The 1140783-nt window shown below is 53.4% G+C and overlaps 6 protein-coding genes and 6 long non-coding RNA genes across 12 annotated transcripts; 4 read left to right on the top strand and 8 right to left on the bottom strand.

Moving 5' to 3' along the window:
- Positions 1 to 41645: 41645 nt before the first annotated feature.
- LOC142823349 (NTPase KAP family P-loop domain-containing protein 1-like) lies at positions 41646 to 44118 on the bottom strand. The gene is made up of 3 exons (XM_075914285.1): positions 43990 to 44118; positions 42708 to 43340; positions 41646 to 41875 (listed from the first exon to the last, which is right to left on the bottom strand). The coding sequence occupies exons 2-3, from the start codon at positions 43333 to 43335 to the stop codon at positions 41646 to 41648; spliced, it is 858 nt and encodes a 285-aa protein (XP_075770400.1). The 5' UTR covers positions 43336 to 43340; positions 43990 to 44118.
- Positions 44119 to 55164: 11046 nt separating this feature from the next.
- On the bottom strand, positions 55165 to 57258 carry LOC142823417 (maestro heat-like repeat-containing protein family member 7). Its single transcript, XM_075914444.1, has 6 exons — positions 57165 to 57258; positions 56896 to 57000; positions 56372 to 56507; positions 56048 to 56142; positions 55647 to 55799; positions 55165 to 55286 (listed from the first exon to the last, which is right to left on the bottom strand). The coding sequence occupies exons 1-6, from the start codon at positions 57168 to 57170 to the stop codon at positions 55269 to 55271; spliced, it is 513 nt and encodes a 170-aa protein (XP_075770559.1). The 5' UTR covers positions 57171 to 57258; the 3' UTR covers positions 55165 to 55268.
- A 34390-nt stretch (positions 57259 to 91648) lies between these two features.
- On the bottom strand, positions 91649 to 93400 carry LOC142823408 (uncharacterized). Its single transcript, XR_012898623.1, has 4 exons — positions 93381 to 93400; positions 92532 to 92626; positions 92131 to 92283; positions 91649 to 91770 (listed from the first exon to the last, which is right to left on the bottom strand). It is a non-coding gene; the product is annotated as an uncharacterized LOC142823408 (long non-coding RNA).
- A 53603-nt stretch (positions 93401 to 147003) lies between these two features.
- On the top strand, positions 147004 to 147947 carry LOC142823366 (uncharacterized). The gene is made up of 3 exons (XR_012898592.1): positions 147004 to 147121; positions 147657 to 147724; positions 147842 to 147947. It is a non-coding gene; the product is annotated as an uncharacterized LOC142823366 (long non-coding RNA).
- A 55151-nt stretch (positions 147948 to 203098) lies between these two features.
- On the top strand, positions 203099 to 1114841 carry LOC142823356 (uncharacterized). Its single transcript, XR_012898586.1, has 3 exons — positions 203099 to 204038; positions 1114305 to 1114408; positions 1114724 to 1114841. It is a non-coding gene; the product is annotated as an uncharacterized LOC142823356 (long non-coding RNA).
- On the bottom strand, positions 385983 to 387449 carry LOC142823403 (uncharacterized). The gene is made up of 2 exons (XM_075914434.1): positions 386988 to 387449; positions 385983 to 386792 (listed from the first exon to the last, which is right to left on the bottom strand). The coding sequence occupies exons 1-2, from the start codon at positions 387331 to 387333 to the stop codon at positions 386299 to 386301; spliced, it is 840 nt and encodes a 279-aa protein (XP_075770549.1). The 5' UTR covers positions 387334 to 387449; the 3' UTR covers positions 385983 to 386298.
- Positions 393849 to 398993, top strand: LOC142823325 (uncharacterized). Its single transcript, XR_012898582.1, has 4 exons — positions 393849 to 394077; positions 395372 to 395421; positions 397099 to 397130; positions 398666 to 398993. It is a non-coding gene; the product is annotated as an uncharacterized LOC142823325 (long non-coding RNA).
- Positions 541339 to 548891, bottom strand: LOC142823331 (uncharacterized). The gene is made up of 6 exons (XM_075914260.1): positions 548727 to 548891; positions 548289 to 548411; positions 547685 to 547753; positions 547462 to 547567; positions 541918 to 542142; positions 541339 to 541391 (listed from the first exon to the last, which is right to left on the bottom strand). The coding sequence occupies exons 1-6, from the start codon at positions 548889 to 548891 to the stop codon at positions 541339 to 541341; spliced, it is 741 nt and encodes a 246-aa protein (XP_075770375.1).
- LOC142823421 (succinate dehydrogenase assembly factor 1, mitochondrial-like) lies at positions 585476 to 590445 on the bottom strand. The gene is made up of 3 exons (XM_075914448.1): positions 590262 to 590445; positions 587771 to 587888; positions 585476 to 586404 (listed from the first exon to the last, which is right to left on the bottom strand). Exons 2-3 carry the CDS (start codon positions 587827 to 587829, stop codon positions 586098 to 586100), a joined length of 366 nt encoding a protein of 121 aa, XP_075770563.1. The 5' UTR covers positions 587830 to 587888; positions 590262 to 590445; the 3' UTR covers positions 585476 to 586097.
- On the bottom strand, positions 692616 to 694469 carry LOC142823355 (uncharacterized). Its single transcript, XR_012898585.1, has 4 exons — positions 694293 to 694469; positions 693656 to 693759; positions 693219 to 693341; positions 692616 to 692683 (listed from the first exon to the last, which is right to left on the bottom strand). It is a non-coding gene; the product is annotated as an uncharacterized LOC142823355 (long non-coding RNA).
- Positions 802431 to 815323, bottom strand: LOC142823330 (uncharacterized). Its single transcript, XM_075914258.1, has 6 exons — positions 815015 to 815323; positions 804100 to 804203; positions 803663 to 803785; positions 803049 to 803116; positions 802826 to 802931; positions 802431 to 802556 (listed from the first exon to the last, which is right to left on the bottom strand). The coding sequence occupies exons 1-6, from the start codon at positions 815127 to 815129 to the stop codon at positions 802431 to 802433; spliced, it is 642 nt and encodes a 213-aa protein (XP_075770373.1). The 5' UTR covers positions 815130 to 815323.
- On the top strand, positions 895706 to 898867 carry LOC142823412 (uncharacterized). Its single transcript, XR_012898626.1, has 2 exons — positions 895706 to 895803; positions 898725 to 898867. It is a non-coding gene; the product is annotated as an uncharacterized LOC142823412 (long non-coding RNA).
- Positions 1114842 to 1140783: the final 25942 nt, after the last annotated feature.

Here is a 1140783-nt window from a genome sequence, read left to right as displayed (position 1 = left end):
GACAGCTTTCCCTTAAAGAGACAGTTCATGATTTAGAAGTGAGCGAAGAGCCTGGGTTTCCTACCTAAGCTTTTGGTCAGCCCCATCTCTTTTACAATGAGAGTTCAGCGGAGGGATTCTCCTCCAAATCAGAACCTCAGATCAATCTACATGAGTTGTGCTTGACTATGAGATTAGATTTAAATACTGAGAGCAGAGTGGCTACTGAAACCAGATATACAGAGAAAGATGCTCCACACAGAATACAGTGCCTGTTTAATCCTGTATGAATCACAATGAATCACATGCCATTACCGTTAACTTTCAGACATAGGGGCTACGTCTAGACTACATCCCTTTTTCGGAGGGATAAGGGATCTTTCGGAAAAGGCTTAATTTTCCGCAAGATCAGCATCTAGACTGGCGCTTTTCTCCGGCAAAGCTCCGTGCCGAAAAAAGCTGCAGCCATTTTTATGCTAATGAAGCAGGGGAGATTTAAATCCCCGCTTCATTAGCAATTGCGATACGTCTAATTTACATCCCTTTTCCGAAAAAGGGATGTAGTCTAGACATAGCCTGACGGTAAAATTCTGACTCCATTAAAGTCAAGAAGAATTTCGTCATTGGCTTTAGTGGGGCCAAAATTTCACACACAGCTGGTAATAACATACCCCATAGATCCTCCTGTATGATTATCTCTGGATCAGAGGTTCAGTTTTATTAAATGTTGCCATACTTTTTCTCCTTTTCTCTATCCTAGGTCAGTGCACTAACCTGGGGTCAGCAGAGGAGGAGCTGAGTTGTCTCCGTGAGGCACTAACAACTCCAGACCCTGAGGCTCTGTTTCAAGCATCTTCCAAAATGGCTAAGGTAACAAACACTAGGTGACTGTCCTAGTGGCTGTGCACCATTCATTTTCCCTTGTCCAGAGGACTGGAAAAGGGCAAATCTAGTGCCCATCTATAAAAAGGGAAATAAGAACAACCCAGGAAACTACAGACCAGTTAGTTTAACTTCTGTGCCTGGGAAGATAATGGAGCAAGTAATTAAGGAAATCGTCTGTAAACACTTGGAAAGTGGCAAGGTGATAGGGAACAGCCAGCCTGGATTTGTAAAGAACAAATCATGTCAAACCAATCTGATAGTTTTCTTTGATAGGCTAACGAGTCTTGTGGATAAGGGAGAAGGGGTGGATGTGGTATACCTAGACTTTAGTAAGGCATTTGATACAGTCTCGCATGATATTCTTATCAATAAACCAGGTAAATACAACTTAGATGGGGCTACTATAAGGTGGGTGCATAACTGGCTGGATAACCATACTCAGAGAGTAGTTATTAATGGTTCACAATCCTGCTGGAAAGGCATAACAAGTGGGGTTCCACAGGGGTCTGTTTTGGAACCGGCTTTGTTCAATATCTTCATCAACGATTTAGATATTGATATAGAAAGTACGCTTATTCAGTTTGCAGATGATACCAAGCTGGGAGGGGTTGCGACTAATCTGCAGGATAGGGTCACTAATTCAAAATGACTTGGACAAATTGGAGAAATGGTCTGAGGTAAATAGGATGAAGTTTAAGACAAATGCCAAGTTCTCCACTTAGGAAGGAACAATCAGTTTCATACATACAGAATGGGAAGCGACTGTCTGGGAAGGAGTACGGCAGAAAGGGATTTAGGGGTTATAGTGGACCACAAGTTGAATATGAGTCAGCAGTGTGATGCCGTTGCAAAGAAAGCAAACATAATTCTGAGATGCATTAACGGGTGTTGTGAGCAAGACACGAGAAGTCATTCTTCCGCTCTACTCTGCGCTGGTTAGGCCTCAATTGGAGTATTGTGTTCAGTTCTGAGCACCGCATTTCAAGAAAGATGTGGAGAAATTGGAGAGGGTCCAGAGAAGAGCAACGAGAATGATGAAAGGTCTAGAGAACATGACCTATGAGGGAAGGCTGAAGGAATTAGGTTTGTTTAGTTTAGAAAAGAGAAGATCGAGGGGGAACATGATAGCAGTTTTCAGATATCTAAAAGGGTGCCATAAGGAGGAGGGAGAAAACTTGTTCATCTTGGCCTATGGGGATAGAACAAGAAGCAATGGGCTTAAACTGCAGCAAGGGAGATTTAGGTTGGACATTAGGAAAAAGTTCCTAATTGTCAGGGTAGTCAAACACTGGAATAAATTGCCCAGGGAGGTTGTGGAATCTCCATTTCTGGAGATATTTAAGAGTAGGTTAGATAAATGTCTATCAGGGATGGTCTAGACAGTATTTGATCCTGCCATGAGGGCAGGGGATTGGACTCGATGAACTCTCAAGGTCCCTTCCAGTCCTAGTATTCTATGATTCTATGATTGTTTTATGCTTTTGTGATGTCTTTCCACACTTGGAGCGAGCTATGGGAGTGAGGCATTCATGGGTAATCAGTAACATGCTTTTCATAGGTATATGCTATGAATGCCATGTAAAAAACAAACAGATTCCAGACAGTTGCATGAACATGCCCATGCATGTGCGCGCGCACATCCATCCATCCATCCATCCATCCATCCAGGGGGAAAATATGTGAGCGGGACATCAAGCTGAGAAACCAGTCTTGGCACCTTGTGTGTTTACCTGAACCTATATTTGTGTGCATGCATCTCTTTGCATATTTTTATATTTTGTGAAAAGATGTCATGTACATAATAGAATATAAACTGGAAATTTACATCCTGTTTGTCCCATACAATGTTGTGCTAACTGTACAACCTAAGATCTAACCTGATATTATTAGTGTAGAATAGAGATGTGGTAGCTAGAAAGATTACAGAGAAAATTTTAATTGCAACTGCCTTGCCAGATAGGAGCCCAATTAGCAATTTGCTGATGAATACATTATTTTCCAATACAGCTCTTAGGCCTCCTTTCTTAAAAGTACTGGAGCCGACTATCATTGCAATCTTTCCTGTTTTTGATCTGTCCACAGGTGGTTAGTAAGTACTTTCCCTCTGAACAAGCCACAGATTTTATTGAGGCCATACTGGATGGTATGCGGTCTGCTAGCCCCTCCTGTGCCACAGCAGCCGGTCTGTGGATGAAGATCATCCTGAAGGAGTGTGGAGGTGCCATGCTGGATGAGGTAAAATAGAAGCTGGAGAGGTTTTTCTGGCTAACCTGCAGGCTTTCAGGTCTTTGCCATCATTTGCAGTGAACACAAGTCTTGCTGTTTCTCCCCCTGGGATTGGAAGTTAATTCCATCTGTGTTCCTATCCTGAGTCAGGCAATGGGGGAATCAACAGCAGAAGACAGAGATAATCTAACGGTACATCTGCACTAGCTCGTTAGTTCGAGCTCGGTAGGGTAATGAGGGCAAGCGGAGTTGCAAATGAAGCCCGAGATTTAAATATCCCGGGCTTCATTTACATGTTCCCTGGCGCCACCATTTTTAAATCCCCCTTACTCCAAACTCCGTGCCCGCGGCTACATGCGGCATGGACTAGGTAGTTCAAATTAAAGATCCTAATTCGAACTACCGTTACTCCTCATGGAATTAGGATCTTTAATTAGAACTACCTACTCCGTGCCGCGTGTAGCCGCGGGCACGGAGTTCAGATTAAGGAGGATTTTAAAATGGCAGCACCCGGGAACATGCAAATGAAGCCTGGGATATTTAAATCCTGGGCTTCATTTGCAACTCTGCTTGCCCTCATTACCCTACCTAGCTCGAACTAACGAGCTAGTGTAGCCGTACCCCAAGGGAAAAGGAAGATGCTTGATTAGTTGTCTATCTTGTTGTCACAGTTTCCAGCCATGAAAGGCTTGGAAAAATTAGACTCCGAGTAAAATGCAAAAAGAGAATATCCGGCCCCAAGAGACAAGCTAAGTGAACTACATCTTCGGGCCTCAGATAATGAGGGGTCTCTAAAAATACCCCCAAATTACTAGTTTTTACTTGCCTCTTTGCCTATGTATAGATAGATAGATAGATAGATAGATAGATAGATAGATAGATAGATAGATAGATAGATAGATAGATAGATAGATAGATAGATAACTTTATTATTTCTCTTTTCATTGTCCTTTCTGTTAGAATAATACATGTTTTTTTGGAAATGCAATGAGGCCTCTTTAACTTGACATAGCTTAGGGCCTCAGCATGTCTTAACCCGGTGTTGCAGCCAGGTATGGGCAGAGATATGCATAATTTTTGTGGATTAAATCTATGCAGTCATGTCTAAATACTTGTTTTTTGAAGGGAGGAATTTCTACAAGAACAGCAAATTGCTAAACGACTAAATAAAGGTTTTGACTCTGCAGAATGAATGCAGAGAATGGAAAAGGGACATTTTTTCTGGTTTTATTCTGTCCAGGTGCCAGCTATCCTGAGGAGAATATACATTCATATGCCTACCATCAAGCAGGGTAGCTTGAGGCAGTTCCTGGTGGAGGCAGTGTCCATTCTAGCCCACCATCACCTAGAGGCAGTGATCTTCAGCCTCCTCACCAAACGTCTGCCGATGGACAGGTATATAGTGCTCCTTACAGTGTTCATTTTGGTAACCATGGATCCCACAGCTTCACTGGAAGATGTAAGGCTTCATTTAAGCCACAGACAGGTTGAGATAATTCCTAAAGGTTAATAGCTTGGGTCTTTCTGCAGAAAGGTCCAAGACCATGTCAAGGTGGGTGCAGGGAGAAATTAAGTTTCCTTCTGTTTCCATTAATTAATAGTTGCTTTGGCATCCTAAAGACTTCCCTTTACTGGCATCACTGGAGTGGACTTTTGCCTCTCCAGACCCCTGAACTAACATCACCCTGGAAATTGCCAGTGACTGTTCGTTTTCTGGTAGCATGAAAGCTTCAAATCCAAATTCCTGGCTGATTAGCAAGGATAGGGCACCAGGCTTTTGGTATCAGGAAGGGTATGGCTGCTGGAATGGAGTTGTCATTCTTGGTACTTAAAGACAGGGCGGTAAGCATATCTATCATTTCATTCAAACATCCCTAGCTGAATTATCAGTCATCTGTGCTGGAATCTAAGAACATAAGAACGGCTGTAGTGGGTCAGACCAAATGTCCATCTAGCCCAGGATCCTGTCTTCAGACAGTGGCCAATGCCAGGTGCCCCATAGGGAGTGAACAGAACATGCCCATTCTGGCAAATAGAGGCCAGGGAATGCCATTTGTAAAGAGGTCATGGGCTAGCCACAAATATTTGTTCTCATAGTTGTACATCCAGTTAGTAGGAAGATCATTTTTCTTTCTTCAACTTGTCTCCCAGGCCCTAGATCTTTGGGCATCATATGCTCATGATTCCATATCTACTGAGAAGTAGGAAAACAGGAACTGTGATTAGAGCTCTGTGTCCTTTCCTTCTGAAGTCTAGCATTAATGGTTATGGTGCAGTAAGGCTAGGGTTGTGTCTATACAGCACCCTAAACTTGAAATAAGATGCACAATTTGCACTCCGCAAATTGCGTATCATATTTTGCATAGCCTATTTTGAAATGTGGCGCTTCTACACAGCACCAAATGTCGAAATAATGTGCTATTTCAAGCCATCCCTTATCCCTCATGCAACAAAGTTTATTGGGATGGCAAAATAGTGTGCCCATTATTTTGAAAAATATTTCAAAATAACGGGCTGCTTCTGTAAATGTGGGGTAGGTATTTCGGGATACCTCCAGGATCCCAAAATAGTCATGCACTGTAGAAATGTAACCTGAAATGTAACTTAACTTAGTTCTGTAACTAGAAACTCAATATGTAAAACATGAGGACCATATAAGGAGGACAGCACTCTGAACTTGCTCATCATAGGCAGGGCTTGACAAATAATACAATCTACTCATCCATGGCGTGTAGATTGTAACCGGAAGAGCCGGGTTCGGGCGATCTGTGCATGCGCAGATCGCCGGACAGCGCAGCTGGTGAGCCCTGATCATAGTCAAGGAGAAAATGTGTTCTTTACTTGAATATGATGCATATAGTCAGAGCCACAAAAGTCTCCAGGGGTCACATATAACCTATGTTAAATTGCAGTAACACCACTGAGCTGTGGAGATCTCTGGGGACAGATCCCTTGCTCGCCCCTCAAGTCCTGAAGGTCCTAATAGAAAGAATAAAGACTCCAACAAGCCAAGAAGGAAGCATGACCTCAGAGACAGAAACTGACCTGCATTTAGCAGCTGCTGCACCTCTCACAGTAAGTTAGACGACAGACATGTATTTCTCTGCTTTGTGACAAACATGCTGATGGAAAGCTAGATGAGTGGGATAATATTGTCATCTGGGCACTTCTTTTCTGAAGTACTGTTTCCTGGATTCCAGCTGTGCTTTCTGTGGCAGATTTAGAGTATGTGGCTGATTCACTTAATAATATCTGGCAATTAGAAAGTCTTTGAATCAGATTTCTTACAGTGCTTTGCAAATGTTTTGTGCAACTCATAACATGCCTTGATAGGTCCTACACATTTTTACAGCTATGGGACGCTAAGGCACACATGGAGTGAATTGCTCTCGGTCATTCATCAAGTTAGTGACAGGAGTGAGAATTTAGTCCAGCAGGTATCAGAAGGGGAGAGCGTGTGATAGTGTTAGGAAGAGACCTCTTCTTTTACCATGCTCTCCTTTCAGGCAACATGTGCCATCTTTGAAGTGGTGTCAGCATTGCAGTTGAGCAAAACTGTGCAGGAGCTGTTCCCGGAGTTGTTCACTGTTCTTCTGCAGCAGATCAGCCAAACCCTAGGACAAAAGATGCCTTTGCCCAGGATGAGACGCCGAAGGAGGTTATTTAGAAAAGGACAACAACTATGTGAGGGCAACCCTTGCAGGTAATTAGAAGAAAGGGAGCAAAACAAAGAGAATCCCAGTCCATTTGTGTGACACTCCCCAGGAGTTCTCAGGGTTATGAGGCACCTTACCATCACCTGCTTTTAATATGAGAAAGTCTTGTTTGTGCTTGCTATAGGTCAGTTCCCTGAAACCACCAAGCTCTGGCAACACAAACACTACTATCTAGGCCTCCTCAGGCCTCAGTCTCTTTGTCCTCTCTTTCTGACTACAGCTTAGAGAATCTCTATCAACAGATTCTCCTCTAAGAGAAGTCTCCCTGCGATTTACGTGCATCTCCCCACCAATCGGCTTTCCCCCATCTCTTAGTTTAAAAACTGCTCTACAGCCTTTTAAATGTTTAGTGCCAGTAGTCTGGTTCCACCCTGGTTTAGGTGGAGCCCATCCTTCCTGTATAGGCTCCCCCTCTCCCCAAAGTGTCCCCAGTTCTTGATAAATCCAAACCCCTCTTCCCTACACCATCGTCTCATCCACGCATTGAGACTCTGAAGCTTTGCCTGCCTACCTGGTCCTGCGCATGGAACTGGAAGCATTTCCAAGAATGCCACCATAGAGGTCCTGGATTTCAGTCTCTTTCCTAGCAACCTAAATTTGGCCTCCAGGACATCTCTCCTACCCTTCCCTATGTCATTGAGACCTACATGTACCACGACCACCGGCTCCTCCCCAGCACTACACATAAGTCTATCTAGATGCCTCTAGCATTTTGTCTCTTTTGCTCTCTGTTTCCCTCAAACACTCCTGTGGATGTCCCTTTAGGCAGATTCCTTATTCATGGGAGAATAGGTTTGTTGATTCTATAGCCCCACTCTAGCCAGGCAATCAGGTACATTTCTAGCCAATTAGGCTTTCTCTGGGGAAGCTAATTAGTACTAGTAGTTACCAGAGTGCTGACCCCAAGTACAAGCTCTCAGCACCCTGTCACATCTCGCTGGACATAGGGCCCCAAAATATCCATTAGTGATCACTAATCTCTCTGTGTCCCAGCTTTTGGGGTCTGATTGTGAATTTTTTCCATATTACTGTACTGTGCTAGTGCCCATACACCTTGCAGATAGGAGAAAGTGACTGCAAAATGTTGTCCATAGCAACACTAGTAATATGAGATGTATGAGACTGAAATACCTCCTGGGAATTAAGTCCTTCCAAAAACAGTGGTCCCCAGGATACTGTCAATGGATGAACTGTCAATGAACAACAGACCTGACAAGTAACTGGGGTTTCCTGACTGCTTAGGCTGTGCCTTTCTATTGGTTACTACAGTTCTGTGCCTCTTTTCCCCCAGGCTTTCTATTGAAGCATTAGAGGCTGTGCTTCTCAAGGCTATGAATGAGAAGCTGATACGAACTCTCTGGAAGCAGAAAACTTGGATGCTTCTTGAAAATCCGCAGACTCACCACGAGGGGGTGTGTTTGCTGGTGAGGTAAGAGATCTAGGAGACAGCACTTCATCCTCAGGGATCGGCAACAAATAGAGTGACTGACAGGGAACTTTCAGGTATAGCTTTGTGCGGGGTGCCCTGGGTGAGAAACACAGAGCTTCCATGCGTAGGTTTTAGAGTTGTATGGTCATAGCAGCTAAGCTTTTGAAGTGCACAGTCTGCCCCATAAGTGGTTCCTTTTGTCTTCCAGGGTTCTGCAAAGATCTGGACTAATAACAGTGGAGATCATACAGAGCCTCCTTCCCTGGGTAAATTCCCCATCAGAAAACCAGCGAGTCACCAGCACAGCTTTCTTTGCTCAGGTATGAGCAGTTCCACCATTAGGCTGTTATCTGTTGTTTACCTTTCTCTGAGGAATTGTACAGTTCAGTTCATAGGAATTCATTTTAGATAGTAGAATGTGTCCTTTATAAGGAAATCTCATAAGGAACTTCATTACACCTTTCTTAATCATTTTCTCTTTGTTATTTTTGGGGCCTATACTAGCCTAGCCTAGCTGCCTATTCTAGTTGCTGGTTAAGAGAGAGTGAGCAAGATATAGATAGGCTACGTCTACATTGGCAAGATTTTGCGCAAATAGGGTATGTCTACACTACAGCACTAATTCGAATGAACTTAATTCAAATTAGTTAATTTGAAATAAGCTAATTCGAATGAGTGCATTTAGACCTAAAAACTAATTCGAATGAGCATTTTGCTAATTCGAAATAGCATGTCCACATTGAGTGGACCCTGAACCGAAGTTAAGGCTGGCCAGAACCAGTGCCGTCAGGGCATCAGTTTGGACTTAAGGTGTGGAGCTGCTTCCTCAGGCTAGCCGAGGGCTGTGCTTAAAAAGACCTGACCCCCACCCCGGACAGACAGTTCTCAGGATTCCCCGCTTGCATGTCTAACTCGATGGGGACATCAAAGCAGTCCTGTCTTGGAGTGCCCTGAATGCCCACACTCGGCACATTTCAGCACTCGACCATCAGCCCGGCTGCACTTGCCGCAGGCTGCCATCTGGGGGAGGTCAATCAGGGGGCTATCAGGATCCAGGAGGCCCTACAGGAAAGCTTCCACCCCGAGGAGCCCGCAGAGCCACCCCAGTCCTCCCCATCGGGGGCTCGTGCCCCATTCCTCCCTCACCTCCTTCCACTTACCCTTCCCGAGCCCCCTCTTCCTGATGTAAAAAATAAAGGACATGTGTTCAAAAATAGAAACTCTCTTTATTTAACAAAACTGGGGGCGGAGGGGATTAACCTCTGGGGGACTGGGAAAAGGAGGTGGGAGAGGGGAAGAAAGAGGGTGGGAGAGGGGAGGTGGAAACCTGGGAGGAGGGAGCTGGAAGGAGGAAGCCAGGGGAAGAAGGAGGAGGGGAAGTATAAAACTATGGTACGCCATATCTTCAGAACTGTGTACAGATGTGGTCTTCTCACCTCAAAAACGATATGGCCTTGGAAAGGGTTCAGAAAAGGGCAAGTACAATGATTAGGGGTTTGGAACAGGTCCCATATGAAGAGAGGCTAAAGAGATTGCGACTTTTCAGCTTAGAAAAGAGGAGACTGAGGGGGGATATGATAGAGGTCTATAAAATCATGAGTGGTGTGGAGAGGGTTCATAAAGAAAAGTTCTTCATTAGTTCCCATAATATAAGGACTAGAGGACACCAAATGAAATGAATGGACATCAGGTTTAAAACTAATAAAAGAAAGTTCTTCTTCACACAAAGTTCTTCTTATAGTCAACCTGTGGAACTCCTTGCCACAGGAGGCTTTGAAGCCTAGAACTATAACAGAGTTTAAAGAGAAGTTAGATAAATTCATGGAGGTTGGGTCCGTGGAGTGCTATTAGCCAGGGGGTAGGAATGGTGTCCCTGGCCTCTGTTTGTGGAAGGCTGAAGATGGATGGCACGAGACAAATGGCTTGGTCATTGTCTTCGGTCCATCCCCTCTGGGGTACCTGGTGTTGGCCGCTGTCGGCAGACAGGCTACTGGACTAGATGGACCTTTGGTCTGACCCAGTACGGCCATTCTTATGTTCTTATGTACTAAGCGCAGGGCTCAGGGTCGGGGGTCTCACTGGAACAACTTGATTTTCATGCAAACCTGCTCCTGGGTTTGGATGTGGCCTTTGGTGGCCAGGCTGGCAGCTATCCTGCCCTAGACGGCTGCATTCCTGTGCCTAGTGTGGAGGTCGTGGACGCTGGAGGCCTCCCCCCAAACCTCGATAATGTCCACGATCTCTGCACTAGACCAGGCAGGCGCCTGCCTCTTGTGGCCCTGGGCAGGCTCCTAGGAGCCGCCAGCCTGGTCCTGGGAAGAGGCGGAGGGCTGGGTGGCAGCAGGTGGCTGGCTCATGCCATGCCAGGTGCAGGGTCTGCTGGCTGGGTGCTGGCAGGCTTGCCACTGGCACAGGCACTGTAGCCAGACCATGCCCCTTTAAGGGCTCTGGGGCTGGGAGAGGGGCAGAAAAGTTTCCCTGGTTTGGCCCAGAGTGGCCATCAGGGCAACCTGATTAGGGTTAGCCTCCAACTAGTTCGAATTAAGTGGCTACACAACCCTTAATTTGAACTACACAATTCGAACGAGGCGTTACTCCTCGTAGAATGAGGTTTACCTAGTTCAAATTAAGCGCTCCGCTAGTTCGATTTAAATTCGAACTAGCAGTTTGTATGTATAGCCGCTATTAAAGTTCATTCGAACTAACGGCTGTTAGTTTGAATTAACTTTGTACTGTAGACATACCCATACTTTTAACGCAAGAGTTTTTGCGTTAGAATATTTGCGCAAGAGAGCGTCTACACTGGCATGTTCTGTTGCGCTAAGAGGCGCTTTTCTGCAAAATCATCCGTGCCAGAATAGACGCTCTCTTGCGAAAGAAAGCTCCGATGGCCATTTTAGCCATTGGGCTTTCTTGCACAAGAAATTAATGTGGCCTGTCTACACTGGCCTCTTGCGCAAGAACAGTTGCACAGGAGGGCTTTTTCCTGAGCGGGAGCATCATAGGTTTTGCGCAAGAAGCACTGATTTTAGACATTAGAATGTCAGTGTTCTTGTGCAAGAACTCCCCACCAGTGTAGACAGGCAGCTGCTTTTGCGCAAAATCATGCCAATGTAGATGTAGCCATAGAATTTGAATTACTAGACCTTTTCTGACAATTCCTAGGGCTAATACTGACCAACAGCTCCTGATTTTGGTCTAGCTCAGCAAATCTTCTAAATGAATCTAGTGTCCTAATACTATAAAATAAGCAACATACAAATACATTAACATCTATCTTAGATTCTCATGAATGTAGAATAATAGATTCATAGATCATTAGAACTGGAAGGGATCTTGAGAGGTCTTCGAGTCCAATCCCCAGCCATCACGGCAGGACCAAGCACAGTCTAGATCATCCCTGACAGGTGTTTGTCTAACCTGCTCTTAAATATTTCTAGTGATGCAAATTCCACAACCTCCTGAGGCAATTTATTGCAGGGTTTAACCACCCTGACAGGCAGGACGTTTTTCCTGCTGTCCAACCTAAACTTCCCCTGATGTAATTTAAGCTCATGGCTTCTTATCCTATCCTTAGAGGCCAAGGAGAACAATTTTTCTCCATCTTCCTTAAAACATCCTTTTAGAAACTTGTATTATCTGAGTACTTCAAAATGAGAATGTAGTATCTGAGTGCCTCAAAACTCTTTAAAAGTATGTATCCCTACAACACCCCTGTGAGGCAGGGAAACACTATTAGTCCCATTTTGCAAACAGGAAACTGATGCACAGAAGGCCTAAGTGACTTGCCCAACATCATCTAGGAAGTCTTTGAGGGTGCAGGAAATTGAACTGGAACCTCCTAAGTCCTAGGCTGCTGACCACTGGAGCATCCTCCCTCTCCACAGCCTTGCTATAACGTCTGTGTCATATTTCACATTTACGCTAAGTCGCTATTTTAGAGGCTCATCTGGTGGTTCTAGGAATCTGTTTGTGCCCCCAAATCTTTCTACACCCCACCTAGGAAAGGAGTCACAAACGTGGGTTTTCAAGGTCTGCCTAGAGAGGCCTCATGAAAGCTGCCAATCAGAGCCCAGCTGGCTCAGATCTATGGAGCTACAGGGCTTGATTAGGTCAGTTCCTTTCAGGAAGTGGAGGGCCAAGAAAGGATGCTATTCTCTGGCCAAACCAATTCACAGGGGTTTATTTCAGGCAGCATTTTCTGAAGCTGAATTTGCAGAGAGAGAGTCCTTACGAGCCTTCAACATCTAATTAGAGGGAGAAACTGAAAGTGGCCCCATAGGAAGAACCCAAGGAAAAAGTAGCAATAAACTGAAATGAAGCAATGACTCGCTGCTATTTCTAGGTTGGAACCAAGAGTAGTGGGCAGGCCCAGGTTCCCCAGTGGCATAAACCCGATGAAGGGGACAAGGCTTATGGAGAGGTTGAACAAAGAACAGAATATAAAGGGTCCAGAGTTGGGGCTGAAGACCCTAGTGAGGGCAACAGGACCTAAAAGGCATTTGTTTGGACTTTGGGACTTGGCCAGAGGGCTGAGCCATGGAAGACTCACTAAGATCGACTGGCAGGATGCACCTGGGCGAGAAAAGGACTGTGGTATCAAATGCAGTCACTGAGAGGCTTTCAAGGGATGAGCAATCCCCCATTATAGTGCCTAAAAGGAAAAAATCCATGTTTTTAACACAGTACTCATTCATATAGAATAATAAATTACAGTGTATTACGTGTCTCCTCAAATTATATTCGCTATCTTAATGAACAGATTAGAGCTAATGGACATGTTGATTTTATTTCAGCTAATGACTGATCCCATACTCAGGGAGAAGAAGATCCTGAAGTCTGCCTTACATATATTAGAAGAAAGGTCACGGGACAATAACAGCATTGTCCGTCAAATGGCTGTAAGAGGCCTAGGCAATTTAGTCTATGGGGCACCTGAGAAGGTAAGATAGAATACTGAATACAATGCAGCATAACTAGAGAAACTAAAGGAAACAATTGCTCAGGATTTACAGAGGCCATGCACAATGCACTAGGCCAACTTCTGCTCTCTCATACCCCTGTAACCTCTTTGCAGTCAATACACAGCAGGTTTGTTCCCTTGGTAAGCTGGGCATAAGGAAACAATATGGACTTAATATGATCATATGTAAATGTATACTCCCAGGAATGAAGAGTGTAGGCTTTATTTCCAAGATGAGAGATTCTATTCCAGGAAACAGAGACACTAAAAAACTCAAATCATGATAGATAATCAGCTGAACGTAAGCGCCCAGTACAAAGCTGTGACCAAAAGAGCTGAGGTGATCCTCGGAGGCATAGACAGAGGGATTCTGAATAAGAATAAAGAAGTTATTTTACCTCTGCTTATGGCACTGGTGTGAGAACTGCTAGAATACTATGTCAGGATCATGCCTGCAATTCAAGAAGGATGCTGATAAATTGGAGAAGAGTCACAAGAATTTTCAAAGGGCTAGAAAATGTGCCTTTAGATTCAATGGGGGGGGGGGGGGCAGGGAATGAAGCTAAACTAATTCAGACTGCTAGTAAGGCATACATTTTAATGGTAATTTTAATCATTGGAACCATTTACCAAGGGTTGTGGTGGGGTCTCTATCAGTAGCAACTTTAAAAACAAGATGGGCTGTTTTTCTAAAAGAGGTGCTCTAGTCAAACAGACATTATTTTGGGGAGGTTCTGTGTTGTGAAGGAGGTCAGACTGAATGATCACAATGGTCCCTTTTGGCCTTCAAATCTAAGTAATTAGAAATCTAATAGGGTTACATAGGTGTAATATGGCACAGAGTTTGGCTTATTGTAGCTAGTACCTGATGTAAAATATAGCTATAGGTCACTAGGGGGCAGATGAAATTCCCACTGCTTCATAATTGCTAAAAAAAACATATTAGAAATGTGGTTAGTGGAAAGTGTTTTTTAATGTCATACGTCTGAACAGGTGAAAAAGTACAAGAAGTTTCTTCTGGAGGCACTGATCAGGACTTTAGAAGACACTTTCAGTTCTGAAGTCGTCGAAAGCATGAAGGCACTGGCCAAAGTCCTAAAGGAGCTGAAAGGGAAGGACATAGGTTCTTCCTTCAGAGACCTCACCACACAGATCCGGAAGTACTTCGATAATGTACGTGAACAGAAGCCTTCAACCCCAGTTCAGCTGACATTGATGAGGCTCCATTTACAATGCATGATGTGTCCTCACTGGGCATTGTTCATGTCAGAATGAAGTGATTTTAGGCCTTAGGGAAGAGATGTGTTTTATGGAGGAGCAGAGAATTAAGAAAATGAGGATGCCATCCCTGCTCCTTCAGTCTCACCCTTCTGTTCATCTTTATTTCCAATGAGAATGGCAAAGGAAGTATGAATACTAGATTAGGTAGCTGCATAACAAGGAAAATGAGCATACAGGGTGTAATAGACTGTTTTGGGCCTGCTCCATACGATTTTTACGTCAGATGGTTGAAATTATTCCATTTTGCAGAGAAGTTTGAGATTTCAAATTTTGGTTTTATTCCTATTTGGGGGACACACCCCCCAGCCCAAATTTCAAAACTCTTTGTGAAACAGTAATACTATTCTCAACCCAGCTCTACTGGGAGCCTTGCCTGAGGGCAGTCTACTGGCAGACTATGCTGGAGACAGGGAACCTGGAAACACTGGGAATTAGAGGTGCCAGGGTGCACATTTCCTGGCTCCTTGTCAGCCTGCCAGACAGGCTGTTCTGAAGGTGAGGGCCAGGAAGCCCAAGATCCCAGTCAGCCTGCTAGATGGGTCACCAAGAAGCTGACCAAGTACCCCTACTTGGCTTCTGGAAGAATTTTGTCAAAATTGAACTGTCTTCAAAGTATTTTGATGAATCAACACATTTGGCCCAAACTTGATTAATTCCAGTTCTTCTAAACTTCTGTCGTTGGAATCACTCTACTCTAATGTAGAAGAGACAGCTGTGCTAGATACATGATGTGGTTATCTCTTCGTTACCAACCTCTGTGGCTTTCTTGGCTATAGGAGGACAACACTCTTCGTGCATTGGCCTTTGTCCTTTTTGGTATCCTGGCCGGCTCTGCAAAGAGAAAATGGAAGGACTATTTTGCCAAGCAGGTTAGACAGAGCTGGGTCACGCTTCTGCTGCACCTGCAAGATCCAAGCCCTGAGGTTTCAATGGTAAGAATGACAGTGACTTAATTACTAAGCAAAAAGAATCTTCCTCCTGATGCCAGGGGAGCTCTGCTATTCCTTCCCGCAGTGGAGACCTAAATTCTTCCCTCAGTTCATTGCCCTCCTTTTGAGTTAATCCCAGACAGGCTGGTCCTTAGCAGCCAGGGTTGTCTCACTGGAGTTCAGGATAGGTCATGGGTCTGATCCCAAGAGTTCATTCCTGCCTATCTCTGCACCCCACGTTCCTGCCTCCCCACAACAGAGGAAAGGCCACAGCTATGCCTAGTGAAGCAGCTTTCATAGCTACATCCGTTCTGAAAAAACATTGCTGCTATCTCCAGTTTTCAGTATTATAAAATCATAGAACCATAGGTTTGGAGGAGACCTCAGGAGGTCACTGAGTCCAACCTCCTGCCCAAAACAGGACCAGCCTCAACTAAACAATCCCAGCCAGGGCTTTGTCAAGCTAGGACTTGAAAACTCTAGATTTAGAGGTTCCGTTGCCTCCCTAGGTAACCCATTCCAGTGCTTCACCACCTTCCTAGTAAAATAGTTTTTCTGAATATCCAACCTAGACCTCCCCCACTGTAACTTGAGACCATTGCTCCTCATTCAGTCATCTAGTACCACTGAGAACAGCCTCTCTCCATCCTCTTTGAAATCCCCCTTCAGGTAGTTAAAGCCTTCTATCAAAGCTCCCCTCACTCTTCTCTTCTGAAGACTATAATAATCCCAAATCCCTCAGCCTCTCCTTGTAAATCATGTGTTCCAGCCTCCTAATCATTTTTGTTGCCCTCCGTTGGACTTTCTCCAATGTATCAACATTTTTTAAGTAATGGGGTGCCCAGAATTGGATGCAATACTCCAGAAGTAGAATCCCTTTCCCCCTATTAAAGTCATGCTGGCATATTTTCTGTCTATTACTTCAGGGGAATCCCTTTTATTCTTCGGGTAGATGAGCAGTCAAGGACATGAGTTCCATTTGAATGAGCACAATACATGTTATGGAACAATTCAATGGTGCAACCCTCTTTTTCAGGAGTGCAGAGCTACATTTCATCTCTGTGCCCCATTTTTGGGACTGAAGAGGCTCCAAACTATACTTAATGAGCATCTTAGTTGGAGAACCGAGCTGAACCCTGAGGAGCTCCAGATGGATATCTGCAGACACCTTGTGAGTGACCTATAGAATTATATGAGATTATTGACAGCATAGGCTTGTGGTGTAGAAGCAGGGGGAATGTGTGATGGGCAATGGAAGTATCTATGGGTATGTCTACGCTACAAAGTTAGCTTGAACTAACGGACGTTAGTTCGAACTAACTTTCATAGGCGCTACACTAGCGCTCCGTTAGTTTGAATTTAATTCGAACTAACGGAGCGCTTAGTTCGAACTAGGTAATCCTCATTCCACGAGGATTAAGCCTAGTTCAAACTTACTAGTTCGAATTAAGGGCTGTGTAGCCCCTTAATGCGAACTAGTGGGAGGCTAGCCCCCCCCAAGGTTTCCCTGGTGGCCACTCCGGCCAACACCAGGGAAACTCGTATGCCCCCCTCCCGGCCCCGGACCCCTTAAAGGGGCACGGGATGGCTACGGTGCCCATGCCAGGTGCAAGCCTGCCAGCACCCAGCAGGCAGACCCTGCACCTGGTGCGGATCGAGCCACCCACCCGATGCCCCCCAGCCCTCCCCCTGTTCCCGGGACCAGGCTGGCGGTCCTGGGAGCTTGCCACGATCGTCCACGATCTCCGCACTAGGCACAGGAAGGTGGCCGGCTAGGGCAGGAGAGCTGCCAGCCTGGCCACCCAGGAGCAGGAGTGCATGAAAATCAAGGTGGTCCACTGAGACCCCCGACCCTGAGCCCTGAGCTTACAATGGCCGTCCTGGGTCAGAACAAAGGTTCATCTATCCCAGTAGCCTGTCTGCCGACAGCAGCCAACCCTAGGGACCCTGGAGGGGATGGACCGAAGACAGTGACCAAGCCATTTGTCTCGTGCCATCCCTCTCCAGCCTTCCACAAACTTTGGGCAGGGACACCACTCCTACCCCCTGGCTAATACCACTCCATGGACCCAACCTCCATGGCTTGATCTCACTTCCCTTTAAACTCTGTTCTAGTTGTAGCCTTCACAGCCTCCTGCAGCAAGGAGTTCCACAGGTTGACTCTGTGCTTTGTGAAGAACAACTTTCTGTTACTAGTTTGAAGCCTGTTACCCATTCCTTTCCTTTGGTGTCCTCTAGTCCTTCTTTATGGGAACTAATGAAGAACTTTTCTGTATGCACCCTCTCCACCCAACTCCTGGTTTTAGAGACCTCTATCCTGTCCCCCCTCCGTCTCCTCTTTTCTAAGCTGAAAAGTCCCAGTCTCTTTAGCCTCTCTTCATATGAGACCTGTTCCCAACCCCTGATCATTTTAGTTGCCCTCCCCTCTGCCACCCTCTCTCTTCCCCTCTCCCACCCCCTTTTCCCAGTCTCCCCCAGTTTTGTTCAATAAAGACAGATTCCATTTTTGAACACAATTGTCCTTTATTTTGTACATCAAGAAGAGGGGCTAGGGAAGGGTAAGTGGAAGGAGTTGAGGGCGGAATGGGGTACGCGCCCCCGATGGGGAGGACTGGGCCTGGCTCTGCGGGCTTTTGTGGTGGAAGCTCTCCTGCAGCCCCCCAATTGCCCCATCTCCCCAGATGGCAGGCTGCGGCAAGTGCAGCCGGTCTGATGGCCAAGTGCTGTGATGTGCCCAGTGTGGGCACTCCGGGCACTCCAAGCCAAGACTGCTTTGCAAGCGGGGCACCCCTGAGAACTGTCTGTCCGGCGTGGGGGTTGGGACCCTTTAAGCACAGCCCTCGGCTAGCCTGAGACAGCATCTCCACGCTCTTAGTCCTCCTCTGATGTCCTGCCGGCACTGCTTCCGGCCATCCTTAAGCCCGGTTCAGGGTCCACTTAATGTGGACATGCTAGTTCGAATTAGTAAAACGCTAATTCGAGCTAGTTTTTTAGTCTAGATCCGTTAGTTTTAATTAGCTTAGTTCGAATTAAGTAATTCGAACTAAGTTAGTTCGAATTAACGTTGTAGTGTAGACGTACCCTATTAGAGTGGGATACAGGACTGAGGGTGAGAGGAATGTAAATCTGCCATAGATTCCCACTTTCCCCACTTCTACACAGCCTCCTGTCCTTTCTTTTATTTACTTGTTTAAATTAAAAAAAAAGTCTGAGTGAGTCCAATAACTGACAGCAGTGGCAAGAGGAACACAGACTGTTTACTTGTGGTTTGTAAAGGCATGTGTTGGCAGTCGAAGGGCATTTCTAGCCAGAGAGAGCTCATGTGTCCCTGATTTTCTCTAGGCCAAAGAGAAGGCTGAGCTACTGGAGAACTTTTACAAAAGCACCATCACATACTTCTGCAGCAGCTGGGAAGAGATCCGGGCAGTTGCAGCCAAGTTAGCTGGTGAGAGAAAGTGTGCCGTGTCCCTTTTGGTATTCCCTTTGAGGTAGACAGAAAAAGTCCCTGTGTGCAGCACTGAGCTACTATTAATCTCTCCGTGCTGTGACTTCTCATGCATAAATGGAGATGTTAATGTTCTCCTACTTCTCCAGTGTGGTGTTAGGAGGAATTTGTAATTTGCAATAGAATGCTTTGAGATGGCGCAGTCATTTAGTAGCAGAGGCTGGCACACTGTCACGTAGGGTATGTTTATTCTCCGATCAAACTAGTGTGCTAAAAATAGAGTAGCTGTGGCAGGAGTAGCAGGAGGGGTTAACTATTCCAAGGATGATCCCATCCAAACCCAAAAGTCTGTTCTCAAGGGGGCTAGCTCCTCCGACTGCTTCTGTCATCTGACCTGCACTCTATTTTTAGTAGTCCGAGTTAGTGTGGACTCAAACTATAGACCTAAGCTCAGTGTTGTTGACTGTTCCTTACTGGTGCTTCATCACTGGGAGGTAGGCAGGCCACCGCCACACAGTGCCTGCTGTTGCAGGTTCCTGATTGCCTTGCCCAGGAAGCACTAGATTCCTCCCCTTTGGCCCTGTGCCATCCTTTCCTTAGCACACCCATGCAAGCCAGGCAAGCATTGTGGCCTAATTAATTTATCCATGTGAGATCCTTGCTTAGTACGCACTTATTCCTGGCCCCAGCCCTTTGTTCACACCACTAGATTAATACACTATCCTAGTATATCTCCACTAACTGACAGCAGTGGCAAGAGGAACATAGATTGTTTAAAGCAAATGAGGTTTTATGTAAACATTCTTAATTTTTTTCTCTTCAGTGTGGACGCTAAACTTTTCTAGTATTTTCTTGCCTACAGCTCACCTTAGACCCACAATAGAAGCCAAAGGGCCAATGTTATCACCTTGCACTTAACAAGAGAAGGTTTTTTATTGATGTTTATTTTACACTGCTTATTTAGGCATCATCCTGGAACATACGGACACCAAGAATATGAAATGGCTGGACATGGAACATCTGTTGACCTGTAAGTAACAAATACAGGTGAAATCCTATTCATTAGTGAGTTATAAAGAAATTTAGCTGACAAGCAAGCAGTAACTGATACCACAGGTGTGAAGTGCATCAGCCACACATCAAAGGACAGATTCAGCTTTAGTCTGCTCTGAAAGAGGTACGTCTACACTACAGCGTTAATTCAAGTTAACTTAATTCGAAATAGTTAATTTGAATTAAGCTAATTCGAATTATGCATCTATACACAAAACCTATTTCAAAATAGCATTTTGTTATTTTGAAATAGCGCGTCCACACTGAGTGGACCCTGAACCGAAGTTCAGGCTGGCCGGAACCAGTGCTGGCAGGGCATCAGGTTAGGACATAGTGTGTGGGGCTGCTGCCTCAGGCTAACTGAGCTCCGTGCTTCACGGGACCCTACCCCCACCCCGAACAGACAGTTCTCAGGGTTCCCCGCTCGCTTGTCTACCCCGATGAGGGAGAGCAAAGCAGTCCTGTCTTGGAGTGCCCTGAGTGCCTGCACTCGGGACACCACAGCACTCGGCCACATGGAGCCAGAGCTGCCCCTGGGCACACCGGTGCGTCTCGTAGGGTTGTTGCCATCAGCCCAGCTGCACTTGCTGCAGGCTACCGTCCGGGGAGTCCATCGGGGGGCTGTCAGGATCCAGGAGGCCCTGCAGGAGAGTGTCCACCCCGAGGAGCCCTCAGAGCCACCCCGGTCCTCCCCACCGGGGGCTCGTGCCCCATTCCTCCCTCACGTCCATCTACTTACTCCTCCCTAGCCTCCCTTCCTGATGTCAAATAAAAGACATGTATGTTCAAAAATAGAAACTGGGTTTATTGAACAACAGGGTGAACCTCTGGGGAGACTGGGAAAAGGAGGTGGGAGAGAGGAATAGAGTGGGTGGGAGAGGGGAGGGTGAAACCTGGGAGGAGGAAGTTGGAAGGGAGAAGCAAAGGGAAGAAGGGGGAAGGGAAGATCAGGGCCCAAGGTTGGGGGTCTCACCGCACCAACTTGATTGTCATGCAAACCTGCTCCTGGGTTCGCATGTGGCCTTTGGTGGCCAGGCTGGCAGCTATCCTGCCATTGACGGCCGTGTTCCTCTGTCTAGTGCGGAGATCATGGATGCTGGGGCATCCCTCCCAAACCTGAATAAGGTCCATGATCTCCACCCTGGACCAGGAAGGCACCCGCCTTCTCCAGCCCCTGTCAGGCTCCTGGGTGCTGGCAGACTGCTCCTGAGGAGCAGTGGAGGGTTGGCTGCCAGTGCCTTGCTGGCTCACGTTTTGTGGCTACTGGCTCAGGGGCCCCGGTGGCCACTGCTGGCTCTTGGCTGGTAGGCTTGGATCTGGCACGGGCCAGGGTCTATCCCTTTAATGGCTCTGGGGCCAGGGGGAGAGGAGAGGAAGTTTTCCTGGTTGTGCCCAGAGTGGCCACCAGGGCTCCCTGGGAAGGGCTGGAGGCCCCCTATTTTGAATTAATTGTCTACACAGCACTTAATTTGAAATAGCTATTTCAAATTTGGTGTTACTCCTCGTAGAATGAGGTTTACCAAATTTGAATTAAGCGCTCTGCTATTTCGAATTAATTTCGAAATAGCGGTTTGCATGTATAGATGCTATTAAAGTTAATTCAAAATAACAGCTGTTATTTTGAATTAACTTTGCGGTGTAGACGTACCTGGAGGAAACTGCAGCCAGTGTGATATAAGTCAGTGCATCTCCTGGCTACCCTGGCAATGCCTCTTCCCAACCTGTGTGATCCACTCTTTGGGCTCCATCGGCTCCCTGGGAGCCACTTTTTGCTACCCCAAACTCCACACCATCAGATTTATTTCTGTCAGGAGATGTAAAATAACTTAAAAGCAGAAGCTATTGAGTCAATGGAGCACCTTCCAATTGGATGAGTTTCTGGTAGGGTCAGGGTCTCCCCTCTCCCCCCTCCTCCATCTCAGTTTGGAGCTTGGAAGGATCCCAATGGAGGAACCTAAAGCTTTGTTTGTACAGAGAGCTTCTGTAGCTTGGTACTCACTGGTACTAAATCTCCAGCTACTGCAGGCATAGGTGACTATATGAAAAGTGAGTCATATTCTCTGTAATTTCAGCTCTCCAGGTCCTACAGAATGACCCAAGTCCCATTGTCCAGCTGGTGGCAACTCAGGTCCTAAGAGACATCTGACCTGGATGAGTGCTCGGGGAATGAAGCACAGACAAATAGAAGAAAGAGCTCCTGCTTCTGTTTCCAGCTTGCACATCATATACTTGGGTGGGAAGCTAGACTGAACGCTATATCTGCTAGCTGTCTATGGGGTAGGGGAGTAGTATAAGGGCCCTACCATCAATCAAACATTAGCCCCGCCCCCTGACCCTGGAAGTCCCCCCCCCCGACTCCCCGGAAGTCCCTTCTCCCTTGTCACTGGCAGTCCCGCCCCTGGAGGGTAGTACATCCGGGTCGAGAGGGACAGGTGACCGGAAGTAAAAAAGGATGTCATGTGACCCCGGTTAGGCCCGTCCCCTGTCACCGGAAGTCCCGCCCTTGGGGGTAATACATCCGGGGTCAAGAGGGGCAGGTGACCGGAAGTAAGGGGTGTCATGTGACCCCTCTAAGGACTTACCCCTCCTCCCTCTACCAATCAGGAAGGGCTTTCCCCGTAGGAACGCCCCGCGAACCGCTTTGACCAATCGGGGGGCAGTTCCGGGAACGGATGACCCGCCCAGAAGTGGGTCGTGTGACCCCTCTAAGAACTCAACCCGCCTCCCTCCACCAATCAGGAGGAGTTTTTTCCCTGTAGGACCGCCTCGTGAACTGCTTTGACCAATCGGGGGGCAGTTCCGGGAACGGATGACCCGCCCAGAAGTGGGTCGTGTGACCCCTCTAAGAACTCACCCTGCCTCCCTCTACCACTCAGGAGGGTTTTTTTTCCCTGTAGGACCGCCCCACAAATCGCTTTGACCATTCGAGGGGTGCAGTTCTGGGACCCGTTGACCAGACCGGAAGCTGGTCGTGTGACCCCTCTAAGAGCTTCCCGTGACACCCTCTGTCAATCAGAGCATAGCACTTCCCCATAAGTTCTAGCGCCACACAAAAGAGGCCATCTTGTTCCAAGATACAGCTAGGACACCGCAGCGGCACGCCCACGCTGTCTGAGCACGTTCCGCTCAAGCAGAGGCGGCAACAATACCTGCAAGAGTGGTCATGACTGTATACTGTGTGGCAAAATTCACAATAATTTTTCGCTCCGAACAACTTTTTCACATCCAGAACCCCATAGTAATGCTCATCTCCGCCAAGCGCCGCGCGCCCGGGGCCGGCGCTCCCCCCGCAAGCGCCACGCGCCCGGGGCCGGGGCCGGCGCTCCCCCCGCCAAGCGCCACGCGCCCGAGGCCGGCACTCCCCCTGCCAAGCGCCGCGCGCCCGGGGCCGGCGCGCCCCCCCGTGCAAGCGCCACGCGCTATGTGCCCAGGGCCAGGTCAGCCCCGAGCACCTGGCGGGTGCATGCAAATGCCCCTGCGGGCGCCATAGCGCCCGTGGGCACTGTGTTGGGGACCACGGACCTACGGCAATAACAGTATTTAATAAGATTTCCAAACACAGTTCAGCACATAGGCCCTGGAGCTTGCAGTTTATACCCTCTGGAGTCCAAGTCAAACAGTCATGGTACCGCTGGGCTGGCGCATTTATGACACAACCCTCACAGTCCTCAAAAAGCTTTTCCCTAAGACAGTGACTAAGGACGGTATAAACACCAACGCGTACAATAGAGCGCATAACTTTTTTATGCTTATGATGTGGCACTGGCTCAACTAGGTCAATGCACAGCCACCTCCTGAATTCTTCATGGCCGTCATCCTAGGCGTTCTCTTCAATGCTTTGTATCGGTGTTGAGCAAAAACAAGGTGGGCCCGGTTCGTCTTCCTCGTCCGATGCAATGCTGTCCTGGGTCTGACGGTCAGCTAGAAAGGCATTGTCAAGCTGTCAAAAGATTGCCAGAAAGAAATAATGTAAGACGCTCTGGTCATTTTTTTTTTAAAGTTTACAAAATCCCGGATTCCTAACCCCATGATGCCCCAACTTCGATCTTTCATTTACCTATTTGGCTTCTTTTCCATGCGTCTTGTCCGACTCCTGGGAGCCATGGGCACCTTCTTCCTCCAGGCTATCTAGCTTGTCTGGCTGCATCGTGAGCGGTTGGGTTTCGGTGTCAGATATTGGTGTATCCATCAGCGGGTGGGTCAAAGGGCTCCCTTCAACTTCTCCTTCCTCCTCGGAACTGTCGCTGATGTAGCGCTTTCTTCTGGGCACCAAAACAAAGTTGGTGAAAGAAGCCATGTTTCCGCGCAGCGTTTGCACGCTCTCTGAAACACGCGCTCTTGGAACAAGATGGCCTCTTTTGTGTGGCGCTAGAACTTACGGGGAAGTGCTATGCTCTGATTGGCAAAGGGTGTCACGGGAAGCTCTTAGAGGGGTCACACGACCCGTCTCCGGTCTGGTCAACGGGTCCCGGAACTGCACTCCCCGGATTGGTCAAAGCGATTTGTGGGGCGGTCCTACAGGGAAAAAACCCCTCCTGATTGGTAGAGGGAGGCAGGGAGAGTTCTTAGAGGGGTCACACAACCCACTGCTGGGTGGGTCATCCGGTCCCAAAACTGCCCCCCGATTGGTCAAAGGGGTTCGCGGGGCGGTCCTACAGGGAAAAACCCCCTCCTGATTGGTGGAGGGAGGCGGGGCAAGTTCTTAGAGGGGTCACACAACCCACTGCTGGGCAGGTCATCCGGTCCCAGAGCTGCCCACTCGCTTGGTTAAAGCGGTTCGCGGGGCGGTCCTACAGGGGAAAAACCCTTCCTGATTGGTTGAGGGAGGCGGGGCGAGTCCTTAGAGGGGTCACATGACACTCCTTACTTCCGGTCACCTGCCCCTCTTGACCCCGGATGTATTACCCCCAAAGGCAGGACTTCCGGTGACAGGGGACGGGCCTAACGGGGGTCACATGACACCCGGTCAGCTGTCCCTCTTGACCCGGATGTACTACCATCCAGTGGCTGGACTTCTGGTGACAGGGGAGAAGGGAATTCTGGCGGTCAGGGGGCGGGACTTCCGGGATCAGGGGGCAGGGCTAACGTTTGATTGATGGTAGGGCCCTTATACTACTTAGGGGATTCCACATGCCGGGGGAATTCACTAAGGGTGGCTTTAATTGGCATTTAAGCATCTAACTGTGGATTTTGGTGATTTCCTTTAGATATCCAGGGCCTTTAACTGTGCTTGTATTGTCCAGTCTCATAAGTTGCTGAGTGTCCTCAAACTCCCTCTGATGATATTGGGAGTTCAGAACACTCTGCCCTTCAAAGAAGGTACTCAGCAGATATCATTCGTCCTCCAAATTTAGAGGCTATGATCCTCCACCTCATAGAAAAAGTTTCCTGAATAGTTAGGTTTCTAGTCTCTCTCAGCACTTTACTCTTGCCCTCCTGGGTTCTGGGCCTATGAGGAGTCACCAGACAACAGTTAGCAAAGGAGGGTAAAAGGCTGAGGGGGTCTGGGATATCATTGTCTGTGGTTCTCAATGGGGAGAGAATCTTCCTGTGATGGCTGAATATGGGAAGGGGATCAGTGTTTTCCCCTGTTGAATTGACACTTTCTGATAATTCACTATATTAGGTAATAGGAGTTCCCCTAATCTTGTGGTGTTTCCTGTTTTGGAGATTGTTTTCCATTCCATATCCAGCAGCTTAATCCCAACCCATATTATTATATTTATTAAGGGGCATTGTACAAATGCTGATGACTCTTTAAGTTTATTTCTCAGGTGCTGGCCATGCTGTGTCTCACAAACAGTCACCTGTAAATAACCCTCCCCTGTAAATAATATAGTGTTTGTATTTACTGTGCACATGTTTCCAATTAAACTCTTTGAAGTATCTGTTTCAATTACTCAGGGGCCTGATTTCTTCTTTCAGAGTATGTCTACACTACAGCATTATTTCAAAATATCTTATTTCGAAATAGCGCGTCTACACACAAAATGCATTTTGAAATAGCGTTTTGCTATTTCGAAATAGCGCGTCCACACTGAGTGGACGGTGAATCGCATTTAAGGCCGGACAGAACCAGGTCCGGCAGGGCATCAGGTCAGGAGTTACTTTGTGTGGCTGCTGCCTGAGGCTGTCTGAGGCCTGTGCTTAAAGGCACCCCCCTGGACAGCCAGTTCTCAGGTTTCCCTGCTTGCTTGCCTACCTCCATGAGGGACAGGAAACCATTTTGTCTCTGTGTGCTCTGGTTGCCTTCACTCGGGACATCACAGCACTCTGCAACGTGAAGCCAGAGCTGCCCCTGGGCACTCTGGTGCTTTTCGTGGACGCGTTGCTGCGGACCTGTCTGAACTTTCTGCAGGCTGCCATCTGTGAGGTCCATCAGGGGGCTGTCAGTATCCAGGAGGCTCTGCGGGAGAGCTTCCATCCTGAGGAGCCCTCAGAGCCTCTCTGGTCTGCCCCACTGGGGGCTTGTGCCTCATTCCTCCCTCACGTCCTTCCACTTACCTCTCCCTAAGCCCCCTTCCTGATGTCAAATAAAATACACGTATTTTCATGAACACAAACTATCTTTATTTAACAAAACCCCGGGGGAGAGGGGGGAGAATGAAACTCTGGTGAGACTGGGGAAAGGAGGCGGGAGAGAGGAGAAGAGAGGGGGGGGAGAGGGAAGGGGGAAAACTTGGGGGGAGGAAGCAAGGGGAAGAAAGGGGAGGGGAAGGTCAAGGCTCAGGGTTGGGGGGCTCTCCAGACCAACTTGATTTTCATGCAAACTTGCTCCTGGGTTCACATGTGGCCTTTAGTGCCACGCTGGCAGCTATCCTGCCATTGACGGCCGCATTCCTCTCTCTAGTGCAGAGATCATGGACATTGGGGGCAATCCCCCCAAACCTGAATAAGGTCCATGATCTCCACCCTGGACCAGGAAGGTGCCCGCCTTCTCCAGCCCCTGTCAGGCTCCTGGGAGCTGGCAGACTGCTCCTGGCGAGTGGTGGAGGGCTGGCTGCCAGTCTTTGCTGGCTCATGTTTGGGGGCCACTGGATCAGGGGTAGTGACTGCTGGCTCTGGCCTGGCAGGCTTGGAACTGGCACAGACACTGTGGCCAGAGTCAACCCCTAAAGGCTCCGGGGAGGGAGGAAGGAGAGGAGTGATCTTGGTTGAGGCTGGAGTGGCCACCAGGGCACCCTGGGAAGTGTCAAAGTCAGACAGGACTCACAGATTTGGCAGACTGCTCTGTTTATTTCAGCAAAGCTTTGCTAAAATGCATTCAGAAAATGTGAGTACCATACAAGGTTCAAACCCCTTGATTTTATACAGTCAAAAGGCCAAGTTAACAAGATCAAAGGGTGTGGCAAAACTTCACATTATTAGTGTGGTTAAGTATCTTCATTTCAATATCAAGCACACAGCAATCTCCTGGCTATATCTCCCTGATTATCTAGAATTGCTTTCTGTCTAACACCTAATGTTTCTCTTCCTGTTAAACTCAGGCCCAAATTGGCTAGCACCTTGATCTGCATACCTACAATCAACATTAACATACTTTTCTTCTTCCTCTTAAAAGACAAACAGAATTCCTTCAACTTATTCAATTATTACAGTACAATTCATCTTTCTCCTACAGTATAATTCTTTCTACTTTCACAATCCCTCCTTTTGGTCAAGCCTCGCCTATGACCAACAATTACTGGGTTCCTTGCATTAACCGTTCTTTGTCTTTTTGTTCATTAGTGATATTTAAAAGCATCAGATTAGCACTCTGGTGAGGGGACATGTCTGTGACATGTCTTGCACAGTTTTGGATACAACAGGAGATTAACTGAAAACATACAAACATTATTAAGATTCCAAATAGGATAGTCAGGGCTTCCTGAAACAACCAGTTTCCTATGCCAGAGAAATTGGACAAGTTACTTAGCCATTTTCACAGGGAACTTGGCTCTTCGTTGGAAAGGTATGCAATCTTTTTTAAGTAGCTAGCGCGATCTATTCTATCATTGGTGTTGTCTGGTATATATACACAACATTCTTTGCCAATGAGAGCACAGGTCCCTCCTTTTGCTGCCAGCACTATATCCAATGCCTGACGGTTTTGGAGGACCACTTGTCTGATCGCTCCTGTTTCTTTGGCCAGGGCCCTTAAACTTTTTCCAGTTTCATTTTCCATGATTTTAACTACTGTTTGTAACCTCAGAAGCCTTTTTGCATGATGTATTACTCCCCCAAGTGGGTCAAAGGAACCACCAATAGCCTCTTCCCAAGTTAAAGGGCTTATGTGATTCACATACCATTGGGCATCCGACAAGTCCCTTCTTTTTCGCCTAAAATTACGGAGGCGTTCTCATGGGAAGGACTCTAACACTCGGAATTGTGGGAAGAGTTGGGCGGGATAACAGATACCTGACCAGTTAACTGGTAATGTGGTATAGGCCTTTGTTCCACAGACCCAATGATGCCCTGTCAAACCCGGGAAGGGTCGGTTGCACCCCTTTGCCATATAGGTGTCTACAAAGGAGGAGTAATATCCCCCGAAGGGCACACGGTGATTCTCCTTACGGGGAGTGGTGTTATTTGCATGGCATTAAAGATTGTACTGATGTTACAATATGCTGGAGACAACTGCTCCTCCCCAGATTCAGCCCCGTCCCATTACACACCAAACACCAGTGACCTTTTTTCTCCTCCACACTTATCCGTTTAGATACATTTATTCCCACAATTATTCCCACTGCTTCCCAAGTGTCATTACTGTTCCATGTCTTGTTAAACGGGTGAGGCCTGGGGAATTAAGTGGGATTGCCAAGACAGGAACCAGCTTGTGAGTGGGATGGAATGTGGCTGCAGACCCAGCAATTAGAGATATAAAGGGTCTGAGCGATCCATACTTGCTGGTGGATAAAAGAATTGTCATTGTCATTGTGGATTCCCCAGATCTTAAGACACCAGTGGCCGAGGAACAGGCCCCACCAGAGGCACATGTTGGAGGCAAGACCCTTTTGGTTCTGACAACCTCCACTGAGGGACCCGCAGTTACGGTTTTATGTCCACCAGGCAGCAGGCGCTAGGCTCACTACTGCTTCTTCTTGGGCCTTGCTTTTGGTCCTCATCTGCTTCAGGCAATCCTTACGCGAACGTAGGTTGTAAGGTATTGCAGGCTGTTCCTCTACGTCTTCTTCTGGAGTCAAAATTGACTCTGCATGGTCCTGAGGTGATGATTGGTCCGCTGGGGATGGTGCCTTCTTACACTGCGAAGCCTGTATCCATGCTGCGATGCCGGATAACTTAACAGCCGTCTGGGCAGTGAGCAGCACCTGATGCAGGCCCTTCCACCGGGGTTCCATGGCGTGTTTTCGTTGGTGGTGTCGTACGTAGACCCAATCACCTGTCTCGAGAGTGTGGCAGGCATCCGAGGTGGGTTCCGTCGGCCAGGCGGCTCGAACCTGTGAATGGAAGTGACTTACAGCTTGCATTAGTCCCTTGCAGTACTGAAGGAGTGTACTGTGAGTCAAGTTCAAGTCTGAGACTGGAGTAATGGTAGCCATTGTTCACATAAACAATTTCAAAAGGACTTAGTTTATGTCTTTGGGATGGTAGGGACAGTGCAGCAGGTGTGTGACATGTAACACACGATCCAGGTGCTGAACAAGTTGTTCAGTAAAACGTGTACCCCGGTCACTGGACAGAGTGGCAGGAGTTTCTTTGGCAGGCATAATATGATTTAACAAACATTTGGCAACAGACAGCGAATCAGCTTTGCAACAAGGAAAGACTTCAATCCAACCCGAAAATAAGCATACCATAACCCAAATAAATTCATATAGTTGACACACAGGCATTTGTACAAAATCAAGCTGCCAATGCAAGAACAGTGCTTGGGGCAGGCCCCAGAACCCTTGAGCTACCTTTACAGGTTTGCCAACATTGTAGCTTTGGCAAGTGGTACAGGCAGCACAGTGGTGAGCTGCAAAAGAGCTGAAATGGGGGGCCCACCATTCTGCCTTAGTTACAGCAGAGATCATACCCTCCTTTCCGACATGCGAAACGCCGTGTAGCAGGGCGGCCAGAGCTGGGTAGAGCGAAAAGGGGGCCACAAAGGCACCAATAAGGGGGCGCCAAAGGGAATCAGGGTGTAGAGAGCAACCCCGGGCGACCCAGGAGTCTTTTTCTGTTTCTGAGGCAGAGTCTTGGAGCAGGGTGACTTTAGAAAGGGACTGCGGTGGTACAGAAACAGAAAGGGAACCGAGAAACGCACCTGGGGAAGGTTCTATGGCAGCATTACCCTTAGCAACATCAGTATCTGCTGTGGAGTGACCAGGGCACTTAACAATAGCTAATGCAGATGGGAGTGCATACAGGAGAGCAGCAATGTAGGGGCCATTCTTGATAGGGGTACCAGCAGAGGTAAGGAAACCCCGAGCTTGCCAGAGGGTGCCAAAGTCATGTACAACCCCAAAAGCATATCGAGAATCAGTATAAATGGTGGCGGAGCGTCCCTCAGTCAGAAAGCAAGCGCGGGTTAGGGCAACTAGTTCAGCGACTTGTGCTGAGGTCACAGAAGGGAAAGGCGCAGCTTCTAGGGTTTCAGAGAGTGATACCACAGCGTATCCTGCGAGGAGACGACCTTGGCTATCTCTAAAGCAGGAACCGTCAGTGAATAACACAAGGTCGGAGTTAGAGAGAGGGACATCAGAAAGGTCGGGGCATGAGACGGTGACAGCAGAGACACTTGCAAGGCAGTCGTGGGGTTCACCGTCATTAGCCAGAGGAAGGAGAGTGGCAGGGTTCAACTGAGAACAGCACTTTATGGTGATATGCGAAGCCGAAAGCAGTAAAAGTGAGGCGGGCGGAGGAAAGGTGAGCTGTATTACATTGTAGCAGGAGAGTATCTATAGAGTGAGGGACCATGAGAGAAACAGGAGAGCGGAGGACAAGGGACTCAGACATTTCAATTAGGCGTGCCGCGGCAGCCACAGCACGCAGACAGGGGGGTAGACCTTGGGCAACAGGATCCAAGGTGGCAGAGAAATAAGCTACTGGACGATTTTTGCCACCATGCTCCTGAGTAAGAACCCCAAGTGCACAACCAGATTGCTCGTGGCAGAAAAGGGTAAAGGCTTACAGTAGTCAGGTAACCCTAAGGTGGGGGGGGGGGGCAGTGAGAAGCACTAAAGAGTCAGTTTCTGAGGCAGATAATGAAGGGGAACAGAGGAGTAGATCATTTACACATTGGACCAATGTGGACCCAGAGGGGAAGACCAGGTTAACAAGGTCTTTGGCTAATGCTTGGGAAAAGTAAGACGGGCTTTCTGTGTACCCCTTGGGAAGCATACTGCTGCTCCTTGTAAGAAAAGGCAAAAAGATATTGGAACTTAGGGTGAACCGGGACAGAAAAGAAAGCAGAACACAGATCAACATCAGTAAAATGAGTTGCATCTGGCAGGATAGAAGCCAGATTGGTTGCTGGGTTAGGGATTACAGGAAAGGTGGGTACAACAATGCAGTTAATAGCTTGAAGATCCTGAACAAACCGCCATGATTTACCATCAGCTTTTCGAACTGGGAGGATAGGAGTGTTACAGGGGCTGGAATAGGGGACAATAATGCCTTGTTCCCACAGGGTGGATATGACCGGAGCTGAAACCTCTAAATCCCAAAAACCCGGTGCCACAACCCCTTCTCCGACCTTATCCCCATTCTTGGTACCCTCCCCGTTCCCAGTACTGTCTGCCCTGCCCTGAATAATGCTGTATTTGCAGAGCTATCAACTTTTGTGAGGACTGCTTCTCTTTCCTTTTAGAGTGCAGTGGCAATGCTCTGCCACTGCTTGCAATTTGTCCATGGTCTTGGCCTCCCATCCAACACTTATTTGCTTTAACATACTGCTAATAGCAGATAAGAGGCTATTAACAAACGCATGCGCCAGGGCGCCCTGTCCATTTTTACCTGGTTGCTGTACCCCAAAAAACCCCCCAAAAAAACTAAACAAACAAAAAAAACCATCAGTCAGTCTGTGTGATAGTTGCCCGGGTTTTTTTTTTTTTTTCTTTGTTGCTGTTTACGGGGTTATAAGTAGCTTACACAGTTGCAGGAGGTCTGCTTCAGAGGGTTCATAGGCATTGCACACTAGCAAAATTTCTCTGCAAATTTGGTAGGGTTTTCCTGGGGCTTTGGAAAACCTTTTAAAATCGAGTGGAGCTCCGTGTGGGCCAAGGGTTTATAGCTTCAAGTAGGACCGGTCTGAGTCTTCTTGGAGGACGGGGTAAAGGGAAGCGCTCGATCTGGTGGTGGGAGAGGAGGTTTCCAATAAAGCTTTTTCTTATAATTAGAATTTTTAAGGGAGGCGAGCTTCGATTCAGTTCATTTAAGATTTGCCTCGTCCCACCACTGCATGAAGCAATCTACCTCTCCTCTAGCCAATTTAGTTTTTGGGAAGGCCAAGTTTGTCTTTTAAGACGTCCACTTGGTCTTTGTTCCAAGATCCTAACAGTGGCCACTGAGTTTTGGGATCCCCCCAGAGTTAATCTAGATCATTTTTCCAGAAATTTACAGGAGTCCGGACCCTTTCTAAAATATATAAACTGAGCCAGGGTCCCTTTAGGGAACTATCCCTGCTTAGACGTCTAGTTACCCATACAGGAGGACTTCATACACCAATCACACAAGGAGGAAATTCGGGTTCGTCAGAGCGGTGCCCAGTGCAACACACAAAAGAAGCCCACAGGCTACTGCCTCAATCGCCCTTGCGTTCACTCCAAGGATTTTATCCAAGGTGCGGTGCGGCTGCGATTGTGCAGATTCCAGTCACACAGACCGTGGGGACAGGAGCCCCTTGGTCGGCCAGTCCCTGGACAGGGATGGCTCCCAGACTCACTCACACCACAGGGAAGACGGATAGACACAGAGACAAGACAGTCCTCAGTCCGGACAAAATAATTACCTGACCAGAGTCCCGATGTTAGATCCCGGGATCCCTACCAGAACAGAGCAGGAACCAACAGGTTCGATGGCGTAGACTTCGCTGTGGTTGTGCACCTTTCCGTTCTGGTGGAGGACCGCTCGGGCCAAATGCCCAGGTGCCGGCTACCACGGTCATCCTGCAAAACAGTCAGGGATCACACAGCCTCAGCGAAGACGGTTGCCATCTCAGTGGGACCTCCAAATTGTCAAAGTCAGACAGGACTCACAGATTTGGCAGACTGCTCTGTTTATTTCAGCAAAGCTTTGCTAAAATGCATGGAGAAAATGTGAGTACCATACAAGGTTCAAACCCCTTGATTTTATACAGTCAAAAGGCCAAGTTAACAAGATCAAAGGGTGTGGCAAAACTTCACATTATTAGTGTGGTTAAGTATCTTCATTTCAATATTAAGCACACAGCAATCTCCTGGCTATATCTCCCTGATTATCTGGAATTGTTTCCTGTCTAACACTTAATGTTCCTTTTCCTGTTAAACTCAGGCCCAAATTGGCTAGCACCTTGATCTGCATACCTACAATCAACATTAACATACTTTTCTTCTTTCTCTTAAAAAGACAAACAGAATTCCTTCAACTTATTCAGTTATTACAGCACAATTCATCTTTTTCTTACAGTATAATTCTTTCTACTTTCACAACTTTGACCACCAGGGTCTGAAGCCCCACAGACAGGGGCCACGGATGGGGAGGGGGAGAGGCAAAGGGGGCAGTTGTCTCGGGAGCTGATGATTTAAAAGGGTCCAGGCCTCTGGGTCACTGTATCGACTATTATGGCAGCCGCCACTGCCAGAGACCCGGGCAAATGAAATCAATCCTAGAGCTCTGTCTGGTGCAGGGTGGGTGGCGCTAAGGCCTGATTGGCCCTCGCCTTGCCCCTCCTACCTTTAGCTTTGCCCCTTTGAGGGGGTCTAGAGCCTTGCCCCTTTGAGGGGGTCTTGAGCCGACCCCCTCCCATACATTACCCAGGACCCGACAACGTCTGTCACCAGCCCCGTTGACATGAATGTGCCCCAAATCCCTCAGACCCAGTACAGTCCCCCCCTCCTCCCCCCCCCCCCCCCGGATCCTTAATTCTTCTCTTGTCATCTGATTGCTTCAAGCATTGTTACAGGCTGGGGACCAACTGGCTAAGCAGCAGTTCAGCAGAAAAGGACCTGGGGATTCCAGTGGATGAGAAGCCGGAGATGAGTCAACAGGGTGGCCTTGTAGCCAAGAAGGCTAATGGCATATTAGGGGGCATTAGGAGGAGCATTGCCTGCAGATCCAGAGAAGTGATTATTCCCCTTTATTCGGCTCTGGTGAGGCCACATCTGGAGTATTGTGTCCAGTTCTGGGCCCCCAACTACAGGAAGGATGGGGACGCATTGGAGGGGGTCCAGGGGAGCTTGACCAAAATGATTCGGGGTATGGAGCACATGACCTATGAGGAGAAACTGGGGGATTTGGGTTTGTTTAGCCTACAGAAGCAAAGAGTGAGGGGGGATTTGATAGCAGCCTTCAACTTCCTGAAGGGAGGTTCCAAAGAGGATGGAGAGAGGCTGTTCTCAGTAGTGAGGGATGGCAGAACACGGAACAGTGGTCTCAGCTTACAGCGGGGGAGGTCTAGGTTGGATATTAAGAAAAACTATTTCCCTAGGAGGGTGGGGAAGCGCTGGGCTGGGTTCCCTAGGGAGGTGGTGGAATCTCCATCCCTAGAGGTTTTTAAGTCTCGGTTTGACAAAGCCCTGGCTGGGATGATTGAGTTGGGATTGGGTGCCTTGGGCAGAGGGCTGGACTTGATGACTCCTGAGGTCTTTTCCAACTCTAGGATTCTATGATTCAGCCGTGCGATGTCACTGGAGATGCAGGGAGGTACACTGTGGGCGAAAGCCCCGCTCTTGCTTCTGGTTTTGTACAGGCGGCCGTGAAAGTAACTTTACAGTTTCTCACAGGTACTGTCCTGTTGCAGCCCAGGTCTTTGCAGTTCTTGCTGGAGCTGCGCACCAGGGCACTTTCACCTCTGTGTTCAGGATTCAGAGTTATTTCTTTTCCCAAAGATCTTCCCTGGAGCTGTTCAGAGAGAGCTTGCTCCCTCTCGCCACAGTCTCTCTTAAGGCAACCATGTTCTTCAGAGCCTCTGGCCTGACGTGGAACGGGACGGGGGACACCACAGAAGAGGCCAAATTCGCCGGGGGAAACACTCCAAGGAAATGGATGCTAAAGAGGGTCCATTCGCCAAGACTCATGTGCAGGGCCTCTTTGATTTCAGTGTTGTCACTATAGACCAGCGCGCGCCCGTTGAGATTATGGTCCCTGAGCCTCTGTTTGTACAGCGGGACGTTTTCCTCCTTCAAGCCGATTGTGTCCATCTGGAAGAGAAGTGGGAGCACCCGTTAGTGCCGTGCATCTACTGAACAGGTCGCCAAACACGTTTTTAGGAAGGGTCCGCTATAGCTCCCGAGAGGAACCTGTCTGGGCTTGCTCAGATTCTAGCAAACAAGGCGGGCCGGCCGGCTGTGGGGCCAGGTATGGTACCCTGCACACCCCATGTGGTGTATGAAGGCACGGACTCCGGCCGGTGCAAGCACGAAATCATTTTATTGCAAAATCACAACTACCTTTATACCCTTAAAAGTTTACAAACTGCTTTTACACAAACTGCTTTTTCCCAGTCCCAAACACAGCACTCTCGAAGGTCATTGACTCAGACAGATGTTGTTATTGTTGGCTCAAGACTCTTGCTTGGTTTCGTCCTTGGGACACTCTGTCATGCGGCCAAAGCACTATACTTGCTGATTCTCTACATCTCCCCCTCTTTTATACAAAGCAATACCATTAATAAGTAACATTGTCATTACACGAGCCTCAACTTTCTGAGCAGAACGAATACAAGAAAAAAGTAAAGAAAGAATTATAAAAAGCACAATAAGAAGCCCACTAGCAAGTCCAATAAACACCCACATGCGCAAATTTAATCCAGAAAACCACGCAGTAGGATTAAGCCAAGATAAGTCAGATTGCAAAGTAGCAAAAACCTTTTGTGTGGTTAATTCTTGCAATTGCTGAATTTGGTTCTTTAATTGAACATGCAAAGAATTAACATGAGAACGTAAAGAAATATCAAAGGCACCCTGTAAATGGTGTTTAACAAGGTTCCAATCATGAACTGATGAATTCCAGGGGAGGGATGTCACACACAGACCTCCAGCAATGTGCTCCCAATCACAATGCAGAGACAACCTAGTCTTTAAGGCTGCGTGCATATCACCAAGCCAAATGACTGCGGCTTCTAGGGCCTCAAGCCGCGCCAATATCTCTTCATCAGTGGTCTTCTGCGTTTGGAACTCCCGTGTAACGTTTATTAGAGTTTCCCCTACCATTTTTGCAGTCTTAACCGACTGAGTTAAAGAGGCAATAGCAGCAGTGGCAGAAGCAAGAATAATAATTGCCGACACGAGAGCAAAAATCAGCCACCCCAAAATTCGCTTCGTACGTCTACGAGTGTTAGTAATCTCCTCCTGCAGCAACCTTGTAAGATGGCCAAAGCCACTATCTCCTTCCCAGTCTCGTGTGAGATTAACAGGAATCCATAACTCAGAGAGTCGTCGAAGGGGGAACACAAAGGTTACATTATCACTCATGGAAATGCAGGTCTTATATCGCACCTCAGACAACATAACAGAATAACAAGAATGGGAAAATTTACATCTCTTAAAACTTGCATTTTGTGCCAAGGCAAAAACATATAGATGCGAAGTACAAACCATAACACTATTATCTTGCTGCTTAATATAGTTAGATGTATAATTCTCTAAAATCAAACTCCCTAAATTATAACCCATAAATGCTAACCCTATCCGCCACACCCCCTTATGTAACATGGAGGCCGTGGCATTATCCCCATTAGTAATAAATTGTAACACAGGACCGGCAGAGCCTCCCCCATGCCATGAAAGGCTATGATTATACCGGCCGAAGGGGACAGTGCGATTGTCCACTTTATCCCACAGCATACCGTGCGGGCCCCAATCCACAACCATGCCGAATTCGCCCCGGAGTACCAGGGGGCTGCGTCCATGACATGCCTGCCAAACTGGTGCCGCGTCCGCTGATATCCTCTTTATCATGCAGCGGGGCAAATCAGGGGCATATGGCTCCCAAGAGTCATTGCCGCTTCCGTGCATCCCAGGAATGCTCAGTAAGGTATAGTTAACCCTTCCGTCGTGCTCCCGCGCCACTAGGTGCAACTGTGGCTGCACGGGTATGCAACTTGAGTCATGAAGGGTAGAAAAGCAAAGCGGTGGGAGGTCAGTGACAAAGGTGACATTGGTAACATTAACGACCTCGGTTTCTTGTTCTGCTGTAGGGGGTATCCACACCCCTCCTACCCAATCGGTACCATTGTTACTGATGGGCGGTGAGGGATCCCACCACGTCACAGGCCTGAATACAGGGGGATCAATGATGTGCGCCCAATACAAATGTGCTGTCGCAGTATGCACACACAAACCGCTCCACAGGAACCACAGAAACGCAGCAGTGACCGTCACGGATTTGTCGCTACGGATCGGCAGCGGTCCCTTCATTCTCGAGTTGAATCTCTTGCGCCGATGGCTTACCAATCCTGGCTGGCTTAACAAATCGCACAGGAAGCCAATAGGGACCTGAGGGAAGAGAAACACAGGCATACCCACGTCCCCACGTGATTAATGGTACGGGACCTTGCCACTGTCCGGATTCCAGGTGTCTGTAGTAAACCTGTGGCCGCTCCGGCCATGCAGAGTCTTGCCCAAAGTGGCACTGTGCTGCCGTGAAAGACAAATCAGAAAGATTTAAAAAGTTTAACACATACATAGCTTTGTCCAAACGCTCCTGTGGGGTCATTCCCACTGGACTCCCCCTTTTTTGTTTATCAAGAAGGGTCTTGAGAGTGCGGTGCGTGCGTTCAACAATCGCCTGGCCCGTGGGGGAGTGTGGAATGCCTGTGGTGTGGCTTACACCCCAATCCTGCAAAAAGGACTGAACTTTGTGGGAGATATAAGCGGGACCATTATCAGTTTTAACAGAAACTGGAACACCCATAACAGCAAAACAATGTAACCAATGCCGAACAACATCATGAGCCTTTTCTCCCACATGGGCAGTAGCAACAATAAGGTGGGAAAAGGTATCAACAGTAACATGTACATAGTGCAATCTGCCAAATTCGGAAAAATGGATCACATCAGACTGCCAAAGTTCATTGGCCCGTAGGCCTCGCGGGTTAACACCGCTAGGTACCAGAATGGCGGATAGACGCTGGCAATCCGGACAGGCGCGAACTATATCTTGCGCCTGCTGTTTAGTAAGGGAAAATTGCTGAGCTAATGATCTAGCATTCTGGTGAAAAAAATCATGTGAAAGTCGTGCTTATCATAACACATTTGAACCATATAGGTTATAACTGCTAGATATTAAAAACAAGATTAAGCATAAGCGCAACATGAATTGTTTGTCTAGCCTCATGCTGGCTGTTCTTCAGGACTTCGTAGTTTGCTTCACCTATCGCTGGCAGGTTCTTCTGGGCTGCAGCTGGTACCTTGGCCTCGGTCTCTCAGGTTTGTCTGCTTTTGGGCCTGGATTGCCGGTACCAAGCCTGCGTTGATCTCTGTCTACTTCTGGACCTGGGTCTCCGGTACCAGGTCTGCAGTGATCCTTGTTGGGGCAAACCTCTGTAGGCGCTGGAACCAGTTGGCAGTGAGAGGCATGAATCCAAGTGGGCAATCCCTTGCACTTTACAGCAGTATGTGTGGTCAGAAGGACGTGGTAGGGACCCTTTCACCTGGGTTCCAGGGCAGTCTTTCATTGGTGAACTTTCACGCAAACCCAGTCTCCTGGTTGTAGTTTATGGCGCGGCTCAGTCGGGTCCTCCTGGAAGGCGTCCTTAACCTGTGAATGATAAGACTATACACACCTCATAAGTTCCTGACAATACTTGACTAGGCTTCTTTTAACAAATGTGGCATCAGCCAGGTTAATTTTGGGTTGCTTAACAATTTCATAGGTCGGCCACATGCAATTTCATGTGGACTGAGTCCAGTTTTCCGATTAGGAGTGGCTCTCATGCTCATTAGGGCAATCGGGAGTGCTTCTACCCATGTGTCAGCTGACGGTCAGGGCAGTGTGTGTGTGTGTGCTGAGAAAAGGTTTAACGTCCGTGACTTTACTGCTAGGACCGGGGTCCCATCGCAGAGGGCAGCCAGAGTGCACACAGGCCAGAGTTCTGACATATTTTAGCAAGTTTGTTCTCTAAAATCCTGTTTCATCTTTTTACTGCTTCTGCGCTCTCCAGGTGTCGTGCACAGTGCAGTGCTTGTCTGGTAGAGTAGTGCTTTGCCAGTTTTTGAACAATTTGTCCAGTAAAGTGGGTACCTTTATCACTGGAGATCACAAGGGGTATTCCCCATGATGGGATGTAATGATTTAGAAGTTTCTTTGCCACTGTGATGGCATCAGTTTTCCTGCAGGGATAAGCTTCTACTCATCTCAAAAACAAGCAAACAATCACCAACACATTATTCAAAAAAATTGACATTTAGGCAATTGAATAAAGTCCATTTGTAAATTCAGAAATGGTCCCAAAGGCAGAGGTCTGGTTGCCGGGACTGTCTTTACAGGTTTACCCACGTTGTAGGCTTGGCAGACAGGGCAAGCCAAACAGTAATCTTTGACTGCTTGGGAGAATTTGGGAGCAAACCAATTTTGTTTTATGTTTGCCAACGTGCGACAATCCAGGGAGCACGGAGGCAAGGTGAGGTAGCAAGACCACTGGGGCAACAATGTGGCCAACAGAGCTGCACCAGTAGTGCTCTGGGTGCAAAGTGCACCCTGCCAGTCTCCACTCCTGCTTTCCCGATTCTGGGGCTTGGTCTTGCAGAAGGGCCAGTTCCGAAAGAGATGGCAAAGGAGCTGGCGATCGTAGGAGAGGAGGGAAAAACAGCAGGTAGAGGAGCAGATTTCACTACATTCCAGACAGTACAAACTGCATAGTCTGATACTAAAACTCCACTAGAATTATAAAAGCAAAAAAACCATCTGTGTAAAGCACAAAGTTAAGATTATTCAAGGGACTTAAATTATTCTTTCATTAAAACAACAATATTGTACACACAACATTTGAAATACATATATCACAAACAAGACACACAAGACAAATCTGGACAGAACACAGAACACAAACTTATTATGTCATGACACAGAACCATGGTTTTTTGTTGTTGTTGTTTTTCTTCAGCTGGCACCAGCACTTTCTGATGATCTGAAAGACAAGAAAACATTTCTACCCACATTGGGGTGGTGCATTATATTTTAGAACACTTTTTCTTTACAGATTTTTGCTACTTTTTGATCAGCCTGCTGTTACCCAATGGTATGCTTTTATTTTGAACACCAGCTTGAGAGGGTTTGAATAAATTACTTTGTTGTTTAATTATTAAGTTAAAGGTGGCATGCCTCAGTTTCCCTCTTGTACTGCAGACCAGGCTTTTTTTACTGCCACAGAAACTCTCTTAGAACAAGGTGCTTGCTAATTACTATTCCAGCAAGCAAAAAGGTTTTCTTTTCCTGAAAAGAATCACATGCAATGTTACAGGCTTACTTATGGGGGACGGTGCCCTCCCCTTCCAGAACAGACAGGCAGTTTGCAGACACACACAACCTTGGGTCTGAAAGCAAGCCAAGAGTGCTATCAACTCAGCCTTGAAAAGAAACACAGTGAAGTTTCAGAGTTTGGATTCTTAAAACAATAATTAGTTTCCTTGGAAGACACATTTAACCCTTAGGGTGCAGGTTTTACAAATTTATCAATTCTGAAAGAGTTTTCGCCTTGTTACGCAGGGGGTCCAAAGCCTTCCTGCGGTCTATATTAGCGTTTTCAATAGCCAATTGAAACAGCAACAGGTACTGAACCTCCTCTGAGTCTACTTATCGTTGTATGGCGGTTTGGAGCCTATCCAAAAATTACACATAGGGTTACTGGGAGCCCTGGCGGACCGTAGCAAAAGATGTGTCCCTTTGGCCCGCATCAGGGACCTGTCATAAGGCTCGAAGGGTCAGCGATGTGGCTTGCGTAAATACCAAGCGATTCATCTGAGCCTGAGCATGGGGAGTAGCATATTGGCCCTGCCCTATGCGTTCATCTATGCCAACGTTTACCCCATTGGTAATATTATCCATAACTTGCGACATAACACCGTCACAATACTCGGTGTCCCAAACTGCATACTGCGCCGGGCTAAGTAGCAGGCGTAATAGCGTGCGACAATCATGCAGGGCCATAACACATGACTCCGAAATAGCCACAACCAAATTGATCGTATAAGAAGACTGTAATCCATAATCCTTCACAGATTTGCGCAACTCTTTTACAAGTTCATATGGCAAAGCCTCATGTCGGGCGGGCCATTGGGGCGCATATACAATTGGAAAAGCCTGTAGAAGCTGCACATCTCCTCGCCGAAGAGCCTCACGTCGGCATTCAGATAAAACCCCTGCCTGTTCATTATGTGAGGGTGCCACCAAGGGGGACCCATATGGAGTGACCGTGTGGCTTGCGGACCTGTATGAAGAAGCGGGAGCTAATGCTGGGGCAAAAGGCGGCAGGGCTACAATCAAGGACTGAGAAACAGCTTGTAGCCTCTGAGTCTGTAAAATTTGCTCTGCCGTCGGTGCAGATGCCGCCAGGGCCTTGACGGGCTCGAGCGACGGGTACGAGTCAGGCCCTACGCCAACCGCCGCCATCCCTGTGTCAAAGGGGGTCCTCGGGCCCGCTGTCCTCAGATTCACTGTCCTCAGGGCCGAGGCACAAGTCATCAGGCTCCGGGGAGACCGGGACCGTGGCGTACACTAGCTCACAATCCTCCCTGGGGGGTTTTGGGGGAGGGGACGAGGGATCCTCTGGGTCCTGATATAGCCTGGGATCAAGTGTTGCTGACGCTTCCTTCAGGACCCGCTCGGTGGGATGCAATGCCCGTATGGCTGTATAAACAGTTCGCCACGTTACTATGATCCCTTTTGGGAGGGATAATGCAAGATGTTCAGAGGTTCTCAATTCCTTGCCCACCTTCTCCCAGAAGGTCAGATCATAAGAGCCCCCTTCCTGGAACCACGGGCAATGGTCTCGTATCCAAACCAACAGCTGAACCAGCTGTACAGGGGGAACCTTAAACCCCTGTTCCTTCAGAATGCGCTGCAAGATCTCAAGCTGCAGTTTTTGCTCTTTCGTGGCAGACTGCCCCATTCTGTTACTCTGTCCGCGGCTGCTCACCTGTTCGTCCTGCGAATGGTGATGTCAGTAATTTCGGGAGCTCCTCTCAACAACTTATCCTCCATCCAGCCGCGGGTACACCACCGGTTTGAATCACTCATTCAGTTCAAGCCCTGTATCGGGCGCCATTTGTGGTGTATGAAGGCACGGACTCCGGCCGGTGCAAGCACGAAATCATTTTATTGCAAGATCACAACTACCTTTATACTCTTAAAAGTTTACAAACTGCTTTTTCCCAGTCCCAAACACAGCATTCTCGAAGGTCATTGACTCAGGCAGATGTTGTTATTGTTGGCTCAGGACTCTTGCTTGGTTTCGTCCTTGGGACGCTCTGTCATGCGGCCAAAGCACTATGCTTGCTGATTCTCTACAGGGCGTCATCGTCTGAGAGGAGAATGTTCATGGCATCAAGGACGCCCACCACCTTGTCAGGGCTGCATGTATCCAAGTGGGTGATCTCCAGCACCACCCGCAGCTTCCGCCGCTGGAAGATCTCCATGTACTGCAGGAACCCAGTGATTGTCCTGACTTCGCTTTTCACGCAGCTCATGAAGCCCAGCTGTGCGCTGAGAGCCGTCTGGTTCATCTGTCTCTCCAGCTGGCTCTTCTGGGTGACGATAATGTTTCGTACCACTGTGATAGTGAGCCGTATGGCAGCTGCTGCAGAGACGCTGACAGCCGTCACCCCAATGCCTTCCACGACAGCTATGGCGTCTCCCGAGGCATCCCCGATGGGGATCCCAAACACTAGGAGGAGACCACCCACCCCAATAGCTACCATGATCAAAAGGATCACAGCCACCCACAGCGGGAGGAAGAGGAACTTCTTGCTAACCCATTCCTGATCCCCTGGTCTTTCGATGATGCTACATTTCCTGTCTATGGTCCTGTAAATGCTCATGGGTAGGAGACCAAAGTGGCTTTCGATGCCGTCGCACAGTGTGGTAATGAGGCCTGCCCAGAGCTGGTCGCAGCCCGCGTACTCCCAGGCGCTGAAATGGATGAAGACGTGTTTCACGTTCCTTCTCCACTTCTGCTGCTCCGTCAGGACCGGCCGGTAGAAGATCATGAGTAACAGGAGCTTGAGTAGATCCCGGCCAGTGTTGTCACGCTGCATCTTCTGCGTCCGCTGAAATTCCTCCTGGTCTTTCTTCTTCGATTCGTTTTCCATGTTCTCTGAGATAAAAGAGGAAGATATGTTAGGTACCTGGCAGTGCCTTAAATCTCTCCTCCTGAAGGGTCTTCCAGCTTCACAATCCCTCCCTTCTGGGAAGCAATCAAGAATGGGTAGCTCTTGGCAAAGCCATCCTTAGGATTGATGGGATCCTACGCCGTACTATTAAACTGGTGCCCATCTGCCCAACAGCAGCCCAGATGGATGTTGAATTTTTAGCGATGTGATTTTATAATCCTCATCCACACACTAATAAACAAACACATTTTAAACTAAGGTCCTGTCGACTCTCACAGTAAATTCAGCAAACATTTAGCAGAGGTTGGCAAATGCCTGTTAAATGGCTTCATTACCATGTCGTCGATGTTCTGCCAGTAGCTCGAGCAGACTTTGTCACTTGTAAATTAACTAGATCTTCTAGAACTTCTGCTGCTGGAGGAAGCAGAGCCACAGACCATGGATAGGAAGAGGCAGGTGGGTGGAGTGGACATGAAAACCCAGTGCTGCTCCAAATTTTCAGGTCCCCTATGCGATTGCATAATCGGCAAATGAGTACGGGTGGCTCTGGCTCTTTGGAGATGGTTGTCATCCACTAATCCCCATCCCCACAAGGTTCCTTCCCCGTCTTACGTTCCCCGGGGCAGTACTCACCCTTGATTTTGTGTAAGAGCAGGTTTTTGCAATGTCCCCATGGTGCATAAAACCCAGCAGTCACTGGCGTGGGCACAGTGTACAGGGCCTTCGCTAAAGCGAGGCAGTAGATATCCTCCTTGGTCTGGAACCCTGCAACGGGGATGAGGTAAAACCCTAAGATTAGCCTCACCGAGCGCATCCGCAGTGGATGCTCAACAGTGTCTCCGCTAATATTTTTCGGTTCAAGGTACTAGGTACAAGGGGAGGGAGCAAACAAATGTCCGAAACCACACAAGTTTATTTTAGGCTATAAATATTGGGGTGCCTGGCCTTACCCCCTTTGCATGGCCGAAGGGACAACAGAGACTTACTGACTGAATTGCTCCTCGTCCTGGGGCACTCATGAGTTGGTGCACGTGTAACCGCAAATCCAGGGCACTAGATCTGTGACTACACAGCTATAAACATGGCGAAGTGCCTCTGTCACCAGACGGTGCCTGTGGTCGGTCTTTGTGCATAACAACGAGATCTGCAGCAGGAGCAGGCTGCGTTACCTGCACTGACCACTGATAACACCAGAGCTCCAAGAACAGAAGCACTGAGCCACGCTGCTGAGGCAACCACATCACAGCTCTTAACACCAGGAGCCCGTAAGTACTCCTGTAGTCCCTGCTTTCGCTGGCATTAAGCCAAACAGCGTCCACAGAGCCCCCTGGCACTCCTGCGCCCTGCTGTGCAATGCAGAGGGAGAGATGGAGAAGAGAAAGGCCCACGTGTTCCTTTGCCCTGGCCCAGGCTAGCCTATGCCACTTCCCATGGTTCTGTGGGCCAGACTTGCAGGGCGGGGAAAAGAGATGTAGAGGTCATGGTGAGTAATCAGCAGAACATGAGCTCCCATTGTGGCGTTGGGGCTTAAAAAGCTATTGTAATTCTGGGATGTATAAACAGGAAACGCTTGAGCAGGAGTAAAGAGGCTGTCTCGCTTCTGTGATGGATGGGAGGCCCACTGTTCTTTTCTGAACATCCCAGTATTCAGTGACTAAAGGGTTAAACCTAGCTAGCTAGAAAGTGTTGGCAGGGAGTTCAGATCTGCATTAAAAGGGAATCTGTCTGCTGTTTTTCTTTGTGAGTTTAATCCTGGAGCTGTGGAAGGGGATGAGGGGGGGGATGAATTGAACTGGGCAGGGACATCATGCCTAAAAAAAAGAATACCTGGGCCTAGAATTGGACTGGACCTTGGAAGTGTGGATCCTTGAGTAGATAGAGAATGTTTATTTAGATGCGATCAGGTTATTTTTTTGTTTTGTTGTTTGGTTAAACTCCTCTGTGCTAAATCCATATCCCCTCCTCTCCCCACTATAACTTTAAACTGAATCCCAGGGATGCAATTGTCTGTGTTTTAATCTGTTCTTTTCTCAGTTGCGCTATAACTCCTAGCAGCCAAGTCAGCTTTACAAATGAATACCTTTTTGTTTTCTTAATATAATCACCTATTTTAAGGCTATGATCTGATTTTGTATCCTGGAAAGTAATAGGAGGTCTGTGTATACCTGCCTAAGACTAAGAGGACAGCTATCAGAAATTACAGTTTGTTTTCATTTTTCTTTTTTTCTTTCCAAGTGCTAAATAAAGGGGAATAATCACATCTCTGGATCTGCTGGCAGTGCTCCTCCTAATGCCCCCTAATATGCCATTAGCCTTCTTGGCTACAAGGGCACACTGTTGACTCATATCCAGCTTCTCATCCACTGTAACCCCCAGGTCCTTTTCTGCAGAACTACTACTTAGCTGGTTGGTCCCAGGCCTGTAACAATGCTTGGGATTCTTCTGTCCCAAGTGCAGGACTCCGCACTTGACCATGTTGAACCTCATCAGATTTCTTTTGGCTCTTGTGTAAAAGAGTTTGGGGTACCCTTCTGGAATACGTTCCCAAGTGACTTCTTCCTGCGTTCAAGAAGAAAAAGTTTTTTTCCACTTGGGTAGAGGCAGCAACCCTCCTAAGCTCAGGGAATCTGTGACCTTGGGGAGTTTTGAAGCAGAAGCCCATAGAGACACGGTATTTTAAGGTCTCTTTTGGGCCCACACCTTCTGCACTCCAAGTGCCAGAGTGGGGAACCGACTTAGCCTCTTTATTCGGCACTTGAACTTCTGCTGCTGGAGTTCTGTGCCCAGCTCTGGTGACCAGAATTCCAGATGGATGTTGATAAATTGGAGAGGGGTCATGTCAAGGCTGTTTCCCACTCTGGCACTCCAAGTGCAGAAGGTGGGGGCCCACAAGAGACTTTAAAATACCCTGCCACTGGAGGCTTGTGTTGGTGTTGCTGCCATCATCCAAATGCACAAACCCCTTTGAGAACCAGACAGGCGCATTTCAGAATTCCCTCCTGTGGGGTACCTTCCTTGTCCTTGACACTCCCTCCAGAGAGAGCTTGAAAACCTGTAATTTCTCCTAGAAGTATGGCTTGCTGTCTTAGGCACGTGCATACAGAACCTTCCGCCCTCTAGGATGCAGGAATCAGATCATGGTTTTAAAAATGTGACGTCTATTAACAAAACAAAAACACTTGGTGAAACATTACTTAGAATCATAGAACCATAGAGCTGGAAGAGACCTCAGGAGTCATCAAGTCCAGCCCCTGCCCAAGGCAGGACCTATCCCAACTAAATCAACCCATCCAGGGCTTTGTCAAGCCAAGACTTAAAAACCTCTAGGGATGCAGATTCCACCACCTCCCTAGGGAACCCATCTCAGTGTTTCCCTACCCTCCTAGTGAAATAGTTTTTCCTAATATCCAACCTAGACCTTCCCCATTGTAACTTGAGACCATTGCTCCTTGTTCTGCCATCCGTCACTACTGTGAACAGCCTCTCTCCATCCTCTTTGGAACCTCCCTTCAGGAAGTTGAAGGCTGCTATCAAACCCCCCTCGCTCTTCTCTTCTGCAGACTAAACAAACCCAAATCCCTCAGTCTCTCCTCATAGGTCATGCGCTCCAGCCCCCTAATCATTTTGGTCGCCCTCCGCTGGACCCTCTCCAATGCGTCCACATCCTTTCTATAGTGGGGGCCCCAGAACTGGACACAATACGCCAGATGTGGCCTCACCAGAGCCGAATGAAGGGGAATAATCACTTCTCTGGATCTGCTGGCAATGCTCCTCCTAATGCACCCTAATATGCCATTAGGTTTCTTGGCTACAAGGTCACACTGTTGACTCATATCCAGCTTCTCATCCACTGTAACCCCCAGGTCCTTTTCTGCTGAACTGCTACTTAGCCAGTCGGTTCCCCAGCCTGAACTATGCTCGGGATTCTTCCATCCCAAGTGCAGGACTCTGCACTTGTCCTTGTTGAACCTCATCAGATTTCTTTTGGCCCAATCCTCTAATCTGTCTAGGTCACTCTGGACCCTATCCCTGCCCTCCAGCATATCTACTGCCCTCCAGCGTATCTACTTGGTTGCTAGGTGTTACAAAGAAACTGAAAAAAGAAAGATTAAAACACAGAAAATCGCTACCCTGGGATTCAGTTTGAAGAGTTCTAGGGTAAAGGGGGATAGTTACATGTGCTTAGCAAAAAGAAGTCCAACAAACTAAAAAAATAAAGAAAATTACCTAGTAGCGTCTGACTAAAAATTCCCTGTTCTACTCACATCTCTCTTGTTCCAAGATTTAGTCTTTCCCTAGCCAAGAAAGTCGCTGGATTCTGCTTGCCCAGGTTCCTGGCTTAATTCACATCTTCCAGGCATGATCACACAACAGGCACATCACTGCTTCCAATTCAAAACCCCAAATTCTGTTTCCATTTTCTTTCCTGGCCTCCTGTCAACTCGCTTCCTGCTTCTCTAGCATTCCTGGAGACTTTCTAGGACCTTTTGTCTATGGTTTCAACCTTTCCAGGCAAGACAGTTAGGGTTAAGTCCCAAGACTTTCAGGCAACCGTCTGCTTTTGACACGACCTGCCTGTTTCTCTTCAGCTAACTCTTGCTTACTTTGGTTCAGGCCTCAGGCCTTACACCAGGCCCATGCTTCAGGCCCATCCTTTCTAGTACAGGATGTAGCCTGGTAACAAAGCCCTGACTGTGGTATCAGGAAACCTGGGTTCTATTCCTGCCTCTCCCACAGGTTGGAGAGGTTATTCCCTGTCTGTAAAATAAGACTAATGATACTAACCTTCCCTTTTTAGACCTACACACAGCAACTAGGGATTTTTATTAACTACTCAAATATCGGTGAGCCTGGCTCGCTAGATGAACCATCCGGTTCCTCTTGGAATCATGTTAAATGCTTGATCCCCATGACCAAAGTCTCAGATACTGGGAGAAGTGACACGGGGGAATAAAAGCTGCTGTCTGAGGTAAACTACCTGGCAGGAATCCCCTGGAATGGGAGCCATCGCTACCAGGAGCCCAGGAATAACAAGACTCCAAAAGTCCAGCTGCCAGGCAGTTTGACCATCTCCTTCAGGCCAGTGGCCCAGAATTCCAGGACATCTTTGGGCCTGGGTTTAAAAAGAGGCAGTACCGTGTGCTCAGCCCCTTTTTATCCATCCCCTTTCCCTCCATTGGCACGCAACCCTCAAATGGCCAAAGGTTTCCCTTTCCCTCCCTCCTTGGTTAAACAAGCTGGTTAAACAGCTCGAGGTGATGGAGTGATAAGCACCCACTGACAGAGTCGCTCGGGTTGCAGGGCCAGCGTAAGTCCGCTTTTAAAACTGCCGGCCATAGCTGCAGCTACGGGAGGGGACTCTAGCAAGGGCCTGGAACAAGGAACAGGGCTCCACTCCTGCATGGGATTCGGGCTTCCCCCAGGCAGATGCTCTGTTGCTGCTTTCCTGTCTCTCCCTTCTCCAGGTGGAAGGGGACGGTTAGCCAGTGTTCCCTGCAAGCTGAGCTCTTGGGCGGCCAGCCAGGAGACATTCAAATGCTGCCCAGTTTGCTAGCCGGTAGCATGTGTTTCTAGTGGTGGTGCATGTGGTGTACTGGGTGTAGACATAGATCTTGTTGTTATAGTAACTGCGTTAGGTCACTGGGGGTCAGCCCAGCTGGTTTGGGTTTTTTCTAGCTAGCTCCGTGCTATGCAATAAAATGGACACTTGCAACTACTCAAGCTCTCTGTATTTCCACTGATTTCTTCCCATGCTGTGAAACTCCACGTGACGTAACAGTGCACATCCGTGCATGCCTTGGTGCACATAACAAAATGTATTCCGCACAGGAGTGGGGGAAAAAGTAGAGGCATTATTGCTGCTAGCTCCTTACTGAAACTCAGTGAAAGGCAGGGGAAATGAGAGATCAAAATCCTGAGACTGACAGTCCCCAGGAACAACGGGGAGAGGCTAAAGTCCCAGTTCAGCCTGACTGGCAGAGCAGGGAGCCAGGAGGGAACCAGGGTCGGCAGAGTGGGACTGAGCTAAGGAGAGAGCAGGGGCCCGCACTGAGCTGGGGAGCAGGGCTGGCCTCGGGGAGGGAGAAGGAGAGGCCGGGGTCAGGATCGGGGGCAGTGCGACTGGCCTCAGGGAGGAAGGGGGTCAGAGGCAGCATGACTGGCCTCGGGGAGGGAGAAGGGGAGGCCGGGGTCAGGATCGGGGGCAGTGCGACTGGCCTCAGGGAGGAAGGGGGGGTCAGGGGCAGCATGACTGGCCTCGGGGAGGGAGAAGGGGGGGCCAGGGTCAGGATCTGGCCCTTCCCCCCCAGAGATGCTTCCCATCCCCTCTTCCTTCCAGCCAGTTCTTGCCCCCCCCCCCCCAGCCAGTCCCTCTTCCTCCCTCCCCCCTGCCCAGGATCAAGTGTGTCCGTTTTTTGGGGGGAGGGTCTACCTCGCAACCCTACGAGTCAGACCCGGCGCAGGCACCAAGTGATGGGGACTGCCGGAACTTTGGGAACCTGAGACTGCAGGGTGGGGGTTTGTGGCCCAAAAGGGGGCTGAGAAACCTAAGACAGACAGAGTAGGGGGAGCACCAGAAGGGTGACAGTCAGGGCGACCCTAGAACTCTGTAACAGACCAGCTGGCGGCTGCTGGAAGAGGAGGGAAAAATAGGGGGTAAGGGTCAGAGAGGAAAGGGCGTGTGCTGAGGGGAGGGGGGCAGGTCAGGAGATGAAAGGGGAAGGCACCAAGGGTCAGGGTGTAGGAGAGAGACAAATGCCAGGGGGCCAAGTGGAGACAATGAGGAAAAGGGCAGGAGGGGAGGTGTCAGTGAGGGGGGGGGACAGGATGATGCTAGGAGAGGAGAGGGGAAGGGCTTTGGGGGCTAGAGGGGAGAAGGGGAGGTGCTGGGAGAAGGCTTGAAAGAAGGGGTGGACATGAGGAAGGCGGAGATGGAGCAAGGCACGTGTAAAGGCACAGGGGCATGAGGGGAACGGGGGCAGAGGGTGGTGAGGGAGTGGGCAAAGTGGGTAGGGGCAGTGAGGGAAGGGGGAGGCACCAAGAGGGTGCAAGGGTAAGGGAAGGTGCAGGTGCCAGGGAGTCCGGGGCGGTGAAGCAGAAGGGCAGACACCTGCAGGGGAGGGACCAGCACCAGAGGAGAGAGGCAGGACAGGTGTGTAGAGGGAGGTGTTAGGAGAGGGGATGAGGAGGGGTAGCTCACATGGTCAGAGTGGGGCTACTGGAGGAGTGGGCACAGGGGGAGAGAGAAAGGCTGCTGGAGGGGGCAGGTCTCGGGAAGGCCGAGGGCAGTGAGAAGGGCAGGAGTCAGGACAGCAGAGGTGGGTGAGGGGTTGGGGGGGCAGCAGGAACCAGGGGAGCTGATGGAGGAAGGGAAGGAGACAGGGCAGCAGAGGGGACAGGTAAGTGGTTCATAAGATATTTATGAATAACTTGGGTGCCACACTGACACATCCAAACAAGCCACAAACTCAGTACTGGTGCACAACACAAAATGTATTGTGCTCATGGGAGGAAACTCTTAGAGGGAACACTTCCCCCAGCCTCCCCACCCCCCGAGTTAATGTCTCACACATTGGGTTAATGCAATTGCAGGATCGTTGCACGAGGGGGGGGGTTGGTGAGGGCCAAACTAATCCCTATTGGTAAGTGGATGGTGGGAAAAGTCCTTGGGGGGGGGGGGGAGGTAACATGCCACCTTTTATTTCTGGTCATGTGTCCATATTGCCCTGAAAGTGTTACCTCCAGAGGCGTGGCTAATGGGAGTCAGGGGGCGTGGCTAATGGGGGTCAGGGGGCGTGGCTAATGGGAGTCAGGGGGTGTGGCTAATGGGGGTCAAAGAGTACATTTAAAAACATTCTTTGGCTGCACACCCTAATGAAATGTGCTGCGCACGCCTATGGGCAGAGAGCAGATCCAGTCCTGGGAGCAGGGCTGCAGCCACAGAGTTATAGACGCCGCCCAGAGAGCAGATCCGCATGCTGGGAGCAGGCCTGCAGCTGTAACCCACACACCTGATGTGGGTCACTATCCTATGGAGTGGCACTGAGACCATGTCCAGCAAGCAATAATTACAAGGGAGCTCTTCAGCCTATGCTGAGAGGCAACTGACTTATAACTCAAGCTATAGCAGCTCCTGCCCTAAGCTCCAAAAGTCCCAGGTTCTAATCCACCTGGTGGCAGTTGCACAGCCATGGAAGCAGAGGGGCCAGGGAACCCTCTGTACAGGACTCCCCCCTCCCCCCCACACACACACCCTTGCTTCCTGGAATCAGACACCTAGGTGAATAAAGCTGGAAACCCCCATGCCTACAGCTGTGCACCTTTGCTAAATAGCTACAGCCATTCTAAAGTGCCCAGATCTCACAACTAAAAAGGAGACATCCCAATGAGCTGCTAAGCTGTGCTGCCTTCCTCGGACGAGGAGCGAGTGCTGTAACTCTGGAGCCTAATGATGGTGGTGTCCTCCAGCCATTTTCAGATTAGTACAGCTGCCTCCCTGTGAACCAGGTGCCAGTTGGCCATGGGGTCCCATAGACCTGGCTTGTGCAGCCTAACCTGATAACCAAGCAGCCCATCCATTACTAGCCAGCCGATTACCTTGGGCATGGGAGACCATCGCACTTGTAATGCCTGAGGCCTTCACGCACTGACAGGGCTTGACTCAATCAGCCAGCTAGGGAGAAAGAAATAAACAGAAGGCAGAGGAGTCACCAAGAGATCAGAAGACCAGCACGATGCCTTATAGGCCGTTCAGCTGTGAAGAGTCACCAAGACAGGGCAGGTGATGCTAACCTGAGTTAGTCCATTAGCTGCCGCTAGGCTGGGCCACGAGAGGAGAGACAGGCAGTAAATCTGCAGCTGTAAGACCACAAGGAGGACACGGAGGTTTCGAAACCAGCTCAGAGAACAGGGCTGGGTAAGATGCAACCCACCTAACACTGTGATCTGGCCACTTTGTGTTTAGATCCTGCTGCCCATGCCGCCGAATTCTAAGTGGTGACTCAGGCAGCAGGATCCGATTTTAAATGATTCACGGCTCAGGGTTACGGCAGGGGCGAGAGCCACGAGCCCTTTAAAAAGCTGTAGCCACGCTGGACAGCTGCCAGTAGTGGCAAATCTGTGAGCTCTTTTCTGTGCTTTTAATTGAAAGCCTCAGCCGCGGAGAACTCTGAGGGTGGGCTAGTCCTTTCTGCCTCAGGCTCCGCCCCTTCTGTGGGTGGAGCCGGCCTATGACCCCATACCAAAATCCATTAAGTGGCCCCCTTCTGAAAATTATCGCCCAGCCCTGTCACAGAATCATAGAAAAGTCTGAGTGGAAGGGACCATGATAGGTCCAGTGTTTCGCAAACTTTTTTTATAATGTACCCCCTTTAAAAAAAAATGTGTAAGTACCCCCAGTACCTACAGTTTTCAGACACACACAATTTTTTTCTACCGTTGCAACACATTTGTTTAAACAACTGCATCGTAGCCGGGCGGGCGATGGCATTTTTGGGTGTAAAAGGTACAAAAAGAATAAAGCGCTGTCAAACTGAAAACTAAAATTCAGTTTTCTCCAAATTTCAGTTGTGTTGACGTGTCCCCCAGACATCTCTTGAGTACCTTTAAGGGGACTCGTACCACTGGTCGAGAAGCACTGATCTAGTCCACCCCTGCACCGAGACAGGACCAAGCATGTTTGTCTCACCTCTTGGCTCCTAGGGCACGGCTTGAACTAACGCACTTGGAAAGACATTATCGTATATACGCCCAAAGTGCTTCGTCTCAGTGTATTACCATAAAATCTAACTGACCAAACTCTGACCTTTCATTTCCTTGTCACGCTACAGCCTCACACGCCTTCGGCATCGATCTCAAAGCCCTCGTCACGCTTTTACACACCTGTGCTGACACGCTTGTGAGCCAGGCACACTTGTGCGACACGTCCCAAAGCACTTGCTCCAGGGCATTACATCGCACTTGCCTGCCTTTGATGGACAGGGAAAGGGAGACCTGAAAGGCCTCTCCAAGGTCACCAGTGCGAGAGTGAGCGCAGAATTGCGGAGCAAGGGTCTAACACACAACTCTGTGCCTTAGTCACTAGGTGGCATTAGATTAGAACCCGGGAGTTCTTACACCCAACCCCCTGCCCCCTCCACTAGGCCATGCTGCTGGCCTCCCGCCTCTCCCCCAGGGCTTGGAGACAGACGGGAGGCTGGAGCCAGCCTGCGCAGAAGGGGCTGTAACGCTTACAGCTCGTTCATGACACTGCCCCTGCGCAGCCCCTCTCAGATCCACACTCGGAACCCACAAGAAACACCCCAAGAGCAGAGATGAAACCACCACTCACCTGCAGCCCAGCTTCCAGGAAGGGCAAAGCAAAAGCGGAGCTCGCGGATTCCAGCCCAGCCTGGCACCTGCTTCCTGAACTTTGGCCCCTTTCCTCCAAGATAGCAGGAGGCTGTTCTGGGCCTTTTGTGCCCACGACGGGGCAGAAAAGCAAACTCAGCTGTTGGTTCCATCTTGCGGGCAGAGCCCCGGCAGACAGTGGCAGGCGGGGGTATCGACTGACCCTCCAACCCAGGATATTCCCCCCACACCTGGATTCGCTTCCTAGTCATCCCCATCTCCCTGCACGATCCTTGTTTCTCATCCCGCCGGTCCGAGAAATTGTCAGAGCAGGTTGATCCCGACCTTGCCAAGGGCTTAGGTTACATCACAAGGCTTTGCCGCCACAGCTGGCTTGGCTTGGGTGTGTGGCAAAAGCCCCCCCCCCCCCCCCCCCGCCGCTGGCACAGCTATTCTGGCAAAGCCGCCAGGGCAAATGGCAACTCTGCCGAAAAGCATCTGCTGGCTTTAAGCTCCCTGCGAGCTGTTCTCATCGCTCAGCCATCACCACCACTGCCCTGCCTCTGTCCTGCTCCTCATCCCCACCCCCACTCCTATCCCCTGCTCTCCTCCATCTCCTCCCCCTTCCCTTCTCCTGCCCCTCCCCATTTCCACCTGCCCTGCCCATCCCCGTCCTCTCCCTCCCCCCGTCTGTCCCCCTCTTATGTGAGGGCTTTGCTGGAAACGCCCCCCCCCCCAAGCCAGGGAGATCTCCCCTCCGGGAACAATTCAGCCCCCCCCATCTCGCTCCCTCCACTCCACAGTATTTCCTCCATTCCCCACAGTTGAAAATTGAGCTCCCCCATCCCCTCAGGTGACAGTCGGGCTCCCCCATACGCAGCTGCCTAGGTAGGCACCTCCGCAGCCAGAGCCTGCCCCTGGCGCCCACGTCCCCTCCCCGACTGCCTGTCCCAGGCGACCACCTGAACCTGAGTCCCCCATTCCCTCAGATCACAGCTCCCTCCCTGACCCTGCACCCCCCGACACCCCTCCCCCAGGCCAGACTCCTCTCTGGCACCCGCACCCCCTCCCCCAAACCCTCTGCTCCCCCTTCACCCAGGTCACAGCTCCCTCCCTGACCCTGCACCCCCCCGACACCCCTCCCCCAGGCCAGACTCCTCTCTGGCACCCGCACCCCCTCCCCCAAACCTTCTGCTCCCCCTTCACCCAGGTCACAGCTCCCTCCCTGACCCTGCACCCCTCTAGAGCCCCTCCCCCAGGCCAGAGTCCTCTCCTGCGCCCATACCCCCTCCTGGACCCTGCACCCCTATCCACCGCCCCAGATCATACCCCCCCCCTGCACCCAGGCTCCACCCCTAAGCTCCCTTCTGCACCCAACCACCCCGTCCCAGACCCCAAAGCCCTCGGTAGAAATGTGGCCCTTGATCAGTTGCCAAAATGGCCCCCCCCCATTACAAATTATTGACCAAGCCTGATCCAAATGTTTTTTGAAACATTGTTTAATGAGAATGTAAATACAATTCAATACAATTGGGAGGGTTGGGGGGAGGGGGACGCAGCTGCTGGCTCCTCAGCTCTTGCTGCTCTCACTGGGTGTCTTCCTGCTGCAAGGGAAGCAGAATCCGTCACATTCATCCCTGGGGACTCAGGGGAACTGGCCCCCCCAGCATTTCCACCCTCCTCCCCCCTGCTCTCTGGTCACCCCCCGTCAGGCCCGCAGGGTGAGCTCCTGACCACCCCCCACCCCCAGAGCTCCTGACACCTCGGCCCCCTCCCGCCTCCTAGGACAGTTTCTGTGTTCAGAGCCTCCCCCACCCCCAGGGACGCTCGCAGGGGCAGGAGGGATTCTGCCAGCAGGGACGTGGGGTGGGGGCAGCCTGAGGAAAGGGGCGGGGGACTCCCTGAGGGGATGGGAAGGAGACCCTGGCCCTGCCCCACTCTCCTGATCTGCTCCGGCTGCTCACCATGTATTCCAGGAGCTGATGGGCCTGCCCATGCAGGGCGTGGGCCAGGACCAGCCCGGCCTGGCTGGGGCGCCGCAGGGGGGAGCGGGCAGCGAGCAGAGCCTTGTCCAAAAAGCAATTCTCCTGCTCTGGTGTAAAGAGCTGCCCAAAGACCTGAAATCAAGAGCACAGGAGGTTTCAGCTGACGGCCCAGAGCCCGGCCCCAACTCCTGGGGCTAAAACAGCTTCCTCCTCCCCCAAACTCCCTTCCAGACCCTGCACCCAGACGCTCTCCTCACCCGGCACCCCAACCCCTGCCCCAGGTCACAGCTTCCTCCTGCCCCCAAGACCCTCCTACCGCCACGAGGGCCCCAGCCAGCCCCACCCCCGAGCCCTGCCCTGCCCTGGCAGCGCGTCCTTACCTCTCCCACCCTCACGCTGTTGCTGTGAGCCAGGACCCATCTTTCTTTGTAGTAGTGTCTGCACCACAGGTCCTCTGCCTGGTGGATGTTGAGGCCTGCAAGAGACACAACAGGGTCATTCTGCTGGCAGGTCTGAGCCCTTCCCCTCCCACGGGTCCCTGCAGGCATCCCTGGGCAAATGGAGGGGCACAGGGGGCAGAAGGGGAACACAGAGGGACGCATCCCCCCTTGGGCCAGTCTGGGGGAAAAGGGCTGGGTCCCCTCCCCCCGCCGCCGGCACCCTCAGGGTGTCCCTGGGGCCCAGGTCCCGGCTGGGTTCCTTACCCCTGTGGTGCAGGAGGAGTTGATACAGGCTGTGCACCCCCTCCCGGGCCAGCCGGCTGACGTCTTCGGATGGGTCCGAAATAAAAAGGCCCAGCTGGGCCACGTGGTGACCCATCCTCGGCCAGTCGGCGGAGTTCTGAGGGGAGAGAAGAGGGGGGGTCCCTCAGCATCCTGGGGCTGCACGTCCCATGCAAACGGCCGCCGAGGCGGGTCTGAGCTCGGGGGACGGACAGAGACACCTCCCGGGGCGGGGCGGGGCCGGCCTTGCGAGGAGACAACCCAGAGCAATGGCCCCGACTGAAGGGTCACTCCGGGGGTGGAACAAGGGGATCCACTGACGGCCACTCCCCAGTCTGGGGTCCAGTCCCTCAAGAGCCCCCCTGAAGGGCCCAGGGTCGCCCCTCCCCGGGGAAAGGGGAACGCGGCCCATTCCCGGCCCATTCCCGGCCCTGCCTCTGCCTCCCGGGGACGCTCCCAGCCCCGCGCCCTGCAGCCCCAGACCCCCCGGCTCCGAGGTCACTTACGTCAAACCCCGGGAGGGTGGTGGCGACTCCCAGCAGGGCCGTGGTGCTGCCAAGGGCCCTGGCTCGCTCCTGGGGCAGGCGGGACTCCAGCCACGGGCTCAGGTGCTGGGGGGGAAAGAGGCAGGTCAGGACCCGTAGGGAGGTGCCGGTTCTGGGCAGAGCCTGGGGCTCCTCTCGGACTGTGCCCCCCCCAGCCACTGACACTGCTCCTCTCTCGGCCCCCCCCCGAGGAAGCAGGGACAATGGCCCCATCCCCCCACGGGGCTCACCTCCATTATGAGCTGCAGCCGGGCGGTGTCTGGGGACTCGGCGAGGAGGCTCGCCAGTAGGGCCTGGAGGTCGTAGGGAAGGGCCCGGATGAACTGCTGCAAGACAAGGGGGAGCCCTGGGTCAGAGGGGGGTTGGGGGATCCAGGCCACCCGCTGGCTCCGGGGTGCAGCCTAGAGCAGGGTCTGAGCCACCTCGCAGAGCAGGGAGGAGCCCAGGCTGGGCATGGAAGGGACGGGCCCCCTGGGAGAGCAACGGGAACCCTGGAGGGAAGGATCCAAACATGCAGCTTCTTCCCTCCCTCTGCCACCGCCCCCCCCCCCCCTCCTCTCTGGAGCTCCAGCCCAGCCCGGGAGCAGGGCCCAGAGGGACGTACCTGCGTGTGGATGGGCTCCTGCTGCCAGTCCCCAGACACTGTCTGTCCCACGGCCGCCGTCAGCAGGGGGCTCAGGAGCTGGGCCTGCAGGGGAGGCTGCAAGGTGCTGGCAGGAGAGAGGGGCAGAGACTGTTAATTCAGCAGCAGGAGACAGAGACTTTCCCACTCCCTGGCCAGGGGATCTGTCTGGGGGGAGGCGGCGGCGGGGGGGGGGGTCGGTACCTGAGGCTGCAGGCGGCGTTGAGGCAGTCGGCCAAGACCAGCGGGGGGGGCGAGTCCTCCATGATCTCCTGTGAGACCCAAGGAGACAAAGGGGCGTGTGAGGCTGGGCCCCCAAGAGACGCTCACGCGGCCAGCGCCCCCACCCAGCAGGATCCAACCCCACTGCCTCCCGCTGTCCTGTAGCCCCCCTGCCCGGCACAGGGCCCCTCCCAGCACCCCCCTCCCAAACCGGGACCAGCTCAATACTTGTCCCCAGGCCGTCTCCTGCCCCTCCCTGCCCTGGTGACCAGCCTCTGAACCTCCTCATCCCTGCTCCCCAGGCGCATCCCCAGCAGCCCGCTCGGCTCCCTTCCAGCCCACCATGGCCCGGGGAGACCCCTCCCTGTCCCGAATCCCACTTCCTGTCCGGCACCCCAGACCTGCCCCATTTCTGTGTCCCTCCCTCCTCCAGCATCCCCACCCACCCTCCCCATGTCCACCTCCAGCCCTCCTTGCTCCACCCATCCTGTTTCCAGCACCCCCACCCGCCGCCATGGCCCAGGCAGACCCCTGTCCACCCCACGTATCCCCTCCCCTCCTCCCAGCCGCCGCGACTCGCTTACAACGATCCTGGCCATCATGGTGTCCTTGCAGCAGCGCGGCGCCAGGGTGTCCTCGCCCCTTTGGAGGGCGGCGAGGCAGGCGGGGGTGACGGCCAGAAGGAACCGCTGCAGGGCGGCTGGGCTCTGCGCCCCAGAGAGAGTCTGTGAGCCTGGGGCCTGCCTGCCCCCCACGGACAGCTGCAGGGCTCAGGCCTCCCAGGAGTGGAGGTGGGAGCTGCCGGTTGTCCAAGCACCCGCACTCCCCCCCAACTGCTGCCTCAGGCTTGTGGGGGCCCAGCTGGTGCATGACAAGAGCCCCCAGCTTGGGGGGCCCAGGTCATGCAGGAGAAGGGGCCCCAGGGGGATCCCCAGGGACAAGCCCCTCCCGGAGGGGGGGACGTGCTGGGAAGGGGCCGGACAATCTCGGGTGCCCCCCGTGTGGAGAAGGTTCCTACCGTGTCCCAGGTGTGGAGCTGCTCTTCGATGTCGTAGAAGGCCCCTTCCTCCACCCGGGAGTCCACCCGCTCCTGGCAAAGCTCCGCCGAGGCGCAGGGGGGCTCTGTGCGGGAGGGAAGGGACCAGGGTGACTCCAGCGGCCAGCAGGGGTCACGCGCCCCCATGTCAGGGACCCAGGGCAGGTTGGGCCCCACACTCCCCTCGCAGGGACCCATCCCCCTGCCACCCTCACATCTGCCAATGCTCTCAGCAGAGCCCCCACCAGGAAGAAGAGAGCCAAGCAGCCCCCGCCCCCATCCATTGCCCAGGGTGCGGGGCAGACACTGGGGCTGCCCCTCCCCCCCCCCGGGTACTGGGTGAGCCCCTGGGCCCAGCGTGTTCACGGCCCCTCACCTGGGTCTGAGCGGCTGCAGGAGGTGGCCCGGCTGCAGCTGGAGGCCCAGGCGCTGCTGCTGACGGACCTGGACCCACAGCTGCAGGGGCTGGTGCGGGGAGCGACGGGCTGGGGGCTCCCGGAGACTGGCAGGTCCCCGGGGGCCGGGCAGGGCGATGCCCCCTGGTGGTAATGGGGGCTGGGCTCCCGGGGCAGGTGTTTCTCTCCACAGAGGAGGCCCCGGAGCCACCCTACCCGGCTCCCCCGCTGGGCTGGGTCCCGCCTGCCCAGCCGCCTCTGGAGCCAGGTCCGGGGGGGCCTGGCCGGTGGGCGAGTCGCCCCGAGCTGGTGGGATCCAGCTTCCCCGCCCGCGGGGACGGAGAAGCTGCTCCCCACCGGCCCTGGGGCCATCTTCAGGGCTTTCTTGAACCACAGCCGAAAACGTTTGGCCATGCTGCAAATGAGGGGAGCAAAGGGGAGCTTGGGGCGCAGCCTGCAGAGCGAAATCCAGGGGTTCCAGCTCCCCAGAGCGACTGCCCCCAGCCCCCAAATGGCCCCTTGCTTATCGGTTCGGTCTTGCACAGGCACTGCAAGGACCTGAGGGTATGTCTACACTACCCCGCTAGTTCGAACTAGGAGGGTAATGTAGGCATACCGCACTTGCAAATGAAGCCCGGGATTTGAATTTCCCGGGCTTCATTTGCATAAGCGGGGAGCCGCCATTTTTAAAACCCCGCTCGTTCGAACCCCGTGCAGCGCGGCTACACGGGGCACGAACTAGGTAGTTCGAACTAGGCTTCCTAGTTCAAACTACCGTTACTCCTCATTCCACGAGTCTCCTGCCCATCAACAGCCCCTTCTTGGCCAATCAGGGGAGAATCTAAGGTGTGGGGGGTGGAGCGTTCTCCCCAAAGACACCGGCATAGACTTGTTCCAGCCCCACCTCCCCAGTCCCCACAATGGGGGCTGCATCCCCCACCCCACGGCTCCTGCAAACCACCCCCCGTCCTTCAGCTAGTCTGTTGGGTCCCAAGCTGGGGGAGGCAGCAAGGGAAGGTCACAGAGGAGGCAAGAACAGAGCAGAAATGTGGGGGGATGGAGGAAAAGGGAAACCAACCAGGAGAAAGCCCCAGTGGCGCTAAGGACGCAGCCCAGGTGAGGAATCACCTTCTGGCCCTTGACCGAGGGCTGGGCCTGCCTGGAACCCAGCCGGCCCCGGGCGGGATCCAACCCCTGGGGGCTCTTACCTTCGTCACAAAGGTGTCGGGATGTGGAACTCACAGAACGCGAACGAACCGTGAGGAGGAGACGCACCAGAGCTAAAGCAACCGGGGGTCTCCAAAGTCCCCTGGGCCCGCCCCCCGCTTTTATCAGCCTGAGATGTGGGTCCCTCTGTGAGGTCACCACCTCCCCACCTGCCCTTTGCCTTATATGCTGAGGGCTGCCCAAAGCCCCTGTGAGGTCACCGCCCCCCCCCCCCCCACCCTGCCAGGCAAATGTCCTGCCTCTGGCCACCCCCCTGGGAAGTTTGAGCCATTACTAGGGGTCCCTCCCCCTCCCTCATAGGCTGCTCCCTGCCCTACACTGCAGGCTTCTTGCACGAGAGCTGTTTCACGCCGGAGTTCTTGCGCAAAAGGTCTCGTGCAAGAGTGCCTCCACCCTGCCATGGGCTTTTGCACAAGAGCGTCCATGGCAGTGTGAACGCTCTCTTGTGCAAGAAAGCTCTGATGGTCATTTTAGCCATAAAAGTGTCTTGCTCAAGAAGCCCCTGGTGCCCGTCCACGCTGCCTTCTTGCACAACAGCTCTTGCACAAAGGGGGCTTAGTCATCGTCGGGAGAGGAATAACTCCTGTGCAAGGAGCCCTGTTCTCTGATGCTTTACTGCAAATTTACTTCTGCAAGAACACACGTAGAGTGTAGACGCGCCACAAGTTTTTTCGCAAGAACACGCAAAAACAAGCCATGTGGATGTTTTCTTTTTAGGCAAAAGCCCCTTTTTGCACAAGATCGGTCGGCCTTTTTGCAGGCATAGCGATCTTGTGGAAAAGGGGTTTTTTTTGCACAAAAAGTAAACATCCACACGGCTTGGTTTTGCGCACAAACCCCGAGCACAAAAACGGATCGGCAGAAAATATGCAAATGACATTGCGTGTCATAGAGTCCCTCGTTAGCATATTTGTTGCCAAAAAAACTCGTTGTGTAGACGTAGCCTAGGAGAGAAGCGATCTCAGACACAAAGCCCTTCAGTAAGAGGGCATAGCCCTGGGGCGTGGTAGGAGACGTACGGCAGACATGGGAGGTCACTCTCCTAGCTATTTGGCACGGAGGAGGCCTCAGCTGGAGCACTGTGTCCAGATCTCAGGGCCATGCTTTAGGAGAGAGAGTCCAGAGGGGAACTATGAAAAGGGATTAGGGACGTTAGATATTCACTGAGTAGTCAATTAACCTCATGATTTCTTATCGGTTACTTGACTTTTCGATAGTCCCCAGGGGCCAGCTGTCTCAGTCCTGGCTCGCGCTGGGTGCGGGACCTACCCCCTCTGCGGCTCTGCATTTACAGTGTGTTAGGAGCCAGGCAGGCAGGCAGCCTCGCTCAGTTCCAGTTTGCACCAGGTCCAGAAGCTCAGACCCAGCCCCCAGGCAAGGGCTGCTGCCAGCTTGTGCTGCTGCCTCTGATACAGAGGCAGCAGTGTCACGTTGCTGAATTGGAGGGAAGCAGCCAGATCGCTGCTGCACCCCTGGGTGGGGTTGTTGGCCCCAGAAATTGGTATGGGGGGATTGAATGGGGATTGAATTGTTTGTTGATCTTATGTCCGCTATTTATGTGAATGTATAATGTCTATGTGTGTAGGTAGGAATCTGTAATATGTGTGGAAGCTGAATATTTCTGTGAATGTGGTTGAGCATTGCTATGGACAGGCTGGGTAGCAAAGCCCTGTGGAACAATGGCCCTTGTTGGCCCAAAGACACACCTAAAGCAGGAGGGCGGAGACCCAAGGGCTGCCAGCAGAGATTGGCCTCTGACCAGGTGACTTGCTGCAGACTAGAAGAGGCCAGGAAGGAGTATAAAGAGGCCATGTGGTCGATGCCATTTTGTTCTCAGCTCAGCACTTCATCCCAGAGGCAGCACTGCAGGGATTGAAGAGCCCGGAAGACCTGTGAACCCATCCTGATCGTAGGATGTGCAATAAGAACTTTTAAACCAGCAGCTGCAACATCTCTGCTAGAGCCTGCATCGAGAACTGGGAGATTCGGTGCATGTAACGTACTGTACTTTAATAACCTTACTCTCATGCTTTTCTTTCTTGTAATAATAAACCTTTAGATATAGATTCTAAAGGATTGGCCCAGCGTGATTTGTGGGTAAGGTCCAGAGGGTAAATTGACCAGGGATCTGTGGCTGGTTTCTTGGAACCGGACAGAACTTGTTCGGGGTAGGTGGGATTGGGTGCTAGGACCCCCCACCTGTGTATAGGCCCGGGGCCATCTGGGGCACGGATATTGCTGGGGTGTCGGAGGGGTTTTGCTCGGGAGGCTTCAGGCAGGCAGCTGAAGCGCTCTGTGGGACTGGTTTGTGGCCTGTGTGGAGAGGTCGCCAGTCAGGGGGACTGTAAAGAGCCCCGGATTTGAGCAATTCGCCCTGAGCGGACGCCCTAAGCTGTGCCCAGACACGGCCCGGTCTGTCACAAGCAGTACGGAGTGCCAGGAGGGAACTGGTCTAAAAAGCACCTCCCCTTGCGACCTGGCTGCCTGTCATCCCACGCTGCTGCCTCCGTTTTTGGCGAGAGAGAGACACCGGTGGGGAGTCGGATTTTCAAAAGGCAGGTCTCTGTCCTTTGTGAGCCTTCCAAAGCGCTTCGGTGGGGGGAGGGGGCAGGAAGGCGGACGACACTCAGGAATTGTAGCACCCAAATCCACGGAGTGTTTCGCCAGCACCTCCTGCAACAGAGCCCAATCCCTGACAGGCTTTTAGGCAAGATAGATCATTTGAAAAAATGACAGACACAGGGTTTTCCGTCACCGCTCTCCCTTTCTTTTATTTCCCTGGGCTAACTGGCTTGTTCCTCTTTGGCTAAGGATGGAAGGGTATGTCTACACTACAATGTTAGTTCGAACTAACGGACGTTAGTTCGAACTAACATTCATAGCCGCTACACTAGCGCTCCGCTAGTTCGAATTTGAATCAAACTAGCGGAGCGCTTAGTTCGAACTAGGAAAACCTCATTTTACGAGGCTTAAGCCTAGTTCGAACTTACTAGTTCGAATTAAGGGGTGTGTAGCCCCTTAATTCGAACGAGTGGGAGGCTAGCCCTCCCCAAGTTTCCCTGGTGGCCACTCTGGCCAACACCAGGGAAACTCTATGCCCCCCTCCCGGCCCCGGACCCCTTAAAGGGGCACGGGCTGGCTACGGTGCCCGTGCCAGGTGCAAGCCTGCTAGCACCCAGCCAGCAGACCCTGCACCTGGCACGGCACAGAGCCACCCACCCGATGTCCCCCAGCCCACCCCCTCTTCCCGGGACCAGGCTGGCGGCTCCCGGAAGCTTGCCCGGGACCGCAAGAGGCGGGTACATTCCTGGGCTAGTGCGGACATCGTGGACCTCGTCCACGATCTCCACACTAGGCACAGGAAAGTGGCCATCTAGGGCAGGAGAGCTGCCAGCCTGGCCACCCAGGAGCAGGTTTGCATGAAAATCAAGGGGGTCCACTGAGACCCCTGACCCTGAGCCCTGAGCTTACAATGGCCGTCCTGGGTCAAACCAAAGGTCCATCTAGCCCAGTAGCCTGTCTGCCGACAGCGGCCAACCCTAGGGACCGTGGAGGGGATGGACCAAAGACAGTGACCAAGCCATTTGTCTCGTGCCATCCCTCTCCAGCCTTGCACAAACTTTGGGCAGGGACACCATTCCTACCCCCTGGCTAAGACTACTCCATGGACCCAACCTCCATGACTTGATCTCACTTCCCTTTAAACTCTGTTCTAGTTGTAGCCTTCACAGCCTCCTGCAGCAAGGAGTTCCACCGGTTAACTATTTGCTTTGTCAAGAAGAACAACTTTCTCTTACTAGTTTCAAGCCTGCTACCCAGTCCTTTCCTTTGGTGTCCTCTAGTCCTTCTTTATGGGAACTCAGGAAGAACTTTTCTGAATGCACCCTCTCCACCCAACCCCTGCTTTTAGAGACCTCTATCCTGTCCCCCCTCCGTCTCCTCTTTTCTAAGCTGAACAGTCCCAGTCTCTGTAGCCTCTCTTCATCTGGGACCTGTTCCCAACCCCTGATCATGTTAGTTGCCCTCCCCTCTCCCAGCCTTAATCTTCCCCTCTCCCACCTCCTTTTCCCAGTCTCCCCCAGTTTTGTTCAATAAAGACAGAGTCAATGTTGGAAGAAACGTTATCTTTATTTTGTACATCAATAAGAAGGGGGGCTAGGGAAGGGTAAGTGGAAGGAGGTGAGGGAGGAATGGGGTACGAGCCCCCGATGGGGAGGACTGGGCTGGCTCTGCAGGCTTCTGGGGGTGGAAGCTCTCCTGCAGCCCCCCGATTACCCCCTCTCCCCAGATGGCAGCCTGCGGCAAGTGCTGCCGGGCTGATGGCTGAGTGGTGTGATGTGCCCAGTGTGGGCACTCCAAGCCAGGACTGCTTTGCAAGCGGGGCACCCCTGAGAACTGTCTGTCCGGGGTGGGGGGTCGGGACCCTTTAAGCGCAGCCCTCGGCTAGCCTGAGACTGCATCTCCACGCTCTAAGTCCTCCTCTGATGCCCTGCTGGCACTGCTTCCGGCCATCCTTAAGCCCTGTTCAGAGTCCACTCAATGTGGACTTGCTAGTTCGAATTAGCAAAACTAGTTTTTAGTTCTAGACGCATTAGTTCGAATTAGCTTAGTTCGAACTAGCGCTGTAGTGTAGACATACCCGAAGAGAGGAGCCAGCAGGGGTAGAATGAATTGTGTACCAGGTCCTGGAAACAAGAGCATCTCCTCCAGATCACCCATCCACACCTGAACTGTTTAAAAGCTTGGCTGCCAATAAAGACACCTTAGCTCAGCAAATGCCAAGCCAGGCACCTGTGTTTGGACACGAGGGGTGCACAGGGATGTGAGAACCAGGAAGGCTGATCTGTGAATTCACCCCCAACCGTCCCAGTACAAGACAGACGCTTGCGCCAACCAGCAGGGGTCACTGCTCCTCCGGTTTGGCTTGGACAAAGGTGCCCATCTGTTTGGTGTTTGCGTCTCGGAGCTGCGCCAGCTGCCTCTGGCCACGGCGGAGCAGATACTCGATGTGCATCACGTCGGCCCGGGGGATGCTGGCGTTCTTCCGGAACTCAGCCTGGATGCGAGGCAGGAATCCCGGCTTCTCCCGGCCGGTGCGCAGGAACTGCCTGTACAGGCTCAGGACGTGCTTCTGCAGCTTGCTATGCCGGGCCATGGTGCGCCTGGGGAGCCCTCCCAGGCCACGGGGGGGCCAGCGCCACGAGGCAGGGGCTGGAAGTGAACAGAGGCGGAGATGTTAGAGCAGCATCTCATTCCCAGACGCACCTGTGCAGGCATTTCCATGCACTTTTCACCCCCACCTGCTAGGGTTACCAGATGGTTTAAAAAAATACCGAACAGCAGGGGCCGGGGGGGGGGGGCGGGACTGGCTGGAAGAGAGGGGGTGGGGGGGAACCAGCCGCCGGGAAGCGGGGCTGGCTGGGAGGGGGCTGGAGGGAGCGGGGCTGGCCGGGGGGCAACCAGCCGTCGGGAAGCGGGTCTAGTTGGGTTGAGGACCAAGAGGTGGGGGAACCGGCCGGCAGCGCTGCAGAGATGTACCAGAGCCTGGGTCGGATTCATCTTTGGTGGGCCCTGGCTCCTAGACCATAAACACACTCCCCCCCCCCAATCCCCCGGAGGCCCTAGGGAAAATGGCACCCCGGCCCTGTGGACATGGTGCCCTCTCTGTTTCCCTTGGCCCCGTAGGCACTAAGCTCCACTCCTGCCGCCCAACTCCTACAAGGCCCGACGGATTTCTCTGTGGCCCCCGACCCAAAAAAGGATCCCCCCAGCCCTGCGTTAGGGGATACGAGGGAGTCTGGCTGGGACGTAAGTGCAAATAACTCTGCTCTTAGCAGCTCTGAACCGATGGGCTCTGCCCTGTGCCCCAACCAAGAACCCTAACATAAGAACGGCAGTACTGGGTAGCCTGTCTGCTGACAGTGGCCAGCACCAGGTGCCCCAAAGAGGGTTGACCAAAGACAATGATCAAGCGATTTGTCTCCTGCCATCCTTCTCCAGCCTTCCACAAACAGAGGCCAGGGACACTATTTCTATCTCCTGGCTAATGGCCTTTTATGGACCTAACCTCCGTGAAATTATCTAGCTTCTCTTTAAATCCTGTTATAGTTCTAGCCTTCACAGTCTCCTCTGGCAAGGAGTTCCACAGGTTGACTACACGCTGTGTGAAGAAGAACTTTCTTTTATTAGTTTTAAACCTGCTACCCATTAACTTCATTTGGTGTCCTCTAGTTCTTCTATTATGGGAACTAATAAATCACTTTTCTTGATTCACCCTCTCCACACCACTCATGTTTTTATAGACCTCTATCATATCCCCCCTCAATCTCCTCTTTTCTAAACTGAAAAGTCCCATCGCTTTAACCTCTCTTCATATGGGACCCGTTTCAAACCCCTAATCATGTTAGTTGCCCTTTTCTGAACCCTTTCCAAGGCCAAAATATCTGTTTTGAGGTGAGGAGACCAAATCTGTACACAGTATTCAAGATGTTGGTGTCCCATAGTTTTACACAGGGGCACCCTGAATTACCAACCCACATGGCAGTGCCCATTAAAAACCCACCAGGACTTACCCAGCGTTTATATGCAGAGGTCCCGCACCAGCAGCAATCTGCACTGGACAGGAAACCATCCGCCCAGCACGCGCGGGAAATCACAGGAACCCAGCCTGGACGGTCCGATGCCCCAGCCCTGACAGAAGAAAATCAAGGTGTGCTTGAAGTGCCACGCCCACCATCCCTTGGTCCTCTGGGGCATTCGGCACATCCTGCTGGGTGAAAGGGCCGGTCACAGCTCCAGGGTCTGTCACACTTCAGGGCCTTTGGCAGCTCCTATTCACCGGGGTCAGGCAGATAATCGCCCCGAGCTTTCCCAGCACTTTTCAGCATCAGCTCTCAAAGGGGGGCAGCGTGACCCCCATGGGAGCAGGGGAATGTCAAAGAAGGAATGGGGCGGGGCAGGGGAGGCAGCCAACGGCTTCTCCTAATTCAGTGGTCCCCAACCATTTGAGGTTTCCCGGCGCCAAGGGGCGTGGCCGTTTGCCCGCAGGGCGCCCTGGCGCGGGGACCCCCATTGTGCACCTGGGGGCGGGGACCCCCCCAAGGGGCGGGGACCCCCCCATAGCCACATTCCCAGGGCCGCCCCCCCCCACAAGCACCGCGCGCCCAGGGCCGGGCCCCCCGCCAAGCGCCGCGCGCCCGGGACCGGCGCTCTCCCCCCAAGCACCGCGTGCCCGGGGCCGGCGCACCCTGCAAGTGCCGCGCGCCCGGGGCCTGCTCTCCCCCCATGCACCACGTGGCCAAAGCGCGGCAGCCAATCCGCGGTGCCCCCGGGGCCGGCGCTCACTGTGCACCATGCGCCCGGGGCCAGCTCCGGCACCGCACATGCGCCACGTGCCTGGGGCCAGGCCAGCCCTGAGCAATTGGCGGGCGCATACAAATGCGGGCACCGTGTTGGGGACCACTGTCCTAATGTTAGCAGTGGGGACACCAAGTTCGGAAGTGAATGGTTAACCAGTAAGCCGGTTATGGTTAACCAGTGGGGGCTGGAGCAGCCCTCCACCAGCCATAGGCAGAGGGCACTCTGGCACACCACGGGTAGGGTTGCTCAGCAGTCACAGCAGTGTGCCACGGGGGTAGGTGTTGGGGCTGCTCCAAGTCCATCTTTAACACGTTCTACGTGTCCCATTTAATCGGTTAACTGGTTCAACGTATTGTTTAACTGGTTAGCTAATTAAATGAGATTTTACATCCCTGGCACCAAGGTGGCTAAAAGTAGGGTTGAACTGGGACTAGAAATTCCAGGATTTTGACTTTTTTTTCTGATCTCACACAGTTCTGCAAATAAATTTACATTTTGTTTAGATTTTAACTATTTTTAAATGTATTACGGTGGATTACGGAAGATAAACTTTAAAGAGAACAAAGAGTCATTTCAGGAATGGAAAACTACATTTTAATGTTCTGAAATGGTGGAGTTTTCCCCTTCCAAACAAAAGGTCACTAAAATCAGTGTTTTCCAATGGAAAAACACCCCCTCTGAAAACTTCCTTCCAGCTCTAGTTAAAACGGCCGTATTTTGAAGTGTATAATCAACCTCTGGAACTCACTGCAAAAGGATATTAATGATGGTGAAGGAAAGGGGAGGGAATCATAGAATCATAGAGCTGGAAGAGACCTCAGAAGGTCATCAAATCCAGCCCCCTGCTCTAGGCAGGACCAATCCCAACTAAATCAACCCGGCCAGGGCTTTGTCAAGCTGAGACTTAAACACCCGCTGTGTACAGCCTGTCTGATCCCTTCTGGGGAAGCATGGGTGGGAAGAAAGAATTAGACAGGGTTAGACAAACCCGTAGGTCTTGGTTGACTTCGTCCTGCTTCAGGGCAGTGCGCTAAACTTGGGGACTACTCTAGTCAGACCAACATTTCAATCAATCTTGTCAAGAAACAGGCAAAAAAAAAACCCCATCCCAAACCAGGGAGAAACACGTTCCTTGGTTTGTAAACACAGACACAGAGAACAGCTCCTTCCGCTGGGGGGGTGGGAATAAAGAAAATAATCCCTCGCCCCCTCCCCTTCCTATTTGGTCCTAAAGGATGAAGATTTGTGCAGGCTGCGGGGGCAGGACTGATACTCAGGGAACGGGGAGCATGGGGGAGAAGGGGGCAGCTTGCTTACAATCCAGGCGCAACCCCGTGTCTCGGGGCTGGCCCAGCAGAGGCGGGATTTCTGCAGCGCAGGGGGACACGAGGTGAAACAAGCAGCGACTCGGCCGATTGGGGCTTGTTATTGTAGGGTCGCATTGAAGCAGACACTGGCACCAGCGTCACCTCCAAGAGCGAGGGGAGTGCGCGGCCTGGTAACCCCGGACGGACCCGGACCTGGACCCCCCCTGCGCTGGGGGGCCAGGAGTCACCGCCCCTCACCTCCGCCTCCTGCCTGCTCGCAGCTCCCGGGCCCGCGGCAGCAGCTGTGCCAGCCGGCTCCGAATGTTGAAACACCAGCAACATTAGCCCTCGCTTCCCATTGGCTGGAGGGCCCCAGGGGCGGGCGCAGGGAAGGGGAAGCTCCGCCCTTCGAGGGCCACGTGGGCCGGCAGTGGAAGTTGCAAGTTGCTAGTCAGCTGGAGGAGAGAGGGGCCCGGCCCTGCCTGCGCACGTGGCTTTCACCGCAGCGCTCACCTGCCCTCACGCCCCACGCTCCTGCTTTTCCCTCCCTGCGTTGTTCGACCCAACCCTCACCCAGGCATCCACCCAGTTCACCCCGATTCTCACCCCTTTTTAAACTTGTTCCTAAGAAACCCCGATCGGTTCCTGGGAAATTCCCAACAACTCTTATCAGTGGTGCCTATTACATACCAGCTGGGTTTTCCCTTTGATATTTACATACCCCCTGCCTCCTTTTTTCGCCCCTCCCATTTTTTCCTCCCCTGTTCATTTTGGTTCTGGACATACAACACTCCAGTCGTCTGAAGAAGTGGGCTATGCCCAGGAAAGCTCATGATCCCATTGACACGGTTTGTTAATCTTTAAGGTGACTATATGTTGTGTTTTAAGTTTTTCCTGTTACAGACTCACTCAGCTACCCCTCTGAAACTCGTGGGCTCTGTCTACACTGCAGGCTTCTTGCACAAGAACTGTTTTGCAGAAGAGTTCTTGTGCAAAAGGTCTTCCATACGAGCGCGTCCACACTGCCATGTGCTTTTGCAGAAGAGATGTGCTTTTGCACAAGAGCATCCATGGCAGTGTCGACACTCTCTTGCACAAGAAAGCTCTGATGGCCATTTTAGCCGTAGGGGTTTTTTGCGCAAGAAATTCATGTTGCCTGTCTACACTGCCACCTTCTGGAAGAGCTCTTGTGCAAGAGGGCTTATTCCTCGTGGGGAGAGGAATAACTCTTCCGGAAGAAGCCCTGTTTGCTGATGCTGTACTGTAATACTTGTGCAAAAACACGCACGCAGTGTAGACACTCTGCAAGTTTTTGCGCAAGAACAGCTGTTCTTGTGCAAAAAGCCTGCAGTGTAGACATAGCCTTAGAGGGGCAACCCCAATAGTCAGTACTAACAAGGAGTCCTGTGGCACCTTGAAGATTTATTTGGGCATCAGCTGTTGCGGAGGAAAAGCAGGTCCAAGTGTTTTTTACCCCTGGAAGCGGATGCCCAAATACACGTGTTAGTCTTTAAGGTGCCCCAGGGTGCCTCTGTTTAAACAAGTGGAAGAGAAGGGCCTGTGTGCACCTCATAGGATGCCAGGCTAGACTGAAGATCACAATGGCCCTCTCTGGCCTGGAAGTTAATGAATGGTTGCATCTGGCCAGGCTGCCTCTCTTTATGCTTGCATTAACTAACTGGGTTATTTGCAGGTGTTGTACTCAGTCCAGCTGTGTCGGAGCGCCTGCTGCTGGAGGAGAACGCAAAAGTTCTGTTACCTGGTTTGTAAGTCTGGAGCCTTCTCTACTGCACGAGGTACAAGCCACCTGGCTCTTCGCTAAAGTTGCAGAGCCGAGTCACTATCGCTGGATGTGGTCTCCGTGCCCAGAGTCCCCAGAGACCACAAACCAGATAAGATTCGAAATCGCCCAAGCAGATTTTTTGCGTAACAACATGCAATAATAGTTGCCAGCGAACAGACTCAGCGCTGCGCCGCTACACTTTATGGAAGCCGTGGCAATGTCCTAACACCCACTGAGCACCATCCAGTGCCCCCACACAGTCAGCTGGTGAACACCATTTGAGGTGAACTTTTATACATTCCTGATGTATCAGGTTGCTACCCCCTGTTACCTGGTTACCGTCCCTTACCTTGCAGAAGGGGGCTTACTTCCTAGTCTTCATACTGTCAACTTACTATCTGTTATGCTGTCAACTTTGACCTGGTCCTGAACATAGGTCGGTATGTACTTTATTTGTGGGAGGTAAATGGTACCAAGATGTTCCTTAGGACAATCCACAGAACTACAGACCGGTCAGCCTCACCTCACTCCCCGGAAAAATCATGGAGGGGATCCTCAAGGAATCCATTTTGAAGCACTTAGAATAAGGAAAGGGATCAGGAGCAGTCAGCATGGATTCACCAAGGGCAAGTCATGCTTGACGAACCTGATTGCTTTCTATGACGAGGTAACTGGCTCTGTGGACATGGGGAATTCAGTGGATGTGATATACCTGGACTTATTCTTGCCAGCAAGTTAAGGAAGTATGGATTGGATTAATGGACTGTAAGATGGATAGAAATCGGGCTAGACTGTTGGGCTCAATGGGTAGTGATCAACGGCTTGATGTCTGATTGGCGGTCAGTTTCAAGCAGAGTACCTCAAAGACCGGTTCTACGGTCGGTTTTGTTCAACATCTTTATTAATGACTGGATGAGGGGATGGATTGCACCCTCAGCAAGTTTGCCTATGTCACTAAGCTAGGGGGAAAGGTAGATACATTGGAGGGTAGGGTATATGGTGCAGAGTGTCCAAGACATATTGGAGGATTGGGCCAAAAGAAATCTGATGAGGTTCAACAAGGACAAGTGCAGAGTCCTGCACTTGAATGGAAGAATCCCAAGAATTGTTATAGGCTGGGACCGACTGGCTAAGTAGCAGTTCTGCAGAAAAGGACCTGGGGGTTACAGTGGATGAGAAGCTGGATATGAGTCAACAGTGTGCCCTTGTAGCCAAGAAGGCTAATGGCATATTAGGGTGCATTAGGAGGAACATTGCCAGCAGATCTAGGGAAGTGATTATTCCCCTTTATTGGGATGTGGTGAGGCCACGTCTGGAGTATTGTGTCCAGTTCTGGGCCCCCCACTACAGGAAGGATGTGGACGCATTGGAGAGGGTCCAGTGGAGGGCAACAAAAATTATTAGGAGGCTGGAGCACATGACTTAGGAGAGGCTGAGGGAGTTGGGCTTGTTTAGTCTGCAGAAGAATGACGGGGGATTTGATAGCAGCCTTTAACTATCTGAAGGGAGGTTCCAAAGAGGATGGAGAGAGGCTGTTCACAGTGGTGACGATGGCAGAACAAGGAGTGATGGTCTCAAGGTGCAGTGGGGGAGGTGTAGGATGGATATTAGGAAAAACAGGAATGGGCAAACTAGGGAGATGGTGGAATCTCCATCCCTAGAGGTTTTTAAGTCCTGATTTGACACAGACCTGGTTGGGATGATTGAGTTGGGATTGGTCCTGCTTTTGGGCAGGGGGCTGCACTCGATGACTCCTGAGGTCTCTTCCAGCCCTGGGATTCTATGATTCTAAGGCAAGGGACTTCTTTTATTTGAGAGCCCCAATTCCTTCAACAGCAGTATAGGTCCAATGCATGGAGCTCCTGAAGAGCAGCTCCGCATCCCTTTCTATGGCAGCCCAACTGTCCTTGGAACTGGTCAGACCAGTGTGACATCCCCCTGTGTAGGCATAATGAGCTAACGTGTCCTTCACTCCCATGCACCAACTTTGCCACTTATCAACTATGTTTTTAATTTGTTCGAAGGGAAAGCTGAATGAAGCCAAAATTAATGAGTGTTTTAACTTGTAACAAAATACAGGACTGTGTAGCACTTTAAAGACTAACAAGATGATTTGTTAGATGATGAGCTTTCGTGGGCCAGACCCACTTCCTCAGATCCACTATTTGATCTGAGGAAGTGGGTCTGGCCCACAAAAGCTCATCATCTAATAAACCATCTTGTTAGTCTTTAAAGTGCTACATAGTCCTGTATTTCGTTTCAGCTACACCAGACTAACACGGCTACATTTCTATCACTGTTCTAACTTGTGTTTCTGTTCCCAGGAAATGTTGAAACGGTAGATTCCTAGGGACTGTCAAGTAGAAAGATTGACCCAAATTAGTTACTTGTTTACTTTCTTTGGCTCCACTGGAATCTTACAACAGGGATTAACTAGCTCCATTCATATCTATAATTAACACAAACAAAATCTATGTTTAGTGACAGGTATGGTTTCCTGAGCACATGTCTAACAATCCAGACATTTAAAATCAGAAGTTAGTGGAAGGAGGCTGAAAAAGGTGAGGCTTTCGAGAGAAAAATTGCCCGAGAAAGGGTTATTTTGAACTCCAATTTACTCTGTATCAACCCATTTTTCCATTAAACCAACCTAAAGTACTATAAATAGGACTCAAAGTTTATGGGAAAAAAGGGAGGATGCGAGTTATGAAAAAGCAAACAGTTGATAGGAGAAGCTAAAATTGGGGGAAAAAATCTATAACCAGTAACATAAAGGATAATTAGGAAATGTTTAAATATATCGGGAACAAAAGAAATCAGAGGAATGGTAAAGATCCATTACTGTATAAGGCTGGTCAAATTGCCAATCATGATGAAAAAAAGAAACTTCAGCAACCTGCTTGGAATTTAATGCGTTGAACTACACACAAGCCATAAAGATTGGATGTCTTTCTAAAACATATGTGGTAGCTCAACCGAGGGATGTTAAATTGCGCTTAATCAGCTAATCCAGTAGTTGGTGGAATTTCCATCGACTACTCAATTAGTCAATAAGGGTATGTCTACATTAGCTCGTTAATTTGAGCTAGGTAGGCAAAGCAGGCAACCGGAGTTGTAAATGAAGCCCGGGATTTAAATAGCCCAGGCTTTATTTGCATGTTCCCGTCCGGTCGCCATTTTGAAATTCCACTAGCCCGAAGTAACTGCCGTGCGGCTATAGAATGAGATGTAACAGTTAATTCGAACTAAGGACTTAGTTCGAGTTACCGTTTCATTGCCACATGTAGCTGGCAGGAAGGGACCTCGAGAGGTCGAGTCCAGTCCCCTGCCCTCATGGCAGGACCCAGTACTGTCTAGACGAGTGTTTCTTAAACTTTTTAAGACCGAGGAACACCAAACAATTTTTTTTTAATGAGGATTTTTTGTTGACTCCTGAGGTCTCTTCCAGCCCTAGGATTCTATAAATGTGCTTGGTACCTGTGCCTGGACCTTTATGCTTGATCTGGCTTATACTATTTCTCTTTCCTGCCTGCGGTTCCACTGAGCCAGAGTCTTGCTTCCTAGATTTCAGGCCTGTTGCTGTTTTTATGTTACCGGCCTTTATTCGGGCCTGCTGATTTTATGTTACCAACCCGCAACTTACTACAGAGGCAACTGAGTCCCAAAAAGGAGGAGCAGCTTGTTCAAAAACACAGCAAGCCAGTGGCAGCGCTACGAATAGGACCCGTATGTCCCAACTCCCTGTCCCCTGCTGTACTAACCAGACCAAAATACTTTGACCACCAGGGTCTGAAGCCCCACAGACAGGGGCCACGGATGGGGAGGGGGAGAGGCAAAGGGGGCAGTTGTCCCGGGAGCTGATGATTTAAAAGGGTCCAGGCCTCTGGGTCACTGTATCGACTATTATGGCAGCCGCCAGTGCCAGAGACCCGAGCAAATGAAATCAATCCTAGAGCTCTGTCTGGTGCAGGGTGGGTGGCGCTAAGGCCTGATTGGCCCTCGCCTTGCCCCTCCTACCTTTAGCTTTGCCCCTTTGAGGGGGTCTAGAGCCGACCCCCTCCCATACATTACCCAGGGCCCGACAACGTCTGTCACCAGACCCGTTGACATGAATGTGCCCCAAATCCCTCAGACCCAGTACAGTCCCCCCCTCCTTCCCCCCCCCCCCCCCGGATCCTTAATTCTTCTCTTGTCATCTGATTGCTTCAAGCATTGTTACAGGCTGGGGACCGACTGGCTAAGCAGCAGTTCAGCAGAAAAGGACCTGGGGATTACAGTGGATGAGAAGCCGGAGATGAGTCAACAGGGTGGCCTTGTAGCCAAGAAGGCTAATGGCATATTAGGGGGCATTAGGAGGAGCATTGCCAGCAGATCTAGAGAAGTGATTATTCCCCTTTATTCGGCTCTGGTGAGGCCACATCTGGAGTATTGCGTCCAGTTCTGGGCCCCCAACTACAGGAAGGATGGGGACGCATTGGAGGGGGTCCAGGGGAGCTTGACCAAAATGATTCGGGGTCTGGAGCACATGACCTATGAGGAGAAACTGGGGGATTTGGGTTTGTTTAGCCTGCAGAAGCAAAGAGTGAGGGGGGATTTGATAGCAGCCTTCAACTTCCTGAAGGGAGGTTCCAAAGAGGATGGAGAGAGGCTGTTCTCAGTAGTGAGGGATGGCAGAACACGGAACAGTGGTCTCAGGTTACAGCGGGGGAGGTCTAGGTTGGATATTAAGAAAAACTATTTCCCTAGGAGGGTGGGGAAGCACTGGGCTGGGTTCCCTAGGGAGGTGGTGGAATCTCCATCCCTAGAGGTGTTTAAGTCTCCATTTGACAAAGCCCTGGCTGGGATGATTGAGTTGGGATTGGTCCTGCCTTGGGCAGGGGGCTGGACTTGATGACTCCTGAGGTCTTTTCCAACTCTAGGATTCTATGATTCATCCGTGCGATGTCACTGGAGACGCAGGGAGGTACATTGTGGGCGAAAGCCCCGATCTTGCTTCTGGTTTTGTACAGGCGGCCGTGAAAGTAACTTTACAGTTTCTCACAGGTACTGTCCTATTGCAGCCCAGGTCTTTGCAGTTCTTGCTGGAGCTGCGCACCAGGGCACTTTCACCTCTGTGTTCAGGATTCAGAGTTATCTCTTTTCCCAAAGATCTTCCCTGGAGCTGTTCAGAGAGAGCTTGCTCCCTCTCGCCACAGTCTCTCTTAAGGCAACCATGTTCTTCAGAGCCTCTGGCCTGACGTGGAACGGGACGGGGGACACCACAGAAGAGGCCAAATTCGCCGGGGGAAACACTCCAAGGAAATGGATGCTAAAGAGGGTCCATTCGCCAAGACTCATGTGCAGGGCCTCTTTGATTTCAGTGTTGTCACTGTAGACCAGCGCGCGCCCGTTGAGATTATGGTCCCTGAGCCTCTGTTTGTACAGCGGGACGTTTTCCTCCTTCAAGCCGATTGTGTCCATCTGGAAGAGAAGTGGGAGCACCCGTTAGTGCCGTGCATCTACTGAACATGTCGCCAAACACGTTTTTAGGAAGGGTCCGCTATAGCTCCCGAGAGGAACCTGTCTGGGCTTGCTCAGATTCTAGCAAACAAGGCGGGCCGGCCGGCTGTGGGGCCAGGTATGGTACCCGGCACACCCCACTGCCGTGTGCTTGGATTCTGCTAGGGGCACCGCTGAGCAAGTTGGCACGGCAGGGGAAATAGCATGCTCTCTGCAGGCAAAAGCTAGCAATGCAGGGGCCACTGGAGGGGTGTGTTGAAATGAAGAGGGAAGGTTTCCTGACCCTGCTTGTAGGCTGGAGGGAAGCATGCAGTCAGCCTGACGGGGGTGGAGTTGGGCCTCTCGACCTAAGGCTATATCTACACTGCGGGCCTTTGCAGGCAGAGAGTATGCTAATGAAGCACTCGTTAGCAACTTCTTGTGCTTCATTAGGGGTGTGTCTAGACTACATGCCTCCGTCGACGGAGGCATGTAGATTAGACAGATCGGCAGAGGGAAATGAAGCCGCGATTAAAATAATCGCGGCTTCATTTAAATTTAAATGGCTGCCCTGCTCTGCCGATCAGCTGTTTGTCGGCAGATCGGGGCAGTCTGGACGTACCCCTGTCGACAGAAAACCCTTTTGTCGACCGCCCCGGTAAACCTCATCCCACGAGGCATAACGGGGCGGTCGACAAAAGGGTTTTCTGTCGACAGGGGAACGTCCAGACTGCCCCGATCTGCCGACAAACAGCTGATCGGCAGAGCGGGGCAGCCATTTAAATTTAAATGAAGCCGCGATTATTTTAATCGTGGCTTCATTTCCCTCTGCCGATCTGTCTAATCTACATGCCTCTGTCGACGGAGGCATGTAGTCTAGATACACCCTAGCATGCTCTCTGCAGGCAAAAGCTAGCAGTGTAGACATAGCCTCAGGGTTCTTGTGTGTTATTCTGGATAAGGGGTATTACGCTGCAGGCCTCCAGCAAGAGTATTTATGTTTTTGCCTCTCTTCTCTCTGGAGTGCATAACAGACAGCTACGGGTCTCCCAGTCTTAAAACCGACCCAAGTCACTTCAGAGCGTAAAGGATGAACCCGGGGAGAGCCAGCCAATGGCTTCGGGGTTGGAGGAAAGAGCTGCAAGGAACCGAGTTGTTCCAAGCAGAAATTTTTTGTGCAAACCAAGAGTCAGGAGCAGCAGAAAGTGGGGGAACTAGCAGAGCCCGGACTGTGGCCTTGCCCCCTACATCACCCTTTCCCCCTCATCCTCACTCTGCCCATTCCCCCTCATGTGCCCCCCCTACTCCTGAGGCCTCAAACCCACACTGTGCCTTCCCCGAAAGCCCCCATCCCACACCGCCTGTTCCCCTCAACATCCTACCCCCACTAGTTCTCGCTCCTCTCCCTCCAGTTATGCACCAGTTATGTGGGACAGTTTTCTCTCAGCTCTGGGGCCCGTAGTCAGGGCTGTCCCTAGGCCCATGGGAAATATGTAGCTGCATAGGGCACCGGAAAATTTGGGCACCAAATTTTTGAGTTCCCCAATGCAGCAGCCATGTGTTCTTGTATGTCTGAGGATATGCCTCTGCCGGTTCGTCTCTGGGGACGCTGTGTCCTGTCTGCTGCAGGGCTTTTCCCTTCGCCCTCCCCCACGTGCTCCTCTCAGCTGGCAGTGTAATCCACACGCCTAGTGTGTGTGGTTCACTGTCCCTTCGTGTGGCAATTGGACCTCTTACAGCCAGAGATAAGAACAAGGGAGCTCTACATCCTAAGCTGGGAGCCAGCTGCCTTCATGGCTCCAGCTGTCGAGGCCTCTAGGGGTGTGTCTAAACTACATGGCTCCATCGATGGAGCCATGTAGATGAGGCTGATCGGCAGAGGGAAATGAAGCCGCGATTTAAATAATCGCGGCTTCATTTAAATTTAAATGGCTGCCGCGCTCTGCCGACCAGCTGATGATCAGCTGTTTGTCGGCAGATCGGGGCAGTGTGGACGCTCCCGTCGACATGAAAGCCCTTTGTCGACCTCCCCCTGATGCCTCGTGGGATGAGGTTTACCGGGGAGGTCGACAAAGGGCTTTCACGTCGACGGGGAAGCGTCCAGACTGCCCCGATCTGCCGACAAACAGCTGATCATCAGCTGGTCGGCAGAGCGCGGCAGCCATTTAAATTTAAATGAAGCCACGATTATTTAAATCGCAGCTTCATTTCCCTCTGCCAATCAGCCTCATCTACATGGCTCCGTCGACGGAGCCATGTAGTTTAGACACACTCCTAGAGGGCCTAGGTTCAAATCTGCTACGGGGTTCAAATCAGCAGCAGCAGCAGCAAGCTAGCAAGCAGAGAGGATCTGCAACTCTGCTCTAGTTCCTGAGCCCTGCTTGGGGTAGGGAGGTAGTAGGAACGACCAGACCTCCAGCAGAAGCTGCATGAGGGGAAAAGGCCCAGGCAATCCTGCAGAAGGGCCCTCAATTATTCAGGGCCCCACGATTTGCAAAGATGGCTCTGCCTGTAGCCGTCATCTGTGGGCAGCTGCTGTCACATGAATGACATGCTTCTTGCGATGAAGAGGCATGGACATTCTATCGACAGCTGGCCCTGCTCGAAGGAAGGAAACCCAAGGGTGACCCACCTCTCGGCAGACATCCTCCACCGTCATACCCAGCAGAGTGCAGGTGCTGAGCTTGTCGAATTTCTTTGTCCGTTTCAGTCTGTGGCTGCCACGTTGCAGCTCCATCTGTCTTTTCAGGGATGGGTCCAAACTGACCGTGAAGGGGAGGTAGAAGAGGGCCTCCTCCATCTGAAACCTGCCGCACAGGAAAGTGTGGAACAGCTCGGGATCCTGGTCCAGTTCCAGCAGCTTTTCCATCTGGCCTTTCAGCATGTCCAGCTCTTCCATGTACTTCTCGTAGACCTCCCACAGAGACATGTCGGGGCGGAGCGGGCTTCCATGGCAGCTGCCCATTCGGCTCCTCTGCTCCTCATCCTCCATGCACTGCAAGAGCCAGCTCAGACGGCACGGCCACTGGTTGGCAAGGAGCACCCATTCCACCACCTTCTTCGGACACACTTCATCCTTGGGGATGTTACTCGCCAGCAGCCTGATGGTGATGGTGACGGTGTTCACGATGCGCCGCATCTGCACCACGTTGTCTGTCATGAATTCCTTCAAGGCGTCATCCAGGAGGTAGTCGAAAGCATCTTGAATGAGGTCTTTGCCTCGGATACCTTTCCCGCAGCTGCCGGTTCCCAGCGCTGGGGTTCCAACCATGAGAGGTATCTGGCTGTCCTCTGCAACTGGATTCTGGGCATCGTGGTTGGCCGAATGGTAGCGAGAGATATTGAGGAAGTCAGAGCTGGCTTCCATCTTGCCATCCTGCCGGAAGCCGACCTCTGCCTCTAGCTGCTCCTTGCGTGCGATGATATTCCTGATCAGCCTCCGCTTGGTGTCGCAGTCCATCCGAGGGACAGAGAAGGGCAGGGTGACGATGCGGTTTAAGAACTCGTAGCCGTTGTTGGCCATACCTCTCATATACTTGGAGCTTTCCACGCAGTCGACAATGATGCTGGAGTCAACAGCCAGGATGGAGATGAAAGGGGCGTCATCGTCTGAGAGGAGAATGTTCATGGCATCAAGGACGCCCACCACCTTGTCAGGGCTGCATGTATCCAAGTGGGTGATCTCCAGCACCACCCGCAGCTTCCGCCGCTGGAAGATCTCCATGTACTGCAGGAACCCAGTGATTGTCCTGACTTCGCTTTTCACGCAGCTCATGAATCCCAGCTGTGCGCTGAGAGCCATCTGGTTCATCTGTCTCTCCAGCTGGCTCTTCTGGGTGACGATAATGTTTCGTACCACTGTGATAGTGAGCCGTATGGCAGCTGCTGCAGAGACGCTGACAGCCGTCACCCCAATGCCTTCCACGACAGCTATGGCGTCTCCTGAGGCATCCCCGATGGGGATCCCAAACACTAGGAGGAGACCACCCACCCCAATAGCTACCATGATCAAAAGGATCACAGCCACCCACAGCGGGAGGAAGAGGAACTTCTTGCTAACCCATTCCTGATCCCCTGGTCTTTCGATGATGCTACATTTCCATTCTATGGTCCTGTAAATGCTCATGGGTAGGAGACCAAAGTGGCTTTCGATGCCGTCGCACAGTGTGGTAATGAGGCCTGCCCAGAGCTGGTCGCAGCCCGCGTACTCCCAGGCGCTGAAATGGATGAAGACGTGTTTCACGTTCCTTCTCCACTTCTGCTGCTCCGTCAGGACCGGCCGGTAGAAGATCATGAGTAACAGGAGCTTGAGTAGATCCCGGCCAGTGTTGTCACGCTGCATCTTCTGCGTCCGCTGAAATTCCTCCTGGTCTTTCTTCTTCGATTCGTTTTCCATGTTCTCTGAGATAAAAGAGGAAGATATGTTAGGTACCTGGCAGTGCCTTAAATCTCTCCTCCTGAAGGGTCTTCCAGCTTCACAATCCCTCCCTTCTGGGAAGCAATCAAGAATGGGTAGCTCTTGGCAAAGCCATCCTTAGGATTGATGGGATCCTACGCCGTACTATTAAACTGGTGCCCATCTGCCCAACAGCAGCCCAGATGGATGTTGAATTTTTAGCGATGTGATTTTATAATCCTCATCCACACACTAATAAACAAACACATTTTAAACTAAGGTCCTGTCGACTCTCACAGTAAATTCAGCAAACATTTAGCAGAGGTTGGCAAATGTCTGTTAAATGGCTTCATTACTATGTCGTCGATGTTCTGCCAGTAGCTCGAGCAGACTTTGTCACTTGTAAATTAACTAGATCTTCTAGAACTTCTGCTGCTGGAGGAAGCAGAGCCACAGACCATGGATAGGAAGAGGCAGGTGGGTGGAGTGGACATGAAAACCCAGTGCTGCTCCAAATTTTCAAGTCCCCTATGCGATTGCATAATCAGCAAATGAGTACGGGTGGCTCTGGCTCTTTGGAGATAGTTGTCATCCACTAATCCCCATCCCCACAAGGTTCCTTCCCCGTCTTACGTGCCCCGGGGCAGTACTCACCCTTGATTTTGTGTAAGAGCAGGTTTTTGCAATGTCCCCATGGTGCATAAAACCCAGCAGTCACTGGCGTGGGCACAGTGTACAGGGCCTTCGCTAAAGCGAGGCAGTAGATATCCTCCTTGGTCTGGAACCCTGCAACGGGGATGAGGTAAAACACGAAGATTAGCCTCACCGAGCGCATCCTCAGTGGATGCTCAACAGTGTCTCCGCTAATATTTTTCAGTTCAAGGTACTAGGTACAAGGGGAGGGAGCAAACAAATGTCCGAAACCAGACAAGTTTATTTTAGGCTATAAATATTGGGGTGCCTGGCCTTACCCCCTTTGCATGGCCGAAGGGACAACAGAGACTTACTGACTGAATTGCTCCTCGTCCTGGGGCACTCATGAGTTGGTGCACGTGTAACCGCAAATCCAGGGCACTAGATCTGTGACTACACAGCTATAAACATGGCCAAGTGCCTCTGTCACCAGACGGTGCCTGTGGTCGGTCTTTGTGCATAACAGCGAGATCTGCAGCAGGAGCAGGCTGCGTTACCTGCACTGACCACTGATAACACCAGAGCTCCAAGAACAGAAGCACTGAGCCACGCTGCTGAGGCAACCACATCACAGCTCTTAACACTAGGAGCCCGTAAGTACTCCTGTAGACCCTGCTTCCGCTGGCATTAAGCCAAACAGCGTCCACAGAGCCCCCTGGCACTCCTGCGCCCTGCTGTGCAATGCAGAGGGAGAGATGGAGAAGAGAAAGGCCCACGTGTTCCTTTGCCCTGGCCCAGGCTAGCCTATGCCACTTCCCATGGTTCTGTGGGCCAGACTTGCAGGGCGGGGAAAAGAGATGTAGAGGTCATGGTGGGTAATCAGCAGAACATGAGCTCCCATTGTGGCGTTGGGGCTTAAAAAGCTATTGTAATAATGGGATGTATAAACAGGAAACGCTTGAGCAGGAGTAAAGAGGCTGTCTCGCTTCTGTGATGGATGGGAGGCCCACTGTTCTTTTCTGAACATCCCAGTATTCAGTGACTAAAGGGTTAAACCTAGCTAGCTAGAAAGTGTTGGCAGGGAGCCAGGAGCACCAGTGAGAAGAAAGAGTTCAGATCTGCATTAAAAGGGAATCTGTCTGCTGTTTTTCTTTGTGAGTTTAATCCTGGAGCTGTGGAAGGGGCTGAGGGGGGGGATGAATTGAACTGGGCAGGAACATCATGCCTAAAAAAAAGAATACCTGGGCCTAGAATTGGACTGGACCTTGGAAGTGTGGATCCTTGAGTAGATAGAGAATGTTTATTTAGATGCGATCAGGTTATTTTTTTGTTTTGTTGTTTGGTTAAACTCCTCTGTGCTAAATCCATATCCCCTCCTCTCCCCACTATAACTTTAAACTGAATCCCAGGGATGCAATTGTCTGTGTTTTAATCTGTTCTTTTCTCAGTTGCGCTATAACTCCTAGCAGCCAAGTCAGCTTTACAAATGAATACCTTTTTGTTTTCTTAATATAATCACCTATTTTAAGGCTATGATCTGATTTTGTATCCTGGAAAGTAATAGGAGGTCTGTGTATACCTGCCTACGACTAAGAGGACAGCTATCAGAAATTACAGTTTGTTTTCATTTTTCTTTTTTTCTTTCCAAGTGCTAAATAAAAGGGAATAATGACATCTCTGGATCTGCTGGCAATGCTCCTCCTAATGCAACCTAATATGCCATTAGCCTTCTTGGCTACAAGGGCACACTGTTGACTCATATCCAGCTTCTCATCCACTGTAACCCCCAGGTCCTTTTCTGCAGAACTACTACTTAGCTGGTTGGTCCCAGGCCTGTAACAATGCTTGGGATTCTTCTGTCCCAAGTGCAGGACTCCGCACTTGTCCTTGTTGAACCTCATCAGATTTCTTTTGGCTCTTGTGTAAAAGAGTTTGGGGTACCCTTCTGGAATACGTTCCCAAGTGACTTCTTCCTGCGTTCAAGAAGAAAAAGTTTTTTTCCACTTGGGTAGAGGCAGCAACCCTCCTAAGCTCAGGGAATCTGTGACCTTGGGGAGTTTTGAAGCAGAAGCCCATAGAGACACAGTATTTTAAGGTCTCTTTTGGGCCCACACCTACTGCACTCCAAGTGCCAGAGTGGGGAACCGACTTAGCCTCTTTATTCGGCACTTGAACTTCTGCTGCTGGAGTTCTGTGCCCAGCTCTGGTGACCAGAATTCCAGATGGATGTTGATAAATTGGAGAGGGGTCATGTCAAGGCTGTTTCCCACTCTGGCACTCCAAGTGCAGAAGGTGGGGGCCCACAAGAGACTTTAAAATACCCTGCCACTGGAGGCTTGTGTTGGTGTTGCTGCCATCATCCAAATGCACAAACCCCTTTGAGAACCAGACAGGCGCATTTCAGAATTCCCTCCTGTGGGGTACCTTCCTTGTCCTTGACACTCCCTCCAGAGAGAGCTTGAAAACCTGTAATTTCTCCTAGAAGTATGGCTTGCTGTCTTAGGCACGTGCATACAGAACCTTCCGCCCTCTAGGATGCAGGAATCAGATCATGGTTTTAAAAATGTGACGTCTATTAACAAAACAAATACACTTGGTGAAACATTACTTAGAATCATAGAACCATAGAGCTGGAAGAGACCTCAGGAGTCATCAAGTCCAGCCCCTGCCCAAGGCAGGACCTATCCCAACTAAATCAACCCATCCAGGGCTTTGTCAAGCCAAGACTTAAAAACCTCTAGGGATGCAGATTCCACCACCTCCCTAGGGAACCCATCTCAGTGTTTCCCTACCCTCCTAGTGAAATAGTTTTTCCTAATATCCAACCTAGACCTTCCCCATTGTAACTTGAGACCATTTCTCCTTGTTCTGCCATCCGTCACTACTGTGAACAGCCTCTCTCCATCCTCTTTTGAACCTCCCTTCAGGAAGTTGAAGGCTGCTATCAAACCCCCCTCGCTCTTCTCTTCTGCAGACTAAACAAACCCAAATCCCTCAGTCTCTCCTCATAGGTCATGCGCTCCAGCCCCCTAATCATTTTGGTCGCCCTCCGCTGGACCCTCTCCAATGCGTCCACATCCTTTCTATAGTGGGGGCCCCAGAACTGGACACAATACGCCAGATGTGGCCTCACCAGAGCCGAATGAAGGGGAATAATCACTTCTCTGGATCTGCTGGCAATGCTCCTCCTAATGCACCCTAATATGCCATTAGGTTTCTTGGCTACAAGGGCACACTGTTGACTCATATCCAGCTTCTCATCCACTGTAACCCCCAGGTCCTTTTCTGCTGAACTGCTACTTAGCCAGTCGGTCCCCAGCCTGAACTATGCTCGGGATTCTTCCATCCCAAGTGCAGGACTCTGCACTTGTCCTTGTTGAACCTCATCAGATTTCTTTTGGCCCAATCCTCTAATCTGTCTAGGTCACTCTGGACCCTATCCCTGCCCTCCAGCATATCTACTGCCCTCCAGCGTATCTACTTGGTTGCTAGGTGTTACAAAGAAACTGAAAAAAGAAAGATTAAAACACAGAAAATCGCTTCCCTGGGATTCAGTTTGAAGAGTTCTAGGGTAAAGGGGGATAGTTACATGTGCTTAGCAAAAAGAAGTCCAACAAACTAAAAAAATAAAGAAAATAACCTAGTAGCGTCTGACTAAAAATTCCCTGTTCTACTCACATCTCTCTTGTTCCAAGATTTAGTCTTTCCCTAGCCAAGAAAGTCGCTGGATTCTGCTTGCCCAGGTTCCTGGCTTAATTCACATCTTCCAGGCATGATCACACAACAACAGGCACATCACTGCTTCCAATTCAAAACCCCAAATTCTGTTTCCATTTTCTTTCCTGGCCTCCTGTCAACTCGCTTCCTGCTTCTCTAGCATTCCTGGAGACTTTCTAGGACCTTTTGTCTATGGTTTCAACCTTTCCAGGCAAGACAGTTAGGGTTAAGTCCCAAGACTTTCAGGCAACCGTCTGCTTTTGACACGACCTGCCTGTTTCTCTTCAGCTAACTCTTGCTTACTTTGGTTCAGGCCTCAGGCCTTACACCAGGCCCATGCTTCAGGCCCATCCTTTCTAGTACAGGATGTAGCCTGGTAACAAAGCCCTGACTGTGGTATCAGGAAACCTGGGTTCTATTCCTGCCTCTCCCACAGGTTGGAGAGGTTATTCCCTGTCTGTAAAATAAGACTAATGATACTAACCTTCCCTTTTTAGACCTACACACAGCAACTAGGGATTTTTATTAACTACTCAAATATCGGTGAGCCTGGCTCGCTAGATGAACCATCCGGTTCCTCTTGGAATCATGTTAAATGCTTGATCCCCATGACCAAAGTCTCAGATACCGGGAGAAGTGACACGGGGGAATAAAAGCTGCTGTCTGAGGTAAACTACCTGGCAGGAATCCCCTGGAATGGGAGCCATCGCTACCAGGAGCCCAGGAATAACAAGACTCCAAAAGTCCAGCTGCCAGGCAGTTTGACCATCTCCTTCAGGCCAGTGGCCCAGAATTCCAGGACATCTTTGGGCCTGGGTTTAAAAAGAGGCAGTACCGTGTGCTCAGCCCCTTTTTATCCATCCCCTTTCCCTCCATTGGCACGCAACCCTCAAATGGCCAAAGGTTTCCCTTTCCCTCCCTCCTTGGTTAAACAAGCTGGTTAAACAGCTCGAGGTGATGGAGTGATAAGCACCCACTGACAGAGTCGCTCGGGTTGCAGGGCCAGCGTAAGTCCGCTTTTAAAACTGCCGGCCATAGCTGCAGCTACGGGAGGGGACTCTAGCAAGGGCCTGGAACAAGGAACAGGGCTCCACTCCTGCATGGGATTCGGGCTTCCCCCAGGCAGATGCTCTGTTGCTGCTTTCCTGTCTCTCCCTTCTCCAGGTGGAAGGGGACGGTTAGCCAGTGTTCCCTGCAAGCTGAGCTCTTGGGCGGCCAGCCAGGAGACATTCAAATGCTGCCCAGTTTGGTAGCCGGTAGCATGTGTTTCTAGTGGTGGTGCATGTGGTGTACTGGGTGTAGACATAGATCTTGTTGTTATAGTAACTGCGTTAGGTCACTGGGGGTCAGCCCAGCTGGTTTGGGTTTTTCTAGCTAGCTCCGTGCTATGCAAAAAAATGGACACTTGCAACTACTCAAGCTCTCTGTATTTCCACTGATTTCTTCCCATGCTGTGAAACTCCACGTGTCGTAACAGTGCACATCCGTGCATGCCTTGGTGCACATAACAAAATGTATTCCGCACAGGGGGGGGGGACAGGATGATGCTAGGAGAGGAGAGGGGAAGGGCTTTGGGGGCTAGAGGGGAGAAGGGGAGGTGCTGGGAGAAGGCTTGAAAGAAGGGGTGGGCATGAGGAAGGCGGAGATGGAGCAAGGCACGTGTGAGGGCACAGGGGCATGAGGGGAACGGGGGCAGAGGGTGGTGAGGGAGTGGGCAAAGTGGGTAGGGGCAGTGAGGGAAGGGGGAGGCACCAAGAGGGTGCAAGGGTAAGGGAAGGTGCAGGTGCCAGGGGAGTCCGGGGGGTGAAGCAGAAGGGCAGACACCTGCAGGGGAGGGACCAGCACCAGAGGAGAGAGGCAGGACAGGTGTGTAGAGGGACGTGTTAGAAGAGGGGATGAGGAGGGGTAGCTCACATGGTCAGAGTGGGGCTACTGGAGGAGTGGGCACAGGGGGGGAGAGAAAGGCTGCTGGAGGGGGCAGGTCTCGGGAAGGCCGAGGGCAGTGAGAAGGGCAGGAGTCAGGGCAGCAGAGGTGGGTGAGGGGTTGGGGGGGCAGTAGGCACCAGGGGAGCTGATGGAGGAAGGGAAGGAGACAGGGCAGCAGAGGGGAAAGGTAAGTGGTTCATAAGATATTTATGAATAACTTGGGTGCCACCATGGCACATCCAAACAAGCCACAAACTCAGTACTGGTGCACAACACAAAATGTATTGTGCTCATGGGAGGAAACTCTTAGAGGGAACACTTCCCCCAGCCTCTCCACCCCCCCAAGTTAATGTCACACACATTGGGTTAATGCAATTGCAGGATCGTTGCATGAGGGGGGTTTGGTGAGGGCCAAACTAATCCCTATTGGTAAGTGGATGGTGGGAAAAGTCCTTGGGGGGGGGGGAGGTCACATGACACCTTTTATTTCTGGTCATGTGTCCATATTGCCCTGAAAGTGTTACCTCCAGAGGCGTGGCTAATGGGGGTCAAAGAGTACATTTAAAAACATTCTTTGGGTGCACACCCTAATGAAATGTGCTGCGCACGCCAATGGGCAGAGAGCAGATCCAGTCCTGGGAGCAGGGCTGCAGCCACCGAGTTGTAGACGCCGCCCAGAGAGCAGATCCGCATGCTGGGAGCAGGCCTGCAGCCACAGAGTTATAGACGCCGCCCAGAGAGCAGATCCGCATGCTGGGAGCAGGCCTGCAGCTGTAACCCACCCACCTGATGTGGGTCACTATCCTATGGAGTGGCACTGAGACCACTTCCAGCAAGCAATTATTACAAGGGAGCTCTTCAGCCTATGCTGAGAGGCAACTGACTTATAACTCAAGCTGTAGCAGCTCCTGCCCTAAGCTCCAAAAGTCCCAGGTTCTAATCCACCTGGTGGCAGTTGCACAGCCATGGAAGCAGAGGGGCCAGGGAACCCTCTGTACAGGACTTCCCCCCCCCCCCCCACACACACACCCTTGCTTCCTGGAATCAGCCACCTAGGTGAATAAAGCTGGAAACCCCCATGCCTATAGCTGTGCACCTTTGCTTTCAATAGCTACAGCCATTCTAAAGTGCCCAGATCTCACAACAGAAAGGAGATGTCCCAATGAGCTGCTAAGCTGTGCTGCCTGCCACGGACAAGTAGCTCCAAGAGGAGCAAGTGCTGTTGACTCTGGAGCCTAATGATGGTGGTGTCTTCCAGCCATTTTCAGATTAGTACAGCTGTGAACCAGGTGCCAGCTGGCCATAGGGTCCCATAGACCTGGCTTGTGCAGCCTAACCTGATAACCAAGCAGTCCATCCATTACTAGCCAGCCGATTACCTTGGGCATGGGAGACCATCGCACTCGTAATTCCTGGGGCCTTCACGCACTGACAGGGCTTGACTTGATCGGCCAGCTAGGGAGAAAGAAATAAACAGAAGGCAGAGGAGTCACCAAGAGATCAGAAGACCAGCACGATGCCTTATAGGCCGTTCAGCTGTGAAGAGTCACCAAGACAGGGCAGGTGATGCTATGCTAACCTGAGTTAGTCCATTAGCTGCGGCTAGGCTGGGCCACGAGAGGAGAGACAGGTAGTAAATCTGCAGCTGTCAGACCATAAGGAGGACACGGAGGTTTCGAAACCAGCTCAGAGAACAGGGCTGGGTAAGATGCAACCTACCAAACACTGTGATCTGGCCGCTTTCTGTTTAGATCCTGCTGCCCATGCCGCCGAATTCTAAGTGGGGACTCAGGCAGCAGGATCCAATTTTAAATGATTCACGGCTCATGCTTACAGCAGGGGCAGGAGCCACGAGCCCTTTAAAAAGCTGTAGCCACGCTGGACAGCTGCCAGTAGTGGCAAAGCTGTGAGCTCTTTTCTGTGCTTTTAATTGAAAGCCTCAGCCACGGAGAACTCTGAGGGTGGGCTAGTCCACAACACCGCCCCTTCTGCCTCAGGCTCCGCCCCTTCTGTGGGTGGAGCCGGCCTATGACCCCATACCAAAATCCATTAAGTGGCCCCCTTCTGAAAATTATCGCCCAGCCCTGTCACAGAATCATAGAAAAGTCTGAGTGGAAGGGACCATGATAGGTCCAGTGTTTCGCAAACTTTTTTTATAATGTACCCCCTTTAAAAAAAAATGTGTAAGTACCCCCAGTACCTACAGTTTTCAGACACACACAATTTTTTTCTACCGTTGCAACACATTTGTTTAAACAACTGCATCGTAGCCGGGCGGGCGATGGCATTTTTGGGTGTAAAAGGTACAAAAAGAATAAAGCGCTGTCAAACTGAAAACTAAAATTCAGTTTTCTCCAAATTTCAGTTGTGTTGACATGTCCCCCAGACATCTCTTGAGTACCTTTAAGGGGTCTCGTACCACTGGTCGAGAAGCACTGATCTAGTCCACCCCTGCACCGAGACAGGACCAAGCATGTTTGTCTCACCTCTTGGCTCCTAGGACACGGCTTGAACTAACGCACTTGGAAAGACATTATCGTATATACGCCCAAAGTGCTTCGTCTCAGTGTATTACCATAAAATCTAACTGACCAAACTCTGACCTTTCATTTCCCTGTCACTTGGCCAGCCACAGCCTCACAAGCCTTCGGCATCGATCTCAAAGCCTTTGTCACGCTTTTACACACCTGTGCTGACACGCTTGTGAGCCAGGCACACTTGTGCGACACGTCCCAAAGCACTTGCTCCAGGGCATTACATCGCACTTGCCTGCCTTTGATGGACAGGGAAAGGGAGACCTGAAAGGCCTCTCCAAGGTCACCAGTGCGAGAGTGAGCGCAGAATTGAGGAGCAAGGGTCTAACACACAACTCTGTGCCTTAGTCACTAGGTGGCATTAGATTAGAACCCGGGAGTTCTTACACCCAACCCCCTGCCCCCTCCACTAGGCCATGCTGCTGGCCTCCCGCCTCTCCCCCAGGGCTTGGAGACAGACGGGAGGCTGGAGCCAGCCTGTGCAGAAGGGGCTGTAACGCTTACAGCTCGTTCATGACACTGCCCCTGTGCAGCCCCTCTCAGATCCACACTCGGAACCCACAAGAAACACCCCAAGAGCAGAGATGAAACCACCACTCACCTGCAGCCCAGCTTCCAGGAAGGGCAAAGCAAAAGCGGCGCTCGCGGATTCCAGCCCAGCCTGGCACCTGCTTCCTGAACTTTGGCCCCTTTCCTCCAAGATAGCAGGAGGCTGCTCTGGGCCTTTTGTGCCCACGACGGGGCAGAAAAGCAAACTCAGCTGTTGGTTCCATCTTGCGGGCAGAGCCCCGGCAGACAGTGGCAGGCGGGGGTATCGACTGACCCTCCAACCCAGGATATTCCCCCCACACCTGGATTCGCTTCCTAGTCATCCCCATCTCCCTGCACGATCCTTGTTTCTCATCCCGCCGGTCCGAGAAATTGTCAGAGCAGGTTGATCCCGACCTTGCCAAGGGCTTAGGTTACATCACAAGGCTTTGCCGCCACAGCTGGCTTGGCTTGGGTGTGTGGCAAAAGCCCCCCCCCCCCCGCCCCCCCGCTGGCACAGCTATTCTGGCAAAGCCGCCAGGGCAAATGGCAACTCTGCCGAAAAGCATCTGCTGGCTTTAAGCTCCCTGCGAGCTGTTCTCATCGCTCAGCCATCACCACCACTGCCCTGCCTCTGTCTTGCTCCTCATCCCCGCCCCCACTCCTGTCCCCTGCTCTCCTCCATCTCCTCCCCCTTCCCTTCTCCTGCCCCTCCCCATTTCCACCTGCCCTGCCCATCCCCGTCCTCTCCCTCCCCCCGTCTGTCCCCCTCTTATGTGAGGGCTTTGCTGGAAACGCCCCCCCCCCCCAAGCCAGGGAGATCTCCCCTCCGGGAACAATTCAGCCCCCCCCATCTCGCTCCCTCCACTCCACAGTATTTCGTCCATTCCCCACAGTTGAAAATTGAGCTCCCCCATCCCCTCAGGTGACAGTCGGGCTCCCCCATACGCAGCTGCCTAGGTAGGCACCTCCGCAGCCAGAGCCTGCCCCTGGCGCCCACGTCCCCTCCCCGACTGCCTGTCCCAGGCGACCACCTGAACCTGCGTCCCCCATTCCCTCAGATCACAGCTCCCTCCCTGACCCTGCACCCCCCGACACCCCTCCCCCAGGCCAGACTCCTCTCTGGCACCTGCACCCCTTCCCCCAAACCCTCTGCTCCCCCTTCACCCAGGTCACAGCTCCCTCCCTGACCCTGCACCCCCCGACACCCCTCCCCCAGGCCAGACTCCTCTCTGGCACCCGCACCTCCTCCCCCAAACCTTCTGCTCCCCCTTCACCCAGGTCACAGCTCCCTCCCTGACCCTGCACCCCTCTAGAGCCCCTCCCCCAGGCCAGAGTCCTCTCCTGCGCCCATACCCCCTCCTGGACCCTGCACCCCTATCCACCGCCCCAGATCATACCCCCCCCCTGCACCCAGGCTCCACCCCTAAGCTCCCTTCTGCACCCAACCACCCCGTCCCAGACCCCAAAGCCCTCGGTAGAAATGTGGCCCTTGATCAGTTGCCAAAATGGCCCCCCCATTACAAATTATTGACCAAGCCTGATCCAAATGTTTTTTGAAACATTGTTTAATGAGAATGTAAATACAATTCAATACAATTGGGAGGGTTGGGGGGAGGGGGACGCAGCTGCTGGCTCCTCAGCTCTTGCTGCTCTCACTGGGTGTCTTCCTGCTGCAAGGGAAGCAGAATCCGTCACATTCATCCCTGGGGACTCAGGGGAACTGGCCCCCCCCAGCATTTCCACCCTCCTCCCCCCTGCTCTCTGGTCACCCCCCGTCAGGCCCGCAGGGTGAGCTCCTGACCCCCCCCCCCTCCAGAGCTCCTGACACCTCGGCCCCCTCCCGCCTCCTAGGACAGTTTCTGTGTTCAGAGCCTCCCCCACCCCCAGGGACGCTCGCAGGGGCAGGAGGGATTCTGCCAGCAGGGACGTGGGGTGGGGGCAGCCTGAGGAAAGGGGCGGGGGACTCCCTGAGGGGATGGGAAAGAGACCCTGGCCCTGCCCCACTCTCCTGATCTGCTCCGGCTGCTCACCATGTATTCCAGGAGCTGATGGGCCTGCCCATGCAGGGCGTGGGCCAGGACCAGCCCGGCCTGGCTGGGGCGCCGCAGGGGGGAGCGGGCAGCGAGCAGAGCCTTGTCCAAAAAGCAATTCTCCTGCTCTGCTGTGAAGAGCTGCCCAAAGACCTGGAATCAAGAGCACAGGAGGTTTCAGCTGACGGCCCAGAGCCCGGCCCCAACTCCTGGGGCTAAAACAGCTTCCTCCTCCCCCAAACTCCCTTCCAGACCCTGCACCCAGACGCTCTCCTCACCCGGCACCCCAACCCCTGCCCCAGGTCACAGCTTCCTCCTGCCCCCAAGACCCTCCTACCCCCACGAGGGCCCCAGCCAGCCCCACCCCCGAGCCCTGCCCTGCCCTGGCAGCGCGTCCTTACCTCTCCCACCCTCACGCTGTTGCTGTGAGCCAGGACCCATCTTTCTTTGTAGTAGTGTCTGCACCACAGGTCCTCTGCCTGGTGGATGTTGAGGCCTGCAAGAGACACAACAGGGTCATTCTGCTGGCAGGTCTGAGCCCTTCCCCTCCCACGGGTCCCTGCAGGCATCCCTGGGCAAATGGAGGGGCACAGGGGGCAGAAGGGGAACACAGAGGGACGCATCCCCCCTTGGGCCAGTCTGGGGGAAAAGGGCTGGGTCCCCTCCCCCCGCCGCCGGCACCCTCAGGGTGTCCCTGGGGCCCAGGTCCCGGCTGGGTTCCTTACCCCTGTGGTGCAGGAGGAGTTGATACAGGCGGTGCACCCCCTCCCGGGCCAGCCGGCTGACGTCTTCGGATGGGTCCGAAATAAAAAGGCCCAGCTGGGCCACGTGGTGACCCATCCTCGGCCAGTCGGCGGAGTTCTGAGGGGAGAGAAGAGGGGGGGTCCCTCAGCATCCTGGGGCTGCACGTCCCATGCAAACGGCCGCCGAGGCGGGTCTGAGCTCGGGGGACGGACAGAGACACCTCCCGGGGCGGGGCGGGGCCGGCCTTGCGAGGAGACAACCCTGAGCAATGGCCCCGACTGAAGGGTCACTCCGGGGGTGGAACAAGGGGATCCACTGACGGCCACTCCCCAGTCCCCAGGCCCAGTCCCTCAAGAGCCCCCCTGAAGGGCCCAGGGTCGCCCCTCCCCGGGGAAAGGAGAACGCGGCCCATTCCCGGCCCATTCCCGGCCCTGCCTCTGCCTCCCGGGGACGCTCCCAGCCCCGCGCCCTGCAGCCCCAGACCCCCCGGCTCCGAGGTCACTTACGTCAAACCCCGGGAGGGTGGTGGCGACTCCCAGCAGGGCCGTGGTGCTGCCAAGGGCCCTGGCTCGCTCCTGGGGCAGGCGGGACTCCAGCCACGGGCTAAGGTGCTGGGGGGGAAAGAGGCAGGTCAGGACCCGTAGGGAGGTGCCGGTTCTGGGCAGAGCCTGGGGCTCCTCTCGGACTGTGCCCCCCCCAGCCACTGACACTGCTCCTCTCTCGGCCCCCCCCCCGAGGAAGCAGGGACAATGGCCCCGTCCCCCCCACGGGGCTCACCTCCATTATGAGCTGCAGCCGGGCGGTGTCTGGGGACTCGGCGAGGAGGCTCGCCAGTAGGGCCTGGAGGTCGTAGGGAAGGGCCCGGATGAACTGCTGCAAGACAAGGGGGAGCCCTGGGTCAGAGGGGGGTTGGGGGATCCAGGCCACCCGCTGGCTCCGGGGTCCAGCCTAGAGCAGGGTCTGAGCCGCCTCGCAGAGCAGGGAGGAGCCCAGGCTGGGCGTGGAAGGGACGGGCCCCCCGGGAGAGCAACGGGAACCCTGGAGGGAAGGATCCAAACCTGCAGCTTCTTCCCTCCCTCTGCCCCCCCCCCCCCCCCACTCCTCTCTGGAGCTCCAGCCCAGCCCGGGAGCAGGGCCCAGAGGGACGTACCTGAGTGTGGATGGGCTCCTGCTGCCAGTCCCCAGACACTGTCTGTCCCACGGCCGCCGTCAGCAGGGGGCTCAGGAGCTGGGCCCGCAGGGGAGGCTGCAAGGTGCTGGCAGGAGAGAGGGGCAGAGACTGTTAATTCAGCAGCAGGAGACAGAGACTTTCCCACTCCCTGGCCAGGGGATCTGCTCTGGGGGGAGTCGGCGGGGGGGGGGGGGGGGTCGGTACCTGAGGCTGCAGGCGGCGTTGAGGCAGTCGGCCAAGACCAGCGGGGGGGGCGAGTCCTCCATGATCTCCTGGGAGACCCAAGGGGACAAAGGGGCGTGTGAGGCTGGGCCCCCAAGAGACGCTCACACGGCCACCCAGCAGGATCCAACCCCACTGCCTCCCGCTGCCCTGTAGCCCCCCTGCCCGACACAGGGCCCCTCCCAGCACCCCCCTCCCAAATCGGGACCAGCTCAGTCCTTGTCCCCAGGCCGTCTCCTGCCCCTCCCTGCCCTGGTGACCAGCCTCTGAACCTCCTCATCCCTGCTCCCCAGGCGCATCCCCAGCAGCCCGCTCGGCTCCCTTCCAGCCCCCCATGGCCCGGGGAGACCCCTCCCTGTCCCGAATCCCCCTTCCTGTCCAGCACCCCAGACCTGCCCCATTTCTGTGTCCCTCCCTCCTCCAGCATCCCCACCCACCCTCCCCATGTCCACCTCCAGCCCTCCTGGCTCCACCCATCCCGTTTCCAGCACCCCCACCCGCCGCCATGGCCCAGGCAGACCCCTGTCCACCCCACATATCCCCTTCCCTCCTCCCGGCTGCCGCGACTCGCTTACAACGATCCTGGCCATCATGGTGTCCTTGCAGCAGCGCGGCGCCAGGGTGTCCTCGCCCCTTTGGAGGGCGGCGAGGCAGGCGAGGGGGATGGCCAAGAGGAACCGCTGCAGGGCGGCTGGGCTCTGCACCCCAGAGAGAGTCTGTGAGCCTGGGGCCTGCCTGCCCCCCACGGACAGCTGCAGGGCTCAGGTCTCCCAGGAGTGGAGGTGGGAGCTGCTGGTTGTCCAAGCACCCACACTCCCCCCCCAACTGCTGCCTCAGGCTTGTGGGGGCCCAGCTGGTGCATGACAAGAGCCCCCAGCTTGGGGGGTCCAGGTCATGCAGGAGAAGGGGCCCCAGGGGGATCCCCAGGGACAAGCCCCTCCCAGAGGGGGGGGGGACGTGCTGGGAAGGGGCCGGACAATCTCGGGTCCCCCCCGTGTGGAGAAGGTTCCTACCGTGTCCCGGGTGTGGAGCTGCTCTTCGATGTCGTAGATGGCCCCTTCCTCCACCCGGGAGTCCACCCGCTCCTGGCAGAGCTCCGCCGAGGCGCAGGGGGGCTCTGTGCGGGAGGGAAGGGACCAGGGTGACTCCAGCGGCCAGCAGGGGTCACGCGCCCCCATGTCAGGGACCCAGGGCAGGTTGGGCCCCACACGCCCCTCGCAGGGACCCATCCCCCTGCCACCCTCACATCTGCCAACGCCCTCAGCAGAGCCCCACCAGGAACAAGAGAGCCAAGCAGCCCCCGCCCCCATCCATTGCCCTGGCTGCAGGGCAGACACTGGGGCTGCCCCCCCGGGGTACTGGGTGAGCCCCTGGGCCCAGCGTGTTCACGGCCCCTCACCTGGGTCTGAGCGGCTGCGCGAGGTGGCCCGGCTGCAGCTGGAGGCCCAGGCGCTGCTGCTGACGGACCTGGACCCACAGCTGCAGGGGCTGGTGCGGGGAGCGACGGGCTGGGGGCTCCCGGAGACTGGCAGGTCCCCGGGGGCCGGGCAGGGCGATGCCCCCTGGTGGTAATGGGGGCTGGGCTCCCGGGGCAGGTGTTTCTCTCCACAGAGGAGGCCCCGGAGCCACCCTACCCGGCTCCCCCGCTGGGCTGGGTCCCGCCTGCACAGCCGCCTCTGGAGCCAGGTCCGGGGGGGCCTGGCCGGTGGGCGAGTCGCCCCGAGCTGGTGGGATCCAGCTTCCCCGCCCGCGGGGACGGAGAAGCTGCTCCCCACCGGCCCTGGGGCCATCTTCAGGGCTTTCTTGAACCACAGCCGAAAACGTTTGGCCATGCTGCAAATGAGGGGAGCAAAGGGGAGCTTGGGGCGCAGCCTGATGAACGAAATCCAGGGGTTCCAGCTCCCCAGAGCGACTGCCCCCAGCCCCCAAATGGCCCCTTGCTTATCGGTTCGGTCTTGCACAGGCACTGCAAGGACCTGAGGGTATGTCTACACTACCCCGCTAGTTCGAACTAGGAGGGTAATGTAGGCATACCGCACTTGCAAATGAAGCCCGGGATTTGAATTTCCCGGGCTTCATTTGCATAAGCGGGGAGCCGCCATTTTTAAAACCCCGCTCGTTCGAACCCCGTGCAGCGCGGCTACACGGGGCACGAACTAGGTAGTTCGAACTAGGCTTCCTAGTTCAAACTACCGTTACTCCTCATTCCACGAGTCTCCTGCCCATCAACAGCCCCTTCTTGGCCAATCAGGAGAGAATCTAAGGTGTGGGGGGTGGAGCGTTCTCCCCAAAGACACCGGCATAGACTTGTTCCAGCCCCACCTCCCCAGTCCCCACAATGGGGGCTGCATCCCCCACCCCACGGCTCCTGCAAACCACCCCCCGTCCTTCAGCTAGTCTGTTGGGTCCCAAGCTGGGGGAGGCAGCAAGGGAAGGTCACAGAGGAGGCAAGAACAGAGCAGAAATGTGGGGGGATGGAGGAAAAGGGAAACCAACCAGGAGAAAGCCCCAGTGGCGCTAAGGACGCAGCCCAGGTGAGGAATCACCTTCTGGCCCTTGACCGAGGGCTGGGCCTGCCTGGAACCCAGCCGGCCCCGGGCGGGATCCAACCCCTGGGGGCTCTTACCTTCGTCACAAAGGTGTCGGGATGTGGAACTCACAGAACGCGAAGGAACCGTGAGGAGGAGACGCACCAGAGCTAAAGCAACCGGGGGTCTCCAAAGTCCCCTGGGCCCGCCCCCCGCTTTTATCAGCCTGAGATGTGGGTCCCTCTGTGAGGTCACCACCTCCCCACCTGCCCTTTGCCTTATATGCTGAGGGCTGCCCAAAGCCCCTGTGAGGTCACCGCCCCCCCCCCCCCACCCTGCCAGGCAAATGTCCTGCCTCTGGCCACCCCCCTGGGAAGTTTGAGCCATTCCTAGGGGTCCCTCCCCCTCCCTCATAGGCTGCTCCCTGCCCTACACTGCAGGCTTCTTGCACGAGAGCTGTTTCACGCCGGAGTTCTTGCGCAAAAGGTCTCGTGCAAGAGTGCCTCCACCCTGCCATGGGCTTTTGCACAAGAGCGTCCATGGCAGTGTGAACGCTCTCTTGTGCAAGAAAGCTCTGATGGTCATTTTAGCCATAAAAGTGTCTTGCTCAAGAAGCCCCTGGTGCCCGTCCACGCTGCCTTCTTGCACAACAGCTCTTGCACAAAGGGGGCTTAGTCATCGTCGGGAGAGGAATAACTCCTGTGCAAGGAGCCCTGTTCTCTGATGCTTTACTGCAAATTTACTTCTGCAAGAACACACGTAGAGTGTAGACGTGCCACAAGTTTTTTCGCAAGAACACGCAAAAACAAGCCATGTGGATGTTTTCTTTTTAGGCAAAAGCCCCTTTTTGCACAAGATCGGTCGGCCTTTTTGCAGGCATAGGGATCTTGTGGGAAAAGGGGGTTTTTTGCACAAAAAGTAAACATCCACACGGCTCGGTTTTGCGCACAAACCCCGAGCACAAAAACGGATCGGCAGAAAATATGCAAATGACATTGCGTGTCATAGAGTCCCTCGTTAGCATATTTGTTGCCAAAAAAACTCGTTGTGTAGACGTAGCCTAGGAGAGAAGCGATCTCAGACACAAAGCCCTTCAGTAAGAGGGCATAGCCCTGGGGCGTGGTAGGAGAGGTACGGCAGACATGGGAGGTCACTCTCCTAGCTATTTGGCACGGAGGAGGCCTCAGCTGGAGCACTGTGTCCAGATCTCAGGGCCATGCTTTAGGAGAGAGAGTCCAGAGGGGAACTATGAAAAGGGATTAGGGACGTTAGATATTCACTGAGTAGTCAATTAACCTCATGATTTCTTATCGGTTACTTGACTTTTCGATAGTCCCCAGGGGCCAGCTGTCTCAGTCCTGGCTCGCGCTGGGTGCGGGACCTACCCCCTCCGCGGCTCTGCATTTACAGTGTGTTAGGAGCCAGGCAGGCAGGCAGCCTCGCTCAGTTCCAGTTTGCATCAGGTCCAGAAGCTCAGACCCAGCCCCCAGGCAAGGGCTGCTGCCAGCTTGTGCTGCTGCCTCTGATACAGAGGCAGCAGTACGGAGTGCCAGGAGGGAACTGGTCTAAAAAGCACCTCCCCTTGCGACCTGGCTGCCTGTCACCCCACGCTGCTGCCTCCGTTTTTGGCGAGAGAGAGCCGCCTGTCTTGAGACACCGGTGGGGAGTCGGATTTTCAAAAGGCAGGTCTCTGTCCTTTGTGAGCCTTCCAAAGCGCTTCGGTGGGGGGAGGGGGCAGGAAGGCGGACGACACTCAGGAATTGTAGCACCCAAATCCACGGAGTGTTTCGCCAGCACCTCCTGCAACAGAGCCCAATCCCTGACAGGCTTTTAGGCAAGATAGATCATTTGAAAAAATGACAGACACAGGGTTTTCCGTCACCGCTCTCCCTTTCTTTTATTTCCCTGGGCTAACTGGCTTGTTCCTCTTTGGCTAAGGATGGAAGGGTATGTCTACACTACAATGTTAGTTCGAACTAACGGACGTTAGTTCGAACTAACATTCATAGCCGCTACACTAGCGCTCCGCTAGTTCGAATTTGAATCGAACTAGCGGAGCGCTTAGTTCGAACTAGGAAAACCTCATTTTACGAGGTTTAAGCCTAGTTCGAACTTACTAGTTCGAATTAAGGGCTGTGTAGCCCCTTAATTCGAACGAGTGGGAGGCTAGCCCTTCCCAGGTTTCCCTGGTGGCCACTCTGGCCAACACCAGGGAAACTCTATGCCCCCCTCCCGGCCCCGGACCCCTTAAAGGGGCACGGGCTGGCTACGGTGCCCGTGCCAGGTGCAAGCCTGCTAGCACCCAGCCAGCAGACCCTGCACCTGGCACGGCACAGAGCCACCCACCCGATGTCCCCCAGCCCACCCCCTCTTCCCGGGACCAGGCTGGCGGCTCCCGGAAGCTTGCCCGGGACCGCAAGAGGCGGGTACATTCCTGGGCTAGTGCGGACATCGTGGACCTCGTCCACGATCTCCGCACTAGGCACAGGAAAGTGGCCATCTAGGGCAGGAGAGCTGCCAGCCTGGCCACCCAGGAGCAGGTTTGCATGAAAATCAAGGGGGTCCACTGAGACCCCCGACCCTGAGCCCTGAGCTTACAATGGCCGTCCTGGGTCAGACCAAAGGTCCATCTAGCCCAGTAGCCTGTCTGCTGACAGCGGCCAACCCTAGGGACCGTGGAGGGGATGGACCAAAGACAGTGACCAAGCCATTTGTCTCGTGCCATCCCTCTCCAGCCTTGCACAAACTTTGGGCAGGGACACCACTCCTACCCCCTGGCTAAGACTACTCCATGGACCCAACCTCCATGATTTGATCTCACTTCCCTTTAAACTCTGTTCTAGTTGTAGCCTTCACAGCCTCCTGCAGCAAGGAGTTCCACCGGTTAACTATTTGCTTTGTCAAGAAGAACAACTTTCTCTTACTAGTTTCAAGCCTGCTACCCAGTCCTTTCCTTTGGTGTCCTCTAGTCCTTCTTTATGGGAACTCATGAAGAACTTTTCTGAATGCACCCTCTCCACCCAACCCCTGCTTTTAGAGACCTCTATCCTGTCCCCCCTCCGTCTCCTCTTTTCTAAGCTGAACAGTCCCAGTCTCTGTAGCCTCTCTTCATCCGGGACCTGTTCCCAACCCCTTATCATGTTAGTTGCCCTCCCCTCTCCCAGCCTTAATCTTCCCCTCTCCCACCTCCTTTTCCCAGTCTCCCCCAGTTTTGTTCAATAAAGACAGAGTCAATGTTGGAAGAAACGTTATCTTTATTTTGTACATCAATAAGAAGGGGGGCTAGGGAAGGGTAAGTGGAAGGATGTGAGGGAGGAATGGGGTACGAGCCCCCGATGGGGAGGACTGGCCTGGCTCTGCATGCTTCTGGGGGTGGAAGCTCTCCTGCAGCCCCCCGATTACCCCCTCTCCCCAGATGGCAGCCTGTGGCAAGTGCAGCCGGGCTGATGGCTGAGTGGTGTGATGTGCCCAGTGTGGGTACTCCGGGCACTCCAAGCCAGGACTGGTTTTCAAGCGGGGCACCCCTTAGAACTGTCTGTCCGGGGTGGGGGTCGGGACCCTTTAAGCGCAGCCCTCGGCTAGCCTGAGACTGCATCTCCACGCTCTAAGTCCTCCTCTGATGCCCTGCTGGCACTGCTTCCGGCCATCCTTAAGCCCTGTTCAGAGTCCACTCAATGTGGACTTGCTAGTTCGAATTAGCAAAACTAGTTTTTAGTTCTAGACGCGTTAGTTCGAATTAGCTTAGTTCGAACTAGCGCTGTAGTGTAGACATACCCGAAGAGAGGAGCCAGCAGGGGTAGAATGAATTGTGTACCAGGTCCTGGAAACAAGAGCATCTCCTCCAGATCACCCATCCACACCTGAACTGTTTAAAAGCTTGGCTGCCAATAAAGACACCTTAGCTCAGCAAATGCCAAGCCAGGCACCTGTGTTTGGACACGAGGGGTGCACAGGGATGTGAGAACCAGGAAGGCTGATCTGTGAATTCACCCCCAACCGTCCCAGTACAAGACAGACGCTTGCGCCAACCAGCAGGGGTCACTGCTCCTCCGGTTTGGCTTGGACAAAGGTGCCCATCTGTTTGGTGTTCGCGTCTCGGAGCTGCGCCAGCTGCCTCTGGCCACGGCGGAGCAGATACTCGATGTGCATCACGTCGGCCCGGGGGATGCTGGCGTTCTTCCGGAACTCGGCCTGGATGCGAGGCAGGAATCCCGGCTTCTCCCGGCCGGCGCGCAGGAACTGCCTGTATAGGCTCAGGACGTGCTTCTGCAGCTTGCTATGCCGGGCCATGGTGCGCCTGGGGAGCCCTCCCAGGCCACGGGGGGCCAGCGCCACGAGGCAGGGGCTGGAAGTGAACAGAGGCGGAGATGTTAGAGCAGCATCTCATTCCCAGACGCGCCTGTGCAGGCATTTCCATGCACTTTTCACCCCCACCTGCTAGGGTTACCAGATGGTTTAAAAAAAATACCGAACAGCAGGGGCCGGGGGGGGGGGGGGGGCGGGACTGGCTGGAAGAGAGGGGGTGGGGGGGAACCGGCCGCCGGGAAGCAGGGCTGGCTGGGAGGGGGCTGGAGGGAGCGGGGCTGGCCGGGGGGCAACCAGCCGTCGGGAAGCGGGTCTAGTTGGGTTGAGGACCAAGAGGTGGGGGAACCGGCCGGCAGCGCTGCAGAGATGTACCAGAGCCTGGGTCGGATTCATCTTTGGTGGGCCCTGGCTCCTAGACCATAGACACACTCCCCCCCCCCCAATCCCCCGGAGGCCCTAGGGAAAATGGCACCCCAGCCCTGTGGACATGGTGCCCTCTCTGTTTCCCTTGGCCCCGTAGGCACTAAGCTCCACTCCTGCCGCCCAACTCCTACAAGGCCCGACGGATTTCTCTGTGGCCCCCGACCCAAAAAAGGATCCCCCCAGCCCTGTGTTAGGGGATACGAGGGAGTCTGGCTGGGATGTAAGTGCAAATAACTCTGCTCTTAGCAGCTCTGAACCGATGGGCTCTGCCCTGTGCCCCAACCAAGAACCCTAACGTAAGAACGGCAGTACTGGGTAGCCTGTCTGCTGACAGTGGCCAGCACCAGGTGCCCCAAAGAGGGTTGACCAAAGACAATGATCAAGCGATTTGTCTCCTGCCATCCTTCTCCAGCCTTCCACAAACAGAGGCCAGGGACACTATTTCTATCTCCTGGCTAATGGCCTTTTATGGACCTAACCTCCGTGAAATTATCTAGCTTCTCTTTAAATCCTGTTATAGTTCTAGCCTTCACAGTCTCCTCTGGCAAGGAGTTCCACAGGTTGACTACACCCTGTGTGAAGAAGAACTTTCTTTTATTAGTTTTAAACCTGCTACCCATTAACTTCATTTGGTGTCCTCTAGTTCTTCTATTATGGGAACTAATAAATCACTTTTCTTGATTCACCCTCTCCATACCACTCATGTTTTTATAGACCTCTATCATATCCCCCCTCAATCTCCTCTTTTCTAAACTGAAAAGTCCCATCGCTTTAACCTCTCTTCATATGGGACCCGTTTCAAACCCCTAATCATGTTAGTTGCCCTTTTCTGAACCCTTTCCAAGGCCAAAATATCTGTTTTGAGGTGAGGAGACCACATCTGTACACAGTATTCCAGATGTGGGTGTCCCATAGTTTTATACAGGGGCACCCTGAGTTACCAACCCCCATGGCAGTGCCCATTAAAAACCCACCAGGACTTACCCAGCGTTTATATGCAGAGGTCCCGCACCAGCGGCAGTCTGCACTGGACAGGAAACCATCCGCCCAGCACGCGCGGGAAATCACAGGAACCCAGCCTGGACGGTCCGATGCCCCAGCCCTGACAGAAGAAAATCAAGGTGTGCTTGAAGTGCCACGCCCACCATCCCTTGGTCCTCTGGGGCATTCGGCACATCCTGCTGGGTGAAAGGGCCGGTCACAGCTCCAGGGTCTGTCACACTTCAGGGCCTTTGGCAGCTCCTATTCACCGGGGTCAGGCAGATAATCGCCCCGAGCTTTCCCAGCACTTTTCAGCATCAGCTCTCAAAGGGGGGCAGCGTGACCCCCATGGGAGTAGGGGAATGTCAAAGAAGGAATGGGGCGGGGCAGGGGAGGCAGCCAACGGCTTCTCCTAATGCAGTGCTCCCCAACCATTTGAGGTTGCCGGGCGCCAAGGGGCGTGGCCGTTTGCCCGCAGGGCGCCCTGGCGTGGGGCCCCCCATTGTGCACCTGGGGGCGGGGACCCCCCATAGCCACATTCCCAGGGCCGCCCCCCCCCCCACAAGCACCGCACACCCAGGGCCGGGCCCCCCGCCAAGCACCGCACGCCCGGGACCGGCGCTCTCCCCCCAAGCACCGTGTGCCCGGGGCCGGCGCACCCTGCAAGCGCCACGCGCCTGGGACCGGCGCTAGCACTGGCACTCTCCCCCCAAGCACCGCGCGCCCGGGGCCGGCACTAGCGCTGGCACTCTCCCCCCCGAAGCACCGCGCGCCCGGGGCCGGCGCTCTCCAAGCGCTGTGCGCCCAGGGCTGGCGCACCCTGCAAGTGCCGCGCACCCGGGGCCTGCGCTCCCCCCATGCACCACATGGCCATAGCGCGGGCAGCCAATCTGCGGCGCCCCCGGGGCCGGCGCTCACCGTGCACCATGCGCCCGGGGCCAGCTCCGGCACCGCACATGCACCACGAGCCCGAGGCCAGGCCAGCCCTGAGCACTTGGCGGGCGCATACAAATGCGGGCACCGTGTTGGGGACCACTGTCCTAATGTTAGCAGTGGGGACACCAAGTTCGGAAGTGAATGGTTAACCAGTAAGCCGGTTATGGTTAACCAGAGGGGGCTGGAGCAGCCCTCCACCAGCCATAGGCAGAGGGCACTCTGGCACGCCACGGGTAGGGTTGCTCAGCAGTCACAGCAGTGTGCCACGGGGGTAGGTGTGGGGGCTGCTCCAAGCCCATCTTTAACACGTCCTACGTGTCCCATTTAATCGGTTAACTGGTTCAACGTATTGTTTAACTGGTTAGCTAATTAAATGAGATTTTACATCCCTGGCACCAAGGTGGCTAAAAGTAGGGTTGAATTGGGACTAGAAATTCCAGGATTTTGACTTTTTTTCCTGATCACACACAGTTCTGCAAATAAATTCACGTTTTGTTTAGATTTTGACTTTTTTTAAATGTAGTACGGTGGATTACGGAAGATAAACTTTAAAGAGACCAAACAAAGAGTCATTTCAGGAATGGAAAACTACATTTTAATGTTCTGAAATGGTGGAGTTTTCCCCTTCCAAACAAAAGGTCACTAAAATCAGCATTTTCCAATGGAAAAACATCCCCTCAGAAAACTTCCTTCCAGCTCTAGTTAAAACGGCCGTATTTTGAAGTGTATAATCAACGTCTGGAACTCACTGCAAAAGGATATTACTGATGGTGAAGAAAAGGGGAGGGAATCATAGAATCATAGAGCTGGAAGAGACCTCAGAAGGTCATCAAATCCAGCCCCCTGCTCTAGGCAGGACCAATCCCAACTAAATCAACCCGGCCAGGGCTTTGTCAAGCTGAGACTTAAACATCCGCTGTGTACAGCCTGTCTGATCCCTTCTGGGGAAGCATGGGTGGGAAGAAAGAATTAGACAGGGTTAGACAAACCCGTAGGTCTTGGTTGACTTCGTCCTGCTTCAGGGCAGGGCGCTAAACTTGGGGACTACTCTAGTCAGACCAACATTTCAATCAATCTTGTCAAGAAACAGGCAAAAAAAACCCCCAACCCAAACCAGGGAGAAACACGTTCCTTGGTTTGTAAACACAGACACAGAGAACAGCTCCTTCCGTTAGGGGGGGTGGGAATAAAGAAAATAATCCCTCGCCCCCTCCCCTTCCTATTTGGTCCTAAAGGATGAAGATTTGTGCAGGCTGCGGGGGCAGGACTGATACTCAGGGAACGGGGAGCATGGGGGAGAAGGGGGCAGCTTGCTTACAATCCAGGGGCAACCCCGTGTCTCGGGGCTGGCCCAGCAGAGGCAGGATTTCTGCAGCGCAGGGGGACACGAGGTGAAACAAGCAGCGACTCGGCCGATTGGGGCTTGTTATTGTAGGGTCGCATTGAAGCAGACACTGGCACCAGCGTCGCCTCCAAGAGCGAGGGGAGCGCGCGGCCTGGTAACCCCGGACGGACCCGGACCCCCCTGCGCTGCGAGGCCAGGAGTCACCGCCCCCCGCCCCTCACCTCCGCCTCCTGCCTGCTCGCAGCTCCCGGGCCCGCGGCAGCAGCTGTGCCAGCCGGCTCCGAATGTTGAAACACCAGCAACATTAGCCCTCGCTTCCCATTGGCTGGAGGGCCCCAGGGGCGGGCGCAGGAAAGGGGAAGCTCCGCCCTTCGAGGGCCACGTGGGCCGGCAGTGGAAGTTGCAAGTCAGCTGGAGGAGAGAGGGGCCCGGCCCGGCCTGCGCACGTGGCTTTCACCGCAGCGCTCACCTGCCCTCACGCCCCACGCTCCTGCTTTTCCCTCCCTGCGTTGTTCGACCCAACCCTCACCCAGGCATCCACCCAGTTCACCCCGATTCTCACCCCTTTTTAAACTTGTTCCTAAGAAACCCCGATCGGTTCCTGGGAAATTCCCAACAACTCTTATATGTGGTGCCTGTTACATACCAGCTGGGTTTTCCCTTTGATATTTACATACCCCCTGCCTCCTTTTTTCGCCCCTCCCATTTTTTCCTCCCCTGTTCATTTTGGTTCTGGACATACAACACTCCAGTCGTCTGAAGAAGTGGGCTATGCCCAGGAAAGCTCATGATCCCATTGACACGGTTTGTTAATCTTTAAGGTGACTATATGTTGTGTTTTAAGTTTTTCCTGTTACAGACTCACTCAGCTACCCCTCTGAAACTCGTGGGCTCTATCTACACTGCAGGCTTCTTGCACAAGAACTGTTTTGCAGAAGAGTTCTTGTGCAAAAGGTCTTCCATACGAGCGCGTCCACACTGCCATGTGCTTTTGCAGAAGAGATGTGCTTTTGCACAAGAGCATCCATGGCAGTGTCGACACTCTCTTGCACAAGAAAGCTCTGATGGCCATTTTAGCCGTAGGGGTTTTTTGCGCAAGAAATTCATGTTGCCTGTCTACACTGCCGCCTTCTGGAAGAGCTCTTGTGCAAGAGGGCTTATTCCTCGTGGGGAGAGGAATAACTCTTCCGGAAGAAGCCCTGTTTGCTGATGCTGTACTGTAATACTTGTGCAAAAACACGCACGCAGTGTAGACACTCTGCAAGTTTTTGCGCAAGAACAGCTGTTCTTGTGCAAAAAGCCTGCAGTGTAGACATAGCCTTAGAGGGGCAACCCCAACAGTCATTACTAACAAGGAGTCCTGTGGCACCTTGAAGATTTATTTGGGCATCAGCTGTTGCGGAGGAAAAGCAGGTCCAAGTGTTTTTTACCCCTGGAAGCGGATGCCCAAATACACGTGTTAGTCTTTAAGGTGCCCCAGGGTGCCTCTGTTTAAACAAGTGGAAGAGAAGGGCCTGTGTGCACCTCATAGGATGCCAGGCTAGACTGAAGATCACAATGGCCCTCTCTGGCCTGGAAGTTAATGAATGGTTACATCTGGCCAGGCTGCCTCTCTTTATGCTTGCATTAACTAACTGGGTTATTTGCAGGTGTTGTACTCAGTCCAGCTGTGTCGGAGCGCCTGCTGCTGGAGGAGAACGCAAAAGTTCTGTTACCTGGTTTGTAAGTCTGGAGCCTTCTCTACTGCATGAGGTACAAGCCACCTGGCTCTTCGCTAAAGTTGCAGAGCCGAGTCACTATCGCTGGATGTGGTCTCCGTGCCCAGAGTCCCCAGAGACCACAAACCAGATAAGATTCGAAATCGCCCAAGCAGATTTTTTGCGTAACAACATGCAATAATAGTTGCCAGCGAACAGACTCAGCGCTGCGCCGCTACACTTTATGGAAGCCGTGGCAATGTCCTAACACCCACTGAGCACCATCCAGTGCCCCCACACAGTCAGCTGGTGAACACCATTTGAGGTGAACTTTTATACATTCCTGATGTATCAGGTTGCTACCCCCTGTTACCTGGTTACCGTCCCTTACCTTGCAGAAGGGGGCTTACTTCCTAGTCTTCATACTGTCAACTTACTATCTGTTATGCTGTCAACTTTGACCTGGTCCTGAACATAGGTCGGTATGTACTTTATTTGTGGAAGGTAAATGGTACCAAGATGTTCCTTAGGACAATCCACAGAACTACAGACCGGTCAGCCTCACCTCACTCCCCGGAAAAATCATGGAGGGGATCCTCAAGGAATCCATTTTGAAGCACTTAGAATAAGGAAAGGGATCAGGAGCAGTCAGCATGGATTCACCAAGGGCAAGTCATGCTTGACGAACCTGATTGCTTTCTATGACGAGGTAACTGGCTCTGTGGACATGGGGAATTCAGTGGATGTGATATACCTGGACTTATTCTTGCCAGCAAGTTAAGGAAGTATGGATTGGATTAATGGACTGTAAGATGGATAGAAATTGGGCTAGACTGTTGGGCTCAATGGGTAGTGATCAACAGCTCGATGTCGGACTGGCGGTCAGTTTCAAGCAGAGTACCTCAAAGACCGGTTCTACGGTCGGTTTTGTTCAACATCTTTATTAATGACTGGATGAGGGGATGGATTGCACCCTCAGCAAGTTTGCCTATGTCACTAAGCTAGGGGGAAAGGTAGATACATTGGAGGGTAGGGTATATGGTGCAGAGTGTCCAAGACATATTGGAGGATTGGGCCAAAAGAAATCTGATGAGGTTCAACAAGGACAAGTGCAGAGTCCTGCACTTGAATGGAAGAATCCCAAGAATTGTTATAGGCTGGGACCGACTGGCTAAGTAGCAGTTCTGCAGAAAAGGACCTGGGGGTTACAGTGGATGAGAAGCTGGATATGAGTCAACAGTGTGCCCTTGTAGCCAAGAAGGCTAATGGCATATTAGGGTGCATTAGGAGGAACATTGCCAGCAGATCTAGGGAAGTGATTATTCCCCTTTATTGGGATGTGGTGAGGCCACGTCTGGAGTATTGTGTCCAGTTCTGGGCCCCCCACTACAGGAAGGATGTGGACGCATTGGAGAGGGTCCAGTGGAGGGCAACAAAAATTATTAGGAGGCTGGAGCACATGACTTAGGAGAGGCTGAGGGAGTTGGGCTTGTTTAGTCTGCAGAAGAATGACGGGGGATTTGATAGCAGCCTTTAACTATCTGAAGGGAGGTTCCAAAGAGGATGGAGAGAGGCTGTTCACAGTGGTGACGATGGCAGAACGAGGAGTGATGGTCTCAAGGTGCAGTGGGGGAGGTGTAGGTTGGATATTAGGAAAAACTCTTTCCCTAAGAGAATGGGGAAGCACTGGAATGGGCTAACTAGGGAGATGGTGGAATCTCCATCCCTAGAGGTTTTTAAGTCCTGGTTTGACACAGACCTGGTTGGGATGATTGAGTTGGGATTGGTCCTGCTTTTGGGCAGGGGGCTGCACTCGATGACTCCTGAGGTCTCTTCCAGCCCTGGGATTCTATGATTCTAAGGCAAGGGACTTCTTTTATTTGAGAGCCCCAATTCCTTCAACAGCAGTATAGGTCTAATCCATGGAGCTCCTGAAGAGCAGCTCTGCATCCCTTTCTATGGCAGCCCAACTGTCCTTGGAACTGGTCAGACCAGTGTGACATCCCCCTGTGTAGGCATAATGAGCTAACGTGTCCTTCACTCCCATGCACCAACTTTGCCACTTATCAACTATGTTTTTAATTTGTTCGAAGGGAAAGCTGAATGAAGCCAAAATTAATGAGTGTTTTAACTTGTAACAAAATACAGGACTGTGTAGCGCTTTAAAGACTAACAAGATGATTTATTAGATGATGAGCTTTCGTGGGCCAGACCCACTTCCTCAGATCCACTATTTGATCTGAGGAAGTGGGTCTGGCCCACGAAAGCTCATCATCTAATAAACCATCTTGTTAGTCTTTAAAGTGCTACATAGTCCTGTATTTCGTTTCAGCTACACCAGACTAACACGGCTACATTTCTATCACTGTTCTAACTTGTGTTTCTGTTCCCAGGAAATGTTGAAACGGTAGATTCCTAGGGACTGTCAAGTAGAAAGATTGACCCAAATTAGTTACTTGTTTACTTTCTTTGGCTCCACTGGAATCTTACAACAGGGATTAACTAGCTCCATTCATATCTATAATTAACACAAACAAAATCTATGTTTAGTGACAGGTAAGGTTTCCTGAGCACATGTCTAACAATCCAGACATTTAAAATCAGAAGTTAGTGGAAGGAGGCTGAAAAAGGTGAGGCTTTCGAGAGAAAAATTGCCCGAGAAAGGGTTATTTTGAACTCCAATTTACTCTGTATCAACCCATTTTTCCATTAAACCAACCTAAAGTACTATAAATAGGACTCAAAGTTTATGTCCTATGTTTTAGTTTTTGTCATAAACACCACAAGAAAAAAATATAAAGCAAATGGGAAAAAAGGGAGGATGCGAGTTATGTAAAAGCAAACAGTTGATAGGAGAAGCTAAAATTGGGGGAAAAAAAATCTATAACCAGTAACATAAAGGATAATTAGGAAATGTTTAAATATATCGGGAACAAAAGAAATCAGAGGAATGGTAAAGATCCATTACTGTATAAGGCTGGTCAAATTGCCAATCATGATGAAAAAAAGAAACTTCAGCAACCTGCTTGGAATTTAATGCGTTGAACTACACACAAGCCATAAAGATTGGATGTCTTTCTAAAACAAATTGTCAAAGTCAGACAGGACTCACAGATTTGGCAGACTGCTCTGTTTATTTCAGCAAAGCTTTGCTAAAATGCATGGAGAAAATGTGAGTACCATACAAGGTTCAAACCCCTTGATTTTATACAGTCAAAAGGCCAAGTTAACAAGATCAAAGGGTGTGGCAAAACTTCACATTATTAGTGTGGTTAAGTAACTTCATTTCAATATTAAGCACACAGCAATCTCCTGGCTATATCTCCCTGATTATCTGGAATTGTTTCCTGTCTAACACTTAATGTTCCTTTTCCTGTTAAACTCAGGCCCAAATTGGCTAGCACCTTGATCTGCATACCTACAATCAACATTAACATACTTTTCTTCTTTCTCTTAAAAAGACAAACAGAATTCCTTCAACTTATTCAGTTATTACAGCACAATTCATCTTTTTCTTACAGTATAATTCTTTCTACTTTCACAATCCCTCCTTTTGGTCAAGCTTCGCCTATGACCAACAATTACTGGGTTCCTTGCATTAACCGTTCTTTGTCTCTCTGTTCATCAGTGATATTTAAAAGCATCAGATTAGCACTCTGGTGAGGGGACATGTCTGTGACATGTCTTGCACAGTTTTGGATACAACAGGAGATTAACTGAAAACATACAAAAATTATTAAGATCCCAAATAGGATAGTCAGGGCTTCCTGAAACAACCAGTTTCCTATGCCAGAGAAATTGGACAAGTTACTTAGCCATTTTCACAGGGAACTTGGCTCTTTGTTGGAAAGGTATGTAATCTTTTCTAAGTAGCTAGCGCGATCTATTATATCATTGGTGTTGTCTGGTATATATACACAACATTCTTTGCCAATGAGAGCACAGGTCCCTCCTTTTGCTGCCAGCACTATATCCAATGCCTGACGGTTTTGGAGGACCACTTGTCTCATCGCTCCCGTTTCTTTGGCCAGGGCCCTTAAACTTTCTCCAGTTTCATTTGCCATGATTTCAACTACTGCTTGTAACCTCAGAAGCCTTTTTGCATGATGTATTACTCCCCCAAATGGGATAAAGGAACCACCAATAGCCTCTTCCCAAGTTAAAGGGCTTATGTGATTCACATACCATTGGGCATCCGACAAGTCCCTTCTTTTTCGCCTAAAATTACGGAGGCGTTCTCATGGGAAGGACTCTAACACTCGGAATTGTGGGAAGAGTTGGGCGGGATAACAGATACCTGACCAGTTAACTGGTAATGTGGTATAGGCCTTTGTTCCACAGACCCAATGATGCCCTATCAAAGCCGGGAAGGGTCGGTTGCACCCCTTTGCCATATAGGTGTCTACAAAGGAGGAGTAATATCCCCCGAAGGGCACAAGGTGATTCTCCTTACGGGGAGTGGTGTTATTTGCATGGCATTGAAAGATTGTACTGTTCTCACTAGGGTGGCTGTAGCGGGAGCAGGAGAGTGATTTCCCTGTTTGATCCCAGGTTGAGAAAAAATTCATATCCCCATACCCGGTCCTCCATTTTTCAATCTTGTTTGAATAATCCCATACACCATTGGTTACAATATGCTGAAGACAACTGCTCCTCCCCAGATTCAGCCCTGTCCCATTACACACCCAACACCAGTGACCTTTTCCCTCCACCACGCTTATCCATTTAGATACATTTATTCCTACTGCTTCCCAAGTGTCATTACTGTTCCATGTCTTGTTAAATGGATGAGGTCCTCCGGTGAGGCCTGGGGAATTAAGTGGGATTGCCAAGACAGGAACACCAGCTTGTGAGTGGGCTGGGATGTGGCTGCAGACCCAGCAATTAGAGATATTAAGGGTCTGAGCGATCCATACTTGCTGGTGGATAAAAGAATTGTCATTGTCATTGTGGATTCCCCAGACCTTAAGACACCAGTAGCCGAGGAACAGGCCCCACCAGAGGCACATGCTGGAGGCAAGACCCTTTTTGGTTCTGACAACCTCAGCTGAGGGAACCGCAGTCACGGTTTTATGTCCACCAGGCAGCAGGCGCTAGGCTCACTGCTGCTTCTTCTTGGGCCTTGCTTTTGGTTGTCGTCTGCTTCAGGCAACCCTTACGTGAACGTAGGTTGTAAGGTATTGCAGGCTGTTCCTCTACGTCTTCTTCTGGAGTCAAAATTGACTCTGCGTGGTCCTGAGGCGATGATTGGTCCGCTGGGGGTGGTGCCTTCTTACACTGAGAAGCCTGTATCCATGCTGCGATGCCGGATAGCTTAACAGCCGTCTGGGTAGTGAGCAGCACCTGATGTGGGCCCTTCCACCGGGGTTCCAAGGCGTGTTTTCGTTGGTGGTGTCGTATGTAGACCCAATCACCTGTCTCGAGGGTGTGGCAGGCGTCAGAGGTGGGTTCGGTTGGCCAGGCGGCTCAAACCTGTGAATGGAAGTGACTTACAGCTTGCATTAGTCCCTTGCAGTACTGTAGGAGTATACTGTGAGTCAAGTTCAAGTCTGAGACTGGAGTAATGGTAGCCATTGTTCGCATAGGGCGCCCCATAACAATTTCAAAAGGACTTAATTTATGTCTTTGGGATGGGGTGGATCGAATTTCCATAAGGGCCAATGGTAAGGCCGCTGGCCAGCTTAACCCTGTAGAGTCACAAATTTTTGCAAGCTTATTTTTTTTTTTTTGCATGCCATTTCGTCTTTCAACTGCACCTGCGCTCTGTGGGTGGTAGGGACAGTGCAGCAAGTGCGTGACATGTAATACACGATCCAGGTGCTGAACAAGTTGTCCAGTAAAATGTGTACAAAGTGGCAGGAATTCCTTTGTCACTGGACAAAGTGGCAGGAATTCCTTTGTCACTGGACAAAGTGGCAGGAATTCCTTTGGCAGGCATAATATGATTTAACAAACATTTGGCAACAGACAGTGAATCAGCTTTGCGACAAGGAAAGGCTTCAATCCAGCCCGAAAATAAGCATACCATAACCAGAATGAATTCATAGCGTTGACACTTAGGCATTTGTACAAAATCAAGCTGCCAATGCAAGAACGGTGCTTGGGGCAGGCCCCAGAACCCGTGAGCTACCTTTACAGGTTTGCCAACATTGTAGCTTTGGCAAGTGGTACAGGTGGCACAGTGGCGAGCTGCAAAAGAGCTGAAATGTGGGGCTCACCATCCTGCCTTAGTTACAGCAGAGACCATCCCCTCCTTTCCGACATGCGAAACGCCGTGTAGCAGGGCGGCCAGAGCTGGGTAGAGCGAAAAGGGGGCCACAAAGGCACCACTAGGCGAGCGTCAAAGGGAATCAGGGTGTAGAGAGCAACCCTGGGCGACCCAGGAGTCTTTTTCTGCTTCTGGGGTAGAGTCTTGGAGCAGGGTGACTTTAGAAAGGGACTGCGGTGGTACAGAAACAGAAAGGGAACCGAGAAACGCACCTGGGGAAGGTTCTATGGCAGCATTACCCTTAGCAACATCAGTATCCGCTGTGGAGTGACCAGGGCACTTAACAATAGCTAATGCAGATGGGAGTGCATACAGGAGAGCAGCAATGTAGGGGCCATTCTTGATAGGGGTACCAGCAGAGGTAAGGAAACCCCGAGCTTGCCAGAGGGTGCCAAAGTCATGTACAACCCCAAAAGCATATCGAGAATCAGTATAAATGGTGGCGGAGCGTCCCTCAGCCAAAAAGCAAGCGCGGGTTAGGGCAACTAGTTCAGCGACTTGTGCTGAGGTGACAGAAGGGAAAGGCGCAGCTTCTAGGGTTTCAGAGAGTGATACCACAGCGTATCCTGCGAGGAGACGACCTTGGCTATCTCTAAAGCAGGAACCGTCAGTGAATAACACAAGGTCGGAGTTAGAGAGAGGGACATCAGAAAGGTCGGGGCATGAGACGGTGACAGCAGAGACACTTGCAAGGCAGTCGTGGGGTTCACCGTCATTAGCCAGAGGAAGGAGAGTGGCAGGGTTCAACTGAGAACAGCACTTTATGGTGATATGCGAAGCCGAAAGCAGTAAAAGTGAGGCGGGCGGAGGAAAGGTGAGCTGTATTACATTGCAGCAGGAGAGTATCTATAGAGTGAGGGACCATGAGAGAAACAGGAGAGCGGAGGACAAGGGACTCAGACATTTCAATTAGGCGTGCTGCGGCAGCCACAGCACGCAGACAGGGGGGTAGACCTTGGGCAACAGGATCCAAGGTGGCAGAGAAATAAGCTACTCAACGATTTTTGCCACCATGCTCCTGAGTAAGAACCCCAAGTGCACAACCAGATTGCTCGTGGCAGAAAAGGGTAAAGGCTTACAGTAGTCAGGTAACCCTAAGGTGGCTGGGGGGGCAGTGAGAAGCACTAAAGAGTCAGTTTCTGAGGCAGATAATGAAGGGGAACAGAGGAGTAGATCATTTACACATTGGACCAATGTAGACCCAGAGGGGAAGACCAGGTCAACAAGGTCTTTGGCTAATGCTTGGGAAAAGTAAGACGGGCTTTCTGTGTACCCCTTGGGAAGCATACTGCTGCTCCTTGTAAGAAAAGGCAAAAAGATACTGGAACTTAGGGTGAACCGGGACAGAAAAGAAAGCAGAACACAGATCAACATCAGTAAAATGAGTTGCATCTGGCAGGATAGAAGCCAGATTAGTTGCTGGGTTAGGGATTACAGGAAAGGTGGGTACAACAATGCAGTTAATAGCTTGAAGATCCTGAACAAACCGCCATGATTTACCATCAGCTTTTCGAACTGGGAGGAGGATAGGGGTGTTACAGGGGCTGGAACAGGGGACAATAATGCCTTGTTCCCACAGGGTGGATTTGACCGGAGCTGAAACCTTTAAATCCCAAAAACCCGGTGCCACGACCCCTTCTCTGACCTTATCCCCATTCTTGGTACCCTCCCCATTCCCAGTACTGTCTGCCCTGCCCTGAATAATGCTGTATTTGCAGAGCTATCAACTTTTGTGAGGACTGCTTCTCTTTCTTTTTAGAGTGCAGTGGCAATGCTCTGCCACTGCTTGCAATTTGTCCATGGTCTTGGCCTCCCATCCAACACTTATTTGCTTTAACATACTGCTAATAGCAGATAAGAGGCTATTAACAAACGCATGCGCCAGGGCGCCCTGTCCATTTTTACCTGGTTGCTGTATCCCAAAAAACCCCAAAAAACCCAACCAAACAAACAAAAAAACCATCAGTCAGTCTGTGTGATAGTTGCCCGGGTTTTTTTTCTTTGTTGCTGTTTACGGGGTTATAAGTAGTTTACACAGTTGCAGGAGGTCTGCTTCAGAGGGTTCATAGGCATTGCACACTAGCAAAATTCCTCTGCAAATTTGGTAGGGTTTTCCTGGGGCTTTGGAAAACCTTTTAAAATCGAGTGGAGCTCCGTGTGGGTCCAGGGTTTATAGCTTCAAGTGGGACCGGTCTGAGTCTTCTTGGAGGACGGGGTAAAGGGAAGCGCTCGGTCTGGTGGTGGGAGAGGAGGTTTCCAATAAAGCTTTTTCTTATAATTAGAATTTTTAAGGGAGGCGAGCTTCGATTCAGTTCATTTAAGATTTGCCTCGTCCCACCACTGCATGAAGCTATCTACCTCTCCTCTAGCCAATTTAGTTTTGGGAAGACCAAGTTTGTCTTTTAAGACGTCCACTTGGTCTTTGTTCCAAGATCCTAACAGTGGCCACTGAGTTTTGGGATCCCCCCAGAGTTAATCTAGATCATTTTTCCAGAAATTTACAGGAGTCCGGACCCTTTCTAAAATATATAAACTGAGCCAGGGTCCCTTTAGGGAACTATCCCTGCTTAGATGTCTAGTTACCCATACAGGAGGACTTCATACACCAATCACACAAGGAGGAAATTCGGGTTCGTCAGAGCGGTGCCCAGTGCAACACACAAAAGAAGCCCACAGGCTACTGCCTCAATCGCCCTTGCGTTCACTCCAAGGATTTTATCGAAGGTGCGGTGCGGCTGCGATTGTGCAGATTCCAGTCACACAGACCGCGGGGACAGGAGCCCCTTGGTCGGCCAGTCCCTGGACAGGGATGGCTCCCAGACTCACTCACACCACAGGGAAGACGGATAGACACAGAGACAAGACAGTCCTCAGTCCGGACAAAATAATTACCTGACCAGAGTCCTGATGTTAGATCCCGGGATCCCTACCAGAACAGAGCAGGAACCAACAGGTTCGATGGCGTAGACTTCGCTGTGGTTGTGCACCTTTCCGTTCTGGTGGAGGACCGCTCGGGCCAAATGCCCAGGTGCCGGCTACCACGGTCATCCTGCCAGACAGTCAGGGATCACACAGCCTCAGCGAAGACGGTTGCCATCTCGGTGGAACCTCCAAATTGTCAAAGTCAGACAGGACTCACAGATTTGGCAGACTGCTCTGTTTATTTCAGCAAAGCTTTGCTAAAATGCATTCAGAAAATGTGAGTGCCATACAAGGTTCAAACCCCTTGATTTTATACAGTCAAAAGAAAGCCAAAATTAACAGGATTAAAAGGGGGGCAAAACTTCACATAATTAGTGTGAGGCTACTCAAGTACTCTTCATTTCAATATTAAGCACACAGCAATCTCCTGGCTATATCTCCCTGATTATCTGGAATTGTTTCCTGTCTAACACCTAATGTTTCTTTTCCTGTTAAACTCAGGCCCAAATTGGCTAGCACCTTGATCTGCATACCTACAATCAACATTAACATACTTTTCTTCTTCCTCTTAAAAGACAAACAGAATTCCTTCAACTTATTCAATTATTACAGCACAATTCATCTTTTTCTTACAGTATAATTCTTTCTACTTTCACACCCAGGACAGGGCTCCTGGTGATTAGCACGAGTCATTAGGGATTGTGGTTTCCATGGAGCCAGGCAGGGGCCGTATCTTGCTGAGGGTCTCACTGGGACCCATCCTGCGATCCCAGGGACACTGATCCAGCCCCAGTCCCTGTGTCCCATCCTCACTCCAGGGAATTGGCTCAGCCCATGGTGTATAGACACCCTGTATAACTAGCCACAGATTCCGGCTTTCTCACACCCTCCCTGCCCCTGAGTGTCTTTGTTCCACAGATGCCCTCGTGGGCCAAGGGAAACTGCAAGATGTCTTTGTAAGTGCCCCCCAAAACTCCCCAGCTCTGTGCCTTGCCTCACCCCACACCAATGCACCATGCATCCCCTCACTGCATATGAATACCCCCTGCTGTCTGGGATCAGGACTGTCTGGTGTGTGGCTGTGTGTGTTTGCGTGCTGGTTTTGACTAATACACATAGTGACTCTCTTCCCTCCCTACCCCAGGAGCCCAACCCCAGCGCTGAGGGACTCACCTATGCCGAACTGGACCCCCCAGCGCTGCAGACTAAGCGGGGGGCCCTGTCCCCAAACCCATCCTGTATGCCGCAGTCAGCACCTGTCCTCTGCCCCCATAGAGGAAGTCACTAGATCAATGGGGCAGGGAGGATGGTCCCCAGAGAGTGATGCAGTGACACCTCCCAGAGAACAGGCTCAGCTTATGGTCTCTCCTGAATCCCTTCCCCCTCCCGCACCTGGTACTGCCCCACCCAGTCACATGCCTCACCCTCAGTCCCATGGGTACATGCGCTGGTCTCAGATTCCCTCCCCTCTCCCTGTGGGCACACACCCTGGTCTCAGACCCACCCCCATGGGCCCACCCCCTGGTCTCAGACCCACCCCAATGGGCCCACCCCCTGGTCTCAGATCCCCCCTGTCCACTCCTGTCTATCTGCAATACTCACTGAGGAAGACGATGGTGAGAGCAGATGCCATAATGGGCCAGTGAGGGGCACCAGCCACACCCCTTTTCCCAGCTCCACCCAGCCTCAGATAAGGAGTTCCACTGCATCCACCACCCCTTGTTTCTCATCTGCAGGCAAAATCTCATGTGGTCACAGTTACCAGAGGTCTCTGCAAAACCGAGGAAACCCTGAAATCATCAGCCTAGCCAAATGTCCAGCAGCACCAGCTTGTCCATGTCGCTGTGGGGAGGGAGGGAGGGAGGTCGTCTTCTTTGGGGAGGGTACACTAGGCTGGGAGCTGGGTTGTCATAATCAGGAGTGCTGACCAGTGTCTGGTGACTAAGGGGTTAACCCTGTAGCTAGCCAAGTATCAGATGGTAAGTCAATAACAATGCAGGTAGAAAATTCAAACTGAAAAACAGGGGTTTTCTCTCTCTCTTCTGTGTTTGAGAGGTAGAGTAGTCTCTTCCAAGACTGAGGGAAATGGGAGAATGGGAAGCGACTGTCTAGGAAGGAGTACGGCAGAAAGGGATCTAGGGGTTATAGTGGACCACAAGCTGAATATGAGTCAGCAGCGTGATGCTGTTGCAAAGAAAGCAAACATGATTCTGAGATGCATTAACAGGTATGTTGTGAGCAAGACATGACAAATCATTCTTCTGCTCTACTCTGCGCTGGTTAGGCCTCAGTTGGAGTATTGTGTCCTGTTCTGGACACCGCATTTCAAGAAAGATGTGAAGAAATTGGAGAGGGTCCAGAGAAGAGCAACAAGACTCATTCAAGGTCTAGAGAACAGGACCTATGAAGGAAGGCTGAAAGAATTGGGTTTGTTTAGTTTAGAAAAGAGAAGATTGAGAGGAGACATGATAGTCGTTTTCAGGTATCTAAAAGTGTGTCATAAGGGGGAGGGAGAAAACTTGTTCATCTTGGCCTCTGGGGATAGTACAAGAAGCAATGGGCTTAAACTGCAGCAAGGGAGGTTTAGGTTGGACATTAGGAAAAAGTTCCTAACTGTCAGGGTTGTCAAACACTGGAATAAATTGCCCAGGGAGGTTGTGCAATCCCCATCTCTGGAGATATTTAAGAGTAGGTTAGATAAATGTCTATCAGGGATGGTCTAGACAGCATTTGGTCCTGCCAAGGGGGCAGGGGACAGGACTCGATGACCTCTCGGGGTCCCTTCCAGTCCTAGTATTCTATGATTCTATGATTCTCTCTCCAAGAACGGATTTCTTAGAATGTGTAAGTAGGGAAAAGTTTAGCTAGTCCGTCAGGATTTGTTGTTTTCCTTGTTTGGGGATTTGGAAATAATGTCTAAGCTGTTAATTGTGTTTTTCTTTTTTCTTTGTAACCAAGTTTTAGCCCATGGGGTTTCCCTGAGTATCTTTATCAATTTGGTGGCTCTTTCCATCTAACCACTTTACTGTGCTTGCTACTGTAGTTTTATTTTGATAATAAAGAATTGTTGTATCTTGTAATTAACCGGGATTGGTTGATTGTTGTGTCCTTAGGACTCAGTGCCTACTTACAAGGGCAGAGTTCATTGTTGTCTGTGAATCTCCTGTTTTCCCAACTCCAAGTAAAACAGAGCTTGGGGCACGGGGAGAGTATTACCTTAGGTAGGAGGTTTCCCAAGTGATCTCTTCCCTGGTTTTCTTGGATTTACTTAGGTGGTGGCAGCAGATTCCCCAAAATCTGGGTATTAGGATTTTTTTAGGGGGAGGAGTTGTACCAGAGCCTGCAGAGGCAAGATTTTGGAGTGCTTTTGAGGGACCCACTTCTGCATTCATCATGCCAGAGTTGGGGACAGCCTTGACACAGATGTGTACAGGATCTGAAATTCAGTCTTTGACTGACCATTTAAAGGAAGGTGTCATAAGGCATGTGCGTGAGGGGGCAGAGTTAAGGGTGTTTGGGAAACAGTAGGTGGCATTTCTTGGTTCCGGAGAGTTTGACTATTCAAAGCCTACTGCTTAGCCTGCAATCCTGCCCATGTGCAACATGAGCCCTGGCACCATGAGAAGAACAGGTGTGATGGGGAGAAAAGCAGGTGTGATGGGTTTGATGCTCTTTGCTGCATAGCTGAGTGGGGATGGCAACTTTGCAGCTTTACACTCTTGCGCAATGCCGTTATTCCTGAAAATAATCGGCGTAACAGCATCGCGCAAGAGGGTTTTTCTTGCACAGAAAGGGGCAGTGCAGACAGCTCCTTCTGGCGCAAGAGCCTCTTCTGCAAAAATGGTGGCTCATTAGGCGATATTCCATGCTTAGCCTCATTTGCATATTTCTCAGGCAAGAAGCCGCGAGTGCAGACATAGCCTGACTCAGCCAGCCGCGAGTGCAACAGGGCCTCATTTATCCCATCAAATGCAGAGGGGCCAGATCAGATCAGCACAAATCCAGATTCTCTGGGGAACGGGGCAGTGCAAGGCTGCAGCGCCACCTAGCGGCCACAGGAGGAATTGCCGGCCCTTGTCCCTGTGTGTGCTGGTTGGGAGGTTCCCATGGAAAGCAGCACAGTAGAAGGTTGGAAATAAAGGCCTCTAGTGTCCCCCCAGGAGTGTGTGGCCCCAAGGACCATACGAGAAGGGGCTGTCGCCCTGAAGCGGGTTCCCCCAGGGCCAACGGGCCAAGTGTGGATGTGACCTGTGGGCCCATGAGAAGGGGAATGATGTTGGTCTCCAAGGGAGGGGAACACCTGGCCTGGGGCAAGTCCCTTCAGCTGAGCCTGCCCAGAGATGCTCTCAGCATCTGTATTGTTCTGCAGCTGGCGGGGGGGCGGGGGGGAGAGGGGGAGGGAAGGGGCTGTCTGTGTGTTGCTGGGGGAGGCTTATGAGCCTGGCTCCCCACAGCAGGTCTAAGGGCTGCCCAGGCCCAACCAGGATCTGCAAACAGAAAGGGCTTGGTTCTTAGCTGTTACATGGGAGTCCTAGTTCCCAACCTCCTCCTCTAACCCTTAGTCCCCACTCCCCTCCCAGAGCTGGGACCAGGGCCAAATGTGCCTGACTACTAGCTTACTCCTGCCAGGTAGCCAGCAGCTGCACAAACACAGCTTATGTCCCTCTCTAGGGGCCTAGCCACACACCCACTGGCAGCTCAGTGGGCAAGGTTTATGTGGCACATGGGAAAGTCCCTGAGTCTCTCCTGGTTGGTGACCCATTGGGTTGAATGGAATTTCTCTTGCTCCCATTTTCTTTTGAACCTGGCTGATTTAATTCACAGGCTGACTAAAGACCCTTAGAACCAAGCGTTACAGCGTAAAGCCGCCAACACCGCTCAGCTATGGTGCAAGGGGCAGTGAACCCAGGTGTTCCCCTTCATGCCCATTCCTCGCATGGTGCCAGGGCTTGTGTTGCACGTGGGCAGGTTTGCAAGCTGAGCAGGAGGCTTTAAAGAATCAAAGCCTCCAAAGCCAGGAAATGCCACTTACTGTTCCCTAAACACCCTTAACTCTGTCCCTTCACTAACAGGCCTCACAACAGCTTCCTTTAATTGCATGATCACTTCCTGATTTTATTTACATGAGTCACCAACCACTTGGATCTAGAAACAAAGAAAGGGGGAGGGGAATCGTCATGGAAATAATGGTCAGTCAATGATTGAATTTCAGAACCTGTGGTCTCCTGGCTCCCCACAGACAGAGGAGACTTCCCTTTCTCCCCACAGAGATACGGACAAGCTGGAGCTGCAGGACACTGAGCCAGGCTGATCATTTCCTCGGTTTTGCAAAGACCTCTAATTAACTGTGATTGCACGAGATGTCGCCTGCCGATAAGAGGCAAGGTATGCCAGAAGAGATGTAATATTATTGACTTCCTGTAGCTGCAACCACCAGCTGAGTACCTTATTTGAGGAGGGGTGGAGCTGCGCATTAGGGGATCGGTGGTACCCTTCACTGTCCCATTATGGGATCTGCTCTCACCATCCTTTTCCTCGGTGAGTATTGCAGAGAGCCAGGGGCATGCGCCTGTGGCGAGATCTGAGACCAGGGCATGTGCCCATTGGAGGTAAACTGAGGCATGTGTCCAATGGGGAGGGTATGGGTCTGAGCGGCTGGATGCGGCAGAACCAGCTGCAGGAGGGTTATGGGGAGACCATAAGCCGAGCCTATTCTCCCATGACAACTTGCTTTACTTAAGAACCTTGGGTGAGGGACCTTGTCAGAGGCTTTCTGGAAATCTAAATGCACTATCTCCACTGGATCCCCCTTGACCACATGATAGTTGATTCCCTCAAAGAACTCTGGCTATTAGTAAGGCATGATTTCCCTGTACAGACACCATGTTGACTTTCCCCAACAAATTATGTTCATCCATATGTCTGACAATTTTATAATTGTCACAGACTGGCCTGACTGCATCCAAGCACACCGAGGTGGGGCAGAGTCCCTGGTCCCATGGTGCAGTGGGGGGAAACTGAGGCACAGAACAAGGCAGGGTCACCCAAAAGGTGCAGAGTGAGCCAAGGGTGCACCCCACATTAACATGCCCATCCCAGGACCCCGCTCCTCTACCCTCTCCTCTGCTCCCAGTGGACATGCCTAACGTACACATTGCGGCTGCAGTGCGGGCATTTTGCTCAAGAACAACTGTTCTTGTGCAAAAACTGGTGGCACGTCTACACTGCACATGAATTTTTGCGCAAGTAAATTTGCAGTGAAGCATCAGAAAAGAGGGCTTCTTGCACAAGAGTTATCCCTCTCCCCACGAGGAATAAGCCCCTTTTGTGCAAGAGCTGTTGTGCAAGAAGGCAGCGTGGACAGGCTCCAGGGGCTTCTTGAGCAAGACACTTTTATGGCTAATATGGCCAGCAGAGCTTTCTTGCGCAAGAGAGCATTCAACTGCCATGGACACTCTTGTACAAAAGCACATGGCAGGGTGGAGGTGCTCTTGCACGAGACCTTTTGTGCAAGAACTCCTGCGTGAAACAGTTCTCGTGCAAGAAGCCTGCAGTGTAGGGCAGGGAGCAGCCTGTGTGGCTACTGGAGCTGCTGGCCGCAGGATGACCAGTCAGGGAGTGGGGGGCACCCCTAGGAAAGGCTCAAACTTCCCAGAGGGGTGGCTAGAGGAAGGACATTTGCCTGGCAGGGGTGAGGTGGGGGAGCAGTGACCTCACAGTGGCTTTGGGCAGCCCTCAGCATATGAGGCAAAGGGCAGGTGGGGAGGTGGTGACCTCACAGAGGGACCCACATCTCAGGCTGATAAAGGGGGGGGCGGGCCCAGGGGACTTTGGAGACCCCCGGTTGCTTTAGCTCTGGTGCGTCTCCTCCTCACGGTTCCTTTGTGCTCTGTGAGTTCCACATCCCGACACCTTTGTGCAAAAGGTAAGAGCCCCCAGGGGTTTGGATCCCGCCCGGGGCCGGCTGGGTTCCTCCATCCTGCCCGCATTTCTGCTCTGTTCTTACCTCTTCTGTGCCCTTCCCCTGCTGCCCTCCCACCCCCCAGCTTGTGACCCAACAGACAAGCTGAGGGATGGGGTGAGATTTGCAGGAGCCCGTGGGGCGGGGGATGCAGCCCCCGTTGTGGGGACTGGTGAGGTGGGGCTGGAACAGGTCTATGCCGGTGTCTTTCAGAAGAAAGCTCCACCCCCCACAGCTTAGAATCGCCCCTGATTGGCTGAGCAGGGGCTGTTGATGGGTAGGAGACTCAGGGTATGTCTACACTACAGAGTTAGTTCGAACTTAGTTCAAATTAGTTAATTCGAACTAAGCGAATTCGAACTAACGCGTCTAGAACTAAAAACTAGTTCGAATTAGCGTTTTGCTAATTCGAACTAGCATGTCCACATTGAGTGGACCCTGAACAGGGCTTAAGGATGGCCGGAAGCAGTGCCGGCAGGGCATCAGAGGAGGACTTAGAGCGTGGAGATGCTGTCTCAGGCTAGCCGAGGGCTTCGCTTAAAGGGTCCCGAACCCCATCCCGGACAGACAGTTCTAAGGGGTGCCCCGCTTGCAAAGCAGTCCTGGCTTGGATTGCCCGGAGTGCCCACACTGGGCACATCACAGCACTCGGCCATCAGCCCGGCTGCACTTGCCGCAGGCTGCCATCTGGGGATAGGGGGTAATCGGGGGGCTGCAGGAGAGCTTCCACCCACAGAAGCCCGCAGAGCCAGCCCAGTCCTCCCCATCGGGGGCTCGTACCCCATTCCTCCCTCACCTCCTTCCACTTACCATTCCCTAGCCCCCCTTCCTGATGTACAAAATAAAGATAACGTTTCTTCCAACATTGACTCTGTCTTTATTGAACAAAACTGGGGGAGACTGGGAAAAGGAGGTAGGAGAGGGGAAGAGAATGGCTGGGAGAGGGGAGGGCAACTAACATGATCAGGGGTTGGGAACAGGTCCCAGATGGAGAGAGGCTACAGAGACTGGGACTGTTCAGCTTAGAAAAGAGGAGATGGAGCAGGGACAGGATAGAGGTCTCTAAAAGCAGGGGTTGGGTGGAGAGGGTGCATTCCTAAAAGTTCTTCATGAGTTCCCATGAAGAAGGACTAGAGGACACCAGAGAAAAGGAATGGGTAGCAGGCTTGAAACTAGTAAGAGAAAGTTGTTGTTGTTGTTGTTGCCAAAGCAAATAGTTAACCTGTGGAACTCCTTGCTGCAGGAGTCTGTGAAGGCTACAACTGGAACAGAGTTTAAAGGGAAGGGAGATCAAGTCATGGAGGTTGGGTCCATGGAGTAGTCGTAGCCAGAGGGTAGGAATGGTGTCCCTGCCCAAGGTTTGTGGAAGGCTGGAGAGGGATGGCACGAGACAAATGGCCTGGTCACTGGCTTCGGTCCATCCCCTCCAGGGTCCCTAGGGTTGGCCACTGTTGGCAGACAGGCTACTGGGCTAGATGGACCTTTGGTCTGACCCAGGACAGCCATTGTAAGCTCAGGGCTCAGGGTCGGGGGTCTCAGTGGACCCCCTTGATTCTCTTGCACACCTGCTCCTGGGTGGCCAGGCTGGCAGCTCTCCTGCCCTAGATGGCCACTTTCCTGTGACCTAGTGCGGAGGTCGTGGACGAGGTCCACGATGTCCGCACTAGCCCAGGTGGGTGCCCGCCTCTTGCGGTCCCGGGCAAGCTCCCGGGAGCCGCCAGCCTGGTCCCGGGAAGAGGGGGTGGGCTGGGGGACATCGGGTGGGTGGCTCTGTGCCGTGCCAGGTGCAGGGTCTGCTAGCTGGGTGCTGGCAGGCTTGCACCTGGCATGCGCACCGTAGCCAGCCCGTGCCCCTTTAAGGGGTCTGGGGCCTGGAGGGGGGGCAATAGAGTTTCTCTGGTGTTGGCCAGAGTGGCCACCAGGGAAAGCTGGGGAGGGCTAGCCTCCCACTAGTTCGAATTAAGGGGCTACACACCCCTTAATTCGAACTAGTAAGTTCGAACTAGGCTTAATCCTCGTAAAATGAGGTTTTCCTAGTTCGAACTAAGTGCTCCGCTAGTTCGATTTAAATTCGAACTAGCGGAGCGCTAGTGTAGCGCCTAGGAATGTTAGTTCGAACTCACGTCCGTTAGTTCGAACTAACATTGTAGTGTAGACATACCCTCAGGTCCTTGCAGTGCCTGTGCAAGACCGAGCCGATAAGCAAGGGGCCATTTGGGGGCTGGGGGCAGTCGCTCTGGGGAGTGAGAACCCCTGGATTTCACTCTTCAGGCTGCGCCCCCAGCTCCCCTTTGCTCCTCTCATTTGCAGAATGGCCAAGCGCTTCAGACAATTCTTCAAGAACACCCTGAAGATGGCCCCAGGGCCGGTGGGGAGCAGCTCCTCCGTCCCCGCGGGCGGGGAAGCTGAATCCCACCAGCTCGGGGCGACTCGCCCATCGGCCAGGCCCACCCGGACCTGGCTCCAGGGGCGGCTGGGAAGGCGGGACCCAGCCCAGCGGGGGAGCCGGGTAGGGTGGCTCTGGGGCCTCCTCCTCTGTGGAGAGAAACACCTGCCCCGGGAGCCCAGCCCCCATTACCACCAGGGGGCATCGCCCTGCCCGGCCCCCGGGGACCTGCCAGTTTCCGGGAGCCCCCAGCCCGTCGCTCCCCGCACCAGCCCCTGTAGCTGTGGGTCCAGGTCCGTCAGCAGCAGCGCCTGGGCCTCCAGCTGCAGCCGGGCTACCTCCCGCAGCCGCTCAGACCCAGGTGAGGGGCCGTGAACACGCTGGGCCCAGGGGCTCACCCAGTACCCGGGGGGGGGGGCGGGGAGGGGCAGCCCCAGTGTCTGCCCTGCAGCCAGGGCAATGGATGGGGGCGGGGGGCTGCTTGGCTCTCTTCTTCCTGGCGGGGGCTCTGCTGAGGGCGTTGGCAAATGTGAGGGTGGAAGGGGGATGGGTCCCTGCGAGGGGCGTGTGGGGCCCAACCTGCCCTGGGTCCCTGACATGGGGGGCGCGTGACCCCTGCTGGGCGCTGGAGTCACCCTGTTCCCTTCCCTCCCGCACAGAGCCCCCCTGCGCCTCGGCGGAGCTCTGCCAGGAGCGGGTGGACTCCTGGGTGGAGGACGTGTCCATTTTTGACATCGAAGAGCAGCTCCACACCCGGGACACGGTAGGAACCTTCTCCACACGGGGGGGACCCGAGTGTGTCCGGCCCCTTCCCAGCACGTCCCCCCCCCGGGAGGGGCTTGTCCCTGGGGATCCCCCTGAGGCTCCTTCTCCTGCATGACATGGGCCCCCCAAGCTGGGGTCTCTTGTCATGCACCAGCTGGGCCCCCACAAGCCTGGGGCAGCAGTTGGGGGGGGAGTGTGGGTGCTTGGACAACCAGCAGCTCCCACCTCCACTCCTGGGGGGGGGGCAGGCCCCAGGCTCACAGACTCTCTCTGGGGTGCAGAGCCCAGCCGCCCTGCAGCGGTTCCTCCTGGCCATCTCCACCGCCTGCCTCGCCGCCCTCCAAAGGGGCGAGGGCACCCTGGCGACGCGCTGCAGCAGGGACACCGTGGTGGCCAGGATTGTGGTGAGCGAGTCGCGGTGGCCGGGAGGAGGGGAGGGGATACGAGGGGTGGACAGGGGTGTGCCTGGGCAATGGGTGTGGGTGGGGGACCTGGAAATGGTGGGGCCAGGAGAGCTGGAGGGGGTGGGTGGGTGGGGTTGGTGGAGGAGGGAGGGACAGAGAAATAGGGCAGGTCTGGGGTGCTGGACAGGAAGGGGGATTCGGGACAGGGAGGGGTCTCCCCGGGCCATGGGGGGGGGGGCTGGAAGGCAGCAGAGCGGGCTGCTGGGGATGCGCCTGGGGAGCAGGGATGAGGAGGTTCAGAGGCTGGTCACCAGGGCAGTGAGGGGCAGGAGACGGCCTGGGGACAAGGACTGAGCTGGTCCCGGTTTGGGAGGGGGGTGCTGGGAGGGGCCCTGTGCCGGGCAGGGGGGCTACAGGGCAGCGAGAGGCAGTGGGGTTGGATCCTGCTGGGTGGGGGCGCTGGCCGCGTGAGCGTCTCTTGGGGGCCCCAGTCTCACACGCCCCTTTGTCTCCTTGGGTCTCCCAGGAGATCATGGAGGCCTCCCCCCCACCTCTGGTCTTGGCCAATTGCCTCAGCGCCGCCTGCAGCCTCAGGTACCGACCCCCCCGACCCTCCCCCCAAGAGCAGATCCCCTGACCAGGGAGTGGGAAAGTCTCCTGCTGCTGAATTAACAGTCTCTGCCCCTCTCTCCTGCCAGCACCCTGAAGCCTCCCCTGCCGGCCCAGCTCCTGAGCCCCCTGCTGAGGGCGGCCGTGGGACAGACAGTGTCTGGGGACTGGCAGCAGGAGCCCACCCACAATCAGGTACGTCCCCTCCCTCGCCCCCCCCCCCAGCCAGGAGCAGGAGCAGCCTCTGGCGGCCTGGATCCCCCAACCCCAGCCCCCCCTCTGACCCAGGGCTCCCCCTTGTCTTGCAGGAGTTCAGCCGGGGCCTTGCTGACATCCTCGATGTCCTATTGGGCAATCTCCTCGCCGAGTCCCCAGACACCGCCCGGCTCCAGCTGATTCTGGAGGTGAGCCCCGTGGGGGGGACGGGGCCATTGGCCCTGTTTCCCCGGGGGGGTCGAGAGAGGAGCAGTGTCAGTGGCTGGGTGGGGGGCACAGTCTGAGAGGAGCCCCAGGCTCTGCCCAGAACCGGCGCCTCCCTACGGGTCCTGACCTGCCTCTTTCCCCCCCAGCACCTGAGCCCCTGGCTGGAGTCCCGCCTGCCCCAGGAGCGAGCCAGGGCCCTTGGCAGCACCACGGCCCTGCTGGGAGTCGCCACCACCCTCCCGGGGTTTGACGTAAGTGACCTCGGAGCCGGGGGGTCTGGGGCTGCAGGGTGAGGGGCTGGGAGCATCCCCGGGAGGCAGAGGCAGGGTCGGGAATGGGCCGGGAGTGATCCGCGTTCCCCTTTCCCTGGGGAGGGGCGACCCTGGGCCTTTCAGGGAGCGGCCGTTTGCGTGGGACAGGATGCTGAGGGACCCCCCCTCTTCTCTCTCCCCTCAGAACTCAGCCGACTGGCCGAGGATGGGTCACCACGTGGCCCAGCTGGGCCTTTTCATTTCGGACCCTTCCGAGGACGTCAGCCGGCTGGCCCGGGAGGGGGTGCACCACCTCTTCCAACTAGTCCTGCACCACAGGGGTAAGTAACCCAGCTGGGAAGTGGGCCCCAGGGACACCCTGAGGGTGCCGGCGGCGGGGGGAGGGGACCCAGCCCTTTTCCCCCGACTGGTCCAAGGGGGGATGCGTCCCTCTGTGTTCCCGTTCTTCTGCCCCCTGTGCCCCTCCATTTGCCCAGGGATGCCTGCAGGGGCCCGTGGGAGGGGAAGGGCTCAGACCTGCCAGCAGAATGACCCTGTTGTGTCTCTTCCAGGCCTCAACATCCACCAGGCAGCGGACCTGTGGTGCAGGCACTGGTACAAGGAGAGGTGGGTCCTGGCTCACAGCAACACCGTCAGGGTGGGAGAGGTAAGGACGCGCTGCCAGGGCAGGGCAGGGCTCGGGGGTGGGGCTGGCTGGGGCCCTCGTGCGGGTAGGACGCGGGGGGGAAGTGGGGAGTGAGTCGCTGATCGAATGGTCGATGCATTTTCCCTCGACTATTCGAGCCGTGGACAGGGCGGCGCTGCCCCTTTGTGACGCTGTCCCGGCGTTTCAAAGGGGCGGCGCTTCCTAGGGGCAGTGACGCACGGAGCCCGGATCTCCCGTAGGAGGGGAACCAGGGCGGGAGGGGGGGCAACACTTTTCGATGGAGGCCGCTCCAAGATGTTGGCCAGTGGCCTAGGGCTGCTCTGTTGTGCGGAGGGGGGTGAGGTCTGGGAGGGTCTTGGGGGCAGGAGGAAGCTGTGACCCGGGGCAGGGGTTGGGGTGCCGGGTGAGGAGAGCGTCTGGGTGCAGGGTCTGGAAGGGAGTTTGGGGAAGGAGGAAGCTGTTTTAGCCCCAGGAGTTGGGGCCGGGCTCTGGGCCGTCAGCTGAAACCTCCTGTGCTCTTGATTTCAGGTCTTTGGGCAGCTCTTCACACCAGAGCAGGAGAATGCCTTTCTGGAGACTGCTCTGCACGCTGCCCGCTCCCCCCTGCGGCGCCACAGCAAGGCCGGGCTGGTCCTGGCCCACGCCCTGCAGGGGCAGGCCCATCAGCTCCTGGAATACATGGTGAGCAGCAGGAGCAAATGCAGGAGAATGGGGCAGGGGCAGGGTCTCCTTCTCTTCCCCTCAGTGAGTCCCCCCCACCCCTTTCCTCAGGCTGCCCCCACCCCATGTCCTACCTGCATGGTTGGGGGAGAAACCGTGTCCTAGGAGGCGGGAGGGGGCAGAGGTGTCAGGAGCCCTGGGGGGGGTCAGGAGCTCACCCTACGGGCTGCAGGCCTGACGGGCATGACCAGAGAGCAGAACAAGTCTCAGCGCAGGGGGGAGGGGGGGGAAATCCCGGGGGGCCCAGTACCCCTGAGTCCTTGGGGGATGAACCGCTGACAGATTCTGCTTCCCTTGCAGCAGGAAGACAGCCAGTGAGGGAGCTGAGGAGCCAGCAGCTGCGTCCCCCTCTCCCCAACCCTCCTAATTGTATAGAACTGGATTTAAACTCTGATTAAACAACATTTGAAAAAACATTTGTATCAGGCTTGGTCAATAATTTTTAATGGGGGGGGGGCATTTTGGTAACTGATCAAGGGCCACATTTCTACCGAGGGGTTTGGGGTCTGGGACGGGGTGGTTGGGTGCAGAAGGGAGTTTAGGGTAGGAGCCTGGGTGCAGGGAGGGGGTGGAAGTCTGCCCTGGCTGGGGGGCAGGGCTGAAGGAGAGTTAGTTAGTTTCTGTCTGGGAGCATGGAGGAAGCAGCCTCAGCTACAGGCTGGGGGGTTTAGAAGCCGAGACCCCCTTCCCTATATCAAGGGGGGCTGAGGCATCCTAGACCTGCCCCGTAGCCTGATGACATCTGTGCTGTGCTGTATCCTGAAGAAGCAATAAACCACCTCTATTCTACCGGCTGGTGGAGTCTGTTCGTGCCATTACGGGGGTGCAGGAGGCGGGGGACCCCAACGCGCCGTCACAGGGTGCCAGAGAGGAGTCTGGCCTGGGGGAGGGGTGTCGGGGGGGTGCAGGGTCAGGGAGGGAGCTGTGACCTGGGGAAAGGGGGACGCAGGTTCAGGTGGTCGCCTGGGACAGGCAGTGGGGGAGGGGATGTGGGTGCCGGGGCAGGCTCTGGCTGGGGGGCGCTTACCTAGGCAGCTGCATATGGGGGAGCCCAACTGTCACCTGAGGGGATGGAGGAGCCCGACTGTCACCTGAGAGGACGGGGGAACTCAATTTTCAACTGTGGGGAATGGAGGAAACAATGTGGAGGGGAGGGAGCGAGATGGGGGGGTGAATTGTTCCCGGAGGGGAGATCTCCCTGGCTGGGGGGGGAAGGGACATTTCCAGCAAAGCCCCTCACATAAGAGGGGGACAGATGGGGAGGAGGGAGAGGATGGGGATGGGCAGAGAGCTGGGCAGGTAGAAATGGGGAGGGGAAGGAGAAGGGAAGGGGGAGGAGATGGAGGAGAACAGGGGATGGGAAAAGCGGAGGGTGGGGATGAGGAGCAGGACAGAAGTAGGGCAGTGGTGAGGATGGCTGGGCGATGAGAGCCCAGTCAGGGCCCAGGGGAGCTGCCCTTTCTGTGCCCAGGTGTCTGGGGGTCTCCCCCACACGCACATAACCCTGCTCCTCAGAGACTCTTTACAGTTTTTTTTTCAGCTCCCACTTTTGGGGGCAGGGACGTGCTGTCAGGAAGGGGCGATACCTCAAGTCACATCAGGAACACAGAGACACCCCCCCCCCACCACGTGACAGAGGCCAGGGCCAGCTTTAGGGAGCCCTACAGCAGAAACCTCTTCCCTCTCCCCCCAACCCAGCTTCAGAGGAGGTGACCTCCCCTCCCCCAGGAGGCTGCAGGGCACATCCCAGAGCAGCGGCTCTCAAGCTTTTTGGCCCCAAACCACCTGGCTCAACATAAACCTTTGCGTTCTAACCATTTTGAGTTGCACCCAGTGTTTCTGGGCAGGGCTATCAACAAAAGGATTAGTAAGAATGATGGAATATGGAGGAAATAAATAACACAAGGCAAGAGAAAAGTGACGACTTTACAATTGAGCGTGTAGCTCTCTATTTTACTGACATCTTTCTGGGCATGTTACCGTGCATGCGATGCCACCTCAGTGCCATACAGCTGGTAAGTTCTCATTTCTTTTATCATAGCAGCATTCATTGAGAACTGTTTTTAAACTATTTAACAATTAAACGAAAGGGCAGAATGTCTGTTATGGACCATTGCCATAGAGAGAAAGGAAACCGGCCTTACTGCTACTTTAACTGCAGTAGTCGACAAGAAATGTTCCAAGTACTTGTGATGCTCCTTTTACAATCTGGATAAAACCTCTTCCCAGACGTTTCAAGTCCAGCACAAGACACGATTCTCATGGGCACAGCGCCTTCGGCATCACAGCTCGTCACACGGCACAACAGCTGCTGCGGGTGGCTGATCGGCCTTCGCTAAGGAGCGAGCAACACGGACCGAGCTGTGTGACTGGCCAGCACTGGGCTACTGAAACCAACTGAGCTGCCAGTCAGCAGACCTCGGCGTGGCTCTTTTCAAACTGTGCCCGGCCACGTTTTAACTGGATTGACGTACCCCACTGTGCTCCTCTAGGTGCTATAAGCATCTCAGCTTCTGACATGGCCACGTGGCGCTGTTTGACAGGTACAATGTTTGACACTTTGTTCAGAGGAGATCACACACGTGAAGATATTTTAAATACAGACAAAATCTCTTCTGTTTAATTTGGTGCCCCAGGAAGCCTGGCTCCCAAGGCAACGTCTAATTCGCCTGTATGGTCGAGCTGGCCCTGCTAGCACAACACTTTGTACCCAGCCCAGCCCGGCTCTGTCGCTGTGGGGAACACGGGCTGCCGGGGGCTGCTCTGAGGTACGATGGTCACCGTGGGGTGTCAGCGCAGCACGGCCAGGGCCTGGCACGTGTGAGAAACAGATTGTGAACTTCCTTTCCCTTGCCGAGATGGCTCTTTGTGGTGTCCCTGTACCCACAGGACGGTCACTTGTTTCCTTTCACCTCCCCCTCTTTCCTCTATTTTTTAATTAATTGCTGTTTAATAAATTGTGTTTGCCCTGAGCTCTATGTAACGAGCTGTGGTCGGGAAGCATCCGGAGCACAGAGACCACCCCAAGCTGGGGACTCCCTGCCCCTGTGCTAAGTGCCCAGGACAAGAGTGGGGGGTCGCGCCTCCAGGGATCCTGGCCCAGCCTTGCTGGGGTTACGAGGGCCTTTCCCCCGCTTACACTGGGAGCAGGGTCAGCCACAGCCCTTGCTGTCCACAGAGAGAGTGAAAAGCACCGGAGCCACCTCCCCGGAGCCCGGCTCCTGTGGAAACAAACAAGCGTCTCTGCTCGGGCGACTCCAGCAGGACGGGGAGCCGGGCTGACTCCGCTCACCCCCATCCAGGGACAGGCGGGTTTGAGTCCTTGTGTGGGGGTCGTACCCGCAAAGTTTGCCTTCCAATTGCCGCCCAGGAAAACCAGGGCCTCCCGGCCACCACTGGCCATCCTCCCCCCGTGTCCTTTCAATGCCAATCCCCCGCCCTCAGCTACGATGGCTGCCACCATTGTCCCCCTCCCCTCAGGGAAATGGTGCCCACTGGGGGGAGGGGAATATGGGGGGAGAGCGGGGATAAAGGGAGCAGGTGCTGAGGGGGGAAGGGAAGAGGGGACAATGGAAACTCCCCCACCTGGCTGGGGGGCACCAGCGTTCCCCGTTCATGAGTGTGTCAGTGTGTATCTGCCCCATGGCCATGGGGGGTGTCGCCTGCCCCTTGTTCCCCCTCTCCCCACCGGACAGAGTTGCCCCAGCTCAGCTGGAGTTTTGGAGGGAAAACAAATCCCCACACCCCATCCGCTGACCCTGACTCGGTGAGGGGGGAACCGTTCCCATCCCCCCTCTCGCCACCCCCTTCCAACAATGTCTGTGGCCCCCGCTGGACCTTCCTCCATCTCCCCCCAAACCTCCGCCCTGCTGCCCCTTCCCATGTCCCCTCAAATCTCCGTCCTTTCTGCCCCATCCTGTCTGCTCTCAAACCCCTTCCCCCATCTCTCAGCACTATCCTCGGCTCATCTCCCTCCCAACCCTTATTGCCCTGCAGCTCCCGTCCCATTTCTCTCAACCCCCTCTTCTGCCCTACAGCGACCTCTGCTGGCAACACTCAGGAGTCCTGCCTGCCAGGCCCTCGACTCTAACCACTAGTCCCCACTCGCCTCCCAGAGCCAGGATCAGAATCAAACCTTCCTGGCCCCCAGCTTTCTCCTGCTCTCTAGCCAGCGGCAGCACAAACACAGCCCGTGTCCCATCCCTTGCTAGGGACCTGGCCACTCACCCACTGGCCACTTGGGGGCAGGGGATCTGTGGGGCATGAGTAAGTCCCTGGGTCTCTCCTCATTGGTAACCTACTGGGGGCACAGGATCGAATTTATCTTGTTTCCGTTTCCTTTTGAACTTGGTTGATTTAATTCACACACAGAGAAAACACGCTTAGCTCCAGGCATTAAGCCATCATCACCGCTGAACTATGGCATAAGAGGCAGCAAACCCAGGTGCCCCCCATTGCGTCCTCTCCATGCATGGCACCAGGGCAGGCTAGGAGGGGAGGCTGCAGAATCAAACTTTCCAGCAACTGGAAATGACACAGTGACTGTCCCCCAAATGCCCTTAACTCTGCCCCCTCAGTCACGTGGCTTGTGATGCCATCCTTTGGATCATTTGTAAAAAAAGGGGTGTGTGTAATCTGCAGGAAATAGTCGTCGATTAAAGATGGAAGATGAGACTGCGACTTCCTAGATCTCGCTCAGATGCACATTAGCCCAGGACACAGAGTACTTTGATGGTGACCAGTTTCCCCCTCCCCAAAACAAACAGGCCAGCTGCGAGCTACGTGACACTTGGCTGCAGGGTTTCCTGATTTGTGCAGGGACCTTTGCTGCTAACTGTGACCGCACTAGATTTCACCTGAAGATCAGAGACAAGGTGTGACGGACGCAGGAAGTGACAAGACATCGACATCTTCCTGTAGCTGCAGCTAGCATCTGAGCTCCTTATATGGGACTGGGTAGAACTGGGCACCGGGGCGTTGGTGGTGGTGCTAAGGGGCCCCTCACAGCCCCATCATGGCATCTGCTATCACTGTCCTCTTCCTCGGTGAGTATCAGAGACAGTTGGTGCACGTGCCTATGGCAGGTGTGTGTGTGGGAGATCCGAGACCAGGGTGTGGGATCCAATCGCTCTGAGTTCTGGTCCCTAATGAGCTGTCTCCTCTCCAGGATGCTGGCTGGCGGAGCAATTCAGGGTGTTGGGACATGAGTATCTCTCTTTGGGACAGGTGGGGACAGAGAAGAGCTGTTGATACCTGAATGTTCACCCCAAAGCTGAGTTCCACCTCCTTGTTTTGACACTGGGGGGCTTAGATCAGAATCCGGATGGGTCCTCAGGGCAGTTGGGGGGTGACTGCGGATCGACACTGGGGGCCTTAGATCTGAACCAGGCCCTACTCCCAGGGCAGTCGGGGGTGACTCCAGATTGTTCTAAGGGGGGCAGAGATCAGTCCCCAGCCCGCAGGGCCCCTGTGGGTGCAGAGAGGTGTCTGTGAGCCCCGGCGCTGTCCCTGGGGGTGGGTGCTAACACACGGGGAGGAGTTTGTGCCTCCCCAGCTCACTCCTGTCTGTGTGTAAATGCAGAGCTCCCTGCGCCCGGACCCTCCATCTCCATCAGCCCCGGCGGGGTGGTTGCCATGGGGGAAGCCATCACCATCCGCTGTCAGTGTTGGTGCCGGGGCAGGAGGCTGTGGCTGTATAAAGGTGCAGTCAGAATCCGGGATACCAGCCCAATTCTCCAGTTTCTCAAGATCTGTTTGAATTGTAATCCCATTCTACAATGTGTTTGCAACCCATCCCACTTTGGAGTTATCTACAAAATGTAGAAGCCGTTGTTCACTCACTTTATACTAATTTCATCTAGACCACATTTCCCCAGTCTTCCGGTGTGAATGCCATGAGGGACAATGCCAAAAGCCAGACGAAAATCAACATAGATCAGATCATGGTGCTATGTGAAGTGACAGAAAAGGTTGCAACTCAAGTGCTGTGTAGCTCTTCAGAGAGGGATGTCTGTGCAGGGGAACCAGTGAGGAGCTGAGACCAGAGGACCAAACAACCACAGAGCAACCTTCTCACCTTTCCCAGAGGGGGCATCATGTGGACGATAAACTTGGGCAGCCAGCGTGCTGTGTGTTCTCCAGCAGAGTCCTGCACGGATGGAAGCTGCAACTGTCTGGGGTGAAGGGCTTTTAAAAAAAGGAAATAACTGAACACAAAAAGCCTCTTGCAGTGCATGACAAGGCCGTTTTATTCGTTCTAGTACACTCGTGAGCTATGCTACATATTCCTGAGAGCCATTGGTTGGTGTATTACCTATTTCCTAGAGCTGGCTGGAATTTTTCCAGCGCAATGCTTTTCCACTGGAAAATGCAGTTTCATCAAAATTGAAACACCTCAAAGAAACTTGTCAATTTTGACAAAAATCTGGGTAATGAAAAAAAAAAAGGTAAATGAGTTGTTGCCAGCAGATTGAAAGGGAACCTCTCGATTTTCCCTTTTAAAGTGACTTTCCGTCTAATGTTTTAATGTTGCATTCCAGAATATAAAACTGCTGTCCACTGTTGGCTGCGTATGGAGAGACTGAGGGATTAACAATGATTGACCAAGCCTGCTCCAAAAGTTCTTTCAAATGTTGTTTAATCATAATTAAAATACAATTATATACAATTTGCAGGGTTGGAAGTGGGGACGCAGCTGCTGCCTCCTCAGCTCCTGGTGCGCTCACTGGCTGTCTTCCTGCTGCAAGGGAAGCAGAATCTGTCAGACAAAGATCCATCCCCAGGGAGTCAGGGGTACTGGGGCCCCCCCGGCATTTCCACCCTCCTGCCCCCAGTGCTGAGACTTGTTCTGCTCCCTGCTCACCCCCCTGTCAGGCCAGCAGCCCGTAGGGTGAGCTCCTGACCCCCCTCCCAGGGCTCTTGACACCTCTCCCCCCTCCCATCTCCCAGGACACGGCTTGTGTGTGCAGAGCCTCCCCCAACCCCAAGGACGCTCGCAGGGGCAGGAGGGATTCTGTCAGCCTGAGGAAAGGGGCGGGGGACTCCCTGAGGGGATGGGAAGGAGACCCTGACCCTCCCCACTCTCCTGCATCCGCTCTGGCTGCTCACCATGTAGCCGAGGATGTGCTGGGCCTGCCCCTGCAGGGCGTGGGCCAGGACCAGCCCGGCCTTGCTAGGGCGCTGCAGAGGGGAGCGGGCAGCGAGCAGAGCCGTCTCCAAAAAGGAGTTTTCCTGCTCCTGGGAGAAGAGCTGCCCAAAGACCTGAGATCAAGAGGACACGAGGCTTCAGTTAATGGCCCAGAGCCCAGCCCCAACTCCTGAGGCTAAAACAGCTTCCTCCTTCCCCAAACTCCCTTCCAGACCCTGCACCTGGACGCTCTCCTGACCCTGCACCCCAAGCCCTGCCCCAGGTCACACCTTCCTCCTGCCCCCAAGATCCTCCCAGACCTCACCCCCCTCCGCACAACAGAGCAGCCCTAGACCACTGGCCAAGATCAGAAAGCGTTACCTCCCCCCCCGCCCTGGCTCCCCCACTACGGGAGATCCAGGGCTCCGTGCGTCACTGCCCCTAGGAAGAGCCGCCCCCTTGAAACGCCGGGACAGCGTCACAAAGGGGCAGCCCACCCCTGAGCCCTGCCCTGCCCTGGCAGCGCGTCCTTACCTCTCCCACCCTGACTGTGTTGCTGTGAGCCAGGACCCACCTCTCCTTATACCAGTGCCTGCACCACAGGTCCTCTGTCTCGTGGATGTTGAGGCCTGGAAGAGACACAACAGGGTCATTCTGCTGGCAGGTCTGAGCCCTTCCCCTCGCACGGGTCCCTGCAGGCATCCCTGGGCAAATGGAGGGGCAAAGGAGGCAGAAGGACGGGAACACAGAGGGACGCATCCCCCCTTGGGCCAGTCTGGGGGAAAAGGCCTGGGACCCCTCCCCCCGCTGCTGGCACCCTCAGGGTGTCCCTGGGGCCCAGGTCCCGGCTGGGTTACTTACCCCTGTGGTGCAGGACTAGTTGGAAGAGGCGGTGCACCCCCTCCCGGGCCAGCCGGCTGACGTCCTCGGAAGGGTCCAAAATGAAAAGGCCCAGCTGGGCCACGTGGTGCCCCATCCTCGGCCAGTCGGCTGAGTTCTGAGGGGAGAGAAGAGGGAGGGGGGGTCCCTGAGCATCCTGGGGCTGCACGTCCCATGCAAACGGCTGCTGAGGCGGTTTTAAGCTAAGTGGACGGACAGAGACAGCTCCTGGGGCGGGGGCGGGGGCGGGGGGCGGGGGCGGGGGCGGGGCCGGTCTTGTGAGGAGACAACCCTGAGCAATGGCCCCGACTGAAGGGTCACTCCGGAGGATGGAACAAGGGGATCCACTAACGGCCACTCCCCAGTCTGGGGCCCAGGTGCAGTCACACAAGAGCACCCCTGAAAGGCCCAGGGTCACCCCTCCCCGGGGAAAGGAGAACGCGGCTCAGTCCCGGCACATTCCCGGCCTGCCTCTGCCTCCTATCAAAGAAAGCTATCAGATTGATTTGACATGATTTGTTCTTTACAAATCCATGCTGGCTGTTCCCTATCACCTTGCCACCTTCCAAGTGTCTACAGATGATTTCCTTAATTACTTGCTCCACTATCTTCCATGGCACAGAAGTTAAGCTAACTGGTCTGTAGTTTCCTGGGTTATTCTTATTTCCCTTTTTATAAATGGACACTATATTTGCCCATTTCCAGTCTTCTGGAATCTCTGCTGTCTCCCATGATTTTCCAAAGATGATAGCTAGAGGCTCAGCTCTATCAGCTCCTTGAGTATTCTAGGATGCATTTCATCAGGCCCTGGTGACTTGCAGTCAACTAACTTTTCTAGGTGATTTTTAACTTGTTCTTTTTTTATTTTATCTTCTAAATACCTTCCCACTAGCATTCACTATGTTAGGCATTCCTTCAGACTTCTCAGTGAAGACCGAAACAAAGCAGTCATTAAGCATCTCTGCCATTCCTGTTATGTTTCTCCTCACTGACCAGTGGGCCTACCCTGTCCTTAGGCTTCCTCTTCATCCTAATGTATTCATAAAAAGTCATCTTGTTTCCCTTTATTCCCGTAGCTAGTTTGAGCTCATTTTGTGCCTTTGCCTTTCTAATCTTGCCCTTGCATTCCTGTGTTGTTTTCCTATATTCATCGTTTGTAATTTGTCCTACTTTCCATTTTTATATGACTCCTTTTTTATTTTTAGATCATGCAAGATCTCGTGGTTAAGCCAAGGCGGTCTCATTCTACAGGGAATAACACCTTTTGTCAACAGAGTTCTGTCAATAGAAGGCGTTATTGCAGCCTGCTTTGTCAACAGAACTGTAAGTAGTCTGGACGCTCTTTGTTGACAGAAGCTTTGTCCACAGTATCTGTTGGCAAAACTTCTGTCGACAAAAGCCTGTAGTCTAGACATACCCCCAGTGTCCTGTAGTTACTCTTGATCCGCTCAGTGTCACACCTCTCAGTATCATTTGTGCCCACATGGATGAGTAGCATGGGGTAGTAGTCAGAGGGCCGGATAATCCTCGACAATGCCTCCATAAAATCTTGGATATGGCCCCCGGCAGACAGCATACCTCCTGGGATGAAATGTCAGGGCGACAGATGGGCACCTCCGTCCCCATTAGAAGAGAGTCTCCGACCACCGCTACCCTTCATTTACATGCAGCCCAGCTGAGGAGCACAGTGCCCATAGCCGGGAATAGGTGTTGCCACTGGTGATGCATATCCACACATACCTCAGTGCACATAACAATATTTATGGCGCACACAAATGAAAATAATTAGAGGGAACATTGCTTAGAGGTGTAAAAAATCACCCCGTGCGCTCAGTGTTTTAATGCTGAATGTATAGACAAAGACTTGACTTCTATTCTTGGCTCTGTCCTGCTGGGTGACTTCAGGACACTCCCATTCCCACCTTCCCGTGCCTCAGTTTCCCCACCTGTTTCCCTGATACAGCACTTTGAGCTCTATGTATGAGTTCAGTGTAGTTCATGTTAAACCTTCCAGCGAGGCCAGGACTACATCTAACATGGTAGGTTTCGCTGAGTCCTGTAACTACACGTGTTTGATTCTCAGGCTTCCGGCGCTAAATAAAGATGTTGGTGGTGGTGGGGTATGTAGAGGACAGGAAATGAAGAACAGTGACGATCAGACACGAGGAGAGGACGGGGCAGAGCAGAAGGGCCACGGCATCTCTGCTCCCTCACCGTACGCCCTGACGAGGATCAGAGCAGCGACAGCATCTGGGTTCCCAGCCCAGCCCTGAGGGGCTGGCAGAGACTCTGCACGGGGAGGGGGGCTTTCTGCTGGGAGCCCAGAGGGGCAGCGGGGGGCAGGTCGGAGCAGACAGCGACTGCAGATTGTCCCTTCCTGGTCTCGTCAGAAGCCGACGTCGTTTGGCCATTTCCACCCTCTCGGTTCCTGCCGCAGCCCCGATGCTCCTGTCTCTGTTCCTCTTGCTGCTCGGTGAGTGTGTGAGAGCCTGGGCTAACTCGCAGGGGGTGGGAGAAAATGGAGCCAAGGAAGCCCAGGGAGTCGGCAAATCCCCTCTAGCAGCAGAGGGTCCTGCCCTGCCCCCGCTGCACTTTGCCAGCAGCCTTTGAAATGGGGCCCGAGCCGGGCGCATGATCCAGGATCGGCCTCCCCAGGGCCTCAGGCTGGGGAAATCCCCCCCCCCCCCCGGTGCCTGCTCCCTGCCCCCTCGTTACACAGCCCAGGGGCCCATCGGCCCAGCTGCCCCGCGGTGCCCTGGGAGCTCATGGCCAGTTACTGTCCCCGGGGCCTAAATCCTTCCCCGGGTCCCTGCTTCCCCACCCAGGCCCCAGGCTGCAGGGCGGCGGCGTTCCCTGGGGAGCTGGGACCTGGCACTTGGCTGGATCCCACCCCTGGGGTGTCACTGGGCCCAGCTCCCCACGCCAGGCCCATGGGGTCAGGCCGGGCGGGGCTCAGATGCTTCTGGGGTGTCAGCGCAGCCTGGAGGCAGAGAGCAGGGAGGCTGTTGCCATTGGAGGGGGAGGGTGGTCAACTCTGTTCCCCACTCTGGCATTCTGTGTGCAGAAGGTACAGACCTGCCAGAGACCTTAAAGACCTTGCCTTAACAGCATTCCGCTTAAAAATAAAAACCAACTTCCTTGAGGTCACAGATCCCTTCACCTCGGGAGGTAGCTGCCTCTGCCAAGTGAATAAAAACCCACCTTTCTTCTTAGGCTTTGAGTTCTTCCAAGGGGGTATCCCCAAACTCTTTTCCGCCAAGAGAGCTTGGAAAAGAAAAACAGAAAACAAATTGTAATCTCTGCTAGATGACCTCTCAGTCTAGGCTTGCGTACACAGACCTCCTGCTGCTTTCTAGGATACAAGAATCATAGCGTCGCCTTAAAAAAGTTGTTTTTATTAACAAAACTAAAAGAGGGTATGTCTACACTACAATGTTAGTTTGAACTAACGGACGTTAGTTCGAACTAACATTCATAGCCACTACACTAGCGCTCCGCTAGTTCGAATTTGAATCGAACTAGCGGAGCGCTTAGTTCGAACTAGGAAAACCTCATTTTACGAGGATTAAGCCTAGTTCGAACTTACTAGTTCTAATTAAGGGGTGTGTAGCCCCTTAATTCGAACTAGTGGGAGGCTAGCCCTCCCCAGGTTTCCCTGGTGGCCACTCTAGCCAACACCAGGGAAACTCTATGCCCCCCTCCCAGCCCCGGACCCCACCCACCCGATGCCCCCCAGCCCACCCCCTCTTCCCGGGACCAGGCTGGCGGCTCCCGGGAGCTTGCCCAGGACCGCAAGAGGCGGGCACCTTCCTGGGCTAGTGCGGACATCGTGGACCTCATCCACGATCTCCGCACTAGGCACCGGAAAGTGGCCGTCTAGGGCAGGAGAGCTGCCAGCCTCGCCACCCAGGAGCAGGTGTGCATGAAAATCAAGGGGGTCCACTGAGACCCCCCAACCCTGAGCCCTGAGCTTACAATGGCCGTCCTGGGTCAGACCAAAGGTCCATCTAGCCCAGTAGCATGTCTGCCGACAGCGGCCAACACTAGGGACCCTGGAGGGGATGGACCGAAGCCAGTGACCAAGCCATTTGTCTCGTGCCATCCCTCTCCAGCCTTCCACAAACTTTGGGCAGGGACACCACTCCTACCCCCTGGCTAAGACTACTCCATGGACCCAACCTCCATGACTTGATCTCCCTTCCCTTTAAACTCTGTTCTAGTTGTAGCCTTCACAGCCTCCTGCAGCAAGGAGTTCCACAGGTTAACTCTTTGCTTTGGCAACAACAACAACAACAACTTTCTCTTACTAGTTTCAAGCCTGCTACCCATTCCATTCCTTTGGTGTCCTCTAGTCCTTCTTTATGGGAACTCATGAAGAACTTTTAGGAATGCACCCTCTCCACCCAACCCCTGCTTTTAGAGACCTCTATCCTGTCCCCCCTCCGTCTCCTCTTGTCTAAGCTGAACAGTCCCAGTCTCTGTAGCCTCTCTTCATCTGGGACCTGTTCCCAACCCCTGATCATGTTAGTTGCCCTCCCCTCTCCCAGCCTTTCTCTTCCCCTCTCCCACCTCCTTTTCCCAGTCTCCCCCACTTTTGTTCAATAAAGACAGAGTCAATGTTGGAAGAAACGTTATCTTTATTTTGTACATCAGGAAGGGGGGTTAGGGAAGGGTAAGTGGAAGGAGGTGAGTGAGGAATGGGGTACGAGCCCCCGATGGGGAGGACTGGGCTGGCTCTGCGGGCTTCTGGGGGTGGAAGCTCTCCTGCAGCCCCCCGATTGCCCCCTCTCTCCAGATGGCAGCCTGCGGCAAGTGCAGCCGGGCTGATGGCCGAGTGGTGTGATGTGCCCAGTGTGGGTACTCCGGGCAATCCAAGCCAGGACTGGTTTTCAAGCAGGGCACCCCTTAGAACTGTCTGTCCGGGGTGGGGGTCGGGACCCTTTAAGCGCAGCCCTCGGCTAGCCTGAGACAGCATCTCTACGCTCTAAGTCCTCTTCTGATGCCCTGCCGGCACTGCTTCCGGCCATCCTTAAGCCCTGTTCAGAGTCCACTCAATGTGGACTTGCTAGTTCGAATTAGCAAAACGCTAATTCGAACTAGTTTTTAGTTCTAGACGCGTTAGTTCGAATTAGCTTAGTTCGAATTAACTAATTCGAACTAAGTTAGTTCGAACTAGCGTTGTAGTGTAGACATACCCAGATATACTAATAAAGACTACTTGATTGCTAGATGTTACAGAGCAACTGAGAAAAACAAAATATAACATAGAGAATAATAATATCTCTGGGTGCAGCTTAGATATAGCGTGTGTGTGTGTGTGTGTGTGTGTCAGGGGGAGGGGGAGGAGGGAGGCACATGGGCTTAGCACAGAGTTTAACCAAACAACAAAACAAAGAAAAATAACCTAATCGCAACTGAATATACATTTTTCAATCTACTCATGATCTGTGGTGATCCATACTTCGAAGCCCAGTCCATTTCCATGCCCAGTACTCTTTGTAGGTTCAATTCATCTTGCTTCCCCCAGCTCCTACCTTAGGGTATGTCTACACTGCAAGGCTATTTTGGGATACTGGAGAGAGCCCAAAACAGCTACCCTGTGTCTACACAAGCTGCCAGTCATTTCAAAATATTTTTTTAAATAACGGGCGCGCTATTTTGCCATCTTGGTAAACCTCATTGCACGAGGGATCAGGGATGGCTCAAAATAGCACTTCATTTAAAAAAATTTGGCACCATGTAGGTGCGCCAAATTTCAAAATAAGCTATTTCAAAATAACATTGAAATAAGAAATGCATTTCTTATTTCTAGTTTAGGGTGTAGTGTAGACGCAGTCTTAAACTCACACAAAGAGAACAGCAGGCAGGTAGATCTATTCAATTCAAATTTCAACACTCTCTGTTGTTGGCTCTTCTGGCTCCCTGCTAACACCCCCATAGCTTTCACCCTTTAGTCACCAAATACTGGCCAGAACTCCTCCTATTCACCACAGGGGGTTATCAGCATCTGGCTCCAGAGTTCCCTGTTACTGACAGGCCAGAGACACTGAGATGGGTTCGAGGCTCGGCTCCAGTTATGAGTTCACCCAGAATTCAGGGGTTCTGGGTCTTGGGGTCAGACTCATTATAGGGCTGGGCCCAAGTCACTTCAGCTCTTTTCAGGAGGGAACCTGGGGGTCAGGGCTCTGCACGGTGCCTGGCACAGCCTCATGGAACAGGCAGGGGTGCTCCTGGTGGGACAGGCAGGGCATAAAATGGAGCCTGTAATCAGTGTGGGGAACAGAGGCCCCAGAAGCTGTCCCTGGTATCTCACCGCAGGGGAGATTCCAGACTGGCACTGACCCCACGTCCCCTTTCTGTTCCCAGCGCTGAGCCGCAGCAGCCAGGAGATCTGCTCAGCTCCCGGTGAGTCCAGTCTGTCTGTCCTCAATGCACCCAGGGCCTTTACCTCTCCCCCACCGGGCACTCCAGCCACCACCCCTTTGGCTGCTCGCTGCTGAATGCGGTGCCAACAGCAATGGGTTGGGAAGAGGGGCAGGCCTGGGTGAGGGCCTGAGCAGGGTGCAGATGCCTCCCAACTGACCTCTCCCTGTCCTGCTGCCTCCCAGCTCTGACCCAAGGATTTACCTTCCCACAGCACCAGCTCCCAGCCCTTGGCCTCACTCCCAGCCGTCCTGCCCCAGCTGCATCCGTCAGTGACCTCAGCAGGGCCTGCTCTAGCACAGTGCACAGCACCAGGCATTGGCACCCAGCCCGACCAAGCCCTGAGGCCTGTACACAGCCCATTAGCCCCTGGGGTAAAGCCTCCGGTCAGGTCAGAGCCTCCATCTGAGACACGGCCCAGACCCTCTTCTACTTACCTCCTGCCCCACTGACAGCACCAGGCACCAGCAACACCCCACTGACAGCTCTGCCCCCTTCCCCTCCCCAGGTGCTCTCCCTGCCCCCACCCTCTACCTGAACCAGACATTGGCCTGGCCAGGGGACTCCGTGCAGGTCAGGTGCTTCATGTCCTCCTGGCACCTGGCCACCCGCATCGTCTTCTGCAAGGACGGGGAGGAGGTTTCAGTCCAGACGGGCTCAAAGGAGAAGGCCACCTACGACTATGAGCATGTGGTGTCCAGGGGCAGTTCTGGGAATTTCTTCTGTGGGTACGAGATCAAGGACAGCGACAATCAGGTGACGAGATCCCAGCTCAGCCACACACAACACATCAGTGTAATTGGTAAGGTGTGAGCTGTGCGTCCGTGCGTGTCTGTGGGTGACATATCCTATTGTAGCCCTGCCCAGCAGAAACTCAGCATCCTGGGAATGGGGTTAATGACAGTGTGAGAACAGCAATTAAATGACACCCCCCTCCCCATCCAAACTGACATTCATCAATTTCCAAAATCTGAAACAAAATATCTCATAAAACGTCTTTGTGCAAAGTGTGTCCCAGGCAACCCCCCCCCCTTCCTGTGTGTTTCACCCCATCCCGTGTTTCACCCTCACCCCTTCCTGTGTGTTTCACCCTGTCCCGTATTTCACCCTCACCCCTGCTGTGTGTTTCACCCCGTCCCATGTTTCACACAGCTCAGCTCGGCTGGCCCAGCCCTGGCACCAGGGTGACGGGATCATCATAGAAATGTCAGGCTGGAAGGGACCTTGAGATGCCGCCACCCAGCAGCGTGGACGGGCACCAGGGGCTTCTTGAGCAAGACACTTTTATGGCTAAAATGACCATCAGAGCTTTCTTGCACAAGAGAGCGTTCACACTGCCATGGACGCTCTTGTGCAAAAGCCCATGGCAGGGTGGAGGCACTCTTGCACGAGACCTTTTGCGCAAGAACTCCGGCGTGAAACAGCTCTCGTGCAAGAAGCCTGCAGTGTAGGGCAGGGAGCAGCCTATGAGGGAGGGGGAGGGACCCCTAGTAATGGCTCAAACTTCCCAGGGGGGTGGCCAGAGGCAGGACATTTGCCTGGCAGGGTGGGGGGGGGGGGCGGTGACCTCACAGGGGCTTTGGGCAGCCCTCAGCATATAAGGCAAAGGGCAGGTGGGGAGGTGATGACCTCACAGAGGGACCCACATCTCAGGCTGATAAAAGCGGGGGGCGGGCCCAGGGGACTTTGGAGACCCCCGGTTGCTTTAGCTCTGGTGCGTCTCCTCCTCACGGTTCCTTCGCGTTCTGTGAGTTCCACATCCCGACACCTTTGTGACGAAGGTAAGAGCCCCCAGGGGTTGGATCCCGCCCAGGGCCGGCTGGGTTCCAGGCAGGCCCAGCCCTCGGTCAAGGGCCAGAAGGTGATTCCTCACCTGGGCTGCGTCCTTAGCGCCACTGGGGCTTTCTCCTGGTTGGTTTCCCTTTTCCTCCATCCCCCCACATTTCTGCTCTGTTCTTGCCTCCTCTGTGACCTTCCCTTGCTGCCTCCCCCAGCTTGGGACCCAACAGACTAGCTGAAGGACGGGGGGTGGTTTGCAGGAGCCGTGGGGTGGGGGATGCAGCCCCCATTGTGGGGACTGGGGAGGTGGGGCTGGAACAAGTCTATGCCGGTGTCTTTGGGGAGAACGCTCCACCCCCCACACCTTAGATTCTCCCCTGATTGGCCAAGAAGGGGCTGTTGATGGGCAGGAGACTCGTGGAATGAGGAGTAACGGTAGTTTGAACTAGGAAGCCTAGTTCGAACTACCTAGTTCGTGCCCCGTGGAGCCGCGCTGCACGGGGTTCGAACGAGCGGGGTTTTAAAAATGGCGGCTCCCCGCTTATGCAAATGAAGCCCGGGAAATTCAAATCCCGGGCTTCATTTGCAAGTGCGGTATGCCTACATTACCCTCCTAGTTCGAACTAGCGGGGTAGTGTAGACATACCCTCAGGTCCTTGCAGTGCCTGTGCAAGACCGAACCGATAAGCAAGGGGCCATTTGGGGGCTGGGGGCAGTCGCTCTGGGGAGCTGGAACCCCTGGATTTCGTTCATCAGGCTGCGCCCCAAGCTCCCCTTTGCTCCCCTCATTTGCAGCATGGCCAAACGTTTTCGGCTGTGGTTCAAGAAAGCCCTGAAGATGGCCCCAGGGCCGGTGGGGAGCAGCTTCTCCGTCCCCGCGGGCGGGGAAGCTGGATCCCACCAGCTCGGGGCGACTCGCCCACCGGCCAGGCCCCCCCGGACCTGGCTCCAGAGGCGGCTGGGCAGGCGGGACCCAGCCCAGCGGGGGAGCCGGGTAGGGTGGCTCCGGGGCCTCCTCTGTGGAGAGAAACACCTGCCCCGGGAGCCCAGCCCCCATTACCACCAGGGGGCATCGCCCTGCCCGGCCCCCGGGGACCTGCCAGTCTCCGGGAGCCGCCAGCCCGTCGCTCCCCGCACCAGCCCCTGCAGCTGTGGGTCCAGGTCCGTCAGCAGCAGCGCCTGGGCCTCCAGCTGCAGCCGGGCCACCTCGCGCAGCCGCTCAGACCCAGGTGAGGGGCCGTGAACACGCTGGGCCCAGGGGCTCACCCAGTACCTGGGGGGGGGAGGGGCAGCCCCAGTGTCTGCCCCGCAGCCAGGGCAATGGATGGGGGCGGGAGCTGCTTGGCTCTCTTGTGCCTGGTGGGGCTCTGCTGAGGGCGTTGGCAGATGTGAGGGTGGCAGGGGGATGGGTCCCTGCGAGGGGCGTGTGGGGCCCAACCTGCCCTGGGTCCCTGACATGGGGGCGCGTGACCCCTGCTGGCCGCTGGAGTCACCCTGGTCCCTTCCCTCCCGCACAGAGCCCCCCTGCGCCTCGGCGGAGCTCTGCCAGGAGCGGGTGGACTCCCGGGTGGAGGAAGGGGCCTTCTACGACATCGAAGAGCAGCTCCACACCCGGGACACGGTAGGAACCTTCTCCACACGGGGGGGACCCGAGATTGTCCGGCCCCTTCCCAGCACGTCCCCCCCTCCGGGAGGGGCTTGTCAATGGGGATCCCCCTGAGGCTCCTTCTCCTGCATGACATGGGCCCCCCAAGCTGGGGTCTCTTGTCATGCACCAGCTGGGCCCCCACAAGCCTGGGGCAGCAGTTGGGGGGGGAGTGTGGGTGCTTGGACAACCAGCAGCTCCCACCTCCACTCCTGGGATGCCTGAGCCCTGCAGCTGTCCGTGGGGGGCAGGCAGGCCCCAGGCTCACAGACTCTCTCTGGGGTGCAGAGCCCAGCCGCCCTGCAGCGGTTCCTCTTGGCCATCCCCCTCGCCTGCCTCGCCGCCCTCCAAAGGGGCGAGGACACCCTGGCGCCGCGCTGCTGCAAGGACACCATGATGGCCAGGATCGTTGTAAGCGAGTCGCGGCAGCCGGGAGGAGGGAAGGGGATACGTGGGGTGGACGGGGGTCTGCCTGGGCCATGGCAGCGGGTGGGGGTGCTGGAAACGGGATGGGTGGAGCCAGGAGGGCTGGAGGTGGACATGGGGAGGGTGGGTGGGGATGCTGGAGGAGGGAGGGACACAGAAATGGGGCAGGTCTGGGGTGCCGGAGAGGAAGGGGGATTCGGGACAGGGAGGGGTCTCCCCGGGCCATGGGGGGCTGGAAGGGAGCCGAGCGGGCTGCTGGGGATGCGCCTGGGGAGCAGGGATGAGGAGGTTCAGAGGCTGGTCACCAGGGCAGTGAGGGGCAGGAGACGGCCTGGGGACAAGGATTGAGCTGGTCCCGGTTTGGGAGGGGGGTGCTGGGAGGGGCCCTGTGCCGGGCAGGGGGGCTACAGGGCAGCGGGAGGCAGTGGGGTTGGATCCTGCTGGGTGGGGGCGCTGGCCGCGTGAGCGTCTCTTGGGGGCCCCAGCCTCACACGCCCCTTTTTCCCCTTTGGTCTCACAGGAGATCATGGAGAACTCGCCCCCCCCGCTGGTCTTGGCCGATTGCCTCAACGCCGCCTGCAGCCTCAGGTACCGACCCCCCCCCCCTCCGCCGACTCCCCCCAGAGCAGATCCCCTGGCCAGGGAGTGGGAAAGTCTCTGTCTCCTGCTGCTGAATTAACAGTCTCTGCCCCTCTCTCCTGCCAGCACCTTGCAGCCTCCCCTGCGGGCCCAGCTCCTGAGCCCCCTGCTGACGGCGGCCGTGGGACAGACAGTGTCTGGGGACTGGCAGCAGGAGCCCATCCACACGCAGGTACGTCCCTCTGGGCCCTGCTCCCGGGCTGGGCTGGAGCTCCAGAGAGGAGGGGGGGGGGTGGCAGAGGGAGGGAAGAAGCTGCAGGTTTGGATCCTTCCCTCCAGGTTTCCCGTTGCTCTCCCGGGGGGCCCGTCCCTTCCATGCCCAGCCTGGGCTCCCCCCTGCTCTGCGAGGCGGCTCAGACCCTGCTCTAGGCTGGACCCCGGAGCCAGCGGGTGGCCTGGATCCCCCAACCCCCCTCTGACCCAGGGCTCCCCCTTGTCTTGCAGCAGTTCATCCGGGCCCTTCCCTACGACCTCCAGGCCCTACTGGCAAGCCTCCTCGCCGAGTCCCCAGACACCGCCCGGCTGCAGCTCATAATGGAGGTGAGCCCCGTGGGGGGGACGGGGCCATTGTCCCTGCTTCCTCGGGGGGGGGCCGAGAGAGGAGCAGTGTCAGTGGCTGGGGGGGGCACAGTCCGAGAGGAGCCCCAGGCTCTGCCCAGAACCGGCACCTCCCTACGGGTCCTGACCTGCCTCTTTCCCCCCCAGCACCTGAGCCCGTGGCTGGAGTCCCGCCTGCCCCAGGAGCGAGCCAGGGCCCTTGGCAGCACCACGGCCCTGCTGGGAGTCGCCACCACCCTCCCGGGGTTTGACGTAAGTGACCTCGGAGCCGGGGGGTCTGGGGCTGCAGGGCGCGGGGCTGGGAGCGTCCCCGGGAGGCAGAGGCAGGGCCGGGAATGGGCCGGGAATGGGCCGCGTTCTCCTTTCCCCGGGGAGGGGCGACCCTGGGCCCTTCAGGGGGGCTCTTGAGGGACTGGGCCTGGGGACTGGGGAGTGGCCGTCAGTGGATCCCCTTGTTCCACCCCCGGAGTGACCCTTCAGTCGGGGCCATTGCTCTGGGTTGTCTCCTCGCAAGGCCGGCCCCGCCCCGCCCCGCCCCGGGAGGTGTCTCTGTCCGTCCCCCGAGCTCAGACCCGCCTCGGCGGCCGTTTGCATGGGACGTGCAGCCCCAGGATGCTGAGGGACCCCCCCTCTTCTCTCCCCTCAGAACTCCGCCGACTGGCCGAGGATGGGTCACCACGTGGCCCAGCTGGGCCTTTTTATTTCGGACCCATCCGAAGACGTCAGCCGGCTGGCCCGGGAGGGGGTGCACAGCCTGTATCAACTCCTCCTGCACCACAGGGGTAAGGAACCCAGCCGGGACCTGGGCCCCAGGGACACCCTGAGGGTGCCGGCGGCGGGGGGAGGGGACCCAGCCCTTTTCCCCCAGACTGGCCCAAGGGGGGATGCGTCCCTCTGTGTTCCCCTTCTGCCCCCTGTGCCCCTCCATTTGCCCAGGGATGCCTGCAGGGACCCGTGGGAGGGGAAGGGCTCAGACCTGCCAGCAGAATGACCCTGTTGTGTCTCTTGCAGGCCTCAACATCCACCAGGCAGAGGACCTGTGGTGCAGACACTACTACAAAGAAAGATGGGTCCTGGCTCACAGCAACAGCGTGAGGGTGGGAGAGGTAAGGACGCGCTGCCAGGGCAGGGCAGGGGTCGGGGGTGGGGCTGGCTGGGGCCCTCGTGGGGGTAGGAGGGTCTTGGGGGCAGGAGGAAGCTGTGACCTGGGGCAGGGGTTGGGGTGCCGGGTGAGGAGAGCGTCTGGGTGCAGGGTCTGGAAGGGAGTTTGGGGGAGGAGGAAGCTGTTTTAGCCCCAGGAGTTGGGGCCGGGCTCTGGGCCGTCAGCTGAAACCTCCTGTGCTCTTGATTCCAGGTCTTTGGGCAGCTCTTCACAGCAGAGCAGGAGAACTGCTTTTTGGACAAGGCTCTGCTCGCTGCCCGCTCCCCCCTGCGGCGCCCCAGCCAGGCCGGGCTGGTCCTGGCCCACGCCCTGCATGGGCAGGCCCATCAGCTCCTGGAATACATGGTGAGCAGCCGGAGCAGATCAGGAGAGTGGGGCAGGGCCAGGGTCTCTTTCCCATCCCCTCAGGGAGTCCCCCGCCCCTTTCCTCAGGCTGCCCCCACCCCACGTCCCTGCTGGCAGAATCCCTCCTGCCCCTGCGAGCGTCCCTGGGGGTGGGGGAGGCTCTGAACACAGAAACTGTCCTAGGAGGCGGGAGGGGGCCGAGGTGTCAGGAGCTCTGGGGGGTCAGGAGCTCACCCTGCGGGCCTGACGGGGGGTGACCAGAGAGCAGGGGGGAGAAGGGTGGAAATGCTGGGGGGGCCAGTTCCCCTGAGTCCCCAGGGATGAAAGTGACGGATTCTGCTTCCCTTGCAGCAGGAAGACACCCAGTGAGAGCAGCAAGAGCTGAGGAGCCAGCAGCTGCGTCCCCCTCCCCCCAACCCTCCCAATTGTATTGAATTGTATTTACATTCTCATTAAACAATGTTTCAAAAAACATTTGGATCAGGCTTGGTCAATAATTTGTAATGGGGGGGCCATTTTGGCAACTGATCAAGGGCCACATTTCTACCGAGGGCTTTGGGGTCTGGGACGGGGTGGTTGGGTGCAGAAGGGAGCTTAGGGGTGGAGCCTGGGTGCAGGGGGGGGGTATGATCTGGGGCGGTGGATAGGGGTGCAGGGTCCAGGAGGGGGTATGGGCGCAGGAGAGGACTCTGGCCTGGGGGAGGGGCTCTAGAGGGGTGCAGGGTCAGGGAGGGAGCTGACCTGGGTGAAGGGGGAGCAGAAGGTTTGGGGGAGGGGGTGCGGGTGCCAGAGAGGAGTCTGGCCTGGGGGAGGGGTGTCGGGGGGGTGCAGGGTCAGGGAGGGAGCTGTGACCTGGGTGAAGGGGGAGCAGAGGGTTTGGGGGAGGGGGTGCGGGTGCCAGAGAGGAGTCTGGCCTGTGGGAGGGGTGTCGGGGGGTGCAGGGTCAGGGAGGGAGCTGTGATCTGAGGGAATGGGGGACGCAGGTTCAGGTGGTCGCCTGGGACAGGCAGTCGGGGAGGGGACGTGGGCGCCAGGGGCAGGCTCTGGCTGCGGAGGTGCCTACCTAGGCAGCTGCCTATGGGGGAGCCCGACTGTCACCTGAGGGGATGGGGGAGCTCAATTTTCAACTGTGGGGAATGGAGGAAATACTGTGGAGTGGAGGGAGCGAGATGGGGTGGGGGGGCTGAATTGTTCCCGGAGGGGAGATCTCCCTGGCTTGGGGGGGGGGGGCGTTTCCAGCAAAGCCCTCACATAAGAGGGGGACAGATGGGGGGGAGGGAGAGGACGGGGATGGGCAGGGCAGGTGGAAATGGGGAGGGGCAGGAGAAGGGAAGGGGGAGGAGATGGAGGAGAGCAGGGGATAGGAGTGGGGGCGGGGATGAGGAGCAGGACAGAGGCAGGGCAGTGGTGGTGATGGCTGAGCGATGAGAACAGCTCGCAGGGAGCTTAAAGCCAGCAGATGCTTTTCGGCAGAGTTGCCATTTGCCCTGGCGGCTTTGCCAGAATAGCTGTGCCAGCGGGGGGGGGGGGGGAGCGGGGGGGGGCTTTTGCCACACACCCAAGCCAAGCCAGCTGTGGCGGCAAAGCCTTGTGATGTAACCTAAGCCCTTGGCAAGGTCGGGATCAACCTGCTCTGACAATTTCTCGGACCGGCGGGATGAGAAACAAGGATCGTGCAGGGAGATGGGGATGACTAGGAAGCGAATCCAGGTGTGGGGGAATATCCTGGGTTGGAGGGTCAGTCGATACCCCCGCCTGCCACTATCTGCCGGGGCTCTGCCCGCAAGATGGAACCAACAGCTGAGTTTGCTTTTCTGCCCCGTCGTGGGCACAAAAGGCCCAGAGCAGCCTCCTGCTATCTTGGAGGAAAGGGGCCAAAGTTCAGGAAGCAGGTGCCAGGCTGGGCTGGAATCCGCGAGCTCCGCTTTTGCTTTGCCCTTCCTGGAAGCTGGGCTGCAGGTGAGTGGCGGTTTCATCTCTGCTCTTGGGGTGTTTCTTGTGGGTTCCGAGTGTGGATCTGAGAGGGGCTGCGCAGGGGCAGTGTCATGAACGAGCTGTAAGCGTTACAGCCCCTTCTGCGCAGGCTGGCTCCAGCCTCCCGTCTGTCTCCAAGCCCTGGGGGAGAGGCGGGAGGCCAGCAGCATGGCCTAGTGGAGGGGGCAGGGGGTTGGGCGTAAGAACTCCCGGATTCTAATCTAATGCCACCTAGTGACTAAGGCACAGAGTTGTGTGTTAGACCCTTGCTCCTCAATTCTGCGCTCACTCTCGCGCTGGTGACCTTGGAGAGGCCTTTCAGGTCTCCCTTTCCCTGTCCATCAAAGGCAGGCAAGTGCGATGTAATGCCCTGGAGCAAGTGCTTTGGGACGTGTCGCACAAGTGTGCCTGGCTCACAAGCGTGTCAGCACAGGTGTGTAAAAGCGTGACGAAGGCTTTGAGATCGATGCCGAAGGCTTGTGAGGCTGTGGCTGGCCAAGTGACAGGGAAATGAAAGGTCAGAGTTTGGTCAGTTAGATTTTATGGTAATACACTGAGACGAAGCACTTTGGGCGTATATACGATAATGTCTTTCCAAGTGCGTTAGTTCAAGCCGTGTCCTAGGAGCCAAGAGGTGAGACAAACATGCTTGGTCCTGTCTCGGTGCAGGGGTGGACTAGATCAGTGCTTCTCGACCAGTGGTACGAGTCCCCTTAAAGGTACTCAAGAGATGTCTGGGGGACACGTCAACACAACTGAAATTTGGAGAAAACTGAATTTTAGTTTTCAGTTTGACAGCGCTTTATTCTTTTTGTACCTTTTACACCCAAAAATGCCATCGCCCGCCCGGCTACGATGCAGTTGTTTAAACAAATGTGTTGCAACGGTAGAAAAAAATTGTGTGTGTCTGAAAACTGTAGGTACTGGGGGTACTTACACATTTTTTTTTAAAGGGGGTACATTATAAAAAAAGTTTGCGAAACACTGGACCTATCATGGTCCCTTCCACTCAGACTTTTCTATGATTCTGTGACAGGGCTGGGCGATAATTTTCAGAAGGGGGCCACTTAATGGATTTTGGTATGGGGTCATAGGCCGGCTCCACCCACAGAAGGGGCGGAGCCTGAGGCAGAAGGGGCGGTGTTGTGGACTAGCCCACCCTCAGAGTTCTCCGCGGCTGAGGCTTTCAATTAAAAGCACAGAAAAGAGCTCACAGCTTTGCCACTACTGGCAGCTGTCCAGCGTGGCTACAGCTTTTTAAAGGGCTCGTGGCTCCTGCCCCTGCTGTAACCATGAGCCGTGAATCATTTAAAATTGGATCCTGCTGCCTGAGTCCCCACTTAGAATTCGGCGGCATGGGCAGCAGGATCTAAACAGAAAGCAGCCAGATCACAGTGTTTGGTAGGTTGCATCTTACCCAGCCCTGTTCTCTGAGCTGGTTTGGAAACCTCCATGTCCTCCTTATGGTCTGACAGCTGCAGTTTTACTGCCTGTCTCTCCTCTCATGGCCCAGCCTAGCCGCAGCTAATGGACTAACTCAGGTTAGCATCACCTGCCCTGTCTTGGTGACTCTTCACAGCTGAATGGCCTATAAGGCATCATGCTGGTCTTCTGATCTCTTGGTGACTCCTCTGCCTTCTGTTTATTTCTTTCTCCCTAGCTGGCCGATCAAGTCAAGCCCTGTCAGTGCGTGAAGGCCCCAGGAATTATGAGTGCGATGGTCTCCCATGCCCAAGGTAATCGGCTGGCTAGTAATGGATGGACTGCTTGGTTATCAGGTTAGGCTGCACAAGCCAGGTCTATGGGACCCTATGGCCAGCTGGCACCTGGTTCACAGCTGTACTAATCTGAAAATGGCTGGAAGACACCACCATCATTAGGCTCCAGAGTCAACAGCACTTGCTCCTCCTTGTCCGTGGCAGGCAGCACAGCTTAGCAGCTCATTGGGACGTCTCCTTTCTGTTGTGAGATCTGGGCACTTTAGAATGGCTGTAGCTATTGAAAGCAAAGGTGCACAGCTATAGGCATGGGGGTTTCCAGCTTTATTCAACTAGGTGGCTGATTCCAGGAAGTAAGGGTGTGTGTGTGTTTGGGGGGGGGGGGGAGTCCTGTACAGAGGGTTCCCTGGCCCCTCTGCTTCCATGGCTGTGCAACTGCCACCAGGTGGATTAGAACCTGGGACTTTTGGAGCTTAGGGCAGGAGCTGCTACAGCTTGAGTTATAAGTCAGTTGCCTCTCAGCATAGGCTGAAGAGCTCCCTTGTAATAATTGCTTGCTGGAAGTGGTCTCAGTGCCACTCCATAGGATAGTGACCCACATCAGGTGGGTGGGTTACAGCTGCAGGCCTGCTCCCAGCATGTGGATCTGCTCTCTGGGCGGCGTCTATAACTCTGTGGCTGCAGCCCTGCTCCCAGCATGCGGATCTGCTTTCTGGGTGGCGTCTACAACTCTGTGGCTGCAGCCCTGCTCCCAGGACTGGATCTGCTCTCTGCCCATTGGCGTGCGCAGCACATTTCATTAGGGTGTGCACCCAAAGAATGTTTTTAAATGTACTCTTTGACCCCCATTAGCCACGCCTCTGGAGGTAACACTTTCAGAGCAATATGGACACATGACCAGAAATAAAAGGTGTCATGTGACCTCCCCCCCCCCGCAAGGACTTTTCCCCTTTTCCCACCATCCTCTTACCAATAGGGATTAGTTTGGCCCTCACCACCCCCCCCCCCCGTGCAACGATCCTGCAATTGCATTAACCCAACGTGTGAGACATTAACTCGGGGGGTGGGGAGGCTGGGGGAAGTGTTTCCTCTAAGAGTTTCCTCCTATGAGCACAATACATTTTGTGTTGTGCACCAGTACTGAGTGTGGCTTGTTTGGATGTGTCAGTGTGGCACCCAAGTTATTCATAAATATCTTATGAACCACTTACCTTTCCCCTCTGCTGCCCTGTCTCCTTCCCTTCCTCCATCAGCTCCCCTGGTGCCTACTGCCCCCCCAACCCCTCACCCACCTCTGCTGTCCTGACTCCTGCCCTTCTCACTGCCCTCGGCCTTCCCGAGACCTGCCCCCTCCAGCAGCCTTTCTCTCTCCCCCTGTGCCCACTCCTCCAGTAGCCCCACTCTGACCATGTGAGCTACCCCTCCTCATCCCCTCTTCTAACACCTCCCTCTACACACCTGTCCTGCCTCTCTCCTCTGCTGCTGGTCCCTCCCCTGCAGGTGTCTGCCCTTCTGCTTCACCCCCCGGACTCCCTGGCACCTGCACCTTCCCTTACCCTTGCACCCTCTTGGTGCCTCCCCCTTCCCTCACTGCCCCTACCCACTTTGCCCACTCCCTCACCACCCTCTGCCCCCGTTCCCCTCATGCCCCTGTGCCTTTACACGTGCCTTGCTCCATCTCCGCCTTCCTCATGCCCACCCCTTCTTTCAAGCCTTCTCCCAGCACCTCCCCTTCTCCCCTCTAGCCCCCAAAGCCCTTCCCCTCTCCTCTCCTAGCATCATCCTGTCCCCCCCCCCCCCCACTGACACCTCCCCTCCTGTCCTTTTCCTCATTGTCTCCACTTGGCCCCCTGGCATTTGTCTGTCTCCTACACCCTGTCCCTTAGTGCCTTCCCCTTTCATCTCCTGACCTGCCACAAACCCCCACCCCGCAGACTCAGGTTCCCAAAGTTCAGGCAGTCCCCATCACTTGGTGCCTGCGCCGGGTCTGACTCGTAGGGTTGCCAGGTAGACCCTCCCCCCAAAAAACGAACACACTTGATCCTGGGCAGGGGGGAGGGAGGAAGAGGGACTGGCTGGGGGGGGGGGGGGCAGGAACTGGCTGGAAGGAAGAGGGGATGGGAAGCAGCTCTGGGGGGGAAGGGCCAGATCCTGACCCTGGCCCCCCCTTCTCCCTCCCCGAGGCCAGTCATGCTGCCCCTGACCCCCCCTTCCTCCCTGAGGCTAGTCGCACTGCCCCCGATCCTGACCCCGGCCTCCCCTTCTCCCTCCCCGAGGCCAGTCATGCTGCCTCTGACCCCCTTCCTCCCTGAGGCCAGTCGCACTGCCCCCGATCCTGACCCCGGCCTCCCCTTCTCCCTCCCCGAGGCCAGCCCTGCTCCCCAGCTCAGTGCGGGCCCCTGCTCTCTCCTTAGCTCAGTCCCACTCTGCCGACCCTGGCTCCCTCCTGGCTCCCTGCTCTGCCAGTCAGGCTGAACTGGGACTTTAGCCTCTCCCCGTTGTTCCTGGGGACTGTCAGTCTCAGGATCTTGATCTCTCATTTCCCCTGCCTTTCACTGAGTTTCAGTAAGGAGCTAGCAGCAATAATGCCTCTACTTTTCCCCCCACTCCTGTGCGGAATACATTTTGTTATGTGCACCAAGGCATGCACGGATGTGCACTGTTACGTCACGTGGAGTTTCACAGCATGGGAAGAAATCAGTGGAAATACAGAGAGCTTGAGTAGTTGCAAGTGTCCATTTTATTGCATAGCACGGAGCTAGCTAGAAAAAACCCAAACCAGCTGGGCTGACCCCCAGTGACCTAACGCAGTTACTATAACAACAAGATCTATGTCTACACCCAGTACACCACATGCACCACCACTAGAAACACATGCTACCGGCTAGCAAACTGGGCAGCATTTGAATGTCTCCTGGCTGGCCGCCCAAGAGCTCAGCTTGCAGGGAACACTGGCTAACCGTCCCCTTCCACCTGGAGAAGGGAGAGACAGGAAAGCAGCAACAGAGCATCTGCCTGGGGGAAGCCCGAATCCCATGCAGGAGTGGAGCCCTGTTCCTTGTTCCAGGCCCTTGCTAGAGTCCCCTCCCGTAGCTGCAGCTATGGCCGGCAGTTTTAAAAGCGGACTTACGCTGGCCCTGCAACCCGAGCGACTCTGTCAGTGGGTGCTTATCACTCCATCACCTCGAGCTGTTTAACCAGCTTGTTTAACCAAGGAGGGAGGGAAAGGGAAACCTTTGGCCATTTGAGGGTTGCGTGCCAATGGAGGGAAAGGGGATGGATAAAAAGGGGCTGAGCACACGGTGCTGCCTCTTTTTAAACCCAGGCCCAAAGATGTCCTGGAATTCTGGGCCACTGGCCTGAAGGAGATGGTCAAACTGCCTGGCAGCTGGACGTTTGGAGTCTTGTTATTCCTGGGCTCCTGGTAGCGATGGCTCCCATTCCAGGGGATTCCTGCCAGGTAGTTTACCTCAGACAGCAGCTTTTATTCCCCCGTGTCACTTCTCCCAGTATCTGAGACTTTGGTCATGGGGATCAAGCATTTAACATGATTCCAAGAGGAACCGGATGGTTCATCTAGCGAGCCAGGCTCACCGATATTTGAGTAGTTAATAAAAATCCCTAGTTGCTGTGTGTAGGTCTAAAAAGGGAAGGTTAGTATCATTAGTCTTATTTTACAGACAGGGAATAACCTCTCCAACCTGTGGGAGAGGCAGGAATAGAACCCAGGTTTCCTGATATCACAGTCAGGGCTTTGTTACCAGGCTACATCCTGTACTAGAAAGGATGGGCCTGAAGCATGGGCCTGGTGTAAGGCCTGAGGCCTGAACCAAAGTAAGCAAGAGTTAGCTGAAGAGAAACAGGCAGGTCGTGTCAAAAGCAGACGGTTGCCTGAAAGTCTTGGGACTTAACCCTAACTGTCTTGCCTGGAAAGGTTGAAACCATAGACAAAAGGTCCTAGAAAGTCTCCAGGAATGCTAGAGAAGCAGGAAGCGAGTTGACAGGAGGCCAGGAAAGAAAATGGAAACAGAATTTGGGGTTTTGAATTGGAAGCAGTGATGTGCCTGTTGTGTGATCATGCCTGGAAGATGTGAATTAAGCCAGGAACCTGGGCAAGCAGAATCCAGCGACTTTCTTGGCTAGGGAAAGACTAAATCTTGGAACAAGAGAGATGTGAGTAGAACAGGGAATTTTTAGTCAGACGCTACTAGGTTATTTTCTTTATTTTTTTAGTTTGTTGGACTTCTTTTTGCTAAGCACATGTAACTATCCCCCTTTACCCTAGAACTCTTCAAACTGAATCCCAGGGAAGCGATTTTCTGTGTTTTAATCTTTCTTTTTTCAGTTTCTTTGTAACACCTAGCAACCAAGTAGATACGCTGGAGGGCAGTAGATATGCTGGAGGGCAGGGATAGGGTCCAGAGTGACATAGACAGATTAGAGGATTGGGCCAAAAGAAATCTGATGAGGTTCAACAAGGACAAGTGCAGAGTCCTGCACTTGGGATGGAAGAATCCCGAGCATAGTTCAGGCTGGGGACCGACTGGCTAAGTAGCAGTTCAGCAGAAAAGGACCTGGGGGTTACAGTGGATGAGAAGCTGGATATGAGTCAACAGTGTGACCTTGTAGCCAAGAAACCTAATGGCATATTAGGGTGCATTAGGAGGAGCATTGCCAGCAGATCCAGAGAAGTGATTATTCCCCTTCATTCGGCTCTGGTGAGGCCACATCTGGCGTATTGTGTCCAGTTCTGGGGCCCCCACTATAGAAAGGATGTGGACGCATTGGAGAGGGTCCAGCGGAGGGCGACCAAAATGATTAGGGGGCTGGAGCGCATGACCTATGAGGAGAGACTGAGGGATTTGGGTTTGTTTAGTCTGCAGAAGAGAAGAGAGAGGGGGGATTTGATAGCAGCCTTCAACTTCCTGAAGGGAGGTTCCAAAGAGGATGGAGAGAGGCTGTTCACAGTAGTGACGGATGGCAGAACAAGGAGCAATGGTCTCAAGTTACAATGGGGAAGGTCTAGGTTGGATATTAGGAAAAACTATTTCACTAGGAGGGTAGGGAAACACTGAGATGGGTTCCCTAGGGAGGTGGTGGAATCTGCATCCCTAGAGGTTTTTAAGTCTTGGCTTGACAAAGCCCTGGATGGGTTGATTTAGTTGGGATAGGTCCTGCCTTGGGCAGGGGCTGGACTTGATGACTCCTGAGGTCTCTTCCAGCTCTATGGTTCTATGATTCTAAGTAATGTTTCACCAAGTGTATTTGTTTTGTTAATAGACGTCACATTTTTAAAACCATGATCTGATTCCTGCATCCTAGAGGGCGGAAGGTTCTGTATGCACGTGCCTAAGACAGCAAGCCATACTTCTAGGAGAAATTACAGGTTTTCAAGCTCTCTCTGGAGGGAGTGTCAAGGACAAGGAAGGTACCCCACAGGAGGGAATTCTGAAATGCGCCTGTCTGGTTCTCAAAGGGGTTTGTGCATTTGGATGATGGCAGCAACACCAACGCAAGCCTCCAGTGGCAGGGTATTTTAAAGTCTCTTGTGGGCCCCCACCTTCTGCACTTGGAGTGCCAGAGTGGGAAACAGCCTTGACATGACCCCTCTCCAATTTATCAACATCCATCTGGAATTCTGGTCACCAGAGCTGGGCACAGAACTCCAGCATCAGAAGTTCAAGTGCCGAATAAAGAGGCTAAGTCGGTTCCCCACTCTGGCACTTGGAGTGCAGAAGGTGTGGGCCCAAAAGAGACCTTAAAATACCGTGTCTCTATGGGCTTCTGCTTCAAAACTCCCCAAGGTCACAGATTCCCTGAGCTTAGGAGGGTTGCTGCCTCCACCCAAGTGGAAAAAAACTTTTTCTTCTTGAACGCAGGAAGAAGTCACTTGGGAACGTATTCCAGAAGGGTACCCCAAACTCTTTTACACAAGAGCCAAAAGAAATCTGATGAGGTTCAACAAGGACAAGTGCGGAGTCCTGCACTTGGGACAGAAGAATCCCAAGCATTGTTACAGGCCTGGGACCAACCAGCTAAGTAGTAGTTCTGCAGAAAAGGACCTGGGGGTTACAGTGGATGAGAAGCTGGATATGAGTCAACAGTGTGCCCTTGTAGCCAAGAAGGCTAATGGCATATTAGGTTGCATTAGGAGGAGCATTGCCAGCAGATCCAGAGATGTCATTATTCCCTTTTATTTAGCACTTGGAAAGAAAAAAAGAAAAATGAAAACAAACTGTAATTTCTGATAGCTGTCCTCTTAGTCTTAGGCAGGTATACACAGACCTCCTATTACTTTCCAGGATACAAAATCAGATCATAGCCTTAAAATAGGTGATTATATTAAGAAAACAAAAAGGTATTCATTTGTAAAGCTGACTTGGCTGCTAGGAGTTACAGCGCAACTGAGAAAAGAACAGATTAAAACACAGACAATTGCATCCCTGGGATTCAGTTTAAAGTTATAGTGGGGAGAGGAGGGGATATGGATTTAGCACAGAGGAGTTTAACCAAACAACAAAACAAAAAAATAACCTGATCGCATCTACATAAACATTCTCTATCTACTCAAGGATCCACACTTCCAAGGTCCAGTCCAATTCTAGGCCCAGGTATTCTTTTTTTTAGGCATGATGTCCCTGCCCAGTTCAATTCATCCCCCCCCCTCATCCCCTTCCACAGCTCCAGGATTAAACTCACAAAGAAAAACAGCAGACAGATTCCCTTTTAATGCAGATCTGAACTCTTTCTTCTCACTGGTGCTCCTGGCTCCCTGCCAACACTTTCTAGCTAGCTAGGTTTAACCCTTTAGTCACTGAATACTGGGATGTTCAGAAAAGAACAGTGGGCCTCCCATCCATCACAGAAGCGAGACAGCCTCTTTACTCCTGCTCAAGCGTTTCCTGTTTATACATCCCAGAATTACAATAGCTTTTTAAGCCCCAACGCCACAATGGGAGCTCATGTTCTGCTGATTACCCACCATGACCTCTACATCTCTTTTCCCCGCCCTGCAAGTCTGGCCCACAGAACCATGGGAAGTGGCATAGGCTAGCCTGGGCCAGGGCAAAGGAACACGTGGGCCTTTCTCTTCTCCATCTCTCCCTCTGCATTGCACAGCAGGGCGCAGGAGTGCCAGGGGGCTCTGTGGACGCTGTTTGGCTTAATGCCAGCGAAAGCAGGGTCTACAGGAGTACTTACGGGCTCCTAGTGTTAAGAGCTGTGATGTGGTTGCCTCAGCAGCGTGGCTCAGTGCTTCTGTTCTTGGAGCTCTGGTGTTATCAGTGGTCAGTGCAGGTAACGCAGCCTGCTCCTGCTGCAGATCTCGCTGTTATGCACAAAGACCGACCACAGGCACCGTCTGGTGACAGAGGCACTTGGCCAGGTTTATAGCTGTGTAGTCACAGATCTAGTGCCCTGGATTTGCGGTTACGCGTGCACCAACTCAAGTGCTCCAGGATGAGGAGCAATTCAGTCAGTAAGTCTCTGTTGTCCCTTCGGCCATGCAAAGGGGGTAAGGCCAGGCACCCCAATATTTATAGCCTAAAATAAACTTGTCTGGTTTCGGACATTTGTTTGCTCCCTCCCCTTGTACCTAGTACCTTGAACCGAAAAATATTAGCGGAGACACTGTTGAGCATCCACTGTGGATGCGCTCGGTGAGGCTAATCTTCGTGTTTTACCTCATCCCCGTTGCAGGGTTCCAGACCAAGGAGGATATCTACTGCCTCGCTTTAGCGAAGGCCCTGTACACTGTGCCCACGCCAGTGACTGCTGGGTTTTATGCACCATGGGGACATTGCAAAAACCTGCTCTTACACAAAATCAAGGGTGAGTACTGCCCCGGGGAACGTAAGACGGGGAAGGAACCTTGTGGGGATGGGGATTAGTGGATGACAACCATCTCCAAAGAGCCAGAGCCACCCGTACTCATTTGCCGATTATGCAATCGCATAGGGGACCTGAAAATTTGGAGCAGCACTGGGTTTTCATGTCCACTCCACCCACCTGCCTCTTCCTATCCATGGTCTGTGGCTCTGCTTCCTCCAGCAGCAGAAGTTCTAGAAGATCTAGTTAATTTACAAGTGACAAAGTCTGCTCGAGCTACTGGCAGAACATCGACGACATAGTAATGAAGCCATTTAACAGGCATTTGCCAACCTCTGCTAAATGTTTGCTGAATTTACTGTGAGAGTCGACAGGACCTTAGTTTAAAATGTGTTTGTTTATTAGTGTGTGGATGAGGGTTATAAAATCACATCGCTAAAAATTCAACATCCATCTGGGCTGCTGTTGGGCAGATGGGCACCAGTTTAATAGAACGGTGTAGGATCCCATCAATCCTAAGGATGGCTTTGCCAAGAGCTACCCATTCTTGATTGCTTCCCAGAAGGGAGGGATTGTGAAGCTGGAAGACCCTTCAGGAGGAGAGATTTAAGGCACTGCCAGGTACCTAACATATCTTCCTCTTTTATCTCAGAGAACATGGAAAACGAATCGAAGAAGAAAGACCAGGAGGAATTTCAGCGGACGCAGAAGATGCAGCGTGACAACACTGGCCGGGATCTACTCAAGCTCCTGTTACTCATGATCTTCTACCGGCCGCTCCTGACGGAGCAGCAGAAGTGGAGAAGGAACGTGAAACACGTCTTCATCCATTTCAGCGCCTGGGAGTACGCGGGCTGCGACCAGCTCTGGGCAGGCCTCATTACCACACTGTGCGACGGCATCGAAAGCCACTTTGGTCTCCTACCCATGAGCATTTACAGGACCATAGACAGGAAATGTAGCATCATCGAAAGACCAGGGGATCAGGAATGGGTTAGCAAGAAGTTCCTCTTCCTCCCGCTGTGGGTGGCTGTGATCCTTTTGATCATGGTAGCTATTGGGGTGGGTGGTCTCCTCCTAGTGTTTGGGATCCCCATCGGGGATGCCTCAGGAGACGCCATAGCTGTCGTGGAAGGCATTGGGGTGACGGCTGTCAGCGTCTCTGCAGCAGCTGCCATACTGCTCACTATCACAGTGGTACGAAACATTATCGTCACCCAGAAGAGCCAGCTGGAGAGACAGATGAACCAGACGGCTCTCAGCGCACAGCTGGGCTTCATGAGCTGCGTGAAAAGCGAAGTCAGGACAATCACTGGGTTCCTGCAGTACATGGAGATCTTCCAGCGGCGGAAGCTGCGGGTGGTGCTGGAGATCACCCACTTGGATACATGCAGCCCTGACAAGGTGGTGGGCGTCCTTGATGCCATGAACATTGTCCTCTCAGACGATGACGCCCCTTTCATCTCCATCCTGGCTGTTGACTCCAGCATCATTGTCGACTGCGTGGAAAGCTCCAAGTATATGAGAGGTATGGCCAACAACGGCTACGAGTTCTTAAACCGCATCGTCACCCTGCCCTTCTCTGTCCCTCGGATGGACTGCGACACCAAGCGGAGGCTGATCAGGAATATCATCGCGTGCAAGGAGCAGCTAGAGGCAGAGGTCGGCTTCCGGCAGGATGGCAAGATGGAAGCCAGCTCTGACTTCCTCAACATCTCTCGCTACCATTCGGCCAACCACGATGCCCAGAATCCAGTTGCAGAGGACAGCCAGATACCTCTCATGGTTGGAACCCCAGCGCTGGGAACCGGCAGCTGCGGGAAAGGTATCCGAGCCAAAGACCTCATTCAAGATGCTTTCGACTACCTCCTGGATGACGCCTTGAAGGAATTCATGACAGACAACGTGGTGCAGATGCGGCGCATCGTGAACACCGTCACCATCACCATCAGGCTGCTGGCGAGTAACATCCCCAAGGATGAAGTGTGTCCGAAGAAGGTGGTGGAATGGGTGCTCCTTGCCAACCAGTGGCCGTGCCGTCTGAGCTGGCTCTTGCAGTGCATTGAGGATGAGGAGCAGAGGAGCCGAATGGGCAGCTGCCATGGAAGCCCGCTCCGCCCCGACATGTCTCTGTGGGAGGTCTACGAGAAGTACATGGAAGAGCTGGACATGCTGAAAGGCCAGATGGAAAAGCTGCTGGAACTGGACCAGGATCCCGAGCTGTTCCACACTTTCCTGTGCGGCAGGTTTCTGGTGGAGGAGGCCCTCTTCTACCTCCCCTTCACGGTCAATTTGGACCCATCCCTGAAAAGACAGATGGAGCTGCAACGTGGCAGCCACAGACTGAAACGGACAAAGAAATTCGACAAGCTCAGCGCCTGCACTCTGCTGGGTATGACGGTGGAGGATGTCTGCCGAGAGGTGGGTCACCCTTGGGTTTCCTTCCTTCGAGCAGGGCCAGCTGTCGATAGAATGTCCATGCCTCTTCATCGCAAGAAGCATGTCATTCATGTGACAGCAGCTGCCCACAGATGATGGCTACAGGCAGAGCCATCTTTGCAAATCGTGGGGCCCTGAATAATTGAGGGCCCTTCTGCAGGATTGCCTGGGCCTTTTCCCCTCATGCAGCTTCTGCTGGAGGTCTGGTCGTTCCTACTACCTCCCTACCCCAAGCAGGGCTCAGGAACTAGAACAGAGTTGCAGATCCTCCCTGCTTGCTAGCTTGCTGCTGCTGCTGATTTGAACCCCATAGCAGATTTGAACCTAGGCCCTCTAGGAGTGTGTCTAAACTACATGGCTCCGTCGACGGAGCCATGTAGATGAGGCTGATCGGCAGAGGGAAATGAAGCCGCGATTTAAATAATCGCGGCTTAATTTAAATTTAAATGGCTGCCGCGCTCTGCCGACCAGCTGATGATCAGCTGTTTGTCGGCAGATCGGGGCAGTCTGGACGCTTCCCCGTCGACGTGAAAGCCCTTTGTCGACCTCCCCGGTAAACCTCATCCCACGAGGCATCAGGGGGAGGTCGACAAAGGGCTTTCATGTCGACGGGAGTGTCCAGACTGCCCCGATCTGCCGACAAACAGCTGATCATCAGCTGGTCGGCAGAGCGCAGCAGCCATTTAAATTTAAATGAAGCCGCGATTATTTAAATCGCGGCTTCATTTCCCTCTGCCGATCAGCCTCATCTACATGGCTCCATCGATGGAGCCATGTAGTTTAGACACACCCCTAGAGGCCTCGACAGCTGGAGCCATGAAGGCAGCTGGCTCCCAGCTTAGGATGTAGAGCTCCCTTGTTCTTATCTCTGGCTGTAAGAGGTCCAATTGCCACACGAAGGGACAGTGAACCACACACACTTGGTGTGTGGATTACACTGCCAGCTGAGAGGAGCACGTGGGGGAGGGCGAAGGGAAAAGCCCTGCAGCAGACAGGACAGAGCGTCCCCAGAAACGAACCGGCAGAGGCATATCCTCAGACATACAAGAACACATGGCTGCTGCATTGGGGAACTCAAAAATTTGGTGCCCAAATTTTCCGGTGCCCTATGCAGCTACATATTTCCCATGGGCCTAGGGACAGCCCTGACTACGGGCCCCAGAGCTGAGAGAAAACTGTCCCACATAACTGGTGCATAACTGGAGGGAGAGGAGCGAGAACTAGTGGGGGTAGGATGTTGAGGGGAACAGGCGGTGTGGGATGGGGGCTTTCGGGGAAGGCACAGTGTGGGTTTGAGGCCTCAGGAGTAGGGGGGGCACATGAGGGGGAATGGGCAGAGTGAGGATGAGGGGGAAAGGGTGATGTAGGGGGCAAGGCCACAGTCCGGGCTCTGCTAGTTCCCCCACTTTCTGCTGCTCCTGACTCTTGGTTTGCACAAAAAATTTCTTCTTGGAACAACTCGGTTCCTTGGAGCTCTTTCCTCCAACCCCGAAGCCATTGGCTGGCTCTCCCCGGGTTCATCCTTTACGCTCTGAAGTGACTTTGGTCGGTTTTAAGACTGGGAGACCCGTAGCTGTCTGTTATGCACTCCAGAGAGAAGAGAGGCAAAAACATAAATACTCTTGCTGGAGGCCTGCAGCGTAATACCCCTTATCCAGAATAACACACAAGAACCCTGAGGCTATGTCTACACTGCTAGCTTTTGCCTGCAGAGAGCATGCTAATGAGTGCCAAGAAGTTTCTAATGAGTGCTTCATTAGCATACTCTCTGCCTGCAAAGGCCCGCAGTGTAGATATAGCATTAGGTCGAGAGGCCCAACTCCACCCCCGTCAGGCTGACTGCATGCTTCCCTCCAGCCTACAAGCAGGGTCAGGAAACCTTCCCTCTTCATTTCAACACACCCCTCCAGTGGTCCCTGCATTGCTAGCTTTTGCCTGCAGAGAGCATGCTATTTCCCCTGCCGTGCCAACTTGCTCAGCGGTGCCCCTAACAGAATCCAAGCACACGGCAGTGGGGTGTGCCGGGTACCATACCTGGCCCCACAGCCGGCCGGCCCGCCTTGTTTGCTAGAATCTGAGCAAGCCCAGACAGGTTCCTCTCGGGAGCTATAGCGGACCCTTCCTAAAAACGTGTTTGGCGACATGTTCAGTAGATGCACGGCACTAACGGGTGCTCCCACTTCTCTTCCAGATGGACACAATCGGCTTGAAGGAGGAAAACGTCCCGCTGTACAAACAGAGGCTGAGGGACCATAATCTCAACGGGCGCGTGCTGGTCTACAGTGACAACACTGAAATCAAAGAGGCCCTGCACATGAGTCTTGGCGAATGGACCCTCTTTAGCATCCATTTCCTTGGAGTGTTTCCCCCGGCGAATTTGGCCTCTTCTGTGGTGTCCCCCGTCCCGTTCCACGTCAGGCCAGAGGCTCTGAAGAACATGGTTGCCTTAAGAGAGACTGTGGCGAGAGGGAGCAAGCTCTCTCTGAACAGCTCCAGGGAAGATCTTTGGGAAAAGAGATAACTCTGAATCCTGAACACAGAGGTGAAAGTGCCCTGGTGCGCAGCTCCAGCAAGAACTGCAAAGACCTGGGCTGCAACAGGACAGTACCTGTGAGAAACTGTAAAGTTACTTTCACGGCCGCCTGTACAAAACCAGAAGCAAGATCGGGGCTTTCGCCCACAATGTACCTCCCTGCGACTCCAGTGACATCGCACGGATGAATCATAGAATCCTAGAGTTGGAAAAGACCTCAGGAGTCATCAAGTCCAGCCCCCTGCCCAAGGCAGGACCAATCCCAACTCAATCATCCCAGCCAGGGCTTTGTCAAACGGAGACTTAAAAACCTCTAGGGATGGAGACTCCACCACCTCCCTAGGGAACCCAGCCCAGCGCTTCCCCACCCTCCTAGGGAAATAGTTTTTCCTAATATCCAACCTAGACCTCCCCCGCTGTAACCTGAGACCACTGTTCCGTGTTCTGCCATCCCTCACTACTGAGAACAGCCTCTCTCCATCCTCTTTGGAACCTCCCTTCAGGAAGTTGAAGGCTGCTCTCAAATCCCCCCTCACTCTTTGCTTCTGCAGGCTAAACAAACCCAAATCCCCCAGTTTCTCCTCATAGGTCATGTGCTCCAGACCCCGAATCATTTTGGTCAAGCTCCCCTGGACCCCCTCCAATGCGTCCCCATCCTTCCTGTAGTTGGGGGCCCAGAACTGGACACAATACTCCAGATGTGGCCTCACCAGAGCTGAATAAAGGGGAAAAATCACTTCTCTAGATCTGCAGGCAATGCTCCTCCTAATGCCCCCTAATATGCCATTAGCCTTCTTGGCTACAAGGCCACCCTGTTGACTCATCTCCGGCTTCTCATCCACTGTAATCCCCAGGTCCTTTTCTGCTGAACTGCTGCTTAGCCAGTCGGTCCCCAGCCTGTAACAATGCTTGAAGCAATCAGATGACAAGAGAAGAATTAAGGATCCGGGGGGGGGAGGAGGGGGGGACTGTACTGGGTCTGAGGGATTTGGGGCACATTCATGTCAACGGGGCTGGTGACAGACGTTGTCGGGCCCTGGGTAATGTATGGGAGGGGGTCGGCTCAAGACCCCCTCAAAGGGGCAAGGCTCTAGACCCCCTCAAAGGGGCAAAGCTAAAGGTAGGAGGGGCAAGGCGAGGGCCAATCAGGCCTTAGCGCCACCCACCCTGCACCAGACAGAGCTCTAGGATTGATTTCATTTGCCCGGGTCTCTGGCAGTGGCGGCTGTCATAATAGTCGATACAGTGACCCAGAGGCCTGGACCCTTTTAAATCATCAGCTCCCGGGACAACTGCCCCCTTTGCCTCTCCCCCTCCCCATCCGTGGCCCCTGTCTGTGGGGCTTCAGACCCTGGTGGTCAAAGTATTTTGGTCTGGTTAGTACAGCAGGGGACAGGGAGTTGGGACATACGGGTCCTATTCCTAGCGCTGCCACTGGCTTGCTGTGTTTTTGAACAAGCTGCTCCTCCTTTTTGGGACTCAGTTGCCTCTGTAGTAAGTTGCGGGTTGGTAACATAAAATCAGCAGGCCCGAATAAAGGCCGGTAACATAAAAACAGCAACAGGCCTGAAATCTAGGAAGCAAGACTTTGGCTCAGTGGAACCGCAGGCAGGAAAGAGAAATAGTATAAGCCAGATCAAGCATAAAGGTCCAGGCACAGGTACCAAGCACATTTATAGAATCCTATAAATGGAAGAGACCTCAGGAGTCAACAAAAAATCCTCATTAAAAAAAAATTGTTTGGTGTTCCTCGGTCTTAAAAAGTTTAAGAAACACTCGTCTAGACAGTACTGGGTCCTGCCATGAGGGCAGGGGACTGGACTCGACCTCTCGAGGTCCCTTCCTGCCAGCTACATGTGGCAATGAAACGGTAACTCGAACTAAGTCCTTAGTTCGAATTAACTGTTACATCTCATTCTATAGCCGCGCGGCAGTTACTTCGGGCTAGTGGAATTTCAAAATGGCGACCGGACGGGAACATGCAAATAAAGCCTGGGCTATTTAAATCCCGGGCTTCATTTACAACTCCGGTTGCCTGCTTTGCCTACCTAGCTCAAATTAACGAGCTAATGTAGACATACCCTTATTGACTAATTGAGTAGTCGATGGAAATTCCACCAACTACTGGATTAGCTGATTAAGCGCAATTTAACATCCCTCGGTTGAGCTACCACATATGTTTTAGAAAGACATCCAATCTTTATGGCTTGTGTGTAGTTCAACGCATTAAATTCCAAGCAGGTTGCTGAAGTTTCTTTTTTTCATCATGATTGGCAATTTGACCAGCCTTATACAGTAATGGATCTTTACCATTCCTCTGATTTCTTTTGTTCCCGATATATTTAAACATTTCCTAATTATCCTTTATGTTACTGGTTATAGATTTTTTCCCCCAATTTTAGCTTCTCCTATCAACTGTTTGCTTTTTCATAACTCGCATCCTCCCTTTTTTCCCATTTGCTTTATATTTTTTTCTTGTGGTGTTTATGACAAAAACTAAAACATAGGACATAAACTTTGAGTCCTATTTATAGTACTTTAGGTTGGTTTAATGGAAAAATGGGTTGATACAGAGTAAATTGGAGTTCAAAATAACCCTTTCTCGGGCAATTTTTCTCTCGAAAGCCTCACCTTTTTCAGCCTCCTTCCACTAACTTCTGATTTTAAATGTCTGGATTGTTAGACATGTGCTCAGGAAACCTTACCTGTCACTAAACATAGATTTTGTTTGTGTTAATTATAGATATGAATGGAGCTAGTTAATCCCTGTTGTAAGATTCCAGTGGAGCCAAAGAAAGTAAACAAGTAACTAATTTGGGTCAATCTTTCTACTTGACAGTCCCTAGGAATCTACCGTTTCAACATTTCCTGGGAACAGAAACACAAGTTAGAACAGTGATAGAAATGTAGCCGTGTTAGTCTGGTGTAGCTGAAACGAAATACAGGACTATGTAGCACTTTAAAGACTAACAAGATGGTTTATTAGATGATGAGCTTTCGTGGGCCAGACCCACTTCCTCAGATCAAATAGTGGATCTGAGGAAGTGGGTCTGGCCCACGAAAGCTCATCATCTAATAAATCATCTTGTTAGTCTTTAAAGTGCTACACAGTCCTGTATTTTGTTACAAGTTAAAACACTCATTAATTTTGGCTTCATTCAGCTTTCCCTTCGAACAAATTAAAAACATAGTTGATAAGTGGCAAAGTTGGTGCATGGGAGTGAAGGACACGTTAGCTCATTATGCCTACACAGGGGGATGTCACACTGGTCTGACCAGTTCCAAGGACAGTTGGGCTGCCATAGAAAGGGATGCAGAGCTGCTCTTCAGGAGCTCCATGGATTAGACCTATACTGCTGTTGAAGGAATTGGGGCTCTCAAATAAAAGAAGTCCCTTGCCTTAGAATCATAGAATCCCAGGGCTGGAAGAGACCTCAGGAGTCATCGAGTGCAGCCCCCTGCCCAAAAGCAGGACCAATCCCAACTCAATCATCCCAACCAGGTCTGTGTCAAACCAGGACTTAAAAACCTCTAGGGATGGAGATTCCACCATCTCCCTAGTTAGCCCATTCCAGTGCTTCCCCATTCTCTTAGGGAAAGAGTTTTTCCTAATATCCAACCTACACCTCCCCCACTGCACCTTGAGACCATCACTCCTCGTTCTGCCATCGTCACCACTGTGAACAGCCTCTCTCCATCCTCTTTGGAACCTCCCTTCAGATAGTTAAAGGCTGCTATCAAATCCCCCGTCATTCTTCTGCAGACTAAACAAGCCCAACTCCCTCAGCCTCTCCTAAGTCATGTGCTCCAGCCTCCTAATAATTTTTGTTGCCCTCCACTGGACCCTCTCCAATGCGTCCACATCCTTCCTGTAGTGGGGGGCCCAGAACTGGACACAATACTCCAGACGTGGCCTCACCACATCCCAATAAAGGGGAATAATCACTTCCCTAGATCTGCTGGCAATGTTCCTCCTAATGCACCCTAATATGCCATTAGCCTTCTTGGCTACAAGGGCACACTGTTGACTCATATCCAGCTTCTCATCCACTGTAACCCCCAGGTCCTTTTCTGCAGAACTGCTACTTAGCCAGTCGGTCCCAGCCTATAACAATTCTTGGGATTCTTCCATTCAAGTGCAGGACTCTGCACTTGTCCTTGTTGAACCTCATCAGATTTCTTTTGGCCCAATCCTCCAATATGTCTTGGACACTCTGCACCATATACCCTACCCTCCAATGTATCTACCTTTCCCCCTAGCTTAGTGACATAGGCAAACTTGCTGAGGGTGCAATCCATCCCCTCATCCAGTCATTAATAAAGATGTTGAACAAAACCGACCGTAGAACCGGTCTTTGAGGTACTCTGCTTGAAACTGACCTCCAGTCCGACATCGAGCTGTTGATCACTACCCATTGAGCCCAACAGTCTAGCCCAATTTCTATCCATCTTACAGTCCATTAATCCAATCCATACTTCCTTAACGTGCTGGCAAGAATAAGTCCAGGTATATCACATCCACTGAATTCCCCATGTCCACAGAGCCAGTTACCTCGTCATAGAAAGCAATCAGGTTGGTCAAGCATGACTTGCCCTTGGTGAATCCATGCTGACTGCTCCTGATCCCTTTCCTTATTCTAAGTGCTTCAAAATGGATTCCTTGAGGATCCCCTCCATGATTTTTCCGGGGAGTGAGGTAAGGCTGACCGGTCTGTAGTTCTGTGGATTGTCCTAAGGAACATCTTGGTACCATTCACCTCCCACAAATAAAGTACATACCGACCTATGTTCAGGACCAGGTCAAAGTTGACAGCATAACAGATAGTAAGTTGACAGTATGAAGACTAGGAAGTAAGCCCCCTTCTGCAAGGTAAGGGACGGTAACCAGGTAACAGGGGGTAGCAACCTGATACATCAGGAATGTATAAAAGTTCACCTCAAATGGTGTTCACCAGCTGACTGTGTGGGGGCACTGGATGGTGCTCAGTGGGTGTTAGGACATTGCCACGGCTTCCATAAAGTGTAGCGGCGCAGCGCTGAGTCTGTTCGCTGGCAACTATTATTGCATGTTGTTACGCAAAAAATCTGCTTGGGCGATTTCGAATCTTATCTGGTTTGTGGTCTCTGGGGACTCTGGGCACGGAGACCACATCCAGCGATAGTGACTCGGCTCTGCAACTTTAGCGAAGAGCCAGGTGGCTTGTACCTCATGCAGTAGAGAAGGCTCCAGACTTACAAACCAGGTAACAGAACTTTTGCGTTCTCCTCCAGCAGCAGGCGCTCCGACACAGCTGGACTGAGTACAACACCTGCAAATAACCCAGTTAGTTAATGCAAGCATAAAGAGAGGCAGCCTGGCCAGATGTAACCATTCATTAACTTCCAGGCCAGAGAGGGCCATTGTGATCTTCAGTCTAGCCTGGCATCCTATGAGGTGCACACAGGCCCTTCTCTTCCACTTGTTTAAACAGAGGCACCCTGGGGCACCTTAAAGACTAACACGTGTATTTGGGCATCCGCTTCCAGGGGTAAAAAACACTTGGACCTGCTTTTCCTCCGCAACAGCTGATGCCCAAATAAATCTTCAAGGTGCCACAGGACTCCTTGTTAGTAATGACTGTTGGGGTTGCCCCTCTAAGGCTATGTCTACACTGCAGGCTTTTTGCACAAGAACAGCTGTTCTTGCGCAAAAACTTGCAGAGTGTCTACACTGCGTGCGTGTTTTTGCACAAGTATTACAGTACAGCATCAGCAAACAGGGCTTCTTCCGGAAGAGTTATTCCTCTCCCCACGAGGAATAAGCCCTCTTGCACAAGAGCTCTTCCAGAAGGCGGCAGTGTAGACAGGCAACATGAATTTCTTGCGCAAAAAACCCCTACGGCTAAAATGGCCATCAGAGCTTTCTTGTGCAAGAGAGTGTCGACACTGCCATGGATGCTCTTGTGCAAAAGCACATCTCTTCTGCAAAAGCACATGGCAGTGTGGACGCGCTCGTATGGAAGACCTTTTGCACAAGAACTCTTCTGCAAAACAGTTCTTGTGCAAGAAGCCTGCAGTGTAGACAGAGCCCACGAGTTTCAGAGGGGTAGCTGAGTGAGTCTGTAACAGGAAAAACTTAAAACACAACATATAGTCACCTTAAAGATTAACAAACCGTGTCGATGGGATCATGAGCTTTCCTGGGCATAGCCCACTTCTTCAGACGACTGGAGTGTTGTATGTCCAGAACCAAAATGAACAGGGGAGGAAAAAATGGGAGGGGCGAAAAAAGGAGGCAGGGGGTATGTAAATATCACAGGGAAAACCCAGCTGGTATGTAACAGGCACCACTGATAAGAGTTGTTGGGAATTTCCCAGGAACCGATCGGGGTTTCTTAGGAACAAGTTTAAAAAGGGGTGAGAATCGGGGTGAACTGGGTGGATGCCTGGGTGAGGGTTGGGTCGAACAACGCAGGGAGGGAAAAGCAGGAGCGTGGGGCGTGAGGGCAGGTGAGCGCTGCGGTGAAAGCCACGTGCGCAGGCCGGGCCGGGCCCCTCTCTCCTCCAGCTGACTTGCAACTTCCACTGCCGGCCCACGTGGCCCTCGAAGGGCGGAGCTTCCCCTTTCCTGCACCCGCCCCTGGGGCCCTCCAGCCAATGGGAAGCGAGGGCTAATGTTGCTGGTGTTTCAACATTCGGAGCCGGCTGGCACAGCTGCTGCCGCGGGCCCGGGAGCTGCGAGCAGGCAGGAGGCGGAGGTGAGGGGCGGGGGGCGGTGACTCCTGGCCCCCCAGCGCAGGGGGGTCCAGGTCCGGGTCCGTCCGGGGTTACCAGGCCACGCGCTCCCCTCGCTCTTGGAGGCGACGCTGGTGCCAGTGTCTGCTTCAATGCGACCCTACAATAACAAGCCCCAATCGGCCGAGTCGCTGCTTGTTTCACCTCGTGTCCCCCTGCGCTGCAGAAATCCTGCCTGTGCTGGGCCAGCCCCGAGACACGGGGTTGCCCCTCGATTGTAAGCAAGCTGCCCCCTTCTCCCCCATGCTCCCATTCCCTGAGTATCAGTCCTGCCCCCGCAGCCTGCACAAATCTTCATCCTTTAGGACCAAATAGGAAGGAGAGGGGGCGAGGGATTATTTTCTTTATTCCCACCCCCCCCAGCGGAAGGAGCTGTTCTCTGTGTCTGTGTTTACAAACCAAGGAACGTGTTTCTCCCTGCTTTGGGTTGGGGTTTTTTTTTGCCTGTTTCTTGACAAGATTGATTGAAATGTTGGTCTGACTAGAGCAGTCCCCAAGTTTAGCGCCCTGCCCTGAAGCAGGACAAAGTCAACCAAGACCTACGGGTTTGTCTAACCCTGTCTAATTCTTTCTTCCCACCCATGCTTCCCCAGAAGGGATCAGACAGGCTGTACACAGCGGGTGTTTAAGTCTCAGCTTGACAAAGCCCTGGCCGGGTTGATTTAGTTGGGATTGGTCCTGCCTAGAGCAGGGGGCTGGATTTGATGACCTTCTGAGGTCTCTTACAGCTCTATGATTCTATGATTCCCTCCCCTTTCCTTCGCCATCATTAATATCCTTTTGCAGTGAGTTCCAGAGGTTGATTATACACTTCAAAATACGTCCGTTTTAACTAGAGCTGGAAGGAAGTTTTCAGAGGGGGTGTTTTTCCATTGGAAAACGCTGATTTTAGTGACCTTTTGTTTGGAAGGGGAAAACTCCACCATTTCAGAACATTAAAATGTAGTTTTCCATTCCTGAAATGACTCTTTGTTTGGTCTCTTTAAAGTTTATCTTCCGTAATCCACCGTAATACATTTAAAAATAGTTAAAATCTAAACAAAATGTGCATTTATTTGCAGAACTGTGTGAGATCAGAAAAAAAAGTCAAAATCCTGGAATTTCTAGTCCCAGTTCAACCCTACTTTTAGCCACCTTGGTGCCAGGGATGTAAAATCTCATTTAATTAGCTAAAACCAGTTAAACAATATGTTGAACCAGTTAACCGATTAAATGGGACACGTAGAACGTGTTAAAGATGGCCTTGGAGCAGCCCCAACACCTACCCCCGTGGCACACTGCTGTGACTGCTGAGCAACCCTACCCGTGTCGTGCCAGAGTGCCCTGTGCCTATGGCTGGTGGAGGGCTGCTCCAGCCCCCTCTGGTTATCCATAACCGGCTTACTGGTTAACCATTCACTTCCGAACTTGGTGTCCCCACTGCTAACATTAGGACAGTGGTCCCCAACACGGTGCCCGCATTTGTATGCGCCCGCCAATTGCTCAGGGCTGGCCTGGCCCCGGGCACGTGGCGCATGTGCGGTGCCGGAGCTGGCCCCGGGCGCATGGTGCATGGTGAGCGCCGGCCCCGGGGGCGCCGCAGATTGGCTGCCGCGCTTTGGCCACGTAGCGCATGGGGGGAGCGCAGGCCCCGGGCGCGCGGCACTTGCAGGGTGCGCTGGCCCCGGGCACGCGGTGCTTGGCGGGGGGCCCGGCCCTGGGCGTGCGGTGCTTGTGGGGAGAGCGCCGGTCCCGGGCGCGCGGCGCTTGGCGGGGGGCCCGGCCCTGGGCGCGCGGTGCTTGTGGGGGGGGGGCGGCCCTGGGAATGTGGCTATGGGGGGCCCCCGCCTGGCAATGTGGCTATGGGGGGGTCCCCGCCCCCAGGTGCACAATGGGGGTCCCCGCGCCAGGGCGCCCTGCGGGCAAAATGCCACGCCCCTTGGCGCCGGGAAACCTCAAATGGTTGGGGACCACTGAATTAGGAGAAGCCGTTGGCTGCCTGCCCCGCCCCGCCCCATTCCTTCTTTTACATTCCCCTGATCCCATGGGGGTCACGCTGCCCCCCTTTGAGAGCTGATGCTGAAAAGTGCTGGGAAAGCTCGGGGCGATTATCTGCCTGACCCCGGTGAATAGGAGCTGCCAAAGGCCCTGAAGTGTGACAGACCCTGGAGCTGTGACCGGCCCTTTCACCCAGCAGGATGTGCCGAATGCCCCAGGGGACCAAGGGATGGTGGGCGTGGCACTTCAAGCACACCTTGATTTTCTTCTGTCAGGGCTGGGGCATCGGACCGTCCAGGCTGGGTTCCTGTGATTTCCCGTGCGTGCTGGGCTGATGGTTTCCTGTCCAGTGCAGACTGCCGCTGGTGCGGGACCTCTGCATATAAACGCTGGGTAAGTCCTGGTGGGTTTTTAATGGGCACTGCCATGTGGTTTGGTAACTCAGGGTGCCCCTGTATAAAACTATGGTACGCCCACATCTTGAATACTGTGTACAGCTGTGGTCTCCTCACCTCAAAACAGATATTTTGGCCTTGGAAAGGGTTCAGAAAAGGGCAACTAACATGATTAGGGGTTTGAAACGGGTCCCATATGAAGAGAGGTTAAAGCGATGGGACTTTTCAGTTTAGAAAAGAGAAGACTGAGGGGGGATATGATAGAGGTCTATAAAAACATGAGTGGTGTGGAGAGGGTGAATCAAGAAAAGTGATTTATTAGTTCCCATAATAGAAGAACTAGAGGACACCAAATGAAGTTAATGGGTAGCAGGTTTAAAACTAATAAAAGAAAGTTCTTCTTCACACAGGGTGTAGTCAACCTGTGGAACTCCTTGCCAGAGGAGACTGTGAAGGCTAGGACTATAACAGGATTTAAAGAGAAGCTAGATAATTTCACGGAGGTTAGGTCCATAAAAGGCCATTAGCCAGGAGATAGAAATAGTGTCCCTGGCCTCTGTTTGTGGAAGGCTGGAGAAGGATGGCAGGAGACAAATCGCTTGATCATTGTCTTTGGTCAACCCTCTTTGGGGCACCTGGTGCTGGCCACTGTCAGCAGACAGGCTACCCAGTACTGCCGTTCTTACGTTAGGGTTCTTGGTTGGGGCACAGGGCAGAGCCCATCGGTTCAGAGCTGCTAAGAGCAGAGTTATTTGCACTTACGTCCCAGCCAGACTCCCTCGTATCCCCTAACACAGGGCTGGGGGGATCCTTTTTTGGGTCGGGGGCCACAGAGAAATCAGTCGGGCCTTGTAGGAGTTGGGCGGCAGGAGTGGAGCTTAGTGCCTACGGGGCCAAGGGAAACAGAGAGGGCACCATGTCCACAGGGCCGGGGTGCCATTTTCCCTAGGGCCTCCGGGGGGGGTGGGGGGGTGGGGGGGGGGAGTGTGTCTATGGTCTAGGAGCCAGGGCCCACCAAAGATGAATCCGACCCAGGCTCTGGTACATCTCTGCAGCGCTGCCGGCCGGTTCCCCCACCTCTTGGTCCTCAACCCAACTAGACCCGCTTCCCGACGGCTGGTTGCCCCCCGGCCAGCCCCGCTCCCTCCAGCCCCCTCCCAGCCAGCCCTGCTTCCCGGCGGCCGGTTCCCCCCCACCCCCTCTCTTCCAGCCAGTCACGCCCCCCCCCCCCCGGCCCCTGCTGTTCGGTATTTTTTTTAAACCATCTGGTAACCCAAGCAGGTGGGGGTGAAAAGGGCACAGAACTGCCTGCACAGGCGCGTCTGGGAATGAGATGCTGCTCATTTGAATATTTTCTGCCGATCCGTTTTTGTGCTCGGGGTTTGTGCGCAAAACCGAGCCGTGTGGATGTTTACTTTTTGTGCAAAAAACCCCCTTTTCCCACAAGATCCCTATGCCTGCAAAAAGGCCGACCGATCTTGTGCAAAAAGGGGCTTTTGCCTAAAAAGAAAACATTCACATGGCTTGTTTTTGCGTGTTCTTGCGAAAAAACTTGTGGCGCGTCTACACTCTACGTGTGTTCTTGCAGAAGTAAATTTGCAGTAAAGCATCAGAGAACAGGGCTCCTTGCACAGGAGTTATTCCTCTCCCGACGATGACTAAGCCCCCTTTGTGCAAGAGCTGTTGTGCAAGAAGGCAGCGTGGACGGGCACCAGGGGCTTATAAGGCATATAAGGCAAAGGGCAGGTGGGGAGGTGATGACCTCACAGAGGGACCCACATCTCAGGCTGATAAAAGCGGGGGGCGGGCCCAGGGGACTTTGGAGACCCCCGGTTGCTTTAGCTCTGGTGCGTCTCCTCCTCACGGTTCCTTCGCGTTCTGTGAGTTCCACATCCCGACACCTTTGTGACGAAGGTAAGAGCCCCCAGGGGTTGGATCCCGCCCGGGGCCGGCTGGGTTCCAGGCAGGCCCAGCCCTCGGTCAAGGGCCGGAAGGTGATTCCTCACCTGGGCTGCGTCCTTAGCGCCACTGGGGCTTTCTCCTGGTTGGTTTCCCTTTTCCTCCATCCCCCCACATTTCTGCTCTGTTCTTGCCTCCTCTGTGACCTTCCCTTGCTGCCTCCCCCAGCTTGGGACCCAACAGACTAGCTGAAGGACGGGGGGTGGTTTGCAGGAGCCGTGGGGTGGGGGATGCAGCCCCCATTGTGGGGACTGGGGAGGTGGGGCTGGAACAAGTCTATGCCGGTGTCTTTGGGGAGAACGCTCCACCCCCCACACCTTAGATTCTCCCCTGATTGGCCAAGAAGGGGCTGTTGATGGGCAGGAGACTCGTGGAATGAGGAGTAACGGTAGTTTGAACTAGGAAGCCTAGTTCGAACTACCTAGTTCGTGCCCCGTGTAGCCGCGCTGCACGGGGTTCGAACGAGCGGGGTTTTAAAAATGGCGGCTCCCCGCTTATGCAAATGAAGCCCGGGCTTCATTTGCAAGTGCGGTATGCCTACATTACCCTCCTAGTTCGAACTAGCGGGGTAGTGTAGACATACCCTCAGGTCCTTGCAGTGCCTGTGCAAGACCGAACCGATAAGCAAGGGGCCATTTGGGGGCTGGGGGCAGTCGCTCTGGGGAGCTGGAACCCCTGGATTTCGCTCTGCAGGCTGCGCCCCAAGCTCCCCTTTGCTCCCCTCATTTCCAGCATGGCCAAACGTTTTCGGCTGTGGTTCAAGAAAGCCCTGAAGATGGCCCCAGGGCCGGTGGGGAGCAGCTTCTCCGTCCCCGCGGGCGGGGAAACTGGATCCCACCAGCTCGGGGCGACTCGCCCACCGGCCAGGCCCCCCCGGACCTGGCTCCAGAGGCGGCTGGGCAGGCGGGACCCAGCCCAGCGGGGGAGCCGGGTAGGGTGGCTCCGGGGCCTCCTCTGTGGAGAGAAACACCTGCCCCGGGAGCCCAGCCCCCATTACCACCAGGGGGCATCGCCCTGCCCGGCCCCCGGGGACCTGCCAGTCTCCGGGAGCCCCCAGCCCGTCGCTCCCCGCACCAGCCCCTGCAGCTGTGGGTCCAGGTCCGTCAGCAGCAGCGCCTGGGCCTCCAGCTGCAGCCGGGCCACCTCCCGTAGCCGCTCAGACCCAGGTGAGGGGCCGTGAACACGCTGGGCCCAGGGGCTCACCCAGTACCCGGGGGGGGGGGGGCAGCCCCAGTGTCTGCCCTGCAGCCAGGCCAATGGATGGGGGCGGGGGCTGCTTGGCTCTCTTGTTCCTGGTGGGGGCTCTGCTGAGGGCGTTGGCAGATGTGAGGGTGGAAGGGGGATGGGTCCCTGCGAGGGGCGTGTGGGGCCCAACCTGCCCTGGGTCCCTGACATGGGGGCGCGTGACCCCTGCTGGCCGCTGGAGTCACCCTGGTCCCTTCCCTCCCGCACAGAGCCCCCCTGCGCCTCGGCGGAGCTCTGCCAGGAGCGGGTGGACTCCCGGGTGGAGGAAGGGGCCATCTACGACATCGAAGAGCAGCTCCACACCCGGGACACGGTAGGAACCTTCTCCACACGGGGGGGACCCGAGATTGTCCGGCCCCTTCCCAGCACGTCCCCCCCTCCGGGAGGGGCTTGTCCCTGGGGATCCCCCTGGGGCCCCTTCTCCTGCATGACCTGGGCCCCCCAAGCTGGGGGCTCTTGTCATGCACCAGCTGGGCCCCCACAAGCGTGAGGCAGCAGTTGGGGGGGGGAGTGTGGGTGCTTGGACAACCAGCAGCTCCCACCTCCACTCCTGGGAGACCTGAGCCCTGCAGCTGTCCGTGGGGGGCAGGCAGGCCCCAGGCTCATAGACTCTCTCTGGGGTGCAGAGCCCAGCCGCCCTGCAGCGGTTCCTTCTGGCCGTCACCCCCGCCTGCCTCGCCGCCCTCCAAAGGGGCGAGGACACCCTGGTGCCGCGCTGCTGCAAAGACACCGTGATGGCCAGGATCATTGTAAGCGAGTCGCGGCGGCCGGGAGGAGGGAAGGGGATACGTGGGGTGGACGCGGGTCTGCCTGGGCCATGGCGGCGGGTGGGGGTGCTGGAAACGGGATGGGTGGAGCCAGGAGGGCTGGAGGTGGACATGGGGAGGGTGGGTGGGGATGCTGGAGGAGGGAGGGACACAGAAATGGGGCAGGTGTGGGGTGCCGGACAGGAAGGGGGATTCGGGACAGGGAGGGGTCTCCCCGGGCCATGGGGGGCTGGAAGGCAGCAGAGCGGGCTGCTGGGGATGCGCCTGGGGAGCAGGGATGAGGAGGTTCAGAGGCTGGTCACCAGGGCAGGGAGGGGCAGGAGACGGCCTGGGGACAAGGATTGAGCTGGTCCCGGTTTGGGAGGGGGGTGCTGGGAGGGGCCCTGTGTCGGGCAGGGGGGCTACAGGGCAGCGGGAGGCAGTGGGGTTGGATCCTGCTGGGTGGGGGCGCTGGCCGCGTGAGCATCTCTTGGGGGCCCAGCCTCACACGCCCCTTTGTCTCCTTGGGTCTCACAGGAGATCATGGAGGACTCGCCCCCCCCGCTGGTCTTGGCCGACTGCCTCAACGCCGCCTGCAGCCTCAGGTACCGACACCCCCCCCCGCCGACTCCCCCCAGAGCAGATCCCCTGGCCAGGGAGTGGGAAAGTCTCTGTCTCCTGCTGCTGAATTAACAGTCTCTGCCCCTCTCTCCTGCCAGCACCTTGCAGCCTCCCCTGCGGGCCCAGCTCCTGAGCCCCCTGCTGACGGCGGCCGTAGGACAGACTGTGTCTGGGGACTGGCAGCAGGAGCCCATCCACACACAGGTACGTCCCTCCGGGCCCTGCTCCCGGGCTGGGCTGGAGCTCCAGAGAGGAGGGGGGGGGGGCAGAGGGAGGGAAGAAGCTGCAGGTTTGGATCCTTCCCTCCAGGGTTCCCGTTGCTCTCCCGGGGGGCCCGTCCCTTCCATGCCCAGCCTGGGCTCCTCCCTGCTCTGCGAGGCGGCTCAGACCCTGCTCTAGGCTGGACCCCGGAGCCAGCGGGTGGCCTGGATTCCCCAACCCCCCTCTGACCCAGGGCTCCCCCTTGTCTTGCAGCAGTTCATCCGGGCCCTTCCCTACGACCTCCAGGCCCTACTGGCGAGCCTCCTCGCCGAGTCCCCAGACACCGCCCGGCTGCAGCTCATAATGGAGGTGAGCCCCGTGGGGGGGACGGGGCCATTGTCCCTGCTTCCTCGGGGGGCCGAGAGAGGAGCAGTGTCAGTGGCTGGGGGGGGCACAGTCCGAGAGGAGCCCCAGGCTCTGCCCAGAACCGGCACCTCCCTACGGGTCCTGACCTGCCTCTTTCCCCCCCAGCACCTGAGCCCGTGGCTGGAGTCCCGCCTGCCCCAGGAGCGAGCCAGGGCCCTTGGCAGCACCACGGCCCTGCTGGGAGTCGCCACCACCCTCCCGGGGTTTGACGTAAGTGACCTCGGAGCCGGGGGGTCTGGGGCTGCAGGGCGCGGGGCTGGGAGCGTCCCCGGGAGGCAGAGGCAGGGCCGGGAATGGGCCGGGAATGGGCCGCGTTCTCCTTTCCCCGGGGAGGGGCGACCCTGGGCCCTTCAGGGGGGCTCTTGATGGACTGGGCCTGGGGACTGGGGAGTGGCCGTCAGTGGATCCCCTTGTTCCACCCCCGGAGTGACCCTTCAGTCGGGGCCATTGCTCTGGGTTGTCTCCTCGCAAGGCCGGCCCCGCCCCGCCCCGGGAGGTGTCTCTGTCCGTCCCCCGAGCTCAGACCCGCCTCGGCAGCCGTTTGCATGGGACGTGCAGCCCCAGGATGCTGAGGGACCCCCCCTCTTCTCTCCCCTCAGAACTCCGCCGACTGGCCGAGGATGGGTCACCACGTGGCCCAGCTGGGCCTTTTTATTTCGGACCCATCCGAAGACGTCAGCCGGCTGGCCCGGGAGGGGGTGCACAGCCTGTATCAACTCCTCCTGCACCACAGGGGTAAGGAACCCAGCCGGGACCTGGGCCCCAGGGACACCCTGAGGGTGCCGGCGGCGGGGGGAGGGGACCCAGCCCTTTTCCCCCAGACTGGCCCAAGGGGGGATGCGTCCCTCTGTCTTCCCCTTCTGCCCCCTGTGCCCCTCCATTTGCCCAGGGATGCCTGCAGGGACCCGTGGGAGGGGAAGGGCTCAGACCTGCCAGCAGAATCACCCTGTTGTGTCTCTTGCAGGCCTCAACATCCACCAGGCAGAGGACCTGTGGTGCAGACACTACTACAAAGAAAGATGGGTCCTGGCTCACAGCAACAGCGTGAGGGTGGGAGAGGTAAGGACGCGCTGCCAGGGCAGGGCAGGGCTCGGGGGTGGGGCTGGCTGGGGCCCTCGTGGGGGTAGGAGGGTCTTGGGGGCAGGAGGAAGCTGTGACCTGGGGCAGGGGTTGGGGTGCCGGGTGAGGAGAGCGTCTGGGTGCAGGGTCTGGAAGGGAGTTTGGGGGAGGAGGAAGCTGTTTTAGCCCCAGGAGTTGGGGCCGGGCTCTGGGCCGTCAGCTGAAACCTCCTGTGCTCTTGATTCCAGGTCTTTGGGCAGCTCTTCACAGCAGAGCAGGAGAATTGCTTTTTGGACAAGGCTCTGCTCGCTGCCCGCTCCCCCCTGCGGCGCCCCAGCCAGGCCGGGCTGGTCCTGGCCCACGCCCTGCATGGGCAGGCCCATCAGCTCCTGGAATACATGGTGAGCAGCCGGAGCAGATCAGGAGAGTGGGGCAGGGCCAGGGTCTCCTTCCCATCCCCTCAGGGAGTCCCCCGCCCCTTTCCTCAGGCTGCCCCCACCCCACGTCCCTGCTGGCAGAATCCCTCCTGCCCCTGTGAGCGTCCCTGGGGGTGGGGGAGGCTCTGAACACAGAAACTGTCCTAGGAGGCGGGAGGGGGCCGAGGTGTCAGGAGCTCTGGGGGGGGGCGGGGTCAGGAGCTCACCCTGCGGGCCTGACGGGGGGTGACCAGAGAGCAGGGGGGAGGAGGGTGGAAATGCTGGGGGGCCAGTTCCCCTGAGTCCCCAGGGATGAATGTGACGGATTCTGCTTCCCTTGCAGCAGGAAGACACCCAGTGAGAGCAGCAAGAGCTGAGGAGCCAGCAGCTGCGTCCCCCTCCCCCCAACCCTCCCTATTGTATTGAATTGTATTTACATTCTCATTAAACAATGTTTCAAAAAACATTTGGATCAGGCTTGGTCAATAATTTGTAATGGGGGGGCCATTTTGGCAACTGATCAAGGGCCACATTTCTACCGAGGGCTTTGGGGTCTGGGACGGGGCGGTTGGGTGCAGAAGGGAGCTTAGGGGTGGAGCCTGGGTGCAGGGGGGGGGGTATGATCTGGGGCGGTGGATAGGGGTGCAGGGTCCAGGAGGGGGTATGGGCGCAGGAGAGGACTCTGGCCTGGGGGAGGGGCTCTAGAGGGGTGCAGGGTCAGGGAGGGAGCTGTGACCTGGGTGAAGGGGGAGCAGAAGGTTTGGGGGAGGGGGTGCGGGTGCCAGAGAGGAGTCTGGCCTGGGGGAGGGGTGTCGGGGGGTGCAGGGTCAGGGAGGGAGCTGTGATCTGAGGGAATGGGGGACGCAGGTTCAGGTGGTCGCCTGGGACAGGCAGTCGGGGAGGGGACGTGGGCGCCAGGGGCAGGCTCTGGCTGCGGAGGTGCCTACCTAGGCAGCTGCGTATGGGGGAGCCCGACTGTCACCTGAGGGGATGGGGGAGCTCAATTTTCAACTGTGGGGAATGGAGGAAATACTGTGGAGTGGAGGGAGCGAGATGGGGGGGGCTGAATTGTTCCCGGAGGGGAGATCTCCCTGGCTTGGGGGGGGGGGGGGCGTTTCCAGCAAAGCCCTCACATAAGAGGGGGACAGACGGGGGGAGGGAGAGGACGGGGATGGGCAGGGCAGGTGGAAATGGGGAGGGGCAGGAGAAGGGAAGGGGGAGGAGATGGAGGAGAGCAGGGGATAGGAGTGGGGGCGGGGATGAGGAGCAGGACAGAGGCAGGGCAGTGGTGGTGATGGCTGAGCGATGAGAACAGCTCGCAGGGAGCTTAAAGCCATCAGATGCTTTTCGGCAGAGTTGCCATTTGCCCTGGCGGCTTTGCCAGAATAGCTGTGCCAGCGGGGGGAGGGGGCGGGGGGGGGGGCTTTTGCCACACACCCAAGCCAAGCCAGCTGTGGCGGCAAAGCCTTGTGATGTAACCTAAGCCCTTGGCAAGGTCGGGATCAACCTGCTCTGACAATTTCTCGGACCGGCGGGATGAGAAACAAGGATCGTGCAGGGAGATGGGGATGACTAGGAAGCGAATCCAGGTGTGGGGGGAATATCCTGGGTTGGAGGGTCAGTCGATACCCCCGCCTGCCACTGTCTGCCGGGGCTCTGCCCGCAAGATGGAACCAACAGCTGAGTTTGTTTTTCTGCCCCGTCGTGGGCACAAAAGGCCCAGAGCAGCCTCCTGCTATCTTGGAGGAAAGGGGCCAAAGTTCAGGAAGCAGGTGCCAGGCTGGGCTGGAATCCGCGAGCTCCGCTTTTGCTTTGCCCTTCCTGGAAGCTGGGCTGCAGGTGAGTGGCGGTTTCATCTCTGCTCTTGGGGTGTTTCTTGTGGGTTCCGAGTGTGGATCTGAGAGGGGCTGCGCAGGGGCAGTGTCATGAACGAGCTGTAAGCGTTACAGCCCCTTCTGCGCAGGCTGGCTCCAGCCTCCCGTCTGTCTCCAAGCCCTGGGGGAGAGGCGGGAGGCCAGCAGCATGGCCTAGTGGAGGGGGCAGGGGGTTGGGTGTAAGAACTCCCGGGTTCTAATCTAATGCCACCTAGTGACTAAGGCACAGAGTTGTGTGTTAGACCCTTGCTCCTCAATTCTGCGCTCACTCCCGCGCTGGTGACCTTGGAGAGGCCTTTCAGGTCTCCCTTTCCCTGTCCATCAAAGGCAGGCAAGTGCGATGTAATGCCCTGGAGCAAGTGCTTTGGGACGTGTCGCACAAGTGTGCCTGGCTCACAAGCGTGTCAGCACAGCTGTGTAAAAGCGTGACGAAGGCTTTGAGATCGATGCCGAAGGCTTGTGAGGCTGTGGCTGGCCAAGTGACAGGGAAATGAAAGGTCAGAGTTTGGTCAGTTAGATTTTATGGTAATACCCTGAGACGAAGCACTTTGGGCGTATATACGATAATGTCTTTCCAAGTGCGTTAGTTCAAGCCGTGTCCTAGGAGCCAAGAGGTGAGACAAACATGCTTGGTCCTGTCTCGGTGCAGGGGTGGACTAGATCAGTGCTTCTCGACCAGTGGTACGAGTCCCCTTAAAGGTACTCAAGAGATGTCTGGGGGACACGTCAACACAACTGAAATTTGGAGAAAACTGAATTTTAGTTTTCAGTTTGACAGCGCTTTATTCTTTTTGTACCTTTTACACCCAAAAATGCCATCGCCCGCCCGGCTACGATGCAGTTGTTTAAACAAATGTGTTGCAACGGTAGAAAAAAATTGTGTGTGTCTGAAAACTGTAGGTACTGGGGGTACTTACACATTTTTTTTTAAAGGGGGTACATTATAAAAAAAGTTTGCGAAACACTGGACCTATCATGGTCCTTCCACTCAGACTTTTCTATGATTCTGTGACAGGGCTGGGCGATAATTTTCAGAAGGGGGCCACTTAATGGATTTTGGTATGGGGTCATAGGCCGGCTCCACCCACAGAAGGGGCGGAGCCTGAGGCAGAAGGGGCGGTGTTGTGGACTAGCCCACCCTCAGAGTTCTCCGTGGCTGAGGCTTTCAATTAAAAGCACAGAAAAGAGCTCACAGATTTGCCACTACTGGCAGCTGTCCAGCGTGGCTGCAGCTTTTTAAAGGGCTCGTGGCTCCTGCCCCTGCCGTAACCATGAGCCATGAATCATTTAAAATCGGATCCCGCTGCCTGAGTCACCACTTAGAATTCGGCGGCATGGGCAGCAGGATCTAAACACAAAGTGGCCAGATCACAGTGTTAGGTGGGTTGCATCTTACCCAGCCCTGTTCTCTGAGCTGGTTCGAAACCTCCGTGTCCTCCTTGTGGTCTGACAGCTGCAGTTTTACTGCCTGTCTCTCCTCTCATGGCCCAGCCTCGCCGCAGCTAATGGACTAACTCAGGTTAGCATCACCTGCCCTGTCTTGGTGACTCTTCACAGCTGAATGGCCTGTAAGGCATCATGCTGGTCTTCTGATCTCTTGGTGACTCCTCTGCCTTCTGTTTATTTCTTTCTCCCTAGCTGGCCGATCGAGTCAAACCCTGTCAGTGCGTGAAGGCCCCAGGAATTACGAGTGCGATGGTCTCCCATGTCCAAGGTAATCGGCTGGCTAGTAATGGATGGGCTGCTTGGTTATCAGGTTAGGCTGCACAAGCCAGGTCTATGGGACCCCATGGCCAGCTGGCACCTGGTTCACAGGGAGGCAGCTGTAATAATCTGAAAATGGCTGGAGGACACCACCATCATTAGGCTCCAGAGTTACAGCACTCACTCTTCTTGGAGCTACTTGTCCGAGGCAGGCAGCACAGCTTAGCAGCTCATTGGGACATCTTCTTTTTAGTTGTGAGATCTGGGCACTTTAGAATGGCTGTAGCAATTGAAAGCAAAGGCGCACAGCTATAGGCATGGGGGTTTCCAGCTTTATTCACCTAGGTGGCTGATTCCAGGAAGCAAGGGTGTGTGTGTGTGGGGGGGGGGGTCCTGTACAGAGGGTTCCCTATGCCCCTCTGCTTCCATGGCTGTGCAACTGCCACCAGGTGGATTAGAACCTGGGACTGTTGGAGCTTAGGGCAGGAGCTGCTACAGCTTGAGTTATAAGTCAGTTGCCTCTCAGCGTAGGCTGAAGAGCTCCCTTGTAATAATTGCTTGCTGGACGTGGTCTCAGTGCCACTCCATAGGATAGTGACCCACATCAGGGGGGTGGGTTACAGCTGCAGGCCTGCTCCCAGCATGCGGATCTGCTCTCTGGGTGGCGTCTATAACTCTGTGGCTGCAGCCCTGCTCCCAGGACTGGATCTGCTCTCTGCCCATAGGCGTGCGCAGCACATTTCATTAGGGTGTGCACCCAAAGAATGTTTTTAAATGTACTCTTTGACCCCCTTGACCCCCGTTAGCCACGCCCCTGACTCCCATTAGCCATGCCCCCTGACCCCCATTAGCCACGCCCCCTGACCCGCATTACCAAGCCTCTGGAGGTAACACTTTTAGGGCAATATGGACACATGACCAGAAATAAAAGGTGTCATGTGACCTCCCCCCCCCAAGGACTTTTCCCACCATCCACTTACCAATAGGGATTAGTTTGGCCCTCACCAAACCCCCCTCATGCAACAATCCTGCAATTGCATTAACCCATGTGTGAGACATTAACTCGGGGGGTGGGGAGGCTGGGGGAAGTGTTCCCTCTAAGAGTTTCCTCCCATGAGCACAATACATTTTGTGTTGTGCACCAGTACTGAGTTTGTGGCTTGTTTGGATGTGTCAGTGTGGCACCCAAGTTATTCATAAATATCTTATGAACCACTTACCTGTCCCCTCTGCTGCCCTGTCTCCTTCCCTTCCTCCATCAGCTCCCCTGGTGCCTACTGCCCCCCCAATCCCTCACCCACCTCTGCTGTCCTGACTCCTGCCCTTCTCACTGCCCTCGGCCTTCCCGAGACCTGCCCCCTCCAGCAGCCTTTCTCTCTCCCCCTGTGCCCACTCCTCCAGTAGCCCCACTCTGACCATGTGAGCTACCCCTCCTCATCCCCTCTTCTAACACCTCCCTCTACACACCTGTCCTGCCTCTCTCCTCTGGTGCTGGTCCCTCCCCTGCAGGTGTCTGCCCTTCTGCTTCACCCCCCGGACTCCCTGGCACCTGCACCTTCCCTTACCCTTGCACCCTCTTGGTGCCTCCCCCTTCCCTCACTGCCCCTACCCACTTTGCCCACTCCCTCACCACCCTCTGCCCCCGTTCCCCTCATGCCCCTGTGCCTTTACACGTGCCTTGCTCCATCTCCGCCTTCCTCATGCCCACCCCTTCTTTCAAGCCTTTTCCCAGCACCTCCTCTTCTCCCCTCTAGCCCCCAAAGCCCTTCCCCTCTCCTCTCCTAGCATCATCCTGTCCCCCCCCCCTCACTGACACCTCCCCTCCTGCCCTTTTCCTCATTGTCTCCACTTGGCCCCCGGGCATTTGTCTCTCTCCTACACCCTGACCCTTGGTGCCTTCCCCTTTCATCTCCTGACCTGCCCCCCTCCCCTCAGCACAAGCCCTTTCCTCTCTGACCCTTACCCCCTATTTTTCCCTCCTCTGTTTTTGCACAAGTATTACAGTACAGCATCAGCAAACAGGGCTTCTTCCGGAAGAGTTATTCCTCTCCCCACGAGGAATAAGCCCTCTTGCACAAGAGCTCTTCCAGAAGGCGGCAGTGTAGACAGGCAACATGAATTTCTTGCGCAAAAAACCCCTACGGCTAAAATGGCCATCAGAGCTTTCTTGTGCAAGAGAGTGTCGACACTGCCATGGATGCTCTTGTGCAAAAGCACATCTCTTCTGCAAAAGCACATGGCAGTGTGGACGCGCTCGTATGGAAGACCTTTTGCACAAGAACTCTTCTGCAAAACAGTTCTTGTGCAAGAAGCCTGCAGTGTAGACAGAGCCCACGAGTTTCAGAGGGGTAGCTGAGTGAGTCTGTAACAGGAAAAACTTAAAACACAACATATAGTCACCTTAAAGATTAACAAACCGTGTCAATGGGATCATGAGCTTTCCTGGGCATAGCCCACTTCTTCAGACGACTGGAGTGTTGTATGTCCAGAACCAAAATGAATAGGGGAGGAAAAAATGGGAGGGGGGAAAAGGAGGCAGTGGGTATGTAAATATCAAAGGGAAAACCCAGCTGGTATGTAACAGGCACCACTGATAAGAGTTGTTTGGAATTTCCCAGGAACCGATCGGGGTTTCTTAGGAACAAGTTTAAAAAGGGGTGAGAATCGGGGTGAACTGGGTGGATGCCTGGGTGAGGGTTGGGTCGAACAACGCAGGGAGGGAAAAGCAGGAGCGTGGGGCGTGAGGGCAGGTGAGCGCTGCGGTGAAAGCCACGTGCGCAGGCCGGGCCGGGCCCCTCTCTCCTCCAGCTGACTTGCAACTTCCACTGCCGGCCCACGTGGCCCTCGAAGGGCGGAGCTTCCCCTTTCCTGCGCCCGCCCCTGGGGCCCTCCAGCCAATGGGAAGCAAGGGCTAATGTTGCTGGTGTTTCAACATTCGGAGCCGGCTGGCACAGCTGCTGCCGCGGGCCCGGGAGCTGCGAGCAGGCAGGAGGCGGAGGTGAGGGGCGGGGGGCGGTGACTCCTGGCCCCCCAGCGCAGGGGGGTCCAGGTCCGGGTCCGTCCGGGGTTACCAGGCCGCGCACTCCCCTCGCTCTTGGAGGCGACGCTGGTGCCAGTGTCTGCTTCAATGCGACCCTACAATAACAAGCCCCAATCGGCCGAGTCGCTGCTTGTTTCACCTCGTGTCCCCCTGCGCTGCAGAAATCCCGCCTGTGCTGGGCCAGCCCCGAGACACGGGGTTGCCCCTGGATTGTAAGCAAGCTGCCCCCTTCTCCCCCATGCTCCCGTTCCCTGAGTATCAGTCCTGCCCCCGCAGCCTGCACAAATCTTCATCCTTTAGGACCAAATAGGAAGGGGAGGGGGCGAGGGATTATTTTCTTTATTCCCACCCCCCCTAACGGAAGGAGCTGTTCTCTGTGTCTGTGTTTACAAACCAAGGAACGTGTTTCTCCCTGGTTTGGGTTGGGGTTTTTTTTTTGCCTGTTTCTTGACAAGATTGATTGAAATGTTGGTCTGACTAGAGGAGTCCCCAAGTTTAGCGCCCTGCCCTGAAGCAGGACGAAGTCAACCAAGACCTACGGGTTTGTCTAACCCTGTCTAATTCTTTCTTCCCACCCATGCTTCCCCAGAAGGGATCAGACAGGCTGTACACAGCGGGTGTTTAAGTCTCAGCTTGACAAAGCCCTGGCCGGGTTGATTTAGTTGGGATTGGTCCTGCCTAGAGCAGGGGGCTGGATTGGATGACCTTCTGAGGTCTCTTCCAGCTCTATGATTCTATGATTCCCTCCCCTTTCCTTCACCATCATTAATATCCTTTTGCAGTGAGTTCCAGAGGTTGATTATACACTTCAAAATACGGCCGTTTTAACTAGAGCTGGAAGGAAGTTTTCTGAGGGGATGTTTTTCCATTGGAAAATGCTGATTTTAGTGACCTTTTGTTTGGAAGGGGAAAACTCCACCATTTCAGAACATTAAAATGTAGTTTTCCATTCCTGAAATGACTCTTTGTTTGGTCTCTTTAAGGTTTATCTTCCGTAATCCACCGTACTACATTTAAAAAAAGTCAAAATCTAAACAAAACGTGAATTTATTTGCAGAACTGTGTGTGATCAGGAAAAAAAAGTCAAAATCCTGGAATTTCTAGTCCCAATTCAACCCTACTTTTAGCCACCTTGGTGCCAGGGATGTAAAATCTCATTTAATTAGCTAACCAGTTAAACAATATGTTGAACCAGTTAACCAATTAAATGGGACACGTAGGACGTGTTAAAGATGGGCTTGGAGCAGCCCACACACCTACCCCCTTGGCACACTGCTGTGACTGCTGAGCAACCCTACCCGTGGCGTGCCAGAGTGCCCTCTGCCTATGGCTGGTGGAGGGCTGCTCCAGCCCCCTCTGGTTAACCATAACCGGCTTACTGGTTAACCATTCACTTCCAAACTTGGTGTCCCCACTGCTAACATTAGGACAGTGGTCCCCAACACGGTGCCCGCATTTGTATGCGCCCGCCAAGTGCTCAGGGCTGGCCTGGCCCCGGGCACGTGGCGCATGTGCGGTGCCGGAGCTGGCCCCAGGCGCATGGTGCACGGTGAGCGCCGGCCCCGGGGGCGCCGCAGATTGGCTGCCCGCGCTATGGCCACGTGGCGCATGGGGGGAGCGCAGGCTCCGGGCGTGCGGCACTTGCAGGGTGCGCCAGCCCTGGGCGCACAGCGCTTGGAGAGCGCCGGCCCCGGGCGCGCGGTGCTTGGGGGGGGGAGAGTGCCAGCGCTAATGCCGGCCCCGGGCGCGTGGCGCTTGCAGGGTGCGCCGGCCCCGGGCACGCGGTGCTTGGGGGGAGAGCGCCGGTCCCGGGCGCGCGGCGCTTGGTGGGAGGCCCGGCCCTGGGCATGCGGTACTTGTGGGGGGGGGGGCGGCCCTGGGAATGTGTCTATGGGGGGGCCCCGCGCCCGGGTGCGCAATGGGGGGCTCCGCTCCAGGGCGCCCTGCGGGCAAACAGCCACACCCCTTGGCGCCCGGCAACCTCAAATGGTTGGGGACCACTGCATTAGGAGAAGCCATTGGCTGCCTCCCCTGCCCCGCCCCATTCCTTCTTTGACATTCCCCTGCTCCCATGGGGGTCACGCTGCCCCCCTTTGAGAGCTGATGCTGAAAAGTGCTGGGAAAGCTCGGGGCGATTATCTGCCTGACCCCGGTGAATAGGAGCTGCCAAAGGCCCTGAAGTGTGACAGACCCTGGAGCTGTGACCGGCCCTTTCACCCAGCAGGATGTGCCGAATGCCCCAGAGGACCAAGGGATGGTGGGCGTGGCACTTCAAGCACACCTTGATTTTCTTCTGTCAGGGCTGGGGCATCGGACCGTCCAGGCTGGGTTCCTGTGATTTCCCGCGCGTGCTGGGCGGATGGTTTCCTGTCCAGTGCAGATCGCTGCTGGTGCGGGACCTCTGCATTTAAATGCTGGGTAAGTCCTGGTGGGTTTTTAATGGGCAGTGTCATGTGGTTTGGTAACTCAGGGTGCCCCTGTATAAAACTATGGTACGCCCACATCTTGAATACTGTGTACAGCTGTGGTCTCCTCACCTCAAAAAAGATATTTTGGCCTTGGAAAGGGTTCAGAAAAGGGCAACTAACATGGTAAGGGGTTTGGAACGAGTCCCATATGAGGAGAGGTTAAAGCGATGGGACTTTTCAGTTTAGAAAAGAGGAGATTGAGGGGGGATATGATAGAGGTCTATAAAAACATGAGTGGTGTGGAGTGGGTGAATAAAGAAAAGTGATTTATTAGTTCCCATAATAGAAGAACTAGAGGACACCAAATGAAGTTAATGGGTAGCAGGTTTAAAACTAATAAAAGAAAGTTCTTCTTCACACAGCGTGTAGTCAACCTGTGGAACTCCTTGCCAGAGGAGACTGTGAAGGCTAGAACTATAACAGGATTTAAAGAGAAGCTAGATAATTTCACGGAGGTTAGGTCCATAAAAGGCCATTAGCCAGGAGATAGAAATAGTGTCCCTGGCCTCTGTTTGTGGAAGGCTGGAGAAGGATGGCAGGAGACAAATCGCTTGATCATTGTCTTTGGTCAACCCTCTTTGGGGCACCTGGTGCTGGCCACTGTCAGCAGACAGGCTACCCAGTACTGCCGTTCTTATGTTAGGGTTCTTGGTTGGGGCACAGGGCAGAGCCCATCGGTTCAGAGCTGCTAAGAGCAGAGTTATTTGCACTTACGTCCCAGCCAGACTCCCTCGTATCCCCTAACACAGGGATGGGGGGATCCTTTTTTGGGTCGGGGGCCACAGAGAAATCCGTCGGGCCTTGTAGTAGTTGGGCGGCAGGAGTGGAGCTTAGTGCCTACGGGGCAAGGGAAACAGAGAGGGCACCATGTCCACAGGGCCGGGGTGCCATTTTCCCTAGGGCCTCCGGGGGGGGTTGGGGGGGTGGGGGGGGGGGAGTGTGTCTATGGTCTAGGAGCCAGGGCCCACCAAAGATGAATCCGACCCAGGCTCTGGTACATCTCTGCAGCGCTGCCGGCCGGTTCCCCCACCTCTTGGTCCTCAACCCAACTAGACCCGCTTCCCGACGGCTGGTTGCCCCCCGGCCAGCCCCGCTCCCTCCAGCCCCCTCCCAGCCAGCCCTGCTTCCCGGCGGCCGGTTCCCCCCCACCCCCTCTCTTCCAGCCAGTCCCGCCCCCCCCCCCCCCCCCCGGCCCCTGCTGTTCGGTATTTTTTTTAAACCATCTGGTAACCCTAGCAGGTGGGGGTGAAAAGTGCATGGAAATGCCTGCACAGGCGCGTCTGGGAATGAGATGCTGCTCTAACATCTCCGCCTCTGTTCACTTCCAGCCCCTGCCTCGTGGCGCTGGCCCCCCCGTGGCCTGGGAGGGCTCCCCAGGCGCACCATGGCCCGGCATAGCAAGCTGCAGAAGCACGTCCTGAGCCTATACAGGCAGTTGCTGCGCGCCGGCCGGGAGAAGCCGGGATTCCTGCCTCGCATCCAGGCTGAGTTCCGGAAGAACGCCAGCTTCCCCCGGGCCGACGTGATGCACATCGAGTATCTGCTCCGCCGTGGCCAGAGGCAGCTGGCGCAGCTCCGAGACGCGAACACCAAACAGATGGGCACCTTTGTCCAAGCCAAACCGGAGGAGCAGTGACCCCTGCTGGTTGGCGCAAGCGTCTGTCTTGTACTGGGACGGTTGGGGGTGAATTCACAGATCAGCCTTCCTGGTTCTCACATCCCTGTGCACCCCTCGTGTCCAAACACAGGTGCCTGGCTTGGCATTTGCTGAGCTAAGGTGTCTTTATTGGCAGCCAAGCTTTTAAACAGTTCAGGTGTGGATGGGTGATCTGGAGGAGATGCTCTTGTTTCCAGGACCTGGTACACAATTCATTCTACCCCTGCTGGCTCCTCTCTTCGGGTATGTCTACACTACAGCGCTAGTTCGAACTAAGCTAATTCGAACTAACGCGTCTAGAACTAAAAACTAGTTTTGCTAATTCGAACTAGCAAGTCCACATTGAGTGGACTCTGAACAGGGCTTAAGGATGGCCGGAAGCAGTGCCAGCAGGGCATCAGAGGAGGACTTAGAGCGTGGAGATGCAGTCTCAGGCTAGCCGAGGGCTGCGCTTAAAGGGTCCCGACCCCCACCCCGGACAGACAGTTCTAAGGGGTGCCCCGCTTGAAAACCAGTCCTGGCTTGGAGTGCCCGTAGTACCCACACTGGGCACATCACACCACTCAGCCATCAGCCCGGCTGCACTTGCCGCAGGCTGCCATCTGGGGAGAGGGGGTAATCGGGGGGCTGCAGGAGAGCTTCCACCCCCAGAAGCCTGCAGAGCCAGCCCAGTCCTCCCCATCGGGGGCTCGTACCCCATTCCTCCCTCACCTCCTTCCACTTACCCTTCCCTAGCCCCCCTTCTTATTGATGTACAAAATAAAGATAACGTTTCTTCCAACATTGACTCTGTCTTTATTGAACAAAACTGGGGGAGACTGGGAAAAGGAGGTGGGAGAGGGGAAGATTAAGGCTGGGAGAGGGGAGGGCAACTAACATGATCAGGGGTTGGGAACAGGTCCCAGATGAAGAGAGGCTACAGAGACTGGGACTGTTCAGCTTAGAAAAGAGGAGACGGAGGGGGGACAGGCTAGAGGTCTCTAAAAGCAGGGGTTGGGTGGAGAGGGTGCATTCAGAAAAGTTCTTCATGAGTTCCCATAAAGAAGGACTAGAGGACACCAAAGGAAAGGACTGGGTAGCAGGCTTGAAACTAGTAAGAGAAAGTTGTTCTTCTTGCCAAAGCAAATAGTTAACCGGTGGAACTCCTTGCTGCAGGAGGCTGTGAAGGCTACAACTAGAACAGAGTTTAAAGGGAAGGGAGATCAAGTCATGGAGGTTGGGTCCATGGAGTAGTCTTAGCCAGGGGGTAGGAGTGGTGTCCCTGCCCAAAGTTTGTGCAAGGCTGGAGAGGGATGGCACGAGACAAATGGCTTGGTCACTGTCTTTGGTCCATCCCCTCCACGGTCCCTAGGGTTGGCCACTGTCGGCAGACAGGCTACTGGGCTAGATGGACCTTTGGTCTGACCCAGGACGGCCATTGTAAGCTCAGGGCTCAGGGTCGGGGGTCTCAGTGGACCCCCTTGATTTTCATGCAAACCTGCTCCTGGGTGGCCAGGCTGGCAGCTCTCCTGCCCTAGATGGCCACTTTCCTGTGCCTAGTGCGGAGATCGTGGACGAGGTCCACGATGTCCGCACTAGCCCAGGAATGTACCCGCCTCTTGCAGTCCCGGGCAAGCTTCCGGGAGCCGCCAGCCTGGTCCCGGGAAGAGGGGGTGGGCTGGGGGACATCGGGTGGGTGGCTCTGTGCCGTGCCAGGTGCAGGGTCTGCTGGCTGGGTGCTAGCAGGCTTGCACCTGGCACGGGCACCGTAGCCAGCCCGTGCCCCTTTAAGGGGTCCGGGGCCGGGAGGGGGGCATAGAGTTTCCCTGGTGTTGGCCAGAGTGGCCACCAGGGAAACCTGGGGAGGGCTAGCCTCCCACTCGTTCGAATTAAGGGGCTACACAGCCCTTAATTCGAACTAGTAAGTTCGAACTAGGCTTAAGCCTCGTAAAATGAGGTTTTCCTAGTTCGAACTAAGCGCTCCGCTAGTTCGATTCAAATTCGAACTAGCGGAGCGCTAGTGTAGCGGCTATGAATGTTAGTTCGAACTAACGTCCGTTAGTTCGAACTAACATTGTAGTGTAGACATACCCTTCCATCCTTAGCCAAAGAGGAACAAGCCAGTTAGCCCAGGGAAATAAAAGAAAGGGAGAGCGGTGACGGAAAACCCTGTGTCTGTCATTTTTTCAAATGATCTATCTTGCCTAAAAGCCTGTCAGGGATTGGGCTCTGTTGCAGGAGGTGCTGGCGAAACACTCCGTGGATTTGGGTGCTACAATTCCTGAGTGTCGTCCGCCTTCCTGCCCCCTCCCCCCACCGAAGCGCTTTGGAAGGCTCACAAAGGACAGAGACCTGCCTTTTGAAAATCCGACTCCCCACCGGTGTCTCAAGACAGGCGGCTCTCTCTCGCCAAAAACGGAGGCAGCAGCGTGGGATGACAGGCAGCCAGGTCGCAAGGGGAGGTGCTTTTTAGACCAGTTCCCTCCTGGCACTCCGTACTGCTGCCTCTGTATCAGAGGCAGCAGCACAAGCTGGCAGCAGCCCTTGCCTGGGGGCTGGGTCTGAGCTTCTGGACCTGGTGCAAACTGGAACTGAGCGAGGCTGCCTGCCTGCCTGGCTCCTAACACACTGTAAATGCAGAGCCGCAGAGGGGGTAGGTCCCGCACCCAGCGCGAGCCAGTACTGAGACAGCTGGCCCCTGGGGACTATCGAAAAGTCAAGTAACCGATAAGAAATCATGAGGTTAATTGACTACTCAGTGAATATCTAACGTCCCTAATCCCTTTTCATAGTTCCCCTCTGGACTCTCTCTCCTAAAGCATGGCCCTGAGATCTGGACACAGTGCTCCAGCTGAGGCCTCCTCCGTGCCAAATAGCTAGGAGAGTGACCTCCCATGTCTGCCGTACGTCTCCTACCACGCCCCAGGGCTATGCCCTCTTACTGAAGGGCTTTGTGTCTGAGATCGCTTCTCTCCTAGGCTACGTCTACACAACGAGTTTTTTTGGCAACAAATATGCTAACGAGGGACTCTATGACACGCAATGTCATTTGCATATTTTCTGCCGATCCGTTTTTGTGCTCGGGGTTTGTGCGCAAAACCAAGCCGTGTGGATGTTTACTTTTTGTGCAAAAAACCCCCTTTTCCCACAAGATCCCTATTTCTGCAAAAAGGCCGACCGATCTTGTGCAAAAAGGGGCTTTTGCCTAAAAAGAAAACATCCACATGGCTTGTTTTTGCGTGTTCTTGCGAAAAAACTTGTGGCGCGTCTACACTCTACGTGTGTTCTTGCAGAAGTAAATTTGCAGTAAAGCATCAGAGAACAGGGCTCCTTGCACAGGAGTTATTCCTCTCCCGACGATGACTAAGCCCCCTTTGTGCAAGAGCCGTTGTGCAAGAAGGCAGCGTGGACGGGCACCAGGGGCTTCTTGAGCAAGACACTTTTATGGCTAAAATGACCATCAGAGCTTTCTTGCACAAGAGAGCGTTCACACTGCCATGGACGCTCTTGTGCAAAAGCCCATGGCAGGGTGGAGGCACTCTTGCACGCGACCTTTTGCGCAAGAACTCCGGCGTGAAACAGCTCTCGTGCAAGAAGCCTGCAGTGTAGGGCAGGGAGCAGCCTATGAGGGAGGGGGAGGGACCCCTAGTAATGGCTCAAACTTCCCAGGGGGGTGGCCAGAGGCAGGACATTTGCCTGGCAGGGTGAGGGGGGGGCGGTGACCTCACAGGGGCTTTGGGCAGCCCTCAGCATATAAGGCAAAGGGCAGGTGGGGAGGTGATGACCTCACAGAGGGACCCACATCTCAGGCTGATAAAAGCGGGGGGCGGGCCCAGGGGACTTTGGAGACCCCCGGTTGCTTTAGCTCTGGTGCGTCTCCTCCTCACGGTTCCTTCGCGTTCTGTGAGTTCCACATCCCGACACCTTTGTGACGAAGGTAAGAGCCCCCAGGGGTTGGATCCCGCCCGGGGCCGGCTGGGTTCCAGGCAGGCCCAGCCCTCGGTCAAGGGCCAGAAGGTGATTCCTCACCTGGGCTGCGTCCTTAGCGCCACTGGGGCTTTCTCCTGGTTGGTTTCCCTTTTCCTCCATCCCCCCACATTTCTGCTCTGTTCTTGCCTCCTCTGTGACCTTCCCTTGCTGCCTCCCCCAGCTTGGGACCCAACAGACTAGCTGAAGGACGGGGGGTGGTTTGCAGGAGCCGTGGGGTGGGGGATGCAGCCCCCATTGTGGGGACTGGGGAGGTGGGGCTGGAACAAGTCTATGCCGGTGTCTTTGGGGAGAACGCTCCACCCCCCACACCTTAGATTCTCCCCTGATTGGCCAAGAAGGGGCTGTTGATGGGCAGGAGACTCGTGGAATGAGGAGTAACGGTAGTTTGAACTAGGAAGCCCGGGCTTCATTTGCAAGTGCGGTATGCCTACATTACCCTCCTAGTTCGAACTAGCGGGGTAGTGTAGACATACCCTCAGGTCCTTGCAGTGCCTGTGCAAGACCGAACCGATAAGCAAGGGGCCATTTGGGGGCTGGGGGCAGTCGCTCTGGGGAGCTGGAACCCCTGGATTTCGCTCTGCAGGCTGCGCCCCAAGCTCCCCTTTGCTCCCCTCATTTCCAGCATGGCCAAACGTTTTCGGCTGTGGTTCAAGAAAGCCCTGAAGATGGCCCCAGGGCCGGTGGGGAGCAGCTTCTCCGTCCCCGCGGGCGGGGAAGCTGGATCCCACCAGCTCGGGGCGACTCGCCCACCGGCCAGGCTCCAGAGGCGGCTGGGCAGGCGGGACCCAGCCCAGCGGGGGAGCCGGGTAGGGTGGCTCCGGGGCCTCCTCTGTGGAGAGAAACACCTGCCCCGGGAGCCCAGCCCCCATTACCACCAGGGGGCATCGCCCTGCCCGGCCCCCGGGGACCTGCCAGTCTCCGGGAGCCCCCAGCCCGTCGCTCCCCGCACCAGCCCTGCAGCTGTGGGTCCAGATCCGTCAGCAGCAGCGCCTGGGCCTCCAGCTGCAGCCGGGCCACCTCCTGCAGCCGCTCAGACCCAGGTGAGGGGCCGTGAACACGCTGGGCCCAGGGGCTCACCCAGTACCCGGGGGGGGGGGGGCGGGGAGGGGCAGCCCCAGTGTCTGCCCCGCAGCCAGGGCAATGGATGGGGGCAGGGGCTGCTTGGCTCTCTTCTTCCTGGTGGGGGCTCTGCTGAGGGCGTTGGCAGATGTGAGGGTGGAAGGGGGATGGGTCCCTGCGAGGGGCGTGTGGGGCCCAACCTGCCCTGGGTCCCTGACATGGGGGCGCGTGACCCCTGCTGGCCGCTGGAGTCACCCTGGTCCCTTCCCTCCCGCACAGAGCCCCCCTGCGCCTCGGCGGAGCTCTGCCAGGAGCGGGTGGACTCCCGGGTGGAGGAAGGGGCCATCTATGACATCGAAGAGCAGCTCCACACCCGGGACACGGTAGGAACCTTCTCCACACGGGGGGGACCCGAGATTGTCCGGCCCCTTCCCAGCACGTCCCCCCCCCTCCGGGAGGGGCTTGTCCCTGGGGATCCCCCTGGGGCCCCTTCTCCTGCATGACCTGGACCCCCCAAGCTGGGGGCTCTTGTCATGCACCAGCTGGGCCCCCACAAGCCTGAGGCAGCAGTTGGGGGGGGAGTGTGGGTGCTTGGACAACCAGCAGCTCCCACCTCCACTCCTGGGAGACCTGAGCCCTGCAGCTGTCCGTGGGGGGCAGGCAGGCCCCAGGCTCACAGACTCTCTCTGGGGTGCAGAGCCCAGCCGCCCTGCAGCGGTTCCTCTTGGCCATCCCCCTCGCCTGCCTCGCCGCCCTCCAAAGGGGCGAGGACACCCTGGCGCCGCGCTGCTGCAAGGACACCATGATGGCCAGGATCGTTGTAAGCGAGTCGCGGCAGCCGGGAGGAGGGAAGGGGATACGTGGGGTGGACAGGGGTCTGCCTGGGCCATGGCGGCGGGTGGGGGTGCTGGAAACGGGATGGGTGGAGCCAGAAGGGCTGGAAGTGGACATGGGGAGGGTGGGTGGGGATGCTGGAGGAGGGAGGGACACAGAAATGGGGCAGGTGTGGGGTGCCGGACAGGAAGGGGGATTCGGGACAGGGAGGGGTCTCCCCGGGCCATGGGGGGCTGGAAGGGAGCCGAGCGGGCTGCTGGGGATGCGCCTGGGGAGCAGGGATGAGGAGGTTCAGAGGCTGGTCACCAGGGCAGTGAGGGGCAGGAGACGGCCTGGGGACAAGGATTGAGCTGGTCCCGGTTTGGGAGGGGGGTGCTGGGAGGGGCCCTGTGTCGGGCAGGGGGGCTACAGGGCAGCGGGAGGCAGTGGGGTTGGATCCTGCTGGGTGGGGGCGCTGGCCGCGTGAGCGTCTCTTGGGGGCCCAGCCTCACACGCCCCTTTGTCTCCTTGGGTCTCCCAGGAGATCATGGAGGACTCGCCCCCCCCGCTGGTCTTGGCCGACTGCCTCAACGCCGCCTGCAGCCTCAGGTACCGACCCCCCCCTCCCGCCGACTCCCCCCAGAGCAGATCCCCTGGCCAGGGAGTGGGAAAGTCTCTGTCTCCTGCTGCTGAATTAACAGCCTCTGCCCCTCTCTCCCGCCAGCACCTTGCAGCCTCCCCTGCGGGCCCAGCTCCTGAGCCCCCTGCTGACGGCGGCCGTAGGACAGACTGTGTCTGGGGACTGGCAGCAGGAGCCCATCCACACTCAGGTACGTCCCTCCGGGCCCTGCTCCCGGGCTGGGCTGGAGCTCCAGAGAGGAGTGGGGGGGGGGGGGCAGAGGGCGGGAAGAAGCTGCAGGTTTGGATCCTTCCCTCCAGGGTTCCCGTTGCTCTCCCGGGGGGCCCGTCCCTTCCATGCCCAGCCTGGGCTCCTCCCTGCTCTGCGAGGCGGCTCAGACCCTGCTCTAGGCTGCACCCCGGAGCCAGCGGGTGGCCTGGATCCCCCAACCCCCCTCTGACCCAGGGCTCCCCCTTGTCTTGCAGCAGTTCATCCGGGCCCTTCCCTACGACCTCCAGGCCCTACTGGCGAGCCTCCTCGCCGAGTCCCCAGACACCGCCCGGCTGCAGCTCATAATGGAGGTGAGCCCCGTGGGGGGGACGGGGCCATTGTCCCTGCTTCCTCGGGGGGGGGCCGAGAGAGGAGCAGTGTCAGTGGCTGGGGGGGGCACAGTCCGAGAGGAGCCCCAGGCTCTGCCCAGAACAGGCACCTCCCTACGGGTCCTGACCTGCCTCTTTCCCCCCCAGCACCTGAGCCCGTGGCTGGAGTCCCGCCTGCCCCAGGAGCGAGCCAGGGCCCTTGGCAGCACCACGGCCCTGCTGGGAGTCGCCACCACCCTCCCGGGGTTTGACGTAAGTGACCTCGGAGCCGGGGGGTCTGGGGCTGCAGGGCGCGGGGCTGGGAGCGTCCCCGGGAGGCAGAGGCAGGGCCGGGAATGGGCCGGGAATGGGACGCGTTCTCCTTTCCCCGGGGAGGGGCGACCCTGGGCCCTTCAGGGGGGCTCTTGAGGGACTGGGCCTGGGGACTGGGGAGTGGCCGTCAGTGGATCCCCTTGTTCCACCCCCGGAGTGACCCTTCAGTCGGGGCCATTGCTCTGGGTTGTCTCCTCGCAAGGCCGGCCCCGCCCCGCCCCGGGAGGTGTCTCTGTCCGTCCCCCGAGCTCAGACCCGCCTCGGCGGCCGTTTGCATGGGACGTGCAGCCCCAGGATGCTGAGGGACCCCCCCTCTTCTCTCCCCTCAGAACTCCGCCGACTGGCCGAGGATGGGTCACCACGTGGCCCAGCTGGGCCTTTTTATTTCGGACCCATCCGAAGACGTCAGCCGGCTGGCCCGGGAGGGGGTGCACAGCCTGTATCAACTCCTCCTGCACCACAGGGGTAAGGAACCCAGCCGGGACCTGGGCCCCAGGGACACCCTGAGGGTGCCGGCGGCGGGGGGAGGGGACCCAGCCCTTTTCCCCCAGACTGGCCCAAGGGGGGATGCGTCCCTCTGTGTTCCCCTTCTGCCCCCTGTGCCCCTCCATTTGCCCAGGGATGCCTGCAGGGACCCGTGGGAGGGGAAGGGCTCAGACCTGCCAGCAGAATCACCCTGTTGTGTCTCTTGCAGGCCTCAACATCCACCAGGCAGAGGACCTGTGGTGCAGACACTACTACAAAGAAAGATGGGTCCTGGCTCACAGCAACAGCGTGAGGGTGGGAGAGGTAAGGACGCGCTGCCAGGGCAGGGCAGGGCTCGGGGGTGGGGCTGGCTGGGGCCCTCGTGGGGGTAGGAGGGTCTTGGGGGCAGGAGGAAGCTGTGACCTGGGGCAGGGGTTGGGGTGCCGGGTGAGGAGAGCGTCTGGGTGCAGGGTCTGGAAGGGAGTTTGGGGGAGGAGGAAGCTGTTTTAGCCCCAGGAGTTGGGGCCGGGCTCTGGGCCGTCAGAATTGAGGAGCAAGGGTCTAACACACAACTCTGTGCCTTAGTCACTAGGTGGCATTAGATTAGAGCCCGGGAGTTCTTACACCCAACCCCCTGCCCCCTCCACTAGGCCATGCTGCTGGCCTCCCGCCTCTCCCCCAGGGCTTGGAGACAGACGGGACCGTTCCTTTTGCTGCAGGTGCCCAGGACGGAGCCGCCGCCGCCAGCCCAGGTACCCGCACCCAGCACTAGGGCTGTTCTCAGCCCCCGAGCTCCCTGAGGGTCTGTCCTGGCCTGGGGAGGGCTAATCCCTGCCGATGACCCAGGATGGGGGAGGAAACAGGTGCAAAGTCCCTGCACAACACGGCCACTGCCAGAGCCAGGGACAGAACCCAGGTATCCTGGCAGCCACCCCCCCACTCTAACCACTAGGTCTCACTCCCCTCCCAGAGCTGGGGATGAAACCTGGTTCCCAGCCCTCCTGCGCTAACTGCTAGGCCCCATGGCCCTCTCTGCAGTGGGAGGCTAACCCCCCATCCCATTGCGTGTGCTGGTGTTGCCCTCTAGTGGTGAGCCCAGCTGGCTCAGGCCAAGCCTCTGAGGGTATGTCTACACTACCCTCCTAGTTCGATTTGAATTTCCCGGGCTTCATTTGCATAAGCGGGGAGCCGCCATTTTTAAAACCCCGCTCGTTCGAACCCTGTGCAGCGCGGCTACACGGGGCACGAACTAGGTACTTCGAACTAGGCTTCCTAGTTCAAACTACCGTTACTCCTCATCCCTCTGCAGCCACGGTGCAATGCCCGGAGCCCAGGGATAATGGGGACAGACAGAAGGGCGGGGGCTCAGGGTGCATATCGGAGCCCTCTGGGCGCTGGCCAGCCCCTGCCTAGATGGAGGTCGTCTGGCAGCGGGTGCCAGCACAGCCGCAGCGTGGTGGGGGCAGGAGGGCCCTTCTGGGCATGGGCTCAGCTCCACGGTGCCATTGTAAACCTGGCTCTGCCCCCCCACTCTCCTTGCTCCCACGAGGGAATACATGTGTGAACCCTCCACCCCCCACTCCAGGACAGGCCTAGCCTCATATCTCCTTGATGCCGGGAGAGTCACCACTGGGGGCTCCTCTTCGGCCAGTTCGACATTACCTAGCCCAGCTGCAAACCCTCGTGCTGGCCACCCGGAGCCCTGTGAGTGTGTGTGAGCTGGGCACGGCATGGCCAGGGAGCCTCACGCCTGGTGCAGGGCGAGTTGCCAGAGCGTTGCCTGCTCCGGGCTTTGGCACAGGCTCGGGGGGTGAGAGCCAACACGTCTGCACAGCCCCACGCCCTGGCAGCGACACGCCTCAGCTCGGGGGCAACGCTCATCTTAGGCCTTGTCCACAGTGGGGAGCTCTCGGTTCTCGTCACCTAGCTCAGCTGCTCCCTGGGCTGGGGCAAGACAATATCTGCTTGAGGTCTTGGTAGCTGAACCCAGCGTCCCCCCCCCCCCCCCCCCCGCCAGCTCTCGGTTCCAGCGGCGGCTCCCTTGGAACAGACCAGTGGATGATGAAGCGCGTTTACCAACGAAAGCTGCTCCGCAGCCAGCAATCACACAGGCGCCAAACGCCTCCATGGTCCACTGAGATCCCCAAGGGTGGGCATAGGCCCACAGCCCCCAGAGAGCATCAGGGGCTAGCAGGGACTGGGCCACTGGGCCCTCGCTCCGCAAGGAAGCCGTGTTCTCTGGGATTTGCCGAGATAGTGACATGGAAACAGGTCTTGGGTATAAGCTCAGGTGTGATTGTGCTCTAGGTACATGGGGTGCCCCCCAGGGTGAGGCCGATGCAGTGATGCCCCTGCCCTGGGTAGACAAGGGCTGTGTCGACCCTACACGTGCAGGACTGTGCCGCTGGAGTGTTGTAATACAGACCCTGCAGCAATGGAAGGGGCTTTGCTGTCACCGTAGTTAATCCCCCCTCCAAGCGATGCTATCCAGGTCAATGGGAGAATGTTTCTGTTCACCTTCTGCTGGCTACACCAGGACATAGGTCGGCCTCACCACGTCCCCAGCGCTCTGGATTTTTCACACACACCGATGCAATATAGCTGGGTTGACCGAAGTTTTAGGTGGGCATAGACCCACAGCCTTCAGCTGGAGTCAGGGTGTCCTCACGGCCATCAGCCTGGCTTTAACGGCATCGGCTGGTCCTCGCCCCCTCAGCCAAACCCGGGCACCTGATCCTCGTCCCCTCAGCCAAACCTGGGTGCCTGTCCCGAGTCCACCAGCCCTCCGTGGGTCGTTTCTACTGAGTCCCTGCAAACCTGCTTCAGGAACTGCCCCTCCTGCCCCATGTGTCCCAGAGCCAGCTGTTCCAAGAGGAGTTTGTTTGCTCAGCATGTTCCCAGAACACGGATTTCACAATCCAGTGATATAAATAAGGCCACAGCGCTGGGCACGAGGGTCACTTCCCCTCTGTGGTCTCCATTGCACACGCCCATTGGGGCAGTGCCAGGGGGTGCAGAGGGAGGGGTCTCAGCAATGAGAGGCCTGTCACACACCCTGCCCCCTTGGGTGCCTGCCCCATCTCCCCCACCTCCCAGCCTGTGACCGTCACACCGAGCTCAGCCTGCCTCTCTCGCTAGGGCCATCGCCTGCACTAGTGCCTGGCTACGCTGCCCCGCAACCTCTGCTGTGGGGCATGGGGTTTCCTGGGCACTGCCTGCTCCCAGCTGGACGCCCCCGTGGCAGGAGTTCAGCTGCCTGCTCTGGAGCTGGGTACACAAGGATCCCCATCCTGCTGGCCTGGCTGTGGGGTGAGTGGCCTTTTCCCTTTGCTCTGGCTTTGAGTAGCCCCGTGGGCAACCTGCTCTCCTCCATCCCCACCCATCAGGCACAGCATAGCTGTGTCCTGGGAGCCGGGACTCCTGGGTGCATTGCTGCTGGGGCCAGGAGAGTGGGGGCGATGGTTTGGGGAGGGTCTTACCAGGGTTTATCTAGCTGCATGTACGATTTTACAGCACAATAAGTTTAGCTTTTGTTTAACGTCTGTCAGTGACTCCTGGAGGTGTTTCCCAGCCACCCTGGGCTGGTTTCTTTGGGAACACGGGGCATCGGGCTGGGAGGACACGTCATACAATCCCCATCACACGCTTACCAAGCGCCATCTTCACGCGCGTGAGGCTGTTCTCCCCTCCCCCGTTAGGAGGCTGGTCCCGACCCCCCTTCTCATTTCCAGCCTAACGTGATTCCTGGCTAGTTTATCCCCAGTAGCTCTTGTGCCAACACTGTCCTTTGGCTTCACTGGTTCCTCTCCCTCCCCGGGGTTCCCTGATGGGGTCCTACAGAGCAGTCAGCTCCCCGCTCAGCCTGCGCTGTGCCAGCCAAACCCGCCCTGCTGTGCTTGGTGCTGTGCACCACACGGCCAGGGAGAGCTTTTGCCCTGCTGTGCTCACAACCAGCCATGACACGTGCTGTCCCCAGACACAGCCCTTCTCCGGCTCTGGCCATCACTGGGGGACAAGGACACGTTACCATCCCAAATCGCAGCTCCCTCTCAGCCCCCACTGGCATTTCCAGAGGGCTGGCCAGCCGCTCTGTGGGCCCACACAGACCCGCCGGCCCCGTCGCTGGGGCTGAAAGCAGAGCTCGTCGCTGAGAACGTTTGCAGATGACACAACCGGGGAGTGTAAATACGGAACGGGACAGGTCACGGATTCAGCGCAAGCTGGGCACTTTGTAAACTGGTGCAAGCAAACAATCTGTGTTTTAACAGAGATACGAGCAACTGTGCACAGCTAGGAACCAAGCCCACGGGGCTGACGAGCGGCCCGCAGCCCCCTTGGCCTAGGAGTCTCTGGCTCTGAACCTTTCCCTCGGCCCCTGTGCGGGGTGCGCGGGCTGGGCAGGGTCTGCGGAGCCCAGAGACTCTCGCAAGGCTGCAGAAAAGAGGCAGCACAGTGAGAGTGGGGCCCGCGGATGTAGCCAGGAATAGTGGGGGGATGGGCCAGGCTTGGTGAGGGGCGTGGGTCATGGGGTGCTGAGGAGAGCGGGTGAGGGTTGGTGTGGGGGCATATGTCAGTGAATGGGGGCGAGGCAGTGGGGCAGGAGGGCCCGGGCCAGTCAGGAGGTGGGGTGAGGGGAGGGGTTCAGTGAGGAGGGTGGGGAAAGGGTTCGTGGGGGGTGAGCCAGGATCAGTGAGGCGTGTGTAGCGAGGGTTAGTGAGAGGTGTGAGGTAAAGGTCAGCGACGCGGAGGGGGAGCCAGGGTCAGTGGGGGTGGGCCGAGGGTTGGTGAGGGGCCAGGGTCCCACTGTGATATAGCAACAGGCCCAGCTGGACAGGGCCCTGCAGAGGGAGCGAACCCAACAGCAGAGACGGGGTTGCCAGGGGCTGGAGGATCAGGGCCGTGCTGTGTGGGAGCAGGAGACAGGCAGAGACCCCGCAAGGGGGAGCAAGTGGGCAGCAGGGCGGGCTGAGCTGTCCCAGAAACATCCCCCCACACGCTGCCTTGAGACCCGCCGTGCAGGGAGCTGTGACTGCCCCGGCCTTGGGGGCGTCCAGCAGCCCCTGAGCCAGGCAGATGACTGCAACTGGCTCTGCAGAGGTTTGCCTGGTCCTGTCCTGGGGAAGGGCCTGTGTTAGCCGTGTACGGCCTGGACAAAGGCAGCCCCACCTCACAGCAGGCCGGAGCTCAGAGGAGGAAGGGTTTTTCTTTTCTCGATTTCTTTCCTTTTCCATTGACTCTTGGCTACAGGGGCTGAGCACCCACTGACTGGTGAGTACTCGGCTGGGGCAGTCCCCAGGCATTCATCAGCGTGGGCAGTCACCAGCATTCACCTTCCAAACCAGGCTCTGTTGGGGGGGAGATGTGAGGCTAGTGCAAAAAGAGAAAAGAGGCGGGAGGCTGCTGAGATAATTGGTATGGAGAGAGCAGGTGAGTGAGGGGAAGGGACACAGGAGATAAGTGAGTGTTACTGAGATCAGCTCTCCACTGTGCCCCCTCCCAAGAGAGGTGGGAAAGCATCAAGGGAAACCATAACCCAGTGGATGAAATATCACCTCAGCACACCCCCTTCTGGGGTGAGCAACCACAGCACCGAATTTCAGCATCCCAGAGAAGAGAGTGTGACTGCTGAAGGTGTGTTGGTTTGTATAGAACCGCAGAGACGCAGGACTGGAAGGGACCTTGGGAGAGCATCTCGTCCAGTTCTCTGCACACATGGCAGGACTAGGTATTATCGAAACCTTTCCTGACAAGCGTTTCTCTAACCCACTCTAAAAAGTCTTCAGTGAGGGAGATTCCTCAACCACGCTAGCTCCCTAGGCAATTTATTCCTGTGTTGAATTGAATTTCATCCTGTTTACTTCAGACCGTTACTCCCGTCAGCCCAGATCATTTTGACTTTTAATCTTGTCCTCCAAAGCACAAAGCACTGCAACATGTACATTCAGAGTCAATCATTCAGTATGTTTCCCATGCAGGTATCAGCTAGAGTGTGACGATTGCTTTAGCATGTTTTCAAATCTTTCAGCTGCTTAGTGCACCCTTAAACTTGCTAACAAATTCTCACCCCTTGCCAGGTTGTTCCAGGCAGAGAGAAATCTGTTGTGTTTGTGTTGGCGTTTTGTGTGTGCTCTTCTTTACATGTCAGATGTGGATAAAAGCACAACCCCAGATAGCCCCGCCCATGTTACTGATTGGAAAGCTGTCCAGTAGCCAGGCAGGAGCGCTGCAGCTCACAGACGCCGACATGTGGACAGCAGCTGGGGAGGGGGTGCTGTGTGGTGAGGGGACAAGGCGATCTGGAAGCCCCTTTGCCATAGTCTACAGGGTTCAGGTTCGGCCTTCGGGATGCAGGAGCAGCTGTGAGGTCCCTCAAGAGGGAGGATAGCTGGTAACAGGGCAGTAGCCCAATCCCAGAGTGTTCTCGGGGCCCCGTAGGCAAGGCCCTGCTGGTGTAGCCTCTCTAGGTAAATTGGGGCAAGAAATCTCCTGGAGTTACTAGTGTCCCTCCGCTTCCCCAGCCTGCTTCTCTGTGTAGCGGATAGTGAGGGGTGGGCTGCTTCCTGTCCCCCCAAGATAACTTAGGGTGGGGTAGGGTCCCATTTTGCAATACCCCGCCCCTAGTGCCATTACAGTATGTCAGTGTAGCCCAGGGGTGTCCAGCCTAAACCTGAGAAGGAGCCAGAATGTACCAGCGCCCATTGCCAAAGAGCTACAGTTCTATGTCACCAGCCCTGATCAGCTCCCCAAACAGCTCTCACCACATCCCGCCCACTGGCAGCCCCACCGGTCAGCGCCTCCTTCTCCTTTTCCTCCTGCCCACTGGGATCCGCTCTCGCTCAGTGGGAGACACTGGAGGGGAGAAGCGTGGGTGTGACAGGCTCAGTCGGAAGTGGCAGGATCCTGGGGGAAAGGGCCTAGGGCAGAGCTGGGGTTGAACAGCGAGCACCCTCCGGCTCAGTGGAAAGTTGGCACCTGTAGCTCCAGCCCTGGATTTGGTACCTATGCAAGGAGCCTCATATTAACTTCTGAAAAGCCGCATGTGGCTCTGGAGGTTTAACTTTTTTATCTTATTTGGCATCTTTGTGTCTGGTCCCTTTCCTTTGGAGAGCAATTCTTTTCCAAAGTTGGACTGGTTGATTTAGTTGGGTCGGTCCTGCTCTGGGCAGGGGGTTAGACTCGATGACTCCTGAGGTCTTGTCCAGCCCTAGGATTCTAGGATTCTGAATTGTCTTCCCATCAGGAGCTGTGCTGGACTGTTTTCAGCAGCTGCTATGGGTGTGGCTCTGTAACTGAGAAGAGCAAGGAATGGATCTTCCTGCTATCGGGTTTTCTTGGCTCCCTATACAGCTCCTTCAGCCTCTCCATTTGCTTGGGGTAATGTGGGGAGCTTGGGATAACAGTTTGTTCGGAATGACAAATGCTGCTGCAGTGAACTGTGGTCCATTGTCTGTCACTGGTTGCTCTGGAATACCAAGTGAGCAAAAATGCACTTCAGTGTCTTGATAACACCGCAATGTGCCTTTCAATTACATTGTCTCTATACACCCGGAAAAATAATCCATGGTGACCAGGTAATGAAGGACTCTGAATTTCCCTAAATCTGCAGCTAGTCTCTTCAAGGTCTCTCTGGTGGGAACGTTTGTGCGCTATATAGTTCAGTATTGTCTCTTATGTTGAGTTGTACTGGATCCCCTTTCAAAAGCCCAGGGTCCTAAGAACATAAGAATGGCCATACTAGAGCAGAGCAATGCTCCTTCTAGCCCTGTACCCATTCTGTTTTCCATTGGAGTCAATGCCAGGTGCTTCAGAGGGAATGAACAGATCAGGCAATCATCAAGTGATCCATCCCCTGTTATCCACTCCCAGCTTCTGGCAAAAAGAGTCTAGGGACACTTCAGAGCATGGTGTTACATCCCTTCCCATCCTAGCTCATAGACCCGTCCTCTATGAATTTCTCTAGTTCTTTTTTGAACCCTGTTATAGTTTTGGTCTTTACAATATCACCTAGTAAGGAGTTCCATAGGCTAAGACTAGAGCTTTGCATTGAGAGTGAATGTGATCAAAGAACCACAGACAACCAGCGACCTTCTGAGCTGCAGTGTGGCAGCCAAGATGGGCCTGGTGAGAAAGGCAGAAGAACTTGCTGGAAGATTTTTTGATATAACACTTATTTCTGTGGTGAACTCGCACAGGCAGGTCAGATAAGTCCAGGGCTAGTTACAGCTGTTTTAGGTGACTTCTACTCTGGGAGGGACTGGAGGGCTACATCTAGGCTGCAGCACTTTTCCGGGATACCGGCGTATCCCGGAAATCAATGCCATGTCCAAGGAGCGTCTGCTTTTTCAGAAAAAAATTCCAAAAAGCAGACGTGCTCTTTTGCCATCCCTGTAAACCTCGTTTTACGCGGAAGAGGGATGTGTCAAAAGAGGACTTTTTTTCCAAAATATGGCACCATGTAGACATGCCAAATTTTGGAAAAGCCTCTTTTCACAGTAAAGCGGAAAAAGATACACAATTTGCGTACTGCAAATGGTGTTTCTTTTTCCGATTTATCTTTGCAGTGTAGACCTAGCAAAGTGTAGATTTTAAGTCCCATCTGAAATGCCAGAGACATCAGCTCTGGAGTCAATTTTATAGAGAATTGTCTTGCCATTAGCATTCAGTTTCATTCTCCAGACATGCTCTCTGTGATCACAGGTGACGGATCCCACAAACAATGGCTCTTGGTTGTTTGCGATGAGTCAGATCCCTACCTGCTCTGGTGCTGTACACAGCTGCAAAATGCCCATAATTCATGTAAATATTATACCATGTGCCTCTGGCTGGACAGGCTGAATTTTTCCCTTCTGCATATAGGCTGGGATTTGTCCCTCTTAATCTGAGTGGTCTCTCTCCTGGTCTCAGGGGGGGTCTTACCCCAATACGTTCTAACACACAAGTGTCTGTTTATGGCTTCTGTCATGGTCATGAGGGATGACCAGCAGCCTGGGAACTAAGGAGTTAACTATGTCCCTATACCTAGCCAGGTAGCATTCAGCCAATAGAAATGCAGGTAGGGATTTCAAACTGAGACAAAGGGATTTTGGGGGTTTCCCTCCTTTGTCTCTGGGCCGGTTTGCTCTAGAATACTGAGGGAGACAGAAGACATGTCTCTCTCCAAGAAAAAGACTCTTCAGAATGTGTCAGAAGGGTAAAGTTTAGATAAATCTGGGTATGTCTACGCTACAGCACTATTTCGAATTCACTTATTTCGAATTAGTTAATTCGAATTATGCTCATTCGAAATAACACATCTAGACAAAAAAACTAATTCGAAATAGAATTTTTCTAAATAGCACGTCCACACTGAGTGGACCCTGAATTGAAGGTAAGGCTGGCCGGAACCAGTGCCAGCAGGGCATCAGGGTCGGACTTAGTGTATGGGGCTGTTGCCTCAGGCTAGCCGAGGTCTGTGATTAAAGGGACCTGACTCCCATCCTGGACAGACAGTTCTCAGGTTTCTCCGCTTGCTGGTCCACCTCGCTAAGTGCTCTGCTTGCCCTCACTCGGGACACCACGGCACACTGCAACATGGAACCAGACCTGCCCCCGGGGACTCTGCTGCGTCTCGTGGACACGTTGCTGGCAGCCTGGCTGCACTGTCTGCAGGCTGCCATCCGGGAGGACCATCGAGGGGATGTCAGGATCCAGGGGGCCCTGCGGAAGCGCTTCCACCCTGAGGAGCGCTAACAGTCTCCCCGGTCTGCCCCACCGGGGGCTTGTGCCCCACTCCTCCCTCTCATCCTTCCACTTACCCTTCCCTAGCCCCCCCTTCCTGATGTCAAATAAAAGACACGTATTTTCAAAAATAACAACTCCCTTTATTTAACACAACTGGGGAGGGGAAATGAAACTCTGGGGAGACGGAGGCGGGAGAGGGCAGGAAGAGGGTGGGAGAGGGGAGGGGGAAAACTGGGAGGAGGGAGCTGGAAGGGGGAAGAAGGGGAAGGAGAAGCTCAGGGCTCAGGGGTGGAGGTCTCGCCGGGCCAACCGCCTCCCAGCATGGCGGGGGAGGAGGCCTCGGCGTCCCCGGGGAGATGGGGAGGAGGGTGCAGAGGTTGAGGTGGGGGGGTGGACATTGAGGATGAGGGTGTGGAGGTTGAGGAGGAAGAGGTGGGAGGGGGGCAGGAGTGGGAGGAGGAACCGTAGCGGGGGGGGGCAGCAGGTGCAGGACCGGTGCGGAGCAGCATGCTCTGCAGCAGGGCCTGCAGGTTAGCGTTTATGGCTCGGTCCTCAGCCAGCTGCTCCCGGCGGAGCTGCAGGTCTTCCCGCGTCCAGGCCTCAATGGTGTGGTGCAGGGCTCTCAGGACCCCCAGGTGCTGGTCCCAGTACTCCTGCCAGGTGTGGGAGCGCCCTGCACAAGCAGCTGGTGCAGCTGTAGAGAAAGAAGAGAAGTGGTCAGTTCTCCCTGGGGACGCAGTGGACGATGCCCAGCCCGCCCCTGCGACGGGAGGGCACCCGTGCCCTGCACTGTCAGAACCGATGTGCTTGCACAGAGGCCATGGTCAGGATGTCTGGCTCTCCCCGGGATTGGGAGCTGCCCCAAGACTGCACCCATGCCCCTGTGCCGTGTATAGTGTGGCCGGGGCGGGGGGGGGGAGATGTCCCCTGACTCTGTGAAGGGAGAGCATCCTGCAGGGTCCCGCCCCGGGGTCGGGAACGTGTCAGGTCTCTTCACACACGCATGTGCCTATTGGGCCACGGCCCCTGGGTGGCAGGGCATGTGCTCGCATGTGCACAGGTGGCTGCGTGATCTGTGGGAGGCATGGCCCACGCGCGCGGTCCCTGGTCTCCCTCCCGCCTCCCCCCCCGGGCAGGGGACAGTGCTGGCACTTACCTGGTATGGCCTCCCTGGACGACCCTGCCGACTCCAGTGCCGGGACAGCTGGTGGTGGCCCCTCTGCTGTGCCCAGGTCGGGGCCCTCTGGCCCCAGGTCGCTGTCTCCCAGGCTGGCACAGACCGCCCCGCCCCCCAGGAGTCGGTCGAGGGCGGGGAAGTAGGGGCAGGTGGCAGCCCCTGCGGCGCCGCCCCTGGTGGCCCTGGCGTACGCCTGCCGCAGCTGTTTGACCTTCACGTGCACCTGCTCCGGGGTGCGCCTGTGGCCTTTCCTGGCCATGGCGGCCGCTATGCGCCTGTAGACGGCCGCGTTCCTCCGCCTAGAGCGGAGACCATGGAGGTTGGGGGGCTGCCCCCAAACCTCAATGAGGTCCATGACCTCCACACTAGTCCAGGAGGGTGCGCGCTGTCTAAGGCCCCTGGCTGGCTCCTGGGCAGGGCAGAGCTGGCTGCTCCAGGCTGCCATTGTGTGGCCACTGGCTGAGGGTCTGCGGCTGCTGGCAGGCCTGGCTCTCGCACGTGCCCAGTGGCAAGTCTACCCCTGTAAGGGCCCCAGGGCTGGGGAGGGGAGAGGAGTTTTCCTGGTTTGGCCCTTTAAGGCGCTCCAGGGCAGTGGTGGATTCTCCGCGTGTCGATGGGTCTAGTGCAGGCCCAGAGGCCTCGCTGGGATGCGCTAGGGCAAAATCCAGGGCCGGGACCGGACAGGAACCCGTGAGAGGCAGCGGGGCGGGTGGGAGGCTCTAACTCTTGCTCCTGGGCCAGGAAGTCCAGTGCTGGGTGACACCAAGGCCACGTCTGCACGGCAGGCATTTTGCACAAGAACAAGTGTTCCTGAGCAGCAGCTTGTGGCGCGTCTACACTCTATGTGTGTTCTTGCGCAAGTAAATTTGCAGTAAAGCATCAGAGAACAGGGCTTCTTGCACAAGAGTTATTCCTCTCCCCACGATGACTAAGCCCCCTTTGTGCAAGAGCTGTTGTGCAAGAAGGCAGCGTGGACGGGCACCAGGGGCTTCTTCAGCAAGACACTTTTCTGGCTAAAATAGCCAGCAGAGCTTTCTTGTGCAAGAGAGCATTCACACTGCCATGGACGCTCTTGTGCAAAAGCCCATGGCAGGGTGGAGGCACTCTTGCACGAGACCTTTTGCGCAAGAACTCCGGCGTGAAACAGTTCTCGTGCAAGAAGCCTGCAGTGTAGGGCAGGGAGCAGCCTATGGGGCTACTGGAGCCGCTGGCTGCAGGGTGCCCAGTGAGGGAGGGGGAGGGACCCCTAGGAATGGCTCCAACTTCCCAATGGCCAGAGGCAGGACATTTGCCTGGCAGGGTGAGGTGGGGGGGCAGTGACCTCACAGGGGCTTGGGGCAGCCCTCAGCACATAAGGCTGTTGGGATTTTGTGGTTCCCAGAGAGTCAGGAGCTGGGCAGAATCAAGGGTCTTCAATTCAATTCAATACTTTATTCAATGTGCACAAAGGGAAGGCCCCTGGCACTAAAATCAGCCAGAGCCCCTCGAGCAGAGAGCCCCTCCCCTTGCTGTTCTATAGCACATGGTTACAGGTTACATAACACAAACTTCTAAACCAATCCGATTCAACCTTTCCGTATATGGCTTTGTTTGTCACATGCTTGTGCTTCTCCACTCCACATGTTGAGTTCACCCCCCTCCCCTTGGCCTTTTCCAGGCTGTTGCTAGGGTGGAGCCACAGCATGCGTCTTTCTGCACAGCTCCTTTCCAAAGCACGTTCTGTTTAAAATGAACACATGCAAACCCTTCAAGGCAAAGGGCAGGTGGGGAGGTGCTGACCTCACAGAGGGACCCACGTCTCAGGCTGATAAAAGCGGGGGGCGGGCCCAGGGGACTTTGGAGACCCCCGGTTGCTTTAGCTCTGGTGCGTCTCCTCCTCACGGTTCCTTCGCGTTCTGTGAGTTCCACATCCCGACACCTTTGTGACGAAGGTAAGAGCCCCCAGGGGTTGGATCCCGCCCGGGGCCGGCTGGGTTCCAGGCAGGCCCAGCCCTCGGTCAAGGGCCAGAAGGTGATTCCTCACCTGGGCTGCGTCCTTAGCGCCACTGGGGCTTTCTCCTGGTTGGTTTCCCTTTTCCTCCATCCCCCCACATTTCTGCTCTGTTCTTGCCTCTCCTGTGACCTCCCCCTGCTGCCCCCCCCCAGCTTGTGACCCAACAGACTAGCTGAAGGACGGGGGGTGGTTTGCAGGAGCCGTGGGGTGGGGGATGCAGCCCCCATTGTGGGGACTGGGGAGGTGGGGCTGGAACAAGTCTATGCCGGTGTCTTTGGGGAGAACGCTCCACCCCCCACACCTTAGACTATCCCCTGATTGGCCGAGCAGGGGCTGTTGATGGGCAGGAGACTCAGGTCCTTGCAGTGCCTGTGCAAGACCGAGCCAATAAGCAAGGGGCCATTTGGGGGCTGGGGGCAGTCGCTCTGGGGAGCTGGAACCCCTGGATTTCGCTCTTCAGGCTGCGCCCCAAGCTCCCCTTTGCTCCCCTCATTTGCAGCATGGCCAAACGCGTCCAGCTGTGGTTCAGGAAAGCCTTGAAGATGGCCCCAGGGCCGGTGGGGAGCAGCTCCTCCGTCCCCGCGGGCGGGGAAGCTGAATCCCACCAGCTCGGGGCGACTCGCCCACCGGCCAGGCCCCCCCGGACCTGGCTCCAGAGGCGGCTGGGCAGGCGGGACCCAGCCCAGCGGGGGAGCCGGGTAGGGTGGCTCCTGGACCTCCTCTGTGGAGAGAAACACCTGCCCCAGGAGCCCAGCCCCCATTACCACCAGGGGGCATCGCCCTGCCCGGCCCCCGGGGACCTGCCAGTCTCCGGGAGCCCCCAGCCCGTCGCTCCCCGCACCAGCCCCTGCAGCTGTGGGTCCAGCTCAGTCAGCAGCAGCGCCTGGGCCTCCAGCTGCAGCCGGGCCACCTCCCGCAGCCGCTCAGACCCAGGTGAGGGGCCGTGAACACGCTGGGCCCAGGGGCTCACCCAGTACCCCGGGGGGGCAGCCCCAGTGTCTGCCCCGCACCCTGGGCAATGGATGGGGGCGGGGGCTGCTTGGCTCTCTTCTTCCTGGTGGGGGCTCTGCTGAGGGCGTTGGCAGATGTGAGGGTGGAAGGGGGATGGGTCCCTGCGAGGGGCGTGTGGGGCCCAACCTGCCCTGGGTCCCTGACATGGGGGCGCGTGACCCCTGCTGGCCGCTGGAGTCACCCTGGTCCCTTCCCTCCCGCACAGAGCCCCCCTGTGCCTCGGCGGAGCTCTGCCAGGAGCGGGTGGACTCCCGGGTGGAGGAAGGGGCCATCTATGACATCGAAGAGCAGCTCCACACCCGGGACACGGTAGGAACCTTCTCCACACGGGGGGGACCCGAGATTGTCCGGCCCCTTCCCAGCACGTTCCCCCCCCTCCGGGAGGGGCTTGTCCCTGGGGATCCCCCTGGGGCCCCTTCTCCTGCATGGCCTGGGCCCCCCAAGCTGGGGGCTCTTGTCATGCACCAGCTGGGCCCCCACAAGCCTGAGGCAGCAGTTGGGGGGGGAGTGTGGGTGCTTGGACAACCGGCAGCTCCCACCTCCACTCCTGGGAGGCCTGAGCCCTGCAGCTGTCCGTGGGGGGCAGGCAGGCCCCAGGCTCACAGACTCTCTCTGGGGTGCAGAGCCCAGCCGCCCTGCAGCGGTTCCTCTTGGCCATCCCCCTCGCCTGCCTCGCCGCCCTCCAAAGGGGCGAGGACACCCTGGCGCCGCGCTGCTGCAAGGACACCATGGTGGCCAGGCTCGTGGTGAGGGAGTCGCGGCGGCTGGGAGGAGGGGAGGGGATACGTTGGGTGGACGGGGGTCTGCCTGGGCCATGGCGGCGGGTGGGGGTGCTGGAAACGGGATGGGTGGAACCAGGAGGGCTGGAGGTGGACATGGGGAGGGTGGGTGGGGATGCTGGAGGAGGGAGGGACACAGAAATGGGGCAGGTGTGGGGTGCCGGACAGGAAGGGGGATTCGGGACAGGGAGGGGTCTCCCCGGGCCATGGGGGGCTGGAAGGGAGCCGAGCGGGCTGCTGGGGATGCGCCTGGGGAGCAGGGATGAGGAGGTTCAGAGGCTGGTCACCAGGGCAGTGAGGGGCAGAAGACGGCCTGGGGACAAGGATTGAGCTGGTCCCGGTTTGGGAGGGGGGTGCTGGGAGGGGCCCTGTGCCGGGCAGGGGGGCTACAGGGCAGCGGGAGGCAGTGGGGTTGGATCCTGCTGGGTGGGGGCGCTGGCCGTGTGAGCGTCTCTTGGGGGCCCAGCCTCACACGCCCCTTTGTCTCCTTGGGTCTCACAGGAGATCATGGAGGACTCGCCCCCCCCGCTGGTCTTGGCCGACTGCCTCAACGCCGCCTGCAGCCTCAGGTACCGACCCCCCCCCCCCCCGCCGACTCCCCCCAGAGCAGATCCCCTGGCCAGGGAGTGGGAAAGTCTCTGTCTCCTGCTGCTGAATTAACAGTCTCTGCCCCTCTCTCCTGCCAGCACCTTGCAGCCTCCCCTGCGGGCCCAGCTCCTGAGCCCCCTGCTGACGGCGGCCGTGGGACAGACAGTGTCTGGGGACTGGCAGCAGGAGCCCATCCACACGCAGGTACGTCCCTCCGGGCCCTGCTCCCGGGCTGGGCTGGAGCTCCGGAGAGGAGGGGGGGGGGCAGAGGGCGGGAAGAAGCTGCAGGTTTGGATCCTTCCCTCCAGGGTTCCCGTTGCTCTCCCGGGGGGCCCGTCCCTTCCATGCCCAGCCTGGGCTCCTCCCTGCTCTGCGAGGCGGCTCAGACCCTGCTCAAGGCTGCACCCCGGAGCCAGCGGGTGGCCTGGATCCCCCAACCCCCCTCTGACCCAGGGCTCCCCCTTGTCTTGCAGCAGTTCATCCGGGCCCTTCCCTACGACCTCCAGGCCCTACTGGCGAGCCTCCTCGCCGAGTCCCCAGACACCGCCCGGCTGCAGCTCATAATGGAGGTGAGCCCCGTGGGGGGGACGGGGCCATTGTCCCTGCTTCCTCAGGGGGGGGGGCCGAGAGAGGAGCAGTGTCAGTGGCTGGGGGGGGCACAGTCCGAGAGGAGCCCCAGGCTCTGCCCAGAACCGGCACCTCCCTACGGGTCCTGACCTGCCTCTTTCCCCCCCAGCACCTGAGCCCGTGGCTGGAGTCCCGCCTGCCCCAGGAGCGAGCCAGGGCCCTTGGCAGCACCACGGCCCTGCTGGGAGTCGCCACCACCCTCCCGGGGTTTGACGTAAGTGACCTCGGAGCCGGGGGGTCTGGGGCTGCAGGGCGCGGGGCTGGGAGCGTCCCCGGGAGGCAGAGGCAGGGCCGGGAATGGGCCGGGAATGGGCCGCGTTCTCCTTTCCCCGGGGAGGGGCGACCCTGGGCCCTTCAGGGGGGCTCTTGAGGGACTGGGCCTGGGGACTGGGGAGTGGCCGTCAGTGGATCCCCTTGTTCCACCCCCGGAGTGACCCTTCAGTCGGGGCCATTGCTCAGGGTTGTCTCCTCGCAAGGCCGGCCCCGCCCCGCCCCGGGAGGTGTCTCTGTCCGTCCCCCGAGCTCAGACCCGCCTCGGCGGCCGTTTGCATGGGACGTGCAGCTCCAGGATGCTGAGGGACCCCCCCTCTTCTCTCCCCTCAGAACTCCGCCGACTGGCCGAGGATGGGTCACCACGTGGCCCAGCTGGGCCTTTTTATTTCGGACCCATCCGAAGACGTCAGCCGGCTGGCCCGGGAGGGGGTGCACAGCCTGTATCAACTCCTCCTGCACCACAGGGGTAAGGAACCCAGCCGGGACCTGGGCCCCAGGGACACCCTGAGGGTGCCGGCGGCGGGGGGAGGGGACCCAGCCCTTTTCCCCCAGACTGGCCCAAGGGGGGATGCATCCCTCTGTGTTCCCCTTCTGCCCCCTGTGCCCCTCCATTTGCCCAGGGATGCCTGCAGGGACCCGTGGGAGGGGAAGGGCTCAGACCTGCCAGCAGAATCACCCTGTTGTGTCTCTTGCAGGCCTCAACATCCACCAGGCAGAGGACCTGTGGTGCAGACACTACTACAAAGAAAGATGGGTCCTGGCTCACAGCAACAGCGTGAGGGTGGGAGAGGTAAGGACACGCTGCCAGGGCAGGGCAGGGCTCGGGGGTGGGGCTGGCTGGGGCCCTCGTGGGGGTAGGAGGGTCTTGGGGGCAGGAGGAAGCTGTGACCTGGGGCAGGGGTTGGGGTGCCGGGTGAGGAGAGCATCTGGGTGCAGGGTCTGGAAGGGAGTTTGGGGGAGGAGGAAGCTGTTTTAGCCCCAGGAGTTGGGGCCGGGCTCTGGGCCGTCAGCTGAAACCTCCTGTGCTCTTGATTCCAGGTCTTTGGGCAGCTCTTTACACCAGAGCAGGAGAACTGCTTTTTGGACAAGGCTCTGCTCGCTGCCCGCTCCCCCCTGCGGCGCCCCAGCCAGGCCGGGCTGGTCCTGGCCCACGCCCTGCATGGGCAGGCCCATCAGCTCCTGGAATACATGGTGAGCAGCCGGAGCAGATCAGGAGAGTGGGGCAGGGCCAGGGTCTCCTTCCCATCCCCTCAGGGAGTCCCCCGCCCCTTTCCTCAGGCTGCCCCCACCCCACGTCCCTGCTGGCAGAATCCCTCCTGCCCCTGCGAGCGTCCCTGGGGGCGGGGGAGGCTCTGAACACAGAAACTGTCCTAGGAGGCGGGAGGGGGCCGAGGTGTCAGGAGCTCTGGGGGGGGGGGTCAGGAGCTCACCCTGCGGGCCTGACGGGGGGTGACCAGAGAGCAGGGGGGAGGAGGGTGGAAATGCTGGGGGGGGGCAGTTCCCCTGAGTCCCCAGGGATGAATGTGACGGATTCTGCTTCCCTTGCAGCAGGAAGACACCCAGTGAGAGCAGCAAGAGCTGAGGAGCCAGCAGCTGCGTCCCCCTCCCCCCAACCCTCCCAATTGTATTGAATTGTATTTACATTCTCATTAAACAATGTTTCAAAAAACATTTGGATCAGGCTTGGTCAATAATTTGTAATGGGGGGGCCATTTTGGCAACTGATCAAGGGCCACATTTCTACCGAGGCGTTTGGGGTCTGGGACGGGGCGGTTGGGTGCAGAAGGGAGCTTAGGGGTGGAGCCTGGGTGCAGAGGGGGGTATGATCTGGGGCGGTGGATAGGCGTGCAGGGTCCAGGAGGGGGTATGGGCGCAGGAGAGGACTCTGGCCTGGGGGAGGGGCTCTAGAGGGGTGCAGGGTCAGGGAGGGAGCTGTGACCTGGGTGAAGGGGGAGCAGAAGGTTTGGGGGAGGGGGTGCGGGTGCCAGAGAGGAGTCTGGCCTGGGGGAGGGGTGTCGGGGGGGTGCAGGGTCAGGGAGGGAGCTGTGACCTGGGTGAAGGGGGAGCAGAGGGTTTGGGGGAGGGGGTGCGGGTGCCAGAGAGGAGTCTGGCCTGGGGGAGGGGTGTCGGGGGGTGCAGGGTCAGGGAGGGAGCTGTGATCTGAGGGAATGGGGGACGCAGGTTCAGGTGGTCGCCTGGGACAGGCAGTCGGGGAGGGGACGTGGGCGCCAGGGGCAGGCTCTGGCTGCGGAGGTGCCTACCTAGGCAGCTGCGTATGGGGGAGCCCGACTGTCACCTGAGGGGATGGGGGAGCTCAATTTTCAACTGTGGGGAATGGAGGAAATACTGTGGAGTGGAGGGAGCGAGATGGGGGGGGCTGAATTGTTCCCGGAGGGGAGATCTCCCTGGCTTGGGGGGGGGGGGCGTTTCCAGCAAAGCCCTCACATAAGAGGGGGACAGACGGGGGGAGGGAGAGGACGGGGATGGGCAGGGCAGGTGGAAATGGGGAGGGGCAGGAGAAGGGAAGGGGGAGGAGATGGAGGAGAGCAGGGGATAGGAGTGGGGGCGGGGATGAGGAGCAGGACAGAGGCAGGGCAGTGGTGGTGATGGCTGAGCGATGAGAACAGCTCGCAGGGAGCTTAAAGCCAGCAGATGCTTTTCGGCAGAGTTGCCATTTGCCCTGGCGGCTTTGCCAGAATAGCTGTGCCAGCGGGGGGGGGGGGGGGAGGGGCTTTTGCCACACACCCAAGCCAAGCCAGCTGTGGCGGCAAAGCCTTGTGATGTAACCTACGCCCTTGGCAAGGTCGGGATCAACCTGCTCTGACAATTTCTCGGACCGGCGGGATGAGAAACAAGGATCGTGCAGGGAGATGGGGATGACTAGGAAGCGAATCCAGGTGTGGGGGGAATATCCTGGGTTGGAGGGTCAGTCGATACCCCCGCCTGCCACTGTCTGCCGGGGCTCTGCCCGCAAGATGGAACCAACAGCTGAGTTTGCTTTTCTGCCCCGTCGTGGGCACAAAAGGCCCAGAGCAGCCTCCTGCTATCTTGGAGGAAAGGGGCCAAAGTTCAGGAAGCAGGTGCCAGGCTGGGCTGGAATCCGCGAGCTCCGCTTTTGCTTTGCCCTTCCTGGAAGCTGGGCTGCAGGTGAGTGGCGGTTTCATCTCTGCTCTTGGGGTGTTTCTTGTGGGTTCCGAGTGTGGATCTGAGAGGGGCTGCGCAGGGGCAGTGTCATGAACGAGCTGTAAGCGTTACAGCCCCTTCTGCGCAGGCTGGCTCCAGCCTCCCGTCTGTCTCCAAGCCCTGGGGGAGAGGCGGGAGGCCAGCAGCATGGCCTAGTGGAGGGGGCAGGGGGTTGGGTGTAAGAACTCCCGGGCTCTAATCTAATGCCACCTAGTGACTAAGGCACAGAGTTGTGTGTTAGACCCTTGCTCCTCAATTCTGCGCTCACTCCCGCGCTGGTGACCTTGGAGAGGCCTTTCAGGTCTCCCTTTCCCTGTCCATCAAAGGCAGGCAAGTGCGATGTAATGCCCTGGAGCAAGTGCTTTGGGACGTGTCGCACAAGTGTGCCTGGCTCACAAGCGTGTCAGCACAGCTGTGTAAAAGCGTGACGAAGGCTTTGAGATCGATGCCGAAGGCTTGTGAGGCTGTGGCTGGCCAAGTGACAGGGAAATGAAAGGTCAGAGTTTGGTCAGTTAGATTTTATGGTAATACACTGAGACGAAGCACTTTGGGCGTATATACGATAATGTCTTTCCAAGTGCGTTAGTTCAAGCCGTGTCCTAGGAGCCAAGAGGTGAGACAAACATGCTTGGTCCTGTCTCGGTGCAGGGGTGGACTAGATCAGTGCTTCTCGACCAGTGGTACGAGTCCCCTTAAAGGTACTCAAGAGATGTCTGGGGGACACGTCAACACAACTGAAATTTGGAGAAAACTTAATTTTAGTTTTCAGTTTGACAGCGCTTTATTCTTTTTGTACCTTTTACACCCAAAAATGCCATCGCCCGCCCGGCTACGATGCAGTTGTTTAAACAAATGTGTTGCAACGGTAGAAAAAAATTGTGTGTGTCTGAAAACTGTAGGTACTGGGGGTACTTACACATTTTTTTTTAAAGGGGGTACATTATAAAAAAAGTTTGCGAAACACTGGACCTATCATGGTCCTTCCACTCAGACTTTTCTATGATTCTGTGACAGGGCTGGGCGATAATTTTCAGAAGGGGGCCACTTAATGGATTTTGGTATGGGGTCATAGGCCGGCTCCACCCACAGAAGGGGCGGAGCCTGAGGCAGAAGGGGCGGTGTTGTGGACTAGCCCACCCTCAGAGTTCTCCGTGGCTGAGGCTTTCAATTAAAAGCACAGAAAAGAGCTCACAGCTTTGCCACTACTGGCAGCTGTCCAGCGTGGCTGCAGCTTTTTAAAGGGCTCGTGGCTCCTGCCCCTGCCGTAACCATGAGCCGTGAATCATTTAAAATCGGATCCCGCTGCCTGAGTCACCACTTAGAATTCGGCGGCATGGGCAGCAGGATCTAAACACAAAGTGGCCAGATCACAGTGTTAGGTGGGTTGCATCTTACCCAGCCCTGTTCTCTGAGCTGGTTCGAAACCTCCGTGTCCTCCTTGTGGTCTGACAGCTGCAGTTTTACTGCCTGTCTCTCCTCTCATGGCCCAGCCTCGCCGCAGCTAATGGACTAACTCAGGTTAGCATCACCTGCCCTGTCTTGGTGACTCTTCACAGCTGAATGGCCTGTAAGGCATCATGCTGGTCTTCTGATCTCTTGGTGACTCCTCTGCCTTCTGTTTATTTCTTTCTCCCTAGCTGGCCGATCGAGTCAAACCCTGTCAGTGCGTGAAGGCCCCAGGAATTACGAGTGCGATGGTCTCCCATGTCCAAGGTAATCGGCTGGCTAGTAATGGATTGGCTGCTTGGTTATCAGGTTAGGCTGCACAAGCCAGGTCTATGGGACCCCATGGCCAGCTGGCACCTGGTTCACAGGGAGGCAGCTGTAATAATCTGAAAATGGCTGGAGGACACCACCATCATTAGGCTCCAGAGTTACAGCACTCACTCTTCTTGGAGCTACTTGTCCGAGGCAGGCAGCACAGCTTAGCAGCTCATTGGGACATCTTCTTTTTAGTTGTGAGATCTGGGCACTTTAGAATGGCTGTAGCAATTGAAAGCAAAGGCGCACAGCTATAGGCATGGGGGTTTCCAGCTTTATTCACCTAGGTGGCTGATTCCAGGAAGCAAGGGTGTGTGTGTGTGGGGGGGGGGGGGTCCTGTACAGAGGGTTCCCTATGCCCCTCTGCTTCCATGGCTGTGCAACTGCCACCAGGTGGATTAGAACCTGGGACTGTTGGAGCTTAGGGCAGGAGCTGCTACAGCTTGAGTTATAAGTCAGTTGCCTCTCAGCGTAGGCTGAAGAGCTCCCTTGTAATAATTGCTTGCTGGACGTGGTCTCAGTGCCACTCCATAGGATAGTGACCCACATCAGGGGGGTGGGTTACAGCTGCAGGCCTGCTCCCAGCATGCGGATCTGCTCTCTGGGTGGCGTCTATAACTCTGTGGCTGCAGCCCTGCTCCCAGGACTGGATCTGCTCTCTGCCCATAGGCGTGCGCAGCACATTTCATTAGGGTGTGCACCCAAAGAATGTTTTTAAATGTACTCTTTGACCCCCTTGACCCCCGTTAGCCACGCCCCTGACCCCCATTAGCCACGCCCCCTGACCCCCATTAGCCACGCCCCCTGACTCCCATTACCAAGCCTCTGGAGGTAACACTTTCAGGGCAATATGGACACATGACCAGAAATAAAAGGTGTCATGTGACCTCCCCCCCCCCAAGGACTTTTCCCACCATCCACTTACCAATAGGGATTAGTTTGGCCCTCACCAAACCCCCCTCATGCAACGATCCTGCAATTGCATTAACCCATGTGTGTGACATTAACTCGGGGGGTGGGGAGGCTGGGGGAAGTGTTCCCTCTAAGAGTTTCCTCCCATGAGCACAATACATTTTGTGTTGTGCACCAGTACTGAGTTTGTGGCTTGTTTGGATGTGCCATGGTGGCACCCAAGTTATTCATAAATATCTTATGAACCACTTACCTTTCCCCTCTGCTGCCCTGTCTCCTTCCCTTCCTCCATCAGCTCCCCTGGTGCCTGCTGCCCCCCCAATCCCTCACCCACCTCTGCTGTCCTGACTCCTGCCCTTCTCACTGCCCTCGGCCTTCCCGAGACCTGCCCCCTCCAGCAGCCTTTCTCTCCCCCCCTGTGCCCACTCCTCCAGTAGCCCCACTCTGACCATGTGAGCTACCCCTCCTCATCCCCTTTCCTAACACCTCCCTCTACACACCTGCCCTGCCTCTCTCCTCTGGTGCTCGTCCCTCCCCTGCAGGTGTCTGCCCTTATGCTTCACCCCCCGGACTCCTCTGGCACCTGCACCTTCCCTTACCCCTGCACCCTCTTGGTGCCTCCCCCTTCCCTCACTGCCCCTACCCACTTTGCCCACTCCCTCACCACCCTCTGCCCCCGTTCCCCTCATGCCCCTGTGCCTTTACACGTGCCTTGCTCCATCTCCGCCTTCCTCATGCCCACCCCTTCTTTCAAGCCTTCTCCCAGCACCTCCCCTTCTCCCCTCTAGCCCCCAAAGCCCTTCCCCTCTCCTCTCCTAGCATCATCCTGTCCCCCCCCCCTCACTGACACCTCCCCTCCTGCCCTTTTCCTTATTGTCTCCACTTGGCCCCCTGGCATTTGTCTCTCACCTACACCCTGTCCCTTAGTGCCTTCCCCTTTCATCTCCTGACCTGTCCCCCTCCCCTCAGCACAAGCCCTTTCCTCTCTGACCCTTACCCCCTATTTTTCCCTCCTCTTCCAGCAGCCGCCAGCTGGTCTGTAACAGAGTTCTAGGGTCGCCCTGACTGTCACCCTTCTGGTGGTCCCCCTACTCTGTCTGTCTTAGGTTTCTCAGCCCCCTTTTGGGCCACAAACCCCCACCCCGCAGTCTCAGGTTCCCAAAGTTCCGGCAGTCCCCATCACTTGGTGCCTGCGCCGGGTCTGACTCGTAGGGTTGCCAGGTAGACCCTCCCCCCAAAAAACGGACACACTTGATCCTGGGCAGGGGGGAGGGAGGAAGAGGGACTGGATGGGGGGGGGCAGGAACTGGCTGGAAGGAAGAGGGGATGGGAAGCAGCTCTGGGGGGGAAGGGCCAGATCCTGACCCTGGCCCCCCCTTCTCCCTCCCCGAGGCCAGTCATGCTGCCTCTGACCCCCTTCCTCCCTGAGGCCAGTCGCACTGCCCCCGATCCTGACCCCGGCCTCCCCTTCTCCCTCCCCGAGGCCAGCCCTGCTCCCCAGCTCAGTGCGGGCCCCTGCTCTCTCCTTAGCTCAGTCCCACTCTGCCGACCCTGGCTCCCTCCTGGCTCCCTGCTCTGCCAGTCAGGCTGAACTGGGACTTTAGCCTCTCCCCGTTGTTCCTGGGGACTGTCAGTCTCAGGATCTTGATCTCTCATTTCCCCTGCCTTTCACTGAGTTTCAGTAAGGAGCTAGCGGCAATAATGCCTCTACTTTTTCCCCCACTCCTGTGCGGAATACATTTTGTTATGTGCACCAAGGCATGCACGGATGTGCACTGTTACGTCACGTGGAGTTTCACAGCATGGGAAGAAATCAGTGGAAATACAGAGAGCTTGAGTAGTTGCAAGTGTCCATTTTATTGCATAGCACGGAGCTAGCTAGAAAAACCCCAAACCAGCTGGGCTGACCCCCAGTGACCTAACGCAGTTACTATAACAACAAGATCTATGTCTACACCCAGTACACCACATGCACCACCACTAGAAACACATGCTACCGGCTAGCAAACTGGGCAGCATTTGAATGTCTCCTGGCTGGCCGCCCAAGAGCTCAGCTTGCAGGGAACACTGGCTAACCGTCCCCTTCCACCTGGAGAAGGGAGAGAAAGGAAAGCAGCAACAGAGCATCTGCCTGGGGGAAGCCCGAATCCCATGCAGGAGTGGAGCCCTGTTCCTTGTTCCAGGCCCTTGCTAGAGTCCCCTCCCGTAGCTGCAGCTATGGCCGGCAGTTTTAAAAGCGGACTTACGCTGGCCCTGCAACCCGAGCGACTCTGTCAGTGGGTGCTTATCACTCCATCACCTCGAGCTGTTTAACCAGCTTGTTTAACCAAAAAAGTGAAGGTTAGTATCATTAGTCTTATTTTACAGACAGGGAATAACCTCTCCAACCTGTGGGAGAGGCAGGAATAGAACCCAGGTTTCCTGATACCACAGTCAGGGCTTTGTTACCAGGCTACATCCTGTACTAGAAAGGAGGGGCCTGAAGCATGGGCCTGGTGTAAGGCCTGAGGCCTGAACCAAAGTAAGCAAGAGTTAGCTGAAGAGAAACAGGCAGGTCGTGTCAAAAGCAGACGGTTGCCTGAAAGTCTTGGGACTTAACCCTAACTGTCTTGCCTGGAAAGGTTGAAACCATAGACAAAAGATCCTAGAAAGTCTCCAGGAATGCTAGAGAAGCAGGAAGCGAGTTGACAGGAGGCCAGGAAAGAAAATGGAAACAGAATTTGGGGTTTTGAATTGGAAGCAGTGATGTGCCTGTTGTGTGATCATGCCTGGAAGATGTGAATTAAGCCAGGAACCTGGGCAAGCAGAATCCAGCGACTTTCTTGGCTAGGGAAAGACTAAATCTTGGAACAAGAGAGATGTGAGTAGAACAGGGAATTTTTAGTCAGACGCTACTAGGTTATTTTCTTTATTTTTTTAGTTTGTTGGACTTCTTTTTGCTAAGCACATGTAACTATCCCCCTTTACCCTAGAACTCTTCAAACTGAATCCCAGGGAAGCGATTTTCTGTGTTTTAATCTTTCTTTTTCCAGTTTCTTTGTAACACCTAGCAACCAAGTAGATACGCTGGAGGGCAGTAGATATGCTGGAGGGCAGGGATAGGGTCCAGAGTGACCTAGACAGATTAGAGGATTGGGCCAAAAGAAATCTGATGAGGTTCAACAAGGACAAGTGCAGAGTCCTGCACTTGGGATGGAAGAATCCCGAGCATAGTTCAGGCTGGGGACCGACTGGCTAAGTTGCAGTTCAGCAGAAAAGGACCTGGGGGTTACAGTGGATGAGAAGCTGGATATGAGTCAACAGTGTGACCTTGTAGCCAAGAAACCTAATGGCATATTAGGGTGCATTAGGAGGAGCATTGCCAGCAGATCCAGAGAAGTGATTATTCCCCTTCATTCGGCTCTGGTGAGGCCACATCTGGCGTATTGTGTCCAGTTCTGGGGCCCCCACTATAGAAAGGATGTGGACGCATTGGAGAGGGTCCAGCGGAGGGCGACCAAAATGATTAGGGGGCTGGAGCGCATGACCTATGAGGAGAGACTGAGGGATTTGGGTTTGTTTAGTCTGCAGAAGAGAAGAGCGAGGGGGGTTTGATAGCAGCCTTCAACTTCCTGAAGGGAGGTTCCAAAGTGGATGGAGAGAGGCTGTTCACAGTAGTGACGGATGGCAGAACAAGGAGAAATGGTCTCAAGTTACAATGGGGAAGGTCTAGGTTGGATATTAGGAAAAACTATTTCACTAGGAGGGTAGGGAAACACTGAGATGGGTTCCCTAGGGAGGTGGTGGAATCTGCATCCCTAGAGGTTTTTAAGTCTCGGCTTGACAAAGCCCTGGATGGGTTGATTTAGTTGGGATAGGTCCTGCCTTGGGCAGGGGCTGGACTTGATGACTCCTGAGGTCTCTTCCAGCTCTATGGTTCTATGATTCTAAGTAATGTTTCACCAAGTGTATTTGTTTTGTTAATAGACGTCACATTTTTAAAACCATGATCTGATTCCTGCATCCTAGAGGGCGGAAGGTTCTGTATGCACGTGCCTAAGACAGCAAGCCATACTTCTAGGAGAAATTACAGGTTTTCAAGCTCTCTCTGGAGGGAGTGTCAAGGACAAGGAAGGTACCCCACAGGAGGGAATTCTGAAATGCGCCTGTCTGGTTCTCAAAGGGGTTTGTGCATTTGGATGGTGGCAGCAACACCAACACAAGCCTCCAGTGGCAGGGTATTTTAAAGTCTCTTGTGGGCCCCCACCTTCTGCACTTGGAGTGCCAGAGTGGGAAACAGCCTTGACATGACCCCTCTCCAATTTATCAACATCCATCTGGAATTCTGGTCACCAGAGCTGGGCACAGAACTCCAGCAGCAGAAGTTCAAGTGCCGAATAAAGAGGCTAAGTCGGTTCCCCACTCTGGCACTTGGAGTGCAGAAGGTGTGGGCCCAAAAGAGACCTTAAAATACCGTGTCTCTATGGGCTTCTGCTTCAAAACTCCCCAAGGTCACAGATTCCCTGAGCTTAGGAGGGTTGCTGCCTCTACCCAAGTGGAAAAAAACTTTTTCTTCTTGAACGCAGGAAGAAGTCACTTGGGAACGTATTCCAGAAGGGTACCCCAAACTCTTTTACACAAGAGCCAAAAGAAATCTGATGAGGTTCAACAAGGACAAGTGCGGAGTCCTGCACTTGGGACAGAAGAATCCCAAGCATTGTTACAGGCCTGGGACCAACCAGCTAAGTAGTAGTTCTGCAGAAAAGGACCTGGGGGTTACAGTGGATGAGAAGCTGGATATGAGTCAACAGTGTGCCCTTGTAGCCAAGAAGGCTAATGGCATATTAGGTTGCATTAGGAGGAGCATTGCCAGCAGATCCAGAGATGTCATTATTCCCTTTTATTTAGCACTTGGAAAGAAAAAAAGAAAAATGAAAACAAACTGTAATTTCTGATAGCTGTCCTCTTAGTCTTAGGCAGGTATACACAGACCTCCTATTACTTTCCAGGATACAAAATCAGATCATAGCCTTAAAATAGGTGATTATATTAAGAAAACAAAAAGGTATTCATTTGTAAAGCTGACTTGGCTGCTAGGAGTTATAGCGCAACTGAGAAAAGAACAGATTAAAACACAGACAATTGCATCCCTGGGATTCAGTTTAAAGTTATAGTGGGGAGAGGAGGGGATATGGATTTAGCACAGAGGAGTTTAACCAAACAACAAAACAAAAAAATAACCTGATCGCATCTAAATAAACATTCTCTATCTACTCAAGTATCCACACTTCCAAGGTCCAGTCCAATTCTAGGCCCAGGTATTCTTTTTTTTAGGCATGATGTCCCTGCCCAGTTCAATTCATCCCCCCCCTCATCCCCTTCCACAGCTCCAGGATTAAACTCACAAAGAAAAACAGCAGACAGATTCCCTTTTAATGCAGATCTGAACTCTTTCTTCTCACTGGTGCTCCTGGCTCCCTGCCAACACTTTCTAGCTAGCTAGGTTTAACCCTTTAGTCACTGAATACTGGGATGTTCAGAAAAGAACAGTGGGCCTCCCATCCATCACAGAAGCGAGACAACCTCTTTACTCCTGCTCAAGCGTTTCCTGTTTATACATCCCAGAATTACAATAGCTTTTTAAGCCCCAACGCCACAATGGGAGCTCATGTTCTGCTGATTACCCACCATGACCTCTGCATCTCTTTTCCCCGCCCTGCAAGTCTGGCCCACAGAACCATGGGAAGTGGCATAGGCTAGCCTGGGCCAGGGCAAAGGAACACGTGGGCCTTTCTCTTCTCCATCTCTCCCTCTGCATTGCACAGCAGGGCGCAGGAGTGCCAGGGGGCTCTGTGGACGCTGTTTGGCTTAATGCCAGCAAAAGCAGGGTCTACAGGAGTACTTACGGGCTCCTAGTGTTAAGAGCTGTGATGTGGTTGCCTCAGCAGCGTGGCTCAGTGCTTCTGTTCTTGGAGCTCTGGTGTGATCAGTGATCAGTGCAGGTAACGCAGCCTGCTCCTGCTGCAGATCTCGCTGTTATGCACAAAGACCGACCACAGACACCGTCTGGTGACAGAGGCACTTGGCCAGGTTTATAGCCGTGTAGTCACAGATCTAGTGCCCTGGATTTGCGGTTACGCGTGCACCAACTCAAGTGCTCCAGGATGAGGAGCAATTCAGTCAGTAAGTCTCTGTTGTCCCTTCGGCCATGCAAAGGGGGTAAGGCCAGGCACCCCAATATTTATAGCCTAAAATAAACTTGTCTGGTTTCGGACATTTGTTTGCTCCCTCCCCTTGTACCTAGTACCTTGAACCGAAAAATATTAGAGGAGACACTGTTGAGCATCCACTGTGGATGCGCTCGGTGAGGCTAATCTTCGTGTTTTACCTCATCCCCGTTGCAGGGTTCCAGACCAAGGAGGATATCTACTGCCTCGCTTTAGCAAAGGCCCTGTACACTGTGCCCACGCCAGTGACTGCTGGGTTTTATGCACCATGGGGACATTGCAAAAACCTGCTCTTACACAAAATCAAGGGTGAGTACTGCCCCGGGGAACGTAAGACGGGGAAGGAACCTTGTGGGGATGGGGATTAGTGGATGACAACCATCTCCAAAGAGCCAGAGCCACCCATACTCATTTGCCGATTATGCAATCGCATAGGGGACCTGAAAATTTGAAGCAGCACTGGGTTTTCATGTCCACTCCACCCACCTGCCTCTTCCTATCCATGGTCTGTGGCTCTGCTTCCTCCAGCAGCAGAAGTTCTAGAAGATCTAGTTAATTTACAAGTGACAAAGTCTGCTCGAGCTACTGGCAGAACATCGACGACATAGTAATGAAGCCATTTAACAGGCATTTGCCAACCTCTGCTAAATGTTTGCTGAATTTACTGTGAGAGTCGACAGGACCTTAGTTTAAAATGTTTGTTTATTAGTGTGTGGATGAGGATTATAAAATCACATCGCTAAAAATTCAACATCCATCTGGGCTGCTGTTGGGCAGATGGGCACCAGTTTAATAGTATGGCGTAGGATCCCATCAATCCTAAGGATGGCTTTGCCAAGAGCTACCCATTCTTGATTGCTTCCCAGAAGGGAGGGATTGTGAAGCTGGAAGACCCTTCAGGAGGAGAGATTTAAGGCACTGCCAGGTACCTAACATATCTTCCTCTTTTATCTCAGAGAACATGGAAAACGAATCGAAGAAGAAAGACCAGGAGGAATTTCAGCGGACGCAGAAGATGCAGCGTGACAACACTGGCCGGGATCTACTCAAGCTCCTGTTACTCATGATCTTCTACCGGCCAGTCCTGACGGAGCAGCAGAAGTGGAGAAGGAACGTGAAACACGTCTTCATCCATTTCAGCGCCTGGGAGTACGCGGGCTGCGACCAGCTCTGGGCAGGCCTCATTACCACACTGTGCGACGGCATCGAAAGCCACTTTGGTCTCCTACCCATGAGCATTTACAGGACCATAGACAGGAAATGTAGCATCATCGAAAGACCAGGGGATCAGGAATGGGTTAGCAAGAAGTTCCTCTTCCTCCCGCTGTGGGTGGCTGTGATCCTTTTGATCATGGTAGCTATTGGGGTGGGTGGTCTCCTCCTAGTGTTTGGGATCCCCATCGGGGATGCCTCGGGAGACGCCATAGCTGTCGTGGAAGGCATTGGGGTGACGGCTGTCAGCGTCTCTGCAGCAGCTGCCATACGGCTCACTATCACAGTGGTACGAAACATTATCGTCACCCAGAAGAGCCAGCTGGAGAGACAGATGAACCAGACGGCTCTCAGCGCACAGCTGGGCTTCATGAGCTGCGTGAAAAGCGAAGTCAGGACAATCACTGGGTTCCTGCAGTACATGGAGATCTTCCAGCGGCGGAAGCTGCGGGTGGTGCTGGAGATCACCCACTTGGATACATGCAGCCCTGACAAGGTGGTGGGCGTCCTTGATGCCATGAACATTATCCTCTCAGACGATGACGCCCCTTTCATCTCCATCCTGGCTGTTGACTCCAGCATCATTGTCGACTGCGTGGAAAGCTCCAAGTATATGAGAGGTATGGCCAACAACGGCTACGAGTTCTTAAACCGCATCGTCACCCTGCCCTTCTCTGTCCCTCGGATGGACTGCGACACCAAGCGGAGGCTGATCAGGAATATCATCGCGCGCAAGGAGCAGCTAGAGGCAGAGGTCGGCTTCCGGCAGGATGGCAAGATGGAAGCCAGCTCTGACTTCCTCAACATCTCTCGCTACCATTCGGCCAACCACGATGCCCAGAATCCAGTTGCAGAGGACAGCCAGATACCTCTCATGGTTGGAACCCCAGCGCTGGGAACCGGCAGCTGTGGGAAAGGTATCCGAGCCAAAGACCTCATTCAAGATGCTTTCGACTACCTCCTGGATGACGCCTTGAAGGAATTCATGACAGACAACGTGGTGCAGATGCGGCGCATCGTGAACACCGTCACCATCACCATCAGGCTGCTGGCGAGTAACATCCCCAAGGATGAAGTGTGTCCGAAGAAGGTGGTGGAATGGGTGCTCCTTGCCAACCAGTGGCCGTGCCGTCTGAGCTGGCTCTTGCAGTGCATCGAGGATGAGGAGCAGAGGAGTCGAATGGGCAGCTGCCATGGAAGCCCGCTCCGCCCCGACATGTCTCTGTGGGAGGTCTACGAGAAGTACATGGAAGAGCTGGACATGCTGAAAGGCCAGATGGAAAAGCTGCTGGAACTGGACCAGGATCCCGAGCTGTTCCACACTTTCCTGTGCGGCAGGTTTCGGGTGGAGGAGGCCCTCTTCTACCTCCCCTTCACGGTCAATTTGGACCCATCCCTGAAAAGACAGATGGAGCTGCAACGTGGCAGCCACAGACTGAAACGGACAAAGAAATTCGACAAGCTCAGCGCCTGCACTCTGCTGGGTATGACGGTGGAGGATGTCTGCCGAGAGGTGGGTCACCCTTGGGTTTCCTTCCTTCGAGCAGGGCCAGCTGTCGATAGAATGTCCATGCCTCTTCATCGCAAGAAGCATGTCATTCATGTGACAGCAGCTGCCCACAGATGATGGCTACAGGCAGAGCCATCTTTGCAAATCGTGGGGCCCTGAATAATTGAGGGCCCTTCTGCAGGATTGCCTGGGCCTTTTCCCCTCATGCAGCTTCTGCTGGAGGTCTGGTTGTTCCTACTACCTCCCTACCCCAAGCAGGGCTCAGGAACTAGAGCAGAGTTGCAGATCCTCTCTGCTTGCTAGCTTGCTGCTGCTGCTGATTTGAACCCCGTAGCAGATTTGAACCTAGGCCCTCTAGGAGTGTGTCTAAACTACATGGCTCCGTCGACGGAGCCATGTAGATGAGGCTGATTGGCAGAGGGAAATGAAGCTGCGATTTAAATAATCGTGGCTTCATTTAAATTTAAATGGCTGCCGCGCTCTGCCGACCAGCTGATGATCAGCTGTTTGTCGGCAGATCGGGGCAGTCTGGACGCTTCCCCGTCGACGTGAAAGCCCTTTGTCGACCTCCCCGGTAAACCTCATCCCACGAGGCATCAGGGGGAGGTCGACAAAGGGCTTTCATGTCGACGGGAGCGTCCACACTGCCCCGATCTGCCGACAAACAGCTGATCATCAGCTGGTCGGCAGAGCGCGGCAGCCATTTAAATTTAAATGAAGCCGCGATTATTTAAATCGCGGCTTCATTTCCCTCTGCCGATCAGCCTCATCTACATGGCTCCATCGATGGAGCCATGTAGTTTAGACACACCCCTAGAGGCCTCGACAGCTGGAGCCATGAAGGCAGCTGGCTCCCAGCTTAGGATGTAGAGCTCCCTTGTTCTTATCTCTGGCTGTAAGAGGTCCAATTGCCACACGAAGGGACAGTGAACCACACACACTAGGTGTGTGGATTACACTGCCAGCTGAGAGGAGCACGTGGGGGAGGGCGAAGGGAAAAGCCCTGCAGCAGACAGGACACAGCGTCCCCAGAGACGAACCGGCAGAGGCATATCCTCAGACATACAAGAACACATGGCTGCTGCATTGGGGAACTCAAAAATTTGGTGCCCAAATTTTCCGGTGCCCTATGCAGCTACATATTTCCCATGGGCCTAGGGACAGCCCTGACTATGGGCCCCAGAGCTGGGAGAAAACTGTCCCACATAACTGGTGCATAACTGGAGGGAGAGGAGCGAGAACTAGTGGGGGTAGGATGTTGAGGGGAACAGGCGGTGTGGGATGGGGGCTTTCGGGGAAGGCACAGTGTGGGTTTGAGGCCTCAGGAGTAGGGGGGGCACATGAGGGGGAATGGGCAGAGTGAGGATGAGGGGGAAAGGGTGATGTAGGGGGCAAGGCCAAAGTCCGGGTTCTGCTAGTTCCCCCACTTTCTGCTGCTCCTGACTCTTGGTTTGCACAAAACATTTCTTCTTGGAACAACTCGGTTCCTTGGAGCTCTTTCCTCCAACCCCAAAGCCATTGGCTGGCTCTCCCCGGGTTCATCCTTTACGCTCTGAAGTGACTTGGGTCGGTTTTAAGACTGGGAGACCCGTAGCTGTCTGTTATGCACTCCAGAGAGAAGAGAGGCAAAAACATAAATACTCTTGCTGGAGGCCTGCAGCGTAATACCCCTTATCCAGAATAACACACAAGAACCCTGAGGCTATGTCTACACTGCTAGCTTTTGCCTGCAGAGAGCATGCTATTGAGTGCCAAGAAGTTTCTAATGAGTGCTTCATTAGCATACTCTCTGCCTGCAAAGGCCCGCAGTGTAGATATAGCCTTAGGTCGAGAGGCCCAACTCCACCCCCGTCAGGCTGACTGCATGCTTCCCTCCAGCCTACAAGCAGGGTCAGGAAACCTTCCCTCTTCATTTCAACACACCCCTCCAGTGGCCCCTGCATTGCTAGCTTTTGCCTGCAGAGAGCATGCTATTTCCCCTGCCGTGCCAACTTGCTCAGCGGTGCCCCTAGCAGAATCCAAGCACACGGCAGTGGGGTGTGCAGGGTACCATACCTGGCCCCACAGCCGGCCGGCCCGCCTTGTTTGCTAGAATCTGAGCAAGCCCAGACAGGTTCCTCTCGGGAGCTATAGCGGACCCTTCCTAAAAACGTGTTTGGCGACATGTTCAGTAGATGCACGGCACTAACGGGTGCTCCCACTTCTCTTCCAGATGGACACAATCGGCTTGAAGGAGGAAAACGTCCCGCTGTACAAACAGAGGCTCAGGGACCATAATCTCAACGGGCGCGCGCTGGTCTACAGTGACAACACTGAAATCAAAGAGGCCCTGCACATGAGTCTTGGCGAATGGACCCTCTTTAGCATCCATTTCCTTGGAGTGTTTCCCCCGGCGAATTTGGCCTCTTCTGTGGTGTCCCCCGTCCCGTTCCACGTCAGGCCAGAGGCTCTGAAGAACATGGTTGCCTTAAGAGAGACTGTGGCGAGAGGGAGCAAGCTCTCTCTGAACAGCTCCAGGGAAGATCTTTGGGAAAAGAGATAACTCTGAATCCTGAACACAGAGGTGAAAGTGCCCTGGTGCGCAGCTCCAGCAAGAACTGCAAAGACCTGGGCTGCAACAGGACAGTACCTGTGAGAAACTGTAAAGTTACTTTCACGGCCGCCTGTACAAAACCAGAAGCAAGATCGGGGCTTTCGCCCACAGTGTACCTCCCTGCGTCTCCAGTGACATCGCACGGCTGAATCATAGAATCCTAGAGTTGGAAAAGACCTCAGGAGTCATCAAGTCCAGCCCCCTGCCCAAGGCAGGACCAATCCCAACTCAATCATCCCAGCCAGGGCTTTGTCAAACCGAGACTTAAAAACCTCTAGGGATGGAGATTCCACCACCTCCCTAGGGAACCCAGCCCAGTGCTTCCCCACCCTCCTAGGGAAATAGTTTTTCTTAATATCCAACCTAGACCTCCCCCGCTGTAACCTGAGACCACTGTTCCGTGTTCTGCCATCCCTCACTACTGAGAACAGCCTCTCTCCATCCTCTTTGGAACCTCCCTTCAGGAAGTTGAAGGCTGCTATCAAATCCCCCCTCACTCTTTGCTTCTGCAGGCTAAACAAACCCAAATTCCCCAGTTTCTCCTCATAGGTCATGTGCTCCATACCCCGAATCATTTTGGTCAAGCTCCCCTGGACCCCCTCCAATGCGTCCCCATCCTTCCTGTAGTTGGGGGCCCAGAACTGGACACAATACTCCAGATGTGGCCTCACCAGAGCCGAATAAAGGGGAATAATCACTTCTCTGGATCTGCAGGCAATGCTCCTCCTAATGCCCCCTAATATGCCATTAGCCTTCTTGGCTACAAGGCCACCCTGTTGACTCATCTCCGGCTTCTCATCCACTGGAATCCCCAGGTCCTTTTCTGCTGAACTGCTGCTTAGCCAGTCGGTCCCCAGCCTGTAACAATGCTTGAAGCAATCAGATGACAAGAGAAGAATTAAGGATCCGGGGGGGGAAGGAGGGGGGGACTGTACTGGGTCTGAGGGATTTGGGGCACATTCATGTCAACGGGGCTGGTGACAGACGTTGTCGGGCCCTGGGTAATGTATGGGAGGGGGTCGGCTCAAGACCCCCTCAAAGGGGCAAGGCTCTAGACCCCCTCAAAGGGGCAAAGCTAAAGGTAGGAGGGGCAAGGCGAGGGCCAATCAGGCCTTAGCGCCACCCACCTTGCACCAGACAGAGCTCTAGGACTGATTTCATTTGCCCGGGTCTCTGGCAGTGGCGGCTGCCATAATAGTCGATACAGTGACCCAGAGGCCTGGACCCTTTTAAATCATCAGCTCCCGAGACAACTGCCCCCTTTGCCTCTCCCCCTCCCCATCCGTGGCCCCTGTCTGTGGGGCTTCAGACCCTGGTGGTCAAAGTTGTGAAAGTAGAAAGAATTATACTGTAAGAAAAAGATGAATTGTGCTGTAATAACTGAATAAGTTGAAGGAATTCTGTTTGTCTTTTTAAGAGAAAGAAGAAAAGTATGTTAATGTTGATTGTAGGTATGCAGATCAAGGTGCTAGCCAATTTGGGCCTGAGTTTAACAGGAAAAGGAACATTAAGTGTTAGACAGGAAACAATTCCAGATAATCAGGGAGATATAGCCAGGAGATTGCTGTGTGCTTAATATTGAAATGAAGATACTTAACCACACTAATAATGTGAAGTTTTGCCACATCCTTTGATCTTGTTAACTTGGCCTTTTGACTGTATAAAATCAAGGGGTTTGAACCTTGTATGGTACTCACATTTTCTGAATGCATTTTAGCAAAGCTTTGCTGAAATAAACAGAGCAGTCTGCCAAATCTGTGAGTCCTGTCTGACTTTGACAATTTGGAGGTCCCACTGAGATGGCAACCGTCTTCGCTGAGGCTGTGTGATCCCTGACTGTCTGGCAGGATGACCGTGGTAGCCGGCACCTGGGCATTTGGCCCGAGCGGTCCTCCACCAGAACGGAAAGGTGCACAACCACAGCGAAGTCTACGCCATCGAACCTGTTGGTTCCTGCTCTGTTCTGGTAGGGATCCCGGGATCTAACATCAGGACTCTGGTCAGGTAATTATTTTGTCCGGACTGAGGACTGTCTTGTCTCTGTGTCTATCCGTCTTCCCTGTGGTGTGAGTGAGTCTGGGAGCCATCCCTGTCCAGGGACTGGCCGACCAAGGGGCTCCTGTCCCCACGGTCTGTGTGACTGGAATCTGCACAATCGCAGCCGCACCGCACCTTGGATAAAATCCTTGGAGTGAACGCAAGGGCGATTGAGGCAGTAGCCTGTGGGCTTCTTTTGTGTGTTGCACTGGGCACCGCTCTGACGAACCCGAATTTCCTCCTTGTGTAATTGGTGTATGAAGTCCTCCTGTATGGGTAACTAGACGTCTAAGCAGGGATAGTTCCCTAAAGGGACCCTGGCTCAGTTTATATATTTTAGAAAGGGTCCGGACTCCTGTAAATTTCTGGAAAAATGATCTAGATTGACTCTGGGGGGATCCCAAAACTCAGTGGCCACTGTTAGGATCTTGGAACAAAGACCAAGTGGACGTCTTAAAAGACAAACTTGGCCTTCCCAAAAACTAAATTGGCTAGAGGAGAGGTAGATTGCTTCATGCAGTGGTGGGACGAGGCAAATCTTAAATGAACTGAATCGAAGCTCGCCTCCCTTAAAAATTCTAATTATAAGAAAAAGCTTTATTGGAAACCTCCTCTCCCACCACCAGATCGAGCGCTTCCCTTTACCCCGTCCTCCAAGAAGACTCAGACCGGTCCCACTTGAAGCTATAAACCCTGGACCCACACGGAGCTCCACTCGATTTTAAAAGGTTTTCCAAAGCCCCAGGAAAACCCTACCAAATTTGCAGAGGAATTTTGCTAGTGTGCAATGCCTATGAACCCTCTGAAGCAGACCTCCTGCAACTGTGTAAACTACTTATAACCCCGTAAACAGCAACAAAGAAAAAAACCCGGGCAACTATCACACAGACTGACTGATGGTTTTTTTGTTTGTTTGGTTGGGTTTTTTTGGGTTTTTTGGGATACAGCAACCAGGTAAAAATGGACAGGGCGCCCTGGCACATGCGTTTGTTAATAGCCTCTTATCTGCTATTAGCAGTATGTTAAAGCAAATAAGTGTTGGATGGGAGGCCAAGACCATGGACAAATTGCAAGCAGTGGCAGAGCATTGCCACTGCACTCTAAAAAGAAAGAGAAGCAGTCCTCACAAAAGTTGATAGCTCTGCAAATACAGCATTATTCAGGGCAGGGCAGACAGTACTGGGAATGGGGAGGGTACCAAGAATGGGGATAAGGTCAGAGAAGGGGTCGTGGCACCGGGTTTTTGGGATTTAAAGGTTTCAGCTCCGGTCAAATCCACCCTGTGGGAACAAGGCATTATTGTCCCCTGTTCCAGCCCCTGTAACACCCCTATCCTCCTCCCAGTTCGAAAAGCTGATGGTAAATCATGGTGGTTTGTTCAGGATCTTCAAGCTATTAACTGCATTGTTGTACCCACCTTTCCTGTAATCCCTAACCCAGCAACTAATCTGGCTTCTATCCTGCCAGATGCAACTCATTTTACTGATGTTGATCTGTGTTCTGCTTTCTTTTCTGTCCCGGTTCACCCTACGTCCCAGTATCTTTTTGCCTTTTCTTACAAGGAGCAGCAGTATGCTTCCCAAGGGGTACACAGAAAGCCCGTCTTACTTTTCCCAAGCATTAGCCAAAGACCTTGTTGACCTGGTCTTCCCCTCTGGGTCCACATTGGTCCAATGTGTAAATGATCTACTCCTCTGTTCCCCTTCATTATCTGCCTCAGAAACTGACTCTTTAGTGCTTCTCACTGCCCCCCCCCCCCACCTTAGGGTTACCTGACTACTGTAAGCCTTTACCCTTTTCTGCCACGAGCAATCTGGTTGTGCACTTGGGGTTCTTACTCAGGAGCATGGTGGCAAAAATCGTCCAGTAGCTTATTTCTCTGCCACCTTGGATCCTGTTGCCCAAGGTCTACCCCCCTGTCTGCGTGCTGTGGCTGCCGCGGCACGCCTAATTGAAATGTCTGAGTCCCTTGTCCTCTGCTCTCCTGTTTCTCTCATGGTCCCTCACTCTGTAGAAACTCTCCTGCTACAATGTAATACAGCTCACCATTCCTCTGCCCGCCTCACTAGGTACGAACTTTTACTGCTTTCGGCTTCACATATCACCATAAAGCGCTGTTCTCAACTGAACCCTGCCACTCTCCTTCCTCTGTCTAATGATGGTGAACCCCACGACTGCCTTGCAACTGTCTCTGCTGTCACCGTCCCGCGCCCTGACCTTTCTGATGTCCCTGTCTCTAACTCCGACCTTGTGTTATTCACTGACGGTTCCTGCTTTAGAGATAGCCAAGGTCGTCTCCTCGCAGGATACGCTGTGGTATCACTCTCTGAAACCCTAGAAGCTGCGCCTTTACCTTCTGTGACTTCAGCACAAGTTGCTGAACTAGTTGCCCTAGCCCGCGCTTGCTTTCTGGCTGAGGGACGCTCCACCACCATTTATACTGATTCTCGATATGCTTTTGGGGTTGTACATGACTTTGGCACCCTCTGGCAAGCTCGGGGTTTCCTTACCTCTGCTGGTACCCCTATCAAGAATGGCCCCTACATTGCTGCTCTCCTGTATGCACTCCCATCTGCATTAGCTATTGTTAAGTGCCCTGGTCACTCCACAGCAGATACTGATGTTGCTAAGGGTAATGCTGCCATAGAACCTTCCCCAGGTGCGTTTCTCGGTTCCCTTTCTGTTTCTGTACCACCGCCGTCCCTTTCTGACCTCACCCTGCTCCAAGACTCTGCCCCAGAAGCAGAAAAAGACTCCTGGGTCGCCCAGGGTTGCTCTCTACACCCTGATTCCCTTTGACGCTCGCCTAGTGGTGCCTTTGTGGCCCCCTTTTCGCTCTACCCAGCTCTGGCCGCCCTGCTACACGGCGTTTCGCATGTCGGAAAGGAGGGGATGGTCTCTGCTGTAACTAAGGCAGGATGGTGAGCCCCACATTTCAGCTCTTTTGCAGCTCGCCACTGTGCCACCTGTACCACTTGCCAAAGCTACAATGTTGGCAAACCTGTAAAGGTAGCTCACGGGTTCTGGGGCCTGCCCCAAGCACCGTTCTTGCATTGGCAGCTTGATTTTGTACAAATGCCTAAGTGTCAACGCTATGAATTCATTCTGGTTATGGTATGCTTATTTTCGGGCTGGATTGAAGCCTTTCCTTGTCGCAAAGCTGATTCACTGTCTGTTGCCAAATGTTTGTTAAATCATATTATGCCTGCCAAAGAAACTCCTGCCACTCTGTCCAGTGACAAAGGAATTCCTGCCACTTTGTCCAGTGACAAAGGAATTCCTGCCACTTTGTACACATTTTACTGGACAACTTGTTCAGCACCTGGATCGTGTATTACATGTCACACACTTGCTGCACTGTCCCTACCACCCACAGAGCGCAGGTGCAGTTGAAAGACGAAATGGCATGCAAAAAAAAAAAAAAGCTTGCAAAAATTTTTGACTCTACAGGGTTAAGCTGGCCAGCAGCCTTACCATTGGCCCTTATGGAAATTCGATCCACCCCATCCCAAAGACATAAATTAAGTCCTTTTGAAATTGTTATGGGGCGCCCTATGCGAACAATGGCTACCATTACTCCAGTCTCAGACTTGAACTTGACTCACAGTACACTCCTTCAGTACTGCAAGGGACTAATGCAAGCTGTAAGTCACTTCCATTCACAGGTTCGAGCCGCCTGGCCAACCGAACCCACCTCTGACGCCTGCCACACCCTCGAGACAGGTGATTGGGTCTACATACGACACCACCAACGAAAACACGCCTTGGAACCCCGGTGGAAGGGCCTGCATCAGGTGCTGCTCACTACCCAGAGGGCTGTTAAGTTATCCAGCATAGCAGCATGGATACAGGCTTCGCAGTGTAAGAAGGCACCATCCCCAGCGGACCAGTCATCGCCTCAGGACCACGCAGAGTCAATTTTGACTCCAGAAGAAGACGTAGAGGAACAGCCTGCAATACCTTACAACCTACGTTCGCGTAAGGATTGCCTGAAGCAGATGAGGACCAAAAGCAAGGCCCAAGAAGAAGCAGCAGTGAGCCTAGCGCCTGCTGCCTGGCGGACATAAAACCGTGACTGCGGTTCCCTCAGCTGAGGTTGTCAGAACCAAAAAGGGTCTTGCCTCCAACATGTGCCTCTGGTGGGGCCTGTTCCTCGGCCACTGGTGTCTTAAAATCTGGGGAATCCACAATGACAATGACAATTCTTTTATCCACCAGCAAGTATGGATCGCTCAGACCCTTAATATCTCTAATTGCTGGGTCTGCAGCCACATTCCATCCCACTCACAAGCTGGTTCCTGTCTTGGCAATTCCACTTAATTCCCCAGGCCTCACCCGTTTAACAAGACATGGAACAGTAATAACTCTTGGGAAGCAGTGGGAATAAATGTGGGAATAAATGTATCTAAACGGATAAGTGTGGAGGAGGAAAAAGGTCACTGGTGTTTGGTGTGTAATGGGACGGGGCTGAATCTGGGGAGGAGCAGTTGTCTCCAGCATATTGTAACATCAGTACAATCTTTAATGCCATGCAAATAACACCACTCCCCGTAAGGAGAATCACCGTGTGCCCTTCGGGGGATATTACTCCTCCTTTGTAGACATCTATATGGCAAAGGGGTGCAACCGACCCTTCCCGGCTTTGATAGGGCATCATTGGGTCTGTGGGACAAAGGCCTATACCACATTACCAGTTAACTGGTCAGGTATCTGTTATCCCGACCAACTCTTCCCACAATTCCGAGTGTTAGAGTCCTTCCCACGAGAACGCCTCTGTAATTTTAGGCGAAAAAGAAGGGACTTGTCAGATGCCCAATGGTATGTGAATCACATAAGCCCTTTAACTTGGGAAGAGGCTATTGGTGGTTCCTTTATCCCACTTGGGGGAGTAATACATCATGCAAAAAGGCTTCTGAGGTTACAAGCAGTAGTTGAAATCATGGCAAATGAAACTGGAGAAAGTTTAAGGGCCCTGGCCAAAGAAACGGGAGCGATCAGACAAGTGGTCCTCCAAAACCGTCAGGCATTGGATATAGTGCTGGCAGCAAAAGGAGGGACCTGTGCTCTCATTGGCAAAGAATGTTGTGTATATATACCAGACAACACCAATGATATAATAGATCGCGCTAGCTACTTAGAAAAGATTACATACCTTTCCAACAAAGAGCCAAGTTCCCTGTGAAAATGGCTAAGTAACTTGTCCAATTTCTCTGGCATAGGAAACTGGTTGTTTCAGGAAGCCCCGACTATCCTATTTGGGATCTTAATAATTTTTGTATGTTTTCAGTTAATCTCCTGTTGTATCCAAAACTGTGCAAGACATGTCACAAACATGTCCCCTCACCAGAGTGCTAATCTGATGATTTTAAATATCACTGATGAACAGAGAGACAAAGAACGGTTAATGCAAGGAACCCAGTAATTGTTGGTCATAGGCGAAGCTTGACCAAAAGGAGGGATTGTGAAAGTAGAAAGAATTATACTGTAAGAAAAAGATGAATTGTGCTGTAATAACTGAATAAGTTGAAGGAATTCTGTTTGTCTTTTTAAGAGAAAGAAGAAAAGTATGTTAATGTTGATTGTAGGTATGCAGATCAAGGTGCTAGCCAATTTGGGCCTGAGTTTAACAGGAAAAGGAACATTAAGTGTTAGACAGGAAACAATTCCAGATAATCAGGGAGATATAGCCAGGAGATTGCTGTGTGCTTAATATTAAAATGAAGATACTTAACCACACTAATAATGTGAAGTTTTGCCACACCCTTTGATCTTGTTAACTTGGCCTTTTGACTGTATAAAATCAAGGGGTTTGAACCTTGTATGGTACTCACATTTTCTCCATGCATTTTAGCAAAGCTTTGCTGAAATAAACAGAGCAGTCTGCCAAATCTGTGAGTCCTGTCTGACTTTGACAATTTGTTTTAGAAAGACATCCAATCTTTATGGCTTGTGTGTAGTTCAACGCATTAAATTCCAAGCAGGTTGCTGAAGTTTCTTTTTTTCATCATGATTGGCAATTTGACCAGCCTTATACAGTAATGGATCTTTACCATTCCTCTGATTTCTTTTGTTCCCGATATATTTAAACATTTCCTAATTATCCTTTATGTTACTGGTTATAGATTTTTTCCCCCAATTTTAGCTTCTCCTATCAACTGTTTGCTTTTTCATAACTCGCATCCTCCCTTTTTTCCCATTTGCTTTATATTTTTTTCTTGTGGTGTTTATGACAAAAACTAAAACATAGGACATAAACTTTGAGTCCTATTTATAGTACTTTAGGTTGGTTTAATGGAAAAATGGGTTGATACAGAGTAAATTGGAGTTCAAAATAACCCTTTCTCGGGCAATTTTTCTCTCGAAAGCCTCACCTTTTTCGGCCTCCTTCCATTAACTTCTGATTTTAAATGTCTGGATTGTTAGACATGTGCTCAGGAAACCTTACCTGTCACTAAACATAGATTTTGTTTGTGTTAATTATAGATATGAATGGAGCTAGTTAATCCCTGTTGTAAGATTCCAGTGGAGCCAAAGAAAGTAAACAAGTAACTAATTTGGGTCAATCTTTCTACTTGACAGTCCCTAGGAATCTACCGTTTCAACATTTCCTGGGAACAGAAACACAAGTTAGAACAGTGATAGAAATGTAGCCGTGTTAGTCTGGTGTAGCTGAAACGAAATACAGGACTATGTAGCACTTTAAAGACTAACAAGATGGTTTATTAGATGATGAGCTTTCGTGGGCCAGACCCACTTCCTCAGATCAAATAGTGGATCTGAGGAAGTGGGTCTGGCCCACGAAAGCTCATCATCTAATAAATCATCTTGTTAGTCTTTAAAGTGCTACACAGTCCTGTATTTTGTTACAAGTTAAAACACTCATTAATTTTGGCTTCATTCAGCTTTCCCTTCGAACAAATTAAAAACATAGTTGATAAGTGGCAAAGTTGGTGCATGGGAGTGAAGGACACGTTAGCTCATTATGCCTACACAGGGGGATGTCACACTGGTCTGACCAGTTCCAAGGACAGTTGGGCTGCCATAGAATGGGATGCAGAGCTGCTCTTCAGGAGCTCCATGGATTGGACCTATACTGCTGTTGAAGGAATTGGGGCTCTCAAATAAAAGAAGTCCCTTGCCTTAGAATCATAGAATCCCAGGGCTGGAAGAGACCTCAGGAGTCATCGAGTGCAGCCCCCTGCCCAAAAGCAGGACCAATCCCAACTCAATCATCCCAACCAGGTCTGTGTCAAACCAGGACTTAAAAACCTCTAGGGATGGAGATTCCACCATCTCCCTAGTTAGCCCATTCCAGTGCTTCCCCATTCTCTTAGGGAAAGAGTTTTTCCTAATATCCAACCTACACCTCCCCCACTGCACCTTGAGACCATCACTCCTCGTTCTGCCATCGTCACCACTGTGAACAGCCTCTCTCCATCCTCTTTGGAACCTCCCTTCAGATAGTTAAAGGCTGCTATCAAATCCCCCGTCATTCTTCTGCAGACTAAACAAGCCCAACTCCCTCAGCCTCTCCTAAGTCATGTGCTCCAGCCTCCTAATAATTTTTGTTGCCCTCCACTGGACCCTCTCCAATGCGTCCACATCCTTCCTGTAGTGGGGGGCCCAGAACTGGACACAATACTCCAGACGTGGCCTCACCACATCCCAATAAAGGGGAATAATCACTTCCCTAGATCTGCTGGCAATGTTCCTCCTAATGCACCCTAATATGCCATTAGCCTTCTTGGCTACAAGGGCACACTGTTGACTCATATCCAGCTTCTCATCCACTGTAACCCCCAGGTCCTTTTCTGCAGAACTGCTACTTAGCCAGTCGGTCCCAGCCTATAACAATTCTTGGGATTCTTCCATTCAAGTGCAGGACTCTGCACTTGTCCTTGTTGAACCTCATCAGATTTCTTTTGGCCCAATCCTCCAATATGTCTTGGACACTCTGCACCATATACCCTACCGTCCAATGTATCTACCTTTCCCCCTAGCTTAGTGACATAGGCAAACTTGCTGAGGGTGCAATCCATCCCCTCATCCAGTCATTAATAAAGATGTTGAACAAAACCGACCGTAGAACCGGTCTTTGAGGTACTCTGCTTGAAACTGACCGCCAGTCCGACATCGAGCTGTTGATCACTACCCATTGAGCCCAACAGTCTAGCCCAATTTCTATCCATCTTACAGTCCATTAATCCAATCCATACTTCCTTAACTTGCTGGCAAGAATAAGTCCAGGTATATCACATCCACTGAATTCCCCATGTCCACAGAGCCAGTTACCTCGTCATAGAAAGCAATCAGGTTCGTCAAGCATGACTTGCCCTTGGTGAATCCATGCTGACTGCTCCTGATCCCTTTCCTTATTCTAAGTGCTTCAAAATGGATTCCTTGAGGATCCCCTCCCTGATTTTTCCAGGGAGTGAGGTGAGGCTGACCGGTCTGTAGTTCTGTGGATTGTCCTAAGGAACATCTTGGTACCATTTACCTCCCACAAATAAAGTACATACCGACCTATGTTCAGGACCAGGTCAAAGTTGACAGCATAACAGATAGTAAGTTGACAGTATGAAGACTAGGAAGTAAGCCCCCTTCTGCAAGGTAAGGGACGGTAACCAGGTAACAGGGGGTAGCAACCTGATACATCAGGAATGTATAAAAGTTCACCTCAAATGGTGTTCACCAGCTGACTGTGTGGGGGCACTGGATGGTGCTCAGTGGGTGTTAGGACATTGCCACGGCTTCCATAAAGTGTAGCGGCGCAGCGCTGAGTCTGTTCGCTGGCAACTATTATTGCATGTTGTTACGCAAAAAATCTGCTTGGGCGATTTCGAATCTTATCTGGTTTGTGGTCTCTGGGGACTCTGGGCACGGAGACCACATCCAGCGATAGTGACTCGGCTCTGCAACTTTAGCGAAGAGCCAGGTGCCTTGTACCTCATGCAGTAGAGGAGGCTCCAGACTTACAAACCAGGTAACAGAACTTTTGCGTTCTCCTCCAGCAGCAGGCGCTCCGACACAGCTGGACTGAGTACAACACCTGCAAATAACCCAGTTAGTTAATGCAAGCATAAAGAGAGGCAGCCTGGCCAGATGCAACCATTCATTAACTTCCAGGCCAGAGAGGGCCATTGTGATCTTCAGTCTAGCCTGGCATCCTATGAGGTGCACACAGGCCCTTCTCTTCCACTTGTTTAAACAGAGGCACCCTGGGGCACCTTAAAGACTAACACGTGTATTTGGGCATCCGCTTCCAGGGGTAAAAAACACTTGGACCTGCTTTTCCTCCGCAACAGCTGATGCCCAAATAAATCTTCAAGGTGCCACAGGACTCCTTGTTAGTAATGACTGTTGGGGTTGCCCCGCTAAGGCTATGTCTACACTGCAGGCTTTTTGCACAAGAACAGCTGTTCTTGCGCAAAAACTTGCAGAGTGTCTACACTGCGTGCGTGTTTTTGCACAAGTATTACAGTACAGCATCAGAAAACAGGGCTTCTTCCGGAAGAGTTATTCCTCTCCCCACGAGGAATAAGCCCTCTTGCACAAGAGCTCTTCCAGAAGGCGGCAGTGTAGACAGGCAACATGAATTTCTTGCGCAAAAAACCCCTACGGCTAAAATGGCCATCAGAGCTTTCTTGTGCAAGAGAGTGTCGACACTGCCATGGATGCTCTTGTGCAAAAGCACATCTCTTCTGCAAAAGCACATGGCAGTGTGGACGCGCTCGTATGGAAGACCTTTTGCACAAGAACTCTTCTGCAAAACAGTTCTTGTGCAAGAAGCCTGCAGTGTAGACAGAGCCCACGAGTTTCAGAGGGGTAGCTGAGTGAGTCTGTAACAGGAAAAACTTAAAACACAACATATAGTCACCTTAAAGATTAACAAACCGTGTCAATGGGATCATGAGCTTTCCTGGGCATAGCCCACTTCTTCAGACGACTGGAGTGTTGTATGTCCAGAACCAAAATGAACAGGGGAGGAAAAAATGGGAGGGGCGAAAAAAGGAGGCAGGGGGTATGTAAATATCACAGGGAAAACCCAGCTGGTATGTAACAGGCACCACTGATAAGAGTTGTTTGGAATTTCCCAGGAACCGATCGGGGTTTCTTAGGAACAAGTTTAAAAAGGGGTGAGAATCGGGGTGAACTGGGTGGATGCCTGGGTGAGGGTTGGGTCGAACAACGCAGGGAGGGAAAAGCAGGAGCGTGGGGCGTGAGGGCAGGTGAGCGCTGCGGTGAAAGCCACGTGCGCAGGCCGGGCCGGGCCCCTCTCTCCTCCAGCTGACTTGCAACTTCCACTGCCGGCCCACGTGGCCCTCGAAGGGCGGAGCTTCCCCTTTCCTGCGCCCGCCCCTGGGGCCCTCCAGCCAATGGGAAGCGAGGGCTAATGTTGCTGGTGTTTCAACATTCGGAGCCGGCTGGCACAGCTGCTGCCGCGGGCCCGGGAGCTGCGAGCAGGCAGGAGGCGGAGGTGAGGGGCGGGGGGCGGTGACTCCTGGCCCCCCAGCGCAGAGGGGTCCAGGTCCGGGTCCGTCCGGGGTTACCAGGCCGCGCACTCCCCTCGCTCTTGGAGGCGACGCTGGTGCCAGTGTCTGCTTCAATGCGACCCTACAATAACAAGCCCCAATCGGCCGAGTCGCTGCTTGTTTCACCTCGTGTCCCCCTGCGCTGCAGAAATCCCGCCTCTGCTGGGCCAGCCCCGAGACACGGGGTTGCCCCTGGATTGTAAGCAAGCTGCCCCCTTCTCCTCCATGCTCCCCATTCCCTGAATATCAGTCCTGCCCCCGCAGCCTGCACAAATCTTCATCCTTTAGGACCAAATAGGAAGGGGAGGGGGCGAGGGATTATTTTCTTTATTCCCACCCCCCCCTAACGGAAGGAGCTGTTCTCTGTGTCTGTGTTTACAAACCAAGGAACGTGTTTCTCCCTGGTTTGGGTTGGGTTTTTTTTTTTTTTGCCTGTTTCTTGACAAGATTGATTGAAATGTTGGTCTGACTAGAGTAGTCCCCAAGTTTAGCGCCCTGCCCTGAAGCAGGACGAAGTCAACCAAGACCTACGGGTTTGTCTAACCCTGTCTAATTCTTTCTTCCCACCCATGCTTCCCCAGAAGGGATCAGACAGGCTGTACACAGCGGGTGTTTAAGTCTCAGCTTGACAAAGCCCTGGCCGGGTTGATTTAGTTGGGATTGGTCCTGCCTAGAGCAGGGGGCTGGATTTGATGACCTTCTGAGGTCTCTTCCAGCTCTATGATTCTATGATTCCCTCCCCTTTCCTTCACCATCATTAATATCCTTTTGCAGTGAGTTCCAGAGGTTGATTATACACTTCAAAATACGTCCGTTTTAACTAGAGCTGGAAGGAAGTTTTCTGAGGGGATGTTTTTCCATTGGAAAATGCTGATTTTAGTGACCTTTTGTTTGGAAGGGGAAAACTCCACCATTTCAGAACATTAAAATGTAGTTTTCCATTCCTGAAATGACTCTTTGTTTGGTCTCTTTAAAGTTTATCTTCCGTAATCCACCGTACTACATTTAAAAAAAGTCAAAATCTAAACAAAACGTGAATTTATTTGCAGAACTGTGTGTGATCAGGAAAAAAAAGTCAAAATCCTGGAATTTCTAGTCCCAATTCAACCCTACTTTTAGCCACCTTGGTGCCAGGGATGTAAAATCTCATTTAATTAGCTAACCAGTTAAACAATATGTTGAACCAGTTAACCGATTAAATGGGACACGTAGGACGTGTTAAAGATGGGCTTGGAGCAGCCCACACACCTACCCCCTTGGCACACTGCTGTGACTGCTGAGCAACCCTACCCGTGGCGTGCCAGAGTGCCCTCTGCCTATGGCTGGTGGAGGGCTGCTCCAGCCCCCTCTGGTTAACCATAACCGGCTTACTGGTTAACCATTCACTTCCGAACTTGGTGTCCCCACTGCTAACATTAGGACAGTGGTCCCCAACACGGTGCCCGCATTTGTATGCGCCCGCCAAGTGCTCAGGGCTGGCCTGGCCCCGGGCACGTGGCGCATGTGCGGTGCCGGAGCTGGCCCCGGGCGCATGGTGCACGGTGAGCGCCGGCCCCGGGGGCGCCGCAGATTGGCTGCCCGCGCTATGGCCACGTGGCGCATGGGGGGAGCGCAGGCTCCGGGCGTGCGGCACTTGCAGGGTGCGCCAGCCCTGGGCGCACAGCGCTTGGAGAGCGCCGGCCCCGGGCGCGCGGTGCTTGGGGGGGGGAGAGTGTCAGCGCCAGCGCAGGCCCCGGGCGCGCGGTGCTTGGGGGGAGAGGGCCGGTCCCGGGCGCGCGGCGCTTGGGGGGCCCGGCCCTGGGCGTGCAGTGCTTGTGGGGGGGGGGGCGGCCCTGGGAATGTGGCTATGGGGGGGCCCTGCCCGGGAATGTGGCTATGGGGGGGTCCCCGCCCCCAGGTGCACAATGGGGGTCCCCGCGCCAGGGCGCCCTGCGGGCAAACGGCCACGCCCCTTGGCGCCCGGCAACCTCAAATGGTTGGGGACCACTGCATTAGGAGAAGCCATTGGCTGCCTCCCCTGCCCCGCCCCATTCCTTCTTTGACATTCCCCTGCTCCCATGGGGGTCACGCTGCCCCCCTTTGAGAGCTGATGCTGAAAAGTGCTGGGAAAGCTCGGGGCGATTATCTGCCTGACCCCGGTGAATAGGAGCTGCCAAAGGCCCTGAAGTGTGACAGACCCTGGAGCTGTGACCGGCCCTTTCACCCAGCAGGATGTGCCGAATGCCCCAGAGGACCAAGGGATGGTGGGCGTGGCACTTCAAGCACACCTTGATTTTCTTCTATCAGGGCTGGGGCATCGGACCGTCCAGGCTGGGTTCCTGTGATTTCCCGCGCGTGCTGGGCGGATGGTTTCCTGTCCAGTGCAGACCGCTGCTGGTGCGGGACCTCTGCATATAAACGCTGGGTAAGTCCTGGTGGGTTTTTAATGGGCACTGCCATGTGGTTTGGTAACTCAGGGTGCCCCTGTATAAAACTATGCTACGCCCACATCTTGAATACTGTGTACAGCTGTGGTCTCCTCACCTCAAAAAAGATATTTTGGCCTTGGAAAGGGTTCAGAAAAGGGCAACTAACATGATTAGGAGATTGGAACGGGTCCCATATGAAGAGAGGTTAAAGCGATGGGACTTTTCAGTTTAGAAAAGAGGAGACTGAGGGGGGATATGATAGAGGTCTATAAAAACATGAGTGGTGTGGAGAGGGTGAATAAAGAAAAGTGATTTATTAGTTCCCATAATAGAAGAACTAGAGGACACCAAATGAAGTTAATGGGTAGCAGGTTTAAAACTAATAAAAGAAAGTTCTTCTTCACACAGGGTGTAGTCAACCTGTGGAACTCCTTGCCAGAGGAGACTGTGAAGGCTAGGACTATAACAGGATTTAAAGAGAAGCTAGATAATTTCACGGAGGTTAGGTCCATAAAAGGCCATTAGCCAGGAGATAGAAATAGTGTCCCTGGCCTCTGTTTGTGGAAGGCTGGAGAAGGATGGCAGGAGACAAATCGCTTGATCATTGTCTTTGGTCAACCCTCTTTGGGGCACCTGGTGCTGGCCACTGTCAGCAGACAGGCTACCCAGTACTGCCGTTCTTATGTTAGGGTTCTTGGTTGGGGCACAGGGCAGAGCCCATCGGTTCAGAGCTGCTAAGAGCAGAGTTATTTGCACTTACGTCCCAGCCAGACTCCCTCGTATCCCCTAACGCAGGGCTGTGGGGATCCTTTTTTGGGTCGGGGGCCACAGAGAAATCCGTCGGGCCTTGTAGGAGTTGGGCGGCAGGAGTGGAGCTTAGTGCCTACGGGGCCAAGGGAAACAGAGAGGGCACCATGTCCACAGGGCCGGGGTGCCATTTTCCCTAGGGCCTCCGGGGTGGTGGGGGGGGGGAGTGTGTCTATGGTCTAGGAGCCAGGGCCCACCAAAGATGAATCCGACCCAGGCTCTGGTACATCTCTGCAGCGCTGCCGGCCGGTTCCCCCACCTCTTGGTCCTCAACCGAGGGCTGCGCTTAAAGGGTCCCGACCCCCACCCCGGACAGACAGTTCTAAGGGGTGCCCCGCTTGAAAACCAGTCCTGGCTTGGAGTGCCCGTAGTACCCACACTGGGCACATCACACCACTCAGCCATCAGCCCGGCTGCACTTGCCGCAGGCTGCCATCTGGGGAGAGGGGGTAATCGGGGGGCTGCAGGAGAGCTTCCACCCCCAGAAGCCTGCAGATCCAGCCCAGTCCTCCCCATCAGGGGGCTCGTACCCCATTCCTCCCTCACCTCCTTCCACTTACCCTTCCCTAGCCCCCCTTCTTATTGATGTACAAAATAAAGATAACGTTTCTTCCAACATTGACTCTGTCTTTATTGAACAAAACTGGGGGAGACTGGGAAAAGGAGGTGGGAGAGGGGAAGATTAAGGCTGGGAGAGGGGAGGGCAACTAACATGATCAGGGGTTGGGAACAGGTCCCAGATGAAGAGAGGCTACAGAGACTGGGACTGTTCAGCTTAGAAAAGAGGAGACGGAGGGGGGACAGGATAGAGGTCTCTAAAAGCAGGGGTTGGGTGGAGAGGGTGCATTCAGAAAAGTTCTTCCTGAGTTCCCATAAAGAAGGACTAGAGGACACCAAAGGAAAGGACTGGGTAGCAGGCTTGAAACTAGTAAGAGAAAGTTGTTCTTCTTGACAAAGCAAATAGTTAACCGGTGGAACTCCTTGCTGCAGGAGGCTGTGAAGGCTACAACTAGAACAGAGTTTAAAGGGAAGGGAGATCAAGTCATGGAGGTTGGGTCCATGGAGTAGTCTTAGCCAGGGGGTAGGAGTGGTGTCCCTGCCCAAAGTTTGTGCAAGGCTGGAGAGGGATGGCACGAGACAAATGGCTTGGTCACTGTCTTTGGTCCATCCCCTCCACGGTCCCTAGGGTTGGCCGCTGTCGGCAGACAGGCTACTGGGCTAGATGGACCTTTGGTCTGACCCAGGACGGCCATTGTAAGCTCAGGGCTCAGGGTCGGGGGTCTCAGTGGACCCCCTTGATTTTCATGCAAACCTGCTCCTGGGTGGCCAGGCTGGCAGCTCTCCTGCCCTAGACGGCCACTTTCCTGTGCCTAGTGCGGAGATCGTGGACGAGGTCCACGATGTCCGCACTAGCCCAGGAATGTACCCGCCTCTTGCGGTCCCGGGCAAGCTTCCGGGAGCTGCCAGCCTGGTCCCGGGAAGAGGGGGTGGGCTGGGGGACATCGGGTGGGTGGCTCTGTGCCGTGCCAGGTGCAGGGTCTGCTGGCTGGGTGCTGGCAGGCTTGCACCTGGCACGGGCACCGTAGCCAGCCCGTGCCCCTTTAAGGGGTCCGGGGCCGGGAGGGGGGCATAGAGTTTCCCTGGTGTTGGCCAGAGTGGCCACCAGGGAAAGCTGGGGAGGGCTAGCCTCCCACTCGTTTGAATTAAGGGGCTACACAGCCCTTAATTCGAACTAGTAAGTTCGAACTAGGCTTAAGCCTCGTAAAATGAGGTTTTCCTAGTTCGAACTAAGCGCTCCGCTAGTTCGATTCAAATTCGAACTAGCGGAGCGCTAGTGTAGCGGCTATGAATGTTAGTTCGAACTAACGTCCGTTAGTTCGAACTAACATTGTAGTGTAGACATACCCTTCCATCCTTAGCCAAAGAGGAACAAGCCAGTTAGCCCAGGGAAATAAAAGAAAGGGAGAGCGGTGACGGAAAACCCTGTGTCTGTCATTTTTTCAAATGATCTATCTTGCCTAAAAGCCTGTCAGGGATTGGGCTCTGTTGCAGGAGGTGCTGGCGAAACACTCCGTGGATTTGGGTGCTACAATTCCTGAGTGTCGTCCGCCTTCCTGCCCCCTCCCCCCACCGAAGCGCTTTGGAAGGCTCACAAAGGACAGAGACCTGCCTTTTGAAAATCCGACTCCCCACCGGTGTCTCAAGACAGGCGGCTCTCTCTCGCCAAAAACGGAGGCAGCAGCGTGGGATGACAGGCAGCCAGGTCGCAAGGGGAGGTGCTTTTTAGACCAGTTCCCTCCTGGCACTCCGTACTGCTGCCTCTGTATCAGAGGCAGCAGCACAAGCTGGCAGCAGCCCTTGCCTGGGGGCTGGGTCTGAGCTTCTGGACCTGGTGCAAACTGGAACTGAGCGAGGCTGCCTGCCTGCCTGGCTCCTAACACACTGTAAATGCAGAGCCGCAGAGGGGGTAGGTCCCGGACCCAGCGCGAGCCAGTACTGAGACAGCTGGCCCCTGGGGACTATCGAAAAGTCAAGTAACCGATAAGAAATCATGAGGTTAATTGACTACTCAGTGAATATCTAACGTCCCTAATCCCTTTTCATAGTTCCCCTCTGGACTCTCTCTCCTAAAGCATGGCCCTGAGATCTGGACACAGTGCTCCAGCTGAGGCCTCCTCCGTGCCAAATAGCTAGGAGAGTGACCTCCCATGTCTGCCGTACGTCTCCTACCACGCCCCAGGGCTAAGCCCTCTTACTGAAGGGCTTTGTGTCTGAGATCGCTTCTCTCCTAGGCTACGTCTACACAACGAGTTTTTTTGGCAACAAATATGCTAACGAGGGACTCTATGACACGCAATGTCATTTGCATATTTTCTGCCGATCCGTTTTTGTGCTCGGGGTTTGTGCGCAAAACCAAGCCGTGTGGATGTTTACTTTTTGTGCAAAAAAACCCCTTTTCCCACAAGATCCCTATGCCTGCAAAAAGGCCGACCGATCTTGTGCAAAAAGGGGCTTTTGCCTAAAAAGAAAACATCCACATGGCTTGTTTTTGCGTGTTCTTGCGAAAAAACTTGTGGCGCGTCTACACTCTACGTGTGTTCTTGCAGAAGTAAATTTGCAGTAAAGCATCAGAGAACAGGGCTCCTTGCACAGGAGTTATTCCTCTCCCGACGATGACTAAGCCCCCTTTGTGCAAGAGCTGTTGTGCAAGAAGGCAGCGTGGACGGGCACCAGGGGCTTCTTGAGCAAGACACTTTTATGGCTAAAATGACCATCAGAGCTTTCTTGCACAAGAGAGCGTTCACACTGCCATGGACGCTCTTGTGCAAAAGCCTATGGCAGGGTGGAGGCACTCTTGCACGAGACCTTTTGCGCAAGAACTCCGGCGTGAAACAGCTCTCGTGCAAGAAGCCTGCAGTGTAGGCCAGGGAGCAGCCTATGAGGGAGGGGGAGGGACCCCTAGTAATGGCTCAAACTTCCCAGGGGGGTGGCCAGAGGCAGGACATTTGCCTGGCAGGGTGGGGGGGGGGGGGCGGTGACCTCACAGGGGCTTTGGGCAGCCCTCAGCATATAAGGCAAAGGGCAGGTGGGGAGGTGGTGACCTCACAGAGGGACCCACATCTCAGGCTGATAAAAGCGGGGGGCGGGCCCAGGGGACTTTGGAGACCCCCGGTTGCTTTAGCTCTGGTGCGTCTCCTCCTCACGGTTCGTTCGCGTTCTGTGAGTTCCACATCCCGACACCTTTGTGACGAAGGTAAGAGCCCCCAGGGGTTGGATCCCGCCCGGGGCCGGCTGGGTTCCAGGCAGGCCCAGCCCTCGGTCAAGGGCCAGAAGGTGATTCCTCACCTGGGCTGCGTCCTTAGCGCCACTGGGGCTTTCTCCTGGTTGGTTTCCCTTTTCCTCCATCCCCCCACATTTCTGCTCTGTTCTTGCCTCCTCTGTGACCTTCCCTTGCTGCCTCCCCCAGCTTGGGACCCAACAGACTAGCTGAAGGACGGGGGGTGGTTTGCAGGAGCCGTGGGGTGGGGGATGCAGCCCCCATTGTGGGGACTGGGGAGGTGGGGCTGGAACAAGTCTATGCCGGTGTCTTTGGGGAGAACGCTCCACCCCCCACACCTTAGATTCTCCCCTGATTGGCCAAGAAGGGGCTGTTGATGGGCAGGAGACTCGTGGAATGAGGAGTAACGGTAGTTTGAACTAGGAAGCCTAGTTCGAACTACCTAGTTCGTGCCCCGTGTAGCCGCGCTGCACGGGGTTCGAACGAGCGGGGTTTTAAAAATGGCGGCTCCCCGCTTATGCAAATGAAGCCCGGGAAATTCAAATCCCGGGCTTCATTTGCAAGTGCGGTATGCCTACATTACCCTCCTAGTTCGAACTAGCGGGGTAGTGTAGACATACCCTCAGGTCCTTGCAGTGCCTGTGCAAGACCGAACCGATAAGCAAGGGGCCATTTGGGGGCTGGGGGCAGTCGCTCTGGGGAGCTGGAACCCCTGGATTTCGCTCTGCAGGCTGCGCCCCAAGCTCCCCTTTGCTCCCCTCATTTGCAGCATGGCCAAACGTTTTCAGCTGTGGTTCAAGAAAGCCCTGAAGATGGCCCCAGGGCTGGTGGGGAGCAGCTTCTCCGTCCCCGCGGGCGGGGAAGCTGGATCCCACCAGCTCGGGGCGACTCGCCCACCGGCCAGGCCCCCCCGGACCTGGCTCCAGAGGCGGCTGGGCAGGCGGGACCCAGCCCAGAGGGGGAGCCGGGTAGGGTGGCTCCGGGGCCTCCTCTGTGGAGAGAAACACCTGCCCCGGGAGCCCAGCCCCCATTACCACCAGGGGGCATCGCCCTGCCCGGCCCCCGGGGACCTGCCAGTCTCCGGGAGCCCCCAGCCCGTCGCTCCCCGCACCAGCCCCTGCAGCTGTGGGTCCAGGTCCGTCAGCAGCAGCACCTGGGCCTCCAGCTGCAGCCGGGCCACCTCGCGCAGCCGCTCAGACCCAGGTGAGGGGCCGTGAACACGCTGGGCCCAGGGGCTCACCCAGTACCCGGGGGGGGGGGCGGGGAGGGGCAGCCCCAGTGTCTGCCCCGCAGCCAGAGCAATGAATGGGGGGGGGCTGCTTGGCTCTCTTGTTCCTGGTGGGGGCTCTGCTGAGGGCGTTGGCAGATGTGAGGGTGGAAGGGGGATGGGTCCCTGCGAGGGGCGTGTGGGGCCCAACCTGCCCTGGGTCCCTGACATGGGGGCGCGTGACCCCTGCTGGCCGCTGGAGTCACCCTGGTCCCTTCCCTCCCGCACAGAGCCCCCCTGCGCCTCGGCGGAGCTCTGCCAGGAGCGGATGGACTCCCGGGTGGAGGAAGGGGCCATCTACGACATCGAAGAGCAGCTCCACACCCGGGACACGGTAGGAACCTTCTCCACACGGGGGGGACCCGAGATTGTCCGGCCCCTTCCCAGCACGTCCCCCCCCCCCCGGGAGGGGCTTGTCCCTGGGGATCCCCCTGGGGCCCCTTCTCCTGCATGACCTGGACCCCCCAAGCTGGGGGCTCTTGTCATGCACCAGCTGGGCCCCCACAAGCCTGAAGCAGCAGTTGGGGGGGGGAGTGTGGGTGCTTGGACAACCGGCAGCTCCCACCTCCACTCCTGGGAGACCTGAGCCCTGCAGCTGTCCGTGGGGGGCAGGCAGGCGCCAGGCTCACAGACTCTCTCTGGGGTGCAGAGCCCAGCCGCCCTGCAGCGGTTCCTCTTGGCCATCCCCCTCGCCTGCCTCGCCGCCCTCCAAAGGGGCGAGGACACCCTGGCGCCGCACTGCTGCAAGGACACCATGATGGCCAGGATCGTTGTAAGCGAGTCGCGGCAGCCGGGAGGAGGGGAGGGGATACGTGGGGTGGACAGGGGTCTGCCTGGGCCATGGCGGCGGGTGGGGGTGCTGGAAACGGGATGGGTGGAGCCAGGAGGGCTGGAGGTGGACATGGGGAGGGTGGGTGGGGATGCTGGAGGAGGGAGGGACACAGAAATGGGGCAGGTGTGGGGTGCCGGACAGGAAGGGGGATTCGGGACAGGGAGGGGTCTCCCCGGGCCATGGGGGGCTGGAAGGGAGCCGAGCGGGCTGCTGGGGATGCGCCTGGGGAGCAGGGATGAGGAGGTTCAGAGGCTGGTCACCAGGGCAGGGAGGGGCAGGAGACGGCCTGGGGACAAGGACTGAGCTGGTCCCGGTTTGGGAGGGGGGTGCTGGGAGGGGCCCTGTGCCGGGCAGGGGGGCTACAGGGCAGCGGGAGGCAGTGGGGTTGGATCCTGCTGGGTGGGGGCGCTGGCCGCGTGAGCGTCTCTTGGGGGCCCAGCCTCACACGCCCCTTTGTCCCCTTGGGTCTCCCAGGAGATCATGGAGGACTCGCCCCCCCCGCTGGTCTTGGCCGACTGCCTCAACGCCACCTGCAGCCTCAGGTACCGACCCCCCCCCCCCCCCGCCGACTCCCCCCAGAGCAGATCCCCTGGCCAGGGAGTGGGAAAGTCTCTGTCTCCTGCTGCTGAATTAACAGTCTCTGCCCCTCTCTCCTGCCAGCACCTTGCAGCCTCCCCTGCGGGCCCAGCTCCTGAGCCCCCTGCTGACGGCGGCCGTGGGACAGACAGTGTCTGGGGACTGGCAGCAGGAGCCCATCCACACGCAGGTACGTCCCTCCGGGCCCTGCTCCCGGGCTGGGCTGGAGCTCCAGAGAGGAGGGGGGGGGGGGCAGAGGGAGGGAAGAAGCTGCAGGTTTGGATCCTTCCCTCCAGGGTTCCCGTTGCTCTCCCGGGGGGCCCGTCCCTTCCATGCCCAGCCTGGGCTCCTCCCTGCTCTGCGAGGCGGCTCAGACCCTGCTCTAGGCTGCACCCCGGAGCCAGCGGGTGGCCTGGATTCCCCAACCCCCCTCTGACCCAGGGCTCCCCCTTGTCTTGCAGCAGTTCATCCGGGCCCTTCCCTACGACCTCCAGGCCCTACTGGCGAGCCTCCTCGCCGAGTCCCCAGACACCGCCCGGCTGCAGCTCATAATGGAGGTGAGCCCCGTGGGGGGGACGGGGCCATTGTCCCTGCTTCCTCGGGGGGGGGGGGCGAGAGAGGAGCAGTGTCAGTGGCTGGGGCGGGCACAGTCCGAGAGGAGCCCCAGGCTCTGCCCAGAACCGGCACCTCCCTACGGGTCCTGACCTGCCTCTTTCCCCCCCAGCACCTGAGCCCGTGGCTGGAGTCCCGCCTGCCCCAGGAGCGAGCCAGGGCCCTTGGCAGCACCACGGCCCTGCTGGGAGTCGCCACCACCCTCCCGGGGTTTGACGTAAGTGACCTCGGAGCCGGGGGGTCTGGGGCTGCAGGGCGCGGGGCTGGGAGCGTCCCCGGGAGGCAGAGGCAGGGCCGGGAATGGGCCTGGAATGGGCCGCGTTCTCCTTTCCCCGGGGAGGGGCGACCCTGGGCCCTTCAGGGGGGCTCTTGAGGGACTGGGCCTGGGGACTGGGGAGTGGCCGTCAGTGGATCCCCTTGTTCCACCCCCGGAGTGACCCTTCAGTCGGGGCCATTGCTCAGGGTTGTCTCCTCGCAAGGCCGGCCCCGCCCCGCCCCGGGAGGTGTCTCTGTCCGTCCCCCGAGCTCAGACCCGCCTCGGCGGCCGTTTGCATGGGACGTGCAGCCCCAGGATGCTGAGGGACCCCCCCTCTTCTCTCCCCTCAGAACTCCGCCGACTGGCCGAGGATGGGTCACCACGTGGCCCAGCTGGGCCTTTTTATTTCGGACCCATCCGAAGACGTCAGCCGGCTGGCCCGGGAGGGGGTGCACCGCCTGTATCAACTCCTCCTGCACCACAGGGGTAAGGAACCCAGCCGGGACCTGGGCCCCAGGGACACCCTGAGGGTGCCGGCGGCGGGGGGAGGGGACCCAGCCCTTTTCCCCCAGACTGGCCCAAGGGGGGATGCGTCCCTCTGTGTTCCCCTTCTGCCCCCTGTGCCCCTCCATTTGCCCAGGGATGCCTGCAGGGACCCGTGGGAGGGGAAGGGCTCAGACCTGCCAGCAGAATGACCCTGTTGTGTCTCTTGCAGGCCTCAACATCCACCAGGCAGAGGACCTGTGGTGCAGACACTACTACAAAGAAAGATGGGTCCTGGCTCACAGCAACAGCGTGAGGGTGGGAGAGGTAAGGACGCGCTGCCAGGGCAGGGCAGGGCTCGGGGGTGGGGCTGGCTGGGGCCCTCGTGGGGGTAGGAGGGTCTTGGGGGCAGGAGGAAGCTGTGACCTGGGGCAGGGGTTGGGGTGCCGGGTGAGGAGAGCGTCTGGGTGCAGGGTCTGGAAGGGAGTTTGGGGGAGGAGGAAGCTGTTTTAGCCCCAGGAGTTGGGGCCGGGCTCTGGGCCGTCAGCTGAAACCTCCTGTGCTCTTGATTCCAGGTCTTTGGGCAGCTCTTTACACCAGAGCAGGAGAATTGCTTTTTGGACAAGGCTCTGCTCGCTGCCCGCTCCCCCCTGCGGCGCCCCAGCCAGGCCGGGCTGGTCCTGGCCCACGCCCTGCATGGGCAGGCCCATCAGCTCCTGGAATACATGGTGAGCAGCCGGAGCAGATCAGGAGAGTGGGGCAGGGCCAGGGTTTCCTTCCCATCCCCTCAGGGAGTCCCCCGCCCCTTTCCTCAGGCTGCCCCCACCCCACGTCCCTGCTGGCAGAATCCCTCCTGCCCCTGCGAGCGTCCCTGGGGGTGGGAGAGGCTCTGAACACAGAAACTGTCCTAGGAGGCGGGAGGGGGCCGAGGTGTCAGGAGCTCTGGGGGGGGGGGGGGGGTCAGGAGCTCACCCTGCGGGCCTGACGGGGGGTGACCAGAGAGCAGGGGGGAGGAGGGTGGAAATGCTGGGGGGCCAGTTCCCCTGAGTCCCCAGGGATGAATGTGACGGATTCTGCTTCCCTTGCAGCAGGAAGACACCCAGTGAGAGCAGCAAGAGCTGAGGAGCCAGCAGCTGCGTCCCCCTCCCCCCAACCCTCCCAATTGTATTGAATTGTATTTACATTCTCATTAAACAATGTTTCAAAAAACATTTGGATCAGGCTTGGTCAATAATTTGTAATGGGGGGGCCATTTTGGCAACTGATCAAGGGCCACATTTCTACCGAGGGCTTTGGGGTCTGGGACGGGGCGGTTGGGTGCAGAAGGGAGCTTAGGGGTGGAGCCTGGGTGCAGGGGGGGGGTATGATCTGGGGCGGTGGATAGGGGTGCAGGGTCCAGGAGGGGGTATGGGCGCAGGAGAGGACTCTGGCCTGGGGGAGGGGCTCTAGAGGGGTGCAGGGTCAGGGAGGGAGCTGTGACCTGGGTGAAGGGGGAGCAGAAGGTTTGGGGGAGGGGGTGTGGGTGCCAGAGAGGAGTCTGGCCTGGGGGAGGGGTGTCGGGGGGGTGCAGGGTCAGGGAGGGAGCTGTGACCTGGGTGAAGGGGGAGCAGAGGGTTTGGGGGAGGGGGTGCGGGTGCCAGAGAGGAGTCTGGCCTGGGGGAGGGGTGTCGGGGGGTGCAGGGTCAGGGAGGGAGCTGTGATCTGAGGGAATGGGGGACGCAGGTTCAGGTGGTCGCCTGGGACAGGCAGTCGGGGAGGGGACGTGGGCGCCAGGGGCAGGCTCTGGCTGCGGAGGTGCCTACCTAGGCAGCTGCGTATGGGGGAGCCCGACTGTCACCTGAGGGGATGGGGGAGCTCAATTTTCAACTGTGGGGAATGGAGGAAATACTGTGGAGTGGAGGGAGCGAGATGGGGGGGGCTGAATTGTTCCCGGAGGGGAGATCTCCCTGGCTTGGGGGGGTGGGCGTTTCCAGCAAAGCCCTCACATAAGAGGGGGACAGACGGGGGGAGGGAGAGGACGGGGATGGGCAGGGCAGGGCAGGTGGAAATGGGGAGGGGCAGGAGAAGGGAAGGGGGAGGAGATGGAGGAGAGCAGGGGATAGGAGTGGGGGCGGGGATGAGGAGCAGGACAGAGGCAGGGCAGTGGTGGTGATGGCTGGCGGCTTTGCCAGAATAGCTGTGCCAGCGGGGGGGCGGGGGGGGGGGGCTTTTGCCACACACCCAAGCCAAGCCAGCTGTGGCGACAAAGCCTTGTGATGTAACCTAAGCCCTTGGCAAGGTCGGGATCAACCTGCTCTGACAATTTCTCGGACCGGCGGGTTGAGAAACAAGGATCGTGCAGGGAGATGGGGATGACTAGGAAGCGAATCCAGGTGTGGGGGGAATATCCTGGGTTGGAGGGTCAGTCGATACCCCCGCCTGCCACTGTCTGCCGGGGCTCTGCCCGCAAGATGGAACCAACAGCTGAGTTTGCTTTTCTGCCCCGTCGTGGGCACAAAAGGCCCAGAGCAGCCTCCTGCTATCTTGGAGGAAAGGGGCCAAAGTTCAGGAAGCAGGTGCCAGGCTGGGCAGGAATCCGCGAGCGCCGCTTTTGCTTTGCCCTTCCTGGAAGCTGGGCTGCAGGTGAGTGGTGGTTTCATCTCTGCTCTTGGGGTGTTTCTTGTGGGTTCCGAGTGTGGATCTGAGAGGGGCTGCGCAGGGGCAGTGTCATGAACGAGCTGTAAGCGTTACAGCCCCTTCTGCGCAGGCTGGCTCCAGCCTCCCGTCTGTCTCCAAGCCCTGGGGGAGAGGCGGGAGGCCAGCAGCATGGCCTAGTGGAGGGGGCAGGGGGTTGGGCGTAAGAACTCCCGGGTTCTAATCTAATGCCACCTAGTGACTAAGGCACAGAGTTGTGTGCTAGACCCCTTGCTCCTCAATTCTGCGCTCACTCTCGCGCTGGTGACCTTGGAGAGGCCTTTCAGGTCTCCCTTTCCCTGTCCATCAAAGGCAGGCAAGTGCGATGTAATGCCCTGGAGCAAGTGCTTTGGGACGTGTCGCACAAGTGTGCCTGGCTCACAAGCGTGTCAGCGCAGCTGTGTAAAAGCGTGACAAAGGCTTTGAGATCGATGCCGAAGGCGTGTGAGGCTGTAGCTGGCCAAGTGACAGGGAAATGAAAGGTCAGAGTTTGGTCAGTTAGATTTTATGGTAATACACTAAGACGAAGCACTTTGGGCGTATATACGATAACGTCTTTCCAAGTGCGTTAGTTCAAGCCGTGTCCTAGGAGCCAAGAGGTGAGACAAACATGCTTGGTCCTGTCTCGGTGCAGGGGTGGACTAGATCAGTGCTTCTCGACCAGTGGTACGAGTCCCCTTAAAGGTACTCAAGAGATGTCTGGGGGACACGTCAACACAACTGAAATTTGGAGAAAACTGAATTTTAGTTTTCAGTTTGACAGCGCTTTATTCTTTTTGTACCTTTTACACCCAAAAATGCCATCGCCCGCCCGGCTACGATGCAGTTGTTTAAACAAATGTGTTGCAACGGTAGAAAAAAATTGTGTGTGTCTGAAAACTGTAGGTACTGGGGGTACTTACACATTTTTTTTTAAAGGGGGTACATTATAAAAAAAGTTTGCGAAACACTGGACCTATCATGGTCCCTTCCACTCAGACTTTTCTATGATTCTGTGACAGGGCTGGGCGATAATTTTCAGAAGGGGGCCACTTAATGGATTTTGGTATGGGGTCATAGGCCGGCTCCACCCACAGAAGGGGCGGAGCCTGAGGCAGAAGGGGCGGTGTTGTGGACTAGCCCACCCTCAGAGTTCTCCGTGGCTGAGGCTTTCAATTAAAAGCACAGAAAAGAGCTCACAGCTTTGCCACTACTGGCAGCTGTCCAGCGTTGCTACAGCTTTTTAAAGGGCTCGTGGCTCCTGCCCCTGCTGTAACCATGAGCCGTGAATCATTTAAAATTGGATCCTGCTGCCTGAGTCCCCACTTAGAATTCGGCGGCATGGGCAGCAGGATCTAAACAGAAAGTGGCCAGATCACAGTGTTAGGTGGGTTGCATCTTACCCAGCCCTGTTCTCTGAGCTGGTTTCGAAACCTCCGTGTCCTCCTTGTGGTCTGACAGCTGCAGATTTACTGCCTGTCTCTCCTCTCATGGCCCAGCCTAGCCGCAGCTAATGGACTAACTCAGGTTAGCATCACCTGCCCTGTCTTGGTGACTCTTCACAGCTGAATGGCCTATAAGGCATCGTGCTGGTCTTCTGATCTCTTGGTGACTCCTCTGCCTTCTGTTTATTTCTTTCTCCCTAGCTGGCCCATCAAGTCAAGCCCTGTCAGTGCGTGAAGGCCCCAGGAATTACGAGTGCAATGGTCTCCCATGCCCAAGGTAATCGGCTGGCTAGTAATGGATGGGCTGCTTGGTTATCAGGTTAGGCTGCACAAGCCAGGTCTATGGGACCCTATGGCCAGCTGGCACCTGGTTCACAGCTGTACTAATCTGAAAATGGCTGGAAGACACCACCATCATTAGGCTCCAGAGTCAACAGCACTTGCTCCTCTTGGAGCTACTTGTCCATGGCAGGCAGCACAGCTTAGCAGCTCATTGGGACGTCTCCTTTCTGTTGTGAGATCTGGGCACTTTAGAATGGCTGTAGCTATTTAGCAAAGGCGCACAGCTATAGGCATGTAGTTTCTAGCTTTATTCACCTAGGTGGCTGACTCCAGGAAGCAAGGGTGTGTGTGTGTGTGGAGGGGGAGGGGGGAGTCCTGTACAGAGGGTTCCCTGGCCCCTCTGCTTCCATGGCTGTGCAACTGCCACCAGGTGGATTAGAACCTGGGACTTTTGGAGCTTAGGGCAGGAGCTGCTACAGCTTGAGTTATAAGACAGTTGCCTCTCAGCATAGGCTGAAGAGCTCCCTTGTAATAATTGCTTGCTGGAAGTGGTCTCAGTGCCACTCCATAGGATAGTGACCCACATCAGGTGTGTGGGTTACAGCTGCAGGCCTGCTCCCAGCATGCGGATCTGCTCTCTGGGCGGCGTCTATAACTCTGTGGCTGCAGCCCTGCTCCCAGGACTGGATCTGCTCTCTGCCCATAGGCGTGCGCAGCACATTGCATTAGGGTGTGCACCCAAAGAATGTTTTTAAATGTATTCTTTGACCCCCTTGACCCCCATTAGCCACGCCTCTGGAGGTAACACTTTCAGGGCAATATGGAAACATGACCAGAAATAAAAGGTGTCATGTGACCTCCCCCCCCAAGGACTTTTCCTACCATCCTCTTACCAATAGGGATTAGTTTGGCCCTCACCAACCCCCCCTGTGCAACGATCCTGCAATTGCATTAACCCAATGTGTGTGACATTAACTCGGGGGGGTGGAGAGGCTGGGGGAAGTGTTCCCTCTAGTCTAAGAGTTTCCTCCCATGAGCACAATACATTTTGTGTTGTGCACCAGTACTGAGTTTGTGGCTTGTTTGGATGTGCCATGGTGGCACCCAAGTTATTCATAAATATCTTATGAACCACTTACCTTTCCCCTCTGCTGCCCTGTCTCCTTCCCTTCCTCCATCAGCTCCCCTGGTGCCTGCTGCCCCCCAACCCCTCACCCACCTCTGCTCTCCTGACTCCTGCCCTTCTCACTGCCCTCGGCCTTCCCGAGACCTGCCCCCTCCAGCAGCCTTTCTCTTCCCCTGTGCCCACTCCTCCAGTAGTCCCACTCTGACCATGTGAGCTACCCCTCCTCATCCCCTCTTCTAACACCTCCCTCTACACACCTGTCCTGCCTCTCTCCTCTGGTGCTGGTCCCTCCCCTGCAGGTGTCTGCCCTTCTGCTTCACCCCCCGGACTCCCCTGGCACCTGCACCTTCCCTTACCCTTGCACCCTCTTGGTGCCTCCCCCTTCCCTCACTGCCCCTACCCACTTTGCCCACTCCCTCACCACCCTCTGCCCCCGTTCCCCTCATGCCCCTGTGCCTTTACACGTGCCTTGCTCCATCTCCGCCTTCCTCATGCCCACCCCTTCTTTCAAGCCTTCTCCCAGCACCTCCCCTTCTCCCCTCTAGCCCCCAAAGCCCTTCCCCTCTCCTCTCCTAGCATCATCCTGCCCCCCCCCCCTCACTGACACCTCCCCTCCTGCCCTTTTCCTCATTGTCTCCACTTGGCCACCTGGCATTTGTCTCTCACCTACACCCTGTCCCTTAGTGCCTTCCCCTTTCATCTCCTGACCTGCCACAATCCCCCACCCCGCAGTCTCAGGTTCCCAAAGTTCCGGCAGTCCCCATCACTTGGTGCCTGCGCCGGGTCTGACTCGTAGGGTTGCGAGGTAGACCCTCCCCCAAAAAAACGGACACACTTGATCCTGGGCAGGGGGGAGGGAGGAAGAGGGACTGGCTGGGGGGGGGGGGGGGGGCAGGAACTGGCTGGAAGGAAGAGGGGATGGGAAGCAGCTCTGGGGGGGAAGGGCCAGATCCTGACCCTGGCCCCCCCTTCTCCATCCCCGAGGCCAGTCACGCTGCCCCTGACCCCCCCCTTCCTCCCTGAGGCCAGTCGCACTGCCCCCGATCCTGACCCCGGCCTCCCCTTCTCCCTCCCCGAGGCCAGTCATGCTGCCTCTGACCCCCTTCCTCCCTGAGGCCAGTCGCACTGCCCCCGATCCTGACCCCGGCCTCCCCTTCTCCCGCCCCGAGGCCAGCCCTGCTCCCCAGCTCAGTGCGGGCCCCTGCTCTCTCCTTAGCTCAGTCCCACTCTGCCGACCCTGGCTCCCTCCTGGCTCCCTGCTCTGCCAGTCAGGCTGAACTGGGACTTTAGCCTCTCCCCGTTGTTCCTGGGGACTGTCAGTCTCAGGATCTTGATCTCTCATTTCCCCTGCCTTTCACTGAGTTTCAGTAAGGAGCTAGCAGCAATAATGCCTCTACTTTTTCCCCCACTCCTGTGCGGAATACATTTTGTTATGTGCACCAAGGCATGCACGGATGTGCACTGTTACGTCACGTGGAGTTTCACAGCATGGGAAGAAATCAGTGGAAATACAGAGAGCTTGAGTAGTTGCAAGTGTCCATTTTATTGCATAGCACGGAGCTAGCTAGAAAAAACCCAAACCAGCTGGGCTGACCCCCAGTGACCTAACGCAGTTACTATAACAACAAGATCTATGTCTACACCCAGTACACCACATGCACCACCACTAGAAACACATGCTACCGGCTAGCAAACTGGGCAGCATTTGAATGTCTCCTGGCTGGCCGCCCAAGAGCTCAGCTTGCAGGGAACACTGGCTAACCGTCCCCTTCCACCTGGAGAAGGGAGAGACAGGAAAGCAGCAACAGAGCATCTGCCTGGGGGAAGCCCGAATCCCATGCAGGAGTGGAGCCCTGTTCCTTGTTCCAGGCCCTTGCTAGAGTCCCCTCCCGTAGCTGCAGCTATGGCCGGCAGTTTTAAAAGCGGACTTACGCTGGCCCTGCAACCCGAGCGACTCTGTCAGTGGGTGCTTATCACTCCATCACCTCGAGCTGTTTAACCAGCTTGTTTAACCAAGGAGGGAGGGAAAGGGAAACCTTTGGCCATTTGAGGGTTGCGTGCCAATGGAGGGAAAGGGGATGGATAAAAAGGGGCTGAGCACACGGTACTGCCTCTTTTTAAACCCAGGCCCAAAGATGTCCTGGAATTCTGGGCCACTGGCCTGAAGGAGATGGTCAAACTGCCTGGCAGCTGGACTTTTGGAGTCTTGTTATTCCTGGGCTCCTGGTAGCGATGGCTCCCATTCCAGGGGATTCCTGCCAGGTAGTTTACCTCAGACAGCAGCTTTTATTCCCCCGTGTCACTTCTCCCGGTATCTGAGACTTTGGTCATGGGGATCAAGCATTTAACATGATTCCAAGAGGAACCGGATGGTTCATCTAGCGAGCCAGGCTCACCGATATTTGAGTAGTTAATAAAAATCCCTAGTTGCTGTGTGTAGGTCTAAAAAGGGAAGGTTAGTATCATTAGTCTTATTTTACAGACAGGGAATAACCTCTCCAACCTGTGGGAGAGGCAGGAATAGAACCCAGGTTTCCTGATACCACAGTCAGGGCTTTGTTACCAGGCTACATCCTGTACTAGAAAGGATAGGCCTGAAGCATGGGCCTGGTGTAAGGCCTGAGGCCTGAACCAAAGTAAGCAAGAGTTAGCTGAAGAGAAACAGGCAGGTCGTGTCAAAAGCAGACGGTTGCCTGAAAGTCTTGGGACTTAACCCTAACTGTCTTGCCTGGAAAGGTTGAAACCATAGACAAAAGGTCCTAGAAAGTCTCCAGGAATGCTAGAGAAGCAGGAAGCGAGTTGACAGGAGGCCAGGAAAGAAAATGGAAACAGAATTTGGGGTTTTGAATTGGAAGCAGTGATGTGCCTGTTGTTGTGTGATCATGCCTGGAAGATGTGAATTAAGCCAGGAACCTGGGCAAGCAGAATCCAGCGACTTTCTTGGCTAGGGAAAGACTAAATCTTGGAACAAGAGAGATGTGAGTAGAACAGGGAATTTTTAGTCAGACGCTACTAGGTTATTTTTTTTAGTTTGTTGGACTTCTTTTTGCTAAGCACATGTAACTATCCCCCTTTACCCTGGAACTCTTCAAACTGAATCCCAGGGAAGCAATTTTCTGTGTTTTAATCTTTCTTTTTTCAGTTTCTTTGTAACACCTAGCAACCACGTAGATACGCTGGAGGGCAGTAGATATGCTGGAGGGCAGGGATAGGGTCCAGAGTGACCTAGACAGATTAGAGGATTGGGCCAAAAGAAATCTGATGAGGTTCAACAAGGACAAGTGCAGAGTCCCGCACTTGGGATGGAAGAATCCCGAGCATAGTTACAGGCTGGGGACCGACTGGCTAAGTAGCAGTTCAGCAGAAAAGGACCTGGGGGTTACAGTGGATGAGAAGCTGGATATGAGTCAACAGTGTGACCTTGTAGCCAAGAAACCTAATGGCATATTAGGGTGCATTAGGAGGAGCATTGCCAGCAGATCCAGAGAAGTGATTATTCCCCTTCATTCGGCTCTGGTGAGGCCACATCTGGCGTATTGTGTCCAGTTCTGGGGCCCCCACTATAGAAAGGATGTGGACGCATTGGAGAGGGTCCAGCGGAGGGCGACCAAAATGATTAGAGGGGTTGGGGCGCATGACCTATGAGGAGAGACTGAGGGATTTGGGTTTGTTTAGTCTGCAGAAGAGAAGAGAGAGGGGGGATTTGATAGCAGCCTTCAACTTCCTGAAGGGAGGTTCCAAAGAGGATGGAGAGAGGCTGTTCACAGTAGTGACGGATGGCAGAACAAGGAGCAATGGTCTCAAGTTACAATGGGGAAGGTCTAGGTTGGATATTAGGAAAAACTATTTCACTAGGAGGGTAGGGAAACACTGAGATGGGTTCCCTAGGGAGGTGGTGGAATCTGCATTCCTAGAGGTTTTTAAGTCTTGGCTTGACAAAGCCCTGGATGGGTTGATTTAGTTGGGATAGGTCCTGCCTTGGGCAGGGGCTGGACTTGATGACTCCTGAGGTCTCTTCCAGCTCTATGGTTCTATGATTCTAAGTAATGTTTCACCAAGTGTATTTGTTTTGTTAATAGACGTCACATTTTTAAAACCATGATCTGATTCCTGCATCCTAGAGGGCGGAAGGTTCTGTATGCACGTGCCTAAGACAGCAAGCCATACTTCTAGGAGAAATTACAGGTTTTCAAGCTCTCTCTGGAGGGAGTGTCAAGGACAAGGAAGGTACCCCACAGGAGGGAATTCTGAAATGCGCCTGTCTGGTTCTCAAAGGGGTTTGTGCATTTGGATGATGGCAGCAACACCAACGCAAGCCTCCAGTGGCAGGGTATTTTAAAGTCTCTTGTGGGCCCCCACCTTCTGCACTTGGAGTGCCAGAGTGGGAAACAGCCTTGACATGACCCCTCTCCAATTTATCAACATCCATCTGGAATTCTGGTCACCAGAGCTGGGCACAGAACTCCAGCAGCAGAAGTTCAAGTGCCGAATAAAGAGGCTAAGTCGGTTCCCCACTCTGGCACTTGGAGTGCAGAAGGTGTGGGCCCAAAAGAGACCTTAAAATACCGTGTCTCTATGGGCTTCTGCTTCAAAACTCCCCAAGGTCACAGATTCCCTGAGCTTAGGAGGGTTGCTGCCTCTACCCAAGTGGAAAAAAACTTTTTCTTCTTGAACGCAGGAAGAAGTCACTTGGGAACGTATTCCAGAAGGGTACCCCAAACTCTTTTACACAAGAGCCAAAAGAAATCTGATGAGGTTCAACAAGGACAAGTGCGGAGTCCTGCACTTGGGACAGAAGAATCCCAAGCATTGTTACAGGCCTGGGACCAACCAGCTAAGTAGTAGTTCTGCAGAAAAGGACCTGGGGGTTACAGTGGATGAGAAGCTGGATATGAGTCAACAGTGTGCCCTTGTAGCCAAGAAGGCTAATGGCATATTAGGTTGCATTAGGAGGAGCATTGCCAGCAGATCCAGAGATGTCATTATTCCCTTTTATTTAGCACTTGGAAAGAAAAAAAGAAAAATGAAAACAAACTGTAATTTCTGATAGCTGTCCTCTTAGTCTTAGGCAGGTATACACAGACATCCTATTACTTTCCAGGATACAAAATCAGATCATAGCCTTAAAATAGGTGATTATATTAAGAAAACAAAAAGGTATTCATTTGTAAAGCTGACTTGGCTGCTAGGAGTTATAGCGCAACTGAGAAAAGAACAGATTAAAACACAGACAATTGCATCCCTGGGAGTCAGTTTAAAGTTATAGTGGGGAGAGGAGGGGATATGGATTTAGCACAGAGGAGTTTAACCAAACAACAAAACAAAAAAATAACCTGATCGCATCTAAATAAACATTCTCTATCTACTCAAGTATCCACACTTCCAAGGTCCAGTCCAATTCTAGGCCCAGGTATTCTTTTTTTTAGGCATGATGTCCCTGCCCAGTTCAATTCATCCCCCCCCTCATCCCCTTCTGCAGCTCCAGGATTAAACTCACAAAGAAAAACAGCAGACAGATTCCCTTTTAATGCAGATCTTAACTCCCTGCCAACACTTTCTAGCTAGCTAGGTTTAACCCTTTAGTCACTGAATACTGGGATGTTCAGAAAAGAACAGTGGGCCTCCCATCCATCACAGAAGCGAGACAGCCTCTTTACTCCTGCTCAAGCGTTTCCTGTTTATACATCCCAGAATTACAATAGCTTTTTAAGCCCCAATGCCACAATGGGAGCTCATGTTCTGCTGATTACCCACCATGACCTCTACATCTCTTTTCCCCGCCCTGCAAGTCTGGCCCACAGAACCATGGGAAGTGGCATAGGCTAGCCTGGGCCAGGGCAAAGGAACACGTGGGCCTTTCTCTTCTCCATCTCTCCCTCTGCATTGCACAGCAGGGCGCAGGAGTGCCAGGGGGCTCTGTGGACGCTGTTTGGCTTAATGCCAGCGAAAGCAGGGTCTACAGGAGTACTTACGGGCTCCTAGTGTTAAGAGCTGTGATGTGGTTGCCTCAGCAGCGTGGCTCAGTGCTTCTGTTCTTGGAGCTCTGGTGTTATCAGTGGTCAGTGCAGGTAACGCAGCCTGCTCCTGCTGCAGATCTCGCTGTTATGCACAAAGACCGACCACAGGCACCGTCTGGTGACAGAGGCACTTGGCCAGGTTTATAGCCGTGTAGTCACAGATCTAGTGCCCTGGATTTGCGGTTACACGTGCACCAACTCATGAGTGCCCCAGGACGAGGAGCAATTCAGTCAGTAAGTCTCTGTTGTCCCTTCGGCCATGCAAAGGGGGTAAGGCCAGGCACCCCAATATTTATAGCCTAAAATAAACTTGTCTGGTTTCGGACATTTGTTTGCTCCCTCCCCTTGTACCTAGTACCTTGAACCGAAAAATATTAGCAGAGACACTGTTGAGCATCCACTGAGGATGCGCTCGGTGAGGCTAATCTTCGTGTTTTACCTCATCCCCGTTGCAGGGTTCCAGACCAAGGAGGATATCTACTGCCTCGCTTTAGCAAAGGCCCTGTACACTGTGCCCACGCCAGTGACTGCTGGGTTTTATGCACCATGGGGACATTGCAAAAACCTGCTCTTACACAAAATCAAGGGTGAGTACTGCCCCGGGGAACGTAAGACGGGGAAGGAACCTTGTGGGGATGGGGATTAGTGGATGACAACCATCTCCAAAGAGCCAGAGCCACCCGTACTCATTTGCCGATTATGCAATCGCATAGGGGACCTGAAAATTTGGAGCAGCACTGGGTTTTCATGTCCACTCCACCCACCTGCCTCTTCCTATCCATGGTCTGTGGCTCTGCTTCCTCCAGCAGCAGAAGTTCTAGAAGATCTAGTTAATTTACAAGTGACAAAGTCTGCTCGAGTTACTGGCAGAACATCAACGACATGGTAATGAAGCCATTTAACAGGCATTTGCCAACCTCTGCTAAATGTTTGCTGAATTTACTGTGAGAGTCGACAGGACCTTAGTTTAAAATGTGTTTGTTTATTAGTGTGTGGATGAGGATTATAAAATCACATCGCTAAAAATTCAACATCCATCTGGGCTGCTGTTGGGCAGATGGGCACCAGTTTACTAGTACGGCGTAGGATCCCATCAATCCTAAGGATGGCTTTGCCAAGAGCTACCCATTCTTGATTGCTTCCCAGAAGGGAGGGATTGTGAAGCTGGAAGACCCTTCAGGAGGAGAGATTTAAGGCACTGCCAGGTACCTAACATATCTTCCTCTTTTATCTCAGAGAACATGGAAAACGAATCGAAGAAGAAAGACCAGGAGGAATTTCAGCGGACGCAGAAGATGCAGCGTGACAACACTGGCTGGGATCTACTCAAGCTCCTGTTACTCATGATCTTCTACCGGCCGGTCCTGACGGAGCAGCAGAAGTGGAGAAGGAACGTGAAACACGTCTTCATCCATTTCAGCACCTGGGAGTACGCGGGCTGCGACCAGCTCTGGGCAGGCCTCATTACCACACTGTGCGACGGCATCGAAAGCCACTTTGGTCTCCTACCCATGAGCATTTACAGGACCATAGACAGGAAATGTAGCATCATCGAAAGACCAGGGGATCAGGAATGGGTTAGCAAGAAGTTCCTCTTCCTCCCGCTGTGGGTGGCTGTGATCCTTTTGATCATGGTAGCTATTGGGGTGGGTGGTCTCCTCCTAGTGTTTGGGATCCCCATCGGGGATGCCTCGGGAGACGCCATAGCTGTCGTGGAAGGCATTGGGGTGACGGCTGTCAGCGTCTCTGCAGCAGCTGCCATACGGCTCACTATCACAGTGGTACGAAACATTATCGTCACCCAGAAGAGCCAGCTGGAGAGACAGATGAACCAGACGGCTCTCAGCGCACAGCTGGGCTTCATGAGCTGCGTGAAAAGCGAAGTCAGGACAATCACTGGGTTCCTGCAGTACATGGAGATCTTCCAGCGGCGGAAGCTGCGGGTGGTGCTGGAGATCACCCACTTGGATACATGCAGCCCTGACAAGGTGGTGGGCGTCCTTAGTGCCATGAACATTCTCCTCTCAGACGATGACGCCCCTTTCATCTCCATCCTGGCTGTTGACTCCAGCATCATTGTCGACTGCGTGGAAAGCTCCAAGTATATGAGAGGTATGGCCAACAACGGCTACGAGTTCTTAAACCGCATCGTCACCCTGCCCTTCTCTGTCCCTCGGATGGACTGCGACACCAAGCGGAGGCTGATCAGGAATATCATCGCGCGCAAGGAGCAGCTAGAGGCAGAGGTCGGCTTCCGGCAGGATGGCAAGATGGAAGCCAGCTCTGACTTCCTCAACATCTCTCGCTACCATTCGGCCAACCACGATGCCCAGAATCCAGTTGCAGAGGACAGCCAGATACCTCTCATGGTTGGAACCCCAGCGCTGGGAACCGGCAGCTGCGGGAAAGGTATCCGAGCCAAAGACCTCATTCAAGATGCTTTCGACTACCTCCTGGATGACGCCTTGAAGGAATTCATGACAGACAACGTGGTGCAGATGCGGCGCATCGTGAACACCGTCACCATCACCATCAGGCTGCTGGCGAGTAACATCCCCAAGGATGAAGTGTGTCCGAAGAAGGTGGTGGAATGGGTGCTCCTTGCCAACCAGTGGCCGTGCCATCTGAGCTGGCTCTTGCAGTGCATGGAGGATGAGGAGCAGAGGAGTCGAATGGGCAGCTGCCATGGAAGCCCGCTCCGCCCCGACATGTCTCTGTGGGAGGTCTACGAGAAGTACATGGAAGAGCTGGACATGCTGAAAGGCCAGATGGAAAAGCTGCTGGAACTGGACCAGGATCCCGAGCTGTTCCACACTTTCCTGTGCGGCAGGTTTCGGGTGGAGGAGGCCCTCTTCTACCTCCCCTTCACGGTCAATTTGGACCCATCCCTGAAAAGACAGATGGAGCTGCAACGTGGCAGCCACAGACTGAAACGGACAAAGAAATTCGACAAGCTCAGCGCCTGCACTCTGCTGGGTATGACGGTGGAGGATGTCTGCCGAGAGGTGGGTCACCCTTGGGTTTCCTTCCTTCGAGCAGGGCCAGCTGTCGATAGAATGTCCATGCCTCTTCATCGCAAGAAGAATGTCATTCATGTGACAGCAGCTGCCCACAGATGACGGCTACAGGCAGAGCCATCTTTGCAAATCGTGGGGCCCTGAATAATTGAGGGCCCTTCTGCAGGATTGCCTGGGCCTTTTCCCCTCATGCAGCTTCTGCTGGAGGTCTGGTCGTTCCTACTACCTCCCTACCCCAAGCAGGGCTCAGGAACTAGAGCAGAGTTGCAGATCCTCTCTGCTTGCTAGCTTGCTGCTGCTGCTGATTTGAACCCCATAGCTGATTTGAACCTAGGCCCTCTAGGAGTGTGTCTAAACTACATGGCTCTGTCGATGGAGCCATGTAGATGAGGCAGAGGGAAATGAAGCCGCGATTTAAATAATCGTGGCTTCATTTAAATTTAAATGGCTGCCGCGCTCTGCCGACCAGCTGATGATCAGCTGTTTGTCGGCAGATCGGGGCAGTCTGGACGCTTCCCCGTCGACGTGAAAGCCCTTTGTCGACCTCCCGGGTAAACCTCATCCCACGAGGCATCAGAGGGAGGTCGACAAAGGGCTTCCATGTCGACGGGAGCGTCCACACTGCCCCGATCTGCCGACAAACAGCTGATCATCAGCTGGTCGGCAGAGCGCGGCAGCCATTTAAATTTAAATGAAGCCGCGATTATTTAAATCGCGGCTTCATTTCCCTCTGCCGATCAGCCTCATCTACATGGCTCCGTCGACGGAGCCATGTAGTTTAGACACACCCCTAGAGGCCTCGACAGCTGGAGCCATGAAGGCAGCTGGCTCCCAGCTTAGGATGTAGAGCTCCCTTGTTCTTATCTCTGGCTGTAAGAGGTCCAATTGCCACACGAAGGGACAGTGAACCACACACACTAGGCGTGTGGATTACACTGCCAGCTGAGAGGAGCACGTGGGGGAGGGCGAAGGGAAAAGCCCTGCAGCAGACAGGACACAGCGTCCCCAGAGACGAACCGGCAGAGGCATATCCTCAGACATACAAGAACACATGGCTGCTGCATTGGGGAACTCAAAAATTTGGTGCCCAAATTTTCCGGTGCCCTATGCAGCTACATATTTCCCATGGGCCTAGGGACAGCCCTGACTATGGGCCCCAGAGCTGGGAGAAAACTGTCCCACATAACTGGTGCATAACTGGAGGGAGAGGAGCGAGAACTAGTGGGGGTAGGATGTTGAGGGGAACAGGCGGTGTGGGATGGGGGCTTTCGGGGAAGGCACAGTGTGGGTTTGAGGCCTCAGGAGTAGGGGGGCACATGAGGGGGAATGGGCAGAGTGAGGATGAGGGGGAAAGGGTGATGTAGGGGGCAAGGCCACAGTCCGGGCTCTGCTAGTTCCCCCACTTTCTGGTGCTCCTGACTCTTGGTTTGCACAAAACATTTCTTCTTGGAACAACTCGGTTCCTTGCAGCTCTTTCCTCCAACCCCGAAGCCATTGGCTGGCTCTCCCCGGGTTCATCCTTTACGCTCTGAAGTGACTTGGGTCGGTTTTAAGACTGGGAGACCCGTAGCTGTCTGTTATGCACTCCAGAGAGAAGAGAGGCAAAAACATAAATACTCTTGCTGGAGGCCTGCAGCGTAATACCCCTTATCCAGAATAACACACAAGAACCCTGAGGCTATGTCTACACTGCTAGCTTTTGCCTGCAGAGAGCATGCTAATGAGTGCCAAGAAGTTGCTAACGAGTGCTTCATTAGCATACTCTCTGCCTGCAAAGGCCCGCAGTGTAGATATAGCCTTAGGTCGAGAGGCCCAACTCCACCCCCGTCAGGCTGACTGCATGCTTCCCTCCAGCCTACAAGCAGGGTCAGGAAACCTTCCCTCTTCATTTCAACACACCCCTCCAGTGGTCCCTGCATTGCTAGCTTTTGCCTGCAGAGAGCATGCTATTTCCCCTGCCGTGCCAACTTGCTCAGCGGTGCCCCTAACAGAATCCAAGCACACGGCAGTGGGGTGTGCAGGGTACCATACCTGGCCCCACAGCCGGCCGGCCCGCCTTGTTTGCTAGAATCTGAGCAAGCCCAGACAGGTTCCTCTCGGGAGCTATAGCGGACCCTTCCTAAAAACGTGTTTGGCGACCTGTTCAGTAGATGCACGGCACTAACGGGTGCTCCCACTTCTCTTCCAGATGGACACAATCGGCTTGAAGGAGGAAAACGTCCCTCTGTACAAACAGAGGCTGAGGGACCATAATCTCAACGGGCGCGTGCTGGTCTACAGTAACAACACTGAAATCAAAGAGGCCCTGCACATGAGTCTTGGCGAAGGGACCCTCTTTAGCATCCATTTCCTTGGAGTGCTTCCCCCGGCGAATTTGGCCTCTTCTGTGGTGTCCCCCGTCCCGTTCCACGTCAGGCCAGAGGCTCTGAAGAACATGGTTGCCTTAAGAGAGACTGTGGCGAGAGGGAGCAAGCTCTCTCTGAACAGCTCCAGGGAAGATCTTTGGGAAAAGAGATAACTCTGAATCCTGAACACAGAGGTGAAAGTGCCCTGGTGCGCAGCTCCAGCAAGAACTGCAAAGACCTGGGCTGCAATAGGACAGTACCTGTGAGAAACTGTAAAGTTACTTTCACGGCTGTTACCAGATTTGCCCAATACCCTGGGGTATGCTCATTTATCAGGGTTACCCTTATGGGACTGGGGGAAGGTTAACAGTTCTATCAGTGTGCTGTTGGTGCTTACTTGGGCTCTCATATGGAGCTGAATTCTCCCTGCTGCCAATTCCCCCTCCCACTGGAGCTCTCCTGCAGGAACTAGGTTCCTCAGGATGGGGTTCTTCCCACCTTAGCAACACACACAGACACTCACACCCACTAATCAGAGCACGTCTGAGAGGACTGGGTACTCAGCACTCACAAGCTGACCCCCTCATATGTCCCTGGACTCAGCTGGCTGGGTTTCACAGCAATGCCACACTGCACCCTCATGTGCCTTTGGACTCCGTGGGCTGGATTAAACAGCACTTTAAGCTGCCATCCTCATAAGCCCCCAGGTTCAGCATCCCCTATCCCCACTTTCACACCACAGTCATTCACAGGTAAACCACACGATGAGCAAACCCCACAGGATTTTGGGCACTACAGGGATCTTTTGCTTGGGTACAAGAAGCGTTGTTGCAGAGCGAATGGGGAAGCCAAAACAACACCCCTTAAGGAAGAGTGAGCAAAAGAGAAAGAAAGAGAGAGAAGCAACCAGCTTAACAATGAAAGTGATTTATTTCTGAGTAGTGAATAGATATCAAACAGTTACAATATTAAATCTAACAATTACAATATTAAATCTAAATTGAAGCTGATTACACATGTTAGGTAACCATATAACAGTTTACACAGGGCAGGGTCAGGAGGCTATGCTTAGAGAGATAGTTGAGAGAGAGAAAGAGAAAGAGAGAGAGAGAGAGACCTCACCACTCCACGGAGCTTGCACTGATCGGGGTTCCCAGATGATGATGGTAGCCGGGGGTCCAGAGGGCAGGAGAAAAGCAGGACAGAGCCCCCAGCACGATCAGACAGGAGATGAAGAAGTCTCAATGGAACTGATGCAGTTTAAGTCCAGGTATCAGAACAGTTTTCTTGGGGCAAGGATAGGAGTTTTATAGAGATAGTTCAAAGAGAAAGAGGAGAGACACTAGAGACTGATCACACCTGGTTATGGGGGATGTTCCTTGAACAAGCTCACAATGCAACTTGGCAGTTTCAGTATTTTAGATGTCAATAGGATCGTTACTAGAATTGGTCTGATAGTGACTAATTTGGGTGTGAGCAGGCCTAGGTTCATTAGCATCTGGAGCAGGGATTTCCCATCAGGCAGTGCTTCTCTGCTTTCGGTGTCCCATAGTTCAGTGCAGTTCCTGCCTTGGAAGAGCTGCTCTACATTCTGTATGCTAATGAGATGTCCCTCTGTTCCATCTTTAATGTAAATGAGGCTGGGGTGTTTCCTTAATTGTATCACCCTTGTCTGAAGCAGTTTAGGTGTGTCTTCCCTGGCCTTTTCTTTGCTTTGTCTTTGATTCTAGCAGAGGCCTGAGGGAGGGGGATGGTTTTCCATGAGTATCACTCCTTGACTCCCCAAGAGCACAAGGCTGACAGGTGACCATGTTCTGGTTCCCCAATAATCACAGAGCTGGTGGGTAACAGGCCGCCTGTACAAAACCAGAAGCAAGATTGGGGCTTTCGCCCACAGTGTACCTCCCTGCGACTCCAGTGACATCGCACGGATGAATCATAGAATCCTAGAGTTGGAAAAGACCTCAGGAGTCATCAAGTCCAGCCCTCTGCCCAAGGCAGGACCAACCCCAACTCAATCATCCCAGCCAGGGCTTTGTCAAACCGAGACTTAAACACCTCTAGGGATGGAGACTCCACCACCTCCCTAGGGAACCCAGCCCAGCGCTTCCCCACCCTCCTAGGGAAATAGTTTTTCCTAATGTCCAACCTAGACCTCCCCCGCTGTAACCTGAGACCACTGTTCCGTGTTCTGCCATCCCTCACTACTGAGAACAGCCTCTCTCCATCCTCTTCGGAACCTCCCTTCAGGAAGTTGAAGGCTGCTATCAAATCCCCCCTCACTCTTTGCTTCTGCAGGCTAAACAAACCCAAATCCCCCAGTTTCTCCTCATAGGTCATGTGCTCCATACCCCGAATCATTTTGGTCAAGCTCCCCTGGACCCCCTCCAATGCGTCCCCATCCTTCCTGTAGTTGGGGGCCCAGAACTGGACGCAATACTCCAGATGTGGCCTCACCAGAGCCGAATAAAGGGGAATAATCACTTCTTTGGATCTGCAGGCAATGCTCCTCCTAATGCCCCCTAATATGCCATTAGCCTTCTTGGCTACAAGGCCACCCTGTTGACTCATCTCCGGCTTCTCATCCACTGGAATCCCCAGGTCCTTTTCTGCTGAACTGCTGCTTAGCCAGTCGGTCCCCAGCCTGTAACAATGCTTGAAGCAATCAGATGACAAGAGAAGAATTAAGGATGAATCATAGAATCCTAGAGTTGGATAAATCATCTTGTTAGTCTTTAAAGTGCTACACAGTCCTGTATTTTGTTACAAGTTAAAACACTCATTAATTTTGGCTTCATTCAGCTTTCCCTTCGAACAAATTAAAAACATAGTTGATAAGTGGCAAAGTTGGTGCATGGGAGTGAAGGACACGTTAGCTCATTATGCCTACACAGGGGGATGTCACACTGGTCTGACCAGTTCCAAGGACAGTTGGGCTGCCATAGAAAGGGATGCAGAGCTGCTCTTCAGGAGCTCCATGGATTAGAGCTATACTGCTGTTGAAGGAATTGGGGCTCTCAAATAAAAGAAGTCCCTTGCCTTAGAATCATAGAATCCCAGGGCTGGAAGAGACCTCAGGAGTCATCGAGTGCAGCCCCCTGCCCAAAAGCAGGACCAATCCCAACTCAATCATCCCAACCAGGTCTGTGTCAAACCAGGACTTAAAAACCTCTAGGGATGGAGATTCCACCATCTCCCTAGTTAGCCCATTCCAGTGCTTCCCCATTCTCTTAGGGAAAGAGTTTTTCCTAATATCCAACCTACACCTCCCCCACTGCACCTTGAGATCATCACTCCTCGTTCTGCCATCGTCACCACTGTGAACAGCCTCTGTCCATCCTCTTTGGAACCTTCCTTCAGATAGTTAAAGGCTGCTATCAAATCCCCCGTCATTCTTCTGCAGACTAAACAAGCCCAACTCCCTCAGCCTCTCCTAAGTCATGTGCTCCAGCCTCCTAATAATTTTTGTTGCCCTCCACTGGACCCTCTCCAATGCGTCCACATCCTTCCTGTAGTGGGGGGCCCAGAACTGGACACAATACTCCAGACGTGGCCTCACCACATCCCAATAAAGGGGAATAATCACTTCCCTAGATCTGCTGGCAATGTTCCTCCTAATGCACCCTAATATGCCATTAGCCTTCTTGGCTACAAGGGCACACTGTTGACTCATATCCAGCTTCTCATCCACTGTAACCCCCAGGTCCTTTTCTGCAGAACTGCTACTTAGCCAGTCGGTCCCAGCCTATAACAATTCTTGGGATTCTTCCATTCAAGTGCAGGACTCTGCACTTGTCCTTGTTGAACCTCATCAGATTTCTTTTGGCCCAATCCTCCAATATGTCTTGGACACTCTGCACCATATACCCTACCGTCCAATGTATCTACCTTTCCCCCTAGCTTAGTGACATAGGCAAACTTGCTGAGGGTGCAATCCATCCCCTCATCCAGTCATTAATAAAGATGTTGAACAAAACCGACCGTAGAACCGGTCTTTGAGGTACTCTGCTTGAAACTGACCGCCAGTCCGACATCGAGCTGTTGATCACTACCCATTGAGCCCAACAGTCTAGCCCGATTTCTATCCATCTTACAGTCCATTAATCCAATCCATACTTCCTTAACTTGCTGGCAAGAATAAGTCCAGGTATATCACATCCACTGAATTCCCCATGTCCACAGAGCCAGTTACCTCGTCATAGAAAGCAATCAGGTTCGTCAAGCATGACTTGCCCTTGGTGAATCCATGCTGACTGCTCCTGATCCCTTTCCTTATTCTAAGTGCTTCAAAATGGATTCCTTGAGGATCCCCTCCATGATTTTTCCGGGGAGTGAGGTGAGGCTGACCGGTCTGTAGTTCTGTGGATTGTCCTAAGGAACATCTTGGTACCATTTACCTCCCACAAATAAAGTACATACCGACCTATGTTCAGGACCAGGTCAAAGTTGACAGCATAACAGATAGTAAGTTGACAGTATGAAGACTAGGAAGTAAGCCCCCTTCTGCAAGGTAAGGGACGGTAACCAGGTAACAGGGGGTAGCAACCTGATACATCAGGAATGTATAAAAGTTCACCTCAAATGGTGTTCACCAGCTGACTGTGTGGGGGCACTGGATGGTGCTCAGTGGGTGTTAGGACATTGCCACGGCTTCCATAAAGTGTAGCGGCGCAGCGCTGAGTCTGTTCGCTGGCAACTATTATTGCATGTTGTTACGCAAAAAATCTGCTTGGGCGATTTCGAATCTTATCTGGTTTGTGGTCTCTGGGGACTCTGGGCACGGAGACCACATCCAGCGATAGTGACTCGGCTCTGCAACTTTAGCGAAGAGCCAGGTGGCTTGTACCTCATGCAGTAGAGAAGGCTCCAGACTTACAAACCAGGTAACAGAACTTTTGCGTTCTCCTCCAGCAGCAGGCGCTCCGACACAGCTGGACTGAGTACAACACCTGCAAATAACCCAGTTAGTTAATGCAAGCATAAAGAGAGGCAGCCTGGCCAGATGCAACCATTCATTAACTTCCAGGCCAGAGAGGGCCATTGTGATCTTCAGTCTAGCCTGGCATCCTATGAGGTGCACACAGGCCCTTCTCTTCCACTTGTTTAAACAGAGGCACCCTGGGGCACCTTAAAGACTAACACGTGTATTTGGGCATCCGCTTCCAGGGGTAAAAAACACTTGGACCCGCTTTTCCTCCGCAACAGCTGATGCCCAAATAAATCTTCAAGGTGCCACAGGACTCCTTGTTAGTAATGACTGTTGGGGTTGCCCCTCTAAGGCTATGTCTACACTGCAGGCTTTTTGCACAAGAACAGCTGTTCTTGCGCAAAAACTTGCAGAGTGTCTACACTGCGTGCGTGTTTTTGCACAAGTATTACAGTACAGCATCAGCAAACAGGGCTTCTTCCGGAAGAGTTATTCCTCTCCCCACGAGGAATAAGCCCTCTTGCACAAGAGCTCTTCCAGAAGGCGGCAGTGTAGACAGGCAACATGAATTTCTTGCGCAAAAAACCCCTACGGCTAAAATGGCCATCAGAGCTTTCTTGTGCAAGAGAGTGTCGACACTGCCATGGATGCTCTTGTGCAAAAGCACATCTCTTCTGCAAAAGCACATGGCAGTGTGGACGCGCTCGTATGGAAGACCTTTTGCACAAGAACTCTTCTGCAAAACAGTTCTTGTGCAAGAAGCCTGCAGTGTAGACAGAGCCCACGAGTTTCAGAGGGGTAGCTGAGTGAGTCTGTAACAGGAAAAACTTAAAACACAACATATAGTCACCTTAAAGATTAACAAACCGTGTCAATGGGATCATGAGCTTTCCTGGGCATAGCCCACTTCTTCAGACGACTGGAGTGTTGTATGTCCAGAACCAAAATGAACAGGGGAGGAAAAAATGGGAGGGGCAAAAAAAGGAGGCAGGGGGTATGTAAATATCAAAGGGAAAACCCAGCTGGTATGTAACAGGCATCACTGATAAGAGTTGTTGGGAATTTCCCAGGAACCGATCGGGCAGGAGCGTGGGGCGTGAGGGCAGGTGAGCGCTGCGGTGAAAGCCACGTGCGCAGGCCGGGCCGGGCCCCTCTCTCCTCCAGCTGACTTGCAACTTCCACTGCCGGCCCACTTGGCCCTCGGAGGGCATAGCTTCCCCTTTGCTGCGCCCGCCCCTGGGGCCCTCCAGCCAATGGGAAGCGAGGGCTAATGTTGCTGGTGTTTCAACATTCGGAGCCGGCTGGCACAGCTGCTGCCGCGGGCCCGGGAGCTGCGAGCAGGCAGGAGGCGGAGGTGAGGGGCGGGGGGCGGTGACTCCTGGCCCCCCAGCGCAGGGGGGTCCAGGTCCGGGTCCGTCCGGGGTTACCAGGCCGCGCACTCCCCTCGCTCTTGGAGGCGACGCTGGTGCCAGTGTCTGCTTCAATGCGACCCTACAATAACAAGCCCCAATCGGCCAAGTCGCTGCTTGTTTCACCTCGTGTCCCCATGCGCTGCAGAAATCCCGCCTCTGCTGGGCCAGCCCCGAGACACGGGGTTGCCCCTGGATTGTAAGCAAGCTGCCCCCTTCTCCCCCATGCTCCCCATTCCCTGAATATCAGTCCTGCCCCCGCAGCCTGCACAAATCTTCATCCTTTAGGACCAAATAGGAAGGGGAGGGGGCGAGGGATTATTTTCTTTATTCCCACCCCCCCAGCGGAAGGAGCTGTTCTCTGTGTCTGTGTTTACAAACCAAGGAACGTGTTTCTCCCTGCTTTGGGTTGGGGTTTTTTTTTTGCCTGTTTCTTGACAAGATTGATTGAAATGTTGGTCTGACTAGAGTAGTCCCCAAGTTTAGCGCCCTGCCCTGAAGCAGGACGAAGTCAACCAAGACCTACGGGTTTGTCTAACCCTGTCTAATTCTTTCTTCCCACCCATGCTTCCCCAGAAGGGATCAGACAGGCTGTACACAGCGGGTGTTTAAGTCTCAGCTTGACAAAGCCCTGGCCGGGTTGATTTAGTTGGGATTGGTCCTGCCTAGAGCAGGGGGCTGGATTTGATGACCTTCTGAGGTCTCTTCCAGCTCTATGATTCTATGATTCCCTCCCCTTTCCTTCACCATCATTAATATCCTTTTGCAGTGAGTTCCAGAGGTTGATTATACACTTCAAAATACGTCCGTTTTAACTAGAGCTGGAAGGAAGTTTTCTGAGGGGATGTTTTTCCATTGGAAATTGCTGATTTTAGTGACCTTTTGTTTGGAAGGGGAAAACTCCACCATTTCAGAACATTAAAATGTAGTTTTCCATTCCTGAAATGAATCTTTGTTTGGTCTCTTTAAGGTTTATCTTCCGTAATCCACCGTACTACATTTAAAAAAAGTCAAAATCTAAACAAAACGTGAATTTATTTGCAGAACTGTGTGTGATCAGGAAAAAAAAGTCAAAATCCTGGAATTTCTAGTCCCAATTCAACCCTACTTTTAGCCACCTTGGTGCCAGGGATGTAAAATCTCATTTAATTAGCTAACCAGTTAAACAATATGTTGAACCAGTTAACCGATTAAATGGGACACGTAGGACGTGTTAAAGATGGGCTTGGAGCAGCCCACACACCTACCCCCTTGGCACACTGCTGTGACTGCTGAGCAACCCTACCCGTGGCGTGCCAGAGTGCCCTCTGCCTATGGCTGGTGGAGGGCTGCTCCAGCCCCCTCTGGTTAACCATAGCCGGCTTACTGGTTAACCATTCACTTCCGAACTTGGTGTCCCCACTGCTAACATTAGGACAGTGGTCCCCAACACGGTGCCCGCATTTGTATGCGCCCGCCAAGTGCTCAGGGCTGGCCTGGCCCCGGGCACGTGGCGCATGTGCGGTGCCGGAGCTGGCCCCGGGCGCATGGTGCACGGTGAGCGCCGGCCCCGGGGGCGCCGCAGATTGGCTGCCCGCGCTATGGCCACGTGGCGCATGGGGGGAGCGCAGGCTCCGGGCGTGCGGCACTTGCAGGGTGCGCCGGCCCCGGGCGCGCGGTGCTTGGGGGGGGGAGAGTGCCAGCGCTAGTGCCGGCCCCGGGCGCGTGGCGCTTGCAGGGTGCCCCGGCCCCGGGCACGCGGTGCTTGGGGGGAGAGCGCCGGTCCCGGGCGCGCGGCGCTTGGTGGGAGGCCCGGCCCTGGGCATGCGGTACTTGTGGGGGGGGGGGGCGGCCCTGGGAATGTGGCTATGGGGGGGCCCCGCCCCCAGGTGCGCAATGGGGGGCTCCGCTCCAGGGCGCCCTGCGGGCAAACAGCCACACCCCTTGGCGCCCGGCAACCTCAAATGGTTGGGGACCACTGCATTAGGAGAAGCCATTGGCTGCCTCCCCTGCCCCGCCCCATTCCTTCTTTGACATTCCCCTGATCCCATGGGGGTCACGCTGCCCCCCTTTGAGAGCTGATGCTGAAAAGTGCTGGGAAAGCTCGGGGCGATTATCTGCCTGACCCCGGTGAATAGGAGCTGCCAAAGGCCCTGAAGTGTGACAGACCCTGGAGCTGTGACCGGCCCTTTCACCCAGCAGGATGTGCCGAATGCCCCAGAGGACCAAGGGATGGTGGGCGTGGCACTTCAAGCACACCTTGATTTTCTTCTGTCAGGGCTGGGGCATCGGACCGTCCAGGCTGGGTTCCTGTGATTTCCCGCGCGTGCTGGGCGGATGGTTTCCTGTCCAGTGCAGATTGCTGCTGGGGCGGGACCTCTGCATATAAATGCTGGGTAAGTCCTGGTGGGTTTTTAATGGGCAGTGTCATGTGGTTTGGTAACTCAGGGTGCCCCTGTATAAAACTATGGTACGCCCACATCTTGAATACTGTGTACAGCTGTGGTCTCCTCACCTCAAAAAAGATATTTTGGCCTTGGAAAGGGTTCAGAAAAGGGCAACTAACATGATTAGGGGTTTGGAACCAGTCCCATATGAGGAGAGGTTAAAGCGATGGGACTTTTCAGTTTAGAAAAGAGGAGACTGAGGGGGGATATGATAGAGGTCTATAAAAACATGAGTGGTGTGGAGAGGGTGAATAAAGAAAAGTGATTTATTAGTTCCCATAATAGAAGAACAAGAGGACACCAAATGAAGTTAATGGGTAGCAGGTTTAAAACTAATAAAAGAAAGTTCTTCTTCACACAGGGTGTAGTCAACCTGTGGAACTCCTTGCCAGAGGAGACTGTGAAGGCTAGGACTATAACAGGATTTAAAGAGAAGCTAGATAATTTCACGGAGGTTAGGTCCATAAAAGGCCATTAGCCAGGAGATAGAAATAGTGTCCCTGGCCTCTGTTTGTGGAAGGCTGGAGAAGGATGGCAGGAGACAAATCGCTTGATCATTGTCTTTGGTCAACCCTCTTTGGGGCACCTGGTGCTGGCCACTGTCAGCAGACAGGCTACCCAGTACTGCCGTTCTTATGTTAGGGTTCTTGGTTGGGGCACAGGGCAGAGCCCATCGGTTCAGAGCTGCTAAGAGCAGAGTTATTTGCACTTACATCCCAGCCAGACTCCCTCGTATCCCCTAACACAGGGCTGGGGGGATCCTTTTTTGGGTCGGGGGCCACAGAGAAATCCGTCGGGCCTTGTAGGAGTTGGGCGGCAGGAGTGGAGCTTAGTGCCTACGGGGCCAAGGGAAACAGAAAGGGCACCATGTCCACAGGGCCGGGGTGCCATTTTCCCTAGGGCCTCCGGGGGGGCAGAGGGGGGGGAGTGTGTCTATGGTCTAGGAGCCAGGGCCCACCAAAGATGAATCCGACCCAGGCTCTGGTACATCTCTGCAGCGCTGCCGGCCGGTTCCCCCACCTCTTGGTCCTCAACCCAACTAGACCCGCTTCCCGACGGCTGGTTGCCCCCCGGCCAGCCCCGCTCCCTCCAGCCCCCTCCCAGCCAGCCCTGCTTCCCGGCGGCCGGTTCCCCCCCACCCCCTCTCTTCCCGCCAGTCCCGCCCCAGCCCCTGCTGTTCGGTATTTTTTTTAAACCATCTGGTAACCCTAGCAGGTGGGGGTGAAAAGGGCACAGAACTGCCCGCACAGGCGCGTCTGGGAATGAGATGCTGCTCTAACATCTCCGCCTCTGTTCACTTCCAGCCCCTGCCTCGTGGCGCTGGCCCCCCCGTGGCCTGGGAGGGCTCCCCAGGCGCACCATGGCCCGGCATAGCAAGCTGCAGAAGCACGTCCTGAGCCTGTACAGGCAGTTCCTGCGCACCGGCCGGGAGAAGCCGGGATTCCTGCCTCGCATCCAGGCTGAGTTCCGGAAGAACGCCAGCATCCCCCGGGCCGACGTGATGCACATCGAGTATCTGCTCCGCCGTGGCCAGAGGCAGCTGGCGCAGCTCCGAGACGCGAACACCAAACAGATGGGCACCTTTGTCCAAGCCAAACCGGAGGAGCAGTGACCCCTGCTGGTTGGCGCAAGCGTCTGTCTTGTACTGGGACGGTTGGGGGTGAATTCACAGATCAGCCTTCCTGGTTCTCACATCCCTGTGCACCCCTCGTGTCCAAACACAGGTGCCTGGCTTGGCATTTGCTGAGCTAAGGTGTCTTTATTGGCAGCCAAGCTTTTAAACAGTTCAGGTGTGGATGGGTGATCTGGAGGAGATGCTCTTGTTTCCAGGACCTGGTACACAATTCATTCTACCCCTGCTGGCTCCTCTCTTCGGGTATGTCTACACTACAGCGCTAGTTCGAACTAAGCTAATTCGAACTAACGCGTCTAGAACTAAAAACTAGTTTTGCTAATTCGAACTAGCAAGTCCACATTGAGTGGACTCTGAACAGGGCTTAAGGATGGCCGGAAGCAGTGCCAGCAGGGCATCAGAGGAGGACTTAGAGCGTGGAGATGCAGTCTCAGGCTAGCCGAGGGCTGCGCTTAAAGGGTCCCGACCCCCACCCCGGACAGACAGTTCTAAGGGGTGCCCCGCTTGAAAACCAGTCCTGGCTTGGAGTGCCCGGAGTACCCACACTGGGCACATGACACCACTCGGCCATCAGCCCGGCTGCACTTGCCGCAGGCTGCCATCTGGGGAGAGGGGGTAATCGGGGGGCTGCAGGAGAGCTTCCACCCCCAGAAGCCTGCAGAGCCAGCCCAGTCCTCCCCATCGGGGGCTCGTACCCCATTCCTCCCTCACCTCCTTCCACTTACCCTTCCCTAGCCCCCCTTCTTCTTGATGTACAAAATAAAGATAACGTTTCTTCCAACATTGACTCTGTCTTTATTGAACAAAACTGGGGGAGACTGGGAAAAGGAGGTGGGAGAGGGGAAGATTAAGGCTGGGAGAGGGGAGGGCAACTAACATGATCAGGGGTTGGGAACAGGTCCCAGATGAAGAGAGGCTACAGAGACTGGGACTGTTCAGCTTGGAAAGAGGAGACGGAGGGGGGACAGGCTAGAGGTCTCTAAAAGCAGGGGTTGGGTGGAGAGGGTGCATTCAGAAAAGTTCTTCATGAGTTCCCATAAAGAAGGACTAGAGGACACCAAAGGAAAGGACTGGGTAGCAGGCTTGAAACTAGTAAGAGAAAGTTGTTCTTGACAAAGCAAATAGTTAACCGGTGGAACTCCTTGCTGCAGGAGTCTGTGAAGGCTACAACTAGAACAGAGTTTAAAGGGAAGTGAGATCAAGTCATGGAGGTTGGGTCCATGGAGTAGTCTTAGCCAGGGGGTAGGAGTGGTGTCCCTGCCCAAAGTTTGTGCAAGGCTGGAGAGGGATGGCACGAGACAACTGGCTTGGTCACTGTCTTTGGTCCATCCCCTCCACGGTCCCTAGGGTTGGCCGCTGTCGGCAGACAGGCTACTGGGCTAGATGGATCTTTGGTCTGACCCAGGACGGCCATTGTAAGCTCAGGGCTCAGGGTCGGGGGTCTCAGTGGACCCCCTTGATTTTCATGCAAACCTGCTCCTGGGTGGCCAGGCTGGCAGCTCTCCTGCCCTAGATGGCCACTTTCCTGTGCCTAGTGCGGAGATCGTGGACGAGGTCCACGATGTCCGCACTAGCCCAGGAATGTACCCGCCTCTTGCGGTCCCGGGCAAGCTTCCGGGAGCCGCCAGCCTGGTCCCGGGAAGAGGGGGTGGGCTGAGGGACATCGGGTGGGTGGCTCTGTGCCGTGCCAGGTGCAGGGTCTGCTGGCTGGGTGCTGGCAGGCTTGCACCTGGCACGGGCACCGTAGCCAGCCCGTGCCCCTTTAAGGGGTCCGGGGCCGGGAGGGGGGCATAGAGTTTCCCTGGTGTTGGCCAGAGTGGCCACCAGGGAAACCTGGGGAGGGCTAGCCTCCCACTCGTTCGAATTAAGGGGCTACACAGCCCTTAATTCGAACTAGTAAGTTCGAACTAGGCTTAAGCCTCGTAAAATGAGGTTTTCCTAGTTCGAACTAAGCGCTCCGCTAGTTCGATTCAAATTCGAACTAGCGGAGCGCTAGTGTAGCGGCTATGAATGTTAGTTCGAACTAACGTCCGTTAGTTCGAACTAACATTGTAGTGTAGACATACCCTTCCATCCTTAGCCAAAGAGGAACAAGCCAGTTAGCCCAGGGAAATAAAAGAAAGGGAGAGCGGTGACAGAAAACCCTGTGTCTGTCATTTTTTCAAATGATCTATCTTGCCTAAAAGCCTGTCAGGGATTGGGCTCTGTTGCAGGAGGTGCTGGCGAAACACTCCGTGGATTTGGGTGCTACAATTCCTGAGTGTCGTCCGCCTTCCTGCCCCCTCCGCCCACCGAAGCGCTTTGGAAGGCTCACAAAGGACAGAGACCTGCCTTTTGAAAATCCGACTCCCCACCGGTGTCTCAAGACAGGCGGCTCTCTCTCGCCAAAAACGCAGGCAGCAGCGTGGGATGACAGGCAGCCAGGTCGCAAGGGGAGGTGCTTTTTAGACCAGTTCCCTCCTGGCACTCCGTACTGCTGCCTCTGTATCAGAGGCAGCAGCACAAGCTGGCAGCAGCCCTTGCCTGGGGGCTGGGTCTGAGCTTCTGGACCTGGTGCAAACTGGAACTGAGCGAGGCTGCCTGCCTGCCTGGCTCCTAACACACTGTAAATGCAGAGCCGCAGGGGGGGTAGGTCCCGGACCCAGCGCGAGCCAGGACTGAGACAGCTGGCCCCTGGGGACTATCGAAAAGTCAAGTAACCGATAAGAAATCATGAGGTTAATTGACTACTCAGTGAATATCTAACGTCCCTAATCCCTTTTCATAGTTCCCCTCTGGACTCTCTCTCCTAAAGCATGGCCCTGAGATCTGGACACAGTGCTCCAGCTGAGGCCTCCTCCGTGCCAAATAGCTAGGACAGTGACCTCCCATGTCTGCCGTACGTCTCCTACCACGCCCCAGGGCTATGCCCTCTTACTGAAGGGCTTTGTGTCTGAGATCGCTTCTCTCCTAGGCTACGTCTACGCAACGAGTTTTTTTGGCAACAAATATGCTAACGAGGGACTCTATGACACGCAATGTCATTTGCATATTTTCTGCCGATCCGTTTTTGTGCTCGGGGTTTGTGCGCAAAACCAAGCCGTGTGGATGTTTACTTTTTGTGCAAAAAACCCCCTTTTCCCACAAGATCCCTATTTCTGCAAAAAGGCCGACCGATCTTGTGCAAAAAGGGGCTTTTGCCTAAAAAGAAAACATCCACATGGCTTGTTTTTGCGTGTTCTTGCGAAAAAACTTGTGGCGCGTCTACACTCTACGTGTGTTCTTGCAGAAGTAAATTTGCAGTAAAGCATCAGAGAACAGGGCTCCTTGCACAGGAGTTATTCCTCTCCCGACGATGACTAAGCCCCCTTTGTGCAAGAGCTGTTGTGCAAGAAGGCAGCGTGGACGGGCACCAAGGGCTTCTTGAGCAAGACACTTTTATGGCTAAAATGACCATCAGAGCTTTCTTGCACAAGAGAGCGTTCACACTGCCATGGACGCTCTTGTGCAAAAGCCCATGGCAGGGTGGAGGCACTCTTGCACGAGACCTTTTGCGCAAGAACTCCGGCGTGAAACAGCTCTCGTGCAAGAAGCCTGCAGTGTAGGGCAGGGAGCAGCCTATGAGGGAGGGGGAGGGACCCCTAGTAATGGCTCAAACTTCCCAGGGGGGTGGCCAGAGGCAGGACATTTGCCTGGCAGGGTGGGGGGGGGGGGCGGTGACCTCACAGGGGCTTTGGGCAGCCCTCAGCATATAAGGCAAAGGGCAGGTGGGGAGGTGGTGACCTCACAGAGGGACCCACATCTCAGGCTGATAAAAGCGGGGGGCGGGCCCAGGGGACTTTGGAGACCCCCGGTTGCTTTAGCTCTGGTGCGTCTCCTCCTCACGGTTCATTCGCGTTCTGTGAGTTCCACATCCCGACACCTTTGTGACGAAGGTAAGAGCCCCCAGGGGTTGGATCCCGCCCGGGGCCGGCTGGGTTCCAGGCAGGCCCAGCCCTCGGTCAAGGGCCAGAAGGTGATTCCTCACCTGGGCTGCGTCCTTAGCGCCACTGGGGCTTTCTCCTGGTTGGTTTCCCTTTTCCTCCATCCCCCCACATTTCTGCTCTGTTCTTGCCTCCTCTGTGACCTTCCCTTGCTGCCTCCCCCAGCTTGGGACCCAACAGACTAGCTGAAGGACGGGGGGTGGTTTGCAGGAGCCGTGGGGTGGGGGATGCAGCCCCCATTGTGGGGACTGGGGAGGTGGGGCTGGAACAAGTCTATGCCGGTGTCTTTGGGGAGAACGCTCCACCCCCCACACCTTAGATTCTCCCCTGATTGGCCAAGAAGGGGCTGTTGATGGGCAGGAGACTCGTGGAATGAGGAGTAACGGTAGTTTGAACTAGGAAGCCTAGTTCGAACTACCTAGTTCGTGCCCCGTGTAGCCGCGCTGCACGGGGTTCGAACGAGCGGGGTTTTAAAAATGGCGGCTCCCCGCTTATGCAAATGAAGCCCGGGAAATTCAAATCCCGGGCTTCATTTGCAAGTGCGGTATGCCTACATTACCCTCCTAGTTCGAACTAGCGGGGTAGTGTAGACATACCCTCAGGTCCTTGCAGTGCCTGTGCAAGACCGAACCGATAAGCAAGGGGCCATTTGGGGGCTGGGGGCAGTCGCTCTGGGGAGCTGGAACCCCTGGATTTGGTTCATCAGGCTGCGCCCCAAGCTCCCCTTTGCTCCCCTCATTTCCAGCATGGCCAAACGTTTTCGGCTGTGGTTCAAGAAAGCCCTGAAGATGGCCCCAGGGCCGGTGGGGAGCAGCTTCTCCGTCCCCGCGGGCGGGGAAGCTGGATCCCACCAGCTCGGGGCGACTCGCCCACCGGCCAGGCCCCCCCGGACCTGGCTCCAGAGGCGGCTGGGCAGGCGGGACCCAGCCCAGCGGGGGAGCCGGGTAGGGTGGCTCCGGGGCCTCCTCTGTGGAGAGAAACACCTGGCCCGGGAGCCCAGCCCCCATTACCACCAGGGGGCATCGCCCTGCCCGGCCCCCGGGGACCTGCCAGTCTCCGGGAGCCCCCAGCCCGTCGCTCCCCGCACCAGCCCCTGCAGCTGTGGGTCCAGGTCCGTTAGCAGCAGCGCCTGGGCCTCCAGCTGCAGCCGGGCCACCTCCTGCAGCCGCTCAGACCCAGGTGAGGGGCCGTGAACACGCTGGGCCCAGGGGCTCACCCAGTACCCGGGGGGGGGGGGGAGGGGCAGCCCCAGTGTCTGCCCCGCAGCCAGGGCAATTGATGGGGGGGGCTGCTTGGCTCTCTTCTTCCTGGTGGGGGCTCTGCTGAGGGCGTTGGCAGATGTGAGGGTGGCAGGGGGATGGGTCCCTGCGAGGGGCGTGTGGGGCCCAACCTGCCCTGGGTCCCTGACATGGGGGCGCGTGACCCCTGCTGGCCGCTGGAGTCACCCTGGTCCCTTCCCTCCCGCACAGAGCCCCCCTGCGCCTCGGCGGAGCTCTGCCAGGAGCGGATGGACTCCCGGGTGGAGGAAGGGGCCATCTACGACATCGAAGAGCAGCTCCACACCCGGGACACGGTAGGAACCTTCTCCACACGGGGGGGACCCGAGATTGTCCGGCCCCTTCCCAGCACGTCCCCCCCCCTCCGGGAGGGGCTTGTCCCTGGGGATCCCCCTGGGGCCCCTTCTCCTGCATGACCTGGACCCCCCAAGCTGGGGGCTCTTGTCATGCACCAGCTGGGCCCCCACAAGCCTGAGGCAGCAGTTGGGGGGGAGTGCGGGTGCTTGGACAACCAGCAGCTCCCACCTCCACTCCTGGGAGACCTGAGCCCTGCAGCTGTCCGTGGGGGGCAGGCAGGCCCCAGGCTCACAGACTCTCTCTGGGGTGCAGAGCCCAGCCGCCCTGCAGCGGTTCCTCTTGGCCATCCCCCTCGCCTGCCTCGCCGCCCTCCAAAGGGGCGAGGACACCCTGGCGCCGCGCTGCTGCAAGGACACCATGATGGCCAGGATCGTTGTAAGCGAGTCGCGGCAGCCGGGAGGAGGGAAGGGGATACGTGGGGTGGACAGGGGTCTGCCTGGGCCATGGCGGCGGGTGGGGGTGCTGGAAACGGGATGGGTGGAGCCAGGAGGGCTGGAGGTGGACATGGGGAGGGGTGGGTGGGGATGCTGGAGGAGGGAGGGACACAGAAATGGGGCAGGTCTGGGGTGCCGGACAGGAAGGGGGATTCGGGACAGGGAGGGGTCTCCCCGGGCCATGGGGGGCTGGAAGGGAGCCGAGCGGGCTGCTGGGGATGCGCCTGGGGAGCAGGGATGAGGAGGTTCAGAGGCTGGTCACCAGGGCAGGGAGGGGCAGGAGACGGCCTGGGGAAAAGGATTGAGCTGGTCCCAGTTTGGGAGGGGGGTGCTGGGAGGGGCCCTGTGTCGGGCAGGGGGGCTACAGGGCAGCGGGAGGCAGTGGGGTTGGATCCTGCTGGGTGGGGGCGCTGGCCGTGTGAGCGTCTCTTGGGGGCCCCAGCCTCACGCCCCTTTTTCCCCTTGGGTCTCACAGGAGATCATGGAGGACTCGCCCCCCCCGCTGGTCTTGGCCGACTGCCTCAACGCCGCCTGCAGCCTCAGGTACCGACCCCCCCCCCCCCCCGCCGACTCCCCCCAGAGCAGATCCCCTGGCCAGGGAGTGGGAAAGTCTCTGTCTCCTGCTGCTGAATTAACAGCCTCTGCCCCTCTCTCCTGCCAGCACCTTGCAGCCTCCCCTGCGGGCCCAGCTCCTGAGCCCCCTGCTGACGGCGGCCGTGGGACAGACAGTGTCTGGGGACTGGCAGCAGGAGCCCATCCACACGCAGGTACGTCCCTCTGGGCCCTGCTCCCGGGGTGGGCTGGAGCTCCAGAGAGGAGGGGTGGGGGGCAGAGGGAGGGAAGAAGCTGCAGGTTTGGATCCTTCCCTCCAGGGTTCCCGTTGCTCTCCCGGGGGGCCCGTCCCTTCCATGCCCAGCCTGGGCTCCTCCCTGCTCTGCGAGGCGGCTCAGACCCTGCTCAAGGCTGCACCCCGGAGCCAGCGGGTGGCCTGGATTCCCCAACCCCCCTCTGACCCAGGGCTCCCCCTTGTCTTGCAGCAGTTCATCCGGGCCCTTCCCTACGACCTCCAGGCCCTACTGGCGAGCCTCCTCGCCGAGTCCCCAGACACCGCCCGGCTGCAGCTCATAATGGAGGTGAGCCCCATGGGGGGGACGGGGCCATTGTCCCTGCTTCCTCGGGGGGGGGGCCGAGAGAGGAGCAGTGTCAGTGGCTGGGGGGGGCACAGTCCGAGAGGAGCCCCAGGCTCTGCCCAGAACCGGCGCCTCCCTACGGGTCCTGACCTGCCTCTTTCCCCCCCAGCACCTGAGCCCATGGCTGGAGTCCCGCCTGCCCCAGGAGCGAGCCAGGGCCCTTCGCAGCACCACGGCCCTGCTGGGAGTCGCCACCACCCTCCCGGGGTTTGACGTAAGTGACCTCGGAGCCGGGGGGTCTGGGGCTGCAGGGCGCGGGGCTGGGAGCGTCCCCGGGAGGCAGAGGCAGGGCCGGGAATGGGCCGGGAATGGGCCGCGTTCTCCTTTCCCCGGGGAGGGGCGACCCTGGGCCCTTCAGGGGGGCTCTTGAGGGACTGGGCCCCAGACTGGGGAGTGGCCGTCAGTGGATCCCCTTGTTCCACCCCCGGAGTGACCCTTCAGTCGGGGCCATTGCTCAGGGTTGTCTCCTCGCAAGGCCGGCCCCGCCCCGCCCCGGGAGGTGTCTCTGTCCGTCCCCCGAGCTCAGACCCGCCTCGGCGGCCGTTTCCATGGGACGTGCAGCCCCAGGATGCTGAGGGACCCCCCCTCTTCTCTCCCCTCAGAACTCCGCCGACTGGCCGAGGATGGGTCACCACGTGGCCCAGCTGGGCCTTTTTATTTTGGACCCATCCGAAGACGTCAGCCGGCTGGCCCGGGAGGGGGTGCACAGCCTGTATCAACTCCTCCTGCACCACAGGGGTAAGGAACCCAGCCGGGACCTGGGCCCCAGGGACACCCTGAGGGTGCCGGCGGCGGGGGGAGGGGACCCAGCCCTTTTCCCCCAGACTGGCCCAAGGGGGGATGCGTCCCTCTGTGTTCCCCTTCTGCCCCCTGTGCCCCTCCATTTGCCCAGGGATGCCTGCAGGGACCCGTGGGAGGGGAAGGGCTCAGACCTGCCAGCAGAATGACCCTGTTGTGTCTCTTGCAGGCCTCAACATCCACCAGGCAGAGGACCTGTGGTGCAGACACTACTACAAAGAAAGATGGGTCCTGGCTCACAGCAACAGCGTGAGGGTGGGAGAGGTAAGGACGCGCTGCCAGGGCAGGGCAGGGCTCGGGGGTGGGGCTGGCTGGGGCCCTCGTGGGGGTAGGAGGGTCTTGGGGGCAGGAGGAAGGGGTGACCTGGGGCAGGGGTTGGGGTGCCGGGTGAGAAGAGCGTCTGGGTGCAGGGTCTGGAAGGGAGTTTGGGGGAGGAGGAAGCTGTTTTAGCCCTAGGAGTTGGGGCCGGGCTCTGGGCCGTCAGCTGAAACCTCCTGTGCTCTTGATTCCAGGTCTTTGGGCAGCTCTTCACAGCAGAGCAGGAGAACTGCTTTTTGGACAAGGCTCTGCTCGCTGCCCGCTCCCCCCTGCGGCGCCCCAGCCAGGCCGGGCTGGTCCTGGCCCACGCCCTGCATGGGCAGGCCCATCAGCTCCTGGAATACATGGTGAGCAGCCGGAGCAGATCAGGAGAGTGGGGCAGGGCCAGGGTCTCCTTCCCATCCCCTCAGGGAGTCCCCCGCCCCTTTCCTCAGGCTGCCCCCACCCCACGTCCCTGCTGGCAGAATCCCTCCAGCCCCTGCGACCGTCCCTGGGGGTGGGGGAGGCTCTGAACACAGAAACTGTCCTAGGAGGCGGGAGGGGGCCGAGGTGTCAGGAGCTCTGGGGGGTCAGGAGCTCACCCTGCGGGCCTGACGGGGGGTGACCAGAGAGCAGGGGGGAGGAGGGTGGAAATGCTGGGGGGGCCAGTTCCCCTGAGTCCCCAGGGATGAATGTGACGGATTCTGCTTCCCTTGCAGCAGGAAGACACCCAGTGAGAGCAGCAAGAGCTGAGGAGCCAGCAGCTGCGTCCCCCTCCCCCCAAACCTCCCAATTGTATTGAATTGTATTTACATTCTCATTAAACAATGTTTCAAAAAACATTTGGATCAGGCTTGGTCAATAATTTGTAATGGGGGGGCCATTTTGGCAACTGATCAAGGGCCACATTTCTTCCGAGGGCTTTGGGGTCTGGGACGGGGTGGTTGGGTGCAGAAGGGAGCTTAGGGGTGGAGCCTGGGTGCGGGGGGGGGGTATGATCTGGGGCGGTGGATAGGGGTGCAGGGTCCAGGAGGGGGTATGGGCGCAGGAGAGGACTCTGGCCTGGGGGAGGGGCTCTAGAGGGGTGCAGGGTCAGGGAGGGAGCTGTGACCTGGGTGAAGGGGGAGCAGAAGGTTTGGGGGAGGGGGTTCGGGTGCCAGAGAGGAGTCTGGCCTGGGGGAGGGGTGTCGGGGGGGTGCAGGGTCAGGGAGGGAGCTGTGACCTGGGTGAAGGGGGAGCAGAGGGTTTGGGGGAGGGGGTGCGGGTGCCAGAGAGGAGTCTGGCCTGGGGGAGGGGTGTCGGGGGGTGCAGGGTCAGGGAGGGAGCTGTGATCTGAGGGAATGGGGGACGCAGGTTCAGGTGGTCGCCTGGGACAGGCAGTCGGGGAGGGGACGTGGGCGCCAGGGGCAGGCTCTGGCTGCGGAGGTGCCTACCTAGGCAGCTGCGTATGGGGGAGCCCGACTGTCACCTGAGGGGATGGGGGAGCTCAATTTTCAACTGTGGGGAATGGAGGAAATACTGTGGAGTGGAGGGAGCGAGATGGGGGGGGCTGAATTGTTCCCGGAGGGGAGATCTCCCTGGCTTGGCGGGGGGGCGTTTCCAGCAAAGCCCTCACATAAGAGGGGGACAGACGGGGGGAGGGAGAGGACGGGGATGGGCAGGGCAGGTGGAAATGGGGAGGGGCAGGAGAAGGGAAGGGGGAGGAGATGGAGGAGAGCAGGGGATAGGAGTGGGGGCGGGGATGAGGAGCAGGACAGAGGCAGGGCAGTGGTGGTGATGGCTGAGCGATGAGAACAGCTTGCAGGGAGCTTAAAGCCAGCAGATGCTTTTCGGCAGAGTTGCCATTTGCCCTGGCGGCTTTGCCAGAATAGCTGTGCCAGCGGGGGGGGGCTTTTGCCACACACCCAAGCCAAGCCAGCTGTGGCGGCAAAGCCTTGTGATGTAACCTAAGCCCTTGGCAAGGTCGGGATCAACCTGCTCTGACAATTTCTCGGACCGGCGGGATGAGAAACAAGGATCGTGCAGGGAGATGGGGATGACTAGGAAGCGAATCCAGGTGTGGGGGGAATATCCTGGGTTGGAGGGTCAGTCGATACCCCCGCCTGCCACTGTCTGCCGGGGCTCTGCCCGCAAGATGGAACCAACAGCTGAGTTTGCTTTTCTGCCCCGTCGTGGGCACAAAAGGCCCAGAGCAGCCTCCTGCTATCTTGGAGGAAAGGGGCCAAAGTTCAGGAAGCAGGTGCCAGGCTGGGCTGGAATCCGCGAGCTCCGCTTTTGCTTTGCCCTTCCTGGAAGCTGGGCTGCAGGTGAGTGGCGGTTTCATCTCTGCTCTTGGGGTGTTTCTTGTGGGTTCCGAGTGTGGATCTGAGAGGGGCTGCGCAGGGGCAGTGTCATGAACGAGCTGTAAGCGTTACAGCCCCTTCTGCGCAGGCTGGCTCCAGCCTCCCGTCTGTCTCCAAGCCCTGGGGGAGAGGCGGGAGGCCAGCAGCATGGCCTAGTGGAGGGGGCAGGGGGTTGGGTGTAAGAACTCCCGGGTTCTAATCTAATGCCACCTAGTGACTAAGGCACAGAGTTGTGTGTTAGACCCTTGCTCCTCAATTCTGCGCTCACTCTCGCGCTGGTGACCTTGGAGAGGCCTTTCAGGTCTCCCTTTCCCTGTCCATCAAAGGCAGGCAAGTGCGATGTAATGCCCTGGAGCAAGTGCTTTGGGACGTGTCGCACAAGTGTGCCTGGCTCACAAGCGTGTCAGCACAGGTGTGTAAAAGCGTGACGAAGGCTTTGAGATCGATGCCGAAGGCGTGTGAGGCTGTGGCTGGCCAAGTGACAGGGAAATGAAAGGTCAGAGTTTGGTCAGTTAGATTTTATGGTAATACACTGAGACGAAGCACTTTGGGCGTATATACGATAATGTCTTTCCAAGTGCGTTAGTTCAAGCCGTGTCCTAGGAGCCAAGAGGTGAGACAAACATGCTTGGTCCTGTCTCGGTGCAGGGGTGGACTAGATCAGTGCTTCTCGACCAGTGGTACGAGTCCCCTTAAAGGTACTCAAGAGATGTCTGGGGGACACGTCAACACAACTGAAATTTGGAGAAAACTGAATTTTAGTTTTCAGTTTGACAGCGCTTTATTCTTTTTGTACCTTTTACACCCAAAAATGCCATCGCCCGCCCGGCTACGATGCAGTTGTTTAAACAAATGTGTTGCAACGGTAGAAAAAAATTGTGTGTGTCTGAAAACTGTAGGTACTGGGGGTACTTACAAATTTTTTTTTAAAGGGGGTACATTATAAAAAAAGTGTGCGAAACACTGGACCTATCATGGTCCCTTCCACTCAGACTTTTCTATGATTCTGTGACAGGGCTGGGCGATAATTTTCAGAAGGGGGCCACTTAATGGATTTTGGTATGGGGTCATAGGCCGGCTCCACCCACAGAAGGGGCGGAGCCTGAGGCAGAAGGGGCGGTGTTGTGGACTAGCCCACCCTCAGAGTTCTCCGCGGCTGAGGCTTTCAATTAAAAGCACAGAAAAGAGCTCACAGCTTTGCCACTACTGGCAGCTGTCCAGCGTGGCTACAGCTTTTTAAAGGGCTCGTGGCTCCTGCACCTGCTGTAACCATGAGCCGTGAATCATTTAAAATTGGATCCTGCTGCCTGAGTCCCCACTTAGAATTCGGCGGCATGGGCAGCAGGATCTAAACAGAAAGCGGCCAGATCACAGTGTTTGGTAGGTTGCATCTTACCCAGCCCTGTTCTCTGAGCTGGTTTCGAAACCTCCGTGTCCTCCTTATGGTCTGACAGCTGCAGATTTACTGCCTGTCTCTCCTCTCATGGCCCAGCCTAGCCGCAGCTAATGGACTAACTCAGGTTAGCATCACCTGCCCTGTCTTGGTGACTCTTCACAGCTGAACGGCCTATAAGGCATCGTGCTGGTCTTCTGATCTCTTGGTGACTCCTCTGCCTTCTGTTTATTTCTTTCTCCCTAGCTGGCCGATCAAGTCAAGCCCTGTCAGTGCGTGAAGGCCCCAGGAATTACAAGTGCGATGGTCTCCCATGCCCAAGGTAATCGTCTGGCTAGTAATGGATGGGCTGCTTGGTTATCAGGTTAGGCTGCACAAGCCAGGTCTATGGGACCCTATGGCCAGCTGGCACCTGGTTCACATTAGGCTCCAGAGTCAACAGCACTTGCTCCTCTTGGAGCTACTTGTCCGTGGCAGGCAGCACAGCTTAGCAGCTCATTGGGACGTCTCCTTTCTGTTGTGAGATCTGGGCACTTTAGAATGGCTGTAGCTATTGAAAGCAAAGGCGCACAGCTATAGGCATGGGGGTTTCCAGCTTTATTCACCTAGGTGGCTGATTCCAGGAAGCAAGGGTGTGTGTGTGGGGAGGGGGAGTCCTGTACAGAGGGTTCCCTGGCCCCTCTGCTTCCATGGCTGTGCAACTGCCACCAGGTGGATTAGAACCTGGGACTTTTGGAGCTTAGGGCAGGAGCTGCTACAGCTTGAGTTATAAGTCAGTTGCCTCTCAGCATAGACTGAAGAGCTCCCTTGTAATAATTGCTTGCTGGAAGTGGTCTCAGTGCCACTCCATAGGATAGTGACCCACATCAGGTGGGTGGGTTACAGCTGCAGGCCTGCTCCCAGCATGCGGATCTGCTCTCTGGGCGGCGTCTACAACTCTGTGGCTGCAGCCCTGCTCCCAGGACTGGATCTGCTCTCTGCCCATTGGCGTGCGCAGCACATTTCATTAGGGTGTGCACCCAAAGAATGTTTTTAAATGTACTCTTTGACCCCCATTAGCCACGCCTCTGGAGGTAAGACTTTCAGGGCAATATGGACACATGACCAGAAATAAAAGGTGTCATGTGACCTCCCCCCCTCCCCCCCCAAGGACTTTTCCCACCATCCACTTACCAATAGGGATTAGTTTGGCCCTCACCAAACACCCCTCATGCAACGATCCTGCAATTGCATTAACCCAATGTGTGTGACATTAACTTGTGGGGTGGAGAGGCTGGGGGAAGTGTTCCCTCTAAGAGTTTCCTCCCATGAGCACAATACATTTTGTGTTGTGCACCAGTACTGAGTTTGTGGCTTGTTTGGATGTGTCAGTGTGGCACCCAAGTTATTCATAAATATCTTATGAACCACTTACCTGTCCCCTCTGCTGCCCTGTCTCCTTCCCTTCCTCCATCAGCTCCCCTGGTGCCTGCTGCCCCCCCAACCCCTCACCCACCTCTGCTGTCCTGACTCCTGCCCTTCTCACTGCCCTCGGCCTTCCCGAGACCTGCCCCCTCCAGCAGCCTTTCTCTCTCCCCCTGTGCCCACTCCTCCAGTAGCCCCACTCTGACCATGTGAGCTACCCCTCCTCATCCCCTCTTCTAACACCCCCCTCTACACACCTGTCCTGCCTCTCTCCTCTGCTGCTGGTCCCTCCCCTGCAGGTGTCTGCTCTTCTGCTTCACACCCCGGACTCCCTGGCACCTGCACCTTCCCTTACCCTTGCACCCTCTTGGTGCCTCCCCCTTCCCTCACTGCCCCTACCCACTTTGCCCACTCCCTCACCACCCTCTGCCCCCGTTCCCCTCATGCCCCTGTGCCTTTACACGTGCCTTGCTCCATCTCCGCCTTCCTCATGCCCACCCCTTCTTTCAAGCCTTCTCCCAGCACCTCCCCTTCTCCCCTCTAGCCCCCAAAGCCCTTCCCCTCTCCTCTCCTAGCATCATCCTGTCCCCCCCCCCCCACTGACACCTCCCCTCCTGTCCTTTTCCTCATTGTCTCCACTTGGCCCCCTGGCATTTGTCTGTCTCCTACACCCTGTCCCTTAGTGCCTTCCCCTTTCATCTCCTGACCTGCCACAAACCCCCACCCCGCAGACTCAGGTTCCCAAAGTTCTGGCAGTCCCCATCACTTGGTGCCTGCGCTGGGTCTGACTCGTAGGGTTGCGAGGTAGACCCTCCCCCAAAAAACGGACACACTTGATCCTGGGCAGGGGGGAGGGAGGAAGAGGGACTGGCTCGGGGGGGGGGGGCAGGAACTGGCTGGAAGGAAGAGGGGATGGGAAGCAGCTCTGGGGGGGAAGGGCCAGATCCTGACCCTGGCCCCCCCTTCTCCCTCCCCGAGGCCAGTCATGCTGCCCCTGACCCCCCCTTCCTCCCTGAGGCCAGTCGCACTGCCCCCGATCCTGACCCCGGCCTCCCCTTCTCCCTCCCCGAGGCCAGTCATGCTGCCTCTGACCCCCTTCCTCCCTGAGGCCAGTCGCACTGCCCCCGATCCTGACCCCGGCCTCCCCTTCTCCCTCCCCGAGGCCAGCCCTGCTCCCCAGCTCAGTGCGGGCCCCTGCTCTCTCCTTAGCTCAGTCCCACTCTGCCGACCCTGGCTCCCTCCTGGCTCCCTGCTCTGCCAGTCAGGCTGAACTGGGACTTTAGCCTCTCCCCGTTGTTCCTGGGGACTGTCAGTCTCAGGATCTTGATCTCTCATTTCCCCTGCCTTTCACTGAGTTTCAGTAAGGAGCTAGCGGCAATAATGCCTCTACTTTTTCCCCCACTCCTGTGCGGAATACATTTTGTTATGTGCACCAAGGCATGCACGGATGTGCACTGTTACGTCACGTGGAGTTTCACAGCATGGGAAGAAATCAGTGGAAATACAGAGAGCTTGAGTAGTTGCAAGTGTCCATTTTATTGCATAGCACGGAGCTAGCTAGAAAAAACCCAAACCAGCTGGGCTGACCCCCAGTGACCTAACGCAGTTACTATAACAACAAGATCTATGTCTACACCCAGTACACCACATGCACCACCACTAGAAACACATGCTACCGGCTAGCAAACTGGGCAGCATTTGAATGTCTCCTGGCTGGCCGCCCAAGAGCTCAGCTTGCAGGGAACACTGGCTAACCGTCCCCTTCCACCTGGAGAAGGGAGAGACAGGAAAGCAGCAACAGAGCATCTGCCTGGGGGAAGCCCGAATCCCATGCAGGAGTGGAGCCCTGTTCCTTGTTCCAGGCCCTTGCTAGAGTCCCCTCCCGTAGCTGCAGCTATGGCCGGCAGTTTTAAAAGCGGACTTACGCTGGCCCTGCAACCCGAGCGACTCTGTCAGTGGGTGCTTATCACTCCATCACCTCGAGCTGTTTAACCAGCTTGTTTAACCAAGGAGGGAGGGAAAGGGAAACCTTTGGCCATTTGAGGGTTGCGTGCCAATGGAGGGAAAGGGGATGGATAAAAAGGGGCTGAGCACACGGTACTGCCTCTTTTTAAACCCAGGCCCAAAGATGTCCTGGAATTCTGGGCCACTGGCCTGAAGGAGATGGTCAAACTGCCTGGCAGCTGGACTTTTGGAGTCTTGTTATTCCTGGGCTCCTGGTAGCGATGGCTCCCATTCCAGGGGATTCCTGCCAGGTAGTTTACCTCAGACAGCAGCTTTTATTCCCCCGTGTCACTTCTCCCAGTATCTGAGACTTTGGTCATGGGGATCAAGCATTTAACATGATTCCAAGAGGAACCGGATGGTTCATCTAACGAGCCAGGCTCACCGATATTTGAGTAGTTAATAAAAATCCCTAGTTGCTGTGTGTAGGTCTAAAAAGTGAAGGTTAGTATCATTAGTCTTATTTTACAGACAGGGAATAACCTCTCCAACCTGTGGGAGAGGCAGGAATAGAACCCAGGTTTCCTGATACCACAGTTAGGGCTTTGTTACCAGGCTACATCCTGTACTAGAAAGGATGGGCCTGAAGCATGGGCCTGGTGTAAGGCCTGAGGCCTGAACCAAAGTAAGCAAGAGTTAGCTGAAGAGAAACAGGCAGGTCGTGTCAAAAGCAGACGGTTGCCTGAAAGTCTTGGGACTTAACCCTAACTGTCTTGCCTGGAAAGGTTGAAACCATAGACAAAAGGTCCTAGAAAGTCTCCAGGAATGCTAGAGAAGCAGGAAGCGAGTTGACAGGAGGCCAGGAAAGAAAATGGAAACAGAATTTGGGGTTTTGAATTGGAAGCAGTGATGTGCCTGTTGTGTGATCATGCCTGGAAGATGTGAATTAAGCCAGGAACCTGGGCAAGCAGAATCCAGCGACTTTCTTGGCTAGGGAAAGACTAAATCTTGGAACAAGAGAGATGTGAGTAGAACAGGGAATTTTTAGTCAGACGCTACTAGGTTATTTTCTTTATTTTTTTAGTTTGTTGGACTTCTTTTTGCTAAGCACATGTAACTATCCCCCTTTACCCTAGAACTCTTCAAACTGAATCCCAGGGAAGCGATTTTCTGTGTTTTAATCTTTCTTTTTTCAGTTTCTTTGTAACACCTAGCAACCAAGTAGATACGCTGGAGGGCAGTAGATATGCTGGAGGGCAGGGATAGGGTCCAGAGTGACCTAGACAGATTAGAGGATTGGGCCAAAAGAAATCTGATGAGGTTCAACAAGGACAAGTGCAGAGTCCTGCACTTGGGATGGAAGAATCCCGAGCATAGTTCAGGCTGGGGACCGACTGGCTAAGTAGCAGTTCAGCAGAAAAGGACCTGGGGGTTACAGTGGATGAGAAGCTGGATATGAGTCAACAGTGTGACCTTGTAGCCAAGAAACCTAATGGCATATTAGGGTGCATTAGGAGGAGCATTGCCAGCAGATCCAGAGAAGTGATTATTCCCCTTCATTCGGCTCTGGTGAGGCCACATCTGGCGTATTGTGTCCAGTTCTGGGGCCCCCACTATAGAAAGGATGTGGACGCATTGGAGAGGGTCCAGCGGAGGGCGACCAAAATGATTAGGGGGCTGGAGCGCATGACCTATGAGGAGAGACTGAGGGATTTGGGTTTGTTTAGTCTGCAGAAGAGAAGAGCGAGGGGGGTTTGATAGCAGCCTTCAACTTCCTGAAGGGAGGTTCCAAAGAGGATGGAGAGAGGCTGTTCACAGTAGTGACGGATGGCAGAACAAGGAGCAATGGTCTCAAGTTACAATGGGGAAGGTCTAGGTTGGATATTAGGAAAAACTATTTCACTAGGAGGGTAGGGAAACACTGAGATGGGTTCCCTAGGGAGGTGGTGGAATCTGCATCCCTAGAGGTTTTTAAGTCTTGGCTTGACAAAGCCCTGGATGGGTTGATTTAGTTGGGATAGGTCCTGCCTTGGGCAGGGGCTGGACTTGATGACTCCTGAGGTCTCTTCCAGCTCTATGGTTCTATGATTCTAAGTAATGTTTCACCAAGTGTATTTGTTTTGTTAATAGACGTCACATTTTTAAAACCATGATCTGATTCCTGCATCCTAGAGGGCGGAAGGTTCTGCATGCACGTGCCTAAGACAGCAAGCCATACTTCTAGGAGAAATTACAGGTTTTCAAGCTCTCTCTGGAGGGAGTGTCAAGGACAAGGAAGGTACCCCACAGGAGGGAATTCTGAAATGCGCCTGTCTGGTTCTCAAAGGGGTTTGTGCATTTGGATGATGGCAGCAACACCAACACAAGCCTCCAGTGGCAGGGTATTTTAAAGTCTCTTGTGGGCCCCCACCTTCTGCACTTGGAGTGCCAGAGTGGGAAACAGCCTTGACATGACCCCTCTCCAATTTATCAACATCCATCTGGAATTCTGGTCACCAGAGCTGGGCACAGAACTCCAGCAGCAGAAGTTCAAGTGCCGAATAAAGAGGCTAAGTCGGTTCCCCACTCTGGCACTTGGAGTGCAGAAGGTGTGGGCCCAAAAGAGACCTTAAAATACCGTGTCTCTATGGGCTTCTGCTTCAAAACTCCCCAAGGTCACAGATTCCCTGAGCTTAGGAGGGTGGCTGCCTCTACCCAAGTGGAAAAAAACTTTTTCTTCTTGAACGCAGGAAGAAGTCACTTGGGAACGTATTCCAGAAGGGTACCCCAAACTCTTTTACACAAGAGCCAAAAGAAATCTGATGAGGTTCAACAAGGACAAGTGCAGAGTCCTGCACTTGGGACAGAAGAATCCCAAGCATTGTTACAGGCCTGGGACCAACCAGCTAAGTAGTAGTTCTGCAGAAAAGGACCTGGGGGTTACAGTGGATGAGAAGCTGGATATGAGTCAACAGTGTGCCCTTGTAGCCAAGAAGGCTAATGGCATATTAGGTTGCATTAGGAGGAGCATTGCCAGCAGATCCAGAGATGTCATTATTCCCTTTTATTTAGCACTTGGAAAGAAAAAAAGAAAAATGAAAACAAACTGTAATTTCTGATAGCTGTCCTCTTAGTCTTAGGCAGGTATACACAGACCTCCTATTACTTTCCAGGATACAAAATCAGATCATAGCCTTAAAATAGGTGATTATATTAAGAAAACAAAAAGGTATTCATTTGTAAAGCTGACTTGGCTGCTAGGAGTTATAGCGCAACTGAGAAAAGAACAGATTAAAACACAGACAATTGCATCCCTGGGATTCAGTTTAAAGTTATAGTGGGGAGAGGAGGGGATATGGATTTAGCACAGAGGAGTTTAACCAAACAACAAAACAAAAAAATAACCTGATCGCATCTAAATAAACATTCTCTATCTACTCAAGGATCCACACTTCCAAGGTCCAGTCCAATTCTAGGCCCAGGTATTCTTTTTTTTAGGCATGATGTCCCTGCCCAGTTCAATTCATCCCCCCCCTCATCCCCTTCCACAGCTCCAGGATTAAACTCACAAAGAAAAACAGCAGACAGATTCCCTTTTAATGCAGATCTGAACTCTTTCTTCTCACTGGTGCTCCTGGCTCCCTGCCAACACTTTCTAGCTAGCTAGGTTTAACCCTTTAGTCACTGAATACTGGGATGTTCAGAAAAGAACAGTGGGCCTCCCATCCATCACAGAAGCGAGACAACCTCTTTACTCCTGCTCAAGCGTTTCCTGTTTATACATCCCAGAATTACAATAGCTTTTTAAGCCCCAACGCCACAATGGGAGCTCATGTTCTGCTGATTACCCACCATGACCTCTACATCTCTTTTCCCCGCCCTGCAAGTCTGGCCCACAGAACCATGGGAAGTGGCATAGGCTAGCCTGGGCCAGGGCAAAGGAACACGTGGGCCTTTCTCTTCTCCATCTCTCCCTCTGCATTGCACAGCAGGGCGCAGGAGTGCCAGGGGGCTCTGTGGACGCTGTTTGGCTTAATGCCAGCGAAAGCAGGGTCTACAGGAGTACTTACGGGCTCCTAGTGTTAAGAGCTGTGATGTGGTTGCCTCAGCAGCGTGGCTCAGTGCTTCTGTTCTTGGAGCTCTGGTGTGATCAGTGATCAGTGCAGGTAACGCAGCCTGCTCCTGCTGCAGATCTCGCTGTTATGCACAAAGACCGACCACAGACACCGTCTGGTGACAGAGGCACTTGGCCAGGTTTATAGCTGTGTAGTCACAGATCTAGTGCCCTGGATTTGCGGTTACGCGTGCACCAACTCAAGTGCTCCAGGATGAGGAGCAATTCAGTCAGTAAGTCTCTGTTGTCCCTTAGGCCTCTTTTATCTCAGAGAACATGGAAAACGAATCGAAGAAGAAAGACCAGGAGGAATTTCAGCGGACGCAGAAGATGCAGCGTGACAACACTGGCCGGGATCTACTCAAGCTCCTGTTACTCATGATCTTCTACCGGCCGGTCCTGACGGAGCAGCAGAAGTGGAGAAGGAACGTGAAACACGTCTTCATCCATTTCAGCGCCTGGGAGTACGCGGGCTGCGACCAGCTCTGGGCAGGCCTCATTACCACACTGTGCGACGGCATCGAAAGCCACTTTGGTCTCCTACCCATGAGCATTTACAGGACCATAGACAGGAAATGTAGCATCATCGAAAGACCAGGGGATCAGGAATGGGTTAGCAAGAAGTTCCTCTTCCTCCCGCTGTGGGTGGCTGTGATCCTTTTGATCATGGTAGCTATTGGGGTGGGTGGTCTCCTCCTAGTGTTTGGGATCCCCATCGGGGATGCCTCGGGAGACGCCATAGCTGTCGTGGAAGGCATTGGGGTGACGGCTGTCAGCGTCTCTGCAGCAGCTGCCATACGGCTCACTATCACAGTGGTACGAAACATTATCGTCACCCAGAAGAGCCAGCTGGAGAGACAGATGAACCAGACGGCTCTCAGCGCACAGCTGGGCTTCATGAGCTGCGTGAAAAGCGAAGTCAGGACAATCACTGGGGGTACGTCTACACTACAGCGCTAGTTCGAACTAACTTAGTTCGAATTAGTTAATTCGAACTAAGCTAGTTCGAACTAGCGCATCTAGAACTAAAAACTAGTTCGAACTAGCGTTTTGCTAGTTCGAACTAGCGCGTCCACACTGATTGGACGCAGGGGGGCATTTAAGGGCAGCTGAAACCGGTTCTGGCAGGGCATCAGGTCAGCAGTTGCTTTGTGTGGCTGCTGTCTGAGGCTATCTGAGGCTCGTGCTTAAAGGGACCCCCCTGGACAGCCGGTTCTCAGCTTTTCCTGCTTGCTTGCCAACCTCGCCGAGGGACAGCAAAGCGTCGGTCTCTGTGCCCGTCTGTGTCGGTGCTTCCCTTCGGGGGGGACCGCCGCAGGTGGCAACATGGAGCCACGGCTCGCCCTGCACCTTCTGGTGCACTTTCTGGACTTGCTGCTGCAAGCCTGCCAGCAATGGCTCGAGGCTGCCTGGCACCACCTGGGGAACGTCAGCCCCCTGCCTCTCCGCCTGGCCGCCCTGGGGGCCGTGGAGGAGCTGCGGCGGCGCCCCGGCACCGGCGTGCCCCGCCGCATCTGGCGTCTGGACACCAGCAGCGACTGGTGGGACCGCATCGTCCTGGAGCGCTGGGACGACCGACAGTGGACCCAGAACTTTAGGATGAGGAGGGACACCTTCCTGGAGCTCTGCGAGTGGCTCGCCCCTGCCCTGCAAAGAAGGGACACTCGCATGAGGCCCGCCATCCCCCTCCAGAAGCGGGTGGCCATCGCCCTCTGGAAGCTCTCCACGCCGGACAGCTACCGATCCGTCGGGAACCAGTTCGGCGTGGGGAGATCCACTGTCGGAGCAGTGCTCATGCAGGTACGGCGCTCGTCGGCCACCGAGCCGGGGGGGAGGGGGGCTGCGAGGAGGGGATGGGCCGCCCCAGGGACAAAGGGGGGGGCGGGAGGAGGCGAAAGCGCCCCGCACCGGAGGGGTCGGGCTGTCCCGGCCGTACTACACGCCGCCAGGGGGGTTGCTTCCGGGAGTGGGGCCCGGGGCACTGCCAGGGCACGCACGCTCCCAGCCACCCGGGCGCCCCACTGATTGACGCTTTGCTGTGTCTCTCTCCGCAGGTGGTCAAGGCCATCAACCGGGTGCTGCGCCGCAGGGTGGTCCGCCTCGCCGACCCGGATGCCGTCATCCGGGGATTCGGCGCCCTCGGCTTCCCCAACTGCGGGGGGGCCATCGACGGGACGCACATCCCCATCCGTGCCCCGGAACACCAGGCGTCCCGGTACGTGAACCGCAAGGGGTACTTCTCCGTCATCCTGCAGGCCATGTGTGACCACCGGGGACAGTTCACGGACATAAATGTGGGCTGGTCCGGCAAAGCACACGACGCACGGGTGTACCGGAACTCCTCCGTGTGCCAGCGGCTGCAGGACGGGACCTTCTTCCCCGACCGCCACATCAGGGTCGGGGACGTGGACATGCCCGTCTGCCTGGTGGGGGATGCCGCCTACCCACTGCAGCCGTGGCTCATGAAGCCCTACACGGGGCACCTCAATCCCTCCCGCCAGGCGTTCAATAACAGGCTGAGCAGGGCCCGCATCGTGGTGGAGGGGGCCTTCGGGCGACTGAAAGCCCGCTTTCGATGCCTCCTCACCCATATGGACCTGGCCGAGCACAACATCCCTCCCGTGGTGGCGGCATGTTGTGTGCTCCACAATTTGTGTGAGCGGAAGGGGGAGGCTTTCCTGCCAGCCTGGATGGCTGAGGCTGACCGCATGGCTGGACACTACGGTCAGCCCCGCACCGCCGCCGTCCGGGAAGCCCAGCGGGGGGCCATCCGGATCCGGGAAGCCCTGCGGGAGAGCTTCCAGGTGGAGGAGGAGGAGGACTGACCTCTCCCTGCATGCCCCACCGGGGCCTTCTTCCACCCTACCCCCCCCTTCCCCTTTCCCCTCCCTACCTACTGTCAAATAAAGACACCTGTTTTTCCAACAAAAACGTCTGTTTATTTCACAGAACTGGGGTGGGGGAGGGAGGAATGAAGGTGGGAGAAGGGAGGGGGAAACCTGGGACGAGGGAGCTGGAAGGGGAGGGGAGGGAAGGGAGGAAGGGAAAGGAAAGCTCAGGGGTGGGAGTCCGGCTGCCTCTCCCGTCTCGCCACACTGCGGGTCCGGGGGCGTCGGTGGGGAATGGTTGTGGAGGGGGGGGCAGAGAGGACAGGGGGTGTGGAGGAAGCAGGAGCGGAAGCAGGAGGAGCAGGGGGAGCAAGAGGGGGAGAAAGAGGGGGAGCAGGGGGAGCAAGAGGGGGAGCAAGAGGGGGAGCAGGGGGAGGAGGAAACGGGAAGCGGTCCAGCAGGCTCTGGAGGTGGCCTCGCAGGGCACGGCCCTGCTCCTCCAGGGCCTCCAGACTCCTCTGGCGCAGCCTGAGGTCCTCCTGGACCCAGTGGTCCTGGAGACGGAGCTGTCGGTCCAGGAACCGGAGATGCCGCCTCTGGTAGTCCTCCTGGTTCCTGGCTGACCTGCTTGCCCGGGCGCGGGCGGCTGCTGCAGGCGGTGTGGTGCGCCCTGCAGGCCCCGGTGCTGCAGCTGTGGTGCAAGAAGACCAGCGGTCAATGACCCCAGGGGCCCAGGTGTGTGAAACCCAGCTCCCCTCTGCAAGGCCAGGGCCCCTGCAGGATCTCCAGCTGCTGCTCCGTGGTGGGCAAGGCCCAGGCGCACGGTCCCGGGGCTCCCTCTCGCCCCAGCCCCCCGTACACATAAGGGGAACACGAGGGTACTCACAGGTGGACGCCTCCCCGGCCTCTGATGATGCAGGCGAGCGGCTCTGTGGGGTGCCTCGGGGGTCCCGGGTCCTGGGAAGGCTGGCGGCAGGCTCCTGGCTCTCAGAGCCCTCTTCCTCCTCCTCGGTGTCCAGGAGCGGTCCCTCTGCCCCGGGGTCAATCACGTCCCGGGGGGCAGGGACGGCATGAGGCCCCAGGATGCGGTCCAGGGCATGGAAGTGGGGGCAGGCCTCCGGGTCAGCCCCTGGCAGGCAGGCCCGGGAGTAGGACTGCCGCAAGTCCTTAATTTTGCAGCGCACCTGCTCCCGGCTGCGCTGGTGGCCCCTGGCGGCCAGACTGGCAGCCATGCGTCCATAGACGGCCGCGTTCCGGTGGCTAGTGCAGAGATCGTGGACATTGGAGGCTTCCCCCCAAACCTCGATGAGGTCCACGATCTCCGCACTTGACCAGGCGGGCGCCCGCCTTTTCCGCCCCCGGGCAGGCTCCCGGGAGCCGCCAGGCTGGTCGTGGGGAGCAGTGGAGGGCTGGGAACCCTCGGATGGCTGGCTCATCCTGTGGCAGGTGCAGGCTGTGCAGGCACGGGTGCTTGCAGCCTTGCAACTGGCACAAAGTGAGTAGCCAGCCCGTGGCCCTTTAAGGGCTCCGGGGCCCGGAGGGGGGCAATAGAGTTTCCCTGGTGTTGGCCAGAGTGGCCACCAGGGAAACCTGGGAAGCCTTAGCCTCCCACTAGTTCGAACTAAAGGGCTACACAGCCCTTAGTTCGAACTAGCTAGTTCGAACTAGGCGTTAGTCCTCGTAAAATGAGGTTTACCTAGTTCGAACTAAGCGCTCCGTTAGTTCGAATTAAGTTCGAACTAACGGACCGCTAGTGTAGCGCCTAGGAAAGTTAGTTCGAACTAACGTCCGTTAGTTCGAACTAACTTTCTAGTGTAGACATACCCTGGGTTCCTGCAGTACATGGAGATCTTCCAGCGGCGGAAGCTGCGGGTGGTGCTGGAGATCACCCACTTGGATACATGCAGCCCTGACAAGGTGGTGGGCGTCCTTGATGCCATGAACATCCTCCTCTCAGACGATGACGCCCCTTTCATCTCCATCCTGGCTGTTGACTCCAGCATCATTGTCGACTGCGTGGAAAGCTCCAAGTATATGAGAGGTATGGCCAACAACGGCTACGAGTTCTTAAACCGCATCGTCACCCTGCCCTTCTCTGTCCCTCGGATGGACTGCGACACCAAGCGGAGGCTGATCAGGAATATCATCGCGCGCAAGGAGCAGCTAGAGGCAGAGGTCGGCTTCCGGCAGGATGGCAAGATGGAAGCCAGCTCTGACTTCCTCAACATCTCTCGCTACCATTCGGCCAACCACGATGCCCAGAATCCAGTTGCAGAGGACAGCCAGATACCTCTCATGGTTGGAACCCCAGCGCTGGGAACCGGCAGCTGCGGGAAAGGTATCCGAGCCAAAGACCTCATTCAAGATACTTTCGACTACCTCCTGGATGACGCCTTGAAGGAATTCATGACAGACAACGTGGTGCAGATGCGGCGCATCGTGAACACCGTCACCATCACCATCAGGCTGCTGGCGAGTAACATCCCCAAGGATGAAGTGTGTCCGAAGAAGGTGGTGGAATGGGTGCTCCTTGCCAACCAGTGGCCGTGCCGTCTGAGCTGGCTCTTGCAGTGCATTGAGGATGAGGAGCAGAGGAGTCGAATGGGCAGCTGCCATGGAAGCCCGCTCCGCCCCGACATGTCTCTGTGGGAGGTCTACGAGAAGTACATGGAAGAGCTGGACATGCTGAAAGGCCAGATGGAAAAGCTGCTGGAACTGGACCAGGATCCCGAGCTGTTCCACACTTTCCTGTGCGGCAGGTTTCGGGTGGAGGAGGCCCTCTTCTACCTCCCCTTCACGGTCAATTTGGACCCATCCCTGAAAAGACAGATGGAGCTGCAACGTGGCAGCCACAGACTGAAACGGACAAAGAAATTCGACAAGCTCAGCGCCTGCACTCTGCTGGGTATGACGGTGGAGGATGTCTGCCGAGAGGTGGGTCACCCTTGGGTTTCCTTCCTTCGAGCAGGGCCAGCTGTCGATAGAATGTCCATGCCTCTTCATCGCAAGAAGCATGTCATTCATGTGACAGCAGCTGCCCACAGATGATGGCTACAGGCAGAGCCATCTTTGCAAATCGTGGGGCCCTGAATAATTGAGGGCCCTTCTGCAGGATTGCCTGGGCCTTTTCCCCTCATGCAGCTTCTGCTGGAGGTCTGGTCGTTCCTACTACCTCCCTACCCCAAGCAGGGCTCAGGAACTAGAGCAGAGTTGCAGATCCTCTCTGCTTGCTAGCTTGCTGCTGCTGCTGATTTGAACCCCGTAGCAGATTTGAACCTAGGCCCTCTAGGAGTGTGTCTAAACTACATGGCTCCGTCGACGGAGCCATGTAGATGAGGCTGATCGGCAGAGGGAAATGAAGCTGCGATTTAAATAATCGTGGCTTCATTTAAATTTAAATGGCTGCCGCGCTCTGCCGACCAGCTGATGATCAGCTGTTTGTCGGCAGATCGGGGCAGTCTGGACGCTTCCCCGTCGACGTGAAAGCCCTTTGTCGACCTCCCCGGTAAACCTCATCCCTCGAGGCATCAGGGGGAGGTCGACAAAGGGCTTTCATGTCGACGGGAGCGTCCACACTGCCCCGATCTGCCGACAAACAGCTGATCATCAGCTGGTCGGCAGAGCGCGGCAGCCATTTAAATTTAAATGAAGCCGCGATTATTTAAATCGCGGCTTCATTTCCCTCTGCCGATCAGCCTCATCTACATGGCTCCATCGATGGAGCCATGTAGTTTAGACACACCCCTAGAGGCCTCGACAGCTGGAGCCATGAAGGCAGCTGGCTCCCAGCTTAGGATGTAGAGCTCCCTTGTTCTTACCTCTGGCTGTAAGAGGTCCAATTGCCACACGAAGGGACAGTGAACCACACACACTAGGTGTGTGGATTACACTGCCAGCTGAGAGGAGCACGTGGAGGAGGGCGAAGGGAAAAGCCCTGCAGCAGACAGGACAGAGCGTCCCCAGAGACGAACCGGCAGAGGCATATCCTCAGACATACAAGAACACATGGCTGCTGCATTGGGGAACTCAAAAATTTGGTGCCCAAATTTTCCGGTGCCCTATGCAGCTACATATTTCCCATGGGCCTAGGGACAGCCCTGACTACGGGCCCCAGAGCTGGGAGAAAACTGTCCCACATAACTGGTGCATAACTGGAGGGAGAGGAGCGAGAACTAGTGGGGGTAGGATGTTGAGGGGAACAGGCGGTGTGGGATGGGGGCTTTCGGGGAAGGCACAGTGTGGGTTTGAGGCCTCAGGAGTAGGGGGGGCACATGAGGGGGAATGGGCAGAGTGAGGATGAGGGGGAAAGGGTGATGTAGGGGGCCGGGCCACAGTCCGGGCTCTGCTAGTTCCCCCACTTTCTGCTGCTCCTGACTCTTGGTTTGCAGAAAACATTTCTTCTTGGAACAACTCGGTTCCTTGCAGCTCTTTCCTCCAACCCCGAAGCCATTGGCTGGCTCTCCCCGGGTTCATCCTTTACGCTCTGAAGTGACTTTGGTCGGTTTTAAGACTGGGAGACCCGTAGCTGTCTGTTATGCACTCCAGAGAGAAGAGAGGCAAAAACATAAATACTCTTGCTGGAGGCCTGCAGCGTAATACCCCTTATCCAGAATAACACACAAGAACCCTGAGGCTATGTCTACACTGCTAGCTTTTGCCTGCAGAGAGCATGCTAATGAGTGCCAAGAAGTTTCTAATGAGTGCTTCATTAGCATACTCTCTGCCTGCAAAGGCCTGCAGTGTAGATATAGCCTTAGGTCGAGAGGCCCAACTCCACCCCCGTCAGGCTGACTGCATGCTTCCCTCCAGCCTACAAGCAGGGTCAGGAAACCTTCCCTCTTCATTTCAACACACCCCTCCAGTGGTCCCTGCATTGCTAGCTTTTGCCTGCAGAGAGCATGCTATTTCCCCTGCCGTGCCAACTTGCTCAGCGGTGCCCCTAGCAGAATCCAAGCACACGGCAGTGGGGTGTGCAGGGTACCATACCTGGCCCCACAGCCGGCCGGCCCGCCTTGTTTGCTAGAATCTGAGCAAGCCCAGACAGGTTCCTCTCAGGAGCTATAGCGGACCCTTCCTAAAAACGTGTTTGGCGACATGTTCAGTAGATGCACGGCACTAACGGGTGCTCCCACTTCTCTTCCAGATGGACACAATCGGCTTGAAGGAGGAAAACGTCCCGCTGTACAAACAGAGGCTCAGGGACCATAATCTCAACGGGCGCGCGCTGGTCTACAGTGACAACACTGAAATCAAAGAGGCCCTGCACATGAGTCTTGGCGAATGGACCCTCTTTAGCATCCATTTCCTTGGAGTGTTTCCCCCGGCGAATTTGGCCTCTTCTGTGGTGTCCCCCGTCCCGTTCCACGTCAGGCCAGAGGCTCTGAAGAACATGGTTGCCTTAAGAGAGACTGTGGCGAGAGGGAGCAAGCTCTCTCTGAACAGCTCCAGGGAAGATCTTTGGGAAAAGAGATAACTCTGAATCCTGAACACAGAGGTGAAAGTGCCCTGGTGCGCAGCTCCAGCAAGAACTGCAGAGACCTGGGCTGCAATAGGACAGTACCTGTGAGAAACTGTAAAGTTACTTTCACGGCCGCCTGTACAAAACCAGAAGCAAGATCGGGGCTTTCGCCCACAATGTACCTCCCTGCGTCTCCAGTGACATCGCACGGATGAATCATAGAATCCTAGAGTTGGAAAAGACCTCAGGAGTCATCAAGTCCAGCCCCCTGCCCAAGGCAGGACCAATCCCAACTCAATCATCCCAGCCAGGGCTTTGTCAAACCGAGACTTAAACACCTCTAGGGATGGAGATTCCACCACCTCCCTAGGGAACCCAGCCCAGTGCTTCCCCACCCTCCTAGGGAAATAGTTTTTCCTAATGTCCAACCTAGACCTCCCCCGCTGTAACCTGAGACCACTGTTCCGTGTTCTGCCATCCCTCACTACTGAGAACAGCCTCTCTCCATCCTCTTTGGAACCTCCCTTCAGGAAGTTGAAGGCTGCTATCAAATCCCCCCTCACTCTTTGCTTCTGCAGGCTAAACAAACCCAAATCCCCCAGTTTCTCCTCATAGGTCATGTGCTCCAGACCCCGAATCATTTTGGTCAAGCTCCCCTGGACCCCCTCCAATGCGTCCCCATCCTTCCTGTAGTTGGGGGTCCAGAACTGGACACAATACTCCAAATGTGGCCTCACCAGAGCCGAATAAAGGGGAATAATCACTTCTCTGGATCTGCAGGCAATGCTCCTCCTAATGCCCCCTAATATGCCATTAGCCTTCTTGGCTACAAGGCCACCCTGTTGACTCATCTCCGGCTTCTCATCCACTGTAATCCCCAGGTCCTTTTCTGCTGAACTGCTGCTTAGCCAGTCGGTCCCCAGCCTGTAACAATGCTTGAAGCAATCAGATGACAAGAGAAGAATTAAGGATCCGGGGGGGGGGGAGGAGGGGGGGACTGTACTGGGTCTGAGGGATTTGGGGCACATTCATGTCAACGGGGCTGGTGACAGACGTTGTCGGGCCCTGGGTAATGTATGGGAGGGGGTCGGCTCTAGACCCCCTCAAAGGGGCAAAGCTAAAGGTAGGAGGGGCAAGGCGAGGGCCAATCAGGCCTTAGCGCCACCCACCCTACACCAGACAGCGCTCTAGGATTGATTTCATTTGCCCGGGTCTCTGGCAGTGGCGGCTGCCATAATAGTCGATACAGTGACCCAGAGGCCTGGACCCTTTTAAATCATCAGCTCCCGAGACAACTGCCCCCTTTGCCTCTCCCCCTCCCCATCCGTGGCTCCTGTCTGTGGGGCTTCAGACCCTGGTGGTCAAAGTATTTTGGTCTGGTTAGTACAGCAGGGGACAGGGAGTTGGGACATACGGGTCCTATTCCTAGCGCTGCCACTGGCTTGCTGTGTTTTTGAACAAGCTGCTCCTCCTTTTTGGGACTCAGTTGCCTCTGTAGTAAGTTGCGGGTTGGTAACATAAAATCAGCAGGCCCGAATAAAGGCCGGTAACATAAAAACAGCAACAGGCCTGAAATCTAGGAAGCAAGACTTTGGCTCAGTGGAACCGCAGGCAGGAAAGAGAAATAGTATAAGCCAGATCAAGCATAAAGGTCCAGGCACAGGTACCAAGCACATTTATAGAATCCTATAAATGGAAGAGACCTCAGGAGTCAACAAAAAATCCTCATTAAAAAAAAAAATTGTTTGGTGTTCCTCGGTCTTAAAAAGTTTAAGAAACACTCGTCTAGACAGTACTGGGTCCTGCCATGAGGGCAGGGGACTGGACTCGACCTCTCGAGGTCCCTTCCTGCCGGCTACATGTGGCAATGAAACGGTAATTCGAACTAAGTCCTTAGTTCGAATTAACTGTTACATCTCATTCTATAGCCGCGCGGCAGTTACTTCGGGCTAGTGGAATTTCAAAATGGCGACCGGACGGGAACATGCAAATAAAGCCTGGGCTATTTAAATCCCGGGCTTCATTTACAACTCCGGTTGCCTGCTTTGCCTACCTAGCTCAAATTAACGAGCTAATGTAGACATACCCTTATTGACTAATTGAGTAGTCGATGGAAATTCCACCAACTACTGGATTAGCTGATTAAGCGCAATTTAACATCCCTCGGTTGAGCTACCACATATGTTTTAGAAAGACATCCAATCTTTATGGCTTGTGTGTAGTTCAACGCATTAAATTCCAAGCAGGTTGCTGAAGTTTCTTTTTTTCATCATGATTGGCAATTTGACCAGCCTTATACAGTAATGGATCTTTACCATTCCTCTGATTTCTTTTGTTCCTGATATATTTAAACATTTCCTAATTATCCTTTATGTTACTGGTTATAGATTTTTTTTTCAATTTTAGCTTCTCCTATCAACTGTTTGCTTTTTCATAACTCGCATCCTCCCTTTTTTCCCATTTGCTTTATATTTTTTTCTTGTGGTGTTTATGACAAAAACTAAAACATAGGACATAAACTTTGAGTCTTATTTATAGTACTTAAGGTTGGTTTAATGGAAAAATGGGTTGATACAGAGTAAATTGGAGTTCAAAATAACCCTTTCTCGGGCAATTTTTCTCTCGAAAGCCTCACCTTTTTCAGCCTCCTTCCACTAACTTCTGATTTTAAATGTCTGGATTGTTAGACATGTGCTCAGGAAACCTTACCTGTCACTAAACATAGATTTTGTTTGTGTTAATTATAGATATGAATGGAGCTAGTTAATCCCTGTTGTAAGATTCCAGTGGAGCCAAAGAAAGTAAACAAGTAACTAATTTGGGTCAATCTTTCTACTTGACAGTCCCTAGGAATCTACCGTTTCAACATTTCCTGGGAACAGAAACACAAGTTAGAACAGTGATAGAAATGTAGCCGTGTTAGTCTGGTGTAGCTGAAACGAAATACAGGACTATGTAGCACTTTAAAGACTAACAAGATGGTTTATTAGATGATGAGCTCCGTCGACGGAGGCATGTAGTCTAGACACACCCTTAGGGAAAGAGTTTTTCCTAATATCCAACATACACCTCCCCCACTGCACCTTGAGACCATCACTCCTCGTTCTGCCATCGTCACCACTGTGAACAGCCTCTCTCCATCCTCTTTGGAACCTCCCTTCAGATAGTTAAAGGCTGCTCTCAAATCCCCCGTCATTCTTCTGCAGACTAAACAAGCCCAACTCCCTCAGCCTCTCCTAAGTCATGTGCTCCAGCCTCCTAATAATTTGTGTTGCCCTCCACTGGACCCTCTCCAATGCGTCCACATCCTTCCTGTAGTGGGGGGCCCAGAACTGGACACAATACTCCAGACGTGGCCTCACCACATCCCAATAAAGGGGAATAATCACTTCCCTAGATCTGCTGGCAATGTTCCTCCTAATGCACCCTAATATGCCATTAGCCTTCTTGGCTACAAGGGCACCCTGTTGACTCATATCCAGCTTCTCATCCACTGTAACCCCCAGGTCCTTTTGTGCAGAACTGCTGCTTAGCCAGTCGGTCCCCAGCCTGTAACAATGCTCGGGATTCTTCCATTCAAGTGCAGGACTCTGCACTTGTCCTTGTTGAACCTCATCAGATTTCTTTTGGCCCAATCCTCCAATATGTCTAGGTCACTCTGCACCATATACCCTACCCTCCAATGTATCTACCTTTCCCCCTAGCTTAGTGACATAGGCAAACTTGCTGAGGGTGCAATCCATCCCCTCATCCAGTCATTAATAAAGATGTTGAACAAAACCGACCGTAGAACCGGTCTTTGAGGTACTCTGCTTGAAACTGACCGCCAGTCCGACATCGAGCTGTTGATCACTACCCATTGAGCCCAACAGTCTAGCCCAATTTCTATCCATCTTACAGTCCATTAATCCAATCCATACTTCCTTAACTTGCTGGCAAGAATAAGTCCAGGTATATCACATCCACTGAATTCCCCATGTCCACAGAGCCAGTTACCTCGTCATAGAAAGCAATCAGGTTCGTCAAGCATGACTTGCCCTTGGTGAATCCATGCTGACTGCTCCTGATCCCTTTCCTTATTCTAAGTGCTTCAAAATGGATTCCTTGAGGATCCCCTCCATGATTTTTCCGGGGAGTGAGGTGAGGCTGACCGGTCTGTAGTTCTGTGGATTGTCCTAAGGAACATCTTGGTACCATTTACCTCCCACAAATAAAGTACATACCGACCTATGTTCAGGACCAGGTCAAAGTTGACAGCATAACAGATAGTAAGTTGACAGTATGAAGACTAGGAAGTAAGCCCCCTTCTGCAAGGTAAGGGACGGTAACCAGGTAACAGGGGGTAGCAACCTGATACGTCAGGAATGTATAAAAGTTCACCTCAAATGGTGTTCACCAGCTGACTGTGTGGGGGCACTGGATGGTGCTCAGTGGGTGTTAGGACATTGCCACGGCTTCCATAAAGTGTAGTGGCGCAGCGCTGAGTCTGTTCGCTGGCAACTATTATTGCATGTTGTTACGCAAAAAATCTGCTTGGGCGATTTCGAATCTTATCTGGTTTGTGGTCTCTGGGGACTCTGGGCACGGACACATCTGCAACTTTAGCGAAGAGCCAGGTGGCTTGTACCTCATGCAGTAGAGAAGGCTCCAGACTTACAAACCAGGTAACAGAACTTTTGCGTTCTCCTCCAGCAGCAGGCGCTCCGACACAGCTGGACTGAGTACAACACCTGCAAATAACCCAGTTAGTTAATGCAAGCATAAAGAGAGGCAGCCTGGCCAGATGCAACCATTCATTAACTTCCAGGCCAGAGAGGGCCATTGTGATCTTCAGTCTAGCCTGGCATCCTATGAGGTGCACACAGGCCCTTCTCTTCCACTTGTTTAAACAGAGGCACCCTGGGGCACCTTAAAGACTAACACGTGTATTTGGGCATCCGCTTCCAGGGGTAAAAAACACTTGGACCTGCTTTTCCTCCGCAACAGCTGATGCCCAAATAAATCTTCAAGGTGCCACAGGACTCCTTGTTAGTAATGACTGTTGGGGTTGCCCCTCTAAGGCTATGTCTACACTGCAGGCTTTTTGCACAAGAACAGCTGTTCTTGCGCAAAAACTTGCAGAGTGTCTACACTGCGTGCGTGTTTTTGCACAAGTATTACAGTACAGCATCAGCAAACAGGGCTTCTTCCGGAAGAGTTATTCCTCTCCCCACGAGGAATAAGCCCTCTTGCACAAGAGCTCTTCCAGAAGGCGGCAGTGTAGACAGGCAACATGAATTTCTTACGCAAAAAACCCCTACGGCTAAAATGGCCATCAGAGCTTTCTTGTGCAAGAGAGTGTCGACACTGCCATGGATGCTCTTGTGCAAAAGCACATCTCTTCTGCAAAAGCACATGGCAGTGTGGACGCGCTCGTATGGAAGACCTTTTGCACAAGAACTCTTCTGCAAAACAGTTCTTGTGCAAGAAGCCTGCAGTGTAGACAGAGCCCACGAGTTTCAGAGGGGTAGCTGAGTGAGTCTGTAACAGGAAAAACTTAAAACACAACATATAGTCACCTTAAAGATTAACAAACCGTGTCAATGGGATCATGAGCTTTCCTGGGCATAGCCCACTTCTTCAGACGACTGGAGTGTTGTATGTCCAGAACCAAAATGAACAGGGGAGGAAAAAATGGGAGGGGCGAAAAAAGGAGGCAGGGGGTATGTAAATATCAAAGGGAAAACCCAGCTGGTATGTAACAGGCACCACTGATAAGAGTTGTTGGGAATTTCCCAGGAACCGATCGGGGTTTCTTAGGAACAAGTTTAAAAAGGGGTGAGAATCGGGGTGAACTGGGTGGATGCCTGGGTGAGGGTTGGGTCGAACAACGCAGGGAGGGAAAAGCAGGAGCGTGGGGCGTGAGGGCAGGTGAGCGCTGCGGTGAAAGCCACGTGCGCAGGCCGGGCCGGGCCCCTCTCTCCTCCAGCTGACTAGCAACTTGCAACTTCCACTGCCGGCCCACGTGGCCCTCGAAGGGAGGAGCTTCCCCTTCCCTGCGCCCGCCCCTGGGGCCCTCCAGCCAATGGGAAGCGAGGGCTAATGTTGCTGGTGTTTCAACATTCGGAGCCGGCTGGCACAGCTGCTGCCGCGGGCCCGGGAGCTGCGAGCAGGCAGGAGGCAGAGGTGAGGGGCGGGGGGCGGTGACTCCTGGTCCCCCAGCGCAGGGGGGTCCAGGTCCGGGTCCGTCCGGGGTTACCAGGCCGCGCACTCCCCTCGCTCTTGGAGGCGACGCTGGTGCCAGTGTCTGCTTCAATGCGACCCTACAATAACAAGCCCCAATCGGCCGAGTCGCTGCTTGTTTCACCTCGTGTCCCCCTGCGCTGCAGAAATCCTGCCTGTGCTGGGCCAGCCCCGAGACACGGGGTTGCCCCTGGATTGTAAGCAAGCTGCCCCCTTCTCCCCCATGCTCCCCGTTCCCTGAATATCAGTCCTGCCCCCGCAGCCTGCACAAATCTTCATCCTTTAGGACCAAATAGGAAGGGGAGGGGGCGAGGGATTATTTTCTTTATTCCCACCCCCCCTAACGGAAGGAGCTGTTCTCTGTGTCTGTGTTTACAAACCAAGGAACGTGTTTCTCCCTGGTTTGGGTTGGGGGTTTTTTTTTGCCTGTTTCTTGACAAGATTGATTGAAATGTTGGTCTGACTAGAGTAGTCCCCAAGTTTAGCGCCCTGCCCTGAAGCAGGACGAAGTCAACCAAGACCTACGGGTTTGTCTAACCCTGTTTAATTCTTTCTTCCCACCCATCCTTCCCCAGAAGGGATCAGACAGGCTGTACACAGCGGGTGTTTAAGTCTCAGCTTGACAAAGCCCTGGCCGGGTTGATTTAGTTGGGATTGGTCCTGCCTAGAGCAGGGGGCTGGATTTGATGACCTTCTGAGGTCTCTTCCAGCTCTATGATTCTATGATTCCCTCCCCTTTCCTTCACCATCATTAATATCCTTTTGCAGTGAGTTCCAGAGGTTGATTATACACTTCAAAATACGTCCGTTTTAACTAGAGCTGGAAGGAAGTTTTCTGAGGGGATGTTTTTCCATTGGAAAATGCTGATTTTAGTGACCTTTTGTTTGGAAGGGGAAAACTCCACCATTTCAGAACATTAAAATGTAGTTTTCCATTCCTGAAATGACTCTTTGTTTGGTCTCTTTAAGGTTTATCTTCCGTAATCCACCGTACTACATTTAATAAAAGTCAACATCTAAACAAAACGTGAATTTATTTGCAGAACTGTGTGTGATCAGGAAAAAAAAGTCAAAATCCTGGAATTTCTAGTCCCAATTCAACCCTACTTTTAGCCACCTTGGTGCCAGGGATGTAAAATCTCATTTAATTAGCTAACCAGTTAAACAATATGTTGAACCAGTTAACCGATTAAATGGGACACGTAGGACGTGTTAAAGATGGGCTTGGAGCAGCCCACACACCTACCCCCTTGGCACACTGCTGTGACTGCTGAGCAACCCTACCCGTGGCGTGCCAGAGTGCCCTCTGCCTATGGCTGGTGGAGGGCTGCTCCAGCCCCCTCTGGTTAACCATAACCGGCTTACTGGTTAACCATTCACTTCCGAACTTGGTGTCCCCACTGCTAACATTAGGACAGTGGTCCCCAACACGGTGCCCGCATTTGTATGCGCCCGCCAAGTGCTCAGGGCTGGCCTGGCCCCGGGCACGTGGCGCATGTGCGGTGCCGGAGCTGGCCCCGGGCGCATGGTGCACGGTGAGCGCCGGCCCCGGGGGCGCCGCAGATTGGCTGCCCGCGCTATGGCCACGTGGCGCATGGGGGGAGCGCAGGATCCGGGCGTGCGGCACTTGCAGGGTGCGCCAGCCCTGGGCGCACAGCGCTTGGAGAGCGCCGGCCCCGGGCGTGCGGTGCTTGGGGGGGGGAGAGTGCCAGCGCTAGTGCCGGCCCCGGGCGCGTGGCGCTTGCAGGGTGCGCCGGCCCCGGGCACGCGGTGCTTGGGGGGAGAGCGCCGGTCCCGGGCGCGCGGCGCTTGGTGGGAGGCCCGGCCCTGGGCATGCGGTACTTGTGGGGGGGGGGGGGGCGGCCCTGGGAATGTGTCTATGGGGGGGCCCCGCCCCCGGGTGCGCAATGGGGGCCTCCGCTCCAGGGCGCCCTGCGGGCAAACGGCCACGCCCCTTGGCGCCCGGCAACCTCAAATGGTTGGGGACCACTGCATTAGGAGAAGCCATTGGCTGCCTCCCCTGCCCCGCCCCATTCCTTCTTTTACATTCCCCTGCTCCCATGGGGGTCACGCTGCCCCCCTTTGAGAGCTGATGCTGAAAAGTGCTGGGAAAGCTCGGGGCGATTATCTGCCTGACCCCGGTGAATAGGAGCTGGCAAAGGCCCTGAAGTGTGACAGACCCTGGAGCTGTGACCGGCCCTTTCACCCAGCAGGATGTGCCGAATGCCCCAGAGGACCAAGGGATGGTGGGCGTGGCACTTCAAGCACACCTTGATTTTCTTCTGTCAGGGCTGGGGCATCGGACCGTCCAGGCTGGGTTCCTGTGATTTCCTGCGCGTGCTGGGCAGGATGGTTTCCTGTCCAGTGCAGATTGCTGCTGGTGCGGGACCTCTGCATATAAATGCTGGGTAAGTCCTGGTGGGTTTTTAATGGGCAGTGTCATGTGGTTTGGTAACTCAGGGTGCCCCTATATAAAACTATGGTACGCCCACATCTTGAATACTGTGTACAGCTGTGGTCTCCTCACCTCAAAAAAGATATTTTGGCCTTGGAAAGGGTTCAGAAAAGGGCAACTAACATGATTAGGGGTTTGAAACGGGTCCCATATGAAGAGAGGTTAAAGCGATGGGACTTTTCAGTTTAGAAAAGAGGAGACTGAGGGGGGATATGATAGAGGTCTATAAAAACATGAGTGGTGTGGAGAGGGTGAATAAAGAAAAGTGATTTATTAGTTCCCATAATAGAAGAACTAGAGGACACCAAATGAAGTTAATGGGTAGCAGGTTTAAAACTAATAAAAGAAAGTTCTTCTTCACACAGCGTGTAGTCAACCTGTGGAACTCCTTGCCAGAGGAGACTGTGAAGGCTAGGACTATAACAGGATTTAAAGAGAAGCTAGATAATTTCACGGAGGTTAGGTCCATAAAAGGCCATTAGCCAGGAGATAGAAATAGTGTCCCTGGCCTCTGTTTGTGGAAGGCTGGAGAAGGATGGCAGGAGACAAATCGCTTGATCATTGTCTTTGGTCAACCCTCTTTGGGGCACCTGGTGCTGGCCACTGTCAGCAGACAGGCTACCCAGTACTGCCGTTCTTATGTTAGGGTTCTTGGTTGGGGCACAGGGCAGAGCCCATCGGTTCAGAGCTGCTAAGAGCAGAGTTATTTGCACTTACGTCCCAGCCAGACTCCCTCGTATCCCCTAACGCAGGGCTGGGGGGATCCTTTTTTGGGTCGGGGGCCACAGAGAAATCCGTCGGGCCTTGTAGGAGTTGGGCGGCAGGAGTGGAGCTTAGTGCCTACGGGGCCAAGGGAAACAGAGAGGGCACCATGTCCACAGGGCCGGGGTGCCATTTTCCCTAGGGCCTCCGGGAGGGCGGGGGGAACGAGTGTGTCTATGGTCTAGGAGCCAGGGCCCACCAAAGATGAATCCGACCCAGGCTCTGGTACATCTCTGCAGCGCTGCCGGCCGGTTCCCCCACCTCTTGGTCCTCAACCCAACTAGACCCGCTTCCCGACGGCTGGTTGCCCCCCGGCCAGCCCCGCTCCCTCCAGCCCCCTCCCAGCCAGCCCTGCTTCCCGGCGGCCGGTTCCCCCCCACCCCCTCTCTTCCAGCCAGTCCCGCCCCCCCCCCCCCCCCCGGCCCCTGCTGTTCGGTATTTTTTTTAAACCATCTGGTAACCCAAGCAGGTGGGGGTGAAAAGTGCATGGAAATGCCTGCACAGGCGCGTCTGGGAATGAGCTGCTGCTCTAACATCTCCGCCTCTGTTCACTTCCAGCCCCTGCCTCGTGGCGCTGGCCCCCCCGTGGCCTGGGAGGGCTCCCCAGGCGCACCATGGCCCGGCATAGCAAGCTGCAGAAGCACGTCCTGAGCCTGTACAGGAAGTTCCTGCGCACCGGCCGGGAGAAGCCGGGATTCCTGCCTCGCATCCAGGCTGAGTTCCGGAAGAACGCCAGCATCCCCCGGGCCGACGTGATGCACATCGAGTATCTGCTCCGCCGTGGCCAGAGGCAGCTGGCGCAGCTCCGAGACGCCAACACCAAACAGATGGGCACCTTTGTCCAAGCCAAACCGGAGGAGCAGTGACCCCTGCTGGTTGGCGCAAGCGTCTGTCTTGTACTGGGACGGTTGGGGGTGAATTCACAGATCAGCCTTCCTGGTTCTCACATCCCTGTGCACCCCTCGTGTCCAAACACAGGTGCCTGGCTTGGCATTTGCTGAGCTAAGGTGTCTTTATTGTCAGCCAAGCTTTTAAACAGTTCAGGTGTGGATGGGTGATCTGGAGGAGATGCTCTTGTTTCCAGGACCTGGTACACAATTCATTCTACCCCTGCTGGCTCCTCTCTTCGGGTATGTCTACACTACAGCGCTAGTTCGAACTAAGCTAATTCGAACTAACGCGTCTAGAACTAAAAACTAGTTTTGCTAATTCGAACTAGCAAGTCCACATTGAGTGGACTCTGAACAGGGCTTAAGGATGGCCGGAAGCAGTGCCAGCAGGGCATCAGAGGAGGACTTAGAGCGTGGAGATGCAGTCTCAGGCTAGCCGAGGGCTGCGCTTAAAGGGTCCCGACCCCCACCCCGGACAGACAGTTCTAAGGGGTGCCCCGCTTGAAAACCAGTCCTGGCTTGGATTGCCCGGAGTACCCACACTGGGCACATCACACCACTCGGCCATCAGCCCGGCTGCACTTGCCGCAGGCTGCCATCTGGGGAGAGGGGGCAATCGGGGGGCTGCAGGAGAGCTTCCACCCCCAGAAGCCTGCAGAGCCAGCCCAGTCCTCCCCATCGGGGGCTTGTACCCCATTCCTCCCTCACCTCCTTCCACTTACCCTTCCCTAGCCCCCCTTCTTATTGATGTACAAAATAAAGATAACATTTCTTCCAACATTGACTCTGTCTTTATTGAACAAAACTGGGGGAGACTGGGAAAAGGAGGTGGGAGAGGGGAAGATTAAGGCTGGGAGAGGGGAGGGCAACTAACATGATCAGGGGTTGGGAACAGGTCCCAGATGAAGAGAGGCTACAGAGACTGGGACTGTTCAGCTTAGAAAAGAGGAGACGGAGGGGGGACAGGCTAGAGGTCTCTAAAAGCAGGGGTTGGGTGGAGAGGGTGCATTCAGAAAAGTTCTTCCTGAGTTCCCATAAAGAAGGACTAGAGGACACCAAAGGAAAGGACTGGGTAGCAGGCTTGAAACTAGTAAGAGAAAGTTGTTCTTCTTGACAAAGCAAATAGTTAACCGGTGGAACTCCTTGCTGCAGGAGGCTGTGAAGGCTACAACTAGAACAGACTTTAAAGGGAAGGGAGATCAAGTCATGGAGGTTGGGTCCATGGAGTAGTCTTAGCCAGGGGGTAGGAGTGGTGTCCCTGCCCAAAGTTTGTGCAAGGCTGGAGAGGGATGGCACGAGACAAATGGCTTGGTCACTGTCTTTGGTCCATCCCCTCCACGGTCCCTAGGGTTGGCCGCTGTCGGAAGACAGGCTACTGGGCTAGATGGACCTTTGGTCTGACCCAGGACGGCCATTGTAAGCTCAGGGCTCAGGGTCGGGGGTCTCAGTGGACCCCCTTGATTTTCATGCAAACCTGCTCCTGGGTGGCCAGGCTGGCAGCTCTCCTGCCCTAGACAGCCACTTTCCTGTGCCTAGTGCGGAGATCGTGGACGAGGTCCACGATGTCCGCACTAGCCCAGGAATGTACCCGCCTCTTGCGGTCCCGGGCAAGCTTCCGGGAGCCGCCAGCCTGGTCCCGGGAAGAGGGAGTGGGCTGGGGGACATCGGGTGGGTGGCTCTGTGCCGTGCCAGGTGCAGGGTCTGCTGGCTGGGTGCTGGCAGGCTTGTACCTGGCACGGGCACCGTAGCCAGCCCGTGCCCCTTTAAGAGGTCCGGGGCCGGGAGGGGGGCATAGAGTTTCCCTGGTGTTGGCCAGAGTGGCCACCAGGGAAACCTGGGGAGGGCTAGCCTCCCACTCGTTCGAATTAAGGGGCTACACAGCCCTTAATTCGAACTAGTAAGTTCGAACTAGGTTTAAGCCTCGTAAAATGAGGTTTTCCTAGTTCGAACTAAGCGCTCCGCTAGTTCGATTCAAATTCGAACTAGCGGAGCGCTAGTGTAGCGGCTATGAATGTTAGTTCGAACTCACGTCCGTTAGTTCGAACTAACATTGTAGTGTAGACATACCCTTCCATCCTTAGCCAAAGAGGAACAAGCCAGTTAGCCCAGGGAAATAAAAGAAAGGGAGAGCGGTGACGGAAAACCCTGTGTCTGTCATTTTTTCAAATGATCTATCTTGCCTAAAAGCCTGTCAGGGATTGGGCTCTGTTGCAGGAGGTGCTGGCGAAACACTCCGTGGATTTGGGTGCTACAATTCCTGAGTGTCGTCCGCCTTCCTGCCCCCTCCCCCCACCGAAGCGCTTTGGAAGGCTCACAAAGGACAGAGACCTGCCTTTTGAAAATCCGACTCCCCACCGGTGTCTCAAGACAGGCGGCTCTCTCTCGCCAAAAACGGAGGCAGCAGCGTGGGATGACAGGCAGCCAGGTCGCAAGGGGAGGTGCTTTTTAGACCAGTTCCCTCCTGGCACTCCGTACTGCTGCCTCTGTATCAGAGGCAGCAGCACAAGCTGGCAGCAGCCCTTGCCTGGGGGCTGGGTCTGAGCTTCTGGACCTGGTGCAAACTGGAACTGAGCGAGGCTGCCTGCCTGCCTGGCTCCTAACACACTGTAAATGCAGAGCCGCAGAGGGGGTAGGTCCCGCACCCAGCGCGAGCCAGGACTGCGACAGCTGGCCCCTGGGGACTATCGAAAAGTCAAGTAACCGATAAGAAATCATGAGGTTAATTGACTACTCAGTGAATATCTAACGTCCCTAATCCCTTTTCATAGTTCCCCTCTGGACTCTCTCTCCTAAAGCATGGCCCTGAGATCTGGACACAGTGCTCCAGCTGAGGCCTCCTCCGTGCCAAATAGCTAGGAGAGTGACCTCCCATGTCTGCCGTACGTCTCCTACCACGCCCCAGGGCTATGCCCTCTTACTGAAGGGCTTTGTGTCTGAGATCGCTTCTCTCCTAGGCTACGTCTACACAACGAGTTTTTCTGGCAACAAATATGCTAACGAGGGACTCTATGACACGCAATATCATTTGCATATTTTCTGCCGATCCGTTTTTGTGCTCGGGGTTTGTGCGCAAAACCAAGCCGTGTGGATGTTTACTTTTTGTGCAAAAAACCCCCTTTTCCCACAAGATCCCTATTTCTGCAAAAAGGCCGACCGATCTTGTGCAAAAAGGGGCTTTTGCCTAAAAAGAAAACATCCACATGGCTTGTTTTTGTGTGTTCTTGCGAAAAAACTTGTGGCGCGTCTACACTCTACGTGTGTTCTTGCAGAAGTAAATTTGCAGTAAAGCATCAGAGAACAGGGCTCCTTGCACAGGAGTTATTCCTCTCCCGACGATGACTAAGCCCCCTTTGTGCAAGAGCTGTTGTGCAAGAAGGCAGTGTGGACGGGCACCAGGGGCTTCTTGAGCAAGACACTTTTATGGCTAAAATGACCATCAGAGCTTTCTTGCACAAGAGAGCGTTCACACTGCCATGGACGCTCTTGTGCAAAAGCCTATGGCAGGGTGGAGGCACTCTTGCACGAGACCTTTTGCGCAAGAACTCCGGCGTGAAACAGCTCTCGTGCAAGAAGCCTGCAGTGTAGGGCAGGGAGCAGCCTATGAGGGAGGGGGAGGGACCCCTAGTAATGGCTCAAACTTCCCAGGGGGGTGGCCAGAGGCAGGACATTTGCCTGGCAGGGTGAGGGGGGGGCGGTGACCTCACAGGGGCTTTGGGCAGCCCTCAGCATATAAGGCAAAGGGCAGGTGGGGAGGTGGTGACCTCACAGAGGGACCCACATCTCAGGCTGATAAAAGCGGGGGGCGGGCCCAGGGGACTTTGGAGACCCCCGGTTGCTTTAGCTCTGGTGCGTCTCCTCCTCACGGTTCCTTCGCGTTCTGTGAGTTCCACATCCCGACACCTTTGTGACGAAGGTAAGAGCCCCCAGGGGTTGGATCCCGCCCGGGGCCGGCTGGGTTCCAGGCAGGCCCAGCCCTCGGTCAAGGGCCGGAAGGTGATTCCTCACCTGGGCTGCGTCCTTAGCGCCACTGGGGCTTTCTCCTGGTTGGTTTCCCTTTTCCTCCATCCCCCCACATTTCTGCTCTGTTCTTGCCTCCTCTGTGACCTTCCCTTGCTGCCTCCCCCAGCTTGGGACCCAACAGACTAGCTGAAGGACGGGGGGTGGTTTGCAGGAGCCGTGAGGTGGGGGATGCAGCCCCCATTGTGGGGACTGGGAAGGTGGGGCTGGAACAAGTCTATGCCGGTGTCTTTGGGGAGAACGCTCCACCCCCCACACCTTAGATTCTCCCCTGATTGGCCAAGAAGGGGCTGTTGATGGGCAGGAGACTCGTGGAATGAGGAGTAACGGTAGTTTGAACTAGGAAGCCTAGTTCGAACTACCTAGTTCGTGCCCCGTGTAGCCGCGCTGCACGGGGTTCGAACGAGCGGGGTTTTAAAAATGGCGGCTCCCCGCTTATGCAAATGAAGCCCGGGAAATTCAAATCCCGGGCTTCATTTGCAAGTGCGGTATGCCTACATTACCCTCCTAGTTCGAACTAGCGGGGTAGTGTAGACATACCCTCAGGTCCTTGCAGTGCCTGTGCAAGACCGAACCGATAAGCAAGGGGCTATTTGGGGGCTGGGGGCAGTCGCTCTGGGGAGCTGGAACCCCTGGATTTCGCTCTGCAGGCTGCGCCCCAAGCTCCCCTTTGCTCCCCTCATTTGCAGCATGGCCAAACGTTTTCGGCTGTGGTTCAAGAAAGCCCTGAAGATGGCCCCAGGGCCGGTGGGGAGCAGCTTCTCCGTCCCCGCGGGCGGGGAAGCTGGATCCCACCAGCTCGGGGCGACTCGCCCACCGGCCAGGCCGCCCCGGACCTGGCTCCAGAGGCGGCTGGGCAGGCGGGACCCAGCCCAGCGGGGGAGCCGGGTAGGGTGGCTCCGGGGCCTCCTCTGTGGAGAGAAACACCTGCCCCGGGAGCCCAGCCCCCATTACCACCAGGGGGCATCGCCCTGCCCGGCCCCCGGGGACCTGCCAGTCTCCGGGAGCCCCCAGCCCGTCGCTCCCCGCACCAGCCCCTGCAGCTGTGGGTCCAGGTCCGTCAGCAGCAGCGCCTGGGCCTCCAGCTGCAGCCGGGCCACCTCCTGCAGCCGCTCAGACCCAGGTGAGGGGCCGTGAACACGCTGGGCCCAGGGGCTCACCCAGTACCCGGGGGGGGGGCGGAGAGGGGCAGCCCCAGTGTCTGCCCCGCAGCCAGGGCAATGGATGGGGGCGGGGGCTGCTTGGCTCTCTTCTTCCTGGTGGGGGCTCTGCTGAGGGCGTTGGCAGATGTGAGGGTGGAAGGGGGATGGGTCCCTGCGAGGGGCGTGTGGGGCCCAACCTGCCCTGGGTCCCTGACATGGGGGCGCGTGACCCCTGCTGGCCGCTGGAGTCACCCTGGTCCCTTCCCTCCCGCACAGAGCCCCCCTGCGCCTCGGCGGAGCTCTGCCAGGAGCGGATGGACTCCCGGGTGGAGGAAGGGGCCATCTACGACATCGAAGAGCAGCTCCACACCCGGGACACGGTAGGAACCTTCTCCACACGGGGGGGACCCGAGATTGTCCGGCCCCTTCCCAGCACGTCCCCCCCCTCCGGGAGGGGCTTGTCCCTGGGGATCCCCCTGGGGCCCCTTCTCCTGCATGACCTGGACCCCCCAAGCTGGGGGCTCTTGTCATGCACCAGCTGGGCCCCCACAAGCCTGAGGCAGCAGTTGGGGGGGGAGTGTGGGAGCTTGGACAACCAGCAGCTCCCACCTCCACTCCTGGGAGACCTGAGCCCTGCAGCTGTCTGTGGGGGGCAGGCAGGCCCCAGGCTCACAGACTCTCTCTGGGGTGCAGAGCCCAGCCGCCCTGCAGCGGTTACTCTTGGCCGTCCCCCTCGCCTGCCTCGCCGCCCTCCAAAGGGGCGAGGACACCCTGGCGCCGCGCTGCTGCAAGGACACCATGATGGCCAGGATTGTTGTAAGGGAGTCACGGCAGCCGGGAGGAGGGGAGGGGATACGTGGGGTGGACGCGGGTCTGCCTGGGCCATGGCGGCGGGTGGGGGTGCTGGAAACGGGATGGGTGGAGCCAGGAGGGCTGTAGGTGGACATGGGGAGGGCGGGTGGGGATGCTGGAGGAGGGAGGGACACAGAAATGGGGCAGGTGTGGGGTGCCGGACAGGAAGGGGGATTCGGGACAGGGAGGGGTCTCCCCGGGCCATGGGGGGCTGGAAGGGAGCCGAGCGGGCTGCTGGGGATGCGCCTGGGGAGCAGGGATGAGGAGGTTCAGAGGCTGGTCACCAGGGCAGGGAGGGGCAGGAGACGGCCTGGGGACAAGGATTGAGCTGGTCCCGGTTTGGGAGGGGGGTGCTGGGAGGGGCCCTGTGCCGGGCAGGGGGGCTACAGGGCAGCGGGAGGCAGTGGGGTTGGATCCTGCTGGGTGGGGGCGCTGGCCGTGTGAGCGTCTCTTGGGGTCCCAGCCTCACACGCCCCTTTGTCTCCTTGGGTCTCCCAGGAGATCATGGAGGACTCGCCCCCCCCGCTGGTCTTGGCCGACTGCCTCAACGCCGCCTGCAGCCTCAGGTACCGACCCCCCCCCCCCCCGCCGACTCCCCCCAGAGCAGATCCCCTGGCCAGGGAGTGGGAAAGTCTCTGTCTCCTGCTGCTGAATTAACAGTCTCTGCCCCTCTCTCCTGCCAGCACCTTGCAGCCTCCCCTGCGGGCCCAGCTCCTGAGACCCCTGCTGACGGCGGCCGTGGGACAGACAGTGTCTGGAGACTGGCAGCAGGAGCCCATCCACACTCAGGTACGTCCCTCCGGGCCCTGCTACCGGGCTGGGCTGGAGCTCCAGAGAGGAGTCGGGGGGGGGGGGGGGGCAGAGGGAGGGAAGAAGCTGCAGGTTTGGATCCTTCCCTCCAGGTTTCCCGTTGCTCTCCCGGGGGGCCCGTCCCTTCCATGCCCAGCCTGGGCTCCTCCCTGCTCTGCGAGGCGGCTCAGACCCTGCTCAAGGCTGCACCCCGGAGCCAGCGGGTGGCCTGGATTCCCCAACCCCCCTCTGACCCAGGGCTCCCCCTTGTCTTGCAGCAGTTCATCCGGGCCCTTCCCTACGACCTCCAGGCCCTACTGGCGAGCCTCCTCGCCGAGTCCCCAGACACCGCCCGGCTGCAGCTCATAATGGAGGTGAGCCCCGTGGGGGGGACGGGGCCATTGTCCCTGCTTCCTCGGGGGGGGGGGCGAGAGAGGAGCAGTGTCAGTGGCTGGGGGGGGCACAGTCCGAGAGGAGCTCCAGGCTCTGCCCAGAACCAGCACCTCCCTACGGGTCCTGACCTGCCTCTTTCCCCCCCAGCACCTGAGCCCGTGGCTGGAGTCCCGCCTGCCCCAGGAGCGAGCCAGGGCCCTTGGCAGCACCACGGCCCTGCTGGGAGTCGCCACCACCCTCCCGGGGTTTGACGTAAGTGACCTCGGAGCCGGGGGGTCTGGGGCTGCAGGGCGCGGGGCTGGGAGCGTCCCCGGGAGGCAGAGGCAGGGCCGGGAATGGGCCGGGAATGGGCCGCGTTCTCCTTTCCCCGGGGAGGGGCGACCCTGGGCCCTTCAGGGGGGCTCTTGAGGGACTGGGCCTGGGGACTGGGGAGTGGCCGTCAGTGGATCCCCTTGTTCCACCCCCGGAGTGACCCTTCAGTCGGGGCCATTGCTCAGGGTTGTCTCCTCGCAAGGCCGGCCCCGCCCCGCCCCGGGAGGTGTCTCTGTCCGTCCCCCGAGCTCAGACCCGCCTCGGCGGCCGTTTGCATGGGACGTGCAGCCCCAGGATGCTGAGGGACCCCCCCTCTTCTCTCCCCTCAGAACTCCGCCGACTGGCCGAGGATGGGTCACCACGTGGCCCAGCTGGGCCTTTTTATTTCGGACCCATCCGAAGACGTCAGCCGGCTGGCCCGGGAGGGGGTGCACAGCCTGTATCAACTCCTCCTGCACCACAGGGGTAAGGAACCCAGCCGGGACCTGGGCCCCAGGGACACCCTGAGGGTGCCGGCGGCGGGGGGAGGGGACCCAGCCCTTTTCCCCCAGACTGGCCCAAGGGGGGATGCGTCCCTCTGTGTTCCCCTTCTGCCCCCTGTGCCCCTCCATTTGCCCAGGGATGCCTGCAGGGACCCGTGGGAGGGGAAGGGCTCAGACCTGCCAGCAGAATGACCCTGTTGTGTCTCTTGCAGGCCTCAACATCCACCAGGCAGAGGACCTGTAGTGCAGACACTACTACAAAGAAAGATGGGTCCTGGCTCACAGCAACAGCGTGAGGGTGGGAGAGGTAAGGACGCGCTGCCAGGGCAGGGCAGGGCTCGGGGGTGGGGCTGGCTGGGGCCCTCGTGGGGGTAGGAGGGTCTTGGGGGCAGGAGGAAGCTGTGACCTGGGGCAGGGGTTGGGGTGCCGGGTGAGGAGAGCGTCTGGGTGCAGGGTCTGGAAGGGAGTTTGGGGGAGGAGGAAGCTGTTTTAGCCCCAGGAGTTGGGGCCGGGCTCTGGGCCGTCAGCTGAAACCTCCTGTGCTCTTGATTTCAGGTCTTTGGGCAGCTCTTTACACCAGAGCAGGAGAATTGCTTTTTGGACAAGGCTCTGCTCACTGCCCGCTCCCCCCTGCGGCGCCCCAGCCAGGCCGGGCTGGTCCTGGCCCACGCCCTGCATGGGCAGGCCCATCAGCTCCTGGAATACATGGTGAGCAGCCGGAGCAGATCAGGAGAGTGGGGCAGGGCCAGGGTCTCCTTCCCATCCCCTCAGGGAGTCCCCCGCCCCTTTCCTCAGGCTGCCCCCACCCCACGTCCCTGCTGGCAGAATCCCTCCTGCCCCTGCGAGCGTCCCTGGGGGTGGGGGAGGCTCTGAACACAGAAACTGTCCTAGGAGGCGGGAGGGGGCCGAGGTGTCAGGAGCTCTGGGGGGGGGGGGGGTCAGGAGCTCACCCTGCGGGCCTGACGGGGGGTGACCAGAGAGCAGGGGGGAGGAGGGGGGAAATGCTGGGGGGCCAGTTCCCCTGAGTCCCCAGGGATGAATGTGACGGATTCTGCTTCCCTTGCAGCAGGAAGACACCCAGTGAGAGCAGCAAGAGCTGAGGAGCCAGCAGCTGCGTCCCCCTCCCCCCAACCCTCCCAATTGTATTGAATTGTATTTACATTCTCATTAAACAATGTTTCAAAAAACATTTGGATCAGGCTTGGTCAATAATTTGTAATGGGGGGGCCATTTTGGCAACTGATCAAGGGCCACATTTCTACCGAGGGCTTTGGGGTCTGGGACGGGGCGGTTGGGTGCAGAAGGGAGCTTAGGGGTGGAGCCTGGGTGCAGGGGGGGGGGTATGATCTGGGGCGGTGGATAGGGGTGCAGGGTCCAGGAGGGGGTATGGGCGCAGGAGAGGACTCTGGCCTGGGGGAGGGGCTCTAGAGTGGTGCAGGGTCAGGGAGGGAGTTGTGACCTGGGTGAAGGGGGAGCAGAAGGTTTGGGGGCGGGGGTGCGGGTGCCAGAGAGGAGTCTGGCCTGGGGGAGGGGTGTCGGGGGGTGCAGGGTCAGGGAGGGAGCTGTGATCTGAGGAAATGGGGGACGCAGGTTCAGGTGGTCGCCTGGGACAGGCAGTCGGGGAGGGGACGTGGGCGCCAGGGGCAGGCTCTGGCTGCGGAGGTGCCTACCTAGGCAGCTGCGTATGGGGGAGCCCGACTGTCACCTGAGGGGATGGGGGAGCTCAATTTTCAACTGTGGGGAATGGAGGAAATACTGTGGAGTGGAGGGAGCGAGATGGGGGGGGCTGAATTGTTCCCGGAGGGGAGATCTCCCTGGCTTGGGGGGGGGCGTTTCCAGCAAAGCCCTCACATAAGAGGGGGACAGACGGGGGGAGGGAGAGGACGGGGATGGGCAGGGCAGGTGGAAATGGGGAGGGGCAGGAGAAGGGAAGGGGGAGGAGATGGAGGAGAGCAGGGGATAGGAGTGGGGGCGGGGATGAGGAGCAGGACAGAGGCAGGGCAGTGGTGGTGATGGCTGAGCGATGAGAACAGCTCGCAGGGAGCTTAAAGCCAGCAGATGCTTTTCGGCAGAGTTGCCATTTGCCCTGGCGGCTTTGCCAGAATAGCTGTGCCAGCGGGGGGGGGGGGGGGGGGCGGGGGGGGGCTTTTGCCACACACCCAAGCCAAGCCAGCTGTGGCGGCAAAGCCTTGTGATGTAACCTAAGCCCTTGGCAAGGTCGGGATCAACCTGCTCTGACAATTTCTCGGACCGGCGGGATGAGAAACAAGGATCGTGCAGGGAGATGGGGATGACTAGGAAGCGAATCCAGGTGTGGGGGGAATATCCTGGGTTGGAGGGTCAGTCGATACCCCCGCCTGCCACTGTCTGCCGGGGCTCTGCCCGCAAGATGGAACCAACAGCTGAGTTTGCTTTTCTGCCCCGTCGTGGGCACAAAAGGCCCAGAGCAGCCTCCTGCTATCTTGGAGGAAAGGGGCCAAAGTTCAGGAAGCAGGTGCCAGGCTGGGCTGGAATCCGTGAGCGCCGCTTTTGCTTTGCCCTTCCTGGAAGCTGGGCTGCAGGTGAGTGGCGGTTTCATCTCTGCTCTTGGGGTGTTTCTTGTGGGTTCCGAGTGTGGATCTGAGAGGGGCTGCGCAGGGGCAGTGTCATGAACGTGCTGTAAGCGTTACAGCCCCTTCTGCGCAGGCTGGCTCCAGCCTCCCGTCTGTCTCCAAGCCCTGGGGGAGAGGCGGGAGGCCAGCAGCATGGCCTAGTGGAGGGGGCAGGGGGTTGGGTGTAAGAACTCCCGGGTTCTAATCTAATGCCACCTAGTGACTAAGGCACAGAGTTGTGTGTTAGACCCTTGCTCCGCAATTCTGCGCTCACTCTCGCACTGGTGACCTTGGAGAGGCCTTTCAGGTCTCCCTTTCCCTGTCCATCAAAGGCAGGCAAGTGCGATGTAATGCCCTGGAGCAAGTGCTTTGGGACGTGTCGCACAAGTGTGCCTGGCTTACAAGCGTGTCAGCACAGGTGTGTAAAAGCGTGACAAGGGCTTTGAGATCGATGCCGAAGGCTTGTGAGGCTGTGGCTGGCCAAGTGACAGGGAAATGAAAGGTCGGAGTTTGGACAGTTAGATTTTATGGTAATACACTGAGACGAAGCACTTTGGGCGTATATACGATAATGTCTTTCCAAGTGCGTTAGTTCAAGCCGTGTCCTAGGAGCCAAGAGGTGAGACAAACATGCTTGGTCCTGTCTCGGTGCAGGGGTGGACTAGATCAGTGCTTCTCGACCAGTGGTACGAGTCCCCTTAAAGGTACTCAAGAGATGTCTGGGGGACACGTCAACACAACTGAAATTTGGAGAAAACTGAATTTTAGTTTTCAGTTTGACAGCGCTTTATTCTTTTTGTACCTTTTACACCCAAAAATGCCATCGCCCGCCCGGCTACGATGCAGTTGTTTAAACAAATGTGTTGCAACGGTAGAAAAAAATTGTGTGTGTCTGAAAACTGTAGGTACTGGGGGTACTTACACATTTTTTTTTAAAGGGGGTACATTATAAAAAAAGCTTGCGAAACACTGGACCTATCATGGTCCCTTCCACTCAGACTTTTCTATGATTCTGTGACAGGGGTGGGCGATAATTTTCAGAAGGGGGCCACTTAATTGATTTTGGTATGGGGTCATAGGCCGGCTCCACCCACAGAAGGGGCAGAGCCTGAGGCAGAAGGGGCGGTGTTGTGGACTAGCCCACCCTCAGAGTTCTCCGCGGCTGAGGCTTTCAATTAAAAGCACAGAAAAGAGCTCACAGATTTGCCACTACTGGCAGCTGTCCAGCGTGGCTGCAGCTTTTTAAAGGGCTCGTGGCTCCCGCCCCTGCTGTAACCATGAGCCGTGAATCATTTAAAATCGGATCCTGCTGCCTGAGTCCCCACTTAGAATTCGGCGGCATGGGCAGCAGGATCTAAACACAAAGTGGCCAGATCACAGTGTTAGGTGGGTTGCATCTTACCCAGCCCTGTTCTCTGAGCTGGTTTTGAAACCTCCGTGTCCTCCTTATGGTCTGACAGCTGCAGATTTACTGCCTGTCTCCTCTCGTGGCCCAGCCTAGCCGCAGCTAATGGACTAACTCAGGTTAGCATCACCTGCCCTGTCTTGGTGACTCTTCACAGCTGAACGGCCTATAAGGCATCGTGCTGGTCTTCTGATCTCTTGGTGACTCCTCTGCGTTCTGTTTATTTCTTTCTCCCTAGCTGGCCGATCGAGTCAAACCCTGTCAGTGCGTGAAGGCCCCAGGAATTACAAGTGCGATGGTCTCCCATGTCCAAGGTAATCTGCTGGCTAGTAATGGATGGGCTGCTTGGTTATCAGGTTAGGCTGCACAAGCCAGGTCTATGGGACCCCATGGCCAGCTGGCACCTGGTTCACAGGGAGGCAGCTGTACTAATCTGAAAATGGCTGGAGGACACCACCATCATTAGGCTCCAGAGTTACAGCACTCGCTCCTCATCCGAGGCAGGCAGCACAGCTTAGCAGCTCATTGGGACGTCTCCTTTTTAGTTGTGAGATCTGGGCACTTTAGAATGGCTGTAGCTATTTAGCAAAGGTGCACAGCTATAGGCATGGGGGTTTCCAGCTTTATTCACCTAGGTGGCTGATTCCAGGAAGCAAGGGTGTGTGGGGAGGGGGAGTCCTGTACAGAGGGTTCCCTGGCCCCTCTGCTTCCATGGCTGTGCAACTGCCACCAGGTGGATTAGAACCTGGGACTTTTGGAGCTTAGGGCAGGAGCTGCTACAGCTTGAGTTATAAGTCAGTTGCCTCTCAGCATAGGCTGAAGAGCTCCCTTGTAATAATTGCTTGCTGGAAGTGGTCTCAGTGCCACTCCATAGGATAGCAAAATGCAGGACAATGTAGCACTTTAAAGACTAACAAGATGGTTTATTAGATGATGAGCTTTCATGGGCCAGACCCACTTCCTCAGATCAAATAGTGGAAGAAAGTAGTCACAACCATATATACCAAAGGATACAATTTAAAAAAATGAACAAATATGAAAAGGACAAATCACATTGCAGAACAGAAGGGGGATGCGGGGGGGTGGGAAGGGGGAAGAAGGAAGGTAAGTGTCTGTGAATTGCTGATATTAAAGGTAGGGAGAGTGGGATGTTTGTGAGTTAATGGTATTACAGGTGATAATTGGGGAAACTGTCTTGGTAATGGGTGAGAAAGTTCAAAGACTTGTTAAGTCCTCGTTGGTAAGTGTCGAATTATAACATGAATGACAGTTCAGAGGATTCCCTTTCAAGTGCAGATGTAAAAGGTCTTTGTAGCAGAATGCAGGTGGCTAAGTCATTTAGAGAGTGTCCTTTCTGGTTAAAGTGGCAAGAAACTGTTTTCTCTTTGTGATCTTGTCTGATATCTGTTTTGTGGGCATTAATCCTTTGGCGAAGTGTCTGAGATGTTTGTCCAATGTACATAGCAGACGGACACTTTCGGCACATGATAGCGTAGATTATATTTCTGGATGCGCAGGAATATGTGTTCTTGATCTTATAACTCCATAGGATAGTGACCCACATCAGGTGTGTGGGTTACAGCTACAGGCCTGCTCCCAGCATGCGGATCTGCTCTCTGGGCGGCGTCTATAACTCTGTGGCTGCAGCCCTGCTCCCAGGACTGGATCTGCTCTCTGCCCATAGGCGTGCGCAGCACATTTCATTAGGGTGTGCAGCCAAAGAATGTTTTTAAATGTACTCTTTGACCCCCCATTAGCCACACCCCCTGACTCCCATTAGCCACGCCCCCTGACCCCCATTAGCCACGCCCCCTGGCCCCCATTAGCCACGCCCCCTCACTCCCATTAGCCACGCCTCTGGAGGTAACACTTTCGGGGCAATATGGACACATGACCAGAAATAAAAGGTGTCATGTGACCTCCCCCCCCCCCCCCCAAGGACTTTTCCCACCATCCACTTACCAATAGGGATTAGTTTGGCCCTCACCAACCCCCCCCTCGTGCAACGATCCTGCAATTGCATTAACCCAATGTGTGAGACATTAACTCGGGGGGTGGAGAGGCTGGGGGAAGTGTTCCCTCTAAGAGTTTCCTCCCATGAGCACAATACATTTTGTGTTGTGCACCAGTACTGAGTGTGGCTTGTTTGGATGTGTCAGTGTGGCACCCAAGTTATTCATAAATATCTTATGAACCACTTACCTGTCCCCTCTGCTGCCCTGTCTCCTTCCCTTCCTCCATCAGCTCCCCTGGTGCCTACTGCCCCCCCAACCCCTCACCCACCTCTGCTGTCCTGACTCCTGCCCTTCTCACTGCCCTCGGCCTTCCCCAGACCTGCGCCCTCCAGCAGCCTTTCTCTCTCCCCCTGTGCCCACTCCTTCAGGAGCCCCGCTCTGACCATGTGAGCTACCCCTCCTCATCCCCTCTTCTAACACCTCCCTCTACACACCTGTCCTGCCTCTCTCCTCTGGTGCTGGTCCCTCCCCTGCAGGTGTCTGCCCTTCTGCTTCACCCCCCGGACTCCTCTGGCACCTGCACCTTCCCTTACCCTTGCACCCTCTTGGTGCCTCCCCCTTCCCTCACTGCCCCTGCCCACTTTGCCCACTCCCTCACCACCCTCTGCCCCCGTTCCCCTCATGCCCCTGTGCCTTTACACGTGCCTTGCTCCATCTCCGCCTTCCTCATGCCCACCCCTTCTTTCAAGCCTTTTCCCAGCACCTCCCCTTCTCCCCTCTAGCCCCCAAAGCCCTTCCCCTCTCCTCTCCTAGCATCATCCTGTCCCCCCCCCCTCACTGACACCTCCCCTCCTGCCCTTTTCCTCATTGTCTCCACTTGGTCCCCGGGCATTTGTCTCTCTCCTACACCCTGTCCCTTGGTGCCTTCCCCTTTCATCTCCTGACCAGCCACCCTCCCCTCAGCACAAGCCCTTTCCTCTCTGACCCTTACCCCCTATTTTTCCCTCCTCTTCCAGCAGCCGCCAGCTGGTCTGTAACAGAGTTCTAGGGTCGCCCTGACTGTGTCACCCTTCTGGTGCTCCCCCTACTCTGTCTGTCTTAGGTTTCTCAGCCCCCTTTTGGGCCACAAACCCCCACCCCGCAGACTCAGGTTCCCAAAGTTCCGGCAGTCCCCATCACTTGGTGCCTGCGCCGGGTCTGACTCGTAGGGTTGCGAGGTAGACCCTCCCCCCAAAAAACGGACACACTTGATCCTGGGCAGCGGGGAGGGAGGAAGAGGGACTGGCTGGGGGGGGGTCAGGAACTGGCTGGAAGGAAGAGGGGATGGGAAACAGCTCTGGGGGGGAAGGGCCAGATCCTGACCCTGGCCCCCCCTTCTCCCTCCCCGAGGCCAGTCATGCTGCCCCTGACCCCCCCTTCCTCCCTGAGGCCAGTCGCACTGCCCCCGATCCTGACCCCGGCCTCCCCTTCTCCCTCCCCGAGGCCAGTCATGCTGCCTCTGACCCCCTTCCTCCCTGAGGCCAGTCGCACTGCCCCCGATCCTGACCCCGGCCTCCCCTTCTCCCTCCCCGAGGCCAGCCCTGCTCCCCAGCTCAGTGCGGGCCCCTGCTCTCTCCTTAGCTCAGTCCCACTCTGCCGACCCTGGCTCCCTCCTGGCTCCCTGCTCTGCCAGTCAGGCTGAACTGGGACTTTAGCCTCTCCCCGTTGTTCCTGGGGACTGTCAGTCTCAGGATTTTCATCTCTCATTTCCCCTGCCTTTCACTGAGTTTCAGTAAGGAGCTAGCAGCAATAATGCCTCTACTTTTTCCCCCACTCCTGTGCGGAATACATTTTGTTATGTGCACCAAGGCATGCACGGATGTGCACTGTTACGTCACGTGGAGTTTCACAGCATGGGAAGAAATCAGTGGAAATACAGAGAGCTTGAGTAGTTGCAAGTGTCCATTTTATTGCATAGCACGGAGCTAGCTAGAAAAAACCCAAACCAGCTGGGCTGACCCCCAGTGACCTAACGCAGTTACTATAACAACAAGATCTATGTCTACACCCAGTACACCACATGCACCACCACTAGAAACACATGCTACCGGCTAGCAAACTGGGCAGCATTTGAATGTCTCCTGGCTGGCCGCCCAAGAGCTCAGCTTGCAGGGAACACTGGCTAACCGTCCCCTTCCACCTGGAGAAGGGAGAGACAGGAAAGCAGCAACAGAGCATCTGCCTGGGGGAAGCCCGAATCCCATGCAGGAGTGGAGCCCTGTTCCTTGTTCCAGGCCCTTGCTAGAGTCCCCTCCCGTAGCTGCAGCTATGGCCGGCAGTTTTAAAAGCGGACTTACGCTGGCCCTGCAACCCGAGCGACTCTGTCAGTGGGTGCTTATCACTCCATCACCTCGAGCTGTTTAACCAGCTTGTTTAACCAAGGAGGGAGGGAAAGGGAAACCTTTGGCCATTTGAGGGTTGCGTGCCAATGGAGGGAAAGGGGATGGATAAAAAGGGGCTGAGCACACGGTGCTGCCTCTTTTTAAACCCAGGCCCAAAGATGTCCTGGAATTCTGGGCCACTGGCCTGAAGGAGATGGTCAAACTGCCTGGCAGCTGGACTTTTGGAGTCTTGTTATTCCTGGACTCCTGGTAGCGATGGCTCCCATTCCAGGGGATTCCTGCCAGGTAGTTTACCTCAGACAGCAGCTTTTATTCCCCCGTGTCACTTCTCCCGGTATCTGAGACTTTGGTCATGGGGATCAAGCATTTAACATGATTCCAAGAGGAACCGGATGGTTCATCTAGCGAGCCAGGCTCACCGATATTTGAGTTGTTAATAAAAATCCCTAGTTGCTGTGTGTAGGTCTAAAAAGGGAAGGTTAGTATCATTAGTCTTATTTTACAGACAGGAAATAACCTCTCCAACCTGTGGGAGAGGCAGGAATAGAACCCAGGTTTCCTGATACCACAGTCAGGGCTTTGTTACCAGGCTACATCCTGTACTAGAAAGGATGGGCCTGAAGCATGGGCCTGGTGTAAGGCCTGAGGCCTGAACCAAAGTAAGCAAGAGTTAGCTGAAGAGAAACAGGCAGGTCGTGTCAAAAGCAGACGGTTGCCTGAAAGTCTTGGGACTTAACCCTAACTGTCTTGCCTGGAAAGGTTGAAACCATAGACAAAAGGTCCTAGAAAGTCTCCAGGAATGCTAGAGAAGCAGGAAGCGAGTTGACAGGAGGCCAGGAAAGAAAATGGAAACAGAATTTGGGGTTTTGAATTGGAAGCAGTGATGTGCCTGTTGTGTGATCATGCCTGGAAGATGTGAATTAAGCCAGGAACCTGGGCAAGCAGAATCCAGCGACTTTCTTGGCTAGGGAAAGACTAAATCTTGGAACAAGAGAGATGTGAGTAGAACAGGGAATTTTTAGTCAGACGCTACTAGGTTATTTTCTTTATTTTTTTAGTTTGTTGGACTTCTTTTTGCTAAGCACATGTAACTATCCCCCTTTACCCTAGAACTCTTCAAACTGAATCCCAGGGAAGCGATTTTCTGTGTTTTAATCTTTCTTTTTTCAGTTTCTTTGTAACACCTAGCAACCAAGTAGATACGCTGGAGGGCAGTAGATATGCTGGAGGGCAGGGATAGGGTCCAGAGTGACCTAGACAGATTAGAGGATTGGGCCAAAAGAAATCTGATGAGGTTCAACAAGGACAAGTGCAGAGTCCTGCACTTGGGATGGAAGAATCCCGAGCATAGTTACAGGCTGGGGACCGACTGGCTAAGTAGCAGTTCAGCAGAAAAGGACCTGGGGGTTACAGTGGATGAGAAGCTGGATATGAGTCAACAGTGTGACCTTGTAGCCAAGAAACCTAACGGCATATTAGGGTGCATTAGGAGGAGCATTGCCAGCAGATCCAGAGAAGTGATTATTCCCCTTCATTCGGCTCTGGTGAGGCCACATCTGGCGTATTGTGTCCAGTTCTGGGGCCCACACTATAGAAAGGATGTGGACGCATTGGAGAGGGTCCAGCGGAGGGCGACCAAAATGATTAGGGGGCTGGAGCGCATGACCTATGAGGAGAGACTGAGGGATTTGGGTTTGTTTAGTCTGCAGAAGAGAAGAGAGAGGGGGGATTTGATAGCAGCCTTCAACTTCCTGAAGGGAGGTTCCAAAGAGCATGGAGAGAGGCTGTTCACAGTAGTGACGGATGTCAGAACAAGGAGAAATGGTCTCAAGTTACAATGGGGAAGGTCTAGGTTGGATATTAGGAAAAACTATTTCACTAGGAGGGTAGGGAAACATTGAGATGGGTTCCCTAGGGAGGTGGTGGAATCTGCATCCCTAGAGGTTTTTAAGTCTTGGCTTGACAAAGCCCTGGATGGGTTGATTTAGTTGGGATAGGTCCTGCCTTGGGCAGGGGCTGGACTTGATGACTCCTGAGGTCTCTTCCAGCTCTATGGTTCTATGATTCTAAGTAATGTTTCACCAAGTGTATTTGTTTTGTTAATAGACGTCACATTTTTAAAACCATGATCTGATTCCTGCATCCTAGAGAGCGGAAGGTTCTGTATGCACGTGCCTAAGACAGCAAGCCATACTTCTAGGAGAAATTACAGGATTTCAAGCTCTCTCTGGAGGGAGTGTCAAGGACAAGGAAGGTACCCCACAGGAGGGAATTCTGAAATGCGCCTGTCTGGTTCTCAAAGGGGTTTGTGCATTTGGATGGTGGCAGCAACACCAACACAAGCCTCCAGTGGCAGGGTATTTTAAAGTCTCTTGTGGGCCCCCACCTTCTGCACTTGGAGTGCCAGAGTGGGAAACAGCCTTGACATGACCCCTCTCCAATTTATCAACATCCATCTGGAATTCTGGTCACCAGAGCTGGGCACAGAACTCCAGCAGCAGAAGTTCAAGTGCCGAATAAAGAGGCTAAGTCGGTTCCCCACTCTGGCACTTGGAGTGCAGAAGGTGTGGGCCCAAAAGAGACCTTAAAATACCGTGTCTCTATGGGCTTCTGCTTCAAAACTCCCCAAGGTCACAGATTCCCTGAGCTTAGGAGGGTTGCTGCCTCTACCCAAGTGGAAAAAAACTTTTTCTTCTTGAACGCAGGAAGAAGTCACTTGGGAACGTATTCCAGAAGGGTACCCCAAACTCTTTTACACAAGAGCCAAAAGAAATCTGATGAGGTTCAACAAGGACAAGTGCGGAGTCCTGCACTTGGGACAGAAGAATCCCAAGCATTGTTACAGGCCTGGGACCAACCAGCTAAGTAGTAGTTCTGCAGAAAAGGACCTGGGGGTTACAGTGGATGAGAAGCTGGAGATGAGTCAACAGTGTGCCCTTGTAGCCAAGAAGGCTAATGGCATATTAGGGGGCATTAGGAGGAGCACTGCCAGCAGATCCAGAGATGTGATTATTCCCCTTTATTTAGCACTTGGAAAGAAAAAAAGAAAAATGAAAACAAACTGTAATTTCTGATAGCTGTCCTCTTAGTCTTAGGCAGGTATACACAGACCTCCTATTACTTTCCAGGATACAAAATCAGATCATAGCCTTAAAATAGGTGATTATATTAAGAAAACAAAAAGGTATTCATTTGTAAAGCTGACTTGGCTGCTAGGAGTTATAGCGCAACTGAGAAAAGAACAGATTAAAACACAGACAATTGCATCCCTGGGATTCAGTTTAAAGTTATAGTGGGGAGAGGAGGGGATATGGATTTAGCACAGAGGAGTTTAACCAAACAACAAAACAAAAAAATAACCTGATCGCATCTAAATAAACATTCTCTATCTACTCAAGGATCCACACTTCCAAGGTCCAGTCCAATTCTAGGCCCAGGTATTCTTTTTTTTAGGCATGATGTCCCTGCCCAGTTCAATTCATCCCCCCCCTCATCCCCTTCCACAGCTCCAGGATTAAACTCACAAAGAAAAACAGCAGACAGATTCCCTTTTAATGCAGATCTGAACTCTTTCTTCTCACTGGTGCTCCTGGCTCCCTGCCAACACTTTCTAGCTAGCTAGTTTTAACCCTTTAGTCACTGAATACTGGGATGTTCAGAAAAGAACAGTGGGCCTCCCATCCATCACAGAAGCGAGACAGCCTCTTTACTCCTGCTCAAGCGCTTCCTGTTTATACATCCCAGAATTACAATAGCTTTTTAAGCCCCAATGCCACAATGGGAGCTCATGTTCTGCTGATTACCCACCATGACCTCTACATCTCTTTTCCCCGCCCTGCAAATCTGGCCCACAGAACCATGGGAAGTGGCATAGGCTAGCCTGGGCCAGGGCAAAGGAACACGTGGGCCTTTCTCTTCTCCATCTCTCCCTCTGCATTGCACAGCAGGGCGCAGGAGTGCCAGGGGGCTCTGTGGACGCTGTTTGGCTTAATGCCACCGAAAGCAGGGTCTACAGGAGTACTTACGGGCTCCTAGTGTTAAGAGCTGTGATGTGGTTGCCTCAGCAGCGTGGCTCAGTGCTTCTGTTCTTGGAGCTCTGGTGTTATCAGTGGTCAGTGCAGGTAACGCAGCCTGCTCCTGCTGCAGATCTCGCTGTTATGCACAAAGACCGACCACAGGCACCGTCTGGTGACAGAGGCACTTGGCCAGGTTTATAGCTGTGTAGTCACAGATCTAGTGCCCTGGATTTGCGGTTACGCGTGCACCAACTCAAGTGCTCCAGGACGAGGAGCAAGTCAGTCAGTAAGTCTCTGTTGTCCCTTCGGCCATGCAAAGGGGGTAAGGCCAGGCACCCCAATATTTATAGCCTAAAATAAACTTGTCTGGTTTCGGACATTTGTTTGCTCCCTCCCCTTGTACCTAGTACCTTGAACCGAAAAATATTAGCGGAGACACTGTTGAGCATCCACTGAGGATGCGCTCGGTGAGGCTAATCTTCGTGTTTTACCTCATCCCCGTTGCAGGGTTCCAGACCAAGGAGGATATCTACTGCCTCGCTTTAGCGAAGGCCCTGTACACTGTGCCCACGCCAGTGACTGCTGGGTTTTATGCACCATGGGGACATTGCAAAAACCTGCTCTTACACAAAATCAAGGGTGAGTACTGCCCCGGGGAACGTAAGACGGGGAAGGAACCTTGTGGGGATGGGGATTAGTGGATGACAACTATCTCCAAAGAGCCAGAGCCACCCGTACTCATTTGCCGATTATGCAATCGCATAGGGGACCTGAAAATTTGGAGCAGCACTGGGTTTTCATGTCCACTCCACCCACCTGCCTCTTCCTATCCATGGTCTGTGGCTCTGCTTCCTCCAGCAGCAGAAGTTCTAGAAGATCTAGTTAATTTACAAGTGACAAAGTCTGCTCGAGCTACTGGCAGAACATCGACGACATGGTAATGAAGCCATTTAACAGGCATTTGCCAACCTCTGCTAAATGTTTGCTGAATTTACTGTGAGAGTCGACAGGACCTTAGTTTAAAATGTGTTTGTTTATTAGTGTGTGGATGAGGATTATTAATCACATCGCTAAAAATTCAACATCCATCTGGGCTGCTGTTGGGCAGATGGGCACCAGTTTAATAGTACGGCGTAGGATCCCATCAATCCTAAGGATGGCTTTGCCAAGAGCTACCCATTCTTGATTGCTTCCCAGAAGGGAGGGATTGTGAAGCTGGAAGACCTTTCAGGAGGAGAGATTTAAGGCACTGCCAGGTACCTAACATATCTTCCTCTTTTATCTCAGAGAACATGGAAAACGAATCGAAGAAGAAAGACCAGGAGGAATTTCAGCGGACGCAGAAGATTCAGCGTGACAACACTGGCCGGGATCTACTCAAGCTCCTGTTACTCATGATCTTCTACCGGCCGGTCCTGACGGAGCAGCAGAAGTGGAGAAGGAACGTGAAACACGTCTTCATCCATTTCAGCGCCTGGGAGTACGCGGGCTGCGACCAGCTCTGGGCAGGCCTCATTACCACACTGTGCGACGGCATCGAAAGCCACTTTGGTCTCCTACCCATGAGCATTTACAGGACCATAGACAGGAAATGTAGCATCATCGAAAGACCAGGGGATCAGGAATGGGTTAGCAAGAAGTTCCTCTTCCTCCCGCTGTGGGTGGCTGTGATCCTTTTGATCATGGTAGCTATTGGGGTGGGTGGTCTCCTCCTAGTGTTTGGGATCCCCATCGGGGATGCCTCGGGAGACGCCATAGCTGTCGTGGAAGGCATTGGGGTGACGGCTGTCAGCGTCTCTGCAGCAGCTGCCATACGGCTCACTATCACAGTGGTACGAAACATTATCGTCACCCAGAAGAGCCAGCTGGAGAGACAGATGAACCAGACGGCTCTCAGAGCACAGCTGGGCTTCATGAGCTGCGTGAAAAGCGAAGTCAGGACAATCACTGGGTTCCTGCAGTACATGGAGATCTTCCAGCGGCGGAAGCTGCGGGTGGTGCTGGAGATCATCCACTTGGATACATGCAGCCCTGACAAGGTGGTGGGCGTCCTTGATGCCATGAACATCCTCCTCTCAGACGATGACGCCCCTTTCATCTCCATCCTGGCTGTTGACTCCAGCATCATTGTCGACTGCGTGGAAAGCTCCAAGTATATGAGAGGTATGGCCAACAACGGCTATGAGTTCTTAAACCGCATCGTCACCCTGCCCTTCTCTGTCCCTCGGATGGACTGCGACACCAAGCGGAGGCTGATCAGGAATATCATCGCGCGCAAGGAGCAGCTAGAGGCAGAGGTCGGCTTCCGGCAGGATGGCAAGATGGAAGCCAGCTCTGACTTCCTCAACATCTCTCGCTACCATTCGGCCAACCACGATGCCCAGAATCCAGTTGCAGAGGACAGCCAGATACCTGTCATGGTTGGAACCCCAGCGCTGGGAACCGGCAGCTGCGGGAAAGGTATCCGAGCCAAAGACCTCATTCAAGATGCTTTCGACTACCTCCTGGATGATGCCTTGAAGGAATTCATGACAGACAACGTGGTGCAGATGCGGCGCATCGTGAACACCGTCACCATCACCATCAGGCTGCTGGCGAGTAACATCCCCAAGGATGAAGTGTGTCCGAAGAAGGTGGTGGAATGGGTGCTCCTTGCCAACCAGTGGCCGTGCCGTCTGAGCTGGCTCTTGCAGTGCATTGAGGATGAGGAGCAGAGGAGCAGAGGAGCACTTTCCTGTGCGGCAGGTTTCGGGTGGAGGAGGCCCTCTTCTAACTCCCCTTCACGGTCAATTTGGACCCATCCCTGAAAAGACAGATGGAGCTGCAACGTGGCAGCCACAGACTGAAACGGACAAAGAAATTCGACAAGCTCAGCGCCTGCACTCTGCTGGGTATGACGGTGGAGGATGTCTGCCGAGAGGTGGGTCACCCTTGGGTTTCCTTCCTTCGAGCAGGGCCAGCTGTCGATAGAATGTCCATGCCTCTTCATCGCAAGAAGCATGTCATTCATGTGACAGCAGCTGCCCACAGATGATGGCTACAGGCAGAGCCATCTTTGCAAATCGTGGGGCCCTGAATAATTGAGGGCCCTTCTGCAGGATTGCCTGGGCCTTTTCCCCTCATGCAGCTTCTGCTGGAGGTCTGGTCGTTCCTACTACCTCCCTACCCCAAGCAGGGCTCAGGAACTAGAGCAGAGTTGCAGATCCTCTCTGCTTGCTAGCTTGCTGCTGCTGCTGATTTGAACCCCGTAGCAGATTTGAACCTAGGCCCTCTAGGAGTGTGTCTAAACTACATGGCTCCGTCGACGGAGCCATGTAGATGAGGCTGATCGGCAGAGGGAAATGAAGCTGCGATTTAAATAATCGTGGCTTCATTTAAATTTAAATGGCTGCCGCGCTCTGCCGACCAGCTGATGATCAGCTGTTTGTCGGCAGATCGGGGCAGTCTGGACGCTTCCCCGTCGACGTGAAAGCCCTTTGTCGACCTCCCCGGTAAACCTCATCCCACGAGGCATCAGGGGGAGGTCGACAAAGGGCTTTCATGTCGACGGGAGCGTCCACACTGCCCCGATCTGCCGACAAACAGCTGATCATCAGCTGGTCGGCAGAGCGCGGCAGCCATTTAAATTTAAATGAAGCCGCGATTATTTAAATCGCGGCTTCATTTCCCTCTGCCGATCAGCCTCATCTACATGGCTCCATCAATGGAGCCATGTAGTTTAGACACACCCCTAGAGGCCTCGACAGCTGGAGCCATGAAGGCAGCTGGCTCCCAGCTTAGGATGTAGAGCTCCCTTGTTCTTATCTCTGGCTGTAAGAGGTCCAATTGCCACACGAAGGGACAGTGAACCACACACACTAGGTGTGTGGATTACACTGCCAGCTGAGAGGAGCACGTGGGGGAGGGCGAAGGGAAAAGCCTTGCAGCAGACAGGACACAGCATCCCCAGAGACGAACCGGCAGAGGCATATCCTCAGACATACAAGAACACATGGCTGCTGCATTGGGGAACTCAAAAATTTGGTGCCCAAATTTTCCGGTGCCCTATGCAGCTATATATTTCCCATGGGCCTAGGGACAGCCCTGACTACGGGCCCCAGAGCTGGGAGAAAACTGTCCCACATAACTGGTGCATAACTGGAGGGAGAGGAGCGAGAACTAGTGGGGGTAGGATGTTGAGGGGAACAGGCGGTGTGGGATGGGGGCTTTCGGGGAAGGCACAGTGTGGGTTTGAGGCCTCAGGAGTAGGGGGGGCACATGAGGGGGAATGGGCAGCGTGAGGATGAGGGGGAAAGGGTGATGTAGGGGGCAAGGCCACAGTCCGGGCTCTGCTAGTTCCCCCACTTTCTGCTGCTCCTGACTCTTGGTTTGCACAAAATATTTCTTCTTGGAACAACTCGGTTCCTTGCAGCTCTTTCCTCCAACCCCGAAGCCATTGGCTGGCTCTCCCCGGGTTCATCCTTTACGCTCTGAAGTGACTTGGGTCGGTTTTAAGACTGGGAGACCCGTAGCTGTCTGTTATGCACTCCAGAGAGAAGCGAGGTAAAAACATAAATACTCTTGCTGGAGGCCTGCAGCGTAATACCCCTTATCCAGAATAACACACAAGAACCCTGAGGCTATGTCTACACTGCTAGCTTTTGCCTGCAGAGAGCATGCTAATGAGTGCCAAGAAGTTTCTAAAGAGTGCTTCATTAGCATACTCTTTGCCTGCAAAGGCCCGCAGTGTAGATATAGCCTTAGGTCGAGAGGCCCAACTCCACCCCCGTCAGGCTGACTGCATGCTTCCCTCCAGCCTACAAGCAGGGTCAGGAAACCTTCCCTCTTCATTTCAACACACCCCTCCAGTGGTCCCTGCATTGCTAGCTTTTGCCTGCAGAGAGCATGCTATTTCCCCTGCCGTGCCAACTTGCTCAGCGGTGCCCCTAACAGAATCCAAGCACACGGCAGTGGGGTGTGCAGGGTACCCTACCTGGCCCCACAGCCGGCCGGCCCGCCTTGTTTGCTAGAATCTGAGCAAGCCCAGACAGGTTCCTCTCGGGAGCTATAGCGGACCCTTCCTAAAAACGTGTTTGGCGACATGTTCAGTAGATGCACGGCACTAACGGGTGCTCCCACTTCTCTTCCAGATGGACACAATCGGCTTGAAGGAGGAAAACGTCCCGCTGTACAAACAGAGGCTCAGGGACCATAATCTCAACGGGCGCGCGCTGGTCTACAGTGACAACACTGAAATCAAAGAGGCCCTGCACATGAGTCTTGGCGAATGGACCCTCTTTAGCATCCATTTCCTTGGAGTGTTTCCCCCGGCGAATTTGGCCTCTTCTGTGGTGTCCCCCGTCCCGTTCCACGTCAGGCCAGAGGCTCTGAAGAACATGGTTGCCTTAAGAGAGACTGTGGCGAGAGGGAGCAAGCTCTCTCTGAACAGCTCCAGGGAAGATCTTTGGGAAAAGAGATAACTCTGAATCCTGAACACAGAGGTGAAAGTGCCCTGGTGCGCAGCTCCAGCAAGAACTGCAAAGACCTGGGCTGCAACAGGACAGTACCTGTGAGAAACTGTAAAGTTACTTTCACGGCCGCCTGTACAAAACCAGAAGCAAGATCGGGGCTTTCGCCCACAGTGTACCTCCCTGCGTCTCCAGTGACATCGCACGGATGAATCATAGAATCCTAGAGTTGGAAAAGACCTCAGGAGTCATCAAGTCCAGCCCCCTGCCCAAGGCAGGACCAATCCCAACTCAATCATCCCAGCCAGGGCTTTGTCAAACGGAGACTTAAAAACCTCTAGGGATGGAGATTCCACCACCTCCCTAGGGAACCCAGCCCAGTGCTTCCCCACCCTCCTAGGGAAATAGTTTTTCCTAATGTCCAACCTAGACCTCCCCCGCTGTAACCTGAGACCACTGTTCCGTGTTCTGCCATCCCTCACTACTGAGAACAGCCTCTCTCCATCCTCTTTGGAACCTCCCTTCAGGAAGTTGAAGGTTGCTATCAAATCCCCCCTCACTCTTTGCTTCTACAGGCTAAACAAACCCAAATCCCCCAGTTTCTCCTCATAGGTCATGTGCTCCAGACCCCGAATCATTTTGGTCAAGCTCCCCTGGACCCCCTCCAATGCGTCCCCATCCTTCCTGTAGTTGGGGGCCCAGAACTGGACGCAATACTCCAGATGTGGCCTCACCAGAGCTGAATAAAGGGGAATAATCACTTCTCTAGACCTGCTGGCAATGCTCCTCCTAATGCACCCTAATATGCCATTAACCTTCTTGGCTACAAGGCCACCCTGTTGACTCATCTCCGGCTTCTCATCCACCGTAACCCCCAGGTCCTTTTCTGCTGAACTGCTGCTTAGCCAGTCGGTCCCCAGCCTGTAACAATGCTTGAAGCAATCAGATGACAAGAGAAGAATTAAAGATCCGGGGGGGGGGGGGGGGGACTGTACTGGGTCTGAGGGATTTGGGGACATTCATGTCAACGGGGCTGGTGACAGACGTTGTCGGGCCCTGGGTAATGTATGGGAGGGGGTCGGCTCAAGACCCCCTCAAAGGGGCAAGGCTCTAGACCCCCTCAAAGGGGCAAAGCTAAAGGTAGGAGGGGCAAGGCGAGGGCCAATCAGGCCTTAGCGCCACCCACCTTGCACCAGACAGAGCTCTAGGATTGATTTCATTTGCCCGGGTCTCTGGCAGTGGCACCCTGTTGACTCATCTCCGGCTTCTCATCCACTGTAACCCCCAGGTCCTTTTCTGCAGAACTGCTACTTAGCCAGTCGGTCCCAGCCTATAACAATTCTTGGGATTCTTCCATTCAAGTACAGGACTCTGCACTTGTCCTTGTTGAACCTCATCAGATTTCTTTTGGCCCAATCCTCCAATATATCTAGGTTACTCTGCACCATATACCCTACCTCCAATGTATCTACGTTCCCCCCTAGCTTAGTGACATAGGCAAACTTGCTGAGGGTGCAATCCATCCCCTCATCCAGTCATTAATAAAGATGTTGAACAAAACCGACCGTAGAATCGGTCTTTGAGGTCCTCTGCTTGAAACTGACCGCCAGTCCGACATCGAGCTGTTGATCACTACCCATTGAGCCCAACAGTCTAGCCTGATTTCTATCCATCTTACAGTCCATTAATCCAATCCATACTTCCTTAACTTGCTGGCAAGAATAAGTCCAGGTATATCACATCCACTGAATTCCCTATGTCCACAGAGCCAGTTACCTCGTCATAGAAAGCAATCAGGTTGGTCAAGCATGACTTGCCCTTGGTGAATCCATGCTGACTGCTCCTGATCCCTTTCCTTATTCTAAGTGCTTCAAAATGGATTCCTTGAGGATCCCCTCCATGATTTTTCCGGGGAGTGAGGTAAGGCTGACCGGTCTGTAGTTCTGTGGATTGTCCTAAGGAACATCTTGGTACCATTTACCTCCCACAAATAAAGTACATACCGACCTATGTTCAGGACCAGGTCAAAGTTGACAGCATAACAGATAGTAAGTTGACAGTATGAAGACTAGGAAGTAAGCCCCCTTCTGCAAGGTAAGGGACGGTAACCAGGTAACAGGGGGTAGCAACCTGATACATCAGGAATGTATAAAAGTTCACCTCAAATGGTGTTCACCAGCTGACTGTGTGGGGGCACTGGATGGTGCTCAGTGGGTGTTAGGACATTGCCACGGCTTCCATAAAGTGTAGCGGCGCAGCGCTGAGTCTGTTCGCTGGCAACTATTATTGCATGTTGTTACGCAAAACATCTGCTTGGGCGATTTCGAATCTTATCTGGTTTGTGGTCTCTGGGGACTCTGGGCACGGAGACCACATCCAGCGATAGTGACTCGGCTCTGCAACTTTAGCGAAGAGCCAGGTGGCTTGTGACTCATGCAGTAGAGAAGGCTCCAGACTTACAAACCAGGTAACAGAACTTTTGCGTTCTCCTCCAGCAGCAGGCGCTCCGACACAGCTGGACTGAGTACAACACCTGCAAATAACCCAGTTAGTTAATGCAAGCATAAAGAGAGGCAGCCTGGCCAGATGCAACCATTCATTAACTTCCAGGCCAGAGAGGGCCATTGTGATCTTCAGTCTAGCCTGGCATCCTATGAGGTGCACACAGGCCCTTCTCTTCGACTTGTTTAAACAGAGGCACCCTGGGGCACCTTAAAGACTAACACGTGTATTTGGGCATCCGCTTCCAGGGGTAAAAAACACTTGGACCTGCTTTTCCTCCGCAACAGCTGATGCCCAAATAAATCTTCAAGGTGCCACAGGACTCCTTGTTAGTAATGACTGTTGGGGTTCCCCCTCTAAGGCTATGTCTACACTGCAGGCTTTTTGCACAAGAACAGCTGTTCTTGCGCAAAAACTTGCAGAGTGTCTACACTGCGTGCGTGTTTTTGCACAAGTATTACAGTACAGCATCAGCAAACAGGGCTTCTTCCGGAAGAGTTATTCCTCTCCCCACGAGGAATAAGCCCTCTTGCACAAGAGCTCTTCCAGAAGGCGGCAGTGTAGACAGGCAACATGAATTTCTTGCGCAAAAAACCCCTACGGCTAAAATGGCCATCAGAGCTTTCTTGTGCAAGAGAGTGTCGACACTGCCATGGATGCTCTTGTGCAAAAGCACATCTCTTCTGCAAAAGCACATGGCAGTGTGGACGCGCTCGTATGGAAGACCTTTTGCACAAGAACTCTTCTGCAAAACAGTTCTTGTGCAAGAAGCCTGCAGTGTAGACAGAGCCCACGAGTTTCAGAGGGGTAGCTGAGTGAGTCTGTAACAGGAAAAACTTAAAACACAACATATCACCTTAAAGATTAACAAACCGTGTCAATGGGATCATGAGCTTTCCTGGGCATAGCCCACTTCTTCAGACGACTGGAGTGTTGTATGTCCAGAACCAAAATGAACAGGGGAGGAAAAAATGGGAGGGGCGAAAAAAGGAGGCAGGGGGTATGTAGTTATCACAGGGAAAACCCAGCTGGTATGTAACGGGCACCACTGATAAGAGTTGTTGGGAATTTCCCAGGAACCGATCAGGGTTTCTTAGGAACAAGTTTAAAAAGGGGTGAGAATCGGGGTGAACTGGGTGGATGCCTGGGTGAGGGTTGGGTCGAACAACGCAGGGAGGGAAAAGCAGGAGCGTGGGGCGTGAGGGCAGGTGAGCGCTGCGGTGAAAGCCACGTGCGCAGGCCGGGCCGGGCCGGGCCCCTCTCTCCTCCAGCTGACTTGCAACTTCCACTGCCGGCCCACGTGGCCCTCGAAGGGCGGAGCTCCCCCTTCCCTGCGCCCGCCCCTGGGGCCCTCCAGCCAATGGGAAGCGAGGGCTAATGTTGCTGGTGTTTCAACATTCGGAGCCGGCTGGCACAGCTGCTGCCGCGGGCCCGGGAGCTGCGAGCAGGCAGGAGGCGGAGGTGAGGGGTGGGGGGCGGTGACTCCTGGCCCCCCAGCGCAGGGGGGTCCAGGTCCGGGTCCGTCCGGGGTTACCAGGCCGCGCACTCCCCTCGCTCTTGGAGGCGACGCTGGTGCCAGTGTCTGCTTCAATGCGACCCTACAATAACAAGCCCCAATCGGCCGAGTCGCTGCTTGTTTCACCTCGTGTCCCCCTGCGCTGCAGAAATCCCGCCTGTGCTGGGCCAGCCCCGAGACACGGGGTTGCCCCTGGATTGTAAGCAAGCTGCCCCCTTCTCCCCCATGCTCCCCATTCCCTGAATATCAGTCCTGCCCCCGCAGCCTGCACAAATCTTCATCCTTTAGGACCAAATAGGAAGGGGAGGGGGCGAGGGATTATTTTCTTTATTCCCACCCCCCCTAACGGAAGGAGCTGTTCTCTGTGTCTGTGTTTACAAACCAAGGAACGTGTTTCTCCCTGGTTTGGGTTGGGGGTTTTTTTTTGCCTGTTTCTTGACAAGATTGATTGAAATGTTGGTCTGACTAGAGAGTCCCCAAGTTTAGCGCCCTGCCCTGAAGCAGGACGAAGTCAACCAAGACCTACGGGTTTGTCTAACCCTGTCTAATTCTTTCTTCCCACCCATGCTTCCCCAGAAGGGATCAGACAGGCTGTACACAGCGGGTGTTTAAGTCTCAGCTTGACAAAGCCCTGGCCGGGTTGATTTAGTTGGGATTGGTCCTGCCTAGAGCAGGGGGCTGGATTTGATGACCTTCTGAGGTCTCTTCCAGCTCTATGATTCTATGATTCCCTCCCCTTTCCTTCACCATCATTAATATCCTTTTGCAGTGAGTTCCAGAGGTTGATTATACACTTCAAAATACGGCCGTTTTAACTAGAGCTGGAAGGAAGTTTTCTGAGGGGATGTTTTTCCATTGGAAAATGCTGATTTTAGTGACCTTTTGTTTGGAAGGGGAAAACTCCACCATTTCAGAACATTAAAATGTAGTTTTCCATTCCTGAAATGACTCTTTGTTTGGTCTCTTTAAAGTTTATCTTCCGTAATCCACCGTACTACATTTAAAAAAAGTCAAAATCTAAACAAAACGTGAATTTATTTGCAGAACTGTGTGTGATCAGGAAAAAAAGTCAAAATCCTGGAATTTCTAGTCCCAATTCAACCCTACTTTTAGCCACCTTGGTGCCAGGGATGTAAAATCTCATTTAATTAGCTAACCAGTTAAACAATATGTTGAACCAGTTAACCGATTAAATGGGACACGTAGAACGTGTTACAGATGGACTTGGAGCAGCCCCAACACCTACCCCCGTGGCACACTGCTGTGACTGCTAAGCAACCCTACCCGTGGTGTGCCAGAGTGCCCTGTGCCTATGGCTGGTGGAGGGCTGCTCCAGCCCCCACTGGTTAACCATAACCGGCTTACTGGTTAACCATTCACTTCCGAACTTGGTGTCCCCACTGCTAACATTAGGACAGTGGTCCCCAACACGGTGCCCGCATTTGTATGCGCCCGCCAATTGCTCAGGGCTGGCCTGGCCCCAGGCACGTGGCGCATGTGCGGTGCCGGAGCTGGCCCCGGGCGCATGGTGCACAGTGAGCGCCGGCCCCGGGGGCGCCGCAGATTGGCTGCCGCGCTTTGGCCACGTAGTGCATGGGGGGAGCGCAGGCCCCGGGCGCGTGGCGCTTGCAGGGTGCGCCGGCCCCGGGCGCGCGGTGCTTGGGGGGAGATCGCCGGTCCCGGGCGCGCGGCGCTTGGCGGGGGGCCCGGCCCTGGGCGTGCGGTGCTTGTGGGGGGGGGGGGCGGCCCTGGGAATGTGGCTATGGGGGGGCCCCGCCCGGCAATGTGGCTATGGGGGGGTCCCCGCCCCCAGGTGCACAATGGGGGTCCCCGCGCTAGGGCGCCCTGCGGGCAAACAGCCACGCCCCTTGGCGCCGGGAAACCTCAAATGGTTGGGGACCACTGCATTAGGCAAAGCCGTTGGCTGCCTGCCCCGCCCTGCCCCATTCCTTCTTTTACATTCCCCTGCTCCCATGGGGGTCACGCTGCCCCCCTTTGAGAGCTGATGCTGAAAAGTGCTGGGAAAGCTCGGGGCGATTATCTGCCTGACCACGGTGAATAGGAGCTGGCAAAGGCCCTGAAGTGTGACAGACCCTGGAGCTGTGACCGGCCCTTTCACCCAGCAGGATGTGCCGAATGCCCCAGAGGACCAAGGGATGGTGGGCGTGGCACTTCAAGCACACCTTGATTTTCTTCTGTCAGGGCTGGGGCATCGGACCGTCCAGGCTGGGTTCCTGTGATTTCCCGCGCGTGCTGGGCGGATGGTTTCCTGTCCAGTGCAGATCGCTGCTGGTGCGGGACCTCTGCATATAAACGCCGGGTAAGTCCTGGTGGGTTTTTAATGGGCAGTGTCATGTGGTTTGGTAACTCAGGGTGCCCCTGTATAAAACTATGGTACGCCCACATCTTGAATACTGTGTACAGATGTGGTCTCCTCACCTCAAAACAGATATTTTGGCCTTGGAAAGGGTTCAGAAAAGGGCAACTAACATGATTAGGGGTTTGAAACGGGTCCCATATGAAGAGAGGTTAAAGCGATGGGACTTTTCAGTTTAGAAAAGAGGAGATTGAGGGGGGATATGATAGAGGTCTATAAAAACATGAGTGGTGTGGAGAGGGTGAATAAAGAAAAGTGATTTATTAGTTCCCATAATAGAAGAACTAGAGGACACCAAATGAAGTTAATGGGTAGCAGGTTTAAAACTAATAAAAGAAAGTTCTTCTTCACACAGGGTGTAGTCAACCTGTGGAACTCCTTGCCAGAGGAGACTGTGAAGGCTAGAACTATAACAGGATTTAAAGAGAAGCTAGATAATTTCACGGAGGTTAGGTCCATAAAAGGCCATTAGCCAGGAGATAGAAATAGTGTCCCTGGCCTCTGTTTGTGGAAGGCTGGAGAAGGATGGCAGGAGACAAATCGCTTGATCATTGTCTTTGGTCAACCCTCTTTGGGGCACCTGGTGCTGGCCACTGTCAGCAGACAGGCTACCCAGTACTGCCGTTCTTATGTTAGGGTTCTTGGTTGGGGCACAGGGCAGAGCCCATCGGTTCAGAGCTGCTAAGAGCAGAGTTATTTGCACTTACGTCCCAGCCAGACTCCCTCGTATCCCCTAACGCAGGGCTGGGGGGATCCTTTTTTGGGTCGGGGGCCACAGAGAAATCCGTCGGGCCTTGTAGGAGTTGGGCGGCAGGAGTGGAGCTTAGTGCCTACGGGGCCAAGGGAAACAGAGAGGGCACCATGTCCACAGGGCCGGGGTGCCATTTTCCCTAGGGCCTCCGGGGGGGTGGGGGGGGAAGTGTGTCTATGGTCTAGGAGCCAGGGCCCACCAAAGATGAATCCGACCCAGGCTCTGGTACATCTCTGCAGCGCTGCCGGCCGGTTCCCCCACCTCTTGGTCCTCAACCCAACTAGACCCGCTTCCCGACGGCTGGTTGCCCCCCGGCCAGCCCCGCTCCCTCCAGCCCCCTCCCAGCCAGCCCTGCTTCCCGGCGGCCGGTTCCCCCCCACCCTCTCTCTTCCAGCCAGTCCCGCCCCCCCCCCCCCGGCCCCTGCTGTTCGGTATTTTTTTTAAACCATCTGGTAACCCTAGCAGGTGGGGGTGAAAAGTGCATGGAAATGCCTGCACAGGCGCGTCTGGGAATGAGATGCTGCTCTAACATCTCCGCCTCTGTTCACTTCCAGCCCCTGCCTCGTGGCGCTGGCCCCCCCGTGGCCTATGAGGGCTCCCCAGGCGCACCATGGCCCGGCATAGCAAGCTGCAGAAGCACGTCCTGAGCCTATACAGGCAGTTCCTGCGCACCGGCCGGGAGAAGCCGGGATTCCTGCCTCGCATCCAGGCTGAGTTCCGGAAGAATGCCAGCATCCCCCGGGCCGACGTGATGCACATCGAGTATCTGCTCCGCCGTGGCCAGAGGCAGCTGGCGCAGCTCCGAGACGCCAACACCAAACAGATGGGCACCTTTGTCCAAGCCAAACCGGAGGAGCAGTGACCCCTGCTGGTTGGCGCAAGCGTCTGTCTTGTACTGGGACGGTTGGGGGTGAATTCACAGATCGGCCTTCCTGGTTCTCACATCCCTGTGCACCCCTCGTGTCCAAACACAGGTGCCTGGCTTGGCATTTGCTGAGCTAAGGTGTCTTTATTGGCAGCCAAGCTTTTAAACAGTTCAGGTGTGGATGTGTGATCTGGAGGAGATGCTCTTGTTTCCAGGACCTGGTACACAATTCATTCTACCGCTGCTGGCTCCTCTCTTCGGGTATGTCTACACTACAGCGCTAGTTCGAACTAAGCTAATTCGAACTAACGCGTCTAGAACTAAAAACTAGTTTTGCTAATTCGAACTAGCAAGTCCACATTGAGTGGACTCTGAACAGGGCTTAAGGATGGCCGGAAGCAGTGCCAGCAGGGCATCAGAGGAGGACTTAGAGCGTGGAGATGCAGTCTCAGGCTAGCCGAGGGCTGCGCTTAAAGGGTCCCGACCCCCACCCCGGACAGACAGTTCTAAGGGGTGCCCCGCTTGAAAACCAGTCCTGGCTTGGAGTGCCCGGAGTACCCACACTGGGCACATCACACCACTCAGCCATCAGCCCGGCTGCACTTGCCACAGGCTGCCATCTGGGGAGAGGGGGCAATCGGGGGGCTGCAGGAGAGCTTCCACCCCCAGAAGCCTGCAGAGCCAGCCCAGTCCTCCCCATCGGGGGCTCGTACCCCATTCCTCCCTCACCTCCTTCCACTTACCCTTCCCTAGCCCCCCTTCTTATTGATGTACAAAATAAAGATAACGTTTCTTCCAACATTGACTCTGTCTTTATTGAACAAAACTGGGGGAGACTGGGAAAAGGAGGTGGGAGAGGGGAAGATTAAGGCTGGGAGAGGGGAGGGCAACTAACATGATAAGGGGTTGGGAACAGGTCCCAGATGAAGAGAGGCTACAGAGACTGGGACTGTTCAGCTTAGAAAAGAGGAGACGGAGGGGGGACAGGCTAGAGGTCTCTAAAAGCAGGGGTTGGGTGGAGAGGGTGCATTCAGAAAAGTTCTTCATGAGTTCCCATCAAGAAGGACTAGAGGACACCAAAGGAAAGGACTGGGTAGCAGGCTTGAAACTAGTAAGAGAAAGTTGTTCTTCTTGACAAAGCAAATAGTTAACCGGTGGAACTCCTTGCTGCAGGAGGCTGTGAAGGCTACAACTAGAACAGAGTTGAAAGGGAAGTGAGATCAAGTCATGGAGGTTGGGTCCATGGAGTAGTCTTAGCCAGGGGGTAGGAGTGGTGTCCCTGCCCAAAGTTTGTGCAAGGCTGGAGAGGGATGGCACGAGACAAATGGCTTGGTCACTGTCTTTGGTCCATCCCCTCCACGGTCCCTAGGGTTGGCCGCTGTCGGCAGACAGGCTACTGGGCTAGATGGACCTTTGGTCTGACCCAGGACGGCCATTGTAAGCTCAGGGCTCAGGGTCGGGGGTCTCAGTGGATCCCCTTGATTTTCATGCAAACCTGCTCCTGGGTGGCCAGGCTGGCAGCTCTCCTGCCCTAGACAGCCACTTTCCTGTGCCTAGTGCGGAGATCGTGGACGAGGTCCACGATGTCCGCACTAGCCCAGGAATGTACCCGCCTCTTGCGGTCCCGGGCAAGCTTCCGGGAGCCGCCAGCCTGGTCCCGGGAAGAGGGGGTGGGCTGGGGGACATCGGGTGGGTGGCTCTGTGCCATGCCAGGTGCAGGGTCTGCTGGCTGGGTGCTAGCAGGCTTGCACCTGGCACGGGCACCGTAGCCAGCCCGTGCCCCTTTAAGGGGTCCGGGGCCAGGAGGGGGGCATAGAGTTTCCCTGGTGTTGGCCAGAGTGGCCACCAGGGAAACCTGGGGAGGGCTAACCTCCCACTCGTTTGAATTAAGGGGCTACACAGCCCTTAATTCGAACTAGTAAGTTCGAACTAGGCTTAAGCCTCGTAAAAAGAGGTTTTCCTAGTTCGAACTAAGCGCTCCGCTAGTTCGATTCAAATTCGAACTAGCGGAGCGCTAGTGTAGCGGCTATGAATGTTAGTTCGAACTAACGTCCGTTAGTTCGAACTAACATTGTAGTGTAGACATACCCTTCCATCCTTAGCCAAAGAGGAACAAGCCAGTTAGCCCAGGGAAATAAAAGAAAGGGAGAGCGGTGACGGAAAACCCTGTGTCTGTCATTTTTTCAAATGATCTATCTTGCCTAAAAGCCTGTCAGGGATTGGGCTCTGTTGCAGGAGGTGCTGGCGAAACACTCCGTGGATTTGGGTGCTACAATTCCTGAGTGTCGTCCGCCTTCCTGCCCCCTCCCCCCACCGAAGCGCTTTGGAAGGCTCACAAAGGACAGAGACCTGCCTTTTGAAAATCCGACTCCCCACCGGTGTCTCAAGACAGGCGGCTCTCTCTCGCCAAAAACGGAGGCAGCAGCGTGGGATGACAGGCAGCCAGGTCGCAAGGGGTGGTGCTTTTTAGACCAGTTCCCTCCTGGCACTCCGTACTGCTGCCTCTGTATCAGAGGCAGCAGCACAAGCTGGCAGCAGCCCTTGCCTGGGGGCTGGGTCTGAGCTTCTGGACCTGGTGCAAACTGGAACTGAGCGAGGCTGCCTGCCCGCCTGGCTCCTAACACACTGTAAATGCAGAGCCGCGGAGGGGGTAGGTCCCGGACCCAGCGCGAGCCAGGACTGAGACAGCTGGCCCCTGGGGACTATCGAAAAGTCAAGTAACCGATAAGAAATCATGAGGTTAATTGACTACTCAGTGAATATCTAACGTCCCTAATCCCTTTTCATAGTTCCCCTCTGGACTCTCTCCCCTAAAGCATGGCCCTGAGATCTGGACACAGTGCTCCAGCTGAGGCCTCCTCCGTGCCAAATAGCTAGGAGAGTGACCTCCCATGTCTGCCGTACGTCTCCTACCACGCCCCAGGGCTATGCCCTCTTACTGAAGGGCTTTGTGTCTGAGATCGCTTCTCTCCTAGGCTACGTCTACACAACGAGTTTTTTTGGCAACAAATATGCTAACGAGGGACTCTATGACACGCAATGTCATTTGCATATTTTCTGCCGATCCGTTTTTGTGCTCGGGGTTTGTGCGCAAAACCAAGCCGTGTGGATGTTTACTTTTTGTGCAAAAAACCCCCTTTTCCCACAAGATCCCTATGCCTGCAAAAAGGCCGACCGATCTTGTGCAAAAAGGGGCTTTTGCCTAAAAAGAAAACATCCACATGGCTTGTTTTTGCGTGTTCTTGCGAAAAAACTTGTGGCGCGTCTACACTCTACGTGTGTTCTTGCAGAAGTAAATTTGCAGTAAAGCATCAGAGAACAGGGCTCCTTGCACAGGAGTTATTCCTCTCCCGACGATGACTAAGCCCCCTTTGTGCAAGAGCTGTTGTGCAAGAAGGCAGCGTGGACGGGCACCAGGGGCTTCTTGAGCAAGACACTTTTATGGCTAAAATGACCATCAGAGCTTTCTTGCACAAGAGAGCGTTCACACTGCCATGGACGCTCTTGTGCAAAAGCCCATGGCAGGGTGGAGGCACTCTTGCACGAGACCTTTTGCGCAAGAACTCCGGCGTGAAACAGCTCTCGTGCAAGAAGCCTGCAGTGTAGGGCAGGGAGCAGCCTATGAGGGAGGGGGAGGGACCCCTAGTAATGGCTCAAACTTCCCAGGGGGGTGGCCAGAGGCAGGACATTTGCCTGGCAGGGTGGGGGGGGGGACGGTGACCTCACAGGGGCTTTGGGCAGCCCTCAGCATATAAGGCAAAGGGCAGGTGGGGAGGTGGTGACCTCACAGAGGGACCCACATCTCAGGCTGATAAAAGCGGGGGGCGGGCCCAGGGGACTTTGGAGACCCCCGGTTGCTTTAGCTCTGGTGCGTCTCCTCCTCACGGTTCGTTCGCGTTCTGTGAGTTCCACATCCCGACACCTTTGTGACGAAGGTAAGAGCCCCCAGGGGTTGGATCCCGCCCGGGGCCGGCTGGGTTCCAGGCAGGCCCAGCCCTCGGTCAAGGGCCAGAAGGTGATTCCTCACCTGGGCTGCGTCCTTAGCGCCACTGGGGCTTTCTCCTGGTTGGTTTCCCTTTTCCTCCATCCCCCCACATTTCTGCTCTGTTCTTGCCTCCTCTGTGACCTTCCCTTGCTGCCTCCCCCAGCTTGGGACCCAACAGACTAGCTGAAGGACGGGGGGTGGTTTGCAGGAGCCGTGGGGTGGGGGATGCAGCCCCCATTGTGGGGACTGGGGAGGTGGGGCTGGAACAAGTCTATGCCGGTGTCTTTGGGGAGAACGCTCCACCCCCCACACCTTAGATTCTCCCCTGATTGGCCAAGAAGGGGCTGTTGATGGGCAGGAGACTCGTGGAATGAGGAGTAACGCTAGTTTGAACTAGGAAGCCTAGTTCGAACTACCTAGTTTGTGCCCCGTGTAGCCGCGCTGCACGGGGTTCGAACGAGCGGGGTTTTAAAAATGGCGGCTCCCCGCTTATGCAAATGAAGCCCGGGAAATTCAAATCCCGGGCTTCATTTGCAAGTGCGGTATGCCTACATTACCCTCCTAGTTCGAACTAGCGGGGTAGTGTAGACATACCCTCAGGTCCTTGCAGTGCCTGTGCAAGACCGAACCGATAAGCAAGGGGCCATTTGGGGGCTGGGGGCAGTCGCTCTGGGGAGCTGGAACCCCTGGATTTCGTTCATCAGGCTGCGCCCCAAGCTCCCCTTTGCTCCCCTCATTTGCAGCATGGCCAAACGTTTTCGGCTGTGGTTCAAGAAAGCCCTGAAGATGGCCCCAGGGCCGGTGGGGAGCAGCTTCTCCGTCCCCGCGGGCGGGGAAGCTGGATCCCACCAGCTCGGGGCGACTCGCCCACCGGCCAGGCCCCCCCGGACCTGGCTCCAGAGGCGGCTGGGCAGGCGGGACCCAGCCCAGCGGGGGAGCCGGGTAGGGTGGCTGCAGGGCCTCCTCTGTGGAGAGAAACACCTGCCCCGGGAGCCCAGCCCCCATTACCACCAGGGGGCATCGCCCTGCCCGGCCCCCGGGGACCTGCCAGTCTCCGGGAGCCCCCAGCCCGTCGCTCCCCGCACCAGCCCCTGCAGCTGTGGGTCCAGGTCCGTCAGCAGCAGCGCCTGGGCCTCCAGCTGCAGCCGGGCCACCTCGCGCAGCCGCTCAGACCCAGGTGAGGGGCCGTGAACACGCTGGGCCCAGGGGCTCACCCAGTACCCGGGGGGGGGAGGGGCAGCCCCAGTGTCTGCCCCGCACCCTGGGCAATGGATGGGGGCGGGGGCTGCTTGGCTCTCTTGTTCCTGGTGGGGGCTCTGCTGAGGGCGTTGGCAGATGTGAGGGTGGAAGGGGGATGGGTCCCTGCGAGGGGCGTGTGGGGCCCAACCTGCCCTGGGTCCCTGACATGGGGGCGCGTGACCCCTGCTGGCCGCTGGAGTCACCCTGGTCCCTTCCCTCCCGCACAGAGCCCCCCTGCGCCTCGGCGGAGCGCTGCCAGGAGCGGGTGGACTCCCGGGTGGAGGAAGGGGCCATCTACGACATCGAAGAGCAGCTCCACACCCGGGACACGGTAGGAACCTTCTCCACACGGGGGGGACCCGAGATTGTCCGGCCCCTTCCCAGCACGTCCCCCCCCCCTTCCGGGAGGGGCTTGTCCCTGGGCATCCCCCTGGGGCCCCTTCTCCTGCATGACCTGGACCCCCCAAGCTGGGGGCTCTTGTCATGCACCAGCTGGGCCCCCACAAGCCTGAGGCAGCAGTTGCGGGGGGAGTGTGGGTGCTTGGACAACCGGCAGCTCCCACCTCCACTCCTGGGAGACCTGAGCCCTGCAGCTGTCCGTGGGGGGCAGGCAGGCCCCAGGCTCACAGACTCTCTCTGGGGTGTAGAGCCCAGCCGCCCTGCAGCGGTTCCTGCTGGCCGTCACCCCCGCCTGCCTCGCCGCCCTCCAAAGGGGCGAGGACACCCTGGCGCCGCGCTGCTGCAAGGACACCATGATGGCCAGGATCGTTGTAAGCGAGTCGCGGCAGCCGGGAGGAGGGGAGGGGATACGTGGGGTGGACAGGGGTCTGCCTGGGCCATGGCGGCGGTTGGGGGTGCTGGAAACGGGATGGGTGGAGCCAGGAGGGCTGGAGGTGGACATGGGGAGGGGTGGGTGGGGATGCTGGAGGAGGGAGGGACACAGAAATGGGGCAGGTGTGGGGTGCCGGACAGGAAGGGGGATTCGGGACAGGGAGGGGTCTCCCCGGGCCATGGGGGGCTGGAAGGGAGCCGAGCGGGCTGCTGGGGATGCGCCTGGGGAGCAGGGATGAGGAGGTTCAGAGGCTGGTCACCAGGGCAGGGAGGGGCAGGAGACGGCCTGGGGACAAGGATTGAGCTGGTCCCGGTTTGGGAGGGGGGTGCTGGGAGGGGCCCTGTGTCGGGCAGGGGGGCTACAGGGCAGCGGGAGGCAGTGGGGTTGGATCCTGCTGTTTGGGGGCGCTGGCCGCGTGAGCGTCTCTTGGGGGCCCAGCCTCACACGCCCCTTTGTCTCCTTGGGTCTCACAGGAGATCATGGAGGACTCGCCCCCCCCGCTGGTCTTGGCCGACTGCCTCAACGCCGCCTGCAGCCTCAGGTACCGACCCCCCCCCCCCCCCGCCGACTCCCCCCAGAGCAGATCCCCTGGCCAGGGAGTAGGAAAGTCTCTGTCTCCTGCTGCTGAATTAACAGTCTCTGCCCCTCTCTCCTGCCAGCACCCTGCCGGCCCAGCTCCTGAGCCCCCTGCTGACGGCGGCCGTGGGACAGACTGTGTCTGGGGACTGGTAGCAGGAGCCCATCCACATGCAGGTACGTCCCTCCGGGCCCTGCTCCCGGGCTGGGCTGGAGCTCCAGAGAGGAGTGGGGGGGGGGGGTGGCAGAGGGAGGGAAGAAGCTGCAGGTTTGGATCCTTCCCTCCAGGGTTCCCGTTGCTCTCCCGGGGGGCCCGTCCCTTCCATGCCCAGCCTGGGCTCCTCCCTGCTCTGCGAGGCGGCTCAGACCCTGCTCAAGGCTGCACCCCGGAGCCAGCGGGTGGCCTGGATTCCCCAACCCCCCTCTGACCCAGGGCTCCCCCTTGTCTTGCAGCAGTTCATCCGGGCCCTTCCCTACGACCTCCAGGCCCTACTGGCGAGCCTCCTCGCCGAGTCCCCAGACACCGCCCGGCTGCAGCTCATAATGGAGGTGAGCCCCGTGGGGGGACGGGGCCATTGTCCCTGCTTCCTCGGGGGGGGGCCGAGAGAGGAGCAGTGTCAGTGGCTGGGGGGGGCACAGTCCGAGAGGAGCCCCAGGCTCTGCCCAGAACCGGCACCTCCCTACGGGTCCTGACCTGCCTCTTTCCCCCCCAGCACCTGAGCCCGTGGCTGGAGTCCCGCCTGCCCCAGGAGCGAGCCAGGGCCCTTGGCAGCACCACGGCCCTGCTGGGAGTCGCCACCACACTCCCGGGGTTTGACGTAAGTGACCTCGGAGCCGGGGGATCTGGGGCTGCAGGGCGCGAGGCTGGGAGCGTCCCCGGGAGGCAGAGGCAGGGCCGGGAATGGGCCGGGAATGGGCCGCGTTCTCCTTTCCCCGGGGAGGGGCGACCCTGGGCCCTTCAGGGGGGCTCTTGAGGGACTGGGCCTGGGGACTGGGGAGTGGCCGTCAGTGGATCCCCTTGTTCCACCCCCGGAGTGACCCTTCAGTCGGGGCCATTGCTCTGGGTTGTCTCCTCGCAAGGCCGGCCCCGCCCCGCCCCGGGAGGTGTCTCTGTCCGTCCCCCGAGCTCAGACCCGCCTCGGCGGCCGTTTGCATGGGACGTGCAGCCCCAGGATGCTGAGGGACCCCCCCTCTTCTCTCCCCTCAGAACTCCGCCGACTGGCCGAGGATGGGTCACCACGTGGCCCAGCTGGGCCTTTTTATTTCGGACCCATCCGAAGACGTCAGCCGGCTGGCCCGGGAGGGGGTGCACAGCCTGTATCAACTCCTCCTGCACCACAGGGGTAAGGAACCCAGCCGGGACCTGGGCCCCAGGGACACCCTGAGGGTGCCGGCGGCGGGGGGAGGGGACCCAGCCCTTTTCCCCCAGACTGGCCCAAGGGGGGATGCGTCCCTCTGTGTTCCCCTTCTGCCCCCTGTGCCCCTCCATTTACCCAGGGATGCCTGCAGGGACCCGTGGGAGGGGAAGGGCTCAGACCTGCCAGCAGAATGACCCTGTTGTGTCTCTTGCAGGCCTCAACATCCACCAGGCAGAGGACCTGTGGTGCAGACACTACTACAAAGAAAGATGGGTCCTGGCTCACAGCAACAGCGTGAGGGTGGGAGAGGTAAGGACGCGCTGCCAGGGCAGGGCAGGGCTCGGGGGTGGGGCTGGCTGGGGCCCTCGTGGGGGTAGGAGGGTCTTGGGGGCAGGAGGAAGCTGTGACCTGGTGCAGGGGTTGGGGTGCCGGGTGAGGAGAGCGTCTGGGTGCAGGGTCTGGAAGGGAGTTTGGGGGAGGAGGAAGCTGTTTTAGCCCCAGGAGTTGGGGCCGGGCTCTGGGCCGTCAGCTGAAACCTCCTGTGCTCTTGATTCCAGGTCTTTGGGCAGCTCTTCACAGCAGAGCAGGAGAATTGCTTTTTGGACAAGGCTCTGCTCGCTGCCCGCTGCCCCCTGCGGCGCCCCAGCCAGGCCGGGCTGGTCCTGGCCCACGCCCTGCATGGGCAGGCCCATCAGCTCCTGGAATACATGGTGAGCAGCCGGAGCAGATCAGGAGAGTGGGGCAGGGCCAGGGTCTCCTTCCCATCCCCTCAGGGAGTCCCCCGCCCCTTTCCTCAGGCTGCCCCCACCCCACGTCCCTGCTGGCAGAATCCCTCCTGCCCCTGCGAGCGTCCCTGGGGGTGGGGGAGGCTCTGAACACAGAAACTGTCCTAGGAGGCGGGAGGGGGCCGAGGTGTCAGGAGCTCTGGGGGGGGGGGGTCAGGAGCTCACCCTGCGGGCCTGACGGGGGGTGACCAGAGAGCAGGGGGGAGGAGGGTGGAAATGCTGGGGGGCCAGTTCCCCTGAGTCCCCAGGGATGAATGTGACGGATTCTGCTTCCCTTGCAGCAGGAAGACACCCAGTGAGAGCAGCAAGAGCTGAGGAGCCAGCAGCTGCGTCCCCCTCCCCCCAACCCTCCCAATTGTATTGAATTGTATTTACATTCTCATTAAACAATGTTTCAAAAAACATTTGGATCAGGCTTGGTCAATAATTTGTAATGGGGGGGCCATTTTGGCAACTGATCAAGGGCCACATTTCTACCGAGGGCTTTGGGGTCTGGGACGGGGTGGTTGGGTGCAGAAGGGAGCTTAGGGGTGGAGCCTGGGTGCAGGGGGGGGGTATGATCTGGGGCGGTGGATAGGGGTGCAGGGTCCAGGAGGGGGTATGGGCGCAGGAGAGGACTCTGGCCTGGGGGAGGGGCTCTAGAGGGGTGCAGGGTCAGGGAGGGAGCTGTGACCTGGGTGAAGGGGGAGCAGAAGGTTTGGGGGAGGGGGTGCGGGTGCCAGAGAGGAGTCTGGCCTGGGGGAGGGGTGTCGGGGGGGTGCAGGGTCAGGGAGGGAGCTGTGACCTGGGTGAAGGGGGAGCAGAGGGTTTGGGGGAGGGGGTGCGGGTGCCAGAGAGGAGTCTGGCCTGGGGGAGGGGTGTCGGGGGGTGCAGGGTCAGGGAGGGAGCTGTGATCTGAGGGAATGGGGGACGCAGGTTCAGGTGGTCGCCTGGGACAGGCAGTCGGGGAGGGGACGTGGGCGCCAGGGGCAGGCTCTGGCTGCGGAGGTGCCTACCTAGGCAGCTGCGTATGGGGGAGCCCGACTGTCACCTGAGGGGATGGGGGAGCTCAATTTTCAACTTTGGGGAATGGAGGAAATACTGTGGAGTGGAGGGAGCGAGATGGGGGGGGCTGAATTGTTCCCGGAGGGGAGATCTCCCTGGCTTGGGGGGGGGGGCGTTTCCAGCAAAGCCCTCACATAAGAGGGGGACAGACGGGGGGAGGGAGAGGACGGGGATGGGCAGGGCAGGTGGAAATGGGGAGGGGCAGGAGAAGGGAAGGGGGAGGAGATGGAGGAGAGCAGGGGATAGGAGTGGGGGCGGGGATGAGGAGCAGGACAGAGGCAGGGCAGTGGTGGTGATGGCTGAGCGATGAGAACAGCTCGCAGGGAGCTTAAAGCCAGCAGATGCTTTTCGGCAGAGTTGCCATTTGCCCTGGCGGCTTTGCCAGAATAGCTGTGCCAGCGGGGGCGGGGGGCGGGGGGGCGGCTTTTGCCACACACCCAAGCCAAGCCAGCTGTGGCGGCAAAGCCTTGTGATGTAACCTAAGCCCTTGGCAAGGTCGGGATCAACCTGCTCTGACAATTTCTCGGACCGGCGGGATGAGAAACAAGGATCGTGCAGGGAGATGGGGATGACTAGGAAGCGAATCCAGGTGTGGGGGGAATATCCTGGGTTGGAGGGTCAGTCGATACCCCCGCCTGCCACTGTCTGCCGGGGCTCTGCCCGCAAGATGGAACCAACAGCTGAGTTTGCTTTTCTGCCCCGTCGTGGGCACAAAAGGCCCAGAGCAGCCTCCTGCTATCTTGGAGGAAAGGGGCCAAAGTTCAGGAAGCAGGTGCCAGGCTGGGCTGGAATCCGCGAGCTCCGCTTTTGCTTTGCCCTTCCTGGAAGCTGGGCTGCAGGTGAGTGGCGGTTTCATCTCCGCTCTTGGGGTGTTTCTTGTGGGTTCCGAGTGTGGATCTGAGAGGGGCTGCGCAGGGGCAGTGTCATGAACGTGCTGTAAGCGTTACAGCCCCTTCTGCGCAGGCTGGCTCCAGCCTCCCGTCTGTCTCCAAGCCCTGGGGGAGAGGCGGGAGGCCAGCAGCATGGCCTAGTGGAGGGGGCAGGGCGTTGGGCGTAAGAAATCCCGGGTTCTAATCTAATGCCACCTAGTGACTAAGGCACAGAGTTGTGTGTTAGACCCTTGCTCCGCAATTCTGCGCTCACTCTCGCACTGGTGACCTTGGAGAGGCCTTTCAGGTCTCCCTTTCCCTGTCCATCAAAGGCAGGCACGTGCGATGTAATGCCCTGGAGCAAGTGCTTTGGGACGTGTCGCACAAGTGTGCCTGGCTCACAAGCGTGTCAGCACAGGTGTGTAAAAGCGTGACGAAGGCTTTGAGATCGATGCCGAAGGCGTGTGAGGCTGTAGCTGGCCAAGTGACAGGGAAATGAAAGGTCAGAGTTTGGACAGTTAGATTTTATGGTAATACACTGAGACGAAGCACTTTGGGCGTATATACGATAATGTCTTTCCAAGTGCGTTAGTTCAAGCCGTGTCCTAGGAGCCAAGAGGTGAGACAAACATGCTTGGTCCTGTCTCGGTGCAGGGGTGGACTAGATCAGTGCTTCTCGACCAGTGGTACGAGTCCCCTTAAAGGTACTCAAGAGATGTCTGGGGGACACGTCAACACAACTGAAATTTGGAGAAAACTGAATTTTAGTTTTCAGTTTGACAGCGCTTTATTCTTTTTGTACCTTTTACACCCAAAAATGCCATCGCCCGCCCGGCTACGATGCAGTTGTTTAAACAAATGTGTTGCAACGGTAGAAAAAAATTGTGTGTGTCTGAAAACTGTAGGTACTGGGGGTACTTACACATTTTTTTTAAAAGGGGGTACATTATAAAAAAAGTTTGCGAAACACTGGACCTATCATGGTCCCTTCCACTCAGACTTTTCTATGATTCTGTGACAGGGCTGGGCGATAATTTTCAGAAGGGGGCCACTTAATGGATTTTGGTATGGGGTCATAGGCCGGCTCCACCCACAGAAGGGGCGGAGCCTGAGGCAGAAAGGACTAGCCCACCCTCAGAGTTCTCCGTGGCTGAGGCTTTCAATTAAAAGCACAGAAAAGAGCTCACAGATTTGCCACTACTGGCAGCTGTCCAGCGTGGCTACAGCTTTTTAAAGGGCTCGTGGCTCCTGCCCCTGCTGTAACCATGAGCCGTGAATCATTTAAAATTGGATCCTGCTGCCTGAGTCACCACTTAGAATTCGGCGGCATGGGCAGCAGGATCTAAACAGAAAGCGGCCAGATCACAGTGTTAGGTGGGTTGCATCTTACCCAGCCCTGTTCTCTGAGCTGGTTTCGAGTCCTCCGTGTCCTCCTTATGGTCTGACAGCTGCAGATTTACTGCCTGTCTCTCCTCTCGTGGCCCAGCCTAGCCACAGCTAATGGACTAACTCAGGTTAGCATCACCTGCCCTGTCTTGGTGACTCTTCACAGCTGAACGGCCTATAAGGCATCATGCTGGTCTTCTGATCTCTTGGTGACTCCTCTGCCTATTTCTTTCTCCCTAGCTGGCCGATCGAGTCAAACCCTCTCAGTGCGTGAAGGCCCCAGGAATTACAAGTGCGATGGTCTCCCATGCCCAAGGTAATCGGCTGGCTAGTAATGGATGGGCTGCTTGGTTATCAGGTTAGGCTGCACAAGCCAGGTCTATGGGACCCCATGGCCAGCTGGCACCTGGTTCACAGGGAGGCAGCTGTACTAATCTGAAAATGCCTGGAGGACACCACCATCATTAGGCTCCAGAGTTACAGCACTCGCTCCTCGTCGGAGGCAGGCAGCACAGCTTAGCAGCTCATTGGGATGTCTCCTTTTTAGTTGTGAGATCTGGGCACTTTAGAATGGCTGTAGCTATTTAGCAAAGGTGCCCAGCTATAGGCATGGGGGTTTCCAGCTTTATTCACCTAGGTGGCTGATTCCAGGAAGCAAGGGTGTGTGTGTGGGGGGGAGGGGGGAGTCCTGTACAGAGGGTTCCCTGGCCCCTCTGCTTCCATGACTGTGCAACTGCCACCAGGTGGATTAGAACCTGGGACTTTTGGAGCTTAGGGCAGGAGCTGCTACAGCTTGAGTTATAAGTCAGTTGCCTCTCAGCATAGGCTGAAGAGCTCCCTTGTAATAATTGCTTGCTGGAAGTGGTCTCAGTGCCACTCCATAGGATAGTGACCCACATCAGGTGTGTGGGTTACAGCTGCAGGCCTGCTCCCAGCATGCGGATCTGCTCTCTGGGCGGCGTCTATAACTCTGTGGCTGCAGCCCTGCTCCCAGGACTGGATCTGCTCTCTGCCCATAGGCGTGCGCAGCACATTTCATTAGGGTGTGCAGCCAAAGAATGTTTTTAAATGTACTCTTTGACCCCCATTAGCCACACCCCCTGACTCCCATTAGCCACGCCCCTGACCCCCATTAGCCACGCCCCCTGACCCCCATTAGCCACGCCCCCTGACTCCCATTAGCCACGCCTCTGGAGGTAACACTTTCAGGGCAATATGGACACATGACCAGAAATAAAAGGTGTCATGTGACCTCCCCCCCCCCCCAAGGACTTTTCCCACCATCCACTTACCAATAGGGATTAGTTTGGCCCTCACCAAACCCCCCCCTCGTGCAACGATCCTGCAATTGCATTAACCCAATGTGTGAGACATTAACTCGGGGGGTGGGGAGGCTGGGGGAAGTGTTCCCTCTAAGAGTTTCCTCCCATGAGCACAATACATTTTGTGTTGTGCACCAGTACTGAGTTTGTGGCTTGTTTGGATGTGTCAGTGTGGCACCCAAGTTATTCATAAATATCTTATGAACCACTTACCTGTCCCCTCTGCTGCCCTGTCTCCTTCCCTTCCTCCATCAGCTCCCCTGGTGCCTGCTGCCCCCCAATCCCTCACCCACCTCTGCTGCCCTGACTCCTGCCCTTCTCACTGCCCTCGGCCTTCCCGAGACCTGCCCCCTCCAGCAGCCTTTCTCTCTCCCCCTGTGCCCACTCCTCCAGTAGCCCCACTCTGACCATGTGAGCTACCCCTCCTCATCCCCTCTTCTAACACCTCCCTCTACACACCTGTCCTGCCTCTCTCCTCTGCTGCTGGTCCCTCCCCTGCAGGTGTCTGCCCTTCTGCTTCACCCCCCGGACTCCCTGGCACCTGCACCTTCCCTTACCCTTGCACCCTCTTGGTGCCTCCCCCTTCCCTCACTGCCCCTGCCCCCTTTGCCCACTCCCTCACCACCCTCTGCCCCCGTTCCCCTCATGCCCCTGTGCCTTTACACGTGCCTTGTTCCATCTCCGCCTTCCTCATGCCCACCCCTTCTTTCAAGCCTTCTCCCAGCACCTCCCCTTCTCCCCTCTAGCCCCCAAAGCCCTTCCCCTCTCCTCTCCTAGCATCATCCTGTCCCCCCCCCCCACTGACACCTCCCCTCCTGTCCTTTTCCTCATTGTCTCCACTTGGCCCCCTGGCATTTGTCTGTCTCATAGACTCATAGACTCATAGACTTTAAGGTCAGAAGGGACCATTATGATCATCTAGTCTGACCCCCTGCACCGTGCAGGCCACAGAATCTCGCCCACCCCCTTAGAATAATCCTCTCACCTATGTCTCAGATATTGAAGCCTTCCAATACTTTGAAGGCCCCAACATGCAGAGAGTCCTTCAGCTGTGATCTGTGCCCAATGCTACAGAGGAAGGCGAAAAACCTCCAGGGCCTCTGCCAATCTACCCTGGAGGAAAATTCCTTCCTGACCCCAAATATGGCGATCAGCTAAACCCTGAGCATGTGGGCAAGATTCACCAGCCAGACACCCAGAAAGTTCCCTATAGCAACTCCTATCATCCCTCCATTGACCTATTTCCAACTGGAAATGAATGGTCAATTAGTTACCAAGATCATGTTATTTCATCCAACCATCCCCTTATCATAGAATCAGAACTGGAAGAGACCTCAGAAGGTCGTCAAGTCCAGCCCTCAGCTCTAGGCAGGACCAATCCCATCTAAATCAACCCGGCCAGGGCTTTGTCAAGCCGAGACTTAAACACGCAGGAAGAAGTCACTTGGGAACGTATTCCAGAAGGGTACCCCAAACTCTTTTACACAAGAGCCAAAAGAAATCTGATGAGGTTCAACAAGGACAAGTGCAGAGTCCTGCACTTGGGACAGAAGCATCCCAAGCCCTATTACAGGCTGGGATCGACTGGTTAAGCAGCAGTTCTGCAGAAAAGGCCCTGGGGTTTACAGTGGATGAGAAGCTGGATATGAGTCAACAGGGCGCCCTTGTAGCCAAGAAGGCTAATGGCATATTAGGTTGCATTAGGAGGAGCACTGTCAGCAGATCTAGGGATGTGATTATTCCCCTTTATTTAGCACTTGGAAAGAAAAAAAGAAAAATGAAAACAAACTGTAATTTCTGATAGCTGTCCTCTTAGTCTTAGGCAGGTATACACAGACCTCCTATTACTTTCCAGGATACAAAATCAGATCATAGCCTTAAAATAGGTGATTATATTAAGAAAACAAAAAGGTATTCATTTGTAAAGCTGACTTGGCTGCTAGGAGTTATAGCGCAACTGAGAAAAGAACAGATTAAAACACAGACAATTGCATCCCTGGGATTCAGTTTAAAGTTATAGTGGGGAGAGGAGGGGATATGGATTTAGCACAGAGGAGTTTAACCAAACAACAAAACAAAAAAATAACCTGATCGCATCTAAATAAACATTCTCTATCTACTCAAGTATCCACACTTCCAAGGTCCAGTCCAATTCTAGGCCCAGGTATTCTTTTTTTTAGGCATGATGTCCCTGCCCAGTTCAATTCATCCCCCCCCCATCCCCTTCCGCAGCTCCAGGATTAAACTCACAAAGAAAAACAGCAGACAGATTCCCTTTTAATGCAGATCTGAACTCTTTCTTCTCACTGGTGCTCCTGGCTCCCTGCCAACACTGGGCCAGGGCAAAGGAACACGAGGGCCTTTCTCTTCTCCATCTCTCCCTCTGCATTGCACAGCAGGGCGCAGGAGTGCCAGGGGGCTCTGTGGACGCTGTTTGGCTTAATGCCAGCGAAAGCAGGGTCTACAGGAGTACTTACGGGCTCCTAGTGTTAAGAGCTGTGATGTGGTTGCCTCAGCAGCGTGGCTCAGTGCTTCTGTTCTTGGAGCTCTGGTGTTATCAGTGGTCAGTGCAGGTAACGCAGCCTGCTCCTGCTGCAGATCTCGCTGTTATGCACATAGACCGACCACAGGCACCGTCTGGTGACAGAGGCACTTGGCCAGGTTTATAGCTGTGTAGTCACAGATCTAGTGCCCTGGATTTGCGGTTACACGTGCACCAACTCATGAGTGCCCCAGGACGAGGAGCAATTCAGTCAGTAAGTCTCTGTTGTCCCTTCGGCCATGCAAAGGGGGTAAGGCCAGGCACCCCAATATTTATAGCCTAAAATAAACTTGTCTGGTTTCGGACATTTGTTTGCTCCCTCCCCTTGTACCTAGTACCTTGAACCGAAAAATATTAGAAGAGACACTGTTGAGCATCCACTGCGGATGCGCTCGGCGAGGCTAATCTTCGTGTTTTACCTCATCCCCATTGCAGGGTTCCAGACCAAGGAGGATATCTACTGCCTCGCTTTAGCGAAGGCCCTGTACACTGTGCCCACGCCAGTGACTGCTGGGTTTTATGCACCATGGGGACATTGCAAAAACCTGCTCTTACACAAAATCAAGGGTGAGTACTGCCCCGGGGAACGTAAGACGGGGAAGGAACCTTGTGGGGATGGGGATTAGTGGATGACAACCATCTCCAAAGAGCCAGAGCCACCCGTACTCATTTGCCGATTATGCAATCGCATAGGGGACCTGAAAATTTGGAGCAGCACTGGGTTTTCATGTCCACTCCACCCACCTGCCTCTTCCTATCCATGGTCTGTGGCTCTGCTTCCTCCAGCAGCAGAAGTTCTAGAAGATCTAGTTAATTTACAAGTGACAAAGTCTGCTCGAGCTACTAGCAAAACATCGACGACATGGTAATGAATCCATTTAACAGGCATTTGCCAACCTCTGCTAAATGTTTGCTGAATTTACTGTGAGAGTCGACAGGACCTTAGTTTAAAATGTGTTTGTTTATTAGTGTGTGGATGAGGGTTATAAAATCACATCGCTAAAAATTCAACATCCATCTGGGCTGCTGTTGGGCAGATGGGTACCAGTTTAATAGTACGGCGTAGGATCCCATCAATCCTAAGGATGGCTTTGCCAAGAGCTACCCATTCTTGATTGCTTCCCAGAAGGGAGGGATTGTGAAGCTGGAAGACCCTTCAGGAGGAGAGATTTAAGGCACTGCCAGGTACCTAACATATCTTCCTCTTTTATCTCAGAGAACATGGAAAACTAATCGAAGAAGAAAGACCAGGAGGAATTTCAGCGGACGCAGAAGATGCAGCCTGACAACACTGGCCGGGATCTACTCAAGCTCCTGTTACTCATGATCTTCTACCGGCCGGTCCTGACGGAGCAGCAGAAGTGGAGAAGGAACGTGAAACACGTCTTCATCCATTTCAGCGCCTGGGAGTACGCGGGCTGCGACCAGCTCTGGGCAGGCCTCATTACCACACTGTGCGACGGCATCGAAAGCCACTTTGGTCTCCTACCCATGAGCATTTACAGGACCATAGACAGGAAATGTAGCATCATCGAAAGACCAGGGGATCAGGAATGGGTTAGCAAGAAGTTCCTCTTCCTCCCGCTGTGGGTGGCTGTGATCCTTTTGATCATGGTAGCTATTGGGGTGGGTGGTCTCCTCCTAGTGTTTGGGATCCCCATCGGGGATGCCTCGGGAGACGCCATAGCTGTCGTGGAAGGCATTGGGGTGACGGCTGTCAGCGTCTCTGCAGCAGCTGCCATACGGCTCACTATCACAGTGGTACGAAACATTATCGTCACCCAGAAGAGCCAGCTGGAGAGACAGATGAACCAGACGGCTCTCAGCGCACAGCTGGGCTTCATGAGCTTCGTGAAAAGCGAAGTCAGGACAATCACTGGGTTCCTGAAGTACATGGAGATCTTCCAGCGGCGGAAGCTGCGGGTGGTGCTGGAGATCACCCACTTGGATACATGCAGCCCTGACAAGGTGGTGGGCGTCCTTGATGCCATGAACATTCTCCTCTCAGACGATGACGCCCCTTTCATCTCCATCCTGGCTGTTGACTCCAGCATCATTGTCGACTGCGTGGAAAGCTCCAAGTATATGAGAGGTATGGCCAACAACGGCTACGAGTTCTTAAACCGCATCGTCACCCTGCCCTTCTCTGTCCCTCGGATGGACTGCGACACCAAGCGGAGGCTGATCAGGAATATCATCGCGCGCAAGGAGCAGCTAGAGGCAGAGGTCGGCTTCCGGCAGGATGGCAAGATGGAAGCCAGCTCTGACTTCCTCAACATCTCTCGCTACCATTCGGCCAACCACGATGCCCAGAATCCAGTTGCAGAGGACAGCCAGATACCTCTCATGGTTGGAACCCCAGCGCTGGGAACCGGCAGCTGCGGGAAAGGTATCCGAGCCAAAGACCTCATTCAAGATGCTTTCGACTACCTCCTGGATGACGCCTTGAAGGAATTCATGACAGACAACGTGGTGCAGATGCGGCGCATCGTGAACACAGTCACCATCACCATCAGGCTGCTGGCGAGTAACATCCCCAAGGATGAAGTGTGTCCGAAGAAGGTGGTGGAATGGGTGCTCCTTGCCAACCAGTGGCCGTGCCGTCTGAGCTGGCTCTTGCAGTGCATCGAGGATGAGGAGCAGAGGAGTCGAATGGGCAGCTGCCATGGAAGCCCGCTCCGCCCCGACATGTCTCTGTGGGAGGTCTACGAGAAGTACATGGAAGAGCTGGACATGCTGAAAGGCCAGATGGAAAAGCTGCTGGAACTGGACCAGGATCCCGAGCTGTTCCACACTTTCCTGTGCGGCAGGTTTCGGGTGGAGGAGGCCCTCTTCTACCTCCCCTTCACGGTCAATTTGGACCCATCCCTGAAAAGACAGATGGAGCTGCAACGTGGCAGCCACAGACTGAAACGGACAAAGAAATTCGACAAGCTCAGCGCCTGCACTCTGCTGGGTATGACGGTGGAGGATGTCTGCCGAGAGGTGGGTCACCCTTGGGTTTCCTTCCTTCGAGCAGGGCCAGCTGTCGATAGAATGTCCATGCCTCTTCATCGCAAGAAGCATGTCATTCATGTGACAGCAGCTGCCCACAGATGACGGCTACAGGCAGAGCCATCTTTGCAAATCGTGGGGCCCTGAATAATTGAGGGCCCTTCTGCAGGATTGCCTGGGCCTTTTCCCCTCATGCAGCTTCTGCTGGAGGTCTGGTCGTTCCTACTACCTCCCTACCCCAAGCAGGGCTCAGGAACTAGAGCAGAGTTGCAGATCCTCTCTGCTTGCTAGCTTGCTGCTGCTGCTGATTTGAACCCCGTAGCAGATTTGAACCTAGGCCCTCTAGGAGTGTGTCTAAACTACATGGCTCCGTCGACGGAGCCATGTAGATGAGGCTGATCGGCAGAGGGAAATGAAGCCGCGATTTAAATAATCGCGGCTTCATTTAAATTTAAATGGCTGCCGCGCTCTGCCGACCAGCTGATGATCAGCTGTTTGTCGGCAGATCGGGGCAGTCTGGACGCTTCCCCGTCGACGTGAAAGCCCTTTGTCGACCTCTCCAGTAAACCTCATCCCACGAGGCATCAGGGGGAGGTCGACAAAGGGCTTTCATGTCGACGGGAGCGTCCACACTGCCCCGATCTGCCGACAAACAGCTGATCATCAGCTGGTCGGCAGAGCGCGGCAGCCATTTAAATTTAAATGAAGCCGCGATTATTTAAATCGCGGCTTCATTTCCCTCTGCCGATCAGCCTCATCTACATGGCTCCATCGATGGAGCCATGTAGTTTAGACACACCCCTAGAGGCCTCGACAGCTGGAGCCATGAAGGCAGCTGGCTCCCAGCTTAGGATGTAGAGCTCCCTTGTTCTTATCTCTGGCTGTAAGAGGTCCAATTGCCACACGAAGGGACAGTGAACCACACACACTAGGGCTGTGTCCAGACTCCATGCCTCCGTCGACGGAGGCATGTAGATTAGCCAGATCGGAAGAGGGAAATGAAGCCGCGATTAAAATAATCGCGGCTTCATTTAAATTTAAATGGCTGCCCCGATCTGCCGATCAGCTGTTTGTCGGCAGATCGGGAGAGTCTGGACGCGATGCCCCGACAAAGAAGCCTTTCTTCATCGACACAGGTAAACCTGGTTTCACGAGGCTTACCTGTGTCGATGAAGAAAGGCTTCTTTGTCGGGGCATCGCGTCCAGACTCCCCCGATCTGCCGACAAACAGCTGATCGGCAGATCGGGGCAGCCATTTAAATTTAAATGAAGCCGCGATTATTTTAATCGCGGCTTCATTTCCCTCTTCCGATCTGGCTAATCTACATGCCTCCGTCGACGGAGGCATGGAGTCTGGACACAGCCTAGGTGTGTGGATTACACTGCCAGCTGAGAGGAGCATGTGGGGGAGGGCGAAGGGAAAAGCCCTGCAGCAGACAGGACAGAGCGTCCCCAGAGACGAACCGGCAGAGGCATATCCTCAGACATACAAGAACACATGGCTGCTGCATTGGGGAACTCAAAAATTTGGTGCCCAAATTTTCCGGTGCCCTATGCAGCTACATATTTCCCATGGGCCTAGGGACAGCCCTGACTATGGGCCCCAGAGCTGGGAGAAAACTGTCCCACATAACTGGTGCATAACTGGAGGGAGAGGAGCGAGAACTAGTGGGGGTAGGATGTTGAGGGGAACAGGCGGTGTGGGATGGGGGCTTTCGGGGAAGGCACAGTGTGGGTTTGAGGCCTCAGGAGTAGGGGGGGCACATGAGGGGGAATGGGCAGAGTGAGGATGAGGGGGAAAGGGTGATGTAGGGGGCAAGGCCACAGTCCGGGTTCTGCTAGTTCCCCCACTTTCTGCTGCTCCTGACTCTTGGTTTGCACAAAAAATTTCTTCTTGGAACAACTCGGTTCCTTGGAGCTCTTTCCTCCAACCCCGAAGCCATTGGCTGGCTCTCCCCGGGTTCATCCTTTACGCTCTGAAGTGACTTGGGTCGGTTTTAAGACTGGGAGACCCCTAGCTGTCTGTTATGCACTCCAGAGAGAAGCGAGGCAAAAACATAAATACTCTTGCTGGAGGCCTGCAGCGTAATACCCCTTATCCAGAATAACACACAAGAACCCTGAGGCTATGTCTATACTGCTAGCTTTTGCCTGCAGAGAGCATGCTATTTCCCCTGCCGTGCCAACTTGCTCAGCGGTGCCCCTAACAGAATCCAAGCACACGGCAGTGGGGTGTGCAGGGTACCATACCTGGCCCCACAGCCGGCCGGCCCGCCTTGTTTGCTAGAATCTGAGCAAGCCCAGACAGGTTCCTCTCGGGAGCTATAGCGGACCCTTCCTAAAAACGTGTTTGGCGACATGTTCAGTAGATGCACGGCACTAACGGGTGCTCCCACTTCTCTTCCAGATGGACACAATCGGCTTGAAGGAGGAAAACGTCCCGCTGTACAAACAGAGGCTCAGGGACCATAATCTCAACGGGCGCGCGCTGGTCTACAGTGACAACACTGAAATCAAAGAGGCCCTGCACATGAGTCTTGGCGAATGGACCCTCTTTAGCATCCATTTCCTTGGAGTGTTTCCCCCGGCGAATTTGGCCTCTTCTGTGGTGTCCCCCGTCCTGTTCCACGTCAGGCCAGAGGCTCTGAAGAACACGGTTGCCTTAAGAGAGACTGTGGCGAGAGGGAGCAAGCTCTCTCTGAACAGCTCCAGGGAAGATCTTTGGGAAAAGAGATAACTCTGAATCCTGAACACAGAGGTGAAAGTGCCCTGGTGCGCAGCTCCAGCAAGAACTGCAAAGACCTGGGCTGCAATAGGACAGTACCTGTGAGAAACTGTAAAGTTACTTTCACGGCCGCCTGTACAAAACCAGAAGCAAGATCGGGGCTTTCGCCCACAGTGTACCTCCCTGCGTCTCCAGTGACATCGCACGGATGAATCATAGAATCCTAGAGTTTGAAAAGACCTCAGGAGTCATCAAGTCCAGCCCTCTGCCCAAGGCAGGACCAATCCCAACTCAATCATCCCAGCCAGGGCTTTGTCAAACCGAGACTTAAACACCTCTAGGGATGGAGATTCCACCACCTCCCTAGGGAACCCATCCCAGCGCTTCCCCACCCTCCTAGGGAAATAGTTTTTCCTAATGTCCAACCTAGACCTCCCCCGCTGTAACCTGAGACCACTGTTCCGTGTTCTGCCATCCCTCACTACTGAGAACAGCCTCTCTCCATCCTCTTTGGAACCTCCCTTCAGGAAGTTGAAGGCTGCTATCAAATCCCCCCTCACTCTTTGCTTCTGCAGACTAAATAAGCCCAAATCCCCCAGTTTCTCCTCATAGGTCATGTGCTCCATACCCCGAATCATTTTGGTCAAGCTCCCCTGGACTCCCTCCAATGCGTCCCCATCCTTCCTGTAGTTGGGGGCCCAGAACTGGACACAATACTCCAGATGTGGCCTCACAAGAGCCGAATAAAGGGGAATAATCACTTCTCTGGATCTGCAGGCAATGCTCCTCCTAATGCCCCCTAATATGCCATTAGCCTTCTTGGCTACAAGGGCGCCCTGTTGACTCATCTCCGGCTTCTCATCCACTGTAATCCCCAGGTCCTTTTCCGCTGAACTGCTGCTTAGCCAGTCGGTCCCCAGCCTGTAACACTGCTTGAAGCAATCAGATGACAAGAGAAGAATTAAGGATGCAGGGGGGGGGAGGAGAGGGGGACTGTACTGGGTCTGAGGGATTTGGGACACATTCATGTCAACGGGGCTGGTGACAGACGTTGTCGGGCCCTGAGTAATGTATGGGGGGGGGTCGGCTCTAGACCCCCTCAAAGGGGCAAAGCTAAAGGTAGGAGGGGCAAGGCGAGGGCCAATCAGGCCTTAGCGCCACCCACCCTGCACCAGACAGAGCTCTAGGATTGATTTCATTTGCCCGGGTTTCTGGCAGTGGCGGCTGCCATAATAGTCGATACAGTGACCCAGAGGCCTGGACCCTTTAAAATCATCAGCTCCCGGGACAACTGCCCCCTTTGCCTCTCCCCCTCCCCATCCGTGGCCCCTGTCTGTGGGGCTTCAGACCCTGGTGGTCAAAGTATTTTGGTCTGGTTAGTACAGCAGGGGACAGGGAGTTGGGACATACGGGTCCTATTCCTAGCGCTGCCACTGGCTTGCTGTGTTTTTGAACAAGCTGCTCCTCCTTTTTGGGACTCAGTTGCCTCTGTAGTAAGTTGCGGGTTGGTAACATAAAATCAGCAGGCCTGAATAAAGGGTGGTAACATAAAAACAGCAACAGGCCTGAAATCTAGGAAGCAAGACTTTGGCTCAGTGGAACCGCAGGCAGGAAAGAGAAATAGTATAAGCCAGATCAAGCATAAAGGTCCAGGCACAGGTACCAAGCACATTTATAGAATCCTAGGGCTGGAAGAGACCTCAGGAGTCAACAAAAAATCCTCATTAAAAAAAAAATGTTTGGTGTTCCTCGGTCTTAAAAAGTTTAAGAAACACTCGTCTAGACAGTACTGGGTCCTGCCATGAGGGCAGGGGACTGGACTCGACCTCTCGAGGTCCCTTCCTGCCGGCTACATGTGGCAGTGAAACGGTAATTCGAACTAAGTCCTTAGTTCGAATTAACTGTTACATCTCATTCTATAGCCGCGCGGCAATTACTTCGGGCTAGTGGAATTTCAAAATGGCGACTGGACGGGAATTTGCAAATAAAGCCTGGGCTATTTAAATCCCGGGCTTCATTTGCAACTCCGGTTGCCTGCTTTGCCAACCTAGCTCGAATTAACGAGCTAATGTAGACATACCCTTATTGACTAATTGAGTAGTCGATGGAAATTCCACCAACTACTGGATTAGCTGATTAAGTGCAATTTAACATCCCTCGGTTGAGCTACCACATACGATTTAGAAAGACATCCAATCTTTATGGCTTGTGTGTAGTTCAACGCATTAAATTCCAAGCAGGTTGCTGAAGTTTCTTTTTTTTCATCATGATTGGCAATTTGACCAGCCTTATACAGTAATGGATCTTTACCATTCCTCTGATTTCTTTTGTTCCCGATATATTTAAACATTTCCTAATTATCCTTTATGTTACTGGTTATAGATTTTTCCCCCCAATTTTAGCTTCTCCTATCAACTGTTTGCTTTTTCATAACTCGCATCCTCCCTTTTTTCCCATTTGCTTTATATTTTTTTCTTGTGGTGTTTATGACAAAAACTAAAACATAGGACATAAACTTTGAGTCCTATTTATAGTACTTTAGGTTGGTTTAATGGAAAAATGGGTTGATACAGAGTAAATTGGAGTTCAAAATAACCCTTTCTCGGGCAATTTTTCTCTCGAAAGCCTCACCTTTTTCAGCCTCCTTCCACTAACTTCTGATTTTAAATGTCTGGATTGTTAGACATGTGCTCAGGAAACCTTACCTGTCACTAAACATAGATTTTGTTTGTGTTAATTATAGATATGAATGGAGCTAGTTAATCCCTGTTGTAAGATTCCAGTGGAGCCAAAGAAAGTAAACAAGTAACTAATTTGGGTCAATCTTTCTACTTGACAGTCCCTAGGAATCTACCGTTTCAACATTTCCTGGGAACAGAAACACAAGTTAGAACAGTGATAGAAATGTAGCCGTGTTAGTCTGGTGTAGCTGAAACGAAATACAGGACTATGTAGCACTTTAAAGACTAACAAGATGGTTTATTAGATGATGAGCTTTCGTGGGCCAGACCCACTTCCTCAGATCAAATAGTGGATCTGAGGAAGTGGGTCTGGCCCACGAAAGCTCATCATCTAATAAATCATCTTGTTAGTCTTTAAAGCGCTACACAGTCCTGTATTTTGTTACAAGTTAAAACACTCATTAATTTTGGCTTCATTCAGCTTTCCCTTGGAACAAATTAAAAACATAGTTGATAAGTGGCAAAGTTGGTGCATGGGAGTGAAGGACACGTTAGCTCATTATGCCTACACAGGGGGATGTCACACTGGTCTGACCAGTTCCAAGGACAGTTGGGCTGCCATAGAAAGGGATGCGGAGCTGCTCTTCAGGAGCTCCATGGATTGGACCTATACTGCTGTTGAAGGAATTGGGGCTCTCAAATAAAAGAAGTCCCTTGCCTTAGAATCATAGAATCCCAGGGCTGGAAGAGACCTCAGGAGTCATCGAGTGCAGCCCCCTTCCCAAAAGCAGGACCAATCCCAACTCAATCATCCCAACCAGGTCTGTGTCAAACCAGGACTTAAAAACCTCTAGGGATGGAGATTCCACCATCTCCCTAGTTAGCCCATTCCAGTGCTTCCCCATTCTCTTAGGGAAAGAGTTTTTCCTAATATCCAACCTACACCTCCCCCACTGCACCTTGAGACCATCACTCCTCGTTCTGCCATCGTCACCACTGTGAACAGCCTCTCTCCATCCTCTTTGGAACCTCCCTTCAGATAGTTAAAGGCTGCTATCAAATCCCCCGTCATTCTTCTGCAGACTAAACAAGCCCAACTCCCTCAGCCTCTCCTAAGTCATGTGCTCCAGCCTCCTAATAATTTTTGTTGCCCTCCACTGGACCCTCTCCAATGTGTCCACATCCTTCCTGTAGTGGGGGGCCCAGAACTGGACACAATACTCCAGACGTGGCCTCACCACATCCCAATAAAGGGGAATAATCACTTCCCTAGATCTGCTGGCAATGTTCCTCCTAATGCACCCTAATATGCCATTAGCCTTCTTGGCTACAAGGGCACACTGTTGACTCATATCCAGCTTCTCATCCACTGTAACCCCCAGGTCCTTTTCTGCAGAACTGCTACTTAGCCAGTCGGTCCCAGCCTATAACAATTCTTGGGATTCTTCCATTCAAGTGCAGGACTCTGCACTTGTCCTTGTTGAACCTCATCAGATTTCTTTTGGCCCAATCCTCCAATATATCTAGGTTACTCTGCACCATATACCCTACCTCCAATGTATCTACGTTCCCCCCTAGCTTAGTGACATAGGCAAACTTGCTGAGGGTGCAATCCATCCCCTCATCCAGTCATTAATAAAGATTTTGAACAAAACCGACCGTAGAACCGGTCTTTGAGGTACTCTGCTTGAAACTGACCGCCAGTCCGATATCGAGCTGTTGATCACTACCCATTGAGCCCAACAGTCTAGCCCAATTTCTATCCATCTTACAGTCCATTAATCCAATCCATACTTCCTTAACTTGCTGGCAAGAATAAGTCCAGGTATATCACATCCACTGAATTCCCCATGTCCACAGAGCCAGTTACCTCGTCATAGAAAGCAATCAGGTTCGTCAAGCATGACTTGCCCTTGGTGAATCCATGCTGACTGCTCCTGATCCCTTTCCTTATTCTAAGTGCTTCAAAATGGATTCCTTGAGGATCCCCTCCATGATTTTTCCGGGGAGTGAGGTGAGGCTGACCGGTCTGTAGTTCTGTGGATTGTCCTAAGGAACATCTTGGTACCATTTACCTCCCACAAATAAAGTACATACCGACCTATGTTCAGGACCAGGTCAAAGTTGACAGCATAACAGATAGTAAGTTGACAGTATGAAGACTAGGAAGTAAGCCCCCTTCTGCAAGGTAAGGGACGGTAACCAGGTAACAGGGGGTAGCAACCTGATACGTCAGGAATGTATAAAAGTTCACCTCAAATGGTGTTCACCAGCTGACTGTGTGGGGGCACTGGATGGTGCTCAGTGGGTGTTAGGACATTGCCACGGCTTCCATAAAGTGTAGCGGCGCAGCGCTGAGTCTGTTCGCTGGCAACTATTATTGCATGTTGTTACGCAAAAAATCTGCTTGGGCGATTTCGAATCTTATCTGGTTTGTGGTCTCTGGGGACTCTGGGCACGGAGACCACATCCAGCGATAGTGACTCTGCTCTGCAACTTTAGCGAAGAGCCAGGTGGCTTGTACCTCATGCAGTAGAGAAGGCTCCAGACTTACAAACCAGGTAACAAAACTTTTGCGTTCTCCTCCAGCAGCAGGCGCTCCGACACAGCTGGACTGAGTACAACACCTGCAAATAACCCAGTTAGTTAATGCAAGCATAAAGAGAGGCAGCCTGGCCAGATGTAACCATTCATTAACTTCCAGGCCAGAGAGGGCCATTGTGATCTTCAGTCTAGCCTGGCATCCTATGAGGTGCACACAGGCCCTTCTCTTCCACTTGTTTAAACAGAGGCACCCTGGGGGTACGTCTACACTACAGCGCTAGTTCGAACTAACTTAGTTCGAATTAGTTAATTCGAACTAAGCTAGTTCGAACTAGCGCATCTAGAACTAAAAACTAGTTCGAACTAGCGTTTTGCTAGTTCGAACTAGCGCGTCCACACTGATTGGACGCAGGGGGGCATTTAAGGGCAGCTGAAACCGGTTCTGGCAGGGCATCAGGTCAGCAGTTGCTTTGTGTGGCTGCTGTCTGAGGCTATCTGAGGCTCGTGCTTAAAGGGACCCCCCCTGGACAGCCGGTTCTCAGCTTTTCCTGCTTGCTTGCCAACCTCGCCGAGGGACAGCAAAGCGTCGGTCTCTGTGCCCGTCTGTGTCGGTGCTTCCCTTCGGGGGGGCCGCCGCAGGTGGCAACATGGAGCCACGGCTCGCCCTGCACCTTCTGGTGCACGTTCTGGACTTGCTGCTGCAAGCCTGCCAGCAATGGCTCGAGGCTGCCTGGCACCACCTGGGGAACGTCAGCCCCCTGCCTCTCCGCCTGGCCGCCCTGGGGGCCGTGGAGGAGCCGCGGCGGCGCCCCGGCACCGGCGTGCCCCGCCGCATCTGGCGTCTGGACACCAGCAGCGACTGGTGGGTCCGCATCGTCCTGGAGCGCTGGGACGACCGACAGTGGACCCAGAACTTTAGGATGAGGAGGGACACCTTCCTGGAGCTCTGCGAGTGGCTCGCCCCTGCCCTGCAAAGAAGGGACACTCGCATGAGGCCCGCCATCCCCCTCCAGAAGCGGGTGGCCATCGCCCTCTGGAAGCTCTCCACGCCGGACAGCTACCGATCCGTCGGGAACCAGTTCGGCGTGGGGAGATCCACTGTCGGAGCAGTGCTCATGCAGGTACGGCGCTCGTCGGCCACCGAGCCGGGGGGGAGGGGGGCTGCGAGGAGGGGATGGGCCGCCCCAGGGACAAAGGGGGGGGCGGGAGGAGGCGAAAGCGCCCCGCACCGGAGGGGTCGGGCTGTCCCGGCCGTACTACACGCCGCCAGGGGGGTTGCTTCCGGGAGTGGGGCCCGGGGCACTGCCAGGGCACGCACGCTCCCAGCCACCCGGGCGCCCCACTGATTGACGCTTTGCTGTGTCTCTCTCCGCAGGTGGTCAAGGCCATCAACCGGGTGCTGCTCCGCAGGGTGGTCCGCCTCGCCGACCCGGATGCCGTCATCTGGAGATTCGGCGCCCTCGGCTTCCCCAACTGCGGGGGGGCCATCGACGGGACGCACATCCCCATCCGTGCCCCGGAACACCAGGCGTCCCGGTACGTGAACCGCAAGGGGTACTTCTCCGTCATCCTGCAGGCCGTATGTGACCACCGGGGACAGTTCACGGACATAAATGTGGGCTGGTCCGGCAAAGCACACGACGCCCGGGTGTACCGGAACTCCTCCGTGTGCCAGCGGCTGCAGGACGGGACCTTCTTCCCCGACCGCCACATCAGGGTCGGGGACGTGGACATGCCCGTCTGCCTGGTGGGGGATGCCGCCTACCCACTGCAGCCCTGGCTCATGAAGCCCTACACGGGACACCTCAATCCCTCCCGCCAGGCCTTCAATAACAGGCTGAGCAGGGCCCGCATCGTGGTGGAGGGGGCCTTTGGGCGACTGAAAGCCGCTTTCGATGCCTCCTCACCCGTCTGGACCTGGCCGAGCACAACATCCCTCCCGTGGTGGCGGCATGTTGTGTGCTCCACAATTTGTGTGAGCGGAAGGGGGAGGCTTTCTTGCCAGCCTGGATGGCTGAGGCTGACCGCATGGCTGGACACTACGGTCAGCCCCGCACCGCCGCCGTCCGGGAAGCCCAGCGGGGGGCCATCCGGATCCGGGAAGCCCTGCGGGAGAGCTTCCAGGTGGAGGAGGAGGAGGACTGACCTCTCCCTGCATGCCCCACCGGGGCCTTCTTCCACCCTACCCCCCCCCTTCCCCTTTCCCCTCCCTATCTACTGTACAATAAAGACACCTGTTTTTCAAACAAAAACGTCTGTTTATTTCACAGAACTGGGGTGGGGGAGGGAGGAATGAAGGTGGGAGAAGGGAGGGGGAAACCTGGGACGAGGGAGCTGGAAGGGGAGGGGAGGGAAGGGAGGAAGGGAAAGGAAAGCTCAGGGGTGGGAGTCTGGGTGCCTCTCCCGTCTCGCCACACTGCGGGTCCGGGGGCGTCGGTGGGGAATGGTTGTGGAGGGGGGGGCAGAGAGGACAGGGGGTGTGGAGGAAGCAGGAGCGGAAGCAGGAGCGGAAGCAGGAGGAGCAGGAGGAGCAGGGGGAGCAGGGGGAGCAAGAGGGGGAGCAAGAGGGGGAGCAGGGGGAGCAAGAGGGGGAGCAAGAGGGGGAGCAGGGGGAGGAGGAAATGGAAAGCGGTCTAGCAGGCTCTGGAGGTGGCCTCGCAGGGCACGGCCCTGCTCCTCCAGGGCCTCCAGACTCCTCTGGCGCAGCCTGAGGTCCTCCTGGACCCAGTGGTCCTGGAGACGGAGCTGTCGGTCCAGGAACCGGAGATGCCGCCTCTGGTAGTCCTCCTGGTTCCTGGCTGTCCTGCTTGCCCGGGCGCGGGCGGCTGCTGCAGGCGGTGTGGTGCGCCCTGCAGTCCCCGGTGCTGCAGCTGTGGTGCAAGAAGACCAGCGGTCAATTACCCCAGGGGCCCAGGTGTGTGAAACCCAGCTCCCCTCTGCAAGGCCAGGGCCCCTGCAGGATCCCCAGCTGCTGCTCCGTGGTGGGCAAGGCCCAGGCGCACGGTCCCGGGGCTCCCTCTCGCCCCAGCCCCCCGTACACATAAGGGGAACACGAGGGTACTCACAGGTGGATGCCTCCCCGGCCTCTGATGATGCAGGCGAGCGGCTCTGTGGGGTGCCTCGGGGGTCCCGGGTCCTGGGAAGGCTGGCAGCAGGCTCCTGGCTCTCAGAGCCCTCTTCCTCCTCCTCGGTGTCCAGGAGCGGTCCCTCTGCCCCGGGGTCAATCACGTCCCGGGGGGCAGGGACGGCATGAGGACCCAGGATGCGGTCCAGGGCATGGAAGTGGGGGCAGGCCTCCGGGTCAGCCCCTGGCAGGCAGGCCCGGGAGTAGGACTGCCGCAAGTCTTTAATCTTGCAGCGCACCTGCTCCCGGCTGCGCTGGTGGCCCCTGGCGGCCAGGCTGGCAGCCATGCGTCCATAGATGGCCGCGTTCCGGTGGCTAGTGCGGAGATCGTGGACATTTGAGGCTTCCCCCCAAACCTCGATGAGGTCCACGATCTCCGCACTTGACCAGGCGGGCGCCCGCCTTTTGCGCCCCCGGGCAGGCTCCCGGGAGCCGCCAGGCTGGTCGTGGGGAGCAGTGGAGGGCTGGGAGCCCTCGGATGGCTGGCTCATCCTGTGGCAGGTGCAGGCTGTGCAGGCACGGGTGCTGGCAGCCTTGCAACTGGCACAAAGTGAGTAGCCAGCCCGTGGCCCTTTAAGGGCTCCGGGGCCGGGAGGGGGGCAATAGAGTTTCCCTGGTGTTGGCCAGAGTGGCCACCAGGGAAACCTGGGAAGCCTTAGCCTCCCACTAGTTCGAACTAAAGGGCTACACAGCCCTTAGTTCGAACTAGCTAGTTCGAACTAGGCGTTAGTCCTCGTAAAATGAGGTTTACCTAGTTCGAACTAAGCGCTCCGTTAGTTCGAATTAAGTTCGAACTAACGGAGCGCTAGTGTAGCGCATAGGAAAGTTAGTTCGAACTAACGTCCGTTAGTTCGAACTAACTTTCTAGTGTAGACATACCCTGGGACACCTTAAAGACTAACACGTGTATTTGGGCATCCGCTTCCAGGGGTAAAAAACACTTGGACCTGCTTTTCCTCCGCAACAGCTGATGCCCAAATAAATCTTCAAGGTGCCACAGGACTCCTTGTTAGTAATGACTGTTGGGGTTGCCCCTCTAAGGCTATGTCTACACTGCAGGCTTTTTGCACAAGAACAGCTGTTCTTGCGCAAAAACTTGCAGAGTGTCTACACTGCGTGCGTGTTTTTGCACAAGTATTACAGTACAGCATCAGCAAACAGGGCTTCTTCTGGAAGAGTTATTCCTCTCCCCACGAGGAATAAGCCCTCTTGCACAAGAGCTCTTCCAGAAGGCGGCAGTGTAGACAGGCAACATGAATTTCTTGCGCAAAAAACCCCTACGGCTAAAATGGCCATCAGAGCTTTCTTGTGCAAGAGAGTGTCGACACTGCCATGGATGCTCTTGTGCAAAAGCACATCTCTTCTGCAAAAGCACATGGCAGTGTGGACGCGCTCGTATGGAAGACCTTTTGCACAAGAACTCTTCTGCAAAACAGTTCTTGTGCAAGAAGCCTGCAGTGTAGACAGAGCCCACGAGTTTCAGAGGGGTAGCTGAGTGAGTCTGTAACAGGAAAAACTTAAAACACAACATATAGTCACCTTAAAGATTAACAAACCGTGTCAATGGGATCATGAGCTTTCCTGGGCATAGCCCACTTCTTCAGACGACTGGAGTGTTGTATGTCCAGAACCAAAATGAACAGGGGAGGAAAAAATGGGAGGGGCGAAAAAAGGAGGCAGGGGGTATGTAAATATCACAGGGAAAACCCAGCTGGTATGTAACAGGCACCACTGATAAGAGTTGTTGGGAATTTCCCAGGAACCGATCGGGGTTTCTTAGGAACAAGTTTAAAAAGGGGTGAGAATCGGGGTGAACTGGGTGGATGCCTGGGTGAGGGTTGGGTCGAACAACGCAGGGAGGGAAAAGCAGGAGCGTGGGGCGTGAGGGCAGGTGAGCGCTGCGGTGAAAGCCACGTGCGCAGGCCGGGCCGGGCCCCTCTCTCCTCCAGCTGACTAGCAACTTGCAACTTCCACTGCCTGCCCACATGGCCCTCGGAGGGCGGAGCTTCCCCTTCCCTGCGCCCGCCCCTGGGGCCCTCCAGCCAATGGGAAGCGAGGGCTAATGTTGCTGGTGTTTCAACATTCGGAGCCGGCTGGAACAGCTGCTGCCGCGGGCCCGGGAGCTGCGAGCAGGCAGGAGGCGGAGGTGAGGGGCGGGGGGCGGTGACTCCTGGCCCCCCAGCGCAGGGAGGGACCGGGTCCGTCCGGGGTTACCAGGCCGCGCGCTCCCCTCGCTCTTGGAGGCGACGCTGGTGCCAGTGTCTGCTTCAATGCGACCCTACAATAACAAGCCCCAATCGGCCGAGTCGCTGCTTGTTTCACCTCGTGTCCCCCTGCGCTGCAGAAATCCCGCCTCTGCTGGGCCAGCCCCGAGACACGGGGTTGCCCCTGGATTGTAAGCAAGCTGCCCCCTTCTCCCCCATGCTCCCGTTCCCTGAGTATCAGTCCTGCCCCCGCAGCCTGCACAAATCTTCATCCTTTAGGACCAAATAGGAAGGGGAGGGGGCGAGGGATTATTTTCTTTATTCCCACCCCCCCTAACGGAAGGAGCTGTTCTCTGTGTCTGTGTTTACAAACCAAGGAACGTGTTTCTCCCTGGTTTGGGTTGGGGTTTTTTTTTTGCCTGTTTCTTGACAAGATTGATTGAAATGTTGGTCTGACTAGAGCAGTCCCCAAGTTTAGCGCCCTGCCCTGAAGCAGGACGAAGTCAACCAAGACCTACGGGTTTGTCTAACCCTGTCTAATTCTTTCTTCCCACCCATGCTTCCCCAGATGGGATCAGACAGGCTGTACACAGCGGGTGTTTAAGTCTAAGCTTGACAAAGCCCTGGCCGGGTTGATTTAGTTGGGATTGGTCCTGCCTAGAGCAGGGGGCTGGATTTGATGACCTTCTGAGGTCTCTTCCAGCTCTATGATTCTATGATTCCCTCCCCTTTCCTTCGCCATCATTAATATCCTTTTGCAGTGAGTTCCAGAGGTTGATTATACACTTCAAAATACGGCCGTTTTAACTAGAGCTGGAAGGAAGTTTTCAGAGGGGGTGTTTTTCCATTGGAAAACACTGATTTTAGTGACCTTTTGTTTGGAAGGGGAAAACTCCACCATTTCAGAACATTAAAATGTAGTTTTCCATTCCTGAAATGACTCTTCGTTTGGTCTCCTTAAAGTTTATCTTCCGTAATCCACCGTAATACATTTAAAAATAGTTAAAATCTAAACAAAATGTGAATTTATTTGCAGAACTGTGTGAGATCAGAAAAAAAAGTCAAAATCCTGGAATTTCTAGTCCCAGTTCAACCCTACTTTTAGCCACCTTGGTGCCAGGGATGTAAAATCTCATTTAATTAGCTAAAACCAGTTAAACAATATGTTGAACCAGTTAACCGATTAAATGGGACACGTAGAACGTGTTAAAGATGGACTTGGAGCAGCCCCAACACCTACCCCCGTGGCACACTGCTGTGACTGCTGAGCAACCCTACCCGTGGTGTGCCAGAGTGCCCTCTGCCTATGGCTGGTGGAGGGCTGCTCCAGCCCCCACTGGTTAACCATAACCGGCTTACTGGTTAACCATTCACTTCCGAACTTGGTGTCCCCACTGCTAACATTAGGACAGTGGTCCCCAACACGGTGCCCGCATTTGTATGCGCCCGCCAATTGCTCAGGGCTGGCCTGGCCCCAGGCACGTGGCGCATGTGCGGTGCCGGAGCTGGCCCCGGGCGCATGGTGCACAGTGAGCGCCGGCCCCGGGGGCGCCGCAGATTGGCTGCCGCGCTTTGGCCATGTAGTGCATGGGGGGAGCGCAGGCCCCGGGCGCGTGGCGCTTGCAGGGTGCGCCGGCCCCGGGCGCGCGGTGCTTGGGGGGAGATCGCCGGTCCCGGGCGCGCGGCGCTTGGCGGGGGGCCCGGCCCTGGGCGTGCGGTGCTTGTGGGGGGGGGCGGCCATGGGAATGTGGCTATGGGGGGGTCCCGCCCGGCAATGTGGCTATGGGGGGGTCCCCGCCCCCAGGTGCACAATGGGGGTCCCCGCGCCAGGGCGCCCTGCGGGCAAACGGCCACGCCCCTTGGCGCCGGGAAACCTCAAATGGTTGGGGACCACTGCATTAGGCAAAGCCGTTGGCTGCCTGCCCCGCCCTGCCCCATTCCTTCTTTGACATTCCCCTGCTCCCATGGGGGTCACGCTGCCCCCCTTTGAGAGCTGATGCTGAAAAGTGCTGGGAAAGCTCGGGGCGATTATCTGCCTGACCCCGGTGAATAGGAGCTGGCAAAGGCCCTGAAGTGTGACAGACCCTGGAGCTGTGACCGGCCCTTTCACCCAGCAGGATGTGCCGAATGCCCCAGAGGACCAAGGGATGGTGGGCGTGGCACTTCAAGCACACCTTGATTTTCTTCTGTCAGGGCTGGGGCATCGGACCGTCCAGGCTGGGTTCCTGTGATTTCCCGCGCGTGCTGGGCGGATGGTTTCCTGTCCAGTGCAGATTGCTGCTGGTGCGGGACCTCTGCATATAAACGCTGGGTAAGTCCTGGTGGGTTTTTAATGGGCACTGCCATGTGGTTTGGTAACTCAGGGTGCCCCTGTATAAAACTATGGGACACCAACATCTTGAATACTGTGTACAGATGTGGTCTCCTCACCTCAAAACAGATATTTTGGCCTTGGAAAGGGTTTAGAAAAGGGCAACTAACATGATTAGGGGTTTGAAACGGGTCCCATATGAAGAGAGGTTAAAGCGATGGGACTTTTCAGTTTAGAAAAGAGGAGATTGAGGGGGGATATGATAGAGGTCTATAAAAACATGAGTGGTGTGGAGAGGGTGAATAAAGAAAAGTGATTTATTAGTTCCCATAATAGAAGAACTAGAGGACACCAAATGAAGTTAATGGGTAGCAGGTTTAAAACTAATAAAAGAAAGTTCTTCTTCACACAGCGTGTAGTCAACCTGTGGAACTCCTTGCCAGAGGAGACTGTGAAGGCTAGAACTATAACAGGATTTAAAGAGAAGCTAGATAATTTCACGGAGGTTAGGTCCATAAAAGGCCATTAGCCAGGAGATAGAAATAGTATCCCTGGCCTCTGTTTGTGGAAGGCTGGAGAAGGATGGCAGGAGACAAATCGCTTGATCATTGTCTTTGGTCAACCCTCTTTGGGGCACCTGGTGCTGGCCACTGTCAGCAGACAGGCTACCCAGTACTGCCGTTCTTATGTTAGGGTTCTTGGTTGGGGCACAGGGCAGAGCCCATCGGTTCAGAGCTGCTAAGAGCAGAGTTATTTGCACTTACGTCCCAGCCAGACTCCCTCGTATCCCCTAACACAGGGCTGGGGGGATCCTTTTTTGGGTCGGGGGCCACAGAGAAATCCGTCGGGCCTTGTAGGAGTTGGGCGGCAGGAGTGGAGCTTAGTGCCTACGGGGCCAAGGGAAACAGAGAGGGCACCATGTCCACAGGGCCGGGGTGCCATTTTCCCTAGGGCCTCCGGGGGGGTGGGGGGGGGAGTGTGTCTATGGTCTAGGAGCCAGGGCCCACCAAAGATGAATCTGACCCAGGCTCTGGTTCATCTCTGCAGCGCTGCCGGCCGGTTCCCCCACCTCTTGGTCCTCAACCCAACTAGACCCGCTTCCCGGCGGCCGGTTCCCCCCGGCCAGCCCCGCTCCCTCCAGCCCCCTCCCAGCCAGCCCTGCTTCCCGGCGGCCGGTTCCCCCCCACCCCCTCTCTTCCAGCCAGTCCCGCCCTCCCCCCCCCCCCCCGGCCCCTGCTGTTCGGTATTTTTTTTAAACCATCTGGTAACCCTAGCAGGTGGGGGTGAAAAGTGCATGGAAATGCCTGCACAGGCGCGTCTGGGAATGAGATGCTGCTCTAACATCTCCGCCTCTGTTCACTTCCAGCCCCTGCCTCGTGGCGCTGGCCCCCCCGTGGCCTGGGAGGGCTCCCCAGGCGCACCATGGCCCGGCATAGCAAGCTGCAGAAGCACGTCCTGAGCCTATACAGGCAGTTCCTGCGCGCCGGCCGGGAGAAGCCGGGATTCCTGCCTCGCATCCAGGCTGAGTTCCGGAAGAACGCCAGCATCCCCCGGGCCGACGTGATGCACATCGAGTATCTGCTCCGCCGTGGCCAGAGGCAGCTGGCGCAGCTCCGAGACGCGAACACCAAACAGATGGGCACCTTTATCCAAGCCAAACCCGAGGAGCAGTGACCCCTGCTGGTTGGCGCAAGCGTCTGTCTTGTACTGGGACGGTTGGGGGTGAATTCACAGATCAGCCTTCCTGGTTCTCACATCCCTGTACCTGCTACTGCAGTACAATTTCTGGTGGAAAATTTCATGCCCTCTCACAGCCTCCAGTCACCCTGACCAGCTCAAGATTGAAGTAGTTGTGCAAAAGAGCATCTACACTGGCTTGTGCTTTTGCGCAAGAAATGTGTTTTTGCGCAAAAGCATTCGTGCCAATGTAGACATTCTCTCGCGCAAGAAAGCTCTGAAGGGCCATTTTAGCCATCGAGCTTTCTTGCGCAAGAAATTAACGTTGCTGTCTACACTGGCCTCTTGTGCAAGAATACTTGCACAAGAAGGCTTATCCCTGAGCTGGAGCATCAGAGTATTTGCGCAAGAAGCACTGATTTTGTACATTACAACGTCAGTGTTCTTGCGCAAAAACTCACGGCCAGTGTACATAGCTTTTGCACGAAATCTTGCCAATGTAGACACAGCCTGAGGTTACACGTCTACTCTTTTTAAATAAAAGCCGAGTTTCTGACTGCCTTCCCGACTCTCAGACCTGGGGCTTTGTGTAGAGCACGAAACACTGGGAGGGTGGAAGTAACACAGTGAGACTTGGGGACGCTGTTCCCAGGGCCAGTCAGTGGGGCTGGTGCGGGAGAGCGCTGGGCCACGCCGTGGGGCTGGAGCACTGTGTCAGTACAATGAGGGGCTGGAGCTGTATCACTCATCTCTGTCTCCCTCTGCCCGCGAGGAAATGTGGCCCCGTCTCTGATCACTGTCTCGCTGCTTCCAGCTGGGTCTCTGCGAAGGGCTCACAGGTAGGAGATTGTTCCCTCTCCCATCTCCTTTCCAGTCAGGGTCCCTTCTCTCTGCCCCGCAGAAGGGCTGTCTGTCTGTCTCCAGCTGTCCTTCTGTGTGTGTGGGGAGAGGAGGAGGGTGAGGTGAGGGGGGGGGGGGTGTTTTTGTTCTGGAGCAGTTTTCAAAAAGCCCAGGGCAGCTGGAAGTCTCCGGTGGAAGTGGGGTCTGGGGGTTACAAGGAGACGCTTTCAGGAAGGGGTTTGCCAGAGACATGTTCCCGTCCCATTCGCCGGCAGCAGCGGGCGCAGGTCGTAGTTGCCCCAGGGGTGTGAAGGAAGGAAAGTGACTGTTCTATGCTCAGGGTTTGGGGCTGGTCGGCCGGGCTGCAGACAGAATTGCCAGGCCGCTGGGCGAGGTGTGCCCGGCCCGCACCACCCAGCACTTCAGCAGTGATTTAAGGGGTGTGGGGCTCAACTGCAGCAACAGGGGCCAAATCGCCAGGCCCCAGAGTGGCTGCCCCATTTGCCCTCCCCCCCCACCATTGACGGCACTTGGTTGGCCACAAAATGGCACCAAACGACCTAGCCTGGGAGACCAGCTCATTGGGCCCCAGCTGCCCCCAGTGCCAGGGGAGCTGCTAATTGCTACTGGCTCGCTGTCTGCCCCACCCAGTCAGAGGGCTCTGAGGGGCCCCTCCCCACCCTCCCATCACAGAGACCTGCCGGGGACCCCCTCAGACCTTGCCTAAGGGCCACTCCCCATTGCTCTGCAGCCAACGTCCTCCACTCAGGGCTCCCCCAGACTCCTGCTCCCTCCCCCACTTTGACCCTTTGCCGCCTGGGAGGCCACCCGCAGCCCCTCTGAGGGCCACGGGGCCCAAGCCAATTAATCAATTGCATGATGCCCCAAGAGGGAGACCAGGAAATCTACAGGCCCCGGCCTAGATGGACGTGATGCGGGGAACAGCCAGGGAGTTCATGGGGTGACCAGCTCTGAGCACAGAGAGAACCGGGCACATGGGGAGGCAAGAGGCAGTTTCCAGGTTCTGCCAGGTTCTGACACAGAGCCCCTCGGTCCTGGGACCCTCTCCCTGACTCTCGGCTGTACAGCTCGGCCTCAGGGATCAATGTTCAGCTTTCCAGCCCTGACAGTGTGAGCAGGCCTGCGCCAGAAATCCAGTGTCATTTGGGTGAAAAATATGCAAAGAAACTGCGTATGAGCTAAAGGGAGCTGTACGGTCCTGGCAGGAGAACCAGCCTTGGGAAGAAAGCTTCTCACAGCTTCTCACCAATGTGTGTCACTTACTCTCCACAGGGAGCGAGTCCAGCGTGACCCCTGCAGCGCTCCTGAAGACGAGTATGAATGTAAGAGCCTTTGTAGAGCATTGGGGTCACCAGGGGCACCAGCACGTGGCAGCGAAATATGGGGGTTGGCGGTAAATTTGGTAACTGGTGGGGGATGGGCAGATCCCAAATCAGTGTGAATGGCTGAGAGTTACAACAACAAACTGCCTGTGATCAAAGTGAATAAGGATAAAGAGTCCTCAGGGGTCCCATGTCTTGCGCATCTGAGTCCCTGAGGTTCCTTTGTCCCACCCTTTGCCTGTGATCCCCACCCTCCATTGCCAGAGGTGTTATCACTTCTCCCTCTTGGAAAGGTCACATCCCGGGGAAAGCTCCCATGGAAAGTGTCCATCCCTGTCACTGGGAGCTGGAGCTGCCTGGGGGCTGACCAGTCCATGTGCCCTGTCCTAATGGACTAGGATATGACAGTACTGCTATAAGTCCTAACAGACTGGGCCTTGTCAAGGAATTGGTGCCCATCCATTTGCTCAATTGTGAGGCCCAAGGTTGAAGGCTGAGATACGCATGTGGGGTATATGGTCGTCTTAGAGTGTGAGAGGCTGGCAATATACCTTGTTCAATACCCCCTAAAATGTCTATGGTTTTTGGAAGCCCGGAGGAATTAGTGTCACATCCCAGAGAGAAATTTTGTCCTTAGGAAGCAAAGTCACACACAACTGGCTGGGCTCTGTTCCACTGTATTATAAACTAACTCAACGAATTACTCAATGCTCAACCTGGTAGGAAAACAGGGCTACGTCTACACTGGCCCCTTCTTCGGAAGGGGCATGCTAATTTTGAAAGTGGGAATAGGTAAATCCGCGGGGGATTTAAATATCCCCCGCGGGATTTAAATAAACATTTCCGCCACTTTTTTTCCGGCTTGGGGAAAAGCCGGACAAAAGCGTCTAGACTGGCCCGATCCTCCGGAATAAAGCCCTTTTCCGGAGGATCTCTTCTTCCTACCTGAAAGGATAAACCGTTATATATAATCTATCTATCTATCTATCTATCTATATTAATTTTTCTCAAAAATTCCTGTGGGAAATTTCAACTTTTCCATGGAATATCAAAAATTGAAATATTTCAACAGTAAAATAAAATATTTAGATTTGAATTGGGTGCAAAAGGGCTGTCATTCAGCTACAATGGGAGCTGTCATTCAGCTACCTCCTGCTCCTGGTCTTCTCTTTGAGCTGGGCTCTCTGGCTCTCCCAGGACGCATCCCACTCGGTCTCAGTAGCCAGTATAAGCTGTTCTGGGTTGCAGTGCATCCTGGGAATTGAAGTCCAGACAGCCTATTGAAGTCCAGACAGACTATCAACACAAGGCCATTAAACTACAAGTCTCATGAGACACCATGTTGGTATTATTGGTCAGAATATTTTTGGGGCCTGTCCAAAATATTTCATTTTTGGGCTGCTCATTTTTTGAATAAAACATTGACCTTTTCTGCCAAAAGTCGACTCTGCCCGTGACAAAATAGCTCTGTTGAAAACTCAGACAGGCAGTTTCCATTGGGCATCTTCAAAAGTTGAATTAAATCCTTCTGTAAAGTATCCTCGAGTGTCCCTGATCAGCAGCAGGGAGCCTTGCCCTGGCTAGGGGAGGCAGGAGCTGTAGGGTTTTTCAGGAGGTGCCTTCCTTTAAGGGCATTTACAGCCACGTGATGTTGTGTACCTGTTATTCTCTCCTCAGATGCCTTAGTGGTTTGGCCGGGAAGAGCCACGGTGAGTCTCAGCTTTTATTAAGGACAAAGTCATGAGAGAAAAAAGAACGATTGGTTTCCCTGTTCCAGATCGGCAGGGACCTGTGGACTTGGAACGTGGATTTATTCAGGGTTCCCAGGCTTCAGGTCAAAACAACAAGGGGTCCAGTGGCATTTTAAAAACTACCAAATTATTAGGACAGAAGCGTTTGTGAGGTACAGCTCACTTCCTCAGATGCTTGAAGAGAAAGAAAGGCAGGGATACAGAGACGGGAGTGTCACATCAGTGCAAATTCAGTCAGGTTGGAGGAGGCTCACTTCCAACAGGGATGAGAAGCTGAGAGTGATGAAAGAGTGTGAGGGATCTTGGTGGATTCACTTACAAAGTCGAAACAGTCGTGTTTCCTTGGACACAACAAGAGCCACACAACAACAACAAAATACTTAGTCATAGAACCATAGAGCTTCATGTGTTTCTGGCTCCAAATCTCTTCCCAAAAGCTTTTGCTCAGAGTCCTGCTCCAAGTGCTCCTCTCACTCTGTCTTTCTAGTTGTGTCTGAGGTGTATCTGCTGCTTTTGTCGCACATCCCTCCCCACGCCTGTGTTTCTGTCCAGACCCTGAGGAACCCCTTTGGATAGCCTGGCCCTGCCATTCCCAGACATGCCTGCGGTCTAGTTCCTGGTTGGTAGTTTCCCATTGCTTCAGCTGGAACTGAATACAAGGGCATTTCATGGTTCCCTTATTTAGCTTGAATGGAAGGTGCTTCTCACGGCCACCAAATTCAACAAGGTGCTGGGATTGTCCATAGATCAAAGACACACTTGCTGGGCTTTACCCACTCTCCCTGATAACAATAGGATACTAAAAATGGCCCAGAACGGTTATAAATATTGGCCTTAACCACATCATTGATTAAAATATGAAACAGGACAGAAAAAAACAGAATTGCCTGCAGCACAGAAGAGTCCTTATTTTACATAATAATGCCCCATCCCAGGGAGAACTGGGCATCACCACCACATCAGGGGTGACTGGCGTGGAGAGAGGGAGAAGGGCTCTTTTGCCTAGCCGGCGGGTGTCAAGGCAAACCCCAAAGTGACCTAATCAGGGGCAGAAAAGGGCCAGATGGAGAGAGGTTATGTAGGAAGTGGGGATATTGGTGTTTCCTGGCCTAGATGTGCAGTAGAACTGCTCGGGCTGTTTCTACAGCAGTTAGGCATGTACAATCCTGTGTAATCAATTAACATTACATTTTATGTTTAACTGGTTAACCCATTAAGTGGGGTCCTGTGGGCGGGGAGCTACTCCAGCCTGGCTGGAATAGTCCCCTAGTCCACAGGGCTCCTGGCTGCCCTCTCTGGTTGCTGGTCCCATTGGACTGTAAGCTGCTGCTCCCTGCTCCGTGAGGCTGCCAGCTGCTGGCCCCACATGGCTGCTGGATCTTGGCTGCCGTCATCCAGTCCATGGTGCAGTGGGCTCAGCAGGGCCAGAGCAGCTCTGCGCCCATTCACACCCCTAACAGCCGTGTTGTCAAAAGGGCTTTTTTTGGTTTTAGGTTGGCTCAGCAGAAAAGTAACATCTCCATGTTTGAAAGTAAAGCATCCACAGCGCTAGAGAGAACAGACACCGACGTACATGGCCACACTCTGCAATGGGACAAGATGTCACTGATACTTCACTTGCTGAAATGCAGGGCTCGTCGGTGCGCAGTCACATCAGACAACCTCCCCAAATCACAGGCTGCCTTAAGGCCAGAACGTGGGAAACCATTTTGGTGCCACAGCTGGATAATACACAGCACCCTGAAGCTCTCTTGGAGAGATGGGATGTTCTTAGGGCAAGTGCTGCCTGTCTGCCTTTTAGAAAAAAATGTTTCCTATGAATAAAATTGGGGAAGATGCCCAAACTCTGTATTCCCATGCCCTGACTCTATATATCGACAGCTCAGATCTCAAGTCCTGTCCTCTCTATGCAGAGATTCCACTGCCAACCCAAAGTGACCTTCTCCCCAGATCCCAATTTTGCCTTAAGAATTCATGAGGGTTTTTTTTAAATATGTTTTTTCCATCCTTTGATTTGCCTTCTGGTGTTTGAGCCTTTTCCAAGATTTTGCCACAATCAAGAGGGCTAGAAATGTAACTTTTGAAACAAAACGCTCACCTAATCCGAATCCCCCAAGAGCTGGGGCTCTAAGAAACACAGAAATGATCTTGTGAGTTGCTGCTAAATCAGCAACACTGACCACAGTGTTAGGGTCACCTTGGAATTTGCAGTGTCTGTGTCCCTGTCTTGTGCCTTGTTGGCTTGTGGGGAAGTTACAAAATAGGGTAATATGAAAATATGGAATTTAAATATCAAACAAAAGCTATTTGTCATCAACCATGCCTTGGTGAAACCACATTTGTTTTCATCAGCCTGATATTGCAACCGTGTGGCTGCAAGAGAACCTGATGAGAGCATTTAGCTCTCTGGAAAGCAGTTTTGCATGAAGCAATTGCATTACTTTGGGGTATGTGATGCATGAACCTCTGGAGGCCAAATAGCAGAGGATCCAGGGGTGCATAAAGGTTACAAGAATCCCCAAAGCTGGGATTTACATTAAGAATATAAGAATGAACATTGTGGGTCAGACCAAAGTTTCACCTACCCCAGTAACCAGTCTTCCAGAAATGGCCAATGCCAGGAGGTTTCTACTGAAAGTCTGGGTCCACACTGGCCTTCATAATTTTTGGCTTATAGCTAGTGGCATGAGGTAACAGAAACAATGGATTTTACAAAGTCCCTTCTTAGCGGGTGGGAAGGTGCCTTCTTCTGGCTAACATTGCAGAGGTCAAAGATGAAATATTTCCAGGAATTTCATATTATCTCTTATGTCCTATTTTAAGACTTACACATTGTCTATAAAACCCACAATGGAGCCCTGGCACATTGCCAGATGTGAAATGCAGCTAAAGTGTGTCTCACTGAAGGCCTTGTGTAGATGTGAAATATCCAAGGAGACCTTTCCAGTGGTGGGGAACTTCCTAGCGCTTCACACAGGTCAGCCCCAGTCTCTGTTCTCTGACTAGCTGTCCATTGATTGATCTGATCTGAGCCTTACACTCACTGATGGGTAAGTAAAATCCGGGGAAACTAACAGGAGAAACCCAACTAATTGAAATAGTCAGGGCCTTTCACCCAGACTCTCTGTACTGCGGTGCAGTAACATTTCTATTGTGGTAGCACATAGGGTACGTCTAGACTACATGGCTCCATCGATGGAGCCATGTAAACTAATTTACATGACATAGTCAATGAAGCAGGGATTTAAATAATCCCCGCTTCATTAAAATATAAATGGCCTCCGTGCTGTGCCGAAAATCAGCTAATCTAGCACAGTGCGGCAGTCTATACGCAGATCGGTCAGCATGGGAAGGAAGTGGCCCTGTCCCCAGCTGGCCACTTCCTTGATGGTGCAGTTGGACCCAGTGGTCACTGTGCATTATCGCTGTCGCACTGCCCCTAGTGGTGACTGTGAGTATCGCATCCCTCCACTCAGCCCCCTCCCATTCCATGTTATGAAAACAATCGAATTCCAGGCACATTCCATTTTCCGGCACAATCAAATTAGGGTAAGAGGAAGCTGAATACCAAATTTGGTGGACTTAGCTCTTAGCATTTTGTAGGAGTTCTTGAACAAACAGATGTGCAGACAGAAAGAAAAGTCTCTAAGGGTATGTCTACACTACATTAGTGGGGTAATGTAGGCATACCGCAATTGCAAATGAAGCCCGGGATTTGAATTTCCTGGGCTTCATTTGCATAAGCGGGGCGCCGCCATTTTTAAATCCCCGCTCGTTCGAACCCCGTGCCGCGCGGCTACATGTGGCACGAACTAGGTAGTTCGAAGTAGGCTTCCTAGTTCGAACTACCGTTAATCCTCGACATCTAACAGAAATAACAATGTAGACATGAAATGAGCTAGTCTTTGTTATTTTTTTCAGATTTCTCTTTGAAAACACATTGGTTTTCAAGTATTGTATTTAAAATAAGCTTTTGGTTGCCAAACATTGGGTAGGGAAATTGGCTTTTTGATTTTGTTTTATTTTCTTTTTTTGAAGGCACCACAAAGTGACAAAGACACTGCTGGATCATATGAAAGTTTAAAAGCCATCACCATAGAGAATACCCCTTACTCTACACTTCCTGAGAGAGTCACGCCTTCCTCTGTAACCTCTGAGCTCTGTGAGTGATCCACTCCCCCTGGACTTTGCATTCATAGAAATCTCAGGCTGGAAGGGAACTCGAGAGGTCATCAAGTCCAGCCCCCTGGACTGAGGCAGAACCAAGTAAACCTGGACCATCCCTGACAGCTGTTTTTCCAACTTGTTTTTTAAATCTTCCAGTGACTGGAATTTCACAACCTTCCTTGGAAGCCTGATCCACAGTTTAATTATTCTTACAGTTTGCATTTTTTCTTCACATCTAGCCTAAATCACTTTTCTTGCAGATTAACTCCAATAGTTCGTGTCCTACCTTCAGTGAGACTGAGAACAATTGATCCCCATCCTTTCACAACAGCCCTGAACATATCTGAAGGTTGCGATCAGGTCCCCTCTCAGTTTTCTTTTCTCGAGAATAAACATGCCCCATATTATTAAGCTGAGACCAGAGGACAAAACAGCCACAGAGCAACCTTCTCACCTTTCCCAGAGGGGGCATCATGTGGACGATAAACTTAGGCAGCCAGCATGCTGTGTGTTCTCCAGCAGAGTCCCGCATGGACGGACGCAGCAACTGTCTGGGGTGAAGGGCTTTTTAAAAAAGGTAATATGAGCTGCACACAAAAAGCCTCTTGCAATGTATGACAAGGCCGTTTTATTAGTCCTAGTACACTCATGAGCCATGTTACATATTCCTGAGATCCATTTATTGGTGTATTACCTATTTCCTAGAGAGGGCTGGAATTTTCCCAGTGGAATGTTTTTCCACTGGAAAATGCAGTTTCATCAAAATTCAAACACCTCAAAGAAACTTGTCAATTTTCACAAAATTCTGGGTAACAAAAAAAAAAAAAAAAAAAAAAAAGGTAAATGGGTTGTCGCCATCAGGTTGAAAGGGAACCTTTCTATTTTCCCTCCTAAAGTGGCTTTCTGTCTAATGTTTTAATGTTGCATTCCAGAATATAAAACTGCTGTCAGTTGTTGTCTGCGTATGTGTTCTCTCTCTCTGTGTGTCGTGCTCACATTGGCCATGTAGCCCATACAGTCCCAGGTCCACCGGGGTTGGGTCGGGAGGCACTGGGGCAGGAGGGATAAAGGGCCTACCCACGGTAAGGTGGAGGGGTGGGTTCAAGCTGCCCAGTAAACCATTTTTGCCCATTTAATCACCTAATAAACCATCTTGTTAGTCTTTAAAGCGCTGCATAGTCCTGTCTTTTGTTTCCCAATGAAGGTTTTCACAGGATCAGAGTGATGCAACTGTGAAGTTCAGCTTGATCCATGATATTGTAAATTCAAATGTACATTTCCTACTGACTCTTGTTTAAAAACTCCTGAGATGGGGTGGACATTCCATAGGCCTCCTGGAAAAGTTTGTGTGTTAAGGAGCAACTTTAAAGAAAAAAGAGACCAGATTTCTCTAGCAAATGGAAGAAACACAGAATGTACCATCAAGTCCATACAGTACGTGAACATACTGCCCTATAGCTACACATGCTACGAGGGGGAGGGTGGCTGGAGGCAGGAGATGGCTGGACAAAGTCTCTTCACGGTCTATTTTAGTGTTCCTCTCACCATATCCTGTGGCTGGGTCTCTGAGCGGGGTTAATGTGAGGTCAAAGACAGGGTTCTACATCAGTTCTACAAAACCACTGTACAGCTCAGATCTATTTATAGGCACTACATCTGTATGGGGCCTTTACAGGCTGCAGCAGGCCGGCGCTGGCCATTACACAGTGATGGGCACACAAGAAGACAGGCCTTTCTGGGTGCAGCTACTCATGCTTTCTAAAGGAGTCACACCATAGCCAGGCCCAGATTGGGCTCTGACCAGTTTACTGCTAGTTGCACGAGCGAAAGGAGCCAACCTGCTGGCTCTGCTGAAGCAATCAAGCATGTTCCTTTCTGCCTGGTCTGCACAGACTGAGCTGTGCTCATTTAGCTAAGACCTGATGAACTCTGTGGCCAGGTGGTGACCTCAGAAAAGGCCTGGCTTCCAGTCCCGGTAGCTAAATTGCCTGAGCCTCACTCAGTGGACAAACCCTCGTAATGCTTGTGAAAATGCAGGCTGACACCTGCAGGGGAACCTTTTAACTTGCCTGGTCACTCAATCATGGATTTAAAAGTAGCCATTCGTTGACAAAGGAATTACACTAACCAATTACAGAGACACTCTGCAGAACTTGGAATTCATCTACAGATCTGACACTGGTACTTTAGTCTTGAACAACAACATTATCTGATTGGCGCATTAGAAAGCCAATTTCTTCCACCTTTAACATCTGTATTTTCATATGAAGTGAGTATTAAGGATGTTAAATATTGACTAATTGACTAATCGAATAGTGAATGCGTTTTGCATTGACTATTCAATTACTTGGTAGGGCACCTCTGCCTTTGAAGTGTAGCAACAGTCCTAGGGCTGATGCTACACTTGAAAGGTGAAAGTGCCGCATGGAACCTGCAGTCAGCGGGGGAGACTACCCTGCCGACCCCAGGCTCCGTGCAGCGCTCCCGCTTTGAACCACCGAAGGGATCAGCTGGGGAGTCCTGGGCTCCACACAGCAGTGCCACTTTGAACTGCTGCAAGGAGCTTGACTCCAGGCTCCCTGTGGAGTTTCAAAGTGTCAGCACTGTATGGAGCCTGGGGTCAGTGGAGGAGTCCCCAGCTGATCCTGGGCTCCACACGGCACTTTCACCTTTGAAGGGCTATTGCTAAGCTTCAAAGGCAGAGTGGGTCCATGGACCACTTTGAGAAACACTGCTCTATTGTATACCCAATAAAACTGGGTATGTATTTTTGAGGTTCAGGATTTCCCCCTCCCATTCTGTTCATGAGGCATCAAAACTCTGATTATCACAGGCTCCAGACAACTTTTCTGAAGCTGATGAGCTAGTCCTGCTTTCTCAGACAGAAGCCTAGAAGTGAAGAAATACATTTCTGCTGCTACCCTAAAAGGGTTCATTAGCTATATACATTCTCATCTGGGTAGTTGATATTTGGGGTACATAGTTTTCAGCTCGTCACCAGTATTACATATTGGACAAAACTGTCAAAGCACCAAAGTGACTCTTTTTACCCAGCAACTGGTTAGAAAAATGAATTTCCATCCCATGGAAAATGGCATTATTTTGACATTTTCTTCCATCCCCAATCAAGCCAATGGGTCAAAATACCAACATTTTTCAACAATGACAAGTTTTAAAAAAAGACTTGAGGAAATGAAAGTAAATTCAGACTTGAGGAAATGAAAAAAAAAAAGAAATTTTTAAATCCAAATGAAATTGTTACCAAAAACACAAATTACAGAATCATGAATGGGAGTCGATATATACATTTTATGAGCAGTAGTCCAATAAACTAAATATGCCAAATGGATCCCTGTTATAGCCAATATTTAAATGGGATTTAACAAAGAGAACCCCTTTTACTGAATGCAGGGAACATTAGCTTATTGATTCTAACTATGTGTTCTCTTCTCTGAATGCCTACTTTTACTTCTTGGACAATATTTCTTGGATCAGAATATGTAGTTACTATGAATCAATCCTCTATTTCATTACTTCACCAAGAATGTCCCCTTCATATGCTCAACCCTTCTCTGAACCCCTCTCTCCGTTGCTGCCCTCGGTCAGGGCAGGCCCATCTGCAGACTTCACCTCCCACTCTGAGCTCGGAGGGATGTAAAGAGGCATCTTACTCGTTCTGACTAGTCCACTATGCCTTGATGGGTATCAGACATCATCTGCTGCCATCTACCTCTTGGCTGGGACTTTTCTTCCCATCAGTCTCAAGTGATTTCAACTCTTAGCAAGCAGGACAGAAGAAACACATTTAACCTAAAAAGATTCCTAAAGATGCCTATTTAGCTCTTCTCTTTGAACAGTGGGGGAGAACACATCTAACCAATGCAGGCTGGAGAAAACATAAATATGATTTAGATTAGAATAACCTTCCCTCACCCCTTTTTTCTCATACGCTATGTCTACACTGCAGGGGGGGGGGGGCTTTTTGGAAAAAGGTACGCAAATTGCGAATCGCAATTTGTGTACCTTTTTCTGATTCTTTTTTCGGAAGAGACTTTTCCAACATTTGGCCTATTTACATTGGGCGAAATGCGGGAAAAACTTCCTCTTTCAGAAGAGCCCTTATTCCTCATAAAATGAGGAATACAGGGCTTCCCAGTGCATGTGCCCGCTTTTTTGGAAATTGGTCCAAAAAAAGCGGATGCTTTCCCTGGATGTGGCAGAATTTTTTCAGGGTATCCCAGAAAAACTCTGTAGTGTAGCCATAGCCATAGAGCTCTGAAAGTCAGGTCCCTGCTTAGCAAGGTTCTTTTTGATAATTATGAGCCCTTCCCTTTGGAACAAATTTAGCAAGATCCTGCTTTTCTGTATTCCCACAAAATTACAAACATTGGTAACCATATTTTAGCTCTCCCTGCATTTAATAAAACAATAGCTGGGGTAGAGTCACAAATTAAGTTAATTACAATAAACAAAGTAACACTCAAATCTGCAAACTATCTAACAAATCTAAGCAAAGCAGGAGCAAACTGTATTTACACACCAACACACTCAGACTACGTCTACACTGGCATGATTTTCCGGAAATGCTTTTAACGGAAAAGATTTCTGTTAAAAGCATTTTTGGAAAAGCACGTCTAGATTGGCAGGACGCTTTTCCGCAAAAGCACTTTTTGCGGAAAAGCGCCCACGGCCAATCTAGACGCGCTTTTCCACAAAAAAGCCCCAATCGGGGCTTTATTGCAGAAAACAAATCTCTGCTGTCTACACTGGCCCTTTTGCACAAAAGTTTTTCGGAAACTTTTCAGTAGAGCTGCTTTTAGGTACACTGGTATCAGAGAAAGAATTTAGGTTGTTTTCTTCAAGCACAGCCAAAGGCTTTCTTAATTTATAGCAGAAGTGACTTTAAAACACCCCCTACACACCCACGGAAAGGAAGGGCTGTTAAATGTGAAAATTGGCTGAAATGTCTCTTCTCCTGTTTATTTGGCCATTCAGAACATGGGACTGACGCCTCCACAGTCCATTGTCATTGTCTGTGGTTCAGATCAAAGGAAACTCCTTGGTTTTTCAGTTTCAAACAGGAAGCTGGGGCTGAGGGATGGTGCAGGGAGAATGTAGTGAACCTTCGTTTCATACAGACAGCGGCAACACAGTCCACAGGAGATAAAAAACCGACCTGCCTATTGTCACAGCCCTGAGAAGCAAAAGGAGATGCAGAGGTGAATGCAGCAGCTTCCTGTACCTGCTACCAGAAGCAACTCAGTTGGGAGGGGCTGTGTCTGATCTTCTGTGAATCCCAGTGGGCAAGAGGAAACCCAGAACAGATTCTGGTCTCCTTGTTGCCTCTCCTCACCAAATCTCCTGATGATCCCACTGCTGCTTCTCTGGCTTTGCTGTGAGTAGTGTGGATATTCCACCTTTTATTTTTAGTTGAGACTGAGAACAAAATATTTGAGCCTGGTCCCCTTAATTAAAAGGCAACATTTTAATAACTGGTCTAAAATTGAATTTAAGGGTAAGGTTTGCCAAGTCACCTAGGGGATTTCAACACACAATTCTCATTCACCTTAACAGGAATTGAGAGTCCAGATCCTTTAGGGCACACTTAAAATCTCAGCCTTAATTTTATACACATACTGAGACACACATATAAAGGTTAAGATTCTACCATTGCAAATTCAGTGTAACTCCACTTGACTTACTTTTGATTTGAACTGTGCAAATTTGGGGCAGAATCAGACAGTAAGGAAATATCACTTGTTTAATCAAGATATCTCTGTTTAAGATCCACCACTATAGAATGGAACTTATTTTGGAAGATTAATAACCTATACATTGAAGATATAATCATTTAATTTTCCATTGGGACACCTACAATATGCACACATGAATAAAGAGCGTGAAATCTTCTTGAATAATCCAAAATGGAATTCAAAAGAAGTCATAGGGTACGTCTACCCTATTTCAAAATAACTAGTGCTATTCTGAAATAACTTAGTCCGCATCTACACAGCAGGCTGTTTTTTTAAAATAGTATCTAAATACTGTCAAGTTGGAAGACTTCTTACTCCAACTCCTGTAATCCTCATTGTACAAGTTTGGGTAGCTTATCTGAGGTAAGCTCTGCAGTGTAGGAATACCCACAGTGATTAGAGGTGGCTGGATTCCACATATATTTATTTGTCATCTAAGAAACAAGGAGTCCAATTCTTATAATAAATAATCTGATCAGTTTTATTTGGCAAGTAAGAAAAAACACCATGCCAAATATTTATTTAAATCATTGGAAATAATTGTTGTACCTACACTGTATTTATTATTTTAAGCACCATTCTTTTCCTTTTACATGCTTTCAGTGGTCTAGTTGGCAAGCATCATGACTTTAGTTGCTGAGTTTAAAGAGAGAGCAGAATGGGAATTTTTCATGGTAGTGAAAGTTCCAGTAGTTGAGAATATGTTCTGACTTCATTTCAAAACAGCCTCACATTTTAAAAATCTTCCTCCGTTCACATACTCAGAATTTCCTTAAAACAATCTCCTTTTCAAATTCAAATCTCTTCTTAGTCACAATCTAGAAGGAATTTTTTTTATTTTCAATTGTTTGCCTTAAATCTCTTTAATCATCTATGTGACAGCAGAAAAACAGGCATGTCTTTCCAAGCAATAAAACAAAATATGACTGACTAATTTTCACATGGACAATTCATATATAATGGAATTTTAGAAGCAGCAATTTTCCAGGTAACTTGGCCTTTGTCTGATATGAAACAATTTCAGAATGGCTCAATTTTTTTCAAAGCAGACAACATGGAAGAAGTGAGCTAGGTCAATTGCGTAGCTTATTTCAAAACAGCTTATTTCGAAATGGGGAGCATCTACACAGCACTTATTCTGAAATAGAGCACCCTTCCTCTGGCTTTCCTTATTCCTATTACAATGAGGGTTGCAGGAGTCAGAGTAAGAAGTCCTCCAGCTTACAGTATTTCGACATTATTTTGAAATAACTGCCGGCTGTGTAGATTTCGAAAAAGCATTGCTGTGCAGACGCCCCTCTAGAGTTTAATAGGGAATGCATTGTCTAGAGTATTGCAAGGAGCTCCCAGGGAGTTAAATTTTTGCACTAGTGTAAAGTCAGTTAAATTGGGACTGAGATCTTAGTTTAATCTAGGCTTGAAGAGAATTGGTTCCCCTTTATATAATGTTATTATAGCTCTGCATTTACCTGCTAGTATGTGATATTACTCAACATCATGTGTCATATGATGAAAATGTTAAAGGGGCAGAATGCATTTCCTTTCTTTTTTTGTATTTGAAACATCCAGGTGTCATTTTGCTCAACCACTCTATCATGTCTGCATTATAGCGATTTTTTTTTTCATTTGTGGACCCCTAAAATAATTCAAATGCAGCTGCAGATCCCTTTGGAAATATTAGGATTTGTCCATAATATTACACAGCTTTTACTGTCACAGCTGTGTCAGTACAGTTGTGTCGATAAAAGTCGAGTAATGTAAACGCTGCTGTTTGTGAGCCCTTTTCCTGACAAAATCATTCTACCACCTATGAGAAGGATTTGTATTGTCAACAGGAGAGCACTCCTGCGGAAAATGACCCATTTGCCACTGAAAAGTTTGTCTTTCGAATGAACGGGGTGTTAAGCCTCCGTGAATGACAAATGTTTTGTTGTTTAATTGGCAACATAGACAAAGCCTTAGATTTAATCTGCAAACCCACAAGGGACCCTGGATCATAGGCTATAAACCACCATTGTATTTCATTTCCTTTATATCTCATAAGAGAAAATAATATGCAGCTAAAGGTATTATTTATCTCTGGGTAACGGAGGTCAGAATGTGCCCTGACCCATTCCAGCAACAGGTGAGTCTGGATTTACCCAATAGCAGCATAGAACAAAGCTTGAGCCTGTGCCCAAAACTAAAATTGTGTGTTTATTTTAAAGGGGTTCATTTCACAAATCAAGAAATCTGCAGCTCTCCAGGTGAGTATTTGCTCCACATTCCTAGAACAGAAATAAAATAACACTGCAGAAAAAGCCTGCAATTTCTGAAAGACTAGCAATGAATTCCAGGGACAGAAACTGTGAGGAGCTGGGTGGGGTTATGTAGACTGGGTTAAAAATATTAATTGTTTATTAGATGAAGGTCTCTATATTGAGGGAAATTAATTTATTTACCAAATTCCACAGGAACATCTAGAAAAATACTGTGCAAAATACTTTGGCAGATAATTAATTTAATAGCAATGGCGTAATTGACCAAACAGCACAGTGATTGAAAGCTGATCAGCAGTATTAGCTTGTGAATTGCTCTTAATGAACATATGCTCTTGAGTATAAACAACCAAAAAAGGATGCAGTAAAACTAAAAGGTAAACCCTGGGCTATGCAGGAATAAAAATAATAATAATGAAAAAGATGAATCACTGGAATTTTTTCCCTAAACCAAGGCCTCAGGCTTCTTTTCCGGATCCAAGTCCAGCCTGTTTTCCACACCTGCTCTGAACCCCTTGGATGGCTCTGGCAACCCATATAGGGAACTGGGATATAGCAGACTTTTTCATAAGAGCCTTTCAACCCCATTTGGAAATAGTGGATAATGCAGCGGGTCAGCAAACCCAACCTATTGCAAGCTTCTGCTGTCACAGGGGCCCGGATATGTTATTTTGCTTGTCTTAGATGGTGCCTATATAAAAATTTCCTCCCCAAACTTCCCATGATGCAAGGATAGATCAGTGTCATTTGGAAAATTAGGGAGAAAGAACCTGGCTTGTAAGGAGTATGGAACACTGTCCATAGTCTGTCTAACCAGGAATTTATAATTCTGGGCTGTCTCTGACTTTATGAATTGGTGTGACTAGAGCATAATTAAAATCAAGGCACCCAGTTTTAGTGGCCGCTGATAAATTGGAACTATTTGTTACAGTTGGATAAGTAACTCTGAGGGTGCATCTACACAGCTGGGCTTTTAACTCAAAAAAGCTACACAAACTGAGCTACATCAATTGCTCAGCTTATTTCAAAATTGGGAGCATCTACACAGCACTTATTTCAAAATAGAGCTCTCCTCATCCGACTCCTTATACAACGAGGCTACGTCTAGACTGCCATGATTTTCCGCAAATGATTTTCATGGAAAAGTTTTCCGTTAAGAGCATTTGCAGAAAAGAGCGTCTAGATAGGAACAGACGCTTTTCCTCAAAAGCACTTTTTGCGGAAAAGCGTCTGTGCCAATCTAGACGCGCTTTTGCACAAAAAAGCCCCAATCGCCATTTTCGCAATCGAGGCTTTTTTGCGCAAAACAAATCTGAGCTGTCTACACTGGCCCTTTTGCGCAAAAGGACTTTTACCGAACGGGAGCAGCATAGTATTTCCGCAAGAAGCACTGATTTCTTACATGAGATCGTCAGTGTTCTTGTGGAAATTCAAGTGGCCAGTGTAGACAGCTGGCAAGTTTTTCTGCAAATCAGCTGATTTTGCAGAAAAAACTTGTCAGTCTAGACACAGCCTGAAGGTTACAAGAGTTGGAGTAAACACTCCTCTAGCTTGACAGTATTTCAACATGATTTTGAAATAACTGGTTGTGTAGAGACAGAGACAGAGGCAACAGACTGACCCCCCCACTTCCTTTCCTTCTATGGGCTCTTTGGGGCAACATTTCCATTGGGATTTTGTAAAGGCCCCAAAACCAGGCAGGTGACCTTATATATTGGGCCAAAATCTCTGCTAATGTCCTTAGAGCACTGGCAGGTTCCATCATTAAGGAAATAGACCCTTTGTCTTTAGCCGAATGTTTTTATTACTCAGGTAACCTCTCTGCTCCTCAGCAACTTCTAGACAAGACATCCTCTGAGGAAGGAGTCAGCTTGGTCCTGAAGTGCAAAGTACCTGCCCTCTCTCCTTTTTCACGTGTTATTTTCTGCAAAGATGGGAAGGATCTTGGAAGCTGGCCAATGCAGGAAACCAAATTTGCCTACAGCTATCGAGTGAGTGTGAACAACACAGGGAGATTTACCTGTCTGTATCAGCACAAGGATGATCAGAATCAGGAAAAGAATTCACTTCTAAGTGACTCCCAGAACCTGGATGTGACAGGTAAGACACTAAACTTGCCTTAATTATACAAATATTCTCCAATATTAGAGAAATCCAAATGGGCTACATCAAAATGACCAATGGTTCTTCTAACCCTGTACACTGTCTTCCGACAGTCGCCAATGCCAGGAACTTCAGAGGGAATAATCCATCCCCTGTAATCCAGTCCCAGCTTCTGATGGGTGGAGGTTTAAGGACACCCAGAGCATGAGGTTGCATCCCTAACCATCTTGGCTAACAGCCATTGATGGGCTTGACTTTCATGAGCTTCTTTTTTGAATCCTATTACTACTTTGAACATCACAACATCCCCTGGCAAGGAGTTCCACAGGTTGACTGTGGAGAAGAAGTATTCCTTACGTTTGCTTTAAACCTTCCACCTGCTGATTTCATTGGGTGCCCGCTAATTCATGTGTTATGTGAAGGAATAAATAAAATTCCTCTTTTTACCTACTCGTGCCGATTTGATAAAATGGACAAGAAGTGAGAACAAAGGGGCCCAAACAAATCCCCTGTAAAGTGGGTTGAGAATGTTGTTGTTTGTGGAGACAAGTCTCACAGGGATAGAAAGTCTAACAGATGTAATTGGGCATAAACTTCCATGGGTAAAAAAGGTTGGAGTAGAAATTAGAGGCAAGGATATATTCTATATTACATTATATATTACTGGAAGTTTGACTGAGCATTGCATTTTTCTTTGTTTAAATTATTGTTCTGGGGTGGATCTGGGAAGTGGGGGGTTCAGTATGCAGGCTGCCCCAGGGGAAGACAATAACCCCAGCCCCTCACACTGCAGCAGCTTGGGTGGGGAAGAGAGGGAGAGGTAAGAAGTGCCTACCCATAGTCGCTGCTGCAACAGTGAGCACACAACCAGGAAAACAGTGCATGTTCCCCGGCTGTGGGACAGACCGACAAACAGACAAACAGACACACAGACAGAGAAATATATATTGGATAGCTGTCCCTTTCTCCACCCTTGTCCCCTGGCTCAATCCGCAGCATAACTCCCTCCTGCTAGACCGTTCCCTTTCCATTTTATGAGAAACAAGTGAATTCCAGGCTTATCCCCTTGTCCTGAGATAATCAAACCCTGACCTAGCTTTAAGAAGAGAAAGCAGCATACCGAATTTGGTGGTCCTAGTTGTTACGGTTTAGGAGAGGTTCTTGAACACATAGACTCACTGATGGACGGAAGAATAGACAGACAGACACACCTTTCTAAAGTACATAGTAAGAAAATTATTATATTATATTATATTATATTATATTATATTATATTATATTATATTATATTATATTATATTATATTATATTATATTATATTATATTATTTCTTTAAGGTAGAGGTGGGGAATCTCAGGCCTAGGGGCTGAATACGGACCCCTGGCTTGCCTGGATCTGGCCCCTAAGGCTAAGGGGGCTCCCCCATCCCGAGTACTAGAAAGCTCATGCCTGCTGTGGAACTGGAGCACACAAAGTCTACTAGCCTGGACCCCATTAGGTTCTGGCTTGTGAGGGGATTGTGGGGAATGTCTTTCTCCTCCGTTAGGGGCCACGTCAGTACGGGGCTGGTTTTTCTTTTTTTGCTTCTCACTTGTGTGCAGCCCCAACTGATTTTTCCATGGGTCAGTGGCCCTTGACCCAAAAAAGGTTCCCCACCCCTGATGTAAGGTATCACAGGCCTCTTCATTGTTTATGGAGTGAGATGAGTCAGGGCACTGGTTTCTTTGGGGAGACCCCTGCCAGGGGGTTCAGGAATGTGCGTTTTGGAGCGTGCTTGCATACAGCTGAGCATGCTGCCCTGACTATCGCAGTCTAAAACTGCCTAGTTCTCTCTACAGACCCCTCCCTATGGAGTCAATAGGAATATCTACTGCAACAGGTCCAGAGAGCCAGATTCAATCCCTGGGGACTCATTCAGGGGCACAAATCTGCCTTCCTCAAGGCCTAATGTGAGACCCCAACACCACCACATCATGCCTGAGGAGATGGTGAAAATCTAATGGAACAGGCAATGCTCCATTCCTGGGTGGATCTTAGTTCTCCTCTCTGGCCACTTCGCTTCTGCCTAACCAAAGTGACTGGATCATCCACCATGAATTAGCCCCACAATATTTAACTTAATTAGTGAACCACAGAAACTGAATAATGGCCTGAATGGAGTCAAATAGGACTCAGCCTTACTCTCCAGAGTCCTGGGACTTTCCATGATGTAACATAGGGTGGGGGACAAATGGCTTGGTCATTGTTTCGGTCCATCCCCTCCAGGGTCCCTAGGGTTGGCCACTGTCGGCAGACAGTCTATTGGGCTAGATGGACCTTTGGTCTGACCCAGTACAGACATTGTAAGCTCAGGGCTCAGGGTCGGGGGTCTCAGTGGACCACCTTGATTTTCATGCACTCCTGCTCCTGGGTGGCCAGGCTGGCAGCTCTCCTGCCCTAGGCGGCCACTTTCCTGTGCCTAGTGCGGAGATCGTGGACAAGGTTCACGATGTCCGCACTAGAGCAGGCGGGTGCCCGCCTCTTGCGGTCCCAGGCAAGCTCCCGGGAGCCGCCAGCCTGGTCCCGGGAAGAGGCGGAGGGCTGGGGGACATCGGGCCGTGCCAGGTGCAGGGTCTGCTGGCTGGGTGCTGGCAGGCTTGCACCTGGCACGGGCACCGTAGCCAGCCCGTGCCCCTTTAAGGGCTCCGGGGCTGGGTGGGGGGCAGACGAGTTTCCCTGGTGTTGGCCAGAGTGGCCACCAGGGAAACATGGGGAGGGCTAGCCTCCCACTAGTTCGAATTAAGGGGCTACACACCCCTTAATTCGAACTAGCTAGTTCGAACTCGGCTTAATCCTCGTAAAATGAGGGTTTCCTTGTTCGAACTAAGCGCTCCGATAGTTCGATTTAAATTCGAACTAACGGAGCGCTAGTGTAGCGCCTATGAAAGTTAGTTCGAACTAACGTTGGTTAGTTCGAACTAACTTTGTAGTGTAGACATACCCTTATTTCTTGGCAATTTTCCTTGTTATGTGTGTGAATGTTTTTTTAATTAAGATAATTTTAAAATCAGAGGACATTTCTTTCTAATTCCTCTCTAGAAACTGTTCTTGACTGTGAATCCCAGGGATGAGAAATCTTATTCGAAAAAAAATGTTTTACGGATGTTTTTGTTTTAAGAACATAAATACAGTCCAGATATGGCAAATATGTGTAACTCATATGCTTGTGTGGCCCATGGCCTAGAAAGAGTTAAGCTTACCTGAGTCCTTCTGTACTGCTGATTGGGAGCCACTTGTGGTAAGTACCTCCCAGCCACAGCCTGCACGCCTGCTCCCTGTGCCAGCCCTGAGCCTACCCAAACTCCCTCCCACAGCCCACACTTTTCATCCCATCTTGTACCCAACACTCTGCCCCAGCCTGAAGCCCCCTCCTACATCCAAACTTGCTCCTAGAACTGACACTCATCATTCCCTCCTGCACCCCAACCCTGTGTCCTAGACAGATGAAAGTGTGTGTGGGAAAGCAACCAAGGGAGGGGGTGGAGTCAGTGGGGCTTTGGGGGAAGGATGGGGTCTTGGGGTCGGGGTAGATTCTGTGTTGCCCTTAAACGCAGAAAGTATTCTTGGACATAAAAAGGTTTGAGACCACTGCTCTAGAGAATGCCCATACATTGAGGCCACATTACAGAGACTTGGAAGTCATCTCAGAGAAGATCGGAGGGGACTGAGTGTCTGTGTGTTAAAGGATAAGTGTGCTTTTCTGCACGTGAACCATTGCGCTGCAACAAATGTGACAGAAGCTAGGTGAGGAAATCTGCATAGGAAACAACAATAGATTTATTGCCTGGCAGTTTTATTAAAAAAGTTATTTAAAAGTTATGCCAAGTACCCTTGCACTTGTGTGCATTACAGGCTGGTATGTAGGAATTTCTCTAGAGGGGTACTTTTTTTGGACATGTGGACAACAATTCTTTTAAATTATAAAGGAGTTCAAAATAGTCATGCAATGGAGAATTTGAGTGGAAACAGTAATTGGTAAAATGATTTTGTTATACCTTCTGGGATCATGGCAGACCATGGCCCTCCTGCTCCCTCGGCTGCCTCTGTCTGTTGCTGCTCTATCTGCTTGGCAAATGTGGGTGGGGCTTCCAGCCAGTGGGGCTGGACCTGGGCCTGGGCCATACCTCATAGGTGGAGGCACTGTTCTCCTAGCCCTGCCACCCTGCCACTAGCCTTGCGCCACTGCAACCCTGCATTCTCCCATCTCTCTAACACAATGGTTCCCAAATTCTCTTGGCCCGTGACCCACCTGGCTCAACACAAACCTTTCCAAGGGCCACCAGTTGCTAATGGAAACTTGCTGTTAATTACATAATTATGTCCAAGCCATTTTGCTAGTGCTGCAGCAAGGGAGAACAGTGTAATTTAACGAGTAAAAAGGAACTATTCATTGAAATTATTAAACTGATTAAGCACTGCAATTTTCTTAAGTTAGTTTATCAAGCTTCATTTTAAAGAAAGTAACATATTCATTTATGTCCAACACAAAAGATTCCCATGTTTTCTTTATTTATGGCAGGGGTGGGGAACCTTTTTTTGGGTTGGGGTCCACTGACCCACAGAAAAATCAACTGGGAACTACACAAGTGAAAAGCAAAAAACCCCAAAACAACCCCAAATAAACAAAAAACCCCCCCACTGATGCAGCCCCCAACTGAGAGGCTTCACTTCTTTGGTGCTCCAGCCCCAATGCGCGGGGAGGGGGCGGAGGAGGACAGTGAGGACTGAGGTTCAGGGCTTCCCATAACCCAGATTTACTCCTTTGGGGTTCCAGAGTTAGTGGATTTTGTGACCCCCCCCCCCCTCAGCCCCTGGGTTTAGGACAAAAATGGGGAGTCAGTGTGTGGGACAGGGCTTCCAGTGAGAGGAATGGTGGTTCAAGGTCTGGGTGGGAGGTGAGGTGCCTGAGCAGGCTGAGAGTAGGGTGCCTGGCTGGGGGAGGGATCAAGAACAAGGAACGTTGCAGTGTGTGGCCAGGAAGGAGGGTTCAGTAGCAGGGGAGGGTGCAGGAGCCAGCTGGGGGAAGGTGTCTGGCTAGGGGAAGGGTGCTGGAGCAAGGCGGAGGAATGCAAATGCAGATGAACAAAATTGCAAATGAAGCATGGATTTGAATTTCCCTCATTTCATTTGCATAATTGCATCTGGCCACTTTTTCGAAATACCCTATTTCAAAAAAAGAAACGCTGTCTAGAAACGGTTATTTCAAAAGAAAACCCTTCTTTCAAAATAACTGTTAAACCTCATTTTTTTAGGAGTAAGGATTATTTCGAAAGAAGGGTTTTCTTGTAAAATAACCACGTTTAGACAGCATTTCTTTTTTTGAAATAGGGTATTTTGAAAAAGCAGCCAGGTGCGATTATGCAAATGAAGTGCAGGAAATTCAAATACGTGCTTCATTTGCAATTTCATTAGTCTGCATTTGCATTCCTCTCTCGAAAGAGGAATGCAATGTAGACATTCCCTAAGTTGGAAACCAACTGGCTAAGCAGAAGTTATGCAGGGAAACACCTTAGGATTACAGTGGATAAGAAGCTGATACTAGTCAAGAATGTGCCCATGGTGCCAAGCAGGATAATTGGGATGCATTAGGAGGAGCATTTCCAGTAGATCTAGGGAAGTGTTTCTTCCCCTTTATTCAGCACTGGTGAGGCCACATCTGGAGTATTGTGTCCAATTCTGGGCCCACCATTACAGACAGGATTTACATGCAATTGATAAAGTCCATCAAATGGCAACAAAATGACTTATGACTTAGGAGGAGAGGCTGAGGAATCTGGCTTTATTTAGTCTACAGAAGAATGAGGGGGAAGGGAGGAATTTGATAGCAGCCTTCAAATACCTGCAGGAAGATTCGAAAGAGGATGGAATGTGTCCGTTCTCAATGGTGACAGATGACAGAATGAGGAGCAATGGTCTCAAGTTGCAGTGGGGACTGTCTAGGTTGGATATTAGAAAATACTATTTCACTAGAGGTGCATTTACACTGCACCCTACCCTCAAAATAAGGGTACATTTTGAAATAACAGGCACATTTAAAGACACGGAATAACTATTTTGGGATACTTCCAGTATCCCGAAATAATGTCGCTGTCTACACGTGGCCTAGGAGGGCAGTGAAGCATGGGAATCAGTTACCTAGGGAGGTGGTGGAAGACTTCGTCCCTAGAGATTTTTTAGTCCTGCTCTGATAAAGCCCTGATTTGGATGATTTAGTTGGGGTTGGTCCTGCTTTTAGCAGGGAATTGGACTTGATGACCTCCTGAGCTCTCTTCCAACTCTAGGATTCCATGATTCTATGAAGATTGACCTCCGGAGCCTTGATCTTCTGGTAAGTAGAGATGTGCCCTAACTGCCTGAGGTTAGGAAGAAGTTCATTTATGTGCAACTTATTCCTTAAACGAGACCATGTACTAGATTCCATGAATCACTAGTTTGATTTAGCACAGTGACTCCTACATGTTTTCCGTGTATAAGCAGAGTTGGTGGAATACTGCAAAAAAAGTACGGCTATGTCTACATTGGCATGATCTTGGGCAAATACTCTTTAACGCAAGAGTTCTTGCGTTAAAGTATTTACGCAAGAGAGCGTCTACACTGGCATGTGCCTTTGCACAAGAGCATCCGTGCCAGTGTAGACGCTCTCTTGCGCAAGAAAGCTCCGATGGCCATTTTAGCCATCGGGCATTCTTGCGCAAGAAATTCATGTTGCCTGTCTACACTGGCCTCTTGCGCAAGAACAGTTGCGCAAGAGGGCTTATTGCTGAGCAGGAGCATCACAGTTCTTGCACAAGAAGCACTGATTTCACACATTAGAACGTCCGTGTTCTTGCGCAAGAACTCCCCTCCAGTGTAGACAGGCAGCACGTTTTTGCGCAAAAGCGGCCACTTTGGCGCAAGATCGTGCCAATGCAGACACAGCCTACATGTTCCCTCAAATGTTGAATGGCTATTCATTTTCACTAGGGCAGGTCAAAAACTTCTCTCTAATCTAATTATTAATGGAAAGCTGGACTCTCAATTACATCACATTTTTCACAAAAAGTGATTTTTCACAGAAAATGTCTTTTGTCTACAAATTCATAAGGGTTTCACTCCTATTGAGGAGATGTGGCTATTCTTTAGATCGGGGTGGACAAAAGTCTCTCAGCGGGCTGGATCCAGCTCGCTTTGGGCTTTGATCCGGCCCGCGAGGCAATTACAGACCCCTCCTCCTAATTACAGGACTCATGATGGGGAGGAGCTCAGCTGAGCCCCTACATGCCCCACACTGCCACTGGAGAGGAGGCAGCGCCAGGACTCAAGCACCTCTCTAGGGCCAGCCTGGAAGCATTGCTACCGCAGCCAGGCAGCCAGGGGCCAGCCCAGGAGACACTGCTTCTGCGGCCACACAGTCTGGGGTTGGCTCCGGAGGATGGAGACGCTGATACCACGGCACCTCCAGGGCTGGACCCGGACGGCCTGGCTGCAGTAGTGGTGCCTCCAGGCCAGCCCTAAGACACAGTAGCAGCACCTTCAGGGCCAGCCCTGGGTCACATAATTGTGGTAGCAGTGACTCCAGGGCGAGCCCCAGGCCATGTCTCCGCAGTAGTGGCACCTCTGGGGCTGGCCCCGGGCCATGTGACTGCAGTGCCTCTGGGGCAGCCTGTAGGGCCTGCTGTGTAGCCATGACAGTGGCACCTCCTGGGCCAGCCCCAGGCCATGGTGCCTCTGTGGCAGGTGGTACCTGGGGTCCGGCCGCGTGGCTGCGGCAGTGGCACCTCCAGCCTCTGGGGTGGCCTGTGGCTGCAGTGCCTCGGGGTCAGCCCTGGATCGCATGGCCACAGCCGCAGTGTCTCCGGCCTTCGGAACCACGTGGCCCGCAGAAGCAGGGCCTCCCTCTGGGGCAGCAAGGACAGCGTGGCTGCAGCCATTGCTGCAAGGGAGCACGAAGCCAGGTAAGGTTCCCCCTCATGTCCAGACCCCCTCACTTACACCCTAATCCTGTCATTTACCTCCCCACCAACACCCAGCATCCCCAGCTTACTCCGACACCCTCCTTTGTTCTTTAACCCTCTCTCCTGGCCACACACTGCACCCTCCCTCGTTCTTGCTCCCTCCAACTGGCCAGAAACCCTACTCCCAGCCTGCTTCTGCACCCCAGCTACCTCCCAGATCCTGCACCCTGTCCCTATCCTACTTGCTGGGAGTCTTGTCTCACACACTGTCCCCTTGGGGACAGCCACCACCAGTGTCACAGAGAACCAACCTGGCACCCTTGAACACAGGAAGGATAAAGGGGGCCCTGAAGGTAGGGAGGTTGGAGGGCTCCTTCAGTGTCACAGTGGATAAGGTACCTACCTCTGAAGCCTCATTTTTATCCCTACGCCAGAGTCTAATCCACTAACTCCAGAACTCCAGAAAAATAAGTCTGGTCTATGGGAAGCCTGGAACCTCAGTTTCTCCCTTCACTTTCCCTCACTCTGTGGGGGAAGTTGTGGCCACGAGGAGTAACGGTAATTCGGACTAGGAAGCCTAGTCCGAACTACCTAGTCCGTGCCGCGCGGCACGGGGTTCGAACGAGCCGGGATTTTAAAATGGCGGCGCCCGGCTTATGCAAATGAAGCCCGGGAAATTCAAAGCCCGGGCTTCATTTGCAAGTGCGGTATGCCTACGTTACCCTCCTAGTTCCAACTAGGAGGGTAGTGTAGACATACCCCTAGAGTCCCAGGAGAGAACAGCATTGGCAGTATTTAATGATCACACAGCGGTGTCAGAGCTGTTCACATTTCTCCAGCAGGGAGAAGGGCCATTTGCAATGACCATGCAGAGCGAGAGCCTGGATGGCCAGGTCTCAGCTGAGCTCCTTTGGGCACTAGAAGACATGTTGATCTCATAAACAACTTTGCCATTTGCTAGAAGTGCCTTCTCCTACCAAGTACTGCTGGCCCTTGCCCATGCTATTGGCTCCTCTGTCTCCTGCTGCCTCTCATCCATTTATACCTCTCTTTTGCTATTTCTTTCCTCCCCCTTCTCTTGGGACCCATCTAATGTTCATCCTTCCTGCTGCTGCCACCTCTGCTCCTGCCCTGTCACCCATTTGCTGGTGCTTTCTCCCACTTTTAGCTGTCTCCACCGTCAATTTGCTGCCTTCTGCTGCTGCTATTACCACAGGCTTCTCCCTCCTCCCTTCCTAACTACTCTGTGATTTTGTCCAGGAAGACTGCTGATGCTGGGGGGTCTAGATTGGGATCTGATAAGAGCTGATCCAGCTGCTGTGGCATATGGTGGATCTGGCCAGCAGGAAGGTGTTTGTCTGAGAACGGCCCCCACAGACTCAGGGGATGGGATTGCCCCTGTGCATTCAGCAGGGAGTCTGGAATGATAGGATGGGGAGGGAGTGGAGATTATAACAGATTGGCTATCCAGCTGCCCAGGGGAGTTGAGGCTGGAGCCTGTGCGCACTGAGGAGAAGGTGCTGCCTTGGCTAGCAGTGCAGATGGAGTTAGGCAGTAGCCGAGACCACCCCATGAGAGGGCTTGTGGTCAAGCAAATTACTGCACCAAGCCCTGTTGTGCGCCCACCCACACAGGCTTTTTCCTTGGGCCTCCAGCCTGGGAGGCAGCTGTCCTGCATGCTAGGGGTCACTGAGGGGGGAAATGCAAAGCCTTGCTTCCCATAAGCATTCAGAGACTTTCTCCTTGGCCTGGGTGTTTGCTCAGTACTCTATACCTCACCTACACCCTAACACTGTGCTCCAGCCTAGAGCCCCTTTCCTGCACCCAGTTTCCCTCCCAGAGCTTGCATCTCTTACCCCCTCCTGCTCCCAGAACTCTTGGTTCCAGCCTGGAGCCTGCACCCCCTGTCCCGGCCTAATGAAAGTGTGTGTGTGGGGAGAGCAAGTGATGGAGAGAGCGGGGAATGAAGTCTGTGGAGCCTCAGGGGTAGGGTGGGAGTTGCCCTAATACTTAAAAAATGTTCTTGTGCATAAAAAGGTTGGAGGCCACTGGTGAAGACATTAGGGATGTAGGCAGTTCCCAGGGATGTAGCTTCACTGTGGCAGGGAAACCACTTCCCTGGGAGCCAGGCCAGCAGGGGCTGACAGGCCTGCTCTCAGGGAGGCATCGCTGTGGGCTCTGCAATATAATGCTTATTTAAGAGCATGCAGCATGTTGCCCATGAGATTTTCAGTGGTCACATAGTTACCTATTTAATCAACTTTTAACATCCCTAGTAGACATACCCTGTCTGCTCCATTCACATTCTCACTCAGCATGGGTGCTTGATACGAACAAAGGAATGGCCAGACTGGGTCAGACCAAAGGTGCATCTAACCCAGTATCTTGTCTGCCAACAGTGGCCAACACCAGATACCCCAGAGGGAGGGAATACAAGTAATCCTCACGTGATCCCACAGATCCTCTCCCCTGTTCAGTTGGAAAACAGTACTTCTCGTGGGATAGCACTCATCAGGCTTTCTAATGCACTGCAAGAGCCCAGCATATAAATTACTTCTAACATGTTATTAATATTTCTAAACCCAAGCATAACAAATATCTCAGGTCAGGCCTGAAACAAGTCATTCATTTGGCTTAAAAATCATGAGGTTTTTTTAAAAAATATTATTTTTGGACTGTTTTCTGGATTCTGAGTCATTTGGGTGAACTCATGTCATATTTTAAACTTCTCTGTAATCATGACGGATAGAAACTTACTTTTTGAAGGCAAAAACTGAGTTGTACATAATCATGAATCCAAGAGCTAGGGCTTGGAGGAAAAACAAAACTAAACAAAACAAAATCCTGCTAAAGTTGGCCACACACACAGATAATCATACTGTGCTGAGAAGCTCTCAGTATCTGCAGCTCCCACTGACATCTGTGGAAGTTGATGACACTAAGACTTTTACTCATTGCTTTGGATCTGACATGCCAGCCTTGGAGTTTATGGATGTAGACTGTCGCTCTCCATAGACAGCTCAGCAAGTGTGTGGATACATTTCAAAGTGCTTGCTATTCCCTGCCTACATGTGCTCTGCATGTTAGGAAATAAAACGGGTTTAAGTTGTATTTCCTAATGATTATAGTTGTACAAGTTGACAGGCATATATCACTACACGTTTTTATGAGTCCCTGCCTTTGAGTCAGCCTTATGTGTGTCACATCATTTCTTTAAAAGAACAAACTAACTGTTGGGCTACTGTGTATGCAGGCATGTATGTGCGTGTCTGAAGAGATATATCCCAAATAAATATCCTTTACTCCTTAATCTTTCATTGTGTCTGTGTAGAGTACCATTGACATGAATGCAGACACACAGATCTATCTGTGTGGATCATTTTGTAGGAGTAGGGCCCAGATCCATAAAGGTATTTAGCCTTCTAACATCCATTGAAAGCAATGGACTTTAGGGCTACGTCTAGACTGCAAGCTTCTTTTGGAATAAGCTTTTCTGGAAGGGTATGTCTACACTAGCCCCCTAGTTCGATCTAGGGAGGCTAATGAGGGTGACCAAAATTGCAAATGAAGCGTAGGATTTAAATATCCCGCGTTTCATTCGCATGTTCCCGTCCAGTCGCCATTTTAGAAATTGACTAGGCCGAAGTAACTGCCCGCGTCTACACGCGGCAGTGAAACGGGATTCCAAATTAAAGCCCTACATTGAATTAGCTGTTATTCCTCCTGCAATGAGGTTTACCAGTAGTTGCTTCTGGGTGCTGTTGCCTAAGGCTAGCTGAGACATGTGCTTAAAGGGACCCTGCTGCTTGCTTACCTCTGCGAGGGACAGCAAAGCTTTTGCAGTGTGTGCTCTGGTTGCCCGGCTTTTGGACACCACAGCATACTCTTTGCCATGGAGCCGAAGCTGCCTGTGGGCATGCGATGGCCCCACACTGCTGCAGCTTCTGTTTGTGCAGGCTGCTTCCTGGCCCTGCACGAGCTCGACACCGAGCTCATCATTGAGACCCTCTCCCTGTGTGCGGAGCAAGGCCCTGGCAACTGCATCCCACAGTGAAGAGACGGTTTTGGAGGCTGGACACCAATTCCGACTGGTGCGACCAGCTGGTCATGGAGTGGTGGGACAACCAGCAATGGCTCCATAACTTTCATATGAGGAAAGCCACCTTCATGGAGCTGTGTGCCTGGCTTGCCCCTGCCCTCCATTGACGGGATACCCAGATACGACCCGCCATCCCCCTGGACAAGTGGGTCACCATCGCTGTCTGGAAGCTCGCCACCCCAGACAGTTAGTGGTCTATGGGCAAGTAGTTTGGCATGGGAAAGTCCACTGTCCGGGCCCTCCTCATGGAAGTAAGGTGTTCTCAGAATCTCGGGGGGGGGGGGAAGTCTTGGAAAAGGGGACCCTAGGGAAAGGGGTGCGAGGCTGTGGGGGGTGGGCTGGGAGTGGAGGGAAAGTCCCATCCCTGGGGGGGATGTGCCATCCCGCCCTCACACAGCCCTGCAGGGAGTGGGGGACGACTCATAGGGGGTGGCTCCTGCGGTGTTTGAGGGGGAAAGGAGGAAGAGGGACTCCGGAACCTCCCAAGGGCTCAGGCACCCCCTCTCATTCTCTGTTTTCTGTATTTCTTTGTCTCCTTCTGCAGGTGGTGAAGGCCTAACTCCATCCTGCTATACAGGGTCATCTGCTTGGGAGACCTGGACCCCATCATGGCCAGATTTGCCACCCTGGGCTTCCCCACCTGCGGTGGGGCCATAGATGGAACCCATATTCCCATGCATGCACCACAGCATCGAGCCACCCAATACATCAACTGCAAGAGCTATTTCTGCATGGTGCTGCAGGCCCTGGTCTACCACCATGGACAGTTCATGGACATTTTTGTTGGGTGGTTGGGCAGAGCTCACGATGCACACATTTTCAGGAATTCCAGCCTCTACCACTAGCTGGAGGTTGGCACATTCTTCCCCCAGCGTGACTGTCAGGTTGGGGATGTGCAGATGTAGGGATAACATATTAATATATTGAAAATGATTCCCCCAAATGAAAGTGACTCCCCATAATTTGTTCCCCACAACTTAAAGTGTTTAGATTTATTATTAATTCTTCTTCTTCTTCTTATTATTATTATTATTATTTGTTAAGATTGTTAAATGTTTAGATTTATCATTATTATTGCCCCTTTAGAATATAATGTATTAGGTTATGTAATTTAGAACTGTTAAGAATATAATCCTATGTAGCCAGAAACAGCCCCCCCTCTGTGCTCCAGGGCATGCTCAAGCTTGTGCAAGGGGCTGCTTGAAATTGACATTGCAGAGATACATTGTAACAATGCACTGTCAATCCACTAACTCTGCTATGGGAGCCAAGCCCTGTAATTGACTAAGGGCATTATTACTTACTTAACGCCTGTTCTCTTTAAAACATTGTAACTTTATTCAGCACTCAGAGAATGTTTTAAGCAATACCATCCAGAAACTTTTTGTAACTACAACTCTGAGATATGTAAAGTTATTATTATACAAAAATATTGTATGGGAAACATTAATTAAGGAATGTATGTAAGAGAGAGAGTGCTTGGATGATGAGTGAATGGTTCTGAGAGGTGCCAGCCTGAGAATACAGCAACAAAGGGCTGAAAAAGGCGTCAGGTGCCAGTGCAACCAAAAGGTGTCAAATACTGAAGGTCCACCCGATGAGATCACTGTCAAGCACCTGGCAGCCACCCTGGAGACATCAGCATGATGCAGCAATTTCCATAGACTGGCATAGGAAAAAATTCCTATAAGAACTGGACTAAAAAACGATGGAATCAGAGTCCAAGGTTCTGCTGCCAGCCTACCAGGAGCTTCAGATGCACATCTGATCAGGACTTCGCTCCCCACTACCATCACTTGTGTACAGAATACCTGGCCATTTTTCTGTCACAAGCAACTTCCAGGCTGGTAACTATAACAAATACACAGAACCTGAATAAATGGATGAATGAATGTTTATATGTATAAGGGTTAAGTAGTTAAACAACGTTGTTTGCTTCTATCTTTTCTTTATTTTTTATTATTATCTTTACAATAAACGTGGCTTTTTGCCTTATCCCCCTCATAAGATCCTGCTTGCTTTTATTTGGTATAACATAGATGCCACTGTGCATCATGGGGGATGTGGCCTACTCCTCATGCCATGGCTAATGAAGCTATACACCTGCCACCTGGACCTCAGCAGGGACCAATTTAATACCCACCTAAACAGGGCCTGTATCCATGTGGAATGCGCCGTGCACAGCTGCCATCCATCAGGCCCATCAAATGAGGGTGCACATCTGGGAAGCTCTGAGGGAGAGTTTCTTTGAAAGACCCCACCAACTCTCCCCATGACCCCCCCCCCCCCCCCACTAGAGGCCTGTGCCTTGCCCCTCTCTGCCTTTCCCACAACAATCTTTCCCTTCCCCCCTTCCTTGGTATCAATACAGATACCAGTTTTGTGTTGAAAACCAAGAACTTTGTATTTTGTCCATAATAAAAGTAACTAGGGAGGAGCAGGATTCAGAACCTAGAATCATAGAATCATAGAACCATAGAGCTGGAAAAGACCTCAGGAGGTCATCAAGTCCAGCCCTCTGCTCTAGGCAGGACCAATCCCAACTAAATCAACCCGGCCAGGGCTTTGTCAAGCCAAGACTTAAACACCTCTAGGGATGGAGACTCCACTACTTCCCTAGATAACCCATTCCAGTGCTTCACTGCCCTCCTAGTGAAATAGTTTTTCCTAATATCCAACCTGGACCTCTCCCACCACAACTTGAGACCATTGCTCCTTGTTCTGCCATCTGTCACTACTGAGAACAGCCTCTCTCCAGCCTCTTTGGAACCTCCCTTCAGGAAGTTGAAGGCTGCTATCAAATCCCCCCTCACTCCTATCTTCTGCAGACTAAACAGACCCAACTCCCTCAGCCTCTCCTCATAAGTCATATGCTCCAGCCCCCTAATCATTTTGGTTGCCATCTGCTGGACTCTCTCCAATGCGTCCACATCCTTTTTGTAGTGGGGGGCCCGGAATTGGACACAATACTCCAGATGTGGCCTCACCAAAGCCGAATAAAGGGGAATAATGACATCTCTGGATCTGCTGGCAATGCTCCTCTTAATGCAACCTAATATGCCATTAGCCTTTTTGGCTACAAGGGAACACTGTTGACTCATATCCAGCTTCTTATCCACTGTAACCCCCAGGTCCTTTTCTGCAGAACTACTACTTAGCTGGTTGGTCCCCAGCTTGTAACTATGCTTTGGATTCTTCCGTCTTGTTGAACCTCATCAGATTTCTTGTGGCCCAATCCTCCAATTTGTCTAAGTCACTCTGGACGCTATCTCTGCCCTCAAGCGTATCTACTTCTCCCCCTAGCTTAGTATCATCTGCAAACTTGCTGAGGGTGCAATCCATCCCCTCATCCAGGTCATTAATAAAGATATTGAACAAAACCGGTCCTAGAACCAAACCTTGGGGCACTCCGCTAGAAACCAACCACCATCCTGACATTGAGCCATTGATCACTACCCGCTGGGCCCGGCCTTCTAGCCATCTTTCTATCCATCTTACCGTCCATTTATCCAATCCACATTCCCTTAACTTGCTGGCAAGAATATTGTGGCAGACGGTATCAAAAGCCTTGCTAAAGTCAAGTATATCACATCCACTGACTTTCCCACGTCCACAGAGCCAGTTACCTCATCATAGAAGCTAATCAGATTGGTCAGGCATGACTTGCCCTTTGTGAATCCATGCTGACTATTCCTAATCAGTTTCCTCTCTTCCAAGTACCTCAAAATGGATTCCTTAAGGATCGCTTCCATGATTTTTCCAGGAACCGAGGTAAGACTGACCAGCCTATAGTTCCCTGGATCGTCCTTCTTCCCTTTTTTGAAGATGGGCACTACATTTGCCTTTTTCCAATCATCCGGGATTTCTCCCGACCTCCACGACTTTTCAAAGATAATGGCCAAAGGCTCCTCAATGACATTTGCCAACTCCTTCGGTACCCTCGGATGCATTAAGTCTGGACCCATGGATTTGTGTACGTTTAGCTTTTCTAAATAGTTCCTAACCTGTTCTTTACCCACCAAGGGCTGTCCATCTTCATCCCATCTTGTGTCATTTAGCGCATTAGTCCGGGAGCCCACCTTGTCCGTGAATACAGAGGCAAAGAAAGCATTGAGTACTTCAGCTTTCCCCACATCATCTGTCACTAGGTTACCTCCTTCATCTAGTAGGGGCCGCACACTCTGTCTGATCACTTTCTTATTATTAACATGCCTGTAAAAACCTTTCTTGTTATCCTTCACATCCGTAGCCAATCGCAATTCCATTTCCGCTTTCGCCTTCCTGATAACCCCCCCGGCATTCTTGAGCTATACATTTATAGCTCTCCCTGGTCATTTGTCCAAGTTTCCACTTTTTGTAAGCTTCCTTTTTGTGCTTAAGTTTAGCAAGGATTTCCCCTGTAAGCCAATCCGGTCTCCTACCATGTTTGCCTCTCTTGCTACGTGTCGGGATGGTTACTTTCTGTGCCTTCAATAAGGCTTCTTTAAAATACTGCCAGCTGTCCTGGACTCCTTTCCCCTTCATGTTAGCATCCCAGGGGATTCTGCCCATCCGGTCTCTGAGGGAGTCAAAATCTGCTTTTTTGAAGTCCAAGGTGTGTATTTGACTACTCTCTTTTCTTCCTTTGGTCAGGATCCTGAAATCTACCATCTCATTATCACTGCCTCCAAGGTTGTCACCCACCTCTACTTCCCCTATTAGTTCCTCCCTGTTTGTGAGCAGACGGTCAAGCTGCGCATGGCCCCTGGTTGGATCCTTTAGCACTTGTGTCAAGAAGTTATCCCCAATATTGTCCAAAAACTTCCTGAATTGCCTGTGTACTGCCATATTGGTTTCCCAACAGATGTCAGGGTGATTAAAGTCCCCCACAAGAACCAGGGCCTGAGATCTGGAAGCTTCTCTCAGGTGTCCGAAGAAAGCCTCATCTACCTCATCCACCTGATTCGGTGGCTGGTAGCAGACACCAACCACAACATCACTGCTGTTGTTTGCTCCTCTAAACTTAACCCATAGACTCTCAACAGGTTTTTCTCCCTCTTTATACTGGAGTTCAGAGCAGTCCTAGTGCTCTCTTACATATAGTGCAACTCCTCCTTTTCTTCCCTGGATAGGGCCAAGGAGGAGGGGGACTCAGGGCTGGGAGTGGTGCGTGGTGCAGCTGGAAGTGCCACCTCAGGTCTCAGGACCTCGGCAACCTCGGGAGGTGGGTGGGGCCTGGGACAACAGGAGAAGCAGGAGCAGGGAGGGCAGTGGGAGCAGCGGGGACAGGGACAGGGACAGGAGCTGGGTGTGCCATCATTTCATATATGGTAGCACACATGTTTTGGCTCTGCTGCACCATCTGAGCCCATATTTGGGTCCCATCTAGACTGCAAGCCTCTTTCGAAAGAGCATCTAGACTACAACCGGTACTTTTGAAAAAGCAAGCCACTTTTTCAAAAGAGAGCACCGAGACCGTCTGGATGCTCGCTTTCGAAAAAGCACAGTTTGCAATACATAGTGCCTTTTTTTGAAAGAGCACTTTTGAAAAAAGGCGTTATTCCTCGTACAACGAGGTTTTCCATAGTTAAAAAACCAGCCATGGTCTTTCGATTTACTTTCAAAAGAACATGGCAGCAGTTTAGATGCAGGGGAAGTTTTTTCAAAAAAAGGCCACTTTTTTGGAAAAAACCCTGTAGTCTAGACACACCCTGGCTACATCTACATTGGCAAGATTTTGCACAAATACTTTTAACGCAAGAGTTTTTGCATTAAAGTATTTGTGCAAGAGAGCGTCTACACTGGCATGTACTTTTGTGCAAGAGATGTGCTTTTGCGCAAAAGCATCCGTGCCGGTGTAGACGCTCTCTTGCGCAAGAAAGCTCCGATGGCCATTTTAGCCATCGAGATTTCTTGCACAAGAAATTCATGTTGCCTGTCTACACTGGCCTCTTGCGCAAGAACACTTCTTCAAGAGGGCTTATTCCTGAGCGGGCGCATCATAGTTCTTGCGCAAGAACTCGCGGCCAGTGTAGACAGGCGGCAAGTTTTTGCGCAAAATCTCGCAAATGTAGACACGGCCCCTGAGCGTCCTCCTGGTCCTTCTGGGCCAGGATCCGTTGCATGCCTTGGAGGATGACCACGTGCTGTCTCATCAGGTCCCCCTGGACCCTCCTGCACTTGTTGCTCCCCCAGGGTCAGGCGGCTGCCTCAGCTGGCGGTGATCGCCCATTAGTGATGCTAGTCCGGCTGTGGAGAATAAAGAGGAAGAGGCGGTCAGTCATCCATGCAGACACTGTCCCTGAGTCCGTGCCCTCCTCTGTGAGCTGAGAACAAGAGTCCTCAGGCTAGAGGGCAGGGATGTTCCAGGAGCAAGGCTATGTGTGGCCTGGACATCGGCCCTGCCTCACAGAGGCCCTGAGGTGCCCAGGGGACCATGCTTCTTGCTCCCCCCCCATCCTCATCCCACAGACAGGCAGGGCAAGGGAAGTGGTCGGCCACAGTGGGATGCCATGGGCAGGAGAGGGGCCTGGAGCAGTCTGCTCTTCCATGGGGGCTGCACGCACACCTGCCAGCGCTGTCCGTGGAAGTGGGTGGTGCCTCAAGTGTGCAGGCATTCCTGTGTGTCGTGTGCGGCACTCCTAAGTCTGTGTGCAGCCACGTGTGTGCACTTGTCCCCAGCCTGCTTCCAGCAGTGGTTAGTGGTGGGAGGGCATCTCCCACAGGGGTCAGATGTGTGTGTGGCCTCCCCAGAGCCCGTGAACAGGACCCTGGGGACAGGGCCGGATGGAGGCATGGCAAGGCGCCAGCCGATGAGGGGCGCCTAATGGCAGCTGTAAGGGGTGCATGGCGTCCCTTACAGCTGCCATCAGGAGCCACGTGCCCGGATCCCGCAGCGCCGGCCCCGCGGCGCTGGCCAACAGCACCCTTACACCCATGGCTGCGGGGCCCTGCACGGCCCAGCGTGCGTGCCAGCAGCGCTGGCCGGACCAGGCTGGGCAGCGCATGTGCTGTGCACCCTGGGGGCGGCCCCGGGATGCGCGCCAGTGGCCGTGACCAGCTCGCGCATGCGCCGAGCGCCCTGGGGGGCAGGCCCACGCATGCACCCTGTGCCTGGGGGTGGCGCCGCATGCCTGGGCCCAGGGTGCCAAAGGGCTCGGGCTGGCCCTGCCTGGAGGTGCTTTGGGGCTGCCTCCTGGGGCTGCATGTTGCAGACTGGCACTGCATGTAGTTCCACGTGCACGGAGTGTAGCACAATATCCAGGCCAAGATGACCAAGCGACGATTGCATCCCATCCCCTCTGCGCCCGCCTTCCCTGCCCTGTGTGTGTGAAAAACAGAGCACTCACCTGATGATTCCTCCCCGTCCTCAGAGAATGCGTGTAAGACATCCAGGCCCTGGGGTACGGGCTTGAGGGTGAGGGTGACTGTGCTGGCTGTCTCCTCCTCCTCCTCCAGCTCGTCGTCGGATTCTTCCTCCTCCTGGCCTGGGAGCCCTGGGTTGGCAAAGATGAGCATCTCCAGGCCCAAGTCCACCACCAGGGGTGAGGAAGGGGCTGAACCACCCCCCAGGATGTGGTGGAGCTCAGCGTAGTAGGGCTAGGAGTGGGGTCCTGCCCCAGAGAGAGAGCTGTGCTCCCTTGCCCTCGCATAGCCCTGGCAGAGCTCCTTCACTTTGCTCCATACTTGTATGAGGTTCTGGAAGTGGTGGCCTCTTGTGGCCCGAGCCTCGGCCATCCGACCGTATATGTCGGCGTTGTGCCACTGGGAGCCGAGATCCTGCAGGGTCTCCTGCTCACCCCACACCTACAGGAAGGCCAGGATCTCTGCCCCGGACCACGATGGCACAAACCTCTTCGGGCCTCTGGCTGAGTCCTGGGAGCCCTGGTCATGCTCCCTGTGAGGGCCAGAGAGGTCTCAGGAGGCTTGTGGCTGGGCCATGGGTCCCAATTAGTGTGGCAGTCACAGCCACGCAGTGAGGTGCAGCTCTCTGGGCCAGCCCCCTGCCACAAGTGTTGTCCCAGGTGCCTGCAGCTTTAAGAGCTGGCCGGAGACAGGGACTATAGAGATCTGATTAGTTTGGACGGAGTGGCCACCAGGGCACCTGTGCTATTTCCTGGAGGCCTCTTCTTTCAAAAGAACTCCCTCTTCTGCTCTTTCAGACAAAGACGTCTTCCTCGTGAAAGAACCCCTTGGTTCTTTCAACTTTTTGTCAAAAGAATGCAATAGCAGTATGGACGCAAGTATTTTTTTCTGGACTAACGGCAGTTATTCTGGAAAAACACTGCAGTGTAGACATACCCTAAGAGCCGAAATACCTCTGAGGTTCTGGGCATAAGGCCCTTAGACTTGGTGTCTGCCCTTTAGGTCTGAATAGGGTTTCCTGCCCCGCAGGTATACTAAGAAAGACATGACACTCCCTCACTCCCGCCTAATTCTCCACTTGAGTCATTTTCTCCTGTTTTTTGTCTTGTTGCTGAAACTTTCCATTTTCTCTTTTTTAAAAAAAAATATTGTTTTGAGTTTCCCCTGCCACTCTTTTGTGCTACTGTTCTGTCACCTGACGTGGCTACCATTGCATTGCGTCAGCTTAGGGTTATCATCTTTCCTGACCAGAGGGATGGGACACCATTGCTGTAAATGGCGTCCAGTCCATCCAGTTGGGAAAAACGGTAAGCCTAATTGTCAGCTCTTCCTAGTCTTGCCTGTGTACAAGAGATGCTTCATTAAATGATGCAACACAGGTGGCAGTTTGTATTGGCCCATGCGAGACACGGTTATATAGGCCTCTCCGAGCTGTCCAGGCCCCACAGTGGATGCCTCAACCATCAGATGGATGGGACCCATGGTGCCCAGGTAATTATCTGGGAAAATCTAGCACATGGCAGTCAGAGGGGGTCATGCCCCCAAGCACACACCACAGTGGTGGGACCTGGAACAACCAACAGCCTACTGTGCTCCACCATCTCCCAGCTGGGTTGCTCTACTTCACTATGGTGGTGGCCGGGAAGCAGAGTGTCCTGGCCCTAGTCTCAGTACCCAGTGGGGTGAAGCAGGAGTGGGATTTGGGGGAAGGGATAGAGAGGGCTTGGGGCTCTCAAGTTTTCCAATAAGGGCTGCTGCTAATGCAGCAGCAGCCAGAGCCCAAGACCCTATCAATTGCTGCTGGAGCACCACGCACTTTGGGTAGCTCGGAGGGAGGAAGTGCCACACCCCTTATGCGCGAAGCCATGTCCCTTCACCTCACCCGGGGTCCACAAAGGACATCATATGCAGAGACACAACTGGTTTTAATGAAGGAACAAGCCATGAACAGGAATGAATGACAATATTGGACTGCTCTCTGTAACAGAGCAGCATTCACCTCTCTTGAGTACCCCTTCTGGCTAAGCACATGTGCCTGCACTCTCTTGTCTGACTTCGGTGACACAGTCTCTGGCCGAGTCTCACTCATTGTGTGTGCTCATCAAAACCCCTTCCAGGGTACACATCTAATCGGAGCCTATCTTGGTTAGCTCTCTTATGTCCTTTCAAGTTTATTCCCCACTCAAAAAGAATGGTGTCCCCAGAGCTACCCCACCAAAATACAGCATTTTTGCCCTTACCTCAGGGCTTTATTTCAAAGTCCCATCACAGTCCAGCACTCGCCAATAGCTCTTCACAAGAGCTGTGTCCAGACTCAGGGGTTTTTTCAAAAAAAGTAGCCTTTTTCGAAAGAACTTCCCCTGCGTCCAGACTCAAGCCGCGTTCTTTCGAAAGTAAATCGAAAGAATGTGGCTTTTCTTTCGACGGCGGTACACCTAATTCTACGAGGAAGAACGCCTTTTTCGAGGGAGATCCGTCGAAAGTAAGTGAGTGTGGACGGGGGGAGCCCTTTTTTTTGAAAGAATTGGCCTCCAGGAAGAAGCCCTGGTGGACAATCTGGGCCATGGGTTGCATGTCTGTGGTTCCTGGCTGCAGCCATTCCTTAAAGGACAGGCACCTCACAGCCACTTGTTGCAGAGAAGGAGCCAGAGCACATGGCTACTTTGCTGCAGCATGTCCCAGCCCCAAGACCGTCCTGGCCCTTCCAGAGAGCCTTCTGGGGACCCAGCCAAGGGCTCCAAGCGCCGGGCACCATCCTGGTCTGGCGCAGAGATCAAGAGCCTGCTGGAGCTCTGGGGAGAGGAGGAGGCCTTACAGGCCCTCAAAAGCCGGCGGCCCCTTTCTGGAGACGGGGACATGGTCCCAGAGGAGGAGGACAGTGAGGAGACGGCGACCCTCACCCTGGAGCCAGTCACCCAGACCCCAGAGGCCTCCCAGGCATCATCTGGCGCAGGAGAGGAAGCAGCAGGTGAGTGCAGTGAGGTTGTGTAACACCCGGGGGGGGGGGGGAAGGTAGGTGGGTGCACAGTGGGTGATGCACAAGGGAAACCTGTCATGCTCAGGCTGATGCCCAGGTCACACACACACACACAGTGTAACCTTCAGAATGTCTGATTCCCCTGTCTCAAGGGAGAGGGCATGCCCTTTTGGACAGCTGTTGCACACATGACTGATTGTGATAGAAATGTAGCCGTGTTACTCTGATCTGAGGAAGTGGGTCTGGCCCACGAAAGCTCATCCCCTAATAAACCATCCTGTTAGTATTTTAAGTGCTACAGAGTCCAGTTTTTAGGACTGATTGTGTGTTCTTCTTTTCCTCCACAGCCGGACCAGCCGTGGAAGAGGGCCGCAGCACCCCAGCCCCACCTCCATCTCCATCTCGGGGACATGGGAGCCGCAGACACAGGCGTGTCTATGCGGACATCCTCAGGCAGCACGTGGAGGCCGTGCAGGAGCTGAACTCCATCCTCAGAGAGAGGGCGGAGGCAGAGGATCGCTGGCGTGACCGGCTCATGGACGCGCTGGTCCTGCAGCGCACGTCCCTGTGTGCCACTCTCAGGGAGGTCTGCGGCTTGCCTGCTCCTGTGCCTGGTCCTGCTCCTCCAGCACCCCATGACCCCACCCCACCAAACCCCCCTTCCACAACAGCATCCCTTTCCCTCCTTGGACCTCCCTCTCTCCCAGCCCCCCCAGTTCCCCAGCCCCTCTCTCCCCCTGGCCCTTCTCTCCCCCAGGCTTCCACATCCCAAGAGCACCCCAGCCAGCCAACCGACAGGTGCACCACCCGATCCCGTAGCCGTGGAGCACCCCAAACACGAGGCCCAGGCAGGAGAGGGAAATCTGGCAAGCACCGTGCAACCTGATCCCCTTCCCCCCTCCAGGTTTCCAGTCCCCTTCCCCCCTCCAGGTTTCAAGCACCCCCATCACCCCAGTAAAAGCACAAACAAAGGGTTCAACAAAATGTTTCTTTATTGTAAATAGTGTTTTCAACAACAAAAATGAAAAAAAAATGTGTTATGTTTGCTACATTTATACTATTGTTTGAGAATATGTACAAACATTAAATATAACATTTTATTTTGCAACACACCCTGGTGTTACTGATGTGTCCAAACAGGGTCAGGAGATGGGTTGTGGAGGGAAGCTTCTATTGGGCCAGGGCCCAGTCCCCAGACAGAAGCCCCTAAGTAGAGTCAGTGGCCTCCACTGGAGAATTGCTCCCGGAGGGCCTCCCGGATGCCAACAGCAGACCGGTGAGCCTGGCGGATGGCAGCTGTCCGGGGCTGGGCAAAGTGCCTCTCCTGGCCATCAGCACCTCTACCCCACCCTGGTAGGAAGGCATCCCCTTTCCTCTCCACCAGGTTATGGAGAACGCAACACGCGGCCACCACCTCAGGGATGTTGCTCTCCCCCATGTCGAGGCGTGTGAGCAAGCACCGGAATCTGACTTTTAAACGTCCGAACGCACATTCCACCTGGTTGCGAACCCGGTTAAGGTGAGCATTAAACTGCTCCTTGCTCGCATCCAGGTGGCCGGTGTAGGGCTTCATCAGCCACGGCATCAGGGGATAGGCGGCATCAGCCACTATGCACACCGGCATGTGCACATCCCCAACCGCAAACTCACGATGCGGGAAAAATGTTCCTTCCTGAAGCCTCCGGTAGAGGTACGAGTTCCTGAAGATGCGGGCATCGTGTGCCCGCCCTGACCACCCAACAGAAATGTCCGAAAACTGGCCACGATGGTCGACCAGGGCCTGGAGGACCATAGAAAAGTAGCCCTTTCTGTTGATGAATTGGGCTGCTCGATGGGGCGGTGCACGGATTGCAATGTGTGTCCCATCGAGCGCTCCTCCGCAATTCGGGAAGCCGAGGGCAGCAAAGCCGGCCATGACGCTGTCCAGATCTGGTAGACAGATGAGCCTGTTGAGCAGCTCTGAATTGATGGCCCTCACCACCTGCAGAACGAGACAGACAACAAAATGTTAGAAGGGGTGCCTTATCTCTTAGGAGGAGAACCCACCGCCCACCTTCCCTCTCAAACACCCCGGGAATCCCCTCCTCAGAACCCCCCCCCCAACAATTCAGGGTGAGTGGAGGAGCTCCCTCCCACTCCCACTCCACTTGGCCCTTCCTGACAGTCTCCCTTCCCCCCACCCCAAACTGTGACTGTCCCCAGACAATGACTTACCTCCATCAGGATGGATCCTACGGTAGACCTGCCCACGCCAAATTGGTGTCCCACGGAGCGGTAGCTGTCGGGGGTTGCCAGCTTCCAGAGGGCAATGGCGATCCTCTTTTCCAGGGGGATGGCGGGCCGCAGGTGGGTGTCTTGCCGTTGCAGAGCAGGGGCGAGCCAGGTACACAGCTCCTGGAAAGTGGTCTTTCGCATCCGGAAGTTGCGTAGCCAGTCTCGGTCATCCCAGATCTCCATCACGAGCCGGTCCCACCAGTCAGAGCTGGTGTCAAACCTCCAAACACGCCTGTCCACGAAAAAGTTTGGAGGCAAGGGCAGTGCGGCTGCTTGACGGAGGAGCCCCTCGTACCTCTGGTCTGGGTCCAGCTCGGGAAGTAGCCTCATGACAGTGTCATGCAGATGCAGCAACAGCTGCAGTATGGTGGTGTGGGGCCATCGCCTGCCCAGGGGCAGCTCTGGCTCCATGCCAAAAAAAAGGGTCTCAAAGCGAAAAACCTCAAAAGAAAAACGCTGCTGGGGTGTCCCAGGAAGCTGAGCACTCCAAAACAGCACTGCAATGCCTTGCTTACTTCCTCGAGGGACAGCAAAGGCAGCTGCAGGAGCAGAGCAACGGGTGTTCAGGAGTGTCCCTCTCACCACGCGTCTCTGCAAAGGGCAGGCAGGCAGCACCCGGAAGGAAATGCTGCCCCCATGCCCTGGCAGAAGCAGTTCCGGGTGGCTTTCAATTTCGAAAGAGCGTCCAGCAGTCTGGATGCTCTTTTTCGAAAAAGCGGATCGATTTTTCGATCCGCGTATTATAGTCTAGACACGCTCTTTCGAAAGAGCCTCTTTCGAAAGAAGCCTGCAGTCTAGACATAGCCAAGGAGCTGTCTGCACTGCTGCCACTCTCTCAGGCAGCCTGTCTCCTGGTTCTGCATACCTTGTGGCCTCCAGAGACACTGACTGATACTGGTCTTTCCGCAGCTTTTATAGGACTTTCCTGGCCCTGATTGGTTGCTTCTCCCACAGCCACTCCAGTCTGTGTGGAGGACTTTTCTATTGTGTCTCTAGGGTATGGTCAGACCATAGGGCCTCCAGGAGGGGATCCCAAGGCCAGGTCAATTGCATCACGTTCCCTTTGTCTGTAAAAATGTTTATGGATGAAAAGAATCATAGAATCGTAGAATACTAGGACTGGAAGGGACCGCGAGAGGTCATCGAATCCAGGCCCCTACCCTCATGGAAAGACCAAATACTGTCTAGACCATCCCTGATAGACATTCATTTAACCTACTCTTAAATATCTCCAGAGATGGGGATTCCACAACCTCCCTGGGCAATTTCTTCCAGGCTGTGTCTAGACTGCATCCTTTTTCTGTAAAAGGGATGCAAATTAGACACATCGCAATTGCAAATGAAGCGAGGATTTAAATACCCCCGCTTCATTTGCATAAACATGGCTGCCGCTTTTTTCTGGCTCGGAGCTTTGCCGGAAAAAGCGCCAGTCTAGACAGGGATCTTTCGGAAAATAAAGCCTTTTCCGAAAGATCCCTTATTCCTTTTTTTAAGAGGTATAAGGGATCTTATGGAAAAGGCTTTATTTTCCGAAAGATCCGCGTCTAGACTGGCGCTTTTTTCCAGGCAAAGCTCCGAGCCGGAAAAAAGCAGCAGCCATGTTTATGCAAATGAAGCAGGGGGGATTTAAATCCCCACCTCATTTGCAATTGCGATGTGTCTAATTTGCATCCCTTTTACGGAAAAAGGATGCATTCTAGACACAGCCCTAGTGTTTGACTACCCTGATAGTTAGGAACTTTTTCCTAATGTCCAACCTAAATCTCCCTTGCTGCAGTTTAAGCCCATTGCTTCTTGTTCTATCCTCAGAGGCCAAGATGAACAAGTTTTCTCCCTCCTCCTTATGACACCCTTTTAGATACCTGAAAACAGCTATCATGTTCCCCCTCAGTCTTCTCTTTTCTAAACTAAACAAACCCAATTCTTTCAGCTTTCCTTCATAGGTCATGTTCTCTAGACCTTTAATCATTCTTGTTGCTCTTCTCTGGACCCTCTCCAGTTTCTCCACATCTTTCTTGAAATGTGGTGCCCAGAACTGGACACAATACTCCAACTGAGGCCTAACCAGCGCAGAGTAGAGTGGAAGAATGACTTCTCATGTCTTGCTGACAACAAGCAGTATAAGAACCTCTATAGAGTAGTGAAGGAAAAAAGAGCCTCTTCCCAGGATTATCCCTGTCCCTGTCCCTACAGATAGAATCATAGAATCATGCGGAGTATAATTTGATGTATTTCTACAACAGGGAATATAAATAACAAACCCACACCACTAGGTGGAGGCAGATATTTTGAGGAGTTTGTGAGAAAACTTTCAAAAAAGAGAAGTAATATTGGAATTCTGCTTTAAGTCATTTGGCTCACATCTCAGCAGAGTGATCTGTACAATGCTGGATCTTTAATTTTTTTCCATGAAAGAACCTGGTTAAAATCTTTTAAATAAATCAGGTTATTTCCACTCTCCTATTTGTCTGTGCTCTAATAGGGATAGAAAAAATATAATTATTGGCTAATAATGGCTTATATTTGAATCAGAGAGTTAGTAAAATTATTTAAAAAGGAAAATCTCTCTAGAAATGCATATTGTTGTTGCATCAAATTCTGCCGTCCTTGCTCAGATCCTCCCAGGTATTGAGATTCCTGGCTCCCATTGGTTTCAATGGAAATTAGTCTAAATACCTTTGAAGATCTGGGCCTCATACCCTACTCTGACAAAACTTAGGTTGAATTAGAGTCAGTCAAACGCTGAGCGGGATTAAGGTGTGCATCTTACTGCACATTGTACAAAAGCTTCTTGCTATCAGTCTATTTTTTGCAGTACAGCTGCTCCCCGAGTTGCAAATGGTCGAGTTACGACCGTTCGCACTTACGACCAAAGCTCCCATGGAGCAGTCGTAAAGGCGGTCCCCGTGTTACGAATGTGACCCGCGCTTACAAACAGCGCGGTCACGTGTAACTCAATGGGGTCCAAGTTACAAACTGATCGAGTTACAGCCAAGTGTTTGGTCTGTAAGTCGGAGAGAGGCTGTAATGTTTTTTCTGTATTCACCAGTTTTGTTTTCTTGCCTCCTTGGACATGTTGGACTTTGTACATAATGGTGAATAAATGGTATATTTATCATCCTCTCTGACTGTAATGTGTTTTGAGTGATGGCAAATTGTCAAGCCATATTCAGTACAGGCTGATCAATTGATACCTATTAGTGAGATAAGCATGTGAATTGTAAGCCCAGGACTTGCTAAGGGCAGGATCCCACTACTACTTGCTGCAGGACAGTGTGCGTTGCTGCAGAACTCTTAGTTGTGTATGTGCACATGACTTGTTTTTGTAAAAATCTGGCCCTGGGGCAAATAAACTAACATTCAACCAACGATTCAGCTTTTTATCTTGTAAAATACAACCAACTGATAAGTAAAATACAACCAAGTAATAAGTAAAGTTTCCTTTTGAGGATATACTATTGCACCAAGATCGGAATGAAGGTTATATGCTAACTTATGAGTTCCCTGACGTCTGCACGGTGTTTGTGATGACTTTGCTACACACATTGGTGTCCTTAATCTGTTCTGTGGTCCTGGGGTTATTTGTCACATGCACAAACATTATTCCTATTGCTGATCCACCCATAGTGGACTGATATTGGATGCCTTGCTCTCATGTGAACAGATACAACGAACAAGCATTGTTACAGTTACCTGTACATGATGCTGTGTTTTTGAAAGGCCTGAACTTATGGAGCAGGCGTAGACAGTGAGGGATGCATAAAACTAGCAGAGACAGGAAGTCTCTCTGTGATGACCATGCCCTTAGCTTCTTGTGGAAGTGACCTCCTGTGCATGTATTAAATATGGAGTACTCTTGAACTGTACTGCTGTACACTTTCTATCTAGCGCAGTTGTATAAGACCCCAGTTTGCACAATGGTATGGAACTGGGGCTTAGCCACAACAGACCCTGAATCAGGGAGAAAGTTTCCTAAATATGTAGTATTATTACACTAGTTTCATGTTGGTACCTGGTCAAAGTAGGCTTATCTTCTTGCTTAATTATCTTCTCTGTTGTGCTGTGAATAAATATTACTTAATGACAGTTAAGGACCATCTTATTCTGAGTTTGTACAGGTCGTAAGGCAATGAGATTCTGGCCTATGACTGGGACTATGAGGCAGTACCGCAATACAAATAATCACATGCTGATCTACAGAAATATTTTTCTGCCTTGGACATCCCCACTAGCTTGAGAGATCCAGATGTATCAGTTAGTGAAAATGGAAGCATGTGAACTTGACAGCTTCAGTTTCAGTCCCCTTGTTTCCTGCACTGAGTGTTTTTTCTGCTTTTTACACTAAATGGTAAGCATGTCCACATAATAGTGTGATGAAGATGGATGGATGGGAGGTTTTGACTTCCTTAGTCATGGCGTACTGTTGCAGGAAGGAGGTTTGCTGGGAAGAGATGGGGTCGATCTGACCACAAAAGGGAAGGACATCTTAATGCAGTGACTCACCAATCTTATTAGAAGGGCTTTAAACTAAGTTGAGTAGGGGCAGGTGACAAAAGGCAACTAGGTTCAAAAGGTATCTTTAATAGAGGACTAGTTCTTTGGGGAGAATCAGATATGGAAAATTAGAGTAGAATTACAGGAGCAACAAGAGGGAAATCCCTGGGGGGAATTTGATCAATCCCTTAGATCAGTGTTTCTCAAAGTGATCCGTGAAACCACTTTGAGAAAGTTGCTAACTGGCCGCGCCGGTGTGTTTATTTATGTTGGAAATAAGCCAGGACACTCTGGATGCAGGTGAAAACAAGCAGAGGATTTATTATACATCAGCTGATGGAGTGACACGCAGGGGTTACCCTGGTGAACACTGGTTAATTAACACAATACAATAGATTATATAGTCAGCAGGAGGACGGAGGAAAAATGATTTGATAGGTCTAGCAGCAAGACGAAATGAGCACATAAGCCAATAGAACTACTCAAGATTACATAATATCTCCACCTATTGCAAAGTAACAGCTCGTTAATTAATATACAGGTGGTTATTGTTCAAATGCCAAAACATGTCAGCAAAACAGTAATAACATTTTAGTCTCCATAGATGATGATGTTGCTATAGGAGGCGGGTATGGCCTTGATGTGGTGCAGCACTTGGTTCTCAGGCTTATTATCTAGGAGTGAAGCAAGACAGTTTAAGCAAATTTTATGAATGTTATCTCAAGCAAAATGTGTTACGTTACCAACTGAGACCCAGTTCGAGTGTTTTAGAACGTGGTTGCTATGGTGCCCAGGGTCTTTTACTGTCTGCAGTTCTTATCCTGACTGTGGTGTTCCCAGGCCTTAATCCTAGAATGGAGTTATGCTGTTTAGAGGCCTACTAGCACATTTAGGGCTGCCTCAGTTTACCCTACAATTTACCAGCACTGAGGTCACGGAGCCTTGCAGGTCCCTTTGGCTCTGGTTAGCCAGTCATAGCAAAAGGAGCTGTGGCTGCTGCTTCCCATGGCTCCCTTTGGCTGCAAACAGCAAATCGGATCCAATGGGAGCCACGAGGCTTTGTGGCTGCGGCACCAGTAAATAAACACACCAGTGTAGCCAGTTAGCAGTTTTCTCAAAGTGGTTTCATGGACCATTTTGAGTGTCACTGCTTTAGACGTCTACTCACAAATTCAAGGAATAACAGGAATAAGCAGTCAGAATTGGGAGTACTAATAGACAAGTCATAACTGAGCTTAAGTGGCATCTCAGATACTTGATGGGATAAATCTCATAACTGCAGTATTGGCATAGAGGGGTACATCTTGTTCAGGAAGAGCATGTAGGAATAAAAGGGAGGTGGTGTTGTATTGTACACTTGTTCTGAGTTCCAGAAAGAGGCACGAGGCAGACCAGCTGAAAGTCTCTGGGTAAAGACGAAGTGGGGAAAACACATCCAAACCAGGAGGAGGAGGGAGATGAGGCATTTCTAGAACAAATAAAACAAATATCCAGACCCTTATAGTAATGAGGGACTTTACCTACCTAGACATCAGTGGGAAAAGTAATATGATAAAACACAAAATATCCAATAAGTTCTTGGAATGTCATGGGGACAATGCTTTGTTTCAGAAACTGAAGGAAGTAACCCAGGGCATAGGCATTTAAGAATTGATTCTGACCAACAGGGAGGAGATGGTTGTGAACCTGTAGGTAGAGGCCTATTTGGGAGAAAGTGATTATGAATAAGGCTGTGAATCATTCATGGAGGTCACAGAAATCATGAAACAAAAAACAGGACTATGTAGCACTTTAAAGACTAACAAGATGGTTTATTAGGTGATGAGCTTCCGTGGGCCAGACCCACTTCCTCAGATCAAATAGTGGAAGAAAATTTACACAACCATATATACCAAAGGATACCATCAAAAAAATGAACACATATGAAAAGGACAAAACAAATTTCATGTGTTCCTTTTTTTGATTGTATCCTTTGGTATATATGGTTGTGCCAATTTTCGTCCACTATTTGATCTGAGGAAGTGGGTCTGGCCCACGAAAGCTCATCACCTAATAAACCATCTTGTTAGTCTTTAAAGTTCTACATAGTCCTGGTTTTTGTTTCAGCTACACGAGACTAACACGGCTACATTTCTATCACAGAAATCATGGATTCTGTGACTTTCTGGGACCTTTGTGACTTCCACAGTAGTTGGCGTGGTACATCTCAGGGCATCCCTGGGGCCAGATGCTGTGCTGGAGCATTGGTTGGAGAGCAGTCAGGGTACCCTGGGCAGTTCACCCACCTGGAGTGGAAGTAGTAGTGGCACCCTAGCCTGCTCTCAGAGCGGTGGAGTCTGCTGGAGTGCTGCCTTTCCCCAGCACCTAAAATTTATTTAGGGCAATTTTTAGTAAAAGTCATAGACAGGTGACAGGTCATCTTAACCATAGTTCTCTCCAGCAAAGTGACAGAGTCCCTGTGTGCCTACCTGGTCATCAACAGTTTATGGAATTTGCTTTGGTCACAAGGATGTCACAATAGTGCTTGTGTAAGTTTAACTGGAAGTTCTGGTTGACAGACTGAGAGGCCATCTATCTCTCAGTACTGGAGCTAGTTGGAGAAAGGATTGAGAGAAGGTGTTGAGGAAAGACTAAACCATGAATACATTTGTGAGTGAACAGGAGGTAATTGATAGAGGTAAGGGTCACTATTGTATTTTTTATATCCAACCTGTAGCCACACATACACATTCAAGAGCATGGGTGCATAGAAACGTGTAATATTCTCCATTTCTATGACCAGATCATTAGCTGCTGTAAATCCAGTGAGCCTCTACTGACTTCCCTTTTAATTGACTTGAGTTGAAGGACTGGCCTACAGCCTCTGAACCTGGAAACTTTCCTGACAACCTGTGTCACTATTGGATGTTATGGGGAAGGTCTTCTTTCCTTTCTCCAGTTATTTTATGTTGTTAATATGGGTCCTTATTTTATGACTTCTGCATCCTTGGAGCCAAAATCTAGTGGTGCAAAGCATCAGAGATGGGAGAAATTAGAAGAGAAAACACAGAAGGACTTCTCTTCTAGCTGACTGTGTCTAGACTACAAAGTTCTATCACTTTTCTTTTGAAAGAGGCTTTTTTTCTGACAGTTGGCCCGTCTACACTGGGCCAAATGTCAGAAAAAAAGCCTCTTTCAGAACATCCCTTCTTCCTCGTAGAACGAGGTTTACTGAGATGCTGAAAAAACATGTCTGCTTTTCCAATATTTTTTTGGAAAAGCAGACGCATTCCTTGGACGTGGCAGAGCTTTTCTGGGATATCTCTGGTATCCTGGAAAAACTCTGCAGTCTAGATGTACCTGCTGTCTACTTAAGATATTAAGTGGATAGCTAGCATATTAAATGGAGGATAACAAAGCGTTTCTTAGCAACACTAGTGCTCTTAATCCTTCACCATTACTATTGCAACTCTATGGGCAATGTAAGTTACAGTTCTGATTCCATCTGCATCTGGGTGTTGGAATCGAAGGGTAAGGATGGGTAATCGCCTAATCTTGAGCAATCTTTCATGGGAAGGGTAAATTCTGATCAATTCCTCCTCCATGCCTTGGAATGCTGTTACAATGGAGACAGATAAATATGGCATTTCAGATTTCTTGTTAAATATTAAGTCTCCAGGAGAATTTCTGCTGAGAGACACATGGGAGATAAAATCCTGATTTTATTAATACATCAACTATGTCACAGTTTCATAGAGTTTAAGGCTGGTAGGTCATTAGATCATGTACTTTAATCTTCTGTATGTCACAAACCATTACGTTTCACCTAGCAACCCTATGCTGAAACCAAAACTTGTCTTGGACTAAAAATTGTCACTCTTGAAGGGTATGTCAACACAGCAGTGTTAATTTGGAATAACTGATGTTATTGCAAAATAACATAGTCCGCATCTACACAGCAAGCCATTATTTCAACATAATGTCAAATAATGTCAAGCTGGAGGACTTCTTTCTTCAACTCCTATAACCCGCATTTTATGGGGAGTAAGGGAAGTAGGAGGAAGAGTGCTCTTTCCCCGACTTCCTGCTGTGTAGACAGCGCCAAAAGCCGAAATAAACTATTTCAACTTAAGCTGCACAATTGGTAGCTCAAGTTGTGTAGCTTATTTCTGCTTTAGCCCTGCTGTGTAGATGTGCCCAAGACCTAGGAGACTAAGATGCTGTGTGCTGCAGACAGAGGATAGGAGAAACTGAAATGCTACCAATGCCTGAGGCCTTTGCAATGGTAGAGAAATGATTAGGTCAGAAATGCCCTGATGATCCTGGTGGTTGATCAGTGCCCCATACTCCCGAAGAAGACAAATTCCCAACCTCCCAAACAATAATCCCTGCTAGTCTGACCCAGGGAAAATTCCTCCCCACCCTCAAATCTGGAGATCAATTGCATCCTGACCAATGTTCTCTCCAATTCTACGTGTAGAATACATTTGATGTGCATTGAGGCATGTACGGATGTGTACAACCATTAGAAACACATGTCTGCCACCCAAGTGCTCAGTTTACGGGTAACACTGATCCTGACTATGTGAGCAAGACTTACCAAGACTTAATCTCTGAGGCTTCACATAAAGGTATGGGGCAATCACCCTACCCATGGAAAACACCTAGCTAGATAATTTCATGGAGGTTAGGTCCATAAAAGGCTATTAGCCAGGGGATAAAATGGTGTCCTTGGCCTGTGTTTGTCAGAGGCTGGAGAGGGATGGCAGGAGATAAATCGCTTGATAATTGTCTTCTGTCCACCCTCTCTGGGGCACCTGGTGCTGGCCACTGTCGGCAGACAGGATACTGGGCTAGATGGACCTTTGGTCTGACCCAGTACGGCCGTTCTTATGTTCTTATGTTGTGCATTGGGGGAAAATCTTTTAGGGTCTCTAGAGGCAACTGGACAAATACCTATTCCATGTGTCTTCTCTGCAAGTATTTAAATTACCATAAAATAAAACTGAAGCCTTTTTTCAAAACAGAGTGCATAAAGTTTGACTTCTAAATTCATACAGTGGGGTCTTTAAAAAGTGGCTTGATTTTCAAGAGATACTGAACCCCTAGAAGTTCTTTGCACCATCCATAGGTAATTCTGGGTGCTCAGCACTTTTGGAAATGACACCCTGACTAAGCAAAACACTTCAGCATGTGTTTAACTTTAGATTTATTTGTTGGCATTGAGTTAGGCATGTGATTAATTTGTTGAATCAGGATGTAGGCGTGTTAATATGGATTGAGGAGTTTTAGTTTAGGCACCCAGTTTTAAAAATCTTGGCTCTAAATTATTCTGTGTGCTATCAAAATGCCTACATTAATAGTAAAGGTGGAAAAGATTATTTTATGTGGGGATCTTATTTAAAAGGAGCAGCTTTTCCTTATTATAATCCGTCCTCCCACAATAGCTCTGCAAACAGACATGGTCACCATGAGGGAAGAAAAGGATTTGCATGATTCCCAGGTCCACTTATCACCATGTCTGGTCTCCTACAGAGTCTTTACTTGATAGTGAATTAAAGACACAAGCCCTGAATCCCAACATCAATGATAACCAGCAGAATCCTTTCCTTTAATTTCAGCTGTTTACAGCGAGGTTGTTTTCCTCCTGGACCATATGGACGATCAAGATAAGGCCTCTATTGCCCTTCAGATTGTCAAGATAGCTGAGACCAAACTGGCTGTCGTTGTGACTGTTCTGCTAGAAAAACTTCAGCAGGATGAGGTAGGGCAGTTTCATCAAATCACATCTGTTTTCCATGTTTCCACTCCAAATTCTGTTTGACTTCATGGAAGTAATTCAATACAGAACTTGGCTCAGCCCACCTTCAGTGTAAGCAGTATTTACCCTTCTGTCTTCATGCAAAACTCATCATGCAAAATTCTGTTACAGATCAGGATGATATAATAAAGAGACACTCAGAGGAGCACTGTCCTTTTGTACACACTGGAGTACATGGGCTGTAGATTATAAAAGTGCACTGTAGGGGTATCTATAATCTCTTATAGCAGTATTTTGTCCTCCTTTAGCATCTTCATCCAAAAACCTCAAAGCACTTACCTACTTACGCATGAATTAGGTTTTACAGCACCTTTGGGAGAGTGATAAACATCCCCATTTACTGATGGGCTGTGTCATGGGGAATTAAATAACTTGCTCAACACCACATAGTGAGTTAGTAGAAGAATGGTGAATAAAACCCATGTGAACTGACTCTCTGCTCTAAACCCAAGACAACACTTCTTAATTATAATGACATATGATTGGGATATAGCTCTGAAGGGTTCTTAAATAATCCAAACCCCTTTTTCTTTTATTAATACTCGCATCCAGCAAAGTCCATTTCTCTATTAAGGGTCAACACAGAAGGCATTTTAGTTTCAAGTACCAGGAAGCCAAGACAAGCAGTTCATTTCTGGCTCGCTTGAATAGTGTGGGGCGCTTGTATTCATAAGTTATCAATTATGATTTTCAATTAAAAATCCTCCTTACATTTAAAAATGAATGGAAAGAGGCAGAGCCTCTCCCCACTAGAGCAGTAATAATAGCAGTTTGCAGCAGCATCCTTTAAAAGCACAACCACTGGAATGTGTAGCCAACCATTGGCTTTGAACATTCCAAAGTGCTTTATGACCTTAGCAGGCAGTTCACACCTTCAGCTGCCTGAATTCAGAGTTATAGACTCACAGGAGACAGATGTGAAAGGCTTGTTGGATCATCCAATTTCCCAGCAGTGCCTTTTTCATTTTTTGGGGCCAAACCAATTTTAAAAGCTCCTAGTGACTGGGTTTCCACCACTTTCCAATGAAGACGATGTAATAACCTGATAGATGTCTTATAGCTGGGGCATTTTTCCTGATGTTAAAGTCTAAATTTTAGGTCTCTGATACTGCCCCCTGCTGTGCAATGTACGTGCTGCAGGGTAAGAAACACTGACTCCTAAGCATCCTCACTCCACAGTGCATGCTATGCAGCAAGGAGGTGGTGGTTGGCTGGAGTAGGCAGTCACGGTTGTGCTGACTCTGTGGAGGAGAGCTGACCTGATCTGAGCCCAGGGGAGTCCAGTTGTTTTCCCACTGTGATGTGATACGATTCATTTTAGATCCAAGAGAAACCAGGACACTCCAGGGATACTTAACCACTTTCTTATTTATTGCAAGCTTTAAGCAGTTATGACAGTTGTTTAAGTTTTACAAGCCTTAAAAACAATTACTACACAATTTAAACCTTAAATGCCATACATTCTAAAGCAAGAATATAGTGCAAAGCAATGCAAAAGCAATTAATAAAAGAGCTACTATAATACAATAATAAAGACTAGTTCACTTACACTTCACCCGTATGCTACCTACAGTAGCAGGCAGGAGGTCAGGGTTCCTTTTCTTCCCATGCATTGGAACACCATGCACTGGATCACCGGTGTGAAGGGCCTATTTACTTCTAGTTACATCGAGCAGTACCTGTGGGTCAATCCTGCTCATTCCCTCCCACGGATTGTTCTTACTAAGCCCATTTTATAGCAAAGCGAGACTTGGTTGTTCTAATAATATTTACCAATTGATTACGTATTGTGTAGGATATGGAACATGCCCAATACCCTATCTGGAGTACATCCTGTCACTCAGGATGTTGCTGCTATGTGCATAGTTGACAGTTGTATGGCTGCATCTGTAATTTGTGGTTATCAGAAACAGAAGTACCTGTACAAGATTGCTTGCCATGTGTTCTTGACATAGTCTCACGTACCATGCTTCATCTGCATTGTTATGCAAAACATTCCTTCCTCACACAGCTTCTCCCATGACCTTGCCTGCATGCTTATGAGCACCAGACTTGAGACAGGCCTGGGTTTTGCTTGTTAGAGATCCGCACGTGTTAAAGGGAGACGTGGCCATTTATTGTCAAGGCAGGCTCCCCTACACCCACCCAACCTCACCCTGATGCATGAGGTCAGATCCCATAGAGGTTGCAGGTCTCTATTTAAAAGTCAGTTCTGCTGGCCTCCCTGCACTTTTTAAAATTTTCTCCTGAATTACTTCCAAGCTGTTGATCTTTTCTGGGGAATGTGGTGCCAAAAAAGTGAAATAAGCCAGAAGCAGTCACACCTCAGATGAACAATGAGAAACTGTTGTCTTCCTGCTTTATGACAAGATTCCTGTATGTAACAAACCCAACCCAGATGGCTGACTTTTTTTTTCACTGTCACTCCAGGTCACTTGTTGTTTCCCACTTTTCTCCCTCTCATTAGGTCAGTTATATTGACCCCCTCTCTAGGTGCGCTAGTTTGCAGTTCTCTGAAATCAGTCTTGTTCTGCTCAGGTTTCTAATTTCTCTGTGCCCCTCTTTATTATTTCTCTGTCACAACTCATACCTTCAACTCCTCCATATTTAGTATCATCTGTGAATTTGAACTTTGATGGACCCCATAAAAGAGACCTTCAAGTGTGCTACTGTCAATGTAGAGGTAACTCCTGAGCTAATTTTCCCTAAAAGCTGCAGAAGATTTACTGCAGGAGTTGGGTATTTTATCATTGTATTTACAAATTCTGTCTGGAGTGGATAAAAAAAGGCATGATGCTAATAATAACAATAACAACAATAACAATAATAATAATAATAATAACAACAATAATAATAATAAACGAAATTAGATAAGGGGGCAGTGCAGGGCCCTTATTCTGATTAAAAAATTTGTAAATTGCTCAGCTTCTTCTGAAATGCTGCTAGCTGGGGTGATTGTGGAGGGCATAGCAAGTTTTATACAAATGAAGACTAGGGGTTACTTGAGTGAGTATGCAGGCTGTGGAATCAGTGTGGTCTAGTGGAGAGGACTCCAGATAGTGAATCAGAAGACCTGAATTATTTTCCTGGCTATTGATCTGCTCTTTTAGCCTGGGCTAGTTGTTTCATGTTTAGATTGTAAACTCTTTTGGGCAGAAGCTTATTAGCGTAAGTGTTACTATATTGCGTTACTATATTAGCTTATAGCATTACTATATTGTCATCAAGGAAACATTTTCCCCAATTGTTCTTTTATGTTTTGTCCCCAGAAAAACAGAGTAGACATTTACTGTATCCTGGAGAAAGTATTACAGCAGGATGCCCAGGTCCTAAAGAGAAGGCTACTGAGCAAAATAATAACACTTGCCTCAAAGCACATGAGAGAGACTCAGGTAAGTTAGATTAACGGAAGTGTTGGAGCATAAGCTTTTGTGGTCAAAGACCCACTTCACTGCTTTTGCAGATTCAGACTAACACGGCTACCCCTCTGATACTCAGGTAAGTTAGTTTTCCCTATATGCTAATGACAGGAATGAAAGCTTAAACTAATTAAAACATTGTTTGTAAACTATATACTGAAACTCCAGGATTAATGACTGCTAGGGGCCCACAGATCCCCACACTGTCCTCCAGAAATCCCAGGTCCTAAGCAGCATGTGACTAGTTTCATCTTTTTCAAGTTACACATGTGCTTAAGTGCTTTGTAAGGTCAGGATATTGTGACATATATCAGATGCAGAGAGGCCTACCGTTTCTTAACAAGCAAGTATTTTGTGAAGTCTCCTAGGGATTTCATTATTGATACTGATTTTGTGTGGAAGGTGCTCTGATACTATGGTGTTAAGCAGCAGGATGAAACCTTTAAACAGAATCGGAGCTGTTTCCAAAAGAAGCAGTATTTGGATTTAGGGTATAGTTTATTCAGGAAAATTCTCTGAATATCTTGAAGCTGCCCACCTCCTCTGAAGGAAAAATATCATGTCACTATGATAGCCAATCATCCACCACAAATAGCTAATAGCGAATAGTCTAAGCAGCTTGCAAACAACTGAAAGGCTGACAAGTGTTTAGCCAAACGATTCAATGATTATTTATGACTCATGATTCTGTTCTCAGAAAGTTGGGTGGAAAACAGAAATAAGAACTTGATTCATTTGAGCAGCATTGGCTGGTGTAGTTGGCTTTAATCACTTCAGTCTCTCTCTTTTTGTATTTTTTAAGGAAGCAACAAATGAACTAAAAGTGGCAGCGAGCAACACATTAGTGGCTCTGGCACGCTGCTATTTCAGTGAGGTGATGTATGAGCTTCAATGTCATCTGAATCCACTGAAGCTGTCTGACGTGTTCACTTTGATTACGCTGGGCAACCTATCATCAGCCTATCGTAGGTCAACTTCCATCTTTTGTTTCAAAGTTATTGTCTTCCATTTAAGGACAGAGGTTCACACTCTGTACAGCTACACAGAGTGCTATTTGGGGGGCATGAGATGAACTGATGTGGCTGGTTCCAGTTGCTAGACCATGAGCTATCCACACCAAGGTGCAAGCTCTTATGCCCCATTTGAAGTTCTTAAAGGACAGGATTGAGGAAAATCAGGTCTAGTGGAGCTCTTCTCCATTCCATTTCTCATCCCTCCCCAGTGCTCTCTCTCCTACTCTGGGAGAGGATTGGGCATCTGGCACAGCTGCACATTGGTGGAGAATGCTCCTCCTCAGGGTAAATCCCCCACTGATTTTTTACTTCTGCCTTATCATTTGTGTACGCAGCACAAAATGACCTAGGAGCCCATAGCATCCGACCCAGCGGTGTTTCTAAATGCGATAGTAAGAAGGCAGATAACAGTCAATTGTCTGTCTTCCTTTTCTTCTGGTCCTTCTTTTCAGCACTCAAGTGCATTCCTTTTGTGGGAATGACCCTGTACGGCATGAGCTCCATGCGGATGTTAGACGACGAGAGCAGGCTGATGCAACAATTTTGTGGTGGTAAGTGCCAGCACTTATTGTAGATGTCCAAAATGGATATTTAGGGGCCTTGGTACAGAGTTAAGTGACTGATCGTTTACAAACAGGCTCTGAACTGGATTGTACCAGGGGCTGAGTCCTCATGCTCCTGTGGCACTCAGTGGAGTTGAGAGTACTCCTTACTTTGCTGGAGGTGCTGAGCATTTGTAAGTTCAGGCCCTTTATGACTTGTGGCTATTTTAAAAATAAACAAAAGCTGATGCTGCCCATGTGCCAGGAAACTCCTGGGGGAGAATGTGCAGGCAACAGACTGAATTACATTTAAAAATTTCCCGTTTTCCACCCCTCCACCCATTCCTCCTCTTTTGTTGCTTAATTATCATCTCCTTTCACCCTCTTTCTCTGTCCTCTGGTCTTCTCCACTTCTCTCTTCCTTTGCTTTTTAGTTGATGCTCAAGTAAGGCCACATCTACACTATGCAGAAGATCAATGCTGCTGCAGTTGATCACCAGGGTCCAAATTAGCAGGTCTAGTGAAGCCCCACTAATTCGAACTGAGTGGGTGCTCCCGTTGGCACCGGTAGTCCTGCTTCTCATGAGGAATAACACTCCTGTCAACCTTCCACTGTGTGGACAGTCTGAAAACACGATTTAAGATACGTCAACTCCAGCTACATAATTAACATAGCTGGAGTTGCGTACCTTAAGTCAACTTTCCCCTTTAGTGTAGATCAGGCCTAAGGGATTAATCCTGCACCTTTGAGATCAATGGGAATTTTGCCATCAGCTTCATAGAACATAGGATTGAGCCTTAATTTTCCTTTCAAGGGCAGCGGGTGCATCTAATTTTAGGGCAAAATGCTGTCAAATCTCAGTATAGCTAATAGGAGTTAGGGGCACTGAACATCTTTCAGACAAACTGTAACCCAACAGGAAATCATACAGTTTTAGGGCTAAATAAGCAATAACTGCAGAGGACATGAATCATTCAGAAAACAGCTGGTCAAAATATTTTGTTTTTGTATTACATTTTTCATATTTTTTTCCAAGTTGATGGAATATTAAACTGAAAAAATGTCAATGACAGTTTTAATCAGGATGTGTTCAGTGTTTTTGTGCAGCTAAAAAGGTGGCTGAAATTTGTTGATTTTTGAAACATGTGAATGATCTTTGTAATTTGAAATTTTGAAAAAAACAAGAGTAAACACTTTTAATTTAATTTCAACTACCTTTACAATCATCTCTAATTAAGAGGTAACAAGGGAGAAAAAAATATGTTTTCAAATGATGGGAATTAAAAAGAGATGGAGAGAGACAAAAGAGAAGAAAGCCTTTTGAGAAACAAGAAACGGAAAGGAGGGAAGAGAAATCATTCAAAACTGTTATTGGATTTCATCAGCTGTTCCTGAATTGGGCATGGAAGTGTAATAAACTACAAGCCTGGGTGTGTCCACTGATAAAACAACGTATCCTTATTACTAGTGCATCCTTTTCATATTGCCTGTCTTTTTTCCTTCCATGCAGTTCTGGAAAAATGGTCAAGGGCAGTAAATGTATATTTTAGTAACTGGGAAAAGTGGCCATTTCCCAAAATGGGTAAATCTCAGTTCTGTGATGAAATTCTTCCCCTCTATCGTCATGTGACAAGCAAATGGACCACATGTGAAGATTTGGAGGTGAGAATTGTAGGCTTTCTAAACCTTTATGTGAAATTGTATTGTTAAATTCTCTGTGTATGGCACTCTTTGTGATGATGGAGTTCAATGGCAGGTTCTTTGGGATAGAACGGAGTATGATGTAAAACATTTTAAAAAGATTATAATGTCACAATCTCATGGAAATTCTGTCTGTACATAGTGTACATAGATTCCAGTTTTGTCACCTGACATGCAGATGAATATAGGAGAATGGGCTAAATTCATTCCTGGCAGATGTCTATTCAGTTCCAGTAGAGTTACAGCAGGAATGAGTTGGTTTAGTGTGCATACTAATCTGGGGAAATATCCCACTTGGGAAAGTTGTGAGGTGCAGTAGAATATAATTCTGAAACCAACACCATAGCTGTGTCTAGACTGGAAAAACTTGCCAGCTGTCTACACTGGCTGCTTGAATTTCCGGAAAAGCACTGATGATCTCATGTAAGATCGTCACTGCTTTTCCGGAAATACTATGCTGATCCCGTTCAGGCAAAAGTCCTTTTCCGAAAGACTTTTGCGCAAAAGGGCCAGTGTAGACAGCACAGTAGTGTTTTCTGCAAAAAAGCCCCGATCGCGAAAATGGCAATTGGGGCTTTTTTGCGGAAAAGCGTGTCTAGATTGGCCACGGACGCTTTTCCGCAAAAAGTGCTTTTGCGGAAAAGCATCCTGCCAATCTAGACGTGCTTTTCCGAAAATGCTTTTAACGGAAAACTTTTCCGTTAAAAGCATTTTCGGAAAATCATACCAGTGTAGACGAAGCCATGCATGAGTCTTAACTCTTTACCAGGAAATATTGAGATAGGGCTGTTTCAACAGTGGAAAAGGGAAATTGCACTCGTCAGCAGTAGAAAAGATGGGCCCATTGCATGATATTGAATGAATTTGTAGGAACATAAATTCTGTGTCTCTATGTAGCTCAAGCAGGCCATTATCAAAGCCCTTGGTACTATGATGAGCCTCCTCCTGCATAAAGAAGAGCATCAAGATAAGGTGTTTGAACAGATCCCATGGCTTCTTGAGCAATATAAAGAGGATGTTAATGTTTTTCATGTCACCAAGGTGAGATACTTATTAAAATAACTATCAATGTGTGTGCATAGGTGAACTGCACTAGCTGCTACCAGTGGCGTTTCCTGGTCTACATAGTGACTTGTTAGATAATAGATAAACACACAAGTCTTGATTTTATAGACATGGTGACCCAGGTGACAAGTTTTGTAGGTAAAAGCCTCTCATGAAAAGTATCTTCTGTTTCTGGAGATGATAAGGAGGTAAGAAACAAAACACCTTTTCCCTCCCCCCCCCCCCCCCCCGCCCCATAAGATACTCCCTCCTTGTGATTTACTGGTACATCCTATCAACTCTGTGTCTCTCTTTTAGATTATAAATAAACTCCTCAGAGCAGGGGCTGCTGTGTGTTGTCTCTGGGCAGTATTAAGTAAACTGCCAGTAGCTGAAAATTAATACTAAGAAGGCCTGAATTGCATTGCTTTAGTTTCTATAACTAGATAGATATAAAATCACTGTCTATTTCATCTACCGTTGTGTACAGGGCTGTTGTAGCTGTGTTGGTTCAAGGACATTAGAGAGACAAGGTGGGTGAGATAATATAATTAAAGATATTATTTCACCCACCTTGTCTCTCTTATTTCATCTACCCTCAGTATCACATGACCAAGGTAACTCTTGTCTGCTGATAGTGAGAGGATGGAGTGAGGGCAGTTGGCTTCAGTAGTATGATTGAGCATGCTCAGTCTATGTGAGCTGGCTCAGTACAAGCCAAGCAGCAAATCCAGGGCCACAACCCTGCTGCCCTTCCCCCCTCCCCACTTCCTCCATGGTTTACTCCCAATCTATGTTGGCTTTCTGGTCCAGAATATGTGGTTGCTTTGGGGATTGGAATGCCCGTGACTTTGAGGGAATCAATGTCTCATGGACTTGACTAAAAGTATCAAAGGACTACACAAGAGCCTAAATGTAGTAAAATATGTAGATTTCATCAGAGATATCCTGGAAGCTTCAAGCAGCAAAGAAGAAAAGTGTGTAGGTACAGGAAGGAGTTAGACTGTCATCTCATTATCAATAGCCTGGAAGAGAACATAAAATCATCATTGATAAAATTGGCAGATGAAATAAACATTGGGGAGTGGTAAATAATGGAAAGGACAACTCACTGATTCAGAGTGATATAGATCATTTGGTAAACTGGGTGCTAACAATAAATGTGCATTTAAATATGGCTGAATGTAAATAGATGCATCTAGGAACAAAACAATGTAGGTGATACATACATGTTGAGGGATGCTTCCTGAGAAACAGTAACTCTGAAAAATATTTTGGGAAACTTGGTGAATACTCAGCTGAACATGACCTACAAATGCGATGCTGTGGCCAAAAAAGCTGAAGTGATACTGGGATGCATACATGGGGAAATCTCAAGGAGGAAAACAGTGGGAAATGCAAAGTTCATTTCCACACTAGAACTGACCAACAGATATTGGTAGATACCCCTGATACCGGCTTCCTGTGAGAAGAGTGCCTTTCACACCCTGCTTGGCTTATAGCAATTCAGCAGGATGCCATTTGGGCTGCACAGAGCCTCAGCCACTTTTCAGCAGCTCACGAACCAAATATTGCAAACATATATGCAATATACAGCCGTGTGCATTAAGAATATTGTCATCCACAGCACCAGCTGGGGGAAACACCTCTGACATCTTAGCAAGGTATTGTAAGCCCCAATAGATGCAGGACTCACTGTGAATCCAGCCAAGTGCCATCTTAGTGAACACAGTAGGAAGGGGAAAACTATAGCTCCTTGATAAATAAGGTCTAAGGCTTGTGTGACTGCCCCACCTCCCTGACAAAGAAACAGGTGCCACAATACTTCAGACACAGTGGCTGCTTAGTACTCAACTTCATCACACTGGGCACCCTATTATTGGACCTGATGAAGAACACCCAATCACAGAAAGTCCAGTAATCAGAAGACTGTGAGGAAGCCTTCCAGGCCCTGTGAAAACAGCTGAACCAAGAGCTGGTCCTATCCCATCCAACTTCACAAAGCCTTCTATCCTTCAAATGGAGGTCTCGGAGGTAGGACCAGGAGTGGTACTATCTCAAGAAATAGGTGGGAAGGAGCACCAGATCCTTTATCTCAGCTGCAAGCTGTTCTCCTGAGAGACCTGCCGCCCTATTATAGCAAGGGAGGCCCTGGCCATCAAGTGGGTGATCTACACCCTGGGGGTATGTCTACACTACAAAGTTAATTCAAACTAACGGATGTTAGTTCGAATTAACTTTGATAGGCGCTACACTAGCGCTCCGCTAGTTCGAACTTAATTCGAACTAGCGGTGTGCTTAGTTCGAACTAGGTAAACCTCATTGAACGAGGACTAAGCCTAGTTCGAACTTACTAGTTCGAATTAAGGGGTGTGTAGCCCCTTAATTCAAACTAGTGCGAGGCTAGCCCTCCCCAGCTTTCCCTGGTGGCCACTCTGGCCAACACCAGGGAAACTAGTCTGCCCCCCTTCCGGCCCCGGACCTCTTAAAGGGGCACAGGCTGGCCAGCACCCAGCTAGCAGACCCTGCACCTGGCACGGCTCGAGCCAGCCACCCGCTGCCACCCAGCCATCCCCCTCTTCCCGGGACCAGGCTGGCGGCTCTCGGGAGCCTGCCCAGGACCGCACCCGCCTGGTTTAGTGCGGACATCATGGACCTCGTCCACGACCTCCGCACTAGGCACAGGAAAGTGGCCGTCTAGGGCAGGAGAGCTGCCAGCCTGGCCACCTAGGAGCAGGTGTGCATGAAAATGAAGGTGGTCCACTGAGACCCCCAACCCTGAGCCCTGAGCTTACAATGGGCGTATTGGGTCATACCAAAGGTCCATCTAGCCCAGTAGCCTGTCTGCCGACAGTGGCCAACCCTAGGGACCCTGGAGGGGGTGGACCGAAGACAGTGATCAAGCCATTTGTCTCGTGCCATCCCTCTCCAGTCTTCCACAAACTTTGGGCAAGGACACCACTCCTACCCCCTGGCTAATACCACTCCATGGACCCAACTTCCATCACTTTATCTCACTTCTCTTTAAACTCTGTTCTAGTTCTAGCCGTCACAACCTCCTGCAGCAAGGAGTTCCACAGGTTGAATCTTTGCTTTGTGAAGAGCACCTTTCTGTTAGTAGTTTGAAGCCTGCTACCCATCCTTTTCCTTTGGTGTCCTCTAGTCCTTCTATTATGGGGACTAATGGAGAACTTTTCTTAATGCACCCTCTCCACCCCACTCATGCTTTTATGGACTTCTATCCTATCCCCCCTCAGTCTCCTCTTTTCTAAGCTGAGAAGTCCCAGTCTCTTTAGCCTCTCTTTATATGGGACCTGTTCCAAACCTCTGATCATTGTAGTTGCCCTCCCCTCTCCCACCCTCTCTCTTCCCCTCTCCCACCTCCTTTTCCCAGTCTCCCCGAGTTTTGTTCAATAAAGAGAGATTCTATTTTTGACCACACGTTTTCTTTATTTTGTACATCAGGAAGGGGGGCTAGGGAAGGGTAAGTGGAAGGAGGTGATGGAGGAATGGGGTACGAGCCCCCGATGGGGAGGACTGGGCTGGCTCTGCGTGCTTCTGGGGGTGGAAGCTCTCCTGCAGCCCCCCAATTGCTCCTTCTCCCCAGATGGCAGCCTGCGGCAAGTACAGCCAGGCTGATGGCCGAGTGCTGTGATGTGCCCAGTGTGGGCACTCAGAGCACTCCAAGCCAGGACTGCTTTGCAAGAGGGGCACCCCTGAGAACTGTCTGTCCGGGGTGGGGGTCGGGTCCCTTTAAGCACAGCCCTCGGCTAGCCTGAGGCAGCAGCTCCACGCTCTAAGTCCTCATCTGATGCCCTGCCGGCACTGCTTCCGGCTATCCTTAAGCCCGGTTCAGGGTCCACTTAATGTGGACATGCTAGTTCGAATTAGCAAAACGCTAATTCGAACTAGTTTTTTTAGTCTGGATGCATTAGTTCGAATTAGCTTAGTTCGAATTAACTAATTCGAACTAAGTTAGTTCGAATTAGCGCTGTAGTGTAGACATACCCTGGGATATTCTGTACTGGGGAAGCCCTTTCAACTGGTCACCAACCATGCACCCCTCAGATGGATTAATAACATGAAGGACACCAGTGCCTGAATCATGAGGTAGTACTTCCCGCTCCAACCCTATGACTTCTGTATGTTACGCTGGGCCAGGGAAGGCTCATGCAAACACAGACTTCTCCCAAGTGGAAGGAGACGATGAAGAGGAAGGTCCACCAATGGACACCCTCTTAAGGGGGAGTGTTTGTGACAGAGGATACCCCCCATGCATGGTTCAGCGGGGGCTAATCATGATCTGTGGGCTATGCCCCTTCATACTTGCTGGGAATGCTCCAACTGGAACCAGGATATAAAAGGGAGCAGCTCAGTTCTGTCTAGGCTGACAGCTGAAGGGAGCAGAGGTGCTTTGCAGGCTTTTGTGGAGGGACTGCCAGTGCCCTAGGATGCAGAAACCAGCCAGCCTGTGGTTCCAGTTGACCCCCCCCCCCCCCCCACAACCATCCAATGCCACAGATGGAGGAGAGACCACGGAGTTACTGAGATGACCTGCTGCAGAAGAATGGTGGGAAGTAATCTATGTGAACTAAGCATTATTGAGTTGAGGTATTAGTCTTTGACTCTGCATGTTTTGGAAGAAACCCCATTGAGCTGCAAGACAAGGCCCTGGGCTGGGACCCTGTGGAGTAGGTAGAGCCTGGTGGAGAAGGGCTGGCCACTAGGCAACACTGGTTTGCCCCAAAGGGTGGTTGAGCACTAGGTTGCACGGTCGTACCTAGAAGGGCTTGGGTCATTGAGCTGAAGAGCCTCATTAAAGGGCTGCTGCACTGACCCTGACTATTAGGCAATGCTGCTCTAAGAACCAGGCCTGCTATGGTGGTTGGGGAGACTAGGTCACTTGGGCTGCCTTAGTTCTTTAACTCCTCCACAACCTGATACCATCCAAACAGGGTGGACCTACCCTGTGACAGGTGACTTACTTACAGTCTATAATATCTGCATGGGGAAATATAGGTAATGACCTAGCAGAGAAAGGCATGACATGATCCAGTGGCTACAAACTGAAACAGGAGACATTCAGATGGGAAATAAGGTCTACCTTTTCAGTGGTGGGATATTAGCCATTCAAACCATTTACCAAGAGTCAAGGGGATCATTTTAAAATCAAGATTGGATTTTTTTCTGAAAGTTCTGCTTTAGGAATTATTTTGGCAATTTCTAAGGCCTGTGTCATACAGAAGGCCTGACTAGTTGATGACAATCATCCCTTTTGGCCTTGGAATCTATGAATTCCATGAACCTGCTTCAGTCATTGCATATTGCTCCTTTGTATGCCCACCTTCTAACTTTCACCCTCTCTTGTAGAGTCTGAGGCAGCTCTTGGAAGTCTCTGGTGAATATAAGATCCTTCTACCTGAAGGGAAATTTCAAGCCATCTGCAGTGCTCTGCACGACCGGGTGAGGGGAACTTGTTCTTGTATCACTTGAGCTTAAGCACAGCAGATCTGAAGCATATTAAGAATAAACATCTTTTGAATGCTAGTGAAGAGCCCGGAGACCTTCTCATGCCTTATTGGTTTCTGCTGGCTTAAGAATAAGCAGATAGTGGTCTCATTTTATTAGCTAAAATCCAGCTCGGTTTGTAAAGCAATTTTAGCATAAGCCAGTTATTAGAGGGAGTTAGAGTTAGATAGTAAAAACTGATCCCATCCAAATGGGGAGGACCTATCCTGTGACAGGGTGACTTAATTGCAGTCTATAATATCTATGTGGGGAAACATATGTAATAATCTAGCAGAGAAAGGCATAACGTGAGCCAATAACTAGAAAATGAAGCTGGACAAATTCAGACTGCAAATAAGGCCTACATTTTTATGGTGGAATAATTAACCATTTGAACCAGTTACCAAGGGTCAAGTCTTGATTCAATTAGCTCTGCTGCTAAAAACACTTTGAAAGCATGAACTTCTGTTATCCAGTGTCTCGGTCATTGTTTCTGATTCTTGTTGTGCAGTCAGTACCATTTCTTTTGGCTTCAGAGCTCTATTTGGAAAGGTAGGAAGTGAGTGCTTAGAAATTAATTGAGCCTCTTCTTTTCAGTTGCTTGTTCTGATTAGTTTTCCTTTGATCACTTCTCTTCTTCCCACAGATCTGTTCTCCAACTCAGCAGCTCATCATGGAAAATCAAATGGAGCTGTGCTATTGTATCCTACTGCTAGGTAGGGGAAGAGACTCCAAATTACACAGTAGTTTCCTTGTAACTTCCTTCTTTTGTAGGTGTGGTAAGAATGAGCTTTCAGTTGTTAGTGAGGATGTGATTTCTTCCTTTGCAGCCCGTTCTTCTCCTGATGACCTCATAGCATTTCTGCACTCGCAGCTGAAGATTGAGAATGAGACTGTTCGTGTGGCAACCCTGAATCTGCTCACAGCTATTATTGGTGCTGACTGTAAGTAACACAGGAGTAACTGTGACTGCTGCGATCATCGCCATCGTGCTGGGGGTTGAGTTGGGGACATCCAGAGCTAAAAGCATGAGCTGCTATAGGTTGATCTAAAGAACCAAGGCTTTGCAGGCATGGTAGGGCTATAACATACTCATCATCTCTGCAAATGGGGCACAGAGGATCTGTAACACAGGGGCGGATATAGGGCAGGGCGAGCGGGGTGGCCGCCCCGGGTCCCGCGCTTCAAAAAGCCCCGCGCACGCGCCGTGGTGCCACCGCGCATGAGCATGGCGTCACTGTGCATGCGCCGTGGCAAAGGGGGGCCCCGCGGAATTATGCTGCCCGGGGCCCCGCAAAACGGTCATCTGCCCCTGCTGCAACACATAGAGTCATATAGTCATAGATTATTAGAACTGGAAGGGACCTTGAGAGGTCATCAAGTCCAGTCCCCTGCCCTCATGGCAGGACCAAGCACTGTCTAGATCATCCCTGATAGGTGTCTATCCAATCTGCTCTTAAATATCTCCAGTGGTGGAGATTCCACAACTTCCCTGGGCAATTTTTCACAGTGTTTAACCAACCTAACAGTTGGGACGTTTTTCCTAATGTCCAACCTAAACCTCCCTTGCTGCAATTTAAGCCCATTGTTTCTTGTCCTATCATCAGAGGCCAAAGAGAACAATTTTTCTCCCTTCTCCTTGCGACACCCTTTTAGATGCATGCTCACCAGAGGGTTGGAAATTCACTAAAGGGACCCAGTGCTGCTCTAAGTTACTCCCATGTGGTCACACAGAAATCAACAGGGTTAATTAAGTGCTGAATGTAGCCTAAAATATTTTCAAGGTACAAATACAAATGTAATCTTGTGGCGGATGCATGTTAATAATAATGAGATAAAAACAAAATAGTACTCCTGACTGAATAAGTATTAGACACTCTAGAATAGATCCCGAATTCTGCTATACTGGTGGTAAACACAGACTAACTTCACTGACCTCCATTTGTCTAACTCTCTCACAATATTTCCATCAGGATAGTATGATGGTGCTATTTACAGAAGTGGAAATACTTCAGACTTAGACTGGTGTAACTGAGATCAGAGTCTGGTCCTATATTTTCCCCGCTGATTCTCTGTATATGATTGAAGCTTGGTAGTACTCTTAAATAGGGCACAGGACACATTCTAATGTGGAGCATGAGTGTTTGGAACAAAGATATACTATATTGCACACTTCTCCTTATCTTTCAGTGCCTGAGACAAGAGTTAGAAAGTTTCTGATTGTGAAGGCAGTGAAATCTGCTCTCAGTGATCAGAGTGCTAAGGTAAGATTGTGTGTGGAATAGTGGTATTGCTGTTAATATCTGGGAAGTATTTCACTCAGTGGAGAGTCTGGCAATGAGACACATTTTTAGGCTGAGATTATTAATAGGGTTTCAATTAATCACAGTTAACTAAAAATTAATGCGATTAAAAATTGAAATTTATTACATATTTTTGTGGTTTTTTACATTTTCAAATATATTGATTTCAATTACAACACAATGACAAGTGTGTACTATGCACTTTATATTATTTTTATAACAAACATTTGCATTGTAAAAATGACAAAAGAAATAATATTTTTCAATTCAGCTCATAGAAGTGATGTAGAGCAATCTCTTTAGCGTGAAAATGCAACTTACAAATGTAGATATTTTTTGTTAACTGTAACGAAACAATGTAAAACTTTAGAGTCTACAAGTCCATTCAGACCTACTTCTTGTTCAGCCAGACACTAAGACAAACAAGTTTGTTTACATTTATAGGAGAAAATGCTGCCTTTTTCCTAATTACAGTGTCACCTGAAAGTGAAAACTGGCATTTGCATGGTACTTCTGTAGCCAGTGTTGCAAGGAATTTACATAACAGATGTGTTAATCATTTGTACTTCAGCCACTATTCCAAAGAGATAAAAGAAAAAGCAAAAGGACTCTCATATCCTGTCTCATATTGCATGCAGAAGAGATAATAATAACTCGTGCATAATCTCTACCCTTGCAGGTGAGGATGGCAGCTCTCCATTTTGTCCTGAAGCTGCTCAGTTCAGGAAGTGTGGAGAATTGTGCAGCAGGGGATATGGTCGCCTATGTATTCGGAGAGTTCGATGTGTCCACCAGAAATCTGGTAAGGAGAGTTCTTAACACTTAGGACTCCGTTCTGCCATTCTGGCATGCTGATTGTTCCCCTTGACTTCAGTGGGAGCTTTGGATGCTCAAGGATGCAGCTGGACTGAAGGATTAGAGCTAGAATCTGATCAGTGATATTCGTGTAAAATCAGGGTAATGCCCCTGACTTCAGTGGCATTATTTTGGATTTACACAAGTGTAACAGAGACCAGAATCTGATTCTGGATATTTATATCTGACAGTGCGACCTACATTACTTAGACCTCGGGCAAGTCAGTGAAAATTCTGACAACACAATCTTTCAGTGAAATGCTCTTGTATAAGGAAGCACATCTTTTTTATAAATAGACTCTCCAAAGAACACAATGGTGCCCAATCCTGTGGCTGCTGAAGCATACATAAACTATTATCAAAACACTGAAGTTATGCAGCCTACATCAAGATGTCTAGAACCTGGAAAAGTTTGCTGCACACTTCATTCTCTGTTCTATGTGTACTAGTTCAAAATCTTTTCAATGGGTATTTCCAGCTATGGGCAGAGTCATGGACTCCAGACACAGAGTTCCATGATGGGATCCATGATATACATTAACTTTACAGTAAGTTGTTGAGGATCTTAGCTCTGCCTGGCCCTTTAGCTACCAAGTGGGAGCTTATGGCAGTACTCACCAACTGCCTCTTTTTCATCCTACCCATCTCAAAGAAAGTAGGAGGCAACTCTTTCTCATCAGGCCACATTTGCTCTTATTTAAACTGAAATCAGTAGAGCTGATCAATATTTAGTTTGGTGTAAGGAAGAACAGAATTTAGCCTATAGATAGACTCACATTCACTATGCACAGAATGATCAAGCTGCTTGGGGCATCAGAACAAACAGAATGGCTCCCTCTAGGTTCTGCATATTTATTTCCACTGGGCAGAGTCTGAGTGGCTCTCCTCAGAGATAAAAAGAAGAAATGTTCTTTTTTGAAAATTTTTTTGAAAAGAGTTCAGGGAACTCTTTTATAGAATCATAGAACGATAGGGCTTGAAGAGAATTCAGGAAGTCATCGAGTCCAACCCCCTGCTAAAAGCAGAACCAATTCCAACTAAATCATCTCAGCCAGGGCTTTGTCAAGCTGGGACTGAAAAACCTCTAGGGATGGAGATCTCACCACCTCCCTCAGTAACCCATTCCAGTGCTTCACCACCCTCCTCGTGAAATCGTTTTTCCTAAGATCCACCCCCCCACACACAACTTGAGACCACTGCTTCTTGTTCTGTCATCTGTCACTACTGAGAACAGCCTCTCTCCATCTTCTTTGTGTCCCCTTGTGCTGGGGTTTTCCTAAGCCTGGGTTCTGACCCACCAGTTAGGTGTTTCTGTTATTCTCTTCCCTTAAGAATCTCCATCATTCGAGGTTTTTAATGCCAGGCTTGGCAAAGCCATGGCTGGAATAATTTAGTTGGGGCTGGCCCTGCTTTGAGCAGGGGGTTGGACTATATGACCTCCTGAGGTCCCTTCCATCCTTAATCCATGATTTTATGATTTGTGCACTCCTAATGCAATGGAAAAGCTCTCCTAGGTCAATATTCAGAAAGGCTTTGTAAGAAATAGACACCGATTCTACAGCCAGTGTTTTCCCACTAGCTAGTAAATGCTATGTATCTATCTCATAGCAGGGGACATTTTATGCCAGTGGTGGACTGAGATCTAGTTTTTCCAGTATAGTTAACACTACATGGACAGGAAAGAAAATCATCAGCGCAGTAACCAAATTCAAGAGGACCAGTGAGAACTGATCACCTCTCGTAAAAGGAATGAATTAGTATTGAGTTAAGCTCTGTGTATGGAAACTCATTCACCAAAGACTTCCTGCTCTTCAGACATAAACAGAATAGTTTGAAGAGCTGAGGGGAGGGGAGTTAGGTGCAACGTTGGTATGAAAATAAAGTTATAAAAGGAGCTGGGCTGGGGAGACTTCTCTGCTCTAAATAAAAAGAAATGCTCCTCTCTGTCATTTGCCACTCAGCATGGGAGAAGCTGTCCAGGAAAGAGAACACAGCACCGGACCCCAAACTGCATGCAATGTGCTAGACAGCTGCCATCAGACAGTCTACAGAAGCCCTCACATACACAGAGCCAGACTCATCTCTCATGTAACTCCTTTGGCTTTGATGGAGTTACGTACACCAGAGGTGAATCTGGTCCCTGGGACTTGTATAGACAAGGGTCTCTTTTTGGAGACATATAAATCTTTTGCTATATGGAAGTTAAATGCTTTGGAGAGGGATTTTAGTGACAATCAAACCTATTTAAAAGAAACGTTTGGGAGGGATTTTCTGGTACTAACTTTGTCCATTCTCCTGCTTTGCCAACAGCTACTAGAGACCTGGCTCAGTTCAGGGCAGGAGTGGGAGAGAGAAAGGGCCTTGCAGGCCAGTGTCTGGCTGCTAACTGCCTATCAGGAGATAGTTAATAGCACAGTGAGTATAGTTCTACTCTTCCTTGAGCTGACTTCCCAACTTCTATCAAATCTGACATTCAACGTGAATGCATGAGAAATTCTACTAGGCCTGCAGCTGGGGCCTCAAAGTGAGTAAGATCCCTCTGCTTCCATAAGAGAAAGGTTTCCATAATAGTGCTGTGACAGCACTCAGGCCAGACTGTAAGAAACAGGGCAGGCAGTTCCCCAGACTAGTGATTTTATAATTAGATTCACCAAACCAGTAAGAAAAGAGCTTCTACTCTGGTTAACAAAATACCAAACAATAGTACCCTTTAGGCATTCCAGACCTTGGTTCCCATCTAGACAACTAAGTCTAATATAATCACCAATCACAAAGGACTAGACACTTATCCTTAGGTTAATATGAATCACAGGTCTTCCCTAAATATCAGCCAATCCTTAATAACGGAATATCAGATTTGTTGTTAAAAGGAAAAAGAAGAGAGTTACAAATGGTTAAGTGATAGATAGTTGTTAAAATGACTTTCACTTTTCATAGTTCAGGATCACAACCATGGTGGAATAAACAGCTGGCTTGTAAAAGTCTCTGGAATCATGCTAACCGGTCAACATCCAAAGCCAGTTTAGATGCAAAGGCTGTTAGTTTTTCCATGCATTTCCCAGACTATTCCAAATAATTATTTGGAAGATCTATGTCCTATGGCTTACACGTCCCCTGTTCAAAGTTTAAGCAGACTGGAGAGAGAAGATCAGTCCCATAACTTGTCTTTTATAGCTATTCTAGCCGGTTGGCAAGCCTCCTCACAGAAATTGTCAAAGCAGGATCTCTCCCTGAGAAAGAATAGGTCATGCAGATCTCCTGTCGTACTTTGTTTTGAAGTTAATTTTCTATTTCCTACGCATACACTGGTAAATGGGTGATAGTCATTCACATAAAGTAATTAGCCGATCGTAGTCTTCCATTACAACACAGATAGTTAAGCTGAAGGCAATGTACAAAATATTTTCTTGTACTATCTTATATCTTTGATCTTAAGGTTAACTGAAGACAGTTGCATATAATTAAGGCAATTAAGACATGAAAAGGAATTGGAATCTACAAGCTAATTTGGTTATGTTAAACTTCTAGCAAGATATAAATACAGACAATAATACATAACATCTACCTTTCATATCTATTACCAAAATGCATAATGTTGGTGATCGCTAGTCTAGGACTTTTCTTTGGGTACGTCTAGACTACAGGGTTTTGTCGACAGAAGTTTTGTCGACAGTATCTGTCGACAAAACTTCTGTCGACAAAGAGCGTCTAGACACATTCAGTTCTGTCGACTAAACAAGCTGCTTTGTCGACAAAACCCTGTAGTCTAGACACAACCCTACATGCAATAACACCTTCTGTCGACAGAACTCTGTCGACAGAAGGTGTTATGCCTCGTAAAATGAGGTTTACCAGCATCGACAAAACTGCTGAGTTCTGTCGACGTTATGTTGACAGAACTCAGCGGTAGTGTAGACGCAGGTATAGTTTTGTCGACAAAAGTCCACTTTTGTCGACAAAACTCAGTAGTCTAGACACACCCTTTGAAATAACATAGAAGTGACTTGTCTTGATACAATTGCAGTGCCGCTTGTTAAGTTATTGTGGTCACACATAGGTTGGCTGTGTCAGTGTCATAGATGCATTCCTATACTCTCAGGCTGTTAAAGTTGAAGCAAAATGCAGGACAATGTAGCACTTTAAAGACTAACAAGATGGTTTATTAGATGATGAGCTTTCGTGGGCCAGACCCACTTCCTGATCTGAGGACGTGGGTCTGGCCCACGAAAGCTCATCATCTACTAAACCATCTTAAAAAATAAATAAATAAATAAATAAATAAATAAATCTTGTTAGTCTTTAAAGTGCTACATTGTCCTGCATTTGCTTCAGCTACTCCAGACTAACACAGCTACATTTCTATCGCTGTTAAAGTTGAATTTCTATTTCTATTTAATCGGATAAGAACATAAAACATGAATGGCCATTCTGGATCCCCCAGACAAATGGTTCATGTAGCCTGTCTTCTGACAGTGGTGGGTGTTATATGCATCAGAGGGAACAAACAGAACAAGGCAATTGTTGAGTGATCTCTCCCCTGTTGTCCAGTCCCAGCCCCAGGCAGTCAGAGATATAGGGACACCCATATCATGCATCTCTGATCATCTTATATGGCTCTATCAAACCCCCCTGTAAGCATCTCTTTTCTAAGATGAATGGTCCCAGTCCTTTTAACTTCTCCTTGTATGACTTGTCCCATATCCCATATCATTTTTGTTGCTTTTCTCTGAACTTTTTCCAATTATAACCTAACTTTATTTAAGTTGGAGGACTACAATTGCTTGCAATATTCAAGGTGTGGGTGTACCATGGATTTGAAACAGTGGCATGATGATATTTATCATATTATTATTCATCCCTTTTCCTAGTGGTTCCTAACATACCATTAGCATTTTTAACTGCAGCTGCATGTTGAACAGATGTTTTTAGAGGACTATCCACAATGACTCTGAGATTTTTCTTGAGTGCTACAGCTAATTTAGACCCCATCAATTTGCATGTACAACAAGGATTATGTTTTCCAATGTGCCGTACCCAGGTACAGTAATGGAGTTCACAATAAGGAAGGCAAATAATGTCCAGTTTAGCCGGAGAACTTTCATTCTTCATTCTTTTAAAATTAGCCTCAGGAAACTTTTGATCAGTTTGGATCGCTGATTGGGCTGTTAGCACCATATACCTGTGCTTCACTTACGACATCGCGTCAGTGGGTGGTTGACTGTATCAACTGTCTTCTCAATATACAAGGTGAGGAGACCATGAGCAGGTGTAAGTAACTCTTCACTTTCTTTCATTGTTGTAATGACCATTTTTTCCATCTGTAATTCTTTCTGTCTTGTTAGCGACACTTATATAACAGAACGATTGGGGCCTTGTAAGTACATTGCTGGAAGAGAACTGCACAAATAATAAATAATCTGCAAATATTAGAGGGTGGACAAAATATAGCACACAGGCCAGATCTGCCCTTCTCCCCAGAATTTCTGTCTGGAGCGCTCAGCTGATTAGCAAGCATGCCAGCAGCATGTGTTCAGCTGCCCCTCTCCCACCTTGCTCCATCCTATCTGCTGCTAGTGGTGTGTGGAGGGGAGGGGAGCAGGGAGACGTGCAGAAGTCAGGGTGACCCTTTTGCCCCTGTCATCATCTCTGCAGAGCAGAGTTTGGGGAGAGGGACACATACAATAGTGCTGCTCCAGTCTGAAGTATGGTGAGTAACGGAGTGCCTATCTAAAGAGGCACTGTTTCTAAGATTTCTCTGGCAGCCAGCATGTCCTCTCTCTCTCTCTCTCTCTCTCTCTCTCTCTCTCTCTCTCTCTCTCTCTCTCACACACACACACACACACACACACATTGTCTCACACACACTCTCTCCCCCGCCATATGCCCATATGCCCCCGCTCTGCAGAGTGGGGTGGGGAGAGGGAGATGACAGAGCAGGACAGCTTTCCCTTAAAGAGACAGTTCATGATTTAGAAGTGAGCGAAGAGCCTGGGTTTCCTACCTAAGCTTTTGGTCAGCCCCATCTCTTTTACAATGAGAGTTCAGCGGAGGGATTCTCCTCCAAATCAGAACCTCAGATCAATCTACATGAGTTGTGCTTGACTATGAGATTAGATTTAAATACTGAGAGCAGAGTGGCTACTGAAACCAGATATACAGAGAAAGATGCTCCACACAGAATACAGTGCCTGTTTAATCCTGTATGAATCACAATGAATCACATGCCATTACCGTTAACTTTCAGACATAGGGGCTACGTCTAGACTACATCCCTTTTTCGGAGGGATAAGGGATCTTTCGGAAAAGGCTTAATTTTCCGCAAGATCAGCATCTAGACTGGCGCTTTTCTCCGGCAAAGCTCCGTGCCGAAAAAAGCTGCAGCCATTTTTATGCTAATGAAGCAGGGGAGATTTAAATCCCCGCTTCATTAGCAATTGCGATACGTCTAATTTACATCCCTTTTCCGAAAAAGGGATGTAGTCTAGACATAGCCTGACGGTAAAATTCTGACTCCGTTAAAGTCAACAAGAATTTCGTCATTGGCTTTAGTGGGGCCAAAATTTCACACACAGCTGGTAATAACATACCCCATAGATCCTCCTGTATGATTATCTATGGATCAGAGGTTCAGTTTTATTAAATGTTGCCATACTTTTTCTCCTTTTCTCTATCCTAGGTCAGTGCACTAACCTGGGGTCAGCAGAGGAGGAGCTGAGTTGTCTCCGTGAGGCACTAACAACTCCAGACCCTGAGGCTCTGTTTCAAGCATCTTCCAAAATGGCTAAGGTAACAAACACTAGGTGACTGTCCTAGTGGCTGTGCACCATTCATTTTCCCTTGTCCAGAGGACTGGAAAAGGGCAAATCTAGTGCCCATCTATAAAAAGGGAAATAAGAACAACCCAGGAAACTACAGACCAGTTAGTTTAACTTCTGTGCCTGGGAAGATAATGGAGCAAGTAATTAAGGAAATCGTCTGTAAACACTTGGAAAGTGGCAAGGTGATAGGGAACAGCCAGCCTGGATTTGTAAAGAACAAATCATGTCAAACCAATCTGATAGTTTTCTTTGATAGGCTAACGAGTCTTGTGGATAAGGGAGAAGGGGTGGATGTGGTATTCCTAGACTTTAGTAAGGCATTTGATACAGTCTCGCATGATATTCTTATCAATAAACCAGGTAAATACAACTTAGATGGGGCTACTATAAGGTGGGTGCATAACTGGCTGGATAACCATACTCAGAGAGTAGTTATTAATGGTTCACAATCCTGCTGGAAAGGCATAACAAGTGGGGTTCCACAGGGGTCTGTTTTGGAACCGGCTTTGTTCAATATCTTCATCAACGATTTAGATATTGATATAGAAAGTACGCTTATTAAGTTTGCAGATGATACCAAGCTGGGAGGGGTTGCGACTAATCTGCAGGATAGGGTCACTAATTCAAAATGACTTGGACAAATTGGAGAAATGGTCTGAGGTAAATAGGATGAAGTTTAAGACAAATGCCAAGTTCTCCACTTAGGAAGGAACAATCAGTTTCATACATACAGAATGGGAAGCGACTGTCTGGGAAGGAGTACGGCAGAAAGGGATTTAGGGGTTATAGTGGACCACAAGTTGAATATGAGTCAGCAGTGTGATGCCGTTGCAAAGAAAGCAAACATAATTCTGAGATGCATTAACGGGTGTTGTGAGCAAGACACGAGAAGTCATTCTTCCGCTCTACTCTGCGCTGGTTAGGCCTCAATTGGAGTATTGTGTTCAGTTCTGAGCACCGCATTTCAAGAAAGATGTGGAGAAATTGGAGAGGGTCCAGAGAAGAGCAACGAGAATGATGAAAGGTCTAGAGAACATGACCTATGAGGGAAGGCTGAAGGAATTAGGTTTGTTTAGTTTAGAAAAGAGAAGATCGAGGGGGAACATGATAGCAGTTTTCAGATATCTAAAAGGGTGCCATAAGGAGGAGGGAGAAAACTTGTTCATCTTGGCCTATGGGGATAGAACAAGAAGCAATGGGCTTAAACTGCAGCAAGGGAGATTTAGGTTGGACATTAGGAAAAAGTTCCTAATTGTCAGGGTAGTCAAACACTGGAATAAATTGCCCAGGGAGGTTGTGGAATCTCCATTTCTGGAGATATTTAAGAGTAGGTTAGATAAATGTCTATCAGGGATGGTCTAGACAGTATTTGATCCTGCCATGAGGGCAGGGGATTGGACTCGATGAACTCTCAAGGTCCCTTCCAGTCCTAGTATTCTATGATTCTATGATTGTTTTATGCTTTTGTGATGTCTTTCCACACTTGGAGCGAGCTATGGGAGTGAGGCATTCATGGGTAATCAGTAACATGCTTTTCATAGGTATATGCTATGAATGCCATGTAAAAAACAAACAGATTCCAGACAGTTGCATGAACATGCCCATGCATGTGCACGCGCACATCCATCCATCCATCCATCCATCCATCCATCCAGGGGGAAAATATGTGAGCGGGACATCAAGCTGAGAAACCAGTCTTGGCACCTTGTGTGTTTACCTGAACCTATATTTGTGTGCATGCATCTCTTTGCATATTTTTATATTTTGTGAAAAGATGTCATGTACATAATAGAATATAAACTGGAAATTTACATCCTGTTTGTCCCATACAATGTTGTGCTAACTGTACAACCTAAGATCTAACCTGATATTATTAGTGTAGAATAGAGATGTGGTAGCTAGAAAGATTACAGAGAAAATTTTAATTGCAACTGCCTTGCCAGATATGAGCCCAATTAGCAATTTGCTGATGAATACATTATTTTCCAATACAGCTCTTAGGCCTCCTTTCTTAAAAGTACTGGAGCCGACTATCATTGCAATCTTTCCTGTTTTTGATCTGTCCACAGGTGGTTAGTAAGTACTTTCCCTCTGAACAAGCCACAGATTTTATTGAGGCCATACTGGATGGTATGCGGTCTGCTAGCCCCTCCTGTGCCACAGCAGCCGGTCTGTGGATGAAGATCATCCTGAAGGAGTGTGGAGGTGCCATGCTGGATGAGGTAAAATAGAAGCTGGAGAGGTTTTTCTGGCTAACCTGCAGGCTTTCAGGTCTTTGCCATCATTTGCAGTGAACACAAGTCTTGCTGTTTCTCCCCCTGGGATTGGAAGTTAATTCCATGTGTGTTCCTATCCTGAGTCAGGCAATGGGGGAATCAACAGCAGAAGACAGAGATAATCTAACGGTACATCTGCACTAGCTCGTTAGTTCGAGCTCGGTAGGGTAATGAGGGCAAGCGGAGTTGCAAATGAAGCCCGAGATTTAAATATCCCGGGCTTCATTTGCATGTTCCCTGGCGCCACCATTTTTAAATCCCCCTTACTCCAAACTCCGTGCCCGCGGCTACATGCGGCATGGACTAGGTAGTTCAAATTAAAGATCCTAATTCGAACTACCGTTACTCCTCATGGAATTAGGATCTTTAATTAGAACTACCTACTCCGTGCCGCGTGTAGCCGCGGGCACGGAGTTCAGATTAAGGAGGATTTTAAAATGGCAGCACCCGGGAACATGCAAATGAAGCCTGGGATATTTAAATCCTGGGCTTCATTTGCAACTCTGCTTGCCCTCATTACCCTACCTAGCTCGAACTAACGAGCTAGTGTAGCCGTACCCCAAGGGAAAAGGAAGATGCTTGATTAGTTGTCTATCTTGTTGTCACAGTTTCCAGCCATGAAAGGCTTGGAAAAATTAGACTCCGAGTAAAATGCAAAAAGAGAATATCCGGCCCCAAGAGACAAGCTAAGTGAACTACATCTTCGGGCCTCAGATAATGAGGGGTCTCTAAAAATACCCCCAAATTACTAGTTTTTACTTGCCTCTTTGCCTATGTATAGATAGATAGATAGATAGATAGATAGATAGATAGATAGATAGATAGATAGATAACTTTATTATTTCTCTTTTCATTGTCCTTTCTGTTAGAATAATACATGTTTTTTTGGAAATGCAATGAGGCCTCTTTAACTTGACATAGCTTAGGGCCTCAGCATGTCTTAACCCGGTGTTGCAGCCAGGTATGGGCAGAGAGATGCATAATTTTTGTGGATTAAATCTATGCAGCCATGTCTAAATACTTGTTTTTTGAAGGGAGGAATTTCTACAAGAACAGCAAATTGCTAAACGACTAAATAAAGGTTTTGGCTCTGCAGAATGAATGCAGAGAATGGAAAAGGGACATTTTTTCTGGTTTTATTCTGTCCAGGTGCCAGCTATCCTGAGGAGAATATACATTCATATGCCTACCATCAAGCAGGGTAGCTTGAGGCAGTTCCTGGTGGAGGCAGTGTCCATTCTAGCCCACCATCACCTAGAGGCAGTGATCTTCAGCCTCCTCACCAAACGTCTGCCGATGGACAGGTATATACTGCTCCTTACAGTGTTCATTTTGGTAACCATGGATCCCACAGCTTCACTGGAAGATGTAAGGCTTCATTTAAGCCACAGACAGGTTGAGATAATTCCTAAAGGTTAATAGCTTGGGTCTTTCTGCAGAAAGGTCCAAGACCATGTCAAGGTGGGTGCAGGGAGAAATTAAGTTTCATTCTGTTTCCATTAATTAATAGTTGCTTTGGCATCCTAAAGACTTCCCTTTACTGGCATCACTGGAGTGGACTTTTGCCTCTCCAGACCCCTGAACTAACATCACCCTGGAAATTGCCAGTGACTGTTCGTTTTCTGGTAGCATGAAAGCTTCAAATCCAAATTCCTGGCTGATTAGCAAGGATAGGGCACCAGGCTTTTGGTATCAGGAAGGGTATGGCTGCTGGAATGGAGTTGTCATTCTTGGTACTTAAAGACAGGGCGGTAAGCATATCTATCATTTCATTCAAACATCCCTAGCTGAATTATCAGTCATCTGTGCTGGAATCTAAGAACATAAGAACGGCTGTAGTGGGTCAGACCAAATGTCCATCTAGCCCAGGTTCCTGTCTTCAGACAGTGGCCAATGCCAGGTGCCCCATAGGGAGTGAACAGAACATGCCCATTCTGGCAAATAGAGGCCAGGGAATGCCATTTGTAAAGAGGTCATGGGCTAGCCACAAATATTTGTTCTCATAGTTGTACATCCAGTTAGTAGGAAGATCATTTTTCTTTCTTCAACTTGTCTCCCAGGCCCTAGATCTTTGGGCATCATATGCTCATGATTCCATATCTACTGAGAAGTAGGAAAACAGGAACTGTGATTAGAGCTCTGTGTCCTTTCCTTCTGAAGTCTAGCATTAATGGTTATGGTGCAGTAAGGCTAGGGTTGTGTCTATACAGCACCCTAAACTTGAAATAAGATGCACAATTTGCACTCCGCAAATTGCGTATCATATTTTGCATAGCCTATTTTGAAATGTGGCGCTTCTACACAGCACCAAATGTCGAAATAATGTGCTATTTCAAGCCATCCCTTATCCCTCATGCAACAAAGTTTATTGGGATGGCAAAATAGTGTGCCCATTATTTTGAAAAATATTTCAAAATAACGGGCTGCTTCTGTAAATGTGGGGTAGGTATTTCGGGATACCTCCAGGATCCCAAAATAGTCATGCACTGTAGAAATGTAACCTGAAATGTAACTTAACTTAGTTCTGTAACTAGAAACTCAATATGTAAAACATGAGGACCATATAAGGAGGACAGCACTCTGAACTTGCTCATCATAGGCAGGGCTTGACAAATAATACAATCTACTCATCCATGGCGTGTAGATTGTAACCTGGAAGAGCCGGGTTCGGGCGATCTGTGCATGCGCAGATCGCCGGACAGCGCGGCTGGTGAGCCCTGATCATAGTCAAGGAGAAAATGTGTTCTTTACTTGAATATGATGCATATAGTCAGAGCCACAAAAGTCTCCAGGGGTCACATATAACCTATGTTAAATTGCAGTAACACCACTGAGCTGTGGAGATCTCTGGGGACAGATCCCTTGCTCGCCCCTCAAGTCCTGAAGGTCCTAATAGAAAGAATAAAGACTCCAACAAGCCAAGAAGGAAGCATGACCTCAGAGACAGAAACTGACCTGCATTTAGCAGCTGCTGCACCTCTCACAGTAAGTTAGACGACAGACATGTATTTCTCTGCTTTGTGACAAACATGCTGATGGAAAGCTAGATGAGTGGTATAATATTGTCATCTGGGCACTTCTTTTCTGAAGTACTGTTTCCTGGATTCCAGCTGTGCTTTCTGTGGCAGATTTAGAGTATGTGGCTGATTCACTTAATAATATCTGGCAATTAGAAAGTCTTTGAATCAGATTTCTTACAGTGCTTTGCAAATGTTTTGTGCAACTCATAACATGCCTTGATAGGTCCTACACATTTTTACAGCTATGGGACGCTAAGGCACACATGGAGTGAATTGCTCTCGGTCATTCATCAAGTTAGTGACAGGAGTGAGAATTTAGTCCAGCAGGTATCAGAAGGGGAGAGCGTGTGATAGTGTTAGGAAGAGACCTCTTCTTTTACCATGCTCTCCTTTCAGGCAACATGTGCCATCTTTGAAGTGGTGTCAGCATTGCAGTTGAGCAAAACTGTGCAGGAGCTGTTCCCGGAGTTGTTCACTGTTCTTCTGCAGCAGATCAGCCAAACCCTAGGACAAAAGATGCCTTTGCCCAGGATGAGACGCCGAAGGAGGTTATTTAGAAAAGGACAACAACTATGTGAGGGCAACCCTTGCAGGTAATTAGAAGAAAGGGAGCAAAACAAAGAGAATCCCAGTCCATTTGTGTGACACTCCCCAGGAGTTCTCAGGGTTATGAGGCACCTTACCATCACCTGCTTTTAATATGAGAAAGTCTTGTTTGTGCTTGCTATAGGTCAGTTCCCTGAAACCACCAAGCTCTGGCAACACAAACACTACTATCTAGGCCTCCTCAGGCCTCAGTCTCTTTGTCCTCTCTTTCTGACTACAGCTTAGAGAATCTCTATCAACAGATTCTCCTCTAAGAGAAGTCTCCCTGCGATTTACGTGCATCTCCCCACCAATCGGCTTTCCCCCATCTCTTAGTTTAAAAACTGCTCTACAGCCTTTTAAATGTTTAGTGCCAGTAGTCTGGTTCCACCCTGGTTTAGGTGGAGCCCATCCTTCCTGTATAGGCTCCCCCTCTCCCAAAAGTGTCCCCAGTTCTTGATAAATCCAAACCCCTCTTCCCTACACCATTGTCTCATCCACGCATTGAGACTCTGAAGCTTTGCCTGCCTACCTGGTCCTGCGCATGGAACTGGAAGCATTTCCAAGAATGCCACCATAGAGGTCCTGGATTTCAGGCTCTTTCCTAGCAACCTAAATTTGGCCTCCAGGACATCTCTCCTACCCTTCCCTATGTCATTGAGACCTACATGTACCACGACCACCGGCTCCTCCCCAGCACTACACATAAGTCTATCTAGATGCCTCTAGCATTTTGTCTCTTTTGCTCTCTGTTTCCCTCAAACACTCCTGTGGATGTCCCTTTAGGCAGATTCCTTATTCATGGGAGAATAGGTTTGTTGATTCTATAGCCCCACTCTAGCCAGGCAATCAGGTACATTTCTATCCAATTAGGCTTTCTCTCGGGAAGCTAATTAGTACTAGTAGTTACCAGAGTGCTGACCCCAAGTACAAGCTCTCAGCACCCTGTCACATCTCGCTGGACATAGGGCCCCAAAATATCCATTAGTGATCACTAATCTCTCTGTGTCCCAGCTTTTGGGGTCTGATTGTGAATTTTTTCCATATTACTGTACTGTGCTAGTGCCCATACACCTTGCAGATAGGAGAAAGTGACTGCAAAATGTTGTCCATAGCAACACTAGTAATATGAGATGTATGAGACTGAAATACCTCCTGGGAATTAAGTCCTTCCAAAAACAGTGGTCCCCAGGATACTGTCAATGGATGAACTGTCAATGAACAACAGACCTGACAAGTAACTGGGGTTTCCTGACTGCTTAGGCTGTGCCTTTCTATTGGTTACTACAGTTCTGTGCCTCTTTTCCCCCAGGCTTTCTATTGAAGCATTAGAGGCTGTGCTTCTCAAGGCTATGAATGAGAAGCTGATACGAACTCTCTGGAAGCAGAAAACTTGGATGCTTCTTGAAAATCCGCAGACTCACCACGAGGGGGTGTGTTTGCTGGTGAGGTAAGAGATCTAGGAGACAGCACTTCATCCTCAGGGATCGGCAACAAATAGAGTGACTGACAGGGAACTTTCAGGTATAGCTTTGTGCGGGGTGCCCTGGGTGAGAAACACAGAGCTTCCATGCGTAGGTTTTAGAGTTGTATGGTCATAGCAGCTAAGCTTTTGAAGTGCACAGTCTGCCCCATAAGTGGTTCCTTTTGTCTTCCAGGGTTCTGCAAAGATCTGGACTAATAACAGTGGAGATCATACAGAGCCTCCTTCCCTGGGTAAATTCCCCATCAGAAAAGCAGCGAGTCACCAGCACAGCTTTCTTTGCTCAGGTATGAGCAGTTCCACCATTAGGCTGTTATCTGTTGTTTACCTTTCTCTGAGGAATTGTACAGTTCAGTTCATAGGAATTCATTTTAGATAGTAGAATGTGTCCTTTATAAGGAAATCTCATAAGGAACTTCATTACACCTTTCTTAATCATTTTCTCTTTGTTATTTTGGGGGCCTATACTAGCCTAGCCTAGCTGCCTATTCTAGTTGCTGGTTAAGAGAGAGTGAGCAAGATATAGATAGGCTACGTCTACATTGGCAAGATTTTGCGCAAATAGGGTATGTCTACACTACAGCACTAATTCGAATGAACTTAATTCAAATTAGTTAATTTGAAATAAGCTAATTCGAATGAGTGCATTTAGACCTAAAAACTAATTCGAATGAGCATTTTGCTAATTCGAAATAGCATGTCCACATTGAGTGGACCCTGAACCGAAGTTAAGGCTGGCCAGAACCAGTGCCGTCAGGGCATCAGGTTAGGACTTAAGGTGTGGAGCTGCTTCCTCAGGCTAGCCGAGGGCTGTGCTTAAAAAGACCTGACCCCCACCCCGGACAGACAGTTCTCAGGATTCCCCGCTTGCATGTCTAACTCGATGGGGACATCAAAGCAGTCCTGTCTTGGAGTGCCCTGAATGCCCACACTCGGCACATTTCAGCACTCGACCATCAGCCCGGCTGCACTTGCTGCAGGCTGCCATCTGGGGGAGGTCAATCAGGGGGCTATCAGGATCCAGGAGGCCCTACAGGAAAGCTTCCACCCCGAGGAGCCCGCAGAGCCACCCCAGTCCTCCCCATCGGGGGCTCGTGCCCCATTCCTCCCTCACCTCCTTCCACTTACCCTTCCCGAGCCCCCTCTTCCTGATGTAAAAAATAAAGGACATGTGTTCAAAAATAGAAACTCTCTTTATTTAACAAAACTGGGGGCGGAGGGGATTAACCTCTGGGGGACTGGGAGTAGGAGGTGGGAGAGGGGAAGAAAGAGGGTGGGAGAGGGGAGGTGGAAACCTGGGAGGAGGGAGCTGGAAGGGGGAAGCCAGGGGAAGAAGGAGGAGGGGAAGTATAAAACTATGGTACGCCATATCTTCAGAACTGTGTACAGATGTGGTCTTCTCACCTCAAAAACGATATGGCCTTGGAAAGGGTTCAGAAAAGGGCAAGTACAATGATTAGGGGTTTGGAACAGGTACCATATGAAGAGAGGCTACAGAGATTGCGACTTTTCAGCTTAGAAAAGAGGAGACTGAGGGGGGATATGATAGAGGTCTATAAAATCATGAGTGGTGTGGAGAGGGTGCATAAAGAAAAGTTCTTCATTAGTTCCCATAATATAAGGACTAGAGGACACCAAATGAAATGAATGGACATCAGGTTTAAAACTAATAAAAGAAAGTTCTTCTTCACACAAAGTTCTTCTTATAGTCAACCTGTGGAACTCCTTGCCACAGGAGGCTTTGAAGCCTAGAACTATAACAGAGTTTAAAGAGAAGTTAGATAAATTCATGGAGGTTGGGTCCGTGGAGTGCTATTAGCCAGGGGGTAGGAATGGTGTCCCTGGCCTCTGTTTGTGGAAGGCTGAAGATGGATGGCACGAGACAAATGGCTTGGTCATTGTCTTCGGTCCATCCCCTCTGGGGTACCTGGTGTTGGCCGCTGTCGGCAGACAGGCTACTGGACTAGATGGACCTTTGGTCTGACCCAGTACGGCCATTCTTATGTTCTTATGTACTAAGCGCAGGGCTCAGGGTCGGGGGTCTCACTGGAACAACTTGATTTTCATGCAAACCTGCTCCTGGGTTTGGATGTGGCCTTTGGTGGCCAGGCTGGCAGCTATCCTGCCCTAGACGGCTGCATTCCTGTGCCTAGTGTGGAGGTCGTGGACGCTGGAGGCCTCCCCCCAAACCTCGATAATGTCCACGATCTCTGCACTAGACCAGGCAGGCGCCTGCCTCTTGTGGCCCTGGGCAGGCTCCTAGGAGCCGCCAGCCTGGTCCTGGGAAGAGGCGGAGGGCTGGGTGGCAGCAGGTGGCTGGCTCATGCCATGCCAGGTGCAGGGTCTGCTGGCTGGGTGCTGGCAGGCTTGCCACTGGCACAGGCACTGTAGCCAGACCATGCCCCTTTAAGGGCTCTGGGGCTGGGAGAGGGGCAGAAAAGTTTCCCTGGTTTGGCCCAGAGTGGCCATCAGGGCAACCTGATTAGGGTTAGCCTCCAACTAGTTCGAATTAAGTGGCTACACAGCCCTTAATTTGAACTACACAATTCGAACGAGGCGTTACTCCTCGTAGAATGAGGTTTACCTAGTTCGAATTAAGCGCTCCGCTAGTTCGATTTAAATTCGAACTAGCAGTTTGTATGTATAGCCGCTATTAAAGTTCATTCGAACTAACGGCTGTTAGTTTGAATTAACTTTGTACTGTAGACATACCCATACTTTTAACGCAAGAGTTTTTGCGTTAGAATATTTGCGCAAGAGAGCGTCTACACTGGCATGTGCTGTTGCGCTAAGAGGCGCTTTTCTGCAAAATCATCCGTGCCAGAATAGACGCTCTCTTGCGAAAGAAAGCTCCGATGGCCATTTTAGCCATTGGGCTTTCTTGCACAAGAAATTAATGTGGCCTGTCTACACTGGCCTCTTGCGCAAGAACAGTTGCACAGGAGGGCTTTTTCCTGAGCGGGAGCATCATAGGTTTTGCGCAAGAAGCACTGATTTTAGACATTAGAATGTCAGTGTTCTTGTGCAAGAACTCCCCACCAGTGTAGACAGGCAGCTGCTTTTGCGCAAAATCATGCCAATGTAGATGTAGCCATAGAATTTGAATTACTACACCTTTTCTGACAATTCCTAGGGCTAATACTGACCAACAGCTCCTGATTTTGGTCTAGCTCAGCAAATCTTCTAAATGAATCTAGTGTCCTAATACTATAAAATAAGCAACATACAAATACATTAACATCTATCTTAGATTCTCATGAATGTAGAATAATAGATTCATAGATCATTAGAACTGGAAGGGATCTTGAGAGGTCTTCGAGTCCAATCCCCAGCCATCACGGCAGGACCAAGCACAGTCTAGATCATCCCTGACAGGTGTTTGTCTAACCTGCTCTTAAATATTTCTAGTGATGCAAATTCCACAACCTCCTGAGGCAATTTATTGCAGGGTTTAACCACCCTGACAGGCAGGACGTTTTTCCTGCTGTCCAACCTAAACTTCCCCTGATGTAATTTAAGCTCATGGCTTCTTATCCTATCCTTAGAGGCCAAGGAGAACAATTTTTCTCCATCTTCCTTAAAACATCCTTTTAGAAACTTGTATTATCTGAGTACTTCAAAATGAGAATGTAGTATCTGAGTGCCTCAAAACTCTTTAAAAGTATGTATCCCTACAACACCCCTGTGAGGCAGGGAAACACTATTAGTCCCATTTTGCAAACAGGAAACTGATGCACAGAAGGCCTAAGTGACTTGCCCAACATCATCTAGGAAGTCTTTGAGGGTGCAGGAAATTGAACTGGAACCTCCTAAGTCCTAGGCTGCTGACCACTGGAGCATCCTCCCTCTCCACAGCCTTGCTATAACGTCTGTGTCATATTTCACATTTACGCTAAGTCGCTATTTTAGAGGCTCATCTGGTGGTTCTAGGAATCTGTTTGTGCCCCCAAATCTTTCTACACCCCACCTAGGAAAGGAGTCACAAACGTGGGTTTTCAAGGTCTGCCTAGAGAGGCCTCATGAAAGCTGCCAATCAGAGCCCAGCTGGCTCAGATCTATGGAGCTACAGGGCTTTATTAGGTCAGTTCCTTTCAGGAAGTGGAGGGCCAAGAAAGGATGCTATTCTCTGGCCAAACCAATTCACAGGGGTTTATTTCAGGCAGCATTTTCTGAAGCTGAATTTGCAGAGAGAGAGTCCTTACGAGCCTTCAACATCTAATTCGAGGGAGAAACTGAAAGTGGCCCCATAGGAAGAACCCAAGGAAAAAGTAGCAATCAACTGAAATGAAGCAATGACTCGCTGCTATTTCTAGGTTGGAACCAAGAGTAGTGGGCAGGCCCAGGTTCCCCAGTGGCATAAACCCGATGAAGGGGACAAGGCTTATGGAGAGGTTGAACAAAGAACAGAATATAAAGGGTCCAGAGTTGGGGCTGAAGACCCTAGTGAGGGCAACAGGACCTAAAAGGCATTTGTTTGGACTTTGGGACTTGGCCAGAGGGCTGAGCCATGGAAGACTCACTAAGATCGACTGGCAGGATGCACCTGGGCGAGAAAAGGACTGTGGTATCAAATGCAGTCACTGAGAGGCTTTCAAGGGATGAGCAATCCCCCATTATAGTGCCTAAAAGGAAAAAATCCATGTTTTTAACACAGTACTCATTCATATAGAATAATAAATTACAGTGTATTACGTGTCTCCTCAAATTATATTCGCTATCTTAATGAACAGATTAGAGCTAATGGACATGTTGATTTTATTTCAGCTAATGACTGATCCCATACTCAGGGAGAAGAAGACCCTTAAGTCTGCCTTACATATATTAGAAGAAAGGTCACGGGACAATAACAGCATTGTCCGTCAAATGGCTGTAAGAGGCCTAGGCAATTTAGTCTATGGGGCACCTGAGAAGGTAAGATAGAATACTGAATACAATGCAGCATAACTAGAGAAACTAAAGGAAACAATTGCTCAGGATTTACAGAGGCCATGCACAATGCACTAGGCCAACTTCTGCTCTCTCATACCCCTGTAACCTCTTTGCAGTCAATACACAGCAGGTTTGTTCCCTTGGTAAGCTGGGCATAAGGAAACAATATGGACTTAATATGATCATATGTAAATGTATACTCCCAGGAATGAAGAGTGTAGGCTTTATTTCCAAGATGAGAGATTCTATTCCAGGAAACAGAGACACTAAAAAACTCAAATCATGATAGATAATCAGCTGAACGTAAGCGCCCAGTACAAAGCTGTGACCAAAAGAGCTGAGGTGATCCTCGGAGGCATAGACAGAGGGATTCTGAATAAGAATAAAGAAGTTATTTTACCTCTGCTTATGGCACTGGTGTGAGAACTGCTAGAATACTATGTCAGGATCATGCCTGCAATTCAAGAAGGATGCTGATAAATTGGAGAAGAGTCACAAGAATTTTCAAAGGGCTAGAAAATGTGCCTTTAGATTCAATGGGGGGGGGGGGCAGGGAATGAAGCTAAACTAATTCAGACTGCTAGTAAGGCATACATTTTAATGGTAATTTTAATCATTGGAACCATTTACCAAGGGTTGTGGTGGGGTCTCTATCAGTAGCAACTTTAAAAACAAGATGGGCTGTTTTTCTAAAAGAGGTGCTCTAGTCAAACAGACATTATTTTGGGGAGGTTCTGTGTTGTGAAGGAGGTCAGACTGAATGATCACAATGGTCCCTTTTGGCCTTCAAATCTAAGTAATTAGAAATCTAATAGGGTTACATAGGTGTAATATGGCACAGAGTTTGGCTTATTGTAGCTAGTACCTGATGTAAAATATAGCTATAGGTCACTAGGGGGCAGATGAAATTCCCACTGCTTCATAATTGCTAAAAAAACATATTAGAAATGTGGTTAGTGGAAAGTGTTTTTTAATGTCATACGTCTGAACAGGTGAAAAAGTACAAGAAGTTTCTTCTGGAGGCACTGATCAGGACTTTAGAAGACACTTTCAGTTCTGAAGTCGTCGAAAGCATGAAGGCACTGGCCAAAGTCCTAAAGGAGCTGAAAGGGAAGGACATAGGTTCTTCCTTCAGAGACCTCACCACACAGATCCGGAAGTACTTCGATAATGTACGTGAACAGAAGCCTTCAACCCCAGTTCAGCTGACATTGATGAGGCTCCATTTACAATGCATGATGTGTCCTCACTGGGCATTGTTCATGTCAGAATGAAGTGATTTTAGGCCTTAGGGAAGAGATGTGTTTTATGGAGGAGCAGAGAATTAAGAAAATGAGGATGCCATCCCTGCTCCTTCAGTCTCACCCTTCTGTTCATCTTTATTTCCAATGAGAATGGCAAAGGAAGTATGAATACTAGATTAGGTAGCTGCATAACAAGGAAAATGGGCATACAGGGTGTAATAGACTGTTTTGGGCCTGCTCCATACGATTTTTATGTCAGATGGTTGAAATTATTCCATTTTGCAGAGAAGTTTGAGATTTCAAATTTTGGTTTTGTTCCTATTTGGGGGACACACCCCCCAGCCCAAATTTCAAAACTCTTTGTGAAACAGTAATACTATTCTCAACCCAGCTCTACTGGGAGCCTTGCCTGAGGGCAGTCTACTGGCAGACTATGCTGGAGACAGGGAACCTGGAAACACTGGGAATTAGAGGTGCCAGGGTGCACATTTCCTGGCTCCTTGTCAGCCTGCCAGACAGGCTGTTCTGAAGGTGAGGGCCAGGAAGCCCAAGATCCCAGTCAGCCTGCTAGATGGGTCACCAAGAAGCTGACCAAGTACCCCTACTTGGCTTCTGGAAGAATTTTGTCAAAATTGAACTGTCTTCAAAGTATTTTGATGAATCAACACATTTGGCCCAAACTTGATTAATTCCAGTTCTTTTAAACTTCTGTCGTTGGAATCACTCTACCCTAATGTAGAAGAGACAGCTGTGCTAGATACATGATGTGGTTATCTCTTCGTTACCAACCTCTGTGGCTTTCTTGGCTATAGGAGGACAACACTCTTCGTGCATTGGCCTTTGTCCTGTTTGGTATCCTGGCCGGCTCTGCAAAGAGAAAATGGAAGGACTATTTTGCCAAGCAGGTTAGACAGAGCTGGGTCACGCTTCTGCTGCACCTGCAAGATCCAAGCCCTGAGGTTTCAATGGTAAGAATGACAGTGACTTAATTACTAAGCAAAAAGAATCTTCCTCCTGATGCCAGGGGAGCTCTGCTATTCCTTCCCGCAGTGGAGACCTAAATTCTTCCCTCAGTTCATTGCCCTCCTTTTGAGTTAATCCCAGACAGGCTGGTCCTTAGCAGCCAGGGTTGTCTCACTGGAGTTCAGGATAGGTCATGGGTCTGATCCCAAGAGTTCATTCCTACCTATCTCTGCACCCCACGTTCCTGCCTCCCCACAACAGAGGAAAGACCACAGCTATGCCTAGTGAAGCAGCTTTCATAGCTACATCCGTTCTGAAAAAACATTGCTGCTATCTCCAGTTTTCAGTATTATAAAATCATAGAACCATAGGTTTGGAGGAGACCTCAGGAGGTCACTGAGTCCAACCTCCTGCCCAAAACAGGACCAGCCTCAACTAAACAATCCCAGCCAGGGCTTTGTCAAGCTAGGACTTGAAAACTCTAGATTTAGAGGTTCCGTTGCCTCCCTAGGTAACCCATTCCAGTGCTTCACCACCTTCCTAGTAAAATAGTTTTTCCGACTATCCAACCTAGACCTCCCCCACTGTAACTTGAGACCATTGCTCCTCATTCAGTCATCTAGTACCACTGAGAACAGCCTCTCTCCATCCTCTTTGAAATCCCCCTTCAGGTAGTTAAAGCCTTCTATCAAAGCTCCCCTCACTCTTCTCTTCTGAAGACTAAATAATCCCAAATCCCTCAGCCTCTCCTTGTAAATCATGTGTTCCAGCCTCCTAATCATTTTTGTTGCCCTCCGTTGGACTTTCTCCAATGTATCAACATTTTTTAAGTAATGGGGTGCCCAGAATTGGATGCAATACTCCAGAAGTAGAATCCCTTTCCCCCTATTAAAGTCATGCTGGCATATTTTCTGTCTATTACTTCAGGGGAATCCCTTTTATTCTTGGGGTAGATGAGCAGTCAAGGACATGAGTTCCATTTGAATGAGCACAATACGTGTTATGGAACAATTCAATGGTGCAACCCTCTTTTTCAGGAGTGCAGAGCTACATTTCATCTCTGTGCCCCATTTTTGGGACTGAAGAGGCTCCAAACTATACTTAATGAGCATCTTAGTTGGAGAACCGAGCTGAACCCTGAGGAGCTCCAGATGGATATCTGCAGACACCTTGTGAGTGACCTATAGAATTATATGAGATTATTGACAGCATAGGCTTGTGGTGTAGAAGCAGGGGGAATGTGTGATGGGCAATGGAAGTATCTATGGGTATGTCTACGCTACAAAGTTAGTTTGAACTAACGGACGTTAGTTCGAACTAACTTTCATAGGCGCTACACTAGCGCTCCGTTAGTTTGAATTTAATTCGAACTAACGGAGCGCTTAGTTCGAACTAGGTAATCCTCATTCCACGAGGATTAAGCCTAGTTCAAACTTACTAGTTCGAATTAAGGGCTGTGTAGCCCCTTAATGTGAACTAGTGGGAGGCTAGCCCCCCCCAGGTTTCCCTGGTGGCCACTCCGGCCAACACCAGGGAAACTCGTATGCCCCCCTCCCGGCCCCGGACCCCTTAAAGGGGCACGGGCTGGCTACGGTGCCCATGCCAGGTGCAAGCCTGCCAGCACCCAGCAGGCAGACCCTGCACCTGGTGCGGATCGAGCCACCCACCCGATGCCCCCCAGCCCTCCCCCTCTTCCCGGGACCAGGCTGGCGGGTCCTGGGAGCTTGCCCGGGACCGCAAAAGGCGGGCTCCCTCCTGGGCTAGTGCGGACATCGTGGACCTCGTCCACGATCTCCGCACTAGGCACAGGAAGGTGGCCGGCTAGGGCAGGAGAGCTGCCAGCCTGGCCACCCAGGAGCAGGAGTGCATGAAAATCAAGGTGGTCCACTGAGACCCCCGACCCTGAGCCCTGAGCTTACAATGGCCATCCTGGGTCAGAACAAAGGTTCATCTATCCCAGTAGCCTGTCTGCCGACAGCGGCCAACCCTAGGGACCCTGGAGGGGATGGACCGAAGCCAGTGACCAAGCCATTTGTCTCGTGCCATCCCTCTCCAGCCTTCCACAAACTTTGGGCAGGGACACCACTCCTACCCCCTGGCTAATACCACTCCATGGACCCAACCTCCATGGCTTGATCTCACTTCCCTTTAAACTCTGTTCTAGTTGTAGCCTTCACAGCCTCCTGCAGCAAGGAGTTCCACAGGTTGACTCTGTGCTTTGTGAAGAACAACTTTCTGTTACTAGTTTGAAGCCTGTTACCCATTCCTTTCCTTTGGTGTCCTCTAGTCCTTCTTTATGGGAACTAATGAAGAACTTTTCTGTATGCACCCTCTCCACCCAACTCCTGGTTTTAGAGACCTCTATCCTGTCCCCCCTCCGTCTCCTCTTTTCTAAGCTGAAAAGTCCCAGTCTCTTTAGCCTCTCTTCATATGAGACCTGTTCCCAACCCCTGATCATTTTAGTTGCCCTCCCCTCTGCCACCCTCTCTCTTCCCCTCTCCCACCCCCTTTTCCCAGTCTCCCCCAGTTTTGTTCAATAAAGACAGATTCCATTTTTGAACACAATTGTCCTTTATTTTGTACATCAAGAAGAGGGGCTAGGGAAGGGTAAGTGGAAGGAGTTGAGGGCGGAATGGGGTACGCGCCCCCGATGGGGAGGACTGGGCTGGCTCTGCGGGCTTTTGTGGTGGAAGCTCTCCTGCAGCCCCCCAATTGCCCCATCTCCCCAGATGGCAGGCTGCGGCAAGTGCAGCCGGTCTGATGGCCAAGTGCTGTGATGTGCCCAGTGTGGGCACTCCGGGCACTCCAAGCCAAGACTGCTTTGCAAGCAGGGCACCCCTTAGAACTGTCTGTCCGGCGTGGGGGTTGGCACCCTTTAAGCACAGCCCTCGGCTAGCCTGAGACAGCATCTCCACGCTCTAAGTCCTCCTCTGATGTCCTGCCGGCACTGCTTCCGGCCATCCTTAAGCCCGGTTCAGGGTCCACTTAATGTGGACATGCTAGTTCGAATTAGTAAAACGCTAATTCGAACTAGTTTTTTAGTCTAGATCCGTTAGTTTTAATTAGCTTAGTTCGAATTAACGTTGTAGTGTAGACGTACCCTATTAGAGTGGGATACAGGACTGAGGGTGAGAGGAATGTAAATCTGCCATAGATTCCCACTTTCCCCACTTCTACACAGCCTCCTGTCCTTTCTTTTATTTACTTGTTTAAATTAAAAAAAAAGTCTGAGTGAGTCCAATAACTGACAGCAGTGGCAAGAGGAACACAGACTGTTTACTTGTGGTTTGTAAAGGCATGTGTTGGCAGTCAAAGGGCATTTCTAGCCAGAGAGAGCTCATGTGTCCCTGATTTTCTCTAGGCCAAAGAGAAGGCTGAGCTACTGGAGAACTTTTACAAAAGCACCATCACATACTTCTGCAGCAGCTGGGAAGAGATCCGGGCAGTTGCAGCCAAGTTAGCTGGTGAGAGAAAGTGTGCCGTGTCCCTTTTGGTATTCCCTTTGAGGTAGACAGAAAAAGTCCCTGTGTGCAGCACTGAGCTACTATTAATCTCTCCGTGCTGTGACTTCTCATGCATAAATGGAGATGTTAATGTTCTCCTACTTCTCCAGTGTGGTGTTAGGAGGAATTTGTAATTTGCAATAGAATGCTTTGAGATGGCGCAGTCATTTAGTAGCAGAGGCTGGCACACTGTCACGTAGGGTATGTTTATTCTCCGATCAAACTAGTGTGCTAAAAATAGAGTAGCTGTGGCAGGAGTAGCAGGAGGGGTTAACTATTCCAAGGATGATCCCATCCAAACCCAAAAGTCTGTTCTCAAGGTGGCTAGCTCCTCCGACTGCTTCTGTCATCTGACCTGCACTCTATTTTTAGTAGTCAGAGTTAGTGTGGACTCAAACTATAGACCTAAGCTCAGTGTTGTTGACTGTTCCTTACTGGTGCTTCATCACTGGGAGGTAGGCAGGCCACCGCCACACAGTGCCTGCTGTTGCAGGTTCCTGATTGCCTTGCCCAGGAAGCACTAGATTCCTCCCCTTTGGCCCTGTGCCATCCTTTCCTTAGCACACCCATGCAAGCCAGGCAAGCATTGTGGCCTAATTAATTTATCCATGTGAGATCCTTGCTTAGTACGCACTTATTCCTGGCCCCAGCCCTTTGTTCACACCACTAGATTAATACACTATCCTAGTATATCTCCACTAACTGACAGCAGTGGCAAGAGGAACATAGATTGTTTAAAGCAAATGAGGTTTTATGTAAACATTCTTAATTTTTTTCTCTTCAGTGTGGACGCTAAACTTTTCTAGTATTTTCTTGCCTACAGCTCACCTTAGACCCACAATAGAAGCCAAAGGGCCAATGTTATCACCTTGCACTTAACAAGAGAAGGTTTTTTATTGATGTTTATTTTACACTGCTTATTTAGGCATCATCCTGGAACATACGGACACCAAGAATATGAAATGGCTGGACATGGAACATCTGTTGACCTGTAAGTAACAAATACAGGTGAAATCCTATTCATTAGTGAGTTATAAAGAAATTTAGTTGACAAGCAAGCAGTAACTGATACCACAGGTGTGAAGTGCATCAGCCACACATCAAAGGACAGATTCAGCTTTAGTCTGCTCTGAAAGAGGTACGTCTACACTATAGCGTTAATTCAAGTTAACTTAATTCGAAATAGTTAATTTGAATTAAGCTAATTCGAATTATGCATCTATACACAAAACCTATTTCAAAATAGCATTTTGTTCTTTTGAAATAGCGCGTCCACACTGAGTGGACCCTGAACCGAAGTTCAGGCTGGCCGGAACCAGTGCTGGCAGGGCATCAGGTTAGGACATAGTGTGTGGGGCTGCTGCCTCAGGCTAACTGAGCTCCGTGCTTCACGGGACCCTACCCCCACCCCGAACAGACAGTTCTCAGGGTTCCCCGCTCGCTTGTCTACCCCGATGAGGGAGAGCAAAGCAGTCCTGTCTTGGAGTGCCCTGAGTGCCTGCACTCGGGACACCACAGCACTCGGCCACATGGAGCCAGAGCTGCCCCTGGGCACACCGGTGCGTCTCGTAGGGTTGTTGCCATCAGCCCAGCTGCACTTGCTGCAGGCTACCGTCCGGGGAGTCCATCGGGGGGCTGTCAGGATCCAGGAGGCCCTGCAGGAGAGTGTCCACCCCGAGGAGCCCTCAGAGCCACCCCGGTCCTCCCCACCGGGGGCTCGTGCCCCATTCCTCCCTCACGTCCATCTACTTACTCCTCCCTAGCCTCCCTTCCTGATGTCAAATAAAAGACATGTATGTTCAAAAATAGAAACTGGGTTTATTGAACAACAGGGTGAACCTCTGGGGAGACTGGGGAAAGGAGGTGGGAGAGAGGAATAGAGTGGGTGGGAGAGGGGAGGGTGAAACCTGGGAGGAGGAAGTTGGAAGGGAGAAGCAAAGGGAAGAAGGGGGAAGGGAAGATCAGGGCCCAAGGTTGGGGGTCTCACCGCACCAACTTGATTGTCATGCAAACCTGCTCCTGGGTTCGCATGTGGCCTTTGGTGGCCAGGCTGGCAGCTATCCTGCCATTGACGGCCGTGTTCCTCTGTCTAGTGCGGAGATCATGGATGCTGGGGCATCCCTCCCAAACCTGAATAAGGTCCATGATCTCCACCCTGGACCAGGAAGGCACCCGCCTTCTCCAGCCCCTGTCAGGCTCCTGGGTGCTGGCAGACTGCTCCTGAGGAGCAGTGGAGGGTTGGCTGCCAGTGCCTTGCTGGCTCACGTTTTGTGGCTACTGGCTCAGGGGCCCCGGTGGCCACTGCTGGCTCTTGGCTGGTAGGCTTGGATCTGGCACGGGCCAGGGTCTATCCCTTTAATGGCTCTGGGGCCAGGGGGAGAGGAGAGGAAGTTTTCCTGGTTGTGCCCAGAGTGGCCACCAGGGCTCCCTGGGAAGGGCTGGAGGCCCCCTATTTTGAATTAATTGTCTACACAGCACTTAATTTGAAATAGCTATTTCAAATTTGGTGTTACTCCTCGTAGAATGAGGTTTACCAAATTTGAATTAAGCGCTCTGCTATTTCGAATTAATTTCGAAATAGCGGTTTGCATGTATAGATGCTATTAAAGTTAATTCAAAAGAACAGCTGTTATTTTGAATTAACTTTGCGGTGTAGACGTACCTGGAGGAAACTGCAGCCAGTGTGATATAAGTCAGTGCATCTCCTGGCTACCCTGGCAATGCCTCTTCCCAACCTGTGTGATCCACTCTTTGGGCTCCATCGGCTCCCTGGGAGCCACTTTTTGCTACCCCAAACTCCACACCATCAGATTTATTTCTGTCATAAAAAAAAAAATAACTTAAAAGCAGAAGCTATTGAGTCAATGGAGCACCTTCCAATTGGATGAGTTTCTGGTAGGGTCAGGGTCTCCCCTCTCCCCCCTCCTCCATCTCAGTTTGGAGCTTGGAAGGATCCCAATGGAGGAACCTAAAGCTTTGTTTGTACAGAGAGCTTCTGGAGCTTGGTACTCACTGGTACTAAATCTCCAGCTACTGCAGGCATAGGTGACTATATGAAAAGTGAGTCATATTCTCTGTAATTCCAGCTCTCCAGGTCCTACAGAATGACCCAAGTCCCATTGTCCAGCTGGTGGCAACTCAGGTCCTAAGAGACATCTGACCTGGATGAGTGCTCGGGGAATGAAGCACAGACAAATAGAAGAAAGAGCTCCTGCTTCTGTTTCCAGCTTGCACATCATATACTTGGGTGGGAAGCTAGACTGAACGCTATATCTGCTAGCTGTCTATGGGGTAGGGGAGTAGTATAAGGGCCCTACCATCAATCAAACATTAGCCCCGCCCCCTGACCCTGGAAGTCCCCCCCCCCCGACCCCCCGGAAGTCCCTTCTCCCTTGTCACTGGCAGTCCCGCCCCTGGAGGGTAGTACATCCGGGTCGAGAGGGACAGGTGACCGGAAGTAAAAAAGGATGTCATGTGACCCCGGTTAGGCCCGTCCCCTGTCACCGGAAGTCCCGCCCTTGGGGGTAATACATCCGGGGAAAAGAGGGGCAGGTGACCGGAAGTAAGGGGTGTCATGTGACCCCTCTAAGGACTTGCCCCTCCTCCCTCTACCAATCAGGAAGGGCTTTCCCCGTAGGAACGCCCCGCGAACCGCTTTGACCAATCGGGGGGCAGTTCCGGGAACGGATGACCCGCCCAGAAGTGGGTCGTGTGACCCCTCTAAGAACTCACCCCGCCTCCCTCCACCAATCAGGAGGAGTTTTTTCCCTGTAGGACCGCCTCGTGAACTGCTTTGACCAATCGGGGGGCAGTTCCGGGAACGGATGACCCGCCCAGAAGTGGGTCGTGTGACCCCTCTAAGAACTCACCCTGCCTCCCTCTACCAATCAGGAGGGTTTTTTTCCCTGTAGGACCGCCCCACAAATCGCTTTGACCATTCGGGGGGTGCAGTTCTGGGACCCGTTGACCAGACCGGAAGCTGGTCGTGTGACCCCTCTAAGAGCTTCCCGTGACACCCTCTGTCAATCAGAGCATAGCACTTCCCCATAAGTTCTAGCGCCACACAAAAGAGGCCATCTTGTTCCAAGATACAGCTAGGACACCGCAGCGGCACGCCCACGCTGTCTGAGCACGTTCCGCTCAAGCAGAGGCGGCAACAATACCTGCAAGAGTGGTCATGACTGTATACTGTGTGGCAAAACTCACAATAATTTTTCGCTCCGAACAACTTTTTCACATCCAGAACCCCATAGTAATGCTCATCTCCGCCAAGCGCCGCGCGCCCGGGGCCGGCGCTCCCCCCGCAAGCGCCACGCGCCCGGGGCCGGGGCCGGCGCTCCCCCCGCCAAGCGCCGCGCGCCCGAGGCCGGCACTCCCCCTGCCAAGCGCCGCGCGCCTGGGGCCGGCGCGCCCCCCCGTGCAAGCGCCACGCGCTATGTGCCCAGGGCCAGGTCAGCCCCGAGCACCTGGCGGGTGCATGCAAATGCCCCTGCGGGCGCCATAGCGCCCGTGGGCACCGTGTTGGGGACCACGGACCTACGGCAATAACAGTATTTAATAAGATTTCCAAACACAGTTCAGCACATAGGCCCTGGAGCTTGCAGTTTATACCCTCTGGAGTCCAAGTCAAACAGTCATGGTACCGCTGGGCTGGCGCATTTATGACACAACCCTCACAGTCCTCAAAAAGCTTTTCCCTAAGACAGTGACTAAGGACGGTATAAACACTAATGCGTACAATAGAGCGCATAACTTTTTTACGCTTATGATGTGGCACTGGCTCAACTAGGTCAATGCACAGCCACCTCCTGAATTCTTCATGGCCGTCATCCTAGGCGTTCTCTTCAATGCTTTGTATCGGTGTTGAGCAAAAACAAGGTGGGCCCGGTTCGTCTTCCTCGTCCGATGCAATGCTGTCCTGGGTCTGACGGTCAGCTAGAAAGGCATCGTCAAGCTGTCAAAAGATTGCCAGAAAGAAATAATGTAAGACGCTCTGGTCATTTTTTTTTTAAAGTTTACAAAATCCCGGATTCCTAACCCCATGATGCCCCAACTTCGATCTTTCATTTACCTATTTGGCTTCTTTTCCATGCGTCTTGTCCGACTCCTGGGAGCCATGGGCACCTTCTTCCTCCAGGCTATCTAGCTTGTCTGGCTGCATCGTGAGCGGTTGGGTTTCGGTGTCAGATATTGGTGTATCCATCAGCGGGTGGGTCAAAGGGCTCCCTTCAACTTCTCCTTCCTCCTCGGAACTGTCGCTGATGTAGCGCTTTCTTCTCGGCACCAAAACAAAGTTGGTGAAAGAAGCCATGTTTCCGCTCAGCGTTTGCACGCTCTCTGAAACACGCGCTCTTGGAACAAGATGGCCTCTTTTGTGTGGCGCTAGAACTTACGGGGAAGTGCTATGCTCTGATTGGCAAAGGGTGTCACGGGAAGCTCTTAGAGGGGTCACATGACCCGTCTTCGGTCTGGTCAACGGGTCCCGGAACTGCACTCCCCGGATTGGTCAAAGCGATTTGTGGGGCGGTCCTACAGGGAAAAAACCCCTCCTGATTGGTAGAGGGAGGCAGGGCGAGTTCTTAGAGGGGTCACACAACCCACTGCTGGGTGGGTTATCCGGTCCCAAAACTGCCCCCCGATTGGTCAAAGGGGTTCGCGGGGCGGTCCTACAGGGAAAAACCCCCTCCTGATTGGTGGAGGGAGGCGGGGCAAGTTCTTAGAGGGGTCACACAACCCACTGCGGGGCGGGTCATCCGGTCCCAGAACTGCCCCCCCACTTGGTTAAAGCGGTTCGCGGGGCGGTCCTACAGGGGAAAAACCCTTCCTGATTGGTTGAGGGAGGCGGGGCGAGTCCTTAGAGGGGTCACATGACACTCCTTACTTCCGGTCACCTGCCCCTCTTGACCCCGGATGTATTACCCCCAAAGGCAGGACTTCCGGTGACAGGGGACGGGCCTAACGGGGGTCACATGACACCCGGTCAGCTGTCCCTCTTGACCCGGATGTACTACCATCCAGTGGCCGGACTTCTGGTGACAGGGGAGAAGGGAATTCTGGCGGTCAGGGGGCGGGACTTCCGGGATCAGGGGGCAGGGCTAACGTTTGATTGATGGTAGGGCCCTTATACTACTTAGGGGATTACACATGCCGGGGGAATTCACTAAGGGTGGCTTTAATTGGCATTTAAGCATCTAACTGTGGATTTTGGTGATTTCCTTTAGATATCCAGGGCCTTTAACTGTGCTTGTATTGTCCAGTCTCATAAGTTGCTGAGTGTCCTCAAACTCCCTCTGATGATATTGGGAGTTCAGAACACTCTGCCCTTCAAAGAAGGTACTCAGCAGATATCATTCGTCCTCCAAATTTAGAGGCTATGATCCTCCACCTCATAGAAAAAGTTTCCTGAATAGTTAGGTTTCTAGTCTCTCTCAGCACTTTACTCTTGCCCTCCTGGGTTCTGGGCCTATGAGGAGTCACCAGACAACAGTTAGCAAAGGAGGGTAAAAGGCTGAGGGGGTCTGGGATATCATTGTCTGTGGTTCTCAATGGGGAGAGAATCTTCCTGTGATGGCTGAATATGGGAAGGGGATCAGTGTTTTCCCCTGTTGAATTGACACTTTCTGATCATTCACTATATTAGGTAATAGGAGTTCCCCTCATCTTGTGGTGTTTCCTGTTTTGGAGATTGTTTTCCATTCCATATCCAGCAGCTTAATCCCAACCCATATTATTATATTTATTAAGGGGCATTGTACAAATGCTGATGACTCTTTAAGTTTATTTCTCAGGTGCTGGCCATGCTGTGTCTCACAAACAGTCACCTGTAAATAACCCTCCCCTGTAAATAATATAGTGTTTGTATTTACTGTGCACATGTTTCCAATTAAACTCTTTGAAGTATCTGTTTCAATTACTCAGGGGCCTGATTTCTTCTTTCAGAGTATGTCTACACTACAGCATTATTTCAAAATATCTTATTTCGAAATAGCGCGTCTACACACAAAATGCATTTTGATATAGCGTTTTGCTATTTCGAAATAGCGCGTCTACACACAAAATGCATTTTGAAATAGCGTTTTGCTATTTCGAAATAGCACGTCCACACTGAGTGGACGGTGAATCGCATTTAAGGCCGGACATAACCAGGTCCGGCAGGGCATCAGGTCAGGAGTTACTTTGTGTGGCTGCTGCCTGAGGCTGTCTGAGGCCTGTGCTTAAAGGCACCCCCCTGGACAGCCAGTTCTCAGGTTTCCCTGCTTGCTTGCCTACCTCCATGAGGGACAGGAAACCATTTTGTCTCTGTGTGCTCTGGTTGCCTTCACTCGGGACATCACAGCACTCTGCAACGTGAAGCCAGAGCTGCCCCTGGGCACTCTGGTGCTTTTCGTGGACGCGTTGCTGCGGACCTGTCTGAACTTTCTGCAGGCTGCCATCTGAGAGGTCCATCAGGGGGCTGTCAGTATCCAGGAGGCTCTGCGGGAGAGCTTCCATCCTGAGGAGCCCTCAGAGCCTCTCTGGTCTGCCCCACTGGGGGCTTGTGCCTCATTCCTCCCTCACGTCCTTCCACTTACCTCTCCCTAAGCCCCCTTCCTGATGTCAAATAAAATACACGTATTTTCATGAACACAAACTATCTTTATTTAACAAAACCCCGGGGGAGAGGGGGGAGAATGAAACTCTGGTGAGACTGGGGAAAGGAGGCGGGAGAGAGGAGAAGAGAGGCGGGGAGAGGAGAGGGGGAAAACTTGGGGGGAGGAAGCAAGGGGAAGAAAGGGGAGGGGAAGGTCAAGGCTCAGGGTTGGGGGGCTCTCCAGACCAACTTGATTTTCATGCAAACTTGCTCCTGGGTTCACATGTGGCCTTTAGTGCCAGGCTGGCAGCTATCCTGCCATTGATGGCCGCATTCCTCTCTCTAGTGCAGAGATCATGGACATTGGGGGCAATCCCCCCAAACCTGAATAAGGTCCATGATCTCCACCCTGGACCAGGAAGGCGCCCGCCTTCTCCAGCCCCTGTCAGGCTCCTGGGAGCTGGCAGACTGCTCCTGGCGAGTGGTGGAGGGCTGGCTGCCAGTCTTTGCTGGCTCATGTTTGGGGGCCACTGGGTCAGGGGTAGTAACTGCTGGCTCTGGCCTGGCAGGCTTGGAACTGGCGCAGACACTGTGGCCAGAGTCAACCCCTAAAGGCTCCGGGGAGGGAGGAAGGAGAGGAGTGATCTTGGTTGAGGCTGGAGTGGCCACCAGGGCACCCTGGGAAGTGTCAAAGTCAGACAGGACTCACAGATTTGGCAGACTGCTCTGTTTATTTCAGCAAAGCTTTGCTAAAATGCATTCAGAAAATGTGAGTACCATACAAGGTTCAAACCCCTTGATTTTATACAGTCAAAAGGCCAAGTTAACAAGATCAAAGGGTGTGGCAAAACTTCACATTATTAGTGTGGTTAAGTATCTTCATTTCAATATCAAGCACACAGCAATCTCCTGGCTATATCTCCCTGATTATCTAGAATTGCTTTCTGTCTAACACCTAATGTTTCTCTTCCTGTTAAACTCAGGCCCAAATTGGCTAGCACCTTGATCTGCATACCTACAATCAACATTAACATACTTTTCTTCTTCCTCTTAAAAGACAAACAGAATTCCTTCAACTTATTCAATTATTACAGTACAATTCATCTTTCTCCTACAGTATAATTCTTTCTACTTTCACAATCCCTCCTTTTGGTCAAGCCTCGCCTATGACCAACAATTACTGGGTTCCTTGCATTAACCGTTCTTTGTCTTTTTGTTCATTAGTGATATTTAAAAGCATCAGATTAGCACTCTGGTGAGGGGACATGTCTGTGACATGTCTTGCACAGTTTTGGATACAACAGGAGATTAACTGAAAACATACAAACATTATTAAGATTCCAAATAGGATAGTCAGGGCTTCCTGAAACAACCAGTTTCCTATGCCAGAGAAATTGGACAAGTTACTTAGCCATTTTCACAGGGAACTTGGCTCTTCGTTGGAAAGGTATGCAATCTTTTTTAAGTAGCTAGCGCGATCTATTCTATCATTGGTGTTGTCTGGTATATATACACAACATTCTTTGCCAATGAGAGCACAGGTCCCTCCTTTTGCTGCCAGCACTATATCCAATGCCTGACGGTTTTGGAGGACCACTTGTCTGATCGCTCCTGTTTCTTTGGCCAGGGCCCTTAAACTTTTTCCAGTTTCATTTTCCATGATTTTAACTACTGTTTGTAACCTCAGAAGCCTTTTTGCATGATGTATTACTCCCCCAAGTGGGTCAAAGGAACCACCAATAGCCTCTTCCCAAGTTAAAGGGCTTATGTGATTCACATACCATTGGGCATCCGACAAGTCCCTTCTTTTTCGCCTAAAATTACGGAGGCGTTCTCATGGGAAGGACTCTAACACTCGGAATTGTGGGAAGAGTTGGGCGGGATAACAGATACCTGACCAGTTAACTGGTAATGTGGTATAGGCCTTTGTTCCACAGACCCAATGATGCCCTATCAAAGCCGGGAAGGGTCGGTTGCACCCCTTTGCCATATAGGTGTCTACAAAGGAGGAGTAATATCCCCCGAAGGGCACACGGTGATTCTCCTTACGGGGAGTGGTGTTATTTGCATGGCATTAAAGATTGTACTGATGTTACAATATGCTGGAGACAACTGCTCCTCCCCAGATTCAGCCCCGTCCCATTACACACCAAACACCAGTGACCTTTTTTCTCCTCCACACTTATCCGTTTAGATACATTTATTCCCACAATTATTCCCACTGCTTCCCAAGAGTCATTACTGTTCCATGTCTTGTTAAACGGGTGAGGCCTGGGGAATTAAGTGGGATTGCCAAGACAGGAACCAGCTTGTGAGTGGGATGGAATGTGGCTGCAGACCCAGCAATTAGAGATATTAAGGGTCTGAGCGATCCATACTTGCTGGTGGATAAAAGAATTGTCATTGTCATTGTGGATTCCCCAGATCTTAAGACACCAGTGGCCGAGGAACAGGCCCCACCAGAGGCACATGTTGGAGGCAAGACCCTTTTGGTTCTGACAACCTCCACTGAGGGACCCGCAGTTACGGTTTTATGTCCACCAGGCAGCAGGCGCTAGGCTCACTACTGCTTCTTCTTGGGCCTTGCTTTTGGTCCTCATCTGCTTCAGGCAATCCTTACGCGAACGTAGGTTGTAAGGTATTGCAGGCTGTTCCTCTACGTCTTCTTCTGGAGTCAAAATTGACTCTGCATGGTCCTGAGGTGATGATTGGTCCGCTGGGGATGGTGCCTTCTTACACTGCGAAGCCTGTATCCATGCTGCGATGCCGGATAACTTAACAGCCGTCTGGGCAGTGAGCAGCACCTGATGCAGGCCCTTCCACCGGGGTTCCATGGCGTGTTTTCGTTGGTGGTGTCGTACGTAGACCCAATCACCTGTCTCGAGAGTGTGGCAGGCATCCGAGGTGGGTTCCGTTGGCCAGGCGGCTCGAACCTGTGAATGGAAGTGACTTACAGCTTGCATTAGTCCCTTGCAGTACTGAAGGAGTGTACTGTGAGTCAAGTTCAAGTCTGAGACTGGAGTAATGGTAGCCATTGTTCACATAAACAATTTCAAAAGGACTTAATTTATGTCTTTGGGATGGTAGGGACAGTGCAGCAGGTGTGTGACATGTAACACACGATCCAGGTGCTGAACAAGTTGTTCAGTAAAACGTGTACCCCGGTCACTGGACAGAGTGGCAGGAGTTTCTTTGGCAGGCATAATATGATTTAACAAACATTTGGCAACAGACAGCGAATCAGCTTTGCGACAAGGAAAGACTTCAATCCAACCCGAAAATAAGCATACCATAACCCAAATAAATTCATATAGTTGACACACAGGCATTTGTACAAAATCAAGCTGCCAATGCAAGAACAGTGCTTGGGGCAGGCCCCAGAACCCTTGAGCTACCTTTACAGGTTTGCCAACATTGTAGCTTTGGCAAGTGGTACAGGCGGCACAGTGGTGAGCTGCAAAAGAGCTGAAATGGGGGGCCCACCATTCTGCCTTAGTTACAGCAGAGATCATACCCTCCTTTCCGACATGCGAAACGCCGTGTAGCAGGGCGGCCAGAGCTGGGTAGAGCGAAAAGGGGGCCACAAAGGCACCAATAAGGGGGCGCCAAAGGGAATCAGGGTGTAGAGAGCAACCCCGGGCGACCCAGGAGTCTTTTTCTGTTTCTGAGGCAGAGTCTTGGAGCAGGGTGACTTTAGAAAGGGACTGCGGTGGTACAGAAACAGAAAGGGAACCGAGAAACGCACCTGGGGAAGGTTCTATGGCAGCATTACCCTTAGCAACATCAGTATCTGCTGTGGAGTGACCAGGGCACTTAACAATAGCTAATGCAGATGGGAGTGCATACAGGAGAGCAGCAATGTAGGGGCCATTCTTGATAGGGGTACCAGCAGAGGTAAGGAAACCCCGAGCTTGCCAGAGGGTGCCAAAGTCATGTACAACCCCAAAAGCATATCGAGAATCAGTATAAATGCTGGCGGAGCGTCCCTCAGCCAGAAAGCAAGTGCGGGTTAGGGCAACTAGTTCAGCGACTTGTGCTGAGGTCACAGAAGGGAAAGGCGCAGCTTCTAGGGTTTCAGAGAGTGATACCACAGCGTATCCTGCGAGGAGACGACCTTGGCTATCTCTAAAGCAGGAACCGTCAGTGAATAACACAAGGTCGGAGTTAGAGAGAGGGACATCAGAAAGGTCGGGGCATGAGACGGTGACAGCAGAGACACTTGCAAGGCAGTCGTGGGGTTCACCGTCATTAGCCAGAGGAAGGAGAGTGGCAGGGTTCAACTGAGAACAGCACTTTATGGTGATATGCGAAGCCGAAAGCAGTAAAAGTGAGGCGGGCGGAGGAAAGGTGAGCTGTATTACATTGTAGCAGGAGAGTATCTATAGAGTGAGGGACCATGAGAGAAACAGGAGAGCGGAGGACAAGGGACTCAGACATTTCAATTAGGCGTGCCGCGGCAGCCACAGCACGCAGACAGGGGGGTAGACCTTGGGCAACAGGATCCAAGGTGGCAGAGAAATAAGCTACTGGACGATTTTTGCCACCATGCTCCTGAGTAAGAACCCCAAGTGCACAACCAGATTGCTCGTGGCAGAAAAGGGTAAAGGCTTACAGTAGTCAGGTAACCCTAAGGTGGGGGGGGGGGCAGTGAGAAGCACTAAAGAGTCAGTTTCTGAGGCAGATAATGAAGGGGAACAGAGGAGTAGATCATTTACACATTGGACCAATGTGGACCCAGAGGGGAAGACCAGGTCAACAAGGTCTTTGGCTAATGCTTGGGAAAAGTAAGACGGGCTTTCTGTGTACCCCTTGGGAAGCATACTGCTGCTCCTTGTAAGAAAAGGCAAAAAGATACTGGGACTTAGGGTGAACCGGGACAGAAAAGAAAGCAGAACACAGATCAACATCAGTAAAATGAGTTGCATCTGGCAGGATAGAAGCCAGATTAGTTGCTGGGTTAGGGATTACAGGAAAGGTGGGTACAACAATGCAGTTAATAGCTTGAAGATCCTGAACAAACCGCCATGATTTACCATCAGCTTTTCGAACTGGGAGGAGGATAGGGGTGTTACAGGGGCTGGAACAGGGGACAATAATGCCTTGTTCCCACAGGGTGGATATGACCGGAGCTGAAACCTTTAAATCCCAAAAACCCGGTGCCACGACCCCTTCTCTGACCTTATCCCCATTCTTGGTACCCTCCCCATTCCCAGTACTGTCTGCCCTGCCCTGAATAATGCTGTATTTGCAGAGCTATCAACTTTTGTGAGGACTGCTTCTCTTTCTTTTTAGAGTGCAGTGGCAATGCTCTGCCACTGCTTGCAATTTGTCCATGGTCTTGGCCTCCCATCCAACACTTATTTGCTTTAACATACTGCTAATAGCAGATAAGAGGCTATTAACAAACGCATGCGCCAGGGCGCCCTGTCCATTTTTACCTGGTTGCTGTACCCCAAAAACCCCCCAAAAAACCCAAACAAACAAAAAAAACCATCAGTCAGTCTGTGTGATAGTTGCCCGGGTTTTTTTTTTTTTTCTTTGTTGCTGTTTACGGGGTTATAAGTAGCTTACACAGTTGCAGGAGGTCTGCTTCAGAGGGTTCATAGGCATTGCACACTAGCAAAATTTCTCTGCAAATTTGGTAGGGTTTTCCTGGGGCTTTGGAAAACCTTTTAAAATCGAGTGGAGCTCCGTGTGGGCCAAGGGTTTATAGCTTCAAGTAGGACCGGTCTGAGTCTTCTTGGAGGACGGGGTAAAGGGAAGCGCTCGATCTGGTGGTGGGAGAGGAGGTTTCCAATAAAGCTTTTTCTTATAATTAGAATTTTTAAGGGAGGCGAGCTTCGATTCAGTTCATTTAAGATTTGCCTCGTCCCACCACTGCATGAAGCAATCTACCTCTCCTCTAGCCAATTTAGTTTTGGGAAGGCCAAGTTTGTCTTTTAAGACGTCCACTTGGTCTTTGTTCCAAGATCCTAACAGAGGCCACTGAGTTTTGGGATCCCCCCAGAGTCAATCTAGATCATTTTTCCAGAAATTTACAGGAGTCCAGACCCTTTCTAAAATATATAAACTGAGCCAGGGTCCCTTTAGGGAACTATCCCTGCTTAGACGTCTAGTTACCCATACAGGAGGACTTCATACACCAATCACACAAGGAGGAAATTCGGGTTCGTCAGAGCGGTGCCCAGTGCAACACACAAAAGAAGCCCACAGGCTACTGCCTCAATCGCCATTGCGTTCACTCCAAGGATTTTATCCAAGGTGCGGTGCGGCTGCGATTGTGCAGATTCCAGTCACACAGACCGCGGGGACAGGAGCCCCTTGGTCGGCCAGTCCCTGGACAGGGATGGCTCCCAGACTCACTCACACCACAGGGAAGACGGATAGACACAGAGACAAGACAGTCCTCAGTCCGGACAAAATAATTACCTGACCAGAGTCCTGATGTTAGATCCCGGGATCCCTACCAGAACAGAGCAGGAACCAACAGGTTCGATGGCGTAGACTTCGCTATGGTTGTGCACCTTTCCGTTCTGGCGGAGGACCGCTCGGGCCAAATGCCCAGGTGCCGGCTACCACGGTCATCCTGCCAGACAGTCAGGGATCACACAGCCTCAGCGAAGACGGTTGCCATCTCAGTGGGACCTCCAAATTGTCAAAGTCAGACAGGACTCACAGATTTGGCAGACTGCTCTGTTTATTTCAGCAAAGCTTTGCTAAAATGCATGGAGAAAATGTGAGTACCATACAAGGTTCAAACCCCTTGATTTTATACAGTCAAAAGGCCAAGTTAACAAGATCAAAGGATGTGGCAAAACTTCACATTATTAGTGTGGTTAAGTATCTTCATTTCAATATTAAGCACACAGCAATCTCCTGGCTATATCTCCCTGATTATCTGGAATTGTTTCCTGTCTAACACCTAATGTTCCTTTTCCTGTTAAACTCAGGCCCAAATTGGCTAGCACCTTGAGTTGGGGTTGGTCCTGCCTTGGGCAGAGGGCTGGACTTGATGACTCCTGAGGTCTTTTCCAGCTCTAGGATTCTATGATTCATCCGTGCGATGTCACTGGAGACGCAGGGAGGTACATTGTGGGCGAAAGCCCCGATCTTGCTTCTGGTTTTGTACAGGCGGCCGTGAAAGTAACTTTACAGTTTCTCACAGGTACTGTCCTGTTGCAGCCCAGGTCTTTGCAGTTCTTGCTGGAGCTGCGCACCAGGGCACTTTCACCTCTGTGTTCAGGATTCAGAGTTATCTCTTTTCCCAAAGATCTTCCCTGGAGCTGTTCAGAGAGAGCTTGCTCCCTCTCGCCACAGTCTCTCTTAAGGCAACCATGTTCTTCAGAGCCTCTGGCCTGACGTGGAACGGGACAGGGGACACCCCAGAAGAGGCCAAATTCGCCGGGGGAAACACTCCAAGGAAATGGATGCTAAAGAGGGTCCATTCGCCAAGACTCATGTGCAGGGCCTCTTTGATTTCAGTGTTGTCACTGTAGACCAGCGCGCGCCCGTTGAGATTATGGTCCCTGAGCCTCTGTTTGTACAGCGGGACGTTTTCCTCCTTCAAGCCGATTGTGTCCATCTGGAAGAGAAGTGGGAGCACCCGTTAGTGCCGTGCATCTACTGAACATGTCGCCAAACACGTTTTTTTAGGAAGGGTCCGCTATAGCTCCCGAGAGGAACCTGTCTGGGCTTGCTCAGATTCTAGCAAACAAGGCGGGCCGGCTGGCTGTGGGGCCAGGTATGGTACCCTGCACACCCCACTGCCGTGTGCTTGGATTCTGCTAGGGGCACCGCTGAGCAAGTTGGCACGGCAGGGGAAATAGCATGCTCTCTGCAGGCAAAAGCTAGCAATGCAGGGACCACTGGAGGGGTGTGTTGAAATGAAGAGGGAAGGTTTCCTGACCCTGCTTGTAGGCTGGAGGGAAGCATGCAGTCAGCCTGACGGGGGTGGAGTTGGGCCTCTCGACCTAAGGCTATATCTACACTGCGGGCCTTTGCAGGCAGAGAGTATGCTAATGAAGCACTCGTTAGCAACTTCTTGGCACTCATTAGCATGCTCTCTGCAGGCAAAAGCTAGCAGTGTAGACATAGCCTCAGGGTTCTTGTGTGTTATTCTGGATAAGGGGTATTACGCTGCAGGCCTCCAGCAAGAGTATTTATGTTTTTGCCTCTCTTCTCTCTGGAGTGCATAACAGACAGCTACGGGTCTCCCAGTCTTAAAACCGACCAAAGTCACTTCAGAGCGTAAAGGATGAACCCGGGGAGAGCCAGCCAATGGCTTCGGGGTTGGAGGAAAGAGCTGCAAGGAACCGAGTTGTTCCAAGAAGAAATGTTTTGTGCAAACCAAGAGTCAGGAGCAGCAGAAAGTGGGGGAACTAGCAGAACCCGGACTGTGGCCTTGCCCCCTACATCACCGTTTCCCCCTCATCCTCACTCTGCCCATTCCCCCTCATGTGCCCCCCCTACTCCTGGGGCCTCAAACCCACACTGTGCCTTCCCCGAAAGCCCCCATCCCACACCGCCTGTTCCCCTCAACATCCTACCCCCACTAGTTCTCGCTCCTCTCCCTCCAGTTATGCACCAGTTATGTGGGACAGTTTTCTCTCAGCTCTGGGGCCCGTAGTCAGGGCTGTCCCTAGGCCCATGGGAAATATGTAGCTGCATAGGGCACCGGAAAATTTGGGCACCAAATTTTTGAGTTCCCCAATGCAGCAGCCATGTGTTCTTGTATGTCTGAGGATATGCCTCTGCCGGTTCGTCTCTGGGGACGCTCTGTCCTGTCTGCTGCAGGGCTTTTCCCTTCGCCCTCCCCCACGTGCTCCTCTCAGCTGGCAGTGTAATCCACACGCCTAGTGTGTGTGGTTCACTGTCCCTTCGTGTGGCAATTGGACCTCTTACAGCCAGAGATAAGAACAAGGGAGCTCTACATCCTAAGCTGGGAGCCAGCTGCCTTCATGGCTCCAGCTGTTGAGGCCTCTAGGGGTGTGTCTAAACTACATGGCTCCATCGATGGAGCCATGTAGATGAGGCTGATCGGCAGAGGGAAATGAAGCCGCGATTTAAATAATCGCGGCTTCATTTAAATTTAAATGGCTGCCGCGCTCTGCCGACCAGCTGATGATCAGCTGTTTGTCGGCAGATCGGGGCAGTGTGGACGCTCCCGTCGACATGAAAGCCCTTTGTCGACCTCCCCCTGATGCCTCGTGGGATGAGGTTTACCGGGGAGGTTGACAAAGGGCTTTCACGTCGACGGGGAAGCGTCCAGACTGCCCCGATCTGCCGACAAACAGCTGATCATCAGCTGGTCGGCAGAGCGCGGCAGCCATTTAAATTTAAATGAAGCCACGATTATTTAAATCGCGGCTTCATTTCCCTCTGCCGATCAGCCTCATCTACATGGCTCCGTCGACGGAGCCATGTAGTTTAGACACACTCCTAGAGGGCCTAGGTTCAAATCTGCTACGGGGTTCAAATCAGCAGCAGCAGCAAGCTAGCAAGCAGAGAGGATCTGCAACTCTGCTCTAGTTCCTGAGCCCTGCTTGGGGTAGGGAGGTAGTAGGAACGACCAGACCTCCAGCAGAAGCTGCATGAGGGGAAAAGGCCCAGGCAATCCTGCAGAAGGGCCCTCAATTATTCAGGGCCCCACGATTTGCAAAGATGGCTCTGCCTGTAGCCGTCATCTGTGGGCAGCTGCTGTCACATGAATGACATTCTTCTTGCGATGAAGAGGCATGGACATTCTATCGACAGCTGGCCCTGCTCGAAGGAAGGAAACCCAAGGGTGACCCACCTCTCGGCAGACATCCTCCACCGTCATACCCAGCAGAGTGCAGGCGCTGAGCTTGTCGAATTTCTTTGTCCGTTTCAGTCTGTGGCTGCCACGTTGCAGCTCCATCTGTCTTCTCAGGGATGGGTCCAAATTGACCGTGAAGGGGAGGTAGAAGAGGGCCTCCTCCACCCGAAACCTGCCGCACAGGAAAGTGTGGAACAGCTCGGGATCCTGGTCCAGTTCCAGCAGCTTTTCCATCTGGCCTTTCAGCATGTCCAGCTCTTCCATGTACTTCTCGTAGACCTCCCACAGAGACATGTCGGGGCGGAGCGGGCTTCCATGGCAGCTGCCCATTCGCCTCCTCTGCTCCTCATCCTCGATGCACTGCAAGAGCCAGCTCAGACGGCACGGCCACTGGTTGGCAAGGAGCACCCATTCCACCACCTTCTTCGGACACACTTCATCCTTGGGGATGTTACTCGCCAGCAGCCTGATGGTGATGGTGACGGTGTTCACGATGCGCCGCATCTGCACCACGTTGTCTGTCATGAATTCCTTCAAGGCGTCATCCAGGAGGTAGTCGAAAGCATCTTGAATGAGGTCTTTGGCTCGGATACCTTTCCCGCAGCTGCCGGTTCCCAGCGCTGGGGTTCCAACCATGAGAGGTATCTGGCTGTCCTCTGCAACTGGATTCTGGGCATCGTGGTTGGCCGAATGGTAGCGAGAGATGTTGAGGAAGTCAGAGCTGGCTTCCATCTTGCCATCCTGCCGGAAGCCGACCTCTGCCTCTAGCTGCTCCTTGCGCGCGATGATATTCCTGATCAGCCTCCGCTTGGTGTCGCAGTCCATCCGAGGGACAGAGAAGGGCAGGGTGACGATGCGGTTTAAGAACTCGTAGCCGTTGTTGGCCATACCTCTCATATACTTGGAGCTTTCCACGCAGTCGACAATGATGCTGGAGTCAACAGCCAGGATGGAGATGAAAGGGGCGTCATCGTCTGAGAGGAGAATGTTCATGGCATCAAGGACGCCCACCACCCTGTCAGGGCTGCATGTATCCAAGTGGGTGATCTCCAGCACCACCCGCAGCTTCCGCCGCTGGAAGATCTCCATGTACTGCAGGAACCCAGTGATTGTCCTGACTTCGCTTTTCACGCAGCTCATGAAGCCCAGCTGTGCGCTGAGAGCCGTCTGGTTCATCTGTCTCTCCAGCTGGCTCTTCTGGGTGACGATAATGTTTCGTACCACTGTGATAGTGAGCCGTATGGCAGCTGCTGCAGAGACGCTGACAGCCGTCACCCCAATGCCTTCCACGACAGCTATGGCGTCTCCCGAGGCATCCCCGATGGGGATCCCAAACACTAGGAGGAGACCACCCACCCCAATAGCTACCATGATCAAAAGGATCACAGCCACCCACAGCGGGAGGAAGAGGAACTTCTTGCTAACCCATTCCTGATCCCCTGGTCTTTCGATGATGCTACATTTCCTGTCTATGGTCCTGTAAATGCTCATGGGTAGGAGACCAAAGTGGCTTTCGATGCCGTCGCACAGTGTGGTAATGAGGCCTGCCCAGAGCTGGTCGCAGCCCGCGTACTCCCAGGCGCTGAAATGGATGAAGACGTGTTTCACGTTCCTTCTCCACTTCTGCTGCTCCGTCAGGACCGGGCGGTAGAAGATCATGAGTAACAGGAGCTTGAGTAGATCCCGGCCAGTGTTGTCACGCTGCATCTTCTGCGTCCGCTGAAATTCCTCCTGGTCTTTCTTCTTCGATTCGTTTTCCATGTTCTCTGAGATAAAAGAGGAAGATATGTTAGGTACCTGGCAGTGCCTTAAATCTCTCCTCCTGAAGGGTCTTCCAGCATCACAATCCCTCCCTTCTGGGAAGCAATCAAGAATGGGTAGCTCTTGGCAAAGCCATCCTTAGGATTGATGGGATCCTACGCCGTACTATTAAACTGGTGCCCATCTGCCCAACAGCAGCCCAGATGGATGTTGAATTTTTAGCGATGTGATTTTATAATCCTCATCCACACACTAATAAACAAACACATTTTAAACTAAGGTCCTGTCGACTCTCACAGTAAATTCAGCAAACATTTAGCAGAGGTTGGCAAATGCCTGTTAAATGGCTTCATTACCATGTCGTCGATGTTCTGCCAGTAGCTCGAGCAGACTTTGTCACTTGTAAATTAACTAGATCTTCTAGAACTTCTGCTGCTGGAGGAAGCAGAGCCACAGACCATGGATAGGAAGAGGCAGGTGGGTGGAGTGGACATGAAAACCCAGTGCTGCTCCAAATTTTCAGGTCCCCTATGCGATTGCATAATCGGCAAATGAGTACGGGTGGCTCTGGCTCTTTGGAGATAGTTGTCATCCACTAATCCCCATCCCCACAAGGTTCCTTCCCCGTCTTACGTTCCCCGGGGCAGTACTCACCCTTGATTTTGTGTAAGAGCAGGTTTTTGCAATGTCCCCATGGTGCATAAAACCCAGCAGTCACTGGCGTGGGCACAGTGTACAGGGCCTTCGCTAAAGCGAGGCAGTAGATATCCTCCTTGGTCTGGAACCCTGCAACGGGGATGAGGTAAAACACGAAGATTAGCCTCACCGAGCGCATCCGCAGTGGATGCTCAACAGTGTCTCCGCTAATATTTTTCGGTTCAAGGTACTAGGTACAAGGGGAGGGAGCAAACAAATGTCCGAAACCAGACAAGTTTATTTTAGGCTATAAATATTGGGGTGCCTGGCCTTACCCCCTTTGCATGGCCGAAGGGACAACAGAGACTTACTGACTGACTTGCTCCTCGTCCTGGGGCACTCATGAGTTGGTGCACGCGTAACCGCAAATCCAGGGCACTAGATCTGTGACTACACGGCTATAAACCTGGCCAAGTGCCTCTGTCACCAGACGGTGTCTGTGGTCGGTCTTTGTGCATAACAGCGAGATCTGCAGCAGGAGCAGGCTGCGTTACCTGCACTGACCACTGATAACACCAGAGCTCCAAGAACAGAAGCACTGAGCCACGCTGCTGAGGCAACCACATCACAGCTCTTAACACTAGGAGCCCGTAAGTACTCCTGTAGACCCTGCTTTCGCTGGCATTAAGCCAAACAGCGTCCACAGAGCCCCCTGGCACTCCTGCGCCCTGCTGTGTAATGCAGAGGGAGAGATGGAGAAGAGAAAGGCCCACGTGTTCCTTTGCCCTGGCCCAGGCTAGCCTATGCCACTTCCCATGGTTCTGTGGGCCAGACTTGCAGGGCGGGGAAAAGAGATGCAGAGGTCATGGTGGGTAATCAGCAGAACATGAGCTCCCATTGTGGCGTTGGGGCTTAAAAAGCTATTGTAATTCTGGGATGTATAAACAGGAAACGCTTGAGAAGGAGTAAAGAGGTTGTCTCGCTTCTGTGATGGATGGGAGGCCCACTGTTCTTTTCTGAACATCCCAGTATTCAGTGACTAAAGGGTTAAACCTAGCTAGCTAGAAAGTGTTGGCAGGGAGCCAGGAGCACCAGTGAGAAGAAAGAGTTCAGATCTGCATTAAAAGGGAATCTGTCTGCTGTTTTTCTTTGTGAGTTTAATCCTGGAGCTGTGGAAGGGGATGAGGGGGGGGGATGAATTGAACTGGGCAGGGACATCATGCCTAAAAAAAAGAATACCTGGGCCTAGAATTGGACTGGACCTTGGAAGTGTGGATACTTGAGTAGATAGAGAATGTTTATTTAGATGCGATCAGGTTATTTTTTTTGTTTTGTTGTTTGGTTAAACTCCTCTGTGCTAAATCCATATCCCCTCCTCTCCCCACTATAACTTTAAACTGAATCCCAGGGATGCAATTGTCTGTGTTTTAATCTGTTCTTTTCTCAGTTGCGCTATAACTCCTAGCAGCCAAGTCAGCTTTACAAATGAATACCTTTTTGTTTTCTTAATATAATCACCTATTTTAAGGCTATGATCTGATTTTGTATCCTGGAAAGTAATAGGAGGTCTGTGTATACCTGCCTAAGACTAAGAGGACAGCTATCAGAAATTACAGTTTGTTTTCATTTTTCTTTTTTTCTTTCCAAGTGCTAAATAAAAGGGAATAATGACATCTCTGGATCTGCTGGCAATGCTCCTCCTAATGCCCCCTAATATGCCATTAGCCTTCTTGGCTACAAGGGCACACTGTTGACTCATCTCCAGCTTCTCATCCACTGTAACCCCCAGGTCCTTTTCTGCAGAACTACTACTTAGCTGGTTGGTCCCAGGCCTGTAACAATGCTTGGGATTCTTCTGTCCCAAGTGCAGGACTCCGCACTTGTCCTTGTTGAACCTCATCAGATTTCTTTTGGCTCTTGTGTAAAAGAGTTTGGGGTACCCTTCTGGAATACGTTCCCAAGTGACTTCTTCCTGCGTTCAAGAAGAAAAAGTTTTTTTCCACTTGGGTAGAGGCAGCAACCCTCCTAAGCTCAGGGAATCTGTGACCTTGGGGAGTTTTGAAGCAGAAGCCCATAGAGACACGGTATTTTAAGGTCTCTTTTGGGCCCACACCTTCTGCACTCCAAGTGCCAGAGTGGGGAACCGACTTAGCCTCTTTATTCGGCACTTGAACTTCTGCTGCTGGAGTTCTGTGCCCAGCTCTGGTGACCAGAATTCCAGATGGATGTTGATAAATTGGAGAGGGGTCATGTCAAGGCTGTTTCCCACTCTGGCACTCCAAGTGCAGAAGGTGGGGGCCCACAAGAGACTTTAAAATACCCTGCCACTGGAGGCTTGCGTTGGTGTTGCTGCCACCATCCAAATGCACAAACCCCTTTGAGAACCAGACAGGCGCATTTCAGAATTCCCTCCTGTGGGGTACCTTCCTTGTCCTTGACACTCCCTCCAGAGAGAGCTTGAAAACCTGTAATTTCTCCTAGAAGTATGGCTTGCTGTCTTAGGCACGTGCATACAGAACCTTCCGCCCTCTAGGATGCAGGAATCAGATCATGGTTTTAAAAATGTGACGTCTATTAACAAAACAAATACACTTGGTGAAACATTACTTAGAATCATAGAACCATAGAGCTGGAAGAGACCTCAGGAGTCATCAAGTCCAGCCCCTGCCCAAGGCAGGACCTATCCCAACTAAATCAATCCATCCAGGGCTTTGTCAAGCCAAGACTTAAAAACCTCTAGGGATGCAGATTCCACCACCTCCCTAGGGAACCCATCTCAGTGTTTCCCTACCCTCCTAGTGAAATAGTTTTTCCTAATATCCAACCTAGACCTTCCCCATTGTAACTTGAGACCATTTCTCCTTGTTCTGCCATCCGTCACTACTGTGAACAGCCTCTCTCCATCCTCTTTGGAACCTCCCTTCAGGAAGTTGAAGGCTGCTATCAAATCCCCCCTCGCTCTTCTCTTCTGCAGACTAAACAAACCCAAATCCCTCAGTCTCTCCTCATAGGTCATGCGCTCCAGCCCCCTAATCATTTTGGTCGCCCTCCGCTGGACCCTCTCCAATGCGTCCACATCCTTTCTATAGTGGGGGCCCCAGAACTGGACACAATACGCCAGATGTGGCCTCACCAGAGCCGAATGAAGGGGAATAATCACTTCTCTGGATCTGCTGGCAATGCTCCTCCTAATACACCCTAATATGCCATTAGGTTTCTTGGCTACAAGGTCACACTGTTGACTCATATCCAGCTTCTCATCCACTGTAACCCCCAGGTCCTTTTCTGCTGAACTGCTACTTAGCCAGTCGGTCCCCAGCCTGTAACTATGCTCGGGATTCTTCTATCCCAAGTGCAGGACTCTGCACTTGTCCTTGTTGAACCTCATCAGATTTCTTTTGGCCCAATCCTCTAATCTGTCTAGGTCACTCTGGACCCTATCCCTGCCCTCCAGCATATCTACTGCCCTCCAGCGTATCTACTTGGTTGCTAGGTGTTACAAAGAAACTGAAAAAAGAAAGATTAAAACACAGAAAATCGCTTCCCTGGGATTCAGTTTGAAGAGTTCCAGGGTAAAGGGGGATAGTTACATGTGCTTAGCAAAAAGAAGTCCAACAAACTAAAAAAATAAAGAAAATAACCTAGTAGCATCTGACTAAAAATTCCCTGTTCTACTCACATCTCTCTTGTTCCAAGATTTAGTCTTTCCCTAGCCAAGAAAGTCGCTGGATTCTGCTTGCCCAGGTTCCTGGCTTAATTCACATCTTCCAGGCATGATCACACAACAGGCACATCACTGCTTCCACTTCAAAACCCCAAATTCTGTTTCCATTTTCTTTCCTGGCCTCCTGTCAACTCGCTTCCTGCTTCTCTAGCATTCCTGGAGACTTTCTAGGACCTTTTGTCTATGGTTTCAACCTTTCCAGGCAAGACAGTTAGGGTTAAGTCCCAAGACTTTCAGGCAACCGTCTGCTTTTGACACGACCTGCCTGTTTCTCTTCAGCTAACTCTTGCTTACTTTGGTTCAGGCCTCAGGCCTTACACCAGGCCCATGCTTCAGGCCCATCCTTTCTAGTACAGGATGTAGCCTGGTAACAAAGCCCTGACTGTGGTATCAGGAAACCTGCGTTCTATTCCTGCCTCTCCCACAGGTTGGAGAGGTTATTCCCTGTCTGTAAAATAAGACTAATGATACTAACCTTCCCTTTTTAGACCTACACACAGCAACTAGGGATTTTTATTAACTACTCAAATATCGGTGAGCCTGGCTCGCTAGATGAACCATCCGGTTCCTCTTGGAATCATGTTAAATGCTTGATCCCCATGACCAAAGTCTCAGATACTGGGAGAAGTGACACGGGGGAATAAAAGCTGCTGTCTGAGGTAAACTACCTGGCAGGAATCCCCTGGAATGGGAGCCATCGCTACCAGGAGCCCAGGAATAACAAGACTCCAAAAGTCCAGCTGCCAGGCAGTTTGACCATCTCCTTCAGGCCAGTGGCCCAGAATTCCAGGACATCTTTGGGCCTGGGTTTAAAAAGAGGCAGTACCGTGTGCTCAGCCCCTTTTTATCCATCCCCTTTCCCTCCATTGGCACGCAACCCTCAAATGGCCAAAGGTTTCCCTTTCCCTCCCTCCTTGGTTAAACAAGCTGGTTAAACAGCTCGAGGTGATGGAGTGATAAGCACCCACTGACAGAGTCGCTCGGGTTGCAGGGCCAGCGTAAGTCCGCTTTTAAAACTGCCGGCCATAGCTGCAGCTACGGGAGGGGACTCTAGCAAGGGCCTGGAACAAGGAACAGGGCTCCACTCCTGCATGGGATTCGGGCTTCCCCCAGGCAGATGCTCTGTTGCTGCTTTCCTGTCTCTCCCTTCTCCAGGTGGAAGGGGACGGTTAGCCAGTGTTCCCTGCAAGCTGAGCTCTTGGGCGGCCAGCCAGGAGACATTCAAATGCTGCCCAGTTTGCTAGCCGGTAGCATGTGTTTCTAGTGGTGGTGCATGTGGTGTACTGGGTGTAGACATAGATCTTGTTGTTATAGTAACTGCGTTAGGTCACTGGGGGTCAGCCCAGCTGGTTTGGGTTTTTTCTAGCTAGCTCCGTGCTATGCAATAAAATGGACACTTGCAACTACTCAAGCTCTCTGTATTTCCACTGATTTCTTCCCATGCTGTGAAACTCCACGTGACGTAACAGTGCACATCCGTGCATGCCTTGGTGCACATAACAAAATGTATTCCGCACAGGAGTGGGGGAAAAAGTAGAGGCATTATTGCCGCTAGCTCCTTACTGAAACTCAGTGAAAAGCAGGGGAAATGAGAGATCAAGATCCTGAGACTGACAGTCCCCAGGAACAATGGGGAGAGGCTAAAGTCCCAGTTCAGCCTGACTGGCAGAGCAGGGAGCCAGGAGGGAGCCAGGGTCGGCAGAGTGGGACTGAGCTAAGGAGAGAGCAGGGGCCCGCACTGAGCTGGGGAGCAGGGCTGGCCTCGGGGAGGGAGAAGGGGAGGCCGGGGTCAGGATCGGGGGCAGTGCGACTGGCCTCAGGGAGGAAGGGGGTCAGAGGCAGCATGACTGGCCTCGGGGAGGGAGAAGGGGGGGCCAGGGTCAGGATCTGGCCCCTCCCTCCCAGAGCTGCTTCCCATCCCCTCTTCCTTCCAGCCAGTTCCTGCCCCCCCCCCCCAGCCAGTCCCTCTTCCTCCCTCCCCCCTGCCCAGGATCAAGTGTGTCCGTTTTTTTGGGGGAGGGTCTACCTGGCAACCCTACGAGTCAGACCCGGCGCAGGCACCAAGTGATGGGGACTGCCGGAACTTTGGGAACCTGAGTCTGCGGGGTGGGGGTTTGTGGCAGGTCAGGAGATGAAAGGGGAAGGCACTAAGGGACAGGGTGTAGGAGAGAGACAAATGCCCAGGGGCCAAGTGGAGACAATGAGGAAAAGGGCAGGAGGGGAGGTGTCAGTGGGGGGGGGGGGGACAGGATGATGCTAGGAGAGGAGAGGGGAAGGGCTTTGGGGGCTAGAGGGGAGAAGCGGAGGTGCTGGGAGAAGGCTTGAAAGAAGGGGTGGGCATGAGGAAGGCGGAGATGGAGCAAGGCACGTGTAAAGGCACAGGGGCATGAGGGGAACGGGGGCAGAGGGTGGTGAGGGAGTGGGCAAAGTGGGTAGGGGCAGTGAGGGAAGGGGGAGGCACCAAGAGGGTGCAAGGGTAAGGGAAGGTGCAGGTGCCAGGGAGTCCGGGGGGTGAAGCAGAAGGGCAGACACCTGCAGGGGAGGGACCAGCAGCAGAGGAGAGATGCAGGACAGATGTGTAGAGGGAGGTGTTAGAAGAGGGGATGAGGAGGGGTAGCTCACATGGTCAGAGTGGGGCTACTGGAGGAGTGGGCACAGGGGGAGAGAGAAAGGCTGCTGGAGGGGGCAGGTCTCGGGAAGGCCGAGGGCAGTGAGAAGGGCAGGAGTCAGGACAGCAGAGGTGGGTGAGGGGTTGGGGGGGCAGTAGGCACCAGGGGAGCTGATGGAGGAAGGGAAGGAGACAGGGCAGCAGAGGGGAAAGGTAAGTGGTTCATAAGATATTTATGAATAACTTGGGTGCCACCATGGCACATCCAAACAAGCCACACTCAGTACTGGTGCACAACACAAAATGTATTGTGCTCATGGGAGGAAACTCTTAGAGGGAACACTTCCCCCAGCCTCCCCACCCCCCGAGTTAATGTCTCACACATTGGGTTAATGCAATTGCAGGATCGTTGCACGAGGGGGGGGTTTGGTGAGGGCCAAACTAATCCCTATTGGTAAGTGGATGGTGGGAAAAGTCCTTGGGGGGGGGGGGGAGGTCACATGACACCTTTTATTTCTGGTCATGTGTCCATATTGCCCTGAAAGTGTTACCTCCAGAGGCGTGGCTAATGGGGGTCAGGGGGCGTGGCTAATGGGGGTCAGGGGGCGTGGCTAATGGGAGTCAGGGGGTGTGGCTAATGGGGGTCAAAGAGTACATTTAAAAACATTCTTTGGCTGCACACCCTAATGAAATGTGCTGCGCACGCCTATGGGCAGAGAGCAGATCCAGTCCTGGGAGCAGGGCTGCAGCCACAGAGTTATAGACGCCGCCCAGAGAGCAGATCCGCATGCTGGGAGCAGGCCTGCAGCTGTAACCCACACACCTGATGTGGGTCACTATCCTATGGAGTGGCACTGAGACCACTTCCAGCAAGCAATTATTACAAGGGAGCTCTTCAGCCTATGCTGAGAGGCAACTGACTTATAACTCAAGCTATAGCAGCTCCTGCCCTAAGCTCCAAAAGTCCCAGGTTCTAATCCACCTGGTGGCAGTTGCACAGCCATGGAAGCAGAGGGGCCAGGGAACCCTCTGTACAGGACTCCCCCCTCCCCCCGCACACACACCCTTGCTTCCTGGAATCAGCCACCTGGGTGAATAAAGCTGGAAACCCCCATGCCTATAGCTGTGCACCTTTGCTAAATAGCTACAGCCATTCTAAAGTGCCCAGATCTCACAACTAAAAAGGAGACATCCCAATGAGCTGCTAAGCTGTGCTGCCTGCCTCGGACGAGGAGCGAGTGCTGTAACTCTGGAGCCTAATGATGGTGGTGTCCTCCAGCCATTTTCAGATTAGTACAGCTGCCTCCCTGTGAGCCAGGTGCCAGCTGGCCATGGGGTCCCATAGACCTCGCTTGTGCAGCCTAACCTGATAACCAAGCAGCCCATCCATTACTAGCCAGCCGATTACCTTGGGCATGGGAGACCATCGCACTCGTAATTCCTGGGGCCTTCACGCACTGACAGGGCTTGACTTGATCGGCCAGCTAGGGAGAAAGAAATAAACAGAAGGCAGAGGAGTCACCAAGAGATCAGAAGACCAGCATGATGACTTATAGGCCGTTCAGCTGTGAAGAGTCACCAAGACAGGGCAGGTGATGCTAACCTGAGTTAGTCCATTAGCTGCGGCTAGGCTGGGCCACGAGAGGAGAGACAGGCAGTAAATCTGCAGCTGTCAGACCATAAGGAGGACACGGAGGTTTCGAAACCAGCTCAGAGAACAGGGCTGGGTAAGATGCAACCTACCAAACACTGTGATCTGGCCGCTTTCTGTTTAGATCCTGCTGCCCATGCCGCCGAATTCTAAGTGGGGACTCAGGCAGCAGGATCCAATTTTAAATGATTCACGGCTCATGGTTACAGCAGGGGCAGGAGCCACGAGCCCTTTAAAAAGCTGTAGCAACGCTGGACAGCTGCCAGTAGTGGCAAATCTGTGAGCTCTTTTCTGTGCTTTTAATTGAAAGCCTCAGCCGCGGAGAACTCTGAGGGTGGGCTAGTCCACAACACCGCCCCTTCTGCCTCAGGCTCCGCCCCTTCTGTGGGTGGAGCCGGCCTATGACCCCATACCAAAATCCATTAAGTGGCCCCCTTCTGAAAATTATCGCCCACCCCTGTCACAGAATCATAGAAAAGTCTGAGTGGAAGGGACCATGATAGGTCCAGTGTTTCGCAAACTTTTTTTATAATGTACCCCCTTTAACAAAAATTTGTAAGTACCCCCAGTACCTACAGTTTTCAGACACACACAATTTTTTTCTACTGTTGCAACACATTTGTTTAAACAACTGCATCGTAGCCGGGCGGGCGATGGCATTTTTGGGTGTAAAAGGTACAAAAAGAATAAAGCGCTGTCAAACTGAAAACTAAAATTCAGTTTTCTCCAAATTTCAGTTGTGTTGACGTGTCCCCCAGACATCTCTTGAGTACCTTTAAGGGGACTCGTACCACTGGTCGAGAAGCACTGATCTAGTCCACCCCTGCACCGAGACAGGATCAAGCATGTTTGTCTCACCTCTTGGCTCCTAGGACACGGCTTGAACTAACGCACTTGGAAAGACATTATCGTATATACGCCCAAAGTGCTTCGTCTCAGTGTATTACCATAAAATCTAACTGACCAAACTCCGACCTTTCATTTCCCTGTCACTTGGCCAGCTACAGCCTCACACGCCTTCGGCATCGATCTCAAAGCCCTTGTCACGCTTTTACACAGCTGTGCTGACACGCTTGTGAGCCAGGCACACTTGTGCGACACGTCCCAAAGCACTTGCTCCAGGGCATTACATCGCACTTGCCTGCCTTTGATGGACAGGGAAAGGGAGACCTGAAAGGCCTCTCCAAGGTCACCAGTGCGAGAGTGAGCGCAGAATTGAGGAGCAAGGGTCTAACACACAACTCTGTGCCTTAGTCACTAGGTGGCATTAGATTAGAACCCGGGAGTTCTTACACCCAACCCCCTGCCCCCTCCACTAGGCCATGCTGCTGGCCTCCCGCCTCTCCCCCAGGGCTTGGAGACAGACGGGAGGCTGGAGCCAGCCTGCGCAGAAGGGGCTGTAACGCTTACAGCACGTTCATGACACTGCCCCTGCGCAGCCCCTCTCAGATCCACACTCGGAACCCACAAGAAACACCCCAAGAGCAGAGATGAAACCGCCACTCACCTGCAGCCCAGCTTCCAGGAAGGGCAAAGCAAAAGCGGAGCTCGCGGATTCCAGCCCAGCCTGGCACCTGCTTCCTGAACTTTGGCCCCTTTCCTCCAAGATAGCAGGAGGCTGCTCTGGGCCTTTTGTGCCCACGACGGGGCAGAAAAGCAAACTCAGCTGTTGGTTCCATCTTGCGGGCAGAGCCCCGGCAGACAGTGGCAGGCGGGGGTATCGACTGACCCTCCAACCCAGGATATTCCCCCCACACCTGGATTCACTTCCTAGTCATCCCCATCTCCCTGCACGATCCTTGTTTCTCATCCCGCCGGTCCGAGAAATTGTCAGAGCAGGTTGATCCCGACCTTGCCAAGGGCTTAGGTTACATCACAAGGCTTTGCCGCCACAGCTGGCTTGGCTTGGGTGTGTGGCAAAAGCCCCCCCCCCCCCCCCCCCGCTGGCACAGCTATTCTGGCAAAGCCGCCAGGGCAAATGGCAACTCTGCCGAAAAGCATCTGCTGGCTTTAAGCTCCCTGCGAGCTGTTCTCATCGCTCAGCCATCACCACCACTGCCCTGCCTCTGTCCTGCTCCTCATCCCCGCCCCCACTCCTATCCCCTGCTCTCCTCCATCTCCTCCCCCTTCCCTTCTCCTGCCCCTCCCCATTTCCACCTGCCCTGCCCATCCCCGTCCTCTCCCTCCCCCCGTCTGTCCCCCTCTTATGTGAGGGCTTTGCTGGAAACGCCCCCCCCCCCCAAGCCAGGGAGATCTCCCCTCCGGGAACAATTCAGCCCCCCCCATCTCGCTCCCTCCACTCCACAGTATTTCCTCCATTCCCCACAGTTGAAAATTGAGCTCCCCCATCCCCTCAGGTGACAGTCGGGCTCCCCCATACGCAGCTGCCTAGGTAGGCACCTCCGCAGCCAGAGCCTGCCCCTGGCGCCCACGTCCCCCCCCGCCTGCCTGTCCCAGGCGACCACCTGAACCTGCGTCCCCCATTCCCTCAGATCACAGCTCCCTCCCTGACCCTGCACCCCCCGACACCCCTCCCCCAGGCCAGACTCCTCTCTGGCACCCGCACCCCCTCCCCCAAACCCTCTGCTCCCCCTTCACCCAGGTCACAGCTCCCTCCCTGACCCTGCACCCCCCCGACACCCCTCCCCCAGGCCAGACTCCTCTCTGGCACCCGCACCCCCTCCCCCAAACCTTCTGCTCCCCCTTCACCCAGGTCACAGCTCCCTCCCTGACCCTGCACCCCTCTAGAGCCCCTCCCCCAGGCCAGAGTCCTCTCCTGCGCCCATACCCCCTCCTGGACCCTGCACCCCTATCCACCGCCCCAGATCATACCCCCCCCCCTGCACCCAGGCTCCACCCCTAAGCTCCCTTCTGCACCCAACCGCCCCGTCCCAGACCCCAAACCCCTCGGTAGAAATGTGGCCCTTGATCAGTTGCCAAAATTGCCCCCCCATTACAAATTATTGACCAAGCCTGATCCAAATGTTTTTTGAAACATTGTTTAATGAGAATGTAAATACAATTCAATACAATTGGGAGGGTTGGGGGGAGGGGGACGCAGCTGCTGGCTCCTCAGCTCTTGCTGCTCTCACTGGGTGTCTTCCTGCTGCAAGGGAAGCAGAATCCGTCACATTCATCCCTGGGGACTCAGGGGAACTGGCCCCCCAGCATTTCCATCCTCCTTCCCCCTGCTCTCTGGTCACCCCCCCGTCAGGCCCGCAGGGTGAGCTCCTGACCCCCCCCCCCCAGAGCTCCTGACACCTCGGCCCCCTCCCGCCTCCTAGGACAGTTTCTGTGTTCAGAGCCTCCCCCACCCCCAGGGACGCTCGCAGGGGCAGGAGGGATTCTGCCAGCAGGGACGTGGGGTGGGGGCAGCCTGAGGAAAGGGGCGGGGGACTCCCTGAGGGGATGGGAAGGAGACCCTGGCCCTGCCCCACTCTCCTGATCTGCTCCGGCTGCTCACCATGTATTCCAGGAGCTGATGGGCCTGCCCATGCAGGGCGTGGGCCAGGACCAGCCCGGCCTGGCTGGGGCGCCGCAGGGGGGAGCGGGCAGCGAGCAGAGCCTTGTCCAAAAAGCAGTTCTCCTGCTCTGCTGTGAAGAGCTGCCCAAAGACCTGGAATCAAGAGCACAGGAGGTTTCAGCTGACGGCCCAGAGCCCGGCCCCAACTCCTGGGGCTAAAACAGCTTCCTCCTCCCCCAAACTCCCTTCCAGACCCTGCACCCAGACGCTCTCCTCACCCGGCACCCCAACCCCTGCCCCAGGTCACAGCTTCCTCCTGCCCCCAAGACCCTCCTACCCCCACGAGGGCCCCAGCCAGCCCCACCCCCGAGCCCTGCCCTGCCCTGGCAGCGCGTCCTTACCTCTCCCACCCTCACGCTGTTGCTGTGAGCCAGGACCCATCTTTCTTTGTAGTAGTGTCTGCACCACAGGTCCTCTGCCTGGTGGATGTTGAGGCCTGCAAGAGACACAACAGGGTCATTCTGCTGGCAGGTCTGAGCCCTTCCCCTCCCACGGGTCCCTGCAGGCATCCCTGGGCAAATGGAGGGGCACAGGGGGCAGAAGGGGAACACAGAGGGACGCATCCCCCCTTGGGCCAGTCTGGGGGAAAAGGGCTGGGTCCCCTCCCCCCGCCGCCGGCACCCTCAGGGTGTCCCTGGGGCCCAGGTCCCGGCTGGGTTCCTTACCCCTGTGGTGCAGGAGGAGTTGATACAGGCTGTGCACCCCCTCCCGGGCCAGCCGGCTGACGTCTTCGGATGGGTCCGAAATAAAAAGGCCCAGCTGGGCCACGTGGTGACCCATCCTCGGCCAGTCGGCGGAGTTCTGAGGGGAGAGAAGAGGGGGGGTCCCTCAGCATCCTGGGGCTGCACGTCCCATGCAAACGGCCGCCGAGGCGGGTCTGAGCTCGGGGGACGGACAGAGACACCTCCCGGGGCAGGGCGGGGCCGGCCTTGCGAGGAGACAACCCTGAGCAATGGCCCCGACTGAAGGGTCACTCCGGGGGTGGAACAAGGGGATCCACTGACGGCCACTCCCCAGTCCCCAGGCCCAGTCCCTCAAGAGCCCCCCTGAAGGGCCCAGGGTCGCCCCTCCCCGGGGAAAGGAGAACGCGGCCCATTCCCGGCCCATTCCCGGCCCTGCCTCTGCCTCCCGGGGACGCTCCCAGCCCCGCGCCCTGCAGCCCCAGACCCCCCGGCTCCGAGGTCACTTACGTCAAACCCCGGGAGGGTGGTGGCGACTCCCAGCAGGGCCGTGGTGCTGCCAAGGGCCCTGGCTCGCTCCTGGGGCAGGCGGGACTCCAGCCACGGGCTCAGGTGCTGGGGGGGAAAGAGGCAGGTCAGGACCCGTAGGGAGGTGCCGGTTCTGGGCAGAGCCTGGGGCTCCTCTCGGACTGTGCCCCCCCCAGCCACTGACACTGCTCCTCTCTCGGCCCCCCCCCCCGAGGAAGCAGGGACAATGGCCCCGTCCCCCCCACGGGGCTCACCTCCATTATGAGCTGCAGCCGGGCGGTGTCTGGGGATTCGGCGAGGAGGCTCGCCAGTAGGGCCTGGAGGTCGTAGGGAAGGGCCCGGATGAACTGCTGCAAGACAAGGGGGAGCCCTGGGTCAGAGAGGGGTTGGGGGATCCAGGCCACCCGCTGGCTCCGGGGTGCAGCCTTGAGCAGGGTCTGAGCCGCCTCGCAGAGCAGGGAGGAGCCCAGGCTGGGCATGGAAGGGACGGGCCCCCCGGGAGAGCAACGGGAACCCTGGAGGGAAGGATCCAAACCTGCAGCTTCTTCCCGCCCTCTGCCCCCCCCCCACTCCTCTCCGGAGCTCCAGCCCAGCCCGGGAGCAGGGCCCGGAGGGACGTACCTGCGTGTGGATGGGCTCCTGCTGCCAGTCCCCAGACACTGTCTGTCCCACGGCCGCCGTCAGCAGGGGGCTCAGGAGCTGGGCCCGCAGGGGAGGCTGCAAGGTGCTGGCAGGAGAGAGGGGCAGAGGCTGTTAATTGAGCAGCAGGAGACAGAGACTTTCCCACTCCCTGGCCAGGGGATCTGCTCTGGGGGGAGTCGGCGGGGGGGGGGGGGTCGGTACCTGAGGCTGCAGGCGGCGTTGAGGCAGTCGGCCAAGACCAGCGGGGGGGGCGAGTCCTCCATGATCTCCTGGGAGACCCAAGGGGAAAAAGGGGCGTGTGAGGCTGGGCCCCCAAGAGACGCTCACGCGGCCAGCGCCCCCACCCAGCAGGATCCAACCCCACTGCCTCCCGCTGCCCTGTAGCCCCCCTGCCCGACACAGGGCCCCTCCCAGCACCCCCCTCCCAAACCGGGACCAGCTCAATCCTTGTCCCCAGGCCGTCTCCTGCCCCTCACTGCCCTGGTGACCAGCCTCTGAACCTCCTCATCCCTGCCTCCCAGGCGCATCCCCAGCAGCCCGCTCGGCTCCCTTCCAGCCCCCCATGGCCCGGGGAGACCCCTCCCTGTCCCGAATCCCCCTTCCTGTCCAGCACCCCAGACCTGCCCCATTTCTGTGTCCCTCCCTCCTCCAGCATCCCCACCCACCCTCCCCATGTCCACCTCCAGCCCTCCTGGTTCCACCCATCCCGTTTCCAGCACCCCCACCCGCCGCCATGGCCCAGGCAGACCCGCGTCCACCCCACGTATCCCCTTCCCTCCTCCCGGCTGCCGCGACTCGCTTACAACGATCCTGGCCATCATGGTGTCCTTGCAGCAGCGCGGCGCCAGGGTGTCCTCGCCCCTTTGGAGGGCGGCGAGGCAGGCGAGGGGGATGGCCAAGAGGAACCGCTGCAGGGCGGCTGGGCTCTGCACCCCAGAGAGAGTCTGTGAGCCTGGGGCCTGCCTGCCCCCCACGGACAGCTGCAGGGCTCAGGTCTCCCAGGAGTGGAGGTGGGAGCTGCTGGTTGTCCAAGCACCCACACTCCCCCCCAACTGCTGCCCCAGGCTTGTGGGGGCCCAGCTGGTGCATGACAAGAGCCCCCAGCTTGGGGGGTCCAGGTCATGCAGGAGAAGGGGCCCCAGGGGGATCCCCAGGGACAAGCCCCTCCCGGAGGGGGGGGGGACGTGCTGGGAAGGGGCCGGACAATCTCGGGTCCCCCCCGTGTGGAGAAGGTTCCTACCGTGTCCCGGGTGTGGAGCTGCTCTTCGATGTCATAGATGGCCCCTTCCTCCACCCGGGAGTCCACCCGCTCCTGGCAGAGCTCCGCCGAGGCGCAGGGGGGCTCTGTGCGGGAGGGAAGGGACCAGGGTGACTCCAGTGGCCAGCAGGGGTCACGCGCCCCCATGTCAGGGACCCAGGGCAGGTTGGGCCCCACACGCCCCTCGCAGGGACCCATCCCCCTTCCACCCTCACATCTGCCAACGCTCTCAGCAGAGCCCCCACCAGGAACAAGAGAGCCAAGCAGCCCCCCCCCCCATCCATTGCCCTGGCTGCGGGGCAGACACTGGGGCTGCCCCCCCCCGGGTACTGGGTGAGCCCCTGGGCCCAGCGTGTTCACGGCCCCTCACCTGGGTCTGAGCGGCTGCAGGAGGTGGCCCGGCTGCAGCTGGAGGCCCAGGCGCTGCTGCTGACGGACCTGGACCCACAGCTGCAGGGGCTGGTGCGGGGAGCGACGGGCTGGGGGCTCCCGGAGACTGGCAGGTCCCCGGGGGCCGGGCAGGGCGATGCCCCCTGGTGGTAATGGGGGCTGGGCTCCCGGGGCAGGTGTTTCTCTCCACAGAGGAGGCCCCGGAGCCACCCTACCCGGCTCCCCCGCTGGGCTGGGTCCCGCCTGCCCAGCCGCCTCTGGAGCCAGGTCCGGGGGGGCCTGGCCGGTGGGCGAGTCGCCCCGAGCTGGTGGGATCCAGCTTCCCCGCCCGCGGGGACGGAGAAGCTGCTCCCCACCGGCCCTGGGGCCATCTTCAGGGCTTTCTTGAACCACAGCCGAAAACGTTTGGCCATGCTGCAAATGAGGGGAGCAAAGGGGAGCTTGGGGCGCAGCCTGCAGAGCGAAATCCAGAGGTTCCAGCTCCCCAGAGCGACTGCCCCCAGCCCCCAAATGGTCCCTTGCTTATCGGTTCGGTCTTGCACAGGCACTGCAAGGACCTGAGGGTATGTCTACACTACCCCGCTAGTTCGAACTAGGAGGGTAATGTAGGCATACCGCACTTGCAAATGAAGCCCGGGATTTGAATTTCCCGGGCTTCATTTGCATAAGCGGGGAGCCGCCATTTTTAAAACCCCGCTCGTTCGAACCCCGTGTAGCGCGGCTACACGGGGCACGAACTAGGTAGTTCGAACTAGGCTTCCTAGTTCAAACTACCGTTACTCCTCATTCCACGAGTCTCCTGCCCATCAACAGCCCCTTCTTGGCCAATCAGGGGAGAATCTAAGGTGTGGGGGGTGGAGCGTTCTCCCCAAAGGACCTGAGGGTATTTCTACACTCGTGGAATGAGGAGTAACGGTAGTTTGAACTAGGAAGCCTAGTTCGAACTACCTAGTTCGAGCCCCGTGTCGCCGCGCTGCACGGGGTTCCAACCAGCGGGGTTTTAAAAATGGCGGCTCCCCGCTTATGCAAATGAAGCCCGGGAAATTCAAATCCCGGGCTTCATTTGCAAGTGCGGTGTGCCTACATTACCCCGCTAGTTCGAACTAGTGGGGTAGTGTAGACGTACCCTGAGTCTCCTGCCCATCAACAGCCCCTGCTCAGCCAATCAGGGGAGAGTCTAAGGTGTGGGGGGTGGAGCGTTCTCCCCAAAGACACCGGCATAGACCTGTTCCAGCCCAGGTCCCCACAATGGGGGCTGCATCCCCCGCCCCATGGCTCCTGCAAACCACCCCCCGTCCTTCAGCTAGTCTGTTGGGTCACAAGCTGGGGGGGGGCAGCAGGGGAAGGTCACAGGAGAGGCAAGAACAGAGCAGAAATGTGGGGGGATGGAGGAAAAGGGAAACCAACCAGGAGAAAGCCCCAGTGGCGCTAAGGACGCAGCCCAGGTGAGGAATCACCTTCTGGCCCTTGACTAAGGGCTGGGCCTGCCTGGAACCCAGCCGGCCCCGGGCGGGATCCAACCCCTGGGGGCTCTTACCTTCGTCACAAAGGTGTCGGGATGTGGAACTCACAGAACGCGAAGGAACCGTGAGGAGGAGACGCACCAGAGCTAAAGCAACCGGGGGTCTCCAAAGTCCCCTGGGCCCGCCCCCCGCTTTTATCAGCCTGAGACGTGGGTCCCTCTGTGAGGTCACCACCTCCCCACCTGCCCTTTGCCTTATATGCTGAGGGCTGCCCAAAGCCCCTGTGAGGTCACCGCCCCCCCACCTCACCCTGCCAGGCAAATGTCCTGCCTCTGGCCACCCCCCTGGGAAGTTTGAGCCATTCCTAGGGTTCTCTCCCCTCCCTCACTGGGCACCCTGCAGCCAGCAGCTCCAGTAGCCCCATAGGCTGCTCCCTGCCCTACACTGCAGGCTTCTTGCACGAGAACTGTTTCACGCCGGAGTTCTTGCGCCAAAGGTCTCGTGCAAGAGCGCCTCCACCCTGCCATGGGCTTTTGCACAAGAGCGTCCATGGCAGTGTGAACGCTCTCTTGCACAAGAAAGCTCTGCTGGCCATTTTAGCCAGAAAAGTGTCTTGCTGAAGAAGCCCCTGGTGCCCGTCCACGTTGCCTTCTTGCACAACAGCTCTTGCACAAAGGGGGCTTAGTCATCGTGGGGAGAGGAATAACTCCTGTGCAAGAAGCCCTGTTCTCTGATGCTTTACTGCAAATTTACTTGTGCAAGAACACACGTACAGTGTAGACGCGTCACAAGCTGCTGCTCAGGAACACTTGTACTTGTGCAAAATGCCTGCCGTGCAGACGTGGCCTTGGTGTCACCCAGCACTGGACTTCCTGGCCCAGGAGCAAGAGTTAGAGCCTCCCACCCGCCCCGCTGCCTCTCATGGGTTCCTTTCCGGTCCCGGCCCTGGATTTTGCCCTAGTGCATCCCAGCAAGGCCTCTGGCCTGCACTAGACCCATTGACACGCGGAGAATCCACCACTGCCCTGGGGCGCTTCTGTCTATGGGGACTCGAACTCACAGCTGAGCATGGAGCCTGATTTCTCCCAGGACTTCACCCCCTGTCCTGCTCGTGGCTCCGTTGTCCCCCTTCCCCACAACTGCCCCCCCCCAACCTCTAAATGCTCCTCACGTCAGTTCCCGCTTCCCCGCACCCATGGCCAGGCCCTGCAGGGCTCTGGGGGCTGGTTTGCTGCCCTCAGCCCTGCTCCCCAGTTTGCAGCCTCTCCCATCATGTGTGGGGTCTCCTGGTACCGGAGGGAGGACGGGGGCAGACCAGGAGGGTTAATTTGATGTTGCAGCGGCAGGAGAAGGGGGGCGGGTGGCAGGGAAGAGCTGTCAGTACATTATCCCAATACACCATCCGAGGACAGGCGTCGCACTGGTTCCTGCAGCCGATGGAGAGTAACACACTCCTCCTGGGGGGAGGAGCAGCCAAGAGAGGGACCCACTCAGACCGGTCTGGCAGTGTGATGTAGTGGAACCAGCGCTGCCTAGGTGGGGTTCTACCTCCCCCCAGTCTGCTTCTGAGACCGAGTTTCCCCCTCTGCCCCATAGGCTAACAACAAGGCACTTTACAAACATTCTCGGTGTCATCAGCATTGTATGAAGGGGGAAACTGAGGCATGGAGCGGCATCTGATTTATACAGCCCAACCCATTCCCCACCCCCTCAGTCTGCAGGAAAAGAAGCCAAGTGCTCTTGCTACTTGGCCCCACTATCCCTCCATTGCCCTGCTTCTACCTGATGTCAAACACACTCAGCTTGCACTACTTCTTCTTTCCTGTGCTGAAGCCAAGCAGATCAGGATAGGGAGGAGACATGAGGGAGCCCCCAAGCACTTGCTCTCTCTCTCTCTCACAAACACACACAGGTATATATTACTTTAGAAAATGCCAGGCGTGAGCTAGAGGAGAATCCCCATTAACTGTTAGCACTATAGGGCATATGATACATACATTGATCATTTACAGTCCATCCAGCAGAGGGCAACAATACACCCCGCACACATGTAGCTCCCCCTCCTTTTCCAAATGCCCCAAGTCTTAAACTACTGCGGGGCTACATCTACACTGGCATAATCTTGCGGAAAAACTCTTTAGCGCAAGAGTTCTTGCGTTAAAGTAGTTGTACAAGAGAGTGTCTACACTGGCCTGTGCATTTGTGGAAGAGATGTGCTTTTGCCCAAAAGCATCCATGCCAGTGTAGACGCTCTCTTGCGCAAGAAAGCTCTGACGGCTCTTTTAACCATCGGGCTTTCTTGCGCAAGAAATTCATGTTGCCTGTCTACACTAGCCTCTTGCACAAGAACAGTTGTGCAAAAGGGCTTATTCCTGAGCGGGACCATCATAGTTCTTGCACAAGAAGCCCTGATTTCATACAGTAGAACATCAGGGTACTTGTGCAAGAACACCCGGCCAGTGTAGACAGGCAGCATGTTTTTGCACAACTGTTCTTGCTCAAGAGGCCAGTGTAAACAGGCAACATGCATTTCTTGTGCAAGAAAGCCCTATAGTTAAAATGGCCATCAGAGCTTGTGCACATATGCAAATGAAGCACGGGATATTTAAATACTGGCTTCATTTCCAATTCTGCATGTCTACATTTGCATTTCTCTCCTGAAAGAGGAAGCAAGTGTAGACACACCCCATGGTAACTGCTGCTCCTGGAAGTGGCTGGCATGTCCCTGCCACCCCAGAGAAAGTCACTGCTGGGGGGGTCTCCAGACACTGTCCTTGCTGCAGACACCGCTCCGGCAGCCCCCACTGACCAGTAACGGGGAACGGTGGCCAGTAGCGGCTGTGGGCTCAGTGCGTGTAGAGGAGGGGCACCGAATGGCATCATGCTAGTGGCTGTCCGGAGCGGTGCAGGGCCCGGGCCGAAGGAAGCCGCCCTAACCTCACTGCTGAAGCACCAGAAGCCATCGCAGTTCAACAGCCCAGCCGGAGCCTGCTTTCTGAACCCCCGTCCCAGCCCTGAGACCAGCCTCTTGCTGCAGATACGAGTCTCCCTGCACCCAAACTCAGTGCCAGAGCCTGCAACTTGAAGAGCTTCCTGGACCCCATTGTCCCACCCTGGGCTAGGACCAGAGCCCCTCCTACACTCCAAGCACAGGGCCTTCTCCCCAAACCCCTACCCCAGCCTGGGGCAAGTGACTGAGGCTGGGGGAAGAAGAGGGCTGCAGGGAGCATGGTGAGGCCTCAGAGAAGGGGCTGGTTCTGTCCAGTCCAAACCCTGCAAAACCAGCTGGGGGTGCAAGTCCCCATGGGGGGCCCTGCCCCCGCCCTTCTCCCCAGGAGCTGGGGGTCTCGTTAACTCCGCTCCCCGGTGGCTCCAGCAGAGGGACGTGGGGAGGGAGGCGCCTGGCCCAGGGGGGTTGGGAGCTGGGAGCAGGACACTGATGGGGCCCTGTCTCCTCCCTTCCATCCCAGTTCAGCACAGCCCCCCCTAGGGAGCTTGGGGCCCAGCTGGCCCTGTCCCTCGAGTGCCTCATCGGACTAGTGAATCCAACAGCCCCACCTGCTCCCGGAGGGGATGCTCAAAGGCAGCACCACAGACCTCATCAGCTGGTCCAGCTGCCAGGTGTGAAGATTTTCTACCTGTTAACTGCATCCTGTATCATCAGTGCACACACAGCCCACCACTGCCTGTGCCCCCCTGCCCAAACCCCACCCCCATCTCCCGCATCCTAGAAACTTCCCCCCCCAGACACCCCCACAGACCAGCTAGTCTCCTGTCATCAGTCATCAGCCTCCCCATGGACCAGACTAACTGCCAGTCTGTGCCCCACAGAGCCCCCCCCATCATCCCCTCCCCCATTTCCTTAACTACCTGCCAGTCTGTCCCCACAAACAGCCCCTCTCTGCCAGACTCTGCCCCACATTCCTGACTGCCAGTCTGTGCCCTAGAGAGCCCATCGTTCCAGCACCTGTCCCATGTCCGTGACTTCCAGTCTGTGCCCCACACGTAGAGCCCCCTTTCCACCTCCTAACCCACATCCCTGACTAACTGTCAGTCTGTGCCCCACGGACGGACCCTCCCTCTGCCAGACCCGGGTGGAACAGGGTGTTCGGGGCTCATGGTCAATTTTCCCTCCCCCCGGCTTCTCTCCATGGCTGGTGAGGGCTGCCCCTGCCCCCTCCCACATCGGGCCCAGCTCCCAGGGCCAGGCTGCGATGGGAGACGGGGTCACCGCTCCCTGCTGTGTCCTGTCCAGCCGCAGGCCGGGGGGGAGCCGCACCCGGCTGGAGTCCTCCCGCCCTGAGCCGGAGCTGAGCCGGGGGGTCAGACGCTCCCTGCAGCACCCAGCGCCCAGGAGAACGTGGACGGTAAGTGGGGTCGGGGCCACGGTTGTGGGGGGCTGCCGCACTCAGGGGAGCTGGGGAATTCCCGGTACCTCGGCCCCCAGAGAAATCTCCCCCGACATTCCCAAGAGGAGCAGGCAGGGAGAAATCTCTGTTGTCCTGCTTATGGGCATGGAAACCTCAGCCCTGCCCCCCCCCCCCCCACACAGTGGGAACCCAGAAAACATCTCTTCCTTCCCTCTCAGTTTATGCAGCCAGTATTTTCTCTATTTGTTTCCCAGACACAAAGTCCAGCTACCGGACTGTCCGGTTCAGTGCCAGACACTGGCAGCCCTACCCGCGCCGCGGAGCCAGCCCAGCCATTGCACCTCTCAGGGACAGGGCCGGGGATCTCGTATTGGACCAGCTTGTGCAGGGAGAGAGCCAGGCTGGGAAAGGGCCCAGCCGCACGGCTAACCGCAGGGGCAGCAGGCTGTGTGGCCGGAGCTAACCCAGCTTGCAAGGGCTCTGTGGGAGAAGTGGCCCAGAAGGCCGGCAGGACAAAGGCAGGGCCCCTAGGCTGCCGGTTGCAGGAATAAGCCATAAACCCAGGGGCGTAGGAAGGCCGCAGGAGTTCTGGCATCTGGCGATGCTGGCGTCATGGCTTTGGCCCTGTGACTGTTAACAGGCCACGTCCCCTCGGCTGGTTCCTGGCAATCTGGGCTAACGCTGGGGTAACCCGTCTGCATCGCCCTGGGTTTACCTGTGGGGCTGGGAGTCCATTTCCCAGCCTGCCGGAGAGCTCTGTGTCAGCGCGAAACCTCGTCTGCCTCGCCCGCCCGCCCGCCGGTGCTGTCCAGTGAGAGTCACGACCCAGCCACCTCGTCTCGCTGATCCCCTGGGGCCGACTGGGCGCCCACACACTGCCGATATCTATCTAGTGATCTGTCTGTCCCTGTGCACCCTCTGCCTGTCTGTCTGTCTGTCCCCATGCACCTCATCTATCTACCCATCCCCATTACACCTCCTATCACAGAATCCTAGAACCCTAGGGCTGGAAGAGACCTCAGGAGTCATCGAGTCCAGCCCCCTGCCCAACGCAGGACCAATCCCAACTAAATGAACCCAGCCAGGGCTTTGTCAAGCAGAGACTTAAAAACCTCTAGGGATGGAGGTTCCACCACCTGCCCCCCACCCTGTCTCCAAACACCCCCCCCTCTAACTACTCCCACAGGTGGAGCACACACGCAGGGACACAAACATAAACACCCCTGCAGAGACACGGAAAGATTCAGAGCTGTTCACTCACACGGTCACGTGCACATACAAGGACATGCACACACACACAGTGCACACACAGACATGCACACACACACAGTGCACACACAGACATGCGCACACACACAGTGCGCACACAGGCACGCACACACACATGCAAGGACACACAAAAATACAAACACAGTGTACACATACGTACAGGGACACACCAACATACACAAACACACACTCGGCCAGTGGCCAGTCAGGGGCCAGTGTGCTCTGCAAGCTGTGTGCATGGGCAGCCGCTCGGGTGAAATTCAGGTGCCACTCAGCTGATCAGCAGAGCCCCCAGAGGAGGCAGCCTGTGTTACTGGTGGTGCACATCCGCACATGCCTTGGTCCAGCCCCGCACTGGCCAGGGGAGGAGCAAACTGGAGTGCTGGGCTGAGCAGGCCCCGCCCCCACAGCAGTGCTGGGCATGCTCCAACTGCGGGCCAGGTACAAAAGCCAGGGAGACAGCTCAGTTGTGGCTGGCCTCGGGGCGGAGGGGCCAACTGCCTCTGCCGCTACAGTCCCCGGGCCGAGCTCGACCGCAGCGCCCGCTGATGATCCCCTGTCGCTGCTGCCCCAGACCTCGGGCCTGCCAACGTCAGTGCCACCGCCAGCCCAGCGCCGGGCGGGATCTCCGTCGGCCAAAGGGCTGGGGTAGGAAGCAACCTGGGGCAGGAAAAGCCCTGGCGGGCTTGGCACGTTTCGGGGAGAACTCCCCGCTGAGCCAGTGGTAGGAACCGCCCACCACTGATAGGGCCCGGGGTCGGGGCCCGGTGGAGAGGGAGGGCCCGGGCCCCCTACCCATCCTTCGGACAACTGAGGGATCATTGGAGAAAATGACAGACACGGGGTTTTCCGCCACCGCTCTCCCTTTCTTTTATTTCCCTGGGCTAACTGGCTTGTTCGTCTTTGGCTAAGGATGGAAGAGAGGAGCCAGCAGGGGTAGAATGAATTGTGTACCAGGTCCTGGAAACAAGAGCATCTCCTCCAGATCGCCCATCCACACCTGAACTGTTCAAAAGCCTGGATGAGCGAGACCAGCTTCTTAAATTCACCCTATAGTGGCTGCCTATAAAGACACCTAAACCCGGCTTCGTTTAGCCCAGCGAATGCCAAGCCAGGCACCGACGGGACGTTTCCTTCCCTGTGTTTGGACACGAGGGGTGCACAGGGATGTGAGAACCAGGAAGGCTGATCTGTGAATTCACCCCCAACCGTCCCAGTACAAGACAGACGCCTGCGCCAACCAGCAGGGGTCACTGCTCCTCCGGTTTGGCTTGGACAAAGGTGCCCATCTGTTTGGTGTTCGCGTCTCGGAGCTGCGCCAGCTGCCTCTGGCCATGGCGGAGCAGATACTCGATGTACATCACCTCGGCCCGGGGGATGCTGGCGTTCTTCCGGAACTCGGCCTGGATGCGAGGCAGGAATCCCGGCTTCTCCCGGCCGGCGCGCAGGAACTGCCTGTACAGGCTCAGGACGTGCTTCTGCAGCTTGCTATGCCGGGCCATGGTGCATCTGGGGAGCCCTCCCAGGCCACGGGGGGGCCAGCGCCACGAGGCAGGGGCTGGAAGTGAACAGAGGCGGAGATGTTAGAGCAGCATCTCATTCCCAGACGCGCCTGTGCGGGCAGTTCCATGCACTTTTCACCCCCACCTGCTAGGGTTACCAGATGGTTTAAAAAAAATACCGAACAGCAGGGGCCGGGGGGGGGCGGGACTGGCTGGAAGAGATGGGGTGGGGGGGGAACCGGCCGTCGGGAAGCGGGGCTGGCTGGGAGGGGGCTGGAGGGAGCGGGGCTGGCCAGGGGGCAACCAGCCGTCGGGAAGCGGGTCTAGTTGGGGTGGGGACCAAGAGGTGGGGGAACCGGCCGGCAGCGCTGCAGAGATGAACCAGAGCCTGGGTCGGATTCATCTTTGGTGGGCCCTGGCTCCTAGACCATAGACACACTCCCCCCCCCCCACCCCACCCGGAGGCCCTAGGGAAAATGGCACCCCGGCCCTGTGGACATGCTGCCCTCTCTGTTTCCCTTGGCCCCGTAGGCACTAAGCTCCACTCCTGCCGCCCAACTACTACAAGGCCCGACGGATTTCTCTGTGGCCCCCGACCCAAAAAAGGATCCCCCCAGCCCTGCGTTAGGGGATACGAGGGAGTCTGGCTGGGATGTAAGTGCAAATAACTCTGCTCTTAGCAGCTCTGAACCGATGGGCTCTGCCCTGTGCCCCAACCAAGAACCCTAACATAAGAACGGCAGTACTGGGTAGCCTGTCTGCTGACAGTGGCCAGCACCAGGTGCCCCAAAGAGGGTTGACCAAAGACAATGATCAAGCGATTTGTCTCCTGCCATCCTTCTCCAGCCTTCCACAAACAGAGGCCAGGGACACTATTTCTATCTCCTGGCTAATAGCCTTTTATGGACCTAACCTCCGTGAAATTATCTAGCTTCTCTTTAAACCCTGTTATAGTTCTAGCCTTCACAGTCTCCTCTGGCAAGGAGTTCCACAGGTTGACTACACGCTGTGTGAAGAAGAACTTTCTTTTATTAGTTTTAAACCTGCTACCCATTAACTTCATTTGGTGTCCTCTAGTTCTTCTATTATGGGAACTAAAAAATCACTTTTCTTGATTCACCCTCTCCACACCACTCATGATTTTATAGACCTCTATCATATCCCCCCTCAGTCTCCTCTTTTCTAAACTGAAAAGTCCCATCGCTTTAACCTCTCCTCGTATGGGACCCGTTCCAAACCCCTAATCATGTTAGTTGCCCTTTTCTGAACCCTTTCCAAGGCCAAAATATCTTTTTTGAGGTGAGGAGACCACATCTGTACACAGTATTCAAGATGTTGGTGTCCCATAGTTTTATACAGGGGCACCCTGAGGGTACGTCTACACTACAGCGCTAGTTCGAACTAACTTAGTTCGAATTAGTTAATTTGAACTAAGCTAATTCGAACTAACGCATCTAGAACTAAAAACTAGTTCGAATTAGCATTTTGCTAATTCGAACTAGCAAGTCCACATTGAGTGGACTCTGAACACAGCTTAAGGATGGCCGGAAGCAGTGCCGGCAGGGCATCAGAGGAGGACTTAGAGCGTGGAGATGCTGTCTCAGGCTAGCCGAGGGCTGCGCTTAAAGAGTCCCGGCCCCCCCCCCGGACAGACAGTTCTCAGGGGTGCCCCGCTTGCAAAGCAGTCCTGGCTTGGATTGCCCGGAGTATCCACACTGGGCACATCACACCACTCGGCCATCAGCCCAGCTGCACTTGCCGCAGGCTGGCATCTGGGGAGAGGGGGCAATCGGGGGGCTGCAGGAGAGCTTCCACCCCCAGAAGCCCGCAGAGCCAGCCCAGTCCTCCCCATCGGGGGCTCGTACCCCATTCCTCCCTCACCTCCTTCCACTTACCCTTCCCTAGCCCCCCTTCTTATTGATGTACAAAATAAAGATAATGTTTCTTCCAAAATTGACTCTGTCTTTATTGAACAAAACTGGGGGAGACTGGGAAAAGGAGGTGGGAGAGGGGAAGAGAAAGGCTGGGAGAGGGGAGGGCAACTAACATGATCAGGGGTTGGGAACAGGTCCCAGATGAAGAGAGGCTACAGAGACTGGGACTGTTCAGCTTAGAAAAGAGGAGATGGAGCGGGGACAGGCTAGAGGTCTCTAAAAGCAGGGGTTGGGTGGAGAGGGTGCATTGAGAAAAGTTCTTCATGAGTTGCCATAAAGAAGGACTAGAGGAGACCAAAGGAAAGGACTGGGTAGCAGGCTTCAAACTAGTAAGAGAAAGTTGTTCTCCCCGCCCCCCCCCCCCCCAAAAGAGAGAGAGAGAGAGAGAGAGAGAGAGAGAGAGAGAGAGTAAGTAAAGAGTTAACCTGTGGAACTCCTTGCTGCAGGAGGCTGTGAAGGCTACAACTAGAACAGAGTTTAAAGAGAAGTGAGATCAAGCCATGGAGATTGGGTCCATAGAGTAGTCTTAGCCAGGGGGTAGGAGTGGTGTCCCTGCCCAAAGTTTGTGGAAGGCTGGAGAGGGATGGCACGAGACAAATGGCCCAAGAGTCACTGTCTTCGGTCCATCCCGTCCAGGGTCCCTAGGGTTGGCCGCTGTCGGCGGACAGGCTACTGGGCTAGATGGACCTTTGGTCTCACCCAGGACGGCCATTGTAAGCTCAGGGCTGAGGGTCGGGGGTCTCAGTGGACCCCCTTGATTTTCATACACACCTGCTCCTGGGTGGCCAGGCTGGCAGCTCTCCTGCCCTAGACGGCCACTTTCCTGTGCCTAGTGCGGAGATCGTGGACCAGGAAGGTGCCCGCCTCTTGCGGTCCAGGGCAAGCTCCCGGGAGCCGCCAGCCTGGTCCCGGGAAGAGAGGGTGGGCTGGGGGACATCGGGTGGGTGGCTCTGTGCTGTGCCAGGTGCAGGGTCTGCTGGCTGGGTGCTGGCAGGCTTGCACCTGGCACGGGCACCGTAGCCAGCCCGTGCCCCTTTAAAGGGTCCGGGGCCGGGAGGGGGGCATAGAGTTTCCCTGGTGTTGGCCAGAGTGGCCACCAGGGAAACATGGGGAGGACTACACAGCCCTTAATTCGAACTAGCTAGTTCGAACTAGGCTTAATCCTCGTAAAATTCAAATTCGAACTAGCGGAGCGCTAGTGTAGCGGCTATGAATGTTAGTTCGAACTAACATTGTAGTGTAGATATACCCTGAGTTACCAAACCACATGACACTGCCCATTAAAAACCCACCAGGACTTACCCAGCGTTTCCATGCAAAGGTCCCGCACCAGCAGCGGTCATTTCCATGCACTTTTCACCCCCACCTGCTAGGGTTACCAGATGGTTTAAAAAAAATACCGGACACAATTAATCTCAGATGGGGAGGTTGGGGAGAGTGGGGCTGGCTAGAGGAGATGGGGGGGGGAACCGGCCGCCGGGAAGCGGGGCTGGCTGGGAGGGACTGGAGGAGCGGGGCTGGCTGGGGGGGAACCAACCGCCAGGGAGAGGGGCTGTTCGGGGTGGGGACCAAGAGGTGAAGGAACCAGCCGGCAGTGCTGCAGAGATGTACCAGGGCCGGGGGCGGATTCATCTTTGGTGGGCCCTGGCTCCTAGACTATAGCCACGCTCCCTGCCCTTCCCTGCTTGGCCTCTCCCCCCCCCCCCCCGGAGGCTCTAGGGAAATGGCACCCCTGTCCCTGTGGACATGGTGCCCTCTATTTCCCTTGGCCCCCGTGGGCTCCCCAACCCTGCACCCCCTTTGCCACTAAGCTCCACTCCTGCCACCTATCTCCTACACTGTTCCCGACTGATTTCCCTGTGGCTCTGTGGCCCCCGACCCAAAAAGGGATCCCCAGTCCTGCCTTAGGGGATACGAGGGAGTCTGGCTGGGACGTAAGTGCAAATAACTCTGCTCTTAGCAGCTCTGAACCGAGGGGCTCTGCCCTGTGCCCCAACCAAGAACCCTGAGTTACCAAACCACATGGCAGTGCCCATTAAAAACCCACCAGGACTTACCCAGCGTTTATATGCAAAGGTCCCGCACCAGCAGCGATCTGCACTGGACAGGAAACCATCCGCCCAGCACGCGCGGGAAATCACAGGAACCCAGCCTGGACGGTCCGATGCCCCAGCCCTGACAGAAGAAAATCAAGGTGTGCTTGAAGTGCCACGCCACCATCCCTTGGTCCTCTGGGGCATTCGGCACATCCTGCTGGGTGAAAGGGCCGGTCACAGCTCCAGGGTCTGTCACACTTCAGGGCCTTTGGCAGCTCCTATTCACCGGGGTCAGGCAGATAATCGCCCCGAGCTTTCCCAGCACTTTTCAGCATCAGCTCTCAAAGGGGGGCAGCGTGACCCCCATGGGAGCAGGGGAATGTCAAAGAAGGAATGGGGCAGGGCGGGGCAGGCAGCCAACGGCTTCTCCTAATGTTAGCAGTGGGGACACCAAGTTCGGAAGTGAACGGTTAACCAGTAAGCCGGTTATGGTTAACCAGTGGGGGCTGGAGCAGCCCTCCACCAGCCATAGGCACAGGGCACTCTGGCACGCCACGGGTAGGGTTGCTCAGCAGTCACAGCAGTGTGCCACGGGGGTAGGTGTGGGGGCTGCTCCAAGCCCATCTTTAACACGCAGGGGGACCACTCGCCCTACGTGTCCCATTTAATCGGTTAACTGGTTCAACGTATTGTTTAACTGGTTAGCTAATTAAATGAGATTTTACATCCCTGGCACCAAGGTAGCTAAAAGTAGGGTTGAAGTGGGACTAGCAATTCCAGGATTTTGACTTTTTTTCCTGATCACACACAGTTCTGCAAATAAATTCACGTTTTGTTTAGATTTTAACTATTTTTAAATGTATTACGGTGGATTACGGAAGATAAACTTTAAAGAGACCAAACAAAGAGTCATTTCAGGAATGGAAAACTACATTTTAATGTTCTGAAATGGTGGAGTTTTCTCCTTCCAAACAAAAGGTCACTAAAATCAGCATTTTCTAATGGAAAAACATCCCCTCTGAAAACTTCCTTCCAGCTCTAGTTAAAACGGCCGTATGTTTGAAGTGTATAATCAACCTGTGGAACTCACAGCCAAAGGATATTACTGATGGTGAAGAAAAGGGGAGGGAGATCCTCTGTGTCCAGCCTCTCTGATCCCTTCTGGGGAAGCATGGGTGGGAAGAAAGAATTAGACAGAGTTAGACAAACCCGTACGTCTTGGTTGACTTCATCCTGCTTCAGGAGAGGGCGCTAGACTTGGGGACTCCTCTAGCCAGCCCAACATTTCAATCAATCTTGTCAAGAAACAGAAAAAAAACCCCCAAACCTGGGAGAAACACGTTCCTTGGTTTGTAAACACAGACACGGAGAACAGCTCCTTCCGCTAGGGGGGTGGTAATAAAGAAAATAATCCCTCGCCCCCTCCCCTTCCTATTTGGTCCTAAAGGATGAAGATTTGTGCAGGCTGAGGGGGCAGGACTGATACTCAGGGAACGGGGAGCATCGGGGAGAAGGGAGCAGCTTGCTTACAATCCAGGGGCAACCCCGTGTCTCGGGGCTGGCCCAGCAAAGGCAGGATTTCTGCAGCGAATTCAGACCCCCAAATTCTGTTTCCATTTTCTTTCCTGGCCTCCTGTCAACTCGCTTCCTGCATCTCTAGCATTCCTGGAGACTTTCTAGGACCTTTTGTCTATGGTTTCAACCTTTCCAGAGAGGGGAAGGGCTTTGGGGGCTAGAGGGGAGAAGGGGAGGTGCTGGGAGAAAGCTTGAAAGAAGGGGTGGGCATGAGGAAGGCGGAGATGGAGCAAGGCACGTGTAAAGGCACAGGGGCATGAGGGGAACGGGGGCAGAGGGTGGTGAGGGAGTGGGCAAAGTGGGTAGGGGCAGTGAGGGAAGGGGGAGGCACCAAGAGGGTGCAAGGGTAAGGGAAGGTGCAGGTGCCAGGGAGTCCGGGGGGGTGAAGCAGAAGGGCAGACACCTGCAGGGGAGGGACCAGCACCAGAGGAGAGAGGCAGGACAGGTGTGTAGAGGGAGGTGTTAGGAAAGGGGATGAGGAGGGGTAGCTCACATGGTCAGAGTGGGGCTACTGGAGGAGTGGGCACAGGGGGGGAGAGAAAGGCTGCTGGAGGGGGCAGGTCTCGGGAAGGCCGAGGGCAGTGAGAAGGGCAGGAGTCAGGACAGCAGAGGTGGGTGAGGGATTGGGGGGCAGCAAGCACCAGGGGAGCTGATGGAGGAAGGGAAGGAGACAGGGCAGCAGAGGGGAAAGGTAAGTGGTTCATAAGATATTTATGAATAACTTGGGTGCCACCATGGCACATCCAAACAAGCCACACTCAGTACTGGTGCACAACACAAAATGTATTGTGCTCATGGGAGGAAACTCTTAGAGGGAACACTTCCCCCAGCCTCCCCACCCCCCGAGTTAATGTCTCACACGTTGGGTTAATGCAATTGCAGGATCGTTGCACGGGGGGGGTTTGGTGAGGGCCAAACTAATCCCTATTGGTAAGTGGATGGTGGGAAAAGTCCTTGGGGAGGGTCACATGACACCTTTTATTTCTGGTCATGTATCCATATTGCCCTGAAAGTGTTACCTCCAGAGGCTTGGTAATGGGGGATAGGGGGCGTGGCTAATGGGGGTCAGGGGGCGTGGCTAATGGGGGTCAGGGGGCGTGGCTAATGGGGGTCAAAGAGTACATTTAAAAACATTCTTTGGGTGCACACCCTAATGAAATGTGCTGCGCACGCCTATGGGCAGAGAGCAGATCCAGTCCTGGGAGCAGGGCTGCAGCCACAGAGTTATAGACGCCGCCCAGAGAGCAGATCCGCATGCTGGGAGCAGGCCTGCAGCTGTAACCCACACACCTGATGTGGGTCACTATCCTATGAAGTATAGTGATAGAAATGTAGCCGTGTTAGTCTGGTGTAGCTGAAACAAAATACAGGACTATATAGCACTTTAAAGACTAACAAGATGGTTTATTAGATGATGAGCTTTCGTGGGCCAGACCCACTTCCTCAGATCAAATAGTGGAAGAAAATAGTCACAGCCATATATACCAAAGGATACAATTTAAAAAAATGAACACATATGAAAAGGACAAATCACATTTCAGAACAGAAGGGGGATGCGGGGGGATTGTTCTATCTACTTCCCAAGATCCATAAACCTGGGCACCCCGGACGTCCCATCATCTCTGGTATTGGCACGCTCACTACTGGTCTATCCAGCTATGTAGACACTCTTCTCAAACCCTTCGTAACCAATACCCCCAGCTATCTCCGAGACACTACTGACTTCCTAAGGAAACTACAAAACATCGATAACCTCCCCAATAATACCATCCTTGCCACCATGGATGTAGAAGCTCTATATACCAACATCCCACATGAAGACGGATTACAAGCAATTAGAAACACTATCCCAGAGGACACTACTGCCAACCTGATAGCAGACCTATGTAACTTTGTTCTCACCCACAATTATTTCCAGTTTGAGAACAACTTATACCTCCAGATCAGCGGCACAGCCATGGGTACACGCATGGCCCCACAGTATGCTAACATCTTTATGGCTGACCTAGAACAACGTTTCCTCAACTCCTGTCCCCTTTCACCCCTCCTCTACCTACGGTACATCGATGACATCTTTATGATCTGGACGCATGGCCAAGAAACGCTGGAGATATTCCACAGAGATTTCAACAACCTACACCCCACCATCAACCTCAGCCTGGACCATTCTACACGAGAGATCCACTTCCTGGACACCACCGTACAAATCAACAATGGAAAATTAGACACCACTCTCTACAGAAAACCCACCGACTCATACAGTTACCTACATGCTTCCAGCTCCCATCCAGAACACACTACACGATCCATCGTCTATAGCCAAGCCCTTCGATACAGCCGCATCTGCTCTAATCCCACTGACAGAGACCAGAAGCTTCAGGATCTCTACCAAGCATTTATAAACCTCAACTACCCACCCAGAGAAATAAAAAAGCAAATTGAAAGAGCCAGACGAATACCTAGAAACCATCTACTTCAAGACAGACCCAAGAAAACCAACAATAGAACACCACTTGTCATCACCTACAACCCCCAACTTAAACCTGTCCAACACATTATCAATAAACTACAGCCTATATTGGAACAGGATACCATACTCAAAGAGGCTCTGGGAGACAGTCCCATAGTCTCCTATAGACAACCACCTAACCTCAAGATGATTCTTACCAACCACCACAGGACATACCACACTAATACCAACCCTGGTACCTTCCCTTGCAACAAACCCCGTTGCCAGCTTTGTCCACATATTCATTCTGCTGATACCATTATTGGACCTAACCAAGTGAGTTATAAGATCAAGAACACATATTCCTGCGCATCCAGAAATATAATCTATGCTATCATGTGCCGAAAGTGTCCGTCTGCTATGTACATTGGACAAACATCTCAGACACTTCGCCAAAGGATTAATGCCCACAAAACAGATATCAGACAAGATCACAAAGAGAAAACAGTTTCTTGCCATTTTAACCAGAAAGGACACTCTCTCAATGACTTAACCACCTGCATTCTGCTACAAAGACCTTTTACATCTGCACTTGAAAGGGAATCCTCTGAACTGTCATTCATGTTAAAATTCGACACTTTCCAACAAGGACTTAACAAACATTTGAACTATCTCACCCATTACCAAGATAGTTTCCCCAATTATCACCTCTAATACCATTAACTCACTCTCCCTACCTCTAATATCATCAATTCACAGACACTTACCTTTCTTCCTCCCCACCCCCTGCATCCTCCTCCTGTTCTGCAATAAAAATGCAGGACAATGTAGCACTTTAAAGACTAACAAGATGGTTTATTAGATGATGAGCTTTCGTGGGCCAGACCCACTTCCTCAGATCAAAAATGTTCTGCAATGTGATTTGTCCTTTTCATATTTGTTCTTTTTTTTTTAATTGTATCCTTTGGTATATATGGCTGTGACTACTTTCTTCCACTATTTGATCTGAGGAAGTGGGTCTGGCCCAGGAAAGCTCATCATCTAATAAACCATCTTGTTAGTCTTTAAAGTGCTACATAGTCCTGCATTTTGCTTCAGAGAATACCAGATACCTAAAATGTCCGGTAATTTCTGCATTTTTCCCCGGCCAGGAGGCGAAAATGCCGGGCACCTGGCAACCCTACAGCACCCGGCCTCCCCCCTCCCAGCTCCCAAAACCCCCGACCCCAGCCCCCATGCTTACCTGGTTCCCCAAGGCTACCAGCACAAAATGACTGCCAGCCAAAAGACCCAGGGGAAGCAATGCGGTCTTAGTGCTCAACGCTCCCCTGTTCCTATCCCTGCACTTAAAGAGGACATGCTGTTTTAATGCTGTTTTATTTTAACTTTTTTTGGCTTAACAAGTCCTCGGAGTCCCCCCCCCTTTTTTTTTTTGTTCAACAACTTTGGTCTCCCCCCAAGGACCCAGGTTTGCTCAGGCTGCACCAGGACTTGGTGCAAAGGCCTGACAGGAGCCAGCAACGGACACAGCAGCCCAGACCCTCTCGCCTCTCCCCAGTGTGGCTGGCAGCTCACAGGGGCGACCCCGCCCTGGGCACGAGGCCTTGGCACCGGCTGTGGGCTCAGGAGAGGGCGGACGTGGGACATAAGCGATGCCGAAGGGAGGGGTGTGGGCATTAGAGGCCACTACCATTGCCCCGCCCCCTTCCCCGCACCTACCCCTGCCCCTGTTCTCGGAGGCCACGCCCCCACTCAATCCACTCCCCCCTCCCTCTGCTGCTTGCGCTCCCCCACCCTCACTCACGTTCGCTGGCCTGAGGCTGGGGTTACGGTGCAGGAATGGAGGGCTGGGGAGTGGGGCGCGGGAGAGGCTGCGGGTTGCAGGCTCTGAGAGGGGGCTCCGGGCAGCGATGGGAGTTTGGGTGCAGACTCGGAGGGAGTGAACTGTGGGAGGAGGATCCAACAGGAGGCTGGGGTTTGTGGTTTGGGGTGGGAGTTAGGCTCCACCCAGGCAGCGCTTATTTCAGATGGCTCCTGGTCAGCCGTGCAGTGGGGCTGAGGCAGGCTCCTGGCCACCCAGGCTTTGCACGGCTCCTGGAAACGGCCGGCACGTCCACCTCCTCGCAGGGGGGGTCAGACAGCTCTACACCGTGCACTGCCCGCGCCCGGAGGCACCGCCTCTGCAGCTCCCATTGGCTGAGATTCCTGGCCAATAGCAGCTGTGAGGCTTGTGCTGGGAGGAAGAGGGGCAAATTGCGTAGCCTCTCTGATCGCATCTGTGCCGAGGGGATTAGCCTCCTCCTGCCCCCGGCCAGGGCAGACCCTCAGGGAGCTCGGGGGCCGAGAACAGCCCTAGCGCTCGGTGCAGGTACCTGGGCTGGCGGCAGCGTCTCCCTCCTGAGCACCTGCAGCAGCAGGGAACGTTCACAGTACAGGGAGGAAGGGCCAGGGCTGCGACACTGGCACATGGCCCCGGTCCCATCCCTTAACTCCACCCCACCCTGCTCCCTGCCAGCCGGGCAGTGACCTCAGCGATAACAAAAGCCCCTAATCCCAGCCAGACCCCTCCCCTAATCCCAGCCCCCGGCACCTAATCCCTAATCCCAGCCATCATCCCAGCCCCCAGATCCTACCTCTAATACCAACCAGCCCCCCAGTCACCTCCCCTAATTCCAGCCCACACCCAGCCTACCACCCAAGTCTCTCACAGAACCTGGGGCTGTTCTGGCCTGTGCCGGCCCAGCCAGCTCCCCTAGACACAGTGATGGGGGGTAGGGAGTCCCTGCCCTGCAGGAGGGGTGTGACGGAGGCTGCTGCCCACATATGCCAGCTGCTCCGAAGCCCCCTCTGTTCAGCACAGCCCCTGGTTCCTGTCCCAGCAGTGGGGTCCGGCTGCTCTGGGTGGGGCAGGTCTGGGCCTCAGGGCCTCACCGGTCACACGCAGCGTCCTGGAGAGGCTCAGGTTGGAATTCAGCAGCTCCTTATTGTCACTCCTGTGCTGGTACCAGCAGGAGAAATTCCCAGCGTCCCCTGGGCCGGAGACGCGACGGGTGAGGTGGTAGGTGAATGGCCCGGGGGTGAACACTTGGCTGGCAGCCTCCCGCCTGCCCTTGCAGAAGATAAAGCGGGTCACAGGGGACTCCAGGGACCAGACACCTCATGGTAACAATGGCCCCAGGGACGTGTTCAGAGAGAGCAGGGGAGCCGGCAAGCACCCTGAGGGGAGAAGTGGGAGCGAGAGCCCAGCCGGGGAGCCACAGAGAGACCAGAGTCAGTCTAGTATCGCGTGTACAGCTGGGGGAGAGCTAAGGGTATGTCTACACTACAGAGTTAGTTCGAACTAACGCATCTAGAACTAAAAACTAGTTCGAATTAGCGTTTTGCGAATTCGAACTAGCATGTCCACATTGAGTGGATCCTGAACAGGGCTTAAGGATGGCCGGAAGCAGTGCCGGCAGGGCATCAGAGGAGGACTTAGAGCATGGAGATGCTGTCTCAGGCTAGCCGAGGGCTGCGGTTAAAGGGACCCGACCCCCACCCCAGACAGACAGTTCTCAGGGGTTCCCCGCTTGCAAAGCAGTCCTGGCTTGGAGTGCCCGGAGTGCCCACACTGGGCACATCACACCACTCGGCCATCAGCCTGGCTGCACTTGCCGCAGGCTGCCATCTGGGGAGAGGGGGCAATTGGGGGGCTGCAGGAGAGCTTCCACCCCCAGAAGCCCGCAGAGCCAGCCCAGTCCTCCCCATCGGGGGCTCGTACCCCATTCCTCCCTCACCTCCTTCCACTTACCCTTCCCTAGCCCCCCTTCCTGATGTACAAAATAAAGATAACGTTTCTTCCAACATTGACTCTGTCTTTATTGAACAAAACTGGGGGAGACTGGGAAAAGGAGGTGGGAGAGGGGAAGAGAAAGGCTGGGAGAGGGGAGGGCAACTAACATGATCAGGGGTTGGGAACAGGTCCCAGATGAAGAGAGGCTACAGAGACTGGGACTGTTCAGCTTAGAAAAGAGGAGATGGAGCGGGGACAGGCTAGAGGTCTCTAAAAGCAGGGGTTGGGTGGAGAGGGTGCATTGAGAAAAGTTCTTCATGAGTTGCCATAAAGAAGGACTAGAGGACACCAAAGGAAAGGACTGGGTATCAGGCTTCAAACTAGTAAGAGAAAGTTGTTCTTCACAAAGCAAATAGTTAACATGTGTAACTCCTTGCTGCAGGAGGCTGTGAAGGCTAGAACTAGAACAGAGTTGAAAGGGAAGTGAGATCAAGTCATGGAGGTTGGGTCCATGGAGTAGTCTTAGCCAGGGGGTAGGAGTGGTGTCCCTGCCTAAAGTTTGTGGAAGGCTGGAGAGGGATGGCACGAGACAAATGGCCCAAGAGTCACTGTCTTCGGTCCATCCCCTCCAGGGTCCCTAGGGTTGGCCGCTGTCGGCAGACAGGCTACTGGGCTAGATGGACCTTTGGTCTGACCCAGTATGGCCATTGTAAGCTCAGGGCTCAGGGTCGGGTGTCTCAGTGGACCCCCTTGATTTTCATGCACACCTGCTCCTGGGTGGCCAGGCTGGCAGCTCTCCTACCCTAGACGGCCACTTTCCTGTGCCTAGTGCGGAGATCGTGGACGAGGTCCACGATGTCCGCACTAGCCCAGGAAGGTGCCCGCCTCTTGCGGTCCAGGGCAAGCTCCCGGGAGCCGCCAGCCTGGTCCCGGGAAGAGGGGGTGGGCTGGGGGACATCGGGTGGCTGGCTCGAGCCGTGCCAGGTGCAGGGTATGCTGGCTGGGTGCTGGCAGGCTTGCATCTGGCACGGGCACCGTAGCCAGCTCGTGCCCCTTTATGAGGTCCGGGGCCGGGAGGGGGGCAATAGAGTTTCCCTGGTGTTGGCCAGAGTGGCCACCAGGGCAAGCTGGGGAGGGCTAAGCCTCTCACTAGTTCGAATTAAGGGGCTACACACCCCTTAATTCGAACTAGTAAGTTCGAACTAGGCTTAATCCTCGTAAAATGAGGTTTTCCTAGTTTGAACTAAGCGCTCCGCTAGTTCGATTTAAATTCGAACTAGCGGAGCGCTAGTGTAGCACCTATGAAAGTTAGTTCGAACTAACGTCCGTTAGTTCGAACTAACATTGTAGTGTAGACATACCCCCAGTTCCCTGCAAGCTGTTCTCATAGTTCAGCCATCACCACCACTGCCCTGCCTCTCTCCTGCTCCTCATCCCCGCCCCCACTCCTATCCCCTGTTCTCCTCCATCTCCTCCCCCTTCCCTTCTCCTGCCCCTCCCCATTTCTACCCGCCCTGCCCTGCCCATCCCCATCCTCTCCCTACCCCCCGTCTGTCTCCCTCTTATGTGAGGGCTTTGCTGGAAACGCCCCCCCCCCCCCCCAAGCCAGGGAGATCTCCCCTCCGGGAACAATTCAGCCCCCGCATGTCGCTCCCTCCACTCCACAGTATTTCCTCCATTCCCCACAGTTGAAAATTGAGCTCCCCCGTCCCCTCAGGTGACAGTCGGGCTCCCCCATACGCAGCTGCCTAGGTAGGCGCCTCCCCAGCCAGAGCCTGCCCCTGGCGCCCACGTCTCCTCCCCGACTGCCTGTCCCAGGCGACCACCTGAACTTGCGTCCCCCTTTCCCCCAGGTCACAGCTCCCTCCCTGACCCTGCACCCCCCGACACCCCTCCCCCAGGCCAGACTCCTCTCTGGCACCAGCACCCCCTCCCCCAAACCCTCTGCTCCCCCTTCACCCAGGTCACAGCTCCCTCCCTGACCCTGCACCCCCCGACACCCCTCCCCCAGGCCAGACTCCTCTCTGGCACCCGCACCCCCTCCCCCAAACCCTCTGCTCACCCTTCACCCAGGTCACAGCTCCCTCCCAGACCTGCACCCCTCTAGAGCCCCTCCCCCAGGCCAGACTCCTCTCCTGCGCCCATTCCCCCTCCTGGACCCTGCACCCCTATCCACCGCCCCAGATCATACCCCCCCTCCCTGCACGCAGGCTCCTACCCTAAGCTCCTTTCTGCACCCAACCACCCCGTCCCAGACCCCAAAGCCCTCGGAAGAAATGTGGCCCTTGATCAGTTGCCAAAATGGCCCCCCCATTACAAATTATTGACCAAGCCTGATCCAAATGTTTTTTGAAACATTGTTTAATGAGAATGTAAATACAATTCAATACAATTGGGAGGGTTGGGGGGAGGGGGACGCAGCTGCTGGCTCCTCAGCTCTTGCTGCTCTCACTGGGTGTCTTCCTGCTGCAAGGGAAGCAGAATCCGTCACATTCATCCCTGGGGACTCAGGGGAACTGGCCCCCCAGCATTTCCACCCTCCTCCCCCCTGCTCTCTGGTCACCCCCCGTCAGGCCCGCAGGGTGAGCTCCTGACCCCCCCCCCCCCAGAGCTCCTGACACCTCGGCCCCCTCCCGCCTCCTAGGACAGTTTCTGTGTTCAGAGCCTCCCCCACCCCCAGGGACGCTCGCAGGGGCAGGAGGGATTCTGCCAGCAGGGACGTGGGGTGGGGGCAGCCTGAGGAAAGGGGCGGGGGACTCCCTGAGGGGATGGGAAGGAGACCCTGGCCCTGCCCCACTCTCCTGATCTGCTCCGGCTGCTCACCATGTATTCCAGGAGCTGATGGGCCTGCCCATGCAGGGCGTGGGCCAGGACCAGCCCGGCCTGGCTGGGGCGCCGCAGGGGGGAGCGGGCAGCGAGCAGAGCCTTGTCCAAAAAGCAATTCTCCTGCTCTGGTGTGAAGAGCTGCCCAAAGACCTGGAATCAAGAGCACAGGAGGTTTCAGCTGACGGCCCAGAGCCCGGCCCCAACTCCTGGGGCTAAAACAGCTTCCTCCTCCCCCAAACTCCCTTCCAGACCCTGCACCCAGACGCTCTCCTCACCCGGCACCCCAACCCCTGCCCCAGGTCACAGCTTCCTCCTGCCCCCAAGACCCTCCTACCGCCACGAGGGCCCCAGCCAGCCCCACCCCCGAGCCCTGCCCTGCCCTGGCAGCGCGTCCTTACCTCTCCCACCCTCACGCTGTTGCTGTGAGCCAGGACCCATCTTTCTTTGTAGTAGTGTCTGCACCACAGGTCCTCTGCCTGGTGGATGTTGAGGCCTGCAAGAGACACAACAGGGTCATTCTGCTGGCACGTCTGAGCCCTTCCCCTCCCACGGGTCCCTGCAGGCATCCCTGGGCAAATGGAGGGGCACAGGGGGCAGAAGGGGAACACAGAGGGACGCATCCCCCCTTGGGCCAGTCTGGGGGAAAAGGGCTGGGTCCCCTCCCCCCGCCGCCGGCACCCTCAGGGTGTCCCTGGGGCCCAGGTCCCGGCTGGGTTCCTTACCCCTGTGGTGCAGGAGGAGTTGATACAGGCTGTGCACCCCCTCCCGGGCCAGCCGGCTGACGTCTTCGGATGGGTCCGAAATAAAAAGGCCCAGCTGGGCCACGTGGTGACCCATCCTCGGCCAGTCGGCGGAGTTCTGAGGGGAGAGAAGAGGGGGGGTCCCTCAGCATCCTGGGGCTGCACGTCCCATGCAAACGGCCGCCGAGGCGGGTCTGAGCTCGGGGGACGGACAGAGACACCTCCCGGGGCGGGGCGGGGCCGGCCTTGCGAGGAGACAACCCTGAGCAATGGCCCCGACTGAAGGGTCACTCCGGGGGTGGAACAAGGGGATCCACTGACGGCCACTCCCCAGTCCCCAGGCCCAGTCCCTCAAGAGCCCCCCTGAAGGGCCCAGGGTCGCCCCTCCCCGGGGAAAGGAGAACGCGGCCCATTCCCAGCCCATTCCCGGCCCTGCCTCTGCCTCCCGGGGACGCTCCCAGCCCCGCGCCCTGCAGCCCCAGACCCCCCGGCTCCGAGGTCACTTACGTCAAACCCCGGGAGGGTGGTGGCGACTCCCAGCAGGGCCGTGGTGCTGCCAAGGGCCCTGGCTCGCTCCTGGGGCAGGCGGGACTCCAGCCACGGGCTCAGGTGCTGGGGGGGAAAGAGGCAGGTCAGGACCCGTAGGGAGGTGCCGGTTCTGGGCAGAGCCTGGGGCTCCTCTCGGACTGTGCCCCCCCCAGCCACTGACACTGCTCCTCTCTCGGCCCCCCGAGGAAGCAGGGACAATGGCCCCGTCCCCCCCACGGGGCTCACCTCCATTATGAGCTGCAGCCGGGCGGTGTCTGGGGACTCGGCGAGGAGGCTCGCCAGTAGGGCCTGGAGGTCGTAGGGAAGGGCCCGGATGAACTGCTGCAAGACAAGGGGGAGCCCTGGGTCAGAGGGGGGTTGGGGAATCCAGGCCACCCGCTGGCTCCGGGGTGCAGCCTTGAGCAGGGTCTGAGCCGCCTCGCAGAGCAGGGAGGAGCCCAGGCTGGGCATGGAAGGGACGGGCCCCCCGGGAGAGCAACGGGAACCCTGGAGGGAAGGATCCAAACCTGCAGCTTCTTCCCTCCCTCTGCCCCCCTCTCGTGTCTGGAGCTCCAGCCCAGCCCGGGAGCAGGGCCCGGAGGGACGTACCTGAGTGTGGATGGGCTCCTGCTGCCAGTCCCCAGACACTGTCTGTCCCACGGCCGCCGTCAGCAGGGGGCTCAGGAGCTGGGCCCGCAGGGGAGGCTGCAAGGTGCTGGCGGGAGAGAGGGGCAGAGGCTGTTAATTCAGCAGCAGGAGACAGAGACTTTCCCACTCCCTGGCCAGGGGATCTGCTCTGGGGGGAGTCGGCGGGGAGCGGGGGGGTCGGTACCTGAGGCTGCAGGCGGCGTTGAGGCAGTCGGCCAAGACCAGCGGGGGGGGGCGAGTCCTCCATGATCTCCTGGGAGACCCAAGGAGACAAAGGGGCGTGTGAGGCTGGGGCCCCCAAGAGACGCTCACACGGCCAGCGCCCCCACCCAGCAGGATCCAACCCCACTGCCTCCCGCTGCCCTGTAGCCCCCCTGCCCGACACAGGGCCCCTCCCAGCACCCCCCTCCCAAACCGGGACCAGCTCAATCCTTGTCCCCAGGCCGTCTCCTGCCCCTCACTGCCCTGGTGACCAGCCTCTGAACCTCCTCATCCCTGCTCCCCAGGCGCATCCCCAGCAGCCCGCTCGGCTCCCTTCCAGCCCCCCATGGCCCGGGGAGACCCCTCCCTGTCCCGAATCCCCCTTCCTGTCCGGCACCCCACACCTGCCCCATTTCTGTGTCCCTCCCTCCTCCAGCATCCCCACCCACCCTCCCCATGTCCACCTCCAGCCCTCCTGGCTCCACCCATCCCGTTTCCAGCACCCCCACCCGCCGCCATGGCCCAGGCAGACCCCTGTCCACCCCACGTATCCCCTTCCCTCCTCCCGGCTGCCGCGACTCGCTTACAACGATCCTGGCCATCATGGTGTCCTTGCAGCAGCGCGGCGCCAGGGTGTCCTCGCCCCTTTGGAGGGCGGCGAGGCAGGCGAGGGGGATGGCCAAGAGGAACCGCTGCAGGGCGGCTGGGCTCTGCACCCCAGAGAGAGTCTGTGAGCCTGGGGCCTGCCTGCCCCCCACGGACAGCTGCAGGGCTCAGGTCTCCCAGGAGTGGAGGTGGGAGCTGCCGGTTGTCCAAGCACCCACACTCCCCCCCCAACTGCTGCCTCAGGCTTGTGGGGGCCCAGCTGGTGCATGACAAGAGCCCCCAGCTTGGGGGGTCCAGGTCATGCAGGAGAAGGGGCCCCAGGGGGATCCCCAGGGACAAGCCCCTCCCGGAGGGGGGGGGGACGTGCTGGGAAGGGGCCGGACAATCTCGGGTCCCCCCCGTGTGGAGAAGGTTCCTACCGTGTCCCGGGTGTGGAGCTGCTCTTCGATGTCGTAGATGGCCCCTTCCTCCACCCGGGAGTCCACCCGCTCCTGGCAGAGCTCCGCCGAGGCGCAGGGGGGCTCTGTGCGGGAGGGAAGGGACCAGGGTGACTCCAGCGGCCAGCAGGGGTCACGCGCCCCCATGTCAGGGACCCAGGGCAGGTTGGGCCCCACACGACCCTCGCAGGGACCCATCCCCCTTCCACCCTCACATCTGCCAACGCCCTCAGCAGAGCCCCCACCAGGAAGAAGAGAGCCAAGCAGCCCCCCCGCATCCATTGCCCAGGGTGCGGGGCAGACACTGGGGCTGCCCCTCCCCCCCCCGGGTACTGGGTGAGCCCCTGGGCCCAGCGTGTTCACGGCCCCTCACCTGGGTCTGAGCGGCTGCAGGAGGTGGCCCGGCTGCAGCTGGAGGCCCAGGCGCTGCTGCTGACGGACCTGGACCCACAGCTGCAGGGGCTGGTGCGGGGAGCGACGGGCTGGGGGCTCCCGGAGACTGGCAGGTCCCCGGGGGCCGGGCAGGGCGATGCCCCCTGGTGGTAATGGGGGCTGGGCTCCCGGGGCAGGTGTTTCTCTCCACAGAGGAGGCCCCGGAGCCACCCTACCCGGCTCCCCCACTGGGCTGGGTCCCGCCTGCCCAGCCGCCTCTGGAGCCAGGTCCGGGGGGCCCTGGCCGGTGGGCGAGTCGCCCCGAGCTGGTGGGATCCAGTTTCCCCGCCCGCGGGGACGGAGAAGCTGCTCCCCACCGGCCCTGGGGCCATCTTCAGGGCTTTCTTGAACCACAGCCGAAAACGTTTGGCCATGCTGCAAATGAGGGGAGCAAAGGGGAGCTTGGGGCGCAGCCTGCAGAGCGAAATCCAGGGGTTCCAGCTCCCCAGAGCGACTGCCCCCAGCCCCCAAATGGCCCCTTGCTTATCGGTTCGGTCTTGCACAGGCACTGCAAGGACCTGAGGGTATGTCTACACTACCCCGCTAGTTCGAACTAGGAGGGTAATGTAGGCATACCGCACTTGCAAATGAAGCCCGGGATTTGAATTTCCCGGGCTTCATTTGCATAAGCGGGGAGCCGCCATTTTTAAAACCCCGCTCGTTCGAACCCCGTGCAGCGCGGCTACACGGGGCACGAACTAGGTAGTTCGAACTAGGCTTCCTAGTTCAAACTACCGTTACTCCTCATTCCACGAGTCTCCTGCCCATCAACAGCCCCTTCTTGGCCAATCAGGGGAGAATCTAAGGTGTGGGGGGTGGAGCGTTCTCCCCAAAGACACCGGCATAGACTTGTTCCAGCCCCACCTCCCCAGTCCCCACAATGGGGGCTGCATCCCCCACCCCACGGCTCCTGCAAACCACCCCCCGTCCTTCAGCTAGTCTGTTGGGTCCCAAGCTGGGGGAGGCAGCAAGGGAAGGTCACAGAGGAGGCAAGAACAGAGCAGAAATGTGGGGGGATGGAGGAAAAGGGAAACCAACCAGGAGAAAGCCCCAGTGGCGCTAAGGACGCAGCCCAGGTGAGGAATCACCTTCTGGCCCTTGACCGAGGGCTGGGCCTGCCTGGAACCCAGCCGGCCCCGGGCGGGATCCAACCCCTGGGGGCTCTTACCTTCGTCACAAAGGTGTCGGGATGTGGAACTCACAGAACGCGAAGGAACCGTGAGGAGGAGACGCACCAGAGCTAAAGCAACCGGGGGTCTCCAAAGTCCCCTGGGCCCGCCCCCCGCTTTTATCAGCCTGAGATGTGGGTCCCTCTGTGAGGTCATCACCTCCCCACCTGCCCTTTGCCTTATATGCTGAGGGCTGCCCAAAGCCCCTGTGAGGTCACCGCCCCCCCCCCCTCACCCTGCCAGGCAAATGTCCTGCCTCTGGCCACCCCCCTGGGAAGTTTGAGCCATTACTAGGGGTCCCTCCCCCTCCCTCATAGGCTGCTCCCTGCCCTACACTGCAGGCTTCTTGCACGAGAGCTGTTTTACGCCGGAGTTCTTGCGCAAAAGGTCTCGTGCAAGAGTGCCTCCACCCTGCCATAGGCTTTTGCACAAGAGCGTCCATGGCAGTGTGAACGCTCTCTTGTGCAAGAAAGCTCTGATGGTCATTTTAGCCATAAAAGTGTCTTGCTCAAGAAGCCCCTGGTGCCCGTCCACGCTGCCTTCTTGCACAACAGCTCTTGCACAAAGGGGGCTTAGTCATCGTGGGGAGAGGAATAACTCCTGTGCAAGGAGCCCTGTTCTCTGATGCTTTACTGCAAATTTACTTCTGCAAGAACACACGTAGAGTGTAGACGCGCCACAAGTTTTTTCGCAAGAACACGCAAAAACAAGCCATGTGGATGTTTTCTTTTTAGGCAAAAGCCCCTTTTTGCACAAGATCGGTCGGCCTTTTTGCAGGCATAGGGATCTTGTGGGAAAAGGGGGTTTTTTGCACAAAAAGTAAACATCCACACGGCTTGGTTTTGCGCACAAACCCCGAGCACAAAAACGGATCGGCAGAAAATATGCAAATGACATTGCGTGTCATAGAGAGCCTCGTTAGCATATTTGTTGCCAAAAAAACTCGTTGTGTAGACGTAGCCTAGGAGAGAAGCGATCTCAGACACAAAGCCCTTCAGTAAGAGGGCATAGCCCTGGGGCGTGGTAGGAGACGTACGGCAGACATGGGAGGTCACTCTCCTAGCTATTTGGCACGGAGGAGGCCTCAGCTGGAGCACTGTGTCCAGATCTCAGGGCCATGCTTTAGGAGAGAGAGTCCAGAGGGGAACTATGAAAAGGGATTAGGGACGTTAGATATTCACTGAGTAGTCAATTAACCTCATGATTTCTTATCGGTTACTTGACTTTTCGATAGTCCCCAGGGGCCAGCTGTCTCAGTCCTGGCTCGCGCTGGGTGCGGGACCTACCCCCTCTGCGGCTCTGCATTTACAGTGTGTTAGGAGCCAGGCAGGCAGGCAGCCTCGCTCAGTTCCAGTTTGCACCAGGTCCAGAAGCTCAGACCCAGCCCCCAGGCAAGGGCTGCTGCCAGCTTGTGCTGCTGCCTCTGATACAGAGGCAGCAGTACGGAGTGCCAGGAGGGAACTGGTCTAAAAAGCACCTCCCCTTGCGACCTGGCTGCCTGTCATCCCACGCTGCTGCCTCCGTTTTTGGCGAGAGAGAGCCGCCTGTCTTGAGACACCGGTGGGGAGTCGGATTTTCAAAAGGCAGGTCTCTGTCCTTTGTGAGCCTTCCAAAGCGCTTCGGTGGGGGGAGGGGGCAGGAAGGCGGACGACACTCAGGAATTGTAGCACCCAAATCCACGGAGTGTTTCGCCAGCACCTCCTGCAACAGAGCCCAATCCCTGACAGGCTTTTAGGCAAGATAGATCATTTGAAAAAATGACAGACACAGGGTTTTCCGTCACCGCTCTCCCTTTCTTTTATTTCCCTGGGCTAACTGGCTTGTTCCTCTTTGGCTAAGGATGGAAGGGTATGTCTACACTACAATGTTAGTTCGAACTAACGGACGTTAGTTCGAACTAACATTCATAGCCGCTACACTAGCGCTCCGCTAGTTCGAATTTGAATCGAACTAGCGGAGCGCTTAGTTCGAACTAGGAAAACCTCATTTTACGAGGCTTAAGCCTAGTTCGAACTTACTAGTTCGAATTAAGGGCTGTGTAGCCCCTTAATTCGAACGAGTGGGAGGCTAGCCCTCCCCAAGTTTCCCTGGTGGCCACTCTGGCCAACACCAGGGAAACTCTATGCCCCCCTCCCGGCCCCGGACCCCTTAAAGGGGCACGGGCTGGCTACGGTGCCCGTGCCAGGTACAAGCCTGCTAGCACCCAGCCAGCAGACCCTGCACCTGGCACGGCACAGAGCCACCCACCCGATGTCCCCCAGCCCACCCCCTCTTCCCGGGACCAGGCTGGCGGCTCCCGGAAGCTTGCCCGGGACCGCAAGAGGCGGGTACATTCCTGGGCTAGTGCGGACATCGTGGACCTCGTCCACGATCTCCGCACTAGGCACAGGAAAGTGGCCATCTAGGGCAGGAGAGCTGCCAGCCTGGCCACCCAGGAGCAGGTTTGCATGAAAATCAAGGGGGTCCACTGAGACCCCCGACCCTGAGCCCTGAGCTTACAATGGCCGTCTTGGGTCAGACCAAAGGTCCATCTAGCCCAGTAGCCTGTCTGCCGACAGCGGCCAACCCTAGGGACCGTGGAGGGGATGGACCAAAGACAGTGACCAAGCCATTTGTCTCGTGCCATCCCTCTCCAGCCTTGCACAAACTTTGGGCAGGGACACCACTCCTACCCCCTGGCTAAGACTACTCCATGGACCCAACCTCCATGACTTGATCTCACTTCCCTTTAAACTCTGTTCTAGTTGTAGCCTTCACAGCCTCCTGCAGCAAGGAGTTCCACCGGTTAACTATTTGCTTTGTCAAGAAGAACAACTTTCTCTTACTAGTTTCAAGCCTGCTACCCAGTCCTTTCCTTTGGTGTCCTCTAGTCCTTCTTTATGGGAACTCATGAAGAACTTTTCTCAATGCACCCTCTCCACCCAACCCCTGCTTTTAGAGACCTCTATCCTGTCCCCCCTCCGTCTCCTCTTTTCTAAGCAGAACAGTCCCAGTCTCTGTAGCCTCTCTTCATCTGGGACCTGTTCCCAACCCCTTATCATGTTAGTTGCCCTCCCCTCTCCCAGCCTTAATCTTCCCCTCTCCCACCTCCTTTTCCCAGTCTCCCCCAGTTTTGTTCAATAAAGACAGAGTCAATGTTGGAAGAAACGTTATCTTTATTTTGTACATCAAGAAGAAGGGGGGCTAGGGAAGGGTAAGTGGAAGGAGGTGAGGGAGGAATGGGGTACGAGCCCCCGATGGGGAGGACTGGGCTGGCTCTGCAGGCTTCTGGGGGTGGAAGCTCTCCTGCAGCCCCCCGATTGCCCCCTCTCCCCAGATGGCAGCCTGTGGCAAGTGCAGCCGGGCTGATGGCTGAGTGGTGTGATGTGCCCAGTGTGGGTACTCCGGGCACTCCAAGCCAGGACTGGTTTTCAAGCGGGGCACCCCTTAGAACTGTCTGTCCGGGGTGGGGGTCGGGACCCTTTAAGCGCAGCCCTCGGCTAGCCAGAGACTGCATCTCCACGCTCTAAGTCCTCCTCTGATGCCCTGCTGGCACTGCTTCCGGCCATCCTTAAGCCCTGTTCAGAGTCCACTCAATGTGGACTTGCTAGTTCGAATTAGCAAAACTAGTTTTTAGTTCTAGACGCGTTAGTTCGAATTAGCTTAGTTCGAACTAGCGCTGTAGTGTAGACATACCCGAAGAGAGGAGCCAGCAGGGGTAGAATGAATTGTGTACCAGGTCCTGGAAACAAGAGCATCTCCTCCAGATCACCCATCCACACCTGAACTGTTTAAAAGCTTGGCTGCCAATAAAGACACCTTAGCTCAGCAAATGCCAAGCCAGGCACCTGTGTTTGGACACGAGGGGTGCACAGGGATGTGAGAACCAGGAAGGCTGATCTGTGAATTCACCCCCAACCGTCCCAGTACAAGACAGACGCTTGCGCCAACCAGCAGGGGTCACTGCTCCTCCGGTTTGGCTTGGACAAAGGTGCCCATCTGTTTGGTGTTGGCGTCTCGGAGCTGCGCCAGCTGCCTCTGGCCACGGCGGAGCAGATACTCGATGTGCATCACGTCGGCCCGGGGGATGCTGGCGTTCTTCCGGAACTCGGCCTGGATGCGAGGCAGGAATCCCGGCTTCTCCCGGCCGGCGCGCAGGAACTGCCTGTATAGGCTCAGGACGTGCTTCTGCAGCTTGCTATGCCGGGCCATGGTGCATCTGGGGAGCCCTCCCAGGCCACGGGGGGGCCAGCGCCACGAGGCAGGGGCTGGAAGTGAACAGAGGCGGAGATGTTAGAGCAGCATCTCATTCCCAGACGCGCCTGTGCGGGCATTTCCATGCACTTTTCACCCCCACCTGCTAGGGTTACCAGATGGTTTAAAAAAAATACCGAACAGCAGGGGCCGGGGGGGGGGCGGGACTGGCTGGAAGAGAGGGGGTGGGGGGGAACCGGCCGCCGGGAAGCAGGGCTGGCTGGGAGGGGGCTGGAGGGAGCGGGGCTGGCCGGGGGGCAACCAGCCGCCGGGAAGCGGGGAAGAGGTGGGGGAACCGGCCGGCAGCGCTGCAGAGATGAACCAGAGCCTGGGTCAGATTCATCTTTGGTGGGCCCTGGCTCCTAGACCATAGACACACTCCCCCCCCCCCCCCCACCCCCCCGGAGGCCCTAGGGAAAATGGCACCCCGGCCCTGTGGACATGGTGCCCTCTCTGTTTCCCTTGGCCCCGTAGGCACTAAGCTCCACTCCTGCCGCCCAACTCCTACAAGGCCCGACGGATTTCTCTGTGGCCCCCGACCCAAAAAAGGATCCCCCCAGCCCTGTGTTAGGAGATACGAGGGAGTCTGGCTGGGACGTAAGTGCAAATAACTCTGCTCTTAGCAGCTCTGAACCGATGGGCTCTGCCCTGTGCCCCAACCAAGAACCCTAACATAAGAACGGCAGTACTGGGTAGCCTGTCTGCTGACAGTGGCCAGCACCAGGTGCCCCAAAGAGGGTTGACCAAAGACAATGATCAAGCGATTTGTCTCCTGCCATCCTTCTCCAGCCTTCCACAAACAGAGGCCAGGGACATTATTTCTATCTCCTGGCTAATGGCCTTTTATGGACCTAACCTCCGTGAAATTATCTAGCTTCTCTTTAAATCCTGTTATAGTCCTAGCCTTCACAGTCTCCTCTGGCAAGGAGTTCCACAGGTTGACTACACCCTGTGTGAAGAAGAACTTTCTTTTATTAGTTTTAAACCTGCTACCCATTAACTTCATTTGGTGTCCTCTAGTTCTTCTATTATGGGAACTAATAAATCACTTTTCTTTATTCACCCTCTCCACACCACTCATGTTTTTATAGACCTCTATCATATCCCCCCTCAGTCTCCTCTTTTCTAAACTGAAAAGTCCCATCGCTTTAACCTCTCCTCATATGGGACTCGTTCCAAACCCCTAATCATGTTAGTTGCCCTTTTCTGAACCCTTTCCAAGGCCAAAATATCTTTTTTGAGGTGAGGAGACCACAGCTGTACACAGTATTCAAGATGTGGGCGTACCATAGTTTTATACAGGGGCACCCTGAGTTACCAAACCACATGGCACTGCCCATTAAAAACCCACCAGGACTTACCCAGCGTTTATATGCAGAGGTCCCGCACCAGCAGCAATCTGCACTGGACAGGAAACCATCCTGCCCAGCACGCGCGGGAAATCACAGGAACCCAGCCTGGACGGTCCGATGCCCCAGCCCTGACAGAAGAAAATCAAGGTGTGCTTGAAGTGCCACGCCCACCATCCCTTGGTCCCCTGGGGCATTCGGCACATCCTGCTGGGTGAAAGGGCCGGTCACAGCTCCAGGGTCTGTCACACTTCAGGGCCTTTGGCAGCTCCTATTCACCGGGGTCAGGCAGATAATCGCCCCGAGCTTTCCCAGCACTTTTCAGCATCAGCTCTCAAAGGGGGGCAGCGTGACCCCCATGGGAGCAGGGGAATGTCAAAGAAGGAATGGGGCGGGGCAGGGGAGGCAGCCAATGGCTTCTCCTAATGCAGTGGTCCCCAACCATTTGAGGTTGCCGGGCGCCAAGGAGTGTGGCTGTTTGCCCGCAGGGCGCCCTGGAGCGGAGCCCCCCATTGCGCACCCGGGGGCGGGGCCCCCCCATAGACACATTCCCAGGGCCGCCCCCCCCCCACAAGTACCGCATGCCCAGGGCCGGGCCTCCCACCAAGCGCCGTGCGCCCGGGGCCGGCACTAGCGCTGGCACTCTCCCCCCCCCAAGCACCGCGTGCCCGGGGCCGGCGCTCTCCAAGCGCTGTGCGCCCAGGGCTGGCGCACCCTGCAAGTGCCGCACGCCCGGAGCCTGCGCTCCCCCCATGCGCCACGTGGCCATAGCGCGGGCAGCCAATCCGTGGCGCCCCCGGGGCCGGCGCTCACCGTGCACCATGCGCCCGGGGCCAGCTCCGGCACCGCACATGCGCCACGTGCCTGGGGCCAGGCCAGCCCTGAGCACTTGGCGGGCGCATATAAATGCGGGCACCGTGTTGGGGACCACTGTCCTAATGTTAGCAGTGGGGACACCAAGTTCGGAAGTGAATGGCTAACCAGTAAGCCGGTTATGGTTAACCAGAGGGGGCTGGAGCAGCCCTCCACCAGCCATAGGCAGAGGGCACTCTGGCACGCCACGGGTAGGGTTGCTCAGCAGTCACAGCAGTGTGCCAAGGGGGTAGGTGTGTGGGCTGCTCCAAGCCCATCTTTAACACGTCCTACGTGTCCCATTTAATCGGTTAACTGGTTCAACATATTGTTTAACTGGTTAGCTAATTAAATGAGATTTTACATCCCTGGCACCAAGGTGGCTAAAAGTAGGGTTGAATTGGGACTAGAAATTCCAGGATTTTGACTTTTTTTTCCTGATCACACACAGTTCTGCAAATAAATTCACGTTTTGTTTAGATTTTGACTTTTTTTAAATGTAGTACGGTGGATTACGGAAGATAAACCTTAAAGAGACCAAACAAAGAGTCATTTCAGGAATGGAAAACTACATTTTAATGTTCTGAAATGGTGGAGTTTTCCCCTTCCAAACAAAAGGTCACTAAAATCAGCATTTTCCAATGGAAAAACATCCCCTCAGAAAACTTCCTTCCAGCTCTAGTTAAAACGGACGTATTTTGAAGTGTATAATCAACCTCTGGAACTCACTGCAAAAGGATATTAATGATGGTGAAGGAAAGGGGAGGGAATCATAGAATCATAGAGCTGGAAGAGACCTCAGAAGGTCATCAAATCCAGCCCCCTGCTCTAGGCAGGACCAATCCCAACTAAATCAACCCGGCCAGGGCTTTGTCAAGCTGAGACTTAAACACCCGCTGTGTACAGCCTGTCTGATCCCTTCTGGGGAAGCATGGGTGGGAAGAAAGAATTAGACAGGGTTAGACAAACCCGTAGGTCTTGGTTGACTTCGTCCTGCTTCAGGGCAGGGCGCTAAACTTGGGGACTACTCTAGTCAGACCAACATTTCAATCAATCTTGTCAAGAAACAGGCAAAAAAAAACCCCCAACCCAAACCAGGGAGAAACACGTTCCTTGGTTTGTAAACACAGACACAGAGAACAGCTCCTTCCGTTAGGGGGGGTGGGAATAAAGAAAATAATCCCTCGCCCCCTCCCCTTCCTATTTGGTCCTAAAGGATGAAGATTTGTGCAGGCTGCGGGGGCAGGACTGATATTCAGGGAATGGGGAGCATGGGGGAGAAGGGGGCAGCTTGCTTACAATCCCCCCATGCGCCACGTGTCTCGGGGCTGGCCCAGCAGAGGCAGGATTTCTGCAGCGCAGGGGGACACGAGGTGAAACAAGCAGCGACTCGGCCGATTGGGGCTTGTTATTGTAGGGTCGCATTGAAGCAGACACTGGCACCAGCGTCGCCTCCAAGAGCGAGGGGAGTGCGCGGCCTGGTAACCCCGGACGGACCCGGACCTGGACCCCCCTGCGCTGGGGGGCCAGGAGTCACCGCCCCCCGCCCCTCACCTCCGCCTCCTGCCTGCTCGCAGCTCCCGGGCCCGCGGCAGCAGCTGTGCCAGCCGGCTCCGAATGTTGAAACACCAGCAACATTAGCCCTCGCTTCCCATTGGCTGGAGGGCCCCAGGGGCGGGCGCAGGAAAGGGGAAGCTCCGCCCTTCGAGGGCCACGTGGGCCGGCAGTGGAAGTTGCAAGTTAGCTGGAGGAGAGAGGGGCCCGGCCCGGCCTGCGCACGTGGCTTTCACCGCAGCGCTCACCTGCCCTCACGCCCCACGCTCCTGCTTTTCCCTCCCTGAGTTGTTCGACCCAACCCTCACCCAGGCATCCACCCAGTTCACCCCGATTCTCACCCCTTTTTAAACTTGTTCCTAAGAAACCCCGATCGGTTCCTGGGAAATTCCCAACAACTCTTATCAGTGGTGCCTGTTACATACCAGCTGGGTTTTCCCTTTGATATTTACATACCCCCTGCCTCCTTTTTTCGCCCCTCCCATTTTTTCCTCCCCTGTTCATTTTGGTTCTGGACATACAACACTCCAGTCGTCTGAAGAAGTGGGCTATGCCCAGGAAAGCTCATGATCCCATTGACACGGTTTGTTAATCTTTAAGGTGACTATATATTGTGTTTTAAGTTTTTCCTGTTACAGACTCACTCAGCTACCCCTCTGAAACTCGTGGGCTCTGTCTACACTGCAGGCTTCTTGCACAAGAACTGTTTTGCAGAAGAGTTCTTGTGCAAAAGGTCCTCCATACGAGCGCGTCCACACTGCCATGTTCTTTTTCAGAAGAGATGTGCTTTTGCACAAGAGCATCCATGGCAGTGTCGACACTCTCTTGCACAAGAAAGCTCTGATGGCCATTTTAGCCGTAGGGGTTTTTTGCACAAGAAATTCATGTTGCCTGTCTACACTGCCGCCTTCTGGAAGAGCTCTTGTGCAAGAGGGCTTATTCCTCGTGGGGAGAGGAATAACTCTTCCAGAAGAAGCCCTGTTTTCTGATGCTGTACTGTAATACTTGTGCAAAAACACGCACGCAGTGTAGACACTCTGCAAGTTTTTGCGCAAGAACAGCTGTTCTTGTGCAAAAAGCCTGCAGTGTAGACATAGCCTTAGAGGGGCAACCCCAACAGTCATTACTAACAAGGAGTCCTGTGGCACCTTGAAGATTTATTTGGGCATCAGCTGTTGCGGAGGAAAAGCAGGTCCAAGTGTTTTTTACCCCTGGAAGCGGATGCCCAAATACACGTGTTAGTCTTTAAGGTGCCCCAGGGTGCCTCTGTTTAAACAAGTGGAAGAGAAGGGCCTGTGTGCACCTCATAGGATGCCAGGCTAGACTGAAGATCACAATGGCCCTCTCTGGCCTGGAAGTTAATGAATGGTTACATCTGGCCAGGCTGCCTCTCTTTATGCTTGCATTAACTAACTGGGTTATTTGCAGGTGTTGTACTCAGTCCAGCTGTGTCGGAGCGCCTGCTGCTGGAGGAGAACGCAAAAGTTCTGTTACCTGGTTTGTAAGTCTGGAGCCTTCTCTACTGCATGAGGTACAAGCCACCTGGCTCTTCGCTAAAGTTGCAGAGCCGAGTCACTATCGCTGGATGTGGTCTCCGTGCCCAGAGTCCCCAGAGACCACAAACCATATAAGATTCGAAATCGCCCAAGCAGATTTTTTGCATAACAACATGCAATAATAGTTGCCAGCGAACAGACTCAGCGCTGCGCCGCTACACTTTATGGAAGCCGTGGCAATGTCCTAACACCCACTGAGCACCATCCAGTGCCCCCACACAGTCAGCTGGTGAACACCATTTGAGGTGAACTTTTATACATTCCTGATGTATCAGGTTGCTACCCCCTGTTACCTGGTTACCGTCCCTTACCTTGCAGAAGGGGGCTTACTTCCTAGTCTTCATACTGTCAACTTACTATCTGTTATGCTGTCAACTTTGACCTGGTCCTGAACATAGGTCGGTATGTACTTTATTTGTGGGAGGTAAATGGTACCAAGATGTTCCTTAGGACAATCCACAGAACTACAGACCGGTCAGCCTCACCTCACTCCCCGGAAAAATCATGGAGGGGATCCTCAAGGAATCCATTTTGAAGCACTTAGAATAAGGAAAGGGATCAGGAGCAGTCAGCATGGATTCACCAAGGGCAAGTCATGCTTGACGAACCTGATTGCTTTCTATGACGAGGTAACTGGCTCTGTGGACATGGGGAATTCAGTGGATGTGATATACCTGGACTTATTCTTGCCAGCAAGTTAAGGAAGTATGGATTGGATTAATGGACTGTAAGATGGATAGAAATCGGGCTAGACTGTTGGGCTCAATGGGTAGTGATCAACAGCTCGATGTCGGACTGGCGGTCAGTTTCAAGCAGAGTACCTCAAAGACCGGTTCTACGGTCGGTTTTGTTCAACATCTTTATTAATGACTGGATGAGGGGATGGATTGCACCCTCAGCAAGTTTGCCTATGTCACTAAGCTAGGGGGAAAGGTAGATTCATTGGACGGTAGGGTATATGGTGCAGAGTGTCCAAGACATATTGGAGGATTGGGCCAAAAGAAATCTGATGAGGTTCAACAAGGACAGGTGCAGAGTCCTGCACTTGAATGGAAGAATCCCAAGAATTTTTATAGGCTGGGACCGACTGGCTAAGTAGCAGTTCTGCAGAAAAGGACCTGGGGGTTACAGTGGATGAGAAGCTGGATATGAGTCAACAGTGCGCCCTTGTAGCCAAGAAGGCTAATGGCATATTAGGGTGCATTAGGAGGAACATTGCCAGCAGATCTAGGGAAGTGATTATTCCCCTTTATTGGGATGTGGTGAGGCCACGTCTGGAGTATTGTGTCCAGTTCTGGGCCCCCCACTAGAGGAAGGATGTGGACGCATTGGAGAGGGTCCAGTGGAGGGCAACAAAAATTATTAGGAGGCTGGAGCACATGACTTAGGAGAGGCTGAGGGAGTTGGGCTTGTTTAGTCTGCAGAAGAATGACGGGGGATTTGATAGCAGCCTTTAACTATCTGAAGGGAGGTTCCAAAGAGGCTGGAGAGAGGCTGTTCACAGTGGTGACGATGGCAGAACGAGGAGTGATGGTCTCAAGGTGCAGTGGGGGAGGTGTAGGTTGGATATTAGGAAAAACTCTTTCCCTAAGAGAATGGGGAAGCACTGGAATGGGCTAACTAGGGAGATGGTGGAATCTCCATCCCTAGAGGTTTTTAAGTCCTGGTTTGACACAGACCTGGTTGGGATGATTGAGTTGGGATTGGTCCTGCTTTTGGGCAGGGGGCTGCACTCGATGACTCCTGAGGTCTCTTCCAGCCCTGGGATTCTATGATTCTAAGGCAAGGGACTTCTTTTATTTGAGAGCCCCAATTCCTTCAACAGCAGTATAGCTCTAATCCATGGAGCTCCTGAAGAGCAGCTCTGCATCCCTTTCTATGGCAGCCCAACTGTCCTTGGAACTGGTCAGACCAGTGTGACATCCCCCTGTGTAGGCATAATGAGCTAACGTGTCCTTCACTCCCATGCACCAACTTTGCCACTTATCAACTATGTTTTTAATTTGTTCGAAGGGAAAGCTGAATGAAGCCAAAATTAATGAGTGTTTTAACTTGTAACAAAATACAGGACTGTGTAGCACTTTAAAGACTAACAAGATGATTTATTAGATGATGAGCTTTCGTGGGCCAGACCCACTTCCTCAGATCCACTATTTGATCTGAGGAAGTGGGTCTGGCCCACGAAAGCTCATCATCTAATAAACCATCTTGTTAGTCTTTAAAGTGCTACATAGTCCTGTATTTCGTTTCAGCTACACCAGACTAACACGGCTACATTTCTATCACTGTTCTAACTTGTGTTTCTGTTCCCAGGAAATGTTGAAACGGTAGATTCCTAGGGACTGTCAAGTAGAAAGATTGACCCAAATTAGTTACTTGTTTACTTTCTTTGGCTCCACTGGAATCTTACATCAGCCTGACGGGGGTGGAGTTGGGCCTCTCGACCTAAGGCTATATCTACACTGCGGGCCTTTGCAGGCAGAGAGTATGCTAATGAAGCACTCGTTAGCAACTTCTTGGCACTCATTAGCATGCTCTCTGCAGGCAAAAGCTAGCAGTGTAGACATAGCCTCAGGGTTCTTGTGTGTTATTCTGGATAAGGGGTATTACGCTGCAGGCCTCCAGCAAGAGTATTTATGTTTTTGCCTCTCTTCTCTCTGGAGTGCATAACAGACAGCTACGGGTCTCCCAGTCTTAAAACCGACCCAAGTCACTTCAGAGCGTAAAGGATGAACCCGGGGAGAGCCAGCCAATGGCTTCGGGGTTGGAGGAAAGAGCTGCAAGGAACCGAGTTGTTCCAAGAAGAAATTTTTTGTGCAAACCAAGAGTCAGGAGCAGCAGAAAGTGGGGGAACTAGCAGAGCCCGGACTGTGGCCTTGCCCCCTACATCACCCTTTCCCCCTCATCCTCACTCTGCCCATTCCCCCTCATGTGCCCCCCCTACTCCTGAGGCCTCAAACCCACACTGTGCCTTCCCCGAAAGCCCCCATCCCACACCGCCTGTTCCCCTCAACATCCTACCCCCACTAGTTCTCGCTCCTCTCCCTCCAGTTATGCACCAGTTATGTGGGACAGTTTTCTCTCAGCTCTGGGGCCCGTAGTCAGGGCTGTCCCTAGGCCCATGGGAAATATGTAGCTGCATAGGGCACCGGAAAATTTGGGCACCAAATTTTTGAGTTCCCCAATGCAGCAGCCATGTGTTCTTGTATGTCTGAGGATATGCCTCTGCCGGTTCGTCTCTGGGGACGCTGTGTCCTGTCTGCTGCAAGGCTTTTCCCTTCGCTCTCCCCCACGTGCTCCTCTCAGCTGGCAGTGTAATCCACACACCTAGTGTGTGTGGTTCACTGTCCCTTCGTGTGGCAATTGGACCTCTTACAGCCAGAGATAAGAACAAGGGAGCTCTACATCCTAAGCTGGGAGCCAGCTGCCTTCATGGCTCCAGCTGTCGAGGCCTCTAGGGGTGTGTCTAAACTACATGGCTCCATCGATGGAGCCATGTAGATGAGGCTGATCGGCAGAGGGAAATGAAGCCGCGATTTAAATAATCGCGGCTTCATTTAAATTTAAATGGCTGCCGCGCTCTGCCGACCAGCTGATGATCAGCTGTTTGTCGGCAGATCGGGGCAGTGTGGACGCTCCCGTCGACATGAAAGCCCTTTGTCGACCTCCCCCTGATGCCTCGTGGGATGAGGTTTACCGGGGAGGTCGACAAAGGGCTTTCACGTCGACGGGGAAGCGTCCAGACTGCCCCGATCTGCCGACAAACAGCTGATCATCAGCTGGTCGGCAGAGCGCGGCAGCCATTTAAATTTAAATGAAGCCACGATTATTTAAATCGCGGCTTCATTTCCCTCTGCCAATCAGCCTCATCTACATGGCTCCGTCGACGGAGCCATGTAGTTTAGACACACTCCTAGAGGGCCTAGGTTCAAATCTGCTACGGGGTTCAAATCAGCAGCAGCAGCAAGCTAGCAAGCAGAGAGGATCTGCAACTCTGCTCTAGTTCCTGAGCCCTGCTTGGGGTAGGGAGGTAGTAGGAACGACCAGACCTCCAGCAGAAGCTGCATGAGGGGAAAAGGCCCAGGCAATCCTGCAGAAGGGCCCTCAATTATTCAGGGCCCCACGATTTGCAAAGATGGCTCTGCCTGTAGCCATCATCTGTGGGCAGCTGCTCTCACATGAATGACATGCTTCTTGCGATGAAGAGGCATGGACATTCTATCGACAGCTGGCCCTGCTCGAAGGAAGGAAACCCAAGGGTGACCCACCTCTCGGCAGACATCCTCCACCGTCATACCCAGCAGAGTGCAGGTGCTGAGCTTGTCGAATTTCTTTGTCCGTTTCAGTCTGTGGCTGCCACGTTGCAGCTCCATCTGTCTTTTCAGGGATGGGTCCAAATTGACCGTGAAGGGGAGGTAGAAGAGGGCCTCCTCCACCCGAAACCTGCCGCACAGGAAAGTGTGGAACAGCTCGGGATCCTGGTCCAGTTCCAGCAGCTTTTCCATCTGGCCTTTCAGCATGTCCAGCTCTTCCATGTACTTCTCGTAGACCTCCCACAGAGACATGTCGGGGCGGAGCGGGCTTCCATGGCAGCTGCCCATTCGACTCCTCTACTCCTCATCCTCGATGCACTGCAAGAGCCAGCTCAGACGGCACGGCCACTGGTTGGCAAGGAGCACCCATTCCACCACCTTCTTCGGACACACTTCATCCTTGGGGATGTTACTCGCCAGCAGCCTGATGGTGATTGTGACAGTGTTCACGATGCGCCGCATCTGCACCACGTTGTCTGTCATGAATTCCTTCAAGGCGTCATCCAGGAGGTAGTCGAAAGCATCTTGAATGAGGTCTTTGGCTCGGATACCTTTCCCGCAGCTGCCGGTTCCCAGCGCTGGGGTTCCAACCATGAGAGGTATCTGGCTGTCCTCTGCAACTGGATTCTGGGCATCGTGGTTGGCCGAATGGTAGCGAGAGATGTTGAGGAAGTCAGAGCTGGCTTCCATCTTGCCATCCTGCCGGAAGCCGACCTCTGCCTCTAGCTGCTCCTTGCGCGCGATGATATTCCTGATCAGCCTCCGCTTGGTGTCGCAGTCCATCCGAGGGACAGAGAAGGGCAGGGTGACGATGCGGTTTAAGAACTCGTAGCCGTTGTTGGCCATACCTCTCATATACTTGGAGCTTTCCACGCAGTCGACAATGATGCTGGAGTCAACAGCCAGGATGGAGATGAAAGGGGCGTCATCGTCTGAGAGGAGGATGTTCATGGCATCAAGAACGCCCACCACCTTGTCAGGGCTGCATGTATCCAAGTGGGTGATCTCCAGCACCACCCGCAGCTTCCGCCGCTGGAAGATCTCCATGTACTGCAGGAACCCAGTGATTGTCCTGACTTCGCTTTTCACGCAGCTCATGAAGCCCAGCTGTGCGCTGAGAGCCGTCTGGTTCATCTGTCTCTCCAGCTGGCTCTTCTGGGTGACGATAATGTTTCGTACCACTGTGATAGTGAGCAGTATGGCAACTGCTGCAGAGATGCTGACAGCCATCACCCCAATGCCTTCCACGACAGCTATGGCGTCTGCCGAGGCATCCCCGATGGGGATCCCAAACACTAGGAGGAGACCACCCACCCCAATAGCTACCATGATCAAAAGGATCACAGCCACCCACAGCGGGAGGAAGAGGAACTTCTTGCTAACCCATTCCTGATCCCCTGGTCTTTTGATGATGCTACATTTCCTGTCTATGGTCCTGTAAATGCTCATGGGTAGGAGACCAAAGTGGCTTTCGATGCCGTCGCACAGTGTGGTTATGAGGCCTGCCCAGAGCTGGTCGCAGCCCGCGTACTCCCAGGCGCTGAAATGGATGAAGACGTGTTTCACGTTCCTTCTCCACTTCTGCTGCTCCGTCAGGACCGGCCGGTAGAAGATCATGAGTAACAGGAGCTTGAGTAGATCCCGGCCAGTGTTGTCACGCTGCATCTTCTGCGTCCGCTGAAATTCCTCCTGGTCTTTCTTCTTCGATTCGTTTTCCATGTTCTCTGAGATAAAAGAGGAAGATATGTTAGGTACCTGGCAGTGCCTTAAATCTCTCCTCCTGAAGGGTCTTCCAGCTTCACAATCCCTCCCTTCTGGGAAGCAATCAAGAATGGGTAGCTCTTGGCAAAGCCATCCTTAGGATTGATGGGATCCTACACTGTTCTATTAAACTGGTGCCGATCTGCCCAACAGCAGCCCAGATGGATGTTGAATTTTTAGCGATGTGATTTTATAATCCTCATCCACACACTAATAAACAAATACATTTTCAACTAAGGTCCTGTCGACTCTCACAGTAAATTCAGCAAACATTTAGCAGAGGTTGGCAAATGCCTGTTAAATGGCTTCATTACCATGTCGTCGATGTTCTGCCAGTAGCTCGAGCAGGCTTTGTCACTTGTAAATTAACTAGATCTTCTAGAACTTCTGCTGCTGGAGGAAGCAGAGCCACAGACCATGGATAGGAAGAGGCAGGTGGGTGGAGTGGACATGAAAACCCAGTGCTGCTCCAAATTTTCAGGTCCCCTATGCGACTGCATAATCGGCAAATGAGTACGGGTGGCTCTGGCTCTTTGGAGATAGTTGTCATCCACTAATCCCCATCCCCACAAGGTTCCTTCCCCGTCTTACGTTCCCCGGGGCAGTACTCACCCTTGATTTTGTGTAAGAGCAGGTTTTTGCAATGTCCCCATGGTGCATAAAACCCAGCAGTCACTGGCGTGGGCACAGTGTACAGAGCCTTCGCTAAAGCGAGGCAGTAGATATCCTCCTTGGTCTGGAACCCTGCAACGGGGATGAGGTAAAACACGAAGATTAGCCTCACCGAGCGCATCCTCAGTGGATGCTCAACAGTGTCTCTGCTAATATTTTTCGGTTCAAGGTACTAGGTACAAGGGGAGGGAGCAAACAAATGTCCGAAACCAGACAAGTTTATTTTAGGCTATAAATATTGGGGTGCCTGGCCTTTCCCCCTTTGCATGGCCGAAGGGACAACAGAGAGTTACTGACTGAATTGCTCCTCGTCCTGGGGCACTCATGAGTTGGTGCACGTGTAACCGCAAATCCAGGGCACTAGATCTGTGACTACACGGCTATAAACCTGGCCAAGTGCCTCTGTCACCAGACGGTGCCTGTGGTCGGTCTTTGTGCATAACAGCGAGATCTGCAGCAGGAGCAGGCTGCGTTACCTGCACTGACCACTGATAACACCAGAGCTCCAAGAACAGAAGCACTGAGCCACGCTGCTGAGGCAACCACATCACAGCTCTTAACACTAGGAGCCCGTAAGTACTCCTGTAGACCCTGCTTTCGCTGGCATTAAGCCAAACAGCGTCCACAAAGCCCCCTGGCACTCCTGCGCCCTGCTGTGCAATGCAGAGGGAGAGATGGAGAAGAGAAAGGCCCTCGTGTTCCTTTGCCCTGGCCCAGGCTAGCCTATGCCACTTCCCATGGTTCTGTGGGCCAGACTTGCAGGGCGGGGAAAAGAGATGTAGAGATCATGGTGGGTAATCAGCAGAACATGAGCTCCCATTGTGGCGTTGGGGCTTAAAAAGCTATTGTAATTCTGGGATGTATAAACAGGAAACGCTTGAGCAGGAGTAAAGAGGTTGTCTCGCTTCTGTGATGGATGGGAGGCCCACTGTTCTTTACTGAACATCCCAGTATTCAGTGACTAAAGGGTTAAACCTAGCTAGCTAGAAAGTGTTGGCAGGGAGCCAGGAGCACCAGTGAGAAGAAAGAGTTCAGATCTGCATTAAAAGGGAATCTGTCTGCTGTTTTTCTTTGTGAGTTTAATCCTGGAGCTGCGGAAGGGGATGGGGGGGGGGGATGAATTGAACTGGGCAGGGACATCATGCCTAAAAAAAAGAATACCTGGGCCTAGAATTGGACTGGACCTTGGAAGTGTGGATACTTGAGTAGATAGAGAATGTTTATTTAGATGCGATCAGGTTATTTTTTTGTTTTGTTGTTTGGTTAAACTCCTCTGTGCTAAATCCATATCCCCTCCTCTCCCCACTATAACTTTAAACTGAATCCCAGGGATGCAATTGTCTGTGTTTTAATCTGTTCTTTTCTCAGTTGCGCTATAACTCCTAGCAGCCAAGTCAGCTTTACAAATGAATACCTTTTTGTTTTCTTAATATAATCACCTATTTTAAGGCTATGATCTGATTTTGTATCCTGGAAAGTAATAGGAGGTCTGTGTATACCTGCCTAAGACTAAGAGGACAGCTATCAGAAATTACAGTTTGTTTTCATTTTTCTTTTTTTCTTTCCAAGTGCTAAATAAAGGGGAATAATCACATCCCTAGATCTGCTGACAGTGCTCCTCCTAATGCAACCTAATATGCCATTAGCCTTCTTGGCTACAAGGGCGCCCTGTTGACTCATATCCAGCTTCTCATCCACTGTAAACCCCAGGGCCTTTTCTGCAGAACTGCTGCTTAACCAGTCGATCCCAGCCTGTAATAGGGCTTGGGATGCTTCTGTCCCAAGTGCAGGACTCTGCACTTCTTGTTGAACCACATCAGATTTCTTTTGGCTCTTGTGTAAAAGAGTTTGGGGTACCCTTCTGGAATACGTTCCCAAGTGACTTCTTCCTGGGTTCAAGAAGAAAAAGTTTTTTTCCACTTGGGTGGAGGCAGCAACCCTCCTAAGCTCAGGGAATCTGTGACCTTGGGGAGTTTTGAAGCAGAAGCCCATAGAGACACGGTATTTTAAGGTCTCTTTTGGGCCCACACCTTCTGCACTCCAAGTGCCAGAGTGGGGAACCGACTTAGCCTCTTTATTCGGCACTTGAACTTCTGCTGCTGGAGTTCTGTGCCCAGCTCTGGTGACCAGAATTCCAGATGGATGTTGATAAATTGGAGAGGGGTCATGTCAAGGCTGTTTCCCACTCTGGCACTCCAAGTGCAGAAGGTGGGGGCCCACAAGAGACTTTAAAATACCCTGCCACTGGAGGCTTGTGTTGGTGTTGCTGCCACCATCCAAATGCACAAACCCCTTTGAGAACCAGACAGGCGCATTTCAGAATTCCCTCCTGTGGGGTACCTTCCTTGTCCTTGACACTCCCTCCAGAGAGAGCTTGAAAACCTGTAATTTCTCCTAGAAGTATGGCTTGCTGTCTTAGGCACGTGCATACAGAACCTTCCGCCCTCTAGGATGCAGGAATCAGATCATGGTTTTAAAAATGTGACTTCTATTAACAAAACAAATACACTTGGTGAAACATTACTTAGAATCATTGACCATAGAGCTGGAAGAGACCTCAGGAGTCATCAAGTCCAACCCCTGCCCAAGGCAGGACCTATCCCAACTAAATCAATCCATCCAGGGCTTTGCCAAGCCAAGAGTTAAAAACCTCTAGGGATGCAGATTCCACCACCTCCTTAGGGAACCCATCTCAGTGTTTCCCTACCCTCCTAGTGAAATAGTTTTTCCTAATATCCAACCTAGACCTTCCCCATTGTAACTTGAGACCATTGCTCCTTGTTCTGCCATCCGTCACTACTGTGAACAGCCTCTCTCCATCCTCTTTGGAACCTCCCTTCAGGAAGTTGAAGGCTGCTATCAAATCCCCCCTCTCTCTTCTCTTCTGCAGACTAAACAAACCCAAATCCCTCAGTCTCTCCTCATAGGTCATGCGCTCCAGCCCCCAACTGAAAAAAGAAAGATTAAAACGCAGAAAATCGCTTCCCTGGGATTCAGTTTGAAGAGTTCTAGGGTAAAGGGGGATAGATACATGTGCTTAGCAAAAAGAAGTCCAACAAACTAAAAAAATAAAGAAAATAACCTAGTAGCGTCTGACTAAAAATTCCCTGTTCTACTCACATCTCTCTTGTTCCAAGATTTAGTCTTTCCCTAGCCAAGAAAGTTGCTGGATTCTGCTTGCCCAGGTTCCTGGCTTAATTCACATCTTCCAGGCATGATCGCACAACAGGCACATCACTGCTTCCAATTCAAAACCCCAAATTCTGTTTCCATTTTCTTTCCTGGCCTCCTGTCAACTCGCTTCCTGCTTCTCTAGCATTCCTGGAGACTTTCTAGGACCTTTTGTCTATGGTTTCAACCTTTCCAGGCAAGACAGTTAGGGTTAAGTCCCAAGACTTTCAGGCAACCGTCTGCTTTTGACACGACCTGCCTGTTTCTCTTCAGCTAACTCTTGCTTACTTTGGTTCAGGCCTCAGGCCTTACACCAGGCCCATGCTTCAGGCCCATCCTTTCTAGTACAGGATGTAGCCTGGTAACAAAGCCCTGACTGTGGTATCAGGAAACCTGGGTTCTATTCCTGCCTCTCCCACAGGTTGGAGAGGTTATTTCCTGTCTGTAAAATAAGACTAATGATACTAACCTTCCCTTTTTAGACCTACACACAGCAACTAGGGATTTTTATTAACTACTCAAATATCGGTGAGCCTGGCTCGCTAGATGAACCATCCGGTTCCTCTTGGAATCATGTTAAATGCTTGATCCCCATGACCAAAGTCTCAGATACTGGGAGAAGTGACACAGGGGAATAAAAGCTGCTGTCTGAGGTAAACTACCTGGCAGGAATCCCCTGGAATGGGAGCCATCGCTACCAGGAGCCCAGGAATAACAAGACTCCAAAAGTCCAGCTGCCAGGCAGTTTGACCATCTCCTTCAGGCCAGTGGCCCAGAATTCCAGGACATCTTTGGGCCTGGGTTTAAAAAGAGGCAGCACCGTGTGCTCAGCCCCTTTTTATCCATCCCCTTTCCCTCCATTGGCACGCAACCCTCAAATGGCCAAAGGTTTCCCTTTCCCTCCCTCCTTGGTTAAACAAGCTGGTTAAACAGCTCGAGGTGATGGAGTGATAAGCACCCACTGACAGAGTCGCTCGGGTTGCAGGGCCAGCGTAAGTCCGCTTTTAAAACTGCCGGCCATAGCTGCAGCTACGGGAGGGGACTCTAGCAAGGGCCTGGAACAAGGAACAGGGCTCCACTCCTGCATGGGATTCGGGCTTCCCCCAGGCAGATGCTCTGTTGCTGCTTTCCTGTCTCTCCCTTCTCCAGGTGGAAGGGGACGGTTAGCCAGTGTTCCCTGCAAGCTGAGCTCTTGGGCGGCCAGCCAGGAGACATTCAAATGCTGCCCAGTTTGCTAGCCGGTAGCATGTGTTTCTACTGGTGGTGCATGTTGTGTACTGGGTGTAGACATAGATCTTGTTGTTATAGTAACTGCGTTAGGTCACTGGGGGTCAGCCCAGCTGGTTTGGGTTTTTTCTAGCTAGCTCCGTGCTATGCAATAAAATGGACACTTGCAACTACTCAAGCTCTCTGTATTTCCACTGATTTCTTCCCATGCTGTGAAACTCCACGTGACGTAACAGTGCACATCCGTGCATGCCTTGGTGCACATAACAAAATGTATTCCGCACAGGAGTGGGGGAAAAAGTAGAGGCATTATTGCCGCTAGCTCCTTACTGAAACTCAGTGAAAGGCAGGGGAAATGAGAGATCAAGATCCTGAGACTGACAGTCCCCAGGAACAACGGGGAGAGGCTAAAGTCCCAATTCAGCCTGATTGGCAGAGCAGGGAGCCAGGAGGGAGCCAGGGTCGGCAGAGTGGGACTGAGCTAAGGAGAGAGCAGGGGCCCGCACTGAGCTGGGGAGCAGGGCTGGCCTCGGGGAGGGAGAAGGGGAGGCCGGGGTCAGGATTGGGGGCAGTGCGACTGGCCTCAGGGAGGAAGGGGGGGTCAGAGGCAGCATGACTGGCCTCGGGGAGGGAGAAGGGGGGGCCAGGGTCAGGATCTGGCCCCTCCCCCCCAGAGCTGCTTCCCATCCCCTCTTCCTTCCAGCCAGTTCCTGCCCCCCCCCCCCCCAGCCAGTCCCTCTTCCTCCCTCCCCCGTGCCCAGGATCAAGTGTGTCCGTTTTTTTGGGGGAGGGTCTACCTGGCAACCCTACGAGTCAGACCCGGCGCAGGCACCAAGTGATGGGGACTGCCAGAACTTTGGGAACCTGAGTCTGCGGGGTGGGGGTTTGTGGCAGGTCAGGAGATGAAAGGGGAAGGCACTAAGGGACAGGGTGTAGGAGACAGACAAATGCCAGGGGGCCAAGTGGAGACAATGAGGAAAAGGGCAGAAGGGTAGGTGTCAGGGGGGGGGGGGCAGGATGATGCTAGTAGAGGAGAGGGGAAGGGCTTTGGGGGTAGAGGGGAGAAGGGGAGGTGCTGGGAAAAGGCTTGAAAGAAGGGGTGGGCATGAGGAAGGCGGGGATGGAGCAAGGCACGTGTAAAGGCACAGGGGCATGAGGGGAACGGGGGCAGAGGGTGGTGAGGGAGTGGGCAAAGTGGGCAGGGGCTGTGAGGGAAGGGGGAGGCACCAAGAGGGTGCAAGGGTAAGGGAAGGTGCAGGTGCCAGGGGAGTCCGGGCGGTGAAGCAGAAGGGCAGACACCTGCAGGGGAGGGACCAGCAGCAGAGGAGAGAGGCAGGACAGGTGTGTAGAGGGGGGTGTTAGGAAAGGGGATGAGGAGGGGTAGCTCACATGGTCAGAGTGGGGCTACTGGAGGAGTGGGCACAGGGGGAGAGAGAAAGGCTGCTGGAGGGGGCAGGTCTCGGGAAGGCCGAGGGCAGTGAGAAGGGCAGGAGTCAGGACAGCAGAGGTGGGTGAGGGATTGGGGGGCAGCAGGCACCAGGGGAGCTGATGGAGGAAGGGAAGGAGACAGGGCAGCAGAGGGGACAGGTAAGTGGTTACTAAGATATTTATTAATAACTAGGTGCCACACTGACACATTCAAACAAGCCACAAACTCAGTACTGGTGCACAACACAAAATGTATTGTGCTCATGGGAGGAAACTCTTAGAGGGAACACTTCCCCCAGCCTCCCCACCCCCCGAGTTAATGTCTCACATGTTGGGTTAATGCAATTGCAGGATCGTTGCATGAGGGGGGGTTGGTGAGGGGCAAACTAATCCCTATTGGTAAGTGGATGGTGGGAAAAGTCCTTGGGGGGGGAGGTCACATGACACCTTTTATTTCTGGTCATGTGTCCATATTGCCCTGAAAGTCTTACCTCCAGAGGCGTGGCTAATGGGGGTCAGGGGGGTCAAAGAGTACATTTAAAAACATTCTTTGGGTGCACACCCTAATGAAATGTGCTGCGCACGCCTATAGGCAGAGAGCAGATCCAGTCCTGGGAGCAGGGCTGCAGCCACAGAGTTATAGACGCCGCCCAGAGAGCAGATCCGCATGCTGGGAGCAGGCCTGCAGCTGTAACCCACACACCTGATGTGGGTCACTATCCTATGGAGTGGCACTGAGACCACTTCCAGCAAGCAATTATTACAAGGGAGCTCTTCAGCTTATGCTGAGAGGCAACTGGCTTATAACTCAAGCTGTAGCAGCTCCTGCCCTAAGCTCCAAAAGTCCCAGGTTCTAATCCACCTGGTGGCAGTTGCACAGCCATGGAAGCAGAGGGGCCAGGGAACCCTCTGTACAGGCCCCCCCCCCCCCCCCCCCACTCACACACCCTTGCTTCCTGGAATCAGCCACCTAGGTGAATAAAGCTGGAAACCCCCATGCCTATAGCTATGCGCCTTTGCTAAATAGCTAGAGCCATTCTAAAGTGCCCAGATCTCACAACTAAAAAGAAGACGTCCCAATGAGCTGTTAAGCTGTGCTGCCTGCCACAGACAAGTAGCTCCAAGAAGAGCGAGTGCTGTAACTCTGGAGCCTAATGATGGTGGTGTCCTCCAGCCATTTCAGATTAGTACAGCTGCCTCCCTGTGAACCAGGTGTGAGCTGGCCATGGGGTCCCATAGACCTGGCTTGTGCAGCCTAACCTGATAACTAAGCAGCCAATCCATTACTAGCTAGCTGATTACCTTGGACATGGGAGACCATTGCACTTGTAATTCCTGGGGCCTTCATGCACTGACAGGGTTTGACTCAATCCGCCAGCTAGGGAGAAAGAAATAAACAGAACGCAGAGGAGTCACCAAGAGATCAGAAGACCAGCACGATGCCTTATAGGCCGTTCAGCTGTGAAGAGTCACCAAGACAGGGCAGGTGATGCTAACCTGAGTTAGTCCATTAACTGCTGCTAGGCTGGGCCACGAGAGGAGAGACAGGCAGTAAATCTGCAGCTGTCAGACCATAAGGAGGACACGGAGGACTCGAAACCAGCTCAGAGAACAGGGCTGGGTAAGATGCAACCCACCAAACACTGTGATCTGGCTGCTTTCTGTTTAGATCCTGCTGCCCATGCCGCCGAATTCTAAGTGGGGACTCAGGCAGCAGGATCCAATTTTAAATGATTCACGGCTCAGGGTTACGGCAGGGGCGAGAGCCACGAGCCCTTTAAAAAGCTGTAGCCACGCTGGACAGCTGCCAGTAGTGGCAAATCTGTGAGCTCTTTTCTGTGCTTTTAATTGAAAGCCTCAGCCACGGAGAACTCTGAGGGTGGGCTAGTCCACAACACCGCCCTTTCTGCCTCAGGCTCCGCCCCTTCTGTGGGTGGAGCCGGCCTATGACCCCATACCAAAATCCATTAAGTGGCCCCCTTCTGAAAATTATCGCCCAGCCCTGTCACAGAATCATAGAAAAGTCTGAGTGGAAGGGACCATGATAGGTCCAGTGTTTCGCAAACTTTTTTTATAATGTACCCCCTTTAAAAAAAAATGTGTAAGTACCCCCAGTACCTACAGTTTTCAGACACACACAATTTTTTTGAACCGTTGCAACACATTTGTTTAAACAACTGAATCGTAGCCGGGCGGGCGATGGCATTTTTGGGTGTAAAAGGTACAAAAAGAATAAAGCGCTGTCAAACTGAAAACAAAAATTCAGTTTTCGCCAAATTTCAGTTGTGTTGACGTGTCCCCCAGACATCTCTTGAGTACCTTTAAGGGGACTCGTACCACTGGTCGAGAAGCACTGATCTAGTCCACCCCTGCACCGAGACAGGACCAAGCATGTTTGTCTCACCTCTTGGCTCCTAGGACACGGCTTGAACTAACGCACTTGGAAAGACATTATCGTATATACGCCCAAAGTGCTTCGTCTCAGTGTATTACCATAAAATCTAACTGTCCAAACTCCGACCTTTCATTTCCCTGTCACTTGGCCAGCCACAGCCTCACAAGCCTTCGGCATCGATCTCAAAGCCCTTGTCACGCTTTTACACAGCTGTGCTGACACGCTTGTGAGCCAGGCACACTTGTGCGACACGTCCCAAAGCACTTGCTCCAGGGCATTACATCGCACTTGCCTGCCTTTGATGGACAGGGAAAGGGAGACCTGAAAGGCCTCTCCAAGGTCACCAGCGCGAGAGTGAGCGCAGAATTGAGGAGCAAGGGTCTAACACACAACTCTGTGCCTTAGTCACTAGGTGGCATTAGATTAGAACCCGGGAGTTCTTACACCCAACCCCCTGCCCCCTCCACTAGGCCATGCTGCTGGCCTCCCGCCTCTCCCCCAGGGCTTGGAGACAGACGGGAGGTTAGAGCCAGCCTGCGCAGAAGGGGCTATAACGCTTACAGCACGTTCATGACACTGCCCCTGCGCAGCCCCTCTCAGATCCACACTCGGAACCCACAAGAAACACCCCAAGAGCAGAGATGAAACCTCCACTCACCTGCAGCCCAGCTTCCAGGAAGGGCAAAGCAAAAGCGGAGCTCGCGGATTCCAGCCCAGCCTGGCACCTGCTTCCTGAACTTTGGCCCCTTTCCTCCAAGATAGCAGGAGGCTGCTCTGGGCCTTTTGTGCCCACGACGGGGCAGAAAAGCAAACTCAGCTGTTGGTTCCATCTTGCGGGCAGAGCCCCGGCAGACAGTGGCAGGAGGGGGTATCGACTGACCCTCCAACCCAGGATATTCCCCCCACACCTGGATTCGCTTCCTAGTCATCCCCATCTCCCTGCACGATCCTTGTTTCTCAACCCGCCGGTCCGAGAAATTGTCAGAGCAGGTTGATCCCGACCTTGCCAAGGGCTTAGGTTACATCACAAGGCTTTGCCGCCACAGCTGGCTTGGCTTGGGTGTGTGGCAAAAGCCCCCTCCCCCCCCCCCCCCCGGCACAGCTATTCTGGCAAAGCCGCCAGCCATCACCACCACTGCCCTGCCTCTGTCCTGCTCCTCATCCCCGCCCCCACTCCTATCCCCTGCTCTCCTCCATCTCCTCCCCCTTCCCTTCTCCTGCCCCTCCCCATTTCCACCTGCCCTGCCCATCCCCGTCCTCTCCCTCCCCCCCATCTGTCCCCCTCTTATGTGAGGGCTTTGCTGGAAACGCCCCCCCCCCCCAAGCCAGGGAGATCTCCCCTCCGGGAACAATTCAGCCCCCCCCATCTCGCTCCCTCCACTCCACAGTATTTCCTCCATTCCCCGCAGTTGAAAATTGAGCTCCCCCATCCCCTCAGGTGACAGTCGGGCTCCCCCATACGCAGCTGCCTAGGTAGGCACCTCCGCAGCCAGAGCCTGCCCCTGGCGCCCACGTCCCCTCCCCGACTGCCTGTCCCAGGCGACCACCTGAACCTGCGTCCCCCATTCCCTCAGATCACAGCTCCCTCCCTGACCCTGCACCCCCCGACACACCTCCCCCAGGCCAGACTCCTCTCTGGCACCCGCACCCCCTCCCCCAAACCCTCTGCTCCCCCTTCACCCAGGTCACAGCTCCCTCCCTGACCCTGCACCCCCCCGACACCCCTCCCCCAGGCCAGACTCCTCTCTGGCACCCGCACCCCCTCCCCCAAACCTTCTGCTCCCCCTTCACCCAGGTCACAGCTCCCTCCCTGACCCTGCACCCCTCTAGAGCCCCTCCCCCAGGCCAGAGTCCTCTCCTGCGCCCATACCCCCTCCTGGACCCTGCACCCCTATCCACCGCCCCAGATCATACCCCCCCTCCCTGCACGCAGGCTCCTCCCCTAAGCTCCCTTCTGCACCCAACCACCCCGTCCCAGACCCCAAAGCCCTCGGTAGAAATGTGGCCCTTGATCAGTTGCCAAAATGGCCCCCCCATTACAAATTATTGACCAAGCCTGATCCAAATGTTTTTTGAAACATTGTTTAATGAGAATGTAAATACAATTCAATACAATTGGGAGGGTTGGGGGGAGGGGGACGCAGCTGCTGGCTCCTCAGCTCTTGCTGCTCTCACTGGGTGTCTTCCTGCTGCAAGGGAAGCAGAATCCGTCACATTCATGCCTGGGGACTCAGGGGAACTGGCCCCCCAGCATTTCCACCCTCCTCCCCCCTGCTCTCTGGTCACCCCCCGTCAGGCCCGCAGGGTGAGCTCCTGACCCCCCCCCCCCCCCCAGAGCTCCTGACACCTCGGCCCCCTCCCGCCTCCTAGGACAGTTTCTGTGTTCAGAGCCTCCCCCACCCCCAGGGACGCTCGCAGGGGCAGGAGGGATTCTGCCAGCAGGGACGTGGGGTGGGGGCAGCCTGAGGAAAGGGGCGGGGGACTCCCTGAGGGGATGGGAAGGAGACCCTGGCCCTGCCCCACTCTCCTGATCTGCTCCGGCTGCTCACCATGTATTCCAGGAGCTGATGGGCCTGCCCATGCAGGGCGTGGGCCAGGACCAGCCCGGCCTGGCTGGGGCGCCGCAGGGGGGAGCGGGCAGCGAGCAGAGCCTTGTCCAAAAAGCAATTCTCCTGCTCTGCTGTGAAGAGCTGCCCAAAGACCTGGAATCAAGAGCACAGGAGGTTTCAGCTGACGGCCCAGAGCCCGGCCCCAACTCCTGGGGCTAAAACAGCTTCCTCCTCCCCCAAACTCCCTTCCAGACCCTGCACCCAGACGCTCTCCTCACCCGGCACCCCAACCCCTGCCCCAGGTCACAGCTTCCTCCTGCCCCCAAGACCCTCCTACCCCCACGAGGGCCCCAGCCAGCCCCACCCCCGAGCCCTGCCCTGCCCTGGCAGCGCGTCCTTACCTCTCCCACCCGCACGCTGTTGCTGTGAGCCAGGACCCATCTTTCTTTGTAGTAGTGTCTGCACCACAGGTCCTCTGCCTGGTGGATGTTGAGGCCTGCAAGAGACACAACAGGGTCATTCTGCTGGCAGGTCTGAGCCCTTCCCCTCCCACGGGTCCCTGCAGGCATCCCTGGGCAAATGGAGGGGCACAGGGGGCAGAAGGGGAACACAGAGGGACGCATCCCCCCTTGGGCCAGTCTGGGGGAAAAGGGCTGGGTCCCCTCCCCCCGCCGCCGGCACCCTCAGGGTGTCCCTGGGGCCCAGGTCCCGGCTGGGTTCCTTACCCCTGTGGTGCAGGAGGAGTTGATACAGGCTGTGCACCCCCTCCCGGGCCAGCCGGCTGACGTCTTCGGATGGGTCCGAAATAAAAAGGCCCAGCTGGGCCACGTGGTGACCCATCCTCGGCCAGTCGGCGGAGTTCTGAGGGGAGAGAAGAGGGGGGGTCCCTCAGCATCCTGGGGCTGCACGTCCCATGCAAACGGCCGCCGAGGCGGGTCTGAGCTCGGGGGACGGGCAGAGACACCTCCCGGGGCGGGGCGGGGCCGGCCTTGCGAGGAGACAACCCTGAGCAATGGCCCCGACTGAAGGGTCACTCCGGGGGTGGAACAAGGGGATCCACTGACGGCCACTCCCCAGTCCCCAGGCCCAGTCCCTCAAGAGCCCCCCTGAAGGGCCCAGGGTCGCCCCTCCCCGGGGAAAGGAGAACGCGGCCCATTCCCGGCCCATTCCCGGCCCTGCCTCTGCCTCCCGGGGACGCTCCCAGCCCCGCGCCCTGCAGCCCCAGACCCCCCGGCTCCGAGGTCACTTACGTCAAACCCCGGGAGGGTGGTGGCGACTCCCAGCAGGGCCGTGGTGCTGCCAAGGGCCCTGGCTCGCTCCTGGGGCAGGCGGGACTCCAGCCACGGGCTCAGGTGCTGGGGGGGAAAGAGGCAGGTCAGGACCCGTAGGGAGGTGCCGGTTCTGGGCAGAGCCTGGGGCTCCTCTCGGACTGTGCCCCCCCCAGCCACTGACACTGCTCCTCTCTCGGCCCCCCGAGGAAGCAGGGACAATGGCCCCGTCCCCCCCATGGGGCTCACCTCCATTATGAGCTGCAGCCGGGCGGTGTCTGGGGACTCGGCGAGGAGGCTCGCCAGTAGGGCCTGGAGGTCGTAGGGAAGGGCCCGGATGAACTGCTGCAAGACAAGGGGGAGCCCTGGGTCAGAGGGGGGTTGGGGAATCCAGGCCACCCGCTGGCTCCGGGGTGCAGCCTTGAGCAGGGTCTGAGCCGCCTCGCAGAGCAGGGAGGAGCCCAGGCTGGGCATGGAAGGGACGGGCCCCCCGGGAGAGCAACGGGAACCCTGGAGGGAAGGATCCAAACCTGCAGCTTCTTCCCTCCCTCTGCCCCCCCCCTCCTCTCTGGAGCTCCAGCCCAGCCCGGGAGCAGGGCCCGGAGGGACGTACCTGAGTGTGGATGGGCTCCTGCTGCCAGTCCCCAGACACTGTCTGTCCCACGGCCGCCGTCAGCAGGGGGCTCAGGAGCTGGGCCCGCAGGGGAGGCTGCAAGGTGCTGGCAGGAGAGAGGGGCAGAGACTGTTAATTCAGCAGCAGGAGACAGAGACTTTCCCACTCCCTGGCCAGGGGATCTGCTCTGGGGGGAGTCGGCGGGGGGGGGGGGGGTCGGTACCTGAGGCTGCAGGCGGCGTTGAGGCAGTCGGCCAAGACCAGCGGGGGGGGCGAGTCCTCCATGATCTCCTGTGAGACCCAAGGAGACAAAGGGGCGTGTGAGGCTGGGGCCCCCAAGAGACGCTCACGCGGCCAGCGCCCCCACCCAGCAGGATCCAACCCCACTGCCTCCCGCTGCCCTGTAGCCCCCCTGCCCGACACAGGGCCCCTCCCAGCACCCCCCTCCCAAACCGGGACCAGCTCAGTCCTTGTCCACAGGCCGTCTCCTGCCCCTCACTGCCCTGGTGACCAGCCTCTGAACCTCCTCATCCCTGCTCCCCAGGCGCATCCCCAGCACCCCGCTCGGCTCCCTTCCAGCCCCCCATGGCCCGGGGAGACCCCTCCCTGTCCCGAATCTCCCTTCCTGTCCGGCACCCCACACCTGCCCCATTTCTGTGTCCCTCCCTCCTCCAGCACCCCACCCACCCTCCCCATGTCCACCTCCAGCCCTCCTGGCTCCACCCATCCCGTTTCCAGCACCCCCACCCGCCCCATGGCCCAGGCAGACCCCTGTCCACCCCACGTATCCCCTTCCCTCCTCCCGGCTGCCGCGACTCGCTTACAACGATCCTGGCCATCATGGTGTCCTTGCAGCAGCGCGGCGCCAGGGTGTCCTCGCCCCTTTGGAGGGCGGCGAGGCAGGCGAGGGGGACGGCCAAGAGGAACCGCTGCAGGGCGGCTGGGCTCTGCACCCCAGAGAGAGTCTGTGAGCCTGGGGCCTGCCTGCCCCCCACGGACAGCTGCAGGGCTCAGGTCTCCCAGGAGTGGAGGTGGGAGCTGCTGGTTGTCCAAGCACCCACACTCCCCCCCCAACTGCTGCCTCAGGCTTGTGGGGGCCCAGCTGGTGCATGACAAGAGCCCCCAGCTTGGGGGGTCCAGGTCATGCAGAAGAAGGGGCCCCAGGGGGATCCCCAGGGACAAGCCCCTCCCGGAGGGGGGGGGACGTGCTGGGAAGGGGCCGGACAATCTCGGGTCCCCCCCGTGTGGAGAAGGTTCCTACCGTGTCCCGGGTGTGGAGCTGCTCTTCGATGTCGTAGATGGCCCCTTCCTCCACCCGGGAGTCCATCCGCTCCTGGCAGAGCTCCGCCGAGGCGCAGGGGGGCTCTGTGCGGGAGGGAAGGGACCAGGGTGACTCCAGCGGCCAGCAGGGGTCACGCGCCCCCATGTCAGGGACCCAGGGCAGGTTGGGCCCCACACGCCCCTCGCAGGGACCCATCCCCCTTCCACCCTCACATCTGCCAACGCCCTCAGCAGAGCCCCCACCAGGAAGAAGAGAGCCAAGCAGCCCCCGCCCCCATCCATTGCCCAGGGTGCGGGGCAGACACTGGGGCTGCCCCCCCGGGGTACTGGGTGAGCCCCTGGGCCCAGCGTGTTCACGGCCCCTCACCTGGGTCTGAGCGGCTGCGGGAGGTGGCCCGGCTGCAGCTGGAGGCCCAGGCGCTGCTGCTGACGGACCTGGACCCACAGCTGCAGGGGCTGGTGCAGGGAGCGACGGGCTGGGGGCTCCCGGAGACTGGCAGGTCCCCGGGGGCCGGGCAGGGCGATGCCCCCTGGTGGTAATGGGGGCTGGGCTCCCGGGGCAGGTGTTTCTCTCCACAGAGGAGGCCCCGGAGCCACCCTACCCGGCTCCCACGCTGGGCTGGGTCCCGCCTGCCCAGCCGCCTCTGGAGCCAGGTCCGGGGGGGCCTGGCCGGTGGGCGAGTCGCCCCGAGCTGGTGGGATCCAGCTTCCCCGCCCGCGGGGACGGAGAAGCTGCTCCCCACCGGCTCTGGGGCCATCTTCAGGGCTTTCTTGAACCACAGCCGAAAACGTTTGGCCATGCTGCAAATGAGGGGAGCAAAGGGGAGCTTGCGGCGCAGCCTGAAGAGCGAAATCCAGGGGTTCCAGCTCCCCAGAGCGACTGCCCCCAGCCCCCAAATGGCCCCTTGCTTATCGGTTCGGTCTTGCACAGGCACTGCAAGGACCTGAGGGTATGTCTACACTACCCCGCTAGTTCGAACTAGGAGGGTAATGTAGGCATACCGCACTTGCAAATGAAGCCCGGGATTTGAATTTCCCGGGCTTCATTTGCATAAGCGGGGAGCCGCCATTTTTAAAACCCCGCTCGTTCGAACCCCGTGCAGCGCGGCTACACGGGGCACGAACTAGGTAGTTCGAACTAGGCTTCCTAGTTCAAACTACCGTTACTCCTCATTCCACGAGTCTCCTGCCCATCAACAGCCCCTTCTTGGCCAATCAGGGGAGAATCTAAGGTGTGGGGGGTGGAGCGTTCTCCCCAAAGACACCGGCATAGACTTGTTCCAGCCCCACCTCCCCAGTCCCCACAATGGGGGCTGCATCCCCCACCCCACGGCTCCTGCAAACCACCCCCCGTCCTTCAGCTAGTCTGTTGGGTCCCAAGCTGGGGGAGGCAGCAAGGGAAGGTCACAGAGGAGGCAAGAACAGAGCAGAAATGTGGGGGGATGGAGGAAAAGGGAAACCAACCAGGAGAAAGCCCCAGTGGCGCTAAGGACGCAGCCCAGGTGAGGAATCACCTTCTGGCCCTTGACCGAGGGCTGGGCCTGCCTGGAACCCAGCCGGCCCCGGGCGGGATCCAACCCCTGGGGGCTCTTACCTTCGTCACAAAGGTGTCGGGATGTGGAACTCACAGAACGAGAACGAACCGTGAGGAGGAGACGCACCAGAGCTAAAGCAACCGGGGGTCTCCAAAGTCCCCTGGGCCCGCCCCCCGCTTTTATCAGCCTGAGATGTGGGTCCCTCTGTGAGGTCACCACCTCCCCACCTGCCCTTTGCCTTATATGCTGAGGGCTGCCCAAAGCCCCTGTGAGGTCACCGCCCCCCCCTCACCCTGCCAGGTAAATGTCCTGCCTCTGGCCACCCCCCTGGGAAGTTTGAGCCATTACTAGGGGTCCCTCCCCCTCCCTCATAGGCTGCTCCCTGCCCTACACTGCAGGCTTCTTGCACGAGAGCTGTTTCACGCCGGAGTTCTTGCGCAAAAGGTCTCGTGCAAGAGTGCCTCCACCCTGCCATAGGCTTTTGCACAAGAGCGTCCATGGCAGTGTGAACGCTCTCTTGTGCAAGAAAGCTCTGATGGTCATTTTAGCCATAAAAGTGTCTTGCTCAAGAAGCCCCTGGTGCCCGTCCACGCTGCCTTCTTGCACAACAGCTCTTGCACAAAGGGGGCTTAGTCATCGTCGGGAGAGGAATAACTCCTGTGCAAGGAGCCCTGTTCTCTGATGCTTTACTGCAAATTTACTTCTGCAAGAACACACGTAGAGTGTAGACGCGCCACAAGTTTTTTCGCAAGAACACGCAAAAACAAGCCATGTGGATGTTTTCTTTTTAGGCAAAAGCCCCTTTTTGCACAAGATTGGTCGGCCTTTTTGCAGGCATAGGGATCTTGTGGGAAAAGGGGGTTTTTTGCACAAAAAGTAAACATCCACACGGCTTGGTTTTGCGCACAAACCCCGAGCACAAAAACGGATCGGCAGAAAATATGCAAATGACATTGCGTGTCATAGAGTCCCTCGTTAGCATATTTGTTGCCAAAAAAACTCGTTGTGTAGACGTAGCCTAGGAGAGAAGCGATCTCAGACACAAAGCCCTTCAGTAAGAGGGCATAGCCCTGGGGCGTGGTAGGAGACGTACGGCAGACATGGGAGGTCACTCTCCTAGCTATTTGGCGCGGAGGAGGCCTCAGCTGGAGCACTGTGTCCAGATCTCAGGGCCATGCTTTAGGAGAGAGAGTCCAGAGGGGAACTATGAAAAGGGATTAGGGACGTTAGATATTCACTGAGTAGTCAATTAACCTCATGATTTCTTATCGGTTACTTGACTTTTCGATAGTCCCCAGGGGCCAGCTGTCTCAGTCCTGGCTCGCGCTGGGTGCGGGACCTACCCCCTCTGCGGCTCTGCATTTACAGTGTGTTAGGAGCCAGGCAGGCAGGCAGCCTCGCTCAGTTCCAGTTTGCCCCAGGTCCAGAAGCTCAGACCCAGCCCCCAGGCAAGGGCTGCTGCCAGCTTGTGCTGCTGCCTCTGATACAGAGGCAGCAGTACGGAGTGCCAGGAGGGAACTGGTCTAAAAAGCACCTCCCCTTGCGACCTGGCTGCCTGTCATCCCACGCTGCTGCCTCCGTTTTTGGCGAGAGAGAGCCGCCTGTCTTGAGACACCGGTGGGGAGTCGGATTTTCAAAAGGCAGGTCTCTGTCCTTTGTGAGCCTTCCAAAGCGCTTCGGTGGGGGGAGGGGCAGGAAGGCGGACGACACTCAGGAATTGTAGCACCCAAATCCACGGAGTGTTTCGCCAGCACCTCCTGCAACAGAGCCCAATCCCTGACAGGCTTTTAGGCAAGATAGATCATTTGAAAAAATGACAGACACAGGGTTTTCCGTCACCGCTCTCCCTTTCTTTTATTTCCCTGGGCTAACTGGCTTGTTCCTCTTTGGCTAAGGATGGAAGGGTATGTCTACACTACAATGTTAGTTCGAACTAACGGACGTTAGTTCGAACTAACATTCATAGCCGCTACACTAGCGCTCCGCTAGTTCGAATTTGAATCGAACTAGCGGAGCGCTTAATTCGAACTAGGAAAACCTCATTTTACGAGGCTTAAGCCTAGTTCGAACTTACTAGTTCGAATTAAGGGCTGTGTAGCCCCTTAATTCGAACGAGTGGGAGGCTAGCCCTCCCCAGGTTTCCCTGGTGGCCACTCTGGCCAACACCAGGGAAACTCTATGCCCCCCTCCCGGCCCCGGACCCCTTAAAGGGGCACGGGCTGGCTACGGTGCCCGTGCCAGGTGCAAGCCTGCCAGCACCCAGCCAGCAGACCCTGCACCTGGCACGGCACAGAGCCACCCACCCGATGTCCCCCAGCCCACCCCCTCTTCCCGGGACCAGGCTGGCGGCTCCCGGAAGCTTGCCCGGGACCGCAAGAGGCGGGTACATTCCTGGGCTAGTGCGGACATCGTGGACCTCGTCCACGATCTCCGCACTAGGCACAGGAAAGTGGCTGTCTAGGGCAGGAGAGCTGCCAGCCTGGCCACCCAGGAGCAGGTTTGCATGAAAATCAAGGGGGTCCACTGAGACCCCCGACCCTGAGCCCTGAGCTTACAATGGCCGTCCTGGGTCAGACCAAAGGTCCATCTAGCCCGGTAGCCTGTCTGCCGACAGCGGCCAACCCTAGGGACCGTGGAGGGGATGGACCAAAGACAGTGACCAAGCCATTTGTCTCGTGCCATCCCTCTCCAGCCTTGCACAAACTTTGGGCAGGGACACCACTCCTACCCCCTGGCTAAGACTACTCCATGGACCCAACCTCCATGACTTGATCTCCCTTCCCTTTAAACTCTGTTCTAGTTGTAGCCTTCACAGCCTCCTGCAGCAAGGAGTTCCACCGGTTAACTATTTGCTTTGTCAAGAAGAACAACTTTCTCTTACTAGTTTCAAGCCTGCTACCCAGTCCTTTCCTTTGGTGTCCTCTAGTCCTTCTTTATGGGAACTCAGGAAGAACTTTTCTGAATGCACCCTCTCCACCCAACCCCTGCTTTTAGAGACCTCTAGCCTGTCCCCCCTCCGTCTCCTCTTTTCTAAGCTGAACAGTCCCAGTCTCTGTAGCCTCTCTTCATCTGGGACCTGTTCCCAACCCCTTATCATGTTAGTTGCCCTCCCCTCTCCCAGCCTTAATCTTCCCCTCTCCCACCTCCTTTTCCCAGTCTCCCCCAGTTTTGTTCAATAAAGACAGAGTCAATGTTGGAAGAAACGTTATCTTTATTTTGTACATCAATAAGAAGGGGGGCTAGGGAAGGGTAAGTGGAAGGAGGTGAGGGAGGAATGGGGTACGAGCCCCCGATGGGGAGGACTGGGCTGGCTCTGCAGGCTTCTGGGGGTGGAAGCTATCCTGCAGCCCCCCGATTGCCCCCTCTCCCCAGATGGCAGCCTGCGGCAAGTGCAGCCGGGCTGATGGCTGAGTGGTGTGATGTGCCCAGTGTGGGTACTCCGGGCACTCCAAGCCAGGACTGGTTTTCAAGCGGGGCACCCCTTAGAACTGTCTGTCCGGGGTGGGGGTCGGGACCCTTTAAGCGCAGCCCTCGGCTAGCCTGAGACTGCATCTCCACGCTCTAAGTCCTCCTCTGATGCCCTGCTGGCACTGCTTCCGGCCATCCTTAAGCCCTGTTCAGAGTCCACTCAATGTGGACTTGCTAGTTCGAATTAGCAAAACTAGTTTTTAGTTCTAGACGCGTTAGTTCGAATTAGCTTAGTTCGAACTAGCGCTGTAGTGTAGACATACCCGAAGAGAGGAGCCAGCAGGGGTAGAATGAATTGTGTACCAGGTCCTGGAAACAAGAGCATCTCCTCCAGATCACCCATCCACACCTGAACTGTTTAAAAGCTTGGCTGCCAATAAAGACACCTTAGCTCAGCAAATGCCAAGCCAGGCACCTGTGTTTGGACACGAGGGGTGCACAGGGATGTGAGAACCAGGAAGGCTGATCTGTGAATTCACCCCCAACCGTCCCAGTACAAGACAGACGCCTGCGCCAACCAGCAGGGGTCACTGCTCCTCCGGTTTGGCTTGGACAAAGGTGCCCATCTGTTTGGTGTTCGCGTCTCGGAGCTGCGCCAGCTGCCTCTGGCCACGGCGGAGCAGATACTCGATGTGCATCACGTCGGCCCGGGGGATGCTGGCGTTCTTCCGGAACTCAGCCTGGATGCGAGGCAGGAATCCCGGCTTCTCCCGGCCGGTGCGCAGGAACTGCCTGTATAGGCTCAGGACGTGCTTCTGCAGCTTGCTATGCCGGGCCATGGTGCGCCTGGGGGGCCTGCCCAGGCCACGGGGGGCCAGCGCCACGAGGCAGGGGCTGGAAGTGAACAGAGGCGGAGATGTTAGAGCAGCATCTCATTCCCAGACGCGCCTGTGCGGGCAGTTCTGTGCCCTTTTCACCCCCACCTGCTAGGGTTACCAGATGGTTTAAAAAAAATACCGAACAGCAGGGGCCGGGGGGGGGGGGGGGGGCGGGACTGGCTGGAAGAGAGGGGGTGGGGGTGAACCGGCCGCCGGGAAGCAGGGCTGGCTGGGAGGGGGCTGGAGGGAGCGGGGCTGGCCGGGGGGCAACCAGCCGTCGGGAAGCGGGTCTAGTTGGGTTGAGGACCAAGAGGTGGGGGAACCGGCCGGCAGCGCTGCAGAGATGAACCAGAGCCTGGGTCGGATTCATCTTTGGTGGGCCCTGGCTCCTAGACCATAGACACACTCCCCCCCCCCACTCCCCCGGAGGCCCTAGGGAAAATGGCACCCCAGCCCTGTGGACATGGTGCCCTCTCTGTTTCCCTTGGCCCCGTAGGCACTAAGCTCCACTCCTGCCGCCCAACTACTACAAGGCCCGACGGATTTCTCTGTGGCCCCCGACCCAAAAAAGGATCCCCCCAGCCCTGTGTTAGGGGATAGAGGGAGTCTGGCTGGGATGTAAGTGCAAATAACTCTGCTCTTAGCAGCTCTGAACCGATGGGCTCTGCCCTGTGCCCCAACCAAGAACCCTAACATAAGAACGGCAGTACTGGGTAGCCTGTCTGCTGACAGTGGCCAGCACCAGGTGCCCCAAAGAGGGTTGACCAAAGACAATGATCAAGCGATTTGTCTCCTGCCATCCTTCTCCAGCCTTCCACAAACAGAGGCCAGGGACACTATTTCTATCTCCTGGCTAATGGCCTTTTATGGACCTAACCTCCGTGAAATTATCTAGCTTCTCTTTAAATCCTGTTATAGTTCTAGCCTTCACAGTCTCCTCTGGCAAGGAGTTCCACAGGTTGTCTACACCCTGTGTGAAGAAGAACTTTCTTTTATTAGTTTTAAACCTGCTACCCATTAACTTCATTTGGTGTCCTCTAGTTCTTCTATTATGGGAACTAATAAATCACTTTTTTTGATTCACCCTCTCCACACCACTCATGTTTTTATAGACCTCTATCATATCCCCCCTCAATCTCCTCTTTTCTAAACTGAAAAGTCCCATCGCTTTAACCTCTCTTCATATGGGACCCGTTTCAAACCCCTAATCATGTTAGTTGCCCTTTTCTGAACCCTTTCCAAGGCCAAAATATCTGTTTTGAGGTGAGGAGACCACATCTGTACACAGTATTCAAGATGTTGGTGTCCCATAGTTTTATACAGGGGCACCCTGAGTTACCAAACCACATGGCAGTGCCCATTAAAAACCCACCAGGACTTACCCAGCGTTTATATGCAGAGGTCCCGCACCAGCGGCAATCTGCACTGGACAGGAAACCATCCGCCCAGCACGCGCGGGAAATCACAGGAACCCAGCCTGGACGGTCCGATGCCCCAGCCCTGACAGAAGAAAATCAAGGTGTGCTTGAAGTGCCACGCCCACCATCCCTTGGTCCTCTGGGGCATTCGGCACATCCTGCTGGGTGAAAGGGCCGGTCACAGCTCCAGGGTCTGTCACACTTCAGGGCCTTTGGCAGCTCCTATTCACCGGGGTCAGGCAGATAATCGCCCCGAGCTTTCCCAGCACTTTTCAGCATCAGCTCTCAAAGGGGGGCAGCGTGACCCCCATGGGAGCAGGGGAATGTAAAAGAAGGAATGGGGCAGGGCGGGGCAGGCAGCCAACGGCTTCTCCTAATTCAGTGGTCCCCAACCATTTGAGGTTGCCGGGCGCCAAGGGGTGTGGCTGTTTGCCCGCAGGGCGCCCTGGCGCGGGGACCCCCATTGTGCACCTGGGGGTGGGGACCCCCCCATAGCCACATTGCCGGGCGGGGCCCCCCCATAGCCACATTCCCAGGGCCGCCCCCCCCCCCACAAGCACCGCACGCCCAGGGCCGGGCCCCCCGCCAAGCACCGCGCACCCGGGACCGGCGCTCTCCCCCCAAGCACCGCGTGCCCGGGGCCGGCGCACCCTGCAAGTGCCACGCGCCCGGGGCCTGCGCTGGCGCTGACACTCTCCCCCCACCAAGCACCGCGCGCCCGGGGCCGGCGCTCTCCAAGCGCTGTGCGCCCAGGGCTGGCGCACCCTGCAAGTGCCGCACGCCCGGAGCCTGCGCTCCCCCCATGCGCCACGTGGCCATAGCGCGGGCAGCCAATCTGCGGCGCCCCCGGGGCCGGCGCTCACCGTGCACCATGCGCCCGGGGCCAGCTCCGGCACCGCACATGCGCCACGTGCCCGGGGCCAGGCCAGCCCTGAGCACTTGGCGGGCGCATACAAATGCGGGCACCATGTTGGGGACCACTGTCCTAATGTTAGCAGTGGGGACACCAAGTTCGGAAGTGAATGGTTAACCAGTAAGCCGGTTATGGTTAACCAGAGGGGGCTGGAGCAGCCCTCCACCAGCCATAGGCAGAGGGCACTCTGGCACGCCACGGGTAGGGTTGCTCAGCAGTCACAGCAGTGTGCCAAGGGGGTAGGTGTGTGGGCTGCTCCAAGCCCATCTTTAACACGTCCTACGTGTCCCATTTAATCGGTTAACTGGTTCAACATATTGTTTAACTGGTTAGCTAATTAAATGAGATTTTACATCCCTGGCACCAAGGTGGCTAAAAGTAGGGTTGAATTGGGACTAGAAATTCCAGGATTTTGACTTTTTTTTCCTGATCACACACAGTTCTGCAAATAAATTCACGTTTTGTTTAGATTTTGACTTTTTTTAAATGTAGTACGGTGGATTACGGAAGATAAACTTTAAAGAGACCAAACAAAGAGTCATTTCAGGAATGGAAAACTACATTTTAATGTTCTGAAATGGTGGAGTTTTCCCCTTCCAAACAAAAGGTCACTAAAATCAGCATTTTCCAATGGAAAAACATCCCCTCAGAAAACTTCCTTCCAGCTCTAGTTAAAACGGACGTATTTTGAAGTGTATAATCAACCTCTGGAACTCACTGCAAAAGGATATTAATGATGGTGAAGGAAAGGGGAGGGAATCATAGAATCATAGAGCTGGAAGAGACCTCAGAAGGTCATCAAATCCAGCCCCCTGCTCTAGGCAGGACCAATCCCAACTAAATCAACCCGGCCAGGGCTTTGTCAAGCTGAGACTTAAACACCCGCTGTGTACAGCCTGTCTGATCCCTTCTGGGGAAGCATGGGTGGGAAGAAAGAATTAGACAGGGTAAAACAAACTCGTAGGTCTTGGTTGACTTCGTCCTGCTTCAGGGCAGGGCGCTAAACTTGGGGACTACTCTAGTCAGACCAACATTTCAATCAATCTTGGCAAGAAACAGGCAAAAAAAAACCCCCAACCCAAACCAGGGAGAAACACGTTCCTTGGTTTGTAAACACAGACACAGAGAACAGCTCCTTCCGTTAGGGGGGGTGGGAATAAAGAAAATAATCCCTCGCCCCCTCCCCTTCCTATTTGGTCCTAAAGGATGAAGATTTGTGCAGGCTGCGGGGGCAGGACTGATATTCAGGGAATGGGGAGCATGGGGGAGAAGGGGGCAGCTTGCTTACAATCCAGGGGCAACCCCGTGTCTCGGGGCTGGCCCAGCAGAGGCGGGATTTCTGCAGCGCAGGGGGACACGAGGTGAAACAAGCAGCGACTCGGCCGATTGGGGCTTGTTATTGTAGGGTCGCATTGAAGCAGACACTGGCACCAGCGTCGCCTCCAAGAGCGAGGGGAGTGCGCGGCCTGGTAACCCCGGACGGACCCGGACCTGGACCCCCCTGCGCTGGGGGGCCAGGAGTCACCGCCCCCCGCCCCTCACCTCCGCCTCCTGCCTGCTCGCAGCTCCCGGGCCCGCGGCAGCAGCTGTGCCAGCCGGCTCCGAATGTTGAAACACCAGCAACATTAGCCCTCGCTTCCCATTGGCTGGAGGGCCCCAGGGGCGGGCGCAGGAAAGGGGAAGCTCCGCCCTTCGAGGGCCACGTGGGCCGGCAGTGGAAGTTGCAAGTCAGCTGGAGGAGAGAGGGGCCCGGCCCGGCCTGCGCACGTGGCTTTCACCGCAGCGCTCACCTGCCCTCACGCCCCACGCTCCTGCTTTTCCCTCCCTGCGTTGTTCGACCCAACCCTCACCCAGGCATCCACCCAGTTCACCCCGATTCTCACCCCTTTTTAAACTTGTTCCTAAGAAACCCCGATCGGTTCCTGGGAAATTCCCAACAACTCTTATCAGTGGTGCCTGTTACATACCAGCTGGGTTTTCCCTTTGATATTTACATACCCCCTGCCTCCTTTTTTCGCCCCTCCCATTTTTTCCTCCCCTGTTCATTTTGGTTCTGGACATACAACACTCCAGTCGTCTGAAGAAGTGGGCTATGCCCAGGAAAGCTCATGATCCCATTGACACGGTTTGTTAATCTTTAAGGTGACTATATGTTGTGTTTTAAGTTTTTCCTGTTACAGACTCACTCAGCTACCCCTCTGAAACTCGTGGGCTCTGTCTACACTGCAGGCTTCTTGCACAAGAACTGTTTTGCAGAAGAGTTCTTGTGCAAAAGGTCTTCCATACGAGCGCGTCCACACTGCCATGTGCTTTTGCAGAAGAGATGTGCTTTTGCACAAGAGCATCCATGGCAGTGTCGACACTCTCTTGCACAAGAAAGCTCTGATGGCCATTTTAGCCGTAGGGGTTTTTTGCGCAAGAAATTCATGTTGCCTGTCTACACTGCCGCCTTCTGGAAGAGCTCTTGTGCAAGAGGGCTTATTCCTCGTGGGGAGAGGAATAACTCTTCCGGAAGAAGCCCTGTTTGCTGATGCTGTACTGTAATACTTGTGCAAAAACACGCACGCAGTGTAGACACTCTGCAAGTTTTTGCGCAAGAACAGCTGTTCTTGTGCAAAAAGCCTGCAGTGTAGACATAGCCTTAGAGGGGCAACCCCAACAGTCATTACTAACAAGGAGTCCTGTGGCACCTTGAAGATTTATTTGGGCATCAGCTGTTGCGGAGGAAAAGCAGGTCCAAGTGTTTTTTACCCCTGGAAGCGGATGCCCAAATACACGTGTTAGTCTTTAAGGTGCCCCAGGGTGCCTCTGTTTAAACAAGTGGAAGAGAAGGGCCTGTGTGCACCTCATAGGATGCCAGGCTAGACTGAAGATCACAATGGCCCTCTCTGGCCTGGAAGTTAATGAATGGTTACATCTGGCCAGGCTGCCTCTCTTTATGCTTGCATTAACTAACTGGGTTATTTGCAGGTGTTGTACTCAGTCCAGCTGTGTCGGAGCGCCTGCTGCTGGAGGAGAACGCAAAAGTTCTGTTACCTGGTTTGTAAGTCTGGAGCCTTCTCTACTGCATGAGGTACAAGCCACCTGGCTCTTCGCTAAAGTTGCAGAGCCGAGTCACTATCGCTGGATGTGGTCTCCGTGCCCAGAGTCCCCAGAGACCACAAACCAGATAAGATTCGAAATCGCCCAAGCAGATTTTTTGCGTAACAACATGCAATAATAGTTGCCAGCGAACAGACTCAGCGCTGCGCCGCTACACTTTATGGAAGCCGTGGCAATGTCCTAACACCCACTGAGCACCATCCAGTGCCCCCACACAGTCAGCTGGTGAACACCATTTGAGGTGAACTTTTATACATTCCTGATGTATCAGGTTGCTACCCCCTGTTACCTGGTTACCGTCCCTTACCTTGCAGAAGGGGGCTTACTTCCTAGTCTTCATACTGTCAACTTACTATCTGTTATGCTGTCAACTTTGACCTGGTCCTGAACATAGGTCGGTATGTACTTTATTTGTGGGAGGTAAATGGTACCAAGATGTTCCTTAGGACAATCCACAGAACTACAGACCGGTCAGCCTTACCTCACTCCCTGGAAAAATCATGGAGGGGATCCTCAAGGAATCCATTTTGAAGCACTTAGAATAAGGAAAGGGATCAGGAGCAGTCATCCTGGATTCACCAAGGGCAAGTCATGCTTGACCAACCTGATTGCTTTCTATGACGAGGTAACTGGCTCTGTGGACATGGGGAATTCAGTGGATGTGATATACCTGGACTTATTCTTGCCAGCAAGTTAAGGAAGTATGGATTGGATTAATGGACTGTAAGATGGATAGAAATTGGGCTAGACCGTTGGGCTCAATGGGTAGTGATCAACAGCTCGATGTCGGACTGGCGGTCAGTTTCAAGCAGAGTACCTCAAAGACCGGTTCTACGGTCGGTTTTGTTCAACATCTTTATTAATGACTGGATGAGGGGATGGATTGCACCCTCAGCAAGTTTGCCTATGTCACTAAGCTAGGGGGAAAGGTAGATACATTGGAGGGTAGGGTATATGGTGCAGAGTGTCCAAGACATATTGGAGGATTGGGCCAAAAGAAATCTGATGAGGTTCAACAAGGACAAGTGCAGAGTCCTGCACTTGAATGGAAGAATCCCAAGAATTGTTATAGGCTGGGACCGACTGGCTAAGTAGCAGTTCTGCAGAAAAGGACCTGGGGGTTACAGTGGATGAGAAGCTGGATATGAGTCAACAGTGTGCCCTTGTAGCCAAGAAGGCTAATGGCATATTAGGGTGCATTAGGAGGAACATTGCCAGCAGATCTAGGGAAGTGATTATTCCCCTTTATTGGGATGTGGTGAGGCCACGTCTGGAGTATTGTGTCCAGTTCTGGGCCCCCCACTACAGGAAGGATGTGGACGCATTGGAGAGGGTCCAGTGGAGGGCAACAAAAATTATTAGGAGGCTGGAGCACATGACTTAGGAGAGGCTGAGGGAGTTGGGCTTGTTTAGTCTGCAGAAGAATGACGGGGGATTTGATAGCAGCCTTTAACTATCTGAAGGGAGGTTCCAAAGAGGATGGAGAGAGGCTGTTCACAGTGGTGACGATGGCAGAACGAGGAGTGATGGTCTCAAGGTGCAGTGGGGGAGGTGTAGGTTGGATATTAGGAAAAACTCTTTCCCTAAGAGAATGGGGAAGCACTGGAATGGGCTAACTAGGGAGATGGTGGAATCTCCATCCCTAGAGGTTTTTAAGTCCTGGTTTGACACAGACCTGGTTGGGATGATTGAGTTGGGATTGGTCCTGCTTTTGGGCAGGGGGCTGCACTCGATGACTCCTGAGGTCTCTTCCAGCCCTGGGATTCTATGATTCTAAGGCAAGGGACTTCTTTTATTTGAGAGCCCCAATTCCTTCAACAGCAGTATAGGTCTAATCCATGGAGCTCCTGAAGAGCAGCTCTGCATCCCTTTCTATGGCAGCCCAACTGTCCTTGGAACTGGTCAGACCAGTGTGACATCCCCCTGTGTAGGCATAATGAGCTAACGTGTCCTTCACTCCCATGCACCAACTTTGCCACTTATCAACTATGTTTTTAATTTGTTCCAAGGGAAAGCTGAATGAAGCCAAAATTAATGAGTGTTTTAACTTGTAACAAAATACAGGACTGTGTAGCACTTTAAAGACTAACAAGATGATTTATTAGATGATGAGCTTTCGTGGGCCAGACCCACTTCCTCAGATCCACTATTTGATCTGAGGAAGTGGGTCTGGCCCACGAAAGCTCATCATCTAATAAACCATCTTGTTAGTCTTTAAAGTGCTACATAGTCCTGGATTTCGTTTCAGCTACACCAGACTAACACGGCTACATTTCTATCACTGTTCTAACTTGTGTTTCTGTTCCCAGGAAATGTTGAAACGGTAGATTCCTAGGGACTGTCAAGTAGAAAGATTGACCCAAATTAGTTACTTGTTTACTTTCTTTGGCTCCACTGGAATCTTACAACAGGGATTAACTAGCTCCATTCATATCTATAATTAACACAAACAAAATCTATGTTTAGTGACAGGTAAGGTTTCCTGAGCACATGTCTAACAATCCAGACATTTAAAATCAGAAGTTAGTGGAAGGAGGCTGAAAAAGGTGAGGCTTTCGAGAGAAAAATTGCCCGAGAAAGGGTTATTTTGAACTCCAATTTACTCTGTATCAACCCATTTTTCCATTAAACCAACCTAAAGTACTATAAATAGCACTCAAAGTTTATGGGAAAAAAGGGAGGATGCGAGTTATGAAAAAGCAAACAGTTGATAGGAGAAGCTAAAATTGGGGGGAAAAATCTATAACCAGTAACATAAAGGATAATTAGGAAATGTTTAAATATATCGGGAACAAAAGAAATCAGAGGAATGGTAAAGATCCATTACTGTATAAGGCTGGTCAAATTGCCAATCATGATGAAAAAAAGAAACTTCAGCAACCTGCTTGGAATTTAATGCGTTGAACTACACACAAGCCATAAAGATTGGATGTCTTTCTAAAACATATGTGGTAGCTCAACCGAGGGATGTTAAATTGCGCTTAATCAGCTAATCCAGTAGTTGGTGGAATTTCCATCGACTACTCAATTAGTCAATAAGGGTATGTCTACATTAGCTCGTTAATTTGAGCTAGGTAGGCAAAGCAGGCAACCGGAGTTGTAAATGAAGCCCGGGATTTAAATAGCCCAGGCTTTATTTGCATGTTCCCGTCCGGTCGCCATTTTGAAATTCCACTAGCCCGAAGTAACTGCCGCTCGGCTATAGAATGAGATGTAACAGTTAATTCGAACTAAGGACTTAGTTCGAGTTACCGTTTCATTGCCACATGTAGCCGGCAGGAAGGGACCTCGAGAGGTCGAGTCCAGTCCCCTGCCCTCATGGCAGGACCCAGTACTGTCTAGACGAGTGTTTCTTAAACTTTTTAAGACCGAGGAACACCAAACAATTTTTTTTTTTAATGAGGATTTTTTGTTGACTCCTGAGGTCTCTTCCATTTATAGGATTCTATAAATGTGCTTGGTACCTGTGCCTGGACCTTTATGCTTGATCTGGCTTATACTATTTCTCTTTCCTGCCTGCGGTTCCACTGAGCCAAAGTCTTGCTTCCTAGATTTCAGGCCTGTTGCTGTTTTTATGTTACCGGCCTTTATTCGGGCCTGCTGATTTTATGTTACCAACCCGCAACTTACTACAGAGGCAACTGAGTCCCAAATAGGAGGAGCAGCTTGTTCAAAAACACAGCAAGCCAGTGGCAGCGCTAGGAATAGGACCCGTATGTCCCAACTCCCTGTCCCCTGCTGTACTAACCAGACCAAAATACTTTGACCACCAGGGTCTGAAGCCCCACAGACAGGGGCCACGGATGGGGAGGGGGAGAGGCAAAGGGGGCAGTTGTCTCGGGAGCTGATGATTTAAAAGGGTCCAGGCCTCTGGGTCACTGTATCGACTATTATGGCAGCCGCCACTGCCAGAGACCCGGGCAAATGAAATCAATCCTAGAGCTCTGTCTGGTGCAAGGTGGGTGGTGCTAAGGCCTGAATGGCCCTCGCCTTGCCCCTCCTACCTTTAGCTTTGCCCCTTTGAGGGGGTCTAGAGCCTTGCCCCTTTGAGGGGGTCTTGAGCCGACCCCCTCCCATACATTACCCAGGGCCCGACAACGTCTGTCACCAGCCCCGTTGACATGAATGTGCCCCAAATCCCTCAGACCCAGTACAGTCCCCCCCCTCCTCCCCCCCCCCCCCCCCCCCCCGGATCCTTAATTCTTCTCTTGTCATCTGATTGCTTCAAGCATTGTTACAGGCTGGGGACCGACTGGCTAAGCAGCAGTTCAGCAGAAAAGGACCTGGGGATTACAGTGGATGAGAAGCCGGAGATGAGTCAACAGGGTGGCCTTGTAGCCAAGAAGGCTAATGGCATATTAGGGGGCATTAGGAGGAGCATTGCCTGCAGATCCAGAGAAGTGATTATTCCCCTTTATTCGGCTCTGGTGAGGCCACATCTGGAGTATTGTGTCCAGTTCTGGGCCCCCAACTACAGGAAGGATGGGGACGCATTGGAGGGGGTCCAGGGGAGCTTGACCAAAATGATTCGGGGTATGGAGCACATGACCTATGAGGAGAAACTGGGGGATTTGGGTTTGTTTAGCCTGCAGAAGCAAAGAGTGAGGGGGGATTTGATAGCAGCCTTCAACTTCCTGAAGGGAGGTTCGAAAGAGGATGGAGAGAGGCTGTTCTCAGTAGTGAGGGATGGCAGAACACGGAACAGTGGTCTCAGGTTACAGCGGGGGAGGTCTAGGTTGGATATTAAGAAAAACTATTTCCCTAGGAGGGTGGGGAAGCGCTGGGCTGGGTTCCCTAGGGAGGTGGTGGAATCTCCATCCCTAGAGGTTTTTAAGTCTCGGTTTGACAAAGCCCTGGCTGGGATGATTGAGTTGGGATTGGTCCTGCCTTGGGCAGGGGGCTGGACTTGATGACTCCTGAGGTCTTTTCCAACTCTAGGATTCTATGATTCATCCGTGCGATGTCACTGGAGACGCAGGGAGGTACACTGTGGGCGAAAGCCCCGATCTTGCTTCTGGTTTTGTACAGGCGGCCGTGAAAGTAACTTTACAGTTTCTCACAGGTACTGTCCTGTTGCAGCCCAGGTCTTTGCAGTTCTTGCTGGAGCTGCGCACCAGGGCACTTTCACCTCTGTGTTCAGGATTCAGAGTTATCTCTTTTCCCAAAGATCTTCCCTGGAGCTGTTCAGAGAGAGCTTGCTCCCTCTCGCCACAGTCTCTCTTAAGGCAACCATGTTCTTCAGAGCCTCTGGCCTGACGTGGAACGGGACGGGGGACACCACAGAAGAGGCCAAATTCGCCGGGGGAAACACTCCAAGGAAATGGATGCTAAAGAGGGTCCATTCGCCAAGACTCATGTGCAGGGCCTCTTTGATTTCAGTGTTGTCACTATAGACCAGCGCGCGCCCGTTGAGATTATGGTCCCTGAGCCTCTGTTTGTACAGCGGGACGTTTTCCTCCTTCAAGCCGATTGTGTCCATCTGGAAGAGAAGTGGGAGCACCCGTTAGTGCCGTGCATCTACTGAACAGGTCGCCAAACACGTTTTTAGGAAGGGTCCGCTATAGCTCCCGAGAGGAACCTGTCTGGGCTTGCTCAGATTCTAGCAAACAAGGCGGGCCGGCCGGCTGTGGGGCCAGGTATGGTACCCTGCACACCCCACTGCCGTGTGCTTGGATTCTGCTAGGGGCACCGCTGAGCAAGTTGGCACGGCAGGGGAAATAGCATGCTCTCTGCAGGCAAAAGCTAGCAATGCAGGGACCACTGGAGGGGTGTGTTGAAATGAAGAGGGAAGGTTTCCTGACCCTGCTTGTAGGCTGGAGGGAAGCATGCAGTCAGCCTGACGGGGGTGGAGTTGGGCCTCTCGACCTAAGGCTATATCTACACTGCGGGCCTTTGCAGGCAGAGAGTATGCTAATGAAGCACTCGTTAGCAACTTCTTGTGCTTCATTAGGGGTGTGTCTGGACTACATGCCTCCGTCGACGGAGGCATGTAGATTAGACAGATCGGCAGAGGGAAATGAAGCCACGATTAAAATAATCGCGGCTTCATTTAAATTTAAATGGCTGCCCTGCTCTGCCGATCAGCTGTTTGTCGGCAGATCGGGGCAGTCGGGATGTTCCCCTGTCGACAGAAAACCCTTTTGTCGACCGCCCCGGTAAACCTCATCCCACGAGGCATAACGGGGCGGTCGACAAAAGGGTTTTCTGTCGACAGGGGAACGTCCAGACTGCCCCGATCTGCCGACAAACAGCTGATCGGCAGAGCAGGGCAGCCATTTAAATTTAAATGAAGCCGCGATTATTTTAATCGCGGCTTCATTTCCCTCTGCCGATCTGTCTAATCTACATGGCTCCGTCGACGGAGGCATGTAGTCTAGACACACCCTAGCATGCTCTCTGCAGGCAAAAGCTAGCAGTGTAGACATAGCCTCAGGGTTCTTGTGTGTTATTCTGGATAAGGGGTATTACACTGCAGGCCTCCAGCAAGAGTATTTATGTTTTTGCCTCTCTTCTCTCTGGAGTGCATAACAGACAGCTACGGGTCTCCCAGTCTTAAAACCGACCAAAGTCATTTCAGAGCGTAAAGGATGAACCCGGGGAGAGCCAGCCAATGGCTTCGGGGTTGGAGGAAAGAGCTCCAAGGAACCGAGTTGTTCCAAGAAGAAATGTTTTGTGCAAACCAAGAGTCAGGAGCAGCAGAAAGTGGGGGAACTAGCAGAGCCCGGACTGTGGCCTTGCCCCCTACATCACCCTTTCCCCCTCATCCTCACTCTGCCCATTCCCTCTCATGTGCCCCCCCTACTCCTGAGGCCTCAAACCCACACTGTGCCTTCCCCGAAAGCCCCCATCCCACACCGCCTGTTCCCCTCAACATCCTACCCCCACTAGTTCTCGCTCCTCTCCCTCCAGTTATGCACCAGTTATGTGGGACAGTTTTCTCCCAGCTCTGGGGCCCGTAGTCAGGGCTGTCCCTAGGCCCATGGGAAATATGTAGCTGCATAGGGCACCGGAAAATTTGGGCACCAAATTTTTGAGTTCCCCAATGCAGCAGCCATGTGTTCTTGTATGTCTGAGGATATGCCTCTGCCGGTTCATCTCTGGGGACGCTGTGTCCTGTCTGCTGCAGGGCTTTTCCCTTCGCCCTCCCCCACGTGCTCCTCTCAGCTGGCAGTGTAATCCACACGCCTAGTGTGTGTGGTTCACTGTCCCTTCGTGTGGCAATTGGACCTCTTACAGCCAGAGATAAGAACAAGGGAGCTCTACATCCTAAGCTGGGAGCCAGCTGCCTTCATGGCTCCAGCTGTCGAGGCCTCTAGGGGTGTGTCTAAACTACATGGCTCCATCGATGGAGCCATGTAGAAGAGGCTGATCGGCAGAGGGAAATGAAGCCGCGATTTAAATAATCGCGGCTTCATTTAAATTTAAATGGCTGCTGCGCTCTGCCGACCAGCTGATGATCAGCTGTTTGTCGGCAGATCGGGGCAGTGTGGACGCTCCCGTCGACATGAAAGCCCTTTGTCGACCTCCCCCTGATGCCTCGTGGGATGAGGTTTACCGGGGAGGTCGACAAAGGGCTTTCACGTCGACGGGGAAGCGTCCAGACTGCCCCGATCTGCCGACAAACAGCTGATCATCAGCTGGTCGGCAGAGCGCGGCAGCCATTTAAATTTAAATGAAGCCACGATTATTTAAATCGCAGCTTCATTTCCCTCTGCCAATCAGCCTCATCTACATGGCTCTGTCGACGGAGCCATGTAGTTTAGACACACTCCTAGAGGGCCTAGGTTCAAATCTGCTACGGGGTTCAAATCAGCAGCAGCAGCAAGCTAGCAATCAGAGAGGATCTGCAACTCTGCTCTAGTTCCTGAGCCCTGCTTGGGGTAGGGAGGTAGTAGGAACGACCAGACCTCCAGCAGAAGCTGCATGAGGGGAAAAGGCCCAGGCAATCCTGCAGAAGGGCCCTCAATTATTCAGGGCCCCACGATTTGCAAAGATGGCTCTGCCTGTAGCCATCATCTGTGGGCAGCTGCTGTCACATGAATGACATGCTTCTTGCGATGAAGAGGCATGGACATTCTATCGACAGCTGGCCCTGCTCGAAGGAAGGAAACCCAAGGGTGACCCACCTCTCGGCAGACATCCTCCACCGTCATACCCAGCAGAGTGCAGGCGCTGAGCTTGTCGAATTTCTTTGTCCGTTTCAGTCTGTGGCTGCCACGTTGCAGCTCCATCTGTCTTTTCAGGGATGGGTCCAAATTGACCGTGAAGGGGAGGTAGAAGAGGGCCTCCTCCACCCGAAACCTGCCGCACAGGAAAGTGTGGAACAGCTCGGGATCCTGGTCCAGTTCCAGCAGCTTTTCCATCTGGCCTTTCAGCATGTCCAGCTCTTCCATGTACTTCTCGTAGACCTCCCACAGAGACATGTCGGGGCGGAGCGAGCTTCCATGGCAGCTGCCCATTCGGCTCCTCTGCTCCTCATCCTCGATGCACTGCAAGAGCCAGCTCAGACGGCACGGCCACTGGTTGGCAAGGAGCACCCATTCCACCACCTTCTTCGGACACACTTCATCCTTGGGGATGTTACTCGCCAGCAGCCTGATGGTGATGGTGACGGTGTTCACGATGCGCCGCATCTGCACCACGTTGTCTGTCATGAATTCCTTCAAGGCGTCATCCAGGAGGTAGTCGAAAGCATCTTGAATGAGGTCTTTGGCTCGGATACCTTTCCCGCAGCTGCCGGTTCCCAGCGCTGGGGTTCCAACCATGAGAGGTATCTGGCTGTCCTCTGCAAGTGGATTCTGGGCATCGTGGTTGGCCGAATGGTAGCGAGAGATGTTGAGGAAGTCAGAGCTGGCTTCCATCTTGCCATCCTGCCGGAAGCCGACCTCTGCCTCTAGCTGCTCCTTGCGCGCGATGATATTCCTGATCAGCCTCCGCTTGGTGTCGCAGTCCATCCGAGGGACAGAGAAGGGCAGGGTGACGATGCGGTTTAAGAACTCGTAGCCGTTGTTGGCCATACCTCTCCTATACTTGGAGCTTTCCACGCAGTCGACAATGATGCTGGAGTCAACAGCCAGGATGGAGATGAAAGGGGCGTCATCGTCTGAGAGGAGAATGTTCATGGCATCAAGGACGCCCACCACCTTGTCAGGGCTGCATGTATCCAAGTGGGTGATCTCCAGCACCACCCGCAGCTTCCGCCGCTGGAAGATCTCCATGTACTTCAGGAACCCAGTGATTGTCCTGACTTCGCTTTTCACGAAGCTCATGAAGCCCAGCTGTGCGCTGAGAGCCGTCTGGTTCATCTGTCTCTCCAGCTGGCTCTTCTGGGTGACAATAATGTTTCGTACCACTGTGATAGTGAGCCGTATGGCAGCTGCTGCAGAGACGCTGACAGCCGTCACCCCAATGCCTTCCACGACAGCTATGGCGTCTCCCGAGGCATCCCCGATGGGGATCCCAAACACTAGGAGGAGACCACCCACCCCAATAGCTACCATGATCAAAAGGATCACAGCCACCCACAGCGGGAGGAAGAGGAACTTCTTGCTAACCCATTCCTGATCCCCTGGTCTTTCGATGATGCTACATTTCCTGTCTATGGTCCTGTAAATGCTCATGGGTAGGAGACCAAAGTGGCTTTCGATGCCGTCGCACAGTGTGGTAATGAGGCCTGCCCAGAGCTGGTCGCAGCCCGCGTACTCCCAGGCGCTGAAATGGATGAAGACGTGTTTCACGTTCCTTCTCCACTTCTGCTGCTCCGTCAGGACCGGCCGGTAGAAGATCATGAGTAACAGGAGCTTGAGTAGATCCCGGCCAGTGTTGTCACGCTGCATCTTCTGCGTCCGCTGAAATTCCTCCTGGTCTTTCTTCTTCGATTCGTTTTCCATGTTCTCTGAGATAAAAGAGGAAGATATGTTAGGTACCTGGCAGTGCCTTAAATCTCTCCTCCTGAAGGAAAATGCAGGACAATGTAGCACTTTAAAGACTAACAAGATGGTTTATTAGATGATGAGCTTTCGTGGGCCAGACCCACTTCCTCTGAGGAAGTGGGTCTGGCCCACGAAAGCTCATCATCTAATAAACCATCTTGTTAGTCTTTAAAGTGCTACATTGTCCTGCATTTTGCTTCAACTACCCCAGACTAACACGGCTACATTTCTATCACTATTCCTCCTGAAGGGTCTTCCAGCTTCACAATCCCTCCCTTCTGGGAAGCATTCAAGAATGGGTAGCTCTTGGCAAAGCCATCCTTAGGATTGATGGGATCCTACACCGTTCTATTAAACTGGTGCCCATCTGCCCAACAGCAGCCCAGATGGATGTTGAATTTTTAGCGATGTGATTTTATAATCCTCATCCACACACTAATAAACAAACACATTTTAAACTAAGGTCCTGTCGACTCTCACAGTAAATTCAGCAAACATTTAGCAGAGGTTGGCAAATGCCTGTTAAATGGCTTCATTACCATGTCGTCAATGTTCTGCCAGTAGCTCGAGCAGACTTTGTCACTTGTAAATTAACTAGATCTTCTAGAACTTCTGCTGCTGGAGGAAGCAGAGCCACAGACCATGGATAGGAAGAGGCAGGTGGGTGGAGTGGACATGAAAACCCAGTGCTGCTCCAAATTTTCAGGTCCCCTATGCGATTGCATAAACGGCAAATGAGTACGGGTGGCTCTGGCTCTTTGGAGATAGTTGTCATCCACTAATCCCCATCCCCACAAGGTTCCTTCCCCGTCTTACGTTCCCCGGGGCAGTACTCACCCTTGATTTTGTGTAAGAGCAGGTTTTTGCAATGTCCCCATGGTGCATAAAACCCAGCAGTCACTGGCGTGGGCACAGTGTACAGGGCCTTCGCTAAAGCGAGGCAGTAGATATCCTCCTTGGTCTGGAACCCTGCAACGGGGATGAGGTAAAACACGAAGACTAGCCTCACCGAGCACATCCGCAGTGGATGCTCAACAGTGTCTCTTCTAATATTTTTCGGTTCAAGGTACTAGGTACAAGGGGAGGGAGCAAACAAATGTCCGAAACCAGACAAGTTTATTTTAGGCTATAAATATTGGGGTGCCTGGCCTTACCCCCTTTGCATGGCCGAAGGGACAACAGAGACTTACTGACTGAATTGCTCCTCATCCTGGAGCACTTGAGTTGGTGCACGCGTAACCGCAAATCCAGGGCACTAGATCTGTGACTACACGGCTATAAACCTGGCCAAGTGCCTCTGTCACCAGACGGTGCCTGTGGTCGGTCTTTGTGCATAACAGCGAGATCTGCAGCAGGAGCAGGCTGTGTTACCTGCACTGACCACTGATAACACCAGAGCTCCAAGAACAGAAGCACTGAGCCACGCTGCTGAGGCAACCACATCACAGCTCTTAACACTAGGAGCCCGTAAGTACTCCTGTAGACCCTGCTTTCACTGGCATTAAGCCAAACAGCGTCCACAGAGCCCCCTGGCACTCCTGCGCCCTGCTGTGCAATGCAGAGGGAGAGATGGAGAAGAGAAAGGCCCACGTGTTCCTTTGCCCTGGCCCAGGCTAGCCTATGCCACTTCCCATGGTTCTGTGGGCCAGACTTGCAGGGCGGGGAAAAGAGATGTAGAGGTCATGGTGGGTAATCAGCAGAACATGAGCTCCCATTGTGGCATTGGGGCTTAAAAAGCTATTGTAATTCTGGGATGTATAAACAGGAAACGCTTGAGCAGGAGTAAAGAGGCTGTCTCGCTTCTGTGATGGATGGGAGGCCCACTGTTCTTTTCTGAACATCCCAGTATTCAGTGACTAAAGGGTTAAACCTAGCTAGCTAGAAAGTGTTGGCAGGGAGCCAGGAGCACCAGTGAGAAGAAAGAGTTCAGATCTGCATTAAAAGGGAATCTGTCTGCTGTTTTTCTTTGTGAGTTTAATCCTGGAGCTGTGGAAGGGGATGAGGGGGGGGATGAATTGAACTGGGCAGGGACATCATGCCTAAAAAAAAGAATACCTGGGCCTAGAATTGGACTGGACCTTGGAAGTGTGGCTACTTGAGTAGATAGAGAATGTTTATTTAGATGCGATCAGGTTATTTTTTTGTTTTGTTGTTTGGTTAAACTCCTCTGTGCTAAATCCATATCCCCTCCTCTCCCCACTATAACTTTAAACTGAATCCCAGGGATGCAATTGTCTGTGTTTTAATCTGTTCTTTTCTCAGTTGCGCTATAACTCCTAGCAGCCAAGTCAGCTTTACAAATGAATACCTTTTTGTTTTCTTAATATAATCACCTATTTTAAGGCTATGATCTGATTTTGTATCCTGGAAAGTAATAGGAGGTCTGTGTATACCTGCCTAAGACTAAGAGGACAGCTATCAGAAATTACAGTTTGTTTTCATTTTTCTTTTTTTCTTTCCAAGTGCTAAATAAAAGGGAATAATGACATCTCTGGATCTGCTGGCAATGCTCCTCCTAATGCAACCTAATATGCCATTAGCCTTCTTGGCTACAAGGGCACACTGTTGACTCATCTCCAGCTTCTCATCCACTGTAACCCCCAGGTCCTTTTCTGCAGAACTACTACTTAGCTGGTTGGTCCCAGGCCTGTAACAATGCTTGGGATTCTTCTGTCCCAAGTGCAGGACTCCGCACTTGTCCTTGTTGAACCTCATCAGATTTCTTTTGGCTCTTGTGTAAAAGAGTTTGGGGTACCCTTCTGGAATACGTTCCCAAGTGACTTCTTCCTGCGTTCAAGAAGAAAAAGTTTTTTTCCACTTGGGTAGAGGCAGCAACCCTCCTAAGCTCAGGGAATCTGTGACCTTGGGGAGTTTTGAAGCAGAAGCCCATAGAGACACGGTATTTTAAGGTCTCTTTTGGGCCCACACCTTCTGCACTCCAAGTGCCAGAGTGGGGAACCGACTTAGCCTCTTTATTCGGCACTTGAACTTCTGCTGCTGGAGTTCTGTGCCCAGCTCTGGTGACCAGAATTCCAGATGGATGTTGATAAATTGGAGAGGGGTCATGTCAAGGCTGTTTCCCACTCTGGCACTCCAAGTGCAGAAGGTGGGGGCCCACAAGAGACTTTAAAATACCCTGCCACTGGAGGCTTGTGTTGGTGTTGCTGCCATCATCCAAATGCACAAACCCCTTTGAGAACCAGACAGGCGCATTTCAGAATTCCCTCCTGTGGGGTACCTTCCTTGTCCTTGACACTCCCTCCAGAGAGAGCTTGAAACCCTGTATTTCTCCTAGAAGTATGGCTTGCTGTCTTAGGCACGTGCATACAGAACCTTCCGCCCTCTAGGATGCAGGAATCAGATCATGGTTTTAAAAATGTGACGTCTATTAACAAAACAAATACACTTGGTGAAACATTACTTAGAATCATAGAACCATAGAGCTGGAAGAGACCTCAGGAGTCATCAAGTCCAGCCCCTGCCCAAGGCAGGACCTATCCCAACTAAATCAACCCATCCAGGGCTTTGTCAAGCCAAGACTTAAAAACCTCTAGGGATGCAGATTCCACCACCTCCTTAGGGAACCCATCTCAGTGTTTCCCTACCCTCCTAGTGAAATAGTTTTTCCTAATATCCAACCTAGACCTTCCCCATTGTAACCTGAGACCACTGTTCCGTGTTCTGCCATCCCTCACTACTGAGAACAGCCTCTCTCCATCCTCTTTGGAACCTCCCTTCAGGAAGTTGAAGGCTGCTATCAAATCCCCCTCTCTCTTCTCTTCTGCAGACTAAACAAACCCAAATCCCTCAGTCTCTCCTCATAGGTCATGCGCTCCAGCCCCCTAATCATTTTGGTCGCCCCCCGCTGGACCCTCTCCAATGCGTCCACATCCTTTCTATAGTGGGGGCCCCAGAACTGGACACAATACGCCAGATGTGGCCTCTGTGGGGAAAATCCAATAACTCCAATTGTGTCTAAAGGGGGGACTGTGCAAAAATCAAAACTCTCTAAAGAAAACTGCTGTAAGGGTTAAAAAGTTTTCCAGGCCTCTCTCCCTGTAACAGAGAGAATCAAATTAACTCTAATCAAAGACCCTTACAATGCCTATCTCAAATTCATGGATACTCCTAGTCTGTCACAATTTGTCATGTAAACCCTTATCTTTGTCACAGTTTGCCTTGTAGACTCCTCCACTCAAGTTCTCATGTGGCTTTGTGTACTGTAAAAACTTACTTCTAGCACTCCTGGGGTGAACAGAAGTCTCAGAGTACTTCTGCTGAGACTTTGATATGTTAAAGAAGAACAATCCACAACTGAACTGTCTAAGCATTCTGTATAAAGGATACCTGAATCTGTCTGTCAGGGCTGCTGCTTCACTCTTGGAAGTGACAGCCTGCATGCATGCATCATAAAGTTTTCTCTTCTAAGTTTCTTTCCTGCCTCACTGATTTGACCTCCGGCCTCGAACCCTTCTGGGGGCTCTGTACCCCAGGGGAGCGAGATTTCCCCCCTCAATTTGGTGTCAGAAGTGGGATGGCTTGGAACTCCAGTTGGAAAGGCTGATGATGGGGAATGGGAATGGACTACAGCGCGCATCTGGAGGGTAAGGGATCCATTTAAAATCCCCCGGTCCGCCTCCCTGTTCTCGTCACCAGCTGGACCGGCTGGCGGTAAGAGTCATCTTTTACTTAAAATTTGTTTTGTTAAGAGGCTTGAGGGAAATTTAAAACGAAAACACTGGGTATAGCCAAATAGGGGTTGGATTTTGTTGTTGTTGTTGTTGCTGACTAATTGGTGGCGAGTCCAAGCGCATGGTTTTGAGTGAGTGAAGTCCGGAGGGGGACTGTAGCCGCACCAGTGCTGTCAGTGTCACTGCACAGCTGCTGAAAGCAAGGGCGGTTTCCCCCGGCACATAAGGAGTGTGAGTGAAGCTGACAGTTTGTGTGGACTCCCACACTATCCTTGGAGAGGGTAGTGTTGCTGGACGCCTGTACTATCCTTGGAGAGGGTAGTACTGTTGGGCTCCTGTGCTGTCCTTGGACAAGACAGTGCTAACTTGGATAAGATTGCTCCCTCAAGTCTGTCTCCTACTGAGAGAAAAGGTTTCTCACAGCCTGGGACTCCCTTGTCTCAGATGATCAGTCAGCTAGGTATTGCCTGCAGGTTTGAAACTAAGGAGACTTAAGGAATTATTGAGCATTTGGAATGGCTATACTCAGGGGAATTCCCAGAATAAATGGCAATTAGAACTTTGACTTACAAAAGCTTGCTTATCTTAGAGTTTTCCTCGAGGAAAAACATCCTAACCAGATGGAATATTGGTGCCTCTGGGAGGATGTGGCAGTAAAAAAAAATCAGAGCATTATGGCTAGCAAAAAAGATTCTATTGAAAAGCTGCAGCAAGAATTGGCTACTCTAAAGAAACAGCTTGATTCCCCAGATGTGCCATCTGCACCCCCACCCGCTTTGGACCCTTGTCAGCTGAACATTCTTTCCTGCTATCTCCCTTTTCTCTTGTAAACCTTATGGGACCTGACTTGTTGTGTAAATTGGGTGCAAACCTTCTCTGTAGAGAGGAAGGGATATTTGTTGACCTTCCCCCCATCAGACCCCAAAATTGATGGCATTACTACTCTCAGAGGAATCTAATGAGACCTCAGGACATACACCCCTCCTGGACCTCTCAGATGTCCCAGAGACATTGTGGGCAGCCCATGTGAATGAAGTGGGGTTGCTAGCCTCTGCAACACCAGTGCAAATAACATACAAACACAACAAGCCTTTCCCAAGGGTAGCCCTGTATCTATTGGCTAGGGAGGCACAAGAGGGCATTAAGTCTGTAATCTCTCCCTCCTTAAACAAGGGATACTTGTTTATACAACTTCACCATGTAATACACCTATACTACCTGTGAAAAAGCAAATCTATAGATTTGTAGAAGACCTAAGAGTCATTAATAAGTTTGTAATCCCTAGATTTCCAGTAGTACCTAACCTGGTTTTCTGTAATAGATTTATGTTCTGCCTTCTTTTCTATTCCAGTGCATAAGAATTCCCAATTTCTCTTTGCCTTTTCCTTTCAGGGTCATCAATTAACCTGGACATGTTTTTGTAAAGTTATTGTAAAAGCCCTACTCTGTTTTCTCAGTTTTTAAAAAAGCTGACCTTAACTCTCTCTCTCTTCCCTGCAGTTCAGTATGTTGATGATGTGTTAATTGCTAGTGAAACTGAGGAAAGATGTAAAACTGATACCTCCTATGTGTTAAAGTGTCTTGCTAATAAGGGTCACAAGGCTTCCAAAGCCAAATTGCAATTTGTAAAACAAAGAGTTCAGTACTTGGAACATTTACTTTTAGGAGATGTTAACACCTGAGCGAATCTCAAGTTTTTTTCATTCCTCACCCTTTCACCAAAGTCAGGTATACAAATTTCTGGGTACTGCAGGATATTGCAGACAATGGATTCCTAACTTTTCTGGACTCACCAGGCCCCTTACTATTCTACTCTTAATCTTAGCTCCTGACCCAGTGACCTGGTCCCCAGAATGTGAATCTGCTTTCCTTTCCCTTAAAACTCTTCTGCACAGTGGGCTTACCTAAATATAGCAAGCCTTTTACTCTGTTTTGTCATGAACAGGATGGAATTGCAGCTGGAGCTCTCTGTCAACCCCTTGGACACACACCTCGTCCAGTAGCTTATTTTTCTGCAACACTGGACTCAGTAGCCCGTGGGTTCCCACTTTGTCTGAGGGCAGTTGCAGCTACTGCTGAATTACTTTAAAAAGGCCCAACCTGTCACATTAGGCCACAGCATTATCTTACAGGTCCCTCATGCTGTCTCTGCTCTCTTACAGCGACACCGCACTCAGCACATATCTGTTCAGAGACAAACCCTGTATAAGAATGTTATCCTCTCTTCCCCAAATGTGGTAATTCAAAGATGTAATGTACTTAACCCAGCTACTTTTTCTCCTTTACCCTCTAATGGTAAAGCACAGACCCATAACTGTGAAGAATTGCTTGAGCACTGTGTAAAACCTCCCCAAAGATTTGTCTGATCAACAGCTGGAAAATGCAAATCTTGTATTGTATACTGATAGCTCATGTAAAAGAAATGCAGTTGGTAAACTAAAGGCTGGATATGCAGTGGTCTCAGATAATAATGTTTTAAAGGTTTTTTTTCTCTTCCAGAAATCAAATCAGCTCAGTCTGCTGAGCTTATCGCTTTAATTCGTGCTTGCCTTTTAGCTTCCGGACAGTCTGCTGCCATTTATACTGACTCAAAGTATGCTTTCTCTGTCTGTCATGCCACAGAACAAATTTGGAAACAACGAGGTTTCCTTACCCCTTCTGGCTCTGCTATCTCTCATGGTCCCCTTATCTCCCAACTCCTTGATGCTATTCAGCTACCCACATCCCTTTCTATTACCCATTGCCCGGCCCACACAGGTGCCACTGATCCTGTTTCTCTGGGTAATGGAGTGCTGATGCAGCGGCCAGACATGCAGCAGCACATGGACCTCTGACTCCCTTTCAGATTCTGGTCTCTCTTTCCCTCCCTGTTTCTTTGCAGGACCTGATAGAACTACAGCAAGCTACTCAACCTGCAGAGAAAAACCTTTGGGAGAAAGCAGGAAGCTCCTTATCCCCAGCTGGGATAATGGGTGCACCTGATGGCTGCCCAGTTGCCCCAAAAATCTCTCACACGGCAGCTTGCTCAGGTGTCTCATCAAATGACACACATGAGCAAAAGGGGGGTGGCCTCACAAATCCCAAAACAATGGTATGCCCCAGGCATGCACCTAGAAGCTGTCTCAAGAATATCTAATTCATATCTAATTCATGTGTGATTTGTAAGCAGTTTAATGTTGCAGGAGGCCCACAGGCTAGCAGCCACACAGAAAGAAGAAACCTAGACATAAAATGACGGTTAGGAGAGCTTGCACCTGCAGGTAAAGGAAGCCCTCCCAGCACCTACTGATGTGCCGTGCCACAACATCCAACCAGGCGACTACGTGTTCGTGAAGGAACATCGCAGAAAGAATTCCCTGACAGCCCGGTGGGAAGGACCGTTCCAATTGCTGCTCATCACCCACACAGCAGTAAAGGTGAAGGAGGGCCGCTCGTGGATCCACGCAAGTCATGTACGCCAAACTGCAGATCCAACAGAGCTGATTGACCCCGTCACCCAGGACCCCTCCCTGGAGGAATCACCTGAGGACGAGGTTCAGCGGACCGAGGCGGCAGACTCTCAAACCAGACTGTTACCAAACCGGCCTCCACCAGGAGCTTCGAGGTACAACCTGAGAGGTAGGACTGTACCAGCAAAGACCTACAGGTGAGCCTGGAGCCCTGTAGCTCTCACAAAGGGAAATCCATTCCAGTATTGAGTGAACTAAGAGACTACGAAATCTCGAAGAGTGCCTGCAGAGGCAAGCCAAACAATACTAGCTGATTAAGCTTAGTTAAAGAGACTGCTTTGCTAGTTGCTAGCTAATTACTATATTATTATCCTTCTACTTTAGAGACTTAAGATACTATAATAAGATGGGGATTGTTTTCCTTCTTTTAGTAGTCAGAATAGCCTTAGTATATAACTTTCCCCACCCTTATTGGGAAGCCCTGCAAAAGGTTGTGTCCCTCACCAATACAAGTGATACAAGTGACTGTTGGATATGTGAACAGCTTATCAAAGGCTCTGAAGGCCTTTTACCATTACAGTTTATCCCAACTCCTGCCTCCCTGTGGGCCAGACCCCTAAAATTCAGATCTACTGGTAGTCAGTACTCTACAGGAGAGCGGGAGTGGGTAGATGCCCAGAATGATAACACTGTGCCAGAAGTACATAGTCATGGGGGGGAACAGGCAGATTTGGCATAAAAATCTGATTGCCTCAGGAATTCCCCTAACTCAAGCATTAGATCCATCAGGAACTATGTTTCCATTGTGTTTTGAAAGCAAAATTGGCACTGGTAAAGATCTGGGGTTGAATGGGCAGTGGGTCATTTACCCAGCAGATAAAGAAAACCTCCCTCTAAGATAAGAATTCATCCCAGCAAAAGAAGAATACCTAAGAATGTCTAGAATAACTTTGAGTAATACTCCAATAGGAGTATTAAAGGGGGGAATTGTGGGGAAAATACAATAACTCCAATTGTGTCTAAAGGGGGGACTGTGCAAAAATCAAAACTCTCTAAAGAAAACTGCTGTAAGGGTTAAAAAGTTTTCCAGGCCTCTCTCCCTGTAACAGAGAGAATCAAATTAACTCTAATCAAAGACCCTTACAATGCCTATCTCAAATTCATGGATACTCCTAGTCTGTCACAATTTGTCATGTAAACCCTTATCTTTGTCACAGTTTGCCTTGTAGACTCCTCCACTCAAGTTCTCATGTGGCTTTGTGTACTGTAAAAACTTACTTCTAGCACTCCTGGGGTGAACAGAAGTCTCAGAGTACTTCTGCTGAGACTTTGATATGTTAAAGAAGAACAATCCACAACTGAACTGTCTAAGCATTCTGTATAAAGGATACCTGAATCTGTCTGTCAGGGCTGCTGCTTCACTCTTGGAAGTGACAGCCTGCATGCATGCATCATAAAGTTTTCTCTTCTAAGTTTCTTTCCTGCCTCACTGATTTGACCTCCGGCCTCGAACCCTTCTGGGGGCTCTGTACCCCAGGGGAGCGAGATTTCCCCCCTCACCTCACCAGAGCCGAATGAAGGGGAATAATCACTTCTCTGGATCTGCTGGCAATGCTCCTCCTAATGCACCCTAATATGCCATTAGGTTTCTTGGCTACAAGGTCACACTGAGGACTCATATCCAGCTTCTCATCCACTGTAACCCCCAGGTCCTTTTCTGCTGAACTGCTACTTAGCCAGTCGGTCCCCAGCCTGTAACTATGCTCGGGATTCTTCCATCCCAAGTGCAGGACTCTGCACTTGTCCTTGTTGAACCTCATCAGATTTCTTTTGGCCCAATCCTCTAATCTGTCTAGGTCACTCTGGACCCTATCCCTGCCCTCCAGCATATCTACTGCCCTCCAGCGTATCTACGTGGTTGCTAGGTGTTACAAAGAAACTGAAAAAAGAAAGATTAAAACACAGAAAATTGCTTCCCTGGGATTCAGTTTGAAGAGTTCCAGGTTAAAGGGGGATAGTTACATGTGCTTAGCAAAAAGAAGTCCAACAAACTAAAAAAAATAACCTAGTAGCGTCTGACTAAAAATTCCCTGTTCTACTCACATCTCTCTTGTTCCAAGATTTAGTCTTTCCCTAGCCAAGAAAGTCGCTGGATTCTGCTTGCCCAGGTTCCTGGCTTAATTCACATCTTCCAGGCATGATCACACAACAACAGGCACATCACTGCTTCCAATTCAAAACCCCAAATTCTGTTTCCATTTTCTTTCCTGGCCTCCTGTCAACTCGCTTCCTGCTTCTCTAGCATTCCTGGAGACTTTCTAGGACCTTTTGTCTATGGTTTCAACCTTTCCAGGCAAGACAGTTAGGGTTAAGTCCCAAGACTTTCAGGCAACCGTCTGCTTTTGACACAACCTGCCTGTTTCTCTTCAGCTAACTCTTGCTTACTTTGGTTCAGGCCTCAGGCCTTACACCAGGCCCATGCTTCAGGCCCATCCTTTCTAGTACAGGATGTAGCCTGGTAACAAAGCCCTGACTGTGGTATCAGGAAACCTGGGTTCTATTCCTGCCTCTCCCACAGGTTGGAGAGGTTATTCCCTGTCTGTAAAATAAGACTAATGATACTAACCTTCACTTTTTAGACCTACACACAGCAACTAGGGATTTTTATTAACTACTCAAATATCGGTGAGCCTGGCTCGCTAGATGAACCATCCGGTTCCTCTTGGAATCATGTTAAATGCTTGATCCCCATGACCAAAGTCTCAGATACTGGGAGAAGTGACACGGGGGAATAAAAGCTGCTGTCTCAGGTAAACTACCTGGCAGGAATCCCCTGGAATGGGAGCCATCGCTACCAGGAGCCCAGGAATAACAAGACTCCAAAAGTCCAGCTGCCAGGCAGTTTGACCATCTCCTTCAGGCCAGTGGCCCAGAATTCCAGGACATCTTTGGGCCTGGGTTTAAAAAGAGGCAGTACCGTGTGCTCAGCCCCTTTTTATCCATCCCCTTTCCCTCCATTGGCACGCAACCCTCAAATGGCCAAAGGTTTCCCTTTCCCTCCCTCCTTGGTTAAACAAGCTGGTTAAACAGCTCGAGGTGATGGAGTGATAAGCACCCACTGACAGAGTCGCTCGGGTTGCAGGGCCAGCGTAAGTCCGCTTTTAAAACTGCCGGCCATAGCTGCAGCTACGGGAGGGGACTCTAGCAAGGGCCTGGAACAAGGAACAGGGCTCCACTCCTGCATGGGATTCGGGCTTCCCCCAGGCAGATGCTCTGTTGCTGCTTTCCTGTCTCTCCCTTCTCCAGGTGGAAGGGGACGGTTAGCCAGTGTTCCCTGCAAGCTGAGCTCTTGGGCGGCCAGCGAGGAGACATTCAAATGCTGCCCAGTTTGCTAGCCGGTAGCATGTGTTTCTAGTGATGGATGCATGTGGTGTACTGGGTGTAGACATAGATCTTGTTGTTATAGTAACTGCGTTAGGTCACTGGGGGTCAGCCCAGCTGGTTTGGGTTTTTTCTAGCTAGCTCCGTGCTATGCAATAAAATGGACACTTGCAACTACTCAAGCTCTCTGTATTTCCACTGATTTCTTCCCATGCTGTGAAACTCCACGTGACGTAACAGTGCACATCCGTGCATGCCTTGGTGCACATAACAAAATGTATTCCGCACAGGAGTGGGGGAAAAAGTAGAGGCATTATTGCTGCTAGCTCCTTACTGAAACTCAGTGAAAGGCAGGGGAAATGAGAGATCAAAATCCTGAGACTGACAGTCCCCAGGAACAACGGGGAGAGGCTAAAGTCCCAGTTCAGCCTGACTGGCAGAGCAGGGAGCCAGGAGGGAGCCAGGGTCGGCAGAGTGGGACTGAGCTAAGGAGAGAGCAGGGGCCCGCACTGAGCTGGGGAGCAGGGCTGGCCTCGGGGAGGGAGAAGGGGAGGCCGGGGTCAGGATCGGGGGCAGTGCGACTGGCCTCAGGGAGGAAGGGGGTCAGAGGCAGCATGACTGGCCTCGGGGAGGGAGAAGGGGGGGCCAGGGTCAGGATCTGGCCCTTCCCCCCCAGAGCTGCTTCCCATCCCCTCTTCCTTCCAGCCAGTTCCTGCCCCCCCCCAGCCAGTCCCTCTTCCTCCCTCCCCCCTGCCCAGGATCAAGTGTGTCCGTTTTTTTGGGGGAGGGTCTACCTGGCAACCCTACGAGTCAGACCCGGCGCAGGCACCAAGTGATGGGGACTGCCGGAACTTTGGGAACCTGAGTCTGCGGGGTGGGGGTTTGTGGCAGGTCAGGAGATGAAAGGGGAAGGCACTAAGGGACAGGGTGTAGGAGACAGACAAATGCCAGGGGGCCAAGTGGAGACAATGAGGAAAAGGGCAGGAGGGGAGGTGTCAGTGGGGGAGGGGACAGGATGATGCTAGGAGAGGAGAGGGGAAGGGCTTTGGGGGCTAGAGGGGAGAAGGGGAGGTGCTGGGAGAAGGCTTGAAAGAAGGGGTGGGCATGAGGAAGGCGGAGATGGAGCAAGGCACGTGTAAAGGCACAGGGGCATGAGGGGAACGGGGGCAGAGGGTGGTGAGGGAGTGGGCAAAGGGGGCAGGGGCAGTGAGGGAAGGGGGAGGCACCAAGAGGGTGCAAGGGTAAGGGAAGGTGCAGGTGCCAGGGGAGTCCGGGGGGTGAAGCAGAAGGGCAGACACCTGCAGGGGAGGGACCAGCACCAGAGGAGAGAGGCAGGACAGGTGTGTAGAGGGAGGTGTTAGAAGAGGGGATGAGGAGGGGTAGCTCACATGGTCAGAGTGGGGCTACTGGAGGAGTGGGCACAGGGGGGGAGAGAAAGGCTGCTGGAGGGGGCAGGTCTCGGGAAGGCCGAGGGCCGTGAGAAGGGCAGGAGTCAGGGCAGCAGAGGTGGGTGAGGGATTGGGGGGCAGCAGGCACCAGGGGAGCTGATGGAAGAAGGGAAGGAGACAGGGCAGCAGAGGGGACAGGTAAGTGGTTCATAAGATATTTATGAATAACTTGGGTGCCACCATGGCACATCCAAACAAGCCACAAACTCAGTACTGGTGCACAACACAAAATGTATTGTGCTCATGGGAGGAAACTCTTAGAGGGAACACTTCCCCCAGCCTCCCCACCCCCCGAGTTAATGTCTCACACGTCGGGTTAATGCAATTGCAGGATCGTTGCACGGGGGGGGGGGGTTGGTGAGGGCCAAACTAATCCCTATTGGTAAGAGGATGGTGGGAAAAGTCGTTGGGGGGGGGGAGGTCACATGACACCTTTTATTTCTGGTCATGTGTCCATATTGCCCTGAAAGTGTTACCTCCAGAGGCGTGGCTAATGGGAGTCAGGGGGCGTGGCTAATGGGGATCAGGGGGCGTGGCTAATGGGAGTCAGGGGGCATGGCTAATGGGGGTGAAAGAGTACATTTAAAAACATTCTTTGGGTGCACACCCTAATGAAATGTGCTGCGCACGCCTATGGGCAGAGAGCAGATCCAGTCCTGGGAGCAGGGCTGCAGCCACAGAGTTATAGACGCCGCCCAGAGAGCAGATCCGCATGCTGGGAGCAGGCCTGCAGCTGTAACCCACACACCTGATGTGGGTCACTATCCTATGGAGTGGCACTGAGACCACTTCCAGCAAGCAATTATTACAAGGGAGCTCTTCAGCCTATGCTGAGAGGCAACTGACTTATAACTCAAGCTATAGCAGCTCCTGCCCTAAGCTCCAAAAGTCCCAGGTTCTAATCCACCTGGTAGCAGTTGCACAGCCATGGAAGCAGAGGGGCCAGGGAACCCTCTGTACAGGACTTCCCCCCCACACACACACACACCCACCCTTGCTTCCTGGAATCAGCCACCTAGGTGAATAAAGCTGGAAACCCCCATGCCTATAGCTGTGCACCTTTGCTTTCAATAGCTACAGCCATTCTAAAGTGCCCAGATCTCACAACAGAAAGGAGACGTCCCAATGAGCTGCTAAGCTGTGCTGCCTGCCTCGGACAAGTAGCTCCAAGAAGAGCAAGTGCTGTAACTCTGGAGCCTAATGATGGTGGTGTCCTCCAGCCATTTTCAGCTTAGTACAGCTGCCTCCCTGTGAACCAGGTGCCAGCTGGCCATGGGGTCCCATAGACCTGGCTTGTGCAGCCTAACCTGATAACCAAGCAGTCCATCCATTACTAGCCAGCCGATTACCTTGGGCATGGGAGACCATCGCACTTGTAATGCCTGGGGCCTTCACGCACTGACAGGGCTTGACTCGATCAGCCAGCTAGGGAGAAAGAAATAAACAGAACGCAGAGGAGTCACCAAGAGATCAGAAGACCAGCACGATGCCTTATAGGCCGTTCAGCTGTGAAGAGTCACCAAGACAGGGCAGGTGATGCTAACCTGAGTTAGTCCATTAGCTGCGGCTAGGCTGGGCCATGAGAGGAGAGACAGGCAGTAAAACTGCAGCTGTCAGACCAGCTCAGAGAACAGGGCTAGGTAAGATGCAACCCACCTAACACTGTGATCTGGCCGCTTTCTGTTTAGATCCTGCTGCCCATGCCGCCGAATTCTAAGTGGGGACTCAGGCAGCAGGATCCAATTTTAAATGGTTACAGCAGGGGCAGGAGCCACGAGCCCTTTAAAAAGCTGTAGCCACGCTGGACAGCTGCCAGTAGTGGCAAAGCTGTGAGCTCTTTTCTGTGCTTTTAATTGAAAGCCTCAGCCACGGAGAACTCTGAGGGTGGGCTAGTCCACAACACCGCCCCTTCTGCCTCAGGCTCCGCCCCTTCTGTGGGTGGAGCCGGCCTATGACCCCATACCAAAATCCATTAAGTGGCCCCCTTCTGAAAATTATCGCCCAGCCCTGTCACAGAATCATAGAAAAGTCTGAGTGGAAGGGACCATGATAGGTCCAGTGTTTCGCAAACTTTTTTTATAATGTACCCCATTTAAAAAAAAAATGTGTAAGTACCCCCAGTACCTACAGTTTTCAGACACACACAATTTTTTTCTACCATTGCAACACATTTGTTTAAACAACTGCATCGTAGCCGGGCGGGCGATGGCATTTTTGGGTGTTAAAGGTACAAAAAGAATAAAGCGCTGTCAAACTGAAAACTAAAATTCAGTTTTCTCCAAATTTCAGTTGTGTTGACGTGTCCCCCAGACATCTCTTGAGTACCTTTAAGGGGACTCGTACCACTGGTCGAGAAGCACTGATCTAGTCCACCCCTGCACCGAGACAGGACCAAGCATGTTTGTCTCACCTCTTGGCTCCTAGGACACGGCTTGAACTAACGCACTTGGAAAGACATTATCGTATATACGCCCAAAGTGCTTCGTCTCAGTGTATTACCATAAAATCTAACTGACCAAACTCTGACCTTTCATTTCCCTGTCACTTGGCCAGCCACAGCCTCACAAGCCTTCGGCATCGATCTCAAAGCCTTCGTCACGCTTTTACACACCTGTGCTGACACGCTTGTGAGCCAGGCACACTTGTGCGACACGTCCCAAAGCACTTGCTCCAGGGCATTACATCGCACTTGCCTGCCTTTGATGGACAGGGAAAGGGAGACCTGAAAGGCCTCTCCAAGGTCACCAGCGCGAGAGTGAGCGCAGAATTGCGGAGCAAGGGTCTAACACACAACTCTGTGCCTTAGTCACTAGGTGGCATTAGATTAGAACCCGGGAGTTCTTACACCCAACCCCCTGCCCCCTCCACTAGGCCATGCTGCTGGCGTCCCGCCTCTCCCCCAGGGCTTGGAGACAGACGGGAGGCTGGAGCCAGCCTGCGCAGAAGGGGCTGTAACGCTTACAGCTCGTTCATGACACTGCCCCTGCGCAGCCCCTCTCAGATCCACACTCGGAACCCACAAGAAACACCCCAAGAGCAGAGATGAAACCGTCACTCACCTGCAGCCCAGCTTCCAGGAAGGGCAAAGCAAAAGCGGCGCTCGCGGATTCCAGCCCAGCCTGGCTCCTGCTTCCTGAACTTTGGCCCCTTTCCTCCAAGATAGCAGGAGGCTGCTCTGGGCCTTTTGTGCCCACGACGGGGCAGAAAAGCAAACTCAGCTGTTGGTTCCATCTTGCGGGCAGAGCCCCGGCAGACAGTGGCAGGCAGGGGTATCGACTGACCCTCCAACCCAGGATATTCCCCCCACACCTGGATTCGCTTCCTAGTCATCCCCATCTCCCTGCACGATCCTTGTTTCTCATCCCGCCGGTCCGAGAAATTGTCAGAGCAGGTTGATCCCGACCTTGCCAAGGGCTTAGGTTACATCACAAGGCTTTGCCGCCACAGCTGGCTTGGCTTGGGTGTGTGGCAAAAGCCCCCCCCCCCCCCCGCCGCGCCTCCCCCCCCCTGCTGGCACAGCTATTCTGGCAAAGCCGCCAGAGCAAATGGCAACTCTGCCGAAAAGCATCTGCTGGCTTTAAGCTCCCTGCGAGCTGTTCTCATCGCTCAGCCATCACCACCACTGCCCTGCCTCTGTCCTGCTCCTCATCCCCGCCCCCACTCCTATCCCCTGCTCTCCTCCATCTCCTCCCCCTTCCCTTCTCCTGCCCCTCCCCATTTCCACCTGCCATGCCCATCCCCGTCCTCTCCCTCCCCCCGTCTGTCCCCCTCTTATGTGAGGGCTTTGCTGGAAACGCCCCCCCCCCCCCAAGCCAGGGAGATCTCCCCTCCGGGAACAATTCAGCCCCCCCCATCTCGCTCCCTCCACTCCACAGTATTTCCTCCATTTCCCACAGTTGAAAATTGAGCTCCCCCATCCCCTCAGGTGACAGTCGGGCTCCCCCATACGCAGCTGCCTAGGTAGGCACCTCCGCAGCCAGAGCCTGCCCCTGGCGCCCACGTCCCCTCCCCGACTGCCTGTCCCAGGCGACCACCTGAACTTGCGTCCCCCATTCCCTCAGATCACAGCTCCCTCCCTGACCCTGCACCCCCCGACACCCCTCCCCCAGGCCAGACTCCTCTCTGGCACCCGCACCCCCTCCCCCAAACCCTCTGCTCCCCCTTCACCCAGGTCACAGCTCCCTCCCTGACCCTGCACCCCCCCGACACCCCTCCCCCAGGCCAGACTCCTCTCTGGCACCCGCACCCCCTCCCCCAAACCTTCTGCTCCCCCTTCACCCAGGTCACAGCTCCCTCCCTGACCCTGCACCCCTCCAGAGCCCCTCCCCCAGGCCAGAGTCCTCTCCTGCGCCCATACCCCCTCCTGGACCCTGCACCCCTATCCACCGTCCCAGATCATACCCCCCCCCTGCACCCAGGCTCCACCCCTAAGCTCCCTTCTGCACCCAACCACCCCGTCCCAGACCCCAAAGCCCTCGGTAGAAATGTGGCCCTTGATCAGTTGCCAAAATGGCCCCCCCATTACAAATTATTGACCAAGCCTGATCCAAATGTTTTTTGAAACATTGTTTAATGAGAATGTAAATACAATTCAATACAATTGGGAGGGTTGGGGGGAGGGGGACGCAGCTGCTGGCTCCTCAGCTCTTGCTGCTCTCACTGGGTGTCTTCCTGCTGCAAGGGAAGCAGAATCCGTCACATTCATCCCTGGGGACTCAGGGGAACTGGCCCCCCAGCATTTCCACCCTCCTCCCCCCTGCTCTCTGGTCACCCCCCGTCAGGCCCGCAGGGTGAGCTCCTGACCCCCCCCCACCAGAGCTCCTGACACCTCGGCCCCCTCCCGCCTCCTAGGACAGTTTCTGGGTTCAGAGCCTCCCCCGCCCCCAGGGACGCTCGCAGGGGCAGGAGGGATTCTGCCAGCAGGGACGTGGGGTGGGGGCAGCCTGAGGAAAGGGGCGGGGGACTCCCTGAGGGGATGGGAAGGAGACCCTGGCCCTGCCCCACTCTCCTGATCTGCTCCGGCTGCTCACCATGTATTCCAGGAGCTGATGGGCCTGCCCATGCAGGGCGTGGGCCAGGACCAGCCCGGCCTGGCTGGGGCGCCGCAGGGGGGAGCGGGCAGCGAGCAGAGCCTTGTCCAAAAAGCAGTTCTCCTGCTCTGGTGTAAAGAGCTGCCCAAAGACCTGGAATCAAGAGCACAGGAGGTTTCAGCTGACGGCCCAGAGCCCGGCCCCAACTCCTGGGGCTAAAACAGCTTCCTCCTCCCCCAAACTCCCTTCCAGACCCTGCACCCAGACGCTCTCCTCACCCGGCACCCCAACCCCTGCCCCAGGTCACAGCTTCCTCCTGCCCCCAAGACCCTCCTACCCCCACGAGGGCCCCAGCCAGCCCCACCCCCGAGCCCTGCCCTGCCCTGGCAGCGCGTCCTTACCTCTCCCACCCTCACGCTGTTGCTGTGAGCCAGGACCCATCTTTCTTTGTAGTAGTGTCTGCACCACAGGTCCTCTGCCTGGTGGATGTTGAGGCCTGCAAGAGACACAACAGGGTCATTCTGCTGGCAGGTCTGAGCCCTTCCCCTCCCACGGGTCCCTGCAGGCATCCCTGGGCAAATGGAGGGGCACAGGGGGCAGAAGGGGAACACAGAGGGACGCATCCCCCCTTGGGCCAGTCTGGGGGAAAAGGGCTGGGTCCCCTCCCCCCGCCGCCGGCACCCTCAGGGTGTCCCTGGGGCCCAGGTCCCGGCTGGGTTCCTTACCCCTGTGGTGCAGGAGGAGTTGATACAGGCTGTGCACCCCCTCCCGGGCCAGCCGGCTGACGTCTTCGGATGGGTCCGAAATAAAAAGGCCCAGCTGGGCCACGTGGTGACCCATCCTCGGCCAGTCGGCGGAGTTCTGAGGGGAGAGAAGAGGGGGGGTCCCTCAGCATCCTGGGGCTGCACGTCCCATGCAAACGGCCGCCGAGGCGGGTCTGAGCTCGGGGGACGGACAGAGACACCTCCCGGGGCGGGGCGGGGCCGGCCTTGCGAGGAGACAACCCAGAGCAATGGCCCCGACTGAAGGGTCACTCCGGGGCTGGAACAAGGGGATCCACTGACGGCCACTCCCCAGTCCCCAGGCCCAGTCCCTCAAGAGCCCCCCTGAAGGGCCCAGGGTCGCCCCTCCCCGGGGAAAGGAGAACGCGGCCCATTCCCGGCCCATTCCCGGCCCTGCCTCTGCCTCCCGGGGACGCTCCCAGCCCCGCGCCCTGCAGCCCCAGACCCCCCGGCTCCGAGGTCACTTACGTCAAACCCCGGGAGGGTGGTGGCGACTCCCAGCAGGGCCGTGGTGCTGCCAAGGGCCCTGGCTCGCTCCTGGGGCAGGCGGGACTCCAGCCACGGGCTCAGGTGCTGGGGGGGAAAGAGGCAGGTCAGGACCCGTAGGGAGGCGCCGGTTCTGGGCAGAGCCTGGGGCTCCTCTCGGACTGTGCCCCCCCCAGCCACTGACACTGCTCCTCTCTCGGCCCCCCGAGGAAGCAGGGACAATGGCCCCGTCCCCCCCACGGGGCTCACCTCCATTATGAGCTGCAGCCGGGCGGTGTCTGGGGACTCGGCGAGGAGGCTCGCCAGTAGGGCCTGGAGGTCGTAGGGAAGGGCCCGGATGAACTGCTGCAAGACAAGGGGGAGCCCTGGGTCAGAGGGGGGTTGGGGTTGGGGGATCCAGGACACCCGCTGGCTCCGGGGTGCAGCCTTGAGCAGGGTCTGAGCCGCCTCGCAGAGCAGGGAGGAGCCCAGGCTGGGCATGGAAGGGACGGGCCCCCCGGGAGGGCAACGGGAACCCTGGAGGGAAGGATCCAAACCTGCAGCTTCTTCCCTCCCTCTGCCCCGCCCCCCTCCTCTCTGGAGCTCCAGCCCAGCCCGGGAGCAGGGCCCGGAGGGACGTACCTGCGTGTGGATGGGCTCCTGCTGCCAGTCCCCAGACACTGTCTGTCCCACGGCCGCCGTCAGCAGGGGGCTCAGGAGCTGGGCCCGCAGGGGAGGCTGCAAGGTGCTGGCAGGAGAGAGGGGCAGAGACTGTTAATTCAGCAGCAGGAGACAGAGACTTTCCCACTCCCTGGCCAGGGGATCTGCTCTGGGGGGAGTCGGCGGGGGGGGGGGGGGGGGGGTCGGTACCTGAGGCTGCAGGCGGCGTTGAGGCAGTCGGCCAAGACCAGCGGGGGGGGCGAGTCCTCCATGATCTCCTGTGAGACCCAAGGAGACAAAGGGGCGTGTGAGGCTGGGGCCCCCAAGAGACGCTCACGCGGCCAGCGCCCCCACCCAGCAGGATCCAACCCCACTGCCTCCCGCTGCCCTGTAGCCCCCCTGCCCGACACAGGGCCCCTCCCAGCACCCCCCTCCCAAACCGGGACCAGCTCAATCCTTGTCCCCAGGCCGTCTCCTGCCCCTCACTGCCCTGGTGACCAGCCTCTGAACCTCCTCATCCCTGCTCCCCAGGCGCATCCCCAGCAGCCCGCTCGGCTCCCTTCCAGCCCCCCATGGCCCGGGGAGACCCCTCCCTGTCCCGAATCCCCCTTCCTGTCCGGCACCCCAGACCTGCCCCATTTCCGTGTCCCTCCCTCCTCCAGCATCCCCACCCACCCTCCCCATGTCCACCTCCAGCCCTCCTGGCTCCACCCATCCCGTTTCCAGCACCCCCACCCGCCGCCATGGCCCAGGCAGACCCCTGTCCACCCCACGTATCCCCTCCCCTCCTCCCGGCTGCCGCGACTCGCTTACAACGATCCTGGCCATCATGGTGTCCTTGCAGCAGCGCGGCGCCAGGGTGTCCTCGCCCCTTTGGAGGGCGGCGAGGCAGGCGGGGGTGACGGCCAGAAGGAACCGCTGCAGGGCGGCTGGGCTCTGCACCCCAGAGAGAGTCTGTGAACCTGGGGCCTGCCTGCCCCCCACGGACAGCTGCAGGGCTCAGGTCTCCCAGGAGTGGAGGTGGGAGCTGCCGGTTGTCCAAGCACCCACACTCCCCCCCAACTGCTGCCTCAGGCTTGTGGGGGCCCAGCTGGTGCATGACAAGAGCCCCCAGCTTGGGGGGCCCAGGTCATGCAGGAGAAGGGGCCCCAGGGGGATCCCCAGGGACAAGCCCCTCCCGGAGGGGGGGGGACGTGCTGGGAAGGGGCCGGACAATCTCGGGTCCCCCCCGTGTGGAGAAGGTTCCTACCGTGTCCCGGGTGTGGAGCTGCTCTTCGATGTCGTAGATGGCCCCTTCCTCCACCCGGGAGTCCACCCGCTCCTGGCAGAGCTCCGCCGAGGCACAGGGGGGCTCTGTGCGGGAGGGAAGGGACCAGGGTGACTCCAGCGGCCAGCAGGGGTCACGCGCCCCCATGTCAGGGACCCAGGGCAGGTTGGGCCCCACACGCCCCTCGCAGGGACCCATCCCCCTTCCACCCTCACATCTGCCAACGCCCTCAGCAGAGCCCCCACCAGGAACAAGAGAGCCAAGCAGCCCCCGCCCCCATCCATTGCCCTGGCTGCAGGGCAGACACTGGGGCTGCCCCCCCGGGGTACTGGGTGAGCCCCTGGGCCCAGCGTGTTCACGGCCCCTCACCTGGGTCTGAGCGGCTGCAGGAGGTGGCCCGGCTGCAGCTGGAGGCCCAGGCGCTGCTGCTGACGGACCTGGACCCACAGCTGCAGGGGCTGGTGCGGGGAGCGACGGGCTGGGGGCTCCCGGAGACTGGCAGGTCCCCGGGGGCCGGGCAGGGCGATGCCCCCTGGTGGTAATGGGGGCTGGGCTCCCGGGGCAGGTGTTTCTCTCCACAGAGGAGGCCCCGGAGCCACCCTACGCGGCTCCCCCGCTGGGCTGGGTCCCGCCTGCCCAGCCGCCTCTGGAGCCAGGTCCGGGGGGGCCTGGCCGGTGGGCGAGTCGCCCCGAGCTGGTGGGATCCAGCTTCCCCGCCCGCGGGGACGGAGAAGCTGCTCCCCACCGGCCCTGGGGCCATCTTCAGGGCTTTCTTGAACCACAGCCGAAAACGTTTGGCCATGCTGCAAATGAGGGGAGCAAAGGGGAGCTTGGGGCGCAGCCTGATGAACGAAATCCAGGGGTTCCAGCTCCCCAGAGCGACTGCCCCCAGCCCCCAAATGGCCCCTTGCTTATCGGTTCGGTCTTGCACAGGCACTGCAAGGACCTGAGGGTATGTCTACACTACCCCGCTAGTTCGAACTAGGAGGGTAATGTAGGCATACCGCACTTGCAAATGAAGCCCGGGATTTGAATTTCCCGGGCTTCATTTGCATAAGCGGGGAGCCGCCATTTTTAAAACCCCGCTCGTTCGAACCCCGTGCAGCGCGGCTACACGGGGCACGAACTAGGTAGTTCGAACTAGGCTTCCTAGTTCAAACTACCGTTACTCCTCATTCCACGAGTCTCCTGCCCATCAACAGCCCCTTCTTGGCCAATCAGGGGAGAATCTAAGGTGTGGGGGGTGGAGCGTTCTCCCCAAAGACACCGGCATAGACTTGTTCCAGCCCCACCTCCCCAGTCCCCACAATGGGGGCTGCATCCCCCACCCCACGGCTCCTGCAAACCACCCCCCGTCCTTCAGCTAGTCTGTTGGGTCCCAAGCTGGGGGAGGCAGCAAGGGAAGGTCACAGAGGAGGCAAGAACAGAGCAGAAATGTGGGGGGATGGAGGAAAAGGGAAACCAACCAGGAGAAAGCCCCAGTGGCGCTAAGGACGCAGCCCAGGTGAGGAATCACCTTCTGGCCCTTGACCGAGGGCTGGGCCTGCCTGGAACCCAGCCGGCCCCGGGCGGGATCCAACCCCTGGGGGCTCTTACCTTCGTCACAAAGGTGTCGGGATGTGGAACTCACAGAACGCGAAGGAACCGTGAGGAGGAGACGCACCAGAGCTAAAGCAGTGTGAACTGCTCTCTTGTGCAAGAAAGCTCTGATGGTCATTTTAGCCATAAAAGTGTCTTGCTCAAGAAGCCCCTGGTGCCCGTCCACGCTGCCTTCTTGCACAACAGCTCTTGCACAAAGGGGGCTTAGTCATCGTCGGGAGAGGAATAACTCCTGTGCAAGGAGCCCTGTTCTCTGATGCTTTACTGCAAATTTACTTCTGCAAGAACACACGTAGAGTGTAGACGCGCCACAAGTTTTTTCGCAAGAACACGCAAAAACAAGCCATGTGGATGTTTTCTTTTTAGGCAAAAGCCCCTTTTTGCACAAGATCGGTCGGCCTTTTTGCAGGCATAGGGATCTTGTGGGAAAAGGGGGTTTTTTGCACAAAAAGTAAACATCCACACGGCTTGGTTTTGCACACAAACCCCGAGCACAAAAACGGATCGGCAGAAAATATGCAAATGACATTGCGTGTCATAGAGTCCCTCGTTAGCATATTTGTTGCCAAAAAAACTCGTTGTGTAGACGTAGCCTAGGAGAGAAGCGATCTCAGACACAAAGCCCTTCAGTAAGAGGGCATAGCCCTGGGGCGTGGTAGGAGACGTACGGCAGACATGGGAGGTCACTCTCCTAGCTATTTGGCACGGAGGAGGCCTCAGCTGGAGCACTGTGTCCAGATCTCAGGGCCATGCTTTAGGAGAGAGAGTCCAGAGGGGAACTATGAAAAGGGATTAGGGACGTTAGATATTCACTGAGTAGTCAATTAACCTCATGATTTCTTATCGGTTACTTGACTTTTCGATAGTCCCCAGGGGCCAGCTGTCTCAGTCCTGGCTCGCGCTGGGTGCGGGACCTACCCCCTCCGCGGCTCTGCATTTACAGTGTGTTAGGAGCCAGGCAGGCAGGCAGCCTCGCTCAGTTCCAGTTTGCACCAGGTCCAGAAGCTCAGACCCAGCCGCCAGGCAAGGGCTGCTGCCAGCTTGTGCTGCTGCCTCTGATACAGAGGCAGCAGTACGGAGTGCCAGGAGGGAACTGGTCTAAAAAGCACCTCCCCTTGCGACCTGGCTGCCTGTCATCCCACGCTGCTGCCTCCGTTTTTGGCGAGAGAGAGCCGCCTGTCTTGAGACACCGGTGGGGAGTCGGATTTTCAAAAGGCAGGTCTCTGTCCTTTGTGAGCCTTCCAAAGCGCTTCGGTGGGGGGAGGGGGCAGGAAGGCGGACGACACTCAGGAATTGTAGCACCCAAATCCACGGAGTGTTTCGCCAGCACCTCCTGCAACAGAGCCCAATCCCTGACAGGCTTTTAGGCAAGATAGATCATTTGAAAAAATGACAGACACAGGGTTTTCCGTCACCGCTCTCCCTTTCTTTTATTTCCCTGGGCTAACTGGCTTGTTCCTCTTTGGCTAAGGATGGAAGGGTATGTCTACACTACAATGTTAGTTCGAACTAACGGACGTTAGTTCGAACTAACATTCATAGCCGCTACACTAGCGCTCCGCTAGTTCGAATTTGAATCGAACTAGCGGAGCGCTTAGTTCGAACTAGGAAAACCTCATTTTACGAGGCTTAAGCCTAGTTCGAACTTACTAGTTCGAATTAAAGGCTGTGTAGCCCCTTAATTCGAACGAGTGGGAGGCTAGCCCTCCCCAGGTTTCCCTGGTGGCCACTCTGGCCAACACCAGGGAAACTCTATGCCCCCCTCCCGGCCCCGGACCTCTTAAAGGGGCACGGGCTGGCTACGGTGCCCGTGCCAGGTGCAAGCCTGCTAGCACCCAGCCAGCAGACCCTGCACCTGGCACGGCACAGAGCCACCCACCCGATGTCCCCCAGCCCACCCCCTCTTCCCGGGACCAGGCTGGCGGCTCCCGGAAGCTTGCCCGGGACCGCAAGAGGCGGGTACATTCCTGGGCTAGTGCGGACATCGTGGACCTCATCCACGATCTCCGCACTAGGCACAGGAAAGTGGCCATCTAGGGCAGGAGAGCTTCCAGCCTGGGCACCCAGGAGCAGGTTTGCATGAAAATCAAGGGGGTCCACTGAGACCCCCGACCCTGAGCCCTGAGCTTACAATGGCCGTCCTGGGTAAGACCAAAGGTCCATCTAGCCCAGTAGCCTGTCTGCCGACAGCGGCCAACCCTAGGGACCGTGGAGGGGATGGACCAAAGACAGTGACCAAGCCATTTGTCTCGTGCCATCCCTCTCCAGCCTTGCACAAACTTTGGGCAGGGACACCACTCCTACCCCCTGGCTAAGACTACTCCATGGACCCAACCTCCATGACTTGATCTCCCTTCCCTTTAAACTCTGTTCTAGTTGTAGCCTTCACAGCCTCCTGCAGCAAGGAGTTCCACCGGTTAACTATTTGCTTTGTCAAGAAGAACAACTTTCTCTTACTAGTTTCAAGCCTGCTACCCAGTCCTTTCCTTTGGTGTCCTCTAGTCCTTCTTTATGGCAACTCATGAAGAACTTTTCTGAATGCACCCTCTCCACCCAACCCCTGCTTTTAGAGACCTCTATCCTGTCCCCCCTCCGTCTCCTCTTTTCTAAGCTGAACAGTCCCAGTCTCTGTAGCCTCTCTTCATCTGGGACCTGTTCCCAACCCCTGATCATGTTAGTTGCCCTCCCCTCTCCCAGCCTTAATCTTCCCCTCTCCCACCTCCTTTTCCCAGTCTCCCCCAGTTTTGTTCAATAAAGACAGAGTCAATGTTGGAAGAAACGTTATCTTTATTTTGTACATCAAGAAGAAGGGGGGCTAGGGAAGGGTAAGTGGAAGGAGGTGAGGGAGGAATGGGGTACGAGCCCCCGATGGGGAGGACTGGGCTGGCTCTGCAGGCTTCTGGGGGTGGAAGCTCTCCTGCAGCCCCCCGATTACCCCCTCTCCCCAGTTGGCAGCCTGCGGCAAGTGCAGCCGGGCTGATGGCTGAGTGGTGTGATGTGCCCAGTGTGGGTACTCCGGGCACTCCAAGCCAGGACTGGTTTTCAAGCGGGGCACCCCTTAGAACTGTCTGTCCGGGGTGGGGGTCGGGACCCTTTAAGCGCAGCCCTCGGCTAGCCTGAGACTGCATCTCCACGCTCTAAGTCCTCCTCTGATGCCCTGCTGGCACTGCTTCCGGCCATCCTTAAGCCCTGTTCAGAGTCCACTCAATGTGGACTTGCTAGTTCGAATTAGCAAAACTAGTTTTTAGTTCTAGACGCGTTAGTTCGAATTAGCTTAGTTCGAACTAGCGCTGTAGTGTAGACATACCCGAAGAGAGGAGCCAGCAGGGGTAGAATGAATTGTGTACCAGGTCCTGGAAACAAGAGCATCTCCTCCAGATCACCCATCCACACCTGAACTGTTTAAAAGCTTGGTTGCCAATAAAGACACCTTAACTCAGCAAATGCCAAGCCAGGCACCTGTGTTTGGACACGAGGGGTGCACAGGGATGTGAGAACCAGGAAGGCTGATCTGTGAATTCACCCCCAACCGTCCCAGTACAAGACAGACGCTTGCGCCAACCAGCAGGGGTCACTGCTCCTCCGGTTTGGCTTGGACAATGGTGCCCATCTGTTTGGTGTTCGCGTCTCGGAGCTGCGCCAGCTGCCTCTGGCCACGGCGGAGCAGATACTCGATGTGCATCACGTCGGCCCGGGGGATGCTGGCGTTCTTCCGGAACTCGGCCTGGATGCGAGGCAGGAATCCCGGCTTCTCCCGGCCGGCGCGCAGGAACTGCCTGTATAGGCTCAGGACGTGCTTCTGCAGCTTGCTATGCCGGGCCATGGTGCGCCTGGGGAGCCCTCCCAGGCCACGGGGGGCCAGCGCCACGAGGCAGGGGCTGGAAGTGAACAGAGGCGGAGATGTTAGAGCAGCATCTCATTCCCAGACGCGACTGTGCAGGCAGTTCTGTGCCCTTTTCACCCCCACCTGCTAGGGTTACCAGATGGTTTAAAAAAAATACCGAACAGCAGGGGCCCGGGGGGGGGGGGAGGGACTGGCTGGAAGAGAGGGGGTGGGGGGGAACCGGCCGCCGGGAAGCAGGGCTGGCTGGGAGGGGGCTGGAGGGAGCGGGGCTGGCCGGGGGGCAACCAGCCGTCGGGAAGCGGGTCTAGTTGGGTTGAGGACCAAGAGGTGGGGGAACCGGCCGGCAGCGCTGCAGAGATGTACCAGAGCCTGGGTCGGATTCATCTTTGATGGGCCCTGGCTCCTAGACCATAGACACACTCCCCCCCCACCACCCCCCCGGAGGCCCTAGGGAAAATGGCACCCCGGCCCTGTGGACATGGTGCCCTCTCTGTTTCCCTTGGCCCCGTAGGCACTAAGCTCCACTCCTGCCGCCCAACTCCTACAAGGCCCGACGGATTTCTCTGTGGCCCCCGACCCAAAAAAGGATCCCCCCAGCCCTGTGTTAGGGGATACGAGGGAGTCTGGCTGGGACGTAAGTGCAAATAACTCTGCTCTTAGCAGCTCTGAACCGATGGGCTCTGCCCTGTGCCCCAACCAAGAACCCTAACATAAGAACGGCAGTACTGGGTAGCCTGTCTGCTGACAGTGGCCAGCACCAGGTGCCCCAAAGAGGGTTGACCAAAGACAATGATCAAGCGATTTGTCTCCTGCCATCCTTCTCCAGCCTTCCACAAACAGAGGCCAGGGACACTATTTCTATCTCCTGGCTAATGGCCTTTTATGGACCTAACCTCCGTGAAATTATCTAGCTTCTCTTTAAATCCTGTTATAGTCCTAGCCTTCACAGTCTCCTCTGGCAAGGAGTTCCACAGGTTGACTACACCCTGTGTGAAGAAGAACTTTCTTTTATTAGTTTTAAACATGCTACCCATTAACTTCATTTGGTGTCCTCTAGTTCTTCTATTATGGGAACTAATAAATCACTTTTCTTGATTCACCCTCTCCACACCACTCATGTTTTTATAGACCTCTATCATATCCCCCCTCAGTCTCCTCTTTTCTAAACTGAAAAGTCCCATCGCTTTAACCTCTCCTCATATGGGACTCGTTCCAAACCCCTAATCATGTTAGTTGCCCTTTTCTGAACCCTTTCCAAGGCCAAAATATCTTTTTTGAGGTGAGGAGACCACAGCTGTACACAGTATTCAAGATGTGGGCGTACCATAGTTTTATACAGGGGCACCCTGAGTTACCAAACCACATGACACTGCCCATTAAAAACCCACCAGGACTTACTCAGCGTTTATATGCAGAGGTCCCGCACCAGCAGCGATCTGCACTGGACAGGAAACCATCCGCCCAGCACGCGCGGGAAATCACAGGAACCCAGCCTGGACGGTCCGATGCCCCAGCCCTGACAGAAGAAAATCAAGGTGTGCTTGAAGTGCCACGCCCACCATCCCTTGGTCCTCTGGGGCATTCGGCACATCCTGCTGGGTGAAAGGGCCGGTCACAGCTCCAGGGTCTGTCACACTTCAGGGCCTTTGGCAGCTCCTATTCACCGGGGTCAGGCAGATAATCGCCCCGAGCTTTCCCAGCACTTTTCAGCATCAGCTCTCAAAGGGGGGCAGCGTGACCCCCATGGGAGCAGGGGAATGTCAAAGAAGGAATGGGGCGGGGCAGGGGAGGCAGCCAATGGCTTCTCCTAATGCAGTGGTCCCCAACCATTTGAGGTTGCCGGGCGCCAAGGGGTGTGGCTGTTTGCCCGCAGGGCGCCCTGGAGCGGAGCCCCCCATTGCGCACCCGGGGGCGGGGCCCCCCCATAGACACATTCCCAGGGCCGCCCCCCCCCCACAAGTTCCGCATGCCCAGGGCCGGGCCTCCCACCAAGCGCCGCGCGCCCGGGACCGGCGCTCTCCCCCCAAGCACCGCGTGCCCGGGGCCGGCGCACCCTGCAAGCGCCACGCGCCCGGGGCCGGCACTAGCGCTGGCACTCTCCCCCCCCAAGCACCGCGCGCCCGGGGCCGGCGCTCTCCAAGCGCTGTGCGCCCAAGGCTGGCGCACCGTGCAAGCGCCGCACGCCCGGAGCCTGCGCTCCCCCCAGGCGCCACGTAGCCAATCCGTGGCGCCCCCGGGGCCGGCGCTCACCGTGCACCATGCGCCCGGGGCCAGCTCCGGCACCGCACATGTGCCATATGCCCGGGGCCAGGCCAGCCCTGAGCACTTGGCGGGCGCATACAAATGCGGGCACCGTGTTGGGGACCACTGTCCTAATGTTAGCAGTGGGGACACCAAGTTCGGAAGTGAATGGTTAACCAGTAAGCCGGTTATGGTTAACCAGAGGGGGCTGGAGCAGCCCTCCACCAGCCATAGGCAGAGGGCACTCTGGCACGCCACGGGTAGGGTTGCTCAGCAGTCACAGCAGTGTGCCAAGGGGGTAGGTGTGTGGGCTGCTCCAAGCCCATCTTTAACACGTCCTACGTGTCCCATTTAATCGGTTAACTGGTTCAACATATTGTTTAACTGGTTAGCTAATTCAATGAGATTTTACATCCCTGGCACCAAGGTGGCTAAAAGTAGGGTTGAATTGGGACTAGAAATTCCAGGATTTTGACTTTTTTTTCCTGATCACACACAGTTCTGCAAATAAATTCACGTTTTGTTTAGATTTTGACTTTTTTTAAATGTAGTACGGTGGATTACGGAAGATAAACCTTAAAGAGACCAAACAAAGAGTCATTTCAGGAATGGAAAACTACATTTTAATGTTCTGAAATGGTGGAGTTTTCCCCTTCCAAACAAAAGGTCACTAAAATCAGCATTTTCCAATGGAAAAACATCCCCTCAGAAAACTTCCTTCCAGCTCTAGTTAAAACGGACGTATTTTGAAGTGTATAATCAACCTCTGGAACTCACTGCAAAAGGATATTAATGATGGTGAAGGAAAGGGGAGGGAATCATAGAATCATAGAGCTGGAAGAGACCTCAGAAGGTCATCAAATCCAGCCCCCTGCTCTAGGCAGGACCAATCCCAACTAAATCAACCCGGCCAGGGCTTTGTCAAGCTGAGACTTAAACACCCGCTGTGTACAGCCTGTCTGATCCCTTCTGGGGAAGCATGGGTGGGAAGAAAGAATTAGACAGGGTTAGACAAACCCGTAGGTCTTGGTTGACTTCGTCCTGCTTCAGGGCAGGGCGCTAAACTTGGGGACTGCTCTAGTCAGACCAACATTTCAATCAATCTTGTCAAGAAACAGGCAAAAAAAAAACCCCAACCCAAACCAGGGAGAAACACGTTCCTTGGTTTGTAAACACAGACACAGAGAACAGCTCCTTCCGTTAGGGGGGGTGGGAATAAAGAAAATAATCCTTTGCCCCCTCCCCTTCCTATTTGGTCCTAAAGGATGAAGATTTGTGCAGGCTGCGGGGGCAGGACTGATACTCAGGGAACGGGGAGCATGGGGGAGAAGGGGGCAGCTTGCTTACAATCCAGGGGCAACCCCGTGTCTCGGGGCTGGCCCAGCAGAGGCGGGATTTCTGCAGCGCAGGGGGACACGAGGTGAAACAAGCAGCGACTCGGCCGATTGGGGCTTGTTATTGTAGGGTCGCATTGAAGCAGACACTGGCACCAGCGTCGCCTCCAAGAGCGAGGGGAGTGCGCGGCCTGGTAACCCCGGACGGACCCGGACCTGGACCCCCCTGCGCTGGGGGGCCAGGAGTCACCGCCCCCCGCCCCTCACCTCCGCCTCCTGCCTGCTCGCAGCTCCCGGGCCCGCGGCAGCAGCTGTGCCAGCCGGCTCCGAATGTTGAAACACCAGCAACATTAGCCCTCGCTTCCCATTGGCTGGAGGGCCCCAGGGGCGGGCGCAGGAAAGGGGAAGCTCCGCCCTTCGAGGGCCACGTGGGCCGGCAGTGGAAGTTGCAAGTCAGCTGGAGGAGAGAGGGGCCCGGCCCGGCCTGCGCACGTGGCTTTCACCGCAGCGCTCACCTGCCCTCACGCCCCACGCTCCTGCTTTTCCCTCCCTGCGTTGTTCGACCCAACCCTCACCCAGGCATCCACCCAGTTCACCCCGATTCTCACCCCTTTTTAAACTTGTTCCTAAGAAACCCCGATCGGTTCCTGGGAAATTCCAAACAACTCTTATCAGTGGTGCCCGTTATATACCAGCTGGGTTTTCCCTTTGATATTTACATACCCCCTGCCTCCTTCCCCCCCCTCCCATTTTTTCCTCCCCTATTCATTTTGGTTCTGGACATACAACACTCCAGTCGTCTGAAGAAGTGGGCTATGCCCAGGAAAGCTCATGATCCCATCGACACAGTTTGTTAATCTTTAAGGTGACTATATGTTGTGTTTTAAGTTTTTCCTGTTACAGACTCACTCAGCTACCCCTCTGAAACGCGTGGGCTCTGTATACACTGCAGGCTTCTTGCACAAGAACTGTTTTGCAGAAGAGTTCTTGTGCAAAAGGTCTTCCATACGAGCGCGTCCACACTGCCATGTGCTTTTGCGGAAGAGATGTGCTTTTGCACAAGAGCATCCATGGCAGTGTCAACGCTCTCTTGCACAAGAAAGCTCTGATGGCCATTTTAGCCGTAGGGGTTTTTTGCGCAAGAAATTCATGTTGCCTGTCTACACTGCCGCCTTCTGGAAGAGCTCTTGTGCAAGAGGGCTTATTCCTCGTGGGGAGAGGAATAACTCTTCCGGAAGAAGCCCTGTTTGCTGATGCTGTACTGTAATACTTGTGCAAAAACACGCACGCAGTGTAGACACTCTGCAAGTTTTTGCGCAAGAACAGCTGTTCTTGTGCAAAAAGCCTGCAGTGTAGACATAGCCTTAGAGGGGCGACCCCAACAGTCATTACTAACAAGGAGTCCTGTGGCACCTTGAAGATTTATTTGGGCATCAGCTGTTGCGGAGGAAAAGCAGGTCCAAGTGTTTTTTACCCCTGGAAGCGGATGCCCAAATACACGTGTTAGTCTTTAAGGTGCCCCAGGGTGCCTCTGTTTAAACAAGTGGAAGAGAAGGGCCTGTGTGCACCTCATAGGATGCCAGGCTAGACTGAAGATCACAATGGCCCTCTCTGGCCTGGAAGTTAATGAATGGTTACATCTGGCCAGGCTGCCTCTCTTTATGCTTGCATTAACTAACTGGGTTATTTGCAGGTGTTGTACTCAGTCCAGCTGTGTCGGAGCGCCTGCTGCTGGAGGAGAACGCAAAAGTTCTGTTACCTGGTTTGTAAGTCTGGAGCCTTCTCTACTGCATGAGGTACAAGCCACCTGGCTCTTCGCTAAAGTTGCAGAGCCGAGTCACTATCGCTGGATGTGGTCTCTGTGCCCAGAGTCCCCAGAGACCACAAACCAGATAAGATTCGAAATCGCCCAAGCAGATTTTTTGCGTAACAACATGCAATAATAGTTGCCAGCGAACAGACTCAGCGCTGCGCCGCTACACTTTATGGAAGCCGTGGCAATGTCCTAACACCCACTGAGCACCATCCAGTGCCCCCACACAGTCAGCTGGTGAACACCATTTGAGGTGAACTTTTATACATTCCTGACGTATCAGGTTGCTACCCCCTGTTACCTGGTTACCGTCCCTTACCTTGCAGAAGGGGGCTTACTTCCTAGTCTTCATACTGTCAACTTACTATCTGTTATGCTGTCAACTTTGACCTGGTCCTGAACATAGGTCGGTATGTACTTTATTTGTCGGAGGTAAATGGTACCAAGATGTTCCTTAGGACAATCCACAGAACTACAGACCGGTCAGCCTCACCTCACTCCCCGGAAAAATCATGGAGGGGATCCTCAAGGAATCCATTTTGAAGCACTTAGAATAAGGAAAGGGATCAGGAGCAGTCAGCATGTATTCACCAAGGGCAAGTCATGCTTGACCAACCTGATTGCTTTCTATGACGAGGTAACTGGCTCTGTGGACATGGGGAATTCAGTGGATGTGATATACCTGGACTTATTCTTGCCAGCAAGTTAAGGAAGTATGGATTGGATTAATGGACTGTAAGATGGATAGAAATCGGGCTAGACTGTTGGGCTCAATGGGTAGTGATCAACAGCTCGATGTCGGACTGGCGGTCAGTTTCAAGCAGAGTACCTCAAAGACCGGTTCTACGGTCGGTTTTGTTCAACATCTTTATTAATGACTGGATGAGGGGATGGATTGCACCCTCAGCAAGTTTGCCTATGTCACTAAGCTAGGGGGAAAGGTAGATACATTGGACGGTAGGGTATATGGTGCAGAGTGTCCAAGACATATTGGAGGATTGGGCCAAAAGAAATCTGATGAGGTTCAACAAGGACAAGTGCAGAGTCCTGCACTTGAATGGAAGAATCCCAAGAATTGTTATAGGCTGGGACCGACTGGCTAAGTAGCAGTTCTGCAGAAAAGGACCTGGGGGTTACAGTGGATGAGAAGCTGGATATGAGTCAACAGTGTGCCCTTGTAGCCAAGAAGGCTAATGGCATATAAGGGTGCATTAGGAGGAACATTGCCAGCAGATCTAGGGAAGTGATTATTCCCCTTTATTGGGATGTGGTGAGGCCACGTCTGGAGTATTGTGTCCAGTTCTGGGCCCCCCACTACAGGAAGGATGTGGACGCATTGGAGAGGGTCCAGTGGAGGGCAACAAAAATTATTAGGAGGCTGGAGCACATGACTTAGGAGAGGCTGAGGGAGTTGGGCTTGTTTAGTCTGCAGAAGAATGACGGGGGATTTGATAGCAGCCTTTAACTATCTGAAGGGAGGTTCCAAAGAGGATGGAGAGAGGCTGTTCACAGTGGTGACGATGGCAGAACGAGGAGTGATGGTCTCAAGGTGCAGTGGGGGAGGTGTAGGTTGGATATTAGGAAAAACTCTTTCCCGAAGGGTGTGTCTAGACTACATGCCTCCCTCGACGGAGGCATGTAGATTAGCCAGATCGGCAGAGGGAAATGAAGCCGCGATTAAAATAATCGCGGCTTCATTTAAATTTAAATGGCTGCCCCGCTCTGCCGATCAGCTGTTTGTCGGCAGATCGGGGCAGTCTGGACGCGCTGCGTCGACAAAGAAGCCTTTCTTGATCGGCACAGGTATGCCTCGTGAAACCAGGTTTACCTGTGCCAATCAAGAAAGGCTTCTTTGTCGGCGCATCGCGTCCAGACTGCCCCGATCTGCTGACAAACAGCTGATCGGCAGAGCGGGGCAGCCATTTAAATTTAAATGAAGCCGCGATTATTTTAATCGCGGCTTCATTTCCCTCTGCCGATCTGGCTAATCTACATGCCTCCGTCGAGGGAGGCATGTAGTCTAGACACACCCTAAGAGAATTATGAAAAAGCAAACAGTTGATAGGAGAAGCTAAAATTGAAAAAAAAAATCTATAACCAGTAACATAAAGGATAATTAGGAAATGTTTAAATATATCAGGAACAAAAGAAATCAGAGGAATGGTAAAGATCCATTACTGTATAAGGCTGGTCAAATTGCCAATCATGATGAAAAAAAGAAACTTCAGCAACCTGCTTGGAATTTAATGCGTTGAACTACACACAAGCCATAAAGATTGGATGTCTTTCTAAAACATATGTGGTAGCTCAACCGAGGGATGTTAAATTGCGCTTAATCAGCTAATCCAGTAGTTGGTGGTATTTCCATCGACTACTCAATTAGTCAATAAGGGTATGTCTACATTAGCTCGTTAATTTGAGCTAGGTAGGCAAAGCAGGCAACCGGAGTTGTAAATGAAGCCCGGGATTTAAATAGCCCAGGCTTTATTTGCATGTTCCCGTCCGGTCGCCATTTTGAAATTCCACTAGCCGCGCAGCTATAGAATGAGATGTAACAGTTAATTCGAACTAAGGACTTAGTTCGAGTTACCGTTTCATTGCCACATGTAGCTGGCAGGAAGGGACCTCGAGAGGTCGAGTCCAGTCCCCTGCCCTCATGGCAGGACCCAGTACTGTCTAGACGAGTGTTTCTTAAACTTTTTAAGACCGAGGAACACCAAACAATTTTTTTTTTATTGAGGATTTTTTGTTGACTCCTGAGGTCTCTTCCAACCCTAGGATTCTATAAATGTGCTTGGTACCTGTGCCTGGACCTTTATGCTTGATCTGGCTTATACTATTTCTCTTTCCTGCCTGCGGTTCCACTGAGCCAAAGTCTTGCTTCCTAGATTTCAGGCCTGTTGCTGTTTTTATGTTACCACCCTTTATTCGGGCCTGCTGATTTTATGTTACCAACCCGCAACTTACTACAGAGGCAACTGAGTCCCAAAAAGGAGGAGCAGCTTGTTCAAAAACACAGCAAGCCAGTGGCAGCGCTAGGAATAGGACCCGTATGTCCCAACTCCCTGTCCCCTGCTGTACTAACCAGACCAAAATACTTTGACCACCAGGGTCTGAAGCCCCACAGACAGGGGCCACGGACGGGGAGGGGGAGAGGCAAAGGGGGCAGTTGTCCCGGGAGCTGATGATTTAAAAGGGTCCAGGCCTCTGGGTCACTGTATCGACTATTATGGCAGCCGCCACTGCCAGAGACCCGGGCAAATGAAATCAATCCTAGAGCTCTGTCTGGTGCATGGTGGGTGGCGCTAAGGCCTGATTGGCCCTAGCCTTGTCCCTCCTACCTTTAGCTTTGCCCCTTTGAGGGGGTCTAGAGCCGACCCCCCCCCCATACATTACCCAGGGCCCGACAACGTGACACCAGCCCCGTTGACATGAATGTGCCCCAAATCCCTCAGACCCAGTACAGTCCCCCCCGCCTCCCCCCCCCCCGCATCCTTAATTCTTCTCTTGTCATCTGATTGCTTCAAGCATTGTTACAGGCTGGGGACTGACTGGCTAAGCAGCAGTTCAGCAGAAAAGGACCTGGGGATTACAGTGGATGAGAAGCCGGAGATGAGTCAACAGGGTGGCCTTGTAGCCAAGAAGGCTAAAGGCATATTAGGGGGCATTAGGAGGAGCATTGCCAGCAGATCCAGAGAAGTGATTATTCCCCTTTATTCGGCTCTGGTGAGGCCACATCTGGAGTATTGCGTCCAGTTCTGGGCCACCAACTACAGGAAGGATGGGGACGCATTGGAGGGGGTCCAGGGGAGCTTGACCAAAATGATTCGGGGTATGGAGCACATGACCTATGAGGAGAAACTGGGGGATTTGGGTTTGTTTAGCCTGCAGAAGCAAAGAGTGAGGGGGGATTTGAGAGCAGCCTTCAACTTCCTGAAGGGAGGTTCCAAAGAGGATGGAGAGAGGCTGTTCTCAGTAGTGAGGGATGGCAGAACACGGAACAGTGGTCTCAGGTTACAGCGGGGGAGGTCTAGGTTGGATTTTAGGAAAAACTATTTCCCTAGGAGGGTGGGGAAGCACTGGGCTGGGTTCCCTAGGGAGGTGGTGGAATCTGCATCCCTAGAGGTGTTTAAGTCTCGGTTTGACAAAGCCCTGGCCAGGTTGATTGAGTTGGGATTGGTCCTGCCTTGGGCAGGGGCTGGACTTGATGACTCCTGAGGTCTCTTCCAACTCTAGGATTCTATGATTCATCCGTGCGATGTCACTGGAGACGCAGGGAGGTACACTGTGGGCGAAAGCCCCGATCTTGCTTCTGGTTTTGTACAGGCGGCCGTGAAAGTAACTTTACAGTTTCTCACAGGTACTGTCCTATTGCAGCCCAGGTCTTTGCAGTTCTTGCTGGAGCTGCGCACCAGGGCACTTTCACCTCTGTGTTCAGGATTCAGAGTTATCTCTTTTCCCAAAGATCTTCCCTGGAGCTGTTCAGAGAGAGCTTGCTCCCTCTCGCCACAGTCTCTCTTAAGGCAACCATGTTCTTCAGAGCCTATGGCCTGACGTGGAACGGGACGGGGGACACCACAGAAGAGGCCAAATTCGCCGGGGGAAACACTCCAAGGAAATGGATGCTAAAGAGGGTCCATTCGCCAAGACTCATGTGCAGGGCTTCTTTGATTTCAGTGTTGTCACTGTAGACCAGCGCGCGCCCGTTGAGATTATGGTCCCTCAGCCTCTGTTTGTACAGTGGGACGTTTTCCTCCTTCAAGCCGATTGTGTCCATCTGGAAGAGAAGTGGGAGCACACGTTAGTGCCGTGCATCTACTGAACATGTCGCCAAACACGTTTTTAGGAAGGGTCCGCTAGAGCTCCCGAGAGGAACCTGTCTGGGCTTGCTCAGATTCTAGCAAACAAGGCGGGCCGGCCGGCTGTGGGGCCAGGTAGGGTACCCTGCACACCCCACTGCCGTGTGCTTGGATTCTGCTAGGGGCACCGCTGAGCAAGTTGGCACGGCAGGGGAAATAGCATGCTCTCTGCAGGGAAAAGCTAGCAATGCAGGGACCACTGGAGGGGTGTGTTGAAATGAAGAGGGAAGGTTTCCTGACCCTGCTTGTAGGCTGGAGGGAAGCATGCAGTCAGCCTGACGGGGGTGGAGTTGGGCCTCTCGACCTAAGGCTATATCTACACTGCGGGCCTTTGCAGGCAGAGAGTATGCTAATGAAGCACTCGTTAGCAACTTCTTGGCACTCATTAGCATGCTCTCTGCAGGCAAAAGCTAGCAGTGTAGACATAGCCTTAGGGTTCTTGTGTGTTATTCTGGATAAGGGGTATTACGCTGCAGGCCTCCAGCAAGAGTATTTATGTTTTTGCCTCTCTTCTCTCTGGAGTGCATAACAGACAGCTACGGGTCTCCCAGTCTTAAAACCGACCAAAGTCACTTCAGAGCGTACAGGATGAACCCGGGGAGAGCCAGCCAATGGCTTCGCGGTTGGAGGAAAGAGCTGCAAGGAACCGAGTTGTACCAACCAGAATTTTTTTGTGCAAACCAAGAGTCAGGAGCAGCAGAAAGTGGGGGAACTAGCAGAACCCGGACTGTGGCCTTGCCCCCTACATCACCCTTTCCCCCTCATCCTCACTCTGCCCATTCCCCCTCATGTGCCCCCCCTACTCCTGAGGCCTCAAACCCACACTGTGCCTTCCCCGAAAGCCCCCATCCCACACCGCCTGTTCCCCTCAACATCCTACCCCCACTAGTTCTCGCTCCTCTCCCTCCAGTTATGCACCAGTTATGTGGGACAGTTTTCACCCAGCTCTGGGGCCCATAGTCAGGGCTGTCCCTAGGCCCATGGGAAATATGTAGCTGCATAGGGCACCGGAAAATTTGGGCACCAAATTTTTGAGTTCCCCAATGCAGCAGCCATGTGTTCTTGTATGTCTGAGGATATGCCTCTGCCGGTTCGTCTCTGGGGACGCTGTGTCCTGTCTGCTGCAGGGCTTTTCTCTTCGCCCTCCCCCACGTGCTCCTCTCAGCTGGCAGTGTAATCCACACGCCTAGTGTGTGTGGTTCACTGTCCCTTCGTGTGGCAATTGGACCTCTTACAGCCAGAGATAAGAACAAGGGAGCTCTACATCCTAAGCTGGGAGCCAGCTGCCTTCATGGCTCCAGCTGTCGAGGCCTCTAGGGGTGTCTCTAAACTACATGGCTCCATCGATGGAGCCATGTAGATGAGGCTGATTGGCAGAGGGAAATGAAGCCGCGATTTAAATAATCGCAGCTTCATTTAAATTTAAATGGCTGCCGCGCTCTGCCGACCAGCTGATGATCAGCTGTTTGTCGGCAGATCGGGGCAGTGTGGACGCTCCCGTCGACATGAAAGCCCTTTGTCGACCTCCCCCTGATGCCTCGTGGGATGAGGTTTACCGGGGAGGTCGACAAAGGGCTTTCACGTCGACGGGGAAGCGTCCAGACTGCCCCGATCTGCCGACAAACAGCTGATCATCTGCTGGTCGGCAGAGCGTGGCAGCCATTTAAATTTAAATGAAGCCACGATTATTTAAATCTCAGCTTCATTTCCCTCTGCCAATCAGCCTCATCTACATGGCTCCGTCGACGGAGCCATGTAGTTTAGACACACTCCTAGAGGGCCTAGGTTCAAATCTGCTACGGGGTTCAAATCAGCAGCAGCAGCAAGCTAGCAAGCAGAGAGGATCTGCAACTCTGCTCTAGTTCCTGAGCCCTGCTTGGGGTAGGGAGGTAGTAGGAACGACCAGACCTCCAGCAGAAGCTGCATGAGGGGAAAAGGCCCAGGCAATCCTGCAGAAGGGCCCTCAATTATTCAGGGCCCCACGATTTGCAAAGATGGCTCTGCCTGTAGCCATCATCTGTGGGCAGCTGCTGTCACATGAATGACATGCTTCTTGCGATGAAGAGGCATGGACATTCTATCGTCAGCTGGCCCTGCTCGAAGGAAGGAAACCCAAGGGTGACCCACCTCTCGGCAGACATCCTCCACCGTCATACCCAGCAGAGTGCAGGCGCTGAGCTTGTCGAATTTCTTTGTCCGTTTCAGTCTGTGGCTGCCACGTTGCAGCTCCATCTGTCTTTTCAGGGATGGGTCCAAATTGACCGTGAAGGGGAGGTAGAAGAGGGCCTCCTCCACCCGAAACCTGCCGCACAGGAAAGTGTGGAACAGCTCGGGATCCTGGTCCAGTTCCAGCAGCTTTTCCATCTGGCCTTTCAGCATGTCCAGCTCTTCCATGTACTTCTCGTAGACCTCCCACAGAGACATGTCGGGGCGGAGCGGGCTTCCATGGCAGCTGCCCATTCGGCTCCTCTGCTCCTCATCCTCGATGCACTGCAAGAGCCAGCTCAGACGGCACGGCCACTGGTTGGCAAGGAGCACCCATTCCACCACCTTCTTCGGACACACTTCATCCTTGGGGATGTTACTCGCCAGCAGCCTGATGGTGATGGTGACGGTGTTCACGATGCGCCGCATCTGCACCACGTTGTCTGTCATGAATTCCTTCAAGGCGTCATCCAGGAGGTAGTCGAAAGCATCTTGAATGAGGTCTTTGGCTCGGATACCTTTCCCGCAGCTGCCGGTTCCCAGCGCTGGGGTTCCAACCATGAGAGGTATCTGGCTGTCCTCTGCAACTGGATTCTGGGCATCGTGGTTGGCCGAATGGTAGCGAGAGATGTTGAGGAAGTCAGAGCTGGCTTCCATCTTGCCATCCTGCCGGAAGCCGACCTCTGCCTCTAGCTGCTCCTTGCGCGCGATGATATTCCTGATCAGCCTCCGCTTGGTGTCGCAGTCCATCCGAGGGACAGAGAAGGGCAGGGTGACGATGCGGTTTAAGAACTCGTAGCCGTTGTTGGCCATACCTCTCATATACTTGGAGCTTTCCACGCAGTCGACAATGATGCTGGAGTCAACAGCCAGGATGGAGATGAAAGGGGCGTCATCGTCTGAGAGGAGGATGTTCATGGCATCAAGGACGCCCACCACCTTGTCAGGGCTGCATGTATCCAAGTGGGTGATCTCCAGCACCACCCGCAGCTTCCGCCGCTGGAAGATCTCCATGTACTGCAGGAACCCAGTGATTGTCCTGACTTCGCTTTTCACGCAGCTCATGAAGCCCAGCTGTGCGCTGAGAGCAGTCTGGTTCATCTGTCTCTCCAGCTGGCTCTTCTGGGTGACAATAATGTTTCGTACCACTGTGATAGTGAGCCATATGGCAGCTGCTGCAGAGACGCTGACAGCCGTCACCCCAATGCCTTCCACGACAGCTATGGCGTCTCCCGAGGCATCCCCGATGGGGATCCCAAACACTAGGAGGAGACCACCCACCCCAATAGCTACCATGATCAAAAGGATCACAGCCACCCACAGCGGGAGGAAGAGGAACTTCTTGCTAACCCATTCCTGATCCCCTGGTCTTTCGATGATGCTACATTTCCTGTCTATGGTCCTGTAAATGCTCATGGGTAGGAGACCAAAGTGGCTTTCGATGCCGTCGCACAGTGTGGTAATAAGGCCTGCCCAGAGCTGGTCGCAGCCCGCGTACTCCCAGGCGCTGAAATGGATGAAGACGTGTTTCACATTCCTTCTCCACTTCTGCTGCTCCGTCAGGACCGGGCGGTAGAAGATCATGAGTAACAGGAGCTTGAGTAGATCCCGGCCAGTGTTGTCACGCTGCATCTTCTGCGTCCGCTGAAATTCCTCCTGGTCTTTCTTCTTCGATTCGTTTTCCATGTTCTCTGAGATAAAAGAGGAAGATATGTTAGGTACCTGGCAGTGCCTTAAATCTCTCCTCCTGAAGGGTCTTCCAGCTTCACAATCCCTCCCTTCTGGGAAGCAATCAAGAATGGGTAGCTCTTGGCAAAGCCATCCTTAGGATTGATGGGATCCTACGCCGTACTATTAAACTGGTGCCCATCTGCCCAACAGCAGCCCAGATGGATGTCGAATTTTTAGCGATGTGATTTTATAATCCTCATCCACACACTAATAAACAAACACATTTTAAACTAAGGTCCTGTTGACTCTCACAGTAAATTCAGCAAACATTTAGCAGAGGTTGGCAAATACCTGTTAAATGGCTTCATTACCATGTCGTTGATGTTCTGCCAGTAGCTCGAGCAGACTTTGTCACTTGTAAATTAAGTAGATCTTCTAGAACTTCTGCTGCTGGAGGAAGCAGAGCCACAGACCATGGATAGGAAGAGGCAGGTGGGTGGAGTGGACATGAAAACCCAGTGCTGCTCCAAATTTTCAGGTCCCCTATGCGATTGCATAATCGGCAAATGAGTACGGGTGGCTCTGGCTCTTTGGAGATAGTTGTCATCCACTAATCCCCATCCCCACAAGGTTCCTTCCCCGTCTTACGTTCCCCGGGGCAGTACTCACCCTTGATTTTGTGTAAGAGCAGGTTTTTGCAATGTCCCCATGGTGCATAAAACCCAGCAGTCACTGGCGTGGGCACAGTGTACAGGGCCTTCGCTAAAGCGAGGCAGTAGATATCCTCCTTGGTCTGGAACCCTGCAACGGGGATGAGGTAAAACACGAAGATTAGCCTCACCGAGCGCATCCTCAGTGGATGCTCAACAGTGTCTCCGCTAATATTTTTCAGTTCAAGGTACTAGGTACAAGGGGAGGGAGCAAACAAATGTCCGAAACCAGACAAGTTTATTTTAGGCTATAAATATTGGGGTGCCTGGCCTTACCCCCTTTGCATGGCCGAAGGGACAACAGAGACTTACTGACTGAATTGCTCCTCGTCCTGGGGCACTCACGAGTTGGTGCACGTGTAACCGCAAATCCAGGGCACTAGATCTGTGACTACACAGCTATAAACATGGCCAAGTGCCTCTGTCACCAGACGGTGCCTGTGGTCGGTCTTTGTGCATAACAGCGAGATCTGCAGCAGGAGCAGGCTGCGTTACCTGCACTGACCACTGATAACACCAGAGCTCCAAGAACAGAAGCACTGAGCCACGCTGCTGAGGCAACCACATCACAGCTCTTAACACTAGGAGCCCGTAAGTACTCCTGTAGACCCTGCTTTCGCTGGCATTAAGCCAAACAGCGTCCACAGAGCCCCCTGGCACTCCTGCGCCCTGCTGTGCAATGCAGAGGGAGAGATGGAGAAGAGAAAGGCCCACGTGTTCCTTTGCCCTGGCCCAGGCTAGCCTATGCCACTTCCCATGGTTCTGTGGGCCAGACTTGCTGGGCGGGGAAAAGAGATGTAGAGGTCATGGTGGGTAATCAGCAGAACATGAGCTCCCATTGTGGCGTTGGGGCTTAAAAAGCTATTGTAATTCTGGGATGTATAAACAGGAAACGCTTGAGCAGGAGTAAAGAGGCTGTCTCGCTTCTGTGATGGATGGGAGGCCCACTGTTCTTTTCTGAACATCCCAGTATTCAGTGACTAAAGGGTTAAACCTAGCTAGCTAGAAAGTGTTGGCAGGGAGTTCAGATCTGCATTAAAAGGGAATCTGTCTGCTGTTTTTCTTTGTGAGTTTAATCCTGGAGCTGCGGAAGGGGATGAGGGGGGGGATGAATTGAACTGGGCAGGGACATCATGCCTAAAAAAAAGAATACCTGGGCCTAGAATTGGACTGGACCTTGGAAGTGTGGATACTTGAGTAGATAGAGAATGTTTATTTAGATGCGATCAGGTTATTTTTTTGTTTTGTTGTTTGGTTAAACTCCTCTGTGCTAAATCCATATCCCCTCCTCTCCCCACTATAACTTTAAACTGAATCCCAGGGATGCAATTGTCTGTGTTTTAATCTGTTCTTTTCTCAGTTGCGCTATAACTCCTAGCAGCCAAGTCAGCTTTACAAATGAATACCTTTTTGTTTTCTTAATATAATCACCTATTTTAAGGCTATGATCTGATTTTGTATCCTGGAAAGTAATAGGAGGTCTGTGTATACCTGCCTAAGACTAAGAGGACAGCTATCAGAAATTACAGTTTGTTTTCATTTTTCTTTTTTTCTTTCCAAGTGCTAAATAAAAGGGAATAATGACATCTCTGGATCTGCTGGCAATGCTCCTCCTAATGCAACCTAATATGCCATTAGCCTTCTTGGCTACAAGGGCACACTGTTGACTCATATCCAGCTTCTCATCCACTCTAACCCCCAGGTCCTTTTCTGCAGAACTACTACTTAGCTGGTTGGTCCCAGGCCTGTAACAATGCTTGGGATTCTTCTGTCCCAAGTGCAGGACTCCGCACTTGTCCTTGTTGAACCTCATCAGATTTCTTTTGGCTCTTGTGTAAAAGAGTTTGGGGTACCCTTCTGGAATACGTTCCCAAGTGACTTCTTCCTGCGTTCAAGAAGAAAAAGTTTTTTTCCACTTGGGTAGAGGCAGCAACCCTCCTAAGCTCAGGGAATCTGTGACCTTGGGGAGTTTTGAAGCAGAAGCCCATAGAGACACGGTATTTTAAGGTCTCTTTTGGGCCCACACCTTCTGCACTCCAAGTGCCAGAGTGGGGAACCGACTTAGCCTCTTTATTCGGCACTTGAACTTCTGCTGCTGGAGTTCTGTGCCCAGCTCTGGTGACCAGAATTCCAGATGGATGTTGATAAATTGGAGAGGGGTCATGTCAAGGCTGTTTCCCACTCTGGCACTCCAAGTGCAGAAGGTGGGGGCCCACAAGAGACTTTAAAATACCCTGCCACTGGAGGCTTGCGTTGGTGTTGCTGCCATCATCCAAATGCACAAACCCCTTTGAGAACCAGACAGGCGCATTTCAGAATTCCCTCCTGTGGGGTACCTTCCTTGTCCTTGACACTCCCTCCAGAGAGAGCTTGAAAACCTGTAATTTCTCCTAGAAGTATGGCTTGCTGTCTTAGGCACGTGCATACAGAACCTTCCGCCCTCTAGGATGCAGGAATCAGATCATGGTTTTAAAAATGTGACGTCTATTAACAAAACAAATACACTTGGTGAAACATTACTTAGAATCATAGAACCATAGAGCTGGAAGAGACCTCAGGAGTCATCAAGTCCAGCCCCTGCCCAAGGCAGGACCTATCCCAACTAAATCAACCCATCCAGGGCTTTGTCAAGCCAAGACTTAAAAACCTCTAGGGATGCAGATTCCACCACCTCCCTAGGGAACCCATCTCAGTGTTTCCCTACCCTCCTAGTGAAATAGTTTTTCCTAATATCCAACCTAGACCTTCCCCATTGTAACTTGAGACCATTTCTCCTTGTTCTGCCATCCGTCACTACTGTGAACAGCCTCTCTCCATCCTCTTTGGAACCTCCCTTCGGGAAGTTGAAGGCTGCTATCAAACCCCCCCTCTCTCTTCTCTTCTGCAGACTAAACAAACCCAAATCCCTCAGTCTCTCCTCATAGGTCATGCGCTCCAGCCCCCTAATCATTTTGGTCGCCCTCCGCTGGACCCTCTCCAATGCGTCCATATCCTTTCTGTAGTGGGGGCCCCAGAACTGGACACAATACACCAGATGTGGCCTCACCAGAGCCGAATGAAGGGGAATAATCACTTCTCTGGATCTGCTGGCAATGCTCCTCCTAATGCACCCTAATATGCCATTAGGTTTCTTGGCTACAAGGTCACACTGTTGACTCATATCCAGCTTCTCATCCACTGTAACCCCCAGGTCCTTTTCTGCTGAACTGCTACTTAGCCAGTCGGTCCCCAGCCTGTAACTATGCTCGGGATTCTTCCATCCCAAGTGCAGGACTCTGCACTTGTCCTTGTTGAACCTCATCAGATTTCTTTTGGCCCAATCCTCTAATCTGTCTAGGTCACTCTGGACCCTATCCCTGCCCTCCAGCATATCTACTGCCCTCCAGCGTATCTACTTGGTTGCTAGGTGTTACAAAGAAACTGAAAAAAGAAAGATTAAAACTCAGAAAATCGCTTCCCTGGGATTCAGTTTGAAGAGTTCTAGGGTAAAGGGGGATAGTTACATGTGCTTAGCAAAAAGAAGTCCAACAAACTAAAAAAATAAAGAAAATAACCTAGTAGCATCTGACTAAAAATTCCCTGTTCTACTCACATCTCTCTTGTTCCAAGATTTAGTCTTTCCCTAGCCAAGAAAGTCGCTGGATTCTGCTTGCCCAGGTTCCTGGCTTAATTCACATCTTCCAGGCATGATCACACAACAGGCACATCACTGCTTCCAATTCAAAACCCCAAATTCTGTTTCCATTTTCTTTCCTGGCCTCCTGTCAACTCGCTTCCTGCTTCTCTAGCATTCCTGGAGACTTTCTAGGACCTTTTGTCTATGGTTTCAACCTTTCCAGGCAAGACAGTTAGGGTTAAGTCCCAAGACTTTCAGGCAACCGTCTGCTTTTGACACGACCTGCCTGTTTCTCTTCAGCTAACTCTTGCTTACTTTGGTTCAGGCCTCAGGCCTTACACCAGGCCCATGCTTCAGGCCCATCCTTTCTAGTACAGGATGTAGCCTGGTAACAAAGCCCTGAATGTGGTATCAGGAAACCTGGGTTCTATTCCTGCCTCTCCCACAGGGTGCTCTTTGGAGAGGTTATTCCCTGTCTGTAAAATAAGACTAATGATACTAACCTTCCCTTTTTAGACCTACACACAGCAACTAGGGATTTTTATTAACTACTCAAATATCGGTGAGCCTGGCTCGCTAGATGAACCATCCGGTTCCTCTTGGAATCATGTTAAATGCTTGATCCCCATGACCAAAGTCTCAGATACTGGGAGAAGTGACACGGGGGAATAAAAGCTGCTGTCTGAGGTAAACTACCTGGCAGGAATCCCCTGGAATGGGAGCCATCGCTACCAGGAGCCCAGGAATAACAAGACTCCAAAAATCCAGCTGCCAGGCAGTTTGACCATCTCCTTCAGGCCAGTGGCCCAGAATTCCAGGACATCTTTGGGCCTGGGTTTAAAAAGAGGCAGTACCGTGTGCTCAGCCCCTTTTTATCCATCCCCTTTCCCTCCATTGGCACGCAACCCTCAAATGGCCAAAGGTTTCCCTTTCCCTCCCTCCTTGGTTAAACAAGCTGGTTAAACAGCTCGAGGTGATGGAGTGATAAGCACCCACTGACAGAGTCGCTCGGGTTGCAGGGCCAGCGTAAGTCCGCTTTTAAAACTGCCGGCCATAGCTGCAGCTACGGGAGGGGACTCTAGCAAGGGCCTGGAACAAGGAACAGGGCTCCACTCCTGCATGGGATTCGGGCTTCCCCCAGGCAGATGCTCTGTTGCTGCTTTCCTGTCTCTCCCTTCTCCAGGTGGAAGGGGACGGTTAGCCAGTGTTCCCTGCAAGCTGAGCTCTTGGGCGGCCAGCCAGGAGATATTCAAATGCTGCCCAGTTTGCTAGCCGGTAGCATGTGTTTCTAGTGGTGGTGCATGTTGTGTACTGGGTGTAGACATAGATCTTGTTGTTATAGTAACTGCGTTAGGTCACTGGGGGTCAGCCCAGCTGGTTTGGGTTTTTTCTAGCTAGCTCCGTGCTATGCAATAAAATGGACACTTGCAACTACTCAAGCTCTCTGTATTTCCACTGATTTCTTCCCATGCTGTGAAACTCCACGTGACGTAACAGTGCACATCCGTGCATGCCTTGGTGCACATAACAAAATGTATTCCGCACAGGAGTGGGGGAAAAAGTAGAGGCATTATTGCCGCTAGCTCCTTACTGAAACTCAGTGAAAGGCAGGGGAAATGAGAGATCAAGATCCTGAGACTGACAGTCCCCAGGAACAACGGGGAGAGGCTAAAGTCCCAGTTCAGCCTGACTGGCAGAGCAGGGAGCCAGGAGGGAGCCAGGGTCGGCAGAGTGGGACTGAGCTAAGGAGAGAGCAGGGGCCCGCACTGAGCTGGGGAGCAGGGCTGGCCTCGGGGAGGGAGAAGGGGAGGCCGGGGTCAGGATCGGGGGCAGTGCGACTGGCCTCAGGGAGGAAGGGGGGGTCAGAGGCAGCATGACTGGCCTCGGGGAGGGAGAAGGGGGGGCCAGGGTCAGGATCTGGCCCTTCCCCCCCAGAGCTGCTTCCCATCCCCTCTTCCTTCCAGCCAGTTCCTGCCCCCCCCAGCCAGTCCCTCTTCCTCCCTCCCCCCTGCCCAGGATCAAGTGTGTCCGTTTTTTGGGGGGAGGGTCTACCTCGCAACCCTACGAGTCAGACCCAGCGCAGGCACCAAGTGATGGGGACTGCCGGAACTTTGGGAACCTGAGTCTGCGGGGTGGGGGTTTGTGGCAGGTCAGGAGATGAAAGGGGAAGGCACTAAGGGACAGGGTGTAGGAGACAGACAAATGCCAGGGGGCCAAGTGGAGACAATGAGGAAAAGGACAGGAGGGGAGGTGTCGGGGGGGGGGCCGGATGATGCTAGGAGAGGAGAGGGGAAGGGCTTTGGGGGCTAGAGGGGAGAAGGGGAGGTGCTGGGAGAAGGCTTGAAAGAAGGGGTGGGCATGAGGAAGGCGGAGATGGAGCAAGGCACGTGTAAAGGCACAGGGGCATGAGGGGAACGGGGGCAGAGGGTGGTGAGGGAGTGGGCAAAGGGGGCAGGGGCAGTGAGGGAAGGGGGAGGCACCAAGAGGGTGCAGGGGTAAGGGAAGGTGCAGGTGCCAGGAGAGTCCGGGGGGTGAAGCAGAAGGGCAGACACCTGCAGGGGAGGGACCAGCACCAGAGGAGAGAAGCAGGACAGGTGTGTAGAGGGGGGTGTTAGGAGAGGGGATGAGGAGGGGTAGCTCACATGGTCAGAGTGGGGCTACTGGAGGAGTGGGCACAGGGGGAGAGAGAAAGGCTGCTGGAGGGGGCAGGTCTCGGGAAGGCCGAGGGCAGTGAGAAGGGCAGGAGTCAGGACAGCAGAGGTGGGTGAGGGATTGGGGGGCAGCAGGCACCAGGGGAGCTGATGGAGGAAGGGAAGGAGACAGGGAAGCAGAGGGGACAGGTAAGTGGTTCATAAGATATTTATGAATAACTTGGGTGCCACCATGGCACATCCAAACAAGCCACAAACTCAGTACTGGTGCACAACACAAAATGTATTGTGCTCATGGGAGGAAACTCTTAGAGGGAACACTTCCCCCAGCCTCTCCACCCCCCGAGTTAATGTCTCACACGTTGGGTTAATGCAATTGCAGGATCGTTGCACAGGGGGGGTTGGTGAGGGCCAAACTAATCCCTATTGGTAAAAGGATGGTGGGAAAAGTCCTTGGGGGGGGGGAGGTCACATGACACCTTTTATTTCTGGTCATGTGTCCATATTGCCCTGAAAGTCTTACCTCCAGAGGCGTGGCTAACGGAGGTCAAGGGGGTCAAAGAGTACATTTAAAAACATTCTTTGGGTGCACACCCTAATGAAATGTGCTGCACACACCTATGGGCAGAGAGCAGATCCAGTCCTGGGAGCAGGGCTGCAGCCACAGAGTTATAGACGCCACCCAGAGAGCAGATCCGGATGCTGGGAGCAGGCCTGCAGCTGTAACCCACACACCTGATGTGGGTCACTATCCTATGGAGTGGCACTGAGACCACTTCCAGCAAGCAATTATTACAAGGGAGCTCTTCAGCTTATGCTGAGAGGCAACTGGCTTATAACTCAAGCTGTAGCAGCTCCTGCCCTTAGCTCCAAAAGTCCCAGGTTCTAATCCACCTGGTGGCAGTTGCACAGCCATGGAAGCAGAGGGGCCAGGGAACCCTCTGTACAGGACTCCCCCCCCCTTTCTCCCCCCCCCCCCCCCACACACACACCCTTGCTTCCTGGAATCAGCCACCTAGGTGAATAAAGCTGGAAACCCCCATGCCTATAGCTATGTGCCTTTGCTAAATAGCTAGAGCCATTCTAAAGTGCCCAGATCTCACAACTAAAAAGAAGACGTCCCAATGAGCTGTTAAGCTGTGCTGCCTGCCTCAGACAAGTAGCTCCAAGAATAGCGAGTGCTGTAACTCTGGAGCCTAATGATGGTGGTGTCCTCCAGCCATTTCAGATTAGTACAGCTGCCTCCCTGTGAACCAGGTGCGAGCTGGCCATGGGGTCCCATAGACCTGGCTTGTGCAGCCTAACCTGATAACCAAGCAGCCCATCCATTATTAGCCAGCCGATTACCTTGGGCATGGGAGACCATTGCACTTGTAATGCCTGGGGCCTTCACGCACTGACAGGGCTTGACTCAATCGGCCAGCTAGGGAGAAAGAAATAAACAGAACGCAGAGGAGTCACCAAGAGATCAGAAGACCAGCACGGTGCCTTATAGGCCGTTCAGCTGTGAAGAGTCACCAAGACAGAGCAGGTGATGCTAACCTGAGTTAGTCCATTAACTGCGGCTAGGCTGGGTCACAAGAGGAGAGACAGGCAGTAAATCTGCAGCTGCCAGACCATAAGGAGGACACGGAGGTTTCAAAACCAGCTCAGACAACAGGGCTGGGTAAGATGCCACCCACCTAACACTGTGATCTGGCCACTTTGTGTTTAGATCCTGCTGCCCATGCCGCTGAATTCTAAGTGGTGACTCAGGCAGCAGGATCCAATTTTAAATGATTCACGGCTCATGCTTACAGCAGGGGCAGGAGCCACGAGCCCTTTAAAAAGCTGTAGCAACGCTGGACAGCTGCCAGTAGTGGCAAATCTGTGAGCTCTTTTCTGTGCTTTTAATTGAAAGCCTCAGCCACGGAGAACTCTGAGGGTGGGCTAGTCCACAACACCGCCCCTTCTGCCTCAGGCTCCGCCCCTTCTGTGGGTGGAGCCGGCCTATGACCCCATACCAAAATCCATTAAGTGGCCCCCTTCTGAAAATTATCGCCCAGCCCTGTCACAGAATCATAGAAAAGTCTGAGTGGAAGGGACCATGATAGGTCCAGTGTTTCGCAAACTTTTTTTATAATGTACCCCCTTTAAAAAAAAATGTGTAAGTACCCCCAGTACCTACAGTTTTCAGACACACACAATTTTTTTCTACCGTTGCAACACATTTGTTTAAACAACTGCATCGTAGCCGGGCGGGCGATGGCATTTTTGGGTGTAAAAGGTACAAAAAGAATAAAGCGCTGTCAAACTGAAAACTAAAATTCAGTTTTCTCCAAATTTCAGTTGTGTTGACGTGTCCCCCAGACATCTCTTGAGTACCTTTAAGGGGACTCGTACAACTGGTCGAGAAGCACTGATCTAGTCCACCCCTGCACCGAGACAGGACCAAGCATGTTTGTCTCACCTCTTGGCTCCTAGGACACGGCTTGAACTAACGCACTTGGAAAGACATTATCGTTTATACGCCCAAAGTGCTTCGTCTCAGTGTATTACCATAAAATCTAACTGTCCAAACTCCGACCTTTCATTTCCCTGTCACTTGGCCAACCACAGCCTCACAAGCCTTCGGCATCGATCTCAAAGCCCTTGTCACGCTTTTACACAGCTGTGCTGACACGCTTGTGAGCCAGGCACACTTGTGCGACACGTCCCAAAGCACTTGCTCCAGGGCATTACATCGCACTTGCCTGCCTTTGATGGACAGGGAAAGGGAGACCTGAAAGTCCTCTCCAAGGTCACCAGCGCGAGAGTGAGCGCAGAATTGCGGAGCAAGGGTCTAACACACAACTCTGTGCCTTAGTCACTAGGTGGCATTAGATTAGAACCCGGGAGTTCTTACGCCCAACCCCTGCCCCCTCCACTAGGCCATGCTGCTGGCCTCCCGCCTCTCCCCCAGGGCTTGGAGACAGACGGGAGGCTGGAGCCAGCCTGCGCAGAAGGGGCTGTAACGCTTACAGCTCGTTCATGACACTGCCCCTGCGCAGCCCCTCTCAGATCCACACTCGGAACCCACAAGAAACACCCCAAGAGCAGAGATGAAACCGCCACTCACCTGCAGCCCAGCTTCCAGGAAGGGCAAAGCAAAAGCGGAGCTCGCGGATTCCAGCCCAGCCTGGCACCTGCTTCCTGAACTTTGGCCCCTTTCCTCCAAGATAGCAGGAGGCTGCTCTGGGCCTTTTGTGCCCACGACGGGGCATAAAAGCAAACTCAGCTGTTGGTTCCATCTTGCGGGCAGAGCCCCGGCAGACAGTGGCAGGCGGGGGTATCGACTGACCCTCCAACCCAGGATATTCCCCCCACACCTGGATTCGCTTCCTAGTCATCCCCATCTCCCTGCACGATCCTTGTTTCTCAACCCGCCGGTCCGAGAAATTGTCAGAGCAGGTTGATCCCGACCTTGCCAAGGGCTTAGGTTACATCACAAGGCTTTGCCGCCACAGCTGGCTTGGCTTGGGTGTGTGGCAAAAGCCCCCCCCTCCCCGCTGGCACAGCTATTCTGCCAAAGCCGCCAGGGCAAATGGCAACTCTGCCGAAAAGCATCTGCTGGCTTTAAGCTCCCTGCGAGCTGTTCTCATCGCTCAGCCATCACCACCACTGCCCTGCCTCTGTCCTGCTCCTCATCCCCGCCCCCACTCCTATCCCCTGCTCTCCTCCATCTCCTCCCCCTTCCCTTCTCCTGCCCCTCCCCATTTCCACCTGCCCTGCCCATCCCCATCCTCTCCCTCCCCCCGTCTGTCCCCCTCTTATGTGAGGGCTTTGCTGGAAACGCCCCTCCCCCCCCCAAGCCAGGGAGATCTCCCCTCCGGGAACAATTCAGCCCCCCCCATCTCGCTCCCTCCACTCCACAGTATTTCCTCCATTCCCCACAGTTGAAAATTGAGCTCCCCCATCCCCTCAGGTGACAGTCGGGCTCCCCCATACGCAGCTGCCTAGGTAGGCACCTCCGCAGCCAGAGCCTGCCCCTGGCGCCCACGTCCCCTCCCCGACTGCCTGTCCCAGGCGACCACCTGAACCTGCGTCCCCCATTCCCTCAGATCACAGCTCCCTCCCTGACCCTGCACCCCCCAACACCCCTCCCCCAGGCCAGACTCCTCTCTGGCACCCGCACCCCCTCCCCCAAACCTTCTGCTCCCCCTTCACCCAGGTCACAGCTCCCTCCCTGACCCTGCACCCCTCTAGAGCCCCTCCCAGAGGCCAGAGTCCTCTCCTGCGCCCATACCCCCTCCTGGACCCTGCACCCCTATCCACCGCCCCAGATCATACCCCCCCCCTGCACCCAGGCTCCACCCCTAAGCTCCCTTCTGCACCCAACCACCCCGTCCCAGACCCCAAAGCCCTCGGTAGAAATGTGGCCCTTGATCAGTTGCCAAAATGGCCCCCCCATTACAAATTATTGACCAAGCCTGATCCAAATGTTTTTTGAAACATTGTTTAATGAGAATGTAAATACAATTCAATACAATTGGGAGGGTTGGGGGGAGGGGGACGCAGCTGCTGGCTCCTCAGCTCTTGCTGCTCTCACTGGGTGTCTTCCTGCTGCAAGGGAAGCAGAATCCGTCACATTCATCCCTGGGGACTCAGGGGAACTGGCCCCCCCAGCATTTCCACCCTCCTCCCCCCTGCTCTCTGGTCACCCCCCGTCAGGCCCGCAGGGTGAGCTCCTGATCCCCCCCCCAGAGCTCCTGACACCTCGGCCCCCTCCCGCCTCCTAGGACAGTTTCTGTGTTCAGAGCCTCCCCCACCCCCAGGGACGCTCGCAGGGGCAGGAGGGATTCTGCCAGCAGGGACGTGGGGTGGGGGCAGCCTGAGGAAAGGGGCGGGGGACTCCCTGAGGGGATGGGAAGGAGACCCTGGCCCTGCCCCACTCTCCTGATCTGCTCCGGCTGCTCACCATGTATTCCAGGAGCTGATGGGCCTGCCCATGCAGGGCGTGGGCCAGGACCAGCCCGGCCTGGCTGTGGCGCCGCAGGGGGGAGCGGGCAGCGAGCAGAGCCTTGTCCAAAAAGCAATTCTCCTGCTCTGGTGTAAAGAGCTGCCCAAAGACCTGAAATCAAGAGCACAGGAGGTTTCAGCTGACGGCCCAGAGCCCGGCCCCAACTCCTGGGGCTAAAACAGCTTCCTCCTCCCCCAAACTCCCTTCCAGACCCTGCACCCAGACGCTCTCCTCACCCGGCACCCCAACCCCTGCCCCAGGTCACAGCTTCCTCCTGCCCCCAAGACCCTCCTACCCCCACGAGGGCCCCAGCCAGCCCCACCCCCGAGCCCTGCCCTGCCCTGGCAGCGCGTCCTTACCTCTCCCACCCGCACGCTGTTGCTGTGAGCCAGGACCCATCTTTCTTTGTAGTAGTGTCTGCACCACAGGTCCTCTGCCTGGTGGATGTTGAGGCCTGCAAGAGACACAACAGGGTCATTCTGCTGGCAGGTCTGAGCCCTTCCCCTCCCACGGGTCCCTGCAGGCATCCCTGGGCAAATGGAGGGGCACAGGGGGCAGAAGGGGAACACAGAGGGACGCATCCCCCCTTGGGCCAGTCTGGGGGAAAAGGGCTGGGTCCCCTCCCCCCGCCGCCGGCACCCTCAGGGTGTCCCTGGGGCCCAGGTCCCGGCTGGGTTCCTTACCCCTGTGGTGCAGGAGGAGTTGATACAGGCTGTGCACCCCCTCCCGGGCCAGCCGGCTGACGTCTTCGGATGGGTCCGAAATAAAAAGGCCCAGCTGGGCCACGTGGTGACCCATCCTCGGCCAGTCGGCGGAGTTCTGAGGGGAGAGAAGAGGGGGGGTCCCTCAGCATCCTGGGGCTGCACGTCCCATGCAAACGGCCGCCGAGGCGGGTCTGAGCTCGGGGGACGGACAGAGACACCTCCCGGGGCGGGGCGGGGCCGGCCTTGCGAGGAGACAACCCAGAGCAATGGCCCCGACTGAAGGGTCACTCCGGGGGTGGAACAAGGGGATCCACTGACGGCCACTCCCCAGTCTGGGGCCCAGTCCCTCAAGAGCCCCCCTGAAGGGCCCAGGGTCGCCCCTCCCCGGGGAAAGGAGAACGCGGCCCATTCCCGGCCCATTCCCGGCCCTGCCTCTGCCTCCCGGGGACGCTCCCAGCCCCGCGCCCTGCAGCCCCAGACCCCCCGGCTCCGAGGTCACTTACGTCAAACCCCGGGAGGGTGGTGGCGACTCCCAGCAGGGCCGTGGTGCTGCCAAGGGCCCTGGCTCGCTCCTGGGGCAGGCGGGACTCCAGCCACGGGCTCAGGTGCTGGGGGGGAAAGAGGCAGGTCAGGACCCGTAGGGAGGTGCCGGTTCTGGGCAGAGCCTGGGGCTCCTCTCGGACTGTGCCCCCCCCAGCCACTGACACTGCTCCTCTCTAGGCCCCCCCCCCGAGGAAGCAGGGACAATGGCCCCGTCCCCCCCACGGGGCTCACCTCCATTATGAGCTGCAGCCGGGCGGTGTCTGGGGACTCGGCGAGGAGGCTCGCCAGTAGGGCCTGGAGGTCGTAGGGAAGGGCCCGGATGAACTGCTGCAAGACAAGGGGGAGCCCTGGGTCAGAGGGGGGTTGGGGGATCCAGGCCACCCGCTGGCTCCGGGGTCCAGCCTAGAGCAGGGTCTGAGCCGCCTCGCAGAGCAGGGAGGAGCCCAGGCTGGGCATGGAAGGGACGGGCCCCCCGGGAGAGCAACGGGAACCCTGGAGGGAAGGATCCAAACCTGCAGCTTCTTCCCTCCCTCTGCCCCCCCCCCTCCTCTCTGGAGCTCCAGCCCAGCCCGGGAGCAGGGCCCGGAGGGACGTACCTGAGTGTGGATGGGCTCCTGCTGCCAGTCCCCAGACACAGTCTGTCCCACGGCCGCCGTCAGCAGGGGGCTCAGGAGCTGGGCCCGCAGGGGAGGCTGCAAGGTGCTGGCAGGAGAGAGGGGCAGAGACTGTTAATTCAGCAGCAGGAGACAGAGACTTTCCCACTCCCTGGCCGGGGGATCTGCTCTGGGGGGAGTCGGCGGGGGGGGGGGGGTCGGTACCTGAGGCTGCAGGCGGCGTTGAGGCAGTCGGCCAAGACCAGCGGGGGGGGCGAGTCCTCCATGATCTCCTGTGAGACCCAAGGAGACAAAGGGGCGTGTGAGGCTGGGCCCCCAAGAGACGCTCACACGGCCAGCGCCCCCACCCAGCAGGATCCAACCCCACTGCCTCCCGCTGCCCTGTAGCCCCCCTGCCCGGCACAGGGCCCCTCCCAGCACCCCCCTCCCAAACCGGGACCAGCTCAATCCTTGTCCCCAGGCCGTCTCCTGCCCCTCCCTGCCCTGGTGACCAGCCTCTGAACCTCCTCATCCCTGCTCCCCAGGCGCATCCCCAGCAGCCCGCTCGGCTCCCTTCCAGCCCCCCATGGCCCGGGGAGACCCCTCCCTGTCCCGAATCCCCCTTCCTGTCCGGCACCCCAGACCTGCCCCATTTCTGTGTCCCTCCCTCCTCCAGCATCCCCACCCACCCTCCCCATGTCCACCTCCAGCCCTCCTGGCTCCACCCATCCCGTTTCCAGCACCCCCACCCGCCGCCATGGCCCAGGCAGACCCCTGTCCACCCCACGTATCCCCTCCCCTCCTCCCGGCTGCCGCGACTCGCTTACAACGATCCTGGCCATCATGGTGTCCTTGCAGCAGCGCGGCGCCAGGGTGTCCTCGCCCCTTTGGAGGGCGGCGAGGCAGGCGAGGGGGATGGCCAAGAGGAACCGCTGCAGGGCGGCTGGGCTCTGCACCCCAGAGAGAGTCTGTGAGCCTGGGGCCTGCCTGCCCCCCACGGACAGCTGCAGGGCTCAGGTCTCCCAGGAGTGGAGGTGGGAGCTGCTGGTTGTCCAAGCACCCACACTCCCCCCCCAACTGCTGCCTCAGGCTTGTGGGGGCCCAGCTGGTACATGACAAGAGCCCCCAGCTTGGGGGGTCCAGGTCATGCAGGAGAAGGGGCCCCAGGGGGATCCCCAGGGACAAGCCCCTCCCGGAGGGGGGGACGTGCTGGGAAGGGGCCGGACAATCTCGGGTCCCCCCCGTGTGGAGAAGGTTCCTACCGTGTCCCGGGTGTGGAGCTGCTCTTCGATGTCGTAGATGGCCCCTTCCTCCACCCGGGAGTCCACCCGCTCCTGGCAGAGCTCCGCCGAGGCGCAGGGGGGCTCTGTGCGGGAGGGAAGGGACCAGGGTGACTTCAGCGGCCAGCAGGGGTCACGCGCCCCCATGTCAGGGACCCAGGGCAGGTTGGGCCCCACACGCCCCTCGCAGGGACCCATCCCCCTTCCACCCTCACATCTGCCAACGCCCTCAGCAGAGCCCCCATCAGGAAGAAGAGAGCCAAGCAGCCCCCCCCCATCCATTGCCCTGGCTGCGGGGCAGACACTGGGGCTGCCCCTCCCCGCCCCCCCCCCCCGGGTACTGGGTGAGCCCCTGGGCCCAGCGTGTTCACGGCCCCTCACCTGGGTCTGAGCGGCTGCGGGAGGTGGCCCGGCTGCAGCTGGAGGCCCAGGCGCTGCTGCTGACGGACCTGGACCCACAGCTGCAGGGGCTGGTGCGGGGAGCGACGGGCTGGGGGCTCCCGGAGACTGGCAGGTCCCCGGGGGCCGGGCAGGGCGATGCCCCCTGGTGGTAATGGGGGCTGGGCTCCCGGGGCAGGTGTTTCTCTCCACAGAGGAGGCCCCGGAGCCACCCTACCCGGCTCCCACGCTGGGCTGGGTCCCGCCTGCCCAGCCGCCTCTGGAGCCAGGTCCGGGGGGGCCTGGCCGGTGGGCGAGTCGCCCCGAGCTGGTGGGATCCAGCTTCCCCGCCCGCGGGGACGGAGAAGCTGCTCCCCACCGGCCCTGGGGCCATCTTCAGGGCTTTCTTGAACCACAGCCGAAAACGTTTGGCCATGCTGCAAATGAGGGGAGCAAAGGGGAGCTTGGGGCGCAGCCTGCAGAGCGAAATCCAGGGGTTCCAGCTCCCCAGAGCGACTGCCCCCAGCCCCCAAATGGCCCCTTGCTTATCGGTTCGGTCTTGCACAGGCACTGCAAGGACCTGAGGGTATGTCTACACTACCCCGCTAGTTCGAACTAGGAGGGTAATGTAGGCATACCGCACTTGCAAATGAAGCCCGGGATTTGAATTTCCCGGGCTTCATTTGCATAAGCGGGGAGCCGCCATTTTTAAAACCCCGCTCGTTCGAACCCCGTGCAGCGCGGCTACACGGGGCACGAACTAGGTAGTTCGAACTAGGCTTCCTAGTTCAAACTACCGTTACTCCTCATTCCACGAGTCTCCTGCCCATCAACAGCCCCTTCTTGGCCAATCAGGGGAGAATCTAAGGTGTGGGGGGTGGAGCGTTCTCCCCAAAGACACCGGCATAGACTTGTTCCAGCCCCACCTCCCCAGTCCCCACAATGGGGGCTGCATCCCCCACCCCACGGCTCCTGCAAACCACCCCCCGTCCTTCAGCTAGTCTGTTGGGTCCCAAGCTGGGGGAGGCAGCAAGGGAAGGTCACAGAGGAGGCAAGAACAGAGCAGAAATGTGGGGGGATGGAGGAAAAGGGAAACCAACCAGGAGAAAGCCCCAGTGGCGCTAAGGACGCAGCCCAGGTGAGGAATCACCTTCTGGCCCTTGACCGAGGGCTGGGCCTGCCTGGAACCCAGCCGGCCCCGGGCGGGATCCAACCCCTGGGGGCTCTTACCTTCGTCACAAAGGTGTCGGGATGTGGAACTCACAGAACGCGAAGGAACCGTGAGGAGGAGACGCACCAGAGCTAAAGCAACCGGGGGTCTCCAAAGTCCCCTGGGCCCGCCCCCCGCTTTTATCAGCCTGAGATGTGGGTCCCTCTGTGAGGTCATCACCTCCCCACCTGCCCTTTGCCTTATATGCTGAGGGCTGTCCAAAGCCCCTGTGAGGTCACCGCCCCCCCCTCACCCTGCCAGGCAAATGTCCTGCCTCTGGCCACCCCCCTGGGAAGTTTGAGCCATTACTAGGGGTCCCTCCCCCTCCCTCATAGGCTGCTCCCTGCCCTACACTGCAGGCTTCTTGCACGAGAGCTGTTTCACGCCGGAGTTCTTGCGCAAAAGGTCTCGTGCAAGAGTGCCTCCACCCTGCCATAGGCTTTTGCACATAGCGTCCATGGCAGTGTGAACGCTCTCTTGTGCAAGAAAGCTCTGATGGTCATTTTAGCCATAAAAGTGTCTTGCTCAAGAAGCCCCTGGTGCCCGTCCACGCTGCCTTCTTGCACAACAGCTCTTGCACAAAGGGGGCTTAGTCATCGTCGGGAGAGGAATAACTCCTGTGCAAGGAGCCCTGTTCTCTGATGCTTTACTGCAAATTTACTTCTGCAAGAACACACGTAGAGTGTAGACGCGCCACAAGTTTTTTCGCAAGAACACACAAAAACAAGCCATGTGGATGTTTTCTTTATAGGCAAAAGCCCCTTTTTGCACAAGATCGGTCGGCCTTTTTGCAGAAATAGGGATCTTGTGGGAAAAGGGGGTTTTTTGCACAAAAAGTAAACATCCACATGGCTTGGTTTTGCGCACAAACCCCGAGCACAAAAACGGATCGGCAGAAAATATGCAAATGACATTGAGTGTCATAGAGTCCCTCGTTAGCATATTTGTTGCCAAAAAAACTCGTTGTGTAGATGTAGCCTAGGAGAGAAGCGATCTCAGACACAAAGCCCTTCAGTAAGAGGGCATAGCCCTGGGGCGTGGTAGGAGACGTACGGCAGACATGGGAGGTCACTCTCCTAGCTATTTGGCACGGAGGAGGCCTCAGCTGGAGCACTGTGTCCAGATCTCAGGGCCATGCTTTAGGAGAGAGAGTCCAGAGGGGAACTATGAAAAGGGATTAGGGACGTTAGATATTCACTGAGTAGTCAATTAACCTCATGATTTCTTATCGGTTACTTGACTTTTCGATAGTCCCCAGGGGCCAGCTGTCTCAGTCCTGGCTCGCGCTGGGTCCGGGACCTACCCCCTCTGCGGCTCTGCATTTACAGTGTGTTAGGAGCCAGGCAGGCAGGCAGCCTCGCTCAGTTCCAGTTTGCACCAGGTCCAGAAGCTCAGACCCAGCCCCCAGGCAAGGGCTGCTGCCAGCTTGTGCTGCTGCCTCTGATACAGAGGCAGCAGTATGGAGTGCCAGGAGGGAACTGGTCTAAAAAGCACCTCCCCTTGCGACCTGGCTGCCTGTCATCCCACGCTGCTGCCTGCGTTTTTGGCGAGAGAGAGCCGCCTGTCTTGAGACACCGGTGGGGAGTCGGATTTTCAAAAGGCAGGTCTCTGTCCTTTGTGAGCCTTCCAAAGCGCTTCGGTGGGGGGAGGGGGCAGGAAGGCGGACGACACTCAGGAATTGTAGCACCCAAATCCACGGAGTGTTTCGCCAGCACCTCCTGCAACAGAGCCCAATCCCTGACAGGCTTTTAGGCAAGATAGATCATTTGAAAAAATGACAGACACAGGGTTTTCCGTCACCGCTCTCCCTTTCTTTTATTTCCCTGGGCTAACTGGCTTGTTCCTCTTTGGCTAAGGATGGAAGGGTATGTCTACATTACAATGTTAGTTCGAACTAACGGACGTTAGTTCGAACTAACATTCATAGCCGCTACACTAGTGCTCCGCTAGTTCGAATTTGAATCGAACTAGCGGAGCGCTTAGTTCGAACTAGGAAAACCTCATTTTACGAGGCTTAAGCCTAGTTCGAACTTACTAGTTCGAATTAAGGGCTGTGTAGCCCCTTAATTCGAACGAGTGGGAGGCTAGCCCTCCCCAAGTTTCCCTGGTGGCCACTCTGGCCAACACCAGGGAAACTCTATGCCCCCCTCCCGGCCCCGGACCCCTTAAAGGGGCACGGGCTGGCTACGGTGACCGTGCCAGGTACAAGCCTGCTAGCACCCAGCCAGCAGACCCTGCACCTGGCACGGCACAGAGCCACCCACCCGATGTCCCCCAGCCCACCCCCTCTTCCCGGGACCAGGCTGGCGGCTCCCGGAAGCTTGCCCGGGACCGCAAGAGGCGGGTACATTCCTGGGCTAGTGCGGACATCGTGGACCTCGTCCACGATCTCCGCACTAGGCACAGGAAAGTGGCCATCTAGGGCAGGAGAGCTGCCAGCCTGGCCACCCAGGAGCAGGTTTGCATGAAAATCAAGGGGGTCCACTGAGACCCCCGACCCTGAGCCCTGAGCTTACAATGGCCGTCCTGGGTCAGACCAAAGGTCCATCTAGCCCAGTAGCCTGTCTGCCGACAGCGGCCAACCCTAGGGACCGTGGAGGGGATGGACCAAAGACAGTGACCAAGCCATTTGTCTCGTGCCATCCCTCTCCAGCCTTGCACAAACTTTGGGCAGGGACACCACTCCTACCCCCTGGCTAAGACTACTCCATGGACCCAACCTCCATGACTTGATCTCACTTCCCTTTAAACTCTGTTCTAGTTGTAGCCTTCACAGCCTCCTGCAGCAAGGAGTTCCACCGGTTAACTATTTGCTTTGTCAAGAAGAACAACTTTCTCTTACTAGTTTCAAGCCTGCTACCCAGTCCTTTCCTTTGGTGTCCTCTAGTCCTTCTTTAGGGGAACTCATGAAGAACTTTTCTGAATGCACCCTCTCCACCCAACCCCTGCTTTTAGAGACCTCTATCCTGTCCCCCCTCCGTCTCCTCTTTTCTAAGCTGAACAGTCCCAGTCTCTGTAGCCTCTCTTCATCTGGGACCTGTTCCCAACCCCTTATCATGTTAGTTGCCCTCCCCTCTCCCAGCCTTAATCTTCCCCTCTCCCACCTCCTTTTCCCAGTCTCCCCCAGTTTTGTTCAATAAAGACAGAGTCAATGTTGGAAGAAACGTTATCTTTATTTTGTACATCAAGAAGAAGGGGGGCTAGGGAAGGGTAAGTGGAAGGAGGTGAGGGAGGAATGGGGTACGAGCCCCCGATGGGGAGGACTGGGCTGGCTCTGCAGGCTTCTGGGGGTGGAAGCTCTCCTGCAGCCCCCCGATTACCCCCTCTCCCCAGATGGCAGCCTGTGGCAAGTGCAGCCGGGCTGATGGCTGAGTGGTGTGATGTGCCCAGTGTGGGTACTCCGGGCACTCCAAGCCAGGACTGGTTTTCAAGCGGGGCACCCCTTAGAACTGTCTGTCCGGGGTGGGGGTCGGGACCCTTTAAGCGCAGCCCTCGGCTAGCCTGAGACTGCATCTCCACGCTCTAAGTCCTCCTCTGATGCCCTGCTGGCACTGCTTCCGGCCATCCTTAAGCCCTGTTCAGAGTCCACTCAATGTGGACTTGCTAGTTCGAATTAGCAAAACTAGTTTTTAGTTCTAGACGCGTTAGTTCGAATTAGCTTAGTTCAAACTAGCGCTGTAGTGTAGACATACCCGAAGAGAGGAGCCAGCAGGGGTAGAATGAATTGTGTACCAGGTCCTGGAAACAAGAGCATCTCCTCCAGATCACCCATCCACACCTGAACTGTTTAAAAGCTTGGCTGCCAATAAAGACACCTTAGCTCAGCAAATGCCAAGCCAGGCACCTGTGTTTGGACACGAGGGGTGCACAGGGATGTGAGAACCAGGAAGGCTGATCTGTGAATTCACCCCCAACCGTCCCAGTACAAGACAGACGCTTGCGCCAACCAGCAGGGGTCACTGCTCCTCCGGTTTGGCTTGGACAAAGGTGCCCATCTGTTTGGTGTTCGCGTCTCGGAGCTGCGCCAGCTGCCTCTGGCCACGGCGGAGCAGATACTCGATGTGCATCATGTCGGCCCGGGGGATTCTGGCGTTCTTCCGGAACTCGGCCTGGATGCGAGGCAGGAATCCCGGCTTCTCCCGGCCGGTGCGCAGGAACTGCCTGTATAGGCTCAGGACGTGCTTCTGCAGCTTGCTATGCCGGGCCATGGTGCGCCTGGGGAGCCCTCCCAGGCCACGGGGGGGCCAGCGCCACGAGGCAGGGGCTGGAAGTGAACAGAGGCGGAGATGTTAGAGCAGCATCTCATTCCCAGACGCGCCTGTGCAGGCATTTCCATGCACTTTTCACCCCCACCTGCTAGGGTTACCAGATGGTTTAAAAAAAATACCGAACAGCAGGGGCCGGGGGGGGGGGGGGGGGGGGCGGGACTGGCTGGAAGAGAGGGGGTGGGGGGGAACCGGCCGCCGGGAAGCAGGGCTGGCTGGGAGGGGGCTGGAGGGAGCGGGGCTGGCCGGGGGGCAACCAGCCGTCGGGAAGCGGGTCTAGTTGGGTTGAGGACCAAGAGGTGGGGGAACCGGCCGGCAGCGCTGCAGAGATGTACCAGAGCCTGGGTCGGATTCATCTTTGGTGGGCCCTGGCTCCTAGACCATAGACACACTCCCCCCCCCACCCCCCCGGAGGCCCTAGGGAAAATGGCACCCCGGCCCTGTGGACATGGTGCCCTCTCTGTTTCCCTTGGCCCCGTAGGCACTAAGCTCCACTCCTGCCGCCCAACTCCTACAAGGCCCGACGGATTTCTCTGTGGCCCCCGACCCAAAAAAGGATCCCCCCAGCCCTGTGTTAGGGGATACGAGGGAGTCTGGCTGGGACGTAAGTGCAAATAACTCTGCTCTTAGCAGCTCTGAACCGATGGGCTCTGCCCTGTGCCCCAACCAAGAACCCTAACATAAGAACGGCAGTACTGGGTAGCCTGTCTGCTGACAGTGGCCAGCACCAGGTGCCCCAAAGAGGGTTGACCAAAGACAATGATCAAGCGATTTGTCTCCTGCCATCCTTCTCCAGCCTTCCACAAACAGAGGCCAGGGGCACTATTTCTATCTCCTGGCTAATGGCCTTTTATGGACCTAACCTCCGTGAAATTATCTAGCTTCTCTTTAAATCCTGTTATAGTCCTAGCCTTCACAGTCTCCTCTGGCAAGGAGTTCCACAGGTTGACTACACCCTGTGTGAAGAAGAACTTTCTTTTATTAGTTTTAAACTTGCTACCCATTAACTTCATTTGGTGTCCTCTAGTTCTTCTATTATGGGAACTAATAAATCACTTTTCTTTATTCACCCTCTCCACACCACTCATGTTTTTATAGACCTCTATCATATCCCCCCTCAGTCTCCTCTTTTCTAAACTGAAAAGTCCCATCGCTTTAACCTCTCTTCATATGGGATCCGTTCCAAACCCCTAATCATGTTAGTTGCCCTTTTCTGAACCCTTTCCAAGGCCAAAATATCTTTTTTGAGGTGAGGAGACCACATCTGTACACAGTATTCAAGATGTGGGCGTACCATAGTTTTATACAGGGGCACCCTGAGTTACCAAACCACATGACACTGCCCATTAAAAACGCACCAGGACTTACCCAGCATTTATATGCAGAGGTCCCGCACCAGCAGCAATCTGCACTGGACAGGAAACCATCCGCCCAGCACGCGCGGGAAATCACAGGAACCCAGCCTGGACGGTCCGATGCCCCAGCCCTGACAGAAGAAAATCAAGGTGTGCTTGAAGTGCCACGCCCACCATCCCTTGGTCCTCTGGGGCATTCGGCACATCCTGCTGGGTGAAAGGGCCGGTCACAGCTCCAGGGTCTGTCACACTTCAGGGCCTTTGGCAGCTCCTATTCACCGGGGTCAGGCAGATAATCGCCCCGAGCTTTCCCAGCACTTTTCAGCATCAGCTCTCAAAGGGGGGCAGCGTGACCCCCATGGGAGCAGGGGAATGTCAAAGAAGGAATGGGGCGGGGCAGGGGAGGCAGCCAATGGCTTCTCCTAATGCAGTGGTCCCCAACCATTTGAGGTTGCCGGGCGCCAAGGGGTGTGGCTGTTTGCCCGCAGGGCGCCCTGGAGCGGAGCCCCCCATTGCGCACCCGGGGGCGGGGCCCCCCCATAGACACATTCCCAGGGCCGCCCCCCCCCCACAAGTACCGCATGCCCAGGGCCGGGCCTCCCACCAAGCGCCGCGCGCCCGGGGCCGGCGCACCCTGCAAGCGCCACGCGCCCGGGGCCGGCACTAGCGCTGGCACTCTCCCCCCCCAAGCACCGCGCGCCCGGGGCCGGCGCTCTCCAAGCGCTGTGCGCCCAGGGCTGGCGCACCCTGCAAGTGCCGCACGCCCGGAGCCTGCGCTCCCCCCATGCGCCACGTGGCCATAGCGCGGGCAGCCAATCTGCGGCGCCCCCGGGGCCGGCGCTCACCGTGCACCATGCGCCCGGGGCCAGCTCCGGCACCGCACATGCGCCACGTGCCCGGGGCCAGGCCAGCCCTGAGCACTTGGCGGGCGCATACAAATGCGGGCACCGTGTTGGGGACCACTGTCCTAATGTTAGCAGTGGGGACACCAAGTTCGGAAGTGAATGGTTAACCAGTAAGCCGGTTATGGTTAACCAGAGGGAGCTGGAGCAGCCCTCCACCAGCCATAGGCAGAGGGCACTCTGGCACGCCACGGGTAGGGTTGCTCAGCAGTCACAGCAGTGTGCCAAGGGGGTAGGTGTTGGGGCTGCTCCAAGTCCATCTTTAACACGTTCTACGTGTCCCATTTAATCGGTTAACTGGTTCAACATATTGTTTAACTGGTTAGCTAATTAAATGAGATTTTACATCCCTGGCACCAAGGTGGCTAAAAGTAGGGTTGAACTGGGACTAGAAATTCCAGGATTTTGACTTTTTTTTCTGGTCTCACACAGTTCTGCAAATAAATTCACATTTTGTTTAGATTTTAACTATTTTTAAATGTATTACGGTGGATTACGGAAGATAAACTTTAAAGAGAACAAAGAGTCATTTCAGGAATGGAAAACTACATTTTAATGTTCTGAAATGGTGGAGTTTTCCCCTTCCAAACAAAAGGTCCCTAAAATCAGCGTTTTCCAATGGAAAAACACCCCCTCTGAAAACTTCCTTCCAGCTCTAGTTAAAACGGCCGTATTTTGAAGTGTATAATCAACCTCTGGAACTCACTGCAAAAGGATATTAATGATGGCGAAGGAAAGGGGAGGGAATCATAGAATCATAGAGCTGTAAGAGACCTCAGAAGGTCATCAAATCCAGCCCCCTGCTCTAGGCAGGACCAATCCCAACTAAATCAACCCGGCCAGGGCTTTGTCAAGCTGAGACTTAAACACCCGCTGTGTACAGCCTGTCTGATCCCTTCTGGGGAAGCATGGGTGGGAAGAAAGAATTAGACAGGGTTAGACAAACCCGTAGGTCTTGGTTGACTTCGTCCTGCTTCAGGGCAGGGCGCTAAACTTGGGGACTGCTCTAGTCAGACCAACATTTCAATCAATCTTGTCAAGAAACAGGCAAAAAAAAAAACCCCAACCCAAACCAGGGAGAAACACATTCCTTGGTTTGTAAACACAGACACAGAGAACAGCTCCTTCCGCTGGGGGGGTGGGAATAAAGAAAATAATCCCTCGCCCCCTCCCCTTCCTATTTGGTCCTAAAGGATGAAGATTTGTGCAGGCTGCGGGGGCAGGACTGATACTCAGGGAATGGGGAGCATGGGGGAGAAGGGGGCAGCTTGCTTACAATCCAGGGGCAACCCCGTGTCTCGGGGCTGGCCCAGCAGAGGCGGGATTTCTGCAGCGCAGGGGGACACGAGGTGAAACAAGCAGCGACTCGGCCGATTGGGGCTTGTTATTGTAGGGTCGCATTGAAGCAGACACTGGCACCAGCGTCGCCTCCAAGAGCGAGGGGAGCGCGCGGCCTGGTAACCCCGGACGGACCCGGACCTGGACCCCCCTGCGCTGGGGGGCCAGGAGTCACCGCCCCCCGCCCCTCACCTCCGCCTCCCGCCTGCTCGCAGCTCCCGGGCCCGCGGCAGCAGCTGTGCCAGCCGGCTCCGAATGTTGAAACACCAGCAACATTAGCCCTCGCTTCCCATTGGCTGGAGGGCCCCAGGGGTGGGCGCAGGGAAGGGGAAGCTCCGCCCTCCGAGGGCCACGTGGGCCGGCAGTGGAAGTTGCAAGTCAGCTGGAGGAGAGAGGGTCCCGGCCCGGCCCGGCCTGCGCACGTGGCTTTCACCGCAGCGCTCACCTGCCCTCACGCCCCACGCTCCTGCTTTTCCCTCCCTGCGTTGTTCGACCCAACCCTCACCCAGGCATCCACCCAGTTCACCCCGATTCTCACCCCTTTTTAAACTTGTTCCTAAGAAACCCCGATCGGTTCCTGGGAAATTCCCAACAACTCTTATCAGTGGTAACCGTTACATACCAGCTGGGTTTTCCCTTTGATATTTACATACCCCCTGCCTCCTTTCCCCCCCCCTCCCATTTTTTCCTCCCCTATTCATTTTGGTTCTGGACATACAACACTCCAGTCGTCTGAAGAAGTGGGCTATGCCCAGGAAAGCTCATGATCCCATCGACACGGTTTGTTAATCTTTAAGGTGACTATATGTTGTGTTTTAAGTTTTTCCTGTTACAGACTCACTCAGCTACCCCTCTGAAACTCGTGGGCTCTGTCTACACTGCAGGCTTCTTGCACAAGAACTGTTTTGCAGAAGAGTTCTTGTGCAAAAGGTCTTCCATACGAGCGTGTCCACACTGCCATGTGCTTTTGCGGAAGAGATGTGCTTTTGCGCAAGAGCATCCATGGCAGTGTCGACACTCTCTTGCACAAGAAAGCTCTGATGGCCATTTTAGCCGTAGGGGTTTTTTGCGCAAGAAATTCATGTTGCCTGTCTACACTGCCGCCTTCTGGAAGAGCTCTTGTGCAAGAGGGCTTATTCCTCGTGGGGAGAGGAATAACTCTTCCGGAAGAAGCCCTGTTTGCTGATGCTGTACTGTAATACTTGTGCAAAAACACGCACGCAGTGTAGACACTCTGCAAGTTTTTGCGCAAGAACAGCTGTTCTTGTGCAAAAAGCCTGCAGTGTAGACATAGCCTTAGAGGGGCAACCCCAACAGTCATTACTAACAAGGAGTCCTGTGGCACCTTGAAGATTTATTTGGGCATCAGCTGTTGCGGAGGAAAAGCAGGTGCAAGTGTTTTTTACCCCTGGAAGCGGATGCCCAAATACATGTGTTAGTCTTTAAGGTGCCCCAGGGTGCCTCTGTTTAAACAAGTGGAAGAGAAGGGCCTGTGTGCACCTCATAGGATGCCAGGCTAGACTGAAGATCACAATGGCCCTCTCTGGCCTGGAAGTTAATGAATGGTTACATCTGGCCAGGCTGCCTCTCTTTATGCTTGCATTAACTAACTGGGTTATTTGCAGGTGTTGTACTCAGTCCAGCTGTGTCGGAGCGCCTGCTGCTGGAGGAGAACGCAAAAGTTCTGTTACCTGGTTTGTAAGTCTGGAGCCTTCTCTACTGCATGAGGTACAAGCCACCTGGCTCTTCGCTAAAGTTGCAGAGCCGAGTCACTATCGCTGGATGTGGTCTCCGTGCCCAGAGTCCCCAGAGACCACAAACCAGATAAGATTCGAAATCGCCCAAGCAGATTTTTTGCGTAACAACATGCAATAATAGTTGCCAGCGAACAGACTCAGCGCTGCGCCGCTACACTTTATGGAAGCCGTGGCAATGTCCTAACACCCACTGAGCACCATCCAGTGCCCCCACACAGTCAGCTGGTGAACACCATTTGAGGTGAACTTTTATACATTCCTGATGTATCAGGTTGCTACCCCCTGTTACCTGGTTACCGTCCCTTACCTTGCAGAAGGGGGCTTACTTCCTAGTCTTCATACTGTCAACTTACTATCTGTTATGCTGTCAACTTTGACCTGGTCCTGAACATAGGTCGGTATGTACTTTATTTGTGGGAGGTAAATGGCACCAAGATGTTCCTTAGGACAATCCACAGAACTACAGACCGGTCAGCCTTACCTCACTCCTCGGAAAAATCATGGAGGGGATCCTCAAGGAATCCATTTTGAAGCACTTAGAATAAGGAAAGGGATCAGGAGCAGTCAGCATGGATTCACCAAGGGCAAGTCATGCTTGACGAACCTGATTGCTTTCTATGACGAGGTAACTGGCTCTGTGGACATGGGGAATTCAGTGGATGTGATGTACCTGGACTTATTCTTGCCAGCAAGTTAAGGAAGTATGGATTGGATTAATGGACTGTAAGATGGATAGAAATCGGGCTAGACTGTTGGGCTCAATGGGTAGTGATCAACAGCTCGATGTCGGACTGGCGGTCAGTTTCAAGCAGAGTACCTCAAAGACCGGTTCTACGGTCGGTTTTGTTCAACATCTTTATTAATGACTGGATGAGGGGATGGATTGCACCCTCAGCAAGTTTGCCTATGTCACTAAGCTAGGGGGAAAGGTAGATACATTGGACGGTAGGGTATATGGTGCAGAGTGTCCAAGACATATTGGAGGATTGGGCCAAAAGAAATCTGATGAGGTTCAACAAGGACAAGTGCAGAGTCCTGCACTTGAATGGAAGAATCCCAAGAATTGTTATAGGCTGGGACCGACTGGCTAAGTAGCAGTTCTGCAGAAAAGGACCTGGGGGTTACAGTGGATGAGAAGCTGGAGATGAGTCAACAGTGTGTCCTTGTAGCCAAGAAGGCTAATGGCATATTAGGGTGCATTAGGAGGAACATTGCCAGCAGATCTAGGGAAGTGATTATTCCCCTTTATTGGGATGTGGTGAGGCCACGTCTGGAGTATTGTGTCCAGTTCTGGGCCCCCCACTACAGGAAGGATGTGGACGCATTGGAGAGGGTCCAGTGGAGGGCAACAAAAATTATTAGGAGGCTGGAGCACATGACTTAGGAGAGGCTGAGGGAGTTGGGCTTGTTTAGTCTGCAGAAGAATGACGGGGGATTTGATAGCAGCCTTTAACTATCTGAAGGGAGGTTCCAAAGAGGATGGAGAGAGGCTGTTCACAGTGGTGACGATGGCAGAACGAGGAGTGATGGTCTCAAGGTGCAGTGGGGGAGGTGTAGGTTGGATATTAGGAAAAACTCTTTCCCTAAGAGAATGGGGAAGCACTGGAATGGGCTAACTAGGGAGATGGTGGAATCTCCATCCCTAGAGGTTTTTAAGTCCTGGTTTGACACAGACCTGGTTGGGATGATTGAGTTGGGATTGGTCCTGCTTTTGGGCAGGGGGCTGCACTCGATGACTCCTGAGGTCTCTTCCAGCCCTGGGATTCTATGATTCTAAGGCAAGGGACTTCTTTTATTTGAGAGCCCCAATTCCTTCAACAGCAGTATAGGTCTAATGCATGGAGCTCCTGAAGAGCAGCTCTGCATCCCATTCTATGGCAGCCCAACTGTCCTTGGAACTGGTCAGACCAGTGTGACATCCCCCTGTGTAGGCATAATGAGCTAACGTGTCCTTCACTCCCATGCACCAACTTTGCCACTTATCAACTATGTTTTTAATTTGTTCCAAGGGAAAGCTGAATGAAGCCAAAATTAATGAGTGTTTTAACTTGTAACAAAATACAGGACTGTGTAGCACTTTAAAGACTAACAAGATGATTTATTAGATGATGAGCTTTCGTGGGCCAGACCCACTTCCTCAGATCCACTATTTGATCTGAGGAAGTGGGTCTGGCCCACGAAAGCTCATCATCTAATAAACCATCTTGTTAGTCTTTAAAGTGCTACATAGTCCTGTATTTCGTTTCAGCTACACCAGACTAACACGGCTACATTTCTATCACTGTTCTAACTTGTGTTTCTGTTCCCAGGAAATGTTGAAACGGTAGATTCCTAGGGACTGTCAAGTAGAAAGATTGACCCAAATTAGTTACTTGTTTACTTTCTTTGGCTCCACTGGAATCTTACAACAGGGATTAACTAGCTCCATTCATATCTATAATTATCACAAACAAAATCTATGTTTAGTGACAGGTAAAGTTTCCTGAGCACATGTCTAACAATCCAGACATTTAAAATCAGAAGTTAGTGGAAGGAGGCTGAAAAAGGTGAGGCTTTCGAGAGAAAAATTGCCCGAGAAAGGGTTATTTTGAACTCCAATTTACTCTGTATCAACCCATTTTTCCATTAAACCAACCTAAAGTACTATAAATAGGACTCAAAGTTTATGTCCTATGTTTTAGTTTTTGTCATAAACACCACAAGAAAAAAATATAAAGCAAATGGGAAAAAAGGGAGGATGCGAGTTATGAAAAAGCAAACAGTTGATAGGAGAAGCTAAAATTGGGGGAAAAAATCTATAACCAGTAACATAAAGGATAATTAGGAAATGTTTAAATATATCGGGAACAAAAGAAATCAGAGGAATGGTAAAGATCCATTACTGTATAAGGCTGGTCAAATTGCCAATCATGATGAAAAAAAGAAACTTCAGCAACCTGCTTGGAATTTAATGCGTTGAACTACACACAAGCCATAAAGATTGGATGTCTTTCTAAAACATATGTGGTAGCTCAACCGAGGGATGTTAAATTGCGCTTAATCAGCTAATCCAGTAGTTGGTGGAATTTCCATCGACTACTCAATTAGTCAATAAGGGTATGTCTACATTAGCTCGTTAATTTGAGCTAGGTAGGCAAAGCAGGCAACCGGAGTTGTAAATGAAGCCCGGGATTTAAATAGCCCAGGCTTTATTTGCATGTTCCCGTCCGGTCGCCATTTTGAAATTCCACTAGCCGCGCAGCTATAGAATGAGATGTAACAGTTAATTCGAACTAAGGACTTAGTTCGACTTACCGTTTCATTGCCACATGTAGCTGGCAGGAAGGGACCTCGAGAGGTCGAGTCCAGTCCCCTGCCCTCATGGCAGGACCCAGTACTGTCTAGACGAGTGTTTCTTAAACTTTTTAAGACCGAGGAACACCAAACAATTTTTTTTTTAATGAAGATTTTTTGTTGACTCCTGAGGTCTCTTCCATTTATAGGATTCTATAAATGTGCTTGGTACCTGTGCCTGGACCTTTATGCTTGATCTGGCTTATACTATTTCTCTTTCCTGCCTGCGGTTCCACTGAGCCAAAGTCTTGCTTCCTAGATTTCAGGCCTGTTGCTGTTTTTATGTTACCGGCCTTTATTCGGGCCTGCTGATTTTATGTTACCAACCCGCAACTTACTACAGAGGCAACTGAGTCCCAAAAAGGAGGAGCAGCTTGTTCAAAAACACAGCAAGCCAGTGGCAGCGCTAGGAATAGGACCCGTATGTCCCAACTCCCTGTCCCCTGCTGTACTAACCAGACCAAAATACTTTGACCACCAGGGTCTGAAGCCCCACAGACAGGGGCCACGGATGGGGAGGGGGAGAGGCAAAGGGGGCAGTTGTCTCGGGAGCTGATGATTTAAAAGGGTCCAGGCCTCTGGGTCACTGTATCGACTATTATGGCAGCCGCCACTGCCAGAGACCCGGGCAAATGAAATCAATCCTAGAGCTCTGTCTGGTGCAGGGTGGGTGGCGCTAAGGCCTGATTGGCCCTCGCCTTGCCCCTCCTACCTTTAGCTTTGCCCCTTTGAGGGGGTCTAGAGCCGACCCCCCCCCCATACATTACCCAGGGCCCGACAACGTGACACCAGCCCCGTTGACATGAATGTGCCCCAAATCCCTCAGACCCAGTACAGTTCCCCCCTCCTGCCCCCGGATCCTTAATTCTTCTCTTGTCATCTGATTGCTTCAAGCATTGTTACAGGCTGGGGACCGACTGGCTAAGCAGCAGTTCAGCAGAAAAGGACCTGGGGATTACAGTGGATGAGAAGCCGGAGATGAGTCAACAGGGTGGCCTTGTAGCCAAGAAGGCTAATGGCATATTAGGGGGCATTAGGAGGAGCATTGCCAGCAGGTCTAGAGAAGTGATTATTCCCCTTTATTCGGCTCTGGTGAGGCCACATCTGGAGTATTGCGTCCAGTTCTGGGCCCCCAACTACAGGAAGGATGGGGACGCATTGGAGGGGGTCCAGGGGAGCTTGACCAAAATGATTCGGGGTCTGGAGCACATGACTTATGAGGAGAAACTGGGGGATCTGGGTTTGTTTAGTCTGCAGAAGCAAAGAGTGAGGGGGGATTTGATAGCAGCCTTCAACTTCCTGAAGGGAGGTTCCAAAGAGGATGGAGAGAGGCTGTTCTCAGTAGTGAGGGATGGCAGAACACGGAACAGTGGTCTCAGGTTACAGCGGGGGAGGTCTAGGTTGGATATTAGGAAAAACTATTTCCCTAGGAGGGTGGGGAAGCGCTGGGCTGGGTTCCCTAGGGAGGTGGTGGAATCTCCATCCCTAGAGGTGTTTAAGTCTCCGTTTGACAAAGCCCTGGCTGGGATGATTGAGTTGGGATTGGTCCTGCCTTGGGCAGGGGGCTGGACTTGATGACTCCTGAGGTCTTTTCCAACTCTAGGATTCTATGATTCATCCGTGCGATGTCACTGGAGTCGCAGGGAGGTACATTGTGGGCGAAAGCCCCGATCTTGCTTCTGGTTTTGTACAGGCGGCCGTGAAAGTAACTTTACAGTTTCTCACAGGTACTGTCCTGTTGCAGCCCAGGTCTTTGCAGTTCTTGCTGGAGCTGCGCACCAGGGCACTTTCACCTCTGTGTTCAGGATTCAGAGTTATCTCTTTTCCCAAAGATCTTCCCTGGAGCTGTTCAGAGAGAGCTTGCTCCCTCTCGCCACAGTCTCTCTTAAGGCAACCATGTTCTTCAGAGCCTCTGGCCTGACGTGGAACGGGACGGGGGACACCACAGAAGAGGCCAAATTCGCCGGGGGAAACACTCCAAGGAAATGGATGCTAAAGAGGGTCCATTCGCCAAGACTCATGTGCAGGGCCTCTTTGGTTTCAGTGTTGTCACTGTAGACCAGCGCGCGCCCGTTGAGATTATGGTCCCTGAGCCTCTGTTTGTACAGCGGGACGTTTTCCTCCTTCAAGCCGATTGTGTCCATCTGGAAGAGAAGTGGGAGCACCCGTTAGTGCCGTGCATCTACTGAACATGTCGCCAAACACGTTTTTAGGAAGGGTCCGCTATAGCTCCCGAGAGGAACCTGTCTGGGCTTGCTCAGATTCTAGCAAACAAGGCGGGCCGGCCGGCTGTGGGGCCAGGTAGGGTACCCTGCACACCCCACTGCCGTGTGCTTGGATTCTGCTAGGGGCACCGCTGAGCAAGTTGGCACGGCAGGGGAAATAGCATGCTCTCTGCAGGCAAAAGCTAGCAATGCAGGGACCACTGGAGGGGTGTGTTGAAATGAAGAGGGAAGGTTTCCTGACCCTGCTTGTAGGCTGGAGGGAAGCATGCAGTCAGCCTGACGGGGGTGGAGTTGGGCCTCTCGACCTAAGGCTATATCTACACTGCGGGCCTTTGCAGGCAGAGAGTATGCTAATGAAGCACTCGTTAGCAACTTCTTGGCACTCATTAGCATGCTCTCTGCAGGCAAAAGCTAGCAGTGTAGACATAGCCTCAGGGTTCTTGTGTGTTATTCTGGATAAGGGGTATTACGCTGCAGGCCTCCAGCAAGAGTATTTATGTTTTTGCCTCTCTTCTCTCTGGAGTGCATAACAGACAGCTACGGGTCTCCCAGTCTTAAAACCGACCCAAGTCACTTCAGAGCGTAAAGGATGAACCCGGGGAGAGCCAACCAATGGCTTCGGGGTTGGAGGAAAGAGCTCCAAGGAACCGAGTTGTTCCAAGCAGAATTTTTTTGTGCAAACCAAGAGTCAGGAGCAGCAGAAAGTGGGGGAACTAGCAGAGCCCGGACTGTGGCCCGGCCCCCTACATCACCCTTTCCCCCTCATCCTCACTCTGCCCATTCCCCCTCATGTGCCCCCCCTACTCCTGAGGCCTCAAACCCACACTGTGCCTTCCCCGAAAGCCCCCATCCCACACCGCCTGTTCCCCTCAACATCCTACCCCCACTAGTTCTGGCTCCTCTCCCTCCAGTTATGCACCAGTTATGTGGGACAGTTTTCTCCCAGCTCTGGGGCCCGTAGTCAGGGCTGTCCCTAGGCCCATGGGAAATATGTAGCTGCATAGGGCACCGGAAAATTTGGGCACCAAATTTTTGAGTTCCCCAATGCAGCAGCCATGTGTTCTTGTATGTCTGAGGATATGCCTCTGCCGGTTCGTCTCTGGGGACGCTCTGTCCTGTCTGCTGCAGGGCTTTTCCCTTCGCCCTCCCCCACGTGCTCCTCTCAGCTGGCAGTGTAATCCACACGCCTAGTGTGTGTGGTTCACTGTCCCTTCGTGTGGCAATTGGACCTCTTACAGCCAGAGATAAGAACAAGGGAGCTCTACATCCTAAGCTGGGAGCCAGCTGCCTTCATGGCTCCAGCTGTCGAGGCCTCTAGGGGTGTGTCTAAACTACATGGCTCCATCGATGGAGCCATGTAGATGAGGCTGATCGGCAGAGGGAAATGAAGCCGCGATTTAAATAATCGCGGCTTCATTTAAATTTAAATGGCTGCCGCGCTCTGCCGACCAGCTGATGATCAGCTGTTTGTCAGCAGATCGGGGCAGTGTGGACGCTCCCGTCGACATGAAAGCCCTTTGTCGACCTCCCCCTGATGCCTCGTGGGATGAGGTTTACCGGGGAGGTCGACAAAGGGCTTTCACGTCGACGGGGAAGCGTCCAGACTGCCCCGATCTGCCGACAAACAGCTGATCATCAGCTGGTCGGCAGAGCGCGGCAGCCATTTAAATTTAAATGAAGCCACGATTATTTAAATCGCAGCTTCATTTCCCTCTGCCAATCAGCCTCATCTACATGGCTCCGTCGACGGAGCCATGTAGTTTAGACACACTCCTAGAGGGCCTAGGTTCAAATCTGCTACGGGGTTCAAATCAGCAGCAGCAGCAAGCTAGCAAGCAGAGAGGATCTGCAACTCTGCTCTAGTTCCTGAGCCCTGCTTGGGGTAGGGAGGTAGTAGGAACGACCAGACCTCCAGCAGAAGCTGCATGAGGGGAAAAGGCCCAGGCAATCCTGCAGAAGGGCCCTCAATTATTCAGGGCCCCACGATTTGCAAAGATGGCTCTGCCTGTAGCCGTCATCTGTGGGCAGCTGCTGTCACATGAATGACCTTCTTCTTGTGATGAAGAGGCATGGACATTCTATCGACAGCTGGCCCTGCTCGAAGGAAGGAAACCCAAGGGTGACCCACCTCTCGGCAGACATCCTCCACCGTCATACCCAGCAGAGTGCAGGCGCTGAGCTTGTCGAATTTCTTTGTCCGTTTCAGTCTGTGGCTGCCACGTTGCAGCTCCATCTGTCTTTTCAGGGATGGGTCCAAATTGACCGTGAAGGGGAGGTAGAAGAGGGCCTCCTCCACCCGAAACCTGCCGCACAGGAAAGTGTGGAACAGCTCGGGATCCTGGTCCAATTCCAGCAGCTTTTCCATCTGGCCTTTCAGCATGTCCAGCTCTTCCATGTACTTCTCGTAGACCTCCCACAGAGACATGTCGGGGCGGAGCGGGCTTCCGTGGCAGCTGCCCATTCGGCTCCTCTGCTCCTGATCCTCGATGCACTGCAAGAGCCAGCTCAGACGGCACGGCCACTGGTTGGCAAGGAGCACCCATTCCACCACCTTCTTCGGACACACTTCATCCTTGGGGATGTTACTCGCCAGCAGCCTGATGGTGATGGTGACGGTGTTCACGATGCGCCGCATCTGCACCACGTTGTCTGTCATGAATTCCTTCAAGGCGTCATCCAGGAGGTAGTCGAAAGCATCTTGAATGAGGTCTTTGGCTCGGATACCTTTCCCGCAGCTGCCGGTTCCCAGCGCTGGGGTTCCAACCATGAGAGGTATCTGGCCGTCCTCTGCAAGTGGATTCTTGGCATCGTGGTTGGCCAAATGGTAGCGAGAGATGTTGAGGAAGTCAGAGCTGGCTTCCATCTTGCCATCCTGCCGGAAGCCGACCTCTGCCTCTAGCTGCTCCTTGCGCGCGATGATATTCCTGATCAGCCTCCGCTTGGTGTTGCAGTCCATCCAAGGGACAGAGAAGGGCAGGGTGATGATGCGGTTTAAGAACTCGTAGCCGTTGTTGGCCATACCTCTCATATACTTGGAGCTTTCCACGCAGTCGACAATGATGCTGGAGTCAACAGCCAGGATGGAGATGAAAGGGGCGTCATCATCTGAGAGGAGGATGTTCATGGCATCAAGGACGCCCACCACCTTGTCAGGGCTGCATGTATCCAAGTGGGTGATCTCCAGCACCACCCGCAGCTTCCGCCGCTGGAAGATCTCCATGTACTGCAGGAACCCAGTGATTTTCCTGACTTCACTTTTCACGCAGCTCATGAAGCCCAGCTGTGCGCTGAGAGCCGTCTGGTTCATCTGTCTCTCCAGCTGGCTCTTCTGGGTGACGATAATGTTTCGTACCACTGTGATGGTGAGCCATATGGCAGCTGCTGCAGAGACGCTGACAGCCGTCACCCCAATGCCTTCCACGACAGCTATGGCGTCTCCCGAGGCATCCCCGATGGGGATCCCAAACACTAGGAGGAGACCACCCACCCCAATAGCTACCATGATCAAAAGGATCACAGCCACCCACAGCGGGAGGAAGAGGAACTTCTTGCTAACCCATTCCTGATCCCCTGGTCTTTCGATGATGCTACATTTCCTGTCTATGGTCCTGTAAATGCTCATGGGTAGGAGACCAAAGTGGCTTTCGATGCCGTCGCACAGTGTGGTAATGAGGCCTGCCCAGAGCTGGTCGCAGCCCGCGTACTCCCAGGTGCTGAAATGGATGAAGACGTGTTTCACGTTCCTTCTCCACTTCTGCTGCTCCGTCAGGACCGGCCGGTAGAAGATCATGAGTAACAGGAGCTTGAGTAGATCCCGGCCAGTGTTGTCACACTGCATCTTCTGCGTCCGCTGAAATTCCTCCTGGTCTTTCTTCTTCGATTCGTTTTCCATGTTCTCTGAGATAAAAGAGGAAGATATGTTAGGTACCTGGCAGTGCCTTAAATCTCTCCTCCTGAAGGGTCTTCCAGCTTCACAATCCCTCCCTTCTGGGAAGCAATCAAGAATGGGTAGCTCTTGGCAAAGCCATCCTTAGGATTGATGGGATCCTACGCCGTACTATTAAACTGGTGCCCATCTGCCCAACAGCAGCCCAGATGGATGTTGAATTTTTAGCGATGTGATTTTATAATCCTCATCCACACACTAATAAACAAACACATTTTAAACTAAGGTCCTGTCGACTCTCACAGTAAATTCAGCAAACATTTAGCAGAGGTTGGCAAATGCCTGTTAAATGGCTTCATTACTATGTCGTCGATGTTCTGCCAGTAGCTCGAGCAGACTTTGTCACTTGTAAATTAACTAGATCTTCTAGAACTTCTGCTGCTGGAGGAAGCAGAGCCACAGACCATGGATAGGAAGAGGCAGGTGGGTGGAGTGGACATGAAAACCCAGTGCTGCTCCAAATTTTCAGGTCCCCTATGCGATTGCATAATCGGCAAATGAGTACGGGTGGCTCTGGCTCTTTGGAGATGGTTGTCATCCACTAATACCCATCCCCACAAGTTTCCTTCCCCGTCTTACGTTCCCCGGGGCAGTACTCACCCTTGATTTTGTGTAAGAGTAGGTTTTTGCAATGTCCCCATGGTGCATAAAACCCAGCAGTCACTGGCGTGGGCACAGTGTACAGGGCCTTCGCTAAAGCGAGGCAGTAGATATCCTCCTTGGTCTGGAACCCTGCAACGGGGATGAGGTAAAACACGAAGATTAGCCTCACCGAGCGCATCCGCAGTGGATGCTCAACAGTGTCTCCACTAATATTTTTCGGTTCAAGGTACTAGGTACAAGGGGAGGGAGCAAACAAATGTCCGAAACCAGACAAGTTTATTTTAGGCTATAAATATTGGGGTGCCTGGCCTTACCCCCTTTGCATGGCCGAAGGGACAACAGAGACTTACTGACTGAATTGCTCCTCATCCTGGAGCACTTGAGTTGGTGCACGCGTAACCGCAAATCCAGGGCACTAGATCTGTGACTACACGGCTATAAACCTGGCCAAGTGCCTCTGTCACCAGACGGTGTCTGTGGTCGGTCTTTGTGCATAACAGCGAGATCTGCAGCAGGAGCAGGCTGCGTTACCTGCACTGACCACTGATAACACCAGAGCTCCAAGAACAGAAGCACTGAGCCACGCTGCTGAGGCAACCACATCACAGCTCTTAACACTAGGAGCCCGTAAGTACTCCTGTAGACCCTGCTTTCGCTGGCATTAAGCCAAACAGCGTCCACAGAGCCCCCTGGCACTCCTGCGCCCTGCTGTGCAATGCAGAGGGAGAGATGGAGAAGAGAAAGGCCCACGTGTTCCTTTGCCCTGGCCCAGGCTAGCCTATGCCACTTCCCATGGTTCTGTGGGCCAGACTTGCAGGGCGGGGAAAAGAGATGTAGAGGTCATGGTGGGTAATCAGCAGAACATGAGCTCCCATTGTGGCGTTGGGGCTTAAAAAGCTATTGTAATTCTGGGATGTATAAACAGGAAACGCTTGAGCAGGAGTAAAGAGGTTGTCTCGCTTCTGTGATGGATGGAAGGCCCACTGTTCTTTTCTGAACATCCCAGTATTCAGTGACTAAAGGGTTAAACCTAGCTAGCTAGAAAGTGTTGGCAGGGAGCCAGGAGCACCAGTGAGAAGAAAGAGTTCAGATCTGCATTAAAAGGGAATCTGTCTGCTGTTTTTCTTTGTGAGTTTAATCCTGGAGCTGTGGAAGGGGATGAGGGGGGGGATGAATTGAACTGGGCAGGGACATCATGCCTAAAAAAAAGAATACCTGGGCCTAGAATTGGACTGGACCTTGGAAGTGTGGATACTTGAGTAGATAGAGAATGTTTATTTAGATGCGATCAGGTTATTTTTTTGTTTTGTTGTTTGGTTAAACTCCTCTGTGCTAAATCCATATCCCCTCCTCTCCCCACTATAACTTTAAACTGAATCCCAGGGATGCAATTGTCTGTGTTTTAATCTGTTCTTTTCTCAGTTGCGCTATAACTCCTAGCAGCCAAGTCAGCTTTACAAATGAATACCTTTTTGTTTTCTTAATATAATCACCTATTTTAAGGCTATGATCTGATTTTGTATCCTGGAAAGTAATAGGAGGTCTGTGTATACCTGCCTAAGACTAAGAGGACAGCTATCAGAAATTACAGTTTGTTTTCATTTTTCTTTTTTTCTTTCCAAGTGCTAAATAAAAGGGAATAATGACATCTCTGGATCTGCTGGCAATGCTCCTCCTAATGCAACCTAATATGCCATTAGCCTTCTTGGCTACAAGGGCACACTGTTGACTCATCTCCAGCTTCTCATCCACTGTAACCCCCAGGTCCTTTTCTGCAGAACTACTACTTAGCTGGTTGGTCCCAGGCCTGTAACAATGCTTGGGATTCTTCTGTCCCAAGTGCAGGACTCCGCACTTGTCCTTGTTGAACCTCATCAGATTTCTTTTGGCTCTTGTGTAAAAGAGTTTGGGGTACCCTTCTGGAATACGTTCCCAAGTGACTTCTTCCTGCGTTCAAGAAGAAAAAGTTTTTTTCCACTTGGGTAGAGGCAGCAACCCTCCTAAGCTCAGGGAATCTGTGACCTTGGGGAGTTTTGAAGCAGAAGCCCATAGAGACACGGTATTTTAAGGTCTCTTTTGGGCCCACACCTTCTGCACTCCAAGTGCCAGAGTGGGGAACCGACTTAGCCTCTTTATTCGGCACTTGAACTTCTGCTGCTGGAGTTCTGTGCCCAGCTCTGGTGACCAGAATTCCAGATGGATGTTGATAAATTGGAGAGGGGTCATGTCAAGGCTGTTTCCCACTCTGGCACTCCAAGTGCAGAAGGTGGGGGCCCACAAGAGACTTTAAAATACCCTGCCACTGGAGGCTTGTGTTGGTGTTGCTGCCACCATCCAAATGCACAAACCCCTTTGAGAACCAGACAGGCGCATTTCAGAATTCCCTCCTGTGGGGTACCTTCCTTGTCCTTGACACTCCCTCCAGAGAGAGCTTGAAAACCTGTAATTTCTCCTAGAAGTATGGCTTGCTGTCTTAGGCACGTGCATACAGAACCTTCCGCTCTCTAGGATGCAGGAATCAGATCATGGTTTTAAAAATGTGACGTCTATTAACAAAACAAAAACACTTGGTGAAACATTACTTAGAATCATAGAACCATAGAGCTGGAAGAGACCTCAGGAGTCATCAAGTCCAGCCCCTGCCCAAGGCAGGACCTATCCCAACTAAATCAACCCATCCAGGGCTTTGTCAAGCCAAGACTTAAAAACCTCTAGGGATGCAGATTCCACCACCTCCCTAGGGAACCCATCTCAGTGTTTCCCTACCCTCCTAGTGAAATAGTTTTTCCTAATATCCAACCTAGACCTTCCCCATTGTAACTTGAGACCATTTCTCCTTGTTCTGCCATCCGTCACTACTGTGAACAGCCTCTCTCCATCCTCTTTGGAACCTCCCTTCAGGAAGTTGAAGGCTGCTATCAAACCCCCCTCGCTCTTCTCTTCTGCAGACTAAACAAACCCAAATCCCTCAGTCTCTCCTCATAGGTCATGCGCTCCAGCCCCCTAATCATTTTGGTCGCCCTCCGCTGGACCCTCTCCAATGCGTCCACATCCTTTCTATAGTGGGGGCCCCAGAACTGGACACAATACGCCAGATGTGGCCTCACCAGAGCCGAATGAAGGGGATTAATCACTTCTCTGGATCTGCTGGCAATGCTCCTCCTAATGCACCCTAATATGCCATTAGGTTTCTTGGCTACAAGGTCACACTGTTGACTCATATCCAGCTTCTCATCCACTGTAACCCCCAGGTCCTTTTCTGCTGAACTGCTACTTAGCCAGTCGGTCCCCAGCCTGAACTATGCTCGGGATTCTTCCATCCCAAGTGCAGGACTCTGCACTTGTCCTTGTTGAACCTCATCAGATTTCTTTTGGCCCAATCCTCTAATCTGTCTAGGTCACTCTGGACCCTATCCCTGCCCTCCAGCATATCTACTGCCCTCCAGCGTATCTACTTGGTTGCTAGGTGTTACAAAGAAACTGAAAAAAGAAAGATTAAAACACAGAAAATCGCTTCCCTGGGATTCAGTTTGAAGAGTTCTAGGGTAAAGGGGGATAGTTACATGTGCTTAGCAAAAAGAAGTCCAACAAACTAAAAAAATAAAGAAAATAACCTAGTAGCGTCTGACTAAAAATTCCCTGTTCTACTCACATCTCTCTTGTTCCAAGATTTAGTCTTTCCCTAGCCAAGAAAGTCGCTGGATTCTGCTTGCCCAGGTTCCTGGCTTAATTCACATCTTCCAGGCATGATCACACAACAACAGGCACATCACTGCTTCCAATTCAAAACCCCAAATTCTGTTTCCATTTTCTTTCCTGGCCTCCTGTCAACTCGCTTCCTGCTTCTCTAGCATTCCTGGAGACTTTCTAGGATCTTTTGTCTATGGTTTCAACCTTTCCAGGCAAGACAGTTAGGGTTAAGTCCCAAGACTTTCAGGCAACCGTCTGCTTTTGACACGACCTGCCTGTTTCTCTTCAGCTAACTCTTGCTTACTTTGGTTCAGGCCTCAGGCCTTACACCAGGCCCATGCTTCAGGCCCATCCTTTCTAGTACAGGATGTAGCCTGGTAACAAAGCCCTGACTGTGGTATCAGGAAACCTGGGTTCTATTCCTGCCTCTCCCACAGGTTGGAGAGGTTATTCCCTGTCTGTAAAATAAGACTAATGATACTAACCTTCCCTTTTTAGACCTACACACAGCAACTAGGGATTTTTATTAACTACTCAAATATCGGTGAGCCTGGCTCGCTAGATGAACCATCCGGTTCCTCTTGGAATCATGTTAAATGCTTGATCCCCATGACCAAAGTCTCAGATACTGGGAGAAGTGACACGGGGGAATAAAAGCTGCTGTCTGAGGTAAACTACCTGGCAGGAATCCCCTGGAATGGGAGCCATCGCTACCAGGAGCCCAGGAATAACAAGACTCCAAAAGTCCAGCTGCCAGGCAGTTTGACCATCTCCTTCAGGCCAGTGGCCCAGAATTCCAGGACATCTTTGGGCCTGGGTTTAAAAAGAGGCAGCACCGTGTGCTCATCCCCTTTCCCTCCATTGGCACGCAACCCTCAAATGGCCAAAGGTTTCCCTTTCCCTCCCTCCTTGGTTAAACAAGCTGGTTAAACAGCTCGAGGTGATGGAGTGATAAGCACCCACTGACAGAGTCGCTCGGGTTGCAGGGCCAGCGTAAGTCCGCTTTTAAAACTGCCGGCCATAGCTGCAGCTACGGGAGGGGACTCTAGCAAGGGCCTGGAACAAGGAACAGGGCTCCACTCCTGCATGGGATTCGGGCTTCCCCCAGGCAGATGCTCTGTTGCTGCTTTCCTGTCTCTCCCTTCTCCAGGTGGAAGGGGACGGTTAGCCAGTGTTCCCTGCAAGCTGAGCTCTTGGGCGGCCAGCCAGGAGACATTCAAATGTTGCCCAGCTTGCTAGCCGGTAGCATGTGTTTCTAGTGGTGGATGCATGTGGTGTACTGGGTGTAGACATAGATCTTGTTGTTATAGTAACTGCGTTAGGTCACTGGGGGTCAGCCCAGCTGGTTTGGGTTTTTTCTAGCTAGCTCCGTGCTATGCAATAAAATGGACACTTGCAACTACTCAAGCTCTCTGTATTTCCACTGATTTCTTCCCATGCTGTGAAACTCCACGTGACGTAACAGTGCACATCCGTGCATGCCTTGGTGCACATAACAAAATGTATTCCGCACAGGAGTGGGGGAAAAAGTAGAGGCATTATTGCCGCTAGCTCCTTACTGAAACTCAGTGAAAGGCAGGGGAAATGAGAGATCAAGATCCTGAGACTGACAGTCCCCAGGAACAATAGGGAGAGGCTAAAGTCCCAGTTCAGCCTGACTGGCAGAGCAGGGAGCCAGGAGGGAGCCAGGGTCGGCAGAGTGGGACTGAGCTAAGGAGAGAGCAGGGGCCCGCACTGAGCTAGGGAGCAGGGCTGGCCTCGGGGAGGGAGAAGGGGAGGCCGGGGTCAGGATCGGGGGCAGTGCGACTGGCCTCAGGGAGGAAGGGGGGGTCAGGGGCAGCATGACTGGCCTCGGGGAGGGAGAAGGGGGGGCCAGGGTCAGGATCTGGCCCTTCCCCCCCAGAGCTGCTTCCCATCCCCTCTTCCTTCCAGCCAGTTCCTGTCCCCCCCAGCCAGTCCCTCTTCTTCCCTCCCCCCTGCCCAGGATCAAGTGTGTCCGTTTTTTGGGGGGGAGGGTCTACCTCGCAACCCTACGAGTCAGACCCAGCGCAGGCACCAAGTGATGGGGACTGCCGGAACTTTGGGAACCTGAGACTGCGGGGTGGGGGTTTGTGCCCCAAAAGGGGGCTGAGAAACCTAAGACAGACAGAGTAGGGGGAGCACCAGAAGGGTGACACAGTCAGGGCGACCCTAGAACTCTGTTACAGACCAGCTGGCGGCTGCTGGAAGAGGAGGGAAAAATAGGGGGTAAGGGTCAGAGAGGAAAGGGCGTGTGCTGAGGGGGGGGGGCAGGTCAGGAGATGAAAGGGGAAGGCACCAAGGGTCAGGGTGTAGGAGAGAGACAAATGCCCGGGGGCCAAGTGGAGACAATAAGGAAAAGGGCAGGAGGGGAGGTGTCAGTGAGCGGGGGGGACAGGATGATGCAAGGAGAGGAGAGGGGAAGGGCTTTGGGGGCTAGAGGGGAGAAGGGGAGGTGCTGGGAGAAGGCTTGAAAGAAGGGGTGGGCATGAGGAAGGCGGAGATGGAGCAAGGCACGTGTAAAGGCACAGGGGCATGAGGGGAACGGGGGCAGAGGGTGGTGAGGGAGTGGGCAAAGTGGGTAGGGGCAGTGAGGGAAGGGGGAGGCACCAAGAGGGTGCAGGGGTAAGGGAAGGTGCAGGTGCCAGAGGAGTCCGGGGGGTGAAGCAGAAGGGCAGACACCTGCAGGGGAGGGATCAGCACCAGAGGAGAGAGGCAGGGCAGGTGTGTAGAGGGAGGTGTTAGGAAAGGGGATGAGGAGGGGTAGCTCACATGGTCAGAGTGGGGCTACTGGAGGAGTGGGCACAGGGGGGGAGAGAAAGGCTGCTGGAGGGGGCAGGTCTCGGGAAGGCCGAGGGCAGTGAGAAGGGCAGGAGTCAGGACAGCAGAGGTGGGTGAGGGATTGGGGGGCAGCAGGCACCAGGGGAGCTGATGGAGGAAGGGAAGGAGACAGGGCAGCAGAGGGGACAGGTAAGTGGTTCATAAGATATTTATGAATAACTTGGGTGCCACCATGGCACATCCAAACAAGCCACACTCAGTACTGGTGCACAACACAAAATGTATTGTGCTCATGGGAGGAAACTCTTAGAGGGAACACTTCCCCCAGCCTCTCCACCCCCCGAGTTAATGTCACACACATTGGGTTAATGCAATTGCAGGATCGTTGCACGAGGGGGGTTTGGTGAGGGCCAAACTAATCCCTATTGGTAAGTGGATGGTGGGAAAAGTCCTTGGGGGGGGGGAGGTCACATGACACCTTTTATTTCTGGTCATGTGTCCATATTGCCCTGAAAGTGTTACCTCCAGAGGCTTGGTAATGGGGGTCAGGGGGCGTGGCTAATGGGGGTCAGGGGGCGTGGCTAATGGGGGTCAGGGGCGTGGCTAACGGGGGTCAAGGGGGTCAAAGAGTACATTTAAAAACATTCTTTGGGTGCACACCCTAATGAAATGTGCTGCGCACGCCTATGGGCAGAGAGCAGATCCAGTCCTGGGAGCAGGGCTGCAGCCACAGAGTTATAGACGCCGCCCAGAGAGCAGATCCGCATGCTGGGAGCAGGCCTGCAGCTGTAACCCACCCACCTGATGTGGGTCACTATCCTATGGAGTGGCACTGAGACCACGTCCAGCAAGCAATTATTACAAGGGAGCTCTTCAGCCTATGCTGAGAGGCAACTGACTTATAACTCAAGCTGTAGCAGCTCCTGCCCTAAGCTCCAACAGTCCCAGGTTCTAATCCACCTGGTGGCAGTTGCACAGCCATGGAAGCAGAGGGGCCAGGGAACCCTCTGTACAGGACTCCCCCCTCCCCCTACACACACACACCCTTGCTTCCTGGAATCAGCCACCTAGGGGAATAAAGCTGGAAACTACATGCCTATAGCTGTGCGCCTTTGCTTTCAATTGCTATAGCCATTCTAAAGTGCCCAGATCTCACAACTAAAAAGAAGACGTCCCACTGAGCTGCTAAGCTGTGCTGCCTGCCTCGGACAAGTAGCTCCAAGAAGAGTGAGTGCTGTAACTCTGGAGCCTAATGATGGTGGTGTCCTCCATCCATTTTCAGATTAGTACAACTGCCTCCCTGTGAACCAGGTGCCAGCTGGCCATAGGGTCCCATAGACCTGGCTTGTGCAGCCTAACCTGATAACCAAGCAGCCCATCCATTACTAGCCAGCCGATTACCTTGGGCATGGGAGACCATCGCACTCGTAATTCCTGGGGCCTTCACGCACTGACAGGGTTTGACTCGATCGGCCAGCTAGGGAGAAAGAAATAAACAGAACGCAGAGGAGTCACCAAGAGATCAGAAGACCAGCACGATGCCTTACAGGCCATTCAGCTGTGAAGAGTCACCAAGACAGGGCAGGTGATGCTAACCTGAGTTAGTCCATTAGTTAGTCCATTAGCTGCGGCTAGGCTGGGCCATGAGAGGAGAGACATGCAGTAAATCTGCAGCTGTCAGACCACAAGGAGGACACGGAGGTTTCGAAACCAGCTCAGAGAACAGGGCTGGGTAAGATGCAACCCACCTAACACTGTGATCTGGCCACTTTGTGTTTAGATCCTGCTGCCCATGCCGCCGAATTCTAAGCGGGGACTCAGGCAGCAGGATCCAATTTTAAATGATTCACGGCTCATGGTTACCGCTGGGGCAGGAGCCACGAGCCCTTTAAAAAGCTGTAGCCACGCTGGACAGCTGCCAGTAGTGGCAAAGCTGTGAGCTCTTTTCTGTGCTTTTAATTGAAAGCGTCAGCCGCGGAGAACTCTGAGGGTGGGCTAGTCCACAACACCGCCCCTTCTGCCTCAGGCTCCGCCCCTTCTGTGGGTGGAGCCGGCCTATGACCCCATACCAAAATCCATTAAGTGGCCCCCTTCTGAAAATTATCGCCCAGCCCTGTCACAGAATCATAGAAAAGTCTGAGTGGAAGGGACCATGATAGGTCCAGTGTTTTGCAAACTTTTTTTATAATGTACCCCCTTTAAAAAAAAATTTGTAAGTACCCCCAGTACCTACAGTTTTCAGACACACACAATTTTTTTCTACCGTTGCAACACATTTGTTTAAACAACTGCATCGTAGCCGGGCGGGCGATGGCATTTTTGGGTGTAAAAGGTACAAAAAGAATAAAGCGCTGTCAAACTGAAAACTAAAATTCAGTTTTCTCCAAATTTCAGTTGTGTTGACGTGTCCCCCAGACATCTCTTGAGTACCTTTAAGGGGACTCGTACCACTGGTCGAGAAGCACTGATCTAGTCCACCCCTGCACCGAGACAGGACCAAGCATGTTTGTCTCACCTCTTGGCTCCTAGGACACGGCTTGAACTAACGCACTTGGAAAGACATTATCGTATATACGCCCAAAGTGCTTCGTCTCAGTGTATTACCATAAAATCTAACTGACCAAACTCTGACCTTTCATTTCCCTGTCACTTGGCCAGCCACAGCCTCACAAGCCTTCGGCATCGATCTCAAAGCCTTCGTCACGCTTTTACACAGCTGTGCTGACACGCTTGTGAGCCAGGCACACTTGTGCGACACGTCCCAAAGCACTTGCTCCAGGGCATTACATCGCACTTGCCTGCCTTTGATGGACAGGGAAAGGGAGACCTGAAAGGCCTCTCCAAGGTCACCAGCGCGAGAGTGAGCGCAGAATTGAGGAGCAAGGGTCTAACACACAACTCTGTGCCTTAGTCACTAGGTGGCATTAGATTAGAACCCGGGAGTTCTTACACCCAACCCCCTGCCCCCTCCACTAGGCCATGCTGCTGGCCTCCCGCCTCTCCCCCAGGGCTTGGAGACAGACGGGAGGCTGGAGCCAGCCTGCGCAGAAGGGGCTGTAACTCTTACAGCACGTTCATGACACTGCCCCTGCGCAGCCCCTCTCAGATCCACACTCGGAACCCACAAGAAACACCCCAAGAGCAGAGATGAAACCGCCACTCACCTGCAGCCCAGCTTCCAGGAAGGGCAAAGCAAAAGCGGCGCTCGCGGATTCCAGCCCAGCCTGGCACCTGCTTCCTGAACTTTGGCCCCTTTCCTCCAAGATAGCAGGAGGCTGCTCTGGGCCTTTTGTGCCCACGACGGGGCAGAAAAGCAAACTCAGCTGTTGGTTCCATCTTGCGGGCAGAGCCCCGGCAGACAGTGGCAGGCGGGGGTATCGACTGACCCTCCAACCCAGGATATTCCCCCCACACCTGGATTCGCTTCCTAGTCATCCCCATCTCCCTGCACGATCCTTGTTTCTCATCCCGCCGGTCCGAGAAATTGTCAGAGCAGGTTGATCCCGACCTTGCCAAGGGCTTAGGTTACATCACAAGGCTTTGCCGCCACAGCTGGCTTGGCTTGGGTGTGTGGCAAAAGCCCCCCCCCCCCCCCCCCCCCCCCGCTGGCACAGCTATTCTGGCAAAGCCGCCAGGGCAAATGGCAACTCTGCCGAAAAGCATCTGCTGGCTTTAAGCTCCCTGCGAGCTGTTCTCATCGCTCAGCCATCACCACCACTGCCCTGCCTCTGTCCTGCTCCTCATCCCCGCCCCCACTCCTATCCCCTGCTCTCCTCCATCTCCTCTCCCTTCCCTTCTCCTGCCCCTCCCCATTTCCACCTGCCCTGCCCATCCCCGTCCTCTCCCTCCCCCCGTCTGTCCCCCTCTTATGTGAGGGCTTTGCTGGAAACGCCCCCCCCCCCAAGCCAGGGAGATCTCCCCTCCGGGAACAATTCAGCCCCCCCCATCTCGCTCCCTCCACTCCACAGTATTTCCTCCATTCCCCACAGTTGAAAATTGAGCTCCCCCATCCCCTCAGGTGACAGTCGGGCTCCCCCATACGCAGCTGCCTAGGTAGGCACCTCCGCAGCCAGAGCCTGCCCCTGGCGCCCACGTCCCCTCCCCGACTGCCTGTCCCAGGCGACCACCTGAACCTGCGTCCCCCATTCTCTCAGATCACAGCTCCCTCCCTGACCCTGCACCCCCCGACACCCCTCCCCCAGGCCAGACTCCTCTCTGGCACCCGCACCCCCTCCCCCAAACCCTCTGCTCCCCCTTCACCCAGGTCACAGCTCCCTCCCTGACCCTGCACCTCCCCGACACCCCTCCCCCAGGCCAGACTCCTCTCTGGCACCCGCACCCCCTCCCCCAAACCTTCTGCTCCCCCTTCACCCAGGTCACAGCTCCCTCCCTGACCCTGCACCCCTCTAGAGCCCCTCCCCCAGGCCAGAGTCCTCTCCTGCGCCCATACCCCCTCCTGGACCCTGCACCCCTATCCACCGCCCCAGATCATACCCCCTCCCTGCACCCAGGCTCCACCCCTAAGCTCCCTTCTGCACCCAACCGCCCCGTCCCAGACCCCAAAGCCCTCGGTAGAAATGTGGCCCTTGATCAGTTGCCAAAATGCCCCTCCCCCATTACAAATTATTGACCAAGCCTGATCCAAATGTTTTTTGAAACATTGTTTAATGAGAATGTAAATACAATTCAATACAATTGGGAGGGTTGGGGGGAGGGGGACGCAGCTGCTGGCTCCTCAGCTCTTGCTGCTCTCACTGGGTGTCTTCCTGCTGCAAGGGAAGCAGAATCCGTCACATTCATCCCTGGGGACTCAGGGGAACTGGCCCCCCAGCATTTCCACCCTCCTCCCCCCTGCTCTCTGGTCACCCCCCGTCAGGCCCGCAGGGTGAGCTCCTGACCCCCCCCCCCCCCCCAGAGCTCCTGACACCTCGGCCCCCTCCCGCCTCCTAGGACAGTTTCTGTGTTCAGAGCCTCCCCCGCCCCCAGGGACGCTCGCAGGGGCAGGAGGGATTCTGCCAGCAGGGACGTGGGGTGGGGGCAGCCTGAGGAAAGGGGCGGGGGACTCCCTGAGGGGATGGGAAGGAGACCCTGGCCCTGCCCCACTCTCCTGATCTGCTCCGGCTGCTCACCATGTATTCCAGGAGCTGATGGGCCTGCCCATGCAGGGCGTGGGCCAGGACCAGCCCGGCCTGGCTGGGGCGCCGCAGGGGGGAGCGGGCAGCGAGCAGAGCCTTGTCCAAAAAGCAATTCTCCTGCTCTGCTGTGAAGAGCTGCCCAAAGACCTGGAATCAAGAGCACAGGAGGTTTCAGCTGACGGCCCAGAGCCCGGCCCCAACTCCTGGGGCTAAAACAGCTTCCTCCTCCCCCAAACTCCCTTCCAGACCCTGCACCCAGACGCTCTCCTCACCCGGCACCCCAACCCCTGCCCCAGGTCACAGCTTCCTCCTGCCCCCAAGACCCTCCTACCCCCACGAGGGCCCCAGCCAGCCCCACCCCCGAGCCCTGCCCTGCCCTGGCAGCGCGTCCTTACCTCTCCCACCCTCACGCTGTTGCTGTGAGCCAGGACCCATCTTTCTTTGTAGTAGTGTCTGCACCACAGGTCCTCTGCCTGGTGGATGTTGAGGCCTGCAAGAGACACAACAGGGTCATTCTGCTGGCAGGTCTGAGCCCTTCCCCTCCCACGGGTCCCTGCAGGCATCCCTGGGCAAATGGAGGGGCACAGGGGGCAGAAGGGGAACACAGAGGGACGCATCCCCCCTTGGGCCAGTCTGGGGGAAAAGGGCTGGGTCCCCTCCCCCCGCCGCCGGCACCCTCAGGGTGTCCCTGGGGCCCAGGTCCCGGCTGGGTTCCTTACCCCTGTGGTGCAGGAGGAGTTGATACAGGCTGTGCACCCCCTCCCGGGCCAGCCGGCTGACGTCTTCGGATGGGTCCGAAATAAAAAGGCCCAGCTGGGCCACGTGGTGACCCATCCTCGGCCAGTCGGCGGAGTTCTGAGGGGAGAGAAGAGGGGGGGTCCCTCAGCATCCTGGGGCTGCACGTCCCATGCAAACGGCCGCCGAGGCGGGTCTGAGCTCGGGGGACGGACAGAGACACCTCCCGGGGCGGGGCGGGGCGGGGCCGGCCTTGCGAGGAGACAACCCAGAGCAATGGCCCCGACTGAAGGGTCACTCCGGGGGTGGAACAAGGGGATCCACTGACGGCCACTCCCCAGTCTGGGGCCCAGTCCCTCAAGAGCCCCCCTGAAGGGCCCAGGGTCGCCCCTCCCCGGGGAAAGGAGAACGCGGCCCATTCCCGGCCCATTCCCGGCCCTGCCTCTGCCTCCCGGGGACGCTCCCAGCCCCGCGCCCTGCAGCCCCAGACCCCCCGGCTCCGAGGTCACTTACGTCAAACCCCGGGAGGGTGGTGGCGACTCCCAGCAGGGCCGTGGTGCTGCCAAGGGCCCTGGCTCGCTCCTGGGGCAGGCGGGACTCCAGCCACGGGCTCAGGTGCTGGGGGGGAAAGAGGCAGGTCAGGACCCGTAGGGAGGTGCCGGTTCTGGGCAGAGCCTGGGGCTCCTCTGGGACTGTGCCCCCCCCCAGCCACTGACACTGCTCCTCTCTCGGCCCCCCCCCGAGGAAGCAGGGACAATGGCCCCGTCCCCCCCACGGGGCTCACCTCCATTATGAGCTGCAGCCGGGCGGTGTCTGGGGACTCGGCGAGGAGGCTCGCCAGTAGGGCCTGGAGGTCGTAGGGAAGGGCCCGGATGAACTGCTGCAAGACAAGGGGGAGCCCTGGGTCAGAGGGGGGTTGGGGTTGGGGAATCCAGGCCACCCGCTGGCTCCGGGGTGCAGCCTTGAGCAGGGTCTGAGCCGCCTCGCAGAGCAGGGAGGAGCCCAGGCTGGGCATGGAAGGGACGGGCCCCCAGGGAGAGCAACGGGAACCCTGGAGGGAAGGATCCAAACCTGCAGCTTCTTCCCTCCCTCTGCCCCCCCCCCCTCTGGAGCTCCAGCCCAGCCCGGGAGCAGGGCCCAGAGGGACGTACCTGAGTGTGGATGGGCTCCTGCTGCCAGTCCCCAGACACAGTCTGTCCCACGGCCGCCGTCAGCAGGGGGCTCAGGAGCTGGGCCTGCAGGGGAGGCTGCAAGGTGCTGGCAGGAGAGAGGGGCAGAGACTGTTAATTCAGCAGCAGGAGACAGAGACTTTCCCACTCCCTGGCCAGGGGATCTGCTCTGGGGGGAGTCGGCGGGGGGGGGGGGGGGGGTCGGTACCTGAGGCTGCAGGCGGCGTTGAGGCAGTCGGCCAAGACCAGCGGGGGGGGCGAGTCCTCCATGATCTCCTGGGAGACCCAAGGGGAAAAAGGGGCGTGTGAGGCTGGGGCCCCCAAGAGACGCTCACACGGCCAGCGCCCCCACCCAGCAGGATCCAACCCCACTGCCTCCCGCTGCCCTGTAGCCCCCCTGCCCGGCACAGGGCCCCTCCCAGCACCCCCCTCCCAAACCGGGACCAGCTCAATCCTTGTCCCCAGGCCGTCTCCTGCCCCTCACTGCCCTGGTGACCAGCCTCTGAACCTCCTCATCCCTGCTCCCCAGGCGCATCCCCAGCAGCCCGCTCGGCTCCCTTCCAGCCCCCCATGGCCCAGGGAGACCCCTCCCTGTCCCGAATCCCCCTTCCTGTCCGGCACCCCACACCTGCCCCATTTCTGTGTCCCTCCCTCCTCCAGCATCCCCACCCACCCTCCCCATGTCCACCTCCAGCCCTCCTGGCTCCACCCATCCCGTTTCCAGCACCCCCACCGGCCGCCATGGCCCAGGCAGACCCCCGTTCACACCACGTATCCCCTCCCCTCCTCCCGGCTGCCGCGACTCGCTTACAACGATCCTGGCCATCATGGTGTCCTTGCAGCAGCGCGGCGCCAGGGTGTCCTCGCCCCTTTGGAGGGCGGCGAGGCAGGCGAGGGGGACGGCCAAGAGGAACCGCTGCAGGGCGGCTGGGCTCTGCACCCCAGAGAGAGTCTGTGAGCCTGGGGCCTGCCTGCCCCCCACGGACAGCTGCAGGGCTCAGGTCTCCCAGGAGTGGAGGTGGGAGCTGCTGGTTGTCCAAGCACCCACACTCCCCCCCCAACTGCTGCCTCAGGCTTGTGGGGGCCCAGCTGGTGCATGACAAGAGCCCCCAGCTTGGGGGGTCCAGGTCATGCAGGAGAAGGGGCCCCAGGGGGATCCCCAGGGACAAGCCCCTCCCGGCGGGGGGGGGACGTGCTGGGAAGGGGCCGGACAATCTCGGGTCCCCCCCGTGTGGAGAAGGTTCCTACCGTGTCCCGGGTGTGGAGCTGCTCTTCGATGTCATAGATGGCCCCTTCCTCCACCCGGGAGTCCACCCGCTCCTGGCAGCGCTCCGCCGAGGCGCAGGGGGGCTCTGTGCAGGAGGGAAGGGACCAGGGTGACTCCAGCGGACAGCAGGGGTCACGCGCCCCCATGTCAGGGACCCAGGGCAGGTTGGGCCCCACACGCCCCTCGCAGGGACCCATCCCCCTTCCACCCTCACATCTGCCAACGCCCTCAGCAGAGCCCCCACCAGGAAGAAGAGAGCCAAGCAGCCCCCCCCCCATCCATTGCCCTGGCTGCGGGGCAGACACTGGGGCTGCCCCTCCCCGCCCCCCCCCCCCCCAGGTACTGGGTGAGCCCCTGGGCCCAGCGTGTTCACGGCCCCTCACCTGGGTCTGAGCGGCTGCAGGAGGTGGCCCGGCTGCAGCTGGAGGCCCAGGCGCTGCTGCTGACAGACCTGGACCCACAGCTGCAGGGGCTGGTGCGGGGAGCGACGGGCTGGGGGCTCCCGGAGACTGGCAGGTCCCCGGGGGCCGGGCAGGGCGATGCCCCCTGGTGGTAATGGGGGCTGGGCTCCCGGGGCAGGTGTTTCTCTCCACAGAGGAGGCCCCGGAGCCACCCTACCCGGCTCCCCCGCTGGGCTGGGTCCCGCCTGCCCAGCCGCCTCTGGAGCCAGGTCCGGGGGGGCCTGGCCGGTGGGCGAGTCGCCCCGAGCTGGTGGGATCCAGCTTCCCCGCCCGCGGGGACGGAGAAGCTGCTCCCCACCGGCCCTGGGGCCATCTTCAGGGCTTTCTTGAACCACAGCCGAAAACGTTTGGCCATGCTGGAAATGAGGGGAGCAAAGGGGAGCTTGGGGCGCAGCCTGATGAACGAAATCCAGGGGTTCCAGCTCCCCAGAGCGACTGCCCCCAGCCCCCAAATGGCCCCTTGCTTATCGGTTCGGTCTTGCACAGGCACTGCAAGGACCTGAGGGTATGTCTACACTACCCCGCTAGTTCGAACTAGGAGGGTAATGTAGGCATACCGCACTTGCAAATGAAGCCCGGGATTTGAATTTCCCGGGCTTCATTTGCATAAGCGGGGAGCCGCCATTTTTAAAACCCCGCTCGTTCGAACCCCGTGCAGCGCGGCTACACGGGGCACGAACTAGGTAGTTCGAACTAGGCTTCCTAGTTCAAACTACCGTTACTCCTCATTCCACGAGTCTCCTGCCCATCAACAGCCCCTTCTTGGCCAATCAGGGGAGAATCTAAGGTGTGGGGGGTGGAGCGTTCTCCCCAAAGACACCGGCATAGACTTGTTCCAGCCCCACCTCCCCAGTCCCCACAATGGGGGCTGCATCCCCCACCCCACGGCTCCTGCAAACCACCCCCCGTCCTTCAGCTAGTCTGTTGGGTCCCAAGCTGAGGGAGGCAGCAAGGGAAGGTCACAGAGGAGGCAAGAACAGAGCAGAAATGTGGGGGGATGGAGGAAAAGGGAAACCAACCAGGAGAAAGCCCCAGTGGCGCTAAGGACGCAGCCCAGGTGAGGAATCACCTTCTGGCCCTTGACCGAGGGCTGGGCCTGCCTGGAACCCAGCCGGCCCCGGGCGGGATCCAACCCCTGGGGGCTCTTACCTTCGTCACAAAGGTGTCGGGATGTGGAACTCACAGAACGCGAAGGAACCGTGAGGAGGAGACGCACCAGAGCTAAAGCAACCGGGGGTCTCCAAAGTCCCCTGGGCCCGCCCCCCGCTTTTATCAGCCTGAGATGTGGGTCCCTCTGTGAGGTCACCACCTCCCCACCTGCCCTTTGCCTTATATGCTGAGGGCTGCCCAAAGCCCCTGTGAGGTCACCGACCCCCCCACCCACCCTGCCAGGCAAATGTCCTGCCTCTGGCCACCCCCCTGGGAAGTTTGAGCCATTACTAGGGGTCCCTCCCCCTCCCTCATAGGCTGCTCCCTGCCCTACACTGCAGGCTTCTTGCACGAGAGCTGTTTCACGCCGGAGTTCTTGCGCAAAAGGTCTCGTGCAAGAGTGCCTCCACCCTGCCATAGGCTTTTGCACAAGAGCGTCCATGGCAGTGTGAACGCTCTCTTGTGCAAGAAAGCTCTGATGGACATTTTAGCCATAAAAGTGTCTTGCTCAAGAAGCCCCTGGTGCCCGTCCACGCTGCCTTCTTGCACAACAGCTCTTGCACAAAGGGGGCTTAGTCATCGTCGGGAGAGGAATAACTCCTGTGCAAGGAGCCCTGTTCTCTGATGCTTTACTGCAAATTTACTTCTGCAAGAACACACGTAGAGTGTAGACGCACCACAAGTTTTTTCGCAAGAACACGCAAAAACAAGCCATGTGGATGTTTTCTTTTTAGGCAAAAGCCCCTTTTTGCACAAGATCGGTCGGCCTTTTTGCAGAAATAGGGATCTTGTGGGAAAAGGGGGTTTTTTGCACAAAAAGTAAACATCCACATGGCTTGGTTTTGCGCACAAACCCCGAGCACAAAAACGGATCGGCAGAAAATATGCAAATGACATTGCGTGTCATAGAGTCCCTCGTTAGCATATTTGTTGCCAAAAAAACTCGTTGCGTAGACGTAGCCTGGGAGAGAAGCGATCTCAGACACAAAGCCCTTCAGTAAGAGGGCATAGCCCTGGGGCGTGGTAGGAGACGTACGGCAGACATGGGAGGTCACTCTCCTAGCTATTTGGCACGGAGGAGGCCTCAGCTGGAGCACTGTGTCCAGATCTCAGGGCCATGCTTTAGGAGAGAGAGTCCAGAGGGGAACTATGAAAAGGGATTAGGGACGTTAGATATTCACTGAGTAGTCAATTAACCTCATGATTTCTTATCGGTTACTTGACTTTTCGATAGTCCCCAGGGGCCAGCTGTCTCAGTCCTGGCTCGCGCTGGGTGCGGGACCTACCCCCTCTGCGGCTCTGCATTTACAGTGTGTTAGGAGCCAGGCAGGCAGGCAGCCCGGCTCAGTTCCAGTTTGCACCAGGTCCAGAAGCTCAGACCCAGCCCCCAGGCAAGGGCTGCTGCCAGCTTGTGCTGCTGCCTCTGATACAGAGGCAGCAGTACGGAGTGCCAGGAGGGAACTGGTCTAAAAAGCACCTCCCCTTGCGACCTGGCTGCCTGTCATCCCACGCTGCTGCCTCCGTTTTTGGCGAGAGAGAGCCGCCTGTCTTGAGACACCGGTGGGGAGTCGGATTTTCAAAAGGCAGGTCTCTGTCCTTTGTGAGCCTTCCAAAGCGCTTCGGTGGGGGGAGGGGGCAGGAAGGCGGACGACACTCAGGAATTGTAGCACCCAAATCCACGGAGTGTTTCGCCAGCACCTCCTGCAACAGAGCCCAATCCCTGACAGGCTTTTAGGCAAGATAGATCATTTGAAAAAATGACAGACACAGGGTTTTCCGTCACCGCTCTCCCTTTCTTTTATTTCCCTGGGCTAACTGGCTTGTTCCTCTTTGGCTAAGGATGGAAGGGTATGTCTACACTACAATGTTAGTTCGAACTAACGGACGTTAGTTCGAACTAACATTCATAGCCGCTACACTAGCGCTCCGCTAGTTCGAATTTGAATCGAACTAGCGGAGCGCTTAGTTCGAACTAGGAAAACCTCATTTTACGAGGCTTAAGCCTAGTTCGAACTTACTAGTTCGAATTAAGGGCTGTGTAGCCCCTTAATTCAAACGAGTGGGAGGCTAGCCCTCCCCAAGTTTCCCTGGTGGCCACTCTGGCCAACACCAGGGAAACTCTATGCCCCCCTCCCAGCCCCGGACCCCTTAAAGGGGCACGGGCTGGCTACGGTGCCCGTGCCAGGTGCAAGCCTGCTAGCACCCAGCCAGCAGACCCTGCACCTGGCACGGCACAGAGCCACCCACCCGATGTCCCCCAGCCCACCCCCTCTTCCCGGGACCAGGCTGGCGGCTCCCGGAAGCTTGCCCGGGACCGCAAGAGGCGGGTACATTCCTGGGCTAGTGCGGACATCGTGGACCTCGTCCACGATCTCCGCACTAGGCACAGGAAAGTGGCCATCTAGGGCAGGAGAGCTGCCAGCCTGGCCACCCAGGAGCAGGTTTGCATGAAAATCAAGGGGGTCCACTGAGACCCCCGACCCTGAGCCCTGAGCTTACAATGGCCGTCCTGGGTCAGACCAAAGGTCCATCTAGCCCAGTAGCCTGTCTGCCGACAGCGGCCAACCCTAGGGACCGTGGAGGGGATGGACCAAAGACAGTGACCAAGCCATTTGTCTCGTGCCATCCCTCTCCAGCCTTGCACAAACTTTGGGCAGGGACACCATTCCTACCCCCTGGCTAAGACTACTCCATGGACCCAACCTCCATGACTTGATCTCACTTCCCTTTCAACTCTGTTCTAGTTGTAGCCTTCACAGCCTCCTGCAGCAAGGAGTTCCACCGGTTAACTATTTGCTTTGTCAAGAAGAACAACTTTCTCTTACTAGTTTCAAGCCTGCTACCCAGTCCTTTCCTTTGGTGTCCTCTAGTCCTTCTTTATGGGAACTCAGGAAGAACTTTTCTCAATGCACCCTCTCCACCCAACCCCTGCTTTTAGAGACCTCTATCCTGTCCCCCCTCCGTCTCCTCTTTTCTAAGCTGAACAGTCCCAGTCTCTGTAGCCTCTCTTCATCTGGGACCTGTTCCCAACCCCTTATCATGTTAGTTGCCCTCCCCTCTCCCAGCCTTAATCTTCCCCTCTCCCACCTCCTTTTCCCCGTCTCCCCCAGTTTTGTTCAATAAAGACAGAGTCAATGTTGGAAGAAACATTATCTTTATTTTGTACATCAATAAGAAGGGGGGCTAGGGAAGGGTAAGTGGAAGGAGGTGAGGGAGGAATGGGGTACGAGCCCCCGATGGGGAGGACTGGGCTGGCTCTGCAGGCTTCTGGGGGTGGAAGCTCTCCTGCAGCCCCCCGATTACCCCCTCTCCCCAGATGGCAGCCTGTGGCAAGTGCAGCCGGGCTGATGGCTGAGTGGTGTGATGTGCCCAGTGTGGGTACTCCGGGCACTCCAAGCCAGGACTGGTTTTCAAGCGGGGCACCCCTTAGAACTGTCTGTCCGGGGTGGGGGTCGGGACCCTTTAAGCGCAGCCCTCGGCTAGCCTGAGACTGCATCTCCACGCTCTAAGTCCTCCTCTGATGCCCTGCTGGCACTGCTTCCGGCCATCCTTAAGCCCTGTTCAGAGTCCACTCAATGTGGACTTGCTAGTTCGAATTAGCAAAACTAGTTTTTAGTTCTAGACGCGTTAGTTCGAATTAGCTTAGTTCGAACTAGCGCTGTAGTGTAGACATAACCGAAGAGAGGAGCCAGCAGGGGTAGAATGAACTGTGTACCAGGTCCTGGAAACAAGAGCATCTCCTCCAGATCACCCATCCACACCTGAACTGTTTAAAAGCTTGGCTGCCAATAAAGACACCTTAGCTCAGCAAATGCCAAGCCAGGCACCTGTGTTTGGACACGAGGGGTGCACAGGGATGTGAGAACCAGGAAGGCTGATCTGTGAATTCACCCCCAACCGTCCCAGTACAAGACAGACGCTTGCGCCAACCAGCAGGGGTCACTGCTCCTCCGGTTTGGCTTGGACAAAGGTGCCCATCTGTTTGGTGTTCGCGTCTCGGAGCTGCGCCAGCTGCCTCTGGCCACGGCGGAGCAGATACTCGATGTGCATCACGTCGGCCCGGGGGATGCTGGCGTTCTTCCGGAACTCGGCCTGGATGCGAGGCAGGAATCCCGGCTTCTCCCGGCCGGCGCGCAGGAACTGCCTGTATAGGCTCAGGACGTGCTTCTGCAGCTTGCTATGCCGGGCCATGGTGCGCCTGGGGGGCCTGCCCAGGCCACGGGGGGCCAGCACCACGAGGCAGGGGCTGGAAGTGAACAGAGGCGGAGATGTTAGAGCAGCATCTCATTCCCAGACGCGCCTGTGCGGGCAGTTCTGTGCCCTTTTCACCCCCACCTGCTAGGGTTACCAGATGGTTTAAAAAAAATACCGAACAGCAGGGGCCGGGGGGGGGGGCGGGACTGGCTGGAAGAGAGGGGGTGGGGGTGAACCGGCCGCCGGGAAGCAGGGCTGGCTGGGAGGGGGCTGGAGGGAGCGGGGCTGGCCGGGGGGCAACCAGCCGTCGGGAAGCGGGTCTAGTTGGGTTGAGGACCAAGAGGTGGGGGAACCGGCCGGCAGCGCTGCAGAGATGTACCAGAGCCTGGGTCGGATTCATCTTTGGTGGGCCCTGGCTCCTAGACCATAGACACACTCCCCCCCCCCTCCACCCCCCCGGAGGCCCTAGGGAAAATGGCACCCCGGCCCTGTGGACATGGTGCCCTCTCTGTTTCCCTTGGCCCCGTAGGCACTAAGCTCCACTCCTGCCGCCCAACTCCTACAAGGCCCGACGGATTTCTCTGTGGCCCCCGACCCAAAAAAGGATCCCCCCAGCCCTGTGTTAGGGGATAGAGGGAGTCTGGCTGGGACGTAAGTGCAAATAAATCTGCTCTTAGCAGCTCTGAACCGATGGGCTCTGCCCTGTGCCCCAACCAAGAACCCTAACATAAGAACGGCAGTACTGGGTAGCCTGTCTGCTGACAGTGGCCAGCACCAGGTGCCCCAAAGAGGGTTGACCAAAGACAATGATCAAGCGATTTGTCTCCTGCCATCCTTCTCCAGCCTTCCACAAACAGAGGCCAGGGACACTATTTCTATCTCCTGGCTAATGGCCTTTTATGGACCTAACCTCAGTGAAATTATCTAGCTTCTCTTTAAATCCTGTTATAGTTCTAGCCTTCACAGTCTCCTCTGGCAAGGAGTTCCACAGGTTGTCTACACCCTGTGTGAAGAAGAACTTTCTTTTATTAGTTTTAAACCTGCTACCCATTAACTTCATTTGGTGTCCTCTAGTTCTTCTATTATGGGAACTAATAAATCACTTTTTTTGATTCACCCTCTCCACACCACTCATGTTTTTATAGACCTCTATCATATCCCCCCTCAATCTCCTCTTTTCTAAACTGAAAAGTCCCATCGCTTTAACCTCTCTTCATATGGGACCCGTTTCAAACCCCTAATCATGTTAGTTGCCCTTTTCTGAACCCTTTCCAAGGCCAAAATATCTGTTTTGAGGTGAGGAGACCACATCTGTACACAGTATTCAAGATGTTGGTGTCCCATAGTTTTATACAGGGGCACCCTGAGTTACCAAACCACATGGCAGTGCCCATTAAAAACCCACCAGGATTTACCCAGCGTTTATATGCAGAGGTCCCGCACCAGCGGCAGTCTGCACTGGACAGGAAACCATCCGCCCAGCACGCGCAGGAAATCACAGGAACCCAGCCTGGACGGTCCGATGCCCCAGCCCTGACAGAAGAAAATCAAGGTGTGCTTGAAGTGCCACGCCCACCATCCCTTGGTCCTCTGGGGCATTCGGCACATCCTGCTGGGTGAAAGGGCCGGTCACAGCTCCAGGGTCTGTCACACTTCAGGGCCTTTGGCAGCTCCTATTCACCGGGGTCAGGCAGATAATCGCCCCGAGCTTTCCCAGCACTTTTCAGCATCAGCTCTCAAAGGGGGGCAGCGGGACCCCCATGGGAGCAGGGGAATGTCAAAGAAGGAATGGGGCGGGGCAGGGGAGGCAGCCAACGGCTTCTCCTAATTCAGTGGTCCCCAACCATTTGAGGTTGCCGGGCGCCAAGGGGTGTGGCTGTTTGCCCGCAGGGCGCCCTGGCGCGGGGACCCCTATTGTGCACCTGGGGGCGGGGACCCCCCCATAGCCACATTCCCAGGGCCGCCCCCCCCACCCCCACAAGCACCGCACGCCCAGGGCCGGGCCCCCCGCCAAGCGCCGCGCACCCGGGACCGGCGCTCTCCCCCCAAGCACCGCGTGCCCGGGGCCGGCGCACCCTGCAAGTGCCGCGCGCCCGGGGCCTGCGCTGGCGCTGACACTCTCCCCCCACCAAGCACCGCGCGCCCGGGGCCTGCGCTGGCGCTGACACTCTCCCCCACCAAGCACCGCGCGCCCGGGGCCGGCGCTCTCCAAGCGCTGTGCGCCCAGGGCTGGCGCACCCTGCAAGTGCCGCACGCCCGGAGCCTGCGCTCCCCCCATGCGCCACGTGGCCATAGCGCGGGCAGCCAATCTGCGGCGCCTCCGGGGCCGGCGCTCACCGTGCACCATGCGCCCGGGGCCAGCTCCGGCACCGCACATGCGCCACGTGCCCGGGGCCAGGCCAGCCCTGAGCACTTGGCGGGCGCATACAAATGCGGGCACCGTGTTGGGGACCACTGTCCTAATGTTAGCAGTGGGGACACCAAGTTCGGAAGTGAATGGTTAACCAGTAAGCCGGTTATGGTTAACCAGAGGGGGCTGGAGCAGCCCTCCACCAGCCATAGGCAGAGGGCACTCTGGCACGCCACGGGTAGGGTTGCTCAGCAGTCACAGCAGTGTGCCAAGGGGGTAGGTGTGTGGGCTGCTCCAAACCCATCTTTAACACGTCCTACGTGTCCCATTTAATCGGTTAACTGGTTCAACATATTGTTTAACTGGTTAGCTAATTAAATGAGATTTTACATCCCTGGCACCAAGGTGGCTAAAAGTAGGGTTGAATTGGGACTAGAAATTCCAGGATTTTGACTTTTTTTTCCTGATCACACACAGTTCTGCAAATAAATTCACGTTTTGTTTAGATTTTGACTTTTTTTAAATGTAGTACGGTGGATTACGGAAGATAAACTTTAAAGAGACCAAACAAAGAGTCATTTCAGGAATGGAAAACTACATTTTAATGTTCTGAAATGGTGGAGTTTTCCCCTTCCAAACAAAAGGTCACTAAAATCAGCGTTTTCCAATGGAAAAACATCCCCTCAGAAAACTTCCTTCCAGCTCTAGTTAAAACGGACGTATTTTGAAGTGTATAATCAACCTCTGGAACTCACTGCAAAAGGATATTAATGATGGTGAAGGAAAGGGGAGGGAATCATAGAATCATAGAGCTGGAAGAGACCTCAGAAGGTCATCAAATCCAGCCCCCTGCTCTAGGCAGGACCAATCCCAACTAAATCAACCCGGCCAGGGCTTTGTCAAGCTGAGACTTAAACACCCGCTGTGTACAGCCTGTCTGATCCCTTCTGGGGAAGCATGGGTGGGAAGAAAGAATTAGACAGGGTTAGACAAACCCGTAGGTCTTGGTTGACTTCGTCCTGCTTCAGGGCAGGGCGCTAAACTTGGGGACTACTCTAGTCAGACCAACATTTCAATCAATCTTGTCAAGAAACAGGCAAAAAAAAAACCCCAACCCAAACCAGGGAGAAACACGTTCCTTGGTTTGTAAACACAGACACAGAGAACAGCTCCTTCCGTTAGGGGGGGTGGGAATAAAGAAAATAATCCCTCGCCCCCTCCCCTTCCTATTTGGTCCTAAAGGATGAAGATTTGTGCAGGCTGCGGGGGCAGGACTGATATTCAGGGAATGGGGAGCATGGGGGAGAAGGGGGCAGCTTGCTTACAATCCAGGGGCAACCCCGTGTCTCGGGGCTGGCCCAGCAGAGGCGGGATTTCTGCAGCGCAGGGGGACACGAGGTGAAACAAGCAGCGACTCGGCCGATTGGGGCTTGTTATTGTAGGGTCGCATTGAAGCAGACACTGGCACCAGCGTCGCCTCCAAGAGCGAGGGGAGTGCGCGGCCTGGTAACCCCGGACGGACCCGGACCTGGACCCCCCTGCGCTGGGGGGCCAGGAGTCACCGCCCCCCGCCCCTCACCTCCGCCTCCTGCCTGCTCGCAGCTCCCGGGCCCGCGGCAGCAGCTGTTCCAGCCGGCTCCGAATGTTGAAACACCAGCAACATTAGCCCTCGCTTCCCATTGGCTGGAGGGCCCCAGGGGCGGGCGCAGGAAAGGGGAAGCTCCGCCCTTCGAGGGCCACGTGGGCCGGCAGTGGAAGTTGCTAGTCAGCTGGAGGAGAGAGGGGCCCGGCCCGGCCCGGCCTGCGCACGTGGCTTTCACCGCAGCGCTCACCTGCCCTCACGCCCCACGCTCCTGCTTTTCCCTCCCTGCGTTGTTCGACCCAACCCTCACCCAGGCATCCACCCAGTTCACCCCGATTCTCACCCCTTTTTAAACTTGTTCCTAAGAAACCCCGATCGGTTCCTGGGAAATTCCCAACAACTCTTATCAGTGGTGCCTGTTACATACCAGCTGGGTTTTCCCTTTGATATTTACATACCCCCTGCCTCCTTTTCCCCCCTCCCATTTTTTCCTCCCCTATTCATTTTGGTTCTGGACATACAACACTCCAGTCGTCTGAAGAAGTGGGCTATGCCCAGGAAAACTCATGATCCCATCGACACGGTTTGTTAATCTTTAAGGTGACTGACTATATGTTGTGTTTTAAGTTTTTCCTGTTACAGACTCACTCAGCTACCCCTCTGAAACTCGTGGGCTCTGTCTACACTGCAGGCTTCTTGCACAAGAACTGTTTTGCAGAAGAGTTCTTGTGCAAAAGGTCCTCCATACGAGCGCGTCCACACTGCCATGTTCTTTTTCAGAAGAGATGTGCTTTTGCACAAGAGCATCCATGGCAGTGTCGACACTCTCTTGCACAAGAAAGCTCTGATGGCCATTTTAGCCGTAGGGGTTTTTTGCACAAGAAATTCATGTTGCCTGTCTACACTGCCGCCTTCTGGAAGAGCTCTTGTGCAAGAGGGCTTATTCCTCGTGGGGAGAGGAATAACTCTTCCGGAAGAAGCCCTGTTTGCTGATGCTGTACTGTAATACTTGTGCAAAAACACGCACGCAGTGTAGACACTCTGCAAGTTTTTGCGCAAGAACAGCTGTTCTTGTGCAAAAAGCCTGCAGTGTAGACATAGCCTTAAAGGGGCAACCCCAACAGTCAGTACTAACAAGGAGTCCTGTGGCACCTTGAAGATTTATTTGGGCATCAGCTGTTGCGGAGGAAAAGCAGGTCCAAGTGTTTTTTACCCCTGGAAGCGGATGCCCAAATACACGTGTTAGTCTTTAAGGTGCCCCAGGGTGCCTCTGTTTAAACAAGTGGAAGAGAAGGGCCTGTGTGCACCTCATAGGATGCCAGGCTAGACTGAAGATCACAATGGCCCTCTCTGGCCTGGAAGTTAATGAATGGTTACATCTGGCCAGGCTGCCTCTCTTTATGCTTGCATTAACTAACTGGGTTATTTGCAGGTGTTGTACTCAGTCCAGCTGTGTCGGAGCGCCTGCTGCTGGAGGAGAACGCAAAAGTTCTGTTACCTGGTTTGTAAGTCTGGAGCCTTCTCTACTGCATGAGGTACAAGCCACCTGGCTCTTCGCTAAAGTTGCAGAGCCGAGTCACTATCGCTGGATGTGGTCTCCGTGCCCAGAGTCCCCAGAGACCACAAACCAGATAAGATTCGAAATCGCCCAAGCAGATTTTTTGCATAACAACATGCAATAATAGTTGCCAGCGAACAGACTCAGCGCTGCGCCGCTACACTTTATGGAAGCCGTGGCAATGTCCTAACACCCACTGAGCACCATCCAGTGCCCCCAGACAGTCAGCTGGTGAACACCATTTGAGGTGAACTTTTATACATTCCTGATGTATCAGGTTGCTACCCCCTGTTACCTGGTTACCGTCCCTTACCTTGCAGAAGGGGGCTTACTTCCTAGTCTTCATACTGTCAACTTACTATCTGTTATGCTGTCAACTTTGACCTGGTCCTGAACATAGGTCGGTATGTACTTTATTTGTGGGAGGTAAATGGTACCAAGATGTTCCTTAGGACAATCCACAGAACTACAGACCGGTCAGCCTCACCTCACTCCCCGGAAAAATCATGGAGGGGATCCTCAAGGAATCCATTTTGAAGCACTTAGAATAAGGAAAGGGATCAGGAGCAGTCAGCATGGATTCACCAAGGGCAAGTCATGCTTGACGAACCTGATTGCTTTCTATGACGAGGTAACTGGCTCTGTGGACATGGGGAATTCAGTGGATGTGATATACCTGGACTTATTCTTGCCAGCAAGTTAAGGAAGTATGGATTGGATTAATGGACTGTAAGATGGATAGAAATCGGGCTAGACTGTTGGGCTCAATGGGTAGTGATCAACAGCTCGATGTCGGACTGGCGGTCAGTTTCAAGCAGAGTACCTCAAAGACCGGTTCTACGGTCGGTTTTGTTCAACATCTTTATTAATGACTGGATGAGGGGATGGATTGCACCCTCAGCAAGTTTGCCTATGTCACTAAGCTAGGGGGAAAGGTAGATACATTGGAGGGTAGGGTATATGGTGCAGAGTGTCCAAGACATATTGGAGGATTGGGCCAAAAGAAATCTGATGAGGTTCAACAAGGACAAGTGCAGAGTCCTGCACTTGAATGGAAGAATCCCAAGAATTGTTATAGGCTGGGACCGACTGGCTAAGTAGCAGTTCTGCAGAAAAGGACCTGGGGGTTACAGTGGATGAGAAGCTGGATATGAGTCAACAGTGTGCCCTTGTAGCCAAGAAGGCTAATGGCATATTAGGGTGCATTAGGAGGAACATTGCCAGCAGATCTAGGGAAGTGATTATTCCCCTTTATTGGGATGTGGTGAGGCCACGTCTGGAGTATTGTGTCCAGTTCTGGGCCCCCCACTACAGGAAGGATGTAGACACATTGGAGAGGGTCCAGTGGAGGGCAACAAAAATTATTAGGAGGCTGGAGCACATGACTTAGGAGAGGCTGAGGGAGTTGGGCTTGTTTAGTCTGCAGAAGAATGACGGGGGATTTGATAGCAGCCTTTAACTATCTGAAGGGAGGTTCCAAAGAGGATGGAGAGAGGCTGTTCACAGTGGTGACGATGGCAGAACGAGGAGTGATGGTCTCAAGGTGCAGTGGGGGAGGTGTAGGTTGGATATTAGGAAAAACTCTTTCCCTAAGAGAATGGGGAAGCACTGGAATGGGCTAACTAGGGAGATGGTGGAATCTCCATCCCTAGAGGTTTTTAAGTCCTGGTTTGACACAGACCTGGTTGGGATGATTGAGTTGGGATTGGTCCTGCTTTTGGGCAGGGGGCTGCACTCGATGACTCCTGAGGTCTCTTCCAGCCCTGGGATTCTATGATTCTAAGGCAAGGGACTTCTTTTATTTGAGAGCCCCAATTCCTTCAACAGCAGTATAGGTCTAATCCATGGAGCTCCTGAAGAGCAGCTCTGCATCCCTTTCTATGGCAGCCCAACTGTCCTTGGAACTGGTCAGACCAGTGTGACATCCCCCTGTGTAGGCATAATGAGCTAACGTGTCCTTCACTCCCATGCACCAACTTTGCCACTTATCAACTATGTTTTTAATTTGTTCGAAGGGAAAGCTGAATGAAGCCAAAATTAATGAGTGTTTTAACTTGTAACAAAATACAAGACTGTGTAGCACTTTAAAGACTAACAAGATGATTTATTAGATGATGAGCTTTCGTGGGCCAGACCCACTTCCTCAGATCCACTATTTGATCTGAGGAAGTGGGTCTGGCCCACGAAAGCTCATCATCTAATAAACCATCTTGTTAGTCTTTAAAGTGCCACATAGTCCTGTATTTCGTTTCAGCTACACCAGACTAACACGGCTACATTTCTATCACTGTTCTAACTTGTGTTTCTGTTCCCAGGAAATGTGAAACGGTAGATTCCTAGGGACTGTCAAGTAGAAAGATTGACCCAAATTAGTTACTTGTTTACTTTCTTTGGCTCCACTGGAATCTTACAACAGGGATTAACTAGCTCCATTCATATCTATAATTAACACAAACAAAATCTATGTTTAGTGACAGGTATGGTTTCCTGAGCACATGTCTAACAATCCAGACATTTAAAATCAGAAGTTAGTGGAAGGAGGCTGAAAAAGGTGAGGCTTTCGAGAGAAAAATTGCCCGAGAAAGGGTTATTTTGAACTCCAATTTACTCTGTATCAACCCATTTTTCCATTAAACCAACCTAAAGTACTATAAATAGGACTCAAAGTTTATGTCCTATGTTTTAGTTTTTGTCATAAACACCACAAGAAAAAAATATAAAGCAAATGGGAAAAAAGGGAGGATGCGAGTTATGAAAAAGCAAACAGTTGATAGGAGAAGCTAAAATTGGGGGAAAAAAATCTATAACCAGTAACATAAAGGATCATTAGGAAATGTTTAAATATATCGGGAACAAAAGAAATCAGAGGAATGGTAAAGATCCATTACTGTATAAGGCTGGTCAAATTGCCAATCATGATGAAAAAAAGAAACTTCAGCAACCTGCTTGGAATTTAATGCGTTGAACTACACACAAGCCATAAAGATTGGATGTCTTTCTAAAACATATGTGGTAGCTCAACCGAGGGATGTTAAATTGCGCTTAATCAGCTAATCCAGTAGTTGGTGGAATTTCCATCGACTACTCAATTAGTCAATAAGGGTATGTCTACATTAGCTCGTTAATTTGAGCTAGGTAGGCAAAGCAGGCAACCGGAGTTGTAAATGAAGCCCGGGATTTAAATAGCCCAGGCTTTATTTGCATGTTCCCGTCCGGTCGCCATTTTGAAATTCCACTAGCCGCGCAGCTATAGAATGAGATGTAACAGTTAATTCGAACTAAGGACTTAGTTCGAGTTACCGTTTCATTGCCACATGTAGCTGGCAGGAAGGGACCTCGAGAGGTCGAGTCCAGTCCCCTGCCCTCATGGCAGGACCCAGTACTGTCTAGACGAGTGTTTCTTAAACTTTTTAAGACCGAGGAACACCAAACAATTTTTTTTTAATGAGGATTTTTTGTTGACTCCTGAGGTCTCTTCCAGCCCTAGGATTCTATAAATGTGCTTGGTACCTGTGCCTGGACCTTTATGCTTGATCTGGCTTATACTATTTCTCTTTCCTGCCTGCGGTTCCACTGAGCCAAAGTCTTGCTTCCTAGATTTCAGGCCTGTTGCTGTTTTTATGTTACCGGCCTTTATTCGGGCCTGCTGATTTTATGTTACCAACCCGCAACTTACTACAGAGGCAACTGAGTCCCAAAAAGGAGGAGCAGCTTGTTCAAAAACACAGCAAGCCAGTGGCAGCGCTAGGAATAGGACCCGTATGTCCCAACTCCCTGTCCCCTGCTGTACTAACCAGACCAAAATACTTTGACCACCAGGGTCTGAAGCCCCACAGACAGGGGCCACGGATGGGGAGGGGGAGAGGCAAAGGGGGCAGTTGTCTCGGGAGCTGATGATTTAAAAGGGTCCAGGCCTCTGGGTCACTGTATCGACTATTATGGCAGCCGCCACTGCCAGAGACCCGGGCAAATGAAATCAATCGTAGAGCTCTGTCTGGTGCAGGGTGGGTGGCGCTAAGGCCTGATTGGCCCTAGCCTTGCCCCTCCTACCTTTAGCTTTGCCCCTTTGAGGGGGTCTAGAGCCGACCCCCTCCCATACATTACCCAGGGCCCGACAACGTGACACCAGCCCCGTTGACATGAATGTGCCCCAAATCCCTCAGACCCAGTACAGTGCTCCCCTCCTCCCCCCGGATCCTTAATTCTTCTCTTGTCATCTGATTGCTTCAAGCATTGTTACAGGCTGGGGACCGACTGGCTAAGCAGCAGTTCAGCAGAAAAGGACCTGGGGATTACAGTGGATGAGAAGCCGGAGATGAGTCAACAGGGTGGCCTTGTAGCCAAGAAGGTTAATGGCATAGTAGGGGGCATTAGGAGGAGCATTGCCTGCAGATCCAGAGAAGTGATTATTCCCCTTTATTCGGCTCTGGTGAGGCCACATCTGGAGTATTGCGTCCAGTTCTGGGCCCCCAACTACAGGAAGGATGGGGACGCATTGGAGGGGGTCCAGGGGAGCTTGACCAAAATGATTCGGGGTCTGGAGCACATGACCTATGAGGAGAAACTGGGGGATTTGGGTTTGTTTAGCCTGCAGAAGCAAAGAGTGAGGGGGGATTTGATAGCAGCCTTCAACTTCCTGAAGGGAGGTTCCAAAGAGGATGGAGAGAGGCTGTTCTCAGTAGTGAGGGATGGCAGAACACGGAACAGTGGTCTCAGGTTACAGCGGGGGAGGTCTAGGTTGGATATTAAGAAAAACTATTTCCCTAGGAGGGTGGGGAAGCACTGGGCTGGGTTCCCTAGGGAGGTGGTGGAATCTCCGTCCCTAGAGGTTTTTCAGTCTCCGTTTGACAAAGCCCTGGCTGGGATGATTGAGTTGGGATTGGTCCTGCCTTGGGCAGGGGGCTGGACTTGATGACTCCTGAGGTCTTTTCCAACTCTAGGATTCTATGATTCATCCGTGCGATGTCACTGGAGTCGCAGGGAGGTACACTGTGGGCGAAAGCCCCGATCTTGCTTCTGGTTTTGTACAGGCGGCCGTGAAAGTAACTTTACAGTTTCTCACAGGTACTGTCCTGTTGCAGCCCAGGTCTTTGCAGTTCTTGCTGGAGCTGCGCACCAGGGCACTTTCACCTCTGTGTTCAGGATTCAGAGTTATCTCTTTTCCCAAAGATCTTCCCTGGAGCTGTTCAGAGAGAGCTTGCTCCCTCTCGCCACAGTCTCTCTTAAGGCAACCATGTTCTTCAGAGCCTCTGGCCTGACGTGGAACGGGACGGGGGACACCACAGAAGAGGCCAAATTCGCCGGGGGAAACACTCCAAGGAAATGGATGCTAAAGAGGGTCCATTCGCCAAGACTCATGTGCAGGGCCTCTTTGATTTCAGTGTTGTCACTGTAGACCAGCGCGCGCCCGTTGAGATTATGGTCCCTGAGCCTCTGTTTGTACAGCGGGACGTTTTCCTCCTTCAAGCCGATTGTGTCCATCTGGAAGAGAAGTGGGAGCACCCGTTAGTGCCGTGCATCTACTGAACAGGTCGCCAAACACGTTTTTAGGAAGGGTCCGCTATAGCTCCCGAGAGGAACCTGTCTGGGCTTGCTCAGATTCTAGCAAACAAGGCGGGCCGGCCGGCTGTGGGGCCAGGTATGGTACCCTGCACACCCCACTGCCGTGTGCTTGGATTCTGTTAGGGGCACCGCTGAGCAAGTTGGCACGGCAGGGGAAATAGCATGCTCTCTGCAGGCAAAAGCTAGCAATGCAGGGACCACTGGAGGGGTGTGTTGAAATGAAGAGGGAAGGTTTCCTGACCCTGCTTGTAGGCTGGAGGGAAGCATGCAGTCAGCCTGACGGGGGTGGAGTTGGGCCTCTCGACCTAAGGCTATATCTACACTGCGGGCCTTTGCAGGCAGAGAGTATGCTAATGAAGCACTCGTTAGCAACTTCTTGGCACTCATTAGCATGCTCTCTGCAGGCAAAAGCTAGCAGTGTAGACATAGCCTCAGGGTTCTTGTGTGTTATTCTGGATAAGGGGTATTACGCTGCAGGCCTCCAGCAAGAGTATTTATGTTTTTGCCTCTCTTCTCTCTGGAGTGCATAACAGACAGCTACGGGTCTCCCAGTCTTAAAACCGACCAGTCACTTCAGAGCGTAAAGGATGAACCCGGGGAGAGCCAGCCAATGGCTTCGGGGTTGGAGGAAAGAGCTCCAAGGAACCGAGTTGTTCCAAGAAGAAATTTTTTGTGCAAACCAAGAGTCAGGAGCAGCAGAAAGTGGGGGAACTAGCAGAGCCCGGACTGTGGCCTTGCCCCCTACATCACCCTTTCCCCCTCATCCTCACTCTGCCCATTCCCCCTCATGTGCCCCCCCTACTCCTGAGGCCTCAAACCCACACTGTGCCTTCCCCGAAAGCCCCCATCCCACACCGCCTGTTCCCCTCAACATCCTACCCCCACTAGTTCTCGCTCCTCTCCCTCCAGTTATGCACCAGTTATGTGGGACAGTTTTCTCTCAGCTCTGGGGCCCGTAGTCAGGGCTGTCCCTAGGCCCATGGGAAATATGTAGCTGCATAGGGCACCGGAAAATTTGGGCACCAAATTTTTGAGTTCCCCAATGCAGCAGCCATGTGTTCTTGTATGTCTGAGGATATGCCTCTGCCGGTTCGTTTCTGGGGACGCTCTGTCCTGTCTGCTGCAGGGCTTTTCCCTTCGCCCTCCCCCACGTGCTCCTCTCAGCTGGCAGTGTAATCCACACACCTAGTGTGTGTGGTTCACTGTGCCTTCGTGTGGCAATTGGACCTCTTACAGCCAGAGATAAGAACAAGGGAGCTCTACATCCTAAGCTGGGAGCCAGCTGCCTTCATGGCTCCAGCTGTCGAGGCCTCTAGGGGTGTGTCTAAACTACATGGCTCCATCGATGGAGCCATGTAGATGAGGCTGATCGGCAGAGGGAAATGAAGCCGCGATTTAAATAATCGCGGCTTCATTTAAATTTAAATGGCTGCCGCGCTCTGCCGACCAGCTGATGATCAGCTGTTTGTCGGCAGATCGGGGCAGTGTGGACACTCCCGTCGACATGAAAGCCCTTTGTCGACCTCCCCCTGATGCCTCGTGGGATGAGGTTTACCGGGGAGGTCGACAAAGGGCTTTCACGTCGACGGGGAAGCGTCCAGACTGCCCCGATCTGCCGACAAACAGCTGATCATCAGCTGGTCGGCAGAGCGCGGCAGCCATTTAAATTTAAATGAAGCCACGATTATTTAAATCGTAGCTTCATTTCCCTCTGCCAATCAGCCTCATCTACATGGCTCCGTCGACGGAGCCATGTAGTTTAGACACACTCCTAGAGGGCCTAGGTTCAAATCTGCTACGGGGTTCAAATCAGCAGCAGCAGCAAGCTAGCAAGCAGAGAGGATCTGCAACTCTGCTCTAGTTCCTGAGCCTTGCTTGGGGTAGGGAGGTAGTAGGAACGACCAGACCTCCAGCAGAAGCTGCATGAGGGGAAAAGGCCCAGGCAATCCTGCAGAAGGGCCCTCAATTATTCAGGGCCCCACGATTTGCAAAGATGGCTCTGCCTGTAGCCATCATCTGTGGGCAGCTGCTGTCACATGAATGACGTGCTTCTTGCGATGAAGAGGCATGGACATTCTATCGACAGCTGGCCCTGCTCGAAGGAAGGAAACCCAAGGGTGACCCACCTCTCGGCAGACATCCTCCACCGTCATACCCAGCAGAGTGCAGGTGCTGAGCTTGTCGAATTTCTTTGTCCATTTCAGTCTGTGGCTGCCACGTTGCAGCTCCATCTGTCTTTTCAGGGATGGGTCCAAATTGACCGTGAAGGGGAGGTAGAAGAGGGCCTCCTCCATCCGAAACCTGCCGCACAGTAAAGTGTGGAACAGCTCGGGATCCTGGTCCAGTTCCAGCAGCTTTTCCATCTGGCCTTTCAGCATGTCCAGCTCTTCCATGTACTTCTCGTAGACCTCCCACAGAGACATGTTGGGCGGAGCAGGCTTCCATGGCAGCTGCCCATTCGGCTCCTCTGCTCCTCATCCTCAATGCACTGCAAGAGCCAGCTCAGACGGCACGGCCACTGGTTGGCAAGGAGCACCCATTCCACCACCTTCTTCGGACACACTTCATCCTTGGGGATGTTACTCGCCAGCAGCCTGATGGTGATGGTGACGGTGTTCACAATGCGCCGCATCTGCACCACGTTGTCTGTCATGAATTCCTTCAAGGCGTCATCCAGGAGGTAGTCGAAAGCATCTTGAATGAGGTCTTTGGCTCGGATACCTTTCCCGCAGCTGCCGGTTCCCAGCGCTGGGGTTCCAACCATGAGAGGTATCTGGCTGTCCTCTGCAACTGGATTCTGGGCATCGTGGTTGGCCGAATGGTAGCGAGAGATGTTGAGGAAGTCACAGCTGGCTTCCATCTTGCCATCCTGCCGGAAGCCGACCTCTGCCTCTAGCTGCTCCTTGCGCGCGATGATATTCCTGATCAGCCTCCGCTTGGTGTCGCAGTCCATCCGAGGGACAGAGAAGGGCAGGGTGACGATGCGGTTTAAGAACTCGTAGCCGTTGTTGGCCATACCTCTCATATACTTGGAGCTTTCCACGCAGTCGACAATGATGCTGGAGTCAACAGCCAGGATGGAGATGAAAGGGGCGTCATCGTCTGAGAGGAGGATGTTCATGGCATCAAGGACGCCCACCACCTTGTCAGGGCTGCATGTATCCAAGTGGGTGATCTCCAGCACCACCCGCAGCTTCCGCCGCTGGAAGATCTCCATGTACTGCAGGAACCCAGGGTATGTCTACACTAGAAAGTTAGTTCGAACTAACGGACGTTAGTTCGAACTAACTTTCCTAGGCGCTACACTAGCGGTCCGTTAGTTCGAACTTAATTCGAACTAACGGAGCGCTTAGTTCGAACTAGGTAAACCTCATTTTACGAGGACTAACGCCTAGTTCGAACTAGCTAGTTCGAACTAAGGGCTGTGTAGCCCTTTAGTTCGAACTAGTGGGAGGCTAAGGCTTCCCAGGTTTCCCTGGTGGCCACTCTGGCCAACACCAGGGAAACTCTATTGCCCCCCTCCCGGCCCCGGAGCCCTTAAAGGGCCACGGGCTGGCTACTCACTTTGTGCCAGTTGCAAGGCTGCAATCACCCGTGCCTGCACAGCCTGCACCTGACACACCATGAGCCAGCCATCCGAGGGTTCCCAGCCCTCCACTGCTCCCCACGACCAGCCTGGCGGCTCCCGGGAGCCTGCCCGGGGGCGCAAAAGGCAGGCGCCCGCCTGGTCAAGTGCGGAGATCGTGGACCTCATCGAGGTTTGGGGGGAAGCCTCCAATGTCCACGATCTCCGCACTAGCCACCGGAACGCGGCCGTCTATGGACGCATGGCTGCCAGTCTGGCCGCCAGGGGCCACCAGCGCAGCCGGGAGCAGGTGCGCTGCAAAATTAAGGACTTGCGGCAGTCCTACTCCCGGGCCTGCCTGCCAGGGGCTGACCCGGAGGCCTGCCCCCACTTCCATGCCCTGGACCGCATCCTGGAGCCTCATGCCGTCCCTGCCCCCCGGGACGTGATTGACCCCGGGGCAGAGGGACCGCTCCTGGACACCGAGGAGGAGGAAGAGGGCTCTGAGAGCCAGGAGCCTGCCGCCAGCCTTCCCAGGACCCGGGACCCCCGAGGCACCCCACAGAGCCGCTCGCCTGCATCATCAGAGGCCGGGGAGGCGTCCACCTGTGAGTACCCTCGTGTTCCCCTTATGTGTACGGGGGGCTGGGGCGAGAGGGAGCCCCGGGACCGTGCGCCTGGGCCTTGCCCACCACGGAGCAGCAGCTGGGGATCCTGCAGGGGCCCTGGCCTTGCAGAGGGGAGCTGGGTTTCACACACCTGGGCCCCTGGGGTCATTGACCGCTGGTCTTCTTGCACCACAGCTGCAGCACCGGGGCCTGCAGGGCGCACCACACCGCCTGCAGCAGCCGCCCGCGCCCGGGCAAGCAGGTCAGCCAGGAACCAGGAGGACTACCAGAGGCGGCATCTCCGGTTCCTGGACCGACAGCTCCGTCTCCAGGACCACTGGGTCCAGGAGGACCTCAGGCTGCGCCAGAGGAGTCTGGAGGCCCTGGAGGAGCAGGGCCGTGCCCTGCGAGGCCACCTCCAGAGCCTGCTGGACCGCTTCCCGTTTCCTCCTCCCCCTGCTCCCCCTCTTGCTCCCCCTCTTGCTCCCCCTGCTCCCCCTCTTTCTCCCCCTCTTGCTCCCCCTGCTCCCCCTGCTCCTCCTGCTTCTGCTCCTGCTTCCTCCACACCCCCTGTCCTCTCTGCCCCCCCCTCCACAACCATTCCCCACCGACGCCCCCGGACCCGCAGTGTGGCGAGACGGGAGAGGCAGCCGGACTCCCACCCCTGAGCTTTCCTTTCCCTTCCTCCCTTCCCTCCCCTCCCCTTCCAGCTCCCTCGTCCCAGGTTTCCCCCTCCCTTCTCCCACCTTCATTCCTCCCTCCCCCACCCCAGTTCTGTGAAATAAACAGACGTTTTTGTTGGAAAAACAGGTGTCTTTATTTGACAGTAGGTAGGGAGGGGAAAGGGGAAGGGGGGGGTAGGGTGGAAGAAGGCCCCGGTGGGGCATGCAGGGAGAGGTCAGTCCTCCTCCTCCTCCACCTGGAAGCTCTCCCGCAGGGCTTCCCGGATCCGGATGGCCCCCCGCTGGGCTTCCCGGACGGCGGCGGTGCGGGGCTGACCGTAGTGTCCAGCCATGCGGTCAGCCTCAGCCATCCAGGCTGGCAGGAAAGCCTCCCCCTTCCGCTCACACAAATTGTGGAGCACACAACATGCCGCCACCACGGGAGGGATGTTGTGCTCGGCCAGGTCCAGACGGGTGAGGAGGCATCGAAAGCGGGCTTTCAGTCGCCCGAAGGCCCCCTCCACCACGATGCGGGCCCTGCTCAGCCTGTTATTGAAGGCCTGGCGGGAGGGATTGAGGTGCCCCGTGTAGGGCTTCATGAGCCACGGCTGCAGTGGGTAGGCGGCATCCCCCACCAGGCAGACTGGCATGTCCACGTCCCCGACCCTGATGTGGCGGTCGGGGAAGAAGGTCCCGTCCTGCAGCCGCTGGCACACAGAGGAGTTCCGGTACACCCGTGCGTCGTGTGCTTTGCCGGACCAGCCCACATTTATGTCCGTGAACTGTCCCCGGTGGTCACACACGGCCTGCAGGATGACGGAGAAGTACCCCTTGCGGTTCACGTACCGGGACGCCTGGTGTTCCGGGGCACGGATGGGGATGTGCGTCCCGTCGATGGCCCCCCCACAGTTGGGGAAGCCGAGGGCGCCGAATCCCCGGATGACGGCATCCGGGTCGGCGAGGCGGACCACCCTGCGGAGCAGCACCCGGTTGATGGCCTTGACCACCTGCGGAGAGAGACACAGCAAAGCGTCAATCAGTGGGGCGCCCGGGTGGCTGGGAGCGTGCGTGCCCTGGCAGTGCCCCGGGCCCCACTCCCGGAAGCAACCCCCCTGGCGGCGTGTAGTACGGCCGGGACAGCCCGACCCCTCCGGTGCGGGGCGCTTTCGCCTCCTCCCGCCCCCCCCTTTGTCCCTGGGGCGGCCCATCCCCTCCTCGCAGCCCCCCTCCCCCCCGGCTCGGTGGCCGACGAGCGCCGTACCTGCATGAGCACTGCTCCGACAGTGGATCTCCCCACGCCGAACTGGTTCCCGACGGATCGGTAGCTGTCCGGCGTGGAGAGCTTCCAGAGGGCGATGGCCACCCGCTTCTGGAGGGGGATGGCGGGCCTCATGCGAGTGTCCCTTCTTTGCAGGGCAGGGGCGAGCCACTCGCAGAGCTCCAGGAAGGTGTCCCTCCTCATCCTAAAGTTCTGGGTCCACTGTCGGTCGTCCCAGCGCTCCAGGACGATGCGGTCCCACCAGTCGCTGCTGGTGTCCAGACGCCAGATGCGGCGGGGCACGCCGGTGCCGGGGCGCCGCCGCGGCTCCTCCACGGCCCCCAGGGCGGCCAGGCGGAGAGGCAGGGGGCTGACGTTCCCCAGGTGGTGCCAGGCAGCCTCGAGCCATTGCTGGCAGGCTTGCAGCAGCAAGTCCAGAAAGTGCACCAGAAGGTGCAGGGCGAGCCGTGGCTCCATGTTACCACCTGCGGCGGTCCCCCCCGAAGGGAAGCACCGACACAGACGGGCACAGAGACCGACGCTTTGCTGTCCCTCGGCGAGGTTGGCAAGCAAGCAGGAAAAGCTGAGAACCGGCTGTCCAGGGGGGTCCCTTTAAGCACGAGCCTCAGATAGCCTCAGACAGCAGCCACACAAAGCAACTGCTGACCTGATGCCCTGCCAGAACCGGTTTCAGCTGCCCTTAAATGCCCCCCTGCGTCCAATCAGTGTGGACGCGCTAGTTCGAACTAGCAAAACGCTAGTTCGAACTAGTTTTTAGTTCTAGATGCGCTAGTTCGAACTAGCTTAGTTCGAATTAACTAATTCGAACTAAGTTAGTTCGAACTAGCGCTGTAGTGTAGACGTACCCCCAGTGATTGTCCTGACTTCACTTTTCACGCAGCTCATGAAGCCCAGCTGTGCGCTGAGAGCCGTCTGGTTCATCTGTCTCTCCAGCTGGCTCTTCTGGGTGACGATAATGTTTCGTACCACTGTGATAGTGAGCCGTATGGCAGCTGCTGCAGAGACGCTGACAGCCGTCACCCCAATGCCTTCCACGACAGCTATGGCGTCTCCCGAGGCATCCCCGATGGGGATCCCAAACACTAGGAGGAGACCACCCACCCCAATAGCTACCATGATCAAAAGGATCACAGCCACCCACAGCGGGAGGAAGAGGAACTTCTTGCTAACCCATTCCTGATCCCCTGGTCTTTCGATGATGCTACATTTCCTGTCTATGGTCCTGTAAATGCTCATGGGTAGGAGACCAAAGTGGCTTTCGATGCCGTCGCACAGTGTGGTAATGAGGCCTGCCCAGAGCTGGTCGCAGCCCGCGTACTCCCAGGCGCTGAAATGGATGAAGACGTGTTTCACGTTCCTTCTCCACTTCTGCTGCTCCGTCAGGACCGGCCGGTAGAAGATCATGAGTAACAGGAGCTTGAGTAGATCCCGGCCAGTGTTGTCACGCTGCATCTTCTGCGTCCGCTGAAATTCCTCCTGGTCTTTCTTCTTCGATTCGTTTTCCATGTTCTCTGAGATAAAAGAGGAAGATATGTTAGGTACCTGGCAGTGCCTTAAATCACTCCTCCTGAAGGGTCTTCCAGCTTCACAATCCCTCCCTTCTGGGAAGCAATCAAGAATGGGTAGCTCTTGGCAAAGCCATCCTTAGGATTGATGGGATCCTACACCGTTCTATTAAACTGGTGCCCATCTGCCCAACAGCAGCCCAGATGGATGTTGAATTTTTAGCGATGTGATTTTATAACCCTCATCCACACACTAATAAACAAACACATTTTAAACTAAGGTCCTGTCGACTCTCACAGTAAATTCAGCAAACATTTAGCAGAGGTTGGCAAATGCCTGTTAAATGGCTTCATTACTATGTCGTCGATGTTCTGCCAGTAGCTCGAGCAGACTTTGTCACTTGTAAATTAACTAGATCTTCTAGAACTTCTGCTGCTGGAGGAAGCAGAGCCACAGACCATGGATAGGAAGAGGCAGGTGGGTGGAGTGGACATGAAAACCCAGTGCTGCTCCAAATTTTCAGGTCCCCTATGCGATTGCATAATCGGCAAATGAGTACGGGTGGCTCTGGCTCTTTGGAGATGGTTGTCATCCACTAATCCCCATCCCCACAAGGTTCCTTCCCCGTCTTACGTTCCCCGGGGCAGTACTCACCCTTGATTTTGTGTAAGAGCAGGTTTTTGCAATGTCCCCATGGTGCATAAAACCCAGCAGTCACTGGCGTGGGCACAGTGTACAGAGCCTTCGCTAAAGCGAGGCAGTAGATATCCTCCTTGGTCTGGAACCCTGCAACGGGGATGAGGTAAAACACGAAGATTAGCCTCACCGAGCGCATCCGCAGTGGATGCTCAACAGTGTCTCTTCTAATATTTTTCGGTTCAAGGTACTAGGTACAAGGGGAGGGAGCAAACAAATGTCCGAAACCAGACAAGTTTATTTTAGGCTATAAATATTGGGGTGCCTGGCCTTACCCCCTTTGCATGGCCGAAGGGACAACAGAGACTTACTGACTGACTTGCTCCTCGTCCTGGGGCACTCATGAGTTGGTGCACGTGTAACCGCAAATCCAGGGCACTAGATCTGTGACTACACGGCTATAAACCTGGCCAAGTGCCTCTGTCACCAGACGGTGCCTGTGGTCGGTCTTTGTGCATAACAGCGAGATCTGCAGCAGGAGCAGGCTGCGTTACCTGCACTGACCACTGATAACACCAGAGCTCCAAGAACAGAAGCACTGAGCCACGCTGCTGAGGCAACCACATCACAGCTCTTAACACTAGGAGCCCGTAAGTACTCCTGTAGACCCTGCTTTCGCTGGCATTAAGCCAAACAGCGTCCACAGAGCCCCCTGGCACTCCTGCGCCCTGCTGTGCAATGCAGAGGGAGAGATGGAGAAGAGAAAGGCCCACGTGTTCCTTTGCCCTGGCCCAGGCTAGCCTATGCCACTTCCCATGGTTCTGTGGGCCAGACTTGCAGGGCGGGGAAAAGAGATGTAGAGGTCATGGTGGGTAATCAGCAGAACATGAGCTCCCATTGTGGCGTTGGGGCTTAAAACGCTATTGTAATTCTGGGATGTATAAACAGGAAACGCTTGAGCAGGAGTAAAGAGGCTGTCTCGCTTCTGTGATGGATGGGAGGCCCACTGTTCTTTTCTGAACATCCCAGTATTCAGTGACTAAAGGGTTAAACCTAGCTAGCTAGAAAGTGTTGGCAGGGAGCCAGGAGCACCAGTGAGAAGAAAGAGTTCAGATCTGCATTAAAAGGGAATCTGTCTGCTGTTTTTCTTTGTGAGTTTAATCCTGGAGCTGTGGAAGGGGATGAGGGGGGGGATGAATTGAACTGGGCAGGGACATCATGCCTAAAAAAAAGAATACCTGGGCCTAGAATTGGACTGGACCTTGGAAGTGTGGATACTTGAGTAGATAGAGAATGTTTATTTAGATGCGATCAGATTATTTTTTTGTTTTGTTGTTTGGTTAAACTCCTCTGTGCTAAATCCATATCCCCTCCTCTCCCCACTATAACTTTAAACTGAATCCCAGGGATGCAATTGTCTGTGTTTTAATCTGTTCTTTTCTCAGTTGCGCTATAACTCCTAGCAGCCAAGTCAGCTTTACAAATGAATACCTTTTTGTTTTCTTAATATAATCACCTATTTTAAGGCTATGATCTGATTTTGTATCCTGGAAAGTAATAGGAGGTCTGTGTATACCTGCCTAAGACTAAGAGGACAGCTATCAGAAATTACAGTTTGTTTTCATTTTTCTTTTTTTCTTTCCAAGTGCTAAATAAAAGGGAATAATGACATCTCTGGATCTGCTGGCAATGCTCCTCCTAATGCAACCTAATATGCCATTAGCCTTCTTGGCTACAAGGGCACACTGTTGACTCATCTCCAGCTTCTCATCCACTGTAACCCCCAGGTCCTTTTCTGCAGAACTACTACTTAGCTGGTTGGTCCCAGGCCTGTAACAATGCTTGGGATTCTTCTGTCCCAAGTGCAAGACTCCGCACTTGTCCTTGTTGAACCTCATCAGATTTCTTTTGGCTCTTGTGTAAAAGAGTTTGGGGTACCCTTCTGGAATACGTTCCCAAGTGACTTCTTCCTGCGTTCAAGAAGAAAAAGTTTTTTTCCACTTGGGTAGAGGCAGCAACCCTCCTAAGCTCAGGGAATCTGTGACCTTGGGGAGTTTTGAAGCAGAAGCCCATAGAGACACGGTATTTTAAGGTCTCTTTTGGGCCCACACCTTCTGCACTCCAAGTGCCAGAGTGGGGAACCGACTTAGCCTCTTTATTCGGCACTTGAACTTCTGCTGCTGGAGTTCTGTGCCCAGCTCTGGTGACCAGAATTCCAGATGGATGTTGATAAATTGGAGAGGGGTCATGTCAAGGCTGTTTCCCACTCTGGCACTCCAAGTGCAGAAGGTGGGGGCCCACAAGAGACTTTAAAATACCCTGCCACTGGAGGCTTGCATTGGTGTTGCTGCCATCATCCAAATGCACAAACCCCTTTGAGAACCAGACAGGCGCATTTCAGAATTCCCTCCTGTGGGGTACCTTCCTTGTCCTTGACACTCCCTCCAGAGAGAGCTTGAAAACCTGTAATTTCTCCTAGAAGTATGGCTTGCTGTCTTAGGCACGTGCATACAGAACCTTCCGCCCTCTAGGATGCAGGAATCAGATCATGGTTTTAAAAATGTGACGTCTATTAACAAAACAAATACACTTGGTGAAACATTACTTAGAATCATAGAACCATAGAGCTGGAAGAGACCTCAGGAGTCATCAAGTCCAGCCCCTGCCCAAGGCAGGACCTATCCCAACTAAATCAATCCATCCAGGGCTTTGTCAAGCCAAGACTTAAAAACCTCTAGGGATGCAGATTCCACCACCTCCCTAGGGAACCCATCTCAGTGTTTCCCTACCCTCCTAGTGAAATAGTTTTTCCTAATATCCAACCTAGACCTTCCCCATTGTAACTTGAGACCATTTCTCCTTGTTCTGCCATCCGTCACTACTGTGAACAGCCTCTCTCCATCCTCTTTGGAACCTCCCTTCAGGAAGTTGAAGGCTGCTATCAAATCCCCCCTCGCTCTTCTCTTCTGCAGACTAAACAAACCCAAATCCCTCAGTCTCTCCTCATAGGTCATGCGCTCCAGCCCCCTAATCATTTTGGTCGCCCTCCGCTGGACCCTCTCCAATGCGTCCACATCCTTTCTATAGTGGGGGCCCCAGAACTGGACACAATACGCCAGATGTGGCCTCACCAGAGCCGAATGAAGGGGAATAATCACTTCTCTGGATCTGCTGGCAATGCTCCTCCTAATGCACCCTAATATGCCATTAGGTTTCTTGGCTACAAGGGCACACTGTTGACTCATATCCAGCTTCTCATCCACTGTAACCCCCAGGTCCTTTTCTGCTGAACTGCTACTTAGCCAGTCGGTCCCCAGCCTGTAACTATGCTCGGGATTCTTCCATCCCAAGTGCAGGACTCTGCACTTGTCCTTGTTGAACCTCATCAGATTTCTTTTGGCCCAATCCTCTAATCTGTCTAGGTCACTCTGGACCCCATCCCTGCCCTCCAGCATATCTACTGCCCTCCAGCGTATCTACTTGGTTGCTAGGTGTTACAAAGAAACTGAAAAAAGAAAGATTAAAACACAGAAAATCGCTTCCCTGGGATTCAGTTTGAAGAGTTCCAGGGTAAAGGGGGATAGTTACATGTGCTTAGCAAAAAGAAGTCCAACAAACTAAAAAAATAAAGAAAATAACCTAGTAGCATCTGACTAAAAATTCCCTGTTCTACTCACATCTCTCTTGTTCCAAGATTTAGTCTTTCCCTAGCCAAGAAAGTCGCTGGATTCTGCTTGCCCAGGTTCCTGGCTTAATTCACATCTTCCAGGCATGATCACACAACAACAGGCACATCACTGCTTCCAATTCAAAACCCCAAATTCTGTTTCCATTTTCTTTCCTGGCCTCCTGTCAACTCGCTTCCTGCTTCTCTAGCATTCCTGGAGACTTTCTAGGACCTTTTGTCTATGGTTTCAACCTTTCCAGGCAAGACAGTTAGGGTTAAGTCCCAAGACTTTCAGGCTACCGTCTGCTTTTGACACGACCTGCCTGTTTCTCTTCAGCTAACTCTTGCTTACTTTGGTTCAGGCCTCAGGCCTTACACCAGGCCCATGCTTCAGGCCCATCATTTCTAGTACAGGATGTAGCCTGGTAACAAAGCCCTGACTGTGGTATCAGGAAACCTGGGTTCTATTCCTGCCTCTCCCACAGGTTGGAGAGGTTATTCCCTGTCTGTAAAATAAGACTAATGATACTAACCTTCCCTTTTTAGACCTACACACAGCAACTAGGGATTTTTATTAACTACTCAAATATCGGTGAGCCTGGCTCGCTAGATGAACCATCCGGTTCCTCTTGGAATCATGTTAAATGCTTGATCCCCATGACCAAAGTCTCAGATACTGGGAGAAGTGACACGGGGGAATAAAAGCTGCTGTCTGAGGTAAACTACCTGGCAGGAATCCCCTGGAATGGGAGCCATCGCTACCAGGAGCCCAGGAATAACAAGACTCCAAAAGTCCAGCTGCCAGGCAGTTTGTCCATCTCCTTCAGGCCAGTGGCCCAGAATTCCAGGACATCTTTGGGCCTGGGTTTAAAAAGAGGCAGTACCGTGTGCTCAGCCCCTTTTTATCCATCCCCTTTCCCTCCATTGGCATGCAACCCTCAAATGGCCAAAGGTTTCCCTTTCCCTCCCTCCTTGGTTAAACAAGCTGCTTAAACAGCTCGAGGTGATGGAGTGATAAGCACCCACTGACAGAGTCGCTCGGGTTGCAGGGCCAGCGTAAGTCCGCTTTTAAAACTGCCGGCCATAGCTGCAGCTACGGGAGGGGACTCTAGCAAGGGCCTGGAACAAGGAACAGGGCTCCACTCCTGCATGGGATTCGGGCTTCCCCCAGGCAGATGCTCTGTTGCTGCTTTCCTGTCTCTCCCTTCTCCAGGTGGAAGGGGACGGTTAGCCAGTGTTCCCTGCAAGCTGAGCTCTTGGGCGGCCAGCCAGGAGACATTCAAATGCTGCCCAGTTTGCTAGCCGGTAGCATGTGTTTCTAGTGGTGGTGCATGTGGTGTACTGGGTGTAGACATAGATCTTGTTGTTATAGTAACTGCGTTAGGTCACTGGGGGTCAGCCCAGCTGGTTTGGGTTTTTTCTAGCTAGCTCCGTGCTATGCAATAAAATGGACACTTGCAACTACTCAAGCTCTCTGTATTTCCACTGATTTCTTCCCATACTGTGAAACTCCACGTGACGTAACAGTGCACATCCGTGCATGCCTTGGTGCACATAACAAAATGTATTCCGCACAGGAGTGGGGGAAAAAGTAGAGGCATTATTGCCGCTAGCTCCTTACTGAAACTCAGTGAAAGGCAGGGGAAATGAGAGATCAAAATCCTGAGACTGACAGTCCCCAGGAACAACAGGGAGAGGCTAAAGTCCCAGTTCAGCCTGACTGGCAGAGCAGGGAGCCAGGAGGGAGCCAGGGTCGGCAGAGTGGGACTGAGCTAAGGAGAGAGCAGGGGCCCGCACTGAGCTGGGGAGCAGGGCTGGCCTCGGGGAGGGAGAAGGGGAGGCCGGGGTCAGGATCGGGGGCAGTGCGACTGGCCTCAGGGAGGAAGGGGGTCAGAGGCAGCATGACTGGCCTCGGGGAGGGAGAAGGGGAGGCCGGGGTCAGGATCGGGGGCAGTGCGACTGGCCTCAGGGAGGAAGGGGGGGTCAGGGGCAGCATGACTGGCCTCGGGGAGGGAGAAGGGGGGGCCAGGGTCAGGATCCCCTCTTCCTTCCAGCCAGTTCCTGCCCCCCCCAGCCAGTCCCTCTTCCTCCCTCCCCCCTGCCCAGGATCAAGTGTGTCCGTTTTTTGGGGGGAGGGTCTACCTCGCAACCCTACGAGTCAGACCCGGCGCAGGCACCAAGTGATGGGGACTGCCGGAACTTTGGGAACCTGAGACTGCGGGGTGGGGGTTTGTGGCAGGTCAGGAGATGAAAGGGGAAGGCACTAAGGGACAGGGTGTAGGAGACAGACAAATGCCAGGGGGCCAAGTGGAGACAATGAGGAAAAGGACAGGAGGGGAGGTGTCAGTGGGGGGGGGGGACAGGATGATGCTAGGAGAGGAGAGGAGAAGGGCTTTGGGGGCTAGAGGGGAGAAGGGGAGGTGCTGGGAGAAGGCTTGAAAGAAGGGGTGGGCATGAGGAAGGCGGAGATGGAGCAAGGCACGTGTAAAGGCACAGGGGCATGAGGGGAACGGGGGCAGAGGGTGGTGAGGGAGTGGGCAAAGTGGGTAGGGGCAGTGAGGGAAGGGGGAGGCACCAAGAGGGTGCAAGTGTAAGGGAAGGTGCAGGTGCCAGGGAGTCTGGGGGGTGAAGCAGAAGGGCAGACACCTGCAGGGGAGGGACCAGCAGCAGAGGAGAGAGGCAGGACAGGTGTGTAGAGGGAGGTGTTAGAAGAGGGGATGAGGAGGGGTAGCTCACATGGTCAGAGTGGGGCTACTGGAGGAGTGGGCACAGGGGGGGAGAGAAAGGCTGCTGGAGGGGGCAGGTCTCGGGAAGGCCGAGGGCAGTGAGAAGGGCAGGAGTCAGGACAGCAGAGGTGGGTGAGGGGTTGGGGGGGCAGTAGGCACCAGGGGAGCTGATGGAGGAAGGGAAGGAGACAGGGCAGCAGAGGGGAAAGGTAAGTGGTTCATAAGATATTTATGAATAACTTGGGTGCCACCATGGCACATCCAAACAAGCCACACTCAGTACTGGTGCACAACACAAAATGTATTGTGCTCATGGGAGGAAACTCTTAGAGGGAACACTTCCCCCAGCCTCTCCACCCCCCGAGTTAATGTGTCACACATTGGGTTAATGCAATTGCAGGATCGTTGCACGAGGGGGGTTTGGTGAGGGCCAAACTAATCCCTATTGGTAAGTGGATGGTGGGAAAAGTCCTTGGGGGGGGGGAGGTCACATGACACCTTTTATTTCTGGTCATGTGTCCATATTGCCCTGAAAGTGTTACCTCCAGAGGCGTGGCTAATGGGGGTCAAAGAGTACATTTAAAAACATTCTTTGGGTGCACACCCTAATGAAATGTGCTGCGCACGCCAATGGGCAGAGAGCAGATCCAGTCCTGGGAGCAGGGCTGCAGCCACAGAGTTGTAGACGCCACCCAGAAAGCAGATCCGCATGCTGGGAGCAGGGCTGCAGCCACAGAGTTATAGACGCCGCCCAGAGAGCAGATCCGCATGCTGGGAGCAGGCCTGCAGCTGTAACCCACCCACCTGATGTGGGTCACTATCCTATGGAGTGGCACTGAGACCACTTCCAGCAAGCAATTATTACAAGGGAGCTCTTCAGCCTATGCTGAGAGGCAACTCACTTATAACTCAAGCTGTAGCAGCTCCTGCCCTAAGCTCCAAAAGTCCCAGGTTCTAATCCACCTGGTGGCAGTTGCACAGCCATGGAAGCAGAGGGGCCAGGGAACCCTCTGTACAGGCCTTCCCCCCCCCCCCCCCCCCACACACACACACCCTTGCTTCCTGGAATCAGCCACCTAGGTGAATAAAGCTGGAAACCCCCATGCCTATAGCTGTGCGCCTTTGCTTTCAATAGCTACAGCCATTCTAAAGTGCCCAGATCTCACAACAGAAAGGAGACGTCCCAATGAGCTGCTAAGCTGTGCTGCCTGCCACGGACAGGTAGCTCCAAGAGGAGCAAGTGCTGTTGACTCTGGAGCCTAATGATGGTGGTGTCTTCCAGCCATTTTCAGATTAGTACAGCTGTGAACCAGGTGCCAGCTGGCCATAGGGTCCCATAGACCTGGCTTGTGCAGCCTAACCTGATAACCAAGCAGCCCATCCATTACTAGCCAGCAGATTACCTTGGGCATGGGAGACCATGGCACTCGTAATTCCTGGGGCCTTCACGCACTGACAGGGCTTGACTTGATCGGCCAGCTAGGGAGAAAGAAATAAACAGAACACAGAGGAGTCACCAAGAGATCAGAAGACCAGCACGATGCCTTATAGGCCGTTCAGCTGTGAAGAGTCACCAAGACAGGGCAGGTGATGCTAACCTGAGTTAGTCCATTAGCTGTGGCTAGGCTGGGCCATGAGAGGAGAGACAGGCAGTAAATCTGCAGCTGTCAGACCATAAGGAGGACACGGAGGTTTCGAAACCAGCTCAGAGAACAGGGCTGGGTAAGATGCAACCTACCAAACACTGTGATCTGGCCGCTTTCTGTTTAGATCCTGCTGCCCATGCCGCCGAATTCTAAGTGGGGACTCAGGCAGCAGGATCCAATTTTAAATGATTCACGGTTCATGGTTACAGCAGGGGCAGGAGCCACGAGCCCTTTAAAAAGCTGTAGACACGCTGGACAGCTGCCAGTAGTGGCAAAGCTGTGAGCTCTTTTCTGTGCTTTTAATTGAAAGCCTCAGCCACGGAGAACTCTGAGGGTGGGCTAGTCCACAACACCGCCCCTTCTGCCTCAGGCTCCGCCCCTTCTGTGGGTGGAGCCGGCCTATGACCCCATACCAAAATCCATAAGTGGCCCCCTTCTGAAAATTATCGCCCAGCCCTGTCACAGAATCATAGAAAAGTCTGAGTGGAAGGGACCATGATAGGTCCAGTGTTTCGCAAACTTTTTTTATAATGTACCCCCTTTAAAAAAAAATTTGTAAGTACCCCCAGTACCTACAGTTTTCAGACACACACAATTTTTTTCTACCGTTGCAACACATTTGTTTAAACAACTGCATCGTAGCCGGGTGGGCGATGGCATTTTTGGGTGTAAAAGGTACAAAAAGAATAAAGCGCTGTCAAACTGAAAACTAAAATTCAGTTTTCTCCAAATTTCAGTTGTGTTGACGTGTCCCCCAGACATCTCTTGAGTACCTTTAAGGGGACTCGTACCACTGGTCGAGAAGCACTGATCTAGTCCACCCCTGCACCGAGACAGGACCAAGCATGTTTGTCTCACCTCTTGGCTCCTAGGACACGGCTTGAACTAACGCACTTGGAAAGACATTATCGTATATACGCCCAAAGTGCTTCGTCTCAGTGTATTACCATAAAATCTAACTGACCAAACTCTGACCTTTCATTTCCCTGTCACTTGGCCAGCCACAGCCTCACAAGCCTTCGGCATCGATCTCAAAGCCTTCGTCACGCTTTTACACAGCTGTGCTGACACGCTTGTGAGCCAGGCACACTTGTGCGACACGTCCCAAAGCACTTGCTCCAGGGCATTACATCGCACTTGCCTGCCTTTGATGGACAGGGAAAGGGAGACCTGAAAGGCCTCTCCAAGGTCACTAGCGCGAGAGTGAGCGCAGAATTGAGGAGCAAGGGTCTAACACACAACTCTGTGCCTTAGTCACTAGGTGGCATTAGATTAGAACCCGGGAGTTCTTACACCCAACCCCCTGCCCCCTCCACTAGGCCATGCTGCTGGCCTCCCACCTCTCCCCCAGGGCTTGGAGACAGACGGGAGGCTGGAGCCAGCCTGCGCAGAAGGGGCTGTAACGCTTACAGCACGTTCATGACACTGCCCCTGCGCAGCCCCTCTCAGATCCACACTCGGAACCCACAAGAAACACCCCAAGAGCAGAGATGAAACCGCCACTCACCTGCAGCCCAGCTTCCAGGAAGGGCAAAGCAAAAGCGGAGCTCGCGGATTCCAGCCCAGCCTGGCACCTGCTTCCTGAACTTTGGCCCCTTTCCTCCAAGATAGCAGGAGGCTGCTCTGGGCCTTTTGTGCCCACGACGGGGCAGAAAAGCAAACTCAGCTGTTGGTTCCATCTTGCGGGCAGAGCCCCGGCAGACAGTGGCAGGCGGGGGTATCGACTGACCCTCCAACCCAGGATATTCCCCCCACACCTGGATTCGCTTCCTAGTCATCCCCATGTCCCTGCACGATCCTTGTTTCTCATCCCGCCGGTCCGAGAAATTGTCAGAGCAGGTTGATCCCGACCTTGCCAAGGGCTTAGGTTACATCACAAGGCTTTGCCGCCACAGCTGTCTTGGCTTGGGTGTGTGGCAAAAGCCCCCCCCCCCCCCCCCCCCCCCCGCTGGCACAGCTATTCTGGCAAAGCCGCCAGGGCAAATGGCAACTCTGCCGAAAAGCATCTGCTGGCTTTAAGCTCCCTGCGAGCTGTTCTCATCGCTCAGCCATCACCACCACTGCCCTGCCCCTCATCCCCGCCCCCACTCCTATCCCCTGCTCTCCTCCATCTCCTCCCCCTTCCCTTCTCCTGCCCCTCCCCATTTCCACCTGCCCTGCCCATCCCCGTCCTCTCCCTCCCCCCGTCTGTCCCCCTCTTATGTGAGGGCTTTGCTGGAAACGCCCCCCCCCCCCAAGCCAGGGAGATCTCCCCTCCGGGAACAATTCAGCCCCCCCCCCCATCTCGCTCCCTCCACTCCACAGTATTTCCTCCATTCCCCACAGTTGAAAATTGAGCTCCCCCATCCCCTCAGGTGACAGTCGGGCTCCCCCATACGCAGCTGCCTAGGTAGGCACCTCCGCAGCCAGAGCCTGCCCCTGGCGCCCACGTCCCCTCCCCGACTGCCTGTCCCAGGCGACCACCTGAACCTGCGTCCCCCATTCCCTCAGATCACAGCTCCCTCCCTGACCCTGCACCCCCCGACACCCCTCCCCCAGGCCAGACTCCTCTCTGGCACCCGCACCCCCTCCCCCAAACCCTCTGCTCCCCCTTCACCCAGGTCACAGCTCCCTCCCTGACCCTGCACCCCCCCGACACCCCTCCCCCAGGCCAGACTCCTCTCTGGCACCCGCACCCCCTCCCCCAAACCTTCTGCTCCCCCTTCACCCAGGTCACAGCTCCCTCCCTGACCCTGCACCCCTCTAGAGCCCCTCCCCCAGGCCAGAGTCCTCTCCTGCGCCCATACCCCCTCCTGGACCCTGCACCCCTATCCACCGCCCCAGATCATACCCCCCCCCTGCACCCAGGCTCCTCCCCTAAGCTCCCTTCTGCACCCAACCACCCCGTCCCAGACCCCAAAGCCCTCGGTAGAAATGTGGCCCTTGATCAGTTGCCAAAATGGCCCCCCCATTACAAATTATTGACCAAGCCTGATCCAAATGTTTTTTGAAACATTGTTTAATGAGAATGTAAATACAATTCAATACAATTGGGAGGGTTGGGGGGAGGGGGACGCAGCTGCTGGCTCCTCAGCTCTTGCTGCTCTCACTGGGTGTCTTCCTGCTGCAAGGGAAGCAGAATCCGTCACATTCATCCCTGGGGACTCAGGGGAACTGGCCCCCCAGCATTTCCACCCTCCTCCCCCCTGCTCTCTGGTCACCCCCCGTCAGGCCCGCAGGGTGAGCTCCTGACCCCCCCCCCCCCAGAGCTCCTGACACCTCGGCCCCCTCCCGCCTCCTAGGACAGTTTCTGTGTTCAGAGCCTCCCCCGCCCCCAGGGACGCTCGCAGGGGCAGGAGGGATTCTGCCAGCAGGGACGTGGGGTGGGGGCAGCCTGAGGAAAGGGGCGGGGGACTCCCTGAGGGGATGGGAAGGAGACCCTGGCCCTGCCCCACTCTCCTGATCTGCTCCGGCTGCTCACCATGTATTCCAGGAGCTGATGGGCCTGCCCATGCAGGGCGTGGGCCAGGACCAGCCCGGCCTGGCTGGGGCGCCGCAGGGGGGAGCGGGCAGCGAGCAGAGCCTTGTCCAAAAAGCAGTTCTCCTGCTCTGGTGTAAAGAGCTGCCCAAAGACCTGGAATCAAGAGCACAGGAGGTTTCAGCTGACGGCCCAGAGCCCGGCCCCAACTCCTGGGGCTAAAACAGCTTCCTCCTCCCCCAAACTCCCTTCCAGACCCTGCACCCAGACGCTCTCCTCACCCGGCACCCCAACCCCTGCCCCAGGTCACAGCTTCCTCCTGCCCCCAAGACCCTCCTACCCCCACGAGGGCCCCAGCCAGCCCCACCCCCGAGCCCTGCCCTGCCCTGGCAGCGCGTCCTTACCTCTCCCACCCTCACGCTGTTGCTGTGAGCCAGGACCCATCTTTCTTTGTAGTAGTGTCTGCACCACAGGTCCTCTGCCTGGTGGATGTTGAGGCCTGCAAGAGACACAACAGGGTCATTCTGCTGGCAGGTCTGAGCCCTTCCCCTCCCACGGGTCCCTGCAGGCATCCCTGGGCAAATGGAGGGGCACAGGGGGCAGAAGGGGAACACAGAGGGACGCATCCCCCCTTGGGCCAGTCTGGGGAAAAGGGCTGGGTCCCCTCCCCCCGCCGCCGGCACCCTCAGGGTGTCCCTGGGGCCCAGGTCCCGGCTGGGTTCCTTACCCCTGTGGTGCAGGAGGAGTTGATACAGGCTGTGCACCCCCTCCCGGGCCAGCCGGCTGACGTCTTCGGATGGGTCCGAAATAAAAAGGCCCAGCTGGGCCACGTGGTGACCCATCCTCGGCCAGTCGGCGGAGTTCTGAGGGGAGAGAAGAGGGGGGGTCCCTCAGCATCCTGGGGCTGCACGTCCCATGCAAACGGCCGCCGAGGCGGGTCTGAGCTCGGGGGACGGACAGAGACACCTCCCGGGGCGGGGCGGGGCGGGGCCGGCCTTGCGAGGAGACAACCCAGAGCAATGGCCCCGACTGAAGGGTCACTCCGGGGGTGGAACAAGGGGAACCACTGACGGCCACTCCCCAGTCCCCAGGCCCAGTCCCTCAAGAGCCCCCCTGAAGGGCCCAGGGTCGCCCCTCCCCGGGGAAAGGAGAACGCGGCCCATTCCCGGCCCATTCCCGGCCCTGCCTCTGCCTCCCGGGGACGCTCCCAGCCCCGCGCCCTGCAGCCCCAGACTCCCCGGCTCCGAGGTCACTTACGTCAAACCCCGGGAGGGTGGTGGCGACTCCCAGCAGGGCCGTGGTGCTGCCAAGGGCCCTGGCTCGCTCCTGGGGCAGGCGGGACTCCAGCCACGGGCTCAGGTGCTGGGGGGGAAAGAGGCAGGTCAGGACCCGTAGGGAGGTGCCGGTTCTGGGCAGAGCCTGGGGCTCCTCTCGGACTGTGCCCCCCCCAGCCACTGACACTGCTCCTCTCTCGGCCCCCCCCCCGAGGAAGCAGGGACAATGGCCCCGTCCCCCCCACGGGGCTCACCTCCATTATGAGCTGCAGCCGGGCGGTGTCTGGGGACTCGGCGAGGAGGCTCGCCAGTAGGGCCTGGAGGTCGTAGGGAAGGGCCCGGATGAACTGCTGCAAGACAAGGGGGAGCCCTGGGTCAGAGGGGGGTTGGGGAATCCAGGCCACCCGCTGGCTCCGGGGTGCAGCCTTGAGCAGGGTCTGAGCCGCCTCGCAGAGCAGGGAGGAGCCCAGGCTGGGCATGGAAGGGACGGGCCCCCCGGGAGAGCAACGGGAACCCTGGAGGGAAGGATCCAAACCTGCAGCTTCTTCCCTCCCTCTGCCACCCCCCCCTCCTCTCTGGAGCTCCAGCCCAGCCCGGGAGCAGGGCCCGGAGGGACGTACCTGAGTGTGGATGGGCTCCTGCTGCCAGTCCCCAGACACAGTCTGTCCCACGGCCGCCGTCAGCAGGGGGCTCAGGAGCTGGGCCCGCAGGGGAGGCTGCAAGGTGCTGGCAGGAGAGAGGGGCAGAGACTGTTAATTCAGCAGCAGGAGACAGAGACTTTCCCACTCCCTGGCCAGGGGATCTGCTCTGGGGGGGAGTCGGCGGGGGGGGGGGGGGTCGGTACCTGAGGCTGCAGGCGGTGTTGAGGCAGTCGGCCAAGACCAGCGGGGGGGGCGAGTCCTCCATGATCTCCTGTGAGACCCAAGGAGACAAAGGGGCGTGTGAGGCTGGGGCCCCCAAGAGACGCTCACGCGGCCAGCGCCCCCACCCAGCAGGATCCAACCCCACTGCCTCCCGCTGCCCTGTAGCCCCCCTGCCCGGCACAGGGCCCCTCCCAGCACCCCCCTCCCAAATCGGGACCAGCTCAATCCTTGTCCCCAGGCCGTCTCCTGCCCCTCACTGCCCTGGTGACCAGCCTCTGAACCTCCTCATCCCTGCTCCCCAGGCGCATTCCCAGCAGCCCGCTCGGCTCCCTTCCAGCCCCCCATGGCCCGGGGAGACCCCTCCCTGTCCCGAATCCCCCTTCCTGTCCGGCACCCCAGACCTGCCCCATTTCTGTGTCCCTCCCTCCTCCAGCATCCCCACCCACCCTCCCCATGTCCACCTCCAGCCCTCCTGGCTCCACCCATCCCGTTTCCAGCACCCCCACCCGCCGCCATGGCCCAGGCAGACCCCTGTCCACCCCACGTATCCCCTCCCTCCTCCCGGCTGCCGCGACTCGCTTACAACGATCCTGGCCATCATGGTGTCCTTGCAGCAGCGCGGCGCCAGGGTGTCCTCGCCCCTTTGGAGGGCGGCGAGGCAGGCGAGGGGGATGGCCAAGAGGAACCGCTGCAGGGCGGCTGGGCTCTGCACCCCAGAGAGAGTCTGTGAGCCTGGGGCCTGCCTGCCCCTCACGGACAGCTGCAGGGCTCAGGTCTCCCAGGAGTGGAGGTGGGAGCTGCCGGTTGTCCAAGCACCCACACTCCCCCCCCAACTGCTGCCTCAGGCTTGTGGGGGCCCAGCTGGTGCATGACAAGAGCCCCCAGCTTGGGGGGTCCAGGTCATGCAGGAGAAGGGGCCCCAGGGGGATCCCCAGGGACAAGCCCCTCCCGGAGGGGGGGGGACGTGCTGGGAAGGGGCCGGACAATCTCGGGTCCCCCCCGTGTGGAGAAGGTTCCTACCGTGTCCCGGGTGTGGAGCTGCTCTTCGATGTCGTAGATGGCCCCTTCCTCCACCCGGGAGTCCACCCGCTCCTGGCAGAGCTCCGCCGAGGCGCAGGGGGGCTCTGTGCGGGAGGGAAGGGACCAGGGTGACTCCAGCGGCCAGCAGGGGTCACGCGCTCCCATGTCAGGGACCCAGGGCAGGTTGGGCCCCACACGCCCCTCGCAGGAACCCATCCCCCTTCCACCCTCACATCTGCCAACGCCCTCAGCAGAGCCCCCACCAGGAAGAAGAGAGCCAAGCAGCCCCCCCCCCCATCCATTGCCCTGGCTGCGGGACAGACACTGGGGCTGCCCCTCCCTGCCCCCCCCCCCCGGGTACTGGGTGAGCCCCTGGGCCCAGCGTGTTCACGGCCCCTCACCTGGGTCTGAGCGGCTGCAGGAGGTGGCCCGGCTGCAGCTGGAGGCCCAGGCGCTGCTGCTGACGGACCTGGACCCACAGCTGCAGGGGCTGGTGCGGGGAGCGACGGGCTGGGGGCTCCCGGAGACTGGCAGGTCCCCGGGGGCCGGGCAGGGCGATGCCCCCTGGTGGTAATGGGGGCTGGGCTCCCGGGGCAGGTGTTTCTCTCCACAGAGGAGGCCCCGGAGCCACCCTACCCGGCTCCCCCGCTGGGCTGGGTCCCGCCTGCCCAGCCGCCTCTGGAGCCAGGTCCGGGGGGGCCTGGCCGGTGGGCGAGTCGCCCCGAGCTGGTGGGATCCAGCTTCCCCGCCCGCGGGGACGGAGAAGCTGCTCCCCACCGGCCCTGGGGCCATCTTCAGGGCTTTCTTGAACCACAGCCGAAAACTTTTGGCCATGCTGGAAATGAGGGGAGCAAAGGGGAGCTTGGGGCTCAGCCTGATGAATGAAATCCAGGGGTTCCAGCTCCCCAGAGCGACTGCCCCCAGCCCCCAAATGGCCCCTTGCTTATCGGTTCGGTCTTGCACAGGCACTGCAAGGACCTGAGGGTATGTCTACACTACCCCGCTAGTTCGAACTAGGAGGGTAATGTAGGCATACCGCACTTGCAAATGAAGCCCGGGATTTGAATTTCCCGGGCTTCATTTGCATAAGCGGGGAGCCGCCATTTTTAAAACCCCGCTCGTTCGAACCCCGTGCAGCGCGGCTACACGGGGCACGAACTAGGTAGTTCGAACTAGGCTTCCTAGTTCAAACTACCGTTACTCCTCATTCCACGAGTCTCCTGCCCATCAACAGCCCCTTCTTGGCCAATCAGGGGAGAATCTAAGGTGTGGGGGGTGGAGCGTTCTCCCCAAAGACACCGGCATAGACTTGTTCCAGCCCCACCTCCCCAGTCCCCACAATGGGGGCTGCATCCCCCACCCCACGGCTCCTGCAAACCACCCCCCGTCCTTCAGCTAGTCTGTTGGGTCCCAAGCTGGGGGAGGCAGCAAGGGAAGGTCACAGAGGAGGCAAGAACAGAGCAGAAATGTGGGGGGATGGAGGAAAAGGGAAACCAACCAGGAGAAAGCCCCAGTGGCGCTAAGGACGCAGCCCAGGTGAGGAATCACCTTCTGGCCCTTGACCGAGGGCTGGGCCTGCCTGGAACCCAGCCGGCCCCGGGCGGGATCCAACCCCTGGGGGCTCTTACCTTCGTCACAAAGGTGTCGGGATGTGGAACTCACAGAACGCGAACGAACCGTGAGGAGGAGACGCACCAGAGCTAAAGCAACCGGGGGTCTCCAAAGTCCCCTGGGCCCGCCCCCCGCTTTTATCAGCCTGAGATGTGGGTCCCTCTGTGAGGTCATCACCTCCCCACCTGCCCTTTGCCTTATATGCTGAGGGCTGCCCAAAGCCCCTGTGAGGTCACCGACCCCCCCACCCACCCTGCCAGGCAAATGTCCTGCCTCTGGCCACCCCCCTGGGAAGTTTGAGCCATTACTAGGGGTCCCTCCCCCTCCCTCATAGGCTGCTCCCTGCCCTACACTGCAGGCTTCTTGCACGAGAGCTGTTTCACGCCGGAGTTCTTGCGCAAAAGGTCTCGTGCAAGAGTGCCTCCACCCTGCCATAGGCTTTTGCACAAGAGCGTCCATGGCAGTGTGAACGCTCTCTTGTGCAAGAAAGCTCTGATGGTCATTTTAGCCATAAAAGTGTCTTGCTCAAGAAGCCCCTGGTGCCCGTCCACGCTGCCTTCTTGCACAACAGCTCTTGCACAAAGGGGGCTTAGTCATCGTCGGGAGAGGAATAACTCCTGTGCAAGGAGCCCTGTTCTCTGATGCTTTACTGCAAATTTACTTCTGCAAGAACACACGTAGAGTGTAGACGCGCCACAAGTTTTTTCGCAAGAACACGCAAAAACAAGCCATGTGGATGTTTTCTTTTTAGGCAAAAGCCCCTTTTTGCACAAGATCGGTCGGCCTTTTTGCAGGCATAGGGATCTTGTGGGAAAAGGGGGTTTTTTGCACAAAAAGTAAACATCCACACGGCTTGGTTTTGCGCACAAACCCCGAGCACAAAAACGGATCGGCAGAAAATATGCAAATGACATTGCGTGTCATAGAGTCCCTCGTTAGCATATTTGTTGCCAAAAAAACTCGTTGTGTAGACGTAGCCTAGGAGAGAAGCGATCTCAGACACAAAGCCCTTCAGTAAGAGGGCATAGCCCTGGGGCGTGGTAGGAGACGTACGGCAGACATGGGAGGTCACTCTCCTAGCTATTTGGCACGGAGGAGGCCTCAGCTGGAGCACTGTGTCCAGATCTCAGGGCCATGCTTTAGGAGAGAGAGTCCAGAGGGGAACTATGAAAAGGGATTAGGGACGTTAGATATTCACTGAGTAGTCAATTAACCTCATGATTTCTTATCGGTTACTTGACTTTTCGATAGTCCCCAGGGGCCAGCTGTCTCAGTCCTGGCTCGCGCTGGGTGCGGGACCTACCCCCTCTGCGGCTCTGCATTTACAGTGTGTTAGGAGCCAGGCAGGCAGGCAGCCTCGCTCAGTTCCAGTTTGCACCAGGTCCAGAAGCTCAGACCCAGCCCCCAGGCAAGGGCTGCTGCCAGCTTGTGCTGCTGCCTCTGATACAGAGGCAGCAGTACGGAGTGCCAGGAGGGAACTGGTCTAAAAAGCACCTCCCCTTGCGACCTGGCTGCCTGTCATCCCACGCTGCTGCCTCCGTTTTTGGCGAGAGAGAGCCGCCTGTCTTGAGACACCGGTGGGGAGTTGGATTTTCAAAAGGCAGGTCTCTGTCCTTTGTGAGCCTTCCAAAGCGCTTCGGTGGGGGGAGGGGGCAGGAAGGCGGACGACACTCAGGAATTGTAGCACCCAAATCCACGGAGTGTTTCGCCAGCACCTCCTGCAACAGAGCCCAATCCCTGACAGGCTTTTAGGCAAGATAGATCATTTGAAAAAATGACAGACACAGGGTTTTCCGTCACCGCTCTCCCTTTCTTTTATTTCCCTGGGCTAACTGGCTTGTTCCTCTTTGGCTAAGGATGGAAGGGTATGTCTACACTACAATGTTAGTTCGAACTAACGGACGTTAGTTCGAACTAACATTCATAGCCGCTACACTAGCGCTCCGCTAGTTCGAATTTGAATCGAACTAGCGGAGCGCTTAGTTCGAACTAGGAAAACCTCATTTTACGAGGCTTAAGCCTAGTTCGAACTTACTAGTTCGAATTAAGGGCTGTGTAGCCCCTTAATTCGAACGAGTGGGAGGCTAGCCCTCCCCAAGTTTCCCTGGTGGCCACTCTGGCCAACCCCAGGGAAACTCTATGCCCCCCTCCCGGCCCCGGACCCCTTAAAGGTGCACGGGCTGGCTACGGTGCCCGTGCCAGGTGCAAGCCTGCTAGCACCCAGCCAGCAGACCCTGCACCTGGCACAGCACAGAGCCACCCACCCGATGTCCCCCAGCCCACCCCCTCTTCCCGGGACCAGGCTGGCAGCTCCCGGAAGCTTGCCCGGGACCGCAAGAGGCGGGTACATTCCTGGGCTAGTGCGGACATCGTGGACCTCGTCCACGATCTCCGCACTAGGCACAGGAAAGTGGCCATCTAGGGCAGGAGAGCTGCCAGCCTGGCCACCCAGGAGCAGGTTTGCATGAAAATCAAGGGGGTCCACTGAGACCCCCGACCCTGAGCCCTGAGCTTACAATGGCCGTCCTGGGTCAGACCAAAGGTCCATCTAGCCCAGTAGCCTGTCTGCCGACAGCGGCCAACCCTAGGGACCGTGGAGGGGATGGACCAAAGACAGTGACCAAGCCATTTGTCTCATGCCATCCCTCTCCAGCCTTGCACAAACTTTGGGCAGGGACACCACTCCTACCCCCTGGCTAAGACTACTCCATGGACCCAACCTCCATGACTTGATCTCCCTTCCCTTTAAACTCTGTTCTAGTTGTAGCCTTCACAGCCTCCTGCAGCAAGGAGTTCCACCGGTTAACTATTTGCTTTGTCAAGAAGAACAACTTTCTCTTACTAGTTTCAAGCCTGCTACCCAGTCCTTTCCTTTGGTATCCTCTAGTCCTTCTTTATGGGAACTCATGAAGAACTTTTCTGAATGCACCCTCTCCACCCAACCCCTGCTTTTAGAGACCTCTATCCTGTCCCCCCTACGTCTCCTCTTTTCTAAGCTGAACAGTCCCAGACTCTGTAGCCTCACTTCATCCGGGACCTGTTCCCAACCCCTTATCATGTTAGTTGCCCTCCCCTCTCCCAGCCTTAATCTTCCCCTCTCCCACCTCCTTTTCCCAGTCTCCCCCAGTTTTGTTCAATAAAGACAGAGTCAATGTTGGAAGAAACGTTATCTTTATTTTGTACATCAATAAGAAGGGGGCTAGGGAAGGGTAAGTGGAAGGAGGTGAGAGAGGAATGGGGTACAAGCCCCCGATGGGGAGGACTGGGCTGGCTCTGCAGGCTTCTGGGGGTGGAAGCTCTCCTGCAGCCCCCCGATTGCCCCCTCTTCCCAGATGGCAGCCTGTGGCAAGTGCAGCCGGGCTGATGGCTGAGTGGTGTGATGTGCCCAGTGTGGGTACTCCGGGCACTCCAAGCCAGGACTGGTTTTCAAGCGGGGCACCCCTTAGAACTGTCTGTCCGGGGTGAGGGTCGGGACCCTTTAAGCGCAGCCCTCGGCTAGCCTGAGACTGCATCTCCACACTCTAAGTCCTCCTCTGATGCCCTGCCGGCACTGCTTCCGGCCATCCTTAAGCCCTGTTCAGAGTCCACTCAATGTGGACTTGCTAGTTCGAATTAGCAAAACTAGTTTTTAGTTCTAGACGCGTTAGTTCGAATTAGCTTAGTTCGGACTAGCGCTGTAGTGTAGACATACCCGAAGAGAGGAGCCAGCAGGGGTAGAATGAATTGTGTACCAGGTCCTGGAAACAAGAGCATCTCCTCCAGATCACCCATCCACACCTGAACTGTTTAAAAGCTTGGCTGCCAATAAAGACACCTTAGCTCAGCAAATGCCAAGCCAGGCACCTGTGTTTGGACACGAGGGGTGCACAGGGATGTGAGAACCAGGAAGGCTGATCTGTGAATTCACCCCCAACCGTCCCAGTACAAGACAGACGCTTGCGCCAACCAGCAGGGGTCACTGCTCCTCCGGTTTGGCTTGGACAAAGGTGCCCATCTGTTTGGTGTTCGCGTCTCGGAGCTGCGCCAGCTGCCTCTGGCCACGGCGGAGCAGATACTCGATGTGCATCACGTCGGCCCGGGGGATGCTGGCGTTCTTCCGGAACTCGGCCTGGATGCGAGGCAGGAATCCCGGCTTCTCCCGGCCGGCGCGCAGGAACTGCCTGTATAGGCTCAGGACGTGCTTCTGCAGCTTGCTATGCCGGGCCATGGTGCGCCTGGGGAGCCCTCCCAGGCCACGGGGGGGCCAGCGCCACGAGGCAGGGGCTGGAAGTGAACAGAGGCGGAGATGTTAGAGCAGCATCTCATTCCCAGACGCGCCTGTGTGGGCATTTCCATGCACTTTTCACCCCCACCTGCTAGGGTTACCAGATGGTTTAAAAAAAATACCGAACAGCAGGGGCCGGGGGGGGGGGCGGGACTGGCTGGAAGAGAGGGGGTGGGGGGGAACCGGCCGCCGGGAAGCAGGGCTGGCTGGGAGGGGGCTGGAGGGAGCGGGGCTGGCCGGGGGGCAACCAGCCGTCGGGAAGCGGGTCTAGTTGGGTTGAGGACCAAGAGGTGGGGGAACCGGCCGGCAGTGCTGCAGAGATGTACCAGAGCCTGGGTCGGATTCATCTTTGGTGGGCCCTGGCTCCTAGACCATAGACACACTCCCCCCCCCCACCCGCCCGGAGGCCCTAGGGAAAATGGCACCCCGGCCCTGTGGACATGGTGCCCTCTCTGTTTCCCTTGGCCCCGTAGGCACTAAGCTCCACTCCTGCCGCCCAACTCCTACAAGGCCCGACGGATTTCTCTGTGGCCCCCGACCCAAAAAAGGATCCCCCCAGCCCTGTGTTAGGGGATACGAGGGAGTCTGGCTGGGACGTAAGTGCAAATAACTCTGCTCTTAGCAGCTCTGAACCGATGGGCTCTGCCCTGTGCCCCAACCAAGAACCCTAACATAAGAACGGCAGTACTGGGTAGCCTGTCTGCTGACAGTGGCCAGCACCAGGTGCCCCAAAGAGGGTTGACCAAAGACAATGATCAAGCGATTTGTCTCCTGCCATCCTTCTCCAGCCTTCCACAAGCAGAGGCCAGGGACACTATTTCTATCTCCTGGCTAATGGCCTTTTATGGACCTAACCTCCGTGAAATTATCTAGCTTCTCTTTAAATCCTGTTATAGTTCTAGCCTTCACAGTCTCCTCTGGCAAGGAGTTCCACAGGTTGACTACACCCTGTGTGAAGAAGAACTTTCTTTTATTAGTTTTAAACCTGCTACCCATTAACTTCATTTGGTGTCCTCTAGTTCTTCTATTATGGGAACTAATAAATCACTTTTCTTGATTCACCCTCTCCATACCACTCATGTTTTTATAGACCTCTATCATATCCCCCCTCAATCTCCTCTTTTCTAAACTGAAAAGTCCCATCGCTTTAACCTCTCTTCATATGGGACCCGTTTCAAACCCCTAATCATGTTAGTTGCCCTTTTCTGAACCCTTTCCAAGGCCAAAATATCTGTTTTGAGGTGAGGAGACCACATCTGTACACAGTATTCCAGATGTGGGTGTCCCATAGTTTTATACAGGGGCACCCTGAGTTACCAACCCACATGGCAGTGCCCATTAAAAACCCACCAGGACTTACCCAGCGTTTATATGCAGAGGTCCCGCACCAGCAGCGATCTGCACTGGACAGGAAACCATCCGCCCAGCACGCGCGGGAAATCACAGGAACCCAGCCTGGACGGTCCGATGCCCCAGCCCTGACAGAAGAAAATCAAGGTGTGCTTGAAGTGCCACGCCCACCATCCCTTGGTCCTCTGGGGCATTCGGCACATCCTGCTGGGTGAAAGGGCCGGTCACAGCTCCAGGGTCTGTCACACTTCAGGGCCTTTGGCAGCTCCTATTCACCGGGGTCAGGCAGATAATCGCCCCGAGCTTTCCCAGCACTTTTCAGCATCAGCTCTCAAAGGGGGGCAGCGTGACCCCCATGGGAGCAGGGGAATGTCAAAGAAGGAATGGGGCGGGGCAGGGGAGGCAGCCAATGGCTTCTCCTAATGCAGTGGTCCCCAACCATTTGAGGTTGCCGGGCGCCAAGGGGTGTGGCTGTTTGCCCGCAGGGCGCCCTGGTGCGGCCCCCCATTGTGCACCTGGGGGCGGGGACCCCCCCATAGCCACATTCCCAGGGCCGCCCCCCCCCCCCCCCACAAGCACCGCACACCCAGGGCCGGGCCTCCCACCAAGCGCCGCGCACCCGGGACCGGCGCTCTCCCCCCAAGCACCATGTGCCCGGGGCCGGCACTAGCGCTGGCACTCTCCCCCCCCCAAGCACCGCGCGCCCGGGGCCGGCGCTCTCCAAGCGCTGTGCGCCCAGGGCTGGGGCACCCTGCCAGTGCCGCGCACCCGGGGCCTGCGCTCCCCCCATGCGCCACGTGGCCATAGCGCGGGCAGCCAATCTGCGGCGCCCCCGGGGCCGGCGCTCACTGTGCACCATGCGCCCGGGGCCAGCTCCGGCACCGCACATGCGCCACGTGCCCGGGGCCAGGCCAGCCCTGAGCAATTGGCGGGCGCATACAAATGCGGGCACCGTGTTGGGGACCACTGTCCTAATGTTAGCAGTGGGGACACCAAGTTCAGAAGTGAATGGTTAACCAGTAAGCCGGTTATGGTTAACCAGAGGGGGCTGGAGCAGCCCTCCACCAGCCATAGGCAGAGGGCACTCTGGCACGCCACGGGTAGGGTTGCTCAGCAGTCACAGCAGTGTGCCACGGGGGTAGGTGTGTGGGCTGCTCCAAGCCCATCTTTAACACGTCCTACGTGTCCCATTTAATCGGTTAACTGGTTCAACATATTGTTTAACTGGTTAGCTAATTAAATGAGATTTTACATCCCTGGCACCAAGGTGGCTAAAAGTAGGGTTGAATTGGGACTAGAAATTCCAGGATTTTGACTTTTTTTCCTGATCACACACAGTTCTGCAAATAAATTCACGTTTTGTTTAGATTTTGACTTTTTTTAAATGTAGTACGGTGGATTACGGAAGATAAACTTTAAAGAGACCAAACAAAGAGTCATTTCAGGAATGGAAAACTACATTTTAATGTTCTGAAATGGTGGAGTTTTCCCCTTCCAAACAAAAGGTCACTAAAATCAGCATTTTCCAATGGAAAAACATCCCCTCAGAAAACTTCCTTCCAGCTCTAGTTAAAACGGCCGTATTTTGAAGTGTATAATCAACCTCTGGAACTCACTGCAAAAGGATATTAATGATGGTGAAGGAAAGGGGAGGGAATCATAGAATCATAGAGCTGGAAGAGACCTCAGAAGGTCATCAAATCCAGCCCCCTGCTCTAGGCAGGACCAATCCCAACTAAATCAACCCGGCCAGGGCTTTGTCAAGCTGAGACTTAAACACCCGCTGTGTACAGCCTGTCTGATCCCTTCTGGGGAAGCATGGGTGGGAAGAAAGAATTAGACAGGGTTAGACAAACCCGTAGGTCTTGGTTGACTTCGTCCTGCTTCAGGGCAGGGCGCTAAACTTGGGGACTACTCTAGTCAGACCAACATTTCAATCAATCTTGTCAAGAAACAGGCAAAAAAAAACCCCCAACCCAAACCAGGGAGAAACACGTTCCTTGGTTTGTAAACACAGACACAGAGAACAGCTCCTTCCGTTAGGGGGGGTGGGAATAAAGAAAATAATCCCTCGCCCCCTCCCCTTCCTATTTGGTCCTAAAGGATGAAGATTTGTGCAGGCTGCGGGGGCAGGACTGATATTCAGGGAATGGGGAGCATGGGGGAGAAGGGGGCAGCTTGCTTACAATCCAGGGGCAACCCCGTGCCTCGGGGCTGGCCCAGCAGAGGCAGGATTTCTGCAGCGCAGGGGGACACGAGGTGAAACAAGCAGCGACTCGGCCGATTGGGGCTTGTTATTGTAGGGTCGCATTGAAGCAGACACTGGCACCAGCGTCGCCTCCAAGAGCGAGGGGAGTGCGCGGCCTGGTAACCCCGGACGGACCCGGACCTGGACCCCCCTGCGCTGGGGGGCCAGGAGTCACCGCCCCCCGCCCCTCACCTCCGCCTCCTGCCTGCTCGCAGCTCCCGGGCCCGCGGCAGCAGCTGTGCCAGCCGGCTCCGAATGTTGAAACACCAGCAACATTAGCCCTCGCTTCCCATTGGCTGGAGGGCCCCAGGGGCGGGCGCAGGAAAGGGGAAGCTCCGCCCTTCAAGGGCCACGTGGGCCGGCAGTGGAAGTTGCAAGTCAGCTGGAGGAGAGAGGGGCCCGGCCCGGCCTGCGCACGTGGCTTTCACCGCAGCGCTCACCTGCCCTCACGCCCCACGCTCCTGCTTTTCCCTCCCTGCGTTGTTCGACCCAACCCTCACCCAGGCATCCACCCAGTTCACCCCGATTCTCACCCCTTTTTAAACTTGTTCCTAAGAAACCCCGATCGGTTCCTGGGAAATTCCAAACAACTCTTATCAGTGGTGCCTGTTACATACCAGCTGGGTTTTCCCTTTGATATTTACATACCCCCTGCCTCCTTTTTTCGCCCCTCCCATTTTTTCCTCCCCTGTTCATTTTGGTTCTGGACATACAACACTCCAGTCGTCTGAAGAAGTGGGCTATGCCCAGGAAAGCTCATGATCCCATTGACACGGTTTGTTAATCTTTAAGGTGACTATATGTTGTGTTTTAAGTTTTTCCTGTTACAGACTCACTCAGCTACCCCTCTGAAACGTGTGGGCTCTATCTACACTGCAGGCTTCTTGCACAAGAACTGTTTTGCAGAAGAGTTCTTGTGCAAAAGGTCTTCCATACGAGCGCGTCCACACTGCCATGGGCTTTTGCAGAAGAGATGTGCTTTTGCACAAGAGCATCCATGGCAGTGTCGACACTCTCTTGCACAAGAAAGCTCTGATGGCCATTTTAGCCGTAGGGGTTTTTTGCGCAAGAAATTCATGTTGCCTGTCTACACTGCCGCCTTCTGGAAGAGCTCTTGTGCAAGAGGGCTTATTCCTCGTGGGGAGAGGAATAACTCTTCCGGAAGAAGCCCTGTTTGCTGATGCTGTACTGTAATACTTGTGCAAAAACACGCACGCAGTGTAGACACTCTGCAAGTTTTTGCACAAGAACAGCTGTTCTTGTGCAAAAAGCCTGCAGTGTAGACATAGCCTTAGAGGGGCAACCCCAACAGTCATTACTAACAAGGAGTCCTGTGGCACCTTGAAGATGTATTTGGGCATCAGCTGTTGCGGAGGAAAAGCAGGTCCAAGTGTTTTTTACCCCTGGAAGCGGATGCCCAAATACACGTGTTAGTCTTTAAGGTGCCCCAGGGTGCCTCTGTTTAAACAAGTGGAAGAGAAGGGCCTGTGTGCACCTCATAGGATGCCAGGCTAGACTGAAGATCACAATGGCCCTCTCTGGCCTGGAAGTTAATGAATGGTTACATCTGGCCAGGCTGCCTCTCTTTATGCTTGCATTAACTAACTGGGTTATTTGCAGGTGTTGTACTCAGTCCAGCTGTGTCGGAGCGCCTGCTGCTGGAGGAGAACGCAAAAGTTCTGTTACCTGGTTTGTAAGTCTGGAGCCTTCTCTACTGCATGAGGTACAAGCCACCTGGCTCTTCGCTAAAGTTGCAGAGCCGAGTCACTATCGCTGGATGTGGTCTCCGTGCCCAGAGTCCCCAGAGACCACAAACCAGATAAGATTCGAAATCGCCCAAGCAGATTTTTTGCGTAACAACATGCAATAATAGTTGCCAGCAAACAGACTCAGCGCTGCGCCGCTACACTTTATGGAAGCCGTGGCAATGTCCTAACACCCACTGAGCACCATCCAGTGCCCCCACACAGTCAGCTGGTGAACACCATTTGAGGTGAACTTTTATACATTCCTGATGTATCAGGTTGCTACCCCCTGTTACCTGGTTACCGTCCCTTACCTTGCAGAAGGGGGCTTACTTCCTAGTCTTCATACTGTCAACTTACTATCTGTTATGCTGTCAACTTTGACCTGGTCCTGAACATAGCTCGGTATGTACTTTATTTGTGGAAGGTAAATGGTACCAAGATGTTCCTTAGGACAATCCACAGAACTACAGACCGGTCAGCCTCACCTCACTCCCCGGAAAAATCATGGAGGGGATCCTCAAGGAATCCATTTTGAAGCACTTAGAATAAGGAAAGGGATCAGGAGCAGTCAGCATGGATTCACCAAGGGCAAGTCATGCTTGACGAACCTGATTGCTTTCTATGACGAGGTAACTGGCTCTGTGGACATGGGGAATTCAGTGGATGTGATATACCTGGACTTATTCTTGCCAGCAAGTTAAGGAAGTATGGATTGGATTAATGGACTGTAAGATGGATAGAAATCGGGCTAGACTGTTGGGCTCAATGGGTAGTGATCAACAGCTCGATGTCGGACTGGCGGTCAGTTTCAAGCAGAGTACCTCAAAGACCGGTTCTACGGTCGGTTTTGTTCAACATCTTTATTAATGACTGGATGAGGGGATGGATTGCGCCCTCAGCAAGTTTGCCTATGTCACTAAGCTAGGGGGAAAGGTAGATACATTGGACGGTAGGGTATATGGTGCAGAGTGTCCAAGACATATTGGAAGATTGGGCCAAAAGAAATCTGATGAGGTTCAACAAGGACAAGTGCAGAGTCCTGCACTTGAATGGAAGAATCCCAAGAATTGTTATAGGCTGGGACCGACTGGCTAAGTAGCAGTTCTGCAGAAAAGGACCTGGGGGTTACAGTGGATGAGAAGCTGGATATGAGTCAACAGTGTGCCCTTGTAGCCAAGAAGGCTAATGGCATATTAGGGTGCATTAGGAGGAACATTGCCAGCAGATCTAGGGAAGTGATTATTCCCCTTTATTGGGATGTGGTGAGGCCACGTCTGGAGTATTGTGTCCAGTTCTGGGCCCCCCACTACAGGAAGGATGTGGACGCATTGGAGAGGGTCCAGTGGAGGGCAACAAAAATTATTAGGAGGCTGGAGCACATGACTTAGGAGAGGCTGAGGGAGTTGGGCTTGTTTAGTCTGCAGAAGAATGTCGGGGGATTTGATAGCAGCCTTTAACTATCTGAAGGGAGGTTCCAAAGAGGATGGAGAGAGGCTGTTCACAGTGGTGACGATGGCAGAACGAGGAGTGATGGTCTCAAGGTGCAGTGGGGGAGGTGTAGGTTGGATATTAGGAAAAACTCTTTCCCTAAGAGAATGGGGAAGCACTGGAATGGGCTAACTAGGGAGATGGTGGAATCTCCATCCCTAGAGGTTTTTAAGTCCTGGTTTGACACAGTCCTGGTTGGGATGATTGATTTGGGATTGGTCCTGCTTTTGGGCAGGGGGCTGCACTCGATGACTCCTGAGGTCTCTTCCAGCCCTGGGATTCTATGATTCTAAGGCAAGGGACTTCTTTTATTTGAGAGCCCCAATTCCTTCAACAGCAGTATAGCTCTAATCCATGGAGCTCCTGAAGAGCAGCTCTGCATCCCTTTCTATGGCAGCCCAACTGTCCTTGGAACTGGTCAGACCAGTGTGACATCCCCCTGTGTAGGCATAATGAGCTAACGTGTCCTTCACTCCCATGCACCAACTTTGCCACTTATCAACTATGTTTTTAATTTGTTCGAAGGGAAAGCTGAATGAAGCCAAAATTAATGAGTGTTTTAACTTGTAACAAAATACAGGACTGTGTAGCGCTTTAAAGACTAACAAGATGATTTATTAGATGATGAGCTTTCGTGGGCCAGACCCACTTCCTCAGATCCACTATTTGATCTGAGGAAGTGGGTCTGGCCCACGAAAGCTCATCATCTAATAAACCATCTTGTTAGTCTTTAAAGTGCTACATAGTCCTGTATTTCGTTTCAGCTACACCAGACTAACACGGCTACATTTCTATCACTGTTCTAACTTGTGTTTCTGTTCCCAGGAAATGTTGAAACGGTAGATTCCTAGGGACTGTCAAGTAGAAAGATTGACCCAAATTAGTTACTTGTTTACTTTCTTTGGCTCCACTGGAATCTTACAACAGGGATTAACTAGCTCCATTCATATCTATAATTAACACAAACAAAATCTATGTTTAGTGACAGGTAAGGTTTCCTGAGCACATGTCTAACAATCCAGACATTTAAAATCAGAAGTTAGTGGAAGGAGGCTGAAAAAGGTGAGGCTTTCGAGAGAAAAATTGCCCGAGAAAGGGTTATTTTGAACTCCAATTTACTCTGTATCAACCCATTTTTCCATTAAACCAACCTAAAGTACTATAAATAGGACTCAAAGTTTATGTCCTATGTTTTAGTTTTTGTCATAAACACCACAAGAAAAAAATATAAAGCAAATGGGAAAAAAGGGAGGATGCGAGTTATGAAAAAGCAAACAGTTGATAGGAGAAGCTAAAATTGGGGGAAAAAAAATCTATAACCAGTAACATAAAGGATAATTAGGAAATGTTTAAATATATCGGGAACAAAAGAAATCAGAGGAATGGTAAAGATCCATTACTGTATAAGGCTGGTCAAATTGCCAATCATGATGAAAAAAAGAAACTTCAGCAACCTGCTTGGAATTTAATGCGTTGAACTACACACAAGCCATAAAGATTGGATGTCTTTCTAAAACAAATTGTCAAAGTCAGACAGGACTCACAGATTTGGCAGACTGCTCTGTTTATTTCAGCAAAGCTTTGCTAAAATGCATGGAGAAAATGTGAGTACCATACAAGGTTCAAACCCCTTGATTTTATACAGTCAAAAGGCCAAGTTAACAAGATCAAAGGGTGTGGCAAAACTTCACATTATTAGTGTGGTTAAGTATCTTCATTTCAATATTAAGCACACAGCAATCTCCTGGCTATATCTCCCTGATTATCTGGAATTGTTTCCTGTCTAACACTTAATGTTCCTTTTCCTGTTAAACTCAGGCCCAAATTGGCTAGCACCTTGATCTGCATACCTACAATCAACATTAACATACTTTTCTTCTTTCTCTTAAAAAGACAAACAGAATTCCTTCAACTTATTCAGTTATTACAGCACAATTCATCTTTTTCTTACAGTATAATTCTTTCTACTTTCACAATCCCTCCTTTTGGTCAAGCTTCGCCTATGACCAACAATTACTGGGTTCCTTGCATTAACCGTTCTTTGTGTCTCTGTTCATCAGTGATATTTAAAATCATCAGATTAGCACTCTGGTGAGGGGACATGTCTGTGACATGTCTTGCACAGTTTTGGATACAACAGGAGATTAACTGAAAACATACAAAAATTATTAAGATCCCAAATAGGATAGTCAGGGCTTCCTGAAACAACCAGTTTCCTATGCCAGAGAAATTGGACAAGTTACTTAGCCATTTTCACAGGGAACTTGGCTCTTTGTTGGAAAGGTATGTAATCTTTTCTAAGTAGCTAGCGCGATCTATTCTATCATTGGTGTTGTCTGGTATATATACACAACATTCTTTGCCAATGAGAGCACAGGTCCCTCCTTTTGCTGCCAGCACTATATCCAATGCCTGACGGTTTTGGAGGACCACTTGTCTGATCGCTCCCGTTTCTTTGGCCAGGGCCCTTAAACTTTCTCCAGTTTCATTTGCCATGATTTCAACTACTGCTTGTAACCTCAGAAGCCTTTTTGCATGATGTATTACTCCCCCAAGTGGGATAAAGGAACCACCAATAGCCTCTTCCCAAGTTAAAGGGCTTATGTGATTCACATACCATTGGGCATCTGACAAGTCCCTTCTTTTTCGCCTAAAATTACAGAGGCGTTCTCGTGGGAAGGACTCTAACACTCAGAATTGTGGGAAGAGTTGGTCGGGATAACAGATACCTGACCAGTTAACTGGTAATGTGGTATAGGCCTTTGTCCCACAGACCCAATGATGCCCTATCAAAGCCGGGAAGGGTCGGTTGCACCCCTTTGCCATATAGATGTCTACAAAGGAGGAGTAATATCCCCCGAAGGGCACACGGTGATTCTCCTTATGGGGAGTGGTGTTATTTGCATGGCATTAAAGATTGTACTGATGTTACAATATGCTGGAGACAACTGCTCCTCCCCAGATTCAGCCCCGTCCCATTACACACCAAACACCAGTGACCTTTTTCCTCCTCCACACTTATCCGTTTAGATACATTTATTCCCACATTTATTCCCACTGCTTCCCAAGTGTTATTACTGTTCCATGTCTTGTTAAACGGGTGAGGCCTGGGGAATTAAGTGGAATTGCCAAGACAGGAACCAGCTTGTGAGTGGGATGGAATGTGGCTGCAGACCCAGCAATTAGAGATATTAAGGGTCTGAGCGATCCATACTTGCTGGTGGATAAAAGAATTGTCATTGTCATTGTGGATTCCCCAGATTTTAAGACACCAGTGGCCGAAGAACAGGCCCCACCAGAGGCACATGTTGGAGGCAAGACCCTTTTTGGTTCTGACAACCTCAGCTGAGGGAACCGCAGTCACGGTTTTATGTCCACCAGGCAGCAGGCGCTAGGCTCACTGCTGCTTCTTCTTGGGCCTTGCTTTTGGTTGTCGTCTGCTTCAGGCAATCCTTACGCGAACGTAGGTTGTAAGGTATTGCAGGCTGTTCCTCTACGTCTTCTTCTGGAGTCAAAATTGACTCTGCGTGGTCCTGAGGCGATGACTGGTCTGCTGGGGGTGGTGCCTTCTTACACTGAGAAGCATGTATCCATGCTGCTATGCCGGATAGCTTAACAGCCGTCTGGGTAGTGAGCAGCACCTGATGCAGGCCCTTCCACCGGGGTTCCATGGCGTGTTTTCGTTGGTGGTGTCGTATGTAGACCCAATCACCTGTCTCGAGAGTGTGGCAGGCGTCAGAGGTGGGTTCGGTTGGCCAGGCGGCTCGAACCTGTGAATGGAAGTGACTTACAGCTTGCATTAGTCCCTTGCAGTACTGAAGGAGTATACTGTGAGTCAAGTTCAAGTCTGAGACTGGAGTAATGGTAGCCATTGTTCGCATAGGGCGCCCCAAAACAATTTCAAAAGGACTTAATTTATGTCTCTGGGATGGGTGGATCGAATTTCCATAAGGGCCAATGGTAAGGCCGCTGGCCAGCTTAACCCTGTAGAGTCACAAATTTTTGCAAGCTTATTTTTTAGCATGCCATTTCGTCTTTCAACTGCACCTGCGCTCTGTGGGTGGTAGGGACAGTGCAGCAGGTGCGTGACATGTAATACACGATCCAGGTGCTGAACAAGTTGTCCAGTAAAATGTGTACCCCGGTCACTGGACAAAGTGGCAGGAATTCCTTTGGCAGGCATAAGATGATTTAACAAACATTTGGCAACAGACAGTGAATCAGCTTTGCGACAAGGAAAGGCTTCAATCCAGCCCGAAAATAAGCATACCATAACCAAAATAAATTCATATAGTTGACACACAGGCATTTGTACAAAATCAAGCTGCCAATGCAAGAACGGTGCTTGGGGCAGGCCTCGGAACCCTTGAGCTACCTTTACAGGTTTGCCAACATTGTAGCTTTGGCAAGTGGTACAGGTGGCACAGTGGCGAGCTGCAAAAGAGCTGAAATGGGGGGCCCACCATCCTGCCTTAGTTACAGCAGAGATCATACCCTCCTTTCTGACATGCGAAACGCCATGTAGCAGGGCGGCCAAAGCTGTGTAGAGCGAAAAGGGGGCCACAAAGGCACCAATAAGGGGGCGCCAAAGGGAATCAGGGTGTAGAGAGCAACCCTGGGCGACCCAGGAGTCTTTTTCTGTTTCTGAGGCAGAGTCTTGGAGCAGGGTGACTTTAGAAAGGGACTGCAGTGGTACAGAAACAGAAAGGGAACTGAGAAATGCACCTGGGGAAGGTTTTACGGCAGCATTACCCTTAGCAACATCAGTATCTGCTGTGGAGTGACCAGGGCACTTAACAATAGCTAATGCAGATGGGAGTGCATACAGGAGAGCAGCAATGTAGGGGCCATTCTTGATAGGGGTACCAGCAGAGGTAAGGAAACCCTGAGCTTGCCAGAGGGTGCCAAAGTCATGTACAACCCCAAAAGCATATCGAGAATCAGTATAAATGGTGGCGGAGCGTCCCTCAGCCAGAAAGCAAGCGCGGGTTAGGGCAACTAGTTCAGCAACTTGTGCTGAAGTCACAGAAGGTAAAGGCACAGCTTCTAGGGTTTCAGAGAGTGATACCACAGTGTATCCTGCAAGGAGACGACCTTGGCTATCTCTAAAGCAGGAACCGTCAGTGAATAACACAAGGTCGGAGTTAGAGACAGGGACATCAGAAAGGTCGGGGCGCGGGACGGTGACAGCAGAGACAGTTGCAAGGCAGTCGTGGGGTTCACCATCATTAGACAGAGGAAGGAGAGTGGCAGGGTTCAGTTGAGAACAGCGCTTTATGGTGATATGTGAAGCCGAAAGCAGTAAAAGTTCGTACCTAGTGAGGCGGGCAGAGGAAAGGTGAGCTGTATTACATTGTAGCAGGAGAGTTTCTACAGAGTGAGGGACCATGAGAGAAACAGGAGAGCAGAGGACAAGGGACTCAGACATTTCAATTAGGCGTGCCGCGGCAGCCACAGCACGCAGACAGGGGGGTAGACCTTGGGCAACAGGATCCAAGGTGGCAGAGAAATAAGCTACTGGACGATTTTTGCCACCATGCTCCTGAGTAAGAACCCGAAGTGCACAACCAGATTGCTCGTGGCAGAAAAGGGTAAAGGCTTACAGTAGTCAGGTAACCCTAAGGTGGGGGGGGGGCAGTGAGAAGCACTAAAGAGTCAGTTTCTGAGGCAGATAATGAAGGGGAACAGAGGAGTAGATCATTTACACATTGGACCAATGTGGACCCAGAGGGGAAGACCAGGTTAACAAGGTCTTTGGCTAATGCTTGGGAAAAGTAAGACGGGCTTTCTGTGTACCCCTTGGGAAGCATACTGCTGCTCCTTGTAAGAAAAGGCAAAAAGATACTGGGACTTAGGGTGAACCGGGACAGAAAAGAAAGCAGAACACAGATCAACATCAGTAAAATGAGTTGCATCTGGCAGGATAGAAGCCAGATTAGTTGCTGGGTTAGGGATTACAGGAAAGGTGGGTACAACAATGCAGTTAATAGCTTGAAGATCCTGAACAAACCACCATGATTTACCATCAGCTTTTTGAACTGGGAGGAGGATAGGGGTGTTACAGGGGCTGGAACAGGGGACAATAATGCCTTGTTCCCACAGGGTGGATATGACCGGAGCTGAAACCTTTAAATCCCAAAAACTGGGTGCCACAACCCCTTCTCCGACCTTATCCCCATTCTTGGTACCCTCCCCGTTCCCAGTACTGTCTGCCCTGCCCTGAATAATGCTGTATTTGCAAAGCTATCAATTTTTGTGAGGACTGCTTCTCTTTCCTTTTAGAGTGCAGTGGCAATGCTCTGCCACTGCTTGCAATTTGTCCATGGTCTTGGCCTCCCATCCAACACTTATTTGCTTTAACATACTGCTAATAGCAGATAAGAGGCTATTAACAAACGCATGCGCCAGGGCGCCCTGTCCATTTTTACCTGGTTGCTGTATCCCAAAAAAACCCAAAAAACCCAACCAAACAAACAAAAAAACCATCAGTCAGTCTGTGTGATAGTTGCCCGGATTTTTTTCTTTGTTGCTGTTTACGGGGTTATAAGTAGTTTACACAGTTGCAGGAGGTCTGCTTCAGAGGGTTCATAGGCATTGCACACTAGCAAAATTTCTCTGCAAATTTGGTAGGGTTTTCCTGGGGCTTTGGAAAACCTTTTAAAATCGAGTGGAGCTCCGTGTGGGTCCAGGGTTTATAGCTTCAAGTGGGACCGGTCTGAGTCTTCTTGGAGGACGGGGTAAAGGGAAGCGCTCGGTCTGGTGGTGGGAGAGGAGGTTTCCAATAAAGCTTTTTCTTATAATTAGAATTTTTAAGGGAGGCGAGCTTCGATTCAGTTCATTTAAGATTTGCCTCGTCCCACCACTGCATGAAGCTATCTACCTCTCCTCTAGCCAATTTAGTTTTGGGAAGGCCAAGTTTGTCTTTTAAGACGTCCACTTGGTCTTTGTTCCAAGATCCTAACAGTGGCCACTGAGTTTTGGGATCCCCCCAGAGTCAATCTAGATCATTTTTCCAGAAATTTACAGGAGTCCGGACCCTTTCTAAAATATATAAACTGAGCCAGGGTCCCTTTAGGGAACTATCCCTGCTTAGACGTCTAGTTACCCATACAGGAGGACTTCATACACCAATTACACAAGGAGGAAATTCGGGTTCGTCAGAGCGGTGCCCAGTGCAACACACAAAAGAAGCCCACAGGCTACTGCCTCAATCGCCCTTGCATTCACTCCAAGGATTTTATCCAAGGTGCGGTGCGGCTGCGATTGTGCAGATTCCAGTCACACAGACCGTGGGGACAGGAGCCCCTTGGTCGGCCAGTCCCTGGACAGGGATGGCTCCCAGACTCACTCACACCACAGGGAAGATGGATAGACACAGAGACAAGACAGTCCTCTGTCCGGACAAAATAATTACCTGACCAGAGTCCTGATGTTAGATCCCGGGATCCCTACCAGAACAGAGCAGGAACCAACAGGTTCAATGGCGTAGACTTCGCTGTGGTTGTGCACCTTTCCGTTCTGGTGGAGGACCGCTCGGGCCAAATGCCCAGGTGCCGGCTACCACGGTCATCCTGCAAGACGGTCAGGGATCACACAGCCTCAGCGAAGACGGTTGCCATCTCAGTGGGACCTCCAAATTGTCAAAGTCAGACAGGACTCACAGATTTGGCAGACTGCTCTGTTTATTTCAGCAAAGCTTTGCTAAAATGCATGGAGAAAATGTGAGTGCCATACAAGGTTCAAACCTCTTGATTTTATACAGTCAAAAGGCCAAGTTAACAAGATCAAAGGATGTGGCAAAACTTCACATTATTAGTGTGGTTAAGTATCTTCATTTCAATATTAAGCACACAGCAATCTCCTGGCTATATCTCCCTGATTATCTGGAATTGTTTCCTGTCTAACACTTAATGTTCCTTTTCCTGTTAAACTCAGGCCCAAATTGGCTAGCACCTTGATCTGCATACCTACAATCAACATTAACATACTTTTCTTCTTTCTCTTAAAAAGACAAACAGAATTCCTTCAACTTATTCAGTTATTACAGCACAATTCATCTTTTTCTTACAGTATAATTCTTTCTACTTTCACAACTTTGACCACCAGGGTCTGAAGCCCCACAGACAGGGGCCACGGATGGGGAGGGGGAGAGGCAAAGGGGGCAGTTGTCTCGGGAGCTGATGATTTAAAAGGGTCCAGGCCTCTGGGTCACTGTATCGACTATTATGGCAGCCGCCACTGCCAGAGACCCGGGCAAATGAAATCAGTCCTAGAGCTCTGTCTGGTGCAAGGTGGGTGGCGCTAAGGCCTGATTGGCCCTCGCCTTGCCCCTCCTACCTTTAGCTTTGCCCCTTTGAGGGGGTCTAGAGCCTTGCCCCTTTGAGGGGGTCTTGAGCCGACCCCCTCCCATACATTACCCAGGGCCCGACAACGTCTGTCACCAGCCCCGTTGACATGAATGTGCCCCAAATCCCTCAGACCCAGTACAGTCCCCCCCTCCTTCCCCTCCCGGATCCTTAATTCTTCTCTTGTCATCTGATTGCTTCAAGCATTGTTACAGGCTGGGGACCGACTGGCTAAGCAGCAGTTCAGCAGAAAAGGACCTGGGGATTCCAGTGGATGAGAAGCCGGAGATGAGTCAACAGGGTGGCCTTGTAGCCAAGAAGGCTAATGGCATATTAGGGGGCATTAGGAGGAGCATTGCCTGCAGATCCAAAGAAGTGATTATTCCCCTTTATTCGGCTCTGGTGAGGCCACATCTGGAGTATTGTGTCCAGTTCTGGGCCACCAACTACAGGAAGGATGGGGACGCATTGGAGGGGGTCCAGGGGAGCTTGACCAAAATGATTCGGGGTATGGAGCACATGACCTATGAGGAGAAACTGGGGGATTTGGGTTTGTTTAGCCTGCAGAAGCAAAGAGTGAGGGGGGATTTGATAGCAGCCTTCAACTTCCTGAAGGGAGGTTCCAAAGAGGATGGAGAGAGGCTGTTCTCAGCAGTGAGGGATGGCAGAACACGGAACAGTGGTCTCAGGTTACAGCGGGGGAGGTCTAGGTTGGATATTAAGAAAAACTATTTCCCTAGGAGGGTGGGGAAGCACTGGGCTGGGTTCCCTAGGGAGGTGGTGGAGTCTCCATCCCTAGAGGTGTTTAAGTCTCGGTTTGACAAAGCCCTGGCTGGGATGATTGAGTTGGGATTGGTCCTGCCTTGGGCAGAGGGCTGGACTTGATGACTCCTGAGGTCTTTTCCAACTCTAGGATTCTATGATTCATCCGTGCGATGTCACTGGAGACGCAGGGAGGTACATTGTGGGCGAAAGCCCCGATCTTGCTTCTGGTTTTGTACAGGCGGCCGTGAAAGTAACTTTACAGTTTCTCACAGGTACTGTCCTGTTGCAGCCCAGGTCTTTGCAGTTCTTGCTGGAGCTGCGCACCAGGGCACTTTCACCTCTGTGTTCAGGATTCAGAGTTATCTCTTTTCCCAAAGATCTTCCCTGGAGCTGTTCAGAGAGAGCTTGCTCCCTCTCGCCACAGTCTCTCTTAAGGCAACCATGTTCTTCAGAGCCTCTGGCCTGACGTGGAACGGGACGGGGGACACCACAGAAGAGGCCAAATTCGCCGGGGGAAACACTCCAAGGAAATGGATGCTAAAGAGGGTCCATTCGCCAAGACTCATGTGCAGGGCCTCTTTGATTTCAGTGTTGTCACTGTAGACCAGCGCGCGCCCGTTGAGATTATGGTCCCTGAGCCTCTGTTTGTACAGCGGGACGTTTTCCTCCTTCAAGCCGATTGTGTCCATCTGGAAGAGAAGTGGGAGCACCCGTTAGTGCCGTGCATCTACTGAACATGTCGCCAAACACGTTTTTAGGAAGGGTCCGCTATAGCTCCTGAGAGGAACCTGTCTGGGCTTGCTCAGATTCTAGCAAACAAGGCGGGCCGGCCGGCTGTGGGGCCAGGTATGGTACCCTGCACACCCCACTGCCGTGTGCTTGGATTCTGCTAGGGGCACCGCTGAGCAAGTTGGCACGGCAGGGGAAATAGCATGCTCTCTGCAGGCAAAAGCTAGCAATGCAGGGACCACTGGAGGGGTGTGTTGAAATGAAGAGGAAGGTTTCCTGACCCTGCTTGTAGGCTGGAGGGAAGCATGCAGTCAGCCTGACGGGGGTGGAGTTGGGCCTCTCGACCTAAGGCTATATCTACACTGCGGGCCTTTGCAGGCAGAGAGTATGCTAATGAAGCACTCGTTAGCAACTTCTTGGCACTCATTAGCATGCTCTCTGCAGGCAAAAGCTAGCAGTGTAGACATAGCCTCAGGGTTCTTGTGTGTTATTCTGGATAAGGGGTATTACGCTGCAGGCCTCCAGCAAGAGTATTTATGTTTTTGCCTCTCTTCTCTCTGGAGTGCATAACAGACAGCTACGGGTCTCCCAGTCTTAAAACCGACCAAACTCACTTCAGAGCGTAAAGGATGAACTCGGGGAGAGCCAGCCAATGGCTTCGGGGTTGGAGGAAAGAGCTCCAAGGAACCGAGTTGTTCCAAGAAGAAATGTTTTGTGCAAACCAAGAGTCAGGAGCAGCAGAAAGTGGGGGAACTAGCAGAGCCCGGACTGTGGCCATCACCCTTTCACGTCGACGGGGAAGCGTCCAGACTGCCCCGATCTGCAGACAAACGGCTGATCATCAGCTGGTCGGCAGAGAGCGGCAGCCATTTAAATTTAAATGAAGCCACGATTATTTAAATCGCGGCTTCATTTCCCTCTGCCGATCAGCCTCATCTACATGGCTCCATCGACGGAGCCATGTAGTTTAGACACACTCCTAGAGGGCCTAGGTTCAAATCTGCTACGGGGTTCAAATCAGCAGCAGCAGCAAGCTAGCAAGCAGAGAGGATCTGCAACTCTGCTCTAGTTCCTGAGCCCTGCTTGGGGTAGGGAGGTAGTAGGAACGACCAGACCTCCAGCAGAAGCTGCATGAGGGGAAAAGGCCCAGGCAATCCTGCAGAAGGGCCCTCAATTATTCAGGGCCTCACGATTTGCAAAGATGGCTCTGCCTGTAGCCATCATCTGTGGGCAGCTGCTGTCACATGAATGACATGCTTCTTGCGATGAAGAGGCATGGACATTCTATCGACAGCTGGCCCTGCTCGAAGGAAGGAAACCCAAGGGTGACCCACCTCTCGGCAGACATCCTCCACCGTCATACCCAGCAGAGTGCAGGCGCTGAGCTTGTCGAATTTCTTTGTCCGTTTCAGTCTGTGGCTGCCACGTTGCAGCTCCATCTGTCTTTTCAGGGATGGGTCCAAATTGACCGTGTAGGGGAGGTAGAAGAGGGCCTCCTCCATCCGAAACCTGCCGCACAGGAAAGTGTGGAACAGCTCGGGATCCTGGTCCAGTTCCAGCAGCTTTTCCATCTGGCCTTTCAGCATGTCCAGCTCTTCCATGTACTTCTCGTAGACCTCCCACAGAGACATGTTGGGGCGGAGCGGGCTTCCATGGCAGCTGCCCATTCGACTCCTCTGCTCCTCATCCTCGATGCACTGCAAGAGCCAGCTCAGACGGCACGGCCACTGGTTGGCAAGGAGCACCCATTCCACCACCATAGAGCTGGAAGAGACCTCAGGAGTCATCAAGTCCAGCCCCTGCCCAAGGCAGGACCTATCCCAACTAAATCAATCCATCCAGGGCTTTGTCAAGCCAAGACTTAAAAACCTCTAGGGATGCAGATTCCACCACCTCCCTAGGGAACCCATCTCAGTGTTTCCCTACCCTCCTAGTGAAATAGTTTTTCCTAATATCCAACCTAGACCTTCCCCATTGTAACTTGAGACCATTTCTCCTTGTTCTGCCATCCGTCACTACTGTGAACAGCCTCTCTCCATCCTCTTTGGAACCTCCCTTCAGGAAGTTGAAGGCTGCTATCAAATCCCCCCTCGCTCTTCTCTTCTGCAGACTAAACAAACCCAAATCCCTCAGTCTCTCCTCATAGGTCATGCGCTCCAGCCCCCTAATCATTTTGGTCGCCCTCCGCTGGACCCTCTCCAATGCGTCCATATCCTTTCTATAGTGGGGGCCCCAGAACTGGACACAATACGCCAGATGTGGCCTCACCAGAGCCGAATGAAGGCGAATAATCACTTCTCTGGATCTGCTGGCAATGCTCCTCCTAATGCACCCTAATATGCCATTAGGTTTCTTGGCTACAAGGTCACACTGTTGACTCATATCCAGCTTCTCATCCACTGTAACCCCCAGGTCCTTTTCTGCTGAACTGCTACTTAGCCAGTCGGTCCCCAGCCTGTAACTATGCTCGGGATTCTTCCATCCCAAGTGCAGGACTCTGCACTTGTCCTTGTTGAACCTCATCAGATTTCTTTTGGCCCAATCCTCTAATCTGTCTAGGTCACTCTGGACCCTATCCCTGCCCTCCAGCATATCTACTGCCCTCCAGCGTATCTACTTGGTTGCTAGGTGTTACAAAGAAACTGAAAAAAGAAAGATTAAAACACAGAAAATCGCTTCCCTGGGATTCAGTTTGAAGAGTTCTAGGGTAAAGGGGGATAGTTACATGTGCTTAGCAAAAAGAAGTCCAACAAACTAAAAAAATAAAGAAAATAACCTAGTAGCGTCTGACTAAAAATTCCCTGTTCTACTCACATCTCTCTTGTTCCAAGATTTAGTCTTTCCCTAGCCAAGAAAGTCGCTGGATTCTGCTTGCCCAGGTTCCTGGCTTAATTCACATCTTCCAGGCATGATCACACAACAGGCACATCACTGCTTCCAATTCAAAACCCCAAATTCTGTTTCCATTTTCTTTCCTGGCCTCCTGTCAACTCGCTTCCTGCTTCTCTAGCATTCCTGGAGACTTTCTAGGACCTTTTGTCTATGGTTTCAACCTTTCCAGGCAAGACAGTTAGGGTTAAGTCCCAAGACTTTCAGGCAACCGTCTGCTTTTGACACGACCTGCCTGTTTCTCTTCAGCTAACTCTTGCTTACTTTGGTTCAGGCCTCAGGCCTTACACCAGGCCCATGCTTCAGGCCCATCCTTTCTAGTACAGGATGTAGCCTGGTAACAAAGCCCTGACTGTGGTATCAGGAAACCTGGGTTCTATTCCTGCCTCTCCCACAGGTTGGAGAGGTTATTCCCTGTCTGTAAAATAAGACTAATGATACTAAGCTTCCCTTTTTAGACCTACACACAGCAACTAGGGATTTTTATTAACTACTCAAATATCGGTGAGCCTGGCTCGCTAGATGAACCATCCGGTTCCTCTTGGAATCATGTTAAATGCTTGATCCCCATGACCAAAGTCTCAGATACTGGGAGAAGTGACACGGGGGAATAAAAGCTGCTGTCTGAGGTAAACTACCTGGCAGGAATCCCCTGGAATGGGAGCCATCGCTACCAGGAGCCCAGGAATAACAAGACTCCAAAAGTCCAGCTGCCAGGCAGTTTGACCATCTCCTTCAGGCCAGTGGCCCAGAATTCCAGGACATCTTTGGGCCTGGGTTTAAAAAGAGGCAGCACCGTGTGCTCAGCCCCTTTTTATCCATCCCCTTTCCCTCCATTGGCACGCAACCCTCAAATGGCCAAAGGTTTCCCTTTCCCTCCCTCCTTGGTTAAACAAGCTGGTTAAACAGCTCGAGGTGATGGAGTGATAAGCACCCACTGACAGAGTCGCTCGGGTTGCAGGGCCAGCGTAAGTCCGCTTTTAAAACTGCCGGCCATAGCTGCAGCTACGGGAGGGGACTCTAGCAAGGGCCTGGAACAAGGAACAGGGCTCCACTCCTGCATGGGATTCGGGCTTCCCCCAGGCAGATGCTCTGTTGCTGCTTTCCTGTCTCTCCCTTCTCCAGGTGGAAGGGGACGGTTAGCCAGTGTTCCCTGCAAGCTGAGCTCTTGGGCGGCCAGCCAGGAGACATTCAAATGTTGCCCAGTTTGCTAGCCGGTAGCATGTGTTTCTAGTGGTGGTGCATGTGGTGTACTGGGTGTAGACATAGATCTTGTTGTTATAGTAACTGCGTTAGGTCACTGGGGGTCAGCCCAGCTGGTTTGGGTTTTTTCTAGCTAGCTCCGTGCTATGCAATAAAATGGACACTTGCAACTACTCAAGCTCTCTGTATTTCCACTGATTTCTTCCCATACTGTGAAACTCCATGTGACGTAACAGTGCACATCCGTGCATGCCTTGGTGCACATAACAAAATGTATTCCGCACAGGAGTGGGGGAAAAAGTAGAGGCATTATTGCTGCTAGCTCCTTACTGAAACTCAGTGAAAGGCAGGGGAAATGAGAGATCAAGATCCTGAGACTGACAGTCCCCAGGAACAACGGGGAGAGGCTAAAGTCCCAGTTCAGCCTGACTGGCAGAGCAGGGAGCCAGGAGGGAGCCAGGGTCGGCAGAGTGGGACTGAGCTAAGGAGAGAGCAGGGGCCCGCACTGAGCTGGGGAGCAGGGCTGGCCTCGGGGAGGGAGAAGGGGAGGCCGGGGTCAGGATCGGGGGCAGTGCGACTGGCCTCAGGGAGGAAGGGGGTCAGAGGCAGCATGACTGGCCTCTGGGAGGGAGAAGGGGGGGCCGGGGTCAGGATCGGGGGCAGTGCGACTGGCCTCAGGGAGGAAGGGGGGGGTCAGGGGCAGCATGACTGGCCTCGGGGAGGGAGAAGGGGGGGCCAGGGTCAGGATCTGGCCCTTCCCCCCCAGAGCTGCTTCCCATCCCCTCTTCCTTCCAGACAGTTCCTGCCCCCCCCCCCCAGCCAGTCCCTCTTCCTCCCTCCCCCCTGCCCAGGATCAAGTGTGTCCGTTTTTTGGGGGGAGGGTCTACCTCGCAACCCTACGAGTCAGACCCAGCGCAGGCACCAAGTAATGGGGACTGCCGGAACTTTGGGAACCTGAGTCTGCGGGGTGGGGGTTTGTGGCAGGTCAGGAGATGAAAGGGGAAGGCACCAAGGGTCAGGTTTGTGGCTCATAGGTAAGTGGTTCATAAGATATTTATGAATAACTTGGGTGCCACACTGACACATCCAAACAAGCCACAAACTCAGTACTGGTGCACAACACAAAATGTATTGTGCTCATGGGAGGAAACTCTTAGAGGGAACACTTCCCCCAGCCTCCCCACCCCCCGAGTTAATGTCTCACACGTTGGGTTAATGCAATTGCAGGATCGTTGCACAGGGTGGGTTGGTGAGGGCCAAACTAATCCCTATTGGTAAAAGGATGGTGGGAAAAGTCCTTGGGGGGGGGGGGGAGGTCACATGACACCTTTTATTTCTGGTCATGTGTCCATATTGCCCTGAAAGTGTTACCTCCAGAGGCGTGGCTAATGGGAGTCAGGGGGCGTGGCTAATGGGGGTCAGGGGGCGTGGCTAATGGGGGTCAGGGGCGTGGCTAATGGGAGTCAGGGGGTGTGGCTAATGGGGGTCAAAGAGTACATTTAAAAACATTCTTTGGCTGCACACCCTAATGAAATGTGCTGCGCACGCCTATGGGCAGAGAGCAGATCCAGTCCTGGGAGCAGGGCTGCAGCCACAGAGTTATAGACGCCGCCCAGAGAGCAGATCCGGATGCTGGGAGCAGGCCTGCAGCTGTAACCCACACACCTGATGTGGGTCACTATCCTATGGAGTGGCACTGAGACCACTTCCAGCAAGCAATTATTACAAGGGAGCTCTTCAGCCTATGCTGAGAGGCAACTGACTTATAACTCAAGCTATAGCAGCTCCTGCCCTAAGCTCCAAAAGTCCCAGGTTCTAATCCACCTGGTGGCAGTTGCACAGCCATGGAAGCAGAGGGGCCAGGGAACCCTCTGTACAGGACTCCCCCCCCCCACACACACCCTTGCTTCCTGGAATCAGCCACCTAGGTGAATAAAGCTGGAAACCCCCATGCCTATAGCTGTGCGCCTTTGCTTTCAATAGCTACAGCCATTCTAAAGTGCCCAGATCTCACAACAGAAAGGAGACGTCCCAATGAGCTGCTAAGCTGTGCTGCCTGCCTCGGACAAGTAGCTCCAAGAAGAGCAAGTGCTGTAACTCTGGAGCCTAATGATGGTGGTGTCTTCCAGCCATTTTCAGATTAGTACAGCTGTGAACCAGGTGCCAGCTGGCCATAGGGTCCCATAGACCTGGCTTGTGCAGCCTAACCTGATAACTAAGCAGCCCATCCATTACTAGCCAGCCGATTACCTTGGGCATGGGAGACCATCGCACTCGTAATTCCTGGGGCCTTCACGCACTGACAGGGTTTGACTTGATCGGCCAGCTAGGGAGAAAGAAATAAACAGAAGGCAGAGGAGTCACCAAGAGATCAGAAGACCAGCACGATGCCTTATAGGCCGTTCAGCTGTGAAGAGTCACCAAGACAGGGCAGGTGATGCTAACCTGAGTTAGTCCATTAACTGCGGCTAGGCTGGGCCACAAGAGGAGAGACAGGCAGTAAATCTGCAGCTGTCAGACCATAAGGAGGACACGGAGGTTTCGAAACCAGCTCAGAGAACAGGGCTGGGTAAGATGCAACCCACCAAACACTGTGATCTGGCTGCTTTCTGTTTAGATCCTGCTGCCCATGCCGCCGAATTCTAAGTGGGGACTCAGGCAGCAGGATCCGATTTTAAATGATTCACGGCTCATGGTTACAGCAGGGGCAGGAGCCACGAGCCCTTTAAAAAGCTGTAGCAACGCTGGACAGCTGCCAGTAGTGCTGCCAGTAGTGGCAAATCTGTGAGCTCTTTTCTGTGCTTTTAATTGAAAGCCTCAGCCGCGGAGAACTCTGAGGGTGGGCTACTCCACAACACCGCCCCTTCTGCCTCAGGCTCCGCCCCTTCTGTGGGTGGAGCCGGCCTATGACCCCATACCAAAATCCATTAAGTGGCCCCCTTCTGAAAATTATCGCCCAGCCCTGTCACAGAATCATAGAAAAGTCTGAGTGGAAGGGACCATGATAGGTCCAGTGTTTCGCAAACTTTTTTTATAATGTACCCCCTTTAAAAAAAAATGTGTAAGTACCCCCAGTACCTACAGTTTTCAGACACACACAATTTTTTTCTACCGTTGCAACACATTTGTTTAAACAACTGCATCGTAGCCGGGCGGGCGATGGCATTTTTGGGTGTAAAAGGTACAAAAAGAATAAAGCGCTGTCAAACTGAAAACTAAAATTCAGTTTTCTCCAAATTTCAGTTGTGTTGACGTGTCCCCCAGACATCTCTTGAGTACCTTTAAGGGGACTCGTACCACTGGTCGAGAAGCACTGATCTAGTCCACCCCTGCACCGAGACAGGACCAAGCATGTTTGTCTCACCTCTTGGCTCCTAGGACACGGCTTGAACTAATGCACTTGGAAAGACGTTATCGTATATACGCCCAAAGTGCTTCGTCTCAGTGTATTACCATAAAATCTAACTGACCAAACTCTGACCTTTCATTTCCCTGTCACTTGGCCAGCTACAGCCTCACACGCCTTCGGCATCGATCTCAAAGCCTTCGTCACGCTTTTACACACCTGTGCTGACACGCTTGTAAGCCAGGCACACTTGTGCGACACGTCCCAAAGCACTTGCTCCAGGGCATTACATCGCACTTGCCTGCCTTTGATGGACAGGGAAAGGGAGACCTGAAGGGCCTCTCCAAGGTCACCAGTGCGAGAGTGAGCACAGAATTGCGGAGCAAGGGTCTAACACACAACTCTGTGCCTTAGTCACTAGGTGGCATTAGATTAGAACCCGGGAGTTCTTACACCCAACCCCCTGCCCCCTCCACTAGGCCATGCTGCTGGCCTCCCGCCTCTCCCCCAGGGCTTGGAGACAGACGGGAGGCTGGAGCCAGCCTGCGCAGAAGGGGCTGTAACGCTTACAGCACGTTCATGACACTGCCCCAGCGCAGCCCCTCTCAGATCCACACTCGGAACCCACAAGAAACACCCCAAGAGCAGAGATGAAACCGCCACTCACCTGCAGCCCAGCTTCCAGGAAGGGCAAAGCAAAAGCGGAGCTCGCGGATTCCAGCCCAGCCTGGCACCTGCTTCCTGAACTTTGGCCCCTTTCCTCCAAGATAGCAGGAGGCTGCTCTGGGCCTTTTGTGCCCACGACGGGGCAGAAAAGCAAACTCAGCTGTTGGTTCCATCTTGCGGGCAGAGCCCCGGCAGACAGTGGCAGGCGGGGGTATCGACTGACCCTCCAACCCAGGATATTCCCCCCACACCTGGATTCGCTTCCTAGTCATCCCCATCTCCCTGCACGATCCTTGTTTCTCAACCCGCCGGTCCGAGAAATTGTCAGAGCAGGTTGATCCCGACCTTGCCAAGGGCTTAGGTTACATCACAAGGCTTTGCCGCCACAGCTGGCTTGGCTTGGGTGTGTGGCAAAAGCCCCCCCCCCCCCCCCCCCCGCTGGCACAGCTATTCTGGCAAAGCCGCCAGGGCAAATGGCAACTCTGCCGAAAAGCATCTGCTGGCTTTAAGCTCCCTGCGAGCTGTTCTCATCGCTCAGCCATCACCACCACTGCCCTGCCTCTGTCCTGCTCCTCATCCCCGCCCCCACTCCTATCCCCTGCTCTCCTCCATCTCCTCCCCCTTCCCTTCTCCTGCCCCTCCCCATTTCCACCTGCCCTGCCCATCCCCGTCCTCTCCCTCCCCCCGTCTGTCCCCCTCTTATGTGAGGGCTTTGCTGGAAACGCCCCCCCCCCCAAGCCAGGGAGACCTCCCCTCCGGGAACAATTCAGCCCCCCCCATCTCGCTCCCTCCACTCCACAGTATTTCCTCCATTCCCCACAGTTGAAAATTGAGCTCCCCCATCCCCTCAGGTGACAGTCGGGCTCCCCCATACGCAGCTGCCTAGGTAGGCACCTCCGCAGCCAGAGCCTGCCCCTGGCGCCCACGTCCCCTCCCCGACTGCCTGTCCCAGGCGACCACCTGAACCTGCGTCCCCCATTCCCTCAGATCACAGCTCCCTCCCTGACCCTGCACCCCCCGACACCCCTCCCCCAGGCCAGACTCCTCTCTGGCACCCGCACCCCCTTCCCCAAACCCTCTGCTCCCCCTTCACCCAGGTCACAGCTCCCTCCCTGACCCTGCACCCCCCCGACACCCCTCCCCCAGGCCAGACTCCTCTCTGGCACCCGCACCCCCTCCCCCAAACCTTCTGCTCCCCCTTCACCCAGGTCACAGCTCCCTCCCTGACCCTGCACCCCTCTAGAGCCCCTCTCCCAGGCCAGAGTCCTCTCCTGCGCCCATACCCCCTCCTGGACCCTGCACCCCTATCCACCGCCCCAGATCATACCCCCCCCCTGCACCCAGGCTCCACCCCTAAGCTCCCTTCTGCACCCAACCACCCCGTCCCAGACCCCAAAGCCCTCGGTAGAAATGTGGCCCTTGATCAGTTGCCAAAATGGCCCCCCCATTACAAATTATTGACCAAGCCTGATCCAAATGTTTTTTGAAACATTGTTTAATGAGAATGTAAATACAATTCAATACAATTGGGAGGGTTGGGGGGAGGGGGACGCAGCTGCTGGCTCCTCAGCTCTTGCTGCTCTCACTGGGTGTCTTCCTGCTGCAAGGGAAGCAGAATCCGTCACATTCATCCCTGGGGACTCAGGGGAACTGGCCCCCCAGCATTTCCACCCTCCTCCCCCCTGCTCTCTGGTCACCCCCCGTCAGGCCCGCAGGGTGAGCTCCTGACCCCCCCCCCCCCCCCCGCCCGAGCTCCTGACACCTCGGCCCCCTCCCGCCTCCTAGGACAGTTTCTGTGTTCAGAGCCTCCCCCGCCCCCAGGGACGCTCGCAGGGGCAGGAGGGATTCTGCCAGCAGGGACGTGGGGTGGGGGCAGCCTGAGGAAAGGGGCGGGGGACTCCCTGAGGGGATGGGAAGGAGACCCTGGCCCTGCCCCACTCTCCTGATCTGCTCCGGCTGCTCACCATGTATTCCAGGAGCTGATGGGCCTGCCCATGCAGGGCGTGGGCCAGGACCAGCCCGGCCTGGCTGGGGCGCCGCAGGGGGGAGCGGGCAGCGAGCAGAGCCTTGTCCAAAAAGCAATTCTCCTGCTCTGGTGTAAAGAGCTGCCCAAAGACCTGGAATCAAGAGCACAGGAGGTTTCAGCTGACGGCCCAGAGCCCGGCCCCAACTCCTGGGGCTAAAACAGCTTCCTCCTCCCCCAAACTCCCTTCCAGACCCTGCACCCAGACGCTCTCCTCACCCGGCACCCCAACCCCTGCCCCAGGTCACCCCTTCCTCCTGCCCCCAAGACCCTCCTACCCCCACGAGGGCCCCAGCCAGCCCCACCCCCGAGCCCTGCCCTGCCCTGGCAGCGCGTCCTTACCTCTCCCACCCTCACGCTGTTGCTGTGAGCCAGGACCCATCTTTCTTTGTAGTAGTGTCTGCACCACAGGTCCTCTGCCTGGTGGATGTTGAGGCCTGCAAGAGACACAACAGGGTCATTCTGCTGGCAGGTCTGAGCCCTTCCCCTCCCACGGGTCCCTGCAGGCATCCCTGGGCAAATGGAGGGGCACAGGGGGCAGAAGGGGAAGACAGAGGGACGCATCCCCCCTTGGGCCAGTCTGGGGGAAAAGGGCTGGGTCCCCTCCCCCCGCCGCCGGCACCCTCAGGGTGTCCCTGGGGCCCAGGTCCCGGCTGGGTTCCTTACCCCTGTGGTGCAGGAGGAGTTGATACAGGCTGTGCACCCCCTCCCGGGCCAGCCGGCTGACGTCTTCGGATGGGTCCGAAATAAAAAGGCCCAGCTGGGCCACGTGGTGACCCATCCTCGGCCAGTCGGCGGAGTTCTGAGGGGAGAGAAGAGGGGGGGTCCCTCAGCATCCTGGGGCTGCACGTCCCATGCAAACGGCCGCCGAGGCGGGTCTGAGCTCGGGGGACGGACAGAGACACCTCCCGGGGCGGGGCGGGGCCGGCCTTGCGAGGAGACAACCCTGAGCAATGGCCCCGACTGAAGGGTCACTCCGGGGGTGGAACAAGGGGATCCACTGACGGCCACTCCCCAGTCCCCAGGCCCAGTCCCTCAAGAGCCCCCCTGAAGGGCCCAGGGTCGCCCCTCCCCGGGGAAAGGAGAACGCGGCCCATTCCCGGCCCATTCCCGGCCCTGCCTCTGCCTCCCGGGGACGCTCCCAGCCCCGCGCCCTGCAGCCCCAGACCCCCCGGCTCCGAGGTCACTTACGTCAAACCCCGGGAGGGTGGTGGCGACTCCCAGCAGGGCCGTGGTGCTGCCAAGGGCCCTGGCTCGCTCCTGGGGCAGGCGGGACTCCAGCCACGGGCTCAGGTGCTGGGGGGGAAAGAGGCAGGTCAGGACCCGTAGGGAGGCGCCGGTTCTGGGCAGAGCCTGGGGCTCCTCTCGGACTGTGCCCCCCCCAGCCACTGACACTGCTCCTCTCTCGGCCCCCCCCCCGAGGAAGCAGGGACAATGGCCCCGTCCCCCCCACGAGGCTCACCTCCATTATGAGCTGCAGCCGGGCGGTGTCTGGGGACTCGGCGAGGAGGCTCGCCAGTAGGGCCTGGAGGTCGTAGGGAAGGGCCCGGATGAACTGCTGCAAGACAAGGGGGAGCCCTGGGTCAGAGGGGGGTTGGGGGATCCAGGCCACCCGCTGGCTCCGGGGTGCAGCCTTGAGCAGGGTCTGAGCCGCCTCTCAGAGCAGGGAGGAGCCCAGGCTGGGCGTGGAAGGGACGGGCCCCCCGGGAGAGCAACGGGAACTCTGGAGGGAAGGATCCAAACCTGCAGCTTCTTCCCTCCCTCTGCCCCCCCCCTCCTCTCTGGAGCTCCAGCCCAGCCCGGGATCAGGGCCCGGAGGGACGTACCTGAGTGTGGATGGGCTCCTGCTGCCAGTCCCCAGACACTGTCTGTCCCACGGCCGCCGTCAGCAGGGGGCTCAGGAGCTGGGCCCGCAGGGGAGGCTGCAAGGTGCTGGCAGGAGAGAGGGGCAGAGACTGTTAATTCAGCAGCAGGAGACAGAGACTTTCCCACTCCCTGGCCAGGGGATCTGGTCTGGGGGGAGTCGGCGGGGGGGGGGGGGGTCGGTACCTGAGGCTGCAGGCGGCGTTGAGGCAGTCGGCCAAGACCAGCGGGGGGGGCGAGTCCTCCATGATCTCCTGTGAGACCCAAGGGGAAAAAGGGGCGTGTGAGGCTGGGCCCCCAAGAGACGCTCACACGGCCAGCGCCCCCACCCAGCAGGATCCAACCCCACTGCCTCCCGCTGCCCTGTAGCCCCCCTGACCGGCACAGGGCCCCTCCCAGCACCCCCCTCCCAAACCGGGACCAGCTCAATCCTTGTCCCCAGGCCGTCTCCTGCCCCTCCCTGCCCTGGTGACCAGCCTCTGAACCTCCTCATCCCTGCTCCCCAGGCGCATCCCCAGCAGCCCGCTCGGCTCCCTTCCAGCCCCCCATGGCCCGGGGAGACCCCTCCCTGTCCCGAATCCCCCTTCCTGTCCGGCACCCCACACCTGCCCCATTTCTGTGTCCCTCCCTCCTCCAGCATCCCCACCCACCCCTCCCCATGTCCACCTCCAGCCCTCCTGGCTCCACCCATCCCGTTTCCAGCACCCCCACCCGCCGCCATGGCCCAGGCAGACCCCCGTCCACCCCACGTATCCCCTCCCCTCCTCCCGGCCGCCGCGACTCGCTTACAACGATCCTGGCCATCATGGTGTCCTTGCAGCAGCGCGGCGCCAGGGTGTCCTCGCCCCTTTGGAGGGCGGCGAGGCAGGCGGGGGTGACGGCCAGAAGGAACCGCTGCAGGGCGGCTGGGCTCTGCACCCCAGAGAGAGTCTGTGAGCCTGGGGCCTGCCTGCCCCCCACGGAGAGCTGCAGGGCTCAGGCCTCCCAGGAGTGGAGGTGGGAGCTGCTGGTTGTCCAAGCACCCACACTCCCCCCCCAACTGCTGCCTCAGGCTTGTGGGGGCCCAGCTGGTGCATGACAAGAGCCCCAGCTTGGGGGGCCCAGGCCATGCAGGAGAAGGGGCCCCAGGGGGATCCCCAGGGACAAGCCCCTCCCGGAGGGGGGGGGGGACGTGCTGGGAAGGGGCCGGACAATCTCGGGTCCCCCCCGTGTGGAGAAGGTTCCTACCGTGTCCCGGGTGTGGAGCTGCTCTTCGATGTCGTAGAAGGCCCCTTCCTCCACCCGGGAGTCCATCCGCTCCTGGCAGAGCTCCGCCGAGGCGCAGGGGGGCTCTGTGCGGGAGGGAAGGGACCAGGGTGACTCCAGCGGCCAGCAGGGGTCACGCGCCCCCATGTCAGGGACCCAGGGCAGGTTGGGCCCCACACGCCCCTCGCAGGGACCCATCCCCCTGCCACCCTCACATCTGCCAACGCCCTCAGCAGAGCCCCCACCAGGAACAAGAGAGCCAAGCAGCCCCCGCCCCCATCCATTGCCCAGGGTGCGGGGCAGACACTGGGGCTGCCCCCCCCGGGTACTGGGTGAGCCCCTGGGCCCAGCGTGTTCACGGCCCCTCACCTGGGTCTGAGCGGCTGCGCGAGGTGGCCCGGCTGCAGCTGGAGGCCCAGGCGCTGCTGCTGACGGACCTGGACCCACAGCTGCAGGGGCTGGTGCGGGGAGCGACGGGCTGGGGGCTCCCGGAGACTGGCAGGTCCCCGGGGGCCGGGCAGGGCGATGCCCCCTGGTGGTAATGGGGGCTGGGCTCCCGGGGCAGGTGTTTCTCTCCACAGAGGAGGCCCCGGAGCCACCCTACCCGGCTCCCCCGCTGGGCTGGGTCCCGCCTGCCCAGCCGCCTCTGGAGCCAGGTCCGGGGGGGCCTGGCCGGTGGGCGAGTCGCCCCGAGCTGGTGGGATCCAGCTTCCCCGCCCGCGGGGACGGAGAAGCTGCTCCCCACCGGCCCTGGGGCCATCTTCAGGGCTTTCTTGAACCACAGCCGAAAACGTTTGGCCATGCTGCAAATGAGGGGAGCAAAGGGGAGCTTGGGGCGCAGCCTGCAGAGCGAAATCCAGGGGTTCCAGCTCCCCAGAGCGACTGCCCCCAGCCCCCAAATGGCCCCTTGCTTATCGGTTCGGTCTTGCACAGGCACTGCAAGGACCTGAGGGTATGTCTACACTACCCCGCTAGTTCGAACTAGGATGGTAATGTAGGCATACCGCACTTGCAAATGAAGCCCGGGATTTGAATTTCCCGGGCTTCATTTGCATAAGCGGGGAGCCGCCATTTTTAAAACCCCGCTCGTTCGAACCCCGTGCAGCGCGGCTACACGGGGCACGAACTAGGTAGTTCGAACTAGGCTTCCTAGTTCAAACTACCGTTACTCCTCATTCCACGAGTCTCCTGCCCATCAACAGCCCCTTCTTGGCCAATCAGGGGAGAATCTAAGGTGTGGGGGGTGGAGCGTTCTCCCCAAAGACACCGGCATAGACTTGTTCCAGCCCCACCTCCCCAGTCCCCACAATGGGGGCTGCATCCCCCACCCCACGGCTCCTGCAAACCACCCCCCGTCCTTCAGCTAGTCTGTTGGGTCCCAAGCTGGGGGAGGCAGCAAGGGAAGGTCACAGAGGAGGCAAGAACAGAGCAGAAATGTGGGGGGATGGAGGAAAAGGGAAACCAACCAGGAGAAAGCCCCAGTGGCGCTAAGGACGCAGCCCAGGTGAGGAATCACCTTCTGGCCCTTGACCGAGGGCTGGGCCTGCCTGGAACCCAGCCGGCCCCAGGCGGGATCCAACCCCTGGGGGCTCTTACCTTCGTCACAAAGGTGTCGGGATGTGGAACTCACAGAACGCGAAGGAACCGTGAGGAGGAGACGCACCAGAGCTAAAGCAACCGGGGGTCTCCAAAGTCCCCTGGGCCCGCCCCCCGCTTTTATCAGCCTGAGATGTGGGTCCCTCTGTGAGGTCACCACCTCCCCACCTGCCCTTTGCCTTATATGCTGAGGGCTGCCCAAAGCCCCTGTGAGGTCACCGCCCCCCCCTCACCCTGCCAGGCAAATGTCCTGCCTCTGGCCACCCCCCTGGGAAGTTTGAGCCATTACTAGGGGTCCCTCCCCCTCCCTCATAGGCTGCTCCCTGCCCTACACTGCAGGCTTCTTGCACGAGAGCTGTTTCACGCCGGAGTTCTTGCGCAAAAGGTCTCGTGCAAGAGTGCCTCCACCCTGCCATAGGCTTTTGCACAAGAGCGTCCATGGCAGTGTGAACGCTCTCTTGTGCAAGAAAGCTCTGATGGTCATTTTAGCCATAAAAGTGTCTTGCTCAAGAAGCCCCTGGTGCCCGTCCACGCTGCCTTCTTGCACAACAGCTCTTGCACAAAGGGGGCTTAGTCATCGTCGGGAGAGGAATAACTCCTGTGCAAGGAGCCCTGTTCTCTGATGCTTTACTGCAAATTTACTTCTGCAAGAACACACGTAGAGTGTAGACGCGCCACAAGTTTTTTCGCAAGAACACGCAAAAACAAGCCATGTGGATGTTTTCTTTTTAGGCAAAAGCCCCTTTTTGCACAAGATCAGTCGGCCTTTTTGCAGGCATAGGGATCTTGTGGGAAAAGGGGGTTTTTTGCACAAAAAGTAAACATCCACACGGCTTGGTTTTGCGCACAAACATCGAGCACAAAAACGGATCGGCAGAAAATATGCAAATGACATTGCGTGTCATAGAGTCCCTCGTTAGCATATTTGTTGCCAAAAAAACTCGTTGTGTAGACGTAGCCTAGGAGAGAAGCGATCTCAGACACAAAGCCCTTCAGTAAGAGGGCATAGCCCTGGGGCGTGGTAGGAGACGTACGGCAGACATGGGAGGTCACTCTCCTAGCTATTTGGCACGGAGGAGGCCTCAGCTGGAGCACTGTGTCCAGATCTCAGGGCCATGCTTTAGGAGAGAGAGTCCAGAGGGGAACTATGAAAAGGGATTAGGGACGTTAGATATTCACTGAGTAGTCAATTAACCTCATGATTTCTTATCGGTTACTTGACTTTTCGATAGTCCCCAGGGGCCAGCTGTCTCAGTCCTGGCTCGCGCTGGGTGCGGGACCTACCCCCTCTGCGGCTCTGCATTTACAGTGTGTTAGGAGCCAGGCAGGCAGGCAGCCTCGCTCAGTTCCAGTTTGCACCAGGTCCAGAAGCTCAGACCCAGCCCCCAGGCAAGGGCTGCTGCCAGCTTGTGCTGCTGCCTCTGATACAGAGGCAGCAGTACGGAGTGCCAGGAGGGAACTGGTCTAAAAAGCACCTCCCCTTGCGACCTGGCTGCCTGTCACCCCACGCTGCTGCCTCCGTTTTTGGCGAGAGAGAGCCGCCTGTCTTGAGACACCGGTGGGGAGTCGGATTTTCAAAAGGCAGGTCTCTGTCCTTTGTGAGCCTTCCAAAGCGCTTCGGTGGGGGGAGGGGGCAGGAAGGCGGACGACACTCAGGAATTGTAGCACCCAAATCCACGGAGTGTTTCGCCAGCACCTCCTGCAACAGAGCCCAATCCCTGACAGGCTTTTAGGCAAGATAGATCATTTGAAAAAATGACAGACACAGGGTTTTCCGTCACCGCTCTCCCTTTCTTTTATTTCCCTGGGCTAACTGGCTTGTTCCTCTTTGGCTAAGGATGGAAGGGTATGTCTACACTACAATGTTAGTTCGAACTAACGGACGTTAGTTCGAACTAACATTCATAGCCGCTACACTAGCGCTCCGCTAGTTCGAATTTGAATCGAACTAGCGGAGCGCTTAGTTCGAACTAGGAAAACCTCATTTTACGAGGCTTAAGCCTAGTTCGAACTTACTAGTTCGAATTAAGGGCTGTGTAGCCCCTTAATTCGAACGAGTGGGAGGCTAGCCCTCCCCAAGTTTCCCTGGTGGCCACTCTGGCCAACACCAGGGAAACTCTATGCCCCCCTCCCGGCCCCGGACCTCTTAAAGGGGCACGGGCTGGCTACGGTGACCGTGCCAGGTGCAAGCCTGCTAGCACCCAGCCAGCAGACCCTGCACCTGGCACGGCACAGAGCCACCCACCCGATGTCCCCCAGCCCACCCCCTCTTCCCGGGACCAGGCTGGCGGCTCCCGGAAGCTTGCCCGGGACCGCAAGAGGCGGGTACATTCCTGGGCTAGTGCGGACATCGTGGACCTCGTCCACGATCTCCGCACTAGGCACAGGAAAGTGGCCATCTAGGGCAGGAGAGCTGCCAGCCTGGCCACCCAGGAGCAGGTTTGCATGAAAATCAAGGGGGTCCACTGAGACCCCCGACCCTGAGCCCTGAGCTTACAATGGCCGTCCTGGGTCAGACCAAAGGTCCATCTAGCCCAGTAGCCTGTCTGCCGACAGCGGCCAACCCTAGGGACCGTGGAAGGGATGGACCAAAGACAGTGACCAAGCCATTTGTCTCGTGCCATCCCTCTCCAGCCTTGCACAAACTTTGGGCAGGGACACCACTCCTACCCCCTGGCTAAGACTACTCCATGGACCCAACCTCCATGACTTGATCTCACTTCCCTTTCAACTCTGTTCTAGTTGTAGCCTTCACAGCCTCCTGCAGCAAGGAGTTCCACCGGTTAACTATTTGCTTTGTCAAGAAGAACAACTTTCTCTTACTAGTTTCAAGCCTGCTACCCAGTCCTTTCCTTTGGTGTCCTCTAGTCCTTCTTTATGGGAACTCAGGAAGAACTTTTCTCAATGCACCCTCTCCACCCAACCCCTGCTTTTAGAGACCTCTATCCTGTCCCCCCTCCGTCTCCTCTTTTCTAAGCTGAACAGTCCCAGTCTCTGTAGCCTCTCTTCATCTGGGACCTGTTCCCAACCCCTGATCATGTTAGTTGCCCTCCCCTCTCCCAGCCTTAATCTTCCCCTCTCCCACCTCCTTTTCCCAGTCTCCCCCAGTTTTGTTCAATAAAGACAGAGTCAATGTTGGAAGAAACGTTATCTTTATTTTGTACATCAAGAAGAAGGGGGGCTAGGGAAGGGTAAGTGGAAGGAGGTGAGGGAGGAATGGGGTACGAGCCCCCGATGGGGAGGACTGGGCTGGCTCTGCAGGCTTCTGGGGGTGGAAGCTCTCCTGCAGCCCCCCGATTACCCCCTCTCCCCAGATGGCAGCCTGCGGCAAGTGCAGCCGGGCTGATGGCCGAGTGGTGTGATGTGCCCAGTGTGGGTACTCCGGGCACTCCAAGCCAGGACTGGTTTTCAAGCGGGGCACCCCTTAGAACTGTCTGTCCGGGGTGGGGGTCGGGACCCTTTAAGCGCAGCCCTCGGCTAGCCTGAGACAGCATCTCCACGCTCTAAGTCCTCCTCTGATGCCCTGCTGGCACTGCTTCCGGCCATCCTTAAGCCCTGTTCAGAGTCCACTCAATGTGGACTTGCTAGTTCGAATTAGAGCAGCATCTCATTCCCAGACGCGCCTGTGCGGGCAGTTCTGTGCCCTTTTCACCCCCACCTGCTTGGGTTACCAGATGGTTTAAAAAAAATACCGAACAGCAGGGGCCGGGGGGGGGGGGGGCGGGACTGGCTGGAAGAGAGGGGGTGGGGGGGAACCGGCCGCCGGGAAGCAGGGCTGGCTGGGAGGGGGCTGGAGGGAGCGGGGCTGGCCGGGGGGCAACCAGCCGTCGGGAAGCGGGTCTAGTTGGGTTGAGGACCAAGAGGTGGGGGAACCGGCCGGCAGCGCTGCAGAGATGTACCAGAGCCTGGGTCGGATTCATCTTTGGTGGGCCCTGGCTCCTAGACCATAGACACACTCCCCCCCCCCCCCACCCCCCCGGAGGCCCTAGGGAAATGGCACCCCGGCCCTGTGGACATGGTGCCCTCTCTGTTTCCCTTGGCCCCGTAGGCACTAAGCTCCACTCCTGCCGCCCAACTCCTACAAGGCCCGACGGATTTCTCTGTGGCCCCCGACCCAAAAAAGGATCCCCCCAGCCCTGTGTTAGGGGATACGAGGGAGTCTGGCTGGGACGTAAGTGCAAATAACTCTGCTCTTAGCAGCTCTGAACCGATGGGCTCTGCCCTGTGCCCCAACCAAGAACCCTAACATAAGAACGGCAGTACTGGGTAGCCTGTCTGCTGACAGTGGCCAGCACCAGGTGCCCCAAAGAGGGTTGACCAAAGACAATGATCAAGCGATTTGTCTCCTGCCATCCTTCTCCAGCCTTCCACAAACAGTGGCCAGGGACACTATTTCTATCTCCTGGCTAATGGCCTTTTATGGACCTAACCTCCGTGAAATTATCTAGCTTTTCTTTAAATCCTGTTATAGTCCTAGCCTTCACAGTCTCCTCTGGCAAGGAGTTCCACAGGTTGACTACACCCTGTGTGAAGAAGAACTTTCTTTTATTAGTTTTAAACCTGCTACCCATTAACTTCATTTGGTGTCCTCTAGTTCTTCTATTATGGGAACTAATAAATCACTTTTCTTTATTCACCCTCTCCACACCACTCATGTTTTTATAGACCTCTATCATATCCCCCCTCAGTCTCCTCTTTTCTAAACTGAAAAGTCCCATCGCTTTAACCTCTCCTCATACGGGACTCGTTCCAAACCCCTAATCATGTTAGTTGCCCTTTTCTGAACCCTTTCCAAGGCCAAAATATCTTTTTTGAGGTGAGGAGACCACAGCTGTACACAGTATTCAAGATGTGGGCGTACCATAGTTTTATACAGGGGCACCCTGAGTTACCAAACCACATGACACTGCCCATTAAAAACCCACCAGGACTTACCCAGCATTTATATGCAGAGGTCCCGCACCAGCAGCGATCTGCACTGGACAGGAAACCATCCGCCCAGCACGCGCGGGAAATCACAGGAACCCAGCCTGGACGGTCCGATGCCCCAGCCCTGACAGAAGAAAATCAAGGTGTGCTTGAAGTGCCACGCCCACCATCCCTTGGTCCTCTGGGGCATTCGGCACATCCTGCTGGGTGAAAGGGCCGGTCACAGCTCCAGGGTCTGTCACACTTCAGGGCCTTTGGCAGCTCCTATTCACCGGGGTCAGGCAGATAATCGCCCCGAGCTTTCCCAGCACTTTTCAGCATCAGCTCTCAAAGGGGGGCAGCGTGACCCCCATGGGAGCAGGGGAATGTCAAAGAAGGAATGGGGCGGGGCAGGGGAGGCAGCCAATGGCTTCTCCTAATGCAGTGGTCCCCAACCATTTGAGGTTGCCGGGCGCCAAGGGGCGTGGCCGTTTGCCCGCAGGGCGCCCTGGCGCGGGGACCCCCATTGTGCACCTGGGGGCGGGGACCCCCCCATAGCCACACTGCCGGGCGTGGCCCCCCCATAGCCACATTCCCAGGGCCGCCCCCCCCCCACAAGCACCGCACGCCCAGGGCCGGGCCCCCCGCCAAGCGCCGCGCGCCCGGGACCGGCGCTCTCCCCCCAAGCACCGCGTGCCCGGGCCCGGCGCACCCTGCAAGCGCCACGCGCCCGGGGCCTGCGCTCCCCCCATGCACTACGTGGCCAAAGCGCGGCAGCCAATCTGCGGCGCCCCCGGGGCCGGCACTCACTGTGCACCATGCGCCCGGGGCCAGCTCTGGCACCGCACATGCGCCACGTGCCTGGGGCCAGGCCAGCGCTGAGCAATTGGCGGGCGCATACAAATGCGGGCACCGTGTTGGGGACCACTGTCCTAATGTTAGCAGTGGGGACACCAAGTTCGGAAGTGAATGGTTAACCAGTAAGCCGGTTATGGTTAACCAGTGGGGGCTGGAGCAGCCCTTCACCAGCCATAGGCAGAGGGCACTCTGGCACACCACGGGTAGGGTTGCTCAGCAGTCACAGCAGTGTGCCACGGGGATAGGTGTTGGGGCTGCTCCAAGTCCATCTTTAACATGTTCTACGTGTCCCATTTAATCGGTTAACTGGTTCAACATATTGTTTAACTGGTTAGCTAATTAAATGAGATTTTACATCCCTGGCACCAAGGTGGCTAAAAGTAGGGTTGAACTGGGACTAGAAATTCCAGGATTTTGACTTTTTTTTCTGATCTCACACAGTTCTGCAAATAAATTCACATTTTGTTTAGATTTTAACTATTTTTAAATGTATTACGGTGGATTACGGAAGATAAACTTTAAAGAGAACAAAGAGTCATTTCAGGAATGGAAAACTACATTTTAATGTTCTGAAATGGTGGAGTTTTCCCCTTCCAAACAAAAGGTCCCTAAAATCAGCGTTTTCCAATGGAAAAACACCCCCTCTGAAAACTTCCTTCCAGCTCTAGTTAAAACGGCCGTATTTTGAAGTGTATAATCAACCTCTGGAACTCACTGCAAAAGGATATTAATGATGGCGAAGGAAAGGGGAGGGAATCATAGAATCATAGAGCTGTAAGAGACCTTAGAAGGTCATCAAATCCAGCCCCCTGCTCTAGGCAGGACCAATCCCAACTAAATCAACCCGGCCAGGGCTTTGTCAAGCTGAGACTTAAACACCCGCCTGTGTACAGCCTGTCTGATCCCTTCTGGGGAAGCATGGGTGGGAAGAAAGAATTAGACAGGGTTAGACAAACCCGTAGGTCTTGGTTGATTTCGTCCTGCTTCAGGGCAGGGCACTAAACTTGGGGTCTGCTCTAGTCAGACCAACGTTTCAATCAATCTTGTCAAGAAACAGGCAAAAAAAACCCCAACCCAAACCAGGGAGAAACACGTTCCTTGGTTTGTAAACACAGACACAGAGAACAGCTCCTTCCGCTGGGGGGGTGGGAATAAAGAAAATAATCCCTCGCCCCCTCCCCTTCCTATTTGGTCCTAAAGGATGAAGATTTGTGCAGGCTGCGGGGGCAGGACTGATACTCAGGGAACGGGAGCATGGGGGAGAAGGGGGCAGCTTGCTTACAATCCAGGGGCAACCCCGTGTCTCGGGGCTGGCCCAGCACAGGCAGGATTTCTGCAGCGCAGGGGGACACGAGGTGAAACAAGCAGCGACTCGGCCGATTGGGGCTTGTTATTGTAGGGTCGCATTGAAGCAGACACTGGCACCAGCGTCGCCTCCAAGAGCGAGGGGAGCGCGCGGCCTGGTAACCCCGGACGGACCCGGACCCCCCTGCGCTGGGGGGCCAGGAGTCACCGCCCCCCGCCCCTCACCTCCGCCTCCTGCCTGCTCGCAGCTCCCGGGCCCGCGGCAGCAGCTGTGCCAGCCGGCTCCGAATGTTGAAACACCAGCAACATTAGCCCTCGCTTCCCATTGGCTGGAGGGCCCCAGGGGCGGGCGCAGGAAAGGGGAAGCTCCGCCCTTCGAGGGCCACGTGGGCCGGCAGTGGAAGTTGCAAGTTGCTAGTCAGCTGGAGGAGAGAAGGGCCCGGCCCGGCCTGCGCACGTGGCTTTCACCGCAGCGCTCACCTGCCCTCACGCCCCACGCTCCTGCTTTTCCCTCCCTGCGTTGTTCGACCCAACCCTCACCCAGGCATCCACCCAGTTCACCCCGATTCTCACCCCTTTTTAAACTTGTTCCTAAGAAACCCCGATCGGTTCCTGGGAAATTCCCAACAACTCTTATCAGTGGTGCATGTTACATACCAGCTGGGTTTTCCCTGTGATATTTACATACCCCCTGCCTCCTTTTTTCGCCCCTCCCATTTTTTCCTCCCCTGTTCATTTTGGTTCTGGACATACAACACTCCAGTCGTCTGAAGAAGTGGGCTATGCCCAGGAAAGCTCATGATCCCATTGACACGGTTTGTTAATCTTTAAGGTGACTATATGTTGTGTTTTAAGTTTTTCCTGTTACAGACTCACTCAGCTACCCCTCTGAAACTCGTGGGCTCTGTCTACACTGCAGGCTTCTTGCACAAGAACTGTTTTGCAGAAGAGTTCTTGTGCAAAAGGTCTTCCATACGAGCGCGTCCACACTGCCATGTGCTTTTGCAGAAGAGATGTGCTTTTGCACAAGAGCATCCATGGCAGTGTCGACACTCTCTTGCACAAGAAAGCTCTGATGGCCATTTTAGCCGTAGGGGTTTTTTGCGCAAGAAATTCATGTTGCCTGTCTACACTGCCGCCTTCTGGAAGAGCTCTTGTGCAAGAGGGCTTATTCCTCGTGGGGAGAGGAATAACTCTTCCGGAAGAAGCCCTGTTTGCTGATGCTGTACTGTAATACTTGTGCAAAAACACGCACGCAGTGTAGACACTCTGCAAGTTTTTGCGCAGGAAAACAGCTGTTCTTGTGCAAAAAGCCTGCAGTGTAGACATAGCCTTAGAGGGGCAACCCCAACAGTCATTACTAACAAGGAGTCCTGTGGCACCTTGAAGATTTATTTGGGCATCAGCTGTTGCGGAGGAAAAGCAGGTCCAAGTGTTTTTTACCCCTGGAAGCGGATGCCCAAATACATGTGTTAGTCTTTAAGGTGCCCCAGGGTGCCTCTGTTTAAACAAGTGGAAGAGAAGGGCCTGTGTGCACCTCATAGGATGCCAGGCTAGACTGAAGATCACAATGGCCCTCTCTGGCCTGGAAGTTAATGAATGGTTACATCTGGCCAGGCTGCCTCTCTTTATGCTTGCATTAACTAACTGGGTTATTTGCAGGTGTTGTACTCAGTCCAGCTGTGTCGGAGCGCCTGCTGCTGGAGGAGAACGCAAAAGTTCTGTTACCTGGTTTGTAAGTCTGGAGCCTTCTCTACTGCATGAGGTACAAGCCACCTGGCTCTTCGCTAAAGTTGCAGAGCCGAGTCACTATCGCTGGATGTGGTCTCCGTGCCCAGAGTCCCCAGAGACCACAAACCAGATAAGATTCGAAATCGCCCAAGCAGATTTTTTGCGTAACAACATGCAATAATAGTTGCCAGCGAACAGACTCAGCGCTGCGCCGCTACACTTTATGGAAGCCGTGGCAATGTCCTAACACCCACTGAGCACCATCCAGTGCCCCCACACAGTCAGCTGGTGAACACCATTTGAGGTGAACTTTTATACATTCCTGATGTATCAGGTTGCTACCCCCTGTTACCTGGTTACCGTCCCTTACCTTGCAGAAGGGGGCTTACTTCCTAGTCTTCATACTGTCAACTTACTATCTGTTATGCTGTCAACTTTGACCTGGTCCTGAACATAGGTCGGTATGTACTTTATTTGTGGGAGGTAAATGGTACCAAGATGTTCCTTAGGACAATCCACAGAACTACAGACCGGTCAGCCTCACCTCACTCCCCGGAAAAATCATGGAGGGGATCCTCAAGGAATCCATTTTGAAGCACTTAGAATAAGGAAAGGGATCAGGAGCAGTCAGCATGGATTCACCAAGGGCAAGTCATGCTTGACCAACCTGATTGCTTTCTATGACGAGGTAACTGGCTCTGTGGACATGGGGAATTCAGTGGATGTGATATACCTGGACTTATTCTTGCCAGCAAGTTAAGGAAGTATGGATTGGATTAATGGACTGTAAGATGGATAGAAATTGGGCTAGACTGTTGGGCTCAATGGGTAGTGATCAACAGCTCGATGTCGGACTGGCGGTCAGTTTCAAGCAGAGTACCTCAAAGACCGGTTCTACGGTCGGTTTTGTTCAACATCTTTATTAATGACTGGATGAGGGGATGGATTGCGCCCTCAGCAAGTTTGCCTATGTCACTAAGCTAGGGGGAAAGGTAGATACATTGGACAGTAGGGTATATGGTGCAGAGTGTCCAAGACATATTGGAGGATTGGGCCAAAAGAAATCTGATGAGGTTCAACAAGGACAAGTGCAGAGTCCTGCACTTGAATGGAAGAATCCCAAGAATTGTTATAGGCTGGGACCGACTGGCTAAGTAGCAGTTCTGCAGAAAAGGACCTGGGGGTTACAGTGGATGAGAAGCTGGATATGAGTCAACAGTGTGCCCTTGTAGCCAAGAAGGCTAATGGCATATTAGGGTGCATTAGGAGGAACATTGCCAGCAGATCTAGGGAAGTGATTATTCCCCTTTATTGGGATGTGGTGAGGCCACGTCTGGAGTATTGTGTCCAGTTCTGGGCCCCCCACTACAGGAAGGATGTGGACGCATTGGAGAGGGTCCAGTGGAGGGCAACAAAAATTATTAGGAGGCTGGAGCACATGACTTAGGAGAGGCTGAGGGAGTTGGGCTTGTTTAGTCTGCAGAAGAATGACGGGGGATTTGATAGCAGCCTTTAACTATCTGAAGGGAGGTTCCAAAGAGGATGGAGAGAGGCTGTTCACAGTGGTGACGATGGCAGAACGAGGAGTGATGGTCTCAAGGTGCAGTGGGGGAGGTGTAGGTTGGATATTAGGAAAAACTCTTTCCCTAAGAGAATGGGGAAGCACTGGAATGGGCTAACTAGGGAGATGGTGGAATCTCCATCCCTAGAGGTTTTTAAGTCCTGGTTTGACACAGACCTGGTTGGGATGATTGAGTTGGGATTGGTCCTGCTTTTGGGCAGGGTGCTGCACTCGATGACTCCTGAGGTCTCTTCCAGCCCTGGGATTCTATGATTCTAAGGCAAGGGACTTCTTTTATTTGAGAGCCCCAATTCCTTCAACAGCAGTATAGGTCTAATCCATGGAGCTCCTGAAGAGCAGCTCTGCATCCCTTTCTATGGCAACCCAACTGTCCTTGGAACTGGTCAGACCAGTGTGACATCCCCCTGTGTAGGCATAATGAGCTAACGTGTCCTTCACTCCCATGCACCAACTTTGCCACTTATCAACTATGTTTTTAATTTGTTCGAAGGGAAAGCTGAATGAAGCCAAAATTAATGAGTGTTTTAACTTGTAACAAAATACAGGACTGTGTAGCACTTTAAAGACTAACAAGATGATTTATTAGATGATGAGCTTTCGTGGGCCAGACCCACTTCCTCAGATCCACTATTTGATCTGAGGAAGTGGGTCTGGCCCACGAAAGCTCATCATCTAATAAACCATCTTGTTAGTCTTTAAAGTGCTACATAGTCCTGTATTTCGTTTCAGCTACACCAGACTAACACGGCTACATTTCTATCACTGTTCTAACTTGTGTTTCTGTTCCCAGGAAATGTTGAAACGGTAGATTCCTAGGGACTGTCAAGTAGAAAGATTGACCCAAATTAGTTACTTGTTTACTTTCTTTGGCTCCACTGGAATCTTACAACAGGGATTAACTAGCTCCATTCATATCTATAATTAACACAAACAAAATCTATGTTTAGTGACAGGTAAGGTTTCCTGAGCACATGTCTAACAATCCAGACATTTAAAATCAGAAGTTAGTGGAAGGAGGCTGAAAAAGGTGAGGCTTTCGAGAGAAAAATTGCCCGAGAAAGGGTTATTTTGAACTCCAATTTACTCTGTATCAACCCATTTTTCCATTAAACCAACCTAAAGTACTATAAATAGGACTCAAAGTTTATGTCCTATGTTTTAGTTTTTGTCATAAACACCACAAGAAAAAAATATAAAGCAAATGGGAAAAAAGGGAGGATGCGAGTTATGAAAAAGCAAACAGTTGATAGGAGAAGCTAAAATTGGGGGAAAAAAAATCTATAACCAGTAACATAAAGGATAATTAGGAAATGTTTAAATATATCGGGAACAAAAGAAATCAGAGGAATGGTAAAGATCCATTACTGTATAAGGCTGGTCAAATTGCCAATCATGATGAAAAAAAGAAACTTCAGCAACCTGCTTGGAATTTAATGCGTTGAACTACACACAAGCCATAAAGATTGGATGTCTTTCTAAAACATATGTGGTAGCTCAACCGAGGGATGTTAAATTGCGCTTAATCAGCTAATCCAGTAGTTGGTGGAATTTCCATCGACTACTCAATTAGTCAATAAGGGTATGTCTACATTAGCTCGTTAATTTGAGCTAGGTAGGCAAAGCAGGCAACCGGAGTTGTAAATGAAGCCCGGGATTTAAATAGCCCAGGCTTTATTTGCATGTTCCCGTCCGGTCGCCATTTTGAAATTCCACTAGCCCGAAGTAACTGCCGCGCGGCTATAGAATGAGATGTAACAGTTAATTCGAACTAAGGACTTAGTTCGAATTACCGTTTCATTGCCACATGTAGCCGGCAGGAAGGGACCTCGAGAGGTCGAGTCCAGTCCCCTGCCCTCATGGCAGGACCCAGTACTGTCTAGACGAGTGTTTCTTAAACTTTTTAAGACCGAGGAACACCAAACAATTTTTTTTTTTAATGAGGATTTTTTGTTGACTCCTGAGGTCTCTTCCATTTATAGGATTCTATAAATGTGCTTGGTACCTGTGCCTGGACCTTTATGCTTGATCTGGCTTATACTATTTCTCTTTCCTGCCTGCGGTTCCACTGAGCCAAAGTCTTGCTTCCTAGATTTCAGGCCTGTTGCTGTTTTTATGTTACCGGCCTTTATTCGGGCCTGCTGATTTTATGTTACCAACCCGCAACTTACTACAGAGGCAACTGAGTCCCAAAAAGGAGGAGCAGCTTGTTCAAAAACACAGCAAGCCAGTGGCAGCGCTAGGAATAGGACCCGTATGTCCCAACTCCCTGTCCCCTGCTGTACTAACCAGACCAAAATACTTTGACCACCAGGGTCTGAAGCCCCACAGACAGGGGCCACGGATGGGGAGGGGGAGAGGCAAAGGGGGCAGTTGTCTCGGGAGCTGATGATTTAAAAGGGTCCAGGCCTCTGGGTCACTGTATCGACTATTATGGCAGCCGCCACTGCCAGAGACCCGGGCAAATGAAATCAATCCTAGAGCTCTGTCTGGTGCAAGGTGGGTGGCGCTAAGGCCTGAATGGCCCTCGCCTTGCCCCTCCTACCTTTAGCTTTGCCCCTTTGAGGGGGTCTAGAGCCTTGCCCCTTTGAGGGGGTCTTGAGCCGACCCCCTCCCATACATTACCCAGGGCCCGACAACGTCTGTCACCAGCCCCGTTGACATGAATGTGCCCCAAATCCCTCAGACCCAGTACAGTCCCCCCCTCCTCCCCCCCCCGGATCCTTAATTCTTCTCTTGTCATCTGATTGCTTCAAGCATTGTTACAGGCTGGGGACCGACTGGCTAAGCAGCAGTTCAGCAGAAAAGGACCTGGGGATTACAGTGGATGAGAAGCCGGAGATGAGTCAACAGGGTGGCCTTGTAGCCAAGAAGGCTAATGGCATATTAGGGGGCATTAGGAGGAGCATTGCCTGCAGATCCAGAGAAGTGATTATTCCCCTTTATTCGGCTCTGGTGAGGCCACATCTGGAGTATTGTGTCCAGTTCTGGGCCCCCAACTACAGGAAGGATGGGGACGCATTGGAGGGGGTCCAGGGGAGCTTGACCAAAATGATTCGGGGTATGGAGCACATGACCTATGAGGAGAAACTGGGGGATTTGGGTTTGTTTAGCCTGCAGAAGCAAAGAGTGAGGGGGGATTTGATAGCAGCCTTCAACTTCCTGAAGGGAGGTTCCAAAGAGGATGGAGAGAGGCTGTTCTCAGTAGTGAGGGATGGCAGAACACGGAACAGTGGTCTCAGGTTACAGCGGGGGAGGTCTAGGTTGGAGATTAAGAAAAACTATTTCCCTAGGAGGGTGGGGAAGCACTGGGCTGGGTTCCCTAGGGAGGTGGTGGAATCTCCATCCCTAGAGGTGTTTAAGTCTCGGTTTGACAAAGCCCTGGCTGGGATGATTGAGTTGGGATTGGTCCTGCCTTGGGCAGGGGGCTGGACTTGATGACTCCTGAGGTCTTTTCCAACTCTAGGATTCTATGATTCATCCGTGCGATGTCACTGGAGATGCAGGGAGGTACATTGTGGGCGAAAGCCCCGATCTTGCTTCTGGTTTTGTACAGGCGGCCGTGAAAGTAACTTTACAGTTTCTCACAGGTACTGTCCTGTTGCAGCCCAGGTCTTTGCAGTTCTTGCTGGAGCTGCGCACCAGGGCACTTTCACCTCTGTGTTCAGGATTCAGAGTTATCTCTTTTCCCAAAGATCTTCCCTGGAGCTGTTCAGAGAGAGCTTGCTCCCTCTCGCCACAGTCTCTCTTAAGGCAACCATGTTCTTCAGAGCCTCTGGCCTGACGTGGAATGGGACGGGGGACACCACAGAAGAGGCCAAATTCGCCGGGGGAAACACTCCAAGGAAATGGATGCTAAAGAGGGTCCATTCGCCAAGACTCATGTGCAGGGCCTCTTTGATTTCAGTGTTGTCACTGTAGACCAGCGCGCGCCCGTTGAGATTATGGTCCCTGAGCCTCTGTTTGTACAGCGGGACGTTTTCCTCCTTCAAGCCGATTGTGTCCATCTGGAAGAGAAGTGGGAGCACCCGTTAGTGCCGTGCATCTACTGAACAGGTCGCCAAACACGTTTTTAGGAAGGGTCCGCTATAGCTCCCGAGAGGAACCTGTCTGGGCTTGCTCAGATTCTAGCAAACAAGGCGGGCCGGCCGGCTGTGGGGCCAGGTACGGTACCCTGCACACCCCACTGCCGTGTGCTTGGATTCTGTTAGGGGCACCGCTGAGCAAGTTGGCACGGCAGGGGAAATAGCATGCTCTCTGCAGGCAAAAGCTAGCAATGCAGGGACCACTGGAGGGGTGTGTTGAAATGAAGAGGGAAGGTTTCCTGACCCTGCTTGTAGGCTGGAGGGAAGCATGCAGTCAGCCTGACGGGGGTGGAGTTGGGCCTCTCGACCTAAGGCTATATCTACACTGCGGGCCTTTGCAGGCAGAGAGTATGCTAATGAAGCACTCATTAGCAACTTCTTGGCACTCATTAGCATGCTCTCTGCAGGCAAAAGCTAGCAGTGTAGACATAGCCTCAGGGTTCTTGTGTGTTATTCTGGATAAGGGGTATTACGCTGCAGGCCTCCAGCAAGAGTATTTATGTTTTTGCCTCTCTTCTCTCTGGAGTGCATAACAGACAGCTACGGGTCTCCCAGTCTTAAAACCGACCCAAGTCACTTCAGAGCGTAAAGGATGAACCCGGGGAGAGCCAGCCAATGGCTTCGGGGTTGGAGGAAAGAGCTCCAAGGAACCGAGTTGTTCCAAGAAGAAATGTTTTGTGCAAACCAAGAGTCAGGAGCAGCAGAAAGTGGGGGAACTAGCAGAACCCGGACTGTGGCCTTGCCCCCTACATCACCCTTTCCCCCTCATCCTCACTCTGCCCATTCCCCCTCATGTGCCCCCCCTACTCCTGAGGCCTCAAACCCACACTGTGCCTTCCCCGAAAGCCCCCATCCCACACCGCCTGTTCCCCTCAACATCCTACCCCCACTAGTTCTCGCTCCTCTCCCTCCAGTTATGCACCAGTTATGTGGGACAGTTTTCTATCAGCTCTGGGGCCCGTAGTCAGGGCTGTCCCTAGGCCCATGGGAAATATGTAGCTGCATAGGGCACCGGAAAATTTGGGCACCAAATTTTTGAGTTCCCCAATGCAGCAGCCATGTGTTCTTGTATGTCTGAGGATATGCCTCTGCCGGTTCGTCTCTGGGGACGCTCTGTCCTGTCTGCTGCAGGGCTTTTCCCTTCGCCCTCCCCCACGTGCTCCTCTCAGCTGGCAGTGTAATCCACACACCTAGTGTGTGTGGTTCACTGTCCCTTCGTGTGGCAATTGGACCTCTTACAGCCAGAGATAAGAACAAGGGAGCTCTACATCCTAAGCTGGGAGCCAGCTGCCTTCATGGCTCCAGCTGTCGAGGCCTCTAGGGGTGTGTCTAAACTACATGGCTCCATCGATGGAGCCATGTAGATGAGGCTGATCGGCAGAGGGAAATGAAGCCGCGATTTAAATAATCGCGGCTTCATTTAAATTTAAATGGCTGCCGCGCTCTGCCGACCAGCTGATGATCAGCTGTTTGTCGGCAGATCGGGGCAGTGTGGACGCTCCCGTCGACATGAAAGCCCTTTGTCGACCTCCCCCTGATGTCTCGTGGGATGAGGTTTACCGGGGAGGTCGACAAAGGGCTTTCACGTCGACGGGGAAGCGTCCAGACTGCCCCGATCTGCCGACAAACAGCTGATCATCAGCTGGTCGGCAGAGCGCGGCAGCCATTTAAATTTAAATGAAGCCACGATTATTTAAATCGCAGCTTCATTTCCCTCTGCCAATCAGCCTCATCTACATGTCTCCGTCGACGGAGCCATGTAGTTTAGACACACTCCTAGAGGGCCTAGGTTCAAATCTGCTACGGGGTTCAAATCAGCAGCAGCAGCAAGCTAGCAAGCAGAGAGGATCTGCAACTCTGCTCTAGCTCCTGAGCCCTGCTTGGGGTAGGGAGGTAGTAGGAACGACCAGACCTCCAGCAGAAGCTGCATGAGGGGAAAAGGCCCAGGCAATCCTGCAGAAGGGCCCTCAATTATTCAGGGCCCCACGATTTGCAAAGATGGCTCTGCCTGTAGCCATCATCTGTGGTCAGCTGCTGTCACATGAATGACATGCTTCTTGCGATGAAGAGGCATGGACATTCTATCGACAGCTGGCCCTGCTCGAAGGAAGGAAACCCAAGGGTGACCCACCTCTCGGCAGACATCCTCCACCGTCATACCCAGCAGAGTGCAGGCGCTGAGCTTGTCGAATTTCTTTGTCCGTTTCAGTCTGTGGCTGCCACGTTGCAGCTCCATCTGTCTTTTCACGGATGGGTCCAAATTGACCGTGAAGGGGAGGTAGAAGAGGGCCTCCTCCACCCGAAACCTGCCGCACAGGAAAGTGTGGAACAGCTCGGGATCCTGGTCCAGTTCCAGCAGCTTTTCCATCTGGCCTTTCAGCATGTCCAGCTCTTCCATGTACTTCTCGTAGACCTCCCACAGAGACATGTCGGGGCGGAGCGGGCTTCCATGGCAGCTGCCCATTCGACTCCTCTGCTCCTCATCCTCGATGCACTGCAAGAGCCAGCTCAGACGGCACGGCCACTGGTTGGCAAGGAGCACCCATTCCACCACCTTCTTCGGACACACTTCATCCTTGGGGATGTTACTCGCCAGCAGCCTGATGGTGATGGTGACGGTGTTCACGATGCGCCGCATCTGCACCACGTTGTCTGTCATGAATTCCTTCAAGGCGTCATCCAGGAGGTAGTCGAAAGCATCTTGAATGAGGTCTTTGGCTCGGATACCTTTCCCGCAGCTGCCGGTTCCCAGCGCTGGGGTTCCAACCATGAGAGGTATCTGGCTGTCCTCTGCAACTGGATTCTGGGCATCGTGGTTGGCCGAATGGTAGCGAGAGATGTTGAGGAAGTCAGAGCTGGCTTCCATCTTGCCATCCTGCCGGAAGCCGACCTCTGCCTCTAGCTGCTCCTTGCGCACGATGATATTCCTGATCAGCCTCCGCTTGGTGTCGCAGTCCATCCGAGGGACAGAGAAGGGCAGGGTGACGATGCGGTTTAAGAACTCGTAGCCGTTGTTGGCCATACCTCTCATATACTTGGAGCTTTCCACGCAGTCGACAATGATGCTGGAGTCAACAGCCAGGATGGAGACGAAAGGGGCGTCATCGTCTGAGAGGAGGATGTTCATGGCATCAAGGACGCCCACCACCTTGTCAGGGCTGCATGTATCCAAGTGGGTGATCTCCAGCACCACCCGCAGCTTCCGCCGCTGGAAGATCTCCATGTACTGCAGGAACCCAGGGTATGTCTACACTAGAAAGTTAGTTCGAACTAACGGACGTTAGTTCGAACTAACTTTCCTAGGCGCTACACTAGCGGTCCGTTAGTTCGAACTTAATTCGAACTAACGGAGCGCTTAGTTCGAACTAGGTAAACCTCATTTTACGAGGACTAACGCCTATTTTGATCTAGCTAGTTCGAACTAAGGGCTGTGTAGCCCTTTAGTTCGAACTAGTGGGAGGCTAAGGCTTCCCAGGTTTCCCTGGTGGCCACTCTGGCCAACACCAGGGAAACTCTATTGCCCCCTTCCTGGCCCCGGAGCCCTTAAAGGGCCACGGGCTGGCTACTCACTTTGTGCCAGTTGCAAGGCTGCAAGCACCCGTGCCTGCACAGCCTGCACCTGCCACAGGATGAGCCAGCCATCCGAGGGTTCCCAGCCCTCCACTGCTCCCCACGACCAGCCTGGCGGCTCCCGGGAGCCTGCCCGGGGGCGCAAAAGGCGGGCGCCCGCCTGGTCAAGTGCGGAGATCGTGGACCTCATCGAGGTTTGGGGGGAAGCCTCCAATGTCCACGATCTCCACACTAGCCACCGGAACGCGGCCGTCTATGGATGCATGGCTGCCAGTCTGGCCGCCAGGGGCCACCAGCGCAGCCGGGAGCAGGTGCGCTGCAAAATTAAGGACTTGCGGCAGTCCTACTCCCGGGCCTGCCTGCCAGGGGCTGACCCGGAGGCCTGCCCCCACTTCCATGCCCTGGACCGCATCCTGGGGCCTCATGCCGTCCCTGCCCCCCGGGACGTGATTGACCCCGGGGCAGAGGGACCGCTCCTGGACACCGAGGAGGAGGAAGAGGGCTCTGAGAGCCAGGAGCCTGCCGCCAGCCTTCCCAGGACCCGGGACCCCCGAGGCACCCCACAGAGCCGCTCGCCTGCATCATCAGAGGCCGGGGAGGCGTCCACCTGTGAGTACCCTCGTGTTCCCCTTATGTGTACGGGGGGCTGGGGCGAGAGGGAGCCCCGGGACCGTGCGCCTGGGCCTTGCCCACCACGGAGCAGCAGCTGGGGATCCTGCAGGGGCCCTGGCCTTGCAGAGGGGAGCTGGGTTTCACACACCTGGGCCCCTGGGGTCATTGACCGCTGGTCTTCTTGCACCACAGCTGCAGCACCGGGGCCTGCAGGGCGCACCACACCGCCTGCAGCAGCCGCCCGCGCCCGGGCAAGCAGGTCAGCCAGGAACCAGGAGGACTACCAGAGGTGGCATCTCCGGTTCCTGGACCGACAGCTCCGTCTCCAGGACCACTGGGTCCAGGAGGACCTCAGGCTGCGCCAGAGGAGTCTGGAGGCCCTGGAGGAGCAGGGCCATGCCCTGCGAGGCCACCTCCAGAGCCTGCTGGACCGCTTCCCGTTTCCTCCTCCCCCTGCTCCCCCTCTTGCTCCCCCTCTTGCTCCCCCTGCTCCCCCTCTTTCTCCCCCTCTTGCTCCCCCTGCTCCCCCTGCTCCTCCTGCTTCCGCTCCTGCTTCTTCCACACCCCCTGTCCTCTCTGCCCCCCCCTCCACAACCATTCCCCACCGACGCCCCCGGACCCGCAGTGTGGCGAGACGGGAGAGGCAGCCGGACTCCCACCCCTGAGCTTTCCTTTCCCTTCCTCCCTTCCCTCCCCTCCCCTTCCAGCTCCCTCGTCCCAGGTTTCCCCCTCCCTTCTCCCACCTTCATTCCTCCCTCCCCCACCCCAGTTCTGTGAAATAAACAGACGTTTTTGTTGGAAAAACAGGTGTCTTTATTTGACAGTAGGTAGGGAGGGGAAAGGGGAAGGGGGGGTAGGGTGGAAGAAGGCCCCGGTGGGGCATGCAGGGAGAGGTCAGTCCTCCTCCTCCTCCACCTGGAAGCTCTCCCGCAGGGCTTCCCGGATCCGGATGGCCCCCCGCTGGGCTTCCCGGACGGCGGCGGTGCGGGGCTGACCGTAGTGTCCAGCCATGCGGTCAGCCTCAGCCATCCAGGCTGGCAGGAAAGCCTCCCCCTTCCGCTCACACAAATTGTGGAGCACACAACATGCCGCCACCACGGGAGGGATGTTGTGCTCGGCCAGGTCCAGACGGGTGAGGAGGCATCGAAAGCGGGCTTTCAGTCGCCCGAAGGCCCCCTCCACCACGATGCGGGCCCTGCTCAGCCTGTTATTGAAGGCCTGGCGGGAGGGATTGAGGTGCCCCGTGTAGGGCTTCATGAGCCACGGCTGCAGTGGGTAGGCGGCATCCCCCACCAGGCAGACGGGCATGTCCACGTCCCCGACCCTGATGTGGCGGTCGGGGAAGAAGGTCCCGTCCTGCAGCCGCTGGCACACGGAGGAGTTCCGGTACACCCGTGCGTCGTGTGCTTTGCCGGACCAGCCCACATTTATGTCTGTGAACTGTCCCCGGTGGTCACACACGGCCTGCAGGATGACGGAGAAGTACCCCTTGCGGTTCACGTACCGGGACGCCTGGTGTTCCGGGGCACAGATGGGGATGTGCGTCCCGTCGATGGTCCCCCCGCAGTTGGGGAAGCCGAGGGCGCCGAATCCCCGGATGACGGCATCCGGGTCGGCGAGGCGGACCACCCTGCGGAGCAGCACCCGGTTGATGGCCTTGACCACCTGCGGAGAGAGACACAGCAAAGCGTCAATCAGTGGGGCGCCCGGGTGGCTGGGAGCGTGCGTGCCCTGGCAGTGCCCCGGGCCCCACTCCCGGAAGCAACCCCCCTGGCGGCGTGTAGTACGGCCGGGACAGCCCGACCCCTCCGGTGCGGGGCGCTTTCGCCTCCTCCCGCCCCCCCCCTTTGTCCCTGGGGCGGCCCATCCCCTCCTCGCAGCCCCCCTTCCCCCCCGGCTCGGTGGCCGACGAGCGCCGTACCTGCATGAGCACTGCTCCGACAGTGGATCTCCCCACGCCGAACTGGTTCCCGACGGATCGGTAGCTGTCCGGCGTGGAGAGCTTCCAGAGGGCGATGGCCACCCGCTTCTGGAGGGGGATGGCGGGCCTCATGCGAGTGTCCCTTCTTTGCAGGGCAGGGGCGAGCCACTCGCAGAGCTCCAGGAAGGTGTCCCTCCTCATCCTAAAGTTCTGGGTCCACTGTCGGTCGTCCCAGCGCTCCAGGACGATGCGGTCCCACCAGTCGCTGCTGGTGTCCAGACGCCAGATGCGGCGGGGCATGCCGGTGCCGGGGCGCCGCCGCGGCTCCTCCACGGCCCCCAGGGCGGCCAGGCGGAGAGGCAGGGGGCTGACGTTCCCCAGGTGGTGCCAGGCAGCCTCGAGCCATTGCTGGCAGGCTTGCAGCAGCAAGTCCAGAAAGTGCACCAGAAGGTGCAGGGCGAGCCGTGGCTCCATGTTGCCACCTGCGGCGGTCCCCCCCGAAGGGAAGCACCGACACAGACGGGCACAGAGACCGACGCTTTGCTGTCCCTCGGCGAGGTTGGCAAGCAAGCAGGAAAAGCTGAGAACCGGCTGTCCAGGGGGGTCCCTTTAAGCACGAGCCTCAGATAGCCTCAGACAGCAGCCACACAAAGCAACTGCTGACCTGATGCCCTGCCAGAACCGGTTTCAGCTGCCCTTAAATGCCCCCCTGCGTCCAATCAGTGTGGACGCGCTAGTTCGAACTAGCAAAACGCTAGTTCGAACTAGTTTTTAGTTCTAGATGCGCAAGTTCGAACTAGCTTAGTTCGAATTAACTAATTTGAACTAAGTTAGTTCGAACTAGCGCTGTAGTGTAGACGTACCCCCAGTGATTGTCCTGACTTCGCTTTTCACGCAGCTCATGAAGCCCAGCTGTGCGCTGAGAGCCGTCTGGTTCATCTGTCTCTCCAGCTGGCTCTTCTGGGTGACGATAAAGTTTCGTACCACTGTGATAGTGAGCCGTATGGCAGCTGCTGCAGAGACGCTGACAGCCGTCACCCCAATGCCTTCCACGACAGCTATGGCGTCTCCCGAGGCATCCCCGATGGGGATCCCAAACACTAGGAGGAGACCACCCACCCCAATAGCTACCATGATCAAAAGGATCACAGCCACCCACAGCGGGAGGAAGAGGAACTTCTTGCTAACCCATTCCTGATCCCCTGGTCTTTCGATGATGCTACATTTCCTGTCTATGGTCCTGTAAATGCTCATGGGTAGGAGACCAAAGTGGCTTTCGATGCCGTCGCACAGTGTGGTAATGAGGCCTGCCCAGAGCTGGTCGCAGCCCGCGTACTCCCAGGCGCTGAAATGGATGAAGACGTGTTTCACGTTCCTTCTCCACTTCTGCTGCTCCGTCAGGACCGGGCGGTAGAAGATCATGAGTAACAGGAGCTTGAGTAGATCCCGGCCAGTGTTGTCACGCTGCATCTTCTGCGTCCGCTGAAATTCCTCCTGGTCTTTCTTCTTCGATTCGTTTTCCATGTTCTCTGAGATAAAAGAGGAAGATATGTTAGGTACCTGGCAGTGCCTTAAATCTCTCCTCCTGAAGGGTCTTCCAGCTTCACAATCCCTCCCTTCTGGGAAGCAATCAAGAATGGGTAGCTCTTGGCAAAGCCATCCTTAGGATTGATGGGATCCTACGCCGTACTATTAAACTGGTGCCCATCTGCCCAACAGCAGCCCAGATGGATGTTGAATTTTTAGCGATGTGATTTTATAACCCTCATCCACACACTAATAAACAAACACATTTTAAACTAAGGTCCTGTCGACTCTCACAGTAAATTCAGCAAACATTTAGCAGAGGTTGGCAAATGCCTGTTAAATGGCTTCATTACCATGTCGTCGATGTTCTGCCAGTAGCTCGAGCAGACTTTGTCACTTGTAAATTAACTAGATCTTCTAGAACTTCTGCTGCTGGAGGAAGCAGAGCCACAGACCATGGATAGGAAGAGGCAGGTGGGTGGAGTGGACATGAAAACCCAGTGCTGCTCCAAATTTTCAGGTCCCCTATGCGATTGCATAATCGGCAAATGAGTACGGGTGGCTCTGGCTCTTTAGAGATGGTTGTCATCCACTAATCCCCATCCCCACAAGGTTCCTTCCCCGTCTTACGTTCCCCGGGGCAGTACTCACCCTTGATTTTGTGTAAGAGCAGGTTTTTGCAATGTCCCCATGGTGCATAAAACCCAGCAGTCACTTGCGTGGGCACAGTGTACAGGGCCTTCGCTAAAGCGAGGCAGTAGATATCCTCCTTGGTCTGGAACCCTGCAACGGGGATGAGGTAAAACACGAAGATTAGCCTCACCGAGCGCATCCGCAGTGGATGCTCAACAGTGTCTCCTCTAATATTTTTCGGTTCAAGGTACTAGGTACAAGGGGAGGGAGCAAACAAATGTCCGAAACCAGACAAGTTTATTTTAGGCTATAAATATTGGGGTGACTGGCCTTACCCCCTTTGCATGGCCGAAGGGACAACAGAGACTTACTGACTGAATTGCTCCTCATCCTGGAGCACTTGAGTTGGTGCACGTGTAACCGCAAATCCAGGGCACTAGATCTGTGACTACACGGCTATAAACCTGGCCAAGTGCCTCTGTCACCAGATGGTGCCTGTGGTCGGTCTTTGTGCATAACAGCGAGATCTGCAGCAGGAGCAGGCTGCGTTACCTGCACTGACCACTGATAACACCAGAGCTCCAAGAACAGAAGCACTGAGCCACGCTGCTGAGGCAACCACATCACAGCTCTTAACACTAGGAGCCCATAAGTACTCCTGTAGACCCTGCTTTCGCTGGCATTAAGCCAAACAGCGTCCACAGAGCCCCCTGGCACTCCTGCGCCCTGCTGTGCGATGCAGAGGGAGAGATGGAGAAGAGAAAGGCCCACGTGTTCCTTTGCCCTGGCCCAGGCTAGCCTATGCCACTTCCCATGGTTCTGTGGGCCAGACTTGCAGGGCGGGGAAAAGAGATGTAGAGGTCATGGTGGGTAATCAGCAGAACATGAGCTCCCATTGTGGCGTTGGGGCTTAAAAAGCTATTGTAATTCTGGGATGTATAAACAGGAAACGCTTGAGCAGGAGTAAAGAGGCTGTCTCGCTTCTGTGATGGATGGGAGGCCCACTGTTCTTTTCTGAACATCCCAGTATTCAGTGACTAAAGGGTTAAACCTAGCTAGCTAGAAAGTGTTGGCAGGGAGCCAGGAGCACCAGTGAGAAGAAAGAGTTCAGATCTGCATTAAAAGGGAATCTGTCTGCTGTTTTTCTTTGTGAGTTTAATCCTGGAGCTGCGGAAGGGGATGAGGGGGGGGATGAATTGAACTGGGCAGGGACATCATGCCTAAAAAAAAGAATACCTGGGCCTAGAATTGGACTGGACCTTGGAAGTGTGGATACTTGAGTAGATAGAGAATGTTTATTTAGATGCGATCAGGTTATTTTTTTGTTTTGTTGTTTGGTTAAACTCCTCTGTGCTAAATCCATATCCCCTCCTCTCCCCACTATAACTTTAAACTGAATCCCAGGGATGCAATTGTCTGTGTTTTAATCTGTTCTTTTCTCAGTTGCGCTATAACTCCTAGCAGCCAAGTCAGCTTTACAAATGAATACCTTTTTGTTTTCTTAATATAATCACCTATTTTAAGGCTATGATCTGATTTTGTATCCTGGAAAGTAATAGGAGGTCTGTGTATACCTGCCTAAGACTAAGAGGACAGCTATCAGAAATTACAGTTTGTTTTCATTTTTCTTTTTTTCTTTCCAAGTGCTAAATAAAAGGGAATAATGACATCTCTGGATCTGCTGGCAATGCTCCTCCTAATGCAACCTAATATGCCATTAGCCTTCTTGGCTACAAGGGCACACTGTTGACTCATCTCCAGCTTCTCATCCACTGTAACCCCCAGGTCCTTTTCTGCAGAACTACTACTTAGCTGGTTGGTCCCAGGCCTGTAACAATGCTTGGGATTCTTCTGTCCCAAGTGCAGGACTCCGCACTTGTCCTTGTTGAACCTCATCAGATTTCTTTTGGCTCTTGTGTAAAAGAGTTTGGGGTACCCTTCTGGAATACGTTCCCAAGTGACTTCTTCCTGCGTTCAAGAAGAAAAAGTTTTTTTCCACTTGGGTAGAGGCAGCAACCCTCCTAAGCTCAGGGAATCTGTGACCTTGGGGAGTTTTGAAGCAGAAGCCCATAGAGACACGGTATTTTAAGGTCTCTTTTGGGCCCACACCTTCTGCACTCCAAGTGCCAGAGTGGGGAACCGACTTAGCCTCTTTATTCGGCACTTGAACTTCTGCTGCTGGAGTTCTGTGCCCAGCTCTGGTGACCAGAATTCCAGATGGATGTTGATAAATTGGAGAGGGGTCATGTCAAGGCTGTTTCCCACTCTGGCACTCCAAGTGCAGAAGGTGGGGGCCCACAAGAGACTTTAAAATACCCTGCCACTGGAGGCTTGTGTTGGTGTTGCTGCCATCATCCAAATGCACAAACCCCTTTGAGAACCAGACAGGCGCATTTCAGAATTCCCTCCTGTGGGGTACCTTCCTTGTCCTTGACACTCCCTCCAGAGAGAGCTTGAAAACCTGTAATTTCTCCTAGAAGTATGGCTTGCTGTCTTAGGCACGTGCATACAGAACCTTCCGCCCTCTAGGATGCAGGAATCAGATCATGGTTTTAAAAATGTGACGTCTATTAACAAAACAAATACACTTGGTGAAACATTACTTAGAATCATAGAACCATAGAGCTGGAAGAGACCTCAGGAGTCATCAAGTCCAGCCCCTGCCCAAGGCAGGACCTATCCCAACTAAATCAACCCATCCAGGGCTTTGTCAAGCCAAGACTTAAAAACCTCTAGGGATGCAGATTCCACCACCTCCCTAGGGAACCCATCTCAGTGTTTCCCTACCCTCCTAGTGAAATAGTTTTTCCTAATATCCAACCTAGACCTTCCCCATTGTAACTTGAGACCATTTCTCCTTGTTCTGCCATCCGTCACTACTGTGAACAGCCTCTCTCCATCCTCTTTGGAACCTCCCTTCAGGAAGTTGAAGGCTGCTATCAAACCCCCCTCGCTCTTCTCTTCTGCAGACTAAACAAACCCAAATCCCTCAGTCTCTCCTCATAGGTCATGCGCTCCAGCCCCCTAATCATTTTGGTCGCCCTCCGCTGGACCCTCTCCAATGCGTCCACATCCTTTCTATAGTGGGGGCCCCAGAACTGGACACAATACGCCAGATGTGGCCTCACCAGAGCCGAATGAAGGGGAATAATCACTTCTCTGGATCTGCTGGCAATGCTCCTCCTAATGCACCCTAATATGCCATTAGGTTTCTTGGCTACAAGGTCACACTGTTGACTCATATCCAGCTTCTCATCCACTGTAACCCCCAGGTCCTTTTCTGCTGAACTGCTACTTAGCCAGTCGGTCCCCAGCCTGTAACAATGCTTGGGATTCTTCCATCCCAAGTGCAGGACTCTGCACTTGTCCTTGTTGAACCTCATCAGATTTCTTTTGGCCCAATCCTCTAATCTGTCTAGGTCACTCTGGACCCTATCCCTGCCCTCCAGCATATCTATTGCCCTCCAGCGTATCTACTTGGTTGCTAGGTGTTACAAAGAAACTGAAAAAAGAAAGATTAAAACACAGAAAATTGCTTCCCTGGGATTCAGTTTGAAGAGTTCCAGGGTAAAGGGGGATAGTTACATGTGCTTAGCAAAAAGAAGTCCAACAAACTAAAAAAAATAACCTAGTAGCGTCTGACTAAAAATTCCCTGTTCTACTCACATCTCTCTGGTTCCAAGATTTAGTCTTTCCCTAGCCAAGAAAGTCGCTGGATTCTGCTTGCCCAGGTTCCTGGCTTAATTCACATCTTCCAGGCATGATCACACAACAACAGGCACATCACTGCTTCCAATTCAAAACCCCAAATTCTGTTTCCATTTTCTTTCCTGGCCTCCTGTCAACTCGCTTCCTGCTTCTCTAGCATTCCTGGAGACTTTCTAGGACCTTTTGTCTATGGTTTCAACCTTTCCAGGCAAGACAGTTAGGGTTAAGTCCCAAGACTTTCAGGCAACGGCCTGCTTTTGACACGACCTGCCTGTTTCTCTTCAGCTAACTCTTGCTTACTTTGGTTCAGGCCTCAAGCCTTACACCAGGCCCATGCTTCAGGCCCATCCTTTATAGTACAGGATGTAGCCTGGTAACAAAGCCCTGACTGTGGTATCAGGAAACCTGGGTTCTATTCCTGCCTCTCCCACAGGTTGGAGAGGTTATTCCCTGTCTGTAAAATAAGACTAATGATACTAACCTTCACTTTTTAGACCTACACACAGCAACTAGGGATTTTTATTAACTACTCAAATATCGGTGAGCCTGGCTCGCTAGATGAACCATCCGGTTCCTCTTGGAATCATGTTAAATGCTTGATCCCCATGACCAAAGTCTCAGATACTGGGAGAAGTGACACGGGGGAATAAAAGCTGCTGTCTGAGGTAAACTACCTGGCAGGAATCCCCTGGAATGGGAGCCATCGCTACCAGGAGCCCAGGAATAACAAGACTCCAAAAGTCCAGCTGCCAGGCAGTTTGACCATCTCCTTCAGGCCAGTGGCCCAGAATTCCAGGACATCTTTGGGCCTGGGTTTAAAAAGAGGCAGCACCGTGTGCTCAGCCCCTTTTTATCCATCCCCTTTCCCTCCATTGGCACGCAACCCTCAAATGGCCAAAGGTTTCCCTTTCCCTCCCTCCTTGGTTAAACAAGCTGGTTAAACAGCTCGAGGTGATGGAGTGATAAGCACCCACTGACAGAGTCGCTCGGGTTGCAGGGCCAGCGTAAGTCCGCTTTTAAAACTGCCGGCCATAGCTGCAGCTACGGGAGGGGACTCTAGCAAGGGCCTGGAACAAGGAACAGGGCTCCACTCCTGCATGGGATTCGGGCTTCCCCCAGGCAGATGCTCTGTTGCTGCTTTCCTGTCTCTCCCTTCTCCAGGTGGAAGGGGACGGTTAGCCAGTGTTCCCTGCAAGCTGAGCTCTTGGGCGGCCAGCCAGGAGACATTCAAATGCTGCCCAGTTTGCTAGCCGGTAGCATGTGTTTCTAGTGGTGGTGCATGTGGTGTACTGGGTGTAGACATAGATCTTGTTGTTATAGTAACTGCGTTAGGTCACTGGGGGTCAGCCCAGCTGGTTTGGGTTTTTTCTAGCTAGCTCCGTGCTATGCAATAAAATGGACACTTGCAACTACTCAAGCTCTCTGTATTTCCACTGATTTCTTCCCATGCTGTGAAACTCCACGTGACGTAACAGTGCACATCCGTGCATGCCTTGGTGCACATAACAAAATGTATTCCGCACAGGAGTGGGGGAAAAAGTAGAGGCATTATTGCCGCTAGCTCCTTACTGAAACTCAGTGAAAGGCAGGGGAAATGAGAGATCAAGATCCTGAGACTGACAGTCCCCAGGAACAACGGGGAGAGGCTAAAGTCCCAGTTCAGCCTGACTGGCAGAGCAGGGAGTCAGGAGGGAGCCAGGGTCGGCAGAGTGGGAATGAGCTAAGGAGAGAGCAGGGGCCCGCACTGAGCTGGGGAGCAGGGCTGGCCTCGGGGAGGGAGAAGGGGAGGCCGGGGTCAGGATCGGGGGCAGTGCGACTGGCCTCAGGGAGGAAGGGGGTCAGAGGCAGCATGACTGGCCTCGGGGAGGGAGAAGGGGGGGCCAGGGTCAGGATCTGGCCCCTCCCCCCCAGAGCTGTCCATATTGCCCTGAAAGTGTTACCTCCAGAGGTGTGGCTAATGGGGGTCAAAGAGTACATTTAAAAACATTCTTTGGGTGCACACCCTAATGAAATGTGCTGCGCACGCCAATGGGCAGAGAGCAGATCCAGTCCTGGGAGCAGGGCTGCAGCCACAGAGTTGTAGACGCCACCCAGAAAGCAGATCCGCATGCTGGGAGCAGGGCTGCAGCCACAGAGTTATAGACGCCGCCCAGAGAGCAGATCCGCATGCTGGGAGCAGGCCTGCAGCTGTAACCCACCCACCTGATGTGGGTCACTATCCTATGGAGTGGCACTGAGACCACTTCCAGCAAGCAATTATTACAAGGGAGCTCTTCAGCCTATGCTGAGAGGCAACTGACTTATAACTCAAGCTGTAGCAGCTCCTGCCCTAAGCTCCAAAAGTCCCAGGTTCTAATCCAAAATCCATTAAGTGGCCCCCTTCTGAAAATTATCGCCCAGCCCTGTCACAGAATCATAGAAAAGTCTGAGTGGAAGGGACCATGATAGGTCCAGTGTTTCGCAAACTTTTTTTATAATGTACCCCCTTTAAAAAAAAATGTGTAAGTACCCCCAGTACCTACAGTTTTCAGACACACACAATTTTTTTCTACCGTTGCAACACATTTGTTTAAACAACTGCATCGTAGCCGGGCGGGCGATGGCATTTTTGGGTGTAAAAGGTACAAAAAGAATAAAGCGCTGTCAAACTGAAAACTAAAATTCAGTTTTCTCCAAATTTCAGTTGTGTTGACGTGTCCCCCAGACATCTCTTGAGTACCTTTAAGGGGACTCGTACCACTGGTCGAGAAGCACTGATCTAGTCCACCCCTGCACCGAGACAGGACCAAGCATGTTTGTCTCACCTCTTGGCTCCTAGGACACGGCTTGAACTAACGCACTTGGAAAGACATTATCGTATATACGCCCAAAGTGCTTCGTCTCAGTGTATTACCATAAAATCTAACTGACCAAACTCCGACCTTTCATTTCCCTGTCACTTGGCCAGCCACAGCCTCACAAGCCTTCGGCATCGATCTCAAAGCCTTCGTCACGCTTTTACACAGCTGCGCTGACACGCTTGTGAGCCAGGCACACTTGTGCGACACGTCCCAAAGCACTTGCTCCAGGGCATTACATCGCACTTGCCTGCCTTTGATGGACAGGGAAAGGGAGACCTGAAAGGCCTCTCCAAGGTCACCAGCGCGAGAGTGAGCGCAGAATTGAGGAGCAAGGGTCTAACACACAACTCTGTGCCTTAGTCACTAGGTGGCATTAGATTAGAACCCGGGAGTTCTTACACCCAACCCCCTGCCCCCTCCACTAGGCCATGCTGCTGGCCTCTCGTCTCAGTGTATATACGCCTGCCCCTGGCGCCCACGTCCCCTCCCCGACTGCCTGTCCCAGGCGACCACCTGAACCTGCGTCCCCCATTCCCTCAGATCACAGCTCCCTCCCTGACCCTGCACCCCCCGACACCCCTCCCCCAGGCCAGACTCCTCTCTGGCACCCGCACCCCCTCCCCCAAACCTTCTGCTCCCCCTTCACCCAGGTCACAGCTCCCTCCCTGACCCTGCACCCCTCTAGAGCCCCTCCCCCAGGCCAGAGTCCTCTCCTGCGCCCATACCCCCTCCTGGACCCTGCACCCCTATCCACCGCCCCAGATCATACCCCCCCCCTACACCCAGGCTCCACCCCTAAGCTCCCTTCTGCACCCAACCACCCCGTCCCAGACCCCAAAGCCCTCGGTAGAAATGTGGCCCTTGATCAGTTGCCAAAATGGCCCCCCCATTACAAATTATTGACCAAGCCTGATCCAAATGTTTTTTGAAACGTTGTTTAATGAGAATGTAAATACAATTCAATACAATTGGGAGGGTTGGGGGGAGGGGGACGCAGCTGCTGGCTCCTCAGCTCTTGCTGCTCTCACTGGGTGTCTTCCTGCTGCAAGGGAAGCAGAATCCATCACATTCATCCCTGGGGACTCCCTTCCAGACCCTGCACCCAGACGCTCTCCTCACCCGGCACCCCAACCCCTGCCCCGGGTCACAGCTTCCTCCTGCCCCCAAGACCCTCCTACCCCCACGAGGGCCCCAGCCAGCCCCACCCCCGAGCCCTGCCCTGCCCTGGCAGCGCGTCCTTACCTCTCCCACCCTCACGCTGTTGCTGTGAGCCAGGACCCATCTTTCTTTGTAGTAGTGTCTGCACCACAGGTCCTCTGCCTGGTGGATGTTGAGGCCTGCAAGAGACACAACAGGGTCATTCTGCTGGCAGGTCTGAGCCCTTCCCCTCCCACGGGTCCCTGCAGGCATCCCTGGGCAAATGGAGGGGCACAGGGGGCAGAAGGGGAACACAGAGGGACGCATCCCCCCTTGGGCCAGTCTGGGGGAAAAGGGCTGGGTCCCCTCCCCCCGCCGCCGGCACCCTCAGGGTGTCCCTGGGGCCCAGGTCCCGGCTGGGTTCCTTACCCCTGTGGTGCAGGAGGAGTTGATACAGGCTGTGCACCCCCTCCCGGGCCAGCCGGCTGACGTCTTCGGATGGGTCCGAAATAAAAAGGCCCAGCTGGGCCACGTGGTGACCCATCCTCGGCCAGTCGGCGGAGTTCTGAGGGGAGAGAAGAGGGGGGGTCCCTCAGCATCCTGGGGCTGCACGTCCCATGCAAACGGCCGCCGAGGCGGGTCTGAGCTCGGGGGACGGACAGAGACACCTCCCGGGGCGGGGCGGGGCGGGGCCGGCCTTGCGAGGAGACAACCCTGAGCAATGGCCCCGACTGAAGGGTCACTCCGGGGGTGGAACAAGGGGATCCACTGACGGCCACTCCCCAGTCTTGGGCCCAGTCCCTCAAGAGCCCCCCTGAAGGGCCCAGGGTCGCCCCTCCCCGGGGAAAGGAGAACGCGGCCCATTCCCGGCCCATTCCCGGCCCTGCCTCTGCCTCCCGGGGACGCTCCCAGCCCCGCGCCCTGCAGCCCCAGACCCCCCGGCTCCGAGGTCACTTACGTCAAACCCCGGGAGGGTGGTGGCGACTCCCAGCAGGGCCGTGGTGCTGCCAAGGGCCCTGGCTCGCTCCTGGGGCAGGCGGGACTCCAGCCACGGGCTCAGGTGCTGGGGGGGAAAGAGGCAGGTCAGGACCCGTAGGGAGCTGCCGGTTCTGGGCAGAGCCTGGGGCTCCTCTCGGACTGTGCCCCCCCCAGCCACTGACACTGCTCCTCTCTCGGCCCCCCCCCGAGGAAGCAGGGACTATGGCCCCGTCCCCCCCACGGGGCTCACCTCCATTATGAGCTGCAGCCGGGCGGTGTCTGGGGACTCGGCGAGGAGGCTCGCCAGTAGGGCCTGGAGGTCGTAGGGAAGGGCCCGGATGAACTGCTGCAAGACAAGGGGGAGCCCTGGGTCAGAGGGGGGTTGGGGAATCCAGGCCACCCGCTGGCTCCGGGGTGCAGCCTTGAGCAGGGTCTGAGCCGCCTCGCAGAGCAGGGAGGAGCCCAGGCTGGGCATGGAAGGGACGGGCCCCCCGGGAGAGCAACGGGAACTCTGGAGGGAAGGATCCAAACCTGCAGCTTCTTCCCGCCCTCTGCCCCCCCCCCTCCTCTCCGGAGCTCCAGCCCAGCCCGGGAGCAGGGCCCGGAGGGACGTACCTGCGTGTGGATGGGCTCCTGCTGCCAGTCCCCAGACACTGTCTGTCCCACGGCCGCCGTCAGCAGGGGGCTCAGGAGCTGGGCCCGCAGGGGAGGCTGCAAGGTGCTGGCAGGAGAGAGGGGCAGAGACTGTTAATTCAGCAGCAGGAGACAGAGACTTTCCCACTCCCTGGCCAGGGGATCTGCTCTGGGGGGAGTCGGCGGGGGGGGGGGGGGTCGGTACCTGAGGCTGCAGGCGGCGTTGAGGCAGTCGGCCAAGACCAGCGGGGGGGGCGAGTCCTCCATGATCTCCTGGGAGACCCAAGGAGACAAAGGGGCGTGTGAGGCTGGGCCCCCAAGAGACGCTCACACGGCCAGCGCCCCCACCCAGCAGGATCCAACCCCACTGCCTCCCGCTGCCCTGTAGCCCCCCTGCCCGGCACAGGGCCCCTCCCAGCACCCCCCTCCCAAACCGGGACCAGCTCAATCCTTGTCCCCAGGCCGTCTCCTGCCCCTCCCTGCCCTGGTGACCAGCCTCTGAACCTCCTCATCCTTGCTCCCCAGGCGCATCCCCAGCAGCCCGCTCGGCTCCCTTCCAGCCCCCCATGGCCCGGGGAGACCCCTCCCTGTCCCGAATCCCCCTTCCTGTCCGGCACCCCAGACCTGCCCCATTTCTGTGTCCCTCCCTCCTCCAGCATCCCCACCCGCCCTCCCCATGTCCACCTCCCCCTCCGACTCCAGAACTCCTGGCCCCACCCATCCCGTTTCCAGCACCCCCACCCGCCGCCATGGCCCAGGCAGACCCCTGTCCACCCCACGTATCCCCTCCCCTCCTCCCGGCCGCCGCGACTCCCTCACCACGAGCCTGGCCACCATGGTGTCCTTGCAGCAGCGCGGTGCCAGGGTGTCCTCGCCCCTTTGGAGGGCGGCGAGGCAGGCAGGGGTGACGGCCATAAGGAACCGCTGCAGGGCGGCTGGGCTCTGCACCCCAGAGAGAGTCTGTGAGCCTGGGGCCTGCCTGCCCCCCACGGACAGCTGCAGGGCTCAGGCCTCCCAGGAGTGGAGGTGGGAGCTGCCGGTTGTCCAAGCACCCGCACTCCCCCCCAACTGCTGCCTCAGGCTTGTGGGGGCCCAGCTGGTGCATGACAAGAGCCCCCAGCTTGGGGGGCCCAGGCCATGCAGGAGAAGGGGCCCCAGGGGGATCCCCAGGGACAAGCCCCTCCCGGAGGGGGGGGGAACGTGCTGGGAAGGGGCCGGACAATCTCGGGTCCCCCCCGTGTGGAGAAGGTTCCTACCGTGTCCCGGGTGTGGAGCTGCTCTTCGATGTCGTAGATGGCCCCTTCCTCCACCCGGGAGTCCATCCGCTCCTGGCAGAGCTCCGCCGAGGCGCAGGGGGGCTCTGTGCGGGAGGGAAGGGACCAGGGTGACTCCAGCGGCCAGCAGGGGTCACGTGCCCCCATGTCAGGGACCCAGGGCAGGTTGGGCCCCACACGCCTCTCGCAGGGACCCATCCCCCTGCCACCCTCACATCTGCCAACGCCCTCAGCAGAGCCCCCACCAGGAACAAGAGAGCCAAGCAGCCCCCGCCTCCATCCATTGCCCTGGCTGCAGGGCAGACACTGGGGCTGCCCCCCCCCCCCGGGTACTGGGTGAGCCCCTGGGCCCAGCGTGTTCACGGCCCCTCACCTGGGTCTGAGCGGCTGCGGGAGGTGGCCCGGCTGCAGCTGGAGGCCCAGGCGCTGCTGCTGACTGAGCTGGACCCACAGCTGCAGGGGCTGGTGCGGGGAGCGACGGGCTGGGGGCTCCCGGAGACTGGCAGGTCCCCGGGGGCCGGGCAGGGCGATGCCCCCTGGTGGTAATGGGGGCTGGGCTCCTGGGGCAGGTGTTTCTCTCCACAGAGGAGGTCCAGGAGCCACCCTACCTGGCTCCCCCGCTGGGCTGGGTCCCGCCTGCCCAGCCGCCTCTGGAGCCAGGTCCGGGGGGGCCTGGCCGGTGGGCGAGTCGCCCCGAGCTGGTGGGATTCAGCTTCCCCGCCCGCGGGGACGGAGGAGCTGCTCCCCACCGGCCCTGGGGCCATCCTCAAGGCTTTCCTGAACCACAGCTGGACGCGTTTGTCCATGCTGCAAATGAGGGGAGCAAAGGGGAGCTTGGGGCGCAGCCTGAAGAGCGAAATCCAGGGGTTCCAGCTCCCCAGAGCGACTGCCCCCAGCCCCCAAATGGCCCCTTGCTTATTGGCTCGGTCTTGCACAGGCACTGCAAGGACCTGAGTCTCTTGCCCATCAACAGGCCCTGCTCGGCCAATCAGGGGATAGTCTAAGGTGTGGGGGGTGGAGCGTTCTCCCGAAAGACACCGGCATAGACTTGTTCCAGCCCCACCTCCCCAGTCCCCACAATTGGGGCTGCATCCCCCACCCCACGGCTCCTGCAAACCACCCCCCATCCTTCAGCTAGTCTGTTGGGTCACAAGCTGGGGGGGGCAGCAGGGGGAGGTCACAGGAGAGGCAAGAACAGAGCAGAAATGTGGGGGGATGGAGGAAAAGGGAAACCAACCAGGAGAAAGCCCCAGTGGCGCTAAGGACGCAGCCCAGGTGAGGAATCACCTTCTGGCCCTTGACCGAGGGCTGGGCCTGCCTGGAACCCAGCCGGCCCCGGGCGGGATCCAACCCCTGGGGGCTCTTACCTTCGTCACAAAGGTGTCGGGATGTGGAACTCACAGAACGCGAAGGAACCGTGAGGAGGAGACGCACCAGAGCTAAAGCAACCGGGGGTCTCCAAAGTCCCCTGGGCCCGCCCCCCGCTTTTCTCAGCCTGAGATGTGGGTCCCTCTGTGAGGTCACCACCTCCCCACCTGCCCGTTGCCTTGAAGGGTTTGCATGTGTTCATTTTAAACAGAACGTGCTTTGGAAAGGAGCTGTGCAGAAAGACGCATGCTGTGGCTCCACCCTAGCAACAGCCTGGAAAAGGCCAAGGGGAGGGGGGTGAACTCAACATGTGGAGTGGAGAAGCACAAGCATGTGACAAACAAAGCCATATACGGAAAGCTTGAATCGGATTGGTTTAGAAGTTTGTGTTATGTAACCTGTAACCATGTGCTATAAAACAGCAAGGGGAGGGGCTCTCTGCTCGAGGGGCTCTGGCTGATTTTAGTGCCAGGGGCCTTCCCTTTGTGCACATTGAATAAAGTATTGAATTGAATTGAAGACCCTTGATTCTGCCCAGCTCCTGACTCTCTGGGAACCACAAAATCCCAACAGCCTTATGTGCTGAGGGCTGCCCCAAGCCCCTGTGAGGTCACTGCCCCCCCACCTCACCCTGCCAGGCAAATGTCCTGCCTCTGGCCATTGGGAAGTTGGAGCCATTCCTAGGGGTCCCTCCCCCTCCCTCACTGGGCACCCTGCAGCCAGCGGCTCCAGTAGCCCCATAGGCTGCTCCCTGCCCTACATTGCAGGCTTCTTGCACAAGAACTGTTTCACGCCGGAGTTCTTGCGCCAAAGGTCTCGTGCAAGAGCGCCTCCACCCTGCCATGGGCTTTTGCACAAGAGCGTCCATGGCAGTGTGAACGCTCTCTTGCGCAAGAAAGCTCTGCTGGCCATTTTAGCCAGAAAAGTGTCTTGCTGAAGAAGCCCCTGGTGCCCGTCCACGCTGCCTTCTTGCACAACAGCTCTTGCACAAAGGGGGCTTAGTCATCGTGGGGAGAGGAATAACTCTTGTGCAAGAAGCCCTGTTCTCTGATGCTTTACTGCAAATTTACTTGCGCAAGAACACACATAGAGTGTAGACGCGCCACAAGCTGCTGCTCAGGAACACTTGTTCTTGTGCAAAATGCCTGCCGTGCAGACGTGGCCTTGGTGTCACCCAGCACTGGACTTCCTGGCCCAGGAGCAAGAGTTAGAGCCTCCCACCCGCCCCGCTGCCTCTCACGGGTTCCTGTCCGGTCCCGGCCCTGGATTTTGCCCTAGCGCATCCCAGCGAGGCCTCTGGGCCTGCACTAGACCCATCGACACGCGGAGAATCCACCACTGCCCTGGAGCGCCTTAAAGGGCCAAACCGGGAAAACTCCTCTCCCCTCCCCAGCCCTGGGGCCCTTACAGGGGTAGACTTGCCACTGGGCACGTGCGAGAGCCAGGCCTGCCAGCAGCTGCAGACCCTCAGCCAGTGGCCACACAATGGCAGCCTGGAGCAGCCAGCTCTCCCCTGCCCAGGAGCCAGCCAGGGGCCTTAGACAGCGCGCACCCTCCTGGACTAGTGTGGAGGTCATGGACCTCATTGAGGTTTGGGGGCAGCCCCCCAACCTCCATGGTCTCCGCTCTAGGCGGAGGAACGCGGCCGTCTACAGGCGCATAGCGGCCGCCATGGCCAGGAAAGGCCACAGGCGCACCCCGGAGCAGGTGCACGTGAAGGTCAAACAGCTGCGGCAGGCGTACGCCAGGGCCACCAGGGGCGGCGCCGCAGGGGCTGCCACCTGCCCCTACTTCCCCGCCCTCGACCGACTCCTGGGGGGCGGGGCGGTCTGTGCCAGCCTGGGAGACAGCAACCTGGGGCCAGAGGGCCCCGACCTGGGCACAGCAGAGGGGCCACCACCAGCTGTCCCGGCACTGGAGTCGGCAGGGTCGTCCAGGGAGGCCATACCAGGTAAGTGCCAGCACTGTCCCCTGCCCGGGGGGGGAGGCGGGAGGGAGACCAGGGACCGCGCGCGTGGGCCATGCCTCCCACAGATCACGCAGCCACCTGTGCACATGCGAGCACATGCCCTGCCACCCAGGGGCCGTGGCCCAATAGGCACATGCGTGTGTGAAGAGACCTGACACGTTCCCGACCCCGGGGCGGGACCCTGCAGGATGCTCTCCCTTCACAGGCCCCTTCTACACAGAGTCAGGGGACATCTCCCCCCCCCCGCCCCGGCCACACTATACACGGCACAGGGGCATGGGTGCAGTCTTGGGGCAGCTCCCAATCCCGGGGAGAGCCAGACATCCTGACCATGGCCTCTGTGCAAGCACATCGGTTCTGACAGTGCAGGGCACGGGTGCCCTCCCGTCGCAGGGGCGGGCTGGGCATCGTCCACTGCGTCCCCAGGGAGAACTGACCACTTCTCTTCTTTCTCTACAGCTGCACCAGCTGCTTGTGCAGGGCGCTCCCACACCTGGCAGGAGTACTGGGACCAGCACCTGGGGGTCCTGAGAGCCCTGCACCACACCATTGAGGCCTGGACGCGGGAAGACCTGCAGCTCCGCCGGGAGCAGCTGGCTGAGGACCGAGCCATAAACGCTAACCTGCAGGCCCTGCTGCAGAGCATGCTGCTCCGCGCCGGTCCTGCACCTGCTGCCCCCCCCCGCTACGGTTCCTCCTCCCACTCCTGCCCCCCTCCCACCTCTTCCTTCTCAACCTCCACACCCTCATCCTCAATGTCCACCGCCCCACCTCAACCTCTGCACCCTCCTCCCCATCTCCCCGGGGACGCCGAGGCCTCCTCCCCCGCCATGCTGGGAGGCGGTTGGCCCGGCGAGACCCCCACCCCTGAGCCCTGAGCTTCTCCTTCCCCTTCTTCCCCCTTCCAGCTCCCTCCTCCCAGTTTTCCCCCTCCCCTCTCCCACCCTCTTCCTGCCCTCTCCCGCCTCCGTCTCCCCAGAGTTTCATTTCCCCTCCCCAGTTGTGTTAAATAAAGGGAGTTGTTATTTTTGAAAATACGTGTCTTTTATTTGACATCAGGAAGGGGGAGCTAGGGAAGGGTAAGTGGAAGGATGAGAGGGAGGAGTGGGGCACAAGCCCCCGGTGGGGCAGACCGGGGAGACTGTTAGCGCTCCTCAGGGTGGAAGCGCTTCCGCAGGGCCCCCTGGATCCTGACATCCCCTCGATGGTCCTCCCGGATGGCAGCCTGCAGACAGTGCAGCCAGGCTGCCGGCAACGTGTCCACGAGACGCAGCAGAGTCCCCGGGGGCAGGTCTGGTTCCATGTTGCAGCGTGCCGTGGTGTCCCGAGTGAGGGCAAGCAGAGCACTTAGCGAGGTGGACCAGCAAGCGGAGAAACCTGAGAACTGTCTGTCCAGGATGGGAGTCAGGTCCCTTTAATCACAGACCTCGGCTAGCCTGAGGCAACAGCCCCATACACTAAGTCCGACCCTGATGCCCTGCCGGCACTGGTTCCGGCCAGCCTTACCTTCAATTCAGGGTCCACTCACTGTGGACGTGCTATTTAGAAAAATTCTATTTCGAATTAGTTTTTTTGTCTAGATGCGTTATTTCGAATGAGCATAATTCGAATTAACTAATTCGAAATAAGTGAATTCGAAATAGTGCTGTAGCGTAGACATACCCAGATTTATCTAAACTTTACCCTTCTGACACATTCTGAAGAGTCTTTTTCTTGGAGAGAGACATGTCTTCTGTCTCCCTCAGTATTCTAGAGCAAACCGGCCCAGAGACAAAGGAGGGAAACCCCCAAAATCCCTTTGTCTCAGTTTGAAATCCCTACCTGCATTTCTATTGGCTGAATGCTACCTGGCTAGGTATAGGGACATAGTTAACTCCTTAGTTCCCAGGCTGCTGGTCATCCCTCATGACCATGACAGAAGCCATAAACAGACACGTGTGTGTTAGAACGTATTGGGGTAAGACCCCCCCCTGAGACCAGGAGAGAGACCACTCAGATTAAGAGGGACAAATCCCAGCCTATATGCAGAAGGGAAAAATTCAGCCTGTCCAGCCAGAGGCACATGGTATAATATTTACATGAATTATGGGCATTTTGCAGCTGTGTACAGCACCAGAGCACGTAGGGATCTGACTCATCGCAAACAACCAAGAGCCATTGTTTGTGGGATCCGTCACCTGTGATTACAGAGAGCATGTCTGGAGAATGAAACTGAATGCTAATGGCAAGACAATTCTCTATAAAATTGACTCCTGAGCTGATGTCTCTGGCATTTCAGATGGGACTAATCTACACTTTGCTAGGTCTACACTGCAAAGATAAATCGGAAAAAGAAACACCATTTGCAGTACGCAAATTGTGTATCTTTTTCCGCTTTACTGTTAAAAGAGGCTTTTCCAAAATTTGGCATGTCTACATGGTGCCACATTTTGGAAAAAAAGTCCTCTTTTGACACATCCCTCTTCCGCGTAAAACGAGGTTTATAGGGATGGCAAAAGAGCACGTCTGCTTTTTTGAATTTTTTTCTGAAAAAGCAGACACGCTCCTTGGACATGGCATTGATTTCCGGGATACGCCGGTATCCCGGAAAAGTGCTGCAGCCTAGATGTAGCCCTCCAGTCCCTCCCAGAGTAGAAGTCACCTAAAACAGCTGTAACTAGCCCTGGACTTATCTGACCTGCCTGTGCGAGTTCACCACAGAAATAAGTGTTATATCAGAAAATCTTCCAGCAAGTTCTTCTGCCTTTCTCACCAGGCCCATCTTGGCTGCCACACTGCAGCTCAGAAGGTCGCTGGTTGTCTGTGGTTCTTTGATCACATTCACTCTCAATGCAAAGCTCTAGTCTTAGCCTATGGAACTCCTTGCTAGGTGATATTGTAAAGACCAAAACTATAACAGGGTTCAAAAAAGAACTAGAGAAATTCATAGAGGACAGGTCTATGAGCTAGGATGGGAAGGGATGTAACACCATGCTCTGAAGTGTCCCTAGACTCTTTTTGCCAGAAGCTGGGAGTGGATAACAGGGGATGGATCACTTGATGATCGCCTGATCTGTTCATTCCCTCTGAAGCACCTGGCATTGACTCCAATTGAAAACAGAATGGGTACAGGGCTAGGAGCATTGCTCTGCTCTAGTATGGCCATTCTTATGTTCTTAGGACCCTGGGCTTTTGAAAGGGGAACCAGTACAACTCAACATAAGAGACAATACTGAACTATATAGCGCACAAACGTTCCCACCAGAGAGACCTTGAAGAGACTAGCTGCAGATTTAGGGAAATTCAGAGTCCTTCATTACCTGGTCACCATGGATTATTTTTCCGGGTGTATAGAGACAATGTAATTGAAAGGCACATTGCGGTGTTATCGAGACACTGAAGTGCATTTTTGCTCACTTGGTATTCCAGAGCAACCAGTGACAGACAATGGACCACAGTTCACTGCAGCAACATTTGTCATTCCGAACAAACTGTTATCCCAAGCTCCCCACATTACCCCAAGCAAATGGAGAGGCTGAAGGAGCTGTATAGGGAACCAAGAAAACCCGATAGCAGGAAGATCCATTCCTTGCTCTTCTCAGTTACAGAGCCACACCCATAGCAGCTGCTGAAAACAGTCCAGCACAGCTCCTGATGGGAAGACAATTCAGAATCCTAGAATCCTAGGGCTGGACAAGACCTCAGGAGTCATCGAGTCTAACCCCCTGCCCAGAGCAGGACCGACCCAACTAAATCAACCAGTCCAACTTTGGAAAAGAATTGCTCTCCAAAGGAAAGGGACCAGACACGAAGATGCCAAATAAGATAAAAAAGTTAAACCTCCAGAGCCACATGCGGCTTTTCAGAAGTTAATATGAGGCTCCTTGCATAGGTACCAAATCCAGGGCTGGAGCTACAGGTGCCAACTTTCCACTGAGCCGGAGGGTGCTCGCTGTTCAACCCCAGCTCTGCCCTAGGCCCTTTCCCCCCAGGATCCTGCCACTTCCGACTGAGCCTGTCACACCCACGCTTCTCCCCTCCAGTGTCTCCCACTGAGCGAGAGCGGATCCCAGTGGGCAGGAGGAAAAGGAGAAGGAGGCGCTGACCGGTGGGGCTGCCAGTGGGCGGGATGTGGTGAGAGCTGTTTGGGGAGCTGATCAGGGCTGGTGACATAGAACTGTAGCTCTTTGGCAATGGGCGCTGGTACATTCTGGCTCCTTCTCAGGTTTAGGCTGGACACCCCTGGGCTACACTGACATACTGTAATGGCACTAGGGGCAGGGTATTGCAAAATGGGACCCTACCCCACCCTAAGTTATCTTGGGGGGACAGGAAGCAGCCCACCCCTCACTATCCGCTACACAGAGAAGCAGGCTGGGGAAGCGGAGGGACACTAGTAACTCCAGGAGATTTCTTGCCCCAATTTACCTAGAGAGGCTACACCAGCAGGGCCTTGCCTACGGGGCCCCGAGAACACTCTGGGATTGGGCTACTGCCCTGTTACCAGCTATCCTCCCTCTTGAGGGACCTCACAGCTGCTCCTGCATCCCGAAGGCCGAACCTGAACACTGTAGACTATGGCAAAGGGGCTTCCAGATCACCTTGTCCCCTCACCACACAGCACCCCCTCCCCAGCTGCTGTCCACATGTCGGCGTCTGTGAGCTGCAGCGCTCCTGCCTGGCTACTGGACAGCTTTCCAATCAGTAACATGGGCGGGGCTATCTGGGGTTGTGCTTTTATCCACATCTGACATGTAAAGAAGAGCACACACAAAACGCCAACACAAACACAACAGATTTCTCTCTGCCTGGAACAGCCTGGCAAGGGGTGAGAATTTGTGAGCAAGTTTAAGGGTGCACTAAGCAGCTGAAAGATTTGAAAACATGCTAAAGCAATCGTCACACTCTAGCTGATACCTGCATGGGAAACATACTGAATGATTGACTCTGAATGTACATGTTGCAGTGCTTTGTGCTTTGGAGGACAAGATTAAAAGTCAAAATGATCTGGGCTAACGGGAGTAACGGTCTGAAGTAAACAGGATGAAATTCAATTCAACACAGGAATAAATTGCCTAGGGAGCTAGCGTGGTTGAGGAATCTCCCTCACTGAAGACTTTTTAGAGTGGGTTAGAGAAACGCTTGTCAGGAAAGGTTTCGATAATACCTAGTCCTGCCATGTGTGCAGAGAACTGGACGAGATGCTCTCCCAAGGTCCCTTCCAGTCCTGCGTCTCTGCGGTTCTATACAAACCAACACACCTTCAGCAGTCACACTCTCTTCTCTGGGATGCTGAAATTCGGTGCTGTGGTTGCTCACCCCAGAAGGGGGTGTGCTGAGGTGATATTTCATCCACTGGGTTATGGCTTCCCTTGATGCTTTCCCACCTCTGTTGGGAGGGGGCACAGTGGAGAGCTGATCTCAGTAACACTCACTTATCTCCTGTGTCCCTTCCCCTCACTCACCTGCTCTCTCCATACCAATTATCTCAGCAGCCTCCCGCCTCTTTTCCCTTTTGGCACTAGCCTCACATCTCCCCCCCAACAGAGCCTGGTTTGGAAGGTGAATGCTGGTGACTGCCCACGCTGATGAATGCCTGGTGACTGCCCCAGCCGAGTACTCACCAGTCAGTGGGTGCTCAGCCCCTGTAGCCAAGAGTCAATGGAAAAGGAAAGAAATCGAGAAAAGAAAAACCCTTCCTCCTCTGAGCTCCGGCCTGCTGTGAGGTGGGGCTGCCTTTGTCCAGGCCGTACACGGCTAACACAGGGCCCTTCCCCAGGACAGGACCAGGCAAACCTCTGCAGAGCCAGTTGCAGTCATCTGCCTGGCTCAGGGGCTGCTGGACGCCCCCAAGGCCGGGGCAGTCACAGCTCCCTGCACGGCGGGTCTCAAGGCAGCGTGTGGGAGGATGTTTCTGGGACAGCTCAGCCCGCCCTGCTGCCCACTTGCTCCCCCTTGCGGGGTCTCTGCCTGTCTCCTGCTCCCACACAGCACGGCCCTGATCCTCCAGCCCCTGGCAACCCCGTCTCTGCTGTTGGGTTCGCTCCCTCTGCAGGGCCCTGTCCAGCTGGGCCTGTTGCTATATCACAGTGGGACCCTGGCCCCTCACCAACCCTCGGCCCACCCCCACTGACCCTGGCTCCCCCTCCGCGTCGCTGACCTTTACCTCACACCTCTCACTAACCCTCGCTACACACGCCTCACTGATCCTGGCTCACCCCCCACGAACCCTTTCCCCACCCTCCTCACTGAACCCCTCCTCTCACCTCTCCTCACCCCACCTCCTGACTGGCCCGGGCCCTCCTGCCCCACTGCCTCGCCCCCATTCACTGACATATGCCCCCTCACCAACCCTCACCCGCTCTCCTCAGCACCCCATGACCCACGCCCCTCACCAAGCCTGGCCCATCCCCCCACTATTCCTGGCTACATCTGCGGGCCCCACTCTCACTGTGCTGCCTCTTTTCTGCAGCCTTGCGAGAGTCTCTGGGCTCCGCAGACCCTGCCCAGCCCGCGGGCCGAGGGAAAGGTTCAGAGCCAGAGACTCCTAGGCCAAGGGGGCTGCGGGCCGCTCGTCAGCCCCGTGGGCTTGGTTCCTAGCTGTGCACAGTTGCTCGTATCTCTGTTAAAACACAGATTGTTTGCTTGCACCAGTTTACAAAGTGCCCAGCTTGCGCTGAATCCGTGACCTGTCCCGTTCCGTATTTACACTCCCCGGTTGTGTCATCTGCAAACGTTCTCAGCGACGAGCTCTGCTTTCAGCCCCAGCGACGGGGCCGGCGGGTCTGTGTGGGCCCACAGAGCGGCTGGCCAGCCCTCTGGAAATGCCAGTGGGGGCTGAGAGGGAGCTGCGATTTGGGATGGTAACGTGTCCTTGTCCCCCAGTGATGGCCAGAGCCGGAGAAGGGCTGTGTCTGGGGACAGCACGTGTCATGGCTGGTTGTGAGCACAGCAGGTCAAAAGCTCTCCCTGGCCGCGTGGTGCACAGCACCAAGCACAGCAGGGCGGGTTTGGCTGGCACAGCGCAGGCTGAGCGGGGAGCTGACTGCTCTGTAGGACCCCATCAGGGAACCCCGGGGAGGGAGAGGAACCAGTGAAGCCAAAGGACAGTGTTAGCACAAGAGCTACTGGGGATAAACTAGCCAGGAATCACGTTAGGCTGGAAATGAGAAGGGGGGTCGGGACCAGCCTCCTAACGGGGGAGGGGAGAATAGCCTCACGCGCGTGAAGATGGCGCTTGGTAAGCGTGTGACGGGAATTGTATGACGTGTCCTCCCAGCCCGATGCCCCGTGTTCCCAAAGAAACCAGCCCAGGGGGGCTGGGAAACACCTCCAGGAGTCACTGACAGACGTTAAACAAAAGCTAAACTTATTGTGCTGTAAAATCGTACATGCAGCTAGATAAACCCTGGTAAGACCCTCCCCAAACCATCGCCCCCACTCTCCTGCCCCCAGCAGCAATGCACCCAGGAGTCCCGGCTCCCAGGACACAGCTATGCTGTGCCTGATGGGTGGGGATGGAGGAGAGCAGGTTGCCCACGGGGCTACTCAAAGCCAGAGCAAAGGGAAAAGGCCACTCACCCCACAGCCAGGCCAGGAGGATGGGGATCCTTGTGTACCCAGCTCCAGAGCAGGCAGCTGAACTCCTGCCACGGGGGCGTCCAGCTGGGAGCAGGCAGTGCCCAGGAAACCCCATGCCCCACAGCAGAGGTTGCGGGGCAGCGTAGCCAGGCACTAGTGCAGGCGATGGCCCTAGCGAGAGAGGCAGGCTGAGCTCGGTGTGACGGTCACAGGCTGGGAGGTGGGGGAGATGGGGCAGGCACCCAAGGGGGCAGGGTGTGTGACAGGCCTCTCATTGCTGAGACCCCTCCCTCTGCACCCCCTAGCACTGCCCCAAAGGGCGTGTGCAATGGAGACCACAGAGGGGAAGTGACCCACGTGCCCAGCGCTGTGGCCTTATTTATATCACTGGATTGTGAAATCCGTGTTCTGGGAACATGCTGAGCAAACAAACTCCTCTTGGAACAGCTGGCTCTGGGACACATGGGGCAGGAGGGGCAGTTCCTGAAGCAGGTTTGCAGGGACTCAGTAGAAACGACCCACGGAGGGCTGGTGGACTCGGGACAGGCACCCAGGTTTGGCTGAGGGGACGAGGATCAGGTGCCCGGGTTTGGCTGAGGGGGCGAGGACCAGCCGATGCCGTTAAAGCCAGGCTGATGGCCGTGAGGACACCCTGACTCCAGCTGAAGGCTGTGGGTCTATGCCCACCTAAAACTTCGGTCAACCCAGCTATATTGCATCGGTGTGTGTGAAAAATCCAGAGCGCTGGGGACGTGGTGAGGCCGACCTATGTCCTGGTGTAGCCAGCAGAAGGTGAACAGAAACATTCTCCCATTGACCTGGATAGCATCGCTTGGAGGGGGGATTAACTACGGTGACAGCAAAGCCCCTTCCATTGCTGCAGGGTCTGTATTACAACACTCCAGCGGCACAGTCCTGCACGTGTAGGGTCGACACAGCCCTTGTCTGCCCAGGGCAGGGGCATCACTGCATCGGCCTCACCCTGGGGGGCACCCCACGTACCTAGAGCACAATCACACCTGAGCTTATACCCAAGACCTGTTTCCATGTCACTATCTCGGCAAATCCCAGAGAACACGGCTTCCTTGCGGAGCGATGGCCCAGTGGCCCAGTCCCTGCTAGCCCCTGATGCTCTCTGGGGGCTGTGGGCCTATGCCCACCCTTGGGGATCTCAGTGGACCATGGAGGCGTTTGGCGCCTGTGTGATTGCTGGCTGCGGAGCAGCTTTCGTTGGTAAACGCGCTTCATCATCCACTGGTCTGTTCCAAGGGAGCCGCCGCTGGAACCGAGAGCTGGCGGGAGGGGGGGGGGGGGGACGCTGGGTTCAGCTACCAAGACCTCAAGCTGATATTGTCTTGCCCCAGCCCAGGGAGCAGCTGAGCTAGGTGACGATAACCGAGAGCTCCCCACTGTGGACAAGGCCTAAGATGAGCGTTGCCCCTGAGCTGAGGCGTGTCGCTGCCAGGGCGTGGGGCTGTGCAGACGTGTTGGCTCTCACCCCCCGAGCCTGTGCCAAAGCCCGGAGCAGGCAACGCTCTGGCAACTCGCCCTGCACCAGGCGTGAGGCTCCCTGGCCATGCCGTGCCCAGCTCACACACACTCACAGGGCTCCGGGTGGCCAGCACGAGGGTTTGCAGCTGGGCTAGGTAATGTCGAACTGGCCGAAGAGGAGCCCCCAGTGGTGACTCTCCCGGCATCAAGGAGATATGAGGCTAGGCCTGTCCTGGAGTGGGGGGTGGAGGGTTCACACATGTATTCCCTCGTGGGAGCAAGGAGAGTGGGGGGGCAGAGCCAAGTTTACAATGGCACCGTGGAGCTGAGCCCATGCCCAGAAGGGCCTCCGTCCTGCTCTGCTTGCACTGTGCCCTGAAGCCCTGTCAGCCCACTGGCTCCTCTCCCCGGCCACCCACCACGTACTCTCAGCCTGCCTGCTGGTCAGCTGAGGGCTCCTCTCTGTCTCCCAGCCTCGCCCGCCAGCTTCTCTCTGCCTGCTGGTGGGATGCCGGCTCGGAGCAGTCTCTGCATCTGACCACCTGTGGGGCCCACCTGTCTCGCTGGAGCTGAGCCCATGCTCCTCATGCCACCTCCTGGCTGCTGTGACCAAGGCTGCTGGAACTGAGCCTGGGATCCCCCGGCTGCACCCCGGGCTTAGCTCTGCCATCTTTCTCGATTGCAGAGTTATGGAGAGAAACCAGCTGCCACCTGCAGGGCGAGCCCAGCCCCAGCGCCCGACAGACGGACAGAGGGACGCAGGGACACGGCTGCCGGAGCCCGGGGGGTTCGGCCATTGCAGCTGGGCGCGTCTCGTTGCATTAACCCCAGCGGCCCTGGCCATCGTTGTGGGGCTGGGCAGGGCCCCGGCTCGCAGGCTGCTGAGGGGCTGGTACCAGGGCGCGCTTGGGGGAGGTTGCTGGCACCACTGGTTCACAGCCTGCCTGTGCCCACAGATCCAAGGGCAGAGCAGGTGCCTCCTCCTCTCCCGTGTGGGCCGAGCAGTGTCCAGGGCCCAGCTGCAGGCATGGGGGTCATGCCGGGAACAAGCCTCACTGGAGATCGGGGGCGGGGGGCAGAGAGGCTCTGGTGGCTCTAGCCCACTCCCAGGCTCCAGCGCAGCCCCAGCACCCAGCCAGCGCCCTCCCTGCGCCCAGGAGTCCTGGTGCCCCTCAGCCAGCCGGGCGAGGGACGTCCCCTCCACGTCCTGGGGAGAGAAAATGGGAGGGGGCTCAGCTATGCACAGTGCAACCCCCAGCCCTACTTCCCCCCTTATCCCCGCTAGGGGCACCCAGCCCCGTCCTGCCACCTCTGATCCCACTGCCCCAGCACCTGCCCCATTATCCCCAGAGCCCCCGATGTGCCCCACAGCCATCCTGGGTGTGTGCAACTGTGCAAGCCCCTCCCCCCATTATCCCCCCAGGGCCCCCTGCTGGCCCCTGCTGGGTGGGTGCCCCCCTTCACCCCCAGCACTGAGCCCCACTCACCAGGCTCCTGGGGCAGGAGGCAGCAGCACAGGATCACCTCAGTGCTCGTAGGTCACCATGTCATAGTGCACGGGGGGCAGTGTCTGGAAGAGAGGCAGGAGGGGTCAGTTCCGGCTGCACTGCCCATGGCCAGGCCCATCCCTCTGCCTGGGAGCTGCTGCGCCCCCCCCCCCCAGCCCCCCAACCGGGGTTAGCAACTCCCATCGCAGAGTCCCTGCAGGTGGGCTGCCCCACATACTCAGCCCCATTGCAGCAGGGTCCCCCAGGTGCTCAGCCCCACGGCAGCATGTGCCCTAGGTGCTCAGCCCCATGGAGGCAAGGCCCCCAGGTGCTCAGCCCCATGGCAGCAGGGTCCCCCAGGTGCTCAGCCTCACGGCAGCATGTCCCCCAGGTGCTCAGCCCCATGGAGGCAAGGCCCCCAGGTGCTCAGCCCCATGGCAGCAGGGTCCCCCAGGTGCTCAGCCCCACGGCAGCATGTCCCCTAGGTGCTCAGCCCCATGGAGGCAAGGCCCCCAGGTGCTTAGCCCCATGGCAGCAGGGTCCACCCGGTGCTCAGCCTCACCCTGGGGTGCCGGGACAGGGTCAGTTCTGGCTTTAGTAGGGGAAACCCAGGGCCCCTGCCTCACTGCTCCCCCTTCCCCTGGTCATCCAGGCCTGAACCCCCCACTGCAGCCAGGGCCGGGGTGCAGCACCTACCTTGGAGGTGCAGAACTGGCCAATGTCAGCATCTGAGAGAGAGATGGGGGGTTAGATTGAATCACATGGGCAGGTCCCACAGTTTCCCACCCTCTTCCCCCTCCAGCCAGACACCCCTAACCTCTCCATCCCTGGGGAGCCCCAGTCCGGGGAGCCCCCAGACTCCCCCACCTATAGCTCCACTGGGGGGTCCTTCCCCCACCCGCGCTCCCCGGCCCTTGCAGCGGCAGGCCCAGCGCTGCACATGGATACGGTGCCCCCGTCAGCCTATGGAGGTGCACTGCCGGGACCCCCAGACGGGATGGGGGTGGACGGTCACAGTGAGGGAGGGGGCCCCGTCTCCATCAGGCGGGGACAGTGAGAGCTGCCAGATGAAAAGGACCCAGCTCGTGTTGCCCCCCCGCCCCCCACCGGCATGGGGGAGCCTGGCAGGCCCTCACAGTGCAGCTGCCCCTCGGTGTGTCCGCCACTGCCAGGGCCCCTGTGACGATCGCCAACACCAGCCGCAGCGTCATGGCCAGGGCCTCCCGTGCCCGGCTGCCTGTGCAGGACAAACACAGCCGGCTCAGCGCATGCCACCCCCGACCCCCCTGCCCTGCCACCCACTGCACCCCCGCAGCATGGCCCAGCCCGCACCCAAGCTCGGCCAGGGGATCAGAGGGCCGTGGGACGGGGGAGCAGGCTGCAGAGGGGACCCAGCTGTCAGGGACATCGGAACCCTCCCGCGCAGTTCGGTTGTGCCCCCAAAATCCCCCCGCCCTGATCCCTGCTGCAAGGGAAGCCCAGGGGCACCGTGCCAGGGGGACTCCTCCCCGGGGCCCACCTACCTGGGTCTTCGCCAGGACGACACAACTGGAAGAAAGAGGGAGAACGTCACTAGGAACCGCGCAGGCCCCCCCCTGCCCCCACCACGCTGCGGCTGTGCTGGCACCCGCTGCCAGACGACCTCCATCTAGGCAGGGGCTGGCCAGCGCCCAGAGGGCTCCGATATGCACCCTGAGCCCCCGCCCTTCTGTCTGTCCCCATTATCCCTGGGCTCCGGGCATTGCACCGTGGCTGCAGAGGGATGAGGAGTAACGGTAGTTTGAACTAGGAAGCCTAGTTCGAAGTACCTAGTTCGTGCCCCGTGTAGCCGCGCTGCACAGGGTTCGAACCAGTGGGGTTTTAAAAATGGCGGCTCCCCGCTTATGCAAATGAAGCCCGGGAAATTCAAATCGAACTAGGAGGGTAGTGTAGACATACCCTCAGAGGCTTGGCCTGAGCCAGCTGGGCTCACCACTAGAGGGCAACACCAGCACACGCAATGGGATGGGGGGTTAGCCTCCCACTGCAGAGAGGGCCATGGGGCCTAGCAGTTAGCGCAGGAGGGCTGGGAACCAGGTTTCATCCCCAGCTCTGGGAGGGGAGTGAGACCTAGTGGTTAGAGTGGGGGGTGGCTGCCAGGATACCTGGGTTCTGTCCCTGGCTCTGGCAGTGGCCGTGTTGTGCAGGGACTTTGCACCTGTTTCCTCCCCCATCCTGGGTCATCGGCAGGGATTAGCCCTCCCCAGGCCAGGACAGACCCTCAGGGAGCTCGGGGGCTGAGAACAGCCCTAGTGCTGGGTGCGGGTACCTGGGCTGGCGGCGGCGGCTCCGTCCTGGGCACCTGCAGCAAAAGGAACGGTCACAGTAAAGGGAGGAGGGGGCCAGAGGGGCCAGGGCTGCAGCTGGCTCTGGGAAGGAGCCAGACACCAGCAGAGGGTGTGAAGGGAATCCCTGAACTCCAGCCCCTGCCCCCTTCTATCCTGCCCCCTTCCAGCTGCGCAGAGACCTGGGCAAGAACAAGGGCCAGCAAGCAACCTGCCTGCTGGCTAGCTGGGCGGCCCATAATGCCAGCCCGCCCCTCCCCTAATCCCAGCCCCCCAGCTGGGCACCAGACCGCTCCTCTAATCCCAGCCCCCCAGCTGGGCACCAGACCGCTCCTCTAATCCCAGCCCCCCAGCTGGGCACCAGACCTCTCCTCTAATCCCAGCCCCCCAGCTGGGCACCAGACCGCTCCTCTAATCCCAGCCCCCCAGCTGGGCACCAGACCGCTCCTCTAATACCAGCCCCCCAGCTGGGCACCAGAGGGCTCCTCTAATCCCAGCCCCGCAGCTGGGCACCAGACCGCTCCTCTAATCCCAGCCCCCCGCTGGGCACCAGACCGCTCCTCTAATCCCAGCCCCCCAGCTGGGCACCAGACTGCTCCTCTAATCCCAGCCCCCCAGCTGGGCACCAGACCGCTCCTCTAATCCCAGCCCCCAAGCCACTGGCAGCACCAGTCATGAGCAGAGTTTGGGAAGGGCCCGCAGAGCCCCTGGCCCTGCTTGTGAAAACCCAGCCAGCCCAGGCTGTCACTGTCCTGCCAGGTTCTCTGGCACCATGGGGTGCTCCAGGAACCGGGGCTGTTCTGGGCTGTGCCGGCCCAGCCAGCTCCCCTAGACACAATGATGGGGGGCAGGGAGTCCCTGCCCTGCAGGAGGGGTGTGACGGGGGCTGCTGCCCACACATGCCAGCTGCCCCGGAGCCCCTTCTGTTCAGCACAGCCCCTGGTTCCTGCCCCAGCAGTGGGGTCCGGCTGCTCTGGGTGGGGCAGGTCTGGGCCTCAGGGCCTCACCGGTCACACGCAGCGTCCTGGAGAGGCTCAGGTTGGAATTCAGCAGCTCCTTATTGTCACTCCTGTGCTGGTACCAGCAGGAGAAATTCCCAGCGTCCCCCGGGCCGGAGACGCGACGGGTGAGGTGGTAGGTGAATGGCCCAGGGCTGAACACTTGGCTGGCAGCCTCCCGCCCGTCCTTGCAGAAGATAAAGCGGGTCACAGGGGACGCTCCAGGGACCAGACACCTCATGGTAACAATGACCCCAGGGACGCGTTCAGAGAGAGCAGGGGAGCCGGCAGGCACCCTGAGGGGAGACGTGGGAGAGAGAGCCCAGCCGGGGAGCCGCAGAGAGACTAGAGTCAGTCTAGTATCGCGTGTACAGCTGGGGGAGAGCTAAGTTCCCCGCAAGCTGTTCTCATCGCTCAGCCATCACCACCACTGCCCTGCCTCTGTCCTGCTCCTCATCCCCGCCCCCACTCCTGTCCCCTGTTCTCCTCCATCTCCTCCCCCTTCCCTTCTCCTGCCCCTCCCCATTTCTACCCACCCTGCCCTGCCCATCCCCGTCCTCTCCCTACCCCCCCGTCTGCCTCCCTCTTATGTGAGGGCTTTGCTGGAAACGCCCCCCCCCCACCCAAGCCAGGGAGATCTCCCCTCCAGGAACAATTCACCCCCCGCATCTCGCTCCCTCCACTCCACAGTATTTCCTCCATTCCCCACAGTTGAAAATTGAGCTCCCCCGTCCCCTCAGGTGACAGTCGGGCTCCCCCATACGCAGCTGCCTAGGTAGGCGCCTCCCCAGCCAGAGCCTGCCCCTGGCGCCCACGTCCCCTCCCCGCCTGCCTGTCCCAGGCGACCACCTGAACCTGCGTCCCCCATTCCCTCAGATCACAGCTCCCTCCCTGACCCTGCACCCCCCGACACCCCTCCCCCAGGCCAGACTCCTCTCTGGCACCCGCACCCCTCCCCCAAACCCTCTGCTCCCCCTTCACCCAGGTCACAGCTCCCTCCCTGACCCTGCACCCCCCGACACCCCTCCCCCAGGCCAGACTCCTCTCTGGCACCCGCACCCCTCCCCCAAACCCTCTGCTCCCCCTTCACCCAGATCACAGCTCCCTCCCAGACCTGCACCCCCTAGAGCCCCTCCCCCAGGCCAGACTCCTCTCTGGCACCCGCACCCCCTCCCCCAAACCCTCTGCTCCCCCTTCACCCAGGTCACAGCTCCCTCCCAGACCTGCACTCCTCTAGAGCCCCTCCCCCAGGCCAGACTCCTCTCCTGCGCCCATACCCCCTCCTGGGCCCTGCACCCCTATCCACCGCCCCAGATCATACCCCCCCCCTGCACCCAGGCTCCTCCCCTAAGCTCCCTTCTGCACCCAACCACCCCGTCCCAGACCCCAAAGCCCTCGGTAGAAATGTGGCCCTTGATCAGTTGCCAAAATGGCCCCCCCATTACAAATTATTGACCAAGCCTGATCCAAATGTTTTTTGAAACATTGTTTTATGAGAATGTAAATACAATTCAATACAATTGGGAGGGTTGGGGGGAGGGGGACGCAGCTGCTGGCTCCTCAGCTCTTGCTGCTCTCACTGGGTGTCTTCCTGCTGCAAGGGAAGCAGAATCCGTCACATTCATCCCTGGGGACTCAGGGGAACTGGCCCCCCCAGCATTTCCACCCTCCTCCCCCCTGCTCTCTGGTCACCCCCCGTCAGGCCCGCAGGGTGAGCTCCTGACCCCCCCCCCCCCAGAGCTCCTGACACCTCGGCCCCCTCCCGCCTCCTAGGACAGTTTCTGTGTTCAGAGCCTCCCCCACCCCCAGGGACGCTCGCAGGGGCAGGAGGGATTCTGCCAGCAGGGACGTGGGGTGGGGGCAGCCTGAGGAAAGGGGCGGGGGACTCCCTGAGGGGATGGGAAGGAGACCCTGGCCCTGCCCCACTCTCCTGATCTGCTCCGGCTGCTCACCATGTATTCCAGGAGCTGATGGGCCTGCCCATGCAGGGCGTGGGCCAGGACCAGCCCGGCCTGGCTGGGGCGCCGCAGGGGGGAGCGGGCAGCGAGCAGAGCCTTGTCCAAAAAGCAATTCTCCTGCTCTGGTGTAAAGAGCTGCCCAAAGACCTGAAATCAAGAGCACAGGAGGTTTCAGCTGACGGCCCAGAGCCCGGCCCCAACTCCTGGGGCTAAAACAGCTTCCTCCTCCCCCAAACTCCCTTCCAGACCCTGCACCCAGACGCTCTCCTCACCCGGCACCCCAACCCCTGCCCCAGGTCACAGCTTCCTCCTGCCCCCAAGACCCTCCTACCCCCACGAGGGCCCCAGCCAGCCCCACCCCCGAGCCCTGCCCTGCCCTGGCAGCGCGTCCTTACCTCTCCCACCCGCACGCTGTTGCTGTGAGCCAGGACCCATCTTTCTTTGTAGTAGTGTCTGCACCACAGGTCCTCTGCCTGGTGGATGTTGAGGCCTGCAAGAGACACAACAGGGTCATTCTGCTGGCAGGTCTGAGCCCTTCCCCTCCCACGGGTCCCTGCAGGCATCCCTGGGCAAATGGAGGGGCACAGGGGGCAGAAGGGGAACACAGAGGGACGCATCCCCCCTTGGGCCAGTCTGGGGAAAAGGGCTGGGTCCCCTCCCCCCGCCGCCGGCACCCTCAGGGTGTCCCTGGGGCCCAGGTCCCGGCTGGGTTCCTTACCCCTGTGGTGCAGGAGGAGTTGATACAGGCTGTGCACCCCCTCCCGGGCCAGCCGGCTGACGTCTTCGGATGGGTCCGAAATAAAAAGGCCCAGCTGGGCCACGTGGTGACCCATCCTCGGCCAGTCGGCGGAGTTCTGAGGGGAGAGAAGAGGGGGGGTCCCTCAGCATCCTGGGGCTGCACGTCCCATGCAAACGGCCGCCGAGGCGGGTCTGAGCTCGGGGGACGGACAGAGACACCTCCCGGGGCGGGGCGGGGCCGGCCTTGCGAGGAGACAACCCAGAGCAATGGCCCCGACTGAAGGGTCACTCCGGGGGTGGAACAAGGGGATCCACTGACGGCCACTCCCCAGTCCCCAGGCCCAGTCCCTCAAGAGCCCCCCTGAAGGGCCCAGGGTCGCCCCTCCCCGGGGAAAGGAGAACGCGGCCCATTCCCGGCCCATTCCCGGCCCTGCCTCTGCCTCCCGGGGACGCTCCCAGCCCCGCGCCCTGCAGCCCCAGACCCCCCGGCTCCGAGGTCACTTACGTCAAACCCCGGGAGGGTGGTGGCGACTCCCAGCAGGGCCGTGGTGCTGCCAAGGGCCCTGGCTCGCTCCTGGGGCAGGCGGGACTCCAGCCACGGGCTCAGGTGCTGGGGGGGAAAGAGGCAGGTCAGGACCCGTAGGGAGGTGCCGGTTCTGGGCAGAGCCTGGGGCTCCTCTCGGACTGTGCCCCCCCCAGCCACTGACACTGCTCCTCTCTCGGCCCCCCCCCGAGGAAGCAGGGACAATGGCCCCGTCCCCCCCACGGGGCTCACCTCCATTATGAGCTGCAGCCGGGCGGTGTCTGGGGACTCGGCGAGGAGGCTCGCCAGTAGGGCCTGGAGGTCGTAGGGAAGGGCCCGGATGAACTGCTGCAAGACAAGGGGGAGCCCTGGGTCAGAGGGGGGTTGGGGTTGGGGAATCCAGGCCACCCGCTGGCTCCGGGGTCCAGCCTTGAGCAGGGTCTGAGCCGCCTCGCAGAGCAGGGAGGAGCCCAGGCTGGGCATGGAAGGGACGGGCCCCCCGGGAGAGCAACGGGAACCATGGAGGGAAGGATCCAAACCTGCAGCTTCTTCCCTCCCTCTGCCCCCCCACTCTCCTCTCTGCAGCTCCAGCCCAGCCCGGGAGCAGGGCCCGGAGGGACGTACCTGAGTGTGGATGGGCTCCTGCTGCCAGTCCCCAGACACTGTCTGTCCCACGGCCGCCGTCAGCAGGGGGCTCAGGAGCTGGGCCCGCAGGGGAGGCTGCAAGGTGCTGGCAGGAGAGAGGGGCAGAGACTGTTAATTCAGCAGCAGGAGACAGAGACTTTCCCACTCCCTGGCCAGGGGATCTGCTCTGGGGGGAGTCGGCGGGGGGGGGGGGGTCGGTACCTGAGGCTGCAGGCGGCGTTGAGGCAGTCGGCCAAGACCAGCGGGGGGGGCGAGTCCTCCATGATCTCCTGTGAGAGACCCAAGGAGACAAAGGGGTGTGTGAGGCTGGGCCCCCAAGAGACGCTCACACGGCCAGCGCCCCCACCCAGCAGGATCCAACCCCACTGCCTCCCGCTGCCCTGTAGTCCCCCTGCCCGACACAGGGCCCCTCCCAGCACCCCCCTCCCAAACCGGGACCAGCTCAATCCTTGTCCCCAGGCCGTCTCCTGCCCCTCCCTGCCCTGGTGACCAGCCTCTGAACCTCCTCATCCCTGCTCCCCAGGCGCATCCCCAGCAGCCCGCTCGGCTCCCTTCCAGCCCCCCATGGCCCGGGGAGACCCCTCCCTGTCCCGAATCCCCCTTCCTGTCCGGCACCCCACACCTGCCCCATTTCTGTGTCCCTCCCTCCTCCAGCATCCCCACCCACCCTCCCCATGTCCACCTCCAGCCCTCCTGGCTCCACCCATCCCGTTTCCAGCACCCCCACCCGCCGCCATCGCCCAGGCAGACCCGCGTCCACCCCACGTATCCCCTTCCCTCCTCCCGGCTGCCGCGACTCGCTTACAACGATCCTGGCCATCATGGTGTCCTTGCAGCAGCGCGGCGCCAGGGTGTCCTCGCCCCTTTGGAGGGCGGCGAGGCAGGCGGGGGTGACGGCCAGAAGGAACCGCTGCAGGGCGGCTGGGCTCTGCGCCCCAGAGAGAGTCTGTGAGCCTGGGGCCTGCCTGCCCCCCACGGACAGCTGCAGGGCTCAGGTCTCCCAGGAGTGGAGGTGGGAGCTGCCGGTTGTCCAAGCACCCGCACTCCCCCCCAACTGCTGCCTCAGGCTTGTGGGGGCCCAGCTGGTGCATGACAAGAGCCCCCAGCTTGGGGGGTCCAGGTCATGCAGGAGAAGGGGCCCCAGGGGGATCCCCAGGGACAAGCCCCTCCCGGAGAGGGGGACGTGCTGGGAAGGGGCCGGACAATCTCGGGTCCCCCCCGTGTGGAGAAGGTTCCTACCGTGTCCCGGGTGTGGAGCTGCTCTTCGATGTCGTAGATGGCCCCTTCCTCCACCCGGGAGTCCATCCGCTCCTGGCAGAGCTCCGCCGAGGCGCAGGGGGGCTCTGTGCGGGAGGGAAGGGACCAGGGTGACTCCAGCGGCCAGCAGGGGTCACGCGCCCCCATGTCAGGGACCCAGGGCAGGTTGGGCCCCACACGCCCCTCGCAGGGACCCATCCCCCTGCCACCCTCACATCTGCCAACGCCCTCAGCAGAGCCCCCACCAGGAACAAGAGAGCCAAGCAGCCCCCGCCCCCATCCATTGCCCAGGGTGCGGGGCAGACACTGGGGCTGCCCCTCCCCCCCCCGGGTACTGGGTGAGCCCCTGGGCCCAGCGTGTTCACGGCCCCTCACCTGGGTCTGAGCGGCTGCAGGAGGTGGCCCGGCTGCAGCTGGAGGCCCAGGCGCTGCTGCTGACGGACCTGGACCCACAGCTGCAGGGGCTGGTGCGGGGAGCGACGGGCTGGGGGCTCCCGGAGACTGGCAGGTCCCCGGGGGCCGGGCAGGGCGATGCCCCCTGGTGGTAATGGGGGCTGGGCTCCCGGGGCAGGTGTTTCTCTCCACAGAGGAGGCCCCGGAGCCACCCTACCCGGCTCCCCCGCTGGGCTGGGTCCCGCCTGCCCAGCCGCCTCTGGAGCCAGGTCCGGGGGGGCCTGGCCGGTGGGCGAGTCGCCCCGAGCTGGTGGGATCCAGCTTCCCCGCCCGCGGGGACGGAGAAGCTGCTCCCCACCGGCCCTGGGGCCATCTTCAGGGCTTTCTTGAACCACAGCCGAAAACGTTTGGCCATGCTGCAAATGAGGGGAGCAAAGGGGAGCTTGGGGCGCAGCCTGCAGAGCGAAATCCAGGGGTTCCAGCTCCCCAGAGCGACTGCCCCCAGCCCCCAAATGGCCCCTTGCTTATCGGTTCGGTCTTGCACAGGCACTGCAAGGACCTGAGGGTATGTCTACACTACCCCGCTAGTTCGAACTAGGAGGGTAATGTAGGCATACCGCACTTGCAAATGAAGCCCGGGATTTGAATTTCCCGGGCTTCATTTGCATAAGCGGGGAGCCGCCATTTTTAAAACCCTGCTCGTTCGAACCCCGTGCAGCGCGGCTACACGGGGCACGAACTAGGTAGTTCGAACTAGGCTTCCTAGTTCAAACTACCGTTACTCCTCATTCCACGAGTCTCCTGCCCATCAACAGCCCCTTCTTGGCCAATCAGGGGAGAATCTAAGGTGTGGGGGGTGGAGCGTTCTCCCCAAAGACACCGGCATAGACTTGTTCCAGCCCCACCTCCCCAGTCCCCACAATGGGGGCTGCATCCCCCACCCCACGGCTCCTGCAAACCACCCCCCGTCCTTCAGCTAGTCTGTTGGGTCCCAAGCTGGGGGAGGCAGCAAGGGAAGGTCACAGAGGAGGCAAGAACAGAGCAGAAATGTGGGGGGATGGAGGAAAAGGGAAACCAACCAGGAGAAAGCCCCAGTGGCGCTAAGGACGCAGCCCAGGTGAGGAATCACCTTCTGGCCCTTGACCGAGGGCTGGGCCTGCCTGGAACCCAGCCGGCCCCGGGCGGGATCCAACCCCTGGGGGCTCTTACCTTCGTCACAAAGGTGTCGGGATGTGGAACTCACAGAACGCGAAGGAACCGTGAGGAGGAGACGCACCAGAGCTAAAGCAACCGGGGGTCTCCAAAGTCCCCTGGGCCCGCCCCCCGCTTTTATCAGCCTGAGATGTGGGTCCCTCTGTGAGGTCACCACCTCCCCACCTGCCCTTTGCCTTATATGCTGAGGGCTGCCCAAAGCCCCTGTGAGGTCACCGCCCCCCCCTCACCCTGCCAGGCAAATGTCCTGCCTCTGGCCACCCCCCTGGGAAGTTTGAGCCATTACTAGGGGTCCCTCCCCCTCCCTCATAGGCTGCTCCCTGCCCTACACTGCAGGCTTCTTGCACGAGAGCTGTTTCACGCCGGAGTTCTTGCGCAAAAGGTCTCGTGCAAGAGTGCCTCCACCCTGCCATGGGCTTTTGCACAAGAGCGTCCATGGCAGTGTGAATGCTCTCTTGTGCAAGAAAGCTCTGATGGTCATTTTAGCCATAAAAGTGTCTTGCTCAAGAAGCCCCTGGTGCCCGTCCACGCTGCCTTCTTGCACAACAGCTCTTGCACAAAGGGGGCTTAGTCATCGTCGGGAGAGGAATAACTCCTGTGCAAGGAGCCCTGTTCTCTGATGCTTTACTGCAAATTTACTTCTGCAAGAACACACGTAGAGTGTAGACGCGCCACAAGTTTTTTCGCAAGAACACGCAAAAACAAGCCATGTGGATGTTTTCTTTTTAGGCAAAAGCCCCTTTTTGCACAAGATCGGTCGGCCTTTTTGCAGGCATAGGGATCTTGTGGGAAAAGGGGGTTTTTTGCACAAAAAGTAAACATCCACACGGCTTGGTTTTGCGCACAAACCCCGAGCACAAAAACGGATCGGCAGAAAATATGCAAATGACATTGCGTGTCATAGAGTCCCTCGTTAGCATATTTGTTGCCAAAAAAACTCGTTGTGTAGACGTAGCCTAGGAGAGAAGCGATCTCAGACACAAAGCCCTTCAGTAAGAGGGCATAGCCCTGGGGCGTGGTAGGAGACGTACGGCAGACATGGGAGGTCACTCTCCTAGCTATTTGGCACGGAGGAGGCCTCAGCTGGAGCACTGTGTCCAGATCTCAGGGCCATGCTTTAGGAGAGAGAGTCCAGAGGGGAACTATGAAAAGGGATTAGGGACGTTAGATATTCACTGAGGAGTCAATTAACCTCATGATTTCTTATCGGTTACTTGACTTTTCGATAGTCCCCAGGGGCCAGCTGTCTCAGTCCTGGCTCGCGCTGGGTCCGGGACCTACCCCCTCTGCGGCTCTGCATTTACAGTGTGTTAGGAGCCAGGCGGGCAGGCAGCCTCGCTCAGTTCCAGTTTGCACCAGGTCCAGAAGCTCAGACCCAGCCCCCAGGCAAGGGCTGCTGCCAGCTTGTGCTGCTGCCTCTGATACAGAGGCAGCAGTACGGAGTGCCAGGAGGGAACTGGTCTAAAAAGCACCTCCCCTTGCGACCTGGCTGCCTGTCACCCCACGCTGCTGCCTCCGTTTTTGGCGAGAGAGAGCCGCCTGTCTTGAGACACCGGTGGGGAGTCGGATTTTCAAAAGGCAGGTCTCTGTCCTTTGTGAGCCTTCCAAAGCGCTTCGGTGGGGGGAGGGGGCAGGAAGGCGGACGACACTCAGGAATTGTAGCACCCAAATCCACGGAGTGTTTCGCCAGCACCTCCTGCAACAGAGCCCAATCCCTGACAGGCTTTTAGGCAAGATAGATCATTTGAAAAAATGACAGACACAGGGTTTTCCGTCACCGCTCTCCCTTTCTTTTATTTCCCTGGGCTAACTGGCTTGTTCCTCTTTGGCTAAGGATGGAAGGGTATGTCTACACTACAATGTTAGTTCGAACTAACGGACGTTAGTTCGAACTAACATTCATAGCCGCTACACTAGCGCTCCGCTAGTTCGAATTTGAATCGAACTAGCGGAGCGCTTAGTTCGAACTAGGAAAACCTCATTTTACGAGGCTTAAGCCTAGTTCGAACTTACTAGTTCGAATTAAGGGCTGTGTAGCCCCTTAATTCGAACGAGTGGGAGGCTAGCCCTCCCCAAGTTTCCCTGGTGGCCACTCCGGCCAACACCAGGGAAACTCTATGCCCCCCTCCCGGCCCCGGACCCCTTAAAGGGGCACGGGCTGGCTACGGTGCCCGTGCCAGGTGCAAGCCTGCCAGCACCCAGCCAGCAGACCCTGCACCTGGCACGGCACAGAGCCACCCACCCGATGTCCCCCAGCCCACCCCCTCTTCCCGGGACCAGGCTGGCGGCTCCCGGAAGCTTGCCCGGGACCGCAAGAGGCGGGTACATTCCTGGGCTAGTGTGGACATCGTGGACCTCGTCCACGATCTCCGCACTAGGCACAGGAAAGTGGCCATCTAGGGCAGGAGAGCTGCCAGCCTGGCCACCCAGGAGCAGGTTTGCATGAAAATCAAGGGGGTCCACTGAGACCCCCGACCCTGAGCCCTGAGCTTACAATGGCCGTCCTGGGTCAGACCAAAGGTCCATCTAGCCCAGTAGCCTGTCTGCCGACAGCGGCCAACCCTAGGGACCGTGGAGGGGATGGACCAAAGACAGTGACCAATCCATTTGTCTCGTGCCATCCCTCTCCAGCCTTGCACAAACTTTGGGCAGGGACACCACTCCTACCCCCTGGCTAAGACTACTCCATGGACCCAACCTCCATGACTTGATCTCCCTTCCCTTTAAACTCTGTTCTAGTTGTAGCCTTCACAGCCTCCTGCAGCAAGGAGTTCCACCGGTTAACTATTTGCTTTGTCAAGAAGAACAACTTTCTCTTACTAGTTTCAAGCCTGCTACCCAGTCCTTTCCTTTGGTGTCCTCTAGTCCTTCTTTATGGGAACTCATGAAGAACTTTTCTGAATGCACCCTCTCCACCCAACCCCTGCTTTTAGAGACCTCTATCCTGTCCCCCCTCCGTCTCCTCTTTTCTAAGCTGAACAGTCCCAGTCTCTGTAGCCTCTCTTCATCTGGGACCTGTTCCCAACCCCTTATCATGTTAGTTGCCCTCCCCTCTCCCAGCCTTAATCTTCCCCTCTCCCACCTCCTTTTCCCAGTCTCCCCCAGTTTTGTTCAATAAAGACAGAGTCAATGTTGGAAGAAACGTTATCTTTATTTTGTACATCAAGAAGAAGGGGGGCTAGGGAAGGGTAAGTGGAAGGAGGTGAGGGAGGAATGGGGTACGAGCCCCCGATGGGGAGGACTGGGCTGGCTCTGCAGGCTTCTGGGGGTGGAAGCTCTCCTGCAGCCCCCCGATTACCCCCTCTCCCCAGATGGCAGCCTGTGGCAAGTGCAGCCGGGCTGATGGCTGAGTGGTGTGATGTGCCCAGTGTGGGTACTCCGGGCACTCCAAGCCAGGACTGGTTTTCAAGCGGGGCACCCCTTAGAACTGTCTGTCCGGGGTGGGGGTCGGGACCCTTTAAGCGCAGCCCTCGGCTAGCCTGAGACTGCATCTCCACGCTCTAAGTCCTCCTCTGATGCCCTGCTGGCACTGCTTCCGGCCATCCTTAAGCCCTGTTCAGAGTCCACTCAATGTGGACTTGCTAGTTCGAATTAGCAAAACTAGTTTTTAGTTCTAGACGCGTTAGTTCGAATTAGCTTAGTTCGAACTAGCGCTGTAGTGTAGACATACCCGAAGAGAGGAGCCAGCAGGGGTAGAATGAATTGTGTACCAGGTCCTGGAAACAAGAGCATCTCCTCCAGATCACCCATCCACACCTGAACTGTTTAAAAGCTTGGCTGCCAATAAAGACACCTTAGCTCAGCAAATGCCAAGCCAGGCACCTGTGTTTGGACACGAGGGGTGCACAGGGATGTGAGAACCAGGAAGGCTGATCTGTGAATTCACCCCCAACCGTCCCAGTACAAGACAGACGCTTGCGCCAACCAGCAGGGGTCACTGCTCCTCGGGTTTGGCTTGGACAAAGGTGCCCATCTGTTTGGTGTTGGCGTCTCGGAGCTGCGCCAGCTGCCTCTGGCCACGGCGGAGCAGATACTCGATGTGCATCACGTCGGCCCGGGGGATGCTGGCGTTCTTCCGGAACTCAGCCTGGATGCGAGGCAGGAATCCCGGCTTCTCCTGGCCGGCGCGCAGGAACTGCCTGTATAGGCTCAGGACGTGCTTCTGCAGCTTGCTATGCCGGGCCATGGTGCGCCTGGGGAGCCCTCCCAGGCCACGGGGGGGCCAGCGCCACGAGGCAGGGGCTGGAAGTGAACAGAGGTGGAGATGTTAGAGCAGCATCTCATTCCCAGATGCGCCTGTGCGGGCAGTTCTGTGTCCTTTTCACCCCCACCTGCTTGGGTTACCAGATGGTTTAAAAAAAATACCGAACAGCAGGGGCCGGTGGGGGGGCGGGACTGGCTGGAAGAGAGGGGGTGGGGGGGAACCGGCCGCCGGGAAGCAGGGCTGGCTGGGAGGGGGCTGGAGGGAGCGGGGCTGGCCGGGGGGCAACCAGCCGTCGGGAAGCGGGTCTAGTTGGGTTGAGGACCAAGAGGTGGGGGAACCGGCCGGCAGCGCTGCAGAGATGTACCAGAGCCTGGGTCGGATTCATCTTTGGTGGGCCCTGGCTCCTAGACCATAGACACACTCGTCCCCCCCGCCTTCCCGGAGGCCCTAGGGAAAATGGCACCCCGGCCCTGTGGACATGGTGCCCTCTCTGTTTCCCTTGGGCCCGTAGGCACTAAGCTCCACTCCTGCCGCCCAACTCCTACAAGGTCCGACGGATTTCTCTGTGGCCCCCGACCCAAAAAAGGATCCCCCCAGCCCTGTGTTAGGGGATACGAGGGAGTCTGGCTGGGACGTAAGTGCAAATAACTCTGCTCTTAGCAGCTCTGAACCGATGGGCTCTGCCCTGTGCCCCACCCAAGAACCCTAACATAAGAACGGCAGTACTGGGTAGCCTGTCTGCTGACAGTGGCCAGCACCAGGTGCCCCAAAGAGGGTTGACCAAAGACAATGATCAAGCGATTTGTCTCCTGCCATCCTTCTCCAGCCTTCCACAAACAGAGGCCAGGGACACCATTTCTATCTCCTGGCTAATGGCCTTTTATGGACCTAACCTCCGTGAAATTATCTAGCTTCTCTTTAAATCCTGTTATAGTTCTAGCCTTCACAGTCTCCTCTGGCAAGGAGTTCCACAGGTTGACTACACGCTGTGTGAAGAAGAACTTTCTTTTATTAGTTTTAAACCTTCTACCCATTAACTTCATTTGGTGTCCTCTAGTTCTTCTATTATGGGAACTAATAAATCACTTTTCTTGATTCACCCTCTCCACACCACTCATGTTTTTATAGACCTCTATCATATCCCCCCTCAATCTCCTCTTTTCTAAACTGAAAAGTCCCATCGCTTTAACCTCTCTTCATATGGGACCCGTTTCAAACCCCTAATCATGTTAGTTGCCCTTTTCTGAACCCTTTCCAAGGCCAAAATATCTGTTTTGAGGTGAGGAGACCACATCTGTACACAGTATTCCAGATGTGGGTGTCCCATAGTTTTATACAGGGGCACCCTGAGTTACCAAACCACATGGCAGTGCCCATTAAAAACCCACCAGGACTTACCCAGCGTTTATATGCAGAGGTCCCGCACCAGCGGCAGTCTGCACTGGACAGGAAACCATCCGCCCAGCACGCGCGGGAAATCACAGGAACCCAGCCTGGACGGTCCGATGCCCCAGCCCTGACAGAAGAAAATCAAGGTGTGCTTGAAGTGCCACGCCCACCATCCCTTGGTCCTCTGGGGCATTCGGCACATCCTGCTGGGTGAAAGGGCCGGTCACAGCTCCAGGGTCTGTCACACTTCAGGGCCTTTGCCAGTTCCTATTCACCGGGGTCAGGCAGATAATCGCCCCGAGCTTTCCCAGCACTTTTCAGCATCAGCTCTCAAAGGGGGGCAGCGTGACCCCCATGGGAGCAGGGGAATGTCAAAGAAGGAATGGGGCGGGGCAGGGCAGGCAGCCAACGGCTTCTCCTAATGCAGTGGTCCCCAACCATTTGAGGTTGCCGGGTGCCAAGGGGCGTGGCCGTTTGCCCGCAGGGCGCCCTGGCGCGGGGCCCCCCATTGCGCACCTGGGGGCGGGGACCCCCCCATAGCCACATTCCCAGGGCCGCCCCCCCCCCCACAAGTACCGCATGCCCAGGGCAGGGCCCCCCGCCAAGCGCCGCGCGCCCGGGACCGGCGCTCTCCCCCCAAGCACCGCGTGCCCGGGGCCGGCGCACCCTGCAAGCGCCACGCGCCCAGGGCCTGCGCTGGCGCTGGCACTCTCCCCCCCCCAAGCACCGCGCGCCCGGGGCCGGCGCTCTCCAAGCGCTGTGCGCCCAGGGCTGGCGCACCCTGCAAGTGCCGCACGCCCGGAGCCTGCGCTCCCCCCATGCGCCACGTGGCCATAGCGCGGCAGCCAATCCGCGGCGCCCCCGGGGCCGGCGCTCACTGTGCACCATGCGCCCGGGGCCAGCTCCGGCACCGCACATGCGCCACGTGCCTGGGGCCAGGCCAGCCCTGAGCACTTGGCGGGCGCATACAAATGCGGGCACCGTGTTGGGGACCACTGTCCTAATGTTAGCAGTGGGGACACCAAGTTCGGAAGTGAATGGTTAACCAGTAAGCCGGTTATGGTTAACCAGAGGGGGCTGGAGCAGCCCTCCACCAGCCATAGGCACAGGGCACTCTGGCACGCCACGGGTAGGGTTGCTCAGCAGTCACAGCAGTGTGCCACGGGGGTAGGTGTTGGGGCTGCTCCAAGTCCATCTTTAACACGTTCTACGTGTCCCATTTAATCGGTTAACTGGTTCAACGTATTGTTTAACTGGTTAGCTAATTAAATGAGATTTTACATCCCTGGCACCAAGGTGGCTAAAAGTAGGGTTGAACTGGGACTAGAAATTCCAGGATTTTGACTTTTTTTTCTGATCTCACACAGTTCTGCAAATAAATTCACATTTTGTTTAGATTTTAACTATTTTTAAATGTATTACGGTGGATTACGGAAGATAAACTTTAAAGAGAACAAACAAAGCGTCATTTCAGGAATGGAAAACTACATTTTAATGTTCTGAAATGGTGGAGTTTTCCCCTTCCAAACAAAAGGTCACTAAAATCAGTGTTTTCCAATGGAAAAACACCCCCTCTGAAAACTTCCTTCCAGCTCTAGTTAAAACGGCCGTATTTTGAAGTGTATAATCAACCTCTGGAACTCACTGCAAAAGGATATTAATGATGGTGAAGGAAAGGGGAGGGAATCATAGAATCATAGAGCTGGAAGAGACCTCAGAAGGTCATCAAATCCAGCCCCCTGCTCTAGGCAGGACCAATCCCAACTAAATCAACGCGGCCAGGGCTTTGTCAAGCTGAGACTTAAACACCCGCTGTGTACATCCTGTCTGATCCCTTCTGGGGAAGCATGGGTGGGAAGAAAGAATTAGACAGGGTTAGACAAACCCGTAGGTCTTGGTTGACTTCGTCCTGCTTCAGGGCAGGGCGCTAAACTTGGGGACTACTCTAGTCAGACCAACATTTCAATCAATCTTGTCAAGAAACAGGCAAAAAAAAACCCCAACCCAAACCAGGGAGAAACACGTTCCTTGGTTTGTAAACACAGACACAGAGAACAGCTCCTTCCGTTAGGGGGGTGGGAATAAAGAAAATAATCCCTCGCCCCCTCCCCTTCCTATTTGGTCCTAAAGGATGAAGATTTGTGCAGGCTGCGGGGGCAGGACTGATATTCAGGGAATGGGGAGCATGGGGGAGAAGGGGGCAGCTTGCTTACATCCAGGGGCAACCCCGTGTCTCGGGGCTGGCCCAGCAGAGGCGGGATTTCTGCAGTGCAGGGGGACACGAGGTGAAACAAGCAGCGACTCGGCCGATTGGGGCTTGTTATTGTAGGGTCGCATTGAAGCAGACACTGGCACCAGCGTCGCCTCCAAGAGCGAGGGGAGTGCGCGGCCTGGTAACCCCGGACAGACCCGGACCTGGACCCCTCTGCGCTGGGGGGCCAGGAGTCACCGCCCCCCGCCCCTCACCTCCGCCTCCTGCCTGCTCGCAGCTCCCGGGCCCGCGGCAGCAGCTGTGCCAGCCGGCTCCGAATGTTGAAACACCAGCAACATTAGCCCTCGCTTCCCATTGGCTGGAGGGCCCCAGGGGCGGGCACAGGAAAGGGGAAGCTCCGCCCTTCGAGGGCCACGTGGGCCGGCAGTGGAAGTTGCAAGTCAGCTGGAGGAGAGAGGGGCCCGGCCCGGCCTGCGCACGTGGCTTTCACCGCAGCGCTCACCTGCCCTCACGCCCCACGCTCCTGCTTTTCCCTCCCTGCGTTGTTCGACCCAACCCTCACCCAGGCATCCACCCAGTTCACCCCGATTCTCACCCCTTTTTAAACTTGTTCCTAAGAAACCCCGATCGGTTCCTGGGAAATTCCAAACAACTCTTATCAGTGGTGCCTGTTACATACCAGCTGGGTTTTCCCTGTGATATTTACATACCCCCTGCCTCCTTTTTTCGCCCCTCCCATTTTTTCCTCCCCTGTTCATTTTGGTTCTGGACATACAACACTCCAGTCGTCTGAAGAAGTGGGCTATGCCCAGGAAAGCTCATGATCCCATTGACACGGTTTGTTAATCTTTAAGGTGACTATATGTTGTGTTTTAAGTTTTTCCTGTTACAGACTCACTCAGCTACCCTTCTGAAACTCGTGGGCTCTGTCTACACTGCAGGCTTCTTGCACAAGAACTGTTTTGCAGAAGAGTTCTTGTGCAAAAGGTCTTCCATACGAGCGCGTCCACACTGCCATGTGCTTTTGCAGAAGAGATGTGCTTTTGCACAAGAGCATCCATGGCAGTGTCGACACTCTCTTGCACAAGAAAGCTCTGATGGCCATTTTAGCCGTAGGGGTTTTTTGCGCAAGAAATTCATGTTGCCTGTCTACACTGCCGCCTTCTGGAAGAGCTCTTGTGCAAGAGGGCTTATTCCTCGTGGGGAGAGGAATAACTCTTCCGGAAGAAGCCCTGTTTGCTGATGCTGTACTGTAATACTTGTGCAAAAACACGCACGCAGTGTAGACACTCTGCACGTTTTTGCGCAAGAACAGCTGTTCTTGTGCAAAAAGCCTGCAGTGTAGACATAGCCTTAGAGGGGCAACCCCAACAGTCATTACTAACAAGGAGTCCTGTGGCACCTTGAAGATTTATTTGGGCATCAGCTGTTGCGGAGGAAAAGCAGGTCCAAGTGTTTTTTACCCCTGGAAGCGGATGCCCAAATACACGTGTTAGTCTTTAAGGTGCCCCAGGGTGCCTCTGTTTAAACAAGTGGAAGAGAAGGGCCTGTGTGCACCTCATAGGATGCCAGGCTAGACTGAAGATCACAATGGCCCTCTCTGGCCTGGAAGTTAATGAATGGTTACATCTGGCCAGGCTGCCTCTCTTTATGCTTGCATTAACTAACTGGGTTATTTGCAGGTGTTGTACTCAGTCCAGCTGTGTCGGAGCGCCTGCTGCTGGAGGAGAACGCAAAAGTTCTGTTACCTGGTTTGTAAGTCTGGAGCCTTCTCTACTGCATGAGGTACAAGCCACCTGGCTCTTTGCTAAAGTTGCAGAGCCGAGTCACTATCGCTGGATGTGGTCTCCGTGCCCAGAGTCCCCAGAGACCACAAACCAGATAAGATTCGAAATCGCCCAAGCAGATTTTTTGCGTAACAACATGCAATAATAGTTGCCAGCGAACAGACTCAGCGCTGCGCCGCTACACTTTATGGAAGCCGTGGCAATGTCCTAACACCCACTGAGCACCATCCAGTGCCCCCACACAGTCAGCTGGTGAACACCATTTGAGGTGAACTTTTATACATTCCTGATGTATCAGGTTGCTACCCCCTGTTACCTGGTTACCGTCCCTTACCTTGCAGAAGGGGGCTTACTTCCTAGTCTTCATACTGTCAACTTACTATCTGTTATGCTGTCAACTTTGACCTGGTCCTGAACATAGGTCGGTATGTACTTTATTTGTGGGAGGTAAATGGTACCAAGATGTTCCTTAGGACAATCCACAGAACTACAGACCGGTCAGCCTCACCTCACTCCCCGGAAAAATCAGGGAGGGGATCCTCAAGGAATCCATTTTGAAGCACTTAGAATAAGGAAAGGGATCAGGAGCAGTCAGCATGGATTCACCAAGGGCAAGTCATGCTTGACCAACCTGATTGCTTTCTATGACGAGGTAACTGGCTCTGTGGACATGGGGAATTCAGTGGATGTGATATACCTGGACTTATTCTTGCCAGCAAGTTAAGGAAGTATGGATTGGATTAATGGACTGTAAGATGGATAGAAATTGGGCTAGACTGTTGGGCTCAATGGGTAGTGATCAACAGCTCGATGTCGGACTGGCGGTCAGTTTCAAGCAGAGTACCTCAAAGACCGGTTCTACGGTCGGTTTTGTTCAAAATCTTTATTAATGACTGGATGAGGGGATGGATTGCACCCTCAGCAAGTTTGCCTATGTCACTAAGCTAGGGGGAAAGGTAGATACATTGGACGGTAGGGTATATGGTGCAGAGTGTCCAAGACATATTGGAGGATTGGGCCAAAAGAAATCTGATGAGGTTCAACAAGGACAAGTGCAGAGTCCTGCACTTGAATGGAAGAATCCCAAGAATTGTTATAGGCTGGGACCGACTGGCTAAGTAGCAGTTCTGCAGAAAAGGACCTGGGGGTTACAGTGGATGAGAAGCTGGATATGAGTCAACAGTGTGCCCTTGTAGCCAAGAAGGCTAATGGCATATTAGGGTGCATTAGGAGGAACATTGCCAGCAGATCTAGGGAAGTGATTATTCCCCTTTATTGGGATGTGGTGAGGCCACGTCTGGAGTATTGTGTCCAGTTCTGGGCCCCCCACTACAGGAAGGATGTGGACACATTGGAGAGGGTCCAGTGGAGGGCAACAAAAATTACTAGGAGGCTGGAGCACATGACTTAGGAGAGGCTGAGGGAGTTGGGCTTGTTTAGTCTGCAGAAGAATGACGGGGGATTTGAGAGCAGCCTTTAACTATCTGAAGGGAGGTTCCAAAGAGGATGGAGAGAGGCTGTTCACAGTGGTGACGATGGCAGAACGAGGAGTGATGGTCTCAAGGTGCAGTGGGGAGGTGTAGGTTGGATATTAGGAAAAACTCTTTCCCTAAGAGAATGGGGAAGCACTGGAATGGGCTAACTAGGGAGATGGTGGAATCTCCATCCCTAGAGGTTTTTAAGTCCTGGTTTGACACAGACCTGGTTGGGATGATTGAGTTGGGATTGGTCCTGCTTTTGGGCAGGGGGCTGCACTCGATGACTCCTGAGGTCTCTTCCAGCCCTGGGATTCTATGATTCTAAGGCAAGGGACTTCTTTTATTTGAGAGCCCCAATTCCTTCAACAGCAGTATAGGTCTAATCCATGGAGCTCCTGAAGAGCAGCTCTGCATCCCTTTCTATGGCAGCCCAACTGTCCTTGGAACTGGTCAGACCAGTGTGACATCCCCCTGTGTAGGCATAATGAGCTAACGTGTCCTTCACTCCCATGCACCAACTTTGCCACTTATCAACTATGTTTTTAATTTGTTCCAAGGGAAAGCTGAATGAAGCCAAAATTAATGAGTGTTTTAACTTGTAACAAAATACAGGACTGTGTAGCACTTTAAAGACTAACAAGATGATTTATTAGATGATGAGCTTTCGTGGGCCAGACCCACTTCCTCAGATCCACTATTTGATCTGAGGAAGTGGGTCTGGCCCATGAAAGCTCATCATCTAATAAACCATCTTGTTAGTCTTTAAAGTGCTACATAGTCCTGTATTTCGTTTCAGCTACACCAGACTAACACGGCTACATTTCTATCACTGTTCTAACTTGTGTTTCTGTTCCCAGGAAATGTTGAAACGGTAGATTCCTAGGGACTGTCAAGTAGAAAGATTGACCCAAATTAGTTACTTGTTTACTTTCTTTGGCTCCACTGGAATCTTACAACAGGGATTAACTAGCTCCATTCATATCTATAATTAACACAAACAAAATCTACGTTTAGTGACAGGTAAGGTTTCCTGAGCACATGTCTAACAATCCAGACATTTAAAATCAGAAGTTAGTGGAAGGAGGCTGAAAAAGGTGAGGCTTTCGAGAGAAAAATTGCCCGAGAAAGGGTTATTTTGAACTCCAATTTACTCTGTATCAACCCATTTTTCCATTAAACCAATCTGAAGTACTATAAATAGGACTCAAAGTTTATGTCCTATGTTTTAGTTTTTGTCATAAACACCACAAGAAAAAAAATGAAACAAATGGGAAAAAAGGGAGGACGCGAGTTATGAAAAAGCAAACAGTTGATAGGAGAAGCTAAAATTGAAAAAAAAAATCTATAACCAGTAACATAAAGGATAATTAGGAAATGTTTAAATATATCAGGAACAAAAGAAATCAGAGGAATGGTAAAGATCCATTACTGTATAAGGCTGGTCAAATTGCCAATCATGATGAAAAAAAGAAACTTCAGCAACTTGCTCGTAATTTAATGTGTTGAAATACACACAAGCCATAAAGATTGGATGTCTTTCTAAAACGTATGTGGTAGCTCAACCGAGGGATGTTAAATTGCGCTTAATCAGCTAATCCAGTAGTTGGTGGAATTTCCATCACTACTCAATTAGTCAATAAGGGTATGTCTACATTAGCTCGTTAATTTGAGCTAGGTAGGCAAAGCAGGCAACCGGAGTTGTAAATGAAGCCCGGGATTTAAATAGCCCAGGCTTTATTTGCATGTTCCCGTCCGGTTGCCATTTTGAAATTCCACTAGCCCGAAGTAACTGCCGCGCGGCTATAGAATGAGATGTAACAGTTAATTCGAACTAAGGACTTAGTTCGAATTACCGTTTCATTGCCACATGTAGCCGGCAGGAAGGGACCTCGAGAGGTCGAGTCCAGTCCTCTGCCCTCATGGCAGGACCCAGTACTGTCTAGACGAGTGTTTCTTAAACTTTTTAAGACCGAGGAACACCAAACAATTTTTTTTTTTAATGAGGATTTTTTGTTGACTCCTGAGGTCTCTTCCATTTATAGGATTCTATAAATGTGCTTGGTACCTGTGCCTGGACCTTTATGCTTGATCTGGCTTATACTATTTCTCTTTCCTGCCTGCGGTTCCACTGAGCCAAAGTCTTGCTTCCTAGATTTCAGGCCTGTTGCTGTTTTTATGTTACCGGCCTTTATTCGGGCCTGCTGATTTTATGTTACCAACCCGCAACTTACTACAGAGGCAACTGAGTCCCAAAAAGGAGGAGCAGCTTGTTCAAAAACACAGCAAGCCAGTGGCAGCGCTAGGAATAGGACTCGTATGTCCCAACTCCCTGTCCCCTGCTGTACTAACCAGACCAAAATACTTTGACCACCAGGGTCTGAAGCCCCACAGACAGGGGCCACGGATGGGGAGGGGGAGAGGCAAAGGGGGCAGTTGTCTCGGGAGCTGATGATTTAAAAGGGTCCAGGCCTCTGGGTCACTGTATCGACTATTATGGCAGCCGCCACTGCCAGAGACCCGGGCAAATGAAATCAATCCTAGAGCTCTGTCTGGTGCAGGGTGGGTGGCGCTAAGGCCTGATTGGCCCTCGCCTTGCCCCTTCTACCTTTAGCTTTGCCCCTTTGAGGGGGTCTAGAGCCGACCCCCTCCCATACATTACCCAGGGCCCGACAACGTCTGTCACCAGCCCCGTTGACATGAATGTGCCCCAAATCCCTCAGACCCAGTACAGTTCCCCCCTCCTCCCCCCGGATCCTTAATTCTTCTCTTGTCATCTGATTGCTTCAAGCATTGTTACAGGCTGGGGACCGACTGGCTAAGCAGCAGTTCAGCAGAAAAGGACCTGGGGATTACAGTGGATGAGAAGCCGGAGATGAGTCAACAGGGTGGCCTTGTAGCCAAGAAGGCTAATGGCATATTAGGGGGCATTAGGAGGAGCATTGCCTGCAGATCCAGAGAAGTGATTATTCCCCTTTATTCGGCTCTGGTGAGGCCACATCTGGAGTATTGCGTCCAGTTCTGGGCCCCCAACTACAGGAAGGATGGGGACGCATTGGAGGGGGTCCAGGGGAGCTTGACCAAAATGATTCGGGGTATGGAGCACATGACCTATGAGGAAAACTGGGGGATTTGGGTTTGTTTAGCCTGTAGAAGCAAAGAGTGAGGGGGGATTTGATAGCAGCCTTCAACTTCCTGAAGGGAGGTTCCAAAGAGGATGGAGAGAGGCTGTTCTCAGTAGTGAGGGATGGCAGAACACGGAACAGTGGTCTCAGGTTACAGCGGGGGAGGTCTAGGTTGGATATTAAGAAAAACTATTTCCCTAGGAGGGTGGTGAAGCACTGGGCTGGGTTCCCTAGGGAGGTGGTGGAGTCTCCATTCCTAGAGGTGTTTAAGTCTCGGTTTGACAAAGCCCTGGCTGGGATGATTGAGTTGGGATTGGTCCTGCCTTGGGCAGGGGGCTGGACTTGATGACTCCTGAGGTCTTTTCCAACTCTAGGATTCTATGATTCATCCGTGCGATGTCACTGGAGACGCAGGGAGGTACACTGTGGGCGAAAGCCCCGATCTTGCTTCTGGTTTTGTACAGGCGGCCGTGAAAGTAACTTTACAGTTTCTCACAGGTACTGTCCTATTGCAGCCCAGGTCTTTTCAGTTCTTGCTGGAGCTGCGCACCAGGGCACTTTCACCTCTGTGTTCAGGATTCAGAGTTATCTCTTTTCCCAAAGATCTTCCCTGGAGCTGTTCAGAGAGAGCTTGCTCCCTCTCGCCACAGTCTCTCTTAAGGCAACCATGTTCTTCAGAGCCTCTGGCCTGACGTGGAACGGGACGGGGGACACCACAGAAGAGGCCAAATTCGCCGGGGGAAACACTCCAAGGAAATGGATGCTAAAGAGGGTCCATTCGCCAAGACTCATGTGCAGGGCCTCTTTGATTTCAGTGTTGCAGGCAGAGAGTATGCTAATGAAGCACTCGTTAGCAACTTCTTGGCACTCATTAGCATGCTCTCTGCAGGCAAAAGCTAGCAGTGTAGACATAGCCTCAGGGTTCTTGTGTGTTATTCTGGATAAGGGGTATTACGCTGCAGGCCTCCAGCAAGAGTATTTATGTTTTTGCCTCTCTTCTCTCTGGAGTGCATAACAGACAGCTACGGGTCTCCTAGTCTTAAAACCGACCAAAGTCACTTCAGAGCGTAAAGGATGAACCCGGGGAGAGCCAGCCAATGGCTTCGCGGTTGGAGGAAAGAGCTGCAAGGAACCGAGTTGTTCCAAGAAGAAATGTTTTGTGCAAACCAAGAGTCAGGAGCAGCAGAAAGTGGGGGAACTAGCAGAGCCCGGACTGTGGCCTTGCCCCCTACATCACCCTTTCCCCCTCATCCTCACTCTGCCCATTCCCCCTCATGTGCCCCCCCTACTCCTGAGGCCTCAAACCCACACTGTGCCTTCCCCGAAAGCCCCCATCCCACACCGCCTGTTCCCCTCAACATCCTACCCCCACTAGTTCTCGCTCCTCTCCCTCCAGTTATGCACCAGTTATGTGGGACAGTTTTCTCCCAGCTCTGGGGCCCGTAGTCAGGGCTGTCCCTAGGCCCATGGGAAATATGTAGCTGCATAGGGCACCGGAAAATTTGGGCACCAAATTTTTGAGTTCCCCAATGCAGCAGCCATGTGTTCTTGTATGTCTGAGGATATGCCTCTGCCGGTTCGTCTCTGGGGACGCTCTGTCCTGTCTGCTGCAGGGCTTTTCCCTTCGCCCTCCCCCACGTGCTCCTCTCAGCTGGCAGTGTAATCCACACGCCTAGTGTGTGTGGTTCACTGTCCCTTCGTGTGGCAATTGGACCTCTTACAGCCAGAGATAAGAACAAGGGAGCTCTACATCCTAAGCTGGGAGCCAGCTGCCTTCATGGCTCCAGCTGTCGAGGCCTCTAGGGGTGTGTCTAAACTACATGGCTCCATCGACGGAGCCATGTAGATGAGGCTGATCGGCAGAGGGAAATGAAGCCGCGATTTAAATAATCGCGGCTTCATTTAAATTTAAATGGCTGCCGCGCTCTGCCGACCAGCTGATGATCAGCTGTTTGTCGGCAGATCGGGGCAGTGTGGACGCTCCCGTCGACATGAAAGCCCTTTGTCGACCTCCCCCTGATGCCTCGTGGGATGAGGTTTACCGGGGAGGTCGACAAAGGGCTTTCACGTCGACGGGGAAGCGTCCAGACTGCCCCGATCTGCCGACAAACAGCTGATCATCAGCTGGTCGGCAGAGCGCGGCAGCCATTTAAATTTAAATGAAGCCACGATTATTTAAATCGCAGCTTCATTTCCCTCTGCCAATCAGCCTCATCTACATGGCTCCGTCGACGGAGCCATGTAGTTTAGACACACTCCTAGAGGGCCTAGGTTCAAATCTGCTACGGGGTTCAAATCAGCAGCAGCAGCAAGCTAGCAAGCAGAGAGGATTTGCAACTCTGCTCTAGTTCCTGAGCCCTGCTTGGGGTAGGGAGGTAGTAGGAACGACCAGACCTCCAGCAGAAGCTGCATGAGGGGAAAAGGCCCAGGCAATCCTGCAGAAGGGCCCTCAATTATTCAGGGCCCCACGATTTGCAAAGATGGCTCTGCCTGTAGCCATCATCTGCGGGCAGCTGCTGTCACATGAATGACATGCTTCTTGCGATGAAGAGGCATGGACATTCTATCGACAGCTGGCCCTGCTCGAAGGAAGGAAACCCAAGGTTGACCCACCTCTCGGCAGACATCCTCCACCGTCATACCCAGCAGAGTGCAGGTGCTGAGCTTGTCGAATTTCTTTGTCCGTTTCAGTCTGTGGCTGCCACGTTGCAGCTCCATCTGTCTTTTCAGGGATGGGTCCAAATTGACCGTGAAGGGGAGGTAGAAGAGGGCCTCCTCCACCCGAAACCTGCCGCACAGGAAAGTGTGGAACAGCTCGGGATCCTGGTCCAGTTCCAGCAGCTTTTCCATCTGGCCTTTCAGCATGTCCAGCTCTTCCATGTACTTCTCGTAGACCTCCCACAGAGACATGTCGGGGCGGAGCGGGCTTCCATGGCATCTGCCCATTCGGCTCCTCTGCTCCTCATCCTCAATGCACTTGAAGAGCCAGCTCAGACGGCACGGCCACTGGTTGGCAAGGAGCACCCATTCCACCACCTTCTTCGGACACACTTCATCCTTGGGGATGTTACTCGCCAGCAGCCTGATGGTGATGGTGACGGTGTTCACGATGCGCCGCATCTGCACCACGTTGTCTGTCATGAATTCCTTCAAGGCGTCATCCAGGAGGTAGTCGAAAGCATCTTGAATGAGGTCTTTGGCTCGGATACCTTTCCCGCAGCTGCCGGTTCCCAGCGCTGGGGTTCCAACCATGAGAGGTATCTGGCTGTCCTCTGCAACTGGATTCTGGGCATCGTGGTTGGCCGAATGGTAGCGAGAGATGTTGAGGAAGTCAGAGCTGGCTTCCATCTTGCCATCCTGCCGGAAGCCGACCTCTGCCTCTAGCTGCTCCTTGCGCGCGATGATATTCCTGATCAGCCTCCGCTTGGTGTCGCAGTCCATCCGAGGGACAGAGAAGGGCAGGGTGACGATGCGGTTTAAGAACTCGTAGCCGTTGTTGGCCATACCTCTCATATACTTGGAGCTTTCCACGCAGTCGACAATGATGCTGGAGTCAACAGCCAGGATGGAGATGAAAGGGGCGTCATCGTCTGAGAGGAGAATGTTCATGGCATCAAGGACGCCCACCACCTTGTCAGGGCTGCATGTATCCAAGTGGGTGATCTCCAGCACCACCCGCAGCTTCCGCCGCTGGAAGATCTCCATGTACTGCAGGAACCCAGTGATTGTCCTGACTTCGCTTTTCACGCAGCTCATGAAGCCCAGCTGTGCGCTGAGAGCCGTCTGGTTCATCTGTCTCTCCAGCTGGCTCTTCTGGGTGACGATAATGTTTCGTACCACTGTGATAGTGAGCCGTATGGCAGCTGCTGCAGAGACGCTGACAGCCGTCACCCCAATGCCTTCCACGACAGCTATGGCGTCTCCTGAGGCATCCCCGATGGGGATCCCAAACACTAGGAGGAGACCACCCACCCCAATAGCTACCATGATCAAAAGGATCACAGCCACCCACAGCGGGAGGAAGAGGAACTTCTTGCTAACCCATTCCTGATCCCCTGGTCTTTCGATGATGCTACATTTCCTGTCTATGGTCCTGTAAATGCTCATGGGTAGGAGACCAAAGTGGCTTTCGATGCCGTCGCACAGTGTGGTAATGAGGCCTGCCCAGAGCTGGTCGCAGCCCGCGTACTCCCAGGCGCTGAAATGGATGAAGACGTGTTTCACGTTCCTTCTCCACTTCTGCTGCTCCGTCAGGACCGGCCGGTAGAAGATCATGAGTAACAGGAGCTTGAGTAGATCCCGGCCAGTGTTGTCACGCTGCATCTTCTGCGTCCGCTGAAATTCCTCCTGGTCTTTCTTCTTCGATTCGTTTTCCATGTTCTCTGAGATAAAAGAGGAAGATATGTTAGGTACCTGGCAGTGCCTTAAATCTCTCCTCCTGAAGGGTCTTCCAGCTTCACAATCCCTCCCTTCTGGGAAGCAATCAAGAATGGGTAGCTCTTGGCAAAGCCATCCTTAGGATTGATGGGATCCTACGCCGTACTATTAAACTGGTGCCCATCTGCCCAACAGCAGCCCAGATGGATGTTGAATTTTTAGCGATGTGATTTTATAATCCTCATCCACACACTAATAAACAAACACATTTTAAACTAAGGTCCTGTCGACTCTCACAGTAAATTCAGCAAACATTTAGCAGAGGTTGGCAAATGCCTGTTAAATGGCTTCATTACCATGTCGTCGATGTTCTCCCAGTAGCTCGAGCAGACTTTGTCACTTGTAAATTAACTAGATCTTCTAGAACTTCTGCTGCTGGAGGAAGCAGAGCCACAGACCATGGATAGGAAGAGGCAGGTGGGTGGAGTGGACATGAAAACCCAGTGCTGCTCCAAATTTTCAGGTCCCCTATGCGATTGCATAATCGGCAAATGAGTACGGGTGGCTCTGGCTCTTTGGAGATAGTTGTCATCCACTAATCCCCATCCCCACAAGGTTCCTTCCCCGTCTTACGTTCCCCGGGGCAGTACTCACCCTTGATTTTGTGTAAGAGCAGGTTTTTGCAATGTCCCCATGGTGCATAAAACCCAGCAGTCACTGGCGTGGGCACAGTGTACAGGGCCTTCGCTAAAGCGAGGCAGTAGATATCCTCCTTGGTCTGGAACCCTGCAACGGGGATGAGGTAAAACACGAAGATTAGCCTCACCGAGCGCATCCGCAGTGGATGCTCAACAGTGTCTCCGCTAATATTTTTCGGTTCAAGGTACTAGGTACAAGGGGAGGGAGCAAACAAATGTCCGAAACCAGACAAGTTTATTTTAGGCTATAAATATTGGGGTGCCTGGCCTTACCCCCTTTGCATGGCCGAAGGGACAACAGAGATTTACTGACTGAATTGCTCCTCATCCTGGAGCACTTGAGTTGGTGCACGCGTAACCGCAAATCCAGGGCACTAGATCTGTGACTACACGGCTATAAACCTGGCCAAGTGCCTCTGTCACCAGACGGTGCCTGTGGTCGGTCTTTGTGCATAACAGCGAGATCTGCAGCAGGAGCAGGCTGCGTTACCTGCACTGACCACTGATAACACCAGAGCTCCAAGAACAGAAGCACTGAGCCACGCTGCTGAGGCAACCACATCACAGCTCTTAACACTAGGAGCCCGTAAGTACTCCTGTAGACCCTGCTTTCGCTGGCATTAAGCCAAACAGCGTCCACAGAGCCCCCTGGCACTCCTGCGCCCTGCTGTGCAATGCAGAGGGAGAGATGGAGAAGAGAAAGGCCCACGTGTTCCTTTGCCCTGGCCCAGGCTAGCCTATGCCACTTCCCATGGTTCTGTGGGCCAGACTTGCAGGGCGGGGAAAAGAGATGTAGAGGTCATGGTGGGTAATCAGCAGAACATGAGCTCCCATTGTGGCGTTGGGGCTTAAAAAGCTATTGTAATTCTGGGATGTATAAACAGGAAACGCTTGAGCAGGAGTAAAGAGGTTGTCTCGCTTCTGTGATGGATGGGAGGCCCACTGTTCTTTACTGAACATCCCAGTATTCAGTGACTAAAGGGTTAAACCTAGCTAGCTAGAAAGTGTTGGCAGGGAGCCAGGAGCACCAGTGAGAAGAAAGAGTTCAGATCTGCATTAAAAGGGAATCTGTCTGCTGTTTTTCTTTGTGAGTTTAATCCTGGAGCTGCAGAAGGGGATGAGCGGGGGGGATGAATTGAACTGGGCAGGGACATCATGCCTAAAAAAAAGAATACCTGGGCCTAGAATTGGACTGGACCTTGGAAGTGTGGATACTTGAGTAGATAGAGAATGTTTATTTAGATGCGATCAGGTTATTTTTTTGTTTTGTTGTTTGCTTAAACTCCTCTGTGCTAAATCCATATCCCCTCCTCTCCCCACTATAACTTTAAACTGAATCCCAGGGATGCAATTGTCTGTGTTTTAATCTGTTCTTTTCTCAGTTGCGCTATAACGCCTAGCAGCCAAGTCAGCTTTACAAATGAATACCTTTTTGTTTTCTTAATATAATCACCTATTTTAAGGCTGTGACGGACCCCCGCCGGTCCGCACTAGGGCCAGGGCCGCCGGCGCCCCATGGAGCCCGCTGGACGGACCGGCAGGCAGCCGGGAGGGCAGGGGAGAGCGCGCCGGGGAAGAAACCCCGCAGGAGGAGGGGCGGCTAAAACCCCGGCGGGGAAGGAGGGGTCAGGGACAACCCCCTGAGGGGGGCGAGGAGTCCGCCCGGCGTTCCGCCCGGCCAGAGCGGCCCGGCGGAGCAGGAAAAGGCGGCACTCGGGAGAGCTGCCGCCACCACCGCTGACCTAGCCGCCGAGGGGGAACCCCCCCACGCTGGAGGAGAAGAAGGAGTGACCCTGAACCCTCACGACGGCCGCAGGACGAGACCGGTGCCTCGGGCGGGGTAAGTGACTGCGGGACTTTCCCCATCGGGGAGGAGGGGGGCGGAGAGTGGAAGCAGCCCGGGGCGGGGGCCTTTTGGCGCCCGTGGACAGGCGCGTTACGGGGATAAACCCCCCCTGTCGTGGGAGGAACATACGCTTCGTTACCCCCCACTTAGGGCCCCGGGCTGGGACCCGGTGGAGAGGGCGGGCCCGGGTCCCCCACATCCCCCCTCCCTACCACGACAACCCCAACCCAACGAACCCCGCTGGGGTGACTAGATAAAAGGGCAAGGACCCTGTCACTTTGACTGGCCGGGTGGGGACCCGACTTGGGGCCGACCGCCGGAGGCGGCCCCGTCCCCCCCCCGCCGGGACCCCGGGCTTACCGGTACCCTGGGACAGCCCCGGAAAAGACGAACCCCGAGTTCGCTGATCCCCGGTCCGGACTCGCGGCCGGGTGATCGCACTCAACGACCAGACGGCGGGTCCGCTGAACCCCCCTTCCTCCGCCGGAAGGGGGCGCTCGCACCCACACAGGCCGTCACAAAGGCTATGATCTGATTTTGTATCCTGGAAAGTAATAGGAGGTCTGTGTATACCTGCCTAAGACTAAGAGGACAGCTATCAGAAATTACAGTTTGTTTTCATTTTTCTTTTTTTCTTTCCAAGTGCTAAATAAAAGGGAATAATGACATCTCTGGATCTGCTGGCAATGCTCCTCCTAATGCAGCCTAATATGCCATTAACCTTCTTGGCTACAAGGGCACACTGTTGACTCATATCCAGCTTCTCATCCACTGTAACCCCCAGGTCCTTTTCTGCAGAACTGCTACTTAGCTGGTTGGTCCCAGGCCTGTAACAGTGCTGGGGATTCTTCTGTCCCAAGTGCAGGACTCTACACTTGTCCTTGTTGAACCTCATCAGATTTCTTTTGGCTCTTGTGTAAAAGAGTTTGGGGTACCCTTCTGGAATACGTTCCCAAGTGACTTCTTCCTGCGTTCAAGAAGAAAAAGTTTTTTTCCACTTGGGTAGAGGCAGCAACCCTCCTAAGCTCAGGGAATCTGTGACCTTGGGGAGTTTTGAAGCAGAAGCCCATAGAGACACAGTATTTTAAGGTCTCTTTTGGGCCCACACCTTCTGCACTCCAAGTGCCAGAGTGGGGAACCGACTTAGCCTCTTTATTCGGCACTTGAACTTCTGCTGCTGGAGTTCTGTGCCCAGCTCTGGTGACCAGAATTCCAGATGGATGTTGATAAATTGGAGAGGGGTCATGTCAAGGCTGTTTCCCACTCTGGCACTCCAAGTGCAGAAGGTGGGGGCCCACAAGAGACTTTAAAATACCCTGCCACTGGAGGCTTGTGTTGGTGTTGCTGCCATCATCCAAATGCACAAACCCCTTTGAGAACCAGACAGGCGCATTTCAGAATTCACTCCTGTGGGATACCTTCCTTGTCCTTGACACTCCCTCCAGAGAGAGCTTGAAAACCTGTAATTTCTCCTAGAAGTATGGCTTGCTGTCTTAGGCACGTGCATACAGAACCTTCCGCCCTCTAGGATGCAGGAATCAGATCATGGTTTTAAAAATGTGACGTCTATTAACAAAACAAATACACTTGGTGAAACATTACTTAGAATCATAGAACCATAGAGCTGGAAGAGACCTCAGGAGTCCTCAAGTCCAGCCCCTGCCCAAGGCAGGACCTATCCCAACTAAATCAACCCATCCAGGGCTTTGTCCAGCCGAGACTTAAAAACCTCTAGGGATGCAGATTCCACCACCTCCCTAGGGAACCCATCTCAGTGTTTCCCTACCCTCCTAGTGAAATAGTTTTTCCTAATATCCAACCTAGACCTTCCCCATTGTAACTTGAGACCATTTCTCCTTGTTCTGCCATCCGTCACTACTGTGAACAGCCTCTCTCCATCCTCTTTGGAACCTCCATTCAGGAAGTTGAAGGCTGCTATCAAACCCCCCTCGCTCTTCTCTTCTGCAGACTAAACAAACCCAAATCCCTCAGTCTCTCCTCATAGGTCATGCGCTCCAGCCCCCTAATCATTTTGGTCGCCCTCCGCTGGACCCTCTCCAATGCGTCCACATCCTTTCTATAGTGGGGGCCCCAGAACTGGACACAATACGCCAGATGTGGCCTCACCAGAGCCGAATGAAGGGGAATAATCACTTCTCTGGATCTGCTGGCAATGCTCCTCCTAATGCACCCTAATATGCCATTAGGTTTCTTGGCTACAAGGGCACACTGTTGACTCATATCCAGCTTCTCATCCACTGTAACCCCCAGGTCCTTTTCTGCTGAACTGCTACTTAGCCAGTCAGTCCCCAGCCTGTAACTATGCTCGGGATTCTTCCATCCCAAGTGCAGGACTCTGCACTTGTCCTTGTTGAACCTCATCAGATTTCTTTTGGCCCAATCCTCTAATCTGTCTAGGTCACTCTGGATCCTATCCCTGCCCTCCAGCATATCTACTGCCCTCCAGCGTATCTACTTGGTTGCTAGGTGTTACAAAGAAACTGAAAAAAGAAAGATTAAAACACAGAAAATCGCTTCCCTGGGATTCAGTTTGAAGAGTTCTAGGGTAAAGGGGGATAGTTACATGTGCTTAGCAAAAAGAAGTCCAACAAACTAAAAAAATAAAGAAAATAACCTAGTAGCGTCTGACTAAAAATTCCCTGTTCTACTCACATCTCTCTTGTTCCAAGATTTAGTCTTTCCCTAGCCAAGAAAGTCGCTGGATTCTGCTTGCCCAGGTTCCTGGCTTAATTCACATCTTCCAGGCATGATCACACAACAGGCACATCACTGCTTCCAATTCAAAACCCCAAATTCTGTTTCCATTTTCTTTCCTGGCCTCCTGTCAACTCGCTTCCTGCTTCTCTAGCATTCCTGGAGACTTTCTAGGACCTTTTGTCTATGGTTTCAACCTTTCCAGGCAAGACAGTTAGGGTTAAGTCCCAAGACTTTCAGGCAACCGTCTGCTTTTGACACGACCTGCCTGTTTCTCTTCAGCTAACTCTTGCTTACTTTGGTTCAGGCCTCAGGCCTTACACCAGGCCCATGCTTCAGGCCCATCCTTTCTAGTACAGGATGTAGCCTGGTAACAAAGCCCTGACTGTGGTATCAGGAAACCTGGGTTCTATTCCTGCCTCTCCCACAGGTTGGAGAGGTTATTCCCTGTCTGTTATTCCACTGAGGTTATTCCACTGAGCTGGGGAGCAGGGCTGGCCTCGGGGAGGGAGAAGGGGAGGCCGGGGTCAGGATCGGGGGCAGTGCGACTGGCCTCAGGGAGGAAGGGGGGGTCAGGGGCAGCATGACTGGCCTCGGGGAGGGAGAAGGGGGGGCCAGGGTCAGGATCTGGCCCTTCCCCCCCAGAGCTGCTTCCCATCCCCTCTTCCTTCCAGCCAGTTCCTGTCCCCCCCCCCCCCCAGCCAGTCCCTCTTCCTCCCTCCCCCCTGCCCAGGATCAAGTGTGTCCGTTTTTTGGGGGGAGGGTCTACCTCGCAACCCTACGAGTCAGACCCAGCGCAGGCACCAAGTGATGGGGACTGCCGGAACTTTGGGAACCTGAGTCTGCGGGGTGGGGGTTTGTGGCAGGTCAGGAGATGAAAGGGGAAGGCACCAAGGGTCAGGGTGTAGGTGAGAGACAAATGCCAGGGGGCCAAGTGGAGACAATGAGGAAAAGGACAGGAGGGAAGGTGTCAGTGGGGGGGGGGGGACAGGATGATGCTAGGAGAGGAGAGGGGAAGGGCTTTGGGGGCTAGAGGGGAGAAGGGGAGGTGCTGGAAGAAGGCTTGAAAGAAGGGGTGGGCATGAGGAAGGCGGAGATGGAGCAAGGCACGTGTAAAGGCACAGGGGCATGAGGGGAACGGGGGCAGAGGGTGGTGAGGGAGTGGGCAAAGTGGGTAGGGGCAGTGAGGGAAGGGGGAGGCACCAAGAGGGTGCAAGGGTAAGGGAAGGTGCAGGTGCCAGGGAGTCCGGGGGGTGAAGCAGAAGGGCAGACACCTGCAGGGGAGGGACCAGCAGCAGAGGAGAGAGGCAGGACAGGTGTGTAGAGGGAGGTGTTAGAAGAGGGGATGAGGAGGGGTAGCTCACATGGTCAGAGTGGGGCTACTGGAGGAGTGGGCACAGGGGGAGAGAGAAAGGCTGCTGGAGGGGGCAGGTCTCGGGAAGGCCGAGGGCAGTGAGAAGGGCAGGAGTCAGGACAGCAGAGGTGGGTGAGGGGTTGGGGGGGCAGTAGGCACCAGGGGAGCTGATGGAGGAAGGGAAGGAGACAGGGCTGCAGAGGGGAAAGGTAAGTGGTTCATAAGATATTTATGAATAACTTGGGTGCCACCATGGCACATCCAAACAAGCCACACTCAGTACTGGTGCACAACACAAAATGTATTGTGCTCATGGGAGGAAACTCTTAGAGGGAACACTTCCCCCAGCCTCTCCACCCCCCAAGTTAATGTCACACACATTGGGTTAATGCAATTGCAGGATCGTTGCATGAGGGGGGTTTGGTGAGGGCCAAACTAATCCCTATTGGTAAGTGGATGGTGGGAAAAGTCCTTGGGGGGGGGGAGGTCACATGACACCTTTTATTTCTGGTCATGTGTCCATATTGCCCTGAAAGTGTTACCTCCAGAGGCGTGGCTAATGGGAGTCAGGGGGCGTGGCTAATGGGGGTCAAAGAGTACATTTAAAAACATTCTTTGGGTGCACACCCTAATGAAATGTGCTGCGCACGCCAATGGGCAGAGAGCAGATCCAGTCCTGGGAGCAGGGCTGCAGCCACAGAGTTGTAGACGCCACCCAGAGAGCAGATCCGCATGCTGGGAGCAGGGCTGCAGCCACAGAGTTATAGACGCCGCCCAGAGAGCAGATCCGCATGCTGGGAGCAGGCCTGTAGCTGTAACCCACCCACCTGATGTGGGTCACTATCCTATGGAGTGGCACTGAGACCACTTCCAGCAAGCAATTATTACAAGGGAGCTCTTCAGCCTATGCTGAGAGGCATCTGACTTATAACTCAAGCTATAGCAGCTCCTGCCCTAAACTCCAAAAGTCCCAGGTTCTAATCCACCTGGTGGCAGTTGCACAGCCATGGAAGCAGAGAGGCCAGGGAACCCTCTGTACAGGACTCCCCCCTTCCCCCCCCCCCCCCCCACACACACCCTTGCTTCCTGGAATCAGCCACCTAGGTGAATAAAGCTGGAAACCCCCATGCCTATAGCTGTGCACCTTTGCTTTCAATAGCTACAGCCATTCTAAAGTGCCCAGATCTCACAACAGAAAGGAGACGTCCCAATGAGCTGCTAAGCTGTGCTGCCTGCCACGGACAAGTAGCTCCAAGAGGAGCAAGTGCTGTTGACTCTGGAGCCTAATGATGGTGGTGTCTTCCAGCCATTTTCAGATTAGTACAGCTGTGAACCAGGTGCCAGCTGGCCATAGGGTCCCATAGACCTGGCTTGTGCAGCCTAACCTGATAACCAAGCAGTCCATCCATTACTAGCCAGCCGATTACCTTGGGCATGGGAGACCATCGCACTCGTAATTCCTGGGGCCTTCACGCACTGACAGGGCTTGACTTGATCGGCCAGCTAGGGAGAAAGAAATAAACAGAAGGCAGAGGAGTCACCAAGAGATCAGAAGACCAGCACGATGCCTTATAGGCCGTTCAGCTGTGAAGAGTCACCAAGACAGGGCAGGTGATGCTAACCTGAGTTAGTCCATTAGCTGCGGCTAGGCTGGGCCACGAGAGGAGAGACAGGCAGTAAATCTGCAGCTGTCAGACCATAAGGAGGACACGGAGGTTTCGAAACCAGCTCAGAGAACAGGGCTGGGTAAGATGCAACCTACCAAACACTGTGATCTGGCCACTTTGTGTTTAGATCCTGCTGCCCATGCCGCCGAATTCTAAGTGGGGACTCAGGCAGCAGGATCCAATTTTAAATGATTCACGGCTCATGGTTACAGCAGGGGCAGGAGCCACGAGCCCTTTAAAAAGCTGTAGCCACGCTGGACAGCTGCCAGTAGTGGCAAAGCTGTGAGCTCTTTTCTGTGCTTTTAATTGAAAGCCTCAGCCACGGAGAACTCTGAGGGTGGGCTAGTCCACAACACCGCCCCTTCTGCCTCAGGCTCCGCCCCTTCTGTGGGTGGAGCCGGCCTATGACCCCATACCAAAATCCATTAAGTGGCCCCCTTCTGAAAATTATCGCCCAGCCCTGTCACAGAATCATAGAAAAGTCTGAGTGGAAGGGACCATGATAGGTCCAGTGTTTCGCAAACTTTTTTTATAATGTACCCCCTTTAAAAAAAAATGTGTAAGTACCCCCAGTACCTACAGTTTTCAGACACACACAATTTTTTTCTACCGTTGCAACACATTTGTTTAAACAACTGCATCGTAGCCGGGCGGGCGATGGCATTTTTGGGTGTAAAAGGTACAAAAAGAATAAAGCGCTGTCAAACTGAAAACTAAAATTCAGTTTTCTCCAAATTTCAGTTGTGTTGACGTGTCCCCCAGACATCTCTTGAGTACCTTTAAGGGGACTCGTACCACTGGTCGAGAAGCACTGATCTAGTCCACCCCTGCACCGAGACAGGACCAAGCATGTTTGTCTCACCTCTTGGCTCCTAGGACACGGCTTGAACTAACGCACTTGGAAAGACATTATCGTATATACGCCCAAAGTGCTTCGTCTCAGTGTATTACCATAAAATCTAACTGACCAAACTCTGACCTTTCATTTCCCTGTCACTTGGCCAGCCACAGCCTCACAAGCCTTCGGCATCGATCTCAAAGCCTTCGTCACGCTTTTACACACCTGTGCTGACACGCTTGTGAGCCAGGCACACTTGTGCGACACGTCCCAAAGCACTTGCTCCAGGGCATTACATCGCACTTGCCTGCCTTTGATGGACAGGGAAAGGGAGACCTGAAAGGCCTCTCCAAGGTCACCAGCGCGAGAGTGAGCGCAGAATTGAGGAGCAAGGGTCTAACACACAACTCTGTGCCTTAGTCACTAGGTGGCATTAGATTAGAACCCGGGAGTTCTTACACCCAACCCCCTGCCCCCTCCACTAGGCCATGCTGCTGGCCTCCCGCCTCTCCCCCAGGGCTTGGAGACAGACGGGAGGCTGGAGCCAGCCTGCGCAGAAGGGGCTGTAACGCTTACAGCTCGTTCATGACACTGCCCCTGCGCAGCCCCTCTCAGATCTACACTCGGAACCCACAAGAAACACCCCAAGAGCAGAGATGAAACCGCCACTCACCTGCAGCCCAGCTTCCAGGAAGGGCAAAGCAAAAGCGGAGCTCGCGGATTCCAGCCCAGCCTGGCACCTGCTTCCTGAACTTTGGCCCCTTTCCTCCAAGATAGCAGGAGGCTGCTCTGGGCCTTTTGTGCCCACGACGGGGCAGAAAAGCAAACTCAGCTGTTGGTTCCATCTTGCGGGCAGAGCCCCGGCAGACAGTGGCAGGCGGGGGTATCGACTGACCCTCCAACCCAGGATATTCCCCCCACACCTGGATTCGCTTCCTAGTCATCCCCATCTCCCTGCACGATCCTTGTTTCTCATCCCGCCGGTCCGAGAAATTGTCAGAGCAGGTTGATCCCGACCTTGCCAAGGGCTTAGGTTACATCACAAGGCTTTGCCGCCACAGCTGGCTTGGCTTGGGTGTGTGGCAAAAGCCCCCCCCCCCTCCCCCCCGGCTGGCACAGCTATTCTGGCAAAGCCGCCAGGGCAAATGGCAACTCTGCCGAAAAGCATCTGCTGGCTTTAAGCTCCCTGCAAGCTGTTCTCATCGCTCAGCCATCACCACCACTGCCCTGCCTCTGTCCTGCTCCTCATCCCCGCCCCCACTCCTATCCCCTGCTCTCCTCCATCTCCTCCCCCTTCCCTTCTCCTGCCCCTCCCCATTTCCACCTGCCCTGCCCATCCCCGTCCTCTCCCTCCCCCCGTCTGTCCCCCTCTTATGTGAGGGCTTTGCTGGAAACGCCCCCCCCCCCCCCAAGCCAGGGAGATCTCCCCTCCGGGAACAATTCAGCCCCCCCCCCATCTCGCTCCCTCCACTCCACAGTATTTCCTCCATTCCCCACAGTTGAAAATTGAGCTCCCCCATCCCCTCAGGTGACAGTCGGGCTCCCCCATACGCAGCTGCCTAGGTAGGCACCTCCGCAGCCAGAGCCTGCCCCTGGCGCCCACGTCCCCTCCCCGACTGCCTGTCCCAGGCGACCACCTGAACCTGCGTCCCCCATTCCCTCAGATCACAGCTCCCTCCCTGACCCTGCACCCCCCGACACCCCTCCCCCAGGCCAGACTCCTCTCTGGCACCCGCACCCCCTCCCCCAAACCCTCTGCTCCCCCTTCACCCAGGTCACAGCTCCCTCCCTGACCCTGCACCCCCCCGACACCCCTCCCCCAGGCCAGACTCCTCTCTGGCACCCGCACCCCCTCCCCCAAACCTTCTGCTCCCCCTTCACCCAGGTCACAGCTCCCTCCCTGACCCTGCACCCCTCTAGAGCCCCTCCCCCAGGCCAGAGTCCTCTCCTGCGCCCATACCCCCTCCTGGACCCTGCACCCCTATCCACCGCCCCAGATCATACTTCCCCCCCCTGCACCCAGGCTCCACCCCTAAGCTCCCTTCTGCACCCAACCACCCCGTCCCAGACCCCAAAGCCCTCGGAAGAAATGTGGCCCTTGATCAGTTGCCAAAATGGCCCCCCCATTACAAATTATTGACCAAGCCTGATCCAAATGTTTTTTGAAACATTGTTTAATGAGAATGTAAATACAATTCAATACAATTGGGAGGGTTGGGGGGAGGGGGACGCAGCTGCTGGCTCCTCAGCTCTTGCTGCTCTCACTGGGTGTCTTCCTGCTGCAAGGGAAGCAGAATCCGTCACATTCATCCCTGGGGACTCAGGGGAACTGGCCCCCCAGCATTTCCACCCTCCTCCCCCCTGCTCTCTGGTCACCCCCCGTCAGGCCCGCAGGGTGAGCTCCTGACCCCCCCACCCCCCAGAGCTCCTGACACCTCGGCCCCCTCCCGCCTCCTAGGACAGTTTCTGTGTTCAGAGCCTCCCCCACCCCCAGGGACGCTCGCAGGGGCAGGAGGGATTCTGCCAGCAGGGACGTGGGGTGGGGGCAGCCTGAGGAAAGGGGCGGGGGACTCCCTGAGGGGATGGGAAGGAGACCCTGGCCCTGCCCCACTCTCCTGATCTGCTCCGGCTGCTCACCATGTATTCCAGGAGCTGATGGGCCTGCCCATGCAGGGCGTGGGCCAGGACCAGCCCGGCCTGGCTGGGGCGCCGCAGGGGGGAGCGGGCAGCGAGCAGAGCCTTGTCCAAAAAGCAATTCTCCTGCTCTGCTGTGAAGAGCTGCCCAAAGACCTGGAATCAAGAGCACAGGAGGTTTCAGCTGACGGCCCAGAGCCCGGCCCCAACTCCTGGGGCTAAAACAGCTTCCTCCTCCCCCAAACTCCCTTCCAGACCCTGCACCCAGACGCTCTCCTCACCCGGCACCCCAACCCCTGCCCCAGGTCACAGCTTCCTCCTGCCCCCAAGACCCTCCTACCCCCACGAGGGCCCCAGCCAGCCCCACCCCCGAGCCCTGCCCTGCCCTGGCAGCGCGTCCTTACCTCTCCCACCCTCACGCTGTTGCTGTGAGCCAGGACCCATCTTTCTTTGTAGTAGTGTCTGCACCACAGGTCCTCTGCCTGGTGGATGTTGAGGCCTGCAAGAGACACAACAGGGTCATTCTGCTGGCAGGTCTGAGCCCTTCCCCTCCCACGGGTCCCTGCAGGCATCCCTGGGCAAATGGAGGGGCACAGGGGGCAGAAGGGGAACACAGAGGGACGCATCCCCCCTTGGGCCAGTCTGGGGGAAAAGGGCTGGGTCCCCTCCCCCCGCCGCCGGCACCCTCAGGGTGTCCCTGGGGCCCAGGTCCCGGCTGGGTTCCTTACCCCTGTGGTGCAGGAGGAGTTGATACAGGCTGTGCACCCCCTCCCGGGCCAGCCGGCTGACGTCTTCGGATGGGTCCGAAATAAAAAGGCCCAGCTGGGCCACGTGGTGACCCATCCTCGGCCAGTCGGCGGAGTTCTGAGGGGAGAGAAGAGGGGGGGTCCCTCAGCATCCTGGGGCTGCACGTCCCATGCAAACGGCCGCCGAGGCGGGTCTGAGCTCGGGGGACGGACAGAGACACCTCCCGGGGCGGGGCGGGGCCGGCCTTGCGAGGAGACAACCCTGAGCAATGGCCCCGACTGAAGGGTCACTCCGGGGGTGGAACAAGGGGATCCACTGACGGCCACTCCCCAGTCCCCAGGCCCAGTCCCTCAAGAGCCCCCCTGAAGGGCCCAGGGTCGCCCCTCCCCGGGGAAAGGAGAACGCGGCCCATTCCCGGCCCATTCCCGGCCCTGCCTCTGCCTCCCGGGGACGCTCCCAGCCCCGCGCCCTGCAGCCCCAGACCCCCCGGCTCCGAGGTCACTTACGTCAAACCCCGGGAGGGTGGTGGCGACTCCCAGCAGGGCCGTGGTGCTGCCAAGGGCCCTGGCTCGCTCCTGGGGCAGGCGGGACTCCAGCCACGGGCTCAGGTGCTGGGGGGGAAAGAGGCAGGTCAGGACCCGTAGGGAGGTGCCGGTTCTGGGCAGAGCCTGGGGCTCCTCTCGGACTGTGCCCCCCCCAGCCACTGACACTGCTCCTCTCTCGGCCCCCCCCCGAGGAAGCAGGGACAATGGCCCCGTCCCCCCCACGGGGCTCACCTCCATTATGAGCTGCAGCCGGGCGGTGTCTGGGGACTCGGCGAGGAGGCTCGCCAGTAGGGCCTGGAGGTCGTAGGGAAGGGCCCGGATGAACTGCTGCAAGACAAGGGGGAGCCCTGGGTCAGAGGGGGGATTGGGGAATCCAGGCCACCCGCTGGCTCCGGGGTGCAGCCTAGAGCAGGGTCTGAGCCGCCTCGCAGAGCAGGGAGGAGCCCAGGCTGGGCATGGAAGGGACGGGCCCCCCGGGAGAGCAACGGGAACCCTGGAGGGAAGGATCCAAACCTGCAGCTTCTTCCCTCCCTCTGCCCCCCCCTCCTCTCTGGAGCTCCAGCCCAGCCCGGGAGCAGGGCCCAGAGGGACGTACCTGCGTGTGGATGGGCTCCTGCTGCCAGTCCCCAGACACAGTCTGTCCCACGGCCGCCGTCAGCAGGGGGCTCAGGAGCTGGGCCCGCAGGGGAGGCTGCAAGGTGCTGGCGGGAGAGAGGGGCAGAGACTGTTAATTCAGCAGCGGGAGACAGAGACTTTCCCACTCCCTGGCCAGGGGATCTGCTCTGGGGGGGAGTCGGCGGGGGGGGGGGGGGTCGGTACCTGAGGCTGCAGGCGGCGTTGAGGCAGTCGGCCAAGACCAGCGGGGGGGGCGAGTCCTCCATGATCTCCTGTGAGACCCAAGGAGACAAAGGGGCGTGTGAGGCTGGGCCCCCAAGAGACGCTCACGCAGCCAGCGCCCCCACCCAGCAGGATCCAACCCCACTGCCTCCCGCTGCCCTGTAGCCCCCCTGCCCGGCACAGGGCCCCTCCCAGCACCCCCCTCCCAAACCGGGACCAGCTCAATCCTTGTCCCCAGGCCGTCTCCTGCCCCTCCCTGCCCTGGTGACCAGCCTCTGAACCTCCTCATCCCTGCTCCCCAGGCGCATCCCCAGCAGCCCGCTCGGCTCCCTTCCAGCCCCCCATGGCCCGGGGAGACCCCTCCCTGTCCCGAATCCCCCTTCCTGTCCGGCACCCCAGACCTGCCCCATTTCTGTGACCCTCCCTCCTCCAGCATCCCCACCCACCCTCCCCATGTCCACCTCCAGCCCTCCTGGCTCCACCCATCCCGTTTCCAGCACCCCCACCCGCCGCCATGGCCCAGGCAGACCCCTGTCCACCCCACGTATCCCCTTCCCTCCTCCCGGCTGCCGCGACTCGCTTACAACGATCCTGGCCATCATGGTGTCCTTGCAGCAGCGCGGCGCCAGGGTGTCCTCGCCCCTTTGGAGGGCGGCGAGGCAGGCGAGGGGGATGGCCAAGAGGAACCGCTGCAGGGCGGCTGGGCTCTGCACCCCAGAGAGAGTCTGTGAGCCTGGGGCCTGCCTGCCCCCCACGGACAGCTGCAGGGCTCAGGCCTCCCAGGAGTGGAGGTGGGAGCTGCCGGTTGTCCAAGCACCCGCACTCCCCCCCAACTGCTGCCTCAGGCTTGTGGGGGCCCAGCTGGTGCATGACAAGAGCCCCCAGCTTGGGGGGTCCAGGTCATGCAGGAGAAGGGGCCCCAGGAGGATCCCCAGGGACAAGCCCCTCCCGGAGGGGGGGGGGACGTGCTGGGAAGGGGCCGGACAATCTCGGGTCCCCCCCGTGTGGAGAAGGTTCCTACCGTGTCCCGGGTGTGGAGCTGCTCTTCGATGTCGTAGATGGCCCCTTCCTCCACCCGGGAGTCCATCCGCTCCTGGCAGAGCTCCGCCGAGGCGCAGGGGGGCTCTGTGCGGGAGGGAAGGGACCAGGGTGACTCCAGCGGCCAGCAGGGGTCACGCGCCCCCATGTCAGGGACCCAGGGCAGGTTGGGCCCCACACGCCCCTCGCAGGGACCCATCCCCCTTCCACCCTCACATCTGCCAACGCCCTCAGCAGAGCCCCCACCAGGAACAAGAGAGCCAAGCAGCCCCCGCCCCCATCCATTGCCCAGGGTGCGGGGCAGACACTGGGGCTGCCCCTCCCCCCCCGGGTACTGGGTGAGCCCCTGGGCCCAGCGTGTTCACGGCCCCTCACCTGGGTCTGAGCGGCTGCGCGAGGTGGCCCGGCTGCAGCTGGAGGCCCAGGCGCTGCTGCTGACGGACCTGGACCCACAGCTGCAGGGGCTGGTGCGGGGAGCGACGGGCTGGGGGCTCCCGGAGACTGGCAGGTCCCCGGGGGCCGGGCAGGGCGATGCCCCCTGGTGGTAATGGGGGCTGGGCTCCCGGGGCAGGTGTTTCTCTCCACAGAGGAGGCCCCGGAGCCACCCTACCCGGCTCCCCCGCTGGGCTGGGTCCCGCCTGCCCAGCCGCCTCTGGAGCCAGGTCCGGGGGGGCCTGGCCGGTGGGCGAGTCGCCCCGAGCTGGTGGGATCCAGCTTCCCCGCCCGCGGGGACGGAGAAACTGCTCCCCACCGGCCCTGGGGCCATCTTCAGGGCTTTCTTGAACCACAGCCGAAAACGTTTGGCCATGCTGCAAATGAGGGGAGCAAAGGGGAGCTTGGGGCGCAGCCTGCAGAGCGAAATCCAGGGGTTCCAGCTCCCCAGAGCGACTGCCCCCAGCCCCCAAATGGCCCCTTGCTTATCGGTTCGGTCTTGCACAGGCACTGCAAGGACCTGAGGGTATGTCTACACTACCCCGCTTGTTCGAACTAGGAGGGTAATGTAGGCATACCGCACTTGCAAATGAAGCCCGGGATTTGAATTTCCCGGGCTTCATTTGCATAAGCGGGGAGCCGCCATTTTTAAAACCCCGCTCGTTCGAACCCCGTGCAGCGCGGCTACACGGGGCACGAACTAGGTAGTTCGAACTAGGCTTCCTAGTTCAAACTACCGTTACTCCTCATTCCACGAGTCTCCTGCCCATCAACAGCCCCTTCTTGGCCAATCAGGGGAGAATCTAAGGTGTGGGGGGTGGAGCGTTCTCCCCAAAGACACCGGCATAGATTTGTTCCAGCCCCACCTCCCCAGTCCCCACAATCGGGGCTGCATCCCCCACCCCACGGCTCCTGCAAACCACCCCCCGTCCTTCAGCTAGTCTGTTGGGTCCCAAGCTGGGGGAGGCAGCAAGGGAAGGTCACAGAGGAGGCAAGAACAGAGCAGAAATGTGGGGGGATGGAGGAAAAGGGAAACCAACCAGGAGAAAGCCCCAGTGGCGCTAAGGACGCAGCCCAGGTGAGGAATCACCTTCCGGCCCTTGACCGAGGGCTGGGCCTGCCTGGAACCCAGCCGGCCCCGGGCGGGATCCAACCCCTGGGGGCTCTTACCTTCGTCACAAAGGTGTCGGGATGTGGAACTCACAGAACGCGAAGGAACCGTGAGGAGGAGACGCACCAGAGCTAAAGCAACCGGGGGTCTCCAAAGTCCCCTGGGCCCGCCCCCCGCTTTTATCAGCCTGAGATGTGGGTCCCTCTGTGAGGTCATCACCTCCCCACCTGCCCTTTGCCTTATATGCTGAGGGCTGCCCAAAGCCCCTGTGAGGTCACCGCCCCCCCCTCACCCTGCCAGGCAAATGTCCTGCCTCTGGCCACCCCCCTGGGAAGTTTGAGCCATTACTAGGGGTCCCTCCCCCTCCCTCATAGGCTGCTCCCTGCCCTACACTGCAGGCTTCTTGCACGAGAGCTGTTTCACGCCGGAGTTCTTGCGCAAAAGGTCTCGTGCAAGAGTGCCTCCACCCTGCCATAGGCTTTTGCACAAGAGCGTCCATGGCAGTGTGAACGCTCTCTTGTGCAAGAAAGCTCTGATGGTCATTTTAGCCATAAAAGTGTCTTGCTCAAGAAGCCCCTGGTGCCCGTCCACGCTGCCTTCTTGCACAACAGCTCTTGCACAAAGGGGGCTTAGTCATCGTGGGGAGAGGAATAACTCCTGTGCAAGGAGCCCTGTTCTCTGATGCTTTACTGCAAATTTACTTCTGCAAGAACACACGTAGAGTGTAGACGCGCCACAAGTTTTTTCGCAAGAACACACAAAAACAAGCCATGTGGATGTTTTCTTTTTAGGCAAAAGCCCCTTTTTGCACAAGATCGGTCGGCCTTTTTGCAGAAATAGGGATCTTGTGGGAAAAGGGGTTTTTTTGCACAAAAAGTAAACATCCACATGGCTTGGTTTTGCGCACTAACCCCGAGCACAAAAACGGATCGGCAGAAAATATGCAAATGACATTGCGTGTCATAGAGTCCCTCGTTAGCATATTTGTTGCCAAAAAAACTCGTTGTGTAGACGTAGCCTAGGAGAGAAGCGATCTCAGACACAAAGCCCTTCAGTAAGAGGGCATAGCCCTGGGGCGTGGTAGGAGACGTACGGCAGACATGGGAGGTCACTCTCCTAGCTATTTGGCACGGAGGAGGCCTCAGCTGGAGCACTGTGTCCAGATCTCAGGGCCATGCTTTAGGAGAGAGAGTCCAGAGGGGAACTATGAAAAGGGATTAGGGACGTTAGATATTCACTGAGTAGTCAATTAACCTCATGATTTCTTATCGGTTACTTGACTTTTCGATAGTCCCCAGGGGCCAGCTGTCTCAGTCCTGGCTCGCGCTGGGTGCGGGACCTACCCCCTCTGCGGCTCTGCATTTACAGTGTGTTAGGAGCCAGGCCGGCAGGCAGCCTCGCTCAGTTCCAGTTTGCACCAGGTCCAGAAGCTCAGACCCAGCCCCCAGGCAAGGGCTGCTGCCAGCTTGTGCTGCTGCCTCTGATACAGAGACAGCAGTACGGAGTGCCAGGAGGGAACTGGTCTAAAAAGCACCTCCCCTTGCGACCTGGCTGCCTGTCATCCCACGCTGCTGCCTCCGTTTTTGGCGAGAGAGAGCCGCCTGTCTTGAGACACTGGTGGGAAGTCGGATTTTCAAAAGGCAGGTCTCTGTCCTTTGTGAGCCTTCCAAAGCGCTTCGGTGGGGGTGTTGCATAAATTGCAAGGTTTCGTCCCCTTGGAGGCTAGTCTGATTTACCCCAAGAAGAGAGTCACACTTTCAGGCTGGGTCCAACTCAAGTTTATTGGTTGCAACCAAGGTATGGCTAAGGAACTCAATGTTCAGATCAGAGCCGACCCCCAACATCTCATATGCAGGGGTTTTTATAGGGTTCACATCCTTCCTGGTTTAGGTGCCTTAACATGATAGGTTACTTCATTTTTGACGTTTAGCATTCCTATAGGTCAGGTTTATTTTCCCAATGAGGTTAAATACAATGCCTACTTGCTGACTTTGCAGTTACAGCTGTCTTACAGTCATTCACTTTTGCTGAACAATGGGCGAGCCATACTTCCCTTTTTCCTTTCCTGCTTGAGCCGGTCACAAGTTTAAAGGATGTGGAATCTATCCATATCTCTACTTAACAGAAGACTGGTTTCACTTCCCCTCGTCTCCTTATTATAAGTTATTATCTGTGACAGGCCCTAACCTTTGTCATGTCTTACTCCTATACAAATAGCAAATATATCTAAGCATTAGCAATGTATATATATTGTACGTGCCCCTCATAGGGGAATCAATGGCTCCGGGGGATTTGACTTCCCTTTTACACATCAATTCCCCCCTCAAGAGGCTTTCTCTTTCTTATACCTCTTCAGTTTCTTCTTTGGCTAATCTTTGGTAATGTACAAGCATTTCACGGTTGACAGTAGTCAATACAGTGCGACATATAGAGGCAATTATACAAGGTATAAAACAGGGCATTAAGCATAATCTAATCACAACAAAACAAAACTAAACAGGAATGTGTACCAACATAGCACAACAAGAGTTTTCCTCTTTTTCTTTGAAACAGTCGTGGTTCAGCATCATGCAGGGGAGAGGTTACTAGCACATCACCCTGTAATATTTCGATTCTTCTGGTGTCCAACAGGTGGGAAAGCAGGACCAGAAGAGAGAGGCTTATCAGCAGTCGGGGTAGGATCATTTTGCAATGGGAAGCATTGGCCAACAGTCAGTTCTTGGCACTTCACAGCGCTGATGGACATAAGAGTCTTTATTCTCTGAGCCAAAAGCCAGCTAGCTCTTTTGGAACCAAGGTTATTTCCTAGGAATAAAGCAAACCATAAAAACAATCCCACGTGGTTGCTTGATACCGGCCTTATCAAAGTGAGGCCTTTTTGGCATGTGGTTGCCAGGGGAACCAGGGTCGCAGTTACTGCTGTAGCATACGCTTCTCAGGCTGACTTAATGATTTGAGTTTGTTAGTCCTTAGCAAGATACCATGGACTGCCTCAGTTTACTCCTATAGTTCTTTTCTCTTGACTTTGGGGTTCTTCTTAATCTACTAGGTTAAATACAACAATTTAAGGGATTTTAATTTACTCTGGAAATGCTGGTACAGCACTATCATTATTATAAATGTTAAAATCTAAACTCTCTACATAATTTGGCAAACACTATTCAAATCCATCCCCAAGATATTTCGTCGCCTTACTGGCACTGCCCATGATTATAGGTTTGACCTCTACTGCCTGGTTGAGTGCTGCAGAGATAGGTGTTTGGCATGGTCCACGGTGTTTCCCTATCTGTGTGTACCTCAGACGGCCAGCCCCGATATATCTTTGGGCATTGGCCACCAACTTCTTGATCTTTGCCTGCAGGGCCAGTAAACCCTCCTCTTGGTACTTACTTCCGCCGTGCCACTCAGCATCTCATGTGTGGTTACCTCCACTACCAAAGTGCGATATATCCACATTCTATTGACGGTTAGGCCGCTTGATGAGGGACTGTTATGCACACAGACGGATATACAGAGGGGCAGGATGGAGTGATCTGTCTGGGTAGTCAAACACCAGTAGGTACCGTTCATTTGGACCAGCTCGATGTTCATTTGTTTTTCTATGACAACCACATCAAGCCTAGGCAGATTCGTCATGATGTTAAATGGGCAGGTACATAAAATTTCCTTATCAAAGTGGGTGCAACAATCCCTGGGTATAGGGAGGCTCCCACACCTTCAGAATAAGCAATGCCTTCTATTCTATCTATATGCCCTTGCTTTGGTACAAGCAGGGAGGTTACCATTCTGATCTGATCTGAGTGAGGAATCCTCAGAGGGACCAAAAACAAATGGTTGTACTATGCCCTGTCCAGGTGGGCCTTTGGGTCCTCATGGATTCTCTCTTTCCCTACTCCCATGGGTAGGCACAGGGGAGATTGGGGACTCACCACCATAAGAACTAAGTGGTAGTGGCTAAAGCTTACCTTATTCTTCAATACTGGCCTTCTAATTTCTTTATTTTACTTCCAGTCCAATTAGCTTCTGGTCCAAACATCAGGTTAGGTCTACAGAGCTGGACAGATCCTTCAAACTATTTAGGATCAATTGATTAGCTTGGCTGGTGTGTAGGCCTTTACGGGCACTGGATATTACTGCATTTACAAGTCTGGATTCTCATACAATTTCTGGGCTATGACATAAGTGTTGCTGATAGGGTTACCAGGCTCAAACCAATCTGCGATGGTATCTGCTAAGCCTTGTCATTGCCTAATCAGGCATTTGCCAATTTGATTAACCAGTCTAGCACACAACTGGTCTGTACCAGTGTGGAATATCATCAAGGTAAGGACCAGTGACAGTTGTCCTTGTTCTGGAACAGGGGCCTGTTCAGGGCATGGTGCACAACTGGGAGGCTCCATTTTGTCCTTAAAGTCCTGGTTGATGATATCCAAATGAGGGCAAGTTAGCAATGGCCATTAAAACAAAACTAGTCTGGTGGGAAGGAGCTAGTACTGTCTCCCATCCTTCTGTTGACGTGATGTACTCCTTGCTTCCTTCCAGTTCTTTTTGTTCACCTGTGGAGACATTGTTAACATTCTCCTAGCCTAAACAATTTTCTATTCACAACATTTGCAATACGTATTACAATTAAGACACACAAGACAAACTTGGACAGAACACAAACACATGTCATGACACAGAACCATGGCATTTTGTTGTTGTTTTTCTTCAACTGGCGCCAGCGCTTTCTGATGATCTGAAAGACAAGAAAACATTTCTCCCCCCCCATCGGGGTGGCCTATTATAACTTAAAATACTGCCTAAGATCTGTTAGGGGACCGGGTTACAGCTAGTTCCTTACCATTTTCATGTGCAAGTGAGCTGCAATTTTCTGAGAACAAGAGCGCTTCATCGGTACTCGTGACCTTCCACTCCCTTGAATTACCTTAGAGTTGCTAGCCCTCCCCAACAGTGGCATGGTTCAGTTTCCCTCTCGTATTGCAGACCGGGCTCTTTTTTTTCCTCTTATGATCTGTCTTGATCCTGCTAAATTACTTTTCTTAATTACACAGATTTGTCTAGCATTAATTTGGTAAGGAGAGTGGGCTTTCTAATTAGCCCCCACACTTCCTAATTCTTTTCAGTATATGATTTTCATAACATCCAGGCTGCAGCAGTTGAGTTATGCTGCTGGCTCTGGGGTGAATCACTTGCTCATGTTCTGTAAGGAGATTTATGTTGCAGAATGTGTCTCCTTGTTAGGGCAGATTTAGTTTTTAGTGATTACATCTTCACATTCAATTTCTACTGGTTGACATTTGGGTGGCTTTTAAGTTACCTTCCCCCATGCCCTCAAGCCAATTATAACAGCGTGTGAGGGAAAGGTTTTAACTGTTTGTTATGTTTTTTCCTCTGGATGTGGCCCCCACTCATATGTTGTGAAACATCTTTGGGTTGCCTGCGTTTCTAGCCGTAGAGGCTGTCATTTTCTATTTGCTAAGAAGGGCTTGAGAATTTCCTGAAGTTGCTTGGATTCGATCCTTGCTCAAAGCCCGCATTCCCTTTTCAATCTCATAGCTTAGGAAGGTGCATATTTGGGCCTTCTCTTGTGAAACTTTATATCCCTTCTTCCCTAGGGCATTCAACAGGGGCTCCGTTGCCCTTTTTCCCTTTTGCATATCAGGACTGGTAATCAACAAATCATCAATATACTGGAGGAGAGCTACCTCAGGGTGCTGCCCCTCCAGTCTTCTAAGTCTTTTTGCAATGTCGTCCCAAAAATATGGGGGGATGACACAAAACCCTGGGGCAACACAGTCCACAACAGCTGGGTTTTGTGATGGGTGTCCGGGTCTTCCCATTCAAAAGCAAATAATTTCAACTATCTTTGTGTAAAGGTATAGAAAAGAAAGCATCTTTCAAGTCTAATACCGTAAACACTGTTGTGTCTGCTGGAATTTGTGTTAAGATAGTGTGTGGGTTGGGGACCATAGGATGGTCTACAAGAACTTTCTTATTTATTGCCCGTAAGTCTTGCACGAGTCTATAAGAGACGCTATCCGGTTTTGGCATCCCTAAAATAGGGGTGTTGAAGGGAGAGGAACTTTCTACTACCTAGCCATATCTTTTGAATTGTTCGATTAATGGCTTTAAGCCTATCCAGGTGGCTTTTTTTTCTCTCTCAGGGGATATGGCTTTACACCCACAGAGCCTTCTCCTTCAATGAGAGGAATTCTTACTGGAGTCACAAACTTTGCTCGGGCAGGGGTCTCATCTGCCCATACACATGGATTGACTCCTTCTAAGACCTCAGTCCCTTTTGTCTCTAACAGCATCTCAGCTGCACAGAGAGCCATCTGGTAATTTGAGCCCTGTTTCACCGGCAGCTGCACTACATTCTGATCACTACGGAAGAAAATTTTAGCTTGCAGCTTAATTAGCATATCTCGCCCTAGCAGGGCAACTGGGCATGCAGATGAAACAACAAAGGCATGCTCTAGCATAATTTTTTTCTAATCTTCATGAGGAGGGGTCTACATACGGGTAGCCTGCTTCTCTTTCCCTCAATTCCTTCTATCATCACATGCTTTCCACTTTCTTTAGCTGAAGGGGGTTTTATGGGGATCATAGAGAACGTGGCTCCAGTATCCACCAGAGCCTCATAGTCCCTGTCACCCACCCTTATTTTTACCATGGGATCCTTTCGAGCTTTAGCTCGTAGGGTGGTGGCCTTAGATCCCGGTCCCCTTCAACTAGATTCTTCTCCGGAGGATTCTGCCCGCATCTGGCGGTTCTCCGGTTGTCTTTTCTTCCCCTTTGCCTTCAATTTTGGGCAGTCTCTCTTCCAATGTCCTTTTTCCCCATCAGTGCACACATTCATCAACTGCTACCCGTCCCTTTCCTTTCTGAGGGGGCCCCTTATGGTCCGGCCTCTGATTGCTGGAGAGTGCTGCAGCCAGCACTGCCATCTGCCTCTGCGCTCTCTTATCTTCCCTCCTCTATTACTTCTCTAAGGGGGTACTGATGGTATGATGATCCCGGATCTGATGGGCCTTTTCGCAAGAAGTACTTTTTTGCCCGAATGGAGTAGTCCACCCTGCTGGCTCAGCCCCCCTCAGTTCAGCCTCTGCAGGGGGGGCTGAAGTGAATCCAGGACCAGCAGGAGTCTGATAAGGGGGGGGGGGTAACTTTTCAGATGTAAGTTCACTTATGATTTCAGAGTTACTGTTTCCTCCTGAAGTGGCAGGAGAGGAACAATTCTTATTCTCTCTAATAGGGCTAGACCCTCCTGAAGAAGAAGGGGGTTTCCTCTTCTTTCCATAGGACTCAAATTCCTCATCACTAGAGGGAGCCAGTATTTCAGGGCTTTTACCTCCCAAGGTCTTTGCCTTTGCAGCCATGACCTTACACACACCCATACTACATTTTAATATCCATTTTGGTCGATCCTGGACATGGAATAACCAACAATCAATATATGGGAAGTGATCCCACTGTCCATCCCGCGTCACAACTCTATGTGTTAGGGATACCAGGTTTACATCAAAGGAGCCCGTATCTGGCCATCCGACACCAAAAGTAGGCCACTCAAGTTGACAAAATTTAATTAACTCATCTTTTGCCATTTTTACTCTATAGTCACTTTTAAAATTACTAAAATTCTGTAACATGCATCCCCAATGGGGTTGCGGAGTTTTCTATCCAGGAGCTTCCCGAACCCATATCTATATATTTATTATACACACACATGCAGGCAACAAGCTTTCACCACGGCTCTGTGTGTCGATGGAATGACACCACACCAGCTTTTAGCGTCCGAACCCAGAGGGTCCAGCGCTTGGCTGTCTCACTAGAGACACCGGTGTGCCCTTGTGGAACCGTGACACTTAAGACAGGTCTATTAGACAGCAACAAATATAGACAAACAGGGGCTTGGAGACTCGCTGGGTCACGAGGTTCGGCTGACCCCCCTTGCAATCAAGAAATCCTGGTCATCGGGTTTCCCCTTGCAGGATTCTTGGGGCGGCTGGAGTCAGCTTAAGTCTCAGACCTGGTCAGCGACAGTCATGCTTACACACAAACCTGTGGTTTCACAATTTAGGTTTCCAACAAATCATTAAAACAAAGAACAAGAGTACTCCTACTAAAAACAAAAGCAATCCACTGGAGTTTTCCTAACTCCTCATAACTTCCCCACGCAACCCACGGGTTCATGGTGTTCCTTCTGGGGCTTACAGAGGCTTTTACCATTCGGGTGCGACCCGCCTACCCTATACGTGTTTTCCTACCGGATACACCGTGTTTATTCGAAGTTCCTACTGTCCTCGAAGGACAGTTCTCGAATTACCAACACTACCCAAAACACAGGGAATTATCGGTATACTCACTCTGTCTCTGCCCCGGCGCCTTCTCTTCGGACCTCACAGCCTAGTTGACTCATTCAATAGAGACTCCTTTAACTTTCCGGATGTCCCGACTCACGCTTTCGGTGCCGTGACGGACTCAAACAGTCCGGTGCGCACTTCACGGTCACCTACGGCGAATCTTGTCGTCCGACTCCGGAGTAGTCCAAGGGAGGTCCCATCTGGGGTGCCAATTTGTTGCATAAATTGCAAGGTTTCGTCCCCTTGGAGGCTAGTCTGATTTACCCCAAGAAGAGAGTCACACTTTCAGGCTGGGTCCAACTCAAGTTTATTGGTTGCAACCAAGGTACGGCTAAGGAACTCAATGTTCAAATCAGAGCCGACCCCCAACATCTCATAGGCAGGGGTTTTTATAGGGTTCACATCTTTCCTGGTTTAGGTGCCTTAACATGATAGGTTACTTCATCTTTGACATTTAGCATTCCTATAGGTCAGGTTAATTTTCCAAATGAGGTTAAATACAGTGCCTACTTGCTGAACAATGGGCAAGCCATACTTCCCTTTTCCCTTTCCTGCTTGAGCCGGTCACAAGTTTAAAGGATGTGGAATCTATCCATATCTCTACTTAACAGAAGACTGGTTTCACTTCCCCTCGTCTCCTTATTATAAGTTATTACCTGTGACAGGCCTTGATCTTTGTCATGTCTTACTCCTATACAAATAGCAAATAAGCATTAGCAATGTATGTATATTGTACGTGCCCCTCATAGGGGAATCAATGGCTCCGGGGGATTTGACTTCCCTTTTACACATCACACTCAGCTGGATCCCACCCCTGGGGTGTCACTGGGCCCAGCTCCCCACGCCAGGCCCATGGGGTCAGGCCGGGCGGGGCTCAGATGCTCCTGGGGTGTCAGCGCAGCCTGGAGGCAGAGAGCAGGGAGGCTGTTGCCATTGGAGGGGGAGGGTGGTCAACTCTGTTCCCCACTCTGGCATTCTGTGTGCAGAAGGTACAGACCTGCCAGAGACCTTAAAGACCTTGCCTTAACAGCATTCTGCTTAAAAATAAAAACCAACTTCCTTGAGGTCACAGATCCCTTCACCTTGGGAGGTAGCTGCCTCTGCCAAGTGAATAAAAAACCCACCTTTCTTCTTAGGCTTTGAGGTCTTCCAAGGGGGTATCCCCAAACTCTTTTCCGCCAAGAGAGCTTGGAAAAGAAAAACAGAAAACAAATTGTAATCTCTGCTAGATGACCTCTCAGTCTAGGCTTGCGTACACAGACCTCCTGCTGCTTTCTAGGATACAAGAATCATAGCGTCGCCTTAAAAAAGTTGTTTTTATTAACAAAACTAAAAGAGGGTATGTCTACACTACAATGTTAGTTTGAACTAACGGACGTTAGTTCGAACTAACATTCATAGCCACTACACTAGCGCTCCGCTAGTTCGAATTTGAATCGACGGAGCGGAGCGAATAGTTCGAACTAGGAAAACCTCATTTTACGAGGATTAAGCCTAGTTCGAACTTACTAGTTCGAATTAAGGGGTGTGTAGCCCCTTAATTCGAACTAGTGGGAGGCTAGCCCTCCCCAGGTTTCCCTGGTGGCCACTCTGGCCAACACCAGGGAAACTCTATGCCCCCCTCCCTGCCCCGGACCCCTTAAAGGGGCACGGGCTGGCTACGGTGCCCGTGCCAGGTGCAAGCCTGCCAGTACCCAGCCGGCAGACCCTGCACCTGGCATGGCACAGAGCCACCCACCCGATGCCCCCCAGCCCACCCCCTCTTCCCGGGACCAGGCTGGCGGCTCCCGGGAGCTTGCCCAGGACCGCAAGAGCCGGGCACCCACCTGGGCTAGTGCGGACATCGTGGACCTCGTCCACGACCTCCGCACTAGGTCACAGGAAAGTGGCCGGCTAGGGCAGGAGAGCTGCCAGCCTGGCCACCCAGGAGCAGGTGTGCATGAAAATCAAGGGGGTCCACTGAGACCCCCCGACCCTGAGCCCTGAGCTTACAATGGCCGTCCTGGGTCAGACCAAAGGTCTATCTAACCCAGTAGCCTGTCTGCCGACAGCGGCCAACACTAGGGACCCTGGAGGGGATGGACCGAAGCCAGTGACCAAGCCATTTGTCTCGTGCCGTCCAGCCTTCCACAAACTTTGGGCAGGGACACCACTCCTACCCCCTGGCTAAGACTACTCCATGGACCCAACCTCCATGACTTGATCTCCCTTCCCTTTAAACTCTGTTCTAGTTGTAGCCTTCACAGCCTCCTGCAGCAAGGAGTTCCACAGGTTAACTCTTTGCTTTGGCAACAACAACAACAACTTTCTCTTACTAGTTTCAAGCCTGCTACCCATTCCTTTCCTTTGGTGTCCTCTAGTCCTTCTTTATGGGAACTCAGGAAGAACTTTTCTGAATGCACCCTCTCCACCCAACCCCTCCTTTTAGAGACCTCTATCCTGTCCCCCCTCCGTCTCCTCTTGTCTAAGCTGAACAGTCCCAGTCTCTGTAGCCTCTCTTCATCTGGGACCTGTTCCCAACCCCTGATCATGTTAGTTGCCCTCCCCTCTCCCACCTCCTTTTCCCAGTCTCCCCCACTTTTGTTCAATAAAGACAGAGTCAATGTTGGAAGAAACGTTATCTTTATTTTGTACATCAAGAAGAAGGGGGGCTAGGGAAGGAGGTGAGGGAGGAATGGGGTACAAGCCCCCGATGGGGAGGACTGGGCTGGCTCTGCGGGCTTCTGGGGGTGGAAGCTCTCCTTTAGCTCCCCGATTGCCCCCTCTCTCCAGATGGCAGCCTGCAGCAAGTGCAGCCGGGCTGATGGCCGAGTGGTGTGATGTGCCCAGTGTGGGTACTCCGGGCAATCCAAGCCAGGACTGGTTTTCAAGCAGGGCACCCCTTAGAACTGTCTGTCCGGGGTGGGGGTCGGGACCCTTTAAGCGCAGCCCTCGGCTAGCCTGAGACAGCATCTCCACGCTCTAAGTCCTCTTCTGATGCCCTGCCGGCACTGCTTCCAGCCATCCTTAAGCCCTGTTCAGAGTCCACTCAATGTGGACTTGCTAGTTCGAATTAGCAAAACGCTAATTCGAACTAGTTTTTAGTTCTAGACGCTTTAGTTCGAATTAGCTTAGTTTGAATTAAATAATTGTTGTAGTGTAGACATACCCAGATATACTAATAAAGACTACTTGGTTGCTAGATGTTACAGAGCAACTGAGAAAAACAAAATATAACATAGAGAAAAATAATATCTCTGGGTGCAAATTAGATATAGCGTGTGTGTGTGTGTGTGTGTGTGTGTGTGTGTGTGTGTGTGTGTCGGGTGGAGGGGGAGGAGGGAGGCACATGGGCTTAGCACAGAGTTTAACCAAACAACAAAACAAAGAAAAATAACCTAATCACAACTAAATATACATTTTTCAATCTTAAAGTATTTACGCAAGAGAGCGTCTACACTGGCATGTGCCTTTGCACAAGAGCATCCGTGCCAGTGTAGACGCTCTCTTGCGCAAGAAATTCATGTTGCCTGTCTACACAGGCCTCTTGCGCAAGAACAGTTGCACAGGAGGGCTTATTCCTGAGCAGGAGCATCACAGTTCTTGCACAAGAAGCACTGATTTCACACATTAGAACGTCCGTGTTCTTGCGCAAGAACTCCCCTCCAGTGTAGACAGGCAGGACGTTTTTGCGCAAAAGCGGCCACTTTGGTGCAAGATCGTGCCAATGCAGACACAGCCTACATGTTCCCTCAAATGTTGAATGGCTATTCATTTTCACTAGGGCAGGTCAAAAACTTCTCTCTAATCTAATCATTAATGGAAAGCTGGACTCTCAATTACATCACATTTTTCACAAAAAGTGATTTTTCACAGAAAATGTCTTTTGTCTACAAATTCATAAGGGTTTCACTCCTATTGAGGAGATGTGGCTATTCTTTAGATCGGGGTGGACAAAAGTCTCTCAGCGGGCTGGATCCAGCTCGCTTTGGGCTTTGATCCGGCCCGCGAGGCAATTACAGACCCCTCCTCCTAATTACAGGACTCATGATGGGGAGGAGCTCAGCTGAGCCCCTACATGCCCCACACTGCCACTGGAGAGGAGGCAGCGCCAGGACTCAAGCACCTCTCTAGGGCCAGCCTGGAAGCATTGCTACCGCAGCCAGGCAGCCAGGGGCCAGCCCAGGAGACACTGCTTCTGCGGCCACACAGTCTGGGGTTGGCTCCGGAGGATGGAGACGCTGATACCACGGCACCTCCAGGGCTGGACCCGGACGGCCTGGCTGCAGTAGTGGTGCCTCCAGGCCAGCCCTAAGACACAGTAGCAGCACCTTCAGGGCCAGCCCTGGGTCACATCATTGTGGTAGCAGTGACTCCAGGGCGAGCCCCAGGCCATGTATCCGCAGTAGTGGCACCTCTGGGGCTGGCCCCGGGCCATGTGACTGCAGTGCCTCTGGGGCAGCCTGTAGGGCCTGCTGTGTAGCCATGACAGTGGCACCTCCTGGGCCAGCCCCAGGCCATGGTGCCTCTGTGGCAGGTGGTACCTGGGGTCCGGCCGCGTGGCTGCGGCAGTGGCACCTCCAGCCTCTGGGGTGGCCTGTGGCTGCAGTGCCTCGGGGTCAGCCCTGGATCGCATGGCCACAGCCACAGTGTCTCCTCATGGAAGTAAGGTGTTCTCAGAATCTCGGGGGGGGGGGGGAAGTCTTGGAAAAGGGGACCCTAGGGAAAGGGGTGCGAGGCTGTGGGGGGTGGGCTGGGAGTGGAGGGAAAGTCCCATCCCTGGGGGGGATGTGCCATCCCGCCCTCACACAGCCCTGCAGGGGGTGGGGGACGACTCATAGGGGGTGGCTCCTGCGGTGTTTGAGGGGGAAAGGAGGAAGAGGGACTCCGGAACCTCCCAAGGTCTCAGGCACCCCCTTTCATTCTCTGTTTTCTGTATTTCTTTGTCTCCTTCTGCAGGTGGTGAAGGCCTAATTCCATCCTGCTATACAGGGTCATCTGCTTGGGAGACCTGGACCCCATCATGGCCAGATTTGCCACCCTGGGCTTCCCCACCTGCGGTGGGGCCATAGATGGAACCCATATTCCCATGCATGCACCACAGCATCGAGCCGCCCAATACATCAACTGCAAGGGCTATTTCTGCATGGTGCTGCAGGCCCTGGTCTACCACCATGGACAGTTCATGGACATTTTTGTTGGGTGGTTGGGCAGAGCTCACGATGCACACATTTTCAGGAATTCCAGCCTCTACCACTAGCTGGAGGTTGGCACATTCTTCCCCCAGCGTGACTGTCAGGTTGGGGATGTGCAGATGTAGGGATAACATATTAATATATTGAAAATGATTCCCCCAAATGAAAGTGACTCCCCATAATTTGTTCCCCACAACTTAAAGTGTTTAGATTTATTATTAATTCTTCTTCTTCTTCTTCTTCTTCTTCTTCTTATTATTATTATTATTTGTTAAGATTGTTAAATGTTTAGATTTATCATTATTATTGCCCCTTTAGAATATAATGTATTAGGTTATGTAATTTAGAACTGTTAAGAATATAATCCTATGTAGCCAGAAACAGCCCCCCCTCTGTGCTCCAGGGCATGCTCAAGCTTGTGCAAGGGGCTGCTTGAAATTGACATTGCAGAGATACATTGTAACAATGCACTGTCAATCCACTAACTCTGCTATGGGAGCCAAGCCCTGTAATTGACTAAGGGCATTATTACTTACTTAACGCCTGTTCTCTTTAAAACATTGTAACTTTATTCAGCACTCAGAGAATGTTTTAAGCAATACCATCCAGAAACTTTTTGTAACTACAACTCTGAGCTATGTAAAGTTATTATTATACAAAAATATTGTATGGGAAACATTAATTAAGGAATGTATGTAAGAGAGAGAGTGCTTGGATGATGAGTGAATGGTTCTGAGAGGTGCCAGCCTGAGAATACAGCAACAAAGGGCTGAAAAAGGCGTCAGGTGCCAGTGCAACCAAAAGGTGTCAAATACTGAAGGTCCACCCGATGAGATCACTGTCAAGCACCTGGCAGCCACCCTGGAGACATCAGCATGATGCAGCAATTTCCATAGACTGGCATAGGAAAAAATTCCTATAAGAACTGGACTAAAAAACGATGGAATCAGAGTCCAAGGTTCTGCTGCCAGCCTACCAGGAGCTTCAGATGCACATCTGATCAGGACTTCGCTCCCCACTACCATCACTTGTGTACAGAATACCTGGCCATTATCTTTACAATAAACGTGGCTTTTCGACTTATCCCCCTCATAAGATCCTGCTTGCTTTTATTTGGTATAACATAGATGCCACTGTGCATCATGGGGGATGTGGCCTGCTCCTCATGCCATGGCTAATGAAGCTATACACCTGCCACCTGGACCTCAGCAGGGACCAATTTAATACCCACCTAAACAGGGCCTGTATCCATGTGGAATGCGCCGTGCACAGCTGCCATCCATCAGGCCCATCAAATGAGGGTGCACATCTGGGAAGCTCTGAGGGAGAGTTTCTTTGAAAGACCCCACCAACTCTCCCCATGACCCCCCCCTCCCCCCACTAGAGGCCTGTGCCTTGCCCCTCTCTGCCTTTCCCACAACAATCTTTCCCTTCCCCCCTTCCTTGGTATCAGTACAGATACCAGTTTTGTGTTGAAAACCAAGAACTTTGTATTTTGTCCATAATAAAAGTAACTAGGGAGGAGCAGGATTCAGAACCTAGAATCATAGAATCATAGAACCATAGAGCTGGAAAAGACCTCAGGAGGTCATCAAGTCCAGCCCTCTGCTCTAGGCAGGACCAATCCCAACTAAATCAACCCGGCCAGGGCTTTGTCAAGCCAAGACTTAAACACCTCTAGGGATGAAGACTCCACTACTTCCCTAGATAACCCATTCCAGTGCTTCACTGCCCTCCTAGTGAAATAGTTTTTCCTAATATCCAACCTGGACCTCTCCCACCACAACTTGAGACCATTGCTCCTTGTTCTGCCATCTGTCACTACTGAGAACAGCCTCTCTCCAGCCTCTTTGGAACCTCCCTTCAGGAAGTTGAAGGCTGCTATCAAATCCCCCCTCACTCCTATCTTCTGCAGACTAAACAGACCCAACTCCCTCAGCCTCTCCTCATAAGTCATATGCTCCAGCCCCCTAATCATTTTGGTTGCCCTCTGCTGGACTCTCTCCAATGCGTCCACATCCTTTTTGTAGTGGGGGGCCCGGAATTGGACACAATACTCCAGATGTGGCCTCACCAAAGCCGAATAAAGGGGAATAATGACATCTCTGGATCTGCTGGCAATGCTCCTCTTAATGCAACCTAATATGCCATTAGCCTTTTTGGCTACAAGGGAACACTGTTGACTCATATCCAGCTTCTTATCCACTGTAACCCCCAGGTCCTTTTCTGCAGAACTACTACTTAGCTGGTTGGTCCCCAGCTTGTAACTATGCTTTGGATTCTTCCGTCTTGTTGAACCTCATCAGATTTCTTGTGGCCCAATCCTCCAATTTGTCTAAGTCACTCTGGACGCTATCTCTGCCCTCAAGCGTATCTACTTCTCCCCCTAGCTTAGTATCATCTGCAAACTTGCTGAGGGTGCAATCCATCCCCTCATCCAGGTCATTAATAAAGATATTGAACAAAACCGGTCCTAGAACCAAACCTTGGGGCACTCCGCTAGAAACCAACCACCATCCTGACATTGAGCCATTGATCACTACCCGCTGGGCCCGGCCTTCTAGCCATCTTTCTATCCATCTTACCGTCCATTTATCCAATCCACATTCCCTTAACTTGCTGGCAAGAATATTGTGGCAGACGGTATCAAAAGCCTTGCTAAAGTCAAGTATATCACATCCACTGACTTTCCCACGTCCACAGAGCCAGTTACCTCATCATAGAAGCTAATCAGATTGGTCAGGCATGACTTGCTCTTTGTGAATCCATGCTGACTATTCCTAATCAGTTTCCTCTCCTCCAAGTACCTCAAAATGGATTCCTTAAGGATCGCTTCCATGATTTTTCCAGGAACCGAGGTAAGACTGACCAGCCTATAGTTCCCTGGATCGTCCATCTTCCCTTTTTTGAAGATGGCCACTACATTTACCTTTTTCCAATCATCCGGGATTTCTCCCGACCTCCACGACTTTTCAAAGATAATGGCCAAAGACTCCTCAATGACATTTGCCAACTCCTTCGGTACCCTCGGATGCATTAAGTCTGGACCCATGGATTTGTGTACGTTTAGCTTTTCTAAATAGTTCCTAACCTGTTCTTTACCCACCAAGGGCTGTCCATCTTCATCCCATCTTGTGTCATTTAGCGCATTAGTCCGGGAGCCCACCTTGTCCGTGAATACAGAGGCAAAGAAAGCATTGAGTACTTCAGCTTTCCCCACATCATCTGTCACTAGGTTACCTCCTTCATCCAGTAGGGGCCGCACACCCTGTCTGATCACTTTCTTATTATTAACATGCCTGTAGAAACCTTTCTTGTTATCCTTCACATCCGTAGCCAATCGCAATTCCATTTCCGCTTTCGCCTTCCTGATAACCCCCCGGCATTCTTGAGCTATACATTTATAGCTCTCCCTGGTCATTTGTCCAAGTTTCCACTTTTTGTAAGCTTCCTTTTTGTGCTTAAGTTTACCAAGGATTTCCCCTGTAAGCCAATCCGGTCTCCTACCATGTTTGCCTCTCTTGCTACGTGTCGGGATGGTTACTTTCTGTGCCTTCAATAAGGCTTCTTTAAAATACTGCCAGCTGTCCTGGACTCCTTTCCCCTTCATGTTAGCATCCCAGGGGATTCTGCCCATCCGGTCTCTGAGGGAGTCAAAATCTGCTTTTTTGAAGTCCAAGGTGTGTATTTGACTACTCTCTTTTCTTCCTTTGGTCAGGATCCTGAAATCTACCATCTCATTATCACTGCCTCCAAGGTTGTCACCCACCTCTACTTCCCCTATTAGTTCCTCCCTGTTTGTGAGCAGACGGTCAAGCTGCGCATGGCCCCTGGTTGGATCCTTTAGCACTTGTGTCAAGAAGTTATCCCCAATATTGTCCAAAAACTTCCTGAATTGCCTGTGTACTGCCATATTGGTTTCCCAACAGATGTCAGGGTGATTAAAGTCCCCCACAAGAACCAGGGCCTGAGATCTGGAAGCTTCTCTCAGGTGTCCGAAGAAAGCCTCATCTACCTCATCCACCTGATTCGGTGGCTGGTAGCAGACACCAACCACAACATCACTGCTGTTGTTTGCTCCTCTAAACTTAACCCATAGACTCTCAACAGGTTTTTCTCCCTCTTTATACTGGAGTTCAGAGCAGTCCTAGTGCTCTCTTACATATAGTGCAACTCCTCCTCCTTTTCTTCCCTGGATAGGGCCAAGGAGGAGGGGGACTCAGAGCTGGGAGTGGTGCGTGGTGCAGCTGGAAGTGCCACCTCAGGTCTCAGGACCTCGGCAACCTCGCGAGGTGGGTGGGGCCTGGGACAACAGGAGAAGCATGAGCAGGGAGGGCAGTGGGAGCAGCGGGGACAGGGACAGGGACAGGAGCTGGGTGTGCCATCATTTCATATATGGTAGCACACATGTTTTGGCTCTGCTGCACCATCTGAGCCCATATTTGGGTCCCATCTAGACTGCAAGCCTCTTTCGAAAGAGCATCTAGACTACAACCGGTACTTTTGAAAAAGCAAGCCACTTTTTCAAAAGAGAGCACCGAGACAGTCTGGATGCTCGCTTTCGAAAAGGCACAGTTTGCAATACATAGTGCCTTTTTTTGAAAGAGCACTTTTGAAAAAAGGCGTTATTCCTCGTACAACGAGGTTTTCCATAGTTAAAAAACCAGCCATGGTCTTTCGATTTACTTTCAAAAGAACATGGCAGCAGTTTAGATGCAGGGGAAGTTTTTTCAAAAAAAGGCCACTTTTTTGGAAAAAACCCTGTAGTCTAGACACACCCTGGCTACATCTACATTGGCAAGATTTTGCACAAATACTTTTAACGCAAGAGTTTTTGCATTAAAGTATTTGTGCAAGAGAGCGTCTACACTGGCATGTACTTCTGTGCAAGAGATGTGCTTTTGCGCAAAAGCATCCGTGCCGGTGTAGACGCTCTCTTGCGCAAGAAAGCTCCGATGGCCATTTTAGCCATCGAGATTTCTTGCACAAGAAATTCATGTTGCCTGTCTACACTGGCCTCTTGCGCAAGAACACTTCTTCAAGAGGGCTTATTCCTGAGCGGGCGCATCATAGTTCTTGCGCAAGAACTCGCGGCCAGTGTAGACAGGCGGCAAGTTTTTGCGCAAAATCTCGCAAATGTAGACACGGCCCCTGAGCGTCCTCCTGGTCCTTCTGGGCCAGGATCCGTTGCATGCCTTGGAGGATGACCACGTGCTGTCTCATCAGGTCCCCCTGGACCCTCCTGCACTTGTTGCTCCCCCAGGGTCAGGCGGCTGCCTCAGCTGGCGGTGATCGCCCACTAGTGATGCTAGTCCGGCTGTGGAGAATAAAGAGGAAGAGGCGGTCAGTCATCCATGCAGACACTGTCCCTGAGTCCGTGCCCTCCTCTGTGAGCTGAGAACAAGAGTCCTCAGGCTAGAGGGCAGGGATGTTCCAGGAGCAAGGCTATGTGTGGCCTGGACATCGGCCCTGCCTCACAGAGGCCCTGAGGTGCCCAGGGGACCGTGCTTCTTGCTCCCCCCCATCCTCATCCCACAGACAGGCAGGGCAAGGGAAGTGGTCGGTCACAGTGGGATGCCATGGGCAGGAGAGGGGCCTGGAGCAGTCTGCTCTTCCATGGGGGCTGCACGCACACCTGCCAGCGCTGTCCGTGGAAGTGGGTGGTGCCTCAAGTGTGCAGGCATTCCCGTGTGTCGTGTGCGGCACTCCTAAGTCTGTGTGCAGCCACGTGTGTGCCCTTGTCCCCAGCCTGCTTCCAGCAGTGGTTAGTGGTGGGAGGGCATCTCCCACAGGGGTCAGATGTGTGTGTGGCCTCCCCAGAGCCCGTGAACAGGACCCTGGGGACAGGGCCGGATGGAGGCATGGGTGAGCCGGGCAGCTGCCCAAGGCGCCAGCCGATGAGGGGCGCCTAATGGCAGCTGTAAGGGGTGCATGGCGTCCCTTACAGCTGCCATCAGGAGCCACGTGCCCGGATCCCGCAGCGCCGGCCCCGCGGCGCTGGCCAACAGCACCCTTCCACCCATGGCTGCGGGGCCCTGCACGGCCCAGCGTGCGTGCCAGCAGCGCTGGCCGGACCAGGCTGGGCAGCGCATGTGCTGTGCACCCTGGGGGCGGCCCCGGGCTGCGCGCCAGTGGCCGTGACCAGCTCGCGCATGCGCCGAGCGCCCTGGGGGGCAGGCCCACGCATGCACCCTGCGCCTGGGGGTGGCGCCGCATGCCTGGGCCCAGGGTGCCAAAGGGCTCGGGCTGGCCCTGCCTGGAGGTGCTTTGGGGCTGCCTCCTGGGGCTGCATGTTGCAGACTGGCACTGCATGTAGTTCCACGTGCACGGAGTGTAGCACAATATCCAGGCCAAGATGACCAAGCGACGATTGCATCCCATCCCCTCTGCGCCCGCCTTCCCTGCCCTGTGTGTGTGAAAAACAGAGCACTCACCTGATGATTCCTCCCCGTCCTCAGAGAATGCGTGTAAGACATCCAGGCCCTGGGGTACGGGCTTGAGGGTGAGGGTGACTGTGCTGGCTGTCTCCTCCTCCTCCTCCAGCTCGTCGTCGGATTCTTCCTCCTCCTGGCCTGGGAGCCCTGGGTTGGCAAAGATGAGCATCTCCAGCCCCAAGTCCACCACCAGGGGGGAGGAAGGGGCTGAACCACCCCCCAGGATGTGGTGGAGCTCAGCGTAGTAGGGCTAGGAGTGGGGTCCTGCCCCAGAGAGAGAGCTGTGCTCCCTTGCCCTCGCATAGCCCTGGCAGAGCTCCTTCACTTTGCTCCATACTTGTATGAGGTTCTGGAAGTGGTGGCCTCTTGAGGCCCGAGCCTCGGCCATCCGACCGTATATGTCGGCGTTGTGCCACTGGGAGCCGAGATCCTGCAGGGTCTCCTGCTCACCCCACACCTACAGGAAGGCCAGGATCTCTGCCCCAGACCACTATGGCACAAACCTCTTTGGGCCTCTGGCTGAGTCCTGGGAGCCCTGGTCATGCTCCCTGTGAGGGCCAGAGAGGTCTCAGGAGGCTTGTGGCTGGGCCATGGGTCCCAATTAGTGTGGCAGTCACAGCCACGCAGTGAGGTGCAGCTCTCTGGGCCAGCCCCCTGCCACAAGTGTTGTCCCAGGTGCCTGCAGCTTTAAGAGCTGGCCGGAGACAGGGACTATAGAGATCTGATTAGTTTGGACGGAGTGGCCACCAGGGCACCTGTGCTATTTCCTGGAGGCCTCTTCTTTCAAAAGAACTCCCTCTTCTGCTCTTTCAGACAAAGACGTCTTCCTCGTGAAAGAACCCCTTGGTTCTTTCAACTTTTTGTCAAAAGAATGCAATAGCAGTATGGACGCAAGTATTTTTTTCTGGACTAACAGCAGTTATTCTGGAAAAACACTGCAGTGTAGACATACCCTAAGAGTCGAAATACCTCTGAGGTTCTGGGCATAAGGCCCTTAGACGTGGTGTCTGCCCTTTAGGTCTGAATAGGGTTTCCTGCCCCGCATGTATACTAAGAAAGACATGACACTCCCTCACTCCCACCTAATTCTCCACTTGAGTCATTTTCTCCTGTTTTTTGTCTTGTTGCTGAAACTTTCAATTTTCTCTTTTTTTTAAAAAAATATTGTTTTGAGTTTCCCCTGCCACTCTTTTGTGCTACTGTTCTGTCACCTGACGTGGCTACCATTGCATTGAGTCAGCTTAGGGTTATCATCTTTCCTGACCAGAGGGATGGGACACCATTGCTGTAAATGGCGTCCAGTCCATCCAGTTGGGAAAAATGGTAAGCCTAATTGTCAGCTCTTCCTAGTCTTGCCTGTGTACAAGAGATGCTTCATTAAATGATGCAACACAGGAGGCAGTTTGTATTGGCCCATGCGAGACACGGTTATATAGGCCTCTCCGAGCTGTCCAGGCCCCACAGTGGATGCCTCAACCATCAGATGGATGGGACCCATGGTGCCCAGGTAATTATCTGGGAAAATCTAGCACAGGGCAGTCAGAGGGGGTCATGCCCCCAAGCACACACCACAGTGGTGGGACCTGGAACAACCAACAGCCTACTGTGCTCCACCATCTCCCAGCTGGGTTGCTCTACTTCACTATGGTGGTGGCCGGGAAGCAGAGTGTCCTGGCCCTAGTCTCAGTACCCAGTGGGGTGAAGCAGGAGTGGGATTTGGGGGAAGGGATAGAGAGGGCTTGGGGCTCTCAAGTTTTCCAATCAGGGCTGCTGCTAATGCAGCAGCAGCCAGAGCCCAAGACCCTATCAATTGCTGCTGGAGCACCACACACTTTGGGTAGCTCGGAGGGAGGAAGTGCCACACCCCTTATGCGCGAAGCCATGTCCCTTCACCTCACCCGGGGTCCACAAAGGACATCATATGCAGAGACACAACTGGTTTTAATGAAGGAACAAGCCATGAACAGGAATTAATGACAATATTGGACTGCTCTCTGTAACAGAGCAGCATTCACCTCTCTTGAGTACCCCTTCTGGCTAAGCACACGTGCCTGCACTCTCTTGTCTGACTTCGGTGACACAGTCTCTGGCCGAGTCTCACTCATTGTGTGTGCTCATCAAAACCCCTTCCAGGGTACACATCTAATCGGAGCCTATCTTGGTTAGCTCTCTTATGTCCTTTTAAGTTTGTTCCCCACTCAAAGAGAGTGGTGTCCCCAGAGCTACCCCACCAAAATACAGCATTTTTGCCCTTACCTCAGGGCTTTATTTCAAAGTCCCATCACAGTCCAGCACTCGCCAATAGCTCTTCACAAGAGCTGTGTCCAGACTCAGGGGTTTTTTCGAAAAAAGTAGCCTTTTTTCGAAAGAACTTCCCCTGCGTCCAGACTCAAGCCGCGTTCTTTCGAAAGTAAATCGAAAGAATGTGGCTTTTCTTTCGACGGCGGTACACCTAATTCTACAAGGAAGAACGCCTTTTTCGAGGGAGATCCGTCGAAAGTAAGTGAGTGTGGACGGGGGGAGCCCTTTTTTTCGAAAGTATTGGCCTCCAGGAAGAAGCCCTGGTGGACAATCGGGGCCATGGGTTGCATGTCTGTGGTTCCTGGCTGCAGCCATTCCTTAAAGGGACAGGCACCTCACAGCCACTTGTTGCAGAGAAGGAGCCAGAGCACACGGCTACTTTGCTGCAGCATGTCCCAGCCCCAAGAGTGTCCTGGCCCTTCCAGAGAGCCTTCTGGGGACCCAGCCAAGGGCTCCAAGCGCCGGGCACCATCCTGGTCTGGCGCAGAGATCAAGAGCCTGCTGGAGCTCTGGGGAGAGGAGGAGGCCTTACAGGCCCTCAAAAGCCGGCGGCGAAACGCAGATATTTATGGCCGCATGGCTGAAGCCCTGGCCCAGAAGGGCCACTACCCCCGCACCCAGGACCAGGTGCGGTCCAAAGTAAAAGAGCTGTGCCAGGGGTACGTCAAAGCCAGGGAGGAGAGCTCCCGTTCTGGGGCAGCCCCCCACTACTGCCCCTACTACCCCGAGCTGAACCAGATCCTGGGTGGCAGTGGAGAAGCACGCACACCACGGCGGTTCGTACAGTCTGGATTGGCAGACCCCATGGTGGACGCTCCCGAGCAGGACCCAGAGCAGTCTGGAGACGGGGACATGGTCCCAGAGGAGGAGGACAGTGAGGAGACGGCGACCCTCACCCTGGAGCCAGTCACCCAGACCCCAGAGGCCTCCCAGGCGTCATCTGGCGCAGGAGAGGAAGCAGCAGGTGAGTGCAGTGAGGTTGTGTAACACCCGGGGGGGGGGGGGAGGTAGGTGGGTGCACAGTGGGTGATGCACAAGGGAAACCTGTCATGCTCAGGCTGATGCCCAGGTCACACACACACAGTGTAACCTTCAGAATGTCTGATTCCCCTGTCTCAAGGGAGAGGGCATGCCCTTTTGGACAGCTGTTGCACACATGACTGATTGTGATAGAAATGTAGCCGTGTTACTCTGATCTGAGGAAGTGGGTCTGGCCCAGGAAAGCTCATCCCCTAATAAACCATCCTGTTAGTATTTTAAGTGCTACAGAGTCCAGTTTTTAGGACTGATTGTGTGTTCTTCTTTTCCTCCACAGCCAGACCAGCCGTGGAAGAGGGCCGCAGCACCCCAGCCCCACCTCCATCTCCATCTCGGGGACATGGGAGCCGCAGACACAGGCGTGTCTATGCGAACATCCTCAGGCAGCACGTGGAGGCCGTGCAGGAGCTGAACTCCATCCTCAGAGAGAGGGCGGAGGCAGAGGATCGCTGGCGTGACCGGCTCATGGACGAGCTGGTCCTGCAGCGCACGTCCCTGTGTGCCAACCTCAGGGAGGTCTGCGGCTTGCCTGCTCCTGTGCCTGGTCCTGCTCCTCCAGCACCCCATGACCCCACCCCACCAAACCCCCCTTCCACAACAGCATCCCTTTCCCTCCTTGGACCTCCCTCTCCCCCAGCCCCCCCAGTTCCCCAGCCCCTCTCTCCCCCTGGCCCTCCTCTCCCCCAGGCTTCCACGTCCCAAGAGCACCCCAGCCAGCCAACCGACAGGTGCACCACCCGATCCCGTAGCCGTGGAGCACCCCAAACACGAGGCCCAGGCAGGAGAGGGAAATCTGGCAAGCACCGTGCAACCTGATCCCCTTCCCCCCTCCAGGTTTCCAGTCCCCTTCCCCCCTCCAGGTTTCCAGTCCCCTTCCCCCTTCCAGGTTTCAAGCACCCCCATCACCCCAGTTAAAGCACAAACAAAGGGTTCAACAAAATGTTTCTTTATTGTAAATAGTGTTTTCAACAACAAAAATGAAAAAAAAATTGTTATGTTTGCTACATTTATACTATTATTTGAGAATATGTACAAAAATTAAACATAACATTTTATTTTGCAACACACCCTGGTGTTACTGATGTGTCCAAACAGGGTCAGGAGATGGGTTGTGGAGGGAAGCTTCTATTGGGCCAGGGCCCAGTCCCCAGGCAGAAGCCCCTAAGTAGAGTCAGTGGCCTCCACTGGAGAATTGCTCCCGGAGGGCCTCCCGGATGCCAACAGCAGACCGGTGAGCCTGGCGGATGGCAGCTGTCCGGGGCTGGGCAAAGTGCCTCTCCTGGCCATCAGCACCTCTACCCCACCCTGGTAGGAAGGCATCCCCTTTCCTCTCCACCAGGTTACGGAAAACGCAACACGCGGCCACCACCTCAGGGATGTTGCTCTCCCCCATGTCGAGGCGTGTGAGCAAGCACCGGAATCTGCCTTTTAAACGTCCGAACGCACATTCCACCTGGTTGCGAACCCGGTTAAGGTGAGCATTAAACTGCTCCTTGCTCGCATCCAGGTGGCCGGTGTAGGGCTTCATCAGCCACGGCATCAGGGGATGGGCGGCATCAGCCATTATGCACACCGGCATGTGCACATCCCCAACCGTAAACTCACGATGCGGGAAAAATGTTCCTGCCTGAAGCCTCCGGTAGAGGTACGAGTTCCTGAAGATGCGGGCATCGTGTGCCCGCCCTGACCACCCAACACAAATGTCCGAAAACTGGCCACGATGGTCGACCAGGGCCTGGAGGACCATAGAAAAGTAGCCCTTTCTGTTGATGAATTGGGCTGCTCGATGGGGAGGTGCACGGATTGCAATGTGTGTCCCATCGAGCGCTCCTCCGCAATTCGGGAAGCCGAGGGCAGCAAAGCCGGCCATGACGCTGTCCAGATCTGGTAGACAGATGAGCCTGTTGAGCAGCTCTGAATTGATGGCCCTCACCACCTGCAGAACGAGACAGACAACAAAATGTTAGAAGGGGTGCCTTATCTCTTAGGAGGAGAACCCACCGCCCACCTTCCCTCTCAAACACCCCGGGAATCCCCTCCTCAGAACCCCCCCCCAACAATTCAGGGTGAGTGGAGGAGCTCCCTCCCACTCCCACTCCACTTGGCCCTTCCTGACAGTCTCCCTTCCCCCCACCCCAAACTGTGACTGTCCCCAGACAATGACTTACCTCCATCAGGATGGATCCTACGGTAGACCTGCCCACGCCAAATTGGTGTCCCACGGAGCGGTAGCTGTCGGGGGTTGCCAGCTTCCAGAGGGCAATGGCGATCCTCTTTTCCAGGGGGATGGCGGGCCGCAGGTGGGTGTCTTGCCGTTGCAGAGCAGGGGCGAGCCAGGTACACAGCTCCTGGAAAGTGGTCTTTCGCATCCGGAAGTTGCGTAGCCAGTCTCGGTCATCCCAGATCTCCATCACGAGCCGGTCCCACCAGTCAGAGCTGGTGTCAAACCTCCAAACACGCCTGTCCACGAAAAAGTTTGGAGGCAAGGGCAGTGCGGCTGCTTGACGGAGGAGCCCCTCGTACCTCTGGTCTGGGTCCAGCTCGGGAAGTAGCCTCATGACAGTGTCATGCAGATGCAGCAACAGCTGCAGTATGGTGGTGTGGGGCCATCGCCTGCCCAGGGGCAGCTCTGGCTCCATGCCAAAAAAAAGGGTCTCAAAGCGAAAAACCTCAAAAGAAAAAAGCTGCTGGGGTGTCCCAGGAAGCTGAGCACTCCAAAGCAGCACTGCAATGCCTTGCTTACTTCCTCGAGGGACAGCAAAGGCAGCTGCAGGAGCAGAGCAACGGGTGTTCAGGAGTGTCCCTCTCACCACGCGTCTCTGCAAAGGGCAGGCAGGCAGCACCCGGAAGGAAATGCTGCCCCCATACCCTGGCAGAAGCAGTTCCGGGTGGCTTTCAATTTCGAAAGAGCGTCCAGCAGTCTGGATGCTCTTTTTCGAAAAAGCGGATCGATTTTTCGATCCGCGTATTGTAGTCTAGACACGCTCTTTCGAAAGAGGCTCTTTCGAAAGATGCTTTCGAAAGAGCCTCTTTCGAAAGAAGCCTGCAGTCTAGACATAGCCAAGGAGCTGTCTGCAGTGCTGCCACTCTCTCAGGCAGCCTGTCTCCTGGTTCTGCATACCTTGTGGCCTCCAGAGACACTGACTGATACTGGTCTTTCCGCTGCTTTTATAGGACTTTCCTGGCCCTGATTGGTTGCTTCTCCCACAGCCACTCCAGTCTGTCTGGAGGACTTTTTTATTGTGTCTCTAGGGTATGGTCAGACCATAGGGCCTCCAGGAGGGGATCCCAAGGCCAGGTCAATTGCATCACGTTCCCTTTGTCTGTAAAAATGTTTATGGACGAAAAGAATCATAGAATCGTAGAATACTAGGACTGGAAGGGACCGCGAGAGGTCATCGAATCCAGGCCCCTACCCTCATGGAAAGACCAAATACTGTCTAGACCATCCCTGATAGCCATTCATTTAACCTACTCTTAAATATCTCCAGAGATGGGGATTCCACAACCTCCCTGGGCAATTTCTTCCAGGCTGTGTCTAGACTGCATCCTTTTTCTGTAAAAGGGATGCAAATTAGACACATCGCAATTGCAAATGAAGCGAGGATTTAAATACCCCCGCTTCATTTGCATAAACATGGCTGCCGCTTTTTTCTGGCTCGGAGCTTTGCCGGAAAAAGCGCCAGTCTAGACGGGGATCTTTCGGAAAATAAAGCCTTTTCCGAAAGATCCCTTATTCCTTTTTTTAAGAGGTATAAGGGATCTTTTGGAAAAGGCTTTATTTTCCGAAAGATCCCCGTCTAGACTGGCGCTTTTTTCCGGCAAAGCTCCGAGCCGGAAAAAAGCAGCAGCCATGTTTGTGCAAATGAAGCAGGGGGGATTTAAATCCCCACCTCATTTGCGATTGCGATGTGTCTAATTTGCGTCCCTTTTACGGAAAAAGGATGCATTCTAGACACAGCCCTAGTGTTTGACTACCCTGATAGTTAGGAACTTTTTCCTAATGTCCAACCTAAATCTCCCTTGCTGCAGTTTAAGCCCATTGCTTCTTGTTCTATCCTCAGAGGCCAAGATGAACAAGTTTTCTCCCTCCTCCTTATGACACCCTTTTAGATACCTGAAAACGGCTATCATGTTCCCCCTCAGTCTTCTCTTTTCTAAACTAAACAAACCCAATTCTTTCAGCTTTCCTTCATAGGTCATGTTCTCTAGACCTTTAATCATTCTTGTTGCTCTTCTCTGGACCCTCTCCAGTTTCTCCACATCTTTCTTGAAATGTGGTGCCCAGAACTGGACACAATACTCCAACTGAGGCCTAACCAGCGCAGAGTAGAGTGGAAGAATGACTTCTCATGTCTTGCTGACAACAAGCAGTATAAGAACCTCTATAGAGTAGTGAAGGAAAAAAGAGCCTCTTCCCAGGATTATCCCTGTCCCTGTCCCTACAGATAGAATCATAGAATCATGCGGAGTATAATTTGATGTATTTCTACAACAGGGAATATAAATAACAAACCCACACCACTAGGTGGAGGCAGATATTTTGAGGAGTTTGTGAGAAAACTTTCAAAAAAGAGAAGTAATATTGGAATTCTGCTTTAAGTCATTTGGCTCACATCTCAGCAGAGTGATCTGTACAATGCTGGATCTTTAATTTTTTTCCATGAAAGAACCTGGTTAAAATCTTTTAAATAAATCATGTTATTTCCACTCTCCTATTTGTCTGTGCTCTAATAGGGATAGAAAAAATATAATTATTGGCTAATAATGGCTTATATTTGAATCAGAGAGTTAGTAAAATTATTTAAAAAGGAAAATCTCTCTAGAAATGCATATTGTTGTTGCATCAAATTCTGCCGTCCTTGCTCAGATCCTCCCAGGTATTGAGATTCCTGGCTCCCATTGGTTTCAATGGAAATTAGTCTAAATACCTTTGAAGATCTGGGCCTCATACCCTACTCTGACAAAACTTAGGTTGAATTAGAGTCAGTCAAACGCTGAGCGGGATTAAGGTGTGCATCTTACTGCACATTGTACAAAAGCTTCTTGCTATCAGTCTATTTTTTGCAGTACAGCTGCTCCCCGAGTGGTCGAGTTACGACCGTTCGCACTTACGACCAAAGCTCCCATGGAGCAGTCGTAAAGGCGGTCCCCGTGTTACGAATGTGACCCGCGCTTACAAACAGCGTGGTCACGTGTAACTCAATGGGGTCCAAGTTACAAACTGATCGAGTTACAGCCAAGTGTTTGGTCTGTAACTCGGAGAGAGGCTGTAATGTTTTTTCTGTATTCACCAGTTTTGTTTTCTTGCCTCCTTGGACATGTTGGACTTTGTACATAATGGTGAATAAATGGTATATTTATCATCCTCTCTGACTGTAATGTGTTTTGAGTGATGGCAAATTGTCAAGCCATATTCAGTACAGGCTGATCAATTGATACCTATTAGTGAGATAAGCATGTGAATTGTAAGCCCAGGACTTGCTAAGGGCAGGATCCCACTACTAATTGCTGCAGGACAGTGTGCGTTGCTGCAGAACTCTTAGTTGTGTATGTGCACATGACTTGTTTTTGTAAAAATCTGGCCCTGGGGCAAATAAACTAACATTCAACCAACGATTCAGCTTTTTATCTTGTAAAATACAACCAACTGATAAGTAAAATACAACTAAGTAATAAGTAAAGTTTCCTTTTGAGGATATACTATTGCACCAAGATCGGAATGAAGGTTATATGCTAACTTATGAGTTCCCTGACGTCTGCACGGTGTTTGTGATGACTTTGCTACACACATTGGTGTCCTTAATCTGTTCTGTGGTCCTGGGGTTATTTGTCACATGCACAAACATTATTCCTATTGCTGATCCACCCATAGTGGACTGATATTGGATGCCTTGCTCTCATGTGAACAGATACAACGAACAAGCATTGTTACAGTTACCTGTACATGATGCTGTGTTTTTGAAAGGCCTGAACTTATGGAGCAGGTGTAGACAGTGAGGGATGCATAAAACTAGCAGAGACAGGAAGTCTCTCTGTGATGACCATGCCCTTAGCTTCTTGTGGAAGTGACCTCCTGTGCATGTATTAAATATGGAGTACTCTTGAACTGTACTGCTGTACACTTTCTATCTAGCGCAGTTGTATAAGACCCCAGTTTGCACAATGGTATGGAACTGGGGCTTAGCCACAACAGACCCTGAATCAGGGAGAAAGTTTCCTAAATATGTAGTATTATTACACTAGTTTCATGTTGGTACCTGGTCAAAGTAGGCTTATCTTCTTGCTTAATTATCTTCTCTGTTGTGCTGTGAATAAATATTACTTCATGACAGTTAAGGACCATCTTATTCTGAGTTTGTACAGGTCCTAAGGCAATGAGATTCTGGCCTATGACTGGGACTATGAGGCAGTACCACAATACAAATAATCACATGCTGATCTACAGAAATATTTTTCTGCCTTGGACATCCCCACTAGCTTGAGAGATCCAGATGTATCAGTTAGTGAAAATGGAAGCATGTGAACTTGACAGCTTCAGTTTCAGTCCCCTTGTTTCCTGCACTGAGTGTTTTTTCTGCTTTTTACACTAAATGGTAAGCATGTCCACATAATAGTGTGATGAAGATGGATGGATGGGAGGTTTTGACTTCCTTAGTCATGGCGTACTGTTGCAGGAAGGAGGTTTGCTGGGAAGAGATGGGGTCGATCTGACCACAAAAGGGAAGGACATCTTAATGCAGTGACTCACCAATCTTATTAGAAGGGCTTTAAACTAAGTTGAGTAGGGGCAGGTGACAAAAGGCAACTAGGTTCAAAAGGTATCTTTAATAGAGGACTAGTTCTTTGGGGAGAATCAGATATGGAAAATTAGAGTAGAATTACAGGAGCAACAAGAGGGAAATTCCTGGGGGGAACTTGATCAATCCCTTAGATCAGTGTTTCTCAAAGTGATCCGTGAAACCACTTTGAGAAAGTTGCTAACTGGCCGCGCCGGTGTGTTTATTTATGTTGGAAATAAGCCAGGACACTCTGGATGCAGGTGAAAACAAGCAGAGGATTTATTATACATCAGCTGATGGAGTGACACGCAGGGGTTACCCTGGTGAACACTGGTTAATTAACACAATACAATAGATTATATAGTCAGCAGGAGGACGGAGGAAAAATGATTTGATAGGTCTAGCAGCAAGACGAAATGAGCACATAAGCCAATAGAACTACACAAGATTACATAATATCTCCACCCATTGCAAAGTAACAGCTCGTTAATTAATATACAGGTGGTTATTGTTCAAATGCCAAAACATGTCAGCAAAACAGTAATAACATTTTAGTCTCCATAGATGATGATGTTGCTATAGGAGGCGGGTATGGCCTTGATGTGGTGCAGCACTTGGTTCTCAGGCTTATTATCTAGGAGTGAAGCAAGACAGTTTAAGCAAATTTTATGAATGTTATCTCAAGCAAAATGTGTTACGTTACCAACTGAGACCCAGTTCGAGTGTTTTAGAACGTGGTTGCTATGGTGCCCAGGGTCTTTTACTGTCTGCAGTTCTTATCCTGACTGTGGTGTTCCCAGGCCTTAATCCTAGAATGGAGTTATGCTGTTTAGAGGCCTACTAGCACATTTAGGGCTGCCTCAGTTTACCCTACAATTTACCAGCACTGAGGCCACGGAGCCTTGCAGGTCCCTTTGGCTCTGGTTAGCCAGTCACAGCAAAAGGGGCTGTGGCTGCTGCTTCCCATGGCTCCCTTTGGCTGCAAACAGCAAATCGGATCCAATGGGAGCCACGAGGCTTTGTGGCTGCGGCACCAGTAAATAAACACACCAGTGTAGCCAGTTAGCAGTTTTCTCAACGTGGTTTCATGGACCATTTTGAGTGTCACTGCTTTAGACGTCTACTCACAAATTCAAGGAATAACAGGAATAAGCAGTCAGAATTGGGAGTACTAATAGACAAGTCATAACTGAGCTTAAGTGGCATCTCAGATACTTGATGGGATAAATCTCATAACTGCAGTATTGGCATAGAGGGGTACATCTTGTTCAGGAAGAGCATGTAGGAATAAAAGGGAGGTGGTGTTGTATTGTACACTTGTTCTGAGTTCCAGAAAGAGGCACGAGGCAGACCAGCTGAAAGTCTCTGGGTAAAGACGAAGTGGGGAAAACACATCCAAACCAGGAGGAGGAGGGAGATGAGGCATTTCTAGAACAAATAAAACAAATATCCAGACCCTTATAGTAATGAGGGACTTTACCTACCTAGACATCAGTGGGAAAAGTAATATGATAAAACACAAAATATCCACTAAGTTCTTGGAATGTCATGGGGACAATGCTTTGTTTCAGAAACTGAAGGAAGTAACCCAGGGCATAGGCATTTAAGAATTGATTCTGACCAACAGGGAGGAGATGGTTGTGAACCTGTAGGTAGAGGCCTATTTGGGAGAAAGTGATTATGAATAAGGCTGTGAATCATTCATGGAGGTCACAGAAATCATGAAACAAAAAACAGGACTATGTAGCACTTTAAAGACTAACAAGATGGTTTATTAGGTGATGAGCTTCCGTGGGCCAGACCCACTTCCTCAGATCAAATAGTGGAAGAAAATTGACACAACCATATATACCAAAGGATACCATCAAAAAAATGAACACATATGAAAAGGACAAATCAAATTTCATGTGTTCATTTTTTTGATTGTATCCTTTGGTATATACGGTTGTGCCAATTTTCTTCCACTATTTGATCTGAGGAAGTGGGTCTGGCCCACGAAAGCTCATCACCTAATAAACCATCTTGTTAGTCTTTAAAGTTCTACATAGTCCTGGTTTTTTTTTTCAGCTACACGAGACTAACACGGCTACATTTCTATCACAGAAATCATGGATTCTGTGACTTTCTGGGACCTTTGTGACTTCCACAGTAGTTGGCGTGGTACATCTCAGGGCATCCCTGGGGCCAGATGCTGTGCTGGAGCATTGGTTGGAGAGCAGTCAGGGTACCCTGGGCAGTTCACCCTCCTGGAGTGGAAGTAGTAGTGGCACCCTAGCCTGCTCTCAGAGCAGTGGAGTCTGCTGGAGTGCTGCCTTCCCCAGCACCTAAAATTTATTTAGGGCAATTTTTAGTAAAAGTCATAGACAGGTGACAGGTCATCTTAACCATAGTTCTCTCCAGCAAAGTGACAGAGTCCCTGTGTGCCTACCTGGTCATCAACAGTTTATGGAATTTGCTTAGGTCACAAGGATGTCACAATAGTGCTTGTGTAAGTTTAACTGGAAGTTCTGGTTGACAGACTGAGAGGCCATCTATCTCTCAGTACTGGAGCTAGTTGGAGAAAGGATTGAGAGAAGGTGTTGAGGAAAGACTAAACCATGAATACATTTGTGAGTGAACAGGAGGTAATTGATAGAGGTAAGGGTCACTATTGTATTTTTTATATCCAACCTGTAGCCACACATACACATTCAAGAGCATGGGTGCATAGAAACGTGTAATATTCTCCATTTCTATGACCAGATCATTAGCTGCTGTAAATCCAGTGAGCCTCTACTGACTTCCCTTTTAATTGACTTGAGTTGAAGGACTGGCCTACAGCCTCTGAACCTGGAAACTTTCATGACAACCTGTGTCACTATTGGATGTTATGGGGAAGGTCTTCTTTCCTTTCTCCAGTTGTTTTATGTTGTTAATATGGGTCCTTATTTTATGACTTCTGCATCCTTGGAGCCAAAATCCAGTGGTGCAAAGCATCAGAGATGGGAGAAATTAGAAGAGAAAACACAGAAGGACTTCTCTTCTAGCTGACTGTGTCTAGACTACAAAGTTCTATCACTTTTCTTTTGAAAGAGGCTTTTCTGACAGTTGGCCCGTCTACACTGGGCCAAATGTCAGAAAAAAAAGCCTCTTTCAGAACATCCCTTCTTCCTCGTAGAACGAGGTTTACTGAGATGCTGAAAAAACATGTCTGCTTTTCCAATATTTTTTTAGAAAAGCAGACGCATTCCTTGGACGTGGCAGAGCTTTTCTGGGATATCTCTGGTATCCTGGAAAAACTCTGCAGTCTAGATGTACCTGCTGTCTACTTAAGATATTAAGTGGATAGCTAGCATATTAAATGGAGGATAACAAAGCGTTTCTTAGCAACACTAGTGCTCTTAATCCTTCACCATTACTATTGCAACTCTATGGACAACGTAAGTTACAGTTCTGATTCCATCTGCATCTGGGTGTTGGAATCGAAGGGTAAGGATGGGTAATCGCCTAATCTTGAGCAATCTTTCATGGGAAGGGTAAATTCTGATCAATTCCTCCTCCATGCCTTGGAATGCTGTTACAATGGAGACAGATAAATATGGCATTTCAGATTTCTTGTTAAATATTAAGTCTCCAGGAGAATTTCTGCTGAGAGACACATGGGAGATAAAATCCTGATTTTATTAATACATCAACTATGTCACAGTTTCATAGAGTTTAAGGGTGGTAGGTCATTCGATCATGTACTTTAATCTTCTGTATGTCACAAACCATTACGTTTCACCTAGCAACCCTATGCTGAAACCAAAACTTGTCTTGGACTAAAAATTGTCACTCTTGAAGGGTATGTCAACACAGCAGTGTTAATTTGGAATAACTGATGTTATTGCAAAATAACATAGTCCGCATCTACACAGCAAGCCATTATTTCAACATAATGTCAAATAATGTCAAGCTGGAGGACTTCTTTCTCCAACTCCTATAACCCGCATTTTATGGGGAGTAAGGGAAGTAGGAGGAAGAGTGCTCTTTCCCCGACTTCCTGCTGTGTAGACAGCGCCAAAAGCCGAAATAAACTATTTCAACTTAAGCTGCACAATTGGTAGCTCAAGTTGTGTAGCTTATTTCTGCTTTAGCCCTGCTGTGTAGATGTGCCCAAGACCTAGGAGACTAAGATGCTGTGTGCTGCAGACAGAGGATAGGAGAAACTGAAATGCTACCAATACCTGAGGCCTTTGCAATGGTAGAGAAATGATTAGGTCAGAAATGCTCTGATGATCCTGGTGGTTGATCAGTGCCCCATACTCCCGAAGAAGACAAATTCCCAACCTCCCAAACAATAATCCCTGCTAGTCTGACCCAGGGAAAATTCCTCCCCACCCTCAAATCTGGAGATCAATTGCATCCTGACCAATGTTCTCTCCAATTCTACGTGTAGAATACATTTTATGTGCATTGAGGCATGTACGGATGTGTACAACCATTAGAAACACATGTCTGCCACCCAAGTGCTCAGTTTACGGGTAACACTGATCCTGGCTATGTGAGCAAGACTTACCAAGACTTAATCTCTGAGGCTTCACATAAAGGTATGGGGCAATCACCCTACCCATGGAAAACACCTAGCTAGATAATTTCATGGAGGTTAGGTCCATAAAAGGCTATTAGCCAGGGGATAAAATGGTGTCCTTGGCCTGTGTTTGTCAGAGGCTGGAGAGGGATGGCAGGAGATAAATCGCTTGATTGTTGTCTTCTGTCCACCCTCTCTGGGGCACCTGGTGCTGGCCACTGTCGGCAGACAGGATACTGGGCTAGATGGACCTTTGGTCTGACCCAGTACGGCCGTTCTTATGTTCTTATGTTGTGCATTGGGGGAAAATCTTTTAGGGTCTCTAGAGGCAACTGGACAAATACCTATTCCATGTGTCTTCTCTGCAAGTATTTAAATTACCATAAAATAAAACTGAAGCCTTTTTTCAAAACAGAGTGCATAAAGTTTGACTTCTAAATTCATACAGTGGGGTCTTTAAAAAGTGGCTTGATTTTCAAGAGATACTGAACCCCTAGAAGTTCTTTGCACCATCCATAGGTAATTCTGGGTGCTCAGCACTTTTGGAAATGACACCCTGACTAAGCAAAACACTTCAGCATGTGTTTAACTTTAGATTTATTTGTTGGCATTGAGTTAGGCATGTGATTAATTTGTTGAATCAGGATGTAGGCGTGTTAATATGGATTGAGGAGTTTTAGTTTAGGCACCCAGTTTTAAAAATCTTGGCTCTAAATTATTCTGTGTGCTATCAAAATGCCTAAATTAATAGTAAAGGTGGAAAAGATTATTTTATGTGGGGATCTTATTTAAAAGGAGCAGCTTTTCCTTATTATAATCCGTCCCCCCACAATAGCTCTGCAAACAGACATGGTCACCATGAGGGAAGAAAAGGATTTGCATGATTCCCAGGTCCACTTATCACCATGTCTGGTCTCCTACAGAGTCTTTACTAGATAGTGAATTAAAGACACAAGCCCTGAATCCCAACATCAATGATAACCAGCAGAATCCTTTCCTTTAATTTCAGCTGTTTACAGCGAGGTTGTTTTCCTCCTGGACCATATGGACGATCAAGATAAGGCCTCTATTGCCCTTCAGATTGTCAAGATAGCTGAGACCAAACTGGCTGTCGTTGTGACTGTTCTGCTAGAAAAGCTTCAGCAGGATGAGGTAGGGCAGTTTCATCAAATCACATCTGTTTTCCATGTTTCCACTCCAAATTCTGTTTGACTTCATGGAAGTAATTCAATACAGAACTTGGCTCAGCCCACCTTCAGTGTAATCAGTATTTACCCTTCTGTCTTCATGCAAAACTCATCATGCAAAATTCTGTTACAGATCAGGATGATATAATAAAGAGACACTCAGAGGAGCACTGTCCTTTTGTACACACTGGAGTACATGGGCTGTAGATTATAAAAGTGCACTGTAGGGGTATCTATAATCTCTTATAGCAGTATTTTGTCCTCCTTTAGCATCTTCATCCAAAAACCTCAAAGCACTTACCTACTTACTCATGAATTCGGTTTTACAGCCCCTTTGGGAGAGTGATAAACATCCCCATTTACTGATGGGCTGTGTCATGGGGAATTAAATAACTTGCTCAACACCACATAGTGAGTTAGTAGAAGAATGGTGAATAAAACCCATGTGAACTGACTCTCTGCTCTAAACCCAAGACAACACTTCTTAATTATAATGACATATGATTGGGATATAGCTCTGAAGGGTTCTTAAATAATCCAAACCCCTTTTTCTTTTATTAATACTCGCATCCAGCAAAGTCCATTTCTCTATTAAGGGTCAACACAGAAGGCATTTTAGTTTCAAGTACCAGGAAGCCAAGACAAGCAGTTCATTTCTGGCTCGCTTGAATAGTGTGGGGCACTTGTATTCATAAGTTATCAATTATGATTTTCAATTAAAAATCCTCCTTACATTTAAAAATGAATGGAAAGAGGCAGAGCCTCTCCCCACTAGAGCAGTAATAATAGCAGTTTGCAGAGGCATCCTTTAAAAGCACAACCACTGGAATGTGTAGCCAACCATTGGCTTTGAACATTCCAAAGTGCTTTATGACCTTAGCAGGCAGTTCACACCTTCAGCTGCCTGAATTCAGAGTTATAGACTCACAGGAGACAGATGTGAAAGGCTTGTTGGATCATCCAATTTCCCAGCAGTGCCTTTTTCATTTTTTGGGGCCAAACCAATTTTAAAAGCTCCTAGTGACTGGGTTTCCACCACTTTCCAATGAAGACGATGTAATAACCTGATAGATGTCTTATAGCTGGGGCATTTTTCCTGATGTTAAAGTCTAAATTTTATGTCTCTGATACTGCCCCCTGCTGTGCAATGTATGTGCTGCAGGGTAAGAAACACTGACTCCTAAGCATCCTCACTCCACAGTGCATGCTATGCAGCAAGGAGGTGGTGGCTGGCTGGAGTAGGCAGTCACGGTTGTGCTGACTCTGTGGAGGAGAGCTGACCTGATCTGAGCCCAGGGGAGTCCAGTTGTTTTCCCACTGTGATGTGATACGATTCATTTTAGATCCAAGAGAAACCAGGACACTCCAGGGATACTTAACCACTTTCTTATTTATTGCAAGCTTTAAGCAGTTATGACAGTTGTTTAAGTTTTACAAGCCTTAAAAACAATTACTACACAATTTAAACCTTAAATGCCATACATTCTAAAGCAAGAATATAGTGCAAAGCAATGCAAAAGCAATTAATAAAAGAGCTACTATAATACAATAAGAAAGACTAGTTCACTTACACTTCACCCGTATGCTACCTACAGTAGCAGGCAGGAGGTCAGGGTTCCTTTTCTTCCCATGCATTGGAACACCATGCACTGGATCACCGGTGTGAAGGGCCTATTTACTTCTAGTTACATCGAGCAGTACCTGTGGGTCAATCCTGCTCATTCCCTCCCACTGATTGTTCTTACTAAGCCCATTTTATAGCAAAGCGAGACTTGGTTGTTCTAATAATATTTACCAATTGATTACGTATTGTGTAGGATATGGAACATGCCCAATACCCTATCTGGAGTACATCCTGTCACTCAGGATGTTGCTGCTATGTGCATAGTTGACAGTTGTATGGCTGCATCTGTAATTTGTGGTTATCAGAAACAGAAGTACCTGTACAAGATTGCTTGCCATGTGTTCTTGACATAGTCTCACGTACCATGCTTCATCTGCATTGTTATGCAAAACATTCCTTCCTCTCACAGCTTCTCCCATGACCTTGCCTGCATGCTTATGTGCACCAGACTTGAGACAGGCCTGGGTTTTGCTTGTTAGAGATCCGCACGTGTTAAAGGGAGACGTGGCCATTTATTGTCAAGGCAGGCTCCCCTACACCCACCCAACCTCACCCTGATGCATGAGGTCAGATCCCATAGAGGTTGCAGGTCTCTATTTAAAAGTCAGTTCTGCTGGCCTCCCTGCACTTTTTAAAATTTTCTCCTGAATTACTTCCAAGCTGTTGATCTTTTCTGGGGAATGTGGTGCCAAAAAAGTGAAATAAGCCAGAAGCAGTCACACCTCAGATGAACAATGAGAAACTGTTGTCTTCCTGCTTTATGACAAGATTCCTGTATGTAACAAACCCAACCCAGATGGCTGACTTTTTTTTTCACTGTCACTCCAGGTCACTTGTTGTTTCCCACTTTTCTCCCTCTCATTATGTCAGTTATATTGACCCCCTCTCTAGGTGCGCTAGTTTGCAGTTCTCTGAAATCAGTCTTGTTCTGCTCAGGTTTCTAATTTCTCTGTGCCCCTCTTTATTATTTCTCTGTCACAACTCATACCTTCAACTCCTCCATATTTAGTATCATCTGTGAATTTGAACTTTGATGGACCCCATAAAAGAGACCTTCAAGTGTGCTACTGTCAATGTAGAGGTAACTCCTGAGCTAATTTTCCCTAAAAGCTGCAGAAGATTTACTGCAGGAGTTGGGTATTTTATCATTGTATTTACAAATTCTGTCTGGAGTGGATAAAAAAAGGCATGATGCTAATAATAACAATAACAACAATAACAATAATAATAATAATAATAATAACAACAATAATAATAATAAACGAAATTAGATAAGGGGGCAGTGCAGGGCCCTTATTCTGATTAAAAATTTGTAAATTGCTCAGCTTCTTCTGAAATACTGCTAGCTGGGGTGATTGTGGAGGGCATAGCAAGTTTTATACAAATGAAGACTAGGGGTTACTTGAGTGAGTATGCAGGCTGTGGAATCAGTGTGGTCTAGTGGAGAGGACTCCAAATAGTGAATCAGAAGACCTGAATTATTTTCCTGGCTATTGATCTGCTCTTTTAGCCTGGGCTAGTTGTTTCATGTTTAGATTGTAAACTCTTTTGGGCAGAAGCTTATTAGCGTAAGTGTTACTATATTGCGTTACTATATTAGCTTATAGCATTACTATATTGTCATCAAGGAAACATTTCCCCCAATTGTTCTTTTATGTTTTGTCCCCAGAAAAACAGAGTAGACATTTACTGTATCCTGGAGAAAGTATTACAGCAGGATGCCCAGGTCCTAAAGAGAAGGCTACTGAGCAAAATAATAACACTTGCCTCAAAGCACATGAGAGAGACTCAGGTAAGTTAGATTAACGGAAGTGTTGGAACATAAGCTTTTGTGGTCAAAGACCCACTTCACTGCTTTTGCAGATTCAGACTAACACGGCTACCCCTCTGATACTCAGGTAAGTTAGTTTTCCCTATATGCTAATGACAGGAATGAAAGCTTAAACTAATTAAAACATTGTTTGTAAACTATATACTGAAACTCCAGGATTAATGACTGCTAGGGGCCCACAGATCCCCACACCGTCCTCCAGAAATCCCAGGTCCTAAGCAGCATGTGACTAGTTTCATCTTGTTCAAGTTACACATGTGCTTAAGTGCTTTGTAAGGTCAGGATATTGTGACATATATCAGATGCAGAGAGGCCTACCGTTTCTTAACAAGCAAGTATTTTGTGAAGTCTCCTAGGGATTTCATTATTGATACTGATTTTGTGTGGAAGGTGCTCTGATACTATGGTGTTAAGCAGCAGGATGAAACCTTTAAACAGAATCGGAGCTGTTTCCAAAAGAAGCAGTATTTGGATTTAGGGTATAGTTTATTCAGGAAAATTCTCTGAATATCTTGAAGCTGCCCACCTCCTCTGAGGGAAAAATATCATGTCACTATGATAGCCAATCATCCACCACAAATAGCTAATAGCGAATAGTCTAAGCAGCTTGCAAACAACTGAAAGGCTGACAAGTGTTTAGGCAAACGATTCAATGATTATTTATGACTCATGATTCTGTTCTCAGAAAGTTGGGTGGAAAACAGAAATAAGAACTTGATTCATTTGAGCAGCATTGGCTGGTGTAGTTGGCTTTAATCACTTCAGTCTCTCTCTTTTTGTATTTTTTAAGGAAGCAACAAATGAACTAAAAGTGGCAGCGAGCAACACATTAGTGGCTCTGGCACGCTGCTATTTCAGTGAGGTGATGTATGAGCTTCAATGTCATCTGAATCCACTGAAGCTGTCTGACGTGTTCACTTTGATTACGCTGGGCAACCTATCATCAGCTTATCGTAGGTCAACTTCCATCTTTTGTTTCAAAGTTATTGTCTTCCATTTAAGGACAGAGGTTCACGCTCTGTACAGCTACACAGAGTGCTATTTGGGGGGCATGAGATGAACTGCTGTGGCTGGTTCCAGTTGCTAGACCATGAGCTATCCACACCAAGGTGCAAGCTCTTATGCCCCATTTGAAGTTCTTAAAGGACAGGATTGAGGAAAATCAGGTCTAGTGGAGCTCTTCTCCATTCCATTTCTCATCCCTCCCCAGTGCTCTCTCTCCTACTCTGGGAGAGGATTGGGCATCTGGCACAGCTGCACATTGGTGGAGAATGCTCCTCCTCAGGGTAAATCCCCCACTGATTTTTTACTTCTGCCTTATCATTTGTGTACGCAGCACAAAATGACCTAAGAGCCCATAGCATCCGACCCAGCGGTGTTTCTAAATGCGATAGTAAGAAGGCAGATAACAGTCAATTGTCTGTCTTCCTTTTCTTCTGGTCCTTCTTTTCAGCACTCAAGTGCATTCCTTTTGTGGGAATGACCCTGTACGGCATGAGCTCCATGCGGATGTTAGACGACGAGAGCAGGCTGAGGCAACAATTTTGTGGTGGTAAGTGCCAGCACTTATTGTAGATGTCCAAAATGGATATTTAGGGGCCTTGGTACAGAGTTAAGTGACTGATCGTTTACAAACAGGCTCTGAACTGGATTGTACCAGGGGCTGAGTCCTCATGCTCCTGTGGCACTCAGTGGAGTTGAGAGTACTCCTTACTTTGCTGGAGGTGCTGAGCATTTGTAAGTTCAGGCCCTTTATGACTTGTGGATATTTTAAAAATAAACAAAAGCTGATGCTGCCCATGTGCCAGGAAACTCCTGGGGGAGAATGTGCAGGCAACAGACTGAATTACATTTAAAAATTTCCCATTTTCCACCCCTCCACCCATTCCTCCTCTTTAGTTGCTTAATTATCATCTCCTTTCACCCTCTTTCTCTGTCCTCTGGTCTTCTCCACTTCTCTCTTCCTTTGCTTTTTAGTTGATGCTCAAGTAAGGCCACGTCTACACTATGCAGAAGATCAATGCTGCTGCAGTTGATCACCAGGGTCCAAATTAGCAGGTCTAGTGAAGACCCACTAATTCGAACTGAGTGGGTGCTCCCGTTGGCACCGGTAGTCCTGCTTCTCATGAGGAATAACACTCCTGTCAACCTTCCACTGTGTGGACAGTCTGAAAACACGATTTAAGATACGTCAGCTCCAGCTACATAATTAACATAGCTGGAGTTGCGTACCTTAAGTCAACTTTCCCCTTTAGTGTAGATCAGGCCTAAGGGATTAATCCTGCACCTTTGAGATAAATGGGAATTTTGCCATTAGCTTCATAGAACATAGGATTGAGCCTTAATATTCCTTTCAAGGGCAGCGGGTGCATCTAATTTTAGGGCAAAATGCTGTCAAATCTCAGTATAGCTAAGAGGAGTTAGGGGCACTGAACATCTTTCAGACAAACTGTAACCCAACAGGAAATCATACAGTTTTAGGGCTAAATAAGCAATAACTGCAGAGGACATGAATCATTCAGAAAACAGCTGGTCAAAATATTTTGTTTTTGTATTACATTTTTCATATTTTTTTCCAAGTTGATGGAATATTAAACTGAAAAAATGTCAATGACAGTTTTAATCAGGATGTGTTCAGTGTTTTTGTGCAGCTAAAAAGGTGGCTGAAATTTGTTGATTTTTGAAACATGTGAATGATCTTTGTAATTTGAAATTTTGAAAAAAACAAGAGTAAACACTTTTAATTTAATTTCAACTACCTTTACAATCAGCTCTAATTAAGAGGTAACAAGGGAGAAAAAAATATGTTTTCAAATGATGGGAATTAAAAAGAGATGGAGAGAGACAAAAGAGAAGAAAGCCTTTTGAGAAACAAGAAACGGAAAGGAGGGAAGAGAAATCATTCAAAACTGTTATTGGATTTCATCAGCTGTTCCTGAATTGGGCATGGAATTGTAATAAACTACAAGCCTGGGTGTGTCCACTGATAAAACAACGTATCCTTATTACTAGTGCATCCTTTTCATATTGCCTGTCTTTTTTCCTTCCATGCAGTTCTGGAAAAATGGTCAAGGGCAGTAAATGTATATTTTAGTAACTGGGAAAAGTGGCCATTTCCCAAAATGGGTAAATCTCAATTCTGTGATGAAATTCTTCCCCTCTATCATCATGTGACAAGCAAATGGACCACATGTGAAGATTTGGAGGTGAGAATTGTAGGCTTTCTAAACCTTTATGAGAAATTGTATTGTTAAATTCTCTGTGTATGGCACTCTTTGTGATGATGGAGTTCAATGGCAGGTTCTTTGGGATAGAACGGAGTATGATGTAAAACATTTAAAAAAGATTATAATGTCACAATCTCATGGAAATTCTGTCTGTACATAGTGTACATAGATTCCAGTTTTGTCACCTGACATGCAGATGAATATAGGAGAATGGGCTAAATTCATTCCTGGCAGATGTCTATTCAGTTCCAGTAGAGTTACAGCAGGAATGAGTTGGTTTAGTGTGCATACTAATCTGGGGAAATATCCCACTTGGGAAAGTTGTGAGGTGCAGTAGAATATAATTCTGAAACCAACACCATAGCTGTGTCTAGACTGGAAAAACTTGCCAGCTGTCTACACTGGCTGCTTGAATTTCCGGAAAAGCACTGACGATCTCATGTAAGATCGTCAATGCTTTTCCGGAAATACTATGCTGCTCCCGTTCAGGCAAAAGTCCTTTTCCGAAAGACTTTTGCGCAAAAGGGCCAGTGTAGACAGCACAGTAGTGTTTTCTGCAAAAAAGCCCCGATCGCGAAAATGGCAATTGGGGCTTTTTTGCGGAAAAGCGTGTCTAGATTGGCCACGGACGCTTTTCCGCAAAAAGTGCTTTTGCGGAAAAGCATCCTGCCAATCTAGATGTGCTTTTCCGAAAATGCTTTTAATGGAAAACTTTTCCGTTAAAAGCATTTTCGGAAAATCATGCCAGTGTAGACGAAGCCATGCATGAGTCTTAACTCTTTACCAGGAAATATTGAGATAGGGCTGTTTCAACAGTGGAAAAGGGAAATTGCACTCGTCAGCAGTAGAAAAGATGGGCCCATTGCATGATATTGAATGAATTTGTAGGAACATAAATTCTGTGTCTCTATGTAGCTCAAGCAGGCCATTATCAAAGCCCTTGGTACTATGATGAGCCTCCTCCTGCATAAAGAAGAGCATCAAGATAAGGTGTTTGAACAGATCCCATGGCTTCTTGAGCAATATAAAGAGGATGTTAATGTTTTTCATGTCACCAAGGTGAGATACTTATTAAAATAACTATCAATGTGTGCGCATAGGTGAACTGCACTAGCTGCTACCAGTGGCGTTTCCTGGTCTACATAGTGACTTGTTAGATAATAGATAAACACACAAGTCTTGATTTTATAGACATGGTGACCCAGGTGACAAGTTTTGTAGGTAAAAGCCTCTCATGAAAAGTATCTTCTGTTTCTGGAGATGATAAGGAGGTAAGAAACAAAACACCTGTTCCTTCCCCCCCCCCCCCCCCCCCCCATAAGATACTCCCTCCTTGTGATTTACTGGTACATCCTATCAACTCTGTGTCTCTCTTTTAGATTATAAATAAACTCCTCAGAGCAGGGGCTGCTGTGTGTTGTCTCTGGGCAGTATTAAGTAAACTGCCAGTAGCTGAAAATTAATACTAAGAAGGCCTGAAGTGCATTGCTTTAGATTCTATAACTAGATAGATATAAAATCACTGTCTATTTCATCTACCGTTGTGTACAGGGCTGTTGTAGCTGTGTTGGTTCAAGGATATTAGAGAGACAAGGTGGGTGAGATAATATAATTAAAGATATTATTTCACCCACCTTGTCTCTCTTATTTCATCTACCCTCAGTATCACATGACCAAGGTAACTCTTGTCTGCTGATAGTGAGAGGATGGAGTGAGGGCAGTTGGCTTCAGTAGTATGATTGAGCATGTTCAGTCTCTGTGAGCTGGCTCAGTACAAGCCAAGCAGCAAATCCAGGGCCACAACCCTGCTGCCCTTCCCCCCTCCCCACTTCCTCCATGGTTTACTCCCAATCTATGTTGGCTTTCTGGTCCAGAATATGTGGTTGCTTTTGGGATTGGAATGCCCATGACTTTGAGGGAATCAATGTCTCATGGACTTGACTAAAAGTATCAGAGGACTACACAAGAGCCTAAATGTAGTAAAATATGTAGATTTCATCAGAGCTATCCTGGAAGCTTCAAGCAGCAAAGAAGAAAAGTGTGTAGGTACAGGAAGGAGTTAGACTGTCATCTCATTATCAATAGCCTGGAAGAGAACATAAAATCATCATTGATAAAATTGGCAGATGAAATAAACATTGGGGAGTGGTAAATAATGGAAAGGACAACTCACTGATTCAGAGTGATATAGATCATTTGGTAAACTGGGTGCTAACAATAAATGTGCATTTAAATATGGCTGAATGTAAATAGATGCATCTAGGAACAAAACAATGTAGGTGATACATACATGTTGAGGGATGCTTCCTGAGAAACAGTAACTCTGAAAAATATTTTGGGAAACTTGGTGAATACTCAGCTGAACATGAGCTACAAATGCGATGCTGTGGCCAAAAAAGCTGAAGTGATACTGGGATGCATACATGGGGAAATCTCAAGGAGGAATATAGTGGGAAATGCAAAGTTCATTTCCACACTAGAACTGACCAACAGATATTGGTAGATACCCCTGATACCGGCTTCCTGTGAGAAGAGTGCCTTCCACACCCTGCTTGGCTTATAGCAATTCAGCAGGATGCCATTTGGGCTGCACAGAGCCTCAGCCACTTTTCAGCAGCTCACGAACCAAATATTGCAAACTTATATGCAATATACAGCCGTGTGCATGAAGAATATTGTCATCCACAGCACCAGCTGGGGGAAACACCTCTGACATCTTAGCAAGGTATTGTAAGCCCCAATAGATGCAGGACTCACTGTGAATCCAGCCAAGTGCCATCTTAGTGAACACAGTAGGAAGGGGAAAACTATAGCTCCTTGATAAATAAGGTCTAAGGCTTGTGTGACTGCCCCACCTCCCTGACAAAGAAACAGATGCCACAATACTTCAGACACAGTGGCTGCTTAGTACTCAACTTCATCACACTGGGCACCCTATTATTGGACCTGATGAAGAACACCCAATCACAGAAAGTCCAGTAATCAGAAGACTGTGAGGAAGCCTTCCAGACCCTGTGAAAACAGCTGAACCAAGAGCTGGTCCTATCCCATCCAACTTCACAAAGCCTTCTATCCTTCAAATGGAGGTCTCGGAGGTAGGACCAGGAGTGGTACTATCTCAAGAAATAGGTGGGAAGGAGCACCAGATCCTTTATCTCAGCTGCAAGCTGTTCTCCTGAGAGACCTGCCGCCCTACTATAGCAAGGGAGGCCCTGGCCATGAAGTGGGTGATCTACACCCTGGGGGTATGTCTACACTACAAAGTTAATTCGAACTAACGGATGTTAGTTCGAATTAACTTTGATAGGCGCTACACTAGCGCTCCGCTAGTTCGAACTTAATTCGAACTAGCGGTGTGCTTAGTTCGAACTAGGTAAACCTCATTGAACGAGGACTAAGCCTAGTTTGAACTTACTAGTTCGAATTAAGGGGTGTGTAGCCCCTTAATTCAAACTAGTGGGAGGCTAGCCCTCCCCAGCTTTCCCTGGTGGCCACTCTGGCCAACACCAGGGAAACTAGTCTGCCCCCCTTCCGGCCCCGGACCTCTTAAAGGGGCACAGGCTGGCCAGCACCCAGCTAGCAGACCCTGCACCTGGCAGGGCTCGAGCCAGCCTCCCGCTGCCACCCAGCCATCCCCCTCTTCCCGGGACCAGGCTGGCGGCTCTCGGGAGCCTGCCCAGGACCGCACCCGCCTGGTTTAGTGCGGACATCATGGACCTCGTCCACGACCTCCGCACTAGGCACAGGAAAGTGGCCGTCTAGGGCAGGAGAGCTGCCAGCCTGGCCACCTAGGAGCAGGTGTGCATGAAAATGAAGGTGGTCCACTGAGACCCCCAACCCTGAGCCCTGAGCTTACAATGGGCGTATTGGGTCATACCAAAGGTCCATCTAGCCCAGTAGCCTGTCTGCCGACAGTGGCCAACCCTAGAGACCCTGGAGGGGATGGACCGAAGACAGTGATCAAGCCATTTGTCTCGTGCCATCCCTCTCCAGCCTTCCACAAACTTTGGGCAGGGACACCACTCCTACCCCCTGGCTAATAGCACTCCATGGACCCAACCTCCATCACTTTATCTCACTTCTCTTTAAACTCTGTTCTAAGTTCTAGCCGTCACAGCCTCCTGCAGCAAGGAGTTCCACAGGTTGAATCTTTGCTTTGTGAAGAGCAACTTTCTGTTAGTAGTTTGAAGCCTGCTACCCATTCTTTTCCTTTGGTGTCCTCTAGTCCTTCTATTATGGGGACTAATGGAGAACTTTTCTTAATGCACCCTCTCCACCCCACTCATGCTTTTATGGACTTCTATCCTATCCCCCCTTAGTGTCCTCTTTTCTAAGCTGAGAAGTCCCAGTCTCTTTAGCCTCTCTTTATATGGGACCTGTTCCAAACCTCTGATCATTGTAGTTGCCCTCCCCTCTCCCACCCTCTCTCTTCCCCTCTCCCACCTCCTTTTCCCAGTCTCCCTGAGTTTTGTTCAATAAAGAGAGATTCTGTTTTTGACCACACGTTTTATTTATTTTGTACATCAGGAAGGGGGGCTAGGGAAGGGTAAGTGGAAGGAGGTGAGGGAGGAATGGGGTACGAGCCCCCGATGGGGAGGACTGGGCTGGCTCTGCAGGCTTCTGGGGGTGGAAGCTCTCCTGCAGCCCCCCAATTGCTCCCTCTCCCCAGATGGCAGCCTGCGGCAAGTAAGCCAGGCTGATGGCCGAGTGCTGTGATGTGCCCAGTGTGGGCACTCAGAGCACTCCAAGCCAGGACTGCTTTGCAAGAGGGGCACCCCTGAGAACTGTCTGTCCGGGGTGGGGGGTCGGGTCCCTTTAAGCACAGCCCTCGGCTATCCTGAGGCAGCAGCTCCACGCTCTAAGTCCTCATCTGATGCCCTGCCGGCACTGCTTCCCGCCATCCTTAACCCCGGTTCAGGGTCCACTTAATGTGGACATGCTAGTTCGAATTAGCAAAACGCTAATTCGAACTAGTTTTTTTTAGTCTGGATGCATTAGTTGAATTAGCTTAGTTCGAATTAACTAATTCGAACTAAGTTAGTTCGAATTAGCGCTGTAGTGTAGACATACCCTGGGATATTCTGTACTGGGGAAGCCCTTTCAACTGGTCACCAACCATGCACCCCTCAGATGGATTAATAACATGAAGGACACCAGTGCCTGAATCATGAGGTAGTACTTCCCGCTCCAACCCTATGACTTCTGTACGTTACGCTGGGCCAGGGAAGGCTCATGCAAACACAGACTTCTCCCAAGTGGAAGGAGACAATGAAGAGGAAGGTCCACCAATGGACACCCTCTTAAGGGGGAGTGTTTGTGACAGAGGATACCCCCCATGCATGGTTCAGCGGGGGCTAATCATGATCTGTGGGCTATGCCCCTTCATACTTGCTGGGAATGCTCCAACTGGAACCAGGATATAAAAGGGAGCAGCTCAGTTCTGTCTAGGCTGACAGCTGAAGGGAGCAGAGGTGCTTTGCAGGCTTTTGTGGAGGGACTGCCAGTGCCCTAGGATGCAGAAACCAGCCAGCCTGTGGTTCCAGTTGACCCCCCCCCCCCCCCACAACCATCCAATGCCACAGATGGAGGAGAGACCACGGAGTTACTGAGATGACCTGCTTCAGAAGAATGGTGGGAAGTAATCTATGTGAACTAAGCATTATTGAGTTGAGGTATTAGTCTTTGACTCTGCATGTTTTGGAAGAAACCCCATTGAGCTGCAAGACAAGGCCCTGGGCTGGGACCCTGTGGAGTAGGTAGAGCCTGGTGGAGAAGGGCTGGCCACTAGGCAACACTGGTTTGCCCCAAAGGGTGGTTGAGCACTAGGTTGCACGGTCGTACCTAGAAGGGCTTGGGTCGTTGAGCTGAAGAGCCTCATTAAAGGGCTGCTGCACTGACCCTGACTATTAGGCAATGCTGCTCTAAGAACCAGGCCTGCTATGGTGGTTGGGGAGACTAGGTCACTTGGGCTGCCTTAGTTCTTTAACTCCTCCACAACCTGATACCATCCAAACAGGGTGGACCTACCCTGTGACAGGTGACTTACTTACAGTCTATAATATCTGCATGGGGAAATATATGTAATGACCTAGCAGAGAAAGGCATGACATGATCCAGTGGCTACAAACTGAAACAGGAGACATTCAGATGGGAAATAAGGTCTACCTTTTCAGTGGTGGGATATTAGCCATTCAAACCATTTACCAAGAGTCAAGGTGATCATTTTAAAATCAAGATTGGATTTTTGTCTGAAAGTTCTGCTTTAGGAATTATTTTGGCAATTTCTAAGGCCTGTGTCATACAGAAGGCCTGACTAGTTGATGACAATCATCCCTTTTGGCCTTGGAATCTATGAATTCCATGAACCTGCTTCAGTCATTGCATATTGCTCCTTTGTATGCCCACCTTCTAACTTTCACCCTCTGTTGTAGAGTCTGAGGCAGCTCTTGGAAGTCGCTGGTGAATATAAGATCCTTCTACCTGAAGGGAAATTTCAAGCCATCTGCAGTGCTCTGCACGACCGGGTGAGGGGAACTTGTTCTTGTATCACTTGAGCTTAAGCACAGCAGATCTGAAGCATATTAAGAATAAACATCTTTTGAATGCTAGTGAAGAGCCCGGAGACCTTCTCATGCCTTATTGGTTTCTGCTGGCTTAAGAATAAGCAGATAGTGGTCTCATTTTATTAGCTAAAATCCAGCTCAGTTTGTAAAGCAATTTTAGCATAAGCCAGTTATTAGAGGGAGTTAGAGTTAGATAGTAAAAACTGATCCCATCCAAATGGGGAGGACCTATCCTGTGACAGGGTGACTTAATTGCAGTCTATAATATCTATGTGGGGAAACATATGTAATAATCTAGCAGAGAAAGGCATAACGTGAGCCAATAACTAGAAAATGAAGCTGGACAAATTCAGACTGCAAATAAGGCCTACATTTTTATGGTGGAATAATTAACCATTTGAACCAGTTACCAAGGGTCAAGTCTTGATTCAATTAGCTCTGCTGCTAAAAACACTTTGAAAGCATGAACTTCTGTTATCCAGTGTCTCGGTCATTGTTTCTGATTCTTGTTGTGCAGTCAGTACCATTTCTTTTGGCTTCAGAGCTCTATTTGGAAAGGTAGGAAGTGAGTGCTTAGAAATTAATTGAGCATCTTCTTTTCAGTTGCTTGTTCTGATTAGTTTTCCTTTGATCACTTCTCTTCTTCCCACAGATCTGTTCTCCAACTCAGCAGCTCATCATGGAAAATCAAATGGAGCTGTGCTATTGTATCCTACTGCTAGGTAGGGGAAGAGACTCCAAATTACACAGTAGTTTCCTTGTAACTTCCTTCTTTTGTAGGTGTGGTAAGAATGAGCTTTCAGTTGTTAGTGAGGATGTGATTTCTTCCTTTGCAGCCCGTTCTTCTCCTGATGACCTCATAGCATTTCTGCACTCGCAGCTGAAGATTGAGAATGAGACTGTTCGTGTGGCAACCCTGAATCTGCTCACAGCTATTATTGGTGCTGACTGTAAGTAACACAGGAGTAACTGTGACTGCTGCGATCATCGCCATCGTGCTGGGGGTTGAGTTGGGGACATCCAGAGCTAAAAGCATGAGCTGCTATAGGTTGATCTAAAGAACCAAGGCTTTGCAGGCATGGTAGGGCTATAACATAGTCATCATCTCTGCAAATGGGGCACAGAGGATCTGTAACACAGGGGCGGATATAGGGCAGGGCGAGCGGGGTGGCCGCCCCGGGTCCCGCGCTTCAAAAAGCCCCGCGCACGCGGCGTGGTGCCACCGCACATGAGCATGGCGTCACTGTGCATGCGCCGTGGCAAAGGGGGGGCCCCGCGGAATTATGCTGCCCGGGGCCCCGCAAAACGGTCATCTGCCCCTGCTGCAACACATAGAGTCATATAGTCATAGATTATTAGAACTGGAAGGGACCTTGAGAGGTCATCAAGTCCAGTCCCCTGCCCTCATGGCAGGACCAAGCACTGTCTAGATCATCCCTGATAGGTGTCTATCCAATCTGCTCTTAAATATCTCCAGTGGTGGAGATTCCACAACTTCCCTGGGCAATTTTTCACAGTGTTTAACCAACCTAACAGTTGGGACGTTTTTCCTAATGTCCAACCTAAACCTCCCTTGCTGCAATTTAAGCCCATTGTTTCTTGTCCTATCATCAGAGGCCAAAGAGAACAATTTTTCTCCCTTCTCCTTGCGACACCCTTTTAGATGCATGCTCACCAGAGGGTTGGAAATTCACTAAAGGGACCCAGTGCTGCTCTAAGTTACTCCCATGTGGTCACACAGAAATCAACAGGGTTAATTAAGTGCTGAATGTAGCCTAAAATATTTTCAAGGTACAAATACAAATGTAATCTTGTGGCGGATGCATGTTAATAATAATGAGATAAAAACAAAATAGTACTCCTGACTGAATAAGTATTAGACACTCTAGAATAGATTCCGAATTCTGCTATACTGGTGGTAAACACAGACTAACTTCACTGACCTCCATTTGTCTAACTCTCTTACAATATTTCCATCAGGATAGTATGATGGTGCTATTTACAGAAGTGGAAATACTTCAGACTTAGACTGGTGTAACTGAGATCAGAGTCTGGTCCTATATTTTCCCCGCTGATTCTCTGTATATGAGTGAAGCTTGGTAGTACTCTTAAATAGGGCACAGGACACATTCTAATGTGGAGCATGAGTGTTTGGAACAAAGATATACTATATTGCACACTTCTCCTTATCTTTCAGTGCCTGAGACAAGAGTTAGAAAGTTTCTGATTGTGAAGGCAGTGAAATCTGCTCTCAGTGATCAGAGTGCTAAGGTAAGATTGTGTGTGGAATAGTGGTATTGCTGTTAATATTTGGGAAGTATTTCACTCAGTGGAGAGTCTGGCAATGAGACACATTTTTAGGCTGAGATTATTAATAGGGTTTCAATTAATCACAGTTAACTAAAAATTAATGCGATTAAAAATTGAAATTTATTACATATTTTTGTGGTTTTTTACATTTTCAAATATATTGATTTCAATTACAACACAATGACAAGTGTGTACTATGCACTTTATATTATTTTTATAACAAACATTTGCATTGTAAAAATGACAAAAGAAATAATATTTTTCAATTCATCTCATAGAAGTGATGTAGAGCAATCTCTTTAGCGTGAAAATGCAACTTACAAATGTAGATATTTTTTGTTAACTGTAATGAAAGAATGTAAAACTTTAGAGTCTACAAGTCCATTCAGACCTACTTCTTGTTCAGCCAGACACTAAGACAAACAAGTTTGTTTACATTTATAGGAGAAAATGCTGCCTTTTTCCTAATTACAGTGTCACCTGAAAGTGAAAACTGGCATTTGCATGGTACTTCTGTAGCCAGTGTTGCAAGGATTTTACATAACAGATGTGTTAATCATTTGTACTTCAGCCACTATTCCAAAGAGATAAAAGAAAAAGCAAAAGGACTCTCATATCCTGTCTCATATTGCATGCAGAAGAGATAATAATAACTCGTGCATAATCTCTACCCTTGCAGGTGAGGATGGCAGCTCTCCATTTTGTCCTGAAGCTGCTCAGTTCAGGAAGTGTGGACAATTGTGCAGCAGGGGATATGGTCGCCTATGTATTCGGAGAGTTCGATGTGTCCACCAGAAATCTGGTAAGGAGAGTTCTTAACACTTAGGACTCAGTTCTGCCATTCTGGCATGCTGATTGTTCCCCTTGACTTCAGTGGGAGCTTTGGATGCTCAAGGATGCAGCTGGACTGAAGGATTAGAGCTAGAATCTGATCAGTGATATTCGTGTAAAACCAGGGTAATGCCCCTGACTTCAGTGGCATTATTTTGGATTTACACAAGTGTAACAGAGACCAGAATCTGATTCTGGATATTTATATCTGACAGTGCGACCTACATTACTTAGACCTCGGGCAAGTCAGTGAAAATTCTGACAACACAATCTTTCAGTGAAATGCTCTTGTATAAGGAAGCACATCTTTTTTATAAATAGACTCTCCAAAGAACACAATGGTGCCCAATCCTGTGGCTGCTGAAGCATACATAAACTATTAGCAAAACACTGAAGTTATGCAGCCTACATCAAGATGTGTAGAACCTGGAAAAGTTTGCTGCACACTTCATTCTCTGTTCTATGTGTACTAGTTCAAAATCTTTTCAATGGGTATTTCCAGCTATGGGCAGAGTCATGGACTCCAGACACAGAGTTCCATGATGGGATCCATGATATACATTAACTTTACAGTAAGTTGTTGAGGATCTTAGCTCTGCCTGGCCCTTTAGCTACGAAGTGGGAGCTTATGGCAGTACTCACCAACTGCCTCTTTTTCATCCTACCCATCTCAAAGAAAGTAGGAGGCAACTCTTTCTCATCAGGCCACATTTGCTCTTATTTAAACTGAAATCAGTAGAGCTGATCAATATTTAGTTTGGTGTAAGGAAGAACAGAATTTAGCCTATAGATAGACTCACATTCACTATGCACAGAATGATCAAGCTGCTTGGGGCATCAGAACAAACAGAATGGCTCCCTCTAGGTTCTGCATATTTATTTCCACTGGGCAGAGTCTGAGTGGCTCTCCTCAGAGATAAAAAGAAGAAATGTTCTTTTTTGAAAATTTTTTTGAAAAGAGTTCAGGGAACTCTTTTATAGAATCATAGAACGATAGGGCTTGAAGAGAATTCAGGAAGTCATCGAGTCCAACCCCCTGCTAAAAGCAGAACCAATTCCAACTAAATCATCTCAGCCAGGGCTTTGTCAAGCTGGGACTGAAAAACCTCTAGGGATGGAGATCTCACCACCTCCCTCAGTAACCCATTCCAGTGCTTCACCACCCTCCTCGTGAAATCGTTTTTCCTAAGATCCACCCCCCCCACACACAACTTGAGACCACTGCTTCTTGTTCTGTCATCTGTCACTACTGAGAACAGCCTCTCTCCATCTTCTTTGTGTCCCCTTGTGCTGGGGTTTTCCTAAGCCTGGGTTCTGACCCACCAGTTAGGTGTTTCTGTTATTCTCTTCCCTTAAGAATCTCCATCATTCGAGGTTTTTAATGCCAGGCTTGGCAAAGCCATGGCTGGAATAATTTAGTTGGGGCTGGCCCTGCTTTGAGCAGGGGGTTGGACTATATGACCTCCTGAGGTCCCTTCCATCCTTAATCCATGATTTTATGATTTGTGCACTCCTAATGCAATGGAAAAGCTCTCCTAGGTCAATATTCAGAAAGGCTTTGTAAGAAATAGACACCGATTCTACAGCCAGTGTTTTCCCACTAGCTAGTAAATTCTATGTATCTATCTCATAGCAGGGGACATTTTATGCCAGTGGTGGACTGAGATCTAGTTTTTCCAGTATAGTTAACACTACATGGACAGGAAAGAAAATCATCAGCGCAGTAACCAAATTCAAGAGGACCAGTGAGAACTGATCACCTCTCGTAAAAGGAATGAATTAGTATTGAGTTAAGCTCTGTGTATGGAAACTCATTCACCAAAGACTTCCTGCTCTTCAGACATAAACAGAATAGTTTGAAGAGCTGAGGGGAGGGGAGTTAGGTGCAACGTTGGTATGAAAATAAAGTTATAAAAGGAGCTGGGCTGGGGAGACTTCTCTGCTCTAAATAAAAAGAAATGCTCCTCTCTGTCATTTGCCACTCAGCATGGGAGAAGCTGTCCAGGAAAGAGAACACAGCACCGGACCCCAAACTGCATGCAATGTGCTAGACAGCTGCCATCAGACAGTCTACAGAAGCCCTCACATACACAGAGCCAGACTCATCTCTCATGTAACTCCTTTGGCTTTGATGGAGTTACGTACACCAGAGGTGAATCTGGTCCCTGGGACTTGTATAGACAAGGGTCTCTTTTTGGAGACATATAAATCTTTTGCTATATGGAAGTTAAATGCTTTGGAGAGGGATTTTAGTGACAATCAAACCTATTTAAAAGAAACGTTTGGGAGGGATTTTCTGGTACTAACTTTGTCCATTCTCCTGCTTTGCCAACAGCTACTAGAGACCTGGCTCAGTTCAGGGCAGGAGTGGGAGAGAGAAAGGGCCTTGCAGGCCAGTGTCTGGCTGCTAACTGCCTATCAGGAGATAGTTAATAGCACAGTGAGTATAGTTCTACTCTTCCTTGAGCTGACTTCCCAACTTCTATCAAATCTGACATTCAACGTGAATGCATGAGAAATTCTACTAGGCCTGCAGCTGGGGCCTCAAAGTGAGTAAGATCCCTCTGCTTCCATAAGAGAAAGGTTTCCATAATAGTGCTGTGACAGCACTCAGGCCAGACTGTAAGAAACAGGGCAGGCAGTTCCCCAGACTAGTGATTTTATAATTAGATTCACCAAACCAGTAAGAAAAGAGCTTCTACTCTGGTTAACAAAATACCAAACAATAGTACCCTTTAGGCATTCCAGACCTTGGTTCCCATCTAGACAACTAAGTCTAATATAATCACCAATCACAAAGGACTAGACACTTATCCTTAGGTTAATATGAATCACAGGTCTTCCCTAAATATCAGCCAATCCTTAATAACGGAATATCAGATTTGTTGTTAAAAGGAAAAAGAAGAGAGTTACAAATGGTTAAGTGATAGATAGTTGTTAAAATGACTTTCACTTTTCATAGTTCAGGATCACAACCATGGTGGAATAAACGGCTGGCTTGTAAAAGTCTCTCTGGAATCATGCTAACCGGTCAACATCCAAAGCCAGTTTAGATGCAAAGGCTGTTAGTTTTTCCATGCATTTCCCAGACTATTCCAAATAATTATTTGGAAGATCTATGTCCTATGGCTTACACGTCCCCTGTTCAAAGTTTAAGCAGACTGGAGAGAGAAGATCAGTCCCATAACTTGTCTTTTATAGCTATTCTAGCCGGTTGGCAAGCCTCCTCACAGAAATTGTCGAAGCAGGATCTCTCCCTGAGAAAGAATAGGTCATGCAGATCTCCTGTCGTACTTTGTTTTGAAGTTAATTTTCTATTTCCTACGCATACACTGGTAAATGGGTGATAGTCATTCACATAAAGTAATTAGCCGATCGTAGTCTTCCATTACAACACAGATAGTTAAGCTGAAGGCAATGTACAAACTATTTTCTTGTACTATCTTCTATCTTTGATCTTAAGGTTAACTGAAGACAGTTGCATATAATTAAGGCAATTAAGACATGAAAAGGAATTGGAATCTACAAGCTAATTTGGTTATGTTAAACTTCTAGCAAGATATAAATACAGACAATAATACATAACATCTACCTTTCATATCTATTACCAAAATGCATAATGTTGGTGATCGCTAGTCTAGGACTTTTCTTTGGGTACGTCTAGACTACAGGGTTTTGTCGACAGAAGTTTTGTCGACAGTATCTGTCGACAAAACTTCTGTCGACAAAGAGCGTCTAGACACATTCAGTTCTGTCGACTAAACAAGCTGCTTTGTCGACAAAACCCTGTAGTCTAGACACAACCCTACATGCAATAACACCTTCTGTCGACAGAACTCTGTCGACAGAAGGTGTTATGCCTCGTAAAATGAGGTTTACCAGCATCGACAAAACTGCTGAGTTCTGTCGACGTTATGTTGACAGAACTCAGCGGTAGTGTAGACGCAGGTATAGTTTTGTCGACAAAAGTCCACTTTTGTCGACAAAACTCAGTAGTCTAGACACACCCTTTGAAATAACATAGAAGTGACTTGTCTTGATACAATTGCAGTGCCGCTTGTTAAGTTATTGTGGTCACACATAGGTTGGCTGTGTCAGTGTCATAGATGCATTCCTATACTCTCAGGCTGTTAAAGTTGAAGCAAAATGCAGGACAATGTAGCACTTTAAAGACTAACAAGATGGTTTATTAGATGATGAGCTTTCGTGGGCCAGACCCACTTCCTGATCTGAGGACGTGGGTCTGGCCCACGAAAGCTCATCATCTACTAAACCATCTTAAAAAATAAATCAATAAATAAATAAATCTTGTTAGTCTTTAAAGTGCTACATTGTCCTGCATTTGCTTCAGCTACTCCAGACTAACACAGCTACATTTCTATCGCTGTTAAAGTTGAATTTCTATTTCTATTTAATCGGATAAGAACATAAAACATGAATGGCCATTCTTTATCCCCCAGACAAATGGTTCATGTAGCCTGTCTTCTGACAGTGGTGGGTGTTATATGCATCAGAGGGAACAAACAGAACAAGGCAATTGTTGAGTGATCTCTCCCCTGTTGTCCAGTCCCAGCCCCAGGCAGTCAGAGATATAGGGACACCCATATCATGCATCTCTGATCATCTTATATGGCTCTATCAAACCCCCCTGTAAGCATCTCTTTTCTAAGATGAATGGTCCCAGTCCTTTTAACTTCTCCTTGTATGACTTGTCCCATATCCCATATCATTTTTGTTGCTTTTCTCTGAACTTTTTCCAATTATAACCTAACTTTATTTAAGTTGGAGGACTACAATTGCTTGCAATATTCAAGGTGTGGGTGTACCATGGATTTGAAACAGTGGCATGATGATATTTATCATATTATTATTCATCCCTTTTCCTAGTGGTTCCTAACATACCATTAGCATTTTTAACTGCAGCTGCATGTTGAACAGATGTTTTTAGAGGACTATCCACAATGACTCTGAGATTTTTCTTGAGTGCTACAGCTAAGTTAGACCCCATCAATTTGCATGTACAACAAGGATTATGTTTTCCAATGTGCCGTACCCAGGTACAGTAATGGAGTTCACAATAAGGAAGGCAAATAATGTCCAGTATAGCCGGAGAACTTTCATTCTTCATTCTTTTAAAATTAGCCTCAGGAAACTTTTGATCAGTTTGGATCGCTGATTGGGCTGTTAGCACCATATACCTGTGCTTCACTTACGACATCGCGTCAGTGGGTGGTTGACTGTATCAACTGTCTTCTCAGTATACAAGGTGAGGAGACCATGAGCAGGTGTAAGTAACTCTTCACTTTCTTTCATTGTTGTAATGACCATTTTTTCCATCTGTAATTCTTTCTGTCTTGTTAGCGACACTTATATAACAGAACGATTGGGGCCTTGTAAGTACATTGCTGGAAGAGAACTGCACAAATAATAAATAATCTGCAAATATTAGAGGGTGGACAAAATATAGCACACAGGCCAGATCTGCCCTTCTCCCCAGAATTTCTGTCTGGAGCGCTCAGCTGATTAGCAAGCATGCCAGCAGCATGTGTTCAGCTGCCCCTCTCCGACCTTGCTCCATCCTATCTGCTGCTAGTGGTGTGTGGAGGGGAGGTGAGCAGGGAGACATGCAGAAATCAGGGTGACCCTTTTGCCCCTGTCATCATCTCTGCAGAGCAGAGTTTGGGGAGAGGGACACATACAATAGTGCTGCTCCAGTCTGAAGTATGGTGAGTAACGGAGTGCCTATCTAAAGAGGCACTGTTTCTAAGATTTCTCTGGCAGCCAGCATGTCCCTCTCTCTCTCTCTCTCTCTCTCTCTCTCTCTCTCTCACACACACACACACACACATTGTCTCACACACACTCTCTCCCCCGCCATATGCCCATATGCCCCCGCTCTGCAGAGTGGGGTGGGGAGAGGGAGATGACAGAGCAGGACAGCTTTCCCTTAAAGAGACAGTTCATGATTTAGAAGTGAGCGAAGAGCCTGGGTTTCCTACCTAAGCTTTTGGTCAGCCCCATCTCTTTTACAATGAGAGTTCAGTGGAGGGATTCTCCTCCAAAGCAGAACCTCAGATCAATCTACATGAGTTGTGCTTGACTATGAGATTAGATTTAAATACTGAGAGCAGAGTGGCTACTGAAACCAGATATACAGAGAAAGATGCTCCACACAGAATACAGTGCCTGTTTAATCCTGTATGAATCACAATGAATCACATGCCATTACCGTTAACTTTCAGACATAGGGGCTACGTCTAGACTACATCCCTTTTTCGGAGGGATAAGGGATCTTTCGGAAAAGGCTTAATTTTCCGCAAGATCAGCATCTAGACTGGCGCTTTTCTCCGGCAAAGCTCCGTGCCGAAAAAAGCTGCAGCCATTTTTATGCTAATGAAGCAGGGGAGATTTAAATCCCCGCTTCATTAGCAATTGCGATACGTCTAATTTACATCCCTTTTCCGAAAAAGGGATGTAGTCTAGACATAGCCTGACGGTAAAATTCTGACTCCGTTAAAGTCAAGAAGAATTTCGTCATTGGCTTTAGTGGGGCCAAAATTTCACACACAGCTGGTAATAACATACCCCATAGATCCTCCTGTATGATTATCTCTGGATCAGAGGTTCAGTTTTATTAAATGTTGCCATACTTTTTCTCCTTTTCTCTATCCTAGGTCAGTGCACTAACCTGGGGTCAGCAGAGGAGGAGCTGAGTTGTCTCCGTGAGGCACTAACAACTCCAGACCCTGAGGCTCTGTTTCAAGCATCTTCCAAAATGGCTAAGGTAACAAACACTAGGTGACTGTCCTAGTGGCTGTGCACCATTCATTTTCCCTTGTCCAGAGGACTGGAAAAGGGCAAATCTAGTGCCCATCTATAAAAAGGGAAATAAGAACAACCCAGGAAACTACAGACCAGTTAGTTTAACTTCTGTGCCTGGGAAGATAATGGAGCAAGTAATTAAGGAAATCGTCTGTAAACACTTGGAAAGTGGCAAGGTGATAGGGAACAGCCAGCCTGGATTTGTAAAGAACAAATCATGTCAAACCAATCTGATAGTTTTCTTTGATAGGCTAACGAGTCTTGTGGATAAGGGAGAAGGGGTGGATGTGGTATACCTAGACTTTAGTAAGGCATTTGATACAGTCTCGCATGATATTCTTATCAATAAACCAGGTAAATACAACTTAGATGGGGCTACTATAAGGTGGGTGCATAACTGGCTGGATAACCATACTCAGAGAGTAGTTATTAATGGTTCACAATCCTGCTGGAAAGGCATAACAAGTGGGGTTCCACAGGGGTCTGTTTTGGAACCGGCTTTGTTCAATATCTTCATCAACGATTTAGATATTGATATAGAAAGTACGCTTATTAAGTTTGCAGATGATACCAAGCTGGGAGGGGTTGCGACTAATCTGCAGGATAGGGTCACTAATTCAAAATGACTTGGACAAATTGGAGAAATGGTCTGAGGTAAATAGGATGAAGTTTAAGACAAATGCCAAGTTCTCCACTTAGGAAGGAACAATCAGTTTCATACATACAGAATGGGAAGCGACTGTCTGGGAAGGAGTACGGCAGAAAGGGATTTAGGGGTTATAGTGGACCACAAGTTGAATATGAGTCAGCAGTGTGATGCCGTTGCAAAGAAAGCAAACATAATTCTGAGATGCATTAACGGGTGTTGTGAGCAAGACACGAGAAGTCATTCTTCCGCTCTACTCTGCGCTGGTTAGGCCTCAATTGGAGTATTGTGTTCAGTTCTGAGCACCGCATTTCAAGAAAGATGTGGAGAAATTGGAGAGGGTCCAGAGAAGAGCAACGAGAATGATGAAAGGTCTAGAGAACATGACCTATGAGGGAAGGCTGAAGGAATTAGGTTTGTTTAGTTTAGAAAAGAGAAGATCGAGGGGGAACATGATAGCAGTTTTCAGATATCTAAAAGGGTGCCATAAGGAGGAGGGAGAAAACTTGTTCATCTTGGCCTATGGGGATAGAACAAGAAGCAATGGGCTTAAACTGCAGCAAGGGAGATTTAGGTTGGACATTAGGAAAAAGTTCCTAATTGTCAGGGTAGTCAAACACTGGAATAAATTGCCCAGGGAGGTTGTGGAATCTCCATTTCTGGAGATATTTAAGAGTAGGTTAGATAAATGTCTATCAGGGATGGTCTAGACAGTATTTGATCCTGCCATGAGGGCAGGGGATTGGACTCGATGAACTCTCAAGGTCCCTTCCAGTCCTAGTATTCTATGATTCTATGATTGTTTTATGCTTTTGTGATGTCTTTCCACACTTGGAGCGAGCTATGGGAGTGAGGCATTCATGGGTAATCAGTAACATGCTTTTCATAGGTATATGCTATGAATGCCATGTAAAAAACAAACAGATTCCAGACAGTTGCATGAACATGCCCATGCATGTGCGCGCGCACATCCATCCATCCATCCATCCATCCATCCATCCAGGGTAAAATATGTGAGCGGGACATCAAGCTGAGAAACCAGTCTTGGCACTTTGTGTGTTTACCTGAACCTATATTTGTGTGCATGCATCTCTTTGCATATTTTTATATTTTGTGAAAAGATGTCATGTACATAATAGAATATAAACTGGAAATTTACATCCTGTTTGTCCCATACAATGTTGTGCTAACTGTACAACCTAAGATCTAACCTGATATTATTAGTGTAGAATAGAGATGTGGTAGCTAGAAAGATTACAGAGAAAATTTTAATTGCAACTGCCTTGCCAGATAGGAGCCCAATTAGCAATTTGCTGATGAATACATTATTTTCCAATACAGCTCTTAGGCCTCCTTTCTTAAAAGTACTGGAGCCGACTATCATTGCAATCTTTCCTGTTTTTGATCTGTCCACAGGTGGTTAGTAAGTACTTTCCCTCTGAACAAGCCACAGATTTTATTGAGGCCATACTGGATGGTATGCGGTCTGCTAGCCCCTCCTGTGCCACAGCAGCCGGTCTGTGGATGAAGATCATCCTGAAGGAGTGTGGAGGTGCCATGCTGGATGAGGTAAAATAGAAGCTGGAGAGGTTTTTCTGGCTAACCTGCAGGCTTTCAGGTCTTTGCCATCATTTGCAGTGAACACAAGTCTTGCTGTTTCTCCCCCTGGGATTGGAAGTTAATTCCATCTGTGTTCCTATCCTGAGTCAGGCAATGGGGGAATCAACAGCAGAAGACAGAGATAATCTAACGGTACATCTGCACTAGCTCGTTAGTTCGAGCTCGGTAGGGTAATGAGGGCAAGCGGAGTTGCAAATGAAGCCCGAGATTTAAATATCCCGGGCTTCATTTGCATGTTCCCTGGCGCCACCATTTTTAAATCCCCCTTACTCCAAACTCCGTGCCCGCGGCTACATGCGGCATGGACTAGGTAGTTCAAATTAAAGATCCTAATTCGAACTACCGTTACTCCTCATGGAATTAGGATCTTTAATTAGAACTACCTACTCCGTGCCGCGTGTAGCCGCGGGCACGGAGTTCAGATTAAGGAGGATTTTAAAATGGCAGCACCCGGGAACATGCAAATGAAGCCTGGGATATTTAAATCCTGGGCTTCATTTGCAACTCTGCTTGCCCTCATTACCCTACCTAGCTCGAACTAACGAGCTAGTGTAGCCGTACCCCAAGGGAAAAGGAAGATGCTTGATTAGTTGTCTATCTTGTTGTCACAGTTTCCAGCCATGAAAGGCTTGGAAAAATTAGACTCCGAGTAAAATGCAAAAAGAGAATATCTGGCCCCAAGAGACAAGCTAAGTGAACTACATCTTCGGGCCTCAGATAATGAGGGGTCTCTAAAAATACCCCCAAATTACTAGTTTTTACTTGCCTCTTTGCCTATGTATAGATAGATAGATAGATAGATAGATAGATAGATAGATAGATAGATAGATAGATAACTTTATTATTTCTCTTTTCATTGTCCTTTCTGTTAGAATAATACATGTTTTTTTGGAAATGCAATGAGGCCTCTTTAACTTGACATAGCTTAGGGCCTCAGCATGTCTTAACCCGGTGTTGCAGCCAGGTATGGGCAGAGATATGCATAATTTTTGTGGATTAAATCTATGCAGCCATGTCTAAATACTTGTTTTTTGAAGGGAGGAATTTCTACAAGAACAGCAAATTGCTAAACGACTAAATAAAGGTTTTGGCTCTGCAGAATGAATGCAGAGAATGGAAAAGGGACATTTTTTCTGGTTTTATTCTGTCCAGGTGCCAGCTATCCTGAGGAGAATATACATTCATATGCCTACCATCAAGCAGGGTAGCTTGAGGCAGTTCCTGGTGGAGGCAGTGTCCATTCTAGCCCACCATCACCTAGAGGCAGTGATCTTCAGCCTCCTCACCAAACGTCTGCCGATGGACAGGTATATAGTGCTCCTTACAGTGTTCATTTTGGTAACCATGGATCCCACAGCTTCACTGGAAGATGTAAGGCTTCATTTAAGCCACAGACAGGTTGAGATAATTCCTAAAGGTTAATAGCTTGGGTCTTTCTGCAGAAAGGTCCAAGACCATGTCAAGGTGGGTGCAGGGAGAAATTAAGTTTCATTCTGTTTCCATTAATTAATAGTTGCTTTGGCATCCTAAAGACTTCCCTTTACTGGCATCACTGGAGTGGACTTTTGCCTCTCCAGACCCCTGAACTAACATCACCCTGGAAATTGCCAGTGACTGTTCGTTTTCTGGTAGCATGAAAGCTTCAAATCCAAATTCCTGGCTGATTAGCAAGGATAGGGCACCAGGCTTTTGGTATCAGGAAGGGTATGGCTGCTGGAATGGAGTTGTCATTCTTGGTACTTAAAGACAGGGCGGTAAGCATATCTATCATTTCATTCAAACATCCCTAGCTGAATTATCAGTCATCTGTGCTGGAATCTAAGAACATAAGAACGGCTGTAGTGGGTCAGACCAAATGTCCATCTAGCCCAGGATCCTGTCTTCAGACAGTGGCCGATGCCAGGTGCCCCATAGGGAGTGAACAGAACATGCCCATTCTGGCAAATAGAGGCCAGGGAATGCCATTTGTAAAGAGGTCATGGGCTAGCCACAAATATTTGTTCTCATAGTTGTACATCCAGTTAGTAGGAAGATCATTTTTCTTTCTTCAACTTGTCTCCCAGGCCCTAGATCTTTGGGCATCATATGCTCATGATTCCATATCTACTGAGAAGTAGGAAAACAGGAACTGTGATTAGAGCTCTGTGTCCTTTCCTTCTGAAGTCTAGCATTAATGGTTATGGTGCAGTAAGGCTAGGGTTGTGTCTATACAGCACCCTAAACTTGAAATAAGATGCACAATTTGCACTCCGCAAATTGCCTATCATATTTTGCATAGCCTATTTTGAAATGTGGCGCTTCTACACTGCACCAAATGTCGAAATAATGTGCTATTTCAAGCCATCCCTTATCCCTCATGCAACAAAGTTTATTGGGATGGCAAAATAGTGTGCCCATTATTTTGAAAAATATTTCAAAATAACGGGCTGCTTCTGTAAATGTGGGGTAGGTATTTCGGGATACCTCCAGGATCCCAAAATAGTCATGCACTGTAGAAATGTAACCTGAAATGTAACTTAACTTAGTTCTGTAACTAGAAACTCAATATGTAAAACATGAGGACCATATAAGGAGGACAGCACTCTGAACTTGCTCATCATAGGCAGGGCTTGACAAATAATACAATCTACGCATCCATGGCGTGTAGATTGTAACCTGGAAGAGCCGGGTTCGGGCGATCTGTGCATGCGCAGATCGCCGGACAGCGCGGCTGGTGAGCCCTGATCATAGTCAAGGAGAAAATGTGTTCTTTACTTGAATATGATGCATATAGTCAGAGCCACAAAAGTCTCCAGGGGTCACATATAACCTATGTTAAATTGCAGTAACACCACTGAGCTGTGGAGATCTCTGGGGACAGATCCCTTGCTCGCCCCTCAAGTCCTGAAGGTCCTAATAGAAAGAATAAAGACTCCAACAAGCCAAGAAGGAAGCATGACCTCAGAGACAGAAACTGACCTGCATTTAGCAGCTGCTGCACCTCTCACAGTAAGTTAGACGACAGACATGTATTTCTCTGCTTTGTGACAAACATGCTGATGGAAAGCTAGATGAGTGGTATAATATTGTCATCTGGGCACTTCTTTTCTGAAGTACTGTTTCCTGTATTCCAGCTGTGCTTTCTGTGGCAGATTTAGAGTATGTGGCTGATTCACTTAATAATATCTGGCAATTAGAAAGTCTTTGAATCAGATTTCTTACAGTGCTTTGCAAATGTTTTGTGCAACTCATAACATGCCTTGATAGGTCCTACACATTTTTACAGCTATGGGACGCTAAGGCACACATGGAGTGAATTGCTCTCGGTCATTCATCAAGTTAGTGACAGGAGTGAGAATTTAGTCCAGCAGGTATCAGAAGGGGAGAGCGTGTGATAGTGTTAGGAAGAGACCTCTTCTTTTACCATGCTCTCCTTTCAGGCAACATGTGCCATCTTTGAAGTGGTGTCAGCATTGCAGTTGAGCAAAACTGTGCAGGAGCTGTTCCCGGAGTTGTTCACTGTTCTTCTGCAGCAGATCAGCCAAACCCTAGGACAAAAGATGCCTTTGCCCAGGATGAGACGCCGAAAGAGGTTATTTAGAAAAGGACAACAGCTATGTGAGGGCAACCCTTGCAGGTAATTAGAAGAAAGGGAGCAAAACAAAGAGAATCCCAGTCCATTTGTGTGACACTCCCCAGGAGTTCTCAGGGTTATGAGGCACCTTACCATCACCTGCTTTTAATATGAGAAAGTCTTGTTTGTGCTTGCTATAGGTCAGTTCCCTGAAACCACCAAGCTCTGGCAACACAAACACTACTATCTTCAGGCCTCAGTCTCTTTGTCCTCTCTTTCTGACTACAGCTTAGAGAATCTCTATCAACAGATTCTCCTCTAAGAGAAGTCTCCCTGCGATTTACGTGCATCTCCCCACCAATCGGCTTTCCCCCATCTCTTAGTTTAAAAACTGCTCTACAGCCTTTTAAATGTTTAGTGCCAGTAGTCTGGTTCCACCCTGGTTTAGGTGGAGCCCATCCTTCCTGTATAGGCTCCCCCTCTCCCAAAAGTGTCCCCAGTTCTTGATAAATCCAAACCCCTCTTCCCTACACCATCGTCTCATCCACGCATTGAGACTCTGAAGCTTTGCCTGCCTACCTGGTCCTGCGCATGGAACTGGAAGCATTTCCAAGAATGCCACCATAGAGGTCCTGGATTTCAGTCTCTTTCCTAGCAACCTAAATTTGGCCTCCAGGACATCTCTCCTACCCTTCCCTATGTCATTGAGACCTACATGTACCACGACCACCGGCTCCTCCCCAGCACTACACATAAGTCTATCTAGATGCCTCTAGCATTTTGTCTCTTTTGCTCTCTGTTTCCCTCAAACACTGCTGTGGATGTCCCTTTAGGCAGATTCCTTATTCATGGGAGAATAGGTTTGTTGATTCTATAGCCCCACTCTAGCCAGGCAATCAGGTACATTTCTATCCAATTAGGCTTTCTCTGGGGAAGCTAATTAGTACTAGTAGTTACCAGAGTGCTGACCCCAAGTACAAGCTCTCAGCACCCTGTCACATCTCGCTGGACATAGGGCCCCAAAATATCCATTAGTGATCACTAATCTCTCTGTGTCCCAGCTTTTGGGGTCTGATTGTGAATTTTTTCCATATTACTGTACTGTGCTAGTGCCCATACACCTTGCAGATAGGAGAAAGTGACTGCAAAATGTTGTCCATAGCAACACTAGTAATATGAGATGTATGAGACTGAAATACCTCCTGGGAATTAAGTCCTTCCAAAAACAGTGGTCCCCAGGATACTGTCAATGGATGAACTGTCAATGAACAACAGACCTGACAAGTAACTGGGGTTTCCTGACTGCTTAGGCTGTGCCTTTCTATTGGTTACTACAGTTCTGTGCCTCTTTTCCCCCAGGCTTTCTATTGAAGCATTAGAGGCTGTGCTTCTCAAGGCTATGAATGAGAAGCTGATACGAACTCTCTGGAAGCAGAAAACTTGGATGCTTCTTGAAAATCCGCAGACTCACCACGAGGGGGTGTGTTTGCTGGTGAGGTAAGAGATCTAGGAGACAGCACTTCATCCTCAGGGATCGGCAACAAATAGAGTGACTGACAGGGAACTTTCAGGTATAGCTTTGTGCGGGGTGCCCTGGGTGAGAAACACAGAGCTTCCATGCGTAGGTTTTAGAGTTGTATGGTCATAGCAGCTAAGCTTTTGAAGTGCACAGTCTGCCCCATAAGTGGTTCCTTTTGTCTTCCAGGGTTCTGCAAAGATCTGGACTAATAACAGTGGAGATCATACAGAGCCTCCTTCCCTGGGTAAATTCCCCATCAGAAAACCAGCGAGTCACCAGCACAGCTTTCTTTGCTCAGGTATGAGCAGTTCCACCATTAGGCTGTTATCTGTTGTTTACCTTTCTCTGAGGAATTGTACAGTTCAGTTCATAGGAATTCATTTTAGATAGTAGAATGTGTCCTTTATAAGGAAATCTCATAAGGAACTTCATTACACCTTTCTTAATCATTTTCTCATTGTTATTTTTGGGGCCTATACTAGCCTAGCCTAGCTGCCTATTCTAGTTGCTGGTTAAGAGAGAGTGAGCAAGATATAGATAGGCTACGTCTACATTGGCAAGATTTTGCGCAAATAGGGTATGTCTACACTACAGCACTAATTCGAATTAACTTAATTCAAATTAGTTAATTTGAAATAAGCTAATTCGAATGAGTGCATTTAGACCTAAAAACTAATTCGAATGAGCATTTTGCTAATTCGAAATAGCATGTCCACATTGAGTGGACCCTGAACCGAAGTTAAGGCTGGCCAGAACCAGTGCCGTCAGGGCATCAGGTTAGGACTTAAGGTGTGGAGCTGCTTCCTCAGGCTAGCCGAGGGCTGTGCTTAAAAAGACCTGACCCCCACCCCGGACAGACAGTTCTCAGGATTCCCCGCTTGCATGTCTAACTCGATGGGGACATCAAAGCAGTCCTGTCTTGGAGTGCCCTGAATGCCCACACTCGGCACATTTCAGCACTCGACCATCAGCCCGGCTGCACTTGCCGCAGGCTGCCATCTGGGGGAGGTCAATCAGGGGGCTATCAGGATCCAGGAGGCCCTACAGGAAAGCTTCCACCCCGAGGAGCCCGCAGAGCCACCCCAGTCCTCCCCATCGGGGGCTCGTGCCCCATTCCTCCCTCACCTCCTTCCACTTACCCTTCCCGAGCCCCCTCTTCCTGATGTAAAAAATAAAGGACATGTGTTCAAAAATAGAAACTCTCTTTATTTAACAAAACTGGGGGCGGTGGGGATTAACCTCTGGGGGTATGTCTACACTACCCCGCTAGTTCGAACTAGCGGGGTAATGTAGGCATACCGCACTTGCTAATGAAGCCCGGGATTTGAATTTCCCGGGCTTCATTAGCATAAGCGGGGAGCCGCCATTTTTAAATCCCCGCTGCTTCGAACCCCGTGTAGCGCGGCTACACGGGGCTCGAACTAGGTAGTTCGGACTAGGGTGCCTATTCCGAACTACCGGTACACCTCGTTTCACGAGGAGTACCGGTAGTTCGGAATAGGACCCTAGTCCGAACTACCTAGTTCGAGCCCCGTGTAGCCGCGCTACACGGGGTTCGAAGCAGCGGGGATTTAAAAATGGCGGCTCCCCGCTTATGCTAATGAAGCCCGGGAAATTCAAATCCCGGGCTTCATTAGCAAGTGCGGTATGCCTACATTACCCCGCTAGTTCGAACTAGCGGGGTAGTGTAGACATACCCTGGGGGACTGGGAAAAGGAGGTGGGAGAGGGGAAGAAAGAGGGTGGGAGAGGGGAGGTGGAAACCTGGGAGGAGGGAGCTGGAAGGGGGAAGCCAGGGGAAGAAGGAGGAGGGGAAGTATCAAACTATGGTACGCCATATCTTCAGAACTGTGTACAGATGTGGTCTTCTCACCTCAAAAACGATATGGCCTTGGAAAGGGTTCAGAAAAGGGCAAGTACAATGATTAGGGGTTTGGAACAGGTCCCATATGAAGAGAGGCTAAAGAGATTGCGACTTTTCAGCTTAGAAAAGAGGAGACTGAGGGGGGATATGATAGAGGTCTATAAAATCATGAGTGGTGTGGAGAGGGTGCATAAAGAAAAGTTCTTCATTAGTTCCCATAATAGAAGGACTAGAGGACACCAAATGAAATGAATGGACATCAGGTTTAAAACTAATAAAAGAAAGTTCTTCTTCACACAAAGTTCTTCTTATAGTCAACCTGTGGAACTCCTTGCCACAGGAGGCTTTGAAGCCTAGTACTATAACAGAGTTTAAAGAGAAGTTAGATAAATTCATGGAGGTTGGGTCCGTGGAGTGCTATTAGCCAGGGGGTAGGAATGGTGTCCCTGGCCTCTGTTTGTGGAAGGCTGAAGATGGATGGCACGAGACAAATGGCTTGGTCATTGTCTTCGGTCCATCCCCTCTGGGGTACCTGGTGTTGGCCGCTGTCGGCAGACAGGCTACTGGACTAGATGGACCTTTGGTCTGACCCAGTACGGCCATTCTTATGTTCTTATGTACTAAGCGCAGGGCTCAGGGTCGGGGGTCTCACTGGAACAACTTGATTTTCATGCAAATCTGCTCCTGGGTTTGGATGTGGCCTTTGGTGGCCAGGCTGGCAGCTATCCTGCCCTAGACGGCTGCATTCCTGTGCCTAGTGTGGAGGTCGTGGACGCTGGAGGCCTCCCCCCAAACCTCGATAATGTCCACGATCTCTGCACTAGACCAGGCAGGCGCCTGCCTCTTGTGGCCCTGGGCAGGCTCCTAGGAGCCGCCAGCCTGGTCCTGGGAAGAGGCGGAGGGCTGGGTGGCAGCAGGTGGCTGGCTCATGCCATGCCAGGTGCAGGGTCTGCTGGCTGGGTCCTGGCAGGCTTGCCGCTGGCACAGGCACTGTAGCCAGACCATGCCCCTTTAAGGGCTCTGGGGCTGGGAGAGGGGCAGAAAAGTTTCCCTGGTTTGGCCCAGAGTGGCCATCAGGGCAACCTGATTAGGGTTAGCCTCCAACTAGTTCGAATTAAGTGGCTACACAGCCCTTAATTTGAACTACACAATTCGAACGAGGCGTTACTCCTCGTAGAATGAGGTTTACCTAGTTCGAATTAAGCGCTCCGCTAGTTCGATTTAAATTCGAACTAGCAGTTTGTATGTATAGCCGCTATTAAAGTTCATTCGAACTAACGGCTGTTAGTTTGAATCAACTTTGTACTGTAGACATACCCATACTTTTAACGCAAGAGTTTTTGCGTTAGAATATTTGCGCAAGAGAGCGTCTACACTGGCATGTGCTGTTGCGCTAAGAGGCGCTTTTCTGCAAACTCATCCGTGCCAGAATAGACGCTCTCTTGCGAAAGAAAGCTCCGATGGCCATTTTAGCCATTGGGCTTTCTTGCACAAGAAATTAATGTGGCCTGTCTACACTGGCCTCTTGCGCAAGAACAGTTGCACAGGAGGGCTTTTTCCTGAGCGGGAGCATCATAGGTTTTGCGCAAGAAGCACTGATTTTAGACATTAGAATGTCAGTGTTCTTGTGCAAGAACTCCCCACCAGTGTAGACAGGCAGCTGCTTTTGCGCAAAATCATGCCAATGTAGATGTAGCCATAGAATTTGAATTACTAGACCTTTTCTGACAATTCCTAGGGCTAATACTGACCAACAGCTCCTGATTTTGGTCTAGCTCAGCAAATCTTCTAAATGAATCTAGTGTCCTAATACTATAAAATAAGCAACATACAAATACATTAACATCTATCTTAGATTCTCATGAATGTAGAATAATAGATTCATAGATCATTAGAACTGGAAGGGATCTTGAGAGGTCTTCGAGTCCAATCCCCAGCCATCACGGCAGGACCAAGCACAGTCTAGATCATCCCTGACAGGTGTTTGTCTAACCTGCTCTTAAATATTTCTAGTGATGCAAATTCCACAACCTCCTGAGGCAATTTATTGCAGGGTTTAACCACCCTGACAGGCAGGACGTTTTTCCTGCTGTCCAACCTAAACTTCCCCTGATGTAATTTAAGCTCATGGCTTCTTATCCTATCCTTAGAGGCCAAGGAGAACAATTTTTCTCCATCTTCCTTAAAACATCCTTTTAGAAACTTGTATTATCTGAGTACTTCAAAATGAGAATGTAGTATCTGAGTGCCTCAAAACTCTTTAAAAGTATGTATCCCTACAACACCCCTGTGAGGCAGGGAAACACTATTAGTCCCATTTTGCAAACAGGAAACTGATGCACAGAAGGCCTAAGTGACTTGCCCAACATCATCTAGGAAGTCTTTGAGGGTGCAGGAAATTGAACTGGAACCTCCTAAGTCCTAGGCTGCTGACCACTGGAGCATCCTCCCTCTCCACAGCCTTGCTATAACGTCTGTGTCATATTTCACATTTACGCTAAGTCGCTATTTTAGAGGCTCATCTGGTGGTTCTAGGAATCTGTTTGTGCCCCCAAATCTTTCTACACCCCACCTAGGAAAGGAGTCACAAACGTGGGTTTTCAAGGTCTGCCTAGAGAGGCCTCATGAAAGCTGCCAATCAGAGCCCAGCTGGCTCAGATATATGGAGCTACAGGGTTTTATTAGGTCAGTTCCTTTCAGGAAGTGGAGGGCCAAGAAAGGATGCTATTCTCTGGCCAAACCAATTCACAGGGGTTTATTTCAGGCAGCATTTTCTGAAGCTGAATTTGCAGAGAGAGAGTCCTTACGAGCCTTCAACATATAATTAGAGGGAGAAACTGAAAGTGGCCCCATAGGAAGAACCCAAGGAAAAAGTAGCAATAAACTGAAATGAAGCAATGACTCGCTGCTATTTCTAGGTTGGAACCAAGAGTAGTGGGCAGGCCCAGGTTCCCCAGTGGCATAAACCCGATGAAGGGGACAAGGCTTATGGAGAGGTTGAACAAAGAACAGAATATAAAGGGTCCAGAGTTGGGGCTGAAGACCCTAGTGAGGGCAACAGGACCTAAAAGGCATTTGTTTGGACTTTGGGACTTGGCCAGAGGGCTGAGCCATGGAAGACTCACTAAGATCGACTGGCAGGATGCACCTGGGCGAGAAAAGGACTGTGGTATCAAATGCAGTCACTGAGAGGCTTTCAAGGGATGAGCAATCCCCCATTATAGTGCCTAAAAGGAAAAAATCCATGTTTTTAACACAGTACTCATTCATATAGAATAATAAATTACAGTGTATTACGTGTCTCCTCAAATTATATTCGCTATCTTAATGAACATATTAGAGCTAATGGACATGTTGATTTTATTTCAGCTAATGACTGATCCCATACTCAGGGAGAAGAAGATCCTTAAGTCTGTGTTACATATATTAGAAGAAAGGTCACGGGACAATAACAGCATTGTCCGTCAAATGGCTGTAAGAGGCCTAGGCAATTTAGTCTATGGGGCACCTGAGAAGGTAAGATAGAATACTGAATACAATGCAGCATAACTAGAGAAACTAAAGGAAACAATTGCTCAGGATTTACAGAGGCCATGCACAATGCACTAGGCCAACTTCTGCTCTCTCATACCCCTGTAACCTCTTTGCAGTCAATACACAGCAGGTTTGTTCCCTTGGTAAGCTGGGCATAAGGAAACAATATGGACTTAATATGATCATATGTAAATGTATACTCCCAGGAATGAAGAGTGTAGGCTTTATTTCCAAGATGAGAGATTCTATTCCAGGAAACAGAGACACTAAAAAACTCAAATCATGATAGATAATCAGCTGAACGTAAGCGCCCAGTACAAAGCTGTGACCAAAAGAGCTGAGGTGATCCTCGGAGGCATAGACAGAGGGATTCTGAATAAGAATAAAGAAGTTATTTTACCTCTGCTTATGGCACTGGTGTGAGAACTGCTAGAATACTATGTCAGGATCATGCCTGCAATTCAAGAAGGATGCTGATAAATTGGAGAAGAGTCACAAGAATTTTCAAAGGGCTAGAAAATGTGCCTTTAGATTCAATGGGGGGGGGGGGGGGGGCGGGGAATGAAGCTAAACTAATTCAGACTGCTAGTAAGGCATACATTTTAATGGTAATTTTAATCATTGGAACCATTTACCAAGGGTTGTGGTGGGGTCTCTATCAGTAGCAACTTTAAAAACAAGATGGGCTGTTTTTCTAAAAGAGGTGCTCTAGTCAAACAGACATTATTTTGGGGAGGTTCTGTGTTGTGAAGGAGGTCAGACTGAATGATCACAATGGTCCCTTTTGGCCTTCAAATCTAAGTAATTAGAAATCTAATAGGATTACATAGGCGTAATATGGCACAGAGTTTGGCTTATTGTAGCTAGTACCTGATGTAAAATATAGCTATAGGTCACTAGGGGGGCAGATGAAATTCCCACTGCTTCATAATTGCTAAAAAAAACATATTAGAAATGTGGTTAGTGGAAAGTGTTTTTTAATGTCATACGTCTGAACAGGTGAAAAAGTACAAGAAGTTTCTTCTGGAGGCACTGATCAGGACTTTAGAAGACACTTTCAGTTCTGAAGTCGTCGAAAGCATGAAGGCACTGGCCAAAGTCCTTAAGGAGCTGAAAGGGAAGGACATAGGTTCTTCCTTCAGAGACCTCACCACACAGATCCGGAAGTACTTCGATAATGTACGTGAACAGAAGCCTTCAACCCCAGTTCAGCTGACATTGATGAGGCTCCGTTTACAATGCATGATGTGTCCTCACTGGGCATTGTTCATGTCAGAATGAAGTGATTTTAGGCCTTAGGGAAGAGATGTGTTTTATGGAGGAGCAGAGAATTAAGAAAATGAGGATGCCATCCCTGCTCCTTCAGTCTCACCCTTCTGTTCATCTTTATTTCCAATGAGAATGGCAAAGGAAGTATGAATACTAGATTAGGTAGCTGCATAACAAGGAAAATGGGCATACAGGGTGTAATAGACTGTTTTGGGCCTGCTCCATACGATTTTTATGTCAGATGGTTGAAATTATTCCATTTTGCAGAGAAGTTTGAGATTTCAAATTTTGGTTTTGTTCCTATTTGGGGGACACACCCCCCAGCCCAAATTTCAAAACTCTTTGTGAAACAGTAATACTATTCTCAACCCAGCTCTACTGGGAGCTTTGCCTGAGGGCAGTCTACTGGCAGACTATGCTGGAGACAGGGAACCTGGAAACACTGGGAATTAGAGGTGCCAGGGTGCACATTTCCTGGCTCCTTGTCAGCCTGCCAGACAGGCTGTTCTGAAGGTGAGGGCCAGGAAGCCCAAGATCCCAGTCAGCCTGCTAGATGGGTCACCAAGAAGCTGACCAAGTACCCCTACTTGGCTTCTGGAAGAATTTTGTCAAAATTGAACTGTCTTCAAAGTATTTTGATGAATCAACACATTTGGCCCAAACTTGATTAATTCCAGTTCTTTAAACTTCTGTCGTTGGAATCACTCTACTCTAATGTAGAAGAGACAGCTGTGCTAGATACATGATGTGGTTATTTCTTTGTTACCAACCTGTGTGGCTTTCTTGGCTATAGGAGGACAACACTCTTCGTGCATTGGCCTTTGTCCTGTTTGGTATCCTGGCCGGCTCTGCAAAGAGAAAATGGAAGGACTATTTTGCCAAGCAGGTTAGACAGAGCTGGGTCACGCTTCTTATGCACCTGCAAGATCCAAGCCCTGAGGTTTCAATGGTAAGAATGACAGTGACTTAATTACTAAGCAAAAAGAATCTTCCTCCTGATGCCAGGGGAGCTCTGCTATTCCTTCCCGCAGTGGAGACCTAAATTCTTCCCTCAGTTCATTGCCCTCCTTTTGAGTTAATCCCAGACAGGCTGGTCCTTAGCAGCCAGGGTTGTCTCACTGGAGTTCAGGATAGGTCATGGGTCTGATCCCAAGAGTTCATTCCTGCCTATCTCTGCACCCCACGTTCCTGCCTCCCCACAACAGAGGAAAGACCACAGCTATGCCTAGTGAAGCAGCTTTCATAGCTACATCCGTTCTGAAAAAACATTGCTGCTATCTCCAGTTTTCAGTATTATAAAATCATAGAACCATAGGTTTGGAGGAGACCTCAGGAGGTCACTGAGTCCAACCTCCTGCCCAAAACAGGACCAGCCTCAACTAAACAATCCCAGCCAGGGCTTTGTCAAGCTAGGACTTGAAAACTCTAGATTTAGAGGTTCCGTTGCCTCCCTAGGTAACCCATTCCAGTGCTTCACCACCTTCCTAGTAAAATAGTTTTTCCGACTATCCAACCTAGACCTCCCCCACTGTAACTTGAGACCATTGCTCCTCATTCAGTCATCTAGTACCACTGAGAACAGCCTCTCTCCATCCTCTTTGAAATCCCCCTTCAGGTAGTTAAAGCCTTCTATCAAAGCTCCCCTCACTCTTCTCTTCTGAAGACTAAATAATCCCAAATCCCTCAGCCTCTCCTTGTAAATCATGTGTTCCAGCCTCCTAATCATTTTTGTTGCCCTCCGTTGGACTTTCTCCAATGTATCAACATTTTTTAAGTAATGGGGTGCCCAGAATTGGATGCAATACTCCAGAAGTAGAATCCCTTTCCCCCTATTAAAGTCATGCTGGCATATTTTCTGTCTATTACTTCAGGGGAATCCCTTTTATTCTTGGGGTAGATGAGCAGTCAAGGACATGAGTTCCATTTGAATGAGCACAATACGTGTTATGGAACAATTCAATGGTGCAACCCTCTTTTTCAGGAGTGCAGAGCTACATTTCATCTCTGTGCCCCATTTTTGGGACTGAAGAGGCTCCAAACTATACTTAATGAGCATCTTAGTTGGAGAACCGAGCTGAACCCTGAGGAGCTCCAGATGGATATCTGCAGACACCTTGTGAGTGACCTATAGAATTATATGAGATTATTGACAGCATAGGCTTGTGGTGTAGAAGCAGGGGGAATGTGTGATGGGCAATGGAAGTATCTATGGGTATGTCTACGCTACAAAGTTAGTTTGAACTAACGGACGTTAGTTCGAACTAACTTTCATAGGCGCTACACTAGCGCTCCGTTAGTTTGAATTTAATTCGAACTAACGGAGCGCTTAGTTCGAACTAGGTAATCCTCATTCCACGAGGATTAAGCCTAGTTCAAACTTACTAGTTCGAATTAAGGGCTGTGTAGCCCCTTAATGCGAACTAGTGGGACGCTAGCCCCCCCCAGGTTTCCCTGGTGGCCACTCCGGCCAACACCAGGGAAACTCGTATGCCCCCCTCCCGGCCCCGGACCCCTTAAAGGGGCACGGGATGGCTACGGTGCCCATGCCAGGTGCAAGCCTGCCAGCACCCAGCAGGCAGACCCTGCACCTGGTGCGGATCGAGCCACCCACCCGATGCCCCCCAGCCCTCCCCCTCTTCCCGGGACCAGGCTGGCGGGTCCTGGGAGCTTGCCCGGGACCGCAAAAGGTGGGCTCCCTCCTGGGCTAGTGCGGACATCGTGGACCTCGTCCACGATCTCCGCACTAGGCACAGGAAGGTGGCCGGCTAGGGCAGGAGAGCTGCCAGCCTGGCCACCCAGGAGCAGGAGTGCATGAAAATCAAGGTGGTCCACTGAGACCCCCGACCCTGAGCCCTGAGCTTACAATGGCCATCCTGGGTCAGAACAAAGGTTCATCTATCCGAGTAGCCTGTCTGCCGACAGCGGCCAACCCTAGGGACCCTGGAGGGGATGGACCGAAGCCAGTGACCAAGCCATTTGTCTCGTGCCATCCCTCTCCAGCCTTCCACAAACTTTGGGCAGGGACACCACTCCTACCCCCTGGCTAATACCACTCCATGGACCCAACCTCCATGGCTTGATCTCACTTCCCTTTAAACTCTGTTCTAGTTGTAGCCTTCACAGCCTCCTGCAGCAAGGAGTTCCACAGGTTGACTCTGTGCTTTGTGAAGAACAACTTTCTGTTACTAGTTTGAAGCCTGTTACCCATTCCTTTCCTTTGGTGTCCTCTAGTCCTTCTTTATGGGAACTAATGAAGAACTTTTCTGTATGCACCCTCTCCACCCAACTCCTGGTTTTAGAGACCTCTATCCTGTCCCCCCTCCGTCTCCTCTTTTCTAAGCTGAAAAGTCCCAGTCTCTTTAGCCTCTCTTCATATGAGACCTGTTCCCAACCCCTGATCATTTTAGTTGCCCTCCCCTCTGCCACCCTCTCTCTTCCCCTCTCCCACCCCCTTTTCCCAGTCTCCCCCAGTTTTGTTCAATAAAGACAGATTCCATTTTTGAACACAATTGTCCTTTATTTTGTACATCAAGAAGAGGGGCTAGGGAAGGGTAAGTGGAAGGAGTTGAGGGCGGAATGGGGTACGCGCCCCCGATGGGGAGGACTGGGCTGGCTCTGCGGGCTTTTGTGGTGGAAGCTCTCCTGCAGCCCCCCAATTGCCCCATCTCCCCAGATGGCAGGCTGCGGCAAGTGCAGCCGGTCTGATGGCCAAGTGCTGTGATGTGCCCAGTGTGGGCACTCCGGGCACTCCAAGCCAAGACTGCTTTGCAAGCGGGGCACCCCTGAGAACTGTCTGTCCGGCGTGGGGGTTGGGACCCTTTAAGCACAGCCCTCGGCTAGCCTGAGACAGCATCTCCACGCTCTTAGTCCTCCTCTGATGTCCTGCCGGCACTGCTTCCGGCCATCCTTAAGCCCGGTTCAGGGTCCACTTAATGTGGACATGCTAGTTCGAATTAGTAAAACGCTAATTCGAACTAGTTTTTTAGTCTAGATCCGTTAGTTTTAATTAGCTTAGTTCGAATTAAGTAATTCGAACTAAGTTAGTTCGAATTAACGTTGTAGTGTAGACGTACCCTATTAGAGTGGGATACAGGACTGAGGGTGAGAGGAATGTAAATCTGCCATAGATTCCCACTTTCCCCACTTCTACACAGCCTCCTGTCCTTTCTTTTATTTACTTGTTTAAATTAAAAAAAAAGTCTGAGTGAGTCCAATAACTGACAGCAGTGGCAAGAGGAACACAGACTGTTTACTTGTGGTTTGTAAAGGCATGTGTTGGCAGTCAAAGGGCATTTCTAGCCAGAGAGAGCTCATGTGTCCCTGATTTTCTCTAGGCCAAAGAGAAGGCTGAGCTACTGGAGAACTTTTACAAAAGCACCATCACATACTTCTGCAGCAGCTGGGAAGAGATCCGGGCAGTTGCAGCCAAGTTAGCTGGTGAGAGAAAGTGTGCCGTGTCCCTTTTGGTATTCCCTTTGAGGTAGACAGAAAAAGTCCCTGTGTGCAGCACTGAGCTACTATTAATCTCTCCGTGCTGTGACTTCTCATGCATAAATGGAGATGTTAATGTTCTCCTACTTCTCCAGTGTGGTGTTAGGAGGAATTTGTCATTTGCAATAGAATGCTTTGAGATGGCGCAGTCATTTAGTAGCAGAGGCTGGCACACTGTCACGTAGGGTATGTTTATTCTCCGATCAAACTAGTGTGCTAAAAATAGAGTAGCTGTGGCAGGAGTAGCAGGAGGGGTTAACTATTCCAAGGATGATCCCATCCAAACCCAAAAGTCTGTTCTCAAGGTGGCTAGCTCCTCCGACTGCTTCTGTCATCTGACCTGCACTCTATTTTTAGTAGTCAGAGTTAGTGTGGACTCAAACTATAGACCTAAGCTCAGTGTTGTTCACTGTTCCTTACTGGTGCTTCATCACTGGGAGGTAGGCAGGCCACCGCCACACAGTGCCTGCTGTTGCAGGTTCCTGATTGCCTTGCCCAGGAAGCACTAGATTCCTCCCCTTTGGCCCTGTGCCATCCTTTCCTTAGCACACCCATGCAAGCCAGGCAAGCATTGTGGCCTAATTAATGTATCCATGTGAGATCCTTGCTTAGTACGCACTTATTCCTGGCCCCAGCCCTTTGTTCACACCACTAGATTAATACACTATCCTAGTATATCTCCACTAACTGACAGCAGTGGCAAGAGGAACATAGATTGTTTAAAGCAAATGAGGTTTTATGTAAACATTCTTAATTTTTTTCTCTTCTTCTCTTCAGTGTGGACGCTAAACTTGTCTAGTATTTTCTTGCCTACAGCTCACCTTAGACCCACAATAGAAGCCAAAGGGCCAATGTTATCACCTTGCACTTAACAAGAGAAGGTTTTTTATTGATGTTTATTTTACACTGCTTATTTAGGCATCATCCTGGAACATACGGACACCAAGAATATGAAATGGCTGGACATGGAACATCTGTTGACCTGTAAGTAACAAATACAGGTGAAATCCTATTCATTAGTGAGTTATAAAGAAATTTAGCTGACAAGCAAGCAGTAACTGATACCACAGGTGTGAAGTGCATCAGCCACACATCAAAGGACAGATTCAGCTTTAGTCTGCTCTGAAAGAGGTACGTCTACACTACAGCGTTAATTCAAGTTAACTTAATTCGAAATAGTTAATTTGAATTAAGCTAATTCGAATTATGCATCTATACACAAAACCTATTTCAAAATAGCATTTTGTTCTTTTGAAATAGCGCGTCCACACTGAGTGGACCCTGAACCGAAGTTCAGGCTGGCCGGAACCAGTGCTGGCAGGGCATCAGGTTAGGACATAGTGTGTGGGGCTGCTGCCTCAGGCTAACTGAGCTCCGTGCTTCACGGGACCCTACCCCCACCCCGAACAGACAGTTCTCAGGGTTCCCCGCTCGCTTGTCTACCCCGATGAGGGAGAGCAAAGCAGTCCTGTCTTGGAGTGCCCTGAGTGCCTGCACTCGGGACACCACAGCACTCGGCCACATGGAGCCAGAGCTGCCCCTGGGCACACCGGTGCGTCTCGTAGGGTTGTTGCCATCAGCCCAGCTGCACTTGCTGCAGGCTACCGTCCGGGGAGTCCATCGGGGGGCTGTCAGGATCCAGGAGGCCCTGCAGGAGAGTGTCCACCCCGAGGAGCCCTCAGAGCCACCCCGGTCCTCCCCACCGGGGGCTCGTGCCCCATTCCTCCCTCACGTCCATCTACTTACTCCTCCCTAGCCTCCCTTCCTGATGTCAAATAAAAGACATGTATGTTCAAAAATAGAAACTGGGTTTATTGAACAACAGGGTGAACCTCTGGGGAGACTGGGAAAAGGAGGTGGGAGAGAGGAATAGAGTGGGTGGGAGAGGGGAGGGTGAAACCTGGGAGGAGGAAGTTGGAAGGGAGAAGCAAAGGGAAGAAGGGGGAAGGGAAGATCAGGGCCCAAGGTTGGGGGTCTCACCGCACCAACTTGATTGTCATGCAAACCTGCTCCTGGGTTCGCATGTGGCCTTTGGTGGCCAGGCTGGCAGCTATCCTGCCATTGACGGCCGTGTTCCTCTGTCTAGTGCGGAGATCATGGATGCTGGGGCATCCCTCCCAAACCTGAATAAGGTCCATGATCTCCACCCTGGACCAGGAAGGCACCCGCCTTCTCCAGCCCCTGTCAGGCTCCTGGGTGCTGGCAGACTGCTCCTGAGGAGCAGTGGAGGGTTGGCTGCCAGTGCCTTGCTGGCTCACGTTTTGTGGCTACTGGCTCAGGGGCCCCGGTGGCCACTGCTGGCTCTTGGCTGGTAGGCTTGGATCTGGCACGGGCCAGGGTCTATCCCTTTAATGGCTCTGGGGCCAGGGGGAGAGGAGAGGAAGTTTTCCTGGTTGTGCCCAGAGTGGCCACCAGGGCTCCCTGGGAAGGGCTGGAGGCCCCCTATTTTGAATTAATTGTCTACACAGCACTTAATTTGAAATAGCTATTTCAAATTTGGTGTTACTCCTCGTAGAATGAGGTTTACCAAATTTGAATTAAGCGCTCTGCTATTTCGAATTAATTTCGAAATAGCGGTTTGCATGTATAGATGCTATTAAAGTTAATTCAAAAGAACAGCTGTTATTTTGAATTAACTTTGCGGTGTAGACGTACCTGGAGGAAACTGCAGCCAGTGTGATATAAGTCAGTGCATCTCCTGGCTACCCTGGCAATGCCTCTTCCCAACCTGTGTGATCCACTCTTTGGGCTCCATCGGCTCCCTGGGAGCCACTTTTTGCTACCCCAAACTCCACACCATCAGATTTATTTCTGTCAGGAGATGTAAAATAACTTAAAAGCAGAAGCTATTGAGTCAATGGAGCACCTTCCAATTGGATGAGTTTCTGGTAGGGTCAGGGTCTCCCCTCTCCCCCCTCCTCCATCTCAGTTTGGAGCTTGGAAGGATCCCAATGGAGGAACCTAAAGCTTTGTTTGTACAGAGAGCTTCTGTAGCTTGGTACTCACTGGTACTAAATCTCCAGCTACTGCAGGCATAGGTGACTATATGAAAAGTGAGTCATATTCTCTGTAATTCCAGCTCTCCAGGTCCTACAGAATGACCCAAGTCCCATTGTCCAGCTGGTGGCAACTCAGGTCCTAAGAGACATCTGACCTGGATGAGTGCTCGGGGAATGAAGCACAGACAAATAGAAGAAAGAGCTCCTGCTTCTGTTTCCAGCTTGCACATCATATACTTGGGTGGGAAGCTAGACTGAACGCTATATCTGCTAGCTGTCTATGGGGTAGGGGAGTAGTATAAGGGCCCTACCATCAATCAAACATTAGCCCCGCCCCCTGACCCTGGAAGTCCCCCCCCCCGACTCCCCGGAAGTCCCTTCTCCCTTGTCACTGGCAGTCCCTCCCCTGGAGGGTAGTACATCCGGGTCGAGAGGGACAGGTGACCGGAAGTAAAAAAGGATGTCATGTGACCCCGGTTAGGCCCGTCCCCTGTCACCGGAAGTCCCGCCCTTGGGGGTAATACATCCGGGGTAAAGAGGGGCAGGTGACCGGAAGTAAGGGGTGTCATGTGACCCCTCTAAGGACTTGCCCCTCCTCCCTCTACCAATCAGGAAGGGCTTTCCCCGTAGGAACGCCCCGCGAACCGCTTTGACCAATCGGAGGGCAGTTCCGGGAACGGATGACCCGCCCAGAAGTGGGTCGTGTGACCCCTCTAAGAACTCAACCCGCCTCCCTCCACCAATCAGGAGGAGTTTTTTCCCTGTAGGACCGCCTCGTGAACTGCTTTGACCAATCGGGGGGCAGTTCCGGGAACGGATGACCCGCCCAGAAGTGGTTCGTGTGACCCCTCTAAGAACTCACCCTGCCTCCCTCTACCAATCAGGAGGGTTTTTTTCCCTGTAGGACCGCCCCACAAATCGCTTTGACCATTCGGGGGGTGCAGTTCTGGGACCCGTTGACCAGACCGGAAGCTGGTCGTGTAACCCCTCTAAGAGCTTCCCGTGACACCCTCTGTCAATCAGAGCATAGCACTTCCCCATAAGTTCTAGCACCACACAAAAGAGGCCATCTTGTTCCAAGATACAGCTAGGACACCGCAGCGGCACGCCCACGCTGTCTGAGCACGTTCCGCTCAAGCAGAGGCGGCAACAATACCTGCAAGAGTGGTCATGACTGTATACTGTGTGGCAAAACTCACAATAATTTTTCGCTCCGAACAACTTTTTCACATCCAGAACCCCATAGTAATGCTCATCTCCGCCAAGCGCCGCACGCCCGGGGCCGGCGCTCCCCCCGCCAAGCGCCGCGCGCCCGAGGCCGGCACTCCCCCTGCCAAGCGCCGCGCGCCCGGGGCCGGCGCGCCCCCCCGTGCAAGCGCCACGCTCTATGTGCCCAGGGCCAGGTCAGCCCCGAGCACCTGGCGGGTGCATGCAAATGCCCCTGCGGGCGCCATAGCGCCCGTGGGCACCGTGTTGGGGACCACGGACCTACGGCAATAACAGTATTTAATAAGATTTCCAAACACAGTTCAGCACATAGGCCCTGGAGCTTGCAGTTTATACCCTCTGGAGTCCAAGTCAAACAGTCATGGTACCGCTGGGCTGGCGCATTTATGACACAACCCTCACAGTCCTCAAAAAGCTTTTCCCTAAGACAGTGACTAAGGACGGTATAAACACTAATGCGTACAATAGAGCGCATAACTTTTTTACGCTTATGATGTGGCACTGGCTCAACTAGGTCAATGCACAGCCACCTCCTGAATTCTTCATGGCCGTCATCCTAGGCGTTCTCTTCAATGCTTTGTATCGGTGTTGAGCAAAAACAAGGTGGGCCCGGTTCGTCTTCCTCGTCCGATGCAATGCTGTCCTGGGTCTGACGGTCAGCTAGAAAGGCATCGTCAAGCTGTCAAAAGATTGCCAGAAAGAAATAATGTAAGACGCTCTGGTCATTTTTTTTTTAAAGTTTACAAAATCCCGGATTCCTAACCCCATGATGCCCCAACTTCGATCTTTCATTTACCTATTTGGCTTCTTTTCCATGCGTCTTGTCCGACTCCTGGGAGCCATGGGCACCTTCTTCCTCCAGGCTATCTAGCTTGTCTGGCTGCATCGTGAGCGGTTGGGTTTCGGTGTCAGATATTGGTGTATCCATCAGCGGGTGGGTCAAAGGGCTCCCTTCAACTTCTCCTTCCTCCTCGGAACTGTCGCTGATGTAGCGCTTTCTTCTCGGCACCAAAACAAAGTTGGTGAAAGAAGCCATGTTTCCGCTCAGCGTTTGCACGCTCTCTGAAACACGCGCTCTTGGAACAAGATGGCCTCTTTTGTGTGGCGCTAGAACTTACGGGGAAGTGCTATGCTCTGATTGGCAAAGGGTGTCACGGGAAGCTCTTAGAGGGGTCACACGACCCGTCTTCGGTCTGGTCAACGGGTCCCGGAACTGCACTCCCCGGATTGGTCAAAGCGATTTGTGGGATGGTCCTACAGGGAAAAAACCCCTCCTGATTGGTAGAGGGAGGCAGGGCGAGTTCTTAGAGGGGTCACACAACCCACTGCTGGGTGGGTCATCCGGTCCCAAAACTGCCCCCCGATTGGTCAAAGGGGTTCGCGGGGCGGTCCTACAGGGAAAAACCCCCTCCTGATTGGTGGAGGGAGGCGGGGCAAGTTCTTAGAGGGGTCACACAACCCACTGCGGGGCGGGTCATCCGGTCCCAGAACTGCCCCCCCGCTTGGTTAAAGCGGTTCGCGGGGCGGTCCTACAGGGGAAAAACCCTTCCTGATTGGTTGAGGGAGGCGGGGCGAGTCCTTAGAGGGGTCACATGACACTCCTTACTTCCGGTCACCTGCCCCTCTTGACCCCGGATGTATTACCCCCAAAGGCAGGACTTCCGGTGACAGGGGACGGGCCTAACGGGGGTCACATGACACCCGGTCAGCTGTCCCTCTTGACCCGGATGTACTACCATCCAGTGGCCGGACTTCTGGTGACAGGGGAGAAGGGAATTCTGGCGGTCAGGGGGCGGGACTTCCGGGATCAGGGGGCAGGGCTAACGTTTGATTGATGGTAGGGCCCTTATACTACTTAGGGGATTCCACATGCCGGGGGAATTCACTAAGGGTGGCTTTAATTGGCATTTAAGCATCTAACTGTGGATTTTGGTGATTTCCTTTAGATATCCAGGGCCTTTAACTGTGCTTGTATTGTCCAGTCTCATAAGTTGCTGAGTGTCCTCAAACTCCCTCTGATGATATTGGGAGTTCAGAACACTCTGCCCTTCAAAGAAGGTACTCAGCAGATATCATTCGTCCTCCAAATTTAGAGGCTATGATCCTCCACCTCATAGAAAAAGTTTCCTGAATAGTTAGGTTTCTAGTCTCTCTCAGCACTTTACTCTTGCCCTCCTGGGTTCTGGGCCTATGAGGAGTCACCAGACAACAGTTAGCAAAGGAGGGTAAAAGGCTGAGGGGGTCTGGGATATCATTGTCTGTGGTTCTCAATGGGGAGAGAATCTTCCTGTGATGGCTGAATATGGGAAGGGGATCAGTGTTTTCCCCTGTTGAATTGACACTTTCTGATAATTCACTATATTAGGTAATAGGAGTTCCCCTAATCTTGTGGTGTTTCCTGTTTTGGAGATTGTTTTCCATTCCATATCCAGCAGCTTAATCCCAACCCATATTATTATATTTATTAAGGGGCATTGTACAAATGCTGATGACTCTTTAAGTTTATTTCTCAGGTGCTGGCCATGCTGTGTCTCACAAACAGTCACCTGTAAATAACCCTCCCCTGTAAATAATATAGTGTTTGTATTTACTGTGCACATGTTTCCAATTAAACTCTTTGAAGTATCTGTTTCAATTACTCAGGGGCCTGATTTCTTCTTTCAGAGTATGTCTACACTACAGCATTATTTCAAAATATCTTATTTCGAAATAGCGCGTCTACACACAAAATGCATTTTGAAATAGCGTTTTGCTATTTCGAAATAGCGCGTCCACACTGAGTGGACGGTGAATCGCATTTAAGGCCGGACAGAATCAGGTCCGGCAGGGCATCAGGTCAGGAGTTACTTTGTGTGGCTGCTGCCTGAGGCTGTCTGAGGCCTGTGCTTAAAGGCACCCCCTTGGACAGCCAGTTCTCAGGTTTCCCTGCTTGCTTGCCTACCTCCATGAGGGACAGGAAACCATTTTGTCTCTGTGTGCTCTGGTTGCCTTCACTCGGGACATCACAGCACTCTGCAACGTGAAGCCAGAGCTGCCCCTGGGCACTCTGGTGCTTTTCGTGGACGCGTTGCTGCGGACCTGTCTGAACTTTCTGCAGGCTGCCATCTGAGAGGTCCATCAGGGGGCTGTCAGTATCCAGGAGGCTCTGCGGGAGAGCTTCCATCCTGAGGAGCCCTCAGAGCCTCTCTGGTCTGCCCCACTGGGGGCTTGTGCCTCATTCCTCCCTCACGTCCTTCCACTTACCTCTCCCTAAGCCCCCTTCCTGATGTCAAATAAAATACACGTATTTTCATGAACACAAACTATCTTTATTTAACAAAACCCCGGGGGAGAGGGGGGAGAATGAAACTCTGGTGAGACTGGGGAAAGGAGGCGGGAGAGAGGAGAAGAGAGGGGGGGGAGAGGGAAGGGGGAAAACTTGGGGGGAGGAAGCAAGGGGAAGAAAGGGGAGGGGAAGGTCAAGGCTCAGGGTTGGGGGGCTCTCCAGACCAACTTGATTTTCATGCAAACTTGCTCCTGGGTTCACATGTGGCCTTTAGTGCCACGCTGGCAGCTATCCTGCCATTGACGGCCGCATTCCTCTCTCTAGTGCAGAGATCATGGACATTGGGGGCAATCCCCCCAAACCTGAATAAGGTCCATGATCTCCACCCTGGACCAGGAAGGTGCCCGCCTTCTCCAGCCCCTGTCAGGCTCCTGGGAGCTGGCAGACTGCTCCTGGCGAGTGGTGGAGGGCTGGCTGCCAGTCTTTGCTGGCTCATGTTTGGGGGCCACTGGATCAGGGGTAGTGACTGCTGGCTCTGGCCTGGCAGGCTTGGAACTGGCACAGACACTGTGGCCAGAGTCAACCCCTAAAGGCTCCGGGGAGGGAGGAAGGAGAGGAGTGATCTTGGTTGAGGCTGGAGTGGCCACCAGGGCACCCTGGGAAGTGTCAAAGTCAGACAGGACTCACAGATTTGGCAGACTGCTCTGTTTATTTCAGCAAAGCTTTGCTAAAATGCATTCAGAAAATGTGAGTACCATACAAGGTTCAAACCCCTTGATTTTATACAGTCAAAAGGCCAAGTTAACAAGATCAAAGGGTGTGGCAAAACTTCACATTATTAGTGTGGTTAAGTATCTTCATTTCAATATCAAGCACACAGCAATCTCCTGGCTATATCTCCCTGATTATCTAGAATTGCTTTCTGTCTAACACCTAATGTTTCTCTTCCTGTTAAACTCAGGCCCAAATTGGCTAGCACCTTGATCTGCATACCTACAATCAACATTAACATACTTTTCTTCTTCCTCTTAAAAGACAAACAGAATTCCTTCAACTTATTCAATTATTACAGTACAATTCATCTTTCTCCTACAGTATAATTCTTTCTACTTTCACAATCCCTCCTTTTGGTCAAGCCTCGCCTATGACCAACAATTACTGGGTTCCTTGCATTAACCGTTCTTTGTCTTTTTGTTCATTAGTGATATTTAAAAGCATCAGATTAGCACTCTGGTGAGGGGACATGTCTGTGACATGTCTTGCACAGTTTTGGATACAACAGGAGATTAACTGAAAACATACAAACATTATTAAGATTCCAAATAGGATAGGCAGGGCTTCCTGAAACAACCAGTTTCCTATGCCAGAGAAATTGGACAAGTTACTTAGCCATTTTCACAGGGAACTTGGCTCTTCGTTGGAAAGGTATGCAATCTTTTTTAAGTAGCTAGTGTGATCTATTCTATCATTGGTGTTGTCTGGTATATATACACAACATTCTTTGCCAATGAGAGCACAGGTCCCTCCTTTTGCTGCCAGCACTATATCCAATGCCTGACGGTTTTGGAGGACCACTTGTCTGATCGCTCCTGTTTCTTTGGCCAGGGCCCTTAAACTTTTTCCAGTTTCATTTTCCATGATTTTAACTACTGTTTGTAACCTCAGAAGCCTTTTTGCATGATGTATTACTCCCCCAAGTGGGTCAAAGGAACCACCAATAGCCTCTTCCCAAGTTAAAGGGCTTATGTGATTCACATACCATTGGGCATCCGACAAGTCCCTTCTTTTTCGCCTAAAATTACCGAGGGGTTCTCATGGGAAGGACTCTAACACTCAGAATTGTGGGAAGAGTTGGGCGGGATAACAGATACCTGACCAGTTAACTGGTAATGTGGTATAGGCCTTTGTTCCACAGACCCAATGATGCCCTATCAAAGCCGGGAAGGGTCGGTTGCACCCCTTTGCCATATAGGTGTCTACAAAGGAGGAGTAATATCCCCCGAAGGGCACACGGTGATTCTCCTTACGGGGAGTGGTGTTATTTGCATGGCATTAAAGATTGTACTGATGTTACAATATGCTGGAGACAACTGCTCCTCCCCAGATTCAGCCCCGTCCCATTACACACCAAACACCAGTGACCTTTTTTCTCCTCCACACTTATCCGTTTAGATACATTTATTCCCACAATTATTCCCACTGCTTCCCAAGTGTCATTACTGTTCCATGTCTTGTTAAACGGGTGAGGCCTGGGGAATTAAGTGGGATTGCCAAGACAGGAACCAGCTTGTGAGTGGGATGGAATGTGGCTGCAGACCCAGCAATTAGAGATATTAAGGGTCTGAGCGATCCATACTTGCTGGTGGATAAAAGAATTGTCATTGTCATTGTGGATTCCCCAGATCTTAAGACACCAGTGGCCGAGGAACAGGCCCCACCAGAGGCACATGTTGGAGGCAAGACCCTTTTGGTTCTGACAACCTCCACTGAGGGACCCGCAGTTACGGTTTTATGTCCACCAGGCAGCAGGCGCTAGGCTCACTACTGCTTCTTCTTGGGCCTTGCTTTTGGTCCTCATCTGCTTCAGGCAATCCTTACGCGAACGTAGGTTGTAAGGTATTGCAGGCTGTTCCTCTACGTCTTCTTCTGGAGTCAAAATTGACTCTGCATGGTCCTGAGGTGATGATTGGTCCGCTGGGGATGGTGCCTTCTTACACTGCGAAGCCTGTATCCATGCTGCGATGCCGGATAACTTAACAGCCGTCTGGGCAGTGAGCAGCACCTGATGCAGGCCCTTCCACCGGGGTTCCATGGCGTGTTTTCGTTGGTGGTGTCGTACGTAGACCCAATCACCTGTCTCGAGAGTGTGGCAGGCATCCGAGGTGGGTTCCGTCGGCCAGGCGGCTCGAACCTGTGAATGGAAGTGACTTACAGCTTGCATTAGTCCCTTGCAGTACTGAAGGAGTGTACTGTGAGTCAAGTTCAAGTCTGAGACTGGAGTAATGGTAGCCATTGTTCACATAAACAATTTCAAAAGGACTTAGTTTATGTCTTTGGGATGGTAGGGACAGTGCAGCAGGTGTGTGACATGTAACACACGATCCAGGTGCTGAACAAGTTGTTCAGTAAAACGTGTACCCCGGTCACTGGACAGAGTGGCAGGAGTTTCTTTGGCAGGCATAATATGATTTAACAAACATTTGGCAACAGACAGCGAATCAGCTTTGCAACAAGGAAAGACTTCAATCCAACCCGAAAATAAGCATACCATAACCCAAATAAATTCATATAGTTGACACACAGGCATTTGTACAAAATCAAGCTGCCAATGCAAGAACAGTGCTTGGGGCAGGCCCCAGAACCCTTGAGCTACCTTTACAGGTTTGCCAACATTGTAGCTTTGGCAAGTGGTACAGGCGGCACAGTGGTGAGCTGCAAAAGAGCTGAAATGGGGGGCCCACCATTCTGCCTTAGTTACAGCAGAGATCATACCCTCCTTTCCGACATGCGAAACGCCGTGTAGCAGGGCGGCCAGAGCTGGGTAGAGCGAAAAGGGGGCCACAAAGGCACCAATAAGGGGGCGCCAAAGGGAATCAGGGTGTAGAGAGCAACCCTGGGCGACCCAGGAGTCTTTTTCTGTTTCTGAGGCAGAGTCTTGGAGCAGGGTGACTTTAGAAAGGGACTGCGGTGGTACAGAAACAGAAAGGGAACCGAGAAACGCACCTGGGGAAGGTTCTATGGCAGCATTACCCTTAGCAACATCAGTATCTGCTGTGGAGTGACCAGGGCACTTAACAATAGCTAATGCAGATGGGAGTGCATACAGGAGAGCAGCAATGTAGGGGCCATTCTTGATAGGGGTACCAGCAGAGGTAAGGAAACCCCGAGCTTGCCAGAGGGTGCCAAAGTCATGTACAACCCCAAAAGCATATTGAGAATCAGTATAAATGGTGGCGGAGCGTCCCTCAGTCAGAAAGCAAGCGCGGGTTAGGGCAACTAGTTCAGCGACTTGTGCTGAGGTCACAGAAGGTAAAGGCGCAGCTCCTAGGGTTTCAGAGAGTGATACCACTAAAGCAGGAACCTTCAGTGAATAACACAAGGTCGGAGTTAGAGAGAGGGACATCAGAAAGGTCGGGGCATGAGACGGTGACAGCAGAGACACTTGCAAGGCAGTCGTGGGGTTCACCGTCAATAGACAGAGGAAGGAGAGTGGCAGGGTTCAACTGAGAACAGCACTTTATGGTGATATGCGAAGCCGAAAGCAGTAAAAGTGAGGCGGGCGGAGGAAAGGTGAGCTGTATTACATTGTAGCAGGAGAGTATCTATAGAGTGAGGGACCATGAGAGAAACAGGAGAGCGGAGGACAAGGGACTCAGACATTTCAATTAGGCGTGCCGCGGCAGCCACAGCACGCAGACAGGGGGGTAGACCTTGGGCAACAGGATCCAAGGTGGCAGAGAAATAAGCTACTGGACGATTTTTGCCACCATGCTCCTGAGTAAGAACCCCAAGTGCACAACCAGATTGCTCGTGGCAGAAAAGGGTAAAGGCTTACAGTAGTCAGGTAACCCTAAGGTGGCTGGGGGGGCAGTGAGAAGCACTAAAGAGTCAGTTTCTGAGGCAGATAATGAAGGGGAACAGAGGAGTAGATCATTTACACATTGGACCAATGTGGACCCAGAGGGGAAGACCAGGTCAACAAGGTCTTTGGCTAATGCTTGGGAAAAGTAAGACGGGCTTTCTGTGTACCCCTTGGGAAGCATACTGCTGCTCCTTGTAAGAAAAGGCAAAAAGATACTGGGACTTAGGGTGAACCGGGACAGAAAAGAAAGCAGAACACAGATCAACATCAGTAAAATGAGTTGCATCTGGCAGGATAGAAGCCAGATTAGTTGCTGGGTTAGGGATTACAGGAAAGGTGGGTACAACAATGCAGTTAATAGCTTGAAGATCCTGAACAAACCACCATGATTTACCATCAGCTTTTCGAACTGGGAGGAGGATAGGGGTGTTACAGGGGCTGGAACAGGGGACAATAATGCCTTGTTCCCACAGGGTGGATATGACCGGAGCTGAAACCTTTAAATCCCAAAAACCCGGTGCCACGACCCCTTCTCTGACCTTATCCCCATTCTTGGTACCCTCCCCATTCCCAGTACTGTCTGCCCTGCCCTGAATAATGCTGTATTTGCAGAGCTATCAACTTTTGTGAGGACTGCTTCTCTTTCTTTTTAGAGTGCAGTGGCAATGCTCTGCCACTGCTTGCAATTTGTCCATGGTCTTGGCCTCCCATCCAACACTTATTTGCTTTAACATACTGCTAATAGCAGATAAGAGGCTATTAACAAACGCATGCGCCAGGGCGCCCTGTCCATTTTTACCTGGTTGCTGTATCCCAAAAAACCCCCAAAAAACCAACCAACCAAGCAAAAAAACCATCAGTCAGTCTGTGTGATAGTTGCCCGGGTTTTTTTCTTTGTTGCTGTTTACGGGGTTATAAGTAGTTTACACAGTTGCAGGAGGTCTGCTTCAGAGGGTTCATAGGCATTGCACACTAGCAAAATTCCTCTGCAAATTTGGTAGGGTTTTCCTGGGGCTTTGGAAAACCTTTTAAAATCGAGTGGAGCTCCGTGTGGGTCCAGGGTTTATAGCTTCAAGTGGGACCGGTCTGAGTCTTCTTGGAGGACGGGGTAAAGGGAAGCGCTCGGTCTGGTGGTGGGAGAGGAGGTTTCCAATAAAGCTTTTTCTTATAATTAGAATTTTTAAGGGAGGCGAGCTTCGATTCAGTTCATTTAAGATTTGCCCCGTCCCACCACTGCATGAAGCTATCTACCTCTCCTCTAGCCAATTTAGTTTTGGGAAGGCCAAGTTTGTCTTTTAAGACGTCCACTTGGTCTTTGTTCCAAGATCCTAACAGTGGCCACTGAGTTTTGGGATCCCCCCAGAGTTAATCTAGATCATTTTTCCAGAAATTTACAGGACCCTTTCTAAAATATATAAACTGAGCCAGGGTCCCTTTAGGGAACTATCCCTGCTTAGATGTCTAGTTACCCATACAGGAGGACTTCATACACCAATCACACAAGGAGGAAATTCGGGTTCGTCAGAGCGGTGCCCAGTGCAACACACAAAAGAAGCCCACAGGCTACTGCCTCAATCGCCCTTGCGTTCACTCCAGGGATTTTATCCAAGGTGCGGTGCGGCTGCGATTGTGCAGATACCAGTCACACAGACCGCGGGGACAGGAGCCCCTTGGTCGGCCAGTCCCTGGACAGGGATGGCTCCCAGACTCACTCACACCACAGGGAAGATGGATAGACACAGAGACAAGACAGTCCTCAGTCCGGACAAAATAATTACCTGACCAGAGTCCTGATGTTAGATCCCGGGATCCCTACCAGAACAGAGCAGGAACCAACAGGTTCGATGGCGTAGACTTCGCTGTGGTTGTGCACCTTTCCGTTCTGGTGGAGGACCGCTCGGGCCAAATGTCCAGGTGCCGGCTACCACGGTCATCCTGCCAGACAGTCAGGGATCACACAGCCTCAGCGAAGACGGTTGCCATCTCGGTGGAACCTCCAAATTGTCAAAGTCAGACAGGACTCACAGATTTGGCAGACTGCTCTGTTTATTTCAGCAAAGCTTTGCTAAAATGCATTCAGAAAATGTGAGTGCCGTACAAGGTTCAAACCTCTTGATTTATACAGTCAAAAGAAAGCCAAAATTAACAGGATTAAAAGGGGGGCAAAACTTCACATAATTAGTGTGAGGCTACTCAAGTACTCTTCATTTAAATATTAAGCACACAGCAATCTCCTGGCTATATCTCCCTGATTATCTGGAATTGTTTCCTGTCTAACACCTAATGTTTCTTTTCCTGTTAAACTCAGGCCCAAATTGGCTAGCACCTTGATCTGCATACCTACAATCAACATTAACATACTTTTCTTCTTCCTCTTAAAAAGACAAACAGAATTCCTTCAACTTATTCAATTATTACAGCACAATTCATCTTTTTCTTACAGTATAATTCTTTCTACTTTCACACCCAGGACAGGGCTCCTGGTGATTAGCACGAGTCATTAGGGATTGTGGTTTCCATGGAGCCAGGCAGGGGCCGTATCTCGCTGAGGGTCTCACTGGGACCCATCCTGCGATCCCAGGGACACTGATCCAGCCCCAGTCCCTGTGTCCCATCCTCACTCCAGGGAATTGGCTCAGCCCATGGTGTATAGACACCCTGTATAACTAGCCACAGATTCCGGCTTTCTCACACCCTCCCTGCCCCTGAGTGTCTTTGTTCCACAGATGCCCTCGTGGGCCAAGGGAAACTGCAAGATGTCTTTGTAAGTGCCCCCCAAAACTCCCCAGCTCTGTGCCTTGCCTCACCCCACACCAATGCACCATGCATCCCCTCACTGCATATGAATACCCCCTGCTGTCTGGGATCAGGACTGTCTGGTGTGTGGCTGTGTGTGTTTGTGTGCTGGTTTTGACTCATACACATAGTGACTCTCTTCCCTCCCTACCCCAGGAGCCCAACCCCAGCGCTGAGGGACTCACCTATGCCGAACTGGACCCCCCAGCACTGCAGACTAAGCGGGGGGCCCTGTCCCCAAACCCATCCTGTATGCCGCAGTCAGCACCTGTCCTCTGCCCCCATAGAGGAAGTCACTAGATCAATGGGGCAGGGAGGATGGTCCCCAGAGAGTGATGCAGTGACAACCCCCAGAGAACAGGCTCAGCTTATGGTCTCTCCTGAATCCCTTCCCCCGCCCGCACCTGGTACTGCCCCACCCAGTCACATGCCTCACCCTCAGTCCCATGGGTACATGCGCTGGTCGCAGATTCCCTCCCCTCTCCCTGTGGGCACACACCCTGGTCTCAGACCCACCCCCATGGGCCCACCCCCTGGTCTCAGACCCACCCCAATGGGCCCACCCCCTGGTCTCAGATCCCCCCTGTCCCCTCCTGTCTATCTGCAATACTCACTGAGGAAGACGATGGTGAGAGCAGATGCCATAATGGGCCAGTGAGGGGCACCAGCCACACCCCTTTTCCCAGCTCCACCCAGCCTCAAATAAGGAGTTCCACTGCATCCACCACCCCTTGTTTCTCATCTGCAGGCAAAATCTCATGTGGTCACAGTTACCAGAGGTCTCTGCAAAACCGAGGAAACCCTGAAATCATCAGCCTAGCCAAATGTCCAGCAGCACCAGCTTGTCCATGTCTCTGTGGGGAGGGAGGGAGGGAGAGAGGGAGGTCGTCTTCTTTGGGGAGGGTACACTAGGCTGGGAGCCGGGTTGTCATAATCAGGAGTGCTGACCAGTGTCTGGTGACTAAGGGGTTAACCCTGTAGCTAGCCAAGTATCAGGTGGTAAGTCAATAACAATGCAGGTAGAAAATTCAAACTGAAAAACAGGGGTTTTCTCTCTCTCTTCTGTGTTTGAGAGGTAGAGTAGTCTCTTCCAAGACTGAGGGAAATGGGAGAATGGGAAGCGACTGTCTAGGAAGGAGTACGGCAGAAAGGGATCTAGGGGTTATAGTGGACCACAAGCTGAATATGAGTCAGCAGCGTGATGCTGTTGGAAAAAAAACAAACATGATTCTGAGATGCATTAACAGGTATGTTGTGAGCAAGACATGACAAATCATTCTTCTGCTCTACTCTGCGCTGGTTAGGCCTCAGTTGGAGTATTGTGTCCTGTTCTGGACACCGCATTTCAAGAAAGATGTGAAGAAATTGGAGAGGGTCCAGAGAAGAGCAACAAGACTCATTCAAGGTCTAGAGAACAGGACCTATGAAGGAAGGCTGAAAGAATTGGGTTTGTTTAGTTTAGAAAAGAGAAGATTGAGAGGAGACATGATAGTCGTTTTCAGGTATCTAAAAGTGTGTCATAAGGGGGAGGGAGAAAACTTGTTCATCTTGGCCTCTGGGGATAGCACAAGAAGCAATGGGCTTAAACTGCAGCAAGGGAGGTTTAGGTTGGACATTAGGAAAAAGTTCCTAACTGTCAGGGTTGTCAAACACTGGAATAAATTGCCCAGGGAGGTTGTGGAATCCCCATCTCTGGAGATATTTAAGAGTAGGTTAGATAAATGTCTATCAGGGATGGTCTAGACAGTATTTGGTCCTGCCAAGGGGGCAGGGGACAGGACTCGATGACCTCTCGGGGTCCCTTCCAGTCCTAGTATTCTATGATTCTATGATTCTCTCTCCAAGAACGGATTTCTTAGAATGTGTAAGTAGGGAAAAGTTTAGCTAGTCCGTCAGGATTTGTTGTTTTCCTTGTTTGGGGATTTGGAAATAATGTCTAAGCTGTTAATTGTGTTTTTCTTTTTTCTTTGTAACCAAGTTTTAGCCCATGGGGTTTCCCTGAGTATCTTTATCAATTTGGTGGCTCTTTCCATCTAACCACTTTACTGTGCTTGCTACTGTAGTTTTATTTTGATAATAAAGAATTGTTGTATCTTGTAATTAACCGGGATTGGTTGATTGTTGTGTCCTTAGGACTCAGTGCCTACTTACAAGGGCAGAGTTCATTGTTGTCTGTGAATCTCCTGTTTTCCCAACTCCAAGTAAAACAGAGCTTGGGGCACGGGGAGAGTATTACCTTAGGTAGGAGGTTTCCCAAGTGATCTCTTCCCTGGTTTTCTTGGATTTACTTAGGTGGTGGCAGCAGATTCCCCAAAATCTGGGTATTAGGATTTTTTTAGGGGGAGGAGTTGTACCAGAGCCTGCAGAGGCAAGATTTTGGAGTGCTTTTGAGGGGCCCACTTCTGCATTCATCATGCCAGAGTTGGGGACAGCCTTGACACAGATGTGTACAGGATCTGAAATTCAGTCTTTGACTGACCATTTAAAGGAAGGTGTCATAAGGCATGTGCGTGAGGGGGCAGAGTTAAGGGTGTTTGGGAAACAGTAAGTGGCATTTCTTGGTTCCGGAGAGTTTGACTATTCAAAGCCTACTGCTTAGCCTGCAATCCTGCCCATGTGCAACATGAGCCCTGGCACCATGAGAAGAACAGGTGTGATGGGGAGAAAAGCAGGTGTGATGGGTTTGATGCTCTTTGCTGCATAGCTGAGTGGGGATGGCAACTTTGCAGCTTTACACTCTTGCGCAATGCCGTTATTCCTGAAAATAATCGGCGTAACAGCATCGCGCAAGAGGGTTTTTCTTGCACAGAAAGGGGCAGTGCAGACAGCTCCTTCTGGCGCAAGAGACTCTTCTGCAAAAATGGTGGCTCATTAGGCGATATTCCACTCTTAGCCTCATTTGCATATTTCTCAGGCAAGAAGCCGCGAGTGCAGACATAGCCTGACTCAGCCAGCCGCGAGTGCAACAGGGCCTCATTTATCCCATCAAATGCAGAGGGGCCAGATCAGATCAGCACAAATCCAGATTCTCTGGGGAACGGGGCAGTGCAAGGCTGCAGCGCCACCTATCGGCCACAGGAGGAATTGCCGGCCCTTGTCCCTGTGTGTGCTGGTTGGGAGGTTCCCATGGAAAGCAGCACAGTAGAAGGTTGGAAATAAAGGGCTCTAGTGCCCCCCCAGGAGTGTGTGGCCCCAAGGACCATACGAGAAGGGGCTGTCGCCCTGAAGCGGGTTCCCCCAGGGCCAACGGGCCAAGTGTGGATGTGACCTGTGGGCCCATGAGAAGGGGAATGATGTTGGTCTCCAAGGGAGGGGAACACCTGGCCTGGGGCAAGTCCCTTCAGCTGAGCCTGCCCAGAGATGCTCTCAGCATCTGTATCGTTCTGCAGCTGGCGGGGAGGGGGGGGGAGAGGGGGAGGGAAGGGGCTGTCTTTGTGTTGCTGGGGGAGGCTTATGAGCCTGGCTCCCCACAGCAGGTCTAAGGGCTGCCCAGGCCCAACCAGGATCTGCAAACAGAAAGGGCTTGGTTCTTAGCTGTTACATGGGAGTCCTAGCTCCCAACCTCCTCCTCTAACCCTTAGTCCCCACTCCCCTCCCAGAGCTGGGACCAGGGCCAAATGTGCCTGACTACTAGCTTACTCCTGCCAGGTAGCCAGCAGCTGCACAAACACAGCTTATGTCCCTCTCTAGGGGCCTAGCCACACACCCACTGGCAGCTCAGTGGGCAAGGTTTATGTGGCACATGGGAAAGTCCCTGAGTCTCTCCTGGTTGGTGACCCATTGGGTTGAATGGAATTTCTCTTGCTCCCATTTTCTTTTGAACCTGGCTGATTTAATTCACAGGCTGACTAAAGACTCTTAGAACCAAGCGTTACAGCGTAAAGCCGCCAACACCGCTCAGCTATGGTGCAAGGGGCAGTGAACCCAGGTGTTCCCCTTCATGCCCATTCCTCGCATGGTGCCAGGGCTTGTGTTGCACGTGGGCAGGTTTGCAAGCTGAGCAGGAGGCTTTAAACAATCAAAGCCTCCAAAGCCAGGAAATGCCACTTACTGTTCCCTAAACACCCTTAACTCTGTCCCTTCACTAACAGGCCTCACAACAGCTTCCTTTAATTGCATGATCACGTCCTGATTTTATTTACATGAGTCACCAACCACTTGGATCTAGAAACAAAGAAAGGGGGAGGGGAATCGTCATGGAAATAATGGTCAGTCCATGATTGAATTTCAGAACCTGTGGTCTCCTGGCTCCCCACAGACAGAGGAGACTTCCCTTTCTCCCCACAGGGATACGGACAAGCTGGAGCTGCAGGACACTGAGCCAGGCTGATCATTTCCTCGGTTTTGCAAAGACCTCTAATTAACTGTGATTGCACGAGATGTCGCCTGCCGATAAGAGGCAAGGGATACCAGAAGAGATGAAATATTATTGACTTCCTGTAGCTGCAACCACCAGCTGAGTACCTTATTTGAGGAGGGGTGGAGCTGCGCATTAGGGGATCGGTGGTACCCTTCACTGCCCCATTATGGGATCTGCTCTCACCATCCTTTTCCTCGGTGAGTATTGCAGAGAGCCAGGGGCATGCGCCTGTGGGGAGATCTGAGACCAGGGCATGTGCCCATTGGAGGGAAACTGAGGCATGTGTCCAATGGGGAGGGTATGGGTCTGAGCGGCTGGATGCGGCAGAACCAGCTGCAGGAGGGTTATGGGGAGACCATAAGCCGAGCCTATTCTCCCATGACAACTTGCTTTACTTAAGAACCTTGGGTGAGGGACCTTGTCAGAGGCTTTCTGGAAATCTAAATGCACTATCTCCACTGGATCCCCCTTGACCACATGATAGTTGACTCCCTCAAAGAACTCTGGCTATTAGTAAGGCATGATTTCCCTTTACAGACACCATGTTGACTTTCCCCAACAAATTATGTTCATCCATATGTCTGACAATTTTATAATTGTCACAGACTGGCCTGACTGCCTCCAAGCACACCGAGGTGGGGCAGAGTCCCTGGTCCCATGGTGCAGTGGGGGGAAACTGAGGCACAGAACAAGGCAGGGTCACCCAAAAGGTGCAGAGTGAGCCAAGGGTGCACCCCACATTAACATGCCCATCCCAGGACCCCGCTCCTCTACCCTCTCCTCTGCTCCCAGTGGACATGCCTAACGTACACATTGCGGCTGCAGTGCGGGCATTTTGCTCAAGAACAACTGTTCTTGTGCAAAAACTTGTGGCACGTCTACACTGCACATGAATTTTTGCGCAAGTAAATTTGCAGTGAAGCATCAGAAAAGAGGGCTTCTTGCACAAGAGTTATTCCTCTCCCCATGAGGAATAAGCCCCTTTTGTGCAAGAGCTGTTGTGCAAGAAGGCAGCGTGGACAGGCTCCAGGGGCTTCTTGAGCAAGACACTTTTATGGCTAATATGGCCAGCAGAGCTTTCTTGCGCAAGAGAGCATTCAACTGCCATGGACACTCTTGTACAAAAGCACATGGCAGGGTGGAGGTGCTCTTGCACGAGACCTTTTGCGCAAGAACTCCTGCGTGAAACAGTTCTCGTGCAAGAAGCCTGCAGTGTAGGGCAGGGAGCAGCCTGTGGGGCTACTGGAGCTGCTGGCCACAGGATGCCCAGTCAGGGAGTGGGGGGCACCCCTAGGAATGGCACAAACTTCCCAGAGGGGCGGCTAGAGGAAGGACATTTGCCTGGCAGGGTGGGGGGGGGGGGGGGCGGTGACCTCACAGTGGCTTTGGGCAGCCCTCAGCATATAAGGCAAAGGGCAGGTGGGGAGGTGGTGACCTCACAGAGGGACCCACATCTCAGGCTGATAAAGGGGGGGCGGGCCCAGGGGACTTTGGAGACCCCCGGTTGCTTTAGCTCTGGTGCGTCTCCTCCTCACGGTTCCTTTGTGCTCTGTGAGTTCCACATCCCGACACCTTTGTGCAGAAGGTAAGAGCCCCCAGGGGTTTGGATCCCGCCCGGGGCCGGCTGGGTTCCTCCATCCCGCCCGCATTTCTGCTCTGTTCTTACCTCTTCTGTGCCCTTCCCCTGCTGCCCCCCCCCCAGCTTGTGACACAACAGACAAGCTGAGGGATGGGGTGAGATTTGCAGGAGCCCGTGGGGCGGGGGATGCAGCCCCCGTTGTGGGGACTGGTGAGGTGGGGCTGGAACAGGTCTATGCCGGTGTCTTTCAGAAGAAAGCTCCACCCCCCACAGCTTAGACTCGCCCCTGATTGGCTGAGCAGGGGCTGTTGATGGGTAGGAGACTCAGGGTATGTCTACACTAAAGAGTTAATTCGAACTAAGCGAATTCGAACTAACGCGTCTAGAACTAAAAACTAGTTCGAATTAGCGTTTTGCTAATTCGAACTAGCATGTCCACATTGAGTGGACCCTGAACAGGGCTTAAGGATGGCCGGAAGCAGTGCCGGCAGGGCATCAGAGGAGGACTTAGAGCGTGGAGATGCTGTCTCAGGCTAGCCGAGGGCTGCGCTTAAAGGGTCCCGAGCCCCACCCCGGACAGACAGTTCTCAGGGGTGCCCCGCTTGCAAAGCAGTCCTGGCTTGGATTGCCCGGAGTGCCCACACTGGACACATCACAGCACTCGGCCATCAGCCCGGCTGCACTTGCCGCAGGCTGCCATCTGGGGAGAGGGGGCAATTGGGGGGCTGCAGGAGAGCTTCCGCCCCCAGAAGCCCGCAGAGCCAGCCCAGTCCTCCCCATCGGGGGCTCGTACCCCATTCCTCCCTCACCTCCTTCCACTTACCCTTCCCTAGCCCCCCTTCCTGATGTACAAAATAAAGATAACGTTTCTTCCAACATTGACTCTATCTTTATTGAACACAACTGGGGGAGACTGGGAAAAGGAGGTGGGAGAGGGGAAGAGAAAGGCTGGGAGAGGGGAGGGCAACTAACATGATCAGGGGTTGGGAACAGGTCCCAGATGAAGAGAGGCTACAGAGACTGGGACTGTTCAGCTTAGAAAAGAGGAGATGGAGCGGGGACAGGCTAGAGGTCTCTAAAAGCAGGGGTTGGATGGAGAGGGTGCATTCAGAAAAGTTCTTCATGAGTTCCCATAAAGAAGGACTAGAGGACACCAGAGGAAAGGAATGGGTAGCAGGCTTCAAACTAGTAAGAGAAAGTTAAGTATCAGAGGGGTAGCCGTGTTAGTCTGAATCTGCAAAAGCAACGAGGAGTCCTGTGGCATCTTATAGACTAACTGAAGTGTAGGAGCATAAGCTTTCGTGGGAAAAGACCCACTTCGTCAGATGCATGTAGTGTAAATTTCCAGAGGCAGGAATAAATATGCAGGCCAGGATCAGGCTGGAGATGAGGAGGTGGATCCAATCAAGGAGGATGAGGCCCACTTCTAGCAGCTGATCTGGAGGTGTGAATTCCAAGAGAGCAGAAGCTGCTTTTGTAGTTAGCAAGCCATTCACAGTCTTTGTTTAATCCAGAGTTGATTGTGTCAAACTTAAAGATGAACTGTAGCTCCACAGTTTCTCTTTGAAGTCTGGTCCTGAAGTTTTTTTGCTGCAGGATGGCTACTTTTAGATCTGCAATTGTGTGTCCAGGAAGATTGAAGTGTTCCCCTACAGGTTTTTGTATGTTGCCGTTCCTAATATCAGATTTGTGTCCATTGATTCTTTTCCGTAGGGACTGTCCTGTTTGGCCGATGTATATAGCAGTGGGTCATTGTTGGCACATGATGGCATATATTACATTGGTGGATGTGCAGGAGAATGTACCAGTGAGAGTATGGCTGATCTGGTTAGGTCCTGTGATGGTGTTGCTGGTGTATATATGTGGGCAGAGTTGGCAGCGAGGTTTGTTGCAAGGATTGGTTCCTGAGTTGGAGTGATTATGGTGCGTTGTGTAGTTGCTGGTGAGAATATGCTTCAGATTGGCGTGTTGTGTGTGGGCAAGGGCCGGCCTATCTCCCAAGGCAAATAGTTAACCTGTGGAACTCCTTGCTGCAGGAGGCTGTGAAGGCTACAACTGGAACACAGTTTAAAGGGAAATGAGATCAAGTCATGGAGGTTTTGTCCATGGAGTGCTATTAGCCAGGGGGTAGGAGTGGTGTCCCTGCCCAAGGTTTGTGGAAGGCTGGAGAGGGATGGCACGAGACAAATGGCTTGGTCACTGTCTTCGGTCCATCCCCTCCAGGGTCCCTAGGGTTGGCTGCTGTCGGCAGACAGGCTACTCGGCTAGATGGACCTTTGGTCTGACCCAGGACGGCCATTGTAAGCTCAGGTCTCAGGGTCGGGGGTCTCAGTGGACCCCCTTGATTTTCATGCACACCTGCTCCTGGGTGGCCAGGCTGGCAGCTCTCCTGCCCTAGCCGTCCACTTTCCTGTGACCTAGTGCGGAGGTCGTGGACGAGGTCCACGATATCTGCACTAGCCCAGCTGGGTGCCCGCCTCTTGCGGTCCCGGGCAAGCTCCCGGGAGCCGCCAGTCTGGTCCCGGGAAGAGGGGGTGGGCTGGGGGACATCGGGTGGGTGGCTCTGTGCCGTGCCAGGTGCAGGGTCTGCTAGCTGGGTGCTGGCAGGCTTGTACCTGGCACGGGCACCGTAGCCAGCCCGTGCCCCTTTAAGGGTTCTGGGGCCTGGAGGGGGGGCAATAGAGTTTCTCTGGTGTTGGCCAGAGTGGCCACCAGGGAAACCTGGGGAGGGCTAGCCTCCCACTAGTTCGAATTAAGGGGCTACACAGCCCTTAATTCGAACTAGTAAGTTCGAACTAGGCTTAATCCTCGTAAAATGAGGTTTTCCTAGTTCGAACTAAGTGCTCCGCTAATTCGATTTAAATTCGAACTAGCGGAGCGCTAGTGTAGCGCCTAGGAATGTTAGTTCGAACTCACGTCCGTGAGTTCGAACTAACATTGTAGTGTAGACATACCCTCAGGTCCTTGCAGTGCCTGTGCAAGACCGAGGCGATAATCAAGGGGCCATTTGGGGCCTGGGGGCAGTCGCTCTGGGGAGCTGGAACCCCTGGATTTCGCTCTTCAGGCTGCGCCCCAAGCTCCCCTTTGCTCCTCTCATTTGCAGAATGGCCAAACGCTTCAGACAATTCTTTAAGAACACCCTGAAGATGGCCCCAGGGCCGGTGGGGAGCAGCTCCTCCGTCCCCGCGGGCGGGGAAGCTGAATCCCACCAGCTCGGGGCGACTCGCCCACCGGCCAGGCCCACCCGGACCTGGCTCCAGGGGCGGCTGGGAAGGCGGGACCCAGCCCAGCGGGGCAGCCGGGTAGAGTGGCTCTGGGGCCTCCTCCTCTGTGGAGAGAAACATCTGCCCCGGGAGCCCAGCCCCCATTACCACCAGGGGGAATCGCCCTGCCCGGCCCCCGGGGACCTGCCAGTCTCCGGGAGCCCCCAGCCCGTCGCTCCCCGCACCAGCCCCTGTAGCTGTGGGTCCAGGTCCATCAGCAGCAGCGCCTGGGCCTCCAGCTGCAGCCGGGCCACCTCCCGCAGCCGCTCAGACCCAGGTGAGGGGCCGTGAACACGCTGGGCCCAGGGGCTCACCCAGTACCCCGGGGGGGCAGCCCCAGTGTCTGCCCTGCAGCCAGGGCAATGGATGGGGGCGGGGGCTGCTGCTTGGCTCTCTTGTTCCTGGTGGGGGCTCTGCTGAGGGCGTTGGCAGATGTGAGGGTCCCTGACATGGGGGCGCGTGACCCCTGCTGGGCGCTGGAGTCACCCTGGTCCCTTCCCTCCCGCACAGAGTCCCCCTGCGCCTCACCGGAGCGCTGCCGGGAGCGGGTGGACTCCTGGGTGGAGGACGTGTCCATTTACGACATCGAAGAGCAGCTCCACACCCGGGACACGGTAGGAACCTTCTCCACATGGGGGGTCCCGAGTGTGTCTGGCCCCTTCCCAGCACGTCCCCGCCCGGGAGGGACTTGTCCCTGGGGTTCCCCCTGAGGCTCCTTCTCCTGCATGACATGGGCCCCCCAAGCTGGGGTTTCTTGTCATGCACCAGCTGGGCCCCCTCAAGCCTGGGGCAGCAGTTGGGGGGGGAGTGTGGGTGCTTGGACAACCAGCAGCTCCCACCTCCACTCCTGGGAGACCTGAGCCCTGCCGCTGCCCGGGGGGGGGGGCAGACCCCAGGCTCACAGACTCTCTCTGGGGTGCAGAGCCCAGCCGCCCTCCAGCGGTTCCTCCTGGCCATCTCCACCGCCTGCCTCGCCGCCCTCCAAAGGGGCGAGGGCACCCTGGCGACGCGCTGCAGCAGGGACACCGTGGTGGCCAGGATTGTGGTGAGCGAGTTGCGGTGGCCGGGATGAGGGGAGGGGATACGAGGGGTGGACAGGGGTGTGCCTGGGCAATGGGTGTGGGTGGGGGACCTGGAAATGGTGGGGGCAGGAGAGCTGGAGGGGGTGGGTGGGTGGGGTTGGTGGAGGAGGGAGGGACAGAGAAATGGGGCAGGTCTGGGGTGCTGGACAGGAAGGGGGATTCGGGACAGGGAGGGGTCTCCCCGGGCCATGAAGGGGGGGGGGGGGCTGGAAGGCAGCAGAGCGGGCTGCTGGGGATGTGCCTGGGGAGCAGGGATGAGGAGGTTCAGAGGCTGGTCACCAGGGCAGTGAGGGGCAGGAGACGGCCTGGGGACAAGGACTGAGCTGGTCCCGGTTTGGGAGGGGGGTGCTGGGAGGGGCCCTGTGCCGGGCAGGGGGGCTACAGGGCAGCGGGAGGCAGTGGGGTTGGATCCTGCTGGGTGGGGGGCGCTGGCCGTGTGAGCGTCTCTTGGGGGCCCCAGCCTCACGCCCCTTTGTCTCCTTGGGTCTCCCAGGAGATCATGGAGGACTCCCCCCCACCTCTGGTCTTGGCCAATTGCCTCAGCGCCTCCTGCAGCCTCAGGTACCGACCCCCTCGACCCCCCCCAAGAGCAGATCCCCTGACCAGGGAGTGGGAAAGTCTCCTGCTGCTGAATTAACAGTCTCTGCCCCTCTCTCCTGCAAGCACCCTGAAGCCTCCCCTGCCGGCCCAGCTCCTGAGCCCCCTGCTGAGGGCGGCCGTGGGACAGACAGTGTCTGGGGACTGGCAGCAGGAGCCCACCCACAATCAGGTACGTCCCCTCCCTGCCCCCTCCCCCCCCCAGCCAGGAGCAGGAGCAGCCTCTGGCGGCCTGGATCCCCTAACCCCAGCCCCCCCTCTGACCCAGGGCTCCCTCTTGTCTTGCAGGAGTTCAGCCGGGGCCTTGCTGACATCCTCGATGTCCTATTGGGCAATCTCCTCGCGGAGTCCCCAGACACCGCCCGGCTCCAGCTGATTCTGGAGGTGAGCCCCGTGGGGGGGACGGGGCCATTGGCCCTGCTTCCCCGGGGGTCGCGAGAGGAGCTGTGTCAGTGCCTGGGGGGGGGGCACAGTCTGAGAGGAGCCCCAGGCTCTGCCCAGAACTGGCGCCTCCCTACGGGTCCTGACCTGCCTCTTTCCCCCCCAGCACCTGATCCCCTGGCTGGAGTCCCGCCTGCCCCAGGAGCGAGCCAGGGCCCTTGGCAGCACCACGGCCCTGCTGCGAGTCGCCACCACCCTCCCGGGGTTTGACGTAAGTGACCTCAGAGCCGGGGGGTCTGGGGCTGCAGGGCGCGGGGCTGGGAGCATCCCCGGGAGGCAGAGGCAGGGTCGGGAATTGGCCGGGACTGATCCGTGTTCCCCTTTCCCTGGGGAGGGGCGACCCTGGGCCTTTCAGGGAGCGGCCGTTTGCGTGGGACAGGATGCTGAGGGACCCCCCCTCTTCTCTCTCCCCTCAGAACTCAGCCGACTGGCCGAGGATGGGTCACCACGTGGCCCAGCTGGGCCTTTTCATTTCGGACCCTTCCGAGGACGTCAGCCGGCTGGCCCGGGAGGGGGTGCACCGCCTCTTCCAACTCCTCCTGCACCACAGGGGTAAGTAACCCAGCCGGGACCTGGGCCCCAGGGACACCCTGAGGGTGCCGGTGGCGGGGGGAGGGGACCCAGCCCTTTTCCCCAGACTGGTCCAAGGGGGGATGCGTCCCTCTGTGTTCCCGTCCTTCTGCCCCCTGTGCCCCTCCATTTGCCCAGGGATGCCTGCAGGAGCCCGTGGGAGGGGAAGGGCTCAGACCTGTCAGCAGAATGACCCTGTTGTGTCTCTTGCAGGCCTCAACATCCACCAGGCAGAGGACCTGTGGTGCAGGCACTGGTATAAGGAGAGGTGGATCCTGGCTCACAGCAACACCGTCAGGGTGGGAGAGGTAAGGACGCGCTGCCAGGGCAGGGCAGGGCTCGGGGGTGGGGCTGGCTGGGGCCCTCGTGCGGGTAGGACGTGGGGGGGAAGCGGGGAGTGAGTCGCTGATCGAATGGTCGATGCATTTTCCCTCGACTATTCGAGCCGTGGACAGGGCGGCGCTGCCCCTTTGTGACGCTGTCCCGGCGTTTCAAAGGGGCGGCGCTTCCTAGGGGCAGTGACGCACGGAGCCCGGATCTCCCATAGGAGGGGAACCAGGGCGGGACGGGGGGCAACACTTTTTGATGGAGGCTGCTCCAAGATGTTGGCCAGTGGCCTAGGGCTGCTCTGTTGTGCGGAGGGGGGTGAGGTCTGGGAGGGTCTTGGGGGCAGGAGGAAGGGGTGACCCGAGGCAGGGGTTGGGGTGCCGGGTGAGGAGAGCGTCTGGGTGCAGGGTCTGGAAGGGAGTTTGGGGAAGGAGGAAGCTGTTTTAGCCCCAGGTGTTGGGGCCGGGCTCTGGGCCGTCAGCTGAAACCTCCTGTGCTCTTGATTTCAGGTCTTTGGGCAGCTCTTCTCACCAGAGCAGGAGAATGCCTTTCTGGAGACTGCTCTGCACGCTGCCCGCTCCCCCCTGCGGCGCCACAGCAAGGCCGGGCTGGTCCTGGCCCACGCCCTGCAGGGGCAGGCCCATCAGCTCCTGGAATACATGGTGAGCAGCAGGAGCAAATGCAGGAGAATGGGGCAGGGGCAGGGTCTCCTTCTCTTCCCCTCAGTGAGTCCCCCCGCCCCTTTCCTCAGGCTGCTCCCACCCCATGTCCTACCCGCATGGTTGGGGGAGAAACCGTGTCCTAGGAGGCGGGAGGGGGCAGAGGTGTCAGGAGCCCTGGGGGGGTCAGGAGCTCACCCTACGGGCTGCAGGCCTGACAGGCGTGACCAGAGAGCAGAACAAGTCTCAGCGCAGGGGGGAGGGGGGTGGAAATCCCGGGGGGCCCAGTACCCCTGAGTCCTTGGGGGATGAACCGCTGACGGATTCTGCTTCCCTGGCAGCAGGAAGACAGCCAGTGAGGGAGCTGAGGAGCCAGCAGCTGCGTCCCCCTCTCCCCAACCCTCCTCATTGTATAGAACTGGATTTAAACTCTGATTAAACAACATTTGAAAAAACATTTGTATCAGGCTTGGTCAATAATTTTTAATGGGGGGGGGGGCATTTTGGTAACTGATCAAGGGCCACATTTCTACCGAGGGGTTTGGGGTCTGGGACGGGGTGGTTGGGTGCTGAAGGGAGTTTAGGGTAGGAGCCTGGTGCAGGGAGGGGGTGGAAGTCTGCCCTGGCTGGGGGGCAGGGCCGGAGGAGAGTTAGTTAGTTTCTGTCTGGGAGCATGGAGGAAGCAGCCTCAGCTACAGGCTGGGGGGGTTAGAAGCCGAGACCCCCTTCCCTATATCAAGGGGGGCTGAGGCATCCTAGACCTGCCCTGCAGCCTGATGACATCTGTGCTGTGCTGTATCCTGAAGAAGCAATAAACCACCTCTATTCTACTGGCTGGTGGAGTCTGTTCGTGCCATTACGGGGGTGCAGGAGGCGGGGGACCCCAACGCGCCGTCACAGGGTGCCAGAGAGGAGTCTGGCCTGGGGGAGGGGTGTCGGGGGGGTGCAGGGTCAGGGAGGGAGCTGTGACCTGGGGAAAGGGGGACACAGGTTCAGGTGGTCGCCTGGGACGGGCAGTGGGGGAGGGGATGTGGGTGCCGGGGCAGGCTCTGGCTGGGGGGCGCTTACCTAGGCAGCTGCATATGGGGGAGCCCAACTGTCACCTGAGGGGATGGAGGAGCCCGACTGTCACCTGAGGGGATGGGGGAGCTCAATTTTCAACTGTGGGGAATGGAGGAAACAATGTGGAGGGGAGGGAGCGAGATGGGGGGGTGAATTGTTCCCGGAGGGGAGATCTCCCTGGCTGGGGGGGGAAGGGACATTTCCAGCAAAGCCCCTCACATAAGAGGGGGACAGATGGGGAGGAGGGAGAGGATGGGGATGGGCAGAGGGCTGGGCAGGTAGAAATGGGGAGGGGAAGGAGAATGGAAGGGGGAGGAGATGGAGGAGAACAGGGGATGGGAAAAGCGGAGGGTGGGGGATGAGGAGCAGGACAGAAGTAGGGCAGTGGTGAGGATGGCTGGGCGATGAGAGCCCAGTCAGGGCCCAGGGGAGCTGCCCTTTCTGTGCCCGGGTGTCTGGGGGTCTCCCCCACACGCACATAACCCTGCTCCTCAGAGACTCTTTACAGTTTTTTTTCCAGCTCCCACTTTTGGGGGCAGGGACGTGCTGTCAGGAAGGGGCGATACCTCAAGTCACATCAGAAACACAGAGACACCCCCCCCCCCCACCACGTGACAGAGGCCAGGGCCAGCTTTAGGGAGCCCTACGGCAGAAACCTCTTCCCTCTCCCCACACCCAGCTTCAGAGAAGGTGACCTCCCCTCCCCCAGGAGGCTGCAGGGCACATCCCAGAGCAGCGGCTCTCAAGCTTTTTGGCCCCAAACCACCTGGCTCAACATAAACCTTTGCGTTCTAACCATTTTGAGTTGCACCCAGTGTTTCTGGGCAGGGCTATCAACAAAAGGATTGATAAGAATGATGGAATATGGAGGAAATAAATAACACAAGGCAAGAGAAAAGTGACGACTTTACAATTGAGCGTGTAGCTCTCTATTTTACTGACATCTTTCTGGGCATGTTACCGTGCATGCGATGCCACCTCAGTGCCATACAGCTGGTAAGTTCTCATTTCTTTTATCATATCAGCATTCATTGAGAACTGTTTTTAAACTATTTAACAATGAAACAAAAGGGCAGAATGTCTGTTATGGACCATTGCCGTAGAGAGAAAGGAAACCGGCCTTACTGCTACTTTAACTGCAGTAGTCGACAAGAAATTTTCCAAGTACTTGTGGTGCTCCTTTTACAATCTGGATAAAACCTCTTCCCAGACGTTTCAAGTCCAGCACAAGACACGATTCTCATGGGCACAGCACCTTCGGGATCACGGCTCGTCACACGGCAAACAGCTGCTGCGGGTGGCTGACCGGCCTTCGCTAAGGAGCGAGCAACACGGACCGAGCTGTGTGACTGGCCAGCACTGGGCTACTGAAACCAACTGAGCTGCCAGTCAGCAGACCTCGGCGTGGCTCTTTTCAAACTGTGCCCGGCCACGTTTTAACTGGATTGACGTACCCCACTGTGCTCCTCTAGGTGCTATAAGCAACTCAGCTTCTGACATGGCCACGTGGCGCTGTTTGACAGGTACAATGTTTGACACTTTGTTCAGAGGAGATCACACACGTGTAGATATTTGAAATACAGACAAAATCTCTTCTGTTTAATTTGGTGCCCCAGGAAGCCTGGCTCCCAAGGCAACGTCTAATTCGCCTGTATGGTCGAGCTGGCCCTGCTAGCACAACACTTTGTACCCAGCCCAGCCCGGCTCTGTCGCTGTGGGGAACACGGGCTGCCGGGGGCTGCTCTGAGGTACGATGGTCACCGTGGGGTGTCAGCGCAGCACGGCCAGGGCCTGGCACGTGTGAGAAACAGATTGAGAACTTCCTTTCCCTTGCCGAGATGGCTCTTTGTGGTGTCCCTGTACCCACAGGACGGTCACTTGTTTCCTTTCACCTCCCCCTCTTTCCTCTATTTTTTAATTAATTGCTGTTTAATAAATTGTGTTTGCCCTGAGCTCTATGTAACGAGCTGTGGTCGGGAAGCATCCGGAGCACAGAGACCACCCCAAGCTGGGGACTCCCTGCCCCTGTGCTAAGTGCCCAGGACAAGACTGGGGGGTCGCGCCTCCAGGGATCCTGGCCCAGCCTTGCTGGGGTTACGAGGGCCTTTCCCCCGCTTACACTGGGAGCAGGGTCAGCCACAGCCCTTGCTGTCCACACAGAGAGTGAAAAGCACCTGAGCCACCTCCCCGGAGCCCGGCTCCTGTGGAAACAAACAAGCGTCTCTGCTCGGGCGACTCCAGCAGGATGGGGAGCCGGGCTGACTCCGCTCACCCCCATCCAGGGACAGGCGGGTTTGAGTCCTTGTGTGGGGGTCGTACCCGCAAAGTTTGCCTTCCAATTGCCGCCCAGGAAAACCAGGGCCTCCCGGCCACCACTGGCCATCCTCCCCCCGTGTCCTTTCAATGCCAATCCCCCGCCCTCAGCTACGATGGCTGCCACCATTGTCCCCCTCCCCTCAGGGAAATGGTGCCCACTGGGGGGAGGGGAATATGGGGGGAGAGGGGGATAAAGGGAGCAGGTGCTGAGGGGGGAAGGGAAGAGGGGACAATGGAAACTCCCCCCACCTGGCTGGGGGGCACCAGCGTTCCCCGTTCATGAGTGTGTCAGTGTGTATCTGCCCCATGGCCATGGGGGGTGTCGCCTGCCCCTTGTTCCCCCCCTCCCCACTGGACAGAGTTGTCCCAGCTCAGCCGGAGTTTTGGAGGGAAAACAAATCCCCACACCCCATCCGCTGACCCTGACTCGGTGAGGGGGGAACCGTTCCCATCCCCCCTCTCGCCACCCCCTTCCAACAATGTCTGTGGCCCCCGCTGGACCTTCCTCCATCTCCCCCCAAACCTCCGCCCTGCTGCCCCTTCCCATGTCCCCTCGAATCTCCGTCCTTTCTGCCCCATCCTGTCTGCTCTCAAACCTCTTCCCCCATCTCTCAGCACTGTCCTCGGCTCATCTCCCTCCCAACCCTTATTGCCCTGCAGCTCCCGTCCCATTTCTCTCAACCCCCTCTTCTACCCTACGGCGACCTCTGCTGGCAACACTCAGGAGTCCTGCCTGCCAGGCCCTCGACTCTAACCACTAGTCCCCACTCGCCTCCCAGAGCCAGGATCAGAATCAAACCTTCCTGGCCCCCAGCTTTCTCCTGCTCTCTAGCCAGCGGCAGCACAAACACAGCCCGTGTCCCATCCCTTGCTAGGGACCTGGCCACTCACCCACTGGCCACTTGGGGGCAGGGTATCTGTGGGGCATGAGTAAGTCCCTGGGTCTCTCCTCATTGGTAACCTACTGGGGGCACAGGATTGAATTTATCTTGTTTCCGTTTCCTTTTGAACTTGGTTGATTTAATTCACACACAGAGAAAACACGCTTAGCTCCAGGCATTAAGCCATCATCACCGCTGAACTATGGCATAAGAGGCAGCAAACCCAGGTGCCCCCCATTGCGTCCTCTCCATGCATGGCACCAGGGCCCATGTCACATGGCGGCAGGTTTGCAGGCTAGGAGGGGAGGCTGCAGAATCAAACTTTCCAGCAACTGGAAATGACACAGTGACTGTCCCCCAAATGCCCTTAACTCTGCCCCCTCAGTCACGTGGCTTGTGATGCCATCCTTTGGATCATTTGTAAAAAAAGGGGTGTGTGTAATCTGCAGGAAATAGTCGTCGATTAAAGATGGAAGATGAGACTGCGGCTTCCTAGATCTCGCTCAGATGCACATTAGCCCAGGACACAGAGAACTTTGATGGTGACCAGTTTCCCCCTCCCCAAAACAAACAGGCCAGCTGCGAGCTACGTGACACTTGGCTGCAGGGTTTCCTGATTTGTGCAGGGACCTTTGCTGCTAACTGTCACCGCACTAGATTTCACCTGAAGATCAGAGACAAGGTGTGACGGACGCAGGAAGTGACAAGACATCGACATCTTCCTGTAGCTGCAGCTAGCATCTGAGCTCCTTATATGGGACTGGGTAGAACTGGGCACCGGGGCGTTGGTGGTGGTGCTAAGGGGCCCCTCACAGCCCCATCATGGCATCTGCTATCACTGTCCTCTTCCTCGGTGAGTATCAGAGACAGCTGGTGCACGTGCCATAGGCAGGTGTGTGTGTGGGAGATCCGAGACCAGGGTGTGGGATCCAATCGCTCTGAGTTCTGGTCCCTAATGAGCTGTCTCCTCTCCAGGATGCTGGCTGGCGGAGCAATTCAGGGTGTTGGGACATGAGTATCTCTCTTTGGGACAGGTGGGGACAGAGAAGAGCTGTTGATACCTGAATGTTCACCCCAAAGCTGAGTTCCACCTCCTTGTTTTGACACTGGGGGGCTTAGATCAGAATCCGGACGGGTCCTCAGGGCAGTTGGGGGGTGACTGCGGGGCCTTAGATCCGAACCAGGCCCTACTCCCAGGGCAGTCGGGGGTGACTCCAGATTGTTCTAAGGGGGGCAGAGATCAGTCCCCAGCCCGCAGGGCCCCTGTGGGTGCAGAGAGGTGTCTGTGAGCCCCGGCGCTGTCCCTGGGAGTGGGTGCTAACACACGGGGAGGAGTTTGTGCCTCCCCAGCTCACTCCTGTCTGTGTGTAAATGCAGAGCTCCCTGCACCCGGACCCTCCATCTCCATCAGCCCCGGCGGGGTGGTTGCCATGGGGGAAGCCATCACCATCCGCTGTCAATGTTGGTGCCGGGGCAGGAGGCTGTGGCTGTATAAAGGTGCAGTCAGAATCCGGGATACCAGCCCAATTCTCCAGTTTCTCAAGATCTGTTTGAATTGTAATCCCATTCTACAATGTGTTTGCAACCCATCCCAGTTTGGAGTCATCTACAAAATGTAGAAGCCGTTGTTCACTCACTTTATACTAATTTCATCTAGGCCACATTTCCCCAGTCTTCCGGTGTGAATGCCATGAGGGACAATGCCAAAAGCCAGACGAAAATCAACATATATCAGATCATGGTGCTATGTGAAGTGACAGGAAAGGTTGCAACTCAAGTGCTGTGTAGCTCTTCAGAGAGGGATGTCTGTGCAGGGGAACCAGTGAGGAGCTGAGACCAGAGGACCAAACAACCACAGAGCAACCTTCTCACCTTTCCCAGAGGGGGCATCATGTGGACGATAAACTTGGGCAGCCAGCGTGCTGTGTGTTCTCCAGAAGAGTCCTGCACGGATGGAAGCTGCAACTGTCTGGGGTGAAGGGCTTTTAAAAAAAGGAAATAACTGAACACAAAAAACCTCTTGCAGTGCATGACAAGGCCGTTTTATTCGTTCTAGTACACTCTTGAGCTATGCTACATATTCCTGAGAGCCATTGGTTGGTGTATTACCTATTTCCTAGAGCTGGCTGGAATTTTTCCAGCGCAATGCTTTTCTACTGGAAAATGCAGTTTCATCAAAATTGAAACACCTCAAAGAAACTTGTCAATTTTCACAAAATTCTGGGTAACAAAAAAAAAAAAAAAAAAAAAAAAGGTAAATGGGTTGTCGCCATCAGGTTGAATGGGTTGTCGCCATCAGGGAACCTTTCTATTTTCCCTCCTAAAGTGGCTTTCTGTCTAATGTTTTAATGTTGCATTCCAGAATATAAAACTGCTGTCAGTTGTTGTCTGCGTATGTGTTCTCTCTCTGTGTGTGTCGTGCTCACATTGGCCATGTAGCCCATACAGTCCTGGGTCCACCGGGGTTGGGTCGGGAGGCACTGGGGCAGGAGGGATAAAGGGCCTACCCACGGTAAGGTGGAGGGGTGGGTTCAAGCTGCCCAGTAAACCATTTTTGCCCATTTAATCACCTAATAAACCATCTTGTTAGTCTTTAAAGCACTGCATAGTCCTGTCTTTTGTTTCCCAATGAAGGTTTTCACAGGATCACAGTGATGCAACTGTGAAGTTCAGCTTGATCCATGATATTGTAAATTCAAATGTACATTTCCCACTGACTCTTGTTTAAAAACTCCTGAGATGGGGTGGACATTCCATAGGCCTCCTGGAAAAGTTTGTGTGTTAAGGAGCAACTTTAAAGAAAAAAGAGACCAGATTTCTCTAGCAAATGGAAGAAACACAGAATGTACCATCAAGTCCATACAGTACGTGAACATACTGCCCTATAGCTACACATGCTACGAGGGGGAGGGTGGCTGGAGGCAGGAGATGGCTGGACAAAGTCTCTTCACGGTCTATTTTAGTGTTCCTCTCACCATATCCTGTGGCTGGGTCTCTGAGCGGGGTTAATGTGAGGTCAAAGACAGGGTTCTACATCAGTTCTACAAAACCACTGTACAGCTCAGATCTATGTATAGGCACTACATCTGTATGGGGCCTTTACAGGCTGCAGCAGGCCGGCGCTGGCCATTCCACAGTGATGGGCACCCAAGAAGACAGGCCTTTCTGGGTGCAGCTACTCATGCTTGCTAAAGGAGTCACACCATAGCCAGGCCCAGATTGGGCTCTGACCAGTTTACTGCTAGTTGCACGAGCGAAAGGAGCCAACCTGATGGCTCTGCTGAAGCAATCAAGCATGTTCCTTTCTGCCTGGTCTGCACAGACTGAGCTCTGCTCATTTAGCTAAGACCTGATGAACTCTGTGGCCAGGTGGTGACCTCAGAAAAGGCCTGGCTTCCAGTCCCGGTAGCTAAATTGACTGAGCCTGACTCAGTGGACAAACCCTCATAATGCTTGTGAAAATGCAGGCTGACACCTGCAGGGGAACCTTTTAACCTGCATGGTAACTCAATCATGGATTTAAATGTAGCCATTCGTTGACAAAGGAATTTCACTAACCAATTACAGAGACACTCTGCAGAACTTGGAATTCATCTACAGATCTGACACTGGTACCTTAGTCTTGAACAACAACATTATCTGATTGGCGCATTAGAAAGCCAATTTCTCCCACCTTTAACATCTGTATTTTCATATGAAGTGAGTATTAAGGATGTTAAATATTGACTACTTGACTAATCGAATAGTGAATGCGTTTTGCATTGACTATTCAATTACTTGGTAGGGCACCTCTGCCTTTGAAGTGTAGCAACAGTCCTAGGGCTGATGCTACACTTGAAAGGTGAAAGTGCCGCATGGAACCTGCAGTCAGCAGTGGAGACTACCCTGCCGACCCCGGGCTCCGTGCAGCGCTCCCGCTTTGAACCACCGAAGGGATCAGCTGGGGAGTCCTGGGCTCCACACAGCAGTGCCACTTTGAAATGCTGCAAGGAGCTTGACTCCAGGCTCCCTGTGGAGTTTCAAAGTGTCAGCACTGTATGGAGCCTGGGGTCAGTGGAGGAGTCCCCAGCTGATCCTGGGCTCCACACGGCACTTTCACCTTTGAAGGGCTATTGCTAAGCTTCAAAGGCAGAGTGGGTCCGTAGACCACTTTGAGAAACACTGCTCTATTGTATACCCAATAAAACTGGGTATGTATTTTTGAGGTTCAGGATTTCCCCCTCCCATTCTGTTCATGAGGCATCAAAACTCTGATTATCACAGGCTCCAGACAACTTTTCTGAAGCTGATGAGCTAGTCCTGCTTTCTCAGACAGAAGCCTAGAAGTGAAGAAATACATTTCTGCTGCTACCCTAAAAGGGTTCATTAGCTATATACATTCTCATCTGGGTAGTTGATATTTGGGGTACATAGTTTTCATCTCGTCACCAGTATTACATATTGGACAAAACTGTCAAAGCACCAAAGTGACTCTTTTTACCCAGCAACTGGTTAGAAAAATGAATTTCCATCCCATGGAAAATGGCATTATTTTGACATTTTCTTCCATCCCCAATCAAGCCAATGGGTCAAAATACCAACATTTTTCAACAATGACAAGTTTTAAAAAAAGACTCGAGGAAATGAAAAAAAATGATTTTTTAAATCCAAATGAAATTGTTACCAAAACCACAAATTACATAAGCATGAATGGGAGTCGATATATACATTTTATGAGCAGAAGTCCGATAAACTAAATATGCCAAATGGATTCCTGTTATAGCCAATATTTAAATGGGATTTAACAAAGAGAACCCCTTTTACTGAATGCAGGGAACATTAGCTTATTGATTCTAACTGTGTGTTCTCTTCTCTGAATGCCTACCTTTACTTCTTGGACAATATTTCTTGGATCAGAATATGTAGTTACTATGAATCAATCCGCTATTTCATTACATCACCAAGAATGTCCCCTTCATATGCTCAACCCTTTTCTGAACCCCTCTCTCCGTTGCTGCCCTCGGTCAGGGCAGACCCATCTGCAGACTTCACCTCCCACTCTGAGCTCGGAGGGATGTAAAGAGGCATCTTACTCGTTCTGACTGGTCCACTATGCCTTGATGGGTATCAGACATCATCTGCTGCCATCTACCTCTTGGCTGGGACTTTTCTTCCCATCAGTCTCAAGTGATTTCAACTCTTAGCAAGCAGGACAGAAGAAACACATTTAACCTAAAAAGATTCCTAAAGATGCCTATTTAGCTCTTCTCTTTGAACAGTGGGGGAGAACACATGTAACCCATGCAGGCTGGAGAAAACATAAATATGATTTAGATTAGAATAACCTTCCCTCACCCCTTTTTTCCCATATGCTATGTCTACACTGCAGGGGGGGCTTTTTGGAAAAAGGTACGCAAATTGCGAATCGCAATTTGTGTACCTTTTTCTGATTCTTTTTTCGGAAGAGACTTTTCCAACATTTGGCCTGTTTATATTGGGCAAAATGCGGGTAAAACCTCCTCTTTCAGAAGAGCCCTTATTCCTCATAAAATGAGGAATACTGGGCTTCCCAATGCTTGTGCCCGCTTTTTTGGAAATTGGTCCAAAAAAAGCGGATGCTTTCCCTGGATGTGGCAGAATTTTTTCAGGGTATCCCAGAAAAACTCTGTAGTGTAGCCATAGCCATAGAGCTCTGAAAGTCAGGTCCCTGCTTAGCAAGGTTCTTTTTGATAATTATGAGCCCTTCCCTTTGGAACAAATTTAGCAAGATCCTGCTTTTCTGTATTCCCACTAAATTACAAACATTGGTAACCATATTTTAGCTCTCCCTGCATTTAATAAAACAATAGCTGGGGTAGAGTCACAAATTAAGTTAATTACAATAAACAAAGTAACACTCAAATCTGCAAACTATCTAACAAATCTAAGCAAAGCAGGAGCAAACTGTATTTACACACCAACACACTCAGACTACGTCTACACTGGCATGATTTTCTGGAAATGCTTTTAACGGAAAAGATTTCTGTTAAAAGCATTTTTGGAAAAGCACGTCTAGATTGGCAGGACGCTTTTCCGCAAAAGCACTTTTTGCAGAAAAGCACCCACGGCCAATCTAGACGCGCTTTTCCACAAAAAAGCCCCGATCACCATTTTCGCGATCGGGGCTTTTTTGCAGAAAACAAATCTCTGCTGTCTACACTGGCCCTTTTGCACAAAAGTTTTTCAGAAACTTTTCAGTAGAGCTGCTTTTAGGTACACTGGTATCAGAGAAAGAATTTAGGTTGTTTTCTTCAAGCACAGCCAAAGGCTTTCTTAATTTATAGCAGAAGTGACTTTAAAACACCCCCTACACACCCACGGAAAGGAAGGGCTGTTAAATGTGAAAATTGGCTGAAATGTCTCTTCTCCTGTTTATTTGGCCATTCAGAACATGGGACTGACGCCTCCACAGTCCATTGTCATTGTTTGAGGTTCAGATCAAAGGAAACTCCTTGGTTTTTCAGTTTCAAACAGGAAGCTGGGGCTGAGGGATGGTGCAGGGAGAATGTAGTGAACCCTCGTTTCATACAGACAGCGGCAAGACAGTCCACAGGAGATAACAAACCGACCTGCCTATTGTCACAGCCCTGAGAAGCAAAAGGAGATGCAGAGGTGAATGCAGCAGCTTCCTGTACCTGCTACCAGAAGCAACTCAGTTGGGAGGGGCTGTGTCTGATCTTCTGTGAATCCCAGTGGGCAAGAGGAAACCCAGAACAGATTCTGGTCTCCTTGTCGCCTCTCCTCACCAAATCTCCTGATGATCCCACTGCTGCTTCTCTGGCTTTGCTGTGAGTAGTGTGGATATTCCACCTTTTATTTTTAGTTGAGACTGAGAACAAAATATTTGAGCCTGGTCCCCTTAATTAAAAGGCAACATTTTAATAACTGGTCTAATATTGAATTTAAGGGTAAGGTTTGCCAAGTCATCTAGGGGATTTCAACACACAATTCTCATTCACCTTAACAGGAATTGAGAGTCCAGATCCTTTAGGGCACACTTAAAATCTCAGCCTTAATTTTATACACATACTGAGACACACATATAAAGGTTAAGATTCTACCATTGCAAATTCAGTGTAACTCCACTTGATTTACTTTTGATTTGAACTGTGCAAATTTGGGGCAGAATCAGACAGTAAGGAAATATCACTTGTTTAATCAAGATATCTCTGTTTAAGATCCACCACTATAGAATGGAACTTATTTTGGAAGATTAATAACGTATACATTAAAGATATAATCATTTAATGTTTTGTAAATGCCAGAATTTCTTTTCCATTGGGACACCTACAATATGCAAACATGAATAAAGAGCGTGAAATCTTCTTGAATAATCCAAAATGGAATTCAAAAGAAGTCATAGGGTACGTCTACCCTGCAACCCTATTTCAAAATAACTAGTGCTATTCCGAAATAACTTAGTCCGCATCTACACAGCAGGCTGTTTTTTTAAAATAGTATCTAAATACTGTCAAGTTGGAAGACTTCTTACTCCAACTCCTGTAATCCTCATTGTACAAGTTTGGGTAGCTTATTTGAGGTAAGCTCTGCAGTGTAGGAATACCCACAGTGATTAGAGGTGGCTGGATTCCACATATATTTATTTGTCATCTAAGAAACAAGGAGTCCAATTCTTATAATAAATAATCTGATCAGTTTTATTTGGCAAGTAAGAAAAAACACCATGCCAAATATTTATTTAAATCAATGGAAATAATTGTTGTACCTACACTGTATTTATTATTTTAAGCACCATTCTTTTCCTTTTACATGCTTTCAGTGGTCTAGTTGGCAAGCATCATGACTTTAGTTGCTGAGTTTAAAGAGAGAGCAGAATGGGAATTTTTCATGGTAGTGAAAGTTGCAGTAGTTGAGAATATGTTCTGACTTCATTTAAAAACAGCCTCACATTTTAAAAGTCTTCCTCCATTCACATACTCAGAATTTCCTTAAAACAATCTCCTTTTCAAATTCAAATCTCTTAGTCACAATCTAGAAGGTATTTTTTTTTATTTTCAATTGTTTGCCTTAAATCTCTTTAATCATCTATGTGACAGCAGAAAAACAGGCATGTCTTTCCAAGCAATAAAACAAAATATGACTGACTAATTTTCACATGGACAATTCATATATAATGAAATTTTAGAAGCAGCAATTTTCCAGGTAACTTGGCCTTTGTCTGATATGAAACAATTTCAGAATGGCTCAATTTTTTTCAAAGCAGACAACATGGAAGAAGTGAGCTAGGTCAATTGCGTAGCTTATTTCAAAACAGCTTATTTCGAAATGGGGAGCATCTACACAGCACTTATTCTGAAATAGAGCACCCTTCCTCTGGCTTTCCTTATTCCTATTACAATGAGGGTTACAGGAGTCAGAGTAAGAAGTCCTCCAGCTTACAGTATTTCGACATTATTTTGAAATAACTGCCGGCTATGTAGATTAGACTAAGTTATTTCGAAAAAGCATTGCTATGCAGACGCCCCTCTAGAGTTTAATAGGGAATGCATTGTCTAGAATATTGCAAGGAGCTCCCAGGGTGTTCAATTTTTGCACTAGTGTAAAGTCAGTTAAATTGGGACTGAGATCTTGGTTTAATCTAGGCTTGAAGAGAATTGGTTCCCCTTTATATAATGTTATTATATCTCTGCATTTACCTGCTAGTATGTGATATTACTCAACATCATGTGTCATATGATGAAAATGTTAAAGGGGCAGAATGCATTTCCTTTCTTTTTTTTTATTTGAAATATCCAGGTGTCATTTTGCTCAACCACTCTATCATGTCTGTATTACAGTGACTTTCTTTTTTTTTTTTTTCATTTGTGGACTCCTAAAATAATTCAAATGCAGCTGCAGATCCCTTTGGAAATGTTAGGATTTGTCCATAATATTACACAGCTTTTACTGTCACAGCTGTGTCAGTACAGTTGTGTTGATAAAAGTCGAATAATGTAAACACTGTTGTTTGTGAGCCCTTTTCCTGACAAAATCATTCCACCACCTATGAGAAAGATTTGTATTGTCGACAGGAGAGCGCTCCTGCGGAAAATGACCCATTTGCCACTGAAAAATGTGTCTTTCGAATGAACGGGGTGTTAAGCCTCCGTGAATGACAAATGTTTTGTTGTTTAATTGGCAACATAGACAAAGCCTTAGATTTAATCTGCAAACCCACAAGGGACCCTGGATCATAGGCTATAAACCACCATTGTATTTCATTTCCTTTATCTCTCATAAGAGAAAATAATATGCAGCTAAAGGTATTATTTATCTCTGGGTAACAGAGGTCAGAATGTGCCCTGACCCATTCCAGCAACAGGTGAGTCTGGATTTACCCAGTAGCAGCATAGAACAAAGCTTGAGCCTGTGCCCAAAACTAAAATTGTGTGTTTATTTTAAAGGGGTTCATTTCACAAATCAAGATATCTGCAGCTTTCCGGGTGAGTATTTCCTCCACATTCCTAGAACAGAAATAAAATGACTGTAGAAAAAGCCTGCAATTTCTGAAAGACTAGCAATGAATTCCGGGGACAGAAATTGTGAGGAGCTGGGTTGGGTTATGTAGACTGGGTTAAAAATATTAATTGTTTATTAGATGAAGGTCTCTATATTGAGGGAAATTAATTTATTTACTAAATTCCACAGGAACATCTAGAAAAACACTGTGCAAAATACTTTGGCAGATAATTAATTTAATAGCAATGGTGTAAATGACCAAACAGCACAGTGATTGAAAGCTGATCAGCAGTATTAGCTTGTGAATTGCTCTTAATGAACATATGCTCTTGAGTACAAACAACCAAAAAATGATGCAGTAAAACTAAAAGGTAAACCCTGGGCTATGCAGGAATAAAAATAAGAATAATGAAAAAGATGAATCACAGGAATTTTTTCCCTAAACCAAGGCCTCAGGATTTTTTTCCGGATCCAAGTCCAGCCTGTTTTCCACACCTGCTCTGAACCCCTTGGATGGCTCTGGCAACCCATATAGGGAACTGGGATATAGCAGACTTTTTCATAAGAGCCTTTCAACCCCATTTGGAAATAAAGGATAATGCACCGGGTCAGCAAACCCAACCTATTGCAAGCTTCTGCTGTCACAGGGGCCCGGATATGTTATTTTGCTTGTCTTAGATGGTGCCTATATAAAAATTTCCTCCCCAAACTTCCCATGATGCAAGGATAGATCAGTGTCATTTGGAAAATTAGGGAGAAAGAACCTGGCTTGTAAGGAGTATGGAACACTGTCCATAGTCTGTCTAACCAGGAATTTATAATTCTGGGCTGTCTCTGACTTTATGAATTGGTGTGACTAGTGCACAATTAAAATCAAGGCACCCAGTTTTAGTGGCCGCTGATAAATTGGAACTATTTGTTACAGCTGGATAAGTAACTCTGAGGGTGCATCTACACAGCTGGGCTTTTAACTCAAAATAAGCTATGCAAACTGAGCTACATCAATTGCGCAGCTTATTTCAAAATTGGGAGCATCTACACAGCACTTATTTCAAAATAGAGCTCACCTCATCCAACTCCTTATACAATGAGGCTACGTCTAGACTGCCATGATTTTCCGCAAATGATTTTAACGGAAAAGTTTTCCGTTAAAAGCATTTGCGGAAAAGAGCATCTAGATTGGCACGGACGCTTTTCCTCAAAAGCACTTTTAGCAGAAAAGCGTCCGTGCCAATCTAGACGCGCTTTTGCACAAAAAAGCCCCAATCGCCATTTTCGCGATCGAGGCTTTTTTGCGGAAAACAAATCTGAGCTGTCTACACTGGCCCTTTTGCACAAAAGCTTTTGCGCAAAAGGACTTTTACCGAAGGGGAGCAGCATAGTATTTCCGCAAGAAGCACTGATTTCTTACATGAGATCGTCAGTGTTCTTGTGGAAATTCAAGTGGCCAGTGCAGACAGCTGGCAAGTTTTTCTGCAAAAACAGCTGATTTTGCGGGAAAAACTTGCCAGTCTAGACACAGCCTGAAGGTTACAAGAGTTGGAGTAAACACTCCTCTAGCTTGACAGTATTTCAACATGATTTTGAAATAACTGGTTGTGTAGAGACAGAGACAGAGGCAACAGACTGACCCCCCACTTCCTTTCCTTCTATGGGCTCTTTGGGGCAACATTTCCATTGGGATTTTGTAAAGGCCCCAAAACCAGGCAGGTGACCTTATATATTGGGCCAAAATCTCTGCTAATGTCCTTAGAGCACTGGCAGGTTCCATCATTAAGGAAATAGACCCATTGTCTTTAGCCGAATGTTTTTATTACTCAGGTAACCTCTCTGCTCCTCAGCTACTTCTAGACAAGACATCCTCTGAGGAAGGAGTCAGCTTGGTCCTGAAGTGCAAAGTACCTGCCCTCTCTCCTTTTTCACGTGTTATTTTCTGCAAAGATGGGAAGGGTCTTGGAAGCTGGCCAATGCAGGAAACCAAATTTGCCTACAGCTATCGAGTGAGTGTGAACAACACAGGGAGATTTACCTGTCTGTATCAGCACAAGGATGATCAGAATCAGGAAAAGAATTCACTTCTAAGTGACTCCCAGAACCTGGATGTGACAGGTAAGACACTAAACTTGCCTTAATTATACAAATATTCTCCAATATTAGAGAAATCCAAATGGGCTACGTCAGAATGACCAATGGTTCTTCTAACCCTGTACACTGTCTTCCGACAGTCGCCAATGCTAGGAACTTCAGAGAGAGTCCAGCAGAGGGCAACCAAAATGATTAGGGGGCTGGAGCATATGACTTATGAGGAGAGGCTGAGGGAGTTGGGTCTGTTTAGTCTGCAGAAGATAGGAGTGAGGGGGGATTTGATAGCAGCCTTCAACTTTCTGAAGGGAGGTTCCAAAGAGGATGGAGAAAGGCTCTTCATAGTAGTGACGGATGCAGAACAAGGAGCAATGGTCTCAAGTTGTGGTGGGAGAGGTCCAGGTTGGATATTAGGAAAAACTATTTCACTAGGAGGGTAGTGAAACACTGGAATGGGTTCCCTAGGGAAGAAGTGGAGTCTCCATCCCTAGAGGTGTTTAAGCCTCAGCTTGATAAAGCCCTGGCTGGGTTGATTTAGTTGGGATTGGTCCTGTCTTGGGCAAGGGACTGGACTTGAAGACCTTCTGAGGTCTCTTCCAGCTCTATGGTTCTATGATTCTATGAGTCAATGAACCTATTTATAAATGATCTGGAGAAAGGGGTAAACAGTGACGTGCTCAAAATAGCTAAGAACAAAGCAGACTGTGAAGAGTTTCAAACAGATCTCACCAAACTACATGACTGGGCAACAAAATGGCAAATGAAATTTAATGTTGATAAATGTAAAGTAATGCACATCGGAAAAAAATAATCCCAACTAAACATACAATATGATGTGGGAGGGATAGCTCAGTGGTTTGAGCTTTGGCTTGCTAAACCCAGCTTGTGAGGTCAATCCTTGTGGAGGCTGTTTAGGGATTTGGGGCAAATTTTGTCAGAGCTGCTACTTGATCCTGCTGTGAAGGCAGGGGACTGGACTTGATGACCTTTCAAAGTCCCTTCCAGGTCTAGGAGATAGGCAATCTCCGTTAACTTAATTTAAATGTAGCTACAACTACTGAAGAGAGAGATCATTGTGTCATTGTGGATAGTTTTCTGAAAACATCCACTCAGTGTGCAGTGGCAGCCAAAAAAGCAAACAGAATGTTGGGAATCATTAAAAAAGGGATAGAGAATATAACAGAGAATATGTTATTGCCTCTGTATAAATCCATGGTGTGCCCACATCTTTTATACTGCTTACAGATGAGGTCACCTGTAACATATATTGGCATTGGAAAAGGTTCAGAAAAAGTCAACAAAAACAATTAGGGATTTGGAACAGGTACCGTATGAAGAGAAATTAAAAAGACTTGGACTTTTCATGTTAGAAAAGAGAAGACTAAGGGGAGGTATGATAGAGGTCTATAAAATCCTGACTGGTGTGGAAAAAGTGAATAAGGAAAAGTTATTGTTCCCATAACATAAGAACTAGATGTCACCAAATGAAATTAATAGGCAGCAGGTTTAAAACGGGGTGAAGTAAAAGCAGCTGGCTTAACATGGGATCAAATCAAGACTATCACTAAGGATCGCAAGAGATGGAAAATGATTGTGGAGGCCCTATCTATTAGGATCCCAAAGGATAGATAGATAGATAGATAGATAGATAGATAGATAGATAGATAGATAGATAGATAGATAGATAGATAGATAGATAGATAGGTTTAAAACAAACAAAAGGAAGTTATTCTTCACACAGCACAGGGTCTGCCTATGGAACTCCTTGCCAGAAGAGGCTGTGAAGACCAGGACTTTAACAGGGTCCAGGAAAGAGATTAATTCATGGAGGTTAGGTCCATCGATGGCTATTAGCCAGGGTGGGTAGGAGTGGTGTCCCTAGCCTCTGTCAGAGGCTGGGAACAGGTGATGGGAGAGCGATTGCTTGAAGAATCCCTATTCAGTTCACTCCCTCTGGGGCATCTGACATTGGCCACTGTTGGACAACAGGATACTGGACTAGATGGACCTTTGGTCTGACCCAGTATTGCCGTTCTTATATTCTTATGTTCTTATGTGTCAGCGACCACCAACCCAAAAAAGGTTCCCCACTCCTGTTGTAATGGATGAGAAGCCTATACTTTCAGGAGACTAGGTCCCCAAATAACCACTGCTAAAAGACAATTGTGCCATTTAAGAATGGTAATTCAAAGCCTGGTAGAAAAGAGAGCCACTAGAAATGCTACACTTTGGTTTTGTGAAAAATGAAATTTTCCACAAGAAATTGTTGGTTTTGAATTATCTGTTTTTTCTCTCGTCCTCAATAAAATAGAAATGGAAATGTCAAATTGGTCCATTTTGTTCTGAACACTACACTGAACTGTTTTCACATTGACATTCCCAGTTTGAGACTTCTCAGAAAGTTCTGTTTTGTGGACACGTTTGATATTTTGTTTCTTTATTGAAATTTAGAATGGAGGTGATTTTTGAACTGTCAAAATTTCCCATGAAAAAAATTGTCTTTCCAATAGCTGCAGTGGAAACCACTTAAATTATCAGACTGCACTTACTGAACTGGATGGTTTTACTCCTTTCATGATAGCAGTGGCAAGCGATGACCATTTAATTTTAAGTCTTTTTGTAGTTTTAGAGTACGTCTACACTGCACGGCTATTTCGAAATAAGCTATTCCAGAATAGTGATTCTGAAGTAGCTTATTTTGAAATAGCACATTCACAGTGCAGGAAAGCTTCAAAATTAGTTCAAAGCAGGCTTCCCTAATGTAGACGCGCTATCTCGATTTAGAGCCCCTGGAGGCACTGGGGAGGAATAACTTAGAATTGCCCTGGGGAGGGGCTATTTCGAAATAGCAGCCGTGGAGAGTTTACACACCCCTTATTTCAAAATAGCTATTTCGGAATAGATATTATTCCTTGTAGAATGAGGTTTACAGATTTCAGAATAAACGGTCTGTTATTTCAAAATTATTTTGAAATAACAAAATGGCTGTGTAGATGCTCTCATTATCTCGAAATAATGATACAGTGTAGATGCACTCTTAAAGAAGATGTATGTAAAGCTTCCAGATGAATGCAGTAATTTATGTGTGACCTGAACTGCATCCACTCCACAGATGCAACACCCACATCCAACAGAAATGTAACTGAAGTTCAGCCACTTCCCAACGGTAAATGAATTTAATTATGCTTGTAGGTGGCTTGCGTACCACATATAAAGCTGTTTTTTTAAGTTATGGGTAATGCTAGCCTGGGATGGGGTCAAACGGATCCTGAACCCAGAGTCAACAACTTCAATCCATCAACTTGTTGGAGAACTGGAGAAAGTGTTGAAAGTAGGGAGAAGATGTGAAATTCACCTCTTTGATGCAGTCTGGTACAAGGCTTTGAGAGCTAAAATGCATACACCCTATGCTGACCCAGGTATGAATTTCTTTCATTGTGTCTATTGAATTATATTGCTTTAGCATTGCTTGGTTAAACAGGATATGTCCTGCATTTTGCTTCAGCTACCCCAGACTAACACGGCTACATTTCTATCAGGGTATGTCTACACTGCAATGCTATTTTGGGAAATAGCTATCCCACGTCTTCACAGCAAACCCATTATTTCAAGCTCGCTATTCCAATGTCTCTGTAAACCTCATTCTATGAGGAATAAGGGATGTTTCAGAATCTCACTTTATTTCAAAATTTGGCACTGTGTAAATAGTACCAAATGATGAAATCAGCTATTTTGAAATAGCATCACCATAAGATACACAATTTGCGTAGCTGAAATTGCGTATCTTATTTCTAGTTATGGTGCAGTGTAGACACACCCACAATGTACTGAGAGAAAGCATGAAGAATGAATAGGCCTGTAGCAATTATTCTGAGCTTTCCTTAATGGCTAGGCAGTTTCTTTATTGGGGCTGCCAGTGCCCAAAAGCAGCCAATCACATTGTGGCAGCCAGCCTCCCGTTTGAATTTTGGCTGGAAGGAGATGAGTAGAGTTGATGCTTCCTCCTAAAATGTGGGCCAGCCATATCCCACAAAATCTGTACAGCTTCCTACCCATAAGACACATACAGTTCTCCCACCAGCTAACGTGTCCAGCTAAGCTCAGGGTTGATGCATAAGTTAAACACAAAAATGATAGCAAAATAGAAATTCTGTTCTGTGGGACACATTCTGACAGTCTGGTGAGTCTACATTTGTTTTTGAAAAATGCTGAAATGGCAAAAAAAATGATTTTTTTTAAAATTTAGAAATGTGAAAAATTGAACATTTTGACACTTTCTCTCAAAATAAAACATGTTGATATTCCTGAATCAAAACATTTCATTTCAGTTTTTCTGCACTGGTCTATGTATCTGCTTCAGTTGTGTCACAGCATTATGGGAGTTCCCAGAGCACAGAGCATCATGGGAGATGTAGTGTGTCCAGGGGCCCAGGACCACTAAAGAAAATGAAGGCATGACACAACCAATGTCCCATGAGGCACCACAATAACTTGGGCAGACTAACCCCGCACTGATTTTCCCAAATCTTAAAGAATCAACAAAATCTATGTTTTCACATGAAAAAACTTCAGTTTGCTGGAGATCGTATTTTTATGAACATCTGAATGGAAAACTTCTCACCAGCTCTAGTTCTATGTCAAATGCCCCATTGCACTTGTTGCCTGGTATGTCTCCATATGCTGCTCCCATTTCCATGCCTTCCTGCATGCTACCCGTGATTTATGGAACACCTTGCCTTTGCCAGTTTGGCAGTGCATCCAGTTCCCTACATTCCCATCCCTCCTCAGTCCTCAGCTCGGCTCCTGTGGGACTCACCACAGTAAGAGTAAAACTCATCTCTGCAGGAGACAGTCCTTGCCTGGCAGGTGTCCCTAGACTGTGAAATAAACTTCTCCAGAAACTAAGGACCATCACAAACCTCTACACCGTCCGCTCCAAGCAGTCGGTGCATTTCTTCCACTTTCTTTCTCTCACGTCAATTCAGAGCAACGTGTATATTTTTAAAAGCCTTACAAAACAATTCTCCTCGCTGTGCACACAGTGAGGATTGAAGGATTGAAGAACAAACTGTGAGGATTGAAGAACAAACAACACATACAAGTGTGAAGTCATGTCACTTAATTCACTACTGGGAGGCACTTAGATACTACAGTGATGAGAGCCACATACAAACCATATAGAAAAGAACTAAGAAACACCCATAGAAAGAGAGCCAATATTATAGACAGAAATTCATACACTATCATATGCCATTTCTCCCTTTAGCTATCCAGTAATTTTGGATTTTTCTCCTTAGTGTCTTTTTCATATTGACATTGAAGCATTTCTTTCCTAGGATCATCCTCTAACTTAATACTAGGAATCGCCATTCCTTCTACCCTGGTCCTAGTGGTGGTATGTTCCCTTTTGGCCAGGAAAGGTAAGAGTTACACTCATCACTGCCCACTGCAGCCCAGATAAATAGTGAAAAACAGTAAAAAAATTGGTGTAAGGCCTTGAACCCTTCAGTAATTTAAAATCCCGCATGGGCAGGACAATGTAGCATCTCAGCTAACTAATTAGCAAGCTCAGAGTAGATGTGGTGGATAATGTGTCTGCCAATAATTAATGTAATTTAATGGTGAAAGGTGGAGATGGAGCTGTTGCCATGGTGACAGAGCTAGTGCACCTTTGTCCCCTTTCTCTGAGTCTGCCCCCTCAGGTGCTAGGCATGATGGCTTTACGGCTCTTGCACTGGAATTATGCTGTTGGTTTGCTCCCATGTATCCACTGGGATTACCCAGCAAGTCCAATTAGGTTCAGCATAGGGAGTTTTTCCTTTGTGGGGGCTTGTCATGAACAGAAGGGCTGCGTCTAGACTGGCAAGTTTTTCCACAAAAGCAGTTGCTTTTACGGAAGAACTTGCCAGCTGTCTACACTGGCCGCTTGAATTTGTGCAAGAACACTGACGATCTCATGTAAGATTGTCAGTGTTCTTGCAGAAATACTATGCTGCTCTGTTCGGGAAAAAGCCCTCTTGCGCAAATGTATTTGTGCAAGAAGGCCAGTGTAGACAGCTAAAAACTGTTTTGCACAAAAAAGTCCCAACGGTGAAAATGGCGATCGGGGCTTTCTTGCGCAAAACCGTGTCTAGATTGGCACGGATGCTTTTCTACAAAAAGTGCTTTTGCGCAAAGGCATCCGTGCCAATCTAGACGCTCTTTTCCGCAAATGCTTTTAACGGAAAAGTTTTTCCGTTAAAAGCATTTAAGGAAAATCATGCTAGTCTAGATGCAGCCAAGGAGTCCTGACCAATACCTGGTGACTAAGGGGTTAACTGAAGTACCTAGCAAAGGTGTCAGCCACGAGGGGCAGGCAGTCAGACAATAAAAATGCAGGTAGTAATTTCAAATGGAAAAGAGGGTGTTTTTCTTTCTCTCTTCTTTCTTTGAGATCAAAGCAGTTTCTCCCAGGTATTGAGGGAGATGGGGAACACCTCTCTCTCTCACTCTCTCTCTCTTTCTCAAAAGGAATGGACTGGACTTTTTGAAATGTGTAAACAGGGAAAAGTTTAGATAGTTCATCAGGGTTTATTGTTTTCCTTGTTTGGGGGTTTGGAAATAGTCTAAGCAGGATAATTGTTTTTCCCTTTAGTAACTAAGGATTACAGCCCGAGGACTTTCCCTGAGTCTATGTCATTTGTGCCTATTAACCGCCTAGCCAACTTACTATGCTTGTAATAGGAGTTTTGTCTTGGTAATAAAAGAGTTTTCTTTTTATTCTAATTAACTGTTATTGCTTGACTGTTGTGTCCTTAGGATTAAGTGCCTTTTACAAGGGAAGAGTACAGTGTTGTCTTTGGATTCTCTCTGTTTTCCCAACTCCAAGCAAACTCTTTTATTATCAAAACAAAACTACTGTTGCAAGCATAGTAAATTGAGTAGGTAGTAAATAGCCACAATTGACACAGACTCAGGGAAAGTCCCTGGGTTGTAATACTTAGTTACAAAAGAGAAAAACAATCAGCTGCGAGGAGCCAAACAGAAGGCTGATCACAGACTGTGTGTGCTTCATGGTGATTTGTACAGACTTTAAATGACATTTTCTATTTATTTTTCAGTTCTGTTGAAGAGGAGAGATACAAGGTAGGCTGTGATCACCCCTAAGCTGATATTCTGCCCATACAAACTCCCTTTATGGAGGCTGGCTTTTCAGAAGGGCTTCTCAATGCCCATTTAATGGGAGCTGAGTGTCTAAATCCTACTTCAATCAATTCAAACTGCAGCTTCTTCCCAACCCTATTCTGAGCCCTAAGGGCTACAGAGCAGCATTGACAGTGAGGAGCACACGGAGTGGGGTACCCCTGGGTTGGGGGAGACCCTGGGGGCCAGGAGATGGAAATCTAGCCCAGCTTCTAGCATTTCCTATCCCACTGGGATGGCCCAGCTCACCATTTTGGCCCATTCACACTCACCACTGCATGCAGCCTAAGTCCTCACCTCACAAAATACCACAACAGCCAACCCCGACACTGCCAGATCACCTCACTGAGCTGGGCTGTGGCTGGCCAAAAAGTGGTTGAGCCCTGGCCTTGGTGCACGCTGGCTCTGCAGCTGATGACTAGCACCAATCAGAGTTAGTCAGGACATCTTCAACACTTGTTTTTAATACAAAAATGTTGATTCTTGGAAACCAAACCTTTTGCTGAAATGTGTCCATTGTAATGATATTTTTCTCAGGAAGATTTCCCAGGTCTCAGGATGGAATTGCTGATTAGAGACAGCTCTGTCCTACAGTGTCTGAAACCCTTATAGTTAAGCCCATCACATAGGCTATGGGAGACCCAAGTTCAAATCCTGAATAAGACTGCCATGAACCTTACCACGAGACTATAGAGCCAGTTTTACCTCTCTAACATGAAAACTCTTCGATCAGATTTACACTTCCCTGGTGAGACTGAGGAAGGACAAAATGTCTCATAGCTCAGTGGTCAGGCTCTCACCTAGTATAAGTCTCTGAGGGTATATCTACACTACCCCGCTAGTTCGAACTAGCGGGGTAATGTAGGCATACCACACTTGCAAATGAAGCCCGGGAATTGAATTTCCCGGGCTTCATTTGCATAAGCGGGGAGCTGCCATTTTTAAAACCCCGCTGGTTCGAACCCCGTGCAGTGCGGCTACACAAGGCACGAACTAGGTAGTTTGAACTAGGCTTCCTAGTTCGAACTACCGTTACTCCTCGTGAAATGAGGAGTAACGGTAGTTCGAACTAGGAAGCCTACTTCGAACTACCTAGTTCGTGCCCCGTGTAGCTGCACTGCACGGGGTTCGAACCAGGGGGGTTTTAAAAATGGCGGCTCCCCGCTTATGCAAATGAAGCCTGAGAAATTCAAATCCCGGGCTTCATTTGCAAGTGCGGTATGCCTACATTACCCTCCTAGTTCGAACTAGGAGGGTAGTGTAGACATACCCTGAGGGTATGTCTACACTACAGCACTAATTCGAACTAAGTTAGTTTGAATTAGTTAATTTGAACTAAGCTAATTCGAATTAGCGGATCTAGACTTAAGAACTAGTTTGAATTAGCGTTTTGCTAATTCGAACTAGCATGTCCACATTGAGTGGACCCTGAACCGAAGTTAAGGATGGCCGGAAGCAGTGCCGGCAGGGCATCAGGTTAGGACTTAGAGCGTGGAGCTGTTGTCTCAGGCTAGCGAAGGACGGTGCTTAAAGGGTCCCGACCCCCACCCGGACAGACAGTTCTCAGGGGTGCCCCGCTTGCAAAGCAGTCCTGGCTTGGAGTTCCCTGAGTGCCCACACTCGGCACATCACAGCACTTGGCCATCAGCCCGGCTGCACTTGCCACAGGCTGCCATCTGGGGGGGGGGGGGGGGTCAATCAAGGGGCTTCAGGAGAGCTTCCACCCCGAGGAGCCTGCAGAGACAGCCCAGTCCTCCCCATTGGGGGCTCGTACGCCATTCCTCCCTCACCTCCTTCCACTTACCCATCCCTAGCCCCCCTTCCTGATGTACAAAATAAAGGACACGTGTGTTCAAAAATAGAAACTCTCTTTATTGAACAAAACTGGGGGAGACTGGGAAAAGGAGGTGGGAGAGGGGAAGAGAGAGGGTGGGAGAGGTAAAGGCAACTAAAATGATCGGGGGTTTGGAACAGGTCCCATATGAAGAGAGGCTAAAGAGACTGGGACTTTTCAGCTTAGAAAGGAGGAGACGGAGGGGGGATATGATAGAGGTCTATAAAAACGTGAGTGGTGTAGAGAGGGTGCATAAAGAAAAGTTCTTCATTAGTTCCCATAATAGAAGGACTAGAGGCCACCAAATGAAATGAATGTGTAGCAGGCTTCAAACTAACAACAGAAAGTTCTTCTTCACAAACCAAATAGTCAACCTGTGGAACTCCTTGCTGCAGGATGCTGTGAAAGCTAGAACTTTAACAAAGTTTAAAGAGAAGTGAGATAAATTCATGGAGGTTGGGTCCATGGAGTGCTATTAGCCAGGGGGTAGGAACGGTGTCCCTGGCCTCTGTTTGTGGAAGGCTGGAGATGGATAACACGAGACAAATGGCTTGGTCATTGTCTTTGGTCCATCCCCTCCAGGGTACCTAGTGTTGGCCACTGTCGGCAGACAGGCTACTGGGCTAGATGGACCTTTGGTCTGACCCAGGACGGCCATTCTAAGCTCAGGGCTCAGGGTCGGGGGTCTCAGTGGACCACCTTGATTTTCATGTACACCTGCTCCTGGGTGGCGAGGATGGCAGCTCTCCTGCCCTAGACGGCCACTTTCCTGTGCCTAGTGTGGAGGTCGTGGATGAGGTCCACGATGTCTGCACTAGCCCAGGCGGGTGCCCGCCTCTTGCGGTCCTGGGCACGCTCCCGGGAGCCGCCAGCCTGATCCCGGGAAGAGGCTGAGGGCTGGGTGGCAGCGGGTGGCTGGGTCGAGCCGTGCCAGGTGCAGGGTCTTCTGGCTGGGTGCTGGCAGGCTTGCACCTGGCACGGGCACCGTAGCCAGCCCGTGCCCCTTTAAGGGCTCTGGGGCCGGGAGGGGGGCAGACGAGTTTCCCCGGTGGTGCCCAGAGTGGCCACCAGGGCAAGCGGGGGAGGGCTAGCCTCCTACTAGTTCGAATTACGTGGCTACACAGCCCTTAATTCGAACTAGTTAATTCAAACTAGGCGTTAGTCCTCGTAGAATGAGGTTTACCGAGTTCGAATTAAGCGCACCGCTAGTTTGAATTAAGTTCGAACTAGCGATTTGCAAGTGTAGCGCCTATCAAAGTTAATTCGAACTAACGTCTGATAGTTCGAATTAACTTTGTAATGTAGACATACCCTGATTCACATTGGGTAGGACAGAGATGTGCCTTGGGTCTCCCATATCCTAGAGGAAACCTCACAAGCAAGGGCAGCTGCTTACCTCCTTGGCTATACTGTGCATTCATTTCTCCACAGGAAACACGGTCCAAGTGAGGAGATTCCCAAACGCCCTGAAGATGAAATTGAATGTAAGATGCTGCTTTTCTCAGTGCTTAGGCTGGTCTTTGGGTAAAACAGAATAACCAAAGCATGCTGACAGCAGGGCCTACAGGGATTTCCCATCTGCTTGATGCCAGGTGTTATATCATTTGGACTTCCACAGTTTAGAAAGAAATCACTGGAAATACAGAGAGCTTGAGCAGTTGCAAGTGTCCATTTTATTTCATAGCACAGAACTAACTAGAACCAGCCCAAACCAGCTGGGCTGACCCTTCGTGACCTAACGCAGTTGCTATAATAAGATCGATATCCACAACCTAATAAACAACACCGGGTTAGAAGCAGGAGCTGGAATAAAGGTTAATTAGAGTTTGTTGTGAAATGCTGACTGCTGGGGGATGGAGTATGGAAAATTTTCATTTCCTCCGTGAAATTTCTTCAAGGAATCTGGAGGGAAGGGGGGGTTCAACAAAAAATGGGTAAAATGGTGAAATATTTTTGAAATCTAATATCACTAGATAAAAATAACTTTTCATCTAAAACATGGGGGGAAATGACCAAAATGAACATTTCCAGCAACCATTTTCATATTGATCAGTCATTTATATATAGATTGCTTTTCAAAAAGTTGTAGCAGCAGCTCTGGCATTAACACAAGTTCCCTGGCATTTCAAGCAGAGTTCATATTAATATATTCAGTCTCTTTCCTCAGATTCCACAACCATTGGATTTGACAGGGCCAGCACTCAGGTAAGTGAAAGCGTGAAAGTTATTAATTTATTGACATTACCATAGTGCCAGGATGAAAGAAACTGAACTGTGCAGTTAAGTCAGCATTTTGTAGCTAACAGATTTACCAGAAAATGTGAAGGCTGTCCTTCTTATTGCTATGTTTCCACTGTCTTCAAGAAGTATGATTTACTGAAGTGACTGAGCAAGTTAGTAATAATTCTCCTACCTCTCATAGATGTTTTTAAAATCTCAGTCTCAATTTTAATAACTAATTTCCTCCCAGAGATACTACTTTCTCATTTGTTGTTACTGCCGCTCTGCCATATCTATTGGTCAAACTGGTCAGTCTCTATGACAAAGAATAAATGAACACAAATCAAACATCAGAAATGGTAACACATATAAACCTATAGGGAAACTTTTTAACCTGCTTGGGTGCTCATTCTTGGATGTAAAAGTAATCATTCTTCTACAAAGGAATTTCACCAGCCAATTACAGAGAGAGTGTGCGGGACTGACCTTCATTTGCAAGTTTCACACTGTTTCCCTGCGTTTGACATTAACTGGATGTGGCATTATAAAGCCAGTCTCCACTGCCTTTAACCCTGCATTTTTACATCAAAAGCTAAGTATATGACACTTCCAGCCCATTTGTTTAGCCTCGTTAGCACTGGTCCTACAATTGACAGGTACCTTTCTTTCCTTTCTTTTTCTGTTATCATTTCTGGGTTTTTGTTATTCCTTTACAGCTCATCTGATGAAGTGGGTTTTGCCCACGAAAGTTCATGCTACTATGTATATATTTTTGTTAGTCTCTAAGGTGCCACAGGACTACTTGTTGTTTTACAAGTTCTTTAGTGACTCAGCCATTTTGATTAAACATTAATTTTGTCCCTCTTGTTTATAAATTGCCTCGGCGGGTTGTGGAATCTCCATCACTGGACATGTTTATGAGCAGGCTAGACAGACACCTGTCAGGGATGATCTAGACAGTCCTTGGTCCTGCCGTGAGGGCAAGGGACTTGACCTGATGATCTCTTGACGTGCTAGTGTTCTATGATTCTATGATTCTATTTATTAAAGGATCTATTGCATTTTCCTCCCGATAAACTTATAAAAGCTCTTATTTCCCCTAACTTCTTTGCCTGTATCACTCACACCTGGTCATTACTGCCCTCTGTCTCCCTCTAGAGGTCATTAGACCACCTGTGACGATGCTCAGGTTACTCGGAGTTCTAAGGCACCTCGTTAATGCCTGCTATTACCATGAGGAATCTTCTCTCTGCCTGCTAGGGGTCAGCTGGCTGATCCTATCAGCCACAGGCAACCCAAGTGGGCTCCAGTGTTTCTCAGAGAGGCAAGTGCCAGGCAAACTCCAACCCTGAGTACTCTGAGTGGGGCCCCTGTGACATTCAGCATCTTAACCACTTACAGAATTACCAGATCCCAAAGGCCCAGTACCCCGCAGCTTATTGTTTCACCTGAGAACACAGCTCAGCATTGTACACAGCACTTAGTTCACAGGAAAAGCACCTTTGAGCTTATTTAACAAAGGACAGAGATTCAATGGCAGCCGACAGAAATGCTGGAAAAAAGGGTTACATGTCCATCAAAACCAGCCAAAGTCCTTCTCACTGCATTTTAACCAAGATAGAAACTACACCCACTGGCACTTTGTCCCCTTCCCCTGGTAAAGGACCTCAGAGCATCTTTCTGCATTCCTAGATATCTCAGTCCAGTACTTCATTCTTCACCTGTAAAGCAGCCACCCCACCCCTGCTTTTAACATCATTCTCATAATTATCCCCCTGCCTTCTCTCCATTCACAGGTGACTCACTATGCAAATAGAGTACTACTGTAAGACACACGATGGTCAGCAAGGAAAATAAGCATCTCCCATCTCCTTGTCTTGAGCTACAAGGTCTAAAGAACACAACTACCAATAGACACATACCTCCTTCCGTATTCTCTGCACATACATTTAGAAAAGATTATTAGGACCGGTGTGACACACACTTTCATGTGACACTGTTTGGTGAACTAGAAGGTAAACACCAGTCCCATGGGACCCCCGTAACTTTTATACCCCCGTGCCCTCTGCAGATGGCTGCAAGAGCCCATGGGTTACACCACCCATCCTGGTTAATAAATCTACTTTCCACTAGCTGAGGCTACACAAACTCCCAGTTTTAGATCCAGAAGTTCTAAAGACAATCCCGACTGCAGGCAATTTCCTGAGGGATTGCACCCACGTTTTAGCCTTTGCCCATATATCTCTTCTGCAGCCTTCACAGATTCATTTACACACTAACGTATGTGCCCTTTTTCCACAGGGCTCACAGCCCAGCGGAGACACAGCGGTGACCTGCACAACAGCAGGTCCTTGCACAGACCAGACAGCAGGTCTTTCGCCAGCTGGGGAAACAGATGACTTGCATCCTTATGGCACTGGTGAGCACACCTGGCAAGTACGAATCCCTTTGGGGAGGGACCTAGGTCACACAGCTTCCCCAAAGTGCAGAGGCATTTGCATTTGACATTCTGGTTTGGACCCATCTTGGAGATGCTGTTTTAATCTATGTAGGTTCTTATCCCACCCACCCCATGACAGTACCCATGCAACTTCCAATAGCGCATTAAGCAAGACGACTAATGTCTGTCCCATGGGGTTCATTCTCTCGTCTGGCTGGGGAAATGGATTTTCTGCCCCCAAAAACATTCAGCGCTTATCCAAGAATTTCACCCAGAAATCAGGACATGCAACCTACAATTTTGAATATTTTCCATGAGACAAAATGAAGAAAAGAATGTGGGGGGTGAAATGAAAACTTTTATTTTGATTAAACAAGAGGGCTTTGCACCCTGCTCGATACACTAACCAAGCTCCATCACTGTGGGTAGGCAGCCCCAGCTCTCCCGCTGGGCCACTGGAGGCTTAAGTCAAGGCTGGCCCGGCTCTTTTCCTCCATCCGCCAGAGCGTTGGGCTGGGCCAAGGCTGCCTGGCTCTCTCCCTCTGGCTGCAAGGGATGAGGGTGTATGACTTCCAGCCCACCCCACGTGATGTGGGAGGGAATGTGGCTCTGCCCCTCCTCCTTCCGGGAGGGTGCACAGGTCCCATGCCCCTCCCCTATGAAGGGGGAGGGCATGTGGATCCTGGCCCACCCCCACAAGGGGAAGGCCTCTGGTTCCCTTCTGGGAGGATACATGGCTCCTGGAGGCTCCAGGAATGGGGAGGGGAAAGGTTACATGGCTCCGGCCCACCAGAGCACTAGGGAGGGCAGGAGGAGGTAGGGCAGCTAAGGGCAGAGGAGGGGCTGTGGGATACAGTGTCATCACATCACTCTGTCATCCCATAGAAAACTTTTTTTATATAGAGAGAGAGATTAAACTGTTTCCTTTTGATTTAGACCTTTTTCGGGGGGCGGGGAGCATTTTAATATAAAAGAAAGAACCTTTCCAAACAAAAATGTATTTGGAAGTGAAAAAAATTAAAACTTTTCTTTCCCAAAATATTGAAATAGAATTTTTCCCGCGTTTTCTCATATTTTTTCTAATTTTTAAACAAAACTTCATCAACATTAAAACACGTGGAGTTAATCAGGAATACTGTTCTGGAAGGACTCCCCATGTGAAGAAGCTGTAAGAGGAGAAGCTGGTCAAATGTTTTTGCAATAATACACATAATGAGAATAGAACCATTCCCCCCGTAACGTGTTTTATTCACATGAATATTCTCAATGCATTCAGTAGGGCTGCTTGTGAGAGCATGATTAGAACACCACCTGCAACCAGGTAGATGTAGAGATGAGTGAGGAAGTGATTTTTGGATTCAGTGGCCAAATAAAAAAACATGGGGAAAAATATGAGTTTAGCTCATGACCAAAATGGATTTTGTTGTTTTTTCTTGTGAAATATGTGGGTTGAATACATAGCTCATGTATTTGTGACTTCACGCATGAATGTCAGTTCAAATGAAAAAGTCAACATGAAATATTTTGATACTTCCCTCAAAAGAATCTGTGGGATGTATTTTGAAATATCTGTAGGCACTTCCATTCATATTATCTCTGGTTCTAACATGTGATCTAGTCTGATGTTCTGCATGGCACAGGCCAGAGAACGGCCACAGAATAATTCCTACAACAGTGCTTAAAAAAACATTCAGTCTTGGCCTACCCCTCTGATGTTGCCATGACTATGAAATGAGCTACGGTTTTTGTTAACAACTCTATATTCCCTCTGGATTTCAGGTAGTTCTCTTGAGTTGCTGTGAATGTTAATTTCTATGATGTGTCTCTCTCACACCTTTTCCAGATTTTGGCCTCTAACATGGATTCTCTGAGAACACTAGCCCAGGGCTCCACTGTTGCAAACTCTTTGGATTTGTTTTCCTTTTTGTGTATCTGATTTTTTTGGGGGGGAACATATTCCAGCCCTGAGTGACAGATCTGCTTCAGAAGAGTAAGCAATCTGTTCCCAAGCCTCCACTAGCTCAGATAATTCAACCACTAGCTATGCCTTTTTTGGAGCAAATGGTACATGAAGAACACAGATTTCAAGTAGATCAGAATTTCCATCTTTCCTGTTTAACATTCTATCAAACTCTTAATGCAGTGGGGGCTGGACTGGGCTATAATCCTGGCTATGCCATCTGATGGCATAATCGAGTCATAGCCACACTCTGAGTGTCAGTTTTCCCAACTGTAGAGAATAACAGTGATCTCCTTTCTAAAGCATTTGTGTAACCACCACAGGCAGAACAGAACCTGGGACCTCTGGGTTTAATGTAGGAGCCTTTACAGCTTGGCTACATCTACATTGGCAAGATTTTGCTCAAATACTTTTAACACAAGAGTTTTTGCATTAAAGAATTTGCGCAAGAGAGTGTCTACACTTGCATGTGCTTTTGCACAAGAGATGTGCTTTTTCGCAAGAGCATCCATGCCAGTGTAGACGCTCTCTTGCGCAAGGAAGCTCTGATGGCCATTTTAGCCTTTGGGCTTTCTTGCACAAGAAATTCATGTTGCCTGTCTACACTGGCCTCTTGTGCAAGAACAGTTGCACAAAAGGGCTTATTCCTGAGCGGGAGCATCATAGTTCTTGCACAAGAAGCCCCGATTTCTCACATTAGAACGTCAGTGTTCTTGCGCAAGAACTCTCCGCCAGTGTAGACAGGCAGCATGTTTTTGTGCAATGCCAATATAGACACAGCCCTTGAGCTCAGCTCAGGCTGTAGAGCTCCCTTCTTCTTATCGCATGCTGTACGTGGTCTAAGTGCCAGGACATGGGACAGTGACCACACCCACTAGCTGTGTGGGTTACACTTGCAGATCTAAGGAGGAGAAGCTCTAGATAAAAGCCATCAGACCGGCTGACCTGGCAGTAACAGAGGCCCTGGGGTCTGGCAATTTAAAGGGGCAGGGCTTCCAGTCACCATTGCTTTTGCAGCAGTAGCCATGGCTAGAGCCCCAGCTCCTTTAATTCCCTGACAGAGCCCCGCACGGCGCTGTAGAGCCCTGGGCAATGTGCCTCAGATGGTGCCCGAGGCGCCGCAATCTGGGAGATGCTGAAGGCCGTTTTCCTCATCTCTGCCATCTATTGTTATGACTGATGGCCAGACGCTGCAGCCCTTCCTGCTAAGGGTGGCCTGCAACCCTCACTACTAACGCAGTCCCCTTGGAATCAGTGGGGCTTCTTGGAAGAAGATGCTGTGAAATCGGTGGCATTCACCTCCTGCTGTGCGAGGCCTGTCCGTCACTAAACAGGGAGTATGAGGCACATAAGCAGTGAAGGCCCACAGCGTGTGAAGGGACACATCTTGTGAAGGCCCACAGCGTGTGCAAGCATACACTGTGTCAAAGCACACATTGTGTGATAGCAAACATTGTGTGAAAGCACACAGCGTGGGAAGGCAGACAGCCTGTGAAAGCACACACTGTGTGAAGGCAGACAGCCTGTGAAAGTACACAGCGTGGGAAGGCAGAGATTTCATCTCTTCCCCCAAATGCCCAACACCCCCGGGGAGCTCAGAAGCAGTCGGGGCTGTGGGAATTAGCACCCGGATGGGACATGGCCCGTGGGGCAGCCAAGCTCCCCTGAGCTCTGTGGGGCAGGGGGCTCCTCCCCTGCAGAAGGGACACCGCGCCCATTCCAACCCCTCAGGGACTCCAGGGGTGAGTGGCCCCTGACTGGGGCAGGGACCGTCTCTGTGTCTGGTGTCCGTACAGCACCGAGCACGCAGGGCAGCTGGCCCAGGACAGGGCTCCTGGTGATTAGCATGAGTCATTAGGGATTGTGGTTTCCATGGAGCCAGGCAGGGGCCGTATCTCGCTGAGGGTCTCACTGGGACCCATCCTGCGATCCCAGGGACACTGATCCAGCCCCAGTCCCTGTGTCCCATCCTCACTCCAGGGAATTGGCTCAGCCCATGGTGTATAGACACCCTGTATAACTAGCCACAGATTCCGGCTTTCTCACACCCTCCCTGCCCCTGAGTGTCTTTGTTCCACAGATGCCCTCGTGGGCCAAGGGAAACTGCAAGATGTCTTTGTAAGTGCCCCCCAAAACTCCCCAGCTCTGTGCCTTGCCTCACCCCACACCAATGCACCATGCACCCCCTCACTGCATATGAATACCCCCTGCTGTCTGGGATCAGGACTGTCTGGTGTGTGGCTGTGTGTGTTTGTGTGCTGGTTTTGACTCATACACATAGTGACTCTCTTCCCTCCCTACCCCAGGAGCCCAACCCCAGCGCTGAGGGACTCACCTATGCCGAACTGGACCCCCCAGCGCTGCAGACTAAGCGGGGGGCCCTGTCCCCAAACCCATCCTGTATGCCGCAGTCAGCACCTGTCCTCTGCCCCCATAGAGGAAGTCACTAGATCAATGGGGCAGGGAGGATGGTCCCCAGAGAGTGATGCAGTGACAACCCCCAGAGAACAGGCTCAGCTTATGGTCTCTCCTGAATCCCTTCCCCCGCCCGCATCTGGTACTGCCCCACCCAGTCAAATGCCTCACCCTCAGTACCATGGGTACATGCCCTGGTCTCAGATTCCCTCCCCTCTCCCTGTGGGCACACACCCTGATCTCAGACCCACCCCCACGGGCCCACCCCCTGGTCTCAGACCCACCCCAATGGGCCCACCCCCTGGTCTCAGACCCACCCCAATGGGCCCACACCCTGGTCTCAGATCCGCCCCCATTGAAACATGCCCTGGTCTCAGATCCCCCCTGTCCACTCCTGTCTATCTGCAATACTCACTGAGGAAGACAATGGTGAGAGCAGATGCCATAATGGGCCAGTGAGGGGCACCAGCCACACCCCTTTTCCCAGTTCCACCCAGCCTCAAATAAGGAGTTCCACTGCATCCACCACCCCCTGTTTCTCATCTGCAGGCAAAATCTCATGTGGTCAAAGTTACCAGAGGTCTCTGCAAAACCGAGGAAACCCTGAAATCATCAGCCTAGCCAAATGTCCAGCAGCACCAGCTTGTCCATGTCTCTGTGGGGAGGGAGGGAGGGAGGTCGTCTTCTTTGGGGAGGGTACACTAGGCTGGGAGCCGGGTTGTCATAATCAGGAGTGCTGACCAGTGTCTGGTGACTAAGGGGTTAACCCTGTAGCTAGCCAAGTATCAGGTGGTAAGTCAATAACAATGCAGGTAGAAAATTCAAACTGAAAAACAGGGGTTTTCACTCTCTCTTCTGTGTTTGAGAGGTAGAGTAGTATCTTCCAAGACTGAGGGAAATGGGAGAATGGGAAGCGACTGTCTAGGAAGGAGTACGGCAGAAAGGGATCTAGGGGTTATAGTGGACCACAAGCTGAATATGAGTCAGCAGTGTGATCCTGTTGCAAAGAAAGCAAACATGATTCTGAGATGCATTAACAGGTGTGTTGTGAGCAAGACATGACAAATCATTCTTCTGCTCTACTCTGCGCTGGTTAGTCCTCAGTTTGAGTATTGTGTCCTGTTCTGGGCACCGCATTTCAAGAAAGATGTGAAGAAATTGGAGAGGGTCCAGAGAAGAGCAACAAGACTCATTAAAGGTCTAGAGAACAGGACCTATGAAGGAAGGCTGAAAGAATTGGGTTTGTTTAGTTTAGAAAAGAGAAGATTGAGAGGAGACATGATAGTCGTTTTCAGGTATCTAAGGGTGTGTCTAGACTACATGCCTCCTTCGACGGAGGCATGTAGATTAGCCAGATCGGAAGAGGGAAATGAAGCCGCGATTAAAATAATCGCGGCTTCATTTAAATTTAAATGGCTGCCCCGATCTGCCGATCAGCTGTTTGTCGGCAGATCGGGGGAGTCTGGACGCGATGCCCCGACAAAGAAGCCTTTCTTCATCGACACAGGTAAGCCTGGTTTCACGAGGCTTACCTGTGTCGATGAAGAAAGGCTTCTTTGTCGGGGCATCGCGTCCAGACTCCCCCGATCTGCCGACAAACAGCTGATCGGCAGATCGGGGCAGCCATTTAAATTTAAATGAAGCCGCGATTATTTTAATCGCGGCTTCATTTCCCTCTTCCGATCTGGCTAATCTACATGCCTCCGTCGAAGGAGGCATGTAGTCTAGACACACCCTAAAAGTGTGTCATAAGGGGGAGGGAGAAAACTTGTTCATCTTGGCCTCTGGGGATAGAACAAGAAGCAATGGGCTTAAACTGCAGCAAGGGAGATTTAGGTTGGACATTAGGAAAAAGTTCCTAACTGTCAGGGTTGTCTAACACTGGAATAAATTGCCCAGGGAGGTTGTGGAATCCCCATCTCTGGAGATATTTAAGAGTAGGTTAGATAAATGTCTATCAGGGATGGTCTAGACAGTATTTAGTCCTGCCAAGGGGGCAGAGGACAGGACTCGATGACCTCTCGGGGTCCCTTCCAGTCCTACTATTCTATGATTCTATGATTCTCTCTCCAAGAACGGATTTCTTAGCATGTGTAAGTAGGGAAAAGTTTAGCTAGTCCCTCAGGATTTGTTGTTTTCCTTGTTTGGGGATTTGGAAATAATGTTTAAGCTGTTAATTGTGTTTTTCTTTTTTCTTTGTAACCAAGTTTTAGCCCATGAGGTTTCCCTGAGTATCTTTATCAATTAGGTGGCTCTTTCCATCTAACCACTTTACTGTGCTTGCTACTGTAGTTTTATTTTGATAATAAAGAATTGTTGTATCTTGTAATTAACTGGGATTGGTTGATTGTTGTGTCCTTAGGACTCAGTGCCTACTTACAAGGGCAGAGTTCATTGTTGTCTGTGAATCTCCTGTTTTCCCAACTCCTAGTAAAACAGAGCTTGGGGCACGGGGAGAGTTTTACCTTAGGTAGGAGGTTTCCCAAGTGATCTCTTCCCCGGTTTTCTTGGATTTACTTGGGTGGTGGCAGCGGATTCCCCAAAATCTGGGTATTAGGATTTTTTTAGGGGGAGGGGTTATACCAGAGTCTGCAGAGGCAAGATTTTGGAGTGCTTTTGAGGGACCCACTTCTGCATTCATCATGCCAGAGTTGGGGACAGCCTTGACACAGATGTGTACAGGATCTGAAATTCAGTCTTTGACTGACCATTTAAAGGAAGGTGTCATAAGGCATGTGCATGAGGGGGCAGAGTTAAGGGTGTTTGGGAAACAGTAAGTGGCATTTCTTGGTTCCGGAGAGTTTGACTATTCAAAGCCTACTGCTTAGCCTGCAATCCTGCCCATGTGCAACATGAGCCCTGGCACCATGAGAAGAACAGGTGTGATGGGGAGAAAAGCAGGTGTGATGGGTTTGCTGCTCTTTACTGCAGAGCTGAGTGGGGATGGCAACTTTGCAGCTTTACACTCTTGCGCAATGCCGTTATTCCTGAAAATAATCGGCGTAACAGCATCGCGCAAGAGGGTTTTTCTTGCACAGAAAGGGGCAGTGCAGACAGCTCCTTCTGGCGCAAGAGACTCTTCTGCGAAAATGGTGGCTCATTAGGCGATATTCCACGCTTAGCCTCATTTGCATATTTCTCAGGCAAGAAGCCGCGAGTGCAGACATAGCCTGACTCAGCCAGCCGCGAGTGCAACAGGGCCTCATTTATCCCATCAAATGCAGAGGGGCCAGATCAGATCAGCACAAATCCAGATTCTCTGGGGAACGGGGCAGTGCAAGGCTGCAGCGCCACCTAGCGGCCACAGGAGGAATTGCCGGCCCTTGTCCCTGTGTGTGCTGGTTGGGAGGTTCCCATGGAAAGCAGCACAGTAGAAGGTTGGAAATAAAGGGCTCTAGTGCCCCCCCAGGAGTGTGTGGCCCCAAGGACCATACGAGAAGGGGCTGTCGCCCTGAAGCGGGTTCCCCCAGGGCCAACGGGCCAAGTGTGGATGTGACCTGTGGGCCCATGAGAAGGGGAATGATGTTGGTCTCCAAGGGAGGGGAACACCTGGCCTGGGGCAAGTCCCTTCAGCTGAGCCTGCCCAGAGATGCTCTCAGCATCTGTATCGTTCTGCAGCTGGCGGGAGGGGGGGGGAGGAGAGGGGAGGGAAGGGGCTGTCTGTGTGTTGCTGGGGGAGGCTTATGAGCCTGGCTCCCCACAGCAGGTCTAAGGGCTGGCCAGGCCCAACCAGGATCTGCAAACAGAAAGGGCTTGGTTCTTAGCTGTTACATGGGAGTCCTAGTTCCCAACCTCCTCCTCTAACCCTTAGTCCCCACTCCCCTCCCAGAGCTGGGACCAGGGCCAAATGTGCCTGACTACTAGCTTACTCCTGCCAGGTAGCCAGCAGCTGCACAAACACAGCTTATGTCCCTCTCTAGGGGCCTAGCCACACACCCACTGGCAGCTCAGTGGGCAAGGTTTATGTGGCACATGGGAAAGTCCCTGAGTCTCTCCTGGTTGGTGACCCATTGGGTTGAATGGAATTTCTCTTGCTCCCATTTTCTTTTGAACCTGGCTGATTTAATTCACAGGCTGACTAAAGACCCTTAGAACCAAGTGTTACAGTGTAAAGTCGCCAACACTGCTCAGCTATGGTGCAAGGGGCAGTGAACCCAGGTGTTCCCCTTCATGCCCATTCCTCGCATGGTGCCAGGGCTTGTGTTGCACGTGGGCAGGTTTGCAAGCTGAGCAGGAGGCTTTAAAGAATCAAAGCCTCCAAAGCCAGGAAATGCCACTTACTGTTCCCTAAACACCCTTAACTCTGTCCCTTCACTAACAGGCCTCACAACAGCTTCCTTTAATTGCATGATCACTTCCTGATTTTATTTACATGAGTCACCAACCACTTGGATCTAGAAACAAAGAAAGGGGGAGGGGAATCGTCATGGAAATAATGGTCAGTCAATGATTGAATTTCAGAACCTGTGATCTCCTGGCTCCTCACAGACAGAGGAGACTTCCCTTTCTCCCCACAGGGATACGGACAAGCTGGAGCTGCAGGACACTGAGCCAGGCTGATAATTTCCTCGGTTTTGCAAAGACCTCTAATTAACTGTGATTGCACGAGATGTCGCCTGCCGATAAGAGGCAAGGGATACCAGAAGAGATGAAATATTATTGACTTCCTGTAGCTGCAACCACCAGCTGAGTACCTTATTTGAGGAGGGGTGGAGCTGCGCATTAGGGGATCGGTGGTACCCTTCACTGCCCCATTATGGGATCTGCTCTCACCATCCTTTTCCTCGGTGAGTATTGGAGAGAGCCAGGGGCATGCGCCTGTGGGGAGATCTGAGACCAGGGCATGTGCCCATTGGAGGGAAACTGAGGCATGTGTCCACTGGGGAGGGTATGGGTCTGAGCGGCTGGATGCGGCAGAACCAGCTGCAGGAGGGTTATGGGGAGACCATAAGCCGAGCCTATTCTCCCATGACAACTTGCTTTACTTAAGAACCTTGGGTGAGGGACCTTTACAGACACCATGTTGACTTTCCCCAACAAATTATGTTCATCCATATGTCTGACAATTTTATAATTGTCACAGACTGGCCTGACTGCATCCAAGCACACCGAGGTGGGGCAGAGTCCCTGGTCCCATGGTGCAGTGGGGGGAAACTGAGGCACAGAACAAGGCAGGGTCACCCAAAAGGTGCAGAGTGAGCCAAGGGTGCACCCCACATTAACATGCCCATCCCAGGACCCCGCTCCTCTACCCTCTCCTCTGCTCCCAGTGGACATGCCTAACGTACACATTGCGGCTGCAGTGCGGGCATTTTGCTCAAGAACAACTGTTCTTGTGCAAAAACTTGTGGCACGTCTACACTGCACATGAATTTTTGCGCAAGTAAATTTGCAGTGAAGCATCAGAAAAGAGGGCTTCTTGCACAAGAGTTATTCCTCTCCCCACGAGGAATCAGCCCCTTTTGTGCAAGAGCTGTTGTGCAAGAAGGCAGCGTGGACAGGCTCTAGGGGCTTCTTGAGCAAGACACTTTTATGGCTAATATGGCCAGCAGAGCTTTCTTGCGCAAGAGAGCATTCAACTGCGATGGACACTCTTGTACAAAAGCACATGGCAGGGTGGAGGTGCTCTTGCACGAGACCTTTTGCGCAAGAACTCCTGCGTGAAACAGTTCTCGTGCAAGAAGCCTGCAGTGTAGGGCAGGGAGCAGCCTGTGGGGCTACTGGAGCTGCTGGCCGCAGGATGCCCAGTCAGGGAGTGGGGGGCACCCCTAGGAATGGCTCAAACTTCCCAGAGGGGTGGCTAGAGGAAGGACATTTGCCTGGCAGGGTGAGGGGGGGGCAGTGACCTCACAGTGGCTTTGGGCAGCCCTCAGCATATGAGGCAAAGGGCAGGTGGGGAGGTGGTGACCTCACAGAGGGACCCACATCTCAGGCTGATAAAGGGGGGGGCGGGCCCAGGGGACTTTGGAGACCCCCGGTTGCTTTAGCTCTGGTGCGTCTCCTCCTCACGGTTCCTTTGTGCTCTGTGAGTTCCACATCCCGACACCTTTGTACAAAAGGTAAGAGCCCCCAGGGGTTTGGATCCCGCCCGGGGCCGGCTGGGTTCCTCCATCCCGCCCGCATTTCTGCTCTGTTCTTACCTCTTCTGTGCCCTTCCCCTGCTGCCCCCCCCCCCAGCTTGTGACACAACAGACAAGCTGAGGGATGGGTTAGATTTGCAGGAGCCCGTGGGGCGGGGGATGCAGCCCCCGTTGTGGGGACTGGGGAGGTGGGACTGGAACAGGTCTATGCCGGTGTCTTTCAGAAGAAAGCTCCACCCCCCACAGCTTAGACTCGCCCCTGATTGGCTGAGCAGGGGCTGTTGATGGGTAGGAGATTCAGGGTATGTCTACACTACAGAGTTAGTTCGAACTAACTTAGTTCGAATTAGTTAATTCGAACTAAGCGAATTCGAACTAACGCGTCTAGAACTAAAAACTAGTTCGAATTAGCATTTTGCTAATTCGAACTAGCATGTCCACATTGAGTGGACCCTGAACAGGGCTTAAGGATGGCCGGAAGCAGTGCCGGCAGGGCATCAGAGGAGGACTTAGAGCGTGGAGATGCTGTCTCAGTCTAGCCGAGGGCTGCGCTTAAAGGGTCCCGAGCCCCACCCCGGACAGACAGTTCTCAGGGGTGCCCTGCTTGCAAAGCAGTCCTGGCTTGGAGTTCCCGGAGTGCCCACACTGGGCACATGACAGCACTCGGCCATCAGCCTGGCTGCACTTGCCGCAGGCTGGCATCTGGGGAGAGGGGGCAATTGGGGGGCTGCAGGAGAGCTTCCACCCCCAGAAGCCCACAGAGCCAGCCCAGTCCTCCCCATCGGGGGCTTGTACCCCATTCATCCCTCACCTCCTTCCACTTAACCTTCCCTAGCCCCCCTTCCTGATGTACAAAATAAAGATAACGTTTCTTCCAACATTGACTCTGTCTTTATTGAACAAAACTGGGGGAGACTGGGAAAAGGAGGTGGGAGAGGGGAAGAGAAAGGCTGGGAGAGGGGAGGGCAACTAACATGATCAGGGGTTGGGAACAGGTCCCAGATGAAGAAAGGCTACAGAGACTGGGACTGTTCAGCTTAGAAAAGAGGAGATGGAGCAGGGACAGGATAGAGGTCTCTAAAAGCAGGGGCTGGATGGAGAGGGTGCATTCAGAAAAGTTCTTCATGAGTTCCCATAAAGAAGGACTAGAGGACACCAGAGGAAAGGAATGGGTAGCAGGCTTCAAACTAGTAAGAGAAAGTTAAGTATCAGAGGGGTAGCCGTGTTAGTCTGAATCTGCAAAAGCAACGAGGAGTCCTGTGGCATCTTATAGACTAAATGAAGTGTAGGAGCATAAGCTTTCGTGGGCAAAGACCCACTTCGTCAGATGCATGTAGTGTAAATTTCCAGAGGCAGGAATAAATATGCAGGCCAGGATCAGGCTGGAGATGACGAGGTGGATCCAATCAAGGAGGATGACGCCCACTTCTAGCAGCTGATCTGGAGGTGTGAATTCCAAGAGAGCAGAAGCTGCTTTTGTAGTTAGCAAGCCATTGACAGTCTTTGTTTAATCCAGAGTTGATTGTGTCAAACTTAAAGATGAACTGTAGCTCCGCAGTTTCTCTTTGAAGTCTGGTCCTGAAGTTTTTTTGCTGCAGGATGGCTACTTTTAGATCTGAAATTGTGTGTCCAGGAAGATTGAAGTGTTCCCCTACAGGTTTTTGTATGTTGCCATTCCTAATATCAGATTTGTGTCCATTGATTCTTTTAGGTAGGGACTGTCCTGTTTGGCCGATGTATATAGCAGTGGGTCATTGTTGGCACATGATGGCATATATTACGTTGGTGGATGTGCAGGAGAATGTACCAGTGAGAGTATGGCTGATCTGGTTAGGTCCTGTGATGGTGTTGCTGGTGTATATATGCGGGCAGAGTTGGCAGCGAGGTTTGTTGCAAGGATTGGTTCCTGAGTTGGAGTGATTATGGTGCGTTGTGTAGTTGCTGGTGAGAATCTGCTTTAGGTTGGCGGGTTGTGTGTGGGCAAGGGCCGGCCTATCTCCCAATTCAAATAGTTAACCTGTGGAACTCCTTGCTGCAGGAGCCTGTGAAGGCTACAACTGGAACAGAGTTTAAAGGGAAGGGAGATCAAGTCATGGAGGTTGGGTCCATGGAGTAGTCTTAGCCAGAGGGTAGGAGTGGTGTCCCTGCCCAAGGTTTGTGGAAGGCTGGAGAGGGATGGCATGAGACAAATGGCTTGGTCACTGTCTTCGGTCCATCCCCTCCAGGATCCCTAGGGTTGGCCGCTCTCAGCAGACAGGCTACTGGGCTAGATGGACCTTTGGTCTGACCCAGGACGGCCATTGTAAGCTCAGGTCTCAGGGTCGGGGGTCTCAGTGGACCCCCTTGATTTTCATGCACACCTGCTCCTGGGTGGCCAGGCTGGCAGCTCTCCTGCCCTAGCCGTCCACTTTCCTGTGACCTAGTGCGGAGGTCATGGACAAGGTCCACGATGTCCGCACTAGCCCAGGTGGGTGCCCGCCTCTTGCGGTCCCGGGCAAGCTCCCGGGAGCTGCCAGTCTGGTCCCGGGAAGAGGGGGTGGGCTGGGGGACATCGAGTGGGTGGCTCTGTGCCGTGCCAGGTGCAAGGTCTGCTAGCTGGGTGCTGGCAGGCTTGCACCTGGCACGGGCACCGTAGACAGCCCGTGCCCCTTTAAGGGGTCTGGGGCCTGGAGGGGGGCAAGAGAGTTTCTCTGGTGTTGGCCAGAGTGGCCACCAGGGAAACCTGGGGAGGGCTAGCCTCCCACTAGTTCGAATTAAGGGGCTACACAGCCCTTAATTCAAACTAGTAAGTTCGAACTAGGCTTAATCCTCGTAAAATGAGGTTTTCCTAGTTCGAACTAAGTGCTCCGCTACTTCGATTTAAATTCGAACTAGCAGAGCGCTAGTGTAGCACCTTGGAATGTAATTCAAACTCACGTCCGTTAGTTCGAACTAACATTGTAGTGTAGACATACCCTCAGGTCCTTGCAGTGCCTGTGCAAGACCGAGCCGATAAGCAAGGGGCCATTTGGGGCCTGGGGGCAGTCGCTCTGGGGAGTTGGAACCCCTGGATTTCGCTCTTCAGGCTGCGCCCCAAGCTCCCCTTTGCTCCTCTCATTTGCAGAATGGCCAAACGCTTCAGACAATTCTTCAAGAACACCCTGAAGATGGCCCCAGGGCCGGTGGGGAGCAGCTCCTCTGTCCCCGCGGGCGGGGCAGCTGAATCCCACCAGCTCGGGGCGACTCGCCCACCGGCCAGGCCCACCCGGACCTGGCTCCAGGGGCGGCTGGGAAGGCGGGACCCAGCCCAGCGGGGCAGCCGGGTAGGGTGGCTCTGGGGCCTCCTCCTCTGTGGAGAGAAACATCTGCCCCGGGAGCCCAGCCCCCATTACCACCAGGGGGCATCGCCCTGCCCGGGCCCCGGGGACCTGCCAGTCTCCGGGAGCCCCCAGCCCGTCGCTCCCCGCACCAGCCCCTGTAGCTGTGGGTCCAGGTCCGTCAGCAGCAGCGCCTGGGCCTTCAGCTGCAGCCGGGCCACCTCCCGCAGCCGCTCAGACCCAGGTGAGGGGCCGTGAACACGCTGGGCCCAGGGGCTCACCCAGTACCCGGGGGGGGGGCGGAGAGGGGCAGCCCCAGTGTCTGCCCCGCAGCCAGGGCAATGGATGGGGGCGGGGGCTGCTGCTTGGCTCTCTTGTTCCTGGTGGGGGCTCTGCTGAGAGCGTTGGCAGATGTGAGGGTGGAAGGGGGATGGGTCCCTGCGAGGGGCGTGTGGGGCCCAACCTGCCCTGGGTCCCTGACATGGGGGCGCGTGACCCCTGCTGGCCGCTGGAGTCACCCTGGTCCCTTCCCTCCCGCACAGAGTCCCCCTGCGCCTCACCGGAGCGCTGCCGGGAGCGGATGGACTCCCGGGTGGAGGACGTGTCCATTTACGACATCGAAGAGCAGCTCCACACCCGGGACACGGTAGGAACCTTCTCCACACGGGGGGGACCCGAGTGTGTCCGGCCCCTTCCCAGCACGTCCCCCCCCCGGGAGGGGCTTGTCCCTGGGGATCCCCCTGAGGCTCCTTCTCCTGCATGACATGGGCCCCCCAAGCTGGGGTCTCTTGTCATGCACCAGCTGGGCCCCCACAAGCCTGGGGCAGCAGTTGGGGGGGGGAGTGTGGGTGCTTGGACAACCAGCAGCTCCCACCTCCACTCCTGGGAGACCTGAGCCCTGCCGCTGCCCGGGGGGGGGGGGGGGCAGGCCCCAGGCTCACAGACTCTCTCTGGGGTGCAGAGCCCAGCCGCCCTCCAGCGGTTCCTCCTGGCCATCTCCACCGCCTGCCTCGCTGCCCTCCAAAGGGGCGAGGGCACCCTGGCGACGCGCTGCAGCAGGGACACCGTGGTGGCCAGGATTGTGGTGAGCGAGTCATGGTGGCCGGGAGGAGGGGATGGGATACGAGGGGTGGACAGGGGTGTGCCTGGGCAATGGGTGTGGGTGGGGGACCTGGAAATGGGATGGGTGGGGCCAGGAGAGCTGGAGGGGGTGGGTGGGTGGGGTTGGTGGAGGAGGGAGGGACACAGAAATGGGGCAGGTCTGGGGTGCTGGACAGGAAGGGGGATTCGGGACAGGGAGGGGTCTCCCCAGGCCATGGGGGGGGGGGCTGGAAGGCAGCAGAGCGGGCTGCTGGGGATGCGCCTGGGGAGCAGGGATGAGGAGGTTCAGAGGCTGGTCACCAGGGCAGTGAGGGGCAGGAGACGGCCTGGGGACAAGGACTGAGCTGGTCCCGGTTTGGGAGGGGGGTGCTGGGAGGGGCCCTGTGCCGGGCAGGGGGGCTACAGGGCAGCGGGAGGCAGTGGGGTTGGATCCTGCTGGGTGGGGGCGCTGGCCGTGTGAGCGTCTCTTGGGGGCCCCAGTCTCACACGCCCCTTTGTCTCCTTGGGTCTCCCAGGAGATCATGGAGGCCTCCCCCCCACCTCTGGTCTTGGCCAATTGCCTCAGCGCCGCCTGCAGCCTCAGGTACCGACCCCCCCGACCCCCCCCAAGAGCAGATCCCCTGACCAGGGAGTGGGAAAGTCTCCTGCTGCTGAATTAACAGTCTCTGCCCCTCTCTCCTGCCAGCACCCTGAAGCCTCCCCTGCCGGCCCAGCTCCTGAGCCCCCTGCTGAGGGCGGCCGTGGGACAGACAGTGTCTGGGGACTGGCAGCAGGAGCCCACCCACAATCAGGTACGTCCCCTCCCTCGCCCCCCCCCCCAGCCAGGAGCAGGAGCAGCCTCTGGCGGCCTGGATCCCCCAACCCCAGCCCCCCCTGTGACCCAGGGCTCCCCCTTGTCTTGCAGGAGTTCAGCCGGGGCCTTGCTGACATCCTCGATGTCCTATTGGGCAATCTCCTCGCCGAGTCCCCAGACGCCGCCCGGCTCCAGCTGATTCTGGAGGTGAGCCCCGTGGGGGGGACGGGGCCATTGTCCCTGCTTCCCCGGGGGGTCGAGAGAGGAGCTGTGTCAGTGCCTGGGGGGGGGGCACAGTCCGAGAGGAGCCCCAGGCTCTGCCCAGAACTGGCGCCTCCCTACGGGTCCTGACCTGCCTCTTTCCCCCCAGCACCTGAGCCCCTGGCTGGAGTCCCGCCTGCCCCAGGAGCGAGCCAGGGCCCTTGGCAGCACCACGGCCCTGCTGCGTGTCGCCACCACCCTCCCGGGGTTTGACGTAAGTGACCTCGGAGCCGGGGGGTCTGGGGCTGCAGGGCTCGGGGCTGGAAGCGTCCCCGGGAGGCAGAGGCAGGGCCGCGAATGGGCTGGGAATGGGCCGGGACTGATCCGCGTTCTCCTTTCCCCGGGGAGGGGCGACCCTGGGCCTTTCAGGGAGCGGCCGTTTGCGTGGGACAGGATGCTGAGGGACCCCCCCCTCTTCTCTCTCCCCTCAGAGCTCAGCCGACTGGCCGAGGATGGGTCACCACGTGGCCCAGCTGGGCCTTTTCATTTCGGACCCTTCCGAGGACGTCAGCCGGCTGGCCCGGGAGGGGGTGCACCGCCTCTTCCAACTAGTCCTGCATCACAGGGGTAAGGAACCCAGCCGGGACCTGGGCCCCAGGGTCACCCTGAGGGTGCCGGTGGCGGGGGGAGGGGACCCAGCCCTTTTCCACAGACTGGTCCAAGGGGGGATGCGTCCCTCTGTGTTCCCGTCCTTCTGCCCCCTGTGCCCCTCCATTTGCCCAGGGATGCCTGCAGGGGCCCGTGGGAGGGGAAGGGCTCAGACCTGCCAGCAGAATGACCCTGTTTTGTCTCTTGCAGGCCTCAACATCCACCAGGCAGCGGACCTGTGGTGCAGGCACTGGTACAAGGAGAGGTGGGTCCTGGCTCACAGCAACACCGTGCGGGTGGGAGAGGTAAGGACGCGCTGCCAGGGCAGCGCAGGGCTCGGGGGTGGGGCTGGCTGGGGCCCTCGTGCGGGTAGGACGCGGGGGGGGAAGCGGGGAGTGAGTCGCTGATCGAATGGTCGATGCATTTTCCCTCGACTATTCGAGCCGTGGACAGGGCGGCGCTGCCCCTTTGTGACGCTGTCCCGGCGTTTCAAAGGGGCGGCGCTTCCTAGGGGCAGTGACGCACGGAGCCCGGATCTCCCGTAGGAGGGGAACCAGGGCGGGACGGGGGGCAACACTTTTCGATGGAGGCCGCTGCAAGATGTTGGCCAGTGGCCTAGGGCTGCTCTGTTGTGCGGAGGGGGGTGAGGTCTGGGAGGGCCTTGGGGGAGGAGGAAGGGGTGACCCGGGGTAGGGGTTTGGGGTGCAGGGTGAGGAGAGCGTCTGGGTGCAGGGTCTGGAAGGGAGTTTGGGGAAGGAGGAAGCTGTTTTAGGCCCAGGAGTTGGGGCCGGGCTCTGGGCCGTCAGCTGAAACCTCCTGTGCTCTTGATTTCAGGTCTTTGGGCAGCTCTTCACACCAGAGCAGGAGAATGCCTTTCTGGAGACGGCTCTGCACGCTGCCCGCTCCCCCCTGCGGCGCCACAGCAAGGCCGGGCTGGTCCTGGCCCACGCCCTGCAGGGGCAGGCCCATCAGCTCCTGGAATACATGGTGAGCAGCAGGAGCAAATGCAGGAGAATGGGGCAGGGGCAGGGTCTCCTTCTCTTCCCCTCAGTGAGTCCCCCCCACGCCTTTCCTCAGGCTGCCCCCACCCCATGTCCTACCCGCATGGTTGGGGGAGAAACCGTGTCCTAGGAGGCGGGAGGGGGCAGAGGTGTCAGGAGCCCTGGGGGGGTCAGGAGCTCACCCTACGGGCTGCAGGCCTGACAGGCGTGACCAGAGAGCAGAACAAGTCTCAGCGCAGGGGGGAGGGGGGTGGAAATCCCGGGGGGCCCAGTACCCCTGAGTCCTTGGGGGATGAACCGCTGACGGATTCTGCTTCCCTTGCAGCAGGAAGACAGCCAGTGAGGGAGCTGAGGAGCCAGCAGCTGCATCCCCCTCTCCCCAACCCTCCTAATTGTATAGAACTGGATTTAAACTCTGATTAAACAACATTTGAAAAAACATTTGTATCAGGCTTGGTCAATAATTTTTAATGGGGGGGGGGCATTTTGGTAACTGATCAAGGGCCACATTTCTACCGAGGGGTTTGGGGTCTGGGACGGGGTGGTTGGGTGCAGAAGGGAGTTTAGTGTAGGAGCCTGGGTGCAGGGAGGGGGTGGAAGTCTGCCCTGGCTGGGGGACAGGGCTGGAGGAGAGTTAGTTAGTTTCTGTCTGGGAGCATGGAGGAAGCAGCCTCAGCTACAGGCTGGGGGGTTTAGAAGCCGAGACCCACTTCCCTATATCAAGGGGGGGCTGAGGCATCCTAGACCTGCCCTGTAGCCTGATGACATCTGTGCTGTGCTGTATCCTGAAGAAGCAATAAACCACCTCTATTCTACCGGCTGGTGGAGTCTGTTCGTGCCATTACGGGGGTGCAGGAGGCGGGGGACCCCAACGCGCCGTCACAGGGTGCCAGAGAGGAGTCTGGCCTGGGGGAGGGGTGTCGGGGGGGTGCAGGGTCAGGGAGGGAGCTGTGACCTGGGGAAAGGGGGACGCAGGTTCAGGTGGTCGCCTGGGACGGGCAGTGGGGGAGGGGATGTGGGTGCCGGGGCAGGCTCTGGCTGGGGGGCGCTTACCTAGGCAGCTGCATATGGGGGAGCCCAACTGTCACCTGAGGGGATGGAGGAGCCCGACTGTCACCTGAGGGGATGGGGGAGCTCAATTTTCAACTGTGGGGAATGGAGGAAACAATGTGGAGGGGAGGGAGCGAGATGGGGGGGTGAATTGTTCCCAGAGGGGAGATCTCCCTGGCTGGGGGGGGAAGGGACATTTCCAGCAAAGCCCCTCACATAAGAGGGGGACAGATGGGGAGGAGGGAGAGGATGGGGATGGGCAGAGAGCTGGGCAGGTAGAAATGGGGAGGGGAAGGAGAAGGGAAGGGGGAGGAGATGGAGGAGAACAGGGGATGGGAACAGCGGGGGTGGGGATGAGGAGCAGGACAGAAGTAGGGCAGTGGTGAGGATGGCTGGGCGATGAGAGCCCAGTCAGGGCCCAGGGGAGCTGCCCTTTCTGTGCCCAGGTGTCTGGGGGTCTCCCCCACACGCACATAACCCTGCTCCTCAGAGACTCCTTACAGTTTTTTTTCCAGCTCCCACTTTTGGGGGCAGGGACGTGCTGTCAGGAAGGGGCGATAACTCAAGTCACATCAGAAACACAGAGACACCCCCCCACCACCACGTGACAGAGGCCAGGGCCAGCCTTAGGGAGCCCTACAGCAGAAACCTCTTCCCTCTCCCCCCAACCCAGCTTCAGAGGAGGTGACTTCCCCTCCCCCAGGAGGCTGCAGGGCACATCCCATTTGTAAAAAAAGGGGTGTGTGTAATCTGCAGGAAATAGTCGTCGATTAAAGATGGAAGATGAGACTGCGGCTTCCTAGATCTCGCTCAGATGCACATTAGCCCAGGACACAGAGTACTTTGATGGTGACCAGTTTCCCCCTCCCCAAAACAAACAGGCCAGCTGCGAGCTACGTGACACTTGGCTGCAGGGTTTCCTGATTTGTGCAGGGACCTTTGCTGCTAACTGTGACCGCACTAGATTTCACCTGAAGATCAGAGACAAGGTGTGACGGACGCAGGAAGTGACAAGACATCGACATCTTCCTGTAGCTGCAGCTAGCATCTGAGCTCCTTATATGGGACTGGGTAGAACTGGGCACCGGGGCGTTGGTGGTGGTGCTAAGGGGCCCCTCACAGCCCCATCATGGCATCTGCTATCACTGTCCTCTTCCTCGGTGAGTATCAGAGACAGCTGGTGCACGTGCCATAGGCAGGTGTGTGTGTGGGAGATCCGAGACCAGGTGTGGGATCCAATCGCTCTGAGTTCTGGTCCCTAATGAGCTGTCTCCTCTCCAGGATGCTGGCTGGCGGAGCAATTCAGGGTGTTGGGACATGAGTATCTCTCTTTGGGACAGGTGGGGACAGAGAAGAGCTGTTGATACCTGAATGTTCACCCCAAAGCTGAGTTCCACCTCCTTGTTTTGACACTGGGGGGCTTAGATCAGAATCCGGACGGGTCCTCAGGGCAGTTGGGGGGTGACTGCGGATCGACACTGGGGGCCTTAGATCTGAACCAGGCCCTACTCCCAGGGCAGTCGGGGGTGACTCCAGATTGTTCTAAGGGGGGCAGAGATCAGTCCCCAGCCCGCAGGGCCCCTGTGGGTGCAGAGAGGTGTCTGTGAGCCCCGGCGCTGTCCCTGGGAGTGGGTGCTAACACACGGGGAGGAGTTTGTGCCTCCCCAGCTCACTCCTGTCTGTGTGTAAATGCAGAGCTCCCTGCGCCCGGACCCTCCATCTCCATCAGCCCCGGCGGGGTGGTTGCCATGGGGGAAGCCATCACCATCCGCTGTCAATGTTGGTGCCGGGGCAGGAGGCTGTGGCTGTATAAAGGTGCAGTCAGAATCCGGGATACCAGCCCAATTCTCCAGTTACTCAAGATCTGTTTGAATTGTAATCCCATTCTACGATGTGTTTGCAACCCATCCCACTTTGGAGTAATCTACAAAATGTAGAAGCCGTTGTTCACTCACTTTATACTAATTTCATCTAGACCACATTTCCCCAGTCTTCCGGTGTGAATGCCATGAGGGACAATGCCAAAAGCCAGACGAAAATCAACAGATCATGGTGCTATGTGAAGTGACAGAAAAGGTTGCAACTCAAGTGCTGTGTAGCTCTTCAGAGAGGGATGTCTGTGCAGGGGAACCAGTGAGGAGCTGAGACCAGAGGACCAAACAACCACAGAGCAACCTTCTCACCTTTCCCAGAGGGGGCATCATGTGGACGATAAACTTGGGCAGCCAGCGTGCTGTGTGTTCTCCAGCAGAGTCCTGCACGGATGGAAGCTGCAACTGTCTGGGGTGAAGGGCTTTTAAAAAAAGGAAATAACTGAACACAAAAAGCCTCTTGCAGTGCATGACAAGGCCGTTTTATTCGTTCTAGTACACTCGTGAGCTATGCTACATATTCCTGAGAGCCATTGGTTGGTGTATTACCTATTTCCTAGAGCTGGCTGGAATTTTTCCAGCGCAATGCTTTTCCACTGGAAAATGCAGTTTCATCAAAATTGAAACACCTCAAAGAAACTTGTCAATTTTCACAAAAATCTGGGTAATGAAAAAAAAAAGGTAAATGAGTTGTTGCCATCAGATTGAAAGGGAACCTCTCTATTTTCCCTCCTAAAGTGGCTTTCTGTCTAATGTTTTAATGTTGCATTCCAGAATATAAAACTGCTGTCAGTTGATGTCTGCGTATGTGTTCTCTCTGTGTGTGTCGTGCTCATATTGGCCATGTAGCCCATACAGTCCCGGGTCCACCGGGGTTGGGTCGGGAGGCACCGGGGCAGGAGGGATAAAGGGCCTACCCACGGTAAGGTGGAGGGGTGGGTTCAAGCTGCCCAGTAAACCATTTTTGCCCATTTAATCACCTAATAAACCATCTTGTTAGTCTTTAAAGCGCTGCATAGTCCTGTCTTTTGTTTCCCAATGAAGGTTTTCACAGGATCAGAGTGATGCAACTGTGAAGTTCAGCTTGATCCATGATATTGTAAATTCAAGTACATTTCCCACTGACTCTTGTTTAAAAACTCCTGAGATGGGGTGGACATTCCATAGGCCTCCTGGAAAAGTTTGTGTGTTAAGGAGCAACTTTAAAGAAAAAAGAGACCAGATTTCTCCAGCAAATGGAAGAAACACAGAATGTGCCATCAAGTCCGTACAGTACGTGACCATACTGCCCTATAGCTACACATGCTACGAGGGGGAGGGTGGCTGGAGGCAGGAGATGGCTGGACAAAGTCTCTTCACGGTCTATTTTAGTGTTCCTCTCACCATATCCTGTGGCTGGGTCTCTGAGCGGGGTTAATGTGAGGTCAAAGACAGGGTTCTACATCAGTTCTACAAAACCACTGTACAGCTCAGATCTATTTATAGGCACTACATCTGTATGGGGCCTTTACAGGCTGCAGCAGGCCGGCGCTGGCCATTCCACGGTGATGGGCACCCAAGAAGACAGGCCTTTCTGGGTGCAGCTACTCATGCTTGCTAAAGGAGTCACACCATAGCCAGGCCCAGATTGGGCTCTGACCAGTTTACTGCTAGTTGCACGAGCGAAAGGAGCCAACCTGCTGGCTCTGCTGAAGCAATCAAGCATGTTCCTTTCTGCCTGGTCTGCACAGACTGAGCTCTGCTCATTTAGCTAAGACCTGATGAACTCTGTGGCCAGGTGGTGACCTCAGAAAAGGCCTGGCTTCCAGTCCCGGTAGCTAAATTGACTGAGCCTCACTCAGTGGACAAACCCTCGTAATGCTTGTGAAAATGCAGGCTGACACCTGCAGGGGAACCTTTTAACCTGCCTGGTCACTCAATCATGGATTTAAAAGTAGCCATTCATTGACAAAGGAATTTCACTAACCAATTACAGAGACACTCTGCAGAACTTGGAATTCATCTACAGATCTGACACTGGTACCTTAGTCTTGAACAACAACATTATCTGATTGGCGCATTAGAAAGCCAGTTTCTCCCACCTTTAACATCTGTATTTTCATATGAAGTGAGTATTAAGGATGTTAAATATTGACTAATTGACTAATCGAATAGTGACTGCGTTTTGCATTGACTATTCAATTACTTGGTAGGGCACCTCTGCCTTTGAAGTGTAGCAACAGTCCTAGGGCTGATGCTACACTTGAAAGGTGAAAGTGCCGCATGGAACCTGCAGTCAGCGGGGGAGACTACCCTGCCGACCCCGGGCTCCGTGTAGCGCTCCCGCTTTGAACCACTGAAGGGAATCAGCTGGGGAGTCCTGGGCTCCACACAGCAGTGCCACTTTGAAATGCTGCAAGGAGCTTGACTCCAGGCTCCCTGTGGAGTTTCAAAGTGTCAGCACTGTATGGAGCCTGGGGTCAGTGGAGGAGTCCCCAGCTGATCCTGGGCTCCACACGGCACTTTCACCTTTGAAGGGCTATTGCTAAGCTTCAAAGGCAGAGTGGGTCCGTGGACCACTTTGAGAAACACTGCTCTATTGTATACCCAATAAAACTGGGTATGTATTTTTGAGGTTCACGATTTCCCCCTCCCATTCTGTTCATGAGGCATCAAAACTCTGATTATCACAGGCTCCAGACAACTTTTCTGAAGCTGATGAGCTAGTCCTGCTTTCTCAGACAGAAGCCTAGAAGTGAAGAAATACATTTCTGCTGCTACCCTAAAAGGGTTCATTAGCTATATACATTCTCATCTGGGTAGTTGATATTTGGGGTACATAGTTTTCATCTCGTCACCAGTATTACATATTGGACAAAACTGTCAAAGCACCAAAGTGACTCTTTTACCCAGCAACTGGTTAGAAAAATGAATTTCCATCCCATGGAAAATGGCATTATTTTGACATTTTCTTCCATCCCCAATCAAGCCAATGGGTCAAAATACCAACATTTTTCAACAATGACAAGTTTTAAAAAAAGACTTGAGGAAATGAAAGTAAATTCAGACTTGAGGAAATGAAAAAAAATGATTTTTTAAATCCAAATGAAATTGTTACCAAAAACACAAATTACATAAGCATGAATGGGAGTCTATTTATACATTTTATGAGCAGAAGTCCAATAAACTAGATATGCCAAATGGATCCCTGTTATAGCCAATATTTAAATGGGATTTAACAAAGAGAACCCCTTTTACTGAATGCAGGGATCATTAGCTTATTGATTCTAACTGTGTGTTCTCTTCTCTGAATGCCTACTTTTACTTCTTGGACAATATTTCTTGGATCAGAATATGTAGTTACTATGAATCAATCTGCTATTTCATTACTTCACCAAGAATGTCCCCTTCATATGCTCAACCCTTCTCTGAACCCCTCTCTCCGTTGCTGCCCTCAGTCAGGGCAGACCCATCTGCAGACTTCACCTCCCACTCTGAGCTCGGAGGGAGGTAAAGAGGCATCTTTCTCGTTCTGACTGGTCCACTATGCCTTGATGGGTATCAGACATCATCTGCTGCCATCTACCTCTTGGCTGGGACTTTTCTTCCCATCAGTCTCAAGTGATTTCAACTCTTAGCAAGCAGGACAGAAGAAACACATTTAACCTAAAAAGATTCCTAAAGACGCCTATTTAGCTCTTCTCTTTGAACAGTGGGGGAGAATACATCTAACCCATGCAGGCTGGAGAAAACATAAATATGATTTAGATTAGAATAACCTTCTCTCACCCCTTTTTTCCCATACGCTATGTCTACACTGCAGGGGGGGGCTTTTTCTGATTCTTTTTTCGGAAGAGACTTTTGCAACATTTGGCCTGTTTACATTGGGCGAAATGCAGGAAAAACCTCCTCTTTCAGAAGAGCCCTTATTCCTCATAAAATGAGGAATAAAGGGCTTCCCAATGCATGTGCCCGCCTTTTTGGAAATTGGTCCAAAAAAAGCGGATGCTTTCCCTGGATGTGGCAGAATTTTTTCAGGGTATCCCAGAAAAACTCTGTAGTGTAGCCATAGCCATAGAGATCTGAAAGTCAGGTCCCTGCTTAGCAAGGTTCTTGTTGATAATTATGAGCCCTTCCCTTTGGAACAAATTTAGCAAGATCCTGGTTTTCTGTATTCCCACAAAATTACAAACATTGGTAACCATATTTTAGCTCTCCCTGCATTTAATAAAACAATAGCTGGGGTAGAGTCACAAATTAAGTTAATTACAATAAAAAAAGTAACACTCAAATCTGCAAACTATCTAACAAATCTAAGCAAAGCAGGAGCAAACTGTATTTACACACCAACACACTCAGACTACGTCTACACTGGCATGATTTTCCGGAAATGCTTTTAACGGAAAATATTTCTGTTAAAAGTATTTTTGGAAAAGCACGTCTAGATTGGCAGGACGCTTTTCCGCAAAAGCACTTTTTGCGGAAAAGCGCCCATGGCCAATCTAGTCGCGCTTTTCCACAAAAAAGCCCCGATTGTCATTTTTGCGATTGGGGCTTTTTTGCAGAAAACAAATCTCTGCTGTCTACACTGGCCCTTTTGCACAAAAGTTTTTCGGAAACTTTTCAGTAGAGCTGCTTTTAGGTACACTGGTATCAGAGAAAGAATTTTGGTTGTTTTCTTCAAGCACAGCCAAAGGCTTTCTTAATTTATAGCAGAAGTGACTTTAAAACACCCCCTACACACCCACGGAAAGGAAGGGCTGTTAAATGTGAAAATTGGCTGAAATGTCTCTTCTCCTGTTTATTTGGCCATTCAGAACATGGGACTGACGCCTCCACAGTCCATTGTCATTGTCTGTGGTTCAGATCAAAGGAAACTCCTTGGTTTTTCAGTTTCAAACAGGAAGCTGGGGCTGAGGGATGGTGCAGGGAGAATGTAGTGAACCCTCGTTTCATACAGACAGCGGCAACACAGTCCACAGGAGATAACAAACCGACCTGCCTATTGTCACAGCCCTGAGAAGCAAAAGGAGATGCAGAGGTGAATGCAGCAGCTTCCTGTACCTGCTACCAGAAGCAACTCAGTTGGGAGGGGCTGTGTCTGATCTTCTGTGAATCCCAGTGGGCAAGAGGAATCCCAGAACAGATTCTGGTCTCCTTGTTGCCTCTCCTCACCAAATCTCCTGATGATCCCACTGCTGCTTCTCTGGCTTTGCTGTGAGTAGTGTGGATATTCCACCTTTTATTTTTAGTTGAGACTGAGAACAAAATATTTGAGCCTGGTCCCCTTAATTAAAAGGCAACATTTTAATAACTGGTCTAAAATTGAATTTAAGGGTAAGGTTTACCAAGTCACCTAGGGGATTTCAACACACAATTCTCATTCACCTTAACAGGAATTGGGAGTCCAGATCCTTTAGGGCACACTTAAAATCTCAGCTTTAATTCTATATACATACTGAGACACACATATAAAGGTTAAGATTCTACCATTGCAAATTCAGTGTAACTCCACTTGACTTACTTTTGATTTGAACTGTGCAAATTTGGGGCAGAATCAGACTGTAAGGAAATATCACTTGTTTAATCAAGATATCTCTGTTTAAGATCCACCACTATAGAATGGAACTTATTTTGGAAGATTAATAACCTATACATTGAAGATATAATCATTTAATGTTTTGTAAATGCCAGAATTTCTTTTCCATTGGGACACCTCCAATATGCAAACATGAATAAAGAGCGTGAAATCTTCTTGAATAATCCAAAATGGAATTCAAAAGAAGTCATAGGTTACGTCTACCCTGCAACCCTATTTCAAAATAACTAGTGCTATTCCGAAATAACTTAGTCCGCATCTACACAGCAGGCTGTTTTTTTAAAATAGTATCTAAATACTGCCAAGTTGGAAGACTTCTTACTCCAACTCCTGTAATCCTCATTGTACAAGTTTGGGTAGCTTATTTGAGGTAAGCTCTGCAGTGTAGGAATACCCACAGTGATTAGAGGTGGCTGGATTCCACATATATTTATTTGTCATCTAAGAAACAAGGAGTCCAATTCTTATAATAAATAATCTGATCAGTTTTATTTGGCAAGTAAGAAAAAACACCATGCCAAATATTTATTTAAATCATTGGAAATAATTGTTGTACCTACACTGTATTTATTATTTTAAGCACCATTCTTTTCCTTTTACATGCTTTCAGTGGTCTAGTTGGCAAGCATCATGACTTTAGTTGCTGAGTTTAAAGAGAGAGCAGAATGGGAATTTTTCATGGTAGTGAAAGTTCCGGTAGTTGAGAATATGTTCTGACTTCATTTCAAAACAGCCTCACATTTTAAAAATCTTCCTCCGTTCACATACTCAGAATTTCCTTAAAACAATCTCCTTTTCAAATTCAAATCTCTTCTTAGTCACAATCTAGAAGGATTTTTTTTTTATTTTCAATTGTTTGCCTTAAATCTCTTTAATCATCTATGTGACAGCAGAAAAACAGGCATGTCTTTCCAAGCAATAAAACAAAATACGACTGACTAATTTTCACATGGACAATTAATATATAATGGAATTTTAGAAGCAGCAATTTTCCAGGTAACTTGGCCTTTGTCTGATATGAAACAATTTCAGAATGGCTCAATTTTTTTCAAAGCAGACAACATGGAAGAAGTGAGCTAGGTCAATTGCGTAGCTTATTTCAAAACAGCTTATTTCGAAATGGGGAGCATCTACACAGCACTTATTCCGAAATAGAGCACCCTTCCTCTGGCTTTCCTTATTCCTATTACAATGAGGTTACAGGAGTCAGAGTAAGATGTCCTCCAGCTTACAGTATTTCGACATTATTTTGAAATAACTGCCGGCTATGTAGATTGGACTAAGTTATTTCGAAAAAGCATTGCTGTGCAGACGCCCCTCTAGAGTTTAATAGGGAATGCATTGTCTAGAGTATTGCAAGGAGCTCCCAGGGAGTTAAATTTTTGCACTAGTGTAAAGTCAGTTAAATTGGGACTGAGATCTTAGTTTAATCTAGGCTTGAAGAGAATTGGTTCCCCTTTATATAATGTTATTATATCTCTGCATTTACCTGCTAGTATGTGATATTACTCAACATCATGTGTCATATGATGAAAATGTTAAAGGGGCAGAATGCATTTCCTTTCTTTTTTTGTATTTGAAATATCCAGGTGTCATTTTGCTCAACCACTCTATCATGTCTGCATTACAGCGATTTTTTTTTTCATTTGTGGACCCCTAAAATAATTCAAATGCAGCTGCAGATCCCTTTGGAAATGTTAGGATTTGTCCATAATATTACACAGCTTTTACTGTCACAGCTGTGTCAGTACAGTTGTGTCGATAAAAGTCGAGTAATGCAAACGCTGCTGTTTGTGAGCCCTTTTCCTGACAAAATCATTCTACCACCTATGAGAAGGATTTGTATTGTCAACAGGAGAGCGCTCCTGCGGAAAATGACCCATTTGCCACTGAAAAATTTGTCTTTCGAATGAACGGGGTGTTAAGCCTCCGTGAATGACAAATGTTTTGTTGTTTAATTGGCAACATAGACAAAGCCTTAGATTTAATCTGCAAACCCACAAGGGACCCTGGATCATAGGCTATAAACCACCATTGTATTTCATTTCCTTTATATCTCATAAGAGAAAATAATATGCAGCTAAAGGTATTATTTATCTCTGGGTAACAGAGGTCAGAATGTGCCCTGACCCATTCCAGCAACAGGTGAGTCTGGATTTACCCAGTAGCAGCATAGAACAAAGCTTGAGCCTGTGCCCAAAACTAAAATTGTGTGTTTATTTTAAAAGGGTTCATTTCACAAATCAAGAAATCTGCAGCTTTCCGGGTGAGTATTTGCTCCACATTCCTAGAACAGAAATAAAATGTCACTGCAGAAAAAGCCTGCAATTTCTGAAAGACTAGCAATGAATTCTGGGGACAGAAACTGTGAGGAGCTGGGTGGGGTTATGTAGACTGGGTTAAAAATATTAATTGTTTATTAGATGAAGGTCTCTATATTGAGGGAAATTAATTTATTTACCAAATTCCACAGGAACATCTAGAAAAACACTGTGCAAAATACTTTGGCAGATAATTAATTTAATAGCAATGGTGTAATTGACCAAACAGCACAGTGATTGAAAGCTGATCAGCAGTATTAGTTTGTGAATTGCTCTTAATGAACATATGCTCTTGAGTATAAACAACCAAAAAAGGATGCAGTAAAACTAAAAGGTAAACCCTGGGCTATGCAGGAATAAAAATAAGAATAATGAAAAAGATGAATCACTGGAATTTTTTCCCTAAAGCAAGGCCTCAGGATTCTTTTCCGGAGCCAAGTCCAGCCTGTTTTCCACACCTGCTCTGAACCCCTTGGATGGCTCTGGCAACCCTTATAGGGAACTGGGATATAGCAGACTTTTTCATAAGAGCCTTTCAACCCCATTTGGAAATAGTGGATAATGCACCGGGTCAGCAAACCCAACCTATTGCAAGCTTCTGCTGTCACAGGGGCCCGGATATGTTATTTTGCTTGTCTTAGATGGTGCCTATATAAAAATTTCCTCCCCAAACTTCCCATGATGCAAGGATAGATCAGTGTCATTTGGAAAATTAGGGAGAAAGAACCTGGCTTGTAAGGAGTATGGAACACTGTCCATAGTCTGTCTAACCAGGAATTTATAATTCTGGGCTGTCTCTGACTTTATGAATTGGTGTGACTAGAGCACAATTAAAATCAAGGCACCCAGTTTTAGTGGCCGCTGATAAATTGGAACTATTTGTTACAGTTGGATAAGTAACTCTGAGGGTGCATCTACACAGCTGGGCTTTTATCTCAAAATAAGCTATGCAAACTGAGCTACATCAATTGCGCAGCTTATTTCAAAATTGGGAGCATCTACACAGCACTTATTTCAAAATAGAGCTCTCCTCATCCGACTCCTTATACAATGAGGCTACGTCTAGACTGCCATGATTTTCCGCAAATGATTTTAACGGAAAAGTTTTCCGTTAAAAGCATTTGCGGAAAAGAGCATCTAGATTGGCACGGACACTTTTCCTCAAAAGCACTTTTAGCAGAAAAGCGTCCATGCCAATCTAGACGCGCTTTTGCACAAAAAAGCCCCGATCGCCATTTTCGCGATCGAGGCTTTTTTGCGCAAAACAAATCTGAGCTGTCTACACTGGCCCTTTTGCGCAAAAGCTTTTGCGCAAAAGGACTTTTACTGAACCGGAGCAGCATAGTATTTCCGCAAGAAGCACTGATTTCTTACATGAGATTGTCAGTGTTCTTGTGGAAATTCAAGTGACCAGTGCAGACAGCTGGCAAGTTTTTCTGCAAAAACAGCTGATTTTGCGGGAAAAACTTGCCAGTCTAGACACAGCCTGAAGGTTACAAGAGTTGGAGTAAACACTCCTCTAGCTTGACAGTATTTCAACATGATTTTGAAATAACTGGTTGTGTAGAGACAGAGACAGAGACAGAGGCAACAGACTGACCCCCCACTTCCTTTCCTTCTATGGGCTCTTTGGGGCAACATTTCCATTGGGATTTTGTAAAGGCCCCAAAACCAGGCAGGTGACCTTATATATTGGGCCAAAATCTCTGCTAATGTCCTTAGAGCACTGGCAGGTTCCATCATTAAGGAAATAGACCCATTGTCTTTAGCCTAATGTTTTTATTACTCAGGTAACCTCTCTGCTCCTCAGCTACTTCTAGACAAGACATCCTCTGAGGAAGGAGTCAGCTTGGTCCTGAAGTGCAAAGTACCTGCCCTCTCTCCTTTTTCACGTGTTATTTTCTGCAAAGATGGGAAGGATCTTGGAAGCTGGCCAATGCAGGAAACCAAATTTGCCTACAGCTATCGAGTGAGTGTGAACAACACAGGGAGACTTACCTGTCTGTATCAGCACAAGGATGATCAGAATCAGGAAAAGAATTCACTTCTAAGTGACTCCCAGAACCTGGATGTGACAGGAAAGACACTAAACTTGCCTTAATTATACAAATATTCTCCAATATTAGAGAAATCCAAATGGGCTACGTCAGAATGACCAATGGTTCTTCTAACCCTGTACACTGTCTTCCGACAGTCGCCAATGCTAGGAACTTCAGAGGGAATAATCCATCCCCTGTAATCCAGTCCCAGCTTCTGATGGGTGGAGGTTTAAGGACACCCAGAGCATGAGGTTGCATCCCTAACCATCTTGGCTAACAGCCATTGATGGGCTTGACTTTCATGAACTCCTTTTTTGAATCCTATTACTACTTTGAACATCACAACATCCCCTGGCAAGGAGTTCCACAGGTTGACTGTGGAGAAGAAGTATTCCTTACGTTTGCTTTAAACCTTCCACCTACTGATTTCATTGGGTGCCCGCTAATTCATGTGTTATGTGAAGGAATAAATAAAATTCCTCTCTTTACCTACTGGTGCCGATTTGATAAAATGGACAAGAAGTGAGAACAAAGGGGCCCAAACAAATCTCCTGTAAAGTGGGTTGAGAATATCTCCATCCCTCGCTACCCCTACCCAGCTGGTTTTTCTGTTTGTGGAGACAAGTCTCACAGGGATAGAAAGTCTATCAGATGTAATTGGGCATAAACTTCCATGGGTAAAAAAGGTTGGAGTAGAAATTAGAGGCAAGGAGATATTATATATTACATTATATATTACTGGAAGTTTGACTGAGCATTGCATTTTTCTTCATTTAAATTATTGTTCTGGGGTGGATCTGGGAAGTGGGGGGTTCAGTATGCAGGCTGCCCCAGGGGAAGACAATAACCCCAGCCCCTCACACTGCAGCAGCTTGGGTGGGGAAGAGAGGGAGAGGTAAGAAGTGCCTACCCATAGTCGCTGCTGCAACAGTGAGCACACAACCAGGAAAACAGTGCATGTTCCCCGGCTGCGGGACAGACCGACAAACAGACAAACAGACACACAGACAGAGAAATATATATTAGATAGCTGTCCCTTTCTCCACCCTTGTCCCCTGGCTCATTCCGCAGCATAACTCCCTCCTGCTAGACCTTTCCCTTTCCATTTTATGAGAAACAAGCGAATTCCAGGCTCATCCCCTTGTCCTGAGATAATCAAACCCTGACCTAGCTTTAAGAAGAGAAAGCAGCATACCGAATGTGGTAGTCCTAGCTGTTACGGTTTAGGAGAGGTTCTTGAACACATAGACTCACTGATGGACGGAAGAATAGACAGACAGACACACCTTTCTCAATTACATAGTAAGAAAATATATTATATTATATTATATTATATTATATTATATTATATTATATTATATTATATTATATTATATTATATTATATTATATTATATTATATTATATTATATTATATTATATTATTTCTTTAAGGTAGAGGTGGGGAATCTCAGGCCTAGGGGCTGAATACGGACCCCTGGCTTGCCTGGATCTGGCCCCTAAGGCTAAGGGGTTCTCCCATCCCGAGTACTAGAAAGCTCATGCCTGCTGTGGAACTGGAGCACACAAAGTCTACTAGCCTGGACCCCATTAGGTTCTGGCTTGTGAGGGGATTGTGGGGAATGTCTTTCTCCTCCGTTAGGGGCCACGTCAGTACGGGGCTGGTTTTTCTTTTTTTGCTTCTCACTTGTGTGCAGCCCCAACTGATTTTTCCATGGGTCAGTGGCCCTTGACCCAAAAAAGGTTCCCCACCCCTGATGGAAGGTATCACAGGCCTCTTCATTGTTTATGGAGTGAGATGAGTCAGGGCACTGGTTTCTTTGGGGAGACCCCTGCCAGGGGGTTCAGGAATGTGTGTTTTGGAGCGTGCTTGCATACAGCTGAGCATGCTGCCCTGACTATCGCAGTCTAAAATGCCTAGTTCTCTCTACAGACCCCTCCCTATGGAGTCAATAGGAATATCTACTGCAACAGGTCCAGAGAGCCAGATTCGATCCCTGGGGACTCATTCAGGGGCACAAATCTGCCTTCCTCAAGGCCTAATGTGAGACCCCAACACCACCACATCATGCCTGAGGAGATGGTGAAAACCTAATGGAACAGGCAATGCTCCATTCCTGGGTGGATCTTAGTTCTCCTCTCTGGCCACTTCGCTTCTGCCTAACCAAAGTGACTGGATCATCCACCATGAATTAGCCCCACAATATTTAACTTAATTAGTGAACCACAGAAACTGAATAATGGCCTGAATGGAGTCAAATAGGACTCAGCCTTACTCTCCAGAGTCCTGGGACTTTCCATGATGTAACATAGGGGTGGGGAACAATAGGCCCAGAGGCCAGATGTGGTCCCCAACTTGCCTGGATCCAGCTCCCATCCCTTGCTGCTCCTACCCAGCTGATTTTTCTGTGGGTCCGTACTGAGACCAATTCTATTCAGTCTGGAGGGGCTTAGTATGACCTACGAGAAGAGGCTGAGGGATTTGGGTCTATTTAGTCTGCAGAAGAGAAGAGTGAGGGGGGATTTGATAGCAGCCTTCAACTTTCTGAAGGGAGGTTCCAAAGAGGCTGGAGAAAAGCTGTTCACAGTAGTGAGAGATGGCAGAACAAGGAGCAATGGTCTCAAGTTGTGGTGGGAGAGGTCCAGGTTGGAAGTTAGGAAAAACTATTTCCCTAGGAGAGTGGTGAAGCACTGGAATGGGTTCCCTAGGGAAGTAGTGGAGTCTCCATCCCTAGAGGTGTTTAAGCCTCAGCTTGATAAAGCCCTGGCTGGGTTGATTTAGTTGGGATTGGTCCTGTCTTGGGCAAGGGACTGGACTTGATAACCTTCTGAGGTCTCTTCCAGCTCTATGGTTCTATGATTCTATGAGTCAATGAACCTATTTATAAATGATCTGGAGAAAGGAGTAAACAGTGACGTGCTCAAAATAGCTAAGAACAAAGCAGACTGTGAAGAGTTTCAAACAGATCTCACCAAACTACGTGACTGGGCAACAAAATGGCAAATGAAATTTAATGTTGATAAATGTAAAGTAATGCACATCGGAAAAAATAATCCCAACTAAACATACAATATGATGTGGGAGGGATAGCTCAGTGGTTTGAGCTTTGGCTTGCTAAACCCGACTTGTGAGGTCAATCCTTGTGGAGGCTGTTTAGTGATTTGGGGCAAAAAATTGTCAGAGCTGCTACTTGATCCTGCTGTGAAGGCAGAGGCCTGGACTTGATGACCTTTCAAAGTCCCTTCCAGGTCTAGGAGATAGGCAATCTCCATTAACTTAATTTAAATGTAGCTACAACTACTGAAGAGAGAGATCTTTGTGTCATTGTGGATAGTTTTCTGAAAACATCCACTCAGTGTGCAGTGGCAGCCAAAAAAGCAAACAGAATGTTGGGAATCATTAAAAAAGGGATAGAGAATATAACAGAGAATATGTTATTGCCTCTGTATAAATCCATGGTATGCCCACATCTTTTATACTGCTTACAGATGAGGTCACCTGTAACATATATTGGCATTGGAAAAGGTTCAGAAAAAGGCAACAAAAACAATTAGGGATTTGGAACAGGTACCGTATGAAGAGAAATTAAAAAGACTTGGACTTTTCATGTTAGAAAAGAGGAGACTAAGGGGAGGTATGATAGAGGTCTATAAAATCCTGACTGGTGTGGAAAAAGTGAATAAGGAAAAGTTATTGTTCCCATAACATAAGAACTAGATGTCACCAAATGAAATTAATAGGCAGCAGGTTTAAAACGGGGTGAAGTAAAAGCAGCTGGCTTAACATGGGAACAAATCAAGAGTATCACTAAGGATCGCAAGAGATGGAAAATGATTGTGGAGGCCCTATGCTCCATTAGGATCCCAAAGGACTGATAGATAGATAGATAGATAGATAGATAGATAGATAGATAGATAGATAGATAGATAGATAGATAGATAGATAGATAGATAGATAGATAGATAGGTTTAAAACAAACAAAAGGAAGTTATTCTTCACACAGCACAGGGTCTGCCTATGGAACTCCTTGCCAGAAGAGGCTGTGAAGACCAGGACTTTAACAGGGTCCAGGAAAGAGAGAAATTCATGGAGGTTAGGTCCATCGATGGCTATTAGCCAGGGTGGGTAGGAGTGGTGTCCCTAGCCTCTGTCAGAGGCTGGGAACAGGTGATGGGAGAGCGATTGCTTGAAGAATCCCTATTCAGTTCACTCCCTCTGGGGCATCTGACATTGGCCACTGTTGGACAACAGGATACTGGACTAGATGGACCTTTGGTCTGACCCAGTATGGCCGTTCTTATATTCTTATGTTCTTATGTGTCAGCGACCACCAACCCAAAAAAGGTTCCCCACTCCTGTTGTAATGGATGAGAAGCCTATACTTTCAGGAGACTAGGTACCCAAATAACCACTGCTAAAAGACAATTGTGCCATTTAAGAATGGTAATTCAAAGCCTGGCAGAAAAGAGAGCCACTAGAAATGCTACACTTTGGTTTTGTGAAAAATGAAATTTTCCACCAGAAATTGTTGGTTTTGAATTATCTGTTTTTTCTCTCGTCCTCAATAAAATTGAAATGGAAATGTCAAATTGGTCCATTTTGTTCTGAACACTACACTGAACTGTTTTCACATTGACATTCCCAGTTTGAGACTTCTCAGAAAGTTCTGTTTTGTGGACACGTTTGATATTTTGTTTCTTTATTGAAATTTAGAATGGAGGTGATTTTTGAACTGTCAAAATTTCCCATGAAAAAAATTGTCTTTCCAACAGCTACAGTGGAAACCACTTAAATTATCAGACTGCACTTACTGAACTGGATGGTTTTACTCCTTTCATGATATCAGTGGCAAGCGATGACCATTTAATTTTAAGTCTTTTTGTAGTTTTAGAGTACGTCTACACTGCACGGCTATTTCGAAATAAGCTATTCCAGAATAGTGATTCTGAAGTAGCTTATTTTGAAATAGCACATCTATAGTGCAGGGAAGCTTCAAAATTAGTTCAAAGCAGGCTTCCCTAATGTAGACGCGCTATCTTGATTTAGAGCCCCTGGAGGCACTGGGGAGGAATAACTTAGAATTGCCCTGGGGAGGGGCTATTTCGAAATAGCAGCCGTGGGGAGTTTACACACCCCTTATTTCAAAATAGCTATTTCGGAATAGATATTATTCCTTGTAGAATGAGGTTTACAGATTTCAGAATAAACGGTCTGTTATCTCAAAATTATTTTGAAATAACAAAATGGCTGTGTAGATGCTCTCATTATCTCAAAACAATGATACAGTGTAGATGCACTCTTAAAGAAGATGTATGTAAAGCTTCCAGATGAATGCAGTAATTTATGTGTGACCTGAACTGCATCCACTCCACAGATGCAACACCCACGTCCAACAGAAATGTAACTGAAGTTCAGCCACTTCCCAATGGTAAATGAATTTAATTATGCTTGTAGGTGGCTTGCGTACCACATATAAAGCTGTTTTTTTAAGTTATGGGTAATGCTAGCATGGGATGGGGTCAAACGGATCCTGAACCCAGAGTCAACAACTTCAATCCATCAGCTTGTTGGAGAACTGGAGAAAGTGTTGAAAGTAGGGAGAAGATGTGAAATTCACCTCTTTGATGCAGTCTGGTACAAGGCTTTGAGAGTTAAAATGCATACACCCTATGCTGACCCAGGTATGAATTTCTTTCATTGTGTCTATTGAATTATATTGCTCTAGCATTGCTTGGTTAAACAGGGTATGTCTACACTGCAATGCTATTTCGGGAAATAGCTATCCCACGTCTTCACAGCAAACCCATTATTTCAAGCTCGCTATTCCAATGTCTCTGTAAACCTCATTCTATGAGGAAAAAGGGATGTTTCAGAATCACAGTTTATTTCAAAATTTGGCACTGTGAGAATAGTACCAAATGATGAAATCAGCTATTTTGAAATAGCATCACACTGGCCGCTTGAATTTGTGCAAGAACACCGACGATCTAATGTAAGATTGTCAGTGTTCTTGCAGAAATACTATGCTGCCCTGTTCGGGAAAAAGCCCTCTTGCGCAAATGTATTTGTGCAAGAAGGCCAGTGTAGACAGCTAAAAACTGTTTTGCACAAAAAAGCCCCGATGGTGAAAATGGCGATCGGGGCTTTCTTGCGCAAAACCGTGTCTAGATTGGCACGGATGCTTTTCCACAAAAAGTGCCAATCTAGACGCTCTTTTCCGTTAAAAGCATTTGTGGAAAATCATGCCAGTCTAGATGCAGCCAAGGAGTCCTGACCAATACCTGGTGACTAAGGGGTTAACTGAAGTACCTAGCAAAGGTGTCAGCCAGGAGGGGCGGGCAGTCAGACAATAAAAATGCAGGTAGTAATTTCAAACTGGAAAAGAGGGTGTTTTTCTTTCTCTCTCTTTTCTTTGAGATCAGAGCAGTTTCTCCCAGGTATTGAGGGAGATGGGAAACACCTCTCTCTCTCCCTCTCCCTCTCTCTCTCTCTCTCTCTCTCTCTCTCTCTCTCTCTCTTTCTCAAAAGGAATGGACTGGACTTTTTGAAATGTGTAAACAGGGAAAAGTTTAGATAGTTCATCAGGGTTTATTGTTTTCCTTGTTTGGGGGTTTGGAAATAGTCTAAGCTGGATAATTGTTTTTCCCTTTTGTAACTAAGGATTACAGCCCCAGGACTTTCCCCGAGTCTATGTCATTTGTGCCTATTGACCGCCTAGCCAACTTACTATGCTTGTAATAGGAGTTTTGTCTTGGTAATAAAAGAGTTTTCTTTTTATTCTAATTAACTGTTATTGCTTGACTGTTGTGTCCTTAGGATTAAGTGCCTTTTACAAGGGAAGAGTACAGTGTTGTCTTTGGATTCTCTCTGTCTTCCCAACTCCAAGCAAACTCTTTTATTATCAAAACAAAACTACTGTTGCAAGCATAGTAAATTGAGTAGGTAGTAAATAGCCACAATTGACACAGACTCAGGGAAAGTCCCTGGGTTGTAATACTTAGTTACAAAAGAGAAAAACAATCAGCTGCGAGGAGCCAAACAGAAGGCTGATCACAGACTGTGTGTGCTTCATGGTGATTTGTACAGACTTTAAATGACATTTTCTATTTATTTTTCAGTTCTGTTGAAGAGGAGAGATACAAGGTAGGCTGCGATCACCCCTAAGCGAAAACATGGCTGATATTCTGCCCATACAAACTCCCTTTATGGCTTTTCAGAAGGGCGTCTCAATGCCCATTTAATGGGAGCTGAGTGTCTAAATCCTACTTCAATCAATTCAAACTGCAGCTTCTTCCCAACCCCATTCTGAGCTCCAGGGGCTACAGAGCAGCATTGACAGTGAGGAGCACACGGAGTGGGGTACCCCTGGGTTGGGGGAGACCCTGGGGGCCAGGAGATGGAAATCTAGCCCAGCTTCTAGCATTTCCTATCCCATTAGGATGGCCCAGCTCACAATTTTGGCCCATTCACACTCACCACTGCATGCAGCCTAAGTCCTCACCTCACAAAATACCACAACAGCCAACCCCGACACTGCCAGATCACCTCACTGAGCTGGGCTGTGGCTGGCCAAAAAGTGGTTGAGCCCTGGCCTTGGTGCACGCTGGCTCTGCAGCTGATGACTAGCACCAATCAGAGTTAGTCAGGACATCTTCAACACTTGTTTTTAATACAAAAATGTTGATTCTTGGAAACCAAACCTTTTGCTGAAATGTGTCCATTGTAATGATATTTTTCTCAGGAAGATTTCCCAGGTCCCAGGATGGAATTGCTGATTAGAGACAGTGTCTGAAACCCTTATGGTTAAGCCCATCACATAGGCTATGGGAGACCCAAGTTCAAATCCTGAATAAGACTGCCATGAACCTTACCACGAGGCTATAGAGCCAGTTCCTCTCTCTAACATGAAGACTCTTTGATCAGATTTACACGTCAGCGGATGAGACTGAGGAATGTCAAAATGTCTCATAGCTCAGTGGTCAGGCTCTCACCTAGTATAAGTCTCTGATTCACATGGGGTAGGACAGAAATGTGCCTTGCGTCTCCCATATCTTAGAGGAAACCTCACAAGCAAGGGCAGCTGCTAACCTCCTTGGCTATACTGTGCATTCATTTCTCCACAGGAAACACGGTCCAAGTGAGGAGATTCCCAAAAGCCCTGAAGATCAAATTGAATGTAAGATGCTGCTTTTCTCAGTGCTTAAGACTGGTGTTTGGGTAAAACAGAACAACCAAAGCAAGCTGACAGCAGGGCCTATAGGGATTTCCCATCTACTTGATGCCAGGTGTTATATCATTTGGACTTCCACAGTTTAGAAAGAAATCACTGGAAATACAGAGAGCTTGAACAGTTGCAAGTGTCCATTTTATTTCATAACACAGAACTAACTAGAACCAGCCCAAACCAGCTGGGCTGACCCTTCGTGACCTAACGCAGTTGCTATAATAAGATCGATATCCACAACCTAATAAACAACACCGGGTTAGAAGCAGGAGCTGGAATAAAGGTTAATTAGAGTTTGTTGTGAAATGCTGACTGCTGGGGGATGGAGTATGGAAAATTTTCATTTCCTCCGTGAAATTTCTTCAAGGAATCTGGACGGAAGGGGGGGTTCAACAAAAAATGGGTAAAATGAACATTTCCAGCAACCATTTTCATATTGATCAGTCATTTATATATAGATTGCTTTTTAAAAAGTTGTAGCAGCATCATTTTGACCAGCTCTGGCATTAACACAAGTTCCCTGGCATTTCAAGCAGAGTTCATATTAATATATTCAGTCTCTTTCCTCAGATTCCACAACCATTGGATTTGACAGGGCCAGCACTCAGGTAAGTAAAAGCGTGAAAGTTATTAATTTATTGACATTACCATAGTGCCAGGACGAAAGAAACTGAACTGTGCAGTTAAGCCAGCATTTTGTAGCTAACAGATTTACCAGAAAATGTGAAGGCTGTCCTTCTTATTGCTATGTTTCCACTATCTTCAAGAAGTATGATTTACAGAAGTGACTGAGCAAGTTAGTAATAATTCTCCTACCTCTCATCGATGTTTTTAAAATCTCAGTCTCAATTTTAATAACTAATTTCCTCCCAGAGATACTACTTTCTCATTTGTTGTTACTGCCGCTCTGCCATATCTATTGGTCAAACTGGTCAGTCTCTATGACAAAGAATAAATGAACACAAATCAAACATCAGAAATGGTAACACATATAAACCTATAGGGAAACTTTTTAACCTGCTTGGGTGCTCATTCTTGGATGTAAAAGTAATCATTCTTCTACAAAGGAATTTCACCAGCCAATTACAGAGAGAGTGTGCGGAACTGATCTTCATTTGCAAATTTGACACTGTTTCCCTGGGTTTGACATTGACATTAACTGGATGTGGCATTATAAAGCCAGTCTCCACTGCCTTTAACACTGCATTTTTACATCAAAAGCTAAGTATATGACACTTCCAGCCCATTTGTTTAGCCTCGTTAGCACTGGTCCTACAATTGACAGGTACCTTTCTTTCCTTTCTTTTTCTGTTATCATTTCTGGGTTTTTGTTATTCCTTTACAGCTCATCTGATGAAGTGGGTTTTGCCCACGAAAGTTCATGCTACTGTGTATATATTTTTGTTAGTCTCTAAGGTGCCACAGGACTACTTGTTGTTTTACAAGTTCTTTAGTGACTCAGCCATTTTGATTAAACATTAATTTTGTCCCTCTTGTTTATAAATTGCCTCGGCGGGTTGTGGAATCTCCATCACTGGACATGTTTATGAGCAGGCTAGACAGACACCTGTCAGGGAAGATCTAGACAGTCCTTGGTCCTGCCGTGAGGGCAAGGGACTTGACCTGATGATCTCTTAACGTGCTAGTGTTCTATGATTCTATTATTCTATTTATTAAAGGATCTATTGCATTTTCCTCCCAATAAACTTATAAAAGCTCTTATTTCCCCTAACTTCTTTGCCTGTATCACCCACACCTGGTCATTACTGCCCTCTGTCTCCCTCTAGAGGTCATTAGACCACCTGTGACGATGCTCAGGTTACTCGGAGTTCTAAGGCACCTCGTTAATGCCTGCTATTACCATGAGGAATCTTCTCTCTGCCTGCTAGGGGTCAGCTGGCTGATCCTATCAGCCACAGGCAACCCATGTGGGCTCCAGTGTTTTTCAGAGAGGCAAGTGCCAGGCAAACTCCAACCCTGAGTACTCTGAGTGGGGCCCCTGTGACATTCAGCATCTTAACCACTTACAGAATTACCAGATCCCAAAGGCCCAGTACCCCGCAGCTTATAGTTACACCTGAGAACACAGCTCAGCATTGTACACAGCACTTAGTTCACGGGAAAAGCACCTGTGAGCTTATTTAACAAAGGAGAGAGATTCAATGGCAGCCGACAGAAATGCTGGAAAAAAGGGTTACATGTCCATCAAAACCAGCCAAAGTCCTTCTCACTGCATTTTAACCAAGATAGAAACTACACCCACTGGCACTTTGTCCCCTTCCCCTGGTAAAGGACCTCAGAGCATCTTTCTGCATTCCTAGATATCTCAGTCCAGTACTTCATTCTTCTCCTGTAAAGCAGCCACCCCACCCCCGCTTTTAACATCATTCTCATAATTATCCCCCTGCCTTCTCTCCATTCACAGGTGACTCACTATGCGAATAGAGTACTACTGTAAGACACACGATGGTCAGCAAGGGAAATAAGCATCTCCCACCTCCTTGCCTTGAGCTACAAGGTCTAAAGAACACAACTACCAATAGACACATACCTTCTTCCGTATTCTCTGCACATACATTTAGAAAAGATTATGAGGACCGGTGTGACACACACTTTCATGTGACACTGTTTGGTGAACTAGAAGGTAAACACCAGTCCCATGGGACCCCCGTAACTTTTATACCCCCGTGTCCACTGCAGATGGCTGCAAGAGCCCATGGGTTACACCACCCATCCTGGTTAATAAATCTACTTTCCACTAGCTGAGGCTACACAAACTCCCAGTTTTAGATCCAGAAGTTCTATAGACAATCCCGACTGCAGGCAATTTTTTGAGGGATTGCACCCACGTTTTAGCCTTTGCCCATATATCTCTTCTGCAGCATTCACAGACTCATTTACACACTAACGTATGTGCCCTTTTTCCACAGGGCTCACAGCCCAGCGGAGACACAGCGGTGACCTGCACAACAGTAGGTCCTTGCACAGACCAGACAGCAGGTCTTTCGCCAGCTGGGGAAACAGATGACTTGCATCCTTATGGCACTGGTGAGCACACCTGGCAAGTACGAACCCCTTTGAGGAGGGACCTAGGTCACACAGCTTAGGTTGGAGTTAAAGCTTCCCCAAAGTGCGGAGGCATTTGGATTTGACATTCTGGTTTGGACCCATCCTAGAGATGCTGTTTTAATCTATGTAGGTTCTTATCCCACCCACCCCATGACAGTACCCGTGCTTTTTCCAGTAGCGCATTAAGCAAGTCGACTAATGTCTGTCCCATGGGGTTCATTCTCTCGTCTGGCTGGGGAAATGGATTTTCTGCCCCCAAAAACATTCAGAGCTTATCCAAGAATTTCACCCAGAAATCAGGACACGCGACCTACAATTTTGAATATTTTCCATGAGACAAAATGAAGAAAAGAATGTGGGGGGTGAAATGAAAACTTTTATTTTGATTAAACAAGAGGGCTTTGCTCCCTGCTCGCTACACTAACCAAGCTCCATCACTGTGGGTAGGCAGCCCCAGCTCTCCCGCTGGGCCACTGGAGGGTTGGGTCGAGGCTGGCCTGGCTCTTTTCCTCCATCCACCAGGGCGTTGGGCTGGGCCAAGGCTGCCTGGCTCTCTCCCTCTGGTTGCGAGGGATGAGGGTGCATGACTTCCAGCCCACCCCACGTGATGTGGGAGGAAATGTGGCTCTGCCCCTCCTCCTTCCGGGAGGGTGCACTGGTCCCAGGCCCCTCCCCTGTGAAGGGGGAGGGCATGTGGGTCCTGGCCCACCCCCGCAAGGGGAAGGCCTCTGGTTCCCTTCTGGGAGGATACATGGCTCCTGGAGGCTCCAGGAATGGGGAGGGGAAAGGTTACATGGCTCCGGCCTGCCAGAGCACTAGGGAGGGCAGGAGGAGGTTGGGCAGCTGAGGGCAGAGGAGGGGCTGTGGGATACAGTGTCATCACATCACTCTGTCATCCCATAGAAAACTTTTTTTATATATATAGAGAGAGATTAAACTGTTTCCTTTTGATTTAGACCTTTTTCGGGGGGGGGGGGGACATTTTAATATAAAAGAAAGGACCTTTCCAAACAAAAATGTATTTGGAAGTGAAAAAAATGAAAACTTTTCTTTCCCAAAATGTTGAAATAGAATTTTTCCCGTGTTTTCTTATATTTTTTCTTAATTTTTAAACAAAACTTCATCAAAATTAAAAAAACGTGGAGTTAATCAGGAATACTGTTCTGGAAGGACTCCCCATGTGAAGAAGCTGTAAGAGGAGAAGCTGGTCAAATGTTTTTGCAATAATACACATACTGAGAATAGAACCATTCCCCTTGTAATGTGTTTTATTCACATAAATATTCTCAATGCATTCAGTAGGGCTGCTTGTGAGAGCATGATCAGAATACCACCTGCAACCAGGTAGATGTAGAGATGAGTGGGGAAGTGATTTTTGGATTCAGTGGCCAAATCAAAAAATCTGGGGAAAAATATGAGTTTAGCTCATGACCAAAATGGATTTTGTTGTTTTTTCTTGTGAAATATTTGGGTTGAATACATAGCTCATGTATTTGTGACTTCACGCATGAATGTCAGTTCAAATGAAAAGGCCAACATGAAATATTTTGATACTTCCCTCAAAAGAATCTGTGGGATGTATTTTGAAATATATGTAGGCACTTCCATACAGGTTATCTCTGGTTCTAACATGTGATCTAGTCTGATGTTCTGCATGGCACAGGCCAGAGAACGGCCATAGAATAATTCCTACAACAGTGCTTAAAAAAACATTCAGTCTTGGCCTACCCCTCTGATGTTGCCATGACTATGAAATGAGCTAGGGTTTTTGTTAACAACCCTATATTCCCTCTGGATTTCAGGTAGTTCTCTTGAGTTGCTGTGAATGTTAATTTCTATGATGTTTCTCTCTCACACCTTTTCTAGATTTTGGCCTCTAACATGGATTCTCTGAGAACACTAGCCCAGGGCTCCACTGTTGCAAACTCTTTGGATTTGTTTTCCTTTTTGTGTATCTGATTTTTTTTTTCTTTTGGGAACATATTCCAGCCCTGAGTGACAGATCTGCTTCAGAAGAGTAAGCAATCTGTTCCCAAGCCTCCACTAGCTCAGATCATTCAACCACTAGCTATGCCTTTTTTGGAGCAAATGGTACATGAAGAACAAAGATTTCAAGTAGATCAGAATTTCCATCTTTCCTGTTTAACATTCTATCAAACTGTTAATGCAGTGGGGGCTGGACTAGGCTATAATCCTGGCTATGCCATCTGATGGCATAATCGAGTCATAGCCACACTCTGAGTGTCAGTTTTCCCAACTGTAGAGAATAACAGTGATCTCCTTTCTAAAGCATTTGTGTAACCACCACAGGCAGAACAGAACCTGGGACCTCTGGGTTTAATGTAGGAGCCTTTACAGCTTGGCTACATCTACATTGGCAAGATTTTGCTCAAATACTTTTAACACAAGAGTTTTTGCGTTAAAGTATTTGCGCAAGAGAGTGTCTACACTGGCATGTGCTTTTGCACAAGAGATGTGCTTTTTCGCAAGAGCATCCATGCCAGTGTAGATGTTCTCTTGCGCAAGAAAGCTCTGATGGCCATTTTAGCCTTTGGGCTTTCTTACACAAGAAATTCATGTTGCCTGTTTCCACTGGCCTCTTGCGCAAGAACAGTTGTGCAAAAGGGCTTATTCCTGAGCGGGAGCATCATAGTTCTTGCACAAGAAGCCCCGATTTCTCACATTAGAACATCAGTGTTCTTGCGCAAGGACTCCCCGGCAGTGTAGACAGGCAGCATGTTTTTGCGCAATGCCAATGTAGACACAGCTCTTGAGCTCAGCTCAGGCTGTAGAGCTCCCTTCTTCTTATCGCATGCTGTACGTGGTCCAAGTGCCAGGACATGGGACAGTGACCACACCCATTAGCTGTGTGGGTTACACTTGCAGATCTAAGGAGGAGAAGCTCTAGATAAAACCCATCAGACCGGCTGACCTGGCAGTAACAGAGGCCCTGGGGTCTAGCAATTTAAAGGGGCAGGGCTTCCAGTCACCATTGCTTTTGCAGCAGTAGCCATGGCTAGAGCCCCAGCTCCTTTAATTCACTGACAGAGCCCCGCACGGCGCTGTAGAGCCCTGGGCAATGTGCCTCAGATGGTGCCCGAGGCGCCGCAATCTGGGAGATGCTGAAGGCCGTTTTCCTCATCTCTGCCATCTATTGTTATGACTGATGGCCAGACGCTGCAGCCCTTCCTGCTAAGGGTGGCCTGCAACCCTCACTACTAACGCAGTCCCCTTGGAATCAGTGGGGCTTCTTGGAAGAAGATGCTGTGAAATGGGTGGCATTCACCTCCTGCTGTGCGAGGCCTGTCCGTCACTTAAACAGGGAGTATGAGGCACATAAGCAGTGAAGGCCCACAGCGTGTGAAGGGACACATCTTGGGAAGGCCCACAGCTTGTGCAAGCATACACTGTGTCAAAGCACACGTTGTGTGATGGCAAACATTGTGTGAAAGCAGACAGTGTGTGAAGGCATATACTGTGTGAAGGGACACATCTTGTGAAGGCCCACAGCATGTGCAAGCATACACTGTGTGAAGGCAGACAGCCTGTGAAAGTACACAGCATGGGAAGGCAGACAGCCTGTGAAAGTACACAGTGTGGGAAGGCAGACATTTCATCTCTTCCCCCAGTACACAGTAGCTTGCCAGCCTGCACTTTCATTTCCCTTTGTGTCTATTGCAGAGTGGATGATTTGGCCACTTGACTCCTCTGAAGGAGGGGCTATCCTCAGGCCAATACCCGTGTGAGGCACCACGTTGCAAGCTGCCACGTGCTGTTTGATGCTGCAGAAATGTCTCCACGAGTTGCAATGCAGCCATTTTGACTGTTCTTTTGCCCTTTGCATAATCATAGCCAGGGCCCGTTCATGGATGTGGCAGTTCTGCTGTGTAGGGTGCATGTGAACCACCCCAAATGGTCACGAGAGACGAGGGTAGTAAAAAGCTCATTTAATGTATAACCCATTTCAAGGGGTTCTTTGGATTAGGGATGTGAAAGGTTAACCAGTTAACCAGTAAGCAACCAGTTAACCAGGGGCCATGGGCAGGGGAGCTACTGCAGTCCCATGGGACCTGCCACAGACAGGGGCTTCTCCAGCCATCTCCTGCCACAGACAGGGGCTTCTCCTGCCACAGACAGGGGCTTCTCCAGCCATCCAGCTTCTCCAGCCCCACAGAGGGACCCAACCCAGAGAACTCCACAACGGTGTCGCCTGGAGAAGGTGAGTGGGAGAAATGGAGCAATTCATCTCCTGGGGAACAGAGCCCCAGCTCAGACGCCCTTGGGGCCATTCGGGTGTTTGGAGGGGGACGGTCCCTGCACAGCGGGAGATGGACAGACCCTGGGGACACCCAGCTGTGGGGCAGTGGGGATGGGGGCACTGGGCGCGCAGGGCAGGGATTGGAGCACGTCTGGGGAGGGACAGACAGACTCAGACCTTGTCTGCATGAGACCTCGGCCCCAAATGCCCAACCCCCCCGGGGAGCTCAGAAACAGTCGGGGCTGTGGGAATTAGCGCCCGGATGGGACATGGCCCGTGGGGCAGCCAAGCTCCCCTGAGCTCTGTGGGGCAGGGGGCTCCTCCCCTGCAGAAGGGACACCGCGCCCATTCCAACCCCTCAGGGACTCCAGGGGTGAGTGGCCCCTGACTGGGGCAGGGACCGTCTCTGTGTCTGGTGTCCGTACAGCACCGAGCACGCAGGGCAGCTGGCCCAGGACAGGGCTCCTGGTGATTAGCAAGAGTCATTAGGGATTGTGGTTTCCATGGAGCCAGGCAGGGGCCGTATCTCGCTGAGGGTCTCACTGGGACCCATCCTGCGATCCCAGGGACACTGATCCAGCCCCAGTCCCTGTGTCCCATCCTCACTCCAGGGAATTGGCTCAGCCCATGGTGTATAGACACCCTGTATAACTAGCCACAGATTCCAGCTTCCTCACACCCTCCCTGCCCCTGAGTGTCTTTGTACCACAGATGCCCTCGTGGGCCAAGGGAAACTGCAAGATGTCTTTGTAAGTGCCCCCCAAAACTCCCCAGCTCTGTGCCTTGCCTCACCCCACAGCAATGCACCATGCACCCCCTCACTGCATATGAATACCCCCTGCTGTCTGGGATCAGGACTGTCTGGTGTGTGGCTGTGTGTGTTTGTGTGCTGGTTTTGACTCATACACTTCTGTAGTATCTTCCAAGACTGAGGGAAATGGGAGAATGGGAAGCGACTGTCTAGGAAGGAGTATGGCAGAAAGAGATCTAGGGATTATAGTGGACCACAAGCTGAATATGAGTCAGCAGCGTGATGCTGTTGCAAAAAAAGCAAACATGATTCTGAGATGCATTAACAGGTGTGTTGTGAGCAAGACATGACAAATCATTCTTCTGCTCTACTCTGCGCTGGTTAGGCCTCAGTTGGAGTATTGTGTCCTGTTCTGGGCACAGCATTTCAAGAAAGATGTGAAGAAATTGGAGAGGGTCCAGAGAAGAGCAACAAGACTCATTAAAGGTCTAGAGAACATGACCTATGAAGGAAGGCTGAAAGAATTGGGTTTGTTTAGTTTAGAAAAGAGAAGATTGAGAGGAGACATGATAGTCGTTTTCAGGTATCTAAAAGGGTGTCATAAGGGGGAGGGAGAAAACTTGTTTATCTTGGCCTCTGGGGATAGAACAAGAAGCAATGGGCTTAAACTGCAGCAAGGGAGGTTTAGGTTGGACATTAGGAAAAAGTTCCTAACTGTCAGGGTTGTCAAACACTGGAATAAATTGCCCAGGGAGGTTGTGGAATCCCCATCTCTGGAGATATTTAAGAGTAGGTTAGATAAATGTCTATCAGGGATGGTCTAGACAGTATTTGGTCCTGCCAAGGGGGCAGGGGACAGGACTCGATGACCTCTCGGGGTCCCTTCCAGTCCTAGTATTCTATGATTCTCTCTCCAAGAACGGATTTCTTAGAATGTGTAAGTAGGGAAAAGTTTAGCTAGTCCGTCAGGATTTGTTGTTTTCCTTGTTTGGGGATTTGAAAATAATGTCTAAGCTGTTAATTGTGTTTTTCTTTTTTCTTTGTAACCAAGTTTTAGCCCATGAGGTTTCCCTGAGTATCTTTATCAATTTGGTGGCTCTTTCCATCTAACCACTTTACTGTGCTTGCTACTGTAGTTTTATTTTGATAATAAAGAATTGTTGTATCTTGTAATTAACCGGGATTGGTTGATTGTTGTGTCCTTAGGACTCAGTGCCTACTTACAAGGGCAGAGTTCATTGTTGTCTGTGAATCTCCTGTTTTCCCAACTCCAAGTAAAACAGAGCTTGGAGCACGGGGAGAGTTTTACCTTAGGTAGGAGGTTTCCCAAGTGATCTCTTCCCTGGTTTTCTTGGATTTACTTGGGTGGTGGCAGCGGATTCCCCAAAATCTGGGTATTAGGATTTTTTTAGGGGGGGGGGGGTTGTACCAGAGCCTGCAGAGGCAAGATTTTGGAGTGCTTTTGAGGGACCCACTTCTGCATTCATCATGCCAGAGTTGGGGACAGCCTTGACACAGATGTGTACAGGATCTGAAATTCAGTCTTTGACTGACCATTTAAAGGAAGGTGTCATAAGGCATGTGCATGAGGGGGCAGAGTTAAGGGTGTTTGGGAAACAGTAAGTGGCATTTCTTGGTTCCGGAGAGTTTGACTATTCAAAGCCTACTGCTTAGCCTGCAATCCTGCCCATGTGCAACATGAGCCCTGGCACCATGAGAAGAACAGGTGTGATGGGGAGAAAAGAAGGTGTGATGGGTTTGATGCTCTTTGCTGCATAGCTGAGTGGGGATGGCAACTTTGCAGCTTTACACTCTTGCGCAATGCCGTTATTCCTGAAAATAATCGGCGTAACAGCATCGCGCAAGAGGGTTTTTCTTGCACAGAAAGGGGCAGTGCAGACAGCTCCTTCTGGCGCAAGAGCCTCTTCTGCAAAAATGGTGGCTCATTTGGCGATATTCCACGCTTAGCCTCATTTGCATATTTCTCAGGCCAGAAGCCGAGAGTGCAGACATAGCCTGACTCAGCCAGCCGCGAGTGCAACAGGGCCTCATTTATCCCATCAAATGCAGAGGGGCCAGATCAGATCAGCACAAATCCAGATTCTCTGGGGAATGGGGCAGTGCAAGGCTGCAGCGCCACCTAGCGGCCACAAGAGGAATTGCCGGCCCTTGTCCCTGTGTGTGCTGGTTGGGAGGTTCCCATGGAAAGCAGCACAGTAGAAGGTTGGAAATAAAGGGCTCTAGTGCCCCCCCAGGAGTGTGTGGCCCCAAGGACCATACGAGAAGGGGCTGTCGCCCTGAAGCGGGTTCCCCCAGGGCCAACGGGCCAAGTGTGGATGTGACCTGTGGGCCCATGTGAAGGGGAATGATGTTGGTCTCCAAGGGAGGGGAACACCTGGCCTGGGGCAAGTCCCTTCAGCTGAGCCTGCCCAGAGATGCTCTCAGTATCTGTATCATTCTGCAGCTGATGGGGGGGGGGGGAAGAGGGGGAGGGAAGGGGCTGTCTGTGTGTTGCTGGGGGAGGCTTATGAGCCTGGCTCCCCATAGCAGGTCTAAGGGCTGCCCAGGCCCAACCAGGATCTGCAAACAGAAAGGGCTTGGTTCTTAGCTGTTACATGGGAGTCCTAGTTCCCAACCTCCTCCTCTAACCCTTAGTCCCCACTCCCCTCCCAGAGCTGGGACCAGGGCCAAATGTGCCTGACTACTAGCTTACTCCTGCCAGGTAGCCAGCAGCTGCACAAACACAGCTTATGTCCCTCTCTAGGGGCCTAGCCACACACCCACTGGCAGCTCAGTGGGCAAGGTTTATGTGGCACATGGGAAAGTCCCTGAGTCTCTCCTGGTTGGTGACCCATTGGGTTGAATGGAATTTCTCTTGCTCCCATTTTCTTTTGAACCTGGCTGATTTAATTCACAGGCTGACTAAAGACCCTTAGAACCAAGCGTTACAGTGTAAAGCCGCCAACACCGCTCAGCTATGGTGCAAGGGGCAGTGAACCCAGGTGTTCCCCTTCATGCCCATTCCTCGCATGCTGCCAGGGCTTGTGTTGCACGTGGGCAGGTTTGCAAGCTGAGCAGGAGGCTTTAAAGAATCAAAGCCTCCAAAGCCAGGAAATGCCACTTACTGTTCCCTAAACACCCTTAACTCTGTCCCTTCACTAACAGGCCTCACAACAGCTTCCTTTAATTGCATGATCACTTCCTGATTTTATTTACATGAGTCACCAACCACTTGGATCTAGAAACAAAGAAAGGGGGAGGGGAATCGTCATGGAAATAATGGTCAGTCAATGATTGAATTTCAGAACCTGTGATCTCCTGGCTCCCCACAGACAGAGGAGACTTCCCTTTCTCCCCACAGGGATACGGACAAGCTGGAGCTACAGGACACTGAGCCAGGCTGATAATTTCCTCGGTTTTGAAAGACCTCTAATTAACTGTGATTGCACGAGATGTCGCCTACCGATAAGAGGCAAGGGATACCAGAAGAGATGAAATATTATTGACTTCCTGTAGCTGCAACCACCAGCTGAGTACCTTATTTGAGGAGGGGTGGAGCTGCTCATTAGGGGATCGGTGGTACCCTTCACTGCCCCATTATGGGATCTGCTCTCACCATCCTTTTCCTCGGTGAGTATTGCAGAGAGCCAGGGGCATGCGCCTGTGGGGAGATCTGAGACCAGGGCATGTGCCCATTGGAGGTAAACTGAGGCATGTGTCCAATGGGGAGGGTATGGGTCTGAGCGGCTGGATGCGGCAGAACCAGCTGCAGGAGGGTTATGGGGAGACCATAAGTCGAGCCTATTCTCCCATGACAACTTGCTTTACTTAAGAACCTTGGGTGAGGGACCTTGTCAGAGGCTTTCTGGAAATCTAAATGCACTATCTCCACTGGATCCCCCTTGACCACATGATAGTTGACTCCCTCAAAGAACTCTGGCTATTAGTAAGGCATGATTTCCCTGTACAGACACCATGTTGACTTTCCCCAACAAATTATGTTCATCCATATGTCTGACAATTTTATAATTGTCACAGACTGGCCTGACTGCATCCAAGCACACCGAGGTGGGGCAGAGTCCCTGGTCCCATGGTGCAGTGGGGGGAAACTGAGGCACAGAACAAGGCAGGGTCACCCAAAAGGTGCAGAGTGAGCCAAGGGTGCACCCCACATTAACATGCCCATCCCAGGACCCCGCTCCTCTACCCTCTCCTCTGCTCCCAGTGGACATGCCTAACGTACACATTGCGGCTGCAGTGCGGGCATTTTGCTCAAGAACAACTGTTCTTCTGCAAAAACTTGTGGCACGTCTACACTGCACATGAATTTTTGCGCAAGTAAATTTGCAGTGAAGCATCAGAAAAGAGGCCTTCTTGCACAAGAGTTATTCCTCTCCCCACGAGGAATCAGCCCCTTTTGTGCAAGAGCTGTTGTGCAAGAAGGCAGCGTGGACAGGCTCCAGGGGCTTCTTGAGCAAGACACTTTTATGGCTAATATGGCCATCAGAGCTTTCTTGTGCAGGAGAGCATTCAACTGCCATGGACACTCTTGTACAAAAGCACAGGGCAGGGTGGAGGCGCTCTTGCACGAGACCTTTCGCTCAAGAACTCCTGCGTGAAACAGTTCTCGTGCAAGAAGCCTGCAGTGTAGGGCAGGGAGCAGCCTGTGGGGCTACTGGAGCTGCTGGCCGCAGGATGCCCAGTCAGGGAGTGGGGGGGACCCCTAGGAATGGCTCAAACTTCCCAGAGGGGTGGCTAGAGGCAGGACATTTGCCTGGCAGGGTGAGGGGGGGGGCAGTGACCTCACAGTGACTTTGGGCAGCCCTCAGCATATAAGGCAAAGGGCAGGTGGGGAGGTGGTGACCTCACAGAGGGACCCACATCTCAGGCTGATAAAGGGGGGGGCGGGCCCAGGGGACTTTGGAGACCCCCGGTTGCTTTAGCTCTGGTGCGTCTCCTCCTCACGGTTCCTTTGTGCTCTGTGAGTTCCACATCCCGACACCTTTGTGCAAAAGGTAAGAGCCCCCAGGGGTTTGGATCCCGCCCGGGGCCGGCTGGGTTCCTCCATCCCGCCCGCATTTCTGCTCTGTTCTTACCTCTTCTGTGCCCTTCCCCTGCTGCCCCCCCCCCCCAGCTTGTGACACAACAGACAAGCTGAGGGATGGGGTGAGATTTGCAGGAGCCCGTGGGGCGGAGGATTCAGCCCCCGTTGTGGGGACTGCTGAGGTGGGGCTGGAACAGGTCTATGCCGGTGTCTTTCAGAAGAAAGCTCTACCCCCCACAGCTTAGAATCGCCCCTGATTGGCTGAGCAGGGGCTGTTGATGGGTAGGAGACTCAGGGTATGTCTACACTACAGAGTTAGTTCGAACTTAGTTCAAATTAGTTAATTCGAACTAAGCGAATTCGAACTAACGCGTCTAGAACTAAAAACTAGTTCGAATTAGCGTTTTGCTAATTCGAACTAGCATGTCCACATTGAGTGGACCCTGAACAGGGCTTAAGGATGGCCGGAAGCAGTGCCGGCAGGGCATCAGAGGAGGACTTAGAGCGTGGAGATGCTGTCTCAGGCTAGCCGAGGGCTTCGCTTAAAGGGTCCCGAGCCCCATCCCGGACAGACAGTTCTCAGGGGTGCCCCGCTTGCAAAGCAGTCCTGGCTTGGAGTGCCCAGAGTACCCACACTGGGCACATCACACCACTCAGCCATCAGCCCGGCTGCACTTGCCGCAGGCTGCCATCTGGGAAGAGGGGGCAATTGGGGGGCTGCAGGAGAGCTTCCACCCACAGAAGCCCGCAGAGCCAGCCCAGTCCTCCCCATCGGGGGCTCGTACCCCATTCCTCCCTCACCTCCTTCCACTTACCATTCCCTAGCCCCCCTTCCTGATGTACAAAATAAAGATAACGTTTCTTCCAACATTGACTCTGTCTTTATTGAACAAAACTGGGGGAGACTGGGAAAAGGAGGTAGGAGAGGGGAAGAGAACAGCTGGGAGAGGGGAGGGCAACTAACATGATCAGGGGTTGGGAACAGGTCCCAGATGAAGAGAGGCTACAGAGACTGGGACTGTTCAGCTTAGAAAAGAGGAGATGGAGCAGGGACAGGATAGAGGTCTCTAAAAGAAGGGGTTGGGTGGAGAGGGTGCATTCAGAAAAGTTCTTCATGAGTTCCCATGAAGAAGGACTAGAGGACACCAGAGAAAAGGACTGGGTAGCAGGCTTCAAACTATTAAGAGAAAGTTGTTGTTGTTGTTGCCAAAGCAATTAGTTAACCTGTGGAACTCCTTGCTGCAGGAGGCTGTGAAGGCTACAACTGGAACAGAGTTTAAAGGGAAGGGAGATCAAGTCATGGAGGTTGGGTCCATGGAGTAGTCGTAGCCAGAGGGTAGGAGTGGTGTCCCTGCCCAAGGTTTGTGGAAGGCTGGAGAGGGATGGCACGAGACAAATGGCTTGGTCACTGGCTTCGGTCCATCCCCTCCAGGGTCCCTAGGGTTGGCCACTGTCGGCAGACAGGCTACTGGGCTAGATGGACCTTTGGTCTGACCCAGGATGGCCATTGTAAGCTCAGGGCTCAGGGTCGGGGGTCTCAGTGGACCCCCTTGATTCTCTTGCACACCTGCTCCTGGGTGGCCAGGCTGGCAGCTCTCCTGCCCTAGCCGGCCACTTTCCTGTGACCTAGTGCGGAGGTCGTGGACGAGGTCCACGATGTCCGCACTAGCCCAGGTGGGTGCCCGCCTCTTGCGGTCCCGGGCAAGCTCCCGGGAGCCGCCAGCCTGGTCCCGGGAAGAGGGGGTGGGCTGGGGGACATCGGGTGGGTGGCTCTGTGTCGTGCCAGGTGCAGGGTCTGCTAGCTGGGTGCTGGCAGGCTTGCACCTGGCATGGGCACCGTAGCCAGCCCGTGCCCCTTTAAGGGGTCTGGGGCCTCGAGGGGGGCAATAGAGTTTCTCTGGTGTTGGCCAGAGTGGCCACCAGGGAAACCTGGGGAGGTCTAGCCTCCCACTAGTTCGAATTAAGGGGCTACACACCCCTTAATTCGAACTAGTAAGTTCGAACTATGCTTAATCCTCGTAAAATGAGGTTTTCCTAGTTCGAACTAAGTGCTCCGCTAGTTCGATTTAAATTCGAACTAGCGGAGCGCTAGTGTAGCACCTAGGAATGTTAGTTCGAACTCACGTCCGTTAGTTCGAACTAACATTGTAGTGTAGACATACCCTCAGGTCCTTGCAGTGCCTGTGCAAGACCGAGCCGATAAGCAAGGGGCCATTTGGGGCCTGGGGGCAGTCGCTCTGGGGAGTGAGAACCCCTGGACTTCGCTCTTCAGGCTGCGCCCCCAGCTCCCCTTTGCTCCTCTCATTTGCAGAATGGCCAAACGCTTCAGACAATTCTTTAAGAACACCCTGAAGATGGCCCCAGGGCCGGTGGGGAGCAGCTCCTCCGTCCCCGCGGGCGGGGAAGCTGAATCCCACCAGCTCGGGGCGACTCGCCCATCGGCCAGGCCCACCCGGACCTGGCTCCAGGGGCGGCTGGGAAGGCGGGACCCAGCCCAGCGGGGCAGCCGGGTAGGGTGGCTCTGGGGCCTCCTCCTCTGTGGAGAGAAACATCTGCCCCGGGAGCCCAGCCCCCATTACCACCAGGGGGCATCGCCCTGCCCGGCCCCCGGGGACCTGCCAGTCTCCGGGAGCCCCCAGCCCGTCGCTCCCCGCACCAGCCCCTGTAGCTGTGGGTCCAGGTCCGTCAGCAGCAGCGCCTGGGCCTCCAGCTGCAGCCGGGCCACCTCCCGCAGCCGCTCAGACCCAGGTGAGGGGCCGTGAACAAGCTGGGCCCAGGGGCTCACCCAGTACCCGGGGGGGGGGGGCGGGGAGGGGCAGCCCCAGTGTCTGCCCCGCAGCCAGGGCAATGGATGGGGGCGGGGGCTGCTGCTTGGCTCTCTTGTTCCTGGTGGGGGCTCTGCTGAGGGCGTTGGCAAATGTGAGGGTGGAAGGGGGATGGGTCCCTGCGAGCGGCGTGTGGGGCCCAACCTGCCCTGGGTCCCTGACATGGGGGCGCGTGACCCCTGCTGGCCACTGGAGTCACCCTGGTCCCTTCCCTCCCGCACAGAGTCCCCCTGCGCCTCACCCGAGCGCTGCCGGGAGCGGGTGGACTCCTGGGTGGAGGACGTGTCCATTTACGACATCGAAGAGCAGCTCCACACCCGGGACACGGTAGGAACCTTCTCCACACGGGGGGGACCCGAGTGTGTCCGGCCCCTTCCCAGCACGTCCCCCCCCCGGGAGGGGCTTGTCCCTGGGGATCCCCCTGAGGCTCCTTCTGCTGCATGACATGGGCCCCCCAAGCTGGGGTTTCTTGTCATGCACCAGCTGGGCCCCCACAAGCCTGGGGCAGCAGTTGGGGGGGGAGTGTGGGTGCTTGGACAACCAGCAGCTCCCACCTCCACTCCTGGGAGACCTGAGCCCTGCCGCTGCCCGGGGGGGGGGGGGGGGCAGGCCCCAGGCTCACAGACTCTCTCTGGGGTGCAGAGCCCAGCCGCCCTCCAGCGGTTCCTCCTGGCCATCTCCACCGCCTGCCTCGCCGCCCTCCAAAGGGGCGAGGGCACCCTGGCGACGTGCTGCAGCAGGGACACCGTGGTGGCCAGGATTGTGGTGAGCGAGTCGCGGTGGCCGGGAGGAGGGGATGGGATACGAGGGGTGGACAGGGGTCTGCCTGGGCAATGGGTGTGGGTGGGGGACCTGGAAATGGTGGGGGCAGGAGAGCTGGAGGGGGTGGGTGGGTGGGGTTGGTGGAGGAGGGAGGGACAGAGAAATGGGGCAGGTCTGGGGTGCTGGACAGGAAGGGGGATTCGGGACAGGGAGGGGTCTCCCCGGGCCATGGGGGGCTGGAAGGGAGCCGAGCGGGCTGCTGGGGATGCGCCTGGGGAGCAGGGATGAGGAGGTTCAGAGGCTGGTCACCAGGGCAGTGAGGGGCAGGAGACGGCCTGGGGACAGGGATTGAGCTGGTCCCAGTTTGGGAGGGGGGTGCTGGGAGGGTCCCTGTGCCGGGCAGGGGGGCTACAGGGCAGCGGGAGGCAGTGGGGTTGGATCCTGCTGGGTGGGGGCGCTGGCCGCGTGAGCGTCTCTTGGGGGCCCCAGTCTCACACGCCCCTTTGTCTCCTTGGGTCTCACAGGAGATCATGGAGGCCTCCCCCCCACCTCTGGTCTTGGCCAATTGCCTCAGCGCCGCCTGCAGCCTCAGGTACCGACCCCCCCGACCCCTCCCCCCCAAGAGCAGATCCCCTGACCAGGGAGTGGGAAAGTCTCCTGCTGCTGAATTAACAGTCTCTGCCCCTCTCTCCTGCCAGCACCCTGAAGCCTCCCCTGCCGGCCCAGCTCCTGAGCCCCCTGCTGAGGGCGGCCGTGGGACAGACAGTGTCTGGGGACTGGCAGCAGGAGCCCACCCACAATCAGGTACGTCCCCTCCCTCGCCCCCCCCCCCAGCCAGGAGCAGGAGCAGCCTCTGGCGGCCTGGATCCCCCAACCCCAGCCCCCCCTCTGACCCAGGGCTCCCACTTGCCTTGCAGGAGTTCAGCCGGGGCCTTGCTGACATCCTCGATGTCCTATTGGGCAATCTCCTCGCGGAGTCCCCAGACACCGCCCGGCTCCAGCTGATTCTGGAGGTGAGCCCCGTGGGGGGGACGGGGCCATTGGCCCTGCTTCCCCGGGGGGTCGAGGGAGGGGCTGTGTCAGTGGCTGGGGGGGGGCACAGTCTGAGAGGAGCCCCAGGCTCTGCCCAGAACCGGCGCCTCCCTACGGGTCCTGACCTGCCTCTTTCCCCCCCAGCACCTGAGCCCGTGGCTGGAGTCCCGCCTGCCCCAGCAGCGAGCCAGGGCCCTTGGCAGCACCACGGCCCTGCTGGGAGTCGCCACCACCCTCCCGGGGTTTGACGTAAGTCACCTCAGAGCCGGGGGGTCTGGGGCTGCAGGGCGCGGGGCTGGGAGCGTCCCCGGGAGGCAGAGGCAGGGTCGGGAATGGGCCGGGAGTGATCCGCGTTCCCCTTTCCCCGGGGAGGGGCGACCCTGGGCCTTTCAGGGAGCGGCCGTTTGCGTGGGACAGGATGCTGAGGGACCCCCCCCCTCTTCTCTCTCCCCTCAGAACTCAGCTGACTGGCCGAGGATGGGTCACCACGTGGCCCAGCTGGGCCTTTTCATTTCGGACCCTTCCGAGGATGTCAGCCGGCTGGCCCGGGAGGGGGTGCACCGCCTCTTCCAACTAGTCCTGCACCACAGGGGTAAGTAACCCAGCTGGGAAGTGGGCCCCAGGGACACCCTGAGGGTGCCGGCGGCGGGGGGAGGGGACCCAGCCCTTTTCCCCAGACTGGTCCAAGGGGGGATGCGTCCCTCTGTGTTCCCATCCTTCTGCCCCCTGTGCCCCTCCATTTGCCCAGGGATGCCTGCAGGGGCCCGTGGGAGGGGAAGGGCTCAGACCTGCCAGCAGAATGACCCTGTTGTGTCTCTTCCAGGCCTCAACATCCACCAGGCAGCGGACCTGTGGTGCAGGCACTGGTATAAGGAGAGGTGGGTCCTGGCTCACAGCAACAGCGTGAGGGTGGGAGAGGTAAGGACGCGCTGCCAGGGCAGGGCAGGGCTCGGGGGTGGGGCTGGCTGGGGCCCTCGTGCGGGTAGGACGCTGGGGGGAAGTGGGGAGTGAGTCGCTGATCGAATGGTCGATGCATTTTCCCTCGACTATTCGAGCCGTGGACAGGGCGGCGCTGCCCCTTTGTGACGCTGTCCCGGCGTTTCAAAGGGGCGGCGCTTCCTAGGGGCAGTGACGCACGGAGCCCGGATCTCCCGTAGGAGGGGAACCAGGGCGGGACGGGGGGCAACACTTTTCGATGGAGGCCGCTCCAAGATGTTGGCCAGTGGCCTAGGGCTGCTCTGTTGTGCGGAGGGGGGTGAGGTATGGGAGGGGCTTGGGGGCAGGAGGAAGGTGTGACCTGGGGCAGGGGTTGGGGTACAGGGTGAGGAGAGCGTCTGGGTGCAGGGTCTGGAAGGGAGTTTGGGGGAGGAGGAAGCTGTTTTAGACCCAGGAGTTGGGGCGGGCTCTGAGCCGTCAGCTGAAACCTCCTGTGCTCTTGATTTCAGGTCTTTGGGCAGCTCTTCACACCAGAGCAGGAGAATGCCTTTCTGGAGACGGCTCTGCACGCTGCCCGCTCCCCCCTGCGGCGCCACAGCAAGGCCGGGCTGGTCCTGGCCCACGCCCTGCAGGGGCAGGCCCATCAGCTCCTGGGATACATGGTGAGCAGCCGGAGCAAATGCAGGAGAATGGGGCAGGGGCAGGGTCTCCTTCTCTTCCCCTCAGTGAGTCCCCCTCACCCCTTTCCTCAGGCTGCCCCCCCCCATGTCCTACCCGCATGGTTGGGGGAGAAACCGTGTCCTAGGAGGCGGGAGGGGGCAGAGGTGTCAGGAGCCCTGGGGGGGTCAGGAGCTCACCCTACGGGCTGCAGGCCTGACAGGTGTGACCAGAGAGCAGAACAAGTCTCAGCGCAGGGGGGAGGGGGGTGGAAATCCCGGGGGGCCCAGTACCCCTGAGTCCTTGGGGGATGAACCGCTGACGGATTCTGCTTCCCTGGCAGCAGGAAGACAGCCAGTGAGGGAGCTGAGGAGCCAGCAGCTGCGTCCCCCTCTCCCCAACCCTCCTAATTGTATAGAACTGGATTTAAACTCTGATTAAACAACATTTGAAAAAACATTTGTATCAGGCTTGGTCAATAATTTTTAATGGGGGGGGGCATTTTGGTAACTGATCAAGGGCCACATTTCTACCGAGGGGTTTGGTGTCTGGGACGGGGTGGTTGGGTGCAGAAGGGAGTTTAGGGTAGGAGCCTGGGTGCAGGGAGGGGGTGGAAGTCTGCCCTGGCTGGGGGGCAGGGCTGGAGGAGAGTTAGTTAGTTTCTGTCTGGGAGCATGGAGGAAGCAGCCTCATCTACAGGCTGGGGGGTTTAGAAGCCGAGACCCCCTTCCCTATATCAAGGGGGGCTGAGGCATCCTAGACCTGCCCTGTAGCCTGATGACATCTGTGCTGTGCTGTATCCTGAAGAAGCAATAAACCACCTCTATTCTACCGGCTGGTGGAGTCTGTTCGTGCCATTACGGGGGTGCAGGAGGCGGGGGACCCCAACGCACCGTCACAGGGTGCCAGAGAGGAGTCTGGCCTGGGGGAGGGGTGTCGGGGGGGTGCAGGGTCAGGGAGGGAGCTGTGACCTGGGGAAAGGGGGACACAGGTTCAGGTGGTCGCCTGGGACGGGCAGTGGGGGAGGGGATGTGGGTGCCGGGGCAGGCTCTGGCTGGGGGGCGCTTACCTAGGCATCTGCATATGGGGGAGCCCAACTGTCACCTGAGGGGATGGAGGAGCCCGACTGTCACCTGAGGGGACGGGGGAACTCAATTTTCAACTGTGGGGAATGGAGGAAACAATGTGGAGGGGAGGGAGCGAGATGGGGGGGTGAATTGTTCCCGGAGGGGAGATCTCCCTGGCTGGGGGGGGAAGGGACATTTCCAGCAAAGCCCCTCACATAAGAGGGGGACAGATGGGGAGGAGGGAGAGGATGGGGATGGGCAGAGGGCTGGGCAGGTAGAAATGGGGTGGGGAAGGAGAAGGGAAGGGGGAGGAGATGGAGGAGAACAGGGGATGGGAAAAGCGGAGGGTGGGGGTGAGCAGCAGGACAGAAGTAGGGCAGTGGTGAGGATGGCTGGGCGATGAGAGCCCAGTCAGGACCCAGGGGAGCTGCCCTTTCTGTGCCCAGGTGTCTGGGGGTCTCCCCCACACGCACATAACCCTGCTCCTCAGAGACTCTTTACAGTTTTTTTTCCAGCTCCCACTTTTGGGGGCAGGGACGTGCTGTCAGGAAGGGGCGATACCTCAAGTCACATCAGAAACACAGAGACACCCCCCCCCCACCACGTGACAGAGGCCAGGGCCAGCTTTAGGGAGCCCTACAGCAGAAACCTCTTCCCTCTCCCCCCAACCCAGCTTCAGAGGAGGTGACCTCCCCTCCCCCAGGAGGCTGCAGGGCACATCCCAGAGCAGCGGCTCTCAAGCTTTTTGGCCCCAAACCACCTGGCTCAACATAAACCTTTGCGTTCTAACCATTTTGAGTTGCACCCAGTGTTTCTGGGCAGTGCTATCAACAAAAGGATTAGTAAGAATGATGGAATATGCAGGAAATAAATAACACAAGGCAAGAGAAAAGTGACGACTTTACAATTGAGCGTGTAGCTCTCTATTTTACTGACATCTTTCTGGGCATGTTACCATGCATGCGATGCCACCTCAGTGCCATACAGCTGGTAAGTTCTCATTTCTTTTATCATAGCAGCATTCATTGAGAACTGTTTTTAAACTATTTAACAATTAAACAAAAGGCAGATTGTCTGTTATGGACCATTGCCGTAGAGAGAAAGGAAACCGGGCCTTACTGCTACTTTAACTGCAATAGTCGACAAGAAATGTTCCAAGTACGTGTGATGCTCCTTTTACAATCTGGATAAAACCTCTTCCCAGACGTTTCAAGTCCAGCACAAGACACGATTCTCATGGGCACAGCGCCTTCGGCATCACTGCTCGTCACACGGCACAACAGCTGCTGCGGGTGGCTGACCGGCCTTCGCTAAGGAGCGAGCAACACGGACCGAGCTGTGTGACTGGCCAGCACTGGGCTACTGAAACCAACTGAGCTGCCAGTCAGCAGACCTCGGCGTGGCTCTTTTCAAACTGTGCCCGGCCACGTTTTAACTGGATTGACGTACCCCACTGTGCTCCTCTAGGTGCTATAAGCAACTCAGCTTCTTACACGGCCACTTGGCGCTGTTTGACAGGTACAATGTTTGACACTTTGTTCAGAGGAGATCACACACGTGAAGATATTTGAAATACAGACAAAATCTCTTCTGTTTAATTTGGTGCCCCAGGAAGCCTGGCTCCCAAGGCAACGTCTAATTCGCCTGTATGGTCGAGCTGGCCCTGCTAGCACAACACTTTGTACCCAGCCCAGCCCGGCTCTGTCGCTGTGGGGAACACGGGCTGCCGGGGGCTGCTCTGAGGTACGATGGTCTCCGTGGGGTGTCAGCGCAGCATGGCCAGGGCCTGGCACGTGTGAGAAACAGATTGTGAACTTCCTTTCCCTTGCCGAGATGGCTCTTTGTGGTGTCCCTGTACCCACAGGACGGTCACTTGTTTCCTTTCACCTCCCCCTCTTTCCTCTATTTTTTAATTAATTGCTGTTTAATAAATTGTGTTTGCCCTGAGCTCTATGTAACGAGCTGTGGAAGCATCCGGAGCACAGAGACCACCCCAAGCTGGGGACTCCCTGCCCCTGTGCTAAGTGCCCAGGACAAGACTGGGGGGTCGCGCCTCCTGGGATCCTGGCCCAGCCTTGCTGGGGTTACGAGGGCCTTTCCCCCGCTTACACTGGGAGCAGGGTCAGCCACAGCCCTTGCTGTCCACACAGAGAGTGAAAAGCACCGGAGCCACCTCCCCGGAGCCCGGCTCCTGTGGAAACAAACAAGCGTCTCTGCTCGGGCGACTCCAGCAGGACGGGGAGCCGGGCTGACTCCGCTCACCCCCATCCAGGGACAGGCGGGTTTGAGTCCTTGTGTGGGGGTCGTACCCGCAAAGTTTGTCTTCCAATTGCCGCCCAGAAAAACCAGGGCCTCCCGGCCACCACTGGCCATCCTCCCCCCGTGTCCTTTCAATGCCAATCCCCCGCCCTCAGCTACGATGGCTGCCACCATTGTCCCCCTCCCCTCAGGGAAATGGTGCCCACTGGGGGGAGGGGAATATGGGGGGAGAGGGGGATAAAGGGAGCAGGTGCTGAGGGGGGAAGGGAAGAGGGGACAATGGAAACTCTCCCCACCTGGCTGGGGGGCACCAGCGTTCCCCGTTCATGAGTGTGTCAGTGTGTATCTGCCCCATGGCCATGGGGGGTGTTGCCTGCCCCTTGTTCCCCCCCTCCCCACCGGACAGAGTTGTCCCAGCTCAGCCGGAGTTTTGGAGGGAAAACAAATCCCCACACCCCATCCGCTGACCCTGACTCGGTGAGGGGGGAACCGTTCCCATCCCCCCTCTCGCCACCCCCTTCCAACAATGTCTGTGGCCCCCGCTGGACCTTCCTCCATCTCCCCCCAAACCTCCGCCCTGCTGCCCCTTCCCATGTCCCCTCGAATCTCCGTCCTTTCTGCCCCATCCTGTCTGCTCTCAAACCTCTTCCCCCATCTCTCAGCACTATCCTCGGCTCATCTCCCTCCCAACCCTTATTGCCCTGCAGCTCCCGTCCCATTTCTCTCAACCCCCTCTTCTGCCCTACGGCGACCTCTGCTGGCAACACTCAGGAGTCCTGCCTGCCAGGCCCTCGACTCTAACCACTAGTCCCCACTCGCCTCCCAGAGCCAGGATCAGAATCAAACCTTCCCGGCCCCCAGCTTTCTCCTGCTCTCTAGCCAGCGGCAGCACAAACACAGCCCGTGTCCCATCCCTTGCTAGGGACCTGGCCACTCACCCACTGGCCACTTGGGGGCAGGGTATCTGTGGGGCATGAGTAAGTCCCTGGGTCTCTCCTCATTGGTAACCTACTGGGGGCACAGGATTGAATTTATCTTGTTTCCGTTTCCTTTTGAACTTGGTTGATTTAATTCACACACAGAGAAAACACGCTTAGCTCCAGGCATTAAGCCATCATCACCGCTGAACTATGGCATAAGAAGCAGCAAACCCAGGTGCCCCCCATTGCGTCCTCTCCATGCATGGCACCAGGGCCCATGTCACATGGCGGCAGGTTTGCAGGCTAGGAGGGGAGGCTGCAGAATCAAACTTTCCAGCAACTGGAAATGACACAGTGACTGTCCCCCAAATGCCCTTAACTCTGCCCCCTCAGTCACGTGGCTTGTGATGCCATCCTTTGGATCATTTGTAAAAAAAGGGGTGTGTGTAATCTGCAGGAAATAGTCGTCGATTAAAGATGGAAGATGAGACTGCGGCTTCCTAGATCTCGCTCAGATGCACATTAGCCCAGGACACAGAGAACTTTGATGGTGACCAGTTTCCCCCTCCCCAAAACAAACAGGCCAGCTGCGAGCTACGTGACACTTGGCTGCAGGGTTTCCTATTTTGATGCTAACTGTGACCGCACTAGATTTCACCTGAAGATCAGAGACAAGGTGTGACGGACGCAGGAAGTGACAAGACATCGACATCTTCCTGTAGCTGCAGCTAGCATCTGAGCTCCTTATATGGGACTGGGTAGAACTGGGCACCGGGGCGTTGGTGGTGGTGCTAAGGGGCCCCTCACAGCCCCATCATGGCATCTGCTATCACCGTCCTCTTCCTCGGTGAGTATCAGAGACAGCTGGTGCACGTGCCTATGGCAGGTGTGTGTGTGGGAGATCCGAGACCAGGGTGTGGGATCCAATCGCTCTGAGTTCTGGTCCCTAATGAGCTGTCTCCTCTCCAGGATGCTGGCTGGCGGAGCAATTCAGGGTGTTGGGACATGAGTATCTCTGTTTGGGACAGGTGGGGACAGAGAAGAGCTGTTGATACCTGAATGTTCACCCCAAAGCTGAGTTCCACCTCCTTGTTTTGACACTGGGGGGCTTAGATCAGAATCCGGACGGGTCCTCAGGGCAGTTGGGGGGTGACTGCAGATCGACACTGGGGGCCTTAGATCCGAACCAGGCCCTACTCCCAGGGCAGTCGGGGGGGACTCCAGATTGTTCTAAGGGGGGCAGAGATCAGTCCCCAGCCCGCAGGGCCCCTGTGGGTGCAGAGAGGTGTCTGTGAGCCCCGGCGCTGTCCCTGGGGGTGGGTGCTAACACGGGGAGGAGTTTGTGCCTCCCCAGCTCACTCCTGTCTGTGTGTAAATGCAGAGCTCCCTGCGCTCGGACCCTCCATCTCCATCAGCCCCGGCGGGGTGGTTGCCATGGGGGAAGCCATCACCATCCGCTGTCAATGTTGGTGCCGGGGCAGGAGGCTGTGGCTGTATAAAGGTGCAGTCAGAATCCGGGATACCAGCCCAATTCTCCAGTTTCTCAAGATCTGTTTGAATTGTAATCCCATTCTACAATGTGTTTGCAGCCCATCCCACTTTGGAGTAATCTACAAAATGTAGAAGCCGTTGTTCACTCACTTTATACTAATTTCATCTAGACCACATTTCCCCAGTCTTCCGGTGTGAATGCCATGAGGGACAATGCCAAAAGCCAGACGAAAATCAACATAGATCAGATCATGGTGCTATGTGAAGTGACAGGAAAGGTTGCAACTCAAGTGCTGTGTAGCTCTTCAGAGAGGGATGTCTGTGCAGGGGAACCAGTGAGGAGCTGCGACCAGAGGACCAAACAACCACAGAGCAACCTTCTCACCTTTCCCAGAGGGGGCATCATGTGGACGATAAACTTGGGCAGCCAGCGTGCTGTGTGTTCTCCAGCAGAGTCCTGCACGGATGGAAGCTGCAACTGTCTGGGGTGAAGGGCTTTTAAAAAAAGGAAATAACTGAACACAAAAAGCCTCTTGCAGTGCATGACAAGGCCGTTTTATTCGTCCTAGTACACTCTTGAGCTATGCTACATATTCCTGAGAGCCATTGGTTGGTGTATTACCTATTTCCTAGAGCTGGCTGGAATTTTTCCAGCGCAATGCTTTTCCACTGGAAAATGCAGTTTCATCAAAATTGAAACACCTCAAAGAAACTTGTCAATTTTCACAAAAATCTGGGTAATGAAAAAAAACAGGTAAATGAGTTGTTGCCATCAGATTGAAAGGGAATCTCTCGATTTTCCCTTTTAAAGTGACTTTCCGTCTAATGTTTTAATGTTGCATTCCAGAATATAAAACTGCTGTCCACTGTTGGCTGCGTATGGAGAGACTGAGGGATTAACAATGATTGACCAAGCCTACTCCAAAAGTTCTTTCAAATGTTGTTTAATCATAATTAAAATACAATTATATACAATTTGCAGGGTTGGAAGTGGGGACGCAGCTGCTGCCTCCTCAGCTCCTGGTGCGCTCACTGGCTGTCTTCCTGCTGCAAGGGAAGCAGAATCTGTCAGACAAAGATCCATCCCCAGGAAGTCAGGGGTACTGGGCCCCCCCCAGCATTTCCACCCTCCTGCCCCCAGTGCTGAGACTTGTTCTGCTCCCTGCTCACCCCCCTGTCAGGCCAGCAGCCCGTAGGGTGAGCTCCTGACCCCCCTCCCAGGGCTCTTGACACCTCTCCCCCCTCCCATCTCCCAGGACACGGCTTGTGTGTGCAGAGCCTCCCCCAACCCCAAGGACGCTCGCAGGGGCAGGAGGGAGTCTGTCAGCCTGAGGAAAGGGGCGGGGTGGACTCCCTGAGGGGATGGGAAGGAGACCCTGATCCTCCCCACTCTCCTGCATCCGCTCTGGCTGCTCACCATGTAGCCGAGGACGTGCTGGGCCTGCCCCTGCAGGGCGTGGGCAAGGACCAGCCCGGCCTTGCTAGGGCGCTGCAGAGGGGAGCGGGCAGCGAGCAGAGCCGTCTCCAAAAAGGAGTTTTCCTGCTCCTGGGAGAAGAGCTGCCCAAAGACCTGAAATCAAGAGGACACGAGGCTTCAGTTAATGGCCCAGAGCCCGGCCCCAACTCCTGAGGCTAAAACAGCTTCCTCCTTCCCCAATCTCCCTTCCAGACCCTGCACCTGGACGCTCTCCTGACCCTGCACCCCAAACCCCTGCCCCAGGTCACACCTTCCTCCTGCCCCCAAGACCCTCCCAGACCTCACCCCCCTTCACAGAACAGAGCAGCCCTAGACCACTGGCCAACATCAGAAAGTGTTACCTCCCGCCCCGCCCTGGTTCCCCTTCTTCGGGAGATCCGGGCTCCGTGCGGCGCTGCCCCAACGAAGAGCCGCCCCCTTGAAACGCCGGGACAGTGTCACAAAGGGGCAGCCCACCCCTGAGCCCTGCCCTGCCCTGGCAGCGCGTCCTTACCTCTCCCACCCTGACTGTGTTGCTGTGAGCCAGGACCCACCTCTCCTTGTACCAGTGCCTGCACCACAGGTCCTCTGTCTGGTGGATGTTGAGGCCTGCAAGAGACAAAACAGGGTCATTCTGCTGACAGGTCTGAGCCCTTCCCCTCCCACGGGTCCCTGCAGGCATCCCTGGGCAAATGGAGGGGCAAAGAAGGCAGAAGGATGGGAACATAGAGGGACGCATCCCCCCTTGGGCCAGTCTGGGGGAAAAGGCCTGGGACCCCTCCCCCCGCCGCCAGCACTCTCAGGGTGTCCCTGGGGCCCAGGTCCCGGCTGGGTTCCTTACCCCTGTGATGCAGGAGGAGTTGGCAGAGGCAGTGCACCCCCCCCCCGGGCCAGCCGGCTGACGTCTTCGGAAGGGTCCAAAATGAAAAGGCCCAGCTGGGCCACGTGGTGCCCCATCCTCGGCCAGTCGGCTGAGTTCTGAGGGGAGAGAAGAGGGAGGGGGGGTCCCTGAGCATCCTGGGGCTGCACGTCCCATGCAAACGGCTGCCGAGGCGGTTTTATGCTAAGTAGACGGACAGAGACAGCTCCTGGGGCGGGGGCGGTGCCGGTGGCGGGGGCAGGGCCGGTCTTGTGAGGAGACAACCCTGAGCAATGGCCCCGACTGAAGGGTCACTCCGGAGGATGGAACAAGGGGATCCACTAACGGCCACTCCCCAGTCTGGGGCCCAGGTGCAGTCACACAAGAGCCCCCCTGAAAGGCCCAGGGTCACCCCTCCCTGGGGAAAGGAGAACGCGGCTCAGTCCCGGCCCATTCCCGGCCTGCCTCTGCCTCCTATCAAAGAAAGCTATCAGATTGATTTGACATGATTTGTTCTTTACAAATCCATGCTGGCTGTTCCCTATCACCTTGCCACCTTCCAAGTGTCTACAGATGATTTCCTTAATTACTTGCTCCACTATCTTCCATGGCACAGAAGTTAAGCTAACTGGTCTGTAGTTTCCTGGGTTGTTCTTATTTCCCTTTTTATAAATGGACACTATATTTGCCCGTTTCCAGTCTTCTGGAATCTCTCCTGTCTCCCATGATTTTCCAAAGATGATAGCTAGAGGCTCAGCTCTATCAGCTCCTTGAGTATTCTAGGATGCATTTCATCAGGCCCTGGTGACTTGCAGTCAACTAACTTTTCTAGGTGATTTTTAACTTATTCTTTTTTTATTTTATCTTCTAAATACCTTCCCACTAGCATTCACTATGTTAGGCATTCCTTCAGACTTCTCAGTGAAGACCGAAACAAAGCAGTCTTTAAGCATCTCTGCCATTCCTGTTATGTTTCTCCTCACTGACCAGTGGGCCTACCCTGTCCTTAGGCTTCCTCTTCATCCTAATGTATTTATAAAAAGTCATCTTGTTTCCCTTTATTCCCGTAGCTAGTTTGACCTCATTTTGTGCCTTTGCCTTTCTAATCTTGCCCTTGCATTCCTGTGTTGTTTGCCTATATTCATTGTTTGTAATTTGTCCTACTTTCCATTTTTATATGACTCCTTTTTTATTTTTAGATCATGCAAGATCTCGTGGTTAAGCCAAGGTGGTCTCATTCTACAGGGAATAACACCTTTTGTCAACAGAGTTCTGTCAATAGAAGGCGTTATTGCAGCCTGCTTTGACAACAGAACTGTAAGTAGTCTGGACGCTCTTTGTTGACAGAAGCTTTGTCCACAGTATCTGTTGGCAAAACTTCTGTCGACAAAAGCCTGTAGTCTAGACATACCCCCAGTGTCCTGTAGTTACTCTTGATCCGCTCAGTGTCACACCTCTCAGTATCATTTGTGCCCACATGGATGAGTAGCATGGGGTAGTAGTCAGAGGGCCGGATAATCCTCGACAATGCCTCCGTAACATCTTGGATACGGCCCCCGGCAGACAGCATACCTCCTGGGATGAAATGTCAGGGCGACAGATGGGCACCTCCGTCCCCCTTAGAAGAGAGTCTCCGATCACCGCTACCCTTCATTTACATGCAGCCCAGCTGAGGAGCACAGTGCCCATAGCCAGGAATAGGTGTTGCCACTGGTGATGCATATCTACACATACCTCAGTGCACATAACAATATTTATGGCGCACACAAATGAAAATAATTAGAGGGAACCTTGCTTAGAGGTGTAAAAAATCACCCCGTGCGCTCAGTGTTTTAATGCTGAATGTATAGACAAAGACTTGACTTCTATTCTTGGCTCTGTCCTGCTGGGTGACTTCAGGACACTCCCATTCCCACCTTCCCGTGCCTCAGTTTCCCCACCTGTTTCCCTGATACAGCACTTTGAGCTCTATGTATGAGTTCAGTGTAGTTCATGTTAAACCTTCCAGCGAGGCCAGGACTACATCTAACATGGTAGCTTTCGCTGAGTCCTGTAACTACACGTGTTTGATTCTCAGGCTTCCGGAGCTAAATAAAGATGTGGGTGGTGGTGGGGTATGTAGAGGACAGGAAATGAAGAACAGTGACGATCAGACACGAGGAGAGGATGGGGCAGAGCAGAAGGGCCGCGGCATCTCTGCTCCCTCACCGTACGCCCTGACGAGGATCAGAGCAGCGACAGCATCTGGGTTCCCAGCCCAGCCCTGAGGGGCTGGCAGAGACTCTGCACGGGGAGGGGGGCTTTCTGCTGTGAGCCCAGAGGGGCAGCGGGGGGCAGGTCGGAGCAGACAGCGACTGCAGATTGTCCCTTCCTGGTCTCGTCAGAAGCCGACGTCGTTTGGCCATTTCCACCCTCTCGGTTCCTGCCGCAGCCCCGATGCTCCTGTCTCTGTTCCTCTTGCTGCTCGGTGAGTGTGTGAGAGCCTGGGCTAACTCGCAGGGGGTGGGAGAAAATGGAGCCAAGGAAGCCCAGGGAGTCGGCAAATCCCCTCTAGCAGCAGAGGGTCCTGCCCTGCCCCCGCTGCACTTTGCCAGCAGCCTTTGAAATGGGGCCAGAGCCGGGCGCATGATCCAGGATCGGCCTCCCCAAGGCCTCAGGCTGGGGAAATCCCCCCCCCCCCCCCCCCCGGTGCCTGCTCCCTGCCCCCTCGTTACACAGCCCAGGGGCCCATCGGCCCAGCTGCCCCGCGGTGCCCTGGGAGCTCATGGCCAGTTACTGTCCCCGGGGCCTAAAACCTTCCCTGGGTCCCTACTTCCCCACCCAGACCCCAGGCTGCAGGGCGGCGGCGTTCCCTGTGGAGCTGGGACCTGGCACTCAGCTGGATCCCACCCCTGGGGTGTCACTGGGCCCAGCTCCCCACGCCAGGCCCATGGGGTCAGGCCGGGCGGGGCTCAGATGCTCCTGGGGTGTCAGCGCAGCCTGGAGGCAGAGAGCAGGGAGGCTGTTGCCATTGGAGGGGGAGGGTGGTCAACTCTGTTCCCCACTCTGGCATTCAGAGTGCAGAAGGTACAGACCTGCCAGAGACCTTAAAGACCTTGCCTTAACAGCATTCTGCTTAAAAATAAAAACCAGCTTCCTTGAGGTCACAGATCCCTTCACCTTGGGAGGTAGCTGCCTCTGCCAAGTGAATAAAAAACCCACCTTTCTTCTTAGGCTTTGAGTTCTTCCAAGGGGGTATCCCCAAACTCTTTTCCGCCAAGAGAGCTTGGAAAAGAAAAAGAGAAAACAAATTGTAATCTCTGCTAGATGACCTCTCAGTCTAGGCTTGCGTACACAGACCTCCTGCTGCTTTCTAGGATACAAGAATCATAGCGTCGCCTTAAAAAAGTTGTTTTTATTAACAAAACTAAAAGAGGGTATGTCTACACTACAATGTTAGTTTGAACTAACGGACGTTAGTTCGAACTAACATTCATAGCCACTACACTAGCGCTCCGCTAGTTCAAATTTGAATCGACCTAGCGGAGCGAATAGTTCGAACTAGGAAAACCTCATTTTACGAGGATTAAGCCTAGTTCGAACTTACTAGTTCGAATTAAGGGGTGTGTAGCCCCTTAATTCGAACTAGTGGGAGGCTAGCTCTCCCCAGGTTTCCCTGGTGGCCACTCTGGCCAACACCAGGGAAACTCTATGCCCCCCTCCCGGCCCCGGACCCCACCCACCCGATGCCCCCCAGCCCACCCCCTCTTCCCGGGACCAGGCTGGCGGCTCCCGGGAGCGTGCCCAGGACTGCAAGAGGCGGGCACCTTCCTGGGCTAGTGCGGACATCGTGGACCTCGTCCACGATCTCCGCACTAGGCACCGGAAAGTGGCCGTCTAGGGCAGGAGAGCTGCCAGCCTGGCCACCCAGGAGCAGGTGTGCATGAAAATCAAGGGGGTCCACTGAGACCCCCCAACCCTGAGCCCTGAGCTTACAATGGCCGTCCTGGGTCAGACCAAAGGTCCATCTAACCCAGTATCCTGTCTGCTGACAGCGGCCAACACTAGGGACCCTGGAGGGGATGGACCGAAGCCAGTGACCAAGCCATTTGTCTCGTGCCATCCCTCTCCAGCCTTCCACAAACTTTGGGCAGGGACACCACTCCTACCTCCTGGCTAAGACTACTCCATGGACCCAACCTCCATGACTTGATCTCCCTTCCCTTTAAACTCTGTTCTAGTTGTAGCCTTCACAGCCTCCTGCAGCAAGGAGTTCCACAGGTTAACTCTTTGCTTTGGCAACAACAACAACAACAACAACTTTCTCTTACTAGTTTCAAGCCTGCTACCCATTCCATTCCTTTGGTGTCCTCTAGTCCTTCTTTATGGGAACTCAGGAAGAACTTTTAGGAATGCACCCTCTCCACCCAACCCCTGCTTTTAGAGACCTCTATCCTGTCCCCCCTCCGTCTCCTCTTGTCTAAGCTGAACAGTCCCAGTCTCTGTAGCCTCTCTTCATCTGGGACCTGTTCCCAACCCCTGATCATGTTAGTTGCCCTCCCCTCTCCCAGCCTTTCTATTCCCCTCTCCCACCTCCTTTTCCCAGTCTCCCCCAGTTTTGTTCAATAAAGACAGAGTCAATGTTGGAAGAAACGTTATCTTTATTTTGTACATCAGGAAGGGGGGCTAGGGAAGGGTAAGTGGAAGGAGGTGAGTGAGGAATGGGGTACGAGCCCCCGATGGGGAGGACTGGGCTGGCTCTGCGGGCTTCTGGGGGTGGAAGCTCTCCTGCAGCCCCCCGATTGCCCCCTCTCTCCAGATGGCAGCCTGCGGCAAGTGCAGCCGGGCTGATGGCCGAGTGGTGTGATATGCCCAGTGTGGGTACTCCGGGCAATCCAAGCCAGGACTGGTTTTCAAGCAGGGCACCCCTTAGAACTGTCTGTCCGGGGTGGGGGTCGGGACCCTTTAAGCGCAGCCCTCGGCTAGCCTGAGACAGCATCTCTACGCTCTAAGTCCTCTTCTGATGCCCTGCCGGCACTGCTTCCGGCCATCCTTAAGCCCTGTTCAGAGTCCACTCAATGTGGACTTGCTAGTTCGAATTAGCAAAACGCTAATTCGAACTAGTTTTTAGTTCTAGACGCGTTAGTTCGAATTAGCTTAGTTCGAATTAACTAATTCGAACTAAGTTAGTTCGAACTAGCGTTGTAGTGTAGACATACCCAGATATACTAATAAAGACTACTTGATTGCTAGATGTTACAGAGCAACTGAGAAAAACAAAATATAACATAGAGAATAATAATATCTCTGGGTGCAGCTTAGATATAGCGTGTGTGTGTGTGTGTGTGTGTGTGTGTGTGTCAGGGGGAGGGGGAGGAGGGAGGCACATGGGCTTAGCACAGAGTTTAACCAAACAACAAAACAAAGAAAAATAACCTAATCGCAACTGAATATACATTTTTCAATCTACTCATGATCTGTGGTGATCCATACTTCGAAGCCCAGTCCATTTCCATGCCCAGTACTCTTTGTAGGTTCAATTCATCTTGCTTCCCCCAGCTCCTACCTTAGGGTATGTCTACACTGCAAGGCTATTTTGGGATACTGGAGAGAGCCCAAAACAGCTACCCTGTGTCTACACAAGCTGCCAGTCATTTCAAAATATTTTTTTAAATAACGGGCGCGCTATTTTGCCATCTTGGTAAACCTCATTGCACGAGGGATCAGGGATGGCTCAAAATAGCACTTCATTTAAAAAAATTTGGCACCATGTAGGTGCGCCAAATTTCAAAATAAGCTATTTCAAAATAACATTGAAATAAGAAATGCATTTCTTATTTCTAGTTTAGGGTGTAGTGTAGACGCAGCCTTAAACTCACACAAAGAGATCAGCAGGCAGGTAGATCTATTCAATTCAAATTTCAACACCCTCTGTTGTTGGCTCTTCTGGCTCCCTGCCAACACCCCCATAGCTATCTGACTTTCACCCTTTAGTCACCAAATGCTGGCCAGAACTCCTCCTATTCACCACAGGGGGTTATCAGCATCTGGCTCCAGAGTTCCCTGTTACTGACAGGCCAGAGACACTGAGATGGGTTCGAGGCTGGGCTCCAGTTATGAGTTCACCCAGAATTCAGGGGTTCTGGGTCTTGGGGTCAGACTCATTATAGGGCTGGGCCCAAGTCACTTCAGCTCTTTTCAGGAGGGAACCTGGGGGTCAGGGCTCTGCACGGTGCCTGGCACAGCCTCATGGAACAGGCAGGGGTGCTCCTGGTGGGACAGGCAGGGCATAAAATGGAGCCTGTAATCAGTGTGGGGAACAGAGGCCCCAGAAGCTGTCCCTGGTATCTCACCGCAGGGGAGATTCCAGCCTGGCACTGACCCCACGTCCCCTTTCTGTTCCCAGCGCTGAGCCGCAGCAGCCAGGAGATCTGCTCAGCTCCCGGTGAGTCCAGTCTGTCTGTCCTCAATGCACCCAGGGCCTTTACCTCTCCCCCACCGGGCACTCCAGCCACCACCCCCTTTGGCTGCTTGCTGCTGAATGCGGTGCCAACAGCAATGGGTTGGGAAGAGGGGCAGGCCTGGGTGAGGGCCTGAGCAGGGTGCAGATGCCTCCCAACTGACCTCTCCCTGCCCTGCTGCCTCCCAGCTCTGACCCAAGGATTTACCTTCCCTCAGCACCAGCTCCCAGCCCTTGGCCTCACTCCCAGCCGTCCTGCCCCAGCTGCATCCGTCAGTGACCTCAGCAGGGCCTGCTCTAGCACAGTGCACAGCACCAGGCATTGGCACCCAGCCCGACCAAGCCCTGAGGCCTGTACACAGCCCATTAGCCCCTGGGATAAAGCCTCCGGTCGGGTCAGAGCCTCCATCTGAGACACGGCCCAGACCCTCTTCTACTTACCTCCTGCCCCACTGACAGCACCAGGCACCAGCAACACCCCACTGACAGCTCTGCCCCCTTCCCCTCCCCAGGTGCTCTCCCTGCCCCCACCCTCTACCTGAACCAGACATTGGCCCGGCCAGGGGACTCCGTGCAGGTCAGGTGCTTCATGTCCTCCTGGCTCCTGGCCACCCGCATCGTCTTCTGCAAGGACGGGGAGGAGGTTTCAGTCCAGACGGGCTCAAAGGAGAAGGCCACCTACGACTATGAGCATGTGGTGTCCAGGGGCAGTTCTGGGAATTTCTCCTGCGGGTACGAGATCAAGGACAGCGACAATCAGGTGACCAGATCCCAGCTCAGCCACATCCAGCGCCTCAGTGTCACTGGTAAGGTGTGAGCTGTGCGTCCGTGCGTGTCTGTGGGTGACATATCCTATCATAGCCCTGCCCAGCAGAAACTCAGCATCCTGGGAATGGGGTTAATGACAGTGTGAGAACAGCAATTAAATGACACCCCCCCCCCCCAATCCAAACTTACATTCATCCATTTCCAAAATCTGAAACAAAATATCTCATAAAACATCTTTGTGCAAAGTGTGTCCCAGGCAACCCCCCCTTCCTATGTGTTTCACCCCGTCCCGTGTTTCACCCTCACCCCTTCCTGTGTGTTTCACCCCATCCCGTGTTTCACCCTCACCCCTTCCTGTGTGTTTCACCCTGTCCCGTGTTTCACCCTCACCCCTGCTGTGTGTTTCACCCCGTCCCATGTTTCACACAGCTCTGCTCGGCTGGCCCAGCCCTGGCACCAGGGTGACGGGATCATCATAGAAATGTCAGGCTGGAAGGGACCTTGAGATGCCGCCAAGGCCTGCAGGACAGAGTGAACCTAGACCAGCCCTGACACGGGGCTTGTGCAGCCTGTTACTAAGCTCTGACAACAGGGACTCCAGACCCTGCCCTGGAGGCCGGTTCCAGAGCTTCTCCTCCCTGCTACTGAACCGAACCCTCCCTTGCTGCAGATTAGCCCCATCGCCTCTAGCCCTGCCCTCCGTGGGCCCTTAGAACCACTGATCCCGGCCCCTGTGTAACAGCCCTGAGCAGATTTAGAGACTGTTACCATGTTCCCCGGCTTCTTCTCTCAAGACTAAACCTGCTAAGGATGTAAAATCCTGTTTAATTAGTTAACTGCTGAAACATTAAGTTTAACCAGTTAACGAAGGCCGGGCTGCAGCACCTCCCTCCCCTTTCTCTCCATGGCTGGCTTGGAGCGGCCCCCACACCATGGGCTGCTTCTGATGCTGCACTGGGCTGTCAGCTGACACCTCCCCTGTCTTACACACACTCCCATTGCTGACTCAGATCCAATTTGTGACTCACCCTGAGCCCAGCAGCCCTACCCCCAGCCAGTGGCTGCCAGTGGCTAGCTGTGCTAGAGCAGCGTAGAGGCCTGGACTGGGCCTGCTCTGATCTCTGCTGTGTTTATTGCCTAGAGGGGATGGACCCAGCGGTGGGGATGCTGGGAGATCTTCTCTCCCCCTCCCACCTCTGGTAAATGCTTCTGGAGCATTTTTCCTTCTGGGTCCTTATGTAGGGAAAGGTGGGTCCTCAGCTGATAACCCCCCAGTCTGAGTGTAATTGCCATGACAGTGGCTCTTGTGTGTTTATTGCCCAGGTGATGGCTCCAGCAGAGGCAGTGACGTTGGTTCATTCCCCCCAGGTAAATGCTTCTGAAGTGTTTCTGTGTTGTGGGGTCTTTATTTAGGGCAAAGTAGGTCCTGGCCTGGGCAGCCCGAGTCTTAGTGTGATCACCATGACGATGGATGTAGGAAATACGCCACATGTAACAGGGTGACGGGATCTTCCAACACAGAACATTCTCCCTGCCCCTTTCCTAGACTTTATCCAGCATGGCTGAGCCAGGCAACATCTTCACAGGGAAGGAAAATGGCTCTTCTAGAGGGGGAATCTAAATTCATGGGATGGGCAAGTTTCCTCTGGAGTTCCCTGCCCCCTCTGCTAACCCAGCAGCCAGTGAGTTATTGCCCCTCTCTGCATTCACTGGGTGGGGGGTTGCTCTGGCAGGAGGCACCAGACGCATCATCCCACCTGGGCTCCCAGGTTCTGTCTCCGTGTCATTAGCTAGTTATGCTCTGTGCTCCATGCCTGGCCCAGAGTGTCACACCCGGCGTGTGGGCAAACCCCTCTGCCAGGAACCTCAGCCCAGCACCAGTGTCTGGTTCCCAGGGAGCAACCGAGCCCCAGGAACTGAACTGATCAGAGCCCAAACCTGGCTGTTTGCCCCAACTCCCTGCAAAGTGTCCACATCAGCAAACAAATTCTGACCTTCCTCGATTGTATTTTCATCCTGAATCAGGGGAAATAGTCAAACATTCAGATTTTTCCATGGAACAGAAATTTAGCAACACTGAAGTGACCTCGTTGAAAAGTTTTTATTTTGAAGAAACAGCGTTTTCCACAGAAAACTGCTCCGCTGGGTATGTAGCGCCGACAGGTGGAACCAAACCTGAGAGCGCTGGAGCTTAGTGCATGAGACTCTACAGCAGGGTGGGGGAACCTTTTTTGGGTTGCAGCCACTGACCCGCAGGAAAATCAGTTGGGGGCCACACACAAGTGGCAAGCAAAAAAAAAAAAAAACATTCCTCATAGATTCATAGAATTTAAGATCAGAAGGGACCATTTTGATCATCTAGTCTGACCCCTGCACAGTGCAGGCCACAGACTCTCACCCACCCACTGCTAGAATAATCCTCTCACCTATATCTCAGATATTGAAGTCCTTGAAACGATGGTTCAAAGACCCCAAAATGAAGAGAATCCTCCAGCAAGTGATCCATGCCCCATGCTACAGAGGAGGGCAAAAAACCTCCAGGGCCTCTGCCAATCTACCCTGGAGGAAAATTCCTTCCTGACCCCAAATATGGCGATCAGCTGAACCCGGAGCATGTGGGCAAGACTCACCAGCCAGACACCCAGACAAAAGTTCCTGGCCCCCAAATGAGGAGACAGACACTGCCCATTTACTCTTCATACTCCAGAGTCTGGGGGGAGGAGCAGCCTAGTAGATTTTGTGTGCTCCTAGTAGGGGCTGTGGGGTGGGTCAGTGTGGAGCCTGAGCCTTGGGGCCAGATTCAATCAAACCAGTAGCTGGATGCGGCCCCCGGGTCTGAGGTTCCCCACCCCAGCTCTACAGCTTGAGCTAAAAGTCAGTTGTGGAGCAGACTCATGGTATCTCTGTAAGTGTCTAAGTGCCACTATATGGGATAGGGACCCACACCCAGTAGGTGGCTTTCAGGTAGATCAGCCCCACACATGTGTCTGCTGGATGCCCAGGAAGCTCTCAAGTATGAGCTCAAGTCCAGCCCTATCCAGGACAGCACTTAGGCTGTGTCCAGACTTAAGGGTTTTTTCGGGAAAAGTAGCCTTTTCCCGAAAAAACTTCCCCTGCGTCCAGACTCAAGCCGCGTTCTTTCGAAATTATTTCGAAAGAACGCGGCTTTTCTTTCGATGGCGGTAAACCTCATTTCACGAGGAAGAACGCCTTCTTTCAAAAGTTCCTCTTTCGAAAGATGGCGTTCTTCAATGTAAATAGGGCTTCCTTGAAAGAGAGCATCCAGACTCGCTGGGTGCTCTCTTTCGAAAAAGCGGATTGCTCTTTCGAAAGATCCGCCTGCAGTCTAGACGCGATCTTTCGAAAGAGGCTCTTTCGAAAGATGCTTTCGAAAGAGCCTCTTTCGAAAGAAGCCTGCAGTCTAGACATAGCCCTAGGTATGTGCTTCATTTTAAGCACCTGTGGAAAGTTATTTGTGCTGCGCTGAATTGTGATGCTTCCTGGAAGCAGGGCAGTTCCCACAGGAATGTTTCCTGCTTGAGGAACTTGCCCTGGCGGGATGGTAGAACCAGATTTATTTTTAGAAAAAATTATGAACAAAACGTGCCATGGATAATGTCACTGTTTTGATGGGGGAAAAAAATCATGAAACTGAACAAACGTTTTCCTTTGGTCTTACTTTGACTTAGCAGTTTCCTTGTTCAGAACATGACCTAAAATGTCAGCTGGATACACAGAGGGTTTGGCTTTGTTTCCTTTCCAAGCGACGTTTGTCTTCTGTTTCTGCATTTGGAAATCTAAAATGGAACAAGCCTGTTGGTTCTAAACCAAGCAAAACGGTGTCTTCCGTATCCAAATTATTGTAGGAAAGACTAAGAAGGTCCTAGCACATGAATTGCTTGGGGGAAAATTTTGTTTTCCTGTAATCGATGTTTGGATAAAAACAAACTTTGGGAAGAAAAATTGGTTGAAAATCTTCAGTGAACTTTTACTCCCAAAGAACAGCAGATAATGTTGACCTGCAGGTAACCGTGAGGTGAGCTTCCAGGTATACTCATGGAAACGTCAGGGGTCACTTACCACAGGACTCAGCCAGGTCCAGCCGGTGGGAACTGGCTGGTGGCTGCTTGGAGGGGCCATTCACAGCGAGGTTCTTTCCTAGGGCTGGATCTAAAGCTCCTGTTGGGAATTGCAGTCCCTGCTGTCCTGGTGCTGGCTGTGGCGCTTTGTTTGCTGAGGAAGAAAGGTGGGTATGAGAGTGAGGCCGAGCCGTGTTAGCAAATGTACAGTCAGACATGGCAGAGACACCCCTGAGATCCCCTGTCCCCAGTGTGCCTGGGATGGGGGGAGAGAGATGAGATAGACCCAGTGAAATGATCTTTGGTTTGGGGAGGCTGGGTGGATGCACAGATCAAAGAGACGATGAAAGAGATTGTCCTTGTGATTAGTAATTTGTGTTGCAGTAGCACCCTGGAGCCCCAATCAGGGGTGAGAGCCCCACTGTGCTAGGTGCTGTACAATATTTATTAGGTACGTTACTGTCGTGCCCGGGAGCCCCAGTCTGGAATCAGGACCCCCTGTATCCAGAGTTGCACAGATCAGCAATGAAGGGGAGAGTCTCTGCCCCATAGATGGTCACAAACTACGACTCAGCCAGGTGGATGGACTATCAACACGCAGGTCACTAAGGCTTTCCTGCATCAGACCCTAACAACTCTGTGCACAGCTCTGCCCTGCAGCCTTTCCTCACAGGGCCCCCTCGTGTCCAAACACAGGTGCCTGGCTTGGCATTTGCTGAGCTAAGGTGTCTTTATTGGCAGCCAAGCTTTTAAACAGTTCAGGTGTGGATGGGTGATCTGGAGGAGATGCTCTTGTTTCCAGGACCTGGTACACAATTCATTCTACCCCTGCTGGCTCCTCTCTTCGGGTATGTCTACACTACAGCGCTAGTTCGAACTAAGCTAATTCGAACTAACGCGTCTAGAACTAAAAACTAGTTTTGCTAATTCGAACTAGCAAGTCCACATTGAGTGGACTCTGAACAGGGCTTAAGGATGGCCGGAAGCAGTGCCAGCAGGGCATCAGAGGAGGACTTAGAGCGTGGAGATGCAGTCTCAGGCTAGCCGAGGGCTGCGCTTAAAGGGTCCCGACCCCCACCCCGGACAGACAGTTCTAAGGGGTGCCCCGCTTGAAAACCAGTCCTGGCTTGGAGTGCCCGGAGTACCCACACTGGGCACATCACACCACTCAGCCATCAGCCCGGCTGCACTTGCCACAGGCTGCCATCTGGGGAGAGGGGGTAATCGGGGGGCTGCAGGAGAGCTTCCACCCCCAGAAGCCTGCAGAGCCAGCCCAGTCCTCCCCATCGGGGGCTTGTACCCCATTCCTCTCTCACCTCCTTCCACTTACCCTTCCCTAGCCCCCCTTCTTATTGATGTACAAAATAAAGATAACGTTTCTTCCAACATTGACTCTGTCTTTATTGAACAAAACTGGGGGAGACTGGGAAAAGGAGGTGGGAGAGGGGAAGATTAAGGCTGGGAGAGGGGAGGGCAACTAACATGATAAGGGGTTGGGAACAGGTCCCAGATGAAGAGAGGCTACAGAGACTGGGACTGTTCAGCTTAGAAAAGAGGAGACGGAGGGGGGACAGGCTAGAGGTCTCTAAAAGCAGGGGTTTGGGTGGAGAGGGTGCATTCAGAAAAGTTCTTCATGAGTTCCCATAAAGAAGGACTAGAGGACACCAAAGGAAAGGACTGGGTAGCAGGCTTGAAACTAGTAAGAGAAAGTTGTTCTTCTTGACAAAGCAAATAGTTAACCGGTGGAACTCCTTGCTGCAGGAGGCTGTGAAGGCTACAACTAGAACAGAGTTTAAAGGGAAGTGAGATCAAGTCATGGAGGTTGGGTCCATGGAGTAGTCTTAGCCAGGGGGTAGGAGTGGTGTCCCTGCCCAAAGTTTGTGCAAGGCTGGAGAGGGATGGCACGAGACAAATGGCTTGGTCACTGTCTTTGGTCCATCCCCTCCACGGTCCCTAGGGTTGGCCGCTGTCGGCAGACAGGCTACTGGGCTAGATGGACCTTTGGTCTGACCCAGGACGGCCATTGTAAGCTCAGGGCTCAGGGTCGGGGGTCTCAGTGGACCCCCTTGATTTTCATGCAAACCTGCTCCTGGGTGGCCAGGCTGGCAGCTCTCCTGCCCTAGATGGCCACTTTCCTGTGCCTAGTGCGGAGATCGTGGACGAGGTCCACGATTTCCGCACTAGCCCAGGAATGTACCCGCCTCTTGCGGTCCCGGGCAAGCTTCCGGGAGCCGCCAGCCTGGTCCCGGGAAGAGGGGGTGGGCTGGGGGACATCGGGTGGGTGGCTCTGTGCCGTGCCAGGTGCAGGGTCTGCTGGCTGGGTGCTGGCAGGCTTGCACCTGGCACGGTCACCGTAGCCAGCCCGTGCCCCTTTAAGGGGTCCGGGGCCGGGAGGGGGGCATAGAGTTTCCCTGGTGTTGGCCAGAGTGGCCACCAGGGAAACTTGGGGAGGGCTAGCCTCCCACTCGTTCGAATTAAGGGGCTACACAGCCCTTAATTCGAACTAGTAAGTTCGAACTAGGCTTAAGCCTCGTAAAATGAGGTTTTCCTAGTTCGAACTAAGCGCTCCGCTAGTTCGATTCAAATTCGAACTAGCGGAGCGCTAGTGTAGCGGCTATGAATGTTAGTTCGAACTAACGTCCGTTAGTTCGAACTAACATTGTAGTGTAGACATACCCTTCCATCCTTAGCCAAAGAGGAACAAGCCAGTTAGCCCAGGGAAATAAAAGAAAGGGAGAGCGGTGACGGAAAACCCTGTGTCTGTCATTTTTTCAAATGATCTATCTTGCCTAAAAGCCTGTCAGGGATTGGGCTCTGTTGCAGGAGGTGCTGGCGAAACACTCCGTGGATTTGGGTGCTACAATTCCTGAGTGTCGTCCGCCTTCCTGCCCCCTCCCCCCACCGAAGCGCTTTGGAAGGCTCACAAAGGACAGAGACCTGCCTTTTGAAAATCCGACTCCCCACCGGTGTCTCAAGACAGGCGGCTCTCTCTCGCCAAAAACGGAGGCAGCAGCGTGGGGTGACAGGCAGCCAGGTCGCAAGGGGAGGTGCTTTTTAGACCAGTTCCCTCCTGGCACTCCGTACTGCTGCCTCTGTATCAGAGGCAGCAGCGCGAGCTGGCAGCAGCCCTTGCCTGGGGGCTGGGTCTGAGCTTCTGGACCTGGTGCAAACTGGAACTGAGCGAGGCTGCCTGCCGGCCTGGCTCCTAACACACTGTAAATGCAGAGCCGCAGAGGGGGTAGGTCCCGCACCCAGCGCGAGCCAGGACTGAGACAGCTGGCCCCTGGGGACTATCGAAAAGTCAAGTAACCGATAAGAAATCATGAGGTTAATTGACTACTCAGTGAATATCTAACGTCCCTAATCCCTTTTCATAGTTCCCCTCTGGACTCTCTCTCCTAAAGCATGGCCCTGAGATCTGGACACAGTGCTCCAGCTGAGGCCTCCTCCGTGCCAAATAGCTAGGAGAGTGACCTCCCATGTCTGCCGTACGTCTCCTACCACACCCCAGGGCTATGCCCTCTTACTGAAGGGCTTTGTGTCTGAGATCGCTTCTCTCCTAGGCTACGTCTACACAACGAGTTTTTTTGGCAACAAATATGCTAACGAGGGACTCTATGACACGCAATGTCATTTGCATATTTTCTGCCGATCCGTTTTTGTGCTCGGGGTTTGTGCGCAAAACCAAGCCGTGTGGATGTTTACTTTTTCTGCAAAAAACCCCCTTTTCCCACAAGATCCCTATGCCTGCAAAAAGGCCAACCGATCTTGTGCAAAAAGGGGCTTTTGCCTAAAAAGAAAACATCCACATGGCTTGTTTTTGCGTGTTCTTGCGAAAAAACTTGTGGCGCGTCTACACTCTACGTGTGTTCTTGCAGAAGTAAATTTGCAGTAAAGCATCAGAGAACAGGGCTCCTTGCACAGGAGTTATTCCTCTCCCGACGATGACTAAGCCCCCTTTGTGCAAGAGCTGTTGTGCAAGAAGGCAGCGTGGACGGGCACCAGGGGCTTCTTGAGCAAGACACTTTTATGGCTAAAATGACCATCAGAGCTTTCTTGCACAAGAGAGCGTTCACACTGCCATGGACGCTCTTGTGCAAAAGCCCATGGCAGGGTGGAGGCACTCTTGCACGAGACCTTTTGCGCAAGAACTCCGGCGTGAAACAGCTCTCGTGCAAGAAGCCTGCAGTGTAGGGCAGGGAGCAGCCTATGAGGGAGGGGGAGGGACCCCTAGTAATGGCTCAAACTTCCCAGGGGGGTGGCCAGAGGCAGGACATTTGCCTGGCAGGGTGAGGGGGGGGCGGTGACCTCACAGGGGCTTTGGGCAGCCCTCAGCATATAAGGCAAAGGGCAGGTGGGGAGGTGGTGACCTCACAGAGGGACCCACATCTCAGGCTGATAAAAGCGGGGGGCGGGCCCAGGGGACTTTGGAGACCCCCGGTTGCTTTAGCTCTGGTGCGTCTCCTCCTCACGGTTCCTTCGCGTTCTGTGAGTTCCACATCCCGACACCTTTGTGACGAAGGTAAGAGCCCCCAGGGGTTGGATCCCGCCCGGGGCCGGCTGGGTTCCAGGCAGGCCCAGCCCTCGGTCAAGGGCCAGAAGGTGATTCCTCACCTGGGCTGCGTCCTTAGCGCCACTGGGGCTTTCTCCTGGTTGGTTTCCCTTTTCCTCCATCCCCCCACATTTCTGCTCTGTTCTTGCCTCCTCTGTGACCTTCCCTTGCTGCCTCCCCCAGCTTGGGACCCAACAGACTAGCTGAAGGACGGGGGGTGGTTTGCAGGAGCCGTGGGGTGGGGGATGCAGCCCCCATTGTGGGGACTGGGGAGGTGGGGCTGGAACAAGTCTATGCCGGTGTCTTTGGGGAGAACGCTCCACCCCCCACACCTTAGATTCTCCCCTGATTGGCCAAGAAGGGGCTGTTGATGGGCAGGAGACTCGTGGAATGAGGAGTAACGGTAGTTTGAACTAGGAAGCCTAGTTCGAACTACCTAGTTCGTGCCCCGTGTAGCCGCGCTGCACGGGGTTCGAACGAGCGGGGTTTTAAAAATGGCGGCTCCCCGCTTATGCAAATGAAGCCCGGGAAATTCAAATCCCGGGCTTCATTTGCAAGTGCGGTTTGCCTACATTACCCTCCTAGTTCGAACTAGCGGGGTAGTGTAGACATACCCTCAGGTCCTTGCAGTGCCTGTGCAAGACCGAACCGATAAGCAAGGGGCCATTTGGGGGCTGGGGGCAGTCGCTCTGGGGAGCTGGAACCCCTGGATTTCGTTCATCAGGCTGCGCCCCAAGCTCCCCTTTGCTCCCCTCATTTGCAGCATGGCCAAACGTTTTCGGCTGTGGTTCAAGAAAGCCCTGAAGATGGCCCCAGGGCCGGTGGGGAGCAGCTCCTCCGTCCCCGCGGGCGGGGAAGCTGGATCCCACCAGCTCGGGGCGACTCGCCCACCGGCCAGGCCCCCCCGGACCTGGCTCCAGAGGCGGCTGGGCAGGCGGGACCCAGCCCAGCGGGGGAGCCGGGTAGGGTGGCTCCGGGGCCTCCTCTGTGGAGAGAAACACCTGCCCCGGGAGCCCAGCCCCCATTACCACCAGGGGGCATCGCCCTGCCCGGCCCCCGGGGACCTGCCAGTCTCCGGGAGCCCCCAGCCCGTCGCTCCCCGCACCAGCCCCTGCAGCTGTGGGTCCAGGTCCGTCAGCAGCAGCGCCTGGGCCTCCAGCTGCAGCCGGGCCACCTCCCGTAGCCGCTCAGACCCAGGTGAGGGGCCGTGAACACGCTGGGCCCAGGGGCTCACCCAGTACCCGGGGGGGGGGCAGCCCCAGTGTCTGCCCCGCACCCTGGGCAATGGATGGGGGCGGGAGCTGCTTGGCTCTCTTGTTCCTGGTGGGGCTCTGCTGAGGGCGTTGGCAGATGTGAGGGTGGAAGGGGGATGGGTCCCTGCGAGGGGCGTGTGGGGCCCAACCTGCCCTGGGTCCCTGACATGGGGGCGCGTGACCCCTGCTGGCCGCTGGAGTCACCCTGGTCCCTTCCCTCCCGCACAGAGCCCCCCTGCGCCTCGGCGGAGCTCTGCCAGGAGCGGATGGACTCCCGGGTGGAGGAAGGGGCCATCTACGACATCGAAGAGCAGCTCCACACCCGGGACACGGTAGGAACCTTCTCCACACGGGGGGGACCCGAGATTGTCCGGCCCCTTCCCAGCACGTCCCCCCCTCCGGGAGGGGCTTGTCCCTGGGGATCCCCCTGGGGCCCCTTCTCCTGCATGACCTGGACCCCCCAAGCTGGGGGCTCTTGTCATGCACCAGCTGGGCCCCCACAAGCCTGAGGCAGCAGTTGGGGGGGAGTGTGGGTGCTTGGACAACCGGCAGCTCCCACCTCCACTCCTGGGAGACCTGAGCCCTGCAGCTGTCCGTGGGGGGCAGGCAGGCCCCAGGCTCACAGACTCTCTCTGGGGTGCAGAGCCCAGCCGCCCTGCAGCGGTTCCTCTTGGCCATCCCCCTCGCCTGCCTCGCCGCCCTCCAAAGGGGCGAGGACACCCTGGCGCCGCGCTGCTGCAAGGACACCATGATGGCCAGGATCGTTGTAAGCGAGTCGCGGCAGCCGGGAGGAGGGAAGGGGATACGTGGGGTGGACGGGGGTCTGCCTGGGCCATGGCGGTGGGTGGGGGTGCTGGAAACGGGATGGGTGGAGCCAGGAGGGCTGGAGGTGGACATGGGGAGGGTGGGTGGGGTGCTGGAGGAGGGAGGGACACAGAAATGGGGCAGGTCTGGGGTGCCGGACAGGAAGGGGGATTCGGGACAGGGAGGGGTCTCCCCGGGCCATGGGGGGCTGGAAGGGAGCCGAGCGGGCTGCTGGGGATGCGCCTGGGGAGCAGGGATGAGGAGGTTCAGAGGCTGGTCACCAGGGCAGGGAGGGGCAGGAGACGGCCTGGGGACAAGGATTGAGCTCGTCCCGGTTTGGGAGGGGGGTGCTGGGAGGGGCCCTGTGCCGGGCAGGGGGGCTACAGGGCAGCGGGAGGCAGTGGGGTTGGATCCTGCTGGGTGGGGGCGCTGGCCGTGTGAGCGTCTCTTGGGGGCCCCAGCCTCACACGCCCCTTTTTCCCCTTGGGTCTCACAGGAGATCATGGAGGACTCGCCCCCCCCGCTGGTCTTGGCCGACTGCCTCAACGCCGCCTGCAGCCTCAGGTACCGACCCCGCCCCCCCCCGCCGACTCCCCCCAGAGCAGATCCCCTGGCCAGGGAGAGGGAAAGTCTCTGTCTCCTGCTGCTGAATTAACAGTCTCTGCCCCTCTCTCCTGCCAGCACCTTGCAGCCTCCCCTGCGGGCCCAGCTCCTGAGCCCCCTGCTGACGGCGGCCGTGGGACAGACAGTGTCTGGGGACTGGCAGCAGGAGCCCATCCACACACAGGTACGTCCCTCTGGGCCCTGCTCCCCGGCTGGGCTGGAGCTCCAGAGAGGAGGGGGGGGGCAGAGGGAGGGAAGAAGCTGCAGGTTTGGATCCTTCCCTCCATGGTTCCTGTTGCTCTCCCGGGGGGCCCGTCCCTTCCATGCCCAGCCTGGGCTCCTCCCTGCTCTGCGAGGCGGCTCAGACCCTGCTCAAGGCTGCACCCCGGAGCCAGCGGGTGGCCTGGATTCCCCAACCCCCCTCTGGCCCAGGGCTCCCCCTTGTCTTGCAGCAGTTCATCCGGGCCCTTCCCTACGACCTCCAGGCCCTACTGGCGAGCCTCCTCGCCGAGTCCCCAGACACCGCCAGGCTCCAGCTCATAATGGAGGTGAGCCCCGTGGGGGGGACGGGGCCATTGTCCCTGCTTCCTCGGGGGGGGGTCGAGAGAGGAGCAGTGTCAGTGGCTGCGGGGGGCACAGTCCGAGAGGAGCCCCAGGCTCTGCCCAGAACCGGCGCCTCCCTACGGGTCCTGACCTTCCTCTTTCCCCCCCCAGCACCTGAGCCCGTGGCTGGAGTCCCGCCTGCCCCAGGAGCGAGCCAGGGCCCTTGGCAGCACCACGGCCCTGCTGGGAGTCGCCACCACCCTCCCGGGGTTTGACGTAAGTGACCTCGGAGCCGGGGGGTCTGGGGCTGCAGGGCGCGGGGCTGGGAGCGTCCCCGGGAGGCAGAGGCAGGGCCGGGAATGGGCCGGGAATGGGCCGCGTTCTCCTTTCCCCGGGGAGGGGCGACCCTGGGCCCTTCAGGGGGGCTCTTGAGGGACTGGGCCTGGGGACTGGGGAGTGGCCGTCAGTGGATCCCCTTGTTCCACCCCCGGAGTGACCCTTCAGTCGGGGCCATTGCTCAGGGTTGTCTCCTCGCAAGGCCGGCCCCGCCCCGCCCCGGGAGGTGTCTCTGTCCGTCCCCTGAGCTCAGACCCGCCTCGGCGGCCGTTTCCATGGGACGTGCAGCCCCAGGATGCTGAGGGACCCCCCCTCTTCTCTCCCCTCAGAACTCCGCCGACTGGCCGAGGATGGGTCACCACGTGGCCCAGCTGGGCCTTTTTATTTCGGACCCATCCGAAGACGTCAGCCGGCTGGCCCGGGAGGGGGTGCACAGCCTGTATCAACTCCTCCTGCACCACAGGGGTAAGGAACCCAGCCGGGACCTGGGCCCCAGGGACACCCTGAGGGTGCCGGCGGCGGGGGGAGGGGACCCAGCCCTTTTCCCCCAGACTGGCCCAAGGGGGGATGCGTCCCTCTGTGTTCCACTTCTGCCCCCTGTGCCCCTCCATTTGCCCAGGGATGCCTGCAGGGACCCGTGGGAGGGGAAGGGCTCAGACCTGCCAGCAGAATGACCCTGTTGTGTCTCTTGCAGGCCTCAACATCCACCAGGCAGAGGACCTGTGGTGCAGACACTACTACAAAGAAAGATGGGTCCTGGCTCACAGCAACAGCGTGAGGGTGGGAGAGGTAAGGACGCGCTGCCAGGGCAGGGCAGGGCTCGGGGGTGGGGCTGGCTGGGGCCCTCGTGGGGGTAGGAGGGTCTTGGGGGCAGGAGGAAGGGGTGACCTGGGGCAGGGGTTGGGGTGCCGGGTGAGGAGAGCGTCTGGGTGCAGGGTCTGGAAGGGAGTTTGGGGGAGGAGGAAGCTGTTTTAGCCCCAGGAGTTGGGGCCGGGCTCTGGGCCGTCAGCTGAAACCTCCTGTGCTCTTGATTCCAGGTCTTTGGGCAGCTCTTTACACCAGAGCAGGAGAATTGCTTTTTGGACAAGGCTCTGCTCGCTGCCCGCTCCCCCCTGCGGCGCCCCAGCCAGGCCGGGCTGGTCCTGGCCCACGCCCTGCATGGGCAGGCCCATCAGCTCCTGGAATACATGGTGAGCAGCCGGAGCAGATCAGGAGAGTGGGGCAGGGCCAGGGTCTCCTTCCCATCCCCTCAGGGAGTCCCCCGCCCCTTTCCTCAGGCTGCCCCCACCCCACGTCCCTGCTGGCAGAATCCCTCCTGCCCCTGCGAGCGTCCCTGGGGGTGGGGGAGGCTCTGAACACAGAAACTGTCCTAGGAGGTGGGAGGGGGCCGAGGTGTCAGGAGCTCTGGGGGGGGGGGGGTCAGGAGCTCACCCTGCGGGCCTGACGGTGACCAGAGAGCAGGGGGGAGGAGGGTGGAAATGCTGGGGGGCCAGTTCCCCTGAGTCCCCAGGGATGAATGTGACGGATTCTGCTTCCCTTGCAGCAGGAAGACACCCAGTGAGAGCAGCAAGAGCTGAGGAGCCAGCAGCTGCGTCCCCCTCCCCCCAACCCTTCCAATTGTATTGAATTGTATTTACATTCTCATTAAACAATGTTTCAAAAAACATTTGGATCACGCTTGGTCAATAATTTGTAATGGGGGGGCCATTTTGGCAACTGATCAAGGGCCATCTTTCTACCGAGGGGTTTGGGGTCTGGGACGGGGTGGTTGGGTGCAGAAGGGAGCTTAGGGGTGGAGCCTGGGTGCAGGGGGGGGGGGTATGATCTGGGGCGGTGGATAGGGGTGCAGGGTCCAGGAGGGGGTATGGGCGCAGGAGAGGACTCTGGCCTGGGGGAGGGGCTCTAGAGGGGTGCAGGGTCAGGGAGGGAGCTGACCTGGGTGAAGGGGGAGCAGAAGGTTTGGGGGAGGGGGAGAGGGTGCCAGAGAGGAGTCTGGCCTGGGGGAGGGGTGTCGGGGGGGGTGCAGGGTCAGGGAGGGAGCTGTGACCTGGGTGAAGGGGGAGCAGAGGGTTTGGGGGAGGGGGTGCGGGTGCCAGAGAGGAGTCTGGCCTGGGGGAGGGGTGTCGGGGGGTGCAGGGTCAGGGAGGGAGCTGTGATCTGAGGGAATGGGGGACGCAGGTTCAGGTGGTCGCCTGGGACAGGCAGTCGGGGAGGGGACGTGGGCGCCAGGGGCAGGCTCTGGCTGCGGAGGTGCCTACCTAGGCAGCTGCGTATGGGGGAGCCCGACTGTCACCTGAGGGGATGGGGGAGCTCAATTTTCAACTGTGGGGAATGGAGGAAATACTGTGGAGTGGAGGGAGCGAGATGGGGGGGGCTGAATTGTTCCCGGAGGGGAGATCTCCCTGGCTTGGGGGGGGGAGGCGTTTCCAGCAAAGCCCTCACATAAGAGGGGGACAGATGGGGGGGAGGGAGAGGACGGGGATGGGCAGGGCAGGTGGAAATGGGGAGGGGCAGGAGAAGGGAAGGGGGAGGAGATGGAGGAGAGCAGGGGATAGGAGTGGGGGCGGGGATGAGGAGCAGGACAGAGGCAGGGCAGTGGTGGTGATGGCTGAGCGATGAGAACAGCTCGCAGGGAGCTTAAAGCCAGCAGATGCTTTTCGGCAGAGTTGCCATTTGCCCTGGCGGCTTTGCCAGAATAGCTGTGCCAGCGGGGGGGGGCGGGGGGGGGGGGCTTTTGCCACACACCCAAGCCAAGCCAGCTGTGGCGGCAAAGCCTTGTGATGTAACCTAAGCCCTTGGCAAGGTCGGGATCAACCTGCTCTGACAATTTCTCGGACCGGCGGGATGAGAAACAAGGATCGTGCAGGGAGATGGGGATGACTAGGAAGCGAATCCAGGTGTGGGGGGAATATCCTGGGTTGGAGGGTCAGTCGATACCCCCGCCTGCCACTGTCTGCCGGGGCTCTGCCCGCAAGATGGAACCAACAGCTGAGTTTGCTTTTCTGCCCCGTCGTGGGCACAAAAGGCCCAGAGCAGCCTCCTGCTATCTTGGAGGAAAGGGGCCAAAGTTCAGGAAGCAGGTGCCAGGCTGGGCTGGAATCCGCGAGCGCCGCTTTTGCTTTGCCCTTCCTGGAAGCTGGGCTGCAGGTGAGTGGCGGTTTCATCTCCGCTCTTGGGGTGTTTCTTGTGGGTTCCGAGTGTGGATCTGAGAGGGGCTGCGCAGGGGCAGTGTCATGAACGTGCTGTAAGCGTTACAGCCCCTTCTGCGCAGGCTGGCTCCAGCCTCCCGTCTGTCTCCAAGCCCTGGGGGAGAGGCGGGAGGCCAGCAGCATGGCCTAGTGGAGGGGGCAGGGGGTTGGGCGTAAGAACTCCCGGGTTCTAATCTAATGCCACCTAGTGACTAAGGCACAGAGTTGTGTGTTAGACCCTTGCTCCGCAATTCTGCGCTCACTCTCGCACTGGTGACCTTGGAGAGGCCTTTCAGGTCTCCCTTTCCCTGTCCATCAAAGGCAGGCAAGTGCGATGTAATGCCCTGGAGCAAGTGCTTTGGGACGTGTCGCACAAGTGTGCCTGGCTCACAAGCGTGTCAGCACAGGTGTGCAAAAGCGTGACGAAGGCTTTGAGATCGATGCCGAAGGCTTGTGAGGCTGTGGCTGGCCAAGTGACAGGGAAATGAAAGGTCAGAGTTTGGTCAGTTAGATTTTATGGTAATACACTGAGACGAAGCACTTTGGGCGTATATACGATAATGTCTTTCCAAGTGCGTTAGTTCAAGCCGTGTCCTAGGAGCCAAGAGGTGAGACAAACATGCTTGGTCCTGTCTCGGTGCAGGGGTGGACTAGATCAGTGCTTCTCGACCAGTGGTACGAGTCCCCTTAAAGGTACTCAAGAGATGTCTGGGGGACACGTCAACACAACTGAAATTTGGAGAAAACTGAATTTTAGTTTTCAGTTTGACAGCGCTTTATTCTTTTTGTACCTTTTACACCCAAAAATGCCATCGCCCGCCCGGCTACGATGCAGTTGTTTAAACAAATGTGTTGCAACGGTAGAAAAAAATTGTGCGTGTCTGAAAACTGTAGGTACTGGGGGTACTTACACATTTTTTTTTAAAGGGGGTACATTATAAAAAAAGTTTGCGAAACACTGGACCTATCATGGTCCCTTCCACTCAGACTTTTCTATGATTCTGTGACAGGGTGTGGGCGATAATTTTCAGAAGGGGGCCACTTAATGGATTTTGGTATGGGGTCATAGGCCGGCTCCACCCACAGAAGGGGCGGAGCCTGAGGCAGAAAGGGCGGTGTTGTGGACTAGCCCACCCTCAGAGTTCTCCGTGGCTGTGGCTTTCAATTAAAAGCACAGAAAAGAGCTCACAGCTTTGCCACTACTGGCAGCTGTCCAGCGTTGCTACAGCTTTTTAAAGGGCTCGTGGCTCCTGCCCCTGCTGTAACCATGAGCCGTGAATCATTTAAAATTGGATCCTGCTGCCTGAGTCACCTGAGTCACCACTTAGAATTCAGCGGCATGGGCAGCAGGATCTGTCCCTGTCTTGGTGACTCTTCACAGCTGAACGGCCTGTAAGGCATCATGCTGGTCTTCCGATCTCTTGGTGACTCCTCTGCGTTCTGTTTATTTCTTTCTCCCTAGCTGGCCGATCAAGTCAAGCCCTGTCAGTGCGTGAAGGCCCCAGGAATTACGAGTGCGATGGTCTCCCATGCCCAAGGTAATCGGCTGGCTAGTAATGGATGGGCTGCTTGGTTATCAGGTTAGGCTGCACAAGCCAGGTCTATGGGACCCCATGGCCAGCTGGCACCTGGTTCACAGGGAGGCAGCTGTACTAATCTGAAAATGGCTGGAGGACACCACCATCATTAGGCTCCAGAGTTACAGCACTCGCTCCTCGTCCGAGGCAGGCAGCACAGCTTAGCAGCTCATTGGGATAACTCCTTTTTAGTTGTGAGATCTGGGCACTTTAGAATGGCTGTAGCTATTTAGCAAAGGTGCACAGCTATAGGCATGGGGGTTTCCAGCTTTATTCACCTAGGTGGCTGATTCCAGGAAGCAAGGGTGTGTGGGGGGGGGGGGGGGAGGGGGGAGTCCTGTACAGAGGGTTCCCTGGCCCCTCTGCTTCCATGGCTGTGCAACTGCCACCAGGTGGATTAGAACCTGGGACTTTTGGAGCTTAGGGCAGGAGCTGCTATAGCTTGAGTTATAAGTCAGTTGCCTCTCAGCATAGGCTGAAGAGCTCCCTTGTAATAATTGCTTGCTGGAAGTGGTCTCAGTGCCACTCCATAGGATAGTGACCCACATCAGGTGTGTGGGTTACAGCTGCAGGCCTGCTCCCAGCATGCGGATCTGCTCTCTGGGCGGCGTCTATAACTCTGTGGCTGCAGCCCTGCTCCCAGGACTGGATCTGCTCTCTGCCCATAGGCGTGCGCAGCACATTTCATTAGGGTGTGCAGCCAAAGAATGTTTTTAAATGTACTCTTTGACCCCCATTAGCCACACCCCCTGACCCCCATTAGCCACGCCCCCTGACCCCCATTAGCCACGCCTCTGGAGGTAACACTTTCAGGGCAATATGGACACATGACCAGAAATAAAAGGTGTCATGTGACCTCCCCCCCCCCAAGGACTTTTCCCACCATCCACTTACCAATAGGGATTAGTTTGGCCCTCACCAACCCCCCCCGTGCAACGATCCTGCAATTGCATTAACCCATGTGTGAGACATTAACTCGGGGGGTGGGGAGGCTGGGGGAAGTGTTCCCTCTAAGAGTTTCCTCCCATGAGCACAATACATTTTGTGTTGTGCACCAGTACTGAGTGTGGCTTGTTTGGATGTGTCAGTGTGGCACCCAAGTTATTCATAAATATCTTATGAACCACTTACCTTTCCCCTCTGCTGCCCTGTCTCCTTCCCTTCCTCCATCAGCTCCCCTGGTGCCTGCTGCCCCCCAATCCCTCACCCACCTCTGCTGCCCTGACTCCTGCCCTTCTCACTGCCCTCGGCCTTCCCGAGACCTGCCCCCTCCAGCAGCCTTTCTCTCTCCCCCTGTGCCCACTCCTCCAGTAGCCCCACTCTGACCATGTGAGCTACCCCTCCTCATCCCCTTTCCTAACACCTCCCTCTACACACCTGTCCTGCCTCTCTCCTCTGGTGCTGGTCCCTCCCCTGCAGGTGTCTGCCCTTCTGCTTCACCCCCCGGACTCCCTGGCACCTGCACCTTCCCTTACCCTTGCACCCTCTTGGTGCCTCCCCCTTCCCTCACTGCCCCTACCCACTTTGCCCACTCCCTCACCACCCTCTGCCCCCGTTCCCCTCATGCCCCTGTGCCTTTACACGTGCCTTGCTCCATCTCCGCCTTCCTTATGCCCACCCCTTCTTTCAAGCCTTCTCCCAGCACCTCCCCTTCTCCCCTCTAGCCCCCAAAGCCCTTCCCCTCTCCTCTCCTAGCATCATCGGGCCCTCCCCCCCCACTGACACCTCCCCTCCTGCCCTTTTCCTCATTGTCTCCACTTGGCCCCCTGGCATTTGTCTCTCACCTACACCCTGACCCTTGGTGCCTTCCCCTTTCATCTCCTGACCTGCCCCCCTCCCCTCAGCACAAGCCCTTTCCTCTCTGACCCTTTCCCCCTATTTTTCCCTCCTCTTCCAGCAGCCGCCAGCTGGTCTGTAACAGAGTTCTAGGGTCGCCCTGACTGTGTCACCCTTCTGGTGCTCCCCCTACTCTGTCTGTCTTAGGTTTCTCAGCCCCCTTTTGGGCCACAAACCCCCACCCCGCAGTCTCAGGTTCCCAAAGTTCCGGCAGTCCCCATCACTTGGTGCCTGCGCCGGGTCTGACTCGTAGGGTTGCCAGGTAGACCCTCCCCCCAAAAAACGGACACACTTGATCCTGGGCAGGGGGGAGGGAGGAAGAGGGACTGGCTGGGGGGGGCAGGAACTGGCTGGAAGGAAGAGGGGATGGGAAGCAGCTCTGGGGGGGAAGGGCCAGATCCTGACCCTGGCCCCCCCTTCTCCCTCCCCGAGGCCAGTCATGCTGCCCCTGACCCCCCCTTCCTCCCTGAGGCCAGTCGCACTGCCCCCGATCCTGACCCCGGCCTCCCCTTCTCCCTCCCCGAGGCCAGCCCTGCTCCCCAGCTCAGTGCGGGCCCCTGCTCTCTCCTTAGCTCAGTCCCACTCTGCCGACCCTGGCTCCCTCCTGGCTCCCTGCTCTGCCAGTCAGGCTGAACTGGGACTTTAGCCTCTCCCCGTTGTTCCTGGGGACTGTCAGTCTCAGGATTTTGATCTCTCATTTCCCCTGCCTTTCACTGAGTTTCAGTAAGGAGCTAGCAGCAATAATGCCTCTACTTTTTCCCCCACTCCTGTGCGGAATACATTTTGTTATGTGCACCAAGGCATGCACGGATGTGCACTGTTACGTCACGTGGAGTTTCACAGCATGGGAAGAAATCAGTGGAAATACAGAGAGCTTGAGTAGTTGCAAGTGTCCATTTTATTGCATAGCACGGAGCTAGCTAGAAAAAACCCAAACCAGCTGGGCTGACCCCCAGTGACCTAACGCAGTTACTATAACAACAAGATCTATGTCTACACCCAGTACACCACATGCACCACCACTAGAAACACATGCTACCGGCTAGCAAACTGGGCAGCATTTGAATGTCTCCTGGCTGGCCGCCCAAGAGCTCAGCTTGCAGGGAACACTGGCTAAGTAGCAGTTCAGCAGAAAAGGACCTGGGGGTTACAGTGGATGAGAAGCTGGATATGAGTCAACAGTGTGACCTTGTAGCCAAGAAACCTAATGGCATATTAGGGTGCATTAGGAGGAGCATTGCCAGCAGATCCAGAGAAGTGATTATTCCCCTTCATTCGGCTCTGGTGAGGCCACATCTGGCGTATTGTGTCCAGTTCTGGGGCCCCCACTATAGAAAGGATGTGGACGCATTGGAGGGGGTCCAGCGGAGGGCGACCAAAATGATTAGGGGGCTGGAGCGCATGACCTATGAGGAGAGACTGAGGGATTTGGGTTTGTTTAGTCTGCAGAAGAGAAGAGCGAGGGGGGATTTGATAGCAGCCTTCAACTTCCTGAAGGGAGGTTCCAAAGAGGATGGAGAGAGGCTGTTCACAGTAGTGACGGATGGCAGAACAAGGAGAAATGGTCTCAAGTTACAATGGGGAAGGTCTAGGTTGGATATTAGGAAAAACTATTTCACTAGGAGGGTAGGGAAACACTGAGATGGGTTCCCTAGGGAGGTGGTGGAATCTGCATCCCTAGAGGTTTTTAAGTCTCGGCTGGACAAAGCCCTGGATGGGTTGATTTAGTTGGGATAGGTCCTGCCTTGGGCAGGGGCTGGACTTGATGACTCCTGAGGTCTCTTCCAGCTCTATGGTTCTATGATTCTAAGTAATGTTTCACCAAGTGTATTTGTTTTGTTAATAGACGTCACATTTTTAAAACCATGATCTGATTCCTGCATCCTAGAGGGCGGAAGGTTCTGTATGCACGTGCCTAAGACAGCAAGCCATACTTCTAGGAGAAATTACAGGTTTTCAAGCTCTCTCTGGAGGGAGTGTCAAGGACAAGGAAGGTACCCCACAGGAGGGAATTCTGAAATGCGCCTGTCTGGTTCTCAAAGGGGTTTGTGCATTTGGATGATGGCAGCAACACCAACGCAAGCCTCCAGTGGCAGGGTATTTTAAAGTCTCTTGTGGGCCCCCACCTTCTGCACTTGGAGTGCCAGAGTGGGAAACAGCCTTGACATGACCCCTCTCCAATTTATCAACATCCATCTGGAATTCTGGTCACCAGAGCTGGGCACAGAACTCCAGCAGCAGAAGTTCAAGTGCCGAATAAAGAGGCTAAGTCGGTTCCCCACTCTGGCACTTGGAGTGCAGAAGGTGTGGGCCCAAAAGAGACCTTAAAATACCGTGTCTCTATGGGCTTCTGCTTCAAAACTCCCCAAGGTCACAGATTCCCTGAGCTTAGGAGGGTTGCTGCCTCTACCCAAGTGGAAAAAAACTTTTTCTTCTTGAACGCAGGAAGAAGTCACTTGGGAACGTATTCCAGAAGGGAACCCCAAACTCTTTTACACAAGAGCCAAAAGAAATCTGATGAGGTTCAACAAGGACAAGTGCGGAGTCCTGCACTTGGGACAGAAGAATCCCAAGCATTGTTACAGGCCTGGGACCAACCAGCTAAGTAGTAGTTCTGCAGAAAAGGACCTGGGGGTTACAGTGGATGAGAAGCTGGAGATGAGTCAACAGGGCGCCCTTGTAGCCAAGAAGGCTAATGGCATATTAGGTTGCATTAGGAGGAGCATTGCCAGCAGATCCAGAGATGTCATTATTCCCTTTTATTTAGCACTTGGAAAGAAAAAAAGAAAAATGAAAACAAACTGTAATTTCTGATAGCTGTCCTCTTAGTCTTAGGCAGGTATACACAGACCTCCTATTACTTTCCAGGATACAAAATCAGATCATAGCCTTAAAATAGGTGATTATATTAAGAAAACAAAAAGGTATTCATTTGTAAAGCTGACTTGGCTGCTAGGAGTTATAGCGCAACTGAGAAAAGAACAGATTAAAACACAGACAATTGCATCCCTGGGATTCAGTTTAAAGTTATAGTGGGGAGAGGAGGGGATATGGATTTAGCACAGAGGAGTTTAACCAAACAACAAAACAAAAAAATAACCTGATCGCATCTAAATAAACATTCTCTATCTACTCAAGGATCCACACTTCCAAGGTCCAGTCCAATTCTAGGCCCAGGTATTCTTTTTTTTAGGCATGATGTCCCTGCCCAGTTCAATTCATCCCCCCCCTCATCCCCTTCCACAGCTCCAGGATTAAACTCACAAAGAAAAACAGCAGACAGATTCCCTTTTAATGCAGATCTGAACTCTTTCTTCTCACTGGTGCTCCTGGCTCCCTGCCAACACTTTCTAGCTAGCTAGGTTTAACCCTTTAGTCACTGAATACTGGGATGTTCAGAAAAGAACAGTGGGCTTCCCATCCATCACAGAAGCGAGACAACCTCTTTACTCCTGCTCAAGCGTTTCCTGTTTATACATCCCAGAATTACAATAGCTTTTTAAGCCCCAACGCCACAATGGGAGCTCATGTTCTGCTGATTACCCACCATGATCTCTACATCTCTTTTCCCCGCCCTGCAAGTCTGGCCCACAGAACCATGGGAAGTGGCATAGGCTAGCCTGGGCCAGGGCAAAGGAACACGTGGGCCTTTCTCTTCTCCATCTCTCCCTCTGCATTGCACAGCAGGGCGCAGGAGTGCCAGGGGGCTCTGTGGACGCTGTTTGGCTTAATGCCAGCGAAAGCAGGGTCTACAGGAGTACTTACGGGCTCCTAGTGTTAAGAGCTGTGATGTGGTTGCCTCAGCAGCGTGGCTCAGTGCTTCTGTTCTTGGAGCTCTGGTGTTATCAGTGGTCAGTGCAGGTAACGCAGCCTGCTCCTGCTGCAGATCTCGCTGTTATGCACAAAGACCGACCACAGACACCGTCTGGTGACAGAGGCACTTGGCCAGGTTTATAGCCGTGTAGTCACAGATCTAGTGCCCTGGATTTGCGGTTACGCGTGCACCAACTCAAGTGCTCCAGGATGAGGAGCAATTCAGTCAGTAAGTCTCTGTTGTCCCTTCGGCCATGCAAAGGGGGTAAGGCCAGGCACCCCAATATTTATAGCCTAAAATAAACTTGTCTGGTTTCGGACATTTGTTTGCTCCCTCCCCTTGTACCTAGTACCTTGAACCGAAAAATATTAGCGGAGACACTGTTGAGCATCCACTGCGGATGCGCTCGGTGAGGCTGATCTTCGTGTTTTACCTCATCCCCGTTGCAGGGTTCCAGACCAAGGAGGATATCTACTGCCTCGCTTTAGCAAAGGCCCTGTACACTGTGCCCACGCCAGTGACTGCTGGGTTTTATGCACCATGGGGACATTGCAAAAACCTGCTCTTACACAAAATCAAGGGTGAGTACTGCCCCGGGGAACGTAAGACGGGGAAGGAACCTTGTGGGGATGGGGATTAGTGGATGACAACTATCTCCAAAGAGCCAGAGCCACCCGTACTCATTTGCCGATTATGCAATCGCATAGGGGACCTGAAAATTTGGAGCAGCACTGGGTTTTCATGTCCACTCCACCCACCTGCCTCTTCCTATCCATGGTCTGTGGCTCTGCTTCCTCCAGCAGCAGAAGTTCTAGAAGATCTAGTTAATTTACAAGTGACAAAGTCTGCTCGAGCTACTGGCAGAACATCGACGACATGGTAATGAAGCCATTTAACAGGCATTTGCCAACCTCTGCTAAATGTTTGCTGAATTTACTGTGAGAGTCGACAGGACCTTAGTTTAAAATGTGTTTGTTTATTAGTGTGTGGATGAGGATTATAAAATCACATCGCTAAAAATTCAACATCCATCTGGGCTGCTGTTGGGCAGATGGGCACCAGTTTAATAGTACGGCGTAGGATCCCATCAATCCTAAGGATGGCTTTGCCAAGAGCTACCCATTCTTGATTGCTTCCCAGAAGGGAGGGATTGTGAAGCTGGAAGACCCTTCAGGAGGAGAGATTTAAGGCACTGCCAGGTACCTAACATATCTTCCTCTTTTATCTCAGAGAACATGGAAAACGAATCGAAGAAGAAAGACCAGGAGGAATTTCAGCGGACACAGAAGTTGCAGCGTGACAACACTGGCCGGGATCTACTCAAGCTCCTGTTACTCATGATCTTCTACCGGCCGGTCCTGACGGAGCAGCAGAAGTGGAGAAGGAACGTGAAACACGTCTTCATCCATTTCAGCGCCTGGGAGTACGCGGGCTGCGACCAGCTCTGGGCAGGCCTCATTACCACACTGTGCGACGGCATCGAAAGCCACTTTGGTCTCCTACCCATGAGCATTTACAGGACCATAGACAGGAAATGTAGCATCATCGAAAGACCAGGGGATCAGGAATGGGTTAGCAAGAAGTTCCTCTTCCTCCCGCTGTGGGTGGCTGTGATCCTTTTGATCATGGTAGCTATTGGGGTGGGTGGTCTCCTCCTAGTGTTTGGGATCCCCATCGGGGATGCCTCGGGAGACGCCATAGCTGTCGTGGAAGGCATTGGGGTGACGGCTGTCAGCGTCTCTGCAGCAGCTGCCATACGGCTCACTATCACAGTGGTACGAAACATTATCGTCACCCAGAAGAGCCAGCTGGAGAGACAGATGAACCACACGGCTCTCAGCGCACAGCTGGGCTTCATGAGCTGCGTGAAAAGCGAAGTCAGGACAATCACTGGGTTCCTGCAGTACATGGAGATCTTCCAGCGGCGGAAGCTGCGGGTGGTGCTGGAGATCACCCACTTGGATACATGCAGCCCTGACAAGGTGGTGGGCGTCCTTGATGCCATGAACATTCTCCTCTCAGACGATGACGCCCCTTTCATCTCCATCCTGGCTGTTGACTCCAGTATCATTGTCGACTGCGTGGAAAGCTCCAAGTATATGAGAGGTATGGCCAACAACGGCTACGAGTTCTTAAACCGCATCGTCACCCTGCCCTTCTCTGTCCCTCGGATGGACTGCGACACCAAGCGGAGGCTGATCAGGAATATCATCGCGCGCAAGGAGCAGCTAGAGGCAGTGGTCGGCTTCCGGCAGGATGGCAAGATGGAAGCCAGCTCTGACTTCCTCAACATCTCTCGCTACCATTCGGCCAACCACGATGCCCAGAATCCAGTTGCAGAGGACAGCCAGATACCTCTCATGGTTGGAACCCCAGCGCTGGGAACCGGCAGCTGCGGGAAAGGTATCCGAGCCAAAGACCTCATTCAAGATGCTTTCGACTACCTCCTGGATGACGCCTTGAAGGAATTCATGACAGACAACATGGTGCAGATGCGGCGCATCGTGAACACCGTCACCATCACCATCAGGCTGCTGGCGAGTAACATCCCCAAGGATGAAGTGTGTCCGAAGAAGGTGGTGGAATGGGTGCTCCTTGCCAACCAGTGGCCGTGCCGTCTGAGCTGGCTCTTGCAGTGCATCGAGGATGAGGAGCAGAGGAGCCGAATGGGCAGCTGCCATGGAAGCCCGCTCCGCCCCGACATGTCTCTGTGGGAGGTCTACGAGAAGTACATGGAAGAGCTGGACATGCTGAAAGGCCAGATGGAAAAGCTGCTGGAACTGGACCAGGATCCCGAGCTGTTCCACACTTTCCTGTGCGGCAGGTTTCGGGTGGAGGAGGCCCTCTTCTACCTCCCCTTCACGGTCAATTTGGACCCATCCCTGAAAAGACAGATGGAGCTGCAACGTGGCAGCCACAGACTGAAACGGACAAAGAAATTCGACAAGCTCAGCGCCTGCACTCTGCTGGGTATGACGGTGGAGGATGTCTGCCGAGAGGTGGGTCACCCTTGGGTTTCCTTCCTTCGAGCAGGGCCAGCTGTCGATAGAATGTCCATGCCTCTTCATCGCAAGAAGCATGTCATTCATGTGACAGCAGCTGCCCACAGATGATGGCTACAGGCAGAGCCATCTTTGCAAATCGTGGGGCCCTGAATAATTGAGGGCCCTTCTGCAGGATTGCCTGGGCCTTTTCCCCTCATGCAGCTTCTGCTGGAGGTCTGGTCATTCCTACTACCTCCCTACCCCAAGCAGGGCTCAGGAACTAGAGCAGAGTTGCAGATCCTCTCTGCTTGCTAGCTTGCTGCTGCTGCTGATTTGAACCCCATAGCAGATTTGAACCTAGGCCCTCTAGGAGTGTGTCTAAACTACATGGCTCCGTCGACGGAGCCATGTAGATGAGGCTGATCGGCAGAGGGAAATGAAGCCGCGATTTAAATAATCGGGGCTTCATTTAAATTTAAATGGCTGCCGCGCTCTGCCAACCAGCTGATGATCAGCTGTTTGTCGGCAGATCGGGGCAGTCTGGTCGCTTCCCCGTCGACGTGAAAGCCCTTTGTCGACCTCCCCGGTAAACCTCATCCCACGAGGCATCACGGGGAGGTCGACAAAGGGCTTTCATGTCGACGGGAGCGTCCACACTGCCCCGATCTGCCGACAAACAGCTGATCATCAGCTGGTCGGCAGAGCGCGGCAGCCATTTAAATTTAAATGAAGCCGCGATTATTTAAATCGCGGCTTCATTTCCCTCTGCCGATCAGCCTCATCTACATGGCTCCATCGATGGAGCCATGTAGTTTAGACACACCCCTAGAGGCCTCGACAGCTGGAGCCATGAAGGCAGCTGGCTCCCAGCTTAGGATGTAGAGCTCCCTTGTTCTTATCTCTGGCTGTAAGAGGTCCAATTGCCACACGAAGGGACAGTGAACCACACACACTAGGTGTGTGGATTACACTGCCAGCTGAGAGGAGCACGTGGGGGAGGGCGAAGGGAAAAGCCCTGCAGCAGACAGGACAGAGCGTCCCCAGAGACGAACCGGCAGAGGCATATCCTCAGACATACAAGAACACATGGCTGCTGCATTGGGGAACTCAAAAATTTGGTGCCCAAATTTTCCGGTGCCCTATGCAGCTACATATTTCCCATGGGCCTAGGGACAGCCCTGACTATGGGCCCCAGAGCTGGGAGAAAACTGTCCCACATAACTGGTGCATAACTGGAGGGAGAGGAGCGAGAACTAGTGGGGGTAGGATGTTGAGGGGAACAGGCGGTGTGGGATGGGGGCTTTCGGGGAAGGCACAGTGTGGGTTTGAGGCCTCAGGAGTAGGGGGGGCACATGAGGGGGAATGGGCAGAGTGAGGATGAGGGGGAAAGGGTGATGGCCACAGTCCGGGCTCTGCTAGTTCCCCGACTTTCTGCTGCTCCTGACTCTTGGTTTGCAGAAAACATTTCTTCTTGGAACAACTCGGTTCCTTGCAGCTCTTTCCTCCAACCCCGAAGCCATTGGCTGGCTCTCCCCGGGTTCATCCTTTACGCTCTGAAGTGACTTGGGTCGGTTTTAAGACTGGGAGACCCGTAGCTGTCTGTTATGCACTCCAGAGAGAAGCGAGGCAAAAACATAAATACTCTTGCTGGAGGCCTGCAGCGTAATACCCCTTATCCAGAATAACACACAAGAACCCTGAGGCTATGTCTACACTGCTAGCTTTTGCCTGCAGAGAGCATGCTAATGAGTGCCAAGAAGTTTCTAATGAGTGCTTCATTAGCATACTCTCTGCCTGCAAAGGCCCGCAGTGTAGATATAGCCTTAGGTCGAGAGGCCCAACTCCACCCCCGTCAGGCTGACTGCATGCTTCCCTCCAGCCTACAAGCAGGGTCAGGAAACCTTCCCTCTTCATTTCAACACACCCCTCCAGTGGTCCCTGCATTGCTAGCTTTTGCCTGCAGAGAGCATGCTATTTCCCCTGCCGTGCCAACTTGCTCAGCGGTGCCCCTAGCAGAATCCAAGCACACGGCAGTGGGGTGTGCAGGGTACCATACCTGGCCCCACAGCCGGCCGGCCCGCCTTGTTTGCTAGAATCTGAGCAAGCCCAGACAGGTTCCTCTCGGGAGCTATAGCGGACCTTTCCTAAAAACGTGTTTGGCGACATGTTCAGTAGATGCACGGCACTAACGGGTGCTCCCACTTCTCTTCCAGATGGACACAATCGGCTTGAAGGAGGAAAACGTCCCGCTGTACAAACAGAGGCTCAGGGACCATAATCTCAACGGGCGCGCGCTGGTCTACAGTGACAACACTGAAATCAAAGAGGCCCTGCACATGAGTCTTGGCGAATGGACCCTCTTTAGCATCCATTTCCTTGGAGTGTTTCCCCCGGCGAATTTGGCCTCTTCTGTGGTGTCCCCCGTCCCGTTCCACGTCAGGCCAGAGGCTCTGAAGAACATGGTTGCCTTAAGAGAGACTGTGGCGAGAGGGAGCAAGCTCTCTCTGAACAGCTCCAGGGAAGATCTTTGGGAAAAGAAATAACTCTGAATCCTGAACACAGAGGTGAAAGTGCCCTGGTGCGCAGCTCCAGCAAGAACTGCAAAGACCTGGGCTGCAATAGGACAGTACCTGTGAAAAACTGTAAAGTTACTTTCACGGCCGCCTGTACAAAACCAGAAGCAAGATCGGGGCTTTCGCCCACAGTGTACCTCCCTGCGTCTCCAGTGACATCGCACGGATGAATCATAGAATCCTAGAGTTGGAAAAGACCTCAGGAGTCATCAAGTCCAGCCCCCTGCCCAAGGCAGGACCAATCCCAACTCAATCATCCCAGCCAGGGCTTTGTCAAACGGAGACTTAAAAACCTCTAGGGATGGAGATTCCACCCCCTCCCTAGGGAACCCAGCCCAGCGCTTCCCCACTCTCCTAGGGAAATAGTTTTTCCTAATGTCCAACCTAGACCTCCCCAGCTGTAACCTGAGACCACTGTTCCGTGTTCTGCCATCCCTCACTACTGAGAACAGCCTCTCTCCATCCTCTTTGGAACCTCCCTTCAGGAAGTTGAAGGCTGCTATCAAATCCCCCCTCACTCTGCTTCTGCAGGCTAAACAAACCCAAATCCCCCAGTTTCTCCTTATAGGTCATGTGCTCCAGACCCCGAATCATTTTGGTCAAGCTCCCCTGGACCCCCTCCAATGCGTTCCCATCCTTCCTGTAGTTGGGGGCCCAGAACTGGACGCAATACTCCAGATGTGGCCTCACCAGAGCCGAATAAAGGGGAATAATCACTTCTCTAGACCTGCTGGCAATGCTCCTCCTAATGCCCCCTAATATGCCATTAGCCTTCTTGGCTACAAGGGCGTCCTGTTGACTCATCTCCGGCTTCTCATCCACTGTAACCCCCAGGTCCTTTTCTGCTGCTTAGCCAGTCGGTCCCCAGCCTGTAACAATGCTTGAAGCAATCAGATGACAAGAGAAGAATTAAGGATGCGGGGCGGGGGAGGAGGGGGGGGACTGTACTGGGTCTGAGGGATTTGGGGCACATTCATGTCAACGGGGCTGGTGTCACGTTGTCGGGCCCTGGGTAATGTATGGGAGGGGGTCGGCTCAAGACCCCCTCAAAGGGGCAAGGCTCTAGACCCCCTCAAAGGGGCAAAGCTAAAGGTAGGAGGGGCAAGGCGAGGGCCAATCAGGCCTTAGCGCCACCCACCTTGCACCAGACAGAGCTCTAGGATTGATTTCATTTGCCCGGGTCTCTGGCAGTGGCAGCTGCCATAATAGTCGATACAGTGACCCAGAGGCCTGGACCCTTTTAAATCATCAGCTCCCGAGACAACTGCCCCCTTTGCCTCTCCCCCTCCCCGTCCGTGGCCCCTGTCTGTGGGGCTTCAGACCCTGGTGGTCAAAGTATTTTGGTCTGGTTAGTACAGCAGGGGACAGGGAGTTGGGACATACGGGTCCTATTCCTAGTGCTGCCACTGGCTTGCTGTGTTTTTGAACAAGCTGCTCCTCATTTTTGGGACTCAGTTGCCTCTGTAGTAAGTTGCGGGTTGGTAACATAAAATCAGCAGGCCCGAATAAAGGCCGGTAACATAAAAACAGCAACAGGCCTGAAATCTAGGAAGCAAGACTTTGGCTCAGTGGAACCGCAGGCAGGAAAGAGAAATAGTATAAGCCAGATCAAGCATAAAGGTCCAGGCACAGGTACCAAGCACATTTATAGAATCCTAGGGCTGGAAGAGACCTCAGGAGTCAACAAAAAATCCTCATTAAAAAAAAAATTGTTTGGTGTTCCTCGGTCTTAAAAAGTTTAAGAAACACTCGTCTAGACAGTACTGGGTCCTGCCATGAGGGCAGGGGACTGGACTCGACCTCTCGAGGTCCCTTCCTGCCAGCTACATGTGGCAATGAAACGGTAATTCGAACTAAGTCCTTAGTTCGAATTTACTGTTACATCTCATTCTATAGCCGCGCGGCAGTTACTTCGGGCTAGTGGAATTTCAAAATGGCGACCGGACGGGAACATGCAAATAAAGCCTGGGCTATTTAAATCCCGGGCTTCATTTACAACTCCGGTTGCCTGCTTTGCCTACCTAGCTCGAATTAACGAGCTAATGTAGACATACCCTTATTGACTAATTGAGTAGTCGATGGAAATTCCACCAACTACTGGATTAGCTGATTAAGCGCAATTTAACATCCCTCGGTTGAGCTACCACATATGTTTTAGAAAGACATCCAATCTTTATGGCTTGTGTGTAGTTCAACGCATTAAATTCCAAGCAGGTTGCTGAAGTTTCTTTTTTTCATCATGATTGGCAATTTGACCAGCCTTATACAGTAATGGATCTTTACCATTCCTCTGATTTCTTTTGTTCCTGATATATTTAAACATTTCCTAATTATCCTTTATGTTACTGGTTATAGATTTTTTTTTTCAATTTTAGCTTCTCCTATCAACTGTTTGCTTTTTCATAACTCGCGTCCTCCCTTTTTTCCCATTTGCTTTATATTTTTTTCTTGTGGTGTTTATGACAAAAACTAAAACATAGGACATAAACTTTGAGTCCTATTTATAGTACTTCAGGTTGGTTTAATGGAAAAATGGGTTGATACAGAGTAAATTGGAGTTCAAAATAACCCTTTCTCGGGCAATTTTTCTCTCGAAAGCCTCACCTTTTTCAGCCTCCTTCCACTAACTTCTGATTTTAAATGTTTGGATTGTTAGACATGTGCTCAGGAAACCTTACCTGTCACTAAACGTAGATTTTGTTTGTGTTAATTATAGATATGAATGGAGCTAGTTAATCCCTGTTGTAAGATTCCAGTGGAGCCAAAGAAAGTAAACAAGTAACTAATTTGGGTCAATCTTTCTACTTGACAGTCCCTAGGAATCTACCGTTTCAACATTTCCCGGGAACAGAAACACAAGTTAGAACAGTGATAGAAATGTAGCCGTGTTAGTCTGGTGTAGCTGAAACGAAATACAGGACTATGTAGCACTTTAAAGACTAACAAGATGGTTTATTAGATGATGAGCTTTCGTGGGCCAGACCCACTTCCTCAGATCAAATAGTGGATCTGAGGAAGTGGGTCTGGCCCACGAAAGCTCATCATCTAATAAATCATCTTGTTAGTCTTTAAAGTGCTACACAGTCCTGTATTTTGTTACAAGTTAAAACACTCATTAATTTTGGCTTCATTCAGCTTTCCCTTGGAACAAATTAAAAACATAGTTGATAAGTGGCAACGTTGGTGCATGGGAGTGAAGGACACGTTAGCTCATTATGCCTACACAGGGGGATGTCACACTGGTCTGAACAGTTCCAAGGACAGTTGGGCTGCCATAGAAAGGGATGCAGAGCTGCTCTTCAGGAGCTCCATGGATTAGACCTATACTGCTATTGAAGGAATTGGGGCTCTCAAATAAAAGAAGTCCCTTGCCTTAGAATCATAGAATCCCAGGGCTGGAAGAGACCTCAGGAGTCATCGAGTGCAGCCCCCTGCCCAAAAGCAGGACCAATCCCAACTCAATCATCCCAACCAGGTCTGTGTCAAACAAGGACTTAAAAACCTCTAGGGATGGAGATTCCACCATCTCCCTAGTTAGCCCATTCCAGTGCTTCCCCATTCTCTTAGGGAAAGAGTTTTTCCTAATATCCAACCTACACCTCCCCCACTGCACCTTGAGACCATCACTCCTCGTTCTGCCATCGTCACCACTGTGAACAGCCTCTCTCCATCCTCTTTGGAACCTCCCTTCAGATAGTTAAAGGCTGCTATCAAATCCCCCGTCATTCTTCTGCAGACTAAACAAGCCCAGCTCCCTCAGCCTCTCCTAAGTCATGTGCTCCAGCCTCCTAATAATTTTTGTTGCCCTCCACTGGACCCTCTCCAATGCGTCCACATCCTTCCTGTAGTGGGGGGCCCAGAACTGGACACAATACTCCAGACGTGGCCTCACCACATCCCAATAAAGGGGAATAATCACTTCCCTAGATCTGCTGGCAATGTTCCTCCTAATGCACCCTAATATGCCATTAGCCTTCTTGGCTACAAGGGCACACTGTTGACTCATATCCAGCTTCTCATCCACTGTAACCCCCAGGTCCTTTTCTGCAGAACTGCTACTTAGCCAGTCGGTCCCAGCCTATAACAATTCTTGGGATTCTTCCATTCAAGTGCAGGACTCTGCACTTGTCCTTGTTGAACCTCATCAGATTTCTTTTGGCCCAATCCTCCAATATGTCTTGGACACTCTGCACCATATACCCTACCGTCCAATGTATCTACCTTTCCCCCTAGCTTAGTGACATAGGCAAACTTGCTGAGGGTGCAATCCATCCCCTCATCCAGTCATTAATAAAGATGTTGAACAAAACCGACCGTAGAACCGGTCTTTGAGGTACTCTGCTTGAAACTGACCGCCAGTCCGACATCGAGCTGTTGATCACTACCCATTGAGCCCAACAGTCTAGCCCGATTTCTATCCATCTTACAGTCCATTAATCCAATCCATACTTCCTTAACTTGCTGGCAAGAATAAGTCCAGGTATATCACATCCACTGAATTCCCCATGTCCACAGAGCCAGTTACCTCGTCATAGAAAGCAATCAGGTTGGTCAAGCATGACTTGCCCTTGGTGAATCCATGCTGACTGCTCCTGATCCCTTTCCTTATTCTAAGTGCTTCAAAATGGATTCCTTGAGGATCCCCTCCATGATTTTTCCGGGGAGTGAGGTGAGGCTGACCGGTCTGTAGTTCTGTGGATTGTCCTAAGGAACATCTTGGTACCATTTACCTCCCACAAATAAAGTACATACCGACCTATGTTCAGGACCAGGTCAAAATTGACAGCATAACAGATAGTAAGTTGACAGTATGAAGACTAGGAAGTAAGCCCCCTTCTGCAAGGTAAGGGACGGTAACCAGGTAACAGGGGGTAGCAACCTGATACATCAGGAATGTATAAAAGTTCACCTCAAATGGTGTTCACCAGCTGACTGTGTGGGGGCACTGGATGGTGCTCAGTGGGTGTTAGGACATTGCCACGGCTTCCATAAAGTGTAGCGGCGCAGCGCTGAGTCTGTTCGCTGGCAACTATTATTGCATGTTGTTACGCAAAAAATCTGCTTGGGCGATTTCGAATCTTATCTGGTTTGTGGTCTCTGGGGACTCTGGGCACGGAGACCACATCCAGCGATAGTGACTCGGCTCTGCAACTTTAGCGAAGAGCCAGGTGGCTTGTACCTCATGCAGTAGAGAAGGCTCCAGACTTACAAACCAGGTAACAGAACTTTTGCGTTCTCCTCCAGCAGCAGGCGCTCCGACACAGCTGGACTGAGTACAACACCTGCAAATAACCCAGTTAGTTAATGCAAGCATAAAGAGAGGCAGCCTGGCCAGATGCAACCATTCATTAACTTCCAGGCCAGAGAGGGCCATTGTGATCTTCAGTCTAGCCTGGCATCCTATGAGGTGCACACAGGCCCTTCTCTTCCACTTGTTTAAACAGAGGCACCCTGGGGCACCTTAAAGACTAACACGTGTATTTGGGCATCCGCTTCCAGGGGTAAAAAACACTTGGACCTGCTTTTCCTCCGCAACAGCTGATGCCCAAATAAATCTTCAAGGTGCCACAGGACTCCTTGTTAGTACTGACTCTTGGGGTTGCCCCTCTAAGGCTATGTCTACACTGCAGGCTTTTTGCACAAGAACAGCTGTTCTTGCGCAAAAACTTGCAGAGTGTCTACACTGCGTGCGTGTTTTTGCACAAGTATTACAGTACAGCATCAGCAAACAGGGCTTCTTCCGGAAGAGTTATTCCTCTCCCCACGAGGAATAAGCCCTCTTGCACAAGAGCTGTTCCAGAAGGCGGCAGTGTAGACAGGCAACATGAATTTCTTGCGCAAAAAACCCCTACGGCTAAAATGGCCATCAGAGCTTTCTTGTGCAAGAGAGTGTCGACACTGCCATGGATGCTCTTGTGCAAAAGCACATCTCTTCTGCAAAAGCACATGGCAGTGTGGACGCGCTCGTATGGAAGACCTTTTGCACAAGAACTCTTCTGCAAAACAGTTCTTGTGCAAGAAGCCTGCAGTGTAGACAGAGCCCACGAGTTTCAGAGGGGTAGCTGAGTGAGTCTGTAACAGGAAAAACTTAAAACACAACATATAGTCACCTTAAAGATTAACAAACCGTGTCAATGGGATCATGAGCTTTCCTGGGCATAGCCCACTTCTTCAGATGACTGGAGTGTTGTATGTCCAGAACCAAAATGAATAGGGGAGGAAAAAATGGGAGGGGGGGGGAAGGAGGCAGTGGGTATGTAAATATCAAAGGGAAAACCCAGCTGGTATGTAACGGGCACCACTGATAAGAGTTGTTGGGAATTTCCCAGGAACCGATCGGGGTTTCTTAGGAACAAGTTTAAAAAGGGGTGAGAATCGGGGTGAACTGGGTGGATGCCTGGGTGAGGGTTGGGTCGAACAACGCAGGGAGGGAAAAGCAGGAGCGTGGGGCGTGAGGGCAGGTGAGCGCTGCGGTGAAAGCCACGTGCGCAGGCCGGGCCGGGCCCCTCTCTCCTCCAGCTGACTTGCAACTTCCACTGCCGGCCCACGTGGCCCTCGAAGGGCGGAGCTTCCCCTTTCCTGCGCCCGCCCCTGGGGCCCTCCAGCCAATGGGAAGCGCGGGCTAATGTTGCTGGTGTTTCAACATTCGGAGCCGGCTGGCACAGCTGCTGCCGCGGGCCCGGGAGCTGCGAGCAGGCAGGAGGCGGAGGTGAGGGGCGGGGGGCGGTGACTCCTGGCCCCCCAGCGCAGGGGGGTCCAGGTCCGTCCGGGGTTACCAGGCCGCGCGCTCCCCTCTCTCTTGGAGGCGACGCTGGTGCCAGTGTCTGCTTCAATGCGACCCTACAATAACAAGCCCCAATCGGCCGAGTCGCTGCTTGTTTCACCTCGTGTCCCCCTGCGCTGCAGAAATCCTGCCTGTGCTGGGCCAGCCCCGAGACACGGGGTTGCCCCTCGATTGTAAGCAAGCTGCCCCCTTCTCCCCCATGCTCCCCATTCCCTGAATATCAGTCCTGCCCCCGCAGCCTGCACAAATCTTCATCCTTTAGGACCAAATAGGAAGGGGAGGGGGCGAGGGATTATTTTCTTTATTCCCACCCCCCCACCTACCCCCTTGGCACACTGCTGTGACTGCTGAGCAACCCTACCCGTGGCGTGCCAGAGTGCCCTCTGCCTATGGCTGGTGGAGGGCTGCTCCAGCCCCCTCTGGTTAACCATAACCGGCTTACTGGTTAACCATTCACTTCCGAACTTGGTGTCCCCACTGCTAACATTAGGACAGTGGTCCCCAACACGGTGCCCGCATTTGTATGCGCCCGCCAATTGCTCAGGGCTGGCCTGGCCCCAGGCACGTGGCGCATGTGCGGTGCCGGAGCTGGCCCCGGGCGCATGGTGCACAGTGAGCGCCGGCCCCGGGGGCGCCGCAGATTGGCTGCCCGCGCTATGGCCACGTGGCGCATGGGGGGAGCGCAGGCTCCGGGCGTGCGGCACTTGCAGGGTGCGCCAGCCCTGGGCGCACAGCGCTTGGAGAGCGCCGGCCCCGGGCGCGCGGTGCTTGGGGGGGGGAGAGTGCCAGCGCTAGTGCCGGCCCCGGGCGCGTGGCGCTTGCAGGGTGCGCCGGCCCCGGGCACGCGGTGCTTGGGGGGAGAGCGCCGGTCCCGGGCGCGCGGCGCTTGGTGGGAGGCCCGGCCCTGGGCATGCGGTACTTGTGGGGGGGGGGGCGGCCCTGGGAATGTGTCTATGGGGGGGCCCCGCCCCCGGGTGCGCAATGGGGGGCTCCGCTCCAGGGCGCCCTGCGGGCAAACAGCCACACCCCTTGGCGCCCGGCAACCTCAAATGGTTGGGGACCACTGCATTAGGAGAAGCCATTGGCTGCCTCCCCTGCCCCGCCCCATTCCTTCTTTGACATTCCCCTGCTCCCATGGGGGTCACGCTGCCCCCCTTTGAGAGCTGATGCTGAAAAGTGCTGGGAAAGCTCGGGGCGATTATCTGCCTGACCCCGGTGAATAGGAGCTGGCAAAGGCCCTGAAGTGTGACAGACCCTGGAGCTGTGACCGGCCCTTTCACCCAGCAGGATGTGCCGAATGCCCCAGAGGACCAAGGGATGGTGGGCGTGGCACTTCAAGCACACCTTGATTTTCTTCTGTCAGGGCTGGGGCATCGGACCGTCCAGGCTGGGTTCCTGTGATTTCCCGCGCGTGCTGGGCGGATGGTTTCCTGTCCAGTGCAGATTGCTGCTGGTGCGGGACCTCTGCATATAAATGCTGGGTAAGTCCTGGTGGGTTTTTAATGGGCAGTGTCATGTGGTTTGGTAACTCAGGGTGCCCCTGTATAAAACTATGCTACGCCCACATCTTGAATACTGTGTACAGATGTGGTCTCCTCACCTCAAAAAAGATATTTTGGCCTTGGAAAGGGTTCAGAAAAGGGCAACTAACATGATTAGGGGTTTGGAACGAGTCCCATATGAAGAGAGGTTAAAGCGATGGGACTTTTCAGTTTAGAAAAGAGGAGACTGAGGGGGGATATGATAGAGGTCTATAAAAACATGAGTGGTGTGGAGAGGGTGAATAAAGAAAAGTGATTTATTAGTTCCCATAATAGAAGAACTAGAGGACACCAAATGAAGTTAATGGGTAGCAGGTTTAAAACTAATAAAAGAAAGTTCTTCTTCACACAGGGTGTAGTCAACCTGTGGAACTCCTTGCCAGAGGAGACTGTGAAGGCTAGGACTATAACAGGATTTAAAGAGAAGCTAGATAATTTCACGGAGGTTAGGTCCATAAAAGGCCATTAGCCAGGAGATAGAAATAGTGTCCCTGGCCTCTGTTTGTGGAAGGCTGGAGAAGGATGGCAGGAGACAAATCGCTTGATCATTGTCTTTGGTCAACCCTCTTTGGGGCACCTGGTGCTGGCCACTGTCAGCAGACAGGCTACCCAGTACTGCCGTTCTTATGTTAGGGTTCTTGGTTGGGGCACAGGGCAGAGCCCATCGGTTCAGAGCTGCTAAGAGCAGAGTTATTTGCACTTACGTCCCAGCCAGTCTCCCTCCGTATCCCCTAACGCAGGGCTGGGGGGATCCTTTTTTGGGTCGGGGGCCACAGAGAAATCCGTCGGGCCTTGTAGGAGTTGGGCGGCAGGAGTGGAGCTTAGTGCCTACGGGGCCAAGGGAAACAGAGAGGGCACCATGTCCACAGGGCCGGGGTGCCATTTTCCCTAGGGCCTCCGGAGGGGTGGGGGGGGGAGTGTGTCTATGGTCTAGGAGCCAGGGCCCACCAAAGATGAATCCGACCCAGGCTCTGGTACATCTCTGCAGCGCTGCCGGCCGGTTCCCCCACCTCTTGGTCCTCAACCCAACTAGACCCGCTTCCCGACGGCTGGTTGCCCCCCGGCCAGCCACGCTCCCTCCAGCCCCCTCCCAGCCAGCCCTGCTTCCCGGCGGCCGGTTCCCCCCCACCCCCTCTCCTCCAGCCAGTCCCGCCCCCCCCCCCCCCCCCGGCCCCTGCTGTTCGGTATTTTTTTTAAACCATCTGGTAACCCTAGCAGGTGGGGGTGAAAAGGGCACAGAACTGCCCGCACAGGCGCGTCTGGGAATGAGATGCTGCTCTAACATCTCCGTCTCTGTTCACTTCCAGCCCCTGCCTCGTGGCGCTGGCCCCCCCGTGGCCTGGGAGGGCTCCCCAGGCGCACCATGGCCCGGCATAGCAAGCTGCAGAAGCACGTCCTGAGCCTATACAGGCAGTTCCTGCGCACCGGCCGGGAGAAGCCGGGATTCCTGCCTCGCATCCAGGCCGAGTTCCGGAAGAACGCCAGCATCCCCCGGGCCGACGTGATGCACATCGAGTATCTGCTCCGCCGTGGCCAGAGGCAGCTGGCGCAGCTCCGAGACGCGAACACCAAACAGATGGGCACCTTTGTCCAAGCCAAATTCATTCTACCCCTTCTGGCTCCTCTCTTTGGGTATGTCTACACTACAGCGCTAGTTCGAACTAAGCTAATTCGAACTAACGCGTCTAGAACTAAAAACTAGTTTTGCTAATTCGAACTAGCAAGTCCACATTGAGTGGACTCTGAACAGGGCTTAAGGATGGCCGGAAGCAGTGCCAGCAGGGCATCAGAGGAGGACTTAGAGCGTGGAGATGCAGTCTCAGGCTAGCCGAGGGCTGCGCTTAAAGGGTCCCGACCCCCACCCCGGACAGACAGTTCTAAGGGGTGCCCCGCTTGAAAACCAGTCCTGGCTTGGAGTGCCCGGAGTACCCACACTGGGCACATCACACCACTCAGCCATCAGCCCGGCTGCACTTGCCGCAGGCTGCCATCTGGGGAGAGGGGGTAATCGGGGGGCTGCAGGAGAGCTTCCACCCCCAGAAGCCTGCAGAGCCAGCCCAGTCCTCCCCATCGGGGGCTCGTACCCCATTCCTCCCTCACCTCCTTCCACTTACCCTTCCCTAGCCCCCCTTCTTCTTGATGTACAAAATAAAGATAACGTTTCTTCCAACATTGACTCTGTCTTTATTGAACAAAACTGGGGGAGACTGGGAAAAGGAGGTGGGAGAGGGGAAGATTAAGGCTGGGAGAGGGGAGGGCAACTAACATGATAAGGGGTTGGGAACAGGTCCCAGATGAAGAGAGGCTACAGAGACTGGGACTGTTCAGCTTAGAAAAGAGGAGACGGAGGGGGGACAGGCTAGAGGTCTCTAAAAGCAGGGGTTGGGTGGAGAGGGTGCATTCAGAAAAGTTCTTCATGAGTTCCCATAAAGAAGGACTAGAGGACACCAAAGGAAAGGACTGGGTAGCAGGCTTGAAACTAGTAAGAGAAAGTTGTTCTTCTTGACAAAGCAAATAGTTAACCGGTGGAACTCCTTGCTGCAGGAGGCTGTGAAGGCTACAACTAGAACAGAGTTTAAAGGGAAGGGAGATCAAGTCATGGAGGTTGGGTCCATGGAGTAGTCTTAGCCACGGGGTAGGAGTGGTGTCCCTGCCCAAAGTTTGTGCAAGGCTGGAGAGGGATGGCACGAGACAAATGGCTTGGTCACTGTCTTTGGTCCATCCCCTCCACGGTCCCTAGGGTTGGCCGCTGTCGGCAGACAGGCTACTGGGCTAGATGGACCTTTGGTCTGACCCAGGACGGCCATTGTAAGCTCAGGGCTCAGGGTCGGGGGTCTCAGTGGACCCCCTTGATTTTCATGCAAACCTGCTCCTGGGTGGCCAGGCTGGCAGCTCTCCTGCCCTAGATGGCCACTTTCCTGTGCCTAGTGCGGAGATCGTGGACGAGGTCCACGATGTCCGCACTAGCCCAGGAATGTACCCGCCTCTTGCGGTCCCGGGCAAGCTTCCGGGAGCCGCCAGCCTGGTCCCGGGAAGAGGGGGTGGGCTGGGGGACATCGGGTGGGTGGCTCTGTGCCGTGCCAGGTGCAGGGTCTGCTGGCTGGGTGCTAGCAGGCTTGCACCTGGCACGGGCACCGTAGCCAGCCCGTGCCCCTTTAAGGGGTCCGGGGCCGGGAGGGGGGCATAGAGTTTCCCTGGTGTTGGCCAGAGTGGCCACCAGGGAAACCTGGGGAGGGCTAGCCTCCCACTCGTTCGAATTAAGGGGCTACACAGCCCTTAATTCGAACTAGTAAGTTCGAACTAGGCTTAAGCCTCGTAAAATGAGGTTTTCCTAGTTCGAACTAAGCGCTCCGCTAGTTCGATTCAAATTCGAACTAGCGGAGCGCTAGTGTAGCGGCTATGAATGTTAGTTCGAACTAACGTCCGTTAGTTCGAACTAACATTGTAGTGTAGACATACCCTTCCATCCTTAGCCAAAGAGGAACAAGCCAGTTAGCCCAGGGAAATAAAAGAAAGGGAGAGCGGTGACGGAAAACCCTGTGTCTGTCATTTTTTCAAATGATCTATCTTGCCTAAAAGCCTGTCAGGGATTGGGCTCTGTTGCAGGAGGTGCTGGCGAAACACTCCGTGGATTTGGGTGCTACAATTCCTGAGTGTCGTCCGCCTTCCTGCCCCCTCCCCCCACCGAAGCGCTTTGGAAGGCTCACAAAGGACAGAGACCTGCCTTTTGAAAATCCGACTCCCCACCGGTGTCTCAAGACAGGCGGCTCTCTCTCGCCAAAAACGGAGGCAGCAGCGTGGGATGACAGGCAGCCAGGTCGCAAGGGGAGGTGCTTTTTAGACCAGTTCCCTCCTGGCACTCCATACTGCTGCCTCTGTATCAGAGGCAGCAGCACAAGCTGGCAGCAGCCCTTGCCTGGGGGCTGGGTCTGAGCTTCTGGACCTGGTGCAAACTGGAACTGAGCGAGGCTGCCTGCCTGCCTGGCTCCTAACACACTGTAAATGCAGAGCCGCAGAGGGGGTAGGTCCCGCACCCAGCGCGAGCCAGGACTGAGACAGCTGGCCCCTGGGGACTATCGAAAAGTCAAGTAACCGATAAGAAATCATGAGGTTAATTGACTACTCAGTGAATATCTAACGTCCCTAATCCCTTTTCATAGTTCCCCTCTGGACTCTCTCTCCTAAAGCATGGCCCTGAGATCTGGACACAGTGCTCCAGCTGAGGCCTCCTCCGTGCCAAATAGCTAGGAGAGTGACCTCCCATGTCTGCCGTACGTCTCCTACCACGCCCCAGGGCTATGCCCTCTTACTGAAGGGCTTTGTGTCTGAGATCGCTTCTCTCCTAGGCTACGTCTACACAACGAGTTTTTTTGGCAACAAATATGCTAACGAGGGACTCTATGACACGCAATGTCATTTGCATATTTTCTGCCGATCCGTTTTTGTGCTCGGGGTTTGTGCGCAAAACCAAGCCGTGTGGATGTTTACTTTTTGTGCAAAAAACCCCCTTTTCCCACAAGATCCCTATGCCTGCAAAAAGGCCGACCGATCTTGTGCAAAAAGGGGCTTTTGCCTAAAAAGAAAACATCCACATGGCTTGTTTTTGCGTGTTCTTGCGAAAAAACTTGTGGCGCGTCTACACTCTACGTGTGTTCTTGCAGAAGTAAATTTGCAGTAAAGCATCAGAGAACAGGGCTCCTTGCACAGGAGTTATTCCTCTCCCGACGATGACTAAGCCCCCTTTGTGCAAGAGCTGTTGTGCAAGAAGGCAGCGTGGACGGGCACCAGGGGCTTCTTGAGCAAGACACTTTTATGGCTAAAATGACCATCAGAGCTTTCTTGCACAAGAGAGCGTTCACACTGCCATGGACGCTCTTGTGCAAAAGCCTATGGCAGGGTGGAGGCACTCTTGCACGAGACCTTTTGCGCAAGAACTCCGGCGTGAAACAGCTCTCGTGCAAGAAGCCTGCAGTGTAGGGCAGGGAGCAGCCTATGAGGGAGGGGGAGGGACCCCTAGTAATGGCTCAAACTTCCCAGGGGGGTGGCCAGAGGCAGGACATTTGCCTGGCAGGGTGAGGGGGGGGCGGTGACCTCACAGGGGCTTTGGGCAGCCCTCAGCATATAAGGCAAAGGGCAGGTGGGGAGGTGGTGACCTCACAGAGGGACCCACATCTCAGGCTGATAAAAGCGGGGGGCGGGCCCAGGGGACTTTGGAGACCCCCGGTTGCTTTAGCTCTGGTGCGTCTCCTCCTCACGGTTCCTTCGCGTTCTGTGAGTTCCACATCCCGACACCTTTGTGACGAAGGTAAGAGCCCCCAGGGGTTGGATCCCGCCCGGGGCCGGCTGGGTTCCAGGCAGGCCCAGCCCTCGGTCAAGGGCCAGAAGGTGATTCCTCACCTGGGCTGCGTCCTTAGCGCCACTGGGGCTTTCTCCTGGTTGGTTTCCCTTTTCCTCCATCCCCCCACATTTCTGCTCTGTTCTTGCCTCCTCTGTGACCTTCCCTTGCTGCCTCCCCCAGCTTGGGACCCAACAGACTAGCTGAAGGACGGGGGGTGGTTTGCAGGAGCCGTGGGGTGGGGGATGCAGCCCCCATAGTGGGGACTGGGGAGGTGGGGCTGGAACAAGTCTATGCCGGTGTCTTTGGGGAGAACGCTCCACCCCCCACACCTTAGATTCTCCCCTGATTGGCCAAGAAGGGGCTGTTGATGGGCAGGAGACTCGTGGAATGAGGAGTAACGGTAGTTTGAACTAGGAAGCCTAGTTCGAACTACCTAGTTCGTGCCCCGTGTAGCCGCGCTGCACGGGGTTCGAACGAGCGGGGTTTTAAAAATGGCGGCTCCCCGCTTATGCAAATGAAGCCCGGGAAATTCACATCCCGGGCTTCATTTGCAAGTGCGGTATGCCTACATTACCCTCCTAGTTCGAACTAGCGGGGTAGTGTAGACATACCCTCAGGTCCTTGCAGTGCCTGTGCAAGACCGAACCGATAAGCAAGGGGCCATTTGGGGGCTGGGGGCAGTCGCTCTGGGGAGCTGGAACCCCTGGATTTCGTTCATCAGGCTGCGCCCCAAGCTCCCCTTTGCTCCCCTCATTTGGAGCATGGCCAAACGTTTTCGGCTGTGGTTCAAGAAAGCCCTGAAGATGGCCCCAGGGCCGGTGGGGAGCAGCTTCTCCGTCCCCGCGGGCGGGGAAGCTGGATCCCACCAGCTCGGGGCGACTCGCTCACCGGCCAGGCCCCCCCGGACCTGGCTCCAGAGGCGGCTGGGCAGGCGGGACCCAGCCCAGCGGGGGAGCCGGGTAGGGTGGCTCCGGGGCCTCCTCTGTGGAGAGAAACACCTGCCCCGGGAGCCCAGCCCCCATTACCACCAGGGGGCATCGCCCTGCCCGGCCCCCGGGGACCTGCCAGTCTCCGGGAGCCCCCAGCCCGTCGCTCCCCGCACCAGCCCCTGCAGCTGTGGGTCCAGGTCCATCAGCAGCAGCGCCTGGGCCTCCAGCTGCAGCCGGGCCACCTCGCGCAGCCGCTCAGACCCAGGTGAGGGGCCGTGAACACGCTGGGCCCAGGGGCTCACCCAGTATCCGGGGGGGGGAGGGGCAGCCCCAGTGTCTGCCCCGCACCCTGGGCAATGGATGGGGGCGGGTGCTGCTTGGCTCTCTTGTTCCTGGTGGGGCTCTGCTGAGGGCGTTGGCAGATGTGAGGGTGGAAGGGGGATGGGTCCCTGCGAGGGGCGTGTGGGGCCCAACCTGCCCTGGGTCCCTGACATGGGGGCGCGTGACCCCTGCTGGCCGCTGGAGTCACCCTGGTCCCTTCCCTCCCGCACAGAGCCCCCCTGCGCCTCGGCGGAGCTCTGCCAGGAGCGGGTGGACTCCCGGGTGGAGGAAGGGGCCATCTACGACATCGAAGAGCAGCTCCACACCCGGGACACGGTAGGAACCTTCTCCACACGGGGGGGGACCCGAGATTGTCCGGCCCCTTCCCAGCACGTCCCCCCCCCCTCCGGGAGGGGCTTGTCCCTGGGGATCCCCCTGGGGCCCCTTCTCCTGCATGACCTGGGCCCCCCAAGCTGGGGGCTCTTGTCATGCACCAGCTGGGCCCCCACAAGCCTGAGGCAGCAGTTGGGGGGGAGTGCGGGTGCTTGGACAACCGGCAGCTCCCACCTCCACTCCTGGGAGGCCTGAGCCCTGCAGCTGTCCGTGGGGGTCAGGCAGGCCCCAGGCTCACAGACTCTCTCTGGGGCACAGAGCCCAGCCGCCCTGCAGCGGTTCCTTCTGGCCGTCACCCCCGCCTGCCTCGCCGCCCTCCAAAGGGGCGAGGACACCCTGGCGCCGCGCTGCTGCAAGGACACTATGATGGCCAGGATCGTTGTAAGCGAGTCGCGGCAGCCGGGAGGAGGGGAGGGGATACGTGGGGTGGACAGGGGTCTGCCTGGGCCATGGCGGCGGGTGGGGGTGCTGGAAACGGGATGGGTGGAGTCAGGAGGGCTGGAGGTGGACATGGGGAGGGTGGGTGGGGATGCTGGAGGAGGGAGGGACACAGAAATGGGGCAGGTCTGGGGTGCCGGACAGGAAGGGGGATTCGGGACAGGGAGGGGTCTCCCCGGGCCATGGGGGGCTGGAAGGGAGCCGAGCGGGCTGCTGGGGATGCGCCTGGGGAGCAGGGATGAGGAGGTTCAGAGGCTGGTCACCAGGGCAGTGAGGGGCAGGAGACGGCCTGGGGACAAGGACTGAGCTGGTCCCGGTTTGGGAGGGGGGTGCTGGGAGGGGCCCTGTGCCGGGCAGGGGGGCTACAGGGCAGCGGGAGGCAGTGGGGTTGGATCCTGCTGGGTGGGGGCGCTGGCCGTGTGAGCGTCTCTTGGGGGCCCCAGCCTCACACGCCCCTTTGTCTCCTTGGGTCTCACAGGAGATCATGGAGGACTCGCCCCCCCCGCTGGTCTTGGCCGACTGCCTCAACGCCGCCTGCAGCCTCAGGTACCGACCCCCCCCCCGCAGACTCCCCCCAGAGCAGATCCCCTGGCCAGGGAGTGGGAAAGTCTCTGTCTCCTGCTGCTGAATTAACAGTCTCTGCCCCTCTCTCCTGCCAGCACCTTGCAGCCTCCCCTGCGGGCCCAGCTCCTGAGCCCCCTGCTGACGGCGGCCGTGGGACAGACAGTGTCTGGGGACTGGCAGCAGGAGCCCATCCACACGCAGGTACGTCCCTCCGGGCCCTGCTCCCGGGCTGGGCTGGAGCTCCAGAGAGGAGTGGGGGGGGCGGGGTGGCAGAGGGAGGGAAGAAGCTGCAGGTTTGGATCCTTCCCTCCAGGGTTCCCGTTGCTCTCCCGGGGGGCCCGTCCCTTCCATGCCCAGCCTGGGCTCCTCCCTGCTCTGCGAGGCGGCTCAGACCCTGCTCTAGGCTGGACCCCGGAGCCAGCGGGTGGCCTGGATCCCCCAACCCCCCTCTGACCCAGGGCTCCCCCTTGTCTTGCAGCAGTTCATCCGGGCCCTTCCCTACGACCTCCAGGCCCTACTGGCGAGCCTCCTCGCCGAGTCCCCAGACACCGCCCGGCTGCAGCTCATAATGGAGGTGAGCCCCGTGGGGGGGACGGGGCCATTGTCCCTGCTTCCTCGGGGGGGGGCCGAGAGAGGAGCAGTGTCAGTGGCTGGGGGGGGCACAGTCCGAGAGGAGCCCCAGGCTCTGCCCAGAACCGGCGCCTCCCTACGGGTCCTGACCTGCCTCTTTCCCCCCCAGCACCTGAGCCCGTGGCTGGAGTCCCGCCTGCCCCAGGAGCGAGCCAGGGCCCTTGGCAGCACCACGGCCCTGCTGGGAGTCGCCACCACCCTCCCGGGGTTTGACGTAAGTGACCTCGGAGCCGGGGGGTCTGGGGCTGCAGGGCGCGGGGCTGGGAGCGTCCCCGGGAGGCAGAGGCAGGGCCGGGAATGGGCCGGGAATGGGCCGCGTTCTCCTTTCCCCGGGGAGGGGCGACCCTGGGCCCTTCAGGGGGGCTCTTGAGGGACTGGGCCTGGGGACTGGGGAGTGGCCGTCAGTGGATCCCCTTGTTCCACCCCCGGAGTGACCCTTCAGTCGGGGCCATTGCTCTGGGTTGTCTCCTCGCAAGGCCGGCCCCGCCCCGCCCCGGGAGGTGTCTCTGTCCGTCCCCCGAGCTCAGACCCGCCTCGGCGGCCGTTTGCATGGGACGTGCAGCCCCAGGATGCTGAGGGACCCCCCCTCTTCTCTCCCCTCAGAACTCCGCCGACTGGCCGAGGATGGGTCACCACGTGGCCCAGCTGGGCCTTTTTATTTCGGACCCATCCGAAGACGTCAGCCGGCTGGCCCGGGAGGGGGTGCACAGCCTGTATCAACTCCTCCTGCACCACAGGGGTAAGGAACCCAGCCGGGACCTGGGCCCCAGGGACACCCTGAGGGTGCCGGCGGCGGGGGGAGGGGACCCAGCCCTTTTCCCCCAGACTGGCCCAAGGGGGGATGCGTCCCTCTGTGTTCCCCTTCTGCCCCCTGTGCCCCTCCATTTGCCCAGGGATGCCTGCAGGGACCCGTGGGAGGGGAAGGGCTCAGACCTGCCAGCAGAATGACCCTGTTGTGTCTCTTGCAGGCCTCAACATCCACCAGGCAGAGGACCTGTGGTGCAGACACTACTACAAAGAAAGATGGGTCCTGGCTCACAGCAACAGCGTGCGGGTGGGAGAGGTAAGGACGCGCTGCCAGGGCAGGGCAGGGCTCAGGGGTGGGGCTGGCTGGGGCCCTCGTGGGGGTAGGAGGGTCTTGGGGGCAGGAGGAAGCTGTGACCTGGGGCAGGGGTTGGGGTGCCGGGTGAGGAGAGCGTCTGGGTGCAGGGTCTGGAAGGGAGTTTGGGGGAGGAGGAAGCTGTTTTAGCCCCAGGAGTTGGGGCCGGGCTCTGGGCCGTCAGCTGAAACCTCCTGTGCTCTTGATTCCAGGTCTTTGGGCAGCTCTTCACAGCAGAGCAGGAGAATTGCTTTTTGGACAAGGCTCTGCTCGCTGTCCGCTCCCCCCTGCGGCGCCCCAGCCAGGCCGGGCTGGTCCTGGCCCACGCCCTGCATGGGCAGGCCCATCAGCTCCTGGAATACATGGTGAGCAGCCGGAGCAGATCAGGAGAGTGGGGCAGGGCCAGGGTCTCCTTCCCATCCCCTCAGGGAGTCCCCCGCCCCTTTCCTCAGGCTGCCCCCACCCCACGTCCCTGCTGGCAGAATCCCTCCTGCCCCTGCGAGCGTCCCTGGGGGTGGGGGAGGCTCTGAACACAGAAACTGTCCTAGGAGGCGGGAGGGGGCCGAGGTGTCAGGAGCTCTGGGGGGGGGGGGGGTCAGGAGCTCACCCTGCGGGCCTGACGGGGGGTGACCAGAGAGCAGGGGGGAGGAGGGTGGAAATGCTGGGGGGCCAGTTCCCCTGAGTCCCCAGGGATGAATGTGACGGATTCTGCTTCCCTTGCAGCAGGAAGACACCCAGTGAGAGCAGCAAGAGCAGCAAGAGCCCCCTCCCCCCAACCCTCCCAATTGTATTGAATTGTATTTACATTCTCATTAAACAATGTTTCAAAAAACATTTGGATCAGGCTTGGTCAATAATTTGTAATGGGGGGGCCATTTTGGCAACTGATCAAGGGCCACATTTCTACCGAGGGCTTTGGGGTCTGGGACGGGGCGGTTGGGTGCAGAAGGGAGCTTAGGGGTGGAGCCTGGGTGCAGTGGGGGGGGTATGATCTGGGGCGGTGGATAGGGGTGCAGGGTCCAGGAGGGGGTATGGGCGCAGGAGAGGACTCTGGCCTGGGGGAGGGGCTCTAGAGGGGTGCAGGGTCAGGGAGGGAGCTGTGACCTGGGTGAAGGGGGAGCAGAAGGTTTGGGGGAGGGGGTGTGGGTGCCAGAGAGGAGTCTGGCCTGGGGGAGGGGTGTCGGGGGGGTGCAGGGTCAGGGAGGGAGCTGTGACCTGGGTGAAGGGGGAGCAGAGGGTTTGGGGGAGGGGGTGCGGGTGCCAGAGAGGAGTCTGGCCTGGGGGAGGGGTGTCGGGGGGTGCAGGGTCAGGGAGGGAGCTGTGATCTGAGGGAATGGGGGACGCAGGTTCAGGTGGTCGCCTGGGACAGGCAGTCGGGGAGGGGACGTGGGCGCCAGGGGCAGGCTCTGGCTGCGGAGGTGCCTGCTCTGACAATTTCTCGGACCGGCGGGATGAGAAACAAGGATCGTGCAGGGAGATGGGGATGACTAGGAAGCGAATCCAGGTGTGGGGGGAATATCCTGGGTTGGAGGGTCAGTCGATACCCCCGCCTGCCACTGTCTGCCGGGGCTCTGCCCGCAAGATGGAACCAACAGCTGAGTTTGCTTTTCTGCCCCGTCGTGGGCAGAAAAGGCCCAGAGCAGCCTCCTGCTATCTTGGAGGAAAGGGGCCAAAGTTCAGGAAGCAGGTGCCAGGCTGGGCTGGAATCCGCGAGCGCCGCTTTTGCTTTGCCCTTCCTGGAAGCTGGGCTGCAGGTGAGTGGCGGTTTCATCTCTGCTCTTGGGGTGTTTCTTGTGGGTTCCGAGTGTGGATCTGAGAGGGGCTGCGCAGGGGCAGTGCCATGAACGTGCTGTAAGCGTTATAGCCCCTTCTGCGCAGGCTGGCTCCAGCCTCCCGTCTGTCTCCAAGCCCAGGGGGAGAGGCGGGAGGCCAGCAGCATGGCCTAGTGGAGGGGGCAGGGGGTTGGGCGTAAGAACTCCCGGGTTCTAATCTAATGCCACCTAGTGACTAAGGCACAGAGTTGTGTGCTAGACCCCTTGCTCCTCAATTCTGCGCTCACTCTCGCGCTGGTGACCTTGGAGAGGCCTTTCAGGTCTCCCTTTCCCTGTCCATCAAAGGCAGGCAAGTGCGATGTAATGCCCTGGAGCAAGTGCTTTGGGACGTGTCGCACAAGTGTGCCTGGCACACAAGCGTGTCAGCACAGGTGTGTAAAAGCGTGACGAAGGCTTTGAGATCGATGCCGAAGGCGTGTGAGGCTGTGGCTGGCCAAGTGACAGGGAAATGAAAGGTCAGAGTTTGGTCAGTTAGATTTTATGGTAATACACTGAGACGAAGCACTTTGGGCGTATAAACAATAATGTCTTTCCAAGTGCGTTAGTTCAAGGCGTGTCCTAGGAGCCAAGAGGTGAGACAAACATGCTTGGTCCTGTCTCGGTGCAGGGGTGGACTAGATCAGTGCTTCTCGACCAGTGGTACGAGTCCCCTTAAAGGTACTCAAGAGATGTCTGGGGGACACGTCAACAAAACTGAAATTTGGAGAAAACTGAATTTTAGTTTTCAGTTTGACAGCGCTTTATTCTTTTTGTACCTTTTACACCCAAAAATGCCATCGCCCGCCCTGCTACGATGCAGTTGTTTAAACAAATGTGTTGCAACGGTAGAAAAAAATTGTGTGTGTCTGAAAACTGTAGGTACTGGGGGTACTTACACATTTTTTTTTAAAGGGGGTACATTATAAAAAAAGTTTGCTAGGAGTTATAGCGCAACTGAGAAAAGAACAGATTAAAACACAGACAATTGCATCCCTGGGATTCAGTTTAAAGTTATAGTGGGGAGAGGAGGGGATATGGATTTAGCACAGAGGAGTTTAACCAAACAACAAAACAAAAAAATAACCTGATCGCATCTAAATAAACATTCTCTATCTACTCAAGTATCCACACTTCCAAGGTCCAGTCCAATTCTAGGCCCAGGTATTCTTTTTTTTAGGCATGATGTCCCTGCCCAGTTCAATTCATCCCCCCCTCATCCCCTTCCGCAGCTCCAGGATTAAACTCACAAAGAAAAACAGCAGACAGATTCCCTTTTAATGCAGATCTGAACTCTTTCTTCTCACTGGTGCTCCTGGCTCCCTGCCAACACTTTCTAGCTAGCTAGGTTTAACCCTTTAGTCACTGAATACTGGGATGTTCAGAAAAGAACAGTGGGCCTCCCATCCATCACAGAAGCGAGACAGCCTCTTTACTCCTGCTCAAGCGTTTCCTGTTTATACATCCCAGAATTACAATAGCTTTTTAAGCCCCAACGCCACAATGGGAGCTCATGTTCTGCTGATTACCCACCATGACCTCTACATCTCTTTTCCCCGCCCTGCAAGTCTGGCCCACAGAACCATGGGAAGTGGCATAGGCTAGCCTGGGCCAGGGCAAAGGAACACGTGGGCCTTTCTCTTCTCCATCTCTCCCTCTGCATTGCACAGCAGGGCGCAGGAGTGCCAGGGGGCTCTGTGGACGCTGTTTGGCTTAATGCCAGCGAAAGCAGGGTCTACAGGAGTACTTACGGGCTCCTAGTGTTAAGAGCTGTGATGTGGTTGCCTCAGCAGCGTGGCTCAGTGCTTCTGTTCTTGGAGCTCTGGTGTTATCAGTGGTCAGTGCAGGTAACGCAGCCTGCTCCTGCTGCAGATCTCGCTGTTATGCACAAAGACCAACCACAGACACCGTCTGGTGACAGAGGCACTTGGCCAGGTTTATAGCCGTGTAGTCACAGATCTAGTGCCCTGGATTTGCGGTTACGCGTGCACCAACTCATGAGTGCCCCAGGACGAGGAGCAAGTCAGTCAGTAAGTCTCTGTTGTCCCTTCGGCCATGCAAAGGGGGTAAGGCCAGGCACCCCAATATTTATAGCCTAAAATAAACTTGTCTGGTTTCGGACATTTGTTTGCTCCCTCCCCTTGTACCTAGTACCTTGAACCGAAAAATATTAGCGGAGACACTGTTGAGCATCCACTGCGGATGCGCTCGGTGAGGCTAATCTTCGTGTTTTACCTCATCCCCGTTGCAGGGTTCCAGACCAAGGAGGATATCTACTGCCTCGCTTTAGCAAAGGCCCTGTACACTGTGCCCACGCCAGTGACTGCTGGGTTTTATGCACCATGGGGACATTGCAAAAACCTGCTCTTACACAAAATCAAGGGTGAGTACTGCCCCGGGGAACGTAAGACGGGGAAGGAACCTTGTGGGGATGGGGATTAGTGGATGACAACCATCTCCAAAGAGCCAGAGCCACCCGTACTCATTTGCCGATTATGCAATCGCATAGGGGACCTGAAAATTTGGAGCAGCACTGGGTTTTCATGTCCACTCCACCCACCTGCCTCTTCCTATCCATGGTCTGTGGCTCTGCTTCCTCCAGCAGCAGAAGTTCTAGAAGATCTAGTTAATTTACAAGTGACAAAGTCTGCTCGAGCTACTAGCAGAACATCGACGACATGGTAATGAAGCCATTTAACAGGCATTTGCCAACCTCTGCTAAATGTTTGCTGAATTTACTGTGAGAATCGACAGGACCTTAGTTTAAAATGTGTTTGTTTATTAGTGTGTGGATGAGGATTATAAAATCACATCGCTAAAAATTCAACATCCATCTGGGCTGCTGTTGGGCAGATGGGTACCAGTTTAATAGTACGGCGTAGGATCCCATCAATCCTAAGGATGGCTTTGCCAAGAGCTACCCATTCTTGATTGCTTCCCAGAAGGGAGGGATTGTGAAGCTGGAAGACCCTTCAGGAGGAGAGATTTAAGGCACTGCCAGGTACCTAACATATCTTCCTCTTTTATCTCAGAGAACATGGAAAACGAATCGAAGAAGAAAGACCAGGAGGAATTTCAGCGGACGCAGAAGATGCAGCGTGACAACACTGGCCGGGATCTACTCAAGCTCCTGTTACTCATGATTTTCTACCGGCCGGTCCTGACGGAGCAGCAGAAGTGGAGAAGGAACGTGAAACACGTCTTCATCCATTTCAGCGCCTGGGAGTACGCGGGCTGCGACCAGCTCTGGGCAGGCCTCATTACCACACTGTGCGACGGCATCGAAAGCCACTTTGGTCTCCTACCCATGAGCATTTACAGGACCATAGACAGGAAATGTAGCATCATCGAAAGACCAGGGGATCAGGAATGGGTTAGCAAGAAGTTCCTCTTCCTCCCGCTGTGGGTGGCTGTGATCCTTTTGATCATGGTAGCTATTGGGGTGGGTGGTCTCCTCCTAGTGTTTGGGATCCCCATCGGGGATGCCTCGGGAGACGCCATAGCTGTCGTGGAAGGCATTGGGGTGACGGCTGTCAGCGTCTCTGCAGCAGCTGCCATACGGCTCACTATCACAGTGGTACGAAACATTATCGTCACCCAGAAGAGCCAGCTGGAGAGACAGATGAACCAGACGGCTCTCAGCGCACAGCTGGGCTTCATGAGCTTCGTGAAAAGCGAAGTCAGGACAATCACTGGGTTCCTGAAGTACATGGAGATCTTCCAGCGGCGGAAGCTGCGGGTGGTGCTGGAGATCACCCACTTGGATACATGCAGCCCTGACAAGGTGGTGGGCGTCCTTGATGCCATGAACATTCTCCTCTCAGACGATGACGCCCCTTTCATCTCCATCCTGGCTGTTGACTCCAGCATCATTGTCGACTGCGTGGAAAGCTCCAAGTATATGAGAGGTATGGCCAACAACGGCTACGAGTTCTTAAACCGCATCGTCACCCTGCCCTTCTCTGTCCCTCGGATGGACTGCGACACCAAGCGGAGGCTGATCAGGAATATCATCGCGCGCAAGGAGCAGCTAGAGGCAGAGGTCGGCTTCCGGCAGGATGGCAAGATGGAAGCCAGCTCTGACTTCCTCAACATCTCTCGCTACCATTCGGCCAACCACGATGCCCAGAATCCAGTTGCAGAGGACAGCCAGATACCTCTCATGGTTGGAACCCCAGCGCTGGGAACCGGCAGCTGCGGGAAAGGTATCCGAGCCAAAGACCTCATTCAAGATGCTTTCGACTACCTCCTGGATGACGCCTTGAAGGAATTCATGACAGACAACGTGGTGCAGATGCGGCGCATCGTGAACACCGTCACCATCACCATCAGGCTGCTGGCGAGTAACATCCCCAAGGATGAAGTGTGTCCGAAGAAGGTGGTGGAATGGGTGCTCCTTGCCAACCAGTGGCCGTGCCGTCTGAGCTGGCTCTTGCAGTGCATCGAGGATGAGGAGCAGAGGAGTCGAATGGGCAGCTGCCATGGAAGCCCGCTCCGCCCCGACATGTCTCTGTGGGAGGTCTACGAGAAGTACATGGAAGAGCTGGACATGCTGAAAGGCCAGATGGAAAAGCTGCTGGAACTGGACCAGGATCCCGAGCTGTTCCACACTTTCCTGTGCGGCAGGTTTCGGGTGGAGGAGGCCCTCTTCTACCTCCCCTTCACGGTCAATTTGGACCCATCCCTGAAAAGACAGATGGAGCTGCAACGTGGCAGCCACAGACTGAAACGGACAAAGAAATTCGACAAGCTCAGCGCCTGCACTCTGCTGGGTATGACGGTGGAGGATGTCTGCCGAGAGGTGGGTCACCCTTGGGTTTCCTTCCTTCGAGCAGGGCCAGCTGTCGATAGAATGTCCATGCCTCTTCATCGCAAGAAGAATGTCATTCATGTGACAGCAGCTGCCCACAGATGACGGCTACAGGCAGAGCCATCTTTGCAAATCGTGGGGCCCTGAATAATTGAGGGCCCTTCTGCAGGATTGCCTGGGCCTTTTCCCCTCATGCAGCTTCTGCTGGAGGTCTGGTCGTTCCTACTACCTCCCTACCCCAAGCAGGGCTCAGGAACTAGAGCAGAGTTGCAGATCCTCTCTGCTTGCTAGCTTGCTGCTGCTGCTGATTTGAACCCCATAGCAGATTTGAACCTAGGCCCTCTAGGAGTGTGTCTAAACTACATGGCTCCGTCGACGGAGCCATGTAGATGAGGCTGATCGGCAGAGGGAAATGAAGCCGCGATTTAAATAATCGCGGCTTCATTTAAATTTAAATGGCTGCCGCGCTCTGCCGACCAGCTGATGATCAGCTGTTTGTCGGCAGATCGGGGCAGTCTGGACGCTTCCCCGTCGACGTGAAAGCCCTTTGTCGACCTCTCCAGTAAACCTCATCCCACGAGGCATCAGGGGGAGGTCGACAAAGGGCTTTCATGTCGACGGGAGCGTCCACACTGCCCCGATCTGCCGACAAACAGCTGATCATCAGCTGGTCGGCAGAGCGCGGCAGCCATTTAAATTTAAATGAAGCCGCGATTATTTAAATCGCGGCTTCGTTTCCCTCTGCCGATCAGCCTCATCTACATGGCTCCATCGATGGAGCCATGTAGTTTAGACACACCCCTAGAGGCCTCGACAGCTGGAGCCATGAAGGCAGCTGGCTCCCAGCTTAGGATGTAGAGCTCCCTTGTTCTTATCTCTGGCTGTAAGAGGTCCAATTGCCACACGAAGGGACAGTGAACCACACACACTAGGTGTGTGGATTACACTGCCAGCTGAGAGGAGCACGTGGGGGAGGGCGAAGGGAAAAGCCCTGCAGCAGACAGGACAGAGCGTCCCCAGAGACGAACCGGCAGAGGCATATCCTCAGACATACAAGAACACATGGCTGCTGCATTGGGGAACTCAAAAATTTGGTGCCCAAATTTTCCGGTGCCCTATGCAGCTACATATTTCCCATGGGCCTAGGGACAGCCCTGACTACGGGCCCCAGAGCTGAGAGAAAACTGTCCCACATAACTGGTGCATAACTGGAGGGAGAGGAGCGAGAACTAGTGGGGGTAGGATGTTGAGGGGAACAGGCGGTGTGGGATGGGGGCTTTCGGGGAAGGCACAGTGTGGGTTTGAGGCCTCAGGAGTAGGGGGGGCACATGAGGGGGAATGGGCAGAGTGAGGATGAGGGGGAAAGGGTGATGTAGGGGGCAAGGCCACAGTCCGGGCTCTGCTAGTTCCCCCACTTTCTGCTGCTCCTGACTCTTGGTTTGCACAAAACATTTCTTCTTGGAACAACTCGGTTCCTTGGAGCTCTTTCCTCCAACCCCGAAGCCATTGGCTGGCTCTCCCCGGGTTCATCCTTTACGCTCTGAAGTGACTGGTCGGTTTTAAGACTGGGAGACCCGTAGCTGTCTGTTATGCACTCCAGAGAGAAGCGAGGCAAAAACATAAATACTCTTGCTGGAGGCCTGCAGCGTAATACCCCTTATCCAGAATAACACACAAGAACCCTGAGGCTATGTCTACACTGCTAGCTTTTGCCTGCAGAGAGCATGCTAATGAGTGCCAAGAAGTTTCTAATGAGTGCTTCATTAGCATACTCTCTGCCTGCAAAGGCCCGCAGTGTAGATATAGCCTTAGGTCGAGAGGCCCAACTCCACCCCCGTCAGGCTGACTGCATGCTTCCCTCCAGCCTACAAGCAGGGTCAGGAAACCTTCCCTCTTCATTTCAACACACCCCTCCAGTGGCCCCTGCATTGCTAGCTTTTGCCTGCAGAGAGCATGCTATTTCCCCTGCCGTGCCAACTTGCTCAGCGGTGCCCCTAACAGAATCCAAGCACACGGCAGTGGGGTGTGCAGGGTACCATACCTGGCCCCACAGCCGGCCGGCCCGCCTTGTTTGCTAGAATCTGAGCAAGCCCAGACAGGTTCCTCTCGGGAGCTATAGCGGACCCTTCCTAAAAACGTGTTTGGCGACCTGTTCAGTAGATGCACGGCACTAACGGGTGCTCCCACTTCTCTTCCAGATGGACACAATCGGCTTGAAGGAGGAAAACGTCCCGCTGTACAAACAGAGGCTCAGGGACCATAATATCAACGGGCGTGCGCTGGTCTACAGTGACAACACTGAAATCAAAGAGGCCCTGCACATGAGTCTTGGCGAATGGACCCTCTTTAGCATCCATTTCCTTGGAGTGTTTCCCCCGGCGAATTTGGCCTCTTCTGTGGTGTCCCCCGTCCCGTTCCACGTCAGGCCAGAGGCTCTGAAGAACATGGTTGCCTTAAGAGAGACTGTGGCGAGAGGGAGCAAGCTCTCTCTGAACAGCTCCAGGGAAGATCTTTGGGAAAAGAGATAACTCTGAATCCTGAACACAGAGGTGAAAGTGCCCTGGTGCGCAGCTCCAGCAAGAACTGCAAAGACCTGGGCTGCAACAGGACAGTACCTGTGAGAAACTGTAAAGTTACTTTCACGGCCGCCTGTACAAAACCAGAAGCAAGATCGGGGCTTTCGCCCACAATGTACCTCCCTGCGTCTCCAGTGACATCGCACGGATGAATCATAGAATCCTAGAGTTGGAAAAGACCTCAGGAGTCATCAAGTCCAGCCCCCTGCCCAAGGCAGGACCAATCCCAACTCAATCATCCCAGCCAGGGCTTTGTCAAACCGAGACTTAAACACCTCTAGGGATGGAGATTCCACCACCTCCCTAGGGAACCCAGCCCAGTGCTTCCCCACCCTCCTAGGGAAATAGTTTTTCCTAATGTCCAACCTAGACCTCCCCCACTGTAACCTGAGACCACTGTTCCGTGTTCTGCCATCCCTCACTACTGAGAACAGCCTCTCTCCATCCTGTTTGGAACCTCCCTTCAGGAAGTTGAAGGCTGCTATCAAATCCCCCCTCACTCTTTGCTTCTGCAGACTAAATAAGCCCAAATCCCCCAGTTTCTCCTCATAGGTCATGTGCTCCATACCCCGAATCATTTTGGTCAAGCTCCCCTGGACCCCCTCCAATGCGTCCCCATCCTTCCTGTAGTTGGGGGCCCAGAACTGGACACAATACTCCAGATGTGGCCTCACAAGAGCCGAATAAAGGGGAATAATCACTTCTCTGGATCTGCAGGCAATGCTCCTCCTAATGCCCCCTAATATGCCATTAGCCTTCTTGGCTACAAGGGCACACTGTTGACTCATCTCCGGCTTCTCATCCACTGTAATCCCCAGGTCCTTTTCCGCTGAACTGCTGCTTAGCCAGTCGGTCCCCAGCCTGTAACACTGCTTGAAGCAATCAGATGACAAGAGAAGAATTAAGGATGCAGGGGGGGGGGGAGGAGAGGGGGACTGTACTGGGTCTGAGGGATTTGGGGCACATTCATGTCAACGGGGCTGGTGACAGACGTTGTCGGGCCCTGAGTAATGTATGGGGGGGGGTCGGCTCTAGACCCCCTCAAAGGGGCAAAGCTAAAGGTAGGAGGGGCAAGGCGAGGGCCAATCAGGCCTTAGCGCCACCCACCCTGCACCAGACAGAGCTCTAGGATTGATTTCATTTGCCCGGGTTTCTGGCAGTGGCGGCTGCCATAATAGTCGATACAGTGACCCAGAGGCCTGGACCCTTTAAAATCATCAGCTCCCGGGACAACTGCCCCCTTTGCCTCTCCCCCTCCCCATCCGTGGCCCCTGTCTGTGGGGCTTCAGACCCTGGTGGTCAAAGTATTTTGGTCTGGTTAGTACAGCAGGGGACAGGGAGTTGGGACATACGGGTCCTATTCCTAGCGCTGCCACTGGCTTGCTGTGTTTTTGAACAAGCTGCTCCTCCTTTTTGGGACTCAGTTGCCTCTGTAGTAAGTTGCGGGTTGGTAACATAAAATCAGCAGGCCTGAATAAAGGGTGGTAACATAAAAACAGCAACAGGCCTGAAATCTAGGAAGCAAGACTTTGGCTCAGTGGAACCGCAGGCAGGAAAGAGAAATAGTATAAGCCAGATCAAGCATAAAGGTCCAGGCACAGGTACCAAGCACATTTATAGAATCCTAGGGCTGGAAGAGACCTCAGGAGTCAACAAAAAATCCTCATTAAAAAAAAAATTGTTTGGTGTTCCTCGGTCTTAAAAAGTTTAAGAAACACTCGTCTAGACAGTACTGGGTCCTGCCATGAGGGCAGGGGACTGGACTCGACCTCTCGAGGTCCCTTCCTGCCGGCTACATGTGGCAGTGAAACGGTAATTCGAACTAAGTCCTTAGTTCGAATTAACTGTTACATCTCATTCTATAGCCACGCGGCAATTACTTCGGGCTAGTGGAATTTCAAAATGGCGACTGGACGGGAATTTGCAAATAAAGCCTGGGCTATTTAAATCCCGGGCTTCATTTGCAACTCCGGTTGCCTGCTTTGCCAACCTAGCTCGAATTAACGAGCTAATGTAGACATACCCTTATTGACTAATTGAGTAGTCGATGGAAATTCCACCAACTACTGGATTAGCTGATTAAGTGCAATTTAACATCCCTCGGTTGAGCTACCACATACGATTTAGAAAGACATCCAATCTTTATGGCTTGTGTGTAGTTCAACGCATTAAATTCCAAGCAGGTTGCTGAAGTTTCTTTTTTTTCATCATGATTGGCAATTTGACCAGCCTTATACAGTAATGGATCTTTACCATTCCTCTGATTTCTTTTGTTCCCGATATATTTAAACATTTCCTAATTATCCTTTATGTTACTGGTTATAGGTTTTTTTTCAATTTTAGCTTCTCCTGTCAACTGTTTGCTTTGTCATAACTCGTGTCCTCCCTTTTTTCCCATTTGTTTTATATTTTTTTCTTGTGGTGTTTATGACAAAAACTAAAACATAGGACATAAACTTTGAGTCCTATTTATAGTACTTCAGGTTGGTTTAATGGAAAAATGGGTTGGTACAGAGTAAATTGGAGTTCAAAATAACCCTTTCTCGGGCAATTTTTCTCTCGAAAGCCTCACCTTTTTCAGCCTCCTTCCACTAACTTCTGATTTTAAATGTTTGGATTGTTAGACATGTGCTCAGGAAACCTTACCTGTCACTAAACGTAGATTTTGTTTGTGTTAATTATAGATATGAATGGAGCTAGTTAATCCCTGTTGTAAGATTCCAGTGGAGCCAAAGAAAGTAAACAAGTAACTAATTTGGGTCAATCTTTCTACTTGACAGTCCCTAGGAATCTACCGTTTCAACATTTCCTGGGAACAGAAACACAAGTTAGAACAGTGATAGAAATGTAGCCGTGTTAGTCTGGTGTAGCTGAAACGAAATACAGGACTATGTAGCACTTTAAAGACTAACAAGATGGTTTATTAGATGATGAGCTTTCGTGGGCCAGACCCACTTCCTCAGAACAAATAGTGGATCTGAGGAAGTGGGTCTGGCCCACGAAAGCTCATCATCTAATAAATCATCTTGTTAGTCTTTAAAGTGCTACACAGTCCTGTATTTTGTTACAAGTTAAAACACTCATTAATTTTGGCTTCATTCAGCTTTCCCTTGGAACAAATTAAAAACATAGTTGATAAGTGGCAAAGTTGGTGCATGGGAGTGAAGGACACGTTAGCTCATTATGCCTACACAGGGGGATGTCACACTGGTCTGACCAGTTCCAAGGACAGTTGGGCTGCCATAGAAAGGGATGCGGAGCTGCTCTTCAGGAGCTCCATGGATTGGACCTATACTGCTGTTGAAGGAATTGGGGCTCTCAAATAAAAGAAGTCCCTTGCCTTAGAATCATAGAATCCCAGGGCTGGAAGAGACCTCAGGAGTCATCGAGTGCAGCCCCCTTCCCAAAAGCAGGACCAATCCCAACTCAATCATCCCAACCTGGTCTGTGTCAAACCAGGGCTTAAAAACCTCTAGGGATGGAGATTCCACCATCTCCCTAGTTAGCCCATTCCAGTGCTTCCCCATTCTCTTAGGGAAAGAGTTTTTCCTAATATCCAACCTACACCTCCCCCACTGCACCTTGAGACCATCACTCCTCGTTCTGCCATCGTCACCACTGTGAACAGCCTCTCTCCATCCTCTTTGGAACCTCCCTTCAGATAGTTAAAGGCTGTTATCAAATCCCCCGTCATTCTTCTGCAGACTAAACAAGCCCAACTCCCTCAGCCTCTCCTAAGTCATGTGCTCCAGCCTCCTAATAATTTTTGTTGCCCTCCACTTGACCCTCTCCAATGCGTCCACATCCTTCCTGTAGTGGGGGGCCCAGAACTGGACACAATACTCCAGACGTGGCCTCACCACATCCCAATAAAGGGGAATAATCACTTCCCTAGATCTGCTGGCAATGTTCCTCCTAATGCACCCTAATATGCCATTAGCCTTCTTGGCTACAAGGCCACACTGTTGACTCATATCCAGCTTCTCATCCACTGTAACCCCCAGGTCCTTTTCTGCAGAACTGCTACTTAGCCAGTCGGTCCCAGCCTATAACAATTCTTGGGATTCTTCCATTCAAGTGCAGGACTCTGCACTTGTCCTTGTTGAACCTCATCAGATTTCTTTTGGCCCAATCCTCCAATATGTCTTGGACACTCTGCACCATATACCCTACCCTCCAATGTATCTACCTTTCCCCCTAGCTTAGTGACATAGGCAAACTTGCTGAGGGTGCAATCCATCCCCTCATCCAGTCATTAATAAAGATGTTGAACAAAACCGACCGTAGAACCGGTCTTTGAGGTACTCTGCTTGAAACTGACCGCCAGTCCGACATCGAGCTGTTGATCACTACCCATTGAGCCCAACAGTCTAGCCCGATTTCTATCCATCTTACAGTCCATTAATCCAATCCATACTTCCTTAACTTGCTGGCAAGAATAAGTCCAGGTATATCACATCCACTGAATTCCCCATGTCCACAGAGCCAGTTACCTCGTCATAGAAAGCAATCAGGTTGGTCAAGCATGACTTGCCCTTGGTGAATCCATGCTGACTGCTCCTGATCCCTTTCCTTATTCTAAGTGCTTCAAACTGGATTCCTTGAGGATCCCCTCCATGATTTTTCCGGGGAGTGAGGTAAGGCTGACCGGTCTGTAGTTCTGTGGATTGTCCTAAGGAACATCTTGGTACCATTTACCTCCCACAAATAAAGTACATACCGACCTATGTTCAGGACCAGGTCAAAGTTGACAGCATAACAGATAGTAAGTTGACAGTATGAAGACTAGGAAGTAAGCCCCCTTCTGCAAGGTAAGGGACGGTAACCAGGTAACAGGGGGTAGCAACCTGATACATCAGGAATGTATAAAAGTTCACCTCAAATGGTGTTCACCAGCTGACTGTGTGGGGGCACTGGATGGTGCTCAGTGGGTGTTAGGACATTGCCACGGCTTCCATAAAGTGTAGCGGCGCAGCGCTGAGTCTGTTCGCTGGCAACTATTATTGCATGTTGTTACGCAAAAAATCTGCTTGGGCGATTTCGAATCTTATCTGGTTTGTGGTCTCTGGGGACTCTGGGCACGGAGACCACATCCAGCGATAGTGACTCGGCTCTGCAACTTTAGCGAAGAGCCAGGTGGCTTGTACCTCATGCAGTAGAGAAGGCTCCAGACTTACAAACCAGGTAACAGAACTTTTGCGTTCTCCTCCAGCAGCAGGCGCTCCGACACAGCTGGACTGAGTACAACACCTGCAAATAACCCAGTTAGTTAATGCAAGCATAAAGAGAGGCAGCCTGGGCAGATGCAACCATTCATTAACTTCCAGGCCAGAGAGGGCCATTGTGATCTTCAGTCTAGCCTGGCATCCTATGAGGTGCACACAGGCCCTTCTCTTCCACTTGTTTAAACAGAGGCACCCTGGGGCACCTTAAAGACTAACACGTGTATTTGGGCATCCGCTTCCAGGGGTAAAAAACACTTGGACCTGCTTTTCCTCCGCAACAGCTGATGCCCAAATAAATCTTCAAGGTGCCACAGGACTCCTTGTTAGTAATGACTGTTGGGGTTGCCCCTCTAAGGCTATGTCTACACTGCAGGCTTTTTGCACAAGAACAGCTGTTCTTGCGCAAAAACTTGCAGAGTGTCTACACTGCGTGCGTGTTTTTGCACAAGTATTACAGTACAGCATCAGCAAACAGGGCTTCTTCCGGAAGAGTTATTCCTCTCCCCACGAGGAATAAGCCCTCTTGCACAAGAGCTCTTCCAGAAGGCGGCAGTGTAGACAGGCAACATGAATTTCTTGCGCAAAAAACCCCTACGGCTAAAATGGCCATCAGAGCTTTCTTGTGCAAGAGAGTGTCGACACTGCCATGGATGCTCTTGTGCAAAAGCACATCTCTTCTGCAAAAGCACATGGCAGTGTGGACGCGCTCGTATGGAAGACCTTTTGCACAAGAACTCTTCTGCAAAGCAGTTCTTGTGCAAGAAGCCTGCAGTGTAGACAGAGCCCACGCGTTTCAGAGGGGTAGCTGAGTGAGTCTGTAACAGGAAAAACTTAAAACACAACATATAGTCACCTTAAAGATTAACAAACCGTGTCGATGGGATCATGAGCTTTCCTGGGCATAGCCCACTTCTTCAGACGACTGGAGTGTTGTATGTCCAGAACCAAAATGAATAGGGGAGGAAAAAATGGGAGGGGGGGGGAAGGAGGCAGGGGGTATGTAAATATCAAAGGGAAAACCAAGCTGGTATGTAACGGGCACCACTGATAAGAGTTGTTGGGAATTTCCCAGGAACCGATCGGGGTTTCTTAGGAACAAGTTTAAAAAGGGGTGAGAATCGGGGTGAACTGGGTGGATGCCTGGGTGAGGGTTGGGTCGAACAACGCAGGGAGGGAAAAGCAGGAGCGTGGGGCGTGAGGGCAGGTGAGCGCTGCGGTGAAAGCCACGTGCGCAGGCCGGGCCGGGCCCCTCTCTCCTCCAGCTGACTAGCAACTTGCAACTTCCACTGCCGGCCCACGTGGCCCTCGAAGGGCGGAGCTTCCCCTTCCCTGCGCCCGCCCCTGGGGCCCTCCAGCCAATTGGAAGCGAGGGCTAATGTTGCTGGTGTTTCAACATTCGGAGCCGGCTGGAACAGCTGCTGCCGCGGGCCCGGGAGCTGCGAGCAGGCAGGAGGCGGAGGTGAGGGGCGGGGGGCGGTGACTCCTGGCCCCCCAGCGCAGGGGGGTCCAGGTCCGGGTCCGTCCGGGGTTGCCAGGCCGCGCGCTCCCCTCGCTCTTGGAGGCGACGCTGGTGCCAGTGTCTGCTTCAATGCGACCCTACAATAACAAGCCCCAATCGGCCGAGTCGCTGCTTGTTTCACCTCGTGTCCCCCTGCGCTGCAGAAATCCTGCCTGTGCTGGGCCAGCCCCGAGACACGGGGTTGCCCCTGGATTGTAAGCAAGCTGCCCCCTTCTCCCCCATGCTCCCCATTCCCTGAATATCAGTCCTGCCCCCGCAGCCTGCACAAATCTTCATCCTTTAGGACCAAATAGGAAGGGGAGGGGGCGAGGGATTATTTTCTTTATTCCCACCCCCCCTAACGGATGGAGCTGTTCTCTGTGTCTGTGTTTACAAACCAAGGAACGTGTTTCTCCCTGGTTTGGGTTGGGGTTTTTTTTTTGCCTGTTTCTTGACAAGATTGATTGAAATGTTGGTCTGACTAGAGTAGTCCCCAAGTTTAGCGCCCTGCCCTGAAGCAGGACAAAGTCAACCAAGACCTACGGGTTTGTCTAACCCTGTCTAATTCTTTCTTCCCACCCATGCTTCCCCAGAAGGGATCAGACAGGCTGTACACAGCGGGTGTTTAAGTCTCAGCTTGACAAAGCCCTGGCCGGGTTGATTTAGTTGGGATTGGTCCTGCCTAGAGCAGGGGGCTGGATTTGATGACCTTCTGAGGTCTCTTCCAGCTCTATGATTCTATGATTCCCTCCCCTTTCCTTCACCATCATTAATATCCTTTTGCAGTGAGTTCCAGAGGTTGATTATACACTTCAAAATACGTCCGTTTTAACTAGAGCTGGAAGGAAGTTTTCTGAGGGGATGTTTTTCCATTGGAAAATGCTGATTTTAGTGACCTTTTGTTTACAGTGAGCCCTCGCTACTTCGCGGTTCGACCATCGCGGATTCACGTTTTCGCGGACTTTTTTTATATCCGTATCATATCGTGCTTGCCTATTGTCTTTATACTTTCATATCATTCGTCATTACAGATGGCTTTTGTGCAGCATTAAAGAATGATATGGAATTACAATACAGTATAGGCTAATCACAGGGGAAACTTTGCACAATTCTAGCTTGCAAAGATCAGATCAGGGAACTTGATAAGACACACAAATATATGCCTCCAAAGTATTAGACACATTATAAATAAAGAGTGAAATGCACAACCCAAATGTACAGCTAGGAAACAATTTGCTCCTGTAATGAGTTCTCTGTGTATAATCATGTGTAAATATGGTGTCCCTACTTCGCGGATTTTCAGCTATCGCGGTCGGGTTTGGAACCTATCTACCGCGATAAACGAGGGTTCACTGTAGAAGGGGAAAACTCCACCATTTCAGAACATTAAAATGTAGTTTTCCATTCCTGAAATGACTCTTTGTTTGATCTCTTTAAAGTTTATCTTCCGTAATCCACCGTACTACATTTAAAAAACGTCAAAATCTAAACAAAACGTAAATTTATTTGCAGAACTGTGTGTGATCAGGAAAAAAAAGTCAAAATCCTGGAATTTCTAGTCCCAATTCAACCCTACTTTTAGCCACCTTGGTGCCAGGGATGTAAAATCTCATTTAATTAGCTAACCAGTTAAACAATATGTTGAACCAGTTAACCGATTAAATGGGACACGTAGGACGTGTTAAAGATGGGCTTGGAGCAGCCCACACACCTACCCCCTTGGCACACTGCTGTGACTGCTGAGCAACCCTACCCGTGGCGTGCCAGAGTGCCCTCTGCCTATGGCTGGTGGAGGGCTGCTCCAGCCCCCTCTGGTTAACCATAACCGGCTTACTGGTTAACCATTCACTTCCGAACTTGGTGTCCCCACTGCTAACATTAGGACAGTGGTCCCCAACACGGTGCCCGCATTTGTATGCGCCCGCCAAGTGCTCAGGGCTGGCCTGGCCCCGGGCACGTGGCGCATGTGCGGTGCCGGAGCTGGCCCCGGGCGCATGGTGCACGGTGAGCGCCGGCCCCGGGGGCGCCGCAGATTGGCTGCCCGCGCTATGGCCACGTGGCGCATGGGGGGAGCGCAGGCTCCGGGCGTGCGGCACTTGCAGGGTGCGCCAGCCCTGGGCGCGCAGCGCTTGGAGAGCGCCGGCCCCGGGCGCGCAGTGCTTGGGGGGGGGAGAGTGCCAGCGCTAGTGCCGGCCCCGGGCGCGTGGCGCATGCAGGGTGCGCCGGCCCCGGGCACGCGGTGCTTGGGGGGAGAGCGCCGGTCCCGGGCGCGCGGCGCTTGGTGAGAGGCCCGGCCCTGGGCATGCGGTACTTGTGGGGGGGGGGCGGCCCTGGGAATGTGTCTATGGGGGGGCCCCGCCCCCGGGTGCGCAATGGGGGGCTCCGCTCCAGGGCGCCCTGCGGGCAAACAGCCACACCCCTTGGCGCCCGGCAACCTCAAATGGTTGGGGACCACTGCATTAGGAGAAGCCATTGGCTGCCTCCCCTGCCCCGCCCCATTCCTTCTTTGACATTCCCCTGCTCCCATGGGGGTCACGCTGCCCCCCTTTGAGAGCTGATGCTGAAAAGTGCTGGGAAAGCTCGGGGCGATTATCTGCCTGACCCCGGTGAATAGGAGCTGCCAAAGGCCCTGAAGTGTGTCAGACCCTGGAGCTGTGACCGGCCCTTTCACCCAGCAGGATGTGCCGAATGCCCCAGGGGACCAAGGGATGGTGGGCGTGGCACTTCAAGCACACCTTGATTTTCTTCTGTCAGGGCTGGGGCATCGGACCGTCCAGGCTGGGTTCCTGTGATTTCCCGCGCGTGCTGGGCGGATGGTTTCCTGTCCAGTGCAGATTGCTGCTGGTGCGGGACCTCTGCATATAAATGCTGGGTAAGTCCTGGTGGGTTTTTAATGGGCAGTGTCATGTGGTTTGGTAACTCAGGGTGCCCCTGTATAAAACTATGGGACACCAACATCTTGAATACTGTGTACAGATGTGGTCTCCTCACCTCAAAACAGATATTTTGGCCTTGGAAAGGGTTCAGAAAAGGGCAACTAACATGATTAGGGGTTTGAAACGAGTCCCATATGAGGAGAGGTTAAAGCGATGGGACTTTTCAGTTTAGAAAAGAGGAGATTGAGGGGGGATATGATAGAGGTCTATAAAAACATGAGTGGTGTGGAGAGGGTGAATAAAGAAAAGTGATTTATTAGTTCCCATAATAGAAGAACTAGAGGACACCAAATGAAGTTAATGGGTAGCAGGTTTAAAACTAATAAAAGAAAGTTCTTCTTCACACAGCGTGTAGTCAACCTGTGGAACTCCTTGCCAGAGGAGACTGTGAAGGCTAGGACTATAACAGGATTTAAAGAGAAGCTAGATAATTTCACGGAGGTTAGGTCCATAAAAGGCCATTAGCCAGGAGATAGAAATAGTGTCCCTGGCCTCTGTTTGTGGAAGGCTGGAGAAGGATGGCAGGAGACAGAGTGGCCACCAGGGAAACTTGGGGAGGGCTAGCCTCCCACTCGTTCGAATTAAGGGGCTACACAGCCCTCAATTCGAACTAGTAAGTTCGAACTAGGCTTAAGCCTCGTAAAATGAGGTTTTCCTAGTTCGAACTAAGCGCTCCGCTAGTTCGATTCAAATTCGAACTAGCGGAGCGCTAGTGTAGCGGCTATGAATGTTAGTTCGAACTAACGTCCGTTAGTTCGAACTAACATTGTAGTGTAGACATACCCTTCCATCCTTAGCCAAAGAGGAACAAGCCAGTTAGCCCAGGGAAATAAAAGAAAGGGAGAGCGGTGACGGAAAACCCTGTGTCTGTCATTTTTTCAAATGATCTATCTTGCCTAAAAGCCTGTCAGGGATTGGGCTCTGTTGCAGGAGGTGCTGGCGAAACACTCCGTGGATTTGGGTGCTACAATTCCTGAGTGTCGTCCGCCTTCCTGCCCCCTCCCCCCACCGAAGCGCTTTGGAAGGCTCACAAAGGACAGAGACCTGCCTTTTGAAAATCCGACTCCCCACCGGTGTCTCAAGACAGGCGGCTCTCTCTCGCCAAAAACGGAGGCAGCAGCGTGGGATGACAGGCAGCCAGGTCGCAAGGGGAGGTGCTTTTTAGACCAGTTCCCTCCTGGCACTCCGTACTGCTGCCTCTGTATCAGAGGCAGCAGCACAAGCTGGCAGCAGCCCTTGCCTGGGGGCTGGGTCTGAGCTTCTGGACCTGGTGCAAACTGGAACTGAGCGAGGCTGCCTGCCTGCCTGGCTCCTAACACACTGTAAATGCAGAGCCGCAGAGGGGGTAGGTCCCACACCCAGCGCGAGCCAGGACTGAGACAGCTGGCCCCTGGGGACTATCGAAAAGTCAAGTAACCGATAAGAAATCATGAGGTTAATTGACTACTCAGTGAATATCTAACGTCCCTAATCCCTTTTCATAGTTCCCCTCTGGACTCTCTCTCCTAAAGCATGGCCCTGAGATCTGGACACAGTGCTCCAGCTGAGGCCTCCTCCGCGCCAAATAGCTAGGACAGTGACCTCCCATGTCTGCCGTACGTCTCCTACCACGCCCCAGGGCTATGCCCTCTTACTGAAGGGCTTTGTGTCTGAGATCGCTTCTCTCCTAGGCTACGTCTACACAACGAGTTTTTTTGGCAACAAATATGCTAACGAGGGACTCTATGACACGCAATGTCATTTGCATATTTTCTGCCGATCCGTTTTTGTGCTCGGGGTTTGTGCGCAAAACCAAGCCGTGTGGATGTTTACTTTTTGTGCAAAAAACCCCCTTTTCCCACAAGATCCCTATGCCTGCAAAAAGGCCGACCGATCTTGTGCAAAAAGGGGCTTTTGCCTAAAAAGAAAACATCCACATGGCTTGTTTTTGTGTGTTCTTGCGAAAAAACTTGTGGCGCGTCTACACTCTACGTGTGTTCTTGCAGAAGTAAATTTGCAGTAAAGCATCAGAGAACAGGGCTCCTTGCACAGGAGTTATTCCTCTCCCGACGATGACTAAGCCCCCTTTGTGCAAGAGCTGTTGTGCAAGAAGGCAGCGTGGACGGGCACCAGGGGCTTCTTGAGCAAGACACTTTTATGGCTAAAATGACCATCAGAGCTTTCTTGCACAAGAGAGCGTTCACACTGCCATGGACGCTCTTGTGCAAAAGCCTATGGCAGGGTGGAGGCACTCTTGCACGAGACCTTTTGCGCAAGAACTCCGGCGTGAAACAGCTCTCGTGCAAGAAGCCTGCAGTGTAGGGCAGGGAGCAGCCTATGAGGGAGGGGGAGGGACCCCTAGTAATGGCTCAAACTTCCCAGGGGGGTGGCCAGAGGCAGGACATTTGCCTGGCAGGGTGGGGGGGGGGGGCGGTGACCTCACAGGGGCTTTGGGCAGCCCTCAGCATATAAGGCAAAGGGCAGGTGGGGAGGTGGTGACCTCACAGAGGGACCCACATCTCAGGCTGATAAAAGCGGGGGGCGGGCCCAGGGGACTTTGGAGACCCCCGGTTGCTTTAGCTCTGGTGCGTCTCCTCCTCACGGTTCGTTCGCGTTCTGTGAGTTCCACATCCCGACACCTTTGTGACGAAGGTAAGAGCCCCCAGGGGTTGGATCCCGCCCGGGGCCGGCTGGGTTCCAGGCAGGCCCAGCCCTCGGTCAAGGGCCAGAAGGTGATTCCTCACCTGGGCTGCGTCCTTAGCGCCACTGGGGCTTTCTCCTGGTTGGTTTCCCTTTTCCTCCATCCCCCCACATTTCTGCTCTGTTCTTGCCTCCTCTGTGACCTTCCCTTGCTGCCTCCCCCAGCTTGGGACCCAACAGACTAGCTGAAGGACGGGGGGTGGTTTGCAGGAGCCGTGGGGTGGGGGATGCAGCCCCCATTGTGGGGACTGGGGAGGTGGGGCTGGAACAAGTCTATGCCGGTGTCTTTGGGGAGAACGCTCCACCCCCCACACCTTAGATTCTCCCCTGATTGGCCAAGAAGGGGCTGTTGATGGGCAGGAGACTCGTGGAATGAGGAGTAACGGTAGTTTGAACTAGGAAGCCTAGTTCGAACTACCTAGTTCGTGCCCCGTGTAGCCGCGCTGCACGGGGTTCGAACGAGCGGGGTTTTAAAAATGGCGGCTCCCCGCTTATGCAAATGAAGCCCGGGAAATTCAAATCCCGGGCTTCATTTGCAAGTGCGGTATGCCTACATTACCCTCCTAGTTCGAACTAGCGGGGTAGTGTAGACATACCCTCAGGTCCTTGCAGTGCCTGTGCAAGACCGAACCGATAAGCAAGGGGCCATTTGGGGGCTGGGGGCAGTCGCTCTGGGGAGCTGGAACCCCTGGATTTCGCTCTGCAGGCTGCGCCCCAAGCTCCCCTTTGCTCCCCTCATTTCCAGCATGGCCAAACGTTTTCGGCTGTGGTTCAAGAAAGCCCTGAAGATGGCCCCAGGGCCGGTGGGGAGCAGCTTCTCCGTCCCCGCGGGCGGGGAAGCTGGATCCCACCAGCTCGGGGCGACTCGCCCACCGGCCAGGCCCCCCCGGACCTGGCTCCAGAGGCGGCTGGGCAGGCGGGACCCAGCCCAGCGGGGGAGCCGGGTAGGGTGGCTCCGGGGCCTCCTCTGTGGAGAGAAACACCTGCCCCGGGAGCCCAGCCCCCATTACCACCAGGGGGCATCGCCCTGCCCAGCGCCCGGGGACCTGCCAGTCTCCGGGAGCCCCCAGCCCGTCGCTCCCTGCACCAGCCCCTGCAGCTGTGGGTCCAGGTCCGTCAGCAGCAGCGCCTGGGCCTCCAGCTGCAGCCGGGCCACCTCCTGCAGCCGCTCAGACCCAGGTGAGGGGCCGTGAACACGCTGGGCCCAGGGGCTCACCCAGTACCCGGGGGGGGGGGGCGGGGAGGGGCAGCCCCAGTGTCTGCCCCGCAGCCAGGGCAATGGATGGGGGGGGGCTGCTTGGCTCTCTTCTTCCTGGTGGGGGCTCTGCTGAGGGCGTTGGCAGATGTGAGGGTGGAAGGGGGATGGGTCCCTGCGAGGGGCGTGTGGGGCCCAACCTGCCCTGGGTCCCTGACATGGGGGCGCATGACCCCTGCTGGCCGCTGGAGTCACCCTGGTCCCTTCCCTCCCGCACAGAGCCCCCCTGCGCCTCGGCGGAGCTCTGCCAGGAGCGGGTGGACTCCCGGGTGGAGGAAGGGGCCATCTATGACATCGAAGAGCAGCTCCACACCCGGGACACGGTAGGAACCTTCTCCACACGGGGGGGACCCGAGATTGTCCGGCCCCTTCCCAGCACGTCCCCCCCTCCCGGAGGGGCTTGTCCCTGGGGATCCCCCTGGGGCCCCTTCTCCTGCATGACCTGGGCCCCCCAAGCTGGGGGCTCTTGTCATGCACCAGCTGGGCCCCCACAAGCCTGAGGCAGCAGTTGGGGGGGAGTGCGGGTGCTTGGACAACCGGCAGCTCCCACCTCCACTCCTGGGAGGCCTGAGCCCTGCAGCTGTCCGTGGGGGGCAGGCAGGCCCCAGGCTCACAGACTCTCTCTGGGGTGCAGAGCCCAGCCGCCCTGCAGCGGTTCCTCTTGGCCATCCCCCTCGCCTGCCTCGCCGCCCTCCAAAGGGGCGAGGACACCCTGGCGCCGCGCTGCTGCAAGGACACCATGATGGCCAGGATCGTTGTAAGCGAGTCGCGGCGGCCGGGAGGAGGGGAGGGGATACGTG

The sequence above is a fragment of the Pelodiscus sinensis genome, chromosome 33 (genome assembly GCF_049634645.1).
Source record: "Pelodiscus sinensis isolate JC-2024 chromosome 33, ASM4963464v1, whole genome shotgun sequence".
NCBI lineage: Eukaryota > Metazoa > Chordata > Testudines > Trionychidae > Pelodiscus > Pelodiscus sinensis.
Note: the sequence above shows the minus strand (reverse complement) of the source record. Positions and strands in the feature narration are given on the sequence as shown.

Excerpts from the sequence above, each read along its gene's own strand:
- LOC142823349 (XM_075914285.1), bottom strand. The coding sequence starts at position 43,335 with ATGGAAAACGAATCGAAGAAGAAAGACCAGGAGGAATTTCAGCGGACG. Across the intron at positions 41,876-42,707 it reads ACAGCTGGGCTTCATGAGCT|CCATACGGGCATTGCATCCC; the intron begins GCGTGAAAAGCG and ends CTGTTTATACAG.
- LOC142823417 (XM_075914444.1), bottom strand. Across the intron at positions 56,508-56,895 it reads CCACCCTCCCGGGGTTTGAC|AACTCCGCCGACTGGCCGAG; the intron begins GTAAGTGACCTC and ends CTCTCCCCTCAG. Across the intron at positions 56,143-56,371 it reads ACTCCTCCTGCACCACAGGG|GCCTCAACATCCACCAGGCA; the intron begins GTAAGGAACCCA and ends TGTCTCTTGCAG.
- LOC142823403 (XM_075914434.1), bottom strand. The coding sequence starts at position 387,333 with ATGGCTGCCAGCCTGGCCGCCAGGGGCCACCAGCGCAGCCGGGAGCAG. Across the intron at positions 386,793-386,987 it reads GGCCGGGGAGGCATCCACCT|CTGCAGCACCGGGGACTGCA; the intron begins GTGAGTACCCTC and ends CTTGCACCACAG.
- LOC142823331 (XM_075914260.1), bottom strand. The coding sequence starts at position 548,891 with ATGGGGGCGCGTGACCCCTGCTGGCCGCTGGAGTCACCCTGGTCCCTT. Across the intron at positions 547,754-548,288 it reads CCATGATGGCCAGGATCGTT|GAGATCATGGAGGACTCGCC; the intron begins GTAAGCGAGTCG and ends TGGGTCTCCCAG. Across the intron at positions 547,568-547,684 it reads AACGCCGCCTGCAGCCTCAG|CACCTTGCAGCCTCCCCTGC; the intron begins GTACCGACCCCC and ends CTCTCCCGCCAG.
- LOC142823421 (XM_075914448.1), bottom strand. The coding sequence starts at position 587,829 with ATGGTTTCCTGTCCAGTGCAGATTGCCGCTGGTGCGGGACCTCTGCAT. Across the intron at positions 586,405-587,770 it reads CCTCTGCATATAAACGCTGG|CCCCTGCCTCGTGGCGCTGG; the intron begins GTAAGTCCTGGT and ends GTTCACTTCCAG.
- LOC142823330 (XM_075914258.1), bottom strand. The coding sequence starts at position 815,129 with ATGGGGTTTCCTGGGCACTGCCTGCTCCCAGCTGGACGCCCCCGTGGC. Across the intron at positions 804,204-815,014 it reads CCTCCTGGCCTGGCTGTGGG|AGCCCCCCTGCGCCTCGGCG; the intron begins GTGAGTGGCCTT and ends CCTCCCGCACAG. Across the intron at positions 803,117-803,662 it reads CCATGGTGGCCAGGCTCGTG|GAGATCATGGAGGACTCGCC; the intron begins GTGAGGGAGTCG and ends TGGGTCTCCCAG.